The sequence below is a fragment of the Canis lupus genome, chromosome 1 (assembly GCF_003254725.2).
Source record: "Canis lupus dingo isolate Sandy chromosome 1, ASM325472v2, whole genome shotgun sequence".
Lineage (NCBI taxonomy): Eukaryota > Metazoa > Chordata > Mammalia > Carnivora > Canidae > Canis > Canis lupus.
Window position 1 is genome coordinate 92,225,207 of NC_064243.1, and position 865,376 is coordinate 93,090,582.

Below are 865,376 nucleotides of genomic sequence, written 5' to 3' on the forward strand. Positions count from 1 at the left end.
GAGAAAGTAAAAAGAATTTGACTGGTTCCCAAGGCACCATCCATATGCTAAGGATGAGTCAAACATACTGTTTTTTCTTCAAGACTGACACTCAGCTCTTAGGGCATTTCCCTCACTGTTCCTGGCTAGTCATTTTAGGAGTGCATTCATTAGCCAACTCACTCCAGAATCACTACCTCAAAAGTGGGAGCTTTTCTCATTGGCTTGTTTATCCCCAAGATCCCCTTAAAGAAAAGAACCTCATTATTATTCCCTCAGTTACTTTACCTTGCATAGCAAGCCAAATTTTAATGAAAACCAGAAACTGCAAAAAGTGTTAGCCAGTGCAAGATTATTTTGCTTGCTTTAAAAACAATTACTACTTTAATTTTATAAACAGGTGATACTTGCTTTTCTTTTCTCCTCTCCCAAGGCTGGGTCATCCCAAAATTTGTTAGGAAATTCGCTATATACCATGGTTGACCATCAAGTTCAACCCCAGGTTCTTGGCATCAGTTCTCACCTAATAAAAGGGGACATACAGTTCTTAAAACCATTTTTCTGGTATAAAAATTTAAGTGGGGGAATTATGATTTGTTCAACTGGCATCAAGGAGCATTATGGTCACAATGTCTTTAAAGTTTCGCAGATGTATCTTGCAAGAAGTTACTATGGCCGAGTTCAAAAAGGGTGTTGCCTGTGTTCTTCTCTAGGATTTTGATGGAATCTTGTCTCACATTTAGATCTTTCATCCATTTTGAGTTTATCTTTGTGTATGGTGAAAGAGAGTGGTCTAGTTTCATTCTTCTGCATGTGGATGTCCAATTTTCCCAGCGCCATTTATTGAAGAGACTGTCTTTCTTCCAATGGATAGTCTTTCCTCCTTTATCGAATATTAGTTGCCCATAAAGTTCAGGGTCCACTTCTGGATTCTCTATTCTGTTCCATTAATCTATGTGTCTGTTTTTGTGCCAGTACCACACTGTCTTGATGACCACAGCTTTGTAGTACAACCTGAAATCTGGCATTGTGATGCCCCCAGCTATGGTTTTCTTTTTTATAATTCCCCTGGCTATTCGGGGTCTTTTCCGATTCCACACAAATCTTAAAATAATTTGTTCTAACTCTCTGAAGAAAGTCCATGGTATTTTGATAGGGATTGCATTAAACGTGTATATTGCCCTGGGTAACATTGACATTTTCACAATATTAATTCTGCCAATCCATGAGCATGGAATATTTTTCCATCTCTTTGTGTCTTCCTCAATTTCTTTCAGAAGTGTTCTATGGTTTTGAGGGTATAGATCCTTTACCTCTTTGGTTAGGTTTATTCCTAGGTATCTTATGCTTTTGGGTGCAATTGTAAATGGGATTGACTCCTTAATTTCTCTTTCTTCAGTCTCATTGTTAGTGTATAGAAATGCCACTGATTTCTGGGCATTGATTTTGTATCCTGCCATGCTACCGAATTGCTGTATGAGTTCTAGCAATCTTGGGGTGGAGACTTTTGGGTTTTCTATGTAGAGTATCATGTCATCGGCGAAGAGGGAGAGTTTGACTTCTTCTTTGCCAATTTGAATGCCTTTAATGTCTTTTTGTTGTCTGATTGCTGAGGCTAGGACTTCCACTACTATGTTGAACAGCAGTGGTGAGAGTGGACATCCCTGTCTTGTTCCTGATCTTAGGGGAAAGGCTCCCAGTGCTTCCCCATTGAGAATGATATTTGCTGTGGGCTTTTCATAGATGGCTTTTAAGATGTCGAGGAATGTTCCCTCTATCCCTACACTCTGAAGAGTTTTGATCAGGAATGGATGCTGTATTTTGTCAAATGCTTTCTCTGCATCCAATGAGAGGATCATATGGTTCTTGGTTTTTCTCTTGCTGATATGATGAATCACATTGATTGTTTTGCGGGTGTTGAACCAGCCTTGTGTCCCAGGGATAAATCCTACTTGGTCATGGTGAATAATTTTCTTAATGTACTGTTGGATCCTATTGGCCAGTATCTTGTTGAGAATTTTTGCATCCATGTTCATCAGGGATATTGGTCTGTAATTCTCCTTTTTGGTGGGGTCTTTGTCTGGTTTTGGAATTAAGGTGATGCTGGCCTCATAGAACGAATTTGGAAGTACTCCATCTCTTTCTATCTTTCCAAACAGCTTTAGGAGAATAGGTATGGTTTCTTCCTTAAACGTTTGATAAAATTCCCCTGGGAAGCCATCTGGCCCTGGACTCTTCTTGCAAGATACATCCACGAAGGCAAAAGAAACAAAAGCAAAAATGAACTATTGGGACTTCATCAAGATAAGAAGCTTTTGCACAGCAAAGGATACAGTCAACAAAACTCAAAGACAACCTCCAGAATGGGAGAAGATATTTGCAAATGACATATCAGATAAAGGGCTAGTTTCCAAGATCTATAAAGAACTTCTTAAACTCAACACCAAAGAAACAAACAATCCAATCATGAAATGGGCAAAAGACATGAACAGAAATCTCACAGAGGAAGACATAGACATGGCCAACATGCATATGAGAAAATGCTCTGCATCACTTGCCATCAGGGAAATACAAATCAAAACCACAATGAGATACCACCTCACACCGGTGAGAATGGGGCAAATTAACAAGGCAGGAAACAACAAATGTTGGAGAGGATGCGGAGAAAAGGGAACCCTCTTACACTGTTGGTGGGAATGTGAACTGGTGCAGCCACTCTGGAAAACTGTGTGGAGGTTCCTCAAACAGTTAAAAATATACCTGCCCTACGACCCAGCAATTGCACTGTTGGGGATTTACCCCAAAGATACAAATGCAATGAAACGCCGGGACACCTGCACCCCGATGTTTATAGCAGCAATGGCCACGATAGCCAAACTGTGGAAGGAGCCTCGGTGTCCAATGAAAGATGAATGGATAAAGAAGATGTGGTTTATGTATACAATGGAATATTACTCAGCTATTAGAAATGACAAATACCCACCATTTGCTTCAACGTGGATGGAACTGGAGGGTATTATGCTGAGTGAAGTAAGTCAGTCGGAGAAGGACAAACATTATATGTTCTCATTCATTTGGGGAATATAAATAATAGTGAAAGGGAATATAAGGGAAGGGAGAAGAAATGTGTGGGAAATATCAGAAAGGGAGACAGAACGTAAAGACTGCTAACTCTGGGAAACGAACTAGGGGTGGTAGAAGGGGAGGAGGGCGGGGGGTGGGAGTGAATGGGTGACGGGCACTGGGGGTTATTCTGTATGTTAGTAAATTGAACACCAATAAAAAATAAATTAAAAAAAAAGAGATAAAAAAAAAGTTTCGCAGAAAATGCAGAAAGTTTCAAGTGGGTGTTCCTTGATCAAGTCTAAATAAAAATCAAATGAATCCCATCAAAAGAAATTTTCTGTGAAACACTTTTTTAAGGAGGATAATCTAATGTAGTTCAAGAGCAATGTGGCTGCATTTAATATGATTTTGAACTCACTAATTTGAAATGGTGTGGTTATAAAACATTAATAAAGCCTCTATGTATATATTTCGAAGTAATTTATGTCTCTTCCAATTATAAAAAATAATGAATTACAAAATTCAAAGCTGACTGGCTGAATACATTATAAACTGTATTTTTGCTATTTTCTTTAGCAGGTGGCAAATTAGCTGGTGAACAGACCCAGCATTCTTTATCAGATCTATTGAAACTTAGTCTTGAACTCTCTAGATTGGAAGTAAGTAAGGTTTCGGGAATGTAGCATTCACATTAATGTAACTACCCTGTGTCTAGCTTCTGGTGTCCTATCATCATAGAAGAAGAAAACTTTAATCTCTTGGAGATGTGGCTATGTTACATACTATGTATGTACTATTACGTCAATATGTTGCATGTTATATATTTCCTGGCCAGTAGATAAAATCCTAGCTGAACATCAGACTTACTTGGAAAGTTATTTATAAGCTGCATTTCATCATGAGTATTATAGAAATAATATTTTCAGTCATTTCTGAATTCATAATATTTTTACTTGGCTCAAATTTCAGAAGATACAAAAGGTTATGCTGTAATAAAACCTCTCTCCCACTCCTATCTGCCAACCACCCAGTTCTTTGCTATAGAGGTAAAACCAATTTTATCAGCTTTTTGTGTAACTTTCCAGAGATTTTTCATGCATATATAAGCAAATATGTATATTCATCTTTTTTTTAAATATTTTTTTCAATTTTTATTTATTTATGATAGTCACAGAGAGAGAGAGAGAGAGAGGCAGAGACATAGGCCGAGGGAGAAGCAGGCTCCATGCACCGGGAGCCCGATGTGGGATTCGATCCCGGGTCTCCAGGATCGCGCCCTGGGCCAAAGGCAGGCGCCAAACCGCTGCGCCACCCAGGGATCCCATATTCATCTTTTTAACAGCACTGGTAGCAAATGATACACTCTCTTGCATTTTTCACTTAAAATATCTTAAAGATTGGCCTGTATCCGTACATAAAGTTGCTCATCCTTTTTTTGCAAATACATTGTATGATATTATACGTATGTGCCATGAGTTTAGTCTACCTGGAAAGTTTTTAAAAATACATGTTCTGGGGCCCTCCCATAGGCCCATAGAACCAAAATCCGTGGGCTAATGTTTGGGAAGATATATGTTTAATAAGCTCCCCAAGTGACCATCACCCATTCAGCCCAGCATCTTCCTGCAGATTGGTTCTGGGGAATTACCATTTTAGGTTATCTATTCTGAATATCACTATTTCCAGCTGAGCTTTTCACTGAGGCTAGCAAGCAGAGGTTATATTTTCTGAGAAGAACCTGACTCATCGGGAGTGCATGTTTCTGACTGAAAGGAGGTACATACTATTTATTGTTAGATTTATAGAACATTTTCAGCAGGAGAGAAAAAAAAAAACGTTCCTGTAGATTGCTGCCAGTAAAGTTACCAATGGATTTGCCCCATATCACACTCAGCTGAAATAATTCTCAGTGAATCTCAACTTTTCCTCTGGTTTACCTAACTCCCCTCAAGAACTCTTTTCCCTGCCACTCATGGTTCTCAGGGGGAGCTGAAGCATTAGAATGATGACGACCACAGTGGAGGGTCTGATCAAACCCCCAGGAGAAGTGCAACCACCCAATCCGTGGAGAAAAACTGATTTTTATTCTCCATAAGGTCATGAAAATCTCCTGGGTCATCACTATATTCATTTGGTCAAGGGAAAATGATTTATTTTTCATCCAACAGAAGAATCAAAGGCAAATGATGGCACACATCCATATCTTTTCATGCCCCTCTTACCAGCATAAGACATGCCTTCCTCCCCTCCTAGTTGCTTGTGGTACAAGATTGTATATCACCCAATGGTTTGTAATTACATTCATATAAACTCCCTCTTCCAATCCTTCCCTAAACTGAACCTTTCATTTTTAAACATTTGCTTCCCTTTTGGTTTTATCAGGCTCATTATCAGTGGGAAGGCATATGTAAAATGGTCCATTCCCTGAATTTACCTGGAGCTCTTGCCAGTAGATTTAGAGCCCTGCTGTATGTGATACATTGTTTTTGCTAGACAAATTTGAAAAAAAACAAAAAACAAAAAACAAAAAAACAGATCAATTGCTTTAAACGGCTAAAATAAATGATGTGGTGCTCCTTACTGCTTTGGATTCTCAGCATCTTAATGATAGTGACCTTTGAGATGGATTTTATGAAAGCAAGAAAGGAATTAACATTTATTGATTACATTCTACATAGATTATTTAAACCACTTTTATAAGGTGTATTCATATGTCCCCATTTTATAGATGAAAAGACCTCAAGGAGGTAAAGTAATTTATCCAAATCCCACATCTGGTGAGCGGCATAGCTAAGGCTGGAAACTAGTTCTGATTCCAAGAATTATGCTTCTTCTACTAAATCGTGTTTACTATCTAGACAAATTATATCATTTAGAGGCACATTTGCTAGAAGAAAATAGTAAACATATTTAGATAAAACCTATTCGATATTTCATTATGAATCCCCAAACTGGATAATTGAGGTGATTCAATTTCCTAGACAAGCATTTCTGTGGTTGAATGGATAATTATTGAACCTATTGTGCTATCAGATCATTCAGATCATGCGCTATTGAGGAGAGCCGCTATTCTAAAGATAGTGCTATACGTAAATGGTGTATTGGGTTTAGTATTAGAATAGTTATGGCACTGAGTATAACAGCTTCTTGAGCAAGTTTCTGAATGGAAAAGTGTTTGCACTTTTGTAGTTGTCCATGCACAGTTATATACTAAGTACAATCGAACATTAAAAGTGGATATATAGATTTAAATATTGGCTTTATATAGATTTAAATAGATCAATAACATGCACTATTGCTTCTACAACAATATCCCACCAAAAGAGATCAAACTCAATAAGACTTTTTTTTTCAGTCTAAAAAAATAAGATTTTTAAAATACATTGCTTAACTGTTCTGAACCTCTCTGGGATCGGAAAGTATCTGCCCCTCTCACCAGGAATGCAGAATCTTTCTTTGTTGCTTTTGTGTCACTGGTGAAAAGCAAGTCACATGGCCACCACAAGCTACAACAGTCCTAGGAGAGAAAATGTTTTGCAGAAGTGGGCAAGTGATTAGGAGTTGAGTAGCCCAATTGTTGAGTTTGCCAGGAGGCCCAGGAATCCTACTTGGCTGGGAGGAGTGATAGGAATTAATTATTAATTAATTACTTGGGTCCTAGGGGATTGCTACCTTAGGTAAGTGTCTGCTTTGCTTATTAATGGTCCTTAGCTCAGATTTTGCCAAAGTATTATCCCTGGAATGGGATTCAGTGGGATGTCTCTCAAGCTTATTTGACCACGATAATGTGGTCAAACTTATTTAGTCAAATAAGCTTGAAAAATTAGACTTGACTTACTACCTTGTTAAAATATATTTTTACAATATGAAGTTACATGCAATTTCTGTCTCAAAATTCCTGTTGTCAGTGTATTCCTCAGCACAGAGTTACTGCTCTTTATTGATTTTCTTTCCTTTTCTTTCAGTTCCTAAATGTTACATTTTGTATAACATTATAGGATATCAGGCCCCCTAATTCTAATTTCTGTTCTTTTATTCCAATTCCCTCAAGTAATATAAATCCAACATGATTTTATCATTTGAGATTAAAATTATAGGACTTCTTCATCTCCTTTCCTTGCAACTATTTAAAAACTTTTTTTGACATTTAAATCATTTAATTTATTAAAGTAATACATGCAGAGTTTATGAAATCAAACAGTACTAAAATTTTATAACAAAACAGTGGCTCCATGCCTCACTTCTTTCCTTTCCTTTGGGGCACTCTTCTCCTATTTATATACTCCCTATCTGTAAATAAGATGCATATTATTATTTTGTCTCCTGTTCGCCTTTTAATTTTATATTTCAGAAAATTTCAAACATATTTAAAGATTTATTTATTGATTTTAGTTGGGGGAGGAAGGGGATGAGGAAGAGGGAGAGAGAGGATCTCAAGCAGACTGCCCACCGTATGTGGAGCCGGATGCCAGGCTTGATCTCACAACCTGGAAATCATGACTCGAACTCAAGTCAAGAGTCAGACACTTAACTCTTTCCTCTTTTCTGTAGCTTTTCTGCTTATCCAAATACCACAATTTTAGTCACTGTAGCTTTATAATAGATATTGGCATCTATAGTGTAAGCCCTCAAGGTTTCTCCTTTTTAAAGATTGTCTTAGCTTTTTTTTTCTTCTTTTGGTTCAGAGCATTTCCATAACAACTTTAGAATTATCTTTTCAATGGTTTGAAAACAATAATAACCTGCTGACATTTTTATTGGATTGAATTGCATACAGAGATTAATTTGGGGATAATGGACCACTTTATTTTTTTTTTAAGATTTTATTTATTTATTCATGACAGACACAGAGAGAGGCAGAGACACAGGCAGAGGGAGAAGCAGGCTCCCTGCAGGGGAACTTACGACAGGGATTCAATGACAGGACCCCAGGATCATGACCTGAGCCAAAGGCAGACACTCAACCACTGAGCCACCCAGGTGCCCCAATGGACTACTTTAGAAGACAGTCTTCTGACCCATGAGTATATTAGGTATCATTTATTTAGGTCTCATTTACTTTTTAAAAAATGTTGTGCATTTTTTAGTGTCACTATTTTTGTACTTTTCATTAGATTTATTCCTGGGTATTGGATATTTTTTATCTACTATAAATTATATACTTAAAAATTTTTACTTTCTCTCTTTCTGTGGCTGGTATACAGAAAAACAATTGAAATTTGAATATTGACCTGGAATTCAGCATTCTTATTAAATTTATTGATAATTTAGATGCTTCTAGATTTTGCTAGATACACGATCATATTATTTGCAAATAATGATAGATTTCTTTCTTTCCATCCTTTTTACATCTTCTTTCCCCCCACTTACTTGCCTGGCTAGGAGCTCTGGTATAATGTTGAATAGACATGGTGGTAGCAGGCGTCCTTATCTTGTTCCCAATTTCACAGGAAAAGTTTTCAGTATTTCATGAGTATCATGTAAGTTACAGGTTTTTTATAGATTTTAAAAATCACATTAAGTAAGATTCTCTTATTCTCAGTTTGCCAAGATTTATTTTTTAAATATTGTATCGTATTTCTGTCTAGATCAGGGTCAGCAAACCAAAAGCCGATTGCCTCTAAAAAAGAAAAGTTTTGTTGGAACACAGCTACGCCTATTCATTTGTGTATTGTCTGTAACTTCTCTCGTACTACAATGGCAGCACTGAGTAGTTGCAACAGAGGTCTGTATATTCTTCAAGCTTAAAATATTATGAGTCTGACTCTTTAAGAAATGTTTGCCAATCTCTGATCTAGATGATCATATAGTTTTTCTCCTTTTTCTATTAGTGGAGAAAACCACTGATAAACTGGAATGGTAAACCAGCCATTGCCTATGGGGGAACATCCCATTTAGTCACGGTTATCCCTTTTATCATTGGCTGGATTGAATTTGCTCATTTTTATGTATTTAAAAAATATTGTATTTATTTATTCATGAAAGACACAGAGAGAGGCAGAGACATAAGCAAAGGGAGAAGCAGGCTCCCTGCAGGGAACCCGATGTGGGATCACGACCTGAGCCAAAGGCAGATGCTCAACTGCTGAGCCACCCAGGTGTCCCTCATTTTTATGTATTAATTGTTCCCTTTTTAATTGCCCCACTTACTTTCTAAAGTCTGCTGCCTCTTGTCTTTCTTTCTGCTTTTATCTGGGCTTTTTCTCTTCCTTTTTTCTCACTGTCCCTGTCTTGCTCAATTTAGATTCAATTCCAAGAAGTTTCTCCTACATGTGACTATGTCCCTATAAGCTTATGTCTTGTGGTTTTGAGCTTTCCTGGGGCCATAGGATTCTAACATTTTAGAGCTTACAGTGACTCCCTTACCCATCTCAGGACATTGAACTCCAAAAATTGTTGTTTCAGATTCTGTTCTCAGATTGCCTCCTAGAACCTTCTAGCGAGTACCTATAGGTGATTTTTGGGTTCTCCTGTTCTCAGAGACACCCTTTTGCCTTCCTGCCTTCAGCTTTCTCATTTCATTCTTCACAGATGCTGATGGATCTAAAGCTGTGAGTTCTTTGTCACCAGTTGTCAGATTTTAGGTTCACAGGAATACTTTATCACTTAATTTAAATATAGATGTTGTACTTGCATTTTTACTTTTGTTCTCTGATTTGCTCTTTCTGCTTTACTATAATTTGGGGATATTTACTGCCAACACAAGCAGCCTACCATCCTCCTTTATTTATTTCTAAATCAAATAAAGGCACATTCTTTGTCATGTAGAAATGTATGGTATACTTTGACTCATGTACTACTAAAACTTTAAAATCATTTATTTAGCATTGAGTGACTTAAAAAATCCTAGACAGGGTTAAGGGATACATTGTTCAGATACATGCTGACCCGTATCCTCTGTAATGGGACTGGGACGTGGGTAGTAAAGAATTCGCTTTATTCAAAGAGAGTTCTGGCCTTTGCCCTGGCTACCGGGAGATCTCTAGGCCCTGGAATATTTTGCTTGATAGGAGTATTTGTTTGCCTGGGAGCTTTTGCCTCTAAATATTTCAACAATGTGATGGATGATAGGGGTAGTGGAACTTGCCCTATCAGTTCAAAATTCTGGAAGAACTAGAGACTGAAAGTATTAACCAGAACCTTTAGGAGTGGCTGGAGCTTAACAGTCAGCCACATAAGCAGTATGTGATCAAGCTCAATATCAGCCCGGGACACCAAAAGCTCAGATGGTTGGCACTAGTCAGATGGTTGGCATATTGTTACAAACAGATCACCTGGGAGGATATGTCCCTGAGGCTGATGGAAGTTTCATGTTTGGAACCCTCCCAGACCTTGACTTGACCTCTTCATTTCTCCCTTTGGCTGGCTTTGATTTGGTTTTGGTGGTGGTGGTGGTTTTTGTTTGTTTTTGCTATCATAAAATTGTAATCCTAAGTATACCGCTTTCCTGAATTCTGAGTCATTCTAAGGAATTATCAAAATGAAGGGGATAGCAGGAATCCCTGACTTTGTAACCAGCTGGTCAGAAGTGAGGATGTTTTGAGGAATCCCAAGTTCATGGCTAGAGTCTAAAGGGAGGGCATCCTCCTGGAGGACTGTGCCTTTTTCCTGTGAAGTTTGCACCAACTTTCAGGTAGGAGGTATTATGACTTTTGATGAAAAAGTTTGGGTACCCGTGTATTATACAAATACATACAAATCCATCATGGAGTAAGGCAAACTAATTAAGAAAGTACACGCTGAAATGTCCTATTATAGGGCATACAAATATATTCAACAATGAGAAAGAATTAAAAACATCTATAGGAATTAAGGTAGTATTTGTGGCCAGTTTGACAGCAATAATGCTCTGATTCTAGAATGCTTAACTCCTTCCTGCTAGTGATCCTCAAGCGTTCATGATGCATCTTTAACAACAAAGATCCATAGGAAAATGGGAATCAAATGACAATCAGTTGCTACCCTGATGCAGATCTGAGAGGTACAAGGATCACTAACTACATAGCTGGCTAGAAAAAGGACAAGAGAGAAGCAGATAACCAGGGAGGCAGACCTTGTCTAGCTCTCCTTAAGCACATGGAGAAAAAGCAAACAAAATACAAAAGTAAAAGGATATATATTCTGTGCCCACCCATTTTAAGTTACACTCAACCTACCCACTAGTAATGATAACCAATCTTTTTCTTGGTCCACTGAGTCATGTTTTCTTCTGAATAGAGTTCTCTTTTCTCTCTTGGGCCAGTGTGGTAGGCCATGCCAGACTTTATGGAAAACTCAAGTAGGTTCAATGATACTGTAAGAGCAATGATATGGAAACAAAGGCTTTGGCACAGCACCAATTTTTCTTATATGAAAACACCAGCCCAAGCAGTATAAAAGACAGCAACTGATGGGGTCTGTGTCCAGCAGCCACGAAGATTTTATGTTTCATTTTGGGCCATAGTAACCACTAAACTTCTAATGTCCCCTCATAAAAGCAGATAGTACTAGAAAAGCATGTTTACCCATTCGTATTCTTCATCGCATATAATTTTATACTTGATCTTATATAATTTTGCTGGTTTGATAATTTACAAAGTGAAAGTCACTTTGGACTGAGTCCAAGTTGTCAATATCATCAGTATTTGAACATAGAACGTGTGTTCTGGTCTAGAGCTGGGGGTTGTTACTAATCAGGTTTGTGACTATGGGCATGAACTAGGACTTCAAGATTTTCAGGACAGTCATTCTATTTGCTCTGATATACTGCACATAATATGTGGCTTATCTCCCCACCGCATCCAAGAATGTTTTCAGTTGAGGACTATTTTCTGCAACCTTAAAGGAATAGGGTTATGTACTTGGATAGAAAGGTAGATTATGGGAAGCAGGGAGAGCATTCAGCAATAAGGTGGGAATATACAATCTTTATCAGAACTCTTCTAATAGTTAAATATGCTATCCTAGGATTCAGTCCACTCAAGTAGGGGATATAAACTATCCCTGGATGGAGGGAAGAAGCTATGGTCCGCCATTCACTGAGAAGTCCTAAAACCCTCACTTCTGTCTAAGTCAGACCCACATTCATTTCTCCATTTCCCTGGCAGCTACATCTGTCACCCCCAGAATGAATAATGAGATGCTAGAGACACCCACTCAGTTTGTAACTCTGACATTTGGTCACATTATTCAGCTTTATTAGGATTTTATTGATTAACAAGTATGGTTTCTAGGGTGTTGGTATAAGATTAGGCACTGATTCTACTGGATTTCCCACTCTGCTGAACATCTTTATGTGTTCTTCTAATAATTTTACTGAGGAGGACAGTTTTAAGGACTAACCACCATGATAGGTTCACCCTCTGAATATTTCCAGAGAGAACTACTTCGTACTTTTTATGAGGAAAACCTTTCTGTTAGTGGGCATCTTTAATTATAAGAAAGTTATTCCCTGTGTAGAGTTAGTTTCCAAAACTTCCCTCCAGATCAATGTGTAGTAGATGTACTTTCTTTCCCGGAGGGCCAGATTTAAATATCTAGAGACAGCTACTTACTTTTTTTTCAGGCATTATAAACATATCCAATTACTTTATATGTTTCTTTGTACACTTCTAGGGTGTAACATTTCATAGACATCATTTAGGCAACTTCCTGTCAATAAAAGATGGTAACTGAGGCCCAGACCAGTAGATGAAGGGAAGCTCTACTTTAAATGCCAACTAATAAAAGTAAAAGGAATAACAGAATTAGGGCAAGCATCATTTTAAAAACTTCAGTTAACATCAACACAGACAAAGTTGGTCAAGGTTAAAATACTTAGGTAAATGGTTGATGGAAACTTGGACATTTATTTGGCATCAAATTACAGAGTAATTTCTAATCACAAGAGGTTAAATAAAATTCCACAAAGAGGGTTCAGACAGCAATCACTCTGGTGAAGGTCAATTTTAGCAGATAAATGGTAGTTGAACTAGAAGTTATGTGTCTTCTGATGTGATACAAAGTATGAAGTATACAACATCACCTATGGTAGTGTGGCCATGGTGTTTCATTTGACTCTATCCATTTAAAATCACTTGAACAGGGGATAAACCAAAAGAGGACATAACAAGAGAAATTCAAAAAGGTGGAACATTCTGGAAGTCAACTGGCCTTTCATCTTCAACTGTCATTGAAAAGGGGCTATTCTAGATTAAAAGAGACATAAGGGACATATATATTTCAAAGATATGCACTAAGGTGTTAACAGTGTCAATCACTAAATGGTGGGATGAGACATACTTTTCTTTTTCTTTTCTATTTTTCTACAATAAATACTGTATATCCTTTCTATAATAATAAAATATTTAAAAACATTTATGGTCAACTTGGCTAAATAACTTCCTCAATCCATATGAGATTTTTTTCCGGATCCTTCCATATTGGTCATCCTCCCCTGGCTGAACGCCTCTTTTTTATTACTATCTTCATGTAAGATATTCATCATTTGGCAATATGGCTCAGATGTAATCTTAGTGGTACAAGGTGGAACCTCTGATTTGACCACTACTATTGAGGCAGTTGAAGACTACATTGCCTTTATGGAAACTCAATCACACTGTTGACTATATAAATAGTATGTAGACTATTTAGAACACAAGTTAATGGGGGGTGTCAGAGACTGCAGGGCAGTTAAGGAAACTAAAATCCTGAGATGCCTGGGTGGCTCAATCGGTTAAGCATCTGCCTTCAGCTCAGGCCATGATCCCAGGGCCCTGGGATTGAGCCCTGTATCCTCTGCCCCTTTCCCTGCTTGTGCACTCTCTCTCTGTCAAATAAATAAATAAAATCTTTAAAAAAACTCACTAAGCCTTTGTTTTCTCATCTGTAAAGTAAAAGAAATACCAGAACCTGTTTCACAGGGGTGTTAAGGGGGCTAAATGAGATAGCATAACAAAAGAGTTGAGAATAGTGCCTGGTTCATAATATATAACAAATACATAAATATGACCAATTATAATAATTATTATTGTGGTTTATAAAATCTTAGCATGAAGGTTGCTAAGGATCATTTAAACTCTCTCCAATATTTCAAAATTATTTTGATCAAAAGTGATGCATTTGATCTAGTGAAAAAATCTTATAATAAAAAAATACAATCAAATAAGTAATTTTCTTCATATGGTGTTAAGTATACCCCCCTGTATTTCTGTTTTCCTTATACTGTGAATTCCTTTATTAACTCACCAACATTGAATCCTTTGAATGTTTAGGATCAGCAGGGTCCAGAAAGCACCCTTTTGAATTGAGTAACCCCAGGTCTTTAAGGTAAAGAATTTAGGGGACTTTCATGTGCATTGACTTTTAGGAGACTACCTAGAATTTTTTTTTAAAGATTTTATTTATTTGAGAGAGAGAGAGAGATACAGCAAGTGCACAAGGGGCAGGGCAGAGGGAGAGGGAATCTCAAGTGAACTCTGTACTAAGTATGAAGCCCAATGTGGGGCTCAATCTCATGCCCTGTGAACACAACCTGAGCTTGAAATCAAGGGTAAGACACTTAATCAACTGAGTCACCCAGCTGCCCCATGAGAATACCCAGAATTTAATGAGTCACCTGGATGATTGAGCTCTCTGAGCTCTTTCATGCCACACAATTTGCTCTTTGTGGAGGTAACATACTCATATGCTGGTTTTTAGCTAGCAAAATCAGGAGACTTCAAGATCTGGGAGGCAAAATCTCAAAAATTTTGAGAGCATCCATTAAGATACAGTATAAAATTATGGTCATCTGTGTGAGAGGTAAAATGACAGGAACTCTTAAGTTTTAAAATAATTGATGCCCCTGGAAACCCTAAACAATTAGCCTAAAGAACAGAAAAACAGAGAGAAGTTGAATTAAAACATTCTCTTGGAGTTCACATTATTCTACTGACCTAAATGAAATTGCTAATTTTGCTATATATTTAATTAGGATTCTTCCCACTGCAAATTACAGAAATTCAAGTGATTTAAATAATAATGAAATGTATTGATTCATGTCATTGGTAACTGGAGTTCCAGAAATAGAGCGGATTTCAGGGTTGGTTAAGTTGGCAGGATTAGCTTTCTGTCCCAGAGGTGGTTCTTTGGGTTCTGTCCTCCTCTGTCTATTGCCTTCACGATATGGTCATCCCAGTTTTAAAACTTGTGCATCACTCCTTCCAATCTTTATCGTTTTAAGGTAAGAAAACATTTTTCAGAAATTCCCAAAAAGTTCCCCTTGACCTCACTGGCCAGTACTGTGTCTTAGCCCCTGTTCCTGAGCCGGTCATTAACAAAGGAGTGGGATCACTTCTGAAATACGTGGCTTCAGGTAAGGGAGCTGCAGATGAATGAACAAAAACTGGAATTCTTGGTAGAAGGGGAATCAGTGTTGGGATTACAAGAAGTAATTTTTAAAAACTGGAGGTTGGATGAAACAGGGTATTATTTTGTTTTTGGAAAATTAGTTTTTCTTAAAACTTGGCTTATAAACAATTATGAAGGAAAAGCATACCTTTTCCCATCTGCTTTTCCCCTTTGCTGAAACAATAGTAATTCTGCGCAGAAATAACAATATTGTTATATATCTTATCTCCACCAGGTTTTAAAATTCCCAAGTGGCTCTGAACACTTTCAAAATGTGTGCAGTTTGGGAAAACCTAAGCAGTAATTTCCCCTTAATTTTTAGAGCACAGAATTTTTAAAAATGAAGATGTAATCTGTATACAATAATCCAGACTTTAGGATGTTGTAATATAATAGCCATTTGATGTTTGACACATTTTTGACACTTTTTAATGAGCTTGTTTATATCTTTAATCTTAGAAATAAATTTACCAAGTGGAAATCTAATGCTAAGTATGATAAATTCATCATTTTCTCCTTGAAGAGCAGAGTGGCATAAATTCAGCAAGCCCCTTCTTAATTTTCTTAAAATGAAAACATGCCTATATGCCTTAATCATTTCTTATTATTAGGGAATTCTAAGCTGTTTGTGGGGAAAAGTCAGGAAAGCCATTTTGCCTCTCTGAGTCACAGTTTCCTTCTTGGGTCATCAGAGCCCATGAATCATTCATCCATTCATTCAGTGAACATTTGACTGCTGATCATGCTGTTGGGAATTTAAAAAGAAAAAGAATAAAAGACTTGGTCCTGGCTTTCAAGAAGTTCACAGCAAAGTAGTACATAGACTATGCGTATATCCAGCACAAAGGAATTTTTAGAAGGGATTTGGTACAGTCCCGTGGAAATGGGAACGAGGTATTTTGAAATCACATAGAAGAGATAACCTAAGTCCCCCCTTAAATCTAGAAACAAGAATGGACAAGTTTTCTTGGAGATGATGATATTTGCACTCCATGCTGAAGGATGGGTGGCCATCAGCCAGGTAGAGGCAGATGGGGGAGGAGGTGAGGATGCTCAGTGATAGAACACAGTGGGATCAAAGGCATGAAGTGAAGACACAGCAGTGCACAAAGGAAAATCATAAACAATTAATGGAATTGGAGAAAACAGTGTGAGGCAGGGAGTGGGGAAAAAGGAAGGCTGGACGGGAACCAGACGGCATTGAGAGATGTCCTTCCCTGTTAGGTGATGAGGATTCATTAGAAGATGTTATTTAAAGGTGAGATTGAAATGTCAGCATTTTTCTAGCATCTTATTCTAACCTTCTTTAATTCTACCTATGGGTTTTATCTTTAACATCTAAAACAATCTGAAGGAAATGGTCCATGGTTTATCCCATAATTTTTGACCTTCCTGACCTTACTACCGTTGTATCATTCTCAATATCGTGTTAGGATATGGACTGCATCCAAGCTTCTTCCTCTTATTCAAGTGAGCCAAAGTGGTTGTGCAATGTTTTTGTGTTGATGAAACACAATTGTGAATTAGTTAAGTGTTTGTCAAAAGAGTTCAGCAAAGCCTGGATTATGTCACCCTCTGTTCAATTTTCTTCACATAAGAAGTTTCCCCTAGGTACACAAACTTCAGAACCAGCAAGAGTAATGTGTTGCCTTTGCACTCTCTGATACATGTGAAATTCTGGGTATTAGAACCAATTTTCCTCCTCCTCCTCCTCCTCCTTCTCCTCCCTCCTCTTCTGGTACTTAGAAAAGTCTCCTATTAAGATGCAAATTCTAGAAGTGGGATTCATTAAGCTATTATCAGATAATGGCAGCCTGAGTTTGCTGACTCTCAGATGCCCAATCAGAAGAGAAATGTGCTTGCAGCCCAGTGTCAAGTGGCAGAGGGGAAGGAAGACCTGCAAGTTTGTCAAAGAAGGACCCAGGATCAGCTCTGCCTTTTCATTGCAAGAGGGCCATTTTCAGCCACTGTGGTTCTTCTAGTAAAGCAGTCCAGTGTCAAGAAATGCCTAAGTTCAAAACCATTAAATAAAAGCACATTTCCTCAATATGACTACAGACAATATTGTCTCAGAAAACAATGAAATGCTTGCATTGTTGTTGCGCTAACTTTTCCTGGGTGACATGGTAGGAAAAGTATCTGCAGCTATGATGGGGAAACTGAGTTCAACTTGGAGCATCTTCATCCTTGCCTGCAGGATGAGCGTTTGTCGACCTCCCAACAACTCCCACACTGTTGCTTGAATGAACAGATAGAGAGTCCATAAGTCCTGGCAAAGAGCGGGACCCATTTCCTTCAGAATTCCCTAGGGAGAGAGGTCGCATCACTAAAGAACATCAAGATTGTCCTACAGGGAGGTTTGAACAAAGAGAGAGAAAGGCAAGGGGCTATCTATAAGATAGGCAGGGGAAGGCTCACAAGAGGAATATCCTCTTCATGAAGCTTAAATCTGCAGAAGCTTTCTAGTAGGCTGTGTAAGAGAACAAGTAAGCCAGAGAGAATGCCTATGACCTCTAGTCTTGCTCATTGCTCTAGAAGGCTGGCTTCATGGATGTACAACCCATGTAAGCTTCATTCAGTCAACACTTGTGTTGGGTAAGTGAGGTGATGATGAAACACGGGCAGAGGAAATGTTAGCAATATGGCCACACATATGCGTGCCACCACTCTCTGCCACCCCACTCATGTCTAGGATGCCTGTTCAGGATGTTCAGGGTGCCTCATGAGTACATAATTCCTCTGGATCTGCAGTGAGTGGGGATTTGCTGAGATTCATTTTTATTTATTTATTTATTCATTTTATGTATTTATGATAGTCACAGAGAGAGAGAGAGAGAGAGGCAGAGACACAGGCAGAGGGAGAAGCAGGCTCCATGCACCGGGAGCCCGATGTGGGATTCGATCCGGGGTCTCTAGGATCGCGCCCTGGGCCAAAGGCAGGCGCCAAACCGCTGCGCCACCCAGGGATCCCGGGATTTGCTGAGATTCAAAGCAAGAACATGGTTAGCTTGTTACATCCATGTCTGAGTAAGCAAAGGCTCTCACAGCCACAAAAGACCAGGCTTTCCCTTCGAGCCAGAATTTGCTTCAAATGTAGAAAGAAGGAAATGGCATTTTAAGAAACTACCCAGTATCATATCCTTTCCTTCTCATATTACATCCCTGTATTAGCTAATTGCTTACGCTAAAAAGGATGCCAGTCAGTCCTTCCTTACTCATCATTACCCTAAGGTACAAAGTATTGGTAGGTTGTGCACAGATCAACAGATAACTAAAAACAATAGCTCTTTGCAGTGATTCCACTGTTCTTGTAAGAACAAAACCCATATGCAAATATGAGCTATGAGATATGAATTGTGTAAATTCAATGATTCTGCATACAAGTTCAATACTCTTATATTTGCATATCAAACTGGTATGACACAATAAAAAGAATAGTAAAATTCATGCTAATAATTTAAAATTTTAATTCCTCTTTACTTAGAACAACACTAAAGAGCAAATTAAAAAAACACCATGTCAATTTGAGGAAGCTTTTCAAAGAAAAGAAAAAGCTATAAGGTTTTTGTTTTTAAGATTTACTCATTTATTTGAAAAGGGGGGGGAGAGAGAGAGAGAGAGAGAGAGCATACCTGCGTACTGAGTGGGGGAGGGGCAGAGGGAGAGAAGATACAAGCAGACTCCTGCTGAGTGCAGAGCCTGACACAGGGCTTGATCTCATGACCCATGAGATCAGGACCTGAGCCAAAACCAAGAGTTCAATGCTTAACCAACCGAGCCACTTGGCTTGAGAGACAATAGATTGAATTCCTTAATGACCTCTATCAATAATCACAGTACAACCTTAGGAAGAGACAACAGGAAGAGGAAGCACCTGGCTGGCTCGTTGGTAACACATACAACTCTTGATCTTGGGGTTTTCAGTTCAAGTCCCATGTTGGCCATAGAGCTTACTTTAAAAAAAAAAAAAAGACAAAAGGAAGGCCTAACATACTATTTTTCTTCTTTTTAAATTAGATATATTTGACACATGACATTATCTAAACTTAAAGTGTACAATTTGTTAATTTGACACATTTATACATTGTACTATGATTGCTACCATAGGGATCCTCAACACCTCTATCATTTTATATAATTATCCCATTATTCTTTTTTTAAGATTTTATTTATTTATTCATGAGAGACACACAGAGACAGGCAGAGACATAGAGGGAGAAGCAGGCTCCAAAGGCAGATGTTCAACCACTGAGCCACTAAGGTGCCCCCCAGCCCATGATTCTTAACATTTGTGATTAACCATCCTTCTCCAGGATAGGGGGGCCTACCTATTTAGCTCTAGATTTCACTAAAAACAAAGACTCAAGCAAGAAAATTCATGCTTCTAGCATCTTGCCTCCAAACTAAGCAAACACTATCTCTATTAGTTAAGCTTTGGTTCTGTTGTAAGTGACAGAAAGCCCCCCATAATAGTGGTGCCAGCAAGTTTGAAGTTCTTTTCTCTCAGCATCTGGAAGTAAGGGATTCAGGGCTACTTATGTGCTCTATAGTGACAGTGACTTCTATTTTGTTGCTCTGCTACACACAACCTCCATTCCCAAGACTGCCTTGAGGTTCAAGATGTCTATAGCCGTCAAGCCTATCTGCAGAATAGCAGGAATGCACAAAAGGAAGGAGAAGGGAATGCCCCCCTCCTTTAAGAAACTTCTAGAAATTAAACACACCACTTCTACCTACATCTTACTAGCCTGAATCTAGGCACATCACTATACTAGGTGCAACATGGACCAGAAAATGGAATACTATGTTCTCAGCTAAAAATATAGGGTGGTGTTGCTGAGAGAAATGAGGAGAGTGAAGTTGTGGGAACTGTCACTGTGCCATATCAAGTCCCCATAAGTTCATATGCCAGTAAGTCCCTCTGGTGTGGTGACTCATACATAATGTAGTAGGTGATTAGAGAATGGTGTTCAATTGGTTCCTAAATCGTGATCATTTAAATTTGTAAAGTTTCCTAATTTCTTAATGTCTGTTCATTTTGCCCACTAACGCAGGAGCAGATAAAGAAGAATATAACTCAAATGCAATAACAAAAATATTTTTAAAAATAATCACATTATGTTATTGGCTTTAGAAACTGGATTTGTTTTCTAATAACAGATATTCTTAAAGTGGATTCTATATGAAAATGACAAACAGAATGTGCACAGATGCCTTTTGTGGGGAGGGGGGCATCTTTACAGAAGGCTGATCTCTGATTCCATCAATACAGATTCTGATTCAGAGTGCTTGGGGTTGGGCCAGGAAAGGAATTTTCAGTAGGTACCCACGGTAACGACCATGAGAAACACTACCATAAGACACAGCAGCGTGGGCTGTCTTCACCTATAGTTTGCTCCCTCAAAGCTCAGCACAGGACCACATCTTTAAAAGTATGATTACAAAGTCCAGAATGTCATCATTTTTCCTGTGTCTTCTGTAAATTACTGCTAACTCCAGGCTTCACGTATTTCTGGAGTTTCCTCTCCAAAACCACTATCTCCTTCCTATTTTTGCATTATTCCTGATTCTTTCCTATACAGCATGCTCTCAGGTTCTCTACAGCCCATGAAAAGACACCTGAGAAGCCTTGAGGACCTGCTGGAGGAAATGCTGGTTTGGCAAGAATGGAATGGATGCTATTTGCCATTACATTCATTCATCTCATCTCATCTCTAGATTGGTTAAGCAGAAATGTCTTTAGGGCCACCTGGTTGGCTCAGTTGGTTGGATATCCCATTCTTGATTTCCTGTGGGGTCATAATCTCAGGGTTGTGGGATGAGGCCCCTGTTAGGCACTGTGCTCAGTGTGGATTCTGTTCGGGATTCTCTTTCTCCTCCTCCCTCTACCCCTCCCTGCACTCATACTCTCGAAATAAATATTCTAAAAAATAAAATTTAAAAAATAAAAATAATAAAAGAGAAATGTTTTTACTCAGTGTACTAATAGTATAGCTAATAAGCATGTATCTTAATGTAATACCGATGTAATATTTGGCTTCAGATAGAATATACTAAAAAAAAATTGTAGAGTTTTGATATTGAGTTCATCTTGTGATTCAATGTTTCCTAAAATGTGCTATACATCTTATGTACATGTAATTAAGTGATATCTTTGAAAATTTTAAATTTGAGTAGTTTCGTATTTATTTTTACTCTTACCTGCATTTATGGCAAACAGCTCTAAATTTCTATTAGTGGGAATGATATAAAGTTTTCTTTTAATTTTTAAAGAAAAAATGGGTTAATTTAATGAATATTAAGTAAAGGTTGTTTAGCAAAATGAGAATCATGTTCTTGCAACAGTAAAAGCATATTTCTCTTAATAAAGCCAAAATAACCTGAAAAAAAATACAAATTCCACATCTAAGAGTTGGGTTGTTTTGAGTGTATCCATTCACCTCCCTAACACTGTTTCTTCATGTGTAAAGTAGGAATAATAACCAACTCAGAGGATTACTGTACTCAATGAAATAATTCACATAAATAATGTATTCAATATTGACAATTAATATTATTAATGTGGACCTGATTTTCATGTGCACTATCTTGATGTTCAGTGTGAAATCTGCCCAGATACTGAAAGAAGATCGTCTGGTCTTAAAATGAAAAATTGGCTTCTCAACAGATGGCCTTAGAATAGAGGTGGTAAATGTCTATCAATAGCCTATAAGTAACTTATTATCTATCCATTCAGTGCAATACCATGCAGCCATTAAAAGAAATGAGAGCTTGCTAGAATGTAGGTATGGTGCTTTGGCTGAAGTTGGCACCCCGAACAAAGGTGCCTTTCAGCAGAAAGGTCCCATGTGGTGGAGCAGGTTAGAAGACGTCACATCTCTAAGGACATTATGGAGAACAGACACCATACCAACCCTGGCCTGCCTCCTTCCAGACGTCAGTATAAAAAAGACAAGCAAAAAACTACCTTCTTTAAGCCGATGTTACTTCGGGGTTTTATTGTTTCCAGTTGAAGAAAATAAAAACCTAGACAATATGTGATTACAGGATGTCATAGCAAGTAGCCCTAGTCACAGAGGGCCCCCCACTCCCTGTCCAGTCTTGGAAGATCAAGGAGGAGCTTGTAAAAAAAAGAAAGAGATATGAGATAGATTCAAATATGTGAATGTGGATCAAATTCTAATGCAGGAACATCAAGAGAAATGGTGTAGGGGGTATAGGACAATGTTTTAATAATCAATCACATAAAAAGGACATATATATGTATACATATGTATAGCATCTATACTATATATATATATAGACACACACAGGCACAGAAAGAAGGGAAAGCTAAAGCCTGGGGTGGCAGGGGTAAGGGCAGAGAGATTTGAGGATTTGAAAAGTCTTTATAGAAGAAATGAAGGTTGAGGGCATTTTTGAGTTGAGGGTGGTTGGCTAACAAATGGAAGCTCAGGTAGCTGGGACAGAAACAGCTCCTGGAACACAGACACAGATACACGAAAAAGCCTGATTTTGTGAGTGTGACCTCTCTGTAGAGATACAAGCACCTCAGAATGGCTGCAGTGTTCAGTGCTGTGAGGTGCACCCTGGGGGCATGGCCAGAACTGAGCCCGAGCCAGTTGGTGCCAGACTGCAGAGAGGCTTGATGCTGGGCTAAGAGAATGGGTAAGGTGGGGAGGGGGGGTGTCACCTTCAAGGCAAGAAATAATATGCTCAGGACTGGGGTCTTGAAAATCACTTTGGTCACAGGGAGGAGGATGGTTTGTCATGTGAGACGTGAGAGGGGGCCATCACTCCAGTCCAGACTGAAAATGAGGTTCTAGAACCCCCTAAGCAGGGGCCATGGCAATGGAGGAAGGAGAACAGGCAGCAGGCCAGAGGATCTGGGGATTACTGCAAGTTGAAGGAAACTGAGAGGCCACAGCTGATGTCCAAGTCTCTTGGTGGATACAGCATCTAGAACACGGTAAGGGAGGTTATGTTGGGGGTTGCTGCAGAGACGGTGAATACAGTTTAGAATTCACTGTGTTTGAAGTGTTGAAGGCACATCCAAACGTCTAGTACTCAAGGGAGACAGGGACGTGCATTTAACAGATGCCTCTGAGTCTTCGGATAACCTCATGTCAGAATGTTCCAGCCAAAGCCTGTCTGATAAAGTGGCTTTAATAATACAGAACAATACGAATCAATGCAAATGTGAAATGACCTTTCACGTCTTGTGGTTCATTTCCAAGTCATCTGTGTCGTGCTCTAGCATCACAAAGAGGGTTTGGTCCACCTAGTGGAGGACCATTCACAGTAGCTCAAATTTCAAGTCCCTCTGTGGAACACCGATTGGTGGTCCAATCTCCCCCATCGGACCAAAATGGCACAGCTCACCCCAAAAGTTCTGCCAGAAAACGTCCTAAAACATACTTCCTATTCTGAGAGTAAGATGATCGGATGGGGTGCTAAAACCAACCAACAAAAGGATCCTGAAATGTGCAGCCACGTGGCCTTTTGGGTACCCTGGTAATTGACTAAACAGAACCCCTGATTTCTAGACCGGGAATGTTTTAAAAGCAGCAGTAAAAGCCGGAAGACTCTTTTGCAGCGGGGAAATGGGATGGCACCCCTGAGAAACCTCGCAGTGATACTTGGCTTTGCCTGGTGTTCAAAGTGACCAAAACGAATCAGGTCCAGAAGAGCATTCAGTAAAGCTGCTTTTCTGACTCTCTGCCTCTGCCCTTCCTGCTTCTGCCACTGAGCAGATTGCAAGAGGCTGGTGCCAACTCTACAACGCTTAATAATAATTCTCATTAGCATGCTGCCTTGGATGTGTATTGCAGAGCAAAATTTAGCTCCTCCTCGGTGTGAATCAAGAGAAGAGCCATGAAATTCTCAGAATGTGCAAAATGTTGGGAGTCCTCGGCAGAGGAGACCCCTCTGGACGGGCAGAGTGCCCTCTCCTTTCTCTCCCCGACATGGTGGGAGACACAAAGGGATTTGGGTACCAAACTGGGAACCTCTGTGCACCCCCTGCCCCCCACTGGGGGGATTTCATTTGTTTGCGGCTTCCTACAGCACAGCCTGATAAGTTCCAAACCCTGGAGGGCCCTGTGCAAGCCCAGGGCCCCTGCCGAGCGACTGTGTTCTGCTCTGGTCCGTGCATCTGACCACATGGCAACAGGCCGCGTGTACCTGTAGCTCCATGACTTTCCCGAGGTCACTCACGTTAGTGTTCATTATGAAAGCGAACGGGATGCGGTTTACTCTCTTGCAGATGCCAGGGTGACTGAATGACACTCCGAGGAGACACGCACAGCCTTACACGTTCCCAGCCTACTTAACAGGGCCCATATTTCCCACAAAGACTTTCACATGCCATCTGCCATCACATGATACCATGTGCCAGGTCCTTATAAGAAATGTATTGGATCACCCCGTTTCTCACTCCTTCTTTGGAAACGGCAAATTGAACAAGACATTAAGTAGGTTTCACACTGCAGGAATTATGTGCATATGAAATGGAGTGAATGAAAAAGAATTTTTATTATAATTGCTAGCTGCAAAATGGCAAGCACACACCCTTATGAAAAATTTAGAGAAGTTCTCGGACTTCGGGGCTAGCAGAAAAGATACTTGTGTGTGTGTGTGTGTGTGTGTGTGAATTTGCTTGCCAGCAGAATGCCCCCAAAGAAATTTAGAAGCGGAGTCCAGGGCACTTTGTGGTTTAACACATTTTTTTTTTCAGTCTCCTGTTGCTACCATTGCTCTGGACCAATCGAAGGCTAAACTCAGTGGTAGAGAAGTTCCACATTGTGAAAGCTGACAGAACATGAGCAAGAGAGAGAACTGGTGCAGAGTGTACCCAGAGAACAAATGAATTAGCACATCCTGCCAGGTCTCATTCCTGAAAGATGGCACTTTCTTTGTTAATTGAAAAGAAATGTAAAATGGGGGAAATGGCAAAAAAAATTAATAAGAAATAAAAGATCTCTAGCTCTTCTTTCTCTCTTCCCCTTCCTGACCTATGACAGCACACTGTAATGTTTCTGTCTTGCATTTTCATGTTTTATTCTGATACCTGTCTGTAGGGAGCCTAGAACGGGCTGCCAGAGAGACAGTCTATAATTGAATGTTCTTTCAAGAGAAGGACTTCTATCAGGCCTGCCAAGGGAATAGGAGCTCCACCTGCTGACTTTTTTATGTTTGCCGACTCTGAAAGAATGCAAAGCATAAAGAAGTTGAATGGCAGTTATTTCTTTTATAATTTCTCAGTGGAAATACAGTTTTCAAAATTATTGATAAGATGTATCAGTCCAACCAGGGCTTTCAAGACGAAATTGCAATCTATAGCTTGTCTTAAGAGTGGGGATTATATCTGGCTTCTGTGAGCCAGTATAAGTAATTACTTTAATCTGTAACAACATATAAATTCATAAGTTGTTGCCACCATGGCTCTTAGGGAATACTTGACTTTTCAAACCCTGCGTCTCTCAGCCATAAATTTACACGACACTGCTGGTCCACGTGTGTGCTGTCCTAAGGAGCTCTAGTCTCTTGTTGCAGATAGTGCAGAAGAAATGCAGGTGGTTTCAATCTAAGGCATAAAGATCAGATCCTGGTGAAAACACAAGCATTTTTAATAGCATAGACGTGCTTCGAGCATATGTTGTCTGCATTTCTGAGAGAAGTTTTGCTTCTAGAGAATACCCATGTACAACCGTAAGCCATTCACTTGTCTTTTCCTTGGTGAAAATTGCCCTGAGGACCACGGAATGCGTTGCAGAGCTGCTCAGTCACCTAGCAACGTGGACAGTGGGATCCTTGAGGGCAGGCACATCTGGTTCCTGACAATCTCAGGGCCATGGCTTTCATTTCTCATTGAGATTTCATTCATTAACAGATGATAAGCAAGTTACTTCTTGGATTCAACTTAAAAAAAAAAAATGAACCCTTTATTTATGGCTTGGGTTTTGTGCTTAGAAAGACATCTTTACACTATTTTTTTTTTAAATTTATTTATTCATGATAGTCACACGGAGAGAGAGAGAGGCGCAGAGACACAGGCAGAGGGAGAAGCAGGCTCCAAGCACCGGGAGCCCGACGTGGGAGTCGATCCCGAGTCTCCAGGATCACGCCCTGGGCCAAAGGCAGGTGCCAAACCGCTGCGCCACCCAGGGATCCCCACTATTTTTTTTTTTAAAGATTTTATGTATTTATTTGTGAGAGAGGCAGAGACACAGAGGCCAAGGGAGAAGTAGGCTCCCTGTTGGGAGCCTGATGTGGGACTCAATCCCAGGACCCAGGATCATGACCTGAACCAAAGGCAGACGCTCAACCACTGAGCCACCCAGGTGCCCCTTACCGTATTCTTCTGTGAATATTCTAAGTACTTTTCTGCACTCACATGAACCACTGGAAGTAACAAAGGTATACATACTGACGTATCCCCTCGGCCCTCTAACACATGATCCCTATGGAGGCCTGAGTTAGCTGGTTTTTTGGTCTTCCCATGACTCTTCTGCTGGTAGCACACTATGTGCCACATGAGTCGCCACCTCCCTGTTCTTGAGGGGTGGTCCTCCCTCCTCCTAGTCCAGTCAGGGTTCTTCTCTGGGATCCACACAGGGACAGTGGGAGGGAGATGCTAAGCTGCAGCTGCTGGTAGCCATATCCTCTCCCAAATCTGGCGACAACCTGGCTGATGTGGGAAAAACAAGCCGGTCCTCAATGCTAAGTCAAGGCTGATGGAGACAAGAGCCTGAGTGGGAGGGAAGAGTCTCAGCAGGGTCAACTCTTATTTTCATCTGCGAGGCCCTGGTTCCTACAGCCCCTCCTTTGTTCCTGTGGGCTACCCTGTCGTCTCCCTGCGAATCCTGTTTCTGGATTACGTGACTTGGTGATGGGTTTCTGTTGTTCACACCAAAAGAGGCCCGACTGCCACAGCTCCCTATGACAGACGTGCAAGTATGCGGCTTGACAATTAAATACTTGTGGGGAAGTGAAGAGGCCTCATTTTCTCTATTGAGACTAGAATTACAAAGGATGGAGAAAGAGGAACAGAAAAATTTCTCAAGAGTATTAGATAACGACAAAACCCAGCATTTGTGTAGTGCTCTACAGCTTTCAAAGTGCCTTCACAACCAGCTTCTCGTTTGACCCCCACGGTAAGTCTATGAAATGGAGAGCGTATACAGTGTATAATTATACGTATTTATAAACATAACAGAACAGCAAGAGGAAGCTTTTCCTGTGGTTCTGGAATTGTAGTGTGGGCCCAGAGTTGAGCACAAAGGGTCCTAGGAGTTTTGCATTCTCTGTCAGGAGGACCTCCAGTTTGGGGGCCCAGCCACTCCCTGTACAGGCTTACTGGGAAGAGCCACTTTGGAGAACCCACACAACAATGAACCCCAGACCCAGGGAGAGCCAAGAGAATCCCTTGTGAATGTTGGGGCATCTGTAAGAAGAGGCGTCTGGCCTACCTGTGGCCAGCTGGACATCCATTTTGCCAACAGTGCTGCCTGCCGGCCTCTAAACAGAGCACAAGGAAAGGGCAATGGAGAAACGGTGGTGTGGGAAAGCCCTGGTCAGAGAGGATCCTCTCCAAGGCCACAAAGCCAGGCAGAAGCTGAGCTGTGGTTTCAAGCTAAGCCACTCATGTTCACACGGTAGCGCGCATCTGAACCACGGGGTGGGAGACTTGGGAGACTCATTAGACTGCTCACCCTACTCCCCCCAAGTCTCTGATTCAGGAAGTTTAGTGAAGAGCCCAAGACTCTGCATTTCTAACAAGTTTCCAGGCGATGCTGATGCACCTGGCTACGCGACTCCACTTTGAGACTGTTAATCTAGACCACTCATCCAGACCAGCTCACTTCAAATTCGAGAATTCTCGTACACTGTCACACAGTGTCTCTACCAGTCCACCAAGAGGTGTTCACTCCCTATCATGCTGCTGATATCCCATCAATATCCTGAGATATAATTTTCCAAGACACAGTACTTCCCATCAAATACACACTTTGGGCACATCACTCTGCAATTTTGTGCTACAAATCTGAAATGTAACGAACGCTCTCTGGGACATGAGCTACAAAAGCTGATGTCCGAAGTGAAAATTCTGAACGAGGTAGTCCGTGTTGCTTTTCTGTGCATTTTAATTAAGAAGCGTGCGGTCTAAAAGCAGGGCTGAACAGTGGCAGTGTACGTGAGAAATGGTGACTTTGGCTTTGCACATAAAATGTACATCAGGAGAAAAAATAAAGCAGAAAATAAACAAGATGAACTCAAAATACTGTAGCAAATGTTGGGCTGAAACACTGCCAGGTGTGGAGGTGTAGAGAGATGAACACACATTTTGGTGGCAAGGCACAGAACTGTTTAAATCCTTTTGCTGAAGTTTCTGAAAACTGTAATTTTGGCATGGATCTAGGAGTAGAGTTACTGGATTCATCACGGAGGGAAACCAACAATATTCCATGAGAATTGCCCTGTCCGGCCTTGGATGTTGTGTAACTCCTCTGAAACATCACCTCCACGTATGCCAAAGAATAGAACAGAGAAGTGAATCCAGAAATTTTTTTCAGACAATAAGAATATACCAGAAGGTGTAAATTCTCCGTGAATGGTATGGAGTTTATGTTCTCCTAAGTAATTAAGTAATGTTCCTCCAAAGGACTCAAAATGCTGTTTTTGGATACACGAGAACATGTATACACAGGTGTATATATATGTTTTTTTTCTTTAAATTGTTTTATTAAGGTTAGTTTACTACAAATTCAAAAAAGTAGAATTTCTTCTTGTCGATGTTGATGGCAGGGGAAATGTCTGAGGTGGGAGAAGCCAGGGTACACATGTATGGCAGTGACTAGAAACTTTAAAATAATGATCCATCAAATCTTCATTTATTACCTGGAAAGTAGTTGATGGAAGGCAGGATGGAGGCAGGTACCCCTAAACTCATCTGTCCTGCAGAGTAACTAATGAAGTGTTCTAGCCACAACCTAGTCATTGCCACCATGGGAGAGGTCTTCTAGCCTTGAACTTTGGATTCTAGAACTCAAGGCTTCATCAGGAGAAGTGAAGACCGAGGACCATGTGCTCTGCCCACATGTGCTTCAGGCCCCTACCTACATTTCTGACTGTGAGGTCAAGACCCAACCTCACACAGAAGTGGAAAAGAAAGCCCCTGACCCAATGACCTGTCTTTGTGTCTCCAAGTCCTGTGAAGTGGGTTTTGTTTTTTTTTTTAAGGCAGGATTTCCAAACACTGAACCACTGTTTGGAAGGAAGATAGAAAAAGAAATAGAGGATGCTAGCATGAGACCATGAAGGAAGGAAGCATGAGAAATTTATGTATCTTGGTGAGAGAGGGTTTGTTTTTGTTTTTGTTTAAGATTGGAGAGAGAGAGAGAGAGAGAGAAAGAGAGAGAGAGAGAGAGAGAACATGAGGGGAGGAACAGAAAGGAGAGGAGCAAGTAGACTTCACATTGAGCAGAGCCTGACATGGTCTTTGATTCCATGAACCTGAGATCATGACCTGAGTTAAAACCAAGAGTCAACACCCAACTCCTACGCCACCCAGGCACCCCTGTATTGGTGAATACCTTTGGAGGGGTGGCGCGTGGGTAACTCAGTCAAGTGTCTGCCTTCAGTTCAGGTCATGATCTTGGGGTTCTGGGATCAAGCCCAGCATTGGGCTTCCTGCTCAGAGAGGAGTCTGCTTCTCCCTCCCTCTGCTGCTCCCCTTACTTATGCTCTCTGTCAAGTAAATGAAGTCTTGAAAAAAAAAAAAGAAATACCTTTGGGTTCACCAAAACTTTTCTTCCTTGGCTATTTCCACATGACTAGGTTTGAAGGTAATCCAAATTTTACTATTGCAAGCATCATAATAATACCAGTAGAGTGTGTGTGTATAAATGATCTGTGTGCAAACTTTGCTAACTTATCATCACTATAGTGTGCAGAGGGAGGTATTATCTTAATCTGACAGGTGAAGAGGTATTATCTCAATCTTAACCTTTAAATTGAAGGTTAGGGACTAACACACCATTTATGAAGGAGTGAACTGGGCTGATTCCAAACTGGCTCTCAGACTCCAGAGCCCCAATGTTTCCGGTTGCCTCCATGTACTTGAAGGGGGAGGGAGGAGGGAGGGTTTAGTGGGATCTGAAAAGTAAAGATATTCCTTAGTGGTTAACATCTCATGATGGCTTTAGCCGTAGGTATTTGAGAGTTGGGACATGGCATAAACCCAAGATAAGGGAAGAAGAGAAAGAGAAAGCCACTTAGGAATGACTGTGGGGATGGCCATCCTGGGAGGAAGGACCAATAAAATTAAACCAGCTTTTTAACCTGATTGAGGACAGTCCCTGGCTCTGCTATCCAGGGCATGTATTGGTTAATCAATTCAGCACATACGCATTGGGTGATAGTTATTTATGGAGCACTAAACTTGGGTTCATAAGTCATAGCCCCTGCTTTTAGGACACCTGTGCAATGGTTCTCAAACGATCGCAATTAGATCCCACGCCCTGGGCTGAAGGCAGACGTTCAACCACTGAGCCACCCAGGCATCCCTAGCCCAACATTTTGGTCTCAGAGATAAGGAAGCTGCTTCAAGCCACAGAACAACTCAGGAGTGGAGCCTGGCTATGGATCCTATTCTTTCAGATCCTCTCCAGATAATCTTAGTGGTTCATCATAACCATTAGCCTGCATAGGAGGCAGCATTTAATTGCCTAAAGTGAAAATTTTAACATATGCCCAAGTCCTATTTACAACGAGCCCCCTCCCCGTCCCCCCTCCCCCCGGAGGACCTCAGTCCCGCCTTCACTCCATATACAGTGAGAGTCCAAGAGACCCTCAAGCGGAAGCATCTCTGGAGAGTCTGATTATTCCTTAAGCCCCACAAGAGGACAAGAAGACACACAGAGCTTTCCCCAGGTGGTAAAATGCCCAGCTCCTGCCAAGCCTTCTTTGCTCTCTGGGTGCCTCTCCAGCCCCTCCGCCAGCTGCTGTTTTCATTGCTATCATTATTTATGTCCCTCTGAGGATGGCAGAAGGCTGCCAGCCTGCTCTGTCCTCCCCAGACTCTCTCATCCCACTGTTCCCTAAAGTGCCTGCCATCCAGCCTCTGGCCCATTTCTTTCTCTAGCTCTTACATTACTCCTCCTGCTCCATCAGGCCTTAACTGTCACATCGCTCGACTCTGCCACCATTGCCAATGCTGCTGCTGCTGCTGCGGCTGCGCTCAGCTGGCATTTTGACTGTAAGCACCACCATTTCCAGGGAAAATTCTGGCTGCCCTGCTTGTGACATTCTCCTCCATCCCCAGTTACATTTGGTGGATCTCTGTTAAGATGGGCTCAGGACAGACACCAGGTGGAAACCGTCCTGTGTTCTGCCACGGGCACACTTGCTGCCACCAGCCCTAGTGGCTCTGCTCCACAACCATACTCTGGTCCTCTGACCCTCCTCCTCTCTTTCACAGTGTCTTCCTCCCATATAGGATATTATTAGCTCTCTAGAGTCCCCAAAACTATTTGACGGTGACCATCTTGTATGGTTGTTGAATCTAAGGACTTTGGCCAACACCCAGAGTTTGAGTGACAACTCTGGTGCATACCAGGCGTGTGATTGTGGGCCTGCACTGACCTTTCTGAGCCTTTGTAAGTGGGGACACCAGAGATGCCTACCTTGTAGTGTTCTGAGGATTAAATGGGAGGGTGCACATGAAGTACCTACGCAGCACAGTATTTGGCGCATAGAAATTGCTCGGGAACCTCCGCTGTTGGTAGGGCATACTCTGTAAATGTTCTGTCGACAGATTAGGATCTGTGTAAATTCCTTACAGAGGAAGCAGATCACAGGCAGTCAGACTCTCATCACTCATAATGATTGATGTCAATCAACAGAAGTCCTGTCATTAACCACGAGCTCCCCATCAGAGCTGCACATCTTGCTGCTACTCTCAACACAGCTTGGTGACTTTTCACTCTGTCCATTCTGTTTTCTGTGTGATTCCAAAGGCTACCCCTTTGTTTTCAGGTGAATGCATAGAGCTGTATACCCTTCTGGATTCCCATGAGGAATTCTGTTATAGAAATCATTTTCTCTTAAAATTGCCATTGCTCAGAGATCAGACTCCTATTTCCTGACATTATTATTCTTTTTACAAAATACTTTAGCTTAACATTTTTGCTCAAATATTTTCCATATCATTTTAGTTAGGATGTAGCTGAACTGCTGTAACCAAGAAACCCCAAATATAATGGCTTAAATATAGGGTAGACGTGTGTTTTTCTCTCTCATGTAACAGCTCAGAGGAATGCGTGCTGTCCAGGGCACATCCATGACCCTGGGTTACTTGTGCCTTGTCCTACCATCTCCTGGGGTGTTATCCACATCTGTGCTTGAAGCTATTTCATCTGGATGTCTAAATTCCAGAAGAAAGGAAAAGGTAACATCCAGGGGAAGTGGTTTCATCTTTACAGAAGAGCTCAGTGAGGTCTCGCACATCATTAATACTCACATACAGAGGCACCAGGGTGGCTCCATTGGTTAAGTGTCCAACTCTTGATTTTGGCTCAGGTCATGATCTTAGGGTGGTGAGACCGAGCCCTACGTCAGGTTCCATGCAGGAAGTGAAGCCTGCTTAAGATGCTCTCTCTCATGGGGCACCTGGGTGGCTCAGTTAATTAAGTGCCTGCCTTTGGCTCAGGTTATGGTCTTGGGGTCTTGGGATCAAGCCCTTCATTGGGCTCCCTGCTCAGTGGGGAGCCTGCTTCTTTCTCTCCCTCTTCCCCCAGCTCATGCTTTCTCTCACTTGCACGCTCTCTCTCAAATAAATAAATAAAATCTTTAAAAAATTCTCTCTCTCTCCCTCTACCCCTCCCCACCTCCCCACTTACACTCTCTTTCTCTCTCTCTCCCTCTCTAAAAAACAAAATAAAACTCATATTCATTGGCCTAAATTGAGCCACTATATAGCTGGACCATCTTTCCAAGAGGTTAGACAATGTAATCTATAGCTATGTGGTCCTCTATTACTAAAAGAAGGAGGTAGAATCAATACTGGGGACATTGAGTGGCCTGTGCCATAGATATACATGATTAAAAACTCAGCTAGAGGGGTGCCTGGGTGACTCAGTTGGTTAAGCATCTGCCTTCTGCTCAAGTCATGATCTCAGGGTCCTGGGATCAAGCCCTGCATTGGGCTCCCTGCTCAGTGGGGAACCTGCTTCTGCCTCTGCCTCTCACCCTTGCTCATGTGTCTCTCTCACTCACTGAAATAAATTTTTTTTTTTAAAGAACTCGGCTAGAATGGAGGGGGTGTGTTGTGAAATTAACAGACATCTTCCCACTGTCTCATCTTCACCACTCCTCCAAAGGGAAATACTAGGGTAATCCAACCCTGTACTTTTTAGCTATTTTGATGACTTACCTGTTTATCTCTAAATAGTCTATGAAAATCATGTATCTCCTTATAATACCATGTTGATTTCCTGTAATTCCTAACTAGGTATTTTTCCTCATGCTGAGGAACAACTAAAAAAGTTGGATGAAATACAAAAAGCAGCTCCTCAAAAGCATCAAAGGCTTGCAAGACAGGAAGGAGACTTGGGGTTAAGATGTAAAAGAAGACAAGAAACTAGAGAGACACCCAGTCCTCTACATGGTTTTTTACCTGAGGGCTTTTGCCAAGGTTAGGGAAGCAGCTGCAGAGCTGAACCACCATTTTGGTGACATTCCAAGGCTGTACAAACAGAAGTAAGACTGCAGCCTGCCAAGAGTATGGAATATATATATATAATTTATTTATTTAGAGAGAGCATGGGGAGGGGTAGAGGGGGAGAGAGAGAATCCTAAGCACACTCTGCGCTTAGTGTGAAGCTGGATGCCGGGCTTGATCTCATGATCATGACATCATCACCCTGAGATCATGATCTGAGTCAAAACCAAGAGTCAGAAACTTAACCAACTGAGCCACCTGTGCACTCCAGGAGTAGTGATTTAATAAATCAAGCCCGCTTTGAGTTGAAAATCTGGAAACCATACCCTCAACATGAGGAGTAACTGCAAGTAAACCAGCCTTTGTCTGGATTTGCAGTCAGGTGTGCCTTATTTAATGATGCGAGCAACTCAAACACATTATATTAAGATATTCCCGGAATGATAACCTTAGTACTATTTGCACAAGCTAATGAGTATCTTCTCAGAAGGAAGATATCACCATGCCAGACCTCGCATTTTCCTTCAAATAATTTGTAAAATATACTCTCGAACATGCACAAAAAGTAACCAGGTTTATGAGACTAGGGGATGCAATGTGGAGTAACAGAAGAAAGATAAACAGTAGAAAGAGAACCCCAAACTTGAGTTATCAGATATGATTCATAAAATCACCATGCTTGCTACATTTATGAAAAAATAGTCAAAGCCTCAATATATCAGAAGTGAACTGGAAGCTCTAAAATGCAATGTAGTGCATTAAAAAACAAAAACAAAACCCCAAGCTTAAAACTACAAAGAAGAAAATATCCAGAATGTAGCACAAAGAGACAAAAAGAAGATAATTCTAAAAGAGAGAGTAAGAGGTATATGGAATATCAGTGAGAAATTTTAGTCTAAAAAAGGTGAAGTAAGAGAAGGGGATGGAAGTAAAATTTGAAGAAAGGATAGCTCTGTATTTTTCAAAAGCAATAAAGCCATCCATACAGAGTTTCAAGAATCCCAATGAACCCTATATAGATTAAATAAACCTGCACCTAGAGACACAGGCAAAAAATAAAATCTTTAAAACAGCCTGAGGAAAAAAGAACCATTTCAAAAGAAGGACATTTAGACTCAGCATTCACTTTTCTGGAGTAACAAAGGAAGCAGAAAGCAACAGAATGATATTTTAATTAACATTAAAGTTTGATATCATAAGAAAATAAGTTGCTATTTGTAATTAAACTACTTCAAAAAGTGCAGTAAGAGTACAACTTGGAAGCTAGTAGAGACAAAAAAAATTTAGAATGTTACAAAGGGCAATCTAAGTAGAACAGTTGGGATAAGTCACACAAAATAAGACTACAGATTTTTTTTTTTTTTTTAAGACTACAGATTTAACTCACACATATCAGTAATTACATTGAACATAAAAGAACCAAATATTCAGTTTGAAGAAGGGATGTGCAGATTGCATGTAAAACAAAAGAAAACCCAATTATACACTGTTTACAAAGACATATTTAAAAATATAAGGATACAGAAAGCTTGAGAGTGAAAGGAAAAAGAAAAATCACGTAAATACTAACTCCAAGAATTCAACTGCAGCTATATTAATAACAGAGTAATCTCAAAGATGAAAAGCTGCAGCATAGTCTCTACAGAGAAATGGTATTTCTGTTTAATGATAAAATGTCCTACTCCATAAAGAAATCATTTAAAATTTGAATGTGACTAATAACATGCCCTAAAAATGCATGAAGCAAGAATTGACCTAACGAAAAAAAATAGACAAAAGTGAGAAAAAATTAATCTCTTTCAGTAACTGACAGAACAAAGCAAAAAAAGGAATATGAGATTTAAACAATATGTTCAATAAAATTGACCTAATAGACACAACTTCAAAGTACACATTCTTTTTAAGATAAACACAGCCATAAAATTCTCAATGATGTATTAAAATGTATCTCCTAATACAATGAAACTATAATAGATATGAATAAAAATGGGCAGAACATTCCCATAAGAAATCTTCTAAATAATTATCAGGTAAAAGAACAATCACAATGGAGGTTAAAAATCATTTGTATTGAGCACTGATGAAAATACAATAAATCAAAACTTGAAGAACAGCTAGCTAATGCAGTACTTACGAGGAAATTTATAGCCTTCAATGAATATGTCAGAAAAGAAGGCTAAACCAGCAGTGATCTATGTGTCTATTTGAAGAAATTATTAAAGAACAGCAAATTAAACCCACAGAAATTAGAAAGAGATAATAGAGAAACGTTCAATACTGAGGATCAATAAAGCTACAATTTGATTCTTTGAACAAGTTGATAAAAGAGATAAGACCCTGAAGGGATTGCTTTAGGCAGGAAGAGAGAAGGCACATTAACCAATGCCAGGAATTAAAATGGGGATATCACCACCGATTCCATAGACTTTACGAAGATTGTAAGCGGCTGCTGTGAATCACTTTATGTCAACGCATTAAAAAATTTAGATGAGATAGAGAAACTCCTAGGCAAATTTAACTTACCATTCAAGAGATCGATACTGTGAACAATCCTATAAAATTGACTTACCAGTTAAAATCTTTCCCACAAACAAAATTGTAGGTCTACCCAGATTGTTTCAGTGGTGAGTTCTATTGAACACTTATGGGAGAAATTATTACAGGCTTAAATCACTCTTCCAGAGAATTAAAAATATGGTGCAGTCCCAAACTTGACTTTATGATACTGGCATAACCTTGATACCAAAACCTGACAAGTGCAGTAAGAGAAGGGAAAGCTACCAGCATTCTCCCTCATGAATATAGATGCAAAATTCCTCCATAAAATATAAGCAAGCATATGACCAAGTTATATTTCCCCAGGAATATAAAGCACAAGGTCATTGAATTCAACAGCCATTCATAATAAAGACATGTAAAAAAGTTAAAAAGGGACCTTTCTTATGCTGTTGTAAGAGATCTACATAAAAAAAAATCTTCTAACAAATATTGTTAAAAAGGTTGAAAGTTTTCCTCCAAGATTGGGACAAAGTAACAGAAGAAAGATATTATCTTTCAACATTATGCCTTTTAACACTACTGACAGGTAGAGCAAGGCAAGAAAAGGAAATAAAGATCAGGAAAGTAGTAGGAAAGCTCTTATTATTTGAAGAATATATAACTGTATATGTAGAAAAAAATCACTACAAATTATTCAAATTCATAATTGAGTTTACAGCTTCGCAGGCTAAAATTCAATACACAAAAATCAATATTTTCTGTGTCATCAATAATAGAACATATATATAAGATATCCAAATAAGAAATGTCTAAGGCCCTTCCAAAAAGAACTATAAAAGCTTATCAAGAGACATTTAGGGAGACCTAATAAATGGAGAAGTACCCTATGAACATGGATTGGAAACTAAATACTGTAAAAATGCATTCTTCCAAGGTTGATATATAGATTCAGTGTATCTCAATCAAAATCCCAGGAGACGGGCAGCCCGGGTGGCTCAGCGATTTAGCGCCGCCTTCAGCCCAGGGCCTGATCCTGGAGACCCAGGATCAAGTCCCAGGTCAGGCTCCCTGCATGGAGCCTGCTTCTCCCTCTGCCTGTGTCTCTGCCTCTCTCTCTCTCTCTCATTCTCTCTCTCTCTCTCTCTCTCTCTCTCTCTCTCTCTCTCTCTGTCTCTCATGAATAAATAAGTAAAATCTTTAAAAAAAAATCCCACAAGACTGTCCTCCCTGTCCTGCTCTGGCTCTACCTGTCTATCCATACACTGCTACCACACTCACCTGGTATCAGGTGGAATCGGTTCTCCCAATTTGTTCCTCATCGTCAAGAAGATCTTGGCTAATTTTAGCCTTCTGCATTCTAAAATAAAATTCGAATCCATTTATCCAATTCCATTAACCAACCAAAGAGACCTACCCATACCGGGACACCAAAACTATGACAAATGCAGCAGTACAGGAAAGAGGGAAACAATAGGTTTTTTTAAAAAATGGAACTAGGAGCACCTGGGTGGTGCAGTTGGTTGAGTGTCTGCCTTTGGCTCAGGTCAGGATCTCAGAGTCCTGGGATCGAGCCCCTAGTTGGGCTCCCTGTTTAGTAGGGAGTCTGATTCTCTCTCTGCCTCCGTGTGTGCACGCGCACACATTCTTTCTCCTACTCTCTCAAATAAATAAAATCTTAAAAAAAAAAGAAAAATGGAATTACGATGATTAGCTATTTTAATGGAAAAAGGAATGAAATTTTAGCCCTATGGCACAACATAACTTAACAGTTATAGATGGATTATAGACTTAATTGTGAAAGGCAAGGCAAGAACACTTATCAGATGATAAAATAGGAGAATATCTTCACACCTTCGCATTAGTGGAGACATTATGCACCTGCACGCAGATTCTATTCTGACACCAATACTGTCTTTATTTTAGGTGAATGGGAATCTGCTATGTCCGCGCTTAATCCCTTGCTAGCTCTCTGGGGGCAATATGCTGTCTGAGGATGCCTTCCCTATTGTCCTGAACCAGGATCAGTAAGACTGTAGGGGACTCCCAGCATCTTTATTGATGGATAGAACAGGGCTTCTCAAAGTCCTCTGGCCTGGGAACATGAGAACCGGACATCAACTTGACAAGGAAACCATGCACTGTTGGGGGACAGACAACGGTTACTTCTTTCCACCCATTCCTAATTTTAGGTGTCAATTTTCTGTATGTGGGTTAATTGGGGGGAGAGGTGTGGTATGGAGTCAAAAGAACATGAGGTCTCTGCCAAAGTGATTGTTTAAAAAATTTCTTGGTGGCCTGCTGACCTATAATTTGCTTGGGTATTTTTTTTTTCTTTATTTATTTATGATAGTCACACAGAGAGAGAGAGAGAGAGAGGCAGAGACATAGGCAGAGGGAGAAGCAGGCTCCATGCACCGGGAGCCCGACGTGGGATTCGATCCCGGGTCTCCAGGATCGCGCCCTGGGCCAAAGGCAGGCGCCAAACCACTGCGCCACCCAGGGATCCCGGGTATTTTTTTTTTAACATTTATTTATTTATTCACGGGAGACGTGGAAAGAGAGAGAGAGAGATATAGGCAGAGGGAGAAGCAGGCTCTCTGTGGAGATCCCAATATGGGACTTGATCCCAGGACCCCCGGAACACGACCTGAGCCAAAGGCAGACACTCAACCACTGAGCCACCCAGGCATCCCAATTTGCTTGAGTTTTTTTTTTTTTTAAATTTTTTTTTTATTTATTTATGATAGTCACACACAGAGAGAGAGAGGCAGAGACATAGGCAGAGGGAGAAGCAGGCTCCATGCACCGGGAGCCCGACGTGGGATTCGATCCCCGGTCTCCAGGATCGTGCCCTGGGCCAAAGGCAGGCGCTAAACCACTGTGCCACCCAGGGATCCCCCAATTTGCTTGAGTTTTAAACAAGAAAGCCTCAGGCTATAAGCAAACAGGTGGAAGGCAAAGTTCATGGAAAAGTCAGGCGGACCCTAAATAGGGTTAGAGGTCAGGCAACTCTCTACCCTCTTGAAAGAACTAGCTATTAAAGATAATATCAGACAGTATCTTACTGGAAGGTACAGAAACATCATAAAGCATCTCCCTAAAAAAAAAAAAAAAAAAAAAAGCATCTCCCTTTACTCCTCCTCTATTCCTCACCCCTCAAGTCTCTCTGGCCTTTGCCACCATGTCTGAAATTCCACCTTGGAAGGGTTTCTTTAGTTTAAGCTTTGAACCTTATTATAACGTGAGGAAAACCACAGTTACTGGCATTTTGGTAGAAAAGACTTAGTATAGAGAATAGGTCTTGATGAGGGAAAAGCAGAAAGCCCTAACAGGAGTGGCAGAAGGGTTTTCTATGGGGCACAGGGAGAAAAGCAAGAAGCAGAACAGAAAAGAGCAGGTGTCACAGGGAAAGGGTGGGCCGGATATGGTTCAGGTTGGGAGTTCAACAGGCAGGTCTGGGTTAGAATTGAGGCTGCAGGGGCACCTGGGTAGCTTAGTGGTTGAGCATCTGCCTTCAGCTATGTCTCTGCCTCTCTCCAGATCTCCCATGAATAAATAAATAAATCTTAAAAAAAAAAAAAACTCAAGCAAATTACAGGTCTGTGTCACTCATGAATAAATAAATAAATAAATAGATGAATCTTTAAAAGAAAGAATCATGGCTGCATTGGACTAGTGACTTAACTAGTAAGAGCCTCATTTGTCTCGACTGTAAAATGGGAACATATGTTACCTGCATTTGTTTAAGGATCAAAGGGGAAAGCTGTTAAAAAGCACCTGATGGACTGTTTGGACCCAGTGTGAGGGCTCATCAAGTGTTAGTGCCCCTATGGGGGCCAGGGTTTCTTTCCACCCCCTCCGCCGCCGCCCCCCACCCCCGACCAATCTCTTTCAGAGACCAATTCCTTTGTTATCTTACATCTATCAATACATTTAAAAACTTTCTCCAATCTATGGCTTTGGGACTGTTTAGGAAGATATTCTTTAGAAAAAAGCAGAATGAGTCCATTCTGTATTCTTCATCTCTTAATATTTTGGGTGCTATTTTTCAGAGGAACTATCAGGGATTGAAAGAAAAATGAAAATTTCATTTGCTTTCATATTTTTTTTTTCCTTCAAGAGGACAATGATTCTTGCAGCTCTCTCCTGATGAAGTATGGAAGTATTGATAAAGGTACATCATGATCTGAAAAATATATGAATAGTCTGGACATGACTCAAGGACAAGAATATTTAGATAAAAGTCTACCTTCCCTAGAAGCAATGACACTATCTCCCAACAAGGCCAAGAGAGAATCTAACATATTGAAAAGGAACATAGTGATTTCGTTCTCTTTTGAGCAGTAGCTTTTAAAATTTTTAAAATCTCAACCCCCAGTAAGAAATATATTTTACACTGTGACCTGATACACACATACGCATTGTGTGTGTGAGTCTACCGGTTTGAAATAAAAGTTTTATGGAATAAACCCTAACTTCACTACATTTTATACACTCAGAAATGTTCCATTCTACTCTTTTTAAATGCTGTTTGAGACCATTCTATTGATTTTATGTTTCACACTTCAAGAGCCACTGCTTCTGGGTTTTACTCATTTTGCTTTTTCTTGAGTGAAAAGCCACTTCACGTTAGTTTTAAATGCATTTAATTTGGTCCTATTTCCATTCCTGGGATGTGTGTCTCCACATACACATATTAGCTAAGAGAGAAGAATATTGAGAAAAACTAGTTTGTGGTTGGCTTGGTTAACTGACCTGCCATGTCAGTAAATGCAATAAGGCAACTCTTACCATCTTTTATATTTCCTGCACATTCAACTTTTATGATTCTTTCTTTTATTTTCCCCAAAGACAAACCTTCAGTTGTTATTAGGCATAAGGAGATTATTGAGGGTAAGGGAGGAAGGTAACATTTAATGAGCACTGACTATGTGCAAGGAGTATTGTTTCTCCACATTCATCACTCGGGGTATGTTTTTTTGATGTGTCAAAAAAGAAGCTTTTACTTCTTCATGAGAAAAATAACAGAAACATATTTGTATTATGTGCAATACATAAATTCCCTTTCAAGCTATAAAAAAGGAGAGACTTCTAAAATGTCTCCTTCTGTTCACAAAGTTCTATAAAAGTACATTATGGGGCACCTGGTGGCTCAGTTGGTTGAGCCTCCGATTCTTAACTTCGGCTCAGGTCATGATCTCAGGGTTGTGAGATCGGACCTGAGTTGAGCTTTGTGCTAGGTGTGGAGCCTGCTTGGGATTCTCTGCCTCTTCTTCTGCCCCCTCCCCTGCCCATGTGCTCTTTCTCTCTAAGAAATAAATAAATTGAAAAAATGTACATTAAGTATGATTATATATTTGCCCTTTGATTCAATCCTCCAGAAACAAAATAAAACAGTACCCAAAGATAGGTCACCACGTTAATCTTGCAGCAGCAAGATTACTTCTTACTCATAAAGAAACTGGGATTTAGACACGTAAAGTAAGTTGTCCAAGGTTCAAAAGCTCAAAAAGCCAGCTTAGGTAGAACTAACCCACACCCCCAGATTTTTGCACCAAAATCGCTGCAATGTGTTTCCTTTCTGTCAACATTTAAACAATGAAAAATAAAAAACCCAAACCCTTAAACCTTATGTTTTTAATCTGCTAACTCCCATAAAACACACTTGTATCACTTCTCCTTGAATTGTTTTGTTGTTGTTAGAATCTTATATTTGCCAATTATTATACAGAACATATGTTGAACCTTCCAGCACGCCTATGTGTCTACATACTCCCAGCACACCATTTATTCATTTAGAGCACTCTGGAGCTTATAACCTACTCCTCTAATTTTTCCCACAAGTATTCCGTTTTCTGTTAGCCTCACAAAGAAACTCAGGATCCTAATTTATCTTTACGTTACAATGTTTGCTTTTGTATTAACCCCCTCAACATTGAAGAGAAAATCAAAATAAAATGCTTTCCTTCGTAACCTTGCGTTCTAAGCAGAGCCCATCGGGGACTTGAAAATAATCACATGTAAAGCCAATTCTTGCATTGGTAAACACTTTGCATGAAGTTGAATAAGCTTTGCCTGTTCTAGGAGAAAGTGAATTAAACAGCAGTGCATGTCACTTGCCTGAAGTGACAGGAATGATGCCGAATAGAGGATATCCACTTCCATACTCCCACGAAAGCCACCTCTTTCTCCTGAGAATTGTATGGAGATTCCAGGACACCTCCTAACCCACAGAAGACACTGGATCTAGAGCAGAAGTGGGATCCCACCTCTTTTTCTTAATTAACAGCTCCACTGAGATGTAATTTACATACCATTACCCCCTACTGATTCCACCCATAACAAAATCTCTAACTCTGAAACTTGAAAGGGAAACAATCTAAACAAAAATGTCAGGCTTTCACCAGTTTACACTCCACCAGCCTCCCTTATAATTTTGCTCACCCGTCTTCCCCATTTTTCTTCCCTAGGACTTATCGCTCCATACCCAGTAGATTGACACAGCCACCCTGGTATTTTCACACGGGAGTGTTCAAGGATTCCATACCAATTATGCTTTATTCCAAGTAGGAACAACCATAAAATAGCATCATTATCCTTGAAAACGCAATCATCCCTGTGTTAGGGCAGAAGTACAATTACTGCTGAGGCTTTCTTTTCAGAGAGAAACAAATTGGCAGGAGGAGTGGATTTTGAGGTATAATTTTTCCCATCACCATTAACACTTACTACCAAGTTCTTCCCTCATAGCATTTGAATGGCAGCCTGGATGGCGCTGGACCCCGGGCCAGTGACTAAATAAAAGGCAAGATTGCCGTCACACACGTGAGCCTATTACGTCCAAGTGGGGATGGCAGCGTTAGTTGCTGGATAATGTCTGCGAGATGAGGTCTTTCTTAAATTTTGACACTTCTTATGCCAACTCTCTAACTCACCCCAAACTGTCAGATATATAAACGTTGCTCTAGCATCTGAAAGATCATAGGAGAACCCCAAAGACGTTCACCTCCAGCTACATCGCACTGTGAGTCTGTGTTATCCTGAGGTTACAGTGGCAGATGCCATATAACAGGATGTCCTGCTGGAGGTCAATTCATTTGTGTTTCTTACGCTTATAGGGCAGAGGAGCCTACCAGAAAACCAATTTTGGAACTCATGTCCAGCCGCGGGCGGGGGGGGGGGGGGAGGGAGAGAGAGAGATGAGGCATGGAATCACTGAAATAGAGGCTGGGACATATCAAAGTGTCTTTTTTTTTTCTTATGGAGGAAAGGAGGAAAATGAGGTCCCATGCACCTTGCAATTAGTTTTTCGTCCCCCAAAAGGAGGCTTAATCAGTCTGGGTAGGTTTTCAGGTTAAAGAAGGGACAGTTATCTACCCCCTGAGGGTGTAGATTCCTGAAAGGTAAAGATATCAATGGCAAAGCTGAGGATAATAAAGCAACCAAGCTGGGTAAAAACTGTAGGGAACTTTTGGACAAGACCAAAATGGAAGAACTATATTTTTCCTTTTTTAAGATTTTATTTATTTATTTGAGACAGAGAGAGCTAGTGAGCACCAGTGCGGGGAGGAGCACAGGGAGAGGGACAAGGAGACTCCCCACCCAGTGTGGAGCCCACCGTGGGGTTCAATCCCACGACCCTGAGATCATGACCTGAGCTGAAATCAAGAGTCAGATGCTTAACCAGCTGAGCCACCCAGGCGCCCCACGAGCTGCATTTCACAAGATCACAAGAAGCCGAACAGGAATCTGGACAGTGAGGCAGCATCTCAGAATGAACTGCGATCTCCTGTGGGACCGGCTGCAAAGGGGGAAGTTCACAGTAGCAATGTGACGGCAGCAGAGCGAGACGCATCTCAAGTGTAGAAGTTGTAGTGTTTAGCACTACAGCTTGGGATTTCTTTTTCTTTTTGGATAATTTATGGAGGCAGGATGTATTATTTTCTATTGCTGCTGCATCCCATTGCCATAAATTCAGTAGCTTAAAATAAGACAAATTGCTTATCTTATGGTTCTGGAGGTTTAGAGTCCAAAATGGGTCTCACTGGGCTAAAATCCAGGTGTTCAGAGCTGTCTCCCTTCTGGATGCTCTGGGCGAGAATCCATTTATTCACATTCCCCAGCATCTAAAAGCTGTCCACGTTCTTCGGCTGGTGACTCCTTCACTCTTGCGAGTCAGCCTGAGTCCTTCCCCCACTGATAACTCTTTGATTCTCTTTGCTCTGCCTCCCTCCTCCACTTGTAAGGACCCCTGAGATCATATTGGGCTCACCTGGGTAATGTCCTTATCTCAAAGTCAGCTGATTCACTACCTTAATTCTATTTGCAACTGTAATTCCCTTTTGCCGTTAACCTAACATAGTCACAGGTTCCAGGGATCAGGAGACAGACACCTGTGAGGAGGGGAAATCATGCTGCCCACCACACACAGATGCTGCGAGGAGGACATTCTGAATGTCTCAATAATATGGTAATACGGTAATACGGTAATACATTAATACAGTAGGGGGTAAGGAGTGTAAGTCAGCAAGCTGAGGAGTGAAGGGACCCACTCCTGACTCTCAACGCTGGCTGCATGTACAATTGAGTGTGGAAGCATTAGAAAATATGAACGCCCATGTTACACCCTCAAGGGTTCTTTTTTTTTTTTTTTTTGAGATTTTATTTACTCATTAGAGACACACAGAGAGAGGCAGAGACATAGGAAGAGGGAGAAGCAGGCTCCCTGTTGGGAGCGTGATGCAGGACTCAATCCCAGGACTCCAGGATCATGCCCTGAACCAAAGGCAGATGTTCAACCACTGAGCCACCCAGGTGTCCCATGGGGTTCTAATTTAACAGCTGTGGGATGGGTTTCAGACATGGTAATGTTTGGATACATGGCTAGGATAGCCCAGGTTATTTTTATATGCAGGCCAGGTTGCAAATTCTCACTCTCGGGGGCAAGGACAGAAACCCAGATTTTCCAAATTCTAAAATTCTGGGCTCTTTTCTGATTTTCATCAGTTACTTCTATGATATACCAAGTCCCACTTCTTTATTTTACCTTGAACTATCAAATTGAATGTACGGGGTTTAAATATTCTTAGAAGTAAAGAAATCTTCCCCTAGAAAAAATATTATTTAAAATTGCATTTTATACATTTTAATGTACTTTCCCAATCTGTCTAAACTTGTTGTCCAAAAATACTTTTCACTGAAAAATTACATCAAGCATCCATCAATAATCGTTTATTCCACCATATATACCTAGCTCATGTGTAATCAAGAGTTAAACTCAATTTCATTTACCTTAATGAAATCTATTTTCCCGAGGCTTCGCTCTATAGTACTTACTTCATAAACACTCGATGGTATTTCAATTGGTTTATGCTTTCTTTATTTTGCTACTTTTCTTATTTTATTTCATTCTTGCATATAAAAATTGTTGGTAGTTGCCATGGCAATTCTAATTGATTTCTTTCTGCTGTTTGTGTAGGCTTTTTAAAAGATTTGCACAATACATCACTCATATTGTTATTTTTATCTCTAAATTTGTAATGGCCTCTCCAAAAAAAAAAAAAAAAGGCAAAAAAGCTGTATAACAAGAGCATCAGATGTTACTCTGCTCAGTGTGAAGGCTGTGAGGAACAGCAGAAAACCAAGGAAGAAAAGCCCAGCTGGGAAGGGCAATGAAGAGGGTTACCGTTCAGAAGTAAAAGTCTGTGCCACACTCAGGTACCCCCGTGAGCGGCCACGCAAGGATGAGAGGTGTGCTTTTGGAGAGAATTGAACTTGTCAACACGACTCAGCTCTGGAAGACCAGTAAAAATGGCAGAAGAAGCAATCAGGTGACAATGTTCCCATTTTCTTTGTTTATCTCCTGGTGGATCTGGAAACCTCTACTACTGCTATGCACGCAAAAATACCTATTGTCAGGAGCAGCTAACATTCTCCTTTCAGTAAACCAGAGATGTCTTCTCTGACAGGATGCCCCATGTTGGGATTACTGCCTTCTTACAGGAAACAAGCTACCATACCGTTTGCAGCCCTAGAGATCACCAGAAAAAGTGAAGAAAGGTTCTTGCAGATCTGGAATGAATCGGATTGGTTTTGGGTTCACTACAGAACTCCAGGAAATTTATATATTTGTTTTACTTTACTTGCACCACATTTTTTTCCAAAAGCTAATTGCTGTGGGATACAAACAAACAAACAAACAAAAAAACCCAAATCAGCCAACCAACCAAACAGAAAAAAACCAATACAATCAGATGACAAGAAAGTAAAGGTAATTTCAAATCAGTATGTTGTACACCTGAAGCTAATGCCATTGTTCTATGTGAATTATGCCTCAATAAAAAAAACTAAAGTAAAGATAGAAGAGTATAGCAAACTGAGGCAAATTTTAGGACACAGAGGGGTGCATTGTGAGGGCTGCATAATGGTTAAAGACCAATTGTAGATCTGCCGCTGAGCTTCTTAGCGGCTAATGCAAAGAGGAAATCGTGCTCAGAATCAAGATCGAAAGTGCCTGCATGGGAAATATTGATCAGGTGCCTCAGAGAAACATAGTCTTTCCAAGGATTGAGACAAGTAAGAAATTCCCCCCAGAGGAGGGGATATTTTAATATAACAGACAATAGTCTCAACAATAGTCTCAACCATATCCCTGCAACATGAAGCATCAAGTTCCACAATAGCTACTTTTTCAAAAATTCCCATCAACTAAAGTCAAGGGCATAAGGTCAGGGCATGGCTCAGAGCTGTTGAATGAAGGGCAAGAGTTCTGAAAGCCAAACCTGCTCTCTTGGCCTTGGTGAAGCACAAAGTTAAGCCAATCTGTGTGGAGAGGACTACATGGCTGGCCTTATCTGCTTGAGAGGGAATTTATGCTGAATCCCATGGCACAGGGAAGCCAACCAATCTGACGAGATTGGATCCTACAAGCCATGTCAGGCTCTTACTTTACAACAAAGAAACATCATCTCACCCCGGTGTACTAAGATGAGGAAAGGTCCCAGGGATAGTAAACATGATTCATCTGAGGAACCGGTTGTAAAAATTACATTACGCAGGCCTATGTGAAATATGCAAAAGCTTTGGAAAATAAATGCCTAGCATAACCTACCATAAACCTTCTAGATAAATTATTATGACCCTGTTCCTCTGGTACAAACATAAATGTGTTTCCGATAAATGCATTTTATTATGTTTTGCTTCATGAGACCACCCTATTATAAATTCAGGATGGTTAAAAGAAAAATTTAAGATCCTCTCTTCCTTTGGCAGTCAGAACAAGGTTTTTTTTAAACCAAAAACATATGTTTAAATTTAGCTCCACATGTGCCAGCTAGTTATTGACTGATTACTGACATGTGTTTGGGCTCTCGGGACCTCAGCGTGCTCTCTGCTTCTCTCCTCAGCTCGAGACCACGCATCTCTCTTGCACACACACACTAACACGCACTCCACACATCGGGAACTCAGACACTAGCAGGTACCAGGGACCTAGTATTTGGAATAAACATGTTCTTTGGTGAAAGAACAGTGTGGAATGCTGCATGCCATGTCTCACCCTGGAGGCCACAAGTGAATGATTCTTGCCAAATTCTGAATACCCAGGGCACTTCGGTGGCTCAGTGCTTGATCATCTGCCTTTGGCTCAGGTCATGACCCCGGGGTCCTGGGATGGGAGTCCCACATCCGTCTCCCCACAGGGAGCCTGCTTCTCCCTCTGCCTATGTCTCTGTGTCTCTCATGAATAAATACAATCTTTTAAAAAAAATTCTGAATACCCCTTGAGCTTGTCGTCATTGGCAAGTGGTTTTCCTCTGAATGTTTTTCAGTTGTGTGCATGACATGCTTAAAACAATGAATTTCTTAATCAATCTGCTGCTCTTCCCTAGTTAGTGAAAGCAACATTTTGCTGGGGATGGGAGGACAATCTTAGCCAATGACCGTGGGAAGACAGCTTTGAAAACAAGTTAGCCTTATTCCTCTTGATTGCCAAATCCTTGGTCTGGTGACCACAGTAATGGGCCTCACAGACCCCCAATGATAGGGAGCAAACTGAGGGCTCTGGCTGGGACACTCCAAAGCCCAGGGCCACCTTTGTGATGGGGCCAAGGCCATGCTTCCCACACTGCTCTCAGCCAGGGTCTCAGGGGGGCAGAGACACAAAGTCAGGCCCATGCCTGGGAGACCCAGGGATTTCCTGACAGCTCCAGGACTCCCAACCCCCCTCATTGTGGTGGGGATGCTTCTTTCCTTTCTCTCTCCTCCACTCAGAGTCAGACTTACTTTGGGTCTGAGGACCTGTAACCTCTCTAGCTCCCTCCAACAGGCAGTTTCCCAGAGGACACCTTTGCCTATTTAACCCTATCTTAGCATCTCTTTCTTGGAGGACCAGGACTAACATTATACACTCTGTTTAGTTTCAAGGGTAGGCAATGTTACCTACACTTAAGGGACTACTTCTTTCCAGAGTCAAGGACTGCGGCTCTAACATAGTTTTTTGCCTGGAAAGGATGTATTACATTTTGAGCATGATATCCTTACCCATAGGTTTGGATCCTGAATTGAACCAGATTAAAATTCCTTATAAATAATTGATGCTCCAAAATAAATTTCTAATTTGTTCTCTTATACAAAAAGTCAAAATGCTTCCTCTAATCCAGCGATAATCAACTCATTCATCCCAAGAATGCTGAGATTTTGCTTCCCCTCCCATAAATCACACTGGTAGATTTCATCAATTAGACTGCACCAATTAGAGTATGCTCTGCGGCCTGAACCTCAGCCTTCTCACGATTGGCAATATTGGCAATATTCAGCCTTCTATTTCTGCTTATATGAGCGATCCCTCCTGACATCACGTGGACAGGCAGGTAAGTATACATTTAAGATCACTCAATGAAATGCAGCTTTCTGGGATTCTTTGAAGCAACAATTAAACCCTTTTCCTTCTCAGAATTTGGAACCAGGGGCACCTGGGCGGCTCAGTGGTTGAGCATCTGCCTTTGGCTCAGGTCGTGATCCCGGTGTCCTGGGATAGAGTTCCACATTGGGCTCCCCACAGGGAGCCTGCTTCTCCTTCTGCCTATGTCTATGTCTCTCATAAGTCAATAAATAAAATCTTAAAAAAAAAAAAAGGAATTTGGAACCACAGTGGAGTCAGACAGGGACCAAGAGATCATCTTTTAATATTTGGTAGACCTTCTGTGTAGGCCATGAGTTGCCCTTCGAACCTCCTAGCACGAACAGAAGACCACAAGCCTCCCAGCTGTGGGCCAGAGCACAGCCACAGAGAGAATGCTCTTTGTGGCCAATGGGAGATTCTGAGAGAAGAGCAAGTTCTGCCTGAGAATAGGCCAACTCAAAAAAAAAAAAAAAAGTGTCATCTTTTCTTCACCCCATGACTGAGCTAAGTTACTTTTTCTCTCTTGGGAAATAGTGAGAGAGAGGCAGAAAGGAGCTCCCTGCTTCTTCTGCAAGCAGTGATGTTATCCTGTGGGCCATGAGGGGAAAGCAGAGTGAGGTCCCACCAAATTCCAGGCCCCGATCCACCAGTGAGGAGGTCAGTGGCCTTCACTGCGTGTGCAAAGGACAGAATGTTACCAGGCCACCTTAGCTCTGGGGCTAGCCAGGTAGACATTGCCCAGAAAACAAAGCATACTTTCCTCCATGGCATGACTATTTACATGTTTCAGAACAATTCATTCAAGATTCACATAAAGTTAGCTATGGGCTTTTCTAAATAGAGCTCTTACATCTTAAAAATAAATCCAAGGCTTTTAAAGCTCTGTAATTATCTTGTCTGTTATCTCGTCTGCTGCTTCATCTCCCATTCCCTCCCTTGATCTTTTATCTGTATGGGGGTTTGCCATTTTTTGCACAGCTCTTAAAGCATATTCTGGATATTTTCAGAGCTGGGGAGGTAGGAGAATAGATATGTCACAATTTGTGTGACTTACTCAAACCTCTGGAAATTAACTCCTCAAGCACCTGATGAGTAACAGGCACCTGAGCATTTGGATCTTGAATAAGAATTTTAATTGCATCATGTCATTACTGTGATCGCATTTAAGGATGAACATTCTTACAATTTCCTACACGGTGGCATTTATATCTTTAGTTAAACTACATTTTTTAAATTGCATATTTTTAGACACTCCATCCTTAGTGATTTGTGTAACTAGAACTTGGTGACCTCTGAAGAGTAAACTTACTCTTTGGGGAAAGATGTGGAGATGTGATGTGATGTGTCTCAGAAAAAAACATCATATTTGACTGAAATACCATATAAACAGATGTAAATTTATGTAGAGTTTTCTGACTTAAAAAGTATTATATGCTCATGCAAAATTTAGAAATTACCACAAAATACATAAGATAGAAAAAAGAATAGTAAGTAGAATAAAAATAATCTTTTTAATTATCACTTGATGCAGCCATTAACATTTGGGCATCTTCCTTTAAGGTATTTTACACACACACACACACACACACGGGATCATATTAAGCAGAGCTTTGTATCTAACTTTTTTCATATTGTGAGCATTTTCAAATATCATTATGTAGACATTCAAAATGTTTTTTAATGATGGCATACACAAGAATTTATCAAGTATTTTACCAGACCACTGTCCTTTTCTAAAAAATTATTTAATTTTTTTTTATCATGATAAGTGCACTCTTTAATCCCCATCACCAATTTCCCCAACCCTACCCCACCCACCTCCCGTCTGATAGCCATGTTTGTTCTCTATAGTTGAGAGTCTATTTCTTGGTTTGTTTCTCTCTTCATCTCTTTTTTGTTTCTTTGTCTGTTTGCTTTGTTTCTTAAATTCCACATATGAGTGAGATCATAGGGTTTTTTGTATTTCTTTGACTGACTTAATTTGCTTAGCATTATACTTTCTAGCTCTATCCACATTGATGCAAATGTCAAGATTCCATTCTTTTTGATGGCTGAGTAATACTCCATTGTATATATTTACTACATCTTCTTTATCCATTCATCTGTGGATGGACACTTGGGCTGCTTCCATAACTTGGCTATTGTAAATAATGCTGCAATAAACATAGGAGTGCATGCATCCCTTTGAATTAGTGTTTTTTTATCTTTTGGGTAAATACCCCGCAATGCAATTACTGACTGGATCATAGGGTAGTTCTAATTTTAATTTTTTGAGGAACCTCCATACTATCTTCCACAGTGGCTGCACCATTTACCAGACCACTCTTAAACATATAATACTTGTCACTCCAAATTTTTCACCATTATAAATAGTGTCATCATAAACATACAAAGTTTTTAAATTATATTGCTGATTCTTTCCATAGGAAATAAAGCAAAATTACTGAATTAAAAGAAATTAGTATTTGAAAGGTTAAGATAAAATGATAAGTTATTAATTTACTTTGGGGGAGAACCCAGTGGAGACCCTTTTTTTTCTGGTATCAGAATAATTGGGAAGTCAAATTAATAGAAATTCTTTCAGGGAGTGTAAAACAGTACAAGTGGTGGCAGTCTTGCAGGAAATTGTATCCAGGCCAGGTGAGTTCTGATACCTATGACTTCTTCAGTGGAATTGATGTCTTTGTGACAAAACATTCCGTCATCACAAACCTTATTTATGCTGCAATTTAGAGAGCTCTTGGCTTGCAGTACCTACCATATTATAAAGCACTTTAAAACTCTGCCTGTGCCCAGAACCCTCCCCACAAACAACCAAGGGCTTTGTCTGTCCCAGCTGAAATGCCAGCTAACGGGCCATTGGTGGGGTTTGGGCTTTCCCAATGAGAATATGTGGGTATAAATGACAAAGAGACCAAGACACGCTGGAGAATCACAAGGGGCTCCTGAGTACCCAGACTAGTGGGAGACAGAGTCACATGACAACATTGAAGGTGACAAGGAGGTACTGAGTGCATAGATGGAGTTATGATACATATTTTTACTGGTGAAAGACTGTAATTTCTATTTTTTCACATTTTACATAAATAACTGATTTGCTATGCACTTCTGACTCTTCTTTCTTCTGACAGTTTGAGTATGTTTTCGTTTCTCTTGAAAATTGGGAGAATTATATATGGATCTCTTAAGCTTTCCTGCACCCCAACCCATTCCCAAAAGTAGGTCTGGAGTCAGATGTGAAGCCAAATTAAAACATGTGGATACTGAGTAAGAAATTAGCAAGAAAGAAAGTGTAGGGCTGTTTACAGCTGGAACATCCACGATTGTCTTTTTGGCTCAACATGGTTATCTTAAGAGGGACACAAAAAATTTAGGCACAGTGATGTGTAGCTCTTTGGAGGCTAAATTAGATTAATTAGCTCCTCAACTGCTGCCTTTTGGGAATTTACAGGCTATGGGAGTATACCTCAACTAGACAGGTCTTTGAAAATGCAGATAATAAAAGAAATATTCAACAAATGCAGAGGGGAACAGATATTTGATAAGATTAGGAGTGCTCAGAATTCTGAATTCACTTGGTTTAAAACTGTGATTCATTCATTTCTTCAGTACATGTTAATTGACCATCTACTATATGATGATATTAAACTAGACACTATGGATTTAGGGACGAAAAAGACACACAAGATCTTTGTTTTCTGAACTTATATTATTATGGAGGGGGCAGACAATAAACATACCCAAAGGCACTACAATTTTGAGTAGTGGTAAGTGCCAGAAAGAAAAATGAAGCAGTATAAGGGATACAGAGCAATAGGGGTGCTATCTTAGTTGGGGGGGGGGTGTTAAACCTGATGAAGTAAGAGAGTAAAGCCATGAAAAGGCACAGAGGAAGAGCTTCCAGGTGGGGGAACTACAAGGGCAAAGGTCCTGAGGCAGGAAGAAGCAGGGCATGTTTGAATTATAGCACAAAGGTCATTCTGGTGGATAGAACAGAGAAAGAAAGGGACAGAGTGCTAACAAATGAGCTCAGAGAAATGGAGGAAACCAGGACCCTCTAAGCAATGGACAGAAATCTAGATTTTTATCCTCATTGCCCTCTAGAAAGCCTATAGAAGGTCTGAGCTGAAGAGGAACATAACCTGATATGCATTGGGAAAGTATACCTGTAACTGCTCAGTGCAGGAGCAGGAGTCAAAGCAAACCCACCGGTGGTCCTGGTGAGGACAGAGGGTGACTCAGACTAGGAGGATGGTAAGTGGTGAGGATGATGACAGGTTTTGAAATAGGCAGTAGTACAATTTGCTGAAGATTGGATACAGGTTATGGAGAAAGGAAAGTAAGAAGAGGATGAAGTATAGATTTTTTTTTTTTTACTCCAGGAGCTGAGACAATGGTGATGTGATTCACTGAGAGCCCTAAGGGAAGAACAGGATGGGAGAGAATTAAAAGTTCTGTTCGGGCCATGTTAAATTTGAGTTGCATAGTAGACAAACAGGTGGAACTACCAAATGGGCAGCGAAGGTGGGTTTGGAGTTCAGGGAAGATGGTCCCAAACAGGTAGAAATGTGCACGCCATCAAAATATAGATAGGGCTCAAAGCCCTAGGACTGTATGAGATGACTTATGGGGAGAATATGGAGCAAGAAGCAACAAGAGGAGTGAGGACAGGTGATTTGAAAGCCTGGCACTATGCCCACATTTAGAGGTCAATGAGAAGGACTGCTGGGATGTTGAGAAATAAAGTAGCGAGAAATGACCGGGAAAGTTTGCAAGATGGAGGTCATTGGGAAGATGATTTATAGCCCATGCAATTTCTGTCCAAACCATGACTTTTTAAAGTTATTAATAATTCTGCCAACACAACACATGTAAACTGGGACCGTCCTGGGCAAACAAGAACATATGGTCACCCTCGTCACTGTGACCTCCAGGAGACTGGTTTCAGCGGAATTGTAGTGATGGCAGTCTGGTTGGTGTGGGCAGGGGAGAGATCAAGGGAGAAGGCCTGAAAACAGGAAGCACAGCCAACCCTTTCGAGAAATTTCACAATAAAGGAGCCAGCAGAAAAATGGGACAGGGCTAGAGGGGATATGAAATAAGGAAAGGGCTGATTTTTTTTTAATGGGAGATATTATAGCATCTATGTATGCTAATGTGAAGGATGTAGGAGAGAGAAAAAATTGGCAATGTGAAAGGATTAGCAGCAGAAGCAGATTCTGCAAGCAGAAGAACAAGAGTGGATTCCATGCACCAGTGGAGTGGCTGACGTTAGGTACGCATTCATTCGGTTCGCCCATCCCAGGGCAGGGAGGCACACTATGCGGATCCAGGTAGACTCAGTTGCTAGATTTGGGTGGGAGAAGGAGTTGTTAGCTTCTCAGGCAAATCAAGAAAGATTCCGCTTTTTCCCTCCCACAAGAAGTCACAGTTTACCATTTGGGGGCAATTTTCTTCATAGGTGTTAAGAAGAGATATGTGAGCTATTTCTCCTCTCAGGAAAATGCTCCAGTATGGAGCATTTAAGAGTTTACCAGCAAATGTGGAAATTCTCTCAGGTCCAATTTAGAACTGGCAGAGAAGACGAATATTATAATCAGTCAGCAACTGCCTATAACAGATGTTTTTGTTGAATTGTGAACATTAGCAGTTCTGTTTGGCCTTTTCAGAATTTGAATTGAGAAACAGAAGAAATAGCCAAGGGTCCTTTGAGCCCCGGGTAGAAAAAAATCCTGCGGCCAGAAAGGTGAAATGCAACATCTCATGAAAGCTTTAGCACCCAAGGACTGTGTGGCCCTGGGGAAATCACTGTGCCTTGATTGTTTGATCTGTAAGAGGGAGAGGAAATAAAACCTCATGATTAGCAGAATTCAGGGGTTTGTGGATACGGATAGTCTCTGTCAAACAACCATTAGAAGGAACTGAAGAGAAATGGAAGGAGAAGCATAAAATAAATCGAGCAAATGAGTATTCTCAGTGATCTAATGTCCAGGAATAACTCCGAGTCAATTGACAAAGCAGAGAAAAAACAAAATAAAATGGTTCAGGTTCCAAATTTTATTCTTTCCAGAATCGAACCCTCATGAATCTGCTCCAAGGCAGGGATAACAGCAATTTTCTCCCTCTCCTATGAATTAAACTTCCATTTCCCTTGGTGGCCAGATCAAGTTACTGAAAGACAATTTACTTATCTGGAAAATGGTGAGTAGTCATTTCTAGCTGTGCCTCTAGTTTCTGCAGAAAAACGTGGGCATTGGTCCACAGCAATAGAATTATAATGCAAGTCCCTTTGGCATTCTCTGTAACAATTACACCTGCTAAGGTAACTGCAGGTAGGAGCCAGGCCTGTTCATCAATGAGACCCTGCTGCTCATACTTGTACCCTACCCCCTATATACACTGCCATAGTGAGAGATCAACTATAGATAAGGGCTCCGCTCAGTAAACCAGTTCGTTACACGGAGTCCCTAAGAACAACAGGCTTTTAAAAATGGCACAAATGTAGCAACTTATGGATAGTTGAAAGAACTATCCATAGTTGCAAGATAGCTGCAAGACAGTTGACGAACAGGCTAATAATGTTCTTAGTTATTGATCCTACAGACCATTCTAGAATTCAGTGACTAAATTCAACCTAGGTGTACCTGCTATCCCTTGCACTCCAAAGAACTTCCCCATGCAATGGTGGGGTAAAACCAAAGTACATTTCATAAGCATTTGTAGGTATAATCAGGTCATCATCCCATATGGATAACCACCAATTACGGAGAAATATTTGCTACGTGACTATATATCTTCAGTAGCATTAGTGTTAGTTAAAATGTGTCCTTTAAACTTCTTTTTTTTTTTTTAATAAAACTAACACAATGTTAACTGAAAAAATAGATCAACTAAAGAATGTAGAATTTCATGACAAGTTCTCATTTAAGATTCCGGCTCAGATGCTTAGAAACCACTGCAGCTGTAGTCGTATCCTATGGATCTTGACTCACCCTTCAGAGTTCACCGGTGAGGTGCAGAGATAATGGTCAGCATGACGTGAACTACAACTGAGCACGTACATAAGGTTGTTTTCATCATTCCCAGGCTCTATGAACCCTTACTTTTGGAGGCTGCCTGCCTTTTATTATGTATATTAAAATGCACTCACATTCTGCATTAAATGTAATGCACATATAGAAGACCAGAGTTGAGTTGCCCTCAACTAGTTGACCTACTGCCACAACTTAGAGGTATTTAATTAAACACCTGTTTGTTTCAATACTACTATCTTCCTCGCATATTGTGGAGCCAATAAAACATTTTTGCTATTTCATATTGTTACAGAGGCTTAATTAAACACTTGCTAATTTCAATATTGCAATTTTCTTGTTTTGGAGTGAATGATGTTTTAGGGGTGGGAGACGGTAACATCTCAAACATTTTAACAGGCCTGTGGAAAACTCGTGGATGCTGGTTTGGTCTCCTGTGTGCTTAATGGATATAACAGACATGGATAATGACAAGGATCTTAATATTGAACTATATCTGAAACTTCAGCCATGCAGAGTTTCAGAAAGACTGCATTTGGCATCCTACCTCTTAGTTATCAAATGCAATGGAATACTTCTCTATAACTCTTCCATCCAGACTCTGCTTTGTCCTTTTCCATCACCTCTTAAAGGCCACTGTCACATCACAACAAACTATCACTGCATTTTTATTTTGTCTCCCCGCCCAAAGTTCTCCCTTCAACAGAGGACCAACAGATTGGGCTTGCTAAAATGTCAGTCAACCATACAATTTTAAGTACAATTCAGCTAAGCAACTAATTAATCCACTAAATTGGATGTTTTGCAGTAATTATTTATGTATTTTTGCTGTTTGAACATAAATGTTTAGCTTTGTCTAAAGTATCTCATAACTCTCCAACAAAGCTTTTCTATGGACTTTTCTTCTAATATGCTTAACTCATTTTTGCAGTTGTTCATTAATTCAGCCATTCAACTAATATTCAGTACCCACAGAGTCCCAGCTCTTGTAGTGGACACTGACAATTCAGTGATGTGTAAGAGCAATCCTTGCTGCATTCTAGTGGAAGACAAACAGTAAAATACATACACCCGAAATGCCCCAGGTGTTTTGACAGAGGTTCTCACTGGCTACAGTGAAAAGCACAAAGGAAGAGTGGTTAATTCTGTCTAAGGAGAGGGAGCAGGAGCGGGTGGTTCAGGAAAAGCTTATCTCTGGAAAATCTATACCCATTTATCTGGTATACATTTGGACAAGAGCATTCCACATGAAAACAGTAGTAGGAACAAAGGCATCGAGGCAGGAAATAGATTTTGAAAATATTGTTGAATTGGTGAGTTTGTATTTATCAAAGCCAAGATAATAAAATTACAATAAATTATGTAGGGGGGTACAATTAAAGTATGTAAACTTAAAATAATGTCGTGAGTTTTATTACACCTGCTATTCAACTTGTCAGTATTTTTCTGAATCTATCTGAATGGTCTAGAAAGCAGCCATTTAAAAATACATAAAAACAAAACAAAATACGAAAAAACAAGCATCTAGGGGCACACATTTTTACGTTAGCCTCGGAATCCAGTATGGCCTAGCACGGCACAATCAGATCCTGCTTTTATTTAATATTTTGACATTGTGTTCATTATGGATTATTTGCATTCATTATTGCTTAAAATGTTTTTCATTAAAACATTGGTTATCTTGATGACTGAATTTTCTGGCAGCCCCTTATATTTTGCACCCAAGGCGAGTGCTTCATTCACCTCACCGTAATGCCAGCCCTGGAAAAAACCATTAGGCCTGTATACTAAAGATCATTCTCTCACAGCACTGAGTGGAAATTGTTAAAGACACTGGTGGTTGTAACTGGGCAAATTCAAAGTCCCTTGTAATAGTGTAGGTGGAAAATGATGAAAGCTTCAACTAAGGCAAGAAAGCGGGTAGAATAGAGGCAGAGGGAACGAGGTGTCAGGAATGAAGAACAGGGATAATTGGATAAAAACTGGATATATGGGAATATTCTCTTATCAAAACCCAAAAGGTTCCCCCCTTCCTCCAGAAATCCTTTTAAAGCCATTTCATACCATGGGAAATTCTTCCACTTCCATGTTTTTTATCTCTGTAAGTAGATTATAACTTCTTTGCTGCCAAAGACCGTGTTTCATATTTCCTTGTTTCACCTACAGTGTTATGCACACAGTAGATGCTCAATAAATATCTGTTGGAAGAACTGGAATCACCAGGGCCTTTTACCAAGGCTCCAAGGCAATGCCCAGCATAATTAAGCCAACAAAAGAAGAGTTTAAATCTTCTTCCTTGGATATATTTTTAAGGTTAGGATGCTCATTTATCTGTCCAAGATGGCATAAATGATTTCGTAGGGCCCTTTCCAATTACATGATTAACAGCCCTTTTCTGGGAAGAGTTTTATGTATGTTACTGCTAATAGCAAGGGAACTTCTCCCGGGGCCTTTTTCCCTTTTATGTGATTACATTGATATTTTAGAGAAAATGAAATTACCACATCCCAGTTGAGAAGTCCTCTTGAATTTATAAAAGGCAGAGATTGCTATAGAACCGTAAAGATGAGGCAGATCTCTTATCCAACCATCAATAGATAATTTTGTTTTTTATAATCTTTCTCCCAAAAGTTTTACTGTGGTTACCAATGTCCAAATTTGACATTAGTGTTACCCTTGACAACTGAATCTGAGAGTTTCTCTGGAAATTATTGCAGTTACAGTAAAAAGATGTTTATAGTTATAGAAAAAAATTTAACTTCATATGTCTGAGTATGGCTTTGTTAGATTTCCATTTGTGGTGATACCTTGATCCATTTTTACCAGAAATTACTATTTGTTACTATTTATTGTTATTACTATTATTTCAAACAAGGGGCTTCTAGTAAAGCCCCTTAATGGGGCCTAGATCAATCCTTTGTCCTCTGCCTCTCCACTCCTGGTTGATGGATAAAATGTTGAATGTGGGGCAGCCACCTGGCATGATGATGAAGCTGTCATATTAGCCCTATGCTACCTACATCTAGGCTTCTCATTTCATCACAAATTCACTTCTCAAATCACAAATGTTTTCAATTTTCTTATGATTCAGAGCAGTGTATAATTTCTAACTGGTGATAAATAAGTACCCAAGAATTTGGTATTTAAAGAGGGAGGTTTTAAGCAAATGTAAAATATGGGATTGACTTGGTGGGAGAAATGGGGCTTTGATCAGTAAAGACTTGGACGCCTGAAGCTGTAAGGTTGGTGATCCTTGTTCTGTAGCAGCAAAACATTTGATAAAATTGTTGCCTACTCTAGTTGGAATGCAGGCAATGGCCAACTGAGGCTACATGATTATGAGAAATGGTAGCAAACATTTTATATATTGGCATGTACTCTTTCCACCACTTCTAGCAAAATCCTACTGAAGAGATGTCATCAGACTAGAGCTACTCAGGCTGTAAGCAGAGAAGGAAGGAAACATTATTTTTCCAAGGGAATCTTTCTCTGTCTGTGGTCTACAAGTTATGGTGAAGGGAGTCCCAAAGCCAACCGCTTTTGTTCTTCGAACTTGAAGCAGTTATAAATAGTGATGCATGGACGACAGTCTAAATACTGGTGCCCACTGGGGAAGGGAGCAAAGCCTATCACTATCAATGGGATCAAGGTTGTTGCCTTCCCACAGGGGCCTGTTGACTCTGCCTCAAGGCAGTAGTCATGGAGTCTAAGACAAAGGAGATGGGTAAAGCAGAGAGACTTGTAATTAAAAGTGATTCCTCATGGGCAGCCCTGGTGGCGCAGTGGTTTAGCGCCGCCTGCAGCCCAGGGCATGATCCTGGAAACCCTGGATGGAGTCCCACATCGGGCTGTCTGCGTGGAGCCTGTGTCTCTGTCTCTCTCTCTCTCTCTGTGTCTCTCTCATGAATAAATAAAATCTTTAAAAAAAAAGTGATTCCTTAGGCTTAAAATACATCTGGACAAGACCTTTGGCTATTATTTCTTAAACTTGGACTTTACCGGAAGCAAACAGAGCAAAACTATACTAAATATAGAGGGCATTTCATTTCCAAAGGACTTCCCACCCTCCAAGACTGGCCTGAAACAGTCTATGTTTAGTAAAGGAGCCTTAGTCCCTAAAATTACTCTAAGAAGAGGGGCATCTGGCTGGCTCAGTCGGTAAAGCAGGTGATTCTTGATCTCAGGGTCATGAGTTCAAGCCCCATGTTGGGTGTGAAGCCTACTTTTAAAAAAAGAAAAGAAAGAAAGAAATTACACCAAGAGGAATTTGGATTTGAGAGCTCTGTAGCCCCAGGCAGGGCATCTTTACTAAGCTACATCAGTGGGAGGAAGCAGAGGAATTAGGAAAATGGAGATCTTCCCAGAGAGAATAACCAGGTTCAGCTAGATTGGCCAACCAAGGAGCCAAGACAGAGTCTTTGCTCTTCCTGTCAAGTAGAATTGCTTAATTGCTACAGATAGTGGATGGTTATGTGTTTCCTATCTTCTTCTTTCTGTATAGGAGGTCATTATGGTAGCTATCCTGTTCCTTTTTTCACTATTGCATAAGGGCACTCCACTCATCCTTTGATTTATGCAGCAGTAGACCTATAACAAACCAAATAGCCCAGTAGCTTTCCATCTGTATCTGATGGAAAGACTGCATTTCACCCAAAGAGCCTACATTTTGAGCTGGATGCAAGAAATGTCAGGGACTTCATGGTTATCTATCTCAGGATGTTCTTTTTCTGGAAAGAAACTGATGTGTTGATGAATGTTTAACGACCAGCTGGGTAGGGTGAATATATTTACATAGATACAAAAGTTTATTATAAACTTTACTGATATAAAGGATTTGTAGCAATAATTTACTACTACCACTAACACTCTATTGTAAATTCCTTATAGTTAATTAATTCTCACAGAATGCTTTTTATGACAAAGCAATTGACAAGTGAGTGTTGTTCCAATATGAATGTTGGTTGACATGTTTATGCTAACGAGTAAAATGAAAATGCACTGGGGAAGATAAATGTCAGAATTCCACTTGTTCATCAATAAGAAGAGCAACTCTCAAATACTAGAATATTTCCTCAATATTTTGTTATTTACAATGCAAGGGCTATGATCACAGCATGGTTTTAAGTTTAATTTGCATTAGTAACATTTTCGTCATCATTCTTAAGCCTAAACAGTCAACAAAACAATAAATCAAACACTGATTTATGGTATATGCTGATTTCCATGGTGTAAATATTACCAGTGTGGCTGATTTTTGAGATAACAATGTGATGTTCCTGAGGACAGAGTTAGGAACACATGTGCTAGCACCTACCATTTTAAAGTATCTCTACCATATAGATATGATAGATATAAACTACAAGAGCACAGATAATAGTGAAATGTAGAAAAATAATTAGGAAGTGATGAACACCTTTTTTTAAGTATAGTTTATTTAATTGCAAGTTTATATAATGCCATTCTTTTCATTTTTGGCTTTTTTTTTTTTTAAGTAGGCTCCAGCTCCATGACCAGCATAGAGCCCAACATGGGGCTTGAACTCATGACCCTGAGATCAAGACTTGAGCCGAAAAAAAAAAAAAAAAAAAAAAGACGAGCTGAGATCAAGAGTGGGATGCTTAACTGAATGAGCCACCTAGGCACCCCTATAATTTCCTTCTTAATAATAGCTATATCTAATCATGAACTCATAAAATTCCTGAAATTTAACAACTGGTTTTTATGAGCTGGTACAAGTCTTCCTTCCACACTGCTGGAAATTTCCACCATCTGAATGATACGTAACCAGGGGGACAGACTGTGGTAGACAACTGCCTACCCCATAGCTCTCCTCCTATTTTCCCTTACTAACAAAATCTGATTTTATTAAACGAAACATATATCAAGTTAGGAAATGACATTTCTTGGTCTTCCATGGAGATGGGGCGGCCCTATCATTCCAGCTAATAGGATATAAGTAAGTGAGGGTGCCTGGATGGCCCAGTGGTTGACCATCTGCCTTTGGCTCAGGTTGTGATCCCAGGGTCCTGGGATTGAGTCCCTCATCGGGCTTCTTGCAGGGAGCCTGCTTCTCCCTCTGCCTATGTCTCTGCTTCTCTCTGTGTGTCTCTCATGAATAAATATATTTTTTAAAAATATTTTTTTTTTAAAAAAGGATATAAGTGAGTGACGACACTGAATGAGACTTAATAAAATCTCCTTACAAATGGGCAGGAGACAACTGACCTGTGCCTTTGGTCCTTTGCCCTTCCCATTGATATCAGTCAGGTTAGAGTACATAATGCTCTAGTAACACTTTAACCCCAAAATAGTGGAGGTTAACACAACAAGAGTTAATTTTTCACTTCATGTCCCCTGCAAGTTCCTGGGGCAGCTCTGACCCATGTATCCCTCAGGGACCCAGATGCAGTGATTCCACCAATCTTGCAGCTATATGATCTAGAATACACAGGCTCCTCCGGCGACATGACTGCTTTTCTGTGTTTCAGCCAAAAAATGAACACTTCACCTCTGCATCCAGTCTATTGGTCAGAATTATTCATATGCTCCTGTCTAACCCCAGGAGAGGCTAGGAGCACACCTTCATTAAGTGAGAAAAATAAAACAGCTAATTTGTTTTAGGCCATTATTTTTGGATTTCTGTTATAATCAAATGCAATTCCTAAGCAATACAATTGGTGCCAATTTTTAAGTTTACTATAGGTACAGTCAATGGCCTACAGAATGTGTGCTATTACAACCCTGCTGGAGGCATATATGAGATTGGCAAGTGAAACAAAGTGGAAGTGTATGGACCCGACACCAGCCTTCTGCCGGGGAGAGAGACTCATGTTCTAACAAGATACCACAGTTCTTGTATGCTCCTAAAACAGAGTGAGTCATGGGGAATGCAGTTTTTCCATGAGAAATAATTTTAAACATTCATGTGGTTTTCTCTTTTGCCCTTCTGAGTGGAGACCTTTGCCCTAATCTGCCCCAGGTACCCATCTGTCTGAGAAGAGATTAGAAATTAAAGCAGAAAGTATGCAAAGAAAAAGAAGAGGTAATATTCAGCTCTCGACATTGGAAATTAGATGGTACAACAAGACAATGCCCTTTGAGTCAGGCTATTCTCCTGAGAAAGAATTTTTTTTCCAAGTTCCCATGTGCCCCATTTAGCATCTCAAGGCCAAGTACATCTTTAGGTCTGATCTGCAGTCAGAAAAAAAAAATGATATGACATAAAATTAATTGAAAAATCCACCTGTCTGATCCCTGAAAATAGTCAAGAAGACAGGGAAGGAAAGGAGACAGGAAGAGGGAGTGTTGTGACCAGACATGGATACCTGGTTTCGTCCTCTCTGGGCGTAGGCTGAAAGGTGAGGGAAATGCACTAACTCAGTGATGACAGATCTGAAGGTAAAGCTGAGAAACATGACAAATGACCAGAGACAGGAACACCTGTGGTTAGCATTTCCAAGCTGTTCTTACTTCATACGTGGTACAGTTAGCCAGTTGAAGCCAGTGGGCATTCCAAAGGGTCGACCACGGCTGAGTGAGGTGCTGGCGGTGACCTGCCAAGTCAAAGGATGAGCCAGATGACAAAGGATGAGCCCCTAAGGCCTCAAGGGATTTGGAGCTGCAGGTGAGGAGGTGAGGAGGTGCCAAATACCACAGAGCATCTCTTGAGTCAAAAGAATGGATCCCAAGTCCAACTAGCCACAGAATGCAGCACTGAAGACAGTAGGGCAAGGATTATACGTGCAGCCAAAGAACGGTCCTCTCAGTCTCAGTGGATTCCAGCCAGCACACACCAAAAAGCAACAAGTATCTCTTCCCTAACCAACCTCACACCAATGAAGACACACCAGCTCCTAGGCCCCTAAACACATGGATGTAATTTCGGAGAAAGGAACAAGAGAAAAGGTAGGCTCTTTGAGGACATTCCCCTCCCCCCCTTAGAGAGATGACATTTTATTGCAAGAGACCATAAATGATTAGATTGGACTAAATTGATTCTAGATCAGATTAATTTATATGCCTACTAACCAGTTAATTTATACTGACCTTCAAGAGGAGGCACAGGTAACTAGACAAAATAAAGAAACTAGCCTATTCTCAGCAGTAGGGCGGGTCAAACTTTGTGACCTCACCACCAAGTATTTTTGCCATCAGCTTCTGATAGGAAGGATAGTTTATGAGGTATGCTGCTGCTGTAGGGGGTACAAAATAAACGGATTTGCCCCAGTGTAGGGCTGGGGGCTAACTAGAAAAGATGTTCAGTTGTGTGTCCCACACAAGCATTTTATAGGCTCAGTACCATTCCTCCTCCATTTACTCTAATTACCTGGTGAGTTGTCTGGGATCCACCAGTAAAGTTTTGTTCTTAAGCAAGGAATAGGGTAGGGACCCTCCTACTCCTAATACATTTAAATATCGTGTGTGTGTGTGTGTGTGTGTGTGTGTGTGTGTGTGTTTTGTTGAGGACCGCATGGTGTAAAGATATTGTGTTTTTTTTTTTTTAAATATTTTATTTATTTATTCATTTTGGAGAGACCCATTGCGGAACTTGATCCCAGGACCCTGAGATCATGACTTGAGCCAAAGGCAGACACTTAACCGATTGAGCCCCCCAGGCACCCGAGATATTATTTTTAATTCTCCCACCTCATATTTTAGGGTTCAGATAGATCTGCATGAAAGGGCTTCTTATTTTTTTAAATAACAGGTTTTAATCTAAGATATTGGTGAAGAACATGGAACTCTGGTTCAAGTTTCCATTCACTGGTTGTGGACTCACAGGTACATTACTTTTTCTGAGCCTCAGCTTCCCAATCTGCAAAACAGGGATGTATGTATACCTAGCTGTAGACTTATTAGGGAGAGTAAAATAAATTAGTTAATATTTGGGAAGGGCCTGGAGCAAGTCTTGCCATCAGGTAAGGCTATGTATTTATAAAATTAAAAATTATAGGGGCTTTATTACTTGAGAATTTAACCCAGCTCCCCTCTCCTGTTCAGGACTGTGGAGCTATTCACCATCTCCAGAAGGAACCGTTTATGTCCAGAAGCTATCTGGGCCAAGAAATTTCCTGACATGGGAGTTTCCTAAAATGGTAATGGAGGGAATAAATGACTTCCTTTAAGAGAAGTAAAAGGGGGGTGACCACTCCCCAAATGCACTGATGCTTCCCACTGTTCTTTTTTTTAAAAACAAGATTTTATATATTTGAAAGAGAATGAGAGAGAGTGAGATAGGGATTGGGAGAGAGCAGGATCAGGGGAGGGGCAGAGGGAGACTCTTCACTGAGCAGGGAGCTGGATGCGGGGCTCCATCCCAGGACTCCAGGATCATGATCTGAGCCAAAGAGCCACCCAGGCTCCCCATTTCCTGCTGTTCTTAAACAAAAGGGAAGCCATCAATGACAAGGATCACCAATCCTAGCTGCCACTCTGTGAAGGATTAGAGTACCAGAGGGAAGATGACACCAGTTGACTCACAAACTCAAAGTAATTCTGTTGATATCAAGGTACAGGAGAAGGCCACCGACCTCAACAGTGTGGAATCGGGCAGAGTTATGTCTTACCACATCTAGGTGGAAGAAGACAGAGTCCATGGGCTGAGGAAGCGAGAGAGGGAGACGGAGATTGAGAGAAAGAAAGACTGAGAAGGAGAGGAAATCTTATATTTACTGATGACATGTGCATGTGGCGCCCAGATGATTGCCTTGATCTTTCTTTATTTGGCCCATCAAGTATCCTTTGATTCCACACAGTCAGCCTCAGGTTGGCATCTGGTGTCCTCATTTCCTGTCTCCTCCCTTCACCTTGCTTGGGGGTCTTCAAAATCAATTTTAAATGGACCCTGTTTTTCCTCAGCCTTCCCCCCCACAATAAAGAATCCATGAAACTATGGTTTTGATGACTTAATTTTTTTCTCTAAAAATTGTATTATGACACATATACAAATATTTAAACTTTTAAAAAGTGCCTTCATATGCCTCCTAAAATTGTCTCTTAAACTACAGGAGTTCTGTTTTAAAAGAAGATGGAATCTACAGAGGTTAGTGCGGCTACCCGGTGCCCTGAAGTGAGGAGCTAGAAGCATCCTAAAGACACGAAGGGGGGCAGCCTGGGTGGCTCAGCGGTTTAGCGCCGCCGTGGCCTTCAGCCCAGGGCCTGATCCTGGAGACCCGGGATCGAGTGCCACGTCAGGCTCCCTGCATGGAGCCTGCTTCTCCCTCTTCCTGTGTCTCTGCCTCTCCCTCTCTCACTCTGTGTCTCTCATGAATAAATAAATAAAAATCTTAAAAAAAAAAAAAAAGACATGAAAGGGCCGTGGGACTAGGTGTCATGTAACCGCACCGTCTAGCAGTGGGAGGCTGGGTAAGTGGCTTCTCCCTTTTCTCCCAAGAAAGCAGATGGGCGAATGGTGGGGCCAGAGCTCACTGAGGGCTAAGAATCTGTGGCAGGTGTACTGGGTGGCAATGACAAATCCATAACAGTAACAAAGACGGCTGAGCTAAGTCATATCTACCCATTGAATGAAAATCTCAGCATCCACAATGTAAGGACCTCATACACCTTGACCCTCAGGGTCCCTTGCCAGAGTTCCAGGAGTGGTGGGAGAGCAAGAGAGTCAGAGGTTCCAGAGTGCCAGAAAGAGTGTCCTCAAAAGTGGCCACGTGTGGGGTCCACACTGGGTGAGAAGCTCTAGAAATACACACGGGGTGGATGCACTTGGGTCAGGCCAGGCTTGCAGAAGGTGCTCAGTGCAAATGAACAGATGACAAGATCAATTAAGCAAAGTAACACACACAGACGTTTCTTCTTTCTCGATAAGACAGTTTATCTTCAAGTCTATAGACCTTCCATTTGATTTTAAATCCCCTCTTGAAAAAATAAAAGGGCATCCTCACTTTTGGCATAAGCTCCAAAATGCGTAAGATCTTTAAATCTCCATAGTCCGGTTGTAAAAATTTACAGTCTGTTTGAATGGACATTTTTTTTTTTTTTAGTATTTTCAATTACAGATTTATGGCAGAATTTTTCATAGGCCCGAATTGTCTGTTTAATATTAAAATGATTCTTGTAGGGAGCCATCTGTTATATGATCAGCCATGGAAATTCTTTACAGGGCTTTACATCAGCACTCGCTCCAATGTTTGTCATGCCTCAAATATCCTCAGGCACTCGTGTTTCCATTTAGAGGAGCAAGGTGAAGGACTCAGAGGCAGGACATGATGTCTTCCTGATTATTCAGTGGCTGTGACTAAAAACACTGTGTTCAGCATATGGTTTGCTAAATTGTCTTTTTCCCTAAACTACCTTCAACATTTTCCTTTACTATGACAGAACGATGCTTTGAAAAAGAGGACGTTTTGATAATATTTGAATCTCTTGCCAGAACAAACTTGGCTCTTTGCATTAATCAACTCAGTTTTTTTTCAAAACCATTGTCTTATCTTTTTAAAAAATAATATCCTTCAGCCCACTTTTCCCTCCGAGTGCTATTCCAATTTGAGCTACCTCTATCTTACCAAGTAGGTTTCACTGCACGTGCTCACTCTGAGTCACCGGGTGGGGAGCCGCCTGGAACCGTGTGCTGGGAAAGATTCTGAGGCTGTGCTCTGGCCCAGTGGGAAAGAGCACCACGATGGATTACTTATGTCTGCTATGGGTGTAGGACAAATGAGCATGGGTTCCATGAGCCATTTATTTGCCATCTCTGGCCTATTCTTTTTCTCTATCCCCCTGCTGCTGTGCTCATTAATAAGCACTGTGAAATGGCTGACCTTGGGCCAAGCACACAGAGTAAAATTAACTCCTCCATCTGGGAACCAAACTTGAACGTGACACTAAAATAATAATATTAACAATGACAGCAACAGACGTTCCATTTGACGAGCATTTGCTCTGTTCTAGGCATCAGGTACTTTGCAATCGTGAAATCAGTCTTCATGAACATTCCACAATACAGACATTATTCCTCAATTTCAAAGAGGACTAAAGCTCAAAGGGGTTAATAACTTTACTGAGCTCATCCTTTTGCTCAAAGCATCCTCATAAATTCTTTCACAGAGAGGTGCCTGGGTGGCTCAGTCTTGGTTTCTGCTTAGGTCAGGATCTCAGGGTCATGAGATCAAATCGTACCTCAGGCTCGGTGCTCAGTGTGGTGCCTGCTTGAGATTCTCTGTCCCTCCACCTCCACCCCTCTCCCTGCTCCCATGCATTCACATGCAAGCTTTCTCTCTCTCTCTCTCTCTCTCTCTCTCAAATAAATACATCTTTAAAAATAAAATAAATTCCTTCACGGAGCTATTTCTCAGAAAATAATTTATACAATTGTTTTCTGGTTTTATTGAGATATAATTGACACAAAGCATTGTGTTAGTTTCAGGTGTACAACATCGTGATGATGCATCTATGATGCAATAATCACCCTAGTAAGTTTAATTAACATCCATCACCTCACAAAGTTATAGGTTTTTTTTCCCCTTATATATAATTTTTTGAATTGAGTCTAAAGAACTGCCTTATGTACAAAAGATGGAGGAACCAAACGTTTAGATTTTTACCCTTGCTGTTCTCTTTCTGAATTAGAAACAGAGAATCAGGCCCATTTCATCTCACTTCACGAGTTCATTCAAGAATTCAGTAAACAAGCATTTACTCAGTGTTTTTTGTATGCCAAAGTACTGGGGATTCGGATATACACCAGATCCTCCTCCAAGTGACCCAGCAGACACTGTCTGTTCTCAGTAGTGGTCCACACAGAGGATGACTCCTCCTGGAGACACTCCAGTCATCCCCAAACACCACACCCACCCTTCTTGATTTCCTTCTTCCTCCCCAGCTATTTTTTCTGTCCCTTTTGCTGGCATTTTGTCCTCTATTCAATCTTAGCCCAGCCACTCTCTCATCTCTGTGTAGACGCTCTAGTGCAGCACTGTCCAACAGAAATATAATGCCAACCACAGACGTGAGTCTAGATTTTCTAGCAGCCACACTAAAAAAAATTGAAAACAAAAAGGTGAAATTAATTCTAACAACTTTTTTAACCCACTATAACCAAAACATTGTTAATTCAACATGTAATCAATATGTAAATTGTCAGGGCAATATTTTACATTTTTTGTATAAATCCTTAAACATCTGTGTGTATCTTATACCTGGTACATCCTGATTTTGATGCTGAATTTTTAATGAAAATACTTGTATTTAGATTTCACAAAATTTACAGCAAGATAGATTCACATATCTAAGTTATTTCCAACGTGTTTAGAAAGTTGCCTATAGTTGAACCAAGCATCATCTTTTGTATTTAAATTACTGAAAATTATAGGTCCAGTTCCTCATTTGCACAAACCACATTTCAAGTGCTTACTAGCCACATGTGGCTGGTGGCTACCATATTTGACAGTGCCAGTCTTGTTACTGTCGCATATTTTCATGGCTTCAATGCCTCATATGCAAATGACTTCAAAATTTGTATCTCCAGCTGGACGTGTCTTCTGAGTTCTGAATTGTATACTTAAACTCCAACTTGGATGTCTCAAAAGCATCTCAAATTTGATATCTCTAAAATGGAACACCTGGTTTCCCACCCCAAACCTGATCCTCCCTAGTTGCCTTAGGTTGGCTTTTCAGAAGAACAGACTCTGAAGTGAAGATCTACATGCAGGAGGTTTATCAGGGAATATTCTCGAGACCAATGCCTGTGAGGCAATCACAGGAGTAGGAATGGGTAAGGGGGAAGTCGACATGTTTAGGAGTTGCAATGATGACCGCAGCCAATTCTATAGGGAGCTCCAGAGCTGAGAGGGGCCTGTAGAGATGCCCCAATTAGAGAGAAGGGGGCTAAACCTTTGTACCCTTGCATCAACCAGTCATTGGCAGTGGGTCGTGCCTGAGGAAGGGGTTATCTTGGGTTAGGGCAAGTCCCAGACAGCAATAAAGCTGTAAGCCTTTAGCATCTGGGGGAATGAAGGCTAGAATTCTGCAGTTCCCTGAGAGGCACCCCCACAGCATCCATCACACCAGTCTTCCCCATCTTAGTAAGTAGTCTAATTCCCTACATAGAATCCTAGGAATCATCCTTTATTTCCCATCCCCAAATATTTTATAGAGTGAATGACTGAAATACCATTCAGCCTTCCCTCCCTTAAGCTCTTTATATTTACTATCCCTGCATCCCAGAATCCTCCAGCCCACCCCCATCCACCCTCTTTCATCTGCCCAGCCCCCATCCACCCACTCTCCTGTGCAGGTTCCAAGTGTCAGCTTCATTGCCAGATCCTTGGGAAGCCTTTATCTGACTCCCTTATCCAAGTACATCATTGCAGTTTGCAATTATTTTATTGTTTGCTCACTTTATTTTCTCCCTCCCACTAGAACTATAAGCTTCAGGAACATGGGTTGGTTGGTTTGTTCATGTAAGCCCAGCACCTAGAACCATGCTTAGAGCCAATTATTCACATTATGAGTTTATAGAATGAATGACCGAAAAAACAAACAATTTGGTAGAGCAGGCAGAAAAGAAAGACAATGGTCATAATGAACATAAAAGGCCAAGGTGCTGTGAGATTACAGGGTTAGAACATGGAAACAAAGGACCAGGAAGAATGTCCCATAGAGGTAATGGATTAGCCAAATATTGAGTAAGGGACAGGTGGGGCTAGGTAGGTAAAGATAGGTGGGAGGCTATGGGATCAGGGTCACAAAAATCCCAAAAATGAGGAGATGAAAGGAAACCAGAGACAAAGAAATAAATTAGACCATCCTGTTCTAGGTGTCAGAGGTGGGATCCTGTTATTACAACTACTTGTGCCCAACAAAGAATTATCAGGCCCTAAGAAAGAAGTAAGCCATTGAATGTGTTATCACTAGTCCTTAATGGTGCCATCAGTAGAGATGATAAAAGGATTTAGGTTCCCTGGTTGGCTTTCAATAAAGACCAACCCTACAAGCCCCCAGTGGCAACTCTGTCGGGACCCCTCTCACTCCTGAGAGCTTCCTCTGTATCCTTGCTTAATAAACTTCTATTGCTTTACTCATTCTCCTTTGTCTGCAAGATTCATTCTTCCACCTGTGAGACAAGAACCAAGCTCTCCCACTTCAAGACTAAGCAAGTAGACAGATCAGCCGGACAGAGAAATGAGGTGAGAAGATGGGAGGTGGGCATCCATGGCAAAGAAAACAACTGCCTCATTTCTTCCTCTTTCCCACACCATCCCCTTTCTTCCTGTTCTGGACACCTAGAACCCCATCCCAGCCTCCCATACCCACTGGGTCATGTTCCTCATTGTGTTCAAATCCCAGCTCAGAGTCTCTTTGCTTATGACTCCCATCATGGAGCAAAGAGAAATGCCAGCCTTGGCTCGGCTAAGTTGACCACTTCCCGAAGTTGTAATAGGCTCCTCTCCATGGCTAGGAGATACCACCCCACATGACTCATTTTTGAAAATTCGGCTGAACCAGCTGTCAATTCAATTCCACTTAAATCATCCCTTCTTAATGATTTGGGCAATTGTCTATGTTTTGAATTTAATTAAGTTGTCCTATCTCAATTGAGTGGTCAATTCAGAACAGTTTGGTAGATCTCATCTGAGTTTTTCAATAGTCGATCAAAGTAAATAATCAATGCCATCTACCTAATGGTCCTTCCATGAAAATTAGTTGTGATCTCAGGGGTGATAATATGGTGAAATGGCCTGATGATCATATCCCTCTACGTAAGAATGAATTAATAATTTTATGATTATTGTGAAGGGTGAAACAATAAGAATTTTTAAATTCTTCCCTCCAGGTAGCTCCTAATGCCAAAAGAGCTAAAAGACTGATGCTGTTCAATGCTGCTTCAAAATCCTCCAATGCAGTGTGAGTCAATCATACAGTGATTTGTAAACTTGAAAATGGCCTCCATTTACATCTTGTCAGAAGCCATAACAGTTCACTTCCTCTAGAGAAGAAAATAATAATAAACAGAAATATCAAAAGGAAATTGCCTTTACAGGCCAGAGAGGGATCGGATAAGTCGTGCACTATCGTTTATATACAAATCAAACAGCAGGAAAGAAAAAATAAGCCTACATTCATACTATGGGTTCTGTTCCTGTGTCTGTTTTCAAGGCTGTTCTTGCTATTTTGCCTAAGCAAAGCTTTTGTTTGCCTTTTTAAGGCTTGCTTTGTTTTCAGATGTTAGCACATGAAAGGGTTTGGCAAATGTGTCTCTCCTAGGCAAAATTTAAGAAGTGAGAAATTCAAACACTTGTAAAATGCAAAGATACTTGCTTTCACTAAAGTCCACTTCCGGCTCTAGTGTCTGTAGGTTCACCCTCTTTTATCCAACAGTTGCTTGGACAAAAGATGTGTGAACTGATCCAGTTCACAACCTGACGCCTACGTTCCCAGGATGGATCTCTAATAGTTGAGCTTCCGTGCTGACCTACCATTAACGATCAAGGAGTCTAGTTTTCTCTCCTCTACTCTTGTGTGTGTGTGTGTGTGTGTGTGTGTGTGTGTGTGTATGTGAGAAAAGAAAGAAATTAGTGTAAAGAGGTTTGTATCACTGCTTCCGTCTGTTCCTCTGCTTTTCCCAGGATAAAATTATACTTATATGTATAGTTTTTGTCTGTCCATTTAGTGGTGAGTATAATTTTACCACCACAGTGACTGTGACTTAAGTTCCCCAGCTTACTGAAGGTCTGGCGTCTTTTCTTCATTTCCTGTTATGTAGATTAATATAGTTCTAAGGGCTTTCCTCTTTCTTCTCCTTTCAGTTCTAAGGGTATATAATTCTCCTTCCAGGCACAAATCAAAGATGCTCACCACTGTCTCTTACCCTTCTGTTGCTTCCTTCACGTACCTGGATCCTTAGCATGGCCAGGGTCTTATTTTCGTGTCTAACTAGAGTACTTTTCCCCTTTCCCCCTTTCCACTTATCAACAAGCACATCAAATTCTTTCATCCTCTCTGCTCACATTCTGCTTCTATATCCTATATAATCAAAGCATGTTGAAAGAAGATTTCCCATCTTTCCTACCACTTGGATTGTGTCGTCACACCAGTGACATCTCCAATTGTTTTCACACGCAAGTCAAATTCTTTGTCTCAAAGTTCTATTGCCCCTGCCCCCAATCACCTGATCCCAGATCCCTCTGCCTGTTTCATTTTTCCCCTTGACATTTCTACAACCAGACTGTTTCCCTGAATGAGGAGGGAGGACACCATTCCCTCCAAATCACCTTGACCTCTCCTGGTATGCATTCGTGCTTACTTGCCAACTGGAACACCATGAAAAAGATTTTACATGAATGGGGTCTTTCATTCTTTCCAAATTCTTCAAAGAACTACTTATGGTTAAATAAGTTTTGAATTAGTTTAGTGGTAGCTACCACTCAAAGATAGCCTTAGAATCTTTTAATGTATTTTTATCCCTAATTCTTTTCCATTAAAACCTTAGTATAATATGTTAGCAGACTTTGTACATTTTCTTGACTGAGGAATTAATTATAAATGTTAGAAATCAATTTGGGGTTACACTGCTGGGGGCTGGTGGTATGTTGTCACTTGATTTTCCACAGTACATGAAAGAATAGAGGCAGTTTCCCTGTCTTGGGTGGGAGGTGGAACAGTGTGTCCCTATTATCTGAGAGTAGGGGAAGAGTCTGTAAATTTCTTGCGTCCACTATTATCATGTCCCCGAAAAAGGCAAAAATAACCCCCTCCCCTCTGTAGTTCCACAAAGGAATGTCCCCCGTTAACTAGCCCACATTCATGGACTTTAAATTAAGGAACAAACTTCTGGCTCATCCTCTAGTTTTGATTCGTCTCTGCCCCTCCACAATTGAAATCAGAATTATTGCATAGCTTACAATTCAGTTCATGCTCCATCTAACCTAGTTGATAACTCTCCCTGCTAATGCTGATAAACTGTCTTTCTTAACTCGTCTTTGGTAACCCTTCCCATGGGGAGACAGGGGCTGAGAGAGGGAATAAAAAAAATCTTTGAATGCTATCTTTTAGCAGTTTGGGAAAAACTGATCCCAGTTCCACTCAAAAAAAAATTATGTGGGAAGCATTTCCCTATTGGCTGTTTTCAGCTAATCCTTTTAAGCTTTGTATGAACATTTATCTATAGATTTCTTTCTTTATCTCTTATTTATCTCTCTTTTCAAAGACACGAGTTAGATAGTAAGGTACCCTTTTGATCTCAAGATAACTCATCTTCTGAGAATAAAATTAGAGGAAATCAATAATGTTGTGGGAGAATATTTTAAGATACGGAATGCCGTTCATGTTATAGTTAGTGGAAAATGTTATAAAGCAACGTGTATTGTACAATCTCATTTTTCTATCATCTATCTATCTATCTATCTATCTACCTACCTATCATCTATCTATCTATCTATCTATCTATCTATCTATCTATCTATCATCATCATCATCATCTATCTTTCACACACACATACAAAGAAAGCCATATAAGGCAATATGCAAAACCTTAGGGAGAAATAGAATTTCTTATGGTTCATCTTTATATCTTTTTTCCTCAAATTTTTTTTTCCTGCAGAGGATGCACTATTTATATTAAAAGTATTTTGTAATAGGATTTTTAATTTCTTAGCACACGCTAATTGTTACCAGCAGAAACTATATCAGAAAGCTTCTATGACTTTATTGTATTCATCCCTTTTAAAAAATTTTCAACTGGTGATTTACCAAAATCAACAAGGAAAACAGGCTAACAGAAGGACAAGAGAGAGTCATTTCACTTTCCAGAAAGCACTAAACAATTAGAGAACACATAGCTCTCTGCCAGCTGTCTGCTGTATCAAGAGCGGCAGAGACATGGCTGTTCTGTTCCTGACATGAGAAGAAGGTACATCAGGGTTGGAGAGGATTAGAAGCCTCCTCCCGCATTGTTCTGGAGTCCCAGCCCCAGGAATGGGATAAAACGCTAACATTTGTTGAGCTTACTCTGTGTATGTGCTATTCTAAGAACTTTTTTATGTGTTAACTCATTTAATCATCTCCCAAATCTTATACGGTGGGAACTAATATTACTCTTCTTTTATAGATAAGGAAACTAGGGCATAAAGTCACAATGATTTGCCCAACATCTCAGCCAGTGATGGCAAATCTGAGGTTTGAATGAGGCAGTGTGGCTCCAGTGCTCATGCTTTGAAGAGCTATACCTTCCTACCTCTCCCTTGTTCCTGCTAAATGGGGTCCGGGCCCTTGAATAATAAGAAACACTTCACCTGCAGTGTTGGCCAATCCCACCAGGAGACTCTATCTGACCTGGAGTTTTACTAGGATATACGAGTGTCCAGACAACAGGCAAGTAGAGAGACGACTCTGGTTAGATCCCCCAGTCAGATCCCGGTTGGAAGACTTGGGCGTAGGTAGTTCATTTGGAGGTGTTTGGGGAAGGAGGAATGCAGGAGTAGGGAACATGAGGCCAGGAAGGAGGAAAAGTCAATACAGGGAGCATTAAGTTCATTATGGGATTCAAGTCTTGACTTCCCAGGATCCCCTAACACATTACAGAGAACCTGCCTCAGTACTATCCTGCTCAGGGCTGGGGGGAGGGGTCATATCGACCAACAGCATCCCTTGTTGGTCAAGGATTGCTACTGGGCGCTACAAATCCACAGTGCTTCTGGGCTAAGGAGTACTCAGGGGATCTCAGAGTGGTCCCCAGACCAGTAGCATTAGCATCACCTGGGAGTTCGTTAGAAATGCAGAATCTTTAACTGGCTGATGGGCCCTATGGAGGGCACTTGATGGGATGAGCACTGGGTGTTATACTACATGTTGACAAATATGAATTTAAATTAAAAATTTAAAAAAAAGAAATGCAGATTCTTGGGTCCTCCCCCAATGTCTGAATCAGAAACTCAGGGAGTGTTGCCCAGCAATTTGTGTTTTGAGAAGCCCTGCAGGTGATTCCGATGAACATGGAAACTGCAAACCACAGCCTTGAGGTAGAAAAGACCCCCATCCATAAATCAGTTTATCTTCCTAGAGAGGATGGAGACTTAGAACTTTTCCAAAAGGCCAAATAGCCACAACACAGGTATCCAAGCCCTAATTTTCTCACAGTAACAATTCAGAACCACCCCCCCCCCCCCAACTCCCTATAGTTTCATGTGTTAGTTAGGGCAGGTGTTAGGCTGCTGTAACAAAAGAAACCAAAGACAATGACTTAAACAAGATAGAAATGTATTTCTCATGTAATAATCCAGCCTGTAGAGGCCAGTGGGGCAGTTCTGCTCTAAGGATATCATTCAGGGACCTGAGTTCTTTCCATCTTGGCCCTCTGCCATCTCCCTGGGTGGGGTCTGCATCTGGGTAGGCAAAGCTAGGTTGCTGTCTTACCCAAATTCTGGCCATAGGAAGGGGCAGACAGGGACAAAGTCCAGAGCCAGAAGCTTATCTTAATTTGCAAGTGACACAGTAGTTGAACATAACATATCCTCAAATATTCAATTGTTCCAGACCTAGTCACATGATCATGGGTGACTGCACAGAGTGCTGGGCAAAGCAGTCAGCAGCTTAGTAGCTTTGCTCCCAGGAAAAAGGGATTGGAGGACAATCTGAAGGTGGGTCACAGCCTGTGCCGCAGTGTAGACCTTCCAACACAAAAGGTATTACTGCTCTTGCTGTTATTTCCTGTTGCATTTACTTATATCCTGCCTTGATCCTGGAAGGTATTAAGACACCTTCAGTGTGGGAGTTAGAAGATCTCATTCAGGTGGCTTATTAAGACTCCTATACCAGTTTCAAGCCGGAAAGCATAATCCACGAGTATCTTTTAAAGAAATCTATGCTCAGGTATATTGGACCAGACATCTGTCATCTGGATCACTGAGAATGGGACTCAGATCAGAAGTGTTCTGAAGAAAATAATGGTGCATGACAACATCGACACTTCTAGTTACAAGGGAGAGAGGGAGAGAGCAAAGAGAAGATGAACTCAGCAAGAATGATAGTAGTGGAAGGCAAGCCTGTTCCCATTGCAATTTTACCCAGACTTGGGATGGATTGGTCTCTCATCTGTGGGTTCCAAATGCACCCCACCAGGGCACTTGACCAGCAGGTTGGTTCCAACATTCTGCTTTCGGGGGAGCAGGGTGTCTAATCCATGGGGTTATTGGAAGATCCTAGGAGGCTAGGTCAAGGTGACATGCTGTAGGACTCTGAGCATCCTTGGATCAAAGCATAATGAACTGCAAGTGGAAAAGGAAAAAATTTGTATTTTTTTTTTTTTTAGAAAAGAGCAAAAACCAAGTAAAAGAATAAAATAAGGTGGAGAGTCAAGTGAGATGAACCATTTCTGAGTATGGGGCCGGTTTGGTGGTGTTTTCTGGCTGATGGCAAGTTCTGTGGGTGATGTGGGACATCGGAAAGAACCAGGCTTGGTGCAGGAAAGGAAGGCACAGCAATAATGGTTTTCTGAACAGCATAACTCTCAGAGTGAAAGGCAAATCTCCACTATTTCTAAAGTAATATGTCACCTCAGCACAGCCTGAGAATGGATTTAAAATAACAATTTTAAATAAATCATAATTAGAAAGCTAATTAACTGAAGCAGTGCACAATAAAAGACACGGGCCTTGAATTGTGCCCCCAAAGCCCGCTGATTTGCGCTTTCATATTTTTTTTTCCTCTAGGAGGAGGGCCTATAGATTATCTCTAAATATATCTCAGTAAACCTAACAAGTAAGCATGAGCACAATTAAGCCACTCGACATAAGGCAAAACGCCTCACCGGTGTCAGCAAGCTGCAGTGTCCTTTTAAATTTAAAGCTTCTATAAAACCTAAAAGGAAATACCAATCAGCAACCCTTTATCCTTTTAATGAAGGCCAGCAGCTTCATATTTTTATCTCTTTGCTTTACGCTACACAGAAATAGCCTGAGTATGTTGTCTTCTTTCTGCATGCCACAGAATTAGCAGAGGATTGTACATCCAAAACTCTTACTCTCTATTCCTTCATCATTTACTCCAACAGACAAGAAATCTTCAGCACCATTTAATTATGCTCACCTGCACATACATTGTGTTGCATTTCAGCTCTGCAAAAAAAAAAAAAAAAAAAAAAAAAAGACTTCTCTAACTATCTCAAAGGTCCTAGCACACCCTGGGTGCTATTACCATGCACAGCTTTGCCTCTGTCAGGACAGCAAGTGCTTGTCTCTTGTACCTCTCCTCCTCTGCCCTCTGCCCTGGGTCACGATGCTCTCTCTGTGGGAGGGTGCTCTGGAGCCACACTACCTGAGGTCACAGCACAATTTCACCACTGATAAATTGGGTGAGCTATGTAAGCTCTCCGAAGTCCAGTTTCCTCATCTATAAAGTGAGGACACACAGATTTGTAGGGAGGATTAATCACTCAGTACCATAAGGCCCTTCAGAACAGTCCCGGGCACATAGCAAGTACTTGGCACATTATATGTCTCTCCACTTCTGGTTGCTCAGATCATCCCTATGGCACCCCACCCTTGCCTGAGCCTTGACAGTGTTCCAGTCCCCCAGACTGGGGGGCCTGCCCGAAGTCCCAACCCCCTTTACGTTCTTCCCTCAACCAGTTGAGCATGGAGTGGAGCCAACTGTGCCCATACAAATCACAGGGGGCCTTGCTGTAATGCGGATTTGGATTGAGTGGGTCTGGGGTAGAGCCTGAGATTCCGCAGTTACTGCCTCCATGGATCACACTGGGAATTCCAAGAGGCCGGTGGTATTGAAATCTGGATTCTAATCCCCTCAAGAGTCGGGACCTGGGCGAGTCCTAGTTTCTGCCAGTCTGCTGAAGTTCAATGTGAGCTCCTTGGATCAATACGAGGGTGAAATGAGTTAATGGATGTGAAGTGGTCCCACAAAGTGCCTGGTGCACAGCAATAGGCCCCCAATAGCGGGAAGCAATGAAGCTGTTAGGAGCAGAAGACTTGACACCCCAGGGCGTTTGCATTTTATTATTTTATTTTTAAGATTTTATTTATTTATTTGAGAGAGAGAGAGAAAGAGAGCACAAGCAGGTGGAGCAGCAGGCAGAGGCAGAGGGAGAAGCAGGCTCCCTGCTGAGCAGAGCCCGATGGACACAGCTCTATCCTAGGACCCCGGGATCCTGACATGACCTGAGCGGATGCTTAACCAACTGAGCCAGCCAGCCAGGTGCCCCAGGGTATCTGCATTTTAAAAGAGGTGACTTACATCAGCTGAGCCTAACTGCTTTAATTCCAGTTTGTAATATTAAGGAGGGTTCCAGCCACTGAGTGCCTTGAGAGAATTTCCAGGCTCCCAGGCAGGGAGCCAGAACCCGGGTGGAGCCCAGGAGACTCGTTCTTTCAGTTAAGAATCCAAGGAGACCTTGGTGACTAGAGTTTTCCGGAACAGAGTCCCCAGAAAGCTCCAGAGAAAGCCCTCTGGGCATCTGCAGATAATTCAGATCAGTCTCTATGAACTGGAATCAGATCAAGTAATAGTGGAAAGGAAGGGGTCACACAGGAGCATGAGGGAACTGTGGGGGATGCTGGATCTGTTCCTCGTCTTGACCATGACATATACATAGGTCAGAGCTTTCCAGAATGTACACAGCATATGTGGTTTACTGAGTGTCATTTATACCTTGTTACACCTGCAACCCCAGGTTCTCCCGGCTAGCCTTGTGGTTTGGGGGGCTGCAAAGATCCCCTCACAGCCCGGACATGATTCACTCCGGCCTCTTGATTCTCTAAGCTCTGTTCTTGAATCATGTCAAGAGACTCCAGACTTAGCATCTCACTCCGTTATTTTCCTTCAGCAACAGGAAGGATGTCTAGCATGTTTTAAGGAACTGTCATTAAAGAGCCCCATGGAGCATCCCCCAGAGAGTGGATCTGGTTCTGGCAAAAAATCGACAAAAACCATATTCTTCCTGGCAGCCTGGCAAGAGCAGACTGTCTAAAAGGTCTGAAACAAAATTAGTATTGACACGCGATACAGCAGGCCCTGGCAGCTCGTCTGCGTCCTGGGGCCCCGTTACACACTCTTGCTCCCCCTCTGCCCCCGTCAGCCCTGAAGGTGCTTCCCATTACCTGGGCCCCGGAACCCTGAAGCCAGGTGGATGAGTGAGTTCGCGCCTTGCGTTTAAAGGTGGGGTGAGGTTTATCTCTAGATGAAAAGGTAGCAAAAATAAAGGTGCTGTTATTTGATACTGAGAATTAGGGACCTAAATGTGTTGCCTTCTGCTTCCCTACGCCGCAAGCACCTGATTCAATTACACGTACTGCCACACTCCACTGCTTTCACCTCGGTCCAGGCAACCATAGCCATTTACCTGATTACCGACGCGGCTCCTTAACCAGTTCCCTCTGCTTCAACCTTCGCCTCTCTCGGTCTGTTTGCAACACAGCTGCCAGAGCCATTCTCGAAAGATAAAAGCTAGATCGTGTCGCTCCTCTACTCAAAGCCTTGCTTCGGCTCCCATTTCACTTGGAACAAAATCCACATTCTTTAGTGTATTCAGGGCCCTTGGTGACCTGGTCACTGTCACCTGTGACCTCTTGTCCTGCCACTTTCCTTATTCTCACTCTTCCCAGTGCCCCTGGTCTCTGTTCCATTCCTGGGACTTGCCAGGTACATTGCTGCCACAGGGCCTTTGTACTTGCTACTCCTTTTGCCAGTATATTTCTTCCCACAGTCAGAAGGGCAGTTGACTCTTTCACCTTCTCTAAGTCTTTGCTCAGATGTTGCAGTCTCGGTGAGGCCCATCCTGACCTTGCTATTTTATTTTTTTCAGAGGGAGGACCAGAGGGGAAGAGAGAGAGTGAGAGAGAGAGAGAGAGAGAGAGAGAGAGAGAATGAGAGAGAATCTTAAACAGGATCCATGCCCAGTGCAGGGCCTGATGCAGGGCTGGATCTCACAACCCCGAGATCATGACTTGAGCTGAAATCAAGAGTCAGATGCTTAACTGACTGAGCCACCCAGGGCCTCCTGACCTTCCTATTTTGAAATGCAACCCGTGCCTCATTTAGTTTATTTATTTATTGTTTATTGTCTGTCCACAAGGGCAGGGATTTTGGTGTGTTTTGTTCTCTAATCTATCCCAAGCTGCTAGAAAAGAGCTTGGCATGTGGTAGAAGCTTAATAAATATCTGTTGAATGAGTAACTGATTATGTATTCCTTGACCTAGATGGGAATTAATACTTGAATGATCTTGGCCTGCCTTTATATACACATATGCCATGGCGGCCTTCCATTAAGAGGAGAGAAACTCTCTTCTGATTTTAGGCAGGTTAGGGTGAGCACAGGTCACCTCTGGTTGTATTTCTAGCAAGTTGGGCAGTCAAGCTCTTAGTATTTTAACCATTCTCCTCGAATTGTGTTTACAGTTTTATTATTATGGCTACATGGCTTGTTCTGAAAGAGACCCATCTGTCTCATACCTCCTCCCCACTCCATCTGTCTTCCCATAGCATGCTCTCTCTCCCACTTTCTCTCTTTCTGACCTTATGATTTGAATAAGTGCAAAAAATCTTTGGCACTATCCAGAATGAATGAAAAGCTCAAGGCTCTCTCTGTTGATACAACAAAGGGAAGCCAAGTAAATCAATTAGAGGAATAGGGTGGTAGGGAGTGTGGGGTGAGAAGTTTGTTTGCTTGTTTATTTATTTATGTGTGTGTTTGTTTAAACTTCGCTTCATTCTAAAAAAAGAATTTAAGCTGAGCCAAGGCAAGGGTTGTTTTTTTCCTTCTGCTTTTTTTAGTCTAAGGAAGGGAACTAATATTTTTAAACATCTAAAAGTTGTGGAAGGTGCCGTGCACACATACACGCACACACATTAAAATATATGTCACATCTATAATATAAACTAAAAATATTTTTACGTTCGAAATTTTTTACATTGTAAAAAAATCTCAAATATACAGAAAATTAGAATAATGAACACCCAGATTACTCACTATCCATGATCACAATTTTAAACAGTGGGCATATTTGTTTTATCTACCTAGATGACTTTTGGCCAAGGTACTCAAAAATTATAGACATTGTAACACGTCACCCATAAATATGTTAGCATCCATTTCTAAATTCCCTGCATAACCTGAGACCATTAGCACACCTAAAAATATAATTTCCTAATATCTAATCCGTATTTAAATTTCTATAATAGACCATTGATTATTATTCTTTCTGATGTTCTAATTGTCCCCAATTTGGCCTATGGGAGCCCCTTAAATCTGGCTCCTTCTGACATTATTCCGTTAATCTTTAAATACTTCATAGCTTTGAGGCTCACCGCGTTCAATCACTGCCACAGACCAGACATCACATGGTTCTTAAAGGAGCTCTGATTCCTTTTAGTAGGAAATAGTATTTAGAAACCAAAATGTAGTCACCAGGGATGCTTATTACTGCTGTGATGTCATTGCTTCTAATCTAGGCCCTCTCAGTGGTCAGGTCTAGGAAATGGATTTTTTTAAATAACATGGATTAATAATGATATTTTCAATTCTCACTAAATAATTTAGAGTTTTTGCTTAACTTACATGATTTTATACTTGTTTTCTCTTATTTAGAACATCTTTCCTCTTAATAAATTATATGCTTTATCCTATTATATTTATGTAATAGTTCAAATTGCAATACCAATATTCCCACAAATAAAATTATTGAATAAAGTGCAAGATAATTTAGCAGGTTTGTTTTGGGTTTTGTTTCTTGTCCTGAGATATGAGGATACTAATGCACTGGGAATTAAGTAACTTGCTCAGATTTTAATTGGTAAGTGGCAGAGCCAAAGCTCTACACAAGAGTGACTATCACTTCTTCATCATCCGCATCACCAAACTACAGGCAGAGCTGGAGGAAGGAAATAGAAATTGAAGGAAATAAACTAACAATAGAGAAGAAAATAAAAACAAAACAGAAAGGTACTTGAAATGGAAGCCGGGGCTGTGGGGTGATGAAAAGTCTGGCTGGGGGTGCGTATGGTGAAAATACACCCGGATTGCATGCCTTGCCCTAGGCTTTCCCCATTCCCTGTAACTAGGTCCCAGGTCAGCAGCCACAGCAGAACCTGGGAACTTGTTAGAAATGCAAACTACCAGACTCCACCGTTAGATTTACTTAATCAGAACCTCTGGTGTGGGACCCAGCAATCTGCATTTTCACAAGCCCTCGGGAGCTTCTGATTCACGCTGAAGTCTGACAGCCCATGCCCTCTACACCTTAAGATTTCTGTTCTGGAAAATGAAATTCCCAGAAGCTTCCTAGGAGAAAAAGGGGTTTTATATTTTTGTCCCTACCCCCACCCTACATGCATATAAACTTATCCATAAATAATACATAGAATGTTTCTGTGGATGTATTAAAAATGAATATACATATTATTATTTCATACATCTCATTCCAGTTTTTACTTTTTTCACTCAGCATTAGGTTACATATACACAAGAGTAGGTATTTTGTGATAATAAAAGGATTGGAAATGGAGGATGAGGAATGAAGAAGAAAATGAAAGAGACAGGAACCACCAACGACCATGTGTTCCCCCCAGACTGAGGGACATGACCACCCCACAGCCTGTGGTCACGTTCTGGTTTATAAAATTCCAGTGACACAGACGCTTCCTCTCCATGTCATCACTGAGTTATGGCACACCTTGAACTCAATTTTTGTATCTTTAAAATGGGAATAGTGACAGCCTGCCTCACGAAGTTGTGAGAGAATCCTGTGAGAGTTTTATGAGCTGCAGAGAGCTATAGAATTGTCAAGTCTTACCACAGCCTTTCCCAACGGACTGTCTTACAGTGAGAGCCATGGAGCATGTAGACAAAGGGGGCTCTCCACACCATGGCAGATCAAAGGACAGCCAAAATAAAGCTTGCTTGCAAAGAGGAAGCACTTCCCTAATTTGATGCACATCAATGATGATGCCAGTAGTACACTTTTAAAGCACCTGTAGGGGCACCTGGGTGCCTCAGCAGTGGAGCATTTGCCTTCAATTCAGGTCATGATCCTGGGGTCCTGGGCATCGGGCTACCTGCAGGGAGCCTCCTTCTCCCTCTGCCTATGTCTCTACATCACTCTATCTCTCATGAATAAATAAAATCTTAAAAAAAAATCAAGCACTTGTGTTTTTGTGTGTGTGATAAGAAGGTTATTATGAGTTATATTGTCTCATATGTATGTATCAACATATTTATGTTGCTGTGCCCTGTGTCCTGTTTCTCCCACACTCAACAGCATTGGCACTCAAAACAGCATGACTGGTGAGGAAGATACATCGAAAGTCACATTTATTAGGCCTTAAGTGAACCCCTAGTAAAAATCAGCAGTCACAATTGTTCTGTGCTCATTATGCTTCTTTCTCTACACTTTCTTTTTTGGAGGGGGTGAGGGGGTCATTTAAAATCATTTGCATTGTGACAACCATCATATCTGTGCTGATGATCCACAAATTCATGTTGCTTGTTTACACTTCCTTATTAGACCTCAGATCCACAGAGCTAACAGGTTTGTAGATATCTTTGAGTCCCAAGGATCCAGCAAACTCAATATACAGAACACATACCATAACCTGCCTTCCAGTGTCCCTCACCCCTTTCCTCTGGTTTCATTATTTCTGTAACATAGCTCTTCCCCTACACACTTGACTCCTCTTGGCTCACCAACTGGTGATGAACTTATTTCCATTTTACCTTTAAAATGTCATTTGAATATCATCATTTTCATGTCTAGTGTTTCTTTCTAAATTTGGGACTTGGTTATCTTTTATCTAAATAATTGCTGTATCTTGATTTTGGCCTTGATTTCAATCTCTTCCTCCCTTATTTCTTCTTCCAGATAATATCCAACTATAATAACTCACACTGAGTCCTGAATGTCTATTGATCACTGTTCCAAGCATTTTCTGTATATAATCTCATTTAATCCTCACACAAGGCATGTACTAATATACCACCTCACTCACCTCCTCTGAAATCTTCAATAGCTCCCCATTACTACCTCTATAAACTCCAAGGCTTTCATAGTGCTCCCAATGTAGACAGACTGTCAGATTTCTCACATCCTTTCCTGTATTCACTATGTTCCATCCAAACTGGATCGCCTGTCATTCCTCCAACGAATCATGTGGTCGTGGCTCTGCTTTCACCCATGCAACCATGCAGCCTTTTCCATCTCTACCACTGCTCACCTTTTAAACTCTAGCATAAATACTATCTCCTCCACCAGCCTTGTTCTCTTATCATAACTCTCATCATTGTTTTCTTTCTTTTGTTATTAATTCAGTAAATATTTATTCCCTTCATTATTCTTTCAACAAAAGTTTTATTTTACTGCTAGGCACACATGTTGCCATTGTACTTCCCATCTCTGGTACAATCCTTAGAAGCCTGTCTTAGAGTGGAGGTAAGGTTAACATATTTGTTTCCTCCCCATGATTATAATCTCTTTGAGGATAAAGGCCATCTCTTCATTTTTGTAGCTCAATCTACCACCCTTTTGACATATGCTTAGGATTTATGCATGCAAATGTTCACTTATTCATTAAAAAAAAAAGAGGGGGAGGGGGCTTACAAATCTCTTGTGTTCCCAGAACTGGCACTGAACAACAAATAACATCATGACTGCCCTTTGGAATTTACAGTCTGGATGGTTATAAAAAAAATCTGTTTACAAATAATTAGAATGCAACGTGGCATATGCAGGAAACATGGCGATTAATCAAGCCTCCTTAGGCAAAGGCAGGTGACAAAAGGCATTTGAGCCAGGTCTTGAAGGATGGATAGGAGTTCATGTCAAGGAATACAGGTATGAAACAGCATAAAACAAAGATCATTAATTCTGAATTGCCAGAGCTCAAATGGCTGGTGAAAGGGGATCCAGCAGACTGCATGGACTTCATTGTAGGAAATTTGAGGTAACACTGAATAAATATTTGCTGGACACCTGATGAGTGTTTTCTCCCATTTGTGTGGTTCTAGAATCTTTTATCACATCAGGAATAATACCTTTTATCTACTTGCATTTGTGGTTAAACCCAAATTTTGCGACCTCTTTTCTGGCTTCACCCGCAGAACGCACATGAACTAGCAAAAGCTGTCATGGAATTAAGCGGGCATTCGGAGAGGGGAAGGGACGTGTGATATGCGTGAAATAGGAAAAGGAGCCTCCCAACCCAGATTCCCATGCAGTCCTCATGTCACCTTTCTCTGTGTCAGGTTTTTTCTCTGTGTCAGGTTTTGCTTGTTTGGGTGTTTGTTTTAATGTGAGAAGAGCTTGTTTTCAAATTTATTGGATTGTCAGTAAAATTATTAACTTTCATTAGCAGTACAATATGCAAGAAGTCTAAGCCTCTGCTAATCTGCTCAAGTTAGCATTATTTCTCCACATCAATGCTTCGACCCCCAAAGCTGCCCTTTTAAGAAGAAAATCTAGGATCAGTCATTTGATGCGTACCCAAGCCCCTTGCCGCGCCACATACCCACACATAATGTCCAAGCACCTCAAAGGCATTTTTTAGACAAAGGAAAGACTTGAAAGTCCTTCAGTCTCTAGGTGCCAGGTTTCAGCAAGTGGTACACAATGGGTCACTGAACACGGGTCCCACCCAGTCCAGGGGATGCTTGGCCACCCCCGTGGAGATGCTCTTGCTTCGACATTATAGTGGGCTCTGCAGCGAGGTCTAGCTCACATTCCCGAGCTGGGGCTCCCCCATCATTGTCCTACAACCGGACCCGGAACAACCACAGGCTGGAGCCACAAAATAGGACAGAACCAATCTTCCTTAGCCCCCCTGTTGAGTTTATGAGGTTAAATAATCTACCCAAGGTTGCACAACTAGACAGAGCGGAGTTTGGACACAAAGTCAAGTCTTCAGGTGCCCAACGCTCTCCCCAGTAAGCTTTGCTGCCTCTGGTAAGAAATCTGTGTTGGTTCAAGGGATTGAGAAATGGGACACAAGCTGATAGCTACAAGGGGTTTTATGACATACCTGAGCCTCTGGGATTATCAACACTCGATGACTAAGAACCTCATATTGTGTCCAGCAGATCTTTTAAAGGAAGGATTCCTTGAGTCTGGGTGGCTGGACTCACGCTATATTTGGGACTTAGCATGCATGACCTTTAGTTTGAAGGCATTTTGGCCGTATTTTCCAATGTTTTATGCAAAGCTACTTTTCTGATTCAGTGGCCTGTTGACATATGCAGGGAGAGCTTTTTTTTTTTTTTTTTTTAAGATTTTTTACTTATTTATTTGACAGGGAGAGAGAGCACAAACAGGGGGAGCAGCAGAGGGAGAGGGAGAAGCAGACGAGCAGGGAGCGTGATGTGGGTCTTGATCCCCGGACCCTGAGATCATGACCTGAGTCGAAGGCAGATGCTTAACCACCTGAGCCACTCAGGCACCCCAGGGAGAGCCTTTTTAATGCCACATTCATTCAATCAAAATACGAACTCCATATAAACATGAGGGTTGAGCAGACTTCAAGTATATGATGCAAAGATTTCAGAATGCATCACATTGGGATAAAACGTTTCAGGAAACCTGTTAAACTATTGAGACATGTAACATATAAACCCATGTTTTCTCTCCTTCATCCATACAGTCTAACATATACCACAATCATACCCAAAATTGTTTTATGACAAACCTTTTGAATTATAATGTTATCTATGTAATAAAACTCCTCATCAAAACATAATGAAATAATAAACATTGATTTTGAGATGAAGACATTTTCTCTCATCTGAAAAATATACTAGAAGAATGATAAAAAAATATATCTCCAAATTGGGCTGTTTCTCCAATTCTTATTAATGCTTCATCATATTCCCTCTCCACACTCACTTTTAATTTTAATTTAATTTTTGTCTCCTATTCCCACAGGTGATGTGGTCCTCCTTGCAAAGACACAGCATGTTCAGCCTGCCCTGAGGAAGGCAAAGTGACACAAAGCATGGGAGGATGGGCTGGGGGCAAAAGATCCCTGTGCCTGTCTCTGCATCAGAAATGTCACCCACTTCCAGGTTTCAATTTGCTCGTTTGCAAATGGAGCAGGTGGCAGAGGACTACACTTGGTGACTTCTGAGAATCTTTCCACCTTTGAAATTTTAGATGTCTGGCAAGTTGATGAAATTCTCTAAGTGCCAGCCTCCTCCAGAAGGTGAGGACTACCTCAGACGGCTATAGGAAAGATCCCATAGTTTTCGATGATTGCTCCTACAATCCCAGTGAAGAGGTAAGGTTGGCTACCCACAAGGCTTGAAGTGAACGTTTGGAATATAGACTTCTTATTTAAAAATCCTCATTTAGTTGATTTTTTTTTAAAGAAATAAATGCATTATCTAGTCTGCAGTGATTCAAAAGGGGGAAGAAAGAGGAAATAAGGGATCCCTGGGTGGCGCAGTGGTTTGGCGCCTGCCTTTGGCCCAGGGCGCGATCCTGGAGATCCGGGATCGAGTCCCACGTCGGGCTCCCGGTGCATGGAGCCTGCTTCTCCCTCTGCCTATGTCTCTGCCTCTCTCTCTTTCTCTCTCTGTGACTATCATAAATAAATAAATAAATAAATAAATAAATAAATAAATAAATAAAAATTAAATTAAAAAAAAAAGAGGAAATAAAATCAACAATTCAATGCTCCGTGTATACCAATCTTGGAGATGTCAACAATATCTCGGGTTCACCCAACAAAAACTTAAAAGCCAATGGATATGGTTCACACAGGACAAGCTAATTTGTATTAACAGTATAAACTGTTGAATATTTTACCTGATGATAACGGTTAGGAGGGATCCCCCCTGGTTGAGTACAAATAGCCTCTTGGCGTCACCACATTTCTAACGGGATATCTAGGCTTGCACCAAAAACACTTGCTCTCCCCAACCCCCTTATCTCTTACAGTAACAAATTTCTTTTCTCTCCTGCAAGCTCGACAAAATGCAGCCTTGCTTTCTGGCTCACCCGTACCACATGCTGGTCACCCACAGCTGTTAACAAAAATGCAGAATTTTTTTTTTTTTTTTCTGCACAGAAGAGTATTTCAGCCGGTATTCAGGATCCAACAAACTTAAGTGATGTGCCTCTAAACTCTGGTTTTAAATTTGGGTTACCTAAAATGGTTGGTTTATTCTCCACAACTCTCCCATAAAACAATATAAAACCCACACTTAGAGTAAAACAAAGTTACAGAAGCTTATTTCCTGAATTCCATAAATAAGACCGGTTGGCGTCTAAAGGGTCATAGCACAGACATGAAGCAGATGCACACACATTTCTTAGTCTACGGGCAGAGATCACCATTGTCAGGTGTGGTGAGAGGGGCATAGGTGTGGCAAGTCTCGAATGCATGTCTAATGTAAGTGAAACAGGCCCTTGGGGCGGAGAAACCCTTTGCCTTACTTGCCAGAGAGGAGCGATCCAGGGGGCTCGCCTGCAAAGCGAGTCTGCCGTTCTAGCTGCATTTCCATGCAGTGCTTAGTTTATTCACCAGGGGTCATCGAAGGTCTGGATTTTCTTTGTCTACTTGTTGATTCTTACATGTACACTGTACACTCGGGAGGCCCTGAAATCTTTAGAGTCGTAGATCAGGAAATGCAGTTTGCTCTTCTGTCTCCCCACCACCCCAGACCCTCCCCCACTCCTCAGCCCCCATCGGAGCCTCTTTATAGACCTCTACCCAACACCTTACAGCAGGAAAATAGGTGAGACCCAGGATGGAAATGCCTTTTCTAACAGAACCAACATATTAAAAAAGAGAAAGAGGAAACGTGGGATCTGATTCTTTCTTTCTTTTTAAAAAATAATCATTGCTTCCATTTTTCAAAGTCAGAAAATGTAAGGATTGCCCAACTACTGTTTTCTAGATCCATGAACTACATTGTGTGTTTAGAAGGCGATGAGTCATGACTCCCGCTTGTTCAATTTCACTTAGGAACTGGGTTCCTAGAGGGCCAGAATGGGTCAACAGAAGAACACGTTAACATGATTCCCTGGGACTTTTTTTGCCCCGTGAACAAGTAACTAATGGAAGTCTTCAGAGAAAGATTGTGGCTCTGGAATGAGAGACAAGAGTCCCACAGGTCTTCATGGTCCTGATGATGCCTGCATTCAAGGCCTCCTTATAAGCCCCTCAAACTCCTTATCTCAGTTTTTCTGTGAGGACACCCTTAAATGTCTTTAGCACGAAGCCAGTTTGATTCTTTCTTTACCTGTGCCCTCTGAATAAACCAAAGTACATCATGTAAGAGCTCAAAAGTGAGACAGGCTTCTACCACAATGAGGAGTGGATTCAGCTTAGAGAATTCTCGCCCAGGACTGCATTGCTCCTACTTAAGAATCAATGGTGGCTGCACATACCCTTCCTCCTGCCTCCAAACAGGCAGAAAAACAGCCTCGTTATTCAAGTGGGAATGTTTGATCTGTATTCCCTTCACGCTCTATTTTAAATGCACTATTACGGTCAAAAGTCACCCAACTGTTGAATGTGGAGGGCCTGAGGTGACCTCAAAATCTCATCCAATCCTTTTCTCTCACTTGTTTGCAAACTAAGCCTCAGAGAAGGTGAATAAATACCACATCAAGCCATCTGGTGACAAAAATGGAGCCATTCACTTCATCCTGTTGCCTTCTGCCTCTTTCCAACTAAAATGTGGAGAGGACTTACAATTTAAAATATCTAACAGAGTAAGAGTGTTTAATGAGACAATCAAGACCATGGAACGAAGGAGAGGGGGTCAAGCATGATGGATGGCATGGTTGATGACGCCAGCTCTGAGCACTCGGAGGAGACCCAGGCCTTGAGGTAGTACATGGGCTCTCGACTCCCAGAGCTGCCAGCCGTCTTCTCATGGGCTTGTCAATGATGAAATAAAAAGACTATGGGACACACGGGGACCACAGTGGTGTCAACAAAAGAAAATGACTTGCTAAGTCTTGTCAGGGAGAGATCTGAGAGCTGATACAAAGTGAGGGAACCTGGTTCGGCACAGCCCACTGAGAATCCCGAAGCTTTGGACATCTTCACGCCCATCCGCAACACACATTTTGGCAAAATGTACAACAGCACAGTGCCTGGTTTTCAAGTTACAAAACCACCACTTATGACATATTAATTTCCTGACCGAACATGGAGTTATGATCATGAAGAAGCAGGATGGGGAGGGAAGGGTCCCAAGGGAAGACCGGTTGCTCTTTTATTTTCTCTTGGCACAAAGTCTAGCTTAAGAGATTAACTTGAAAGTCCTTAAGGAGCAGGACTTGTCCACCAGCCCCTGTGCTATTTTATGTGGAATCATATAACTCAACATCAGCTCCTGCAAAAGTACTACTTTTTCAAGCATCCTCAAACTAAATAGCAGGGACAGTTATTTCAAAGTGACATTTATACTGTCGATGGGGATCTGATGGCTGAAGGCTAAGACAGTGATCAAGGGATTTAATCCCAGGACCAAGGGGAGCCAGGTATCTGTGAAAAAGATAAGACAGCCCGAGCTGCCCATGGCTTCTTATATTAAGACAATGGAAAAAAACTGCTAGCACAAAAGGCTTTACCAGCTGTGTGTGTGTGTGTGTGTGTGTGTGTGTGTGTGTGTGTGTGTGTGTGTTTCAGGAGGAATAAGAAATACTGGCTTAGTCCAATTTTTCTTATTTGTTTCTTCATTATGTCCTCCGATGATGGTTGATTTCCTTATCCTCAGATACACTAGTTATGCTCCCTTTTCTCCACCCCCAGAAAATTATTAATCAGTCAACAAGCATGTTATTGGGCCCAACAGGTCACAGGCAGAATGGAGCATGTGATCTATTTTTAAAACCCACATGTCTATCTCATTTCAAAAGTCCATTCTCTTGTTTGTTCTCATTTTGGAGGGTGTTTCCCTGCCTCTTATTTGATAGAGATTCAACGGGTTTTTTGTTTGTTTGTTTGTTTGTTTGTTTTTAAAGATTTCACCTATTTATTCATGAGAGACACAGAGACAGAAGCAGGCTCCCCTTGGGGAGCCCAATGCAGGGCTTGATCCCAGGACCCGGGGATCACACCCTGAGCTGAAGGCAGATGCTCAACTGCTGAGCCACCCAGGTGCCCCTGTGATTCAACGTTTTAAGGGGCTTTAAGGCAAGATGAAGAGAACCTTGTATGCTTCTGTTTTGTGAAGAAAAGGCTGCATTGTAACCACCAACTATAACAAGTGTAATTATAGCAGATGATGACTCTCTGTTTCTGGTAAGGCACAGCATGATGAAATGGGTTTCTGCAAAGAGGACTGCTGACAGTCCAGGATGCATCAATGAGCAAACAGGAAGGAGGGTGAGAGGCTAGAAGTACCTCAAAAGAAGAGTAATCAGAAGAACCTGGGCTGTTTAGCCTAACACTGGGAAGACGTTAAGGCAATATCTTAACTTTCTTTCCCAACCCAAAGGGCTACAAAGAGGAAGGTCGGAGGCTTTGCAGAACCATAACCTAGTAGGGAGATGCTCTGAATAGGCAGGTCCAAAATTAACAGAGGGAGTCCTTCCCATCAATTGCACAGGCTGCCTTATGCCTCTGGGGCTCTCTTACCAGAGTGCTTCCACAGGGGCACCATTTCATGGGGATGTCATATGGGGGGCCTCCTGAAATAAATGGAGCTCATCACAAAGGCTCTTCTTGCTCAAACACTGTAGACTCAACATAACAACATCAGATGTGAGTAACCTACAAACGCAGCCTACTGAGTACATTTCTACTCAGAGCTAACTCAGATAGGAAACAACTAAATATGACTACTTTGCCTTTAATTTTACCTAACATTGAACCTGAGGCTTTTTTTCTCCCTGCCTCTCCACACATTGCTGATCCATACCCCATATCATTATAGTCTAAAGCGATGAGTAAAATCACACTTCCAGAATCAATATTAGATTTCCAACAAATATTACAAGGTATATTAGATATAATTCTGATGCACATATCAGAAAAACCCCAGGTGAAATAGTCTTAATGGAATAACTATATGTCCATCATATAAAGAAATTCAAAAATAGACATAAGACTGATATGGAAGCTCTGTGGTCATGTCAGGGACCCAGATGTCTAGCTTTCTATCCCACCAGCTGCAGTATGTGCCATTGCTTCATGGCCCCAAATGGCTGCTGTAGCTCCTGCCCTCATCCCAGACAGCTGAAAGGAGGAAGAAAAGAAAAAAAAGTACACCTCTTGCTTTTTATGCAGCTTTACCGGAACACTCACAAAACATTTTCACTACATCTCATCCACCAGATATAGATTCAAAGAAGGCAGGAAAACATTTATCTGGACAGCACTGGCCCAGGCTTCTGTAACTGTGGGAAAAGAGTAGCTATCAGAAAGCAGTTGTCAGTTTTTCCTGAGGAGAGTTTAGGTATTATAAGAAACAACACAACATTATTGTCTTGATTTTTGTTTTCCTCAATATTTTAAAGTGAATTCACTTATACTAGAGATCCAGATTTTCAAAGTAAATGGCGGGGGGTTGTTCAAATGCAATTTTACCTTGAAAAATGATACAAAAATTCTGAAAATGTATTTATCTTTATATTTAGCAAGATTTAGATTGTAATATCAATTGTCCATTTCTTTTTCCAAAAGTGGAGTAAAGGCTGATTATTTCATCTGATGTCATCTTAATGAGAAAATAATTTGATCTAACAATGGAGCATTCTTTGTTTCCATTTATCTTTTCTACATGATCTTGGAGGGAATCCCTGTGTGAAAATGTCGCTTTTACCAAGAGCTCCCCTTAAACCTGATATTCAAGCCATTCTCTTAAAGAGGCTCTCTTGCATCAAAATTCCAGATGTTCACTTTGAAATTTTCACTGGTTGCCTTCTGCCAGACTCTCATTTGTCAGGGACTTTGAGTGTGACATGATTACTTTTTCAACATCACTTTAATTAACTTCACGAAATCTTGTTCCAGTTGCGAGATCTGCAACCTCAATTTACAGCTGATTTTTATCAGCAGATATTCACAATTTACAATCTGGTGAAGAGTCATCTACCAATATCGGGTTGGATGGGTAGAAATAGACACTACCCTTTAGCGGGGAGAGATGTCTGAGTGAGTGTTAAAATTCTAAGTGGGCAATTCATTGGTAAATATTTTTACATTATGAAGACTCTTGTTTCCATAGATAATCTGGGAAACACCGGGTTGTAGATAACAGAGTTGTGGATAATGAGGACTTTCTATTTTTTTTTATTCGATGTTTGTACTTCAGTTAGGAAGTCAATTAGGAAACATTACATATGTAGACATACATATATATACAGAGAGAGAGAATCTAGCATGTATCAGGTGCTAGGCTAAAAGCATTTCGCCTGCTGTCTCATGTAATGCTCACAGCCTGCAGCAAAAAGTCTTGATTCCCATTTACAAATCAGAAAACTTAGCAAATCTAAGTTATTTATAAATTCACACAGCACTGAGTTGTTCTAAGTTCGGGACTTGTCTAAAGGCCCGGGCTCTTTAGTCTAGAAACCCCTTATATTTTAAGATTTTGATCAACTTGCTTTTACAGATTCCCTTTGTTGATGGAAGGGACAGGCAGGATAGGAGGTTTCTTTCTGGGTAGCTTCACACAAATCAGGCTTAGAGATTGGAAGCCAGGAGGCTTTTATAGCTTCCTATGTTCCTCAGCACCTATGCCTATAAATTAGGATGTTTTTAGCTGCAACTAATTGAAACTCTTGCTGAAATTGACTTTTTAGAGCCACGATGATCAAAATACAATCCATGGACCCACGGTATGGGCAGAACCTGGGACCTTGTTAGAAATTAGAAATGCAGATTCTCACTCGTACCCTGGGCACCTGGAATCCAAAACCCTAGGATGGGGCCCAACAATCCGTGGCAATTCTGTGGAGTGTTCAAGTGTGAGGGCTACTGTTTTGGAAAATAAAGAAACTCATTTCCTCACTGAGCAGGGAGTACACAGAGTTGTCTTCAGGTGCAGCAGGATCGGGGCCAGGTTCTGATTCCCTGTCATTTTCTTATGTCTCGATCCTTCTCCTCAGGGCCCTAACATCCAGAGGCAGAAAGTAAGCCACATCTTCCTTTCTTTTTCAAAGAGTGGAGACAGATAGCATTTCTAAAAGTCTTCCCGACACACTTGCCCTCATGTTGCGAAGGCCAGAATTCCATCACCTGACCAAGTCTTCAGCCCATTGTGAGTAAGTTGAATGGGACCAATATGATTGGGTGAACCCAACCCAGACCCACTCCCTGCCCTATGGCCATACCGAGGAGGGAGCATACTGGAATAAAAATGAGGTTCTTGGGGCACCTGGGTGGCATAGTAGGGTAAGCCTCTGACTCTTGGTTTCGGCCCAGGTCCAATCTCAGGGTTGTGAGATCGAGGCCTGTGTTGGGCTCCATGCTCAGCTTGGAGTCCGCTTGACAAGAGTTCTCTCTTTCTCTGCTTTTCCTCCCACTTTCTCTCTTTCTCTCAAATAAATAAATCTTTTCTTTTTTTTTTTTTAATGAGGTTCTTACTGGAGGAGGAGAGCAAAGCAAGGAGGTGGTATGCAGCAATAGACAGTGTACAGGCTACCAAGAGAGTCAGCTGCTGTCATGAACATGGTTAAATCACAGCAGCCAAGTTCTTAGCTACCTAAGGACTTCAACCTGGAATCTGTATATCTGTTTCAACAATCAGATTATTCTAATTTGTTAGCCTTTTGAAATTTCAGGTCAAAAGCAGCAACCTAGACATCACATTTTTAAGTTTGGATGATCATTGTCTGACATTTAGAATCATTTGGAATAATAATATATTAAACAAAAGAATCAGTAACATCATTTAAAGATCTGTTTCACCTATATTAGCTGAATGTTTTACATTTTTAAACCAGAGCTCTGAGATAATTATAATTGAGAGGACACCAAATTATGATTAAAATATGTATTTAAAATATGTATTTTCCTTTTTCAGTCTTTGAACTTCTTCAAACGACAGGTGTTTCTTAAGAAAGGAAAATTAGACTCATTGCTATCTTTTCTGTGGCAAGAATAAATTTTAAATAATGACTTTTTAAAAGAGGAAATCTGAAATGATGAGCAGCCCGTTTTGATCACTGCGCTTTGCTGAACAACACAAGCAGTTGTTTGGAGGCAGGTAGGAATACAACAAACATTTCATTTTTTCTTGATTCACAGATGAAGCTATCAGTTGGAAAGATGAGTAATTACCAAATCCTCGACTCAATCACACATGAATGCCATGAAGCTCTGCAATTGTTTAGCTGTAATATGGAATTGATCTCAGCAGATGTAGTAAACAAGTTCATACCCATAACTCTAAAAACATCCATACAGCCTGCATTTCATTGTTGTTCTGTTACCTCAGCCTTCTCCGGCCCTCCCATTGCTTGAGTTTTTCAATTAAGTGCTTTCCTCATTTATATTCTACATCTGATCAAATACCCAAAAATGTGGATTAGTCACATTCCTACATAAATTTAAACATTATGTAACAAGTATCCCAGCAGCTTGGGAAGGACCCTCATGTTGCAAAAAGCCTTGGGCTGGCCCCCATCCGGCTCCGAGCCCCCCACCTCGGCCACCACTGACCTGCCCGGGGTGAGTCAAGTGTACATTTCTGGGCCTTTGACCTCAGTAGGGAAGTGGGAGATTGTCTGTAAATCCCCTGCCAGTTCTACTGTCTGCCTGGAGAAAGATCGGGAGAGAAGCTGCGTGGTGTGGTGTGAGAAATCCTTGGGTTCAAATCTCAGCTCGGCTACTTATTAACCGTGTGACCTTGGGCAAATCATTTAAAATCTCCGAGAGTGTTTTCCCATGGGTAGAACACATACTTGAGCCCACCTCTCAGGCTGTTATGAGATGTCGAGAAAAATATGTTAGAAGTCACTGACATGGTTGATGCCATTGTGCTTGTCACTATTATAATTTGAAGGAAGAAGAAAGATTCCACCTTATTTTTCCCCTATTTTTTACTACTGAGATTCCGGAGCCCACACTCCCCAAAAACATTCCACTCCACAGGTGGAGCCCACATCTCCACTTTCTTCCCACCCATACATTCGTTAACTCCTTACTGTCAAAACATTGACCTTGGATTAATACAACGCTACATGTCAATTATCTCTCAGTAAAACTGGAAAAAAAAAGTCTGGTTATGTCAGAACATACCTTGAAATGCTATGCCTGCCTCCAAGAAAAATCTGGAAAGGGCTCTATCTGCTTCACCCAATAAAAAAAAAAAAAAAAAAAGAAATTGACAGCGTGGTATGTTTTTCTTCTTTGCCCTCTACCTGTAGGTGCCTCAGTATCACCTGCAGGGCTTGTTACAATTCAGAGCCTCTGGCTCAGGAGGCCTGAGAATCTGGATTTCTTACACAGTTGAGGGTGCTGCTGGTCTGCGGGCCACATTCTGAGAACCACTGAGCTGGTCCACAACAAGCTGATCATCAGAGTTTCAGAAGTTTACAAAAGAATACAAGTTTCTAGACTCATCCTTGGAGGTTCTTATTTAGTAGGGTGGGGCTAGGGCTTAGGAATCAGGTTCTTTTTTAAAAGTGCCTCAGGTGATGCTCATGTAGCGGCTTTGGGGAAGCTGCTCTACCAAGTTCCAGTTCTGTGAACACATTTCCAAACCTGCCTGTTGGTTTGGTTGACATGGTACTTTCTTCCAAAGATCCTTCACCGTTTTGGCCTCTGCTCTAGTTTCACTGTTGACTTATCATCATTCAACCCCAACTTTTCTTGATTTCTAGATGAATGCAATTTCCCCTTGTTTTGATCCCTGCTATTACTGAAAGGTGGAAGTCCTAATGCCTTATGATACTGTATTTCTCCCTCTTTCTACTTCTCACATATGTGTTGTTCATTTTTCCTCCCCACAGCAGAACTAAGAATTCTTGGTCCTTCGGGGCAATGACCATGTCCTAACTCAAAGCATGCCCTAGTATGAAGCCTTGCAAGTACTAGGTGATCAAAACAAAGAGGTTGATAATCACCTGAGAAAGCCAGTCACCACCTCCTCTGCTACCATGATCATAAACCCATTTCCTCCCCCAAAATGTTTCAGTAGTAATAGCTAACAATTATGAAGCTAATTTTATAGACTGTTCCAAAGCACTTAGTCTGCATCAGATCATGTAATTCATTTGATTAGCTCAAGGCATCTTGGAATCATTGTCATTTTGTTCCCCCTTAAACCACACCCTTAGGTCAGAGCATCCACAACTGTTTCTAGCAGGTAAGCAAAACTGAAGGGACTGGATGAAAAATAAATGAAGAAAAGCCAGAAGTCCTAGTGGGACACGGAAACTATGTCCCTCTGCTGTGTGTCAGTAAATCCTTCTTGTGGCAGCGCTGCTTCCCCAAGCCCCGAACACAGTCTGCAAAGATGACCAGGCTGATGGCGACAAGCCTTGGTTTGGGTGTAAACATAAGCATGGGGGCAACATCGTAAACCAAGTACAAGAAGATATGCATCAACATCATTAATTATGATATATGTGAGTCACTGAACATCGATGGGCCTATTTCCTTATGGGCAAAAATGCAAATAACAGTATCCGTTATTGTGATGACCCAGTAAAACGCTATCACTGGAAAGAGCCATTTTGTAAATTACTGCACAAAACTGGTGGAATCCAGCACTGTGAGGGGTGGGCTGGGAAATTTTCAGGGGCCTTGTTTTATCACAGTGATTTTGGAGACCTCTGATTTGAGCAGCATTCAGTTGGCCGGGATCAGAGATGCCATTTGTCTTGAGATGTGCTGCAAACAGTCCTATACAATGAACAACTGTTCTGCCTCCGCTGAATTTTCTCATCACAGACTTTTCAATTCAAGAAGCCAGACATTTGTGTAAGTGAAAAACTTGTTTATAATAATCGGAGTGTAGATCCTTACTTGGGTTAGCATATAAACATCAACTAGTCTTGCATGGCTGGAATGTGTGCTGAGTTTTCCAGATGAAAATTACCGTGTCAATTGAGGAAATACAGAATTTAGTTTTGTTCAAAACTTTTCCAAGGATCGGTGCCATTTTGAAATTCCTATCACTGATACCACTTGTGGTCACAAATCCCATGCATGTATTTTAGTTTGTGCTTGTAACTGCAGTATCCACAACGATTTATACACACATATACACACATATGAGTCTCTCTCTATATATATACAGACACACATATATGTATTTACATAACCTTTATTTTAAAATGTGAAAAAGTTCAAGTAGGACAAGACTAGTTGAATATTATTTTAATTTAAAACTTATGAATTGTAAGCAGGTGCACGCATTTGACTACTTCGGGGTTCTCTTAAGTGTCATTGTACCTAGGTATTTGCATGTCAAAACACGTATTACAGGCTATAATGTAAGAAGAAATTACTTCTCTTATCATTGCCCTTTAGATGAAGTTAGAGCATTGTATTGATGTTTTTGAAATTGTGCTTGTAGGTAAGCTATTTTACTTACAAATTTAATTTCAGGATAATGAAAAGGCAATACGAAATGTAAGCTTTATAAAAACAGAGCCAGGACCGAGGAGGTTGAGGACTAGTATAGTAAGAACTGTGGATGATTGCTGTTCGTCCTTGGTTTTGCACAAGAGACTGCCTGAGGTAGAATTAGCTGGGGATAGATGGTTCTCCGCTCTTTATGATGTCAAGGCTGTTCCATTAGACATCTCCTTGCTTGCTTCTGTCCTCTAGTGTGTGTCCGTTGGTTATTGTGGTCTGCGAGAGTAATCTCTGGGCAGATCACAGGCAGTTTTCTGAAAGATAAGTCAGCTGTGGGTATGAGAGGTAATCCTGAGAACAGTGGCCACTGGCACAGCTGGATCTTTGATTTGATATCCACATGTGCATTTGTGCCTGGGGCCTTAATGAGAATGCAGGGGTGTCTTTTGTCAGCAGCTCTGCTAAGTGCCAATTATGGCATTTATTCTAACACCGTTCTATCCTGGGCTGTGTTTAAAACATTATTCTACTTCTAACCACTTCCCAAGCAACCTCTTTCCCTCAGATGTGTCAGGATGTCAAAATGCGTCCGAACATTTGAGGAGAGCGAAGAGGCCTGAAACCCAAAGTCAAGAATGAGACTCGTTTCCCAAACCCGGCCCATGGGCTCAGAAGGGCACTTCCACCAACAATTGCTGGTTCGCTCTTGATCTGCGGACTGTCAACTATCAGCTCGGTTTACACTTGAGGAAACAGAAGTAAAGAATAAAGGCCACATGCAGGGCTTGTGGAAAATGTGAAATTTGGGAGTCAAAGCCACATCGTCTGATTTCAGGGCTGATTCAGTCCGTCCAAGATTATTTCCCGACTGCGTCCCAGGCCTTTCACAAATCTATTCGGTTTATCTAAATCGTCTTTGAGCCCTGACTGTGGGAAGGACACAACAATGGGTATGAGCATGGCTTTACCTTTTGAGAAACTCACACAATTACAGGTAGGCAGATAAATAACAGGAGACTGGGACCAAGGGTCCCGTATAGAGCACAAGAGGTGGACGCTGACTATCTGTAAAGATGCTGCCACCTGTTCATTCCTCCCTTTCTGGGCATGCCACCTCTCCCACCAAGAGGGGAAGCATATCTCCCCTCCCTGGAATCTATCTTAGGAACACATCCTATTTAGGCTGCCCTCTGAGTTTTGTTTTGGTCTAGGCCATAGAGTAGAGGTGCCACTATGTCAGTTCAGGACCTAGGCTTTCAGATACCTGAAAGCTCCCATTTTCACTCTTTTGGAGGGAGCTACTCTGAAAAGAAGTTCCACTATCCTTCTGGAAAGTGAGACTGGGCCGTCCTCCTGATATCCCAGCCACTCCACTGAGGTACCAGACATGGTAGGAAGCCTTTGGGTCTTCCCCAGCTAACACCACACAGAGCAGAGATGGGCCATCTCTGCTGAGCGCTGCTAAAATTCCAGACCAACAGAATAACAAGCAGTGAAAAGTTTTTGCTTTAAATCACCATCTCAGGGATAGTCTATTATATGGAAATAAACATTAAGGAAGAAACCTCACGGAACACCTGAAGAGGAAGAAGAGACTACCGGGGGACTTTGAGCAGGATTCGCAGAAGTAGAATTTGAGTCGTACCTTGCAGGGATGAGTGGACCCTCGGGGAAAATTTTCTACACCCTGACCTCACCCCACCCCCAACCCCATCCCTGGGAGCACATGTCCTGTCTTGGAAGCAAAATGCAACAAAACAACAAGTTAAGAATACAAGGAAAGGGCTCAAATGACCAGACACTTTGCCTTTGAGTTGAAGAATGCCTCCCTTCTGCAGCGATCTGAACAAAACCATTGAGCGGCAAAGACCTATTCCACACCTGTTGAGAGAAATTCCTGCCACATGGTGCTCCCATGTTCATTTTCAAGTCTTCCCCTGAGTTGAGATCTAACCTCTATTTCTCTTCAAAGACTCCCCCTCAACCTTACCAAGTTACTTTATTTGCAGCCATAAAAACATGCTACAAAGATTTCTTCCCCCTAGTTTTATTAATTTTTATGACTTCCAAAGAAAGCACTTTCCAATGCCTTTTTCCTAGTAGGTACTCTTAAAATGTGTGTGGAATTATATGGTATTGAGTATTCAATTAATTTGTCATAAAGAAAAAAAAATTTTTTTTTTTGCAAAGGAAGCTATAAAATCCAATGACTTTTGCTAAATTTCTTCTCCCAACTTCTAATGAGTCAACATGTGTTGAGAAGAAGAAATTAGTCAGAGAACATATCCTATTATGCAGCTTCACTTTTTGCGAGGGTGAGTCAGAGATTCCCCTGTTGTGGTGCTCTGGGCACCTGGCTGGGACACGTAGGGTTAGGGGTGAAAGAGAAACTCTTTCTTAACAGACTTAAAAGGAAATGCTAGCGGAGAATCTTTCAAACAGAGTTCAGCTGAGAAAAAGCACATCGGAGTCAGTCTTTGGTTCTCGGACTCTTGGAGAAATGTGTGACATTGTTTATCCCTACCTTGTAAATCATCTCAGCTTCTAACTGGTCTGGGCAAAGCCGCCGCCCCACTACACAAGACAAACAGAAGCAAGATAAGCATTCAACGTGGTGATCTCACAGAGGACCTGACGAGATCAACAGCTGCTTTTCACCAGCATATTCTACATGTGCTTCGTTTGAGACACGACTAGGGGCAAAGACTTAAAGAGAGCCCCCAGGGAGCAAAGCTCAGACAGCCTTCTGAGATGTTGATACTTCAGGGCGAGGGATAAACACACCGATAAGCCGACAAGAGGAGCAAGTGGGGCAGGAGGGCATGAATCTGTGGAACGCGGTCTGAGAATGGAATTTGCCAGCCCGCACTACCTCCAAATTGCAGTGAGTTTTTCATTGGAGATGCTGCTTCTTTCGTAAGGGAGGTACAGTTGACACAGAACCTTATGTTAGTTGCAGGTGTACAACACGGCGATTGGATGAGTCTACATGTTAAGCTGTGCTCGCCCCAAGTGTGGCTACCACCTGTCACCATGCAATCTGATTATAATACCGTTGACTCTATTCCCTGTGCTGTACCTTTCGTTCTGTGACTTATTTGTCCTATAACTGGAAGCCTGTACCTCCCACCACCCTTATGTGGGAGATGCTTTCACAACCCCAACCTGGGAGTGTGACCTGAGGGCAAGAGAAAGGAAGTCAGGCTACCTTCCTGTATTTGGACAGTCACACATACATTATACATATTTCTGGAACCCCAAATGGGAAACTATGATCTCACACATTCTGACAAGACAAAATCTTTGAGGTATGTGTCATGGACTGAATATTTATGTTCCCCTCAAACCTGTATGTGGAAACCCTCATCCCAGGGTAATGGTATTTGGGGGTGGGGTGGGGTTTTGGGGGGGAGGTAATTAGCTCATGAGGGTAGAGCCCTCAGGAATGGGACTAAGTACCCTTGACAAGAAGAGGCCAGAGAGCTAGCTCTCTCTTCCTGCCATGTGAGGATACAAGAAGTCTGCAACTTAGGAAAGGGTTCTCACCAGAACCCAGATCTGGAGCTTCCAGCCTACAGAGCTGTGAGAAGTAAATTTCTGTTGTTTATAGGCCATTTTTTTTTAAGCAGCCTGAACTAAAAGAATAGAAGACCTAGGGTTATAGTAGCCATAGTACAAAGAGGCAGGAAAAAAAAATGTTCACCTCAAGGCCAAGTTCAAGACCCTTGCCAATCTGTACATTAATGCCCACCATTGAAAACGCTGTTTACAAAATCATCCTTCTCTAGTAACTAACAATATGAGGGCAAGGATGAGAGTGTGTTTGGTGCTTTTTCTCCCCCCCCCCCGCTCCAAATCTTAATTATTATTATTATTTTTAATTGTACTAGTAACTGGAAGGAGAAACATATGGGAGGGCACAGAAGTGGTAAGCAATTATTTTTAAGTTGGATATATTCGAGCCTCACTTCGGCAAGGACCCAACCAGTAAATAGCACTGTGGGAATGCTAACATGGAAACTGGTTTCAGCTTTGTTTATTTCGTATTTAATAAACATTTATGAGGAAGCTGTGTGCAGGGTATTGTGCCTCCTACAGACCCGCTCTCCCATCTGCCTGGTCAACCTTTCTTCAGAGGGAGCCTGCCAGGATGGCGAGCTCCGCAGGTCCCAAACGAAACTCATCTGGCCCCAAACCTGTTCCTCCGCCTGTGTTTCTTATCTCCGTAGATGACATCACCATCCTCCCAAATGTTCAGGCCCCCACCTCCCAAATCGTCTCTGCTTCCTCCTTTCCTCCCTCCCCATTCCCCACATATCACATCAACTGTCAAATCCGACCAGATTTCCTAGCCATCCCCTTCTGTCCATTTAATTTTTTCTGCAACTTCTCGTCTAATCTAAAGGATCTGCCCGTCGCAAATGGGCAGGCTGTCATTCTCACTGTCCCTCAGCTATTTACTTTTCTTTTACTTTTTCTAGTAGCAGTGTGGCTGTGGGGACAGAGACACTCTGTTCTGGTGGCTTTGAAGAAGAGATCTAGAGCTGCTACTGTGGCCTTTGGACCACATCTGAGCCTCATCTGAATAATGGGCCTAGCTCAGAGGAAGCTCACCTGGTCCCAATCCTCTGGTAAGGCTTCCACATGCCTGGATCCCTATTTTTCTCTCTTCCCATTCCCAGCTGATCCCTAGTCACAGCCTGTTACGACTTTGAAGTTCTAGTCACTTCTCTGGTTAAAACCTAGAATGACTTCTTATCAGCTCAAGAATGAGCTCTAAACTTTTTCGCATTACCTCAAAGCCCTTGACAATCTGACTCTAATCTGACTTTCTGCCACTTTTGAATTTTCTTCAAAAATATTTTAAGTTCAGGGCACCTGGGTGGCTCACTTGGTGAAGTGTCTGCCTTCAGCTTAGGTCATGATCCTGGGGTCCTAGGATCGAGTCCTGCATCTGGCTCCCTGCTCAGTGGGGAGTCTGCTCCTCCCTCTCCCTCTGCCTGTCGATCCACCTGCTTATTCTCTCTCTCACACTGTTAAATAAATAAATAAATAAATAAATAAATAAATAAATAAATAAATAAATAAAATCTTAAAAACATATATATATATATTTTAAGTATCTTCTACCAACCTGAGTCCTTCAAATAGCCTCTTGACTCTCACACTTCTGTTATTTTCTCCTCAGACTTTTATCTCTATTTGGAATATTCTTTCTCCCATATTTCCATTTGTCCAACTCCTATTCAAGCTGTGAAGCCTATCTCAATGGCTACTACCAACATGAAGCCTGCTTTGCTCCAATGTACCATTCTCAAGTATAACAGTTTCCTCCTCTGTCTGCATCAACCATGATGGCCCCGACCAGGTCGTGTTTGATGTTGCTTGTCTGTGTATCCACCTTTCTCCTTAAATTGAGAGAAGAAACCATCTCTCTCTCTCTCTCTCTCTCTCTCTCTCTCTCTCTCTCAATAACTTAGTGTTATTAAGTCTTTACAAAGCCTCTAATGTGTACTTTGAAAAACAACAACAAAATCGTATTTCATGTTTACAAAACATCAGATTGAACCTCATGATTATAGTAAAGATACAAATGCCACAAATAATTCTGGAAATACGCAAACTAAACAAAACACTCAGCCAGGTGTGAGGTACACAGAACCATGAGAGAGCTGCCTGGCCACAGCCCCGCGAACCCCAGGCAGTCAATATAACTTTCAGAGGAACTGAAGAGTATTCATTAATTGGGGACATTAGTGAAGAGACCTGCCAATGCATTGGCAAGGTACCCCAAAGTTCTAACACCTAGTAATTTGGAGTTTTATTTCACACAGTCACTTGGATAAAGTGGCTATTAAAACTTTGTTTCTTTGTAGAAAAATGGCCTTTGTGAAAGACACTGATGATAAAAGCCAGGTAATAGCTTTACAAATTACTTTAATCTTAAATAGTAGATCATAAGGGAAAGCATTTCAATTTTTCTCGGTATAATTTCATTGCATTTTATAGACAAAAAAAAATGCCATTATGACATCTGACAATCTAGCCATATGCCCCAAATTCCCAGTACCAAAGTTTTAATTGGTCTATCCAATCTATAGGCACACTTTCATCTAACTGAATAATATTCAATAACCAAGAAATAAGTGAAAGATTTCTTTTTTTTTTTTTTAGAGAGAGAGAGAGAGAGACAGAAGAGATAGCATGAGCAGGAGAGACAGAGGGAGAAGGAGAGAGAGTCTCAAGCAGACTCCATGCTGAGCATGGCGCCTAACGTGGGCCTCCATCTCACAACCCTGAGATCACAGCCTGAGCTGAAACCAAGAGTCATTTAACTGACTGCACCACCCAGGGGGCCCTCATATGTCTAAGTTTGTATTTTTTAAATATGCAGGAAAAGCACAATGCCATAAGAATACTTTAAGAGTTGCATAGATTTCTATATAACTGCAATCTATTTTTAGCAGTTTTAAGCATATATATATATTCAACTATAGTAATATTTATTGGATTAAAAATGGTCAGACTGTTCTAAGTATCTTAGAAGTAGTAGCTCATTTAATGGGGATACAATGTACAGCATAAGGAATGTAGTTAATCATAGTAGCAACTCTGTGTGGTGACAAATGGGAGCTAGGTTTGTCATGGTGATGCACAGAAACGATGAATCACTATGTTGCACACCTGGACATCACGATGGCCAGGGATCAGAGCCCCTCCCTTGTTGTTGGTGTCAACTACTAAATGTTGGGGCAAAAGGTCTTTGTTTCTTTCCAAGTGAGTAAAATGTTCTTTTCTTTCAGTGTGCATGATATAGGATACCTGTTTTTGACTAAGACCTAGGGGCTTCTCTTCGTTCTCTAGTTAATCTCTAAAGAGTTATAATTTCATAAGAAGAGAGATGCAAGGTCTATTGAAAACCCAGCTGAGTGCCACTGAAGACTAGGTCCACCACCCCAAACAACAGCAGCCCCTGGAAGAGGAGAACCCCAAAGGGAACCCTGCATCCAGTCCCATCGCAGCAGATACCATAAGCTACACTGAACACTGGGTGGCCTCTGCCTCCCTCCATCTGCTCCATCCTTTCCCAGCCTTGCAGGCTGGAGAGCTGGCCAGGATGAAGGTGCCTGGGAGCAACACATACTCGAACACTCGAAACCTTGTTTCCCTTCCTTCCAGATCTCATAGTCCTTTGAATGTTGGTTGACTTGATAAATCAATGAACAATTTGATAATCCTGATTTTCTTCCAACATATAAGCATTTTATTCTTTTTAAAATTTTAAATTTGAGTACAGTTGACACATGATGTAACATTAGTTTGGAGTGTGCAACATAGTGATTTGACAAGTCTATGGGTTATGCTGTGCTCACCACAATGCAGCTGCCATGTGTCACCACACAATGCTATTGCAGTGTCACTGACTATATTCCCTATGCTGTACATTTTACACTTGTGACTTATTCATTCACAACTGGAAGCTGTATCTCCCACTCACGCCCCTTCACCCATTTTGCCCATTGCTCCCACTCTCTCCCCCACGACAACCATCAATGAGTTCTCTGTATTTATGGGTCTGATTCTAAGCAATCTCCTCTTGAGCAATACCTGATCCCAGACATTCTTTTGCTTTTCTCATACTAACAATGACGAGCACATACAGGACTCATTATGTGCCATGTACTACTCTAAAGGCCTTATGTTTATTAAGTCACTTAATCATTACAATAATTGGATGAGGTTGAGCATTATTATCACCCAATTTGACAGACCTGAAAAATGGAGCACAGAGGGGCACCCAAATGGGCCAGTTGGTTAAGCGTCTGACTCTTGGTTTTGGTCAGGCCATGATCTCATGGGTTGTGAGACTGAGCCCCAATCCAGCTCCACACTCAGCGTGGCATCTGCTTGAGATTCTCCCTCTCTCTGCCCCTCCTCCTACTCACGCTGTCTCCCCATCCCCCTGCCAAAATAAATAATAAATCTTTTTTTTCAAAAAAAGAAAAACAATGAAGCACAGAAAGGTTAAGTAACTTTCACATGAGCTGAATCCAAAGTCTGCACTCCTACCACTATACTACCCTGCCACTCATAAGGCTTTGAGGAAAATATTCTGGTTCATTTTTATCCAAGGCAGAACAATGAAAATTGTGGAAATCATTTGATAAATCCATTTTTTAAAATCTGGTGAGTCCAAGTGTTGGTGAGGATGTACCATGATGGGAAGATAATTTGTTACTGGTAGTAGTGTAAATTGGAACCACCACTTTGGAAGACTCTTTGGCTTTATGTAGAAAGGATGAAGATAAAAAACACTTAGAATCTGTTGATTCCACTGCCAGTCACTGATACCCTAGCTTGATCTGAGCTTGTGTGTATCAGGATAGAGTGCACAAGACTATGCATACCTGCATTGTTTGCAGTAACCTAAACATCCCAGATAGCCTTCAGCAGTACAAAAAATGATCATAGTGTGTTATAATCACACAATGGAATACTACACAGCAATGACAATAAATGAACTATAGTTTCACCCAACCATGCAGGTGAAATGCTGAGTGAAAGAAGCCAGTTATAAATAAATACATACTGTGTGATTTCATTTCAAAATTTAAAAACTTGTAAAATGAAACTATATGTTAATAGATTCATCTTTGGGTGATACATTAAAGATTAGCAAGAGAGTATTACTATAGATATCAGGCTACTTCTTACCCTGGGGAAGGAGAGAATTGCAGTCAGGATGGGGTATAACCGGAACTTGGGGGTGTTGACAAAGGACTATTTCTTGACTCAGATGGTGGTTATACATGTTCATTTAAAAATGCTTGGTGAAACTTTAAATATAGCACTTCTCTGTGTGTCAATTAAATTTCATTATAAATATTTTTTTAAGTTAAATGAAAGAAACCCAGAGAGAGGGAGAAAGAAAGAGAATGAGAAGACAGAAATTGGGAATATTTGATATCTCTTGTTCCCTTGTCTTTGGGTAACACTCAAGATACAAAGTCCCAGGACTGATAATCCTATTGGGTCAGCCTACGCCATGTGCCCAAAACTGTGCCATGGTAGGGACAAGGAGGATCTGGGTGACAGTGTGCCCCCTCCCCCAGAAGGCATGCTAGGATATTAAAGGAAGGGGGATTTGCCAGAAGACCCTCAAACCAATAATACCCTATAGAAGTTCTAGAACTTTTGTTTTTTTTTCCACTTGTTAAATGGGGGGTAGAGTAGGGAAGGGGGATGAAGGTATAATAGTTTATGTCCTTATTATCTCATCTTAGTGAGATAGAAGCCCTAAAATCACTCTGAAAATCAGAAAGCTCTGAATAAAATGTGCAAGAATTTATTCATAACAACAACCCAGAGAGGCCTAGCAAAAGATGTGCTGCATTATATTTTATGGCAAACCCTTGAGAGGGCTAACCCCATTTCTAGAAACAAGGATGGGTTGTGGCCAAGTTGGATGACTACACTGACTGGAAATCAACTGTGAAAACAAGCAAGAAAATTTAAACAGATACACACACACACACACACACACACAGCTCATTTCATTCTTTCTGTTCCTCTTTAGCAGAGAACAATGAAGCCACAGGCTAGTGACTTCTGACAACTTTGCCACAGACCAAACCACACGACACATCGCCCTATAACGCACAAGATTATGTGGTGGTTGTTTTGAAAGTTGAAACCTGCTGTAACATTCATTTCAAAATGCTTTTAGGGCTTTTGCTTGTTCTCCCTTTCAACAAGAAAATCAAGGAACAACAAAATTCCACAAATTCTTTCATATAAATTATTGACCAGCTTTTAGGGTAACCTTTGTTATGCTAGAGTTATCTGGTACAAATGCACTTCCTGGAAACAAAATAGAAAGAAATGGAGTGGAGCTCCCATCGTCACAACTTTAGGACAGGCACAATCCACAGTCTTTCAGGTAGCCAGAGACTGGAAGCTTCTCCTCCCATTTATTCTATTAAAAGGGAGATAAGAGGGGCACCTGGGTGGTTCAGTGGTTGAGCATCTGCCTTTGGCTCAGGTTATGATCCTAAGTCCTGGGATCGAGTTCCACATCTGGCTCCCTGCATGGAGCCTGCTTCTCCCTCTGCCTGTGTCTCTGCCTTCTCTCTGTGTCTCTCATGAATAAAAAAATACAATCTTTAAAAAAAAAAGTAAAAGTAAAAAATAAAAGGGAGATAATAGCATCAATTCAGTAGCCCTCAAAGGAGCTCAAGATTGGTTTGTGATTTTTTAAAAAGACTTTTTAATTGCTTCACTTTTTCTTCATTTCCTCTTTACTCATTTTGTTCTCCTGTCTTAGGTAAATTCAGCACAACCTGGTGGTATGAAAATTAACATCAGAAAATTAAGTAGGTCATTACCCTACTTAGAAGGAATGTGATGAGGGAGAATGTAAAAGGGTGGGAGTGTATGAAGCTTACGCTTTTCAGATTGTATCACAGAATAGATACAATGATTTTCCAATAAACAATATCTCTCATTGGACAAATAGGTACAGTTTAGTCAGGATAGCGTAACAATCTTTAACTGATGACAGGTATTATTATGGGAAGAATAGAGATGCATGTCAGCACTGTGGGTTAGTCGCATTTAAAATGGTTCTTGATTTGTTTGCTCGTATTATAAAAAATGTGTGCACATTGAAGAATTAGAAAAATATAAGAAAACAGCACATATGAGAATTTTAAAAAATCACTCATTACTACACAGATAAGCAGATAATACTGTGTTATACTTCTCTTCCACAGTATTTATTCTTTCCTATTTCAGATTGTGTTCATCTAGTTTGTTGGTACCTCACCAGAAGTTTCAAAATATGCCTAAATAAAAATTGAAGAAGTCCCAAATGTGAATATAGTAACTCATTCCATTATGAACTTCACAGACGGTTTCAGAAAACAAAACCCCCAATCTAGTTTATGTCAATAACAAGTCCCCTCTGTGTGAGCCAGTGAGTTCTGATGTACGGCCCAGTAAGATCAGAGCTCCACCAGGCTGTATGCTGGTCTATCTTCCACTGGGATGGGCGAAACTCTGCCAGCACTCCCAGTTGTCAACCCCCTGAATTCACGTATTCATAAAATGCAAGTTATTCTGACCTCACACCAGTTAGAATGGCTAAAATGAACAACTCAGAATATAATAGATGTTGGCGAGGATGTGGAGAAAGGAGAACCCTCCTACACTATTGGTGGGAATGCAAACTTGTGCAGCCACTCTGGAAAACAGTGCGGAGGTTCCTCAGAGAGTTAAAAAATAGAGCTACCTACCCTACAACCCAGCAAATTGCACTACTAGGTATTTATCCAAAGGGTACAAACTGATTAAAAGGGGCACATGCACCCCGATGTTTACAGCAGCAATGTACACAATAGCCCAAATATGGAAAGAGCCCAAATGTCCAACGACCGATGAACGGATAAAGAAGATGTGGGATATGAATATTACTCAGTCATCAGAAACAATGAATTCTTGCCATTTGCAATAACATGGATGGAACTAGAGGGTATTATGTTAAGTGAAGTAAGTCAATCAGAGAAAAACAAATACCGTATGATTTCACTCATATGTGGAATTTAAGAAACAAAACAGATGAACATGGGGAAGGCAGGGAAAAATAAAACAAGACAAAATCAGAGAGGAAGGCAAACCATAAGAGACTCTTAACTCTAGGGAAAAAAAACTGAGGATGGCTGGCAGAGAGATGGGTGGGGGGATGGGGTCACTGGGTGATGGGCATTAAGGAAGGCACATGATATGATGAGTACTAGGTGTTGTATGCAACTGGTGAATGACTGAATTCTACCTCTAAAACTAAGAATACAGTATATGTTACTTAAATTGAATTTAAATAAAAAGTTTTTTTTAAGGCAGGTTAATCCTCAAGCAATTAACCTAAACAAAATGATTTCTCCCACCCACATCGTGTGGTCAGTTTTGGATCACAGCAGACACTACTGCCATTTGGGGGGAAGGGAGGTTCAGTGGTTGCAAACATTCCCCTCACCATATTACTTTCTTTTTTATCTGGTTTATACTGTTTTGGAAAGTATAACTTGTTTTGTTGTGGTGGTTTTAGGTATATATAATTAAATCTACAGATATTTTGCCCTGTGATTTTATTCCATCGTGTAAGGTTTTTTGTATTTAATTTTTCAGGCAAGTTGGCAAAGGCTTATGTCAGGGGCATTATTAATCATATCCCAGCCTAGACATTTCCAACTATTCAGTTTGGTGCCCTCATCACCATCCATGTAGGGATCCAATTCATTCTCATCCCCTACCCCCAGACACAATTTCTTGTGACACTATAAGGAGTGGGTATCCCTACCAAGTAGTATGACAAGGACCCAGTCTAGACTAACGGACACAGACGGGCACAAGTCCTGATGCTCAGGCAACTGGTGAGCCCAGTGCAGACCAACTTCCCACCAGCACCAGCACCAGCACCTGCTGGGGAACCTACTGCCTTTGGCCCCATATTCTGGCAATCGAAGATTCTTGCTTTTTGGGTCTGAGCTGTTGGCAAGTGAACATTAGGCTCTCCCCAGCTTTAGAGTATTATCTCTCCAAGTGGCCCATCTCTAAGTCAGCTAGGCTCCTATCTTTTTATTTTTTCATATTTTTTTGGCTACCTTTGCACAATCAACTCCTGGAATTATGGTACTCTGTCAGGTGACTTTCCTGCTTGCTCCCTCTGGCCCCAACTTCCATTTCCCCATTCTCACCTCACATCCAGAGCAGAGAAACAGATTATTGTACCATCATGAAATCTTCAGAGAGAATCATGAGCAACAGGAAAGCTGTGTCTCCTCTGCTCTCCTAATCTCTCTACCCTTCTGAGGAATATCTGTAGGCTGTTTATGAGGAGTGTTGTCCCCTCTCAGAACCAAGTGGGTTATGGTTTCCTAATGCTGTACACAAGAGAAAAAGAAAAGCAATGTAGGCTCTTTTCCATACTGAAATATGTTAAATAAAAATAAAAAACTCACCTACACTGTGGAGCCGCATTTATATAAGGCTTGTCTCTAAAGTCAGCATTAAAAATCCTCTAGGTCACTCCAAGTAGAATTTACTTACATTAGACACACTAAAGTTTGAGATTTATTTTGTAGACTAAATGAAGTAAAGGATAATCTATCTGCAGTTGTATAGTCATTCAAAGTTTTCTCCCTCTGAAATAATAATGAATCCCTCACAATAAACTGGTGAATGGGTAGGGAAATGCAGTGTTTCTGCTTCCCTTGAGAGTTTATTCTACTCTGTTTTGATACTAAACCTTGTAATCTTGATCCATGTTAATAGATGTATTTGTTACTCTGAAAATTGAATGAGAGAACAGAGTGGTAATTTACTAGGAATAAAATTACCAAATAAACAAGTGAATTATCTATCATCTATCTATCGATCGATCGATCTCTTCTATCATCTTTCTATCTCTAGATAGATATACACACTCTACTGAAATACTACTAACAGAACATAACTACTATTAATATATTGGGTTTTCCAGACTTTTACTCAAACACACACACACACACACACACACACACACACACACACACACAGAGTATACATTGTAATGAGCCTCTTGAAGCTAAATACTTTCACACTCTCTAATTATTTCCCAGATTCTTTATCTTTGGAATTTTTATATTTTTGGAATATGAATTTAAAGTTTTTGTCAAATTAAAAATTTTAAGTCTAGGCCATTTTGCTGGCATAAACTTAAAACTGACATGTTTTTAAAAATGTCTTTCACAGGAAAATAAAATGAATATCGTGTACGTTTTCCCATTGATTTATTATATCATGTGTTTTCCATTTATAACTTAGCTTTCTTTTGGTATAAGGTAGGGGATCAAGCCACCCCCCCCAAAATGTTAGCTGATTTTATCGTCATTATTTGTTTAATAATCTATTCTTTCTCCACAAATATATTTGAAATGCCCCTTCTATTATAAAGTAAATTCTTTTTTAAAAAAGATTTATTTATTTGAGAGAGAGTGAGTCGGGGAGGAACAGAGGGAGAAGGAAAGAATCTCAAGCAGACTCCCCACTGAGCGTAGGGCCCACTCTGGGCTCAAATCTGGGACCCTGAAATCATGACCTGAGCTGAAATCAAGAGTCAGATGTGATGCTCAACCAACTGGGCCACTCCAGCGCCCCTGTAACTCTTCTTAGAGTTTTAGGACATTCTAGATTTCTGTCTATTCCTACACTGGATCACAGTTTTTAATAGAGTTTTATAATATATTTTATTATCTAGAAAATCTATTTGTCTTTCCCATCTAAATATTTTTCCTTAGATTGTAAACTCTTTAAAAACAAGGTCTATGTCATTTAAATACCATATTTATTGAACCTGTACATGGGCCCAACACAGTGTTAGGCAATAAAAATACTTTTTATATGTAGGTTATTTGGTTTTCAAAGTTCCTTCATATATTTTTCATGAGTTCTTCTATATACCAGTTTCCTTACTAGTATGAAAAAAAATAGACTAAATGGTCAAAAGATCCTTTATGCCTCAAATACAGCACACAGTAGGTTCTCAGAGAATTCTCCTTGGTTTCCATACTGCCTTTTGTCCTACTCTAGAAGGACAAGTTGAAAAACAATGAGAACCATGATTTACAGCCAGTGACTTAACATTTCGATGGAGTGTAGTGTAAAAGAAGTTCCATCCTGGGGCTAAACAAAATTGGAAACCACCCAAGATTCTGCTGGAATTGTTTTGACCTGCGATTGCCCTGAATGAATGGCATGGAGAGTATGATGTATGAAAAGCATCACAAAGACACCATGATGAGTGTATCAGTTTCTTATGGCTGCTGTAACAAATTTCCACCAATCTGGTGGCTCAAGGCAACACACGGTTATTCTCTATAGTTGTGGATGTCAGAAGTCTGAAATCAGTTTCACTGGGCTGAAGTCAAGGGCCACACCTCCTTTGGAGGCTCTAGGGGAGAATTCATTTCTTTGCCTTCATTCCTTTTTCTAGAGCTGCACTATTTGCTTTGTTAGTCTCTCCCTCATCTCCAAAGCCAGCAGAGCAGGATCTTGCTTGGAGGTGAAATCTCCCTCTGCCTCCTTCTTAAAAGGACACTTGTGATTATTTTTAGGGCCTACTGTAAATAATCCAAGATAATCTTATTTTAAAATCCGTAATTTGCTCACATCTGCTCAGTTCCTTTTGCCATATGAGGTAACATTGACAGGTTCCAGAGATTAGGACCTGGATATCTGTGGGGCCATTATTCAGCCAACCACAGTGCATGATCCTAAGCTCTCTGAGTCACAGGTTTTAGTTTATGGGTCAGGAGAATGTATCATTCTCCAAAGAAAGCATCTCTATCCAGGAAGATGCTTCTTCTTCCTTCCCTCATAGAATAGGAAGTGAGCAGGTACAGAGATTACAGAAAATTGACATAGTCCCTGTCTTCAAGGGGGATCTATAGTTTTGTTATTGTTATTGCTGTGTTTTTAAAATGTAGATTATATATCCTGGGCAGTAGCATCCATGGATGCTATCTATGTTATAGGGGAGGGGAAAAAAAACCTTTTCCTTTACCCTCTTAGGTAAGTTGCTAGGGCATGTCAATTAAACTGACAGGGTAACAGAAAAAGGTCATTTCATATGCACACAGGGAGCCTCACAGAAAAGAAGTAAAAATCTGCAAAAGCAGTTTAGCTTTTGGGGAGCTTATAGGCCATTTTAACAAAGGGTGCTAAATTTCAGATAAGTGACAAATCAAAGGAAAATAGATTGGGGTTTCTATGGATGGTAAATTTTGAGAGGGTAAATATATGGTGAGAACTAATGGAAGAAAAGGATTATTTTTGTAAGGCTTGTTTGTGCCCACCCAGCCCAGGGGTGACTTTCTGTCCCTAGTGATCAGGGTTGTTTTCCTCCTGGTAGGGGAGAGGGGAGAAGGAAGACCTTCTCAGGGGAAAACCATGTTTTCAGCAGATAGGAGGGCAGAGGGCTCTTCCTACATGCACTTCTTTTTATTTTTAATTTTTTAAAATTTTCGTTATTTTTTTAGGAAGAGGGGGGTGCACAGGGAGAGAGAGGATCCCAAGCAGGCTCCACGCCCAGCATGGAGCCTGACATGGGGCTCCATCTCACAACGCTGAGATCAGGACCTGAGCTGAAATCAAGAGTTGGATGCCCAACCGACTGAGCCACCCAGGCGCCCCATTCCTGTGTTTGTTTCTTAATCGTCTTCAACTCAAAATAATCCTTATGCAAAAGTGGTATATCTTGGGGAGGCATATTCTGATCAGCTTCAGTGCAGATGTGTCCAAGCCTTCTAGCCTTGAAGACTTGTTCTTTCCTATTATTTTTACCTGTCTGAACCCTGTTCTCTTACAAGTCTCATCATGGTTGCCAGAGAATGATACTACACACACACACACACACACACACACACACATGCCCTTAATCAAATAAATATACATTTAAACGCAGGTAGTAGAGCTTTTTAAGAAAAGTATAGTAAGAGAGATGAAAATGATAGAGCAGAGTTGGTGGTATCATTTTATTTAAGGTAGTTAGAAAAGAGTTCTCTGCTGATATTACACTTTAGCAAAAGCCAAAGGGAAATATAAAGGAACAAGGCAGATGGCTAGTTGGAGAAAGAGTATTCTAGACCAGGGAACTAGCTCGTGCAAAGGCCCTGGTACTTTGCTAGATTGCTGTGCCTAAGGAGTAGTAAAGACTGCGACTTCACCCCTGCATCCTGCAGCCATCCCCTCCTCTCGGCTCTTTACCTCTCTCTTCTTGGTCTAGCCAACTCAAGCCTTTACACACCATCATTATTGTTCTTCTGAGTTAGTTCCTACAGATTGTGTGTGTGTGTGTGTATGTTAATTAATGTTCTAATCGCAGTAACACATTTAGTTCCCTTCAATTGAAGCAGGAAGAGGTTAAAGTGAATGGGCCAAAGCCATACAGCCCATAAATGGCTGGACTGGGATCTGAATCCAGGCCATTTGGCTCCTAGAGCCTGACCTCTGACACAATTGCCTATCATTTCTGCAAATAGGAAAGCCTTTGCCTTTCCCTAGAATGCTTTCCTTTGCCCAAGTCTTTAAGACTCCACTTTCATTGTCCTTCTAAACCATTCCTATAGGATTTTCTTCCCACATCCCTCTTCATGGCATTCAGCCCTGCTCATTATGCTCAGATGGCTCTTGGTCTTTTGGTTCCACAGGTGATAATCTTAATTCCCCAAAGGAACCATAAACTCCCTGATACCACAGCCATGTTCCACACTTCAGCCATAGCATCCAAAGAGGCTGGCACACAAAGTGCTCAGGAAAAAAAAAATGGAACTAATCACTATTTTTTATCAATTTGAAGATACATGTTTTTGTTACACTGAACATCTCTGAAATCAGTCATTCAATTCATAGTGTGTCAGAGTTAATTGGCAGCTTTCTTTTCTCTCCTAGCAGCCTTGTAGATTTGATAAAATACAGTAATTAAAAACGTTGACCTTGATCCTTCATGTGGTGACTTGGTATTGTGAGAATTTACCCAGCATGATGGAATGAGGAGGAAATGACCTTGCTTCTTTCTGACCACATGGTGCTGTAGCAGAAAACTCTGATACTCTTCAACATGTACCCAGTAAAAATCCACTTATTAGACTATTTCTGTGACTCCTAAAATAAAGGGGGAACAAAACCTACATGTAGAAAATGATAGTGAGAGACTCAGGACTTTAAAGATTCAAGGCCTGTGTTCCAGTCCATAAAAAAGGGGAACCTACCACCCAACAGAGTAATTTTTGGGAGTATGCAGGTAACGTCTTCTACAGTGCATTTGCTGAAAAAAGGAGCTCATGCAGGAAACATTTTAAAAACCAAATAAATACAACAGAGATGCCTGCAATTTCCTGCAAGTCTGATTAAAAATAGGAACTCTGCAATCATGGATGTCACTCATCTGTCAGTAGCATGGCCCTACCTTGGGAAGCTAAAATCTCTGGCAGCTGCAGAAAGCAGTGGAAAGCTGATGTTCACACCTGCCCTCTAAGGGAGGAAAAACCCTATACTTCAGAGGCTCCTATGGGCAAATATAAAAGTGGTTTCTTGATAAGAAAAGGTAGGTGTCAAAAAATTAGTTGATTTCTTGCCTTATTACTTCCACATCCACCTCAGTCCTCCACTCTTACCCTATCTGAGTTCTCTAAAATTCTAATCCCTTGCACCTAAGAGATAGATTGAAATCTGCACCCCACCCCCGCAAAAAAAAAAAAAGGCTGCATGTAAACATCAGACTTTTACTCTCCCCTCCATTATCCTACTCAAAACATCACAAACCTATGCAGATGTTAGCCCCATTACAAATATTTATGGCTGTCTTCTTCCTCTTCTTTTTTTATGCCTGAATTACAGGAACATGGATTGGATCTTCAAAGCAATATACAGGGTTTAAGCCGAGCGATTCCCATGCAAGTCTGTGGGAGGCACACAGCGAGAATCCTGTAATATCTCAGAGGATTTATTCCTTTTTAAGTTCTTTTATAAGAAGCCTTTGCTCAGGGATTTGCAAGAACTCAAGATTATTTAGTGATAATGGCTGAGAAATGTTGCTGGAAGTGTAAAAGGCAGTCACATTACCACCAAAAGAATTCCTTATAAATAATGTCATTATGGCACAAAGAGAGAATACCAAATGGATTTAATCATTACCTTCTAATTGAAGGGCTCTGCCAAATTTGCTTCTTGTGCTGTGTTGGCTATTTTTTCCATTCAGTGGGACTCCATCAAACGTAAAGAAAGAGTAGGTGATGGGGCACGCTTAATCAGCAAGCTGGTGAGACAGAGTCTGGACCAGGGGCTTGGATGGTGGGAATCGGATATTGCGTCTCTATGTCCCTCACGCCCCAGCACTTGCCCCACTAACTCCCAGAGGGGCCTTGTAATCCATGGATTTGGGCCAGTGGAAGCCAAACGGTGGCACGTTCAAGGATGCCAGAGCAAGATTCTCTTAAAACCAAGCCTCAATAATGCTTCCAGAATGAAACAGAATACCATCTTTGAATATGTGTTTTCACGGAGAGAGAGAGGGAAAAAAAGTAGCTCAGTTACATGCTTCATTTTTAAGATAAGGACTATAGAGTCAAATCAACATTTCTAGTGTTCTTAAATATGATATGTATGTACACAATTTTGTATATGAATTTTTATAATGTCCTCAGTTACCCAGGAAGTTTGTGGCCCAAATCAACTGAATCGTAAAAATTCTTTTTCATTCATTCATTCATTCATTCATTCATTCATTGTAATCCCTACACCCAAAGTGGAGCTCGAACCCCCAGGGTATGGAGCTGGGGGTCTTGGGATTGAGTTCCACATTCTTCCTGCTTCTTCCTCTGCCTATGTCTCTGTCTCTCTCTGTGTGTCTCTCATGAATAAATAAATAAAATCTTAAAAAAAAAGTCCATTCTAGAAATTTCCATCTAAAGCACCACTCTGGGTTTCCTGCCACTTCTCCACAGTCTGGTTTTGCCAAAAAAGGCTTAGTATGTAGAGATGAGAAATAAGAAAAAACAAACAAACCAAAAAAGTCAAAACAAACAAACAAAAAACATGAGAGAAATAAGCAGCCCTCTTATTTCTACTTTCCCTTTTTACTCAGAGCCCAGGAAAATTGAAAGCCAGGAGAGTTAAATATAGAAAAAAATTCGGGGATTTCTCCGGCTATCTCCCCCATACTACCTATCTCATGTGGTTTCATTCTTCTATTTGACTTTAGCTTCACTAAAGATAGAAGAGCCCCATATAATCTTCATTCCTTTCCTCTTATATGGTGGCAGTGATGGAAAGCCACACTTTGGGATCCAAAAGAATCTGGAATTCAAATGGAGTTGTTTTCAGAGAGAAAATATAGGGGAAATGATACAAGGAGGTAGGCTGATCCTGTGAAATCGTATTTGTGTAGAACTTTCTGTTTTCAAAGCGCACAGGTGTGGGAAGAGCACACATGTGAAGGTGAGAAGCCAACAGGCTAGACTGTGGCACGGGTCAGATTATAATCCCCTTTCTTTTCTGGATCCAGCCTGCATTGCCTGCTCTGTGCAAATGGACCTTGCCCTTTTAAATATTTTTCGTTTCCTTGATGTCATCATGTTTCTGGTTTGTATGAAGGGGGTTTGTGTGTGTGTGTATATATGTGTGTGTGTTTAAATTTTAGCGTATGGAGGTATTTATTTATTTATTTATTGAGAGTGCACACGCGCAAGTGGCTGTGGGGGAAGGGTAGAGAGAGAGAGAGAGAGATTGGGAGGAAGAGAATCTCAAGCAGACCTCACGCTCAGCACAGAGCCAGATGTGGGGCTTGATCTCATGACCCCGAGACCATGATCTGAGCCAAAATCAAGAGTCGGATGCTCAACTAACTGAGCCACCCAGGCACCCGTCAGTGTATGGAGGTTTCTAAGTTAATCTTCCTTATTGAGATAAAGTGGACATAAAATAAAATTTACCATTTTAAAGTCCTACAGTATGATTTTTCAGCATACTCACAATGCTATACAACTATTATCATTATATAATTCCAAGTCATTTCCATTACTTCTAAAAGAACCCCATGACTGTTAACAATCCCAATTGCCCCCCCCCGGGTTCCCCCAAGCCCTGACCACCACTAATCTACTTTCTATCTCAATATATTTGCCCTATTCACACAATATGTTACCTTGCTTGGGTGTGGCTTCTGTCGTTTAGCACTTGTTCAAGTTTAACACATGCTGTAACATGTAATCAGAAACTCATTTCCTTTTTATTTGGCCGAATAATATTTCATTGTATGGATACACCACATTTTGTTTGTCTACATTTTTGTTTATGCAGTTGACGGACATTTGGGTTGTGTCTGCTTTGGGGGTATTACGAGCAATGCTGCTATAAGCATTCACGTTCAAGTATTTGTGTGAACATTTGTTTTTGATTCTCTTAGATATAGACCTAGGGGTGGAATTGCTGGATCATAGAGTAATTCTATGTTTAACTTTTCTGAGGAACTGCCAAACTGTTTTCCCAGCAGTTTTCCCACTGGTAATGGATGGGAATTCCAATTACTCCCCTTCCTCCTGACACTGGCTATTTTTCCGTCTTTTTTGATTGTTGCCATCCTAGTGGGAAATGATATTTTGTTGTGGGTTTGATTTTCATTTATCTAATGACTAATGGTGTTTGTATGGTTTTTATTTTGTATTTTGAACTATCTGTAGGCTTACAGAAGAATATCAAATAGAGTACAGAGAAATTCTGTATGTATTTGGGCCCAATTCAGAACTTTCTATTCTGTCTCACTGGTCTATGGTATTTGCCTATCCATGTGTCCCACCACACTAGTTTCAATAAGGAGCCTTACATTACACATTAATGTCTTGTAGTGCCAGTCCTCCCTTGTGGGTGTTCTTCTTCAGTGGTCTTTAGTGATTCTTGCATGTTTGTTTCTCCATATGAGCTTCAGTATCAACTTGTCTGTAAAATAGCTTCTTGGTATTTCTATAGGAGTTTAATAGAATTTATAAATTAACTTAGGGGGAACTGACATCTTTTTAATGTTGATATCCTAGCCAAGGACAGGGAATAGATTTCTAATCATTCAATCTGACTTTGTGTCTTTCAGGACTGTTTCAAAACTGTCCTCATATAGATTTTGCCCATTTCTGGTCAAACATAATGCTGAACATTTAATCTTTATCTTTTCTTTTTAAAGGCAGTTTGCCTTTTCTTGTTTATGTATTTATTTATAAAGTCAGTTCTACGCCCAACGTGAGGTGTGAACTCACAACAAAGGGACCAAGAGTTACACACTCTACCAACAGAGCCAGCCAACCACCGCCCCCCCCAAGCATTTAATCTTTATATCCTGCTACTTTGCTGAATTCTCTTATTGTTTAAGTTAGCTTTATCATTGATTCTCTGGGTTTTTCAAAGTATACTATCAAATTGTCTTTGAATAGAGGTAGCTTTACTTCTTTTCCCATCCTATGCCTCTGATTGGCATCTCATGCCCAATTGCATTAGCTAACAATCTCACTTAGTGTGATGTTTGACTCTTGCCTTGTTCCCAATCTTAATGAAAATACCTCCAGTATTCCCTCATTAAATAAAATATTAGCTGTAGGACTAAGGTATGTGTATTTTATAATGTTGAGAAGGTAGCCCTCAATTCCCATTTCTGAGAGTGCTTTCATCATGAAGGGTGATGAACTTAGTCAAAGGCCTTCTCAGCATCTACAGAAATAGTGCATTTGTGGAATTTATCCTACTTGGTCATTTACATCATTATATTTAATGTGGTATTGGATTATGTTTGCTAATGATGTGTTTATTTATTCCTTTAATTTTCCCCATGCCCCTATAAAGACTCCATTCAATAAATTTTCTTCAATCCCATCTAGATTGGGATTTTGTTTGTTTAGAATTTCTGCGTTAATACTTATGAGTGATATTGGAATGTAGTTTTCTTTCTTTTTATAGTCTTTAGCTTATATATAATGATGTACTTTCTTAGGAATTCCTTCTATCTTTTCAATATTCTAGAATAATGCATGGAAAATTGGGACAATCTGGTCTTTGAAGATTTGGTAGAAATCACTGTGAATCCAACTGGACATGGTGACATTTTTGGTATGGGTTAATTTCTTACAAGTGCTATTTCTCTGGTAGAAATTAGTACATTTAAACTTTTTAACTCCAATGGGCATCCAATTTGAGTATTCTGAATTTCCTTAAGAAATTATCCATTTCATCTAGGTTTTCAAATTTAATTGTGTAGAGAACTATCAAGTAATTTCTCATCATTGTTTTTATTTTTTTCTGCTTCGATGATTATATCCTCCCTCATCATTTTAATTTGTAGTTTGTACTTACTCTTTCTTTTAAAGATTTTATTTATTTATTTATTTATTTATTTATTTATTTGAGAGGAGAGCACACAGAAAGAGAGGGAAAAGCAGACTCCATGCTGAGGAGGGAACCCAACATAGGGCTGGATCCCAGGACCCCAAGATCATGACCTGAGCCAAAGGCAGATGCTTAACTGACTGAGCCACCCAGGTGCCCCTTACTCTTTCTTTCCTTGGTCAAGTTAGCTTGTGGTCTATTTTGTTAACTTTTTTTTAGTTGCAATTTTGATTTGTCAATCAGATCTGTTTTTCCTCTTTCTCAGGCATTTTATCTCAGTCCTGTGGGTGTGTGGCTGTTCCTTATATCTGCTATTTCTCCATTCTTTAGAGTTCTCCTTATTTTTAGGCTAGCCAATAGCCCATTAATGCAATCTCTATTTATAGATAATAATTCTTTTTTAAAACTAGCTAATTTTATTCATTATTAAAGGGTACTTTATATAGTTATCTATTTATTTATTTATTTTTTTAGTAAACTTTACCCCCAACATGGTTCAGACTCACTACGCTAAGCACAAGAGTTGCATACTCTACCAATTGAGTCAGCCAGGCACCCCTAGATAATTATTCTTTATATTAAACTTTTCCTGTTCAAATTTCTGTGTGGTTTTGTCTCTTGATGACACCCTGCTACATTTGCCATCTCTTGGATTTGTTTCCATTTCCACCTACTCAGCTACCAGCTTCCTCCAGCCTTTTAAGTCTAGGAAAAATGGAATACTCTTCTAATACTCATTGATCTTCAAGTCTCTAGTTATGGCCCCGTCTTATCTGTCTTTTATGATGATGTCAGATCACTCTAAAATGTTATTAATCTAATCATGAAATTCCCCAATTTTAAAGCCTTCAATGGGTTTTCGACCCTAAATATGAAGGCATGGAACACAAGGCTGTCTATGCTCTAGCCCCTTCTTGACTCTTGTGAACCAAACCTTTGGTCTTGCCGCTTTTCTTTCTCCTTTCCTTTTGTATTTTAGGCACAATAGGCATTTTGAAGTTCTCTGAACAATGAGTTATTTCTCCCTTTTCAACCATTGTTAAATTGCTCCCTCTGCATAGAATTCTCTCTGACTCCTATCTATTTGGAGAACACACCCATTGTTCCTCAAGAATCAATCCAAGGATTCATTGATTTAGTCTGTCTTCATCTCCCAGAATGACAAATTTCCTCAAAGACAGGAGCCAGGTCTCACTTGTCTCGAATTTCTAAGATCTTCCTCAAAGTAGGCAATCAATATGTATACTGATGAATTTTTATAAATATAATTGGTCTTGGTACAACACTGTGAGGTTGAGGAGCTTTCTAAGAAATAGCAAAGGACACAAGAGGGCATTGTTATTCCAAGACATTTTCTATTCTCCATGATGTAACATGATGAGACTGTAGAGTTTCAAATTTTGAGGCCCATTCCTGGCTCCTCTACATTATAAATTGTGTATTCTTCCATAAGCCACCTTGGGAATGATACTTTAATGTCATGATTGCCTATATGATGTGGAATCCAACAAGAAACAAAAAGTGCACTAAGCTTAGATTTTGAAGACAATTAATTACTAGAGTCTTTACACAAGTATGAGGAGGATTAAGGAAACAACAGGGAGTGTTGGGGCACATAGAAATTAGCAACAGTGAGAAGCCATTACCACCTAGTCCTAAAGGGGCAAGTGGAGAAAACCATTCCCAGAACCTGCAAGAACTGGAGCTATAAAGCTTCCTGACAAGAGGTGATGCTGTAGAGATGCAGTTAGCACCAGAACAAAGCAGACTTCAGAAACGAAGCAGGGGAAGAAGTACCCGGACTTCCCTTTCCTCTATCCTCCAAGCTCTTGCTGGTGCTTTCCCTTGGCTGAACCCAACTAGGAGCTACATCCAAAGGCACCTGGGTGATGCATCTAGAGAGTCAGCCCCATCCTCCTCCAAGCAGAGAGCAGGGTGGAGAAAGGCAAAAAACATGAGTTGTGTGTGTTGTGGGGGGGGGGGGGGGCGGGTACAAGGGAAGAAAAACCAACAAAACCGCTTCATTTATTTTTTTTGTGGGGGCAAAATACATGTAAAAGTATGTAGAACTTAGAAATTAATGCAAAAAAGAATATTTCCCAAATTCAACATTGTCAACATTGTCAGAAATACCAAATAATCAACAGTTTATTTTCTTCTAGAAGAGAGGTTTAGGACAAGTGTGGGAACTCTCATTATTTGTGCCTAGTCTGTGGTTGGATAGCCTTCTTATTTAGAGCCCGGTGTTGGTGAGGCCAAATGAAGACATTCGGTCACAGGAGCCTAAGTGTTACATGGACACAGTCTATAGTCCAGGCTTTGGCCTGGTGTCCTGCCATTATGAGGACGCCTGTGCATATCCATCACCACTATTCCCCAAATAATTTGTAGCAGTGTGTGTCCTATTGTAGGTATATGTTAGCAGTGAGATTCTCAGGCATTAGAAACAATTTTCACACAATGCATTAAAGGGCATATAAGCCATTCCTAGAAATTATCCAAGAATCACCCAAACACCTAATTCTAAACTTCCTATGATAACTGCAAAGAGTGATGCCTCACAGAGGGTATCAGAGTGGAGTCCAGGGTAGGATTTGAGGAACATTCCACGGAACTTCCCCCATTCACTATCCCCACATTCCAGCATGAGAACCCCCAGGATTCTTGGATTAGCAATCCTCCTTTGGGTTATTTGCGATTGCTTCAGAAGTCCCCTCTTAAAATATGCGCAAGATATTTAGGATTGGTGACAAATTTGCATGCATCCCCATGATTTCATTTGTCAGATCAGCCAGGTCACTTGTTCATTCATTTAACAAGTATTTGTTGAGGACTTACTCTGTGTCAGTCGCTATACCAAGTGTGTTTCCATAAACCCAGAGGAGCACAATGGTGTAAGTTAGTTTGCGGTGAGAGATGGGTGGAAGAAGATCACAAAATGTCCAGAGCTAGGGAGTATTATCAAAAAGGACACATGTGTGCCTCACCAGCCAAAGTGAAAGGAGCAAAGGGAATAAAAGGACAAAGCTATCAGGGCATAGATGAATAATGTGGGCTTGCTCTGGCAAAGAGACGTGTCTGAGGGTATCACGCACATCACAATACAATTATGTGAACACTTGCTATGTGCCCAATAGAGTGTTAATATGTTAGTGATTTATCTTTGATTCTTCCCTTGCATGATGGGCATTGCAATATCCATTCTTTTGATGGGAAAACTGAGATTCAGAAAGGATAGTGTTCCCCATACCCAAGCAGCCAGTACATGATAGAGTCAAGACCCAACTCTGATTCTGTCTCCAGATCCCCATTCTTTCCACCTTGTAACGTCGGCCTCCTGTGGGGCTGAATTAGTAAAACATCTCCCCCTTCACCTAAAAATTGGCAATTCTAAAAAGTTGCTTAGGCTTTAGTGGTCTCTTGAAAAGAGGAAATGCTGAAAGAGCTTAGAGAAAGCTCTTCACACTCTTGCCCTCATCAGTTTTGTTTCCTCAGGAAAAACCTAAGAAGATACGCAGATTACCCAACAAATGTTTGGCGAGTGAATAGCACCATAATGAAGCTGTTAGAAGTCACACAACACTTTATAACCCATAAAACACCCGAAGATGTCTCAATTCTGCCCTAAGACTCATTTCCCATTAAATCCCAATTTTCCACTTGATGAACTGCAGACCCTCCCATTATCAACAAGGATGAGGCACTATTTCCTTGTCAGACTGATGCTGCAGAGAAGCAGACTGTAACAAATTGGGGCTGGACCAAACAAAAGACCAATAAATGAGTAACTTTGCTCAATGACCTTCCAGTTTTCTTGGCTTGGCACCTCCCACAGGGAAATAAAACAAGGAGTAGAAGATGACCAGAGCTTCAGAAGTTTTGTCCTCTTTTTCAGAATTTGCCAATGGAGTTGGTTTCCGTGAATGACCTGTCTTTCTCTTAGCAGGCTCAGAACCAGGCAGTTTCAAGGAATGGGTGGGCTGACAGATAACGTTTGTTCCTTCAACTGGCTTAATGAAAACCACCAGGACCCTGCCCACCCAGACCACGGCAGGAGACGGACGAAAGCCTCGGTCCGTTGCTTCTGAGATGTGGTTGCTCCAAAAAACCCACTATTTGTTTCCACACACGGCTGGTGTGATTCAGGAGCAAGCCTCCGCTCACTGTGAAAGTAATGGAAACAAAGAGAGCACAACCCTCCTCTCCCCAGATCAGCAGAACCTGAGGAAGCCTCCAAATCAAGCACTTCTCTGGGTCGCCTGAAACAACGTTTCTACCTCCACATCGTGGAAAGCAGCAGATAAATCCAGGGCTTTCATCCTATCTCCACCCATGTATTTCTACCTATGATGCATCGTGGTGAATGCGTTCTGGCTCTTGCCTGACTGAAGGTGGGGAAAAGAAAGAAGCCAGTGCCTTCCTACTTCCCTTGCTTGCTTTCTGTCGACATCCCCAAGGCTCCAGTGGAAGCCAGTCTCCTCTTTGTCTCTATTCCCCCTGGACACGCCCACTATGGGTCTACCTTTGATCAGGTAACTTTGGCTGCTGGGCCCTAGGGTTACTACCTCCCCCCTTTTATCCTTCCAGTCCAAGGGGTGAACGTGGCTCCTGACGTTGCTCATCTCTGGGTTCCCTCATCACCTCATTTGGCTCCTCTGTTCCTCCATCACCTACATAACCAATTCCTCCAATAAGTCTACTCTTATCAATCCTTGAAGCTGTTCCTGTTTTGCTGAGTAGACTTCGACTGATACATGTGCATTCTTCCCTTTGGGGTGAGAGTGGTGCCCAGAGGCAAGATATCAAACCCAATCTCAAGTCCAGTACCTCCAAAACCAATACTTGTCCTGCTCTACCTTCCTGCTGGTTAGACTGCGGGATCACGTCAAGGGGGTAAGAAGTTGGAATTGCACTTAGGGGGCTCTCAAAGAATACCTGGTGGAGCGTCTAAGTCTCTCTGACATGTTGTGACATTCTGAGTTTCCTGGGTCCTTGTGGCCAGCTTCTGGCCAGCAGGGAGGTGATGCCGTTCTGGAATGAGGATATATGGCTACATCCACTGCTGTGACCTGGGGTAATGGAAAGGATTTGATATAGTATAAAGTGTTCTATAAATAAAACTTACTTTTGGACACATGTCAGGACACACTGTAACAAGAAATAGAAACCTAATCAAATTAATTTAAACAACAACAAATTACTGGCTCACATGACTGGAAAGCACAGAGGTCACTCAAACTTTAGACACAGCTGGGCCTGGGTTCAAATAATGCTTCAGGTATCTCTCTTCACTGCTCTGCTTTGCTTTGGTTTCTTTCTCAGACAAACTCTTCCCCATGATGGTGACAAGGCCTCCAACAGCTCCTGGTTCCATGGATTTTAATGCCCTCCGACTAAAGAGAGTCGTTTTCTTTCTCAAGAGAGGACTCTGGTGGGTCCTGCTTGGATCCTTACCCATCCCCAGAACTGGCAACCATAGGTTCTGGGAGTGCACCACCCTTCAGGCACCTGTAACTGGGGATGCAGAGTCTCAGCCTAGTGACCACAACCAACAGGATGCTGTGAGCCAGCTAGGACCGAAGGGAGATGTATCTGAATTAGAAGCCAGGAAATGGTGGTCCAACCCCAACACCGATTCACTCTGAGAGCCCAGGCAGGGTGTCCTATTTCTCAACCTTCATCTCTTCATTGGTAAAATGTGCTGACTGGGCTTAGAATGGTAATTTGAAAGCACTTCTAACCCAAAGCTCTCTATTTAAGAAAACTGTCCTGCAAAACACACAGAGCTCTAGCGAAGCTGGCTGGAGAGGTGATGGGAGGCCTGAGGTCCCACCTGCTCTTCTCTTGCTCCTTCCACTCCCCCTGATGAGCTCCTTGGAACACCGTTTGAGAAACCTCTAGGTAGCTCATCTCCAGGGCCTCTTCCAGCCTGAACTTTGGGGGAATTCTATGTAGATTGTCCAACCCTCTTTAATCTAATTTTTCTCACTTTCCCTCTATTTATTTTTTGGCTAAAATCATGGACATTGGCTAGGTATGAGAGGCCACTTAGGAAAAATAATCATTTATTTAAATGGCCAGCCAATTTACTTTGGCCAATTTGGAGATTGTTTTTCCTGACGGAGAGGGAATAAATTTCTAAAACTCACTTTTAAGTTCGGGCTAGAAAAGGTGAGTGTACAAGCGAGGAAAAGCGGGGTAGCGGAAGTTGCCAAAGCCTGAGCGGAGCTGGAAGCAGTAAATCCAAACCACCTCCATCCCCCCAGATGTGGGCCCCACTCTGCCTCCAGGGCCAAGTGTACTCTCTGGAACGGATGGCAGAGGAGGATGTTGTGGGTTTTGGCTTCATTGCTTGTGAAAACTTGCTTTGGGGGAGACACCTTTAGCTCCAATATGAGTGTCCTTTACTGAAACAGAGTGTCAGGCAAGAGGAAGGGGAGAGGCCTGGGACGTGGCCTTCCTACAGCCAGGAGAAGGGCGGGAGGAGAGGCCTTTGATCCAGGCACCCAGGGCTGACAAATGTGTCCCCGCATTTCAGAGGAGGCTGGGACCTTGGCTTCTCTTCTCCCAGTGACTATTTATTCAGAAAATATCTAAAGAGAGGTGAGAGGTCAGACACCCTTTGGGGGTGGGGAGGTAAGTCAGTAGTGGCCGTCCAGCCTGGGCCACCTCAGAATGCCAAGAGGGGACACCAAATGGGAAGGCCAGCATCTGGTTGTCATGCACAGGCTGGCGTGGCTGGGGTCTGACATGACAAGTCAGCATCGGGGCCATACCCACTGCTAAATATTTTAAATATCATCTCTGCTTTGTGATGTGGGAGCGGTAAAGCCAGATACAGGGGTTTGCTCCTCGGCAGGAACACGGTGCGAGAAGGAGAATGCTGGTGGAGTTGAAGAGAGCTTGACTAGGCGGTGGTGTTTGGTGTGTAGGCAGAGGGAGGGGAAAGGGGTGTTCTAGAAGACAGTGGAGGGTGACCACCCCTGGCCAGGCCTGGCGTCCCCTGTGGATGATCCTCCCTTCAGCAGCCTGGACGACTAATCTAGAATCCAGGTTGGTCACCTAACGCCTCTGCTTAACTTCCGGCAGGGGCTCCCGGGGTCACTAAGGTAAAGCCAGCACCGTACCGTCTGTCTCTCGCACCCAAGCTAATCCCATCCTCCTGTTACCCCCAACCTCCTGTCTGACTTCTCCCCTCGTGGCTCAATCTATTCCAACCACTCGGCTTCTTTCCTCTTCCTCCAAGTCACACATGTGCTCCTGCCTCAGGACCTTTGCTCTAACTGTGCCCTCTGCCTGGGACACTCTTCCTGCCGGTATCCCCCCATCTGAGTCCCTTATCTTCAGGTCTTTGCTCTTGAAAGTTGTGCTCATTTCCTTATTGAATTTTGTACCTGATACTGCATCGTGCAGTGAGTCTACCCGCCTTGACCCGATCTGTGCTTTTTCTCACAGCCACGAACACTTTCTATCATAGTACTTATTTCCTTATTCATTCTGTTTATTGTTTCTCATTTCTTGCCAGAAATAAGCTCCCTGACGGCAGACATCCTTGTGTGTTTCACTGACAGGTTCCAAGCAGTCAGATCATGCCAGGCACTTAGTAGGTGCTCAATAAATACTTATGGAATGGCAGGGGGCAGGGATTTGGCCTATTATTCAAATCCGTGGAAGGGCCAACGTGTGGACTTGGGTCTGCTCAGTGGCGAGTCCTGGGCTCTTGCTGCCACACGGGAGGGGGATGGAAAGCCAGTGGAAGCCTTCACGAAGAATGGCCCCGACGGGCAGGATGCTACACAGACTTTGAACAGATTTACACAGATTTCCCATGCTGATGTGGGGCAGCGTGGCAGCTGCTGCAGGAAAGAATAAAGCAAGCTCCTCTTGCTTCGTTTTGTCGCTGCAGTTTTTAAAAAATAAACGAATGAAATTCAATGGCCAAGAAGCCATCCTGCGTATGTTTGCGTGTGCACCTGTGTGTGTGTGTGTGTGTGTGTGTGTGGGCATTGGCCTTCGTCCTAGAGCCTTAGCTCATTCTGCAGGCATTTAACAAAGGCAGCATTATTGAATACCGACTAATTATCTGGCAACAGGGGAGAGACTAGGAGATGGATGGGGACAGCACACCTGACAGGATGAAACGTTAGTCACTCCCAGATGCCGTTCAGAAGGGGGCCCAGTCAACAAGTGCTGCTTTACGAGCACCTCGTGGAAACCCTTTATTTCCTATAAGGTTTCAGACCTGAGAGGCGAGGCCAAATTTGCAAGAAGGAACCTCAGAAGTAGGCAGTGCTGCCCGGATGCCCCTGGAATTGTCCACCTGGACCTGGTCTTGCCGCCACCACCTGCTGTCGGGGTTTGGGAACAGATTAGCTGTCTCCCCGTGCTCCGAGGTAACACTGTGCCCTGGGTGGTCAGCCCTGGGGTCTGCTCCCCAGTATGGAGGGAATGTCCCTGCACCGCAATCCTATGGAGAAAGCAGCCTGGATGGGGAGGAGGCAGGTGCAGAGAAATGGTGCACAGTCCTCACCCTGAGGCACGTTGCACTCAGCCCGATGCTCACTCTCAGCGTGCACGCTTGGCTAGATGCCAGGGGAGGGAAGCTTTGCTAAAATACGTGGACTCCATCGAATGCTTTGTTCAGAAGTGAACCACACCTTCTAGTTGCAGCGATGCATTAGGTGAGTAAAGCTGCAGGCACTTTCAGGGATCAGGAGAGAGAAGGGCTTTCCTCCTGGTTGCTCCCAAATCACAGGCAGGATGTGGCCAGATGAGCTGCTGTTACAACAGAAACTAAACTTCCTTTGCATAGAAAGCAAATGATTACCTTCCAAACTTTCCAAACACTGAAGATGCCAGAGACGATACCAAAATGTGATCTTCGGAGAAATTTATTTTCTTATAAAATAGCTCCTTTATAGAGTCGTTTCCTCCACAGAAGAAACATCCAAATCTCTCTGCTTTCCCCTCCCCCTCCCCAGCTCACTTGTATTGGTGTGCAAAACAGCACAGGGGTTCCTTACGTCCTAACCCTGTTTTGGTCTCCACACTCGACAAACGTCATCTGTGACATACTATACCATCTGAGATGTGTACGTTCTGTGTCACAAAACATTTCTGGTAAGACACCATCCTGGTCTAACTTTGCTTTTTCGAATCTCCTCGTCGTGAACGCGATCATGTCCACAGCAACCTGGAACATCATCTATGCCAGCTGTTCTCAGGCTTCAGCTTGCATCTGGATCTCCTGCAGGGCTGGTTAAAATACGGTTCTCTCTGGGCCCAACCTCCTAGAATTTCTGATTCCAGGGATCTGGGTGGGGCTTGCAAATCTGCATTCTGACAAGCTCCCAGGTGGGGATGATGCTGCTGGCTCTGGGATCACACACCTTGACAACCTCCGTTCTGTGCTTTCTACTTTGATTGCTCTTTGAAGGAGAAACAAACAACAGTTGTTTTAGAACTGAACCCACGTGGCGTTCGCAGAGTTGGCACAGCTATGAGGTCAAAGAGCAGCCACGGGACCAGCTGGGAAAGGAGGGCTGGGCCTGGAAGTGAAGACAGATGTAGTTCATGTTCCTCTTGGGTCCTTGAAAGATCCTTCTCCATAGAGGAGAACCCAGGGAAGTGATCAGCATTTGTTTGGATCCTTTAAGTTGTAAGTAACAACAACAACAACAACAAATAGGGAGCATATATATATTGGCCCTTATAAATGAAAAACTTACTTTGGCTCAAGTCATGATCCCAGGGTCCTGGGATTGAGTTCTGCATTGGGCTCCCTGCAGGGAGCCTGCTTCTCCCTCTGCCTGTGTCTCTGCCTCTCTCTCTGTGATTCTCATGAATAAATAAATAAATCTTAAAAAAAAAAAAAAAAAAAAAAAGACAAGCCTAAAGATGGCTGATTTCAGGCATGGCCTGATCCAGAAGTTCAAATGAGTTTTTCTCAATACTGCTGTCCTCTGCTTCTTCTCTATGTGCTCCGTTCTCAAATGGATCTCTTAGATCATGGTGACAAAATGAACGAGAGCCAGTCCCTCCCGCTGGTCAAACTCTTTGGGAAGTGTGCTCTCATAGCTGCTTAGGTGATAGACCATAGGGTCACCCCCTTCCTGTGTTCCAGAATACAGAAAAAGAAGGGCAAGGGGGGGATGGATCCGCAATATATGAACCATAACGGCCATTACCACTTGAACACTGAGAAAAGTTTGTGACGATTTAAAAATAGCACAGCCCTATATTGATTATCAAAGCTTCCTGTTATGCAAACCCACCTCAATTCTGCTGAGAAAATGACACCTTTTACCTCGGGAACTGTCACTCCATTTTTATCTCCTTTGCCACCATCGAGCATGAAGTGGTGGGCTTTATGGTGGGAAGCTGTCATTTCCATGGAAGAATTTGCCAGAGGGAGTGGTGGAGGCCAGGCAAAATTGTAGCCATCATTCTCCCACAGATCTACAATAATTAAAAAAAAAAAAATCTTTCCTTGTGCTGAAAAACACCTGCCTCGCTGCAGAGTCGACAGGGAGATTCTGAGGGGACACAATGCTATTCTAAGTGCTACATTTCAGTCCTGTGGAGTTTTCATTTAGTTCTTCGTGTAATAGGCACATGTACAAAAGCAATTAAACTAGAACAAAGCAGAAAATAACAGCAGGCAACTTGCTGTCTTCACTTACAGTGCTCCCAATCTTGAACACTGTCAGTTACCGGTGTGGCCTGCAGAATTAAATTCATTGAGGGGGAAAAAAAATTTTTTTTGGCTGAGTCAGCATCCAAATATAGGAATCCTTCTGAAGGATTGCAGGTTTCTCAGAGGGCTATGCTGGAGGCAAGGAGGAGATGGATTTTTAAAAGTCTATCCAGGAACAAAGAATTATTGCAGAATGTGCTAGTTTCCTGTGTTGGAGGTCAGGAGAAACCATTCCTGGGCCCTGGAACCACCCCCCCTCCCGCTTTGAGACTCTGGGCTTTGTCTTTCTTTTGTTCTGCTACGCCATTACAATCATCATGTTCCCAGGATGAGAGGAGCTAAGGAGGGGCTGGAGTCGTGTTTTTGTTGCATTAGATTACATTTAATGGGAACCCAGGCCCACTTACATATTAAGGGTTGTGTTAGAAAGACTCTGGAGGCTCACAGGACCAGGGGGAGAGAAATTGCTGGATTTCGGATGCTGGCTACTGTCAACACCCACTTGTAGGCCTTCTCTCCCACCATCTCTCTTCCCTACTCCATCCTCGTTCACTAAAAACACATTCCCACAGATGATAGATGATGGCCACCAATGTCCTCCAATATCTGTGACCTAAAAGGTAAGACACTCCTCTCTCTCTTTGCTTGAGGACAAACACCACAGAAAAAGGACTCCACAGAGGAGGGGAGAGAGCAGTGCCCTGTGAGTAGGAGAACACCCCCAGGGGGCCAGCTCCCAGAAAGCAGAGCAGGAAGGAGCTCCAAGGAGGAGGTAATAGTCCAAGAACTCAAAGGCCACAGAGAGATCAGGCAGGAAGTTATAGAAGGGTTCCTGATGAGGTCAGTGACATGCAGAAGTCAACGTCACATTTGTTTGGGCCACGACCTGTGGAGGCATAAACATGAACATCACAGTCCTCTTCCTGAATTCCGGTGCCCTAGTGCTGTCACAGGGTGTGTTAATGTGGGTGACTCCATGTGGACGTGGGCTACGTGGTTAAAAAGTATTCATCAACAGAAAAACAAAATCTGACACAGGTCCTGCGAAAAATGGTGAAATGAATCCCAGAGCAGACCTATGATGGGCCTCCTTGGGTCGCAGGCCTCAGCACCCCCCTTTATCTCATCACTGGGAAGAGCTGATAAAGTAGAAGGTTGGCCACGCTGAGTCACATCACGGCTATTCCCGTGGGCAAGGAGCCGAGTGCCACAACTGGCGGCCTCACCAGGGTTACATAATTGGGTCTGGGAGAAGTTGCTTCCCCAGTAAGAGAGAACCGACCAGAATGGTTCCAGGAGCGCAGCAAAGTATAAACGCATACCCCGCCATCCAATACCGATTGCTAGTTATTAACATCAACATTTCTGTTGCACCAACCATGCGTCACGCCTGTGTTAGACTTGGGTAAGCAAAGATAAGGACAAGGCTGTAACCCTTCAGAGTTCAGGTTGCTGGATAGACACGAGAAAATAAATCAGGTTCCATGGGATGAGTGCCAGGAGCGGGGAAGAACTTGCAGCTGTGATGTAGGGGAAGAAGGGAGAAATGGACGGATTCTTCTGGAGATGATAGATCAGCTTTATGGGGAATCAAAGTTTAGGGGAGGGCTTTAAAGGGAGCCCAGGAGGTTCCCAGGGGGCAAGATGGACTCCCAAAGAAGTCTCCCTAACTCGGCTGACCATTAAGCCCAGTTTAGTGGGAGAACAGTACAGGTTTGCATGACCTAGGACAAGACTTGGGAAATAGAGAGCTGGTCCTAATTTCAAATACAGATACTAAGGCTTAGAGACCTCAGTTTGACCAAAGTAACACAGCCAAAGGGTAGCAGGGCTGGGGTTGGAACCCAGGTTTCTATCTGGAAGGTGCTTCTTCCATTCCTCCACATAAAACCCTAAGGATTGGGGGTCAACAGGAGGGCCAGGCCTTATCCCAGTTTTCAGGCATAGGGTCCAGGGCACCAGGCCCACCCACAGGTGCCGGGTGCCCGGGTGCCCGGGCATTACCTACTCAGCAGCCTTGGAGACTTCTAAGTAGCAAGTGTTCACTGTGACTTGTAAATTCACGAACACGTTGCAACAAATCCGTTTCAGAGAAACACAAAGAAGAGAAACACAGAGACCCTCCTGCACCCCGACCTGGGAGTGCCCCTGCCTGCTACATCCAATAACAAACGGATGTTGAATTGCTTTTTAATTAAATCGGTGGGGGCCGCCTTCTAACACAGGCCATTTCTTTCTTTCTTTCTTTCTTTCTTTCTTTCTTTCTTTCTTTCTTTCTTTCTTTCTTTCTTTCTTTCTTTCTTCTTTCTTTCTTTCTTTCTTTCTTTTCTTTTTTTTTTTTAAGATTTTATTTATTTACTCATGAGAGAGAGAGAGAGGCAGAGACACAGGCAGAGGGAGAAGCAGGCTCCACACAGGGAGCCCGAGGTGGGACTCGATCCCGAGTCTCCAGGATCACGCCCTGGGCTGAAGGCGGTGCTAAACCGCTGAGCCCCCAAAAGACCCTGGGCCGAGCTGGGCTGAGCTGGGCTGAGGGCCGCACAGGCAGGTCAGGCGGGCTGGGCCGGTTACTAGGCAGAGCAGCAGCAGCCACTCGGGCACAGGTGGGGGCTCACTCCCCTTCTTCTGGGCCAGCCCTGCGGCAGGCAGCCACCCCCCCACACACCCCCCACACCCCTTCACCCCACCCCACCCCGCTCCACCAGCTTGCTCCCCCAGCAGACAGAGGGCAGCAGGGGGGCCTCTTGCTGAGCTTGGCCGGCCTCACCTGCAAGTGTCAGGGGTTGGCTGGCAGCATCTTTTAAAATGAAGAGACTGGGTGTTATGCTCTATGTTGGCAAATTGAACTCCAATAAAAAGAAATTAAAAATAAAAGTAAAAATAAAATGAAGAGGCTGTTAAAGCAGTGACTGAAAAATCCAGACAATTGTCCCACGGTTGTGGGTGGCAGGTGCCAGGGAACGCGCGGCTCTCCAAAGCCTCAGTGTAATCCCTGTCATTCCAGGGTACAGATCAATACTGCCAATTGTCAAGAGTCGGGGGGAAAACTGTCAAAAGCGCAGCAAACCAGCCGTGTGAGATGTGAAATGAACCACCACTCTCCGCAGTGGGGTAAGGATTCCAAATTGTCATCACAATAGAAAAGAAAAACCAAGCCCGGGAGGGCCACCTCAGCCCGGGAGGGCCACCTCGCGGAGGGACCTTCCCACGCGGGCCCAGGGTTTTCCACGGCCTCGCCCGCTCACCGCTTGTGACAACATATTCGCTTTGCACGCTGCAATTGTGTCATGGGTCTGCAGCAGGTCAGAGAACTCAGAGTCCCTGGGAGCGACTGGGCCACCTAGTAACACCTGCTTGGTTATTTTTTGTGGTTTTAGAGAAAGACTCTCCATGACATGAATCTTGGCTCTGCCGTTAACTGGTTGCGTGACCTTGGGCAAGTTATTTAACCTCTGTGAACCATAACCCAGGAATCTCAGAAAATGATTGCATGGGATAATATCTCTGAAGTGCAGAGCAAAGCACTGGAACACAGCAGGTGCTCAGAACGGTGGCTGTTAATGCCATTTTTATTATTAAAACACAATCCTTGCCTTTGAACAGCCCACAATCTAATGGGAAAAGCAGACCTAGGTGTGACTCATGCAGGGTATAATAGAACAGTTGTATAAGTGTAGGTTGTGGTTATTTCTAGGCTTAAGATCACTTTTGTATAATCTGTTCCCTCTGATGGTTTCTGTCCAGCTCGACAGTGACAGCATTTGCAAAAATTCCAGGGAAAAGGCACAGATTCTCATCAGGCTGGGAACGTGTTCTGGATTTCAGAGCACATTGAGATCTTTGTCTAATATGGAAGGGCAGAAAAGACCTAGTGGTGCCAGCAGCTTTAGGCAGCTTGGATCTCAATTTTGTACCAGGGGAGCTTTTAAAATTCCAGTGACTGTTTGACCAAAATGCCAAGACAATTCAAAGGAGAAAGGATAATCTTTTCAACAAATGGTGCTGAAACAATTAGATACTCATAAGCAAAACCCCACACCATACACAAATAGGAATTCGAAACGGATCATTGACCTAAATGTAAGAGGTAAAACTATAACATTTGTTGAAGAAGACAGGAGAAAGCCTTCATGACTTGAGTTGGCCAAAAAAGACTTTAGACATGACAAAAAAGTATAATATGTAAGATGGAAAATTGATATTTTGTCCTTCCTAAAAATTAAAATATGAATGAAAACCCTGGGAGGCGATATTTGCAAATTATATGTATGTCAAAAGGCTTATTTCTAGAACACATAAAGAACGCTTACAAGTCAACAGAAGACAATCAAAAAATTTGATGAAAAAATGGGCAAAAAATTTGAATAGAGATTTCATCAAAAAAGATATATAAATAGGTGATAAGCACTTGAAAAGATATTCAATATTATTAGTCATCGGGGTAACACAAATTAACAATTAAAGACATTGACACCACTATCTGATGGTAAGGATGTGGAGAAGATGGGAGCCTCGATCCTTGGTATTGAGAATGTAAAATAATACACGTTGGGATGTAGATTGGTAGGTTCTAAAAAAAAATTAAACATAAACCTATCATATGATTCAGCAATTCTGCTCTATATATTTGTAGAAATATATCTAAGAAACATGTAAGCACATTTCCACATGAAGGTATGTATGCAAATGTTCATAGTAACATTACTCCTAATAGCCCCAAACTGGAAACAACCCAAATGTCCATCAACTGCGGAAAGATAAACTGTTTTATGTCCATACAGTGGAATAATGTTCATCAATAAAAAAAGAACATACTGTAACATGAATGAGCCTCAACACTATGAAGAGATGTAAAAGAAGCCAGATGCAGGAGACTACACATGATTCTGATTCTGTTTAGATGGGTGTCCGCAAAGGATAAATTGATAGGGAAAGTAGATTAGTGGCCATCTGGGTCCACAGGTAGGAGCAAGAACTGAATGAAAATTGGTAGGAGGGAACTTTTGGGAATGATGGAAATGTTCTAGGTGGGTGGAGGGGTGTGGTAACTGGGTGACAGGCACTGAGGATAGCACTTGATGGGATGAGGAACGGGTATTGTATTATATGTTGGCAAATTGAATTTAAATTAAAAATGTAATAAAAAAGAAATGTTCTAAAACTGGATCGTGCTATGGCCACACAATTCTATATTTCTTAAGTAATTGAATTTATAAACAATTGGAATGGGTAAATTTCACACTATGTAAATTAGGCCTCAATAAAACTGGTTTAAAAATCCCTGTGTTGGGCAGCCCCAGTGGCTCAGCGGTTTAGCGCCGCCTTCAGCCCAGGGCCTGATTCTGGAGATCCCGGGATTGAGTCCCACATCGAGCTCCCTGCGTGGAGCCTGCTTCTCCCCCTGCCTGTGTCTCTGCCTCTCTGTCTCTCTGTCTGTCTCTTTCTGTGTCCCTCATGAATAAATTAAAAAAAAAAATCCCTGTGTTTAAACTTCACTCCAGATCCTTTACATCAGAATCTTTGGGGCTGGGACGCAGGCATCAGTATTTTTTAAAGCTCCCCAGGATATTCCAGGGGCAGCGAATGAGAACCACTGAGGGAGAGGAAAAGCATGAATTTGAATTACTTCTCCATAACTCACCAGCTATGTGATTAGTACATATTATTTCATCTCTTCAAATATTATTTTCCTTGGTTGAGAAATGGAAAAATAATACCTACCTTGTCAAGTTTTTTGGAGGTCAAGATGAGACGATAAATGTAAAAGACTGAAGAATAATGTGCAGTGGGACAGCTGTGTGCACATCTTGTGTATTCTCTGGGATCAGCAGTCTAGACTAGAGATGACAGACATAAGATGTGAGCCTAAGACCTGGAAGTCAGCCACAGATTTATCGAGAGACTCTGAGTACCATATAGCCCTGTACCAGGATGCCCTATGAGGCTAAGCTCCAGGGTATAGATGGTTACTTTGATCTATGCCAGTTTGTGATAATTTAATAGTCTCCCAAAGGGCACACCAGTGAGACTAGCCTTCCAACACTAACAGACCAAACTATCCGGAAGTTTTCTTTAGATTAAAAATATCTAGATGTCATCAATAATTCAGGATACTTTTGCAACTGGAAATAGGGTCAGATAGTTGAGTTCCTGATACATCAAAATCCTCAGCCTGGCCTCTCAGGGCTGCTATAAAGATAGTCAAGTTGTATCAGTGAGGGTGTGTTCACCTTCAAGTAACGGAATACTTGAAATGTAACACCTTAAATCACGATTAATTTTTTTCATTTAGCAGGTAGTCTGGAAGTAAGCAATCCAAGTTTGTTTTGGAAATTCAGTAGTGTCATTGAGGCCCAAGGCTCTTTACATTCTTGAGCCAGGTCATTCATCCCCACCAGTTGTGTTGGCAACGTCTCTCCTCAGGGTCAGAAAGTGGCTGCCAGGTCTCTGAGCCACTCATTCTCACATCTCACATGACAGCATCCCAAGAAGGAAATGGGGCAAGGGTGGGGGGAGGGGCAGTGATCCAAAGGTTTTCTCTTCACACATGTCTTCCTGATTAGGAAGGAATGAACACTCTTTCCCAAAAGTTTGAAGATACCTATGCTTTCTGCTACCTTAGCTGAAACTGGGTCAAATGTCCACCCTGTTAGCAAGGAAGAAGGAGGGCTGGTTGTTGGAGAGGCAAGCAGGAACATCTGCTATGTCACTTATCTTCATATGGTGTTTTACAGCTATGCATATGTAGTAGACAATGTTCCTAATTACAGGCAACAGAAAATGTTCCTGGCTAATTTAACCAGAAAATGACTTTATTCATAGGATTTTGAGTAATTCAGAGTTGTCGGGATGTCTGAAGAATGAAGCTTGAGGTTAAGCTGCCAGAAACAATGTCCAAATACATCCAAGCTATTCTGATGAAGTCTCTACTGCTCACAGTCACCACACACCAAACTCACAGCTTACAACCCTTGCTGTTTCTCTGCTGAGAACTATCTTGCTTTCACTGTTCCAGCCATGGCCAAAGAGAGACTGTGCATCTGCTCCCTGATCTTGGCTGTGGTGTCGCTAGCTCCCAAGTCAAAGTAGACTGGGAGGGTGCTGATTGGCGGAGCCCGGGTCATGTGACTGCGTGGCTACAAAGGGGTCTGGGAAGGTGCATATCTGGCATTTTGGGGTACTTCTGATGGAAGGAAGTCTTCGTCCTCTACCAACACTCATAAAGTAGAGAATTTACAACTTAGAGCTTCAGGCACTGGGCAGCTAGAGCGACTTATAACCTCAGGGTTAATTATCTCATCTAATTCACAACCTTCTGCAGTTACCCTCATGTTATAGAGAAAGCAACCAAGGCTCTGAGGTCACTTGCCGTGTCCCAAAGTCTAAGCTCTACAGAAGCACGCAAGTCAGCGAAGACTAACATCCAAGAATATTCACTGTGCATTGTTACAGCACAGTAATTGAAAACAAACCAGGTGCCCATCATCAGGTATTTGTTAATAAATTGTGGTATATTTCCAAAATGGAATATTGTGTAGTCTCTTTTTTTATTACATTTTTGTATTTAAATTCAATTTGCCAACATACGTATAACATCCAGTGAACTTGGCCACAGCACCTTCTTGCAAGATACATCTATGTATCTATGAAGATACATATGTAGATATGAAGGCAAGAGAAACAAAAGCAGAAATGAACTGTTGGGACTTCATCAAGGTAAAAAAAGCTTCTCCACAGCAAAAGAACAGTCAACAAAACTAAAAGACAACCTACAGAATGGGAGAAGATATTTGCAGATGACCTATCAGATAAAGGGCTAGTATCCAAGATCTATAAAGAACTTATCAAACTCTATACCCAAGAAACAAACAATCCAATCATGAAATGGGCAGAAGACATGAACAGACATTTCTCCAAAGAAGACATACACATGGCCAACAAGCACATGAAAAAATGCTCCACATCACTTGCCAAATCAAAATCAATGTTAGTCTTTTTAAAAATTAGGTAGATTTATATGAGCTGATTGAAAAAGATGTTCAGGATGTTCCAAAATGCTATGTAAAATATAACTCCACTACTGTTTCCAGAATCTCCGATTATATACATACAACTCTCCATGTATAGCAATGTTAACTGTGGTTGTCCCTATGGGTGTAATAATGGCAACCTTCACTTCTGTTGTATATTTTTGCAATTTTTGGAGTTTTTACTTTAAGTATGTATTATTTGGTAAATAACAAAACGTTTGATAAATGCATTAATTGAGCTAACTGATTAGACACTAAGTGTCTCAGCCATTCCTAAGGTGGAAGATGGGAGCTTGTCTGTGCTCAAGGGCATGGATGCCTCTAAGACTGAGATATCAGGGTGAAAATTATGAGTTCTTCAAAAAACATGGTCAGTGGAAGAGGATAAAGGACCAGGAGCTCGGTTTTCTGGGAGAGGCTGGGTCAGCAGCACTGAGGCAGGAGGGGATGGGTCCCTGGGTACAGTTGAGGGAGGCCACGGATCATGAGAGGGTTCTGGGTAGCTGGAGATTTGGGAACAAAGAGTCAGATCAGGACAGGATCCTGCAGGCCCAGAGACGGTCAGGCAGAGGACCAAGGCCAGTGCAGGGTACCCGTGAGGCTGGCTGCTACTGGGAGGTTGGATAAGAGAAGTCAGGGAGGCAGAGACCGGGGCCAGGCTCAGGGTGGCACTGGCTCTCTTGTCAGGCAAAGACAGGCAGCGGCAGGTTACCTTGTGAAATGCTTGTTTTCTATTTTAATGGTAAATATTACTAACAGTTTAGCATTGAGGAACCCGGCGTCCAGCTATTGGAATCCTATATTCCAATACCATAAACGGTACAACTAAATGTGCAAACACTGAAAGGTGGCACAGCTTTGTGGAAATGAGCATGGACGTGGCTTTAGTGCTTTCTCAGCCAGTGTGGATGGAGTTGACTTTGGATGATGCCAGAGGAGAAACTCTAGTTGAATGGTTTGGCTTTTGTCAGGTTCCTTTGAGAGAAATGACCTCAGTCTTGATGGGAACATCCTAACCCAGGCTTCCCCCTGATTTGCCTTTGTCCTGGACTCCGGCTGTGGGCATGATGGTGGGAATCCACCACGCTCCAACTCTGAAATTCCTTGAAGATGCTCAGGCTTTTGTCATAGGCAAGCAAGGGAAGAACCTGTACAGTGAACCAATAGCACTCCAGTTGGGGCTGTAAATCCTGCTGATGAGTCAAAGGGAGCAATGTTGCTCCCTAACAGTCAGAATGCCTGTCATACTGACCACAGGACAGCTGAGGAAGGGAACCCTGGCTGAAGGGCCACCATGTTGTCTTCTTTCCTTTTGTTGGAGGCTTGATGCTGGTAGCTCACTCTCCCCACCCCCCAGAACATGTGTGGTGTCTGTCCGTGATTCACAAATCACTGGTGAAGCACTGAATGTGTGGAGGCAGAAATCTAGAAAGAAGATTTTTTCAAAATCTTTTATTTATTTATTCATGAGAGACACACAGGCAGAGGGAGAAGCAGGCTCCCTGTGGAGAGCCAGACATGGGACTCGACCCCAGGACCCTGGGATCACGCCCTGAGCCAAGGGCAGATGTTCAACCACTAAGCCACCCAGGTGCCCCTAGAAAGATCATTTGAGCCAACTAGGGAGTATTTCTCCTGGAATGATCCTTCAATCTCCACGTGGATTTCTGGCTAAGTCTCCTTGGTCAGTTCCCACACTGGAGACATGACTTTGGGGCTGTTTGCAGAATCACCTCGCATGTACCACACATGTTGGGTTTTTGTCCTTCCCCATTTTGTTGTGTTTTGCTTTCCAACATCAAGGCACTCTAAGCCACTAGACATAGCTTCTATCCAATAACTTCCTCCCCAAAATTTCCAGATGTGCTATTTGTAGTCGGTCCAAAATATAAGCATTGCAGAGCAGATAGAAATGTCATCAATCCTTGAAGGCACTACAGCGTAACAGTCTAAGAGTGCAAGCTTAGGAGCCAGACTGCCTGGGATTGAATCCTGACTCTACCTGGGGGGCAGGCCCCTTCACGTCTTTGTGCCTCAGTTTCCCCATCTGTAAAATGGGGATGATTGTAGTACCACCTCATAGGGATTGTTGGGAGGATTAGATTTTTTCTTTTTCCTTTTCTTTTCATTTTTTTTTCTTACAAAAGGATATGTAGAATAGTGTCTATCATAGAGCAAGTGCTAGATAAATGGTAGTAAGCATTGGCATTGTCATTACTCAAAAATCTGTCAGCAACTTTTAAAAAAATATTTTATGTAAATTCAATTTTGTTGGCAAGTTCTATAGACCTCATGGGATAGGAGTAGTAAGTGGGTGGGTGGCCTTGAGCATCATGGTGGGACGCTCAGCATTATAGATGGAAAAATGTGGTTGGCTCAGTGCAATCCCAGTTAAGTGGGCTGTGGGGATTATCTCACAGAGACTGAACTTACAAACTCACAAAAGGGTTTATTGCCCTCATACCAATGTGGTCATTTAGCAAGATTTAGAAACAGGCAAGGGGGGCACCCATTCAATCATTTCCCTGAAGTGAAAATCTGCATGGGAAATTGAGCTGTAATCTGAACGTCAGTTGGTGAGTGTGGAATTGGAAGTGGTAACATCGAGCTGTACAGATTTAATGCAGTCATGCCCCCTCCGGGAGAGGATATTGGGTACTCGCCCGCAGAACGGAGGGCATCTTCTAGTCCTCTGGTCAGGAGACTCTGGCTGGTGAACGGGGCTGACCAACTCGGCCTGGTTCCTCTCTGCACGCTGCATATCCCAGTGGGATGACGAGCTCTCTTCAGGACTGCACACGGTAGGAAGGCGGTGGGATCTAAAGCTTAGCTCTGCTAATACAGCACTTCCAGGACTACACTTGAGTCAGACCCTGGGTGTATCTGAAGCTTTTTAGACCTTACGGCTCTAGATGAGTCTCTTCCAGACTGAACTGCTGCAGAGTGGCGTCCGCGGCCACTGCGTGAGGAGGTGAAGCTCTAGATGGGTAATGGGATGGAGGAGTCTGTACTGACCTGACTTCTTCCAAAGGCCTCTGTGGAGTCCGAGAGTATTCCATAAGCCACTTGGTGTCGGTGTGTAGGGGGTGGATTGGCTCAGGTGGCAATGGATGGTTGATATGGTGCATCCTAAGGCGTGGGGTTCGTGGGGTTCGACTCACCAGAGCCCTCTGGGTTTGCAAAGTTGGAAGCAGAGTTTGGGAGGGAGCACTGCTGGGGGTCAGAAGGAGAAGGAGGAGCACTTCTCAGGCACATGGTCGGGAAAACACGGAGGTGGAGCAGACACGGTGGGTTTTAGGGGGGGATGGGGAGATCCTTCGTTTGGCTTGTGCAAAATCTTCAGTGAGGCCTGACCCGCAGATAATGAAGTGTGTGCGTGGCTGTGGAAGGGACAAAGGGCTTGAGGGCACAGTCTTAGGGTGAGGATGATGCCCCAGGGCTGACTTTCCCCCGGGGGGAGCAGTGGGGTTGAATGTGCTTGGGCACATTGAAGCTTGGGCAGAACTCTCTCTCTCTCTTTTCTTTTTTTTCTTTTCTTTTTTTTTTTAGATTTCATTTATTTGAGAGAGAGAGAGAGAAAGCACAAGCAGGGAGAGTGACAGGCAGAGGGCAAGGGAGTAGCAGACCCCCCTGCTGAGCAGAGAGTCCGACTTGGGGCTCCATCCCAGGACCCCGGGATCACAACCCCAGCGGAAAGCAGACACCTAACCGACCGAGCCACCAGGTGACCCTGGATGGGTTCGTTCATTCTCTTCTCCTCTGCTCTCTCCAGCTCTCCCCTTCCTCTCCTTCACTTCCCATCTTCTCCCTACAAAGATCCCCCCACTACCACCCAGCAGCATCTTACCTGCTCTCCCTGCACCTGCAGTGCCCATCGCCCTGCTCCTCTGGGATTTTGCCTGTTTTCTGGGCCGCGTTCTGCAACCTCCCCAGTAATTCGGTGAGCTAGGCTAATGGCCTTCCCATGAATTCCTTGTTGAATCAATTAATTTTTGATGAGACTCATTATAGAATCGATTTCTGTTGTTTGCAGCCAAGAATTTGGAATGATAAATTCTCATTTTCAAATATGACTCCTCCCCCCCTCCACCCTTGGTAATTTACACAAACACAACAGCAACAAGGAATAAGTAAGGAAATCCTGGCAAAGAGAAAATTATGGTTAAGTGTAGGACAAAGCCAGAGTGACTTTAACACACAAAACCCATGTTCTCTATGTCTGTGCTTTTTGTTACAGGTGGGTAGCAGATTTGGATTTAAGCTTCCTAATAGCCAAAGCAACGACAGAAACACAGTTTGTTACACAATTCTGTGGTCATCAGAAGACAAAAACCAAAAAACCAGTAGCTCCAGGAAGGCCTAACTGATACTAACACCTGAGAACAATTTCTCAGTGGGTTCTTCTAAAGAGAGCGTGGTCTGAAAAAGGGAATAAAAGCCTGTATGATATCCACACAGTAAACAATACAGTTTTATAAAACCACAGACATGAAAAACAGAAGCCCTTTTACCAAAGCATAATTCAGAGGAATCACTTCCACGGATGCTTGCACAATACGGGTCCTGGGACGGGGTCTGGCTTAGTTTAGGAATGGATTTTGTGGGATCCCTGGGTGGCGCAGCAGTTTGGCGCCTGCCTTTGGCCCAGGGCGCGATCCTGGAGACCCGGGATCGAGTCCCACGTCGGGCTCCCGGTGCATGGAGCCTGCTTCTCCCTCTGCCTGTGTCTCTGCCTGTGTCTCTGCCTGTGTCTCTGCCTCTCTCTCTGTGTGTGACTATCATAAATAAATAAAAAAAAAATTAAAAAAAAAAAGGAATGGATTTTGTAAGAGTAAAGTTTCAAGCAGCTATCCTGTAACAAGCTGTGTTTCTCAACTAATCTTTGGAAGGGAACTGAACTGCATCAAATTTCAGATTAGACTTTGACACGTATGGGGGCTACAGCCACTCAGTGTTTTTTGGTTGATTGTAAATTCATATATTTCAGCAGTGGGCTGAAGTGGGCTTACAGCTAACTTTTTTTTTTTTTTTTGAGATGTTGAGAATCCAACATGATATGCTTGGAGGGAAACCCAAACCAGCTGTTACAACTGTTATCAGAGGTGATCAAAGAAGTATCTATGACACGGTCAAATCTTTTTCTTAAAAATAAATGAGGTTCACGGCCAGGTTCCCAGCAGCACTATTCACAACAGCCAAAAGGTGTATACAGCCCAAGTGTCCCTCCACAGACGAATGAACAAAATGTGGTTTATCCAGACAATGGAATGTGATTCAGCCTAAGGAAATTCTGATTCCTGCTCTGACATGGAGGAACCGTGAAGACATCACGCTGGGTGAAATAAACCAGTCCTGGGACGCCTGGGTGGCTCAGTGGTTGAGCGCCTGCCGTCGGCTCAGGTCATGATCCTGGGGTCCTGGGATCGAGTCCCGAATCAGGCTCCCTGCTCAGCGAGGAGCCTGCTTCTCCCTCTGCCTTTGTCTCTGCCTCTCATGAATAAATAAATAAAACCTTAAAAAATAAATAAACCAGTCCCCAAAAGACAAATATTGTGTTTCCTGTTATAGAAGGTTCCCAGAGTAGTCAAATTCATAAAGTCAGAAAGCAGGAGGGTGGTTGGCAGGGACTGGAGGAGGGGGGAAGGGGAGTTAGTGTTGGATGCAGACAGTCTCAGAGGAAGAGTTCTGGAGATGCGTGGGGGTGATGGTTTCACGACAATGCAAACGTGCTTGATGCCACAAAACCAAACCCTTGAATATGATTTCAGGGGTAAATTTTATGTTATATATGTTTTACTACAATTAAGAAAAAAAGAACGGGGGAAGAAACCTCTAATTTGGAATATTCCAAAAAATAAATGAATAGCCTCAAAGTTTGACACCTTGGAGCCTAGTCATAATAATTTCAATTTGAAAATCTTTAAAAGTAGGCATTGCCAAATACCTACCTTGGCCATTAAAAAAATCCCCCTAAATCTCCCAGGTTTGGAATGTCTCACTTAAAAAAAAAAAAAAAAAAAAAGATTATTTGAAAGAGAGCAGGAGTGGGGTGTTGGGGCAGAGGCAGAGGGAGAGGGGAAGCAGACTCCCCACTGAACAGGGAGCCCGAGGTGGGGTTCAATCCCAGGACCCTGAGATCATGACCTGAGATGAAGGCAGACGCTCAACCACTGAGCCACCCAGGCACCCCTGAAATGTCTAACTTTGAGCAATAACGTGCCCTGGTGAGCTTTCCAAGATAAACCGATTCCAAAGCATATGTTTGAGTAAATGAGTGTATTAGCTTGCTGCCTTAGGTTGTCCGCTAGAGCCATCCAAGGATGTGATCTTATTAATTCCTACAAGCCTGTATAAGTAGGTCCACTTTGCAGACCAGAAAACCAAGACTCAGATCAAATGGCTTTCTTCAGGTCACATTGATAGTAAGTAGTGGATCCTTGAATCGAAGCAACCCTGTCCGTGTCCAGTACGTATCTTGTCCACATAGACTATAGCAGGCCGTAGCTTCACTGTATCTTATTAACACCTAATAAACCCTCAGGCAGTGGAAGTATCACCCTGGTTTCCCTTTGCTGGGTTTTATGGGCTATTTGGGGCTAGTACAGGACAACTAGAAAGGCCTCATTGGAGGGGCACCCGGGTGGCTCGGTTGGTTGGGCGGGCATCTGCCTTTGGCTCAGGTCATGATTCCGGGGTCCTGGGATAGAGCCCCGAGGGGGGAATCCCTGCTCAGCGGGGAGTCTGCTCCTCCCTCTGCCCCTGCTCCCACTCGTGCTCTCTCTCCAACTCTCTCTCTCTCAAATAAATAAAATCTTAAAAACAAGCCAAGGCCTCATTCGTGGCTGAAGTGGCCTTCCCGCCTCGGCCAACACCCTCACCGCTCAGATTAGGAGGGACACGAAGCTCGTGGATTTCCTTCACGAGCTCATTTCACCCCCCACCCCTCCCAGTGACCGAGTGAAGGTTACCGAGGGTCCACCTGGCGCCACGCCGCCGAGCAGGGGGGCGGAGCTGGGGGGAAGGTGCCCGGGGAAGCAGAGCTCTGACCTGCCGCAGGGCCTCCCCGCGGAGCCTGAGCCCGGGTGACCCCAGGTCAGGAAGGCCCGAGAGGCGGCCGCCCCGCCCGGTGCCCGGGGCTGATTCCCCAGGGAGGCCGGCCCCGCAGCCCTGCTAATTCTCCTGATTACACACCTCCCGGATCCGGATCCGGATCGCTCTCCCCGCGTGTGTGCCCGGAAGACACCTTGTGCTCCGCCCGGGTGGCTCAGCGGGTCGGCGCCGCCTGCAGCCCAGGGCGCGGTCCTGGGGTCCCGGGATCGAGTCCCGCGTCGGGCTCCCTGCATGGAGCCTGCTTCTCCCTCTGCCTGTCTCTGCGTCTCTCATGAATAAATAAAATCTTAAAAAAAAAAAAAAAAAAAAAAAAAGGATTTGCCGAAGGAAGCAGCGGGGGGCCTGGGGTGCTCCGATCTTCCAGACACGCCGGCCCTCGTTTGTCCTCCTGTCTCTGCTTGGACCCCTCGGCTTCATTAGGGAGCCAGGTGCAGCGGGCGGGGCGGGAAGGGATAAGGGGGCCTCTCCCCGCTTCGTTCAGGTGCCTGGGGGGCTGCAGCCCGGGAGAGTGCCCGCCCAGGGCGCTGGAAGCTTGGTTTCTGCCCTCGGAGCCAGCTGCGTTCGGCGGGGCTTGGGCGGGGAGCCCCCAGGTGGAAAGTGAGTGGTCTCTCCGGATAGCGCTCATCAAGGCGGGCTGAGCCCTGTGAGGCCACGTCCTCTGCCACGGTCGTACCACGCACGCCATAGCGCCCACCACGGCACGTGTGTGCTTCCGCAGCTCTGTGGGGGTCGCGGGGTCGCTGGGGCGCAAGAGGCGCGGACCTGCCCTGTGTGCTGGCCGTGGCCTGCTTCTCCAGCGGCTGCCCTTCCGCATCCATGCGGTGGCTGCGCTGTGTGGGCCTCGGGGGTCCTGCCCCCAGGGCGCGGACGACCTTCAGACAACAGTACAGCGCCGGGATGGAGCGGGAGCAGCAGTCGGGAACCCGTCGGGAACCCGAGGCTCAACTAGGATCCCACCATCTATGTCCTGGGGCAGCTTACTGCCTTCTCCGCAGTCCAGCTGTGCCCGCCCATGGTCTCCATTTGGTTTCTTAAGCCACTTGGTCACTTGGAGTGACAGAGATTTGATGAGTTCCATGGGCATACAAAGTGCTTGAGCTGGTCTTTACTCAGCCTTACACTACCCCCAGCAAAGGGCTGCGGGAATCACCTCCTTCATTCAACTCAGCCAGCTTTTTAAAAACTGGCCATTTGGACACCTGGGTGGCTCAGCAGTTGAGCGTCTGCCTTTGGCTCAGGTTGTGATCCCTGGGTCCTGGGATCGAGTCCAGTGTCGGGCTCAGCAGGAGCCTCCTTCTCCCTCTGCCTGTGTCTCTGCCTCTCTCTCTCTCTCTGTGACTTACATAAAAAAAAAAAAAAAAAAAATCTGACCGCAATGACAAGTCCTCTCCGCTGCACCTGGATTCGTGACTTCCCTTCTCCACCCTGCACCTCCAAGACTCTCCCGACCCCCCATCACTGCCCTTTCTCGGGAGGACGGGCTTTCTGCCTCCCCCCCACCCCAGGAGTTCAGGGTGGTCCTTCCACCATGTTAATTTTACTTAAGAGCCAAACACTCTCCCCCTGTTGCTCTGACAGGTCTTTAAAATTCAGAGTGGTACCAGAAGGTAAAACTTGAATCCTTATAAGCGTTTGACATTAATCACAGGAATCCAGAAATAGGCTCCCTTTTTGGAGAAGAGAGGTACCTCCGATAACTGTACCACTCGCGTGGCCTGGAGGTTGCCATGTTGGGCAGCAATGAGAGTTTCCGGTCTTCTTGTTTCCTGCCTGTGTGACTAAGGAAATGCCCGAGACCTGCCCACCCCCTCAGCCAACCCAGGGCTCTGTTCAGGTGCTTCTGCCAACTAATTAACACCTCCTTCACAAGCTGTCAATTGGGCGGCAGATGCGCACAAACGCAGAGCCCGGTGGGGGGTCTCATGCTTTCTCTCTCCATATATTTCAGGAAAGGCAGGAAGTGAAGTCAAGTAGGCTGATGGGAAATTCATTTTGGCCACCCCCAGCATCTTCAACAAATGTATGGGCTCTTGACACAAAAGAAATTTCACACTATCTTGGGGAGAGAGGCCCATTTGGGTTGTCTTTCAAGCATAATCCAACGGGTTCTTGAAGTCCCACAGAAATTACCCAATACCTTCGGGCAGCCCTTGGATGGTACCAGAGGTGCAGGCTCATTTGCACACCTGCCTCAAGTCCTTTTGCACAATGTCCTCCCAACCCTCCAAGGACCTAGGTCTTGATGGTGAAATCCCTGCCTCTGGTCTCAATCTGCTCCAATCTGTCCTTTATTTTGCTGCCAGGGTTCTGTCTCTGAGCCAAATAGGATCATGTCACCAGCTTAAAATGGTTTTTTGCTTCCCCAGATCCCATAGGACATATTCTAGACTATTGAGTCCACAGCCCCGAGGATGTGTCTCCTGCTTACCTCCCCTTCTCCCTTGATGTGCTCCCACATTGTACACACACCCGCCAGACAGAGCTGTCTGCAGCCCCTGCCCAGGTGGTTCTTCCCCACAGCTCTGCATTCTAGATCTCTGGCCCTGCCGCATTCTTCCTCCAGAAGCCATAAGTCCTACTTCATCCGAAGAACTCAGAAACAACTCTTTCACTGACCTTTCAATTTAATCCACTTCAACAAGGTCTACTGAACAACTAACTTTTCTGTGTCAAACACTCTGCTGTGCTCAGGAAATAAATAAGTCATAAACTCTCTCTCCAAGGAGGTTACGAGATAGTGGAGTAGGGGAGACATTAGTAAATACCTATAATAAACTCCGATGGGTCCTTCAGGGGACATGCCTCAAGACCTATGGTGACATGGGGTAATTAATTCTTCAGAAATGGTAGCCTGGGTTGGGGAGGGCACATATGTTGTGGGAAGACTTCAGAACAGAGGCCAACTTTGGAATGGAGCTACCATAGCGTCCTTGTCTCCTTGTTTCTTGGTGCATACAGGGCAGCAATTTGTGTAAAACAGGAAGAAAACCACAGAGATGTGTTGTCCACCAATCACATGAAATGGGCCCTGCATGCTGAGACTATTAGGGATAATGGATATTGGAAGACGGGAAGAAAGAAGCTTTGCAATATGTCAGAAATTGGCTAATGTCCCATTAAGTAGAGCTGGTCTTCCTTTTGGAGAAGAGCTTTTTGTACATGCACACAAGAATATAGCTTTTGCAAATTGCTAAACAGAGTCCATTGTGTGTGCAAGCAGAAATATAGAGATTTGCAATTGATTGCTGAGAGTTTTAACCAAGACTTCAGAAAATTCTGAACTCCTCGGCAATACGGGGCATAGCGGAATGGGCAGGTGGCATGAAATATAACGGGGGAATATTCAAGTCTTTGCTTTCTCCTTACTGAGAAGCAAGTGATGACCTTAGCCAGGATGTGCGGGGGAACAGCCCGTGTGTGAGTGTGGCCAGCGCCTTTACGTCTACGCGGGCTGGTCTGTATGGCGATGTCTGCATCTTTATTCAGGTGCCCATCTTTGTCTCTGCATTTGGTTCTCAAAGTGTGGTCCTGGTTCAGCAGCAGTAGCGTCACCTGGGAGCTGGTTAGAAATGCAGAAACTCAGGCCCTTGCCCAAGCCCACTGACTAAGAATGCGTGTTTCCTCGGGATCTTCAAATAACCCAAATACGCACGAAAGTCTGCCAATCACTGTGTTACATCGTTCAGACTCTACGGGGTCCTCAACTCTCGGCTTCGGGCTTCAGGTACACACAAGGTGCCTGAGCACATTCCCTCGTAATGTGTGTATCATGTGTGTAAGCGTAATAGTGAAGAGAGGTACCCAGATTGCATTTACTTGCTTTCCTCCCCCATCACATATGTGCACCACACACATTTTGAGAAGTAAATCAATAAAAAAAAAAAAAAGATTTTCCCCCTGAAACTTCTCCCCTGACTACACACACACACACACACACACACACACACAATCACGTTACCAACTTCCAAATGGCTATGATAAAGCCAGTGTACAAGGAGGGGGACATTTGTCAAAGGGGCACCTGACTTGTCTCAGAGGAGTAGAGAAAAGCTTCCGTTGCTGAACACAGTGTAGTGAGCAGGGAGTCTAGTTGGCCCTCACTCGTCTATTGTGTGTTGTTTTTCTTTCAGACACTCCCCTATCAGTGGAATGGACTTGCCAAACCACCTCTAATCCCACTAATGAGGAAATAATCAGGGGGCAGCAGCCTCTACTGCTTCTTCCCTGGTCCACGGATGCTTGCACTCTGGACTGTATTTACAATGGCAAATGCATAGAAAAGGTGGGCAGCTCAATGGCCAGGAGCAAATTTCTTGCCCTTTCCAAGCTCTCAGCCCCTACCCTTCCTTCTTACAGCAGTTTGATTCATTTCTGAAGGGGAGAACTGAGCCTTGAGGAACTACTGGAAAAAGTAGAAACGCCTGACAGTAAGGTCAGGGTTCTGATAAGTGTCCTGTTGGCTAAGGTCCAATATCCATGAATCACTGGTATAGACAATCCTGGGGCCGGGGTTTCCTTCTGATGTTACCGTCATGATTCTGGCCTTCAGAGAGGCCCCACTCGTTAGGCTTCTGTGGACCTTTCAGAGCATATGCCAAGATCACAGAGACCGTCCCCTTTATGACCCCTCACTCATCTGGGGAACCCAGTTCAGGAATGTATCAAGTGCTAGGAGTCAGTGATCCCACTAGGGGTGGGTACCTGGGCCAAGATGGGGACCTCAGAAGCCCTTCTCTGTAGATTTCAAGTCCAGATTGATAGGATGTGTATCCATATGTCTGTATCTACACATACATACCCATCTATATTTATCCACTTATCTATATGTAGAGAGAGACTGACTGGCTGACGTACTCTTTTTTCTTTCTTTATGCTGGTGAAGCATAAGCCTCGGAATGTGGGGTGGGCATCATATGCTAGCTATGTGGATCAGAGGAGCAGAGGAGGCTGAATACATAGAAGAACAGAACAGCCAGGCCAAAGTGAGGAGAGATGAAAAGAGGGAGAGAGAGAGAGAGAGAGAGAGAGAGAGAGAGGCCAGAGCTGGGTTAGTGTCTCAGCTCCACTCAGGTATCTCCTTACACTTGTACCTGTGTTTTTTCAATAACTTCCCTTTCACTGCTTAAGCAAACTCAGGTTGGTTTTGCTACTTTACAGACCAAAGGGTCGGGGCTTTCCCTCTGGCCAGGTGGGGTTGCTCTGGGCCCCTCCGAAGCTGGGCTTTCACACCCCGCACCCCCAACTCTGCTCCCTGTGCCAGTCCTGGGGTTGCAGCCTGGAGAAAGAAGGGCACAGAGAGGGTGTCTCATGTTGCTTGCTCGGTGCAGCTGCAGCCTGTCATGCCTGCATGATCCTGGTGGCTCCCAGGCTTTGGGATGTCATGTCCTTCTCCAGAACTTGCTTGGATCTCCTCTCAGGCAGCATAGGCCATCTTGTTACAGGTCCCTTCCTGGATCTGTCTTCTTGGTGAATCACTAATAGTCCTAATTGCCAAGTGGACTGACTGGATGCAAAGTCCTTCATGGTCTGGGAAGGTGAGGGACAACAGCTTCAGAGCAAACTTTCCAATGAACACAGCTGGGCTGATGAGGGAGGTGACCCAAGAGGGGTGTCAGTCATGCATCCTGGAGAAAGTGCTAAGAAAGGAAGCCAAGTGACAGCACAAAAGCTTATCCGAGCTGTGCGAATCATCTGCTTCGACTCCTTGAATTTTATAGCTGGGGAAGGGAAACCCAACATTTATTAAGGACCTGCCGGTGACCAGCGCCTAAGTCCCCCCAGAACCCCGTCATTCGCATATCATCCTTATTAAATAGATGGAGAAATTGAGATCAGAGTGGTCAAGTGATGTGCTGAGGTGGTGAAGATGGAGTGGATTCCCAGGCCATCTGACTCTCAGGCTCGAGCTGTAGTCAGAAGTGACCTGGCCATAGTCACCCAACTAGAGCCTGGCCTAGGGCCGCCAGGCCAATGTTCTTCGCAGCTCACCACGCAGCCTCCACCAGGGTCCAGTCTGGATGGCTGAAGCAGTGCCGATCTGGGCAGTCGACCCCAAAGAGAATGGAGCAAGGCCCGGGACCTCCGATAGCAGCTGGGCTCTGCTGGGGGCCGTGAGCAAGTTTGCCCACTGACAGCTCAACACAGGGAAGTCTAGCTCCCATGAGGGCTGAAGCCCTGGAAAGGGTCGGGGCCAAGGAAAAGTGACCTCGGAGCCAACAGAAGAGCCCAGGTTTCCTGTTCTTGGGCTGGGACAGGCCATCGACGCTGCATCCTGGGTCCCCTGTGATATTGTCACAGGCATCTGCACTACACGGCAGTCAGGGAGCGAGTCCTGGAGGTCGTGGTCAGCCACGGGGGCTAGAGCACAAAGGAGGTTCTTCCCTCACGGGCCCTCGGCCTCACACACAAAGGCTTTCTGGGGACAGGGACTTGGCCTTTTGAAAGTCAAAGCAGGGGCGAGCGCAGGGCGCCTGCCAGGGTGAGAGAGGAGATGACTCTGGGGTTGATGAGGGAAGCCCCAGCTGTGTGGCCGGGCTCACAGACGTCCCCATGTGCCACACAGATGTACAGGAAGGTGAGGGGGCATTCTGAGGTGACTCTGCTAGAAGGGGTCATGCCATGGCCGGGCAGCACAAGGGATTGAACCAGAGAGACAGGCCGCATGTGCTCCCCGGGAGGGAGGCTCTAGGGTTAGAAATAACGGTGCAGGGACGCCTGGGTGGCTCTGCGGTTAGGCGCCTGCCTTCAGCTCAGGGTGTGATCCTGAAGTCTCAGGATCGAGTCCCGCATTGGGCTTCCTGCATGGAGCCTGCTTCTCCTTCTGCCTGTGTCTCTGCCTCTCTCTGTGTGTTTCTCATGAATAAATAAATAAAAATCTTAAAAAAAGAAGGAAGAAAGAAAGAAAGAAAGAAAGAAAGAAAGAAAGAAAGAAAGAAAGAAAGAAAGAACAATGCATCGTTTTGTTTTGAAGTCTCAGGCTACAACAAATGTTTGTTATCATTCACCATTTGCTGTCTGACAACTGTCAGGGGATTTCTAGGACCCTAAGGGGAGCTTCAGAGGCGAAGCCTGTCCACTGCGCCCCTTCTCTCCTGACGCCGTGTGGCTCTGTGGCCTCCTAGCTCTGAGAATCCCCCAGGCCTGCCTCTAACATGTACTGGACCCACGACGAGACTGCAGGTGGAGGCCCACAGACTCAGAGATCTAAATATTTACAAGTCCCAAAGCAAGCTGGAGAAACCATTAATGTAGTAGAGTCTCCCCTTAACCAAGTGCACTTCCATCACAAGCGAGGGGGCCAGGTTTGCTTTAACATGTCCAGAGGCCATGGATCTCTTGGCCAGAACTTGGGTGGCACCAGGAAGACCAGTCCCCGGCCTCCTGCCCAAGACCTGCTCCCCTGCTCTTCAGACCCTTGCTTCCATCCTCAGCCACGAGACAGCTCCTGCTCACAGAAGTCTAGCTCCACCCTGTCCCATGTCCAGGTTCACCCACAGTCCCACCAATAGCCACTCCTGGGCCACCCCCTCAGGCCTGGGGATGTGTGCTCCAGGGACCCGGGCCACGCTTGGGAGGGTGGATTTGAGAAAAAACCCATGTGGCCCTAGGAACCGCATGGGGCCACCCAGACGAGGGATTCGGAGGTTACAGGTACCTGGAATGGATCTGTAAGTGGGGTGTGAGCAGGCTTTGGGGGGTTGCGTGGGCTCCTCGCTCTGTGGGGCAGGCGTGGCGATAGGGCAGCCGGTGGAGCCGCCCAAGCCTGGGGCTGGTACAGGAGATCCTCTCGTTGGCTTTTACAGACAACTCTCACCTTTTCTAACGGCCCCAGGAAGATGCCAAAGAGGCATCTGCGTGTAGGACAGGTTGCCCTGAGCTTAAGGTAAAGACAGACCTCTGCAGGCAGCGGCATCCAGAGGATTTTAGGACTTTCTTTTACTGCAGCCTCGCTCCTTCCCTCCGGGCTGCCAGGTGCTGATCTCAGAACCACGGGCTGTGCTGCGGGATTGTCACAAGTGCCCCCTCGGCTCTGGCCGCACCAGCGGTGATTTTCAGGGGAAGGCAACGCTCTTCAGCAAAGACTTTACACGTGGCTGGGGCTGAGCCAGGTAACCTATGCACTTGCCTCTCTGCCCGTAAGATGAGCGGGACTATTTCTGCTGGAGAAGAAGAAACGGGCTCAGAGCAGGATCCTTTAGGAACTCACTTCCGACACCGCAAAGTGTGTAAGGGGCAGAGAACAAAGTGTTTCTGACACCAGAGGCTGGGACCTTGCTCGATGCCCTCCCAGGATGAGAGAAAAGGCAATAGGTCATTCACCTCCCCGCCCTCCTCAAAATTGCTCACCACTCCCCAGGGAGGAGTAGGGTAGCCTTGAGAACATACTGGAGATCCTGAAATCCCAGTGACTCTGCGTATGTGTGTGTGTGAGAGAGAGAGAGAGTGCAAGCTAGCAGGGGAAGGACAGAGTAGAAAGTCCATTTTCAAAACTGTATGTGAGTGCACATGCCCAGTACCCTCTTCATGGCAAACTGGGAAACCTAATGATGGGGCCCCGTGTTTCCCCCAGTGCCCTGTGTGGCCGGCACAGGAGTACCCTGCTCGCAGGCCCCGCTGCAGGCTGTGTGCCGGGCTGGCAGCATTAACTTCTTCAGAGTCTGTGTCAGCTTCGAGGTTCTCTGGGGGGATCTCGGCCAAGAATGACTAAGAGGGCAGCCAAGACACAGTCTTCTCAGGGTAGGCTTCCACAAGGGAGTGGTAGGATGGCTTCGCTGATTCCCCCCCCCCCCCCAAGGAACTCCTCCACTGGGTCAGAGCCTTCTTTGTTCCAGAGCACCTGCAAAGCCTCCATCTGGTTGGCATCTCAGTCTGATGGCACCCCTGCCTAACCCTGCTTGTGGCCCTTTCCTTTCTCAGGTGGACTCTCCACTAAACTTGTTGCACTCTGACTCTAGCTCAGCATCTGCTTCTTGGAGGGCCTGATGCTCGATACTCAGAGCCTCAGGCTTCACAGACCACCACAATGAAACACCAGCCTGCTAGACTATACACCATGGGGACAGGGATGACTGTTGTGTTTTCTCTTCTGCATTATCCTCAGTGCCTCGAGTAGTCACTGGCACACAGTGCTGGGTATGGAGCTCAGTAAACAAATGAATGAATGAAGTCCAGATCTCTGCCTCTGCTCACACTGGGATTGGCTGGGTCTGTGCTAGTACAGCTCGTATGGATGGATCCTCTAGTACACTTGATACCTCTAACTTCAGCTACACTAACATCCAGGCTCCTTCCTTCTTCCTCTCGCTCTCTGACTCAGCCACTGAGAATTTAGGTCAGGCTCAGTGCTTGGTGCTCAGAACCACCTTCCCCTCTTCCCTTCGGCTTCTCTTCCTTTTTTGTTTTCTGAAGGTCACCTGTCAGGGGTTCCCAACATTTGTCCTAAAGAACACTTACCCAACAAGGTGCATACTTTTTAAATTGTCTTTTAGGTGTCAGGCACCCTCTTAGGTGCTCTGTTTTCATTATCTTTCTTTAGTTTGCTAAAATATACGTCACATAAAATTTACCATCAACCATTTTTAGGTGGGTTTAGTTGACATTGAGTACATTTGCTCTCACACTATATACAGAAATAAATTAAAAATGGATTGAAGACCTAAACGTGAGACCTGAAACAATAAAACTAGAAGAAACACAGGCAGTAACGTCTTTGACATTAGCCACAGAAACTTTTTCTAGCTATGTTTCCTCATGCAAAGGAAAGAAAAGCAAAAATAAACTATTGGGACTACACCCAATCAAAAGCTCTTGCACAGTGAAGGAAACCATCAACACAACGAAAAGGCAACCTACCAAATGGGAGAAGGTATTCACAAATGATATATCCGGTAAGGAGTTAACATCCAAGATTATATAAAGAACTGCTCAACACCAAAAGAATAAATAATCTGAATAAAAAATGATCAGAGGACCTAAATAGACATTTTTCTCCAAAAAAGACACACAGATGGCCAACAGACACATGAAAAGATGTTCAGCATCACTCATCATCAAGGAAATGCAAATCAAAACCACAATGAGCTATCACCTGACACCTGTCAGAATGGCTAAACTAAAAAATGAGTTTAGCACTGGCAAGGATGTGGAGCAAAGGGATCCCTCGTGCACTGTTAGTGGGAATGTAAATTGGTATAGCCACTGTGGAAAACGGTATGGAGATTCCTCAAAAAAAAATAAAAATAAAAATAGAACCTCATATAAGATAAATAGAACCTCAATAAAAATAAAAATAGAACCACCATATGATCTAGTAGTTTCAGTACTGGGTATTTGCCCACCCCAAGCCCCCAAAATAAAAATACTCATTTGAAAATATCTATGTACCCTATGTTTACTGCAGCACTATTTCCAATAGTCAAGCTGTGGAAGCAACCCGAGTGTCCATCAACAAATGAATGGATAAAGATGTGGTGTATATATAAATGCAATGGAATATTATTGAGGCACAAAAAAGAATGGGATCTTGCTATTTGTAACAACATGGATGGAACTAGAGGCTGTTATGTTAAGTAAGTCAGACAGGAAAAGACAAATGCTATTTGACTTCACGTACCTGTGGAATCTAAAAAACGTAACAAGTGAACAAACAAAAAACAGAAACCAGCTCATAAATCTAGAGAACAGACTGGTGGCTGGTGGCTGCCAGAGTGGGGAGGCAATGGGGGATGAGCAAAATGGGGGAAAGAGAGTGGGGGATCCAGGCTTCCAGTTGTGGGGTGAATAAATCACGGGGATGAAAGGCACAGCACAGGGAACATGGTGTGTGGTACAGTAGCAGCACTGTATGGTGACAGGTGGCCGCCAACACTTGAGCATCACATAATCTATAGGGTTGTCAGGTCACTGCTATATGCCTGAAACTGATACAATACCGTGTGCCAACTGTACTTAAAAAGTACATTCACAACGTTGTGCAACTGTCATCATACGGGATTTTCATCATCTCAAACAGAAACTCTGCACCCATTAAATAAGACCTTATTCCCTTTCTCCAGTCTTTGCTCACCTCTTTCCTACCTTCTGTCTCTATGAATTGGCCTATTCTAGGTCCCTCATGCACCGGGAATTGTACCATATTTGTCCTTGTGGGTCTGGCTTGTTTTATGGACCATAATGATTTCAAGGTCCACCCACGTGGTATGGAATTCCGCGTCATGTCAGAATTGCCCTCCTAAGGCTGAAGAATATTCCATTGTATGGACAGACCACACCTTGTTTATCCATTTATTAGTTGATGGGTATTTGTGTTGTTTCTGCGTTCTAGCTACTATGAATAACACTGCTAGGAACATTGGTGTATAAATACCCATTTTTAGTCTGTTTTCAATTTTTTTGAGTATAAGAGTGGAATTTCTGGATCATATGGTAGTTGTATTTTTAAGTTTTTGAGGGCCTGCCAAACTGTTTTCTGCAATGCTAACAGGTACTTTTTGGAAAAAAAGGGTTCCATGCTCAATAGACTTCATTTTCAAATCTTTTTAAAAAAAATATTTTATTTATTTATTCATGAGACACACACAGAAAGAGGCAGAGACATAGGCAGAGGGAGAAGCAGACTCCCTAAGGGGAACCCAATGCAGGACTCGATCCCAGGACCCCAGGATCATGACCTGAGCCAAAGGCAGATGCTCAACCACTGAGCCACCCAGGCATCCCACATCTCCAAACTTTCTTAAAGAGTCACAATGCACTTAACAGGGTAAAGGCTGTGACAGATCCTGAAGTAAAGAATCTAGGTGATTTAGATCCACCATTCTCCGACCTAATCAAGGCAGTGGAATGCTTCCTTTGAGAGTACCTGGTAACCATACCATCCTCTGCTGGTTTGGGAAACAGTTCTCTGAGCTCAGCAGGCTGACAGAGGAAGAGCTGGGGCTTGGGTCCAGTGCGGAATCACTCATAGCCCCAAGACAAGGTCCTCCCCAACTCCCCAGATAGGCTACCGCGCCACCTTGGCATGTTAACTTCCTTCTCCTGAGGCTCTGCACCTGCCCTGCTCTCTGACTGCTCCACCTTTCCTCTGCCTCTTTGCCTCTTGGAGATTAAACTGGCCTTCAGGACTAGCTCAGACACCTACCCCTTCTCTCAGGAAACTCTGGCCCTGCTCTCCGGTGTCCCCAAGTGGGATTAAAAGCCCCTCTCCTACTCAGCCCTTACGAAACTGTGTTGTCCAGTTAAATGACTGCCTCCTCCACTATATCAAGGGGCCAGAGTCACACTTAGTTTGCATAAACCATCATTGGAGAGCTTATTAAAAATTCAGATGCCTCCAGCTTACCCTAAATATCACAATTCAGTAGCTCTGGGGTATGCATTTTTAACAAGCACCCCAGGCAATGTTCTTGGGCAGATGATTGTTGAAATGCCCCTGTTGTTAGCTCTGTGAGGGTAAGAGCCACTTCTGCCTCTGCCTCTCATACACAGTAAATGCTGAATGAGCGAACAAATGAACAAAGGAAGGAGCGCGTGCATGCATGAATGAGTGAAACAGCTTATTTCCTCTTCTGTAAAAGATGAGGTTGGAATAGATGTTCTGTAAGTTTTCTTTTCGCTAAACTTCTCTTTATAAAGTTGAGTTCAGATTATTTTGCCCAAGAAACTTTAGCAGAACCGTACACAGCGCAGAAGCCCAAGCACATGGAGCCAACCCGGGAGATCTGCTGAAGAGGGATTAGTCCACACTCATATTTAAGCAAACGACCGTGAGGAACTGTATTTTTGAAACTGTCGATTTTATTATGAGCTAGAGACAAAAGGAGTGGCAGAGTCTTGTGCCCGTAGGAATTTGGTCTCATTCTAAGAGCAAGTAACCGAGAGGCAGCAGAGTCACGGCTAAGAACCCTAACGTTTGAGGATTAGGGAGGGAGGCGTATAGGGAACCAGGGGCCAGAGCAGGTGCCTCCCTGCTGCTTGGAGGGGCCCTTAGCACTGGCAGGGCCCCCATGCAGGGAGAGTGCTCCCACCATCTCCTGGCGGAGTCTTTGAACATAAAATCCCGACTCCCCTCTCCCTGGGGACCCTGCCGGTTTTGAGAGGCAGCTCCGGCTTCTCATAAGAGCTGCAGCCTGAGAAAAATGAAGTCTCCCGTTGCTTATAACCTCTCAGCATTTCAGACAGAAAGGTTGGCTATGACTACCAAGGTCCAGCAAATATTTGGTTAGCTTGGAAAGAATGGGTGCTCGCTTTCCAATTCCCACAGACTTCTGTATGCCCAGTTCCTTTTATTAAAAACTTCAAATCCAGAGATAAAGTCGAATGGTACTCCAGGCTCTGAGCATTCATCTGTATCCCGGGGAGCAGGACCCAGAATCTAAGCAAAGAGAAGCTTAATCAATAGAACTCATGAATCTCCTCTAGGAACAGGACCCGAGGTAGTGGAAGGATCAGCAGAGGGTCTTAATTGCAGTTTTCTCCGCATGAATGTTTACAGGGATGCTGGAGGATGCGCCTTCTGTCCACTTAGGGTCAGCAGAAAGTGGCCCACGGGACAAATCCTGCCCACTGCCTTCTGTCTCTGTTTCTTTACAGCCTGTGAGTTAAGAATGTTTTTCATTTTTTATATTTTTAAATAGTTGAAATAAATCAAGAGAAGAAAAATATTTCATGACATCTGAAAGTTGTGTGAAATTCAAACTTGTGCCCACAAATACAGTTTTATTAGAATGGTGCCACACCCATTCATTTGCGTGTTGTCTGGCTGCTTTCGAGCCACAGGATTGAGTCCTTGAGACTGAGGCCATATGGCCCTCAAAGCCTACAACGTGGCCGGCCTGGCTGTTTGCAGAAAAAAGTGTGGATCCTCCTGGAGTGGGGGATGGAAGACCTGGCATTCATTGCCATTTGAACTAATGACTATAAAATATATATGCACAGTTAATTATAAAGAAGACACCTGTTCTTCTTTATAATTAGAAGTGGCTTTATAATTAGCGTGGCTCCAGGTCAGCCAGGTGTGAGAATGTCCTGATCACCCTCTCTCCCTAACAAGTGGCTCACGAAATGAAACACTGCTGGTCAGAATCCCAGAAGTCGTCTGTGTGTCCTTCCATCCTGACCAGAGTTAATCAGCACCTGGACCCCTGTGATATCTTCCTTGTTGTTCTTTGTCCTTCTACTGCCTAAGCTCTGTAAGTGAATTATGCTTGCTCTCGAACCGTATATAAATAGAAGAACCCCATTCGTTTGTTTCTGTGTCTCGCTTCTTTCTCTCAACATAGTTTGTGAGGCTCAGCTCTGAGTTTGTGCATGTGGCTGCAGGTCTGCAACTGCCTTTGCTGCCTGGCCTTTCACTCTATTACTTTAGCAAAATTCATCTCTTCATCTTCGTGCTGTTGATAGACAGTGGGGACATTTCCAATTCAGGGTCATTGTGAATAGCACTGCTGTGAGCATCTTGCATCTGAGCTGTTGTTGACCTATGTAAGAGCCTCTCTCTAAGTGGAATTGGTGGATCGTGAATAATGTGTATCTTCAATTCTACCAGTTAATGCCAAACTCTTCTCCAAAGACCCTGGGCCAGATCGCACTCCCACTAGCAGCATCCTTATTTAAGGAGCAGGGAAGCTCTCCAAGTCTTGTCAGTAAGCACCATTTTCATTTTCAAAACCTGAACCACAGGGGTCTGCTGCCTGCCCCTCCCTGGTTCCCTGAAGAGCTAGACAAGGTGCACGCAAGACATCATCTCTTCTGCTTTGTATCTGAAGTCTGGAAAATTGTTGCAAGAAAACAGTCAATTTTCCAAGAAGGATCCTTGATTGGAATGGGGTCTCTTTTAGGTTCAAGCGCGTGGCTCCAGGTCAGCCAGGTGTGAGAATGTCCTGACCACCCTCTCTCCCTACCTAACGGCTCCAGCTCCTGTAATAGTAGCCGAGGAGGGAAGCTCATCACAGCCAATGGGTCAGGCAGCCTGCCAAAGCCTGCAGGGTGCACGGCTAACCACCCCTTTCTCCTTTGGGCAATCAGAGGACTTCAAAGGTTGAGGTATCGGCTCATGGGAAGCAGACACTTGTGTCTTTTTCTGCAGGGTTTTAGGAAAGCAGGCCAGAGAAGGTCCAATCCCTGATGGCCAGCATGCTGTAACCCCCTCACCTGAAGGACCGAGCACTTCGAGGCATTTCTGAAGCATGATGTAGCATTGCATTGAAAAGGCACAAATAAGCCCCAAACCCTAGCACACATTTATCCAGTTTGTGAAGCGGATTAATAGAATAACCAATAAAACATGTATAAAAGCTTTAATTAAATCTGATGAAATAAAACTTCATGTTTTATTTATGGACACTCCCAACATGTAAAGGATTCAGGGACACATTCATTTTTACTGCCATTTTGTCCTCATATCTATAATTAAATCCAGGCTGCAGCTCTGGCCCAAAGCAATGCGGCATTTTAAAGTCCGCCTTAGACTCGCCCTCCCCCACCCCCATCTGCTTTTAATTATAATTACCATCCCCAATGGGAAGGAGGCTTATGGTAAAACAAAACAAAATAGTAAAACAAACAAACAAACAACCCCTCCAACCCCCAGTTGTTACCACTGTGCTTCAGGAGGCCCTGGCTGGCTGAAGGAGGATTTCAGGCAGGTCGGTGTTTTCTCCAGTTCCAGTTTTATTCTGTACCAAGTGCACAATCCCTTCATTTTACTTTTGACATAAAAAAAAGGACTTCATGAAACAAGACAAAATAACTTATGATTATACGAAACATAACTGTGACAAATCACAAAACTATACATATTAATAGAAAAAAAGTGTACCTAATTCTTTAAAAGATTTATGACAATAAGCACCAGATGTGCCCCTAAAGTAAAATCGGCCCCATATCCAGTATGACATACAGTTCATTTCTCTACGTGAGTGTATATAACTATGTACAAGAGTCCATGTGATTTATGGAAACCAGATTTCCACTCTTCCCCCCAAAGTGCTTTATGTCAGCAACATTACACAGGATGCTCTGCTGTCTGTACAAAATAAATCTCTTCTTTTTTACATTCGCCATTTCTCCAATGACTGGCTTTTTTTTTTCTTTATCCATTGCAAAAAAAAAAAAAAAGAAAAGGAAAAAAAGAAAAGAATAGGAAAATAAAAAGTAACTGCAGAAATCTCACACCACCAACAAAAAGTGCCATTACAAAATGCTGCTAGAAAACGTCACGGTCAAACAGTCAAATAAAATACCAAATAATTAAATTGGACATTTACAGTTGCTATTCCCAATACTTCGAGGCGAATGGACAGTCAAGGCTCTTGGGCAGGGGAGCTGAACATTTACTTCTGCTCTAACTTACTAATGTGCCTGACAGCGGGTAATTTAAAAACAACAGACCACCACCAACACTCCGTTCTATCAGTGGGTCCGCTGAATGGCCTCTGTCCACTTTAGAATCCCCGATGCAATCTTGGGGAGATGGGAGTTGTAGAGGGAGACACTTCATGGGACTAGGACATACTTTAATATTTAACAGCTGATCAGATGCTAACTTATAACTGACATTTTGAGGCAGTCCCTTTAGGGAATTAGGACAATGCAGCCAATGAAATGTAGGCAGATTGATTTTTTTTTTCAATGTAATAGGATAATTGGCTTTGAGCTGTGTGTATTTTCACAAGCACCAGCTTTTTTGTTTTGTTTTGTTTCAAAAGAGGGGAAGGACAATCTCTGCTGTTTATGAAAGTGGTTGGTTACATATCGAGACTTTGAAAATGGCCAGGAAACGGAAAGGAATGAATTTTTGGAAGTTTCTACTTTCACTGCCACAAATGTAACGAGGAACACATCTGTGAATCTCGTGCAAGGTGAGAAAGAAAGCCAGGGACGAACCTGGAGGTCAGGTGAGGTTCTGGAATCTGAGAACAGCATGTGCAGTTTACAAGGAACTGGAACGTGTCACACCCTGAGGGCCTAGGCTCAAACCTGGAGCCACCAGGATGCTCCACAGCTAAGAGGGGACACCGGAGCTTGCGGGCTGCACTAGCCGCTCCCTCAACTGCCACCAGTGCCCTTCAGGGGCTGGCCTCTGTTCCGGCTGCGCCCCAACACCCCGAGAGCAGCAGTGAGGCAAGAGAGGGGCAGGGCCACCTCGAGGCCTGGGTTTGACCCGACACTGGCGCAGGCGCATCTCCTCCAGCCAAAGAGGAAGATGACATCCATAGTTTCTGAGGCCCAGCCTCTGCCTTTGTCCTCCTCCTCCCCCGCTGCCCACTTTCATTATATCAAGCCACACGGCAGGGCTGACATCACTGCAATAACAACCTTGCTTTTCGTCTTTTCCTTCCTCCTCACACAAATGAAGCCTGTTCTGAGGTCCCTACAACAAAGGCTCCAGTATTTAAGAATGGACACATTGTCTAAAGATAGCAGAGCTTACCTTCCTTTCCCAAGTGTGACCAAGGACACACGAGGGATGGCAGAGTTAGCACGCATGTGTCCCGGTTTAGGCCCGGGGACATGACCCACAAAGCCGGCAAGGAGGGTGGCATCTGACTTGCAGTCTGAGGGCTCACCCGGCAGGGAGGCCTGAGGAGCCTTCTTTCGTAAAACAAAGTGGACTTCTGTAAAGTTAGTAACTTAGCTCTCTGGCAGCCCTGGATGTCTGCACAGTGGCTGTCCTCAGCTCAGAGCTCACGCGTCAGAGAAACCAGCCTGGCCTCGAGCACTGTAAAAGCAGGCCCCACACTTGGCTCTTTGGTCTTCCCACTCTAGGGCACATTGGGATCAAGTCCCCATCGAGCTGCTAGCGAGCCACCGTGCAGCCCGACTGCTAGGACCGGTCTGTCGGGGTACAAACTGGCCCCGGATCCCAAGTCTGACACCCTGCTGGGTAAAGCCTGTTGGAGACCATAATGATCTCGGCTGGACAAGTAGCACTGTTTCACTTTACAAGAGAAAGGAAACTGTGACATGGGACCGTTCTGGAAAGTCAGAGTTTACACGTGTCTTTGGGGTTTGGCTACTTTTTAGGGCCTATGCATGGGTTTGAGATCTTTTTAATAAGCTTTGTAAACGCATCACAGAAAGTGGCTTCCTATTCAGGGTTGCTAACAAACGACCAAGAGCGCTGTAAGAATCCCAGGCCCTCAAATGAGAGTTTCAGGAAAAGTTAACTTCTGCCTACCTTCCCTGGACTTCCCCTCTACCTGCCTCTGGGCAGAGCTTGCTCAGAGTGCCCGTCAGGTGGGTAAGGGCAGATGGGTGTGTGTGAACGCAGACAAGAAGCAGGGGAGCATAATGAGGAGGAGGGAGAGGAGGGCATGGGGGAGGGACAGATGGATGGGTGAGTAGATATCCCAAAGGAGGTAAGCGGAAGCTGTGCAAAATAACTGGACATGGGGCACCTCTAGTTTGTTTTTCTGAGACAACCAGGATCTCAGCTCCGTGGGTCCCTGTTCTCACACCAGAATGACCCTGGGCAAAGCACCCACGTGGAGGCCATGGGTCAACCAGTCCAGCGATCTTTGCAGTTGTCCAAGGTCTTTGAGGTGGAGTCACGGAATAGTCAACCCTCCAGGGTTCCTGCTACAGCACTGGCAAGGGGCTGGGCCCACCTCATATCCCGCAGGTGGCTTTTGCTAGATGGGAAACTACCCTTGTAGGGGTGGCTCACTGATGCTGTGAGGTGGGGCCCAGCACAGCTATAGCTGGGGGAGAAGGGATATAACGGGGGTGATTAAAATAATTATTTCCATCCAAAACACAGACCTCTAAATATTTTTTTTCCTTTAAAAGTAGATGTAAATAACAAGTCTTTAAAATAAAAGAACTAAGATATGTTGCTGGGATATAAAACAAGTTGTAGTGCCTTTCAAGGGACTGTGCTTGACAGAACCTTCTGATCCTGCTTTTGGAGAAATACTGAAAAGCATTCGGTTAGCATGGGGATAGTAAGAGGAGAGAGGCAGCCGGCTCACTGGGGTGTCAGGCCGGGGTCGGTGCCAGGAACCCAGGCTTCTCCAAGCCCACTCTGTACTTTGGGAGTAGGTTTCCCTGGTTGCCTGGTTTCACATGAGCCAGCGGGGAGGATGAGCAGCGGTGAGGCATTGCCCTGTGCTTCTGGCAATCTGGGTAGTCCTTCCCTGTTTGGAGTTTTGTGCAAGGGTGATCCACAAACTGTGTTTTCATATGCGCATCATTTCACTGGTGTCCTTTGAGGAAGAAGTGACAGCTGGAAGTAACAGGTATCTGGCAGAGTGACTCTTAAATTCCCTTTGAAAAGACAGTCAGTCCTGCTAGTCACCAGGAAACCCAGAGAGAAAGAGGAGCAACTGCAAATATTCCTGCAGAGCCCAGCTCTGACCAGTCCCACCTTCCAAAGACACATCGGTGACCTTGTGGGTTCCAGTGAAGAGGCTGACATCCTTTCCTCAGTCTATGAGAATATGAAAAAAAAAAAGATGGCAAGCAATGAAAAGGTTCTGGAGGCCAGTGGGAGTGGAGGCCCTGGGAGCCTTTAGCCTTCGGTATAGACAGAGGAGAGCTGGCTAGGACAGCGGTCCATGGCACTGATCTGCAAGAATGTGGCATCCTCAGGCCCGCCGCGAAGAGACTCCCCGAAGAGGCTCGAGGACCCTGAAGGTAAATCATACACTGGAAGAGAAAGAACATGAGGTTAACGCTCCTGCCTGGCCACATCCATGGTGCGTGCACTCAGCAAACACTGAGTGGGGTCATGGGCTAGGCCCTTAGGTAGCCTCTGTCCTCAGGGACCTTAATGGGGGGAGGAGGTGAACTTGCAGGCAGATGGCTAAAATAAGTCTTGGCACATAATACAGGCTGAGTAGAAGTAAACGCAAAGTGCTCTGGGCAAGGCCAAGGATGGCCTCAGAAAGGAGATGATATTAAAGTTGAGTCATAAAGATGAGATTCTCAGATGGAGAGGTAAGGAAAGAACATTCTAGAAGGAGGAAACAGAGTGCAAAGACAGGGAGGGAAAGGCTGTGGGGCCAAGTGCTCTGGCCAAGTTCAGGTGGAACACATGTAGGGACATGTGTAAGGGAGAGAGTCTGGTCAGTCTGATCAGGCCTACCTCCTGGGAGCTTTGGATGCCTCGTTGGGAGTAGACTTCATTCTTTAGGCAACTGGAGACTAGAATATAGAGTATCCAAGGAAGAAAGGGGTTTATTTAAACCTTCATTTTTGGAAGGCAATGTTCGTGGCGGTATGGAAGGCAGAATTTTAAAGACAGAGTCAACTCAGGGAACTTGCTGGAAGGCTGTGGCTGTTGCCATAGTCTGGGAGAGATACTAAGGTCCCTGAGCCAGGGTGGTTGGAGTGGGGCTGGAGAGAAGCATGAGGAGGAGAGCCATTTCAGGGGTAGATTCAACAAGATTGGATGTGGCCATGTGCGGGCTCATGCCTAGTCCAGGCCGGGCACAGGAAACCCACCTGGTGTCACCTGCTAGTGTGCAGGAGTTTCTAAGTCAGAGACAACAACATACCTGCAATGCCCGAGTGGGCTGAGAAGGCTCTGTGGAACACATCAAAGCCAGCCTGACCCATGGGTGTGGGGGCCAGGCAGTCCTCGAAGGAAGGTACAGCGCCACAGGAGCTGCTGGGCAGCACGGTTCTCTGGGAGTCGGGGTACTGCGGGGGGCAGAAGGTCTGCAGCTGCCCGTAAAATCCTGAAATGCAAGCAAGGCAGTGAGCTCTTGCAGAGCCCAACTCCCACATAGCAATATCACCCCGACACAGCCAGACCCGCGCTCAGCCTGGCTGCAAACAACAAAATGCCTTTAACTCTGAAGCCCCCCTGTAAAATCTGAGCGAGCATCTGAAATGCACTACTGGAGCAGAAGCTCTTGTACCTTCAGGGGCTGTCAGAGCTTGTTGGCTCATGACATTTTTATCTCCCTGCTCCAGTACAGGAAGCTGAAGGGCTTCTTACCTTCCCTCCATGCTCTGAAGAGTCCTGGAGACTGCAGGCCTGACCTTTGGCGAACATGCCTACCCCATCCCTCTCACCGGGTTCTGAGTATATCTTCACTTCCTTTATCTTAAATTCTACCCTGCTTTTTACATTTGGTAAAACCTGAAGCATGCTCTTATCAAGGCCCACTTAAAAAAAAAAAAAGCAACATAGATCTATCCAACCATCTGTCCTTCTAACAGGTAAGTTCATACACATTTATATCATCATTTTGAATAGGCACATGAAGTATCCTACAGGATGGGATGTGCTGTATCATCACTGCTGATTTTTGCCGTAAATGGGACAATTAGAAGTGAAGATATCCTGTAATGAATATGGGGAAAGATCGCTTAATATTTGAAGATAATCATCAACATTCTGCTGCTCTTGTTTCATTGATCTCTTTCAATGCTTTTTTCTTGTGTAACAGAGGTTTCTAGGGAGTGTCTGTGGTCCTGCTCCATGATCCTCCACACCTCCCAAGATACCTTACCTTTTCCTTCTTCCTCCTGGCCTCATGATACATCTAAGTCAACGGATTGTTTGCCTGCAGTATAATAGGCTTTTAAAAACCTAATAATGAAATCTTCACTTGATACTTTATTGAAGGGAGAGTTGCTGTTCACTGTGTCTGTTTGCTCAACTGCAAAATGTGACTGTCGGTTTCACTGGCTATTGTGAAGATGAAGGGGTAAGAAAGACCATGTGTAACATTTTAAGGTGCTTTATAAACCTCGGTTATTATTGCTATCACTACTCTAGTAGGAAAAAAACACAAGGGATTAACAGAGAACATGCCTCGGGGTTCCTATTAGATGATGGAGAACACAGGGCTAATCCACGGGCCCTAGTCCTGTATGCCTTCTTCCACTAGAACTGCTCCGTTTCTTAATGATCAACAGGTAAGGGAGGTGTTATTCAGGTTCTTTTTGACTCTCTTCAAGTACAACCAGGGCACACTGGCACATCCAGCCAACTATGCTCATGACCCTTCTCATTTCTGGTTAGTATTCTCAAGGTAGCCAGTGTAAATGCTCACACCACCCTTGGCCAGGAGGCCTGTTCTGTGATTGCTGGCAACATCACCAAGAACACGTGCAGAACTGCTCCTAAAAACACAGTCTGGCCCTCTAGGAGCTTGTGATCCAAGAAATAAGGACCAATGCAGATTTATGCATCAGGAACACTCACAGAAAATGAAATAATATCATTTAAAAGTAGATAGTAGTATACTTTATATAGAATTTTGGGGGAAAATGCCCATAAGGTTTGTGGGGAGGGATTAAAAGCACGTATAGCAGTACAGACTAGGAAAATACCCGGGGGGATAACACGTCAAGGCAGGAGAACAAAGAATGGGAAACCATTAACCCTTCTTTGTTTGATCTCTAAAGGCTTCTGTGTATGATCTTGGCAGAGAGATGGGCAAAGGACCCAACCAAACCACCTGGAGACTCAGATAACTGATCAACGAATATGGACAAACTCAGTCCTCTAGCCAACAAAGAAATAGAATCATGACTATAATAAAATATCATATTCTACCCATCACATTAGCAAAGATTTCTAGAAACCATTCTCTGTGCTGGTGTGAGAATGACAAAGTTGTTTCTGTCCAGTGTTGTAGACTCTGTGAGAGTGCAAACTTCTTGGAAAACCATTGGACTATCTGTATCTAGAACCCTAAAAGTGTCCATATTCATACACCAGGACTTGGGGATTTTACTTCTAAGGAGGTATTCTAAGTCTATTCCAAAGAACAGAAGCAATTCTGCATAGAGGTAGTGATTACAGGGCTAGCTATTAGAACAGAAACCCCAACGGCCCAACAGGCAACTATAAGGGAATGATTAAGCAAAGAGGGGTACATTTACATGATGAAAATATTAAGTAGGCATTAAAACAATATCTACAAGGAGTTTTAACAACATGGAAAGACCATTATATAAGGTTCAGAAGGAAACAAAAGCAAGTTACAAAACTGAATATGGAGACTGGGCACACTCATGTGCCAGTCCATGCATAGCATAGATGGCAACGCATCATTTCTTCTTCTTCTTCTTCTTTTTTTTTTTTAAGAGAGAGAGAAAGAGAGGAAGAGAGAGCACATGAATGGTGGGGAGGGACAGGAGGGAGAGGCTCCGCAGTGAGCACAGAGTCTGTGCGGGGCTCAGTCTCAGGACCCTGAGATCATGGGCTGGGCTGAGATCAAGACTTGGATGCTTAACCGACTGAGCCACCCAGGTGCCCTGGCAAGGCAACCTTTGCCTTTTGGGCTGGCATTTTTGGCTTTATATTTTTCTGAATTTTAATAGTGGGGAAGAGCAAGTATGCTGGAGCCAGACTTCCTGGATTCAAGACCTAGCTTAACCACTCACACACTGTGTAATGTTAGTGAATTACTTAGCCTCCCAGTGTCTGTTTTCTAAACTCAAAATGAGGTTAAAAGTAGTACCTACACCTCACTGAGTTATTATAAAGATTAAATGAGTTAATATTTACATATTATAGAATATAATTTGATAATACAATTATATAATTAATACTTGTATATTTTATTTTATATAGGTTTGTTAAATAAGTAAAATTAAAAGTGAAATGATTTTATAACCACCCAATCCTCAAAAAATTAAAACCCTAGTTATTAAGAGAAATAAAATTTTCAAAAGGGTAACAAGTAAGTCTTTCAATAATAATCAAATATAAGAATGGATACAGCAGCAGGCATATGGATGGAGCACATCTGCTCCCCAGGCAAAGTCCTCTGGAACATTCATGTCCCCATAGGGACCTGAGCTGTATACATCTTGTCCATATTGGTCCTTAGATCCTCCACTAATCGACACATATCTCGATTTCTTCACTCAGCCCAGTGCAGGCTCAAAACAGCAACAAGTTTGAGGGGTTTGAAGGAAGTCTGAGGGATGAGCAGCTTGTGGTTTGGGAGGTTCCCTGGACTGATCTTGACTTTGGATACCTGGTGACCAGGCACATATATCAGGAGGGAAACATGATCCTGAACCACCATGGGTGGGTTTTTTAGGATGTAATGTCTCCTCACGGAGGAGAACAGACCATATTTGCTATTATATCACTCTGCTGGCTCTGCTCAAATCGGTCACCTGTAAATTCCCTGATAGCATTCCTCAGGAAACGGTTTCCCTTCCAAGAGCAGAAGACATCTCTTGCTAAACTCTTGCAACTCCCTGAATAGGGACATTAAACACGCAGGTAGGTCAGGTTCACGGATAGAGACCTCTGGCCTTTATGAAAACCGATTCTCTCTCTTCCATATCTTCTCTCATGCTTCTAAAAGAGCAGAATTGTTACACGGCTTCCCCCTACAACTGAGTGTTGCGACATGTGAGTTTAAAAGGGCCTGTGATGCAGTGAAACACACCCGGCGACATGAACTTTTAAATCCAGCATACTGGGTTACAGCCCCCAGATCCCCCGCCCCCCGCCCCCGGCCGCCTGGGTTACAGTGAGAAGGCACAGTGGACTCTAATTCATGCCTGTGGGTGTCTTGGCTGACACGACGAACAGCTGAAACCAGAACGGTCCCGCAAGCATGTCTGATGGCTCTCACAGCCAACTCGGGGAAAGAAAATCCTCTTTATGAAATCCCTCACTCCAAGAAGCCAGTCACCAGAGATGCCAAGTACACTGGCGTGGATGGCTGTGGTCAGGCAAATCAAAGAGCCTTACCATGCCCTCTTCCCGGTGCTAGTTCCATAAAACTAACGAAGGGTTTAAGAAATCCTTTAGGGTCTCGCCACACACACAAGCCCTGAGGAAGCCTAACTCGTCTTCTGATGAGCGGCTCCTGTATTCCAGCTGTGGGATTTCATGCAGTGAATGTGGATGGAGCACAGTACTCCTCAGACCAAAAGCAAAGTGAGGCAAGATGTTAACACATTTAATGGGCATAAAACATAAGCTTGAGGGCAAGGTCGGCTAATGTGTCAGTCAGATAGTCAATGATGGTCATCAGGTGCTGTGGGAGAACCCAAGGAAACAGAAGATCATGCCTTGTCCTTGAGGATTGCTAATGCTGTTGGAGCAAGAGCACACACAGTTATAACAGCGTAAGAACACACACGGACATTCATGTTGGCAATAAATGTTGGCTGTCACCTTCAATTATAAAATCACCCCTACTCCATTTAACACGTTACTTTGCCTCCAAAAATGGCAGGGGGGGAATCTCCAGATAAGCTTGATCTACCCACATTGCAGTTCCTGAAGTTCAAGGAGAATCATTCCTCTTCTTGTCAATTTTGAGAAGTTTTTTCCCTTCTAAAAATACACCTGTTTTCCTAATTATAAAATATATGTATATATATTTGGAATTAATTGTACCAACCAGAACATGTAGAAGAGTATAAACAAAGAAAGGAGAAAGTTTTATTTCTACATTTAGATATGGCCAGATGTATTACACAAAACTGTAATGTTTGTTATATACATTGCTTTATCTTCTGTTTTCCCCTGTAATATTCTCTATGTGCTTCACACATTCCTTAAACATCATTCCTAAAAACACCTTCCCCTTCACTTTGTCACATGGGGTCTACGTTCGATCAGGAGTCCAGGTCACTCCTGCTGCTAATGATGACAAAGCAGGCCCATGAAGTTGGGTGTGGGTTTTCCTCCCAAAGTGGAAGGGGAGTGGGGAGAGTCAGACAAGAGAGGAATTACACAACTAACTATGTTAACAGAAGGGTGTCATCTAGGGCAGCACCATCCAACAGAACTCTCTTCCATGACGGAAATGATCTATTTCTACCAATATCTCGCTGTCCGGTACAGTCGCTGCATATGGTTGCCAGGCACTTGAGGTAGAGCTAGTCCGACAGAGGAACTGGCCCTTTAACTTTATTTAATTTTAATTAATTAAAATTTAAATAGGCACATGTCGCTCATGGCTCTTATCCTGGACAGTGTAGCTCTCGGAAAATCTGTGCCTTCTCAGTGTTTAGAGCACACCTTGTTTCAGAAATGTTTCTGGTTAAATTCCTGAAGGAAAAACACAGAACCCACTACCCGAGGTTTAAACAAAAGCCAGACAATGATTCTTAGACCCATGGCCTCCAAGATAGGAAATATATTAGACTCTTTACTACATCTGTCTTTTCCTTAAAAATCTACCATTGCAATCTTTGTGGAAAAAAAACCAGAATACACATACATCGGTAAGTGAACAATGGTCACCCAACTTGTAACCCTCCAGGGGGCTGATGAGTGACTGTTTGAAGCTAAACTTCCAGAGCATTCCAGCTCTCCTGGAGGAGTGAGCCACATTCTCTTCTAGAAGTAGGAGAAAGAAAAGGAAACGTGTTGCACAGTTTCGATACTGGCTCTTGGTGCCCGCTGGGAGTGGCAACAAGCACAGGCCCGTCCCCAGGGGCCCCTACCACGTGGTGGTGGAGTAAGGTTCAACACAGAGGCTCGACCCAACTGTGGGCCCTCATGGATAGGGATGAACAGCATCAGCCCGAACCTCTCATCAAGGCACCGTGTTGGGAGCTATGTACTTAGTAGGTTGTTCATGTAGCAGATGGCTTTTGCAAATTGTTTAACTCTCCTTTTCATTTAACGTGAGGCTGGGAACCACCACCAAATGCCGGGCACCAGGAAAAGTGCTGGACGGACAGTGTGCAGAATCAAAGACTGACCCCTCCCTGAGCACGAGCACGGGGACAATGTAAAGAGGCAGCACGCAGGGGGAGCCCCTCCCGGGCCACAGTGTGGTCCCCTGGGACTACTTCCTCAGCCAAGTGTCTCTGGGCAGGCTCAGCAGAAACCTTTGTGACTCTTCCTGGAAACAACACCCAACAGCAATCACTTCCCAACCCCCCCAATAGCTAGGGATGGGAAAAAGCCTTCAGCTTCTGCGTGACCTGGGGATGTCATTTCAGGGATCAGGCCAAGCACTGCCATGGTTGGCCACTGCCACTGCAGTGAAGCCGGCTGCTCGCTGGACCCTTTAGAAGGAACACTGGCTGCTGCGTGTGTCTGTGCCTGTTGGTCTATTTTCATAAACTGAGGGGGTTCACAGCATCTACTTGACAAGTGTGCAGGTCTCAGAGGATTGAGAGAAAAGGCCCTGGTGGAGTGCTGAGCATGTGCCTGGCACACAGTTGGCGCTCTCTAAATGCTACTTTTTCTTTTTCTTCTCCAAGCACAAGCATTTCCGGTTTTACACCTTTATTCACTCAAAGACTCTTTACTAAGCACCGGAGTACTGGCGTCACAACGGGGAATAAGGCAGACCATGTGCCTCCTTGGAGTTTATGTTTTAGTGAGAAAGATAAACACACACAGGAGAAACCAAGTAATATGTTTGGTTCCACACTATATATGACAACATAGAGAACATATTCTTGAAGGGAGATATAAAGTACTCTTTTCTCCAGAATGTGCAAGTAGGAAGAGGGAAAGGCAACAGAGGAGAAAGAAGGCTGGGTGCTGAAAGCGGTTCCCTCTGTGGGGCCCTGGCTGGTGGTGGCAGGCACAATCAGGGGGCCGTCCGTCCCGCAGCTCTGTGGAGGACCAGCCCCGACAGAGTCCATTTCTGCCAGTGGCTTGATGGGTTCATGCTCCGGAGGAGGACAAGAAGGTATCAGAGACACGGGGAAAGCTGGCAGTGCCTCAGCTTTTTGGTGGTACAGTTGTTTGCTAGCCAAGTGGAAGGAAGGATATGTATTTATGAGCTTTGTGACCCTAATTATTTTTCTGCAGAGACTATAATTTTGCAGGTTACTTGAGGAAAGGTAGGGTTTTTTTGTTTTGTTTTGTTTTGTTTTTGGCCTCAGTCTTCTAACTGCTGCATGGGTAGGGGCAGGGACGGACGGACCCTGGTGAGGAATGGGAGGGTTCAAATCAGGGAGCCCAGGGACAGGGACATACAGAGTAGATACAGGACTCTATTCCTGTTGGCTCCCCGCCTGATTTTATACACCCCAGCCTTACTCAGAGAAGGGCCCAGGGAGTCCCATGCTTACTACTCACATGGTGCCTTAGTATGAGAAAACTTGTGCATTCCTTCTCAGATGGCCATCTGATAGTCCTATCTTGTAAGCGGGTGATTCAAACAAATATTCCCATCACAGAGATGTGATAGAAGCACAGGAGCTGCTGCATTCCCTGCCTTTATAACCAGCACTTTACTTATATGATACCATGCAAATAAGAGAAAAGTGGGAAATTCATGCAACCGTTTTAATATTTCCAAATGTCCAGATATTTGGAATCATTCATAGATCTAGCCTTTATCTTCACACAAATGGGTAGCGGAACTAAAACAGTCACTATATATGTTCCTACTCAGTTCAGCACTTTCTCTCTTGCTCTGCTCTGGTATTTTTGTAGAACACTTTGGTTAGTGTTTTGCCAACTGCTCAGGGAATTGTCAGAAGGAAGGAGAGGAACGAATATTTATTTGCTCTAAGGCAGGCACTGTCCTACGTGTTTCATATAGAAAATTTTCATCCTTACGACAACATTTGAGCTATGCAGCATTGTCCCCAATTCATAGACAAAGAAGTAGGGAAGTAAAAATAACTTACTCAAATCCTCAGAGCTATGGAGTTTCAGAACTAGGACTCAAACGTCGTCTGTTTGGTGACATAGTTCATTCAGACTACTAGGGCTTGAGCTCATGGACAAAATTTTAAGAGAATCTTGCCATTTTTATTGAGGTCCCTTACTGCCAAGATCAGAGACAATTCACTCACACTGGACCAATATTTCATAATGTATAAACACTTTCATCAGGGAGCAAGACATTGAATTAATAAAAATCAATAAAATCACCTAACCACTAAAAAATTCTGAAAACCCTCAAAAGTAGAAACAGACATTTCAGAAATTTCTTTTGGCCAATTTTTGGATTTAGTCACTATTTCATTTCTATCCATTGCATGCATAACTTGGATCTGGGTTTGAATCCTGGATGCTCCCCATTAACCAACTGTGTTAATTTATCCAATTTGGGTAAACCATTTTCCTCCTTCAGAGTCATTCTCTTTTAAAATAATACCTATTTTATAGGGCTGTGGAAAGCATTATATAGGAGAATGTTTATATAAGTACATATTGCATTCCCTGGCATGTGGTAGGCCCTTAGTAAATAGAAGTGATTATTATTGCCATGAAATAAGCTCAGAAGTATTTCTAGATTCTTTAAAATGTATAAGCAATTCTTTAGCAATTTTTTCTCTCATTACCCACCACCCTTGAGTTTAAAATGGTACTGCTCTTAAAAGTGGAATCTCTACAATCTGGTTGTCACTTTTTGGCTCCCAGCCATGGCCATCAACATCATTCAGGTCTTCATCTAGCCAGAACTCTACTAAGTCTACGCCCTGGAAGTGGTGAAGAAATGGACTCTTCATTTTAATACAGAGTCTATAAATGGGGAAGCTGCAGGAATGGCTCACAGACTGTGTGAGGAAGACAGATTTTTCTTTGGGCTGAGAACTGAACCAGCTTGCACAGCACTCGAGCTATTTACGACTGACATTTAAGCATCTACTGTACTAAGAAAGAGGAAAATAATGGAAATAATAACCCTTACAATTCCATTTGGACACATTCCTGTTGAAGGAGCCCTGTGACAATGTTCCAGAAATTGACCACCGGAGCAACTGCCTGGTCTCCTTGTCCTCAGTCAGATGGGCCTCAGCATGAGGCCTTCTAGTTAGAAAAGCCAACCTGGACCCAAGAAGGGACACCATTTTCATCTGTGGCTTCTGCTGCCAGTTGGGGGGCTGCAATAAGACACGCTCGGGACACTCTGAGTGCTTCCCTCCACTTGCACCCCTCATAGCACCTCGACAGTCTATAGAAGCTGCTAGCAGTGTTTGTTACCATGAGTCCCATTCTTGCCCTCAGAATCGTTTCCGGGCTACTGACAGGGACAAACGGGAAATGCAACAGGGTAGAGTGAGAAGGAAGGCAGGTGCCGAACACTCCTGGTTCGGACATGTAATCCATTTTCATTTAAATATCCTCAACCCACCCAAACCTCTAACACATGGTGGCCTATGGCTTCCAAATTCTCAAAGTGATAAGCTGCCAAGGTAAACTAATCGCAATGTGTCTCAGTAACTGTCATGTGTGGGTATCTGCAGTTATAGTAAGATGGTTTAGTGAATCCTGATGGTGATAATGAAACACTTGGAAATGACATAAAATAAAGACTTTCAAAACTGGAAGACCCGAAGAGTCTGAAATGGCTCTGACAGCCTGGCTTTGCCATGTACTGGCTGTGAGGCCCTGAGGAAACCACAGCCTCTCTGAGCCTGTGAGTCCTATTTATAAAAGGGGGATAATAATACTCACGTGGCAGCATAATCCTCACGGTGGGAAGGGAAAGAAGCAGAGGGAACACATGGATGTGATTCAGTGCCCAGTTGAACATGAATTGCCAACCATATCCCAACACCTGCCCGTGACTCCAACATCCTGGATACATGTGAGGCCCCAAACGGGGGTTTGGGATCTGGCCATGCTGTGTCTGATAGTCGCGTAAAGTGACAGCATACATAAGTGGCCACTGGTTGAGGTTGGTAAGAATGAGTTGGGAGTTTCTCTATGGGCGGGTTCCACCCTGTTGCTAGCGTATGCACTCCTTCTGAATAAGGATCACATGAAATAGTAAGTGTGGAAATGTTTGGCAAACAGTAAAACCCAGTGCAAATTCTAGCTCCTACTGGCTTATTATAAGCCTGGTGCTCCTACCTTCCCTGAATACAAAGGTGTATCTACCCTGGTTGAGGAGAGCTCTGCCCCCTAGAGCTTACAAGCCACTGACTCAGGGGTACTTGAGCCTGAAGCAGAACAAGGAAAGAATGGCAAGGAATGAAGACTTAATACTGTGTGCCCCTGGCCTTCCAAGCAAGCTCTGCTGTAAGAAAAGTCTGGCAGAGAAGAGGATTTCAGACAAAGAAGAGCTGTAGTCCCCCTGCCCCCACCGGGCTCTATGAGAGCCATTCTGGTTTTTAGGTTGTGCGATATTTAGAGGACTTCCCCAGGAAGTAAAGGAAGAAGGAAGTGGGAAAGTATTTACATTCTCCACCATTGGCCAATTGCTTCCTTTGGATTACCCCTGATTGGAGAAGCATGGCAAAGGGGGCACTGAGCCCCACAATTGGGGTCTAGGTCCGTGGCTCTTAAAGAAGATGCCACAGCATCAGTTCCAGCTCAGCTTTGGGCAGACTGAGTGAATCAGAATGTCTGGGTCAATGGTCTGGAAATCTTCATGTTTAACAAGGTATTTCTTACACTAAAGAGTGAGAGGTTCTGAGAACATCTTTTAGATGATTTTTAATCTTCAGCAAGTTTTCCAAATGAAATACAGATAGGAAAACACAGAACAGCTCTGATTTCATTTGAAATAGAGGAAGAGAGTGCTTCTGATGGGCATCTCTTCTCATCAGCTGGTCCCCTGTCCTTTTTGATGAACTCTGAGGACTCTCAGCAGTACAGAAATGATGACTGCTCTCACTGACTGGCTTACACTCTCAGCAGATATGGATTAAGATGGCCTCCCTCCCTACCCCAATGCCCTTCCTGCACACTGAAGGTCTTGGTCAAGGTGAAATCATGGGATCTCACTTGAGTGACTCAGAAGTCTTGGTCTTACTAATGGGCTTCATAGTAGTAAGGACCATCTTGTGACATGGACTTCTGTTGTCTAGCTGTAACCAGATTCCTGAAATATATCCAGTCTACTAACTAGGTGACTGCTTGCTTGTTTGAATCCAAGTCTGTGATTATACAATTTCCTAGCACTCAGATCTAAGAGTGAACAAATTTCCTGGCAGTTGATAGAAGAGGGTGACATAGATCCTGGAATCCAGTGACATTCTTAATGTTTTGTAAGTGTAATGTCCACTCTGCTATCTCTAACCCACTTATATATATTTCTATACTGTTTTGCTTCAAGCCCAGATTTCATCTCAACTTAACATTCTAGACAGTAGATTTGCAAGAGGCCTAATAGTATGCAGCAACAGGGGTTGCTTTGCTCTGAGGCAGGGGTTCAGCAGGAGATTACTCAAACCATGGGCACAAGTGTGAGACAGGGCCCACTCTTAGCCACCTGGGGGTCTGTGCTCTGATGGCTGTATATAGTCTATAGGGTCCTTCCTTTCCTGCTTAATCTCATTCTACTGCACACTAAAATCCTGAATTTTAAGTATATATTAAGCATCTAAAAATTTGCCAAGTGCTACAAGGGATAAATAGATGGTATGATTCCCCGCCTACACATGGACCAAGAAGACTATTCTCTTACTGTTGACTTCAAAGGTCTTACTTGCCAAATTCACCCCGTAGGTATAAGCCTGCTTCCTCTACTGGAAGTTTTAGCTTTAGCACCTCAAACAGAACCTGGCACATAGAGAAGCTGAGTATTTGAGAATGAATAAATGAATGAGTGAATGACACTCAACAGCTAGAGCCTTCGGTGAAAATACAAATAGTGAGAGGGATCACAACTATGCTCAAAGAATCTGATCTAAAATAAATAATAAATCAATAAAATTTAGAAAAAAAAGATTCTGATCTATAAACTTCTATATTATAGCCTGTCTGTGTGACTTCTTATTCTAACATGGAATTTTACTTTTTTTTTTTTTAATTTTTATTTATTTATGATAGTCACAGAGAGAGAGAGAGGCAGAGGCAGAGGCAGAGGGAGAAGCAGGCTCCATGCACCTGGAGCCTGACGTGGGATTCGATCCTGGGTCTCCAGGATCGCGCCCTGGGCCAAAGGCAGGCGCTAAACCACTGCACCACCCAGGGATCCCGGAATTTTACTTTTTTTAAAGGAGGAACAAAGATGATGAAGATATGATCGGCCTGGTCCAGGTGACCTGGAGAGTTGTGTTGCTCCAAGCCACCCTTCTCTGCTGGGTGCTAGAGAGGCTACTGCGCCTGAAGAGAAAAAAGAGTGGGCAGAAGAATTAGGTAACCTGATCCACCCACAGAATGCCCTGTGCTCTTTGAGGAAACCATTCCGAGGTCAAGGAACTTGATCAACTACTCTTGAATTTCATCTCTAAATAGGGGCAGAAATAGATTTCCTACTGTCTTCATAAAGTTATAATGAGAATTCAGGTTTCTATCTAACAAATAGCTTACTGGTCAGTTCCATTATAGTTACCCGGTGCTGATAAAATTTTTGTACCTAAGAGTAATTTATAAAACATACATTGCAATATAAATGTAGATACTCTCATTGACCTCACTGGTATTGACAAAAATGCTGTACCAGCCCAGATCCAAAGATGCAAAAGACCTTCGGTAAAGACTTTGCTAATTCAGATCTCTGGAATCATTTTGCCGTTATGATGAGAAAATTTATGAACTTGAAGAATAAGTTGTGTTCAGCAATGTGTGATACGAGGCTAGATTTGGTGGAGGAATATGGGGGAGAGGGAGGGCTTGTTGTTATACTTGAATGATCTAGAAAAATGCCTGAATGTTTTTACTTCATGGCCGCATCTTATAAGGTCTAGTTCTTAAAGACCTTGCAAGAGAATGAAATGGAGGGTTTGGTCAGAACAATCTGGTTGGAGAGGGAAATTTTCTGTAATCAGAGAGGACATTCACACTGTAAGTAAATCAACTAGAAATTCTAGGGAAACTAGGATTGTTCTGCAACCTGGTCTGAGCTCAGATGATCTGAATGAGCACAGATCAAGGTAGTTCTGGTGTTTCAGTGTTGTTTTGCTTTGTTAACACAGTACTCTCACTACCAGTCACCCAAATGTTCCTGATGTGGGGTTTTTCCCTCCTTTATTTTAAGAAAACTGCACCCACAGCTATTCACATTTTTTCTTCTAAGCCATCAACTGCTTATCATGTTTACAAGGAAAATTCCAACTAAAAATACAAGAATCACAAGACACAGATTGCCATTAATATGTTCAGCCCTGAAGAGTCCAACTAAGCAGCCTGTAAAATAGAATTATAAGAAAATATTTAACTTGATTTTAAGAGCTCCATTCATTAGAGGCTAAACTTCATGAGTTTCAGATATAAGACAGAACATTTGCTTCTGGAAAAAAATGTCATTAATTCCCCCAAAGAATGAAAAAGCGCTAAATCTGTAAGAATGTTCATCACTTTTTCTATAAATGTTTTTAAGTTAACTGACAGAGAAGTCACAATAGTCAATGAAATGGAAATTTTCTGGCTATTTTCCTTTTCTTCGATACATTTTTGGGTTCCAATGAGGAAAACAAAGTATCAGGCTGCAAGCAACACAGCCTGCCTGGTAGGGTGAGAGAAGGAGCAAACAGCTTCATAAGTAATATAACCACCCAAGTAGCAGTGACAGCCACTGCATTCCTGTTATAATGAAACTACCTTTGGAGCTCAATAAGAATATGAAAAGATGCTGAATCACAATACTAACCAAAGGCAAAGGCAAAATAATTTTGCTGCACACGTTGGCAAGAATTAAAATGACTGATGACATCTGGGGTGGGGAAATGTGTCTAGTGCATTTTTGCGGAGTCTACACTGGCATAGTCTTTGTCCAGGGACCTATGGCAGTATGTACCTAACTTTAAAATGTGCATATCCATCAATCTGGCAATTTTTCTTCCATAAATAATTCCTGAAGAAAGTATGCAAAGAGATACATATGTGTGTGAGTGTTCATGTAAACACTTGTATGTGCATAAGAGATTTAATATAGCATTGTTAATAAAAGCAAAAACAAATCAGTAGGGGAATGATTAAAAAAAATGACAGGTTCCTGCAACTACTACACAATTTTTTTAAAGAAGTTGATCTATATACCTTTACCTAGAAAGCAGATTCATATATATTTTTAAGTTTTAAAAAAAGGTAAGTCATAAAATAAAACGCAGAATGTGAGTCCATCTTTATAACAGAGCATGTGTGTACACATGTATATACGTGTGAGTGTATGTAAGTACACATACAACACATACATTTCATTTCTATAAACACCTAAAAAGTCATTAATAGACTTCATGGTCATTATGTTTCACTAGTGCTGAAAATAATTTCAACTCTTCATAAGCTTAAGTACACTAAGCACTTTTAATTTAAAAAATAGGTAAATTAAAAAAAATTCACTAAGAATTTTCAAATTGTATTTTAAGGACTGTGCAAACAGTCCAATAACCCTGGTTTGTTGATTTAGTAATCATGCTTCTAACAGTTACCCCAGCATGCATGTACTTGAGAGGCAAACATGGCATGTGTGAGACTATCTCACACACACACACACACACACACACACACACACACCCGTGTGGCAATCCCATGGGGACAATGAGAGAGTGAATGCTCCTTTCTCTATAGTGACATGTCACTGCTTGAGAGCACAGACTCTGTTGTTAGATGGTCCTGGGTATATTTTCCAGCCCCACCTAGGAAACCTAGAGCAAGTCACTTAACATTTCAGTGATTTAGATCTTTCATCTGTGAAATGGGAGCAAACAATACCTTCTTTATTGTGTTGTTATGAGATTAATGAGAAAGGGCACCATAAGTATTCACTGCACTGCCTGGCAAAGAAGACACAACACCAAGTGGCCAGTGGGAAACTACTTTCTCACCAACCACAGTCCCTGTACTGCCTGCAGAATTTTAGCCCTGGAGGGGACCTCATCGTTAATGGTTCCACACTTAAACATCACACAGAGAGAATTCCCAAGCAACTCAAAACTTCCGTATACTATACCTACATCTGCCATCACGAAGGACAATGAGTGTGGGATTGGGGTCAGAGTCTTCCTCAAATTAGCTCTGACATGTCCTAGATGTATGACCTGGGGCAAGGTGCTGTATCTTGCAGCCTCGCCTGGAAGGCAACAGTATGTTGGTATTTTTACTTATGTTATTGTGAAGATTTAAAACAACACAAGCGGATATATCCAGAGCAACTGGCATCTGGAACACAGAAGAAAAGTAACAACAACAACAAACAGCTCTAATTAACTCAGCATCTACCATGAGCTATGCATTTTTTTCTCATTTTTATATCAACTCTGAAAGAGTGGTTTCACTACATCCCATATTACAAGCCAGGAAACTGAGATTCAGGGCATTGCATGATTGGCCACAGGATTCCAATTCAGATCTGCCTGACTCTAAAGTCTTTTTATCTACTTTGTTCTTCTCTTTTTGTTGGGGGTGAGGGGTAGAGAGAGAGGGAGAGAAGTAGAGAGAGAGAAAGAGAATCTTAAGCAGGTTCCACATCCAGCACAGAGCTGTCATGGGGATTGATATCACGACCCTAAGACCATGACCTGAGCTGAAATCAAGAGATGGACATGTTAAGTGACTGAGCCACTCAGGTGCCCCTACTTTTTTTTTTTTTCTTTCTTTCTATAATTCATTATTTATCTCCCTGTATTATCTGGGCACTTCACAATTTCCTCTTCTGGTAATCTCTTCTGAGATAATATAACCAATTATGTAAGCTAGTGGATGTGAATGCTTTGAAAACTGAAAACAATGTTTTGGAAACTTTCAGAAACAAGAGACTTTTATCTATCGGAATGTCTCAGACACCTCTTCCTCGGGGCTGCCATTGCTGCAGAAGGCTGCCACTGCTTCGTGGTTCACTATTAAACATTCAGTCCCAGGTGTGCAAAGACCCATGGGAAGGAATACTTACTGTATTAACTTTAACCTTAATGTGTAAGAGAATCATTAGATCATCCTCTTTCCTCTGGGGAGAGGTCCCAGGCAGTTGGGTAAACACTGGATATATAATGAGAGGGACAGAGAAAAAGGAGCAAGTGCCCAGAGAAAAGAGGAGCCCTGGAAACTTGACTCCTAATCATGGTTTTACCAAGGGCTGGCTCTATGGATCAGCCTAGTAAGGCATAAGCAACCCCCCCCCCATCATCCTTTTATTCATTCACATTTCTTCCACAAACTTTTATTGAAGCACTTACTTTGTGCAAAACATTGTAAGAGGATATAGTTCCTGTCCCCAGGAAACTTTTTCGCGATGGTTAGTTGATCCAATCATGTTAATATCCTTATGGTTATATGGGTTTAGTCTGTGTGTGTGTGGGTATATACTTAATTACATACGTAGATTATTCACAGTTCAGTCGTTTCCATAACTAATCATTTAAACAGCTCTTCTGATGAAGATGACCATTTTACACCCCTCCCACAAAGCCCAACATGCTGAGATGCCAACTATACCCCCTATACACACCTAAATTTAACTTTTGTTTAATAGAATTAGCACACTGTCAGAATTCATCAAGTACTAGTTATATAAAACTGCTCTTGGGGTAATTTCGTAGTAATTAAGTGTATAAGAGTAATTAAGAATTTCTCTGGATCTAATCATCAATCCCTAGTACTATATAAGCATTAATAACATCATGGCTGATACCAAAAATTAGTCCTGATTGGGACTGCTTCTGCGAACACTGGGAGAACATGAAGTGCGCTCACTGGCTCATTCTCCTCGTGAGTATGTCACAACTTTCTCAGTGAAGACGATTATGCTCTGATTTATAATCAATCTTATTTGTCTTCCTGAGATCTCAAGGGGAATTTGTGACACATGCTTAAATCCTAAGCAATACAATTTCTAGACTTAACTACTTCATTTCACAACTTCACGTATGCAGATGTGACTACATTTCCTGTGGGACGGGGTGTGTTTATTGTCTCTACAATTTGCCTTTAAAAAAAATAACCTTTAAACATTTAACATAAACCCCCACAAATGACATCAGTCATGGCTGTAACCCATAGGACTCTTCTGGAAAGTACCATTACACAATCACTGTAAATAAACAGGAACTCAGAGGAAGAAGTTAAACTTGTAAGGGCCACCTCACCATTTAAATATTAATGCTCTGAGATTCCTTAGGCTTGAAAGATAGTTTGGCTGTTTGGTAGGACAAGCCCTTTACAAAGTATTTTGTTCCTGGAGGCTGGCTGGTGGCTGGAAACCTTTTGTTTCCTGAGACGTCAATGTGAACTGGGCTGTCAAGCTTACCATACCTTATTGAGGTGAGAAAATGCCACCACTGTCTGCGAGCTGACGAGCTGACAGGGGCCAGCTTCTACAGGGACTGGGGCAGGACAGCTCTAAATCATGAGAAAAGGCTCCCCCTCTGCACTGCCACTGTCTTGCTATCAGACTGCCCAGGCTGGGATGCAGCTCCATGGTGTTCTAATGAAATCTAATGACTGGATCATGTATGATGGAAATCTATGTTAGTAACTGGCTTCTCCCGAAGGTAATGATAAGAGCAAGGGGTGAAAAGCATAGCAACCTAAGAGGCTGCAGGAGAGGTGCAGAACAAGGGCAGAACCCTCCAGAAAGCCTCTACCACTGATTTCCGAGAGGTAATCAGTGTGAAGGATCTGAGAGTTCCATTTTGCAGATCAGAAAACTAGTTCGGAGACTGTTTGGCAGGCCCTGTGTTGTGTGCCTCTCCAATAAATGTTATTGACAGCATCGCAATTTTGTTAAGCCTAGCAATGCACTGAAATATCCTCCTTCCCAGACTCCCTCGCAAGTGACGGTAGCCTGTGCCAAAGTTTGGGGTCTGCCTGTACTTCATTCTCCTCCCTCCTCCATGACCGAAAACTGGGATGGGATATGGAGAATGTCAGCATCTATATTATCAACAGGAGGATGGAAGCCGCTTGTTACATATGGCAAAGTGGGAAGCTGGCAGGGGCTGGCGCACCGTGGGCTCCATGGGCTGTTCCCCCCAAGCACTGTCTACTACCAGGTGTCTTGTAATAGAGGGAGAGCAAAGCCATACACTGGGAGTGCTGTTCTAACATGAGAAACAAATCTGGAAACATCTTGTGCTCTGTACAATGTGGACTGCAGATAACAGGCTCTTTGGGGAAATTTGGGATTGGGACAGACCACTCAAAATCTATGCAACCTTCTAACTATAGCAGGAACAACATAATCAAGAGGGAAACTGGGCAGCCAGTTCTATGCAGCTAGAGGCTCCTTGGTGGTTCAGAAATGCTCAAAAGTATTGACTGGAAAAGTTGGCTTGCAGGAATGAGACAACAGGTGCTAGAACCAGCGTATGGGAAAGACTGATCTGCCAGCCTAGGGCCATGCGAGGCCAGGTGCTTGCCTCTCCGGGGAAGGCGACCTTAGGGGCTGGCTCATTTCCGACTGTATTATAGGGGCTAGAGGAGCTTCTGCCTGTGCAGCAGCAGGGCTGAAAGCTTGTTTTATTTCCTTCTTTTGCTATTCTAGTTCCCCTTGCCTAGAAAAGACTGCCGGTGAATGCACACAATTCTGCATTCTTTTGACACCATTCTTCTAACTTATCAGTGGCATCTGAGTGAACTGGACTATTCAGTCTTGTTGTTTGGGTGCTGTACTGGTGCGGTGCAATATAATCCAAGCAGTTAGGGTGCTACATTCTCACTTCTCCAATTCTGTTCCCTACACATGCCGTGGATTACTTTCCTAAAATATCAGGCTGCCTTCTCCACTCAGTGGCATTATACTCATAATAGCCCCAAATCCTTCTATGAGCTGGGCTTGCTGGTTCCCAGCCTCCTCTATTTATCTTCAAAACCCGATTCAAGAGTCATCTCTAGAAACACTTCTACGACACCTTCTTCTGAATAAATCAGGTGCCTTGATATTATTATTATTATTATTATTATTATTATTATTACTGCATGTGTCACCCCATTGATTAAATGGCATTCATGTTTGCCTGGCACAGGGACCAACAAACACTTGCTGAATTGAACTTGGCCTCTCCTTGATGGGTCCAGAAGCAGGAAGGTTGTGAAAATGCTGTTTTAGGAATTCCCATGGCATTCTAAGAGCCCAGAATGAATAGGGCATTTAAAAAGAAATTATCCATTAGTACCATAACAAAATGTACAAATATCAACTCTCAGGCAACTAATCCAGGCAAGATTCTGAAGCTTGCCCGGGCAAGAGAATAGTCCTAAAGAGAAAGAAAAGACTGCAGAACAAGCTTACATGATTGGAAAGAGTTGTTCCTATGTTTACATCTAAAATAAAAGACTAAAATGTACTTAAAAGTTGCCTTGGAGATGCCACCCAAACAGAGACCTGTAAATGCTACCAACATTCAAACGTTAAAAGGAATGACACCTCATCTACCTTACTAATGAAGGTGACATAAATGGATGAAGTCGATGCAGAATCAACAAAGCTGAGCTCTAGTCCTGGGTCATTTGCTGGGTGAGGGAATCGAACAAGCAGTACTATTAATCTTTTCAAAGTGTGCCTTTTATGAAACACTCATTAATACTGCAATAATGTATGGCGACAGATGGTGACTATACTGATCGTGGGGAAGCGCAGACTTGTCAAACCACTATGTTGTACACCTGAAACATAACATTGTCTGTCAAGCATAGTTTGATAGCAAATAAACCAATACACACACACACACACACACACACGTACACACACAGCCCACAAAGTCTAAGCTCTGTATCAGTTAACATGGCATGAGCAAAGCCCAATGGGACATCATTTTCTTCCTCATCTGTAAGACCAAAACCCTTTGAATTCTAACTTGCATAGCTCTGTGTAAGGAAACAGCATCTACATACAAGTATATTTCCCCATGGAAAGATGTAAATACATATTTATTTTGGTGGGCCTTTGACTCAGAAACACACAGATGGAGAACGTGGCTTGGAAATGTGGACCTCTTGTTAAAGATGCCTGTGTGCTTGGCCAGGAAGGCAGAGATGCCTAGACATTTTGTTTTCTTCTGTGTTCTAGTTCTTATCTCTAAAAATACACTGATGACATTTTTCTCTGACCTCTACGTACCGCAGGGAATACAGAGGATGGGGGTGACGGCACTTATGAAAGCCATGAACTTCTTGAAAAACAGAACACTCACTCATTGTGGCTCTCATATCTGCACGCTGACACTGTGCTTGGGGTTTTAAAAATCTAGTTTTATGAGGGGATGAAGTTCCCTGGTACCAAGATGCTGTATGACACCACCCTGCAAACTAGTCCAACCAAAGCTGTCAATAATTGCAACTCATTTAGAAGATCTCCCTGTGCCTCCTTTTGCGCTCCCAGCACTGTATCACCTATTTGAAAAATATTAGATCAATTTGCTCCTTATCCTAAGGAGCCATTGATGAGCAATCCTCGTGCCTAGCAAGTTCCAGGAAAACATTTGCAGACAAAATGCTTGGAGGATGAAGTAAGGCTGCAACTGGATGCCCACTCCTTCATTCTTAGCAGTGGCCCAGTGGCTAAAGCCTGGACATTCCCTCTGTGAGCCCATCACAGCAGCTCCTTGCCCATCTTCTAAAAGAAAGTTATGTTTCCCAATTTGCATAACTCTATCCTGATCTCTTCCAGAAAGCCTTGTCATATGTATTTATTTTTAGGTTGCTGTTGGCAGTTTCTCATTGGCCAGGGGAATTTTTAACAATTGAAGTAAAAGTTAAAATAAAAAAGCAACTCAATGGTTTCAAGTTGACAATGTACTCATTATTCAACTAAAAAAGAGAAATATGGGAGAAGAGTCTTTTGCCAGGATGTGGTACAAAATGATAAGGTGGATCTCATTTTCTGTGTTGTCTGGTTTCATTTTGCATTCGTTAAATGAGAGTGTGTCAATCGTTTATTCAGTAAATATTTATTAAATGCCTACTTTGCACCAAGAATTATATGTGCCCTAAGGCTAGAGACATTATTCCTATTCTCAAAGAGTCCAATAAAGAAAAGGGAGGGAGAAGAAATAAAAGCATTAAATTAATTAAGCTCCTACTCTGCGTCAGGTGCTTTTCTTGTGGCCTCTTTGTAACCACTGATGAGAGAAGGTGGGTGAGACCCCTCAGAAGTTGTTCAGAGTCACACAGTTGAGTGGATTGGCATTTGTAATCGAATTGGTCTAATTCCAAAATCTCTTGAAAAATTTCTTCAGAAAGCAGAAAAAAAAGAAAACAAATTATCCATTATCCTTCCCATTATGATTAAAAACAAAACAAAATTGTTAATGTTTTGGAATATTTCCTTCCATTTTTTTTGGCTACATGTAGATTAATTTTTGAATTTTTAAAATGTTTCACATTGTAATCTAAGTGTGTTATATGGCCTTTCATTGGACCTATGAAACCATTGCCTGAAATGCTCCATTATTTTTTATAGCATTAGAGAGAAAAATCATTGCCAATCGTATGATGCCACTGACTGATGCATGTTCAGACCTCCACCATGTTAAAATGTGAAGGGTTAAAGTCCTGTGTGGTAGGATCAGTGCCCTACTCTGTATCCCTAAAAGCCCACATTGTCTACCTCCTGCCTGCAGTAAAGGTGGCTTCCCAACACAGGGGACCTGGATCTCCCCTATATTGGACAAGCTTTTTGTCTGGGTGAGGAGATCTCCCTCAGAGATCTCCTTTCTCACACATGCATTGCTTTGTGCACAGTTGATACTCAAGAAATATTTCTTGGTTGAATAAATACACAACTAAAACTTAAGAAAAAGGTTACCCGATGGAAAAGGATAAAAATTACCATAGGCCCAAACAATGGTGGAAGCCCAGGTTCTGTCAGGGGATGAGGGTTTGTGTGATGGCTCTCAGCAAGAGAGGAGATGGATGGAGCCAGTGGCCTGGGCTTCTTAACGTCTTTCTCTCCCCATAGCTCACTATTCTGTCCTCCTCTCTGGCTGTCCAGACCCCTACTGGGATGTCCTCACATACACCTCACTCCACAGCACTCCCTGATTCTGCCGTCTTGGGAAGTCAGTCATGCTTATTCACACTCAGCTGAAATCCTGATTAAGATTTGGGGACACCACTCAGTAACATCAAATAACAACTCACGTGGAACAAACTCAGGAATTAGCAAGAGGCAGATGGAGGAGAGTCCTATTTTTCAGGAGCTGAAACTCTTGTTTAAATGGACAGTATCCCCTTCACCGCCAGCAAGTTAAAGACTACATATAGTCTGAGCCTATGTGATTTGACAACTCAATTCAACTTTCTATGAATGTTCACAAAGATATCTGCCTGAGTCAGCAAAATTGGTGTAAATAAAAAAAAGAAATTGAGCCAAACTTGGTTCTCCATGTATGTTCTAAGTTCAACCACAAATCTTCACATTTTGAATACCATCATGATTTCTCTTGCTTTTCCTTTCCTCCTGTTTTTTCTCTCTGCATTTGCCAAGCATCTGTGTGTCTTCACAGCATGTAGAGAACTGTGCTAAGTTCTCCAAGAAAAAGAACAATGGGTCAGAAAATTCTGACCTCAGAAAGAAGCTTATACATTAATAGAAAGGCAAATGTTCCTCACTAAGAAGTAACTTAACAAGGTAGAGAGAGAAGAGTGCTATCTGAGTGATGCAGGTGATATGCACCTGGAGCCAGGAGAGATGCAATCCAGCTAGAACACGAAGGGAGGCTTCAGCAAGGAGGTGTCATATCACCTGGGCCTTGAAAGACGAAGAGCTTCTGGGGATATGGGATCTGTGGAAGAAGGGGTATGCCTGGGCAAAAGCACTCCTGTGGTTCTGCTTTAAGTGACTATTTATTGTTTAGGAAACAAGATACTGTTGTTAGGGCCTATCTGTGAGGTGTTAAATCACTGGCCAGTAAACAGACCATCATCTTGGGCTGACTGCTCTGGGGTGTCATAAGTTATACCAGCTTAGGGCCAACACCAGGAAAATGCTATGAGATTTCATATGAAATCTACTGTATGCTGTATGACACCACCCTGCAAACTAGTCCAACCAAAGCTGTCAATAAGTGCAACTCATTTAGAAGATCTCCCTGTGCCTCCTTTTGCGCTCCCAGCACTGTATCACCTATTTGAAAAATATTAGATCAATTTGCTCCTTATCCTAAGGAGCCATTGATGAGCAATCCTCGTGCCTAGCAAGTTCCAGGAAAACATTTGCAGACAAAATGCTTGGAGGATGAAGTGTGACATTTTAGAGGAAAGTCATGAAAGCCAAAGCTTGGTGTGTGCCGAATCGAAGGAACCCAGCACTGGTAACGACGGCACAGTATCACTTGTTGAGACTCAAGGGGGCTGTTGGCTCCCCACTTACCGTGGACATGGATTCCGTTTGGTTGAAAGGAAGAGTTTGTTTCCGGCTGGTAAGACTTCAGGTGTGGCCCGCCCGCAGGCTGCTGGGTGTGGGGAGGCTGTGTTCTCTGCATTACTGAAGAAGGAGCTGGAACCCTCCGGGGGCTGATGTGGTGAGGAGATGGAACAGAAGGTGCAAACCTAGGAATATGATCACAAAAGGAAGCGTGAGGGGCACGAAGAAGCAGGAGCAGAGACACACTCAAATTGCCAAATTCTGATTTGCACCCTGGCTGGATAAGAGCATGACAAGAAGCTCTCAAAGGGAAGTGCTGAAGACTTTCTCCCACTTTTAACCACTGGCTTCTCAAGTGAGAAACTGAGGGGATGAGGCGAGGTCAAGGAAGGGAAAATATAGTCACAGTTTGGGTTTGTCAAGCCTCTTAAAATGCATTTCAAATACTCTGGGTTTGGTGAAATGCAAAGCACATCTTTTGCCAGGCCCCTTTTTCTGCTAATTTTTAAATTCGTTTGCATTTTAGGGGAAATGTGATCCTTATGTTTCTGATTCATTTACACTTAGCTCATAAACATTTTGTTCTGTGAGACATATCTGAGGTCCAAGAAGTGTTACAAGTCTTTATCATAAGCCTCTCTCATCCTGTTCCCTTTAAACAATACAGTTTCTTTTGCCAAGAATGAGTGAAGCTAAACCTCAAAGGTCAACTGTGGTTTGAGATCCAGAACCTATCTGCATGGGCTCTGTGCTTGGCAAAGAACACTGCCCAGAGCCCAAGAACAGCGCAATGTGGGATATCTTTTGCAGCCACGTGTGCTAATCACAGTAAAGCTACCGGCAGTTTTGGAGGAGGGACGTGCAGATAGAATGTGACTTGACCAACTAACCTGAGACACCAAATTGATAACTGTCCACCAGTCTTCTGATTGTGAAGGGCAATTAGCAGGGTCTGACTCCCTGGGTCTAAAATGACTTTCTAGCACTTTCTAGGGTGTTGTTATGAGAATGGTGTTCAAGTTTACCAGTGTCTACATGATGGCCAGGTCCGTAGGGTGCTGGCACAGGGAACCTGTCAGAGCTGTGAAATGAAGTTGACAAAATAATTGGGGAGCAAACTGTATCAGCAATGAATTGTTTGGTCTCCACAAAAAGGCCCAGGAAGTTGAGAAGAGAGGTATCCAGAGGAGGCCGAAACAAACTGGCTGCATTAGGATGCATCTTTTCACTTTGCTGCGAGAGAACAGTAATTGAGTACCCTGGGCCGGGCAAATATATATTTTCCAAGTGTATCATCTTAATTGGAATTAGCCTGGAAGATGTGCTCAACGGCCTGAGAGAACACATCGCAAATGAACCCTGGCACTACCCTGAGAACATCTAGTAAAAACTCAAGTGCCAGGATTCCTCATATGGAGGCTATTTTCTTGGGGAACATGTCCCTGATGTGGCTGGCAATTCTCTCTGAGGTCATGGGAGGGAGCTGAAGAATTGTGGGATTGCAGGCTTTTGGGCTATGAGTCCACACAACCACACCATCCCAGAGCCCTGTGGGCAGGAGACCCCCAGGGAAAATGGGGAGGACTTGAATTGGAAACAATCTATGTCATGGCATCTCAATTCTGGGTTTGGGCAAAGCAGCAAGAGCCTTTGACTTGCTTCCTGATTATATTTCTTCATCTGGGAATAAAAGACGCCAGCACACTCTTGATGGTTTTCTGGTCTTTTCTCTGGTACTTCTGCCACTTTTCCTGGCTATTGAGGACTGACAGGGCGGAGATGTGAAGTTGGGGCCAGTCACAGTATGTACAAGCCTGATCCTGATGTGGTCAGCTTGATGGAGGAGATGGATTCTATTTTTACAATCCCTCACCCCCAGGCAAGTGAGTCTGACTCATAAAAGAGGGTTTGATTAACAAAGATAGAAAAGGTAGATGGGGAGGGGAAGGAGGCAAATATAAAATCAGCAATATAAAATTTTATCTCTTTGTAATTTGGGGTGATCTGGTTATAGAGTGAACCATGATTACTAGCTATAAAGGGGAGATTTCTCAACTACCTTAAAGGACAGACTTCATTTAGGAGTCATCTAGAATGTAAATTCCATACAAGAGACTCTCCATCTAGATACAGATTATATAGCTACATTTAAATTGTATATCTACGTATCTATCTAAAGAGCATATAATTACATGGTAATTATAAATCATTGTTATCTATTCATTCACACAAGTTCCAATTGCTGGCTGTGCCCTCTTGGCTATGACATATTATGTAATGTAGTAATGGTGAGCAAAGGAAAAAATAGGTGGTGGTATCACACCAAGGGATTAGTAATGCTTATCTCAGAGATCTGGAGGGGAGTAAACTATACCTACTGACCATTCAACTGACTCCACATTTTGCTTTTTGCTAATTCAGACTGGATTTTTCTCCATGTTACTCAAATAAGTAAGATTATATGGTATAAAGTTAATGTAATTTTAAAATACAGTGTGTCACTTCATATAAAGTACTAATAAAAACTTAAACATACATATTCTAGATGAGATAAATGTACACTTAAAAAAGGCCTTGATTTGGAAAGGAAAACACATACAAAAATTTTAACTTTTACACATATAGAGAAAAGATGAAAAGTGACAAGATGTGATTATAATTATCTAACAATTGCCAGCAATAAGGAAATAAGTAAGAACTCAGTGCTAAAAAGCCCACCACAAGAAATGAATGTAGAAATGTGACTGATTTTCAAGTACAGCACTTAGATTTAATTTTGTTATGGCTGACAAATGGTACATAGTATTTTATTGAAAAATCTCTCACAATCTAATTTAAATTTATCTTCTATAAACCTGGTTACATGTTAACCAGGTCATAGTAGAATAGAATTAGCAAATTAAAATCAGAGGTGAGGGGGTAGGAGAGGAGTGCAGAAGCGAGGGAGGCTCCCTGTTAGAGGAAAGGCCCTGCCATCATCCAAAACAGTCACTGACAACTCGTAACAAGGCAGATGCCAGAAACATTTTATAAAAAAGCCAAAAGGACTCAAGAAACTTGAGTGGTTTGAAGCCATGTACTCCAGAAGCAAGCAAAGAACCAGGAACATACACACTTACACAGAAGCTCATTAAGCCAAACGATGTTCTTACTGTTACTGAATCCTATTTTCTTAGTATCCTCACTGATTTTCCAACCTTGTTTTTAACAGGCATACACATACACATACCAAAATGAATAGAGTCCGAATATTCTGCCTAAAACAGAGAGGTTTTTTTTTTTTAATCCAAAGAGGGTGAATTAAAAACATTTGATGCTAAAATAAACAATTGTGATGTGGAGTCTAAGTTGCAGTGATTTACAATTTTTCTCCCACGGAATAGCTCATCACCCATGACGTCAAGGCAAGGTGACGTCACTCTAATTCATTCTGAGTTACGGCAGTGTCCAGAAGCCAGAAGACAGAATGTCTGAAGTCTTCCTAGGTCCAACTCTGTCCCCCAGCTACTGATCTGCAGTTGACATTTCACAGATTTCATTCAATGTAGCTTACCAGTCTCTTCTTTGAAACAATAGAAGGTTGTTAATATAAATATGCACACAATGGGCTAGAAATGAAAGAAAGAAAGAAAGAAAGAAAGAAAGAAAGAAAGAAAGAAAGAAAGAAATCACTGCTTACCAGAAACACTTCACACAAAAGCTAACCAGAGAACTGAGTCAGTCAACCTTTTGTACTCCTTTAGTGGAGGAGTTTATAACCTCAGCATGAGCCACGGTTGAATGGTTTGTACCTCTCCTCCAACCTCCTGCCAAAAAACCCAAAAAACAGAACAAAAAAACAAAATAAAGACAAAACAGGGAGGAAACAGGTTTTAAAGGACTCATAAAAAAAAATATCTTCTGAAAAAAACTCACACAACTTAAAAAAGCTTCTGTAAATATATATCTATATATATAGACCTTAGAAAATGTCTGATTATTTAGGGGGATTTAGTCAGTTTCACTCCTCTTCTGTGGCCCCACTTTCACCTTCAGCTCACACTGAGCTTTCCAACCTTGCAGTGAGGTAGGCCAGAAGCAAGGAGGTCATGTTTCCTGTAAATGTAGTACTCAGAAACAGTCTTAGATTATTTCACAGGACAGTAGATCTCGATTGAGACATACAGAACTGGTGAGGTTCATAATGCAGTAAAATTACAAATGGCAAGAGGAGATGGATATCACTGAACACCCACTGGGCTTGGATTCCGGCTCTGTCCCTACTAGCTAGATAATCCCGAATAAATTTCCTGACATTTCCCAGCCTCAATTTCAAGTATAAAATAAAGATAATCTCAATGCCTACTGGGGATCATAAAATCTGAGATAACATATTCATTTATTCATTCAAGAGATATTTATTGAGCACTGACCCAGTGTGTGGCCCTGTTCCCATCACTAGGGACAGAGCAACACATGACATACATCCCTGCTTCTGTGGAACTTACATTCTGGGGAGGAGAGGCAGGCAATGAACAAAGTGAAATAAGCAAACTATATGTTGTACTGAGGAAATGAGTACTACGGAGAAAAATCAATAATGGGAGGTAAGGGGTGGGGGTGGATTATGAACAATTTTAAATTGGGAAGTCAGAGATTTCCAAGTACTTTAGACAAAGTCTGACATCTTCCAGATGATCAGCACATGTCTATGGAGTGATCGCCCTGAATGGAACGTATACCTAAGGTATCCCTGACATTAACATGTATACAGTGCTTGAGAGCTCTGTAAGATTGTAACTCCAGCACTGCATTTGAATTTCTATAGAGTTCTTAAAATAAAACATCTTAGGACTCTTTTCTCTCTTGGCCATTCAGATATGGAAACTAAGGTTCAGAGAAAGCAAGGTATTTACTCCTCTGGCTAATTTTCCAATTCTAAGAGCACATAGTCATGGCCTTGTGTAAGAATCCCATTTCTCGGCACTGGTCTTCCCCCCAGAGTATCTTGAGTTCACAAATTCATACAATCATTATTATGTTCTAGCTGAAAGGTAATGGGGTAGCCTTATTTGGATGAGATGAGGCAGGCCCAGAGGCATGAAATGATGTGCCCAGTCACACAGCTAGTTCTCCAATGCCACTTTATCCCAGGAAGGTAAGATGCTCTCTAGTGGAGGCTCCAGGCAAGGTGGAGGGGAGGATGAGGGAGCATCCCTCATGTGCTCCTGTGAGCATCTGAGATTTGGAACCCTATTGCCAGCTGGCAGGGGAAGGGTGTGTGAATGATCCACTGCCTTGAGGAGACCTAGCAATCAGCTTCCCAGTTTGCTTTGGTGAACTTGTTCACTTCTGCACTAGAGTTCTTTGTGCCTAAGCAGGCTTATACCTTTAGTCTTTCCAGCTGGCTAACTCCTTTCAAATAATGCTCTGTCTCCTGTCTGTAAGTCCAAGGTATTTCTATGTCAATTAACAACTGTATTTCTTCAAACAGTATTTGCTAATAGACCATTTTGCAGGTTAAGCATGTCATAAATGTGTCTTACTTTTCTTCATTTGTGCTGCATTTGCAAACAGTTCTAGCAAGCAACTTGGGGCTGTGTGCTTAAGCATTGCTTTGGGGGTTAATACTTTGAAAAGAGGGATTTCCATGATCAAGTAGATTAAATGTCAGTTGATATGTGCTTTGGACCGGTCTCTTCTCCCCCTCTCTCTTCCACAGGGGTTGCAGACCTCCCAAAGAAGGAAGAATGCATCAGAACAGCTTGTTTCATTGTATTCACATGAAAAATATTATTGATTTGCTGCTAGGGAGTAGAAATAATGGATACAAACTGGTCCATGGTGGATTTGGGAAGGCATTTTTTTATCCCCCAATGAATTGTGGTGGTTTTTAAATTCATCTGTGAAAACTAATCAATAAAAAGTGGCTTTAGCCGTTGGCCAACTACAGAGGAGGAAAAAAGGAATCCTTTTCAAAACCTAAAAAGAAAAGCACAGTTTTAAGGATTTCACATCTGATTTAACATCTAAAAAAAACCCCCCAATGATAATACCCCACTTTGTATAGCCAGACAGCACTCCATTTTAGTAGACTTTAGTGGTCTTTATAACGATTTATGAATCACTTCATGAATTCCTGGCTGACTCATCTGGGTGACTATAGTATCTACTTATACTTCCCTTCTGTCTCACAAAAGAGACACTTGGATTCAGTTCAATCCAGATTTGTCCCCGAATGAATCACAGCACGTTACTGGGGGAACTGCAAATTGAATTCTGCTTCTGAGACAATCAAGACCAGCTTTCAGTAATGAAGAAACAGCCGCTGGGAAGTGTGGGTAATTGCAACACTGTCCATCTGGGCAGGACTAAAGCCCGCCAAGAGCTGTAGGTCCGTCCGAGGATTCTGTTCCAAACTACTCAAAGAGCTGAATCCATCTCCTGCAAGGGCTTAGTGTTTCATTCTCCTCACGAGAGGCTAGGTCAATATTAACTGCAAATAATTTATCACATTGGGTAAGACCAAGACTCAAACATGATTGCCTGAGCCTCCACAGACCATGACAGAATGAGGGCTGTGAACTGGCTGTAGGTGAAATGATCACCAAGGATTTTTACAGAAGGCTCACATGTAGATTTTGATGAGAGCATTTGTGGGAAACAGGATAGCGTGTTCTGGAGGACACTTCTTGCACTTGGTTGGTGGGGGTTGGTCCTAAGTCCAGAAAACGAAGCCATCAATGCCCAAGGCAGAGGAGTGTATTTTTTTTCTGATAGAGACCGAAATGGGGCGGAGGGCACCACAATCTCTCCCTCGCTGTGAAAATGAAAAGGGAGGGGAAGAGGACACTCAGGATATGTCAGGGAAATGAATTATGCAGGACACATTTAACCAAGAGCTAGGATTTTTTGGAATATCTTGACTGAAGAATTGGCTGTGACTCTGTTGTTTGTCTATTTCAGAATCCGATGTGATGGGGAGAAAGGGAAGAAACGTTGGATTCTGCCAGATTCTCTTTACAAAAAAAAAAAAAAAATTCACCAACCAGAAGAGAATTTATCCAGAGTGGTCTTAGACATTTGATGTTAAAAATTCTGCCATAAAAAAGAAAACCTTTTGGAGCGAGCTCATCCTCTGGGCAGCTCTGAGCAGGTCAAAGCAAGGGGATTAACTCAGGGTCCTGTGGCAAAGAGAAGACTCTTCCTCTTGTTCAGCATGGCATGTTAGGCATGGAGTTCAGCCTGCTTTGCAATGGAGTGGATCACATGAAAGGAAAACACTCAGGAGTGAGTGTAACAAGAAAGCCAGCCGGGAAATGAGGGGGAGGAGTGTTGTTTTTGTCTCAACATGAGAAAGGGAGGCACAGGTATAGGAAAAAAATGGCCCCTTCCATGTCTTTCCCATGGTCTCAAATTGTGAACACGAGTCTCTTGAAAACACCAGAAGAACTTTTAGAATTAACTTCAGATGCAGTACTCCTGCCATGTATGGCCAGGTGCCTTTGAAAGTCACTGCCAAATGAGACCTTAAAAGTCAATATCATCCATAAATTTGAAAGAAACTAGCTGGGTGATGGTTCGGTCAGTAATAACATGTGCTGTTTATGTGTGATTTTTTACTCTTCAGGATGTCAGGTTACTACTGTAGTGACCACAAAGGAGTTTTCTATACCTTCCCTTGAATACAAGGCTCCACATTTGGTTAGAGAAATAAACTGGGGGAGACTACATCTATTAAAAATTAACAATCGGGCACCTGGGTGGCTCAGTGATTGAGCATCTGCCTTCAGTTCAGGCTGTGATCCTAGGGTCCTGAGATCGAGCCCTGCATTGGGCTCCCCACAGGAAGCCTGTGTCTTCCTCTTCCTATGTCTCGGTCTCTCTCTTTCTGTGTCTCTCATGAATAAATAAAAACAAAATCTTTAAAAATTCACAATCAGAGAAGGGCTCTTAGCTCTTATAGATGAAAAGATCATCAAATACTTGGATGTTTGCTACCATTTTGTATTCCTCACTCATCCAGTCCTACACAAAGAAAGTATTTAATAAATGTTGGTCGTTGCTATTGAGGAATTATTCTGTTGAACAGACCCCAGGCTCCACAGACTTAGCTCCTAACTCGGTGCCTCTTTTTGTGTCCAGGTAGATGGTACCTTTGCCCAATTGGAGCTAATACCCAGCTGGATACTATATTTGCCCAGAGACCACAGTTTCTTTTTCTGAAGAGAGACCATCTAATTCAAGAGAATGATTCCAATTATTGACTCTCGGGAAGATGATTAAATCCTAGAAAACTGTTTCTCCCTGCAACTAAACAAAAAAGCAACCAAAGACCATGTTTCAGAAAAGGAAGCAAAAAACCTCTGTCTCGTGGTTTCGGCTCACCCTCATGGTCTCCTCACCACCAACAGGCAGTTTTTCCACTTGCAAAAAGTTATACAGTTCCTTCAGAGCCAATCCCCCAACTGCCTCCCATCCAGGAGATAAAGTTGATTTCCAGGTCACACTAGAAAGGCTTACAGGCTTTCACTTTGGGAATTCTGCCTCCATATGAGGTGCTGTTTTGGAGAAAGCCTAGGAAAGGAATACCCTGATATATCTGAATAACATAATGGCTTAGTTTGAGCTCCACGCTGCTTCATGCTAACACACTAAAGTAGAGGTTGCAAGAAAAGGAATTCTATTTTACCTCAAGCCTTCCTTGTTATTGTCATGACTCACTTTCCTGACTGAAAATCCAAGGGGACTAAAAAAACATCATCTTGGGCTTCGCATGAGGTAGATTTGTTTGGAATGTGGGAACAAAATAAAGATGGCTGATTTGGCATTCAGGGGTGAAATGAATGAGACCTCTTTAAAATGAAAAACCAGAGCACTTCAAAATTAAAAATACATGGAAAACAATCTGATGTGAAGGAATATTTGAACCATGAGTCAAGCTGTTTGGTGGAGTGACATGCATACGCTCACATCAGCGTCTCTTGCTTTGCTCTGAGGTGATGCAGAGGACAATGTGCAGACAGAGAGAAGAGCTGCAGTCACCTGCTCAGGGTTACTGTTACTCTTCCCAGAAACCATAAAGGAATCATAGTTGTAGTCCTCCCTGATGTGGAAACAAAGGCAGAGGAGAAATTATTAAATTTTCTTACTCCCTACAGCCCAATGTCAAGTCCTTGAAACAGGCAGAGTGACCTTCCTCTAGGGACTCAGCTGCCTCGATGTTGATATTCTGCTGAAGGCAAAAAGCAACGTTAGCTGGATCCCCAGGATCCTAGAGTCTACTTTCACATATAAAATTCCTTTACAAATTCCCTTCATCTGTAAACCCCCCAAGATAAGTGTTGGCAATCATCTCCCAAGCATACGACCCACCAATGTACATCTAAAGGGTCTCACAACTCAGGTTTTATTAGACGGTAACAAATGACATTTCCCAACAATAGCCAGGCCCCTCAAGGCCCTGGAAACCTTGCTTCCAAAATTCCTTAGAGACTTACGCTCTCCTTAACCCCCTCTCAACTTTAAAGTATATAATGGGGGGTGGGGGGGACACTCCTCATGATCCCCATGCAGCTCTTTCTGCCCACAAGTCCTGTCCCCGTGAATTTAATAAATTCACCTTTTTGCATCAAAGACATCTAAAGAATTCTTTCTTGGTTGCTGGCTTTGAAACCCCAACATCTTTCCTATATTACTCCCTTCTATTCACACCTGTTCATTCCACAGGATGCCCAAGCACTGAGGGGGTTAAGAGCTGTAAGCATGACATTGTCTCCCCTCTGGGAGCTCCGGTTCTAGTGGGTTGTAAGCAAATCAGCAGACAGCATAATCTCGGGACGGCTAAATCTATGAAGAGAAACAGAGCAGAGTTAGCAAGGAGAGTGAGGTTGGGGGTGGAAGGTTTAGGGGAAGTGGTCAAGAAAGGCCTCTCCGAAGAGGTTACATGTGAGCAGACCTGAGAAATGAAGGCATGAGTCAAGTACAGTTCTAGTGATGGTGCCTTTCAGGTTTCAGGAGTAGCGCATACAAAGGCCCCAAGGCAAGATGAGTTGGTGTTTTCCAGGAATAGTAAGAAAACCAGTGTGGCCAGAGCCGAATAAGCAGGAGGAGCAGTGGTAAAGGAATGTGACTAAGGCAAGACCGTAGAGGGCTTTGTCACCTACAAAGAGGAGTCTGGATTTGACTCCAAGCATGGCAGGGGAGGGATGTGAGCAGGAAATCCTCAGAGACTCCATTTACATTTTAAAAGGGCCCCTCTTGTGAGGCCTGGAGTGTGCTAACAGGGTGACAGTCTGGGGACAGTCAGGGGCCTGCTGTAATTGAGATGGGAGGGAACAGCTGTGAACTCAGTGAACTCGGTTGGAGGAACGAAGCTGATTGTGTTTGAAGGTAGAGCTAACAGGACTTACAGATTAATTAGATGAGAGAGTGCTTGAGAAGAGGAGGCATCAGAGTTGAGTAGGCTTTTTAACTTCTTAGTGGTAAGTTAAGATAACCACATGGGCTTGGCTCATTATTGTCCTCCATTATCAAGAAATAGACTGGACTCCGAAAATTATGCTCATAAAAATTTTGCAGACAACACAGACATTTAAATTAGAGACAGATCAGAGACAAATCAGAGAAGACTAGAAAAGCCAGTTCAGCAATGTCTTTCTGTTGTTGTTGTTTTTCCCAAAAGAGTCATTCACAATCGCTAGGGAAATAAGAAGAAAGGAGAAAATATCATCAATTTCCCTGTATTTGTGCTAAGAGGAGTAGACCAGGGGAACATATTTAAGGGGAGCATATTTAGTAAGGTGAATATCTCTATGGGTAGCTTCATTCCACAGGCCAATAACCGATCTGATACCTGCCATAGAGGATGAAGCATGGCTGTGGTCATGGGTCAGCTTTGAAGAAGCTTAAAGACTTGCAGGCTATTCTGCCCTGGAATAAACTTGCAGAAGTATCAGAAACTACCCATAGACATAAAGGGAAAAAAATAGAATAAAGACCCCAAGCATTTCCAATCTAAGACCCAATGTTCTAATCTCTATTTTCAAGGCTGGGACATTGGGATTTTCTGCCTCTTCTCTGCTCGCAGCATAGACATTGGAAACAAGTTCATCACATTTCAGGGATTTGCAAATAAAATGTGTATGCGCATATGTGTATTGCAGGTAGATTTTGAACACCACTTCCCTCAACCCTGAATATCCGCAGAAGTCACTTTCCTACAGAGAAACCGAACCCTTCATGCGATACTGGGTGAGGATAACTGTTTTCTGGAGAGAAAACACTGCAGCCCCAAGAAAAAGAATGATGCTCATGATCACATGGCACTGGGTGAGCATGAAGTCAACGGCTTGATAGGATGATGCAGATGCCAGCATGCAGGCTGAAGAAATGGCTATCTGAAGCTAGGCTTGTTTTTCAGCTCTGGCTTTTCTCAGTTATTTTGATGATCAAGATTGACAAGCTTTATTTTGGGGCCCTAGTTGCCCTGTAAGTCAGTATCTATCCACACGGGAAAGTATCTGTGACACATGTCAGGGATGCTCTTAGAGCTGCGCTCACTGGGTAAGTCGACATTATGACACATGGCAATGTGGATACCTCACAATAACACCCAAGTTTTCTTTGAAATAAGATGAGTGAGGCCAAGTTCCTGATGATATCAGAGCTCTCACTTCCAGACGCTCATCACGGTGCATCTAACACAGAGATGACTTTTTTTTTTTTTTTGCCACTCAGTGACTCTTCAAAATCCTTTAATATAGGTCATGACTACATAAAATACAAACTTGGAGTTTTAAGGGGCAAAACTGTCATTTCAAATTGTATTAAAAAAAGAAAGTAATATAAAATCTGCACTGCCTCGCTGGTCTGGCCTTTGTCTCCTGAGGACCAGACAGACGTCATTTCTTCTTCTGTTTGGTGTAGAATATGTTCTGAACTCTTGCTGGGTGGATAACAGGATAGGGAGGCCTTTGGAATGTATGCCAGGGTCACCAGGGTACCCTTCCTGGGCAAATACACAAATCCCTGTCCTCAAGAGAAAGCTCAATTTCCTGGATGCAGCTGATGAGGCCCTTCCCCATTCACACATGAAGCTCTGGCCTACAGCATTCCCACCTCAGCTTTTGAGCATACCCATGGTCCTTAGCCTGGTCTTACAGACTTTCAGATTTCAGACAGATGTTTCTTCTTCTATTTCTCCCACCCTCCCCCATTTTAGGGTCATTCTTGTGTGCTTCCACAGCCTCTTCTGACATCCCTTCATAACAGCCTACATTAAGACTGTCTGTCGGCCATCATCTCTATGAAACACCACAAGGGCATTCGGAGGTTAGAAGGAAATTTTAGGTTCCTGCCCTCAGAAAACTAGTAATTCAGTTAGCAAGATAACATCTGGGAAATGATAAATAAATAAAACAGAGGATAGGAACCAAGAGACTAAACGAGTCTCTGTGAGCTTTCCGGGTAGAGTTAACCCAGGCTCCAAGCTGGTCAACGTTTAGCCAAGAACAGAACAATAATGGAAGGTCCTTATTGTCTTTCTAGGTAGAACAGATCCTGAAATAAGATGCAGAAACAAACAGACCAAGTCAGTGAGCAGGCTGGTTTGACAAGAGTTGGAGAACAGTAAAGAATCTCAAGGAAGTTAAATAGAAAACATTTGCTATCCTTAACCCTTCAGTATCCAGAAAAGCTGCAACATGCTTCCAGTGCTAAATTAGAAAATGCTATCAGTGAAGACCAGCTCTGGTTACCCAAAGGCACAGAAAGACTGTACACATGCATGCATGTGCACACACACACACACACACACACACACAATCCTAGAATCCTAGCAATGTCACATCTGATATGGATAAAAACAGTTTCCCAATACTTGATACAGACTCCAGAAACTAACATTCCTTTTTTAGTGAAGGTTTTTTGACTGCTTTCTCAGAAACGATAGTCCCTAACATTCTCGCTGTGGATTCCTGTCCCAGATTGTGTATGTCTTGAGGAGGCTACATCCAGTCCCTGTTTTCAGCGTCCTGTGGCTCAGAGATGGGTCTCCTGGAAGCCCTTCACAAATCACTGCAGGTGGCCAATCCACAAGCTCCCTGAGCTCTGTCGCTTATACTCCAGAGCACAGCATGTCTGTGGACTTCTATGGGATGGAGAGAGGCTGCTGATGCGTTCTTGGACAAGGTGAGCAACATAGATCCAGTGGACTTTTCTTGGGACTGTAAGATTTCTCCATTTCAAAAAGGGATTCATGTCAGTATGTTTGTTTTTTCTGCTCTAACAGACATACTATGAAACCCAATGAACTGACATTTCCAAAGATGCTGGGTTCCTATTATGGGAAGCCACTGTCATAAAGTACCGCTGGCTCATTCAACATGACACAGTAAAACACTACTTCCCATAATAAGTTTAAATCAACATTAGGTGATGTGGTGGTACTACATAAATCATTGAAACGATGTGTCATTCAGATAATATTTCAAAATAAAAATGGAGCCTCATCAAGTTGAGAGAACTTGCATTTACTTGATTTTATGATGGCAAAGATCAAAAAACCTGATGCTAACTGGATAGATGTGGTGGACCTTTCCTGACTTCTGACAGTGACTCAGCCCATTTTATTAACAAGCTAAAGCCAAGTAAATGATGAATCAGTGCTCACAAAGCAGGAAAAAATGCGTTTCCCACTAAAAATCGCAAAGTGTGATAAACCTATTTCCGTTAAGAAAACTGCTGGAGTTTTTACTGGGGGATTTCCCAGGCAAACAGAGGCAAAGATATATAAACCAAAAGCGGAAGGTAAGCACATTTCCTCGTAGTGTTTTTATGCTGCACACTAATGCAAACACAGTGCATAATTCAAAGCTGTTTCATGTCACCCTCCTCCCCAAACCTGATCGGAAGAGATAACCCTCCATCTCCTTGCCCAGTCCAGTTGGCCTGGCAAAGGAATGAGCCACATATCCACTGGGAAGAGGAGAGCACAAGGCAGAGCCACAGGTGTAAGAAGGTCTGCTTCATCACCCAGCCATATAAAGTACTGTTACCTTCTTCCCCTGCCTCTCCTTTTTACCTTCCATGATGACATTATCAACCACTGTCATTACTTAACAACCCCCCGGCTTCTAAACCTCAATCTCCCAGCCATGCCAAGCTTGCCTGTCTTCACACTATGCCACATGCTGGGTGCCTCACCTGCTATGGTTCACTTAATCTTAATTCCCGATGGGGTGCAAACAGAGGTTCAAAAGAGTGAAGGAGTACCACATTCCCTATGTGGTGCTCTTGATGAGAAGGAATGTGTCTGCTGAAGAGGAAAAGAGCAGGTGAGTCCCAACTCTGGAGCATTCTGCAAAATAAATGTCCTGAGTCTTCAGAAATCGTCAATGTCATGAAAGACGATGATGATGATGATGGTAACTTTTTAAAAACTGGGGAACTTCATTAGATTCAAGAAGATTAACAAGAAATGAGAACTGTGATCTTATTAAATCGTGGATCAAAAGAAAGGATAGAAAAAAAAACTGGCTATAAAGAACGTTATTTATACAATCGAGGAAATTTCAGTATTGACTGCATGTTAGATAATGCTTATTGATGTTAAATTTCCAGAGCGAGATAATTACATTGTGATTATGCAGGAGGATGTCCTTCTTAGGAGATCTTTCCCGAAGTAATTAGGGTTAAAGCTCAGTGATATTCACAACTCTCTCTCAGAGGGTTTGAAGACAATAGGCAAACAGGCAAACAAAGGATCTCTCAAGTCAGAGAAAGAAAGAGACGAGAGACAGAAAGAAGGCTGCAAAATATCAACAGTGGGTGAATGTGGATGCAGGGTGTATAGGTGTTCACTGGACTATTCTTGTAGTTGTTTTATTTTTATTTTTTTTTCTTGTAGTTGTTTTATATGTTACAAGCTTTCAAAAGAGGAAATTGAAAAAAAATAAAATTATAAACTAATATGAAATGTTAAAAACAAACAAAGAAACCCAAGCAGCAGGAGCACCTAAGCGACACATTAAAACAATCAGCCACCTTTGGAGGTGGGCTTCAAACATCAGGTGTTTGGTTGTTGTTAACTCCAGTCAGGGCTAAAATCTTTTTTCTATCTTTCTTGTTTTAGAAGCTGTGTGCAGAAAGAAGACACACAGATTGCTTGTCTCTTGTATTCTTGTAAGCAGAATATTGATAAGAAGATGGGACGAAGAAGAGGACTCAAGTGATGGTTTCTTAGCTTCATGACCTTGTGGAGTATGATTCTTGGCCAGGCAGAAGAAAATGAGAGGATGAGGAACCCATGGCTAATATCACTTAAGACCCAACTGGAAAGTTAACAAAATGCTGAAGAGAATAAGCTCATCTTAACCTTTAGAAATACATCAGATACCTGGCAGGACTGTCCATCCCCAGTGTCCATGAACTTAAGAGATGGTTACTACCTGCACGGCTCTGTCAGCAGCCTGGGTGGGGAGGCTGGGAGCTGTTTGCACTTGACTACATAGCAGAACAGTTAAGAGAAGTCTAACATCTTCTGATCCATATATCTGATTGACTATTAGACACATCCACACGGACATTTTACAGCCACCTAAAACTCCAACCCTAAAGTCCATTTATTACCTATTCTTCCTCTCCCACTCCTCCCCCTACTAGAAAAACACTCCCTTCTCCTGTGTTAATGACATACCTTTCCATTTGTACCTAGAGGTGTAACTCACAGGTGAATTTGGCCCTTCCTTTTTATTCCATTTATGTATAATTAGCAATTCTCATAAATAATGGCCCTTGAATAAAATCTCCATCCTTACCACTTCACCTTAATTCAAGTCCTCATACTACTCATAAGGACTCCTACAATAACCTCTTTCTTATTTTCCCTACCTCCTGTCCCTGTTCCCAACCTCAATGACTCTGCCACCTTGTCACCTGAGTTCCTTCATTATAATGACAATCTGATGAGTCTCTCCTCATAAATGGGCTATAATGGTTCTTCACTTTTAGTAAGAGGTAAACCCCTTGGCATGAAATGTATGGTTCTACACAGGCCAGCCCACTCTGACCTGACTTCATCAGTCCTGTCTGCTCTGGATGATGTCCCCTGAACTTACTGGGACCTTATAAGTAAGGTGTGTGTGTCCTTGTCCCTCTCATGTCTTATATGTGTTCCTCTGGTGAGCCTTGATGCTGCTCCCCATTTATCCATTAAGAAAGTCTTAATCTTCCTTCTAAATCTAGATAACGCTTTCTTCCCCTCCCTCCCTGAGACAGAATTAGGGACGTTCTCTCTTGGCTCCTGTGGCATCTTGATTATGATTACATCATTTATCCAAATAGAATTACTATACTTTGTTTATGTGTCTTTCCTCACCCACTAAATCCTAAGGGCAGCATCATGTTTTAACAATCTCGGCATCTACAGCATCCGGAACAGTGTCCAACCCAGAGTACTTGATAGATTTATTAAATGAACAGATATATTAGTAATAAGTGAAAAGTAGGAATAAATAAAAAATATATATTGGTTTATATTAAATTTAAAAACACATATTTAAAAACTCACAGGCCAGGCCAACTCCAATGAAACCACAGATTACTGGTTGAAAATTCAAGATTGAAAAACTTTCACTTCTGCTGCCCATTCAACCCATTATTTTGTCCTGAGACTCTAGGATTGCTCAGGGCTCCCCACAGGGACTTTATTCCTCTGTGGGTGTCTGGTACAAGCCCTACAGTCAGTTCAAGCCTGCTGACACGTGGGGAGGATAATAAAGGGAGCCATGTGCTGTCCACCGCACTAGAAGGTTGGGCAGTCCAAAGACAGACTGAAATGTCAAAATTTAAAACTTTTCTCCCCAAAACTCTTTATGAGAGTGGTATCAACAGAGAGCACTCAGTGAACAGCCCCTTGCTGGTCTCCCCTACAAAATCCTGAATCCTTTGATGCTATACTCTCAAGCTAATGTTAATCTATGAGTGGAGGGCACCATCTTGCATCTGGAGAGCTTTTCCACCTGTGGGGACACTGCTGAGTCCCTGATACAGACTGAGGGAAGGTGGAGAAGATGCACATTCGGATGCATTTTCCCAGCAGACGCTTTAGCTGGTGACCCTACCCCACACACACACACCTCCATATCCCACAGAAACTAAAACAGATCCTGGGATATTTGATACACATGCTCTGCACGTGCACTTTCAATATTTCACCTTTGGATCCCTCGACCCACCGATGGATTATTAATAAAATTCAGCAGTGTCAAAGAACTTCTGGGCCTGTTAGAAGGGAGACAGATGGCCTTACCTCTCGGCTCCTGCATCCACAGCTGTGAGTGGAGGTAGCTGGGAGACAGGGGTGTGAGGGCTCCCCTGCACATTCTGTCCCGGAGAAGGGTGACCGACAGTATGTGGGGGTGGCACGGCCCCAGCAGCTGTTCCGCTTCGGCTTGAGTGATTGCTGGAGAAGATGGAAGCTGGAATCAAGGAGAACAAGCATCAAACCACATGTGCTTTACACACTGAAGGCTGCTAGAGAGCATGGCTTAGGGGCTCATTTGTCCTTCTCTCGGTGGCTTTCAGGGAACAGTGCTTTCTTTACTGGATATACACAGCTTTTGATTTCAGGGGGAACAGGATCCCTGGCTAACATACCTTTCCCACTACTCACTCCTACTGTGCTCAGGTTTGGCTCATTCCCTGTCTGGACACTGAACAAGTAGTCAATCCTGTAATGTCTGCCTCTGGGCAAAGGTCTCTGTACAAGCACTGTTCCGTCACAGAGGACAAGAGGTAAGAGAATATTTGGTCTGCTGACCCCAAGGGGCAGAACACAGGCCGTGTGCCTCTTCTTGTGGCTGCAGCGAGTCTCCGCAGGTCAGGCTGGCTCTCTCTCTGTCACCCCTAAATCGGGGTAAGGAGGTTCTCCTGGTCCTAAGCACAAGGGCAGGATCGGATACCCTCTTAACCTCAGAGTCTAACTGAACCCAGGCATTTCCCTGATGGTGTGATAGATGGACACTTAGTCTCCATCAGCGAGGAGTCCATGCCCGGCACCACAAAACATGAAAAGGGGCTTCAAACACAGCTCCAGAACCCCCCCGCACCCAGGCCTCGACTTGTCTATTACGACACAGAGACTGAGTTACAGCCTCATTCGGAGGGGCAGCCTAGCCTTTGAGAACTGTACGTGACACGTGACCTCAAACTTAAATATGTGCCCATTTAGATCAGCTAATTGGTACGATGTCACAAAAGAGACGAGGCTTGTCACTTTTAGAGTATCACTATCAGAGAGGCTCTCAGTGTCTGGGACCTACTCAGCAGACATCTCATTATGCTGCAATCATACCAGCATCATTACGCTGACTCTCTTCAACTTCCTTCTCTACACAAAGCTATGCTGAGCTTTATACCCATCTCTGCTCTTTCTGAACTTACTCTACTGATGTCAAAGAATAAATGGTTCTAAAAAAATAAAAAATAAAAGAAATCAGGTTCAGGATTAAGAAGCAGCAGCCACAAAATCAAAGCGATGTGAAGGTTTAAAAGTTCAGGGAGCGCTACTTTTAGACCAGTACCACTTTCCTCCAACCTCTCCGGGAGAGAATGAACACCCCAGATGACCCAGCCCCCAAAAGCTTAATCCAATGGAATGAGAGTTCAAGTACTTAAAGGAACATGTGAGGAAGCGGAATTACCATCTTCCCGCTCAAAAGCGACTGACAAGGGTGTGATCTGATGTGAAAGGTTTATTTCTGGTAAGTCAGCACTGTGTCAGGTTAACTCTTGTCCTCAGAAGCCTGCATCCTCCACAGCCCTCCAAGACCCGAAAAGGTAGGAAGACTAGAAAGTGCTTACTCGCTCAAAAAGGCACTGCAGGGCTCCGGTTGTGTGGCAGCCTCCAGAAAAGTTGCACGTTTGCAAACTCGCTAGAGTCACCTTATGAATCACTACCCTCATTTACGCTCTGCTCGCTCAGGCAACCACAATTCTGCTTGTATTCCAAATAATAATTTTACCCAGGGGAGAAGGCTGTTTGGATTGACTGTGGCAATAGTTTCAATGCTGGTGTTTGTCAGCATGGAGCTTGATGTTTTATACACTATTCCAAAAACTAATGGAATAATAAGAGGTCACAGAGACACTGTGGAAACACAGCTATTTTTTTTTTTTTTCCTGCTGGAGTGTAGCAATGTGAACTCTCCTATTTATTCTGTCACAGTTGCTGAATATGCCCATCACTCACTATCCCCTGGAGGTGGTTTTGTATGTATGTGTAACATGTTCATCACAAGGGATGCAGCCCCTGCCGTTTCCAACCCCGTGGGCAACAGGGACTCTTGGGGTGTGCGCTCTATGCTCTATGCTATGGTTCAATAGAAAATGTGGTGCTTCCCAGCAGTCTCCATTAGCTCTATCAGCTACATTTTTGCATAAGCCACAAAGAAATAATGGGTTGGGAAATTTGGTATTGTTTGCAGCCTGCTACACACTGAAAGGTAGTCCTCATAAGGGCCTCTCCCTCTCCCATTTAACAGCCAGGACCAACTGTGTGTCCATCTATCCATTCATCCATCCACCTGTCCTCCAACCATTATTTTTTAATCCAGTATTTATTAAGTACTTACCACATGCTAGCCCCTCTACTGCATGAGGGTCCCTGCCCTTGAGGAGACTACAGTTTAGTGAGGGGAACAGGCTCCAGACGTCAATTTACCAAAATACTGAGACCTGCTGGTAGATCATCAAGTGGTGTTCTAACTGCTTCAACATACTGTCTTATCCATTGCCCTAAACTGTGCCCTAAGCTCTGGCCAAATCAGACAATTGGTCACACCTCAACCACATCATGGCAACTGATGCTACTGTGCTTTTGACTGTAACATCTTCTACCTTCCTCTACTTATTTTAATACTTTTGCTCTGTATGCAGTCACCTGTGTTCCTCTGATTGCTCTCTCAGTAGCCAACTATTCCACACATATCTATGGAGTACGTATGGTGTGGCAGACACTGAGTGAAGTCCTGGGATAGACTAGGGAAGAAGACACCCTTGGAGCCTACTATCTCCAATGGCATCATTCATGTTTGTTCAAGTAAATAAGGATGAACACAGTCTAAATGTCAGTGGAGTCCATCTTGGGCTCAATGGGTAGGTAGGACAAGAACAGAAAGAAACATTTATCTACCAAATCCTGTTTTTATTGGTCAGGAGGAAGGTTGCCTTACCTAGGGTGTTACTTTTCTCAGGTAAATAGGCATGTGTATACCAGAGTGGCTAAAGTTCTCATAGATGTCCAACACCATTGGCTGCATTGGAGCAGCCTAGAGACAGAAAGCCAGATATTCATGGTACATTTGAGGGGAGGTGCTTCCAAGTTACATTTGGTACAAATGGTTACCATAGCAATGGCTGCCTGTAGGACTAGGTGGTGAAGAACGTATGAGGTGGGGCTTGAGGTGTACGATACAGGGCCGAGGGTCTCAGAAACCTGCCCTCCAGCTGTGCTAAGGTCAAGGGCTGACTGACCAACAGTCAAACACATCAACAGCACTTTCTTCCACTGCTAAAGCTGGGGAATGGTACTGAAACAGGCAGCGACCCTTTGCCTGGGACCCCAGGAGAATAAGAAAGGGAATGTGTTGGGTGCAATTTAAAGTCTGAATTTGTAAAGTCTACAGTATAGTTTCTTACATCGGTTGTAAGAAATAACCTGTGTGCAAAACAAAGCCCAAAATGACTGGCGTTATTTCCTAACAGATGGGTTGAGAAGTGTCGGACAAAAATCTCTCCTGGTGACATAATCTAGCAGAAGCTGATAGTTCAGTGTCTATGAATGGCACTTTACATGTAGTCCTGGGCAAGACCATTGCTTGGAGCCACTATAATAACCAAGATTTAGAGGAAATACAAACAGAGCATGGCTTCACAACATTCATCCAACCCCATTTCACATACCCTTCCGAGATAATGGACAAAACTCTGGGATGAGAGAACTTGGGCTTTGCAGGATTGCTCTTGGCTTATACCTGAGACCCACATTTCTCAGGGATTGCTCCTGTGGCACAGGAAATACTCTCCTATTTACACTGACTTTTAGGAAAGTTCCACCTGTATCAGTCATACATCCAGGATTCCATCTTAGTGTAGTTTAAGAATATTCATTCATTCATTCATTCATTCATTCATTCATTCATTCATCCAAACACAATTTTCCAGTCCTTGCCTTCTATGAGGCTGGTGCTGGTCCCTCTTAATGTTTGAAGTTGAATATCTGCTGGCTTCACACTGAGTGCCCAACACAATACATGTTTCCTGACAAACACTTGAGCTTTGCCAACTTTAACCTCCAGAAGAAAACCTCCACATTAGAGTGCAATGGTCAGGTCATTTACAAAAGGAAACATTTCCTTCCATACACACTCAACCAAAGGGGCATGCTATGAGACCTGTCAGTCAAAGTACAAGGAAAAGAACTGATCCCTCTAGAACCAGAGCAATATTAACAAAATTGTTGTGATCAAATCAAATGGTGCATGCAGGCTGCCCATGGGGGTGGCCTTCATTGTCTGGTGTCACCTCTTGGGTGAGTGCCTCATTCAAGGCTAGAAGAGAGCTTCTAGGTGCCCCCCAGATGGCACTGATGACTGGCAGTGAAAACAAGTGGTTAGGCATGGCAGTAGAACATACTGGAAATTCTTAGTGCTTTTGTGATTAAGGGATGGTGGACTCCCCAAGGAAATAAAAGCCTGGTCCTGAGCTGGATTTGTGAGCCTTGCCTTCAGCAGAGAAGCAGGAGCTGGCCTCTCTGCCACTTTGGGTTTTCTCTCTGGAGCACAGCTTACCACAGTTCCCCCACTAGTCTCCTGCGGACAGAGGCTCGAGGAACTCAGCTGGGCTTCATAATTCTAACAAAGCAGCATATGTTGATCTATGTACTCCCCAGAGGCCATCTCGCCAGCTATTGGGACCAGGGCATTCTAGGCTTGAGCCTTTAACTAGCTCAGGTTAATCTGGGTTAATAAACAGCGCTCTCTCTGTCCAAATGAAAACAATCAATCTATATTTCTGTGGATATAGACAGGGCACCCCCGGGGATACTTTAGCTGTCATGTATTCACTACGTGAATGGAGGCAGGCAAGGAGTGTTCCCGTAGTGAGGCCTACTTATTTCAGGCCCTTTCCCAAGGCCAGAGAAGGCTACCATGGGCACTCCTTGGCTGTGTTCTTATCATTTTAGAGGAAAGGGAGGAGGACCTCCCTCGTCAGGTGAGGTATATTAAAATAGCCAATTGGAGGGCATATTCCTGTACAAAGCAGTATGGGCACTTAGAGTCCTGTTTTTCAGGCTTTACCTTGCAAACAGATCACCAGGGACAAGTACTGATTCTGATTCACTAGGTCTTAGGGGCAGGGAGTGCTGAGGTTCTGAACTTCTATCAAACTTCCCCAAGTCCTCTGGGATGCTGAGGTTGCTGATCTGAGGATCTAGCAGGAGAAGCTAGATCATCTCAGCTGTGTTTCGTCTCCCTGCTGCTCTAGACCTCTGAACCAAGTTAACATTTATTGAGTACTTCGCAAACCTTTCCACGGTTTACTGATGAGGAATTTGAGGCTTCACTGAGTTCCTGATGAGAGTACCTGGCCTAGGGCACGTGGTTGGTAAGTAGTGGAGCTGGAATCCAAGCCCAGGAAGATGGATTTCAGATCACATGTGCCTAACCAGAAGGCTACACTGCCTCTCAGACACAGGATAGATTCAAGAGAAGGCCTTAAGAGTGTTGATACTGCACCCTCCATTTGCAAAGACTGGAGTCACTAGGCATTCCCCCCTCACACGCACAATGCACATGGCTCCAGCTGCAGCCACCAAAATACTGGTTAGAATGCCAAAAGTACATTCCCATTTCTGTTTCTGCCCATTCTAAAAGCACTGAAGTGACCTCAGCATGGCTGAGAGAAATTTTCCAGCTCTGAAAATTAACTCAGGCAACAAGTTAACTAAATTATTTGGTTTGGAAAACAAACAGCTGGGAGGAAATGTGCTTTTTTCCCAAATAAAGATTTCAGATGCTTGTCAGGGACATATTGATCTACTGGCAGGAAAGAAGGAAGGCAGGGATGGATTATTCATGAGCAATCAGATATATGCACCTGTTACTACAAGTGACTACGATGTGGTGGGCTGAAAGGTCACCACCTCAGTCAATCATGCACAGAGCACAGATCCACCGTGTAGATCTGTTGTGTCTGAGCTTGCACTGTAAACGTGCACTTGGGGTCATTTATGATTCCTTAAGAAGCCATTGCCATTGTAGTGGGCCTGCTCTTACAGGAAAGGGGGAAGGAGAGTTACCCATGGACTGGGGATTCACTTACAGTGAGTGCTAGGATAATGCTGGGACCCTGAGAAATGGCAGGTAACGCTCTTAGTAGCTGGTGCTCAAGGGGATCTATGGGCTGACCAGTCATCTCTCTGGCAGTACTTCTGGGTCTGGGCACAGAGGGTTCGGTGAAGCAATGGAACTGAGCTACACTTGGCTTTCACAGAGATAACTGGAAAGAATTTTATTTCCCTGTGAATGGGAATGATGAGGTCAACCTTGTGTCTGCCTCCCACTCCATGCCCCCGTGTCCCCCAGGAGAGATCTGAACCTGGAAAAGAGTCAAGAAATAGCTGAACTGCAATGGGAATGATAACTGCTCTGGCCTCACTGGAAATTGGACACTGGAGAGAGAGACAGTGTCAGGTGGTCATTCAGTGAACAAAGCGTGCACAATAGGAGTCAGATGGATGTGAGTTTGAATCTGAGCTTTACCAATTACCAGCAATGCATCTTGGGCAAATCACTTGGCTTCAGCTTAGTTTCCTCATCTTAAATAATGAGAATACCTCACAGTATGACGAGGAGGATCATATAATTTATAAAAACACTTAGCACGGTGCCTGAACCACGTTTTAGTGCTAGAGAAACCACAGTCATTATTCTTTGCTTATTTGTTTTATTATAATTATTCCTATCAACAGGATAGAAAACAAAGGTATATGTTGCTCCAAAATTGTCAGTCTCCCATCAATTATAGCCTCTGACCTAGAGATGTTTATAAACTGTGGACTGGGGAAGCAAAAAGAGTATATACATCACGCTCTCTGATAATAAGCATCGCTGGTTCAATTCTTCTAATGCAGGTTGCTATGAAGTGTTGAGGGTCTGTGATAGAATCCTCGCAGAGTTAAAATGTTGTCCTTTATTTTACATGGCAGGGAAGGGGGGGGATACACACCTCTGAGTTACAACCCATACAGCGTTTCAGTTTAAAAAACAACAAAGTCATTTTCATGCACGACTACGCTTCGTTAAGGAGTGAAAACGGGCTGTTACTAGAATGTCAACACAATTGTCCCTCTTGAAGCTCAGTTTATCTTGAAGTATTTTTACATTTTCAGCACTTCGCTTTATTTGTTTCTCCAAGAGCATAAAGATGCAGCCGTGGTTAATTTTCAGAATTCAAAAAACACTTCCCTGAAGGATGTGGCCAACACTGGGGGGTGACGGGAGATTTGCTCCCCAAAAGTGAAAATCTGGGCCCCAACACTTTCTGTGGTTCTTTGTGTTTCACCATGGAACAATTTAATTGCACCCTAGCTCAGTGGAATATGCTTTCAGGACCCAAATTCAGGAACCAGGCAGAAGTGTCCAGTGGGGAGAAAGCCCCATCCCCTGGAAGCATAGAGATGCTGCAATTACTCCTGGCCTGGTCGCCCCTGGGTACAAGGGCTCTGTTCCCTTTCTCTACCTTTCCAGGATCCTGTGGGCATCCCCCCTTACCCGCACCCCTCCCTGCATCCCCCCTCACCCCTGTTCCTGCACCCCCTGCCCCCTCCCTGCATACCCCCTTCTCTGTCCCTGCACCCCCCCTCCCTGCATCTCCCTCTTCCCTGCCCCCCAGGCCTCCCTCCCATCAGGGGCAGCATTCCACATTCTAGCTAGCATTAGGAAAGGGAGGGGCTTCTGAAGGGTTCCCAGAGTCATCCTTCTAATCTTTCTCTCCTCCTGGAGGCATGAATAATTTTAATATTGCCAATCCCTAAAATTCTATTCTTCCTGCCTTTTTTTCCTCTCCCTCTTTGCAGTGTGGATTATCCAGAAGTACTGATAAGAGGATAATGAAACAATCCCTTCTCAACCGGCTCGGGTGGCTGTCAGAATAAAATGACACCATCCGTACATCCTTGACATGCTACCCCAAGCTAATTGATGGCAAACAATGGTAACTGTCACCTGTGCCCTAAGACAAAGCAAACATACTCGTGTCACCTGATGGGAGAGCTACCTGGCAACCGATGAACAAATGTGTTAGAAAGACGTTCTATTAAGGTAAGAGAGGGTACATCTCTGAAGAACATGCCTATTAACTTTGAGCTTAAGAGCACTGCTGTTCACTGGGGAACAGAAATAAATAAGGTAAAATGAGAATTTATTGATGTCTGGACAGTTACATGAATATTCAGGTTCTCTTACAAATAGATATTCCCACATGAGCTCCAAACTTCCATGTAGGCTGCCCAATTACATTTCCACATCATGCAGCTGGATTTACAGCCAGGGAAGAAGTTATTAGTATTTGGAAGAAGCCACATGCTTGCATGCTTTTCTGGAATACACTATGATACAACTAGCAGATAATGGCTGATGTCATCCACGTAGATGCCAAAGGTTAGCATCAAACATTCTGAAATACCAGGTGTAATTAACTGCCTGTAGGAAAAAGCCCCTGAAACATTTGCATTTCAGAATAAAGATATTTTGTTACAAGTAGAATGGCATCATCTGGAAGCTCTCTCAACTTCTCTGGGGCCAAGAATTCAGGCAGCCCCTCTCCGGTCTTTCCAGACAATGCATGACTTATCTCACCTCAAATCTCATACCTTATTTTTTCTTCCCTTCACCTCCTAACCCACTTATTCACTCACAGTTGGTTCCAAAGCAAGTCAGTAAAATAATACGAACAAAGTGTCCCTTGTCGGAAACCGAGTACTACCACTGTGTGTTGCATTATCCCCCATTCTGAACAGGGTAGGAGAGCAGAAAGATGAATGATGGTGCAGGGATGGACAACCATTCCTGGAAGTTCTTATAGAAATGTACCTCATCCCCATTTTTGGAATAAAGTCTGATTTGGCCACAAAAACCAGTTTTAGTAAAAATACTGGGTTCTCTGGATCACCATATTCATCCGTTAGCTACTTCCTACCTGTATACCGGTGATTGGTGATTACAAAAGACGTTTCCTCCCTTTCAGATGCTACCAAGACAACCCCACCTGCTCTACTTCCATGTGATTTCTTCTTCTTCTTTTTTTTTTTCTTTTAAGTAGGCTCCTCGCCCAACATGGGGCTTGAACTCATGACTGAGGGATGGAGAGCTTCATGCTCTACCCACTGAGCCAACCAGGTGACCCTGCCATGCGATTTCTGAAATCATTTCACAGAGAAGCCTTCTTGGCAACAAATTTGGAACCCATAGAGCCAATCCAAATTTAATGCAATATTCTTCTAGCCAACTCAACAGCTGACTTACCAACTCTGAGCTCTCTCAAGAGACCTCTCCCTTTTCCCTTGCTGAGTAAAATGGAGTCACAATAGCCCTTTTGGGGAATTGTGCTATAGCGGGAAACCAAAGTCTGCAGTGACCTCTAACTCTGAGCAAAGCTGCACAGATGGTGAAGGCGGTCTTGTGACTCCAGAGAATCCCCTTCCCCTCTTTCTATATTTTCCTCACAAAGTGGATGCTTTTCCTACTCTGCCTTCAGGTGCTCAGTGTTACTTCCTACTTTCCTCTCAGGAAGACAGACTCTGATAAGTCATTCACATGTTATCACAAACCATGCCTATTTATAACCTTTCTTAAGGAGTTCGAAAGATTTTCTCTACCTGTGAGATTGAAGGTTCGTCCTTCTGTTATATGAATTTCAAGCATCCTTATTGTTGGGTAGAAAGTATATTTTAGCATTTCCTTCCTAAGCTCAATCTTTTAAAATTTTCCTTTTCTTCTGGGCATTAATGTGTTTGTCTGCAAGAAGCCCAAATCTTAGAAAACATAATCTTTGATATACAAGGATTTAAGCCTCTTCTCTTTTTAGGAAAATATAGACCTTAGTAGAATTAAACTGTGACTGCTCTCTGTGCTATCCCTGTCAGTCCTGGGCTCATCATAACCAGAACTAAGTCCTGCCAGTTTTCTGGCAGCTTCTTCCTAAGGGGCAACCATATCAATGAGGGCTTATCTCCCACCATGGCACAACGCTGCCTCTGGGGACACCTGCTTACAATGTGAAGACTTCAACAGTGGTAATTCCAGTTGAGAGTCACTACATTTGGACTTCCATCAATTACGTGAGAGAGGACAAGAGTGGTGGGCCACAGGCAGTGTAAGTGGTCTGGATCCCTTCAACTGAAATAGCTCTGCTGTGGCCTGTCTCAAATACTAGGCCTCATAAAAATCTTTGTGAACCCATGGGCTAGAAGACTACTGAGGTATTTGCTAAATCTAAAAACCCATGGTGACCAAACCATGGTGACTATATGTATTGGCAGACTTGTATTTTTTTTAAGATTTTTTTTTTTTTTTTGGATTAGGGGCAAAAGGAGAGGAGAGGCAGAATCTCAAGCAGAATCCCTGCCTAGCACGGAGCCCGACACAGGGCTCAATCCCAAACCCCAAGATCATGACCCGAGCCGAAATCAAGAATTGGATGCTCAACTGACTGAGCCGCCCAGGCATCCCTGTATTGCCAGACTGTTAAAACAAAATGTTAACACATGGAAGCTACAAGCTTCCTTGGTTTCACCTTGTAGTTAATCAATGTCCCAGATATAGGTAAAAAGCAGCAGTTGGCAAACCTGTTCTGTAAAGGGCCAGAAACTAAATATTTTAGGCATTGCTAGCAAGAGGCAATGTCCTCAATTCTTTGAGCCACTGTTCTCACCTAAAAGCTAACAGTCTTTTTTACATTTTACATGTAAAAATCTTAAGAACATCCTTTGTTCTCAGGCCATGCAAAAACAAGAGGCAGGCAGGCCACATGCAGCCCATGGTTTAATAAGTTATCTGTTACAAGTGAACTACTAAGAACCATCTATGGAAATACGGAGCCATCTATGGACTATGGAAATATTTCTGAGTTGTAGAAACTACATTTGAGGTAAGCAAAGAGTCAAGAATAGTTTTCTAGACACCTTAGAGTATATTTTGAGATAAATCTTATAACCTGGAGAGCCTACCTATGAGATGATGTCAGGAGGGAAAGGCTATGCCCCAACAGGGCCAACACGGTGAGGGTGTAAACTGTGTTGGCTGAGGCCATGAATCCTACTTTTCTCCCTACCTCATCCTTATCAATTCTCTGCTGACTAAACTCTTTTTTCACCCAAACACCTTGGCACTCTGTATGACCAGCATGTGTGTACTCCTCCTCTTCATGGCAACAATAACAAACTGTAAATCTAAGTTACAGATCTGAAAATGGGTCTTAGAATAGGGGAGTTCTGAGTTTGCATCTTTGACTTGAATGTTTCTCAGAAGGAACAGTTCATTTCAGGATAGTGATTTTTGACCTCGAAGGGTCAGCACCCAGCACTAAAATGAATGGCAAGAAGGGGTTCCAGGATCCATCACAAACATGGACTTGGTAATTGGGGTAATTCTCTAAACATTTAAGCAAAGAGTAAAGAACAGAGAAAGGAGCACTGACTGAGCATCTGCCAGTTGCAAACTCTTTTGTGTGACCTCCCTTAATTCCCCTATCAGTCTTCAAGTGCCGCTATTCTCCCCACCGATTTATAAAGGAAGACAAATAACCTCCCCAGAGTGGAGAGCCAGGACTGGAGCTCAGATCTAGCTCCACGTCCTTCCTGTCATTGCACACTATCTCTAAAAAGCAAAAACAAACAGAAAACATGCTAGTTTTGAATTTAAAAAACCACTCCTTATAAGACACAGTTTGACATTGTGATTTTAGGGGCACTACCACCCCCTAAAGGTGATGGGCTTCTGATTCCAATTTGTTTTTCTTTAGAGACCTACAGGACATTCCCTTGACTTAAAAATGCTAGATGAACTACTAATATGCTGACCAAATACCCCATTCGTTCAGGCTTCCATAATTTCCCTATTTCTTAAATGAGCATGATGGATAATTTTAGGCACCTGTTCCCTCTCTGCTTCACAAAACTGTTCCATACATTTTCCTAGTATTTGGATAAAAGCAACAACTATAACCAATAGATGATGAACACTTGCTAAGTGCTAAGGACTATCGCAAGCGCTCTATGTCATTTAATCCAGCAACTGGCCTCAGTGAGAGAGAAATGAAATTGAGTTGGAGAAGCAGCAACAATCTCACTTATTAATGTTCCACTTGGGCACAGACTGGCTACACTGATGGTCAGAGGTATTGTATAAAACACAGCCACCCCCCCCAAAAAAAAAACAAAAACAAAAAAACAAACCACAGCCAATAATATAAACTTAGGAAAGAGAATACTAAATATTGCCCATCCTTATGTTTGTACAGGTATGACCCCAAACTGCTTCAGTAATTCACAACTATGGACCTTAGATCATTACTTTACGAACCATACCACATCTTCAAGGGCAGCTGACACATTACAGTTTTTCAGAAAAGGAGACAAACATCCCCGTGGGTCAGTCTGAGGAGCAAGTTCCTATGCGCGCTGATCAGAGTTTTCCTTTTCTCTGCATAGTGAACAGACAGTTCACTTTCTGCAGCCCCCCTCCCCATCCAGAAGGTAGAAATAGGGCTTTCATAGAATCCCCAGGGGATGGCTGCAGTGAAGATTATAAATCCACAATCCCTTGGAGTGTGAGTAGGTGTTAACAGAGCTGCTGCACAGAGCAGAAGCCAGACATGAGCAGCTAGCCTCACTGAGAGAGACCAGGGCTGGAGATGAAGAGTAAGCCAAGGAAGCAATTAGAAATAGCAGAGCCGGGATCCCTGGGTGGTGCAGCGGTTTGGCGCCTGCCTTTGGCCCAGGGCGTGATCCTGGAGACCCAGGATCGAATCCCACATCAGGCTCCCGGTGCATGAAGCCTGCTTCTCCCTCTGCCTGTGTCTCTGCCTCTCTCTCTCTCTGTGACTATCATAAATAAATAAAAATTAAAAAAAAAAAAAAAGAAATAGCAGAGCCTCGACACTTACTAGGAAAACCAAGTTAAGATGCTAAGGAGGGGGGCATCTGGGTGGCTCAGTCGGTGAAGCATCTGCCTTTGGCTCAGCTTATGATCTCAGGGTCCTGGGATGGAGCCCCACATCAGGATTCCTGCTCAGTGCAGAGTCTGCTTCTCCCTCTCCCTCTACTGCTCCCCCTGCCTGTGCTCTCGCTCGCTTGCTCTCTCTCAAATAAATAAAAATCTTAAAAAGAAAAAAGATGCTTAGGAGAAAGCTGAACTTGTGTAGAGCCAGTACCAGCTGTTAGGGTGGCCTTGATGCTGTGAGCCATGGCCAGGGCACCTGACGGGGCAGACCACTCTCTGGTGGTACCAAGGAAGATATAATAAAAGCCAGTCTTCGATCACATGGACCAAGTCATCTCCACAACATCCTCTTTATTCAGTGCCTGCAAGATGCTTTCTTCTTATTTTTAGCAGTAAAACACGACAGGTAATAGTCCAGCTAATTCAGTAATGTCCTTCACTTTCAGGCAGGTTCTACACTATTCACCTCTATCTTCAGTGCTAAGACAAGTGTCAAAAAAAAAAGAACTTTCACTGTGTGCGCCACAAGCACCCTGAAAATGCCCAATTTCCTTTTCCCTTTATTTTTCACATGAAAGAGACACACCTACCTACTTCACCCTCTCCGTGGAAGAGAAATTCAGTTGAGGCAGAAGGTCAGGACCTTGAACTCAGAAGTTTGCCCCATAACTTCCTAATTGCAAAACTATTAGCTCCTCATTCCAGAAATCCTATCCTGGATTCCCTGGCTTGCCATCTGTTTCCCAAGACCGGCTTGTGGGTACACATTGAAGTAAATTCAACCTTTCTTTCTCACACCCGTTTGAATGACAGCAGAATAACATAAAATGAGAACAGCAGAAATAACAGTATAAAGACAACCAAGACTTAGCTCCATGGGAATAAAGCTACAACTAACTCGGCTTCACTACTTTCCTCTCCTCTACGAGGTGTGGAACTATTTTTGCTCAACCACAAAAAATATTTTTACAGCAAAAACCTGTACATATTATAAAACTGAATAATTCAGCTTAATCTTGCATGAAAAACTAACACGAATACAAGAGAGTAAGTGGATATGGGAAATTGAAGCACCAAATTAAGCAGCTTGCAAACATATAAAGTCATTAACATTAGCTGCATACATACAAATGTGCCCTGGCTGGCTGGGAATCAGAATTTTAATTTTCTTCAGTTGGATAGTTACAAGATCTCACTCTTAATCAAAATATGAGTAATGCCATTATAACAGTGGTAGGGGATGATGAGCTTAATATCCATTGATAGGTTTTCTGTAATGAGAAACAGAAATATATACTACAGGGTAATTTTTCCCCCACTATTTGATTCTGTTTTATTATCTTTGTAAGTATTTAATTATAAGTACCAGAGCAACATGATTCTATTTATCATCGTAAATATATGGCATAGCGGCTATAACATTAAATTGTCTTTTGTGGACAGATTTCCATCACATGGTTTTCATGTGTAAATTTTGCTTCAATTTTCCAATTACAATTTTTTTAAATGTCACCTTAATTGAGGTATAACTGACATATAAGATAGTAAGATATTTCCAAGTGTACATCGTGGTGATTTGATATACTGTCTACACATTGAGAAAGGTTCTCTCCACCTTGCCCCATTTAACTAAATACAGGCAGTTCTCATTGTAACTCCCACCTGTCAAAACTGAGATCATGTTTTGCTAGAACATTCCCACATTTTTTGATCCAGAGCAGTAGTTTTCAAAGTGTATTTCCTAGACCAGCAGCACCCAGTGTCGCTTGAGAATTTGTTAAAAATCCCTGGCAGAAATTCAAATTCTTGGGACTAACTCAGATGTACTGAATCAGAAATTCTGGGAGTGGGGCTCAGCAATCTGTATTATCACAGTTTTTCCAGGTGATCTGATGCACACGAATGGATTGGCTCAGGGCCAGGGAAGGCAAATTCTGTAGGCTAAAGCTATCAATACCTGCAATGGAGAAGAGTGGAGCTTGCTCCTGCCCTTATTGATTCTTTCTTTCTTTCTTTCTTTCTTTTTCTTTCTTTCTTTCTTTCTTTCTTTCTTTCTTTCTTTCTTTCTTTCTTTCTTTCTCTTTCTTTCTTTCTTTCTTTCTCTCTTTCTTTCTTTCTTTCTTTCTTTCTTTCTTTCTTTCTTTCTTTTCTTTCTTTCTTTCTTTCTTTTTTAAAGATTCTATTTATTTTTGAGAGAGAGAGAGAGAGAGAGAGACAGTGCAATAACAGGGGGAAGAACAGAGAGAGAGAGGGACAAGCAGACTCCACTCTATGCAGGAAGCGTGACTCAGGGCTCCATCCTAGGACCCTGAGATCATGATCTGAGCTGAAACCAATAGTCAGACACTTAACTAACTGAGCCACCCCAGCATCCCCCACTGCCAATTTTCTAATCCAACTTGGTGGATGAACCACAGATGTAAGGGATGTAAAGAACAATGCAAGATTCTGACAAGCAGTTCGGGGCAATGTCAGAAGAGACATGGGAAAGACGCTGCCAATGCTTCCCTGTAAATCAATTCTGTAAGCCCAGCGTCTACCTCCTTCTGGCTACCATCAGTTCCAAGTCCCTTGGAATTTCTGGCCCTTTTTCACCTCTGGTGAATTCTAAGCAAACCACTGCTTTTGAAGATCATGTATAATCTAATGCATTTTTTATAATGCTCTATGCCTGCTATTATATAGATCATGCTGTTTGATCTTCATAATTCTACAAAGTTTAATTTACTGGGAAATTTGTATGTCAATTTAGAACCTTCTGATAAAGTCCCCAAGTTAACCACTGTTTGAGAGTTGACTGTATGAGGCACTTTTAAAAAAATTTAATTTCAATTTGCTAACATATAGTATAACACCCAGTGTGCATGAGGCACTTTTATGTAAAATTAATTCTAACCCCTACAACTCTGCAAGCTGCCCCAAGATAGCAATATATTCAACTTATGAATATAGAAAATGTATTAAAACATATACCATAAATGACTTTAAAATGCAACATTAACTATTTCATGATGTTAAATCTTGCATGGATTTAATATGGTGCTATTTATTACAAAATATGATGCTATTGTGAGAGAGAATGCTTCATTTCCCAGTAATGAGGGTGAAGCAAGAGAATGACAATATATGACTTCAAAAATTCCTACCCTAAAAGAAGTCTTCGTTGTCTTTCTACAATTCCCTATAATCTCTGAGCATCGCACTTCTATTTCCTCCTGGAAAATCTGACATAACATTCTAAATTAAAACAATCGAATAGAACTTGCAAGTTTCTAAAACATGACATTATTTTATAACTCAAAAGAAGTGGTACCAATAAAATTCCCCCATTCTTGCATTATTTCCTTGTTCTAAGTGCATCAGCTTCTCACTCAATGGGTGGTTTCTGGGGCCTCGGACATCTCAACTACACTGGCCTCTGTGATACATTCATGGCTGAGGCCATTTGCAAAGATCATGGTTTACTGAGTCTGTGGTGTGGTTTGGTTTGAAGGGAGCCTTAAGTTTTCTGACCACCTGTGGGACAGATGGTCTTCCATCAGCATTCTTTGTTAGTGAATAGATTCTCACAGTATTGCACACTCACTAATTGTATGCCCATCCGCTTCATGTGTTCATCGAGGAAGCTGACAAGACCTTCACGGGCATGAAGCCTCCAAGGTGGCATTCACACCTTGATCTACTGGTCATGAAATACTTCTCCCTCAGATTATGAGATAAACCACCTAAATTTATAGGCTAATCTGGAGCATTATCCAGATATCTAAGGTCCAGAACTCCTGAACAAAAGGGCAGAAAATGCAAGTGAGCCGTCCTTGAGAACTGCTCATCATTGTCCTGGCTTTTCCATTAGGTCACAAAATTGTTCTCAAAATAGCTCAGGATTGGGTCTGGGGAGCCCTGGGATTTTCAGAATAGTAGGCAAGTAAATACCTCAATTTAAAGTAGTCCTCAGCGTGGCCTCGAGTGATGTTTTAGCTGCTTGAACCTGAAGCACTATTTCCTTCCACAGAAATAAAAGTCTTTTCTGGCAACTCTTTCCAATCAAATTCTGTCTCATCAGCTGAAAACTATCTCAAGAAGGGAAGCCAGCATATTCAGAGACCTGTAAGATTTGGATGTGTCAGAACCGCCACCTTGCCTGTTCTTCCTAATGTTCTCAAACTATGCCTCTCTTGGAATCTCACAAATTGTTGTTTATTAATCTGCTAAAAAATTTCCATTTCAAAACCGTGACTTCTTCAAACTCCTCCTCCTTCTCAATCGTGGGCTTCTAAAGAATCCTGGTGCCCGTTTCTAACCTGCTTCTGGTCCTACATCCATATGTACTCACCAGGTTTCCATCAAAATATTTTTATGATGAATCCACTGGCTAACACTTCGAAGTGTAAGTGCTTGACAATCATTAAACAAATATTTTCTCAACTTTGTGTGGCAGAACGTAAAAGGAATGGTTCCAAGTACTTTTACCATTTAGCCAAGTCTTAATCTTTGTCAAATTGCCTGAACACTTCAGAGTTTACATTTAACTAATTGATGAACAGCTTCATTTTCCTTTGGCATTTTTCACTGTTTGGCTTCTTTCCATAGATATTTAGTACAGGTTTGAAACTGGTATAAACATGCACTCCTGGCCTATGCATTTCTAGAACTTTAGCAGGAAGGTTTGAAATTTGTTTTATAGTTTTTCCTTCTATTTTGTTCTGTCCTGGGTTTTGTGGTGTATTCAGCAAAACAGAAGACCTAATCAATTTTTCAAAAAGGCAAGAACAAAGAAGGTAAAATAGGACCCGAGGGAGATGAGAATGAAGAAAGAAGTTAAGGAGTATAAACTTTCACACTTATGCTCTGACTCAAGAAATAAAATTCGAAGAATACAATTCAACAGCGTGACCACCTGCCTGTTTCAAATGTTTTCAAAGTCACAGAAAATTCAAGTCAATGTGAAGATGTTCTGTTGACACTGTGACAACTTAGGATCCTTGCCCCATGGCAGCTCGCCTGCCACAGCTGGAGGTTCAGAGTAAGAGCCCATAATTGTTTGGAAGACCAAATACAGAAAAGTGTCATAAACAAAAAAAGGGGATCTGTCTGGAGTGACAGAGCTGGTTCAACATAAACCTCTTAAATAGCCTTAACAACACTACCAGACATACGAAACACACACCAAGACAAATGTGACTCCTAGGTTTTGAGAGTGAGCCATACACTATATGCGGCACACAGCTAAGGTACTAATGTTTTCCACAGATAGAGATATCATGGCCTCCCAAACCCATTTCCAAGTGTAGATGTAGTAAGTCTAGCCCATTACCCAAAACCACTTATATTAGACGTTGGGCCGCTTTTCAATAGATTCTGGTTAGTTTTGACTCTTAACTTTCGGGTACCAGGTCTTCAGTAAGATCATGGATTTCTGGACAGAAGAACCAGGGAAATGCTGTATAGGCTGTTGTAAGCTGATTGTTAATGTGCTAGAATAAATGTTCATATATCAAATATTTGGCAAATCAAGCAGACATATGTGCAAACAAAAGCGAGTCACGCTTTTTCATGTATATATCTAATACACAATATTTATGTGAGTTGATAACATTGTGCTTTGGTATGTTTCATGTGTGAATATGTACCTGTACCTGAAGCTTCTGAAAGATTTGGTCTGCCTTGCAGATCTCCTGGGGTCTCAAAAGGCAGAGGCTTTGTTGTCTCTAAGAGAAAGTACCCAAAGCAACTGATAAAGGGCCCCCACTGATGGGACAACATTAAGGGTGTCTTGAGAACAGACCCCCTCAAAATATTTGCTTAATGCTCTTTCCCCTGCATTTGGATCAGCTGAGAACTGTCGAGTTAAAGAAGTTATACAAGCACGGCTTTTCCTATTCTAGTGTTATGCACCAGTGAGTTCTTAATTCTTTATGGCTTATTAGTACTTTTAAAAAGAAAAAAAAAAAAAACCAGTTTGCTGCCAAAACCTGGCTCTGGAATCAGATAGGGGTGGCAGTGGGACTTGCAATCACCAGATAATAGAAAATCTCCATTGTCTGGTGTGTAGAGCTGGTGGGACTTTTGCTTTCATATTCATAGCATGACAATAAGAGCTTTCCATATGTGAGGATGACAACCAATTATGTTTGCACAAGTACATAATCATTACAGAGAAGGGAAAATGCACAAAAATCCAGGCTAACAAAGTAAATGAAAAAAAAAAACTTCCTTATTGCATATTAATCCTTTCCTATTCTTCATTACATATATGAAAGTTCCCAACTGGAGAGTCACCTATTCTTAAAACCCAGGCAGAAGGACGCTGGTCTTAGATTGCCCTTCCATCCCCCCCACCCCAGTGGCTGACAAACCATTCTGAAAAGGTGGCTTACTGATTTGAGATTTTTCTTAGAGACCTGGGGTTTCCTTTTGAAATGCAAACATGACAATGACTGTTCCATTAAGAAATCCACACGCAGCCTGTTACTTGCGTAAGGGGGAAACATTTCCTTTGGGTCTAAATCAAGTTAATAAATTTAAGATATCTGAGAGAGCGGGTGCACTGGACTTTTGGCAGAAGTCCAGAACTAAGATAGTTAATCCATTATTTTACTGTGTTTCTTTATGAGAAAAAACAGTTCGCTGCCAACTCAGCTCAGGAGTCAGATGGGAAGTGTGGAGGGAGCAAGTTATAGCTCATCGAGAAAGTAAACATGATCTTAGGAGAAGTCTGCTCATGTGAGTTCCCTTCAACCAGAGCAAGGGGCCTAGAGGAGGACAGTGGACGTGGCCTCTGCTGTTGTTACCTGGGTAGAGGTCAGGCCCCGGCCCGGGGGAGCGCCCCACCGCCCCATCAGCAGCAGCATCGCGTGGGGAGGTGGCCGACTGCAGGGGCTGCACGCTGAGGCAGTCTGTGAGCAGGTCAGGATGGAGCTCTGCACTGGACCGCAACTAAGAAAAGGAGAAAACAGACGATACATGAGAAAGGAAAGCTGTCCCTTGGAGTACTTCCCTGGGGAAAGACATCATGCCCTAAGGTTCCATGCAATTCAATTCACAAGTATTTACTAAGCAACAACTGGTGGGTCAGGCATTGGGCTTAACAGAGAGTCAATAAGATGGTGATTTCTCCAATCCTGGTAACACCTGGCAGGTGATTCCAGAAAAAGGAGCTCAAGGCAGATTTGACTTTGGGCTTTGATGTTTCTACTTCTGGGAACCCAGCTTCCTATTATACTTCCTTTTATTTGCTCTATATCTTATCAGAACTTGTAGTGATAACAAAAACAAACTCAAGTACATTTGGTCCAGATTGGAAGGTGCTTTTAAAATACAGAGATACGATCAGGAAAGTATCTTGGAGATAACAGAAATATCCATTGTGATCTGGTGCCTATAGATTGTACATGAGGGGAAAATAATACATAGGTTAAACTTTTAAATATTATGGAGCATGATTAAAAGCAAAATGTGTCATTAGCAGTCAAAAAAAAAACCCAACAGTAAGTTTCTTGAAAAAAAAAAAACAACCCAACTTAATTTAGATCTTCATCTTATCACAATAAGAAAATAATTCTTTATGTTAGCTACATATAAAAAAAATCAAGCTCCAAAAATGTAAGAATAAAGAATACACAAAAAGTTATCTGATCTCCTTATGAAAAAGAATTCTGAGTGGAATTTGAATGGGGAAAGATCACAATGGGAGGTTTACAGAAAAGTACATAAAGCTTCTGCTTCTTACACAATATCTTAAAAATACAGAACATTATTTGTGGCAGATACAGCAAATAGTTAGCATCTTCAGTGTTTACAGAGAACATATGAATTGATTTTGCTTTTCTCAAGACAAAACTAAGCCTTTATACAGGGCTGCAGTATACTGACTCACCTGACAAGTATTTATGGAGCGTCAGATGCTCCTCTGGGCTCTAGGAATACGCGGTTGTACAGAACTTCTAGCCTAGAGGGGAAGCAGACAGGGAATACCTCCAACACTCGGTGTCAGCGATGGCTAATACTGTGGGGAAGAGGGATGCAGAGAAGAGAGATGGTGCGAACAGGACAGAAAGTGACCTCAGACAGAGGGCCTGGGGAAGCCTCTTGGAGTGGGCTCTGAAAAGAGCCTGGAAATGGCTGTTCTGTTCATTAGAACCAGGAAACGGCCTGCCAGATCACTGAGGCTCTTATACATTCTCTAGTCCAGAAATTACCTACTGACAGAGGTGGGACTGCCTCACTGTACTACCCTCAATGTGAAGAATAACATTTTAAAAAGGAGAAATGGAAAAATGAGAATAAACGATGTTCAGCACACTTGTGAGGAAATGTAATATCAAAACTTTTTTTAAAACTTATCAAACTAACAAAACCTTTAAGGAAAAAAAAATGGTGGTAGTCAAGGTGCAGTGAGAGAGGCATTCATACAAGTTTCTGGTGGGAATATACGCGGCCACAAACTTTCTAGAATGTATCTGGAATACTTTCTCAAGATCAATAACTGAAGTCACCTGATCTGAGAATCTGTCTTAAGGAAATGGCCAGAGAGGTGAAGGAAGATTTGTACCTGATGTTCTAATAATACAGATCCATAATTAGGGAATGTTAAATGTCCCCAACTAGGGCTAATAAATGATCTTAAATCAATTTGATGGAATATTATGCAACCGTTAAACTGAAGTCCATGAAGATAAAAGCAGAACACAAAATGATTATTATGTAAAACAGACAAAATACTGTAAGAATGTATTATAAAATCCAATATTAAAACTGATTTTTCCCCCAGCTGCAATATTATTAATTCATTTTCTCTGGGTTTGTTTTTTTTAAATCCGTTCCTCTGCCTTCCAAATCTTCTACATCTCAATGATGCATTGGAGCTGGCTTACACCAATCTCAGAGTGCAGTTCGTGTGTATCATTCCCAAATTTTCCATGCAATGAATGTCTAAATGAAAGCTTGAAATTGGTCATGATGAGAATATTTACATCATGGAAATTGGCAAATGCTACAAACTGGGCCTTTTTCTGTGGAGAGCCAGAAGTTAACTGCTAGTAGCACACTATGAACTGTGTGACTTTAACTGTGACCCATACCTTCATCAGAAAGAAAATAAGAAACACCTACAAAACATCGTTAAGTTACTACTCTGTAACTTTAGCATTTCTTGGACCTCAACAAGCTTCGTAAAGCAGCGAATATATATCCAGATCTTAGTCCAAGAATATGAAAATGGCATAGTGACCCTAAGTATAGAGAAAAGGCATTTAACACATATAGTGAACCAGACATAATTATATTATAATCTCCTCAGCTTTGCGACATTGCAATCTCTGACCAAGACTGTCTGAATTAATGGACCCTCTCAGGGCTTTTGGAAGGTATGTTTGTTATTTTGGTACTAACCTAACACATGCCGCGTAAGAAAAACTGGAAAAAAATCAAGGCTTAGAATGAGTTCTGGTGATCACTTTTAATTTATTTTCATCGTTACAATGTGATCTGGGGCCCATATGTTCTACCAAGCTTAGACATGAATGTCTCTCTGCTTTCTATTACTCTAGGGTTTTACAGTTATCAGTACCGATGTGGTCTTTCCAAGGAATTTTATGGCCACGGACACTCCCAGAGTCAAAGACAGGCAAACTCTTCTTAGCTTCAACAAATATTCATGGTTCCTAAGAGTGTGATTCCAAACAACTTTGTGGGGAGTGTTAATTTGGTTTTCTCTGGGATTAGGCATGGTTCTAGAAAGCGCTTCTTAAATCAAACAAGCCTTGAGGAACTTATGCATAACTTCCAAAGGCAGGCCATATGCAGAGAAATGCGTAATAATGTGTAAGTTTAGTATTATCCTCTCCCTCCCAGATTATTAGACCAAGAAAGGGCCTTCCAGATCATTTAAGGCTCTTAAACATTCTCCTGTCCAGGAATTATCTAAAAGGGTGAGGCAGAAGGATATAGCAGGATCTCCTGAGAGAGATGTCCTTCCATATAATAGTTTCATACTGGGAGTAAGAAACCCAACTATTTATATAAAACAAATTACATAATGTATGTTTCAACATCCTCTTAGCTGCTAGGAATGTAAAGAAGATGGAAAGAAATTTTCCAATGGGGGATGATCTCTAACTATGGTTCTCCAATCTGGGCATGCATCAGAATCACCTGTGGGCACTGCTGCAGAGCTGCTAACTCACTAGGTCTGGGGTGTATTTTTAACAAGTTCCAGGTGATGATGACGCTGTTGGTCTAGGGACACTTTCAGAGCCACTGGTCTCTACGAATCCTGATGAGGAGGGCTGAGATCTTTCTGGTTATGGGAATAGGAAATGAATTGTAGAAATAAGAAATTGTAAAAACCAAATTGTCTTTAAGACATGAACCTCACGTAACCAGGTCTTATTATGTCTCCTTTCAGATCTCATAACAAGAAATGGTTACGTGAGATTTGTGTCTTAAAAACAATTTGGATTTCTGTCTTCTTTCAGGGGAATAAAAAGAGTTTGAAATTTTTTTCAATGCCATCTAATCACTCACCCTTAGGAGATAGAAAAGAATTTGCCCTTTATGAAAACATTATTGGTCTTTACAGAAAGAAGTGACATTTGAACCCACTAATCATCAATTCATCTATTTTAAAGGGCTGGCTGCTGTGTCACACAACGCCAGGGACCCTGACATACATGCATGGTGAATGGTGCCCCTGGAGTGTTCAATTCTGCTGCCCTAACCAAACCCCATTAGTTCCAGAGTAGCACTGCCTTTCTTTATCCTCATTCATTCACTGAAAAAATATTTCTTGAGCCTCAACCATATGCCAGGCACTGTTCTAGTGGCTTGACATACATCAGCCATCAGAGCAGATTAAGATTCACTCTGAGAAGCTCACATTCTAGGGGCAGTGAACAGCAAACAATCTAACCAGATAAGCATATTTCACAGAAGGCGGTCATTGCTATAGAAAATAGAGAAAGAGAAAGGGTAGCTGGACTAGGAATGCTGGGGAGAACCGTGGCCTTATTGGAAAGATATATTCGAGTGAAGATTAGAAGGAGTTGGGGGAATTAGCTAAGTGTATATCAAGGAGAAGAGGATTCTAGAAGGAGGGAAGTACATAGAGCACTGTCTAGCTATCCACAAACATTCCATTTATCATGGCTGCTCACTCCTCCTGCGGGAATGGCCTTTCTTCTGCCAATGTTGCTTCTCCAAGACCCAGTTTTTGGCTTGCCTCCTGAGTGAAACCCTTTCTGACCAGGCTGGCCCAATCTGTGGTGTAGGGACTGCTGCAGAATCTGCTTTCAGCAATCCTGTGATTGGACCTGTGTTTGGGGCTTTGTTTCTTGTTTGGAGTTTTGTTTGTTTGTTTGTTTGTTTATTTATTTATTTATTTATTTATTTATTTATTTATTTATTTATGATAGTCACAGAGAGAGAGAGAGAGAGAGAGAGAGAGAGAGAGGCAGAGGCACAGGCAGAGGGAGAAGCAGACTCCATGCACTGGGAGCCCGACGTGGGATTCGATCCTGGGTCTCCAGGATCGCGCCCTGGGCCAAAGGCAGGCGCCAAACTGCTGCGCCACCCAGGGATCCCCTTGTTTGGAGTTTTGTCTGCACAACTGTTATCAAGCCCATGAGGACCTGGCTGACCAAATGCTCTCTGAACTTTCCAAACTCTGCAGCCTCTGGCAGGGTGGGGCCAGCGTGGGGGTAAACCACTCAGCACCCAGATTAGTAAGAATGAGACACAACGCTTTACCTGATGGAGTTTACAATCTCTAGGGTATGTGGATGTGTCGAAAAACTACAATGTAGCCATGTTTTAATTACCCCTGCTGATGGAGATTTTGAAAAAATACAGATTGGAACTAGCTGAAAGGCCGCTGCTGTTCTTCCCAGATCCCCTCCGATCCCTTCCGTTAGCTCCAACACCCTCGCCCAGCCTTGGTGTGCCCATCCCCTGGCTTCTGGATCCTTGATGGCCAATGGCAGGCAGACTACTCCCCACATCAAACACACATGAACCACTAACTTGTGCTCCTTGGTCTCTAAGCAGGACAAGCTCTGAGATGTGCATCATGCTCCAAACCCTCTACGGGGTCCCTCCTGTCTAGCTTCTTCCTCTCCCCTCATTCCTCTCCCAGATCTCACTTCTTCATCTTGGCAGTGAACTTCAACTTGAGACGATTCTGATTGTCAGGAAGTATGACAACATATGGAGTCCCGAACTAGCTCTTGGCAATTTTTAGGGCTACAAGCATCCCTCTGTCAATGAACATTGAACGGCTTGTGGACATGCCAGGAAGAAAGGAGACATCTCTGAGTCTCCAACACCAATACGTGAGTCTTGGGACTGTTAATGATCCGGGTCTTCAAGGACCTGTTTCAGGGCTTAGTTTCTCAGCCTGTCCAGGTGCAAGTAAATAAATTGGCTCCTTAGCTTCTGTACAATCTCCCATTATAAAATAGTTGTTCCAAATGATAGTTTTTTCAATGTTGATAATGAAATCACCCATCAAGGCTCGACAAGGTTCCTACATTTGGAAACTTGAGATGCTTTCCCAACAATGCAGGGATTTTTCCTAATATATAAAAACAAGGCACCGTCAATTGTGATTTGTATTTGTTTTTTGTTCAAGACTATTCTGTTAATGTTTATAAGCTCTCGAAACAAGAGACGGAAACTCTACTCCCGTCATTTTCTCATTTCAGATATGATTGAATAATCGTCCAAGATTAAGTGAGTCAAGTGGAAATAATTAGAGAAGGGAAAAAGGCCCAGATTCTTCAATTTTCAGTTCCATTACATTTTCTTCCAAGAGCAAAGGCATTCTGTTAGTCTGAAGTGAGACATACTTCCAAAGAAAACGAGGCACAATCAAAAAGCCTTTTGTTTTTCCTTTCTCCAATGAGCAGAGTCTATCTGGGCTGTGAATGTTTATGCTCCACCTTATAGGGATTTCTTTGTTCTCCAGAAATCAAATGCCACCAAAATATGTTTCTGAAGAAACTCAGCCAGAAGGAAAGACAAGTAGGATTTTTTTTTTTTTCCAGAGGGTTAAGGTTTTTAGTACCAGAACATTCTCATCAAGCATTCTCCATGACACTTTGAGCAATGTGGATCTTGGGGAATTGACTCATTGCCGAAAGCCTTAAAAATAATTACAATGAATTAACCTATTCTATTAATTACAATTAATTTATAGTTGAATCTAAAAATTCTCTCTCTAGGGGATTCCTCAGCACTGACATTTACGAAGTGGCTTTGGCATATCATAGGTAATTAATCTCCAACAATCTGCTATCAAATTCATTTCCTTCGGGAGTGACCAATTTACAAAAAGGAAAAGAAATGATAATGAAGACTTAGAAAAATAGAACTGGAAGAAACCTCTTTGGGAATGAACATAAGGTACTGGCCAATTTGGCACTTGAATTCCTGTAATAGGGGATAGCAATGACTCCAAAAGCCAAAAATTTTACCCATAGCCGATTAATGAACATGCCAAAATATTTGAGTAGATGCACATGCTGGGGTGTATCTAGTAAGAGACATGAAACTTTCATTCTAGTATAATAGATACTACAAAACTGCTGGTATTCAGTCAAATACGGTGATTGAGGGGAATGTTCACACAAGCAGAATTCCAAATTAAAAAGGAATTAGAGTCCAGTCTTCCTATGTGCCACTCTATGGCAGGGCTACCCAACAAACCTTCTTACCTGATGGAAGTTCTGCTCTGTACCAATCAGCAGCCACTAGTCACATGTGATTAATAGTACTTGAAATGTGGCTAGTGCCACCGAGGAACCTAATTTTAATGTTATTTAATTGAATTTTAATTAATTTAAATTTAAATGTGGTGTTGAACTGCCTGGTGTTACTATATATCCTGGCGGCAGCTTAGCCTTTGTTTAAATGCCTTTGACAACTTATTTCCCTACAATTTGGTGCCCACCATTGTTAAATTTGTCGATTGTTAGAGAGTTCTGCCCCAAGCTGAGCTCTGATCTGCCTGCCCATGATTTCCATGCTCCGGGGCTTCTCTCTCCCTTCCTCCTGCAGACCACGTAGAGTAACTCTGATCACGGTCTACTTTATGGCTCTCGTAATATTTGAGAAGTCTCAAAATGCTGTGGTATCACAGAATTTCAGCCCTGAGAGGGGCCGTGGTTTAGTTTGTCAGCGCTTCCCTACAACAGTTTTTCTGTCCAGGCTGAACATCTATGGATTTTATACAGAGAATAGAATAGTTAAGCAAGAGGAGTTTGGGTGTTTTAGTTTAAGAGGCTGTGGTTCGGTGACTGCATGATCCTGGGCAGGTATATTCACTGGCCTGAGTGTAGCTTCCCTTCTGTAAAATCAGGATCATAGCACTAAGCTATCTTGGTTGTTCTGAGAAATACCAGAGATTTAGAAAGCACTCAGTAATGCCTGACACACAGAAGTCACTTACCCAAAGTGTCAGACCCAGCTCTCTCATTTAGTGTATTATTTCACATGCCCCTCCAATTGCGCTCGACCTCACTAGATGTGCAAATGTGTAAATGATATCCTAAGTACTGATGGACCAAACTAGCATATGACCAGGAGAAACACATCCCTTGTTCTCAACTCTCTACTTCTATTGATGCAGCCTGAAAGAACCCAGAGCTTTTTAAAATCCATGTTAACATTTTTTCTTTTCTTCTTTCTTTCTTTTTCTTTTTCTTTCTTTCTTTCTTTCTTTCTTTCTTTCTTTCTTTCTTTCTTTCTTTCTCTTTCTTTCTTTCTTTCTTTCTTTCTTTCTTTCTTTCTTTCTTTCTTTCTTTCTTTCTTCTTTCTTTCTTTCATTACTGAGCCATTACCATGTGTCCAAAACTCCGTGAGGCCTAGGAGATAAAGCAGTGTACAAGATAACTTTGTTCCATGTCCTTGTGGAGTTGAAAGGGTGGCTCAGATAAAACTCACCATTAAGGAAACTCCTGAGGTCTTTTTTCACGTGGGAAGCTCTGTATTTCTGATGGCCCTTTATATTCAGAAGCTAACTCTTTTTTTCTTTTTTCTTTTCTTTTCTTTTCTTTTTTTTCTTTTCTTTTCTTTTAATGATTTATTTGTTTATTTATTCATGATAGACAGAGAGAGAGAGAGAGAGAGAGAGGCAGAGACACAGGAGGAGGGAGAAGCAGGCTCCATGCCGGGAGCCTGACGCGGGACTCGATCCCGGGACTCCAGGATTGCGCCCTGGGCCAAAGGCAGGCGCTAAATCGCTGAGCCACCCAGGGACCCCCTTTTTTTCTTTTAAAAGATTTTTATTTATTTATTTGACCAAGAGAGAGACAGAGCACAAGCAGGATGAGCAGCCGGCAGAGGCAGAGGGAGAGCAGGTTCCCGCTGAGCAGGAAGCCCAACACTGGTCTATCCCAGGACCTGAGCTGAAGGCAGAGGTGTAACCGATGGAGCCCCCCAGAAGCTAACTCATTCAAGCTGTTGTCATTGGGCAGTACAGAATACCTGGGCTGCATATCATTTGACCCTATCACTCAGCTGGCTACTTTATTTCCCTCTTCAGTGCCACTTGCAAATTTGATCAAAATATTCTCTGGCACCAGAGGTGATGTTCAATCTCTGCCAGAGAGTGAGTTCCCTCCATAAAACAGCACAATCTGACATTAAGCCGTTAACAACCACTTAAACACCAGTTTATCCGTGATACAGATCATGAAAGATAAGCGTGTAGGCTCTGGACCCAGGATATCTGGATTTCAGCTTTCATGTCCTTACTTATGAAATGCTGGACAATGAACTAGTTGTTAACATCTCTTTAGCTCAGTTTTCTCGTGGATAATGCCCCCTAATTTCCAAGACTGCTGTTAGTGGTAGAGAACATGAGATAACATGAGATAAGTATTTCACTAATGCATGGTGTACAGCATTAGATAAATGTCAACTACCATTTCTACCATTACTTTTTTTTCATTAATATTCACTGTGGAAGCTCTGTAATACTGTAGAATATGTATTTTGATTTTCTTTTTCTCCTATCTGTTAAGTATTTCTATCAACTTCTTCCTTTTGCATACCATAGTGTGGCAATATGACAAAGGAAAAAGAATGAGAACTTTGGGGGCAAGTGGATCAAACTCAAATTCACAGATTCAAATTTCAGTTCTGCCACTTACTAATAGGTGGCCTTTGGCACAATTTTTAACCTGGAAAAGCTTCAGTAGCATCCTCTACAGCATGGGGGTAATAACAACAACTCTATGGAGTTATTACAATACTACGTGAGGGGACCTGAGAAAAGTGGCTTGTTTGGTGAATTTTCTTTTTCCCAGTAGAAACGATTATGGTTGTTAGAAGGGATACCTGTTAGAACCCCCTGGGGCCTTGTTTATCCTCAGAAGACAGAGTCTGGGGCCAAACGGTATCTGGATCAAGATGTTAGCATAGTTTTTGCACATGAGTATCACCCTGAAAATATTCTATCTCAGAAGAATGTAGCTAGCTCTCATTCTCTTAGAAAAGTCCAAAATATATTAGGAATTAAAGCCAACCACAAAACATTTTAAAAACACTTGGGGGATGCTAGTACTTCATTTCCATGTCCCACTTACCCCAGTTACTATCTAGCATCCTGGACAGAATTGGGGTTGAATTTTGAGAGGATGTTGAAATCAGAAAGGCATGCAGCTTTGGATTTTCTGTATTGCTACATTTGTTAAAAACACCATTTTCTCCCTAAGTCAATAGTATTCTAAAACTAACACCAAGACTCCTACGGGTTTTTGTTTTGTTTTTGTTTTTTTTGTTTTCCTGAGTGAAAAACAATACACCAATGGCCACAGCCAAAGGTAGAGTCAAACTACATCTGGAGGAGCATCGCAAAAGCAGAACATGAAATTGAAGGGTGGACTGCATGTTTCAGACAGTTAGAGAAATATTAATAAGGCATTCAATGTTGCCAGAAAAACATCCTCCTTCACCCTCTGGGGTGGGATATGATGGTTGTGAAGACTCAAGGCACAGTGAAGGGCTGATTTCTATCACAGCTTCATGAATCCCTCCTGACTGTGGCTCAGTGTGCTAATGTGACCACACACATTCTAGCCCATCCAGTCAAGTGTAGCATTTTTCTTTCTATTCAAGTATTCTCAAAGTTTAATTAAAGCAGCCAGCTATCTAGCAATTACTTCCCCTGTCCATCTTACCAGATCCTTATTGTCTCCCTTTGAACTGATTTCTGACTGCAGCCCAGCCTGTGCTGTAGTGTAGCAAATGTGGGGAGACACTCACAGCAGAACTCATTTTTCCCCTCCCTTTCATTTAATTAAAACGGATTGTCTGAAAAAGATTTAAGGCTGATTTAAACACGCACAAGTGTTTGGACAATTTTTAAAATGCCTCCTTGTAGAAGTTGAAGGCCAGCATTTCAATGGAGAGCACTTGCTCTCTGCTCTCCCATGCACCCCATGCCCAGGCTCTGAGCTCAGTTTAATCTCTCCAAAGCACACTGCTGACAAGACCACTTCCCCAACAAGGCCACTTCCCCACCTGCAAAGCCCTCTAGTGATTCTCCACCAAGCATCAACCACAGCCTCAGCTCCTGGCCACCTACCAGGCTGGCATGTCATCATGTGTGGCCACGTGGACCATGCCTCCAAGCCACACAGAGCTCAGACACCCTCCTCCATACTGCTCGTTCACGTCTCTTGCTGTACTTCTGGCCACCAGACTTCTGCACTCAGAGTCCTCTTTCCTCCAGGCTCTGCATATCTGCAACACATTCTACACACTTTCTCAGGCCCCATTCAATGTCACCTCTTCCCTGAAGTTCCCCAAAGTCACTCCTTCCTTTTAAGCTGGCAATGGCAATTTCTATCACCCTGAGGGGACTTGTGGTTTTCTATGCTGTATAGTACTTATTTATAAATTCTGTGTGTGTGTGTGTGTGTCACAGAAGACAAAAAAGCTCCTTGTAAACAGAAACCATGTCTGTTTGATCATATAAGCTAAAACAGTGCTTCTTTTCACATGAAAGTTCCTCCATAAATGTTTGGGGAAATGCGTGAACAGTGAATGAATAAAAAATGAATCAATAGTTGCTAAGGACTCATTAATCCATGCTTATCCTTAAGAGCAGCCCCCAAAGACAGATAAAATCACGTCTTCACGCAATATGAGAGGAAGAGGAGAGAGGCAGTGTAAGCACGCCGAGATCATCTACTAACAATAAGATAGGAGCTAGCCAAGTGAAATCTTAACAGAAGTTTAAAAAATGGACACTTGGGAAGTTTATTTCCTTATAATACTCAGTCTCTGTTCATGCCAAGTCTCACTAGATAATACTATTCATATTTATATATTGCCTCTTGGAATGTGCAAATGAGCAATCCTTCCAATAGGAAATGCTAATTTGTTACATTTATATTTCCTATCTCTCATTCATCTGGAAGGGCTGGGAACACATCCAATTTTCTACCTTGCTTTTAAAGATTCAATGTCTAACATATATTTGGTAAGCAGAACACAGAAATTTTGAGACAAGTGGTCCCAAAATGGCACCCTCTCACCCCCTTTGTGACAACCTACATGGCCAAGACAAGAACTTCTATCCTCTGACACCTGGTGACCAGATGACCAGCTGTGAGCCCAGTTCCCCCATCACTGCTTCACACAGCCTGATATTCCCCAGAGCCTTCTTCCCCCTGGGGTAATGCCACCACTGTAAGAGCTTGCCTGTGGTGCTATTTCTGTCAATTCAGAGAAGCATTTATGAAAGTAATTGCCCTCTCTAGTCGGAGGACTGTATCTCTGCCTCAGGGTGATATATGAATCATATGATCTTTGGATCCTTGGGTGAAATGAAGCCCTTCTCTTTAGTCAATCAGAAGGAGGCCTGGTTCAGAGAAGTTTTTTTTGGGTGAAGCTCAGTACAGCAACTGGACTCCTTTGGAGACTTCCTATAGTCTCCACAACCTCTGCCAAAGCGATTTCCATGTTCAGAATCTATGGTTCTTCCTTTGGACACAGATAATACTTTATTTTTCTTAACATCCACTCCCTGCAATGAACTCCAATCTCCTCTCAAAAAGTCAACCCTGTCCCGGAAATCCAGACTAGAAAGCCAAAAGTCCAAGGGAAGCATGGGAGGATGATGAGCATGGCCTGCACAAGTCACATCTCAGGTGCTCTGTCCTAGACGACATTAGTCCTGCTGGTTCTGATCAAATGGGGAGAAAGAACACCAGCTCAAGACGAGGAAGCAGAAACAGGTGTTGCCAATGTTGCACCCTGTCCTTAGTTGAGAGTGTGATGCTATTTCTCTTCCCCAGATGTCCTGCCATCTGCAGGCCTTACCATGTATACTTCTGTTCTCGAGGTCTAGGAGGAACTTCAAACTCAGTGGTCACTGTGTCTAACTCCATCCTCATATGCTCTAGACCTCCTGTCACTTGTCTATCTTCATTATTAGCGCCCCCTTGGGAAGATGCAATTCTTGGAAGTAATTTCACATTCTGACACTGCAGGAAGCTAGCCCAAGTTGTAGCTACTTCAGATCTCTGCAAACAGCCCTGTGTGCCGGTAACTTTCAGTCCACTAGAACTAAATTTATCAAAGAAATACTCATATATATGCTGAGGGAAGGAAAAGTGCCATAAAAAACATGTCTTCCTGTCACCCCCAATAATCCTCCCAAGTAGAACCGGATGAACAGATGTGCTGTAGAGGCCAACAACCAACATTTTAAGCCAGTGTTGGGAGGCATCGCTTTGGTCTGATTTGAAAGAAAGAAAATTAGGAATTTTATTTTCAATAAATTAACAAGTCAGTGGTAGTCCATGTAAAAGAAAATCTTAGAAACAAAAAGTGGAGACATTCAGAAATAATACTTACCTATCCTTCTGAGAATTTTTATTTTACTGTTCACAGAAACTAAAGCCTGGGCTGTTCAGCAGAAATCCAAGAGTCTGTCGACGATGGCAAGCACACGTCCTTGTAATCAATCAAACATCAAGGGAAGGTAGTATACGAGATACTGGTGACTTCATTTTTCCCCTGAGTATTTCTAAGATCAAAAGAATATCTCTATTCGACTAACTAGACACCCCTTGGTCCTCAACCTCCCCCTGGGGACTAAGCCAATCCCTTGGTCTCTCATGGCATGACTATGGGCTAAAATGATGCAACAGGAAGAGCAAACAGGGCTGTGCCCCTGGGCCAACCCTCTAATCAGTTTCAAAGTATGTTTTGTTGGTTCTCATTGATGCCACTCAAAGGAACTGGTCACTCGTGGTCTCAAAACTTTGACAACAAATTGTGTGATTAAATTTCTTAAACTCGTCTGTCCATTCCTAATCCTCTTTTGCCAACATCCCTTTCAGAGAAAAATCGCAGCACTGCATGGTGCCTGATTTATATTTCATTTCGAGAACAGGAAGTAAAGGGATTAAAGTTGAGGATTAAAACACTTACTCTTTACTGCATTTTTTTTTCTCCTCCCAGAATGGCTTCCTGGTTGCTATGGCTACTGCTCACTGGTCCTTAGCCCTGAATGCGCACGTCTTTGCATTAGTAAAATATTTTAAATGAGACTTCTCGGAAAACAATAGAGAGAGTAGTTTAAGTTCAATTGCTCTTGAAAGAAGAAGCTACCATTTTTTAAAAATCTTTTTTCTTTGTCTTTGTACTGGTGTCCTCAAGAGTGAAGCTGGAGCTGGGAGACAGCTCAGGGACCAGCTAAAGATGTGAGGTACGAAATCAGAATTCAGCGGCAGGGGCGCAAGAAGGTGACTCTGATGTGGTGAGTCAGTCCTGACTCTACAAACCAGTGTGTAGGAAGTCGAAGGATCCCTGGGAATTTCTCAAATGTTGCAACACCACAGAACATTTTAAAGGCAAAAATGCACGTAAGTGCAGTGTTGCAATTCCACATTGCAAATACCAGCCAGGAAATGAAAAACTGAGGCTTTTAATCACCGCGAAGTTCAGTTAGGCAGAGCAGCGTAAATATCACTGCTTCGGAGCCAAATCACTGGTGCTCGTGGTGGCAACATCTTACAAAGGAGTGTGGCCAAAGGGGTGACAGTCACAAGCAGCATGTGCTGCCAGGGCTGAAGACGTCTGCATGGACAGTACACACAGCCGAGGCAGAGCTGGGAGTTGAGGAGGGAAGGTGACAGTGACAAGTGAGCAAACACAACTGCGTTTGAGTTGCTCCTTTAAAAACACTCCCTTGACATTCATTTTAGAATATACTGCTGACATTCCTTTAAAAAGCCAAGGAAAACTAAGGAGATGGGATAGTAAGACTGTTCTTAAAAGTCCAATAGCAGTATAGGCTCCCGGATAAACTGTGGAATATGCAGTTTGAATACACCACCTTATCCATTTTATTTTTCCCGATGCTTGATTTTTCTCTGCCTTGACATCTGGTAGTTTCAACTGTTCCTTAATCCCCCAGAGACCCCACTGAAACTACCTACTCAAGGTCCAAATATCCTCATAATTTCTCACTTCCTCTGATCCATGATCCACAGAGGACAGACATAGATGCTACTTGAAAACCTGTGATTCAAGCCATATCGATATATTAACGGGAATGGATGGACTGCCATATAACAGAACAAAATTATATCGGGATCTTATGGAGACAATCGTCTGACTGGAAAGAACCATTTTAATGGCGACGCTTCTAAGCACTGTAATGCACAGCCTAGTGGTAGGGATAATTTAAGTACAAGTGAGCAGTTCCCAAATCAACCCATGAGATAAATAGTGCTGCCCAATGACAGGACTATAGAATCTGAAACAAACTTGGGTGGAAATGGCCAGAGTTATAGGCAGGCCTGCAAGGTACAGAATCATGTCTTTCCCAATATGTCTTTCTGTTCCTTCTTTCCTGTCTTCAGTCTTTTCTTTTCTTTATTTTTCTTTAAAGATTGTATCTGTTTATTTGAGAGAATGAGTCAAAGATCATGAGCAGGGGGGAGGGCAGGGGGAGAAGCAGACTCCCGGTTGAATAAGGGCTTGATCCCACGGCTCTGAGATCATGATCTGACCAAAGGTCTCAATCAACTGAGCCCCCCAGGTGTCCCAGTCTTTTCTTTTAGAAACCACTTTTATTTAGAAATAATCATGAAGATTTAGGGCCATGCTAGGGCAGGCTGGGGTAACTGTTCTGCTGCTCTTGCACATTTGCAATCAAGAGGAGGCAACAGGAATAGGTGAGAGGCATTTCTCCATGAATCTCTCGGGTTATCCAGGTCTTGGGAGCAGAAGCACTGACTGCCTTTCTGGACTATCTTTCAAAGGATGTTTATTTACTAAACAGCTCTGGAAAACTGACTGGGATAGTCTCTCCCTCCCAAGCAAAAAGTCAGGCATGCTTTTATCCATTATAAATGATTTAGGTTCCCTCCACTCAGAATTTCCCTTTCATAACAACAATCCACTGAGTGTGCAAATGTTGCCTGGCTCTATTTGTGGCACCTTGAGAAATGGGCACAAGAAAATGATAATACTCTGGCCACTGCTATTGCCATGAGTTATAAGCACTCCTTTTGTCTTCTACCAGCATCCGTTAAACTGTAGCAGGCTAACTTGTTAGCTTGTACCTAGGGTCAAATCTCAGACCCTTCATAGTTCCTGCCACCTACAGAACCATCTCTAGATGTGCAGAGCACTGGACCAAATATTTTTGCAGGGTTCCTGTCCATATAATCAATTTGAGTCACCCCCAAGTCAATATGTCCACGTCACACTTAGGGTGCAATCTCAAGTGATGCAGGGAAAGAGATGGTATACTGGCCATCTGCTCACCAGAGCGCTCTCCTAGAATTCAGGCCTGCCTATGGGGCTCTGGAATGATCCCATAGTCAGGTGTTTTAGGGCTCATTAGGGTACCTCGGTGATCCTGCACATGGGGTAGAGGGTGGGAGAGAGTCCTGAAAGAGAGAAATGGGGGCTTGCACCCCTTTAAGTACCAGTGTGGGCTCAGGGCTGACCACCTGGATGTTGCTGCTGGCCCAAAAGGAAAGTTGGAGAATTTTGAAGCAGATACTGCCAAACATGGGGGGGCGCTGTCTCAGTTGGGGGCCATGCTACCATCTTCTAATCGAAAGATGCTCTAGAGCTTCCAAAATGGATCCTCACAACAATTTGTTGACAAGTTACAAAGTTTCCCATGGTGGAAACTCACACAGCCCACAGCAAAAACAGTAGAGTCAAAGGAGCATTGGAGGTAGAGTCAGAAAATCTCAACTGGAATATAGTTCTATTGCCGACTCTGTGTGGTCCGTAAAGTCATTTAGCTTTGAACCTTAGGTCTCTTGTCTCTCTACTGGGACTGCAACAATTATGGAACCCTGTGAAGATTCAAGAGGTGAACAGCCGTAAACATGTCCAGCAAACCATGCTACATTCATGTTTGGCAGTTACTATTTCTTTTACCATTTCCTTTAAACTCTTATTTAATAAGGGAAGAAAACAAAAATGTGTAACTATTATGTCATTACTGCATGGTTTTCATTTTTTATTTCTTGAGAGAGAGCGAACAGCATGGGTTGGGGGGAGGGAGAAAGAATCCCAAGCAGGCTTTAGGCTCAACACAGAGTCCAATGTGGGTCTCCATCCCACAACCCGGGAATTACAACCTGAGTAGAAATCAAGAGTCTGAGGCTCAACCGACTGAGCCACCCAGGCGCCCCCGCGTGTTTTTTTTTTTTAAGGATTTATTTATTTATTTATTTATTTATTTATTTGAGAGAGAGAGAGAGAGAGAGAGAGCAAGCAAACAAGGGGAGGGGTAAAGGAAGAGGGAGAGAGAGAATCTCAGGCAGACTCCACACCCAGCAGAGTCCGATACGGGGCACGATCTCATAACCCTGAAAATCATGACCTGAGCCAAAACCAAGAGTCTGATACTTAAACTGACTGCACCACTCAGGTACCCCCATTATTGAATGTCTTACTACAGTTTGCCACCTCTTGATATTGCTGACGGTCGAAAAGCTAAAACTAGTACTGAGTTTTGAGTGTTTTATACTATTAAGGTCTCTGGTCAATTTCAATCTTAACATCCTGATAGGGGAAGGGGCTCATAATCGGGGTGACACAGAGGGGGGGTGTACAAAGCATTAAGTTCTCCTGCTCGTTTATGCCATGATTCAGAGAGCCCTAATACGTCTGAGCCTTTATGATCCGAAATTGGGGAACTTTTACATTAGTTTTCCATATAAAAGAGCAAGATTATCTTAGCAAAGGAAGTGTAGGAGAACAGATCATCCTTGACTGCTATTCCCAGTACACAGAAATGAAATCTGATTTTTGTATTTGCTCATGTACAGATGTGGAAATGCCAAGGATGTCCTTTGCACTACTATCCCAAAATGCAATTTATTCAAAGTTGACAGTTGGCAAATATTACCCAAATTCCTATTGCCAGTGGTGTGTGCTAGGTTAGCCCAAAGCACTATTGTGATACAGAGCTTCTTGTCTGACATGTGCTACCTCCTCTTTACCTGTGTTTTTCCTACTGACCGGAAGGGCTTTTTCAAGAGTCCACTGATGTCCTTGCAAATACCAAGTAAGGAAAACTCTTTAAGGCAGTGATTGTTACTATACACTCCTGAGTAAAAAGAATAAAAACAGAGGAGCCCCATCATATGTTTACATGATAGAAAACTTTATGGAAAGAGATGCACTAGTGTTAGGCCACTGTGATAAAGTCTATCACAACTCTGCTACTACCTGGCTTTTATACTTCCCATAGGTGAGAGTGCCAAATGAGAAATATTAGAAAAATAACTACTGGGAGTGGGGGCAGGAGGGCAGTAAAGCTTCACACATGGAAGAAAGTAGAAAGATCTCATCTAGGTAATGAAAAGTTCTAAGATTATGGAAATTCTGCTACCAAAACACTTGTGATTATGGTTTTAAAAGTATGCTTTGAGAAATTACCAAGAAATAAGGTCCAGAAAATGGAGAAAGAGAAATCCACACCTCAAATTTCAACAAGACAAAAATAAGTAAGTAAGTAAATAAATAAATAAACAACCCAGAAATGCCACTGATATCTAGAACACTTAAAGTTCATGCTTGGATGGGACGACTGAGTGGCTCAGTGGTTGAGCGTCTGCCTTTGGCTCAGGGCGTGTTCTCGGAGTCCTGGGATCGAGTCCCACATCGGACTTCCTGCATGGAGCCTGCTTCTCCCTCTGCCTATGTCTCCTGCCTCTCTCTCTTTTTGTGTCTTTCATGAATAAATAAATAAAATCTTTTTTTTTTTTTTTTAAGTTCATGTTTGGAAAGATTCTAGAAAGAATTTTTGGTTGGTGAGCAGTTCAGAAGGAAGGATGTCAATAGTGGCCAGGATAGGGATCATTGAAACAACCAGACAATCTTTATTTCCTTTTTTGATGCCATTATGTGAAAGCTGCACATATAATGAGCCTAAAATTCAACAGGATATTTAACAAAGTCTCTCATGATAGCATTTTGGACAAGACTGAGAATCCTGGAACTGATGACAGCCCAGCTGGATGCAGTCATAATTGGAGGAGCCACTATATCTAAAGAATATCGATTAATGGAAATATGCCAACCTAACTAATTGCCTTGTCTCCTTTCACCCTAAATTCCTGATTCATCCCCCACATTACCACCATAATTATCTTTCTAAATCATGGATCTGACCACCAGTCTATGTTTAAATATCTTAGTGTGGCATAGAAGGCCTGTTAACATCAGTTCCCTTGTCAATTTTCTCAGCCTCAATGCTTGCCTCAATGGTCAATAAATGACACTGAAGGTCTCATGTGACCCTAGCTGACACCATTCTGTGGCATAAACAAAATGGAAAGAATAGAGAGGAATGAGATCCATATGCTAAAAAATCTGGAAGGTGGGTAATAAGAAAAAATTGAAGGGAACTAGAGATATTAATGCAGAATCTCTCCAGACATCAGTGAGGTCGTTAATGGAAAACAAGCACCTTCAGAAGATAGACTAGGGCTCACGTGTGGGTGTTCCAGGAAGGTAAGTTTTGGGGCTTTTTTTTTTAAAGGAATGTTTAGGCATATTAAGTTTATTAAATAACAAAAAAAAAGAGATTGGTCTTCATTGTCAGAAAGCTTCAGATTTCATGAAGAGGCTTTATGAACATCTTTTGGGACTTTCTAACTGTGATTCCTCATGCTGGAGGATGTGATTACATTTAAAGACACTTATAATTCTGATGGACCACAGCTGTGCCCGCAGCTGGCCCCGTGGAGTGACAGTGTAGCGAGTACCATCCCGAAAAGCCACTCAGGGGAGAACATCCTTCTATTCCAGTTAAAAGAGCAGTCCTACAGAGTGCAGTTCTCTTAACAGTTAACTCAAGAGTTCATCTGTACTTGACAAACAGCGGAAACAGTGAGCATTTAAGATGTCACATGACACTTTGCTAGAGTTTATAAAGAGGGCTCTGGATTGTTGGGTGAGAGAATAATCTTTTGCCAAAAACATTCTGTGGAATGCCAAGATTGCAAACAGTATGTCAAAACTTAACAGACAGCTTTGCATTAGGGCCATATTAACTAACTTGGGTGTGCATGTCTGTAGGTCTTTTGACTTGTAGAAAGACAGCATACCACCTTTCGGCATCATACTTGGCTCCCTCTCTCCTTCTACACTTTCTCATTTCTCAGAAACAAACTAAAGACAGTACAAGTAGTAATAAAAAACGTATCCTGACTCTAAAGGCCAAAAGAATAAAATGGGATAATGTATACAAAATGGCTCTGAAATGTCAAAGCATTAGAGGTGGCAAAATAAGACCCTTTTTTATTATCATTATGATGACGATGACCATTAAAACATCTGAGTTACAGAGACTGGACTCCACTTGATAAACCAGTCAGGTGGAGCCTGGCAGAAGGCTCAAGCATCAACTTGTCAAGTTCCCTAACTTCTCATGCCAGAATGCAACTAAACCAGGCAGGGCAGGAAAAGTCTCTGTTCTGCTTTGAGAATTCTCCCTGTTTTCCGACTTTCATTTCTTGTCACTGCTCCTTAAAGCCGGTTTCCCCCAGCAATGGGGGATGGCAGGCCAGTTTCCTCTGCACCCTAACACCTTTTAAAATTAACTCCCACCCCCATGGCCACAGCTCCCACCTCCAAGGGTTGCTCTCTGTCTCCACGAAGGACTACAACAAGCCCTGTGCTTGTGTTTTCTGACTAATAACGACAACAAACCTACAAGCTTTGCTGCTACTATCTCCAATTCACAAAAGAGAGCCTGAAGCTCAGAGATGTAAAGGAACTCATTCACTGAACCTGGTAGGGTCTCAGCCTTCGAATCCAGATCCAGGACTTAGAAGTCTGTAGATAGGCAGGAGAAATGTGCAGATAACTCACATGAGAGGAAATAAAATGGTAAATAATTATAAGAATAAGGAAACATGAGGAGTCTTCTGTCAGGGAACAACCAAGATCTAAAATAGGCATGAAAGCAAAACTCCTCAGTATGAGGTCTCTAACCCTCCATTTCTCACTTGTGTAATGGTATCTGTGGGCAGACTGACAAACGGTAGGAATTTCCAACCCAGAGATACTAATTCTCTGGGTAAAAATCGACATCAGGACAGTCAGCTTGTCTGGTCAAGATTTTGAAACATGAACATGTGACTACAATGTGTTTCTTATGTGAGGAAAAAGCAAGGTAGATAATATAAACAACTTATAATAATGTCATGATCTCAGTTTCTATGAATTGTTTTTAAACAGCTAAAATCTCTTTGAGGGAAAAATAAATTAATGGAGGAGTCTACAGTAGAGAAAACTTGACTTACTAAAATTTCAAATTACCTATCTTCTCCCTCAGAAATTCTTTTTTTTTAAATTTATTTATTTGAGGGCAGGGAGGGGCAGAGGGAGAGAGAATCCTCAAGTAGACTCCCTGGTGACGCAGAGCTCGATCCCAGGACCTGGAGATCATGACCTAAGCCAAGACCAAGGGTTGGCCACTTAACCAACTGAGCCACCCAGGCATCCCTCTTAGAAACTCCTAATATATAACATGATGTAATTCTTGTAGTAATATCTAACCTTTATTGGATATGTATAATGTGGCAGGCAGCATGCTGTGTTTTTAGGTCACTATTTCATTTAGTATGACAGAAACACACTGTATTAATGTACACTGTATGATATAAAATTAGGACAATAATGACTAAAGTAAAAGTTAATATATTATGATAAACTTATATGATCCTGTAAATTTGGATACATAATGCAAAATGTTTGTAAAAAGTATCTGCTTATTTGCCTGAAGTAGAATCCTCTTTTACTCTCTTAGCAGGGTCTGTAAATTAGTTGGCATGAACATATTTGCTTTGAACAGTCAAAGGTATAATACAAAGGGGTAGGACCAGGTCTACCCAATAATGAACTTCCTTCTGTTTTCCTAGTGAGCAACCAGCTTGCATTAATATAAATCACACTTTGTGGTGCGCCTTACCCAGTTTTCATGTGGTTAGTGTCAACCTTCAAAAAAAGTAACCTCATTTGAATCTGGATATAAAGCATTCCGGTTTGTGAGTGTGACAGTTATTTGTCTGTATCCACCTGGCTAGCTTCTAGTCCCCACTTATACAATAAGACCTAATTTAGGTATTGCTGTGAAGGTATTTTTTAGACCTAGATCAAGTGATTAGTGTCTACTATCAGGTGATTTTTTTAAGGAAAGGAGATTATCCTGGATAATCTGAGTAGGCCTGATCCAATCAACTGACAGGCCTACTGAGCAGGAAAAATACACTCTGCCCAGGGACTGCTCACCCAGTCCTGAAGCTAGGAATTCTGGCACCATCTTGACTCTTCCTTTCTCCTTACCCCTGGCATTCAATCCATCATTGCTTCCCACTCACTCACTTTTATCCCAACTACCCGCTAACCCTCATCCAGGCTCCATTACATTCTGTCAAAGTGCACATCCTTCTAAGCAGTGCAACTGCTTCCAGTCTATTCCTATTCCACATTGCCAGGCACCATCTGTACAACCAGCCCACCCTTGTCAAAATCCAGCTTTGACATCTCTGATTGCCTCAAGGGAAAGTAGTGTATCTTACCATTTTTTTACAGGTACCAAGCACTTAGCAAAATATCAGATACGCAGTAGATGTAGGTAAGTAGGAAGCAATCCGTCAGGGCACGTGAAGCATAGATTCTTCTTACTGGGGCAGAGTCTTTTCAAGTATTGTAGTGAAAGCCAGGTGAAATAGTCACGAAGAGTCCTGTATTTCTTTTGGCTCAGATAGTCTTTCTTTCTTTTTTTTTTTTAAGATTTTTATTTATTTATTCATGAGAGACAGAGAGAGAGAGAGAGAGAGAGAGGCAGAGACACAGGCAGAGGGAGAAGCAGGCTCCATGCAGGGATCCCGACGTGGGACTCGATCCCGGGACTCCAGGGTCACGCCTTGGGCCAAAGGCAGGCACTAAACCGCTGAGCCACCTGGGGATCCCTCTTTTCTTCTTTCTTAAATTTTTTCTCTTTTATATTGAGTTGTAGTTGATATACAAAGACCTGCACATATTTAATGTATACAATTTGATTTGGACATATGCACACACTATAATATGATGACCATAGTCAAGATACATATGGATACATATAGCATCTGCTACAGTTTCCTTGTGTCCTGTTGTGATGTTTGTTTTGTTTTCTTTTTGTTTTTTGGGTTTTTTATTTTTGTTATCAGAGGCTCTTAATTTTGGAGGGTCAGTGAAATCTCTAGAGCCTCTACCTAGAAAATACATTTTTCATATAATTTCTGGGATTTCATGAGTTTCCTGAAACCCATCCAGCCATGAAGCTCCCCCTTATAGTCTGTGGAGCCCAGGTTAATAACCCCTGAATAGAACCAAATATCATAGGTTCAAGTTTGTTTCTAATTCCCTCTGGTTTGGGTCTCAGCTTCCTTTCCTTTATTTGGATCTTTCTTGCACCATCATCCAAGCATCCACATGACCCAGAAAGAGTGGCTAGGGTAATCACTGAAAGGTGACCCTGCAAGAATATTCAGTTCTTGTGGAAGGAAAGTATTTGCAAATGCAGTTGTTTCATTGTTATTTACAATATACTGCCTTGGATTGCAGGCTTGTGACAGAACAATGTCTTCTGCTGAATAGGTCGTCCCCTTTCACCTCTGAGGCTCTGCGTCTGGCTTTCAAGCTAGCTGTGAAGACAGGATATGGTCAAACCAGGGGCCTGTAACTTAAGCTAAGTCACAAAGCAATTCATGGCCCTGCTTAAGAGAGGCTCATACCTCCCTACATCCAATCCAAACATTGCTCGAAGACACAGCCACCTGCCCAGTATCCACCATGAAAAGTTTTTACATTAGGCTTATCCGAGCCCTTGTGTGAAGTCACCCTGAAAATAAATCTTCACAGCTCAGAGAGTCAGGATACAAACAAAATAGGAAAATAGTGCCCATGGATATCAAAGACAAAGCTCAACTGAAGCTGAAAAGGGAGGACGACAGAACAAGCAGAGGGAGCAGTGATTGCTCAAGGGATATGAGATGAAGAGCGGAGCCCAAGAAGATCTGTGGTGAGCTGTGTCATGATATTTTAGGACATATATTTGGCAGCAGAGAGTCTGAGCTAAATGCTTTTATTCCAAAACCATTTTCATCAAGAATTCACAGAATCTAATAAGAGAAAGGGAATGAGAAGCTTAGAAGGCTTCTGTCAATCAATCAAAAAAGCAATTACCTAGGAACTATTTCCATAAGGGAGCTGTGCTAGGCACTGTACAGCCTCAATTGCTTATTAAAGTACCTGCCAGAGGGTCCTCATTCCTTACATGGTTGGCCAGAGCTGTGCCAAACACCCCCATTATTTGCCCTAAATCAGAATTTTCAGGAAGAATAAAAATAAAACTAGTTTCCCAGGTATGACATAGTATTATAAAGTAATCGAGGACTATATAAAAGCCCACAGATCTTTTCTTTCTGACCATGGAACCTAAGACTTCACTCCTTAAGAATGTCTATCATTTACAAAGAAACCCTCAGACGCCATGTTCCAGAAGCATTGTCTGTGAGACTATCGTAGCATTTCTCCTACTGCACTGAAAGCACATGAGTCCATGTGTCTTTTTTTGGCATGTAATCTTCAGAAAGCCAAGTTCAGATCTTCCTTGTTTCCAAATTCTCAGAGCAGCTGCAGGGCTTCAGTGATGCTACCTATGCTGATGGCTAAGTGAATCGCAAATGCTGGCTGGTGGGAGTCATTTTCTAAGGTGGGAGATGAAAGCTATGCCTTTCACCCAGGCCCTGTAATACCACTGAGAGTAAGGACATGCAGCAGAAAATGCAAGTATATATAACAAGGTAAGAAGATCCTGACATCTGTTGCTATGCCCTCACTAGTACCAGGTTCTTCCAGAAGAAGTTCAAACAGGAAAGTACAGCATTTTTTTAAGGAGGCCCTATGCCCAACGTGAGGCTCAGGCTCATGACCCTGAGATTGAGAGTTCCTGCTCTACCAACTGAGCCAGCCAGGTGCCCCAGGAAGGTATAGTATTTTGACTTAAACAGGGCTTTTTAAAATTGCACAGCCAATTGATCTTTCTCATTTCCAAAGTGGTTATTCAAATGTGCCCCTGACCGTCCACCCTCAGCGGGTCTTCTCTGTAACCTCCGTATCAACCCCCGCACCCCGCACTGTTTCCTTGCCTGCATTTATGCTACTTATTTTCTGTTGACTTTTTTATTGTCATTGGGTTTCATTAGGACAACATGGCTCTGTGAAGGTAGAGAATATGTGTCTGTCTTGTAACTACTTGTGTGTTTGGGTCTAACCCTGTGCCTGGCTCCCAGCAGGTGCTTAATAAATATTTGTTAGATGAAATAAATTATTTGATATTATATCACAAGTAATTTACTAGAAGACTAGTTTGATGAGATGCTCTAGAGGAAAAAGATGATTTTGTTGGCTGAGTAGTTCTCAGCAATGTTTCATGTTCCCTTTCTTTTGTAGTATCATATACCCCTGGCTCTGAAAACTCTTGCAAGAAGAAAACCTTGAATATTATTCAGTTCTGCATTTCCCAAATATATAGGACAATGACAAGCAGTTTTTAAAGTAATAGCTAATAACATCCTGAGGAATGTGTTGCAAAGAACACACTTTGGGTCAAGTGCTTTAAGACCTATAAAAAGACCCTGGGCCTCTAGGCCCAGAGACACTAGTATTAATTTTCTTTATATTTTCAAGGATGAAGACAGCTTTCTGATCTCTCCAGAAAGAGTAGCTTTTCCTCACTAACTACTTACTTTATAGACAACTGGCCCCACCCTTCCACTTCCCACACCCCACAGGGATTCTCAAGTCCTTCATAACAGTACCACATGGTAGCACAATACTCACAAAAGAAGAGCTGGGGGGCACATGGGTGGCTGGGTCGGTTAAGCATCTGCCTTTGGCTCAGGTCATGATTCCAGGATCCTGGGATTGAGCCCCGCATCGGGCTCCCTGCTCAGCGGGGAGCCTGCTTCTCCCTCTCCCTCTGCTGTTCCCCCTGCTTGTGCTCTCTCTCTGTCAAATAAGTAAGTAAGATCTTAAAAAAAAAAAAAAAAAAGGCAGAGCTGGAATCACTGAGCCTCCCTAAATCAGAAGCCTCCACGCAGCTAGTCTCAACTTTAAATTGGTGCTATGACTCGAGGGTTAAACTTAAGATGATTTTTTAAAATTTTATTTATTTATTCATGACAGAGAGAGAGAGAGAAAGAGGCAGAGTCACAAGCAGAGGGAGAAGCAGGTTCCATGCAGGAAGCCCAACGTGGGACTCGATTCCGGGTCTCCAGGATCAGGCCTGGGCTGAAGGCGGTGCTAAACCGCTGAGCCACCCGGGCTGCCCAAGATAACTTGTTTTTATCACTTAACTTTAATTAATTAACATCACTATTTTGGGCCACAATTATTTGCCTTATAAAAGCATATCCAGTGCCTTTCTCACAATCAGTTACCCTCAATTGAGGCATCAGGACATTCAGGTAGGATAGTATGTCCCACCATCATTTTGAGAAGAGAGAGAAGCAGTTTGCCACCAACAATCATTAAAGTATAGAAGTTAGTGAATGACTCACTTTAAAAAACAATCACTATTTTAGTGCCATTTTAACAACATACAAGCATCACTCTTCCAATATGATTTCCCATATGATTTATTACATGTGAGAGGAAGACAGGACTAATTCATCCGGAAATCCTATATCCATGATATGTGCCCATGACTGACATTCCATTAAGAGTCAGGGTGAGAGGGATGCCTGGATGGCTCAGTGGTTGATCTGCCTTCAGCTCAGAATGTGATTCTAGTCTAGGGATCGAGTTCCATGTCTGGCTCCCTGTGAGGAGCCTGCTTCTCCCTCTCTGCCTGTGTCTCTGCCTCTCTGTGTCTCTCATGAATAAATGAATAATATCTTTAAAAAAAAAAAGTCAGAGTAAGAGAAGAGTAGGGGGAGAAGAGAGTGGAAGGGAGGGAGGAATCATGACAACAAAAAAGGAAAGTCACAATCTGGGAAAGTCTCTGACCGTGTGCCCCCATGTGCACACCCTCTGCCACATAGATGATAACAGGAAAATGGGAGAAAATTGAGAGCCTCAGCAGCTCCTTTAATCTGTGCCTCCACGTAGGGGAAACAGATTTATTTTCCACGTAACTTTTGAAGATTTTAATGAAGCCACAAAGGAAGGTGAGCTCTTTGGTATTTCATGAAATCGTTTATAGTTCTGGGTATGGATGGGGTGGTGGCGGCTCTGAACAGATTCCACAGAACTGCCAGTTCTAAGCAGATGAGAAGTGCGTTATGTGAACCACTCTGTCTTGGCCAGAGAGTTCCACAGAACTGGCCTCTAAGTGGGAAAAAGAAGTGCATGTGGCATTCGCACACGTTTCAAACACTGCGTGGAGTTTATCATAGTCTGTGTTAAGGTTGTGAACATGAAAGTCATCAACCAGGGTGGGTCAGAGGTGAACATGAACCGAACTTTTCACGAGTCACAGCCAGAGTCTGGCACCTTCATGGAGCTGTGAAATGGAGGGAAGACACGTGTCATCTCTAACTTTGGGCCCGGCCTTCTTTTGCATTCACTTAAAAAAGTCCATGTCGATAATGAGCCAGAATGGAAGGGAACCCCCTCCTCGCTGCTTATGGGCACTTGCAAGGTGCAAGTGAAAAATTCTGATAAAGCTCACAGCCTTGAGGAAAATTTCAAGTGGCTTATTGCCTTAGTTTTCTCGTATTTCACCACTCATTATCAGAGAGAATTGAAGGACAGATTTTGCCTTTTGCTCTGCGGACTAAATTCTATTCTCACTGGAGACCAGAGTGGGTGACCAGAGTATCTCACGACTCACTTATCTGCGTAACCCTCTCTTTAATGGACTCAAGATCTGTAAGGCGCATCCAGTGGAAGAAGTCTGCACGTCAGCTGACGGAAAATGTGGGTGTGCACACACGAGGTGAGAGAAAAGTTACTTTCTTCATTCCTCTGCAGAAGAGCCGTCCCCTTTCTTCCTTTTTCTTTTCGTAGCCTGAACAACATTTAGCTTAGCTTTCAGGTCCTTGGGTTTTCAGTAGGATCCAACAGGTGTGGGGAGGGTTCATATGCCCATGGCCAGGGCATCACTCTGGAAGACTCTGCCTCTCCTGATAAATAGCAGTCTCCACGGCTCAGGGGGCCTTGTCTCCAGCCCAGATTTCAAAGTGGGGCCTCGTAAAGCCAGCAATGTTAAGACCAAAATAATGTCATTTAGTGTCTAGGGGGAGGTTAAAAAGATTAGAAGAAAGCAGGCAGGCAGGGTATATTAAACGAGTCCATGACTAACAGGGTGTGACAGGAAAGGGTTTTATTCTTTTCAACAAAACAATTCCCTAGGGCTGGGACCATGACTCTACTGTGCCTTTATCACCTTGGAATTTTTATGGTTATTTTTGATGAATTCACATTTTTGTAAAGCCTTTTTTGAAATGATGCCAACTTTCAATTTTTAATTAAAGTCGTAAATAATCTTAATTCTGCCTTAAAAGGTTTATTGTTTCTTACTTCTTCTTCTTCTTCTTTTTTTTTATTATTGCTGCCAGGAAATATTTCAAATACCAAGTCCTGATGTGAGTTAGCAATTAGAATCTCAAGGTCTAGTAACAACATTGTACCGTGTAAATATCACACGCTGGGACACCGGTACAAGATCTGAAAACGTGGATTGGCTGATTTCATTTGGGTTTATTCACATTGCTGCTCCCGGGAGTGGCATTTCTCCTTTTTATTGGATGGGGCAACTTTCATCGTTTTAATTTCCACAGATTAATTTATCACTGATTCATAACAGATTCTTAAAATCTTCAGATTAAAAAGATGGGTGAAAATTTGGAGAGTAAAAACACAGTAACCTTGTCCCTAAGGTCTGGACAATAAAAGGCAGCCACATACAGCTCACTCACTTGCAAGAAACCGGGAGCTCATCCAAAGCTGAATCACTACAGACATGGTACCTCATTTTACAGAAGACAAAATCAAAGGAGTATTGCAATATTTGACACTGGGTTTTAATACTGCTCTTCGAAAGTATATCCTTGTAACCTAGACTGATAGTTGAGGGCTATCTGCAAATTGTCTAGAAATTTCTATTTTGTAGTCTTGGGGTCTGATTTTCCTTTTTTTAAATTAATGCTTCAGGAATCTTTCACACAATCAAAACTATTCCTGTTTTATATAGAGACTGAGACACACTGCATTTGAACAACAGAAACCAATTAATTAATAATTCCTGAAAATATCTCATTATGTTTCCATACCTACTGTCAACCTAGGTTACCTTCTGAAGTGGAATAACGAATTAGTGCTTATTTGTCTGGATGCAGGACTTGTGTTCTCTCATGTCCATGGTAGCTGTTATTCTCAGGGAAGTTGTTCTCCAGTCTTATGATAGGTTTGCTATTATGGTAAAACTTTATACATTTAAGACAATGTAGGGGGTTAATGGTCAGATTTAGGAGAGACAACTCCCAAGAAGGTTTCTGTTGTGTCTTTGTTTAACAAAGACAACTTATCACTTCAAATTCACAAGATACACACATAGATAATGACAAAAGCCATTAGGCCGTGGTTCTTCTGACACAGAGAACAGTATGCAACATTGGTGTTATTTAAAAAGTATTAAGTATCCTCTTTACAACTTTATTTATATTATTAATTCACTTAGCAGTTCCTTTGCTCTTCTACAATACAGGAATATATTTAGTCCATGTTGACTGATCATCTGTTATCATCTGTTGATAATGATCATCTGTTATCAGTTTACTGTATTCCAATAAAAGAGGCTTAATTATATTTATAGAGAAAAAAATGATTTTAACAATTGACTTACAAGAGTGGGTTTGTATGCAATTAAGAGTATCTATCAAATCCTTCCAACTGGGCATTTTTCTAATTCTCAGGGAAGAGGACAAACTCTTTCCACATATGAGCCCTCAACTGGCTTTGTGCTAACAACTCACAAGGAAGAAAAAGCTCAAGTAGGAAAAAAAGACTACACAGCATTTCCCAACATGAAAGTGTTAAATCCCTATAAACCATGAAAGAATGCACAATTCTAGTTAACTAGAAGTGCTAGTGACCTGAAAACCATGGCCATGGGGTTCAATCACATCATTGGGTTAAATCACTTGAAATAAATTGAATCTTAAATTCCCTTACATTTATTACGAAGGGCCCTTAAATGAATCAGTAGTACTATCTTAACGCATTGGAACACTCAAAAAGCTAAGGTTAACTCAGTGTTTTTCTGCCATGGTCAGAAGGTACTTGTTGGTCCAAAAACTCATAAACTCACTTATTGGGAAATGCCTTGAAAGGTAGTAAGCTCCTCATATCTCAAGGTGTTGAAGCACAACGTGACCAGACACCTGTTAGAGATCTTATGAGTTTGAGAGAGTCAAGTGGGTAGGCTGGTTGACCTTTAGCATTTCTTCCAAATCCAAGACACTATGCATTCTATATACTTTAAAGATGCATTAATTCCTCAGTGATGTCAAAGTAATTTTAAGTTCAATTCCTTTCTCAGATTTCCATACATGGTACCTATTAAGAAACGTGTTTTCTTTCTTTCTTTCTTTCTTTCTTTCTTTCTTTCTTTCTTTCTTTCTTTCTTTCTTTCTTTCTTTCTTTCAGCTTAAAGGGAGGGATACTCTATACTTATCCTAGAGATACACCTACCCTCTCCATAAGAATGAAAATGGTTTCAGCCAATTGATATTTCATGGAGAAGCACTTATCTCCAGAAAGGGTTTTTGTTGTGCTATTTTTCCCAATTCAATTTCCTTTAACTATGTGGACTTAATTTCCATAAAAGCCTTTTGTTATTCTCTGGTTTAGTGCCTTTTGCTAATTTTCTCTGATTCTTGTTATACGAGCCCTCCCCAGAATTGCATATCTGTTTATAACATTGCTATTACTTCATGGAAGATGTCCCTTCCCAAAGAGCATGTAACAAGTTGAAGACTTTCAATGTCCAGCACAAGGTCCCAGTACTGCAAGAGTCATTTAAATGTGCCTTTCCTGGCTGGATAAATTCTTTTTTAAAATTACCTTTTTCCTTGCCTGTTGATCTTTGGAAGAATGTGCCTTCACATGCTTTCGTAGGGAACTTGGGTCTGTGTAGCGTTTGGTGCATCCTGGAATTTGACAAGCATAAGGTTTCTAAATAAGAAAGAAAGAAAAAAAAAACACAAACAACCAGCTGTAGTTAAATCATAAAAGTAACTGAGGGAAATTTACTCAGATTACTGACTTCAGAGCAGGAATTCTTACCAACTGGCTGAGGTGAAAATGCTGGGGATTACTTGTGCATTTTAATTAGAAAGCCCTGAAAGTTTGCATCAAGGCAAAGGGGACTAAATTTTTGAGAAACAAGGAGACAGCCTTTAGAGGTGCACTCCTCCCACAGAACCTCTCATGGCATTTGTGTGTGTGTGTGTTTTTAAAGATTTTATTTATTCATTCACGAGAGACACAGAGAGAGAGGCAGACATAGGCAGAGGGAGAAGCAGGCCCGATGTGGGACTCAATCCCAGGACCTCAGGACCATGCCCTGAGCCAAGGCAGCCATTCAACCACTGAGCCACCAAGGTGCCTCTCTCGTGACATTTTTGGATGTGGAAATTATTAGTAAGCATCTCTAGTAATACTTACAGTTATGTTCCCCTGAAAACAATCTTTGGTATTGTCAGAAACTAGGAAACACATTCTTTAAGAGTTCAGGTAGAGAGAAGCTGCAGAAAAGTCCAGAAAAGACTGGGAATGTTTCAGAGGAAACCTGATTCAGAAAGAGAGAATGAGAATTAAAAGGGGAATATTAGTAGAAAGTGAGTGAGAGGCAATAGGTTTTTTTTCCCCAAACAACAGACACATGAAAACTCAGCCAGAGAAATATTATTATAGGATTGCAGGTGTAGAGGAGTCCCAGTGCTCAGCCTGGGCCCTTGGCTGGGTGTAATGAGAACACAAGTTTTGGCTAATTCAATGCCCTCATGCTCCTGAGAGATGTGAGCTGCAGGGCCTCAGGTGGAGTCTAGAGGATGGCTTTTGAGCTATGAAATAAAGCAAATCTTTCTGTTTAATCTAAGAACTAAAATAAAAAATCACAAGATAGACTGTGTTCATAAGTCACAGCTTCCAGTCACTCATGTACTTAGGACCTCAGTAGGTGAGATTGATTACAGTTGTGCCTACATGATTTGAAATGTAAGGAGGAGAAGTGAAACTCTGCCTCTAGAATAGGATTCTTGTTCTGGGAAATGGCTATTCCATTAAAAATAACAACAAAATATATATATCAAATCAAAACAAAATAAAAAGCCAGAAAAAAAAAAACTTGATTTTTTTCCTCTATTTATTCCTGTTTTCATGTGTATGCTTGTCATTTTGTGGGCCAACACATATGTGGATTATATTATTTGCCCTGCCTGAAGCCACATTTATGATTCGCTTTTTTGTTTTTGCCATTTTTGATTCCAACCACAAGGTAAAGTCATGAATATATAATTTAGTTGAGCTCTCGCAATACGAATTCTAAGTGCAATGTGTCTGTTCCTTGACTGATTGACTAAATCCCCCATCAGGTCTCACAGTTTCACAGTGCGTTCGGCACTGAGTTACATGTGAGAAATCAGACAGGGAGGGGATAGTGGCTGAACCAGGCTCTCAATAACTGTTTTTGCAAAGGGTCAGCCGATATGGGTTAAAGCCACTCACCAATGAGTTTCCATTGGGTAAACGAAGGTTTCTGTTCACCTGTGAATCTTCTGGATTTGCGTGGCTTTCCTGCACAGCCTTCCCTATCCTACCCTGGCTTCGGGGCAGCAACTCGATAGTATCTTTATTGCAGTCATGTTGCAACCACATAAACTCACATCTGAGCACTGTGGCATGTAAAAAAAAAAAAAAAACTTCAGGAATATTAGCATGTTATATAAATCAATACCATTATTATTACCATGGCCGGTAGTATTTGGGTTGAAAAGACAAGAAATGGGTAATGTGATTTTATATTTGTTTTTGAGTTCTCAAAGAAGGCTTGGCTACTCTCCACTTCAGGGGGGGTGGGGGTTACCCTCTCTCCCCTGCTGTTAGCCACCTGGGATCAGAATGCCAAAACAGCAGTGGTCTGGTCCCAGTGCTACTAGTGCACTGCTCATTGTACCTCAGATGACCTAAGCTTTAAACAGCATGCTGCACTTTATCAAACTCTATTTTCCACGTGTACCATAAAATCATTCCCCCTGTTTAGATATTAAGACGCTAATAGAGAAACAAGTTAATAAAACTTTTCAGGGTTTGAATTATGAACTCGGTAAGCCTTATAGAAAAAAAAATCATTTTCCTATAAGTAAAGAATCCATTGAGTTGAAGAAAGATACTTTATCCAAAATTCTGACAACACTAGCATAAGGAGTGCTTAATGAAAGGAAAAGAGGGCCTACATTTAAATATACATTTTTCAAGCAGCGACCATTTGCTTTTTAAAACAAATGTTTAATTTTTACATGATTTTAAAAGAGCTTACCAAATCATTTAATACAATAAAAATTTAAACAGGACTGTTGGTTTGCATCTTGAAGAAGAATGATGGTTTTAAAAAGATTTAATAGTGTTTTGTTTTTTTTTTAAATAGCTAGGTTTTAAAAGCTACTGGCATTGAACTGAATCATGAAATTATTATCTGTGGTAGCTTTCCTCAAAAGTTTTAAAAAGTTATTTTTTTTTAAATTCCAAAATGATTTTAGAAAATGCTCGTAGTCTGATTAGCTAAAATTAGCTCCAAGAAGGGTATTGTAGAACCATAACACTTAGGCTCACAATAGTTCTTTCAAACTACAGATAACCAGCTAGAGTAGAGGCAATTTCTCAAGACAATCTTGTCTCGTGAATGTTCATTCTTCCATGATAAAGTTTAATGACAAATTGGAAAATTTATTAGATTCTACCAAGACCATTTTAGACATACAAAATAGGGCATTTTAACATAATTTATTCTTTTTTTTTCCTATTTCTACCTTTTAAAAAATCCTGCTATTCACCAAATTTATTCATTACATATTCTATTCTGTTGGTCCTAAAATCACTGAATTCAATTCAGCTAGAGCAGAAAGGGGCTATCCTATGCTCATATAGCTCTAATTATATTTCAGCTATTTATGAGGCAAACCATCACACGTATGTTAGGAAATAATTCTGTTTAGAAAGGTTATGTGACATATAGCTAAAATGACTTCTATCAATATGACTAATAGAGACTAATATAAAATTTAATAAATATGTCAACTATAACATCAGAAGAATCTTAAATATGTATGAGAAGGTGTGTAGAAATAACAGTATCTTTTCAAAATTCAAATTCTGGTGTAGTTTAATAATAGACATCGGAATGTTAACACTGAGAAAGTACTGTCATGAATACATTATTTGCAAGAATGTGGGATAAGAGATCTGTGATGTGTATAATACATTTATCCTGATGGCTTTGTTAAAAGAAGTGAAATTGCACATAGTCTACCTGGCCTCCTGTAAGGCAAATGGCATCAGAACTTGAGAGATGCAAAGAAGGATGATCAACATAACAGAAAATAAAAAAGTCTTAGAAAAGAAGCAAAATGTTACAGCACTAAAAGAGTTAAGGTGATTTTCAACGATGAAAATCAGTTGTTCTCATAAGGGTTATGCCAATGGATATGCGGCTGTTAACACACAGGAAGCATGATAAAACTGAACCCTGGCATAAGATTTGCTGAGTCTTCTTAGATCGCCTGAAGGTGAAAATGCCAGGTGGTTTCTAAAGCAAAAGGCCAGATTCACACTGGGTAACCATGCCAGTCTCAAAGTTCTTATGTCAAAAAAAGAAGAACAAGGGTAAAGAAAAAACAATAACAGACAACGACTTTCCAATTCTAGCAATAATATATATTATCTATTTCAGCATATCTTGATATTTGAATAATTTATTTTTATGCCTTATGCCTGGTAGTCATCCTGTGTACTGAAATCTACTATGTGACAACACCTGAACTGCCTCTGCTTTGTACACAGAGGTGATCAAGGAACCCCTTTGTCTTTCAGGCAGTTGTAATATTTAGGATAGCTTGTCACTACAGAAAAATGAAGAGAGAGCCCAACAGGGCCCCTTCTGGACCTCTCCACAAAGATTCCACTGCTGCCTTTAGCATTGTCCCTATAACCTGTAGACATAAAGCAAACACTTCAGCATGCCACTATCAAATGGGCACTTTCTCACACCAGGGCCTGGGGCTGGAAGCTGGGAATCTCCGGCCATTCTTACAGTGTCTAGATGCGTCCTCTGGTGCTTGGCGCGGTCGCTGGAGTTACTGAATGCCTTCTGACAGCCTGGATGTTGGCACAAGTATGGCTTCTCACCCGTGTGACTCCGCAAGTGAATCTTGAGATTCTCAAGCCTTGAAAAGGCCTTCTTGCAACCTTCAAACTGCAAAAAAGAAAACAGTTTTGGGTTGTTGAGAAGGAGCTTGAATGTTTGGGTCTGGGGGACGGGAAAAAAACATGTCCTCGGTGTGTATTTGGCCTAAAACAAAAAACAAAAAATAAAATGAAATCCAAACAGTAACAAATATGACTTCTAAAAATATCCACATATTTATGTGAACCACATTTTTCCACTAATATAGACGCCACTTTCCATACCAAATCTGGGTCTCAAACTGATTTCTGTGATTACTTATGTCAGAGAAAATTTGCTATGAGCCATCTGGCTCAGTTAATAAAAATACAGTAATGCGTGTCTTAAAGATTTATTAAAAAATTAACACACTTTTCCATTTCCAAATTGGACTAAATGGAAGGAATCAGGAAGGAAGAAACTTTTTACAACTAATAAACTAGCAAAAAAAAAAAAAATTCAATGTGATGTATGAGAATAAAGGTGAGCTGAAGATCCAAGGGTCCAGGATGCAAAAGCCATGTGTCTGTGGGGTTGTCACAATCATAAACTTCCTAAATAATCTCAAGGAGTTTTTCAATTCCCCAAAGAGCGACTCTGTTAGCGTACACAGTGAAGCCAAGCCTAATGAGATACGTTTTAAATGTGCTTTTAAAAAATCTCCTGGAACACAATTTGTGTAGTGCTGAGAACATTTTCCAAATGAAGTGATAGTTGTATCTATTTTTGTTTTTCTAAGAAATGTTGTTACCTCCTTCATGAAGAGAAGAATTGAAAATGAAAGGCTGAAGGTTTCAAGAAATGCTTTCTGGGTTTGTCAATAATATTTATTGATGGGACTATTTACTATGTATCTTCTGTGGGTAAAATATCAGCTACTATATTAGAGGTGCACAGTGATTCCAATCCTGTAAGTGACAATCTAATAAAGAAAATGTGTTATAGGAAGCCTGTAAATGAGGCATAAATGTGAGATGGGCATTTAACTTGTGACTCTCTCTTTGGTAGTAAGCGCCCCAAATACTGATGTCACTTTAACAATTTTAACCCCATTTGAGTTCCCACTGCAAAGGAAACTTAGAAATATGGACATGGAGTTTAAAGCAATTTTTTAAAAACCCTCACTTCTTAAGAGAGTAATGTAGGGCCTGAGGTGAGGGGTGAGGGATGGCTGGGTAGAACAGAGTAGAAGTAAAGAAGGTAAATTCAAAATGGTTTCCATTCAAAATCAGCAGTATTATTTAACCTTACTACAAGACATTTTATGAAATTCTCAGTTCTAGCGATTATTAGAGTAGATGATGGAGGATAGAGTACACCGTTCATGAAGGAGTAGTCCAGAGCTGGCCAGGTTTAAAGAATGGATGGACCAAGGAGAAAGAATAACCAACCATGTCATAACTCCGTCTATTTAAGTCATCCAGATTTGCATGCTAGAGTATTTTAAGAAATTTATGAAAGTTGCACTTATTTTTGATTGAGAGTTATACATGTTTCACAGACATATGTTGGTTTATTTCAATTTTGATATTTTGCTTAAAATAATTTTGGTGTTTTCCTGATTTCTATTTCACATAAAAATAAATTTAGCCTGAACAGAACATGATTGCTGACAGAGCCACTACTTTTTCAACAGAGTGAAAGGCATATAATGACATACCATTCAAGGGAAAGAGAGGTTAAGTGGCCTTGTTTCTGCAGATGTTGGAGGGGGTCTCAAATTTGAGAATTAAAGGGGCTCAATGTTATCCCCCAATTCATGGCTAAGAAGACTCTGCTGACCAAACCTGTGTTTTTAAGGTTCTTTCTGAATGACCACTTGGAGCAAACTGCTGGAACTTAGTTGATTTGACAGTCACCTGCTGGGCCACACTTAGGTCAGAAATGAGCTTGTGGTTTTGGATCCCTTAAGCCTGTAGTCTGGTTCCTAGCAAGGCTCTTTTGTAGGATGGATGTTGTGCCAAGGCAAGCTCCAGGGTACACACACAGACCTGGGGAGGCCCTGGCCTCCACTCCCTTGTACCAGTCGTCCCAAACACTGATCAGAGAGAAAGTTGCATTGTCTAGGAACCAACATGCATGGGGACGGAGAACTACTTTAGAACAGACAAATGAGGTTTCAGTGAGCATCAGACAAACAAGACCCCCTGGATTGACCACAGAGGGACTAGAGGTATCCTAGACATGTCCTAGAACTAATTCAAACTGTCCACTTGATCAGACATAAGCTGGACACTAGACTGGTGTTTCCATGCTCTCTCCTGTTAAATGTCCAGTTAAAGTCAATTAATTGCTATTATTACTATTAACAGAAACTGTGATCAAAGACGAAAAGGCTTGCTGCATCCCATGTAAATGAGTGAAAAGTGAACTATATCCCAGAACATCCTGACTGCTCTTAAATAGCAAAGATAGGAGGAAAATATGAGCAGCCGGACTGAAAACGATAACCAAGAGATTATCTGTAAAAATCATGAAAATCCAGCTGATGTCACGCATCTCATCTGCAGCATAAAAGGCTGGAAGGTGACAGTGTCTGTCAGCACTTGCAGTAGCACTAGAGTATTTTCAGGGGGAGAGATTAAGAGTGAAGCATCATGTTTGACCCCATGGGGTTGCCAGAATAAAGGCAAGAGAAAGGCAATTTCTTGGACTTGGGGGCTCATAATATATATTGCCCACTCACTCTTGTTGAAGAAATGCTCTTGAAATCAAGAACCCCAAACCAGGAAAGTCAAGCACTGAGGAACTGATACATGGCTCCCTGGGAGGCCTTGCACCCAACGCATCAGGGCGGTCTAGAGAGCACCACACCTGATTGAACTCTGCACACCAACAATTCTGCAAGAAGAGGAAGGAGGTGCTGTTCATTTTTCTAATGGTGTCTGGCTTAAACTTGAAAGCAAACAATTGTGTAATGAATCATTATCATTCATTATGGGAATAACCCTGTAATTCAACACAAGAATTTCCTTTCCCTCAGGGCAATTTTACCCCTAGATTTATAAATTCAGTTAAATGCAAATGCATTAAAAATAAACTAACATTTAGATAGAAGTATAAAAGGCTGTTACAAAATACTCCAAAACTGGATGCTTTGGGCGTCTGGGTAAATGGATGCCTTTTTCTATATTATGTTTTTTTCATGTTTTCCAAATCTTTAATGAGTGAGTTTCGCCTTGCGAATGAACATCTAAACCTAGGAAAGCAAGGACCACAGAAAGAGTGTTTCCTTGGGTTTAGCCAAAGGCTTTCTCATCAAGGTTTCCACCGTGCAAGGTCCACCCTGAGGTCCAAAGTCCTAAGTGTCACCTGACTGCTTATGCCACCGTCACCAACCAAGCCTTATACAAAACTTGACCAAGAGGCTACTCTCAGGTCCTTACCTTTTCACACTGTCTGTAGAACCAGGCACCAAGGGCAAGTGGAGTTAAACCAGCAGGCTGAGGTTGCCTGTGGTTCAAACACAGGTCATATGGAAAAAGACAAGAGAAAAAACAAACTCTCAGAATCCAAGGGGGCAGCAGGAGGAGGAAACACAGAATGCCAAAGAAAGGCAAACACAGGACAGTGATGTGACAGGGAGTGGTGGTGGGCAGGGGTCTGATATATACTAGTAATCTCCTGTAAATAACATTTTTTTTTTGTCCCCAGCACATATTGGGTAAACCCTCTGAGCATGGCACAATGTGTGCTAGGCTCTGGGAGAAGAAGATGAATGAAGCTCAATGAAGCTCATGGGAAGATGGCCATAGGTAAGTTGTAGGGCTGGGCAGTGTCCATACTGATAAACCTATAGCAGGGCTTCTCAACGAGGTGCTGCAGGACCCAGCAGCAGCTGAGGGCCCTGGGCATCTGTCAGAAATATGAATCCCTGGCCCTACCCAGATGTACAAGAGAACCCCAGGGGTGGGGGTCCAGCCAACTGGGTGTTGACAAGCCCTCCAGGAGATTCTCATGTTTTATCTGTGAATGCCACTTGTACTGTAACCACTGCTGATTTGCTTTGAAAAATCTCCTTGCAGTATTCACCCACTTCTAACTGCGACAAGAGCTATGTGAACCAGCAGCAGCCTTGGCCTGAAAAAGGAACATTTCCTGATGCGGGGTAAAGCTGAGTTATCTCTATTCCTGCAGCAAATGGCGCAAAGTTTCAGAATGCCAATCTCATATCAGAGATTCTTTAAAATTCCTGACTTTTTAATCTGCTGCCCAGCAGATACATGGTTCTGAAAGAGGTATTGCCTACAAGCTCCCTCAGTGGCCTCCTGACCGGCAACGCATCTGCATTTTTTTTAAGACTTTATTTATTCATGAAAGACACACAGACAGAGAGAGAGAGGTAGACACACAGGTAAAGAAAGCAGCAGGCTCCATGCAGGGAGCCAGATGTGGGACTCGATCCCAAGACTCCAGGATCATGCCCTGGGCTGAAGGCAGATGCTCAACTGCTGAGCCACCCAGGCATCCCCACATTCCACATTTCTAATGCCCATTACATTCCCCTGTTGAGAAAAAAGCACATAGCTTTCCATTTGCACATTTCAGTAACTTTACAGAACACACAGAATAATGCATGAAACAATTCTGTAGGTAACAGAACTTTAAATCTCGGGGGTTTGCATTGCATGAAGCCTCACTCTGAGAATGATCTCTAACTCCGAGGCTGTTTGCAAGTAACAAATTTTAATTAAAAAGTATAAATTGCCTCAAACCCAGAGAACCTTAGCTTACGCCATTTTGCTAATTTAGGAGATTATTTCATATTTAAAGGATCACAACTGGACTGTAATCACCATCCATATATATTGGCTTGATTACAGATTGTTGACATTAAGTGCTATTAAGATGACCTTTGAAATATTACTTTCCCTTTCTATTAGAGGCTTTTGTGTAAGGTTCTGAAAATGAAAGGCTCATTAGACACCATTAAAATAGGATTTATTCCATATGTGTAACCAATAATCAAGTAGAATATTGCTCCTTCCCCTAATCAGCTACTTAACGTACTGAGAAGCATACTTCATGTTCAAAGCAGTAATAACAGCAAACCTTTCCTGATCAGGTTTCTGTACCATCACTCATGTCAACAAAACCCAAACAGAAAGGAGTCTAGGATGCTGGACATGCTTTTTAAAAATATACGTTTGATTTCAATTAAGGCTCAGTGTTTATGACCCTTGGAGGTACATACTTTCACAATTTCATCGGTCAAGACCAATTAATCCCATTAGCGGTGGTTGCGGTGCAGTCTGCCTGCAGCTCTGGGGACGGACCGATGAATTATTGCTGGCATACATCTTCTGCTTACAGCTCAAAGACAATGGGAGGTGAAAAGCACTGGTGGAAAGGCCAGCAAATATTTCTAATGCCGTGGATATAGTCAAGGTTACTTCCACCATAAGACCAAGAGTTCAAGTCCTCTTGAACCACAGGGACACCTGCCAAAGGTGCAAGTGAGGGAGACAGCCGGGAGCTGAAGGCCGGAGCCATCTCACACACTTGAGAGGAGGTGAGAAATCCACCTCTAATATTCAGCCAATTTTCCTGCTGGGACAGTGCTCCCCAGCTCAAGGTGTCAATGAGTTGCCTGGGCCTCTTGTTAAAATGCAGATTCTGATTCAGTAGGTGTGGAGTGAGGCCAGACGTGGTGCATTCCTAAGAGTCTCCTTGGCTACACTTCTAAATGTTGAGTGTTCAAAGATTATCCTTTGAGAAGTAAAATTCTAGGGATCATTAAACTAATCTTAGGTTGACAATACACAGTTTAATGTTTTTTTTTTGTTTTGTTTTGTTTTTTAAGGAAGAGAGAAAATAAACAAAGGACTAGAGCAAGAATCAAGAAATAAAGAAAGGGATTGCTTTTGGCAAACTATGGCAGCTTCATCCTTCAAAGTGTGGAAGAGTAAAATCTAATTTTAAAACGTAGGCTGGGAAGATGACAGAAAGTGCTGTCTGGGGGGAAAAAGTAGAAGAAAAGTTGAAAAAAAAAAAGGACAGAGATGCAAAAGAGAAAGACTGTGGAGGCCCACGGGGCCACCTGATTCCATTAATCCTCCAGTCTTCATCCACATTTAGACAGCTGGCTCGCCCTGTGCCATCCTGTGATTTCCAATCCCAGTGCATTCTCAGTGGTAGTGCATGCTCGCGTAAACGCGTAACATCTACCATGTCAGTTTGTAGAAAGTGTTACATAAAGGGAGAAAAAGAAAATAATTCAAATGTTTTGAGGCTTTTCAAAAGTATCTGGTTCATGAATTCATTACACTGAGTGGCTATGGAATTCCTTCCTTTCTGGGTCTCATTCTGATGGTTCATCCTGCAGTGAGGGTAATGAACGGATCTCCGTGTGCACTTACTTTGTGACTTTACTCATGTTTTCAGCCTAACCACCTTCTTATCCGAACAGCAGACTGAGAGAAAAGGGATTTCTATGTTTCCTTTTGGTTGCTAAAAGGTAATATCGGATTATAATATTTCAAAAGTTCTACACAGAGGAAAAGTGGCCTCAGTAGGAAATTATTTTAGGTCTTGGTATGGTTACCCCTGATTAACTTGAGACTTCCTTTAACTGCAGAGAAATCAGGGCCCCCTCTGGACCGATTTTCCAAAGATTGCAAATATCTACATAGATTTGCACTTGCATTTCCTATGACAGCTTTCAAAGTTCCCCAGCCTGTTTGGCTGGTGGAGCAGGTCGAGGGGACAAGAGGCTGTGACCCTGGGGCTTATGAGTCAGCCTGCGTGCCACTCACCTGGTGTTCTGAAGTGGCCTACTGTATTCATTTACCCAGATCTTCTGGAACCACTAAACATTTTGTAGAATTAATATAAAACCCTTTCTGTAATGTTTCCCTAGCCCATAATAAAGAGATCCCAGTTACTATGTTTTTCCCTGTTATTCTGGTGTACACCATGAATCTATTAAATAGCTCATAAATGCGACTTCCTGGCTTGTCCTCCTTCTAACTTTTAATTAAGAGCTCTATATAAAACAAAGTTTACCTAACTAGTCAGTATGTATGTATTTCCTACCAGCTTAAGACCATTCGTTGCTTTTTAATGTTGTGGGTTATGGGTTAGTGGCTGATACGCAAATGAGTCCTTGCTCTACACAAAGTGACAAAGTAAATGAGGGCACAATTTAAAAAAAAAAAAAACAGAATGGAAAACAGTGTTTTTGAGAAGCCACATGACGATGTAGAGAGAAATATGTGAGTTTTGTGCCAACATTTGAACCATATTAAATTTTTATGGAAATTATCAAGTGTCTGGTTTATAACAGTTGAAACTTGCTGGGGATAAATGGAACTTCATTGTGGGCACTGTATTTACAACTGGAAAGCCAATACCCCACAGTGAAACACTGGTATTTAAGTCAGATCATATGGCTCTCTCCAGCTAGTCAACAAATATAAGGTATCATATATTATTCATGTTGTGTCAATACAATGCCGGAAAACTATAATCTCAAGCAAATAATTATTCTGTGAGTGGGCAAATAATGAAAAAGGTTGTTTAAACATAACAATAAGTAAGTTGCCTGATTCTGCTATTATTACCATCGATTTCATGCAATCTGCAAATACATATCCACTAGAGCATGTATATTCCAGAGGTTCACCGTCAGAGCTCAGTAAATGCAGTCTGATTACATATTCGTAGAGCAAATGTATTTAAGGCCTGTCATTGGTCCTGCATAAATATACCTAAAAGAAATCAAATTCCTTAATTTTCTTTGTATCTGTGTTTCTGATCATGGCAGGTCATACATAATTCCATATAAATGTGCCTATGTAAGTACCATACTTCTACGAACTACATATAAAGAAGACACATAAAAGCAATTTTCAGATGTTTTGCTGCTCTGTATTAAAGAAGACAAATGTTGGGCAGCCTGGGTGGCTCAGCGCTTTAGCACTGCCTTCGGCCCAGGGCGTGATCCTGGAGACCAGGGATTGAGTCCCACGTCGGGCTCCCTGCATAGAGCCTGCTTCTCCCTCTGCCTGTGTCTCTGCCTCTCCCTCTCTGTGTCTCTCATGAATAAATAAATAAAATATTAAAAAAAAAAGAAAAAGAAGACAAATATTCTAATTTGTTCAGTCCCGGTCTATACACCAATTGACCACGTCCCTGCTACAAATGGACCGGGGAAAGTGGAGTTTCTTACACCTTCAGCATTTGATTAGGCTCTGTGGGTGATTTAAAACAAAAACAAAAAGACCCCCACGACCCCATCAGGTCCCATCCTACTTTCTTTGCATTCACAGAACATTCCAGGAGAGAGAAAGATAGCAGAATACATTTGGAATCTGACCCAAACACCCCTGAATTATTTTCTATATACTAAAGTGAGGAAGTTGACAGCAGTTGGAGCAATCAGCCTTTGGATTTTAGGCATTATTTTTCATGTGTTTTATTTGGTTTTGGTTTTTAAAGGTCAGAAACATTCCCTAAAGCTCTAGTTTTTCTAAGAGGTCTCTCAAGTTTCAGGCCTTTCAAGACGGATGGGGGATAAAGTAAAAGCCAACAAAGTAAGCAAAAGAAAGGAGAAGGGGAAAACAGAAACAGAAGACTGCAGGTGGAAGGAAGGCTCTAGTGCATCCGTGGTCAGGCCTGCTCCTCCCGGTCCTCCCACCTCTCCTTCCCCCCCCCACCCCCCAGGGCCACAGGCCAGTCCAGCTGCAGTTCCCTAATTAAGCAGCAAACTCCTTTTTGCCTCTGCCTCTGCATATGCTATTCCCTGTGCCCAGTGACGTACTACTGACCCCTTAGCTTGGTGTCACCTCCTCTGTGACGCCTTCCTTTATGCTTTTACCAAGGCACAATAGGTCACTTCCCACACACCGACCACGCCTTGCCCACTGCCTTGCTAACACACAGAGGTACACTAATTGGATTGTTTGTTTCCCCCACTAGGCTGTGAGCTTTATGAGGACAAGGGACTGAGTCTTATTAATCTTTTTATTACAAGCACTGGGTACAGTGCTTGGCATATACTCAAGTGGCTGCAGATTATTTGCTAAATAAATGCTAAGCGAAATGGACAGAATGAACTCTTTGTAAAAAAACATATTGATTTCCTAGACTTCCTTGTGTAGTAAGCTCATTAAGGTCTTTTAATTAGGTCAGGCCAGTTAGTACTCGCGATGACATCAAATGGTCAACATTGCAAAAGCTATAAAAATGTATTTATGGGTTTTGCTAGATTTGAATGTTCTATAGAACTACTGTAAAATATATATTTTATTATTTTAATATCTAACCAAGATGGGGAAACAATAGTAGTACCAGCGTATGGTTGTGGTTTTTTCTTTTTCTTTTTTTTTTCTTCTTTTTTTTTTTTTTTTGCGACGCGATGCATTGACCTCTTTATTGGTGTTCTGAGAAATATGTAGCAATGCTGGTGAATGGAACAAGCAGTTTTCCTACCACACCCTCTTCCAAACTTGAGCTAAACATACACAGACCCATTGGGAACGTGTTATTCGCAATAATTCAAGGCACATAAATGTGGGCCTTCTTCATACATAAAGGAAAAGAAACTGTTTTAAATTGCCCTTTAAAAGCTGAGCTAATATGCGCTCCAATATGCCAGGAAAGAGCCTCTCATCAGAGCCTCTCATGCAAAGAAAAAAGCCCTTTGGGACCTTGCCCTAAGCTGCCCCGAGTCAAATATCCCCAGAAGAGCAGATCAAACAATTCTTATGCCATTCCTCTATCCACCCTCCTATAGCCATACTCTTTGGATGGGAGGCAGACACCATCATCCCATATGATCCCACGTTACAAGCACACCTAGCTTGGGAGCTTTCTGTGCTCAGAGGATGGGGGCTGCAGCAAGGCCTTGGCTCTGCCTCCCCCTGTGGCAGTGGACTGGCTACAGGACTGGCTACAGGACTGGTCTTTGATTGCAAAGATGAGAAATGCCATGCTTGCCTTCGGTTTGATTAAGAATTGGCATGCTTGGTTTAACAGAGCTAAGCAATATATTTATTTACTATGGTGTTTCCCAAAATGATTGCTGAATTCTGTCATCTTTTGACTGAGAAACTGTTTGCGGGTTGCAACAGAATGTATGCTAACATACATACAGCAACACAAACCTCCAAGACAAACTGTTTAAGTCAATTTGCTATCATATAAGCACATAGGTGCAAATATGTGCATATGCACTTGTGGGTACAGCCATGGGCACACACTTTAACACTTACACACAGAACCCACACAGATTCTGTAATAAATGTGTGTGTTTAAGATCTGTGTGCAGGGGTGTAGAGGCAAGCATGAATTTGCCAAGAGAGAAAAGGAAATTCACACACGAAGAGAATAATTTACCATAAATTGGCCCACACTGAGTTTATTCCAAAAAACAGAGTGCAAGATGCCAAATTTTTAATGGCTCTTACTATTCTAGATCTGGCCCTGACAAGCTTTGGAAGAGATGCAAGTGGGCAGGAAAGATGGGATTAAAAAATTATATCTTAAGCCTTTTCACTTTCAAATGTAAAATTTCCACCACTGTGACAGGGGAAAGACGGGGATAGGGATATTTTCCTGACACTGTGCTTTTCTCAACAAGAAGCCGTCGATTTTCATTATGCACTGCTTAAATATAAATTCTGTACTTGCTAAAAGTCATCTGTGTCTGGCTGCTTAAAAAAAGCAGCAGATATGAAAATAATGGAACTCAAACTTTGCATTAGCCCTAGCAGCCATCACAAAGGTGTGAGCTCAGCATGACGCTCATGGCAGCTCCACAGTCCTAGGACTGACTGTCCCCTCTGACAGCCCACTCTGCCTCATCAAAGCCACTCCCTCGCTTGCTTCCAAAATGCATCGCCTCAGGTTTTCCTTTCTTCACAGCTGAGCTGCTCCACATGGCCTTCCTGGCACACACCTGCAGCACACAGCAGGTGCTCAGAGGACCTTCCGTTCCTTCTGCTTGCTCTCCTTCCTTGTTCTGTCAACTGCCTATTTCATCTCCGGGCCCTTTCCCTTCTTGGTTGTTTGAGAAAACCACTCTCACACCTTGCCTCTTCTTCCTCTTATCCCATGGTTCACTCATGGGCAAGGAACTGTCACTAAATCCATTAACACTTTCCAAGACTGGGTTTTGCAACCCACAGGATAGTCAGTCACCATATGCATACGTGAAATTTGAGATCCCTATAGTTCTTAAGAAAACACTTTGGCTTAGAATCATCATCTCAATTCCCTTGATTCTTCTACCTAATGCAACTTCTACCCTCTGTCTTTGGAACTTGACTCCACTGATCACAAGAACGATAGGTCTACATAAAATTCTACCTAAAGACTGTCAGGTTTGGGGTAGATGTGGCTCATCTCAGATGTTTTAATTTGATGAGAATATTGATCTATTATTCAGAATAGCTAGCCTTTTCATTGAACTTAAACTTCTATTGTTTCTTATTCTCTAAAGAAATTCTTAAAATGAGTAAAATGTTGCTTCTAAGACATATTTCTTCCTTTATGTTACCTCCTTAGTCATCTTATAGAGCCAATAATCCCAACATGAAAGTACTTGGCACACAATAAATTCTCAAAAAAAAATTAGCCATTATTTCTATAATCTTTAATGTATTCAAATTTTTTTCTTTCTTTTTGTGGGGAGGGGAGCTGAGGGAGAGAGAGAGAATCTTAAGCAGACTTGGTGCTGAGCACTGAGTCCAATATGGGGCTTAATTCCAGAACCCCAAGATCATGACCTGAGCGAGGATCAAGAATTGGAAGCTTAACAGTCTGAGCTACACAGTCTCCCCAAATTTTCTAGTATTTTCTCCTTATTTCACAGGGGAATTAGGGCCTTGATAGGTTCTGAGACTTGCCAAAGTCACACAGCTGGTAAGTGGCAGAACTGCAACTAGATCATGGCCTTCTGGTTCAATTATTCAACCAAGATTTCCCTCCATGCAACTCCAAGGGAATGCTACTTCTCAAAAGGTCACAGAGATAAAGAAAGAAACATGTCTTGGATGGAACTCAAACACATTTTTTCTTTTGTTTCTTTACAAAGTGAAAAACATTAGTAGCTTAAATTTATTGTCATAAATAGAGTCAACCATTCTAAATTATACCAATCGTTCTGAGAAAAGTCTGAGCATAGAGTGAAGCCATTAGTGATGACTAAAAAGCACTGTAAGCCTTATGTTCTTAGTTCTAATCTCCTTTTGTGAGGCCTGGCATGAAACAGTCAACCTGAGTATTCTAGAAGGACCTCAAGGTTGTAAACAACCAAAAAAAAAAAAAAAAAAAGGTTGTAAACAACTAAATACCTTGCAGTATGAATGCTTCCTCACTTCCTCAAATAAAGGGGCCCCCCATATTTGCTATCAATTTATCAATGGTGACACATATTTGTTGTAGCACTTCTAACTCCATCTGAAGCAAAATTCCTTGAGAAAGAGAAAACAGTTCATTTTCCTACTTTACTTCATGGGATAGAAGACTCCAACCTGCATCACATCAGAAGGCACATGGCTAACAACTGTTAAACTTGTCTTTCACCTCTTCCTCCGAGCTCCAGGCCTACTGCCTGTTCGGCATCTCTGTACAGATGGTTCACAGATACCTCAAAGTAAATATTCCAATACTTAACAGTGACCTTTTTCCCAAAACAGCGTCTTCACTCCCTGCTGCCTCTTCACCCAGCAGCACAGGCCCAGGGTTTGGATGGAATCCTCTTCCCCATGCCCACGTCTACTCTACAAGTCCCCATAAGGATATCTCTCAAACATGCCTATTTCTCTCCATCCACATCTGACCTCCCTGCTCTTCCCACCCTCTCCCACTTGGTCTACTTTAATAGACTTCTCGCAGGTCCCCCTGCCCACTCTTGTCCCCACCTGTCATCTTGTCTCCCCAGTGCCACCAGAGTCATCTTTGGAACACTGGAAGTCAGATCATGTCACTCTCCTGTGGGTACATTCTTCGACAGTTGTCCGCAGGTTTCAGATAAGGACCTAAGCCTGGTCATGGCTTACAAAGTCTCACTTGATCTGGCTCCTGCCTGCTCCCCAACCTCATCTTCTTTGCTACACCCTCCTTTCCTCCTTCCCTTTTGCTCCAAACACACTGGTCTTTCAGTTTCTCAAAGATGCCATGACCTTTCTCACCTCAAGTCTTTTGCACATGCTATTTCCTTTGCCTAAGAAAATGCTTTCTTCCTATTTGCTTGCTTAAATCCTACTCATCTTTTACAGCTTAGCTGAAATATCCCTTTTTCAGGAAAGCATTTTCTGTCTTCAAACTTAGGTTTACTCTTCCTCTTAATAGAAACATCCTCATGGAATGTGAGCTCCTTAAGGACAGGCGCGAGGCCGGGCCTCTTCAAGAGGTGTGCTACTGTGCCCAGTAAGCTCTCAATGCAGATTTGTGGAATAATGGACAAATTAGCGATTCTATATTAAAATGCAAATAATTTACATTATAATGTGGTTTTTCTCTCCCTCTCTCCCTCCTTTTCTCTTTTTAAAACTGTTTCTAGGGCTTAAAATCTACTCAGAAAAACTGTATACTCCTAAAGAACAGTGCTTGTTCTAACAAACAATGGGGAATAATAAAAGATAAGTAGAACTTAACAGACCCTCAGGTCTGGAGAAAAAAAAATATTTGTGAAGCCCTCTATAATTTCTAAGTGCTATATGAAATGCAAATGTTTTCTAGATTCCAACTGCATACACAGAAATATCTCAACTCATTTTGACAAAGTTATTCACCAGGGAGATGAATAAATAGCTTCGCTAAATACATATGGTGCAATTATACCCAGCAATAAGTGACAATAGGTCTTGCTTTATAGTAATCTAAAAATTCAAAGCCCAATTATTTCAGCTGCTCAGTAAATAATACTGAAAAGACATGGTGGTAAAGCAACTTAAGAACAGACTGTATTAGTAAACGCTAATGATCTCTTTATGATCCACAGAGCCACTTCTTTTTCTTCTGTAGGAAAGAAAGCTTTTCGTAAATTAAGAAGAAAAAAAAATAGACATCCACAAGCTACAGCCAAGAACAAAATGAAAGCACGGAGCACTCCTTTTGATCTTTCAAAAGTAGTATTTAGTTAAAGAATGTATGCTGTACTACAGGAAAACATGACCAGAAACATGAGCATTTGGGACCTGAAAAATACAGTCGTTGGCAGCTGGCCTTTAAAAGATATATTTATAAGATTAAAAAAAAAGAAGAAGAAAAAGAGAAAAAAAATTATTTGTCTCCATAGCTCCCAATTTCAGGACAAACTGACACTGACTTTAATGAAAGGGGTCAGTTTCAGACTTCTTTTTAGAACACAGAAGCCTTGGAAGTAATTGGCATAATTAGCAGTTTAGATATGCAAATCAAATTCGAACTTGAAATGAATGAGTTGGAAAAACAACCTGGACAGGGAAGAGAAAGGAAGGAGAGGAAGCAGCGTGACCCAGCAACTTTGTCCTTCTGGACAACTGAAAGTCAGCAGGTGCCATTATAAGACATGGGAGGACACAGGATGACAGTGCTGGGCACACTGAGATGACCATGATGGCGAGAGGACAGGTCCACCCAGGGGGACAAAGTCTGGAGAGGGACAATCAACAAGGCAGATCTGTAACTCCTGCCCTATTTAGAGCTCTTGCTTGCATGCTCTCTGAACTTGTGGTATTTATTATTTTTCTAATTTGAGCAAACCATATAAGCTTTTGGCACCTCAAAAAATAAAATCATATGGCCAATAAAAATGTTTATTCAAGGGGAAAGAAGTTAGCTTAACAGCACTGGCTTCCTTCTCTACCGGCCACCTGACTGCTGGGAGGTAGTGGTGGGCCTCACAGCTCTTCTGCCCGTCTCGGGTCCACTGTATCAAGGCCCACTGGCAGCAGAGCCTGGAAAGGGCATCCCTCTGTAGGGGCTCTCATAGCACTTTCAGATCCTCTGGACCCAACTGGGTTCACCCAATTTGAACTTTCTTTGCACACTCTATCTTTCATCATTATTTACTTATATGCCGTTAAATAAGATTTTCAGTAATTATCTGTGCAATGGCTATCTCCTGAGTTCTGCATTTATCTTGTCCTCTCTCTGCTTCCAGAGCCTAGCATGGTGCCTGGAATTTGCCAGGCCCTTCATGAATGAAAACGACAAAATCTGGGACTGACAGGTAACATTAGGTTGGATTATGCACCTGTCAAAGCTACTCTCTATTATCATTTGGTGAACGATCAAAAATTAATTATCTAAAATTATTGAGTAATTATGTGGAGACAATGCATAAGACCTAAAGTAATCATATATGCCAAGTGGTATCTAGGACAATGTTTCTCAGACTTTACTATGCACACAAATCTCCTGAGGAATTCATTATCATGCCAGCCCTTGTTGGGTAAGTCTAGACTGGGGCCTGAGAGTCTACTTTCCCAAAAACAACTCCCAAGACATCCTTGATACTGCTGGTCCTCAAGCCACGCTTTATATGGTAAGGTCCCAGGAGGCCAAACTGACAATCCAAACACAGCTTTTCCTCCACGTGAATCTTACTTATTTTGCATTGAAAAACCCCACCATTGTGATCTTCGTCTGAGTGGTTCCTGGTTTAGATATTCACACAGATGTCTTCTTGGAAGGGAAGAAGGATCACCATGCCTTGGTTCTCTCTGGGACTTGGGATCTGTACTACATATATTCTCTGGTGAATTCTGCATCTCACAAGAAAATTTAGCCATGTCTTTATTATGCCAGTGAACATTTCACTTGTGTCAAGGGAATTTGGCCAGAAAATAAAAATGAACCTGGATTTTCTATAGGGCATTCTTTATAATAAAATATTTCAAGAATATCTGTCGTTCTTTAGAGAAATTAGTGCAGATGCAGCATTTAGGTGTTTATAAAACACAGAGGGTCCTCTTTATTAGGATTTCTTTCCATTTCTGTGATCAGTGTCACACAGATCCTTTTTCCAAGTTTCCAAGCCATTGTGAAAGCCTGAAATGGACTGTGGATATTGATATTTTGATCTTTTATACCCACTTCTACATCTATTAATATTCAATGATTCTTCATAAAGTGACAGTTGGGGTTGTTTCCTCAAACAATGACATACAATGTAGATGTGTTCTGCAGGCAATATCTGAATGTCTCTTTGTAAATATGGTCTTGCTTCATACCACAAAGAGCTGATCCATATCTAACTATTTTTCTATGGATTAAAGGTAAATAGTTTTTAATACATTTTTGATAACAATTCTTCTGCTGGTACTTGATGTGGCTCTCCTGGAAGAGTACTGCCAATGGTAATTAAATTTGTTCATTATGTATATGCCTCCTCCACCTCCAACACACACACACACACACACACACACACACACATACACACAGGCACACATGCATTTGCTGAAAAAGTCAACATGTGACTTTATGTCTGTAATATACCAATCAACATATCAAAATCCAAATTTAGAATCCTAATTCACAATACCATTTTTTCCTTTTTTTTTCCTCCTCACTTGGAGTAAATTAAATTCTGTCTTTGTTGGAAGGAAATGTAAAATGTGTTTCACACATACATTTAACAGTAATCTGTTCTCCCTACCTTAATTATGCTTTGAAATTCTGTGGGATCTGATATTCCAGGGACTCAATTTACTTTTATAAATATTCATTGATTCTTGCTGCCCCCCCATCTCCATTAGTGTTGCTAACCATTACCCTCCATTTTACATTTGAAGAAACTGAGGCACCAAGGAGGGATCTAAGGGATGTCACTTAACAAAACTATAGAGCTGAAAATATGACTCAGAAGTGCCATCTGATAAAGGAGCAACTCTCCTGAAACATAGAAATAATGGTACAATTAATGTTCCAGGATTAAACCAGAGGTAGCCTGCTCATATTCTAGGCACAGCTATGTTCCTTATTTTTTCTTTTCCCCAGTACAAAGTGCAGTAACAGAATAGCTGCCCTGTGGTTAAAGAGAAATGATTACAGAAAAGAACAGTTGGAGAAAACAAGGCAAAAGTACTTGGATTTTAGTCAGTGGGAGTCCATCACAGTAACTAATGGGCTGAGAATGTTTCTATTTTTTCACCGAGTAATCCATATGCAAATTTCGTGCAGTATTCAATATGCACTTCCCAGCTCAGTAAATGTTTTCTATTCTTTTCTGCTTCGCTCTCTCAGCTTTTTCCAATTAGGCCCTGTTTATTTAGAAAAAAAAGAAAATGTCTAAAGAAAGGATTAAGCTCTGTATCTTATGGAGAAAGAATGAATATCAGAAATTCTTTCAGGATCTAGAGGATGCATTCTTTACTCATCCTCCCCACTGGGATGGGTAATGAGAATAAAGTAAAAGGAGGATGAAGCTTTTTTACTTCATTTGGTTTGTTCAGCTGAAAACATGCCTTAGACTCTCTGGAATTAAATCCAAAATTCATGACAATCCAAACAATGGTGCACATGGAATAAGCCTGTGGGTGAAAATAAATAAATAAAAGAGAGATGTATAAGCTCAAAAGGACCCACCTGGTGAGCAGAAGTTGTGCAAAAGCGAAAGAATTCAGGGCTTGTAGGGGACAAGGGGACAGGCTTGGGGGGGGGGGTGGACAGAGCCCAAATATCTGAAGCCAGCAGCTGCATCAGATGAAAATGACCCGGGAAGTGGAACCATACATGGAGGGATGACTCGGAAACCACGGCCTGTCAGCGGGGCAGTGAGGGAGCACCATGAGTGGGAGTCAGTTCTTTCCACCCTGGATCACGACATTCAGGGAGACATGTGGTGCTCTGCCTGTCTCTCTCAGGATTTAACATGAAAGCTGAAGGTCATTTTGTGCTTAAGAGAAAAGAAAAGAAAAGAAGAAAAGAAAAGAAAAGAAAAGAAAAGAAAAGAAAAAAAAGAAAAGAAAAAAAAGAAAAGAAAAGGGAAAGGCAGGCAGTTCAACCAAAGTTTGTCAATAAAATCTCTGTGCTTGCATTCCATGGAAGACACAGGGATAGAAGTGTCACGGTGCCCGAGAAGCAGTTTCGGCCACTGAGACAGGCCTGAAGCTCAAAGAGATAACATATACACAGTATTTTACGAACTTAAAAGCATCCCAGCAATGGAAGGGGGCTCAGGAGCAGTGGCTATGTTTGGCATTAGATTAAAGAACAGGAAATATCCAAGATGCTTCTGGGATCTCAGAACAGATTCTTACTCAACATGGTCGCGAGGACTGACACACTCAACTCAGATCTCATTTCGTCTGCCAGCATTCGGGGATTCAAAAGCCATACGAAAAAATAACTGATAAATTTTATTTCAGGACAAACTGGTCACCTGGTGACTGAATAATAAATAGGTCTAGTTCTTCAAAAATCCCCATGTCGAGTTCAGTTAGTTAAGAGGTAGAGTATAAGTAAACAAAGCCTAGGGGCACCTGGCTGGCTTAGTCAGGTGACTCTCGATCTCAGGGTCATGAGTTCAAGTCCCACCTTCAGTATAAGGCTTACTTTTTTTTTTTTTTTAAGGGAAAACTAGGGAAAGGAAGGGGTCAATATAATCAGCAAAGAGAAATCCAAGTGCAGCGATGGAAAAGAGGAAATACTTGAATGCAGTAGTACAAACACACATACCAGTGGCTAGGGCCATTCCATGGTGTGCTCCCCTCATGAAAATTTCCTACTACAATCTATGTTCTCTGGACTTAGCAAAACAACAACAAACAGACAAACAAAGAACAAGAAAAAGGAAAAGACTTCTTTAACCCTAGTCAAACCACCTGCTTACACTGTCCATGGGGGGGGGCGGGGAATCTTGTGGTGACATTACCCAACAGTCATTTACAAAAGTTAAATTCTATTTTTCAGTGCGGCACTTGAAAGAAAAAAATCACCTCCAATAGCTTTAAAAATTTTTATTTTTAAGTTCCAAGACACAACAATGCTCTCAAATTTCAATTCCTTAGGTCTCGAGCTTAGAGAAAAATAAACTAAACAAAAGCTTGCCAAAAATCCAGGCTAACTATTAAAATGTTACAAGCAAGTGCCCTGGGTTTGAGACTATAGTTGGTATCCAAATCAACAGAAATGTCCTGGACAGAAGCCTTCAGATCACCATGGAACAGGCTTTGATGCCCTTTGTCTAATTCTGTGGAGACCCAACCCTTGAGTGGAATATTTTTGGCTCATCAAATAAAGCCCTTTCCCAGAAAGCCAGAGGGCTTGGAGACATCATTCTGATTCTCAGCCCATTCTTAAGTAACTCAACACACTGGATCTAACTTCGAGCTTTAGGGTACCAAAAGACATGACGTGGAAATTTTTTGTTTCTTTCTTTCTTTTTTGATGCCATGGACCAGTTATATTTTCTGCTCCTTTCATTACAAACTGGCTTCTTCCTTCAGCCAACTCTGAATAAACCCCTAAAGAGTAATTCCATTACAGAAACAGCCTTGCACAGAAGAGGGCTGACCATGCTTTAACCGCCCTGGACATTTAATGTTTGGCTGGCTTTTTCTTCCACAGCATCACTGAAACGGCAAGAGCTCCCCCCAAAAAGGGGAATATTTCTGCCGCACCTCTCAGGCACATCAATAACAAAACAATCTACACATACAGGCACGAGCTGATTAAAGCCCCTGCATCTTCCCTGGCGAATCATCTAAAAACTCCATCCTGAGAACCTGCCCTGGAACTCACAGCACGGCATACACAGTTGGAGCTAAAACCTGAAAAATCTTTTCCAGGCCCCTAAGCCACCTGCCTCCCACCGTGCTGCGGAATGGGAAGAAAATCTCAAAGTGGCTCCTTATCTGTGTATCTGTTCTCTCTTTGAAGGTGTGGCCTAGGGGTCTCACATGGAAAAGCAGGATAAAATCATTATCAAGCAGTGGGTTTGGAGTCCTTGCCTGGGAGTATTTTACACTGCCTACACATCAAACCTGTTCTTGTTTATGTGGTAGTCGATGTATTTGGACTGAATCACACTTCTCCAGTTTGGTGGCCTAGCCAATTAATATCTTTGCTTTCACCTTCATAATTAGCACATTTAAAAGAAGACTATAAAAATTGCTATCGAGGTGGGCACTGACACTGTTTGCACGCAGAACAAAGGACCAAGCTATAGGGAGTTCAAGATGAACCTCCAGATGGAATCTGCATACTGCAGACGTGTCAACCAAGAGACTGATCCAGCCTCCATCCTAAGGGTCTACCACCAGGGCAGCACTGATATAGAAAATTGGATCCTCACCTCAGAGGCAACATACACAGGAGAACAGTGATTTTAAATAGAAGCCATACTTAAAACCTTGCAATTAGGCACATATATGTGTATGTCTTGGTGTATTTGTGTGTGTATATCACCATTCTGGAAAACAGACCAAGAAATCTCAGCACCAACAGACCTCTTAGTGGACTTTCTTTTCTTTAATGCTCATCCCTAGTTCAACTCAGGTGCATAAAGGATCTCTCCTTCTTCAGTTTCCTTTAGTCTTAAAAATTAAGCATTTATGTTGCCTGCTCTGGTCCATGCAAGGATTTGCACTCTGGGTGCTATAAGACGGTGCACAATGTTCTGCCTGGAATGTGCATGTCATAAAGGCAGCCACTGGGGACTGGAAAATGAAACTCCAAACAAAGGGATCGTCATGGCTAATGAGTTGGACCTTCAGTGCTGTAATATTCTGTGGCAGTAAATGTGATTCTCCTGAAGTTCTTCATAAAGAGCTGATCGGTCATGGAAAGCTGAGACTACTTTACTCCTCCAAATCTCTGATTTCCCACCAAATGTTGTCACGACACAGCCTTCCATCCTTGGTCCCCCAAAAACATCTTTTGCAGGTAAATATCTGTGGTATACAGCCACCAAGCCCTCAAGTGAACAATGCCCAGTTCAGTGTTTCTGTAAGCCTCCCTGTGCTTTCCTCCACAGGTAATAAATACCAAGAAGGCTTTCTGAAGATGAGGGGAAGAGAACTAGTTTGTGCCAGGCCATGGGCCAGATGCAGTCACAGAAGTTTCCTAAATTAATTCTGTTTTAAAAAGTCATGAATCCTTGGGCTCATTGTACTAGTGAACGAAAGGAGGCTCCAAGAAGTGAAGCAGCAATGCCCAGAAGTAATGCTGGCTGGGGTGTGAGTCTGTCTGGCACAGATGTGCCTACAGAGAGCCCCTCAGTCTTTCCATCCCATTCCACTAGCCTAGGAGTTCTTAGGCTTCTCTGCTTATGAGCAGGGCCCTGGCCTCCATGTGATTCAGTCACTCTTTCATGAGCAAGGTGGGGCTCAGGCTCGGGGCTGGGTACTGTAGGCTCTCGGAGCATGATGGTGAATGCGGCTGGGGTCCCTGCCCTCGGAGAGCTCGCCCGGCACATAAGCAAACAGATGCAACCAGACGGCATATGGTTAAAGAGAGACACGGGCTGTGTGAGTGAGGGATGACAGCACCCAGGAAGTAAGTTTGGAGAGAGGTGTCAGGGTATGAATAAGCATTCAGCGTGCATGGGAGGCACTTCGGGAGATCTAGGCAGATGAAAGATCTCTGGTAAAGGCCTAGAGGTGGGAAAACAGACAACGTTCTGTGGGAGCTGGCCACGAGAGAGCAGCAAGAATCCATGCCAGTTCCAAACAGAGCAGGAGGGCCAGGACAGGCTGTGGTAAAACCTGCAGGAAAGCTGTGGGCCCTACTCTGCATGGGGTACATTGCTTTGTTTGCAGTAGGCACTCTATAAATGAAAAGCAGAACATGTGTCTTCTTCTGACTAAAAAGCTCCACCGGCTTCCTACCATCCTCACAATAAGATTCAATTCCTCTCCACAGTCGGCTGGCCAGTAAGGCCGTGCGATCTGGGGGCTGACTCGTCAGGGCCTACCATCCTCACAAGTAGCTGCTCTCCCCAAGACACAAAAGGCCCTTTCCGCCCCAAGGCTTTCCCGTGCCATTTCTTCTGCCCAAACTCTGGCCTCCACCTCTTCTCAGGAGTGGTTTCTTCTCCTCAGGTCTAGACTCTACTATCACTTGCTCTAGGATGTTCCCTGACCACTTTCTCTTCAGTGGTTTATCTGATGCAATGAATTTAATTGCACGGCCCTCAAAATTCCATGTTGGGATCCTGACCCCTCCATTGCTCAGAATGTGACTTCATCTGAAGACGGGGTCTTTACAGAGGTAATCAAATCAACATGAGATCACTGGGGCAGGGGGTGAGGGGTGCGGGCAGTCATTCACTATAACTGGCCTCCTCATAGAAAAGGGGAATTTCAACATAGAGACTCACATGGAGGGAAGACAAAGTGAAAAGACAGGGAGAGAATAGCCATCTATAAGTCAAGATGAGAAGCCAGGAACAAATTCTTCCCCCATGCTCTCAGAAGGAATTAGCCCTACTGATGCCTTGATTTCAGTCTTGTAGCCTCCAGAAACATGAGACACAAATTTCTGTTATCAGAGCCCTTCAGTTGGTGGCACTTTGCTATGGAACCCCTAGCAAACGAATATGTCTGCCATGGTCCCTACATTATTTCCTCCATAGTGCTTGCCGCCATCTTGCGGAATCATACGGTTGGTTTATTTTTCTAACCCTGCACCTACATACCCATTAGAATGTAGTCTCCGTGCAGGCAGAGGTCTTTTCTTGCTTTGTTCATCTTATTCCCTGACTCCCAGATTGGCCCCAACACATGGTATAGGTCACAATAAATTTCTTGTTGCATAAGTTAATGAAAAGATTGTGTTTGGGTGGGCTGTGACGGATAGTCTGGTATCATGCCCTGTACCGAACCTATGCTTGTTTACGTGGCCTACCCACTCTGGGCAGATGCAGGAGAGCAAAGCTAGCCTGTGGTGCACCTACTGGTGCCTGACAAAAATTCTCATTTTGCTCTTTGCCCAAGTTTTTTGTACGAACGTAGGTTGAAAGATCCAGTTGTTTCTTTCAATGTCCTGATGTCCCGCCAAACCAAATTCAATTGATTGAAATATAGCCTGCTGATGCTTTTGTAAGGCTGGAGAAGTGGATGGCAACCTTCCACCCCTTTGCTGAATGGTGTAATTGGTCTGCCATAGAGAATTGGGGAATTTTAACACATTCCCCATTTGGCTGAGCTCACCAATTATTCCCCAGTTGCTATCAGAGCCACAGACTTTTCTTCTTTGGGGTCATTAAGCTTGTCAAAACTAATTTGTCACCACAACTGCTGACCCTCATTGCTCTGACAGCAGCACAAGGATCGCCCTAAACAGGCTCTTGCATTACAAGAAAGTAAATGGTTCATCAGAACTCACTGTGTTCTTACTGCATGGCTCGAATGGCCTTTTGACCCCAGAAAAATGTGGAAACTATCCCATAAGTGGCCAGGTCTCAAAGTCCACGTATTAATCACTTTGGTGTTACGAAATCCGTATCTATATATATAAATAAACAAGTAAAATGAATAAATGTTTGGAATACAGGCTTGAATCTGATATGTGACCAAAAATATGCTATTCTTGGGCTTGAACAAAACCCGAACATATTCCATGTCCTCTCCATGCAACCACCCGACGGAAGTCAGGTGGAATTAAACACGCCATAAATCATGGCTCCCTAATAAGCCAGTCAGAATAACATTCTTTGAAAGTTTCTTGATTGTAAATGCAAAAATATTCCAAAATCAAGGTTGCCAACATTCAACAGAAAGAAGGAGACTCGCCGTGAGGAAATAGTGTTCTGTTCTGAAGCGGTACTTGGTGGGCTCACCCATATTGAGACTAGTTACGAACCATTTGCCAGAGTTGGCAGGTTTAGTGGGGCTACATTCAAATCTCTGCACAATCACACAAAGGTAAGAACAAGTTTATTAATTTCAAAACCACACAAGGAGATCTGCAGTGACTGCAGAGCTGGCGGCATGAGAACTGCATTAATTCTTTCTGGCTTGAGGACACCATTTAATACGTGAGCCAGAGTAACCTTCCCAGGTAGGTGAGGATCTCAATGAATCTCCATGTAAGTGTGCAATATGTAAAGAGCATTGTCCAAGAACCTCTGTCTTCTCTCCTTAAGGAGATTCAACCCTAAGTATAACTGAGCTTAGAATAACTGGCTGCAGCTAAATTTTCTTGGTCGCACCATGGAACAGACACAAGGATAACTTTTGTCAATGACAAAGGGGAGCTGCAGATACCTGATGCTCCCACTCAGGCCTCATTAGTTTCTTCTCCGAAACACAAGAAATATTAATTCCATCCTTTTAAAATGGATGCCAGTCCCCTGATGAAAATGAACACTGTAAGGGTACAACTGGCAAAGGGATTAGAGGTCTTGAAACAAGGCCAAGTTTTTGGTTGTTTATTTATATTTATTTAAACAAATTGGATGGGTTCATAGCTGGGCACTGATGTCATGCCTCTGGGCAGTTTTTTTGTTTGCTCTCAGGTTGAGGACCTGCTGAGGAGCAGCAAAGAGGGAAGAGATGACAGAAACAGGGGTGGAGGGAGCCACGAAGGCCAGAATCTCACGGGCACCACTGATTTAGCTGAGCTCTAATGATGTCACTCCATTTTCACTCTAGCGACAGGGATCCCCCACCCCCAGACTCTGCATTTTCAGCGAGGAGTAAGCTAAAAACTTGGCAAATCTCAGAGTCACAAAGTCCTGAATTGGCAGCCAAGATCTGGATGTGAATTTTAAGTTGTTTTCTCCCCAAATGTCCAACAAGATCTGCTGTGATTTAAGAAAGGGAGAAAGACAGAGAGAGAGAGAGAGAGAGAGAGAGAGAGAGAGAGATTTATTGATGTATATAAAAAGCTGCATTTTAGAGGTGCTAGGGCTAATCAATAACTGGAATTTCACAAAAGACCATGTTAGGGTCAATAATGAAAAGGACACACATAGAAAGGCGAACATAATTACATGGTATAAATAAGGAGAGGTTGCCAGAGTCTGCATGTTGCCAAATGCCTCAAATATTCATGTTCTTTGAAAGACTTATTTTTGTGTCTATGGAGGATGAATAAACCTCGCTAAAAAAAATAAGGCTCTTCCCAAACCTTTGCTCATTTCTGGAATTGAACCCTTTTGCAGGTTCTGAAATGTTTAACTTTGTTTTTCATTAATTTGACACGTTCACACATCCCCTGCACTTCTGGAGCCGTGCACAAAACTGGCAGCTGGGAGTGCGAGAACAGTGGGGCGAGGACTGTTCCCACAACACTGCTGGCCCTGCTGGAGCCTGAGCTGGGGCCACTGGGCCTCAGAAGATGTGAGGTCAGACTCCGTACCCCCATGAAGCCAGAGTTATCGCAGGAAACCAGAGACTTCTGGTGGTCGGCCAAGTACGATCCCATCTCCCAGTCCTCGGTGACTCAGCCGGAGTTAAAGGCAGCTCTGTGCTTGGGACCACCCTCCCATACAGATATCGAATATGAGGAACACCGACTGCCTACTAGAGGGGGCTTTCTCCTCGGTCCTAGGCTCCACATCCCTAGGGCAGAAGGGCTATCCACGTAAGAGCCAAGCTCTGCTTTGTGGCTCAGCTTCAGAAACACAAGGAAAGCAAAGAGTGGTATCTCTGGCAGCTTGGATTGAGGATATGGTAGTGAGGCTTGGCTGGATGGTGACTGTCCTTTGGGGAGACAACCAAGGACAATGTTTGCAGGACAGAGCAGAAAAGCACACGTCCTTTGGAGATAGTGCATGGCAGAGCCTTCTGTATCCTAGAAGTCTGTTTCGGTTTCATTTTTGAATCCTATCGCCATGAAGCTGTGATGAGCCGCACATGATAGCCCACTGGTAATCTGGGCAGCCTTTTCAATCTGTGCAGGTGCATGGACTGCATCAGGCCGCCAGGCTCATCTCGTCTTAAGTCAACAATGGCATCAGTGCACTAACTGGTAGAAGTTTCTGGTAGCTGGAAGTGTTTTCTAAGCAGAAGGCCCAGAGAGGCTGTTGGGCTACAAAGTATTACTGCCGGCTCCAGCCATTAGCTCCAAGGAGAGGATGTATTGTGTTTACCACAGATTGATGGGACTAATTTACAGAATCATCAGTAAAAGCTGCGTATCTCCTCAGACTCTCATATAGCCTTTTGTAGACAGAAAGATAAATCTGAAGCTCAGAGCAAGCTCATTTAATTTTCACCTGATGGCCAGTAATAACAGAAGCATCATATAAAGCTTATGTTTCAATGAAAAAATCTATTACTGGGCGTACAAAACACACTTGCATTAATTACATTTTCTTTGCACTGCATTTGACAAAAGGTCAGAAATTAACAAAAAGAAAGAAAAGAAAGAAAGAAAGAAAGAAAGAAAGAAAGAAAGAAAGAAAGAAAGAAAGGAAGGAAGAAAGAAAGAAAAAAGAAAGAAAAGAAAAATCACCCAAACCCAGGGAGAACATAGGAAGAGAATTCTGCTTATTATCTGAAATTTTCCTTTTCTAATTCCCCAGGAATTCACTTACATGTTCTGTACTTTAATTAGTGACTATGTTTAATTAAATCTGATGTTCCAAAGATGACTAGCCAAAAATATTATCAGGCATCTAACAAGGATCAATTATTCTTCAACAGATGATGTTTCTACATTTCCAAAGTTGCCCATGTCTAGAACATACCTTGCCTGTCAGGTTGGGATATCTGAAAAGAACAAGAGACAAGAACAGCATCTTTTCATATTTTGTCTCCACAAAAGGTTATCAGGTGAAATGATTTATAATAGACAATGTCAAGGCCCTGGTATTTTCAGAATTTCAGGGTGGTAGCAGGTTATGAGGGTGAAGTCATATTTTTAAGGAAATTATGGTCCTTCAACTTTAAAAGTTTTAACAATTGTTGGAGATCTTAAGAAACCAGAAATTTTCCTCAACTAAGAACTCTCCAGGAGGGTAGTAAGGCTCAGGGCTTTGTTCCCATTTAGAAGTCAGATACAAATAATTCTGTTCCTCTAATCTTAGTCCTGCTAACTGCATCTCATGTGATCTTAAACAAATTTTTTAAAAATCAGCAAAATACCCTGAGGGCAACAGTTTTCACAGTTGAAATGGAAGATAATAATAAATCCTTCCTAAGTTTTAAGCATCACAGAATGCTAAATGGTAAATAGTATACACTAAAAAAAATTAGTTTCCTCACATCTTAACACAATAAAGGCCATATATGAAAAATTCACAGCTAATATTATACTCAATGATGAAAAACTGGAACCTTTTCCTCTAAGATCAGGAATAAGATGAGGAGGTCTACTCTCATCACTTTTATTCAACACAGTACCAGAAATCGTAGCCACAGCTATCACACATGGAAAAAGAAGGCATCCAAATTGGTAAGGAAATAGTGAACTGTCACTATTTGCAGATGATAATATAGAAATCCTAAAGATTCCACCAAAAACTATTAGAATAAATGAATTCAGTAAATTTGCAGGATACAAAATTAATATATGGAAATCTATTGCATTTCTATACATTAACAATACAGTAACAGAAAGAGAAATTAAGAAAATTCCACTTAAAACTGCACCAAAAAGAATAAAATACCTAGGAATAAATAACTCCAACCAAGGAGGTAAAAGACCTATACTCTGAAAATTATAAAACACTGATGAAAGAAACTGAATATTACACAAACAAATGGAAACATACACCATACTCATAGACTGGAGAACTAGTACTGTGAAAATGTCTATACTACCCAAAGTATTCAACAGATTCAATAGATCCTTATCAAAATACCAATAATATTTTTCACAAAACTAGAATAATCCTAAAATGTGTATAGAACCACAAAAGACCCTGAGCAGCCAGAGCAATCTTGAGAAAGAAGAACAAACTTGGAGGTATAACAATCTCAGATTTCATGATATACCACAAAGCTGTAGTGATCAAAAGAGTATGGTACTGGCACAAAAACAGACATACAGATCAACAGAAGAGGACAGACAGCCCATAAATAAACTCATATGGTCAATTAATGTACAACAAAGGAGGTAAGACTATACAGTGGGGAAAAAAAGTCTCTTCAACAAATAGTGTTGGGAAAACTGGACAGCTATATGCAAAAGAATGAAACTGGACCGCTTTCTTAACACTACACACAAAAATAAAGTCAAAATGGATTAAGTGTGAGACCTAACACCATAAAACTCCTAAAAGGAAACACAAGTAACAATCTTTGGACATTGGCCTTAGCAGTATTTTTCTAGATATGTCCTTTCAGGCAAGGGCAACAAAAGCAAAAAATAAACTATTGAGACTACACCAAAATAAAAAAGTTTTAGCACAGCAAATGAAACCATCAGCAAAATAGAAAGGCTAACTACTGAATGGGAGAAGACATTTACAAATTATATAATTGATAAGATGCTAATATCCACAATATGTAAAGAGTTTCTACACTTAACACTAAGAAACCAAATAATCCAATTAAAAATGGGCAGAAGGCCTGAATGGATATTTTCCCAAAGAAGATATACAGATAACCAATAGATACATGAAAAGACACTCAACATCACTCAACAGCCAGGGAAATGCAAATCAAAACCACAATGAGATATCACCTGACACCTGTAAGAATGGCGAATCAAAAAGACATGAAATAAGTGTTTGCAAGAATGTGGAGAAAAAGAAACCCTCATGCACTGTTGATGGGAATGCAAACTGGTGCAGCCATTGTGGAAAACAGTGTGGAGGTTCCTCAAAAAATTAAAAACAGAAACATCATATGATCCAATAATTCCACTATTGGGTATTTAACCAAAGGAAACAAGGACACTAATTCAAAACGATAAAGTCCTATGTTTATTATAGCATTATTTACAGTAGTGAAGATATGGAAGAAACCCAAATGTCCACTGATAGATGAATAAAGAAGATATGGTGTATATACACATATGAACATATACACAGACACATACACACACACACCAGAATCTTTCTCTGCTCTAAAAAAGGAATAAAATCTTGTGACAACATGGATGGGCCTAGAGGGTACCATGCTAAGTGAAATAAGTCAAACAGAGGAAGAAAAATAACCAGATGATTTCACTTTTATGTGGATTCTAAAAACAAAATGAATAAACACCAGAAATGGAATCATAAATACAGAAAACAAACTGGTAATTGGAAGAGGTGAGGGGACAGGTGGCTGGGTGATACAGGTGAAGAGTGTTCAGAGATACAAACCAGCAGTTATAAAATAAATAAGTCACAGGGATTAAAAAAGTACAGCATAGGGAACACAGTCAATAATATGGTAATAATGTTGTATAGTCACAGAAAGTAATGACACTTATTGTGATGAGCATAGCATAACATACAGAATTGTCAAATCACTATATTGTATACCTGAAATTAATATAGCATTGTATGCCAACTATACTTCAATAAAAAACATATATTAATTTCCTTTCCTAATTCAATCGCTATAACCCATTAGTTTGTAACTTTTGCTCTTATGCTATGTTTTAATCATCAAGAGTCTAGACAAGAGCTATAAAAACTATGTACAGGGATGCCTGGGTGGCTCAGTGGTTGAGTGCCTGCCTTCGGCTTAGAGTGTGATCCTGGGGTCCTTGCACTGAATCCCACACTGGGCTCCTTGCGAGGAGCCTGCTTCTCTCTCTGCCTATGTCTCTGCCTCTCTCTCTCTTTCTCTCTCTCTCTCTGTCTCTCTCATGAATAAATAAAATCTTTAAAAAAATATGTAGAAAAATTCAAGCTTCCTAACCTCCAGACCAAACATGCAGATGGGAAAGCCAGTGCAGTGGAAAGGGGTAGCCAGAAGATGCTACTTCCAAGACCACCTATGCTTCTATCCTTTGCAGTGGGCAACACAGCTCTCCTCCAGCAAAGGACAGGCTAAGGAGGTACCAGATAGGTACCAGATAATAACCAAGAGCTATTGGCTACCAACACTCCCACTCCCATCTGTGCAGGAAATGGAGGGTATTGAGGAGAACACAGTAGGAAATACATCACAACCTCATACAGCCGTGACCGCTATGTACATACTCGGCATTGTATGTTAAAGCCTTCTTCCTCAAAATGTGGTCTTCAGACCAGCAGCATCAGCATCACCTGACTGCTTGGTAAAAATTCAGAATTCCTGACCCCATCCCTATGGAACCAGAATCCGCACATTAAGAGAAATGCAGGTAATTTATTTGGGAAGCCCTGCTTCAAATATGAACTTGTGGCCTTTTCTCCTTTCTTAGACTTTAAGCTAGAGTATTAGCTCCAAGAGGGCAGGGAATTTTGACACATATATATCTTGGACACATATATATCCTGGATGACTTGAGCAGTCCCTGGCACACAGTTGGTGCTTAGTGTATAATAGTTAAGTGAAAGCCTTATCAGGACTGAAAAAATTCACCAGTATCTAAATAAGATCACAACTATCTTCAATGCCACCCTGGGAAATGACTCTTGTAATTGACAGGAGCAAAAAGTTTATTCAATTAAATGCAGAAAAACATTTATCAAGCAAATTCCAAAAATTCTGGGGTGGTAATAAACTAAGCAGGTACTAGTGGACTGAAATTGGCTTTATTGAAGCAAAACTTTTTTCTCAGATAATTCTAAATGATGATATAGGGAAAAAATGTTCCATGAACTACTTTAAAAATTTACCCCCCCCCCTTTTTTTAAAGACTTTATTTATTTACTCATGAGACAGAGAGAGAGAGAGAGAGGCAGAGACACAGGCAGAGGGAGAAGCAGGCTTCACGCAGGGAGCCCCATGTGGGACTCGATCCCAGGTCTCCAGGATCACGCCCTGGGCTGAAGGCAGGCGCTAAACCACTGAGCCACCCGGGCTGCCCCAAAATTTACCCCTTTAAACAACTTTACTGGGGTATAACTTACTACCATAAAATTCACCCATTTTCAAAGTTGCTGGTATATGAAATGTAGTAAAATTTCTGAGTTGTGCAGCTCACCATAATCCAGTTTTAGAACACTGTTCCCATCCCAGTGAGGTTCTCAGGGCCCATGTATGGTTAGTCTTTGTTTCTACTCTCTACCCTGAGGAAACCTCTAATCTACTTTCTGCAAAAAAAAAAAAAAAAAAAAATTGACATCTTGAAGACTTCAATCAGGTACACGATTTTTAAAAAGATTTTATTTATTTATCTGAGAAAAAGTGAGGGGGTAGGGGCAGATAGAAGAGAGAGAATCCCCAGAAGGCTACACACTGAGCACAGAGCCCGATGGAGGGCTCAATCCCAGGATCCTGAGATCATGACCTGAGCTGAAATCAAGAGTCAGATGCTCAACCAACTGAGCCACTCTGGTGCCCTGGTACACAATTTATACAATATGTGCAATTCTTCTTGGGCATTTAGCAAAGATGCCTGGTACAGATCTCTGTCTGCCGGCACCTGGCTAACTCCCTTCAGTTACCAGAATACATCTAAAAATAGTTCAAGTCTTTTCTTTAAAAGTGCTCTACGCTACTGAAATACCAATATTAGTATTTAAGAATAAATGTACCAGTGTGTTTATTCCTTGATGTGTTATAGGGGCAGAAAAACAGGCTACATGAATGGAAGAGAAGAAGTGTCCATAACATACTGCTGAAAGAGAAAAGCAATGTGCTGAGAAATGAATATGGTATGATCCTATTTTTATAATAAAAAAAGAAAACAGTCATATATGTGCATGTTTGTATGTTTCTATAACCACCAAGAATGTACAGAGAGACACACAGCAAACTGTTAACACTTACTACTTAAAGGGCAAGTGTTACTGGGGGGCAGGAGATGAGGAAGTCACTTTCTCCATTGTTATGATCAAACACTGTTTTCCTGTTTGAAAAGAAAAATGCCATAAATGCTATCTTTGAAAGGCACAGTTATGTTTTCTATTTTTAAGATTAGCTTCTGGGATCCCTGGGGGGGGTGCAACGGTTTAGTGCCTGCCTTTGGCCCAGGGCGCGATCCTGGAGACCCGGGATCGAATCCCACATCGGGCTCCCGGTGCATGGAGCCTGCTTCTCCCTCTGCCTGTGTCTCTGCCTCTCTCTCTCTCTGTGTGTGACTATCATAAATAAATAAAAATAAAAAAAAAGATTAGCTTCCTTCTCCCTTCCTCCCTCCCTCTCCACCATAAATATAAATTAATATGGTTTTACCAAATGGATGAGCTAAAATATTATGTGGATTATGGAGACCCCTGGGTTAGAACTTAGGTTTCAGAACTGGATTTCAAATTCACAGTGTTGGTGTAAGGGAATGAAGATGTCAACACTATGATTTTATCAGGCCACAGGAGTAGCCCGATGTTTGGGACAAAGCCTCACCTTCATTGGCTCTCTAAGTTTTCCTAAGTGAGTGGGGCAGGGGAATAGGGTCAATGCTTAGACTCACTCTGGGACGCTGATGGAATGAGAGACAGTCCAACAGCACTAGTCTCAATACTACTCCTTGCTGTCTAATTCATTAGGACAGAAAACTTATCAGTAGAACAACAAAAAAAATTTTTTAAAAAGGAAATACCATTTTCAGCCTCACAAAATGAAACTGTGACTATATGCATATATGAAAAACACATATTTGTGTGATAAGTCTCCTATATAAATGCTTCATAGGTACATTTGCAAAGATGTTTGATGAAACTCCACAAATGCACGTGGAAGTCTCACCAAAGTGCCGTGGTTCTATTTTTTCCCACGGGTAAGTTTTTTCCTCCTTTTATGATTCTTGTTATTCCTGTCAATTTCATCATTATTCTTTTTAAAATAAAGCTTTTAAGTATTATATCCAGAAAAAAACCACATAAATGGCATGTGTACAGCTCGATTAGTTATTGTGAATTGAACACACTCATGTAACCACCACCTAGACCAAGAAATAGAACATTTCATCCTGGTTTGTAAGAGAAACTGAATATTTAATTTCAGGGAAGAAAGTCTGAATTACCAAATATGTTTGGTGTATTGAAGCAGTTATTCCTTCCACTGGGATTTAGACTGGGCTGTCTGGGTAAAATTTAAATGCGAGTGAGTGAGCAAATTTAAAAATGACTCCACAGAGTCTAGAGACAAAACATCCTTGGAAAATGTGTTAGGGCTCCATCAACATGGCTTGCCACAGGTCTTTTCCATTGTGTCACAGGACAGGCTGTCAAGACCAATGACTTGTTCATGTTTGAGTCACACAACTCAAGCCAAACTTTTGACTCATCTCTGGGTTCATTTTTACCCCTAGGCTCCCTTTGTCACCAAGATATAGAGCAAAGAAATGCATGTGACCCGGCAAGCTGAACAGAGCCTCACTGTTCAAAGAAAGTAAAACAGACGATTAATTTGTCAGCACAAAGTGAAGACTCAGAAGGCTGGAATATCAATCTCTTGTTCAATCTGTTATTCTTTCTTTGAATAAAAGGTTGCTTAGAATCCACATTCAGGTTAGAAATACAGAAGTTCAAAAGTGAGCAGACTCTGCATACTCTATACACTGGATAAGAAATATCTCCAAAGAACAGGTCTGGGAAAAGGATTTATCAATGCTCACTGTTTCCACCCAAAGTACATCTTCTTTGGGTCTTGAACATACCAGATGCACAGTGATTTGTTGACTTGATCGGAATCGATATAGGCAATCAGAATCAATGCCATGAAAGCAGGGATCTCAAGACCTATTGAGCATTTATGTGATTGGTGCTTAAAGCCAATGGTGCTTTTTAGCTGTGCTGAAGCTCCTGGAAGGCCAGGACAGCTCTTTGACTCTGGAGAGCTCTTCTTCCCAACCAAACAGAATGACTGTGAAAGACTCCTGAGCTTGCTGTGTATGAATTAACCAAAATAACTTGGGCCCTTTGTTTTTAAGTTCCATGTCTGCTTTGTTAGAAGCTTGAATGGTTGTTTTCAGAGTCACTCATCACAACTGGAAAGTCAGGCAATGAGCCCCTCTCTCTCCAGAAATTGAGTAAAATTTGAGAAGAGATATTTTTAGAGTCCACTTTCAGAGAAGGAATCTGGGCGAGGGGCTTAACATTGACTCTGTTATTTCCTGTTTCAAGACATGCCTTAGGACTTGGTGGATAAATGCTACCTATGATGGAATATTTTATTTAGAATTGTAGAGTAGGTTTGTCTTCCACGTGAATAACGTGCACTGCACCGACACACCCTCACTCTCAATCAGGAAGTCGGCAATTCGGGTTCAGCCTTCCTCTCTGCTTAACTGCAAAAAGTTGGCACATAAGGTAATTTGAAAACAATTATTAAGGGTGGCTTTCAGAGCTGATACACATATATAACCGCCAAGTATCTGGCACAGATCCTTTTACCTAAGCTCAGAGATTTCCTAAAGCAGAGAGTAAATAAGACCTTTGCTGTTTCACTGATGCTGGTAAAGATTTGGGACTAAAATGATTATAAATAAGATATTTTAGTGGTGAAAAATGCAAAGGTAATTTGATTTTCTAGTCCTTATATTACGAGAAGATAGTTTTGATTCTTCTTTGACAGAAAATTCTGCTAATTTATGGAACATGGAGTCCAAAATGCAAATTATTCCCTTTCCTAGTCAACTTGGGAAAACAAATGCATTATTTGGAGAAGAAATCACAATTTGATCAACCTTAAAGCCTGCCATAGCCATTTTCTTTCAAAATTTAGCAATAAGAGACCACCAGTATTCTAGCGCAGAGCAATGATTCTTAACCGGGGGCCATTTGACTTCCGAGGAAACACCTGTCAATGTCTGGAGACATTTTTAAGTTGTCACAAGAGAGTCTGTGTGGATATGGGAGGCAGTGGGGACACAGCCAGCACCCAGTGGGAAGAAGCTAGGGATGCTGGTAACGCACAGGACAGGACTCCCAACCTAAGAATTAACCAACCCAAAATGTCAGCAGTCCTGAGGTTGAGAAACCTCTATCCTAGAGCATGGTTTTCCAAGGTTATTTATAGGAGCAGAGAATGAGACTGCCTTCATCACGGAAATGCACATAAAATCCCTACTCTCCTCAGTACACCTTTTTTTGAACGTCTGAGAACACTTAGGAGCAACTGCTCTACCGCAGCGCCAGCAATGAAAGAAGGATTGAAGGGAAGACAAGCATGAATTCAAAGTAGGTTCAGAGATCAAAGTTGGCTGTATTTGCCTTGCCGTATGGCCTTGGTGTTTTGCAGTAAAATTTAAAAAAAAAAATGGAGAGAGGAGGGAAGCCTTCTGGTTTTCATCCTCACTGAAGAATAGCGGCATGGCAAAGGAGCCGTGTTACTCCTCTTAAAATGAGGACATTTTCGCTCCACACTAAGCATTTCCTGTCTGATGTCACCTACCTCAGAAGGAGTTTGAGGCTGAATCCCATTTTGTGTTTTAATGGTGCCATTGACACAAAGCAAGAGTGGTTCACAATAAAATTGACCTAGCACTTAAAAAAGGAGTCATTATCCGATTTCTATGCAGTCATCATTTGCACCTAAAAATAGCATTCCTCCGAAATGAGATGATTCTAAATAAGCCATTTGGGGAGACTAATAACAGGTTTGTGAGAAGAAGAGAGGAAGGGGAATAAAAAGAGATCTATCACACAATTAAGACGCAGACACAACCAACATGCCTGGATCCTATGGGCACCACGACAGCCAGGATACAAAGCTGGGTCTAAACACAATAAATTAATTTTCAGTACACACAGGAACGTGGTAGACATACAGTTATCTGATGGGCCCACTGCAACTTTCCTATGTGGTGTATTTACATTTCAGCCTGTAATAACAGTTCTTCGAAAAGGATTGTCTTGTATTTGACTATTTAGCTCCAGCAGTTAAATCACACTGCATTTTTGAATTTTGCTGCCTTCCCAGAGTTGGAAGGAGATAAGCTGATGCATACACACCTCACCCTCCTCGTTCAGGTCGGTGTTGGCCACTGAAGACAGCACAGGGGGCAGAGGATTCCACTGTTTGGAGTGGCACCTGTTTGCAGCCAGGAACACACTTAAGAAGTAGGCACACTCCTGCTTCCTGCTGTCTGTGGTACAGCAGAGATGTATTAGGGCACTTAAGTTTCATGTAGTACAGTGTAGGGGGTAACATTTCATATTTCCACTTGCTTTTCTATCTAGACTAGAGTGAGAGGGGTGTTCACTTATGGAACATTGGACTAGCACATTAGTTGTGAAAGGAAGGAAAGAAGGGAGGGATGGAAAGAAAGAGAAAGAAAGAAAGAAAGAAAGAAAGAAAGAAAGAAAGAAAGAAAGAAAGAAAGAAAGAAAGAAAGAAAGAAAGAGAAAGAAAGGAAAGGAGGAGGGAGGAAGGGAGAGAGAAAGCAAACAAGAAATTGGTTTTGAGGAGTAGTGCCTGATTTGGGAAGGATGAAACTGGATACAGCTCCATTTTCTCCCCTGTCCCCACCATGGCTTTGAGGGCTTAAGATTGTTCCCTGTTTTAGGATGAAATTTGTGCCTATAACAAACCACCCCAATTCTCTAATCCTCTAATGGAACTTCCCTCATTCTACACCCTTGTTATTGGTTATGTCTGGACCCTGTGGACAAGAGGCACAGAATATAGCTGCTCAATTCTGGAGGGAACATTAGCTTCTTCAGGCCATGTTACAGATAACTCTGGTGGCTCCCCAAGAAATCAGAGCTTCTTTCTCAGTATTTGGGGCCAGCAGATTTCCACCTGATTTCTGATTTTTAAAAAAATACTTGAAAAGAATTTATTATGAAAAACTTAGATGAAGGTAGAAAGAACAGGGTGATGAACCTTGCCTTCACCCAACAATTATTAAAATTTTCCACATATGTTTCATCTACCTCTTTGTATTTCTAATATGTTTTACTGTATTGCCTTCACCCAACAATTATTAAAATTTTCCACATATGTTTCATCTACCTCTTTGTATTTCTAATATGTTTTACTGTAAATCCCATATAACTTGCCATTTCACTCCCACATAATTCAGTGTGCATCTTAAAATTATATACATATTTTGTTACATAACTACAATGCTATTATCAAATTTAGCAAATTGTCGTGGGATTTTCTAAACAGGTTTTATTTAAAATTAAGTTTTAAAAATTAAAACGATCACAAAATTATCTTTTCAACAGGAGTTGTCTGAATCAGTCTCTTAAAAAGATATGAACATTGCAGTTTACTATTTTATCCTTCTAGTGTCTTTATTTCTAGTCTCTGGACTAAAGTTTTCCTATCTGATACCTCATGGATATTATCATGGGGTTAGTCACGTAGCAGATGAGCTACCTTTAAGCATTCTTCCTTTGTTGAATAACATGAAACATGGCAGGGAAGGAGACCTTAGGACTTAAGGTTATATTACTATTAGAATATTCTTCTCACCTGTGAGTTTAGCTTCTCCCTTATACTTTCCTAGAATTGGTAAGCATATTTGTATTTATTTATTACTCAACTTGTTTCAAAAATGACTTAAGTGAGGGGCGCCTGGGTGGCACAGTTGGTTAAGTGTCCGACTCTTGGTTTTAAATCAGGTTGTGATTTCAGGGTCGTGATCTCAGGGTCATGAGATGGAGCCCACCATTGGGCTCCATGCCTAGTGCGGGGTCTGTTTGAGACTTTTTCTCCCTGTACTCTACCTCCCGCACATGCTCTCTCTCAAATAAATAAATAAATAAATAAATCTTTAAAAAATGATTTAAGAGAGATTTCACTCCTAGAAAAGCAGATTCTGATTTTGTATTATTATAATTCTTCCCAAGACACATGCTTCAGTAAGTCAGGGTTGTTCTGGAGAATTCCTGCTTCTGACAGTAAATGCACATTAACTAAACTGCAAAGTTTGAGAGCATAGTCCTCCACAAGAAGTGATTCTGATACTATCTGTAAGTTTAGAGTGTTCTCAAGAACCATCCCCAGGTTTGATAATTTGCTGGATGGACCCAGAGAACTCACTGAAAGCTAATATACTCATGGTTATGGATCATTAAGAGAATGAATACAGATGAAAATCATCCAAGGGAAAGACAGATATAGGGAAGAGCCTGAGAGGGTTCCAAATACGAAAACTTCTGCTGTTCTCAGAATACATGCATTACCCTTCCTGCGTTGATACAACACAATCCGTGTTGGAATATCATCATCTTGGTCACCTGAGCTTTGGTGTCCAGAGTTTTTACTGGGGCTCCATTCTGTAGGCATGATTGATTGGCTGTTCTCATGATTGATCTCAGCCACCAGGCTTATGGATATCACAAGACCCAAAGCCCTTGTCCTGAATTGCATGGTTGGTCTTCCTGGCATGGCTAGTCTACCATAAGGTCCAATGTGGCCACCTACCACTCTAAAAAAGACACTTCTATCAAGTATGACATATATTACCTCCCAGAACCCAAAGGCAAAGGGGATCTCTCACTGGGCAAGGCCAGGTTTTTTATTATGCAAATTAATTTACACCTGTTCTTATTGACCATGCTAATCCTCACCTATTCCTCTTATGATGATACTTTACTAAAGGGACAATTTTTACATAAAACTGTTGGGAAATTTTAAAATGAGAGGTAAATTGTATCTAGCAATAAATATCTCTGATAATGTAAGAGTATCAAAACAAGAAGGTGACCTCCAGGGATCCCTGGGTGGCTCAGCAATTTAGCGCCTGCCTTTGGCCCAGGGTGTGATCCTGGAGTCCCGGGATTGAGTCCCACACTGGGCTCCCTGCATGGAGCCTGCTTCTCCCTCTGCCTGTGTCTCTGCCCCTCCCCCACCGTGTCTCTCAAGAATAAATAAATAAAATCTTAGAAAAAAAAAGGTGACCTGCACATAATAGTTAAAAAATAAAATGAGAGTTAGGGAAGAACAGCTTCAAAAATATACACTATTTCAACTATGTCATAAAGAAGGGGGAGTTTTTAATATTCTATTTTTTAATTTATTTTTTAAACTTTTACATGTTTACTTCCCTATTGAAAGCTAATGAGGATTTTGATTATAATCCGTCCCCAGCCTCATGGACCTCTAGGTGAGATTTCTTAACAGAAAAGAAGCTTCTTATAAAAATCAACATTTTATGAACTCAGATCACTTGTGATTCCTGTAAGTGCGAAAAATAAGTGGACATATGGTACAAATTCTCACTCATTTCTACTTTGTTTTGCAAGTGAGATGTGTAAAGCTCTTCAAGACCTTCCCTGCCATACATGAAAACAGACTAAAGAGTTCTGGATTTACACCTTTTTTTTTCTTTCTTTCTCGACATGAAATTTTATGAATTACATACAGTGGAAGGTCAAGAACTGGGTTTGAAAAAATTAATGAATGATTTCTACTGCACTCAACAAACTGATGAATATGAAGGGACCATGGTTTAATTTCACCTTTTTTCTTCTTTACTAATTCATTTCTGGATCCAAACTTTCCTTCTGATGCATAGCCAGCCAACAGAGGGGTGCTGCTTCTATTCAGTTGAAGCTTCTGGATTACCTTGTCTACATGCATGAAAAAGTAGTTACTTCCATAAAGAATCTCTGCTCCATTTGATACTTTTCTTTCTTAGTGATTTTAATGCAGCTGAGGCACTCAGTAGGGCTAGGAAACCTCCCTACGGACACATGTGGCCTCCTTCCTATTCTCTAAAAGTCCGGCAGCTCCACTTGTGTCTTCAGAGAAAGCACTGGCTCTATCTTTCAGAGGGCAGAGAACATGTGGGCAATTCACAATGAAACTACTACATGTTTAAAAGAACGGTGTTCCTATGTTTCTTCCACCTTGAAGTGTTAAAGACTATAGATTGCAGCTGAAGGGAAATTAAGGTCCCTATTTACACAATTCACAGAGCCTGTGAAACTGAAAAAGAAATGAACCCAGTTGCAAAAGTATACAGTTGACTCAGGCAATTTCATCGTTTTAGTGTAGGGGGAAATGTCTTTTAATGTCATCATCTAGAGAAAGGTGAATATTCAGGAATCAAAAAAGCACCCAGAAATGTTAACATGAAAAAGGAAGAGAAGAAAGGGAAAGAAGAGGTGGCAGGCAGAAAACATGACAAGGCACATAGAGGATGAGAAAGGAGGAAGAGCAAAGCCTCCTGAATCAGGGATCCTCAGCTGCAGTGGGTGGAGGTGCAGGGAAGGTTAGAATGTCCTGGGGTTGCAGTGTCGCTTGAAAGAGGGCATTAGATATTATAATCTTACATTCTGAATTCAGAGAGATCACTTTCATGCTTGTAACACAAACCTTGGCGAGTCCAGCTCTACAAAATCTTCTTGGCTGGTGAAGATAAGCCTGTTCTAACCCAGCTGCCAAGCAGATTCTCAACAGGAGAGGGAGAGAACAGTCAGAGGAGGGAAGCACAAAACAAGTGCAAGGGAGGGGAGGGCTGGAATGGGTTTTACGCTCTTCAAAAGAGGGCATTCAGTTTTAAAAGACTGGAAACCTAAAAAATACCCCTAACAATTTCAGGACCCTGTTCCATCAGAGTCCTTACTGCAATGTCAAGGTAACCTTGGGACACTTGACATTTTGGAATACCATCAACCTTTGGTACTTTCTGGAACCTAGCTGACCTCCAGGTGGGACATTCTGTTTTGTTTTTGCATCTCCAGGGCATCCTTTTTTTTTTTTTTTTTTAAGACTTTAGTTATTTATTCATGAGAGACACAGAGAGAGGCAGAGACACATGCAGAGGGAGAAGCAGGCTTAGATCATGACCTGAGCCAAAAGCAGACATTCCAGGCATCCCTGGGGCATGGCATCTCTTTTTTGAAAATCTCAAAGCATTTTACAGGTGTTTAAACATTCTCCAAGTGCCTAAAATAAACTAGAATCTAAGTAACATTTCAGGTTTTTTTGTTTTTGTTTTTTTTTACATTTCAGGTTTTTACCTACACTCTTCCAAATCAACTCATTTGGCTTTTATGGCCCTGGTTCTTGTCCATCTTGACAAATCTTATGGATTCAAAAGGAGACAAAGCTATAGTGATGTGATGATCCCAGAAAAAACATCAAGACCCTCCAAACCTCTCTGTTTCCACAGCCTACATCAACAAATTGCAGCTGTCAATGAGCACAGATAAATTAGGTGACTGTATGTGGGAACTGCTAAAGTAGATTAGTAACTTTAAGAATAAAACACACAACTAAACCGCATGTAGGTGATACATCATAATTGTGTCGCTGGCTCAGCGGATCAGTAGCCAATCAGGTCCCGACGGGCCATATGTGTATTTATAAATATATCTGCTAATGTAAAGGTCGCGCTGCTCACTGCTCAGGGAAATCAGGCACATTTGGAACCATCCCTAGAAGATTTTGGTTTCTTAAAAAAAAATATTTTGACAATTTGTGACAAATGCAATCCTGCCCCCATATGTTCTATACTATTTAAAGGGAAATGACACCCAGTTGCCTTCACATCCACACGTGAATTCTTCTGTTTTAATAATGAAGTGAGGAGGTGAGAAGGGAGGAGGGGGTTACCTTGCACACATATTTTAGAAGATATAAATATCTTTTCAAACTTCGTATTTCCACACTTCAAGAGGACAGAGCTTCTAAGATCTACGTGACTATTCATGACACAGGAAATAACAGAAACTTCTCTTCCAGATTCGGAAAGGAAGTGGGAAAATAATGAATGACAAGAAAACAGTGGTAGATTCTTGCAGGATATACAGGCTTCTGACCCCTTGCTCATTTTTTCTGCCCAGTATTTGCTGCCTGCTTTTCTGGGCACGATGGATGGGGGTTGCAAGGCTCTGCTAAAATGATCCCCTCTGCCAACCTCTGAAGAAATCTCTTATGGATTAAGTTAGAACACCCAGGCATCTCAGTCAGGCCTGGGAATTACTCTGGGTCAATGACCCAGAAGCCCAGAACCAACTTTGTACAGCACACACTCATCTGCTTGCATCCCGCCCTGTTCTTTAATACCAACAGAATAACAAGGTTTCCCCGTGGCATAAAAGAAACTCAAAAAACAAAACACAAAACAAAAAACAACCAACGCCCCCAAACACACACAAAAAAAACCCCACAACACTTGGATGACATCTTTGGTGAAGGAAAAAAAAAAGCTTCTGACAAGAGGGAAAGGTATGAAAATATTTTGAGAGAATTTGCTTAATCGCTCAGCAATGCCTTCCGTTCAATCTAGCCGTTGAATGTGGATAACCATGACAGATGGCTCCTGCTAGTTTAAAAAAAAAAATTAGCTAAATTTTCAGATAACGCAGCCTTCTGTCATGTTCTCCTACTCCGAGGCTTCTGCAGTGTGTTTTGCAGGCTCTGAACTGCGGGCTGCTTGCTGTAACCAGCTTTTGGTCAGAATTCACACCACTGGATACCTTGCGCTCAGAACCAAGAGGGGAGAGAGACTGTCAGTTTGGATGACAAAACCTTGATAGGCCACATGTCCCCAACCCAGATATGAGATCCACGTTTTATGCACAAAGCCATGTTTGAAACATTAAGGGCGGAGAGGAGAGCTCTTGGCTCTATCAGCCTGGCCATCTCTTTGTAGCAGAACAAACTCATATCTGATGCTATAATTACAAGCCTAATGGACACACTTAATTTATTTTGGAGAAGTGAAGTTGATACCCACTAGTGCTATTATTGAAAAGACTAATGAGAGTAGCTCGGTAAGAAAATAAAAGATTTATTGAATTCCTTTTGGCACCCGGCACAGCTTAGCAATTTTGAGAGCCCATCAAAACAGCAGATATATACCCCGCTCAGATGTGCTGTACGGGATGTGAGCTGGGTTTCAGATTTTCAATAACAAATCTGTCACTCCGATTTTAATTAGACGGCTTAAAGCAGCTACATCAATAATGGCAGAATGACGGCTCAGTTCAAAGATCATAGAGATGTTACTCTACTTTAATAGTTCTTTTATACAAGTATATATTTCAGAAGTTTGCGAGGCATTCATCTTGACTACCCCTTTCACCAGAGAGGAGGAAAAAATATGCCTAATTGAATTGAACCACGAACACTAGCAGTCACCACCATTTCTGAGCCAGGCTGTTGCATCCAGCTGGTTAGGAGGTCTAATTTCACACCGCACAGCAATGAAATGCTGCTAACTTTTATTTGTGAGTGTAAAACAGTAATATTTCATGACAGCAAAAGGCCAGTTGACGCCGCTGGGTGCACCCTCCACTGGTCTAAACCTGAGAGATGAATAGCAGTCTTGGTTGAGTACAGACAGACCAGCTTTTCCCATGAAAAGCTCAGAGGAGTGCGTGGGGGAGGACTTGCCCTGGGAACAGGGTGGAAGCCCTCCTGAGAAGAGCACTCCTCAGCCTGAGGGGAGGGCGGAAGCCTCAGAGGGAACAGCTGCTGCCAAAGGGCCTGGTGTCTTCTTCAAGGAGTTGGAGGGAGGTGCATGTAATTGTCACTGTATCTCTTTCCACTGATTCTTATTAGCCACTAACAACATATTGATTGCATAAATAAATAATAGAGTGACATGTATCTTTCTGTACTTTATCCCATGGAAATATATACATGTTATATATATACAGGTGTATATACATACATCCACTTTTCTTTAGGAAATAAAATCGGGCTATGTATACTATAAGGTTTTTTGCTTAACAACTTATGGTGATTATCTTTCCATGTCAATAAGTCTATCTCCAAACATCATTTTTAACAAGTGCATAATATTCTATTATGGATTACCCATCTTATTTATTCAGGCCCCTCTCATTGGACATTTAGGTCATCTCCAATTATTTATAATATCAGAATATATATATATTAATACAGAGTACATGAATATGTTCCATCTTTATTATAAACATATACTATGCATATACATATAATTTAATTATTATGTTAGGATAAATTAGGATAAATTCTTAGAATTGGAATTCTGAGGTCAAAGTATCCACATTAAAAAGTTTTTTTTTTAAGTTTTTTTTAAGTCTAAGATAGCCATCATTTTATTTATTCATTCATTCATTTTATGAACAGTTTTGTAACTTTTTTTTAAGTTTTTACTTAGACTCTAGTTAATGTACAGTGTAATATTAGTTTCAGGTGTACAAGTTAGTGATTCAGTATTTCCATACAACACCCAGTGCTCATCACAAATGCTCTTCTTCATCTGAATCGCATAATTCCCCCCTCCCCCACCCTTTCCTTCTGCTGGTAACCCTCAGTTCTCTATAGCTAAGATTATTTCTTGGTTTACTTCTCTCTCTCTCTCTGCTCTTTACTCATTTGTTTTGTTTCTTAAATTCCACACATGAGTGCAATCATATGACGTTTGTCTTTCACTGACTGGCTGATTTCACTTAGCATAATTCTCTCTAGCTCCATCCATGTTGTTGCAGATAAGATAGCCCCCGTTTTAATGCCTAGCCGTGAAATACTAGCTTTAGAAGCACCTTCTCTGGGATCAGATCCTGGCAAAACCTCAAACCTTCCACTATCACTTTCATAGCATTATACAAATCCCTAAGTTCATCTCACTTCCTCAACAATGCAGTTTATCACTCTCCAGAATAATGTGAGCATTCCTTGGACCCACTCCCTGAGGTCATTCTTTCTCACCAGTCCTCAGTGATGCAGGCACAGCTGTACTGACCCCCAGTCATGAGTGAAGTCCTGATGCTGACTCTGCCATATCTAAATATCACATGTTTAGAATGGAGACCAAGGCCTTTGTGGCAGTGCCATTTCATTGCTCTGTATCAGCTCTGCCACTTTTCAGTCTATCTGACCTCGGGTCAGTCACTTATCCTTTACGTGCCTCAATTTCTTAAGTGCTCATGCTTCCTTCTCCAGGAAGCCCTCCTGGACCTCGCCTGTCTGAGTCAGAGAACTTCCTTTGTGTTCTCACACCATTCCATACTTCACCCAGCACAACACTAACCTCACTTGTTCTTCCCCAAACCTAGAGGAGTAAAGCAATGATATGTGTCAATATTGGCAACTACTCCTGCACCATTAATTATAAAAGGTAATTATGGATTGCCTACTTTGTTCCAGGTACTAGGGATACCTCTTTACTAGGGATATAGTACAGAATACAACGGATAAAGTCCCTGCTCTCATGTGACAGGTAGTCCAGTTGGGGAGGGGCAGACCAATAGCCAAACAGGTCAACATACAGTACGGCAGGTATGGTAACTACTATGGAGAAAAAATAAGATAGAGTAAGGGGAAAGGAATGTCAGAGGTGGGGGTGGGGTAGGGAGGGCCTTGAGCTTAGGTAGAGTGGGGTATTAGAATCCTGGTCTGCTACCTCGAGAGCCCACACCTCTCCACTCCAGCAGGCTGTCAAGCCTCCTGGATTCCATTGTGACACAGCTCCCACAGCACAGGCACTGCTTTGTGGGAGGGTCTTTCCCCATGACTGTGCTGTGTGTTTAGACACCTTGGGCACCCCTTGCCGAACATAACCTGGAACAGTTTTCACTTTTACAGTTCACTGGTTGTGCCTCTGTATATTCCAAGCAATGATTTTTTTTTAAAACTGAGAAGGCCTTTTAATTGAGATTTCTTCTCAAGAACTAGGTAATTCTAACAATCAATACAAGGTGAGTGTTTTCTAAGGATGTGCTCCTGGCCCAACTGTCTACATCAGATCACTGTCCAGTTCTGCCTTCTGTTCTTCACTTGCCTTTTCTTCTTTTTTTTCTGCTTACTTCCCTACTTCCAGCTGCCAGCAAGTCAGATAATTAAATGCCAAAGTAGTGACACTTGGCATTTCAATGAGCACTCTGTATTTACTACACTGATCCCTCTCTACAGCCCTCCTGCTCAGCATGTGTGTGAGCTCTCTGCTGCTCTGCCCAGCTGAAGGCTCCTCTGTTGCAGAGCTGGACCAAGTGAAGAAAGATGACCTCGGCAGCAGCCCAGACTGAGCCCAGAACTGAGAGAGGGGGGCAGCACATTCCCAAACTTCTCTCCTGGTCACTTCTCAGGGTTTATGGCCTTGATGCAATTAAACAAGCATTTAAGACCTGAGCCCTCTCTGTGCTCACCCTCTGCTGGGATACTATTTTAAGTAAATTCTATATTAAAGACAACAGAGCTTTAGGACTTTTCATTTGAACCAGGCATTGCCAGGATATTGCACTGTACATAACTAGAAGGTGATTTCACCTCCACGGCCCACCCAGTTTTATACTAGACTTATTAGTTAGAACACAAGTGAACCTTGGATGTCAGAGTCTGACTCTAGGCCCCATGGCTGTATCTTAGGCCTTGGAAGAATTGCATTCACAATCTGCTTCTTCCCCAAAGCTATCACGTGTTCTCAGATGCAACTTAGCCATCACTTCCTCCTGGAAGCCCTTCCAGACCCAGTGAGTCTGTGCCCTCCTGGGTGCTCTGACATAGCCAGTATTTCACACAACTCTCAACCATAAGCTCTGAGGATGGGAACCACGTCTCACTCACGACCATGGCCCTGGTGCCAAGAACAGTGCCTGGAGCATTATCGATGGTGCAAATACATGATTCCAATTAAACTGCTAGGCCAGTCAGATGGAAAGGTATTTTCAAATCCCTTCAAGTCCTAAAATCATCAATATGATTATTAAATTTGCAAATAAGTTTTCTTCATTCATCTATCCAAATAATACATACATACTGAGGACCTACTATTTCCCATAAATTGTCCAAAAGACTTGCTATTCAAATATTCTCTTACTTCCTCCTTTAAGAGCCTGTTTTTACCACTCAAGAAGGCCTGTGGCTACATCCAAGAAACTGGCTTACAAGTATTCCAGGGGAAATTTTTTAATCAATGACCACAGGATGCTTCGTCTGAGACAGGCCCCATCACATCACTGTTTATACTGTGGGTGCCTTGCAGAGCAGATGGCATCTAGTAGATGCTCAATGAGTATTTGTGGGAAAGTGAATAAACGAGCAGCCCAAACATGCTAGCCACTACTGCATTAAGAAAGTCACTGGATGGAATCAGTAACTAAGATGAAAGGAGACTATAAAATCCGTGAGTGGTACTGTCTCCACACTTGTCTCACCTCCTAGCATAGTCAAGATGGAGTAACAGGGACCAGATTTACCCTCTGACCCAACACACACACACACACACACACACACACACACACATTCTCACACATACACGCACACCTCTCAGATAAAATATATAAAACAACACTGGTATTGGACATCAGGCAATAAAAGACAGGGGTTCCCAAGATAAAGAACAAGTGAGGTGAAGCCTACTAGTGGCCCAGCTTACTTAAGCCTTGGTGGCAGCATAGGGAAGAAGGACCCAGGAAGAAGGCAGCAGACTTCTTAACTTGAGAAAATAAAGCCAGGGGATACCAAGGCAGCTGGAGTTTCCAGGACAGAGTAGAGAAATCTACAGAGAAGAGAACCACTCAGAAAGAGAAGATTTGCAGGGGGCCCCCTCAAATATTCTGCAGAGAACTAATAAGGAAGCACATACATTTGAATAACTCCCCGGAAAACACCGAAGGTCTAGAGGGAACAATGTTGAGCACTCAGGGAGCACCCTTGATACTCCCACAAATCAGAACAGAAAAATCCAGAGTTCACGGGGCACAGGGTAGATTGCTCAGGACGGCTGTGCCCCAGTGGCACAGAATAGTTAGCCATCGACTGCGCACTGCTCCAGAGCTGCCTACCAAAGCAAGACCTGAAGAGTCAAACTGTTTTCAGGGAACTTAATTATTTCCCAGAGCAAAGCTCAAGAATATTCACAGGAATGCAAAAATATGAAGCACCCAACAAGGCAAAACTCAGATTGCTTGGCACCTAGAAAACTACCAGGCATGCAGAGAAGCAGGAAAAAGTGACCCACTATTTGGAAAAGAAAAAAAAAATCAATCTGGTTTTGATGGATTGATAACTGACACAGACGTTAGAGGTAGCAGGAAAAACCATTAAAATAGTTGTTCTCACTGTATTCCTTACATTGAAAGAGTAGGAAAGGATATGGAAGAGATTTTAGAAATCAAACCTCTGGAGATGAAAACTGCAATGTCTAATAAGAAAGTCATTGGAAGGGATTAATAACAGATCTGACATTGCAGAAGCAAACCTTAGTGAGGGTGAAGACAAAGCAAAAGAGAATGTTCAATATGAAACGCAGAGAGAAGGAAGAATTTTTTAAAATGAAGAGTTTTTGTTGCACGGCGTATGTCTGGCTTCAGAACGCATGATCTTGCTATTCTGTCGTACCACGTCCAGCTCCCCATGACCAGGGACACCCTCACTATGCAGCCTAGCTGAGGCGGCGACTCAGGGTGATGTTCTCTGTGAAGCCCTACGGGGAGCGGGGTGGGGGGGACACGTGAGAGAATGTACATGTGGGGGCAGTCTGTATGCACGACCTTCCCACACAAACATTGGATCTGGACTGAAATACGTGAACAGGTGGGATAAAACACTCAGTCCTGCATGTGCTGGTTATTGCAAGAGTGATCGGGTGTTAGGAAAAACTACAGTGGAGCAGGGAGCCCTCTTACACAATAAATTCCTATAAAAACCCAACAAGTTCCGAATTTACTCTTCACACATTAGTATGGCCCAAAGGTATCTGAAAAAACAGCATCTAATTAAAAATAAAATAAAGTTTTTACTATGGCCCACTACCTCACACATAAAATTCTTTTCCCATGAAATAGCTTCCATTAATGTGGTGGTTAGCTCAACTACTTTTTTTTTTTTCTTAAGGAAAACAGGCTTTTCTTCCTACCTTCATTCATGTGGTGGGCTCTCAGGGCCCCAAGTGTGGACCTAGCATCTGGGTCCTCCCAGTTGCTGGCACTGGACATTTGACATGAATTCAATCACCATTAACTTGTAATCATTCAACCAAAAGATGGCACAGAATCACCAAGTCACAACAGCCTATGGTTGGGAGGGATAGTAACAGATCATCAATCCATTTAACATTTTTACTTGCCCAATATTTATGCTCCCTTCCTAATTCACCCACTGTCTTTTGGGAGAATTTGTTCTTGGTGAGTATGAGGTATAGAATGATCCATATAAGCCACAGGGACCAGTTCAGCCAGGGGTTGCACCTGTTACCTACTAAAAAGTTGGGCCAATATTGAATATATCTTCCCTGGGCACTGAACTTTGAGTAAATAATTCAGTTGTTAAAGAACTGGTTGGAGAATGTCATAGAGAAAGTGTGCTGACCAAAATTAGGACTTATTAACAAACTCTGAAAGGTGCCTTGGATTCCACTGAAGCCCACGAACGGTCCTCAAGCCTCCCATTGATTCTGCCTTTGTTTGCTGACCTTTGAACTGGGGTTAATAATAGTTCCTACTTCCAAAGTGCTAAAATGGTAGCTGGCACACTGTGAATGATAAATGTAGCAAAAATAAGTAATACTTTTTTATCATCGATTATTTTACATCTATGGAATCGGAGAAACTTACCTACCATATAAGTTTATTTGGGATCAAATGCTATACTAGATGTCACTAACCATTTGACACTCTACAAATTTACATTGTACTTATCATAAGTTTGAACTCTCTAGGTTAAGGCAACTGGTTGGTACATTCCATGCATGGGACTCTGAGAATCCACAGATCCCCTGAAATACCATGCAAAGCTGTGAGGAGTACACATTTGTATTTAGAGCTGGGATGGGAGGAGTGGTCCATTGCCTTCATGAGTCTCAAAGCTAACCATCCCCAAAGGATGCACACCACTCTTTTGGAGCTTCTGGAGACAGATGTTAAGTCCCTTTGACCTTACCTACTGCTTTTACAAATTTCTGGGACAGGGCTTACGTTGGAAACAGCCTACAGGGCAGCAGCTGTTCACAGTCAATTCTTTGAGCTTGCCAGACTTCATGGGAGCTTGTGAGATGCTCAGCCTGGGGGCTAGCTTAAGAGGCTGGTGTCTCCATTAAGGGCCTGCTGGCAGAGGGAGGAGCCAGCTCTGGTTACAAGCCACAGCATCAGCTCTGAGGGGAGGGGACCACACAAGGCTTCTTCACTTTGGGGTTGTTTTTGGAGAAAAGCAGGATGTGAGAAGCTGCATTTCTAGCACAGTGAAGGCTCTAAAATTATTTCTGGATTAAAGCCCCACTGGCGTCTAAGGATATGAAGATAACTTCACTGTTAGAATAATGTGAGATGAGGTAGGGGCAGAGAAGGTGGTGGTGATCAGGAAGCCTTGTGTGTATCAGGATAGGGTCCAAAGGGCAGGCTATTTATGAATTTTTAGAAGATATCTCCTGTACATGGTACCAGGGGAATCGGAAGGTAGAGGACCAGGGCTTGGTTGTTCTCAGGTGGTTCTTCCCTTCTCTCTACCTTGGTTCCCTCACCCGTCATGAGACATCTATGACAATCCCTTGTGGTTTCTCCAGCTCTATCATTCCAAAAATTAGTGGAAAAAAGATGATTTTGTATATAAAAAGGCCGAACATTGTATTCAATGCCAATTGCACTGGCCAGGCCTAAACTGTCATTAAGTCTAAAACAACAGAATCCAAATTAATTGAGTTTTTACAGCATGAACAGTCTTCAGTGGAGCCCCGTGCCTTAGCCACAGTTCTAACAATGGAGCAGAATGGTGGACTCCAGGAAAGGGCACCAAAGTGGGAGTTTCCAAATATGACAGGGAAGGCAAAAATAGGGGTCAGATGAATCCAGATTGAAAATGATCACTAAATACAAGAGAGAGAAGTGGAGAAAATTAAAATTTCACTTATAAATAAAATGAGGCTATTTCATTATGAGAATAATGTCTGCAAATTTTCAAGTAATTTAACTTGAAATTCATTTCCCTTCTCAATTAAAAACCCAGACTATGTCACATGTAATTTTAAAATGCAAAGTGGATGAACAATGTACGTGGCAGGGAGGAGCAGATTCTCTTTTGGGGAATGTCTGATAATCCAACTCATCCCCTGAAGTTGGTTCTCCTCACTCTTGTCTATGGGGGAAGGTTGGCTTTGGAGGTTCGCACAGCTACATACTCCACACTGGACCTTGAAACTGCCGAAGACCTGGGCCACATATGAAGTCCAAATGTTGTTTCCAAGACCTTCCAATAGAAATCAGCCCTTTTGAGGAGGTCTAGAAACTAATCCTTGACTCTGTGCCCAACCCATCGATTTCACGTATGGTTTTCTACTCAGAACTCATACAAAACCTGCGAGCCATTCTACAGCACACCCTTGGTCCCCTCCCAACTACATTCCCAGTCTGGACTACCTAAAAAATAAACACAAAGTAAAATACAATTAGAGTCTCCTAAAATAGTTACAAGTCCTCTCGACTAAATCAATCAGCAAGTAATTTTATGCTTCTACTGTTGCTAAGACACAGTGGCTGCAGAGGCCATAAAGGCACAGAGAGATGCCTACAACACTGCTCCTCCTTTAAGGAGCTTACAGTGCAAGAGAGAAGAAAGAGATAGGTGACTCAGACAACACACAGAACATGTGAGGGACAGACGGATGCTCTGAGGGGCGGGGCTGGTTCTCAGGAGTGGGATATGTCAGTTGATGACTGCCTGATGATGCACAGGAGGGAGAAGCAGGATGGAGGCTCAGGACCCTTCATGTCCTCTAGGTCTGCTAACTAAGAAAGGGGTGATGTCGTTCATGAGGTATGAGAACAGAGGGGAAGGGAGAGATGCGACCAGGAGACCAGGAGGCCCTGCTGAGGCCTTCCTCTTCTCTATCTGCCTCTGGGAAGACCAAGAAATGCATCTATGGGGCAGCAGGTGTAGGGGCAAAGAGGGTAGGCCCTAGAACCTAGCACCAGGGGCGAGGCCCCGGGTCCACCGCCTTGCTCCTCAGGCCTCAGTTTCTTCATCTGCAAAATGGAGATGATGGGAGTACATTACACATTCCAGCATTACATTCCAGCATTACAGTGCTGTGAAGTAAGGAGTCAGGAAATAGCACCAGTGGGATGTTTAGCACTGCACCAGCTGCATAATAAACTTTAAATGAATTCTCTCCTCGTCAGCCCTGGAGCTCAGGAGGAAGGGCTCCAGAGTGCAGGTCCCAGGGTGTGCAGGTGACCAATGACCTCTCCCGCTGCCCTCTCACTACCTGAACCCCGCAGGGGGCATGCCGCCTTTCCCTGGAGGAGGGTCTCCTTCCCTTGGTGAGGAGGCTTCTGACCAAGACCTCTTCCCGGCACCCTTTGGCCCTGTTCCCACCTCCCATCCCCACTGAGGTTTTCACCACCTCCCACATCAGCTCTGGTGGCCGGCCTCTGTGCAGCAAAGCCTCTCCTACTCTCCTCCCCGAGAGGGTCACTCCCTCTTCATTTTGGGTCTCAGGTGGGTTATGGTTTGGAGGGTGAGCCCCTTTCAAGGCAGCTATGCTGGAACCAGTTTTAGATACTCCCTGAGAAAAGCCCAGAGAAAGCCCCGCTCCTCTGCATGAGAGGTCCCAGGCCACCACAATGCGGCCGCTTGAGGACACGTCCCTGTCTGCACCCAGAAAACCAGGATCAGGCCTAGGATGGGCGTGGGGGCATCTATGACTCTTGATCAAGAGCCAGACATCGTTTCCTCCTGGAGCTCTATGTGCAGCTGTGTGCAAAAGTGAACGGCCTTCTGATTCACGTCCGTCAGCAGTGGAATCTCATCTGACTGAACACCTTGGCCCAGTGAGCACTTCGTGTGGATCTTTTCTTTGCAGTCTTCTTTTTACTACCATATTTGTGGTTTCCATTGTGCGCAGTGCCCTTCTCTGCAGCAGAACAGGCCTTCACCCAGCTGATGCACGCATGTGTGTACCATGCAGCACCCCAGCTCAACAAGCACCCCTGCACTCCCGAGGGTTCGCACGGACATGCCGTTAGGCAAAACAATTCTAACAACCTACTGCCGGAGGTGTAGGAAGGCTCTGAAGAATCATGCGTCATCATCAACATTCAAAAAAAAAACAAAAAAAACAAAAAACACACACACACACAAAGGAAGCCACAGAAGTAAGCTTCCCAAGCAGTTCCCAGCATCCAGCTCCCAGGTCGGGAGGTTTACACATGACTCCAGCCAGCCAGAGAAGCACCTCCGAACTCCAGCGACTCAGGGCCACTACTGCCCTGTGGTGCCCAGGGATGCGTGTGCTAACCACGGCCCATGGCGGCCCAGGGCCCCAGGTTCCCTCTGTCTGGCATCAGGGCCGCCACAGCCTGCCATGAGCATGAGATGCTGCTCAGGAGCAGGCTATGCTACACATGCTGCTTGACAAGTTGACATAAAAAAGCCTATAAATATGCCATTGGTTCCCGGTGCTGGAAAATTCTTTCTGTCGTGAGTATGGTTTTTCTCAATGATGCCGAGAAAAAGCATTTCAGATTCGTTTCAGGCCAGCTGAATCACGATGAATCTCAGAGAATTTCTGGGGGCAGGAGCCCCCCCCCCGGGTCTAGGTAGATAATGGTGTATTATCAGTTTCTCTCAGGGAGCTGCGAGCTCCATGGGGGCAGAGAGGTTGGATCTGCTGGTTCCAGTGGTGCTATTCCCAGTTACTGGCAGAGGTCCTGACACACAGTGGGCTTTCCATAACTATCGGGGGGTAGGGAGGTGAAAGTCTGCAAAATAGTCCTTGCTTTCCTTACCTCCAACTCCTGTACCACCTCTGTCCTCATCTTTCATCTGTCCTGCCCCACGGATGGGATATCATTAGCTCCAGGCAAGGAACCCACTGTGGCCCAAGGTTGAGAAGTATAGTCTGCACACTTACCTTGCTGGCATGCTGAATACAAAATCAGCAGAGTTAATGACACCAGAGGCACCAAACTCTAAATACTCCTGCCTTCACGGGAAGAGCCGTGATTAGCATCAGGGACAACATGGTCATGACCCTCACTGAATTTATAGTTTAGTAGGCAAGATGAATCTAAAACATTATAGAATGAGTACCTGTGGACACACATACAATGTGCTTAAATATTATGGAAAGAAGGAAGATCTCGAGAGAACAGAGCTACAAGAGACAGAAAATGACTGGCCCAGGTGTATCTTATTAAAAGTTACCTGGCTTAAGGCTATGTCACATTAGGAATTTTCATGCTTTAAAGGGCTCAAAATTGACTTTGGTGAGTACGGTCTGATCCATAACTAATCCTAAATCTCTTGAATTTCAAGTGGGGTGCAAGAATTCCTTTCTTCATTATGACCTAAAAGCAACTCTCCCTCATTCTCTCCAGGGCCCCCAGAGAGATGAGGGAGAAGGGACCACTTTAGCATGTCTTCCTCATCAATAGGAGGCCCTTGGGAGGCATGAACTGGGTTCCACAGCCACTGAGTCAGCACTTGGATTAATCAGTACCAGCGAGTGCCTGCTACCAGGCACAGTAGAGCCACCGCTTGAGCCATCTTAAAGAAGAACCACCTCCTTCCTATTCTCTACCTATCCTGTTGTTAAGGAGACAGAATTACAGAATATGAAACATGGAGAGAAGAATTAAATGTTAAGAATATGGGGATTTTAAGTTAAGGCAGTAAGACATTGAGAGAAAGGAGATGACAGGAAACCAAAAGGGTCACAGAGGAGTTGGGATTGAGAGGACCTGGAACAATTTGTTAGGACAGGGAACAGAGGAGAAAGTTCACTTCCACTGGGGAAGGTGACTCCTGGAGAAGGGTGGAGGGAGGTGAGACATGACCTCACTGCAGAAGGGGAACAGGACACACAAGCTGAGCATGTAACATAGGACGGTGAATCCCTAGACCATAGGACACTTGCTGGATCCTCTGCAGAGAAAACAGGCAAATTATTTCTGGCAGGAAGTCCTCTCTTCACGTCCCCCAGGCCCTGATGTTTATCCCCACTTGAAAGAAAAAGATTAAAATGCAAGCATTTGAAACAACACCTGGAACACTATGCACAGTCAGTGTATGTCCATCAGGGAGACCAGTGGCCGGTGTGCAGGGTTACTGGTTAGGGGACTGGACAGGGAAGGTAAGAGGAAGAGCACTGGTTACCTAGACAGGGAGTAGCAGGCTCAGAGTCTAACCCCAGAGGTGAAACTGCAGTGAAATGAGGAGCAAGGAATCAACAGGTCAAAGTCTGAAAACATGATGGTTTGCCCAGGCTCACCTTCAAGTGGCGGACAGAGTGCAGTGATGCCAGGGGGATGCATCTGTCCTGGGCCTGGGTGCAGCTCTGTTTCTCAAGGTGCATGAAGGGAAGCACATCCATTCTAGGGCTGCTTTGGAGGCATACCACTTATCGATTTGTCAGTTTGTGAGAATATCTATTATTCTGAAAATCAGGAGAAATGTAGAAACGGACCTCACATGTTCTCGTGAAAATGCATCTCATTACCAGTTAATTCTAACAGTTGCACGGAGCACTTGCAGGGAGGGCCTGACTCTCTTAGGTAATTAACACAGCACTGCTGTGTAGGTGACGGATGCTAAAATTCAAGGCTGCCTGTGACTCCATTTGGTGACTTCATAGTTGGTGTATCTTCCCAACAACACGAACAAATGAGGAATTCAAGACTCATGGACTGGATGATTGGGCAGATGGACAGATGGAGGGACATGAATACAGACTTGCTAGCAAGTCACATTTTTTGAAGGTTTTCCAAGAGGCCCCATAGAGAATCTTGCTATTCACTGTGTTTAACAAACTTAGGTCCAACCCAAGAACAGTGACCGCCATGGGGCTGTGATGGGCCCGTCTGGTTTTCTGAGGCTGTGGAAGGCATCACAATAAGTTCAGCGTTGTCCTGAGACATCTATCATATCACTTTACCAGGCAGGTCCAGAAGACTACAGCCTCTGGGTGAATGATCAACCACTTGCTGGCAAGTTTCTTTCAGAGAAGGACATTCAAAGCCCTGAGAGTGATGTCAAAAGTTTCTAGAGATCTCTGGCAGACTCTGGGCTCTGCATGTCTACCACAGAGAGAGGGAATCATGGAACTGCCTTAATCTTATTCCACCTGCAAAGTAATTGCTTACACTTAAAAAAAAAAAATCTTGGATTGGCCTGTCTGATTTTATTATGCCTTTCAGAATGGCACATTTTAATTCTTTTGTTGTTTCCACAGAGTGCTATTGTATTTACTTGCTAATGCAGAGAACAGAGAAGAACATGACATTCCAATGTACTCTTTCCCATGATTTGCCCTTCCTCTACCAGCATGGGGTAACTTTACTTCATTTTTACCCCTATACAGCTGCATAAATTAAAAAAAGAAATCATCTGACTACATTGCCTCTTTTTGGCTCTTTTTTCCCTCCTTTGTATTAAATATAGCCCCTGCCCAGGGTGATCTTGGCATGGAGACTCCATCTCCCCCTCGAAGTCCCCTACCCTAGTAAAGTCATGCTTACTTGTGGGCTCCATGCAGCTTGTTATAGCTCCAGCCATTCCCAACTCTAAAGATCAAATGTTTTGCAATGACAGAAAACAAAGAAGTTTCTTTTTTTATCTTCTTTTCATATTGATAAAAGCTGGGGCCCTCGATGAACACAGGAAAAGATGCTCCGTAAATGTAATATCTAAGTAAGTGCAAACCAATAAATACAGAAGACTCTTTTGACTTCTGGTCAGTCAGAAAAACCAAGCCTGGCAAAGAAAATCTATATCCAAGGACATATTTAGCCAATGGACAGTTTTAAACTCGTCTTTACTGAGACTTCTCAGAAAAAAAAAAATGGCTTGCGTCTTAACCTCCTTTATTTTTCTAATCATTTAGAGAAGCCTTCCAGCAGCTAGCCAGAAAGAAGGTAAGACAATCAAGGCCTAAGTCACCACAGGGTCACTGGCTCTTAAATATCAGCAGGAGTAGTACAGAATCCAAATTTGCCTGAATTAGAAGAAATGAAAGTCAAGGTGAAAGGCCATGAGTGGGGCCCTCTTGGCCAGGAAACAATGTTTTCTTGTCCTTGGTATAATCTCTGTCCCTGTATTTATATACACAGAAAAATTTTCACCAGGTCAGTCAAAATTAGATATGATTTTTCTGGGGCACCTGGATGGTTCAGTCAATTCAGTGTCTGATTCTTGACTTTGGCTCAGGTCATGATCTCAGGGTTGTGGGATCGAGCCCCGCGTCAGGCTCTGCATTGGTCATGGAGCCTGTTTGAGATTCTCTCTCTCTCCCCCTCTCCCTCAGCCCTTGCTCTCTCTCTCTCTCTCTGCCTCTCAAAAAAATAAAAAATAAAAAAGGATTATGATTTTTCTGTGATTAAGTAAATTCTGTAATTTTAGGATTTGTTCATTGCAAGGCACTGGTTTCCAGTACATGAGTATTTGTGGCCAAGAGCGAGATATATGTTCTTCTCTAGAATACCATCTTCTACCACAGATTGTGTGGATGTACAGCAGCTACTATTAGGTCCATTATTTTTTTTTAATGAAATGTGTCACCTAACAATAGCAAGAGGTTTTTCAAGTAATAAAACATTTTAGCAATGAAAGCAAGGTTTGATTTCCTGTAAGGAATCTAAAATTACTCCAGCAAAGGAAGGGATAATTGATAGGCAATGCTCCACAGAAGCAGAGGTCATCTGTGTTAGGGATACTGAGTACAAACCCAAACAACTGAGTGGTACAGCAATCTAATTCCATAAAAAGTATTTCTTAATGTCTCTTAGTGGTTTTTGCCATTCCCAATTTAAATGAAAACTTTATAATGTTACTAAACTATAAACTGCACCACTTGTTCTACCCACATCAATTATAAATTCATTTGCAGAGAAAAAGAAGAGAAATAAACGAGTCATGATAATTAAAATAAATTAAGTGCAGAACTGTCGAGAATGACTTCCCTGGAGGAAAACGAAGTCTTCTTTAGTTAAATTAAAGAATAATTTATAGAAAATTAAAACTACCAAACAAATCCTCAATACCTTGGAGCCACAGAGTCCAGGGAGCAGGAGTGTTTTACACTTCGATGGTGCAGGCTGTGCTAGACTTGACAAGAGATCGTGCCTTTCGCTAGTACCTCCTAAAAGCAGACAGGGCTACCTGGGCTTTGTCCACAGTCCATGAAGCTCAGGAGCTGGTGAAGGCTGGAGAATGGAAGCTATGGGTATTGCTGCAGATGATCTGCTCTGGAGCTTTGATGGTTACACAAATCGAACTTTAATTGTGGACCAGAGCTTCCTTGTGTGATAATAAACTGTTCACAGATTTCCATCACCACCTCCTTTCCCTACTTCCTTTATGATCTCTTAGTTTTACTGGAAACTTGTGTATAATTAGGAATATCTTACTATTAATCTACCCTCTGATTTTTCATCCCCAGTGCCATATATACCATCGAGTTCCCAATTAACATAAACCATTCCTCAAAGATAGCTACATTTTGAGGCACAGGACTGATTTCCCAATGAAATGTTGAGTAAGTCTTGAGATCAGGCCTGGTGTTCAATAAAATGTGGTGACTGGTAAACAAGGGAATGCCACTTGCAAAGATGAGGAAGGAGCTTCAAACTGGTAGATCACTTGTTCACGTGAGGTCATACAAATGGGTTGGCCATACAGCTCACTGCAGCTGCACCATGGCCTGGGAGAGGGGGCAGAGGAGAGAAGGCAGAAGGGCACGGGGGTAAGAGAACACAACCAGATCCCACATCAGATACACAACCAAAGCACAGGGGGCCAGGTTAGCAGATTATCACAAATGAACCTGGCCAAGGCCCAATAAGCCTTATGCCACTTACTGGACTCAATATAACACTGACTTAAATGGAACTTCTGCCCCAGTAAGGGAGGATGGCATGAGGCCAAGAAATGCATAAAGAATCTGATACCAGGCATTTATAAAAAAGGAACAGGAAAAGAAAAATCTTTAAGAAAGAGACTATTTATATATTTTAAACTGGACAATCATATGGTCAAGTAAAACCAATAAAAGGAATCCAGATATAGACTGTGACCCAATCTGGGAATACTTTTTGTCACACCAGCCTAACCCTCTCCTCCTGAATGTGGGAAAACTAACAGGGGAAACTTGCCACAGCCCTCCCCTACTGAGAGACATCCAGTGGTGGAACCTCTTCTGCCCCCCTAGGCAGCATCAGCAGGGATCCTGGAATCCCCAGAGGCACCAGACAAACCAAGCCAACCAAAACAGCACCACAAAGGCTCTGCAGATTAAACTGCCATTGGAATCACAGGCATGTCAGTAGTCAAAGACCCCTATACTAAACCTAAACAGGGTGACGGCCTACTAAAATTAAAAAAAAAAAAAAATTGAAATAGAATCTGGAATTTCCAAACATAAAAAACAAAATATCCAGGATATAATAAAAAAAACCACCCATCAACCAAGAACCAAGAAAATTCTAACCTGAATGAAAGAGACGATCAACTAATATCAATACTAAAATGAAGCAGATAAATCAGATGTTGGAATTCTCTGAAAAGGATGTTCAGGTGGCTTTCATAAAAACACTTGAGATGGGACGCCTGGGTGGCTCACTGGTTAAGCGTCTGCCTTCGGCTAAGGGTGTGATCCTAGAATCTGGGAGTCACACATGGGGCTCCCTGCATGGAGCCTGCTTCTCCCTCTGCCTATGTCTCTGCCTCTCTCTCTCTCTGTCTCTCATGAGTAAATAAATAAAATCTTAAAAAAAAAAACACTTAATAATCTTCTTGAAGTAAGTGAAAAAAAAGAAAAATCTCAAGAAAGAAATAGAAGGTACAAAGAAGAACCAAATGGAAATTATAGAACTGAAATACAAAGTAAAAGAAATTTTAAAACTCAACTGGATATTGTCAATCGTAGAGACAAGCAAGGACAGAATTGGTGAACTTGAGGACAGAACAAAAGCATTCACTCAATTTCAACAAAAAGAAAAAACATACTGAAAAAATAATTCACAGAGCCTCTGGGGCCTGTGGGGAAATAACAAAAGGCTAGCATTCGCATCCTCAGAGTCTCAGAAGGAGAGAAGAAAGAGAGTAGGGCTGAAAGAGTATATAAAGAAACAATGGCTGAAAACTTCCCAAGTTTGGCAAAAGACACAAACCCATAGATCCAAAGAACTCAGTGGGTGCAAACAAGATGAACCCAGAAAAATCCACAGTAAGACATATCATGATTATAATTTTAAAAATAAGGGGAAAAAAATCTCAAAAGCAGCCAGAGAGAAAAGGATATACTATTTACATATGAATACCAATTCAAATGATGGTAGATTTTTTTGTCTATAACCATGGAGGATAGAACAAAATGGAACGTGCTAAAAGGAAAGGATTGTCAACTGAGAGTTCTATATCCACAGAAACTATCTTTTAGGAGTGCAGGGAAAACAAAAATATTCTCAGACGAAGAAAAACAAAGAATTTGATGCTAGCAAAGCTACCTGTAAAGATTAGCTAAAGAGGGGCACCTGGGTGGCTCAGTCAGTTAAGTGTCTGCCTTCAGCTCAGGTCATGATTCCAGGTTCTCAAATTGCAGGGAGTCTGCTTCTCCCACTCTCCCTCTCTCAAATAAATTAAATAAAAATCTTAAAAAAAAAGAAAGATTAGCTAAATAAAGTTCTTCAAACTGAAAGAAGATGGTCAAAGAATCCTGGGACATCAGGAAGAAAGAAGATTAAAAAAAAAAACCCATAAATAGTGCTCCATGCAATAGATTATCATTTGATCATAGATTTTATAAATAACATTTGATGATTGGGGCCAAAATTACAGCATTGTCTGATATTCAAGATAATGATGTTTCAAAGTAGGGGAGGTAAAAGATTTAATTGGAAATGAGGTTTCCAGACATTGTTCAAAATCTATAAGGCAGGCACAGGTCTTAGAACAGCTAAAATGGTCTTGACAAAGAAGAATGGAGTGAGAAGAGTCACCCACTTTGCTAGGAAGGCTTACTGAGGATAGTGTGCTACTGATTAGCTGTGCAGAACAGAGAACCCAGAAGCTGGCCCATACACATGTTCAATGGATATTTGACAAAGGTGCAAAGATAGTCCACTGGAGGAAGGACAGCCTTTTCAACAAATGGTGCTGGAACACCATAGATAAATGGATGTCTATAGATAAAAATGAGTCTTGACCTAAGCCTCATATCTTATACAAAAATGAAGTCAAAATGGATTATAGGCATGAACATAAAACTATAAAAATCTTAGGAAAAAATAGGAAAAAAAATCCTTGGTGTCTAGAATTAGGCCAACAGTCCTTAGACTTAGCACCAAAAGCACAATCCCTAAAAAGAAATACTGATAAATTTGTCCTCATCAAAATTAAAAGCCTTTGCTCCATGGAAGCCCAAGGGAAGAAGAAGGAGCAACGAGCTATGCTTCAGGAAATGTTTGCAAACACATATGCAACAAGGGACTAGTGTATATATTATATATATTTTTAAAAATTCCTCATAATTCAAGGTAATAAAAACAATCCGATTAGAAAATAAGAAGAGACACGTACAGACATTTCACAGAAGAGGATGTATAGATGACAAGGAAACACATGAAAAGATTTCAACATCATTAGCCATCAGGAAAATGCAAATCAAAACCAGGAGATAGCACTACTTGCCTCTCAGAACAGTTAAGAATAAAAAATAGTGACAACACCAAATGCTGATAGGGATGTGGAGAAACTGACTCACTCTTACACTGCTTGTAGGAATGTCAAGTGGTATGGCTACTATGGAAAAGAGTCTGCTAGTTTGTTACAAAACTAAGCATAAGGGGTGCCTGGCTGACTTAGTAGGTAGAGCATCTGACTCCTGAATCTCAGGATCATGAGTTTTAGCCTCACTGGGTGTAGAGATTACTTAAAAAAATTTTTTTAAAGTACTAGATGACTGAGAAAACCCAACAGTGGACATTTATCCAGAGAAATGAGAACTTATATCCATACAAAAACCTGTGTTCATAGCAGTTTCATTTCTAAAAGCCTCACACGGGACTCAACTGAGATGTCCTTCACCAGGTAAATGGTTAAACCAAGTGTGGAATAATGTGAAATAAACATACCAAGCAATATTACGCAGCAATAAAAAGGAATAAAATATTGATACACACAACAAACTGGACGAATTTTGAACTGAAGGAACAAACTGAATTTTTAGTGAATTAAAATGAAAAAGGCCAATCCAAAGAGGGTACAAGAGCATGTGATTCTATTTATGTAACACTTTTGAACCAAAAAAAAAATTTAGCAATAGAGGACAGATTAATGGTTGCTAGAAGAGTCAGGGATGGGGAGGGTGGGAGACAAGTGGAGATGATGATAAAAAGAAAACAGGAGAGATCCTTGTGGTATGGGGAATATTTAGTATCTTGATACTAGTGTATTATTAGTTTCAGAGGTAGAATTTAGTGATTCATCAGTTGCATGTAACACCCAGTGCTCATGACAGCAAGTGCCCTCCTTAATGCCTATCACCCAGTGATCCCATCCCCCACCTCCTCTCCAGCAATCCTCAGTGTGTTTCCGAGAGCTCAGAGTGTCTTATGGTTTGCTTCCTTCTCTGTTTTTCTTATTTTATTTTTCCTTCCCTTCCCCTGTCTTCATCTGTTTTGTTCTTAAAGTCCACATATGAGTGAAATCCTATGGTATTTGTCTTTCTCTGACTTATTTCACTCAGCATAATACCCTCTAGTTCCATCCATGTTATTGTAAATGGCAAGATGTCATTCTTTTTAATGGCTAATAATATTCCTGTGTGTGAGTGTGTATCTCACATCCTTATCCATTCATCTGTTGATGAACATCTGGGCTCTTTCCATAGTTTGCTATTGTCAACATTGCTGCTATAAACATTGGGGTGCACGTGTCCCTTCAAATCACTATTTTTGTATCTTTTGGATAAATACCTAGTAATGCAATTGCTGGATCACTGGGTAGCTCTATTTTTAACTTTTTGAGGAACTTCCATACTGTTTTTCAGAGTGGCTGCTCCAGTTTGCATTCTCACCAACAGTGAGAACCTTTCTCAGCATCATTGCCAACATCTGTTGTTTCCTGAGTTGTTCATTTTAGCCATTCTGACTAGTGTGAGGTGGTATCTCATGGTGGTTCTGATTTGTATTTTCCTAATGTCAAGTGATGCTGAACACTTTATATGTCTGTTAGCTATTTGTAGATCTACTTTGGAGAAATTTGTTCATGTCTTCTACCCACTTCTTGACTGGACTTTTTGTTTTTTGGGTGTTGAGTTTGGATACTAGCCCTTTATCTGATATGTCATTTGCAAATATCTTCTCCCATTTCATAGGTTGCCTTTTAGTTTTGTTGATTTCTTTTGCTATGCAAAGGCTTTTTATCCTGATGAAGTCCCTGATGAAGTTCATTTTTGCTTTTGTTTCCCTTGCCTCTGGAGATATGTCTAGCAAGAAGTAGTTGTTGCTGAGGTCATATAGGTTGCTGCTTATGTTCTCCTCTAGGATTTTAATGGTTTCCTGTATCACATTTAGGTCTTTCATCCATTTTTGGTTTATTTTTGTGTATGGTATAAGAAAGAGGTCCAGTTTCATTCTTCTGTTATGGGCTGTCCAATTTTTCCAACACCATTTGTTGAAGAGGCTTTTTGCCATTGGATATTCTTTCCTGCTTTGTTGAAGATTAGTTGACCATGGAGTTAAGGGTCCATTTCTGGGTTCTCTATTCTGTTCCATTGATCTATGTGTCTGTTTTTTGTGCCAATACCATATTATCTTGATGATTATAACTTTGTGATAAGGCTTGAAGTGCAGAATTGTAATGCCTCCAGCTTTGGTTTTCTTTTTCAATATTATTTTGGCTATTCATGGTCTTTTCTGGTTTAATACAAATTTTATTGTTTGCTCCCCAGATCTTTGAAAAAATGCTGGTGGTATTTTGATAGGGATTGTACTGAATGTATAGATTGCTTTGGGTAGCATAGACAGTTTAACAATATTTACTTATCTGTAAAGAAACACTTGATGTAATGACCTAAAGCTGTCCTAAAGTAAAAATTAGTTTTCAAATATCCAATCATATCATGTTTAATATTTAAACATATATTACATTTTATGCCTAAATTTCATACAAATTCAAGAACTGAACACACCCCATTCCTTACACACACACACACACACACACACAGACACACACACACACACACACACACACATACACACACAACCAAAGTTCATCCTTTATATTAGGCATGCTCCAAAATTTATAAAAAGAAAAGACCTAACTAACAAAGGGGTTCTTAAAAGTACAGAATGTCAGAGTGAAACTGTTTCATCTGGCAGGGAACCACTCTAATGTTTCTGAAGTAGAAAAGTGAAGGCTCTGGAATTTAACAAGAGTTTCACCATATCTGTACCCTGGCTAGCTCTCACGCACAAGTAGCTCCTTGCAGATGAGCAGAAGCACCCAGCTCCAGCCCCACTTGTGCAGAGAGGGTGTTAAGAGAGAGGAGCATCATGTCAAAGGTCTCGCAACAGGAAGTTGTGTCCCTCTTAAAACTTAAAAATTGACTGAGATGCCCTGGAGGTCAGTGTACCAACTGGTGTACCAGTGGCCACCATGACAATAGGTGTCCATTTTACTTTTACTTTTATCATCCCCACTACCCCCCTGCAAAGCCTCTTTAGTGAAGATGCAAAAAAAAAAAAAAAAGAGTTTCAGCAGATGTCATTAGGCTCAAATCTGCAGGCCGATTAGTAAATGCAAAGGAGAGCAGAGGTAAAAACAAAGTGATTCATGTAATTAGAAAACCCGGCTGTAAGAGCTGAAGTTATGATTTCGTTGGAAGGTTTAATATGCTGGGAACACAGGAAAATCACACAAGTCCTGGAGTTTCATCACTCCACTTGGTATATCTTCATTTGTCATCCTCTACATGATGATGGATACAATTATCAATACTTTCATTTTTGTTTTAATTTAATTATATTTTTGTACTTTAACTGTGGCTTAACTTGGGAGTGGACAATATTTTATTATTATACAGTTTGTCATGACTTCAAGTGGGTTTGAATTTTTAATTGAAATTTTATTGTATCTTAAGGCCAATTACTTTCAGAGGAACTGAAATCAGATTTTATAGTGCAAAGTCAGTGAGACAATAGGACTCCCTACTGACAACCTTGCTTGAGGGCAGCTTTGTCTGTTTATATCGCAGCCACAACTAAGTGATGTTGGAATGTGGACATTCAGAGGACAAGAATAATGGCATTTACTTTATTCTTATATGGTGCCTGGACTAATGCTTAAGATTGAGCACACAAACACACACACAAACACACACGCACATGTTTTCCAGAAGTAGGTTTTTGTTTTGTTTTGTTCTGTTTTTTTGGAGAAAAGTGACTTTTGTTTTCAGCTATTCAAAATATAAAAGTGCAGAACCAAAGGAAAGGGATTAGTGAAAATTAATTGTTTATCTTAATGCTAGGTGCTTCTCTGAGAAAGGGGACAACAAAGAAATGTTTCTCCTTGTGAAAGGTTCTTCTGGAAAGTGTTCGAGGAAACTGTACAGGTTCCTTTACTCATGGGATAAACAATGAATGTATATAGGCTGTAAATCAAACCTGTCACAAAGTAAAGGAAGACATGCTCATTTATGGGAGAGAGTTGATATGATTCTTAACCCAGAAGCTCAATGTACTTTTGGTACTAAAACTGGCTGACGGGCATATTTATTATAACTATTCTACTTTTGACAATTTTTGTGAATTTCCATAATAAAGTTAAAAAAGTTAACAGTGGATTTGCTGTTTTTGTAAAAGAATTCCCACTCTCCAAATATTATTCTAGTTTTAATTTAGCCAGTTGTAAAACAAAAGACCAGACTGTGTGATATCCAATAATCTCTACTTTGACAAATTCTGATAAGGTCAAACACCTTCATCCCCTAGGAGGTGCCATACAAAATTGTCTTTAGTTTAATTGGATGTGTGTGAAGATTTTCCACTTGGGAATAAAATCCTCAGCAAATCCTTGCAGAGTGTTTTCCCTCTGTGACATGGAGCCAACCGGCTAAGGCTCTCAGTAAGGCTGGCTGCCAGTGTAAATCGTAGCTTTCCGGGCTTCACACGTGAGCCAGATGTTGGGGATTTTCTGAGCTATAGAATCGTGGGGAAGGAGGTTTTTGCATTTCCTGTGTTCTCATTCCAGTTCCCAAACTTTCTGGATTTACGACCAGTCAACAATGTCACGAACTGGCCTGAAAATATCTCCAGAGTAAAGCCCATTGACAATGCACCGGACTCTGCCATGGCCTCATACCATCTGTCAGATCAGGATCTCTTTGTACTACTTTTTCCCCCCAACTGTTCTGCAGAAAGTTGGGGAGGCAGGTGTCATCTTTAATTTTCTGAAACCTGCAATTCAATGCAATTCTACTATGACTTTAAAAAAATCACTTATTTCCTTCTAGTATTTTATTACATATGTGTCTATCATAGAGAATTGAGAAATGCATGAGAGTACAAGTGTATATGTGTTATCACAGGTATATGTAAAAATATCCCATAATCTCACTGTCCTTGGAGAACCAACATTGTTTGCATTTAATTACAAGGATAACTAAGGAATTCCTGGGATCACAATGAATGTTGATATTTGTCATCATCAGAATGTATGCTTGCACATATATGCAAACATATATTTAAATGTATTATAAGCACTTTCCTTATTATTAAATATTCTTAAAAGGCTTTGATGGTTATATACTTTCATCAGATGGTTATACTACAATTCATTTTCCTAGTCTGGTACCATTGGATACATAGCTCATTCTCAAATTTCTTTGTCTGTATGAACAATTTGCTTTGCCACATTTTGAAAGTATTTTGACACTAGAGAATCCAATGGCAAATGAATTGTTTTCTGAATAATCACTTCTTTCTGTTTCAAGCAGCCTTCTAGGAGCAGCACTTCTCTGATTCTAGTATACATCAGAATCATCTGAAAGGTTTGTTAAAAGATCAATTTCTGGGCCCCCCTTCTAGGACTTCTAACTGAGAAGGGCTTGACGTGGATCTGAGAATTTGCATTTCTGACAAGTTCCATGGTTTGGACCACACCTTCTGGAGAAGCACCTGCTGGATCTGATGAAATGGACACAGAGAAAGGGTTCTCATTGTAGGCTCATCTCTTTTTTATCCTCCCATCGAGAAATAAAAAGCTGCTTAAGTTGGTACTTCACAGCACAATCCATGGCCTGGCATGTGCTCAGGTGCCCTCCTTATGTTGAAAAGTGCTTGGCAAATAAGTAATGCTGGCAGGAGAGACTACAGTTTTGACACCTACACCTCAATTTGGGATTCATTTTTCTCACTCAAGATTTGGCAAGTATATCTCTTCCTTAAGGTTAGGCTGTGAAAATATACTCTGACTCACAAACCTAGTTTAAAATACCACAAAGAGTAATCAACTATTTCCCCAACTAACAAGTATTAAACATCTTCATTTTGAGTTGTTTTACATGTTTTGCCTGTGTAATGAGCTCTAAGTATTTACACTGGATTTATAATTACTGTGTGAATAAACCATCAGAGCAAAAACTGTCTCCCTGTGTCTGACCTCTTCCTGATGTCATCCAAAGCTCAACCTTGTCACCTACATTGTCTTCCTAAAAGAAAAATCGCTCTTTATTTACTGTTTTTTTACTGTTCCCAGCAACATGGCAAATAAGATGTTTGGAGAAATTACTTCTGATGCAGCACTTCTAAAAATGCTGGTTAAAAACTTTTAAAGAATATCTTTTTGAATGCACGTCTGACCTGGCAACAGAGTAAGGGAATATTTTAAAAGCTAGAAACACACACGCGCGCATGCACGCACTAGCACCCAAGGGTAAGCAAGAACTGGGGATATTCTACTAATCCCAGGCACCCTAGAGCTTGGCTTCTAAAGGGCCAGGTGGGAAAAACAACAGAGCACGGATCCAGATTTGGATTTAAGTTCAGAGAGAGATTCATTCATAAAGCAGAGGCTTCTGAGTGGCAACAAGGTCAGCAAATGAATAAGGGAAAATATATATAAATAAATCTGCCCTACAGAGTGGGACATTAGACAAAGATGTCTTATCTCTTGATAAAGAAGAGTGGAAAAAAGATAGCCTTAAGAATTTCTAACCCCAAACCCTGTATTTGGATCTTGAATTCACGTTACTTGTATGCACCAAAACACCCCAAAGCTGCTATTTTCAGTTAAAGTGAGAGACAGATGACAGAGTCTCTGAGATTCTAGAAGCAACAAAGGCAAACTCTCCCTGAAGCAATGTATTTTCAACCTAGGCCTGAAAGAATCCCAAAGATGAAGTTTCTTAAGAGTGTGAGCCCACAGTAGAAAGTTACCACTGAGTAATAGCAAAAACTACACACTACAGAACAAGACCTTAAAAGACTGTCAGCCATGTAAGTATTGAAATATCATGTCTAGGGATCCCTGGGTGGTGCAGCGGTTTGGCGCCCGCCTTTGGCCCAGGGCGCGATTCTGGAGACCCGGGATCGAATCCCACATCGGGCTCCCAGTGCATGGAGCCTGCTTCTCCCTCTGCCTATGTCTCTGCCTCTCTCTCTCTCTCTGTGACTATCATAAATAAATAAAAATTAAAAAAAAAAAAAGAAATATCATGTCTATAAGTATTACTTAAATATTTTAAGAAATAAAAGAGAAAAATAACATATTCCAAGCAGACAAGAAATTTTTAAAAATTGAGTAGCAGTTTTAAAAAATAAAAAGAACCTTCTTCTGAAGATTACATATACAATGAATAAAAATAAAAATTTAATGTGTGAATTAAACAGCAGAGAATACATGGCTGAAGAAAGACTTAATAACCTGGAAAATGGATGTGTATAAGTTAGGTGGGATAGGCAGATAGTCAATGTGATAAAAAAAAAATTATGAAAGTTTAAAAGAAGGTAAAAAGAAAACATATAATAAAAAGACTTCTAATCAGAGTTCCAGAAGGTGATAGCACAGTGATGTGGGAAAGGCGATATTTAAAATAAAACAAAACAAAACAAAACAAAAAACACAACTATCCTGAATTGAAAAAGACAAAATGCTAAGTTTTAGAAACCACAATGATTTCTAAGTGGGACAAATAAAAACAAATTCATTCCTAGGTACATTACACGGAAACATCAAAGACAAGGAGGAGATCTTAAAAAGTAGTTGAAAGGAAAGTCAGATAACTTACAAAGGAATGGCAGTGAGACCCAACAGCAACAGTGGAAGCCAGGCAGAGAACAGTATCTCTAAAATGCTGCTGTGAGAAGTAAATATCAATCTAAAATTGCATACAAGGAGAAAAGATCTTTTAAAAACAGAGATGAGATAAAAATGCTTTTAGAAAGGGCACCTGGGTGGCTCAGTCAGTGAAGTGTCTGCCTTCAGCTCAGCTCATGATCCCAGGGTCCTCAGATTGAGCCTCGCATTGGGCTCTATGCTCAGTGGGGAGTCTGCTTCTCCCTCAGCCCTTCCCTCCAGTTCATCCTCTCTCTCTCCCTCTCATATAAATAAATAAAATCTTTAAAAAGAATGTTTCCAAAAAGACAAGCTGAGAGATTCTCTAAAAGAACTTCTAAAAGATGACCTTAAGGAAAAAATAAAAATTATCTTGGATTGAGTTATTTTTTTTAATTAAAGATTTTATTTATTTATTTATTTATTTATTTATTTATTTATAGAGCACTAAGCAGAGGGAGAGGCACAGGGAGAGAGAGAATCTCAAGCAGACTCTGCGCTAATGCAGAGTCCCATGCAGAACTTGATCCCATGACCCTGAGATCATGACTTGAGCCAAAACCAAGAGTCAGATGCTTAACCAACTGAGCCACCCAGGTGCTCCAAACTCAGATTAAGTTCTGATAACAAGAAAGATTGAGGAACAAAGAAAATACAAAAAATATGGGTAATACAAATCTTGACCAGCAATATAACAGTAAGATTTAATTTAGGGATTAAAATATTGAAAAAATCAATAAATTCTGGAGGATGGCATAAAATTCTGGTGGGGAGTGAATGGAGTTAAAGTGCTGTTTGGAAAAATGGTACAGATACTGACTGGCTTTACTATCTGTTGAGGTAAATATGCACATTATAATGTTGAAATCTGTGGGATATGGCTAAAGCAGTTCTTCAAAGAACATTCATAATCTGCTGTGCTTATGTTAGCGAATAAGAAATTATTAAGATTTAGCGGGGGTGGGGGTGGGGGTGGGACCTTGCAGAATTAGCCCAAAGCAATAGAAGGAAAAAATAACATGGATAAGAAAATAAATGAATAAAATATAAAACAAAAACACAAAATAGAGGATAAATGAATAAAAAATTTTAGATGAATAATAAAATAGACAAATCTCTGGAAGATTAATGTGGGGTAGAGAAAGATGACATAAATTAACAATAATAGGAATGAAAAGGTGACATAATTACAGATGCAACAGAGATAAAAAAGATATTTTATGTCAATAAATTTATAAATCAAGATGAAAAAGACAAGTGTCTAGAATAACATAAATTACCAAAACATACATAAGAAGAAATAGAAATCCTAAACAATACTACGGCCATTAAATAACTGAACCATAAATTTAAAATCTTTCTGCTTCCTGGTCTAGATGACTTAATAGTTGAGTTCTACTAACATTTGGGAACCATAAAGGTTCCAATTTCCAAAGACTCTATCAGAGAATAGAAATGAGACAAGACTAGCACAAGAAATAAAAGTTTTAGATGATTCTCATTAACATAAGTGCCAAAAATCTTTGGCAAACTAACTTATTTGATATATAAAGGATATAACACATCATGATCAAACTCAACATTTTTTTTTCTAGGAATGTAAATTTTGTTGATCATGTCACTGAGATTAAGGAAAAAATCATATAACTATCTCTACAGAAAAAAAATGTTGGATAAAAAGCAGTAATTATTCAGGATAAAAATTCTTAGCAAACTGAGCAGATAAAAGAGCCTGATAACCTGTTAAAAATATACTCAATTGTGTAATATTTTCAAATATGACCTTAGTGGAAACAGAAGAGGCATATGCTAGAGGCATTTCTAGTCAGTATTACACCGAAGGTTCTAGTCTATACAATCAGACAAAGAAAAGAAATGAAATGTACCGGGACTAGAAAAGAAGACCTAATAATCATCATGTATAGATTATATAATCTTACACATTGAAACCCCCAAAGAATCTACAAATTACTGGAATTAATTGGGAGTTGAGAGAAGCTTCATATATTCTCTTTTTATAATTATGCAATAATCCATTGTTGTCATTGTTCCTTTTGGTGCTTAAATTGTCCCAAATGCCTGTGGAAATTCCTTTAAGCCAGTGCCTGTGATTTTTTAACATGATCCCCAAAGACTCTTTGAGCAGTTCCTTGCTTTCTAGCCTAAAAAACATGATCCAGGTTCACTTTGGTCTTTGTGTGTTCCAGATCTGTAATTAGTCACTTCTGTTTCCCTTTAGTGAAGAATGATGCTAGAAACTAATAAGCCAGTTTGCTGAGTGTGCTTATTGCTAATGAGCTATCACTTTCCATGCCCTTTCAAAGCACAGGGCTAAGAAATGTATTATTTTAAGTCATGAGTTCATCTGATAGAACCAATTCACATTTACTATCACAGAGGTTTTTTTCTGACCTTCTTTTATTGTATAATTATGCCTCTTTTCTCTTACAGTAAAAATATTGTGATTTATAATTATATATAAAATATATATTATCTTTTTGTATTTTAAAATATATTTACTTATATTTATTATTTATCTACTTAACCCTACAATGTATATATTTTCATAATTACAATACAAATATTATCACTAAGAATAAACCTACTTAATAGGGTTTAAGATCTCTTTGCAGTACTTTGTCCTTCATACATATTTCATAAGAATACATATATTTCAAGTACTATTCTAAAAGAGTATAAACTAATTATTTGTTTATGTTATCTATTTGATACTTAGTTAGGATTCTTTACTTTTTGTTTCTGTTCAATTTTAAGATTTGGTACTTTTTCATCCTTTATGGTTTCAATTTTATTTTTATTAGGTAAAAGAGGCATATAGTTCAAAGGTCAAAACTACCTAAATAGGTATACTCCAATCCTGATCACCTGCAAGTCAATTATTTCCTAGCCCATCTTGTTAACCATTGTCATTACTTTTTCATTTATCCTTCCTATATTTCTTTTTACAAAATTAAGTATATACACACCCACACCTACACACATGCACACATACATAAACTTACTTCCCTTCCTTTCTGAAATAAAGGGGGGCATACAATACACATTCTTTTGTAACTTGCTTTTTTTTTTACTTAAAATGTATCCTGGATATCAGACCATATCAGTTTATAGAAGTATTTCTCATGATTTTGGACCTTTATAGTATTCAATTGTGTGCATGGGCCATGGTTATTTAACCAGTTTCTATAGTTAAACTTTTGAATTTCTAATATTTTGCCATTGCAAAGAATACTGCAACAAATAACTATATGTTGCTTCATATTTATAGAGGTATTTCACAAAAGTTAATTTTCAGAAGTGCAATTGTTAGGTCAAGGGTAAAAAAAATATGTAGGTTTGTTAAACATCATGGAGTACTCCATCATGGAGGTTGTAGTCATTCTGCATTCTCATTAATAATGAGTGAGAATTCTTGTTCTTCTTGACTATCCAGCAGAATGTTTTCTTAAGAAAGGATGCATTTCTAAGCACTCAAGAATTTAAAAGGTAAATTTGTTAAAAGTTATCATTTATAAAACCAAAACCAAAAAATATATGGTATACCATTTGAGATTTTTAGGTTAAAAGAGAAAATATAAAACTTACAGAAAGACCTTAAAGAAGCTATGAATAAATTGAGAGATGAAGCATATATAGGAATAAGAAGACTCACCACTGTAAACATGTCAAGGATTCTCTAATTGAGTTATGTATTCAATGAGATTTTAATCAAAACCTAAATAGGATTTTTCAAGGATGCTGATGAGATTATTCTGAAATGTATACAGAGGAGCAAACAGGCCAGAAAGAGAGGCCAAGACAGGATTAAAGAAAAACTAGGCTGTGGGTTCTTGTTCCATCAAATAACAAGACTTAGTCATTATGTAATTTAGTATTTAAGCATAGGACAGGAAAACAGACCAATGGGAAAGAACAGAAATCCCATAAACAGACCCATTCAGATATGGAAATCTGATACATTACAGAGTAGGGAAAATATGGATTGTTAAAAAATGCTGCCAGAACACCTGATCATCCAGAGGGGAGAAAAAATAAAGCTTCCAACCCCCACCATTAAAAATTTTTTTTTCAAATAAATCAAGAACTTAAAAGTGAAAGACAACAGGTTGACACCTTTAGGCAAAAATATAGGACATTATTTTGAAGATCATTAGGTAGGAAAGGTGCCATAGATAAAACATGAAAAACACAATCCACAATGAAAAAAATTGATGCTTAACTTAAAATTAAAGAATGTTCATCAAAAGATGTTAAAGTGAACAAAAATCCAAGTCACAAACTAGCTAATAATCACCAAAGGATAGTATTCAGAATAAATGGAGGACTCCTATAAATCAGTAAGTAAAGGAAAAATAACCTATTTAAAATAGACAGAAAGTGGGATGCCTCGGTGGCTCGGTGGTTGAGCATCTGCCTTTTGCTCAGGTCATGATCCCGGGGTCCAGGATTGAGTCCCACATCGGGCTCCCTGCAAGAAGCCTGCTTCTCCCTCTGCCTGTGCCTCGGTCTCACTCTCTGTCTCTCTCATGAATAAATAAATAAATATTTAAAAAAATAAAATAGAAAGACTTGTATTTCACAGAAGAAATATAAACAGCCAATGAACATATGAAGAGAGGCTGAGCCTCAGTAGCATGTGGAAAAATGCAAATTATAATTCTAGTGAGAGAATATTTTATTACCAACACATGGGCATAGATTAAAAAGGCAATTAAAAAACTAAACACAAATCCGCTATGACTCTGTGATTTTTCTCTCAGAGAAATTCTCATGCACAGGCCTTCAGTATACAAGTATAAGAATAATTAAAATAGCACTGTCCATAATAATAAAAAACTTGATATAATCCAAATAGCCAGGATAGTAGGCAGGATAACTGAAGCTGGTATAATCATTTAATAACTATTGCATAGAAGATTAATGATCCATAGGTCCACAGATCAACATGGATAAATATTGAAAACAACATGGGGTCATAAAGAAAGTCATAAAAGAAAGCATTCAGTGTGGTTCTATTATACACACTTTAAAGGCAGACAAAACCAAACAGTATATTTTTAGGGATACATTACATATGGTAAAACTTTAAGGAAAAGCAAGATAAATATTAATACAATATTAAAACAATAATCTCCCCTGATAGGGAGAGAGGGTGAAGGAGACATGGGAAGATTCTAAGACATAGATAATCATCTGTCTCATATGCTGCAGGTTAACCATTTTATTATCATTTTAATTGAAAATATACATGTATGTTATATTCACTCTCTGGTAGATAAGATAATTTCAAAATTCCAAAAAGTTTAATAAAAAGAAAGAAAAGATTATTTTCTTGGTCCTTTACCTAAAAGCTTCTAGTTGCTTCCTGTTGCCTACAGGATAAAGTCCAACTTCCTAGCAGGGAAAACTATATGCTCTTCCCCACTAGGCCTCCAATTACCTCTGCAGCCTCATCCCCCACCATTCTCTCTCATTAGCCCTCATCTCAACTTGCCTATATCCTAGTGACACCCTGTATTATCAGCACCCCACATATACACCTAAGCTATGCACCTGCATTTCCTCTGCCTGGCAGGTGCTCATCCCGTGTCAACTTCGCCAATCCCATACTTTCAAATTCAGCAAATGTCAGATTCTTAAAAGAGTCTTCTCTTGGGATCCCTGGGTGGCGCAGCGGTTTGGCGCCTGCCTTTGGCCCAGGGCGCGATCCTGGAGACCCGGGATCGAATCCCACATCGGGCTCCCGGTGCATGGAGCCTGCTTCTCCCTCTGCCTGTGTCTCTGCCTCTCTCTCTCTCTCTCTCTCTCTGTGACTATCATAAATTAAAAAAAAAAAAAAGAGTCTTCTCTGAAATTTTTTTTTAAGATTTTATTTATTTATTTGAGAGAGAGGAGGAGAGAGTGAACGAGAGAACACAAGGAGGAGGAGGAGCAGAGAGAGAGGGACAAGCAGGCTCCCCACTGAACAGGGAGTCCAACATGGAACTCGATCGCAGAACTCTAAGATCATGACCTGAGCTGAAGGCATACACTTAACAGACTGAGCCACTTAGGTGCCCCTTATCTGAAAATCCTGATGGATATTTTCTTCTTTGCTTTCACAAAGCTATATTTCAATTAATCTATTTATATGTCCCACCTCACTTGCTTTTCAGATCTTCAACCCACATTTCCTGAGTGTTAATTTTATGTCATGATTGTGCCAGATACTGAATTTATCAAGAGCAGTTCCCATTTCCTACCCTCAGAAAGCTTAAAATTTAGTTATACTCATGTCTGTATTCTTTATGCTCATTGCAATGCCAAGCATGTTGTGGATTAATCAATTATGTCTGACAAAATCAATGAAGGAATCAGTGAATGAACAAATGAAGGGACAAATAAGAACTGTTATTTTCCTATTTCAACAAATAAAGCCTTCTGACAATAAATCATGATTTTAGTGACTTTTATTTATGACTTTTTAAGGCTAAAAGTTTAAGGCTATCTGTCAAAAACTAAAGTTTATCTAAGAAAACTCCCACCAAATATGTATCTAGATGGAGGTATTTTAATTGTTCTTATGAAACTTTTAGAAGAGGTTAAATTCAACCAACCAATTAAAACCCAGATTCATTATACAACACAATCCCAAGCAATAATACAACTGTGTGTGGAAGTAGAAAGGTTTTTTTTTTGTATATTTTTTTATTGGAGTTCGATTTACCAACATATAGCATAACACCCAGTACTCATCCGTCAAGTGCCCCCGAGTGCCCATCACCCAGTCACCCCACTCCCCCTGCCCACCTCCCTTTCCATCACCTCTTGTGCGTTTCCCAGAGTTAGGAGTCTCTCATGTGCTATCACCCTCACTGATATTTCCCACTCATTTTCTCTCCTTTCCCCTTTATTCCCTTTCACTATTTTTTATATTCCCCAAATGAATGAGACCATATAATGTTTGTCCTTCGCCTATTGACTTACTTCACTCAGCAAAATACCTTTCAGTTCTATCCACGTTGAAGCACATGGTGGGTATTTGTGGTTTCTAGTGGCTGAGTAATATTCCATTGTGTATATAGACCACAGCTTCTTTATTCATTCATCTTTCTATGGACACCGAGGCTCCTTCCACAGTTTGGCTATTGTGGACATTGCTGCTATAAACATTGGGGTGCAGGTGTCCTGCCATTTCACTGCATCTGTATCTTTGGGGTAAATTCCCAGCAATGCAATTGCTGGGTCGTAGGGTAGCTCTATTTTTAACTCTTTGAGGAACCTCCACAACATTTTCCAGAGTGGCTGTACCAGTTCACATGTCCACCAACAGTGCAAGAGGGTCCCCCTTTTTCCACATCCTCTCGAACATTTGTTGTTTCCTGTCTTGTTCATTTTCCCCATTCTCACTGGTGTGAGGTGGTATCTCATTGTGGTTTTGATTTGTATTTCCCTGATGGCAAGGGATGCGGAGCATTTTCTCATGTGCTTGTTGGCCATGTCTATGTATTCTTTGGTGCAATTTTTGTTCATGTCTTTTGCCCATTCCATGGTTGGATTGTTTGTTTCTTTGCTGTTGAGTTTAATAAGCTCTTTATAGATCTTGGATACTAGCCCTTTATCTGATATGTCATCTGCAAATATCTTCTCCCATTCTGTAGGTTGTCTTTTAGTTTTTTTGACTGTTTCTTTTGCTGTGCAGAAGCTTTTTATCTTGATGAAGTCCCAATAGTTCATTTTTGCCTTTGTTTCCCTGGCCTTCATAGATGTATCTTGCAAGAAGTTGCTGTGGCCAAGTTCAGAAAGGGTGTTGCCTATGTTCTCCTCTAGGATTTTGATGGATTCTTGTCTCACATTTAGATCTTTCATCCATTTTGAGTTTATCTTTGTGTATGGTGTAAGAGAATGGTCTAGTTTCATTCTTCTGCATGTGGATGTCCAATTTTCCCAGCACCATTTATTGAAGAGACTGTCCTTTTTCCAGTGGATAGTCTTTCCTGCTTTGTCAAATATTAGGCCCTCAACTCTATGGTCAACTGTTTCTGGATTCTCTATTCTGTTCCATTGTTCTATGTGTCTGTTTTTGTGCCAGTACCATATTGTCTTGATGATCACAGATTTGTAGTACAACCTGAAATCTGCCATTGTGATGCCCCTGGCTCTGGTTTTCTTTTTCAATATTCCCCTGGCTATTTGGGGTCTTTTCTGATTCCACACAAATCTTAACATTATTTGTTACAACTCTCTGAAGAAAGTCCATGGTATTTTGATACAGATTGCATTAAATGTGTAAATTGCCCTGGGTAGCATTGACATTTTCACCGTATTAATTCTTCCAATCCATGAGCATGGAATATTTTTCCATTTCTTTGTCTTCCTCAATTTCTTTCACAAGTGTTCTGTGGTTTTTAGGGTATAGATCCTTTACCTCTGTGGTTAGGTTTATTCCTAGGTATCTTATGCTTTTGGGTGCAATCGTAAATGGGATTGACTCCTTAATTTCTCTTTCTTCAGTCTCATTGTTAGTGTATAGAAATGCCACTGATTTCTGGGCATTGATTTTGTATCCTGCCACACTGCCAAATTGCTATGAGTTCTAGCAATCTTGCGGTGGAGTCTTTTGGGTTTTCTATGTACTGTATCATGTCATCTGCAAAGAGGGAGAGTTTGACTTCTTCTGTGCCAATCTGAATGCCTTTTATTTATTTTTGTTGCCTGATTGCTGAGGCTAGGACTTCTAGTACTATGTTGAATAGCAGTGGTGAGAGTGGACATCCCTGTCGTGTTCCTGATCTTAGGGGAAACGCTCCCAGTGTTTCCCTATTGAGAATGATATTTGCTGTGGGCTTTTCAGATGCTGAGGAATGTTCCCTCTATCCCTACACTCTGAAGAGTTTTGATCAGGAATGGATGCTATATTTTGTCAAATGCTTTCTCTACATCTATTGAGAGGATCATATGGTTCTTGTTTTTTCTCTTGTTGATATGATCTATCACGTTGATTGCTTTACCAGTGTTAAACCAGCCTTGCATCCCGGGGATAAATCCCACTCGGTCATGGTGAATAATCTTCTTAATGTACTGTTGGATCCTATTGGCTAGTATCTTGTTGAGAATTTTTGCATCTGTGTTCATCAGGGATATTGGTCTGTAATTCTCCTTTTTGCTGGGGTCTTTGTCTGGTTTTGGAATTAAGGTGATGCTGGCCTCATAAAACGAGTTTGGAAGTATTCCATCCCTTTCTATCTTTTGGAACAGCTTTAGTAGAATAGTATTGTTTCTTCTTTAAATATTTGATAGAAATCCCCTGGGAAGCCATCTGGGCCTGGACTTTTGTGTCTTGGGAGGTTTTTGATGACTGCTTCAATTTCCTCCCTGGCTATTGGCCTGTTCAGGTTTTCTATTTCTATTTCTCCCTGTTCCAGTTTTGGTAGTTTGTGTTTTTTCAGAAATGTGTCCATTTCTTCTAGATTGCCTAATTTATTGGTGTAGAGCTACTCATAATATGTTTTTAAAATCGTTTGTATTTCCTTGGTATTGGTTGTGATCTCTCCTTTTTCATTCATGATTTTATTAATTTGAGTCTTTTTTGTTTTTAATAAGGCTTCCTAATGGTTTATCTATCTCATTCTTTCAAAGAACCAACTCCTGGTTTTGTTGATCTGTTCTACAGTTCTTCTGGTCTTTATTTCATTGAGTTCTGCTCGAATCTTTATTAACTCTCTTCTTCTGCTTGGTGTAGGTTTTATTTGCTGTTCTTTCTCCAGTTCCTTTAGGTGCAAGGTTAGCTTGTGTATTTGAGCTTTTTCCAATTTTTTGAGGGATGCTTGTATTGCGATGAATTTCCCTCTTAGGACTGTTTTTGCTGTATCCCAAAGATTTTGAACAGTTGTATCTTCATTCTCATAGTTTCCATGAATCTTTTTAATTCTTCTCTAATTTCCTGGTTGACCCTTTCTTCTTTTAGCTGGATGCTCTTTAACCTCCATATGTTTGAATTTCTTCCAAATTTTTCTTGTGATTGAGTTCAAGTTTCAAAGCATTATAGTCTGAAAATATGTACAGGACAATCCCAATATTTTGGTATCGGTTGAGACCTGATTTATGACCCAGTATGTGGTCTATTCTGGAGAATGTTCCATGTGCACTTGAGAAGAATGTGTATTCAGTTGTATTTGGATGTAAAGTTCTGTAAATATCTGTGAAATCCATCTGGTCCAGTGTATCACTTAAAGCTCTTGTTTCTTTGGAGATGTTGTGCTTAGAATATCTGTCATTTGCAGAAAGTGCCGTGTTGAAGTCTCCCAGTATTACTGTATTATTATCTAAGTATGTCTTTACTTTGGTTATTAATTGATTGTATATGGCAGCTCCCACATTACAGGCATAAATATTCATGATTGTTAGGTCCTCTTGTTGGATAGATCCTTTAAGTATGATATAGTGTCCCTCTTCATCTCTTATTACAGTCTTTGGGATAAACTTTAATTTATCTGATATAAGGATTGCTACCCCTGCTTTCTTTTGAGGACCATTTGAATGGTAAATGGTTCTCCAACCTTTCATTTTCGGCTGGAGGTGTCCTTAGGTCTAAAATGAGTCTCTTGTAGACAGCAAATAGATGGGTCTTGCTTTTTTATCCAGTCTGAAATCCTGTGTCTTTTGATGGGATCATTAAGCCTATTCACATTCAGAGTTACTATTGAAAGATATGAATTTAGTGTCATCATAATACCTATTCAGTCCTTGTTTGTGGATTATTTCTTTGGGCGTCCTCTTTCTTTTACAGAGTCCCCCTTAATACTTCTTGCAGAGCTGGTTTAGTGGTCACATATTCTTTCAGTTTCTGCCGATCTTGGAAGCTCTTTATCTCTCCTTCTATTCTAAATGAGAGCCTTGCTGGATAAAGTATTCTTGGCTACATGTTCTTCTCATTTAGGACCCTGAATATATCCTGCCAGCCCTTTCTGGCCTGCTAGATCTCTGTAGAGAGGTCTGCTATTAATCTAATATTTCTCCCCATATAAGTTAGGGATCTCTTGTCTCTTGCTACTTTAAGGATTTTCTCTATCTTTGGAATTTGCAAGTTTCACCATTAAATGAGGTGTTGAATGGTTTTTATTGATTTTAGAGGGGGGATCTCTCTATCTCCTGGATCTGAATGCCTGTTTCCCTCCCCAAATTAGGGAAGTTCTCAGCTATGATTTGCTCAAATATGCTTTCTGGTCCTCTGTCCCTCTCGGCACCCTCTGGAACCCCAATTAAACATAGATTTTTCCTTCTGAGGCTGTCATTTATTTCCCTTAACTTTTCCTCATGGTCTTGTAATTGTTTTTCTCTTTTTTCCTCAGCGTCCTTCCTTGCCATCAACTTGTCTTCTATGTAACTCACTCTTTTTTCTACCTCATTAACCCTCTTCGTTAGGACCTCCAGTTTGGATTGCATCTCATTTAATTGATTTTTAATTTCGGCCTGATTAGATCTAAATTCTGCAGTCCTGAAGTCCCTTGAATCTTTTATGCTTTTTTTCCAGAGCCACCAGTAGCTTTATAATTGTGCTTCTGAATTGGCTTTCTGACATCGAATTGTAATCCAAATTCTGTAACTCTATGCAGAGAGTACTGTTTCTGATTCTTTCTTTTGTGGTGAGTTTTTCTTTCAAGTCATTTTGCTCAGTGCAGAGTGGCTAAAAACGAGTTGTACTTGTTAGAAGCGTAAACTCTTCTCTCGGTAGCGTTCCAGCTGTTCTCTCTTTAAATCTCAGGTCGAATTCGAAGGTTTTCAGGATGATTTGAAAGTTATCTAGGTAAGTTGGTGGGGACAGGTGACTTGGGGACCCTACTCCTCTGTCATCTTGCCCCACCCCTTGGAAGTAGAAAGTATTAATGAAAGTATTCCTTTTTGATCTCTCCCATGTGAAGCTCTGTTTGTAAACATGTTTACTTGCTGTTCACTTTCTTTAAAATGAAAAAATTCCCAAAAAAGAGTTCAAATCAAGCATTTTTTTAAAAATTTCTCAATAGCTCTAGACATCCATGTAAGCAGGCTTCAGATCTGCCACTTACGAATATTATATGCCAAGAAATACTTAAAATGATGCATTTCTTAGATACTAGCTTTCAACAAACCACACAGAAAAGCAAGTAAGGGTCATCTGTATATCACAGCTATGCCATTCAGATGCAACTTTATTGTCTCTGCACTGGCCTCCATTCTCCAGTGGACAGATGTACTACCATATTCCCATGGACATCTTCTTGTGGCCTCCCCAGGTGGTCCTTGCCAATCCCACTGTGGCAGGCTGAATACTGGCCCTTCTATCCATGTCCATGTTCTATCCCCAGAACTTGTTATATATTATATTACATGGTCAAAGGAACTTGGCAAGTTGATTAAATTCAGAGTCTTGAGATGGAGAGATGATCTTGGATTCTCTAGGCAGGGCTAGTAAAAATCACATTTGTCGTCCTTCTATCAGAAAGTCAGGAGGATGTGCATTAGTAGTAGTAGATGATATGACAGCACAAGCAAGAGCCTGGGGGAATATGAGGAAAGCACCACAAGCCAGGGAATGCCAGTAACCTCTATAAAGCTGAAAAGGGCAGAAAGCTCCCAGAATGAACAGGTCATGCTGACTTTCACCTCGTAAATCTACTAAAATTCCTTTTGGATTTCTGATCTCCAGAAATATAACCTGATGAATCTGTATTGTTTGAAGTGATTAAGTTTGTGATAAATGTTACAGCAGTGACAGAAAATTAATCTACTCATTTTAGACATTATTCCTATATGCATTATCTTGCCCCAGCATTGTTCTGCACCCTGCAAATACTCAATTCTCTCATCTCTGAAACGATCTTCATGCGTCACTGGCCATCCCTTTATACTCTGGAGTGATCTAGACTAATGTGTTCTTTGTTGGCTGTGGCAGACACTGCTGGTTAGTTGACCTGAAGTACTTCGCTTCAGTACTTCACTCCCTTGCTGCCTTATACTGCGGTGGTTAGAAAGTCATACACTCTTCCCCAAACCTTCTTGCAGAAGGATGGCAATATGACCCAGTTCTGGAAAATGAGGCATCTATGGATGTTTGCCGGGAGAAAGAGAATGTTTGAGGAAAATGTTTGCTTTCCTAAAAAGGGGGGGAAATGTGACCAGTGTGACCATTTCCTTCTTCCTACCTTGAAAATGAATAGTGGTGGTTAGACAAGTGGTTGCTGTCTTGCTATCATGAGCAGAAGGCCAAGAGAATGACAAAGACAGGCTCTGATATTGCTGAGTCATGGAGCCAACTGCTTATCCCTGGAAGCTTCCGGTCCTGTGAAGCTCCTGTTTTTTGAAGTCACTGCAGTGTGGTCTGATGCTGCAGCTGAAACCATACCCAAAGAACACATGACCTTTCTCCAGTAGCCCCTTGAACCACAAGCAACCAGACCACTGAGGCTTTAGGAAATGTAACAGAATCCTCCTTCGCATATAGTTTTATGCATTGCTATGAATCAAAAGAAAAATATAAAGGAAATAAGAGAGAGAAGGAGAGAATGGGATAAAGGGTGCAAGGAGGGAGACAGAGGAGGGAAGGAAAGAAGGAAGCAACTCAAACGTAAACTTTAGTGACTGCTCTCCAGCTGCACATCAAGAAAGAAATGCTGGAGAAAAGAAACATCCACCTTCCTCACCTCAGCCTCACAGCATTGCCTGATATAAATATACATGGAAGAGCCCGCAGTGTCAAGCTGAGTCTTTCAAGCACTCCATCCTCCTTCTGACATGCATGCAACATCTCTAAGTCACTCCATCGCCATTCTGCAAATGTCACCACCACATCAACGCAAAGCATTACAAAGGAGATAAAATGTTCTGGACACTACATATAACATGAAAGTCCTAGAGCAATGATCTGGATTACAGTGAACTATCTAGAGGAAATCAATGTCAAAGAGATCGAAGCTACTTCTGGGAATGGAACTACTCCAGCAGATTTCTAAAATTGTTTCTTTGGTGCTCATATCACAGTCTATCTTATAAAATTTGACATCTGTTAAGATTCTTTGGTAAATCTTTTGTGGCTAAGGCAGAGATCTAAAATGAGCCTTGTCATTAAAACTCTACTTATAATGACTAATTACTATGGTGGTGTCCGAGGATATCAAAACATTTAGAGGCTGAGGTTACAACATATGTAGACGGCCTATTCAAAGGCAGGCACAGGACTAGAAACAGAGACAAGGAGAAATCCCAGTTCTTGTCCTTGTGGAGTTCAGATTCTTGTTGAGTAACAGACCATTAACAAATAAATATATGTTATGGAATGTAAAAGAGGAATTACAAGTTTTGGGGGGTAATGAAATAGATTAAAAAACATGGGCAAAAAAACCTCCCTTTTCCATGCTCATAGATTGGAAAAATTAATATTGTGAAAATGTCTACATAACTCAAAGCAAGCTATTGAGTCAATGCAATCTCTACCAAAATATCCCAAAAGACCACAATAACCAAAGCAATCTTGAGAAAGAACAAAGATGGAGGTGTCATAATCCCAGATTTCAAACTACATTACAAAGCTACAGTCATCAAAACAGTATGGTACTGGAAAAAAATACACACACACACACACACACACACAGATCAATAGAATGGAAAAAATGCCCAGAAATAAACCTATGCTTATATAGTTAATTAATCTATGACAAAGAAGGCAAAAATGTGCAAAGGGGAAAAGACCATCTAAATAGTATTGGGAAAACTGGACAGTTACCTGCAAACGAATGAAACTGGACCACTTTTTTTATATCATACACAAAAATGAACTCAAAATGAATTAAAGACCTAAATGTGTGACCTAATATCATAAAATTTCTAAAAGAAAACATAGGCAGTAAACTCTCAGACACTAGCCTTAGCAATATTTTTCTATATATGTTTCTGTAAGCAAAGGGAACAAAAGGAAAATAAACTATTGGGATTATATAAAAATAACTTTTGCACAGTAAAGGAAACCATCAACAAAACAAAGAGACAACTTACTGAATGGGAGAAAATTTTTGCAAACAATATATCCAATAAGTGGTTAACATCCAGAATATATAAAGAACTTGTACAATAACAATAAAAAAAGTTTCCAAATAATCCACTTAAAAATGGGCAGTAGACCTGAATAGACATTTTTACTAAAGATACACGGATGGCCAACAGAAACATGAAAAGATGTTCAACGTCACTAATCATCAGGGAAATGCATATCAAAACCACAAGAGACTATCTCACACCAGTCAGAATGGCTAGTATCAAAAAGATAAGAAATAAGTGTTAGTGAGGATATGGAGAAAAGAGAACCCTCCTACACTGTTGGTGAGAATGTAAACTGGCAAAGTCATAATGGAAAACAACATGGTGGTTCCTCCAAAAATTAAAAATAAAAATATCATCCAATCCAGCAATTCCACCACTGGATATTTACCCAAAGAAGATGAAAAAACTAATTTGAAAAGAGATATGCACCCCTATGTTTATTGCAGCATTATTTGCAATAGCAAGATGTGGAAGCAGCCCAAGCGTCCGTTGATAGATGAATGGATAAAGAAGATGTAGTATGTATACAGTAGACTATTATTCAACCATAAAAAGAATGAGATCTTGTCATTTGCAACAACATGGATGGACCTAGAGAGCATTATGCTAAGTGAAATAAGTCAGTCAGAAAAAGATAAATGGCATATGATTTCATTTATATGGAATCTAAAAAACAGAATGAAAAAAAAAAACAATAAAATAGACTCACAAAGAACTGGTGGTTGCCAGAGGCGAGGGGATGGGAGGATGAGTAAAATAGGTGAAGGGTATTAAGAGGTACAAAATTCCAGTTGTAAGATAAATAAGTCATGGGGATGAAAAGTACAGCACAGGGACTAGATTCAATAATACTGCAATAACTTTATATGGTGACAGATGGTGACTCCACTTCTCACTATGAGCACTGTATAATATACAGAATTGTAGAATCACTATGTTGTACACTTAAAACTAATATAATGTTTCTAAAGTAGTATGTTGAACTAATATAATTAAATTAAATAAAAAAACAACAAAAATCTCCCTTTTATTGAAGGATTGAAGACACTACCAAGGTGGGAAACAAAAGACCTTGACATTTTGATCAGTTAACAGAGCCGGGCTGTTTCGAGTGAAGATATAATAGGATGGAAATGACAGAGTAGTGGAAGGACTTTAATATCTGAATTACTCAAATTTCTCCACAGACTCCAAAAATGCCTTTGGAGACAAAGCATTGAGTTAACAGCTAGTAACAAATTCATTCAGTAGCTGAAGGATTAAAGGAGAATCAGACAAATCCGTAGGGTGAACATGACATGCAATAGTTTGGAAGAGACTGGAAATGCTGGTCTACAGGAAAAGTATAGTTTGAGGAAGTTCTGTGTCCCTGAACACATCCAGGGCAGCAGTCCATTGTGCAGGTGTCTTGGTTCAGGGGAGCAAAAGGGAGCTGAAGGGCTGTGGGGTTTCAGAGAGCATTTGAAAGAGATGGAGACTACCGTACTGAGCAGATACTGTGTGATCCTTACACGTTAATTCCTTCAATCCTTGCCATGACCCTGTGAGATACTGATCAGCAACCTCATTCTATGAGACTTAGAATATGGATTTTTGAATACACTTAGATTTGAGTTCTGGCTCTCTCATGTACTGTATCTATGATGACACAAATTTCAACTGAGGCTGAATGAATAAATGAAGTAAGGTAACCCTCCCAAAGAATTACAGCAAAGTCAAAGTAGAATCAAAATTCACAGGTCCTCCATTTCCAGGCTGTGGATTAGCCCTCTGAATCACAACGCTCCCAGCGGTGAATTCTCCGGTCTACTCTGAACTGTCATTGGAAACATTCAAACTTCAGCTCACACCTTCATATGTTTTTGTGTCACTTCTGCATTCGGTATTCTCTGTGCACCTAGCACTGCAAAATATGTCTCAAAATAACTGCCTTAAGGGAGTAAATTGGCGCATTCTATTTTGGGGGGTCAGACTGGGGCAGGTCAAATTTGAAACACACTCACCCTTTACATAACAATATCACTGTGAAGAATTTAACCTGCTGTTATACAATAGAAGTAGGTCTTGTGGTTCGTAGATAGATATACCCACCAATAATAAGAGAGAGCAACTAAGAGCATGGCCTTAGGAGCAAACCGCATGAGTTCAAATTCTATTTCTTCCTGCTTCTACCATCCTGGGCTTCTTGGATCTCTATTCCTCAGTTTGCTCATCAATAATGTGGGGCCAAGTCCCACCTCACGGACTTGTTGGAAAAATTAAATTAATTATATCGGCAGATTAATTATACTTGCCTTTGGTCAGCAAGTATTAAGTGCCGTATAGATGTTAGCTGCTATTATTATGATTTTCAGTCAAACACTGTAAGAGCAAAACAATCGTAACCCTTAATACATGGCAAGAGGAGGATGGCTGAATTCACAGTGGTATGTCCACATAAAAGAGAGTGATACTGTCACTGAAGATACTGAAATATCTGAATGAACTTCTTGTCCAGAAGAGAAGAACATACATGTGTCAGGCAACCAATTCTATCTGAGGCTCCAATCTGGGATTTTTCCTCCATTCAGTTGTCTGTTAGCCATTTGATGAATTAGTATAGTACTACTGTGGTCTGAAGAGCTTCAGGCTGAGCAGAAATGTGAGACATACAAAGATTAAAGGATGTATGTGGACACGGACATATAATCTCTCCACACTCACACGGATCTGTCTTGCTTGCTGCTTCACTGCTCAATTCCCAGCTACTACGGGAAGAAAACATGTGAGCTACCTTCCTTTCTTCCCTGCTTCCAAAAGACTTTCCACAAAAGCTGCCAAAATAATCTGGGATAATGCATATTCTCCTGCCTGGATCTATACTGTAAGGCCTTTTGCTGTGAATTCTCTCTTTCACCCTCCTTGCCTGACAGGTAAACTGCATGAAAGCTCCTTTTACAGATAATTCTGAGCACTGGTTTTTAACTAAGTTAGTTATATGATTCAAGAAAATTGGAGGATTTCTAAATCACATTTAACTGTTCACATGGAAATTTTGGAAATAGAGCAAAGGGCCAAAAGAGTCGATGTGAATATAACTTAGCTGTAGGCCAGAACATAAAAGATTGTGTCATTTCTGAATTCAGGTCATGCCTTGAGCATACTTCTGAGATGAGGAACAGATGGGGACCTAGAGCGACCGTGGATGAGGAGTGGGAAAAGGATGGACAATCAACATGCTCCTTGACCATCAAACGGGTACTCAGACCAATCCTGTGAATGAAGAGTCACCAATTTTACACTGCCCATGAAAACATGGAGGGTGGCAAAGACTTATTCACATTAAGCAGGACAGTGACAGAACCAGGATTTAATACCCAGGTGGGCTGGTTCTAAAACTCATGCTCTTTCTTCTAAAGCTCAACATTTCTGGGAAGGTTCTGATTTCAGTGATGGCAAAGAAAAGGGTATCGGAATAAATGGAAAATCTATCAAAAACTCCCAATGGTACTCCTTGACCCAGGGAAACACTAGGAAGTGACAGATACTTCAGAAAGTCCTTCTGGATCAAGCTGCCTCGGGAAGAGGAGAATATTACAGCCGAGGCCCAATGTCATCAAGATACCTTATTGTTGGCCAAAATGAAATGATGAACACTGGTAACCTGAAGTATTCCTGGGACTCATTTGGAAGTTTTTGTTTATGTGGAACAAGCATTGTGACCAAGAGTCTGACTCAATTTCCTAGAGGAAAGCACTACTGGGAGAACAGCTCAGGAAACTAGCTGTCAATCTGAGCCCCCAACAGAGTCTTGCACTGCTTAGTTCAGCCCTGTCTGAGCCTGATGGGTGCTGCCCTGCCTCAGGGGCCCCCAAAGGCATCTGGGATTAGGGTGCATAGTAGTAAAAAGCCCCACCTGGAGAGAACAGCCAAGATCTAAGCTTTGGATGGTGCACCCCTGGCACCCCCAGGCTAACGTGAGAAATAAGGTCCCACACCCCTGGTGTCCTTTTCCTCTGCCTGGTTCAAGGGTACCTCCCTCGTCCTGATGCCAGCTGCAGCCATCTCCCCCCCAGGCTAACGTGAGAAATAAGATCCCACACCCCTGGTGTCTTTTTCCCTCTGCCTGGTTCAGGGGCACCTTCCTTGTCCTGATGCCAGCTGCAGCCATCTCTGGATGCCATCCTCTCAGCCCTCGGCCAGTGCTAACAGACATTTCGATCCCTGCTCAGTTAGCGGTTCAAAAAGAAGTGTGATGCTACCAATCCCAGGGATGGTTGGGATTTCAATGGGGACTCACTGACAACTTAAAGAAAAGGCCTAAAAAATGAATATCTAGTGGTAGGATTTCAGGTACTATGAAAAATTGATAATATATTCAAATCCTGCACGCATGCATGGATGGGCCCACATACACATGTAAGACAGAAAAGAAAGATAACACACACATATGTAATTAAAAAGAAAGTATATTTATAGCATGTAAATCAAGAAGCATCTATGTGTCCTCTTGCTTTGGAGGATTGAGACCTGGGTAGCAATGAGACTTCCTCAGGGCAGTCGCCTACCTCCTGTGTCCCTGAGATGTCACGCCAGCCTTCTGTGAGGTGGTGTATGCACTGGGAGTGAAGATCAGTCTTGGTCAGTGTGCTCTGTGCACACCAGGGCTGCTTGTCCATCCTCCTTCTCCACCTTGGCTTCCACTTGCCCAAAGAAAGTCCCTAGTTCTGCAGTTGCTTAAATTCTACTTAAACTTAACTCTAACAAACTCCCCCCATCTTTAGAAAAGTCCATTGACAATAAAAGGCCTGCGAGCGTCTGAGGAGGGGCCTGGCCCAGTTTGTATGTGGCTCAGAAGGGCGTGCCACAAGATGCTTAGGGTCATTTCCGTAGGTCCAACACAAAGCATCATGCTTGGCTCACTGCAGGCCCTACACGGATATTTGTTTAGTATCTTCGAACTGCTGGGCCAGGACAAGTTCAGCACTTCAGGCAGGCTTAGAAGGTGCGACCAGCCTCCAAAATGAGCTGTCATACTGGCCACAGTAGGCAGAACTCTTCCCTGCCCTCATTCTATTCCTAGGTGAAGAGGACGACAGAAGCTGTCCAAAATGCTCCCAGGGCATGTTCAAAACCCAGCCCTCCAATAAAACCGCCCAGATAAAAGGAACAGGGTGTATAGTAGAAATCTGTGTGTGGGTTAGAGCACCTTCAGATGCTCCCTCATCCTTAACTTGACATCTTTTTTTTTTTTAATTTATTTATGATAGTCATCAGAGAGAGAGAGAGAGAGAGAGAGAGACAGGCAGAGGGAGAAGCAGGCTCCATGCACCGGGAGCTCGACGTGGGATTCGATCCCGGGTCTCCAGGATCGTGCCCTGGGCCAAAGGCAGGCGCTAAACCGCTGCGCCACCCAGGGTTCCCAACTTGACATCTCTTAACACAGAGATGGCCAGATAATTCGTGTGGCCAGAGGTTATTCTCAGAGCACTCCGCATTCATCTTTCCATCTAGACAGTGAGAAATTCACAGAGGATGTGCTCCACAGGTTTGCTTATGCCAGATTCTGTGACATAGTCAAAAGGGCCATGGGCTGAAGGTCTGGAAGCTTCTAGCCCCAGCATCAATGCTATGAATTGAACTCTAAAAGCACTGACATTTAGAGCTGGAAGAAGCTTTCCAGATGACAGTATCTACATTTTACAGATGAGGGAATGGTGGTAAGAAGGGAAATGATGCCACCATGATCATGCATTTGACCCCTCAGAGTCATAACTTGCAACCAGGTGTGTTCACCACTGCAGCGTCACAGTCTCCATGGCTTGGCATCCTGAGATGACAGGTGGCATTCCTGTTACTCACAAGACAATGGAGGAATCTCTAGATGAATCTCAGAGAATCTAAGTTAAAACACTGAGTCAATCCATCTCTCCCTCTCTCTCCCCCCACCCCACTCCTTCCAGAGCCGTTCCTGAACACCATGTGTGAGAGAAAACAACAGAATGGAAATTGCTCATATGGAGCATGAGGAGGCTGCCCACCTCCCTCGCACAGCCCGTGCGCAAAGACAGCCCCTCAGCTGTGCCGCAGACACAAGGTGGCTCATGCTCATTGTTTATTGTGACAGCTGACAAGCCAGCTGGCACAGATCACTCCTCACTTCCAACCGAGATGCCACCAAGACACATGTGACAGGTGCCAGCTGCCGCTCAAGAAGATAGGTGGTGTCCTTGCCAGTCAGCAAGGTGCAGCCCCAAGGTCCAGGCCGTGCGTCCTGCCACCCTCTGGAAGCTTCCCAGCAGAGAGCAGAAGTGGATCAGATTCATGCTGGCCCTTTGTGGGAAGGGGCAGGAGCACGCTTATGCTAGCTGGGTTTCTGGAGCAATGGGTGGAGCCAAAGTCTGTTCAAATGCTCTCGGCAGGTCTGTGTTATATTTGGCAAAGGTCTGGCAGCTCTGGACACAGTGAGGAGGAGAAGGGAAGAGGCAAAGCGTTGCATGTGAAAAAACACACCGGGCACCTCCAGAAGCATGGGCCAGACACTAAGGGATCTGGCAATCTCAGGAACTGGAGGGGCTTCCCATTCCCTAACCTAGGCCAGGTCCACCAGTCCCCCACTGCAAAGGGAAAAGAAGTTCCTTGTAGAGCTGGGGGAGGGGGAGAGAAGGGGGGCTGGTGCTCTGACCCTGGGAACAGGACACAAAGAAAGCTCTCAATTAGCAGGCCCTAAGTAACACAAGAAACACCTTCTGTTCTCAAGGTTTCCTCTGCCTACCAGCTCGGCAGAGTGTAGAGAAGGTGTTCTCAACCCCAGAACTGCTGATATTTCGGGTTGGGTAATTGTTGTTGGGGGCTGCCCTGTGCCCTTCCCACTCTCTTCCAAGAGCAACCCCACCGCTAGCAGTGGCAATCAAAAATCTCTCCAGACACGTCTCCAGCATAACTCCCAAATGAGAACCCACTGATATCAGCTCAAGGGCACAGAGGCAGGCCCCACACTCCTTGGGTCAACTGAATCCCAACTCTGTCACTTCCAAGACAGACAATTTAGGCCATATCATTCCATTTTTGTGCTTATATCCTCAGCTGTAAAATAGGAGGGAATAACTGAACCCATCTTTATAAGGTGGCCCCAAAGTTCATTTATTTCTTCCAGGAATAACTCTCAGAGTAATATCTGGTCCATAGTATGTATTCCTCTCCTACAGAGAAGCCCAGGAAATACTTCATTCTTCCAGAATCCCTGCTACCAGTGCTCTAGCTTAGAGTCTGCCCTCAAGAGACCTCTGTGTGCAATTTGGAGAACAAACGTGAAAGAGAAGCCATGATTCCACTCTAGGATAGGTCAACAGAGCCATATATGGGAACAGGACAGAGGTGAGCCTCAGCTTCCAGATCTCCTGCAAATCCCTTGAGGTAATCCATGGCTGTTTCTTTTGAGTTCTGTAGGCTCCTCATCTTTGAAAGCCAGATGTAGTTTTTCCTACCCATCCTCCACCAGCCTGTCCCATGAGTAAGGCATATATAACTTCCTGTATTAAACCCCTTCCTGCTTAAAATATCTAGAGCCCGTCCCTTTTTCCAGACTAAACTCTAACTTATGAACCCATTGACTTGATCAAGGTACGAAAATCCCAGGGCGCCTGGGTAGCTCAGTTGGTTATGTGTCTGACTCTTGATACAAGCTCCCATCTTGATTTCAGGGTCATAAGTTCAAGCCCTGCTTTGGGCTCCACACTGGGCATGGAGCCTATGTAAGAAAGTTAAAAAAAAAAAAAAAAGATACTAAAGATACTACCATTGGGACTATTGTGTATGTATGTATCTATCTACCTACAACAGAACCTTTATCTCCAAAGAAAATTCCCAAATATAAAACAGGTAAAAAGTGGAGCTTTTCGAGATGGCCAGGTGTGTGGAGAAGGGGTGTGCCCATGGTTTACCACTTGTTCACACTTCTTCCCCTACCTGCAGAATTCTAAGGCTCTGAAAGATCTTGTTTGTATATCTTGTAGTAAGAGAAGAATCCTAATATATCTAGCTGGCCTGTGCACACAAAGCACTAAATTAGTAGTATTCCCAGGGCCTGAGAAGGTAGCAAGCAACTGCTGACTTGAACTGTTTTGCAAAATGCACTGTGCCTGGCCCAGGGAGAGAAGGGACTCATTAGGAAGCAGGTTTCCTGTCCTTAAGGATTTCACAAACAGCAGATGAAAACAGAAGGTCCGAAGACCAGGAAAATACAGTGACGTGTCTAAGTGAGAGGCATGTGGCATTTGGTGGCCCATGAGGACCTTTGGTCCTATGAGCAAGGCTTTAGTGAGCAGATGCTAGGTTGTGTAGCACAAAGTGCCCCCTGACTCCCAGGTGTGACAGGAAGCCCACTCCCAAGGTGTCTAGAATATACAGCTGCCCAAGCAGGGGAGGGAGCCAAAAACCTGACATCCCATCTCCCTGGTGAATAACATGCCGAGCTGCTCCCAGACTGCGTCACCTGTCCAGGCAGTCCCTCGGATTACAAGGGAGTTGCCATATGGTCATTATTTTCTAATTGATTTTTGGCAAATTACTTTCATCTGGTGAGTTCGGTATGAGTGGGCCAGATACCTTGTTCCCCATACTTCACTTTTCATCTGCTAGGACTTTCAGAAAACTCAAGATACTCACAGGAAACTGGGCATATCTGCTCTGAACACTTTTTTTTATTGTTTTGACACACCCGCCAAGAGATTGGTCTCTCTTTCCAGCACTGCTTTCAAAAGTCAGATTTTTATGGTAGAGAATTCTCATTAAAAATGATTACTTTTGGCAGCAGAAGTCGGAAAGGTGACAGGAGAGAGGCAAGTATTAGAGGCATGAAGATTTTTTTTCCTTCCATTTGCAGAAAGCCTGCCGCCTGTAAAACAAACATCATCAGGAGAATGAAAAAAAGAAAAAAAAAACCCACAACATTTGAAACACACGACAAAACCCCTCCTAACCTTTATGTGTGCCCTCGGAAGCAATGTCTTAAGTACAGGGGCTAAACCACTATCCTACCTACTCCATAAGCTGTAAACCCGCTGAGGGCTCAGCGTGTTTTCCCCAACCCTGGTCTCTCTGGCCCCGGCGCGTGGGACCACCGAGAGATGCCTCATGAGCAAACACAGCAACGGCTAATAGTTACTAGAACACTGTAGAGAGAAGCCAATGCACATTATGGACACCAAATATACGCACTAGAAATCTACACCAACCAAATTCCTTTTGGTAATACTGTATTTACTCTTTCACCTGGGCAGAAATAAAATCTAATAATTCCTAACTCTGCAATAATTCTCTAAAGGAACTGAACATATAAACTTTTCTTGATACTTCTATTTAGATATACAATTTCTTGAGAATGGTAAGATATATATTTTTTAACTATTGTGCAAAAATATTCCTCCTTACTTTTTTTGTGGAAATTACTGCATCCCCTTATGAGCTGTCAGGAAATGTGGGAACCTAGTGGGTCTCAGCCACCATTTCTCCTGTACTTTGTTTTCTTGCACTACTTGTTCACATGTAGGATCTTGGCCCCAGGTTCCTGTATAGGAATAGAGGAAAAATGTGGCTGTGCTTTGGGCATCGTCAACTCTCTGTGACAGCCTGGTCCACAGTGTCGTGATGCCTGTCAACTGTTCTGGGTCCTCTGGTGGCCTGTGATGTCCTCAACCCTCCAAACACAAGTGCACATATTTCACAGAAGATGAGACCGTAAAGACTCTAAGTGACAGACCTTAAGAGCCTACCAGTTGAGAAAGCACTTTCATAGCAGACTCCATTTTTCCTTCTATATTTCCTGTTTTGATGAGTGTAGTAACTTTTATTCCCAGTATCCCAGGACACAGTAATAATTCTGTTAAAAGCTACAGAGAGAAACCCAGGGTCCAGTGATCAGAGCACAGAATGAAGACTCTGGAAATTAGGCAAATGTCCCCTGGAAGTGACACTGTAGAGGAAATCTAAAGGACAGATTAGAGTTAGCTCACCATGCCATAGAAGCATGTGTGTGCAGACAAGTGACAAAAGGGGTTTTTGAGGGGATGAGGAGTAGAATGGGAGGAGATTATTCCAGATAAAGACTGCAACCTTTACATCAATATTTTGCTCACCATACTGTCTTTCCTGGAAACTCATAAAAAAGCAAGAGAATGTCATTGTCCTATCAAGTTATGTCAATCAGATGTTAACCACAAAATACTTAGAGCCTAAAAAAGACAAAGGAAACTCTTATTTGCCATATGCACTGGACTACACATGTCCATCCTAGAAATATTACGATGTTCTATCTGAAATATTTCACCTTCTGTGAAGCCAAAAATGCCCTCTTTCCATTGTCGCCTACCCTAGAGATAAAGTTACTTTGTGGCTGTTTTTTTCCCCATCTACAAAGAAGTTCAACAACAATAAGGAAGGCTTCTCTCCACAAGAACTGGCATAACCAATCTGGCTCTGATAAATAGGAATTTGGTAAATACTGTACAGCTGATAAATTCTGTCCCAATTATACATGCCTATCAAATTCAAAGGTGGTTTTGCGGTAGGCTATTAAATGCATGGTTCAATTACAACCTTCCTGCACAGAACATTTCTTCCCTGGTTAAGGAACCAAATGCTAATTCAGAGATTGGTCATATTTTCCACTTGAAGTTCATTACATTCAAAGTAAATTGAGTGCAGTGAATGACTGGCTGACCCCAGCCACCCCTCACCCAGAAAGTCAATGGTCACATAGCACTGTCGTCCAACAAAAAGCTTCACGCATCTGAAGCTAGTTTATATGGCGTCAACCATGAAGTCAGGAAGAATCAGAAACTACTGGAATTCCCATTGTTTCTGAAAAAAGAGCTCCTGGCCAAACTGTCCCCTGTCTTTCGACAGTGGGGCCTTACGTTTTGTGGTTCCTTTACTTTCTCATTTCCACTTCACACTAAATAAGTAAGAAGAATTATATGCTCCTAAACAGAACAAAGGGCCTGAATGAGCTTCGGCATAATACATCAGGCCAGAAATGCCACAGGGGCGGGGGGCGGGGGGACTTACAAGACTCCATGTGAGGTGACAGTGGGGCTTCCCAACACTGGGAGACAATACAGCTCCCCTGCCTCGAGATTTCTGAGCTTGTTTGCAATAATTGCCTTTGCCCACCCAACCCATCTTATTCGGGGAGGCTCTGATGTTTCCCTGCAATTGCTCTGCTCTGATGCCGACTTGAAAAACCTCCTCCACATGGATGCACTCAATCACCCGGCATTAAATGAGACATCTAAGGGTTCTGCCACTCACCATTTCTGTCATGTTGTCTCAGCCCTTAGAGGACTCCATTGTTGTGCAAGGCCACTACAATCCCATTACCAGCTGGCCCACGATCAGATGATAACTAAAGTGAACACAAACACTTAGCCAGCACAAGAACTGCTGAGGCCCTCCCTCTTGGGCAGCGCAGCCCAGGAGATTTTCTGACACCCGATCCACAAATCGAACAATCACATTGCAAAACGCTTTCAATGTCGAGGAACAAGCATTCAATCAGCCCTCATGCGCCTGTCATCTGGCCCTGAGTGCTTATGAAACAGTCAGCTTGGCCTTTCTTCTTTGCTAAAAAATTTTTCAGAAAACCACTAAGTTGCTTCAGTCTTCTTCCCACTGCACCACTGCTCAGATGTTGGCCGAGGACGGTTATGAGCGCCTGGCCTAAGGCTCGTCTCTGCACAGCGGCTAGAAGTTTGCTTGGAAAGAAAGATATGCCAATTTGGTCTAGCGGAGTAACTATAAGTAGTTCAAAAAGTTGTTTAACTAGGCCTTGACCCGCCTTCGTGCTGCAGCACAAAGAAGCAAGCATCCCGCACTTCCTACACCAACCGACAATATGGCCTGGATGCTGCACACTGTGAGGCAGTGCACTGTTCTAGCCTTCAGGATGGGGCAGTCGTGCACATGCACACACACACACACAACCATTAATAGGTAAATGTGATATGAGGGACAGAAACAGTGAGGCCAAGCGCTGGGAGAAAGGAGAAATCTCTGGCAGAGGTGGTCCCCCCAAAGGTTTCCCAGAGTCTGTGAAGGTGGGCTAGGGTTCAGATCCCCAGCTCCAAAATGTGTGGAGATTCCCAGTAGGGGAAGTGTCATGAGCAAAGACAGAACCCTCAGAATGAACAGCCTGACAGAGGGAGTCAGTGGAGAAGCTGGGAATGAGCAAGAGGAATAGCCCCTCCTTAAAGTACAGGGCCACCAAGTGCTGTCCTTTTGTCAACATTTCAGGTGGGTGCTAAGGCCGATGAAGAAAATTCAGCTGTGAAGGTTGGTCTGGTCCACATGGGGCTGGAACATGAGCAGCAGACTGAGGTGTGCTGACCAAACTGAGGGCAAGTAATATCTTTTCTAATGCAGCTGCTGCCCACCAACCGTGGGGCCAGGCCTTGCCGGGTGCAGCCCTCACCCCTGGGAACCTGCCTCCAATAGTGAAACACGGTTACAGGTCAGTGCTGCAGCTTCTTCACAAACACATGATTTCTGGATGTGTGGATTGAAAGAGAAGCGAAACTCTTCCTAGAAGGCAATCACTGTGTTCAAGTATATCCTGACAGGGAGCAAGGGAGGGACAAAGGGAGGAACAGAATGGATATCAACTGGCTACTTGCTGGTGGCCCCTGTCAGGTCTTGTCAGGGTGCGGGGAGGGATGCTGATCAGAGAAAGGGCAAGTGGGGATGAGGTGTACAGACTGGCTCCAGGCCGTGCTCCCTACCCTCCTTCCTTGCTCCCTCTGGAGCAGGCTTTCTGCCAACCCACAGCTGAAAGAGAAGTCCCTAAGGATGGAGAAAAGGTGAATCACCTCCTATGGGGTGTTTTTCATGAATTAAAACATCTGGGATGTTCTTTCTCAGTTATAGTTGATCATCTTTAAATTAAATTACAACGGACTAAAAGGTAGGGGGCTTCACAGGCTCCTAGCTTTAACTGGGATCTTGACTGGGACTTAGGGCTTAAAGAGTAGTTTTCATATCATCTCTGGCCTCAGCTCTGGGATCTGACAGTCCCCTCACTGGCAGCTGTGGCAGTGAGGCTGGATCCCCGGGGAGGCAGGTGGGCACACATGGCAAGAGCTCCCCACTGATGAGGCTGAGCATCCCCTTGGGCATCCCTGTGACAGAGGGACGGGCTACATGTGGCAGTAAGCTAATGAGGTCTGTGTTCCCAGAGAAAGGAAGAATCAAGCCTTCTCCCTTAGAGGAACAAGCATGAAGCATCCCTAGGTGACATGGGCTGTTCACATTCTGGCATGCTCTACTTCCTGTGTTGAGCCCCTGTGGGTCTCAAGGCCTGAGTACAGAGTGAGGCAAGAGCAGTTACTTCTCACAGCAGAGGATAAAGCCTCCTGCATGGTGTCCTTTGGTGGGCAGCTAACAAAAGTGCTAGTTCCATTCCTTTAATGCAGCATGAAGGATGGAGTATAAGAATTTGGTGAAGATATAAATAATCTGAGCTCCTTGGAAGGCTACAACTCAGTAACAAAGGATCAAAGTTTCAACAGCATGTCTGAACAGTGCTTTCGTATTTGTGACTTCTTGTCTCTCAGAAGCATCCTCAGGGTAACCCAGAAGGTTCCATCATTTGCCTGATATCACACATCTAGCAAAGAACGAGACCGAAACAGGCCCTGTGTGCGGATCTCTCGGATTACATCACACAGTCTGAGTCTGGCAACCTTACCACCCGCCATATTATTTTTCCCTGTGCTCATAACACGAATTTGTTCACTTAGCAAACATTTACTGAGTGCCTGTTAGATGCCACTTGGACACATCAGTGACCAATAACAGCAAAGAACTCTGACCTCAGGGAGGGGGCTGGGGAGCAAAGGCCAACAATGAGCAGGAGACATAATAATAAATAATAAAGGAGTGCATTCTACAGATGCTGTAAGTTGGTAAGAGCTATGTAAGACAAAGAGTAGAGCAAGTTAAGGGGGATGGGCAGAGTGAGGGGTCAGGGAAGAGTGTGTAGGCTGCCATTTTAAATAAGGCGATAGGAAGAGATTTCATGAAGAAGGTGACAACTGAGCAGAGCCTTGGAAGAGGTGAGAGGCAGCAGATGGTGGAGAGCTCCAGGCAGAGGGAACAGCCAGTGTGAGGACGCTAAGTCAGGGGTGAGTCTTGCATGCAGGAGGAAGAGCTAGGCGCCCTGTGGCCAGTGTGGGCTGAGCAAGGGAGGTCTGTTTGCTCATTGTTAAGATGGCACACAGAGGCTTGAACGCTGTAAGGATGCTGCAGTTCTTCCCTGCGAGGACTGGCACTGTCAAGGCCCTCATGATCCGAGTATGCCATTGTCTGTTTACATACATCACACCCAGACACCTGGGCAATCAAGAGAAATGCCAGACTAACCCTTTGTTTCGTATTAGAGAAGCCTGATTTTTAAAAAGCTGTACTTAGTAACATGGATCCTGCCACGTTGGCTTTAATCTTGAAACTAAATCTTTTCCAGGAAGCCTGGGCTTCCAGCTATGAGACACTTTTTAGACTTCTCCCCAGTCATTTACACAGCGTCAGCTTACAAATGTCGGATATCATGAGAATGAGTGCCGAGCTATACTGAACAAAGCAAATAATTAACAGCAGTACACATGGTGGATTCATTTCAAATTCTCTCTTGCTGTCACCTTGATAGAAGCAAATGATAATGGTCACGTATCTCCTGATCATCACAGCCACGGTAACATGTACCACAAATCAACCTCCACCTGCTTGTCGTGCCAAAAATAGAGTAGCTCAGAGATTTCTGTGCACTAGAGAAAGCAACGGTCTCAGGGATTGACAAAGACACAGATCTGGTGCAGAGCGTGTTCAAGAGTATAAGGAACAGGCATGTGTAATCCTTGGACAAGTCCCTGAAAGGACAGAGAAGTTTCTGAGACCATTACTTACACAAACTATATTATTACTATATTTTATGTAATATATGAATACTATACTCTTCTACACTAGAAAATATGCTCTACCGTTTACTATGTTAGGAATAGAGATTAAGTTTGGAGAATGGTTCAAAATAGATAACGCAGACCATCAAAGAACAAACCAGAGTTACTAATCCACATTCATTTTTAAATGATTATAAGATTTTACATGTAATTTTGATGCAACTGGATAAGAAATTTCCCTGTTCTTTGCAAAAGCTCTCTTAGCCAAACTTACCTGGTTAATGAGTTAATATGAGTTTAATGAATAATATCACCAAAAGGTAGACACAAGATTCTGTCCCCTACACAGCAATACTACACTAACTATAGTGGCTATCACAATTCATAGCTCCAAGTCTGCCTGATTAGAGGTAATTTCAAACCTTGGGTGATTTCCCATTGTTCATCTTGTGCTTTGCAAATGCAAGCGTATACTGTGTCCTAGTCAAACTTCCTGTTCAATTTTACAGTTAGAATCTTATTTTTTTTGAAAGATTTATTTTTTTAAAAGACTTTATTTATTCATGAGAGACAGAGAGAGAGAGAGAGAGAGAGAGACAGAGAGAGGCAGAGACACAGGCAGAGGGAGAAGCAGGCTCCATGCAGGGAGCCCGACATGGGACTCGATCCCGGGTCTCCAGGGTCAAGCCCTGGGCCGAAGGTGGCGCTAAACCACTGAGACACCCAGGCTGCCCTTATTTATTTGAGAGAGAAAGAGAGAGAGAGAGAGAGAGAGAGAGAGAATGTGTGGGAAGGGCAGAAGGAGAGGGAGAGAATCTCAAACAGATTCCCCACTGAGTGCAGAGCCTTACACAGTGCTCCATCTCCCGACCCTAACATCATGAACTGAGCTGGAACATGTTTTGGACACTTGTTGGCCTGCACCACCCGGGTGCCCCTAGACTTTCTATTTTTAATCAATATAATGTAACACTGCATTTAACATCAAGAGGCTGTTTCTTAGTCTCTAACAACATGTACTCAAGAGCAGAGAGACTCCCTGAGCTGGCTCTAGGAAGCCTCCGGTTTTCTGTCAGAAACAGCCTACTGAAGCACTTGTCAAACTGTACATCTTCCTGAACTAACCATGTGACCAGCTGGCCTTTACTCGGCCAATTCACAAAGTGACTTTTAAGTCTTTTCAGTTCATCTGGAACACGTGTCTACAGTTTGAAGCTCTCAAAGCCGTGACTTTGGTGCACTGCTTAGCTAAAGAGTAGAATAGCGATCAGATACATCCAATCACAAACAAGATATGTTGAACAGCAGGGTTTTTGTTTTTGTTTTCTTTTGTTTTGTTTTTGGTCTCCCATGCAGCTTAGGCACTGCTCAGAGGGTTTGCTTAAGATATCTGCTTAAATACAACAAAGATGGAGCTATGGCTGGCACTGTGCTAAGACGATTACAAGGTCTTTCTCATTTAACTCCTATGGCAATCTTCTAAAAGGCCACCCCACTACTGTCATCCTTATTTCAAAGATAAGAAAGTGGAGGCCTCAGAGCAGTGAGCCACTGGTTCAAGTCACACAGCTAGGAAATGGTTGCACTCAAGCCCCAAGTCCTATACTTGGCTTGATGTCTATATGACTAGAACTTACTCCATTCATATCTCAAATTTTTCCTGTCCTGAGTCTATTTTATAAAAACACATTTCAGCATGCATTTTTACAGAATATCCTTACCTTCCTCCCAACCTGGTACTATGCATTTATGTAGAAAAATTAAACTTTTCAAAATGCAAATGTATATGCATCCCTTGGTGGCTAGATTTAGCAAAAATGCCCTGTCCTGATTTCTTAAAAAGTTAAACATACCTACCAAATGACCCACACACTTTATTCCCAAGTATTTGTCCAGGAGAAATGCAAATGTATCCCCACACTGAACCTTGTATACAAATGTTCATGGCTGTGTTATTCACAATAGTCAATAACTGGTAACAGTCCCCTGGAAAGTGGAGAAATAAAATATGTTGTATCCACAGGATGAAATAGTATTCAACATTGTAAAGGAATGAACTATATAGATACACACAACACCATGGATGAATCTCAAGATAATTACAGCAGTGAAAGAAGCCAGACACAAAAGTGTATACACTACAAGATACCATTTACTTAAAATCCTAGAAAATGTAAACTAATCTGCAGTGAGAAAATCCAGATCAGTGGTTGCCTAGGATCACAGGTGAGTGAAAAATGGATCACAAAAGGGGCACAAGGAAATTTTCAGGGGTTAGAGGAGAATGCTCTCTGTATCTTGTTTGGGGCAATGATGTCATGAGTGTATATAGCTTGCATTCTCTCTTTAAAAGGATATATCTTATTATTATGTATAGAATGTACCTCAATAAGTTTGAATATAAAGTAGATAGGTTTATGAATAAACCATTTATATATTGAACTCCAGTTGATGAAATCTTTTTTAAAAAGACACTCAGAAAAGAAAATAAAAATAAAAAGAGACTCAATTTTTTGAAAGTGCCCAGTCCGTATCTGGTACGACATGCAGTTTCAGCTAGCTATGCTGTTTATTTTAGATTCTAAACTCCTGGTAGTCAAGAACAAGTTCTCATTTTTAGCTTAAGTTCTATGCAGTTCCTAACACAGCATTAGGCGTTGCAACTGTTCAGAACATTGAATCTAAACATATCTCCATTCTATTTTTCCTTGCTTTCCAAAGAGATCCTGGGAGCAGAATCTAGAGAGAGCCTGCTAGCATGCCCATCAGATCCTTAAAAAGTGTCACCAAGGAAATGTTTGCATTTGTTCCTAAACATACAAAGGCTGCCTACGACTCAGGATTCTGGGTGAAGTACTGCCCTCCAGTAATTCTCAGAACTTCTCCAAGACCCTCTCTCTGTGCAGAGACACAGTAGGTTATATGGGCCATCCAGGTAGTGTGGCCTCTGAAAGCTATGGGCAATCCTGACTTTGAACTTTATGTTTTCTGTAAGACAAGGGATACGGGGAAGGAAGGTAAGGAGGCAGAGTTCAGCCGACAAGAGGTTAGAGACTAAAAGCAGTCTCAGCCCTAAATGTGCTCCCACCTCCTTCCTGTCTCAAGGGAACTAAAGCCTATTAGACTGTCAGTGCCAGTTTACAAACTATGTGTTACTGACCCTCAAGAAGACAGGTACAGAAATTGAGTGTGTTTAGAAGCTTATGAAGCCGTTAGACATGGCTGTGATCTGTAGACTCCATTCTCATTGAACTGGGTTCACACCAGGTCTGATATTATCAAAACCTTAGGGTGAAACCAGTCATGGACAGTTTCATTTACAGTGGCTTAAAAAAAAAAAAAAACAAAAAAAAAACAAAACCTAGTCTGGGGGCCCCTGGGTGGCTCAGTGGTTGAGCATCTGCCTTCGGCTCAGGTCATGATCTCGGGGTCCTGGGATTGAGTCCTGCACCAGGCTCTGTGCAGGGAGCCTGCTCTCCCTCTGCCTATGTCTCTGCCTCTCTCTGTGTGTCTTTCATGAATAAATAAAATCTTAAAAAAAAAACAAAAAAAAAAAAAACCCTAGTCCTCTTCCACACATGGTTTGAGAAGCATAGTTTTATGGCATGGCTTACCCAGTGAATGTTAATTTTTCCCAATGTGATAGTGAGAGGCAGAAAAAGGCCACTCTATCATCCAATCAAATCCATGCAACTCCCAGCCTGTCTATAGGTGTTTGGATTGAGACTGTAAAGTGAAATTAAATAAACCTTCTCAAAGAGGAAGTTGATCAAAAGTGCTATGTTTCTACTCTAATTAGTATCATGGCTGTATAAGCTGCAAATATGGTTGTCAGCACGTCAAAAATCAAAATGAAGGTCATGATAATAGCTGTGTGGATATAATTAATTTTTTACTTTCCTTTTCCCTTTCTTTTATTCTCTTTTGCTCTCTCTCTTCTTTTTCTTTCATCCTTCTTAGGGGATGACTTAGGAACACACTTATTTCTGAATCAGCCCCATTCATGTTTGGGGCAGCATAGGCAGCTGACCCAGATGGGGCTGCTCCATATGGCCACTGCTTAAATCTAATTAGGCTGAACTAAATGAAGTCCAAGAAACTCTGGATCCTCATTTCTAATGTTTTTCAGAAAGGTTAGTTGGTAGGGAACTCAGAGAGTATGACAGTCTGCTTCACATGACACAGGGAGTGCCTGGGAGGAGGGGTGACCCTTATAACTGCCCCCGAAACTGCACAGATTGAAACGGGCAAGAATGCAGGTCGGGCTTTTGGATTAACAGGCAAGATTTTCTTAATGTTTATTCTTCCTTTCCACCTTAGCTCAATGGTCAGTTTCCCAGACAACTGTCCCAACTTTCCTGATTAGATTGCTTCTTCCTGTCTATTATAGATATCACAAATGCAGTCCTGTGAATCTCCCCCTGTGTTCAGGAAGTTCCACAGGGCAATGGCCATGCCTGTCCTGTCCTGTTGTTAAGCAGTAGTCTCTAGCACTTAGTTAAGCACAGTGATGAACAATAGAACACACTCAACAAATGTCTGCTGGAAGAAGAGAAGAATGAATAAATAAATACAGGGATGAACAAATGAAGTCTCTAGATAGTAGGTATTAGCATCTATACCCATCTATTATCCCAAAGTATTATCTATACATAATACTTTGGCCTTGTCTCTAGATAAAAAGATAAAATTAATGATGAGTTTCACATGATCATTACAATTTTTAAGAAGAGTGGGTAGCCTGTGGAAGCCTTATTACCAATTTGAAAAGAAATAAAAATTCCTAAGAATTCAAGGGTGAGAAATATACTGAGACTATATAAATCATGTTGTTTGCATGGAGTTTTTAAAAATGAAATAGCTCTTTTTGGGGAATAATCAATAGAGAAAAAGGCTTGGGTTATTCTGTATTTCAATTAGGATAAAATGTTAAAAATAATTTCTGAAAACAAAAGTCATGGCAGAGAAGAGTGAATTTTATAATATACTTTAATTTCTGCTTTGGGTCAAATCATGACCCCAAGAGCATTCAATTGCAGATAATAAAAACCTGGGAGAAAGAATGCAGTTAACCTATGCTGTAGATTGAAAAGTGTCCTCCCAAAGTTCATACAGTGAAACCTAATCCCCCGTATGATGGCACTTTTAGAGGTGGGGCTCTTAGGAATTGATCAGGTCATGAGGGTGTAGCCTTCATCAATGGGATTAGGGTCATGGTAGGAGACCCCAGAGAGTTCCCTTGACTTTCTGCTGGGTGAGGACACAGAAAGAAGACTACACCAGACACCAAATCTTGATTTTGGACTTCCCAGCCTCCAGACCTGTGAGGAACACATTTCTGTTGTTTCTAAACTACCCAGCCTGTTGCATTTTGTCATTAGTAGCCCAACTGCCTAAGACAACCTACAAAGGCTTTCTTCCAACATCACGATTATACACATGATAGTCTTTACCAAAGAGGCCCTCAATATCCCTAGAGCCAGAAAAAAGTGGAGTTTACCCAGTTAGTATTTACTAAAAGAGAAACAGTAAGTCACTCAATTATTAAGCCCTGTAAGCATATGTCCATTATTTTTTTTTGCTAGCAAATACACAATTACTATTTTTTTTATCTGAATGTTTTTTCTGTTAACATGAAGCAACAATGATATGATCAGTTTATCAGCATGCATTTAAGTATAAAAGCACAATGAAAGTATCAAAATGGATGTATTTTGTATTTTTTCATCATCTTTCGTTTTCCAAAAAAATGTTTGGAAAGGTGGCCCAAAAAAAGTACACACACATATACACATACATAGAGAAAAAAAATCATCTGTATATCTCCAGTGTTGTTCAACTAAAATAATACAATAAAATATAAATCATTTTGTAACGAGTAATATACTTCCAAACCTAAGAGTCCCCCCAAGAAGATATTTTAATATCTATTTTCTTTAAGCATAGTTATTAAACTTTGTTTTAAATATGTATTAAAAAGGGATCCCTGGGTGGCACAGCGGTTTGGCGCCTGCCTTTGGCCCAGGGCGCGATCCTGGAGACCCGGGATCGAATCCCACATCGGGCTCCCGGTGCATGGAGCCTGCTTCTCCCTCTGCCTGTGTCTCTGCCTCTCTTTCTCTCACTGTGTGCCTATCATAAATAAATAAAAATTAAAAAAATTAAAAATTAAAAAAATAAATATGTATTAAAAACACTTTACCAATAGTGTTTCATCCATTCCAATGAGCAAGTAGAATTAACATTTATTGATCAGGTACTATAAGTAGTATCTTGTTTCTTATAATGTCCCTTTAAGACAGGTCTTATCACATTCTTATAGATGAACAGAGAGAAGCAGAGAAAGAGTAACAAGTCACGCAGCAGGTAGCCAGGTCTGACTCCAAATACCATGGGTTTCCAGGCTGTGAGGATGCATGCGAGTGTGTGTGACACCAGCCTGGCACCTGCAGGCCGGGGGGACGGGTCAGCCTGGAGGCTCCTTCCAATCTCAAACCTGCTCCATCTTTCTCTCAACAATAACCGCAGCTAAACCTTTGGATACAAACCCACCCTGGATTTGCTACACTGCAATTAGCTCCTCCGCTATGCTAGTTAATAGTCCACCAGATATAATTTTAGTAACCTGGCTAAAAGGATACATCCATTTAATTGAACAACCCTTAGTCCTTTCAGAGTTGCTAGAAAGATTTTAGATGGTTTTGAAAGATCTATCCAAACAAGTCTTTAAGTCACAAGAAAACAAGGTAATTCAGCAGTGGTGCACAGCAGGAGCTTTGCTAAAATAGTTCACAAATGGATATACTAGAATGCCTTTCCCATTCCCACAGTTGGTAAAGGACAACCAGTTCATTTGAGGATTGAAACAGAAACATTTTCAAATCTCACTGGAAAATCAGACATATTTCTTGCACATGCTCTTTCCTCTAAATGTGAGGCTCTTTCTTGTCTTTCGAATCTATTGTTCAGTTAATCTGTGCACGCCAGAATATTCTAATTTAAATCTGAGGCTGGGACGTGCTATATTTTGTTTCTAGCTGCAAGAGTGTGAATGCCATAAATAACATGCACTGTGCTTGTTCTCTGTTCTTAAACAGTCTGATAAGCTCGTATTGAAACCATCTCGGCAACCACATTTGACAGCTCACTAGGAACCTGTTCAATCCAGCCTCCCAACCAGTCCATCACTGCTGCCAGTTTCCAGGCGGACGAGGCATTCAGACACCAGGCTCTAAATGAGAACAGCCCTGGCAGGACCCTCGTAGGAGAGGTACACTCCGGCTAACAGGCCGTCAATCTGTCAATAGCTCTTAAGACTCCTCCACCTTAACCAACTGAAGACTGGCTCAGTGCAGCAAGGAAGGGGGAACACAGCTTGGGGAGGGGTCCTGTCAACCCCATTTGCAGGAACCTGTCTGCAACCTGCGTGCCAGACTAAACCAGCACAAACCAGCACCACTAGGGCAGCTGCAGAGCACTTTTCTTCCCCAAAGTAACTCATTCCTCCATTAAATAAATAGTAATCGAACATCAACTGGGTAACATAGACACTGTGTACCTAGAGGAACTTGAAACCAGACAGCAGTAGGGCCAGTCCCTGAATCCATTACACACAGCAAGCAGAGCTTCTCTGCATTCCTGAAAATTTTCCGGGCCTCAGTTTCTAAATTTGCAAGATGGGGATAACCTACGTCATTTCATAGGACTGCTAACAAGACCAAATGAGGTAAGGCAAATGTAACATAATGCTTGACTGCAGGGGAAATACTCAACAAAGAAGCCCATCCACTTCCTTCTTCTCCTTTCTTTGGGACTTAAGATTTTCCCATTTGCTCAAATCACGCAGCCTTTGTCTTAAAATCAAGAATATATAAGACATGGAGGAAGAAGCAGGGTTTTTTCCTTCTTTTTATTTTTCAGTAAAGTGTGTACTGAAGTGTAACATACAGAAGAGTGTAAATCATAAGGTTCCAGCTCCATGAATTTTCACAGTGACAAACCCAGGCAGACATCCACCTCAGTGAGTAACATAACCAGGCCTCTAGGAGCCCCCTCGTGCTCAGTCCCAGCCACTTCTCCCCAAAAGATACCCTCTTTCTTGAGTTCCAGGCCCATTGACTACCTAATCAAGTAGCATTTTAATAATGTTGACACACACAAACCACAAACGGAAATGTGGGATATTGTATGGATTTGCAGCCAATGAGCTATGTCAAAGGGACAGCACATTATAAAAAGAAATAAATACACTGAAAACAAGCAATGAAAGTAATAAAGGTAACATGTTGTTAAGGTGCTGGGCTCTCTTCTCTGCCTCTCATTTTAATCCAAACACTATAGAACAAAAATGAGAAAATCTTTACATGTTCTTATAAAAATTAGTGGTAGGACTCATTCTACCTGCTTTCTAGAGTGGTTCTAGATTGAGAAGGCATAGCACTACAAGACAATGGAGAAGAAGAAAATATATTTTGAAGAAAGAATTACTTAATTCTGACAGTGACTGCCATCACCAAAATTTAAAATACAAATCAGTAATTTCCCCAAAACACATTTAAAACTTAAACTTCACTGATACATTAAAAATACTCCTTAATACCTTTATAAAACTATCTTCAAAACCCTTGGGATCCTTGGAAAATACATTTTTAAAAATCTCATCTGGTCAACTATAATACTCTTTGCCTCTTGGGATTAAAATTAGTAATAATCAACAACTTTTTTCTTCCCACTAGACCAAATTGAGTGCCCCCTACCATTCTTTTTTTTTTTTTTAAGATTTTATTTATTTCTTTAAAAGAGAGAAAGAGTGAGTGTAAGCAAAGGGAGGAGCAGAGAGGGAAAGGGAGAAAGAGAGTCTCAAGCAGACTCCATGCTGAGCACCAAACCTGATACAGGGCTTGAACTCATAACCCTGAGATCATGATCTGAGCCGAAACCAAGAGCTGAATGCTTAACCAACTGCACCATCCAGGCATCCCATGCCCCTACCATTCTTGATGGTATGACAGTGAGAGTTCACATAGCTCACAGTCACTCAGAGGCTAACCGTGCTTGCAGGAGGCTAGGGTAGCTCACACTCAGAGGCTAACTGTGCTTGCAGGAGGCTAGAGGGAGGCAAAGCATGCGGGGCGGTCTGTCTCATTCAAATATTCCACTACAAAATGTGCCCTAGCGTAGCATTGATAGCGTAGCATCATGTATTGACTTATCAAGACAGCTCACAGAGCTGTTCAACATCATGCAGGGAAATGCAAATCCAAATCACAATGAGATACCACTTCACCCACTAGGATGGCTCTAAACAAATGAAAAATAACAGGTGCTGGAGAGGATGTGGAGCAGCTGTCCCGTGCACTGCTGGTGGGAAATGGGCTGATTGCTATGGAAAACAGTTCCTCAGAAAGTTAAAACTTTAACTTTTTTTTACCAAGTGACCCAGCAACTCCACTACTTGGTATATACTCGAAAGAACTGAAAACAGGCACTCAAATACTCATAACACACATGGTCACCACAGCACGACTCACAACGGCCAAAGGGAACAACCCAAATATTCATAACAGATGATGGCTAAAAAAGTGCACACATACAACATGGGATATTACTCAGCCGTACTGAGAAATGCAGGACTGCTGCATGCCAAGTATGGATGGACCTCACACACATTAGGGGAATGAAGCTAGGTACAACAGATCACATGTTGTGTGTTTCATTTGTATGAAATGCCCAGAATAGCTAAAGGTGCTGCAGTCACTGAATGATGAATTTCATATTATGTGCATCTCACTTCAATTTTTTTATTTTTATTTTATTTTTTTTAAAGATTTTATTTATTTATTCATGAGACATACACAGAGAGAGAGAGAGAGAGAGGCAGAGACACAGGCAGAGGGAGAAGCAGGCCCCATGCAGGCAGCCCGATGTGGGACTCGATCCCGGAACCCCAGGATCATGCCCTGGGCCGAAGGCAGGCGCTAAACCGCCGAGCCACCCAGGGATCCCACTTCAATTTTTTAAAATATCCAGGAAAAAAAGAGAGAGAGAAAGAGAGAAAATAAAGAAAAAACAGGCAAAATGGGGCTGGAGGTGAGAGGCAGAAACTGCTCACAGGTACCAGGAAAGAAATACCTTCAGAGGCATAAGATGATGAGGAAACAACCAAGCAGTTCAACTGGGAGATGAGCTAGAAAGACCCTTTCTCTTTGACAATACCATAAAAGTTTGAAATTCTTTTTAAGCCCTTATTTTTCCTTCCAATATATGGGTAGCAAGGAGCCTAGACTCCAGCTAGCCAGGAGAGGCCTGGCAGATACCAAGAATCCAGACAGACAGGAGGTGCAGTTCAGCAAAAATCCAAAGAACGCAGCAGGCCCTCTGAGCCTCAGCAGGAAGGGCAATATATCCAGCAGGTAGGATCTAGGCAGCACAGCAGGACTCAGAGTGAGAAACACCTAGGACAAGCTCCCCATCCTGAGTGCCTTCAATCCTGTCCACACTGCCTGCTGCAGGGCGTGAGGCCCTTACAACACCGCATTCAGAAGAGGGTTTCAACAGTGCCTGCAAATGCTCAGGGCAGAGCAAGTGGTGCTGGGTTTGGCAGAGGGCCATCCAGCCTGGTCACTGAGCGTCAGCCCTCCATTCTGCAACCTGCATCCCAGCTGAGAAATCTGGTCCTCACTAGCCTAGCCACCAAGAACCAGCTTGCAGTGAAATCTACTAAAGCTATAAAATGTAAAAGCGTATCATCTTATTTTCTCTCTCAAGAATATTTTTATTTTACATTAACCTTTAAAACTTTTTTAAAATCTTATTTTTAAAAGAACTTCTCAGTTGATAAATATATTTAAAGATAGCAGAATGGCCCATAAAACAAACTATAGATAAAGAACTGTATACCATAGTGGGTGGCTCAGTTGGATATGTGTCTGCCTTCAGCTCAGATTACGATCCTGGGATCAAGTCCCATGTCGGGCTCCCAGCTCAGTGGGGAGTCTGCTTCTCCCTCTCCCTCTGCCCCTCCCCCTGCTGTGCACACACTCTCTCTCTCAAATAAGTAATAAAATAAAAAAAAAAGTAAGAACTGTATACCATATAGCAGCCTAACAAATCTGAATAACTCTAATGTGCATTAAAGAAAATAAATATATGCAAAATATCAAAAGAGAAAAGGTTAGATGATCTTATTCTTTTGGGGTCATGTGGCATCTTCCATGAGACTTCCCCTAAACATCTGTAGGACAGAGGCAAGAGGACTCATATGCCATGAGGTGTCTGCTCACCTGAACCAAGTCAAAATAGGCAACTTCTGCTCATGAGATGCTCCTGTCTCTACTGACAATGGCATCAACTTTTTAAGTTCCTCAAAGACTCTGAGTCTAGAATCCAGGTTGAATCCAGTATTCTTGAATTTCCCAGGGTTCTACATGAGAATGTAGCAGTGCTAGGAGAGTTGCTCACACCCTGACTTGGCTCCTTCTTTCCATCTCAATTCTATCTTAGACTACCACGGGCCTCTAACATACACCCACAACAGCTGTCCCTTAGCCACCCTGCAGACCTTGTGTACACCCACCCAAGTGAATGAATCAGAGGAAGACTCCAGAGCAAGACTCTGGAGAAGATCCTAGAAGAAGGTGCCATTTGAGCAGGAAACTCTAGGACGAGTACCTACAACGAAGTCTAGGAGGACACAGAGTTAGCACATCCCCTCGGATTTGTGGATTCCTTGCCCCACAGGGAAGGAAAAAGATGGGAAAGGGCCCAGGTGGGTCCCATTGGAGCTGGGTACTTCAAAGTGTGCTCCATCAACTAGAGTGTGGACACCATCTGGGACCCTGCTAGGAATAGAGACTCCCAGGACCCACCCTGGGCCTACTCAATCAAAATCTCTTGGCGATTCCTAGAATTCAAGTAGGAACTGAACTGCTGGTGGCATAGGGACCCGTTCTGTACCAATCAAAGCATAGTGCTGCATCTGGCAACTGTCAATTCCTTGAATATACTACTTGACCAACTTTCAAAACCAGCTATTTCAGATGAAATGACACTCCATTCATGTGCATGACAACACAAGCACTTGTTTTATTCCCTGACAAGTCAGGCAAAGAATCCAAGAAAACCAGAATACCATGGATCCTATCTACCTTTCTGGGTTCATGTTGAGTCATGGAGTTTTCAAAAAATTGTAAGAGAGCCCCTGAAACTTTATTAATTCTGTCAGGGCATAATATCAGAAATGAGTAGACCCTGAGAAAAATCTGACTCTATAATTAAGAGTAGGATTCCACAATCTAATTATTGTATTTTCAATTAAAGTTGAGCTCTCGGTGTGTTTTTCCACTGTTTCTTGAATTAGCAGAGACCTGTGAGCATGTTCAGAGCAGGGATATGTTAATTAGGGAGAGAATTTCCCAATAAGAAGCTAAGCCCATGATACCTGGTAATTAGGAATATTATAACAATCCACTGACCCTTCAGAGACCCTTTCCTACTGTTAGTTGCCCTCAGGGATTCACAGAAGGCCACATCACAATTTCAACTACTTGTCACTCTGGCTGCTGCTTTTGCAGACTATCACATTCACAAGTGTTCAAGTACTCATCTGGGGAGCCTAGCGGCACCTCCATTGCTGGCACTCCCTTCGTTCAATAGTGTCTGCCCTTCTGTCCTCAGGAAAACTTTAGCCAGAGTGCTTCTTGGTTGAGCAGTGCCAAGTTCTGACTCCTGTCTTCAGAACGTGAATGTTACTTGGTTCCTCAGAGTGTCCCTATTCACCTCTTGGTGACTGGGGCCAAAACACAAATGTTGGGGGTGCAGTGGGGGACCTTCATTCCTTCAGATAATTCAGCAGCAGCAAGATGGTGCCTGACTTCACCGTGGGGCTGTGTGTACAAAGGCTGCTGGGGGAACCTGGGCACCGTGGGTACTGAGGCTCTGGATGTGGTTTGGCAAGTGTACGTCTCTGACAGAACTGTAGATGAGACAATAAAGCAGAAGCACAAAGCAAAGAAGGAACAAGACCAGCCCGAGAGTACCAGGAGTAGAAATAATCTCAGTGAGACTGTTTATTAGGGCTTTACAGTATGCAAAGCACTATCCAAATGTGCATGTTCTCCTTAGCGCAATTGTTCATGGTTAATGTGATCCCCATTTTGCAGATGGAAATATGAAGGATTGGACTGCCTGTGAATGATCACATATAGCTAGTGAGCCATGGTTCAACATGAATCTAGTCAACAGAAGTCGACGTTCTTGACCAGTTCTAGACAGCAGCAAAACCAGAAAAGACTCTAGAAAGTCCAATCAGATCCCCATGAACTGGATAACCTCAGCCTATCTCAAATTCACCTTCTAATTTCCTCTTGTTCTACTTCCTATCTGTCTGCTAGTTAAACCTCTACATCTGGCCAAATCCTGTTACGTTTATCTCCCACAGACTCCCCACTTTCTACTTTCTATTTCCTCTGCCACTGGCCTAGCAGGGGGCTGGCCACTTCTCTGTTGTTGCAGTCATGCCCTAACTGATGTCCCTCCACTAGCCCCTCACTTGTCACACAGCGGTCAGCCAGGTAACAGAATGAGTCTCCTCAAGCAAAGTCAGGACACAGTCCTTTCTCAGAAATCAGGCAACTTCCCAAAAGGCACAGCCTCCTCCTGACCTCCCTTCCTGTCTTGCCTTCTACATGAGTCTCCTACTTGACCCAGATGACTATCTCCCCATGGCATCCCAGACACAAGCCCTCCAACCTTGACCACAGCTCCTGACCCTCCTGGAGGCTGGCATGCCCATCTCTTCAGTCTTCTCCAATTGAAATCAAACCCTTCCAGGCTCACTCAGGTGGAGTTTCCTGTTGTCTTCCCACACCCCTCTGTGAGTCTTCCTCCGTGCCCTGCCACTGGGGCCTGCCCCTGAACTTCTTTTACTTTATTTGTAGGTTTTGATTTGCTTGACTCACCTGCTAGACAGAAAGATTCAAGGTCACCTTTATGACCACAATGGTTACCACCCTTTTCATGGGGAATTACCATCTGAAAAGAATCTCAAGTGAGAATTTTCCTTTAAAGGCTTTTTTCTCCTCATCAACAAGAATTCCAGAATTAACTGCATTTTGCATTTTGTTTTTGTTTGTTTCTGGCTGAGAAGCTAGAAGTCAAATCTCTTTATCTTCAGGCCTTGCCCTATGCTAATTTCTATCTCCTCTCATCTTTATTCTCTACTTTCAGTTTATCATTCTATGTTTCCTTTAATTTACCTCAACCTCCGTGGACCAAGATGAAATACAAGCAAACAGGTGTATAAATAAAAATTCAGGTTTTGAGAAATGACTGACACCTTGAACTGAATAGCCTGGGGTTTAAATTCCAGTCTGTCACCTCCTAGTGTTGTGACCTTGGACAATTTACTAACCTCTCCAAGGCTCAATTTTTTTGTTTGCAAAATGGGATAAAAGGACCTGCCTATCTGATGGGATTACCATGAGGATCGAGTTAATTTTTTATCTAAAAAAGTAGCTGGCATCTAGCATTTTACACGTTTCATAAATATGCCAGATGGGAATATCTCACAAGCCAGGTACTCTGCTACAGGCAACCGCCCCCTACCCTTCCATTCACACACACAGAATCATAGTGGATCCTGGCAGAACTGTCCAGGCCAGGCATTACCTTAACCTAGGACCCAAGCAATAGGAGATAAACAATAAACTTCTCAGAAACAGAAAAACAGACGACAACCTTGACAAGGAAATCATAGCGGGAATTCTCTTCAATTTCACATTTTAGACTTTCATCCTGCCTTGTGGCCACTTGATTAATTTTCAGTACCTTTCCAAGAGTTGCTGTGATTCATTTATGCTCATGAGATATTCAAGTAGTTAAACAAACAAACAAACCATTTATTTAATGAACTATTACTATGACAGTTGTGGAGAAATTTCACTTTGGTGCTCGGGAATATTTTATATGCACCTTTCAGCTGCCCACATTCAATGAAGACACAAAATCCAGGAAGAGCAAGATAAAAAAAATCACTTCACTGGATCAAACTTTTTACAAGATTTCCCGCCGATCGTGGTGAGCTCTGTAGCTTTTTGTTTTTGTTTGTGCGTTTGTTTTAAGTGGAACATTAATGAAGGAGAACATGTTTTCCCTCTTCCTGTTCACCTGGCTTAGAGGAGGAGACCTGGGAAAACTTCAATGGGGCCCGAGTAAATTTTGTCACTCTTAGATAATTCATTTTGCAATTAATCAAGGGATTTTATTTGAAGGTTGATTAGCAGCCAGCCATATTCCAGTTTTGACATCCTAAAAATATTATCCCATGATTGACTACTTCTTTTGAAGTGTGGCAGAAAAGTTGTCCAACTTGTTACCAAGATCCAAAAATCCTCTTTTGTTGACACAGAAGGAAACCTCTAATTACATGAGTCACTGTAGTTTTACAACCAAATAAACTGTTAACTAAATTGGAAAAATTGTCATCAAGATGATAAAGGCCATTTTGGAACTCCATGCCAAGGCACTCCTGACTTGTACCTTTCAGAGAATGACCTCTTGTAAAAGAGACTGATGTGTGGGAGATGAAAGGTGAAATCCAATACACTTGTTCAGGTCTCAATAGGCTACTTTATCCTGATTAAAAGGAAAAAGAATTTCCTGGGCATGCTGCTCTAATGTTTTTATCTTAGGAATGAGCATGGGAATCCACTGTGTAAACCACTGCTATGTGCATGTTACAAAGATAACCAGCCCTTTGGCTTGTGACAGACTTTAGCCACATGTATTCAACAACCTGGCACTCTTTTGTTCATTCTTTTTCTTCAAAGTCTACATTTGCACAGCTTCCTTAATCCTTATTTCTTAAAGGTGTGGGCCCGGCCTTTGCATGCATTAAACGTGATGCAGACAGGTGTCCCCATGAGTAGAAACATCAGGAAGACAATACCCTGGGCTCCCTCCTCACTCTGCTCACCTGCTCTTCCTGCCCTGTGCTCTCCAGGGCAGCCCCACGCACCCCACGCACTCAGCTGAGGAGCTGCCTGATGAGCCCCCATCTTCTCTTGCTGGGAGCCGCTGGGTAAGGCCAGAGAGCCCACCACAACACTGGGAGCCATTTCTCTCTTACAAATTTGGGGAAGACAGAAAAAGGAAAAGCAGGGTAACTTGGGCTGGGCACCAGACCTTACTCTCATCCTGCCTTTTTGGGGAGATTTTAGGAAAGATCATCTTAAAGGACCTTTTCACAACCAGGGTGCTTTTACTACACATCACCTGCTTACTATGGGCTTTGACAGGCCACCTTGTTATCGCTGTAGACAGTCCAGCATCCTCACCCAGAAAGGTATTTCTGTATCTATAAAAACTGGCTCTGAGGAGTAGCATTCAAGGGCTTGACTGAAAGATAAAGGAGTTTTTCCTAGCTGGCCACCACAGTATTATTTCACCACTGAAAGGCAAACAGAGAGGTACCCAAACTCCTGTTTTTCCCTCCTCCAAGCAATGCATTACCCTGACTTACTAACTACAGAAAGAAGTCCATGCTTCTCTCCCTCGAGCAGTCGGTCTGCCACAGGTCTGTTGCCTACAGAATACAGCACTTCTCACAACCACAGGATAGCAACACCAGAGGGAGGCTTCTGATTGCCAGGTTTAACGCCCTCAACTTTCCAGACCAGAATGGTGAAGGCAGAACAAGTGAAGCGACTTGTCTAAGGTCACACCACCAGGTAGTGCCAGAGCTTGGACTAAAGCCCACTTTTGGCTTCTAAGTGGCTCATTCCCACTAGATCACCAAAGACATATTTGTTTTCTTCCAAAATCTGTCCAAACAGCTTCTGCCAGCGTCATAGAAGCATGTCTGTGAGAAGCTGTGAGAAGCTGACTCTGCAAAGCCAGTGGGCAGAGAGCAAACATAAGGACAGTCCATCTCTGAACTGTTTGGGAAGATCTGTGTGTCAAGAGGCAAGACAAGGGCAGGCAGCCCTGCTTCCAGGATTCCAAGCAGCAGATAACAGAGACCTCCTGCTAAATCAAGTGACACCCTCTGATCACCTGCAGAAAAGCCCTCTGCACAACCCTGGAACTTAACTGACCAAATATGTATCCACTAATAGTTTCTTTATTTCCAGATGCATAATCACTTTAAGTGGGAGATATAAATAGGGACATGTGAGTTGGCCTTGGTCTTCAAAGAATGAAACTTCTAGAGCAATATAATCATGTTTTAAATGACATGTTCAAATCATAAAATTAAAAAATTCACTCTTTGAAAATGGTTGTTGGGTTTCTAAGTTAACCCCCCCCAAATCTATATAATGAAATATTAGAATGTGATACATTTGCAGTGAAAATAAATCCCCACTGATGGCATATCACCAAAGCGGGGAAATCTAAAAACAATAAAACCAAATAAAAGATATTTCCCTAAAATCTGTGATGCTTTATAAATGGAGAAAGACAGAATCAATGGATGAGGATTGGGAAAGCATGTGAAATTTCTGGATGGAAATTATGAGCATTCGCGAAGTGGGCCAGGGTCACGAATGATGGAAAAACACCATGGGAAGACAAACAGGTGAGGAAACAAGGATGCTGGGTGAGTACCTCTGGGTCTGTCATTGGGTAGTGCTGTTGACTGGGGACAGTGGAGCCACTGCTCCTCAGGTAAGGACGGGTGACGTGAGGGTCCTTAGCAAGGGCTCTCAAAGGTGCTTTGTGGTCCAGGGGCATCATCATCATTTGGGAACTTCTTAGACATGCAAATATCCAGTCCCAGTGACTGCACTTTAAAGCACTGATTCTCGAATCTGGTTGCACATTGGGATCCCTGGGAAGCTTTAAAAGATCCTGATGGTGCTTCTACACGCCCCCCACTCCTGCAAGATTAATTTGACATTGGGGCATGGCCAGGGTATCAGGATTTTTAAAGCTCCCAGATGTTCATAATATGTAACATTTGGGAACCAATGCCTGAAAGAGTTTCAATCACATTCTGCTCCCAATTTAGAAAGACTTCTTCTGGATCCTCTCCTCATGGGTCCGTGACTCAGTTGTGCTTCATAACCTGGTTATCGCTAGGAAACGCAGGCCAGTTAGGATCTGCTCCCCACAGGCAGTAATTGTCAACTGGGGACAGTTTTACCCCCAGGAGAGGTCTGGCAATGCCTGGGACACTTCTGGTCATCAAAAGAACAGTAGATGAATTTCACTACTGATGTCCAGTGAGGAGAGGCCACGAAGACTGCCAACATCCTACACTGCACAAGACAGCCCAAGTTCTGGAGTAGAACTGTTCTCTGTTGAGAACTGTTCTTCTCAATCCATTTTAGCTTTTTCACCTTAGGCTGGGCAGAAGAGAGGATGGGTCTGTCCCACAACACACCCATTTTGACTCCCTTTGGCCTTACCAATGCCCCCTTTCTTGTGTGGGTGCTTGTGTGAGGTTATCAGGTGTCTATTCGACTGTTAATAAAATAGTCCTTCATTTTTCTGTTTGAATATGGTGCTTTTTGTATATGCTGTCAGTCAGGATCCCTAGAAGGAAGAAAGGACAAATAGATGGATCTGGATGCCAAAATCTCACCTGACATCCTAGCAATTCCCACAACCATGACTCTTTATTTGCAACTATCCAAGATATTGGATATCCAAAATTTATCAAGCCCAAAGGTAGGTAGGTAGAATAGAGACGTGAAATGGAAACAGGGACAGACGTGGACCAAACCCCAGCTTTCTACATGCAAACAGATGCTATGAGAGTCCAGGACATGTCTGCTGTGAGCAATCAACTCGGCTAAGGAGCCTGCCACTTACTTGTCTGTTTTTATTTTGTCTAAAAAAAAAAAAAAAAAAAAATGAGTAGAGCATAAAACCTCTCACCATCTACTCCCTGTTTTAGCCCCAAATCTTCAACATCCACTGTTCCAAGATTTCCACACTGATTCAGAGCAATTTATGTCGGCCCAGGTGTTTAAAGTTCCAGGTTGAAACATTTGGTTAATTAACATCATGCTGCAAACACTCAAAATCACTTCAGCTGCCACTAGAACAGAACAAAACTACTAAAAACAAAAACTGTAGGGAAAATACAAACAAATGGTGGTATTCTGTGAAAAACAATATATGATTTTAGCAACAATAAAAGCTGCGAGAATTTTCTTGAATTAATACAGTGTTCCTGAAAAAATGCTTTTCTAAAAGAAATTCTCTTGACTTTCAGTAGAGATTTGAAAGTACACATTTATAAGGAGGATGCAGCTATGTGCCAGGATGCCGAATCATTAGTACTTTCTTGAAAAGTGGTATATGAGAAAGCAGTGAAAACCTCAAGAGTGGCAATTTTGGAAATATCAAAAGAAATGGTCATTCTTCTATTAAGTATCCAAAATGGCTTTTCTTTCCCAGTTTCGGGGCCACAATGCTCTCAGCTTCGGTCCTCCATACTCTCAGGCCCCCAGCTCCCACCCACCCCACCCCATCCCATCCCATCCCATCCTACCCCAGGGCCCAGGTTAATTCCTGCATCTTAATTCTTATAAACACCCATTTGTGCCTTTCTTTCCAATCACTTTCAGTAAAACATCACTTCTTTGGAAAGGGGCCTGGGGTGATTCGGTCAGAATTAATTTCTTTTAAAGTATGAACTGTAGACAGTTGAGAAAAGAAAGGCAGCTTTCTTCGTTTTGAGCCAAAGGTCAGGGTGAGGTACACTGAGTTTTTTGTGTCTTCTTTTCCAAGTATGAGGAGGGTGAGGAGGGTGGGGAACAGGCCTGGCTTGTGCCTTGGGTGGACTCCCGGGTGGTGTCCAGGTGTGGCTGGTCTGAGGCCAGTGGGAGGCTGAGGCTGCACACGGTCAGTCTGCAGGAAGGGTTGGTTGGGTGGGGGTGGGCACCACAGAAGATCCTAAGGAAGGAGACTGCCAAGCCCACAGGTGGGTCTCGAGCAATGCCTTGGTCGCTGGAGGGCTGGGAAGGTGTGGTCTTGAGCACTGTATTTCCTGTGTTACTCAGACTGCTCCCAGGAAAACATTTCTCACCCCGCAAGCCCTGGCCACCGTAGATTTGTGCGTGGAGCCCAAACGAATAATGGGAAAGATGTCTTCCCTCCATGTTTGAGCCACTGGGAACCCACACAGCACCTCCTCAGGAGAATGTAACCAACTAACACAGAAGGGAGACGAGTACCTCATTTAAGACGTGAACAAGATGCAGCTCCAATTCACCTGTGGTTCCAGAAACACAATATAAAACTAGTGGGTCAGCGGCAGGAAGAGACCTTCTCCTTGACCAAAATTCACGTGGGCTCCTCCCAGCCCTCTTCCCAATGAGGCCTCCTGCTGGCTCTCCCCTTGGCTTGTCTCACCCACCACAGCAAGAATCCCTCCATCCTCAGTGCCTCCTCTGACAATCTTCCATCTACTGGCCCCTGGATCCTGTTCCATGGCCCTGAATTCCCATGTTCTTATATTTGGACTTGAGCCTACTTCTACACTGGCATCTTCTCCTCAGTTGTAATAATCACTGAGTAAAATCCAGCTCTTGTATTCTCTGACGGGGCTCCCAGGTGAAGCAGCGGTGGGAGTGGCAGAATCGAGCTCCTGGAGGCCCGGCCAGCACCCACTGCCACCTGGTGTCCCCAACACTGAGGGGCGGCAAGCCAGGGATGGTTGAAAGCAATACCCTTTCGAATCCCACAGAAGCTGGGAGACCTCCAGGGCACGCCCAGCAGCAAGGATGGGAGGGATGGTTCTACGCAAGAGGCAAAGGGAGCTACAGGGGAAGAAAGAGTAAGAGTCTTTGAAACAGTGTGTAGCTCCCCACTCTCCTGCAAAACGTCCCACTTTGCATCCCCTTGTACCAAGTTCTATGAGCTGGGCATACAGTGTTTATGCATAGGATTCTATAGATCTATCCAAAGACTGTGGGAGAATGAAATAAACCTTTCCCTTAGGAAAACACCACCTAGTCTTTCCTTGGTCTCTCATAGCTTCTCCCTGGGTTTTTATCTTCTGCTCCTGTTTGCCTGGCCTTAGTCTTGTTTTCAATTAAGATGCTTCAGAGAGAAAGACTCTGATTGGTCCATCTCATCCTTGTGTGGGAAGAGCTTTCTGCTGGCCAGCCCAACATGAGTGTCATCCAGTCAGCTATTCTGAGCCTGGGTCAAGTGGAGGGAAACATGGTGGTCCAGATGGGGTGAAGTTATCCTCAGAAAGAGACTGTGGCTTTTTTTTTTTTTCAAAGATTTTATTTATTTATTCATGAGAGACAGAGAGAGAGAGAGAGAGAGGCAGAGACACAGGCAGAGGGAGAAGCAGGCTCCATGCAGGGAGCCTGATGTGGGACTCGATCCCAGGTCTCCAGAATCACGCCCTGGGCTGAAGGCAGCGCTAAACCGTTGAGCCACCCAGGCTGCCGAGACTGTGGCTTATGTTGTGATTGCTCACAATATTGTCAAAAAGTTAGATGTTAGCAAGTTTTCTCATATCTGTTTGAAGAAAAGCAAAGCCCTGAGAAATGTTCAGTTCTACTAGGACAAATACAGATGACTTAATTATTTAATTATTTAACTATCTCTAAATTATTGCAGACACCATCTTAAAAGTGCCCCCTAGACAAGAGAATAGGTCAGAAATAGATCAGAGGGGTGCCTGGGTGGATCAGTCAGTTAAGCGTCTGACTTGGGTTCAGGTCATGACCTCTGGGTCATGGGGTCCTGGGATTCAGGCCCATGTCAGGTTTCCCACTCATTGGGAAGTCTGCTTCTCCCTTCCTTTCTGCCCCTCCCCGCTGCTCATACTCTCTCTCTCAAATAAATAAATAAAATCTTAAAAACACACACACACACACACACACACACACAAAAACAGGCCACAATGTGCCATAAGTGAGGCAGAGTTTTAACTGAGAAAGACTAGGAAATGTGAATTCTGAAGTCAAGGAAGAGTGACTACCTTGTTTGGTATCACAACAGTAAAAGAAAAGGCAAAAAAGACCTGAGTAGAATTAATTAATTAATTAATTAATTGTGAACTGGGCTCCAGGGGCAGGGGAGAAAAAAGGAAAAGAAAAGGAGCTGGGTCTATTCTGGCATAGAGCTGCTACCATGGTTGCTGGACTGCCCAGTGCCCAGAGTTGCCATAGATTTTCCAATTCCAAGTCCTGGCCATTTCTAGATTATTTCACATTTCTAAGGAATAATTTTTGCTAGTCTTGTCCCCCGCATCCTTATAAGAAGCTCTATTACTTGAAGACACATGCTTGCAAATGAAAGAACCCAATGACACACTGGACTTTATATATTTAATATAACTAGCAAGATGCATGAAGATGGAAGTATTCTGTTTTTTTTTTTTTTTTTTTTTTTTGTTGTTGTTCTTTTTTTTTTTTTTTTAGCTATAAAATTGAGGGTTTTTTTCTTCCGCACATGCAATGTAACAACTTGGAAAAGGTAGTAAGTTCTGGTCTCAACAGCCAAGGCCTGGGAAAAAAATGAGACAGCAGGCTTAAGGTATAATTAAACATAGACTCAGAATCACAGCCTAGATATTCAAGTCCCAGTAGTAGAGACCGTTAGTGCTCTTGTGCCGTCAGAGATTTTTGAGTAATCATGGAAAATGGAAGATGTGCCAAAGGCTGGGGGACTGGCAAATGTCATTCATGTTTTCAAAATGAAGAAGGAGGTAGATTCAAAAATTATATAGAGGTCACCTTGGGAGATCTTGGGGAAAATCAGAAATGGTTTATCAAAAGGATTTTTCATGGGTAGCCAGAAAAACAAACTGTAATCACCAAGAGGTAGCAAAATTGCACTCAGAATTGGCCATATCTGCCTAAACTCATTTTTCCCTTTGATTATACCAAAATATAGACTTCAACAATGCATTTTACAAGGTCTTCTATGATAGTCTTATAAATTATGGGGTAAGGAGGTAAAACTTGTCATAAGCCATTCTCAAAGGTGACATCCACCTCAAAAGAGTTTTCTAGCAGCATGCCACAGGACTCTGTCCTTGCCCTGTCCAGCCTAACATTTTTCTATGAACTTGAGTAAAGAGAGTAACAGTAAGGCATATGCTTATTTAGTCTTTAGATGTCACAGTGGTGAAAAATGTAGCAAATACACAGAATGGCATGGTATGGAGCCAGAGAGGTTTCACAGACATAAGAGATGGGTTAGGTCTAGCCAGATGTAATGTTCTCTACTTGGGTCCAAATAAGCAACTACATCAGTAGAGGGCTGCCTGGCTTAAGCCACAGCATACAAAAGTACTATTTTCATCAAAATACAGCCAAATTTAATTCAGGATGGGTCAAGGTCGTCAAGAGAGCTAATAAGGTAAGTTGCATTTAATGTGCATATGGTTTCTAGAATCAGGTAACAAACCCTTTCTATGCTAGATCATACCTGGAATATCCCTTTCAATTCTAGTGATGTATTTTTTGAGGACTTTGCATTTACTGGAACATATTTAGAGCACAGCTACCAGGATTGTGCAGGAACTCTAAATTGTACTTATGCAGGATGTTTGAATGAACTAGGTATGTTCCCGTGGCAAGCATGGGTGGGGAGACATGGCTATTTGTCTTGAAATTAATGAAAGGTTTTCTTTTTTTTTTTTTTAATGAAAGGTTTTCATGTAGAAAAGAAGCAATACTCTGTCTAGGTTCTCCAAGGGGAAAAATTAAGGATTAAGCTATAGAGGATATTTTTATTGTGAAAATAAAATAGGTTGCCTGGGCAGGTGTTCAAAGGCCCAGTAACCACTGCTAGGCAAGCTACAGAGAAGCGTCAGCTTTAGAATGGGTAGGTAGACTGGGTAATCCTTTAAGGTCCTTTTAAATCTCAATAGTCTATGCTTTTCTAAAATAGTATTTTTTTTAGTCTAATAATTCCAGTTCTGGTTGTCATTTCACTAAAATCTGCTTTGCTCTCAACTACAAACAGACTCAACTCCACACCCTTAAACCTGCCACATAAAGACCTCTAGCAGCGGGCTTCATTTGCCTTTCATTTAGTTTCACAAATATTTCCTGAGGTCCTACTATCTACTCCAGGCACTATGCCAGGAGAAAGAGATGTAAAAACGACTAATACACGATCCATGGCTTCAAGGAGCTCACATCCTAGGGGGAGGAAGAACTTTAATCTGATGTTGTCAGCGTGGAAGAAGAGTGGGTTCAGTGTGACCTCCTGAGAGCACAGGAGAGGGGTCCCCCAGCTCAGCCAGGGAAGGCATTGTGGACAGCCTGAACCTGGCACTCTGACCCCACAGCCACATCCTGGTCCTCTCTGTATACTCTTGCTATTACGTGGCAAGGTACCTCCAAGTAGTTTAGACAAGGCCAGTGAACTTCTTTGAGATGAACTCTGCTGGGACAGGAGGGCTGCAAGCAGAACTCTACTTTCCCATCCTCATACACTCACGAAGGGATTCCCAAGGCCCTCCTTAGGAGAGCTTTTCCACAGAAGGATTCTGGTCCTTTCCTTGGGGAAGAAGAGGGACCGATGCTGAAGCTCATCTGACACCCAAAGAAGCTGGTTAACCAGAGGGTCAGCCATCCCCTCCACAACCAGAGCTGCCATCTGGCAGACCCAGGAAGGGTGTCTGTTTTCTACTTCCAACTTTTCCAGCAGTCTCCAGGAGGGAAGCCTGGGTAAGACTCAAGATTTAGGCAGTGAGGGAAGGGACCCCATTGTGCTCTCCAATATCACCTGTGACCACAGAAACCTAAATAAAGCAGATGCTTTGTCCCATTTGCCTCAGTTCTGTGTGTTCACATTGAATTCAGCCAAACCCTAAAAACGAGGGGTTAGCAGTAACATTTGAGCATCAAATCCTCCTCTGACCCTCTAGCAAATTCTATTGTGAAGGGCATGTCAGAGTTAAAGCAGAATGCAACATTTAAGCTAAACCACAGAAAGCAAACACAGTTTTTAAATTCAGAATGACATTCATGAGGATCAAGAGAAGAAAAATGTATTTAGAAGAAGATGTAAAGGTACAAATCCAGCTGTGAGATGGCTCATGCACTGTGAGGGATCCTGCTGAAAACATATTTCCCCGTGGATCCACTTAAACAGTCCACCCTAAATGCTGATATTATATGGGGCTATCATGTAGTCACGCCATGGCTCAGTATGTGCATAATATAATGTAAGCCACTCTCACAAATAGAAGAAAGGTCTGCACCGTCAGAAGCAGCTTGCTTAACCACATTATGTTATTCAACTGTGTGCTTATTTTTAAATTCTATTAAATCACTCTGAAGGCAATGACCTAATAGAAGGAGAAGCATCTCTTCACGGAGTACATGAAAGCTTCTTTTACGATGAGGATCAAAAGGTGGCAGCATCTCTTCCAGCACTGAAGTCCTCACCTAAAGATGGTGATCAGATGTCCTAGCTGCGAACTTTCTCAATAATTTCACCCCTTCCCAAAGCCATCCCTCCAGCCACCCATCACACAGCGAGACCTGGCCTGTACCCCTATTCAGACACGTACTCACCAACAACTTTTTTGTTACTTCCAACATTTTCACATTTTTCTGGAAATAGAAGCATAGGCTTCCTAAAAAAAAAAAAAACAACTTTGGAGCACCAGTGACTTTCCTGCATTCTTTGGAATAGTCATCAACAGGTAATAAGATAGAGTTCAGAGCAGGCTATGCCACAAATAGTATTGGGTTCCTGGTGTAGTCAGTAGGCTTCTATCTGTACTAAATGTCACAGGCACAGAGATTATTACTGAGGACAAATGGCAGGATACTAACTAGTTCAGATAAACACCAAGGATGTCTGAGCAAATTCTCACACAAGCATGCCAGTCAAGAAACAAACATCTAACAACCACCACCACCACCATCAACAGCTGCCCTAGCTGCCAGATAGGCTCCATCTTGATAGGACTGCTTCAGAAGTCTGGGATACAGAGAAATTCCCAGAGCAGCTCATGTACTGGTTGTTGAAATACTCACATGACACCACACTGGTTGGTATATAACCACTGTCCTGATACCTAAGTTCTCCTTCTACTAGCCCGGCCACCTGGGCTCCTCTGTGGAATCCAACCTACCACTTTCCCCACAGGACAACTGCTAAGGAATGAAAGCCTGGCACAAATGGCTTGTCCAGGACCCTGCTCCAGCAATGTTGCTGGCATTCTGACTTATCAGTGCTCATGCCAGGCCAGCTATTCAAGACTGTGACTGCCACCAATGCTCAGAGCCCAGTGACACTAGTAGGAGGATCCTGTGCTGAGCCCATTTTAACAATCTGACTCTTTCCCTCATTCTCTTTCGTACCTATCTCTCCACTTCAAGCACACATATGCACACCTAACAATAGGTTCTCTGCATAAGAATCCTCTGAGGAATGTCTTCAGATCATAGACTATTATGTCTCTATACAGAAAAAGCTCTGGTGGGTCAGGCATCTTTATGACTTTCATACCTTTCTTGCAGGATGCAAAGGGTGACATTAGTGGTGACTTTTTTCAATCTTCAAATACTAGTGTCCACTGAAAGTCACTAACATCTCTTTTATTGGGCTGGTGAGGCTCTCACTCCTACACCCAATCAGAGACGGGCCTCCATGTAAGAGAGGATAAAGAGAATAAGCCTTCACACCTGCAGATGAAACCCTAAACCTACCATTGGGGTCCTTGTAGTTAGGGGAAGCTGAAAGTTTCACAATAAACTACAAAGATTTAGTTTTCCTTCTGTTTGAGAACAATAAACTCCTTCTGGTGAATGTGAGATCCTAGGCAAGTAATTACTACTCAGGCACACGTTTCAGAGAACTGCCTGAAAGCATCCATTGATAATCTCCGGTGAGGCCTAAATTTTCCCTCTACTCCCAGTCCCAAAAGAAACTGGGTCAAAATGAAAACAGACAATGGGCCTCAAACAGAACAGACTGAGCGTCTCTTCTCTCACGTGTTTATAAGGGAATTCAAACATTACTTAAGCAAGACATAGCAATGCTTATTTGTAACATTGAGTATAGAAGGAAAAGTGTCTGTGGCAGAAGTAAGGGTAGGGTAGGAAGCTGACACAAGTGGCTGGATAGAGAGAACTTATATGAATCCCAACATTTTCTTTTTTTTTTTTTTAAGATTTATTTATTTATTCATGAGAGACGGGCGGGGGGGAGGGGCCAGAGACACAGGCAGAGGGACAAGCAGGCTCTCTACAGGGAGCCCGATGCGGGACTCGATCCCAGGACTCCAGGATCACACCCTAAGCTAAAGGCAGACACTCAACCGCTGAGCCACCCAGGCGTCCCAACATTTGCTAACCTAGTCTCATGGAGTACTTTATATCTAAGCCTAAACATATCAAAATCCACCTCTTCAAAGATATAACTAGAAATACATCCACCTCCTAATAGCTGTATATCAGAGCAATTGATAGAAGAAACAAAATAAGCCTAGCAAGCATTTTTTTTCAATGTCACTCAAAGAACGAATAGAGTCATATTGACTCAAGACATTAAATAAATATTACTTGAGAAATAACTTTTTTTTAAAGATTTTATTTATTCATGAGAGACACAGAGAGAGAGAGGCAGAGACATAGGCAGAGGGAGAAGCAGGCGCCACACAGGGAGCCCAATGTGGGACTCGATCCTGGGACTCCAGGATCAGGTCCTGAACCGAAGGCAGGAGCCAAACCGCTGAGCCACCCAGGGATCCCTGAGAAATAACTTTTTAAAAAAGAATACAGCAATCATTCTCACCAAAGGTTTAAGAACTTTTTAGACATCATCAGTAATTTTTCTGGGCTTCAGAATGTATCCCCATTTTGAGAAACGTCAGATGGATGACATACCAGACCCAATAAAACATATGGGACTACTGCTGTGGCTAATATTTTAAAGTCTGATCAAAGGGGTTTATTTTCCCCCATGTGTATTTACTTTATGTAACAGACTTGAAGAAGGTATTAATTTTTACAGATAATAGATACAGATATATAGATAGATATAGATATAGATATAGATATAGATGAATTGAAATGACAAGCTAGGGGCACTAGTTAGCCCTAAAACTTGGCCTTCTGGATGCCAGCCTGGTATTCTCACCCTGACTCTGTGCCACTTCTAGCTATTGTCACGTCTTCAACATAATCTTTGGGGACTTGTCCAAACTTTCTCTACCTGTGTGTGTGTGTGTGTGTGTGTGTGTGTGTGTTGTTTTTTTTTTTTTTTTTTTTTTAGTAGGCTCCATGCCTAGCGTGGAGCCCAAAGCAGCACTTGAACTCATGACCCTGAGATCAGGACCTGAGTTGAGATCAAGAGTCAGACACTCAACCAACTGAGCTACCAGGCACCCCATCTCCACCTGTTTTAATTCCAAGGTTGGTGCTCTTGATAAGGACTACCACTCCCTCTCCACTCATCCCTAGAGACTTCTCTTTTCACTAAGATCCCAGGAGTGGTCAACAAGTTCACAGGTAAGAATGTTCTACAGAACATACAGAAACAGAGATGAGAATACATCAGTGGGAGGTCCATGTATGAAACACATCCTGTTCACTTGCAAATACTTTAGAGCTTTAAAGAATGGATTCATTGGAGAGATGTGCACACCTACATATTTGCACACCTGTATTTATATTCAGTTCTATTTTGATAAGTCCCTGAAAGCCCCATTTCAGAGGGTGTGGGCTTAAATAAACACCAAATAAAACTTTTCCTCCCTGAAGTAAAGGGCTAGACAGTATACAATTAGTTTTCAGGATGTTTTTCAAGTGTATAAAAATGTCTCTCAGTCTGGACTGATGTCAAACATCACATATGGGTTTAATTTTTTTTTTATCTATGGTAAAATGCTCATAATATTTTAACCATTTTAAAGTGTTCAATTTATTGGTATTAAGTACATTCACAGTGTGTGCAATCATTACCACTATCTAGTTCTGGAATATTTTCATTCCCCCGAAAGGAAACCCCACAGCCATGAGCAGGCACTCCCATCCTCCACTCTCCTCAGCCCCTAGTCAAGCACTAATTTACTATCTGCCACTGTGGACTGACCTCTTCTGGACATACCACATAAGCTGAATCAGACAATGTGTGGCCTTTTGTGTATGGCTTCTTTCAAGTGTTTCCAAGGTTCATCCATGTGGTGCCATCTAATAATCCTTTTTAGGATTAACTGAATACTATTCCAGTTTGGTTTATTACCACATTTGCTTTATCCATTCATCTACTGATAGACATTTGGGTGGTTTTATCCTAAGATTTTATTTATGTATTGGAGACAGTACGTATGCACATGTGCACATGAGTAGCAGGGAGGGGGAGAAAGAGAAGCAGACTCCCCGCTGAGCAGGGAGCCCATCAATCCCAAGACCCCAGGATCATGACCTGAGCTGAAGGCAGATGCTTCACTGAATGAGCCACACAGGCACCCTGATATTTAGATTCTTTCCACCTTTTGGTTACTGTTGAGTAGTGTTAATGAACACTCATAAAGCTTTTGTTTTCAATTCTTTAGGGTATATACCTAGGAGTGGAACTGCTGGGGCATTGGATAATTCTATGTTTAACTTATTGAGAAACCACCGAACTGTATTTCTCAAGGGCTGCTCCATCTTACATTTGCATTTATTTTGTTACTACTATTAAATAACATGAGTGGCCAGTGCAGGAACAAGCAATCGTGGCTGGCTCCTCCATCCACTCCAGGCTCCGCTCACTGGATATCCCCTTGGACAGAGCCCTATGGTCACCCAAACTGAAACAGCTTCTCTTCTCCATCCCCAGGCATTTCCAGGCTCCCATCCTGTTTCACCCTCCCTCATAGCACTTTCAGATTCTCTGCAATGAGAAATCTATTCATGTGCTTGTTAATTCCTACCTCCCTTTGTTAGATATAAATTCCATGAGAGCAGAATGCTTCTTGTCTTGTTCACCATTCTAACCCCAGTGCCCAATGCAGTGCCGGGGCCCAGAGCAGACATCTCTCTTGAGTAGATAAATGTCTGAATAGTGCTCAGAGCTAAAAAGAATTTCTACAACAGGGCCAGATTCTGTGTCTATTAATTTTCTTTCTTCACAAGGAAGACAAAAGTCTGGATAGCAACAGGCTCGAAAGCCCAAAAAAGAGAAAGGAATATGGCCCCAAAGGCCACCCCATTAACAACACCGGTGACCAACTGCAGACTGCTTAAATTTTAATTGTGCGTTTAAGGCTCTGCCTTTCCTTCTAGACCAGTCAAGACTGCAATTGGTTGTTTTTGTTCCTGAGGTAAAGCAAAGGAGCTCACTAAAGGTCCTTAAGGTAGGTTTGCTTCAGGCTTTCATTTTGTTTTGTTCTGTTGTTTATCAGATAGAAGCTTCCAAGCACTTACTCTTAAGGTCAAAGCAAAAAGTCAAGTTATCTCCAGGATCCTTCAACTTGTACATGTTCACTCCTACCCAGCTTGGGTCCTCTCCACAAGGGCCAGATTCTGGTCTCTTGAATGAGAGATAAAGAGGAACAAAGACAAAATGTTTGATTTGAGCACAAAGCCATCTAAAGATCTGAGTCCTGCCTTTAGGAGATGGAAACACCAGGGCTCAGAGAGGTTACACTGCTTACTCACAGTCACAGAGCTCCCTGGTGGCAGAGCAAGGAACCCGTCTATGGGCACCAGCAGAACACCAGTTCCACTGCATCTTCTGTGGTCACTGCCCCATTTCAGAACAGACCAGTGGTGGCAGGGGGCTCAGCAGATGTTCCCACAATTCCACAGCCTTGCCACATTTCCAGGCTCTCAAAGGCACAGGGTAAACCTGTTTTCCCATCCTCTGAGGAACCACCTGAGTTTAAGGGCTGACAATAAGCACCTTGGTTAAAGTCACATGCGGAAGTGTTCCAGAGTAAAGTCAACAGTAGAGACCGTGGGTTCTGCAGGTGCAGAGATGGCTATCTATGGAAGGAGGAGGCAAATGCAGGCCTCATCAAGAGCTCAGCTGAATCAGATCACATGGCATGTTGGTGACAGAGCTGCCTCTGTGGTAGTTCAAAGTCTGAAGACTGAATCTTCTCTGGTCCTAGACCTTGGCTCATTTAGTCATTTCCTCTACAGACCTGTGCTGCTTCTCAGAGTAAATAAATAAATAGCACATCACAGAGAGCCAAACAAGGACATTTTGAAACCAGGGTAGGTTTTTTGAAAATCGTGTTTTGTATGTGGATGTGTGTGTGTGTTTTCTTGACCAAAACATCTGAAAAACCAGCAGTTTTCGACACCTAGCTCCTAGGCACACCTGACCACTATGGGCTTTCAGGGTTTAGAAGATTCTATTTTGTATTTTTTTTTTTTACTTATTTATTTGAAAGAGAGAGAGAGAGAGAGAAGGAGCAGGGGGAGAGGCAGAGGGAGAAGAAGACTCCCCGCTGAGCAGCGAGCCCATCTCGGGGCTCAATCCCAGGACCCCAGGATCATGACCTGAGCCAAAGAAAGATGCTTAACCAACTGAGCCACCCAGGCACCCCAATATTCCATTTTTTTCAAGTGAAGATGCATAATGGCTCAAATGGTAGGCTCCCAAGGCTGTTTCCATAAGAGCTACTGATTAATCTTTCTGGGATTTATAAAGGATCACCCTAACATTGGTATCTATGGCTTTTTTTTTTAAAGATTTTATTTATCTATTTAGAGATAGAGAGAGAGCATGTGCATGCACCAGCAGGGGGAGGGGCAGAGAGAGAGAGAGAGAGAGAGAGAGAGAGAGATTCAAAAGCAAACTCTGAGCCAAGCACAGAGCCCGACGTGGGGCCTGATCCCAGGACCCCAGGACCATGACATGAGCCAAAATCAATAATCAGACACTCAACCAACTCAGCCACCCAGGCACCCCTAATATCTAGGGCTTTTAAAAAATGATGATGCTACCTTAATTTTTTAAATTCTATTTTCCTTTCTTCCTGGTCTGGTGGGGAAGGGGGGAAAAAGAAGGTGATGTCAGATAGGCTTCATCTTTCTCCCTTCCATTCCTTCTGTGTCCTAGACCAAGAATGAACAGTACAACTGGGGCTTCCTGCTTCTTAGCATATGGAGTTGTCATCCTTGACATCAACAGGCTTGGCAGGGGCCTCTGTGTTCTCTTTGCTGAGTTGTTCTGAGAAATGTAGCCACAAATGTCAAGTCTGACTAAGCAGAATTTGGCCTCACATTACTCTAAATTTCAGGTAAAATGAAACCCAGGCACCTCTGTGCACCCCTGTTCCTGATCTGAGAGTTGAATCTGTCCTGGGCACCTTCCACACACCAAATTCGGGGGCAGTCTGGGGTGGATTCAAGATGATTGAGACAGAGTAACTGGCTCTCAGGGCTTACAATCTTGAGATACACCAGCGCTTAAAATATGTAATTACAAGACAGGGAAGGCTCAATGTTAAACCTTAGAGGAAGGCTTGCAGAACCTTCCCACAAAGCTCAACATGGAATTGTAAGCAGACATGTTGCTCTGTGGGATGTTCAGAGGCCTGCTGAAGATGTGAGAAGTGGTAGTGCTAGCATTGCCACAGACGGGCCCTAGTGATTGGATTTGAGGCAGAATGCAGAGAACCTTTCATTTTCTCTGGAGCAACAACAGTAAGCCGGCTTGTGTTCCAGCACTGAGTGATTTTAAACAGCAGAACAGCAGCCAGCCTGCAGCTTTCTTGGGGGGAGTAAGTAGACCCACAGATGGTCTGGCTTTTGTAACAGAGGACTCCTCTTCCTTCTCAAGGACACTTCTTTTGCAGGTAAAATTGGGTGAAAATGAACACAGAGGGCACTGCCAAGGAAGAGAAGTCTACATTCTGGAGAGAGTGAGCAGGCAAAGGAAACCCTCCTCCCCTGACATCTAGGAGAATGGGGAAGGGGTGAGAGGATGACTGAGGACCAGGTGCCACTAATGCTACATCCTGCCGAAGCAGCTATGTTCACTTCTGTCACGATCTTCATCCAGCCCCTACGTTGGCCCTGATTATACGGACCCCAGACTGGCTCAGGAGGGAAACCTGGAGCACCAGATGGGCAGCAAGTGAGGCTCATAGTGGCAGTTCTCATAGCACGGGGCCCTGAAAAGGGCAAAGAATCTCTACTGTATCTCCAAGATCTCCTCCAGCTCAGAGAACCTGTATGTATTCCAGGTCTAACCTTGAAGGCCTGGGAAGCCGACTGTCCTCCCGGGGATTTTTTTCCTATTTCACTGTCATAGCATAAACTCCCCAGGGATGCAGCTTCAAATATATGACTCCTTTTTAAGTTACTAGCTCTAAGGGTGGCTGAGATGGGTACCATCTGCTCACAAGATTTCCTTTAAATGGTTAAAGATCTCCTCCATCTCACTGAGAACTGAGGATTTAAGAAGAGACAAACTGAATAAAATTCAACCTAAGATTCAAATGCCAGTGTCTCAGGAGACTTTCTATAGATCCAGGTTTCTGGGAGCAAAATAAAAGCTGGAGAGAGAGGGAGTGTGAGGGGAAGGAAGAAAACAGGAAAGGGAGGAGGGAGGGAAGATACAGGGCTATGAGGTCAAGTGGGCACTCACACACACAAAGACGAATTAGATCTATACAGGAAAGAAAAGTCTTAATGGATAGGGAAAAGGAAGTTGGTGAAAGCAGCTACTACTTGCCTAAATAGTGTCTTGAGCAGAAGAAAGACATTCTTTTTCCTTGAGACACTTTTTTCGCCACGTGCCAGGAAAAACAAAACAAAACAAAATACCATAATCATCATCTAAATCTAAGATGATTCAGAAAGGGAATGGCGTTCCCTTGAATTGTGCAGCATACAACCTGCGCAGCTTCACATTCTGACCATATATCCTTAATAATTAAGCTCCTAAACTTCATCTCCTTTACCACCATGATTCTAGAATATCTAGATAAGTAGCTTTATGAAAGATCAGCAGTATCCTAAGGAACCAGAAGCTGAGATCATCCTAATTGCAGGGCTGGCTTCAAGGGCATGCAAGCTGTGTAGTCACACAGGGCTCTGCCCTAAAAAGGGCTCCACACTTAGTTTCACCTTCTGCTGTTACCATCTTAAAATTCTTAATAATTTTTAAACAAGGGGCTCCATATTTTTATTTTGCAATGGGCCCTGCAAACTATAGAACTGGCCCTCAGAATTTTCTCTGGTTGGGCCCCTCCCCAAGAAAAGCATCTAATAAAGATATAATGCTTTTATTCTAAAGAGCTGAATAGGAAAGTACAAAAATGGGTGACAAAGACCAATTTTAAACTGGATAATCCCAGATAAATAGAGAGAAGCACTTTTTCCATTTCCTGGAAAAGGCTTAAGTTGAGCAGGCATTTGGGGTCTGTTTCAGACTCATTATTTGTCCTTCACTGAAAGGCACAACATAAAGTCACATCTTGTGTGAACCGGTTCACTCCTCTTCAAATGAAAGAAAATTGAAAAAGAAATAAAAAAAAGAAAGAAAGGTCAAACTGACTTCCTAGGGAAGAGAAGAATGCAGCTTGGAAAAAAAATAGTTTACTCAACTTTTTCAATGATACGAAAAGGACCTTTTGACACTTCTTGGCAAAGATGTGACAGTACTTCTAATGCTATAACAAAAAGGTGGGGGGCAGGAGGGGGAGTCTTCATCAAGAAAACTTCAGAAAAGAGGTCCTGATGATGGGCTTACAAAAAACGCATGCCCCTGGCTATGAAACTTCATCTCTATTACATGTTTAAAAAAAAAAAAAGCTGTAAAGAACATATAATATTCTCAAAATATCTATTGATCTTTATCTCTATCCTGGGCTTTGGAACTCAGACATTTTCTTGTGGTGCATCTGCCCTTTTGAATGAGTGACGTCTCCAAAGCTGAGGAATAAAAGACATTGATGTGTGCTTTGCACAGAATCACAGACATGCCTACTCCTAGGGCAAAGGAAGTGAGTCCGGGATTTTGCTGTGAGCCTAGCTTCTTGGACCACTGATTTGTCCAGCCAGCCCAGAAATTGCTTTGCTTTCTTTTCCTTTCTTTTCCTTTGTTTCTATGTTTTTCATAATTAACAACTAGGAGTCACACATTACTACTAGGGACAGTTAAGTAGACTTTGCTCTCATGTAAGAAGTCCCACCTCTCCAAATAGTGTCTTTCTTTCCCTACTGATCTTGGACTTTCTAGACTCTTTGGACTCAATTTGAAAAAAAAAAAAAAAACCACCAAAAAACAAAACCAGAAAAAATTCCCATCTCTGCTGAAATTTCACACCTTCTCCCGCATGTCATCCATTGATCCTTGAATATGCTTAGCATAATCACTTAACTCCTGCCTTATAAATTCCAAATTCGGACCCACTCTGTGTCTACTTTTGTAATCAACTATTTCTTCTCCTGCACAAGAATCACATTCACTTGTTTCTTCATAGATCTCACAACTTATTTTGTGGTGAACATTTTGTATCAAAGAACAACAGAGACTGAATTAATAATATTTAAGCACAGAAAAGGACTTACTCCTTTGGTAAGGTCACTGTTGGGGAGAGGGGCACAGAGTCAGTTATCCACAGCTGATCTGGGTCTACATTTACTGCAGCTTTAGTTAGATTCAAATTCACCCCTGGCTTTAATAGAGGTGGGATTAGGCCTTTCTTTTAGCAGGACTGGAGATCTGAGCACTGATGAGATTCCTTTGCTTTATGGCTAAACCCCCGGTTTTCCAAACTGGGGTATGTCTTTCTCAGCTTGAAATCCCGCCAGGCATATTTTTTTGGGTCATTAAGAAATTCTCTTCTTTCACAGTTACAGCTCCTGGCTTTTTGTACCCCTGTATATCTTCCTGCCCTGCTCTGGATGCCCTCCACCTTTGGATGGTGACTCTGGAATGCCATGACAGAATTGCTCTCGGCTCTCCTGACCTGTTCCCAGTGAGCCTTCACCAGGCCATTACCTAGCTCTGGGGAAATGCACACATGCCTTAAATGGAACCTCTAAGAGCTTCTCTGCCCTCCTCTTAGCCTTCTGCCTACAATTCCTGTACACTTGGTGAAAAGGCCCATGGCAAAGACCCAAAGGGTAGAGCTAGCTTGCCTTGTGACTGGGGAATCCTTGGCTTCCTAAACCCCAGCCAATACGTGCCACCCAAAGTTAGCTAAAAGTTGGGCTAGTTTCTTTTCACTCTGGCTGTGACAGATTCCTCCTCTTCCTACCACTCTGCCAGGGATGAAAGCAGCCCTGAGATTCTTCTTTCCGAGGAAGGACTTGCCACTTTCTGAAATTTAATTTATGTATATTTCTTTGTGTCCTTGGCTCTCTCACTGGTTTAAAAACATCTATGATTCTGTTGCTTGTTCTCATTACTAGAGTAGGTGTGAAGGCCTCTTGTAATTTTCTACATATGAACCAGAACCTTCCTCTTAAGGTTATGTTGAATTCTAGATGCATCCTTCCCCCAGGCCCTTAGGCTCCTGGCCAAGCTGGCCAGCTCCTTTGAGCTCATTTGCCAGCCTCCCCCACAACTGCCAATAGCATGCACCAGACACTTTGCTGAAGATGTCCCGTCAGGCTGCCAGCTTGGAAACTCCAGCCTACCTGAAGCTCTCAGCTAATGGAACTTACACATCTCACTTTATTTCATTCTCAGCTCTCCAAGACTAAGTGCCTATACTCGGTCTCTCATTTCTGTCTTCACTTCAACTTACCAATTTAACAAACATTGTCTTTTTAGCTACAAACCTGGTTCCTGATTCTCTTCCCATCCGATCTCTTCCTTATTACCTTGGTCCCTCTCAGTGAGATCTAATGCTTGGCCCTTCCACCTGGGAGTGCTCCCCCAACCCAGCTCACTAATAGGCAGCATTTCTCCTCTGTAAGTCAACCAGCCTCTGCCCTGGAATCAAAAGTCTCAACCTGCTGACAGATACGGATCTTATACCCTACCTCACCTCTGCCTATGGGTTCTCTCAATACAGACCCCACCTAACAGTCCCTACATTTTGGCCTACCCCTGGTATGCTTCAGATACAGTTTCTGCTTCCATCTTCTAGCTCAGTTAGACTTGCACACCACCTTCTGTCTGTCTGCTTTATGATGGCTGCTGCTCAGCTGTTAATATCACATTGCGATATAAGAAGAGTATGGAAAATAAGGATGACTTTCCATTCCAGACTTGGCAATTCACATAAGTAGCCACAGAATGGTTTCATTGGACCCTTTAATGTCTTATGTTTAATTGTAGTAAAGATTGAACTACACAGCATATATTTCAGTATCGTTTAGTTTAAAAATGAGATGCCAGCAGTTCTTTTGGAAGCCTCACATTTGCATGACAGTCTGTAAAATAACTGAATTATCAAAAGGAAAGCCGGTATCATGATATCCTTGAATGGTTTTCTAGAGGAAGAAAGCAACATGTTATTCTTTCGATAAGCTTGTGCAATTCTATGAAGAATTATGCTAGAAAGCCACAAATGAGAGCTAATTATGCTAGAAATCTGCCACTACACGTTTCACTTCGGTTTATCAAAGATCGGGGTATCCCAAGACAGACACCTCGGCCTGGGACAGCTGAACTGCTTGAATGCAGGTGTAAAGATAAGGGGCATGAGCGGTGGGGAAGGCTGTTGAGCCCTCCCAGTCCTCACTTCCCTGGCTGTCCCACGACCCCTCCCTGTCATGATTTCATGGCCACAACGTGCACGCTGAGTTCCATCCTTGCCTTCCCACACGAAGTAGCCAGGCTAACACTGTCTGCCCAGGACTGTGTGTTCTTTGATCCAATGGAGTGCCACAAATGATATGTGGCCCCTATGGCTTAGCGAACACCTTCACTTAGGAGACAAAAAAAAAAAAAGGCAGTTAAAGACAAAAATCTTCATGATGCTGGAGGAGGTGTTCCTTGAGGAGTCCTCGCTAGTTTCCTCATACTGGAACTCCTGGCCGGAGAAGGAGAGCAGTGAAAGGGAAAGAATGTGTTCTCAACTTGTTTTGCTTTTGTGCCAGTTTCTGCCACTCAGTGGGTCGACTTTTCATCATTAAAAATTCCAAGACAGGAATGGAATGAATCCTGGATTAAGATTAAGAAGACTTGGGGTGTAGTCTTAACTAGTTCACTTACTTGTCCTGTGACCTCGGGTGTGCCATTTATCTTTTCCGGACCTGTCCCATTCCCACAAAACAGGGTTAACAACAACGCCTCTGTCTGCTCCCATCACTGCTGGGAAGATTAATTTAGCTGGCGTATGTTAAGAATGCCACGTGTACAGTAAGTCTAGTGTACAAGTGACACAAATTCTTATTGTTATGTTGCCTAAGCACTGGAAATAAACTCATTTACGTCACTTAAATCCTTATCTCACCAGATTAACATACGGATGATTAAGAAACTGAGTTCCATTTCTGGAAAACACAATGCACACACAAAAAAATTATATCTGAGCCAACACCATCTTAGGTCTGTCTAGGAATGCGACATGTATGTTTTACCATATTCCCAGGAGCAAAATGTATGAGACCAGTCATTTCTTATTCTAACTTCTCCTTCTTCTTTATTCCCTACTTACTGAAATTCTAAACTCTTATAAAACATGCAATATAATGGATAACTCAGACAGTGTGGAAGAGACTTTTAGACGTATGTAACAAATTATAGTAGAAAGAGGGGGATATACTTGACCTGTTCATGTGGAAAGCACAATATTATTGAAAACCAAATCCTACCACCACAAATGGTTTACTCCAGGAATGAATGATGATTAGACATCTGGAAACCTAGCCGTGTAATTCAGTACATTAAGAGAGTCAGAAATCCAACCAGACGATTGTCTTGATTGAGGTTAAAAAAGCTCTAGGTAAGATTCAACCCCAGTTCATGATTAAAAAAATAATTCTAAAAACGGCATTGTGGCAAAAGCATATTCACTGAAATGAGAAGCAAGACAAGCATATTTGCTATTATCTCACCACTAAGATCTCAACAATGTATCAAAGATCTTGAATAAGGCAACTAAACCAGAGAACAAAGGAGGCACAAACATTACAAAAGAATGCATAGTAAAATCTAGGACAATCAACTGAAAAGAAGTATTAAGGCAAATAAGGCAATGGGTTGGTCAGATCCAAGATCATCATAGGAAAAAATTTTCTACTCACAACCAACCAATCGGAAGGTGAATGTATTCAGAATGAATGTGTGTGTGTATGTGTGTGTGTGTGTCCAATATCCAGTAATAAACCTATTGATAGAAGTGAAACAAATATGCAAAAGAAAGTCATAAAAATGTAATGCAATACATAAAGAAAGGCCTAAATAGCAAAATATCACAAACTGGATGGTGAGACTCAATATTAATCTGTGAAATGAATGTGATTCCTATCAAAATCACAAGATTTTTTTATGGAACTTATTAAATTGACTCTGCTAAAAAAAAATCTGTAAGATCAACAAAATTTTGAGAAGGACTAATAAGGAGAAAAAACATCTTGTCCAGATGTCAAAACATATTTTAGAGCTATAAGACATTTCTTATAAACTCTGAAATGTAGAGACTCAATAATTGAAAAATAAGCCACAGAGACAGAAGAGAAAACCAAATAATGGAATAAAGCAAAAATCAGAATATAGTTTATGCTAAAGGTAGCATATTATCTCAGTAGGAAAAGAACAGACTTTATTTAATGATGCCAAGTCAACTGACATTTATTGAAGAAAAAATAGATTTGTACCTCATATATGATACACAGAAATAAATTCTACAAAAAATAAAGAGACAAATTAAGGAGAAAAATTAAACAAGTAGTAGAAGGACACATCAGAGAATTCTTTTAATATTAGGATGAGGAAGGCCTTCTTAAATAAGATAAAAATCCACAAATAGTGTAAGTGATTGAAAGATGTGACTATCAAAAATTTAAAGCTTTTATTCAGTAAAGCAGAGATAATACTTACATAAAATTTATATATTAGTTCAAGGTTTTCCTTGACTGTCGTATTTTCTGTGCTGCTAATTTATATTTCAGAAAATATATCTATTGGATTTATAATATGGGTGATGCAAGATCCACATCCATTTAGCTCATCCCGTTCCTACCAGCCCTCAGTTCTAGACCCTCTACTCAGAGATGTATAAAAATTAACCAAAGTGAATGGGTGACGGGCATGGGGGGTTATTCTGTATGTTAGTAAATTGAACACCAATAAAAAATAAATTAAAAAAAATATTAACCAAAGGCAGAAAGGCAACTACTTAATTCCTGTTTCATTTCCATTTCATCAGAGAGGGAAATGGGTTTCAAACTGTGAAATTGAAGACTAATTTAGAAGGGGGGGAAAAAAAAAGCAAGAGAGCATGTAGTCATAGTAACTGGATCCTACTATCCCGGTGCAGAAGGGTCCTAAACCCCCAGGGAGCTGCACCTGTGGAAGTGACTGGTGGGGCACCACTATCCAGTGTCTGGGAGCAGAGAAGAGATACCTGAGGATTAAAACTGGTACTGTTCCTAATTTTTTAGAAGAGGAAAAAAGTTTGATTCTGGAAATTACAAAAAGGTAATGGATTTATTTCCAACAAAATGCAGAGCTGGCTCTTCTTTCTTCTTGTAAGTCTGGATTTGTTTTTTCCCCAGAAGCTACCCAGACTTGGAATTTGCAAACCAGCCCTTCCCAGAGACAGAGGTGTCCTCTGACTCTCAGCTGATCCCTTTCCACAGGCTGCAGTTGGACCAGCAATATGGCCCAGACAGAAAATGAAACATCAGGAGACACTGGAGTCAAGGGCAAGTGGAATGGCTTATTTTCTAAGTATTATAATGTTTGTTTTATTTCCACATGCTATTTAAAGCTCTTCACTTTTTATTTTACTGCTTTTGAATCTTTTCATACCAATACTCTACAATAGCCAAAGTGAGAAATTCTCTGTCATTTTTAAAAATTTAATATCAAATTTGTTTGTTTTATACAAATTCCCAACTCCTCTGCCTTAATGTATTAAGTAACACAAATCTCATGTTCTACCAATTAGTAAACAAGCTTACTAAAATAGAAAACTCTCTGTATTAGCCTTATACATTTCCTACAGGCCAGAAAAAAATGAAGTAGCAGAACCCAAATGTTTCTAAATCCACAAGTCAGTGTGATGCTAATTAGCTAACTGACAAGCATAGAATATTACAGGTGAAGAGTTCTATTTAAGATGCTAGATTGGGGCAGTCCCAGTGGCCCAGCGGTTTAGCGCTGCCTTCGGCCAGGGGTGTGATCCTGGAGACCCGGGATCGAGTCCCAGGTCGGGCTCCCTGCAGGGAGCCTGCTTCTCCCTCTGCCTGTGTCTCTGCCCCTCTCTCTCTCTCTCTCTCCTCTGTGTGTCTGTCATGAATAAATAAATAAAAATAAAAAAATAAGATGCTAGATTGGCTACACTGCATATATAGATGGCACTCATAAAAATTAAACAGTTAAAACATACAGCATATTTATAGCCCTGAGATGGCATCATACAGTTCTTAATTCAATTAGAAAGAGCATAGACAATACACACTAAGAAGACTGGACTTTTTAATATAAAGTTAAAACAAATTTGGGAAAATAGATTTGTGGTACATTTAGAAATGAGACTTCCCAGTGTATTAAGTAAGCACATAAAACTCTGCTTCCTTCCATAATCTCATTAAAGTGACCCAAAGAATATTAAAAATGGGGAAAAGTTAATTCCTATAAGGAAGTTAGAAGGAATAGCATTCATACACCAGAAATTTCAAGGCATTTCTATTTAACAAAAGAGCAACTAGTACTTGTCTATAGGGAAGGTTGACCATATATATACAACTCCCAGGCCAGCAGTGGAAGAGGCTCCAGCAGAAGCTCTTTAGCACCCATAATTGTGGGGCAGTTGGGAACCTCTCTGAGCCCCCAGCAGGGGGAGGTGGGGGGCTCAGAAGCATCCAGGCAGGGAGGCCTCCTGGCTGGGAAACCCTTTGGAGTGGATGCTCGCAGTCTGCCCTCAATGCTGATGTGTGCGCCATTTGCAGAGCAAGGGCACTATCCCAGCCCTCTCCGGGCTGTCCAAGAAGAATGAACTAGAAGTTCATCAGCCCAAAGTTGAAGCTTCTTGCCACCAACACTATGGCTCTAGCTCTCTCCCTGCTAGTCCAGGCTGCTAGATTTCTGACCAGGTAATATAAAACAATACTAAAACCATGCCTCCCTTCTTTTACCTGATCCTCAGAGAACTCATCTGTGCCAGTTACCAGTTTCCTGGCTGTCAACTCCAATCTACCTTTCTTTACTCTGCTTTGTGATACCAGAGCTGGACCCTGTAAATTTCTCCTTTGCCAGCTGGTATAATATTAGGCCTTGCCAACAGGAAAAGCTAGAGGGACTGACATAGTGAAAAAAGGGCTGTCATCCTAGTTCTGGTGTGCTTTTCTAGCTCTTAGTGAATTGCCACAGCCACGTGTGGCAGGCCCACTGGTACATCCTTTCCAGTGAACTTCTCCAGGACTCCAGCTTCTGGCAGGGGCTTCATATGGACACCTCTGGTCAGCCAGCACCCCAGTGAGCTCATCTACCACAGCCAGCAGCAAGCCTGGCCTTCCTAGTAAGGTCTAATTCTCAACCTCCTGGGACGATAGGGGATCCCTCTTCCAAATTCTAGCTCCCTCCTCACCCAGCCCCTCAGCCCTGGAGGAGAGGACCACTCCCTGCCTTTGCTATTCATGTGTTCTTTAGAAACCTCTTTTACCTTTTTTGGTACTTATCACCTTTAACTGGTTAGTAATACTTTACATTAAATTATATCTCTTCAAATTCCTGGGGAGGTTTGCCTCCTGGCCAAACCCTGCCTGATGCACTGTCTCAGCACTTTATTTTGCATAAACATGGCAGCTCCTGTATAGGACTGAACAATGAGGGAAAAAGCACAGAACACAGGAAAAGATTTTAAAAAATGCTGTAAAACGATATTGTCAAAAGAAGGAAATAGCTGTGAAAGCTCAGAGTCAAAGCATGCCTACAAAATAGTTTTACTTGGAGAACCAGAAGGATATTTTTGAGAATTTCCAATATGTCTTTTCAGAGATTCAAATAGGCACTTTCCATATGAAACTGTAAAGGTGCACGAAGAGAGAACTGCCAAGAACAAGACAGAAATGGAAGGGCCCTGGGTGGCTCAGTCAGTTGAGTATCTGACCTTGGCTCAGGTGATTATCTCAAAGTCCTAGGATTGAGCCCTATATCAGGCTCCCCACTCAGTGCAGAATCTGCTTGTCACTCTCTCTCTCTGCCCCACCCCCTATTTATTCTCCCCCACCCCACAACCTCAAATAAATAAAATCTTAAAAAAAAAAAAAGAATAGTACAGAGATGGAAAACAGACTTGCCAAACTTAAAGTCACAATTAAGACAGAATAGCAGGTTGGATTCCAGGTGAAAACACAAATTAATAATGTCTCATTTTGAGGGAAAAAAGCCAACAATATAAGCATCAAAGCAAGAAATAAAAAGTACTAGCAAAGATAGATTGATCCCAGACTTCTCCTCCACAATATTGATAATTGGAAATAAAATGAAGCAACAACCACTGAGCTTTGAAAGAAAAAGATTATGATGTTATCATAGTATCCTGTAAAGTTATCACTGTTGAGTAAAGATAACAGGAAAAATCCTCAGAGTGTCTGAAGTCAGAAAGCATTATGCTACATATTCTTCATGAAAAGAGTGTTCAAAATACCACCAGCTGGTAAAGAAAGGACTTGAAACAAAGAGCTCAAGGATGGAGAAGTCTTAGCACAAAAGGGCTGGTAGTAAGCATGAGCTCAGAAACTAAATGTTCCATAATTAAAATTAAATGCCATTTATAAGATTGCACAGCAATGAAACAAATTCTTAAAATTGCTTTTGAATTAAAAATGCAAAATGTAACAAAACGGTCATTTCCAAATTATGATAATGATCAAATTCAAAATTTCCAGTTGCAAGGAAGTTGTTCAAAAGATGCTACATTTCTTACCTTATACAAGTGGAGAAAATCAACAGAGTATTCATGATTTTGACAACTGGGGAAGAATTTGTACACTATTTAATTATAAAATTAATCTTAACCTAAAAATAGGATTTGTAACTTCTGGATCACAAAAGAAAAAAAAGGCAAAGAAACATATATGTGTATATATATATATATATATATATATATACACACACACACATATATATACATATATATGTATATATGTATATATAAAATAAAAAAGACTAATATGATATCAAAAAACTGTTCAAGTGTTTGAATGGTGAATTTATAATCTTTCCTCCTTTATATTTTTCTGTACTTTCCAATTTGTTTACAATGACCAAGTCTAATCTGCATAAGCAGAAACAAAATAATAAATACTGGAGGAAATCCTGGCCTCCAAGCACAAGAATTTCAAAAGAGACATTCCCATCTGTTGTTACATTCCCAATGTCCCATCAAGACATTCCCATGTGCTTACAGCTGCTGCCAGGAGACCACGGAAGGAGGCAGAACAGTCACATGGAGAAGTCTTGAAAGACAGTGCCGTCAAAAGGAGTGATTTCTTTCTTGACTAGAGGTTTTTGGGGTTTTTTGCTGTGTGTATGTGTGAGAAATAAGTCTGTTCCATTTCTCTCCTCCATGTAGCTTTGACCAATAAATCAGATCTGACCATTGATTAAAGAACATGGAAATAGGGATTTTAGAAATCATCTATAATCCAACCCCCTTGTCTCACTCATAGAGAACTAAGGCCCAGAAAAATAAATGGCTTGTTCAGGTCCAACCAATGAGTTAGTTCCAATAAATGTATGGGATTAGCAGAAATACTATAAAACTCATAGTTTTATAAAGCCTTGAGGGCCTCGGATAAGGCTCAATAAAAATGCCTTGTTGGATATGTAGGAACTTGCTGAGCAGAGTAGATTTCTAAGATACCGGCCAGCTCTAAAACTTTATGGTTGAGGAATTAATTGGCACCCTCACCTTCCAGATTTTGAGACTTGCAGGTTGCTCCTTTGGGTCCCCTTGCAGCCTCCAGACCTAAAGCCACTGGAGAGGCTCCCTAGCTTGTAGCTAAGCTTTTGGATCAGCTCCTCAGCCATTCTAAACCCCAGGCTCATAAACCTTCCAGTTATCCCTAGGGGAGAGCAGGATTAGAGATAAGATATTTACATATAGAAATCATTAATAGATTTAGATGTGAGTGGTCCTACAAGCTCACTGAAGGCCCAGCCCCTGAGTGTCTAACCATCCACAATGGCTTTCACAGATACTTACTGTCTGGAAAACCTAAAGTTTCTTTTTAACTTATCTGTCAAATACAAAGCTATTTTTTTCCCCAGCACATCAAAAGGTTTTTGGTTTTGGTTTTATTTATTTATTTATTTATTTAGCCACTGTATGCCTACTTCAGAGGTGCCCTAAAATGAAAGTGTGTGTGGAGGGGTGCTTTCTGGTCTACAGTGCATACTTATAGGGAAATTAAGCCATTAAATTTACTCAAGAGCCTTTTATAGCTGTTTTGCTATTTTGCCAAATCTCTTTTATGAAAGATTTGGGGATTGTTCTAAAATACCACAGTAGATTTTAAAAGACAAACCCACCCCCAAGGACACTACTTTTCCAGCGTGCGGTGGAACTCTGAACATTCCCACTTGGGAGGGGAAGCCCATGGGTGACATGCTCCAACCATGGGTGACATCCCTGCTGAATCCAGGAAGGGACCCAGGGAACATGGCACCAGGGCACACAGGCAGCCATTTCAGCCACTGGCCAGCTGGCCCAGTCTGCATTTATCTGTAATCAAGATACTCAAGTGATTATATCTGACTCAAAATGTTGTATCTGTGTGTGTGTGTGTGTGTGTATACCAGAGTATTCTGTATGTACATACAATTTACATATTGGATCTTAATTCTGTCCTTACTGTCTCTGCTGAGTTGAGATTTCATAGTTGAGACAGCTTTAGAGAAAAGTGCTTCAGATTCTTCAGTTAGCTAACCCCCTCATTATAAGAAGGTTCTATACAGATCCATTCTGTGCTGAATTCTTCTCTCTTGAGTATAACATTTAATGGATAATGACTCAGGATAAGTTCAGATTTGCTCCAGGGAAGAATAATGAACAAACTGAAAAATAAGGACTATTCTTGGGAAATTCTGTTTGTTAAATAAGATCTCTCAGATACCAACGACTATGTCCCCAGATACAACACTCTCTCTAAACCCTTTGGGACCAAAAAAGCCCCCAAAGGAGGTGGTGGTAACTTTGTAAGCACGTGTGTGTATGTGCGCGCACACGTGCACGAGTACACAAATGCTCACCCACTCAGGTGAAAGAGTATGGGTGGAGTTTTTATTCTGTACCAAATATTCAACCTTTTTGTACTCCAAAGCAAGTAATAAGCACTCAAATATTTAAACAATGAAGTAATCAACTAATTAATCTGGTGCCAGTGAGTCTCCAATTATTTACTAGGAAGCTTTTCACAGTTCCTTTATGGGCCAGCCAGAGAAGCCCTGCTAAGGTAGGGAAGAGCCTCACAACATGGCAGCTAGGCTAAACATCCCCTGCTTTATGTATCTGTACTTTAGCACTCAGAAATATGCACATGTACACTCACAAGAAACAGCTATCTTTGTCATTATTTTTTCTTTTCACCACTGGGATCTTTTTTCTTCCCATAAAACTGGCTTGTGATGCTTTGACCAATATTATGCAAAGAGATCTGTAAGGCCTTTCAATTTCAAAGCATTGCTAATACACCAAAAGCTCCCACTCAGGAATTAGCAATTGTCACAAAGCATTCCTTGAATTTCAATCAGAAGACAATGCATCACAGGGAGGCAAGGGCTTCAAACGCCTATGGGTACATTTCAAAGGTACAATGTGATGGGAAATATTCCTGGCAGATATCTATGTAACCACTGGGCCAATGTGAATAAGGAAATAAAGTCATAAGTACTCGTCTTTAATCAAAATCTTGCAGTTTTTTTCTTCAAGGTGCAGAAAAACCCGTTAAACAGTCCAGAAATGGTCTGAGGAGAAACAGAAGCAGTATCCATTAACTGTCCTCAAACCAAACCATACTAGCTCTGCCAACACTGTGTACTGTGATTGATTCAGAATAAGGGTCTGAGGGCAGCCTGGGGGGCTCAGCGGTTTAGCGCCGTTTTCAGCCCAAGGCCTGATCCTGGAGACCTGGGATTGAGTCCCACATCGGGCTCCCTGCATGGAGCCTGCTTCTCCCTCTGCCTCTCTCTCTCTCTCTCTCTCTCTCTCTCTCTCTCTGGTGTCTCTCATGAATAAATAAAATCTTAAAAAAAAAAAAAGATTAAGAATAAGGGTTTGAAATGAGCTATTTTTCATCTATCCATGACTCTGAAGTCTCTACCAAAGTTTGCTTCCTGTCTTGGACCTCACATTTTGACTTTTAAAAGGAGTACATGTGTATCTGTAAAGTGTTAAGGAACACAGTACTGTGCCACAAGCTTAAGAGACAGCTGCCAATACGGTTACCTTTTAGAAGCTCCTACTACATATCTGCTCCCAGGACAGCTAGAGCCAGTAAAATTCACTCTTCCCTTTGCCATACACCTTGCAATCCAGAATTTCTAATTTGGCATTTTTATTCCTTGGCAAAATTATTAAGTTGGCTTTATTATTTTTAAAGTTCTTTCTTAAACATATCTTTTTAAGAGTCATCCTGGGAGTTTCATAAAAGCCACATGAACTCATCCATCCCAGAGAAAGAGGTAATACAAGATCAAGAAACACACCTGAAGAGCAAAAGCAATAGGTCGCATTTACCTGCCTTGGTAACATCCCTTTGGCCAGGGAATGAAGCCAACAGGTCTTGCAACATAAAGGATGGAGCTCAATATCTACCCACTAGCTAGGTCACCCCATCCTCTCAGATGCTAGAGAAGGCCAGGCAAGGCTGGGCAGGGATGCTTTCTCTCATCATGTAAATAGTCCCCTCATCCTTTACTTCCCATTCTGAGCCTCTCTCCATGCTTCTTTACTCCATGGACAGGCTTTCAAGCTACTCATCTTCTCTATTAGAATTCACCTTGATCACAATATTCAGGCTTGACTGTTTTCTGAACACGGGCTCACATGCAACTCAGATCCCTCAAAGATGGACCCTCTGTGCTAGTCACAACCACTGCAACATCTGGTCTGTTATGAAAAGAGCCAAGCTATGAAGTCTTTAGTTGGTAAGTACATGAGGACCAAATGCAATGTTCCCACATGGAGAGTAGGTACAGTTACATGGCGGGCCCATTCTTCCATGATAGTGGAGTGTCTTTAATCCATCAGTAACATTTGGGCAATAATGGATTAACTTTCAGGAAGCAGGAAGAGTTTTCCATAAAACTTAGAAGGACATTTTAATTAGCCATTACTGAGCTATCAAGATTTAGTTCTAATGTATGAAATACACTCACTGTAAATAATACATAACTTTTTTTTCTCTTTACAATATACTGAGAAGTCTAGCCAAGTATGAACTTTTTTTTATGCCATCCTGCTTATTATGGAGATTTCACACATTACAGAGATCTTGCTTTCTAGACAGGACTGTCCCCTCTTGTTATATTATTGTGCTGGTATGGTGATTGTTTAGTTTTCTTCTTCTATAAAAGTGGAGTGAGCTCAAAAAGAGAATCCTGTGATGTACACAAGCAGCCTAATGAAGCCACATTCATCATTTCATAGTTCACATTATAGCCCCAAATAGAACTGAAAGCTCAAATTAGTAGTAAAATAACTCTTAAGTAAAAGTATATGCTTTAGTCATAGAGCGTGATGTATGTAGTTATGATCCTTCTTTGCTTGTGTTTATTGCTTTGTTTTTTTTTTCAAATTTGGCCCCTTAAGTACCTACCTCTCTCCCTCTTTTAAATGGCTGCCAATCTCAAATTGGAAACCAGCTTTATAACCTTGCAACCACTACATTTGTGCTGCACACCTGTTCCTCTAATACCTACCACCTGACTTCTATAGTACAGAGGAGACAGAGATATCTGTCTTTATCTGCAATGATTTACAAGAATGATCACTACAGTTGGGCCTGCATGAGAGCATGGATGGGTAACATTCATCTAAAATACAGGATGCTTAAAGCACTGGTCCTCAAACCTCAGTGTATTCCCAAATCACCTGGGAATTTGTTACACCTCCTGAATGTCAGGTCTCACCTCACAAGTTTCCGATTCGACAATCTTGGAGGGGGCCCAGAATTTTCAGTAAGCACTCCGGTCATTCTAAAGCATTCATGGGCAACCATACTTCGGGGTTCACTAATAAAAGGAGCCTGCATCCCCACTCCCAGGCTTAAAGAGCTAATAGACTCTCATGGCATGACAAGAAGGACAAATACAATACACAGCCACAAAGGGGAAACTCAGGATGGTCCCCACTGGGTAATACAGCACTCTTCCCCAACCATGACCAAGACATACCAGCTACAGGAAAAGACAACATGGTGTTCGGCTGAGAGTGTAAATCACAGCATCAGGCTGCCTAGATTCAAGTCCTTGCTCCACCAAGGACTTAACTTCTACTTTAGTTTCTTATTCTCTGATATGGGAATAATAATAAGCATCGGCCTTACAGAATAAATGGGGAGTTTCAATAAATGAAAAGGTGCAAAGCATACAGAGCAGCACCTGATGTACAGGAGGTGCTTAGTGATTGGTAATGTGTGTGTCGGATGTGGTTAAGGACAGAAATACCTGCTTAAAATAGTCACTGAAAAAGTAACTCGTAGAATCCCATTATACAAATCTAGAGCCGAGGTACAGGTTACCAGTTTTATTTACATAAATCTGTCTGGCATTTCTGTCTCCACCTCCCTTCTAGTTGGCTGGTTCCTCCTTCCTCCTCAACCCCAGGGCGTTAGAGTCTTCTTGCTAATTCACCTGTCAAGCTATACCCAGGCTGGGGATGGTCAATGTTGCAAACCAGGAAGACTCTAAAGGAGTGGGTCCCCAAACCATGCTTTGATTTCAGGTTGAAATAGTGTCCCACCAAAGCCATGATTTGGTATCCTCATCATTTGGACTTTGTCTCAGAAATTCTAGGAATTTTGTTATCTTTTCCGAACACTGATTTTCTTAGCCTTTTGTGGTTCATATACTTCTGAACACACTGATATATTCCTCCTGATAGTGCTTTCTAGAACGCTGATGTTGTCAAACCCCACAATCTTGAGAGATTTAGCCACATCCCTGTTCTCCATCTCTCTTCAGCTGTCAATCTTTAAACTCTTTCCCTCTTTTGTCAGATTTGGAGGTTCTACCCAACTGGATTATATTCTCTTGTGGCTCTATATTTTATAAAGTGATCCCTTATTACAACATAGATTTGTTTGTGGGTTTTTTTTCCTGATTCCATTACTTCGTAAATGCCATCACCATGAAGAGCTGTTTGAGGCTCTAGCCCTGTACCAAGACCTCTTCTTAGATGGCATTTCTTTAAATCATCAACATTGAACCCAGTTATATTTCAGGCACCTGGTCTCAGCCTGTGTCATCTACAAAGCAACCATGACACCTCAGTAGATGGGATTATGCCTCCATTTGGACATGACACATTTTCAGCAAACTACAGAATCTACAGTTAAAGCCAGTCTAAGAGGATCATCTACTGCAATCTTTTGGATTTTCCAGATACAGAAACTTAAGTTCTTGTTTAAGACACTTGCTCAAAGTCACATAGTTGGAGGGCAGCTAATAGTTTCCTGGTTGCTCCAGCAATCTTTCCACCAATGCAATTTCTCAGTAAAGATATAAAAGATACATTTATGAAAAAATGTAGTTGACACACAATGAGGATGACAGATGACACATTAGATCTGATTCATTCTCAGCACTGAATTAATTTTTTGCCTTATTACAAAAGGAAAATACTTTAATTATAAAATATGTTTAAAATACAAACAAACAGAAAGAAAAAAATCAAGCTGTCCACTGCATCTCTATCGGAAATTAACCAATCATAAGTTGGATATTAGTACCCTCCCAATGTTTTTTTTTTTTTAACGCGAATGTCTGTTTAGCAATGTAATGATGCTGTGTGTGCCATTTTGTGACCTGCCTCTTTTACCTAAAAACATAATGTGACTTTCTTTCATATTGTTAAACTTTCTTCATCATCATTTATACTTTCTGCTGAGTACTCCACAGTACAACCAATCTCTTCTTGAACATTTGTTTCTCCTAATTTTTAAAAAATTATCAGCAACTTTGAAATTAATGCCCCTTTAGCTAAATTTCTATGCAGACCATGAAAAATTCATAAGGATAAATTCCTAGAGTTGGAACTGCTAAGACAAAAACTATGCACAGTCTCAAGACTTTCAGTAGATGCCAACAAATTGAGAACTATATTTAAAAGAGACACTGACAAACTGGAAGGTGTCCAGAGGATGACAACCAAAGTGTCTATTCAACATGTCCTCGAGGCAGGCTAAAGGGACTGAGTGTGCCTGGCACACTTAGGGAGGAAGATAAATTCCCTCCAAAAGGAAAAGGATTTTTGTTTTCCTGTCTGCTGCTTTGTTTCTCGTTTAAAGTACATTCAACAATATCAGGGGACACCTAGGGGGAAAAGAGTCCCTGTGCTGGATATTAAGCTACTGCATCTCAGCTTCCGTGCTGCACTCTATGACACTAGAGCTGGGATCTGCAGTCACACTCCACTACCAGGCTGTTCCTGTTAGCCTCTGCCCACAGAGAGCATGAGAGGAAAGCCAAAAGAGGCAGAAAGGTTGACTCCTTCCATGTTCTTTTTTTTTTTTTTTAAAGATTTTATTTATTTATTTATTTGAGAAGGAGAGGAAGAGAGAGAGAGAAGCAGACTCCCCACTGAGCAGGAAGCCCGAACTGGGAGTCAGTCCCAGGACCCTGGGATCATGACTTGAGCTGAAGGCAGACATTTAACCCACTGAGCCACCCAAGTGCCCCTTCCATGTTTTTCTGTTCCTTTCAGCATCGCCCAGGAACAGTGCTCTATCTTGGTATCAGCAAGTGATTTCACTTTGTTCTTTTTCCAATGCCCTCAGATGCAGCCTCATTGGCACAGTCCCTCCCTCAGAGATCTGGTTCCTAGTTCCCTGGGATCTTTTTCTGAGCTCCTAAGTTTCGATGACTCTGACCTCTTCCCTTTGTTCCCATCTCAAGGGGTGATGGCTACTTCCTCTCCTTCTTCACCTTTTCATTTTTCTAATACCTAGCTAACAATTCTATATAATGGATTCCCTCTGTTAAAATGACTGGTGTGATTTGGTATCTTTAGTGGACCCTGACTGATATGGTTCCCTATGACTGCAGCTGGTAAATTGAGAAGGAGTAACCTCATGTCCAGGAATTCCTGACCTGAGAGAAAGTTAAGACAGATCAGTAGTCTTAAGAGTATTTTTGTCAGTGCAATCCTTTTTTTTTTTTTTTTTTTAGTGCAATCCTTTTAAAAAATATAATCTTTTACCAAACTCAATGTGTAATCTATAAAAGCAGAGGTGCTTTGGCTGAAGTGAGAGTATGGAGCATCCCACCCCTTAGTTGCATGGCCCCACTCAGCCAGCAGTTTCTATAGAGCCCTATTCCCTCCTGCCCTGCCCCAACCTTCTGTAGAACTCCTGGGTTCAACAGATCCTAGTCTGGCAACCACTAATCCACACAACCTATGTTCCTTTCCAAATTTTGATTCTGTAACTATGCAGCTCTTCTTGCACGGTCCAGGGATCTCTGGACATTTACATGACCCCAATAATAGTTCAAGAGAAACAGAAGAGGTCTGCCACCAGGTGCTTCATACACACCTGGCTGTCTCATCTACAGCCCCGTCTTTCAACCACAACCAAGAGATCCTTTCCAACCAGGCTGGGGTAATACAGTGCAGAAACCATTATTGAGTAACTGCCATTCCTGCTGTTAAGAATAGGTCAGCGTTTTTCATTATGAGCCTCTTTCAGAGGTTTCTAACATGATTTTAAAAATCTGCTCTAGCTTAAAGTTTGGCATGAAAGTTCTTGGCTCCAGGCTGTACTTTCTTTCAGTGAAGCTACTAAAAGTGTATTTAGCTACTTTAGAGCTCAGAGAGATCACTGTAAGTTCTAAATAAGAGAAATCTGAAGTTTGAAATGTCCCCCTTCCCCCTCAAAATCTATTAAGCTTCCATTTCTTAATAAAAAAAAATTCCAGGAAAAAAAAAAAAAAAAAATTCCAGGCTATTTGCTAAAACTGTAGCCTTTCAATTGTTAAAGTGATACTCAAACTGTTCAAACATAAAAGAATTTAATGCAAATAAGGTATTCATAGTAAGATGGTTTTCTCACATCCATTTCCACTATAGTTTGGTTTCAGCTTGTCTTTACCTGCTTTGATCCCCTGAAAATAGGGTCAAATTGCTTTTGAAACAAATTCCAAACTTTAAATTTTGCATCAGTGATATTTATAACTTGCAGATACTTTTCCTTTGTATCTTCTCAACTACAGTCAACAAAGGTGGTAAGTGATAAGTATCAGAATTATTCCCTCTTCACAGAAGAAAAGATCGAAGCTCAGAGAGCTTGACCAGCTTAAAGTCCTTGTCAAAGCCAGAGTAAGAAGTTGACTGCCTCGATGCCTGCACTGCGCTTGCATTCCTCAACTCCTGCAACAAGAGCAAACCATAATGAAGACAGAGAAAAAGGGAAGCTACCCAAGCCAGAAATACCTGCAAACCTGGAGCAACTTGTTTCATGGGTGGGGTTTCCCTCTCCAGGGAAGTTCCTTCAACCAGCAGAGGCCCAGCAGCCTTAAAGTCCTCACTCTGTTCCTCTGCATTGGAGACTGAGTTCAGGTCACTATCAGGAAAATAACCTTTATCCCCACACTTGTCTTCAGTGCTGGGAAGGGCCTGGGCTCTGGAGTGATCCAGAGAAAAGTGGGCTGAAATACTAGCTTTACCATTCACAGCCAGGGTCAGCCTCCCATTCCACCTCTAAGAGATAAAACAAAAAACAGAAAAAAAGGGACGCTTGGTGGCTCGACAGTTGAGCATCTGCCTTTGGCTTAGGTCGTGATCCTGGGGTTCTGAGATCAAGTCCCAAATTGGGCTCCTGGTAGGGAGCCTGCTTCTCCCTCTGCCAATGTCTCTGTCCCTCTCTCTGTGTCTCTCCTGAATAAATAAATAAATCTTAAAAAAAAAAAAAAAAAAAGGAAAAAAAGAAACCAAACCACTACCTCAAAAGGTTTCTGTGGTCAGTAAAAACACCCAACACAGTGGGGTGCCTGGGTGGCTCAGCTGGTTAAGTGTCCAACTCTTGGTTTTGGGCCAGGTCATGATCTCAGGGTCATGAGATTGAGCCCCATGTTGGGCTCTGTGCTGCATGTGGAGTCTGCTTAAAATTCTGCCTCTGCTCCCCTTCCCTTGCTCATTTGTTCTCTAAATTAATTAATTAATTAGTTAGTTAATTAAAAACACCCAACACACAAGAGAAATTCAATATGATAGGCAAATATAAACACTGCCTCAAAAAAAAAAAAAACAACACCTAAAAAGGAAAGAAAAGAGAAGAAAAAAAGAAAAAAGGTAGTTATTCAAAAGAGGGGACACTATGAATATTCTCCTCCCTAAAAAATGAAAAATACGCACAGTCACATAAGACTACAAACAACAACCTGTGTGGAAAATACCATTGTAAAATTGTGCAGGAATCTGCTGGCTTGTAAGACCCAATGACTCTGGGTATGCTGGGTATACACAACATGGCTTTATGATTCAGCCAGTGACTGTGTGCTATGATTCCCAAACCATCCTATTCTTTCTTCCAACTCCAAGATGCTTCATCTATTAGTTTACCCATTTATTTTTCCAACATCCTTGCATTCTTGAGCATTTATAAATAAAGGCAAGATCGTGAACAGTGCTGTGTTGAGCTATACTGGAGCTGAAACAAAAGGGAAAACCAGTAATAATGACCTGGTCCTATTTTAAATTTTTATATTTTATCCATAATGGATTTTTGGGGTATTAATATTGATCACTTTAAATATCACACTAAAATATTATGTATCTGGATTAATGAGCTTTTGGCATCCCCTCAGAATTCTGACTCTAATCTTGACTCTAAATGAGACACCTCTCATAGTTGAAACCTGAAATCCCATGGAGTCACCACAGGATGCAATTAAGAGGCATTAAAGATCTATTATGGATGTCCAGGCTGAGAAAGATCAAGTGAGGAACATGCAGCACAAGGCTGGCCAGTAGTGACATCCCAAAACAGACCTTCTGTTGTATCTTTTTTACACTTCACCATCCACCCTTCACACCTCTTTCCCCATAACAGTGTGAGATAGTTCTGTTTGCCATTCACTGCCCCTGTACACATGCAGTCCCACAAATCCACCAGATTTCTACAGGTAGGGTGTTCACCATGCGGTACATGTTCGCAGCCTTGCCCTGCTGGCTCTTGGTCATAAGGGTAGAGTCTGCTCCAAGACCAAGTGGCCACCACAGTTTCCTGAGCTGTGCCTGGGTTACACGAGGGCTTCATATTCAATGCAGTCCAAAACACTCAAATCCCAGAACAGCACTGAGGATCACCATGCTGCATGGGAACACGATTGCCAGACACAAGTGGTATAAACATGATCTGCTTGATTTCTTCTCAAATATTCTAAAGCATCTAGTTCCTCTCTCCCAGGCTTCTCCAGGCAGGGCTTTGCCCCTTCTGTCCTTACCACAGTCAACTCTCTCTACTTTGCAGCACATTACTGCTGTAAGCAAGTAAGCCCCTGGTGGCAGAGGATGTCAGCTGTTACATAAATCAGACTACATTCCCCAGTCTCCCTTGCACCTACATTTGGCCATGTGCCTCCTCCTTTCTAGCCAATGAGGTATGAACGGTAGGGATGTTCCCGTTATCAGACTTCCATGTGTAATCTCCTTTTTTTTCAGCTCCCCATCCGGCTAAATGGAGAGAACACTTCCAGAATAATGGAGCCAAAGCAGATAGAGCCTGGGTCCCCGCAGGAACATATGGAAAGCCCCCAACCAGATGGAAATAAACTAGAAATGAAAAACTAAGCTCATTGAGATTTGGGGGTCTGTTATAGCAACTAGCCTCTCTGGACTAATATACTTCCCCAACTAGACTATCAACTCTTCACTGGCTGGCTCTCTATCTGATGCATCTCTGTATTCTCAACAGTGAGAGCACACAGTGGGTGTGCACTACAATCCTGTGATATTTAGGCATCTCTATTTCCCTCTTGAAGCTATTATAAAAAAGTACCTCCACCACCATTGCCAGTAGAATGACTTATTATGAATTGCTCTCTATCTCTTTATACTGAAAATGAAGGAAATATATTCCTAGAAACCCCTGTTAATTATGATCACTAAATAGAATGATTCATGCTTCTTAAATGCCACTTCATAATCAGCTAATAATCTAAATATAAACAAACATACAAAGGCAAAGGATGGAGTTGGAATGGGAGCCCCAGACACATACTTGAGTTTTCCTCTGGAAAGATTTCTAATGCACTATAGTGTCTTAGGATATGTTTCTGCTCTGTGCATATCACAGTTGACATCTTGTCAAAACCAAGCAAAATAATTGCATCCCCCAAGTAAAAGTATCATGCAGGCAGCAATTTAAATGTGGCACTGCTTATCAGCACCGATTTACTAACATCTTACTGTATATAACCATGCATGGTAGAAGGAAAAGTTATACATCCGTACCAAGATTTAGGCATAAAAACAAAATCCGTTACACTTCCAATTCAAAAGAAGAAAGAACAAAGGAAAAGGGAATAAAATAAGAAGCTTTGTTTCTTCCTCTTAGAAATAAACTTTTTTTTTTTTAAATAAACTTTTAAAGAAATCTAAGTCTGCACACCTCCATTGAGATGAGGGGGACAGGACATAAGCCAGTCTGCTCAGGTCTTGAGGGAGAAGAAAAACAACCTATCTTATGAGGTTATTAAGCTAACACCTCAGCAAGCCGCAGGCATGCTACTCATTTATTACACAAAACCGAAATCTTCTGACAGTCCATAATTATGTGCTGAGAACTCTAATGAATAACTCTGCATCAGAAGGATTCACAAAACTTTGATCAGTGTCCCGAGAGACAGCAGGTCAAGATGAACCTTGAAATCTGATTAACATCACCCATTCCCATCAGCATTCTAAAAACACTGTTTTTAAGCTTTCCATTCTTCACCTGGATATTTTGAAAACATAATTTTGTCAAACATTCTACAGCAATTATAAAAAGTAGCATAAAAAGTCACTTTTGAAACAGACTTAAGATAAAGTTTGTATAATTTCCCATGTGCAATTCTCCATACCTTTTTGATTCTAGGGCCATGATCATAAAAAAGTTATACTGCAGGACTCAATGCTATACTATATTAGATGGGTAACTGGCTATCATTTTGTATCTTGTGCTCTGCAAGTGACCAAGATTTTAGGAGACCTGGGTTTGAAGTGGTAATGTTTATTTTTTTATGATTTTATTTTTATTTGTTTATGAGAGAGACAGAGACAGAGACAGACAGAGAGAGGCAGAGACACAGGCAGAGGGAGAAGCAGGCTCCATGCAGGGAGCCTGATGTGGAACTCGATCCCAGGACTCCAGGATCACACCCTGGGCCGAAGACAGGCACTAAACCACTGAACCACCCAGGGATCCCCTTATTTTTGTTTAAATAGGCATGGAGCTCCATGTGGAGCCCGATGCAGGGCCTAAACTCATGTTCCTGAGGATCAAGACCTGAGCTGAGATCAAGAGTCGTATGCTCAAACCAACTGAGCTACCCAGGCACCCTTGAAGTGGTGATGGTGTTTAAAATGGGCCATCCACACAACCCTTTTCTCTATTCCCTTTGGTTTTAAGACATGAAGCAGGGAACAGAAATCTGATTTAGCTGAAGCTAAATGATCTGGAGAAGGAATAGAACACATGTTGATGGTTTTATCAACAATTTGGTTCAAATGACGGTCGTGTGTGTGTGTGTATGTGTGTGTGCACACAAAATGAAAATACAACTGCCCTGGTCCCTCCTAGTAGGGTTAGAGAAGGAATGGCAAAAACAAAACAACAAAACAAACACCACATGCCACACCCCTAATTATTGCACACAAGGCAGACCTCACTAGTGAATACCCAACTCTTTCCAACGGAGCCCCACAGTCTACCATCTTTACCACAGCCCTCTCGGCACCAGCTACCAAACACGTGGAATTGAAACGCTAAATGAAATCTAGTTTCCAGCTCTGATTCTGTCCTATTACTAATGAATATTTGAAATGGATAAGACATCAGAGTTCCTCAACTCCCCATTTACAGGTAAAGAAAATGAGCAATGGAGATGTTGATTGGCTTTTCAAAAGCCAAAGAGCCAATCCACAGGGATGTTTTAATTGAAATCTTCAGATTTTTGAAAAACTCTTTCTTGGTATGGTATGATTTATACCATTGAAGACATGTACAACAAGGTTCAAGAGTAAAAGGATTTGAGCAAAATTTTCAATGTGTTCTACAATGTGAGCCAAACAAACAAAAATCCACTGCAGGAAGTGTAGGGAGAGCTGTAAATTCACTCTCAGCCTTGAAATTTGGGCAAGATGATTAGTAAAGCTTACTATAGACCCTGTCTCCTGTATCATTTGCCTACATCAACAACTTCTGGTATCACATGCTACTCCACACCAGAATAAGAGACAATACGTGTAGAAATTACCTCTAGAGAAAGACACTACCTCTGCTGCACCTTCTGGGTTCACATCATTTACACCATGGTCACATCTGATCTCCCACCTTTCTCCATGAGGTCAAGGTGGAGCCCCGAGGGGCTGGGGGGCTATTCAAAGTCTGAGGTCAGGTCTTTCAACACAAGACAAACTTTTCCAGTCCCAGTTTAATAATGACTATTCTGTGTTTTTGGCTTAGTAGCATTAAAAACCCCACAAGGAGTCTTCTGGGAGAGAGAAAATGACTATGAAGCCGCCCACACCTCTGATCTATCCTTCTCTCTCTCTCTCTCTCTGTCTGATATATGTATACACATACACACACACACACACACACACACACGCACACCTTCTCTCCCTCTATTCTAAGACTTTCCTCAAACAGAGAAGAGCCCCTGGAATGCACTCCATCTCAGGGTTCTCTGACCGTGAAGAACCCTCGGGAGAAACGTACGTGCACAAAGAGGGAAAAGAGTGGCAAACTGCTAGCGCTATAAAAGCCAGAAGCCTCCAGCAGGTTCTCAGTGGTGGAGGAGAAACAGCCACGGGGAAGGACTTCACACGAGGAGGCGAGGAGGAGCAGCTGGGGCGGAGGTGGAAGTGGGTGACAAAGACATGGAGCCAGAAACAGAGCTGTGAGGAAGAAGGGGGAAAAAAGGCTGAGCAGCCGAAAGCTGGTGGTTAAAATAACTCGTGGTAACAGAGTGTTCTTTGTTACCACACACTGCTCTTTGTTATCACACATTACAGAAAGTTATAAACAACAGAAGCATGCTGTACACTAAAGCTGCTTTTCAAGCTCCGGGCTCTGGTGACCTAACAGACTCCCCGGCTTCCCCCTTGTGTAGATGGATGCCATTTCCAGAACAGCACGTCGGGACTTTGGCCATTACTCTGTACATCTCAGCCGACACACAGGAATCTTCTATGCTATGCAACAGCGCACTCTCTGCAAAGATGCCTTTTGCATCCCCATTGGCGCGGGTCAAGAAGATGCAGGCAGGGTTGGTTGCGTCTGCAAGGAAAAGTGACTGTCGAGTTTTACAAGCAAAGGGATGCGAAACTTACCTGAGGGAATTAAAAAGCCCAGAGAAAATGAGCTCATTTGGGTTTATACATAAAATTAGACACTCCACAGCACCAAGAAAACAGCTTGCCTGCGAAGGCAGTGGACAGACACAGCCCAGGTTGGGCTGGGAACGGACACCCTGTGGTGGCTCTGGAGAACCTTCTCCCTCCCCCTGCCTCCATCACCATCTTCCCTGACTGCCATCCTTCCATCCTGCTCCCACATTTGGCCTCTCATCTACCAACCATGGGGCGCAGAGTGCCCTGAGGAGCATTCTGGTGGGAGAAGGAGAGAGGGAATGCCCAGCCCTACTTCTTCCCGTGATGCCACACTATAGCCAATGGATCCGGTCTGATCACCTCTTCTCCCTCCAACCTCTCCTTCCTCATCACGTCAGTCCTATCTGCCCTCAGGAGTCAACACGGACTTTCTCACTGCCAGAGCTCTCTTTCTCTCAGCCTCCACTCCACTTGACTTCTCAGTTGCTGTGGTCAGACACTTAGGAGTACTTCCTCCTCACTCAGAGTCCCCCCACTCTGCTATTCCAAACCACATCATCAATCACTTTTTCTCTATCACTGAGGGCTTTTGATATGCTTGCCATTTAAGAGCTGATGTTTTCTCAGGGTTGCCTTTTCTTCTCATTTCTTACTCTGCATCCTGAGAATGCTGTTTCTCACTAGACTGCTGGCTCCTTCAGGACAAAGGCTGTGTCAAACTCATCTATGAGTGCCCCTTGGCAGGTGCACAAGTCCATGCTGGGAGCATGCTTGCTCCATGCCTGTCATCATCAGAGCCTGCCATTTGCCCTTCTGTGAGATCACTCAGGTCTGCTTTCTCACCATTCCCACTGCATTGCAGCCTTCTCATTTCATCCTGGCCAGGTTATAGCCGGAGTTATAACCCAACCGATCCCCACACTTCTATCTCCTTCCCTGTCCGTTCCGTCCTTCAGAGGACCACCAAAATTATCTTTTTGAAAGACAGATAAGCATCATATCCCTACTATGATTGTATTCCTTCAACTGCTTCCCTTTGCCCTTGCATGGGATGATACCCAAAGTCTGCAGGATGAGAAATTCGGTGCCCCTAATAGTTTGGTCTCAACCTCCACACATCTCTACCACAACGTATCCTACATCCTAACCCTACTGATATACTCAACCTGTATCTTCAGCCTTCTCTTTGAGTATATGGTTCTACTGGCCAGGAATTTACTTGCCTATCTCTCAGTCCAGGGAGATCTGCAGCCCCAAGTGCCAGCTGGAGGATCATGATCTCTGTGAAGCTGCCCCAGCACCACTCTCAGGCGGTAAGTCATTTATCCCCTCCCTAAGTTACCAGAACACTTGCCCCTTATCTCCATCATATCGCTGAACATGTTATAGTCCAACTTCTATCTTTATGTGTACCAGACAGTGCACTCTAGGAGACCAGAATCCTAGTCTTGGTACTTAACACAGCATCTGTCACATTTGTGGACTGTTTTTGACACTGGATTGAAGTCAATGAAATTTCAAAAGAATCTGTCAGCAACAAATCTTTAACAGTTAACCACACACAGGAAATTATGAAAAGTGGGTGTCTCCAGAGAGGAAAAGTGATGGATTGTGTTAAAAGACAGACACCCTTTCCACTGCATATCCTTTTCGTGAGTTTTAGATTTTTTTACTGCCCATGTGCACTATTTTTCCCCACAGTCTAGGGAGGCGCTACAGTCTGTGCCTGGCACTGCGCACAGTGGGGATTTTGGGCACCGTGGAAAAGCTTCACTAACCAAAGAAATTCTTGAACTTGGTGAAACTTCTGTGTAGATTATCCGAGTATTCCCTCAACTCCCACAGAGCTGTGCTGTTCTTCAGTTGTAGCATTCTGTCCAGCCTGATAACAGAATGATTTATGGACATGTCCTCCCCGCTGGGTCGTTGAGTCCTGAGAAGACAGGGACTCTCCACTCCTCACCTTCACGGACTCTGCAAGCTTCCAATGTAGTGCTCTGCACACCCTTGGCCGTCAACTTGTAACTGTTTAATTGAATTGGACAGACTATGAAGACATGGCAAATTTTCAGATTGAAAAAAAAAAGCAATAGTTATACTAGTTTGCAGCTAATAATCCATGTTAAGTGGAGGGAAAGAAGAGAAAACCTAAAATACTGTTAAGTGATAACAACAATAAATATTCGGTTTACTATTGTCAGACTGAATACAGAGCTAGAATAGCTATAAAAACATCACATATTTTGATGTGTTGTCATTCCTTATTTAGGTTATGGATTCATATATTTTATTCCTTCTGCACTTATCATGGCAAAAAGAGCATTGTCCTTTCACGTGAGAGCCTTGAGTATACACACAGCTACCACTCTACGGAACCACTGTTTGGTAGAAAATGAGAAAAAGTTTTGAGATGAAAGAGGAAAAGGAAAAATGGATTCTGAGATGATAGCCTTATAAATAAAACAGGACAATAATCAGCAATTTCCAGATAGATCTAAAACTTCACTCTCCTGGTGAAAATACTCCAACTAAATCCTTTAGAGCATGCGAAGCAGTTGGCAAGCCCCCCACCGTGAAGAAGAACAGCCCACACAGGATGTGGACTCTGTCCTCACAAAGCCGAATAGACAGTCATACTGACAATCACATTAGAAGTTAGAAAACAATGCTCGCCTTGGCAGCACACACGCTAAAACGGAACAATAGAGAGAAGATTAGCATGGCCCTCACGAAAGGATGGCACATGAAAGTTAGAAAACAAAAGGAAATTTAAGAAAAAAAAAACCCTACTACAACACAGGATTCATACATATGAGATGAATATTCACTGAGCACCAAATACAGAAATACGCAGTATCCATATGTGCCTAGGTGACACAAGAGATATGGATCTGCAGGTCCTAATCATGTCACACAGTCCAAGCCTATTTCCTCCAGGAAGTCTTTCCCTTTCTTCCTCCTTCTTCCTCCTCTCTCTCTCTCTCTGCCCCCCCCACCATACACATGCACGAATACACACACACACACACACACACACACACTTGTTCTCTCTGGCCCCTGAACACACCAGAGATTTATTTGGCCCTGCTTGTCCCGTTTTACCACTGTCCATTTTATGTTATGGTTAGTTACAGCCCTGTAATCAACCAATGAACTTCAGATCACCTGCACAGAGACCCTGCAGCACATTCACTCACTAGGAAACTCTACTAGTTAATGCCACATGAAGCACAGCTCACTGGCTAGACAAAGTCTGGTCACAGCATGGTAGGTCTGGATATGTCCCCTCTCCCCACATGCCCTATAAGAATTCTACTTCTCAAAGGGAGTAAGGATATAGGGTATGGCAAAGAGAAGATAATAAAAGAGAAGTCAGTGGCATATAGATAAATTCTTCTTCTCAGGTCACTTGCAATAATTAATTTATTGACCTGCCTCCTTTTAGAAACAAGTATTAGGTTTTATTTTCCTTTGTAGGCCCTTAGCCCAATTATTTGCATAAAACATATGCTTAATAAATAGTTGGTGATTCAGTTGGTTCATTAAAGGGGAGTTGAAAGGTAAGAAAAAGAAATATTCTCAACTAGTACTCACTGAAATGAGAAATAATAAGGCCAACAAAAGAGAAGGTCAATTCTTCCTTACTTTGCCCATCTTAAGTGTGTCCTGAAGTGATTCAACAAGATGCCTTCACCAAATTTGAAAGGATATTAAAGTTCACAGGATACACAGCAAAGATAAAAATCAACAAAACAAAGACAACCTACTGAATGGAAGAAGATATTTGCAAATTACTTATCTGAGCTGGGATTAATATCCAAAATATATAAAGAACTTACACAACACCAAAAACTAATTTCATTAAAAAACAGAGGACCATAATGAACATTTTTCCAAAAAAAACCATATATAGATGGCCAACAGACAATCACAGAGAAATGCAAATCAAAACCACAATGAGATATCACCTCACACCTGTCAGAATGGCTAAAATCAATAACACAAGAAACAGCAGGTGTTGGTGAAGATGTGGAAAAAAAAGGAACCTTCATGCACTGTTAGTGGGAATGCAAACTGGTGTAGCCACTGTGGAAAACAGGATAGAGGATCCTCAAAAACTTAAAAGTAGAATTACCACATTCCACTACTGGGTATTTACCCAAAAAATACAAAAACATTAATTCAAAAAGATACATGCGGGGTATCTGGGTGTCTCAGATGGTTAAGCATCTGCCTTCAGCTCAGGTCATGATCTCCGGGGTCCTAGAATTGAGCCCCACATTGGGCTCCTGGCTCAGCAAGGAGCCTGCTACTCCTCTCTCTGCTGCTCCCCCAACTTGTTCTCTCCGGGTAAGTCTCAAATGAATAAATAAAATCTTTTTTTAAAAAAGATACCTGCACCCCTATGTTTACTACAGCATTATTTACAATAGCCAAAATATGGAAGCAGCCCAAGTGTCCAATGAGACATGAATAGATAAAGTAGAGGTGGTAAATATATACAATAGGATATCACTCAGCCATAAAAAAGAATGAAATCCTGCCATTTGTAATGACATGGATGGAGCTATACCATATCATGCTCAGGGAAATAAGTTAGTCAGTGAAAGACAAATACCATATGATTTCACTCTTATGTGGAATTTAAGTAACAAAACAAATGAACAAAGGAAAATTGAGAGAAACAAAAAACAGACTCTTAAATACAGAGAACCACCTGGTGGTTACCAGAGGGGAGGAGAGTAGGGGTCTGAGTGAAAGCATTTTAGATTGAATTCACCTCAGTAAATATTGAGTATCAACTATATATAGGGTGTGTTTCCAATGCAGAGAGGAAAGATAAAAAAGACTTGTTCTTTTCCTCAAGGATCTTATAATCTTGTATCGCGTTCCTTGAAAAACTACAGTGCCTTTGACTATGATGCAAAAAAACACGATGAAATGTCACAATATTTATAAAGTCCTATGTTTTTAAAACCACGGTCAAAAGAGATACATTAGTATTCCTTTTGAGAAAGCCCAAGTACTTCACAGCCAAATCCCACACAGCAGCCTGCCAGTCCAAAGGGCCTCACCCTGAAAGGCCTGTCTTCATTCCTCAGAAAGAAAATAAAATAGACAAGTCTTCAGAAGAAGTTACCAATGACTTAATTTTGATAAAACCATCTATATCCATATTGTCCACATTAAAAGAAAAAAAAAGCTGGTGGAAAGGCTTATCCCTCACAACTAACTTTAAACAAAATGTAAATGTTTGCTTTACTTTTATTTTTATGGACTGCTCCCAAAGATTTTGATCTGGGCTCGTTTTTCATGTCTCTTAATAACCAAATATTCATGTCTGCCACCGGTGCAATGCAACAGTTCTATGGGGATGCGTCACTCCATTAAAGAAAGGGGACAGATATCACCTATGAAATAGCTCACTTTAATACATTCAGCTCAAAATTAAAAATGAAAATGCCTGAAGAGTCTAATCTTGAATAGTGCATATTTTTCCCTTCATGAAAGGTTTAAGAGAAAACAAATATATGTATACATGTGTGTCAGTGCCTGTTTGTATCTTTTTTTTTTTTTAAGATTTTATTCACTTATTAATGAGAGATGCAGAGAGAGAGGCAGAGACACAGGCAGAGGGAGAAGCAGGCTCCATGCAGGGAGGCTGATGTGGGACTCGATCCCGGGTCTCCAGGATCGGCCCTGGACTAAAGGCGATGGCAAACCGCTGAGCCACCAGGGCTGCCCAGTGCCTGGTTGTATTTTAAAGATAATACAAAACTATGTATTCCCATCTCAGCTTTAAGAATTCAAGCAACACATGACTACAGGGGAAAGGAAAACAGAGTACTATTTCAAAACTATTGGGGAATTATTGAAGAGGAACATTGCCGAAACCTAAAAATGTTAAAAACACAAAATTAAACTGTCAGGTACCTTCACTAATAAGGGAGTGAAGAGGGAAAAATCCATACTCTTTTGTGATCAAAAGATGCACATTTCTTCTTAGACAAAGTGGCACCTCCCTTTAGGTGTCATGTTTGTGGCCTACGGGGTATTAGATTCAAGAATGTTGCTCTTTGGTCTCCTGTGTCCTGTGTCAGTGGGAGGTGTCCTGTCTGGGCTCCCAGGGGCTTCAGGATACAAACTTCTCATTGCCACCCCATTTAGGTCAGTGTGCCTCTTCCAGAAACAGGCAGGAGGCAGAGCTGTGGCACAGATGATCTACATGGCTGCCTCCTCCCTCCTATGGAGGCCCAGGGCTCTCACCTTCTTCTAGAAAACACTACACTTCTCCTTATTCCTGGTTTCTTGCCTACAACCCACAGCAGATCCAAAACTGTGGTCTTGGCTTAATCAATATTTGATTTAAGACAACCCCTACACTTATTCATATTGAGGAACATTATACTGACTCACATTCAATGAAAACAAAACAAAACAAGCCTTTATTACAGTTTCTGTGGTATGTCCCAGGAGAATTTGTATTTTAACCTTCTTTGGGACTTTAAAAAAAAATTGGGTAGAATCAAGTGAGAACACCCAAGAGTGGAAGGAAAGAAGAAAGCTTCCAAGTCCACTGAAGCTATATTGCTGTCCTGCCTGACACACTCTGGCCACCTGGTCCAGGACACAGAAATCAGGAGAGAGGCATGCGAATGGTTTTAAGGCCAAGGATGCTGGAATCGGGCAAGTTTTGGCTCAAACATTGGCTCAGTCCTGTGACAGCTGCCTCAGCCACTGTGTCCCTCAGCTTCCTCATCTGTAGGATCGTAGGATCTCATCTCCTATAAGACACAGGGAGTAGTGGGCATGGCTCAGCAAGGATTCTTGCTGTGACTGCTGTTGCTGGGGCAGCTGCTACACTACCCCTGCCGGCCTGGTAGAGCCACTGGATTATACTTTCTGTGAAGAGAAACTTCATGCAGAGCACAGTGGTTGTAACCGCAGGCTCTGGAGACTGACTTCAAATCCCAACTTGGCCGTTTTCTGATGTAGGTAAGTTCCTTGAACAATTTATTTAACCTCTCTGTGCCTTAGCTTCCATTTATAAAAAGAGGATAATAATATCTATGGAGTTATTGTGAGTGAAAGTAATATATGTGAAATGTTTGCAAGAGTTGCACATAGTAAGCATTTTTCCACTTAACCTTAGTGTGTCTGTAGTTTTTAAAAAAGTATGATTTAAGGTAATAGGCACACAGATAACCTACGATAAGGCAGACATTTTGTTAAGCTACACATACCCATGCCCACCTGTGTACGTATGCATGTATATTTAATTATCTTCATTTACAGATGACAAAACTGAAGCACAGAGCAGGTAAGCAACAGGTTGAGCAGCAGAGTCATGATTTAAAACCAGGCAGTGCGGCTGCAGAACCCGTGCATTTCATCACTATGCTGTGCTGCCTAAAAAAGTGTTAAAACAATGAATGAATGTTCCTGCTGAAGAAATATAGACAAGAGTCAATGACCTTGACCCTACTGTTTTCAATGAGCAGGGACAGTTCTTGCAAAGTGCACACAAAGGGAGGACAAAGGCATGTGGAGGGCAGAGGAGGGCCGACTCAGTGTTGCCTCTGCAGGCCTGGCAGGGGTTTTCCAGCCAAAGGCGGAACACCAGAGTGGTCTAACGATATAAAAAAGGACACAGGGTTTTGGTCTTCAATCCAAAGCCACTTAGTTTACAGCAAGTTTTAAACTGACAAGGAACAAATGTTTATTATGGGCTTGGCCTTCTATGGTACCATGAGGGATTGTAAATAATCAGGATATTGGTCTTGAGGATATTGCATGTTGGTCTTGAGGAAGCTTCCAGGAGGCCAAGGTATCTTCAACTTCCTTCCTAACTCAGCAGTGAGGCTGATTGTCCACCTACAGCTCTTCCAGACTACAGTGGGTATTAGTGGACTTGATAGTGCTAAACATCCTACAGATGAACTCTAGGCCATTTGAGGTCAAAGAGACATTCATTGGTCACAACAGAACAAACTGACGAGAGGTCATCAATTCAGCAATATCCCTAAGGCTTTACCTCATAAATTCCCACTCCAAAAACCTAGAACTTTAGGTTGACTGTGCATTGAATCAGTATTTTGCTATAGACTAATTCTTGGGAGTGATTCATGGTTTTTCTCATCCTGTTTGAATTCAATTTCCAGTCAATGTCTCAACTTCTGGTCCTTCTAAGTCACCTTTTCAGTGGATTCTTCCCAATAAAGGACTTTAAACAATCTAAAATCTCAGCCAAAAACACCAAGTGATGGACAGAAAGAGATAGGAAAGAAACACAGTAGGGAAGACAGGCTGAAGAATGAAGGAGAAAATCCCAATGGCTCACTGAGTTCTTAAGAAGATGAACATTTTTCATCTACCAGGTTAGCAAATCCTGTGTTCATGCAGCGTGGGAGCAACTGGCACTCTTATACATGGCTAACGAGAGTGCATGTTGGTCCCATCACCTATGGAGTGATGGAAATCTGCCAACAAGTATCCAAATTCAAATGCACATACCCTTTACACAAGTCATTCCCTGGACACAAACCTGGTAAGTGGGTGCCATTGCATGCTATATCAAAAGGACATCCAAACGGTGAGTACTTCTAAATTTCTGAGAGATATGAATGAAAAGGTTTTATGATAACCCCAGGACATAACAATTACACACAGTATAACCTTATCTTAATTAACAAGTTAAAACAAATACGATGTCCAAGGAGATAGAGATCCTATTCGCTGCTGTCCCTTTGGTGACTAGATTGGGAGGTTTGTTTAGGTGGCTGCTGTGTTTTACAGAATTCAAGAGGAAGGCTTACTGGATTACAGGTCAAGCCATACCATAAGAGGACACGGTCTGAGTTTGAGAAAGGGGTGGACACAGGGACTCTAATCTCTCTTTTGCCTAATAATATATGCTCTTAGATAAGACACTTTACTTCTCTGATTTCCTTCATCCATGAATGACAAACACGAACTAGCTGTAAATTTGCTTCACTTTAATGATCCATTTATACTGCAGCTAAACGGAGCTGAACCTCTGTCTGCCCACACAGAAGAAAAACAGAACTAACACGTAAGAAACGGGTTCCTATTAATTGGTTGGCATCATAGTTGTCCATGACAGATGATCCTTGAACAACGCTGGAGGCTAGAGGCACCAACCTCACATGGTTGCAAACCCATGTATAATTTTTGACTCCCCCAAAACTTTACCAAGAGCCTATTGCTGATATGAAGCCTTACCAACAACATAGTCAATTGATACATATTTTGCATGTTAAATGTGTTATACAGTGTATTCTCACAATCAAGTGGGCTAGAGAAAAGAAAATGGTATTAAGAAAATCATAAGAGAAATTATATTTACAGTACTTGACTCTAAAAAATCTGCACATCAGTGGTGCTACAGAGTTCAAACCCATGTTGTTCAAGGGTCAACTGGACTTCTCTTAACCCTGCCAACAACTTCATAAGTTACTATTATCTTACTTTTTACAGTTTATTAAACTGAAGCTCAGAAGAGTTAAGTCATTTTCCGGATTCCAGAGCCAGCAAGAGACAGGGCAAGGAATCAAAATCTGCTGGATTTTACCCCAAATCGAGGTTCTTTGCTCTTTGCTGTATTTTCTCTACATCTGGTAACCCAAACTTAAAGAAAAAAAAGTCAACATCACTGATTTTATCAAACCAGGAAATGCAGCATCTGAATGCAAACCAGGAAGAGAAATATATTTTCAAGGGAAAATAAGGAAAAAGAGTAAAGATAAGTTTGTTCACCAAAGGATTAAATAGATAATTAAAATTAAAAATTTCTCTGAATCACCATAAATGACTTAACATCTATGTTTCTACCTAGTGCTAAAATAACCAGATGACTTGTTGTTAATTGATTCTATTTAGACTAAGGTAAATATGGGTGTTTGGTTCTTTTTTGCCTACCAGTTTTGTTACAAAGACATAGACTGAATCACTCCTATACCTAGTCCAGGAATAGTTCCAACTCAAAGGTCATTTGTATTGTTAACTCATACCAAAAACAAAAGTCACACATTCATCCTATGAATAACTCCAGAACTCTAGGTCCTCAATGGCCCTTTCTTTAATTAAGCCACCATTTATAATTTTTTAAAAGCAGAGTTAAGGGGTATGGGGGGGGAGAGCCGTTAATGTACTTAAATCCATCTAGTGGCTGAAGGACTAAATCAAAAATTAAAGATGAACATAAAACCTGAAACCAGAATATTCGTGGAAGAAAACTTAGATCATAAGCTCCCTGACAGAGGAGTTGGAGATGAGATTTTTTTCAATCTGACATCAAAAGTAAAAGCAACAAAACCAAAAATAAACAAGTGGGAATGCATCAAACTAAAAACAAAAACAAAGAAACTTCTGCACAAACTGAAAAAGCAACCTACTGAATGGGAGAAGATATCTGCAAATGATATATCCAATAAGGAGTTAATATCCAAAATATATAAAGAATGCATACAACTCAACAGCAGAAAATTTCCACAAAAATCTAATTAAAAATGGACAGAAGATCGGAATAGATGTTTTTCCAAAGAAGACAAACAAATGGCCAAGAGGCACATGAAAAGATGCTCAACATCACTCATCAGCTGGGAAATGCAATCAAAACCACAATGAGACATCACCTCACACTTGTTAAAATGGTTAGAATAAAAAAGATAAGAAATACCAAAGCCTGTGGAGAAAAGGGAATCCTATGCGCTATTGGCAGGAGTGTAAACTGGTGCAGCCAATATGGAAAATAGTATGGAAGTTCATTAGAAAATTAAAAATAGAATTACCATATAATCTAGTAATTCTGCTTCTGAGTATTTACCCAAAGAAAATGAAAACCCTAACTCAGAGAAATAAATGCACCCCCACGTCCACTGCAGCATTATTTATAACAACTAAGATATAGAAACAACCTAAGTGTCCATCAATGGATGAATGGATAAGGAAATCGTCTCTCTCTCTCTCTCTCTCTCTCTCTCTCTCTCTCACACACACACACACACACACACAGGAATATTACTCAGCTATAAAAAGAGAGATGAAATCTTCCCATTTGCAACAACATGGATGGACTTTAAGGACATCATGCTAAGTGAATTAAGTCAGACAGAGAAAGACAAATGTGATCTGTCTCATTAAAAAAAAAAAACAAACAAACAACAATAACACCAAAACAAGCTCATGGATACAGAGAACAGATTGGTGGTTGCCAAAGGCTAGAGGTGGGTGTGGAAGAAACAGGTGAAGGGGCTCAAAAAGTTAAATTTAAAAAAAAAGGAAACTATTGCCTAGATATTATCAATTGGCCAAAGTTAAGGGGAAAAATGCCTTGCTGTGGGCTCTGGAAAAATTCAAGCATTACTCAAGTGGAAGCAATCCATTGTTCATAGAGCCTATATTAAGTGTTGGGGGCTTTACATGTATTATCTTTTAGTTCTCACAAGGCCACTTTCATTTTACAAATATAATGAGTCATGGCATAGAGCATAACTGAGATTTATACCCAAGTGTATCTAGCTACAAAGGGTACTCAACCCTGTAGGAATGACCCAGTGGTTAAAACTGTTGCCACTAGAATAAGGTAGAAGTGTAGATAGTAAGATACAAAGTCCAATCTAGCATAAATATGTTTCATTTTGTTTTACATTGAATTACCCAAGTATTAATTCTGACCTCCCTATATCTTCCTTCCCTCTCACGCTTCCACTGGCTTAAGAACAGTATTTTAAAAGTCTTCAAAGAGGGGTACCTGTTTGGCTCAGTTGGTGAAGTGTCTGACTTCAGCTCAGGTCATGATCCCGGGGTCCTGGGATTGAGCCTTGCATTGGGCTCCCTGTTCAGCGGGGAGCCTGCTCCACCCTCCTGCTTGTGCTCTCTCATGTTCTCTCTCTCTCAAATAAATAAATAAAATATTTTTAAAAATAAAATAAAATCTTCAAAGAAAAAATGGTTTTAAAAATCTTCAAAGAACAGGGAGAGGAGGGAGATAGGGAAGCAAGGAGGCAGCTATCATAGGGGGACCTTAACTGCATATTACTAACTGTCCTGTATGATCCCACTTCTATGACACTCTGGAAAAGGCAAAACTATGGAGTCAATAGGATCAGTAGGTGCCAGGGGTTTGGAGGGCGGAAAGATGAATAGAGCACAGGCTGTTCAGAGCAGTGGAACTATTTTGTATGGTAGGAGAAGGGTGGATACATGTCATTGTACATGTGTCCAAGTCCACAGCATGTACAACACCAAGAGTGAACCATAATGTAAATTCTGGACTTAGAAAGATTACAATGCGTCCATACAGTTACAAGTGGCAGATTGTGTGTGTGGAGGCAGGGTGTACAGAAGAACTCTTTGTCCTTTCCATTTAATTTTTCTGTGGACCTAAAATTGCTCTAAAAAAATAAAATCTACTATTTTTTAAAGGTAATTATGTACTGTAGAGAAAACAAAATTTGTTCAGAAAAGGAAGGGCACTCACAGTTCGCTCTAGGGCTCAGCCAGAGTCACATCCAGGTTTTGTGAGGCCTAAAGCATAAACATTTGGGGTAGGAGGAAGGTGAGAGGGGACTCTTTAAGGAAAGAAAAACACTAAATCAGAAATCTGATTAAATCTCAGAGAATTTCTAGCACCTTTGTAAAAAATAAAAAGAAAGAAATGAATAAAATTACAGTGTAGTAACCTTAATCTGAGGCTGATGGGAGTGGGGACTACTCCCCACCCTGAGTTGAGGAGCTATCAGAGCCACGATCTGGCCCTCTGAACAAGGCTGGAGGGGGACGAAAGAGGCAGAGATGCAGTGGGGGTAAGACAGCTGAGAAACTGACCAAAGAAAGGAAAAGTTAAGCTTGAAAGAAGTCATTCATCACTCTATGGAGAGGTTCTGTTTGCAGAAATCTTTATTCTCAGAGGGACCTAAAGGTCTGGAGAACAGCCCATCTCCAATCTGCTGGGGCAGCAGCACCTGCTCTTATAACTTCCTGCCATCCAGAGCCACTTGGGACCAAGCTTCTCTCTACTATAAACTAGGAGACAAAAGGGGAGTTTCCTGGGGGGCTCAGTCAGTTAAGCACCCAACTCTTGATCTCAGCTCAGGTCTCAATCTCAGGGTTGTGAGTTCAAGCCCTGCCTTGGGCTCCACACTGGGCATCAAGGCTACTTTTAAAAAAATAGACAGACAGACAGAAAGGATCCTTCCAGGGTTAAGAGTAAGAAGGTATGAGTGAGCCTTGGCTTGAGTGAAGACCTACAAGACTAAAAGGACATCAACCTTGTGAGAAGAAAGAGGCAGAAACATGGGCCCACATGAAATTCTGGGCTTTGGGACTCAGCTGAGAGCAGAAAGGTGGACCCACCTGATGTTTTCGTTACTTCTCTTAGAGTTTACCTGGGTGCCCTTCATTGAGAAGGCAGGTGGAGGGAGGTGACTTCTCCTATGACCACCTCCACTTCCTCGCTCTTCTGGGACCTATGACTGAGTACTTCAGAAATTAGTGGATAATCTGAAGCAAGAGATCAGAGACTCTACCAGCATCACACACTGAAGGTTTAACCAGGATAAAATATTTTAGAAGAGAAATAACCATAGACATGTGATGTCCTGTTGTACTATGTGAACCACTTTGCTCAGTTTCAATGATATTTTCATTCTATCCTGACTCCGATCAACATGGATAGTTTATTGGGATTATGTCCCAAGAACCCAATGGTGCTGAATTTGCATCATACCCCAAAGTACCAAGAAGGCTCACCAGTCATGCGCAAGCATGCACATACACACACATACACACAAATAAAATTCTGAAAAATTAAGTTTCCATGTACTTGTGGGTCACTTCTGGGCTCTATTCTATTCCACTGATCTATTTGGGTGTTTGCTATATTATTCTTACAGCTTTATGTGTACGAGAAAAAGTTCATAATTTTTTTTTTTTTTTTAGTTCATAACTTTTTAAAAACAGGATCTCAGTACCACATTGAGAAGCCCACAGATCCTTCTACACAGCAGGGCACTGGATGATTAAAGAAGGAAGAGCTGGTGCGGTTGAGAAATAGGAAAATAAAAACAAATTTCTATCTATGAGAATTTGATTTCTCACTGAAGTTAAGGAACAAATCCATTTTCAAGACTTTGTAACACTTTCTTACTCAAATGCTAATTCCCTCTTGCAATTCTGAATAATGACTGCCTTTTAAAAATCCTGCAGCAACACACAGAGCCATGCCATTCACTGACCTTGGAATATTCCTAATGAGATGTCCCTCTGTGATACAAGAATTACTAATGGGGGATGGGAATAATGAATGGGGGGGGGGAGCGGAAGATGAATGATATACCAGGAACACCGTTAACATTTTTCATGAGCAAGATCGATATGGTGTGTAACAGAAACATAATAAATCGCTTCATCAACTAACCCTCACCCCTGGAGAAAGCAACTCAGAGGTTTGGCGACAGAAGCCAGTAAACAAATTACCCTGAGAGATTAATTGGATGTGAACCCAGGTCTCTCTAGCTCTTCCTGCTTCCAACTGTATACAGTACAACTGTGCCTTAAAACTATCAGGATGTTTAGACTTAATCCAATTTCTAACTTATTGAAATATTCTTTCCTGTCCCTTGCTGTTACATCATACTTCTTTGCCTTTTTACTTTCTAGTAAGAGGCCATGAAAAAGCTGAGACGAACAATTGCAAGGATCTTAATTCAAGCACAGAGAGAGACTCACGATTCCATTTCCTTAGAAGCTTACTCATTCGTCTTTCCAAGTTAGCTCTCACATATTGCCGAGAGACATGACACAAATGTGCTCACTGAGCTCAAAGGGAGGGATGCCTGTGTCCAGGGCAGAGTGTGATAATCCTAAAGCTCCCATGAGATGGGCTCAGATACACCGTACAAGTGTGTTCGGAGCCCTGATGCATGACAGACCAGGATGTGTCCCCAGGAGACATCTGCTCTACCCTGCTCTGGCTTGCAGGCTGTGAGAGACATGTATAGCTGAGGCTGGACTGATGAACATTCCAGAAACCTCAGGAATGAAAGATGAACTTGGCACCTTCTCACCTAGGCTGTGCCCTCATTGTCTCTTCAGTATAAAACCCTGCTTACTGGTTCATGGTCTTGCCCCCGCAGCAAAAGTGAACATTTTAAAACACATATGTGGTCAGTTCCTTCTCCTCTTAACATGTTCCAGAGGCTCCCCAGCACCTCGAGATCAAGTCCAAAATCCCGCAGCATGGCTCACTGTTGTCCTGACGCCAAGAAGGAAAAGCCCCAGCTGTAGCGCACTTGTTGGAGGCGGGCACGGGGTGGAGGGAGGTCTGTATCAGTTCCTAGGGCTGTTGTAAAAAGTACCACACACTGGGTGGCTTGAAGTAACAAAAACTCAATGTCTTACAGCTCTTGGGGCCTAAAAGTCCAAAATCAGGATGGGGGGGGGGAGGCGGAGAGGGAGGGTCAGGTGTGCACTTTCTCAAGGCTCCTGGGGACTTGCTGGCATTCCTTGGCTCTGCTTCTGACTGCACACAGGCTTCTCTGTGTCTGTTTCTTCACTTCCTCTTCCTTTCGTGCATGTCTGCCTCTGGGTCTAACTCTCCCCTTTTTACAAGGGCACCAGTTGTACTGAGTTAGGGCCCAACCTAATGACCTCTTTTTAACCTGATGACCTCTAGAAAGGTCCTATTCCCAAACAAGGTCATGCTCTGAGTACTGAGGATAATGCTACAAGCATATCTTTTTTTTTTTTTTTTTTTTGCGGGGGGGGGGGGGGGGAGACAGGATTCAAGCCATAACAAAGTCCTACTCTGAGAAGAGGCCTGACCCTCTATGCCCCTTCCCAAACTAATTTCTATGGGTTTCTGTTTTGCAGGACACATTAAGTTACATATTATAAAGTATAATCAGAAATATGTGACTTTATGTTTTAAAATGTTTGCATTTCATCTCACCTCCCCCCATAAAGAATTTTAATTGCTTAAAATGTGATTTCACCCTCTAATTCCTAATACTATCCTGGGTGAAAATGGTAAGATTTAGAGCATAATAGAAGACTGTGTTGTGTAATTAATTAACTTGGGCAATTCTCTCCCATAATTTCCCTGGGACTCAGTTTCCTCACCAGTAAGGTAGAAACAATGAGATCTGCCCATTCTGCCTTCCATATTGAATTTTGTAACAATAAAATGGCACGTACTATAAAAGAATGTTTTGAAAAGGTATGAAATGGTATAAAAAGGAAAGATCATGGCCTTCTTACTCTTAGTCACCTTTCTGTTAGACATTAGTAACAGACATCAGACTTCTTACAAGAGAAAGCAGAACAAGTGAGGTAGTATAAGCAAATGAAGTTTACACTGGCAAGACAGTTTCCTCCAATCTTAACTGGCTTCACTCCCTGCCAGGGCTGACCTGTTAGACCACACTCTCCTAGTCACAAACTCACCCTCTTACCTGCATTTTGGTCCCTCAAAAGTTGATCACTCACAAAATGAGGACAAATAACTTCTGGAAAATGTGAGACAGTGTATTTGTGTGTGTGTGTGTGTGTGTGTGTGTGTGTGTGTGTACTCTAAAGGAAGTCTACAAGAAAATAGGGTAAAAGACACCTAATTAGGAAAAACAAGTAATTTTTTAAAAGCTCACTGCCAATACCTCTTGATAACATGAATCCAAGATACGTAATTTTTTATTAAGTGAAAAATGTGCTTTTTCCAGAATAGCCACATTTGAAAGGCAAAATTACATCATCTTAAGTAAGATGAGATGATTCTGTGTCTAATTAGCTGATTTTAACCAAAGGAATAAAATCAATGGTGTCTCTTTCTTCTAATTTAGCAGGATTTGAGTGGCCATTTTCACAAGTAGAATCACAGAGTTACATAATGTTTAAATGGTATAATATTGTTGGGGGTGGGGGAATGCAGGGCACTGATTCTTGTCAAACTTGAAGGCATAGAGAGCTATTTTCCTCACCCACTGTATCATTGCACAGCTTTAACTCACAGAAACAGAAACTGCCCAATGGATGGAATTCTGCATGGCCCACATGCCTGGTGCTCCTCCAGGGACCTCTAGTTGTACAAGACCACAGGGCAGGCAAAATGAGTGGTGGCCCTGGTGTTGTGCAATATGGCAGTCCTAATGAGCTGGAACTAGGATTTGGGGCCATCCTAATGAGATGGAACTAGGATTCAGGGCCCTAGAAAATAGCTGGGGATGGAATGGAGTAGACATAACTCACAATTACCTCATGGAAGGCTGTCGTGGAATAGAAAAAAGCTCTGGCCTAGGTGTCCAACAGACCTGGGTCCTGGTTCACAATCCAGTACTAACTGGCTATGGAACCTTAAAGATCATGTGATCTGTTCCCTCATTTTAAAATGGAAATGAAAACCACAATCACCTTTTCTACCTCCGAGGATCACTGTGAGAATCCAGTAAGATTATGCGTGGGACAATGCTTGTAAACCTGACTTAGCAAATGGATGACACAATCTTCTCAGATAGAATTCAGCTTCCCTATAGTCTGTCTCAAACAATGAAAACTCTTTTTCTCTTGGGATCCAAAAGTAAATAATCAAATATAGCTAGCTGTTCCTACTTAATTTTATCCTGTCATGAACATAGTGGGCTTTTTCTTATTCTGCATAAACCACATAAGGCTGTTTTCATTTGCCATTGTCTCATTATCATTGCCACGAGTCCTTCTGTATAAAATATCTCCAAACCAAGTCTTGACTCAAAAAGTCTCCTGGGTGGAACAGGCTGGCTAAACAATTGGTGTCTCGTGTTTATATTTTTCTAGGGTAATACTGTAACTACCGATAATTATACCTACTGTCTTACTGATGAAGAGCCAGAAAGCTGTTTGTTTTGAAAACTGCTTCTAATTAGCTGATTTCAATAAAAAGCTTAATCATATAAGCACTGCTGGCTTGACACAGATCTACAAATCTCAAGCTCCTTTTGGCTTTTCTTATCAAAGTTGGGTCATTTTTGGATGAGAACTTCCTTTTCTGTTGATGGGTAATTCTATTTCATGCCATTCTGGGTACTGAAAGTGTGCCCTTTCTATGACTTATTCTAAATAGAAGAGTGAAATGAGTTTCAATTCTAATGTCAAGAAGCAGAGTATCCAAGGGCAGACACAGTGAACTGCAAATTTGGACCTCTAAATTTATATATATTTTCAGCAAACTATGGTTTTATTAAGAGTACTGAACGGGTGAGAAGTTAAACATTGACAGGGATTATTCTCATCTAAGGCTAAATTTCTGGCTTAGAAGGTCACATTCTATCTACTTTAGATGCTTCCCCATTAGAAGAGGATAAATTCTAGATACAAACATTCTTTTAGGGCCGGGAACCAATCCTCCATTTGTATCACAATTTCCACAAGCAAAGGAAATCCTAGTATCAACTAGGTTCTTGGAAACATTTTTGGCCCTTCCTACTGTAATTTTGTACACATAGAGGATTGCTTCTTCATCAATTAGCCATCAGAAGTTTCCCAGGTCATGTCCAGGGTCCTTGATGAGGGCAGGGAAGAGGAAGAGGCTCTTATAAGCTCTCACTTGGCAAAGCCAACGGACATGGGGTTTTTTGTTTTGTTCAGAGTTTTTTTTTAAGCCAAATGTTTGTGTTTTAGGCCCTGGCTGCAATCTCAAAATAACTGCCCTGTCTCTGCATAAATAAAGCTGGTAAATTCAGGTTTCCCTAAACTCAACCAGGGACAATTTTGCCCTCCCAGGCGATACAGAGCAAATGCCTGGAGACATTTTTTGTCACCATTAGGAGTGGAGGGGGTGCTACTGGCATCTAGTGGGTAGAGGCCAGGTATGCAGCTAAACATCTTGCAATGTCCAAGACAGCCCCTCAACCCTGAAGGATTACCTGTACCCAAATGACAATAGTGTGAGGTTGTGAAGCTCTGCCCTAACTAGTAGGACAGTACACCTCCCTGCTAGAGGATGTAAGATAGCCCCTCTAACAGATATAAACTCCATAAAATACAGACTTAAGTATTAAAGCACTGAACATGCTTTCTTTCATAGTCACTGGATGGAAACACACACATACACACACAGCTTTTAGGCACTGTTAACCAGCTCCATTTGCTCTTTGCAGTTACCCTCAATAGCTTTGCATAGAAAGAAAAAACAAAGGAAATGAGTAAGTTCCAGAAACATGGAGGGGAGATGGGAGGTAACAAGAGAACAAATTAAATGTAAAGAGAATAAAAAGGTCCTATCCCTTCTCTGGATGTAGACGTGACATAACACTTCAGTAAAACAAAAGAGGTATCCCACTGGAGCCAGTGAAGTTTTATTGCCATCGACATGAACGTCATAAAATTTTCCAAAACCTAAAATGTAAGGTTTTGTTCCCCAGCTATCATAATTCACAGTAAATAAGCCCAACACATGGTACACAAAAGGTATTTCATTAGGCTGCGTCTATAATAAGAAGAAATATAAATGTGTGATCTTAAAATTGAAATTATTTTCAGACTCACTGGGCTTCAACAGTCGAGAACACAGTCCCTGAGCCTTTCACACAACTTACACATTTAGGGTGTGAGCTTGAGAACCCTGAGAGCCTTCAGCCAGTAGTGATTTCATACTCCTCCTTATCGACACAGAGACATTCATAAAGCAGGCTCTCGAAGTAGAAGTGAGCCAAGCAACTGAGGAGATGCATCCCAGAGCACGAGATACCACCAGAATCACTGAGAAATTAATTTATTAAAAGATAGAACCTTGGGTTCTCACTCAACACACACTGATCAAGAGTCATTCAGACTGCTCCTGGACTCCTTGTCACCTCAATGTCACCCCAGCGGCAGAACTGACTTAATACCATATCTCAGAGTGTCTGAGTTCTATATGAACTAAAATATACATATCCTGTCACAAACATCCCCTTGATTCAAAAGGATAAAACCATGATGGCAGAAGCCTACTTACTGTTGGGAATGTAACCTTGTTTCCCATCTGCCTGTCTTCTGGTCTGGAGGCATGGATGCAGGTGTGCCAATGGCAGGCCCTCTTGAAACAAACACTTCAACCCTGTCTTTTTCTCTTCAATGGCCCCTCAAAATTCTTATAGGTACATGGGAGGCAGTCAGGGCAACATAACAAAGCAGGGTAATAGAGCTACAAGGTATTTGGTAGAGAAGAGTTCACCTTCCCTTTTATCCACCCCTCATGGAACCCAGAAATACAAACAGCAATTTTTTTCATGACTCTACTTCTCATATCACTTTAAATCTGGTCAGCCCATCTCATAACGTAAATGCTACTGGTACACAGGTGGCTCCAAAATTGTACCCGTCTCTCATCTCCATACTCTCCATTTGGGACTCATTACAGGTCTCTTAAAATTAACAACTCTGAAACCAAACTCTCTGCTTCCTCCCCAGACCTCCCCAACTCACCTCAAACCCCATTAAAGGAAATTCACATCCTTCTAGATATGCCAGCCAAACCGTGGGGTCACCCCTCACCCTTCTGTCTCCCCCACTCCATTTCCAATCTATTGGGAAATCCTGTCAGGTCCAGCTGTTTTTAGATGGCCAGAATGCCAATCTCCACCACTGGACATAAGCAGGAAGACCAGAGAGAGGGCTACTACAGTGACCCTACTCACGCAAGTCTGGTCCCTCTGCTTCTAGTTCTCATTCCACTTCACATGCTCCCCACACAGCACCCAACAACTATATTAAAACATAAATCAGATTGTGTCCCTCTTCTACTCAAAACCATCCTTTCATCAACCTTACAAGACCCTAACAATTCAGTCCCCATTTTTTTCCCTTACCTCCTGTCTCCAACTTGTTCACTCCACTCCAGTTACCCTGGACTCCTTGATGTTTCTAGAATGTGTCAGGCTAACATTTCTGCCTCGGGACCTTTGTACTTGCTGTTCTCTCTGCCTGAAATCTTCTCCCCCCCAGATACCCGTATTACTTACTATCTCCCCCTCTAGAGTATAAGCCCCAAGAGGATGGGGAGTGTCCCCAGGGCCTATACAAGTGACTGGCATGAAACAGTTGCTCATAGGTAGTTGAATGACTGAAAGAAAGTCATCAGAGACCTTTCTTTCTGTTTGATACCTGAAGATCACTTTTAGAGACTGCACAGAATATGCACATAGAAGCAGATGAATGACCCTGCATTAAAATGTAAATATAAACTAAATACTTAAATACTTAAAGATCTTTAAGTGAAACAATTATAAAAACATTATTTTTTCCACATGAACATAATTTTCCTTTATTTATCCAATGTCATAGAATTTATATAATACTGAGTAAAAAATAAGGGGCAAAACAAAATCAGGTGTTTTAGAGATGGTCAGTGTAAGGTTTTTTAGAAATGCATAAACTCCATATTTAAAGAATTTTCTACTGCCCCCCCCCCCCCATTGCAGACACCTTCAATTAAGCCTGTTCTAATCTTGGCTAAGTGAGAATCCAACTTCAAAATTTCATTCCCAGGCACAGCTGTTTGACAAGTGCAGCAGGAGCCTGTCAAGACAATTGGCAGCATCCTTCCTGCAGAACACAATGGCCTTTTTTTTTTTTTTTTTTTTTTTTTTTTTGTCATCCCCTAATACTTGCTGATGGTAATTAGCAAGCCAATCTTTGGAGGAAAAGCGCAATCAGGCAACTAAAAATGCCTTTTATGAAACTCCTCCCTGAAAATAAATCACTGACACTGCAAATGGTCAATATGGACTCTTAATTTTAAACTAAATGCCCATTGATTTACTAAGATCTATCTTCCTGACCCTGTGGTCTAGTGAAATTCATTTTTTCCTGAAATTCTGAGTTCAAGAAAAGCGACAGTGACACAGCTGTTGATTTTGATTTACTACCTCAATAGAGTAAGCAATTAGAGTGATTTCTCCGTGATTCTCTCAGATTATACAGCCTCCTCCCAGACTGGTGCCATCATAAAGGCGCCATTCCCTGGACATGGTATTAACACCAGGGTTACAATTGAAAGCTAGCCTTGCTGGAGCCCACGGTGGAGTGGCTCAAGCTGACCCAGACAGCACAAGCTGCCAGAATCTTCAAGAATGGTGGCTAAACGTGCAGGGATGGTGGACAACTAGAGATCATGACAAAAAAAACTCCATCCTCACCCCAAGAACCTGAATACTCCCCAGCTCAGTCTGTGATGCAGTTTGGGGCTTTCAGAGAAAACCAGTGCCCATCTCCCGGTCACAGCTTTGTAACAACTCGTATCCCAGCACACCTCCCACCAGCACCTTCAACAAGTTTCGACAAGTGCTGCTCAATCACTTGAGATGTGCCAAAAGGTCAGGGCCCTGAAACTTGGCCAGCCTGATTATCTAAAGCCACTGGAAAGCACTCCATGTGTTTCAGAGAACAGGTAGACTTTCCACTACACAAAAGCAGCTTTGTTTCTGTGTAGGGGACGGCTCCTAATTAGAATCAATGATTTTTTTTTTTTTATTGTCGCTCCTGATAAGCTTGTTTGCCTAGCTTCATTTTCCTAAAACACTTGAAACGTTTCTAGGAAGGGTGAAGGTCGGCAGAACCCTGAGACAGGCCTTGAACCTGGGCTGTGGTATTGCATGATGTTTACAATTGGTCATCCTTGGGGGTAATTCTGCAAGCTTAAACACACCAAAGGATGTATTATAAAGAGCCAGGCAATTTCATTTTGTTTGAATATATTTATGGAAATGGCCCAAAAGTATCCAGAGAGGCACATTGTCATTTTTTCCTTGAGTGGGTGCCAGTTCATGACCAAAAGCAAGCATTCAGAGAATAAAAGAGCATTTATGACCACACTGTGTGTATCAAATAAGCTGCTTTATGAACAGATGGGGAATATTGTGTTTCAGGGTCTTAGTAAAATAGCCCTTCACACCAAATTTCTGTTCACAATGGTGGATCGCTTGGTGATTCATTTATGACCTTGCCCTTGATAATGAGCAGATCCCCCTCAAGGGTGAGTGCCTGTGGGACATGAAGACATCACACATCCTCATGACTTAGGAAGATGATGAGCAGTAGGGAATTATGCACCAAAAACATATAATTTGGCCAAGGTGGAAAAAACTGAGTAATTCACTCGAGATAACAAGAGTTTTCCCAGCAGTGGTGACTGTATGGTGATGGAATCCTTGGAGAGTAAATAAAAAAATGGTTGGGCTGAGAAAGATTTACTAAGTTGAAAAGCAAATTACAGGAGCCAGCGCTGATAAGAAAGAAATGGTCTTTAACAAAACCACTTTGATGACACAAGGTTGCCAACTCATGGAAAGCTCAAAGATCAGAACTGAAATACATCTTCTTTTCAAGGGGATATGGAGAGCTAAGATAAGTCAGGGGTGAGCAGGAGGGGCAATTCTGGTCCCCTGTAGCAGATGCATAATACGTGTTCAATTTCTTCTTACGCCACATAGAAAGACCACACTTCCCAGCCTCCCTTGCATTTAGCTGTGGTCATGTGACTGAGTTCCGGCCAACAGGATGCAGGCAAAAGTTAAATGTGTCACTCTCAGACCCAGGCTTCTAAAACTTTCTGCACAATCCTCAACATCCTGTCTCTCACCCTGGACTCAGACTGCAGAGCCATTAGATTGAAGGATCCTGAGTTGCTGTATGATCACAAGCTGTATTAGAACATAAGTAAGAAAGAAACCTTTATGATACCAAGCCACTGAGATCTGAGACTGTTACAGAAGTTAGGTTATCTTAATATATTATAATCATGCTTCCTCGTTAGCATTTGCCTTTTCAAATGTCATGCTATTGCCTAAGAGCTATCTCTCATCTCATTCCCAAGCAGAATGATTTCAGAGCCCTAAAAGATTAATGAAAAAAATTAATTTGTTTTCAGATCAGAGGAACACAGATTATCCATGGCACCAAAAATGGTTGACACCATTTTCTGAGATGTTAGAGAAAACAAACACCCTTCTGTTTCCTATAAGTTAACTCAAAAAATATTTCATTTATTCTTAGCTTTTTATTATGGGAAATTTTAAATCATCATATAAGTAGTAACAGCAGAACAATGAACCTCCATGTATCCATCACCTAACTCCAAGTATACGGACATAGATATATCCAAACACACACACACACACATGCACACACACACACACACACACACACACAGAAAATAGATAAGTATGTAGGTATACCTATTTGAAGTCTACTATCTGTTCACCTAATCATTGAGCTCAGGGCTGTAGGCAGGCCTCAAAGGGGAATCATGTTTTCTGAGTTTGTAGTAGAAGGAACAGATCATGAAACTCAAACTCCATAAATCACATTGCTCTGAGGCTACAGCATGGATCAAAGTAATCTAGTAGCTTGGAGTTGGTAACATAGTTATCTATCGTCTCTTCCCTCTCCCATTTCCCTGACTGAGCTTTCCTTTAAGGGAATGGTTTACTGCTTCCTTCCTAGTAAAAATCTAGCTACCCCTGGGATGGCCAGCTCACTGAGTCTTTTCTTAGGCATTCACCATTTATACATATGAATTTTATTTTTGCTGAAGTTCTTTCCCTAAAGCAAGACTTGAAAAGGTGGAGAGAAAAATAAGCAGAAAAGCGAGGGGCATTGAGGCAATGTGGAAATTCTGAGGGAAGAAGAGAAAACAGTAGAGTCACCACAAATTCAATGGAGGACAAATTTCCTTCCAAGTTTGTTTCAAGTAGGAATCCCCATTTTTCCTTCATTAAAACTGGTCTCCCATCCCCAAGTCCATTCTCATGGTTAACAAAGCACCATTTGATCTTTTCACTCTAGAAACTATGACTGAGAACAGGAGAAAGGAAGAAGACACAAGAAAGAATTTAGAAGTAGCTGCATTTCGCATCAGAGGATGGGGATGCCCCAACTTAAAAATTAAAGTGCTTCCAAATAAACATTCTAAAACATAGAAAAGAAATTATTCTGGAGAGAGAAGCCTGAGACACTGCCTCATAAGTTTTGAGAGCAAGACCAATTAGATGTCCCATCTTGAACCCTCCAGGCACCTGACTCCACTGTGCTATCTGGTCACACAAGCAAATGGCCCAACCTTGGGAGGCTCAGTCCCCAGGTGAGGTGAGTGCTACTAGAGCAGGAAGCTCAAGTAACAAAAGATGAGCCTCTCTTTCCACTGCCTTCCCCACGCAAGAGAGGCCTGCAGCCCTACAGTGTTCCAGCCACCACCACTGAGAATGGATGCCATTTTGATGACAACTGATTTAATTTGTACTCCTCTGACCATCTCAAACTTCTGTTCTGCATTAACTCAGTCTGAGCAGAATACAATTCCAAAGTCAATCTTAGCAGTGAGGGGAATGTCTTGAAAGGGCTGACAGGCTCAGCATAATGAATACTCGTCCAGAGCTCTGTTTAACAGCACTCTACTCTCTTTGCAGATTATAGAAAGGAAATATTTAATTAATGGAAGGCTACTCACACTCAGGATAATGTATGCAGCCTCTGTCCACATCTTAATCATTCTACACAAATGATCAAATAGTATTGGTCTCTAGTCTCTTGCAGATTGAGAATTTTCTTTAAAGTTCACCACAGAAAATGCTTTCATGCTTGTCTCCACTTACAACATGTTTTCCTGGCTGATCACTTGGCCTGAGAAAACTTTGTGTTTCATGTGGTAGCGGCCAAGAGATACATTCTGATGAAGTATTAAACTATAAACTTGAAGAGACAATGAGATGGTTTGGGGGAAGGCATAGTTTCATTTCACAAGCACGAAAGCATAGTACTTGCTCCCTCAGTGACGCTGCCTCCTAAAATTCTGTTTTTATATTAACTGGACTTGTACTTGTATTAGCTAAGTGTGTGATCCTTTCTAAGTTTCAAAAACATCATCCCTATTTGACAGTAAAGGTCCTTTGTTATCGGCCCAAAGTAGATTTCCAGTCTCCCTTGCCTCTCCTACTAACTAGTGTTAGACCAACAAATTACTTGGGAATTATTTCTTTCCTCGGGCTCTTCCACACAACTGTGTCAGCACACATTGTGGTCCTCCATTTGATTGGCCTTCTTCCTTTACTCTGCAAGAATTGCTGTCTTCTTTCAAGATGCAGTCACCTCCTACAAGAAGCCTGCCTAGACTCTACACATAGTTGGAAGCTTCTTCCCTTGTTTTCACATGAAAATAATCTGCAGAGATTTCTTTTGAAGCCCTTGTTTCACGATTGTGTAAATAACTATTTACACATCACCTCTAGAAGACTGTAAGGTCCTCAAGGAAATGTCTCATTTATTTCCTTAATCCTCAGCTTCCAGGACATGGCATGGCACATGGCTTGTACTAAGTGACCAAATAAATGAATGAACATGCATTCATTGATTGGACACATCAGTGCATACACTATTTGGGGAAGACAAACTATATATCTTGGTCTTCCCATGAGCAGCCTGGTAAACACTGATCTTCCAGCAACACAGGACCCCTTTCAAAAGTCTCAAAAGTGTACCTATTTAAATAATAAATTAATTATACCATCACTCCAAGTTTGGAGCATGGTATAATGACTCACACACATTGCCTTTGCCTGCCCAGAGCCAGGTCATCTATTTCTCAAAAATGTTGCCAATTAACTGGGTTTTTTTTAATTCTTCAAAATTCTTCCTCAAAAGGATTAGTCATTCTCCCTATTCAAGTCCAGTATCTCTGGCCCAAGAAAATAAAATGAAACACTGTGCTGTAAAGTAAGAACACACAGGTCTCATTCCGTTTTCTCACCAAATTTCTATCCACACCACCCTCCTATATGAGTGATGACACCTATTAAACCAACCGATGTCCCTGCTGGATGAGGCTGCCCATCATCTGAGCAGATGGGAAACCCAGCTACCCACCCAGGTCCTTTACTTGCCAGCCACACATCCGCTGCCTAAGGTTGTAACATTCATTGTCTTATTGATTGTCTAGAAGCCCCGACTTGGTAATTGGAGCAAAAACTAATAAATCTGCACAGAAAGAAAAATAAACATCTCTTTTCCACATCATTCTACCCAGAACTTGAGGAAAACACTTCTGAAAGATCAAAGAGAATCAGACTACCTCTTTTTTTGGAAAAATAAATGTGTTTGGTTTTTCACTCCACATACTCAGATTCTGTCTGGACTCAAAGATGTCAACACAACCAAAGGTAATCAAGAAATAGTCCAAAGGTCACAAAAGACATTTCTAATAAATTGCCAAACTAGTTCTATCCTGGTGCGGTCTGAATAAAAGAAGAAAAACACACCTTAAAATCTGTATGTGAGCAAACCTCAAAAGGTTTGAAACAAATTCCCCTTATCAGATCATTCATACAGAGATTTACATGATTCTTCCTAATTTTAAAAACTTATTTCAGGGCATGAAATTAGAGAAAGACCACAAAACAAATATGAACTAAAAGGAACATTAACCATCATGTAGTTAATGAATGAGGATAAAGCCTCCAAATACTTAACCTCTTAGGATTCCTCTCATTATCCATTGCTTTTCATTAATCCTAGAATCGCAGGGCAAAGAAACAGAAACCACGATTTGCTTTGAAACGTTTCCCCAAATCTGCTACAAATTTATTTTCAGGACAAAGTTCGCAAAAGGCCAGCTCTCCAGGTAAAATGGATTAAATGCCTTCTAAAGGGAAGTAAAATTAAACCACTACCAAATGGAAGGCTTCTAAACTGTGTTTTGGGATGTGAAATTTGATTTGACAGACGCCTTATTGACTGTGGTCGATGCCCCATCTGATAGAATTTCTGCAGTTTTGCATTTACCTATACTAAGAGGTTTATAATTTATGGTGACATATATATGTCTACAGTATGTTGAACATGTATATACACAGATAAATATGCCAGTATCTCTTTCTTACGTAAAATCATGGGGAAAAAAATCTTGCGATTTTTTTTTAAATCATTGAGCTTGCATTAACTATTTGACAGACTGATGCCTCATGGGATTGGACTTGGAAGCTACACTCTCTCTGATCTTTACCAGATGTTTCACTGGTGGTGTTTCAGCCTCAAGAGACAAAGAGGATATTAATGTTAATTTTATTTATTTAATCACATCAGGCAGATATGATAAAAGGGAAAATTCAATATTTTGGTAATTTACCAACTCTTCAGAAATATCCCTGGTAGCAAAAAATGTTTTGAAGATCATTTTATATTAAAAGCAGAAAGGCTGCATTGTATTCGAAAGACAGAACACTCTACATTACCTTTAAAAATGGGAACAATGTGACAGATTTGTCAGTTCCACTTTTAACTCGGGGAGACAAGGATGTGGCAATGACATATATTGCTCAGCACAGCCTCATCCCAACCTTTAACTGACAATTAATAGATTGTAGAGAAAGAGTACTCAGAATATGAAATGGACACTCAATTGAAAGCCTCTGCCACTACCAGAGTCACTCTATTTAATCTTCTTATTTCTTGTCTCTGAATTTTATTCCAAGGGAACACGAAATTACCCTAATCATTGTCAGGACATTGGAGATAATGAAGATGTACTCACTACAAAACACTGCCTCCCCACACCTTAACTGAAATGACAGAGTAGGCTTTCACTTACTTAGAGTTCAATGTCAGAACATGGAAGCCTTTAGAGCGCTGGTTCTCACCCCTAGCTTCACATTAGAATTGCCCAAGAAGCTGCACCCCAGACCATTTACATCACAGACTCAGGGTGGGACTCACATATGGGTCCTTTATAAAGCTTTTCAGGCAATTCCAAGGTCAGCCAAGGTTGAGAACCACTGCCTTGCAGGTGCTAAGTAAGGAACAGCCAAACAACTTACTAGTCAAAGAAAAATCACTTAATTTCTCTAGGCTTTGTTTTCTCTCTCTCTCTTGCTCTCTCTCTCTCTTTCTCTTTCTCACATACACACACACACACACACACACACAAAGACGATTTGTATGAGAGGGAAGTGGAGTGTTATACTCATTGATTTTCTTTTTTTATTTTAGGTAAGAATCTATACTTACAGTTATAAAATATTTCAAAGAGGCAGCACAGCACAGAAAATATTTTAAGATATCTGTGACACCTCTATTACTACCACCAAGATGAAAATAAATTAATATTTTGCCACATTGGTTTCAGTTTTCTCACTCTTGGAAAAAAGGTAAGGCAAAATACCCATTGCATTTCTTTCCTCTCTAGAAGTATCCACTATTCAAAGATTATTGATTATCATGCCCACAGGAGTTTACTGTTTAACCAAGTAATTATGTATCTGTAACAACTATATAATCCTGCTTAGTGTGTGTCTGTGTCTAGATGTATATAAATTGTATTATGCTGTGTGTATATATATCCTTTTTTACATTTAATTTTTTCATTCAACACTGTTTTTTGAGATGCAGCCACATTGGTATCTATTTATCCATCTATAAATATATTTATACCTAGTCATTAATTTTAAACTCCTTTATTTCATTAAAAATAAACCAAAGTTTACAGATTTAGCTCATCTGTGGAAAGTTAGATTATTTATTTATTTATTTTTTTTGAAAAAGAGGTACAATAAACATTTTTTTGCAGTGACCCTGTTACTATATACAAGAGTTTCCTTAGCGTAGACAAAGAGACATGGTTTTGTGGGATATGCTCATTTTCGTCTTTATTAGATATTCCCAAATTTTTTTCCAAAGTGGTTATACCAATTTACTCTCAACAGCAATGTTAAACCATTCCTCATTCTCTATATCCTCACCAATCCTTGACATTATGAGAATTTATTAATTGTAGCCAATTTGAAGGTTGTGAAGTGGTAACTAATAGTTACACTTAGATAATATTTTCCTAAAGTCTTTTCTGGTCATATAATTGCGGTCACCACATCAATGCCAAGTCTTATCAAAATAGTAAAATAAAGGTTGTGACTTAAAAAACTCCTTCCATAGTTTACAATGAATTTACTTTTCCTCAAGAAATGTCTTACATGGCTAATGCTGGCCCATGAACCCATAAATCAGGCCATAAAAGAGGAATGGGGACATGGCCCCAGCTCTGTATTTATTTTCTTGTATTCCATAATCCAATGTTACTTAAAAAGCAAACTGCCCAATCTTCTAGCCAAAGCAAATACTCTGGGTTTTGCCAGGCAAAATGCCTGTGGAGAAATGAGTCAATTCATACAAAATTCAAAGCTGTCTTTGGTCAGTGACATTTTCGTGAAAATCTGTGGGTGGGTAAAAGTCTTGCAAAATTCCTTTTTGCTATTGGATAAAATTCATCCAGGAAAAATAAGCAAAATTTAAGTGGCGACCCACATTCCCCCTAATCCCCTTATTAACACTCCCTAACCTCCCTACACAACTGCTTTCTATTGTGCACGGAGGCGAGCCATCCATGTTTCTGATGCTGGCAACAAAACCCCTCTCCCTCTGCTCACTCTGCTCCCATCAGATAGGCTTTCTCATGAGAAGTACTGGCAGACACAGTGTGCTTGATCTCATTCAGAACACACCTTCCTGGGAATGCTACCCGGGTGTTACACACTCTTCAATTTAATGGCAAAAAAGACCTACGGTAAAAACATTCTCAGTGTGCGCTCTATTGGAACCATCACTATGGACACTGTTAGGGATGGCTAGTGCATATCAATAATTTGGGATTATACTTTATGCTGTCCTTTTAGCATCGTGAAACAGGGGTTTGAGAAAGAAACAAAATCCGAGGCTCCGTGATTTGTTCTTACTTGAGTATTTGAACTCTTTTAATCTCAGAAAAACATATAATAGAATTCAGCCATGGTTATGCCTAGGAATGCTCAAAAGTTCTGGTTAATTCTGAGAGTCGTCACTTTTGGGGTTGATCTAAGCTCAGGAAGGTCTAAATAGAATGATTCGGCATCTAGAAATTGCTCTAGTTAGTAGACAGCAGTGAGTGGACGTGGGCATTTTTAATATTATATATATATATCTCCCAGTTTCTGATTAAGTGAGGTCTGTCTGTCTGCCTGCTGAGGCCTTTACTTCTCAAGGCCCTTGCCCCTGGCTGGGAATATCTCTGTCAGCGGGGCCAGGCCTGGAAAGAGCAGCTGGTTTGGCTCTCCACAGAATAAGAATGAGATGTACAGAAGGGTGGAGTTGTTTGGGTGGAAAAGAGAAAAGAAACCATTCTCTTCTTCCAGTAAGTTAACCAAATAATAAATTAGCAATCCTCCCCCAGTTCTGACACCTAAAATCCTGAGTGATCCGAATCCCAGCATCCTGGGTGAGGCTGAGAAGTTATAGGCACAGATTCTGAAGATGTGCTCTCCTGGCATGAGATGGCATATGGCGTCGGGGAGGATGGCAGTGCTAGTCTTTTACTGTAAGCAGGCTGTCACTGAGCAGTCCTTTCACATACTTCTTCCACCATAGCTTCCAGAAGCACACTGTGCTGCCTGTAGTCATGGTCACCAAACACAAGTGGGTCATTGCATCTTTCTTGGATCAATAAGCTAAGTGAGTGAAAATGGTGGCTAATTCTAACAACGGTTCACAAAAAATTAATAGCAGTGAAACATACATAAAACAAAAGTGGACTGGGTCCTGTAATTTAAGCTGCCCTAAGCCTTTGCAGCATGTGACACAGCCACAAAAACCCAAAGATCACTTCATGTCTCCAAAAGATGAATGTGGTCATTTTACTTGGCAACAAGATTGAGCTTTGAATCAACTACCATCAGATTTCAAAACGGCGGGAAATGAAATATTTCAGTTTTAACAATTCTTTGTGTCTAGATTCCAAAAGTGTCAAGATTGGTTTTGCAAAAGGCAGAAAATGCGTCTTTTCAGATGTGCATCCACGTCAAGTATAATGTCTTCTCTTCGTAGACTAAAACTTGAGAGGACTACTAAGCTTTCACAGCAAAATTATGTGCTACCACTTAGCTATAATCCTACAAATCAAGCAGATGACATGTGGCAATGTAACAGTTTTAGAAGATATAACACTCCCACTATGTAGATTTCACATGAAAATGGGTATCTTCCTGCTAAAAACATACAGTCCCAAGACTAGAACTGCAGCATTAGTCAGCTCCTAAGAAACTCTGTTTCATATAAATACATTTGCACTACAACATGTGTCATTTAATGCTTTGTGGGTCTAGATCTGATATGATGTTACATCTAGCAATCTGATTTTTATAGGTTCCGTCCAAAAGTGGGAAGTAGGCAGACGAGAGAAGAGAAAAATCACCTCCCATACCCATCCTGAATAATACAATGAAAAGCCATGCAGAGGCCTGCAAATATTCACCTCTCAGCTTATTCTTTCACTGCAGTATTTCTATTTTTAATAGTCATCATGTACTTTAGCAAAAGTCAACTTTATAAAGTTATATGCCACTGAAAAGTCTGGGAACAGTGGGAAAATGGGGAAATCCTATTGCACAAAAATTAATTTTGCAATGCGAAAAATATGTTTTGGATAATTCAGGCCTTTATGTTTATTTCAGTAAAGCCAAATCCAGCAAACTATTTTCAGCCAGGATTAGTCAGAACTAAAAGGTTGGACTGTTTTCCTTCAGAGACTGAACGTGTTTCCTGCCTGTAATAGGCCGGTGTGTTCCAAACAGACTAAATGGAATTGCCTTCAATTGCTTGTCTCTTTCTGGCATTTTTAATGTAGAATCCTACTGACAGCGTAAGGTTTTGCCGCCTGAAATGTAATTATTCTCTTCAGTCATCTAATCTGGCATCCTCACAGTGTATCAGCTTCTGGTTTTCCTTAAGAAAAATCACAATGTTGGGGCATAAGGTAATGGCAAGAAATGCAATTTCGTTCCACCAGAAATTCTGAAAACTCTTTCAAAAATACCTATTGGATAGTAAAAAAGTGCTTCCAATACTTGCATTACAGCTATCAACCTGTTTGGTTTGCTTTTACATAAATCAGACAACTTGGCTAATCTATAATCAAACATAACATGGTCCAGATTCTTTATCATCAAGACATACTAGATAGAGTAAGAAGGGACTCTGGTCGGGGGACCACCATCTGAATAAGTCCCCTTTAAAAATGATTTATATATTTCACACATCCCGTGAACTGTAGCATATTCAATATCCAGGGAGTACCTATAGTTCTCAGATTTTAACATTGAAAGAAATATTCCTGTCCATCTAAACTAATATAAAATACATGCACTTCTTCTTCCAAGAGTTAAGTGAGCTGTTGGAAATTGTGCAAAGCTGCCCTGTGATCCCAAGGGTGGTGTCCTGCTTGTAAACCCTGAGGGTTTCTTTTAGGTGTGAAATGATTGCAAAATCATTTAAGAGTCATATTATTCAAAAAGAGTAAATTTTGCCAAAAAACAGAGATAGTTCCAGAATCGATGTTGTGAAGAGGGGAGGCAGGGGAGAAAGAGACACCAGGCCCACTTCCTTCAATACCCAAGGCACCATCCCTTCTTGGTTCATTCTCCTTATACTTTTCCACAAAATTTTCTCTCCTTAAAATTCAGTGAGAGCCTGTGAGATCCTGCTCCCGTGGTATCCCCTGGGTGTTTTTATGCCGGCTATAAATCATTAACTAGTCACACAACACTGGAGAGTGTGCGGTGTGCAGGCGTGTGGGTGTATGCAGCAACATTTTTACTAGCCAAGTTGCTAAGTGTGAGCTCCTTTCCAAATATCAGAACCACCCCTCCTCCAACCCCAATACTCGCCCAGTTATTGGAGGGAAGGAAAAAAATCACTGAATATTTGCTTTGGAGAAAAGCTAAAGCTTGCTGGTAGTGCAGCGAGTATTCTTCTGCCCTGCACATTTCAGCAATTGAGTTGGTGCCTGGCAGGCATGTGCCAAGCTTCTGGACAGTGTGGCAGATGGACCTCCCCTGACATTATGGATCACATACGTTCGCAGAAGAGAATCTAGAAGTGGAGCAATACCCCAGCCACTAATAATTAAAGAAATTTTTCCTGTCCTCAGACTGAAGAGAAGTCACATTTCATGGATACCTAGACACCCATGTATCCGAATTCCTTAAAAGAAAATGTCCCCTGATTTGCGGCCAAGTTGGGAAAAGTCCATGCACCTACAACCAACTCCTGCGAACATGAGGAGGAGACTCACCGTGCACTTGTTGGGCTTCTCCCCAGAGTGGACCCTCATGTGGATCAGCAGTTTATATCGGGCGTTGAATGGCTTGTACCTTCGAGGACAGCCAGCCCAGAAGCAAGTGAAGTCTTCTCCTTTGCGCTGGTCTATGTGAACCTTCTCGATGTGCCGCACAAGTTCCTCCTGCTGGTCATACAGGGCACTGCAGTCTATCCAGCGACAGGAGTGTTTGCCCCCCACATCATCCATCTCCCCGTCCTCCTCCAGGGCAGCCTGGGGAAGGGCCAGCGGCTGGGCCCGGGGCACTAGCTCTTGGTGGTGTAGATGTGGGTGGGAGTGGTAGGGTGGCGGGGGGCCCTGTGGGGGCGGCGGCAGAGGAGGCAGTGGGGGCGGCGCAGGGGGCAGGTCCAGGGCTGTGCCCGGGAAATCATCCAGGCGCTCGGTCTTCAGCAGGCTGGCCGACTGGCCATCAGGGTTCGGCAGGCCATGTTGCACCACCATGTTGTTGACCAGACCTGGCTGGAGGGTCCCATGCTCCAGCTGCTGCATGCGCTCATACTCTAGCACACTGTCCTCTCCGTAGGCTGGGAGCGCCAGGCCACCGCCGGCCACCCGCAGGCCCTTCTGGCTGCTCGGCACTGAGCACGGCTGGGGAATGCAGCTTCCCCGCACCCCCAGGAAATGCCCATAGACCTCGGGCTGCGGGGACATGCTGGCCGGGGAAGCCCTCGACCCATTGATGTAGGCGACCAACGACGTGGGCGAGGTGCGGATGATGGTATTGAAGTCTATCCCGATGCCATCGGACAGTGGGGACAAGGACAGCGCTCTCTTCTTGGAGCGGGCTGAGTGGGACCTGGCCGATGAGTGCCGGGGGCTAGGGTAAGGAGAGTGGCTATTTTCCATGCCAAAAAGGTAGGACGGCAACGAGTTAGAGACGCTATTGCTAGACACAGCTGTCCCAGGAGGAAGGCTAAGGAGGTCCCCTAGATCGATGCCGTTCTGGGAGCTGTGGCTGGAGGACAGCGACGGGAGAGCCCTGTAGCCATGAGACCACTCCTGTTTCACGCTCAAGGCTGACTGACTATCCGTCAGGCTCAAAGTTGTGGACGCCAAAGACTCACGAGAAATAAGGGACCTGGAACAGCAGCCAGAAGGGAAAAAAAGAAAAAAGACAAACATTTTAGCAGGATATGGATTGCTTAAGAGCTAAAAGAACATTGCATTGACAATCCCTTAAGTATTTCCCCTAATTACATTCTCGGCTAAACACACATTCTTTGGCTAAGATAAAACCCAAGGCTTTTAGTTCCAGGTAAATAACATTTTACCAAGAAGGACAATAGAGGCCAATGCTCACTGGAATAATAAAACAAAAGATCTATTGTTATAAATAATCTTAATACTATAATGATAATAAAGGGTCCTTGCTTTATTTTTAAATATCTTTTTTAATGTGGGAGGAAAGGGGAGGAATTAAAGACCGGGGGAAAAAAAAAAAAAAGACCGGGGAATAATTATTGATGCCTGTCATGGCAAACCAAATAAGCAAGCATTTAGTAAGCACTTGCTGTGTACAGTATACTACAAATATGCATCGCAGTGAATACAAGTCTAAACAGAGCCTCAGCCTTTGAGCAAAATTTATTAAGTAAAATGTAAACTTATGCTTCATTTGAGAAAAAAGTAATAATAACTTCACAACTTCATTTCACTGATGATAAGGGATCCTAAAGATTTCTTGGATAGTAACTCAATCAGTACTTAGTCGCAACATCAAATCACCCCGGAAAATTAAAAAATATATACAAAACAGAGCTATGATAGAGAAGGGAATGACAGCCTGAAATCAAGTTGTATTTAGTATAATGCATTTGGGCCACACAGGGTTTAATGACACCTGCTAGATTGGGGTTTTCCATGAATTCCTCTACTGAATCAGAGCAGTTTGAGACCAAGAACAGATCTTTCCCTTTCAGGAGTTCACTTTAGCAGTGATTCATCTCTTTTTCATTCCCTTTACAAACCATGTCCCATGTGTCATAAGATTTACCTGCAAATCAAAATGGTTTGTAATGTATTCTGGCCACTTTAAAATTTATCTTGCTTTACTATGACATCATTGCCTTAAAAAAAATCATTGGAAGGAAAAGCCACATCCCTTGGATGTAAATTTGTCACAATGAAGCTAGCCATCACTCACTGTCTCTCCTGACTCAGACATGGTGTGTATCAGAAAAATCCAGTTTACTCTGATGCACCTTGCATTGGCTTTCTACAGAGATTTTTCTGACAAAAAAAATTAACCCAAAACAAAATATTAAACAGAATATCTATCTTCCCAGAATGAACCCATTTACTACTTCCAGCTGTTATACAGCAACCTGTTGCAAAGGAATTGAGGGGAAAAGAGAAGCATTCTCGTCCCATCTGTTCCTGTTTGTCCTTCTCACAAAATGGAAGCCAGGAACACTTTTTTCTACAAGTGAGCTATGGGCAAGAAAACATCTTGACTCTCAAAGGCACAGTATAAGGTGATAGATAACACCGTTATCGATGTGATGCTTCCACCGAGTGAAGTAATGTTTACCAATGACAAACACAGCAGGAATTTACGTCCCATTGCCCTTGACACAGATTTTTTTTTTTTGCCACCCCATTCTTATATTTGGGCTGAAGTCCTTTTGCAAGCCCCAAAGTGGTTTCTGAACCATCTGTTTTTAATTCCCCATGGACACTTTCAATTATTTTCTCAGCACACCCGCAGCATGCAGCCCTCCCTGCAGAGCTCAGCTGAAGGCTCCTGGTGATTGGATGTCAAAGGCCTTTTGGTCCCTTCCCCAGGGAGATTCAGGAATTGCTTTCTGACCCAAGCCAAATCAGTAGTCGTGTCATATATGAGGCAAAGACAACTGACTTTGCTTTATACCCGGAGGTTGAAAAGGCTTAGCAAACATTCTCAAATGGTACACTGGCTTAGCCACTGTCACTGTCATACTGGAGCACTTCAGATTTTTAAGCGGTAAATATCAGGCAGAAGGTATTCTACCCACCTGCGTAGACTTTGCATATGAAATTATATTATTTAGTTTGAGGGTGGCCTCCAGTGCTACACGTTAATCTGTTCTATTGTCAAGAGGTGTTCCTTTTTTCCTCAATTACACCTAACTATGGCTTGATTTAAATCTGACGGTAACCCCACACAGACATCCCTTAACTCCTTGAATGTCTGTTTTCTAAGATGGTTACCATACATTTTTCAGAAAGCAAATTCTATACTCTCTTCATGATGGCAATAATATGAACAGAGAACTTCCCCCTTCTATCTCAAACACCAAATACGAACAAAACTTCCAACAAATGAAAGTTTACCTAGCTGCCAATCCCCCTCATGTGCAATTCCCCAGATCTTTCCATCTTTCAAAGTTCTAATCCATGAAACTTCTCCCAAATACACCAGCTCTCAGTAGAGTCCTCTTTCCAAAGCAGGTGTAAACCAGTCTGTACTGTGCCTTAAATGTTGCCCAGTATTGGCATCTGTGGGTATAATGTTCCTCAATGAAATCCAAAGCCCTTCAACAGAAGGAATTGTTTTTATCTCTCTGGCACCCACCAGAGTATAAGATATATAAGTTTTCAAAAAACTGTTGATTAAGAAGGGGAATAATCAATACAATGATAAATAGCCATCACTTACAGCTTACAAAGCATTTTCCATGCACATCATCACATTTGATACAGCCTGTGAGATGAGTAAACCAGATTTTTAAAATAACCTCTATTTTACAGAAAATAAAAACTAAGGTTCTGTGAAGCCCTCCACTGACACCACACAAACAAACACTGGAAGTAGAAACGAAGCAGCCTTGGATAAGCAGTCACCTAGTGAGTCACACAGATCCTCTGTTGTTCTCCCCATACCATTCCCCAGATGTGGTCCATTATACTCTGCCTGATTCACAGACCTGGTGTAATAGGCTTGAAGTCACACAAGCTGTGGTTAGAACCCACATTTTCTGCGACAATCTGCTGAGTGACTGCGGAAAGTTCCCAAGGACTTTCTCCTACAGCCCCTGCTGCTGCACACACCAGGCCTCTGGGAAAGAGACAGACAAACAGCAGACATGACAACCTCCATTTCCCTGTGTTCATCTGCTCCCAAGGATGTTATTTCTAGTGACTGTTTAATTTGGAGTTATAGGAAAGGAAAGAGAAATAGCTCAAACAAAATACAACCAATAAAAACTCTGACACGATCAGTGAAACAGGTTAAGGTGGCTGGTGAGGCAGGAGCTCATTGACTGTCATGGTGCCATAAGGGGCATGATGACCAAGCAGAATTGCTTGGTTCAGTGCCAAGTTCAAAAGACATACAACTGACAGATCACATAGAATTCCTCAAACTGATCCTTAAGAGAATATATATTATCTATGTCACAGAAACGACTAGTCCTGGTCCATCTGTAAGGTCTTGTCTGTGTGCATGGGCAAATCCCCCAGAATTAGCACTGCATCTGAAGATAGTATGGCTTTGTAAAATATTAGAACTTACAGTGAGTCCAGAGTCTATTCTCAGCTCTCCTCTGAGCTTTGTGGACATACTCCAACCCAAAAGGAGACCCTAAGAAATTCCACCACCAGAAATCACCTCCATGAATGTCTGGTTTAGGAAAGAAAATGTAGTGTCTTTTGAGATCCAGAATGACATTATTAGTTTGATGGTTGCACTTTGTAACTGACAAGCTAAGTGACACTAGGCAAAGCATTTAGACTTTGTGTGTCTTGGGTCCATCATCTATACGACAGAGGTATTACCTGCAGATGGTTTATGAATATTCAATCATAAAATAGAATCATGGAAAGCTTAACATATATAAAACCCATGCAAGTAGTGTCCAATCCCTTCTGTTGCTGCATTGGTACATGAAGCCACTGTATGAGGTTATCATATCAGTACCTGTCATTTTAGGGTAAATATATACAATGACTTCTGTATTACACAGAGTTTTGGCAATGCCTAAGTTAAGAATGGCTTCTGGATCTCTAAGAAGGTAAGGTGTAGTTTGCATTTATCATTAAGTGGGGCTAGTCAGAAATGGTTCGGAAGTTAATAAAGGCAAACATGAAGCATTAGGGTACATTGTACATCACTGGATTAAACAGAATCCTATGAAGAAGCAGTGCTTTTTCCAAAATGAGCACTCCAGAAGACAAACAGTTAAAGGAAGTCAAAAGAAGAAATACATGGGCAGCCCCGGTGGCGCAGCAGTTTAGCGCTGCCTGCAGCCTGGGGTGTGATCCTGGAGACCCTGGATCAAGTCCCACATCAGGCTTCCTGCATGGGCCCTGCTTCTCCCTCTGCCTATGTCTCTCTCTCTCTCTCTCTCTCTCTCTCTCTCTGTGTGTGTGTGTCTCTATGAATAAATAAAATATTATCAATAATTAAGAAAATTCAAATTAAGATAAAATAACAATTTGTACATTAAACTGGCAAAAGGTATCAAAATAGTAATATCTGGAATTTAGTAGAAAAACAGGAACTGTCATACTACTGGTGAGTGTATCAATGGGTAGACCTTTGCTACAGTGCAATTTGCAAATACATAGCAAAAGCCTCAAAATTGCATATCTCCTTTAACTCAGCAAATTTTACTTCTAAGAATTTATTCTAATAACCAGATTTATTCTAATAACCAGACATATACAACAGAAGATTCACAGAATTGATCCAACAAAGCATTACTTATAATATTGAAACAAAGGGAACCAACTGAATGCCCAGTAACAGACTGATAAAAAATTATAGATTTTTTTTAATAAAATGGAATCTTGGGCAGAAAAAAGCCATTATATGATGCTGAATAAGATTTTTACTACAGAAGAAAGTGTTTCTATTAACTTAAAAAATGGTGATTATAACATTATGTAGGTAATTATAGATCAATGTGGTAGAAGGGAAAACCTGTGTTTATTTTGAATGTGTTTGCATCTAATGAGAAGGATATGTATCAGAATTGCTCTGGGTAGCCCCGGTGGCACAGCGGTTTAGCGCCACCTGCAACCCAGGGCGTGATCCTGGAGACCCGGGATCGAGTCCCACGTCAGGCTCTCTGCATGGAACCTGCTTCTCCCTCTGCCTGTGTCTCTGCCTCTCTCTCTCTCTCTCTCTCTGTCTCTATGAAGAAATAAATAAAATCTTTGAAAAAAAAAAAAGAATTGCTCCTATGGTTGCCTGGTTGCCTGCGGGTGGTAGGGTTCAGGATGACTATCATTCACTATTTTGTGCTTTTCCATACTTTCTACAATGAATAATAATTACATAAATAATCAAGAAAAAATAATAAATTTTACAGCTTTCTATACAACAGCCATCACTCCATGTGAAGAGTGCATACCCTCTCCTCACCACTTTCCCTAGCATATCTCCAATGGACAACACACAAAGTTGATTGTCTCTCCATCTCCTCTTTACCTTTAGACAGAAAAATGCCCTCAGGTTGAAATGTTGCCTCCTTTCCTTCCATTCGTCTGATGGAACACACAAATCAATTTGAGGATCACAAATAAATGCAACCTTCCCAGATCGCTGAAAGTAATTTCCATACTTCACCAAGCCACCCCACCTCCCAACTCCTGCTTCTTTGCTCATCCTGCCAAAGAATTATTTCCATCGAAAGACTCACAGAATACATTGTCAAAAACACATGTCAATGCATCTTTAAGATGCTGTCCTTTAAGGATATAAAATTATGCGAAGGAATCAAATATGCCAGAAAACACTGAGATAATGACCCTTCTCCAGCCGGCCCATGAAAGGGGCTGCATAAGGTACACGGCTGGAGCAGCCCGCACCCTGCCTCCCGTCACTTTCTCCATTAATTACAACTCTCTGCCTTCAAGGCATTGGCTGGACTTGCCACAGACAGGAAGCTGAAGGCTTCCCAATGACATCTACCCCCTGAGTACAGTTAATTTTACACACAACACTCAGCAAGTCTGAGGAGTCCCTCAAGGCATAATCATCAATGGGAAATGACAGCAGCAGCTTCCCATCACAAAATTCTCAGGTGAAAAACAAGTTTCCATCTCACTAAAAAACTGGCATAAAAAAAAAGGACCCAGGAACTCTGATTTCTGAGTATCAAGTAGTGGCTAGGAGGACAGTGCAGAGATACAAGAGGGCAAAGGAGACACGAGCAAAAGGAGGGAGGATGGGAGAAGAAATGGGACCCCACACCTGTGAGACACCTCCACAGCTTCCATCCTCTGAGAAGAGGAAACAGAGGGCCAATTTCTTTGCAAAATCACAGCTACAGCAGAGCCAGAACTTAGAGGTAAAAACTCTGGGTTGTGCTTCTCCAAGAAGACTACTTACAGAAGATGAAATAATTCATTTCAAACATGGAAACAGACCTTACACATTGCATGGTATTTTGGTTTTATGTCCTCTATAATATCAACCTTGAGAGATACAAAAATTTGCCTGAAAGGGTGATTTCCCCTTCCTATTCAATTCTCTCCCATATGGAATGATATACAGCATTTATTGGACCCATTTATTCCAGCACCTAATCAGACATTGAGTTGAAATGTTACATAATTTGTGCATGAAAGTGTGTCTTCCCAGACATATCATAAAATCTTGAAATTCATGGCCTCTCTCTTTACATTTTCTACCATCTCCCTAACTTCAATTATTGTATTATGAAGACAGTAGTTACTTAACAAATATTCGAGTGGATGGGTGGATGGATGAATAGACAAACAGATGGGAAAGCATCCTGGGGTTACCACAATTGTATACACTGAAAACCGGGCAGGGAAGAGAGATGTATGTACAGGGCACATCTCAATTCTCTAGCCATGACAGGACCGCTTCACCAGGAACTGCCACATTTATACTCTGGGCTTTAGTCACTAAGGCCCCAAAGTCAAACTGGGCATTACTTACACTCACACAGTAAAACAGCAGGTATTAAACCATCTTCCCAATTAAGATATTATGACACATGGTTTTTATACACATTCCCCTACAAAGCTCAATTTGATAGAGTTGCTTGACTGAGTGTGTGTATGTGTGTGTGTTCTGTGTGTGTGTGTTCAGCAGGGAAGGGAAAACACATGTGGGGTGTGATTATACCATAAGAAGGGGGAAAAAAAAGTAACATGAGACCTGGTATCTGAAGGAGGTATATTCAGGTTGGCAGCATTCATTGCCCTCTGTAAGCTAGGACTGATCTGGTTGCATGCTGTAGAGACCTGGCTTGCTGGAGGTGAATTGGGTCCCAGTCGCTGAACCATCATGGGACTGCTGGTGACCACTAGATTGTTGCAGCTGCCTTTTCCAATGGACTTGCACTGAGGCCCAAAGCCAAGAGCCCCTAAAAACAAATGAATCAGGTTAGCTTTCATGTGCCTTACATCAGAAATCAGTAAATACACACACTTGCCCACTTATATTAGGACTCCTCTTTAAAGATAGTCCTTGGATCACCTTTTTGTTCATTTTTAGTATTAGTGATACCAAAAGCTTTCTGTATTTCCAATGAAAAAGCCATTGCTACAATAAAAAAACTTCGATAATCACCATTCATACAAAATGTGCTTACATTTTGCTCCTTCTATGCAGAAGTACCTAGCTATTAAGAATCATATTTTATTGTCTCCTTACCTAAAGAGTTAAGGTGATAAGTAGATGGGATTACTTATATCTAGAAGTTTCTTCTAGAATGGCTAATATATTGAATTGGCCAGCAAGGAAAGTTGACACTGCTGAACACTTACTTACTTCATTTACTTCCTTCCAATTCTGGCCTTCCAAAAAGTTTAAAGGGATATAGTCTGGCTGTGTCCCTCTAGTCCTGATTTCTCCTCTTCATTCCAGTACATTGTCATTGGACATATACCCAATTAAAAGAAAATCAGGACGAAAGAGCCATTAACAAAATACTCATCCTAAAAGCAGCATGGTAACCAAATTCAACACTGATTTATCATCTCATTAGTAACAATCTTCAAATGTAGTAAAATGTGGTACATACCCAAAGGAGGAAGAAAAAAAGAAACCCCCCAAAATCTGTGTCATTATGGAGAAGTGAAAAACATAAGCCAGAAAGTCAAACACAGCCATGACTCATTTATAAGAAATAATAATAATACTGGTTGAATCATTCTAGACATTCTTTTCACATGGATGTGCTTTTTTCAAACATTTTTTGCAAACTACCTGGTCAAGCCTCAGTGTGCACTGGTGTTCCCATTTCAAACAAAAATAAGCATAATGTCAGATTTTAACAAATTAAACTCTAAAGTTTTCTCATCAAATTCCCCGTACTTCTCATTGATGTATCAAAATAAGTGGAAAATCATCACAGTAACTCTCCTTTAGCCCCAGGGGACATAATTTCCTATTTTGTTTTTCCAGAAATTAAATAAATAACCAAAAAATGACTTTGTCATCTTTAACATTCTCTTCCAAGAGCCCACAAAGCTGAAGAATAAACAGACCTTAGAGCAATCACCATGCTCTCATCAATGAAACCACATCTCAAAAATGCTGAGAGAGTTGCAATGTTTTTAATTGGCAGGAACCTGCTGTTTAGTCCAGCACTCTGGGAAATCCCAGTGGTAATTCACTTGCCCAAGGCCACACAGGGATTTAATGACTGAGCAGAAATGGATTCCATTATAGTGTATTTTCATGGTGCCTATGTGTTTAACTTTAGGTACTAGATGCTTAGTTTCTTTCTTGGATACTTGCCAAGATCATTAGCTCCAAAAGAAATTTCTCCCTGATTTTTTTTTTCAGACACATAAACCAGAACCTTTCCCTCTCCCCCTCCCACTGCCACTTCTATCTGATGTATTTTCTTGTGCCTTGAAAGACCAATCATAGATAGTCTCTCCGTTTTCAACGCACGTATAACAGTACCATCAGGTCTCCATTTTGACATCAAAAGTAGTGGGTACATTCTTATGCAATGATCATAAACTTAGTATCTTTATGAATTCCAACAAGCTACATGCCATTTGCTTTGCATAGTCTTTTTTTTTCTTTTTTTTTACCTCGGAAAAAGGCAATGTGATGGTTCATACCCTGGTCCAATATGTTAAGACACCTGAATTGCCTCCACAGGTTCCATCACCACTAGCCACTGCTATTAAAAGCAACATCAGATGTCAGATATTCCCATTAAATTCAATATCATCTATTCATCTGTCATTTAATGCCTGGTTCTCTCTCAATAAAAAGGTTCTAACATCTAACTTTAAAACAAATACATATTAACAGCTGGAACAGCACAACCAAGAACTACCACTTGATAACAAAGCATACTGACACTTTCTTCCATCGAAGCTAAGATGCCATATATTGTAAGGGACAGTATTATTTTATGTGCCGGTAAGAACACACGCCACCACTGTAACTAGCGCATGGTATCGAGATTTCAGAGAGGTTCTGATGTAGAAAAATGCACACCTTAAAAATCAATAAATACAAATACAGTTGCTGAAAATTTTCACTTATCCCTTGTCTTGTTCATGCTCTCCTCTCTGCTGGGCACACCCTTACTGTAATTTGTCTACCTGGTAAGCACCTCTCGGTCTTCATGCTCTCAATTCAAAGGTCACCTCCTCTCCTGCTACCCCTTCCCCGTTGCCAGCTGGGCAGATGTGACCAAGTCTCCTTTTTGTTCTCCCACCATCTCTCATAGCACATCTGCTTCAGCACCTTTAAGGAACTGTCATGTTTACATGCCTGCCACTTCCTCCTCTTTTATATTTTACTGCTTTTAAAGACAAAGATCCTGTTTGAGGCAGCTCTGCTTCCTCAGCACGTAGCCCAGGGCCTATAACACGTACACACCAAAGTCTGTCAATGAAGTTAAGAATGAATTAATATGGATACAGAGAAAAGATCAGTGGTCCCAGGGACAGGGGCAGTGGGGAACCTATGGTTCCCAGGTATAAGATAAATAAGTCTTGGGCATTGATGTACAGCAAAGTGACTATAGTTAATAATACTATATTGCCTATTTGAAAGCGGTTATGTGAGTAAATCTTAAAAGTCCTCATCACAAGGAGAATAATGTGTGTAACTATGTGTAGCGATGGATATAAGGCTTATTGTGGTGATCATTTCACAGTGAGTATAAACAGTGAATCACTATGCTGCACACCTGAAACTAATACAGTGTTACATGTCAATGATGCCTCAATGAACACAAATTTTAATGAATGAATGAAAATAAAAGACAGTTGTACATGAATATTTAATACTCACACATTATTTCCACTGAAACCTCCTGGCTTAAAAAACCTCCTGGTTTTTTATTTAAAACAGTGCCAGTTTTCAAAAACAAACTCCAACTAAGCCAATCCCTTGACACTTCTCTATAGTACTGCTAACTGGGTCAGAACTGAGGATGAAGCCCATGGGGATCATAATTACAAAGCCATCTTCCTGGGTGAGAATTTTACACTGGTCAAGGCTGCCTTTGTAACTCTCCACCCTGGATTCACACATTCAAATGATCTCCCCACTCTCTAATACTGAGACATTCATCTCCCCCTTCCTGGCATCCCCATCGTTTTGGCTACTTTGGCTACACTCCCAAATTCACTGGCCACCAAAAACCTCATCTAATCACAGAGAAATCAAGATAGTGAATGATGCTATTTCATTCTCTACCCACTTTAAGGCTCGAGCCTACGTTTTAAAAACAGGTGTCATCACAGATAGAAGAAAAGTCTTCAACTGGCCAAGTTTGAATGTTGCTTGGCTTGTCATTCCCTGAAAACAAACCATACAGCTTTTCTGTCTACCAGATGTGCCAACCACTTGTATGCTGGTTTTTGTTTTGAAATACCACTTATTTTTAGAGGCTGCATGATGTTTTTTTAAAAAATGTGTTTACTGCTCAAATAAAGATGCCAGTAGATGGCCTTCTGAGTACTACATACATTCTAGCCAAGATCACTGTGTGCTGGTGGGGAGTGCAAATGTATTGCATTTTTGAGTTTCTGAACTGAGAGATCATCCTAGTAGGGACATGTTTTTAATTAATGTCTTCGATAGTTAAAAGGGTTCTTTTGAAGTCAAAGAGTTGATTATGTCGCAATTGCCCGTGCTGAGGCTATAGTCCTCAGAAGATTTGTGTTTACCCACTAGTTCCTCTAAAAATGACACAGATATGGAGGGAGACAGAAATGGCATATATATATATATATATATATATATATATATATATATATAGGAGGGAGTCAGGAAGAACTAATCAAAGTTTCTTTGGTTGTTACTATTCACTTAAGTGACACTTACCAAGTGCCAACCACAAGCCAGGGAGTCCCTGGAGACAGATGGACAGAGTCTTGGCCCCCCTGGAGCCCTCATTCTGGCTACAAGAAGGAGTACAAAGATGAGTACTCTTCATTACAAAAGAAGTGACCACTGCTTCTAGTTTGGATCATATGAGATGGCTTTCTTTTTTTTTTTTTTTTTTTTTATATAGTCACAGAGAGAGAGAGAGGCAGAGACACAGGCAGAGGGAGAAGCAGGCTCCATGCACCGGGAGCCCGATGTGGGATTCAATCCCAGGTCTCCAGGATCGCACCCTGGGCCAAAGGCAGGCGCTAAACCGCTGCGCCACCCAGGGATCCCCCAGATGGCTTTCTTTGTAGGCCAAACGTGATCTAATAACCTAACACAAATGCAGGGTGTTGTAGAGACAGAAATAATAATATACATCAGGATTTGAGTCCTGGCTCCCCAACTCACTAGCTGTGTGACACTGGACAAGGTCTTTTAAGTCTATGTGAGTGATGTCCTATTAACTCGAATGGGGACAGTAGCAGTACCTAACTCACAGTTTGTTAAAGATGATTAAAAGGATAAGTGTATATTAATATATACCTTACCACCATATATTGCCAATATAATATACACCACCATATACTACCAATACCACAATATGTTACCAATGTAATATATGCCTTACTACCTTTGAAGATCAGGGTTTCCTTCCCAGCCTTTCATTTTAAAACATTTGAAAACTATAGAAAAGTTGTAAAAATAGTAAAATAAACTCTGTTTTGTCTATGAATAAACTGTATTTACCTCTTCATCCATCCAGCTTTCTACATAAGCTTACTTTTATTATTAATCTGTTGAACCATTTAAGAATAAATCATAGATTTTTGTCCTTCACTCCTAAATACGTAAAACCACAGTATAATTGTTAAATTCAAAACATTTAGCAAGGACATAATAATGGCATGTAGCATATCATTTATATTCAAATATTATCAATTATCCTAAGAACACCCTGTAGAGCAACTGTTTTCCATTCCAGGATCATGCATTTCAAGGAAAGGTTTTGAGGCTCATGCTGAGGTAGGTTAGTAAATCACCACACAGTAGGGCACAGAAAAAAAAAAAAGAAAAAAAAAAAACCAAGTACAAATAAGCACAGTAGTTATAAGCATGGGTTAGCACCCCAGCTCCACCATGGACTGGCCGTGTGGCCTTAAACAAATTACTCAACCTCTCAGTGCCTCACTGTCCTGCTCTCTAAAATGGGATCAACACTAGTACACACCTCACTGAGTTGTTTTGAGGGTTAAAAGATCTAACATATGTCATATGTTTAGGGCTTAGCACTTAATATATTGAAAGTGTTAATTATATTTTATTAAAGAATTTATCTCGGGTATTTTCTGATATTGTTTATAGCATCTCTTTCCTCTGGAGTGACCAAGGACTATAGGTTGACACCTCTCTTTCCAAAACCTTCTCCTCAGCATACAGTAGACTTGTCCTTCTCTGGATGGGCCCTAGCCTTCAGGCCTCCCTCTTTTCTCATTGTCATTCTACCTTATTCTTAGATTCTCTCCAGCTTTCATTCATATGCTTCCCTAAAACTAGAAATAAGAAATTCTTGCATACTAAACATACTCAGCTTGCTATCTAGTGTTTTGTCAAACTGGTAACGTTTCACTGCTAAGATACAGTAGTGGCAACTTAATGACTATATGTGAGTGTGTAGTGTGTTACTCTGAAATACATTAAGGCAGGGGTAAATGGCTAAGAACACCAAATAATGAGAATCAGAATGACATAATTGGCTTTTCTATTCAGGGGTAAAGCATTTCAACTTAGCAAATGTTACAAATGCTCAAAATTGCACAAAACCTATGGGAGGTAAGGAATACTGGATATAGTATCCTGCCTTCATGTTGCTTACAGTCTGTAGAGACAAGACATACTCACCTAGGAACAATCAGATAATGAGACGGGACTGTACAGGATTAAGCATGAAGCTGAATCGTAGAAACAGGAATTCAGAGAAGGGAGAAATCTCCAGGCAACTCATTGACTAATAATAATTTTAACCATAAAGGCATTTCCCAAAGTCCTTCAGGGAGTCCAAGAGTATTCAATGGTAACACATAAGGCAAGATCACGGAGAGATCCATAGTCAAATAGCTTTGGGAAACCCTAACACAACAAAGGTAAACATATCTTTATAGTACAGAACCTTTACTCCCAGAGCCTTTAAAAATGCAAATGCAGGGGGCACCTGGGTGGCTTAGTTAAGTGGTTAAGCATCTGCCTTCTGCTCAGGTCATGATCTCAGGGTCCTGGGATGGAGCCCTGTGGGCTCCCTGCTCAGCAGGGAGCCTGCCTCTCCCTCTGCTACTCCCCTGGCTTGTATGTGCTCTCTCTCAAATAAATAAAATAAATCTTTAAAAAGTAAATGTACAAATGCACATAATAAAACTCCCAGAGGAAAAAAAAATAAAAAAATAAAAAAATGAAACTCCCAGAGGGGGAAATAATATGGAATGTGTATGTATATATATATATTTTTTTAATTTCCCTATAAGTTCACTCAAGACTGAAACAGTTCTTGGAAAATAATAAGCTAGAACATGGGGATCCCTGGGTGGTGCAGTGGTTTAGCGCCTGGCTTTAGCCCAGGGCGCGATCCTGGAGACCCGGGATCGAATCCCACGTTGGGCTCCCGGTGCATGGAGCCTGCTTCTCCCTCTGCCTCTCTCTCTCTCTCTCTCTCTCTGTGTGACTATCATAAATAAATAAAATTAAAAAAAAAAAAAAGCTAGAACATGAAGGAAGAACAAGCACATGAACGAGAAGGAGATGACTGAATGTAGTCATGGAAACAGAAAGGAGGAGGCATGGCGTGTACTGGAGAGAGAAGAAGAGAAGTCAGGGCTGCCTGCAGGAGGAGGCTGTCTGACCAGGAGAAAGGAGAGGCAGACTGAAACGGCTGCTCTAAACCCCTGGAGACTCTGGTTGAACAGCTGGATGATATATATTTACCAATGGCCCCAAACCTAGTTGCACGCACATCAATGTTACCAGGGAAGCTTTTCGAAACTGCAAATTTACAGGCTCCACCTCAAACCAAAAAAGTCAGATGATGCTGGTGCAATTGGCCCGCTGACCTTGTGCTGTAGGTAGTGAGTGGTACAGTCCTACCAGAGATCATGTCCACCCAGGAGGCATTTGGAGGACACAGGGACCAAGGCTGGAGGAGCACGTGAACCAGAAGCTGGTCACATTTTGGTAAACAACAGAATTAAGAAGGCAACGGTTATGGGAGCAAGTCAGAGTAAGATTGGAGTTTTATAATTGGTAGATAAAGATTCAGGAGATCAAGTTTTAAAAGGACAGGGGGATCACATAAAGACTATTTTCATGACTCTGGTCCAAAGTGAGTTACTTAGTCCCAGCCAATAAGTAGGCCAAATCTGAATCCAGATTAACAGAGATTCCCATGAGTTGTGCAGTTCTCATACCACGTTGCTCTTTGAAGTGCAGCTGGTATCTACCAAGTTCACCCTAAAAGAATATAACTTTCACACCAACACTCTGCTAACCTTAGTCAGCATTCAGGAATGTCAGCCTCCAAGTACAGAATCACTAGCATGACTCATTTCATCTGATCCCTGCATTAAATGGAATCGTATTTATACCCCAAGAGATTAAAAAATATCATATTCCTTTCGGTACCACTCAGTGCCCCAAATTCCTGGACATGAATCCTCAATCTATCTCCCTACCACCAGGCACTCCTGATAAGGCGTTATTAATACACAGCTCCGAACCACCTCATAAAGATGTAAAGATATATTAAACAACATTCCTGAAGTTTATATGCTAAAGTCCCATCAGTCAGCTATGGTACATCAATTATCAACTAATTAGTACAGAGTGCTTATGCTGACCCTTCTGTTCTCCCTTGTAATGATTTGCCAAGTTAACCGAAAGCCGCTTTGCTCCATAGAGACTCTGAGTTTAGCAAGAGTGTTAAATAAAGTTCACCAACAATTAGCCTAGAAAACCAAAGAGAAAATGTAAGCACATTTTACTGCTTTTCCCTGGACAAATTTTCAAAAAATCCCATGGGAAGAGATGAGATATATTTGTTAAATAAGCAAAGCATTACTCTGAAAGGTGGAAGTAGCAAGCAGTACCGGTGCAGTTGGGGAACGTAGAGCTCCCTGATCAGGTATTTGTTTCCCGTGGCCCCACTCCAAGCTGAACGAGAGCATGTACCCCGGGGGACTGCAGGTACACAGATGGGCGAGATGATGCTTGCTTATGATCTAATTTAACAGGTTTATGCCATGGGAGTGATCTGTGAAAATGAAGGAGTTCAAGATAAAACTGTTATACTGACTCTATAAAGACAGAACTTCCATAAATAAGAAAGGCTGGGAGCAGAGAAGGGAGGGCACACACTTTAATGAGATTTTTAGTAGGCCATTCAAAAAATTATGGCTTTAAAAAACCAGTATATTATGACTACCCATGGAGATTCTGAGGTGTAGTCCATGCCTCCGTTTCCCTTGATCAGGTCACATTTATTGAGCACCTTCTGTGGGCTTGGTGCTGTACAGGGCAAGTGGAGCCTCTGGCTGGTGGGTTAGTCCTCAAAGAGCTTCTGACCAGCTGGAGAGTTGTAACCAACACATGGATGAGGAAACACACCGGATCTTAAACTCAGTAGCCATGGTGCTGAGCACACAAAGTGTCCAAACAAGACCAAGACCTGTGTATACAGGGGAGGAGTAGGATTTGATCTGAACCTCTTGATGCTAGAGGGGAGAAGGCAGCCCAAAGAGGGCAAAGTGGTGTGGGGGCAGCATGAGCAAGGAGCAGGGATGGAAATGCTAGGGCCAGAATGGCTTCACTCACCAGCTATGTGACCTTGGGAAAGTTCCTTAAACTCTCTGTGCCTCTGCTTCCTACATGGGAAATGGGCATGGTACTTGTACCGACCTTCATAAGGCTGTTTGGAGAACTAAGAAGTCAATGTGTGTAAAACACTTAGCGTAGTATCCAGCACACAGGAAGCACTCTATGAGTTGTAGGTATTCCCAGTATTAATGATTCCCATATTAAAGGATTATCAGGTTATACAGGACATCCAAGACCAGCCTCCCTCCACTTCCCCCACCAAAAAAGCTATAGTAGGTGTTTAGGCATAGGTGTGGAGAGAGACTAGAAGGGGGGTAGTCTAACTACTTCCAGCACATACAGAGATAGAACAAAGACTAAAGGCAGGAAGCCAAGCGAGGAAAATGTTGTGATGATCTCAGGGTGCGGTGCTGAGGCCCTGGGGCAGGCCAGGCAGAAGCAAATGCAGAGTAACCCCAAATGGCCTTACAAAGGAAACAAAATATAAGGTTGTGGAAGGGCCTTTCAGAATTCTAAATCCCAATTCCAGGGCCTGTTACTAGATTCCAAACCATTCTCCAAAAACCAAGATCATGTCTTCCCTAAGATGTTTCTCTCCGCAAGTCAACCAAAAGCAAAGATGCGATAGGAAATGGCAAAGCTGCCCACAGGTAGACTCCTCACTGTATGGACCAGTGGTGACTACAATTGTTGCTAGATCCTTGTCTCTGAATTACTCAATAGCTTGGAATATTGCTAGTTTGCCTTCCTCTCTCCACACTCCCTACGCGCGCACGCGCTCACACACACACACACACACACACACACACACACACGAAGAGAGTATAGTCTAAACTACTCAATATAAACCAATGGAACTTTTTTTTTCAGCATATAAGAGCTGGTTCAGAGGCAAAAATTCCATTTACTCCTTCCTATTAGAGATAACATCTTAGTTCTAAAAGGCAAAGCTTACACAGGCATCACCAAAAGGTGCTAGACTACCTTTGTTTGCCCTCAAACAGTAATTCCTCAGAACTGTCCAAAGAGACACATATTCTACCATAAATATTTTCTGTTACATATGCTACATGGGTTTGCAAGTCCAGATGGGATGCCCAGAAGCATCAGACCCAGAGAAAAGACAGATGATTATGGAGATTATACTTTTTTACATTAAAAACTCAGTCACCCATCTTCTAAGAACCAGACATTACCCAGCTTCCTACACCCAGAAGTCCCCCAGAGCCACTCAGGTGCCTCAGCAGCCAGATACTTTTTGCCTGTAGGCTATAGATTCTGGACTCCATGCTCCAAAAGCCCATTAGTAGCCCAGGTATATGGCAAGAAAATTTATTGAGCTATGCTTTGTAATTTGTGCTCCTTTGTCCCAGATGGGTTATTATAAGAGAGCTAAAAGTAGATACTCTTTGATTCCATCCTCTTTCCTAGACCTGTGCAAAATCCTAAATCCACTGAGATTATCCAGGTGCTCAAAAGCTATGGGGACAGAGAAGATTGCCTCTGAGGGGGAAGTCAGGAGAAGGGGAGAGTGCTCAGCTCAAAGTCAAGGAAGGCAGGGGGTGGGGCAGAGGGATGCATGCATAGGGAGGGTGTCCATGGCTGCATGACAAATGTACAAAGGCCAGACTCTAGGTCTGGGCTCCCAGCTCCAGCAGTTTCCTGTATCCAAGCAATGCATGGAACAGCAGACTTCTGGCCTTGACCAGGAGGCACCTCAGCAAGAACCTGTGGACCACGAGCCAGGAAAGCTATTGGAATGTTCTGCTCTGGACAAAGATCCTGGGGTCTTGTCTCACCCTGGCAAGGTAGTAATGACTAGGCACCCACGCGAAAATGACTGAGGTTAGATTTCCTGCTCATCAGCAAGATGGGGTCTTGGAGTCTCATTTGTTTTGATTTAAAGGAAATAATTTTAAAAACCATTGCTGGTACATGAACTGGTAAAGTAAATTACAAAAGTATTTACTAAAATACTTTTAGTGAGGGGGCGCCTGGGTAGCTCAGTCAGTCAGTTAAGGATCTGACTCTTGGTTGCAGCTCAGGGTCATGAGATCAAGCCCCACATCAGGCTCTGCACTCAGTGGGGAGTCTGCTTAAGATTCCCTCTTTCCCTCTGCCCCTCACCCACTGGAACAAGCACACACACTCTCTAAAAAATAAAAATAAAAATAAAATATTTTCAGTGAGGATGACTGTTTACACTAAACTTAGCAAGATCATTCTAACTCTAAATTCTCAAAATATAGTCCATATAATTTGCCTCCAAATAAACTTATACCATCTAGTGTATAAAATCACTTAGCACTTAGAGATATGCATGTTTCAAAGTCACAGACTTTGAGAAATCAAATTATGTCTTAAGGTTGAGGAATCTGTGAGAAAATGAATCACTTTTGCTAAATTTCAGGAGTATCCGCTTGCCTTTCTTCTCTCTCATAGCAGTTAAATACTAGTCAGCCAAACCTACTCTTGTAGGTACTCATCTTGTGAAATATCCGGAAAAAAAAAAAGAATAATAAAAGGGAGGTATATCTTTTCTTTGTCTTCTTCTATCAAGCGCACCAAGCTATCTGTGGTGAAACCATCTCAAGGTTCCAAAGAGATTTTGCTCCTTGTTCAGAATTCTAGAACCAAGAAAATGGAAAACTTCTTCCTTCACTGTTTCAACACAGTGAGTACCTTTGTTTGGAAGGATTTTCCCACTGTCTTCTTTCAAAAATGTGTCAGTCAGAATGGTTTGAGGGAGGGTGGAAAAATGGCGACTGGGACGGTGGTTATTGTACGTCAGGTAGGCCAGTGGAGGGGTGAAGATTGAGAAATCCTACTCCATGAATACTGGCTGCTCTGTCATCCAACACCAGCAACACAACGAACTGAAGTAATACCTCCGTCCCGTCCCGAGGAGGAAAGAATAAAGTCCGAAAGAAATTTGTAAAGAAGGCATACAATGCAGCTCAACTGACTTGTTTTTTGACACGCAGCCTTGAAAAGAACAATTTTGCCTCAGAGTCTTGGCAAATGCAAAATGATTTTTTTTTATAAGTTTTAACATGCATTTTACTACATGTGTGAAGAGAGCGAGGGTGAGAAAGGCCAGGTATCCAAAGACAGGGAGGCTGTCAGGTTTCTCTTTTCTGTGTCATTTTTGTTTAGTTGGTCAAATGAAAATTCAAAACCATATAATTAGATGGTTGTTTATACATGATTAAGCATGAGCTCATTGGACTTTACATGCCAAAAAGTCAGAGATGTGGTTAAGGGCAAGAAGGAACTATTAATAAAAGGAAATAAAGCTGTAATACATTTTTCACTTATGAATAAAAATAATTCAAAGGTCTCTAGATGGAAAAAGAAAGAAAAAATCAACCATGAGTAGGGGCAAGAAACCAGGTAATTTTATAAATGGTTAGAATTCATGTGATATAAAACATAAACCACTGGTACAAAAAAGCTCTTCCTCCTCTATGATCGTAATCCTATTTTTGTATCTCGTAAACATAACTCACAATGAGAACATAACAAAACATACCTGTATTATATTTCTTTAGAATTGTTCTGGGAAATGCTTAAGCAAGAATATGTTGTGCATTCAAAAGAGTTACTTGTTCTCTTCCTAACTGTCTTCACCAGTAATCCCCTCTGGAGAAACCAAGAGCTGTCAGCTTCCTTGTAAAAGGCAAGTATCCTTCACTGCTCACAAATGCAGAATTTTTCTTCCCCAAATGAAGTGAGCCCATCAAAATCAAGGTTAAACTGGCCATAAACTTCACACAGGTAAAGGAAATCTTCCCAGATCCCCCAGAGAATCTGTGATCATAGCTTGGGGCTTTGAAAAGTGGTGAATCAACTGCTTACAGAGATCAAACACCAAGCTCTGGATGAGGTGAGTGGGCCAAGTCTTTCATATGACAGAATGACCTGATCCAGGCTCAGCCTACTTATTCCACCTTAAGTAAGGTTTTCAAGCCACTACTACCACTTCCTCCTATTGCCAATACACTCCAATAGGAGTTACCCCCAGAGGCCACCTAGGCAAACACAAAACAAACCCCAGAGACCCTTTGACTGTGTGTCCTGTATTCTACAACCAAACGACTCCTTGAGTTGTCAATGACTGGTACTTTTGCACATCATCGTTATAGTACAGCCTACCGATCAGAATGAGTAAAGCCCATAGGAAACCCAGCGTATGGTCCTTAAGACTGAAGTGAAAATGAACCTACTACCACTCAAAAAGCCCACAATGCCTAAAAAGCATAAACATTAACTTTTTCAGCCTGAGAGCAACGTCTCCAAGTAATATCAGTTCCCAATCTGTCGAGAGACCTTCCATCTCAACCACCACCTCCCTCAACCCCCTCCTCTTCTCCCCTGCCCTCCCCACCCAAACCACACACACACACACTCACACACACACACACACACACACACACACACGAACATCAATCAGCTCTGACTCCCAGAGTTATCATCAATCCTGTACATACATACCTGCCTACTGAAACTTGAATGGAATATACTTCATTTAAAGCCATAGGACATACCATAAAATACAGACACTCCGTAAAAGTTCATTTCCAAGAAACTAAGATGATCATAGAATAATACATCCCTAAAAAGGCACAGATATTTGAGACAAAGCACAATATTCACAACTAATTTGGCAACATTAACCCATAAGGCCTTATGTATTACCTGTGTGTCTTATGTGAAATACTAAAGGTAATTTTTAATTGTTGACCTAATTTGGTGAAATAAAGTTCTCAACATACTCATTTAGTGTTAAAATCCACCCACAGCTGAGGGAAAAACATACTTTCACAAAACAAATTCTTTATGAGCCAGAAATTAATGTCTTCTTGTGTGTAACATTGAAGGAAAAGGGAAAATCTTGCTAAATTAATATGTATTGATTATTTGAAATAGTTTAATATCTACTATAGTTCCAGATAAGAAATGTGATAACTTATTTCTAAACAATGTGTGGCATGTAACTCAAGACCTCTTTTCATCAATAATTAATATTAATAATTAACAAGTATAAACAACAAAAATACCTCTTGGAAATGTTTCTACCCAGCCCTTTCCTCATTCCAAAGCCTGCCCTGTTGCCCCCCCTTTACCCTCTATGTGGGGTTAATAACTAAACTTCCCTCCTCTCTGACATGCAACACTACCCCGCAGCAATCTTCCCAAGAATGTGTGCACAAATGCATAAGATTGAAAAGAATAAAAGTCTTATCAAAGTCACCTGAATCTAACAAACAGATTTCTAAATTAGCATCTGCGGTTACAAACCCCTCAACGGTGAATTAGATTTTGCTCTAGTACAGAAATTCACCCCAAACACCTACGCTCCTACTTACAAATGGAATGTCTTATGCCTTTAATCCAGGGATTAGCCTCATAATAAAAATTACACAGTCCTCGAGATAGAAACAGCAGAAGGGGAGGATAATGCAAAAACTGCTCATTTAAAAAGAGGCCAGAGCCAATGCACTAGGATTTTATTTGGCAGTCATTCTGAAGAGCAGTCAGTTTGACTTTTGAAAACGACATTGTTTTCCTTTCTCCATGCTGTCTGCAGAAGAGCATCTTCAGAGTCAAACACATCTCATACCAAAGGTGCTCCACCATCTGTCTCTTAAACTTTTCTAGCCACCTGCCCCAGCACTTGATGTCCACATTTGTAAGCCCACTGAAATTCCTCTCTTCCAGCCATTCATTCCTTGGCCAAACTGAACACTATGCAGGTAATACTCTAAGTTCCTAAAATTCAACATCATTCTGTACTGTAAATTCTTACAGTAAATACAAATTCCACAGTCCCTGATCCCCTTGCTCCACATACCTCCAAACTCCACTCCATACATTACCATTATTCCTCCTGAAAAGTGATCAAATCCTCAGAGGATCACCTCATGCTTAAGTTATTCATGTTCCCAGGCTGTCTGGTCACTGACATTGAGAAAGGCTGCAAGGAAGCAGCCCTCTCACTGGGAGCTTCCCTACCATAGGCAGTGTCTGTTCGTGTAAAGGTGTGGGGATAAAGGTGTTTCTACCTTTGTCCTGGCTGGGGGCCTCAGACGCTGTGCAGAGTACTCTGCATAGATTTCCAGGGCTGGGGCATCCCGGGTGGTTCAGCAGTTTAGCGCCGCCTTTAGCCCAGGGTGTGATCCTGGAGACCCCGGATCGAGTCCCTCATTGGGCTCCCTGCATGGAGCCTGCTTCTCCCTCTGCCTGTGTCTCTGCCTCTCTCTCTCTCTCTCTCTCTCTCTCTCTCTCTCTCTCTTTCTGTGTCTTTCATGAATGAATAAATAAAATCTTTAAAAAAAAAAAAAAAAAAGATTTCCAGGGCTGCCTGCTCTTTGACTTCACAGTGTCTTGGTGAGCACAGTCAGGGACAGCAAGGACATTTAGCAAAGGCTGGTGTGCCAAGGAGAAAAGCATCTGACAAATGCAGCCGAGGAAACAATGTCTCCCTTCAAGTGGAAATGCTGGTGAAGTCAGCCAGCGCTGGCCGCACAAACAATGCTGGGCAGGTCATTAACTTGCCTGGTTCAGACAGCGGCGATGAGCTCACCCACCTTTCTGGAAGTGCTATTTCAGCCGCTGAGTTTATACAAATAAAACCCATAATTTTCTAATGGCTAAACTAGGAATGTGTTCGAAAATAGCTAAGTCTCTGAGAACCCTGCAAAAGCCACACAGGGAACTCACGAAGGTGAGTCTGCGAAGGTGAGTCTGCAGTCAGCTGTTCAAGTTTGCATACATCTTTATAATTGCTACATATGTATTACTTCCAAAATAATCAACCACAAAAGCAAACGGGAATTTCTTTTTTAAGTTAGGTGGTTACTGCTGCATTGTTTTCTCCCTTTCTTTTTACCTTTTGCAAAAAGTAAGTTAGTCGTTAACCACACAAAGGAGTTAACATTTAACTTGAACACTGAGAGTGCTTTAGCTCGCAATCCCTCCTCCCCTTCTTTCTTATTATAGTGAAAAGAGGTTCAGGAAAACTCTTACTAATTATCGCAGATCCTAGAGGGATCTGACTGTATCATTTTGCTTGCCACACTCACAGGAGGCCCCAGGTCCTTCACACTCACCCCACTCCAGGCAGCCCAGAATTGCTGCCCACTCCGGCTCCCACCCATACCCCTACACTCCCTGTCATCAAAGATCAGCTCCCAGTGCCACCCACTCCTTGAAACAAACCTTCCAGATTCCTACTCCCTGCCCGCAGGTTACAGTGCCTTCTCTCTCCTGTAAAACCACAGGTCTTGTTATTTTTGCATCTTTTGTGTTACTAATCACTTCCACCTTGGGTATTACCTACACCTATCCCCCTTAACTGGCAGGTCTACAAGGATAGAGAATGTGCCTGATCCCCTAGAACGCCAGGCCTCAGCATCCTGCACAGGGCAGACGCTCACTGAGGGGACAGGTCATGCCCACACCACACACTTGCAGCATTTTAGAGGTGGGGGAAGGGCTCCAAGGAAGACAATATTTTATTATTTAAAATAGCACAGTTGCTGGGAGGCTCAGACATGGGGTGGCAGAGGGGATGCCTCTTTTCTGTTGCCCCTGCCATTCCTGAGCTGTTTTCTCCTCTCACTCCCCACTAGACAGACTACACCTCACTGAGCACACAGTTCTGCCCCATGGATGCAGCAAACTGTTGGCCTTGTCACCTTTTCTGTGAAGCCTCCTATGGAAACAGGAATCTAACACACTTCTCTCTCCTCCTCCTCTCCTTAGCCATTCAGAAGAACCACGACAGTGGTGCAGGAGTTACCTAGATATCAACATGGTGGTCTTATTTCCTCACCAAGAACTTACAACCTTACTGCTGCTGCTACTATTACTACTATTAATAAGAATAATACATCTATACATTAAAAATACATGACAGCGAACATTAATGGAAGGCTTAACTTGGTACCAGGGGCAGATGTCTGGCTCTATGCCTGGGTTAGCCCACTCACCTCACTAAACAATCCTGATTATTACCATCCTATTTCACAGAGGAAGCAATCTGAGGTTAAAAAACATAGTCACCTGAGAAAAGTGAGGAGTCAAACCCAGTTAGTCACACTCCAAAGTCACACAAGGGTGTCCAAGAGCTCATCCATTCTTAGCCATCACCCTCCATATAACTGCAGAAATACTATGAAGTGGAGAGGAGACAGGACAATTGGACACTGATCCTTCTCCCAAAACTTGAACATTCATGCACCCACAGCCTCTAACATCTTTGTTTCCACATATAAGCAATAGTCAGGAACAATACCATAACTGATTCTGTGTAGGTATCATAAATGCTGTTGTGTGCACACATAAGCAGGGGACACTAGTTTAACCTCCATAGCAGTGGTTAAATGTCTATCATATGACCCTTCTTCCTTACTTTCAGGAATTTTGGGTGGATAACATCAACATCCTTTGTTCACCCATTCATCCAGTGGTTAAACTGTCTGGTAGGAGCAGCTGAAACATAGATCAAGAGAATTATGGCACACACTGATGTCTGATAAAATAAGGTAAGATCTCAAAGCTGTTGGGACATTGAAGAGGATATGATAGTGATAATGACAGTGATCTTTAGGAACATAATATGAAAATACTCATCTGCACACACCTTACTACATAAAGGATTTACTAATTTTCTATTCATTTAACAGTCTTGAGTGCACACAATTCATCGGGATATACATAGGGATGTCAGAACATGATAGGTGTGTGTACATGCATGTACATGCACAGATACACACACATGCACACAGTCACACACACAGACAAGCACAAAGACAATGACACAATGAGTCAGGTGAAACAAGATGTGAATATGAGGTGCCCTGAATGAGCAACCTCCCACGCAGTCCAACATTTTACAGGGACCCTTTCTACTAGAAATCAACCTATCCTTAGAACAATACAAATAACTTTAAATGGAGTCTTGTCTAAAATTCTGCCTCAGTAACACAAGATTTTATCTTTCAAAAACTGCACTGACATAAAAGCAGAGTCTAATCAGCTATCACCTATCCCCAGGTATGTGGCTGCACTCTGCAGGAAAAATAGTAACATAAGGAGGAGAGAGACGTGGATGTATGGGTAAGTGTGGTCAGCGCTATGGAGACAAGAAGGGATAGGCCAGAGTCAAGTCACAAGGCCAGGAAGCCAAGTTTGGTCTGTAGCTGTGCAACTGTATGAACTTGACCAAACCACGTAGACTAAACCTCCTTGTCAAGCCTCGTTTGGTGAGATCATAAAATAAATTATCTAGCCCCCTAGCTGGGCAAAAACCATATGCTCAGTAAGTGTTCATTTTCTTTCCTCCCTGCAGATCACAATGAAAACCTTTCATCTCTCATAATCTAAAAGGCTAACTAACTTTAAACCAGAATAAATAATGAAATCATTTCAAGGACTTTCTTCATGAGAAAAGATGCATCCTTGCTCCCACCATGCTTTGAATTCATAAATTTACATGTCAAGAAGGAGTAATAGACATCATGTTTCCAACCTGGTCAAATTCAAGTCCAGAGAGATAAAAGTGACTTTCCCCGGGACACACAGCTAGTTAACGGCAGAATCAGTACAAAAATCCCAGGAGTCAGGCGCCCAACTAATCTCCCTTTCTACTATATCCTACCACTTCCATGGGACTGTCAGTTATAAATGATGCTTAATGGTGCAAATACCTCTGAAGCAGTTAAAAATGTCTTTCGCCTTCAAAATAGAATGAAGATGGCAGATGGCAGGCTCCTCCTACACAATGAGAATTGAATTTGGGACAGGAGTGTTCATGAAGAGATGAATAGTTGGAGAGAAAAGGAGTAAGCACAGACGAGGGCATTAGGAGTGAAGAGGGACACAGAGACCCCCTACCTTACAAGTGTGCCTAAAGATAAGTCCATTTCGGTCCATTAATTGAGTCTGAAAACACCCCCGGACAGATTTCTCCTTCCTTCTGTTTATAAGCTTAGAGGATACAAAAGACACCACTCCCAGATCAGACAAAATCTATGAATTTTCAGGAAGAAAGAGAAATGAGATTGTTTACCTTCAGTAGTTTAAAAAAAGAGGTTCAGTTGGAGTTTGCTTAAATCTCGTAAACCTTAGGTTTTAGCAGAATCATGGCTGACCCACTGTCTTCAGTGGGAACCGTGCCCATTTGTTTATCTGCCAAATGTAAATCTGCCATAGAACCAATATTCAGGCTGCTCTGGGACAGTACGCATCTAGTTAAGGAATGCAGGTAAAAATCTAATTTCAACATATCAAACTTGACAGTGTAACTTTTTAAGATTCCCATCTCAAAGAAAGTTTACAAGCAATGAACGAGGCTATAAGGTAATGATTATGTCCTAGCATAGTAATAATTGCAGAACAATTGTCCAATTAGCAATCATGCACTGAGGGAGTTCCTTTGCATTGTGGCCTTACTGTCTTTGTCTCTGTTCTGAGGAAAAATTCTGCCTTCAGGAGTCTGAAATAATGAAAGGGCTCTTCATTATGTCAATGAGTTTGGATGGAGTCCCCATGGCACAGGAACCTTGCCTGGTAATGAAACACAAGAATCATCTGTTCCTAGTTAAACCTGCTCATACCCCTCCCATAGCTGGGAGAGGCCTAGTTGAAATCCCCAAGGAGAACCACTGGAAGGTGATAGGACCAGGGGCATCTGGGGTTAGGACCCTCAGTCCTCCTTGGGTCAAACTCCTCCCCTAAGGCCTCTCTAAAAAAAAAAAAAAAAAAAATCTGAAAAACATCATATAAAATTCTATAAAACTCTATTTGACAAGTATTTAGGGGATGACCCATTCATACAGGTCTCGTCTGCCTGGAAATTGAAGCTACAAACTCTCCCAATCCCATATCTCAACTAGTCAGCCAACCAGTAACAGTTTTTTTCCCACTGCCCATCAAGCCTGATAGGTGCCACCTCAGCAGCTGTGAAAACTACACTTCTTCCAACACCATTCAACCATAGTGTGCTAGCCTCAAGAAGGCAGAGCATAGCTCACCCAAAGGAAAAACTTTCTAGCAAGCAGAAGTGACTTGGAAACACTCTGTAAGACACAGCTCTTGCCCCCAGAGGAATACACGGAAGGGTTGCCAGGACACTGTAGACGAGGCAGGGTGAAGAGGCCACAAGGCAAGGTTCCTAAACTCCTTGCCAACACTGTGACATCCCCAAAGGCTTTAAAACCCAGTGTGGAGTTCTCAATTTTTATGTAAACTACGAGAATTTTCAATACTCTCATCCAAAGGCTTTCTGTGCCTCTCTTCTCTCTAGGCCCCTATACTCTCTGACATGAGGCAGGTAAATTAACTTTTCTAGGTCTCAGATTTATCATCACTCAAAGGAAGACAAGGGATTAAGGAACCTCTCACGTCCCTTCTAGCTCAAACATTTTCTGAATAAACGATGAGTTTACTCTCCTCACTTTCTACCAATTAAATTCCAGAAATTCCATCTACCTATACAATGCAACAGAATCGGTGACAAGTTACAATGTAAATAGGGCAAAAGCAATAGATTTCTTATATATTCTCCATTATGAGTTTTAAAGTGTAAAGGGAAATTTTTTAGGTTAAAAATACCTAGGAATAGGATGTAATATGAAGAAAACTACTTCTTTTTTCCTGAAGACATGAATAAATACAGACATATACATGTTCCGAGGTGTAAATACTAATATAGTATATTGCCTCTTCTAAACTATTTCATAACCTTAATGCATGGTTTCTCAGACTCTCATTACTGACACTTCGTGCCAGATAATTTGTATGTGTGCGTGCATGTGCGTGTGTGTGCATGCACAATGCAGAGAGGCTACGCTGGACATTGCAGGTTGCTGAGCAGCATCTCTAGCCTCCACCCACTAGATACCAGTAGCACTCCCCCCAGTTGTGACATCCAAAACTAAAGTCTGTCCAGACACTTCCAAATAACCGTGGTGGACAACATCATTCAGGTCAGGAGCCATGATTGATTGTGAAGTGCTCATGTACCCTTCCTTATTCACTACCTTGACAACAGATTCTGAAGTTCTTTTGGAAGAATAAACTCTACTAACTGTCCAAAAGGCTTTAAAGAAGAAAATACATGATAGAGCTAGGAAAGTGAAAATTGTGGAACACTAAAGGAAGGCTACAAAACGGAAGACAGAATAGAAGCAAAAGGTCATGACCTCAAACACAATGACAATCAGCACACAATGGTATGACAAAGGAGTGGAGGATAGGAGGGTACTCAGTAAACTGTAGTGGAGCAACTATTTACTGTTTGGGGGGTGGGGGTGGAAATCAAAGCTAAATCCTTATCACACTATTTTCTGGTTATGTATTGCTACATAACAAACCACTCCCAAATTTATGGTCTCTAAGCAACAATTTATTATTACCTTGTATGATTTACCTAGGGTGGACTGGGCTCAGCAGCATATGCTTCTCTCATGCCCTGTGGCCAGATGTCATCTAGGGCTGAAGGGGGCTCTGTATAGACTTCTCACATGCTGACTGTCCATGGGAACACCTCAACATGGCCAGGGCATAGGACTTGGGCTCCTAACAGCATGACAGCTGCCGTGGAAGAGGCTGTTCCCAGGCTGTTTAAAGACCATTCCTGCACAGGCACAGCATCACTTCTGCCATATACTATTGGCCAAACTAATCTTGGGTTCATCCAAATTCAAATGGGGCAAAGGAATTAACTCTACTTTGTGAGAAAGCAGCAGGGCAAAGTCACACCACAAAAGAACACATGGAATGGGAGAGATGTCTTCAGCTATTAGTGGAAAACACAATCAGCCACAATATACCAAAACAAATTCCAGGGAAATTCAGAGCTGAATATTAAAAATAAAACCACTAAAAGAAAATACATGGGTTTTTTAAAAAATATTAGGATCTGGAAGGCAAAGATGTAACTGCAAAAATATTTTAGCTCAAAAAGCACCAAAACAAAATGAAAAGGCAAAAAGACTAATAATTTGCCAGCATTCTATGTACAAAGGGTTAAGGGCTTAACATATGCAGAGGCCTTACAAATCAATAATAAAGATAAACATTTGTATGGCAGGGGAAAGGCAAAGGACATAAACAGTTCACAAAAGAACCCAGGAGATAAGACATAAAGTAGACACTCTAAATTCTGCTACTAGATTGAGTGGAGTATAAAGTGTGATCTAACCCATTTAGGGAGCAACTTGGTAATACAACCAAGAGTATTTAAAATGTTCATTTGACCCAATCATCAACCAACATTGTAAAATTTATTTGTGAGCATACAGTTTTAACAAAAAAGAAACCAAACTTGATAAAATAGAGTATACTTCCCACACACATTTAAAAAAAGTCTGCTGTACGTAAAAATTATATTTTCAAAGAATCTGAAACACATGGGGGAACATTCATAACAATGTGGAGAAAGAAAACACAGCACTTTATTTAGGTATTAATCACTGCTATTATCTATTACAAAATAGTTACACATGTTTATCTCCTAAAATATTAGCAATGGGTATCTCTGTGTCTGGGGAATACTGGAAGGTAATTTTATTGTATTCTTTGGGGTTTTTTCAGTATTTAAAAATTTTTCTACATAAACATGCTATTTTTATACTCAGAAAACAAAACAAAATAATACTACTTAAAGAAAAATATCAGTACTGGTGGATAAAAAACTGAAAAGGTCACATGTTACTAAGTTATTGCTGGAAGATTAGAAAGTCAAAACAGGAGAATGAACATGACTGTGCATGCTGTGACATCAGGGGTGATTACACCTAGAGCCACTGAACCACGGTCCACTTCGTCCACAAGCAAGTCACTTTCTCAGGCTCATGACCTTTCTCGGGCCATTGTGTAGATTCTGTTCAGTGTGACTGCTTTAGAAATCTTTCTCTTTCCCTTTTTAATATTCAGCCCATTTGTTTTCTTTGCTAGGCTCAAAATGTTTCTGTCTTCACAGGCCTTTAAAATGATGAAATATTTAGGAAAAAATTGTACTCACACCAGGAAAACACTGGCTTCTGCTCTTCTTTACCTAAAGCCCTCCTGAAGTTCAGAGGATCTTGGTCAGGTAGAGCCTCTACTGTTCCTCCCAACTGGAGGGACCATGAGAATAGCAACTCCCTAGTCCCCTGGTGCTCAGACTTGAGTATGTTTTCAGAATCCCCTGAAAAGCCTGTGAAAACACAGAATACTGGCTCCACCTCAGAGTTTCTAGATCAGTAGTTTGGGGAGGGGGAAGCCTGATGACTTGCAGCTCTAGTAACTTCCCAGGTGATGCTGCTGCTGGTCTGGGGACCCCCACTTTGAGACCATGAATCAAGATCATACAACCAACTAAGCATCTTCCCACCGTGTGCTATTCATTTATCTCTATTATTCACATTAAAATATATATTATTTGGTATTTGTTGAAACACCAAATCACTCACAACCCAAATAAATCCTAGGACCTCTCACTCCAGTTTCAGATGAGGTACTCCATTCAAAGAAACAAACTTGGGCAATGCATGTAAACATCACCTTTGCTGCCAGAGCTCTCTGCCATCCCCTTTGACTGGCAACTCTTATACTCTTCAGCAACCCAAAGCCTTCCTTCACTCTTGTACTCTCCCAGAGAACAGAACAAACTCTCCCTAGGGTTCCTGCAAGAATGAGGTTCTTCTTGGGGCACCTGGGTGGTGCAGTCAGTTAAGGGTCCAACTTCTGGCTTCAATTCAGGTCATGATCTCAGAGTCATGGACAGAGCCCTGCATCAGGCTACACACTCAGTGAGGAGTCTGCTTGAGATTCTCTCTCTCCCTCTGCCCCTCCCTTCTGTGTTCTTTCTCTGTCTCAAACAAATGTCTTTTTTTAAAAAATAAGGCTTTTCCCTCTTCTCTCCTTTCTCCCACTGTTCCCTCTCAACACAAATTCACCTACACCCACTGCCATTCGTCTTCTCCTACTATTTGCTGATTAAAACCTCAAGTAGAGTGGGGTAGGGATACCCTAGGAAAGCATAGGATTTCTTTCTTTTCAAGCAACACTACATTTTCCTTAAAGAGCAAGAGGAGAGAGAACCACTCAATCAATCACACCAGCAATTAATCATTTTTGTCCCCATTACACATATACCCTTCCATCCATTCAATATCCCTTTGCCAGGTGTCTGCCAGGGCTTTGTGTTAGGGATTAGAGAACCTGCAAGCAAAAGTGGGCTCATTCAAGAGGGTACAGGGGCAGAGGAAGCTTCGTGGACACATAGAGTAGTTGGCCTGCATGGTAGAAGTTCAAACCTGAATGTTATGTCCCTTAAAACCCACTAGCAGAAACTGGAAATACCTTCTCCAGAGCTTAATTTCTGTGATTTTGCCCCATTAAAATGCACATGTCCTTGTTAAGGGTAGCTCCTTAAGTTGCCAAGGGTCACGCTACATGTGAGTGAAGTTTCAAGCCCTTATCTGATAAGAACGGCCCTGGATATCTTAGAGAAAGAAAGACATGTAAGGATGGGAGTCTCAAGGGTACCTGAGACAAACCACATCCCTCCCTGGTTGTGACTTCTCAGATGGGTGTCCTTAAAATGCCTTTCCCTACCCCAGTCTGCATCTCGTCAGATGGAACCATGCAATGGTTCTCCAGCTGTGCTGTCTGAGCCACCAGTATCAGCATCACCTGGGAACTTGTTAGAAATGCAGGTTCTCGGGCCACATCCCAGACCTATGGAATCAGAAACTCTGGGAGTGGGGCGCACCCACTGGCACTTTCTCAGGCCCTTTGGGAACTACCAACATATGCTCGAGTTTGAGAGGTACCGCCTGACACCTATTACAGTGTCTGCCTTTCCACCATTACTATGTACTGTTACCATGGGTCTTACTGGTTTGTCAGGCTCCTTTAGTGGTCTAGGATGTCAATTTCAGATAGGTGTATGAGGAAACTATAAGCTACTCATTAAGACAGACTAAGCTCTGTCACAGACTAAGCTCATTATCACAGACTAAGATCTGTGATAACGGGCAGATAGTATGTGTCTGTGGCCACAAAGGAAGAGCCAGTAGCTACAAAGGAAACTAATAAAGCCATTGATAAAGGTCAATGTCAATAGCCTTGTCGTTGTAGTCTGCTTCCCCAACTGGTACAACCTGTAATGGCCTCCAAAGCAGGAGTGGTTTTGCCTTCTTTTGCTCTCCACCAGGCATGTCTTCACATGCAGTGGAAAAGGCCCACAAGAATCCCTAGTTGCACAACAAAATGTTCAACTCATGTTATTTAGCATCCTTGATCTCTCTTTGGAGGGGAAAAGGGAGGGAGGAAGATGCATATTTTTAGAACCAGGGGACGATTTATCATTCAATGAAACAGCATAGAAAGAGGCTTAAATCAAGTGTGTGGAAATAATATGTTGTTATTACTAGTCTTTACTCTGCTAAATTATAACCTATAAACCCTGCAACGCTTGACTTAAACATCCCATCCGCGTTTGCAGGAAATCTAAATGGTTATTTCCTTCTTTACTGCATGCATTACAGGAGGATTTACTGTTGCTTCCACAAAGCGTATGTGATGAGAGAGCTATCCAGGATGCCAGTGTAACCAGGCACGATGGATAAGCACGCAGCCCACATCACGTATGTATTCTGGGAGCCTTTATGTGCACTTAATTAGTTCAGCTATTGCTTTCATGGTTCATTTAGAAGCTTCATGCTTCATTAAATATCAATAAATTTTATCCTCAAAAAACCTTTTCAGTTTTTTCAATTGTCTCTTCAAGTGATAATCTTGTTAATGGATGTATATATTGCAAGTATGTCTATCAGAACCAGCAAAACTCTGCATTGCCATGGTTGCAGCACCCTGAAGTAATATGCAAATCTTATTCTATAGTTTAGAACACATGCCTCATCCACACATATTTTCTTACAGTAGGGGAAAAAAAATCTTTTTTAACTTTCCCAAAATGATGCGTCTTTTAAGCTTCTATTTTTATTTTGTCAAGAATGCCTACTTCTGTTTCATAAGCTCCTTTTATCCATTACATCAATTCCAAGTTCTCCTTATTGGAAAGACAGGCTTTTAGCAACTTTTCAATGCATGAAAGAGAAGTTTTCAGGAAACATGTGTTCTTCACTTCCCTGATCTATGCATCCAAAGAAGGCAGGGGTCACAACTGAGGGCTTATCCTGTCAAGTATTATAGTCGGCTCTATCAGTGAACGATCTTGGCTATTCACTGCAAGCTAAGAGCCAGGAGGTCAGCTGGGAGAGGGTCAGGATGATGAAGGAAGAGACCCATCTATCTAAGCAGAAATAGCACCTGCCAACACACCTCCCCCACCCGCCAGGTCGCGCTCACATGTCTTCACTGCAGAGGTATCTCAAACCTGCTCAGTCAGGGAAGTTGTCACTGGCTTCCTCCTTTTCCTAGAGCACTTTGTTAACGCACCCATTATAGAACATATTATCATGTAGTATAGTTATCCATCCATTCATTCAAAAAAATGTACTTCTAAGGATACAATGGTAAACAAGACAAGTAAGATCTGCTTTTTCGTAAAGTGTACATTCTAGTGGTGAGGAGATGCACAATAAAACAAGTGAATGAATGAATGAATGAACAAGGTAATTTTAAATGAGAAGTGCCATGAAAGAAAGTAAGCAGGTAGAATGGGACTGGGCATCATGAGGGCCAAGTGGTGACTTTGGACAACGTACATCAGGAAGGCCTGTGGAAGACACAGCTCATAAACCAAGATGCAAAGGATATAAAGAAAGCAGCCACTGGGAAGCTGGTCCAGCCTGGTGTGTTGGAGGTAAGAAACGAAAACCAGACTGGCTGGAATATACTCAGCAAAGGTGAGTGTGGTACCAGATAAATTTGGGGATGATTTACCAATCTTCTGACTTGAGACTATGAGCCCCCAGAAAATAGGGCCCATGTCTTACCTGAGCCTTTGTCTCGTATCTGACGCTTGGTCAACAAGCATGTGTTGAATGAATGAACTGAATGAGCCAGTTCCCAAGGTCACATATGAAAAAAACACTGAGGATATTTTTCTCTCACTTTGTACATTCTGCTTTCTCTCAGCTACTCTTTCAACATGGAGGATTACGTTCTGTCCTTTTTATGCAAAGATAACATACCGTGCACCCTTACTGCTGGAGAAGGTTCTTTTGGTTATTTTTCCATCAGAGATAATAAATTTGTGCCTAGAGGTCCATGAAGTTTTACTGATGGCTCGTGTAACCAAGGGTGAAATATACAGGAATGAAGAACCAGGAGTTAAAAGGCCAGCCCAATGGGGTTTCAAAAATAGCTCAGAAGAGTTCAGACTCACATCCTAGGAGCAGTTTATTTATATGGTGTTTCACTTCAGCCAGTAACAGCCAACTAAGAGTGAACATTAATATTGTCATCACTGTCATCATCATCGTCTCTTTGAACACAAAATAATACAAATGAACTTCCATAGTGAACTTTATTATCATGATGGATGAGAAGACAGAGAAGGAGACAGCCTGTTAGAAATACTTTCATTTCTACCCAACAAAACATTTTCATTCCTTCCAAAATTGCTTTATGTTGTCTCCTCCATTTCTTCCTCATCACAGGCATGGTAGATGGGAGACAATTTCTGAATAACGAATGAATGAGTGCCTCATTTCATTTCTTCACAACAATTCCCAGTGGGGATAAGGAATGGACCATGTTGGCACTGATAGCCTTCGAGACCACCACAAATCCAGAAAGCCAAGTGTGACCACATTGGATACGTGTGGGAAATGCAAACTCGCTGGATTTATGCACACCAGTAAAAATTCCAAAGGGGCCTGATGCCAGGAAAATGCCTTATTTTGTCAGAAAGTACATCTCCCACACAGCAGCAGGTCTGGCATAGCTTGAGCCACATGTTAAAAACAAAGCAAAGTGACATGTGATACGGGCCTCACTGCCTGATGACAGAATTCACGAGCTGTCTTCACTCTGAGCTTTTCTGGAACAAACTGAGTCCACATAGCCTAAGCCTGTTTGACAGCTTTGTCTTATTATCATGTTGTTTTCTGCAAAGTTCTTGCCTTTTAGATAACCAAGATTTATTTTTCTTATTACAATTTCAAGATTTATTCCATTACCGATTATTAAATGATCACCTCATTCTAAGGAACTCTGTACTTTCCAATCTATCCTATAGTCAAGTTAGTATTTCAGACATAATGACCCTTTTCCAATTTCTGGAAACATGTACGTGACTTCAAAAAATATTCAAATCCACTGGTAAACCACATAGTGGCACCCCTCTTAATATTCACTGCATGGACTACACCTCAGAATCTCCATGGGTAGTCATAATATACTGGTTTTTTAAAGCCATAATTTTTTGAATGGCCTACTAAAAATCTTTTTTTTTTTTTTTTTTGGGGGTTAAGTTTGTTGTTTTGTCACTTCTGTGACACCTGTTCTGACCTGTATTGTAAGAGTAAAAAGAGCTTTACTTACTCTGGGCAGAGGAATCTTGATGGCAGTAAGTGGCTTCCAAATAATCTTTACGGATTCACTGTATTTTCTTTTTCCCCTTAGTCTTTATCTATTTGTCTATCTCCCTCTTGTCTAGCTCTGATTATTATGGTTTAGAAACAGGTGCCTTTCTTGCTGCATTAGTTTCCCAGGGCTGCCACAACGAAAGTGCCACAAATTGGGTGGCTTTAAACAAACAAAATTTATCCTTTCACAGTTTTGGCTGGAAGCCCTAAACCTAGGTGTTGGTAGGGCCATGTTTTCTCTGAAAGCTCTGGAGGAAGATCTTTCCCCACCTCCTCCTAGCTTCTGTGGATGCCAGCAATCCCTGGCATTCCTTGGCTTGTAGACACATCACTACAATCTCTGCACTTGTAATCACTTAGTGTTCTCCCTGAGTGTCTTCTGTGTTCAGTGGCATTCTAACCTCCATGTCCGTGTCCAAATTAGATCCTGCCTAATCCAATGTGGCAACAGCTTTTAACTTGATTACCTCTACAAAACCCTATTTCCAAATAAGGTCACATTCTGAGATCTAGGTAGATATGAATTTGGGGGAGGAGATGGGACACTATACTACCCTGTACAATTGCTAAGCCAGCATCCTCTCAGTTATCACTTGTCCCATGGAGTATGAAGGACATTGCTATCTGAAGAACATTACAGACAAAACAATTAATTACTCATAGAAGAACAGTGAAAGGAAGCTGACACAATTTGATGAAGAAGCCTAACAGGAAAAATGCCAGCAGCTTGGTGGTCTCAGGAGTGAGGCATTCCCACCTCTGAAGTTAATTCCCAACAGATCCATCATGCACAAGTACCTACCTACCATCTCTTCATGAAAATATCCCTTCTGGCTGAACCAGCTCCCTAAGGACTGCATCTTCTACCTATCTCTCACAGCAGCTACACGAGGACAAACAAGTATCAGCAATGCTCAAACATCACACTCAGCACTCTGGACACAGTATCATCTCCAGAGAAGAGAAGAAACTAAAGTCCACAGAGATAAAGCAATCAGCCAAATCACACTGCAGAGTCAGGATCCGAACACAAACCTGCCTGAGTCCAAAGTTGATGCCTCCTGTTTTATATCTGAGCGGGAGCATGCACATGCACTTGCACACACTCACACACATACCCCTCAGAAACAACCATTTCATTTACCTTGTTTCTGAAACATATCATTTTCTTAATCTATAAAATATTAGAACTGGAAGACACCTTATATATCACCAATACCATAATTTCATTTTATAGATGAACACACTGACGACCAAAAATGCTAACTGAATGACTTATCCAAGATCACAGGAATAACTAGCAACCACACTGGGAACAGAGCCTCAGACGACTCTCAGCTCCCAGTCCAGCCTGGCCACATCTAGCCCAGTAGTCTATGCTGTAATGCCATATTTCACAGACAGGTCAGCATGGTGGTGGTTTGAAGTATGGACACCAGAATTAGACTGCATGGATTTGGATCTTGGCTTGTAACATATATGTGGACCAGTGACTTCCTATCTTAGCCTCAATATTCTGGACTGTAAAAAGGAGGTAATAAAGACATGGGTTATATCATATTCAGTATCTAATGGGACCGTTAAGAGGAGTAAACATGCTCAGAATAGTGCTGAGTGCACAGTAAATGTTTAGTACAGGTTAGTTGTTGGTAGCAGTTCTATTTGTGGCTTTATCGCTACACAATTCTTATTATTGTGATATTATGGCCATCATAATCATCATCCAATGATAAGCTAACAAATGAGTGCCTCATTTGTTAGTGTTTTCAGTGTTTTCATCACCATACATTTCTAGCAGCCACACTGGTTGCACGTCTTCATTCAAGGACACAGTGATACAGTGATTTCCTGATCCCTCCTAGTAATTAACTTCAACCTTATTTCATAATCGACTGTATGAGGATCCAATCGCCCTGTTTAACTGTAACACAAAATGTGCAAAGGATCTTGATCCTGGTTTTAATTTCCCTAGTTGTGTGAGTCCACATTTAACTGCCATCTTCAAATGATGGTGGGTCACTTAGAGTCCTGAAAAGCCAACAATGTTATTACATCCTGACTCCGGCAAATCCTTGCTCTTGTCTCTCTCTGGTCTTATCTCTTTGAGTCTTGGGAAGGCAGTCCCTGGGAAAATTATACAAACAGCCCCAAATATTTGAAATCAGCGTTGTCTTCACATGCGTATGCCTCTCTGAAAGCTTAGAGCGTTTCTCTTTCAGTTTTATTCTTTCATTAGCCCAAGGCTTGCTAATTAATTGGAATTTTCTAGGGCTTTTGTTGCTGTGACAAAGGCGAACAATGCGAAAGCTCATTCCATCTTGTTAAAGAGGTCTATCCACCCTCCAAAGTGTAGCATGAAGCAGGAGGGGTGAGAGGGAGGATTAGGCGACTTTGAAAGGGTTAGACTTTGTGGGTTCCTGCCCCCCTCCCCCAGCTGCCTTCATCTTCACCAACCCTGATTTATGGGAAGTGACATCCTAACCATGGCTTTCATCCCTCTAAAAGAGAGGCTGCTTGGAGGTCATTATGTTGGATCTAAAATTAGATGGCAAAGAACATCCTATAAGCCGGAACAAACAATATTGGGAAGCAAAAGATACTGTATTAGTTAAGAGGGCTGTTTGAGAACAAAAATTCATGGATCGGGAAGGAAGGGAGTAAAACTGAAATGAACACTCCCAAGCGAGGCACAGACCAGACCTAAAGGAAATAAAAAGATGCTTAATCTCGGCAAAAATAGCACTGCTCAAACCAAAGATAGCAGAGCAGCTGGAGGCTAGGAGTGGAGAAGGGGAGTGAAAGAGATTAATTCCAAATTTTGTTCCTGGCTTCCCTTTCAGTGTCACACTATGGCTTGATACACTGGGTTACTGGAACTCGTGGATTCCCCATGGGCCATGTTCATCCACACAGTGAGAAGTTCTATGGACACAGGGTAAGAGAGGCTGGAGGGACCCTCGAACCCAGTGACAAAGCTATTTCCAACATCACCCCTGCAGAGCTCCTTTTGATATAAACACCAATTGAATATCCAAGGCAAAAAATAAAAAAAAAAAATATATATATATATATATATATATATATATATTTATATCAACTTCTGCTTTTTAAAATCACATCGTTTTCCATAGGAGCATTTACTGGTTCACAGGTAAATGTTCTTCAAAAACACCTTGTAACACTGGACCCACACCTTGTGACATGGAGCTACCCCTAAAATTTTGTGCAGCAGAACCTGGAAGGTCTACAAAACATCTCCCCCTCCAGGCTGATGCCTGAAGGCTATCACTGCAGCCACACAAGGTACCCCATGGTTTTGAACAAGTTGTGTGTGAGGTGCCCGTGCAAGCATCCAAGTAGATCTAGATAGGCAGTGGTGGGGAGGGTCTGGAAGTAAGGCTACAACTAGGTTCTGGGGGTGCCAGATGAGATTGCTCATGGTTCACACGTACTGGGGAGACAGGACACAATCAGGGACACAATCAGGGATGGAACTCGGAGAGTCTCCAATGTTTGGGGCCATAGGCAGAAAGGAATTTGCAAAAGGGGTAGAGAAAGCATGTTTAGGCTGGGGTGGGGTGAACAGGGGAGCAGAGGCTGGGAAGGGAATATGCCACAGTATTTAAAGGCACAGACTCTGCAATGAGACCACTTGGCTTCAAATCGTGGAACCGCAAAGCACAGAACTTCCCTCGGCTCCTCTTTCTCCTCAGGAAAACAGGGAAGACGGTACGTCACATAGTTGTTCCGATGCAAGTACCTGACACAGTGTCTTGCTCACTGAATTATCAAAAACTGTCAGACATGATTAATGCTTATTAAGAAGCATGGAGGAATAGATACATAAGGTCAGGGGTGACTAAGTGTGTCTCAGATCCTTCCCTGGAACTGCTCTGAATGCACTGAAGGGTGGAAAGGAAAGTCTCAGCTCAGGAGACACTGCGGGGAGCTCCATGAGGCAGAGAGAGGCCACAGGACGAGGAAAGTGGGGATCCATAGGTAAACCTGACCAGAAAGGAGGTGCGAGCCGTTTGGCTGCCTAGAAGGTGATGTGGACAGCATATCATCAATGGGCAGCAGCGGAGTAGAAGACAGCTGCCTCTGAGAGCAGGGTTCCAGTTCTGAGATGACTACTAACCTGCTGCTCACCCTCGGGAAGGTTCTTTCTCCTTCCAGAGCCTCAGTTGTACACAACGTCACCCTGGCTCCTCCCGGGCCTCAACACATTACCCCAAGGCTCAGCAGCTACACGGAGAACACTGACCCCGCAGAAGACATCAGGGGTCTTAGCAAGAAACAGGGGACAGGTGTGTAGACCTCCCTCCTCCTCATTTCCCTCCTCTGTTTTCCCCAGTACCAGAGCAGAGAAGAAGAAGGAGAAAATCAATTGAATCAAGGCTGAAACCAAAGTGGTGTTTCTGCTCATTGGGAACTCCAGCAGAATTCAGGCCCCAGCTGGGAAGGTGGACATGAGAGAAACAGATATGCATTTAGCGCTGATTTAAATGCATAATGGGAAGTGGGCTCGATTACCGCCAGACCCCAGCCTACTCAGTCCAGAAGCCTCGTCCTGCCAGTGAGAGAAATGACTCCCCAGGTGACTATGCAGTGACTCGCATGGGAACGAGTGGCCAGTGACACCAGGCTGGACTAGGAGCTCCTGTGTACTGACTCAGCTCAGCAACAATTCCACAGAAGAATGAAACTCACTGGTCAAAATCCAAATCATGACATTTTCTCAGAAGAGATTTTGTGTGGGATGTAATAGGAATGACTGACTGCAGTTGCTAAATTCTTGAGAAAATTTGGATTTCCCCATTTTCATGGAAAGCTGCAAAGACACCAAGAAAAGAAAACATACTAATCCCTACTATGTGCTGGAAATCCTGTCATATGCTCTCATGAAAGTTCTCACATAAGCCTCATCACTCTGTGGGTCTTAGAGATCCTGAGCTCCCCCAGGAAAGGGGCATAGTACTCATCCATGAATCCTCAGTGCCTGATGGAGTGCTGGTACACAATAGGGGCCCAACATATGCTTGCAGAATGAGTGTAAGATTTTCCCGGTGCACAAAATTTTCCATGAGATTAACAAAGCGCATCCAAGAGGGTCACATTGCTGGTAAAAGTGGCGGCACTGGGGTGCCTGGGGTGGGGGTGGAGGGGTCAGTCGATGAAGCGTCTGCCTTTGGCTCAGGTCATGATCTTGGGATCCTGGGATTGAGCCCTGAGTGGGGCTCACTGCTCAATGGGAAGCCTGCTTCTCCCTCTCCCTCTGCCACTCCCCGGACTCGTGTTGTCTGACTCTCTTTCTCTCTCTCTGTCAAACAAATAAATAAAACTTTTAAAAATTTTTCAAAAAATGTGACAGCACTGGAATTTGGGTTCAGGATTATCTGACCCCCAAGGCAAATTCATGTGCCCCTTACTGCATGGCTGCCCTTCAAATAATTCTCTCCAACCCCAACAAAAATACTTATTTTCTAACAGACAGATTGGATGATGTATATCACATTTGTGACTACTGCATCCTCTTCTTTATTTTTTTTAAAGATTTTATTTATTTGACAGCACAAACAGTGGGAATGGTAGGCAGAGGGAGAAGCAGGCTTCCTGCTGAGCAGGGAGCCCAATATGGGACTCCATCCCAGAATCCTGGGATCATAACCTAAGCCAAAGGCAGACGCTTAACCAGCTGAGCTACCCACGTGCTTCACATACTCTTCTTTAAATCCTAGATTGTTTTCAAAGTGTTTCTTTCAAGATACCATGCTTGGTCTGGCTGCTCCCCTCCACTGACTGAGTGTGGTCAGGATCTCCAGGGCACTGCTGAGAACACACGATCTCAAGGGCCTAAAGCGAGGAGGTCCAGAACCATAGGAGGAAGTCACTGGTCTCCTGAGATCTGTTCCAATGAGGTAGAAACATCACAACTAGCCTGGTCAGAGGGATTCTTTCCTTCCCTTCTTGATAGCAAAGGTTTCAATTTATAGCAAGCAAGTCAGACCAATTGTCTTTCTCCTTCCTCTCTCTCTCTGTCTCCTCTCTTGTTGGCCAAAGCTTCAGACTAGTTCTCTGTTGTAAATGACTTTCTATATCCAAAAATTAAGGGTATTTTTTTCCCAATTATATATATAAGAGAAGTTAGGTCTTTCAGAGACTTTTTATTGGAAGCTGTTTGCTGGACTCTCCTTTTCCATCCAAGGAAGCCCAAAGAAATGAATAATGAGTGATCCAAAACACACTACATTTGAACAGTTCTATATATTATATGCAAAGAAATGTTCCCACAACAAAGTCACTAAATAAATGTCACTGTGCCTGAATAGAGGAATAAAATTAAATTGTGATAAAAGCAAGTTGTTTAAAGGATCTTTAGTTCCTGTCTACCAAATTACCCTGAACATTATGTGCTGAACAAAGGCTCTGATACTCATAATATTAAGTAACAGAAACATTTTGAGAAATAAGCCAACATTTTTACTTTAAAAAAAGATTTATGTATCATTTTCTGGTTTTATGGGTATTGTGATTGTCCTCCAAACCTTTGAATAATGTCAAACCCTTTTCCAGCTGAATATTCTGCTCTACTATGTTCTCTTTAATGCTAGAGGCCATGTTGGGATGTCTTCTGGTAAATTAAACAAGAAGCTCCATGGAAATAGAGGTAAGCCTTTGTCTCCAGCTAGGCCTAATCACTGTAACAGCACTATATTTAATACAGATTCTCTAACTGGTATGTAAGCAAAAGATTTAATTAATGAAAATCATAGTAGTCAGGTAGGAAAATATTTAATTTATAAGTGATGAACTATTTAAACTAAATCTCAGCACTTGGATATTTTCTTTCCCCTGAAGTCAAAGATCATCACCACCATGTTCAGTGAGGAAGATGGAGAGAGCAGACTGTCCCATCTCCACATTTCAGGCATCTCTAACCCTTAGTTAATTCTTCGCCAAGGTTCTACTGCTGTCAACATTGTCTACAGTTCTCTGAATTTTAATCTCATAAATGAGACTTCTACCACTTGGCACACACAAGGAAAGCATGAAGAATGACATCAAGATTTCTACTTTGCATTCACTGATTTTTAAAAAAATAACAGCATTACTAGCCCCAGATTCTGGATTACTAAACAGCTTTAAAAGATCAGAGTCTATTAAGACTTTGAGATAACTCCATGATGTTGTGATGTTGTCAGAAGTGAGATCTGAAGATGTTGCTTAGTGTAGAGAGGCAGAAAGCACCAAGAGAATAAGCTGAAAGGTCTGGGTGTTAGTGTCACAGTTCCCACTTACATGTGATCCAGGATTTTCCTTTGCTCCAAATGACCCTGGCACAATTGGTGAAATCATTAAGGTCTATATATTAGATAACAGTATGTATTGATACTAATTTTCTGATTTTGATACTGTTCTATGGTTATATAGACAATTTTCTTGTTTTTAGGAGCTATACACTAAAGAATTTAAGAATAAAATGGCACCATGTCCACAACTTACTCTAAATAGTTCAGAAAAAAAGTAGAGGGAATAATGGAGAAAAGTTAACATCTGGAATATCAAAGTAAAAAGTACAAAGGAATTCTTTGTTTTGCTCTTGAAATCTTCGTTATATCTGAAATTATATCAAAATAAAATTTAAAGGGATGCCTGGGTGGCTCAGTGGTTGAGCACCTGCCCCTGGCTCAGGGCATGATCCACAGTCTCAGGATTGAGTCCCACATCAGGCTCCCTGCCTGGAGCCTGCTTCTCCCTCTGCCTATGTCTCTGCCTCTCTCTCTCTCTCTCTCTCTCTCTCTCTCTCTCTGTGTGTCTTTCATGAATAAATAAATAAAATCTTTAAAAAAATAAAATAAAATTTAAAATAGGGGCATCTGGGTGGCTCAATGTGTTAAGCATCTGACTCCTGATCTCAGCTTAGGTCATGATCTCAGGGTTGTACAACTGAGCACTCCATTGGGCTCCATGCCTGGGCATGAGTCTGCTTAAGATTCTCTTTCCCTCTCCCTCTACCCCCACTCCATTTGTGTGCTCTTGCTCTCTCTAGCTCTCTCTCTCTCTCTCAAAAAATTAAATAAGTACAAATAAAATTTGGGGTACCTGGGTGGCTCAGACTGGTTTATACATCTGACTTTGGCTCAGGTTATGATCTCAGAGTCCTGAGATCAAGCCTCACATCAGTCTCTGTGTTCAGCAGGGATTCTGCTTATCCCTCTCTCTCTCTGCCCCTTCTCCTGCTCATGCGCACTCTCTCTCTCATTTTCTCTCTCAAATAAAATCTTAAAAAATAAAATAAAAATAAAACTTAAAATAAATACTGGCTAGGGATGCCTGGGTGGCTCAGTGGTTGAGCATCTGCCTGTGGCTCAGGTCATGCATGATCCCACATTGGATTCCCTACAGGGAGCCTGCTTCTCCCTCTGTCTATGTCTCTGCCTCTCTCTCTCTCTGTGTCTCTCATGAATAAATAAATAAATAAATAAAATCATAAAATCATAAAATAAAATAAAATAAAATAAAATAAAATAAAATAAAATAAAATGCTGGCTGTATAATTGGCAATCAGTAAATTCACAGAATAGCACTTTAACTTCTCTTGGACATAGTATCCTCATACAAAAATGTCAGAGAGCTGGACTATCCTCCAATGACTCTGGTTCCATAATAAGTACCCTCAACAACATAGAGTAATTTTCCTGTAACACAGAGAGAACCTAGTAACAGGAGTAGACGTGATTCCTGCCTTTAAGGAGGCCAAAGTGATAAAATGGGGTAAGTGTTCAAGATGAGTTAAAGCTAAGTGGGAAAACTTTTTAGAAGACACAAGTTTTGAACAGGACCTTCAAATCAATAAAAATATGAATTGGCAATGAAGTTAGAGGAGATATTATGGGAGATATCAGAGGGGATATTATGCTCTTTTTCTGAAGAGGCATGGAGGGAGGCCTGAGGTGGTCTCTTCCTAGGAGCACCAAGAAAGTTTGTCTAGCTAGGATGAGTGAAGCAGGATTCATTAACAGGTCTGCAATGTTTGGATCCATTTTGCAAAACCACACGTGAGGATCCCACTTAGGCACATGAGCTGACTACCTGACTGGCCTGACAGGAAGCCTCTAGCCCACTCTGCCATGAACGTGAATTAAAGTCTCTGAGATAGTTATCCAAAGCACACACCCATCTTGTTCTCCAAGCATATGCCCAATACAACATCCCAAAGATCGAGCATTGGGTGGAGTCAACACATTGCTCTTAACCCAAAGTAGTTAAGTCTCAGGACTAAAACATATAGTGGAGCTCCTTTCCCCACTCTGCAAAGTCTTCAAAAAGATATCCGCATTCTGCCCAAAATCCTTGTGTTCAGGGTGTGTGCTTTAGTAATAGCTACCTAAATTCACATAAGCAGGAGCATTCCAAAGACCTCTACTATAAATACTAAGTAAAAAACTTCCATGAATATCTCATAATTGAGGATCACACATAGAAACAATGAGATAGAAAAATGAAAATGAATTGTTAATTAGTAATTATTTAATTAAGAAGTCATGTACCTAGAACTGTGTTCATGATACTTAGCACATACAGATCACACAAAGGGAGCCATATGAGAGCAATCAAGCTTCTATCTAAGGATGAGATTTATCATCACCCACGTATGTGGTGAATACACTTTTATTAGAATCACCTGTAAGTCATATTTAGAATACCAGGCATTCACTCCTGAAATGCTATAACTTTCCATCATGGAAGGGATATTTATTAAATTCAATTCTGTAGGGATGGACATAACAATATACATATAAGTACAATATTCACTGAAACAGTATGGAGATAATATTTTTTATTCACTAAAACAGATTCTGGGGAATAGCTTAAGTTAAGCCTTCAAAAATGAAATATGTTATACCCAAGCCACGTAATAATGATCCCATAGAAGCTGCTTAGAGAGAAACTAGGTTACAATTCAGTCTATCTCATCCTGTTCTTCACCTTAAAAGAAATGATAAACTCTCTCTTTAGGCTTCCATTTTTAGTGAGAGAGAGAGAAGAAAGAAAAGAAAGAAGAAAAGAAGGAAAGGAAAGGAAAGGAAAGGAAAGGAAAGGAAAGGAAAGGAAAGGGAAAGGGAAGGGAAGGGAAGGGAAGGGAAGGGAAGGGAAGGGAAGGTGAAGAAAGGAAGAAGGAAGGAAAAAAAAAAGAAAGAAGGAAGAAAGAAAAAAAGAAAGAAAGAAAGATAAAGAAGAACGGAAAGAGAGAGGAGAAGAGAGAAGAAAGAAGAAATCCCGAAAGACAGAGCAAAGCATAAGCGAGCAGAAGAAGCACGAAGCCGAAAGAACAAGAAAAAGAAAGAAAGAAAAAGAAAGAAGGAGGGAGGAGGGAATGGATAGAATAAACCTCATTCACTTAATTTGAAAATCAGATGCAGACTTCAAAATCTGGAATAAGGAAAGATTCTTGCTGGTTGAATCCTTTAAAAAATTCATCTTTAGCTATCTGAGAGAACTGCTTACATCATCCAATGTGACCTTTCATAGATGGATAAGTTACCATGTGACACAGAGCTTTATGACAAAAGCAGTCTATATGGAAAGAATCTGAAAATGGTTTAAACTCCTTGTCTTTTAATGTAGACTAAGCTTAAAATTTGGTCTCCAGTGTCTGGACTTCACAGGTTTTTAGCAGGTGGAAGTGGAACCACACCACCACACATAGAACAAATGCCCCAGTGTCAACTGGCTGACAAGGGCTGGCTCCTGAGGCATAAAATTGTAGATGTCATAAAAAAAAAAAAAAAAAAAAAGAAAGAAAGAAAGAAAGAAAGAAAGAAAGAAAGAAAGAAAGAGAAAAAAAGAAAAAACACAACCAAAGGTTGAGAAATCAGTGTATTTGCTTGTATTTGATGTAATAATGATCAAAAGAGTTTTTGTTAATGTTGCTAATTCCAAAAATTAATAGATTTGCTGACCATTTCTTTTTTGTAATACATCTCCCTTTAGACTAGGTACCTTGTATTTAAGTGTTTGTGAAAAGTGAAGTTTAGCTCTGCCTCCAAATACTGGGAACTGAGAAGAAAATCGTGTCCCTCAAGTGAATCACATCCAAACTTGGAATAAATCCACATAATTTTCTTATTTATTTGAAGAATCTTGTATTTGCATCTGTCTTTCTTACTATATCAATGAGCTTTCTTCTCTGGAGTATGGCTCACCTCCAACCTTCAATATCTACAGACTCTTCATTATTCCATCCCTAAGAGTAAGCTGGGTGCTTACTATTAAGGAGTGTAGGATCTTCTAGCCCACCGAGGTCATTAGGTGCCCATGTCGAGGAATCAACATAAGCAGTTTCTTCCAGTGAGAATTCAGAGTGGAGTCTAAGCATCTAACATTATCTCAAACCCTTAAATACAGTATTTCTAAAGCACTTTCTAAAATATCAATGATAGCACTATCTGTACCCAAGTTTCGGTAGAACAAGATAGAAAGGTTTTGTAATAAATGAGAAATGAAGGAGTGAGTGAGTGAATGAATAGTGAATGAGGATGTGTCATCTGAGATGAACTATGGTACAAAGGGCCTTGTGTGCGCACAGGTAGGGGTGAGGGACATCTCTAGAAAGGCAAACACTATATGAAAGCCTCTGTTCAACACGCTCAGGTGTGCAATAATTACCCCCACTCACTGTTAGAAAGACTGCAAGCTCTCTGCAAGCAGGGCTGCCTGAGTCAGGGGTCTTACTAACAAATGCCCGCCAAGGCTAGGCAGATGAGAGGAGCACAAATCCATCTGGAGGGCAGGGGCTGACTGCTGTCATGCAGGAGAGAAGGCTGGATGGTCAGTTGCTCTTTCAGCTTTCTGAGAGAAGCTGAGAGTCTGAATTTTTACATGCAATCCTCTCATTTCTGAATGTTAACTCAGTTATTTTTTCTTAATACTACGTAGGCCTAACAGAACACAGCTGCCACGGGCCACATTCTGCCACGGACTCTCCTTTCCTAACCTTCGATCTAAATCTGTCTACATATCAGCAAGAACTCACTTCCTATTTTTACCTTATCTTCAAGTCTGGCAAAGGATGGGAGGTGGAGCAGCAAACCGGTGTCACTGAAAAATCACCCAAAACAGAATGGGAAAATCAAGTATTTCTTTTAAGTGGATAAATTCCAGAAAAGGCTCAGGGAATATTAAGTCCTTAATGCCCTCAGCAATTCTGCTCAAACCTCACTTAGCACTCAGTTTTCTACTATTTTATTGCTATATTGTCACAGCCCCACTCCCTACTAACATGCCCCTAACTCCTCTTATTTATGAATCATCCCATATAGGTCTTCTTTTATTTTTGTAAATAGCTTCACAGTCTTTTTGAAAAGAGGTGGGGCATAAGTAAATTTCAAAAAAAAAAAAAGTCTTTCAGATGTTCATGATATTCTAATTACAGGTAAGTGTATTACTATATTTAGGAGCTATACAGTTTTAACACAAGGAGTGATTCCTGAAGGGTGAGATGTTCAATAAATGTTATTGAAAAATTCTATACCCAAAATTCACCACTGGAAAATACAGAAGGATCCTTATTTCAAATGATTATGTTCTTAAGCCTTTAGCAAAAGATAAAATGTTAGTCTGAGTACCCATTTACATATAGAAAAATAACCTAAACACTCATATAAATTTAAAAAACACTCAGATTTCCACATCTCTTTCTCAGTTATAACCCTCATACTTATATTGATATATTTGGATCTCTGGGGAAATTCTACATAAGTAGGTAAGACTATGAAAAACTTTTCGTGCAAGGGCATCTCTCTAGAACAAAAATCAATTAATAGTTTGTCCGTGTAAAATGAAGGTAGATACAAATACACAAAGTATAAAAGAGTAACATATGAATTACTTCATATTACAATAAGAAGCATTTGAGTTCTTATTATCAAGAAGTGAAACACCCTCATGTACTGCATCTACTTAGAAAATACAACCTGTGAACCTCAGCCCAAATACATTGCTTGGACATCCCAAGGAAAATAGACAATTTTCAATTCACTGACTTAAAATTAAAAAAAAAAAAAAAAGAGTTCCAGAAAATCTGAGGACAAAATGGAATGCAAAAATATATATATATAATTATTTCAACTTAAAATATTTAATTCCTAAAAGACATAGGGTATATAACTACACATTCTGTTCTGAAACAATACCTCAGTGAGGATCAAGAGAGAGAAAAAAGAATTGGATTATGCAAGAAAAGATTAGTACATAGATTATAAATTATTTAAGTGACATTTTTATAAATCTGCTACTACTTTCCTTTTAATGCATATGCTGCGAAGTCTGTAAACCATGAATTAAGCACCCTTTTAAATTAATTGTTCCTTTGGAATTAATGGTGTTTAAATCCCGTGCTGTGGTTCCTTCATCCCTAGACGTGTGTACCAACCTCTCATTCAGGTACCCAGGCTAGGTTCCAGGAGGCAGTAAACATTGATTCCATTTTTCAATATTTAATGAGTCATTTGAATTTTATTTATACATTGGCATCTGACCTGACTTCATATTAGGTTCTTCCAACATAAGCACTCGGGCCTGCAAGGATCTCTACCTGACCTGATAGTCTTCACAGCAAATATGGCCAGTGACATTTGTAGAAGTGAAATAACTTAAGCCAAGAGCACAGAGGAATGAGACCTGGAGAATGACCCACCGACACTAATGGTCCTCCCTGACCACCTGAGGCTTCTGAGACCAGTATTCCTTCCTTCTTTTAAAAAAGTCAATAGTCCAAACAGGAGGCTTCCTCAGAAGTTATTTCAAGGCCTTTCTAGATGGCCTCCCTACATCTGAAGTCTCTCTTGCTAACTGGACCTTAAAATTCCTCAATCAGAACCCCATATTCTTAGCTACAAGCCTTCTAATTAGAGGCAAATGCATCTAAGAAAGGGAACATCAAAATTTATTAATGGTGTCACTCTTTCTGACATGGAGGATGAGATTTTGACACTGGTTTTCTAGAAGGGCAAAAATGGAGACAGACTTAGGGCACTGGGCAGTGGAGTGAGAAGACAGAAAAGAAATGGCTCCTTGGCAGCTCTGGAACTCGGTGCTGGGCGTCTTCTCTGAGTCACAAATAACATAATAAAAAGTTGAAGACAAATGACTGTAATTTTTATATATTCCTTGAGACACACACGGAAACGTACATGAGGTTCTTAACCACAGCAGCCCACAGCCCCTGAAAAACAGCAACAGCCATTTGTTGTTCTTTTAGAATTGCCAGAAAGATCTACTCATCTACCCAACTCTCCACTGTACCGGATAAGGAGTACATTGTCAAAACCCTGGTACCTTCTCCCCTTAAACAACTCCCATAATAAAGGGAAGAGGCCCAGAGGAAGTGAAGCAATATAACAAACACAGGTTGAAAGTGTCTTTTACATCAATATCATGCATTATGTTATCCGTATTACCTGTCTTTTCTTGTTTTAACAACACTATAAAGGAGGTATCATCATTCTCATTTGGCAGATGAAAAAAACAAAACAAAACAAAACAAAACCGAGGTGCAGAGAGTTTCCAAATTTGATCTCAGTTGCATAGATAGGAAATGAGGTAGCCAGGACTGAAACCCAGGGCTTCTCCTTTTTGTGAACTAGAAGAAAGTGTCCGTCCTTATGTTTGTGTATCCTCTTTGAGACCTGACACTGCCATTATACTCTCCCTCACATAAAGTCAGAGTTCCTTGACGCTAACTTGAAAGATTCAGGGAGCAATTGCTGCCAGCAGACAACCAGGAGCATGATGAACAACAAATGACGTGTAGAAATCTCTCTAGTCACAGAATCAAAACAGCGCAGTGGAAGGTAGACCAGCAGCTCTTTCATCATGCCTGGGTTATACCAGAAAATAACCCAGGACCTGGATTTGGGTGACACCTTCGATGGATGTATCAAAAAGAAAAAACAATTCATTCTCCCTCTTAAGAAAGTAACACATACACAACATGGGAAATTGGGGAAATATTTTAAAAGTCAAAGAAGAAATTAATAATCACTCATGATCTCACTGCCCAGAGATAATCATAGCATTTTAGGTTATTCTCTCCAGACATCTCTGTATCTATTCATATTTTTTTAAGATCTGTTTATTTGAGAGAGAGAGAAAGAGAGCATGCAAGCGTGGGATGGAGGGACAGAGGAAGAGGGAGAGACAGTCCTAAGCAGACTCCGCATTGAGCATGAAACTGGATGTGGGGCTCAATCCCATGACCCTGAGATCATGACCTGAGCTGAGACCAAGAGTCAGATGCTCAACCAACTGTGCCACCCAGGCACTCCATATATCTATTCATTCTTTGAAACCACTCCAGCCTATATTTTATATGAAGCTCTATTCACCTAATGTATATTAAAATTGTTTTAATACTTCTCAAAAAAATTTGTAAACTTAATTTTAATACTTCACCATACAGACATTACCACTTTGCTTAACTTTTCCTTTACTGTTGTGCATTTAGGGTAGAGGTGATTTTCCACTAAAAAATACTGCAAAAAAAAAAAAGACATTTCTATTCACATTTATTTTACCACCTTTAAAATTATTTTCTTAGCACTGATTTCTAGAAGAGAAGCTGTTGAGCTATATTGGGGAGTGACAGGTAACACATTTAATCCTGCACATCATGAACATCCCCTAGTTAGCAAGCACACATGGACCGGTCAGAAGAGATATGACTTCTAAACACATCTGCTAGGCTACACCTGACTTTACCAGTTGATAGGGTGAATGTTATCTCAAATATTTTGCAAGCTTTCTACATAAACATGGCCCCCAAAGCACATGATGAGAACTCTAATCTCAATATATTCTGCTTATCCACTGTTAATCTTCTTTGCCAATTTGACAGACTTAAACAAAAAAAATCACCAGTGTTCTCATTTATATTCTCAAATTCAATGAAGTTGAGCTTTTTCTAAAAATGTTTAGAAAAAGTGTGTTCTTTGTATTTGAGTCTATTTCTGTTTTTCTTTCATGTGTTCATTTGTTTTTTAGATTGCACATATAAATGAAATCATATGGTATTTGTTTTTCCCTATCTGACTTACTGCACATGGCATAATACCCTCTAGGTCCAACCACACTGCTGCAGATGGCAAGATCTCATTCTTTCTTGAGGCAGTATGGCATTCCATTGTGTTTATACACACCACATCTTCCTTATCCATTCATCTATTGGTGGACACTTAGGTTGTTTCCATATCTTGACTACTATAAATAATGTTGCAATGAACACTGAGGGGGGGGGCATGTATCTTTTTGAATTAGTGTTTTTATTTTTTTCAGGTAGTTGCCCAAGGGAAGGGTTGAGGGGATGGGCAAAAATAGGTGAAGGGGATCAAGAGGTACAAACTTCTGGTCATCAAGTAAGCAATGGAGATGAAAAGTACAGCACAGGGACCAGAGTCAACAAAATTGTAATAACCTTGTATGGTGACAGATGGTAACTACACTTTTCATGGTGAGCATTTCGTAATGTATAACGTATATAAATTGTTGAATCACTATGTTGTATACCTAAAGCTAATATATGTCAACTACACTTCAATTAAAAAAATTTTAAAGGCTTATTTCTTCATTATGAATGGTCTCTTCATGATTCTATTTATTTCTTGGTTGGCAGCTTATGTCTTGGTTTCCTTTTCATAAGTTTTAACAAAATAAGACAGGAGAGCCAGAGGATCAGGAGGCACGTTTCACACCTATCCCTGCCATTAACTAGTTGGAACACTTGGAGCTAATCACTTCACACAGACCAAAAGCTCACCATTTTTGGTTAACCATGGTCAAGAGAAATTTTACACACAGCTAAATTTATAAAACAGATACAAGCAGGGGTACCGGGGTGGCTCAGTTGGTTAAGCATCTGCCTTTGGCTCAGGTCATGATCCCAGAGTCCTGGGATGGAACCCCACATTGGGCTCCCTGTTCAGGGGGGAGTCTGCTTTTCCCTCTCCCTCTGCCCCTCTCCTCTCATGTTTTCTCTCTCTCTCTCTCTCTCTCTCTCTCTCTCTCTCTCTAAAAGTGCAGCTGGTACAGAGGGAAAAAAAAAAAGGGCAGTACTGAATAAACTATGTGACAGAAAGACAGGAGTATTCTGAATACTGAAAGTTTCCAGTAGATATATCAGCCACTCTTCAGAATTCACTAACTCCCATCGCAGCTTGGATCCTGGATGAGACAAATCAATGTGAAATATTTCCTCCTCCATTCTTCCTGCTGAAGCAGAGAGTCAAAGCACATTGATTATCACTACCTTCAGGGAAATACAGTGATTTATTGAGTGAAGCCAGAAATCACTATGTTTTTTCTCAAAAGCCCCACATTTCAGTAAATCTTTTCATGGGACTGTTTCTTATTCTTAAAGGTATGTTCTTATTTCCAAGCAAACTAGAATGAATCTAGTCAGTTGCCTAATGAGAGGTGAGTAGGTGGCCTAGACATTCATGAAAGGAGATCTGAGGGGTGGCTGATAAAGACACCCCTGGACACCAAAATTCCTGCCCCATACCTGATTTTGCCATGGTGCCTTAGATAATTACTCACACTGAGTCTCTTTTCTAAAGGATATCTTACAAAGTAAAAAAGAAGGAGGAGGAGGAGAAGGTGGCGGCAATGGCATAGGAGACATCGTGAACTAGCATCACTCATCAGCCTTTACGTGGAGTACAGATCAGAAGCCTGAGACAAAGACTTGGGATAAGGAACAGTTGGGGAGCAGAGGGGATATATATAGAAAAATCTGGAGCTAGGAGCATCTAATGCTTAGGTTGCTGAAAACAAACATATAACTGTCGAGTGTTGTTGAATTTTACCTATTTCATGGTTTTGCCTAGAGCTTGTCCTCTATATACCTTAGGTTTTCCAAACTTGTATGTGCAAATAACTCATGTCAAAGGAATCACAGCTTAACTATGATTAAAAACAGGAAAATATAAACTCAAACTTCCTAAAGAAATTCTGACACATCATTTTCTAGTATATAGAATTCTTCCTGACATATAACTATTTATTAGAAGCCTTTCACTAAAGACATTTTTCAGTTATATAACCCCCATCCATTATCCATTAATATTTCTTAAAAGTCACTAAGAAAAGAAACAAACATCTTTTCGGCTATCCAGCATAAACATTAGTTATTTAAATAAACTTAAAAATTTGAAGATGAGGTTTTACTATTTGGATTTTTATTTTACAGTTTCTACCAACTTAAAAATAGACATTTAGAGAAAATATGAATTATTTAAGGCTGTAATTACCAAGGTTTTTTGTTATACAACTTGGCAAACAGCCATTCTTGCAATCACAAAAAGTCACACTTCAGTTTGAATTATGGATGGTGCAATAATTCACACCTTGGACATTGTTTCACCTCAGTATCTTACTGCTTCATTAAAGATGTTTATATTTGGATGGTTTGCAAATGTTCAGTATGAAAGACAGAATCCAAATGTGCGAACCAGACAAGAGAAACTTACTGGCAATTTGAAAGCACAGAGGCTATTAATAACGAGCAAGCCAAAAAGTTACTTTTCCTTTCACTATTTAGAAGTTTGCCCAGGAGACGTGCATGTATTTTCTTTAAAATTATTAAGACACTACCTAAAACAACTTGTCATCAAATTATAAAATATGTGCAAGTAGTCCCCAGCTTTCAAAGGCGTTTTGTCCTAATTCCTTTATGTAGAGTAGCTATACATCCCTGTTTATCTGGAATAGTCCTGGGTATTAGTAATAGCACGTTCTTCCACTCTCAAAAGTGCTCAGTTTGGATGATAAATTATTTGGAAACCCTATTTGTTATGTCTCTCTAGTTTTTAACCTAGGATACAAACTCCCATAGAGAAGAAATATAAGCCTTTTTAAAAAACATCATTTAAAATAAATTTCTAGCAATAGAAATGAACTACCCATGTCATAGCATTTCTATGAGAAAGTAGGCTTGAAATTTAAACTTGACATTTCTCCATGAGCCCATGTCATCTTCTTGGACCTGCAACAACATTCTCTTTGCCACTTGACAGACACCTGATTTAGAGATTCCTTCAGCTCTAAGTTACCAAAGGTTACCTGTTCAAGCTGAGCTGCAGAGGTCAGTGGGTAACAGAGACTGAAATCTGGAGACAGGGAACAGGATGGGGGACCCTCAGGGGCCATACATAAGGAGAGGGTGTGGATGGGGGAGAATTATGGGCAAATAGCAAGACCCCCCCTCCAAAGCTACCTCAGTCCTAGCTCAACAATAATAACCCCACCCCATCCAAATGTCTCCTCCCTGCTTGCCCAGAGAGTCACGATGGAAAACACAAGGCTCATCTTCACCCTAGTTCAATTGGTACACTTGGGGTGTTTAGCTGGGGTGTTCATGGCCTCAGTTTCCTCACCAACAATGAGGACACCCTTACATAAATTTTTAGTGTTATTTTGGGATTAAACAAAACACTCTTTCCTATATACTGTCCAGTATTACGCATAGCTAGCCTTCAATAAATGTCAGGCCTATCATCAGAAATCTTTCTTTTTCCCTGGAAACTTTTCTTTCCAATTTTAATTAGAGAAATCTGCCCTTCCTGCCCTACCAGAGGAAAAAACCTCACTCGGGTAACTTTGTCCTACTCTCCTTTCCCTAAGGCACATTAGTAGACTTAAAAACAATAGCCATATATTCCTCCTATCTAAATGCAAGGCCTTAGTGTGGTAGGGTGGTGGGAAGCAAATAGCCAATGAATAAAATCCCAAAGTGATTTGTTCAGATTTACCCAAGTGCAGATGCTTCCACCTCATGAATGTTACCATCTTCCTGGCTGTCCAGAATGCCACACTCTATTTTTGAGGTAGAGAAAAAGGGGACTTAAAGTATCCTTGGTTGTTGAAACAGGGTGTCCACTCCATGTAAAGAAGGTGAGCAAGTAAAGTCTTCAGGTATAAGATGGCAGTCCTGTTGGAAGATGAGTAGATGCTTGGCCATGAGCCATCCTGGGGATCCTTAAGTCTGATGGTAATGAGAAGGACTTCAGGCATAGCTCTTCTCTACAGGCATCATTCCAACATGCTCTGTCATGGGTATAGTTCAGGCTCCATCGGTCTCCTAGACACTGGGGCTAACCATGGCAACACTCAGGCCATGAGGACACTTGTTTTTCTTCTGGTCTTCTTTGTCCATGAGGTTCTCTCCAACCATCTGGACACCCTGCCTGCTCCTCCTAGTTTCTCTGAGCTTAGATAACACCCAGATACTCCAGTATGACTGTGCTCCATGGCATCTAAGCTGCTACTGCAATACTGTGCCAGAAAACACTGTCATGAACATTTGTCCTTTTTGCCCAACTGCCATCTGAATCTCATTCCAGTATTTAGAGAATTTCCCACCAAGTAGTCTTCCTTCCCTCTATAAACAAAAAGTACCACATGGTATCCCAAGCACAAGCAGGTGATCTTGCCATTCTTCCCACCAAGGCATAGTATAGTCCATGTACTCCTTGAATCTGTGCTTGGCCATGCAACTTGCTCTGGCCAATGAGACATTCACAAAAGTGACACAAGCAGGGGCTTAAAAAGTGGTTAAGAACTGGGGCTTCAAACTGTGGAAGGAGCCTCGGTGTCCATCGAAAGATGAATGGATAAAGATGTGGTCTATGTACGCAATGGAATATTACTCAGCCATTAGAAATGACAAATACCCACCATTTGCTTCGACATGGATGGAACTGTAGGGTATTATGCTGAGTGAAATAAGTCAATCGGGGAAGGACAAACATTATATGGTCTCATTCATTTGGGGAATATAAAAAATAGTGAAAGGGAATAAAGGGGAAAGGAGAAAAAATGAGTGGGAAATATCAGAAAGGGAGACAGAACATGAGAGACTCCTAACTCTGGGAAACGAACAAGGGGTGGTAGAAAGGGAGGTGGGCAGGGGGTGAGGGTGACTGGGTGACGGGCACTGAGGGGCACTTGATGGGATGAGCACTGGGTGTTATTCTATATGTTGGCAAATTGAACACCAATAAAAAATAATTTAAAAATTTAAAAAAAAAAGAACTGGGGCTTATTGCCACATGAAGAATGTGGGCTAGCAGTTGCTGAGGTCTAAGGGCCATAGTGAGCAGCATTCTATTCCAATTATCCCAGTGAAGGACCCAGATAGGTAAGACTAGAAGTCTTACCAGACTAGCCTAGAAGAATCTCTCAGCCAAATCACAGAATTGTGATTAATAATAAACATGTATTAAGTGACCAAGTATCAGAATGTTTTGTTATGCCATGACAGATAACTGATAAAGCAAGTGTAGCTTTGTGAAGATGCAAATGTTACCCTTTTAAGTGTTTTGAGCTATCATATGCCAATGGGAAGATAGGGAGGGAAAAAAAGGGTTCTACTAAGGACTGGGGTTTGCTAATATGGTTGCTCATTTTGATAAGAGTTGCAAATTGGCACCAAAATTTTAAAAATTTAAATTCAACATAGAATTTTAAAGAGAAATTCAATGAGTGTTGGGGGTTACTTCAATGATGACAGTCCAGGGTTCCATGAAAGCAACACTAAAACCATATAGCTCAGGAATTCTGCCAGGAACCCTTATTTCTACACCCAGATGCTACCATGCCACTCACTGTTGGTTTGATAGATTTCCTGAGCAAAGACTCCATATCTTTCTCATTAACTTAATTAGCCTCATTTTCATTAACTTAATTTAGCTTTCTTTACATGGTCTAGCACATTACTGGAGGAAGCTGCAGTCCTAAAGAAATCTGTGCATTTTCATCCCAAGTCCTGGCTCCTTTACTCCAACCTGTGTCACCTCTATCACTGTACACCTCAGTTTCTCCATTTATAAAATAATGGCACTGATTAGGTTTATTTCAAAGGTCTCTTTCAGATCTAACTTTTTTATTATGTTAATTTATCTTTAAAAATTATTTTAAATTATACTTCCCAAATCACTTTCAACTAGAATAGCTTTACATGCCAACTGATTAGGGAGTTCCTTCTATTTCTTCCTGCCTTGTCAGGCTCCTGACATTTACTTTGGATCATTTATAGGTTAGGTTTTTACATGTCTGACTTTCTATTATCCTTACAAGTCCTTGAGGGCAGAGAACTATAAAGGATTCTTCTAATATACTGTTTTTACCCAGCATAGTAGGCATTTTAATTAAATTACACAGCTACATTAAATCCAACTGCAGTTCAAATTCATAAGACAAATTTCAATGCCTTTTTTTTATAGCTATAGGAAATCAATGGGATAAATGAAAAGTTTACCTTCTGGTTATAAAATAAGCCCTGGAAACAACTTTTTAACTCAGACCATTTATATTGAAAACACCAATTAACAGGAGATAATATTATATATCATTAATCACATGTTCCAAATCAAAGTATAAATTATTACAGTCAATTCTTGATTATCCTTGGCAATGTGGGAGGGCACAGGGTAAACCCTGTGGATAAGTATTATCTAATCTAAATCTAAGCTAAATTCAACAATAGGGATCCCTAACATTCTCATGTGAATATACAGGACTACACAAGGAAAGCCGTTCAAAAGAAAAATTTTAAAAAGTTTATTTCATCTTATGGATGTAGCAATTAAACAGAATAAGGAAAGTAATAATATAAAGATAATCCTATTTTTCTTAGCAACTAGTTAGAATACTCCAACCCCAAAGAGAATTATTCTGCAGTAAGCATGATCTATATTTCATTTGCCTGAGACAGTGAGGGAAGGAAAGGCAGAGAAGGGAGGGCAATGAAGTAGGGGAGGAGAAGGGAGTAAAGGGAAGGGCAGGACACCCCATGTTGGCACTACATGGAGGGGAAATTTTCCATGGATGCGGAAGCCGCTTGTTGGAGATGAGACCTGGAGAGACTCGGGACATTAGATCTCTCTGCTATGGATACTAACTCTTCCCTGTAGAATCTTTGATAGGATTTATAGCACTTTCAGTGCTTTTATGCAAATAGATTATTTGGGATTGGGGCAGGGAATGTGGAAAGGGAATGAGGTTGTGTATTGTATTGCATGGTAGAAAAACAAAATTATGTACAAAAGCATTGAACATATGGGTTACAGTTATAGTCACAGCTACTGACATAAAAGGACATCCAACATGTACTTGTACAAAAACAACTTTATTGAAGTATAATTCACATACTGTAAAATTCACCCATTTTAAGTATATGACTCAATTAATCTTAGTATATTTACCAAGTTGTGTAACAATCTCCATAATCTAGAATTAGAACATTGCCATCATCCCAATAGTAACCATGGTGCCATATAGTTAATCCCTGTTCTCTTCATCAACCCTGAGCAACTAATCAATTGTCTCCACTGATTTGACTTTTTGAACACTTCAATACAATTGGAATCACACTGTGTGATCTTCTGTGCCTGGATTCTTACACTTAGTATAATTTTCTTTGAGTTTTATCTATGATAAAGCATGCTTCAGAATTCATTCCTTTCTATTGTTGGATAGTATTCCATTATATGGATATACCATACTTGCTTGTTCATTTTCCAGCTGATGAACATTTAGGCTGTTTCTATTTTTCTGCTATTATGAATAATGCTACTGTGAACATTTGTATGCAAGTCTTCATGCTAACATACCAACACAGATGTTAAGGTGAGGGGGAAAAAATGGCCAAATAGCATCAATTCCAAGAGCTTAAGCTCAGAAATTAGGATGCATTTTACAATCAACCACTTATATATGAGTCCAAGTCCCAAAAGGTAACAGATGACATACTCAAAACAGGGTAATTTGAGGAAGCTTTAATAAGGGAATCAAATATAAAGGTAAAGATGGAACCAAAGAAGGAAAGACTCAATCATGTAAATAAAAGTTTGCCACCTTGAATGCAAACTGGTGCAGTCCCTATGGAAAACAGCATGGACATTCCTCAAGAAAATTAAAAATAAAATTATAGTATGATCCAAAATTCCACTGCTGGGTCTTTACCTAAAAAAATATGAAAACACTAATTTGAAAAGATATATACACCCTATGTTTATTGCATTATTTACCATAGCCAAAACATGGAAGCAACCCAAGTGTCCTATCGATATACAAATGGATAAAGAAGATATGGTGTGTATGTATGTATGTGTGTATATGTGTATATACACATATATATTATATACATACACATATTTGTAATAGAGTATTACTCAGCCATAAAGAATGAAATCTTGCCATTTGCAACAAAATGGATGTATCCAGAGAGTATAATGAAGAGACAAACACAAAACAGACTCTTGACTATAGAGAACAAAGTCGTGGTTACCAGAGGGGATGCGGGTGAGGGGAGTGGGTGAAGTAGGGGAATGGGATTAAGAGTACAAGTACCATGATCAGTACTAAGTAATGTATAGCATTGTTGAATCGCTATATTGTACACAAGACTAATATAACACTGTATGTTAATTACATTGGAATTTTAATAAATTTTAAAAGAGTTTGTGAAGAAAGCACCCTTCTATCAAGATGAACATATAGGTACCCTGGGAAGAGCTAGGTGATTAAATCATCCTTCCTCCCTCTTTTACTTCCCTCTGATGGATCTCATGTAGAGGTTCTCCACTGGTCACACCTAACCAGAAGACAGAGAACAAGCAGAAATTGACACAGTCCACATAGACCAGCCTTCCAGGTCAGAGAGCAGATAGAGAATAGTGGAGAGTAGACATGGAAAGATAATCAACATACATACCTGGTACAGTGTGTCAAAGTTAAATTGGCAAAGTTTTCTTCTTTTCTTTAGTGATTCATAAAATAGTGATGCATGATGCATCTTCATTTAAGAATATTTGATTTGATTTGATGAGATATGATCCCAATTTGGTAAGAATAATTATTAATAATACATGTTCATGTACACATGAAAAAAATCTGGATGTATATATCTCATGTTAATGGGGGAGTTTAGGAGGAAAGGTTCTCTACATTAACACTTTCTATAATGTTAGGATTTTTTTTACAGTGAGTATATCCTATTACATCTTCACAGTTTCTGAACACCAAGCCTTGTTGTGCTCTTCAAACTTCCTTTCATGCCTACTAACTCCCCTTTGTCCACACTGTTTCCTCTAACTGATACAGAACATGGCCTTCTGCTTTAGATTTAGAATGTTTTTTAATAAATACATGTCATAAGAGGAAAGATTTAATAAACAATTCAATTAATAAATGAAAGTGACTTGAAGCTAGGCATTTAATCATTGATCACAATGGTGATCTCATGGTCAAGTTACAAGGAAATTAAATACCACAAGAAAAATAGTGATGAATCAGAGAAAAATGAGGAGGAAACGGGAAGAAAAAAGAACAATAATTCTAAAGCAAAAGAAAATATTAAGATGAGATAAAAATGAATTTTTCTAAAGAAGGTAGAAGTAAACGGTTAAGGGTTTTTTGCTTTTTTTTGCCTCTTAAATGGCAAAATGGTATCATTTACATCTAAGTCAAAAATGGACATAATCTTTTCTGATGAGCCCAAAAGAAGTTCTAATAACAAACATTTATGATGACAAAGAAAACTGTGGGTTTTGAAGTGATAACAAAAAGAGTCAAGAAATAATGCTCCTCAAAACATTTGGTTTCCCATAGAATATTCCAGAATCTCTCTATCTGCCTTCTTTATCCATACTAAACTTTCACCAGCATTTAGTGTTGTTGTTTTTTAAAAGATTTATTTATTTATTTTAGAGAGAGTGCAAGGGGAAGGACAGAGGGAGAGAATCTTCAAACAGGCTCCCCACAGAGCTGGGAGCTCAGCCCGGAACCCAACTCAGGCTTGATTTCACAACCCGGAGATGGTAACCTGAGCTAAAATCGTTAAGTCTGATGCTCAATCAATTGAGCCACCCAAGTACCCCAGCATTCAGTGTTGTTTTATTTAAAATATTATATAATGCCAAGAAACACCTCTTAAAGTTTCTTGAGATGAGCCATGGGCTGATAATATTTTAATGACATTTAAAAGGTGACCCCTCAGTTTTTATTTTCTAATATATAAAAATATCAATTCTAAAACAAAATGCAATTCCACAGTATTTCAGGCATGATGCATCAAATAATCGTTTGTGAACAAGGGTGAACACTTAAGCATAATTTACATCATTTATATGGGGAAATGTACTCCAAGTTCTGAACAAACCTACAAACAAACTTTTGGAAACTGACCCATTCCTATATTAAAAACTGCCTGTACTGGTTTCAACCTGTGAACTCACCAACACTTTGGTCAGGGGTTGTTAGCAAAATAGCTCAACTGGCTCATTTAACTATTCCATTCCACTTATTCATTTGTCCATTCATTCATACAAGCATGCATGCATGCATGCATTCAGCAAATATTTACTGAGGACCTCCTTTAGTAGGGCACCAGTCTAGAAGTGAGATGATGGGGACACAGAGTAGAATAATACATGGTCCTGCCAGCAGGAAACAAACTTCTTAATGGAGCAGGCAAACCAACAACTCAACTTGAATGCACTGTGAAAAAGGAAAATAGAAGAAATGTAAAGGGGAAGACAGTCCAAGAAGAGAGGTCAAGGCCCAGAAAGAAACAGCTCAGTGTGGGCCTGAAACTGCAAGGAGACCAATATTCTGAAGAGTGCAGTATGAGACTTGCGCTGGTGAAGTATGAGTCTGGACCTGTGATCATGAAGGAATTAACAGACCATTTCAAGGAAGAAAACCCTTATTTTTTGGCCCCTGTAGGCAAACCTTTGATGATGGGTTTAAGCATGCAAATGAAATGTTTAGGTTTATATTTTGGTTAGCTCATTCTGGTAACCCTGCAGAACTTGGGTCAGCAAATACAGCCTGTAGAACTGTGTGGCCTTCCAGCTAAGGATAGCTCTTACATTTTTTAATGTCTTTTTAAAAAGCAAAACAAGAGTAATATTTTGTAGCACATGAAAATTATATGAAATTCAAATTTTGGTGTTCATAAAGTTTTGTAGGAACACAGTCATATCCATCAGTTTACACAGTATCAGTGACTGCTATCGCAAAGGCAGAGTAATGATGGAGACCATGTGGCCAGCAAAGTCTATAGTATTTACTATCTGGCCTGTTATAGTTTGCTGACCTCTGATACAGAAGATGGATGAAAGAAGGAAGACCTGTGCAATGGCTTCCGGGATTGAACAGATCAGTTAAAAAATGACCTGGGGGGATCCCGGGGTGGCTCAGCAGTTTGGCGCCTGCCTTTGGCCCAGGGCGCGATCCTGGAGTCCCGGGATCAAGTCCCGTATCGGGCTCCGGGCATGGAGCCTGCTTCTCCCTCCTCCTGTGTCTCTGCCTCTTCTCTCTCTCTCTCTCTCTCTCTCTCTCTCTCTCTCTGTGTCTATCATAAATAAAATAAATAAATCTTTAAAAAAAAATGACCCAGGGCTGAACTAGGGTAAGGGGCAACAGGAATGGAGAGAGTAGGGTATCAAATCAGCAAGGTGCATGGATGAAAACAAAGGTCGTGTCAGGGATAATTTCAGGTTTCAGCTGTTTGAACAGCTGGGGAGGGAGATGGTATCTCTACCTGAGGAGGAAGACACAGGACAGATGGCTAGATGAGATGCCCTTGAAGACATTTCTGTGGAGATGTCTTAGAGGCAACTAGATACACTCAGGAGGCTGGAAATATAGGCTGCAATAAACCCTCACCCATTTCACCTCTGTACAGTAAAACCCACAATTCACTTTTCATATGCCAAATATGGACTTTGTTTCCTCAGCAGATGAATGAATATTCTGAGCAATCATGTGGTGACAGTGCTTATCAGCCAGATGTTCAGTTCTGGCTGTAGCAGCAATATGTTCACAATGCTTAGGTAATTGTTTGGTTACTGGGGTATATTACATTTTAGGCTTACTGTTTTATTAACCAAAAGAAAAAAGGCAAAGAAAGACAGACAAGGTGCTGACAATAATAATAATAAGTATAAGCATCATTAAAGTCAGAAATTATTAAGCATGTCCAGATAGTCACTGGATTTATGCTGATGAACACATGATCCATTATGAAAAAAAACCATAAGTTAAGGAAAACAGGTACACATTTGGGGAAACATCTAGTAGTTGAAGATAATATCTAAAAAGAAAGAGGTAATTAGGGGCTCTATAACCATTTTCTTACACACATATCCCAATGCTTCTAGAGTATATTTGACTTTTGTATGTGTAACCACCTGACACATTTTCAGGACACAATTTTCTAAGAGTAGTAGCCTCCTTCCATTAATCTGGGAGCAAAAGCTGAGATATTTAGATGATAAATTAACCAAAGAGCAAGGAACAAGACGAAAGAGTTGCAGCCTGAGGAAACCAGTGCTTACTTGTTAAGCCAGATTAAGAAGAACCCCCAGAAGAAAGTGAAGTAAGATGCAGGAGATGTACAGAGAACCAGGGAAGTTAGAGATACCACAACAGAAGGGAGCCGATAGCCAAAGAGTCGAGTTTAAAGAAGGAATAAGTTATGACCATTGCAAAGACAGCGGCCACCACTGCTTCTGCCTAAGACCCTCTCCTCTCTTTCTATAATAGCACCCCAACTTCACCTTGAGAAACTCTTTCCCCACTCTTAGTCACTTGATCTGAATGTACTAATCCCACCCACAGCTCTAAAGATGGGCCACAACTGGCCTGTCAATCCTCATCTGGCCAGAGTGACTGATTGACTGGTTTTGGAGATGGGCAGGAACCCCAGCAGAGACAATGGGACACAGAGCATGGTATCCACTGGGGCTGCTGAGAAAAATGTATTGTCTCTGTCTTTCCTGGAAAGATGATGTATTGTTTCTGTCTTTCCTGGAAGGGTGAACATGAGGATGTGAGGTCTGGAACAGCTCACAGACCCTGCCAGGGACAGTCCAAGAGCTGGGGCGTGGAAAGGTGAGTAAATGGCATTGAGGAACGTTAAAGATGAAGCCAAACCATGGAAGGCAAAGCAAGGAGGTGAAGAGAATCCAAGTTCTTGGCAAACAAACTTCAGACACTAGATTAAGCCTCACCTACGGTCCTACTTACTTCAGGATTTTCAGTGACACAAGCCAAGAATTCCCCATTACTTTTAAGTCAGAGTAGCTTCAACAAGACAAGACAAGGAAGCCCAGGTGATAAAAGGCAGTCACTAGCAGCCTCAGGAAAGCAATGTCGATGGACTGCCAAACACATTACATGTGAATGATTTCTCCTAGAAGAAACGTGAGCAAAAAGAGAACTGTAGGCAGCACCCCAAAAAGGATGAGGTGTGGTCACAAGAGGATTGTTTTCAGTTTGATTGCTATCATTGTTGCTCATTGCTTGCTTCCATGCTTGTTTCAAGATGTGAGATATCTGAATCTAATTTGAAAACTAACAGTAAGGATCTAGAATAGAGAAAGTTGAAGATACAGAAGGGAAAATGAACAACTGGTACAAGATCCTTCCACTTTTAAATTATGGAGGGAAAGACTTCATGCTTTCTGGTCACTAAACCTAAGGAAACCTCTAACAGAATTGTCTGGAAAGCTGATCTTAAAAGTGTGCAAGAAAATCTGAAAATTAGTTTTATTTCCTATACTTTTATTGAAAACATTTTTCGAAACAATCGAAGTCTTTATTCTGGAAAGAAGAAAGCTTAAGGAGGCTATAATGAGAGTCTCCCAAAAATTTACAACAAAACTGGACAAAATGAGATCTCATTCACCAAATTTCACTATACAAAGACCAGCTAGCATCCCCTAACCTTAAAAGAGATTTATTTCCTATGAATAAAAATTACTGTTTCTGAAAGAAAGTTATGATCACATAGTGAACATTTAAAGAAACCACCATATTCCCAGACCTTTGAGGTCTAACAGAATAAGAAAGTGCCTGATCATCTCCCCCAGAGCATGTTGCTGGGCTACAAGAACCATGGGTCTCACACCTCAAATTCTCAGGTCTAATGAGAAGTTTGAACCGTCCATAAGTGAAATGATCTATCTGTGAAAAATGCAGAACTGCGGTAACTGCCTGAAGATCTTTGATAGATATGAACTCTGGGTCAATTTACACAAAGCTGAACAGTTGAACGGTCTATTGAAATGTGACCTGTCAAATCTGAGTACAACTGAGAGATTAACACAGTTTTCACTGTGTAGATTCATTCTACATTTCAATGTAGATACTTGGCATGTTGCACTGGGCAGGACAGGGAGGGACTAAAGCCTTGATACTGACAAACAACAACTGCTTGACACCCTCGTTTAGACATTCACGTCTGTGGAAGCAGAATGCAGTTTTTTGTGGATCCAGAGGAGCTGGAAGCCAAAGACGACAACCTGCCCTTTGAAAATGACAGAATCTTAGACCAGAGGGCATCTGAAAGGCATCACATTGGTTCCCTACCACCTGGTCACACTTCCCAATTCATAGTGATAGAACCCAGTTTAAGTTTATGATCTAACCCCAAATTCAGTCCTTATGCAGAGCAGCACATGCTGCAGCCATACCCCCCAGCCCCCCACCACCACTGTGAGGAGGGGAGTGGCCTCTGCCAGCCTCACCTAAACTCTAAGGATGCAAATGAAACATTTGCAGAAGTAAAATGTATATTTTTTCCCCCAATATGCCTTTACCTCAAAGCAGTGCTTACAAGTGATTGAGAGACAGGTAACAACTCAAGGAAGATTAACGATTTTTTTTTCCTATTTAAAGTTAATAATAACAACTAACATATTACAATGTGCCTTACACATAGCAAAGTCCTTACAAATACTGTTTCATTTAATTGGCACAGCAAATTCAATGATATAAGTAAGCATTCTTTTTCTCGTCACGCCTGCACTGCAGGTGAGGAAACAGCAGCACAGAAGAGATAAACAGGTTGCCCAAGGCCACAGGGCTCCTGAGAGGTGGAGGCAGACTTCTAGGTGAGGGACCTGGCCCACAGCTGTGCCCTTAACCACCACGCTGCAAGGCCTCTGAGCAGGGTAGGATACGAGGAAGCAAATGGAATGATAATTTAAGATCACTTTTAGGTCAGTGATTCTAGAACTCTAACTTTGATTTATTTGGCTAAAGTGAAGTACTTCTACCTCAACTGCCCCAGAAATATGATATGTACCTTGAACAAAGCTGGCGGGAATGACAGGGCACTTAAAACAGCAGAGTTAGCATGTGTGACTCAACAGCCATCCCGCTCACCAATAGCAAAGGGACTTCTATTCTACCAACGTCACATTACCTCTTTGCCTGCCAAGTGTAGGCCTAAGCAGGCCTACAGTTTTCATTTTAGCTCAGTCCCCAGGGAGAAGAGCTTTTATTTGTCAAAGCAGATTCTTGCCACACAAAAGTAATCCAAGAAACCAGCTGATGTCTAAAATACGTCTTCTTTATATGACTACCAGCACACATTCCCCCGAAACAAATGACAAAAGGAGAGAGGCTCATGAAGGGGCTTGAGATGGGAGATGGTGAGGATTTCTATTTTAAATCTTGAGACTGCAGTGACCATGGACAACTTCTGGTCTTCAGTGCGCACGTCTCCCTGCTCCTCAACCTGACGTCAATGGAAAGGAGAGTACGCGAGAACCATGCCCCTGAGCAGTTCCCAAAGAGTGGTCTTAAGAATATAAAGTCTACTAAGTTGCTCAACATGGTGTAGCATGAGTGTCTGAAAACAAGTATGCTATTCTGCTTTGTGCTGGAGTGGGCAGGATTGGAAGAGGCTGTTTCTACTCATGGCCCTTTTGTGAGTGGGGATTATGCAATCCAACCATGTCCCCATGCTCTTTGTAAAGTGTGAATCAAATTCTCTGTCAGGGAATAGTATTTTCCACACTTGTGTAGAGAATAATTTGAAAAACCTGGTTGCTTGCCAGTTTTTAAAAATTCTGACTCTCTGTGACAAGGGAATGTGTCATTTTTTTACCCAAAGCCCTATGCCAATCTCCACATGCTGAGAAACAGACCTCTGTGGGTGGTTGCTTCTTGATGACACCAATGTCCATCACCTTGTGTGCCCTTCGGCAGAGGTGAATCCAGGATTAGAAAGCCCCTAGCTTCTATGATATTCCTTCCCATACCTTAGACCATCACAATGGGAAGAGGTCTGGGTCCCCAACTTCTCTGATGGTACACCCCTTTAAGTAAAATACTACTGAGCATGCCCTTCCTAAATGTACATTCATTTTTATATAGTTGTTACCAGTCCATGCTAGATACAAAGTGCCACTTTAAAAGAGGACATGAAAAATAGATAAAAGTATAGAAGTTCTAAGATTTTCTTCTACACTAAAATGGATATCCAGGCTCCATTTAGGAAACTCTGATCTAACTCAATACCCTCATCTTATAGATGATGACACTCAACTCAAAGAGGTAAAATTAATTCCAATGGGGGTCACCAAGTTCACTGACAACCCACATGCCCTGACCCTAGGTCAGTGCTCTTTCTTGAAGGCTGCCAACAGTAGCTTGTGCTCCCTCCCTTCAGGGCATTTATAAGCCCATGAGGTGTCTGGGTTTGTCATCATGCCCAGGCATGTTCCTGGCATTAATGATGTGGGCTAAGGATACCAAAAATCCCACAATCAAAAGGAGAGTTCCCCACACAAGGAATCCCCTACCCCAAGTGTCAATGGAGCCCCTGTGGGAAGCGACCCTCTCAAGATGGGTGACCTTTTCACAAAAGAAACTCTATCAGTAACAAGTCTGTTTTATGCTCATTGTACCAGCCATGCTCTTAGATCATTATAAAATCACATTAATTCCATTTCAGTTTTCTTCACAATATTAATCACAACATTTGTCAAAGAGAGATTCTTTGCTAAAGCCTTCGTATAATTCCTATCATTTTATGTTCTGCTCTACCTGAGTTTCTTAACCTCGGTACTACTGTTATTTGGGGCTGGATAATTCATTGTTGTGGGGAGCAGTCCTATGCAGTGCAGACGTTACAGAGCATCCTCAACCTCTCTCCACCAGAATCCAGTAGCATCCCTCCAGTCATGACAATCAGCACATCTCCAGGCACGGCCAAACTCACTCACGATTGAGAACCAGTGCTCTAAGGCTAAGGCTACAAATAAGAAATCTACACAGGCATAACAGAGATGAGACATCTCATCACTTAGTCTTTAATTTTTCCTATCAATATTAGTCTACGGAGTGGCATGAAGACAGAATATGTAGTTCACAGAACATAGGGATGATGCTCTGTTCAGCTTCATATCTCCAGTCCAAGTAACAATGCCTGGCAGGTGGCAGGCACACCTTAAGGATTTACTGGCTGAAAGGAGCCTCCTTTGGAGCAATACATACCTTAGTTAACTCAAGCCTTAATAAATGAGCTTAATTCCAGTAACACAAGCCCCAAAGACCTTCTTGAGAAAACATCAGAAAGTACCCATTATGACAGCTTTGTAATATATGAAGGATTTGTGGTGTGGTTAATCATTCGATCTTTGAACAACCCAACCAGAAAGTAACCATCAGATTACCGTGCCTCTTGTTATCAGTGAGGTTCGGCATCCAATTGCCTTTCCTATTTTGCAGTGGCCTTGGTTTATCTTAACGTCCTTCTGTATTATCTGGGAAAGCATTTGAATTGCCAATCTGAAAACAGGGCTGTGCAACATGCTTTGAATTAGAATAGAATTTCAAATTTGGCCTGCTTAAATTCATATCCAGCAAGCTATTTATGACTGCTAAGCAGGGAATTTTTTTTTTTTTTTTTTTTGAGAGCTAACTTCAGTGAGCTGCCCTGGGGATTTTTTTTTTCTTATGTTGGGATTCTATAATCCAGAAAACCTAAGTCTTCAGTTTAAAAATAAGCAAGCTTCCCTGGAAAATAACACAGCCTCCAAATACAGAAAGAAATACACCCCTTCTCCTGCCAGTCCCCAGAACGAGGGCACCTGTAGGCACGTCCTGATGAGGCCTCACTTGCCCAGGCTCTCACCAAGGCAGCCTCCTTGAGGTCTCACCAACAAGCCACAGGCCACCTCTGGGCCTTCTTTTATGTTGGCCCCCCAACCTGGAATGTGCTCCAGTCCGTGTTCCAAGGTAAATCCCATCACTTACATTCCTTCATGCAGGAGGAAGCCTTCTCTGACACCTCCAGCTCTCTGAAAGAGTCCTCTCTTCAAAGCCACTAAACACCATTCCCTACTTAGCCAAACCTCGTCTGATAGGGCTTGGCTATGGCTTCCTATAGGCTAACCTGGTCTCCCCAGTCAAGACTAAATTCCCTGAGCATCCATGCCATCCATGCCCCACCAGCATCTAGCTCAATTCCAGTCATGTGGTCAGTGCTCAATAAAAACTTGTTCACTGTGCTATTTCAGATTGTCCCAAGTGTATGAATCTGTGCCCTGTTCTTTCTGTATATTTTTTTTGGATTCCTTGTGATTTGTATAAATGCAAGGTCCACTTCAGCCCTACTCTTAATAAAACCCATGAAGTGGATTCTCATTGGGATAGCTGTGGGCAGTGGGTTTTCCAGCAGGCTCCTAAGACAGAGTTTCCCTAAGGAGGTTTCATTTGCACTCATCTCAGAAAGAGATCCACCACCCCTGCTACCATCCCACTCACTCCTTGTTTTCTAAGGAGAGAGACACTATGTTACTAACTGCCAGCTCACAACACCAGCTAGTGGGATAAAAGAGTATGTAGCCTTGGTTAAAATGAGCTCTTAGGAAGAAAGTTCACTAACTGGAGGAATGTAAAATAGTGGCACAACTTTGGAAAACAGTGTGACAATTTCTTAAAACGTTAAATATCACCCTCATTAGGATGGTTCTATTTAAAAAAGAATTCTTTTAACAGAAAATAATAAGTGTTGACAAGGATGTGGAGAAAATGGGCCCTGGTACAGACACTCTGAAAAATAGCATGGAGGTTCCTCAAAAGATTAAACACAGAACTAGGCTATGATCTAGCAACTCCACTTGGGGAGATAGATAGATAGATAGATAGATAGATAGATAGATAGATAGATAGATAATAGATAGATAGATAGATAGATAGATAGATAGATAGATAGATATCTCAATCACACAACTGAAGGGAGGATCTCAAAGAGTTACATGCATACCCATGTTCACAGCACCATTATTCACAATGGACAAAACATGGAAGTTACCCATGTCCATTTGCAGATGAACAGATAGATAAAAATGTGTCTCTTATATATACAATGAAATATTATTCACCCTTAAAAAAGAAATTCTGACACATGGATAAAGCTTGAGGACATGATGCTAAGTGTAGTAAATCGGTCACAAAAAGACAAACACTGTATGATTTTACTTACATGAGTACCAAGATTAGTCAAACTCACTGAGCCAGAAAACAGAATGGTGGTTGTCCAAGGCTGGGAGGAAGTAGAATTAGGTTTTAGGTTTATAAGATGAAAAATAGTTCTAGATATTGGTTGCATAACATATGTGAAAGTATTTGACACGTACACTGAAAAATAATTAACATGAATAGTGGCTTAGTCGGTTGAGTGTCCAACTCTTAACCTCAGTTTAGGTCTAGACCTCAGGGCTGTGAGTCCCAGCCTCCACTGGGCTCCACACTGGGAATGGAGCCAACATAAAAATAATAAGAAATAATAATAATAAAGATGATAAATTTAATGTCCTGTGAATTTTACCACAATTAACATTTAAAGAAATTGTGTCCAGCAATCCCATTCCAACATATCTTCCTAAGAGAAATTAAAGTATACATGCACAGAAATATCTGAACACAAATCTCCATGGCAGCATTAATCATAACAGCCAAAAAGTAGAAACAACCCAAATGTCTACAAACGGATAGAGAGATAAATAAATTGTGGTACATCCAGATAGAGCAATACCACCAAAAAGTTCAAGAATTAAATATTGGTACTTGCTATAATATGGATGACTCTTTAAAACATTTGCTAAGTGAAGGGTACCTGGGTGGCTCATTTGGTTCAGCATCTGATTCTTGAGTTCAGCTCAGGTCAGGATCTTGGGGTTATAAGATCAAGCCCGACAGCAAGGTCTGTGCTCAGCAGGGAGTCTGCTTGGGATTCTCTCTCTCTCCTTCTCCCTCTACCCCTCCCTATCTCATGCTCTCTCTCTCTAAAATAAATAAACATTTTTAAAAATTTGCTAAGTGAAAGAAGTCAGACACAAAGACCACAGTTTACATGATCCCATTTATATGAAATGGCCAGAAGAGGCAAATCCACAGATGCAGAAAGCAGACTCACAGTTGCGTGGAACTGAGAGTGGACTGAGAAGCAACTAAAAAGGCACATGAGGACTATCACTAGGATGACAAACATGTCCCAAACTGAATTACGGTTGTACAATTCTGTAAATTTACCGGAGATCACTGGACTGTATGCTTCAAGTGGGTGAGCTATGTATGAAACTATACTCCAATAAAAAATATTAAGTATAAAACAAACAACAAGGGTCACTGATCTGCTGTCTTCATGGACTGATATCCATCACTACCCGCCCCCACCACCACCACCACCACGTTTGAGTTTTAGGAGTTTCTGCTAATGGGTCACAGCTTCACTTCTAAACCATACTTGGGGCTGATCACACCTTGGGAACAGAGATGGGTCATCAGATCCATTCATTCATTCAGTAAGCAAATGTTTACTGAGGCACTATGCTGGGGTACTCAGGGCAAAACCAGAAACAAGGCAGATAATGGGGTATTTCTCAGTCTCAGGGCTTAAGAGTTACAGACATATGAGCAGGCGAAATAAGAGTGTGACACGGTCTACAATAAGAGGATGTACAGGGGATCCCTGGGTGGCTCAGCAGTTTGGCGTCTGCCTTTGGCTTAGGGCATGATCCTGGAGTCCCCGGATTGAGTCCCACGTTGGGCTCCTGGCATGGAGCCTGCTTCTCCCTCCTCCTGTGTCTCTGCCTCTCTCTCTCTATGTCTATCATAAATAAATAAATCTTAAAAAAAAAAAAGAGGATGTAGCAGGTGTGATAGGGCACACAGATGAGGCACCTTAGCTTGATGACAATATCAGGAGAAGAAACTCTCAGCTGGCATCTGAAAAGCAAGTATGAAAACAAAGGTGAGGCAGGCAAGGGGAACAGTTTTCTGTGCAGAGGAAAGAGCTAGTGCAAAGTCCCAGGGGCAGGAGAGATGGAACACTTGGAGAAGTGGTACTGCTCAGTGATATTGTGACAGGTGAAGAGAAGGAAGAGAAGTTCTAGAAAGGCAAAGAGGTCATACTATAAAGGGCCTCACAGGCATATTAAAAAGTGTGGGTTTAGTGATATAGAGAGATGATGAAGTGCTTTCAGCAAGTAAAGATGAGGATCAAATTCAGAGTTTGGTGGAAACAAAATGGAAAGGAGTCACAACTTGAAGCAGGAAGATTCATGAGGAAGGGGTTACAGACTGATGGTGGTCTGGGCCTGAGGAGAGACAGAAGCTGCCATGACAAGTGTATCTGCCTGCCAGGAAGTGGCTTATTTTCATGCATCTTCCATCCATTCCTGTGTAGACCTCAGAAGAAGGTATTGAGTCCTCCTGGAACTAACCAGGTTAAGGCATTTATTCTAGCCCCTTTTCTTCTAGTCGTTTCCTTTGATTCAGACATTTGTTCTGCTTTGCCCCCTTAGCCTGCCTCCTCCTTGTTCATTTCACATGGCTTGTTTAGAAACCCTTCCTCCAGAAAGCCATCCCTGACAACCCAGCCACATCCTAGGTTACAAGCCTCTTCCACATGTTCCCTTTGAAACATGTGCTTATTCCCTACATAGCATATATTATACATTTCTGCAGCACAAGTGCCCATACACTGATCTGTTTTGTCACTAAGCGCATGCTACACAACAGAATTTTCTATGATAAGCAGAGATATTCTGTATCTGTACTGTCCAATATGGTGCCTGCTAGCTACATGAAATGTGGTAATAGGACTAAGAAGCTAAAGTTTCTATTTTATTTAGATTTAGATTTATACAACCACATGTGGCTACCATATTGGACAGCACAGCACTAGGCATTGTAATCTGCAAACACAGGCACTGTGTATTGTTCCCTGCTGAAACTGGCATATAGAGAAACACTGGGAACATAACAGGAGCTTGATAAACATTTGTGAAAGAACGAATAATATTCACAGGCTCAGAGCACCAATTATTCTATTCATTCATTCAACTCACTCATTCAACAACCACACTTATTAAGCATCTGCAAGGTGCTTGGTACTGTGCTAGATGGGAGGGTCACACATCAAATCCTCTGCTTTCGTGGTACTTCTATTTCGATGGGAAAGGCAAAAATAAACATGTAAGCAAAACGAACAACTTCAGAGAGACGGGTTCTATTTTTTTAAAAAAAAGCCAAGGGAAGGGGATAGAGGATGATGCCCGGAGTGTGTCGGTTTTAATGGCACTATCTCACAGAGTATTCAGCAGAGCCTCTGCTGCCCCAGCACATATCAAACAAAACTCATGATGAAAGTTAATGGAACAAACTTTAGCAGAAAGTAAGATAATTGCTCAGAAATAAATTCTGCTCTCTGATCATCTTGTCATAAAAGCTTTCAAGTATGCATTTTTGTGGAAAGGAGGCAGTGGCAAAATTGACCCATATTCTGTTTCAAAGCTATTAATGTGTCAAATGGTTAGCCCCAGAAGGCAGGGAATTTCTGCAAACTTGTGGAGAAAAACATCTTCTGAATTACTTAGTGTCACAACATGTGTCAAAACCAGTGGCCAATCAAAATCTCCATCTGTAGCATGTACTTCTGTTTTGCAATTCAATCTACCCCACATCTACTGAGCATCTCCCCAAGTGAGGGGGCTATGCTTAGCTTCAGGAAAGAAACCCCCCACAAGGGGAAGAAGAGAAATCACACAGTTTTAATTAATTACATAATTAATTAAAAATTAAAATTAAAAGGCAATGTGGGCAAAGCGTATCACACCATTTTCTTTTTTTTTTTGGTGAAAGAAAGTAAGCTCCTTCCTAAAAGTTCTTTATCCCTGGTCATAAAGTCTCCAAGGATGCTGTTTTCTCTCCTAAGACCAAGGTTATTTTGTAATTCCACATTGTGCATAAAATGAAATCTTCCTTCACTACCGCAGCACCTAACACCTTTGAGATACAAATCATGTTACTGGGATACATGTCAGAATATAAAGTGCATTTTGTAGGCTGGAAAAAAATCATAAGGCTGGTTAGCAGCACATAATGCATACTAGTCACCTACCCAAGAGGAGATTCCCCAGTAAGATTATCTGGACTTTAAAAACACTTGCCCACCTCTCCTCATCATGAAAGTTAAGGGAAACTGGGCAGGACAGCATTCTGTAGTTGAAAAGCCTTGTATAAATGGTCATTAGGATAAAAATGGGGACTCTGCCCTCATAGCAGCAGTAACTGACTGGTGAATAGATGACCCAATATTCAAGAAAAGAGAGCAGAGATTGAAAACTTAGCCTCATAAACATAGAGGCAAAACTTCAGTGAGCTCAGCCCCAGCCTCCTCCTTGGAGGAGAGGACTAATACACAAGCAAATAAATCTGTGAGCAAACTCTCCCACCTCACCTTTGAAAGTCTCCAAGCAGAACCAGTCTTAACTGCATGCACAGTCATTGGTCACATGTTTGCCTGTGAGGGGCAGGTAAAAGATATGGATATGTGCATGCATATGTGTGTGTGTGTGTGCACATATAAACATGTGTGCAGATGGTAAAGATACACTCACTTTCAGGTGGGTAAGGAGTTCACTTCTCTTGTTAATTACAACAGCAAGCTTTTATGGAGGATGACACATGGCTTATCACTTATGGTGAGGAAAAAATCTGTTTGGCCTCATTGCCACTCTACTGAGAAGATTCCTGGATTTTCCCAGGCTCCACTTTTATCTTCCAAGCGTCAAAAACCCTGGAGCTTCAGTATAATGCCATCACCTGGGTCTATGCCATGGAATCATCTTTCTATGATTCAGTTTCAATGCAGTGAATACTCCCGTCATCAGCTTCCCTTTCCAATACCTACTGAAAGCTCTACACTCTGAAAACATGTCTGTATAATTGAACCACTTCAAAGTTTCTTCGTGACACTGTGTTACTACAGAGTCATGTTCCAGCTTTCAATGTTTGTTTTCTTCAATAGTTCCACATACTTGGTTGGTATTTGCTTGCCTTTAAAAGAAAGGCAAACTTCATCGTTTTTAAAATCCTTTTCTTAAAATGGTTCTGTAGTATAGCAATAGATATGGGAGAAAGTGAAAATCAAAAATCTGGTTCTAACGTATTCTAAATTCAAAGAGAACTCTCATCTTGATGCTGGACTCCATGTTCTTTGCAGGGATGGTCTAGATGCAGCCTTCCTAATGTTTGAGAAAATCATGTCCATATAAATTTATTACATATGCTTAAAGAAAAAAATTTTTTAAGTCTTTGACTTTCCTTTCTATTTGAATAGACAGATGCCAGGGCAATTTTTCTTTCTCGGTTCCAAATTAATTCCATGTAGGGAGAGAATGTGGATTGAATTGGCAAACTTGTTGGACCTGGAGAACCCCACCGGGTTCTGAAGGAAGGCAGAGGAGAGCCAGTGTTGAGCGGCCACATGTGAGCTCACCACGATGCACACCTGGCTCTCCGGTTAGGGTCCTCTCTCAATGCCTCTGTGATTTACAGCCCACCCAAAGGCTAATGTGGCCTAGGACTCAGGTTTCAGAATGCCTCACCTTTGCCTGGTAAGTTTATCCTTACGACAGCTATGGATCTGTAAATATTCATTCTTTATCTGATGAACAGGGTGTGGGGGAGGGGGCTGTCACAACAGAAAGATGAAGCAGACAAGGAATGTCACATGCATTCTATTAAAAATCACAACTCCTCCTCTCCTGAATAGCAAATTGCAATCAATCTGATTTGCCCAACAGCATGAGAATGGAGACTTCAATCCATTAAAGAGTGAGCATTCTAAGAGGAACAGAGCCACGCTAAGGGGGCTGCTGCTGCCAGGAGCCCTGGCACTGGGAAATGTGTAAGTGAAGTGAACAAAGAGGAACACTTCCAAAGTTAACTCCAGGAGCAGCCCCAGTGGCACAGCAGTTTAGCGCCGCCTGCAGCCCAGGGCGTGATCCTGGAGACCCAGGATCGAGTCCCAAGTCAGGCTCCCTGCATGGAGCCTGCTTCTCCCTCCGCCTGTGTCCCTGCCTCTCTCTCTCTCTCTCTCTCTCTCTCTCTCTCTCTGTCTCTATGAATAAATAAATAAAATCTTAAAAAAAAAAGTTAACTCCAGTTTGATTTTGTCAGTCCCTTTGTGATAGACCCCACTGCCATGGAACAATTAAACAGGGTCTGGAAATGTGAAACCAGGCATCAGGGTGACTGGTTCATGAGCACAAAAGTGGTCAACCCAAAACCCAGCAGCCAAAGAAGTGTTTTGGCCTTCAGAAGAATATGTGCAGGGAAGTCCAAGGACTGTGGATGTGACTCAGTCACTTGGCCCAGACACCATGGGCCATCAGCCATAAAACCACTGCAGCATTTAAAACAAAACAAACACAAAAAAAAAAAACTTTGATCAGCCTCCCCCCTGCTCGACAACCATCAGTATAGGGCCCCTCTCCCTAAATGTGGGCAGGCAAATGACTCCCTCCCACAAAGTGGCAACACTGGCAGAGATTCCTAAGAATGAAAATCTGCAGTGTCCATACCCACATACAGTGCACAGTTTGGACTCTCCTGGTATCTGAATGTATCACCCTTCTAGAAAGAGATTAAGAAATGCTACGTGGTTCTAAAGGAGGCCACCTGCAGAACCCTAATCTCCCAGAGGTTCCTCCTTTGGACGACAGGCCTTGTTTATAGATTTTAAAGTGTTAAGCTCCAGAAACTGTAAGGCTACTACAGTTTAATTTACCTGTCATGAGCCTGGGCTAGGGTCCTATACGGATGGTCCCTTAATAAGTAACTCTTCAGCAAATAATCAAGAACAAACTCCCCATTTTCTGGTCACTTTCAGTTGGCATTTCAAATCACAATTCAAACAAAATTAAAATAAACAAAGGGATTTCTGTGGAATTAAATTTTGCAGCAGCATGAAATAGTATTTAATAAAACAACCAACAGACAATAATGGCCTTTTTAAAATTAAAGCAAGATGAGGACTTACAAACATATGGCACTTATTTAGCATCTTTTATGAGATTGAAAAGCTCATCAAAATGGACTTTTCTTCTCCCTCTACCTCCATTAAGATTTATTTAGATTCTGCACTAGAAGAGATGGTACAATACGCCTAAAGCAGAACTCTCTCGATCTGTGTGCTGGACTCTGTTCTCTTCAAGCCAATCTGGTCTATAGTCTACCCCAGCTGCTCAAGCATAAAAGCCGCACATCATCCTTAATTCGTCACTTCCCTTCTACCACCATATCTTATCAGACAAGTCCTATTGGTGATATTTCCCAAATCCATCCCCAATACATCCACTTCTCCCCACTGCCATAGCAACTACATGGTCTACACCAGAGCTGTCCAACAGAACTTTCTGTGATGCTCGAATGGTTCCAACATGGTAGACACCAGCCACAGGTTTCTTTCTATGGAGCACCAGAAGTGGGGCCAGTGCAACTGAGGAAAACAATTAGTTCTATGTTCATTTACTGGGGGAGGGAAGTAGAAATATATGTTTTTAATTGCCTTCCCATATGCTATTTCCTTGGAACAGGCTGGGTTAGATCTCTCTCACCCTCTTTCAACCCTGGCCTCACACCCTCTTGCTACTCTTTTCATGCCCTTTTCTCTTCTCATCCTTCTCTTACCCCACAAACTTATCTCTCATGTTCTCACATAGAAAATGTTGGCTAGCTCTTTTTTTAAAACTTTTTTTTTAATTGTGTTAAAATACACTTATGAAATTTTCATTTAAATCATTCTTAGGGGGATCCCTGGGTGGCGCAGTGGTTTGGCGCCTGCCTTTGGCCCAGGGCTCGATCCTGGAGACCCGGGATCGAATCCCACATCGGGCTCCCGGTGCATGGAGCCTGCTTCTCCCTCTCCCTCTGCCTGTGTCTCTGCCTCTCTCTCTCTCTCTCTCTCTCTCTGTGACTATCATAAATAAATAAAAAAATAAAAAATAAATAAAAAAAAAATAAAAAATAAATCATTCTTAGGTGTATAAGTGAGAACGGTTAAATACATTCACTTCTTTGTATGTCAACCTTAATCTTAATCTCACAAAACTAAAACTCTACCTGCCAAGCAACAATCCCCTCTCATCCAGCCCCTGGCAACCACCATTCTACTTTCCATCTCTATAAATATGACTACTCTAGGGACCTCATTTAAATGATCACACACTATTTATCTTCGTGTGGCTTGTTTTGGTGAGAAAAAAATTCCTAGGTTCATCCACATTGCAACACGTGTCAGATATAGTCATTAATTTGGAATTAAATTTAAACTGCCACACATGGCTAATGGCTAACATATTGGACATCATCATCTTTCTCCCAGGTTCCCACACCAACTCCTGCCCCCTAAAATCCATGCTTCATGTTAGCAGCCAAACTAATCTTTAAAAAAAAAAATCAAAACATACCCACACAGCCCATGCCCTGCCCCCCACCATCTTAAAACACCCCTATAGCTTTATTTTCTTCATAAAACTCATAGCTATCTGAACTAATTCTTCCTTATTTTTTTAATTCTTCCTTATTATTTATTATCTGCTTCCTCCTTTAAAATATAAGCCCCACGAGAGGCAAATTGGGTCACCACTGTATCCTTACTAACTTAGTGCTTGGCACATAAGCAGAGCCCAATAAGTAACTGCTGAATGAATGAATTTGGAATAGACATTTTTAAATTTAATCTTGTATTTCTTTTTTTTTCTTTCTTTCCAGCAATCCTCCACCACTGGACATGATTAATGAATCCTCCTCTAACATGATCAAGTGCTTGGAGCTTCTGTATCTACTATGTCCACCTCTCACATGGCTCCCCTGTGACCACTAGTGCAAATCTGACAGACAACCAGCCAACATCAGGTATACAAGCTATAGACAGTAGCATTAGGTCCTCATAAGTATCACAGCAGCTTAGGAGTGCCATGCTCGAAGCCAGAGCTTTCAAAGATATGTCCTTTCCTTCACAGATGATGGGTGTACCAAGATGAGGGGCACATGAACACCCACAGCCCCCAGATCTGTTGACTGCATTCCCTATGAATCTTATCCATTTAACTATTTAACTTTATGTGCTGTACAAATATCACCATTTTCTATGTGTCTCAAGATACACAAAGGATTGTAAAGCATTGTGAACTCACTAAGCCCACCCCTCAATAAATGAGATCAAATCCAAAACTCTCAAAATGACATCTGAATATTTAGAAATCAGTTACTTCTCTCCTGCTCATATTGAACAGAGAGAAAGATGAAAAAATACCACTTATGAATTTCACTTTAATTCAAGAAATTCCTAATCTAAGTATCTTTCAATGAAAAAAAATGTTGACTTTTAAATCTTTTTGTTAGTTTTCGAGAGAGAGAAAGAGAGAATGCCAGCAGGGGAGGGCAGAGAAAAAATGAGAAAAGAGAATCTTAAGCAGATGCCCAGTACCTGATCAGGGCTCAATCTCGGGATCCTGAGATCATGACCTGAGCCTAAATCAAGAGTGAGATGCTTAACTGACTGAGCCACCCAGGTGCCCCCACTAATTTTTTTAAAGATTTTATCCATTTATTCATGAGAGACACACACAGAGAGAGAGAGGCAGAGACACAGGCAGAGGCAGAAGCAGGGAGCCCGACATGGGACTTGATCCAGGGACTCCAGGATCAGGCCCTGAGCTGAAGGCGGTGATAAACCGCTGAGCCACCCGGGCTGCCACCGCTATTTAAAAAAAAAAAAAAAAAAAAAAACTCACAAGTCATACAGCTGAGCTGAGGGAAGGGAGAGTCCTTGGTCAGTAGAGTAAGCATGCACATGAGGCCCATGGTAGGCAGGGCAAGGATGGGGACCTGCCCCATGAGACTGTTATATAGAGAGGTTAGGGTCCAGGAGATGACCCACAAAGCCAGGAAACTGAAGGCAAAAAAAATCAATATACTAAAGATACTAGAAGCAGGGTTCTCACTGTTGGAGAAAAGGAGATACAAATATGCTAAGGGATAAAACTAGAATAAGTCCTGTGGTGTTGGACTGGAATTGAAGATAGAAGAAACAATGGGCTAGGACAAGAAAGTACTAGATGAGACTGGAACATCTAATTATAGCTGAAATTCTAAAAATTGCTTAAAGAATAATAGGGACATTTCAGAAGAACTCAGGAGGCAATTTAAAAGGGCTCCCACTGGCCAAATTAGGAACATTTTCGACATTAAAATAAATATTGCGAGCAATGCATTATAATATATTGGAAGAAATAAAAATCCATGATATACTGTATCTATAAATACATCTTTTTTTACTGATGAGTTAAATTAATAAATTTAGAAGAAACAATGGGCTTACAAAATAATCAATGTAACTAGAAGCAGAGGGTAAAAGTTTGATGCAGAATAGGATGTTTAAATAATGTCCACGTCTATAACTACTTTCAATTGATCCAGAAAAAAATACATACCTACATAGAAAGATACAGATATATATCAAAAGTCAACATTTATGAAGAAAAGAAGAAGAATGATAAAGTAAAAATGAAGCAAAATGTTAACATTTGGGGCACTGGGGTCAAGGGCATATGGGAATTCTTTGCATTAATCTTATAACTTTCCTATGAGTTCCAAAGTGTTTAAAAATTTTTAAAGTTAACCAAAACTGTATAATTAACATGGAAAAAATAAAAAATATTTGGTATTTTCTTGGAACCCTAAAACATATGTAAAAATAGATGTTATAATACAGGGCCCTTGAATTAGCTAGAAAAAATTTTTCTCCCGTTCTCCTCAGATGAATAGAAATATAAAGATCAATTAGTGAGGTAAGAAAGAGGCTTTGAAACTTCCCTAGATTTAATTCAGGTCCCTGACCTGATTTTTCCCCACAACTCTCCTTTGATATCAAAAAATGTCTGAAGACAAAGAACTACCAATGCACAGAATGGAAAATCTAATTCTTGCCTTCAGCTGACACGTGACTATACCATGAGATGAAGGGGCAAAGATAACATGGAAATACCAAGGGGCAGAAACAGTTGAGAAAAGCACTGCATGAACTGAGAAAAAGAAGGAAAATAGGAAGCCAAGGCAAACATGGTGATAACAATCAGACCATCTGAAAAAGCAATATCATCCATCCTTAAGCAAGAAGTAGTCTCGAGGCTGGGAATCACATCTAGGAGCTTTTGAAAGGGGACCGGAAGTCATCCAGGCAAATTTCCCACTGTAAAGAGAAGGGAACTGATAACCAGAGCTGGGTTGTGGCTTGTCTTCAGTCTGACAAAACCAGACAAAAACCCAGAGCCTCTCAGACCACCACATCTGCATCTTCTATGCAAAACCTCTTTTGGGACAAAGGCGATCCATCTGCATGGCAAGCTGGAGAGGACTTTATGCTATATATTCAGAAGTTCAGTCTCTATCTTGCATACGGCTCTGGGGAAAATATCAGGACCAGATCATGGATTGAATCTGCCCATGGACAGAATCGGACAGGGAAGGAGGAAGAAGCTACTTTGGCTCTAGGGAGGATAGAATTGGAGCTGTATCCCAGGCCCAGAGGACCCTCCAGATGTTTCTAACGCATGCTGCCAGTGCCACCTTCGGGCCTCCTCCCTTCCCCTCCTTTTCTTCACCCAGAGCCTGTGAGAAGATGTGTGTAATATCACTTTACCAGTTCCAAGCTTTCTGGCCATGTAAACCGTGATGGACCACAACTTCTCTAGATCCTGTAGCAAAAGCATCCTCCTTCTCTCTCCTATTGCCACTCCTACACTAAATACTATCCCATCTACCCAGCTTCTCCCATGAGCCACTGATCTAAAAAACAATCTCTCTCTGCATCAGACTCCTCATGACTCACTTCTTCTGGAAAGCCCTACAACCTAGAAAACGGACACACAGAGATGAGTTGCTTAGAATGGGCCCAGTGTTTCCCCCTGTACTCAACCTTTTCTTTTGTGAACCACTTAACACTCATCACCTACAGCAATAATAAACAGACCCGGCCAAGATTTTTGCTTAACCCCACAGCACTGAAGCTTGCCAAATGTCTCAAGTCACAGTGTCACTGTCTCTTGCACAGATTACTAATTCAGTGGGCAAGTTTTAAGATGTGAAGGTCAAAGAACAATAGCACTTTAAATATATATATACATATATATAAAGGCATCATCCAAACCAAGTCAGGGCAGTACCAAGTCCAGGGGGAATGTGTTATACTTTAACTATGTGCTAGCAATTTGAGTTTAAAAAAAAAAAAAAAAAAAAGCAGTATGTGTTTTGTATTTCAACGCATTGGCTTAGCAAGTGCATATGTTTGAGATAAAAGACATCAAATTCATATTGCTGTCAGTAAGATGAAAAAGATGTAGCATTCCATTTCTCAGGCCAACATGTTCATTCACAAGGCTAGACCATGCAGAAGGGGAAATAATAGACTGTGCCTCTGCTCTGTTTATCTCAGGAGCTTTCAGATTTTTACTCCTTTAACTGCTGTTCCTTAGAAAATTAGGGGGAAACACTTTTTAGGTAGGCTGGGTTTTCTTTTTTTTAAGACAGAGAAAGATTACTTTTAAAGTACTTACATCTCCCACACCTACACTCCACAAGATGAATTCTTTTCAGATTTATGAAGTTGCTTTGAGATAATCTGGACCCAATTTTTAATTTTACCAATTAGGAAACAAAAAGACAGATGGAGAAGAGATTTCACATCTGCACTGCCTCTTCTTCCTTTCTACCCTTGCATTACCCACACATCTCAAAGCTGGAGAAAACACAAGCCTTAGTCTCATACTTTGTGACTTTGGTAAAGTCATTCAACCTTGTAGGAGAGACAGACACGACAGATGACTTCTTACTGTCACTGCTTCCAGGGTTTATAGCCCATGAGTCACTATCCCCAGGTCAAAAGTTTATAAGTACACCTCCCTCAAGAACATAAGCAAACTGCCTCATATTTCTCTCAAATCCTCAAGCCCACTGACTGATCCTCTTAGAGAGCCCCCTTTATTTTCTCTAGAATCTGAGATTCCCATAGTATTCCCTGTATTCCCATAGTTGATCTCATGGTTCCTTCACGAAAGAAGTTTGTTTTCATCAGCCTCTAAACACCCACAGGAACCTCTTGAACAACTGCTACCCACATTAGAACTTTCCATGAATTTCCATGCTTATTTCATTAGCATGCTTATTTCATGAGCAAGTAAGTTCACTAAAGAAGCCAACCTAAATTCCCTTAGGCTTTTAGCCAGTAGTTTTAAACTCCATCTATGTTCCGAAATTAAGATTTGGGGTTTTATTTTAATTTGCTTAAAATATTGATGCCTTTCTATATTTTCCAGTTATGGACAATAGTGCTAAGAAGGCTTTATGAGGATGGACATTCCAGGCAGTAAAACTGCACATTTTGGAAATTTTACATATCGGGACCTGTTCTCTATAAATTTCTGATCCAATTTGTCAGGCTTTTTGGTAACTTCTACAGTGGAAACGGAACAAAACAAAATAAGCAATATAGGAGAGCCATCAAATCCAATAGTTTCTACATTTCTACAACAAACAGCCAGAAAAAAACCACCACAGTAAACTGCTAAACTCACAATTAGAAACATGTTGAAAGTGCCAAGTGGTATTTATACTGAGACAAGGAAAGCTCCCACAATCACACAGAATGGGCTCAGAGCAAACTATTTTCACTTGGAGCTCCTGGTACTGATACAAAGCACACATAACCCCTAGCTGACACTCAGCCCCTGCAGGTCACAGTTCCTTAGCCTGTAAGACAATAGGAGGTGATCTCAGAGATTATTTCTAGTCCTAACATATATTTGATCATGATTATTACCAAGTAACGAAAAGCCTGCTAACAAACAATGAACTTGTCAATTTCTCATCTGGCAGTCACAATGATAATTTCAAAAAAGGTATGAATGTTTATCATCAAGATGTTTTGTAGGATGTTGGTCATCACGCACTGTCCTCTTTATGAGGGCTCTGGGAAAATCACTGTCTTGTGTCTCGTTATTAGAAATAGCCCTGCTTCTCTTTTTCGCCTTATGGGCACCATGATTCACATGGCTGGTTATAGTTCCCTCATCGCACTGGCTGCAGGAAAACTCTGATCCAAATCTCTGACTCACCTCTAACAAATAGTACAGAGCCTCATGAGATGTATTTTGGGTCCTAACTTAACCCGTTGTTTCACCCTACTTCCCTGTCTCCCCATTTCCTCACTGAACTTTTTTTCTTCTTTTTCTATTGTTGGTATCTGTGGAAGCTACCTTTAACAATTTTTGAAACAAAGGAGGTATTTCAAGCTATTTTCATTTACTGATGTCACTGTTGAACAGCAAAATTGTTCCTTCGGTGACTTGCATTTTTCAAACTCTGAACAGTGTCACTATACCAACACATAAAAGCATCCAAGCATCCATTTAATGTTCTCTTGCACATAATTGTATGCCAAGATTTGGATCACAATTGTCACTTTGAGTTTCATTATCATTACTACAACATTTTTAAATCCTTACATTTACATAAATCTTCACAGCAATTTTCAAGTGAGCCTTCACATTCAGCTCATGTGATTTTCTAAACAACCACACGAGGTGGATACAGGGGATGCCATTAGGACAATCTTCATGTTTACAGATAAAGAAGACACACTCAGAGAGTTTAAAGCAGCATGCCCACATGGACAAAGTTAATCGAGTAATGAAGACCACAGGGGTTTTTTCTTCCAAGTCTAGCATTTTTCCCTGTAACTACAAAATTCTCTCTCTTACATAGTTGACTGTGAAATTTTGTCCTGGGATATATGACTCAGACATTTTACTTAGTTGGTTTTCCAAGCAGTATCAGCCTGCTAGTCAAAATCACATCAATTACCCTTCAGTAATGGAACCTGGGCATGATGAAAACGAGGCAGCCGAGACTCTGGAAAATTTCCTAACCATTAGAAAATGCATGAGTCATTTATTTCCTCCATTGGAATTCAGTGATGGCATTAAGAAAACTCATTCCTGCAACCTAGCAGGGAACACGAATGCTTTAATGTGGTCTGCTAAAGCAGTCACACCGAGTAAAACTGCCTCTTGAGTCACTAGAACTAGTGGAGCCGTTTAGTAGTAGATGAGATTTAGACAAGGCAGGCTGGAGAGAAGAGCTAACTAACTGCTTCTTGATGATGAGCTCACACTACTTCAACCACATCTAAGGGAAAGAATCATGAAGTTCAAATCATATTAATTTCCAAGTCATTGACATTGCTAATGTATGAGAGGGTGAAATGTTGACAGCTTGAACTCCTGGGACCTTGAATAAACCAGAGTCTATTCATCCTACAAGTCATCAATTTGGGAAGTAAGGGAACACTGCATATGCAATTTCTCTGAGTTTTAATTTCTTTGGGGGAAATGAGGAAGGTCACATATTTTTTAACTCAACATTCTATGACTGCATGAATACCTCTTAGCGCCACCTACCTGAAATACTATCGTTTTAACAATTGGCCGGGATCTTAAAATATATTTATATAATGTGTGGGTAATGGGTAATGTTCCAGCACATTTAAATCATTATTCAGGAATCTGACTATTTTCCTTTAATCAACTTCAAACATATACTGGTTTAAATTACTAATTCCTGCCTCTGAGACAACATATCCATATATGTGTCTTTTCTCAACAGGTCATGCATTAGATGCTCAAGTTAATTCTGCTTTCCAACATCTTGACAGTAAGAAGGAGCAAAAGTAAGATGGTCTCTTACTTGTTTGCTTTTCATTTACAGAGAGCATGAATTGTCCCCAACTAATTTATAGAGTTCTATGGAGATAAGACCCTGTATATGCTTTTAACAATGCATGCTCAGTGCTTTGCATGGAGTCACAGACTAAATATTTGTTGAATACATTTAAAAATTACTAACAGAGACAAATTACAAAATTCAAACAGAAATAATACCTCTTCTCTAGAGAAGGTTAAAGGGTATTGTGCCAAGGCTCAAACTCTGTAGCACAACCAGCCTGTGGCTCAGGACAAGTGAACAGTAAGACAGAGCTAGGCAAAGAGAGAACTCTATGGCTTCCTGCTTCTTTCTTAAACAGAACTTTATAGCATTACTTCAAAGTGTGGAGTTAGCAAGGTGTGAAGGAGAGAGCCAAGTCAACTTCTGGCCTCTCCTTATCTGTGTAACCTTAGGGAAGTTACTTAGCTTTCCTAAACCTTGATTTCCTCTAAAACAAAATGGGGCAGGAGTAACAGTATGGATCTCATAGAGTTGTTGATAAGGACTAAAAAGACAATGAGTGCAAAGTGTCCAGCTTATTGCAAGACCTCAATACATGGTGGCTATTATTATTAGTTCAAAGTAAATTTCTAGAGTATTAACCCACCCAATATTAAAGGGAATCAGAATTATTCATCCCTAAGAGGAGCATAGCCAATATTAGATACACACACACACACACACACACACACACACACACAAATCTGGTGAGAATAAGCAATAAGAGCATTCTTGGAAGAAAAACAAAAGTCCTACCACACAAGTAGGAAGCCTGGTGCGGGAAGCAGTCTGCAGAAGGACAACCCAGCAGTCTGTCCCTTTGCTTTGCTGATGGGGAGAGATGGAGAAGGAAGCAGTGAGCTCTGCAACAGCTGGCAACCTCACCAAGTACTTCTGTTTTTCTCTTCCTCCCTGTCTTGGGCATTTCTCTCTGAGGCAGGTGATCTTTCCTGCTCCCCAAAAGACAGGGCTGAGTTTGCTGGACTCCCAAAGATGGTTCTGGGTCATATTATGTTACAAAGAAAAAAAAGCAGTAAGTTAGACCCACATAATGATAGTCTTAAATGGAAAGACGGGAAGAGCTACTGAAGATTTTAAAACAGGATTTGTGGAGGAGGCAGCGACTTGAGGATTGTACCGGCCTCTTTGGTATGATCCCTGTCCTAACGCAATGGCAAAACATGGGGCAGATCAGCCCAAAGCTCTGGGCACAGAAACATTTGTGATTCTAATGTGTGCTCTGGTATTTCCATGTGAATATCACACTATGGACTGAAAAAGAACTTTAACAAGCCACTGAAAAACCTGAATAATATCTGAAAAAGCCAGCATCTCTAAGAATTGCAGAAGACAAAGGAAGATTCAGGAACTCTGGAATTTATAAAGTCTTAACCTAATGTCACACAGCAAGCCTATCTGGGACTTCTTCGAGATCAAAAGTTTCTAGGAAGACAGAACACTATAGGTGTCACTATGGAATGAAACTGAAGCCTGATCCAGGTGAAGGCTAAGCAGTTCTGAATTCCCTTCAGAAAGAAAAAGAAAAAAAAAAAAAAAAAACAAATAAACAAACAGAGAGTCCATGCGGATCCCACTGAAAGCCACGCTGTTTGGGATCCTGGAGCCTCCCTTCATTTCCTCCAGGGCTGCCCATGGACCTCAGGGATATGGGCAAAGGGACAGTGATGTCACAACAGATATGGCACAGCCATCCTGGATCACAGAGCTTGTTGTGATCAGTACATGTTTAACTTAGAAAAACCTTATCGAGGACCCTTCTAACAATTCTCCACCCTCAAACCAGGAGGATTATTCCTCCTATTCTCAACAAGAACAGAAGGGGAGTGGGCAGGAGGATTACACAGTCACTAAGTGGCCAAAGCCTTATATTGCCAGGGAACAAAAATATAGAACATTTTCAGAAAGACAAAAGGCTGAATGAAAAATTGGTAGAGAGAAGACTAAGAGAGCAATGAAAAGAAAAAAAAAAAGAGGGAACTGCTCCCTGAGGAATTAAGATAGAAATTTAATTTTTAAGTGCTGTGTTTTAAATGCTGATGGGACATTCTGGGCATGGCTGACAGGGCACACAGAGTGACAGGAGGACCTGAGACAGACAGGAAAACTCGGACGGGGACAGGGGAAATGGTGAGCATACACAACTCCCTCAGCGTCATGATGAACTCTCGTGTGTAGGGCCAAATTTCCATCAAAACAAACTGAAAAAAAAATTCACCTATGAAGATGTATTTTGCATATACAAACTCACATTCATAATTAGTGAGACCAAATGTGTTAACAGAATGTCTGCTCTCAGCAGATGCCTGCCACAAACAGGGGCAAGGAGCAGAGTGCAGCACAGTACCCTAGGTACCTTTCTGCAAAGTGCTTCTTAATCCCCCCATGTGCCTATGCCTCTCGGCCTCCAGGTAAACAATCTTTGTTCTTAATAATCTGTGAACACAATGATATGAAATAAAAAATGGTCAAAATAATGATGCTTCACATCTACATACAGCCCCAATACAGAAATTGCTGGTGCCACCTATTGTTGAAAACACAGAACTGAAGGGCTCCTTGAACACTGATGACAAGAGACAGAAGCTCTACTCTGTTATCGACTCGAGTGTGAAGTTCAAAATCCACCTGCCGGGAGAGCCACTAATAAAGAAAGTCCACACTACTCAAAAATAAAACAAACCCATGGTGGACATTAACAACTCCCACATAATGCTTTGTTCAGACAAGAAGATTTTAGTAATAGTTAACAGTCTTGATGTAAAAAAAAAAAATCATCAGATGGCTTTATATATACTGATAGAGGATGAGCTCCAAAGCAGGCTGTTGTGTGTAAAGACAAGGCTCAGAACGCTGTGCATGTGACATGTGACCATTTAGTTTTACAGAAAGGGAACATAATGTGTGTGCCTGGGTCACCCCAGCACAGGTGCACAGGAGAACAGCAGTCTCTAAGACAGGCCGGAGCGAGTGAGGCAGAGGTGGGGATAAAGACGTGCTTTTACTGAACATGCTTCATGTGGAAATTTTACTTTATCTACAAACTACCTTTTCAAGAGATTTTTAAAAGAACTGAAAATAAGTAAATGATCATTCTGAAAACAACAGTTGATATTAAGTTACTTTATGTAAAGAGGGCATTTCAAGAGATCTAACCCAGGGAGATTACCGTGACCAGTCCTCAGACTTGAGGATCTGAGTGGAAGAGCATGAACTGCTCTCATGACAGCTAAGTTACTATGAGCTTTAAAAGACTTTCTGGAAGAGGAGCTGGAGCTGTCGACAGTACAGCAGCACCTTCGCACCCTGAAAAAGTACCCTGAAGCAGGGATAGTTTCTGGTTCTTTGAATTTATTAAGATGTGAAAATAATAAATTATTTTGCAGTTTTATTAACATTTGCTTTTGTCGAAGCTTTGATATAAATAAAGTCTATACTACAATACTAGTTCTGATTTCAAAGATAAGGGAAACCCTAACAACTCATGAAGCTTTGTCAGCTATTTCAACACATGAGAGCTAAGTGGAAGTTTATACTTGGGTACACATCATATCAAATGTCGCATCTCCTGAAAATTGGTTCTGGAGAATAATTTCTATAAACTTACTTATTTCTTAATACTACTCTCCTTAACTCGAGATAATACTGACATTTACACTGAAGGTGGAGTCTTGAAATTTATTCTGAATATTGCCCAATCAAAGTCATACCAGGAAGAAAGTAAAGCCCTTAATTTCTGAAGCAGTTCTGCCAGAAAAGGTTAGAAGGGACAGGCAAATCACAATACAATAGTACCTGGGCATTCCTGGGAAAACTACTTTAAAATCGGCAGACTGGCAAAGTGAACATGATACAGGTCAGGTCAGCTCAGCCCTGCAGGTCCGAGCTATGAAACATTGTCTCTGATCAAAATACATAGTTTACATTCTGAAATTGAATTTTTAAACAAGAAGATCAGTAAGATATTATCAGATAAATCTCCACTGACTGGAAAAGAAACAAAAAGAAAGAGGACGGGGGGGGGGTGCAGGTAAGAGAGTAGGAGAGAAAGAAAGAGAGAAGAGAAGAGAAGAGAAGAGAAGAGAAGAGAAGAGAAGAGAAGAGAAGAGAAGAGAAGAGAAAAAAGAAAGAAAAGAAAGGAAGAATGGAAGGCAGACTGGGATCAAAGAAATGTAGGACTCCCAAAACAGAAGCAGACAGGGCAGAGAGAACTAGACTTCTGAGAAGTAGGGAGATCCAGCCACCACATGCTAGAGGGAGATGGGGCCCAGCTCACTGTCTGAAGCCCTCCTCAGCCAAGTATTCATGGAGAGAAGTCTTAGGAGAGAAATTGAGTCATACTGTCTGCTTGCTGTATGAATCTGTGATATTTCCCAAACCATCACAGAGCAAGCATAAACACCATATAATACTCAGTTTTGGACAGGGCCTGAAGCACCAAGTGAAGGCAACTGCAAAACCACAAGAGCATTAGTCAAGGAAGGAGAATGAGAGGCAGAAACAATACAAAAGAAAGCAAAAAATCCCTCACATTTGAAAGGAATCCACAAACTAGAATTACAAATATACAAAAAGATCTAATTCTGAGAAAGTCTAATCAACCATCCAGTTATTAATTCAACCCAAATGAAAGTTAATTTCATAGAACAGCTAGATAAAGTTTAAAACAAATAGGCTTGGGATGATTAAGATGAATAAAGAAGCAATAACCATGAAAAACACTCAAAAATTTATGGGGGAAAAAGAGTAAGAACAGATAAATGTGTTTATTTATTTATTTATTTATTTATTTATTTATTTATTTGAGAGAGAGCACAAGCAGGGAGGAGCTGAAGAAGAGGGAGAAAGAACCTGAAGCAGACTCCACACTGAGCCTGGAGCCTGACACAGGGCTTGATTCCATGACCTGTGAGATCATGACCTGAGCCAAAACCAAGAGTTGGACATTTAACCAACTGAGCCACCCAGGCAATGCAGAACAGATAGATATTTTAAAAAACAAAAGTCCTGGATAGTAAAAGCATCCTCACTGATCTAGAAAAATTCAATAAGTTAAGATAAAATCTGTATCTTGACATACCCCAAAAGAACAGTGAATCAGAAGATAATACTAGGAGGTATAATTTTACTTTACCTAGAAGGAAGAACAAGGAGAAAATATATTTTTCTTTAAAATATTGAGATCCGGTGAATCAAGATGGTGACTCCTGTGGATCTGGAGTTGAAGAAGGCCTTCACAGAACTTCAAGCCAGAGTTATTGATACTCAACAGAAGGTGAAGTTTGCAGATATACATATTTAACAGCTAAACAGAACGAAAAAGCATGCACATCTTACAGATACAGAGATTATGACTTTGGTAGATGAGACTAACATGTATGAAGGTATAGGAAGAATGTTTATTCTTCAGTCCAAGGAGGTAATTCACAGTCAACTGTTAGAAAAACAGAAAATAGCAGAAGAAAAAATTAAAGAACTAGAACAGAAAAAATCCTACCTGGAGCAGAGTGTGAAGGAAGCTGAGGACAACATCCGGGAGATGCTTATGGCATGAAGGGCACAGTAGGAAATATCCAGCTGAAGCTTCCTGCCCCTTCCCATTCCTGGCAAGGGCAGGTGGGGGGCCAATGTGGAGAAACTTCTCTTCTGCCCTGATGGATTTTTTATCCATAACCCAGAAAGCCCTGTTTTCTACTTCACCATGATACCCTTTCAGGCCCCAGTTCTGTATTTTTTATCCTGGCTCTGTCTGCCACCCCTGTCCAGAATATTCTTCTTCCCTGGGGGTGAATCACAAACTCCCAGGAGAGGGAAGATGGGAGCCAGGACAAATAGGGGAGCTCTGCCCAAGCCTATTAACTAGTTATGCTCCTTAGACCAATAAAAGGCATGTGTTCTCCCCAAAAAAAACTAAACTAAACTAAACTAAACTAAAATAAAATAAAATAAAATAAAATATTGAGATTCAATTAGGAGATTCATTAGATAGATTAAGAGGCTCTGCTATATGTCTAATAACAACACCAGAAAAAAAAAGGAAAGGATCATAAAGATGGAATATTTGGAGAGATTTCCCACAATTTGAGAAAAATTCTTAGAGTGAACACATGAGCAGGACAAAAAGATAAATCCACATCTGTGTACCCTGTTATAAAACAGAAAATCTCAGAATAAAGCAAAACTCTTCAGGGAATTAGATAGATAGTTAGCAAGCTTGAAAAGCAAAACTGAGACCAACTATGCTAAAATCTTCAAAATATTGAGTAAAATTGCTGACAACCTAGAATTTTATGCCCAACTAAACTATCATTCAATCACGCAAAATAAGACATTTTCAGACATTCAAAGATCAAGATTTTATCACTCATAGACACTCACAGGAAGTACTATTAAATAGTGTTTCTAACTCACAGACCATCATGGGAAATACTATTAAAGTATATACTGCAAATGAACATAATGGAAGGCATGGGGCTTAAAACACTGACATCGACAAAGCTGATGAAGGCCTTATAGTTGTTTCTATGAAAGCCCTTCACTCCAGTCTACAAAAGTTAATTTTCCCAAGCAATACTTTTTTCTTTAGTTACCAGAAATCAAGAGAAACATTTCTTTAAATTTTTTAGCTTTTTTAAAAGATTTATATAAATTTGTTTTTTAATTCACTATTTTGTATTTCAAAAAAAAATTGTTTAAAAATGAAACAAAGGAGTCTAACTTTAAGCACTACATTTTCTACGGTTCCTGTCCTCACTCTGCCATGAGCTGTGTGACTGTAAACAATTAGATAACTTCTCTGGATCTCAATGTGTTAACTAAAATAGTGATAATAATCTCTAACTTAGTTTGTTGAAGAGTTAAAATATAAGAAAATTTGTAAACATTACCTAAGGACTAACAACAGGTAAAATACTAAAAAATATAAAACGACAGCTACTATTCATCATTGTCATCATTAATTCTGGAAATAACCACAATAAAGTTGAAAAAGTTGGAAGAGATAGAAAGGTCATGTAAAATTAGAAGACCATCCATCTATGCTATATTTCTATTCTTTTTTTTCCTTCTACAATTTCCAAATACTAAGTCATGTTTAAACATCTGGCACTGAGATGTTAGTAAATGACAGTTTAAAATTACCCAGGAGGGGATCCCTGGGTGGCTCACCGGTTTGGCGTCTGCCTTTGGCTCAGGGTGCGGTCCTGGAGTCCTGGGATCAAGTCCCACGTCGGGCTCCCAGCATGGAGCCTGCTTCTCCCTCTGCCTGTGTCTTTGCCTCTCTCTCTCTCTCTCATGAATAAATAAATAAATCTTTTTTAAAAATATAAATAAATAAATAAATAAATAAATAAATAAATAAATAAATAAATATTTTTTTTTTTACCCCGGACACCGTGACCATAGAGAGAAGACTGTTAATCCTAATATACCTTAGTGGAAATCAGTATGCAGGCAAAATGTTTCTGTGTTTGGGACAATTTCTTTTCTACTCTAATAATCAAAACTCTGCTCCCAAGACCACCACATGACTGTAATGCCTATATTAATGAAAAGGATGAGCTCTGACGACCAGTTACATCATTTTGACACCAATGATATGAATACATTGGTGACACCCTTTTTCAAAGAGAGCGTTCTCAAATTACCTTCAATCTTTAAGACTGGCAGACGAGATGGATTCCTTGATCCTCTTGGTTAACTACTGCTTCTTTTGTGACAATCTCCAGCCAAACTCCCAGAAGTCACAGCTAGCCACCATTATTACAGAAAACTCCGATCTAGGCACTTGCCAGGTCTCTTCCAAAAAGGTTTGTCTTTGTAGTGGGACTGACCCTTCCTGTTCAGGTGCTATCCTAGGTTTGCCAATCTTGAGGCGACCAGAACCTCCAACTCCCTCCAACTTTGACTAAGGGAAGCTCTGCTCAAGGGCAATAAAGCCCACAGGGCTTATGGTATGCTTCAAGGGGCATTTCCAAACACTCACACCCCAAGACTTGGTGTGACTGTTACAGTCCAGGTGTACAAATCCTGTGATGCCCTCAGCCTCCAAGTTCAAAGACCTTTAACTAAAGTGACTCCCTAGACCTTCACATGGGTTTTCCTGCATTATCATTGCTATTATTACTTCACAGACCCCCTGGAGAGAAGTCTGTCTATGGAATGCCTGAGCCTTTGGTAATCCTTTCAATTTCTCACACCTCTAAAGCACTTGCTGCTGGAGACCACTTTGACCAGTGACGAGTTAGACTGCCATTTCTGATAGCTCTATCCTCCCCCCACTCCCTAACCACTAGAGGTAAAAGCAAACACAAGTTTAAAACCCAGGGAGCTCCTTGGTCAACCTTTTCAACCTCACTTATTCAACCTCTCAAAAGCAGAAATTCTGGTACACAAGACATCATACCATGCAGTTTCAGGAGAGGCAGGATGGTATAGTGGAATAAATATGGCTCAAGAGATATAGTTGTTTGATTGCTGCATACCAACTATGTCACCCATAGTAAGATTTTTAACCTCTCGGGTCTCCGTTTCTTCATTTGTAAATTCAAGATATAAGAAGATGTATCCCAACGCATTGTTGTCAAGTACATGAAAGAGCATATGTAACATGCTTAAGCATAGTACCCAGGATACAGTGAGTGTTATTATTACATTAGCCCATTACTTATATACTCATTCTTAATACTAAGAGGTTAACTGGCTTACTCAAGGTCATATGGCTATAAAGAGACAGTGTCAAAATTAGAATACTGGTATCTCTGACTTTAGACCTTCTGGTCTAAGCTTTTAGGCATTACACTCTGCCTCTCACAACACTGTCTAGAGTTGGAAGGACTGGAAACCATGCCACTCCAGATCCTCCCTGGTGTCAGCCTGGTCTGCCTCAGTGAGGTGTGGAAAGTAGCACCCCACTGAACTTAATAAAGATGTGATGAGGGGGGTCACTGAGTGAGCAGGGCTGGGGAAGGTCTCCTAAAATGTGCATTCAGGGAGAAGCCTCACATATGTGCCACTGCTTAGGACTCAAATCGAAATTTTTATCAAGCTCTGTATCTAACAACTTGATCTCAGCTTAGCCATGCTGGGAGTAAGCTCAGAATGTTTCTTGTAGTGATTCGGTCCTTTTGGTAAGTGCCAAACAGAGCAGAAGAATTCATTCACCCCCAGTCACTCCTACTGGCTCAAGGCTAGCACCCTTTCTAATGGCCAACAGTCGTCCTTTCTGTACTCCTTGGAATCAAGGTCCACTGTGAGTGTGAGGGGTGTGTGAATGCGTGTGTGAGTATATGAAAAATGCACTCCATCCCGGGGCACTGAGGTATCCCCAAAGCTGGCACGATCTGTCATCTAAGATGCAAACCAAGATCATTATCGCTTAATCACTTCGCTATACTTAAACATCAATAGTGGCAGGGCTGTGCGCTGGCGAACACTGATTAAAGAGAACCAAAGAAAGGAACAGAGGACTGAGTCAAGCCTTCTCTGCAGAGAGCATCCCGGCATACTGATGAACTTCTTTTTCAGATGGTGCCAATTGACAGAGACAACAATCACCCCTAAAGAGCAAAATAACTGTGTAAAAGAGATTTTGAGTATGGCTCAAGCTGCTTACTGATTAACGCTTTTGCACACAACACTCTGCACAAACCTGCGCCGTCATTGTTCCTAGTAAAACAAACCTTTGTTGACAACTGGAGACAAATGATCCTTGCTGAGCAAGTTCACCGCTCTCACACAGCTTAATAGTTGGAGCGCTGCTCCCTGGCCGCAGCCAGGAAAACTTGACGTGGTTGTCAAAAAAAATAAAAGAAAGAGAGAGAGAAAAAAAAAAGAAAGGGGGGGGGACAAGCAAAAACTAGAGAAAAAGGAAAACCTTTTGTTTTGAAGGTGAGAAGGAGGCTGAATGATCTCATGTGCTAAACATGTTTGTGGTTTACATCAGCATGTCTCCTTCACTTATTAAAGTTGTGAGTTTTTAAACAGTTCCTGCTCCAACCGAACAATTTATAATATTAAGATTTCCCACTTTTACAAAGTGTTTCCCTTTCCACATGGGTTGGGATGTGACAGACTGAATATTTGTTTTTGTGTTTAAACAGTTTTTTGTTACAGTATTTGCAAATATTGGCTGTAGCAGTGAACTGTAGAAGCATACCTCATTTTAAGAAAACCTGGGTGGAAAAACATCTAAAATTTCAAGCAGAACAGTCTCATTTCCACCACATGATCAAAAAAAAAAAAAAAAAATCACTTCAGGCTTACTTTCAACGACAAGTTTCCCATGCATTTCATTTACTCACAAATATTATTGAGGTGTGAGGCATTTTTAGGTGCAAAAATTCAATTTATTAAAATTTTATTTACTCCTCAGTTTTGGGGCCCCAGTTTAAGGTCTTACATAAGACAGTGCCAACTAAAGGATTAAATCCTTCCATTGGAGGCTATCTAAAGTTCTGACTGGCAGTTGATTGTCTTCCTTTTGTTCATAGCAATTCATTAAAGATATTTTTTCGGACCAGGATTCCCTTGGGAGGTGACTCACCATCACCTCTGGTGAGAATTATTTCCAGTTGCATTAAATCTAGGGAATCTCTCACGCAGTATAACCCCATTAGGCACAAGTGGCCACATCCATGCTTAATGCACCATGTGAAAATTGCGGAAATGTTTTAGAAAGCAATTTGACAATAAGGATAGAGTCAACAAGACATTCATTACCTTCACACAGCCTACTTAAAAACAATTTTAAGGAAGTAGTCCAAACTAAGGGGAAAAGGTGTGCAATGCAAAGAGGTTTGCAGCAGGTTATTTGCACTAGTGAGGATGCCCTTTTGTAATAACCTAAGCATCTAACACCAGGCATAGTGAAGTATAGTCTCCAGGTGGAATATCACACAGCCATAAAAATTATGACAACAGGAAGCATGACTAACCACTCATGGCAACTTTAAATTAACTGACAAAAAATCAGAACATAGCATTAAGTCTATACCATGACTACAGATATTTTTAAAAGTAAGTATGCAAAATAAAACGAAACAAAAATAGTTTCAAGTTAAAGCCAGAAGATAGCTCTATGTCAGACTATTAATGAGCCCTGAAGTAGGGCTGAAAACCTGTAAGTGGGCTCTTTATTGGCCTGGATTAATTATTTAGACCACAAGTACAGTTATTTTAATATAGTACTTTCATTATCAAATTCTATTACTTTTTTTACCCTCAATTTCATAAAGGTAAGTTTTTAAACATGGTTTATCAAGCTCTTGATTTTCACAACTTGATTAATACTCTTGGAAGACATGTCTTTTGGTTTTCATTTTTTTTCCACTGCTTCCCTTGAGATTAAATTAAGATAATAATAAGTGACAGGTTCATTTCTCTCTTCTTGTTTTTGGAAACACTGGATGCATATTTCCTCTTTTCTAGTCCTCTGCTACTCCAGCACTTCATATAGCATGGTGTGGTTTTGAGTAACTCTGCCTTCTTTAGTTAATGGACCAGCCCCACAGATTTCACACTGGCAGTCCAAGTCTCCCACGCACTCTCTTTATTCTACCTTTGACCAGTGACTGCCCAGATCTCCTTTCTCAGAATTTGTACCTTAGAATGCTCTAGAAAAATTTTCCCCAGACATGTCCTGTTGCTATCCTGTCCTGCTTCCGGGGCAGCAAGCACAATGTCAGGGCCAGGCCTTCAGGGCCACGCTTTCTGTGAAAGGAACTGGGACTTCTCAGCCTGTTTGGTGCAAAGCTGGTCCACACAGAGCTTTGTAAGAGGCCACGTGAAAAAATGTGAACCTGAGAAAACCGCAGGACAGGAGTGATCTCTTCACAGGCAATTGGTGTTCATCTCTCCCCCATTCCCAGCCTCTGCCCAGAGCAGAGCTGGAGCAGAAGGCTACAGAGCTGTTACTTTGCTGGGAATAAGAGTATGCGTGGGAATATCCTCCTTTTGCTTTGAGAATGAGAGAGCCTGCTCACATGAGAGAAGGTGTTAATCATCCCCCAACACTGGAACTGGAACTTCCTTTCTGAAACACACCTCCAGGGACGCCTGGGTGGCTTAGTGGTTGAGCCTCTGCCTTTGGCTTAGGGCATGATCCCAGAGTTCTGGGATTGAGTCCCACATCAGGCTTCCTGCTTCTCCCTCTGCCTATGTCTCTGCCTTCTTGCTGTGTCTCTCATACATACATACATACATACATACATACATACATACATACATATCTTTTTAAAAAAATGAAAAACACCTCCATCTACCAGTTTACAATTAAAAAAAAAAAGTTGAAAAGTGCCAAATCTTCCCCCAGCCTGCAGTGCTAAAAAACCACGGTGGCTACCTAAACTCACAAGGCCTCTGTGAAGCAACCAAAGAAACCTTAACCATTCATTTATGGACAGCAAGTTAAAAGTGCCACCAGTGTTCTCAGTTCCTGACAACAGGAAAACGAACAGTTTTCTCAATGAGGGCTCTAACCCCGTGCCATTCCTTGTGAGTCAGCATCTCCTGTCCACCGTGTTGTGTGCCCACTTGACGTCCTTCTTCCAGAGGTGGCTTTCTTTAATTCCACCCTCAGCACTCGTGCCCCAGAGCATTCCATGAGTCAGGCTTGCCTTGGGGTTCAGAGTCTTGAAATGCCCAGCAGAGAGACACATGGTAAGTACTGTAACTACCGCAGCTGCCGTGGCTGTGAATTCTCTGCCACGAGTAAGCTGGTCCCAAACAAATCATTAGACCGTTGCTTTCTCTGACCACAGAGTCACAGCTTCTTTTCCTCCATGGCTGGGGAAGATGAAGTTCTCATACTTCTGCACTCCCATGAGCAGGCCTCACGTATGGGCTCCGTGCCATTACTAGAGACCTGGGAGCCAGCTCTAGTACTTTCATCATTAACGAGAAAATATCTGGGACAACCATCCCAACACATGACAATCGTGGAGACCCTGGCATCCAAGTTGAGAAGCATTACACTCGTGCTATCTGTCCTTAAATTCAGGAGAACAGAAGGTCTGGACTTTGGGAGCTGTGGAGACCTGATAATCATTAGGTTCCATCCTCTCCTTTTCAGAGAGCATTACCAAAAAAATGATCCAAGGGTTTTTTTATGGTTTTTCTATTACCAGTCTCTCTTATTACATTATACCCAGGATACTAAATAGGTTTCCATTTGACTATACCAATAGCTGAATAAAAAGTATGGTGAGGCTACGCCTAGGTGCAGTAAAAAAGAGGACCATGGCGTGAGCATTATCCACTGTGATCACTAGATTTTGTGAGTGTCAGCAAAGGGTATCATGCATCTCCTAACTCTGAATCGTTAGAACTTTACCAGAGTAAAGTCTGATAGCTGATAGCCCCTGTCTCACCTACCTACATTATATTCTCTAGATTACTCTTTTTAACTTTAGCTTTTTTCATGCTAAATCATTTGACCTTTTTTGCTCATTCAATTGCAACTGATAGACTTATAATATGTAAGTGGTGGACATACATATCTTTTTTAGGATTATTTCATCATCTGAAGCATCACTTTTATCCTCTGTTCCTACTGTTTGCCCTCCAGAAAGAAAAAAAAATTTCAAAAAGGAATCATCAGGGCACCCAGCTGGCTCAGTTGGTAGAATGTGCAACCCTTGATCTTGGGGTTCTGAGTTTGAGCCCCATGTTGGTTGTAGAGATAACTTAAAAATAAAATTTTTTAAAAAATAGCAATAATAATAAACAAGATTATAAGATCACAACACTAATAGGGAACTATCTTTTCTTCATACAACCAGAATGCATTAGTCTTATAATCAAAGTAAAGCAAAAATGTTTGAAAAGATTTAAAACACAAGTTGGAATCCTAAAAGGAATAAAACAACTGTCTAAATAACATAGCCCTGGCTTATCAAATTTCACTACGAGAAATATTAAGATAAAAAAAATGACATTGAGGGAACGTGAACTTTGGCTATTCTCAAGTGAAGAATGTGTATGTATGTATGTGTGTGTGTGTGCATGTGTTTCTTAAACTAAATTTTGACTGAAATTAATCTTCCCAGGCATTTGTTATCCTTTTTGTTCAAAATACTGATTTCAAAAGAATTTCTCCACCACTGGAAAAATCCCCTTTTGTAACTATGGCCTCATCAGGGTGTCCTTGCCTTTTGTGCATCCTCCAGAACCTGACGGTGCATTAAACTCAAGACTGGACGATATGTGGTGGGATAGGCAGGAAAGGCAGAGCTGCTAACAGGTATTCCCAACAAACAAAGGGAAATGAGCTCTAAGCCCAAGGCCCAAGGAAAAAGATGGTGTGTCCTGAAGCAATTTGCTGTCATTTTTTTTACAAGACTTATGTTTTATGTTTTAAAATGCGATGCAATTTTGTACTATACTCATAATACAGCCACAGTTGTTTTAATACAAAAATAATATTTCTGCTCTTTTCCTAAGCCTTAGAGTAAAAGTACACCATATTTATCTTGCAGCTTTGGGTCCTTAAGTAATGCAAAGGAACTGACAAGGCTCCCCTAGGGGTCTAAGCAATAGGGGAAAACCAGTTTGCTGCTCTGGACACATCCCAATCCATCCTGGACCCCTGGAAACAACTTCTAACCTGGTCAGTTTCAGGAACGTGGTGTCTTTTCTAATCCTCCACTGAAACACATGCTGTTTTTTACCATCTCATTCTAGGGCATCTCCAGGAAGAAAAAAAAAAAAAATGTGTGCTAGACAATCTATAGAAAATCTGCTCAGGCTTGGCCATTATCCAGGAAATCCTATACCTGTTGCTCAACACCTCTCTTTCTAAAGAACAATTCTTTTTATTTAGAGCTCTATAGGAATCAATCTGCTCCCCTTGAGGTGAAATCAAACACACAGTGGAGTTCCAAAGCCCCATGCTTGACAGAATGTTGATTCCGGTTACTTACAAGGCATGACCAACACATACCAAAGAACTGCCTAGTTAATGGCAGTCATCTAAATGGCTTCCTGTATCCAGTGGGATCCAACACTTTGAGATAACATGCTCCCTGTTCTCACAATGGGGCACTCTCTAGACCTGTACCACCCAAAAGGGTAGCCACCAGCCATAGATGCACTGTACAAAATACATACCAATACTGAAGATGAAACACACAAAGTAAGTAAAATATCTCAGTAATTTTTGTACACTGATCATATGTTAAAATAGCATTTTTAGGGATGCCTGGATGGCTTAGTGGTTGAGCATCTGCCTTCGGCTCAGGTCGTGATCCCGGGGTCCTGGGATTGAGTTCTGCATTGGGCTTCCTGCAGGGAGCCTGCTTCTCCCTCTACCTATGTCTCTGCCTCTCTCTGTATCGCTCATAAATAAATAAATAAATAAATAAATAAATAAATAAATAAATCCTTAAAATAGCATTTTAGATATGATGTGTTAAATAAAATATATTATTAAAGTTAGTCTCACTTGTTTCTTTTTACTTTTTTTAATGAGCCTATTAAAACATTTTAATTACATATGTAGCTTTTATGTGTGGCTTATGTTATATTTCTATTAGATGGCACTGCTCTCATTAAGCCACACATACTGAAAAGCCTGCTTTGCATGTAACCAATAAAATTTCAGTGTATTGCAGACAAACTACCATGACTGGCCCTGCAGCCACTTGGCCCAATGTTAGAGACTCCAGCCTTCAGTCGTCAAGACCTTCTGTCTTCAAGGCCTTCCAACTCTACAAGTCCTTTCTTAAAAACAAATAACCCAAAGGAGACCAACACATGAATCCATTTTTAGTAGCAAGCCCATTTAATAATCAGAAGGAGTTTAGCAAACTGATATGAGAGTCAGATCTTGTTCAACCAAGACAGAGTACAAAGACAGAGTACAAAGCATAGGAAGGAGCAGGAAGTGGCCAGAAAGGATCAGTCAGAAGTGACTGAGGTGAAAGAGTATCAAACAATCAATTTTCCCTTCTGTCAGGTGATCTCAGCAGACAGAACCTTGACCTTCTGACTTCCAGGCTACACCTGAGAGCCTGACTTTGGCACTTTATCCAATCAAATGTCTCTCAAAAGCTGTGTTGTCTGTGGATGTATATGAGTGCATTTGTGTGTTTATATTATATTTACACACTGTGTTTTAGACCCATATTTATGTTCATGTGCGCATTCACACACACACACAGTACTAACATACATCTATGCGTACAGTACCAACACCCTTCATGAATGATTTGAAATTATAGATGAGAAATGTATGCTTTGTAATGTTTCTTTCTATTTCATAAACTTAGAATATGGAATGTACGACATGATGATTCTATCACTTTGGGATAATCCAACCTAGACACTGGAAGATAGATTTAGTCATCATTTTTAAATGTGTGAAGGGCTATCACAGAGGGCCAGAACATCAGAGTGGATCGCTAAGGGAAATCATAAATGCCTCCCTGGCAGTTCTGTTAAAATAGGGATGGATCTGCCTGGGATGCATTAAATGTAGTCCACACTGAAGGTGGGAGACTGAGTAACTGTTTATGTTTCTAACTACCACAACGATTTTACCTGCATGAGGAAGCAAATCAAAATCCTCACCAAACCCATCTGAGATTTCCTACATGAGGCAGAATTCAGAAGAGGATTTGGTCTGATTATCCACTTTTTTTATATTATAAGGAAGTGGGCTTCTTTCCTTTGCTGAGAACATCTGGTTGTTTCCTACTTTGTCTCTATCACACACACACACACACACACACACACACACACACACACGAACTCCTCTTCCTAAATGTCATCCATCTTTCCAGCCCCGACTAGCATCCTGAGCCATCCATCAGACTGTCTGGATCACCTGAGCCCACTTGGGCTCAGAACTGTAGTGGTACAAACTGCCATAGGTTACATTGCCCCTGAGTCTCTCTTAACCAACTCATTGGCACAACTCCTGTCCCCCCTTCCCTCTGTGGGGTACACAGACTGTCCCCCATGGACAGCAAGTGCTCTGGCTAGGAGGCTACTTTCTAATATGCCATTTTACTTCCATCCCCACCTCATCCAATATGAGTTGGATATTTACCTAGAGTCACTATGTTTGTTCTCAAACCCATGTATGACAGACGTGTTTATGACTTGTATGCTGTTATATTTATATAATTTGCTTAAGGATTACATAAAATGAGTAGAAAAAGAAGGCAGGTTGTTATTCTATGTGGCTACATTGGAAAGAGCAAAAAAAAATGACAGCTTTCTAAAAACTGAATTAGGTGTGGGGAAAAGTATCTGCAAAAGAGTTTAGGTGGGAGCTTGAAAACTCTAAAATGGTTCTACACTCAAGATCGCTTCACAAATGTTTTTAAGTTCTCACTACACATTAAAGAAATCAATAATTTTAAATTATAGAAGAGTTATGCAAGAAAAATGATTGAAGTGGACTCCCAAGAAGACCCTTAATCACAAAAAAGACCTTGGTCCTACATCAAAAGACTGGCAAATAAATATGCATTTAAATCCTTTAAGTTGCTATAATTTGTGGAAGGCAGGTATATATAGCAACTTTAGGATTTCCCACTTGAACCAATTTTTTTAATTGTCTGAACAATTACCAGTCCAGATCACACTGGTTGAGGGGAATTCTACTGCTTGGTAGGTGTGTGACCTCAGACTCCACAAAGACTGTCCTCACCTCTCTTCAAGTACAAATAAATGTGGTCTACAACATTAGCACTCCACACAGTATTAAGTGTTGTACAAAAGCAGGAAGCCACATTTGTTTAAGAAATCAAAAGACCAAAATTCTGGTCTAAATTCACCACTTCCCAGCTTTTGACTGGGAGCAATTTTCAGGTTCTTCCATCTATAAAAGAAGAACCATAAAATTAGCCCTAACTTCATAGTATATTTACAGGAAGTAAATACAATTTTGTAAAGGCACCTTGAAAAGTACACGGAGCTACATACATGCAAGGATATAACAGTGGATGCTGAGCATTTTTTCCCTAAGTGAATGAATAAACAGATGAATACATAGGGGAAGAAGGGAGGAAATAAAAGAGTAACTCTGTAAGACTCTAAGTGACACGGAGAAAGAGATGTTTTGGAAATTGATGTAATGTCTAAATGCCACCCAAATGCATTTGTTAGTCTTTCCCCAAATGCATGGTCATTTGCTGTCAAAGTGGTGTAGAAACCGTTCGAAATGTGGTATTGCTTTCCTCGACGTCCTTCAATGACTTACCTCTGCCAACAGTTAAGACTGCACTGAAGGACCTTCCTGGTCTAGCCTCCCAGCCTGAACATTTCCATATATACAACCCCCCCCCCCCAAGGTTGTGCCCCTGCTGTTGTCCAGGCCTGGCAGGGCCTTCTTCCACAAATACATCTCTGGACTGAAAAGCTCAAAAACCCTCTACCTCTTACATTCCTCCAGTTCCTCTGGACTCCCACAGTACTTGATATTTTTATCATAAACCAAATTCTGCCTTAGGTTAGTTAAGTGTACCCTGCTTGTTGACTGCCCCTGGGATAGAGACCTCCCTTTTCATCTCTAAGTCACCTCAGAGTACCTGTCCAAGAAAATACTGGAAAAATACTCCCAAGTAGGGTGGGTCTGAATGCATAATTCCAACTATCAAGGTAGTTAGGGCTCACACATTCTGTTCATTTGCATATCTTCTATTCCTTACTCTGGCATTTATTTTTCCTTTTTCCAGTTTGATTAGCAAACTACATGAAGAATAATCAGGGAAAAGTCATTCTTGGCTGTGTTTCTTCCTCCCCTATCTGATAGGAAAAGGAAACACCCCACTGCACGTAGGGGCCCATTTAATATAGGAGTCCAATAAGTAACAACCTCTCTTCAAATACTTCCTCCATTTTAATAGTTAATAATGCTTTTGCTGATCAGTCTTTGAAGTGCTTTTGCACACATAAACCAATATACACGAAGTCAGTCACCGCCTGTGGGAAGAAACAGGCCACACTGTGTTCCCACGAATGCAGAGAGGAAGTGGGCCTCTTAAGATCCTGTTTAGGCAGCCCCGGTGGCGCAGCGGTTTAGCGCCGCCTGCAGCCCAGGGTGTGATCCTGGAGATCCGGGACCCACGTCGGGCTCCCTGAATGGAGCCTGGTTCTCCCTCTGCCTGTGTCTCTGCCTCTTTCTTTGTGTCTCTCATCAATAAATAAATTTTTAAAAATATTTTTTAAAAAGATCCTGATTAAGGTACAATAATTCCACACAACTCCACAGGGGATCCTGTGTGACTACAATTTACATGCATTTTTCTCTAAGTGCCACTTTTGGTTGTTGTGGGATTTTCTTTTTTTTTTTTTTTTTTTTTTTTTTAATTTTTTTTTTAATTTATTTATGATAGTCACAGAGAGAGAGGCAGAGACATAGGCAGAGGGAGAAGCAGGCTCCATGCACCGGGAGCCCCATGTGGGATTCGATCCCGGGTCTCCAGGATCGCGCCCTGGGCCAAAGGCAGGCGCCAAACCGCTGCGCCACCCAGGGATCCCTGTTGTGGGATTTTCTAATGGCTCTCGCTACAAGTTCAGTTGTGAATACTTGCTGAGGAAACCACAGCCACCCTTGTAGTAATGATGTATTTTCCAAACCTGGACTGGACTTAGGGATCCCCACTAACTGCTGCTGGCTAAAGGCAGCTACCTGATACTAAATTTGCTAAGCTTAAAGGTAAGGCCTGGTGTCACCCTTTTCCTCCTGTCATTCCTAAAAGAGAAGTGCATGTAGCCATTGTAGAACCTACGTGGAGTTCTTAATTAAGCAGCCCTGTCAAGTGCCATCCCATTTAGCTCCCGACACAAACCATAAGTTACATTTCATTTGTTTTCATGAATTCTGTCCAATGAAACAGTCTCTGTCCCTTCCCTCAGGGTTTTTTTTACATCCTTTACTCACATACTGACACCAAAAAAAAAAGTAAATGCAGCTTTAGCCTCAACAAATCAGCTCACAGTTTGGCCTAAGCATAAAACAATACATTTGGGAGAAGTGGCGACATTCTCCATTCAGTGTTTCAACCTATGCTGAAAATAGCTTCCTTCCGCCATTTTGTAAAGTTTAAACCTCATGACTGCCTGGATTCTTTCAATGGCTGTTTTCCCCTCCATAAGAGTATCATCAGTTCAACCAGCTATTTCAAGGGACGTATCTTTAAAACTTAAAGGCAGCTGTTTTAAAACAAATATAAGGAAAAAATTAAAAATAAAAATAAATAAATAAGACAAATATATGGAAAGATGAACTCAAAAAAAGGATAAATAACCTCATGATAAAAAAATAGAAGAACAAAGGGATATATTATTTACATGATTAAAAATATAAATCTAAGATATTAAAATGTTATTCAACAATACAGAAGAATAAATATATAAATATAAATACTTTCATACACACAATCTCTCACATCACATCAAATCAGCATGGATATTCTTTTCTTTTTTTTTTTTTCCAGCCTGGATATTCTAAGAGCTAACAGCATTACCTGGGGGGATATAGACATCTCAATAAGATCTGAAACAAAACATTTAAATATCAAAAGTAGGGGATCCCTGGGTGGCTCAGCGGTTTGGTGCCTGCCTTTGGCCCAGGGCTCGATCCGGGAGACCCTGGATCGAGTCCCACATCAGGCTCCCGGTATGGAGCCTGCTTCTCCCTCTGCCTGTGTCTCTGCCTCTCTCTCTCTCTTTCTGTGTGTCTATCATAAATAAATAAATTTATAAATAAATAAATAAATAAATAAATAAATAAATAAATAAATATCAAAAGTAGCAGAGTAATCATTACTTATAGAACATGATAGTATACTGAGAAAGTCCAAGATTACAAACTAAAAGGCTAACTGAATTAAGTAAGAACTCAATAGTGACTGAATAACAAAGTAAATCTATAAAAATCAATTATTCATTTCACCAAACATTTATTTAACACTTAGTGCATGTCACATAATGTGCTAGACACAAAGGGTACAAAGAAAGATAAAGTCCAAGCACTATGTAATAAAGCTCTACCAATAAAAATCAATCACAAAATATGCAGAAATGAAAATTCCATTCACAGTAGCAACAACATCAACAACAACAAAGTATAAAGTAATTTTAGTAAGAAATGTGTAGGATCTATCTAAAGAAAATTATAAATCACCTTGAGAAATATAAAATTTTTTACAAGACTAAATATAGAAACATGCCATTTTACTGATTGAGAAGACTAGCAATTATAAAGCAATTACAGTGAAACTGGACAGTATTTATTCCTCTTTGGAAATTGATAAAAAAAAGTTCCAAAGTTCATCTGGAATGGTCGGAAAAGCTAAAACATTTTGGAATAAAAAGATAAGGAATTTTTCCAAGCTCTTAATAAAAGAATTCTAAAGGTAAAATAATAATGGCACTGGCCAAAGATACAGAGAAGTCACTGGAACAGATAAGTGACCCCAGATAGAGACACTCCTTTAAAAAAAGAACATCAGGGATCCCTGGGTGGCGCAGCAGTTTGGCGCCTGCCTTTGGCCCAGGGCGCAATCCTGGAGACTCGGGATCGAATCCCACATCGGGCTCCCGGTGCATGGAGCCTGCTTCTCCCTCTGCCTATGTCTCTGCCTCTCTCTCTCTCACTGTGTGCCTATCATAAATAAATTTAAAAAAAAAATTATAAAAAATAAAAAAGAACATCACAGTTCAGTGAAAGCAAGATAGGCCGTATTCAATTACAGGTTTGGGGAACATGGCCTATGTAAAAAAGTCTTTTTAGATCTTTATACCCTACTGTTCAGTAAATGTAAATTTAATTAATGATGATTCAAAACTTTAATTAAAGATGTTAATTTATATAAGCAAAGAAAATATGGGTGAATATTTATCTTGCCAAACTTGAGTAACAGAGAAATGTAAATTAGAATACTTAAGATATCCAAATTTTTACCTATCAAAGTGTGAAAGACTAAAAATTATGATGTTCAATGCTAATACAAATGAAGTAAGGTGAGTATCTCAGTGGATACTTTGGGAATATAAATGGGTACCATGTTTCTGGATGATAACTTAGCATACATAAGGGAGGCCTACTGATCCAGTAATTCCAATCCTAGAAATTATCCTGAGAACATCATCAGAGAAGCAGTAAAGGATCTACATAACACATTTCACATCAAATATAATTTACAGTAGGCAAAATTAGAAAGAGCCTAAGGGCTATTTACCAATAGAAGAATGAGTAATTACACATTTGGTGTCAAAATTTTTAATTAAATAAATTTCTCCTAAGGTAATATCATATGAAAAATACACAATTTACAATTATACTCTGGACATAATAAACCTCATTTGCTAATGCATACATAAATACACAACACAAAACTCGATCAGGGATGGGGCTACAATTAATTTTATTTTATCTTTTATGTGTTTCAATATTTTCCTAATTTCTAACAATGAAAAAATATTTATTTTGTTTTCAGAGAAAAATAAGCATTACTTATATAAATAAAGTAGTATCACAGACAGTATTAAACTTTAAAAAATAACTTCAATAAACTAATAAATGATCCACAATGAACTCATGAAATCTGAATGAAGTCTGGAGTTTAGTTAAAAGCAATATAAGGTAATTTAGGTAATACTGGCCAGTATGAAGCAACTGGGAAATACCCTAAAGTTCATTATTAATCCATTAATCTTAGTCAGTGACCTGGCCTGCTGGTGGGTGATGGAGGCCCATTTTCAGAGCTTATCTCTATCTTTGCAACTTTTCCATAAATCTAAAATTATTCCAAAATAAACAGTTTACTTTAAAAAAAAAAAAAAAAGAAGAAGAAGAAGAAGAAGAAGATTCATGGTGGTTCAAGAATTTGTTTCTTTAGAAGATGGCCTTTTGCTTCTAAGGACCTCATTTCCAAGGGGACCATGTTCATTCATAAATCACCTCTTGGAACTCACAGAAACTACAGAAAAACAGGCCTGTTGATTTTAAGTGGCAGGATTTGGGGGTGATTTTAGGTTTTATTTGTTCATTTTTAAAATCGCTCTACAATGGTAAATATATTCTAAAAATGTGAAGCCACTTGAAGACAAAATACTGGGCTACCCTAGTATAACATTACTTGGATTCTTTTCTTTCTTTTCTCTTTTATCCAAGCAACCTTCCAACATTCCTTACATGCGGTAATAATTCAACCTCTGTACTTCCCCAATCCTATTACTAAACATAGTTCTTCAGCTTACCATCACAAAGCCCCAGATGTCATCCAGCAAACAAACTTACTCCAGCAAAAACCAATGGACCCTTGTGAGTTTGCCATCTCCCAACCATCCCCTGCTTTGCCACATAACCTCTCCCCAAACATTCTAGGTACTTCTTTGCCTCTCACCAGCAGAGACCCTGCCATCTCTCTGTTAGAAGACCACAGATGAGCAACACTTGAAACAATGTCTGAAACACAGAAACCCAGAAACAAGGACTACTGAAGGACCATAGATTTCATAAGACCCAAGGGTCTCTGGCTGCACTTTTTTTTTTTTTAGATTTTATTTATTTATTCATAAAGAGAGAGAGAGAGGCAGAGACACAGGCTGAGGGAGAAGCAGGCTCCATGAAGGGAGCTTGACATGGGACTCAATCCTGGGTCTCCGGGATCACACCCTGGACTGAAGGCAGCGCTAAACCACTGAGCCACCGGGTGGCTAATGTATGCCCTGGCCGCACATTTCTAAGAGAAGCCAGATAATTACAGAACCAACAGTCCTCAATTCACCACTAGCACCATCAGCACCCCCTCCACCTTCTCCACTGCACACGAAGAACAGAGAATACATTCTTTTGGAGAACACGAGATTCCTCACCTAACCAAACTCCCCACTTCATAGGAAAGAAAATAGATAGAAATTAGGGGTGGGGAAATTTACGTGGGAGGCATTAAAGCCATACTTCCATTTTATTTCCTGGTTATTGACAACTTAGCCACTCCCTACATCCCCCACCACTCCAGTCCTTCCTCCACAGGGCAGACTGAGATCAAAGTTAAATGGGGGTACTTTCACTTTATGCTTGTATTGGTGTTATGCAAGAGCAACCCAAAGAACATAAGATAATGCTTAACCAAGGAAAAAGAAGCAGGGCCTGTTCAAACTTGTCTCTACTCACAGATGGGGGGTGGGGATAGGCAGCACCATCTTGTCAACTGTGACATGCAAACCATGAAAATACATCACTTACATGTGCTGGGATTTGGGCTTTTCTAGAATAAAACGTCACTTGGTAATTTCAAGGCAAAAGTAGATCTCCTCCTTCTCCAGGTGAACCAAGGTATGAAAAGGAAGAGAATGTATTTTGGAATCTAAACCTACCCAACCTCTTAGCTACTAAACTAATTTCACCAATAAGACTACTCTCTCTCTGTTTAAGTCCTAGACTCCCAAGAAGTAGGGAAATTTAAACAGTAGGTGGAAGCAGAAAGGGAAAAGGGGAACTGGATGGTTGCACAGAAAGACTGCAGGTGACTCTTAGATTTCTATCCTTTCAGATCAAGCCCCTATGGCCCCAGCAGACAAGGTAGATTAAAGTAATTAAAAGACTAACATTGAACATGTAGGCCCTTCCCAAGCCCATCTTATTAGTCAAGTACTTGTTGCATTCACTCAGCATTCAGCTGAAGAAACACTTTTGGTTCATTCATTGCCTAAAATCTTTCTCTCCATGTCTTACAACCTGGAGCCTCACTGTCTAATACAGTAGCCAGTAGCAGATGTGGCTCTTGAGCAATGGAAATGTGACTTATCCATATTAAGATGTGCTTTAAGTATAAAATACATGCTGGATTTCAAAGACTCAATAGGGAAAATATCTCATTAATAATCTCTTTTTATGATGATTACATGTTGGAATAATAGTTTGAGTATATTTGGTTTAATTAACATATTTAATTAAATATGTTATTAAGATTAATTTAACTATTTGATGTTTTAATTTTTTAAATACATCTACAAAAAAATATCTTAAATGAAGTCTATGGCTCATATTTGTGGTGACCATAATATATCTATAGGACTGCACCACTCTGGAGATAATGTGGTCCTACAACTAGAGATGTGTACACCAAGCAGCAAGCACAGGCTAAGCTTCCTGAATTTTATGGAATTTTGGAAAACTGGTAAGGGAAAGGAAACCTCAGTAACTCACCCCAAGGTACCACTCATTCATAGAGATCATCTGTGTCCGATCCACAAGTTCAACACAGAAAATATGACAAGCTCTGGTGCTCCATCTAGATCTAGGCTAACACTCACAATCCAACGTGAGCACCTCTTTCCCTTCGGGACACTTGGAGTGAGATATGGCTTGAGGAGTCTGCTGTGATGAAATCAATGAAAAGGGATCAAAGAGTGGAAGAAAGAAGTGAGGGGAGGAAGAGAGGGCAAAAGGACAGATTGGGATAGAAATCAAAGGGTCAGTGAAAGTAGGGATGGGAAGATGGAGAAAAGAGGAGGAAAGATGTCTCTGTGGTGGAAAAAAAAAAAAAAAAATACCTCCCTTCCCACTGCTCAGGGCAACTCTGAAGGCTAAGACTAGAAGGCCAGGATCAAGAAGGAAGTGACAATGCCCAGGGCAGTAACTCAAGAGGGTCCCTCCACTCAGCAAAGAAAGACATAAAACTAAAGATAAAGGAAACACCTCTGGACGCACCTAAGCCTTGGAACACCCCTAACGAAAACGGACAAAGCCACATCATGTAACTCACAGCCAGGCCTTTCATCTTTGTCAATGGTCACAAATGTGCAACTTCGCTAAATATAATTCCCTTTTCAGAGAGTCTTAAAGCACATGGCACTGACTCATGACCCCAAGAAGATGGATCTCTTTCACCCTCTTCTCTTAAATCCCCCCACCAAAATAAATATTCTAAAAGTTCACCAGTTGTCTAGTGCTCAGAACACAATGTCCTGGAAAGGAAAATAGAACAGAAGCGAATGACTAGAGAAAGACCCAGGCTAAATCTGAACTACATGACAGAGTAGTCCTGCTTTAGGAGCCCTGGGGCAAGGTTCAAGGATGAAAAGAGGGAAAGGGAACAGAGGTGATTTCACTCTCCCATGGGTGGGAAGTAAAAGGGGCCCTTCCTCAGTAGGAGCCAAAAGCTCAGTACAACATAAGAATGCTGTATGCATCTCTCTCTCTCTCTCTGTGTCTCTCATGAATAAATAAATAAAATCTTAAAAAAAAAAAAAAAGAATGCTCTTCAATACCTGTTATTCTGACAAATGCAACCACTCACTCACAGGAAGGCTTGAGAGAGCACTAGGGGCGTGCAGCGAGGTGACAGGCAGATCAGCAGGCAGGCCCAGCTGGAGAAGGAAGAACAGCTCCCCCACCCACTGCCAGATGTGCCAGAGCCTAACCCAGGGCTTCTCGGCATTTTCTCAGTTTGGGACACCTTGTTGTTTTAATACTATTTTCATATTTTCACCCCTGGGTCAAGGGAAATAAATACCCAACACTTCAGTCTGTGAAATAGGTAGATTGGAACAACTTAAGTTTTTGTCCTAACAACTTAGTAGCCATTGGAAAAAACAGACATAAATTGATAGAAAAGCAATGTTTTTATTTCATTCTTAACTAACCACAGCTGTTCCTGGGATATGTATGCTGCTGGCACTACGCAGCTTCTCAAACTTTGGAATCTGTTTGAACTTGGCCACCCCATTTCCTGCTCCACTTAATTTTTATACAGTACTGGCTTTTTAAGGATAGTAAACCCCCAAAGCCCAGCTTTGCAAAGATATGACATCATTAGAAAGGAATGCAGTGATCTAATCCTGAAACTATGAACTACCTGAAGCCAGTAATTCACTGGGTAGCTGACAAATGTTGATTATTTGTTTTCCTCAAAAAATTTAAAACATCCCACAGCCTCCCTGTGAATCACTGTGGCGCCCCAGGGTACCTCAGAGAACTGTTTGGGAAACTGCTAGGTGAGGCCCCTTCCACTGCAACCAATCAAGAGCATTCTTGCTGGTTTTCATCTAAAGCAACCAAACAAAAAGATCTATGTGGCCCAGACTGAAATGGTCTGTGGTAACCTCTGATCTGTTCTATTGAAAGGATTCTACATTCAAGCCAGAGCAGCCTATTTGGGTAACAGATAAACCCCTGGGTGACTCAGACAGAGTCTGCAGACCCAGAGACATGCAGGGCAGGGGGAGCCATGCTAATGGATCATCAATCACTCTTCTTTAACTACTTGACCCCACAGTAAATGTGGGACATTGTCTAGAAAAGTGGTAGTTTGTACATTTTTATTAATTAACATGAGAGATGAATGTTGGGTCAATATTACAGACTGGTGACAGAAGGCAGGTGCCTTGTGTATGTGTTGTAACAATCACGTGATTTTGTCCCTGCTAAGACTAAAAACTAAACTCTAAAATAAGCAAGGATTGGGGTGCCTGGGTTGGCTCAGTCAGTTAAGCACCTGACTCTTGATTTTGGATCCGGTCACGATCTCAGGATCGTAGGATTGAGTCCCATGTCAAGTGCCATGCTCACCTCGGTGGGGAGCCTACTTCTCCCTCTCTCTCTCTGCCCTCCCCCCACTTGCTCACACTTTCTCTCTCAGATAAATAAACTTTTAAAAATAAATGAAATAAGCAAAGATTTTACTGAGACTAAAATAAAGGAGGAAAGTGAATTCATTCATTTATCCATCCAGCATTCTACAGATGTTTTTCAAGCTTCTATCTTATTCCAGGAACTATCTATTTCATGGGAAGCAGAGCAGTGAACAAGCCAGATACAGTGTGGCCTCTGTCCTCTTGTCAAAGGCAATAAGTGACCTCCGTTTTCCCCAAATCAATAGAGAATTTTCAGGCTTCATCTTACCTGACCTCCTAGCAACATGTGGCTGAGTGGATCACTTCCTCTTTCCTGAAACATTTCATTCACTTGGTTTCCCAGATCTCTTCCATCCTACTTTTCCTCCTGCCTCTCTGGCTACAGCTTCTCTGTTTCTTCGACTTCTTAGCCTCCAATGCTGATTGCCCTCCGGCTCAGTTCTTGGTCAATTTCTCCATCCTCACTCTCTCCCTGGGTGTTCCCTTGCAGCCCCCTGACATCAAACTATACTGTTAACTCCTACATTTCTAACTCCAGCTCCCACTTCATTCTGGAGCTCCAGATATGTATATCCAATTATGTACTTGACACCCTCACTTTGAGGATGAATAGGTATCCCAAATATAGTATGTTCAAAACAAAATCCTGATCTCCTACCCCTGAGCCCTGATTTCTCCACCCCAGGAAATGGTACTGCCATTCAATACATGTGCAGGCCAAACCCTACAACTTTTGATTCCTCTGTTTCTTATCACCACATCTAATCCTTTAGTAAGTCCTGTTGGCTCTACCTTCAAAATTTATCCTGAATCTAAACCTCTATACCATCTATCTCGATCACTGCAATACACTAAACAGGGGGTTTTCCTGTTTCCACTCTGGCCCTCCCACTCATTCTATTCTCAACAAAGTAACCAGAACTTCCTTTTTAAAATGTAAGTTAGATAATATCAATCCTTTACCTAAAACCCTTTAAGAAGTCCCATCACACTTGAAATCTCTGAACTCTCTACTTCAGTCTATGAGGATCCAAGTGATCTGGCTGTACTAGAATCACGTTAGGACTTCTATTGCTTTTACCTCCTCCAGGAACACTTTCCCTTAGATCTTCAGATGACTTACTCCTCACTCAAGTCAGAGAAGCCTTCTCTGGACAGTCTTTCTAAAATATTCTTCCCCTCCTTCTGAACCCCACTATTCTGCTTTATTTCTCTCTATAGCACTTAAGAGCCCATGAAAATACATCTTAGGTATGAACTGTTGACTGCTACTCCCACTGGAACATAAGGTGAGTGCAGTTATTCTGTCTTGTTCATGCAGGCACTCGGTATGCTCTCGAATACTTCATGAAATAACAATCTTCTGCCTTCAAAGAGTTTATATACTGTGAGAGATGACAGGGAAAAGACCTGGGTATCCAGTTTAAAGTCTGTTGTTTACTTTGCTTAACCTCCTACTATGTTACTTACTGTATGAGCATTTTGTATATACCAAATATCATTCTCCTAATTCTGGATATATGTTACTCCATTTATTTATTTATTTATTTATTTATTTATTTATTTATTTATATTTCTGTGAGGTGAGAAAAAATATCTTACCATCAGAGAAGGTAAGCTACTTGTTCAAGACCCCAGAGGTGATCAGAAGGAGGGTTTGGATTCATCTGAGACCCATCGCACTCCTGAGCTGCACCCTTACCCACTACACTATGTTATGTACAGCCTCTGTATATGGACTTCTGGAAAGGCATGGGCTGAGCCACAATGGCCTCTAATGCTTCAATTCTACAAGTGAAAAATGTTTTCACTTGTGCTGCTTAAAACTTAATTTCTAAATTAAATCACAAGAACTCTTCTACACAAATACAATTCAGCGATAACAACTGCCCACAGACCAAGGCCAAATATGTGCATACAGAGACCAGGTGGTGTGGTGTTATATGGTGAGGCATCAGATGAGACATCCATCACGCTACTCCATTACCATATTATCCAAACTATGAATGTTCCCCTTCTAAAGACTACACGTTTAAACAAGAACCGCCAGAGGTGATAAGCTCAGAAGTTTGGCTGGATTCAGAAGACTTTAGCAAAAAACATTCACCTGGTTCTTTATCTGTCACTAGGAAAATTAGCTGCCTGGCTTGTGCAGAAAGATCCACACCAACTCCTTGTCTTAAACTCTCTATAACTGATTGTGCAAAATAGAGTGTCTCAGATGCACCCCTCTCATGGCTCCATACAACTCTAACAACATTTTCTGGGACCCTCCAACTCAATTCTGGAGCCCTCCAGCTCAATTTTGAAACAGCACAAGACCTAAGAACAGGCAGCACAAACCCAAAGATACATTAAGGTGCCTCTGCTTCTTTCTTCTACTGCCATGAAATTAGAATTAGCCCATCTGTGTCCCCTATCAAGATACCACTGTTTCTCACTGCTCATGCTAGCTAGCACACACACCTACAGGCCCTTGTTTACACATGCACCTATGCATATGCAGATGCACACACACACCCCTTCCCTATTCAATCCTGTGGTTCTTGATTGCTTATGGGATGAATATTACCCATTATGATAATGATGCACAGTTATTTCACTACAAATATTACAAATGTTAAAATAAATTCATGCTCATTTTGAAGATTATAAAGAATTTTTCCGAAAACAAATGAAGTATATATTCAACTTTACTACTGAACATGAGCCAACATTACTCTTTTGTTCTAAATTTACCAAAAATAACATCAATTGAGACATTTGGCAATACTCGGCACCTAATTTAAAATCACTTTTGACTCTAAACCCATAAATTCTATAAAACTGCTAATAAGTGCTCTGTGCTACGAGATGGCCCATTTATGCAATGGCTTTGAGGACTCAAATCTTTCGTAAAAATCAAGGCTCAGAAAATGTGGGTAAGAGAAGAGGAATGGGAAGGAAAATAGGAGAATGAGCATGAAAGAGAATGTCACTGCTTTGAGAATAAGAGAAAAGCTGTCCCACCCCACCCATACCCATGTTCCCTTCTTAACCTCAGGAGAGAGTGTTTAAGCTCATCACCCTTCTAAGCTGGCAGTATTTCAGCTAGACTTTTCTAGCTCCTGGGCATTTTCTGGTCTCTAGATTCCAGATTTCCAGTTTTCAGATCAAAGATGAGCCTACAACTGGGCTATCAATAAATTGAGAAAGCAGACAACTCCTGGGAGCAAAGAAAGCTAGAAGAAGGGACCATCCTCTCTTGGCTAAATCCCCAGAGATGAAATGACTTCTAAGTAGTGCTTTGCAAGTTCCTGGCAAGATTGATTTCTGGATGCAGAAAAATGTAAATTAAGCAAAAAAAATTTTTAAAAGGTGGGGGATTCAAACAACAGCCAACACCACAGTGTTCACATGTCTGAAGAAAATAAGTGCTTAATCTTTGTCCTTGACACTTACTGGCTAGTTAACCATCAATAGCATCACTAGCACTACCACTTCCAAGTCTATATTTGACCTTTGGTAGGAAACTGATTGCTACCTCATCCTGAAAGTCAGGGATCAGCTCTAGCTCCCAGTTCCTGGAAGGTCATCAGAATCCTTACAAACCAGAAACAATGATAGTTAGAAAGGAGTCTGCAAAATTATTTCATTCAACCTCTTCATTTTATAAACAGTCCAGACTGCTAAGGTGACTCTTAAATCTCTAAGAAAAGCTGGCAAAATACTGAGGTTTTGAGCTTCCTTCTCCTAATCCACAATCTACTACACTAGAATAAACAAATTGATTTGTTATCCATCCATCCGTCCACCCATAAATAAAAAAGAACACAGGTTTCAAAACAGGCACAAAGCCAATATGCCTTAGTGGTTAAGAGCATGTGCTCTGGAGCCAAACTGGCTGGTTTATATCCTGGCTCTGTCACTTACCAGCTCTGTGACCTTGAGAAAGTTATTCAACCATACCTCAGTTTCCTCATCCAGAAAATGGGAGGAATAATAATAGTAACAACTCGCATGATGGTACTCACCTTGAGTTTTACGGCAATTCAAATGAGATAATATGACTTATTAACATATATTTTAAAATGAGAAATCAAGTACATAAAATAATATGTACCACGTGCTATGTGAGTACTAGATATCATTATTCTTCCAAATTTGAGTAAGACTATAAAGAAATATGAGAAGGAGGTTACATGGTCTCACTTTGTTTTATTTCTCTAGCCTTATTCTAAACACGTTTCAAACATACAAGCTTCATTTGATACAAGCATTTTGCAAGGAATTCAATAGGATGGTTTCATGTATTGCCTAGCTCTAACTCACGCAATTATTGTAGGCAATTTAAGAACAAGAACAAAAGCAGGGAAGATCCTCCTTTATTTAGATCCTGTATTTAGATCTAATCCATGACTTCTGTTTTGAGAATTGCTATTGATTTGACATCTGTATACTGTACTCCAGGATCCTCCATGATGCTTTCCCAGAGAGTAAGAGCCCATACTTGTTGGTTTGATTCTGGAAGAGCCACTGGAAGGCAGTTCATCCTAGCTCTCCAAAGTACCAACACCAGTTGAGCAACACCTCCTCAAAGGTCTAGGTCCCAGGTCCACAAGCTCCTCCACCCAGCTTCTGGGTTCTGATAACTTCTTTCTTTTCATCTTCCAGCCCCACTGAGCTTCCAACTCTAAAAGACTCCATCTAAAAGTGTCTATGTTTGGGCAGCTCTGGTGGCTCAGCAGTTTAGCACCGCCTTCAGCCCAGGGCATGATCCTGGAGACCCGGGTTCGAGTCCCACGTCAGGCTCCCTGCATGGAGCTTGCTTCTCCCTCCGCCTGTGTCTCTGCCTGCCCCCCCCCCTTCTCTCTGTGTGTGTCTCTCATGAATAAAATAAATAAAATCTTTTAAAATATAAAAAATAAAATAAAATAAAATAAAAGTGTCTATGTTTGAAGTTACATTTCTAATGTATAAGAGTAGTGGAAGGGGATCCCTGGGTGGCGCAGTGGTTTGGCGCCTGCCTTTGGCCCAGGGCGCGATCCTGGAGACCCAGGATTGAATCCCACATCAGGCTCCCGGTGCATGGAGTCTGCTTCTCCCTCTGCCTGTGTCTCTGCCCCTCTCTCTCTCTCTGTGACTATCATAAATAAATAAAAATTAAAAAAAAAAAAAGAGTAGTGGAGGAAAACTTACCTCTGGGCACTTTTGCTTATCAATTTAATAAAAGCTTTTACATATAAATGGCAATATATTGTATATAATAATAAATGTACATGATATATAATATGCATCAAGTAGCATATATAATACATATCATTTTACAGGCTTAATGTATGTATGTTACTGTAAAATTCACTTACTATTTTTAGTGAACTGTTATTTATACAACTTATTGCTTTTTAAAATTTCTTTTCTTTCTTCATTTGATTGTGAGCTCCCTGGAAGCATATACTTAGGTGTGTGTGTATGTGGTTGTGCGTACACATGACTGGAATTGTGACTTGCCCTGTAAATGTGTGTTGGATTGAGCTACAATCACAAATCTACTGAGAATTCAGGCTACACCTCAGTTACCTTTGATCCCCTAGTAGCTAAGCACAATAACAGCTTGGTTAAAGTCAATGCTCAGAAAATATCAAGTGACTGACACAGAGAAGCACTTAAAATAAAATCAGAATTTTTAAAAAAGAATTTGACTTAGAAAGACATCTAATTTGTCATGAAGTGTATATGGAACCTAAAGAAAAAGGATATAGAAAGAAAGGCTAGAATCAGAAATATAAAGAGGACATTAGGCCATGTAGTTTAAGGGTTGTGAAAGGGGATCCTCTTCACCCCTCACCTTGCCATCTTCCTACCCCTACTAATTCTACTGTGTCCTTCTTTGTCTTAGAGTTTCAGGCCAGTTAAAAGACCAACACCTCTGGAAGTTGTAATACTTTAGTCAGTTGACCAGCTCTTTTACTGAAAGCACACTTTGATTTAGATCAGTGGGTTTGGAGGACACTGCCCCAGTGAGACCTTTGGAAATTCCAGGGCATTCGGGGTTATCACTGTTAGTGGCATTCAGTGGGAAAGGCAGGGATGGCACATAGTCCTACACACGACAAATTACTCACATCCTACATGATTTTCAAGTATCTCACCAGATTATTCATGTAGGTAAAAACCTGTTTATAATTATCTGAGTTTACAACCTAAGTCCATTTTATTTTCACGATTCCTCTTTATGCTAAATTATCTAAAATGAAGTTAATTGTACAAATCAAAGGAAAACTGATCATTTTCATAGAAATATCATAAAGTATTATCTACCATTTCATAGAATCGTATCACTGAAAGCAAAGCAACTAGACATCTGAGCCATCACTACAAGTACAATTCTGATTCATCAGAATTTTAGCTAAATCCACATGTAGGTGCAAGCTTACCTAACTCTTTCCTTATGTCTCCTGGAATAGTTATACTCCAATACTCTCATATTTAAAACCATATTTGTTATAAATCATGTTCCTTTTTTCCCCTTGTATTTCAGTTATGAAATTATATTGACTTTTTAAAATCACATGCATAGATAAATAATACTGTCTATGAATTTTGTTTGAGAATAATAAAGAGGACAATAAAAAAAAAAACAGGGATGTTGGGGCACCTGGGTGACTCAGTCAGTTAAGCATTCAACTCATGATTTTAGCTCAGGTCATAATTCAGGATCCTGGGACTGAGCTCCACACTCAGTGGGGAATCTGCTTGAGATTCTCTCCCTCTGCCCCTCCCCATACTCACCCTTTCATACTCCTTCTCTATCTCCAAAATAGATAAATAAATCTTAAAAAAAAAAAAAAAAAAAAAAAACAGAGGGCACCTGGGTGGCTCAGTGACTGAGTGCCTGCCTTCAGCTCAGGGTGTGATCCTGGGGTCCTGGGATTGAGTCCCCACAGGGAGTCTGCTTCTCCCTCTGCCTATGCCTCTGCCTCTCTCTGTGTCTCTCATGAATAAATAAAATCTTAAAAAAAAAAAAACAGGGCTGTGAAGCACAGGTATAGATGGAGAGAAAGATGAGAACAGCAAAAAGGTATCTGGTAGAAACATATTACAGAGAAGAAAGAAAGAGTGAAACCTGGAAAGAAGCACAGAAGGTATGTGATGAATGCTTAAAGATGAATGAGCTTTATGTAATCCTTTTTGCTAGGCAGAAATGCCACATTGGTGTTTGTCATGGCTTACTGGAGTTAGTCAGATGCATGGAAGGAATACAAGCACCAGAGTAAGGTAGACCAGCATTCAAACCCCAGTTCTGCCTCTTATGAGTCATGTCAACATGGGCAAATAATTTCAATTCTCTGAGTGTTGCTCACATCAGCAAAGTGAAAGTCACATGAGGGCTTTACAAATTGGCTTTCCTGAATCTCAAAGTCTATCACCATGTCTGGCATATCATAGGCCTTTGACAGAGATTAGTTCCTACTCTCCTGCTCCTAGATGTTGCCTCATACTAGGAAATAGTATGCCCAGAAAGAGAGAAAAGCCAAGACTATAACTGTATTAGGTATCTATTGCTCCGTCACAAAATACCACCAAATTGCGCCTTAAAGTAACACATGTATAGTTGACTCTTGAACAATGCAAAGGTTAGGAATGTTAATGCCCTGCACAGTCAAAAATCTGCATATTTAACTTCTGACTCCCTCAAAACTTAACCACTAATCAGCCTACTATGGACCAAAAAAAGCCTTACCAATAACAAAACAGTTGATGAAATCACATTTGTATGATATTGATAGATAGATAGATTATATATATATGTATGTTATATATATACTATATACTGTGTCCTTATAATAACATAAGCTAGAGAAAACAACATACCATTAACATGTAAGGAAGAGAAAATACATTTACAACATTGTATTGCAAAAAATCTTAATTTTTTTTAAAGATTTTATTTATTTATTCGAGAAACAGATAGAGAGGCAGAGACACAGGCAGAGGGAGAAGCAGGCAGAGGGAGAAGCAGGTCCATGCAGGAAGCCTGACATGAGATTCAATCCCGGGTCTCCAGGATCAAGCCCTGGGCTGAAGGCAGCACTAAACCGCTGAGCCACCTGGGCTGCCCTGCAAAAATTCTTTAAATGGACCTGCACAACTCAAACCTGTGTTGGTCAAGAGTCAACCATTTGAGCTCAGTTTCTGTGAGTCAGAAGAGTGAGCATGGCTGAGTGGGTCATCTGATCGGGGTCCCTCACTGGACCATCATCAAGGTGTCAGCTAGAGCTAGAGCTTCATCTGAAGGCTCAACTGGGAAAGATCTGCTTTAATGCTTATGTGGTTGTTGGCAAAATTCATTTTCTGGAAGGCTGTTGGACTAAGGCCTTTGGTTGCTCAGGACTGGTCAGATCCCTCCCTTAGTTATTGCCACATGGGCCTTTTCTAACATGGCAGCCTGCTTTATCAAAGCACACAAACCAAGGAGGCAGCAGAGTCTCACAGAGAGACAGAAGTCATAGCTTTTGTAATCTGATAATAGAAGTGACATTTCATCATCTTTGTCATGAACAAGTCACTATATTCAGCACACGCTCAAGGGATGGTTATTATAGAAAATATGAGCCTTAGGAGATAAGAATCTACCTGCTATAAAATAAAATAGATAATTGTACATAATTTTTTCTAGATCAATAGGAAAATTAACTGAGCCAAATACGTAAAAAATGTTTTTAACACTCAATCCATGAACCCCAACTTTTAAAAATATAACTCACTGATTAATTTTATGTATTTTGTGTCTTATACATTCCTATTAAAATCTGGTATAAAAGCCGGGAATATTCAAATCACAATGCTCTTTGAGGTGTATGGGTGGCTCAGGCAGTTGAGCATTCGGCTCTTGATTTTGGCTCAGGTCATGATCTCAGGGTCATGAGATTGAGCCCCACTTCAGACTCTGTGCTAAGCATGCAGCCTGCTTGGGATTCTCTCTCTCCACTACTTCTGCCCCTCGTCCCCACCTCCCATCACGCACTGTCTCTCTCTAAATAAGCAAAAACAAAAAACAAATCAAAATGCTCTTTGATTATATAATCCAACAAGAAGACAACTATGCTGAAGTTTTTTTTTTATGCTGAAAATCTTTAAATCTGACAGCCAAAACTCTTCTAACTGCTTTGTTGTTCAATGTGGTTTCTAACAGAAATCATAGTTCTGTGTACCTGAATCCTGGCAATCCTCCCCTTCACTAAACTCTAAATACAAAACAAACCTAAAGATTTAATGGACTATCCACTAAATGCTCCCTCTTAATTCCCACATCCCAAAATGAAAATCTGCATTACCTTAAAAAAAATGAATTATCTTATAAAATGTAGTGGCCACCCCTCAAACACTGATGCAAAGCACCACAATCTATATGGTTCAGTGGTAAATAAATTTAAAAAATTAACTTCCTAGAATTAACTTCTGCTAGTGACCATACTTCTAAAATTCTCTCCCATACTTTGAAATAATACTGGCTAAATAATATGATTTCTGGGATAACTTTGGAAATGCCACTGTTATTTAAAACATATCCCCAAAATCACCTTTATATGGGGCACTAAGTCCCAGGTGTCACCCAATCCATACTGCCCTTTTCTGAGCAGGTAAGACTCATGTTTATTCTATGAGGTTCCACCCTCACACCTTAATGGGATGAACTGGATCTGACACACACTGGACTAATCAGACTCTTTCCAAAGAATGTGAAAATCGGATAGAGGGACACTACACCCAGTTGACTTGTAGCACAGAAGTTCTGAGTACATTACATGCTTAGGCCTGGCGAACAGAACCATGTTGAAGCCATGGATACTGTGATGGTTAATTTTGTGTGTCAACTTGATTGAGCCACAGGGTATCCAGATATTTGGTCAAACATTACTCTGGGTATGTCTGTGAGGGTGTTTCTGAATGACATTAATATTCTGAACAGGTAGACTCAGTTAAGCAGAGTGTCCTCCCCAGAATGGATGGACCTCATCCAATCAGTTGAAAGCCTGAAAATGCGCCCCCCCCCCTCAAAGAAAGGGGAAATTTTCCTGCCTGGCTGCCTTGAGGTAGGATGTCAATCTTTTCTGGCCTACAGAGTCAAACTGAAATATCGGCTCTTTCTGGGTCTCAAGCCTGTCGGTTTTTGCACTGGACTTCTACCATCAGCTCTTCTGACTCAGGCCTTTGGACTCAGAATAGAACTAAACCATGGGCCGTCCTGGGTCTCCAGCTTGACAACTGCAGGTCTTGGGATTTCCCACCCTATAAACAAATAAGCCAACTCTTGATAATAAATCTTATATAAGTATCATATGTATATATGTATACACACACACACACACACACACACACGTGTGCGCGCGCATAAATAAATATCCAATTGTTTCGCCACAGAACCCTAATACAGATACAGATACTAAGAAAAAGAGAAAAGCAATTTGTAGGGAGAAAAATGAAGTGATGTGTACCAGAAAAGCAGAAATAAAATAAAAGATTTTAAAATAAAAATCATATTGCCTATGGAGAAAAAGCATAGGAAAGTATCTTGTCCTTACAGTCCTTCAAAAGATCTGGTTGTCCATCCTGTCCTGGAGCACCATGAAACACTCTTGACTCCTTTTAACAAATTCCGTTTTACATAAACTAGCACAGTGGGTTACTGTTACCTACAACCCAAAGAGTCTTGAATAAGGTACTTGGTGAACCAGTGCTCCTGCAGCAGAAAGTCCCCATCTCTAGCTTGGCTCCCTGCCACATTCTGACAGAACACAGCAGCAGGACCGTTAAGACACGAGACCCCAGGGTCAGACAGAAACTGCATTCCCTTTCCAGCTTTACCACATACTAGCCATGTGACTGCTGCCAAGTTACTTCATCTCTCTAAGCCTTAGTTTCATGATCTAAAGACACATGGGGTCGTTAGGAGAATTAAGGGAATTCTGAGCTCCAGGGCCATCATGGAAGGCCTTCCAGATAGCATCCTAGTTGTGTAGCCCAGTAGCTCTGTTTAATGCAGCAGCTGGCCCAGAGGAAGGGCTCCAAAGTTAGCCATTACTGTATCTTTCTTTTTTACATCACATTCTCTACCTGATTGCTGCCACAGCCGCTCACTGTCTTAAGCAAGTGAGGAGGGACACTTTTAACACAAAGTGACACAAGCACCTGCAACAATGTGTCAGTGTTTTTTCTGCTTCAACTCACTGTACTTTTCAAAATATATATATATACCAGACACAACATCATCACACATAGTAAAAATTACGGTAGCCATACTCTGTGTCTCTCAGGATATCATTCTCAACTGCCAAGAACCTAGTTTTTCCACCAAATCCCATACCAAAAGACAAAACAATGTCCTAAAGAACAATGTCCTACAGAAGTATGCTGGGCTCTGAAGTAAGTCAATGAGACATAGGTTAAAATCCCCACGTGTTATTGGTCAAGGCTCTTGTTTTTTTCTAAGCCTCTCTTTTCTTACGTTTTCAAGGAAATACTTCATAAGGTTTGGAAGGATTAAAATAAGTTATGTAAAGCTAAGAACAGTAATAAATAGAAAGTGCTAGCTTGTTTATTTCCAACCCTGGAATAACCAGGAACAAATGTATACTACTTAATAATATACTAATAATCACTCAACGGCCCCAAGAAAAAAATTTTGCTATTAACTATGGGTCTAATATTGTCAAGTCAGTTAGACAACTTTACCTTAAAACAGCAGGGTAAGATTCTGAATCAAAATGCAATTAAACTTTTCCCTAAATGTAGGGTGGCCCTACATTTCAATTCATCCAGGATAGTCCTGGGCATAATTATTAATAGGGCCCCATTTCACTCTTGAAAGTGTCCTGGTTTGGATAATACATTATACAATCACCCTAAAGTAAAATCTCTCAGTGAAAGATAAGCTTTTAAAATTTGTTATTTCGCAACCATGTCTGTTTACTGCGGTTTATTATAATTTAATTTTTTTCTGTCTTACCTTTGAAGCAAACTGAAAATAGAGAGCATTCGGTTCCATATCTACAGAGCAAGTAGCTTTCCATACTGCCCAGACTTGGGAGTTATGACTCACTGTAAGTCTTCACTGCAAGGGACAGGTCATGAATGGAGTAACAGGACAGAACCATCCTGCTCAGCAGCAGTTGCTGAGGTTTATGGAGACCCACACCGCACTGTGCTGACTTACAATCAGGGAGCAACAGTACTTGACACACCTCTGGCATTTGACAGTATAAAATGTACTCTCACATTTGCCATCTAATTTAAAAAACAAACACCATTTTCTGCTCTACCATGTCATGTGCATCATCTGCCACGGCTACATAACTGGGTGGCCACCTGGAAAGCCACTGCCTTAGCTCACAAGTTCTCTGAAGCTTGCCCTCTCTCTACCAAGATCCCCAGAACTTGCCTGCTTCAGCATCTTGACCCTCACTTTCTACCCACTAACATGGATTTGAAGACCAGTTTGGAGTCTTCTTTTCCATTTGGAGCCCTGCCCCCTACCTCCACCAATAATGTTCAGCTCTGCTCATCAGCATCATGAAGCCAAAGCCAAAGATGAGAAACACCCTGTATACACTCCTACTCAAGAACATGTAGCCAGGTCTCCCCTTCACCTGGACCCTGCCCATTTGGAAAAAGGGATAAAACATTACACCCTCCCCATTTCATACACGAAGAAACCAAGGCAGGGAAGATCACATACCAGCAACACTTGAACTGGAGTGTGGGTCTTCTGAATCCAGAGTCCACCCTCTTCCTCAGACACCAGTGCTTCTCAAATTTCAGTCTGCATTTACAAAGTCAGCTACATATTTGCAGGGATCAATCCAAATGCAAATGTTGGGTCCCTTGTTCAAAAAGCAGGAAAAAATCATTTTCCATTCTTCTCTGGTCTCCCTCATGATGGGTCATGATGGTTTTTTGTTTTGTTTTGTTTTAATTTGCTATTTACCCCTGGGCTCCTTCCACACAGGGATACTCACAGGGTAAGTACAGACCCTCAAAGGTGCCCAGAGCCTCCCATGAGATTGGACTCACAGAGCACATGCACCCAACACTGACCTCCTCACACTCATGCCCAGGTCCCCGCTAGAGGCAGAGGACAGCAGTAGATACTGGGCTGGGACAGAGGAGCTAGGAGCTACCCTAGCAGGATGAGGGGATCACAGATAAACTGAGACCCCAAGCAACCAACACATACTCCAGCGGCCCATCAGATTTCACTTACAATACACAGATTTGAAGATAAAATCAGTAAGAAGATCAAGACAACAATCACAGAGCATTAAACCCCAAGCACAGGGCACTCCTTCTGAGCATAGTCACTGCTCACATGGCCATGAAACTGGCCTTGTGCCGGGGATCTTGTTAAACAACATGACCTGAATAGGTCAGCCTGGGGTGGCCCTGAGACTGTGCATTTCTCACTGGCTCCCCAAGGATCCTAATGTTGCTGGCCTCATTCTAGCCTTGACTAGTAAGCTTCTACAGAACAAATCTCATTTTTTAACTTGTTTATTATGTCAGAGCCAATTAAAGGCCTTCTATTTCCTTCATTATTCAAATAAGGCAGCCATAAAAACAGGCATTAAATACAAGTCATCATCCACTGTATCCTTAAAACTTGATGGATCAGAAATAGTGAATCTATTCACATTCATCCTATCCTCCTGCTCGGGTCTAAAGACATCATAAACAGAGACCAGAGACGTGCAAAGTTACTCCTGCACATTCTGATGTCACTCGGGTGGCCCTCACACAAAGACAGCCTGATTCCTCCCCAGATAGACATGCCACACCTGCTCAGAAAGGCCTGTTACTGGAAATTGTCCAGTACAGTTTTCCAAAACAGGAGCAAAGGGCCCATTTCTTCAGTCTGTGGATGGAGAGACAGCAGCTGAACAGTAGATAGTTTTACAGGCACACTCATTCCGGAATGGCAGCAACTGTAAACTCTAAGGGAGACAAGGTACAAGGTTTCTCAGAACTCCTATAACAGGAGCTCTCAGACTGTGGAGTCTCACTCAGTGTCAACCCACAAGGCACACAGCACATGGAGAATGAGACCTCCAGCAAACTGAGCCTCAGTCTCTCAATCCCTAAAATGGGGCCAATCACATTTGCCCAGCCTCTTGGGATGGAACCTCTGATCAAATCATAGGAGACCATCAACATGCAATTTTGTGAACTACAAAGCTCGGTGTGAGTCCAAAGCTGCTGTTATTTAACAGTTTAAGAAAATGCTACAGGTGATTAGTGGATGGTACATTCCAGCATGCTGTCCCACAGTATCTGACATACGTCTAGGGGATGGGGAATCCTAATGGAATACATTCTTTTAAAGGTGGAATGTTGTGAAGACTAACAAATCACTTTTATAACTGGAACAAACCATTCCTGCCATTCAGTAATACTTGGAAATCCATCATCAATTTGATTTACATGCTGCATCAATAAACCACACAAAATGTAGCCTGTGGAGCCCAAAGAGTAAACAAAAGTAAACAACTGTGTTTCACCTGCCTTGTTGGTGAGACAAAATGAAAATTCTGGCTACCTCAACTGGAATAATGCCTTTGGTCTCTGACTGGTTTGGTTATTTTTGGAACCTGTTATGGAATATTAACTTTATTTGCTCTAATTCTGCAGGAAGCCACATTAGAAGTGCAAGGAAATATAAATGATTAAAAAGCAGAAGTGGAAAAAAAAGTAACCAAGTATTTTGCCCCAACTTTCATTAGCTAATTTATCAACTGCATCTCTCCAAAAGTGCGAGACCCCAATTGCTATGCTTACTGCAGTGCTGACATGACAACATTCAACCCAGTTAACTCGCTGGTGTTAGCAGATTTTTATTCATTGTCTGTCTACAAATAAACGTAAGTGAAGGAATGATACAGGAAAGTAACATTTTAAATCAGAGGCAGGGTTTTCAAATTTATAATGTGGCAGTGAGGGGAAAATATGAAGCTAGCTGACCCACTGAGGAATCAAGCTCTAACCTAAGCTCTAAGTTAAAACCAATTGAATTAGCAAACCACAAAGAGTAAAAAATATCAAAATAAAACCTGATGTATTATTTAAAGTACACTAGTTTCTAGACCTCCCAGGTTCACACAATATGTTATTTTTTTTAAACCAGGTCTTTACAAAAGACACCAGCCTTAAGTTATACAAAAGAGGTTTTTAATCCCAATTAGTTAGTGTCCTTTGTTGATATTATTCTGCTTTTTCTGACCAACAATAATGAATAACCCCCAAGCACTAATGAATAACTAATTCCCTTTGTCTCCAAGGACAGTAGAGCCCAAAGAAAAAAATGTCAGATGCCCTAAAGTAAAATAAAAAACCTTTACAATGAAAATCTTCCCAGTTATATAGTCCTACGGGTGCTGCAAATGTGGGATTGTCTGAAATATTTAAATAGCTGTGTCAAATGTGCTTAACGTGGGGATCATAAAACTGATTTCCCAGATGCTTTGAAAAATGCATCTCTACCAGTCTAATTACAATTCATAACTGTGGAACAGGAAGTAGAGAGAAATGCCATTATTAGTACAATATAACTGAGATTCTGTACTCACCAATCCTAGCAGGGCTAAGAAGTTACCAACTGTGGAACGCCCTCCACACTCACTCAGCAGCACAGGTAAACACAAAAGTTCTCATCTCAGTACATGAAAAATTTACACGTAGTAAGAAATTATTTTTAAAACTAATTTCTGGGATGCCTGGGTGGCTCAGCAGTTTAGGGCCTGCCTTTGGCCCAGAGCTTGATCCTGGAGTCCCAGGATCAAGTCCCACATCGGGCTCCCTGCATGCAGCCTGCTTCTCCCTCTGCCTATGTCTCTGCCTCTCTATCTCTCTGTGGGTTCTCATGAATAAATAAATAAAATCTTTTTTAAAGGGGGGGGGAGGGGATTAAGGCTCCCTTTGGTTCTTTTTTCTAAAATGAGATAAAGGGTAGGCACAAAGTGAAGAGTCTGATATCTTATCATCTCCAAATAAATAAATAAATAAATAAATAAATAAATAAATAAATAAAATAACTAATCTCTACTGCCTTAGAAATGTCAAGCTAAAGTCACTCCGTATTGTAGGACAGAGTCAATAAACAAATATACGGGCCTGGCTGAGAACCAGGGATCCTACTAACACACGTGCAAAGAGGAAGTGTGAGGAAGAACGCCATCACGTTGTATTTTAACTAGAACTCATTACCTTCCTCTGAGTGATTTCCTAATTCTGTCCACACACAGGGCCTAGAAGCAATGACACCCAGAGTCAATAAAATCATGATTTCCTCCAGTCTTCCAAAGATTTCCCACTAAAAGAGATCCAAGCTTTTTGGGAAAAGGCCAATTCCAGGTCTGGGGCAGGGAAGTGCAAGTAGGCCTGGAACATCTCATTATGTGTGAAAGCAAGGAAGTGCCTGATGGGAACCTATCAGAAAGATACAGGAACTGGCCTGAAGGGACCCCCACCTGCCAAATGTGGGACAATGTGAGTATCAAAAAAGAACAGTGATAGTAATGAATTATGGCACAGTGGCTTTTTAAAAAGAATACATGAGGTCTATAGAAATCCTCAAAAAAGGAGAAACAGAAGTTCTTCTTTCCAGAAGATTACCAAATAATAAATACAGAAGGAATACGGGAATCAGAAAAATCACCATTATGTAGTTAATAATACAGTAACTGATTCACACAAGCATCATTGATGGAGAGCAAGATATCTGCATAATTTTGCAAAGATATCTGTATTAATTTTGAAAGGGAAAGTATCCACCAATGCAGAGATCCTGATACCACCTTAGCCAGATGATCAAAAGTAGCATCACAAATACTGGGACAAAAGAGTATCCAGTGCTCCCAGTATATAAGCCGTAAGTAACCTATGTGGTACTCCTGCTAAAAACATTTCACCCAAACCTAATCATAAGGAAATGATTAGGTGAACCAAGTTGTGAGACAAGATAATCAACCTGAACTCTAAAATATCAACATATTTTGTCATGAAACACCAAGAAAAGACAGGGTAGAGGGCCGCCCTAGGAAAAAAGGAGACTAAAGAGACATGACAACCAAATGTAATGCAGGATTCTTTTTTCTTTTTTTCTTTTAAGTAGGCCCCATGCCCAGTGTGGAGCCCAACATGGTGCTCAAACTCACAATCATTAGATCAAAACCTGAGCTGAGATCAAGAGTCTGACACTAAATCAACGGAGCCACCCAGGTGCCCCGTAATAAAGGATTCTTGACTGGATCCTGAATTGAAAGAAAAGAACAGTTACAGAGGACATATGGGTTATAAGTAGGGGGGAAAATAATATGATAAAGTAATGTAAAATATAAAATAATATAAAAATTAATCTGAATATGAATTTAAATATGTATTAAATTTTAAGATATGACTGAGCACTACTGTTGTATCATTCCTTGGTTAAGATTCCTGTTATCCTGGTTGTACAACATGAAAAACATCTGCTTAGAAATTTGGGGGTGAAATGTCAGAATGTCTGCAACTTACTTGTAAGTGGTTCAGCTTCCTTGAGAGAGAAAAAGGTAGCAAATGCTAAAAAGTAAAATAAAATATAATAGACTATAACACAAAATAAGATAAAATCTAACTTTTTTAGAAAGGTAAACTCAGGAACAAAGAATGAGTTTTATTTACGAAGTAAGGTGTGTATGATGGACTAAGCAGGGAGACTTGAGTGGGGCTCCTGGGAAAGCTGATTAAAAGGGGTCAATTTGGAGGGAGTTGTCCCTTTCGTCCTTCGGCCTTTTGTCCTGCCTTCCTCCTTCACTCTTCTCAGAAGAGAGACTCCAGAGCAGGAGCAGGAGTGGGGAAAAGATGAAGGGAAGTTCCATGATTGTGGACCTGACACCTCTGAGGTTCTAATCATCAGCAGCATCACCATCCCTGGGCTGCCCTTTGTATAAAAAAAAATTAACTCCTGGGACACAGGTTTCTGAATGTTCTCAGTTCATGGCATTCTTAGCATCTCATTAATTTTTTCATGGTGCCCCTAGGCCAAAAGGAACAACTAACACTACCCTTTATTAAGTAGTTAGGTGCCAACAACTTAATAGTATTTATGTACTAACAATCTATTAGCTGTTTTAAAAAAAATAGTATACATAAATTAAGAATAAAGGTATTCTTATTTCATTCTTGAATAACCACTATTACTGATGGGAGGTGCATTCCAACCTGTGCCCTCTACTACTTCAGCTCTTGGAATTAGATTGGATGCTACCCCTTCAGCTCCCATTCCACAATGATTTTCATTCAGTACTTGCTTGTCTTTATCATTGTGATAAAATACACGTAACATAATATTTACCACATTAACCAATTTTTTTATTTTAAAGTTTATTTATTTATTGAAGTAATCTCTACCCTCCACATGGGGCTCGAACTCAGGACCCCGAGATCAAGAGTCACACACTCCAAATTTGCCAGCCAGCCAGGCGTCCTCTATCTTAACCATTTTTACTGTGTATATGAAGTACCTCCACACTGCTCGGCAACCGTCACCACCATGCATCCCCAGAACTATTCCATCTTCCCAAACTGAAACTCCATTCCCACCCAACTTTAGCTTCTCATTCTCCCCTCCCTCAGTCTACAGCACCCACCATTTGACTTTTCACCTCTACAACTTCACTCTTCTAGGAATGCTGCATAAGAGGAATCATACAATAGCTGTCCTTCTGAGCCTGGCATAGTTCACTGAGCACAATGTCTTCAAGGTCATCCATGTTGTAGCATGAGTCAGAATTTCCTTCCTTTTTAAGGCTGAATAATATTCAACAGTAGCTATAAAGACACATATTATTTACCCATTCATCTGCCTACACTTGGGCTGCTTCCACCTTTTGGCATACAGAGTACTAGCTTTTCCATCACAACTACTGCAAAGTGGAGCTTTGCAAAGATATGACATCACTAAAAGGATGGAGTGCAGTCTAATGTTGAAACTGTGAACCTCCTCAAGCTAGTACTTTGCCTGGTGTCCAAAGGATGCCATGTATCCTTCTGTTTCCTTCAAAATTAAAAATATTTCATGGTTCCCCCGCAGTTTGCTGTGGTTCTCCAATGCCCTTGGTATACTATTTGAGAACCATGCTCCAATGATGTGGAATTCACTGTTTTTTGAGTTTTCAGTTGAAGAGAACTCAATCCTTAATTAAGTAACTTAAACACTACAATCAAATTTATATTTCTCATGAAGTTCCCACTGGAGATTTCTCCCATTTTTCAAGTCAGAAATTTTCTGTGTGGCAATCCTTAAATGACATATTCTCTATACCCACTTCCACTGGATTCCTGAGAGATGGTATAATCACTCTCAAGGCTTAGAAAATGTATTTTCTTGGCCACCCTGTAAACTGTGCTTGCCCCAAAGCAATGGTACCCCACTGTGATAGTTGGTTTTATATGCCAACTTGAGTAGCTCGTGAGGTGTCCAGACATTTGGCCAAATATCATTCTGGGTGTTTCTGTGAGTGTTTTCAGAGGAGATTTACATTAAATCAGTAGACTGAGTAAAACAGACTGCTCTTCCTAATGTAGATAGGCCTTACCCAATGAACTGAAGGCCTGAATAGAATAAGAAGCTGACCTTCCGCTAAGTAAGAAAGCATTCTTCCCTGACTGCCTTCAAACTGGGATATCGGCTTTTTTTCTGCCTTTGGTCTCAAACTGAACCCTTGGTTCTTCCTGGGTCTCAAACCTGCCATCCTTCAGAAAGGGGGGAGGATACCATTACCCCTCCTAGTTCCAGGCCTTCAGACTCAGACTAGAACTAAACCGGAAGCTCTCCTGGGCCTTCAGCTTGCTGACTCATCTTCCATATCTTGGAAACTCTCAGCCTCCATAATCTATTCAGATATAGGTACAGGTACAGGTATAGATTCCAGCATAGATATATTTCCTATTGGTTCTGTTTCTCTGGAGCCCTAACTAATACAGCCACAGAGTCACAGGTTCTTTGGTACCTGTCCCTCTGGGTCCTGACACGGCCAGTAATGCATGAGAAAACAATGACAAATCCAGGGAGAGATGTCAACCTCAAGTTTATCACATCATCCTATCACATGATCCCCAAGTTTAAAACTCCTCCACAGCTCACCAGTGTGCTCAAGATAGATCCCAACTCCTCAGCATCTCATCTGTAACCTTTATCTGGCCTCTGCTTAGTCCTCTCCAGTCTTGTCTCTTACCACAGTCCCTATACCCTCAATGTGGAATCAGGCAGAAGTTCATGAAACACACATGATGTCTCCCCTCCAGGTTTTTTTTTTAAGATTTTATTTATTTATTTGGCAGAGAGAGAGAGAGAGAGAGACAGAGCACAAGAAGGGGGAGCAGCAGAGGGAGAGGGAGAAGCAGGCTCTCTGCCAAGCAGGGAGCCCGATGTAGGACTCGATTCCAGGACCTTGAGATCATGATCTGAGCCAAAGGTAGATATATAACTGGCTGAGCCACCCAGGCAGGTTTTGAGGGTGATTCTCCCTCTATCCAGAATAAGCTCCATACAACCCCCTCACACACACACACACACACACACACACACACTCACATGCACATACTCTTCCACAAGACATACAATTTGCATGCTTGTAAGGCTAGCTCCTCATCTCTCAGGTGTCTGCCTAGATAGCCTACTCTCCTCCCAGATCCACTTATCAAGCAGGGGCTGGAAACCTCCAAATGTTGCCCTAGTGCCATCAGTGTATCCCTACCAGAGCCCTAACTGTGCTATATCTTAACTGCCCATTTATTTGTCGAATTTTCCTAACTCCTTGAGGGCCAGGACTATGTTTTATTAGCTACTGTATCCCCAGAACAGTGGCTCACCTATAATACATGCTCAATAATTATCTGATCAGTAAATGATTGGATGAAGTTCAAAGAGTCCTAGATCACCATTCTCAACCTGTTGTTGGCTTAATTTAGGAACTGTCAACCAAGACCTAAAAGAGACACATTCAGCCACTGTTGGCACCATCCAGAGTGGTATCCAAGCTACAAGGCCAGAAGAGATAACAATACAGTTACCCTCGACCCCTAATCCATGCTCATGCGTGGCCCAACCATGCAGATCCAGAACAGGCACTGTGAGCTCAGAAGCTGAGCAAGGAGGCAGAAAGTTGAGAAGAGGAGAATCAGGGGACAGCACTGATTTTTACAAGAGTTCCAAGATATATTAACCCTCAGAGTTCACTATCCCTGACTTACTGGAAGCATAATTTTTTTAAACTATGTATATAATTATACCCACTTCTGGTCACCATCAAAGTAACATCCCCAAACTCTTTACCAATGGCAGTGCTGAAGTTATTTGTTCTTTCTAGACATTAGTTCCCTTGCCCCTTAATCAGCAGTACCATACAACCTAGGGCTGTTTTGAGGAATAACTGAGATTCTGTGTTGGAAGCACCCAATACAGTGCCTGATACAGGCTTATTTATGACATAATAAATAGAAGCTGTTAGTACTATCAGCATTAATATTGTCAGCCAGGATTCAAAAACTGGGCCTCCACACCTAAAAATGCAAACACATGAGCCTGACATCAAGGAACGTAGCTCACCATGCTATGACGCAGCAACCTGACAAGGATCGAATGATTTTGGATGCACCCCCAGGGAAAGTTTTTCCTATGCTTGTTCTAAATATCAATAGGTGTGAGAAATAAAACAATCTAAAGTCAAACCTAAACCAAAATAAGAAAAAAGCTACGTACATATTTAGGGTTTTTTCTTAACCTGTCCATTTATACCATACAGAGGAATACAAAGACACTAAAACAACTTTTTGGTTACTCATCTGCTACAAATGAGTATTCACCTGAACTGGGTGAGTTATGAGTTAACTGGGTGAATGACTATTCCAGCTGCTGGCAATTTTATTTGGTAGTGTACCCACCTAATACAAACAACTAAAACCAAATGCTAAAAATACCTACCAGTATATGTAATTGTGCTATTTTATGTAACCAAGCTATATTTCACATGAGATATATATTCTTTCTTTTTTTCTAGCCCAAATACACATTTCATGTGCAACATCACTCATTACGTCAACATCAGTTCCTATAGACAGAGTGTGTCATTCGAATAATTTGTTATTCTCCAACAATTCCGTAATATTTTTAACAATTCCGTAATTTAAAATACATGTTATTCAAACATTACTGAACTAAAAGCACGTTCTCTCTGCACTTCAAATTAACCAAGTTTTCTAGTTCTTCACAAGCCCCAAAATACATCGTTTCATTATTCTCTTCTGGCTTCCTTCCCTCTTGTCACCAGCTAAACTATAAAACTTATATGAGTCTTGCTCTTGGAATAATTTTTTATCATTTCTATGTATGAATTCCTCACTCTATTCGCTGTTAAACCTTCCCCCTTCTTATCCTTTTCCTTCCAAACTTTCCTTCTAGCACCCAACCCACATCATGATGGCTCTGGCCGCCCCTCTGCTCTGTGGCCCAAGGAATCCAGTCCCTTTGTACATCCTGAGGTTAGGGGCTTCCTAAACTGGCTCCTGCCCTCCACCACCACCACCCACCCTCACTCCCTATGTCTGATCTTTCTGTCTCACCTTTTGCTCTGCTCCACAGCCCCATGAGGTACCACATTTACCCCTGTGGTCTCCTTACCCTCACACAAGTACACATCCATCCCCGTACCAAGAAAGCTACATATCATTAAGAGACTATCAGCTTTGACCCTTACATTCAATCATGTGTTTTTCCATAAGATTTGCTGGCAGAGAAGGATCTGGAGAGGAGAAAAAAAATCGTTTCCACTTTTAAAAGATCCCAGAAAGACAATCCTACCTTTCCCAGGATTTGGAGGAAAAGGATTTCCAAACTCCTGCTGCTTTGGCTTTAAAGTGTGTGGCCCTGACATGCCTCCAGCCTGGGTGACCTGGTATCGTGGCTTCCCATTGGTGAGCACTTGTCTCCTGGGGCTCAAGGCGGGCAGATGGAGGGGGCTCTCGGCCATGTTGCTCTGAGGAGCCATCCCTCCTCCCGAGGGCATCTTGAGATGGAGGCTGTTACCAAGGCTTCCGATGGCAGGGCTTGCTGTGCTGCCACAGGACGTGGGGCCAGGAGTCCCAGAGTGGGCTCGGATGGGAGGAATGTGTTGGCCACTGACCATCCCAGGCCCCTGTGGGGTTCCTGATGTCCGGTGGAGACTCATGCTGCATGACCTTCCATTCATTCTGAAAAAACCTGTGGCCAGGATGGTCAAATATCCAATGGCACTAATGACTCCTTTCAGGCAAAGTCCAATAAGTTATCCATGGTGTGGGTTATTAGCCTGTTTAAAAAAATAAATACAGGCATTTTTAAAAGTAAAAATGAAACTAAGTCACAGTGAGTTTTCAACCTGTGTAGCATTCATATCAGGAAGAAAAGAAGCACTCTTAGCAAAACAGCCTTTTATGTAAAGCAGGGTCATCAAATACATGGTTCATTGGCAGGCACTCTCCCCTCCTGCATTCATGGTAGACATGGATTATGGATCACTGTATTGTTTTGTTTGCCACTGAGCCCTTCTCAATACAGTGCTCTTGGCAACTACAACCGATCAACTGGTGCCAGCTTGCAAAATGAAACTTATTTGGCTCCCTAGAAGATCTGTCCATACTAGTTCACTTTTGCTACAGTGAGTCTTGGGAAATCCAAAGCATCACCTTTGCGAGCTGTGAGACCAATGCTCCAAAGTTTCCAGTAAACAAGCAAAAGGCAGATATGGCCTCTAAATGAAATTATGGGGATATTAAACCACTCTCTGATTTTTATTGTAAGAGCAAAATTTTCACAGTCCCTAGACTCACGTAAGATAAAAATAGGGGCTTGGGATTCTCACAAAGACGTCATATAACCACATATCCAAATACAGCAGCATCAGAGTCTTGGTTCCATAATGATTCTGAGTTATGGGGATGGAAAAAGAATCAACACCACAATACTCTCACCTTCTATTAAGATCCTAGAAAAGGAAAAGTCTCTGCAAAACACTTCATGGAAAGCATAATGAAAGAAGGAGGCAATTATGTTCACCATACACACCACACATAGTAAATCAACCATAGTTCCACAAACATGGTTTCATCTGCCACCCCACCGCCACCTTCCTCAAGTGACAAAGAAAGAACCAACAGCACTAGTATCACCACAGGACACCATTATCCATCTGTATATCATAACGTCAGTACTCTCTGGCTACAAATCTTTAGGAAAGGCCCTTCCCTCCCTTAACCAAAAGCTCATAAAATGTGTATAGAGTCAAGGAGGTGACTAAGTGCCACTATTCCAAATGAATGACAAACATAGTCACAATCTGTATTCTTTTACACAGATATGATTGTCATGCAAAGAAGCCAAAGCTGAACAAATATAGGAGATATGGCTGAGTACACGGTGGTAGTAGTCAGATATTCTCTACTGGATGATTCCTACGTTTTCTCTAGGATCCACTCAATGTCTTAGACAAATATTTCCAACCAACTCTCAAATAAATGGCTCCATCAGCCATCAGGGACAGAATATTGAAGGGAAAACTCTCTGTGAAGAAGATTTTTTTTTTCATTTATCCTTTTGGAAAATCAAAAGATTTGATTTTCAAGTCAAGCACTCACTCTGCCCTCTGCAAAGTTTAGTGTGTGCCCAAATGTTGAGAAACTTCAAAAATTATTAACAATATAACATTTGGAATGTTTCCCTCGCCTTTACCAATTTTCTACTTTATTAAGAATTCTATCAGTCCAGCATATTTCATATGGCCACACCATTCAATCCTGAGAAACACTCTGAGCCCCTGCTCCTGCCCTTCCTTCCATTACAGTCCCCAAGAACGGACAAGGAAAGCCAGCCTACCCAAACTTTATCACTTTGAGTTATTTCATGGAACAATAAGAAATAAACCCTAGTACTAAACGGGTTGTAAGATTTTGGTTTTTTACATTGGGAAAATTCCCAATGCCTTTCCAGCTGTGTCCATTTAAGAACTCCAGTGAATTATCATCTGGTCTGTTGAGTCGTGGGTTGACTGTGACCAAGAATCATTTCATATCTCTGTGCTTTGCCAGAGGATGTTGGCCATCTATTCTTCACTCATTCATAAAATAGCATTTTCTGACTACTCTTAACCCTGCAAAAGAGAGGACTTACTCAGCACCAACCAAAAGAAGTAAGTATATATGTTGTATTGGCAATTTGTTGAAAATGAGGAATCATCCAACATGACTGGCATTATGAGCCATCATGAGTCCATGTGACAAGCATCTGTAGATTTACAGACTATGCCCCACTTCCAGTTTTTAAAAACAAAGGAGTCATTTTTGGCAGCAAGATCAATACAAGCAGGAATTCTCATCAAAAATCTGGATAAAAACACATAAGTAGGTACTTAGCATTAGGTTAGATCATTAATTAGGTTTGTGAGAAAAATAATGTGCTGAGAAGCTAATTAAGTATCAGATATTCATACCTGCCTGTCAAGCTGGACTTTTATTTTATTTTTAAACTGAACTCCTGTTTTAAATACCTTTAGATTGAAAGTAACAACAACAATAACAAAAATGCACTTAAATTTTATTACTAAAAAAGCAACAGCCAGAAAGCAAAGTGATGAATGCCATAAAGAAACACCAGTAAGGTGATGGCATACAAGCTAGGAAAACCAACCTCAAGACAAAATAATATAAACTCTGTGTGAAAATATGCTTAATAACCCAGTTCGCACATTAATCATGCCAATGGATCTTTCAAGCATTAGAGACAAGAATTTAAAAATCAATTTTATCTACTGGTATTAAAGTACTTTATATACTTTTTAGCAAGGCCATATGATCATTTATAGTCCTAAATCCCCGTGTTAACAAAAAAGCAATAAACTGCTAACTTTTAAGAAAGATACATCCTTATTTAATCAGAGTAAAAACAGCACTCAACTAGAAGTCAGGACACCTAAGTTCTACCTCTGGCAAATCATTTATAACTTCTCTGGCTTACAGTTTCCATCTATAAAACAGCTGATGATAATCAGTGCCATCTCTTGAAATTCTAATCTTCCAGATAATTAAGATAAGGAAGATTATCAAAGATACCCACTTAAGATGATCAAAGATAAATATGTAGATTTTATACCTATGACACTTAAGTCAAGAGGACAGGGTAGACATGAAAGCAAAAATAGTAACCTTCATCCACTCCATCAAAGCAAGAGCAGATAGGAGGTTCTCACATTAGCAGTGTGCTAAAAGACAACACTTACCTTGAAAAATGGATAACAAGGGATCCCTGGGTGGCGCAGCGGTTTGGCACCTGCCTTTGGCCCAGGGCGCAATCCTGGAGACCCGGGATCGAATCCCACATCGGGTTCCCGGTGCATGGAGCCTGCTTCTCCCTCTGCCTGTGTCTCTGCCTCTCTCTCTCTCTCTGTGACTATCATAAATAAATAAAAAAAATTAAAAGAAAAATGGATAACAAGACTAAATTTGCCTACACTTGGGCAGCCCCGGTGGTGCAGCGGTTTAGCGCCGCCTACAGCCCAGGGCGTGATCTGGAGACCCTGGATCGAGTCCCACATCAGGCTCTCTGCATGGAGCCTACTTGTGTCTCTGCCTCTCTCTCTCATTCTCTTTGCATCTCTATGAATAAATAAATAAAGTCTTTTAAAAAATAAATAAATAAATTTGCCTACACTTTGCCAAAAAGTAAAATCACAACTAATCAATATATCAAAACCTAACTGGTAGATTTCCATTGGCAGAGCATCCTTCTATTTAAAAATCTATTCAAGGGGCACCTGGGTAGGTTGGTTCAGCATCCAACTCTTGATTTCTGTTCAGGTCATGATCTTAGGGTCATGAGATCAAGCCCCACATTGTGCTTCTCGTTCTGTGGGGTATGCTTTAGATCCTCCTTCTCCCTCTGCCCCTCCCCCTCTCCACTGGCACACTCTCTCTTAAAAAAGTATTCAAGTTCTCCAGAATTACTTTCTCCTCCACCCTCCACTCACTGCCTACCCCAAGCTATCAACAGAAAAAAAGAAAGAAAGAAAGAAAGAAAGAAAGAAAGAAAGAAAGAAAGAAGAAGAAGAAGAAGAAGAAGAAGAAGAAGAAGAAGAAGAAGAAGAAGAAGAAGAAGAAGAAGAAGAAGAAGAAAAGGGACATCTGGAAATACACATTTAGGGTACTTTGGATCTGACATATTGATACATTTAGAGTTTTAACGCTCTGTCCATTCAAACAATGAAAATGTTCATTCTGTCAAATGAGTCAACATGAGTTAATAAATCTTTCCATTGACCACTTTCAAACTCTTAAAACACACTCCTCTAAGTCAGGTCAGAAAGGAAATTACTTAACTTCTAAGGAAACTAAGGCACAAAACCATTTAATAATTTCACTGGTTTTCTGGAAAAGCTATGACTTTGATCAAAACACAAAATCATGACACTATCTTCTACCCAAGGCTCCAGGCACTGTGTCTCATAGATTAAAAGATCCAACAAGTGAAAAGCAACGTTAACTCATCCATTCAAGGAAATTCCAAAAACACGAGTCCATAATGCCTCTTTTAGAGCCAAAAGCCCTTTCCTAGTAAATATCATTAATAAACTCATCTAGAGTCATAATTCATCTGATGAGCCAGTTAATTATTAATTTTCATACATCATTTCATTTCCTTAGGCTACATTTAGCCTTTGTTACATTTTCCATTCCTTATGCCACAAGTGTTTCTTACTCTGCATAAAAAACCTGATAATGAGACACAAAATACTGGTCAGCAAACAAAATGTTCCTGGACTGCTTCTTTTATATACATCTAAGCCATCTAAAATAGGGTTTTTATCGATTTTTTTTATTTTTTTCCCCTTCGGGTTAATGATTGTGTAATTTCATTAACTGCTTTTTCAACATCGCTGCCTTGATCATTAATAGGCCCAAGCTATTCCCCTGCGCTTCTCTGGTTACAGCTTTTGTAGCCAGAAGAATATAGAAGTGAAAAGCCTATTGACAAATAATATAAGCTATTCTCATGCGCGGCTGCAGTGTGAAGCACATTTTGCAATTCAATCAAGGACAGATAGAGCTGAATGTTCTTAGATCCCAGGAGTTCATTTTAATAAGCAGAATGTACCTTGTCCTAACACAGGTGACTGACTCCTCAGAAAAGATTGTATAAACAAAAACCAATCTTGTAAGGCATTTTATTGGCAACAATATAAACATGTCTATATTAGATGAAATCAATAAATCAAAATTATTCTTGTCTGCAATTCTGACAAGAGGGAAGTGCAAACATGTGCCTGTGAAACTGGAGGATATTATAGAGGAAATGCATTAGATGTGTACAATATCATTTCTCTAAATTGAAAGGGAGGGTACAATATTATGATAAAATAACCCACAACAAAGTGGAGTTGATCATTTCTGTGGTTTCACAACTTTATTCAGTGAGACTGACAGATTCACAGACTTTACAACAGAAGTTACACAGAAACAGGGCTGGGTGGGATATTTCCACATAAGTGAGATGTAGAGCAACAAACTTATGGAGGTTATACCTGGTAGCTACCACGTATAGAATATAGAGTCAGGTAAGCACTGACAAGGTCTGATGTCCATAATGCTACAAATATTAACATACTTATTCTGAACACTAAGATGTATGAACATTATTCAAGCAATATAATCACCAGTAAGATAAAACCTTACAAATCAAAGAGGTTTAGTGCTGAGTTATATCAATTACAAACATAAAGACAAATTACTATTCCCTCCAGAGATTCAAGACCATTCTTTCAAAGCCCACTCAGAAAAGATAACATAATGAACATTATGGATTCCATCTAGTAGAATCCCTGACCATCTTATCTGTGGATTTAAACCCTTAGCTATCTAGGGATATACACATTTTAATTTTTTTATTTTTATATTTTATAAAATTTTCTCAATGAAAATAATCTTCCCTAAGTAGGGAATAAAACAACCAGCAGTGCCCTTTTAAATTTAAATTAATGGCTAAGACATGCCAAATGCAGACAGTAAACATAGACAAAGGAAAGAAAACAAGAGCAAAGGAGAAGAGCAATATACTAAAAATTCAGTAACCTCTATTAGAATCCGTTCACCATACTTCAGTCCATCTATGTAACTCTCATACTCCCCCAGCTCACTGAATGTCACTACTTTTAGTAGTAATCACCTACAAACGTTTTATTTACTTTGTTCTCAATCATTAACTCATCAATGAGTACAGAAAGTTGTAGAAATCTGTGACCCTATCACAAATGGCAAGGGAAAGGGGAATAATTAGGATTCTAAGAAATCACACAAAACAAGAATGAACTTGGAACCAAAAATATTTTTAATACAAACATAGGTATGTTCAGAAAAGTAACCATGCTGTGGCTCCTAAGTTCCTAGATCTATTTTTAACAAAGTGCTCTTTCTAAAGCAGTGTTTCTCAAACTGGTTGCAATACGATGGTAGGCCCTGAAATCAATTATTCAATGGAAAAAGTGTATTTTAATGAAACTGAACTGACTAGACCAAAATAGAAGCTACCAGAGTACATCTAATGTATTAATTGTTAAGTACTGTTTTGTGTCTGTTACTTGTGGGTATACATGTCTGTATATATCTGTAATGCTTAGAGCGTATTTTGCCTAAGATGAAAAATATGCTTTATGGTGAGTTACAGTCAAAAAGGTATAAAAGCAACTTAAAAAAGCATTTAGATTGTTGCCTGCTCAGACACCTAAAAAGAAAAGCTGCAGGTATAGACAGAGTTGAACAGCCAAAGTAAAAGAAATATCAAATTATAGTTGCAATGAGCAAAGAATCTAAAAGTTCAACATTTTTAGCTTTATAAAGCATAAGGATTCACCAATACAAGGCTATCCTCCTACCACTGCCATCTTTGTGCATTTGACTCAGTATCACTTCATCAGTCATGCTCTATAAACACCAAAAATCAACCAACTAACAAAATTAGGATCCAAATGACCCACAATTGTAGTGATTTCTCATTGCAGAAGGTAGGGGGACCTACCCTGAAACAGAATTTCCTTCTTACAATGCTAAAGGGGGACAAGTTTAAATTAATGCCTAACTGCCTTTGAGAACTGAGTTTTCCAAAATATGTTCTTAATATGAGTTAACCATCAGATCCTATGAAGAGGAATTTGAAATGGAAAAATGAACACATTCCTTATGATGTCACCACTGAATTAATTACCTGAATTGCAAAGAGTGAACACCACAGGGCCATGGTTTGAGACACAAAGGCCGCTTCAGAAATATAAAAGAAAAGTAACTAGCTGGAGATTTTTCTTTCAAAAACAAAACAAAATCTCCACACTCATACAAGGAGGTACATATGTAGTAAAATATGGCAAATGTAAAGTGCATTCTTTGTCATTTTTTTGTGTAAAAATAACTAGTTGGTCCATATGAATAACTATTTACAAAGCTAAAGGTCACAATCCTTTCAAACAGGTAATAAATAATTATTTATGGGAGGTTCTAGAAATAAAATTGAATTTATCACAGATTAAACCAAATATTCAAGCATATTAAAGTGTCCTGCATCACATGCAAAACTGATTTCTTTTCTTCAATGTAGTTATTGCCTAAAAGTGACCAATAAAACTATTTTTAGTGTTGATAGACAAAAGTATTACACAAGTTAAATTATGTTCACTGACATCACTGCAGAAGTATGAACATTCACAACAATGACTAGGCCCTTAACCAATATGACAACATATTTATTGAAGGGAAGGGAGGAAGGAAGGGAAAAAGAAAAAGAAAAAGAAAGAGAAAAAAAGAAAGAAAGAAAGAAAGAAAGAAGAAAGAAAGAAAGAAAGAAAGAAAGAAAAGAAGAAAGAAAGAAAGAAAGAAAGAAAAGAAAAAGAAAGAAAGAAAGAAAGAAAGAAAAGAAAAGAAAAGAAAAGAAAAGAAAAGAAAAGAAAGAAAATGGGATAGAGAAAAAAACCAACACGAATGACTCAGTCAAGTTACAGAAAGAAGTGGAATCTACTACTGGTCATGCTGAAAAGGTTGGGAAAACATTAATCCATTTCTTCACACACAAGAATAACAAGAATTCATACACAGCCCTGGCATCTGGTTAGTTTTCTGCATACAGTGTGCAGCAGGCCTAGAAATGAAACTTCTTGGATCTGGCTCTGAACTTCAGGAAGAAATGATACTCAGAAAATCTGATCTGGAAGAAGAAGAAGAAAGGAAGAAAGTCTGATCTCTTTACCAAGTCCCCTGGAACAGGGTCTGATCTGGTGCTGTAACCCTATCTGCCCATCTGCAGTTCAGCCGGGCTTCCTGCACCTGAAGGAATGTGCAGTTGTTCTCATTCTTGGCCTTGAGGAGATCACATCAGACGAGAATGGTCCCATCAGCTTTCTTCATTTCAAGTCTGCTCTCTACCACTCTCAGCCCTTGTGATTCCAGTTTTACAGACAAATCCCCTGATTTTGTTCCCATAGTGGAACATAATTGGATCCTTGTTTCTGCTCATCCTACATGTTGTACTCGAGTCCACATGGGTGGTCTTTCCCCTCCTCCCTTCTTTGGCCCTCTTTTTCCCCAAATCCAGATCCTACTTACCCTCCATGTCCATCCCAAATCTGTAGGCCTTCCCTGATCCTCTCTTAATATCTGTACCTATTTGCAGAATGGTTAGAATTACACTATCATACATAGTTCATAGGATCACAAAATATGAAATGAGACCAATCATGTTACTTCCTCAGCACAGTGCCTGGCACAAGGACCCAGTAAATGTTAACTATTTTACTCAAAATACCTCTCTTGTAACATCCATAACTTTCTATATCACCTTATAGTTACTTGTCTGTTCATCTCCCTGCCTAAACTCTAATTACATTAAGTTTAGAGGCCTTGTCTAATTTACCCTTTGAACTTTCATGAGTGCTTATATGTTCATAGATGGTTTTAGACAATACCTACACCTCTGTATTTTTCATACTACACATATTACACACATATGGATTCATATATAACATTTATATATCGCATGCATTATTGTATTCATACTTGTACTGCTCATTAATATTGAAAAATGTGATATCAGTAAAATATATAATTACATATTTGTACCCTATATTTATCATTTATTGCCCAAATAAATAACAGTGCAATAAGGTATAACTATGATAACAAACCCTACACTCTGTGCCAGTTTAATCAGAGTTGCATGCTCCCTCGTTTATTCCTTTCTGTGACAGGAAAAAGTAGCCAGACACTATGCCGGTCTTCTAAGCAGAAACAGTATTCTGGCCTTTATCTTGGCATACTCATGAACAATGAAAAATCATAGCTAAAAGCTGGAAAACAAACACAGTCATTTTGTTACTGAGACCAGGCACTTCTTCTTTTGCTATGGGGGTTGGTGGCCCTAAAGGGGATTGTCAAATGCATCTGGAGCACTCAGCTTCTCAGCATTCTCCTTGCTCATCCCACACTGGCTTTGAACTGGTCTTTCACTCTTGTCTGCTGTCCCCTATCAGACCATCAGTGGGATAGAAAACATGCCTTCTGTTTTGTCAGTGTTCTAATTCTATCATATTAAGTAATGCCTGACCAACTAAGTTCCTCAAGCTCAATTATTCCCACCATCTTTAAAGGGAAATCCAAATTATTTGACCTACTACTGGAAGGTTGTGACATCAGCAGAAGAAGCCAGATCCAAGAGTACATATTGAATTATTCCACTCACATAAGGTATTTTTAAAAACGGGCAAGAATAATGTATCTGTTAGAAGTCAAGGCAGTGGTTACTCTTGAGGGGGAACATAATGATGAGTGTGTGAAATGTTGGTAATGTTCTTGATCTGGATGCCAGTTTTTCAGTTCGGTTTAGCTAGTGAAAATTCACCAAGCTTAAGATACATGTTCTTTTCTGTATGGATATTTTATTTCAACTCAATAAAAAACATGGGTTTTGTTTCAACTCCACCTTAAGTAAATGGAGAACCTGACTTGGGGGCATCTTTTTTATCAAACTACATGTTAGAGTCATTTAAAGATTCTGCCGTATGTCTCATCCTCCAGGAATGAGTAAGGCAGCACATTTTTGTTGCACAAATTTCCTAGATGCCATTTATCTATTTTTTAATTTTATTTTTAATCCTAATTGAGTCCACGAAGCAACCAAACTTAGTGAAAAAGTTAGAGTTAAACCTTGTGTTTCCACCGTCTTTATATTATCCTCTACAGAAAATAATTACAGAAACACAAAAAAAATGACTTCTCCAGGGAAGAGAATGTGCAGGAGATGCCACTTCCTGAATTATCTCCTTCAAATCGTACTTCATCTCTACTTGGAAGAATTACAAATTAGCATTACAACTCCAAAGATCAATACCTACAATATGAGAGGGGACAAAAGTGAAAAGAATGTCCTCGGGCTTAATTTACTAGCAAGAAAGAACACTCAGAGGGAAAAAAAAAAAAAAAGACTGAAAACACTCAGCTCTCTTTTGAAACAACGGAAAGACCACTTTCTACCATACGACTGAAGACATAGCTGGTACAGAACAGAACGTTAGTTTGCTATTTTCACCTTCCCTATCCTATTTTGGCCCAGTAGGAACTGCACCCACTAGGTGAACCGTGGAGTTTATCCCACCCATCCCCAAAAAGTTGCTTCTCCTATTTGGAATGAAGATCACTTCTAAGCAAATTAACAGACTCCATGTACTCAAGCTCTAGCAAACCACTCATATTAAGGAACTTGGTTAGAAGCAGGGATCAGAGAAAAGATGCCCTCTCACAACTGGCCCAAGGTGACCCAGGAAGAGAGGGAATTACAGCAGCACTTAGACTGAACCACTCATACTCAAGAATTGCTGACTCCTCTGAGCAACAAAGGAAAAGAATTCACCAATAAGAAGTGTTTTTCAAAGGAATTGGAAAAGAAATGTCCCCTACTCTTCCTTTCAAAGGCAGTGGCAGGTCTGATGTGGCTGCCATAGACAACTGGTGAAAACACAGGAAAACTGCAGTGCCTTTACATGTGATCTCTCCCAGCTGCAACAATAACATGTCATAGCACACTCCTGTCTCTACGTGGCTGCAAGCTTTCCCCCAACCTTCATATGGGTAGATCCTTTTTCTACAAACCTTTGCACGGTGCACTTATTCAACACTTCACCAAGGAAGCAAAATTAGGGGAAGGCGAAGAGGAGGAATGGGAGGATTAAAACCAAATAAATCAATTTTATACAAAAAAAAAAAAAAAAAACACACAAAAAAAAACAACAAAAAAAAAAGCTTCCCAGTTTAGTGTAAAAGGGTAGTCTAACAGAGAATGTGACACGGGGGAAACGGATGTCTGGCTAACTCCCAATGCAGAAATCATGACTCATCAAAGCTTTCAGTGGGGACATAAGAAGGCTTCACATTTGTCTTGAGTTCACCTTCATGCCAAGAGAGGCTCTCTGCACCAGAAACTGGGGAACTTCATTGTGTGTCCAGCATCTGTGACAACTGACTATGAGGGCTTCGACAAAACCCTACAAGTCTCTGAATCTGGGTTTCCTCATCCATAGGGGATCCATAGCCAAGGTCCTTCTAGCTTTTAGTCTCTACTTGATATTCCCAGATTCCAGATCCCAGATCCTAAGGGGAATCGGTCCGCTGGGGGGAGCTGCAGTACATCCCTCTCCTCAAACTCCAGCACCCCGCCCCCCGCCCCAACCCAAACTCTGGGGGAGATACTGAGGTTCTGGAAGTAGATGGGGAGACGGTGCAAAGCCCTTTTCTCCGTAAAAGGGGCCACAACCGCCAGAGTCCAGTCCCAAAAGACGCTGCTCCCTGCCATTCCGGAAGTACCCTCCACCCCCCGCCCCTGCCCCGGGTTTAGATGCTCCAGAGATGAGGGCCTCGCGGAAACCCAGGAAGCCTAGCAGGAGGTGAGGAATACAGAGCAGAGGGGCGGGGGTTGGGGGGGAGAAGGGGCTCTCCAGGCAGGAGGAGGGCCTGAGAGATCGAGAGGTGCTGGGGACCCGCCGGGCGGGGAGACGCGACTGGGGCAGGGTGGGAGGAGGGCAGCCCTTATCCCGACCCCCTGGCGTGGCCCGCGGAGGTCGGAGGCCCGAGCCACTAGGCTCCCCCGCGCGGAGCGAGGGGCGGGTCTGAGGGCGGAGGCGGCAGGGCCCCGGCTGGGGCGCGCTGGGGCGACCCCGTCACTCGCCGGCCGCCTCTGACCCTAACCCTCCGCCGGGTCCGCGAGCTAGCGCAGCAAAACAAAACAAACTCGTGCCGGTTTCCTGTTGTGCAACCCAGCCCCGAGTAAGTCGGGCCGAAAGGGCGCCGCCGCCGGCCCGCGGCTGGGAAACCCGAGCGGGGAGAGCAGCGCGCTGCCCTTCGCGGCCCGAGCTGAGCTGGGATTCCGGGGCGGCTGCGGCCCGGAGCTGCCATCGAGCCGGCGTCCTAACCCTCGGGTCTGCTTTCGCTTCTTGCCTCCCAAACACCCTCAACAAGTGGAGGGCGCGACCCGCGAAGCCAGAAACCACCTTTCCCAAAGCTTCTCCCTCCAGGTACCTAATTGAATCATCCATAGGATGACAAATCACTCAGGGCCGAGTTTTCCAGACACTTGGGTAACTTCCTCGTCCCCGAGGTGACTTGTCAGCTCCAGTGAGTAACTTGGAAGTGTCGCTTGGGGCAAGGTGTGTGTCTAGGAGAGAGCCGGCTGCTCAGTCACGCTTTCCAGAGAGCGGCCCCGACAGACTTCAAAATACACACAGCGTCATTTACAGGGACTGGTGCTGTGAGCGGGACAGAGTGGCCAAGACTGAGACATTTTCCAAACAGTGCTGACATTTTGTCGGGCCCCTAAAAATGTAAACGCAAAGTGACGAACCCGGTGGGGAGTGTGAGCGTCTGAGAATGTCTGCGCCTTTTGCCGCGTGGGAGGTTATAGTTAGAGACCTGGCGGCTGCGGGTCACGGAACAACTCCCAGAGACAGGACCCCCCACCCCCACCCCAAGAACCTTCGGAGCAATGGGGACCTTGTCTTTGGGGAGATCCAAGTGTGCAAAACGGCCTCAGCGGAGTTCCACAAACACGTGGAACTGGAAAAGGCAACTACAGACCCGTGAGCGCGCGCGGGACCTCACGTCCCCCCATCAGTGCCCACTTCTTCAAAGTTTCCCTTCAGTGGGGACTCGGGGGCGGCGTGCAGGACCAAGCCCGTGGGTCCTGTAACTTGCCTTGATTGTGTGGCCCTCTGGCCCCTGCTGTCCAAAAGAAAAACCCAAAACAAAAACTCTTCCTAATTAAAGAAACTTTAATACCTTGTTGATTCCCTTTCCGTCTTCTACACTCGGTGCTCTGAGGCAACTGACAACAACAGGGCTTGATGCCTCATCCAGGGTTGCTGTCTCAACAAACACATCTTTTAGAAAATCTCGGGCTGGGGGTGCGAGTATCCTTAAACCCGCGCGAACGCCACGGGTTCCGCGTGGAAAACTATTTCTAACCCCTAGTTTGCGTCTCTGAGCGTTAACTCCCCCACACTCCGAAGCGCCGGTTTCTCCCGTCTCTCGCCTGCGAGCAAAGTTCCTATGGTATCCACTTACCAGGTAACCCGGATTTCCACAACAAAGCCAGGCGTGCGGGTCCCCTCCTCGGCCAGCCTGCGAGTGACAGCGGCGGCCGCCCTTCAGCGCGCTCCACGGGTTCTGCCTCCTTCGGAAATGAGAACTCCCATCCAAGCCGGGGGACGGAGCGCGGAAACCCGGCCCAAGTGCCGTGTGTGTGCGCGCGCGTGTGCGAGGGCAGCGGCGGCAGGGGGAGGAGGCGGCAGGAGGGGGTGGCCGGACCCTCGGCATCAGCTCATTCTCCCCCCACACGGACACAGACACAGACACGCGCAAATGTTTTTAAAAAGTTGAGTTTCGACTTTGTGCCTCGCCTGTCCCGCTCATCCTCGCCCTGCGTCTGGGGGCCGGTGCGGGATGCTGGCTAATTGCTTTCGGCGGGTTCCGTTGGGGGAGCGCTGGTGCGAGCCTGGACGGCTGCGGGCGGGCGGGAGGGCGGGCGTGCGGGGAGGGGCAACGGTATCGGCCCTGGCGCTGGTGCCCTTGCGCGCCGCGCTCTGGGCTGCTGGGGCGGCGCAGTGTGGACGCGGCTGCAAGGGGAGGGAGGTGGGAGGGGGAGAGGAGAGGGAGGGAGGGAGGGAGAAGGCGGCCCCGCGAGGAGTGTGGATGTGTGTTCGGCCGCGAGGGCCGGCCTGTAGCCAGCTGCTTCCTGAGTGTGAGCGCCGGAGGGGGAGGGGGAAGAGGGTGGGGGCGGGCTCGCCGGTCACCAGGCTGACCAATTCGATGGCCGCGCTCGTGTCTCCCTCTCCACGCGTTCACGCACGCACTCCTTCCCGTGTGCCAGGGAGTTTAGGAACTCCAGAACAGAGTAACAGCAGAGAGACACTGCCTTCTTCTTGGGCCTTATTTGTTGAATTGGCCTTTTTAACGTGAAAAAGTGTCAGAGTTTTGACAGGATCTGATGTCAAATAGTAGAGAACAAGTGAAAACAAATACCCAATAGTAAAATACAGAGAGAAAAACTTTTTAAAAAGTGGTAAATGGCAAAAGTGTCTTTCTGATACTTAGGATTAGATGAACATAACTTTGAAAATGGCTAGGTGAAGCACAGAGGATGCCTCTGGCATCTCTTCTAAGTATAAGCAGAGAAGAAATGGAAATGTTACCTGAATATAAAATTCTAAAAACAGGCTGTTAGGAAGGGAGGCACACTCTCTGCATGTATAGCATCTATTCAGTAATACTTGCTCCTTAAGAATTCAACCTCCTGGGATGCTTGTGTGGCACAGTGGTTGAGCATCTGCCTTCATCAGCTCAAGGAGTGATCCCCTGATCCCAGTCCCACAACAGGCTCCCCATAGGGAGCCTGCTTCTCCCTCTGCCTATGTCTCTGCCTCTCTCTGTGTGTTTCATGAATAAATAAATAAAATCTTTAAATTTTTTTTCAACATCCTCACCTAAGCTGTGACCCCAGCCCTTCTACTTGGCTTGGTCAGAGCCCTCAAGAGACTGTCCCCAGAAGGCCAACTACTAGTGGTTCCCCACATGTACTGCTACATATGTACAGACTTGCATCTTGGGAATCAACGTATATAAAACACAAATCCCCTCCAGTTAGGCCTTTCTGTGGTGACATCCAGAATTCTGGGTGCGCCTGGGTGGCTCAGTCGGTTAAGCATCTGACTCTTGATTTTGGCACAGGTCATGATCTCAGGGTCTTGAGATCTAGCCCAGCTACATCTCCACGCTCGTTGTGGAGCCTGCTTAAGATTCTCTCTCCCTCTCACTGTCTCCTTCTAAGGAAAAAAATGAATTCCACCAATCCTTATATTCTATTCTAGGGCTTCCACTAAAATATAAATGAGCATTCCTATGAGCAAGATAGAAGCCCTCAAGTACACAAATGACTTGCCCCAAAAAGCCAAACCAAAATGATTATTGATAATTTTCATTTATCTTATTTCAGAAAGAATATTACTAGAGTGGGTCTGTATCCAAGATATTGACATCATACAAAAAAAAACCCATTTTCACAATCCTTATGTCTTGTTATGATCTGCTTTTCAAGACTCCCTTTAAGGAAGGCATTTTTCCCCTCTGCTAAAGACACAAACTCATCAGAATATTAATCATCAGAATATCTGTCAGCAGAAGTAGAGAGACGGAAATAAATTTATAAGTGCTTAGGATATGTCATTGTCAATTTTCCAGTTTCTCTCTGTTCTTCATCTCCTTTTAAATACAAGTATCCAAGCCCAAGATGGCAATAGATGGGCTCAACCACACACAAGAAAAGGCTCATAAAATGAAGCATGCAGCAACATCACAAAAACAAAGAAACCAAGTGGTAGAAGTTGCTATGACTATTCCATTGTGGCTAGTTATTGCAACATGCTTGACATTCACAGAAAAAGTCTTCCTCATTAACTCCAGCCTTCAGGAACAGAGCAAGATGGGAACACTGACCCTTTAATGCGCTTTGGGAAATTCTCTTCATCCAGACTCTTGTGCTGTACATAGGGCTCCCCAGGAACAAGACAAGCGTGGGTGGAAGCTGCAAAAAAACCGATCTACCATCTCTTGAATATCATCTTAAATACAATAGTTTTCATGCATGAAACGATATCCTAGGGGCTTGAAGAAGCTTCTTAAGCTTCCTACTTGATAGGAACAGCTTAGCTGGAAGAGAAAAATATTGTGCTACACCCTACTTTAATCAGTGGCTCATGGAAAATAAAACACTGGGAAAGCTATGAGTCATTAACCTGGAGATCCCCAAAATTCTCTTCACTTAGAAGAGACCTACAGCAGGAAAGTCATTTTTTATTTAGGTGGGATTTTCATGAGCCTCTAACATTCCTATACTTTACGACTAAATACGTACAGTACTTCACTTGACTTTTTTTTGGTGGGGGGAGGGCAGGAATGTAGATCAGCAATGTCCTTATGTTCCATGGGATATAGTAAAGATGCAGGATTCCTAATAAAATCCTGGAGTGACTCAGAATGAGATCTGTACCTCTTCTAGACTGAAATGGTCAGCAGGGATGGAGGAGGGGAGAGTAAGAAATGGTGGGAAAGGAAATAGTGTAGTTCAGAAATGACACTCTTCCTTCCCTGTAAGCTCTCCATCATGCTTAGGAATCACACCCTGGCAGCCTTTCAGCCAGAGGTGGGAACTGCAGTCTAGTTGCTCTCTTCCCTCTCTGGAGCCATCAGTTGTGTGTATCTCAGCCTCTGACTCAGGGCAGCCAACTCAGCAGACAAAACCCTGCTGCCAGCTCAAGTCCAGTTCTCATTCACTAGAGAAATATTCAGTGAGTACCCACTCTGTCCCAGGACAGGGAGTAAAGGAATTAACACTTGCAGGCATTGTGCAAGGGAAGATGTCACATAAAGCAATTTGCCCAGTGCCAGAGATACAGCAAACCCTTAAGAAATGATGGCTCTGCAATACAGAACCTTATCCAAGCAATTTCCAAATGGCCATTGGTAGTCTCCTACATGGAAGCCAGGAAGCTGAAGCCCAGTAAAAAGTTATAGAGAGTGAGGGGCAGAGCTAGGTTTGTCAGTCTTGAAGCCCCAAGTCCTTGTAAACTAAAATAATACCACATGTTCTCTGAATTTGTACAAAGTACACTGCAGGTGTATAAAATGCAAGCACCTTGTGATCAATGTCAGATAAGCACAGGTGAGTGTGGAGGAGGCAAAAATCATTTCCTACTATACATCCCATGCAGTAGCTTGGCTGTTTCAGCTGGACTTCAAAGAAGGAGTATAGAATTGATAAGCCAAGAAAGTCATCACAGGTGGAATAAGGAGCGTCAGAAAGGCACAAAAGGCATAGATCCTGTGTATCTGCTCACACCAAGCAAGAGTACAAAATAGGAATATGCACAGTCTCATACAGCAACATCAGCAGAACACAACGGACTCTGGGATGGAACATCTTAGGTGCAACCCTACAGGAGAACTGTTGTTTGTGTCAGTCTGAGGGATCCACCAGCAAACCTTTACAAACTTGCAAAGAACTATGATCAGATTCCTACTTCTGTAAAATGTATATAGAGAGAAACAAGCTTTAACCCCCAAAGGCAGACAAGTTAAACTAACAGCACCAGGGATAGTATGCCTAGCTATTCACACACACACACACACACACACACACACACAACCACATGGGAGCTGGCAAGAGTCCAGTTATGGAGAAATGCACTGGAAAAAGTCAGTGTTTGCCAACTTAAAGAGGGGAAATAAATGTGTCAGATGGAAAATTTCCATTTTACCTTCCTAAGCGAATAGTACAAATAGTGGAATGTTATCAGTGCTTAATACCCTCATAAAACATTTAAGTTGATCTTTCTATTAATTTTGCCACAAGTGCAGTCAGCCCAGACTCTCCTGCTTCCACAGCAGTGATGCAATTTTTAAAAAGTATTATTTACACTCATTACATTCATAGCATCATACCTATTTTCCTTTCTCAGATTGAAACTGTGAATCAGAGTCTAAAATGTATCACTCAATATGCAACTGACCAATACTGAAGTATTTTACTCCATGCAATGCCTCATCTATTTTAATTGGTAAAATTTTTCTTCCTATTTTATACAGACCCAATTGAGACTGCATCTTGTGTTCTACAATGGTGACAGGATATTTCTTGACATACTATTAATGTGTATCCACAGAGTTTACCAAAATAAAAAAAAAAAGTTCATAGACATACACAATATTCCACAGGCAGCCAGTCTCCTACTATTTTTTTTCCACTTAACATCCATACTGGCTACTTCTATATGCCACCTAATATAAAATTAATTACCTCATCATAATGCTACCTATCCATTAAGTTCCCTTCTCTCAGTGCCTTCTCATTGGTAGAATTTACAGTTCATGAGCCTTTCATGGTCTAGCAATACAGCTGAGCACTAGTAAGTACTTAATGCTAAATGAGTGGATGAATTAATGAAGAAGTGAAAGAACATTTTTTCCCACTTTGAGAGTTGGTGAATGGCACTAACGACTGTCTTTGCACATCTATGTAATCATTCCAATACTCCAAAAGGGTCTAAACACCTGTCACTCTCTTTCTGTGCCCCAAGGCTCATCATTGTAAACCGAAAGTTCTTCCTTCTTGGGGAAGAAAACTGTCTCAGCAATGCTTACCATCAGGAGGGTGAGCCTCCTCCTCCTCTGCTGCCCCAATGATCCTCCCCCATATGACACCCCAGTCCTCCCTCGTGCCACACCACACCAGGTCATCTGCATCACACCCTGAACAACAGGAAAACATATGTACTAAATTATGGGGAGAAAAAAAAGAGGGAAAATATGGACCAAGGGCACAGGAAGGAAGATGAATTTCTTCAAAACAAGAGGAAGCTGGGGTGCCTGAGTGGCTCAGTTGGTTGAGCATCAGACTCTTGATTTCCGGTCAGGTCATGATCTTGGGGTAATGAGATCGAGCCCCATGCTCAGTGAGGAGTCTGCTTGCCCCTCCCTCACATACATAACATATGTGAGCTCTCCCTCAAATACATAAGTAAAAATCTTTTTAAAAAATAAATAATAAAAAACAAGAGAAAGTAAAGGAGGCAAGACAGCATTAGGACAGCTCCAGAATAAGCAAGAACAATGAGTAAGTTGTGGACAGAATTAAGCTCTGAAAAAAAAAAAAAGTGATCCAGTGGCTCTTCAGACTCCTCCCTACTCACCTCAAGTTCTAAACAGACCTGCCTGCAAGGGGGTTTGAATGTACTTGGAGATTGTCTACAAATTCTTAGGCCCCGTGATGCTGAAGTACTCAGGCAGTTTTCAGATCCATAAACATTTCTATCCCCCTTTTGACCCCGTAAGAGAATGGAGGAGTACCATTTTATTGTCCATCAGACAAATGACCAACAGTCCCCAAAGGAGACCTGCCCTAGGTAAAGCACTGACTCCCTTCAGGCTGGAATGGTGTTCCAAGTTCACTGTCTGCATTACTTCCCTTAATTCCCACGACATCCCAATGAGGTGACAAGTTCTATTTTATAAATGAGGAAACAAAGGCAGAGAAAAGTAGGTTATCTTTCCAGCATTACCCAGCTCCTGGGGAAATGGTCAGGCTTCAAAGAGAAACATTTCCCACATTAACCATTATTCTACTCTTCTTTCCATGCAGGGAGCCCTGCTTCCACCAGATATCTATTTGTTTATTCATTCAAGCAGGATAGTACATTGGAAGGAGGGTGACTCTAGAATCAGAAAACCTAGAAATCCTAACTCTGCCACTTTCTGGAAGACGTCTGGCTGGTTCCTGAACCACTGAGGACCTCAGGGCTGCTACCTGAGTTATTGCAAGGATTGACTGGGAATTGCAAAACTGGCCGGCACATATGCACAACCAGGGGCTTCCTCTGACCAGAGAGATTGGTTCACTGATGGGCATATGACCCAATTTGGACCAATATAATGTAAAGAGGAGAGCTCTGGCTACAGGGACTAGTTTGATGATGGGTAGAGGACCCATTTTGGTCCAATGAGATGTTCTCATAAGAGGAAAGTTTTGGTAGCTTTTAAAAATGTCTTCTCCTCTCTCTAAAGAGCCTCTTCTGTGTGTTATGAAGAGACAGAAATGAAGCCGTCTTCCTCTCAGCCTGCCAAGGAAGGTGTAACTTTGTGGAAAGCAAGGTGGAGAAGGCAGCAGAAAACAGGCCCAGAGTCCTAACGGAACCACACGTGATCGCCATCCAATCTCTGGACCATTTCATTTGCGGGAGCCAGTAGATCTCTTTTATTTTTGTTTAAACAAATAGCTGACAACAACTTATAGAAGTACCTAAGGCATTCAGCATACCATGGAGGGTACAAAGAAAAGCAATACTTAAAAACTTAAAGGGGCTCACCATCCAATATAGATACTTAGTTTCTGTGACATCATTTTAGCCTGGTTACTTTAAAAAAAAAAATTTATGGTTCACATTCTTTTTGAGATCCTCCTATCATCTGATCAGTATTACATTAAACAAGAGACATTTTGCTTCCACAGTAATTACACAATGCCCCCTTTCAGACCAGCTGGTCAACCTTTGGGGGTCAGATACAGTAGCTTATCCATTTGGTTGTCAGACAACTGTCCTGAAAATCCAGGCCATTTATACATGTTCTCAGTTACTGGTTAACAATATAGCCCTGGAACACAGCACCTAATAGAAGTATATGCATTCCCAAATTCCTACTGAAAGTGGAATTTATCTCACTCCTGGATAAAACAGAGTCAAGATTTTCCAACTGACTTTCAGAAATAAAAAAAAATATTTGTACAGAAGTCACTGCTCAGGCCCACTCACTTCTGTTATTAATCCTACCTGAGAAAGTCTCAGTTCAGCCTGGACACCGCCTCCCCCATCCCCATGCTTTTCTGTCTTCTGTCTTGTAACCAAATGTCATTTAAAACTCAGCTATAGATACCATTTGGGGCTATTGGCGTAAGCAGCAGGAGCAGAGAGTCCTTAGATTCTAGATTGAATTTAGGGACCAGCAGTCAGACAGTCTGAGCTCAATAATAATGATGCTATCTCAGCTGGCTGCCTAGGTCAGAAATGTTCTTCCTGCCACTGCTTTCATTTTTCTTCCAGCAAGAAGTGGACATGAAGGAGAAAATGTGAGTGGCAAGTTATAAGCCATAAGCTTAAGATACAGCTTAGTTATGGCAATCAGAAAAGCTCACATTTATTAGGGATTTATTGTGTGCCAGCAGCTGAGGCAAGGTACTTGAGATTCTTAATCTCATTCAATCCTTACAGATATCTATCTAATAAGTGATAGAAGTAGGACTAGAACCTAGCTATGGCTCCAGGGCACATGCTCTCAGCCACAACACTCTACTGCCTCCACAGAGTACTGCTTATTGGAAGACATTTTGATCAGATATGTGATTAAAACTATTAGATGTAAAATTTATGAATAAAATTTATTGTATAAATGGTATATGTCATAACCAGTTGCAGGACACCACCAAGTGATACTACACTACTATGGTTCCTCAAACCTACCTTGAATACTCTTCAAAGTCCCCAAACCTCTGCATGTGCTCTTCTGTCCATATGGAATGATCCTTATTGTCTACTTCTCCTCCTCTGTGAGGCTGTTACAGAGAGAATAATGTCCTCCTTCCCCCTACAAATGCCCATATCCTCATCCCTGGAATCTGTGAATATGTTAAGTGGCTAAAGGTAATTAAGGTGCAGGTGGAATTAAAGTTGGTAAAAAAAAAAAAAATGACCTTAAAATAGAAAGATGATTCTGGGGGCACCTGGGTGGTTCAGTGGTTGAGTGTCTGCCTTTGGCTTAGGTTGTGATCCTGGGGTCCTGGGATCAAGTCCCACATCAGGCTCTCTGCAGGGAGCCTGCTTCTCCCTCTGCCTATGTCTCTGCCTGTCTCTGAATCTCATGAATGAATGAATGAATGAATGAATGAATAAATAAATAATAAATAAATTGAAAGAAAGAGAGAGAGAGAGAGATTATTCTGGATTATCCACATAGGTCCAATGGAATCAATCACAAGAGCCCTTAAAAGTGGAAGAGGGTGGCAGAAGAAGAGCTTCAGAGAAAGTGATTTGGCAACCACGGTAGGGCCAGAGAGGTGCCAGGTTACTGGCTCTGAGGATGGAGGATGGGGCCAGGAGCCAGAGAACATAGGAAAACACTAGAAGTTGAAAAACACAATGAAATAGAATCTTCTCTAGAACCTCCAAAAAGGAAGCAGTCCTGCTCACACTGGACCTTAGTCTTAGTGAGACCCATGTCAGACTTCTATCTTACAGAACTGTGAGATGTGAATTGGGTTATTTAAGCCACTATATTGAGGGCAGTTTTTCACACACCTTCCAAACTCATATTTCTCAACCTCAAAGCCAGGTGCACATACCCTAGGTCCCCAGGGAATATGGCCCTTACTAGTATCAAACACGAATTACACTACTGGGGAGCCAGGTCTACACGTTCCAGGCCTTCCCCCAATTCCCTCAGGAGCATTGCCAATGAGCATCGAGATTCATCCAAGTCACAACTCTGCCTCTGCCCACCTTCTGCTGGGAGGAGGGGCAATGTCAAGTGAAATGGCCAAAAGGCCAGGAAATGGAAGGAAGCAGTGGGCAGGAGAAGGAAATAAGAGAACAGCAGGAGGATGCAGGAAAGAAGAAGGTAAAGGGTTGATAGAGAAGGAAAAGAAAACAAAAGATAAGGAAGGACAATGAGGCCAGAAAAGAGGAGAAAGAAGGGAGCAGCGGGGCTGAAGGAAGACCCAGAGACTGGTGGTGGGAGAGAAACACCTGACCACCTTGCCCTCCGCCCTCCTGTCTTCCTGAGCTCCTGTCCACTCAGAGGCTCTAGTTCTGGAGCCTCATCCCCCTACTGGCTTCTCATGCTGGCTGTCTTCTACCTGGCGGCCCTCTTCACACACCTGGCCAGGCCTCCCCCCTGAGATTCTGATTTAGCAGCCTGGATAAGATCTGGTCTTTGGGACTTTCTCAAACTTCCCAGTGACTATAATGGGTAGCCAGGGTAAAGAACCTCTGTCAGATAGCCCTCTCTGCCCTCTTTAGCTCACCTGGAATGGACCCTTCCACAAATCAGAATCCTTGTTTGTGTCCTGCACTTAGTCCTCATCCTAAAGCTGGAGATGCCACATGGAGCTGCTTTAAGGACCCAGACCCTGGAGTCAAACTGCTGGGATTTAGTACTGACTCCGCACTAATTGACAAGTAACCCTGGGGGAGTTACTCTCTGTGGCTGTCTCTCCATCTGCAGAACAGGAATGACCACAGCTTTGAAGACTCAATGAGTTAATATTTGGGAAGCCTTTAAAATAGTGTCTGCCACATTCAGTGTATGAAATAAGCATTTGTTAAAACCAGCCTGCTTCATCTCTGAATTGTTACTCTATCTTGCCATGCTCTTTAACCTTTTGTGTATAGGACCTCTGCCCCCTCCACTAACAACTGGGCTCTCCTCTGATGCCCACTACACCAAAGCCACTGCACTCTATGTAAGAGACACTTGATAAAGTCTGGTAAGTGAACAAAATTAAGTCAGAAAATAATCTTTAAAACATAATCTGTTCATCAAAAATCAAGAACTGGCTATGAATTAATAATTTTTATTTAAGAACGACCATTTAGGGGCACCTGCGAACGGCTCAGTCAGTTAAGCATCTGACTCTTGGTTTCCACTCAGGTCATGATCTCAAGGTCATGAGATGGAGCTCTGCGCTGGTGGCTCTGAGCTCAGCGGGAGGTCTGCTTGGGATTCTCTCTCTCTCTCCCTACCCCCTACTCCCAGCTTGTGCGTGTTCATTCTCTCAAAAAAAAAAAAAAAAAAAAAAGAATGGTCATATAAAGAATTCTCACTTACCCCTGGAGCTCCTCCCTGATGAGCAATGCCCTCAGGAGGAAAGGCACACTGGACACAGGAGTCTGTAGGGAGAGTAAAAGTGAAATGTGAGGCAAGAGGAGGAGTCCTGAAGTGGGCCCTGAAACAGGAGCAATTCTGGTTCTCTAGCAGGTTCAGAAGGATGGAAAAGAAGCCTAAGAAAGAACAGGGATGGAGGTGCTGGAGAAATACCCAGGTCAGGGGAATGAAAGGCCACAGAAAGCAAACTTGGCTACTTATGATCATGCCTATGGTGGGCCCCGCCTAGATTTTCTATTTGGAGGGCTGATTTGCATACACACTGGTATACATTTTAACTCTGAAAGTAGACCTTCCATATGTGTTTTATTTACTCTCATTTCTTTTTTATCTTTACCAGTTGGCCTGTTTTTTTCTTCTTCACATTACCATCAGGAGACCTTCATTGCAACCAGCCACTCAGCTTGGGGATGGTGGAGCAAGGCTGCAAAAGACACTTGAGACAAGATGTAAAACTTTGTATTAGGGTACAATAACATTTACTAGGCACAAATTTGGCAGCCAAAAGATTTCTCTCAAAGGTATGAAAAAATGTCTGTGCTCTATTTTCAAAGAAACCAAATAAGACATGGTCCCTGAATCACTGTCTGAATGCAAACAGCATTTGGCTTTGATCTGAGTTGTTGAAAACTATGACCAATTTATCCCACGGATGCCAAACCATCAGAGAATGTTTTTAAGTCTGGATTTCCATATCGGGATTCAGCTACACACTTTTTCTCTTCATTTCACATTACACAGGGCCAATCCAAAATAGTACTTCCAACAATGGATGTAGTTGGGATGATGATTTCATATCTAGGAGCAGAAAAGCTCCTAGTAGGAAGGAGCAGAAAAGTCCTATAGACGCACTCCTGTGACCTGGGAAAAAATATAGAATCACAATTGAACAGTAAATGGGATCACTGGATGTACAACTTCCCCTCTGCTATATTAATGATGACTTCATAGGCAGGCTCAGTCAATTTCTGATAAATGGCTGATAAGGAAAATCTCTAAAACTCTTTTTTCTAGTGTATGTACCCCAACAAATCTGCCCTGGGCCATGCCTGCTGTCAGCCTTCTTCCTGTCTTCCCCCTTGTCCAAGATGGGTTACTGGTGATTATCTGAACTGTATTTGTAAATTTAAACCCCATATATGCTCATGTGGGGGTGAGGGGAGTGGATCCAGCCCCACAGGAAAGCGCATCAGCTGCCTTGCAAGCATGTGGAGCATACCAAGAATGTACTGTAATGAGTCAATAACCCAGGATTACTTGCCCTTGGGTCGCAGTGGATTTTTTTTTTTTTTTTTGGACTCTATAGGGACTTGATCAGCACATGAAGTCTCCAAAGTACTTTTCATTCTGCCAATACCCTTATGAAATAAGTAAACGGGGGTGGTGATGCTAATATTTACATAACTTCTCTATGTTTTAGGGACTCCAAATCACCTAAAGATACGCCCTTATCCAAAATCACTGTCTGAAGCTAGAGATCTGGCTCATTCGGAATTCTGGGTATATTTTTAGCTTTCTATACCCACAAGGTTTAGAGGATTTAGACAGCTTCTAAGCAGGGAGTCTTCAAGAAGTGCCATATCCGAAAGCTGGAATTATCTTTACAGGAGTTCTGAATTCCAAAGTGTTTGTGGACAGAAATGTCTACCTGCTATAATCCCACGTCTTTTATTTTAGGTACCTTATTCTGAGAAGAGGTCCTTAAGTTCATCAGACCCCCAAAGAGGTCCAGAGCAAAACAAAGTTTCCTGGCCCCACAACTCTCTGTGCCACCCCCCTTATTCTGGAGCTGTACGTCCATTCCTTGACCTACACCGGATTCACCCCAAACCTAACTGAGGGACTCCCACCCTGACTCTGATACGTGCTCCCCCTGCCCTCCCTACACCAAGCCTCAGGGACCTGACACTCCTGCATCTGGCCTATCAACCACCTCTGCTCTTTGGAGTCATGTCTCCCGCTTTCTATGATATTATAATTTCCTGTTGGCTTTTGTTTTTCCAAAGTCCACTAGCAATGGCTGGCTGATGGAATAGGGCAGATGGCTAGATCACAGATGATAGAAATTTAGTTTTAGGATGTTTTAATTTTCAGAGTGAGACCATTTTAATTTAACAGCCAGAAAAAATAGAAAAGATTTTTTTTTTAAGTTCTCTATTGTTGTTCCTCCTCCAAATTTCTCCTGGTTGCTTCTCGTCCTCCTCTTCCTCCTTCCACCTGAACATGCTATTCCCACCATCCTTCTTGAGCACCTCTGGGAGGGCCCCACTCTCGCTCAGACATGGCACAGAGGAACGTAAAGAGGCCTTGGAGCTGGGTGGCCTCTCCTAGCTGCGGCCCAGCAGCTCAGTTTACTCACCAGTAGGAAGAGCCAACAGTTCCTATGTGCTTACCGAGGCCACGCACTTTATCTGCATTAATACATTTAATCCCCACAACAGCCCTATGAGGGGAGCCATGTTACCCCGATGTAATGCACACACACAACACACTGAGGCACAGAAAGATTACATTCTTTGCCCAATAAGAAGCTCCCCTACTTGTCCTGGTCTTCTGGCTTCAGAGTCTACCCTGTCAGCACTCTGTTCTGTTGTCCCTCAAGGGAAAGAAAAAATCCTCTAAAATGAAAGTCACTCACCTGTCGAGCAGTACTCTTCTGCTAATTATAGAGATAACATGGGTGGGGAAAAGCCTGGCACATCGCCATCATTACCATCTTCCTCTAAAGATCATTACTCTGACCTTCAACCATATAAACCTTCTAACTCTGGCCAAACTCATCTGCCTACAGAGTCCACAGGGCTGTCAGGTGGAATAAGTCAGTAACTCAACTGTCCTTCACTGCAGGCCACTGTCACCCTCTCAGTTTTTCTGTCTACTGAACCCCTCCTCTACCCTATTCACCTTCACCATCCTGCTTCCCAAAGCTTCTGGCAATGGGCATGGTTCAGTCTCTGTAAACACTTGAGGCCCTCAGTTCTCCTCACTGGTCTCCCTGCCTCTACTGTGGCCCTCCACAAATGTAAAGTACATACTACTTCAAATACAAATGGTCCTGGTCCTGACTCCTTAATCTTGAGCCTCCTGCTCTCACTCTGGCAGTGACCCGTGCCCAAGAGTCCGTTCTTCACTCAAAACACGCTAGTTCCTGTAAACATCCCCAAACTCGCCTTCAGCTTTACTTCTGCCTGTGATGCTGTCTCTGGACCAGTATCCAGCCTTCGATCAAGTTCCAAAGCCAGCTTCTCCTGCAGCCTTTCCCAGACTCCCTCTCCTTTGCATTTTGCACTCTGTGTGTACATGCTAAGAGTGCGGGGTGGCAGGAGGTGGAAAGGAGTCTGTGTACACAGTCCTTCCCATCTCTGATCTGTAATGTCTTACACAAGCTTGGGACTCAATATTTGTTAAAAACATGAATTTATAAATAGGGAAAACTAAAGCCCATAAAGTTTAATTGACACAACTTGCAGATGTTAGCAGAGTGACAGTATTACTAATGTAGTAAGCCAGATTGCCCAAGTTTAAGCCAACTTCCTATCATTTATTAGCTGGTGTGACCTGGAAAAAATTAACCACTGTGTGCCTCAATTTTCTTATCATATCAGTAAAATGAGAATGATACTCATCCATAGAATGGCCATGAGGATTAAGTGAGTTAAGATATAGGAAATGTTTGGAATGGTACCCAGCACATGGTGAGCACTCAACGGTTAGCTGCTGCTATTGTTGCTATAAATGGCAGAGCCAGAATTAGAACTGAGGACCTTTGGCTCCCAGTCCAGGGTTCTTCATGCAGGATCCATCTTCTAGCACTGGGTCCCTACTCTTGGTTCAATATCCCTGCTCCGTGCAAAAGAAACACACGCACAAGCCTATGTGTGTACACACACACACACACAAACATACGTTCAAGTCAGCAGACAGGTAAACATTGCTTTTCCATTTAAGGTCATCTACAACTTTAATGAAACTATAAAATCTTTAGTTGGAGAGGAGAGGGGAGGGGAGGAGAGAAAGGGAATCCTCTGTCATTCACAGTGCAGGACAGCCTCTTATATCTAAGAAAGACGTGAGCCCTTGGGGTCCTTTGTAGCATCTCTAGCTCCAAAATAATCCTACTAGCAATTTCTGAAATGCCATCATTACAGGTTTACAATGTCACATGGATAATTGATTCTGGGTTCAGGCAGAACTGGGTTCAGAATGCAGCCCTCTCACTGCCAGCTCTGGGACAGCAGGCAAGTTCTTGATCATCCATCCCTGAGCCTCTGCTCTTCCTCCTGCACTGGGCTGTAGCAGCATCCATGAACTGACCTGTGCAAGGCAATTAGCCCAGTGCCCAGCACCCTGTGTTGGCTGTGGGTACTAGTCCTTTGGGCTAAGTAGCACTCCCCTCCTCTCATTCCAAGTTAGGTAAAACCCTCCTGAGAGTGCTTCTCAATGGGGAGCTAAGTTTCATGTGACTTTATCAGGATCCAGAAGGCTGGAATTCCCCAGGGATTAGGTGCTGCTGGGATGAAAGTGGGAAGCCCCCAAAAGCCGTCCACCAAAGCACAGCTTGTGAAGTCTTTCTCTGGCTACTGGAGAAACACTGACTTCTCCTCCCTCACAGTCCTTCCACTCTTTTCCATTCCTTTGTACACCCACTCATGAAAGTGTCTTTTCTTTCAGATACTGCTTCCACCAAAGAAATCAAAGAGTCTAATTTTGGTTCTCACTTGATTTAGGAAGTAGCCTTTCTTACACCTACCATCATGTGTCCCAGATGCATTTTCCTGGTGGAGGAAACAAATCCTATCCAACCATATTGTCCCCTCTCGTGCACTCTTCAGACTGAACCAGCAGAGTGTTGAGAGGACAAGTGATTAGGACTGTCTCCTGGATGTATGACTGGAAGCTGAATGGTTTATCAGAAGATACTGGTGCTGTTTTGTCAGTTTCTCCTCACTTGAGTCAACATTCCAGAACTCTACCATGTATGTAATGACACTTTTATTTTGTATATTTTTTTATTGGAGTTCAATTTGCCAACGTATAGTATAATACCCAGTGCTCATCCCGTAATGACACTTTTTTTTAAGATTTTATTTATTCATGAGAGATAGAGAGAGAGAGAAAGAGGGCAGGGGCAGAGACACAGGCAGAGGGAGAAGCAGACTCCATGCAGTGAGCCTGACCTGGGACTTGATCCCAGGCCTCCAGAATCACTCCCTGAGCTTAAGGCTGTGCTAAGCCACTGAGCCACCCAAGCTTCCCCCACACACACACACCCACCCCCGCCCTGTAATGACACTTTTCTGATGCAAATTCCCCATTCCCAAATGTGTCAGAGAATACAGTTTTATCTTTAAATGAAATGAAGACCTTTAAACAGCTTCTAACGCTTCCAAAACAGAACTAAGTCCTAACTTCCCCCTCCACCCCTCAACAACAGAGCTGTCTTTGAAATCTATGTGGTGGAACCATAACTTCTATATAAGCAGCATTCAACCAAATACAAGTTCTATCATTTTCTGCACCAAGGCTGCTGATATGTTTCCTCAAAGGAGAACTCTTTTCATGAGAGAGACTCTTATAGAAGACAGAAACTTAGAATACTATACTTTGTGTGGCTATGTCCTCATGAACTTTGCCATGAAATATGGTGGGTGCTGGCAGAGAACTTTCCTGAGCCTAGGGTCCAGGCTCTTTAGACATCTCCTCTGAGCCAAACCAAACTGGAGGAAAAAGTGTGACTAAGGCTGGTCAGTAGGTGGCGACCTTTCCCCAGCATTGGTCCCGACCCTAGCTCAGAGGCACAGGGACATGTTCCTCCTGGTCTAGGCTTCAGAACGCTGGACTTTGTTTCATGTTACCTCTTGGGAAACTGTTGTCCCAAAATACTACGATACCCTAACATGTGTAAGGAAACCAGAAAAGGCATTATCCATTCCATTTTAAAAGAAAATACATTATCACCTGGAATGACCACAATGCAAATTTTTTTACAAAAGGTATTCCCCTTTATTAAGCATATACTACACCTCCATCTGCTCCCCCCATGCCACTGTCATTCCATCCCCACCAAGTAAGATTTCCCTGGCTTTTTCTGGGTTTGGAAGAGAGGGGAGGAGTCCCACAAACTGAACTCTAAGGGACAGTCATTAAATTCATCTACCCTTGCAAATCTAGTGATTGCTCATATGATCATCAGTGTGTCTGTCACAGATTCTCCCAGAAAACTCCACAACTTGTATTTACTTTTAAAATCCACCTTCATTTTCTGTGGATCTTAGCTGCATTGACTTTATTGTAGGTCAAGAGATATTTTAGCAATTCCTACTACTTAGCCAGAAACAGAGGAGCATCTTCAAGTTACTTAATGTAGATGGAAGATGAAGGTCCGTGTGCAGGGCACTCCATGCTGCAGACAAAGAGAGTGTGCATGCACCATGGTAGGTCCCATACAAGAGCGCTCACCGAGGCCAGTGTGGGTAGGGAGGCTCCACAGAGAACACTAGACTAAGAGTCTTGAGGCACAGCTGAGGTTTGGACTGTTCCAGAAGAGAAAGAGCAGTCCTTCTGGGGGGAGAAGCAAGGGAAGAGAAAGTAAGAGGCCTAGGGGACAAGATGATGAAGAGATTCCATCAGTGAAGGTGCATTAAGTATAACAGCAGAGGCAGGAGTGAGCAAGGGGAGGTCAAGGGTGAGGAGTGAAATGGCCTTGTTGGAGGGAACAATTCATGTTGAGAAGCAGTGGGGAAGAAAGTCCGCAAAGCAGGCTGGGGTTACAGCTGGCGGTTCTTAACTGCTGAAACAAGGAATGATCCTGGGCAAGTATCTATCTCCAAGGCTGCACTATATTGTAATAACAGTGATGAGGATTTGCATGCAACTACCTTAGGACAGTTTAACAATAAAGGCTTTGGTGTCAGAAAGTTCGTGACTTGAGTCCCTGCTCTCTGGTTTACTATCGATCTGACCCTAGATATGTTTTTTAAGTTCTCCAAACATCAGTTTTTTCATCGGTAAAATGAGTTTGAATTATCAACTTTCATAAGGCTGTTATAAAATTTAAATCTGATAATGAACACAAAACCCAGAGACAACCCCTAACTAGGGAATGTGACTGTGAACTGGTACATCCTTGGCTTTCCCTTCTCAGTACTTCCCAAATTTGTCTGAAGATAAGAATGGCCTTGGATACTTATTAGTAATACAGACTATCCACCTGTCGCCATGGAATTATTGTCCCCTTGGAACCGTAATTCAACAGATTTGGGGTGGAGCCCAGATTCTGTGTTTTTAAAAGTATGCTGGGTGATTCTTATCATCAAGGAAGTATGGGAGCACTGGCAGTATTTCTGAAAACAGTGGTTCCTAAACTTTATCCTGCATCAGAATTTCTGGGTGCCAGTGAAAATACAGATTGCTGGTCCCCACTTCCAGAGTTTCTGACTCAGTGGGTCTGGGGAAAGTCCTGAGAACAAGCATTTCTAAGCAGTTCCTAGGTGATGCTGACACTGCTGTGGAGGGAGTGAGGGGGATGGCTCTTTGAAAATGGCTGCTCAAAGTCTAGGGACCTAGTGGATCAGAATCCCTTGCTGGGCTGGCTAACCCAGATCCTTCCAGAAGGCCCAAACTGGCCTACAATTCCATACTTGTAACAAGTACTCTAGGTATTCCTGATGAATACTGAGTTTTTAAGAACTCTGCTCTAGGTACAGCTTTAGAATATGACCATGTTCATGTGTATGTACACATTTGTGTGCATGCATACACACGCATACCTCAATTTTAGATAACATTAAACATTAAAATGTGAAAATCATGTAATTCTCAGAATAAAGAGAATATGGCTGGCTAATAAAAAAAGAATACGTTCAGTGCCTTTAACTGCTAGGTAAATCTCAAAATAGATCCTTATATTACTTTTAGGTATCAGTATTTAAACCAGAAATCTGGCCCAAATCAAGTTCTCTTGTGTTTAGCTGTGACTGAAGCCTCTCTCTCCAAAATAGCAGAGCCTTTCTTCAGCCAGATAGTGGCTGCTCACTGAAATCTGTACAGCTTTAAAAAAAACTGATGTTGGGGTGCCTGGGTGGCTCAGTCAGTTAGGTGTCTGCCTTCAGCTCAGGTCATGATCTCAGGCTCCTGGGATCAAGCCCTGCATGGGCTCCCTGCTCAGCAAGGAGCCTGCTTCTCCCACTCCCTCTGCTTCTTCCCCTGCTTGTGCGTGCACACCCTCTCTGTTAAATAAAATCTTAAAAAAAAAAAAAAGAATTGATGCCTACTCTAAAGAGTCTGATTTAATCAGTAAGCGGTGCAGCCCCCAGTCACATCTCTCCAAGCACTACCACATGTAGCTGTGTTTCAGAATCACCCCTTTGAAGGCATTTGTAATTCAGTGTATGTTTAGGAAGCAGATATCCTTTAAAAATATCAATCTGGGGATGCCTGGGTGACTCAGTCAGTTGAGCGTCCAACTCTTGATTTAGGCTCAGGTCATGATCTCAGAGTCATGAGATTAAGCCACATATGGGGCTCCACACTAGGCATGGAGTCTGTTTAAGGTTCTCTCTCTCCCTCTCCCTTTGCTCCTCCCCCTGTACTTACACACTCATTCTCTCTCTCTCTCTCTCTCAAAAAAAAAAATCTGAGGAATATATGAAAATTCCTACAAAATAATAATAGCAAACAATGCCTACGTAAATATAAAACATTTTAGATTATCTATTGCTGAGGATTATCCCATGCTTTTATAGGATACATGTTTTCATCAGTCATAGATTCTAAATGCATCTTTTTAAAAATCAGCAGGTGTTACTTAAGTCCTACTATGTGAAACATTCATGAAGTCCTGGGTTTACTTATCTACTGTTCATTTTGTCTGGGACTAAGGAATTCAAAGCATGATGAATAAAGTAGCACACGTAAAGAAGTCCTTGGTAAACTGTAAACTGTCATGAGGATGGAAGTTATTAGCAACAACCCCCATTCCAGACTCACTTGTTCTTTGTATGATTTATGATAAATAATATTAATATAGTACTTCTACAAGGTGAAACCTCTGCAAAGACATACTTAGAGAAACCTGAACATGCTTATAAGTGAGAAAGTTAAGCAGGAAAAACTATAGAAACTGAAGAATATCAAAATAAACGAGCTCAGCAGCTAGAGAAGGGAGGCAAAGAAGAACACTCTTTAAAAAACTGCTTTAAAATTCATGCTTTAAATGAGCAAATATGTTGATATTGTCAGGCCAGGTACTCACTGTGAGAGAAGGAAGATAGACCAAAGGATACAATGAGGGAAAATAAGAAAGGCCCTCTAGTGTTTGACTGGATTTATAAGTATCAGTATGAATCTTTCCATTTAAAAAAAAAAATTTATTCACGAAAGAGAGAGAGGCAGAGACACAAGCAGAGGAAGAACCAAACTTCCTGCGGGAAGCCCAATGTGGGACTCGATCCCAGGATCCTGGGATCATGCCCTGAGCCAAAGGCAGACGCTCAACAGTTGAGCCACCCAGGTGTCCCAAACCTTTGCATTTTTAAAAATACATGCCTCCTAGCTCTGTCCCCTGGAAGCACCTAGAATCAATGACATTTTACCAATGGTTTTAGTTTTAGTTTCTAAATACATTCCCCACTAAAAAGAAGCAGGGTCCTTGGGTAAATGGCTAATTCTAGGGCTAGGGCAGGGAAAGTACTGAGTAAGCTACAAGCATCTTGTGGAAGAAAGTAAATCTTCAGAAACTGATGAGGACATGACAAGGAATACAGGAGCAGCTTGAAGGGCTCCCACTAGCCAATTGTGGGCAGTTTGGGCATCACAACAATAATAGGTTAGAAGATGTTGGACAGAAAAAGAATCCAGGTGTCCACTGGAATAAAGAAAGATATAAATAGTAAGTAAATGGGGAAGAGAAAGCTCTTTCTTACAGTGGAATACTAATAAACATAGGAGAAATGTCGGTTTTTTAAAAAATCACGATCTGTAGGGCACCTGGGTGGCTCAGTCATTGAACATCTGACTCCTGGTTTCAGCTCAGGTCATGATCTCAGGGTTGTGAGACTGAGCCCCACTTCAGGTTCTGGGTTGACTGAGGAGTCTGCTTAAGGTTTCTCTCTCTCTCTCTCTCTCTCTCAATCTCTCTCTGCCCCTCCCCTCACTTGTGTGTGTGCTCTCTAAATACATACATACATACATATGTAAATAACTCAAATCATAGATGTGCAACCTACATAGTAATGACATATTTAGATGGCAATTTTCAGTGGATTCTGAACTACTCAGTGAGAGTCTGTTGGTGAACAGACTATTCACAGAGTCTCAAAGTGTCTCTCCACAGAGTACTTGCTGATTACAAAGGGGCTAAATTCCTGTAAGTGGGGAAATCTGGCAGATACATGCTTCCCTCGACAATCAAAGTGATATGTGCCTCCCAATGTAACACACAGGCAACACAAAGCTTACACAGTACTACTGCTGCCAACAATGCATAACCTGAGTCTAGCCATGAGGAACCAATCAGGCAAACTAAAAATAAAGGGTATTCAATAAAATAGTTGGCCTGTGCTCTTCAAAAATGTCAATGTCATCAAAGACATGAGGAACTGTTCCAGATTACAGGAGACTAAATATACATGGTGACCAAATACGATGAGTGATCCAACTGGATTCTGGGTCAGAAAAGAACTGCAAAACTGAATATAAACTGTGTATTATATATAAGTATTGCATCAATCCTCAATTTGATCAATGACTGTGGTTATTAAAAGAATGTCACTGTACTGCAGGGATACATATGGAAGTATTAGGGATCATGATGTCTGCAACTTACTCTGGAATGGTTCAGAAATGGAGGGGAGGGGCTCAGCTGTTTGGGTGAAGAGAACTCCAATATGGAGAAATGCCTTATAAATGGTAAATCTGAGTGAAGGTATATGAGGCTTCATCATTCTATCTGTACAACCTTCCTGAAGATGTAAAAATTTTCAAAATGAAAATTTTAAAAACTGGAAATGATGTTCTATAACTGAATATACAGTACATTTTGGTAAAATCCAAACAAAAGCAACTCTTAATAATGCTATGTTATCAGAATATTTTGATCCAAATTATTGTATTGAAATGTACTTAACCAATAATATGATGAATAAATTAGTGTTAAAGAAAGATTTAGAACCAAATTTTAATCTGGCTACTCATAGGTCCCAAGATCAGTTTTGCTTAATCCACAGAACTGGGCCTTACAGGGTTTTTTTTGGGTGTGTGTATGTGTGTGTGTGTGTGTGTGTGGTTTATTTTGTTTTTTTCAAGCACTGAAGCAGTTGCTCACTAATAAACATAAGAACTATGATTTTTTTTTTGCTCCTCTTGAAAAACACTCAGCCTCTCAGTGCACTGAGTCAAGTCACAACCATGTTTTCACCATTCTGAATATCTATCTCCCTGCCAGCTTCACTCACTTCAATTACCTGCCTGACTTCAGAAAGAATTTAAGTTTGTGAGCTCTCATTTAGGCAGTAAAGAGGAAAGTGAGAACATCATCTCTGGAAAGGAGTTGAGGAAAAGGTGGAACCTAAGAAAGCATCTCTAACTCACCATGCCCAGAACTGAATTACAGATTTCTCCTTCTTGCTCCATCCCCACTTTACTGACAAGCCAAAACCTAAGAATCATCCTTGATGTCTTCCTCTCCATCAAAACATCTATCAAATCTATCCCTAAGTCAATGGATTTTACTTCCTAAATATTCTCAAATCTGGCCGTTTAGCTCTATTTCCAATACCAAAGGCATCATCATCACCAATACTATCACCACCACCAGAACCATCACCACCATCATTACTACTACCATCAACACCACCATCCCTATCACCATCACCACCACCAACACCATGACTGCCATCATTGTTACCACCACTGCCACTAAAACCTCCACCCTATTTTAAGTTCCTACCATCTTACATCTAAACAGGCACCATGCCTATGTTTCTTAAATGGTTCATCCACATTCATTCTGGCCTCTCTTCAATCTGGTCACTACACTGAAGGCAAAGTTACCTTTTTCAAAAAGCAAATTTTGAAGCCTGTCTCCTGTTTAAAAATCCTTCAATGGCTCCCACAGCTCTTGGATAAAGGGAAAACCCACCTAAAAGGGCCTGCAAGGCTCTCCATGGTCTGGAGCTCAGCCATCGATTCATTTCTTATCTCTCCCCTTCACCCTGTGCTTTTCTATTCCAGCCTCCTTATATACTTTAAGCTCCTAAAACTCAGCATAATCTCTTTAAAAATAATTCCTGTGCCTAGAATTGGATTAATCTTAATTATTGGTTTATCACACTATTTAAATTGGCTGATGCATGGCCCTCTTTATTTATGTATTTAAAATATTACAATGAGCTCTATAGAGCTTAGTATCTAGAACATTACCAATAACTTGTGTGCCCCTTTGTGACCCTCCCCATCCCCCACTGCTGGTCCTCCTCTGAATTTTTACTCTCTAAATTTTGGGGTTACTTTTCACTGCCTTTTTGTTTGCTTTATCATATATATTTGTATATCTGAGCAATCCATTGTTTAGGGTTGTTTTTCTTTTAAACTTTGTAAAAAGAGGGATCCCTGGGTGGTGCAGCGGTTTAGCGCCTGCCTTTGGCCCAGGGTGCGATCCTGGAAACCCGGGATCGAATCCCACGTCGGGCTCCCGGTGCATGGAGCCTGCTTCTCCCTCTGCCTGTGTCTCTGCCTCTCTCTCTCTCTCTCTCTGTGTGTGACTATCATAAATAAATAAAAATTAAAATATATATATATATATTATAAACTTTGTAAAAAGGTATCATGCAGAATATAGTCTCCAGAGCCTGTTTGTTTTTCACCCACCATTATGTTACCAATATTCACCCATGCAGTTGTGGGTAGCAGGGAGACTTGCTGTTCGCTATTGCCATACAATATTCATTATGTGAATGTCCTCTGCCTGCATTGCTCTTTGTCTTCTTGGACTAGTTAATTCTTATTTATCCTTCAGCTTTCAGCTCAGGTGTCACTTCATCAAATGTTTCCTAACCTTCACAACCAGATTGGACCCCTGATTTATTACAGGCCTTCAAAGCACCCTGTATGTCTCCTCTGTCGCCAATACTGCAGTAATGATTTCACACAAGGGTTGTCTGATTTCATCTGTCCTCCCACCCACTTGGCTGTAAGCTCCTCAGGAACAGGCACTATGCCTATGTTTGATTGCTATCAAATCCCCAGCTCCTAGGACATCATAAGGACTCAATAAAAGCTATTGCCTGAATGAATGTATGAATCATGAACATAAGTATTCATCTCTACTAAAGAGTATATCCAACTAAACATTACAGAGATAAATAAATGTAAAACTAGTCTCTCTTCCTGACTTTCACATATTTTTAATGCCATTACCATTCTTTCATTTATCTAGCTTAAAGATTTTGACATTAGATCTGACTCTGGTCTTTCCCTAAACCCTTACATTTGATTGTTTGCCCATTTCTGCTCCTTCTGTGTTGAAAAGGGTTCCCACTCCAATATATCATTTCAACCTGATGCGACTTCCACCTGTTCTATTTTCAATTCCCTAAACTGTACCTGATAATTTCCTATCGCCTTATCTTTGCTTATGCTATTCCTTGTTCTCAGAGAGTCCTTCATTTCTGGGCATTTAATTTCTACCCAATGGCCACTGCAAATGCTATATCGCCCCAAAATATTTCCCTGACTTCCCAGATGGAATGATCTCTTCTGTCTCTAGCCATTATTACCCACTACCTTACACAGTGCTTGTCTGTGCCCAATCAGAAGTTCTTGGTGTACTTGGTGTACATGGGCTTCATACTCAAATCTGATTTCAAATCCTTTCTATTGCATGACCTTAAGATATTACCTATACAGGAGGAATCACATCCAATTCTTGGAAATGTTGGTCACATTGAAGTAGACAAATACCTGGAAAATACTAGATAGGAAGCCCCTTTCCACTTACCCTGTGTTTTCCCGGTGTAACACTTTTGGCTTCAGCCCCTACCTCTTACTCACTTCTTCCTTGGGAAAGAATGATTTAGCAGATTAGAGAATTTAGGAGTAAAATGTGAACATCCTAGCTTAACTCCCTTCCCCTCTATTCCTCCTTCCACCTCCTCCACTTTCTCTCTCCATCTCTCCATTCAGAACCCTCCTCTGTACTGTCCAACCTTCATCAGCTCTCATCTGCTTGTCTGCAGGACTCCCACATTCTGCTCTGCCCCTTGGCACCTAGAGAGACAAGCTCCACCCTCGGGGTGGCTACGACTAGTGAGCAAAGCTCTAACTTGGGGCTGGGTTGTTGGCAACCTTTATGGCCACACCTCTCTGGCCAGTTCTCTCATCAGTTTATCAGTGATAAAGCTCTGACCTCCATCTGTTTGCTTTCCCTGCCTCATTTCTCAACTGGTACTGAACTCGGGTGGGGAAGAAAAGGAGTTATTTATTGACTTCTTAAAACCACAACCATGAAGTAATATGACCCTTATATTTAAATGAACACACCAGAACTTTCACACCCAAATAAGGGATGCTTTTCAAACTAGTCCCCAGAGGAAATGACACATATTCCAATATATTCCAATAAGGCAACTCTGGGTTAACATCTTTTAGATGTTCCATTAGAGCCTGTGGATTTTATATGAATATCTTCACTGATCTCAAGTCACGTCTGAAAAGGGTATATTTGAGCCTTGAATATAGCAAAAAGCCATTTGGAACCAAGGTTAGTGAATAACTGGGCATTTAGGATCAACAATGGAAAGGAATTTTAAAGTGAGAGGTATGTATCTCTCATAATTGGTAAAGTGTCCTAAAAATGCTTGCATGGCCGCATTTCCAAAATAGCACCCAGCACCCAAAAGTGACCACTGTGAAAAACAGGTACAATGAGGAGGGTCCACCTACATGAGAAGGGGTGTATTCGTATTTATATCACTTCACGGTGATGTTAACAGCATCAGACACTGATTTTTTCTAACGGATATGGAGGCATGACCCTCACACTTGTTTTCCGTGTTGTCTGAGACAACTCATTTAACTTCTTTCAACCTCATATTTTCATTAGTAAAAGAGGATTAATAACAACACCCACCACAGACACCTCACAGGATTATTTTGAGCACTGTATGCTAGAACAGGTGACAAAGCTCTTTGTCGACTACAGAGGCAATACAAATGTTAGTTGTATCATGGTAATTCTTTTAATGATTAATATTCTTCCTTGGAGGTTTCAGACTTTTCTCCCTCCTTTCACATATAAGTTTGGCAGCAGATTTGGATTCTGAAAGATCTTCTCATAAAGAGACTGAGGTCAATCTGAACACATATTCCAGGATTCAGACGAATTGCTAAAGGAAAATGCAAGGAAGTAGGAAGCTTGCCAATGACTCAGTAAGTCCCATTTTCTGTAAATCTCTTGATTTGTTTCACCCCATTTTCTGTAAGTCACTTGATTTGTTTTAGCTTTGGGTGATTTATTACAAGCTTTAAAAAAAAGATTGACTTTGCTCATTTTCTCTTACCTTGCTCTGAAGGTGAAAAGATATCCCCTACAACCTTAAATAACACTGAACAGCAACTGGCATTTATTGAGAACTTACTGTGTGCCAGATAGTATGGTAAATGCTTTCATCCTTGACAGCAGCCTGATGTTATACATCCTATGTTTGTGTCCCTTTCACAGAAGAGACTGTGGCATCAGTGAAAAAGTAAATAAAGTGTGCCACCACCCAGCAGGTAAATCCTTTCACTGGGCTGGTGAGGTTGCAAAGCCCATCTTCCTCAGTGCACTCTGCCCTCTGGCTACATAGGTCTGGGGCTTCCAAACAGCAAACCCAATCACATTTTTTTCTCCTTTTTGTTTTACTTTTGAGGCCAGAATAGGACCTATCCTGTGGCTGCTTGTGTGTTCTTGATAAGTGAAGGATAGAGAACCCCCTAATGTGGTGACCTGAACTCTGAGAAATGTGCTAGGGAACAACACCTGGGCAAACATGAAAGAAAGAAAGGTTTCAGCAACAACATACAGTTCATCTTTAAATCAGCACTCACAACGGACATTCTGTGCCTACTAGGAATTTTTACCAAACCCAAATCCCACCAAGCTCATCCATACTTCGCCTTCTGGTTGCTCTCCATTCCCTGACACTGATCCCTTTCCTGGAAAACACATGTTTCTGCAACCACCTCCAGGACAAAGGACGCTTCTCCTGCCTTGTCTAATCTTCATCTACATTGAAACCAGACAAAGCACACTGGAGATTCAGATTCACCTACTCTTGGCACCAGAAACTCCTGTATTTTTTTTTTTTTTTAGATAACTACCATGTCTTTTTTTTTCAACTATAGAAGTAATCCTATCCTGTTCAAGGGATTAAACTTGAGAAATAAAAAAAAAAAAAAGAAAGAAAGAAAAAAAAATATGTGCTGGGTGTGAGGGCTAAATGTCCATTATATGTCCATGAAGTCTGACAGAGCACCTAGCACTTAGAGGTGCTCAATAAATGTAGATGATGAGTCGATTTTTTAAAGACCCAGGAACATTCCCTACCAATGATGTCCACTGCTGCTATGCATCCAGCAATCAGGGCATTGCTCACTGGTCAGAAACACTTAGTGGGCACTTAAAGAATACACAATACTGAAACAGGTACAATGAGGAGGGTCCACGTTCACCATGGACCTTGGGTCCATGTTTGATGAATCATACACAGAAAGATTCAGCAAAGCCTGTTAAGGCCAGCCCACATGCTTCCACAGAAAGCCTTCTGGGGCGGGCTAAATAATGTCCCCCTTTCAAATATATCTGTGTCCTAATTTCTGGAACCTGCAAATATGTTACCCTGGCAAAAGAGGATCTGCAGGTGTGATTAAGTTAGGGATCCTCAGGTGGGGAGATTATCCTAGATCATCCAGGCTGGGCTGATGTAGTCATAATGGTTCCCTTAGAAGAGGAAGGCAGGGGGAAGATAGATTCAGAGCAGAAAGCAATGCAATGATGGAAACAAAGACTGGACTAATGCACTTTGCAGAAACAGCTGGGGGCCACAAGCCAAGGATACAGACAGCCTCTAGAACCTGAAAAAAGGCAAGGCAACGATTCTCCCCTCAGAGCCTCCAAGGAACCATCTCTGCTGGCAGCATGACTTTAGCCCTGTGAAACTGATTTTAGACCTATGGTCTGCAGAACTAGAAGAGTATAAATTTGTGTTAAGTCAGTAAGTGTTTGGTAATTTGTTGCAGCAGCAACAGGAAACTACTAAAACTTCTCTGCCACTCAGGTCCACACTGATCTTCTCCATCTCTCTGAATTCAGACTAAGTTTGAATACACAACACAGCATCCAAAAAAGTCCCTAGAACCTGTTTCCTCATCCAAGTGGAAGCCCTTTCGGGCACAGATGTCCCCTGTCCTTGTCTAATTTCTCAGAGGAAGGATGTTGAACTTGGAGCCAGCTCAGTGAAATATACTTGTAGCAGATACTTGTTAAGAGGAATTAAACACATAGCTCAAGAATCCATTATACCAAGATGAGGAAGAGAGCATTCTTTGATCTTACAATTACATTACAGTACATCATTAAAACTAGAGTCTGTTGAACAGATATTTGTATACCAATGTTCACAGCACATTGGTATACAAAATGGAATATCATTCAGCCTTTAAATGGAAGGAATGGAAGGAAATTCTGAAATCCTGACCCTTGTTACAATAGGAATGGATCTTGAAGACATGATGCTAAGTGAAATAAACCAGTCACAAAAAGACACATACTGTATGAGTTCACTTATATGAGGTCCCTAGAACAGTCAAACTCATAGAGACAGTAAAGAGAACAGTGGTTACCAGGCAGGAGCAGGAAGTGGGGAGTTCTTGTTCAATGAGTACAGAGTTTCAATCTAGGATGATGAAAAAGTTCTAGAGATAGACCATGGTGATGGTTGCACAACAGTGTGAATGTACCTGATGCCACTTAACTGTACACCTAAAAATGGTTAGAATGGTAATTTTTGTGTTATATACATTTTACAATTTTGAAAAAATGGGAGTCTAGAATTGCAGTGAGGACAAAGAATGGGAGAGATGTGGGAAATATGCTCAGGCTGGAAGCACCTGCAAAAGTGGGAGGTGTTGGGCTCAATGTGGAAAGATGTAGGGGCAGACATGGGTATGGGAGATCTGTGTCTGTGGGCTGACCTGTGCTCTTACAGTGACAAAGTTTTCCCTCCTCCCCACCAGAGGGCAAAGCAATTCCTTCAACGACAACAAATATGTAATGAGTTCTCCATGCTGACACTGGGGGCACAGCACTAAGCCAGATGTATACCTTAGAGTCACACAAAGGAGACAGACAGAAAACAATCACTTATATAAATGGAGGTCACAATGTGATTCATGTCAAGGAGGTCAAGCGAGGAGGTGGTGCATGAGCTGAGAGTGGGGAATGAATAAGGTTTATGAAGCAGGGGATGGGGGTGCAGGGAGGGTATCCTAGGCAGGAACAGTGGGTTTCCAGGACCTGAACAGAGCAGTGAGGCTGAGGGAGCAAAGGGAACAAACAGGGTGCTTCTGGAAAGGTGGGCAGGGAACAGATGTCAGGGCCAGGGACCACGTTCAAACTTGTGGTCTCTGTCCTAAGAGCAAAGAGGAATCAGAACAAATAGGAATTATAGTAGTACTAGAGGTGGAAGTGGAGGTAGGAGGAGGTTGGGATGTCACAATTGATCTGCATTCTGGAAAAAAGGCACAAAAGAGATGTGGAGAGACTAAGTAGGAGGCTACTTCAGTGGTCTAAGTGAGGGGCAATAGAAGTGGGGGGCCTAGAGAAGTGCTGGAGGAGATGAAGACAGTAGGCAGATCCAAGGGGGACTTAGAATTTGAGATAAATCAAGGATTATGATATTGTAATTTATAATAAGATTGTTGTATTAGTTAAACAAAGAGGTCATTAGACTGATGCAGCTCTAATGCCATGGTTGCCTGCATAAGAAAACCAAAATCTAAACCTATAAATGCCTCAAGGTCACAAAATTAAAAATCCTCAGGATTATCAACCACAAATAGCCAACTAGGCTTTATTTAGGCTATATCCAATCAACAATTTCCTTAGTTTTCTTCCATCTTTTCTCTATTAAAGCCCATCCCCAAGCTCCTGTTGGTGGAGCACTCTTAACTACTTCTGGCTTGGTGCTGTTAATATGCTTCTGTTTATCTTTTGATAGTTTTGATGTCATAAGAGGGAACCAAAGGAGAATCCCCATGGCCTCAAGGAGCAAATAGCAACCAAGGGAAGGTACCTGCTGGGCATTAGGCTCACGGCTTTCTAGCTCCTCTGCAGGTGATGGGTAAGTACCTCAATGCCAGCTCCACAGTTTTTGCACTATAAACTTCCAGACTTCGAGCATTTCCTTTCTTGGGCTAGTTCTGGAAACTAGCTAGAGTCAGACTGGGTACAGAGTCAGAATGGGTCTGAGTTCAAACCAGGCCTGACTTAGAAACTGGACTGGAGCCAGGGTCAGACTGGTACAACTTGGAAACCAGCCTGGGTCCAGTGTAAAGACTCAGGTGTTTTAAGACTGAACCAAAAGGTTACCCTAACCAAAGATAATTCTGAATTACAATGACCACAGTAGAGAACTTTTAACCTAGATAAGCCTATTCATTTAGAAGGTGCCCTAGAGAAAAAGGGGTCTCAGCCAAGGAGTCAGTATACAAGGTAGAGGGAAATTTATTTATCCTCCTCTACAGTTTCCAGTGACCAGGATGAGACCCACTGAGACACCCCACTTGCTTCAGAGCCTGCACATGGGATCCTGAGAAAACTGGTAAAAGCCAGCAAATGGTGAGAATTCCCACCAAAGCCAGCTCTCCCAGATCTCTGTTTGTTGTGTCTGGTCAAGAGGGGAAGGTAAAATTTCACATTGTTCCTTTCTTCTGGAATTCAGATTGGCAGGCAAAAAAATATTTGTAAGAATAACATCTTTGAATAGTGACTCATGAATTTCCCTTTGGGAATGCATTAGTTATAGATCCTTTCTCTCCGAGGGATAGCTACTGCCTTTTTATTTGTCGTTGTGTTTTTTTTTTTTAAGACTTATTTATTCATGAGAGAGAAAGAGAGGCAGAGATACAGGCAGAGGGAGAAGCAGGCTCCCTGCAGGGAGCCTGACGCGGGACTCGATCCCGGAACCCCAGGGTCAAGCCCTGGGCTGTAGGCGGCGCTAAACCGCTGAGCCACCCGGGCTGCCCTGTCCTTGTGTTCTAATAGTTGGCTTGGCAACTGTCAGATTGGGAACCCCCAAAACATGGACATACAAAAATATGGGTTGCACTCCATTTGTGGATAGGGTCTTACTCATTGCTGCCAGCTTTCAAGGGAATTGTCTAAATCTTTTTTCCTTTGGCTATTTTTGGGAGTGGCTCTGGATCATGGGAGGATTGTATCTTCTATACCTCTTTGAGGATACCTCTTGCATCCACTGGGTTGGTTCAATACTGCCAGGAAACTTGACAAGAGATTATAAAGAATTTAAAGTAACTCTATGATCAGAAGTTAGCCAAACTGGAAGCTTGATAGGAAGGTGGGTTTTTTTTAAGATTTTATTTATTTATTCGTGAGAGACACACAGAGAGAGAGAGACAGACAGACAGACAGACAGACAGACTCAAGCAGAGGGAAAAGCAGGCTCTACACGGGGAGCCCAACACAGGACTCGAACCCGGTCTCCAGGATCACACCCTGGGCTGAAGGTGGCGCTAAACCGCTGAGCCACCCAGGCTACCCTGATAGGAAGGGTTTTAAGACCTTCTCCCCTAAGTTAAATGAAACTGTGTTAACCATGGGAAAGAAAAACATCACAAAGATAAATAGCACTATATCTAGAACACAGGAATCCTTTGGTTTTCATCTTAGTTGAAGATCTTCTCCCTGATATAAAGAAGCAAACTGAAGATAATGTAGGTAGATGAGTGGAACAGCCTTGATATTATTCAGGTTGCATCCCAATCCTTTGAGGAAGTAAAAACAACTGTACTTGTCTTATAAATTAAGTCTTTACAAAAACAGAAATGCCACTCTAGAAAGAATTCAAAGCCTTCCTATCAGTTTTACCAATCCCAAAACCTTCCCTATTTACCTCCAAAGCCTTGCAAGTATTATAAAATTCTTGATTTAGGATCAGAAGTTCTCCTTAGAGGAACCTACATTCTTTCCCAGTGCTTCTGAGAAGTAAATGTTCTACCAGCCTTCTCTCACAACTGAGGGCCATCTCTTCAATGCAAATTTCAGGGAGGTGATTCTTACTTATCAGAAGGGAAAGAAAAAGAAAAGGAGGAAGGGGCTATTGGGAAAACAGGTTAATTAAAAATCTGGAAGATCTCCACACAGATTAGTAAACATGTTAAAGCCATTCTAAGCAGACAAACTTGACTTCATGCCATCTTCAAGAAACACAATTGTAGATCCAACTGTTTCTATAAACTAGTGATTTTTAAATTATGATACCTGTTTCATGGCTAGAACTTTAAAACAAAAGCTATAAGCTTTCTGTTTGTATCTATCTGTATGTTTATATACATTCATGTATGTATATTATAATTGTGTGATATTGTCCTACCTCCATATGGCATTGCCAAAATTAATTTGTAAAGAGCCTTATTTTACTGGCTTAAAGAGAAACAAGCTTAAGGACAAAAAAAAGTCACTATATAAATGAAATCTGTTCTCAGAAATATAAACTTAACTCAAATGTTTTCCAAGGTCACAAGATCTAGGACAATCTTCAGTAAATACAAGTTAGTTTAAGTTTGTTGGCTTAATTAAAACAGGTATATCTTTAGAGTTATCAGCATTAAATATAATACTTTTATTTTACCTAGATTTACCAAAAGTCAAATAAGCTCATGATATCTCTGTTATAAAATCTGTCAGCAAGAAAGAAAACTTAAGATGACAGCTGTTTAATGTCTCATGAAGTGTCAATAGGTGACCTAAACATAATTGTTAAGAACAAGTAAATCAATAGATATAAGTTTACAAAGGAAATTTTCAAGAATAATGATACTTTACACAACGTCTACTTAAAAATATCCAAAACCTTTTTAGTAACTTGAAACAAAGTTATACCAAATAAGTTAAATGATGCATATTCACTGAGTATCTAGATCATTTCCAAGGGAAATAAAATAATGAGACATTAATTACTGAACGCAATTTTTATCTACTTTTGGCTTCTTACTACAGAGGAACTAAAGATATTTAGGTCTGTTAGTAAACATGTCCTGTGCTTCACTGAAATATTGTATTAATGAAAAAGCATATGCTTCTAGGAATTATGAACATAGTCATGAATTTGCCAAACTAAAGAATGCTGGTGTAACAGTACACAATTGCTTACTTCTAACTTTTCACTAGAAATTAAGGTTTATAAGGGTTAAGAACTCTGATTAATATGATTGAAACTACTAGAAATAATAAGGGAAAAACTCTGTATACAAGGAAAGTAAGATGTGTTTTTGGCTAAGAAAATGTCAAGGTATGAAGATGCATTTTTTGTTAAGAGAAATGAAAATAATTTTGTCCTAAAGTCAAGTTGGTTCCTTCAGAATGGGAAAGAGGAGAACAAAGGACAAACTAAATGGATTACAGAAAGTTGGGGGAAAAGAGACAAGAGGAAATTTTACCTTGAGTATTTAAGCTGGCTAAAACTGAATTGTTATTCCAAGAGTTTTAAAAAATAAACTTTGACATCAATAATATACTTATCTAAAACTACAAATTTTCTTTCATCTGCTCAAAGGACAAGGTTTTCCTAAACTTTTGGTCCGCTCTTGACAATAAGAAACTGTGACAGGCCTTTCCCTTCAAGTAATATGCCTAGAAAACAAATATTTCATGTTTTCCTAAAACAATATCCTGTGCTCTGTGCTATCTTCATCATGTCTTTGATTACTTAAGAAAACCGAGTCTTCTTAATATTTTAAGAGTGAAGCTTTGCTCATAGCCACGTAACATTCTGTATTTGCCTTTGAAATCTTTTGTCACATTAGTTAAATAGATAATTAAGTGTATTGTTTCAGTGACCTGTGATTCTATTAGCCAAGCATATAAAACCTTATGATATTTTTGACAAACTTTCCAAAATCAAATTCTAAATGAAGTCTGACTTGTAAGTTTGGAATTTTTTAGAGGGTCCCTGGAACATTTCAAAAGATTTATTGTCTCATAAAAAGACAGACATTAATTAGATAATTACCCTTACTTGCTATGCTAAATTACATGAGAAGCACTGTCAAATAAGAAGGAATAATTACATTATATTTGTATGGATATATTATTAATATAAGTGTTTCAGCAATTATATAAAATTCCTAGAAATCTGATATATATTCTGATATAAGTTAATCACTTATAATTCTAGTTATTACCTTAAAATGCTGTATATCACAGAAATAACCACATTTTCTTGCCAATGGCATTATAATGAACTCTCATCAGCTCTTTAACTATGGCCATTTTTATGTCCTTTGTCCCTTACAGTTACTGATTTACTAGGATGCTTTTCCAAGTGTTCCTGCAAAACTGTTTCATCTTCAAGAAGACCCATGGAAAGGATTCTAACAAGTTCAGGTTTCTTGTAACTCTCAGATCACAACACTGAACTGGGTAAGAGCTGGCAGAACTCTAAGGCAGAAATGTATGGCTTCATAAAATGAACAAAAGATCAAGATCAACAAGAATTAATTACATAGGACTGAACAGGATAATTTTTATAATGTTTATGACTTTTGTTTGAAACTTTATGGCTCTTTAAAGTTTGTTTTTCTAGAGTTAAGAAAATCTTCTTCTTTCTCTTAAACTATCAGCAATTTGGTAAAATGTATCTCTGGAAACAAAGATGAAACATTTATTTTTTCTCCCTAGCCAATCCCTCCAGAATTTGGAAACTCTATACTTATTTCATGGCAATATAGTTATTTGCATAAGTTCAATAAGAATCTGTTTTCTTTGCAACAGGACACAATTGGAAACATTGGCTATATGATCAAGACTGTGCTGAAATGTCATATTTGATGCATAAAATCAGATGTAACCAGATAATTTTAAGATACTACAATTGACTTTATGGAACCAATATAAGTTCCTTGGAAAAATCAATCGGGTACTGTGCTTATGGGGTTCCTGGCAGCGTTAGCAGGCGAGGAAGGTAGGTCACTTCCTGGCAAGGCCAGAAACCTCAAGATATCCTGGAGACCTCAAGAAGAGAAGAATTCAAATCTATAGGTATTACCAGTGAAGTTTGATGAATTCTTGGCTTGGCTTCTTAGCCTGGAGAGCCTATAAAAGTCCAATCTAAGATTCATTATGAAAAGTTCCAGCAAAGCAGATTTTTAAATCTGGCTTTTTATTTTTATTTTTTTATTTATTTTTTTTTTTATTTTTTTTCATTTATTTATGATAGTCACAGAGAGAGAGAGAGAGAGAGAGAGAGAGAGAGAGAGGCAGAGACATAGGCAGAGGGAGAAGCAGGCTCCATGCACTGGGAGCCTGACGTGGGATTCGATCCCGGGTCTCCAGGATCACGCCCTGGGCCAAAGGCAGGCGCTAAACCGCTGCGCCACCCAGAGATCCCTAAATCTGGCTTTTAAAAAAAAAAGCCTATATGGTCAATCACTGTTCTTGCAGCACTTACATAAATAATCAGGCCAACTTTAATAAAATTAGATTTATTCTGCAAATAAATTAGTTTTAGTGTAATTATCTATAGTAGAAATGAGTAGATGTAGAAATGATGGGTAATGTAGAAGAAAAATTAGGACCCCTGGGTGGCTCAGCGGTTGAGCGTCTGCCTTTGGCTCAGGGCGTGATCTCAGTCCCAGATCGAGTCCCTCATCTGGCTACCTTCAGGGAGCCTGCTTCTCCCTCTGCCTATGTCTCTGTCTTCTTTCTGGGTCTCTTAAGAATAAATAAAAATATATTTAAAAAAAAAAAAAGAAGAAAAATTATGTTTCAGTAGAAAATTGTAACACAACCTGTAGGTATCAAATTCTTCCCCTGTTCGTGGTCTTTGAGGTTTTGTTATATATATATGAACTGAACTGGATATCGAATTCCTCTAGTTTCAATCAAATACCTGGCTACAACCCTCCAAACTAACATTCCTTCTTTTCTCCCACCCTTCTGACTTAGGATCTCAAAAGAACACAGATGCCCTTAAGGTTCCTTAAAGGGAGCCATACCAGGCTCTCCTCACTACCCAGACAGCAGCCATACCTCAGGGACTTGAACCTTGGGCCCACATCCCCATAAATAAAAAGGATTCCTTCAGACTTTTGGAACTGCATACCAGCTGGAGATCTTAAATTAAAATTGACTGGGGTGGGGGAGGTTCCTCCCCAGAAGTAGACAGCATCTTGAGGTAGATAGCTCTCCCAAGGTCATGAATCAAGATTTTCAACTCTAATCTGAAATTCTATATAATGAATCTTCATAAAAATATGAAAGGATGGGGTTCAGAGAGCTTCTGGGTTATAAATATGTGGAGATTTGGGGAGAGTGGCTTGCTCAGAGAGAACGAGGAAGCTCTTCACCCCTTCTCCATACCATGCCCTCTTCATCTCCTCTGACTGTTCCTGAGTTCTATCTTTTTATAATAAACCTAGAATCTAGTAAGTAAAATGTTTCTCTGAGTTCTCTGAGCCTCTCTAGCAAGCTAAGTGAATCCAAGAGTAGGTCACTGGAACCTCCAATCTATAGCCAGTTCATCAGAAGCACAGGTGACAGCCTGGACTTTTTTTTTTTAATATTTTATTTATTTATTTGAGGGGCACAAGCAGAGGGAGTGGGAGAGGAAGGAACAGGCTCCCCGCTGAGCAGGCAGCCTGATGCGGGACTTGATCCCAAGACCCTGGGATCATGACTTGAGCCAAAGGCAGACGCTTAACTGACTGAGCCACTCAGGTGCTCTAACAACCTGGACTTTGGACTTCGGCATCTGAAATGTGTGTGAAGGACAGTGTTGTAGTAGGCCTGAGCCCTTAGCCTCTAGGATCTGACTCTATCTCCTGGTAGATGTATTAGAATTGAGCTGAAATGAAGGACAGACACCCAGCTGGTGCCTGAGAAATGCTTGTTATTGGTCGGGCGGGGGGGGGGGGGGGGGAAGAGGCAGACACCCACACTGGAACTGGGTACCAAATCAGGAGGCATGAGGGATGAAAAGAGAAGCAAGGATATATCTGAGCTTTGTATTTTGTGAAGCTGGATGGATGGGGCCTTCAAAGTCACTAATTAAAGGCGTGATCAGGAGCAGCCTGGGTGGCTCAGCAGTTTAGCGCCACCTTCAGCCCAGGACGTGATCCTGGAGAACCAGGATAGAGTCCATGTCAGGTTCCCTGCATGGAGCCTGCTTCTCCCTCTGCCTGTGTCTCTGCCACTCTCTGTCTCTCTCATGAATAAAATAAATTTAAAAACCTTTAAAAAAAAGGTTTTTTCTGCACAACTACGGGCAGAGGGGAGCGGTGGCAGGGGGGAATGCCATCCACTTTGAAGTCAATGCCAGTGGTGCCCCCTGGACTTGAGCACAAGCAGTTACACCATAATGTCATGTGACAAGCTGTGGTCCCTAACCTGGGCCTAATTTCCCCCATCGATCATTTTCCTCCTACCGTACCTGAGGTCTGTCATCAATGACCAATGTACGAAAAGCCCAATGGAATCAAGTGTTTTTGTTCAGCTGTTCAAGTTAAGTTCACTGAAATTACATGATGAACCTGGGCTTTCAGAAGAATTCTGGGCAAAAGGAAATTAGGAAGAAGAAAGCCTATATGCACATATGACTCATGTTGGAGGCATGTTGGAGGGCTGTCTAATCTCTTCCCACTCATCACTGTTAGCAACGTCATGCTCGTTTAGCTGGGCACATATGGTTTTCTGGTCATGTGGCCCATTGCTGGGAAGAGCTGTGGATGCTGCTACTCTAGGGCTTCAGTGCGAGTGAGGCATGTTCCACAGAATTCACCAGAAGCTTGAGACTGACTCACCCCTTACAGCCTGAGAAGTCTAGCACAAGAAAACAAAAGATCTCTCCAGGCCTCCCCCAGGGACTCCAAGGCAGCCCAGATATTACCATGGTCCCTGAAGAATGACTTGGACACAGCTCTACCTGGGGCTCCAGGTGAGTAAAGCCAGATAGGAACCCATCCCACCCACCAACTGTCAGCAGGTAAAAGTGTTCACACCTCAGACCACCACAGCAAAACAGACAGAAACTGAGTGGAATCTGGGACCCTCACCTGACATTCTGCCTCCCAATTGCTCACGTTTATGAACAAGTAAAATATGGCTCTGCCCCAAATCATACTCCACTAGCACGTCAGCCTCTAAAGTAGGGAAATCTAGAGGAGTTAAGTCCTGGGCCCCAAGAAAGATGAAGTCTCTTGACTCCTAAAACCAAATATGACCACGTATATGAAGAAATGACTGACAGGAGAGTCACTGTGATGTCTGCTTGGATGAGGTTCTTCACCTCTCTATGCCTTGGTTTCCTCATCTGTGAAATAAGGATGATGATGATTGTCTCTATTGTACAGGTACTGTGAGAATGGACAGTGTTAGAAACACAGATTGCCCTTAAATCAGTGCCTGCTGTGTGGTAAGCATCCACTATTATTACACTATTATTACTCTTTAGGACAGGAGTCTGACACAGTGCTCCCGGGCTGTAGGCAGCAGAATGACAACATGAGTTCCCTGCTTGCTTCTTGTCAGTTCCAGTAACCACAGCTTGTGAGGTGAGTGCAGAGGGCACACTGGAAAGACACCAACAGTGTTTTGTTACAAAAGGTTTATGATGATGAATAAGATTCTCAAATCCTGTCTTATTGCCAAGCTATAGTTTTAACACTTAAAGAAATGGCCCAAGCCTTTTTCATTTCCCTGATATATTGTCTGCTTGAACAGCCATGTGGGGTTAAGAAGTTTTCCATCTCCATAGGCCTCAGTTTCCTTGACTATAAACCAAAAGCTCTCTGAAGTCCCATCCAAAAGTAACATTCTAGAAGGGTCCTTGACTCCAGGCGCACACAAAATCAACCAGGCACTTTGGCACATGTGTGTGAAGTCCACTTTTTCCCACTGAAGGTCTTAGTCTTTGCTTTTTCATCTTGCTTCTGGTAATCAACATTTCAATATTAAAGTCAGAGAATTTACAAATATAACAGCTAAAAAAAAAAAAGATACCTCTGAATGATAAAATGCTTCCCAATGAGTATTTCTAACACCTCACAATTTGTCCTGGAACTAGGTGGTGTCAGGGAACTTCTAAGAGCTACCATAACCCCACCTACTGTACCCTCATTGAAGAAGTCAAAAGGCTAGAAAGCATTTCTCAGTACAGATGTGCTAAACACTGTGCCAAGTACTGCACAGCCTCTCTCTCTCTCTCTCTCTCTCTCTCTCTCTCTCTCTCTCTCTGCAGCATCCCATCACAAGAATTACAGCATCCCAGGGTGGAAAAGAACTTGAAAATTTGTCTCATCTGACCACCTTCTGATACAAGAATGTCTTCTACAATATCCCCGCACCTACCCTGTGCTTAACACCTCCAGGAATGCCCCCACTCACGATCTCTAGAACTTACTAGTTTTTTCATCTTTTCATCAAGTGGCCAGGCCCACAGCTAAGTGCTACTAATCCAACAATGAACCCTGCTCTCAAAGAGTTTACGGTCTAGACAGAGGTACAGGTGAATTAATGAATGCAATGAAATATGATATTGAAATAGTAATCTTCATGCTTTTCTTTCCCTAATTTCCTTGAACAGCATCCTTCCCCAAGTCAACCAAAGGTTTTCACATATCCTTGATGAAAATGATGACTATTCCAGCAGAAATGCTAATGGATAGAAATGATTAGAACTCACTTTTGTGACGTCCAATGCAGGCACCTGAAGCCCACAGCAGAAACAGCAATTTTGAAAGACAAAAAATGCTAATGGATAGAAATGATTAGAACTCACTTTTGTGACGTCCAATGCAGGCACCTGAAGCCCACAGCAGAAACAGCAATTTTGAAAGACAAATAATTTTGACTTAAAATGTCTGGATTCTGCCAAGAGAAAAGGTCCTTAAAAATTAAGAGTCAGGGCCCCAAGACAGTATGGTGGAGAATGATCTAACTCTAGGGCACATCAGAATCGCCTAGAGTACCTATGAAAACACAGGTTGCTGGCAACCACCCTGTGTTACTGATTCCGTAGGTCCGGGATGAGTAGTATCTGTACTGTTAGGACCCTCCTGGGTGACATTGTTGCTGCTGCTCCAGGGATCACACTTTGAAATCCATCTTGACAGTGAACTGGAAAGAAGATGATCCAGGTTCAGGTCTAGGAGAAACTAAGTGACCCCCACCTGGGCTGGGAAGAAAGGTGGGGATGAACTAGAAGGGTCACACCTGGGCAATAGCAGGGCTTGCTGAGAAGAGGGACTGGACTCAGGGGGTACTTTGGGCAAAGTGGAGTCAACACTGAGAAACTTTTCATCATCATCCACCAAAAGCATCAGGGGGGCTAGGAGAGAGCTAAGCCAATGTCTGCAGATCACCTGCTACCATTTGAGCAAGCACTGCACATCACTTGTGCAAAGGATCCCGTTAACTGTTCTTCCCATTGCTGCCCAGTTAGGACCCTCTACTGACTGCTACATGCATGACACCTTAAGACAGTCTGCTTTTCCCTGGACCATCTGTATTAGTTTTCTAGAGAAACCCTAATCTATAGAGACCCTAATCTCTGCCTTCATCTTTTGCATGTCCTTTCCTCTTCTTGTAAGGACACCAGCCATTAGATTTAGGACTCATCTAATCCAGTATGACTTCATATTAATGTAATTAATTATACCTGTCAGGATTATTTCCGAAGAGGATCCCACTCCAAGTTTCCAGGTATACATCAATTTGGGGGGACACTATTCAATCCACTACTGAACTGAATCCAATCATTGAACTTCCCTTACCCCCTCTCCTTTTCAAAAGCTCAGGACACTCATTGGTCCCTTGAAATAGAAGGTGGGATTTTTGACAAATAGAAGACAGGCTCCAGAGAAGTGATCCAGTTGCAGAAAAATCCCCTAAACCTGCACTTTGGTGGGAGTGGTCAGTAATAAATCTCACTCATTATGATAATGTTGATAGGTTATTATGAGGAAGGCAAGATGCAATGGGAACCCAGAAGGCAGGACCTGAACACAGACTTGAATGTGAGGCATGGTTTCCTAACAGTTAAAAGGTCTCAGGTGAGATCTGAAGAATGAGCAGAAAATACTCAGCTGAAGATCTGGGTGAGAAAAGAGACACCAGGGAAGAGTGTTCCAGTGGGGGAGACACCTGGACAAAGACCCAGAAGTAAGAGAAAAACACGATTCATTACCAGAGCTCAAGCACACTCAAGATGGCTGGATTGTAGAGTGGTACATGGGGGTGGGAGGGAGAGCACCTAGGGTACTGAGGTGTGAGCCCATGGCTTTTACTCTTCAAGTCACACAGAATAATCCTAGCCATTCTTCAACTCAAAACTCCTTATGTCCTTTTTTCAAAGTTATTTAAACTCCATTAGTTAACATGTAGCTTATCATTAGTTTCTAATGTAGAATTTAGTGATTCATCCATTGCATATAACATCCAGTGCTCATTACATCAAGTGCCCTCCTTAATACCTGTCACCCAGTTACCCCAAACCTCACCCACCTCCCCTTCAGCCACCCTCAGTTTGTTTCCTAGAGTTAAGAGTCTATTATGGTTTGTCTCCCTGATTTTAACTTACTTTATTTTTCCCTCCCTTCCCACACGATCCTCTTGTTTCTTAAATTCCACATACGAGTGAAACCATATGATAATTGTCCTTCTCTGATTGACTTATTTTACTTAGCATAATGCCCTCCAGTTCTATTCTCATCGATGTAAATGGTAAGATTTCATCTTTTTGATGGCTGAGTAATGTTCCGGGATATATATATATATCCCACATCTTCTTTGTCTATTCATCTGTCAATGGACATCTGGGCTCTTCCTGTAGTTTGACTTTTGTAACTGCTGCTATAAACATTGAGGTGCAGGTGCCCTTTTGGATCACAACATTAGTGTTCTTTGGGTAAATACCTAGTAGTGGAATTGCTGGGTTTGGGGTAGCTCTATTTTTAACTTCTTGAGGAACCAGAGTGGCTGCACCAGCTTGCCTTCCCTGAAGTGTACACACCAGAAGTGTACGAGGGTTCCCCTTCCTCCGCATCCTCGCCAGCATTTGTTGTTTCCTAACTTGTTCATTTTAGCCATATGTCCTTTTAGTCCTTTAAAAACAGGTATCTTGTTGTCCTTAAATGTTCTCTTCTCCAAGTTAAATACACCTAATTTCTCCAAGGATTTCTTGTATACTTTAGAGTCCCATCTCAATCCTAACTATCCTGGTTGAAGTCCTGCAAATACGCTCCAGCTTGTCTAAATCTCTCCAGGCAGAATCCCCAAATGGAAGAAAATACTCCAACCCAACACCACAAGATCCATGTTTACTGATGGCAGCTTTCCCTCCTAGACCTAGGAATACAACTAAGGCAGGTCTTTGTGGCAGAGATTGCTAACTGGACCTCAATATCCACCATTACTGTCTTCCTTTTTACTAACATAAGCTCCGTTCAAGGTTTAGCTAAGCACATGGCTGCTCAACTAGAGATTAATAACTTTGTCTTCTTTGTACCTGACTGTGTGACTCCATAGCCTAGTCATGTGACTAAGTTCTGGTCCATATGATTTTCTTAGCAAAGTCATTTATTCCAGTCTTCCTCCCTCCCTCCCTCCTCTCTTTCTCTCTGGAAAGAAAAACAACTGTAGCAGCATCCTTGTGCTCAGATGTGGAAGTCCCATGTTGAAGAGAGCAGAAAAAAACAACCCACCTGGGTGTCTGGATGACTTCTTGAGGCAGAGAGTACTCTACTCACCCTAAACAGCCCACCCATCTCTGGACTGTTAGATGAGGTAGATGGAAATTTCTATAACCTTGGAGCCACTATAATGACTCCAGGAATCATCCCCATGTGGACCCTACTGATATATATTACATCTGGTATAGATGCAGGTTTATGTGCTCATCCAGAAAATATATCATCCCCATGTGGACCCTACTGATATATATTACATCTGGTATAGATGCAGGTTTATGTGCTCATCCAGAAAATATATCAAGCATCTACTAGATGCCACACACTACGGATTTGGTGGTATCGTTATTTCTGAAATGGGCAGTATATTGTTCTTTGTTTACAGTCCCTCTTGTGACACTAGGAAAGTGGGTTCAATGTTAAGTCTTTTCAGCTCCATACTGGGCCTTAGGACACTGGTTGTCTGCTCTATGGCAGCTTCTTCATCCCTAGGCTGCCCCCTTCAATCCCCAGGATAACTTCATGGAACAGTTACTGTTATTTTCATTTTACAAACTTAAAAAACTAAGACTTTTTTTAAAAATTGATTTTAATTTCCCTAAGAATCAGCAAGTATGGAGTGCCTGGGTGGCTTAACCAAGCGTCTGCCTTCAGCTCAGGTCATAGTCCCAGGGTCCTGGGAATGAGTCCTGCGTTGTGCTCCCTGCTCAGTGGAGAGTCCACATCTCCTCCCTCTGCCCCTCTCCCTGCTTGTGCTTGTGTGTGCACGCTCTCTCTCTCTCACTCTCTCAAATAAATAAATAAAACAATTCTTTTAAAAAAAGAATCAGCAAATAATATATAATCTAAGAGACAGCAAGAAATTTCTAACATTCTCAGAGAGTGATAGAACAAGATCTTGTTCAATGACCTCTCAATTCTGCTCTTCCCAAATGAACTTGGCTAGGAAGCTTTTTTTTTTTTTTCAAGAAAGGCTATTAGCTTCCCCCCACCCAGAACTTTGGGAAGGGCTGCTCTAGACAAAACTGCAATGCAAGGAGATGGGGGGAACCTCCCTGCTTCATCTGTTGTGATTCCCCATCACTTCCAGGTGTTACACCTGATCGGAAATATCTTCCTCCCAAGAGAAATTGTGATTATAAAGCTCCAAATAACAAAAAAGATAGAATTTCAGGCAACACCAGAGGATATCATTTTGCTTTGAGAGCTTCCTGAATTCCTTAAATCTTACCCAGAATGCTGCTACCATTTTTGCTCTGTTGACCTTTTAGGGAGAGGAAAAGACTAGATTTACAGTTCCAGGCTTAAACAGTTAGAAACAAAAGTGATTTCTTCCTGTGGCAAGCATTAGGATGACTCATAATTCAGGGGTTTTGAATGTGTAACTTCACAATGTGATCTCATACAGGTTCAGTAAAAAATTTGGGAAATGGGCACTGATTCTTTTATAGGTGATTCAGGTAGACAGTTGAAGACTGTATAGGGTAAGTCCCAGGAAGGCTCTAAATCTTCTATTTCTAAAAGAGCCTTCTGAATACAATATTCATACCTTCTACAAATTAAGAAAAGAAAAGAAAAAAGAGGAAAGAAAGAGAAAGCAAGCAAGCAAGCACAGAACCAGCTCAAAACAAGCAAGTATAAGAACAGGCAGCTCTGGGGTATCCAGATGGACAGGAAAGGTGGGGTTGTCAAGGAGCTGATGGCTGGAGAGGCTGGGAAGCTGGTGAGAGCCCTCTGCCCCCTCCACCTTTTCAGAAATGAATGCAGTGCAAATGCATGCTCATTAAGCAGCAGGCCTACTGGAGGGCCGGACTTTCATGGCCCTGTTTGCAATGCCAGGGACCTTGCTCCAGGGTTGTCATGGGGAAGTTACTGTCGTCCTCCTGGCAACAGGTTACCCTGGTGAACACCAAACAGCCTGGCCTGGCCCAGTAAGCTATGGGTCAGGCACGGCATGCTGTCCCCACACTGCCCTGCCCACTCTCTCCTTTCATTCCCCTACTCCCTCATTTATACCACCACCTCTGCAAGAGGTGGCATTCCTTCCTATGTACAAAGACACTACAGAAGGCATCTGTTTAAGGGACCGGGTGTCCACAGACCTTTTCTACTTCTGACCTTCCAAAGCCTGGCCAGCCGTGGGCAGTTATGCCTGCTCCCTTCAACCCCCAACTAAAATGAGAATAGCTCTCAGAATAAAAACCCCTCTCCACCTATTTTTATTGAATATCTCAGTGCCATAATTAAAACAAATGAGAAGTATAAGGAATACCTCGATGATGACAACAATGATTAAAGTCTATAACACAAAGTGAAATGAAGCCCTAACCTGTGAATTGGATCAATTTAATGTAGGCAGCTAAACAAAATGATTCAGTTAAAGCAAATCCTTAATTGCTCGTTGGGTTGCCAGATTTAGCAAATAAAAATAACCGGCAATACTACTCAGCAAAAGGTTTTTGCTCAAATTCTCTGAAGAGTCCCCTCAACTTCACGTGCTTCCTGTATCTACAAAGCCTTTGGGTGTGGAGAGCAAAGAGCCAGAATGCAATGATTCTAGGGCCCAATGGCACCATCCCCCAGCCGGTACCCCACGGGCTGGGGGATGGTGTTGACCCAGCCTGTGTGTGGCATCTACCCTGCAGGACCGTAGAAACATCATGATCTCTTTAGACCTATCCTAGAAGGAGCCATGAAAGCTTTCCCTGGGTCCCTTGTCTGTGGATGAAATGCCCTAAGTTCCCTTCCCCCGCTGAACCAGATGTAAGGGTACATGGTGAGGTGACTGACTGATCCTTCCCTCATCCTGTCCTTGATGTCTGTATCTAGTTCCAAGAAATCCAAGGAGTTAATACAGTACTGTGAACATCTAATGTAAAAATCTGCTGACTCAGAAAAATTTCCCTGGTGACAAGATGTAGAAGAGCAGTAATTGGTGAGTCAGGAGGCCTGTGTCTGAAAGTCATGGGCCATGTGATCTTGAACAAGTCATTGCTCCACTTCCCCATCTGTTTGTTATCAATAGACCACAGCAGGACATCAAAGTGGGGTCATAACAGGAATAGAAAACAATACTTCTCTGGCTTTAGCCCACTGCAAAATCCCCTCCCTGCTCTAATTTTGGGAGCCTCCAAACAGTATATCATCTCAATTCAAAATAAGTACTTTTCATTGACGTGTAGCATGCATGGCTTTCCTCCTCTTTGGCCCCGTATCCTTCAGAGATCCCTGTGGCCAAGGTTATCCACTAGCCCCCTACTGCTGGTGCAACTGGCAAGGCTCCACAGAGCCAAAGCCACCATGCCACACCAGGCCTCCAATACTCAGAGTGTCAGTCCTAGGTCAGGGCCCTCAATACCTTGGTATCATTGCTTCCACTACTGGTGCCTAACTGTGACATGTGCAGTAGGGTGTTTATAGAAGCACCACCGCTCTGAATGTTCACACATACCCTGCAAACTAGATATAATAACTTCCATTTTATGGAAGAGGAAAATGAGGCTCAGAAAGATTAGATGGGAAAACCAAGACCACAAAACCTGTAAGTGGCAAAGCCAGGATTTGGACCCAGGTCCATGTGCCATTACACCAAGCTACCACTTAAGGGAAACGTGGAGCTCTAGCTAATCAAAGTTAATATCCCAAGTCCTTTACAATGTGTGCATTATTTCCTTTAGTGAGTGAGCCCTTATGATAGTAGATAGATGAACATACAAATTGCACTATATATTTGTTAAAAGATCTGTGAAAAAAGGTCTACAAAATTATCTGTCAACTATATATAGAAATACTTGTATAAACAGATCAGGAATACATTAAATTCCCAGAGAAAAACAGACCAAGTTAACAGATAATTCTCAGGGGACGAACTATAAATGGTTAATATCTATGTAAAAATCCAGCATTACTAGTAAATATCTTCAAATGCACTAAAATGAGTTTTTTTTTACCTCTGAAATTCGAAAAGAAAAATACTCAAAGTTGGTAGTGCCACTGGCTTCCAGGGCACAAATTGGTACAATTTCCCAAAAAATGATCTCGCAATTACTTAGCAAAAATCTTTTCTTTTCTTTTCAAATTTTTTATTTAAATTCTAGTTAGTTAGCAAGCAGTACAATATTGGTTCCAGGAGTAGAAGTCAGTGGTTCATCACTTCCACTGAACACCCAGTGCTCATCACAAGTGCCCTCCTTATTAATGACCATCATCCATCTAGCCCATTGCCCACCCATCCTCGGTTTGTTCTCTATCTTTAAAGCATAAATCCTTTAACCAAAAATTCTCATTGTAGGATTTAGTGCTGAAAAAATAATCAGAAACTTTTTAAAAGACTTATCTATAAGGACATTCATCAAAGTGTTATTATAAAAATCAAAAAATATAAATTATCTAAAAATCAGAAAATGGTTAATTAAATGCAGCCATATGACTGGATACCATGCAGTTATTAAAGTGATATAGTCAAAAAGATTAATGACAGGGAAAAGTTCTTATATCACCATTAATTTGAAAATAAAAATACTAAATTGTTTTAGTTTAAGTAATACTTTTGAGTTTAAAAGACTGAAGGCAATATTTGCCAATGATTCTCAACATTTCAAATGTTTTCTGCAATGATGTGTATTTCATTTATAACCAGGAAAATACAGCTAACAAAACTTCAGTTGCCTGCACGTCTTTTTTTTTTTTTTTTTTTTTCTAACATGCTGAGTTGGATGAGGGTCTCCAGCAACACAGAACTAAAAGAACATGGTGGATCCCTCCTGGGCAATCATTTTGGCTCTCTTTCTTTCATATCACAAAGCCAGATAGGCGCTGAACAACATAAATAGCAGTAATAATAGAAACAGTAGCAGCTAGTTTTGAGTCTTTCCTCAGTGCCAGGTTCTACACTCAGCTCTTTATACTGTATCATTCAATTTTCACAAAACCATATGAGACATGCAGCACCTTACCTGAAAGATTGAAGACAGTCTCAGGGAGATGAAAATACTTGCCCCAAACCTCAGAGTTAATGTGTGCCTAAGCAGGGGCTAGAAAACAAATAGGACTCTCCAGAATGCTTTGTCATTTCCCTAATGTCTGACTGGTAAGGGTTAGAAAGAAAATTCATTGGATTTCTTTTTTTGGAAATACAAAAATTATATTTATCCATACCATGACTTCTTTTCATAGAAGTCAAGACATTCAATTTTAAGCCTGTCTCTTTTCCTAACAAGCCAAGAGACCCTGAACAAGTCATATCGCGTCTGAGATTCTATTACCCCTAGGTATTGAAGGTTTAGCTGATTAAAACACAGCTTGCTAAGTCATTCTCCAGACCTACCTAATGGGCCTTTTGGGGGTTGAGTCTAGCATATATTTTATTCTTATTCAGAAGAGTTCATCTCTGGGCTGGTATTTTGGAACCAACATATTAAATAATCTAGGAGGTATCTTTCCTATCCACCAATTACTGCATGGTTGAAGCCTCAGGCTTGAGATCAAGACGTAGCCACCATTGGATTTCAGACAAATCTGAGATGATGGGCATAAAATACTAAGGATGGGTCCACTGGGGATCAGTCTGCATGAGCAGAACTCAGAGAGAGACAAATCAGGAGAAAGCAGTGTGAGTCCTGGACAATGGTCCCTGCAGCCAGCCCCAAGGACAAGGGTCTGAATTCTAGGAAAGAGGTACAGAGAGTGAAGGAACCAAAGGGGTCACTTCACATTATCACCTAACAAGCTTTTGAAAAATACTGTTGACTGGGTCCTACCTCCAGATCCTTACTTAATTGGTTTGGAGTATGTGCCTGAGCCTTGAGATTTTTTTTAAAAGATTGTACTTATTTATTTATTCATGAGACACAAAGAAAGAGGCAGACATAGATAGAGGGAGTAGCAGCCTCCCTATGGGAAGCCCAATGCAGGACTCGATCCCAGGACCCAGGGATCACGACCAGAGCCAAAGGCAGTGCTCAATCACTGAGCCACCCAGGCTTGGGATTTTTAAAAGCTTCCTAAGTGGTTCCATTTTGAAGCTAAGGTTGAGATTCTGCATTAGGAAACAAGACACAAAGCCCTCAAAATGAGGTGGCTTTATGTATTATAGATGTACCCTTAAAATGGTTGAAAATTGGTATTTCAAGGACCCTCCTGGTGATTCACAAGAAAAAATAATCATCTTTTGGGTCTAGAAACAATTGAGATTCTCAATACAATACTTCCTCAATACATTTCAGGGAATAAACTCCAAAGCTCAGTCATATTTCAGTAGCTTATTCGGCTTCTGAGTTTGGTTGCATAGAAAGGATCCGGTCTCTGAGTGTATGAGTCACATGAAGCCTATCCTAACAGACTGGATTTTTCTTCTTCACTGAAGTGAGTGAAGTGGTCTGTTGTTTTGTCACTGCCTAGCTAAAGCCAGTGGGAGGATGCCAGTTATCATTTGAAGAAAAGGTATCGTTTTGAAGTACCAGAGACAGCGGATGAATTGTATTCACGAAGTAGATGTTTCACTCTACTTTTTAATTTGCTCCTGTTTGAGTTAACAGAGAGTTTCATCTTTATTTTTAAAGAATGACATTTACACAGCCACTCAAACTGCCAATCTGTTACATAAACAGCCTTGTTTTCCAAAAGGCTGGCACCGCCTAGAGGCCAAATACGTGCAGCATTTTGGATTTCTCTGGGGAAGTAGTCTTCAACCTGCTGCCTTCAGCCACTTGTGACAAGCCTCAGTCATGAGGAGTTAGGGTCAGGAGGGGCAAACTGGATTTTTCATACTGCAAAATTTCCTAAGCCCAGGAGTGATTGGGGGAGAGTACCAGAAAGAAATTTAAAAGCCGGTCTCCAATGCAATGGTGGGGTTGGTGAGTCCCGGAACAAAAGAAGGTTCTCACGGACATCAGAAGTTGAGCTCTGGAACCAGACACTGGGCTTGGCCAGTGACTTCACACCTGGCTTTGCTATCCGTGCATTGATGGAGGAGTCCAAACCTTCTGAATCTAAACTAGGGCTAAAATCTGAAGGTTCCATAAGTTGATTTCACCAAGGTTCAGGACAATAGCCCATTAAGCCAGTATTTTTCAGTTGGTTACATATCATTTACATCAGCATCATTGTAGATACCAGCGTAAAATGCTGTTTCCTAGTGGCCACCCTGGATCCACCAAAGCAACATCTGTTGGTAGGGCCCAGGAATCTAAATTTTAACAATCTACTGCAAATAGTGTCTTGAGGTAGCTCTCATCAAAGTTTGAAATGGCTGCTAAAAGCCCCTGGGTTGCCTTGGATGGGCTGGGCTCTCTTTCGATAGAGCATGGCTTATCAATTGAGGAAGCACCAGTGTGTGCAGGGCTGACCTCAGAGCTCTTGCATCTCCCACATGCACCTAGAGGCACATGTGTACTCTGGACAGGTATGCACTGAGCCAGCCTTGGGCCAGGCCCCTTAAATCACAATGTCAACCAGCTAATCTGATCCATTAGTCCTTGCTAAGTGATTTGTGCTAATAATCAAGGTCTAGTCCCCTGGTTCTCCAACCTTAGTGTGCATCAGAATCACCAGAAGCATCTGCTAAATACAGATTACTGGGCTCCACTCCCAGAGCTTCTAATTCAGCAGGTATGGGAGACGGCCCAAGAATCTGCATTTCTTACAAGTTCCCATAAGATAATGTTGATGCTACTGATCCAGGGACCACTGGTTCTCAAGTTTTGTTGGGTATTCAAATCAACAAGAGAGCTTTAAAATTTTTTAACGAGCAGACCAAACCTCATCCCAATTCAATCAGAATATCTGGGGGGTGAGACCAAGCTATCTTGTGATTCCAACATGCAACCAAATTTGAGAACTACTGGTGTAGAACTATAGTCCTTAACACTGTTTAAGAGTGTTATGCATAAGAGCCTGTGGAATTTGCTAGGGTGAAGATTCCTGGGCCTCCATCCAACGAAAGGTGACTCAGAATGGCACCAGGAGAGCCTATGCAATGGGGTTTTTGACAAGCAGCAGAAATCTGACTCAGAATGGCACCAGGAGAGCCTATGCAATGGGGTTTTTGACAAGCAGCTCAGATACTGCTGACACAAAGTGAAGTGCAAAACCTCTTTTTTTTTTAAGATTTATGTATTTATTTAATGAGAAAGAGAGTAGGGGGTGGGAGGGGTAGAGGAAGAGGGAGAGAGAATTCACAAGCAGACTCCCCACTAAGATATGGGGCTTGATCCCAGGACCCTGAGACCCTGACCTGAGGTGAAATCAAGAGTTGGCTGCTTAACCTACTGAACCATCCATGTGCCCCCCAAGTACAAAACTTCTAAGAGCACATGAACATCCCCATGGAAAGTTTTTTAAACACTAGTGCCCACCTATCCAGAGACTCTGATTTAGTTGGTCCAAAGTGTGGCCCCTGTATCTGAAACATTCATAGCTCCCCAGTTGTTTTCCTATTTTAATACACAGCCAGGGCTGAGAAGCACTGGTTTGTGCAACAGTATCACCTGTGGAACCTGTTAAACTGCAGGTGCCCACTTCCCACTCCTGAGTTAGTGAATCAGAATGTTTAGCAGTGACACCAGGGTATGTGTTTTTAACAAGCCTCAGAGAATATTCTGAGCATAGCCAGGTTTGAAACCACTGGTCTAAATTAAATTTCCCTTTTTTAATCATGGACTTTTCAGAAAATCTGTGAAAACTACTGGCTTAGATGAATGCTATTCTCACTGTTTCTGTTAATAACAGCAGTTCTTCAGCATCTAGACATGGGTGCTACTCTAAATACATTATCACTGATCCTTACAGCAACCTTCAAGAGCTGAATTTTAGAGGAAAGCAGTGGTAACAGATTTGTTCAAATCCACATGTCACCTGACATGAAACAGCTCCAATTCTAAGGTGGAACATTCTGAGATGCTGGGCTCTTGGTAGAGATGGAAATGTGGCCCAAGGTGGTTCTGAATGACCCACTACCTCAGGCACTGGTACCTTAAATTCAAGCAGAAAGCTTCCCATTGCCCTTGTCTGCCCACACGGGATGCTGAAAGTTCCACAACAAGTTTTGTTTAAAGAGAGAGAGAGAAGGAAGGCAGGCAGAAAGAAAAGCACAGCACAGCATATTTTTGGTGGTAGACTGGAGACTTCTCACATTGACATTGACACAAAGATTGAGCAGACATCAAGATTTAATACATGCCCGTGACAAATGGCTTTGCTTCTTGCTCAGTGGTGAATTCACAAGATCTCCATGACTTGATCTAGTGTGAGGTAATTATTTCCCTGGGATTTCTGGATCTATTCCCTCTTTTTCCAGACTTCTTCATACTTTTCCATATTTTCTTATATGGACAACTTTTAATTACTACAGGGGAACAGAAATAACATGTAGTTTTAAATCCATAAATAACCCAAAATGTCTATACCCAAGTAGAAGCTTATTAACTACAAATCAAATGAGAAAAAAGTATATCACTTTCCTTTAGCTCACACAACTGACATTTTCTGAGTTTTGAGTCTGCCAACAGATAGAAGTTAGGGGGGTGGGGGAAGAGTTCAACATAACAATTAAATATAACTTAGCTAATTCCACTTTGAAACACTCTCTTATTGTCTTAGCTCACCCCTGTGTCTTTGAGAGAAATGCTCCATCTTTCAGAATATATCCTCCTTCCCCATTTTCCTTACTGATATGGCTCCTGAGCCTGGGGGTAAGCTTCTGTGTACTTGTAGTGGCAGTAGAACAGGAATGTAATGATGGCCCATGTAGTAACCTCCATACCGTTGTCATTGTTCATGAAGACACTGGGCTGATCTACCCCCTGGACCCCTGAACCTGCTGATCACTGTAGGTACCTGATCCTACCTGATTCTCTTGGAATTGTGCTAACACCCACAGCTAGAGTCTATTGTCCTCAAGGCATCCTCTGGCTGCAAATCTTGCTTTGCGATCTTTTGTATTTTCTGGTCCATTAGTTCCCTGAGCATTTCTGTGTTTCCTATGAGGGACAGATTTTCCCAGTTGGTTTCTCTGACGCCATAGGCACGTGCTATATATTCTGTACCAGTATGATTTCCTCCATGGTTACTGTTCTTCCTCCCCACCACCATTCCACTGAAACTACTCTTCTCAAGTTCTCTGATGACCTCCATATTGCCCAACCTAGAGGCCAATTCTCAGTGCTCATCCTATTTCCCACATTAGCAGGATTGGAGAGTTGACTGTTTGCTCCCTGAATTACCTTCTTTACTTGGGCTCCTAAAAATCCTGGTCTTCTTCTAACTTCATTATTAACTCTTCCCTGATTTCTAAATGTAAAGTAACCCAGGGCTCAGTCCTTAGGCCTCTTCTTCAGTTCTCCCTTAAATTCACTCCCACGGTGTCCTCATCTAGTCTCCTGGCTTTAAATCTGCTAACGATTCCAAATTTCGCTGTAAGTCTCAACCTCTCCCACATATTCTAGATTTCAATAACCAAGTGCTAGTCCACAGTGTCATCTGCTTAACCAACAGGCATCTCCAACCTGATCTGTCCACACTAAATTCTGATCTTTCCACCTAAAATCCACCCCTTCTACAATCTTCCTCAACACACCAGGTAGCATTTCTCCTTCTGGTTCCTCAGGCCAGAATTCCTTGTCTCTTCTCTTCCTCTTAGGTTGTCAAAGCTCATCCATTAGCAATCTTGTTGGCTCTACCTTCAGAATATATCCAGAATTCATACTCACTGTCTCTTCACTACTGCCAACTCTGGTCTAATTCTTATCTGTACATGAATCATGGCATTAGTCACCTGGCTGGTCTCTTCCTTCCACACTTTGCTTCCCTTCAGTCTATTCTCAATACAACAACCAGAATGATGCCTTTAAGCCAAAGTCAAATTAGGTTACTTCTCCATTCAAAAGTGTCCAGGAATTTCTACCTCAGAGTAAAAGCCAAAGTACTTACAAGGTCCTGTACAATCTACTCTCACCGGAACGCCTGGGTGGCTCAGTGGTTGAGCGTCTCTGCCTTTGGCTCAGGCCCTGATCCCAGGATCCGGAATCAAGTCCCACATTCGGGCTCCCTGTGAGGAGCCTGCTTCTCCCTCTGCCTATGTCTCTGCCTCTCTCTCTCTCTGTCTCTCATGAATAAATAAATAAATAAATCTTAAAAAAAACTACTCTCACCATTTCCTGCCATGTCCCACTGTTACCTCACTGACCTCATCTCCTACCTCTGCCCTTCCTTCATTCTGCTTATTAAAACACCCTTAGCCAGTTCCCTCACCCACTCCAGGTATTTATGGAGATAATGCCTTTTAAGTAGGGCCCTCTATAATAATTCTAGTAAAAAAAAATTATGAACCCACCCCCAAGCCCACCTCTTCATGCCATCTAACTCCTTACTTTTTTTGCTCCATACATTTTTTTTTTTTACCAGTGGACATGTATTTTATATATTATTTATTGTCTGGTTCTCTCAAAATAATGCAAGCTCATGATGTCATTTTGCTGGAACAGTAGGTGCTCAGTAAGTATTTTTGAGTATATCTTATTAATTCTAATACTCACTACCCCTCACCCCACCAACTGGGGCTTTGACCTGCAGAAGAGGAACCAGCACCCACTTACCTCATCACTTGCCACTGTTCCTCATTTTCCCCTTCCTTAAAGACTTTAAGTGTGGCAAACTGCATAGAGCAATTTATCTCCACTTCTCAAACTCATTTTCCAAGATAAAATATCAATAGATAGTATTTAAAATTTAAAAGTCAAAGTTATGTGTAATTCTGGAATATGGCAGAAGATAAAGCAGAGTTGAGTGGTTGCCTCCAGGGAATAAGAATTTGGAGATAGGGAGGAATAAGAGATTATGCTGTTGGGTTTGTTTTGTTCTGTTTTTTAAGTTTTGGGGTACATTCTGCAAAAATTTAAAAGAGGTAAAATACAGCAACAGAAGAATATTTCAAACCAGTGAGATCTAGGAGACAAGAAATAAACACAGAAAGACTGAACAGTACAATCAACTCACTTGTTTTAATTGCTGAAGAACCTGACATCCACTGAATGAAAGACATAAAAATCAATCATGTACATGACTGCAAAGAAAATCTCAAGAAAATATGGCAAGTAGAGATTTTACAGATCTCTTTCTCTATTAAAAATCCAGTAAGATTAGGAATAAATGATATATAAAAGGAGCTTTAGAAATTCAGAAATTCCTTTTCTCTCTTGACGGAGCTAACTTTCAATAGCACTTTCTCCCTGGGGACACAATACATAAAAAGCTTCATTTGACAGTCAAAGCTCAGCGATGACTTTGGTGTTCTAGCTAGTGACTGCCTTGCCCCTGAAGCACTGAGATTCATTGATTAAAAGGATGTGGAGCCATATGGCATCTTGATTTAAGAGGAATAAAAAATACATTAAATAATTCCTAAAATATCATCTCCATTATTCATTAGTGTGGTCATTACTTTAAATCCAGAGCCACAAAATACCATTCAACTTGATGGGAAGGACCAGAATTGCCAATCTCAGTTGCACCTCTATGAGCATCTTTGGTCAGCATCTCTGAAAGGACTGATGAGCAATGAGGCAGTAAGAGTCATCCAATTGCTAAAAAACGTCTTTAAAGTATCTGGATGAGTGCTTCTCAAAGTTATGTATCCGTTAAAATGCATGTTCCTGGGCTTACCCCTGCCCAACTGAATCAGAATATGTGGAGAAATTAAAAAATCTAGTTTACTGATAGGCTTTTTTGCTGTTTTTGAAAACTACTGATTTACATAATCCACTAAAATCAATCCCCTAATAATCCAGAGTGAACTAAAATCACAGAAGGAAATGGACTTAGCATAGTAGCTCCCGTTTTTGTTGGGGGGTGGGGAGGGTCTACTGCTTTACAGTTTAATTAAAATGAAAGTCTTAAGAATAACTACCTGACAGGCATGACACACAACTATTATACTAGGTTATCTTTTATAATATTGACCTTGACTCACTAGACATTCTAGTAAAGGAAACGATAGAGTTTCAGCTTGACATGGAACATCTGCCTTCCATCCACATTTCTCATGTTATGTCAACCATTTCCCAGCACTGGATCTCCAGCCAGTGTCCCACACGTGCAGGATGGGTATTCCCACCCCATTTGTTCACTACCCAGGAGGATCCTCAAAAAGAATACCTTCCCAAGTTAGGCAAGATATTTCACAAAATAATAAAATGCTGTTCATGAATCTCTTAATTGGTAATTTAACTTCTAAGATGTTCTAATATTTCTCAGACTAATATGAAGAGATGTTTAGACCAGTGTGCTAGGTGCAGCATAACTTACATAAGCAAAAATTTAGAATCAGCCTAAGTAGCTGTAATGATTGGAGTTAAGTGTGTCTGCATATAAGAGAACATTTAAAATAATCATCATTTAACCAAACAAATATATTTTTCCCTCACCTGGAATAAGTTCAGAGGAAGGAGGCCATCCAGGGTTGATACAGCATCTTCATCTCAGTAACCAAGGTTCCTGTCTTGCCAGTTCACCATCCTCAGGAAGTGGTTTCCATCCTTCAAGGCCCACTGCACAGCCATGTTTGCTACGTCCTTCCAGATACCCACTCACGACCTGGGACAGCAAAGGGAAAATAGGTGGAAATCTGAGCAACCAGCCAGGTTTAAATCAAGGACAAATATTAAGCTTTAAGGGACACATTGCACTGGACCAAGTTTACTGGATTCAACTTAAAATTAAGATTTTTCTTCCAACTTCTATATGGATGGGAACTACTCATGACGTTTGAATGATAGAAAATTTCTTTAAACTACATTTTCTCTGTTCACCTGAGTACAGTGAGAGTAAATTCACAGTTCTACTATGTGGTATCTCTGAACATTTAAAAAACTTTAAAGTCTCCTTCAGATGGCTTTATCATCTCAGTTTTAGAGGTAAAGGACTGATTTTCCCTTCCAAAGTGTGAGACATAAGGATCCCACCTCCGGTGTTCCTCTTAAGTCAAATGGCATCTTCCTCTTGGGCCACAGAGGAAGTGGAGTCCATATGTCTCCCTCACTGTCTCTCCTGCCTCGTCTACCCACAGTGTCCTCGGGTCAATAAAGGTCAGTTTTTCTTTTACTTCCTCCTCCTCTCTCTCTGGACTTCCCTTAGTACCAGGACCAGCTACATAATTTTTGGAGCCCAGTGCAAAATGAATCAGGGCCCCTTGTTCAAAAATTATTAGGAACTTCAAGATGATAACAGCGGAACATTAAACCAAGTACAGAGCCCTTCTAAGCATGGTGCCGTGCGGCTGTACAAGCTGTATGTCTATTTAGCTGGTCCCATAGCTGGCCCCACCTCTACCCAATGCCTTAAAGTGGTAGCTTTGGGGCTTTCACTCTCCCTACATAACTTCCTCCTTTCTGATTCTGGATTACCACTTAGACCTTATAGCTGATTAGAATAACTTCTCTAGATGTAAAGGAGGTCTGGACTTCAAGCTTACTTTCTTGTTGTGGAAATCGAACAAAATTTAACCCAATGCTAAAAGCTGATTAATATCTTTTTTAGAAAATAGTGGGTGTTTCCCACCTCTTTCCTAGAAGCCGTGCCAATCACACTACAGCGCAGGGTAAAAGATTTTCAGGATAGGACAACAAAATATCTGAAAACATTATTAAAATAGTATTCTTGTCACAAAGAAAAGAAATACAAATCCCAAACCTAAGAATAGGAGCTTATAAAACAACAACAACTGGATTTGAAAAAAAAAAAAAACTGAGTAAAAATCCAAAAATGAAAATATGCTCATTTAAAAAAAAAAACTGAAAGCAGGATTAGTGAAATGAGAACTTAAAAAATAAGAGCAAACATAGCCTGGAGCAATAAAGAAAATTAAGAATAAGATGTTGGGGTGCATGGGTGACTCAGTCAGTAAAGCATCCAACTCTTGGTTTCAGATCAGGTCAGGATCTCAGGGCCATGAGATCACGCCCCATGTCGGGCTCTGCACTCAGCACAGTCCCACTTAAGATTCTCTCTCTTCCCCCCTTTCCCTCTGGCCCTCCCCACTCCACTCTTGCTCTCTCTCATTTCTCTCTTTAAAAAAAAAAATATTATGAACAAGATGCTAAGAGACACGGAGGAAAGAAAGGAGACAGTTCAGTATATTCTTAGTTGAAATTCCAGAAAAATGTAATGGAGAAATCTGGAAAAAAGGCAAAAGACAATTGATAAGAATTTACCGAATCAAAAGAATTAAATAAGTAAAAAGTCATGAGCATGATAAATAAGAACAATTTCAAACACACTATAGCGAAACTACAGAATATTAAAAGAAAATCTGCAAATCAAACCAAGAAGGCAGATTATCTTAAATTGAAAACCCCCACATTCAGCCTGGCTGCAGACTAGCTGCAGAAGCAACAGATGCCAAAAGAGAAAAATTCCATCCTCACAGTTGTTTAGGGAGAAAACTGACACAACAGAATCCTACCTACAGATAAGTAATCCTGTAGGAGTGAAAGTAATATAAGTACATTTTTTATATGTCCCAAACCCAACATGCAAGATAGACTCCAGCAAGAAAGAACAGGAAGTCAGAATGAAAGATGACATTTGAGAGCAATGGTAAGAAAAGAAAAAGAAAACTGGTATAGAATATGCTAACTAACAATTACAACCATTCTTTAAGAACAAGGTAGAACTAAAACTCCAGACAATAGTAATACGGGAGGTTAAAGAGCATTCTTTTCAACAGGAAAAAAACGAGGCTAAATTTCTCATCTGTTTAGAATAACAGAAATTAACTTTAATATTTATTTTAAGGGACACATGGGAGGCTCAACAGTTGAGCGTCGGCTTTCGTCCCGGGTCGTGATCCTGGGGTCCTGGGATCATGTCCCACATTGGGCTCCCCGCGGGGAGCCTGCTTCTCCCTCTGCCTGTGTCTCTGCCTCTCTCTGTGTCTCTCATGAATAAATAAATAAATAAATAAATAAATAAATAAATAAATAAATAAATAAATAAATCTTTTTAAAAATATATATTTATTTTACAATACCATGAGTTGTGTGTAACAATATTGTTAAAGGTACGTACTAAGGGGCTAGAAATAGAATGTGTTAACTTTCAAAGTAGGAGAGAAGGGGAAAGAGAGAAAATTTGAGCACTCCATTGAAGGCAGATGGGGGGGTAGCAAACAAAATCGAAAAACAAAAGCAAACAGAAACAAACTAAAATGGTACAAGTAATTCCAAATAAGTCATATACCATAAATAAATAAGACTCATTCACTAACAGATCTTCGCAGGTAAGTCAATGTTGATTGAGAAAAGTAACCTATGCAATATGATATATTCAAAGAAAGACATGGGGTAAAATGTCCCTCGTATACATTTAAAACGCACACATATGCTAGTACATACTGTCCTTTGATATGTAAGAATGCACATTAAAAGTATTGAAATATATTTTAAGAATGCACCTTAAACTCAACTGTCTTTGGAATGGGACAAAACAGAATAAGGAACAAAAAGGACTTCGATTTTACCTGAAATGTTTTACATTTTAATTTTTAAAAAAAGACCAAAAGCAAACATAATAAAATACTATTGGACAGTGGGTATATAAGTTGTTTACTATTCTTCATACTGTTCAGTACTTTTTAAATTTCAAAAGTAAAAACTAACAAAATATAAATCAAGATGGGGGAAAGGGAGTGAGGAGAAATCACTTACATATCTCCGAAAATATTGTTTAGTGTTTGAGTGCTTAATATAAGTATTAAGATACACATTTAAAAACACAAAAATACATTTCTCTAAGAAACTCTGAGAATTCTTTATTATTCAGATTTTGAACTTTCCACTTAATTGGTCAGAATCAGTATAGTTTTCACAGGCGAAAAGAGCAAAAAGTATGTAATCTGGGTTGCCTAATGATGGACATCAAAGGATAATGAAAGATTTTGTTTTGAACAAAATATTATGGTTCCTTGAACTAGGGAGCAGAAAGTGGTAGCCAAAGGACTTCTGTCATTTATTGATGAGCCTTAGGTTTTTAAAATTAGTTTCTGAGCCTCTTCAAAGAATCCATTTTTATCTCAGAGCTAGAAATCTGGAGCACAGAGTTGTCATTTTCAGAGAAAATGAATGCACAGTTTGCTTTAAAAAAAAAAAGTCAGGATTCTGAATCTGGACAAGAAATTAAAATTATACTGCTTCTACTTGAGTTATGTTTTGGATCTAAGAAGTTTGATTTAATCCTCATAGGGTTAATAGCTGTTCTTGATTAAAAAATAAATGAGACCATTTTGTAAAATATCCTCCTTTTCATAAAGTTAAGTGTTCAGTGTAAGTTTGAACTATCGTGTCCATGAAGTCAGATTCACAACTACAGGAGATCTTTGTAGTTATAAAAGAAGCTTGTCTCACTTCACCCTATTCCTCCTTTAAATAAAAAATGCAGCCATTGTATTGAGCTTTGCTAACATCAGTAAAGCTCAGGCAACACCCAGAAGTGCCCTCTTTGGGGTGGCTGACTGATTTTCTCAAGGTCATGCAGGGATATGGCTCAGGAACAAGGGGAAAACCTGAGGTTTGCCTGTGACTAGTAAACTTATACTGGGCTCTTTGTGTGAAATCCCTTGGTCACCAATCTCCAAATTAAAAATAGTTCACAATTCACCACGAGTCCTTTATGTCCTGTGAGAGCATGGGAATATGAGTGGCTGAGGGATGGTGGGGCATATTCTAGGTAAACCCAAGAACCTTTCCTCAAGCTCAGTACTAAAGAGCACAGATGGTAACCAAGTAGCCTGTTCCACTTATAGATGACCATTAAAGTGAATTCTGTCCTGGGTTGAGCTGTCTCTGTGTAGGGAGACCACTCACAGGCTTTAATGGATATGGAAATTATCAGGATAGAGGCACCCAGAGGGGAGATGACCAGGCCCAAGGCAGGCCTGAAGGGCTAGGTGTGGTGTTGGGCATTCAGCTTACCTTGGTGCCTTCATGCCAAGAGACTCTGGAAAATAACATTCAGGTGGAATGGTCGAAAGAATAAATTGTGGCCATAAATTAATGTTCTCAAGCACTGGTCAAAAGTGAATCCTCTTTGGTGAATCTTAGATTTTGTGAACATATCACATGATACACAAAACAAGTTCTGTTTTTTATACATTTAGCAGGTGTAAGTAACAACCCTTCGAGCTGAAATATGGGGTCCCTGCACTCCTTAAGAGCTCCAGTCCTTAATGGTTTGTTGCTTCACCAGTTCAATCAAGAGGTTAGTTAGCTCTTTGGAAAGTTATGTCAGCCTGAGTATGGTGGCCACCAAGACTTGGTTTTATCTTTGATCCCTGAATGAACAAACACAACTTGCCCCAACCTCTCTGTTTCCTCCAACTCTGAGAAGCATCCTGTTCTGACATCCCTATGCCATTAAAGGTTAATACTGTTGAGGCAAAGGTGACCAGACTTCTGTGTCCCACCAATCAGGTAAAACCACAGGTTGGGTGCAGACTTCTGTAGCCAAGCAACCCCTCAAAGCCTCCACTGTCTTCATGCACATGAAACTGCTTGCTATCTGATCTGCTTTTGTGAAGTCTCAGGCCTCTGACCTCAGGCAGCCTTCTTTAAAAGATGAGGAGGAGGTGTGAGAGTTCACTGGCACCAAAGCTAACTGAGCCTCAGCATTCCAAAGTTCAGGGGCCAGGGTTTATCTCTGGACTCAGCCCCACTCAGAAAGAACTAAGGCATTTCCAGAACTGTCTCTGGGTATTGGCCCAAGGGCAGCATGATTATCTGTGTGTATGTTACCAGCAAAACTGGGGACTACATTCTGATTCCTCACCTAAGATTCTCCAACATCAAGAAGTTACCAAAACGCATCTTAATTTGGGGTAGGATGGAGTCTAGGAGGTTCCTGACACAGACCTAGACCCTTCCCCTAAACATCACAGCAGAATAGTACTCAACTGTTTCTCCTGGAGCCTGCTTACCTCCTGCACGAGAAGTATGTTCTGAATTATATGTGCTGTCCTTAGTTTGGCGCCTGTAGCTGTTGAGTCTTTTTTATTTCTCACAGTCTCAACTGTGCCACTTCAGGAAAACGGACTGGCTAAGAGCACTTTCCAAAAGAGTATTCTGCTAAACTCACAGGTCAGACAATGACAAGCAAATGTATATGAATGAAATCAAGGGCCTCAGTTGAAATGCCAAACTTCCTAAGCATTTTCTTTGTGAATAAGATTCAGTTAATACCCTTCAACCAGGACACCTCTCTTTATGCTGTGGGAAGAATGAGAGTACACCCTATTCGTGGGCCTGAGGTTCCTAGCCAGAGTCACTTTACTGAATGAGTAGGTAATGGTTCCTTTCCCTTTTGCTGTATTTAACACATAGCTGTACACTCTGGCCTGGAATCTTACTTTTTATAGTCAATATTGCCTATAATAACTGCCTGCCCTCGAGAACCCATCTGCCCCATCTCATTGAAGCCAAAATCCCAATGCACAGAGTTGCCCTACACAGTTAAGTCAGTGGCATTCATGCAAAGCAATGCACCATTCACAGGGTTTTCTCAGGCCTCTCTCACTGTGATCCTGGAACCAGAACAATTTCACTGGCAGGCACTGGGATGATGCAGAAGTTGTCCATGATCTCTCTGGTCAGATGTCATTCTCCCTCCAGCAAGACAGGCTAAAATTCCACCGAAAAAGTCATTCCTTTGGGCAAAGGCACTGTCATCTCCAAGAGTTCTTGGAAGCAAAGGAGCAGAGGGGAAAGTGGCCCGACTTTGGAGTTGGGCAGATCTGAGTCCCAATAAAAACTCTGCTACTTATCGGCCATAAGATCATGGATCAGATACTTAACCTCCTTGAGTCTTAGATGGGCCTTAGGAAAAACCCAAGAATTTTACAGGGCTCACATTAGGCAGCATCTATTTAGGCAATGTACCTAGAATACTAATGCCTGATACAGTATAGATTCTAATAAACTACAGATGTCACTACAAGTATCAAATACAAGCTCTTCCAAGAGCCAAGTTATTAATACCTTGATACTTTGTAACAGTACCTAGGCTAGCTCAAAACCAAGTACAGAATCAAGTGGGAGCTAGACAGAACTAATGATACTTTATAGCCCAGGAACTGTAAGAAGGTTCTCAGAACAGAAGGGTAGGAAGAACCAAAAATAAGCCTTACCACCACCTTTATAATCTGACCCTCCATGTGTACCCTAACGAGAGATATTGACTCAGTGAAAGAGCTAGAGACATTGACTCAGTAAAACTGTTTGCCTAATATCATACAGTTAATTGAGGAAGAACTAGAATTAGAACCTATATACTCTATTTCCAGCCCTGGGCTCTTTTCCTCAGATGATGAGGAGATAAAGGGGTCAGTGGCAGCAAAACACTAGATCAGGAATCAAAAACTTACTTTTAAAGAAAGGAGTATTGGGAAATTCCTAAGGGCAATGAAATGTTCTGTATCTTGATTGGTGTGTTGGCTATGGTTACATAGATACATACATTTGTCAAAACACATCAGCTGGGGGCGCCTGGGTGGTTCAGCCAGTAAGTGTCTGCCTTTGGCTCAGCTCGTGATCCCAGGGTCCTGGGATGGAGCCATAGCTCCCTGCTTAGTGGGGGGAGTCTGCTTTTCACTCTGCTTCTCCCCTGGCCTGTGCTCTCTCTCCCTCACTCTCTCTCTCAAATTAAAAAAAAAAAAAAAAAAAAAAACATGCACGAGCTGGTACTTCAGTTCCATGCATTTTATGGCATGCAAATTATACCTCAGTTACATTAGTTTAAAAACATAAGTATACTTTCCAGTCCCAGCTCAGATACTAATGAGCTGGGTGGTCTTGGCCAACTCAGTTCCCTTCTTTGGGCCTGTTTTCTTGTCTTTATGATGAAGGGTTATAATTAGACAAAACCTAACATCCTTCCAGCTCAACGCTGATATAAACAAGACCTCTTCCCTTCATTACAGCCTCTATTTTATGCCCACTGGGCCTAGCAGCAGGCTCAGAAAGAATGGCATACAATTTAGGGGGAGTGGGCAGTAACTAATGGGCAGGAATCTAGTGTCTTTCTACTGCATCATTAACTTTCCAGCCACACTTTAAAGAACATGACTGGTTTTCCACAGGGATCTAGCAATGTAACATGATTGAGCTTTGGGATGAGGATGATCTGGCCCCCGACAAGTTGTATCTGCCACCAGAGATAACAACTTTCACATGGAGAGTGGAGAGAATGTTTCCTGGACAATGGGAATGACTGACAGATATTAAATGGGAGGAAATTGAAGGCTCTGCCAAGTTTCATGATAAAATGCTATTTCTCACGGTAAGGTCAAGCTGTCTCTAGTGCAGCTACTGCTTTTATAATACAAAGGGAACACGGCAGATTCAACAGAGTGCATCAGGCTTTGCAAAGAGTATATGATCAAAGGCCACTTGTTTCATTTATAAATGAAATTGAATGACTATTACAGCAATAAAAATCATCAAGGATAAATTTGGAATTTGCTGATGAACTAAAAGCTCAGAAACATCAGTAAGAAAATCTCTAAAGGTTTGATGCCAAAGCCCTTTGGATGTAAAATGCCCACTGATGTTTTCAAGATTACATATGTAAAAGGAAGGTTAAATTGGACTTTCATGGGAGAGCATTATGCCAGTAGCTACAGTTGGCATTATATAACATATTAATGAGGGCCTTAAAAGGTGGAATATATTCACTGGCATTAAGTCTTATGGTTCCCAAAGAATAAAAATCTGAAAACAAAATTCAATGTGTATGAATCATTGAGTATTAGTGCATTTACTTATGCAAATTAGACAGAAATAAAAGTCATATTTTAGTCTCAAGTTGCATTTAGAAATAGAATAGCATTTGTTTCTCATTTTTAATCTTTAGGGAACAATCCTGGTTAGTTTTATGTGTCAACTAGATTGGACCACAGGGTATTCAGATGTTTGATTAAAATGTTATTCTGAGTATGTCTGTATGCTTCTGGATGAGATTACCATTGAAACTACTAGACTGAGTAAAGCAGATTGCCCTCCTCAATGTGGGTAGGCACCATCCAACCTGCTGAAGGCCTGAATAGAACAAAAGGCTAAAGTAAGAGAGTTTGCTTTCTCTGCCAGACTTTCTACAAGCTGGGACATATAGCTCCTGCCTTCAGACTCAGACATGGACTAGAACTCATACCTCTGGTTCTCTAGTTGTCAGGCCTTTGGACTCAAACTCCAAATATAGCATCAGCTCTCCTGGGTCTTTAGCTTGACCACTATAAGCACTGGGAATTTTCACCATCCACAATCATGTAAGCAAATTCCTTATAATAAATCTCTCCATCCGTGTATATTGTGTATATACATACACACATATACACATGTATTCACAAATACGTGTGTATAAATGGATACATACACAGAACCAGAAATATGTATGTGTGTGTGTGTGTGTGTATATATATATAGATAGATTTTTTCTGAAGATATATAATATAGACCCCTTCAAGTATGTCATCAATTGATTCATGTTAACATCATTCAACATATTGGGAACAGGATATCAAAATTTACATTAAGCACAGCCTTTGAATATAAGGGAAGGGGGAAGAAATGTGTGGGAAATATCAGAAAGGGAGACAGAACGTAAAGACTGCTAACTCTGGGAAACGAACTAGGGGTGGTAGAAGGGGAGGAGGGTGGGGGGTGGGAGTGAATGGGTGACGGGCACTGGGGGTTATTCTGTATGTTAGTAAATTGAACACCAATAAAAAATAAAAATAAAAAAAATAAAATAAATAAAAATAAATAAATAAATAAAAAAGCACAGCCTTTGATCCAGCACTTGTCCTTCTAGGAATTTATCCTACAGAAATACTTGGACATGCATGCAAAGAACTAAGTGTAAGGATCAGGGGCACCATGCTGTACATTGTCAGGTTCAGAGGCACCATTATCATTGAGGCTATGTCAATGGCTCCCCTGAAGCATGAAAAAAAGACATTCACCACTACGTTTTTTTAAATGGCAAGTAACTCAGAACAATGAAATTTTCTACCATTGCAGGATGATCAAATAAGTTATGTTACATCTATATGATAGGAGAGTATGGATATTATGCCTTTGTTGAAAAAAAGTGAGGTCCATATATATGATCTGATAAGGACCAATGTCTAAGTCAAGAAAACCAAGGGCAGAACAACATAGAGTATGTTCCTACGTGTGTGCATATACATTTATGTCCTCACATACACACAAAGAAAATTTCTGGATTAATATAAACTATTAATACTAGTTGCTGCTGGAAAGTCATAGTGACAAGGAGTTCCACATTTAGTTGTATACCCTTTTTTAGTGTATGTGTTTACCATGGGCAAATATTGCTTTTGTAATTTAAAAGAATCTAGACTAATACAAAAGTCCATCCATTCACTCAGTAATTCAGGATTCTGGGGGCACCCAAGTGGCACAGTTGGTTAACCGTCTGCCTACGGCTCAGATCATGATCCCAGGGTCCTGCAATTGAGCCCCACATCAGGCTCCCTGCTCAGCAGTGAGTCTGCTTCTCCCTCTGTGCTCTCTTGCTCTCACTCTCTCTCTAATAAATAAATATTTTTAAAAAATAATAAAAATCAGGGTTATGTACTGAGCAGTGTGCTAAGTACGTCCCCAAGGTGAAGGGCTCACTGTCTACAGAAATTCTCCACTTTGTTAGCGCACGTGTTGTTGGTGGTGTTACTGCAGTTGCTGTTGTGAATTTAATTCAGTAAATATTTTTGAGGCACCTACTATGTGCCAGCACTTTTCTAGGTGCTGAGGATATATTAGTGACCAAAAGACAAAAACCTTTGCCTTCAGAGTTCTTACAATCTACCTACTGAGATAAAAAATGTTGCAGTCTCTGCAGAACATTCATGTGGCCATAATGTATTATCATACACGTGAACACTCTAGAAATGCTCTCAGAGGGAGGGCATGGGTGTGTGTATATGTGCACATGATGTGCGCATGTATACATCTGTGGCTGGGTGACATCTGGCTGGCATTCACATAAACAAACCTATACAGTAAGGCCTCTATTCAGAGCAGATGAGAAAGGTGTGTAAAAGGTCCCTATAACATGTAAAATCTCATTAACAACCAGAGTCATCTTACAGAACTCAATGTGAGCTCCCTCTGCTGCTATTGCCTCTCCCTCACTGTTCCAAACCCCTCCAGGACAGCTGCAATTCAGGGGACAGCTAGGGTTCTGAATCCCAGGCTGGTTGCAGTTTAAAAGATGGCTGGGCGCCTAAGTCCTTAAACCTGCCATTAGTCCAAACCTTGATATTTCCATCTGGTAAGACTACAGCAGCTTAGAGAGGAGACGGGAGACCTCATTCTGGACCGTCATCCTAGTTACTGCCCTCTAGGGGTTGAAAGTTGGCTCCTCCTCACCAAATCAGGTGCTATTGTAGCTATTGTTCCAATATCTACCAAACCCCAAATGTCCAGGAATGCCCACAGCTGTGCACACCCACAGACACACACATATGAATCTCCCCATACACCTGCTTCTTCACAACCTCCTGCTGGATCCACTGGTGGAGTGGCTGGAACTGGCATGTGACTCATCAGAGCTTCTATTTTCCTTCCTGCTTTGACCTTGCAGATTCACCTGAACTGCTTTTGGAACCACTAGCCTAAGGCAGTCAGAAACAGCTACTTGTCTTCCTTTACAGCATAGATCAGGACAGATTCCTGATTGTTATTTCTATTGTACTGAGATTTAGCCCTACAATCTTTCTGGCTGACTCCTTTGAGTAGCTACTGCTCACCTTTTGTCACCTTATATGATTCCCTCCCATCTGCAGAAGAATAATAGCTTCTAACCAGTGACAGACATGATAGACTCAATAAATGGTTTATTTAACACTTTGCAGAAAGAACTTAGGAGTACACACTACCCATAAGATGCCAAGACCCAGATATCCATTTAATTTTGGGACTAAAATTTATTTTAAAAGGTAGAGTTGCTTGCTTCGGCCCGTGGGAGTACAATAAGCAGACATTGATTTCTGCTGAAGTTAACATCAAGAATCATTGAGCTAAATAAAAAGTGCAGGCTGCCCTGGTCTCCACCTCAGTCAATATTTACCTCGAAAAATAATTAATCTTGATGTTAAGTAAAAGCGAGCACCAATGGATGTGTTATTATTTTTTCCATGAGGAGACAAATGTTGGAAAAATAAATACGTACATATATAATTTTAAAAGAATACCAGAATTGGCAAAAACTTAAATTACAAAAATTAAAGCCCATCTAAGATATTCCTCCATTTCCTGACAAAGTCATTCTGCCAACTTACCACACTTACTCATTTGCCTTACATGAATAGGAGCCTTGCTCCTAAAGAGGCAGCAAGCTTCAAAACACTGGAGACATCACCTAAGCGTAGGACTGCCCAACCCACCCCTCCACCCACAGCTTTTAAACAGTGTGACATCACAGGGTCCTGTGTCTCAATGTGTCTTCCATAAGTGAAGAGGAGTAACAAGGAAAGAGCACATGACAGAGCACATTTGGATGTTATAAGCAAAACATGATTCATCTCAGAGACACTGTCATTCTCCCCAAGTCCATGTGCATCTGCACCCTGAAAATACACAATAGCTCACAGAAATGTGGCTAATGGTTAAGAATGCTACTGCAAATATTACTAGTAATATTAAATTGCTAACATTTAAGTAACATGCATGAAGCACTTGGCATTTACCATGTCAATTCTGGCCTTTCACAAGGATTATCTCATTCATTCTTTATTTTAACCCCATGAAGTCGTTATCATTGGCCCTGTTTTAGAACTGAAAACAAAAGAAAACCCTCATTCCTGAGAATAATGCTGCTGGCCATGGTGACCACTGACAGCCCCCAGATGTCCCTCTTCAGCAACAGGCCTCTAAAGAAGGGAGCTGCTTCACCCAAGGTGATACCCCTCTCTCCCCATGGTTAACCTTTATGTAATGACTAGTAGATGTCACTGCCTGGCCCTCCTGTCCCCAGAAAGGATCCTCTGACAACCCCAGGGGTTGGCTGAAATCTCTCTTGCAACTGCATGGCAGTTCAACTTCTTCTTCTGCACAATTCTGCTTCCCTCACTCCCTTAAAGATGATGTTCCCTTTCCTAGGGAGCCCAATCTAAGACAACATTTCTTATTAAAAAACAATCTGATGGTTGGACCCTTTCTCTTCTATGCAGAGTGCAGCAAAGGTCTATATGCAAGGAGATTGAGATTTGCAGTGCTGCAGTGTGTGAACCATTCCTTGCTAGATGACTCACCTAAGGGGTCAAGATCAATCCTGGCATGGATCCTTGGTGGAAGCTCTAGCTTCCAGATTGCCGCATTCACTCCAAGCCATTCTGAAAGCAGTCCTGATTTGATCTTGCAAACACATAATGGGAAGACTTGGCATCAAAGTCAGTAAAGGCTCCTAACCACATTTCCTGACCTTAGAGTAACATGATGATTTTTATTATACCTTAAAACCCTCAATTTGATTAAGTATTAGTAGAAAATCTACAGCCTATTTTGAAACTCTTTACCCTGACGGTCAAGGGAAAGAACACATAATCTTTCAAGTTTTTGTTTTTATAAATTAGGAATATTACCTACCTCCTCTCCATCCAACAGGAATAAAATGTGTGGGCAGTTTGATGAGAAAAATCTAGGTGAAATTCCAATGATCCACTGATATTCTCTTTGTAGCTGGTAAAAACAGTAAGCCAGAGACGAATGGTCAGTGAAGGAGGATACATTGACTTACAATGAATCCCTAAAAAGTACTCATCAATCTCCCCTAATAACCTGATGTGCCTGGAGAGGCAACTGCTAAGACAAGATCTAAGACAACTCGTTGTATAGTAAACCCATCTCTTTTCCCTGAAACCTGTGAAGGATTTTTTAAAATGTCTTTTTGCCATGAATTTTTTCCTTTTTTCTTTCCTCCTTCTTTTTATCTTTCATTCTTTTAAAGAGAATATTCTCTCAGCTAGGAAAGAAAGCAAACTCTCATTTTTCTGCTGACTGGCTTGTGCACAACTGGAAATTATAAAAGAAATTGCTGTTTCATTGATGTAGTAAGAAAACAGGAAGACAATTTTCATCCCAAAATGAGCCCTCTCAGCTGAAGCTCCCTTTGTAGTTGATGACCACACGCTTTCCATCTCGGCATGGGGCCAGTTTTATTAAAATCCTATAGCAACAGCTTATTTTTCAAACAACACTCCAAAAGGCACTTTATGATGAATTTCCCTTAAAATTGCTCATGGTCATGTGTTTGGCACCTTCAAGGACTCCAATGGGAAAAGGATCTTACTTCACAGGGGCAAAGTCTGAATGTTATTCTTGTGATGAAAAGCATTTGTTAGGCCCTCAGGTAATGCTCAAGCAAAGAGGTGGATGGGCACAAAAGCACAAAAAAACCAGGGGTCCAGCTCTTCATACATCACTTCACTAAACAAAAAGTAAATTCTGTGGAACCTAAAGAGCTTGCCAGAAAACTGAGCTATTATGCTGGAAAATGACGGGAAAACCTAAAAAATATCTATTGTTGAGAAACTGGATCAGAGACTCCTATCAAGGAGTCAAAGGAAGAAAGGAAAAAAAAAAGGAAGAAAGGAGGGAAGAGAAGAGGGTAGCAAAGGAGAACTACTGTACTGCAGAGAGATGGCAGAAGAAAAAGGAAAGTAGAGGAGCGAAGAGAGGAGACAGGTGGACCCAGCCTTGATCTAGAAAACCACCAGGAATAGAAGAACCAATAAACCAAAGGTGGTCTTGAACAACGTGACTGCTTTAAGCACCAACTAACTAGAGAACTTTAGAGTACAAATGATCAAAATTAACCTGCTTCCACCCAACCACAGACTTACCTACTTATTAACCTGTGATCAAATGCCCCCCTCACATACATACACGCTTAAAAAGAGAATGAGGTAAAATTTGCAACTGAAAACAAAACAAAAAAAAAATAGTGACAACTTTGGAAAATAAATGATGGAGCTATTCTTTTTATAAAAAGTAATAATAAAATAAATAATAAAGTGATTTAACTTCCCCAAGCGTATTTAGGGAGCAGAGAAGTCAAATACAGATTTTGGAGCAGAAGTTCCACATACTGCAGTAGCAAGCAGTCCTGTCCAACGGCTGTTTCCTAGCTGTGAGCTGTGTAAGCTGTTAATACTGGAAGGGACCTTAGTAGTAAGCTTCTGCAACACTGTCAATCCAGACTAGATTCTTTCCACCTCTATCACATCCTCGACAAATAGGTACTCAGCAACATTTCCAATTATACTGGTTTTTCATCTGTATCTTGACTCTATCAATAGGAAGTTCACTTAATTCTTCTACTCTAAGAATACAAACATACAAACATGCTACTGGCATTGATCAACCCTCTGTACCAACTAAAATAATCTCACAAGAGCAGGATGGCTGGTGAAGTGAATAAACTGGGTAACAACAGCCTGTGGCAATTCTGCATAAAAGGCTCCAACAGTGTTAGCAGGTACAAAGAAGTAGAGCAAGACTCCCAATCCAGTATTACAAGAGGTTTCCATGGTCCTCAAACCTTTGCTTAAATTCCCCTTTAGTAACCCTGGCTCGACAGAATTCCTAAAGATACTTGCATATTAAATACTGAAAACATATATAATTGACACAAAATACATGGTCAAGTCATAAAATCTGCCTCCCAGATTGAACCTTGGCTGAAAACCATATAGAAGTCTCAGGGCTCTCTTTGTGAGCATGAAAACACTTGATTATTCTCATTTGATCTGAAGATACCCTTGAGTTTACTGAAGAACTAGAACCAAATAGGAGTCAATCCCTCTCCAAACCTTGGCGGCCTTTGGTCTCTCTCTGAAGTGAATTCTGAAAGTCTCAATGAAACTGAGAACCACAGTATTTTTAGTTAAGATTAGAAATTTCTTCCTCAAAAAGGGTAAACCTCAGGTGCGATATTTGTCATTTTTAAGTGTAAAGTTCCATTCATAGGAGAGTGGTTATATTGCTTAAGTTAATGATGGTACTTTCAGGCAAAAGAATTGTGTGCTTCCAATGAAAATGATGGTATAAACATGCTCAAAATATGTAATTAAGTGAATAAAATCAGGTTACAAAATAGTAACCATAATACAACTTCATTCATTTCTGCTTGAAATATATGTGTATGCATTGAAAAATATCTGAAAAGTTCCAAATGTTCCAAAATGCTAATAATTTAAAATTTAACACTGATTATTCTCTAAAAATGGGATGTTCTATCTTCTTCTTTACATTTTCTATTATACCCTGTATATATTTTATGTCTTTATGTTATCATGTATTGCTTTTAAAATATGAAAACTATAAAGTTTTGGAATGAAAAGAAATGAGAGATTCTTAGCTTACAAAAAAGGTCCCTGTCCTTGCTAGATGATTTCTTTATAAAAGAGGAACTTCCCTCATTGGAAGACTCTCTGTGCAGGTCTCTCTCAGACACGACCATTAAACAGTAGTTCTGGTTTCCACTGGCATGCTGTGAAGTGTCATGTAGAGGCAGGGAAGGCAGTTAAGAGATGGCTTAAGCATGTGCAGAAGCCCATATGCGGATAAGATAGATCAAATCACATGTAATGAAAATCTAGGATGCATCTCTTCACCCTGACATGTTCACGTTGAAGGACAGAAGCTGAGACTCCAACAATGGCATTGAATGTAGACCATCAACCCACTCGCAGTGCTGAGAAGTCCTGCTCCAGCTCACCCCACTCCACCAACTGCTAAGGGATCTTTTTTCCAGAATATAGGGGAGAAATTACTTTGTACTTCTTTTTTTTTTTTAATATCTAAAATGCCACCACCACGTATTCATTTGGGCTATCAAAATTTTCATCTAGGATGCAACACCCAACACCCTCCACCAGAGTCAAGGAGCTAGAAAGTGCTGGGTGCTCCTACATTCACACATTACAGTCTATTACAATCTCATAGTAAACCAATGTAATCAAATTTCTTTGTTTCAAACTCAGAAGCTCTAAGGTTTCATTCAAAAGTGTAGGAGAGAAAACTGGCAGAGTAGGCAGGAGAGGTCCTAGGAAATGCTCTGGTGGGGAACTGAAGCCTGATCTTAGGTCTAAGAGTCCTGAGCACCAGAAGACATGAAGAAATAGGCCAAAGGGACCAGTGAGAACACAGGATGATAAGCGTAGTTAAAAATAAACTTCACAATTTCCCAAGGCTCAATCCTATCCTTATGTTGTATTTAGCCAAACAAAGAAAATAAACCACTTGAATTTTTTAGTTGGATTATTCTGATCATATACCCAGCCCAAATAATTATCTTCAAATAATTTAAAATAGAAAAAAAGAAATACTGAATTTCTTCAACTGGTTGCCTAAACCTGAATACTCTCAAGTGAATCCAATGCAACAAGCTAAAAAGTGAAAAAAATATACAACCTTTTCTTGGGATGGCAGGGAAAGGGTCTATACCATGCCAAATAATTGGTTTGACTAGATTTTTCCTGCCTGAGATGACCCATAGTTTGGGTGTCATGAAGACACAGACCCTCTGTTTCTTTCCTGTACTCAGAGAAGGAACGTTCCATTCCACGCAATTCATGAATTTTAAAAACCATGAACCTTCCTTCACATTCCGAAGGAACACAAACGTTTTCCTGTCAGAGAGCTGTTTTGAGCATAAATGCTCAAGTGATTGCGATGGTGACAGGGAGAGGCCTTTTCAGACTAAGTCTTTGTTCTGAGCTGGCTGGAGGCTCCAGCAGTAGGACTGCCAGTAGGGTTTGGACATATGGTTGAGCACAGAGAGCAGGGACTGAATTTACCAACCACCAACTGCCATAACGGCCCTGTGTCTGGAAAATGGCCAACTGTTGAACCAACTGCCAGTGCTACCATGTTGTCATTAGACAATGAGCCAACAGAAAATTACAGGACCATGGAAGATCACTAGCTCCCTCTTGCGGTGGAGTACAATGGCTAAGTCCTGCCACTTTTCCAGCAGAAAGACATCCCTGAATTCCATGAACAAAGGATGAAGGCACTTTCTGGAGCAATCTTATCAGCCTATTTGAGTAGCTGCCTTTACTCCCTTCCAAAGAGCTAATACTTACAGCCCTCTAATTTTGCTGACAAAAATTACATTGCAAATTACAAACTCAAAGGTGTCCAATGATTCCCCTTTGCCCTTAAAATTAACTTCCAAAATCATGACCCATGGCTTATAAACCCCTAAAGATCTATCTCCTGCCCACCTCTCAAATCTCACTCTCCCCCTCACTTTACATTTCTTGAAGTCTCTCCCTTCAGTATTTTCACCCTTGATCACTGCTCCTACTAGGAATAACTGTGACTTCCCTTCTCCACCTTCATCCCATCTCATCTGGCTAAATCTTCTCCATCTGTTCAGATTTAACTTAAATATCACCTCCTCCTGGAGGCCTTTCTTAAGCTCCTAGACTCTATCTCTCTGTTCAGTCTGAACTTTGCACCCTGAGTTTCCTTACCTAGGCACCCATTACACTCAATTGTAACTGCTTATTTAATATCTTTCTTCCCCATTAAAAGATGTTCTCTATGAGGGTAGATTCTGTGCCTATTGTTCACACCCTTACTCTCCACATCCAATGCAGAGACTATAGATATTTATTGAGAATATGTTTGAAGCAGTAAATTCCAAAAGAGAAAAGAGAAGTGACATATTAATATACCCAGGAAAGTATTGTTATCTTAAATTTACAGTGAGGAAAGTAAAATTCAGAGAGGTTTATGTGGCTTGGCCATTGCTACAAGGGAGAATGTGTCAAATCCAGAAGTCACACCCAAGTGAAATTCCAAAGTTAATGAACTTTCTACCATGTAATGCTTCCTCTTAAGCAGCCCAAAGTCAACCACAGTCAATTCTTGTTTATTCATGTCAATGCAGCATCATACAGCATGACTATTATCAAATAATGAATAATCCTTAAATCATTTCTATCAGGTTTTAGGTGGTATTTCTTTTCGGTGAGTGCTTTTGTTCTTCCATTTTAAAAGGGATTTCTTTTGATGTTCTCAGTATCTCCAAAGAAAATAACTAAGTCATCCCGAGAAGCCCTGCCTAGTGAGCTTTCCCAACCAGAAGGCAACAGTGCATCACAAGGCAGAGAACAGAAAGAACATTAGGTTTCAGCTTTGAGTTTTTGTACATTTCTCTAGTATCATGAAGCAGACCTTGAGGTCCTCCCATGTCAACAACTCCTGATGGGTTGTTCAGCTACTCTTCTAGGTCTTCTAAAGAAGTATTCCCAAAGATGCTTTAAGAATCTCAGGAAGAAAAGACATCTATCAAACCTAACTGTGCTCTGTAACAACTGATACACAGAACCCAGTTTACTCTCTGATCTTAAAAATAACCTTCCTGGGCCTCTCTTCCATAAAATGAGAGCAACAACACCAACTCTAGAGTCACTAGAAGAACTGGCTGCAATTTCCTTCTGTAAGCATTACTCAAAGCTAAAATCTCTTTCACATTGTGTCTAAGGCTTCTAACCATAAGTTCTACCATAAATTCAAAATTGTCTTGAGGGAGCCTGGGTGGCTCAGTCAGTTAAGTGTCTGCCTTTGGCTCAGGTCATGATCCTAGGGTCCTGGGATCGAGCCCTACATTGAGCCCTACCCTGCTCAGTAGTGAGTCTGCTTCTCCCTCTCCCTCTGCCTGCTGTTCACCCTGCTTGTGTACTCTCTCTCTCAAATAAATAAATAAATAAATAATTTGTTTTAAAAAGAGAGAGAAAATTTGAAAAAATTGTCTTGAGAGGGTATGGTGCCATGAAAAACAGCACTGGCCTGAGAATCAGAAGACCCAGACATAGTCCAGGCTCTGATACACCTTAGCTAAAAGGACTTGGCTAGTAATCCTTCTTAAGGTTCTTATATCTCATCTATACATAGAGGATAATAAAATGGTATGCTGACCAAGTGTGCATATAATTAGAAGAGTTGGCTTAGATGCTCACTGAACAAATCCAAGTCCCAAAAGATTGGGATTGACAAGTTGGCAACATGAACTAGATCTAAAGAGAGTTTATCTAATAAAGAACTATGTTCATGGCCAAAAAGCAAACATCAACTAAAAGGGAACCATGTCGTTACAGAAGACAAATGGAGAGAGTATGAAAAAAATTAGACATAGGAAGTAAAATACAAAGCCATAGCACAGAGTGGTTATTCAAAAGTTAGTATTCTCATGGGCTTCTTTATTGGTAAAAAGTGTCCTTTTTTCCACAAGTCTTCAGACAAGTAAGCAGCATTACTTCCTTAGACTTTTCCATGATGAGCAGTCCTGTTCTTCCAACCTTTCCCGTTAAGCCATGGCTTACCATCTCATCACCATCACCATTCCAGGGTCGTGTGCTTCTGTGGTTCTCATTAGATTTTTAGTTGCTTATATAGGACTTTATTGCGCTTTCTATCAACTAAGAAATAGAGATCAACCATATCCCCCATGTACATTCCCTAAGGTAATTAATCTCAAGTCAATAAGACTTCTTATTTCACCAAGACTCTGGAGAAGGAATTAGAATGCTGTGGGGAAACGAAAAATAAAAGTAGACCTGGTCCTGCTTCCAGAGAAGGGGACTTAATATAAACACATATGAATATATAGGAGTAACAAATAAGTGAAACTCCAACAGGTAAAATATTTACGTCCTCCAAAGTATATTCAGCATAAAAGACACACATTTTTGTAAATTAAAGGGAGAAACTGCAAAGATAAATTACTGAAAGTACATGTCCCCAAATGGTAATAGTGACCCAGGACAGGAGAAATTATACTTTGCATTGACTTTTCATTTCATTCATCTGTATTGTCTAAAATTCTAATTTCTATGATAAGAAAAAATAAAATTTGTTTGGTTCTTAGAAAGATGCATACATAAACTGGTCGGGCCTGGTTCCCAGGCTTGGCATCTCTTCCGTTCCTCATTAGAAGAAATACAATATTTCCACCTGCTGACTCAGTGCGTGCCCAAGACAAATCCTGATGGATTGGGACAGAAGGCATTTAAGTAGCCTGAGTGCATGGTCTGGAAGTGTTCATGAATCCCTCTCACAGACTGTCCTCCCAGCTGCAACCCACTTCTACTGAACACCACTTCAGCCCAAAGCCCCGGGCTCTCCTCCCTCCATCAGTTAATTCTTTCCTTTGAGGCTATCTGTGGCCTGTTTGCTCTAGACACTCCCCCATCCAAAGGCTGGAGTCCAGTCCACAAAGTGAGAGCAGTCCTGGCATGCTTTTCCCTGCCCAAACTTGCAGTTGGGACAGCCCGCCACCCTTGGGATGCAGCCCTTCTTGCTGACCTCTCATCAGGATCCACTCTGCATTGGACTATTGTTACAGCCTTCCAAAGGACCCCGCCCTTGCTGTATCTCTGCCATGCCCACTAAGACCCTGTGGCCAAAGTCATCTTTATAAAAACAGAAATAACCCCATGTTACCTCTCTTAATGCTTTTCAGTGGTTCCCCATTCCCAAAATGAAGTTCAAATCTGTTGCCTGACTCAAGTCTCCCTGAAGACCTGACCCTCTGCTCTGAAGGTACAGGCCGCCTCTGACTCCTTCAGTATCTTACACAATAAATATGGAAGGAACTGACCTGTGTTTCTCTGGATGCTCAACTCTGCCTGTCTGCACCTGTTTTAAAATCATATCTGCTGAAGGAGAGGCAGAGTGGGGAATGGGGTAATTGGGTGATGGGCATTAAGGAGGGAACGTGATGTGAGCACTGGGTGTTATACACAAACGATTTATGCTACATCTGCAACTATGTACTTATATGTTGGCTAAATGAACTCAAATTTTTTTTTAAGTTTAAAAAAAAGACCAAACATATCTGCACCTGGTCTGTTTCAGTCCCTATTTTGCCCAGCGTCCATGGGTAGGTCTGGTGCTGGGGCCTGTTTCCCACCCTCTTCTGCAAGATCCCTGTTATTTTGAACATGTAGTTACAGAACTTCCATTCAACCTACCCTGCTTATGCTATGAAGGGTGGCTAGAGTGTCAGCCACCAAGATAGAAAGAATTAATCTAGAAAGAATTCATAAACGCAAGTTTCTTGAGTATAGCACCTATGCAGCTGCAGAGGGCCTATGCTCCACAGGGCCTGGCCTTGGTTTAATACTCTGCTGTTGCCACCTTGAAATTTGTTTATAAGTTTCTTTTTTGTTATTGAAGTGCAGTTGACACATAATATTACATCAGCTTCAGGTGGTGATTTGACAATTATATACCTTAATACTATACTTACAAGTGTAGCTACCATTCATCACCATGCAATGCTATTACAATACCACTGACTATACCCCCTATGCTGTACCTTCTGTCTCCACAATTTACTCCTTCCCAAACTGGAAGCCTATACTCCCCACCTCACTTCACCCATTTTGGCCATCTTCTCATCTCCTCCCCTAAGGAAACCATCATTTTATTTTCTATATTTATGGATCTATTTCTGCCTTTTTCGCTTATTTTGCTTTTTACATTGCACATATAAGTGAAGTCATATGGTATTTGTCTTTCTCTGACTTTTTTCACTTGGCATAATATCCTCTAGGTCCATCATGGAAAGATGTCATTCTTTTCTATGAGTAATATTCCATTGTGTGTGTGCGTGTGTGTGTGTGTGTATACACACACACACATACTACATCTTCTGAATACATTCAATTATAGATGGACACTTGGGTTGCTTCCATATCTTGACTACTGTAAATAATGCTGCAATAAACATAGGAGTACATGTATCTTTTTGAATTAGTGTTTTCATTTTCTTTGGGTAAAAATCCAGTAGTAGAATTCCTAGATTGATAGTACTTCTTAATTTTTTGAGGAACCTCCATACTGTTTTCCACAGTGGATGCACCAAGTTACATTTTCACCAACAATGTACAATGTACAATGTCCTTTTTCTCCATATCCTTGTCAACACTTATTATTTCTTGTCTTTTTGATACTAGCCATTCTAACAGGGGTAAGGAGATAGCTCCACTGTGATTTTGACTTCCATTTCCCTAGCATTAGTGAAGTTGAGCATCTTTTCATGTGTCTGTTGGCCATCTGGATGTCTCCTTTGAATAAATGTCTATTTAGTTCCTCTGCCCACTTTTTAATTGTTTCTTTGGTATTGAGTTATGTAAGTTCTTCACATATTTTAGATATTAATATTAATCCCTTACTGGATATATTGTTTGCAAAAATCTTCTCCCATACATTAGTTTGTCTCGTCATTTTGTTGATGGTTTCCTTCACTGTGCAAAAGCTTTTAATTTTGGTGAAGTACAAATAATTTACCTTAGATTTTGTTTCCCTTGCCTACAGAGACAGATCTATAAATATACTTCTAAAGCCAATGTCAATGAGACTTCTGCCAATGTTTTCTTCTAGTTTTATGCTTTAGGTCGCACATTTAGTTCTTTGAACCAGAATACTTTTATCTTTGAACTTGTTATGTAAGTGAAATCTGATGGAACAATGCAGTGTAAGCATGAGTGGAGGAGACATATACAACATGCATGTCTGCTGCTGTTTCTGGCTGTTGGGTTTGCACATGACATTTGTGATGTCCTGTGAGTACATAATTCTGGTAAATCTAGATGCATAGCAGTTCAGGAAGACTCAAACTGAGTATAAGGTGAGCATGTTACATCTACAGTTGAATAAACTGACACCTTAGAGAGGCCACTCTTTCCACTTGAACCAGAATCTACTTTGAATGTAGGAAGAAGAGAGAAATACAAATGACCAAGGACTCTATTGTCTTCTTTCTTAACCATGTTACTTCCCAGGATCAGCCAACCACTTATGCTGAAAATGATGCTATAGAAGGAAAGGGAAAAGTAGGGCAACCTGAGTTCCTTTTAAGTTCCTCCTTTCTTATCAGGAGAGAATGCTGCAGAATGTGCACATACTGAGAAGTAAATTAAGCTGCATTAGCTTTGTGCAGTGACGCTACTGTTCTGGTAAGAACAAAGTACATTGCATGTACGAGCTTTGAAACACAAACTGTATATAACTACACTGATTCTGCACACAAGTTAAACACTCTCATATTTACATTTAAAACTGGCATTATACGATGTAATAATAAATGGTAAAATTCATGCTAATAATTTAAACTTTTAATTTTTCATTGCTTAGAATGACATTAAATAGCTAATTTAAATTTAAAACACCATTACATGACAGAACATAAAGACTTCTAACCCTGGGAAACGAACTAGGGGTGGTGATGGAAGGGGAGGAGGGCGGGGGTGGGGGTGAATGGGTGACGGGCACTGAGGGGGGCACTTGACAGGATGAGCACTGGGTGTTAGTCTGTATGTTGGTAAATTGAACACCAATAAAAAACAATTTATTATTAAAAAAAGTTAAAATAAATAAATAAATAAATAAATAAATAAATAAATAAATAATAAAACACCATTACAAATCCAGAGAAACTACAGAAGAAATTAAAAAGTGTTAATATTTTAGTAACTTTCATGGCACTATTTTCCTGCTTTTTAAACCAATGGATCTTGCACTCTCACTTTGCACTGAGCCCCACAAATTATGTAGCTGACCCTTCACAGGCAAAAAGGAACCACTTACTATAGTGATTACCACCTAACCTCAAATTACACTTACAAAGGAGAAGGGAAGCCTTACTAGGGTGCCTACTATGAGTTGTGTTTTGGTCTGATTGAAGACTAAATTGTTATTTCCAGTAGTAGAATTCAGAACAAGATCCTTCCTCTCCAATCCAGAGCCTTTCACACAAGGAACACAGCGTTGACAGAAATGAACCAACACTATCCAGAGAGAGAGGCACATCCCAGCCCAGGAGAAATAAGAGTTGCAGACCTCATCACGCCAGGCAGTGTATGCTGATGGAGGTGGGATGAGGACCCTCTTGGGGATGGATCCAGCCACATCTAGTTAGGAAAGAGGCAGCAAGTCTACCAGTGGCTTCCAGCAGGTGTATCACCAACTGCAAGAGCCACTAGACACATCCTGCTTTTGTAGGCTGCCTCAGAGACAGGGTTAGAGGTTGTAGACAAGATTCAATGAAATACAGTGGGGCATTCATGGACTAGGCCACCCATGTACAGTAACCCTCCAATAAAAAAAGGAAAATCACACAGAGTTTGCATGTATTACTAGACTTTAGGAAGTTGCTTTAAGGAAACCTAGTTTTAACTTATTTAGCAGATTGGTAACTGAAAGCAGGAAATCTTTTTACAAGCAGTATTTGCTTGGAGGGGACGTTACCTGCTAAAATAAATGATTTTCCTAGAGAACCTTAAAAATTGAGTCAATAATTGGGGAAAGCACTAAAATCCTGACAGCTCATCTAAGCCCTGAGGGATCCCCATGCCATTATTCCACACATACTCCTCACCACCACCACCCACCCTGGCAGATGTCACTCCATGCAGTGTAGGACTCCACCATCCTTCCCCAGGCTTTGATGGGCAGTGAATTCTCAGGGCGAGGAATGATGGCTAATATTTCTATCCACCTCAGTAGCTCATGCAGTCACTCCTACTAATAGTAGCACTTCATAAATGCTTGCAGAAGGCAAAAAATGTACCAGAAAGAAATGGATTATTAAAGGCCACATCTCAGAACTAGGCACAACCCTCAGTAAAAGTGGTTTCTGTGTTCCCTAAATTCCAAGCCTATTAAAACATGGGGTCCTGTGATTTACAAGTTTTTGAAAAGCTATTTACATGAAACTGGACTTTGCTAGCATGACGGGACCTGGGGAAGGCAGGACAACATTCTCAGATGTCATTGACTGCCCGCTGCATTAAACACAGAAGAGGAGTAGTTAGCAGCTCCCATGCCCTGTGGTCTGGGCCAGCAGTCCATTCCAACTTCAGAGTCACTGAAGAGTTTGGGATTCTCGGGGCCCACTGAAGACCTACTGAACCAGAATTTGGAAGTGGACTGTGGGGAGAGGGGATGGTTAAAGCTCTTCCATGTGATTCTGATACAGGTTATCTACAAATCAGCCTTTAGGAACCACTGCTCTAGGATGAAAAACTGTTGAAGCTGCATAGGTTTCTGAGGCCCAGCTCAATTCAGAAGAATAATCAGTTTGAATCATATAAATGTTATGTAGAAGCCCTGAACCAATTCTCTTTCTGTGGTTTATAAAAGACTTTTTATGATTTTATTTATTTATTTGACAGAGAGAGAGAAAGAGTACACATATGTAGGGGGAGCAGGAGAGGAAAAAGCATGCTCCCTGCAGAGCAGGGAGACCAATGTGGCTTGATCCCAGGAGCCAGGGATCATGACCTGAGTTGAAGGCAGATGCTTAACCAACTGAACCACCCAGGCACCTCTATAAAAGACTTCCTAATACTCAGTGTGAAATTATTTTTCCTTATCTGGAGAAAAACATGGATTTCCAAACTGTAACTACTGAATAATTTACATCATGTATGTACACTTCATGTACATTTCATGTCTCACAATGAATGAACAGGTAAGGGTGATTTCAGGTAATATGTGAAATCTCTGTCCAAATATATACCTCTACTGGGATGCCTGGGTGGCTCAGAGGTTGAGTGTCTGCCTTTGGCTCAGGGCGTGGTCCCAGAGTCCCAGGATCAAGTCCCACATCAGGCTTCCTGCATGGAGCCTGCTTCTCCCTCTGCCTATGTCTCTGCCTCTCTCTCTCTCTCTGTCACTCATGAATAAATAAATAAATAAAATCTTTTAAAAAAAAAAACAAATATATACCTCTGTTATTTAATTTTCTACTGATGTCCAGAGAAGGACCTGCCCCAGTGATACTGATTTCTGATGAGATGCTGCAACTGCCAAGTATTTCTGCTCCAAGAACAGCTACAAAGTGAGTTAAAACAACTCCCCTTCTCTGAAGCAATACCTATTTTGAACAAAACCCTCTATGATCCACTTTCTACTCTATCCATCCCTCCAAAGGAAAAAGATGGAAAGTGCTGGTAGTCAACTTTGGCAATCCTGAAACTCCCACCTCCTAGTACATTTTCAAAGAACCAATACTAGGGCTAACAGAGGCCTTTCAACCAATTACTGACCAGTGCCTAAAAAAATATCTCACACAGGCCCAGCCTAAAGCCCTTAAGATAGCTGGGCCTGTTCAAGCCAAGCTTACACATGGCATCCCTTTCTTACTCTTCCTCCCTCATTCTGATGAGGCTGTCAATCCAGGCATCACACCTACCCCATGTGAGGATTGAAATGAGACCTTTGTTGGCAACAGAGCCTTCTCATCTCCTAGATGAGTGATCGCATACACAAAAAAGGCTTATTGCAGAAAATGTAGAGAACCCTCAAAGGTCAAAAAAGTAAGTTAGCTACATTTTTCAGAGAGAACCACTGTTATTTATTTATCGACACAAACATATACACACATGCAAACACAACTGAATATACTGTTTTGAAATCCATTTCTTAACTTACTCTGTCTTGAGCATTCTCCCGTGTGATAGACCTGCATAGCTCTAACTGTTTGTTATTATAAATAATATTCTGATTGCTCTCTCTGCTTGATCTCCAAGGTAAATCCCATCTTCTCCTGACAGGACACACTATTCTTAGTCATTTACCATTTTGCAAAATTGAATTTCAAATCCCTTCTGACCGCTACAGTCAGCACTCTCTAAAGGAGAAGGAATACTCCCAGGTTTGAAGGGAAGGGGGGTTTCAATCAAGCCTTCTTGATTCCACATTTCCATTTGAAGGAGATCCAAATGTTCTTCTAGAACATAAAAAACCTTGGCTTTTTTTTAGGGTGAGAGCATGGGTATAAAGAAAAGGGGCATGTCAATTTACAGGATATACAAATTCCTTTTTACCTTTAATGAAGGAGAACAACTTTGGTCTATTTTTTTTGGTCTATTTTAAAATATAAAGGCAAGATTTGTATGCTCATGCCACCTTTAACCTAAGATGAATCTCCTTTCTATTGGATTCTCTGAATTCTCCCACGTCTGACCCAGGCTCTCTCCTAGGCTGTGCAAGGGTACCATCTTGTGGCTGATACAAAAGATAATCAGAAGACACTTAGCTTTCTAGTGTGTGAGGGTATGAGAAAAATCAAGTACAACTGCAAGCACCTCTTTAAGAAAAGGTTTGCTTCAATTGTAACAGAATATGCATATCATTGTTTATTGGCTTTTTAAAATTTAAATTCAATTAATTAACATATAGTGTAGTGCTGATTTCAGAGGTAGAGGTCAGTGATGTCATATCACATCCCAATCTTAATATCCATCACCAGGTCACCCCATCTCCTTACCCCGTTTATTGGCTTTTTTTAAAAAATGCACATAAACCAAATGCTTAGAGAGTTTCCAGTCCTCAAATGATAACATTCTGATATGAGCCCAACATTTCAGAACCTTCTAAACACCAATACTTGAAAGGAAAATGACATTTTATTTAGCTTGCTTAAGAGTAAGTCATTTTAAAAACAAACAAACTTTGGAGTAGTGAAAAGATCTCAAGAGTAGGTGTTAGAATAATTGGGTTGCCATCAGAGCTACATGAGTTTCAGTGACCTTGGGTCACTTAACTCCTTAATCCCTGATCCTTCATCTGAAAAAGGGAGAGAATACCTGAGCTGGGAGCTTCATAGAGTTGCTGAGGTCACATATGGGAGAAGTGCTGAAGTGTGCTAAAGTACCAGACAGAATATAAAGCCTTATTACTGTTATTCAGAACAGCTGGATTAGTAATCTGGATTTTTTTTAAAATATCTCCAAACATAATACTACTGGAGAGATTGTCCCTGAATGAGGACAGTTCTGTCTCAGAAGTCAGGGGGGAAAGGTGTCTGCAGGGAAAGTTTCAGAAAGAAAAACTGACCATCTCTTAGGTATTAAGCATCTCAAATGTTAGGAGAATTTGAAGAGAACTTTCAGAGGCTGAAGATAGTTTTTTTAAATAAAGCCTTTGAAAAAGCAATGGCTTATAATTTAATGGCTTCCAATTTAAAATGCTAAGTACTTCCAATTTAATATGCTAAGTACAAAAACAACAAAAGAAATCACAAAAAAACAAGACTGACACACTTCCCTCTCTTTACAGTTAAACTTCACAAGACAAAGATCCAAATACAAAACTGAAAGACAAGCAAATTTGATTTTTTAAGCCATGTGCAACAATGATAATTCATGCAATTGGTTTAGCACTAAAATGCAAAAGTGTATGGATGTAAATATACACCTAAATAAAAATGAAACAATTTCTTAAACCATATGGGGGGGAAAGCTCAATCTTTTGTAGTCAAAGTGCAGTTTAAAAACTAGTAAATCAGATATGAAAATTTCCTATCAGATAATGAAAATAAAGTTTTAATGAGAATACTCAAGGCTGTGTTAAGACATTCATGAATTCCTGCTAGAAGAGTCTACATGTGCAATCTTTCTGGAAAGCATTTTGGCCATGTGCATCAAGATGCTTACAAATGTGCATGTTCATGGAGTCATTGATTCCACTGCTGGAGGCTGAACATGCAATGGACAAGAATGCAGGTTGTGAACCAGGTCACCTGAAACTGTCTCCCAGTCCTACTGCTTATTTAGCCAAACAACTAGGCAAGAAAATGCCTGACTTCTCTGTGCTTTGATTCCTCACCATAAAGTGGGGTAATAATGGTACCTATTTCACCAACTAGTATGAAGATTATATCAGTAAATTTAAGCCACCCAGAATACAACTAGTGCATCATAAGATGGTATTAATATTACTGCTATTTTCATCATTGGAAGAACCTGACAACAATCTGGAAACTGCATTCATTAAGGAAATATGTACTGAGCAATATTTTTGGTTGTGAGATAGTGAACACAACAGTTATGGTCTCTGACCTAAAAAGCTTATACATAGATGAAAAAAAAAAGTTACACTCTTAGATGTTCATTTCAATAATATTTATAGTAGCAATGACTGAAAATGACACCAGTGTTCAAAACTACATGTCTATGAAGCAAAAGATTGAATAGCATAGTGTGGATTACTCTGCAGTCACTAAAACCTAATGTTATGAGGCTTAATTTCTTCATCAGATAAATGGACATTACCATAGAATCATTATAAGGATCAGAATAGTCATGAATACAAGGAAGCTTTGGAAATAGTAAGGTATTATGTAAATACTAATTATTATTATTTGTTGGGGTCTACATAAGCTCAATTATGAACATATTTTTAATGCATCTTTACTGAACATTTACTATGTGCCAGATATTGTGCACATATTATCTCATGTAATTCCTAATCCAAACAGCCGCCATGTTTAGAAAATAAAAGTACACAATGCCTATTAAATTAGAATTTCAGATAAATGTTAAATAATTTTTTAGTATAAACATGTCTGAAATGCAATTATTCAGTGTTTATCTGAACTATTTGGAACATACTTATACTAAAAGTTATTCATTATTTATCTGAAACATTTAAAATGTACTTATACTAAAAATTTATTTGTTTTTCATCTGAAATTAAAATTTACCTGGGCATCATACATTTTATCTAGTAACCCACATCAATCCTATGAAATAAATATAATAATTATATATGTGAGAGCAAGCCAGAAACAAAAACAGAGATTCAATTTTAATTGGTGCAATGACATATCACCCACCACTCCTACTATGGACCAGAAAGAGGAAGAAGTATTAAATCAAGAGGCAGAATGAGAAAGCCAGAAATTATTGCCTGGTTCTCCCTGCAGTATTCTCGTTATTTAAAATATTGTAATTTCTCAGAATACATTAAGCCCAAATTCAAATACTCAACATAAAAACATGGTGCAAAGCCAAATCTAAATGACTTTGGAATTATCAGGCATTTTGGAAGATTGACAACATCCATCCCTTCTTTTAGTGCAAATTATCTAGAGATGGAAGAACAAACATGTAAATGCTTATAAGCTGTTTTGAGTTGATGAGATTTCAGGTTCTGGGAGCTAACCTTGGGTTGCTTCATTTCTACTCGATGGTGGCAGCTGACTTGCTTTCTGTTACTTCAGTGGACCTTGAAATTATCCTAACTGTTTGCTTCACATCAGGGTGTGCCATCCCCCCCTCCATTTGCAGTCAGCACCACTCAGAGAATAAACTATGTTAATTCACAGTGGCCTTGGTGATAATAGAGACATGTTCAAGCATCTTTTTGTTCTTGAAGGAAAGACGTCACTCTACTTTTGCAAAAGGTAGGCACGAGAAAAAGGGCCAATATTCAAATATATGTCATGGTGCACTGCAAAGGGTGGAATCAAGTATACGTGTATGTCTTGTAGCACTAATACCAATCGAAAGAAAGAAAGAAAGAAAGAAAGAAAGAAGAAAGAAAGAAAGAAAGAAAGAAAGAAAGAAAGAAAGAATTGAGGAAAGACAAGGTAAAGGGGTCCCAGGAGGCCTGGGTTCCAATCTCAGCTATAGAATTAACTAGCTAGGTGACCTTCAACTAGTCCCTGATTCTTTCTGAGCCCCATTTCCACCATCCAAAGCCTGACATCAGGGCAGTCCAGGTGGCTCAGCGGTTTAGCGCCGCCTTCAGCCCAAGGCGTGATTCTGGAGACCTGGGATTGAGTCTCGTGTCAGGCTCCCTGCATGGAGCCTGCTCCTCCCTCTGCCTGTGTCTCTGCCTCTCTCTCTCTCTCTCTCTCTCTCTCTCTCTCTCTCTCTGTCTCTCATGGATAAATAAATAAAATCTTTAAAAAAACAAAAAACAAAAAAAACAAAGCCTGACATCAATATCTGCTCTGTTCCACAGGAATATTTTGGGACAAGATTGCGTATCTAGAAAGCATCTTGGCTGTATGCTACTGAGAGAAGAAAGGTTATAACTGGTTCAAAGCAAAGTGATTTCAGGAATTAGGGGGCAAACTTCAAATCACTACTGCCCATCTGTGAACTCTGGTAAGACACTATTCTACCAAAGATGATAATATTTTCAAAAGAACCAAAGAAGGTGAGAAGAAAAATGTCGTTTCTTCTCCTTTCTTAAAGTTTATTTATTTATTTATTTGAGAGAGAGATAGAGAGATAAGCGCAAAAGCCCAGGCGTGGGGGTGAGGGTGAGAGAAGCAGAGGGAGAGGGACAAACAGACTCCCCGCTGAGCAGGGAGCCCAATGATGAGTCTCAATCCCAGGACCCTGAGATCATGACCTGACCTTAAGGTGGACACTTAACTGACTGAGCCACCCCAGCATCCACAGTGCTTCTTCTGTCTTCTCTCACAGTCATCCAGGGAGTTTGTTAAACATGTACTTCTGGGCTACACATCAGAGATTATAAATCAGTAGGAATAGAATTGGCCAAAGAGTCTGCATATTTAATAAGCTCCGTTGGTGATTCAGAAATAGATGGTCCATTTAAAACACTCTGAGAAACACTGGTCATTATCAATAAAATACAAACATAGTTAAGATTTTTTATTTTTTTTAGTTAAGATTTTTTAAAGACAATGAAATAAAATGAAACTAGTAGAAAGCATATAGTAGACTTGCTCCAATATAAACTTCTGGGACAGGAGAGCCAAGACCTTCCCAAGAGTAGAGCTGGAGAGAGGGACCCACAGCACTGTCTAATCTCTCAAAATGTGTCTCTGATTGATTGGCAAGAGCCAGTTGGTAAAAATGATGGAAGAAAATGGACAAACCCAAGAGTCAAAAGGCCATACAATTTGGAAGAAAAACATAGGAAGATAGAAATTGTCACAGAACAAACAGTCTTTGGAAGGGTAGTACTATTGAGTCCTACAAATATAAAAGAGACAGCCCTTGGCAGAAGAAAAAACCAATTCGTCAAAAAGGAGTTTAACAATAAAAGTGTCAAAAAAAAAAAAAAAAAAAAAAAAAAAAAAAAAACAATAAAAGTGTCAGTGTCCTTACAAAAAAAAAAAAAATGATATAGAGGCTCAGTGGTTGAGCATCTGCCTTTAACTCAGGTCGTATCCTGGGATCAAGTCCTGCATCAAGCTCCCAACGGGGAGCCTGCTTCTTCCTCTATATCTGTGTCTCTCATGAATAAATAAATAAAATCTTTTTTAAAAATGATATACAATTTTCATGAAACATTTGTGGGTGGGAAATAAAAATATGTTCAATATGAAATTTTTTAAAATATTCTATAAGAATTTTAGAAGATGAGAGATCCCTGGGTGGCACAGCGGTTTGGCGCCTGCCTTTGGCCCAGGGCGCGATCCGGGAGACCCTGGATCGAGTCCCAGGTCAGGCTCCTGGTGCATGGAGCCTGCTTCTCCCTCTGCCTGTGTCTCTGCCTCTCTCTCTCTCTCCCTGTGTGACTATCATAAATAAATTTTAAAAAATTTTAAAAAAAAGAATTTTAGAAGATGAGAAAGTACTCTGAAAAGCATAAAGAATAAATGAGATGATTACTACTTACAGTATTTTTTTTGACTGTCAAATTTATTCACTTCATGTCAGGCTTGGAAGCTAGTTATGGAGGGCTTTATGGCATTATCTTAGGATCCCCAGGGCCTACCTACTACAGTGTCTAGCATATAATAGGCGCTAACCAGACTGATCGATAAGTAAATGGGTAGATGAATGGGTGGGTGAAATCAGGTTAATACAAAAAAAGCCAAGAGAAGAGCTGCAAGTTCATACAGTATTCATCAAATCACACAATTCTTCTCTATTTGGACTGAGCTGCCAAGTGACTGTTAGAGAAGACTTAGACCTATTTTAATACTAATATCGGCTGGCAATCATACATAACCTCCAAGGCATGTTTATCTGTCTTCCCGAAGGAAGTATACCTTGACTCATTTAACTTGGTATGCCAGTTATCTGTCGCCCCTCAGCCCCATACTTACCTTCTTCCATCTATTCTGCATTGGCAGGTTTTGATATCTATAAGCTACATTCCCCAAAATCCGCCCCCCCTCCAGTAACTGGTTTTCTGTTCAATTCTGGCAAGAGAAAGAAACATTATTTCTTTCTCACATTTTATTGCTTCTGCTGGTGTTTCTGGAAATAGCTGCAGACTGTCAGTGATCTAAGCTTCTGCTGTAACTGCTCTTCTCTGGTGGTCCCTGTACTGGCCAGGGAGACCAATGTCTACAGTCCTAGCATTGGCTAGATAGAACCCCTAGAAACTTGCTCTTGAGTTTTTATAACAACCCTTTTTTCCCTTTATTCCCCCAATCCCTAGCATTGATAGCTGCTTACTACAGATACACATTTATCTCTAGATATTATTCTTTCTCCTTTTTCCTTCTCAAGCTCCTTGCTTTTTCTCCTTAGCTTTTCCATCTCTTCAAACACCCATACAACCAAGATTTGCATTAAATTCCCTCTATTTGGGACGCTGGGGTGGCTCAGCCGTTTAGCACCTGCCGGGGCGTGATCCCAGGGTTCCGGGATCGAGTCTGGCATCAGGCTCCCTGCATGCAGCCTGGTTCTCCCTCTGCCTGTGTCTCTGCCTCCCTCCCTCTCTCTCTCTCTCTCTCTCTCTCTCTCTGCTTCTCCCTCTGCCTGTATCTCTTCCTCTCTCTCTCTCTGTGTCTCTCATGAATAAATAAAATATTTTTAAAAAATAAAATAAATTCCCTCTATTTGAAACAGAACTGGTTTCTATTTCTCTGACCATACTCTGACTGAGACATTTGGTAAAATCAGGGGAAATCTGATTACACTAGGTATTGAAAGCACAGGTTAGAGAATATTTCATTGGTTCCCTAAGAACCTGGAATAGAAACTGAAATTAAATTGGAGAATTAGATTATTAAACAGCACATATAGGGGACAAAATGCCTTCTTATTCTCCTGGAGTATCTCCTTGCATTTATTACCTTATTAATGTTGTTATTTTTTAATCTCTCTGCTTTTCTACAAACATCTGCAATTACCTCCCCCTCATGGAAGCTTCTCTGATTATCCCAGCTAACCTTGATCTTATTTACTCTGAATTCTTCTGGTCCTTTGGTTTTCTCAGTTCTCAAGAATTTCTCCAGGTATGTTATCAGTCAGTGTTGGCCAGATTCACTTCCCATACCCAAGTGATCATTGGAATTCTCAGAAGAAGAAAAAAAAAGTACAGATGCCAGGACCTCACTCCCACTCCTAACCTCCTGAATCAGAATTTCTGGAGTGAGGGCTGGAGGAGGTTGGGTAGAGAAAGCATATATATGTTTTGTATATTTCTAAGTAATAAACCCCTCAAGATCAGGGCCCTTCCATTTCCTATGTAGTATTTACTGTGCCTAACACAGTTTAAATACATGCAATAAAAACATGTCCATTTTTCCAATGAATTGATTGAGTGAAGATTCCCAGGAAGACCAGGTGGTGTCACTACTGCCTAATTAATATTTCTGCCCCAATGAAAAGCACCTCACGTAGCAAAATCTGACCTTCCCTGGACTCACTGATTCTGTACATTCCATCAGGTTTCTTTGGTTTTTGGTTTTTTTTCCCTAAGAACTGTGTAAACCTCACCAAGAAAATAGACAGCAAAATCTAAACAATGCATACAACTCGGGTCCTCTGAAAAGAAGTAGTGGCATCTTCTGAGAATGCCAGACTTCCTGGGAAGAAGCAAGCCTCTCCTTGCCCCCCAAGACCTCAGATCTCACTGCATTAGCTTCCTGGCATTAACATTCTAGAGAGCAAGCTTAAGAAACAAATGCTTAATGAGCTTGCAAGAAACACTCAACACCAAACAGATTGCATTTTTATTTACCTCTTGCAACCCCATTAGTTTTTAATGACATTTGGAGCCATTATTTGAAAATTTAATTTTCCTTTTATATCTTTTACTTTGATGTTATTGACTTAAATTATTCCTCATTCTTAGGTGAGCAAACCAAGGTATACCATGAGCCACTTAATATGTGACTTCTAAGGCAATATAGAACCCTCACCTATGCCAAAAGCTGTTTAATAATTACTTCTAATTACTAACAGGCTGAGAATGGCATGTTTTCCGAAAGCAGTTTCCATAAAACTCAGACCTGGCTATATTTTAACATTTCTGAATTCTAATTCTCAAATTGTATTAAGAATCCAGTAAGCTGGTTGAAAGGAAATGAACTCTAGATTTATGGGTCCAAAGGAGCCTTGAAATGTCCTCTAGAACTTCTTAGGTTATACCTGATCTTCCCCATTTGAGCATCTACCTCCGGAAAAGTCAATTTCCTGGATAATCAGCTCTTTCTTCATATTAATTGTTCAGAGGCTTAAATTTCAATGAAAAGAGAGGTACTGAATGATAAACAGATCTGCAGTAGTAGAAATGGGCCCCCCTTTACAAGTAAGGAAAGGGTTAAGATATAGGCAGGAAGAGAAAGTAGGCCCTAAATCCTCCGAGGAAGCTCAAAGAAATCCCAAATGTGGAGAAATATTGAGGTGGACAAAACCAGAGATAAGGGAACAAAGCAGACCACCTGGCCCTGGATGTTAGGGAGTATATTTTTTTTTTTGGCAGCTACACCGTAATCACAGAAACTAACCAGACCTCAAAGCAGTAAACCATTAAGAATGTTATCGATAGTCCTTGCTCAAACCAAGACAGCACCATAATTCCAAGGCCTCAAGCTTCCTGGTGAGTTCTCAAAAAAGACTGCCAGTAAAAGCCCACAGTGGCAACCCACTCAGGACTCTGCTTACTCTAGAGAGCCTTTTTCTTTCCTTTCTGTTCTCATCTTCACTTAATAAACTTTCACTTTGCTTCACCCTTTTGTGTCTGCGAGATTCATTTTCTGACTCTATGAGACAAGAACCCTGCAATCCTGTAACACTTATTCTTCATCAGCTGGGTGATCCTTGAATCCCTAATCACCTAGATCCCTAACCACTCTCCTTCAAGACTTATCCCCTAAATGTCCCCTAAAATGCCCTCATTTTCCAAATGATCAGCCAGCTTCTACTCACATTTTACAATAATCTGCTGGAGGAGTGTGTGTGTCCTTGGCTGCCAATCATTTCACTTCAGGGCATCAAGCTTGTCCTCTGTTCCCCACTTAGTACTGAAGAAACTGTTCTTGTTTAGGTTAACCAGTTATTGCCCAGCACTATGTTCAGAGATTGTGTCAGTGATATTAAAAGTTTTCCTCCCACTTTGTGGAACCTATACGTGTGGTAAACTCAGGTTGCTGGACCTTGATGACTTCTGGGTTTTAGTAATGGAGGGCTCCTAGAAGTTAACAGCAATGCTGCCAGGAGACAAAAATAAAGGAGCTTTGAGACAATATTCTTCATTTAGCCAGGACTCAATATCCCTGGAAAAGAACTTTCTAAGACTCCATATGGTGATAAGAGTTAATTTTCTAGGCTGTCAATATCAGCTTTGTGTTCTTTAAAAAGGACTATTATTGCCCATGGTCAAGTGGTTGTCAATAACATTGTAATTTATTCCTCTTTTCCCATCATCCTGTTTCCTTCCCTCCTTCCCTCCCTCCCTCCCCCCTCTGCCCTTCCTTCGTTCCTTCCTTCCTTCCTCCCTTGTTTTCCTGGTCTTATAAATTTCTTTCCTAGTTTTTATAAACTTCTTTTCGATAAGTGTACAATATCAACTGGTTAATACCTACAGACTTGTATGCACTCCTCCTACCACCCTTCATCCCTCACTCACACCCACTCAGCCTCCACTCCCAACACAACCCTGTTGTCCAACTTATCATATAAAAGACTTTACAATCCTTGATATCCAGACTGGGAAAACGAGCCTCAGTTAAAATGCTGTTGCACAACACTGGGTTATAACTGTCATCATCACAATTTCAAATCACCTGTCAACATTCAGCTGCTCCAATTTTATATCGCTCTGCAGAGAGTCAGAAACTAAAGGGAGATGCCTCAGCCTTTAGGAAATGCTTGTAAAATACCAATGGAATAAGATATTTTTGAAGTGCTTCAAATTTCGAAATAAAAATCTCCCGGCACATATCAGGGATAGTTGATTGTACCCAGTGAACTTGAGAGCAGTAAAAGTATCATATGTTGCAGTTTGACAGCAGGACTGTTTTTACAACCCCTTGCATTTCCCATACTCATTTTCTCCTAAGCTTCCCTCTGCAAATAAACACTTCAGAGATTTCCAAAAGCCCAAAGATAGGAGTTGCTACCTGCTACTCAACAGCTGCATCTTCAAAGCCACACAGATGTTAAATTCCTTTATGGACTACAGACCTGGTATTCAAGGCTCACCTCCTTCCCAAGCCCATCCAGAGAGCTCCACCATCTTTTAATCTCCTGTAGGACTTACCATTTGTACCACTCGCTGACCATATAAAATGCTTCAGGATACAAAAAAATTTAAGATTATCCACCCTAGGGCAGTCCCGGTGGCTCAGCGGTTTAGCGCCACCTTCGGCTTGGGGTGTGATCCTGGGGACCCAGGATAGGTCCCACATCGGGCTCCCTGCATGGAGCCTGCTTCTCCCTCTGCCTGTGTCTCTGCCTCTCTCTCTTTCTGTCTGTCAATTTCCTACCTCCCCATCCAGGAACCAACTAATGATAAACCATCCCTGAGGATGAGGAATCGACTTTTTCTTACAGGTTTTATTATGATTGATCTCTTAATTATAATAATACATATCCACAGAGAAAAGTTTAGGGAGGAAAAAAACCCCTAAATTTTATTACCTATAATGTGTATATATAGATATCTCTGTAATTTGATTATCCATAATCACCATACTAAGAAGGAACTTTGGTTATCAGTGGTTGACTATTATCCCATTATAAAAAATTATATATATAAAAATATATCATAGAGCCATAATGAACATTTTTGTGGCTAAATTTTTATGTACATCCATGAATATTTTTCAAAGAAATTCTTAGAAATAGAACTAATTGAACCCAATTTCAAGCTAATAATAGAAACCACAATACCATCAATATATAATGACAAGTATTCCTGCAGCATACTGTGTATCAGGTACTCTATCTATACTTTATATTCACAATGATCTTAGGAGGTGAATATCACACCATCCTTATTTTAAAAAGTGAAGAAAGTGAGGCTTGAGATTTATCTCTCAGAAATTGTGCTAGAAAATGACAGATCAGGGATTCAAACCCAGGTGTATTTCTATAAGCCATGCTCTTTCCGTTACACACAGAAAGGGGCATTCCCTTACTGTGCCACATAGGGTTTTCACTAAAACAATTTGAACTCAGGGAATCATAGAATGCAATACTGAGAGGAGCCACAAAAGTTCTTAAACTCAGTCCTTATCTGATACCAGTCACCCCTTCAACATTTCCTATATTTAACCTTTATTTAGTTATCTTTAAAGACAAACTCCCTCTTTTCCTAGACATTTTACTTTTATACTACTCTAACAATAAAAAAAAATCACTTTTTATTCTGAATTGAAAATTGTGTCCTTTTAGCAACCAAGCACCAATGCTACATTTAACCAGGAGGCCACAAAGATATTATCCATTCTCCCTATTATGTGACAGCCCTTCCCATGTGTCATCTATTCCCCTTGCCCTACTGACATCTTTAACTATTCTTCCTACCTTAGACCACTGAGTTTCCTCACCACTGGGAAGACTTCTCCTGACCATACTCCAGGGCTGTGGATCTTTCAACAAAGCCAGGCATCAGCTGTGAAACCATAAGGGCCATGCCTGAGACTAAAGAACATGATCCAGAGCAAGGCTTACTCTAGACCTATCCTAATAATGCCCAAAACCAAGTTCTGGCAAGATCTTCAGAGGATAGAGTTTAGAAGTTGAGCCCTATGGGACTAAAAAGCAGAGCACAAAGAATATAGTCAATGATACTGTAATAGCTACGTAATGGGACAGATGTAGCTATACTTATGGTAAACACAGCATAATGTATAAACTTGTCAAACCACTGAGTGGTACATCTGAAACTAATATAATACTGTCTGTCAAGTATAATCAAGAAAGAAAGAAAGGAAGAAAGGAGGAAGGAAATTAATTAATTAATTAATTGAATCTTGCCCCTGAAGCCATAAGAATCCTAGAAGAAAACATAGACAGTAATCTCCTTGACATCGGTCTTGGTAACAATTTTTAAATCTGACTCCAAAAGCAAAAATAAACAAGTGAGACATCAAACTAAAAAACGTTTCTGCACAGCAAGGAAAAACATCAACAAAATGGAAAGTCAACCTGCTGAATGGGAGAAAATATTTACAAATCATACATGTAATAAGCCGTTAATATTCAAACAACACCAAAATATCATAAACTTTACCACCAAAAAAACAAACAAACAAACAAAAAAAACCAAACAAGTAAAAATGGGCAGAGGACTTGAATAGACATTATTGCAAAGAAGGCATCCAAATGGGCAGTCATATGGAAAAATGCTCAGTATCACTAATCATTAGGGAAATGCAAATCAAAACACTATGAGATATCACCTCTCACTTGTTAAAATGGTGAATCAAAGCCAAGAAATAACAAGTGCTGGTGAGAATGTGGATAAAAGAGAACCCTGTGCCTTGTTAGTGAAATGCAAATTGGTACAACCACAATGGAAAACAGTGTGGAGGTTCCCCAAAAAATTAAGAACAGAACTATGATGTGATCCAACAATTTTACTTCTGGGCATTCATCCCAAGAAAACAAAAAAACAATTTCCAAAAGATACATGCACCCCTACATTCATTGCATTGTTAATCATAGCCTAGATATGGAAGCAACCCAAAAGTCTACTAATAAATGAATGGATCAAGAAATTGTTGGAAAAATATTCCATGCTCATGGATTAGCAGAATTAATATTGTGAAAATGTCAATGTTACCCAGGGCAATATACACGTTTAATGCAATCCCTATCAAAATACCATGGACTTTCTTCAGAGAGGTAGAACAAATTATTTTAAGATTTGTGTGGAATCAGAAAAGACCCCGAATAGCCAGGGGAATTTTAAAAAAGAAAACCATAGCTGGGGGCATCACAATGCCAGATTTCAGGTTGTACTACAAAGCTGTGGTCATCAAGACAGTGTGGTACTGGCACAAAAACAGACACATAGATCAATGGAACAGAATAGAGAATCCAGAGGTGGACCCTCAACTTTATGGTCAACTAATATTCGATAAAGGAGGAAAGACTATCCACTGGAAGAAAGACAGTCTCTTCAATAAATGGTGCTGGGAAAATTGGACATCCACATGCAGAAGAATGAAACTAGACCACTCTCTTGCACCATACACAAAGATAAACTCAAAATGGATGAAAGATCTAAATGTGAGACAAGATTCCATCAAAATCCTAGAGGAGAACACAGGCGACACCCTTTTTGAACTCGGCCACAGTAACTTCTTGCAAGATACATCCACGAAGGCAAAAGAAACAAAAGCAAAAATGAACTATTGGGACTTCATCAAGATCAGAAGCTTTTGCACAGCAAAGGATACAGTCAACAAAACTAAAAGACAACCTACAGAATGGGAGAAGATATTTGCAAATGACATATCAGATAAAGGGCTAGTTTCCAAGATCTATACAGAACTTATTAAACTCAACACCAAAGAAACAAACAATCCAATCATGAAATGGGCAAAAGACATGAACAGAAATCTCACAGAGGAAGACATAGACATGGCCAACACACACATGAGAAAATGCTCTGCATCCCTTGCCATCAGGGAAATACACATCAAAACCACAATGAGATACCACCTCACACCAGTGAGAATGGGGAAAATTAACAAGGCAGGAAATAACAAATGTTGGAGAGGATGCGGAGAAAAGGGAACCCTCTTACTACTGTTGGTGGGAATGTGAAATGGTGCAGCCACTCTGGAAAACTGTGTGGAGGTTCCTCAAAGAGTAAAAAATAGACCTGCCCTACAACCCAGCAATTGCACTGTTGGGGATTTACCCCAAAGATACAGATGCAATGAAAGGCCAGGACACCTGCACCCCAATGTTTATAGCAGCAATGCCCACAATAGCCAAACTGTGGAAGGAGCCTCGATGTCCATCAAAAGATGAATGGATAAAGAAGATGTGGTTTATGTATACAATGGAATATTACTCAGCTATTAGAAATGACAAATACCCACCATTTGCTTCAACATGAATGGAACTGGAGGGTATTATGCTGAGTGAAATAAGTCAATCAGAGAAGGACAAACATTATATGTCTCATTCATTTGGGGAATATAAATAATAGTGAAAGGGAATAGAAGGGAAGGGAGAAGAAATGTGTGGGAAATATCAGAAAGGGAAACAGAACATGAAGACTCCTAACTCTGGGAAACAAACTAGAGGTGGTGGAAGAGGAAGAGGGCGGGGGGGTGGGGGTGAATGGGTGACGGGCAGTGAGGGGGGCACTTGACGGGATGAGCACTGGGTGTTATTCTGTATGTTGGCAAACAACACCAATAAAAAATAAATTTATTATTAAAAAAATAAAAAGAAATTGTTGCATATACATATATACACAATGGAATATTATTCAGCCATAAAAAGAAAGGAATCTTGCCATTTACAACAATATGGATGAATCTTGAGGGCATTATGCTAAATGAAATAAGTCAGAAAAAAACAAATACCATATGATCTCACTTGCATGTGGAATCTAAAAAATAAACAACAAAACAAAATAAACCAAGTTCATACATACTGAGAACAGACTGGTGATTGTCAGAGGGGTGGTGGCCAGGGCATGAGTGAAGTGGGTAACAGGGGTCAAAAGGTACAAATTTCCAGTTATAAAATAAATAAGGCTTGGGAATATAATGTACAGCATGATGACTACAGTTAATAATACTGTATTGTGGGGCACCAGGGTAGCTCAGTGGTTGAGCATCTGCCTTGGCTCAGGGCATGATCCTGGGGTCCTGGGATCGAGTTCTACATCCAGCTCCCCAAAGGAAGCCTGCTTCTCCCTCTGCCTATGTCTCTGCGTCTCTGTCTCTGTCTCATGAATAAATAAATTTTAAAAATAATTTTAAAAATACTGTATTGTAAAAAATGACAATAATATTTCATGGTATATTTGAAAGTTGCTAAGAAAGTAAATCTTAGAGCATTCATCACAAGAAAAAAAATTTTGAAGTATGTATAGTGACAGATAATAACCAGACTTATGGTAATCATTTTGCAATACATACACCTATTGAATTACAATGTTGTACAACATCTGAAATTAATATAATGTTATTTTTTTAAACTAATATAATGTTATACGTCAATTACATCTTAGTAAAAAACAAATTAAAAAATAAATAAATTGAGCCATGCCCAAGGGAAAGGCACTTGGGAAACATTCCGGGCTTTCCACCAATCTTCTCTAACAAGATAGAAAGACAACAAATGAAAAACTCACTGGAAGGACAGGTCTTAAGAGCAGATTGAAGATGGCAAAGGAATCAGGTGGAGACAGATCAATAAAACTTAAGATCAGAGAGGGGAGAAAAAGTAAACCAATGATTCCAAAATCTTTTTTTTTTCCCCAAAATCTATTCTAATGCATGTGCTATCCTGCCTTCCTCTGGCGATGTCTCTTCCTTTCAAGGAAGCCATAGATTCCCTTCACATACAAAGGCTGGTGGGTCGCATGGCCTATATCCCAGAATCCACAGGCTGTTGGGGAACAGGACTTACCTGTCTGGAGATCCCATAGTGCACAGGGCCAGTTCAGGGCTTCCAAAGGCTGCTGAAACAATATGAAATATGGGCCTTTAGAGTCTGTATTCCCGAAGCCTCTTTGGATCTTGGGCGAGTGAAAAAATTTAGGGTTCCAGACAAGAATCTGAATGAAAAATAAGCAGCTGAGTGTACTCCTTGGTCCTGGGCACGGACAATATGCGGACTCCCACGCGGGACAAGGACATCATGAGAATCCATAAGACCAACACCACAAAGATGTCTGCACTCGAGAACTGTACACCACACTGATGCCCATGAGTGAACAAAGGTTCAAATCAATTCAAATCTGTTGAGCATCTGCTACATTTCAGGCACTGTTCCGCTGACCCTGCAACGATAGACATAAATGGTGCCAGCCATCAAAAACCGGTCTGGGGGGAATCCCTCGGTGGCACAGCGGTTTGGCGCCTGCCTTTGGCCCAGGGCGCGATCCTAGAGACCTGGCATCGAATCCCACGTTAGGCTCCCGGTGCATGGAGCCTGCTTCTCCCTCTGCCTGTGTCTCTGCCTCTCTCTCTCTGTGTGACTATCATAAATAAATAAAAATTAAAAAAAAAAAAAAAACCTTGTCTGGGCTTACAAAGAGCCCATCGAGAACATGCCTTTGCAGGAACCCCGAGGCCCGTGGGCACGCACCAGCTCCTGGTGAACACAGGCACCATCCCCACCTCTGAGCTCCTTCAAGCATGCCAGTAGTGAAGTTCAGGGTCAGCCGGGTCATCACAGTCCCCGTGGAGGCCAAGAGCCCGGCCGCCCCGCCCAAGCTGGTGAAGGGGCTCCAACGGCTAGCGCCCCACCGCAACCCCACGAAGAGCACCATCACGGACTCAGCGGGGCACACCCTGGCGCGTGCCGATGAGCTGCACCCGGATACGCTTGAAAACCCCTGAGGAAGCCCAGACATCTGCATCTCTATCAAGAAATCCAACGCGGTGGTCCTGTGCCTCGAGACAGTCAGCAAGGCGTCCGACGTGTGGGGCCAGCTCCAGTCGCACCAGGAGCAAGTGACTGCGCGGAAGGCGCCACCCCTCCCCGACGGCTGGTCGTGGACATCAAACTTGAGGTGTCTGCCAGCCAGGAGCTCAAGCAGTGGGCCCGCTACAGGCCGAGAGCACGAGAAGGCTTCGCCCAAGGCCTACAAGACCTGACGCCAGGCCGCGATAACCTCCCTCGGCAGGCGCACGCAGCACCTCATCCGGGTCGCTGGCGACGGCACAATGGCGGCCCCCAATGGGCCTGAGTGGAGGGAGCAGGTGCTTCAACGTCGGCGACGGCACGCCCACGCCGCACGCCGCACGCCGCACTCTGCACATGGCACGCAGACGGCCTCCCGGGGCCATCTCACGCCGCGCTGCCTCTACGTCAGCACGCTGACGACGCAGCCCCTGCTGGTGGAGCCCGTCTGCCTCGTGGAGGCCCCGCGTCTACCTGCTCGCTAGCGAGGCCTTGGGAGGGCAGCCATGCCTTCCCCCGCCACATGTCCGACCACTGCCAGGCAGATCCCGCCCGAAGACCCCTCCCACAGCACCAGCGGGTGGCGGCGGGGACACACAGGTGCACAGGCCTGGTGGAAGGCATGCTGGCCCCAAACAGCTTCCTGAGCAGCTTGTACTCCACGCGCTCCCCACGGCAGCCCCAGGGCGGTGGGCAGAACACATGCGTGGCGCCCAGCACGCCTGCCCGCACTATGCAGATGCAGGGACGCCCTCCCTGCCATCGCTCCTCATTAATGCTTGATGACATTTCCTTCAATACTGATTTCAGGATTTCAGAGGCGACAGAAATGCCCTCACCAATGGGGGTAGGGGAAGGGATGCAACACCCAACACTTTTTTTTTTTCCATTTCGTCAGAGGGAACTCAAATGTCAGATACATACATACATACATACATTGACAGGTTGATTTGGGTCAGTGGATGTTCCCCACCTCCAGAGAAGGAACAAGCAGGTAGACATTTCTCGTTGAACAGAAACCAGAAGGCAGGAAATTTTACACAATGAAAAAAAAAAAAAAAAAAAAAAAAAAAACTTACACAATGTCCCCATGAGCATCTCCAGTTGTGTTGGTGCCACTGGAATAATAAATTTTAGATGTGGTGACAAACGAATCTGTCTAGGGAAATGAGATAGGTAAATAGGCAACATAGCCTGTAAGTGACACAAATGACACAGAAGGTTCTAAAGTAGCACAGAGGAAGGAGTGATTAACTTGGTGTTGGGGCAGAGTATCTCTCTTTTTTTTTAAGATTTTTTTTTTTATTTGAAACAGAGAATGCACAATGGGGGGGGGGGTTGCAAGGGAGAAGCAGACTCCTGGTTGAGGAGGGAGCCCCACCCAGGTCTCAATCCTAGGACCCTAGTATCATGACCTGGGTGGAAGGCAAGAGGTTTAACCAACTGAGTCATCCAAGTAGCCCCAAGACAGACTTTCTCATTCATTCCAAAAGCATTTCCTGGATACATATGCACTGCAATGAACCAAATCCTGGACAAATACATTTTCCAGCAGAGAGGAAAAGAGACGTTTCACGCAGAAAAGATCACATACCTAAATAGATGTCTGAAAGATTATGGTGTCTTTGAAGAACTGTAAGACATTCCAAATCATGGAGAATAAAATTTGAAAGAAAAAAAGCAGCAGATGTGGCCGAGGTATGCAATAACTCATACTATGTATTGAATGCAATAATTCATATGTATAGGGTTTGATAATTCACAGTAAGTGCAGGAAACAGCATAAGTAAGTTTTGTGGAGGCTTAAGCCCAGACAGTGTTTGTATATATTAAGTGCTTGATAAAAGTTAAAACTTCTAGCAGCATTTACGTGCTTATACCACAGAAATACTTAACCTTTCTGGCCTCAGGCTGCAAGCTTCCTGCAGGGATAGGAGTTGGGGGGAAGGTGTTAAGGAGGGTCAGTGAATCACCTTTCTCTCCTTCAGGCTGAAGGACACTCAACTGGTGCCTCTTCCCCACCCAGAAGTCCAACCTAGGAGCTGGGACCAGTGCCATCAGATAAAACAGCATAGCTACTTCTTTTACTAACTTCCCCACCTGCTCTGAACTCCACTGGGAGATTTAGATTACTCTTTTTCTGAAAGATTCATGTATGACTCAAAGCAGTAAGGAGTTGGAGACAGAAATTATGCATTTAAAAAAAAAGTTAACATTTTTATATTTCAAGAAGGAGAACAAGACCATGTTTGGGGCTTTTAAGAAGTATCTCTATGAAGGCTCATTCCCTTCCTAACTCTTCCTCTGTCTCCTTATCTTCCTGCCTTCCCCTCTCTTTGGGCCTTACTCCTCCCTGTCTCTGTCTCCTTCCCCTTTCTATCATTCCCTACTATTCCTACCAGGATGTAGATAGAGCCCTTGTTCCAGCCATTTCATAAGTAAGGAATCTTTTGCAACTTCCGGTTTTAGCTGGATGCCAGTGGGAGCTTTTTCTGACGCCCCCCCTCCCCCAACACTTCCATAAGCCCTGTTCTGTAGGGTGCATTCTTTTGTGGAAGAGACATGCCAAGAGGGTGCTTCACCTCCAAAGGGCCTGCCTCCACTTTGCTTTCTGATGTTCTTTAAAGACAGACTTTATGAGAGTAGTTTCTTCCAAAGGTTAACCTGTCTAATCTACATAGGGAGTGTGTTCTCTTAATATAGCTTTAACCTTGTTCTTGTGAGTAACACTAGATCTCTTTCCTTGCCTGGTTTTCATTAAGGCCTTTCTTGATTAACTGAAAAATCACTCTGCCTGGATCATCTGAGACAATGGCACTGTACGCCAATAGTTTGTTCCACATTGCCATGTTTCTTCCTGATAAAAGTGTAAGAAATGTGTGTGTGTGTGTGTGTGTGTGTGTGTGTGTGTGTTGGGATAGGTAGAATGTGACATTGTTTATTGCACCAGATATGTAAGTATTTATTTGAAATTTGATAAATAATACCTTTTCTCCATCTCCATTGAGAACTGGAAAACCAGAGAGAGGCTTGCATTGTCAAAAGAGATTTCAGTTAACCACTCAGCATAAGAAAAGACACATCCAATACTTAGAGACTATTATCATTCTTACAAAAAGTGAATCTCCACAAGGGACTTTAGGATGGGCTGGTCTAGGTAGAACCTACCTCTTCCCAGGCTTAGTTTGTGGCCCCTCTTGGGGAAGGAAAGCTAACTTGAGTGCTCTCTCAGTACAGCCTTGAACTGATTCTAGAAAACATGGTTGCAGCTTCTTTTTCCTATCTGCTCCAAGCCTTAAATATGTGTTCTTCTCCTATGCAGATCACCACACAAATGCAACATCCCTTGGAAATACTGAGGCTAAGGCAGGAAGGATACATTGTTTATGATTTCTTCTTGTTTTGGCTGAATTAAGCACTTATTTCTGCTGTCATTGGAGGCAGCACTCAGAGCAGCCCCATTCTCTTGAGTCAATACTACCGGTCTTAAAATGACAAATGGAAACACACCAGAGGACACAGATGTCACCTGCCAGAGTGAAATAACTAGAATAACTGAAAAAAACCCAGAACTATTTTAGGTCACTATTCTTCCTGAATTACTGCTTCTGTTTTATTACAGCTTAATTTGTTTTTTAAGGTGAGACAATTTTTGTTAATCCAGCAATCCCACTTTGGGGAATTTGATAGCAATAAAATCACCTTACTATCAGGATGCATGTCAAAATTGTTTAATGCAGCATTATTTATAGGATCAAAAAGTAAATTTTTCTTTCTTTTACGTTAGTTTGCTGCTTGCTAGATTTAGAAGGGAAAGTTAATAGAGAACATAATTTGTTTTAATAATGAGAATAGCAGGAGTGACCAGGAAAAAAAAACAAACTTCAAGATGACATTATGACTCAGTGAACTGGTTATCATTTTATTGTGTAACTTGGCCATTCAACAAGAGGCTAATATATACCGGAACTGGCATCAGGAAATATCTGGCATGATGCAAGTCTTTGTTTTCCTTTAGACAAGGAAGAAGTCTTCAGTCAATAATTCAGAACCTCGAAAAACAGTCTCAAAATCAAACTGTCATACTACCAGCTCCCAGTGTATTTATGCTACAAGCATATTCAGTTCAGGTGGCATAGATTTGTTAAGCAACTATTATATGTCAGGGAGGGTGCAGGTAAGATGAATAAGAGAGGCTCAGCTCTCAAAATAGTCAAATTGGGTGGAGATGGGGTTGGTGGCAGACATACATGAGAAGGAGGAGGATGGTAATGATGACAACAGTGCAAATGTACTTTTAAGGAAAAAGAGTAGCACTGGTCACTGGACTTCCAGGAATAAAGGCGGGGCAGGGGTATATGGGTAACCTGGTGGACTTTTGGTGTTATCAGGGTAAGAAGTGCAAGATAAGGAGAGGTAGTAGATGCAGCTGGGAAGACTAGCCTTTGACAGACCAAAGAAGATTATGCATTGTATACTATGGGATTTGGGATATTTTTATTGTAGGCAATGAGGAGCCACTCAAATATTTTCCATAGGAGAATGATATAGTCAGATTTGCATTTCAAATAGATCATTCCAGACTCAGATAGGCATATGCCCAAAAGCAGGTACAGGTAGGTGACAAAGGAAGTGCCTCAATGAGAAATGGTGAGAACTGCTTATGGGCAGTGATAACAGGGATGGAGAGGAAGGGCACCTGCCAGAGAGAATTAGAAGTAAATAGGTAAGATGATGTGATTGACTGGATATGAATGTGAAAGAGTTCCTAAGATGACTACGAGTGTTTTGGTTTGGTTGTCTGGATGGATAAAGGTAAGTAATAGAGACAGGTGCATTCATTAAAGGCCAAGCCCTGCACTTGACTCTGGATATATAGTGATGTACAAAATATTCACAGCTCCTGTCCTCATAGAGTTAACCATCTAGAGGAGGGGACAGACATCCATCAAAAAAGTCACATAAAAAATGTCATGGCAAATTGTGCTTACGCTAGGGACTATAATGGAAAAGTGAAGCTACTACAAGACAATGGAAGAAGAGTGCCTGGTGTGCAATAGGGAGTCACGGACATTCTCTAAGGAAATAATATATAGGAGGTAAAGTTAGGACCCAAGAAAAGCAGTAGGCCAAAGATGAAACCCTAGGGAACACCAAGTGGGAATGGAGGACTGAAAGGCAGTAAAAAGCAGAAAAGTAGATGGAAAAAAATAGAAGGAAAATTTGTCAAGTAGAAAATTTCAAGGGATAATGTTCCAATGTTTAAATTTAGCACAGAGGAAAAGTAACATAGGACTAAAAAGACTCATTGATGGTAAGTATGGAGGTAATTGGTAATCTTGACAAGCAGTTCATGTAGAATCAGAAGCCAGATCTTAGTGAGTGGAAGAGTGAATGAGAGGTAAGAAACTGTTGAAAGGAAGAGAAAGATCTCACATAATATTTAGGCTTTGAAGCAAAGGAGGGGTTGATTTTAGGATCAAGGGAAACTTGACAGCAGGTGGAAATTAAAGGGAGGGTGAACAAGGAAAATTGTTCCCTATTTTTAAAAAATCTCTTCCATACTCTGCATTTATTTTTATCTGCACTTATTTCTGAATTTATTGTGACTGCCCTTGGCTGCTGACCCTAAGACTCAGGATTCTTCTCAGGGAATTCATAAAACATGAAGTTTGCCCCTTTCCTATCTTTTGGGAAATTACATTTTTTTTAATCATTATCATTTCAGAGTCCCTAACTCAGACTAAATGGGCAATCGGAGGCTATTCTGAGCCTTCGGTCTCTCAGGAAACATGGAGTTAGGCTTCAGTATCTATGTTTCAAATACAGAAGTCTTTATGGTTCTAGTTCTTGAACAAGAAGCAAAGGAAAAACCATAATCTTAAAGCTTTAATTTGATGGTACTGTGTGAATCACTGAGTGGGTGGAAGGAAAAAGACTTACCTTTAATTCAGATGAAATATAGCTGAGAAATAATTCCTGTCCATTCAAAAGGCCAGCTTTGTATCTCATACCAAAGTTCTTCAGGAAAGATAGCCCACCACACTTGTTTGATTTTCCCTAAGAGAATCTGATTTTGCACATCTGACTCTACGTTTGTTTTTACAGAGTACAGACTAATGCAAGCACACTTTTCATTCCATTCACCACTAATGAGAAAAGATTGTAACTCAAATAGTTCTTCCTATCTTATAGCGATAGCAAAACACTACCAAATATAGCCATGTCTAACTATTATTAATATCTTTAAGCTTGGGGACCATAGCCACAATAGCTAGCACTATAATTAGCTGCTTCATCAGCCTGGCTTGGGAAAACACACTGTGAGTCCTATTCTTGCACTGAATATCCAGTACATGACTAATTGCTGATTTAAAAATTCAGGCCCATGACTCTAGAGAATATCTGTAACAGTGTAAAACACTTTCTAATTATTCATTAAGAATAAAACGGGCATCTATTGTATGCCTCCAACCTACTAAAGGTTAATGTTGAGGGTTTTATGCAGGCCATGCTCATAAATTTACAAATTGTGCCCATGAATTTAAATTCTAGTAATTCAGCTTATTAAACGCCAGTCACATCCTCTCCCTTAAAAGGCAGAATTTTACAAGTAGAATATAAATGTATTCATTGACTTGTCATTACTTACACGACTTCCAAAACAGGCGAGTTGCACGTATAGTCTGATTATTTTGTTAGGTTCTGACATGATTTTCTACTTCCCCTTTCTCACTCACTACAATACTTCAATGTGAACATGTGACTGTTACAGAGATTCTAATCCATGTTCTTTCTTATGTATCTGAAGGACAGCTTGAGATATGTGGTGGTGTCTGCTCCCAAGCCCAGCTCAGATGCTCTAGCCAAAAGGAAAGGATTCCTACACAATCCATGAGTCACTTTGGGACCTGTGCCTAGGAAGATCTTTCCCCTTCCAAAAGGGGCTGAGCCCACTGCAAACTGGCTCTTGGGCAGGTTCTTGAACAGACTTAGATGGAGGATACCTTTGTAGAGACTACTGTTAGTTTCCCGTGGGTTTTTGCCACTACTCAGGCTATATTCCTCACCTAGTGATTGCCTTCTTATCTAAAATTTCCTACAATTTCAGTTTCATAAAATATTATTATCCTTCCTATGGAGAAAGGCATTTGACCCTAGAGGCAGTTGAATTCGGGGCAGGTCATTTGCAATGGGAAGATCCATAGAGATTTTTATTCATTCTGCAAACACTAAGTGCCTGCACACCCAGAGCTGTGAGGATGAAATTGAAAAAAATTTAGCCCCCTTTCTCACAGCAGCTTCATCTCCGCAGACTGCACCATCACCTCTGTAGAAAACGATGGTGCTTTGCCAGGTAGAGATGAAGTTCTTTTTTTTTTTTTTTTAGGTTTATTTATTTATTTATTCATGAGCGACAGAGAGAGAGGCAGAGACACAGGCAGAGGGAGAAGCAGGCTCCATGCACCGGAAGCCCGATGTGGGATTCGATCCCGAGTCTCCAGGATCGCGCCCTGGGCCAAAGGCAGGCGCCAAACCGCTGCGCCACCCAGGGATCCCCGTCCCAAAGTTCTTAATCATTAAAAGCCTCATAGACATGTTACAATCCCTGAGTTAACCTATTTCAATTATTTGTACTTTTCATAGCCAGAACGTTTTCATTTATTCTAATTCCTGGTTTCTCAACATCAGCCCTATTGACATTTTGGACTGGACAAAATCCCTAGTTGTGGGGGCCGTCCTGTACATTGCAGAATGTTTAGCAGCTTCTCGTGCCTCTCCCCACCACATGCCAATAGCACCCCCACTAGGGGAGACAACCAAAAAGATTTCCATGCATTGCCAAATATTCCCTGGGGGACAAAGCATCCAATCTAACTTGAATCTGTTCTTTTACAATTCGATGTCACGTTTTTGTTGCTGTTTTTGTTTACTATGGGGATAGAGAATAACTGGCCACCATTCCCTATTGAATAAGTTCAAGGGAAGCCATTTTTACTTTTCTAAGCAAATATAAAAATTTCATCCTCTGACTAGATTTCACTATTTTTAAGTGAATGATAGTGTAACATCAAACCGATTATCTCGATTTCTTATTGACAACATTCCTAGTCTCTTTTCTTTCCCCACTTTTTAAAAAAAAATTTCATAAGTATATCAAAGACAGATTTCTAGCTAGTTTTCATTTGGAAATCAATGATTCTTAACCATTTCTATATGACCCTTCGCTATTCAAGTCAATGAAAACTAGGTAGCCACTCCTTAGAAAGATATGCATGTGCACACACATCTGTGTGTAATTTTAACAGATTTGAGGCTACCACCCCTCCAAGCTCTTTCCTGGACCCTAGGTTAAAATTCTGTTCTAAAACTAGTGCCAGTTCTTTGAGTTATGATTTTGTGAGGTTATAAAATAAAGCAAGTCCGAAAATGGCTGATAAAGTTTGATTATCACAAAGGCTTTGCTCTTCTTTTCTAGGTAAACTGTCCAGGCACTGTTAACCTTTTCCAAAGCATCCAACCATCCTGCTTCTTTTCAACCCTGTCATTGTTCCTTCTGTGTTTGCCAATCTATTATTCTCTTTGCTTTAATTACTGATTTTGTTTTTTTTTATTAAAGATTTTTATTTATTTATTTATTCATAGAGACACAGAGAGAGAGAGAGAGGCAGAGACAGAGGCAGAGGGAGAAGCAGGCTCCATGCAGGGAACCCGATGTGGGACTCGATCCCGAGTCTCCAGGATCACACCCCTGGCTGCAGGCGGCGCTAAACCGCTGCGCCACTGGGGCTGCCCTAATTACTGATTTTGACCGTAGTAAAGCTATATCACCCAACAGCAGAAGTTGGGACATGTCCCACCCTCACTACTACCTACTCATCACCCAGCAACTGCTGAAGAGGACCTAGCAGGTCCCTTGAGGCTAGTGTGACCCTGCTGTGAGCTGTCCCCTCATCCACTTCTTCACATCCACTCCTCTACAAAGAGAGAAATCACATGCACAAAAGCTTTGGCAATCAATCCAAATGATTCCTTGCAAGAGATGAAAGAAAATGAGCACATTGTCAAGCAAATAACTTCCAAATATCTATATAAACATTTCTCCAGTGTGTCTCCGTTTCTCCAATTCTCCCATTTGGCTCTGTGCTTCCCCCTGGCTCCTATCTTGTCCTATGCAGAGCAATTATACCCTGCCCTCAACCCCAGATACCACTCCATCCTGGCACACAGACAAAAAGGCCTTGAGGTTAATGAGACCCCCCCCTCCTCCTGAGAAGGCAGTTTAAGATCATCAATTATTACTTCAACATGTGCTTTGGTGAGTCACTCTCTGCCCACCCCCCGGCCCTCCAACGCCAAACCCCAGTGATTTATCAGAGTGTTTCTTCCAAATACACATTCTTCCCCAAAGGAATTCTCATGCCACCTGCTAAGAAACTAATAGTTTTTCCATGTCATTACACCAGTACAAGCTAGCAGAAGTGGTTATTTTCTATACCCTTGCTACTTTAAGTATGCTCTCTGAAGGAGTAGCATTAGTATTACCTGGCAGTTTGTTATAAATGCAGAATTTCAGGCTGCTTCCCAAATCTACTGAATCTGAATCTCCTCACCCACACCTTTGCCCCACCCTCTACCCACTACCATCCTCTGGACTTTAAAATGTTTCTTCAAGCTCTCAGATTCCTTTGATTGTCCTCTCTCTCCTCATCCATTTATCTCATGCAAAGGAGAGAACAGGACATTTTACAATAGCAATGCCCTGTTCTAAGTACTCTAACATGTACCAGGCATTGTGCTAAGCTCTTTTGTATGCATCACTTCATTGAATGTCTTACAACCACCCTGAAAGTAGATAATCTTATCCTCATTTACAAATGAAGAAACTAAGGCTCAGGAAGATCAAGTAACTTGTCCATGTTCTCATAGCTGGTCAGGAGGCAGAGGCAGGATCAAGCCCTAGTCTGTTCTTTCCCTGTTACCATGGTGTCAGGTGTAATTAGTTACCTGGTACTCAGGATCTATACAGATGTTATGTATATATACACACACACACACAAATATAGATATATAAAGTGATTTCCCTTCTTCATCCCTTTCCTCAAGCAGCCCACCTTTGAAGGCTGTCCTGGACAAGTAAATTGGCAATACAATGTGATATGTGCTATTATGGTGCTAAAAGTAGGATGTTATGAGCACCCGCAGGAGGAGCATATAACTCAGCACTAGGTATGAAGTTCAGTTTGTTGTGAGGCATGACACTCTAGCCAAAACCTGAAGGAAAAGATGGGAAGAAGAATTTTTGAGCAGAGGAAACAGGGTGAAGGTCAGAAGCAAGAGATGGTGGGGCCAGTTCAACAAATGAACAAAAGGAAATTCGGTATGGCTGGAGCAGAATGGAGAGGCTTGAGTTGGGTAAGGAGGAGGGAGGATGGACAATGGGATGAGAAAAGGCCCAGAGGTGAGCAGGAATCCTATCATGAACAGCCTTTGGAGCTGCATAAGGAGTTTGCTCCAAATCCTGAGAACAAGGAGTGTCATTGAAGTTTTTTAGCACAGAAGGGATGTGACCACATTTGTTTTACAAAGATTCCTCTTCCATGGGGTGACAGATTGAAGGGAGAGCCTGAAAAGATGATGAAGAAAACTGACAAGGCAGTTGAAATAATATGGATGATAGCTGCTGGTGGCCTGAACTCAGGTAAGAGCAAAAAGGATGGAGAAGCAAAGGATAGAGCTACTTAGGACATCAGTAGGGCTTGATAGATCTGATATGAGACTGGCAAGGGATAGGGACATTGTGATGATGTCCTGTATGTTTGCTTAGGCAGGGGTATGGCTGATAATGCCATATATTTGGATATGTTATCAAAGATATCCCTACAATGGCATCTAACTTGATCTCGGCTCAGGTCTTGGTCTTGGAGTTGTAGGTTCAGACCTCACAAGGTCTGAAAAATCTCTACAAATCATCTCTAAATTAAGATATGAATATCACTTTATCTACTAACATACTTACAGCTAAATGTCCCCCTCTCATTATGAGAAGCCCCTTAATCATTTATTTTCAGATGAATACACTTACTGGTGTAACTGGCTCCTTATGGGGCATACACAGTGAAGATTATTGTCAAAGCATAATTTTCCAAAGATCACTGAACAGGGGAAATGTTGAAGATTCTAGTAATTTCCAGTAAGTTATGCATGTCACTGCAGTCATTTCGTTGGGGGATTATCAAACATAGGTTAAAACAAAAGAGGAAGGGACACCTGGGTAGCTCAGCAGTTGAGCGGCTGCCTTGGGCTCAGGGAGTGATCCCTGGGATCTGAGATCGCATCCCATATCTGGCTCCCCTTGGGGAGCCTGCTTCTCCTTCTGCCTCTCTCTCTCTTTCTGTCTCTCATGAATAGATAAATAAATCTTTAAAAAAAAAAAAAAAAAGAGGAAGAAATAATAAGCTACACACCACAGAAAAAAGGGGGATCAGTTATAAAATATAAAAATTATCAAGGAAAAAAATATTGGCCACAGATAACACAAACCTAGAAGCCTACATAAGAAACAGGCTTATTAAAAAAAAAGAAAAAAAAAAAAAAGAAACAGGCTTATTGGGGGATCCCTGGGTGGCTCAGCGGTTTAGCGCCTGCCTTCAGTCCAGTGCATGATCCTAAAGTCCTGGGATCGAGTTCGACATTGGGCTCCCTGCGTGGAGCCTGCTTCTTTCTCCCTCTGCTTCTCTCTCTCTGTGTGTCTCTCAAGAATGAATAAATAAAATCTTAAAAAAAGAAAGAAAGGAACAGGCTTATTACTGACTAGTTCTATTTTTTAATTTGTTTCAAGCCTTTATTTAAATTCTATTTAATTAACATACAGTGTAATATTTGGTCTCTGAAGGAGAATTTAGTGATTCATCCCTTCCATACAACACCCAGCACTCCTCACAAGTGTCCTCCCTAATACCCATCACTCACTTAGTCCATCCCCTGCCCACCTCCTGCCATCAACCTTCAGTTTGTTTTCCATAGATAAGAGTCTCTTATGGTTTGCCTCCCTCTCTTTTTTTTCCTTTCTTCCTCCATGTTTATCTGTTTTGTTTCTTAAATTCCACATACGAGTGAAATCATACAGTATGTGTCTTGTGTATTTCTCTGACTTACTTCACTTAGCATAATACACTCTAGCTCCATCCATGTCACTATAAATGGCAAGATCTCATTCTTTTTATAACTGAGTAATATTCATGTGTGTGTATGTAAGTATGTATGTACCACATCTTCTTTACCCATTCATCAGTCAATGGATATTTGGGCTCTCTCCATGATTTGCCTATTGTTGATAATACTGCTATAAGCATCTGAATGCACATGCCCCTTCGAATCAGTGTTTTTGTATCCTTTGGGTAAATACCCAGCAGTGCAATTGCTGGGTCATAGGGTAGCTCTATTTTTAGGTTTTTGAGGAAACTCCATACTGTTTTCCAGAGTGGCTGCACTCTGTTTGCATTCCCACCAACAGTGTAAGAGGGTTTTTCTTTGTCCACATTCTCGTCAACATTGGTTGTCTCCTGTGTTGTTAATTTTAGCCATTCTGACAGGTGTGAGGTATCTCATCGTGGTTTTGAATTGTACTTTTTTTTAAAGATTTTACTTATTTATTCATGAGAGACAGAGAGAGAGAGAGAGAGAGAGGCAGAGACACAGGCAGAGGGAGAAGCAGGCTCTTTGCAGGGAGCCCGACGTAGGACTCAATCTCGGGTCCCCAGGATCACAACCTGGGCTGAAGGTGGCGCTAAACCTCTGAGCCCCTCGGACTGCCCCTTGAATTGTATTTGTTGAGCATCTTTTCATGTGTTTGTTAGCCATTTGTATGTCTTCTTTGGAAAAATATTACTGACTAGCTCTAATTTCAGACATGACTATTGAAAGTTTCTCCACCTCCATATGCCTATAAAATGATTTTCAGTATCTTTTTTGACAGCACACATATTAAAAATAGGAATAATTTCTTGAAAACCCTATGTATTTTAAATCTGAAGTACTGGGTTCTATGTAAGTTAATTTTTTTTCAGATATTAAGAGGAAGGCAGAACACCAGAGAAGCCATTGCTTTTTCTCTTTAGCACAGAGGCATGTAGAAAAGGCAACCTTTTTTTTTTTTTTTTGTTATAGTTATAGACCAAAAGGTAAAAATGAATGATAAAGATATTAGGATTTCACATTCATATAAGGAATTTATGCATATTTTGAAACTAGGATTGAAAAACATTCATAAGGATTGCACATATATCACCTGTAATATTGTTTGGATTAGTTGTATACTTGCTTTGGTCCATCACAGATTCATGTTAATTGGCATATATCCTCCTTTGTCTTGCATCAAAGGATCCTATGGAAGTATCAGTGTTAAAAACACTGTTTCAGTGATTAGGGAAGTCGTCAAGAATACTGATCTCCCACTGCTTAGTATGACTTTAACAGGTACCTCCTGGTGAAATTCTGCTCATGTTTAACTGCCAGCAAAACTTGTCCACTCCCTGCACAAATGCAATAATTTTTTATCTTAAGATTAATCTTTCACTATCAGGTTCCTCTTTCTTTTCATTTTAGGCACCAGGAAGATCAGAATGCAGAATTTGGGGCCCAGCTTTAGTCTTTATATGGGACAGAATCCTCACAAACTCATGGGTTTTTCATTAAATTGTGTATGAGCCTAAAAAGAGTTCTAAATTATTTATACTTATAGCCCTTCTACAATTGTAAGAACCACAACAAGTGTACAAAGTTTAATGCAAACAATGGAGTAAAACTACAATTCATTTCACTGGCATTTGTAAACATGACAGGTGAAGCTATGTTGTCAAAACTGATCCTCACTCACAGAGTTCTCCTGTACCTTGTGTCTGTTACTCCAGTGTGTGGCATGCTGACTCAATACTCTCACTCCTTTTCTCTGTTAAAATTATTGTGAACCTGTCAATTGTATGATGTGTTATAGTGACATTAGAGCTTTGGTGCAAACAGATCATTTACATTTAAGGTCTATCTCTGTGCTTTTCTCATTTATTTCCATGACCATCCAACTATAAACATGAACTCAGTCCCAAATATGAGGTAGTGAGTGATCATAGAGATGACCCAGAGTATTTTTATATTATTTTCTAAATTACCATAAAAATCAAAAAGCGGAAGTATTAAATGCTCATAGAAAACTAATAGTCCCCAAGAATATATCTGGTATATTCCCGTTGACAATACTGATTTAGGGGTTAGTGGCCTATCAGTTTCCCCTCTGGTCCCATCTTTCCATTCTACTTTTATTTTCTAGTTGGCCTCATTTTTAGAAAATCTGTATTTTTGATATATGATGCTGTATGCTCTTTTGTAAACTACCTAAACTACTCTGAAGCAGAATAGAATAAAAACCCACAGCTCATGCTGCCAAAGAAATAATTGGGAGGCAATTGGCTTAAAACACCATCAGCCAGTTTCATGCTGAGATTTTTGCTCTCTTATCTGCAGTCCTTTTCTCCTATCAGCTTTTGATGTGCATTCTCAAAGCCATAGAAAGCTAATGAAATGATTTCTAAAATTGTTTTCTGTTAAAAAATGCCATTTAATATTGTGGCTCATTATGGTCCTAACTAGAGTATATGAAATAAGCTGGCCTAATACCAAATTAGCTTTAAACAGAAAAAATAATTATTTTAAGAGGTGGCCCAAAATCTTAATATGGGTATCGAGAAATAAGGTTGTCAAATCCTCTAACAAAATTGCCTCAGTCTCTAAACAGCACCCTTTCTGAGAGTATCTTGCTCATCCTACCATCCACGCACCCTGGTGGCTGGCCTAAAGGTTAGGTGGCACTCTTCCAAGAAACACTCCTTCAGGCCTGGAGAGGTGGAATGCTTATTCTGATGACAGCTTGATAATGTGAGATGGGATTGTGGGTAGTGAACAATGTGGCTTTTGTGTTGGGGGAACCTACAGATGGGTTCCTTTCATCAGAGATTTTTAAGAGGGAAAACCTGCTTTAGACTGGCACCTAAGGTCAGATCCTGCAGCACTTTTCTAGAACTCAAAAGGAGCTAAATAGGTAAATCTGAACTTGAGAATATTCCCATATACATAAATGCAACCTAAGAGCCAAATAGCCAAGGACAGTTATCTACATAAGCATACCATTCATATCACTCTGGGTGTGCACCTCTCTCTATTCGCCCACTAGACTGGGGATATAGATTCAATCTTTTTCATTTTTAAATTCTCAGAATCTAGCATGGTATTTGGTATTTAGTAGGTGACAACATCTCTTTATACTTAAATTCTGATAACTAGGAACACCTGGGTGGCTCAGTGGTTGAGCCTTTGGCTTAGGGCATGACCCCAGGGTCCTGGGATTGAGTCCTACATCAGGCTCCCCACAGGGAGCCTGCTTCTCCCTCTGCCCGTGTCTCTGCCTCTCTCTGTGTCTCTCGTGAATAAATAAATAAAATCTTTCTTAAAAAATTCTGGTAACTATAGAAAAACACAAGTGCAGCAGATACAGGCTAGCTATTCACCAAATTCCTTTTCCTTTCCTCCAGGGCCTACGATTAGTTTACATTTCTAGCAGCCTCTCGTATAGGTAAATGTAGCCATACGACTAAACTTAACCACTAAATTATGGACAAAAATGGATGTGCCACTTCCAGACCTGGCCCGTAAGAATTCATCATATGATTTCCCACTACCTCTCTTTTCCCATTTGCCTCTGAATTTGGCACCCAGAGTGACCTTGGAAGGCAAGGTCAAAAATGACAGAGACTGTGTAAGCCTGGATCCCTGAATAACTTTGTAGAGCACAGCCTCCTTTGCTGGTCCCTTGCTGCCAAATAGACTTAACATGAGTAAGAAATAAAATTTTGTGTTGACAAGCTACTGAGATTTAGGGTTTATCTGTTTTAGCAGCTAGCACCACCCAAACTAATGCAACACATTATAAAGAGAATGCTTTATTGGGTTTATTAAAGGGAAAGTATCATGATGTTAAGTGTGCCATTTAGAATTAGACCTGGGCTTGAGTTCTGGATTTGATGCCCACTCACTCAGAGGCCTTTGGAACACATTTAACACCCCAACCCCACATCAGGGTTGTTGTGAGGACCAAACGAGATCTAGTATGGCTATACCCTAGCATAGTTCTTGGCTCCTTGGACCACACTATTGGTATGACTGCATGACTATGGGAAATATAATTCTGTCTGTTGGACTCCTTCTTGATCTCTTCCAATATCACGGTCTAATTCTCTCTCTTTAAGATTTTATTTATTTACTCAGGAGAGACAGAGAGAGAGAGGCAGAGACATAGGCAGAAGGAGAAGAAGGCTCCCTGCAGGCGGAGGAGCCTGATGTGGAACTCGATCCCAGGACCCCAGGATCACTCTGTGAGCCAAAGGCAGATGCTCAACCACTGAGCTATCCAGGCGCCCCTCATGGTCTCATTCTTAATCCCTATTCCTATCAGTGAAGGAGTTTCCACCAGACTTGGACTTGCATTTTGAGCCTGCATATTTTATGCTCTGGCTATTTTCCAGGTATGTATTACCTCAAAGGCTATGTAAGTCCCAATATCTGCCCCTAAAGAATCACCCTTTCAACATGCCCTGTTTGTGAATACTCGATATTGTCAAACTCTTCAATCCTCTGACAAGCAAAGTTCTGTAAAGGGCCAAGATAGGACTCTCTTTTTTAGGAAAGGATACCAATAGCATACTGGACATTGCCACCCAGATCTAGCATGACCTTAAGTGAGGGAGGAGAGACTCCATGTTCCCTGAGTCTTCTAACATGTTAGGATGTTTTCCACTGCCACTTTAACCTCTACTTAAATACCCCAAAAGAATATTATTTCATTTTTCCAATGATTGAGACTCCATAAGGTTTAATCCAACTGAAAACTTGGATTTTGCTAAATGAAGGTTCTGGCTTTCCAAATTGGGCTCAGTATTGCCAGGTTATAGAATTCCACTTTGCCCGACTTGCCATCACTTTAATTTATAGACCTGTGGTCAGACGTTTCTTACTTGTAGTCATAGAAGCCTTTGCCAAGTCGGTAAAAGCCAGAACCATACCATCCTTTAAGGGGAATCACTAATGGCTAATGCTCATGTACATTTCTTCTGAACTGGTTGGAACGTAGTCGGCAAAAGCAAGATGATCCCTGGCCACCAAAGCCATATGTGAAAAATACAACAGGGTAAAAACCAGGATCAAAAGGCTTGAATGCCCACAATAATGAGCACCAGGTCAGTAGGGTTCAGAACACTAGAACAGGGCTGGGCAGGTTTTAGATTAGATAATCTAAGCATTAGCAAGATTTCTGATAAAACGAAGATGCAACAAAACAACTCATAGGTGTTTCCAAGTAATTCAGAACACATAGCTTAGTGGGTATACACACAGCTTCAGAAAATAGAATTCTACTCCTAGTTTCCTACCTACCCTGATGTGGTAATGGGAAAATTATTTATTTAATTCCCTTGAACCCAGTTGAACCTTAATGTTCTCATGAGGGATATAGGGGTGGTAAAACAATCATAGGATGGTTTTAATGGTTAAATAAGATAATGCATGTGAAATGCTGATTGATGGCTTGTATCCTGTGTGCTGCAGGATTACCTGGTCATTCCTGCCCGCTCCCTAGACGTCCAAGAGCCTTTTCTATTTCTTTTAATCGTTTTATTTAAATTCAGTTAAATTAACATATACTATATTATTAGTTTCAGAGGTAGAATTTAGTGATTCATGAACTGCGTACAAAACCCAGTGTTCATTATATCACATGCCCTCCTTAATACCCATCACCCAGTTACCCCATCCTCCAACCCCCTCCCCTCCCCTCCAGGGAATCCTCAGTTTACTTCCTAGAATTAAGAGTCTCTTATGGTTTGCCTCCCTGTTTTCCTCTTATTTTATTTTTCCCTTTCTTCCCCATGTTTATCTGTTTTGTTTCTTAAATTCCACATATAAGTAAAATCATATAGTATTTGTCTTTCTCTGATGGACTTATCTCACTTAGCATAATACCCTCTAGTTCCATCCACCTCTTGCAAATGCCAAGATTCACCCAAGAGCCTTTTTCTGATTAACATAAGCTTACATCCTCTAGGGGAACTCCCCATCTATCCAGGAGGCCTCAGGGAATGTGACAGAAGATGGAAATCTATTGTTTAAGTAGATTTAGGACTCTGTCAGGATCCTTCCACCCCATAGACTCATTCAAACCAAATCTTAGGTTTGCATCCTGCATCAGGGGTCAAGTCCTCAACCCAGTCATGGTGGGACTCTTTATTCTCTGAGTACAGGTCCTGGCAGGCTAAATCACCTCAACATTATTTCTCCAAAGGCTCCTTCCCATGTATTTCACATTTTGTTTGCTAGCCAGTAAACTTTGAAGGTTGTGCACAAGGTCACACTTTGCTGCCTTCTAAACAGATGCGTGTTTAGTCACCAGACTCGGTGGAAGCATTTTGTTTTGGGCATCTGTCTGAAAATTGTGCTTACACATCACCATCAGCTGGACTCATTTCCAGGCCAATTCTCTCCACAGAAAAATGAAATCAATAACTCACATCATATCCATGTCTGAAGAAACTGCATATTTGGCAATCTTTCTGCTTGGGACCAGGGTGCCTATACCAATGGATTTAAACCTTTTTTGTTGTTATGAATTCTTTTGAAATTCCACATGAAACTTCAGACTATCTTCAGCAAGGGAAAAAAAAAAAAAAACAGAAGCAGAAATCATATACACAAAACATCTTTAATATTTTATCAAATTATCTTTATCTTTATTTTTACTAATTAGGTTTTATATCAAAAAGTAATACATTCTAAAGGAAAAACAGTTCAGAAGGGGAGAAAATGAACATAAAATTTCCCTTTGTGGGATTCCTGGGTAGCTGAGTGGTTGAGCATCTGCTTTCAGCTCAGGGCATGATCCGGGGTCCTGGGATTGAGTCCCACATTGGGGTCCCCGCGGGGAGCCTGCCTCTCCCTCTGCCTATGTCTCTGCCTCTCTCTCTGTGTCTCTCATGAATAAATAAAGAAAATCCTTTAAAAAAAATTTCCCTTTGCTACCACCCTCCCTCAGCCTCACTCCTGAGAAGTAATAACTATAATAATTCTTTGTATATACTTCCATTTAAAAATATATATGTACAGGTGCTCTTTGCTTTGCACAGTAGTCTTGAACCATAAAAATAACTGTGCACATGGAAACCATGCAGGGTGATATTAGCAATAATGAGAAAAATTCCAGCTGTTTCATTATCTTTGAAGGTTTTTGTCAGAACATTAGACATTCTCTGTTGATCATAAATGTAGAAGAAAACCAAAACGTAGTAAAACTGCTCTTTATTTAGAGACATTGAAAGCACTGAGAATTAAAGTATCATATTTCTTTGTAAAATCTTTGGCAAGAATGTTTGTCTTCTATTTGTCATATAACTTGATGATGTTGAGAGAGTGTCTTCTCCATACCTTGTCAAACTGTCATATACCTTTCCAAATTTGGGTCCACTTCCAACGCTTGTCCTTTGTGATTTCAACATCATGAAATAATTCTGAGAATTGCTCTCGTGTGAAATTCTTTGCTGGTCTCACTGCCCAAGGATACCTTCATGTTTCTTCCCACAACCTCGTCCGTTGTGTATCCTGGTGAGTAGGGGCCTTCCCAAAGTCCCCCTGCTGCCTACCCCAAGTCACTCAAGTGGTGGCAGTGTCAACATCTCTGTGGTCAGCTTTTTCTTCTATGCTTCCGTTTCATGAGATTCGACTTTATCTTCCATTATTATCATTAGTCTTTTTTTTTTAAGATTTTATTTATTTATTCATGATAGACATAGAGAGAGAGAGAGAGACAGAGACAGAGACAGAGACACAGGCAGAGGGAGAAACAGGCTCCATGCCAGGAGCCTGACATGGGACTCGATCCGGGGACTCCAGGATCACGCCTTGGGCCAAAGGCAGGGGCTGAACAGCTGAGCCACCCAGGGATCCCCTGTTGTAGGTTCCCTCTTTTGATCATTCGCTTTTGTAAAATGTCACCTGAGTCTCTAAACTTGCTTCACCATGGGTTTGTGAACTGAATAACAAATATGCATGTGGAGGCCAAGAAAAATCAAGGCCATTCCACCTCAAGTTTAGCATTAGCACAAGTACAACCATCTTAGGCCCCTGTGAATAAGAGCTGAACTTTATAGGAAAAACTGCAGAATGTCCTCGGCAGGGAATCCCATATCAGAAAGACAACAGAGCCCTCGACGGTGGTAGAAAGTCCCATATTAGAATGAGAACAGAGCTCAATGCCCTTGAAAGCCCCATATCAGAATGTAAACAGAACTTGAGAAATTCCTCCACCCCTTCTGAAAATCCCCTAGACCAGCCTATAAAAAACCCAGCTGTAACCCACTTTGGGGTCCAAGTCCCTGCTCCGCTGTGTCGGGTATACTTGGACCCAAGCTCGAGTTTGCAAATAAATCTTCGTGTGCTTGCATTGGTATCGGCTCCTTGGTGGTTTCTCAGATTCACAATCTTGAGAATAACAATGCAGTGACTCTCAATAGGCATGGAAGGAAGTCTTAGTGAATATTTATGGAGTATGGTGATGCCTCTGTTACTTACGTAGTGATTTGTGGGCTGAAGATGTAGCAGCAAAGTTTGTGCTTTATTCAATGACTCACAGGTAATATACCTGGTAACTGAAAATTAGAACTACATTGTTGAGATGTGTTATTTAGCCAACCCATGGCAATTGAAATCTGTTTATATGAGAACCATGCAAAGGGAGGATTGCCTGTGTGTTTATGGACATATAAATGTATGTCATACACTCTAAAGAAAAATGGATCATCACGCATAACATGCTTCACTCTTTTCTATTCAATATATTGTGGCACTCATTCCACTTGGTCACATACCATCATATGGATGTATCAGTGTTTATGTAACCATGCTCCAATTGATGGACATATAAATTGTTCTCACTTTTCTGTGATGGCAACCAATCTTGTAATGAACATTCCTGGTCATGCAACTTTGAAGTTTTGTGTGGATACATCACAGGATAGGGATGCTTGGGTGGCTCAGTTAGTTAAGTGTCTGCCTTCAGCTCAGTCCTGGGATGGAGCCCTACATCGGGCTCCCTGCTCAGTGGGGAGTCTGCTTCTCCCTCTCCCTGTGTGTCTCCCCCCCCCAACCCATGCTTGCTCTAACTTGTACTCTCTCTTTTTCTCAAAATAATAAAGTCTTTAAAAATATACACCACAGGATAAATTTCTGGCAGTGAAACTACTAGGTCAAAAGGAATATGCATTGTAAATACTGTAAGTATTGTTTTCCTCAAAAAGGTTGTGTCTGGGGTGCCTGGGGGCTCAGTTGGTTAAGTATCTGACTCTTGATTTTGGCTCAGGTCATAATCTCAGGGTCTTGAGATCAGGCTCTTCGCTCAGCACAGAGTCTGATTGTCTCTGTCCCTTTGTTCCTCCCCTGGCTCACATTCTCATTCTCTCTAAAATAAATAAATAAAAAATATTTTTTTAAGAAGGTTGCATCATGTAACATTCTCACCTACATAATGTAAAAATTCCTGTTTCACCAGCCAGGTATCATCCAATTTTGTTATCTCTGCCTATCTGATAACACACCCAGGACATTTTGCACATGATTTCAGAGTGAGTTTTGGGAGCTTCTCTCTTTTCTTCAAAAAAAAAAAAGTTTTTTGGTTTTCTGTTTAAGTATTTTATGATTTAGATTTGTTAGAATTTGCCAGGATGGGTGTGGGAGGTGGGGAACAATTGGTATTTTGAAAGGGACAACTCTTTTTGTAGGGGATTTCCTATACATGGCAAAGCATCTGGCATTCCTGCCTCATGCCCACTAAATGCCAGTAACACCTCTAGTCTTTGTGATAATCAAAACCTCCTTACGAATGGACTACCTGAAAACCACTGGCTTATGTATCTCAATCTTTTTACCAAGACTGAACAGTCACTCATGAGCCATCCTGAACAAATGGACTGGATACATCCACATGTCCTTTGAATAAGCCACACTGAACCTTACACTGTGCTATAGCACACCCGGGGAATTTTTTTTTATCCCATAAATAGCTATTACAAGAAGGGAACTGGGCCTTAACTACTGAGTTCATTGTATGCACTCAGGTAGGAGAAATAGACATGTAGACTGTAACCTTATGAAAGTCACAATACTGCCCGAATGAGAGAGTTAAAATGAGGAAGTTATAGGGTTTGCTCTATCTGCAATATCTTCTGAACTAATTATTGAAAAGGACTATATAAGAATTTGGAAAAGACTAAAATAGAAATACAAAGTGACATAAAAACAAAATGGCAAAAGGTACTGATTCAGGCATTAGGAGGAGAAAGACCTTCATGGTAGTATTTGAGTTGGATCTTTAAGGATGAGCAGGATTAACTTGAGTTGGATCTTTAAGGATGAGTAGGATTTCAAATGATAGAGAGGAGGAAGACTCTGCACATAGAAATGTGAGCCAGGGCAAGAGGTGGAAACATTCAGGACTTCTTCAGGGAAAAGGTCGCAGTCCCATGTGGTGGAAATCAGGGTGTGGAGTACAGTCAACTCAAGACAAAGTTAGGGAGGAAGGTGGAGAACAAATTGGTCAAATTGCTGAAATTTGGAGGGAATAGGACCTAGGCCTTGCAATCTGTCATTAATTTCCCAGGAAGTTGCAAAATATCCTCACAATTGCTGAGGGCTAAGATTTTTTAAAATTTTATTTATTTATTTATGAGAGACACAGAGAGAGAGAGAGAGAGAGAGAGAGAGAGAGAGGCAGAGACACAGGCAGAGGGAGAAACAGGCTCCATGCAGGGAGCCTGATGTGGGACTTGATCCCAGGTTTCCAAGAAGGCGGGCTGAAGGCGGCGCTAAACCGCTGAGCCAGATTTTTTAATTTCTTGGAAAGAATTAGTTCATGAGTATTGCTTTCTGGCCTCAAATATGGGAGACTTATGCTCACTCTCCCAAAAGTTTAATCTTTCTGATTACATCAGAAGGACTCTGTTTGGTACTAATCTGGTTTGAACAGCTGCTAATCTCTTTTGAACAAGGAGAGGAGGCTGAGAACATTTATGGGGATCTGAACAGAAGTCATCCAGAGTAGTTGGTGGGAATTTAGATCAGTGGTCCCAAACCCTGATTGCTCAATGCAATCACCTGGGGAGCTTTTATAAACTCCTGGAGGGAGGCCCAGGCGTGTGTGTGGTTAAAAAAAATAAATAAAAACGGTCCTGAGGATTCTAATGGGCAACCAAGATAGAAAATCACAGATTTAGGGAAGTCATGGAAGTCATGGAATACGAAGCCATGGACCTCACGTGGAGGGTAAGAAGCAATGTGAGAATTCTGCATCCACAGGTCCACTGAATACATCTGCAGAGTAGGCCAGGAATGTTATGGAATTCAAGAAGAGGAGACATCATTTTCTTCCATTGCTTCATTCATGTTTCATTACCATGACTATCTTATCTGATAAAGCACAGACCCTACAAACCTCAACGGAGGAAAGATAATTAGATGATTATATACTTGGACAAGCACCTCTAGCCCCAAACTATTACTTGTAAGGTGTTGTGATCAGAAAGGTGCAATTAGTCACCACTTCATATCAAGTGAAACAAGTCAATCAACATGGGGGTAAGGTGGGTGGGGACCAGTGGAGAATGTTTACTGTTTGATCTCCATGATAACACAGAAAGATGGAAAAGAAAGAAAGGAAAGGAAAGGAAAGGAAAGGAAAGGAAAGGAAAGGAAAGGAAAGGAAAGGAAAGAAAGAAAGAAAGAAAGAAAGAAAGAAAGAAAGAAAGAAAGAAAGAAGAAAGAAAGAAGAAAAGAAAAAAAGAAAAGAAAAGAAAAGAAAAGAAAAGAAAAGAAAAGAAAAGAAAGAAAAGAAAAGAAAAGAAAAGATGGATTCCACCGAGCAATTACAATAATGCAGGCCCAGGCAGAAAATCTAGTTTTTACAGCCACAAAGTTGCTGTTTATTTCCCCAAGCTACTTGTCTTTCCCCTATTAAGAAATATATCTTTCATTTTTATAGCACCTTCATGAATATTCATTTATCCTTAACTGTCTTAGAAAGCATTCCAACATTTTTAAGAAGTGTCTGCTACCAAGAGAGGCATGTTGGCATCTGTACTGCTGATATATTAGGAATTTTTCTAAGGCACTGAATAATGAATTCAACTTTTCCTCTGCTAGCCCTGAGTTCTCATGTAAGTCCTGTCAGTAACTGCTGACTTGTAAGGCACCATGAGAGCAAAAAAATTCACATAGCGCTGATCCTTCCAGTTGATATTCATGAAAGCCTGAAATAATCTGTCAGATGATAGAGCCAAATTCCTAGGGAGCCTGCTGTCCCAGGGGCCTTCTCTTCCCGTGGAGCAGGAAAAGGGGGTCAGTCCAAAACAACTCACCAAGGGCAGGTGCAATGATGGGGCTGGTTGAAACTGAGAGGTGCTGTCATGGTAAAAGGCAGAGCCCCACAAAAGCTGCGTTCTTGAGAGTCTAAGATAGCCCAAGGGGTCAGCTGATTGGTCTGATAGAAGTGGCAAAGCACTGACCCATTATACCTGATAAATTACAGTGTGGGGGTTGTCTCCTTCAGCCAGAGGCATCACTCAAGCACATGTTTTGTGTTGGCTATGGATAAGGCACTCAATGGGTTTCAGTCGTATACAAGGTCCTCACCTAAGATGCAATCATCACTAGAACTGGTGGAGGAAAAGGGTACTCTCACTTATTAATGACGAGCTCACTATCTTGCATGCAGAATTCATTCATTCATTCAGCAGCCTTGTTCTGAGAACAGTGTTAAACCCTAAGAAGAATGTTCTTTCCTTCCTTCATCCTTCCTCCCTTCCTTCATTCTTCCTTCATTCCTTCCACAAATAGTAAGAAGTACTTACTATGTCTTAAGTGTTAGGGTAAAAATGGTGAACTAAATTTAAGTGATAGATTGTGGCTCAGGAATTCCTAACCTGGGGTCCATGGACTGTCCTAGAATCTATAGATAGACTTCAGGGAGACAGTGAACTCAGATGGGAAAAAAATTACATTTTGATTTTCATAATCTCTAACTGAAATTTACTGTTTGATTCATCATGCATGTAGGCAACAAACCAGAGCAGTACTAAAAGTACCCATGCCTCTATCATCAACAAAATGACAGACATTTTTATCTCACATTACAGTTTTCAGAGACAGCTCAAAAAACCAATTATGCTTGTCACTACTTAGAAAAGTTTGGTCAGTTTTGTTATTACATGTGTTAATGAAGATGCACATGTAACTATATTACAAATTTACATTTTAACATTTTGATGATTCTACTTCAGTATAGTCAATTTCCTTTGCAATTCTATGTAGTTTACTTTATGCAATCAAACATATTATTTGAGAAGGGATCCAAAGGCTTCACCAGACACCAAAGCAACCTTGACACAAAGGTACAAAATGGTCACGAATCCTTGCCCTACCAAGAGAGAGACAGGCCTTGAGGAAATAATCCCACCAATATGTAGTTACAAAGTGTTAAGAGTGCTAAAAAAAAGAAAAAAGTCTAGGTATGTGAGATTCCAAAAAGAAGACATAATCCCCCAGTATCTAGTCTAATGGGATCTACCAAGATTCTGCTCCCATCTCTCCTGTGCCAGGCCTTGGTGGGCACTGGGGATAGAGTGGCTATGCCTACCAATCTAGTGGGAGAAGTCAGAGCCAACCACACATAAGGAAATACGTAACCAAGATGACTTCAGTTAGAGATCAGAGCCTGAAGAAGATAACCCAGGGTAAAGAGTCAAAGAATGAATGACTGCTAGGAGGTATTGTGGGACACCTAGGGGGTCAGGGGGGCTCTTTCTGAGGAGGTGCCATTCATACTGAGACTTGGAGGAAGAGTCTGACTGATAGATAAGACAAAGGCCCGGAGACAGACACAGACAAACTTTCAGTTCCCTTGAATCCAAAGATCCAGTCCTCTTAATGTAATTGTTTCCCCTCTATGCCCGAACTTTGAGACTTGTGAAACTAATCATGGGTGTCAGGAGAGGAAATTGGAGGCTGTCTAAGGATCAGGTGGCCACAAGTGGCCAGAGGCAGCAGCCAGGATATGAATCAAGGGCCCTAGTATCTGCCATGTACAGACCCTCCATGTGTGCTGCATCCTGAAATAGGCAATTTCAGGGCAATCCTGAGCCTTTCCTAGACCAGCTCATCACTATTTGCCTTTCAGACAATAAGCTGCTATTATCAGAGGTCCCTCCTCATTCCTAGAGAGGATCCATAAATATTTAACAGCTGATATCACGGACCACAGACCCCTGATTTCAGAGACCGACAGCGGTGAAATGACCTCTCCACCGGAGGGATGAGGGAATGGAAGCGATTTGCCTTGAAGCTGCATCTCATTCTTGTCTTCCAAAGTTCCCTCATGAGTGCAAGAGTTCTAGTCAAACCACCTTTTCCCAGGTAGACCCAGGGAAAGTACTCATCCACCCCATGCCTTTGATCTTGAGGAGAATCACTCTTTCCTAAGAAAAAATGACACCAAAGCTCTGATCTAAGACATCACTTACTAGCTTCTTAAAATCAACAAAAATCCTACCCGGTGGCTATTAAACAAGATCATATGATGAATTTACTTAAAAAAAAAAACAATAATTTCTACAGCATATCACAAATTACCAAACATTCAGCGCAGTGCCCTATAATGCGAGTTTGGCTGAATTATTGCATTAATGCCATAAAGGCACATAGAACCACTTTTATGGACAAGTGGACTAATTGCTTCTATCAGACGATCTTTGCTGACACTTCTAAACTTTCAGTTGCCTTATTCTTGTTCACAGCATCCTACCACACACACTTAACATGTCAGAAGGAAATCACTGAAGGTTTAACATCTCTTATAAAATGTTACTAATCACTTTCCTGTGCAGTCTATATCCATCTACACTTGGTCCATGGTCAGATGTGAGACAGGGCTAATGGTCAGACAACAGAGCTCTCCCACTGCAAAATGGTGCATAATTAAAGAAAAATTAAATTCTGTCTCTTGCACTCCACTTAAATGAAGACAGATAAGTGGATTAGCAAATGTTTGACATATTTGACAAAATCAATAAATAGTTGAGGCGAAAAGGTTTTGGGAGAATGTTCAGTAATAAGAAAATGCACAATATCCCCGGATTTCTAGTCAATCATCCATAGAAGAGTTTTTCCTTCTATTTAGAAAGAAGCCTGGGGTAGCAAAGCCCTGAACTTGAACTCCGTTAGTGAAGGCTCTACCACTGGTTCTCTATGTGAACCTGAGCAGGTGTGACCATGTACTATTTTGTCTTTCTGGGCCTCTGTTTCCATATCTGTAAAATTCCTGGGTAGAAAAGATATTTCTAAGACCTCTTGCAGCTCTAAAACTCTATAAATCTCTGCCCTCTAACTGAATAGGTCCACATACACTAGGCAGTCAATTTCTAATGGGCACATGATCCTAGCAAGTATCTTCAAATTTCCAACATGGTCTATTAGAGGAGGCACCATCACCATAGCAATTGTATGGGATATTTAGACATTTGCTGAGTTTTTCTTTTTTTAATTAGAGATTTATCAATGAAAAGAATATGCCAAACATTATATATTTTTATCTTTTCCATGCCATTTGACCTCAGCCTCTTTGGGGTGATTTGTACCATTTCTGATGGAACATGTCTTAAGAATGGAGTCCCTGCTGACCCTGAGGAAAACAAAGAAAGAAGCAATACTTTCCACCTATATTCTAGGTAGCCTCAACCTGTGAAAGCTGGTTGTTCTTCATTAATTCATTAATTGTTCTTCATTAATTCTTTTTAAAGCGTTTCCAGATCAAAGGAATTTGGGCAGTGCTCCATATTTTTCCTCTCCTGAAGATTTACAATGTATATTAGCATATTAAAAAGTCTGAGAAGTCCTGCGGTAAAAAATTCCCGCCTACCTTTGTTCAACTCAGAGTTTTCCAAATTCATTTTACCTGCAACTCTCTTTTCCATAACATGTACCAGTGTTACATGGACACATTAGAAATTAGGCTGGAATACAGATCAGAGACCCAGGGAGAAAGAGCTCAATTAGGAAACGGGGATGCCCATATGTAATGGCCTAACCTGTGGCCTACAAAAGATGTGTCTACCCAAACCTCAGAATGTGACCTTATTTGGAAAAAGGGTCATTGCAGATGAATTAAGTTTAGGATCTTGAGATGAGATCATCCGAGATTAGTTCAGCCACTAAATCCACTGAAGACTGTCCTTGTAAGAGATAGAAAAGGACAGGCAGAGACACACGGAGAAGGCCACATGAAAAATAGGCAGTGATCAGAGCCATGCTGCAATGGCCAAGGAAGCCTACGGCCACCAGGAGATAGAAGAGGCAGGCAGGAATTCTCCCTAGAGCCTTGGTTCTGTTGACACCTCAATTCAGACTTCTGGCCTCCAGGATGATTAGAGTATAAGATTCTGGAGCTCCTGGGTGGCTCAGTCAGTTAGGCCTCTGCCTTCAGCTCAGAATATGATCCTGGGTCCTGGGATTGAGACTCCCTGCTGTGCAGGGAGTCCGCTTCTCCCTCTCCCTCTGCTTCTCCCCGCAACTCATTCTCTCTTAAATAAATAAAATCCTAAAAAAAAAAAAAAGAGTGTAAATTTCTGCTCTGTTAACTCCCCTAATTCATGGTGATTTGTTATAGTCCTGGGAAAATAATACATCACCCTTACCTTCCTCTGTCACAACCTCCTAGCTAAGTCAGTTAGCACAAATTGATACTTCTGATCATCATTTTCTTAATCTAAGTGAGGAAAGAATACCTACTCTGTAATCTAAGGTATTCTTGAATCTTGAAAGAAAAAATGGACACAAAGATGCCCTTTAAATAGTTCATGGATGTGAACGCAGTGCAAGGGTTAGGACTTCCAGGAGAGATAGGACATGAAATCACAGAGCACTGATGGTTATTCCTTCAAATGTTCATGTGTTCATTCAATATATACTGATCCAGGCCCTGTCATAGGCATTAGAGATAACAGAAGTGAACAAAATATAGCAAATCCTTGCCCTTGTAGAACTCACATAGTCATTGAGGGAGTTAGAACATGAACACACAGGTTAACCCATTTACTATTTCAGAGGTGACAGGAGGTATCTTGGCTTCTGACACAGCCTATATCCCTTAATTTCAGGTCACCACTAATTTCATGTACCTGATAGTTTCTGCCACAAAGATGACACTGGAGATATTTATCTTTGATAACAAAATAAGCAGGTATCAAACATCAAGATGACCCAGTAACTCCACTGCTAGGAAGATACCAAGAGATATGAAAATACAGGTCCATGCAGAACTGAAAAGAAGTCTTTAAACAAAACTCACATGCAAATGTTCATAGCAGCATTATTTACAATAGCCAAAAGGGGGAAGCGACCCAAGTATCCATGGACAGATGAATGGATAAACAAAATGTGATTAGCCATATCATAAAATATTATTCAGCCAAGGAATTGAAGAATTAATACATTCTCCCAGTGTCACTAAATTATTCATATTTAGGATCTTCTCCAGGTGGAAAAAGTGTGTGGGAGGTGCTGATTCCACCACCACCTTGCTATTATCAAGCATGTTATCCCTTGTCATCTTGGTGATGAAGAAAATGTTTTAGAAGTAGGTAGAGGTGATGGTTGCACACATTACAAATGTACTAAATGCCACTAAATGATATACTTTAAAATGGTTAATTTGGGGCACCTGGGTGGCTCAGTCAGTTAAGCGTCTGCCTTTGGCTCAGGTCATGATGTCAGGGGTACTGGGATAGAGCCCCCACATCGGGCTCCCTGTTCAGCAAAGAGCCAGCTTCTCCCTCTTCACTAATCCTGCTTGTGCTCACTCTATCAAATAAATAAATAAAATCTTAAAAAAAAATGGTTAATTTTATGTGTGAATTTCACCTAAAAAAAAAAAAAAAGGTGCCAGTGTGGCTCTTATATGTTGCTATCTGGAAGGGGTGGGAGGGGCAGGAACATCTCAGGGCTCACATCACAAGTGTGAAATCCATGATTGCTCAAGTTCAAAGCCAGAGCCTTGCCAACAGGGAAATAGGAGACAGGCTCTTACTTAAAGGTCACCCACTATAGGATTTGGGAGGCTCATAGCTTGTGGTGCAGGGAGGGGGCAGGGGCGGACCATGAAGTATCCGTGACACAAAACAAAGATAGAAAGTCTGGCCAGGAGTTAAAGAGGATCCATGGAGGGTGGGGTCACACACAAGGCCCCAGACCTTGAAGTAGCTTTCCGAGTGTGGGGCAGGGAGAGCTCGTGGTAGCCAGTGACTCCACCCTTCTTATCCCGGCACTGTGCTTCATTTCTGAGATCTCTCCTCCCACCTCAGTAAAGAGTTTTGCATGCACATTGCAACAGCATGTTAGGGGAAGGACATGATTTGGATTTTTTTTTTAAGATTTTATTTATTTATTCATGAGACACATAGAGGGAGACAGAGGCAGAGACAGAGGCAGAGGGAGAAGCAGGTTCCATGCTGGCAGCCCAATGTGGGACTTTATCCTGGGACCCCACGATCACAACCTGAGCCAAAGGTAGAGCTGAGCCAGTCAAGCTTCCCATGATTTGACTTAATCACTGCTGTAGCAAATTACCACAAACTTAATGACAAACAATATAAATTTATTATTTATAGTTCTGTAGGAGAAAAGTCTGATGTGTGTCTCACTAGGCTAGAACCAGGGCTTTGGCAGGGCTGTGCTCCCTCCAAAGGCTCTAGGGCAGGGCCCATTCCTTGCCTTTTCTAGCTTTAGAGGCAGCTTACACCCTTTGGCTTGCTCTCTTCACCTTCCAAGTCAGCAATCAAGCCACTCCAACACCCATCTATCATCCTATCTCCGTTTCTGGTTCTCTGTCTCCCTCTCCCATCTTTATTTATTTTTTTTTAAGATTTTATTTATTTACTCATAGAGACACACACGGAGAGAGAGAGAGAGAGAGAGAGAGAGAGAGAGAGAGAGAGAGAGAGGCAGAGACACAGGCAAGAGAGAGAAGCAGGCTCCATGCAGGGAACCTGATGTGGAACTCCATCCCAGGTCTCCAGGATCACACCCCGGGCTGCAGGTGGCACTAAACCGCTGTGCCACCAGGGCTGCCCCCTCTCCCATCTTTAAAGACACTCCTGATTACATTGGGCCCACTTAGGTAATCTAGGATTATCTCCCCAACTAGAGGGCCTTAATCTAATCACAGCTGCAAAATTCCTTCTGCCATGTAAAGTAGCATATTGACAGTCTCCAGAGATTAGGACAGGGACATCTTCAGGGGCCTTCTGCCTACCACAAAGTGGTGGGGAAGGAGACATCTGCTCTACAGAATCATTGATGACCATTTAGCAGAGAGAAAGAGACCCACAAGTTGAGGGCACAAGAGAAGAACTAAGTAAATAAGCTGAAACTTTTTGATTATTCCAAATGAGCAAAAGCTACCCTAATAAACAGAAAAGGAGTAGCCCAATAGTATGTGATTATAAGAATAAGAATTAATATTTGAAGCATTTACTTGGTGCCAGCATCACACACACACACACACACACACACACACACACACACACATTGTATGTAGTATGTAAGTCACATTTTATAAATGAGAAAAGAGAGGTTATTAGAGATTAAGAGAAATTACCTGAACTCTCAATCTCACAGCTAGTAAGTGCTGCACATGGCATTTGAATCTAGTTCTGATGTGGGAGCTGAGCTAACCACCGTCACAGGAAAGCAGGTGACCTGCTGCATACCCTCGTACCAAGCCTTAGCTGATAGTTGATCCTTCATCAATGCAATAGTCCAGTACGGATATTTGGTGGGCAGTCTTTCCTGGTGTGATTCTGGAGCCCAAGCAACTTCTACCTGTGTCTCTGCCAGCTGCTAGATCTCAGGGTCTCCTGCCCCCAGAGGCAGACAGGAAAATAAGTGTTAAAGACAGTTTGCCTATTTTTTAAGCACCTCCTCCCAGAAGGGACGCATCTCCTCTATTCACATCCCATTGGCAGAAGCTGGTCATACGAGCCCACCTCGATGGTAGAGGCAGAGAAACCTTGCCTCTAGTAGGACAACTACTTTCCAGAAATAACTCTACACTTTGGACAGGAAGCATAAATGTGATGAACAGCAAACCATATCCAAAATGACAGTACTGACACATGAATGAGTGAGTGACTACATGAATGAGTAAATGAGTAAATGAAGACATCTTGCTTCTCATGTCCTCCTAACAAAAATTAAGGATACTCTCTCTATGAAGCTGCTCTCCGTGGCAGGGGAGGAACAACTAAATCACCTAAACAATAAAGGCAGATCAGGTTTGCTAAGGTCTCTGGAATTATCAAAACAACATCAAAACATTCCATCTTTCCTAAGGACAGTGTTGAGAGACCTCTAGCTGTCCACATGTAGATAGAACAGGATCCCCAGTGTTTCACCAGACACTTAGATGACCGAGTGTAAGACTAGAAGATTCCAACCATGTCAACATTAGCTGTAATCAGTATGTTCTGGAAAACAGCATGCAAACAGAACCGTGACATGAGGCCTCTGCGGGAGTGTCATTAATATAAAGGGGCTCCTTTCTTCCTCTTTTTCTCTTCCTCCAGGCTGGAGATTGGGGAGCCATCCTGGATCACGAAGTAGTTCCTTGGGTTTGGTGGAGAAACAAGTGAGGGTAAAGCTGGTTCCCTGCCGAGCACGGGGTTACCCAACCAGTCTTGGGCTGCTGGACTCCAGATTGGGTTTATGTGAGAGAGAGAAACTTCTGTAATGTTGAAGCCACTGTTGTCTTCCATTTTTCTGTTACTCACAGACAGTCCTAATCCTGACTAATGCACACAGGACTCCGTCTCTCTTTATCAAAGAGTATCATTATGCAAAACACGCCACTGACCACCACACCAGCCTCCACCACAACTATTTCTATGCATCAAAGGATCTGCCTGGAAACCTCACTTTCATCACTGGCATTTCTGCCTTCCTACCTCACCTCAGCTGGTGTCTGTGATGGCAGGGCCTGCTAGGCAAGACTTGACAAACAGGAGTAAATGAAGGGTTTTCTCACAGGCCTTGCCCACAAGTTGCCTTGCTGTCAAGCCTGTTTTATGCTGAGTGACTCTGGTGGGTTGGGTTAAAAGTGCAATGGCAGAAATGCTTCCAAACAGCTGTCATCTTCCTGGAAATTGTAGCTTCCTGTTACCCTTGTAAACCTCCAGGGACAGAAGTTCAAAAGTGATCCACTTCCTACTGACACTTTTACAGTGAGATCTGCCTTCCCTAATCCTTCTGCTAAGGACTGGGCCTGCTAACCCAGATAACCTGTAGTCCTGGGGCAGAAGCTGCCTGAGGCAGGGCTTCTGCTGAGGCACAGTGTTGATATTTCTGTGGAAAGCTCTGTTTGTCAGTGAGGAACTCAAAATCAGTTTTGAATCCCAAAGATTTAGGACACACACTGGGGCATTGCTTCCAGTTCCTGGCTCCAAGGAAGGTCCCACTGAGATCGATGCTGGCTTTTTCTCCTTGGAACCATGGTTTGCAATATTTCTTTGACCATGAACCCTTAGACCAAGAGATGAATCTTGTGAACCACCTCCTCCTAGAAAAGAAGCACACATGTTCATGCAATGCACAACTTGGCCCATAACTCCCTAAGGCTCTCGGATCCCTGACACCCATCCATGAGTCTGGAGTCCCCAGGTTAAGAAGGCTTATGTTGAACTCCAGAGAAGATTTAGAAATATCTTAAGTCATCTAGTTTCTTCTTTGAGATAGAGTCCTCACTACCACTCTGAAACAGAGTAGCCCAAATTCATTCTAGAGGCTTCAATTGTCTACTGGCTTTACTATTACTTATGACCAATAGTGAGAAAAACATGGCACACTCCCTCCCTGCTCCCAGCTCCAAGGTCCTGTAACTGAAATTTAACTCCCAAGTAACTCTTCTTTCCTGACTTACACAAGGAACCCACACACAGCCAGATTGGACTATGTACAGTTTCCCAAACATGCTGAGGTGCCTTCTTCTGAACTCTGCCCTTGTTCAGATCATTTCCTACCCCTAGCTCTTCGCTGATCACTATCTGTCAGAATGCCATAACTTCTCCATAAAGCTTTTCTTGAACCCCACCTTTGTGCAGTCAGCCTGAGATTGAATATCTATTACAGCCTATATCACCTTTCATAGTGGATTATTTGGGCTTCTGTACACCCAAATATCTGAATTCTTGAGGTCTATGATCAGAATGATTAGGTTTCAATTCTGGCTCTGGCTCGTTCTTGCTGTGTAGCCTGTGTACACTTCCTAATCTTTCCATGCTTCAGTTTCCTTGTTGACAAAATGGACATAATAACAGTTTCCACTTCACAGGCTTAAATGAAATTTAAAATTCTTAGCATGGTGCCTGGCACATGGAAAGCATTTGATAAGGAGTATTTTTATTCTAGTGGATTGTACACTTCTGTCCCCATCCCCTATCATTAAGCTGTTAAGTAGTTGAAGGGAGAGCCTGGGTCTTAGTCATCACTTTATACCTCATAGAACCTTACCAAGAAAAACTTTGGACATAGTAAATAATCAATAGATGCTATATGAATGAAAATGAATCATCCATAAAGATTTTATCTAAGAACTTCAAACAGCATCATTGTCATCTGTATTTCAGGAATAGATGGGTGGGGGACAGACAGTGAGATGGATGCTAATTTGAGATGACACATCATTCTGGGTCTTGAAAAAACATTCTGATTACAACTCTGTCCTAACCCCAGAAATTTTATTCCATCATGAAAGATAGGCCAAGAATTCCCATCTTCTCCAATTATGACTTTTTTTTTCAACTCCTGTTTAATTGGACAGATATTCATTTAGCAACCATTGGGTGTCAGGTTTTGTGATGAGGGCTGGAGATCAAAATGTCTTTCTGGAGTACCTATGAACCAGCTGCCCTGGCACTGAAACTCAAGCCCAGGATTCAGGTCATGCTCACATTTTTATATTCTGTGAGTTTGAAGCCTAATAGCAAGGTCAAATGGCAACCGGCCTGCAGGATTTACCTGTCTTGTGACAAGAGATGCATTCTTAAGTCAAATTACAGAATAGCACACCATACTTCATTATATAACCATTCTAATAATATGTATAGAATATTTACTATATCACTTCTGACCACCCAGCCCACTGAGCTGATCCAAATAGGCTCCTTGTACACAGAAATGCTAGACATGATGTAACAAATTTATTTTTCACATAGCCAAGTTTGATAAGAAAAAATCCTCCGGTGCCAAGAATGGCACAAAATCAAGTCAGAGAAATAAATATGAGCTTATTCCAGGAAGAGGTCAGAGGAGTTTCAGATAGAGTTGTAGGCCCTCTAGGGCAAGGGAGATAGATATCTAAAGCCTACAAAAAAAATAATAATAAATTAAAATAAATTGTAGGTTTAACCCTAAGAGAGGAAAAGAATGAAACTGAACTCCTTCATAAACACATCATCTGCCTGAGGTTCTAAGGGGGGTATGAAAAGTCACCTAAGAAAGTCAAAACTTCGGGATCCCTGGGTGGCGCAGCGGTTTGGCGCCTGCCTTTGGCCCAGGGCGTGATCCTGGAGACCCAGGATCGAATCCCACGTCAGGCTCCCGGTGCATGGAGCCTACTTCTCCCTCTGCCTATGTCTCTGCCTCTCTCTCTCTCTCTCTGTGACTATCATAAATAAATAAAATTTAAAAAAAGAAAAAAGAAAATCAAAACTTCGAGTCTACACCACACATAGGTTTAGGGCTTTAACTTATAAAACTTCTGTGATGTAGAACCTCTAGCTGGTAATTTAACATAGTCTAGGGTTACTCAATGCCTCCTAGAATCCAGCTAAAGCCAAGGCAAGATATACCTGTAAAAACGCTCTCAAAGGCCATCTCCTCCTGGTTGTTGCAAAGGCACTTTGAATTCCATGTGGATCATCCCTGCTCACCAAATCTGACTGCTCACCAAATTATTTACATATAATATCACTTCCCATTGGGGCACACATGTCCGGAAGTCATCCTTGATGTCCTACACCAATCTGTCACTAAGGCTCATTGACTTTACTCTGTAAATATCTATCAGATCTGTCCACCTCTCCATTTCCAATACCCCATCCTAGTCCAAACCATGGCCATCTCTCCCCAGTCCCCTAACTGGTTTACCCTGCACCAACTCTATCAGCCATCTTCTAGGACAAAAATAAGTCTGGAAGTGAAAATTTCATAGGATTTGACCTGCTATTTCTTCCCATCTGATTTCCACACTACAGAGTGATTTACCTTTCCATAAAACCCCCTGCTAAAATTTTCCAAGGCTTTACCAGTGCTTTTAAGATAAAGATAAAACTCCTAAGCACAGCACACAGTGCTATTTGATCCACCTTCCTCTCCAGCCACATACCCCCCACTCTTCTTTATTCCCTCTGTACCTGACCCACTGGATTTTTTCTTCCCTGTCCTTTCCTTGTTTCTTGTCCCCACAGAACTTTTACACATGTTATTTCCACAGCCTAGAATATTCTTCAAACCTCTCTCCAATCATACAACTCCTTATCCTGCAGATCTCGAGAGCCTTGTCTGACCTTTCCACTTTCATCAAAGGCTTCATCACATGGTCTCTTAATGTGAAGGTCATCTTCATAGCAGTTGTACCAGTGAAAATTTTACATTTATCTGTGTGGATTATTTGATATGTCTATCTCCCCCATTAGAACTTTAAGTCTGATGAGAATAGGGACAGAGTCTATTATCACTGACCACTAAGTCTCCAACCCAATACCAGGCATAGGGTAGGTGTTTAGTGGGTTTGGAGGGTACATAAAACATTTAAAGCTATGGAATGGAAGAGTGAAAAGACTAGATGCAGGGTGACCAAGGTAGAAAGAGATGTAATGGTCCTGCAGAAGAAAGTGAAAACCTAAAACTAAGACCCATTCTTCATGCATCTCCTTGGCTAATTTTCTGAACAGTCCACTTTTTGCTTTAGGCATTTTATAAATAAGGAAGCTAGATATATCAAATGACTTGCCTGAAGTCACATAATGGTAGATCTATGATGTCTATCTAGGTTATCCTCATCCACTCTTCTTTTTTATTTAACAAAATTGAAATAAGCAGAGACAGTAAGGAGACCTGGAGTGAGAACCAGGAACTCTAATGTCTACAGGAACCAGGCAGGCAAAGACTGAGGTACAACAGAGTTAAGATAAGAAAGAGGGAAAAAAAAAAAAAAAAAAAGATAAGAAAGAGGGTTGGGGGATGCCTGGGTGGTTCAGCTGTTGAATGTCTGCCTTCGGCTCAGGGCATGATCCCAGAGTCCTGGGATCAAGTCCTGCATTGGGCTCCCCACAGGGAGCCTGCTTCTCCCTCTGCCTGTGTCTGCCTCTCTCTCTGTGTCTCTCATGAATAAATAAAATCTTTTTAAAAAGGAAAGAAAGAGTGTTGGTAACCACATCCAGTTAGAAGGGACATCCGATTTAATTCCAGCTCTGAATTATTGTTGGTGGATGGGAACATGGGCCCTCAATATTTTTCGGCTGTCCTAACTTTTAAGAGAAATTTAGACCTGGACTTTTGTATGAAGTCACTCTAATTTTAAGACACTATGCAGATCAAACAGAACATATCTGTAGGAAGAATGTGGGCTGCTGATGCCAGTTTGCAATCCTCAGCCTAGATGGAGGGGGGGAGCAGGAGGAAAGATGCAGGGTTATCACTACAGACTTCTGTTGCATGGAAAACGGGGTAGGGCCCTCATAAATAATCTTAGCAATAGTTATCCAACTTGGACTTTGATGGTTCCATGAAACTAAGACGTCAGGATCAGTTAATCTGTAACTGGCTTTATTGTTCCAAGAGCACTATGTTCTGTTAAAGCAAAGAAACAAAGCCTGCAGGAGATTAACATCTTCATTCTCCCCCAGGAAGGCAATGGGGCAAGAAACCCAAATGGCCGTTGTGGGAGAATGTATAGATTACCAACTAGGTTGTTCGACTTCCAAACAAAATACAGGCCAAAGATAAGCTGTCAATGGCCCTCAACTTAATTCAAATTTCCGTTGAGACATTGTAGTCACTTTCAATATCCCAGAGTTCCTAGGAAAGTTTATCTTTATCTCAGAGTTCCTTTTTTCCCCTAGCGTTTTCCCTGAAGAAATAAAAGCATGTCACACACTGCTCTTCCAAGAAAAGAAGCAGTGATCAAGCCAGGATATTCCTTAGTTCCAGTTCCTCTAACTCAGGAGAAGCCAGGCACATAGAAGGGCTTCCCAGATTTTCCCAGTTTGACCTCTCTCGCTTGACCACCAGCCAAGTACATGCCTCAGCAATCCCTGGGATATTTTTTCCTAAGCTGTTTATTTACTAGATTAAATCAGTAGCTTCTCAGCTGCCGTCATGATAGTTAGTTTGTGGAGCATGTTGCTGAGTTGAGATCCTAGAATGTCTCTCATACTCACCTGTAATTTTTAAAAGGCATCAGAAGCCAGTAAAAGAACTCAGCAACAATCTCCCCACATTCCTGGGTCATGGGAAGAGGAACCATTTGACTGCTCTCTGGGATAGTTAGAGTGTTTATGTCGCTCTCACGTTAGTGAGACTAGGCCAACTACTGGAACAAACAACCCAGAAGTCTTGATGCATTAACAGAATAAAAAATTGTTTCTTACTTCCATCACAGGTCAGTTCAGATTAGTGGTGTCGGGCCAAACTGTTCTGCTCCAAGTAGTCAATCAGGGACTTAGGATCTTTCCATCATGTGGTCCCACCATCCTCTTAGCCCAAGGGATGGCAATATTTTTCTGCAAAGGGCCATATAGCAAATATTTTAGGCTTGGTTGGCCATATGATCTGTGTCACAACTATTCAACTCTACCATTGTGGCACAAAAGCAGCTATGGGCAATATACATACATACAATGTACATCAATGGGCATGGCTATGTCACCATAAAACTCCATGTACAAAAATAGGCAGTAGGCTGTTTTTGTTTGTTTTTTTTTTTTACTGCAAAGAAAATTTATTTTACATATTGCTAGCCATGAATTTTTGTCATTAGTTCTTACATAAATACCACCTACTGCCACCATCCAAACGGCAGAACCATTTTATGTCCACATTTCACTCTGTATTTATAAAAAGAATTTACATGACTTACATAAATGTAACTATCAGTGATGTTTGCTAGTGTTACTCTAGGACCTTGTCTGTCTGTCTGTCTGTCTCTCTCTCTACATTCAGAGATGGATAGAGAAAGAGCAAGTTCCAGCAAAGAACCACATGTAAAATTAATGTCTCTCCCCATATAACTGTCATGAGGATTACATTACAGTGTCTGCAAAATGCTTAGTAAAGGTCACTATTTAGGAGTTGCTCAATAAATGCCATCATTTTAAAAATAAAGAATAAAGTACCTTTGATATTTACAGGAGTAAGTGGTCATATTTAATTGAGGGGACTCAGGAAATATTACAGTTGATTCTCAAAGGTAGGATAGGATTCTAACAAACAGAAGTGGGGGAGCAACTTGACCAAATGTATTAGCAGTTGGAAAGCAATGTAGGGTTAGTGAGTGCATATGGCTCAGTTGGCTGTAATACAGGGTCATGAAGAGGACCTGTAAGACATAAATCTGGGAAGTAAATAGGCTTTGAATACCATGTAAAGATCGAATGTTTGGTGGCAATCAAAAGCCACTGAAAATTATTAGGAAGTATACACATAAGTCTTGTGTTCCAAAAATCTGTTTGTAAATTTATTGTTTGAAACACAGACTATATTTTCTAACATAGTAAAGGCAACGTCCCTTTCCCTTCTCTGGGTCTCCTGACCCTTGTCACAAGAGCCTCAAAAAGCATCCTCTTTATTTAAAAAAAAAATTATTTATTTATTTATTTATAAAAGATGCGGGGAGAGAGCACAAGCAGTGGGGGGTGGAAAAGGCAGGAGGAGAGGCAGAAGCAGGCTCCTCTCTGAGCAGGAAGCTTGATGCTGGGCTGATCCCAGGACACTGTGATCATGACGTGAGCCAAGGCAAATGCTTAACCAACTGAGCACCACCCAAATACCCCTAAAAAAGTCCTTCAATATTAGTTTTATATGATCCTGCATCCACCTAGTATTTAAAGACAGATTTGCCATGCCACTGAAAAGGCTCTTTTATTTTTAAATCTCAGCAAAGAAGGCTGACACAATAGCCTGTAACAAAAATCTCCCCCCAGACTTTCTGTGGATTGTAGCTATTTTAAGGATATTCAGTGCAAATGTGAATACTTGGAAGAAAAAAAAACTATAAAAAAATCTATTTGTGACTCACAACGCTCGTGCTGAATTTTTCTTAAAGATTTTATTTATTTATTTGACAGAGACAGTGAGAAGGAGAGAGAGAGAGAGAGAGAGAGAGAGAGAGAGAGAAAGTACAAGCAAGGGGAGTAGCAGGCAGAGAGAAGCAGGCTCTCAGCTAAGCAGGGAGCCTGACACGGGGACTCCATCCCCGAATGCCAAGATCATGACCTGAGCTGAAGGCAGATGTTTCACTGACTGAGCCACTACAGGCGCCCCAATATTTTTTTCTACTATAGAAAAAGCCTTAGGTATTTGATATATCCTTGAACTCAACAATGCTCCTTCTAGGAATTAAGGTATAAATATACATACAGCTATGAGGAGGTCATCAAAGCATTGTTTAAAAATTTGGAAATAACCATAGAACATTGTTTACTCTATATTACAGGAAACTATGCAAGGAAAATGGTGTTATTGAAAAATATCAAAGGGACATTTTTGTATATATTTAGAAGTTGGTTTCAAATTAATATAAACAGTCTGATGTCATGTTAATAGGAAATATAATCAAAATTATAACATCATAATGTTCACATTCTTCCTCCGTACACCTCCAGAGCAAATTCAGTCTTTGTCTGCTCAGGTTCCCAACACCACTGCTGCCATGATACCCAAGCTACCTTTATGGTCTCCATCAATGACATCTTACCTCAAGCAAAGAGTTCTGTTTTTCTCAGATAAATTCTTTGAGTTTTGTAATGTGTAATCAGAATAATGCAGAGAGATGAACTGAAGAGGGAGTTAAGGAGAAGGAGGGCCATCTAGAAGGACAACACATCTACATAATAAAGTGCTACAATAAAGAGAAAAGGTGAGGAAGAAGAAGAGTTTTCTAGGGGATATGGAATAGCACAGGGTCCGAGGAAATGGGATGGAAGAAACAGAGCTGTGAGACCGCACTAGAGAAATGTATTTCAACCCTTTCATGGTTTTGCAGAAGCAGCAATAAAAAATTTGAGTTCTGTGAATACAGGTTTTGCTAGCTAGACCAAAGCTGCATGAGGGGCTTAGATTTATTAGGGTTATATTTATATGCATATCCAGGAAAAAGACCACAGGTGTATACCCATGAAGACGTTAGTATGATTTGGATGAGGCTGTTTTATTCTTTCCACATATCTATATTGCCCAAATCTTCTAGCTCTGGGGGTATGCATGTAATCTTTTTCATTTAATCCTCAAGTACCTCCATGAAGTAGATTTCGTGATGACAACTAGTTTACAAATGAGGAAGCTGGAGCAGAGAGAAAGACCAGTCATATAACTAGTATTTAAGGAGTGAGGGACTCCTCTGAGTCCCTGATTCCAGGGACTGCAATCTGATTCCAGAATCAGGGCCCCAAACACTGATACTAACTAAATGGCTTCTTATTCTTCTTTATTTTATAAATTTATTTTCAAATGAAATATTTTCATTCTATTATGAAGTATAATAATGAAACAAAAATAACCGATGCTCAGGTACCCAGCACACCACCCTACTAAATATTAATATTTTGCCATATTTTCTTTAGATAATGTTTAAAGAGAAAAAATTATAGATACAACTAGTATGGTTTTGGGGGGGATTATTTATTTATTTGAGAGAAGTCTCCTCTCTCATAAAATGAATTTCCCATTCATGAGTTAGAAGCAACAACAAAGACACAATGAAAATGCAGTGTTCTTAAAGAATCTTAAGGTTCTTGCAAGGAATAAGAAAGAAGAAGAAAGAAGAAAGAAGAAAGAAGAAAGAAGAACTCATTTTTTACACACACAGGGGTGGGGCTGGGAGTGGCAGAGGATAAGGGAGAGCATCAAGCAGATGGTCCTGCTGAGTTTTGAACCCACATTGGGCTTGATCTCATGACCCTGAGATCATGACCTGAGACAAAACCAAGAGTCACTCAACCAACTAAGCCACCCAGGCATCCCCAATATGCTTCTTTAGTAATGAAGACTGTATCACTAAAAGCAACGAAAGGCTGGATAACAGACTGTATTTGTCCATGTCGCAGAAAAGTCCCTCTCCCCATAATCAACAAGAGAAAAATCTGAGAATATGAAGATGGATATTCATTTTCCTAAGGAGGGGGGAATGAGCCAAAGAGATTGTGAGATGGTGGCAACGTGAAACATTTTTTATGCTGACTCCTGTCCTATTTCAGAAGCAACAGCTTACCTGAAATTTGGTGTTTATCATTTCAAGTTTTATATAATCCTACTGCATATATAGATCTTCATTAAACATGTAGCATTGTCTGGCCTGCTTTTAAGAATTATATACATGGGGTCATAACACACCATCAAAATGTAACACAATGGTCAATGCCAGTCCTCTCAACTTCAATGTATCAGCCCTTCCACACACTTTGATTTTTTTATCCCTCTGTCTCACTGTGCTGCATTCCAAGTGAATTTCTCACACTGTCTTCCAATTCATTAATTCTCCCTACAAGTATGAAATTTTATATTCCAAAGACTTTCATTGTGTCTGTTTTCCAGGATTTCTATCTAATGCATACTTTTTCATTTCAGATTTCATTTGTTTCATTGTTACATTTGTTCTGTAATTTATTTTTTCAATAAAATTTATGCCTTCCTTCTTCTCCTTGAATGCCTTAAACATGCATAGTTTATAGTCTTTGTCAGATAAACACATTAAACAAATTAATAAATTAGTTTCATTCCCTAATGAATTCATGTCTTTCTTACTATTAGATTCTTTCATACGTTTGTAGTCATTACATTACAGGCTTGTTTTAAGATTTTATTTTCAAGTAATCTCTACAGCCAACATGGGGCTTGAACTCACAATCCCAAGATCTGGAGTCACATGCTTTACTGACTGAGCCAGACAAGCACCCCTGTAGGTTTGTTTTAAATTGAAAAGATTGTTTTTTCATTTTCCTTTTATCCCTCTTTGCTGTCCACCCCTCATTCCAGGAGTTTGGAAGCTGCCTCCATTTGGTGCCCCAGACTCCAATCCAGAGCACAGCCTCATAAGGACAGGTTGGAGAAGCCCTGGGGTGACAACTGGGATATGGCCAATCAAGCTGCTGAGTCAGCAGAAGTTTGGTTCCATTGCTGGTCAAAGCATTAGGCCCATGTCCTCTTTCCTCCCAAATCATGTGTGTTCCAGGATGCATGGGATCTAAGCATTCATTGGTAGCAATTTTTCCTCCAATCTTCTTTTATGAGATATTAAGTCCCATTCCAAGACCTGGTTTCAAGTAACAATCCTGTGTCCAGTCCTTCAACTCCTGTGAGGCATTTTCAAGTCGCTGTTACCCAAGAGAGTCAAAATCCTGCTACTACTGCCTGCTTCCAGACCCAGCAAAGTTGTAACTCCAGCCTCACTCACCACATACATTGTTTGTCCATTTCTGATACACAGAGATATTTATCTTGTGTTTTCAGTCCATTTCTATTTTAAGATGAACATTTAAAATTTCTAAAATTTGATGATTTTAATCTATAAGAACTGTAATCACAGAAGGCTCAATTTAATATTCTTTATTTCTTTTTTTTATATTTTATCTGTTGCATCAGCATTTTGGAGCAGAAGAGGTGTGTCAAAATATGAATTTACTCTTCCAATTTGACCAGAAGTCTCCTCTCTCATAAAATGAATTTCCCATTCATGAGTTAAAAGCAACAACAAAGACACAATGAAAATGCAGTGTTCTTAAGGAATCTTAAGGTTCTTGCCAGGAATAAGGAAGAAGAAGAAAGAAGAAAAAGAAGAAGGAGGAGGAGGAGAAGGAAGGGGAGGAGGAAGGGGAGAAGAGGGGGATGGGGAGGGGGAGGGCAGCATCTGGCTGGCTCAGTCAGTAAAGCATGTAACTCTTGATTTCAGGGTCTTGAGTTCGAGCCCCACTTTGGGCATGGAGCCCTACTTTTCAAAAAAAATAAATATAAAAATAAAAAAACAAGTGGCACCCTATTAAAGACACTAAATTGGAGGTATCAATGACAGAGAAGAAAATAACCAGGATTGAAAAGGAGGATAAGCTGGGATTAAGGGAATCAAGAGGACATTCTTAGAGAAAACACTTGTGAAACATGTTTCTGGAGGCCAGTTCAGGAAGTGAATGTGAGGTCCAGGGAAAGGAATAATATACTTACGTGTCAAGTGATTGCAAAGAAAGCAGATTTGACCTAAACTCTGGATTGCCCTGGGAATTCTGTCAGAAAGGTCTTGGTTTTCCCAAGGAAAAGGAACTAGCTTAGCGAGTCTAGATTCAAAGAACTAGGCTCAAAGAAGACAGAATTATGTTACTTCTTCTGAGATAGACATTACAATTCCACTGTGTGTCCCTGCCTAGTGTCTCGCTGCAGAGCGGTTCTATACCAAACTTCTCCACAACACAATCAAGGAGACTTGACTTCCTATAGCTGTGTGAGGCACTAGTGATTTGCCACAGAGGAGGAGGGTTGGGAAGGATTAAAGAATAGGACTATGGCCAAGAGAAATTTGATCTGATGGTTGATCCCTAGAGCAATGAGGAGGAGAAGCGATGGGAGCTGATTATTTGAGATGCAATCTTGGGTTTTTCATTCAGCTCATTTGCCGTTTCCTCAATCAGCATCTGAAGCCTACAAAAGCTTTTCTGCAAAATAATATAGACTGTTTAATTCACAAAAGCATAATTATTCTGTTTCACATACACAATAATAAAGAAACCTAAGCAATGTTCTCCCATCAGAAGTGATATGGAATCATGTTCTAATCTTCCCCTGTATCCTTTCAATCTGGATTAGCATCATGATCTTAATTGTCTTCCAGTTCACACACTTTTCTTGAAAGCATAGGAATGATAAGCTCTGAGCTCTGGTCTTTCTGTTGTATGTGAATCATTAAGCCAGACTTCTAGTGATTCCATCGTATAGCAGTCTCATTTCCAGTAACTTCACATTCACCTGTATGAAACAAAACATCTGGTTGCTGGACATGACTTCACAAGTGTGGTATTCCCATTATCTTGCTGGTTATTGTGAAGACAGCAGGTCAATGCCTCACTAGAAGTCCAGCTTCCTTTCCCTTCAGAGGACCATGTAAGAAGAGCCAAAGCCCCTGGTATATATGGAACCAGTGATATCTGCATTCCCTGCAGATATACCCTTTCACTTTAACTAGTCCTGGATTTCCTGCCTCTGAGGATTGTAAACTGTTTTCAGACTTTTTTTTATAAAAAATCTTTTTTTTTTCTGTTTTCAGACTTGATTACAAAATCGTTTCAAAGATTTTATGCTTGAATAAATTATCTTTAAAAAGGGAGTAAAAATCTTATGAGCTCAGTTTCAGTTCCTTTTTCCCCAAGACGCAAAAATATAAAACACATGAAGTTAAAAAAAAAAAAAAGATAAAGGTACAATTTTTTGTTTATCATATGGGAACTGCCCCACTGCCTTGGAATTACACCTTATATATTTTATCTCATATATGCTAATTGGTTGCATTTCATTATTTTACTCATGCTGCACCAACCCTGGGAAATATCAGAAAAGAGAAATCCAAGCATAACATTGCTGCATAGCAAAGGAAGGAAGGGCACAGGATTTCTTTCTTGGCCTCTCGGGACCTCAGTTTACTCATCTCTTTAATTGAGAACACAGTTTTATCTCATAGAGGCCATTAAGAAAGCACATGAAATCTGTGAAAACTGTATAAGACCAGAGCATTTTTATCATTGTTTTAATGAAAAAAGCATCATAGCATGATGGAGCAGGAAATTAACTAGTCTGGATTTAAGAAATGAAGAAACTGAGCACCAGAACTAAATGACCTACTGATCAGCATACACCACACTAGTGGCAACTTAATTCTGGATGCAGGTAACTGAGTCCTTTTGCAGATACTCTCCTTAATACAAGGGCCACACAGACAAAGAGAGAGGGGAACTAGGTGCCAAATGAGGAATCAGGGGAGAGTATTGGGAACTGTGATGAGCTGGAAATGCATATGCCCTGTCCAGGAAGAATACCTATTATTTATCTCCAGGCAATTTTCACCATATCAGAGTATGGGCCCAGGATTGCTAGATCTTCTCTCTTCCTTTTTTTTTTAGAGAGACCAGAAATACAGATTTTTGATACGTGAAGACTCCCAATTTTTAAATCTGCAAGCAGCAAAATAAAAAATAAACAAGTGGGACTATATGAAACTAAAATGCTACTGCACAGCAAAAGAAAACACCACCAAAGTGAAAATTTTTTAAACTTTAAACATTTCAATTTTTAAAATAATGTTGTATAGGCCAAACAACACACTGGAGAGTAAAAATTAGCCTATGGTTTACCAATGTGTGACCACTGGTCTGCAGGGAAATGTTCAAGTTCTTTCTCACGGTATCAAAGGCCCTGCATGATCTGTCCCCTGCTTCCTTCTCCAGCTCACTCTCCTATCTGTCCTTGCCTGTACTTGGGTTCCAGCTGCAGTAAACAGTTTGCTTACTGCAATAACACACCTACTGACTCTTCAAACATACCCACTGATTGTCACTCTGCTGCTCCTGCCCCTTGCCCCTTGCCCCTTATGCCTGCAATGCATCACTCTCCTAACTCATATATTTATTTTACAATGTCTCAACTCTTATTTCCACCAGGAAATTATCCCTGAGCAGTTTCCCCACAACACTACCAAAATGTTCATCCATTATGTTCTTACAATATTTTGCACATCTGATTGTATTTACCTCATAGTACTGTAAGTACTTGTTTTATGTCTGTTGTTCCAACCAGAATCTTGGCGAATATTGAATTTAAATTGGACTCTTCATTCTTACTCAAAAGTGGGCCAGTGATCTCCCTTCCTCAACCTTACTCTCCTTCTATCCTAGTCATTGACCCTAAGTACTATTGAGCTGCTGGAAGAGATTGAAATTTTCTCAACAGTGGATAACTTCATAGAGGACATCTTCCTCTACCTCTTCTTTTGATGGGAGATTATGGGATGCAGTCAATCTCCTGAACACAGCCCTCTGTTCAGCACCTAAGAAAAACCTATACAATGTCATGGTCCTTCTTTATTTGTCTCTTATGTTATTTTTTAGTTTGTTTCTGTCCTATTCATGCTCCAAAAGGAGGCAGACTTTCCCTTACTGGTACTGGTCTCTAAAGCCAATTCTTTACAGATCCCACCTGATTCAGCCCTACTTGTGATCTTGTATAATTCCTTACTGTGACAAAGTGCGCTAAATGAAGGGGAGACATAGAGGGTGAAGTTGGCTCTATCAGAATTGTATGATTGGATGGCAGAAGACCGACTAACCAAAGGGAAATCATGGTGCATTCACTGAAGAAAAGTAAATGAATGCCAGAGATGAGCATTGCACTACATCTCTTAACTCCCAATCCAAGACTTCTTCTACATCTCCCTCCCACTCCAGTTTGGGTATCTACTTGAATCCACACCATCAGAATCTTGATGTTTAATCAGAATAAACTCTAATTGGGGTTATTTATCATAATAAAACCTTGAAGTACAGTTATAAAGATTTCACTTTAACTTGGCAGAACCATGGACAGCGCCCAAGTTTGGGCCATAAATTCTTACCATATGAAGCAGGAAGAAATCTTTGTAACAACACATTAAAGCTCTCTAATTTTACAGATGAGAAAACTAAGGCCCCAAAGGGTTATAAACCTGACTAATGTTATACAGAGATGACTTGTCTAATGTTATAGAGAGATGAAGGTCAAATTTAAGTCTCAGAATCCAAGTCCAGGTCATTTTGCCCTACACTCTGCTGTTTCCCAAAACATTATGACAATATGGGGTAAATGACAAAGGGACAAATCCAGAGGACTTTAGGGGACACCTATTATTTCTCATTTTTCAGCATGCAGCTCTTCCTACTTCTGTTTTGGGGAACTACAACTCTGCTATTGCAGGGAATATATCCTGCTCTCCTCTGATCAGTGGATGTGATGGTGTGGTCAGTGGATTCCAGACTGGGCCAATTTAGATTCTCTCTCTCATGATTTCAATATGAGTAGAGTTACTCAAAAAGGTCATACAGTTGAAGGTGATACATTCCTTTGCTGGCCTCCTAAAGTGGGATTTTCAAATTTGAAGAAATTTTAATTTCATATAACCTAGAGCCATGCATATATTTAGATACATATTTTTTTATTTCTCCCAAGTGTTTGCTATAGCTCTTCCTTATTCTTATACCATCCACCTTTCTAAAACTATCAATAATTAAGAAGCATTTAGTGTTTTTCTACTTCATTAGGTAATTTATACCTTTTTCCAGACTGTTTTATCTGCTAGACAGATAATACAAAATAGAATTTAGTTCTGAGATAATTTCTCTTTCTAAAACAGAATTATAAAAAAATTGTCTACTCATTATGACCCTTAATATGTTGGGACATATTCTAAAGTTATTATTCTTTTTTTTAAATTTTTATTTATTTATGATAGTAACAGAGAGAGAGAGAGGCAGAGACACAGGCAGAGGGAGAAGCAGGCTCCATGCACCGGGAGCCCGACGTGGGATTCGATCCTGGGTCTCCAGGATCGTGCCCTGGGCCAAAGGCAGGCGCCAAACCGCTGTGCCACCCAGGGATCCCGAAAGTTATTATTCTTTTACAAGGGTGAGTCCATAAATTGCTGAGTTTGGATTGATTTATATTTCATTCACAGCTTGTGTGAGATTGTCTTCCAACATACAATCTTTGGTTACCCTGAGTTCATTTAAAATGTGTCATCACACTCTCTGGAGACAACTAAATAGCATGATCCACAATTTATTGATGAAGAGATTATTAATAGAGTTTACATAGCTGTATATAACCTCAGAGACCAGAGTGGGAGTGAAAGGACAAGGGGAAAAGGAAAAATTGGGCATCTTGTATAGCAAAAGGAGCCTGAGTTTAAAGTGAAACAGCCTAGGATTTTGGGGTTCTAGAACTAGCTTTGGCACTAACCAAGTTATCTTAAGTCAATCATATCATTTCTCTAGATGGATGAAGTGGCCTCTAACATTCCTTCCAACATCATGCCATAGGGCTTCTCCTGTCACTTATGCAATTAATTTTTTTAAATGCTATTCTTAATATCATCATGAAATGATTGATAATGGAACACTCAGTGATGATATGTTGTGTCTTTCCAGATCCTGAAAATATTGATTGCACCCTCTGGCAGGAGGAAAACAGATATTTAGCAAGTTTAGCAGGATCTCATCATCTTTGACACTCTCTGGGGCCTTGTTTCAAGTGGATTTGGACACGAATATTTTTGGGTCCTGTAATTACATAAGAGTTTTAAGCTGCAGAAACACCTGGTATGATGTTAGATTAAAAATCCAAAACCTGAGTTCTAGCCCTGCCGATAGCTCCTTCTGTATCTATGACTTTGGTCTATTCGTTAGGACCCTGGTAGATGCAGAAACCCAACTCAAGGCTATTTAAACGCAAAGGTCCATGGACTCTTTGGAAGGATTGGACCATCAAGCTGCAGCAGATCAGAAATGCACCTGAGCATCAGAAACAATCAGGAAATTGGGCTCAACAAGGACTCATCCTTCACCTGGCCTCTGCTCCCCCCAGCATGCTGGCTTTCTCTACTTGCAAGGAAATGCAGTCTCCTACAGCTCTAGACTTATGTTTATTTATTCCTCAATCAGCTACGCTCTAGAGCCCGACTGGCACTATTCTGGTACTAGAGGCCTAGTAGTGACAAGGAAAGTGTCTGCCCTCAGGGATCTTTTTTTTTTAATTTTTTTTTAATTTTTATTTATTTATGATAGTCACAGAGAGAGAGAGAGAGAGGCAGAGACACAGGCAGAGGGAGAAGCAGGCTCCATGCACCGGGAGCCCGACATGGGATTCGATCCCGGGTCTCCAGGATCGTGCCCCGGGCCAAAGGCAGGCGCCAAACCGCTGCGCCACCCAGGGATCCCTGCCCTCAGGGATCTTATACTCTAGTGGAACGGAGAAAGTTGCACTCTATACAAATGTACAAATGATATACCAGGTAGTCATTACTGCTATGGAGAAAAATAACCAGCATAAGGACTTAGAGAGTGCCAAGTGGTAGTGATGGTGGTGCTGTGTGTTATTTTATAAACGTGGCCAGGGAAAGTCTTCTAATGTTTGGTATTATTTGAACAAACAAAGGAGAGAGTAATAAGAATATTTGGTAGAACAGTGCACACAAAGACTCTGAAGTGAGAACATGCTCTTGATATGTTCAAAGATAAACAAGGGTGCCAGTGGTTATGACCACAGAAGGTTCACAGGTAACCTTGACAAGCATGTTTTTAGTGAAATGGTAGAGACAAATGCTCTAAAACCTATGCCATTGGAGAGATGCTGAAGCCTCAGCTCTAGTGTTTAAAAACCTAGAGATACACCCTGATTAACCTGTTCAGGTAAAAGACTGATTCTTAGGCCAATAAACTATGACATGGGGAAAGTAATTTCATGGATCAGCAGTGGACCAGTCAACAGTGGGGGATCTCAGGCTGTCACATAAGAACACGGGCATTCTGAGACGTATGTATGTATGGAGACAGGGCGAAAGATGCAGGAAGGAGGAGGAGAAGGATAAGATCACCATGAATCTCCCAAACATGGGAGTCTGCAATTTAATCCTCAAGTATAAAGTGGCATTGGAAGTCTCAGTTTCACAGAACTGGTGTTAAAATCAGATCAAATAAGAGAATGTGGTGACTGAATTCTGCATGCACAGACTGCAACTTCTTTATAAACTTGATGGATGGCCATCATGTTGCCAAATGAAAGTGCACACTGCTATGGCACTTCTCCAGGCCACACTCCCTGGCCACCTAGTCCCCTGAAGAAGCTGCAGGCATATATATTTAAAACAAGTGGATATTTGGGCTAAAAGAACACAATTCTTTTCCCCAAGTTTAAACATCAGGAGCTCTTAGGAAGATGTATTCTTAATATCTCTCAAAACAGAAAGTAGAAAAAAAAAATCCCAAAGAGGAACTTAAAGGAATAGCATAATAAAAATAAGGAACCATTAGCAAGAAGGAAAGGAAGAGGCAAATAAAGAAGTTTTTTTTTTTTTTTAATCTTTTTCTCTACATATCTGCATGCAGCAGGGATTTGTCTTTGTTCTTTCTAGTTCTGACAAGGCATTTCAAATCTGAAGTGTTTTAAAAATAAAAGAGATCTTGAGCCCTAACCCCAAATGAGCCTAATTACTCCATGGCTGTATGTTAGGTGCTTAAGGAGGCTTGTTAATTCTTTGATATGAAATGAGCCCTATTTGAAGAAAGATTTGAAGAAGTTCTTTCCTATCCTCAGAGAATTAAGAATTTTTAAGAAATGCTAAGTCCTGTCAGACTTCTTCTCTGGGAATTGTAGATGTCCTAACTTATTTTAACAAGCAAGGAATTTTCTCACAGGGCTCAGGACATGAATATGTGACTCTTTTTCTGTGATAACCACATCTTCTAAAATGAACCACAAAAATCAAGATAAAAGACACTGAAGTTTTGAAACCTCAGAAATTAGCTGAGTGAGTTTCCTATCAAATTTCATCTTCTTCTGTGTTTACTTTATAATCATACGTACTTATATGTTCCATATATACTCCAGAGAGATGGATAAATTGCTATGATGTTCTGTGTTTAATATAAAACATCTATAATTTTTACATAGGGGATGCATTTTCCACTTGTGACACTTAAAGAACTAATCTCACAGAGCCTTTAAGACAGAGTGGAATGGAGGCACCTGGGTGGCTTAGCTAGCTAAGCGTCTGCCTTTGGCTCAGGTCATGATCTCAGGGGTCCTGGGATCCAGCCCCACCTGGGGCCTGTTGCTCAGCAGGGAGCCTGCTTCTCCTTCTCCCTCTGCCTACTGCTTCCCCTTCTGTGTGCTCACGCTTTCTCCCTGTCAAATAAATAAATAAAATCTTTTTTAAAAGATAGAGTAAAATGAAGAATATTATTAAAATGTCTATTCTTCGCAAAGCCATTTATAGATTCAATGCAATTCCTATTGAGATTTCAAAGGCAAATTTCTTACAGAAGTAGAAAAAATTATCCTAAAATTGATATGAAACCACAAAAGACTCTGAATAGTCAAAGCTATCCTGAGAAGAATGAAGCTGGAGACATCACACTTCCTGACTTCAAACTATATTACAAAACCATAATAACCAAAACTGTAAGGCACTGGCAGAAAACACAAAGATAGATCAGTGAAACAGAATTGAGAGCCCATAAATAAACCCACCTGTATACAGTACCTAATATTTAACAAAATAGCCAAATATTGAATGGAGAAAAGACAGTTTCTTCAATAAATGGTGTTGAGAAAACTAGATATTTATATGCAAAAGAATGGAAATGCACTCCTGTCTTATGCCATTCACAGAAATTAACTTGAAATACATTAAAGACTTAAGTGTAAGACCTGAAGCCATAAAACTCCTATTAGAATATGGGGGGGAGGGGGCAGAAATTCCTTAACATTGGTCTTGGCAACGATTTTATAGATATGACACCAAAAGCACAACTACAAAAGCAAAAATAAACAAGCAGGATGACCACAAACCAAAAGAAACAACCACAAAATGAAAAGGCAACCTATAGAATGGGAGAAAATATTTACAAATCACATATGTGATAAGAAGTTAATGTCCAAATATATAAGAAGCTCATACAGCTAGGCTCCCTCTAACTCAACCAATCTCAACGGGAGTCTTCCTGGGAGCTATGGGTCTCCTCCTGCAGCTGACCATGCAGACCTTGTTGGCATTATGTGACCCACCCCATGTTTTCCTGTGGACCCTGCCCTCCAACATGCCCTTGGCCAGAGGCCATCCAAAGTTGTGTCACAAGCCTGGCAGTGTGTGAGCAGCCCCAAGAGTGATTCCTGCCAAAGTGAGTCCTGCCCCAGGGAGAGGGGAAGATAACCACACATACCACTCCAGCATACCATAACCCCAGCAGCAGGCTGGGGCATATACCTGGTCTGATAGCAGGCCCCATTAATGAAAGTTTCCTAGGGGGCAAAGTGAGGAGAGTACCCTGAAGTTTGGTGCTACACAGCTCTACCAAACACGTAGTCTGACTCAACTCAAGTTCAGGGCAGTCCCAGACTGGCTCACTAACAACACAGGGACCAAATCCTGCCCACAACAGGCAAAAAGAACTATTGCAGATGACTTGACTGAAAGCAAAAGCAGCTCAATCACAACAGGAGGGCACACACAACACACATATGCAACATTTCTGAAGGGCCGGGTTCTGGTGAACAGAAGACACTACACTGCAGGGCACTATAGGGCACTGCAGGACCTCTTCTTCCTAAAGCCACAGCTTTCTTTTCTTTCTCTTTAAATTAAAAAAAAATTTTTTTTCCCACTCCACACCCTAGTGGCCACAACTTTCAAGAGCAGGAGACATAGTTAACTTTCCTAACACAGAGAAAGAGACACAGATAGTTATACAAAACAGGAGACAGAGGACTATATCCCAAATGAAAGAACAGGAAAAATCACAGCAAGGAACCTAAACAAAACAGAGATAAGTAATATGCCTGATAAGAGAATGTAAAAAAATGGTCATAAAAATACTCACTGGAGTTGAGAAGAGTAGGGGAGCTCAGTGAGGCCCTCAACAAAGAGATAGAAAACATAAAATAGAACCAGTCAGGGATGAAGAACTCAACAACTGAAATTAAATAAACATTAGGGGAAACAAATAGTAGACTTGAGGAGACAGAAGAACGGATCAGCAACCTGGAAAAGAGAGTAATGGAAAGGAATCAAATAGAACAGGAGAGAGAAAAAGAAAAATAAAAGGGACACTTGGGTGGCTCAGTGGTTGAGCATCTGCCTTTGGCTCAGGTCATGATCCCGAGGTCCTGGGACCAAGTCCTACATCCCTGCTTCTCCCTCTGCCTATGCCTCTGCCTCTCTATATATATCTCATGAATAAATAAACAAAATATTTTTTAAAAATACCTAAAAAAAGGAAGAAGAAGAAATGAAAACATATTGAGGGAACTCAGAGACACCACCAAGCATAACACTTGCACTATAGGGATCCTAGAAGGAGAAAAGAATGGAAAGGGGACAGAAAATTTATTTGAATAAGCTGAAAACTTCCTGAATCCAGGGAAGGAAACAGAAATCCAGATCCCGGAAACAGAGATTCCCTAGCAAAATCAACCCAAGAAGATCCACACCAAGATCCACAACTAGTAATTAAAATGGAAAAAAAAAAGTGGTAATAAAGAATTTTTAAAGCAGCAAGAGAAAAGAAAACATTTACCTACAAGGAAAATCCCATAAGGCTATCAGAGGATTTTTCAGCAGAAACTCTCGAGGCCAGAAGAAAGTGGCATGATATATTCAAAGTGCTGAAAAAAAAAAATGCAATCAAGAACACTATCCAGCAAGGCTATCATTCAGAATAGAAGGAGAGATGAAGAGTTTCTCAGACAAACAAAAGTTAAAGGAATTCATCACCACCAAGTCAGCCCTACAAGAAATGCTGAAGGGAGTTTTAAGTGGAAAGAAAAGATCATAAGCAGTAGTAAGAAAATTAGGAAGCACAAAAGCAATAAAAGTAAGTATATCCACACACAAAAAAAAATCAGCCAAGGGATCCATGAAATAAAAGGATATAAAGTATGATACCATATACCTAAACTGTCAGGGTAGGGCAAAGTAAAAATTTAGTGCTTTTACGATGGGTTCAAATTTAAGTGACCATGAACTTAATATAGACTGCTATATGCATAAGATGTTACATATAAATCTAATGTCAACCACAAATCAAAACCTGGTAATATATATGCAAAAAATAGAGAAAGGAATCCACGTCTATCACCAAAGAAAGCCAACAAACTATGAGAGAACAAGAGAAGGAGCAGAGAACTACGAAAACAACCATAAAACAAGTTACAAAATGGCAATAAGTATGTACTTATCAATAATTACTTTGAATATAAATAGACTAAACACTCCAATCAAAGACATAGAATGACAGAATGAAAAAAAAAATAAGACCCATTTATACAATGCCCAGAAGAGACTCATTTCAGACCTAGACACACGCAGATTGAAAGTAAAGGGATGAAAAAGAATTTATCACACAAATAGAAGTAAAAAGAAAGCCTGGGTAGCAATACTTACATCAGACAAAATGGATTTTAAAACAAAGACTGTACCAAGAGACAAAGAAGGACAATACATAATCATAAAAAGGGACAATCCAACAAGAAGATATAACAACTATAAATATTTATGCACCCAATGTGGGATCACTCATATACATAAAGCAGCTAATAACGAATATAAAGAAAGAAATCAGTAGTAATATAATAGTAGGGGATTTTAACACCCCACTCACATCAATGGATAGATCATCTTTTCAAACAAAGAAAGAGTGGCTTTGAATGACACATTGGGCCAGATGGATCCAACAGATATATTCAGAACATTCCATCCTAAAACAGCAAAATGCACATTCTTCTCAAGTACAAATAGAACATTCTCCAGAATAGATCACATAAATCATATATTAGTTCACAAAACCAGTCTCAAAAATTAAAAAAGACTGAAGTCATAGCATGCTTCTTTTCCAATGCTATGAAACTAGAAATCAACCACAAGAAAAAATCTAGAAAGAGCACAAATACATAGAGGTTAAATAACATGCTACTAAACAATGAATGTGTCACCCAAGAAATCAAAGAGGAAATTTAAAAAATACACATAGACATATGAAAACACAATGGTCCAAAATTTTGGGGATACAGCAAAAGCCCTTCAAAGAGGGAAGATTAGAGCAGTACAGAATTACCTCAAGAAGCAAGAAAAATCTCAAGTAAACAACCCGACCTTACATCTAAGGGAGCTAGAAAAGAATAACAAACAAAACTTAAAACTGGTAGAAGGAAGGAAATAATAAAGATTAGAGCTAAATAATTTTTTAAAAAAAGAAACTCATATAACTCAGTGGCAAAAAAACCCCACAAATAATCCAATTTAAAATGGGCTAAGATGTTGAATAGACATTTTTCCAAAGAAGATACTCCAATGGCCAATGGGTACATGAAAAAAGTACTCAATATCATGAATCGGAGAAATAAAAATCAAAACCTCAATGAGGTATCACCTCACTCCCGTTGAATGAGTATTATCTAAAAGACTAGAGGTGGTAAATGCTGGTGAAGATGTGGAGGAAAGGGAACCCTGTGCACTGAGTGGGAGTGTAAATTAGCGCAGCCACTCTGGAAAACCATATGGAGATTATGGAGATTCCCCAAAAAGTTAAATACAGAACTACCCTATGATCCAGCAATTCCACTTCTGGGTAAATATGTAAAGAAAAAGAAATCACTATCTGAAAGAGATAATGGATACTCTAATGTTCATTGCAGCATCATTCACAATAGCCCAAACATGGAAACAACCTAACTGTCCACTGACAGATGAATAAATAAAGAAAAGGTGATATATATAATATATATAGAGATAGTGTGCGTGTGTATAATGGAATATTATTCAGCCATGAGGAAGAAGAAAATGCTCCCATTTGCAACAACATGGATGAACCTTGAGGGCATTGTGCTAAAAATTAAGTCAAACAGAGAAAGACAAATACTATACAACCTCATTTATAAGTGGAATCTAAAACAAAAACAAAAAGCTGAACATAGAAACAGTGCAGAAGCTGATAGGTGATGGCCAGGGGTGATGGAATGGGGATGTGGGAGAAGGTGGTGAAAGGGTACAGATTTCCAGTTTTAAGATGAACGTGTTCAGGGGATGTAATGTACAGCATGATGATGGTGGTTAACAATATGATATTGTATATTTGAATGTCCCTCAGAGAGTAAATCTGAAAAGTTCTTACCACACACATACACACACACACACACACAAATTGTAACTATGTAAGGTAATGGATGTGTTAATTAATCTTATTGTAGTAATCATTTTGAAATATATACATATATCAAATCATCATGTTATACACCTTAAACATATACAATGTGATACGTCAGCTACATCTCAAATAAGGCCAGGGAAAAAAGAGAAAAATGTGTTCAAATTGGTGTTGAAACTAGAACAAATAATTTTATGTTTTTCATTTATAAAATAGATTCCCCACACTTTGAAAGGCCTCTATACTCTTTTTCTACCTCTGACCCAAATCTTAACAGTGAATGTTGTAGGAGTTATTAGTATTTGAATTCTTTGCTGCTCCTCCTTCCAGGGTTACTGGGAGGTTACCTCCACCTGATTCACTGAAGTCAGGTTTGGTCATGTGACTTAATTTAGCCATTGAAATGTCAGAGAAAGTAATGTGTCCATCTTTGGGTAGGGCTTTAGGAACCATCACACGGCCTCCATCTTTTCTTTTCCCAACATGATCAGCAGTGTCAAGATTCGGACTACCCTCTCAGCACAAGTCCTAAAATTAATAAGCCGGAGCCAAGCTGAACTTGCCTATGATGTGATGGACAGATAGCACAAACAAGAAATAAATGGTATGAGTTCACTGGTATGAAACTCGAGGGTTCCAGAGATCATTTGTTACTACAGCATAACTTATACCGACAGAAAGTACTTCATAAATTATTTTATATATTATGTTATATACTATAAATATAATAATTGTTTAAGAATTATATAATAAGACCTCCAAATTTTCTGGGCTCCTAATTTTCTGGTAGAGTTCAAAAGAAAACAGCAACAAGAGTATTCCAGGAGAGTTGGAAAATTCATGTTACAAAGCAGTAATTCTCAGATTATTTTTGTCTATGAACCACACTGTCAGATTGCATTTATTTTAGATCAATAAAATGACTCCCCAGGACTAGAAGAGTCTTGTCATTTCATAAAAGGAACTCTCAGAGAACATCTAATAGATCAGTCTACTCAAAGTATAGCCTGTGAATTTTTTCTCACCAGGCTTCAGTGAGATATATCAGTATTAGGAATAAGTATTTAGAAGCTCTTATAGCAATTTGACATGGCTAGGACATTGAAGCTCAAAGCTGGTCAAATTGTCTTGTTGAGTGAGGTAACAGGCTAATATATGTTGTCAGACTAGTGTAGTGAGTCACATATGGCATGAGCTACACACAAAGATGGGTCTGCCACAGATCAGAGAATAATAGCAACAACAACAACAACAATAATAATAATATCCTGGTCTTCACCACAGATAGTTTGAAAAGTGCTGACCTAGAACCTGCTTAGAAATCATTACTTAAAGTGATGGGATACCTAATGGAGGACCTGAAAAGCACAGGAATATTATATATAAAATTGAACCGTTCTCTTGGGAAAATCCAAGTCCACACTAACAGTCTTCCTAATATTTTCTGTCCTACTGGAGATTTACAAAGGCAGATGGAAGTAATAACATTTCTTAATCACCCACTGTGTGTGGAGCACTATACATACAGTTCTCAGGTTATCAAATATGTGTCACCAAACAGAAGACATCTTCCCTTAGGAGCAATTTTAGTTATAGTGGAGGAAGTCTTACTTAACCTTTGGAAGTTGACTTAATCTAAGAAGTGAAATATACAATATTCTATATTAATCTGACTTCTGGGTCTCTAAAACAGAAACTAAGATAGAATAAGGAGAGGAATGAGAGAAAAAATTTTAAATTATGCTTAACTTTTCTTCGAGATGCTCTGATCTTCCTTTCTTTCCCTTCTCACTCTGCATGCCATCTCAGCCAACCCTCTTTCCTTTTATTCTCCCCTAGTCTCCCAAAATAAACTACTCATTGTGATTATTTTATTCCCTCTTCTTCATTATAGGTAATCTCAGGTATTAAGGAAATAAACTGATTGGATTAATTTATACTCAGATATAGATGACTAATGACCTCTTAATCCTCCTGGAGGCATCTGTCTTTTTAATTTATTTTAACTTTAAATATGCTTATTTTCCTTATTTTTAATTCAGATAAACTTCAGAGCGGAAGTGCAAAGAAGTGAAAAGGAAATGCTTGGAAAAACAGGTAAAATTATACTAGGTCAAGGAGGCAAATGGCTTCTGTCTGAGTCACCTTGTCCCAATCACTTCCTGATTTTCACTCTTTTATATAAAAATTATCAAGTTTTTTTTTTTCCAGTGATCCTCAACACTAAGAACAGGGGTAGTCGTTGGTAGAAAGGAATCATTTGCACATGATGTAGAAGTCAGGGACAGTCTGCATGAATGAGAACTGAGGGAGGAAATACACAAGTATTTGGAAGAGAAAATATTTGCAACACCCTAGATATTGAAAGCGGAAAAACACCTTGCAGATGATCTAACCCAGGCATTCCTAAGTGCGAGACATGGAGTGGCTTTAGGTGGTAGACTTGCAAATCATTAAATGAAATGGAATCACATAATGAAGAGATCACTCATTTTTTAAAAATTATTTTTCAGGTGTTTTATTATAACAAGGAAAAAAACTCAGCTGAGGTGGGTCTTAACAGCCCTCTCACTATTGCTTATTTTAATAAGGAGAGGAGGCCTAGGGCTCAGAGTCTTCAATGAGATCTAGGGTTCAATGGTCTCTCTGAAGCATTCAATAAAATTGTTCGGTTTTCACTATCTTTTATTTTCTACCAAGATCTTTTTAAGTATTGATTTTCAATTTTCAAATTATTGATATTAAGTTTCTTTTAAAATACATTCATTTAGGAAAAAGAAAATGAGTTCAAAGAAAATCTTAGGTAAATAGTGTAAGTGTACATAGATGTGAAAAGGAATTATGAAGGCAGTATATAGAACAAAGGAGCTGGGAAAACACTGATCTGATCTAATGAACTCGGTACTTGAATTTAAAACTGACGAGAGAGATACGCATACATATAGGGGAGAGAAACTCCTCTCCCCTAGAAACGGTGTTAAGGTAAAGCACAAACCTGTCACCTGTAGGTAGTATAGGTAGTTAATTCCTCTGAACAGACCCATTGGCATAAACCATAAAGGAATGTGGCCACAAGATTAGAGTTTACAAGCTTCAGTGACACATATCTTAGGAACCTCTGTTTAAATCTGCAGACTCAGAAACAGGGCATTTTCTACCTCTTCCTCCTATGAGACAATTCTTGGAGATTCCCACCAATCATAGATCTCTCAGTACATCTTTTCATTTGTGGCCAGAACAAGGATATAATCCTATAAAAATATTACAGGAAATTTACATACAGCATTGTAAATATTTTTAGCCTAAGTAATGATAATAAACAACAATTCAGCATAATCTGGATTAATTCAGATGTCGTCAATAACTATGAGCATACAGTATGCATTTCCTTTGAGTTGGTATGTGAGAATTTTAACCATTCATGTGAAATAGCTTTGGTTGAGCTCAACAAGTATTTATTAAACACTGAAACATATTCCAAGAATTGTGCTGTGTGTTCAAGAATCATGAGCAAAAAGATTTAGTCCCTGCCTTCAAGGCATCTACAGTTGTACAAATAATTATGAGCCACACCATATTACAAAATTTGTCATAGTTCATATAAACAGTATTACTTTGATTACTTTACTTAATACTTACAGAAATGTTTTGACATGAGATATTCTTGCTATCTCCATTTTATACACAAGAAAACCTTTGCTTAGTCAAGTTGACTTGCCCAAGGTCATTGTTAGCAACATTAGTAAGCAACAGGGGAAAGTCTTCAACCCAGGAATCCTGCCTCCAAATCAGTGCTTTTCCTGCAATACCAACCACCCAAAATTATTCCTCTCAGACTTCTCTTTCTGGCTATAATGAAGTAACATGTGCTTCTGCTGAGAATAACTTGAAAAGCCAGAAAAAAAATACAAAAATGAAACCTACGTGACATCATTAGAAAATTGCCTTAGCAGCCAGGATTTTATAGTACAAGATGACAAAGGTGAGGAACCTCAAAAAATGAGGCCCACTCAACAGAAAAACAATGCTGTTTTTCAACGAACCCAAAAGCTGATTCCAGGGGGTTGGGGAATGTTAAAATTCACAAGCTCCGACCCAGACTGATCCAGAAGAATATGAAGACAAATTACCAGAATCAGGAATGAAAGAGAGGACATCACTAAGACCCAAAAAATAGTAAGGATATAAGGGTCTATGATGAACAACTTTATGCCAACTAATCCGACAATTTAGATGAGATGGGCACATTCACTGAAAGACACAAATTATAAAAAATTGGCACAAGAAATAGAAAACTTGAGTAACCCAGTATCAATCAAAGAAACTTAATTCACAGTTAACAACTTCCAAAAAGAAACTCCAGGCCCAGAACACTTCACTGGTAAATTCCATCTGACATCTAAGGAAGAAATAGTACCAAACCAACACATACTTTTTCAGAAAATAGAAAAAGAAGAAACACCAAACCATTTTATAAGGTATTATTCTGATTCTAAAACTAGACAAAGACATTAAAACTACACAGAATTACAGAACATTATCTCTCATAACATAGATTTTTAAAAAAGATCTTATTTATTCATGAGAGATACACAAAGACAGGCAGGGACATAGGCAGACAGAAAAGCAGGCTCCCTGCAGGGGTCCGACAGGGGCTCAATCCCAGGACCCCAGGATCACAACCTAAGCCAAAGGCAGATCCTCAACCACTGAGCCACCCAGGCTTCCCTCATAGCATAGATATTAAACTTAACAAAATATTAGCAAGTTTAATCCAATAACAGAATATTAGAATAATAGAACATTAACTCTCATAACATAGATGTAAAATTTAACAAAATGTTAGCAAATTTAAACCAATAATATATAATAAATATCCAATAAGGATAATGTATCATGATGAATGGGGTGTATCCTGTGGATGCAGATTTTTATATTATTCAAGTCCCAATCAGTAGAGAGAAATGACACAGTAACTAAAACAGAGAAAGTTTGATATAAAGAACTACTGACTCCAGGGGCACCTGGATGACTCAGTTGGTTAAGCATTGGACTCTTGGTTTTGACTCAGGTCATGATCTCAGGGTCGTGAGATCAAGCCCTGTAGCATGCTCAGCATGGAGTCTGCTTGAAATTATCTAATTCTCTCTCTCCCTCTACCCTTCCCCTCCCCCACCCATGCAAAGGCGCACTCTCTCTAAAATAAATAAATAAACAAACAAATAAATAAATAAAGTCTTTAAAAAAAGAACTACTAATTCCAACAGAGGAGTAACTATAAAGACATAAAGACTATGCTACAGAATATACTAGCCCTGAAGAAAATGCCCAAGGATGAACAAACTTAGAAGAGGACCCTCATGACAAAGCTGGGATGCAGACCTAGTTGGAAAAGATGTGGTGATAGTCTATTGGATGCTGAAAAAGTTCTCTGGCTTGCCCAAGTAATAAGTTGTCCACAGTTACCAGACAAGCAAGAAACACTCTTCCAAGGTCCGGGTGGGCCAAAGCTAGTGTGTGGGCATGAAGAGCAAGTCAGGACCAGGAGCCCAGTCAGGAGCAGAGCAGCACCAAGTCTGGCGCATGAAGTGTCTGCACAGCACCAGGATAGGGACTGAGGTAGGAACAAATGCATTCTGGGGCACATGGGTGGCTCAGTGGTTGAGCATCTGCCTTTGGGCGAAGTTGTGATCCTGGGGTCCTGGGATTGAGTCTCTCATCAGCCTCCCCACAGGAAGCCTGCTTCTCCCTCTGCCTGTGTCTCTGCATCTCTCTCCATCTCTCATGAATAAAAAAATAAAATCTTTTTTAAAAAATTAAGTAAGTAGAATAAAATGTATAACAATATAAGCATCAAAGGTAGAGTTCATATGTTCCAAGATCCTGTCATTATGTAGAAGTACCAATTTATATCAGACACTAATAATTCAAAAATGAATGTAGTAGTAATCTCCACAAATAAAGAATGTATAACCAACATGTTGATTGGAATGATAAAAAAATATTTAAGCCCAAAAGAAGCAAGTAATAAAAGAAAAAAAAACATAAAACAAGTACAACAAATATTTTTGATAGAATTCAAACTATATTAGTAACTGAATTAAGCATAAATAAATACTCAATGTAAGAACTAAGCTTTGCAGACTGAAAATAAAATCAAAGCCAACTGTTTCCTACTTTCAAAAGATACACTCTAAATAATAAGGATATAGAAGTTTTAAAAATACAGAAAATTATTTGTCATGAAGACACTAATTAAAATAAAGTTATTAGAAGACTAGTATTAGAAGACATTTATTTTTTAGAAGACTTTTAGACATAAACCATTACTAAAGATCAAGAGTAATATTTCATAAAAGAAAAATATTCTCTTCATATTTCTGTAAGAATCTGTAAGGCTGAGCATATTTAATGACTATAGCCTGGCATCCTCTGAAAATTTCTCAATCCCTCCATACTCCTTTTAACAATGCTAAACTTGTCAACTATCCAGATTTATTCCTAAATCTGGGCAGCCAGTTTTTCTGTGAGCTGCTTTAAAATCATGTCTTACATAAAGTTGACTTCTAACAGATTGAACAAGTCTAATTATAAATAAGAAACTCACCAATATCAGATTGCAAGTGGACACACCACTGTGGACACACACACCTCTCACTGGAGGCTGTGGAAAGTGAATTGCAGGCTCAGGTCACTGAGTAGCAGCTCCACCACCACCTCACCCAGCTTCCCAGGGATCAGCCCAAAGCCAAGCTCTACAGAGCATCATAGTAGCCCCTCCACAGTATTGATCTGCCCAGTGACCATGGATCTATCGGCTATCACAAACCCTGGGGAATACCTCAATATTCCAGAAGGAACCCAACTAGCAATGGGCAATCAGATGGGTCAGTTATATCAGTTATGGTAAAAGTGATTTATAAATAAAATGTGCTTCCTTCCAAAAAAAAAGTATAGAAAATTATATATCATGAAAATACTAATTAAAATAAAGGTAGCATAACCTTTAGAAAAGAAGATACCTTTTAAAGAGTAAGCATTACTAAGAATTAAGAGTGATATTTCATAAAAATAAGTGTCAATATATCACAAAATTATCTAAAGTTCTATGTATCTAATAATACAACTCTGATATATGGAGAGCAAAAACTGATAACATTAAGAGAAAAATCCAGAATTACAATAGAAGTGCAGATTGCTAGTTGCCTAGCTAATATTCACTTTTCATCTCTTACTTAGTAAATTAAGAGAGAAAAACCTGATTTTATTTGAGGCAGCAATCTGCACAATTGTCCCCATTTCCCAGCTTTTCTTACAGCTAGATATGACCAGGTAGCCAAGTACTATATCGTAAATGGTAAACAGAGTGCTAGATGGGGCCTCCAGGAATATCCTAAAAAGTAACTGATTCAATAGAGCAGTGTAAACCCTCTGCCTTTCCCCACTTCCTTTCTCCTGCTATCTGGCATATGGACATGATACCTGGCGCTCCATCAACTACTTTGGATGATAAGGCTAAGATAGCAGAGCAGAGAGGAAAGAGCATGGGATACCACTGACGATGGAGCTCCAACATAAGCACTGGGCTGCCTACCTTTGAACTTCTCTTCCTGAGAGAAAAACAGATGGTCTCTAGCTTAGGCAGACAGAACTTTCTATTCAAGTATAAAAATGAGGTAGTGGATTTAACAATGTGATGGCTCACACTGGCTCAGAAGAGCCGATGGTGGTGCAGAGGGAGAGGGAGAAGGAGCAGCAGACTCTCAGCTGAGTAGAGAGCCCAACATGGACCCTAGATTCTGACTTGAGTCAAGTGGAGATGCTTGACTGAGCCACCCAAGCATCCCTAAACAATTCCATTTTAAAAAATAAAATTAGGGGTACCTGGTGGCTCAGTCAGTTAAGCATCCAACTCTTGGTTGTGACTCAGGTCATGATCTCAGGTCATGAGATCCAGCCCTGAGTGTGGCTCTGTGCTTAACATGGGTCTGCTTAAGATTCTCTCTCAATCCTTCTGCCCCTCCCCCCACTTGCACTCTCTCTCTTTCTCTGAAAATAAAGAAGTAAAATTATATAAATGTAAAGCTAAATAAACTATATAAAAAAGAAAGGTAATAAATACTCAAAACTCACTATTTCCTAATTATTTTTATAGCCTTTTATTATTATCTATGCCCTTGAGGTCCTGTACATCTGTTCCACTAGTATGGAAGAAGTACTTCATAATGCTGTTACTAGACATGTCTTCCTAACTCCATATGACGTGATTTCATGTTGGTAGCTTGAAATTGGCCAGGATGGGAGTCTTTCACCATGTAAATCAATAAATGTTAAAATTCAGGAATTCTTTTTTTCTTTTTCTTTCTTTCTTTCTTTCTTTCTTTCTTTCTTTCTTTTTTTTTTTTTTTTTTTTCCTGGAGAGTTTGTTGGTCACTTGCCAGCATACTTCTGAGTGAGGTCAATGTGATATTATTAATAATAGCAAAAACTGGAAACAAACCAAATGTCTATCAGTGGGAAGCTTGTTAAAAAAAAAAAAAACAACTATGGGTCTATCCACACAATATAGTATTCTGTAGCAGTTCAAAGGAATGAGGAAGACTTCTTTATACCAATAGCTACACAAAGGAATATTGAACATTAAAAGGAATGAGCAAGATCTCTGTATCATAATATTGAATGAGCACCAGGATAAATGAAAAAAAGGGAGGCATAGAACAGGGCTTAGAAGATGTTACCTCTGTGTAATAAAGGGCGAGAGAATAGAAGTATAAATATTTTGTTTATGTTTTCTAAAAAGAACCAACTGAAGGACGAACCCAATAGAAATCTACAAAGTGTCACATACGGTGAGAGGGAGAGGAGATGAAGAGCAAAATAAGAATTCTCTGATTGTGCTGTTTTATAGATTTGACTGAACTAAGTAAATGTTTTACATTCTTTAAATCAAATTGATGGCATAACCACAGAGGGAAAATAATTACTTCAAGAGACCACTGAACATAGTAATTTGACTATATATGACTTGAGAGATATATTCTGGGGTGAAAAGAACCACAAAGAAACAATTAAGCTGCATTCAATTGTCTTACCATTAGAAGTAATGTTGATATATACATTTTTTAAGATTTATTTATTTACTCATGAGAGACACAGAAAGAGAGGCAGAGACATAGGCAGAGGGAGAAGCAGGTTCCTTGCAGAAAGCCCAATGTGGGACTTGATCCCAGATCCCAGGATCACAACCTGAGCTGAAGGCAGGCGCCCAACCACTAAGCCACCCAGCCATCCCATATACATATTTTGTTTTCAGAGAGAGAGAATCTCAAGCAGACTCCATACAGCATGGAGCCCAATGCAGGGCTCAATCTCATGACCCTGAGATCATGACCTGAGCTCAAATCAAGAGTCGAACACTTAACCAAGTGAGACACCCAGGTGCCCCTGTTGATATGTATATATATATTTTTTACTACTATGTGTACATTATAGAATTAGGAAATAAATACTTAATGTCTTTAAGAACCAAGATTTTCAAAGTAAAGAAAAAAGTGATATAAGAGTAAAATCAAAGAAGTTTAATCAAACTCTAGTGTTAAATTTGAATTGACTCATACACATTAGGATGGCTACTATTAAAAGAAAGAGAAAAGAACAAGTATTGATGAGGATGTGGAGAAACTGGAACCGTCGTGCACTGCTGGTAGGAATGTATAATGGTGCAGCCAAAGTGGAAAACAGTATGGAAGGTCCTCAAAATATTACATAGAATTTCCACATGGAATTCTACTTCTGGTATATACATCGAAGAACTGAAAGCAGGGACTCAAACAGATATTGATACACCCATTTTCATAGCAGCATTATTCACAACCCAAGTGTTCATCAATGAATGGATAAACAAATGTGGTATACGCACGCACATACGCACACACACAATGGGATACTATTCAGCTATAAAAAGGAAGGAATCCTGACTCATGTCAACACAGATGACCCTTGAGAACATTATGCTAAGTGAAACAAACCAATCGCAAAAGCATAAATATCCATAGATACAGAATATAGAAAGGGGATTGCCAGGAGCTGAGAAAAAGGAGTGGGGAGTTAGTATTTAATGGGGAGAGTTTCAGTTTAGGAAGATGAAAAAGCCCTGAAAATAGATGGTGGTAATGGTTGCAGAACAATGTGGATCCACTTACTGCCACAAAACTGTACATTTAAAAATTGTTTAAAACTGGTAACATTTATTATGAATATTTTACCACAATAAGAAAATTTGAATAGAAAATATCAGTGTGGACTCATTATTTTTCCCTTTCTATGAACTATGTATTTTTGAGAGCCGTCCACTAAATGTTTAGAAACATTGACAACCTGGTAGCAATGAGCACCCCCATGCCAAGACTGTAGCTTCTAAATACGATTTTCCATGAAAAGGAATCTAGAGCCTTTGGAGAAATGGTTGATTCCAGAGCAAGAAATGTACAACAGGGTCTTGGGACATCTTTCTGAGCCAGAAAATAAGAACACTACTTGAAGACAAATGGTTTTGCCAAAAGACATGGGAGCCAAAATTAAGGGACTCCCATTAGCCAAGGATGGGACAATTTGAGCAAGAAAAAGAATAATTATAATTGATTGAAACACATAAATCTACCCAACAAATATAAATCTATGTGCACATGGATTTACACACTTTGGATGGAGTGGTGTTTCATAATAACAGTAATAAAAGTATTCATAATAACACTAGTATTCATAATAACACTAATACAGTGTTCATCAGTGTTCAACAGTAGTATTCATAATAACACTAATAAAAAAATAACACTAATAAAAACAAGGAAACAAAACATCATTAGTCACCAATGGAGGTTGCTAGTGTACCGATTCATTATTTAGAAAACCAATAAAGGGAAAAAGCTAATCATGGATCCTGCCTTTTCTGTACAAACTCTTATTTCAGGGTAACCAAATAATTACGCGATAAAAATTCTTTTTATAGAAGAATTCCAGCAAATATATTCAGAGGAATGATAGAATTAGAACAAATTAAATAAAATGATCTTAAGCAACCATCACTAACAGATGCCAAAACCATATTCAAAAGGTTGATGGTGAATTTATCACAGATGAATCAGGCTGACATCAGAATCCACTGTTCGTTCAATCTTAGCATTGCTAACTATCAAATCTCTAGATTTAACCACCAGCTTAGGGAGAATAGTGGGGGGCGGGGCACAAATTAATTGCCACCATGAAAAAACAATCAGTCAAATCCAGTGTGTGGACAATTTTGTAGGACAAATTACCTAGTCCCTTCAACAAACAAATAAGATGATGGGCTGGGGGTTGGGGGGGAATCTGTTGCAGAATAAAAGAGACTTTAAAACATGAACAACCCAATGTAAGCATGTGGACTTGCTTAGCTCCTAGTGTCCAGAACATTTTCCCTGGTCCCATTTGCCCTTCATGGTTGAAATCTACAGTTGGGAAGATATATTCTGTTCTTTCTCTTGGCTTCGTTTGAGCTGAGGCACATCTACCACGGCCTTACTCTCACCTCCACCACTGGTAGTAATAAATAAGTTAGTCTCTGCATTGAGTCGTCTCTCTCTCTCTCTCTCTCTCTCTCTCTCACACACACACACACACACACACACACACACACCGTCAGAACTCTGAGAGTTGCCTTATCCTGTGATGACCATCCCATGGCTCTCTTCAGCATCCCTGCCACCAGGAGCCAAGGGTGGCTGGGAAGTAAAATCTCAGATCCTCTCCTTGCCTGACTACACTTCCTGCCACATTTGTGTTGATGTGGCTGTAACCTAGGTTGGTAAGGGACAGCTGGGGAGGCAGCCCCCTAATGGGCAGTGGGGACAGAGCTGTCGCCTCCTATTCTCTAGCATAGACTCCCTTCCTGGACAAAGCCTGGAGAGAGAAAACAGGACCAGCATCTCTCTTTCATCTTCCCACCATTCCCTTGACCAGAAAGTGGTGAGTCTTTCATCTAATTTCCCTGTGTCTTCACCTCTTGCTGCAACAGAGTGACAGCTGCTATAGGTAATGGGGTGTCTTCCCTCCACTACAGAGAATCCTATGAGATGGATCTTCCATGCTGGGATTTGATATTATAATGAGGAGATGAAGGAATATGAAACATTCTTTCTCATGATAATAGTCTTTCCTGCTACATAATCCTCCATTTCATGTAGAAGTGGAATGTTAGTACATTTTTTTCTTTAAATTCCTTCTGTGACAAATCCTAATCTCCCAAGCATATGAATACCTTGGCCTAGCAGGGCAAAGACATGTGTTTGCACAAGAGTAACATTCAGATTACTATCTTATACACACAGAGAGACTTAATTGGAATTATAATATGCATATTTTAAGTTTTATATTTTCAGGTATACAAATAATAAATGACAACAGCCTCATCATAAAAACAACTGACTCACTGTTTTATAACTTACTTCCATCATTTCAAACCATAGTTGTATGTCTTACTATTTTCCCATCTAATTCAACATTCTGCTGAAATACGTTCTTCAATACCTGAACGGTGTTCCATTGTCCAGTGTATCTTTACACATGTAACCAATCTTTAGCCAATCCACTTTATGAGATAGTGAAACTGTTCCCAACTGAACTGGAATGGACTGCCCCCTCCCCTCACTTTTTTGGAATAAATTTGTAGAGGTAGAATGATGGAGTTAAGGAATACACTTTTGTTGAAAGATGTTACAAATTGGCTAATTATCCTCAGAAAAGTCATAGCACATTTTTAGGTCTACCAGTAGTATGTGACACTGCCCATTTCTGCATGCTTTCTCTAAGTTTACAACTTATAATGTTAGAATTATGCATTTTAAAATGTTTTATCCTAAAATACTTTTGCTTAACTAGCAAACGAATATGGTTTAAGTTTTCCTTTCCTTGAGTCCTTGTGAGTCTGAAAACTTGTTTATTCTTCAAATACACATCAGCCATTTGTATTCATTACTTCAAATGGTATCTTCAGATGAGGAAATGAGGTTGAGAGAGGTTAAATGACATGTTCAAGGACACACAGCTTCTATGAAGCAAATAACTATATATAGTTATATATATTCTAAAATAAAATGAAATTGTTCTTCAGTTTGTCAAAGTAAGCAATAAAGCCCGTGGGCAAAGTTCTGTTGAATTCAGAGTTCAAAGACATCTAAACAATAAATAAGCCTCTTTGGGCCAGATCATCTTTATAAAATATTGCTTGGAGGATTATTGTGAAGATTTAATTACTTACAGTTCTTTTACATCTTAACGTATAGTCACGAGAAGAATTAAATAAGGAAGAGACTGCTAAAAGAATGTCTGAATATGCTGACACCATTCTTCTTACCACCCATCGGTCATGAATGGCTGCACAACTATAGATGCTGAAGGAGACTCTGGTACCCCATGACCTCCTTCTCCCCATCACCACAGCACGAGAACAAAGCAACCAACTGTGTATGTTTTATGATGGTAGGATGCAACCAGCATACTATTTCTGGAGTTGATCAGAAGCTGATGCTTTACTTTTTGTCTCTGAATGCTTTCATTTCTGTCCCAAGTAATATATAAGCCCACACTGTCACCTGATGATGTAACCTTGTATGGTAAAGTCAAAGTCTCCTTTCTTTAATAACTAACAAGAGAGTTCATGAGTCAACAATTAAGGGCAGTGGCGGGGGGTGGGAGTGGGGAGAGAAGAACAGTAACACTGAAAGAAATGAATGCCAGGGTTATTTAAATGCTAAAATAAATAAATAAAAAATACAAAAAAGAACCCACACTGGCAAAATGTAATATATTAAGAAATGCTTTACAAGGGAAATGCCTCTTAACTTTTGTCCAATTTGAGATCACTTGCATCCATGACTATCATAGTCAATGAAAATAAAATAATAAAACTGAAGCCCTAGGGGTCTCCCTAAGCATCCTTTGGTCCCTCCCCAAAGTGATGCTTATCTTAGGCAAAGAAATCATAGAATTAGGTGCCGTAGCAGCAAAGGAGAGTGAATTCAAGAGTTCAGCCACTGCCCTATAAAATGTAGGCAGCTTCCACCTGAGCACAGCACTTCAGGACACCCTAATGTCTCCTGTTTTTGGACGAATGGACTCCTGAAGATCTTGAATAAAGCAACTCAAGTAATTTCCCTGTAACAAATCTGTATTTGTTACCTCCTATGGTGGTGGCTTCATGCACAGAGTTGGTGCATTTACCTTGAGCCAGACCGCCTAGTTCACCTTAATTGTCTTCCTACTAACAGAGGGAACTGAAGGAAGTTACTGACCTTCTGTTTGCCTTAGACTCCTCAGCTGTAAGATGAAGATGATGATGACACACAATATCTTATCTGATTCTTCCAACAGTCCCTTGAGGTAACCACCATCCCTACCACATTCAGTTGTTGGGAGGATCAAAGGAGTTAATATGTGCAAAGTGGTTAGAGAGGTGCTGGCACATGGTAAGTGCATTGTGTCTGCTTATTAATTATTTTTTATGGCCGCCTAAAGTGGAACCGCCATGGAGCAATGGCATAAATGCAGTTTATTATTCACTTGGCCCACCTGCTTTGAACTTTTGAGATTCTTGACTTTTATATCTAATTTAGAAGATTTTTATCATTTCAAAATGAGTGTATGCATTTTGGCTTTATTCGTCTTTTCATATTGTGCTATTTTAAAATTGCATAATTTAAATAAGCATAAAGCAAGTATGTGCTATATATGAGCAATTACTGTTGATAAATATGCAAGGGTTCTCGTGGGTCTGATGTAGCTCAGGGTACGTTCCTGACAGGCAGGCCACAGGAGAGAGGGAGTAAAAGATGTCAGCTCAGGTTGACTCCAAGTAAAACCAGTACTGGTGCTGATTGTGAGCCAGTCAGTAAGCCTCTTACAAATATTGTATTCAACTCTTACAATACCCTCATGAGAGAAATAATATTAATGCCTCCATGTTACAGATATAGAAACTGAGTCACAAAGAAATGTAAGCAACTTGCCCAAAGTTACCTAGCTGGTAAGTGATGGTACTGGGATTTAAACCTAAATATCCTACCCACAAAACCCAGGTGTAGTTGTTCTACTCTACCTCAAAAAGTTGTCATGTACAAAATTCATCTTAGGTCTTCCACTTTTTTTTCTCTCTTTAGGGCCTGTTTATCTCTTAAATACAGCCCTGCCCACAACTGTAAGGAACATGAATATGCTTATGGTAAACACTCAGGAAAATGCAGAAAGATGATAGAATGCAGAAAGAATTGAACGTGCTATTATATCACCCAAAGACCACCATTGTTAAAATTTTAGCATATGTCCTCCGAGACTTCTTTCCGAAGTATATGATTTTGTTGTCTATGTTTGCTTTACATACCTGTGACCAATTATATACACAATTCAATCTTCCTTTTTTCCTCCTAATATTATTAACATCTGCTATCTCATGCAATTAGAAAGTTCATAAACTTCCTTTCTATAGGCTACATAGTGTGCTACTGCATGACAGTTCCATGACATACTTGCCATTCCTTTCATGATGGACACCTGAGTATTTCCAGCTTTTCTACTGTGGGATGGCTATTTCTGGCCTCTCTTTCTTGATAGTTTCTCTCCTTCTGACATTTCCTCAGCTCCTGCTCAGGCACACAGTGACCTTGGTACCTTTCTATCCTTCCTCTCTCAAAATTTAGTTTCTGGAAGGGAGCTGCCAAAGTCATTCATACTAACGTGTACGTGGTTCATAAAGCTGAATGATTATCTCTTGAAGAAGGCTTGCATCAATTTCAGCCAAAGGAATGAAGCTCTAATTGTGGGGGTTTAGTCACTAGACAATCCAGTTGGGAAGCTCCCCCACCCTCCCCATTCAGAGAGTAGCCTCCACAATAGCAAAGAAAAGGTGCAGAGCTTACCTAATGTTAGGAAAGCTGACAGCAAGGCAGCCTGGAGCTGCAGAGGTGGTGAGGTGGGGAAGGAAAGGAAAGAGTTTGCATAAGTGACGGTGAAATAATGGGGTAGAAGAATAGAAGAGAACTCGAAAATTCACTTAGCCTCGCGGAATATATTTGGCACCACTTACCCAGTTTCTCCAACTCCCCTGTTTGCCTTTCCAGTGCCTTTGGCCTTAGGGGCGGGCCCACCTTCTCCCAGCTGGGCCGGGTGCTCAGACCTAATTGCTCTGCCAAATCTCACAGTTCGGGGGGGGGGGGGGGGGGGGCCTTCGGCGGCCACAGAGCCAGTCAAGCTCTAAGGGGGCCCGCTGCAAGCCCTGTGTCCACGGACCATCCCACTGGTGCCTCGCCTCCCGCTACTCAGAGAGAAGAGTTAGTAGTCCGGGTGGGGGCAGGGAGGGGGCAGCAGGCGAGAGCTCACGGAGTCCTGTTGTCCCCCCGCCGCCCCGCACTCTTCCCCTCCCGCTAGGGGCTTCAAGCTCTCCAGACGCCTGGCAAATCCGAGGCTGCTGCGGGGAGCAGAGAGCACCCACGACAGAGCCCAGGGTCCCTCACCTCTCCCCACCGGCAAGGGCTTCGCGGTGCCAGGGGTTGGCTCGAGGAGGGGAGGGGGTGTGCGGGAGGGGAGGGCGGGGGTGTGCGGGGAGAGGCCCAAACCACCGTGGCTCCGCCCACCTGGGCTCGGAGAGGAGGAAAGCCGACATCTGAAAAGCTGGTCTGGCAGGATTTAAAGAAAAAAAAAAAGAAGAAGAAGAAGAAGAGGAAGGCGAGAGAGTCCGGGTGAGGACTGGGCGGGCGCGGGGCAGCGGGCTCCCCGGCCCCCCCCCGCCCCGCCCCGCCCTCCGTCCGCGCTGGTTGGCCCCGGCTCCGCAGAGCGCGGCGGCGGCAGGAGGAGCCGGGCGCGCCCGACGCCACTGCCTGCGAGGGGCGGCGGGCGCGGCGCGCGGTCTCAGGTGGCGGCGGGGACCGCGGCGGTGACAGCGACCGCGGCGGCCGGCGCGCACCCTCTCCCCGCGCGCCCGCATCCCGCCCCGCCGCGCCGCGGAGCCCCCGCCGGTCCCCGCGCGCACGGCCGAGCCCAGCGCACAATAGCGGCGGCTCCCGGCGCCAGCGCCCGCCATGGGCAAGCCGGCGAGGAAGGGATGCGACTGCAGGCGCTTCCTGAGGAACAACTGGCTGCTGCTGTCCACCGTGGCCGCCGTGGTGCTAGGTGAGCGCGGGGCGGGGGCGGGGCGGGGGCGGCGCGCGCCCTCACGCGCTCCCGGCGCCCAGGCCGCGTGCGGGGCCGGCGGGTGCGCGGGTGGGCGAGGCGCGGCGGGGGCACCCGGGCGCCCCCCTCGGCCGGCGGGGTGTGCGTGCGGGGAGCACAGCTCCTCGGGGACCCCCGAATGATCAGAGGGGCTTGGAAGGGGGGAGGAAGCCCTCGGTTCTTCCCGTTTGGGAAGCAAACGTGGTTCATTATCACGTTTTCAGTCCTATGTGCTTTACCCCCATTCCCACCAGCACCACCAGCGCCAGCAGCACCAGCAGCACCAGCACCAGCACCAGCACCGTGCTGCCGGGACAGGGATCCAGCGTGGATTAGGGTCCTCCGTTGGCCTGGAAGGAGGACCTTAGCCTCGGGGATGGCCGGAGGTCCCCAAGGGGAGCGAGGAAGAGGGTGTTGGCCGCTCACCCTGGGCCAAATTCTTGCCCAGACTCGGAGGTGTGCACTGAATGGCCCACAGGAGGTCATTGGGGAAAGAGCTAACATAACTCAGATGTCTTGCTTCCCCACCCTGGTAATCTCCCAGAATAGCCTCCTTGAGCTTCCTTGCTCTCCACGTTGTTTTTCTACTGAAAACAATTTTTTTAAGTCCTATTTGCTTGTTTTTAAACAAGGGTGTATTTAAATGATTCACACCTGACAGATTACTGGACTAAGTGGTGGTCTGAGCCATTGCTCAGAGGTATGAGTTGTTCCTACTTAGATCATGAATTTCTATTTGCCTGTCTTACAATTTGGGTTCTGAGACGCACCCCTTTGGGGTTGGAGTCGGTCTCCTTTCCACTGGGAGCTCACACAGGTGGGGACACTCAGCAGGTGAGAGGCCTTTGAGATCCCCATCTTCCCTTTGGAAACAGGAGCTGGATTTATGGAAAAGGGGGTGGACTGGTAGCCTCCCGACCTCATGCTCCTTCTTCTCCAGGGATGCTTCTGAATTTCAGAATATTTGGCATTGCCTACTCCCACTCTTGATGCTCCCCCCCCCCAAAAAAAAACCCTGTGGAAGTTAACGGAATCCTCAGAGTCAGATTTGCACCTTCAGAACCTTGTGCTAAAATAAAGTCAGGTTTCTAGTAAAGAAATAACATCTTGGAATTGCTCTAGCAGAGGCCATTTGCGGGAGGAAAGGAGAGAGGTAGAGAAGCAAGTGTTTCTTATCTTATCTGCTTAACTCTATTTCCCCCAAGGGCCAAATGGCTTAGGGGGTTTTAGGGAAAGTTTATCCTGCCCCCACTACATTTAAATAATACACCACGGAGAGAGTGATTTGATGTCTCTGCATCCAAACAGATGAGATGGCCTTGTTTGTTTTCCCAAGTGGTAAGAGTCCAGAATTAATTGTTAAGCCCTATTTAAGGATGGTTACTGGGTAACTCAAGGCTGGCATTTCCCTCCTAATTCCTTGTGAAAGTGGAATAATCCTGCCTTTTTAGCCTTAGGGGTCTCCAGAGATGCTCACCTGTTAATCAAGTGTTGAATACCACTGTTCAGCGTACCCATTCACGGGAGGCAGGTTTGGAAAGGATTTGGGGCAGTTGATCTGTGGCCTTAGGAGCCTATTGCATAAATACAGCTTCATTGTCTAGAGGGATCACATGCCCATTTTGCAAATCTGGCCTTTGGCATCAGAGCACTTCCCAACAGTTTTTTTTTTTTTTTTTTAATAAGTGATCTTTTTTTTTTAATTTTTATTTATTTATGATAGTCACACACAGAGAGAGAGAGAGAGAGAGGCAGAGACACAGGCAGAGGGAGAAGCAGGCTCCATGCACCGGGAGCCTGACGTGGGACTCGATCCTGGGTCTTCAGGATCGCGCCCTGGGCCAAAGGCAGGCGCCAAACCTCTGCGCCACCCAGGGATCTCTTCCCAACAGTTTTAATCTGGGTGAACCACAGGAGCTTGATTCAGACACTTTTCTCAAGAAAAGAAACCACCATATAAAAGTTTCAAGTGCCTCACTGAAGTCTTTCTGGACATTTGCTCCTCCAGGAGCAACACAGGGCTGTCCTGAGGCTTCCCATTCCTGGTCTGAGAAATGTCAACCCTAAGCCACCTCCAGTGTGCCCATCACAGGCACCCCCTGGGGTCTTCCGGTTTGTTTGTTTGTTTGTTTTTTTCTTGAGCACTGGGTCTGAGTGGAAAACATGCCTCGGTTTGTGTGGTCTGCGCTAGCTCAATTGTTTAACCAGAATGAAATTTCTGCTAACTTAAAACAGTGAGGCTGAGTCCATATGTAAAGTCATAGTAAGTTTATTTTAAAAGTCTTTATTAATACAGAAAATCACAAGCACTCTCATGCAGCTTCTTTTCTAGACCTTTTAAAAGAAGAAACTGTTAAATTTATTACCTACCTTGACAGAGTATCATCTTCTGATGATAGCCATCAAAATGTTCGGTCCCCTCTGGAATTCAACAGCCCTGACACTTTAAAATATTTTGATTATTGAAATGAGGGGCAAAGGTTCTTATGAGCCAGCTTAAAGCCTCTGATTTTTCAAGACCTAGGATGTCAGGGGAAGTGCAGCTAAGGAGCGTTCATTTTTTTTTTTTACAAAGATACGGCATTTTGTTTCGTGCCCCATGGCCTGATTTTCAATTCATTTAACAGGCAGAAATTCTGAGGGTAGAATTTCTGTACTCCAACCAAGAATTCTGTCCAAACAGAATCACTATGTATAAAAAAACCCCTGTGTCACAGCATTCTGATTCAAATGACCCAATTATGATCATGTGTACACATCTCCTTTGACTTATGATGGGATTAGGTCCCAGTAAGCCTGTGCTAAGTTGAAAATACCAAATATCATAATTCAAAAGTGCATTTAATACACCTGACCTGCTGAACACCATGGCTTAGCCTGGTCTACCTCAGATGTGCTCAGAACGTTTCCATCAGCCTGCGGTCAGGCAAAAATCATTTCACACAAAGCCAATTTTGTAATAAAGCGTTGCACATCTCACGTGATTTGTTGAACACTGTACTGAAAGTGAAGAACAGTGGTTGTTGGGTACAGAATGGTTGTGAGTGTGTATATTGGTGGTTGACCTCCGTGATTGCGTGGCTGACTGAACCGTGGCGTGGCTCCCATGCCCAGCGTCACAAGAGAGGATTGTACCAGGTCTCACGAGCTGAGGAAAAGATCAAACTTCAAAATTTCAGGTCTGATTTCTACTAAACAAGTAACACTTTTGCACCATTGTGAAGTTGAAGAACGTCACGAACTGTGTGTGTCACGTTGCTAAGGCGCTCATGCAATCCTCACCCCATGCACAGCATGGAGCTCAATCTTTCTGTCCAGGACGTGCTTTATTTTAGCCATCTGAAAAGCCTGATTTCCACCTTATGGATTTTCAGGACAGGAAGTAGATGTTATTTACGTTACAGAGCTGGCAAGCTTGTTCATTCTGAATAATTTTTTTCAGAGCAGTAAGGAAGCAAGCATTTATAAATTCAGATTCCATCGTTTGACATGGAGAACAGTTATTTCACTCTATATTAGTAATCCCCTTGCCCAAGCCTTGTGTCTCCTACTGGTAGCTCTTGCAGCATATATTTGGCAGTGCTACGTAGAGTCATGGTATATGCTCTCTTCCTCTGCGTTTTTTGTTTTGTTTTGTTTTTTAAGTTTCTATCTATTCATGAGAGACAGAGCGAGAGAGAGAGAGGCAGGCAGAGACACAGGCAGAGGGAGAAGCAGGCTCCATGCAGGGAGTCTGATTGTGGGACCCATCCCGGGACTCCAGGATCAGGCCCTGGGCTGAAGGCGGCGCTAAACCGCCGAGCCACCCGGGCTGCCCTCTTCCTCTGTTTTTATGTCTTTGAAGCCTCTGAGGACAGGGGCTGGCCACAGCTCAGGCTGCCCCTCACCTGTGCAGAGACTTGTATGTGGCAGCATTCCAGAATGTCTATCATTACTGATAAAGCTTGCTTGATCTGGCAACTTCCTTGCCTGGTACTGCTGGGCCTCTAATCAGCTCAGTCTTAGAATATATCTGCAGTAACCAACATTTAAATCATTTGTTCATTCACTGGAGACTGTTCTGAGCCTGGGCACAAGGCAGTAAACAAAACAATCAAAACCCCTTTCCTCATGGAATGTAATGTTCAAGTGGAGAGAGGTAAACAGAATGAATAGGTCAACTGCAATGTAGAGTATGTCAGATGGTGAGAGTGTTCTAGAGCAACAAAAAGCAGAGGGGCCTGGGAGGGAGGGGTCTGCTTTTAAATAGGGCTATAGGAAAGGCCCTGCTGAGAAGGTGACCACTGAATCGAGACTAGAAAGAGGTGGAGGAACACTGAGCACCACACCGATGACTGGGGAGCATCCTGGCTTGTTTGAGAAAGAACAAGGGATGGAGTGAGGGAGGGGAGGCAGGAGCTCACAGGGGCAGAGCAGTGGGAGAGTAGAGGCTCCCCTAAGGACTTTGACTTTTACTGGGAGGTGGGAAATGATTGAAAGTTTCTTAGCAGAGCACAGATGTGGTCTGGATGTATTTTAACCAGCTTGCCCTGGCTGCTGTTTTGAACATAGACTGGCAGAGGCAGGGGTGGAAGCAGAGCCGGGTTCAGGAGGCTGGTGGATTTGACCTACTATACATCTGACTTCTTATACTTCTCAAATCTCATTTCCATCACGCCTTAGGAAATATTAGGAAATACTTATGAAAAAAGTCAATGAAAACTTTTTGCAGCTATAAAATGTTGCATATATATATATCAGCCAGCACCATAGAAATCCCAGGCGCATATATATGTATATATATACACATATATACATATGTGTGTGAATGTGTGTATATGTGTATATATATAGGAAACTATAAAGTTGCCCGCCCGTGGATAAGGGAACTGAGACTCAACGCTCACAGTCACTCAGATGAAAACTGGCTACACCAGGTCCTCCTGTTCCTTTCCTTTGCCTCCTCTGGGCCACTTCTCTCTATCTTGCTCCCTAGCTCCCTGTCATAGCTGATCCTTGCTAACCCTCCTGGGAACCACGGCAGTGTGGCCAAGTGCCATACTGGGGTGGAGAATGAGGATTCTCCCTCTACACTCTGGTCTGTATCGTCTTTTTCTCCCCTGTGACTGGGAAGGGGCAAAAGCATGCCTCTAGGACTCCAGGAATCATAGTGTGCGCCGTTGGAAGAAGACTGCTCCAGCAGAACCTGCCAGACACACGAGCCAGGCTGGTCTCCACCGTGGGCTGAGACCTGTCCTTATGCAACTCTAGTTCATGAAGCTGCCCATTTCTTCCTTCCACCTTCAAAGTCTGCCTTTCCTACCTTCTATCAGAGAGGCTTGGCGTGATTGCAGCAGAGGGTATGATTGAGGGACAGTGGAAAGTCAAAAGGAGCAAGGCTGCTGAAGAGGCAGAGCCAGATCCTGAAGGGCCTAGAATGCCATGCTGACTGAGTTCGGAAATGGTCAGAGGGTCAGGTTGGCAATGACACAGTGCTATGCTTGGTAAAAATCATTGAAGCAAATGTGTATAGCTTAATGGATCCTGGTAGGGCAGTTTTGCAGGTGGACAGACTGCCGAGGCGGTTTAATGTCTGTGTCCGGCAGGGAGAGCTAGGGGCCTCGGCTGTACAGCCTCAGTAGAAGTAGAAAAGAAATGACAGTACAGTTAACTCGAGCTGCTCAGCAGGTTAAGCTGATGGGCTGGGTTTGTTCCTGTAGGGAATGGAGGTGGCAATCTCTAGCAGAAGAGGGGAGCCCCAGAAGTGGCACACTCTTGGAAAAGAACAATTGTGCTCTCCCACTGTGCAGCAGGAACATCTTCTTGTATGTGTTACTGTGCAGTTAGAATACACCCTCTTTTTTTTTTTTTTGCCTCCAACACCAATCCATAGGCCCCCCTGAACCCACAGCACCTGTCACAGTGCGTGGTGGGCTCAATACATGTGTTAATTTGTTGAGCCATCTATGACCCAGAGAGTAAGACATTGTCGTTGTTTATTGAGTGAATAAATGAGGCCAAGGCTTAGTTTGAATTCCATGTCTTCCACAAATCCTCTTCTGCCTACTTCAGCATTCTCCCATATGCATCAGTAACTCTGGTCAACACTTAGTCTACATATATATTAAGCATGGTCGTCCTTTCTTCCTCAAACTAGATTATAGACCCCTTGAGGGCAAAAGCACCCCTATTACCCCCAGAAGACTCTGGAACCTGAAATGAGACCTTAAAGTAATGAGCCTTATTCTTAAGAGCTCTTTAAGAAAGCGTATCTGATATTTAAACTCTCTGGGCCTTTATTTCCTTATCAGAAAGAAGAGGGGTTTGGATGACCTAGAAGAGCAAGGATTTCATTCACGTGCCAGCTCCCTTTAGAGATAGTGGACTGTCTGGTGGGATATGTTTGTTGAGAAAGAATTGGAAACAAGTTCTGAAATTGATTACTGATGTCTGCCAAGGGCTTAGGAGCAGAGAGTAGGGGCATGTGTGCAGCTTACTTGTTGACCCTGGATTTGAAGATTTCTGCATTCCTTCTAGCTTTAATCCTTTTGCCCAGTGATTATATCATCCTCGTTCCTCAGTTTATTGCCAGGAACCAGAGGAAATCTTCCATGGGACACTTAGTGTTAAAGGTCGTTATGGGAAAGACAAAATGATCATGCTGTTGAGTCCATTGTAAACCTCTGCAACTTGAGTTTCACAATATAAATTGAAAAATAAGTAAATAACGTATTTGGTATATTGGACTGTTACCAGGGCAGTATTTCATGTCAGCACAAGATTATTCAGGAATATGAGGTCTAATAACTTGTGTTCTTGCTGTATATGTGTATGTATATCTTGAACATAACTGCTTAATTAGATACCTTAGATAAGAGGTCCTTTGGCTGGCTTGACCCAAGATCCACATATGAAAGAATTAGAAAAAAGAATTTTCTGCTTTGAATGTCCATGCCTGATGCCTTTCATTTTTGAAACCAAATTGGAACCAAGCAGATTTGGGAACTCACTAAAAAGATTCTGATTTTTTTGTTGTTTTCTGCATGGTATATACCTCAAGTCTATCAAACCAAAATCCCGCACAAAGCTAGAAGAATCCAAATGTATAAAATGCATCTTTCAAAAATTTTTAAAGGTGTTAGCCCAACACCTTATGTTGGATATACGTTCTTAATGCCATCTGTTGGGAGGACTTTTTTTTTTTTTTTTTTAAGATTTTGTCTATTTATTCATGACAGACACAGAGAGAGAGAGGCAGAGACACAGGCAGAGGGAGAAGCAGGCTCCATGCAGGGAGCCTGACATGGGATTCGATGCCGCATCTCCAGGATCATGCCCTGGGCTGAAGGCAGGCACTAAACCGCTGAGCCACCGGGGCTGCCCTATTGGGAGGACTTTGAAGGTAAATTGCTAAAGTACAGAGAAGGAGAAAAGATGGTATGTGTGCATGGGTATGTGTCTGTGTCTGTCTATTTAGTTTGATAGTCAGAAAACAAGATCAGAGACACTTGGGTGGCTCTGTTGGTTAAGTGTCCAACTTGAATTCAACTTAGGTTAGAATTCCTGTGATTGAGCCCCACATGGGGCTCCACGCTCAGCAAGGAGTCTGCTTGAGATTCTCTCTCTCCTTCTCCCTCTGCCCTTCCCCCACATTGGCATGCACGCACTCTCTTCTCTCAAATAAATAAATAAATCTTTCTTAAAAAGAGAGAAGATTGTTCATAGATATTCAACATCTTGTTAGATGTCACTTAATGTGAGACAGTTGGGTTTTTTAGTACAAAAAAAACCCGTAAAATCAAAGTCATCTACCTGTCAAAAATCTGAGCAGCAAGCATAAGAGATAAAGGACAAGTGAAGACACATGATGTTGAAAATCACTATGTGCCAGATCAGGATATGGTAAAGCTCTCAGATAGCTCAGGTGGTAGAAACCCTGGGCAGGTCAGACCAGGTGTACATACATGGGATTAGGAATTCGCTATTAGAGTGCTTATGTGAGCATTTGCTTGTTGAGAGAGAAAGCTTTCCACATTAATTACTTGTGAGGAATTGTGATTACCTTTAGCAGAGCTGAGCCTCAAAGTAACTGTCCTGCGGGGAGTCAGCAACAGGCTGGCCCCGTGCCAGGGAAGCTCTGTTCGCCTGCAGAAGTGCAGATTTCCCCTGTGTCGGGGCTGGAGATCTCGAGTCACGTATGCTGTGAGGACTGGAGCACTCTCGAAGAAAATGAATTCATTTTCGGTGACATCAAGTGGCCCATTTTAAACACCCCTGCAGCAGTGTGTTAAAGTAGCAAGTGTTTTCAGTGACCTTTCCTATTTAGAATGTTAAACATCTAATAGCACAGAATATTGGAGACAGTGACTATTATGCCAATAATTCACTTTGGAGCTATAGTTTGGCTCAGTGGATAGATTTAGAAGGAGGTAATTCATTACACTTGCAGTGGAAACAGTCCAAACTGCAACAAAGAACGCTCTGTTGTAATTAGTACACTCCACAGTAACACCTCTGTTGATGGAAAGAAAGTGTTTTGGTGACTCACTCGGTTTCCAGAAATGTTACTACCCTACGTTCAGAAAGTATCTGCCAACTGCCTGTTCCATTACCAGTGGTAGAATATTTCCTTTCCAGCAAATACTCCTGCACTTTCCGGGATGGGTGGACCTTGGCCCAGCCCGCAGATGCTTCATGCCATGTGTTGTGTGAGTTCTGGGCAGCAGCCCCCACTCAGCTAGGACAAGGAGGACGTTGCACCTTGTTCTCAGGCACAAGAACCAGAGCCAGCACTGAGGTGAGACCCTTCAACCAGGTCCTGCACCTGCAGCCTGAGATCCTTGTTCCCTTGGCCCTTCTTGGTTTCAGGGTCCCTAACTGTGCCCACATATGGGACAGTTGTCATAGTACATCTTCACGTGTTGTCCAGGAAGGGTCCCTACACCAGCATCATGTGACTCTGTGAGGTTTGTATGTCAATGCAGGGTGGTGGCCTTTGGGCCTGGAACTTCCATTCAGAAATGACTTCAGAGAGGGTCCACGCTATATGTTTATTCTTATAACTGGCACTGGATTCAGTGCTCTCAGGTTTTTAAAACTACATTTACTTACTCAACGAAGAAGGAAACCCTTTGGGAAGAGAGCTTAAGCGAGATTGTAAAATCAAATTATCTTTCTACCACTGTTCTATTGCTCAAGAGTTATCTGGTTACTTAGAATTCAATAAAGAATTAAGTCAACAACAAAAAAGAAATGCATCAACACCAGAAATACCTAATCACAGAAAGCCTAATCTCTAAGCCTCTTCTCACTTCTGGAAGATGAACTGGTTTTGTTTAGAATGGGTATTTCATATACTTCATTGCCTTCTGAGTCCCTTAACCACTTTACAGGTTTCATGCAAGATTCCCCAAATTATGAGACAATAAGAGAGACACATTTTCTCCTTTGAAAAGTTACTTTCCTTGAGATTCACCAAAGCTACAATTTGCTAATGTTCATTGAGGGCTTACTATGAGTTTTATGCACTTTAATTTCCCATTTGACCCTGCGTACAATGAAGTAGGAAGTTTGCCCTTTTGCAGATGAGAGAAGGAAAAATAAAAGGCTTAAGTCCCGTGGCTGCGGTCCCAGTCAAAGCTGGGATTTGCACCTAGGACTATCTGATTCTAAAACTGAGGTTCGGGATCCCTGGGTGGCGCAGCGGTTTGGCGCCTGCCTTTGGCCCAGGGCGCAATCTGGAGACCCAGGATCGAATCCCACGTCGGGCTCCTGGTGCATGGAGCCTGCTTCTCCCTCTGCCTGTGTCTCTGCCTCTCTCTCTCTCTCTCTCTCTCTCTCTCTCTGACTATCATAAATAAAAAAAAAATAAAAAATAAAAAAAATAAAACTGAGGTTCTTAAACATTAAGCAGGGCTCCTTTCTTCCTAGCAGACCTTGCTACAACTAATGGGTAGTTCAAATTATTCGTGTAGATTTCACTCTTGTACAATGATTAAATGAAGCCTATTCTCCCCCTTCTTGCTCTATCCCTTGCCCATCTCTTGGCTCCTCTTCATCCTGTCCTTGGGGCATCCCCAGTGGTCAGCCTTCCCCCTCTCTCCCCTCAGAAGCCTCCTATTTGAACGTATATTCTGGCCAAGCTTGTCTTGTGGTTGCTTCCCCTTGGTGTGTTGCACTTTGCTGCCTGAATGCTTTTGCTCATTGTTTCACCCACTGTGACCCTACCCGTCCTTGAAGATGGATCACCTGATTCCCACTTTTATTGAATAGACTTCTCTGGCTGCGCAACCAGAGGTGATCTGCCCTCTCTGTGCTCTTGTCACCTTTCATTTATACCTTAACATCCCCACATTACACTGCATGTGCACCACCTCCCCAGACCCTGCCCTGTAGCAGACATCACTGATTGATTACTGCACTCTTAACCACAGAGCTCAGTTATGGCCTCAAAATCCCCAAAACTATCCTCCAGGGAACCACTGTCAATCAAAGGGAACTGACATGTAAGAGGGAAAGTGTTGTTTATGATTGGGAACATCTTTTCATTTAGCAATCAATTAGGAGCTCAGTTCAAATGGAGCAACTATTAATGTTACTGGCAAAAGATGCAGAGTGAAAATCTGTTTTGTCTCAGAGTGTCAGATGCCACCCAACAGTAGCCCAAGTGCGGTAAATGCTGCAAGAAAGCTACATCTTGTATTGGGCCTTCAAAGAAGAGAGATGGAATTGAGAAAGAGTTCCTGGAAGTGTCCAGGAATGGCCTTGAGCAGGTGTGGTAGGATTCCTGGGCTGGAAGATGGGACATAAGCCCAGGTCAAGATAATGATAGAAGGACAAAGGCCCATATCCTGTCTTATGTCTAGTTTCAGTATCATGTGCAACTACTATGTAATAAATGTGTTGCTGTGTTTTCACAACTTCTCTATCTCACCTTAATTTCCTGAGGATGGGAAAAAAAAAAAAGCGTCCTCATATGGGTCTGTTGTACTCATGGCATCTAGTACTGCACCTCCTTTGTACATGACACCCCAAATCATTTTTCACTTGGTTACAACTAGCCATTTAGTTTTTTGTTTTTTAATTTTTTAAAATTAGATTTCATTTATCTATTTGAGAGAGAGAGCACAGAGGGAAAAGGAGAAGCAGACTCCCCACTGAGTAGAGAGCCCAATGCAGGGCTCGATCCCAGGACCCTGAGATCATGACCTGAGCTGTAGGCAGATGCTTAACCAACTAACCGAGCCACCCAGGTAGCCCAGTTGTATGGGTTTTTGAGTAAAGACCCTGGGGAGCTCTTCTCAAGCTGGAGCCATCCTAAATATACTTTACTTCTACATTGGGGATCCCAGAAGAAGAGCAAGCATGGCCAACAACAGTTCTGAAGCCATTTTAGTGTGAGCTCCACATGGCCTCAAAGCTCCCAGGCTGGAGGGAGTTTCTCCACCCTGAGGAAGACCTGTGACCTTCTCAGGAAGGCGACACCAGCACGGGCCTGATCTCCAGAGAATTCTTTGGAGTGATTAGAGATTTGGGCCATGTGGTCTCCCAGATTTGGGCCATGGCATAAAGCTAAATCAGCCTTGAATGATAGGGCTTTTTTCAATGTGATATTTAGCAATACCTATGTCCGCTTGTGAATTTATTTCTAGGTTTTCCTCCCCGCCACCCCCCAAAATCTTTTTACATCCTTGTTCAAATTCTGCCCATTTCTCTCCCTGTCTGGAGATTATTTCTATGATAAGGAATTAATTAACCTGTCTGTGCTGCCTGTTCCAGTAGACCTTGAGCTTGAACTGCTTGGATAAACACTAGATTTGGTCATTAAAGAGTCTGAAGATGGGTTTTTACTTTTTTATTGGCAAAAGTTAATCGTCTACCAGGAGACGGAACACGTCTGCTCCATTTCTGCTTCCACTCCATTGATTCCTTTCTCACACCTCCTGAAGTTTTGTCACTTGGAGGAGTTTCTGAGTTCCAAAGAGGAAAGGAGTTGGAAATATTGCCAGTTCAGAAGCCACAGACCCTGAGAAACAAAGTTCACATCTACTATTGTTTAAGTGGGAATGCTCGAGTAAAGTTGGGGTGCTTTTTAAAATTTCAAATAGATAGCCATAGAAAAACAGAATTTAAGGCATCTAAAATCTAGAACCGTGGGGCTTCCAGAGGCTTTGCAAATCCTGCTCTGGGCTCTGGGCTCTAGGGTAAAGGGTTAGTGGATCACAGCAGGTGGGTTTGGAGCAGTGGGGTTTTTGCTTAGATTTTCTTCCTCCTCCTCTACCGCCTCTTCTCCCACTCCCCAGGCAACATCTGTTGTCCATGTGGGCAACCCCAACAAAGGGGGCTGAAAAGCCTCACAAGTGTTAAACATTCCCAGATTCCAAAAGTAAACAGAACCCTTAAGTAGTACTATGAAAAAATTACACTCATTGTGTTTGATTTCTTGGGTCTCTGGTGGTCATCTTAAATGCATTTATAGTTATTTCCAGACCTTCTATCTAATCCATTATTGTTCTCAAACGGGCTAATGCATAAGCAGGTACTTTATAAACCTGTGAAGTGCCTTATAAATGTTTCTTATTGTTAAGGGGGTGTGCAAATGGGGAAATCTGGGTCCTGGGTACAATGTTATTCCTTGGAGATACTGGTATATACAGTGTCATCTTTGTGTGTTTTCCTGGGGCCCTACTCTCATCCTATGAAAAGGCATTTGGTCTTTTAGTGGCTGTATAGCATGGTTAACATTCTAAACAGGACTATTCTTTCCTTTCACAAGTAATTAACAAGTTGGCTATCTTTGTGGGTTTTTTTTTTCTTCCGGTGAGGATTAAAAGAAGTATCCAAGGTATTTACAGACAGATTCCTGACCCAACCTTTCAGCACTGGAGACCACTTTCATTTTAATTTAAGAAATACCATAAAATTCTTCAAATACATCTTAACTTACTTGAAGATAACTAAATATTTCTGTGGTCCTTCTGGGAGTGGGGAAGGATAGTTCACGGTTACAGCTCCGCAGAAGTTAGAGCAGACAGGTAAACAGCAGCCAGGCGGCATTGTTGGGAATCATTAGAGACCAGAGTTCAAGGTGACAAAAGTTTTCCAAGCAGAAGTGAGGAATGGCTGAGGGAAATCAGGGAATCCACTTCCTTAGACTTAGCCTTCTGGGTGCAAGGTCCCTCAGACTGAGAATTCCAGGCTTGGGACAGGTTTAGAAAATTCAGGATAGCTGGCTGCCTTTTCTCTGCCAGAGGTCTCTTTCTCTGCCCTCAAATTGCTCCTGACTACAACCAGCTGTAGGGAAGATGGTCGGGTTTCATTTACTCAGAGGGAGAAGGCTTCCTGAAATTGTGTAATGAACCAAGAAAAGTTTATGAGAGTTGTAAAACTGGTTATGGTAGGTAGTGTTTCCAGACATCTAGTGTTAAACCTGAGGAAAAGGTGTGTTCCAACCAGAGGACCCTCCCAACCAGAGAACCCAGGACCTCCCCAAACCATGAGTCTAAGTGAGGGGACTCACAGATCCTTCAGTGACTTGGAGGCCAAATATTTTCCCAGGTGCCAAGGAGGGGGAGAGAATAAAATGTAACCACAAGGTAGATGAAGATATTTCAGAGGCATGCATAAAGTAGGCTGAGAGGTGGCATCATCCATGAGATTATTAGATACAGTAGAAAATGGGAGATTTTTTTTTTTTTTTGAAAATGGGAGATTTTAGAACCCACAAGTCAAGTCACAGATATGTATCTCAGAAATAACCCAACCACACAAGTTGGGGACTGACATACCTTTGAGGGAGAGAGAGAGAGAGAGTGTCTGCTTGTTTCTAGATTGAAGGTTCACTCATAAACTGGCCTCCAAGCCAGCAGATGCTTCCTGTAGAGACTAGAGTCCTGGGCGGGGGGGGAGGGGGGGGCGGTGGTCCTATAACCGACCTCATCCTCATTTGAACCCATGGGGCTCTTGGGACTCCAGGAGCCCCAGAAGCCTGGGAGAGGTCCAGAGGTATAGGAACCAGACGCCCAAATTCTCATGGGTGCATTACCACAGCCATTGTCAAAGGAAGACAACCCCACAAGTTAGGAGTTACCTGAGAGGCCATATGTATGATGCACCTCTGAGTTGGATGGCTCTGGAACAGTGTGGCTGAATTCACACCCACATTCCTGTGGCCCAATTTTCACACTCAGCCAGTGGCATCCTCTCTCAGCTGTTCCCTCCTGTCTTGTAATTAGTGTTGAGTAAAGAGTAGAAAATGTGGTGGCCTCCTGGGCCCATGTGTTGTATGGCACTTATGCATTCGGGTTCAGTTCAGTGCAGCACATAGTGATCAAATAGCTGTGGAGAATCAGGCTCAGTGCCTGGGGTGGTGGGAGTACAGAAGTGAGCATACAGTCGTTATGATTCAGGAGCTCGAGATGAGGCAAGGGGCTGAACTAGAGGTCTGTTAGAGGCAGTAACAGATGCAAATGAAGGTAAGCGGGCCAGAGAATAGATTCATTCCACCTGGGGAGGGAGCCCACAAAAGGCTTTCTGCAGGAGGTGACATTTTAACTAGATTTTGAGGGGTGAGTAGGAGTTCACTAGACAAAGAGAATGGCAGAAGGTTATTTTTTCTTTTTCTTTTTTTAGAGGGGAATCTATGCACAAAAAAAGGGGGGGGCACAAAAGCAAAGAGCATCTTTAAGAGATAGCAAGGAGTTTGTTGTCACTATAAATGAGGACACAGGGTGGTGAGGACATGAAGGCTTATATCAGCTTAGGGACCTATCAGAAAACACAGGACCCACTCACTCATAAGTGTTTACCTGGACAGAATTTAATCAGGGGACATGTACCAGGGTAAGCAGGGTTAAGAAAACCAGAAAAAGATGGTGAGACACCCAGAGCTGATAACTGTGGGAAGCTGTTAGCTCCCCTATACCTGAACAGGCAAGGGGAGGGGGCAATATTACGACAGTCCAGTGAGGGTTGGGGCTGTGGCAGAGGGACCATGTGATAGGACCTGTGTGGCCACAGGACTGCAGCCACTCCTAGAACCATGGCAAGGCCGGGAGGGAGCACAGGTGATAAATACCCCAACCTTTCTTTCCATCTTTGAGATTTGTAGCTAGTGCCTCTCCTTGGCTAAACTTAGCCGAAGCCAGAGGACAAGGAACCCTGAGTTACACATTTTGTAGAGCCCAGCCTCCTGGAACATAAAGCAGGCAAGAAATGACAGAAGTTAAATCTGAAAGGCAAATAGGAAATAACCAGCACAGAGCCATGTGGCTTTGAGTGCTAAGAGGTTTTTCTCAGGACACCATTATACCACAAAAACTGTTGAAAAGATACAAGGTCTATGAGTGATGGCAGAGAAGAAAGTTTGATGATGTCTAGTGATACTGCTGCTTATGGGCATTATGAGAAATGAGCCTCTGTAACTATATTACCAGCATGACCATTCCCCTGCCTTGCCCCCACATCACCAGCCTTTTGTCCATGCAAAGAGGGCAAATGTGATTGATGGTGGAGGTACCCAGAATACCAGTGACACCCTCTCTCCCCACCTTATAATTAAGGACTCTTTTAATTGGAAGTGACAGAAAATCCAGGTCAAATAGGCTTACACCAAAAGAGTGAGGGGTGAGGTGTAGAATTTATGGCTCAGATAATTTAAGAGCTCAGAAATCCTAATGGCTTCAGGTACAGCTGGATCCAGGGATTTAGACAGTACCCTCTGGCCTGTTCTTTGTTTACATACAATTTCTGCATGCCTGTATTGTTTTCACCCTCAGGCAAGACTCCCATTGGTGGTGAGATAGTTGTGAGCACAGCTAAGGGTTTCCATTTCCCTGTTCCATGCCCAGCAGAAGAGAAAAATTTTCTGATCCTATGGTTCAAACAAGACTCCCGTGCCTTGGCCTGTACCTCAGGCAGCCCTAATTGGGGCCAGAATCACTCCCTCACCTTACACCATGTCCCCAACTCTGAGCTAGCAACAGGTGCCACTGTACATCAGACGGATCAAAACCTGGGAGGTGTGCTGACGACAGCAGGGATAATGGATATTGGGTGGCAGTTACAACAGATGCCCTGCCTTTTATCTTTTGTGTCCTTATGCTATTTCCTGAATGCAATTAGTACATAATCATAGGCCAAGTTTTATTGAATTCATGGGATAGAAACGTTTGAAGTTGTTTGGATATTCACCATCTGCCTTGAAATTGATTACTTTTAGACAGAAACCACATTAAAATCTGAGAGAGGAGAAGAATAATTAAGCGAGGGTGACAATTGAATTTTTGCTTTAAACTCTTAAGAATTCTTTTTTTTTTTTTAAGAGCCTACAGCTGGGATCCCTGGGTGGCGCAGAGGTTTGGCACCTGCCTTTGGCCCAGGGCGCGATCCTGGAAACCCAGGATCAAATCCCACGTCAGGCTCCCAGTGCATGGAGCCTGCTTCTCCCTCTGCCTATGTCTCTGCCTCTCTCTCTTGTTTGTGACTATCATAAAAAAGTTCTTTAAAAAATAAATAAAATTCAGATTATTTAAAAAAAAAAGAGCCTACAGCTAATATCATAGTTAATGTTGAAAATCTGACGCTTTCTCCCTAAAATCGGGAATAAGGCAAGAATGTTCACTCTCACTACTTGTATTCAGTATCTCACTGGGTGCTGAACCAGTCCCAGGGAGCAAGAAAAAGAAATAAAAGGCATAGATTGAAAAGAAAGAAGGAAAACTCCCATTCACAGATGACATGATTTTCTACTTAGGAAATACCAAGGAATCTATGAAATAACTCCTAAAACTGATAAGTGATTTGGACCTTTGCAAGATACAAAGTTAACACAACAAAATCATTTTTTCTATGTACTAATAATGTACAGCTGGAAATAGAAATTATAAAACTATTATCTATAATAGCTCCAAAAAATAAAAGATTAAATGTATATCTGACAAAACATGTATTATCTGTAGGCCAAAAATTATAAAACACTGACAAAAGAAATTATAGACCTAAAGTACACGGAGAGACACACCTGTTCATGGATTAGAAGATGCATCACAGTAATCATGTGCATTCTCTTAGATTGTTTTATAGACTTAATGTAATTCTGATCAAAATCCCAGCAGTATTTTTTGTAGATACTTCAGACAAGATAATTCTAAACTTTAGGTGGAAAAGCAGAGAACTAGGAACTACTAACACAGTTTTGAAAAGAAGAAGGAAGCTGGAAGAGTCACACTATCCTATTTTAAAACAGTGATCAAGACACTGTAGTATTGGTGAAGGGACAGACACATAGATCAATGAAACAGAAGAGAGATCCCAGAAATAGACCCATGAAAGAATGTCCGATTGGTTTTTGACAGAAGTGCAAAAGCTATTCCAAGAAGAAGTGATAGTCTTTTCTGCAAATGGTATTGGAGCAACTGGACACCCATATGCCAAAATTAAAAAGGAACCTCAATCTAAACATCACATTTTTTTTTAAGATTTTATTTATTTTTGAGAGAGAGAGAGAACGCAAGCGGGGTGGGGGGGGGTGGGGGAGAGGGATCAGAAGGAGAAGTAGACTCCCCACTGAGCAGGGAGTCAGAGGCGGGGCTAGATTCCAAGATCCTGAGATCATGACCTGAACTGAAGGCAGATGCTTAAACAACTGAGGCACCCAGTTGTTTAAGCATCTGATGTTTGATCTAAACATCACATTTCATACAAAGATTAACTCAGAGTGGATGATCTAAAAGAAAAAGGATAAAATGTACAATTTTTAGAAAAAGAAAAATCTTGGTGACCTAGTTAGATGAGAGTTCTCAGACATCCAAAGCACAGATCATTAAATTAAAAAAAAAAAAAAAATTGGGCAGCCCGGGTGGCTCAGCAGTTTGGCGCCGCCTTCAGCCCAGGGCGTGATCCCAGAGTCCTGGGATCGAGTCCCACATCAGGCTCCCTGCATGGAGCCTGCTTCTCCCTCTGCCTGTGTCTCTGCCTCTCTCTGTGTCTCTTATGAATAAATAAATAAATAAAATCTTTTTAAAAAATTGTTAGGTTGAATTCTATAAAAAATAAAAACTTTTGTTTCATGGAAGATACCATTATAAAAATGAACATATATCAAATTATCAAGTTGTGGGACACCTGGGTGGCTCAGTGGTTGAGCATCTGTCTTCACCTCAGGGCATGATCTTGGAATACTGGGATCAAGTCCCACATCGGGCTCCCTCTGGGGAGCCTGCTTCTCCCTCTGCCTGTGTCTCTGCCTTCTCTCTGTGTCTCTCATGAATAAATGAAGATTTTTTTTTAAATCATCAAGTCGTACATCTTCAGTATACGCAGTTTTTAATTGTCAGTTATACCTAGGCAAAGCTGGAAAATAAAAGATAATGAACTGTCTACAGGCTACGAGGAAATAATTACATATCACCTATCCAACAGATCTGAACTTGTATCCAGAATATATAAAGAATTTTCAAAACTCAAAATAGTAAGAAAACAGCTCAACTTTTAAAATGGGTAAAAGATTTGAACAGAACTTCACCAGAGAGGGTACACTGATGGCAAATCATCACACAAAGAGATACTCAGCATTATTAGCTATTAGGGCAATGCAAATTATAAGATGTCACTCCATACATGTTAGAATGGCTAAAATACAAAATACCACAACCAGTGCTGAGGAGCATAGGGAGCCACTGGTATTCATATGTGACTGGTGGGAGTGTGAAATGATATGAAAAACAATATGGCGGTCTCTTATAAAAAGTTAAACATACTCTTACCAAATCATATGACCCAACAATCCCACTTCTGAGTATATACCTAAAGGAAAAGCTTACATTCACACGAAGACTGGTACATAAATAGCAGCTCTAATCATAGTCCCTCAAAACAGGAAAACAACTCAGATATCCTTCGATGAGTAAATGGATGAGCACACTAGTGTGATGTATTCCACAAGAAAAAGGAACATACTATTGATATGCACAAAACTGAGATGAATCTCAAAGGCATTATGCTCAGTGAAAAAGCCAGTCTCAGAAGGCCACCTGAAACATAAGACAAAACCATAGCGATATAGAACAGATTAGTACCTGCCAAATGTTGGGGGGGGGGGTGTCCGTAAAAGTATAGTGTGAGGGAGTTCTTTGGGGTGATAGAACTGTTCTATAAACCACATCCTAATTTTGATTATGGTGGTAAGAATCTTAACACATGTTCAAAATCATAGGACTAGGGCAGCCCGGGTGGCTCAGCAGTTTAGCGCCGCCTGCAGCCCAGGGCCTGATCCTGGAGACCTGGGATCAAGTCCCACGTCGGGCTCTCTGCATGGAGCCTGCTTCTCCCTCAGCCTGTGTCTCTGCCTCTCTCTCTCTCTCTCTGTATCTCTCTTGAGTAAATAAATAAAATCTTAAAAAAATAGGATTAGACACTAAAAAAGTCAGTTTTATCATATGATACATACACTATGTACACACACAAACCTCAAGTCAGATTGGTGCAGACAAGTCAAATGTTGGCAAAAGGAGGTCTGTGTTTAATGATGAGGAATCTCTGCTTTATGGTGTGTGATTCCTGTGAAGAGCAAAGCTTCCTATGACCTGATGCTGCCCTCACTCCCACTAAGTAGATCTGATCTCATCATTCCAAGCACTGTTGGACATGGACAGAAAGGGAACTTCTTAACTCTGCATCTTTGGGGCAAGCCAGGGCGTGCTGTTTATCTGGCCTGAGGACATACATGTCACATGGATCGTGGAGGAGTTTGGGAAGGCTTGGCAAACACCCTTGAGCTGTGTTTTGAAATTTCTGAAATGGGGGCACCTGGGTGGGTAAGGTGGTTAAGCATCTATCTACTTCAGCTCAGGTCATGATCCCAGGGTCCAGCACCCCAGCATCCTCTTGGCAAAGAGTTGCCTTTCCAGCCAGACTGGACCCTTGTTTGGCCACATCAAGCATCCTCTCTAGCCAGATTGCTCATTGTCACAGCCCCCATCCTCCCCATGAGGCCAAGCAGTCACGCAGGGAGCACGGGGTTCTGGTTGCTTCTGTCCTGTGTATTTCCAGAGTGGCACAAGGAATTAGACCCTCCATGTTCCTCCCAGTCACATGTCTTCCCTCAAGTAAAATAGTACTTGGCAAGTCCTTAAGTAACATCCTTCCCTCAGAGTGTCCTTCTGAATTTAAGCCATGTCCCTATAATTCGCCTTCAGATCCAGACCCTTTCAGAGAAGCACACTGGTGCAAGGGCTAGGCTGGTTCCTCTCTTGTGAGTTGCCACCAGGACAGAGGAAGTGACCTGCAGTTCTGTGAAAGGGCTAGGCTCCAAATCAGGTCTGTGTGACTTCAGAACTGAGCGCTTCACCCCCTGCATGCCTTCAGAAGACACCAGCATGAATTTTCCCTCAATGGCCTCAACATCCAGACAGTTGAATACAGTACACACCAGCTGACTCCCCCCAGATTGAGCTCTGAGACTGGTGGGTTCAATTTGAGTGAGCAGGTTAAAATAAGAGAAGGCTCACAGTGGGTACATGGCAGAGTCAGAGTGGCTTCCCTTGACCTCTTCTCTGTGGGAAACAAATGAATTAACAAAGTGATTCACACTCCCCCTCAGCCCGAGCTCTGAAATGAACCACCCTTACCATCTTGCCAAATCTTCCCCTGCCCAAACCGGGTATGTGGGACGCTCGCTCTCCTGTCTTTGCTACCTCCCTCTCCTTGACGGAGCTCCTTCTCCATCCTCCCATCTTGTTCCCTGCCCAGGAGCAGCCTCCCAACTGCTTTATCTCCCGGTTCTAATCCACCCTGCACACCTCAGGTTTATCTTCAGTCTGGGGCCACCTGTATGCAAACATGTGCAGTGTCTGCCCGTTATCTCTCTCAATAGCTAATCTATGTATATTACTTTATGGTTGAAGATGGGTTAGCTCATGTAATCCTGACAATGACTTTGGTGATAGGGAAGGGACTTAAGGGCCAAAAGATTTTACACTCTCCTCCTGGGCAATCTGGGCATTTCATGATATGTCCCATTTTTTTTTCTAGGGTTCTCTAAACCACCCCTTGAGCACCAGCCAGACGGTGGGCTGAACACAACTCTTTGTGAAGGGGCAGCAATGTGGGGTCAGACATATCTGGGTCTCCTGGCTAGCCATGTGACCTTGGTCAAGTTTCTTGACCTTTCTCATCTTACTCTATCTGTAAATTAAAAGCTTATTAGAGTCAGAGATTAAATAAAACAATGAATTATAAAAGTGCTTCAGACAGAGGCACTTGAATGTTTCTTCTTCTGACCCCTTGGTTTTGGGGTGTTTCCCTCACTCTCCTTTGTCCCCAGAAGCAATCCTTACCTGTTGAATTCCTATTCCCAAAGATGCACCTCACAGCTGCATTCCTATTCTCAAAGATGAACTTCTGCTTTTCTTAATGCTGCCTAATGGTTATCTCAAGGTAGCCTTGAATTCCTACAACTTTGGGGTGGCTCTCCTACAGAATAGCAGTCTCATATCTATGATCACTGTGCACATTCTATCCTGTCTACTGGGATGGACATTCTTGGGCAGGACTGACACCCTCTTTTTGGCTTCACCCCACCACACTGCCTGTGATGCTGCTCAAAGACATCACCCAGAGAGCGCTCGTAGGACTCACTCAGGGCCACAGGAGGCTTCAAGAGGTCATAGTGATCATGTCCCCATCGCTGTGATATTTGCTGTCCTCTGGGCGTGGTGACTCTCCCTCATCTGATCTGTCCTGCCCCTATATCGTTTTCAATGGGAAAACTGGAATGAGAGATGACAGCTCAAGAAGAAATTGGCTTGTGCAGGCATTTGGTGTGACTTTAGGGAGATTTTTAACAATTGTTTTTAAGCTTCACATTTAAAAATTGAGTGGTTTCACACCAAGACTCAGATTTTTAGTTTCTCTTTAAGAAATTCAGAAGAAGGGATCCCTCGGTGGCGCAGCGGTTTAGCGCCTGCCTTTGGCCCAGGGCGCGATCCTGGAGACCCAGGATCAAATCCCACGTCGGGCTCCGGGTGCATGGAGCCAGCTTCTCCCTCTGTCTATGTCTCTCTCTCTCTCTCTCTCTCTCTCTCTCTCTCTCTCTCTCTGTGTGTGTGTGTGTGTGTGTGTGTGACTATCATAAATAAATAAATAATTAAAAAAAAAAAAAGAAATTCAGAAGAAGGGCACCTGGGTAGCTCAGTGTGGTTGAGTATCTGCCTTTGGGCCTGAGATTGAGCCCCTCATCAAGCTCCCCAGGGGGAGCCTGCTTCTCCCTCTGCCTATGTTTCTGCCTCTCTCTCTGTGTCTATCATGAATAAATAAATATCTTTTAAAAATAAAAAATAAATTAAAAATTCAGGAGATGAGGCCACCTTAGACCCTCATTTTGATGTGACAGCGCTTGGCTGGAGCTGTAATGGTCACCACACCCGAAGTGTGCTTCTCTCACTACCTCTCTGACCCCCTAGTTTTGGACATTTGCAATCTTTGATGAAACTGAAAAATCATTAACGTGTATTTAAACTCTGTATTTAAGAGCAGAGTGGTTCTTCATTTTCAATTTAGGATAGGTGACCAAGATGCTGTTATTTCCCCAGATGATAGAAAGGTTCTTCTTCTATTATATGTGTTTTATTCAATGTCTTTGTGCTCTTCATCTGTAGACATCATTCAGTTGTTTAGAATCTATGGCTCCCAGTCCTGTTCTAGTGCATTTGTCAGTGCAGTGGCTGTGGCTTCTTTGACATGGAAGAGCCATCCACCCAATTCTGACTCATGTCAACACAGATGACCCTTGAGAACATTATGCTAAGTGAAACAAACCAGTCACAAAAGCATAAATATCCATAGATACAGAATATAGAAAGGGGATTGCCAGGAGCTGGAGGAAAAAGGAGTGGGGAGTTAGTATTTAATGGGGAGAGTTTCAGTTTAGGAAGATGAAAAAGCCCTGAAAATGGATGGTGGTAATGGTTGCAGAACAATGTGGATCCACTTACTGCCACAAAACTGTACATTTAAAAATCGTTTAAAACCGATAAAATTTATTATGAATATTTTACCATAAGAAAATTTGAATAGAAAATATCAGTGTGGACTCATTATTTTTCCCTTTCTATGAACTATGTATTTCTGAGAGCTGTCCACTAAAATGCCTAGAAACATTAACAACCTGTTAGCAATGGGCACCCCCATGCCAAGACTGTAGTTTCTAAATACGCTTTTCCTTGAAAAGGAATCTAGAGCCTTTGGAGAAATGGTTGATTCCAGGGCAAGAAATGTATAAGAGAGTCTTGGGAAATCTTGCTGAGCCAGAAAATAAGAACACTACTTGAAGAAAAAAAAGTGCATCATGGTAAAGGGACAAATGTCAGATCACTGCTTCCCCAGTCACCTTTCAGCAGTTGGCCCCTTGCCCCACAAGGGGAGAGGTCAAAGTGATGGGAAGGCCCACCCTTCCTGAAGGGAGAAGGAAGAAGAGGAAGAGGATTTTCTTCATTCTCCACTTCATCACATTTAATCCCTACACCACACTCTGGGTCAGGTATCATTCCTTCTGGACTGATGACAGAACTACGGCAATAAGAGACCATTGTTTACCCTCTGTCCCACAGCAAGGACATAAATAGTGAGCAGAGCTTGGGTGATTTAATATCCAACTTAAGGCATGTCCCCCTAATCTGTCTGATTTAGGGTCTTCAGCCCCATCCCACCGTGTTTCTAGGACCAGTGTTTGTGGAAGGATTTACTAGTTTGAAGGCAATTAAGAGCAAAGCTAAAATAAATCAAACTTGAGCCCCAGCCAGCTCTAAACAGAATTTTCTTTTTTTTTTTTTTTTTTAAGATTTTATTTATTCATTCATGAGAGACAGAGGCAGAGACACAGGCAGAGGGAGAAGCAGGCTCCATGCAGGGAGCCTGACGTGGGACTCGATCTTGGATCTCCAGGATCATGCCCTGGGCTAAAGGCGGCGCCAAACCGCTAAGCCACCTGGGCTGCCCTAAACAGAAGTTTCTGTTCAGCCCTGCACTGGGATTGAGTCTTTAGGCCTCCCACCTAAATCTCTCTGTAAGCGGATGGTCTTCAAGGAAATAGGACCAAGTCAATAAAATAACTTCATTGTAAAATAATAATGTCTTCGATTTCAGATCAATGTGCTTCACATGTATATTTTCTCATTTGATCCTCACAACATTTCTGAGGTACCTTCCTTGAAGTTTTTAGATGAAGCAACCCCACAAAAGGCCTGACAGCTGCGTATGTGGTAGAAAGGGAAGTAAATTCCAGATTCCTGACTCTTTGTTCTATTACATTCTCCTGCTTGGTTTTCACTTGCACCAGGGTAGAAGTTAATTTTGAAAGCTCTGTTCTGTCCACTTTTGCTGCTTCTGTTGTTCATCATCACACTTCTGGGGCCTTCTGCCAGGGGCGAGGCTAAGTCCTCCGCATTCCTTATCCGTCTCCACCCTCACCACGGTCCTGGAAAATCCTAGGGTCCGTTATCCCTCTTTGATAAGGATGCTGTGTCAAAAGGGGCTTACGGAGGTAGCTTCCTCAGGTCCCACAGCTAGTAACTCTTAGAGTAGACTCAACTCCAGATCTGATATGGCCTGTGTCTTTACCTAGACTCTAAACCACATGAGGATCGGGACCCTGAGTGTATCCTCCACAGAGCTTAGTGAAGTGGTTGGATCCAGCCAGGTTACAAGTCATTAATTAATGACAGCTGATTTTTTTATTTTTTTATTTTTGCCATTGGCTTGATTTTGCTTTTCCTGCAGGGACTTTCAGGTTGTACTGTTCTCAGAATAATCTTGGTTTTTTGTTGGTTGTTTTGATTGATTTTTCTACCTTGTAATTGAAAATTAAGCTCCCAAACATCTCCTTTGTGGGCTATGAGCTGCAATCTGTAATCACAACTTTTCTTTAAATTGATCATCTTCTTTTGAGCTGTTAATAAACATGTCTGGCTTCATTGGAGTTTTCAAATTGTTGTTTCCAGATGGTGAGGCCTTCAGATTTGATAAGCTCGTGCATATCCTACTAAGTGGAAGTTTGAACAAAATGCCACGTTTTTGGCAGTCTATATGCTGTTAGTATGATAATTAAAAGAAAAAAAAAAGAAATTTCCCTGTATTTTTGTCTTGTGTCCCACCCCATGAAAAAGCCCTTAAATTGTCAACCAATCACAGTGGAAAAGAATCACATTTAATATTATTATCCGCCTTTCTCTCTCTCTTTTTTTTAAACAATTTAGCTTTCTGAATGTGTGTATATGTTTTTGTCTTCTTTTTAAATTGAGATGTAATCCACATATTCACTGAATTGTGCAACCATCACCACAAACTAATTTCAGGGCATTTCTAATCACACACACGCACCCAAAAGAAACCCCATACCTATATCTCTTACCCTCATCTTATGTTAACCACTAATCAGCTTCCTGTCTCTATAGATTTGCTTATTCTGGGCATTTCTTATAGATGGGAATCCTATAAATGTAACATATGGCCTCTTGTGTCTGTCTTCATTTACTCAGCATAAACTCTTCAAAGCTCATCCGCACCATACCATGTCAGTGTTTCATTCCTCTCCATGGCTGAATAATGTCCCATTATATGAATATATCACAGTTTCTCTATCCAGTAATAAGTTGATAGACATTTATTATTTTTCACTTTTTGACTATTATGGGTAATGTTGCTGTGAGCATTTAGGTACAAGCGTTCATGTGAAGGCATGTTTTAAATTTGACTATATGCTTTGGAGTAGAATTGTTCGGTCCTAAGGTACATATGTTTGACTTCTCAAGGAACTGTGGTTTTCCACAGGGTTCACACTGTTAGATGGCCACCAACATCATAGGAATGTTCACATTCCAATTTCTCCACATCTTCACCAACCTGTCATTTTCTGTTTGCTCTTTAAAGAACCACCCTAATGAGTGTGTGTGACTTCCACTTCACATTTGTCTGATGACTAATGATATTGAACATCCTTCTTTGCATTTATGTATCTTCTTTGGAGAAATGTCTCTTCAAATCCTTTGCCCATTTAATTGTTGAATTGTGGGAGTTGTGTATATATTCTGGATCCTCGACACTTACCAATATATGAATTGTGTATCTACTTTTCTTGAATCAATTGCAAAGCAAAACTTTGAAAGATTTGTATTTTGCTGCCATATTGTGGTCTTTACCAGGCCCGTAAAATGTATTTAATTATTAGTGTCTGGAAGGTCACCAGAACTTACATTCTGTATTTAATTATTAGTGTATTTGTATTTAATTATTAGTGTCTGGAAGGTCACCAGAACTTACATTCAAAAGTGGGGTTTGGAGTGAAAAGGAAACGTTTTGTTGGCCTGGGATTTCTCACCTTGAGAAAGCCAAGGTCCCCATCTCCTTCGCTGGTAGAAGCCATGAAGCCTGAGGGTATGTGTGGTGGTAGAAGCTTGAAGGTTTATGGCATTTTTATCCATGGTGGGATGGAAACTTTGATTTTGCCTCAAAGTAAGATTTTTGTCTTTTGCTCTTAAAGAAAAATTCTGAGGTGGATGAGCTGTCCCCACCTCCAGTCACCCATCACTCCAACACTTTTCTTCTGGTCAGGAGGAGTTTGCCTATTTGAGGCGACTTGGTTGGAAATTTCATAATGGCCAGGTGAAGGCCCATTCTTTCTCTTTTGGGCTCAACTGTGACTTTATTGCTGCACACCTTGTAGAAGACATAGCGCCCCAGAACTGAGGCAGAATAGGGAATAGGGGGGAAACACAGCTGAAGAAGGTGGCTCTGTGCGACAGTCTAAGAGTCAGCAGGGACAGGTGTAGGTGTGTGTTCAAGGTCTTTGCAGTGGGAGCAGTTCTGCTTAGGTCGCGTGCTGACTGTGCCATTTCCCCTCACTGTGCTGGGGCTTGAGGCTGGCAGCATATCTTTCTGATGTGTCGAGGTGAATGTCACCATGACTGGCAAGATCTTAGGGTGCCCTTGCCAGGCTCACTTATCTCCTTGCTACTCAAAACATGATCCCACTGGCTGAATCTGTCTTTTAACAAAATCCCCAGGTAGGGCACCTGGATGGCTCAAGTAAGGAGTCCAGCTCTTGACCTCAGCTCAGGTCTTGATCTCAGGGTCATGAGTTCAAGCCCAGTATGGAGCCTATTTTAAACCAAACAAACAGGGACGCCTGGGTGGCTCAGCGGTTGAGCGTCTGCCTTTGGCTCAGGGCGTGATCCTGGAGTCTTGGTATCAAGTCCCACATCAGGCTCCCTGCATGGAGCCTGCTTCTCCCTCTGCCTATGTCTCTGCCTCTCTCTGTGTCTCTAATGAATGGATAAATAAAATCCTAAAAAAAAAAAATTGTCTTAAAAATTTTTTTAAATAAAAATAAAATAAAACAAACAAAACCAAAATCCCTAGGTGATTGATATGCACATTGAAGTTTGGGAAGCCTGTTGTTCATGTCAGCCTCCCTGTTGCTGCACTCCTCAAATGGTTATTCGGTCTGTGTCTGCCTCAGCAGTCTTCCTCTTTCTTCTTGTGACTTCCTTGGATTTAGCCTGATGTGATGTTGGTGCCATCCTAGGACTGGCTGCAGCTTCTCTTCACTGCTGGTTGATGAAAACCGGTTGGCATTTTCCTGAGGTGCTCTCAGGCTTGGAAACAATTCCATAGAAATCTAGAAATAACTATCTATTTGTATTCACTGTTGGGCCTTCCTCAGCTTTCTCCACTTCCTAGTCTTCTCAAGGAGGGAGGTTGCATTCCATGACAAGCCCTCATTAGACTAGGAGCTTCTTGAGAGAGGGATCTTATGCTGTCCATTTTTATATCTTTATTCCCACTACTGCATCTCTTAGACAGTAAATATTTGCAGAATTTAATTAGATTGTTGAATCACCATGAAAAATATTTCAGAAGACACCTAAAGAAATTAAAAATGGGGCAGCCCTGGTGGCGCAGCAGTTTAGTGCCGGGTGCAGCCCGGGGCGTGATCCTGGGAACCCGGATCGAATCCCACGTCGGGCTCCCTGCATGGAGCCTGCTTCTCCCTCTGCCTGTGTCTCTACCTCTCTGTGTGTGTGTGTGTGTGTGTGTGTGTGTCTCTCATGAATAAATAAATAAAGTCTTAAAAAAAAAAAAAAGAAAGAAATTAAAAATGCTTTTCTTATGGTGCCAAGATCCTGAGACTTTTATTTCAGGGACATCAAGTGGTATCAAATGGACATAGATTACATTTGGCACATCTCATGGGTGCTTTGTGTGTCATTGCTTTAACCCTGGATTTTTTTTCATTTATAGGATAAAATGAAATATTTTTCTACCAAAATACATGTAATAGACTAAGGGAATAGCTTGTAAATTTATCACAATGAAAATATTTTACATGAATTTCTCCCATAAACCTCTGACTCTACTGATATGAGCTCAGTAACCATGGCTCACTTGAGAGCATAACTGTTTTAAAGATTTCCCAAGAAAACCTACGAAGAGGATATAGCCTATAATAATAGCTCACATTGACTGAGTACTTACTATGAGAGGCAGGTACTGTTGATTCTAAGCACTTTATATATAGTCTCATTTTTAAACCTACCAGTGATCTAGGAGGTTGATATTTTATTATGCCTGTTGTTACAGAAGAGAAAACGGACGCACAGGCATCAAGATAAATGCTTTGCCCCAAGAGTACAGCTAATAAAATGATGAGGCCAGTGTTTGAACACAGATCATCTGACTATAGAGCCTGCCTCCTAAAAAGTTGGTGCTGAATTAGTTTCTTCCCTTACAGTGTCTCACATGATTTAATATGCCTCATTTCATCATGTAGATTAAAGGCCCCTTGATTATGCATTACTCTCATCTCTATTTCCCTGTTGGGCAATGTGTTGTAGGAATTAGGTGGTCTGTAAATGATTGTTGGCTTAATTGATCCCAAGAGGTTACATGGGAGTACCTGGAACAGCAGCAGATGTTTTAATATAACAAGATCTTTCCTATATACTGTGGAACTCTTAGCTTTAATCATCATGGACTTCCTTATCCATCCTAAAGTTTACATATTGGAAAGAAAATGAAGAAATAATTGGAGATGTTGTAACATCTAGTAGTTTGATGGCTGAGCTCAAGTGGATTGATCCCTACCATCTCAAACATGGAAATATAACACCGCTCTTTAAATCACTAAACCTAGACTCCAAGGAAAGTCCTGGGGCATCTGGCTGGCTCAGTCGGTTACATGTGTGATTCTTGATCGTGGTGTTGTGAGTATAAGCCCGCTATTGGATGTAGAGATTACTTAAAAATCTAAAAATAAAAGAGGGAGAGAAGAAAAAAAGGAAGGAAGGAAAGTAGTTTGGGAAGGTCTGTCCTCATGTGCCAGAAATAAAAAGGGGACTCAAAATGAGAAGTGTTAAAAAAAGAAAAAAGTGATGCTAAGGTCTAGACCCAATTATAGGCCTTAATGATGGGAAACGGGTTTTAATATTCACATGGAGAAGAGATGTGAGTTTGGACTGTGTGAGTGAAGAAGCTAGAATCAGACCTCTGCATAAAGCTAGACTCTCAAAATTTAGTCCTATCCTTGAAAAGAATACCAGAAAAATTCTACCCAGTGACTCAGGAAAACCTCAAGAAAGCTTGCCATCTACCCATGGCTACAAGTAACAAGGAAGAGGGGCATCTATAAAAAATTAAAATGCAGACTTAACTGGGTATTTGATCTAAATTTACACCACCACAGAATGCTGAATTCCACCATACAGAACAATCTGAAGTTTGCTGGAGGGGAGGTGGGGGGTGGGCATTAAAGAGGGCACTTGTGATGAGCACTAGGTATTATATGTAAGTGATGAATCACTAAATTCTACTCCTAAAACCAACACTATATGTTAACTAACTTGAATTTAAATAAAAACTTGAGGTGGGCGGGGGGAATGCTGACTTCCTACACTGAAAAACTAATAGAAAAACAGTCCTAGTGATCTTGAAACACCTAAATCCCAGGGAAAAACAGGTGTCCTACTCTATGAAAGCCACTCCCCTCTCCAAAAGAGAAATCTACAGTCAAAAATTACAAACCACACAAGGAAATGATACCAGTTAATATATATACACCACAAGCAAGACAATGCATATTCCAAAACTGGAGATGATACAACAATCTAAAAGAATGCTAAGTATGTTTAAAATGATTAAAGAAAGGGGCGCCTGGGTAGCTCAGGCAGTAAAGCATCCAACTCTTGGTTTCAGCTCAGGTCATGACCTCAGGGTGGTGAGATCAAGCCCGGTATCTGGCTCTGTGCTCTGTGTGGAGTCTGGTGGGGATTCTCTCTCTCCCTCTCCCTCTCCCTCTCTACCTCTCTACCCCACACGTGCGTGCTCTCCGTCTCTAAAATAAATAAATAAATCTTTAAGGAAAATGATCAAAGAGAAACAGGTGAGTAGAAACTAGGAAATAGAAGAAGGACACTCTGAAAAGGATACAATAAAACTTCCAGAGATGAAACTAAGAGACAGTGGAATTAGAAACTCAGCAGATGAATGAAACATCCTCTAAGTACAGCTGAAGGAAACATGGGTAAACTGAAGTAGGTACAAGAAAATCAGTGAGAATACATCACAGAGATAAAAAGAAGTAATGTTAAAAGCCCCCAAATCCTCATGTAGCTGGATACTTACAAGCATAGGTTTAGAGAATTTGCAGTTGAAGAAGAAATCACAATAGCAGTTGGAAGACCTTTAGAACTAAACGACAATGAGAATACTATGTAATAATTTAGGGAACACAAATACAAAATCTAGAAGGAAAGGTATACTTTTACATGCATATATTGAAACAAGTTAATGGGCTAAGCAATCAACCCACAGTTAGAAGAAGAGGGCAAACCTAGAAAAAAATGGAAGGAACGATCATTTGATCATTTGTAAGAGCAGAGTTTAATGATACAGAAAACAAAAACAAAATAGGGAGTGTGGTATGGAATACTGGACACCACTTATAATGGATCTACCTATATTAATATGAGTAAGTCTTAAACATAGGGTGAAAAAAAAAATCTCAAAAGGAAAAGATAGGCTACAAAACACTGTATCCAGACTGATACTGCGGAAGTCCAATTTTCAAACACATAACAACATTATACATTTTAATGGCTAGGGACATATAGAGAAACCTGTTAGATCCTCATCAAAAGAACTTTCTTGGGATGCCTGAGTGGTTGTTTGAGCATCTGCCTTCGGCTCAGGTCGGGATCCCAAAGTCTTGGGATTGAGTCCCACATCAACCTCTGCAGGGAGCTTGCTTCTCCCTCTGCCTGTGTCTCTGCCTCTCTCTGTGTGTCGCTCATGAATAAATAAATAAAATCTTTAAAAAAAAAAAAAAAAACTTTCTGAGCCAGACTGAATTCTTAATTGTAGGTGATGGGCAAATGGGGGGGTGGGCATTAAGGGCTGAAAGGGCATTAGGCTGAAAAAATTCAGTGTAAACAGTCATCTCTATAGACAAAGCAGTACAGACCACATTTCCTGTTGACAGGGGACAGATCAGTCCATGAAGGAAAATGTTTATTATTGCAGTAAGAACAAAATTGTATTTTTTCGACTCCTCCTCCTCAGATCCTCCAGCATTCAATACCAGACTTGGCATATAATTGGATTTTAATAAATGTGCACTTATTTTTGCTTTTCCTTGAATTTAGATACTACAAAGAATGCCTTTAATGGACTTTCTTCCCTTGAGCCTGAAACTGCACAATAACTCAAGCCTTTATATCATATTTGATGCTCGTCCCCTTTGGTCATGAGGAAAAGTCCATAACATTCAACAAAATTGTCAAGAATTGAAATGTTTAACAGTTGAGTGGTAGTCAAGAAATGTGTCCATCCAAAGCAGTATTATGCAGCACTTAAAAAAGATGAAGGTGTGTAGCATGAGAGGACATGCCTGTAATATATTAAATGAGAAATACCCAAAACAAGACAAAACCCATTCAAATTTCACAGATTAACTTTGAAAACCTACTAAGTGAAGGAATCCAGACACACATGCCATGGTATCAGTCAGGATTCTCCTGAGGAACAGAATCTCTTCTGTAAATTTACATGAGATTTATTTTAAGGAATTGGCTCACACAATTGAGGGTCCCATTTAAGTCCGAAATCCATAGGGCAGGCCAGCAACTTGGGCAGGAAGTTGGAGCTGCCCATCCTGAGGAGAATTCCTTCTTTTGCATGAAACCTTGGCCTTCAAAGGCTGATGGGATGAGACCACTTAGATTGTCAAGGGTAATGTAAAGTGAACTTATTGTAGATGTTAGTCACATCTACAGAATACCTTCACAGCCACACCCAGATTGGTGTTTTATTGAATAACTGACACTATGGCCCCTCCCAGTTAACACCTACAACTAATTAACCATCATAGCCCCGTGTTGTATGACTCCATCTAGATGAAATGTCTAGGATTGGCAGATCTGCAGAAAGCAGATTAGTGGTTGCCAGGGGCTGAGGCAAGGGAGGTTTGGGGGGTGGCTGCTGGTGGGTATGGGTTTCTTTTTCTGTGATGGGAATATGCTGGAATTCAATAGTGGTGATGGTTGCACAATGTTGTAAATATTCTAAAAACCCCTGAGTTGTTTGTACATTTTAAAAATGATAAATTTTATCTTCTGTGAATTTTATCTCAATGAAAAATTGCCCTAATCCCATAGTGATAACAGCCATTAAAAATGACAAGAGATAATATCAAGAGACACTTCATCTGAAGTGCTTAGCCCAGAGCCTGACATACAGTATGTACTCAGTAATTGTTAACCATTATGTTATTTTTCTCAATTTTTTATTTAAATTATGATGAACCACAATAGTATATGGGGAAAGAATGAAAACAATTTCTCTTTGAGATTGTGAGTGAATTTTTGAACTTCTTGTTTCCAGTAGAACTGTGATAATACTGCTTGTGCAGTAAATACATTTCTTAAGGATTTAAAAATAAAGCTTTACAGAGGCATCTTTTTGGAGCCAAAATGCCGGCAAAGAGCTCTCAATGCTAGAGCCATTCAGCTCCGAGGAAAATCGTGAACGAGGGGAACAGGTCTATTTCAGTGGAGGAACAGGCTAGAAAAACCATCCTCCCATCTATTCAGTATATGCATATGGTCATTTGTTAATAACTATTCATTCTACACTTTTTATTTTCTGGTTATCAATGTTCATCTTAGATTAGCTCCCAGAGGGCAGGAGGCATATTGTTAATTTCCCTAATATGGTGCCTTGCAAGATGGCATGGCTAGATAACTATTTCAGTGATAATTAAAAATAATTTTTCCTTTGCCAATAGTTCTTATTCAATCAAGCCAAAATCAGTCAGTGTACCAGAGAACCATTCTGGGGCTTTGATTAAAAAAAAAAAAAATACACAGAAGATTTTAATCTCTTTTCTGAAAATACCCTAAAACAGGAACAATGCTGTTTTCATAAATCTGTTTTCTGAAATGCAATTCAGTTACTGTCCCCGGATTAATTTTTATAACTATAAAAAAAAAAGTGTACATAAGAACAGGCTGGATAGAACCGGAGGCAGAGAGGGAGGATAGGTCAGTATAAATTATTATACGTGACTTTTTTCTTTTATTTTGATTTCCAGAATTCATTCTCTCAAGATTTTTATTTTTAAGTAATCTCTACACCTATTATGGGGCTTGAACTCAAAACCCTGAGATCAAGAGTCACATGCTCCACTGACTGAGCCAGCCAGGCACCCCTCCAGAATTATTTCTTGAACAATAATTTTTTATAAGCTTAGAGTGAAAAAAAAATCACTGTATTTCTTCCAAGATAGGGCTACTGGACTGGCAGTGGTTTGAAACAATATGAACTTGAAATCTCCAGCTGAGATCTCGTTTTCTGCCCCAGTTTTTTCTTCCCTGTTTTACTGATACACTTATACTTAGCATAAATACTGGGGAAGGTCCAGCCAGCTCTTTAGGGAGCCAATGAACTGGTCCTATGAGCCCATTTTAAAGCTGAGGACATTAACTGTCAGAGATGATCATAGTATCTCAGGCATTAGTATGGACCCTGAGGGCATCTCATCCAAGCCCTTTGCCCCATACCTTCCATCCCACCACTCCATGATGGGAGAGGTTAAAATTACGGCCCAAGTGACAAACCTTGTAAATGGCAGAGTAAGAACTCAAGCGGGTGGTTCTGACACAGAGCTCTTCCAGCCTCATTACCTGCTTGGGATCTTCTTGCCTGAGTGAGAGAAAGCTGCCCTAGAATAAGTTTCTGATGATTTCTGGGGCTACAGAGATCTACATAATTCTACCTTTGGGCTTCCTTGTTAGCCCTGCCAAAGGCCTCCAGAGAGCTGTACCATTCAGGGAAGTTCTTGATCTTCACCTTCCTTACTTCTGGGAGTTATCCTGCCAAATGGGTCTGAACTGTGTACCTCCAGGCAGGCTCTTATTCCCAACAGCCTTTGTCTTTGGAGACCGCTCCAGTCCAAGATTCTGGCTCTGGAGAAATGTAGAGAAGGATTGTGCCCTGTGAAATCTTGACCTCATCTTGGGACCTGGAAAATCTTCCAAGGATTTTTCTTATCAGGCATCCAATTTTTCCAAACTGCTCTGAGACCAATATAAAACACACCCATTTACAAGGTATAACTCCTGGCTGTGCTTCTTCACCAGCCACATCTTACTTGAAGGTCCTGGGATGACATCTCTGGCCCAGGGCAAATCTCTCAACTGCTTCTCCAGGTCTTGGTTGGTATTTATATTCTCTTTCCTTTCAGGAAGGAAGGAAGGAAGGAAGGAAGGAAGGAAGGAAGGAAGGGAGGGGAAAGAAAAAAATTATAATTCGTGTTACTTCAAGAACACATTTGATAAAAAGTTTAAAAACAGTAACCTATTCATGATGCTTGTCACCTCTGATAGCTTTGAAATGACTCTTTGTGGTGACTCTTTTATTTCTCCTGTAAAAACCCATGATCTGGATAAAGACTAAAAAATAGCAAGTACACTTCTCTCTAATTTCCCTGCATTTATTTGGGGTGGAGATGATTAGAGTCACAGTTAATTGTTAGTAATATAAACCTTAAAATTGGAGCACATGGGGTTCTTTTGCTACTCAACAGAGTGCTTTTGTGGTGGGTTTTTGAGCACAGACACATCTCCTTTCTTTTTAAACACAGAGCTTTCTTTGACATACAAGCCAAAAATTTATTTGAGGCAACCTAAAGAGTATGAGAGAGAATGTTTGTTTGGTTTTTTAAAACACTGAACACTACAGAGTTTCCTTACAGCATAAAGTAGGTATGTTCCATATAGAACAGCTGAACAGAGGCATTTATTAAGTAGGAAGTAAGCACAACTTGCTTTTTAAATTCACCTAAAATATTTTGAATCCTTGGCGTTCTGAACCATTCAGGAATCTCTAACCCTAGGTTTTGAAATATGAACCAAGTGGGATTGGTATTAGAGCTCTTTTTTTTCCTTTTGTCTTAGCTACAATTTGAGAAATGGTTGTGCATATGTTTGTTACAAAAGTAATTTAATTTTTTTAAGGTTTTTATTTATTTAGTAATGAGAGACACAGAAACAGAGACACAGGCAGAAGGAGAAGCAGGCTCCCAGCAGGGAGCACAATGCAGGACTCGATCCCAGGACCCTGGGATCACGACCTGAGCTGAAGGTAGACAACCAATCACTGAGCCACCTGGGTGTCTCCCAAAAGTAATTTTAAATGACTGATCAGAAATACATTTAGAAATGCATGCCCAAAATAAAGAGATTAAGACAAAGGTAGAACATGTAGGAAAATAAAAATAAACCAAGGATGAGGTCACTACACAGATGTATCTTGTGGGGTTCCTTTATTTGGCCTACTAACACACATGGGAAGTATACCTGAATTTAAATGAAAACTCTAGTTTTGATTATAATTCACATCTCTTTGTTGCCCTAGATTTCTTAATTGTGCCGAAGCAACTGTAAATTTTCACGGACTAATTATCTGAGTTTGTAAAGGAGCAGATCCAGGGATATCCTCCTTGAGTGTTTCTGCTGTTTAGCCATTTTATCTCCAATTAACATATCATCCTCAGAGGTTGATGAGGGGAAAAAAGATGTACAGGTTCATCCCAGCCCATTTTATGTCTTGGTTTAAAAAACATGGAGGTATAGTGAGGCTCCTGGCTGGCTCAGTTGGAAGAGCATGTGACTCTTGATCTCGGGCTTGTGAGTTCGAGCCCCAGGTAGGGTGGAGAGATTGCTTAAAAGAAATAAATAAACTTAAATAAGAAAAAAAAGAAGAGAGGGGCGCCCAGGTGGCTCAGTCAGTTAAGCATCTGACTCTTGATTTCGGCACAGGTCATGATCTCAGGATGGTGAGGCTCAGCACAGAGTCTGCTTAGGATTCTCCCTCTCCCCCTCCCCCTGTTCATGTGCACTGTCTGTCTGTCTGTCTCTCTCTCTCTCATAAATAAATAAATACATAAAACCTTTTTAAAAATTTATAAAAAGAAGTATTACAAAGGGGCAATGTGTGAGAGTTGGAAAGAGTAAGGCAATTAAATGTTGGGACCTTTCAGAAGAGGATAAGTAAGAAATATTTAAAGTTTGTGATTTGTAGTTACCAAAGCCAGCGCAAGGAAGGAATTCATATAGATGTCTTGTGAAGGCAAGTGTTCAGAGAACGTGCAGTTGACTCTTGAACAACGTGGATTTGACTGCGTGGGTCCATGTACACGTGGATTTTTTTCAGTAAATGCAATCCAGCCCTGTAAATATATTTTCTCTTCCTGTGACTTTCTTAATAACATTTTTTCCGGGATCCCTGGGTGGCGCAGCGTTTTAGCGCCTGCCTTTGGCCCAGGGTGTGATCCTGGAGACCCAGGATCGAATCCCACATCAGGCTCCCGGTGCACGGAGCCTGCTTCTTCCTCTGCCTGTGTCTCTGCCTGTCTCTCTCACTGTGTGCCTATCATAAATAAAAAATAAAATAAAATAAAATAAAATAAAAAATTTTTCCCTCTAGCTTAGTTTATTGTAAAAATCCAGTACACAGTACATATAACATACAAAATACATGTTAATTGACTATGTTATGGATAAGGCTTCCAGTCAACAGCAGGCTGTCACTATTTTTGGGGGGAGACAAAAGTTATATTCAGATTTTCGACAATGCAGGGATTGATGCCCCGAGCTCCATCATTGTTCAGGCTTCCATTGTGTAACATTTCTTGATTTTGAACATTTCCCTATACTCACATAAATATAAGCCTCAGTGTCCAAGGTACTCGGGTTCAGTAGCTTCTTAAAAAGCCTCTTGGTCAAACCAATTTGGACACATCATCATCTAGAAACAACCAGAGCAGGATGGAGAGCATTGGACAACACAGTTGTTTAACAACATGTAAACATATCAAACCAGGAGAACATATGTTGCTATTAAAATCACAAAAGTTGCATAAACACAGAGTACTAATAAAAACTATCATGCAAAGAGTATGAGAAAATGACAAAAATGAACATGGATATGGAAGCTATAAAATGTAAAACACCTGAGATGCCTGGCTGTCTGAGTCAGAAGAGCATGAGAGTCTTGATCTCAGAGTGGTGGGTTCAAGCCCCATGTTGGGGTTACAGATTACTTTAAAAAACAAACAAAAATAGAATGTAAAATACCTAAGGTAGACAAAGATTAAGGGGAGTGTAAAACAAAATAATTATATTGGGTGATGAATTTCTTTTCCTTCTCACAGTGTTTTTGATGTTTTGTCATTATAATAAATATAATTGAAGGAGAAAAGAAATGAAAACACAACCTTTCACATGAGGAGTACTTTTTACAGATTAACTGAATAATGTGCACTTTGCATTCATTAAAATGTGATTTGTTTTTTAAGTCTAAAATTTTCACTCACGGAAGATCATCTAAACTGTTTTTCTTGCCATTAAAATATGGGGGTATTGGGAGGTATTTTTTTGAAATATATACAGAAGAACTCAATGCTGGTTTTCTTTTCTCCTTTCCAATCTTTGTCGTTCTTAGGGATTGCCATAGGAGTCTTGGTTCGAGAATACAGCAAGCTGTCTAGTCTGGAGAAATTCTACTTTGCTTTTCCCGGTGAAATCCTAATGAGGATGCTGAAACTCATCATTTTGCCATTAATTATATCCAGCATGATTACAGGTACCTTGAGAAAACGGATGTTCTCTGTGATTATTTAAGGAGTTGTCTGTTAAGTTGTTCTTTTCTAATTATGGAAAAAATTGAAATGCATTTGATGCGTCACATACACACACACTCATACACACTCCTTGGAAAGTGTATATTTTGCTTGAGTGGAAATATTACATTATTCACAAAGTGGCATTGCTCTGCCAAGGGCATTGTCCACCGCTTCTCGCTCGAATCTTCGTTTGGCCAGCCATGTGATGTCTTGAGAGGAAGATGCCATTTTCAAACATATTATAAATAAAACTCTATCCAGGGCACAGACGTTTAAAAAAAAGAAATGCCCACATATTTGGTCACTGAAATGTCAACCAGTGTCCCCAGGCAAAATGTGGTTGTCAGTTTCGATGTTGTTTTGAGCAGTTCACTCATCTGTTTCCCAACTGCAGCCGTGCTACCCCCCACTCTCTACGCGGCCACCCTCTGAGTCTCTCTGCCTTCCCCACTGCATATCCACACCTCCGCATACCTGCCCTGGAAACTCAGAGCCACACGCTGTGGGAAACATTTTATGATGGGTTGGCACCATATTTTAAAAGCCTGGTATTTTAAAATCCGAACTTGTGACCCAGTTGGATTTGGAAATGCTTTTTTCCTCCTTGGTCATTCTGTTGCTTTAAAGAGCAAGCTCCCCTCTAGGGGTACAGATTAATTTGGCTTACAAAAATGTCATTAGTCTGGGTGTGGTAAGCTGCTCAGTGCATTCCATACTTTCTTGTACTATCTTAATTCTGGTGTTAAGTAAAACATGGCCTGACAGTCACTAGTGTTGGCAGCTTGAAAAATCAGGGTTTTCTGTAATCATGCAATTAGGATTCTTGACATGTCCTTTTCTAAACATTTTTCCCCACTGCCATGACAAAGACCTGGGACTGATCTATGTAGAGTACTGGATGTTGGCTCGGTGGAGAGGGAAGGTAGATATCAGGCTCTGCTGTACTCAGCAGCTGCATTGCTTGAGGAGCTATAGAGTTGGCTATTGAACTTTCCAAATGCCAAACTCCAGAAAGATTAGAATCCCCTAGGAGCCTTGTCCTTAAATGGTCTTGGTGTTCTTGGCTTATTACAAGCCTAAAAAGAGCATTTAATTATTTTTATGTACATACTTAATTATGTTTTGAAATGCCTGGCTTCTTTTAGGCCCTGGACCCTGGGGACCAGATCAGTAGCCCAGTGGTTTGTACTATATATTATTTACTTGAATAGATAAGTCTATTCAACTTTAAATCATCATACACACTTGAAATTTGGAAGATTTCATGTAAGCATATGGATTTCTGGGTACCTCTGAGAATAATTAAGATCAGGAAATACTGAACGCATGTCCCCACAGACCAACAGTGATCTGGAGCTAAGAGACAGCTACTCCATTTAGTTGAAGCAAATACATTTGAGGACACCACAGTCCCCACCACTCCCTATCACCTGACACCTCGTCCACTGCTCTCATTTCCATTACCTGCTAGCCCCCATACGTGTTGCCTTTTTAACCTCTGAGAAGTTTCTCCTCATCAAGACTAAATCTTTTCTTAGGCTCCTTTGAGAACACAACAAAAGCTTTAGACTCTCTCCCAAGACAAATGTTTATAGTTCTGCATACCATTCTGTATTTGCATGCAATTGCATGAGATACATAAATCACTTGATCAATACCATTTAAAACTTGAGTCTGTGGAGGGAGTGTTTGGGTGACTCAGTTGGTTGAACATCCAGCTCTTGATTTTGGCTCAGCTCTTGATCTCAGGATTAAGGGATCAAGCCCTACATCAGGCTCTGTGCTGCTGAGTGTGGAGCCTGCTTGGGATTCTCTCTCTCTCTCTCTCTCTCTTACCCCCACCTCTCTCTCTCTTAAAAACAAATAGATAGGATAACTGGGTGGTTCACTCAGTTAAGCATCTACCTTCAGCTCAGGTCATGATTCCCAGGTCAGCAGGCTTCCCTGCTCAACAGGGAGTCTGCTTTTCCCTCTCCCCCTGCTACTCCCTCCACTCATGCATGCTCTCTCTCATCTTCTCTCTCTCTCTCTCTCAAATGAGTAAAATCTTTTCAAAAACCTAAAAATAGAATTTGGCTCTATGGGAGGGATGTATGGAAAGTTGATCCAAATTAGGCAACAGATCCAAAACTCGTACACAAAACTGGGTTTTAGAAGAAAAGGTAAAAATACATGTTTGGATATGCGAGTATAATATCAGATATTGAAATATGTACCACTCTTGGCAGTCAATAATTAGTGGTATTTTTGCAGTCTGGCTGTTTTGCGTGCTAGCTCAGTCTTGTAGATAATCTAGGAAAATAATTTGCAACCCTCAGCACTCTGCTCACATAGCCCAGCTGCTTTCTGAGGCTGTAGCACGGGTCTGGACATTTCTACATTTTTCCTTTAGCAAACCCCCAGCAGTTAAACAGGAGAGAGACAGAGAGAGAGAGACAGACCGACCAGAACCCCTATCCATACTGTTGCCCTGGAGTGATAAAATAGTCAAAGATTAAGGGAACGTGAACAGAGCAGCCTGGGAACAGTGATGCCATGTTCATGATTTAAATTGTCAGATTAAAGGGGAAACAATATTACTAGTATTAGCAAGATTGTGGGGAAACTGGCTCATTCATACATTTTTGATTATTGTATTAATTGGAACAAACTTCTGGGGGGTGCAGCTTGGAACATGTCCTGGTCTCTCCACTTTGTAATTCTGTTTCTCAGAATTTCTCGTAAATAATCAGCAATCTGTTCAAAGATTTAGGTACAAGAATGTTCATGGTAACATTTTTTTTTTAAATCATGGTGGCAAATTATAAGCAATCTAAATGTAAGTTATACCCCTAAGTTATGATTCTCTGCAACTATTAAAAACCTTGTTTTGAAAACATTAAATGACATATGGATATGTTCCTCACATGGTATCAAATAGGAAGATAAAACAGTGTTGTGTACAATCCAAAATTTATCAAAATGTATGTGGATTTTTAAAAAGTTGGGATGAAAACTGCTTAATGATGTGAGATTGAGATAGTAAGAAAACATGACTCACCATGCTTTCTTTACATTTTCAAGGCAAACAGGTGTTTGTTATTTTTGTTTTGTTGGTTTTGTATTTTCTTTCTCTCTCTCTCTCCTCTCTCTTGCTCTTCCTCTCTTTCAAATTCTTTCTCCTCCCTCCTTTCTCTCTTTTTTTAAAAGATTTTATTTATTCATGAGAGACACAGAGAGGCAGAGAAACAGCAGACGGAGAAGCTGGCTCCCTGTATTTTTTTTTTTTTAGAATTTTATTTTATTTTATTATTTTTTTAATAGATTAATTTTTTATTGGTGTTCAATTTGCCAACATACAGAATAACACCCAGTGCTCATGCCGTCAAGTGCCCCCTCAGTGCCCGTCACCCATTCACCCCCACCCCTGCCCTCCTCCCCTTCCACCACCCCTAATTCATTTCCCAGAGTTAGGAGTCTTTATGTTCTGTCTCCCTTTCTGATATTTCCCACACATTTCTCCTCCCTTCCCTTCTATTCCCTTTCACTATTATTTATATTCCCCAAATGAATGAGAACATACACTGTCCTTCTCGGATTGACTTACTTCACTCAGCATAATACCCTCCAGTTCCATCCACATTGAAGCAAATGGTGGGTATTTGTTGTTTCTAATGGCTGAGTAATATTCCGTTGTATACATAAACCACATCTTCTTTATCCATTCATCTTTCGATGGACACCAAGGCTCCTTCCACAGTTTGGCTATTGTGGACATTGCTGCTAGAAACATCGGGGTGCAGGTGTCCCGGCGTTTCATTGCATCTGAATCTTTGGGGTAAATCCCCAACAGTGCAATTGCTGGGTTGTAGGGCAGGTCCCTGTATTTTAAGAAAAAAGAGAGAGAGAGAGAGAGAGACTGGGGTGGATTCTGCTCTATGATCCTCCATCGCTGCCTCTGGCAGCTTCCCTGCCTCTCTCCTCCTCGGCTCTGCTCCCGGCCCCTGCACCTCTGCATCACCTTTTCCCTGGTGTGTGGTCCTCTCCCAAACCCCCAGTAGTCCTCAGCCTCCTCACCCAGCACGGAGCCAGCAGGGTAAAGCACAGAGTGGCTGTGGAAATACACAAGAAGAGCATTTTTCACTTTTCAAGAGCCTTTATAAATCCAGCAGATCAATAACTTATACACTTATTAGGACAAAGGAAGATGCATGTTGAAAGCTGGGGAGAATTAAATGAATTCCCTTGTGATACATAAATTAGAGGTAGAAACAAAAATTGAGATCTATGACTAGTAGCCTGTACTTCTGCGTAAAGGAAACTCTTAGTGAATTAACAAGTAGGGAAAAAAAAAAAAAGAACCCTCTGCCATCAAAGCCTTTGCTGACATAAAAATACTTAATTTATAGCTGTGTTTTGGGGGTTTGTTTGTTTGTTTGTTTTAAGGTTTTATTTATTCATTCATGAGAGAGACAAGAAGAGAGAGAGGCAGAGACACGGGCGAAAGGAGAAGCAGGCTCCATGCAGGAAGCCCGATGTGGGACTCGATCCCAGGACCCCAGGATCACGCCCTGGGCCAAAGGCAGATGCTCAACTGCTGAGCCACCCCGGCGTCCCTTTTTTTTTTTTAAAAAAAGAACCACCTTCATATGATGATGAGGGTAAGATGTCCCATTAATTGAGGAAATTTGAATTTGTTGATAATTTTATTAGTGATAATGGCTTTTAGTTATGTAAGAAAATGTCCTTTTTAATGCATACGGAATTATGTAGGAATAAGATAACAGAATGTCTAGAATTTAGTTAAAACAGAAAAAAAAGGGATGCCTGGGTGGCTCAGCGGCTTAGCTCCTGCCTTCGGCCCAGGGTGTGATCCTGGAGACCCAATATCGAGTCCCACATCGGGCTCCCTGCATGAAACCTGCTTCTCCTTCTGCCTGTGTCTCTGCCTCTCTCTCTCTCTTTTTCTCTCTTTCTCTCTCTCTACAAATAAATAAAATCTTAAAAAAAAAAACAAAGGCATGGTAGACAAAATCTCAAGGCACTTTCAGAGACAGGCAGTGTAGGCACTAACAGAATCCTTCCCATAACTTACATCCTGAGAGACACACTCGTATGATGTGCAGACTGTTTGGGCCCTATTAACGTTTGGATTTGTTTCTAAGCTGTATTTGTACCAAACCACCAGGGGAATAGCAGGGGAAATGGCTTCGGTACATGAGAACTGCGGCTCTGGAAAATCCTGGTCCACATTTCACCAGCCAGTGAGTTTAAATTCAGAGCACGTTTTCTTTAATACGCAAATGATGATGATGATTTGAGCCTCCTATGACCAGCACAGGAAAGGGAACAGCCCCTCCACAGCCACTCCCAGAGTTTCCCTGACCGTCTTTCCAAGATGGCACCTCAGCTGTAGGCAGGAAGAGGTCCTTAACTCCTGTACTCCAGCCTCTTTGCCCCCACCACCTGGGCCAGAAGTGCTCTGCCAAACACAGCTGCCCCCTTCCTGGTGTCTCCTGTGCCTTCCGCCACCCCTCTGATGCTGAAGAGCTCCCCCTTTGCTCCTCTATCCTAACATAGGAATGAGAACCTAATTCTTTATAGCATGGCCAAGACCAGGCTGTTCCTTGGGATAAAGCTTTATGAAAGATTGGAAAGTGAAATTAGGGGAAATACCAATAGTGACACCCAGCTGCTCCTCGATGAGGTCTTCTGAGAGTCCCAGGGTCTCTTAAGAGGGCTCCCCTTTTGCTTAGCTTCCAGCCTATTCTTCCTCCTGAAGATATTCTAGGCCTTACCACATCCCAGACCCCACCACCTGACACTAGGTTTTGAAAAGAAAAAATTTCACATCACACAGGTCTTCCTGTCCTGACCCAAGAGCAACCTCTTCCTGGGATGACCGCCATCAAGGAATATCCACTTGAGAGGCAACCCTCCTCACAGCCACAAAGGGATGGTTTACCTTGGGGGCCCCATCAGGAGACTCACACTAGAATAGGTACCATTAGCACCTGACAGATTAGGGCATTCCCACCCAACTTGCAGGATTTGGGAGTTTGGACTATGCTGAATCCATGCCAGTTCTTATGTGCACCGTCTCTCTTGGGAGCAAGACGCTTATTCCTACTCATTCGTGTGGCACTTCAATCTGGATTTCCTGCAGATGTCAGCTCCTCAAGAAGCCACATCAGTTTGCAGGGCAGTACATTCCAAATTCATACCAAACCAAAAAAAAAAGACTTTGGTAGAAAAAGACCAAGCCATTGCGTCCCTGGGTCCTAGTACCGTTTTCACCTCCTGAGCAAGTCACGTACCAAACATAAGAGTTTGGTAGAAGGGCAGCTCAGATGGCTCAATGGTTTAGCACCGCCTTCAGCCCAGGGCATGATCCTGGGGTCCCAGGATTGAGTCCCGCATCGGGCTCCCTGCATGGAGCCTGCTTCTCCCTCTGCCTGTGTCTCTGCCTCTCTCTGTGTGTGTCTCTCATGAATGAATAAATAAAATCTTAAAAAAAAAAAAAAAAAACAGACTTTGGTAGAAAACACTTGCATTCTGCTTATTGATGACCTTCCTATTTTGACAAGAGCACTGGTTGGATATTGGATTTACAATCGTGGGGAGTTCCTTCAAGGATAAATGTCAGACTCTACCTTTCAATGATTTAAAAAACAAAGAAACAAACAAACTTGTTACAAAATTTAGATGGTTGTCACTCCAGCCTCTACATTAGGATTTCCAATTTTGGAGGGCTTGATCTCAGCTCTAAGGCCAGAGATTTTTCTACTACTTTTTAACCAAGAAAAAAAAAATTAAGTCTTACAGAGGCTTAGATATAAACAGTATTTATTAAACAACAGCCAGCTGTAGAATATGCCTGTAAGTTGGTTTTCTAACAAGCAAGGGGCTGGAGACATTTTTGTAAAGGACCAGATAGTGAATATTTTAGCTTTTCAAACCAAGTGGTTTCCGACTTCCAAACTGGCTGTCACAGAAAAGCAGCCATAAACCATATGTAAGTGATGGGCATAGCTGTGTGTCAATAAAGCATTTATTTTTGATAACAGGAGGCCAGCCAGCAGCTGGTCAAGATGAAGAACAAGGCTAGAGTCAAACTCTCAAGATACAGTGTCATTGAGGTGGAATCCATGTGGCAAAATAAATCACAGGAAGCAATCACTACTCATATCAAGTAATGAGTGTAAATGCCTCCAAAGAGGCACAGAGGGAAGAGGGATGGAGGGTGGAACAGGATATGTGAAGTCAGTCAAGGTATTTGGAGATGCCTGTTTTTCATTTTTTAAGTTTACCTATTTATTCTTGAATGACACAGAGAGAGAGGCAGAGACATAGGCAGAGGGAGAATGACCCAGGACCCTGGGATCATGACCTGAGCCAAAGGCAGATGCTCAACCACTAAGCCTGTTTTTTAAATTCAGGCTTTGCAGGTGATGACACGCTTGGATAGTGTGGGCTGGTGGTGTGGGCTCCATTGTTTTTTAAGCTGTGTATTCATTTACTCATAAGCAGCTGTGTACCTGTGTACCTTCCTCCAGTGGGAAGAACCATGCATGTGCCCACTTTTAACACGGTTCAGTTGAATTCAACATTTGTTAACCCAACTGTGTGAAAACAAAGAGAAAAGCACTTGTGAGAGGATGAGATGCCTGCCACTCACCTGTTCATGGATCGCAGGGAGCCGGTTGGATTCATGAATCCCCGTGTGGGCAAGAAGGTACAAGAGTGGAAGACTCATGTATCACTTCACTTGGTTATACCCCTTGCCATTAGGGAGCAAAGAGTGTTTAGTGTCAATGTCAGCTGGTGGGGGCAGGGGAGTATGCATGCTTTCTGGAAAGATTGGTGCTTTTTTTGTACTTTAATCGCTAGAAAATTGTTATTTCAAGGTGGCCTATAAACGTCAAGCTCCATGCTGAGGAAAGCAGGGTTGTAGCCTAAAACCATATAGACAAAGGAGCTTCTTGCTTCCTTTACAACATCTGTAACCACTGGGTTCTGCCTGAATTTAAGTGCCTTTTTTTCTTTTAACCTTCCCAAGCCTTGTTGGGGAAGTGAGAAAATAAGATGAATTAAGCAGCTTTGCACACATGAATTAAACATTTCCCTAAGGTCATCAGGAAATTTGCATGGAGTTAGAACACAGTTATGGAAGCCAGAGGACTTAATGCAATAATTCGACATCTACAATGCCTTTTCTCCAAAGAGGAAACTGGCACATAACGTGTAAGGAGTGGAACTCCTACAATGAAAATGCCACTTGCCACAGTAATCAAATGAAAAGTGGCAAGAGGTGCAACCAAGTCTCACTGAGATAGGAAGGCCCCGAGAATCAGCCATGAATAAGCTTTCTCTTCTGCCTATACTGTGACTACACTGGCTCACAGCTCTGTTCAACTAGAAGTTAACCTGATTTTTTTTCTTAAAAAAAAAAAAAAAAAAAAAAGGAGGGATCCCTGGGTGGCTCAGTGGTTTAGCGCCTGCCTTTGGCCCAGGGTGCGATCCTGGAGTCCTGGGATCGAGTCCCGCGTCGGGCTTCTGGCATGGAGCCTGCTTCTCCCTCCTCCTGTGTCTCTGCCTCTCTCTCTCTCTCTCTCTATCATGAATAATAAATAAATAAATATTTAAAAAAAAAAAAAAAGGAATGAAATGCCATGCAGAGACTCTAAGAAACTTCCTGTGTGTTAAATGCATGGACCTGGGATACAACTCACTCACTCATTCATTCATTCATTCCATCTTCATTGTCGCAGGCTCTATGCTAGGCACATACAATATAGAGGTCCTGTCCCAGCAAAAAAAAAAAAAAATGCGGTGATAAGTGCTTTGTAGGAATGAGGCTGGTAGAGGGGACGCTGGAGTGGAGTCTTGAAAGAAACCTAAGAATCAGATGAAGGAAGCAGGGACTCTAGGCAGAAGAAAACAGCAGATAACATGGCCTCTCAAGGACAGTGAGACTTTGAGCACAGTACTAGAAACACAGGGGAGAGGGGTGGGGACAGAAAGGCCAGCACGTGCCTTCATCAGGGACATGTCTAGGCATGGGGAGCAAGTCACAGCAGTGACTACCAGGTGGTCACCCTTCTCTGCAAAGGAACACCCTGAACGAGCTTCAGGTGGGAAAGGATTGTTAAAAAATTTAATGCCACATGTTAAGGTGGTAACGCAGACTTTATTCAGGACCATCACAATAGGTATGGGGACCGTTGTGATGGGATTTTGCAGTGGGGGAGAGAGATGGGGCTCAACTCTGAATACAGCTTCAGCAAGTGAGAACTGATAGCCAAGGAGCCAGGGGAGGGGAGTCAGTGGATGGAAAATCATAAGAGAAACCATGAGAGGGATTCTGGCTAAACCAACCTAGTAAGATTCTTGCTGAGGGCTGGCCAGGGTGGCTACACATCACCTGGGGGAAGGTGGAGGATGGGGAGCCTGATTAGGTATGCAGAGTGATCAGATACCAGGTTCTGATTAAACTGACTTAGCAGAGTTCTTACGAAAACTAGGTTTTGCAGGAAAATAAACAGATGGGCCTGGGAGAAGATCCAGGAGCCTGACAAAGTTGTAGTCAGGCAAAGAACCTTGTCAGTACCAGTCACAGAGAGGCAGGAGAGTCAAGTGGTTAAGTGTGCAGACCAAGGAGCCAGACTGCCTGGTTCAAATCCTGGCTCTGCCATTTGCTAGCTGTGAAACCTTGACAAGTTACTTAACTTGTCCTCAATTGTAAAATAGGAAAATAGTAGTACTGTGTCGTGGTACGCCTGATACTGTCAGAAGTTTCTAAAAAGTCCCTGCCTTGGCATTAGAAGCTACAGAGCCAGTATTAGAATTGAGCCCTACAGATGCAGGTACATGCAATGCATTCATTCCAGAAAGGAAAACATTAAAAAAGACTTACTCTTTGTAATAAACTGTGAAGTTCACCGGCATACAAGTGGCTTCTACCCAGAATCCTGAGCTACTGATTTTATAGAATAAGGAGAAGCAAAAAGCCCAATAATAATTAGGTTGTGGTTTAAAAAAAAAAAAAAAAAAGGAAGTTTCACTGAGCTGTTAGCTGTCCTGATGTCAAAGCATTTGTATGGACTTTGAAGAGGATGGCTGAGTTCCTTAGATCCTCTGAGATGTGTTTAATGCTCTTACTGAACCATAAGCATCCTTCAGAAGCTCATGGGGTCTTCTAAAAAATTGGTCCCCACTACAAATACCACCAAGATCCATGGTAATAAAAAAAAAAAAAAGTTGAAAACAGCTCCCTGAATGGCTGAGGACCAGAAGACTGGCCCACTGCTTCTTGACACATGTTTGAACTTCAAATGTAGACCTGCTGACAGAGGCTGCAAAGTGACCTTTAGTTGGTTCTGCCCAAGGACCAGTGTATTTTGTTAACTTCACAGAAGAGTCTAAGGTGCTGATATAACCTATTTTCAGGGAGTCCTTTGTATAGATGCCTCTAAGAAAAATAGATGTCATGGGCGAGGAGTGCACAGTGCATGCTCCCTTCTGCCTCTTTTCTTCCCCTGTCACATCCCAGGGGTATTAATCCAAGAAGCAGAGATGTTCTCGTGTCCTGGAAAACAAGGTGAGGTCATATCTAGCCTTATTTTCCCTGGGGAATGAACTTGTTCATTTAATCCTTGTAGCAACCCAATGAAGTAGTAAGGTGAGTGGGACACAGTCTCCATCCTCAGAGACAGTTCCAAGGCCTGTTCCAAGATCACACAGATCATAAGAGTAGGACCTGGGACTGGTGCAGTCTTGAGTTCTGTTCTGGAACATTCTGCTGTCCAGGCACCAGAAACTGAGGCCTCCCTCAGGTCTGGGGCAGCAACCATAAATAACTAGGTGTTCAACCATTCAACCAACACATGTTAATCAAGCTCCTTCTACATGCTGGGCACTAGCTATGCATTGCTGAACACGCAGACATCTGGGTCTCCTGCCCTCCATGCTGCTTGCTACAGTCTAGTGCAAAAGATGGAGATAAATAATGAGCCTATTAATACAACTTGTGAAACATGTATGAGCAGGGTGCCAGGTGAGGAAACAGAGGAGCCTGGTTTAGCCTGGTGACTCAGGGAAGGAGCCCCAAGAAAAGTCTTGAAAGTAGACAAGTGAAGAGTAGAGGGAAGGCAATGGGGCAGAGAGAGGAGTCCCTGCAAATTGGGAGGGAGCTGGGTCTGCTTCAGGTGAGGGCTGGGGGATGACCAGGCGGGAAGGTGGCACAGCCTGGGCTAAGAGGGCAGGCAGGCACCTTTCCATCAGGGTCTCCTCAGCCAGCATGAGGATTTTCTAGTTTATCATCCGTGCCATTGGAGGTCATACCAGGGTGTGAAATGGTCTGACGGATGCTCTTAAAGGATCTCTTTAGGGGCACCTGAGCGGCTTAGTGGTTGAGCATCTGCCTTTGGCTCAGGTCGTGATCCAGAGTCCTGGAATTGAATCCCGCACATCGGGCTCCCCACAGGGAGCCTGCTTCTCCCTCTGCCTGTGTCTCTGCCTCTCTTTGTGTGTCTCTCATGAATAAATAAACAAAACCTTAAAAAAAAAAAAAAGAAGGATCTCTTTAGCACCTATCTGATGAAGGAATACAGAAGGATTCAGAGGGGATGAATGAGCTAATTAATATTTGCTGAGTACCTTCCATTTGATCATTTCATTCAGTAATGAGGCTATTTACTGGTATAGTTAAGTTCTAGGCACTGTACTCGGTGTGTTACAGATACTGGTTCTAATCTTCACAGCAGCTGTGCGAGATTACTTGCTTTGCTCCTTACAATTACCCTGTAGGAGACAGAGGCATTGAAACTTTGTGTTTGTATAGATGGAGAAACTGAGTCTGAGAAGAGAAGCCTGGGATTTGAGTCCATGCTTGTTTTTCTCCATGACGGTGATAGAGGGACCATCTGGATAAGAGGGTTTTAACTCCTGTGCAACAATGAGTTTCTTGGATGTTGTGTCCATTCCCAGTCGTGACATACCATCAAATGTCAGACTGGAAAAAAAAAAAAAAAACCTTCCAATAATGGAGTTAATTTTGACACCTTAATGACAAGGTGGAGAGAGACTTTCACAAAAACTTTGTTCTCCAGTGGGTGGTAGCTTAATCAGAGTTCTCGGAGGAGTCTTTTGCCCTCGGGTGTTTATTTTTAAAACATGCTATTGTTTAGCCCATGGCAACTACATCCTTTGTGGTGTTTTTATAGAAAGTTCTAATAGATTATTACTACTCTAGCCAGGAGCCAGCACCCCAGCTCATCAGAGCTTCTTCCCAGGGTAAAAAAGTAAGTGTGTGGTCTTAAAATAAAGACCAAGCAGGTGCCCCTAACTTCCAAGGGCAATCTTGGATGGTGTCCCTGTTTCTAGGCCACAGCCCAGCCTCCAGACTGTCCCTGGTTTTGAAGGATAATTGTGGGCTCACTGGGAAACTGGACTTGTTAAGAAAACAAAAACTCAGTGACACCTGTCAAAGGTGGTAGGACAGACTATTCCGGACCATCGTGATAGGCGTGGGGGCCACTGCAGTGGGATTTGCCAGTCGGGGGGAGAGAGGTGGGGCTCAACTCTGAAAACAGCATCGTACATGGGATTTGATCTTCAAGGAGCAGGGTGGAGGTCAGTGGGTGGAGAGTCACTAAAACAGAACATCAGGGGTACTGGGGGATTCGGACCAAACTGAACCCACAGGATTCTTTCTGGAGGCAGGCCAGGGTAGCCAGACATCACCTGGGGGGATGCTGGAGGACAAGGAGACTGACCAGATATCGAGGGTGGGGGTTCTGGTCAAACTAGCCTAGCAGAGTTCTTGGTAAACCTGGATTTTGCAGGAAGTACATAGACAGGCCCAGGAGAAGGTTCAGGAGCCTGTGGTCAAGCAAACACTCTTTGTCAGAATCCTGCTCATCTTTTTCTGCCCAGTTCACATGCTGTCTGTCTGCCATATCATCTCAGCCTGGTGGCACCCCTGGCACCTCCGAAACCCCCAGTACCCATCCTCTGCTCCAGGGCTTTGCAAAGCATCTGGTTTTTTAGATGGATGGGAGAGATCTAGTTTTTTTAAATTTCCAGTCTGTCACAGATCAGTCATCTTTGTAAACTATAGTAAAAATGAATTACAAGGTAAGGATGTAAAAAAACAAAAACCTACAAAATGTTAGCCCTACTTTTTGTGGTTATATTGAACAAACGGAAAATCCCTGTCCAATTGCTATAAATGTTTTTTTTTTTTAAGATTTTATTTATTCATGAGAGACAGAGAGAGAGAGAGGCAGAGACATAGGAAGAGGGAGAAGCCGGCTCCCTGTGGTGAGCCTGATGAGAGACTGGATTCCAGGACCCCAAGATCATGACCTGAGCCACCCAGGTGCCCCCCATAAATGGTTTTAAGCCCCTTTCTCTGGTTTCTGTACAGACCCTGTCACCCCTGCCTTATGATGGGTTAGTGTGCATTCCCCTCTCATCTGTCAATGTTCAATGAGAAGAAATGAGCTTCAAGTGATGCATGAGGCATTCAGACAAAAGTTTAGGAAGTTCCCTGACAATGAAGATCATTAACATTCCGTGTCCCACAGTCTCTTAAAAAAGTTCATGTACCTTGGATGACTCTAAGATCTATAGTTCAGCAATTTTATTTTTCTGTTAGTTGCTTTTTCTGACTTTTCTTAAGATGGAAAATGTTTGTAGATGCCCACAATTGAAGGAAATTATAAATAAACTGATTTCGAGGATCAAAAAAAAAAAAAAAAAAGGGAGGAACCCAGAGGAAATGGGTTCTGGGAGTGGATCACAAAGAGAGTGACCAGGCTTCAGCAGGCATGAGGCATGGCCTGAAAGCAGAGGATCCAGGTAGCTATGGAGAGTAAGACCCCAGGATAAAGCACAGTGATGCCCCACCTTTTGGAATGAAGGTGAGCGTGCTGTTTGACCATGCCCCCCAGTAAGTGATGGAGGCCATATTCTTAACCATTATGTCCTGCTGACTCTATCCATGTGCTACCAAATCTAGACCAGCGCTGCCTCATCGAACTTCTGGTGCTGGTAGACATGTTGTCTTTTTGTGCTGCCCGTTGTAGTAGCCACGAGCTACATGTAACTAAGGAAGTGATGGAGAGGTGCTGTCTCCAGAGTCCAGCATCTGGATTAAGGTACCATTTGCATGACATCCACTGAGCCAGACCACACATTCTCAACAGGAGCAATATCACCCCCCAAGGCAGCAAATCCCGGCTATTTGGGGTGAAGGAGGAGAAATGTACTCTTTTTAGGTAAAAAAATACCTGTGTACGTCTAGTACATAAAATTTATTTAAAAGGCTAGGGGAGGGTCAGGGAGAGCAAAGAATGATGAAAAAAAAGGTAGGTAGAGAAACATTAAAATGCTAAATATGTTCTCACATCATGTATGAAAAGCATTATTGTTGGTCACTCTGGGGACTGAACCAAACTGCCCTGTGCAGGTGGTTTCTCAGGAGACTACCTGCTAAGTTCCTAATCACTGACACATGAGTGGATCTTTGAAATGGGCTCACATTGTAAGGAGGGGATTACCTATTTTTTTAAATGCAGCTTTTTCTGTCACAGGGAAAGCATCAAGTACAAAATTCATAAAGCACCTTATTTCATGCCCTGGGGACACAGAGAAGAATAAGCCTCAGGCTTTAGGGTCAGTGCAGTGATGGAAATGCATCCTAGGAGATGATGGTTCTTCCTTGTGTCTCCCCTGGCCCCAAGCCGGCAAGGTAAAGAGGTTGTACTGACTTTAGTAACTAACTTTGGAGTTAAGCTTAAGTTTGTTCGTTCAAAATTACTCAGCACCTGCTAAATGCTGGATCCCCTGGTAAGGTCTAAAGAGTGTGCTGTCCAGCATGGCAGCCATTATCCACGTGTGCAATCAATCACAGTTAAGCAAGATGAAAATTCCTTAGTCACACTGGCCACATTTCAAGTGCTCATTAGCTACACATAGCTCGTAGCTACTACATCAGGCAATACAAACAGAGCATTTCCACCATTGCAGAAGTTCTCTGAGGCAGTGCTGGTCTAGAATTTGGTAGCTTATGGATAGAGCCAGCAGGACATATAGTGGTTAAGAATTTGGCCTTTGGAGACACCTGGGTGGCTCAGCAGTTGAGCATCTGCCTTTGGCTCAGGTCATGATCCTGGGGTCCTGTCCCACATCGGGCTCCCCATGGGGAGCCAGCTTCTCCCTCTGCCTGTGTCTCTGCCTCTCTGTGTGTCTCTCATGAATAAATAAATAAAAATCTCAAAAAAAGAAAAAGAATTTGGTCTTTGGGGTCGAATCTGGGTTGGGATCCCAGCTTCACCATTGAGCATGGAAGAAGGTGACACACATAACCTGCAGTCATTGCCCACTACCCAGTGTTTATTGTCATCATTGTTTTTATTATAATTACCATCAACATTATTGCTATTTTTGGCAGATGGGGTGTGTAGGGCCAGACAGGCATTTTATCTTCAAGTTAAATTCAGTAATGTTCCTGTTATCTATGGAGGCTCTGTCCTCAGCAGCACATTTTAATCTGAGACCTGGACTTGGGGGCCAGCTCTGCCCCCCAATCAGTGATGACTAGAGAGGTAGAAGGGTAACTCTAGAGGTAAAGTGTAGAGAAGGACGATCATTGGTTCAAACACATTCCTGATCTATCCAGGAGAATTGTAGGACTAAAGTAGTTTTGAGAAACGGGAAATAAAGCCTTTCCCAAAAGTAATTGCAAGACAATTGCTGTACTCCAGCAGAGAGGAGCTGGCTGGCTGCTTTGGGGGATGCATTTGCTTAAGATGTTTCCACCAAGAATCTCATTATTATGAAGCCTTTTATTGCCAGCTGGGTCCTGCAATAGAAGCAGAGGCATCAGCCCATGGCCAAATCATTAAGACAAATTAAGACATATTAACATATGCTGGAAACAATTACCTACATATATTTAATTTGTTTCACTGCTGGAAGAAAACCCCGAGAGGGCACAAAACACATACCCGAGAACAGGTCTCCAGCTACCCTGGAAGCCTGTCACTTGCCAGCACCTTCGGGGCTGTTAGCCACTGAAATTAGACATCTACCCAAGGACACTATGTCTGAAAATATACATCCTCTCTTGGACCAGGATTACATGTGCTGATACAGGTTACCTGGAGTTTTGTTGAATTGGAAATTTTTTTTAATCACTCATTTTGAGTGAAATAAATAATTATTTGGATTGTTCATGAAATCATGCCAGAGCTCTAAAATAGGATATTAGACCACATTTTATATTCATATGTAGTTAGCAAACATACATATTTGCATTGTTTGCTCTTGTAAGATTTTACTTATTTATTAGAGAAAGAGCATGAACAGGGGGGAGTGGCAGGCAGAGGGAGGGGGAGAAGCAGATCCCTGCTGAGCGGGGAGCCCAGTGCAGGGCTGGATCCCAGGACCCCAGGATCATGACCTGAGTTGAAGACAGATGCTTCACCAACTGAGCCACCCCGGTGCCCCTCTTCATTTAAGAGACAAAAGCTAAATAGGAGATTCTGAGTTGGGGCCTTCATTGTCTCTTGATGTTTTGTTGTTGCTATTGTTGTTTCTTGCAGAGTTGTTATTTTTAATTGTCTTACCATGAGAAGAAAGTCTTCTCAACCACAGCAAAGTGCATTTTTCCCAGAGAGAGATAATGGAATCTGTCATCAGGGTTATTCTAGGATGTGTCTGTTGCAATATGCCCATCATATGGTAATGGCACAGTCTTGTCCCGAGCCTTGGCGAATGGGATCTTACAGCATCGTGGGGTGGTCGCTAAAGAGGCCAGAACCCCTTCTGTCAAAATATTAGCTTCCAGAGGAACAATCAACAGCTGGGATGAATGACATGTTTACAGTGAGAGATGATTTGTTCTGTCATCATGATGATGATAGCTTGCTTACAGATTTCTCTGATTTACGGAGTATGTACAACGATACGTGAGAAGCATAATCCCCCAGTCACTTTTTTAAAAAAAGGATAGATCTTTTATGGTGTCAGGAATGAACACACAAGCTACCTGTGTATGCCAGTAGCCTACAGGTTTACTACCTCTCCTTGGGGCTGCCTCATGCCAGCCTCTTCATTTTTCCTGCCGCCTGGTACTTCAGGCTTTGCCAGTGGTTATGGGACAGCTCACATGTGCTGAAGTTTCAAGTAATTTTCTGTGATGATAATTTGACTCAATATGTGGTTCTCATTTGGAAAACGGGCAGGGTACAGTCTGAAACCTTCAAATGTCAGTTAGCTAAAAGGTGGTTTGGTTGCTTCTCCACTTTCCCTGTCTTCCAACACAGAAGCTATCCAGGTAGCCGCATCATTTGGCTCCCTTTATAGAAGCATCTTTACTGGAGGCCAAGGATTTCTAGCAAGAAGGGATGTGTGCCTCCCACCTCCATAATTATCCTTGGCATTCTGGATAGCCCTTCCATTTTTCAGGTGACGTTCAGTCATGTTAGAGACCACCATAGACCTTTTGAGACTACTGCTAACAGTGTGGTTGTAAGTCTTTTAAATTGGAAATCTTTATTTATATCATACCGCTTGAAAATGGATATTTTGTCTCACAGAGCCGTACACAATAAGGTTGTTAAGGTAGAAGCAATTTGAAAATCATGGAAAGAAGAAGAAAATGTGCCAGCCAGGATAAATAATGAAATTACTGTGATTTATTATTAAAGTTGGCTCTGAGTATCTCCAAAGCTCTGGCAATAAGTGGATGATTAAATGCATTATGGTATGGTCCCATGACAAGATCATGCAGCCATTAAAATTACCCTTGGGAGGGGAATTTGTAACAAGAAAATTCTTATGATACAGTATGAGGAAGAGAGGATTAAAAACTATGGAATTATCTCAACTATGTTTATGAAAAAAATCAAGAAAAAATATTGACAGAAGATTCTCCAGCATATCAATGACAGTTGATGAGATGGAGTGATTTTCATTTTCCTGTTTTCAAATTGTTACAACGAACATATATTAACTTTCATAATCACACACAAAAGTTATCTTTTTGGTTGACTCTGAGCTTCCTGACAGAAAAGGCAAAAGGGAGACAAGGGTGAGTTTTACAATGTTCATTATTTGAGGAAAGAATGGTCTCCATGCTTCAAGATAAACTTTCTGGGTATTGAATTCCAGAAGGGTTTTTCTGGATACTGACTTGAAGGCTGTGGGGGGATGTGACATACAAATTTTAACGAAGTTCTTAGAGCAGATGCAGGAGGGGAGCTGCTCCTGTCTCATAATCAGCCCCAAGAGCACTGGCTGGCAGTGGGGTGAGCGGAGAGGAGAGATTACCTCTTGCCTCTCTTCTGACTGCATTCTTTGTTGGCAATTTTGAAGACCTTCCTTTGCCCGTTGCATCTTATCCAGAGGAAATGTGTGAGGCCCAGCAGGTGCAGAGGACAGCGCTTAGCACTTTATTTCACATCTTGAAGATTGAATGACCTCCAGTCCTAGAAATCGCTTCTTTTAAAAATTAATGTGACTTGGGATGACTGGGTGGCTCAGTGGTTGAGGATCTGCCTTTGGCTCAGGTCATGATCCTAAGGTCCTGGGATCGAGTCCCACATTGGGCTCCCCGCAGGGAGCCTGCTTCTCCCTCTGCCTGTGTCTCTGCCTCTCTCTCTATGTCTCTCATGAATAAATAAAATCTTTTAAAAAAATTAATGTAACTTGACATCTCCCCCTCCCTTCTTGCAGGTGTTGCTGCACTGGATTCCAGTGTATCCGGGAAAATTGGTCTACGTGCTGTCATATATTATTTCTGTACCACTGTCATTGCTGTAGTTCTAGGTAAGATCTATTTCTGATTCCTTATTCCTCTGTATAATGGTGAATTTTTCTTTCAAAGTAGTTGGACTTTTTTAAATGCACTTTTTTTTCCATTCAAAAAGTAGTTTTGTCAAACTAACATGAAGCTTTTGGGCTTAAAGTCTACACGGCACCTTTTACATGAAGAAAATATAATACTGACTGAAGTTCAGCTGTGGCACTGCTGATGAATGTCCCTAGTAAAGGCACAGAAAGAGGTTGCCAGTTCTGTGCTTTATCAGGCTCACTGAGTAGAAGGAAGTGAAGTCAAGAGCTTATATAATCTGTAAACTGAATAATTAGTCTGTAATAGTGGAGTTGAGTCTAATTGTGAAATATTTCCAAAAAGATAGCATTTCGGTGCATTTCAAATTCCACATGGTACTGAGAGCTCACAGCACTTGCCAAATATAAATTCCACTTGAAAAGGGGAGAAAGTTCTAATAAAGGAATGTAGCTGCTCTTGTATGTTTGGCATTCTTTTGTGAAGAAAGTGTGGTCCGTCCTTTGTGACCTAACATTTTAAAAAGGATGCCCCGAGTGGGCAGAGAGGCTGGGAAGAATCAGCCAGCGTGATCCTGCTGCTTCTGCTTTAATGGATTGTTAGGATGTGGTGAGGTTGGAGTGGTGTTAGGCACCAGGTGTTAGGGCACCTGGGAGGGCCTGAACCCTGTCTTAAACCAAAGCCCCATCTCCCCATGAGGTTCCTGAGGGGAGGGAGGCATGAAAGAAAAAGCCAGTGTGTGTCTCTCCTGCAAGCCTGAGAGGGAAGAGGGGACCACACCCACCATGGTCCTTGTATCACCCCCTGACTCATCTCACTGGCAAAACTGACCTGCTCAGCATCTGGACATCCTGCCCCTGTGGACTGGCATTCCCCTTCCAGTCAAGGAGTCTCTTATGCCTTGATCTCCAGCCTCCCACCTCTGCTTGGACACCCCGAAGGACAGGAACCCATGGTTCCAAGTTCCAAAATGGCACTCGCAGATACTCCCCCTTGAGACGGTTCATCACAGCAGGAATACAAGAGCCATCTCTCCCTCTAAAGTCTATTTGTTCTCATTCCATCCCCTGAGTGTCACAGGGAATACTACTTTTCTTAAACCTAGCCCTTTTTTGGATTATATAATAGCTTTCCAGATATTTGAAGGCTTCTGGTATGGAAGGAAGGTAGGGCTTGTTTTGGAAACACCTCAGGAAAATAACCAGCATCTGTGGGTAAGAGTTACATAAAGATATTGAATGAGTGCCCTGAGTTGGAAAAGGAATCACCCTCATGCCAACCCCTGCCTAGGCTGATCTCATAAGCTAAGGAAAAGAAAATAGAAAATTCTCATTAGCACATCTCTCCAGAAGCAATTCTGGAATGCAACTTAGTTTAAAAAAAAAAAAAAAGAAAGAAAGAAAAATGGGAAAAGTTCCTTCTGGTTCATTTAAATGGAAAAATAATTAAGGCCACTGCTGAGGTCCCAGCTGAGGCTCAGCATTTTGGCTGGATCTCGGAGTCCTCATTCCAGTATTGCTTGGTACCACCATGTCTACTGGTTCTAAGGATGCTCTGGGGGGGTGGGTGTTCTGGAAGGTTCCTAATGCTCTGTGGTACTCTCCTTGGCCGCAGGCATCGTGCTGGTGGTGAGCATCAAGCCTGGTGTGTCCCAGAAAGTGGATGAAATTGACAGGACAGGCAGCAGCCCCGAAGTCAGTACAGTGGATGCCATGTTAGATCTGATCAGGTGAGTGTCTGGCCAGCGGGGCAGCTCCATAGGCATGCCACCTGCAATACTGTGATCGCATGGGATCCATGCTTGCTCTGCTGTCACTATCTTGAAACTTCTAATAGTTTTTTAATCATTGTGTGTTTTCAATTAGCCCCGTACCCTGAAATCACATGGCCAGGCCTGCTTGCCAGACCGTGGTGCCAAGAGGGGATGGGAAGGAACAGGCTCCTCTATCTGGATTTTGAATGGACAGAAATGCAGAAAGTATACTTACTGCATTGAGATACTAGGCTGGGTTGGGGGTCAGTTCTGAAGCACACTTGAAGAAATACATTTTTTTTATTGTACAGGAGAAACCCTCTTATTGGAAGCAATCAGGGCTAAAAATCAGTTAATTTTAAGATAGAGAATTGTAAAAAAAAAAAAAAATGACAGACATGCATTATATTACCTTGACATTTAAAATTTAAATGCATTTTTTTTTTTTTGCCAGTTTCTGACATAGGGCCAAGGTCTTTCCTTCCAGGGTGTCAGTCGATTATAATTTCATAGCATTTCTCTTGCACCTGCTACCCTTACAAAGGCATCTTGTATAGTTTCCAGGTTCCATTTCCTTGAAGTAGAACGACAGAACCCTTAGACCTGCAAAGAAAGCTGAATGCCAGTTTTTCTTCCCATTTAGGGGCCCTCTGAACCTGATTTAACCACAGAAATTTTAGTCACCTGTCTTGGTTGAGTTTCTAGGCGTTGCATTTAGTGTTTATAAAAAAACACGCCTTCTGTTTCATACTCCTGTTTCATTGATTCACATAATTTTTAATTCAATAATTATGCTTATATTCATAATTGGCATAAAGAAATTGGGAACCTATGCAGTGGGCTCTCAGTAGGCCTGTGTTCTCATCGGTGAAAACAGAAGCATACAGGGTATTAAGGAGGTGCCTTGACTGTGAGTGTCCACCTGCCAAGGACAGCAAGCGTTTCAGTTCCTCAGTGAATCAGCTAAGCCATGGCTGTTTAAGAGAGCTTTCTAGACTTGGCTGAAGGTCGGCAGGGGAAAAACATCTTAATCCAAGGAAGTATTTGCAAAGGAGAGGCCAGAGGAGAAACCAGAGTACTGGTTCTATGTTCTACTCATGTTCACCAAGGTATTGAGTATGACCAAAAAGAAAAAGAATTTGCCTTAACGTGACACTGCTTTTCATGTCTCCAACAGGAATATGTTCCCTGAGAATCTTGTACAAGCCTGTTTTCAGCAGGTAAGAATAAGACTTTTTGCCTTCAGGCTGCTCCCTTCTTTGCTTTACCAATTAAGATTTTTTATGTCCTGCTATGACCCAAGAACTGGCATGAGCCCATCCGAACTGGCAGGAAAGGTACCTCTGAATGTGTCTGCAGAGCAATCTCAGGTGACTTCTCTGCTTCATGTCTCTGGGTCTTTTGGGCCCTGGAGAAGTCCCCCATTAGATATGATGCTGGCTCCCTTTCCTTGTTTTTGGAGGACCACATGGTATTTGTGAAGAAGCTTAGACTGTCTGCAGAAGCAGCACCCTGCAGGAATAACCCCATCTCCTCCTTCCTTCCTCGCTCATGTTGGGACAGCAATATCTAACCCACATGAGGGCTTAGCAGTCCTGGGGTTCAGTCTTTTTATCTTACATTCTGAAAATTAACTGACCAGTTTCCTTAATCCTTGTGTGTGCCCATTCCTGGCACGCCACCCACCCAGCCCCGGCCATGTAACAAAGCCATGATTTTTCCTCTAGGAAAGCTTCATGGTCTCGTCACTCCACTTCCTTGCTGCCCTTCTCTCTTGTTTATATGTGCACTTGAAGACAGCTGAGTCTATCACAAACTGCTGAATTCATTTACATAAATTGTGTGAACAGAGACCTCTGTGTATACCAACAGAGATGCCATGAAGTTGCTCCCTGCCAAACTCCAGGAGGCACACAACTGCTTCTATTTCAAGGATGCCTTCACGGTTCTGCCACAGTGGTCATTTGTCAGGTTCTCGAGGTTGGCAGAGCCTCTGAGGGGTGATATTTTTGCCTGCTGTAATGGTATACTAGCTTTTTCTTAAAGCTCTCTGCTGAAGCTGGACAGAACCAAACAAAGGTGAAGGAAGGGAATTCAACAGAAATCTTACTCATGGCCCCGCCCTAAAGGGACTGTTGACTTTGGAACAGCTGTGTAGTTCTTGATGTTTCCGAAAATCATGGTGACTACCTTTATCAAAGTGATGAGGTGTTTCTCTCAGAGTAAAATTAACAAATGACTAGACAGATAGAAACACAACGATTGACAGGATCCTGCACGGTCTCTTAAAGCATCTCCAAATAAAACCTGTTCTTTCTTTCCCATTATCACTCTGTTAATTTGTCCCTTATTATGAAAGAAAACATTCTGACATCATTGAATGGCAGCTGTGGGAATCAGGGTTTAGACTTCTCGGCCCCACTTTTGCCTCTAAAGTCTCTTGGGAGGTACTATGAAAACCCAGAGCCAAGAGAAGGCGACAGAAGCAGAAGCTTTCAGTGGTGCTCCTTTAGCTGAAGTAACATATCCCTGTGGTATAGGCTCTGAGGCTGGAAAAACTCTTATTTTGTTGATTTCTCTGGTCTTTTTTTTTTTTCCTCCAACATGCAGTATAAAACCAAGCGTGAAGAAGTAAGTTCTCCCAGTGAGCCAGGGATGAACATGACGGAAGCATCTGTCACCGCTATCATGACTACTGCCATTTCCAAGGTACCTTGTCACCTGCGCCCCTTCCCCAATAGGCAGGGGCAGAGTTGTGAGCAAGCAGGAGATGGAAATACAGTCACTACTTGCTAAAATGTATTTGTAACCCCAAAGTCAACACGATGCTCTCATATCACTCTCAGACACACAGGGAGTGGTGAGAAATTTAAGTCACCCAGGACACACACTCCCAGCTGAGGATGAACAGGGCCGAGCTCTGCTTTTTCTTTTCTTTTCTTTTCTTTTTCTTTTTTCTTTTTTCTTTTTTCTTTTTTTAAGTAGGCTCCATGCCCAACATAGGGCTTGAACTCATGATCCTGAGATCAAGAGTTGCATGCTCTACTGACAGAGCCAGCCAGGTACCCCAGGCTCTGCCTTCTTGCTTCAGCTCTCTTGTTACAAACAAGTGTCCTTTTAGTGGTGTGTTTATGCCACATTTTTCATATTTTTGTGTTTTTTCGTGATAATTTCACTGTTTAAAATGTCACCCAGGCACAGTGCTACAGTGCTGACTTCTATTCTCAGGGCAGGAAGGCTGTGATGTGCCAGATGGAAAATACATGTGCATTAGATCAAGCTTCATTCAGGCCTAAGTGTTGGTTGGGAGTTCATTGTTCATCATTCAACAATATATATTAAATATTTATGTGTTTTTGAACAGAAACACACATAAAGCAAGTTATATACCAAATATTTGATGAAAATGTTGCAAACATTAGTTCCCAGGAACCTGATCTTATAGTTCCCCTGAGAACAAGGATTCAAGATTTGCTAACTCAGTGTTAGTGGGTGACCACTTTGTAGAACTTGACTCCCACGCATTCTGAGAAGGAACTGAACCACACAGAGAAAAGAATGAGTCCTGTTATCTCTATTATCTCTGTCACTCCTTGAGTTGAGTTGGGAACTACTTTAGATTTGCATGACCATGGAAATGTGGAGATGCAGGGCCACATTCCTTATCGGAAACTCTCTTCCCAGATGTGATTCAGAGTCCAGAGTTTTTTACTCTCTATGGGCCACATGGTATAGGCACTGTATGTTACGCAAACACACTTAAGGGGAATTGGCAACAACTCTCTATGATCAAGGACAGCGACAGTCCTGCGGCAAACTTGTGGATATCCTGCCAGATGAAAGAAATAAACCCTAAGTAGCCTGGTCTCAGTTCAGAATAGGTCCTGCCACCAAGAATTTGCTGTATACCCATCATTAAAATCCATGGGTTTTGAGAGGTATTGGAATTTCAGCATTAGAGGTTAGAACGTATGGGCCTGACATAGTACCTCTTATAGTCCTATAGTAGGTTTATGCTGAACATTCTCTGCCTCCAAATAGAAAGAGAAGATTTAAGGAAAAAATAATAATAAATGTTTGGGAGACTTAGAAATTCAAATGAGATAGGCCACGGTTTGCTCCTGCTTTCTACTGCAGAAAGTCGTAAGTCCTCAAGCTGGCTCAGGACCAGCTTGAGGCTGCCACTGGGCTCTTCCCTGGTTTCCCAGGTCCCCTCCCAGTGGCCCTCTCCATCCCATCCAGACCCTCAGTTCCTCCTTCTACCCGCCTTCACATGGGAAGACTTTTGTGAGCACCCTGCATGAGCTAGGCTTGCTAGGCATCAAGATGCCACTGGTGCAGACAGATCTGCCCTCTGCCCTCAGATGACCAGCAGTGAGCATTGCAATTGGGAGGAACAGGATTCTCTGGGGGCATTTAACAGAAACAAACTAAGCCTTTGGAGGCCATAAAGGAGGAGTAGGGAGTAGGGACTCTCCAGGCAGGGTGGGGCTGCCCAGTGCATGATGACTGGCCTGCTTACACCGTTTTTCTGAAGTGTGCTTTCATCTCCTGGCTGCCTGCCACTCAGGCTGAACTCTCCCTCACCCCACGGCCATCAATTCCATCTCTGTCTGATGCCTGCATCTTGTAGCTTGGCCACGCAGTTAATTACGCACCACCTCGCCATCACTGGTTTGTTTTTCTTACAGTTAATCTTATCTATCTCGCTGTAGTTGAAGACTTAACACTGTAGCCAGTGCACCAAGCACACTCTAGCTGTTTGATCAATACGAATTTGAGCATATCAGATTATAAGTAAAAAATGGCTGGCATACCAGGAGTTTATCAACCATTTATAATACTTTATAAACCTGGCTTGTACCACTGAGATTATGTTATCTCCCTGTGAAATCTCGCAGTAAATCTCATGCTGCCCCCACTCGGATTAAGTTTTCTCAGCATCTCATTGCTGTTCTTACCCGGGATCCGGTGAAGGAATGGTTTATAGTAGCAGGCATTTGGTTAATATTTATATCTCTAGGGGATCCCTGGGTGGCTCAGCTGTTTAGCGCCTGCCTTTGGCTTAGGGCGTGATCCTGGAGTCCTGGGATCAAGTCCCACATCGGGCTCCCTGCATGGAGCCTGCTTCTCCCTCTGCCTGTGTCTCTGCCTCTCTCTCTCTCTGTCTCTCATGAATAAATAAATAACATCTTTAAAAAATATATTTATATCTCTAAAGTCCCATTGATCATCCAAGATTAGAGTCAGTAAACAATGTTCCTTTTCTTCACCACCAGGATAAAACAGATAGTAAGATATCCTAAAAATGTTCACCATGGTAAATATTTTGCTCTTCCTTCATTATTAATTCCCATCTTTTTCACACACTCCAAATGTAGCGAAGTTGTTAAAATAACCCTGAAAAGTGCCTTCATTCTAAAGTTCTTGTTAAAAATGCAAGATATCCCAGAATAAGAAATGTTCAAAAGACATCTTCAAGTTTGGATTTTTTGAGAAAAAGGAAAAAAAAAATCACTTCAGTGGCAGAGGGTGGGGGCAGTACAAACTTGATACATGCGTAGGTGGTTTGTTGTTTGTTGTGTTTTTTTTTTCTTCTCCCCAAGTATTGTTGACTCTGATGGGTAGATTACTAGTTTATTATTTTGGCTATTGAATCTTCTCATTTCAGGGCCTCTGCATTCCAACAAAGTTATAATTGTGCATCAATATATTCTCTTGGTTTTGATCCACAGAACAAAACAAAGGAATACAAAGTCGTAGGCATGTATTCAGATGGCATAAATGTCCTGGGCCTGATTGTCTTTTGCCTCGTCTTTGGACTTGTCATTGGAAAAATGGGAGAAAAAGGACAGGTTCTGGTGGATTTCTTCAATGCTCTAAGTGATGCAACCATGAAAATTGTTCAGATCATTATGTGGTGAGTAGATGCCAGTGAATGCCATCTTGCTTCTCCTGACAATTGTCTCCTCAAAATTAGAATACAGAGGCCTGTGTTTCTCCACTGACCTCACCCCAGGAAGGATAAACATGGAATGCTGAGACACTAGAATAGTCAGTAATTCTACATATTACTTAGGAGTTAGTTCAAGAATAACAAGAATCTGCATATCAGCCATTGTCTTTTCTACCAAAGCCCTTGATCGGCTTGTCCCCAACCAGCATTTATCTAAGAAATAACTCTTAAAATAGTGATTTAAAGGGGCTCTTTACACATCAGAACACAAAGTGCTCTCCTTAGATGAGCATACCAGCGGTGCCACCTACACATCTGCCCCATCCCTGGAAGTATCAAAAAGTCTATCTTTTCTAGGTGATCTCTGCCCCCATTTATCTCATACTGAGTTGACTCAACATTATTTACCCCAAAATGTAGACAATGACAATGACGCAAAAGGTTTAATTATTTCAGCCACTTACTCCCGCTGAACCTCAGCTTCATCATCTGTTAAAAAAAAGGGGGGGGGATAATAAATGTCTCCCCCTTGAGCTGGGAGAAGTACATTAAGGGACATGATGTATGTCAAATACTTAACCCAATACCAGGCATGTAATTAGGACTCCAGAAACAGAGCTGTTATGACCACTTCCGCTACTAATTGTATTGCTCGGTTGCTGAATCTACCACCTGGGAAACAAGATGACCGGAGATAGAAAGAACATGGTGGCCATGTATGGAGGGTCAAGCAAAAGTTGAGATCTGCAGATGGGACCATCCACTGGACATATGTGTACCGGGAGCAAGGCATGGGATATGCACCTGTTTAACCATGTGTGTACATGCACAGGTACTGAACCCTGGCGCCTCAAGCGCCAAGTGTGGTCCACCAGGGCCTGAGGCTGGCACCTTAGCTTTATTGTGTACCAGGTGCTCCTCCCAGCTGAGCGCACATACTGAGCCAGGGGGCATGTCCTGGCTTGTTTTTTGCACAGCAGTCCCACCTCAAGAAGACACCTGATAATGGGAGTGTCTTTGCTCTGCTTGCTTTCTAGTTACATGCCACTTGGCATTTTGTTCCTGATTGCTGGGAAGATCATAGAAGTTGAAGACTGGGAAATATTCCGCAAGCTAGGCCTTTACATGGCTACCGTCCTGAGTGGGTATGTCAGACTTGAGAGAGGGGAAGCAGGAACTGTGTTTGAGCCAATGGATCGCTGCTGAGAAGCTGCATTTCAGTTATAATCGGCTTCTCCCATGTGTGGAGAAAGAGGGGGTTCAGAGATAAGAGAGCAGGGTGGAGGGCTGCCCTTTAACAGCTGTACTGGGGGAGGATCATACTGTGCTAATTGCCAGATCTTGGCAGAACAGCCTGGACCATGGTTTATTGCTGCCTTTATTAGTTGTGTTAAAATCATTTTTGAAACGAGCAAAACCTACTGGTGGCCTCTCTTGGCATTCACTTCTCCAAGGATGGAAACTCACCAGACTAGTAAGAATAGCCCACAAGTACCCCAACCCCAAGAAAGAAATCAGGTAGAGCCTAAATGAAATGAGACTTGGGCAAGTAGGAGCAGGTGGCCAGTTGGTTCCAACCCTGTTGATGGGACTGGTAACCACTACCACACTCTGCACCATTAGAGGGTCAGAGAGGATGTTGGGAAAATCTTCAGGCTGGGAGGAATTATGAAAAACAGGGAGGCAGCCTGGGGACAGGTCATTTACTATTTATCTAAGCCCAGTTACTGGTTCCTTGAGGGGAGACAGGGTGGGAAAAGTTAGGAATGGTGCCCCTGGATATCCAGCAGGGGCAGGATACATCACATGTGCTAAGAAATATGGACCAAGGGAATGAATAAACAACATCCAACACTCCCACAGGTCAGTGCCCCCAAACACCCACCTTGAGCAGTGAGCTCACCTGTTGGAACCCAAGTGTCCTGGGGAGTTAATCTGTGTTTACCAAGAGCACAGCCCTGTCAGCCAAGGAGAAGCCTGGATGTCTACAATGGGAGGGCCAATGTCCAATCCCAGGGCCCCAGGGTACGGAAGCAGGGCTTTCCACCCTTCTAGAGGCCAGGACCTGTGTACAGGCAGTGATTTGGCTGAGGCATATCATGCTAAAACACATTTCTGCTTGTTTCTGTTCAATGACCCCTACCATGGTTTCTAAAAGAAAACTAAATTTCTCATAGTTCTTAGCCACAAGCTGGGGATCTAGAAGACCCTCACGATGGACCTCTAGGATCTGTATTTTCAATGGCCATTTCTTCTTATTTCAGCTTTGAATAACTGATCTGTAAACTCTAAGTTGCCCCCTAGAGGCATCTGCTGGCTTGGTCTCATTTTTTAAGTCCCCTGTTTTGCATAACCTGTATATTTCTACATGAAACAAGGAATCGTTTCAGAAGGCAGGAATAATAAAGAAAAGAGGGTCAGTCCTGAAGAATGATTGTAGGAGGGCAGGGACTTCCTCCTTACTGCATCCTGCCTGCCCTTAGATGGGCACCATCCAGCAGGACGGCAGTGTGGCCCAGGGAACAGAGGGCCTGGGTGTATGGTAAGAATTTATGGTAGAGGTTTATGTGGAGCCATGGAGCTACCATGGATGAAAGGGTCCACTTGACCTGGGAAAGTGAGGGAAGCCTTCCTGGAGTAGGGGGCCCTTGTGCTGAGCCTTAGAAGAGGGATAAGAATTCAGCAGCAAGAGGAAGTGATGTTAGTACCTATTGCAAGAATAGCACATATGGGGCTTGGCAGCATGACATACCTGTTCTGTGAGCTCTGAAATGTGGATGCAGCTACTGGCTTCACTGCTTTGACAAAATACTTCGTTTGCTGAGTCAGTCTCCTAATCCTCAGTGGTTGAATGAAGGAGACATATGTCCCTGTCCTGCTTTTCATTTTCTCTTGGGTCATTATGAAAATCAAGTGATATATCATGAATTTAAAAAAAAAAAAAGCTTTTTGGAAAAAAAAGGATTAATATGAGGAGAGGGTATCATCTATGAACCTGCTTCTCTCTCATTCACAGCCTCGCGATCCACTCCATTATCATTCTCCCACTGATCTACTTCATAGTTGTACGGAAGAACCCTTTCCGATTCGCCATGGGAATGGCTCAGGCTCTCTTGACGGCTCTCATGATCTCTTCCAGGTAAATAGAAGAGTGGTGTCTGGGAGGATCTCTGGGCCACACCTAGTCTGCTCTCACTGGCCGCAGTCGAGAGCTGTCCCAGCCACATGCAGCTGATGACACCCCAGCTATAGCTTGTGCGTTTGTAGCTGCCGTTAACTCAAGGAATGACCTCTACATTCTCTGCCCGTGTCCTTAAACATTTCTGCACCTACTGGGTATTTCTTGCCCTCATGGCATGGCCTGCAGCCCAGGTAGGGGTTACCATGTAACTTGGAGCAGCAGTAGACACGGCACATTCTCATTCCTGGGCCTGCAGAAAATCCCTGCTTTGGGCTCTTGGTTTAGTTTTTGGCATAGAAGCATCTCTTCAGGCCGGGATTGAGCTCTAGCATTCCTAGACCATGGATTCCTTTCTCTTTTTATCACACAGTTCAGCCACACTGCCTGTCACTTTCCGCTGTGCAGAAGAAAAGAACCAAGTGGACAAGAGGATCACTAGGTTTGTGCTGCCCGTGGGAGCTACTATCAACATGGACGGGACTGCACTCTATGAGGCTGTGGCAGCTGTGTTCATTGCGCAGTTGAATGGCCTGGACTTGGGCATTGGGCAGATCATCACCATCAGGTAGGCCACGGGGTCACACTCATGTTCGTTTCTGTTACTGGAATTGTCTCAACTAAAAATCGGCTGTGGGGGTAAGAGATTGATCTCCTGTGAAAGGAGATCAGGAATGGTCCATTGGTAGATTGATTTTCTTCGTCTATAAAGTCCCTTCCCAGGATTAAACACAACTTTATTACAGGAAGTAGAATCATGGCATGCAGGATTTCTCCTTCAGGGTCTGGATAGCCAAAGGCATCACCATTCTTGAGTCAGTACACCCACTGGGTGCTAGGCACACAACAGATGCCAAGAACTCAGGGTTAGATAAGGGCCAGCCCCTGCTTTCAGGGGGCCCCCAGGATATAGGGGGATACAGATAACTAAATAAATGCTGGGGAGTTTGATAAGAACTATTATGGAGGTTCAAGGGCATATGGAGTCACCAGAGAAGGAAGGGAAGGTGAGTTAGAGGCTTCCCAGAGAAGGGGAAGTTTTAGTTAAGTCTTAGAAGAGGAATAAAAATTTAGTAAGAAAAGAAGGAACCTAAGAGCTTTTGGGATAGAAGGACTAGCATGTACAGGGGCTCGTGATAACATCATGGCCTAGTTGGAGAGGACACATTATTGGACACACTAGCATAGAGTACAATATGGAGAACACAGAGGAACAAGCAGGCAGGGATTATCTCATGAAAGGCTTCATGTGAGGCGCCCATGGAAGGAGCTCAGTCTTTCTTTTTTTTTTTTTTTTAATTTATTTTTTATTGGTGTTCAATTTACCAACATACAGAATAACCCCCAGTGCCCGTCACCCATTCACTCCCACCCCCCGCCCTCCTCCCCTTCTACCACCCCTAGTTCGTTTCCCAGAGTTAGCAGTCTTTACGTTCTGTCTCCCTTTCTGATATTTCCCACACATTTCTTCTCCCTTCCCTTATATTCCCTTTCAGTATTATTTATATTCCCCACATGAATGAGAACATATAATTTTTGTCCTCCGACTGACTTACTTCACTCAGCATAATACCCTCCAGTTCCATCCACGTTGAAGCAAATGGTGGGTATTTGTCATTTCTTTTCTTTTTTTTTTTTTTAAAGATTTTATTTATTCATGAGAGAAACAGAGAGAGAGGCAGAGACATAGGCAGAGGGAGAAGCAGGCTCCACACAGAGAGCCTGATGTGGGATTTGATCCTGGGACTCCAGGATCATGCCCTGGGCTGAAGGTGGTGCTAAACCACTGAGCCACCCAGGCTGCCCGTATTTGTCATTTCTAATAGCTGAGTAATATTCCATTGTATACATAAACCACATCTTCTTTAATCACTCATCTTTTGATGGACACTGAGGCTCCTTCCACAGTTTGGCTATTGTGGCCATTGCTGCTAGAAACATCGGGGTGCAGGTGTCCTGGCCTTTCATTGCATCTGTATCTTCGGGGTAAATCCCCAACAGTGCAATTGGTGGGTCGTAGGGCAGGTCTATTTTTAACTCTTTGAGGAACCTCCACACAGTTTTCCAGAGTGGCTGCACCAGTTCACATTCCCACCAACAGTGTAAGAGGGTTCCCTTTTTTCCGCATCCTCTCCAACATTTGTTATTTCCTGCCTTGTTAATTTTCCCCATTCTCACTGGTGTGAGGTGGTATCTCATTGTGGTTTTGATGTGTATTTCCCTGATGGCAAGTGATGCAGAGCATTTTCTCATGTGCGTGTTGACCATGTCTATGTCTTCCTCTGTGAGATTTCTGTTCATGTCTTTTGCCCATTTCATGATTGGATTGTTTGTTTCTTTGGTGTTGAGTTTAATAAGTTCTGTATAGATCTTGGAAACTAGCCCTTTATCTGATATGTCATTTGCAAATCTCTTCTCCCATTCTGTAGGTTGTCTTTTAGTTTTGTTGACTGTATCCTTTGATGTGCAAAAGCTTCTTATCTTGATGAAGTCCCAATAGTTCATTTTTGTTTTTGTTTCTTTTGCCTTCATGGATGTATCTTGCAAGAAGTTACTGTGGCCGAGTTCAAAAAGGGTGTCGCCTGTGTTCTTCTCTAGGATTTTGATGGAATCTTGTCTCACATTTAGATCTTTCATCCATTTTGAGTTTATCTTTGTGTATGGTGCAAGAGAGTGGTCTAGTTTCTTTTTTTTTTTTTTTTAATTTTTTTTTTTAACTTTTATTTATTTATGATAGTCACAGAGAGAGAGAGAGAGAGAGGCAGAGACACAGGCAGAGGGAGAAGCAGGCTCCATGCACCGGGAGCCCGACGTGGGATTCGATCCCGGGTCTCCAGGATCGCGCCCCGGGCCAAAGGCAGGCGCCAAACCGCTGCGCCACCCAGGGATCCCGAGAGTGGTCTAGTTTCATTCTTCTGCATGTGGATGTCCAATTTTCCCAGCACCATTTATTGAAGAGACTGTCTTTCTTCCAGTGGATAGTCTTTCCTCCTTTATCGAATATTAGTTGACCATAAAGTTCAGGGTCCACTTCTGGGTTCACTATTCTGTTCCATTGATCTATGTGTCTGTTTTTGTGCCAGTACCACACTGTCTTGATGACCACAGCTTTGTAGTACAACCTGAAATCTGGCATTGTGATGCCCCCAGCTATGGTTTTCTTTTTTAAAATTCCCCTAGCTATTCGGGGTCTTTTCTGATTCCACACAAATCTTAAAATAATTTGTTCTAACTCTCTGAAGAAAGTCCATGGTATTTTGATAGGGATCGCATTAAACGTGTATATTGCCCTGGGTAACATTGACATTTTCACAATATTAATTCTGCCAATCCATGAGCATGGAATATTTTTCCATCTCTTTGTGTCTTCCTTAATTTCTTTCAGAAGTGTTCTATAGTTTTGAGGGTATAGATCCTTTACCTCTTTGGTTAGGTTTATTCCTAGGTATCTTATGCTTTTGGGTGCAATTTTTTTTTAATTTTTATTTATTTATGATAGTCACAGAGAGAGAGAGAGAGAGAGAGGCAGAGACACAGGCAGAGGGAGAAGCAGGCTCCATGCACCGGGAGCCCGATGTGGGATTCGATCCCGGGTCTCTAGGATCGCGCCCTGGGCCAAAGGCAGGCACCAAACCGCTGCGCCACCCAGGGATCCCGAGTGCAATTGTAAATGGGATTGACTCCTTAATTTCTCTTTCTTCAGTCTCATTGTTAGTTATAGAAATGCCACTGATTTCTGGGCATTGATTTTGTATCCTGCCACACTACCGAATTGCTGTATGAGTTCTAGCAATCTTGGGGTGGAGACTTTTGGGTTTTCTATGTAGAGTATCATGTCATCGGCAAAGAGGGAGAGTTTGAAAACTCAGTCTTTCATAATATGGACAGATTTGCATTTTCAAAGGGTATCATGGAAATATAAATATGGCAGATGGACTGGATAGGGGCAGGCATGTAAGCTAGAAGACTATTTAGGAGACTACTGTAGCAGTCCCAAGTAAAGAATTAAAAGGCCTATATTAGGGGCACCTGGGTGGCTCAGTCAGTTAAGCATCTGCCTTAGGCTCAGGTCATGATCCCAGGTCCTGCAATAGAGCCCCGCGTCAGACTCCCTGCTCCACGGGGAGCCTGCTTCTCCCTCTGCCTCTCCCCTGCCTCCCATTGTGCTCTGTCTCTCAAATAAATAAAAATCCTTAAAAAAAAAAAAAAAAAAAAAAGGCTAACAATCAAGGCACTGTCCCTGAGGATGGAAAAGAGCTAATGAATTCAAGAGGCATCATCAGTTGGATTCAGAGTGAGGAACAGGGGTGGTTAGGATGACCTCCAGGATTGGTGGATGGTTCTGGACTGGTACATGGTGCTTATCAGAACAGAGACTAGTGGAAGAGAAAAGCAAGCCTAGGTGGGAGGATAAAGAGCTTATACTCTTTGTCACATTAAATCTAAAATGCCTTCAGGACATCCAGGTGGAACTCTGCAGTAAAAAATGTGTAGATATGATGTCAGAGGCATCAGCGGGAGGGCAGTCATCAAGCATGTGGTTAGGAGTCCATCATCTCTGTTTGAGTCTTAGCTTCACCATGATTAATCATGACCTTGGCCAAGGTACTTGAATTCTGTACCCTTCTGTTTTCTCACCTGTAAAATGAGGATAATAATAGTACCTACATTTTATGTAAGTAGTGGTAATTAAGTCAGCGCTTGTAAAATTCTTAGAACAGTGTGTCCATAGTGAGTTCCCAGGAGATGATGAGAAGGCTGGGACAATGGGTTTGTGGCAAATAGAAAAGGACTAAGGACTATGCCCTAGAAAATCCCAATATTGGAGGCAGACAGAGGAGGAGAGAGCCAAGAGGGAGACCCAAGAAGGAACAGAAACATAGGAAGAGTTCTATGGAATCATCACATCATGGAAACTCAGAGAAGAGAGATTTCCAAGGATGAAATGCTCAACAGAGCCCAATACTGCAAAGAATTCTGCTCATATGGATTGTCTGCTCAAGTAGATGCTAAAAACGTCATTAATGAATTTTTCCAGAGTTGTTGCCCTGAAACAACACTGTTCAAGATGGTAGCCACTAGCCACACACACAGGTTGGACCAAGCAGACATAGGAGGATCCATCATTATAGAACTAGGTTCTGTCATGGAAAATTATACTGGACAGAGCTGCTTTGAAGGGATGGATTGGGTTTAGAGTTAATCCGGAGATTAACTCACCATTCATTCGGTGTAGAGTGGAAGTTTAGGACTAAATTGAGTCCCTAGGCCTATACAAAGTTGACTCTGGCCTTTCCAAGTTAACTCACTCTTACATCCCCAGTACTTGGCACAGGCATATACTCCAGGCAGAAAGTAAGTTCTAACAATGTTCTAATACAGTATATTTTTAAGTCTTCCCCAACCCTAAATCATAAAGTATTTATTGCTATTGGCTTGAAGCTAACTGAAGACAAGTGCCAATTGGACTATTGGCACATCAGCTGGGAAACTATATCTATGCTGCATGGTCTATAAAAAGTGTCTGTAGCTTAAGAAGCCTGAGCCAAAAGAGCTTGAGTAAAGTCCTATAGGTTGAACAGCGACGAGTATGTTCAAAGTGAAATCTTGAATCATTCCTAAGAAAGCCCCACAGCCACCTGTGGTCCAGCGGTTGTTACTTTGGTTCTTCCAAGTGTCCTTTGCTGCCTCCCTTGCCCTGGCCTGTGGGACCCAGTCTGCCAGTTCTTTTGGGTATTTACCACTTTGTGATCAAATCCCTCCCCCTCCCTTAGTCATGAGTTTCTTAGATCTTTCTAACCGTTTTTTGTTGTTGTCGTTAACCTGACTGCTAGACAAATCAACTTTGGGTGGAGAAGCTAAATAATTCACATCAAAACTGTCCCCATGCTCTGGTGTGTATTCTTTTTAGGATTTTATTTTTAAGTCATCTCAACACCCAACATGGGCTCAAATTCACAACCCCAAAGATAAGGAGTCGCACTGTCTACCAACTGAGCCCGCCAGGCACCCCTGTATCCTTAAATCAGACTCGCTGATAAATAACTACTGGCCCAGAGCCAACAACCACAACTGTGAGGCCCAGAGTGATCATTCATCTAAAATTTAAAATCCTTTCTGGCTCAGCCTGGGACAGAATAATGAAATAATAAACATGACTTTTCCCTTCACGAGTTACAGTGATGGCTCATGTGGCTGATGGTTAAAGAGACCCATAGTTCATCTCCTTCTGCGGTCCGTTTGGCCTGGACATCAAAGAAACGTAGGCGCCATCCACCCAGTCCAAACCCTTTTGTGGTTTTATCGTAATATTCACTAATCAAAGGTTAGGACTGATTGAAAATAGGATGCATATTCTTATAACAAAAGATGATGGCTGGATGTAGGGCCTAGAAAAAGCTTGGAAAAGACGTGACAATAGTATGTTGTTTTGTAGCAGTGAGTAGTAATACTGGGGGCAGTAGCTCTGAGAGTAGCACCTGGTGATGTAGCAAAAGTGACATCAGTGTTTTAAGGATCTGGTGTGTCCAGCTGCTATACTGGATGCCCTCCATATACTGCCTCACTTCATCTTTGTGACGCCCTGTGAAGTAGACACATTCTCCCCATCCGACCTGAAGAACTGAGATTCAGAGGGAGCCTGCCTAAGGACATGCTGCTACTGGAAACAGCACAGCCAGGTCTTTCTGATGCTAAAATCTCTACTGGCTTCAGTTCACACCCCAGGCCAGCCTGGATGGGACCCAAGCCAAGTATCCTGTCTGAAAACTAGATCTCAATGCTTAGAAATAACTCCCTACCAATGGTTGTTGTGTATTCTTCTGTGAAAACCCTCTAAAGACAAAATAGAATATATTCAAGTAGAAGGAACAGGTTTTCATATTTCTCCCCCACCTGAAGAATTATAGTTCCCAGGCTCAGACCAAAGCCAGTCAAATGGCTGAAGTTCAGAAAGCAAGGTCAAGGCTGAAGGGCAGGGTTTTCTTTGACAAAATGGGGTTTGAGTTTCAAGCCCAGCCACAGGCTATAGGGATGTGGTTAACCCTGATGTGTTGCGGCTTCCAAAAGGGATCAGTGGGCATGGGCACAAATCATGTCTGGCAAAGAAAACCTGCTGTTGCAGTCAGTTTAAATCTTGTTTCAACCAGCAGTGAAATAAACTTAGGTTTTCCAAAGATTACTTAAGTCAGAACAGATCTAAAGGATTACATAGGCCTGAAACTTTTCGAGGAATCGGGACACCCCAGAAATCTGTAATTTACTGTAAATTGGTAGCCACAGCCACTGAAGGAAAACACACTTGTCAAAGAAGGCTGGCCTCTGTGTGACTATGCCCTCAGACGCCATCTACAGCACATCATTAGGCAGACGAATGAGTAATAGAATCAGCTTCGTAAGAATTCTGAGGCTCTTTGAGTCCACAAGAATATGGATTTGTGGACAGGATCAGGCATTCTTCTAGTTTAAATGGACAGTTGCTACATCTTCACCTTTCAACCCAGAGGCCTCCTTGGACTCAGGATGAGAACATGCATCCAAAACGTAGAGTGGGCATCCTCTCAAATTTATTCTGATTTGGGGGCTTTTCAGGCCATGGTGAGGGTTTCCTCCAAAATGACCAGATTTAAGTAAGAATGATACTGCTGATGAGAAATTCCACATTCCAAAGAGAAGAATCCCCAGCACCACATTTTATCTGTCCAAGAGGAATCTTTTTAAATACACAGTAAGGACATTCCTTTGACTGCCTCTTCCAGCTCCAGAACTCTCTTCCTTTTGCAGAAAGTGCATCCACTGGCAAAATGGAGCAGTCAGGGGTACACACTTGTACCTCAGACCCGAGGCATTGCTCTTTTTTCTGTGCTGTAAAGGGCAGCCCCAGAGGCCAAGAGTCTTATGATGTCAAGAGAGTGCATAAGACCTGCTTGATCGCCTTCCCATTCCTTCACCTTCACCTGAAATACCCTTCCCGTCCACCTGTATGCCTCCCTCTGACTATCCTTCAAGGCAACATAAATTCCTGGCACATGTTAGATGCCAGTTAATGGTTGGCTGGGTGAGTAGATGGCCTCAGGGAGAAAGAAAGGAAAGCCGGCAGAGAGGTAATTGGCACTTATCGTAGTTGATGGATGCATGCATAGGCAGCTGATGCCTGCCACGAATACCCCACTTGGTGAACTCTTGCCTTCCTCTTGAGTAGCCCTCTTACCTATTCTTTGAATGCCACTCAGGCAGCTTTTCATATCCGTGCACTAGAGAGATTTGCCGCATCTCCCCCTGGAAGAAGGTTGACTCCTGCTTTGTCCCCCACAGCTCTCTAATGAGGCAGAGCTGATGCTCAGCAGAGAGCAGATTCGAAGCGGCCAATTTGGGGACACACCAGTAACAGCCACTGGGGCCCCAAAGGGACAAACGGGTGTCTAATGCCTTTTGCACTGGTGTGTTTTGGCTGCAGTGTCACGGCCACGGCTGCCAGCATCGGAGCTGCTGGTGTGCCACAGGCTGGCCTGGTGACCATGGTGATCGTGCTGAGTGCTGTGGGTCTGCCGGCGGAGGATGTCACGCTCATCATCGCTGTTGACTGGCTCCTGTGAGTTGGAATAAATGTACTGCCTTGGCCGGATGAGGAGGCGGGCTTCCCAGCCCTGCAGAATCGGCAGCCTGTCATCATTCTGTCTTCAGATTGTCTAATGAGCCATCTGTTGCTGCTTTAATTTCCCTCTGACCAGGCCATCTGATAATGTGCTTAAAAATTAACTCCTCCTAACTTTGAGCAGTGATTTTTAAAATGCCAGTGATCTCCATTAGCTCATTATACCTGATAATGCTCAAGGATACCAGTCGAGTATGGGAGGAGAGACACACAAAAGAGCAAGGTGAAGAAGCCGGACCCAGACATTCCAAACCATATAGGCTCCCCTCGCCTATCCCAGCCCTGGGTCAGCCTCGTAGATTTAGAACTGCCTGGTTCCAAGGCAGCCCATCTTCCCAAGATCTTCTACATCATCAGGGGTGGTGGCACAAGTAAAGGCTTGGGGGTAAGACAAGCTTAAGTTTGTATCGCCAGGATTCCTTCTCTGCTCCATGTCTTCCTGCCACAGCGTCTTCTCCAAGCCATGTGGGAGTTAAGGCTGGCCGAGGGCGCCACAGAGAGAAGCTACTCCTCAGCTGACCCATGTCTTCTGGGCCTGTGCTCTGCTGTCTCTCTGCTGGCTTGCCCGTACAGTGATGTAATGTGGCAGAGAAATGACAACACCAGGGATGCACAAACACACAGGAACACTTGGATGTACACACATACACTCCCTGTGGCATATATGCCACCCACAGGATCCCCTCACCTTCACCAAGAGAGGCCAGAAATGCACCAAGACAGAGGTTAGGGTAAGAGGCTTGCTCAATTGTGACCCTCCCTCAGCTCCCCCAGAATATCTGCTAAGACTCTATTCACAGATCTTTGGGAGGAGAGGACAGAATTTGGGGAGACGGGCTGGATTCAGGAGGGTCGTTGTGACTTCTGGGGAGCACAGACCCAGGGAACGCGTTTGCTCATTCTATACTTTGAGCCACCTTCTCCCCCAGGCCTGTGAGAAGAGCCTCTCTGGTCCAGCCATGAGGATGGCATTCTCTCCATTTGCTTAATTCATAACTGAGTTCTTCAGATCCTTTTCTCTCCCCAGTGGCAGATGGAAATGAACTTGAGGCCTCCTGTCAGACTCACCCTCTCTCTTCCCCAGGGACCGGTTCAGGACCATGGTGAACGTCCTCGGTGATGCGTTTGGGACAGGCATTGTGGAGAAGCTCTCTAAGAAGGAGCTGGAGCAGATGGATGTTTCATCTGAAGTCAATATCGTGAACCCGTTTGCCTTGGAATCCACAATACTGGATAATGAAGACTCAGATACCAAGAAGTCCTATGTCAATGGAGGCTTCGCAGTAGACAAATCTGACACTATCTCGTTCACCCAGACCTCTCAGTTCTAGAGTCCCTGGCTTCATAGGACCAGGAATGATGAAGGACAGCTCCATAAGAGTCATCTCTTAGCAAATTCAAACATTAAATAAGGAAAAGAAAAACATTAATGGCCAACTGTACATTGGATTTGATATAGAAACTTCCAGATTATTTTCTATATTTGGATTCACAGATTTCACTCTCGGGGTTCTGGGCTTTGGGGGTGGGGTAACATGAAAGAAAATACATGAAAAAGAAAGCTGGATTGTCTGCAATTTAAAAATTCTAAAGTTTGGAAGTAAATAGAGTCATAATTGTTGGATTAGGACATGGATATGGAAGAAAAATTGCTTTCTCATACACAGTCCAGTGTTTTGAGTTTTTAAAAAAATACTCTGATTACAAATTTTTACTCGCTTTCTATTGGCATGGATTTCCTTTGACTTCTCACATTTTTATAGATTATAATGCATATAAACACCCTCCCCCCCATTAATGTGCCAAATTGTCCATTTTTAACTCATCTCCAGCCAATTTCAAAGAAACAACTTTGAAAGAAAACAGACCAGCACAATTCTGCAATCAGAGTTTTAAGATGGGTGTGGGGTTTTGTGGGAAGGTTCTTTTTTCAATGTACTGTATTAGGACACTGGTAACTCCTACCCCAGTGTTCAGTATAGAGCTAGATATATATATATGTATATATTTATTATTTTCATATAAGTTGCCAGACAGAGATCAGAATTGAACTGTCAATGTGAAATAAAGAGCTTTCCTTGTACTTGAATAATAACTATGATCTCAATCCAGATCTGCTTTGGGGCTTATCCAAACTCCTCTCTCAGGAGCACAAGAATGAAATATCATGTTGTCTGATTGTTCCACGTCTGTGTGTCAGCCTCAAAGCAGATATGCATTATGGAGATACTCCAAGGTGGCATCATCATTTATCTACAACCCCCAGATTCTGCTGCTATGAGGGAATCCATATCAGCTCTATATACGATTGTATACAAAGGTGTCACTCATACAAGGCTGGATGTGTTTTTATCCAATTGGAAGGCTTCATTCTTCCAAGATCAACTAGACCCACTTAAAAATGACAGGACTTTGCCCTTTTGTACCCATTAGGGCCTAAACAACAGTGGCAAGCTACCAGCTAAGTTGTATTTTAATATGGATCTGATGGACTGAACAAGTCACATTGGCCAGTGTCTTCTTGCAAAGGAAGTCCCACAACATGAGATCTTGGTTATGAGTGGTTCAGGGAAATTCTTCCATTGTATGAAACTCATCTCCTCCTCAAGGGAGGATGGTTCCAACTAGTAGTCTAGTAATCTCAGCCCTGGTCATTACAATCCATTTCCCTTCTTATGCTAATTTATGGAAATAGTTTATTAAAATCTGTGCTTCAGCACTCATCTTAAAAATAACATTTAACATAAAAACTTGTATTTACACGGAGATCCAAAATAGTCACGTTTCTGCAGTATAGCCAATTTAAACCTGTGCTTTTTTATATTTAAGAAAACCAGAAACTGTGCCAAAGATGGTGGAAAAGTAAACAAATGTTCAATGTTGACTACCTGTACCCTGAAAGCTATAAGGGAATGATCCTAGATTGTCGAGTACACATCATAAACGTGGACCAGTGATTCAATGTGAGTCTTCAAAGGGAAATATTGATGTTGTGCAGTGGAAATAAATCTAAATATCGATGCAGTTGAATCCATAATTTGTCATGGGCTGAAAGGTCCTACCCCCTTGGCAGTTTGCTCAGATCTAAGGCACGGGAGTTGGCAGAGCTGTTCGTGAACTGCAGGTCATCCTTATTTTGGAGTGAGTTTGTAACGAGCCTCTTAACACACTGTGCTGTTAACTCATTAAAGAGAACGATGTTCCATTTCAGTCTCAATAAATACTTCTGCCCTTCCTCCTTCCCAGCCTTGTTCTTTATCTCTTCTTTTTACTCAGAAGGGGTGTGGGAAGGTGGAGACGTGGTCAGTTGATTCAGACTGTCAACAGATGATTGTTTTCAAAACTGTTTACGCTCAAGAATGAAAAAGCAGGCCTTGGGGGAAAGTACCCTTCTCGGTTCTTCATGTGAATCCGTGGGGATGATAAGGCTGAAATACAGAACCGTAAGTGATGAACAGTTCATCCCTATTGTATCACTGAGGTGGAAGGGAAGGTATAATTTGGCTAGAAGTTACTATACTGGGAAGTCGTCTTATCTCCATATTATGGTGCCCTGGTTTCACTGAAGAACCAATCCTGCCCTCTGACCACAAATGCTATATTCAGGGATTCCACACCCTGCCCAGAACCTGAGTCATGACACGGTTCTGCTGGTGGACTTACTAGCCTATGACAGACAACACGTAAATAGACAACTCCCTAACCTACCAAGAGAGGACACCGTTTCACAGAGAGCTGATCACTACCTGGCCAGACTAATTGAGGATAGTGACCTCTTTAGGGAACATGGGATAAAACACCCAGCCCAACTACTTAGAGATTTGTTTGGGAGAGTTAGTACACCTGAGCAGGGTCCTCATATGACTTTGATCTTGCCCAAAGTATACTCATGTACAGAGGAAGTGTTATCAGCTCTAATAAATGACTATTTCTCAACAAATCTTTGTGAGTCCACCGGGCACCAGGCCATTTATTAAAAATACACCCCATTCTTAGGATAGCTTGAGAAAACTGTGTCTGGCTTATAATCAGGCAGTGAGCCAGCAATGGTGTTGGCTTTGCAGGTGTTAAGAATCTTCCTTCTTGGAACAGAAGGAGGAAATGATCACGCAGAGCCTTGGTAGAATGCCAAGAAGATTCTATGCAACAGGATCGATATTTC

At 41.5% G+C, this 865,376-nt stretch overlaps 2 protein-coding genes, 8 long non-coding RNA genes, 1 other non-coding gene and 1 pseudogene across 39 annotated transcripts; 9 read left to right on the top strand and 3 right to left on the bottom strand.

Annotated features, from left to right (window-relative positions):
• Positions 1–52,250: 52,250 nt before the first annotated feature.
• Positions 52,251–56,869, top strand: LOC112644794 (uncharacterized). The gene is made up of 3 exons (XR_003126763.3): positions 52,251–52,518; positions 55,585–55,715; positions 56,444–56,869. It is a non-coding gene; the product is annotated as an uncharacterized LOC112644794 (long non-coding RNA).
• Positions 56,870–164,418: 107,549 nt separating this feature from the next.
• Positions 164,419–710,237, bottom strand: GLIS3 (GLIS family zinc finger 3). 29 transcript variants are annotated; one of them, XM_049092622.1, is made up of 17 exons: positions 709,008–710,231; positions 702,330–702,610; positions 679,018–679,110; positions 678,684–678,786; positions 665,791–665,959; positions 620,357–620,418; positions 599,632–599,801; positions 596,184–596,670; positions 466,122–466,329; positions 457,964–459,086; positions 264,941–265,102; positions 260,695–260,805; positions 229,875–230,019; positions 210,111–210,279; positions 192,827–193,005; positions 169,268–169,450; positions 164,419–168,416 (listed from the first exon to the last, which is right to left on the bottom strand). In XM_049092622.1, exons 8-17 carry the CDS (start codon positions 596,569–596,571, stop codon positions 168,280–168,282), a joined length of 2,805 nt encoding a protein of 934 aa, XP_048948579.1. In that variant the 5' UTR covers positions 596,572–596,670; positions 599,632–599,801; positions 620,357–620,418; positions 665,791–665,959; positions 678,684–678,786; positions 679,018–679,110; positions 702,330–702,610; positions 709,008–710,231; the 3' UTR covers positions 164,419–168,279. The 29 variants fall into 29 exon arrangements, with proteins under 29 accessions (XP_048948579.1, XP_048948567.1, XP_048948569.1 ...); XM_049092610.1 differs by lacking the exons at positions 678,684–678,786; positions 702,330–702,610 and adding an exon at positions 634,410–634,468; XM_049092612.1 differs by lacking the exon at positions 702,330–702,610.
• Positions 257,372–273,121, top strand: LOC112644802 (uncharacterized). The gene is made up of 3 exons (XR_003126769.3): positions 257,372–257,566; positions 268,727–268,827; positions 269,098–273,121. It is a non-coding gene; the product is annotated as an uncharacterized LOC112644802 (long non-coding RNA).
• Positions 310,267–311,006, top strand: LOC112644803 (uncharacterized). Its single transcript, XR_003126770.2, has 2 exons — positions 310,267–310,514; positions 310,729–311,006. It is a non-coding gene; the product is annotated as an uncharacterized LOC112644803 (long non-coding RNA).
• LOC112644800 (uncharacterized) lies at positions 357,078–379,011 on the bottom strand. Its single transcript, XR_003126768.3, has 3 exons — positions 375,359–379,011; positions 358,561–358,696; positions 357,078–358,024 (listed from the first exon to the last, which is right to left on the bottom strand). It is a non-coding gene; the product is annotated as an uncharacterized LOC112644800 (long non-coding RNA).
• On the top strand, positions 426,515–426,620 carry LOC112645707 (U6 spliceosomal RNA). The gene has a single exon (XR_003127206.1). It is a non-coding gene; the product is annotated as a U6 spliceosomal RNA (small nuclear RNA).
• LOC118350766 (uncharacterized) lies at positions 478,951–484,464 on the top strand. The gene is made up of 3 exons (XR_004805215.2): positions 478,951–479,061; positions 483,598–483,724; positions 484,236–484,464. It is a non-coding gene; the product is annotated as an uncharacterized LOC118350766 (long non-coding RNA).
• LOC112644797 (prefoldin subunit 1-like) lies at positions 550,917–551,285 on the top strand (annotated as a pseudogene).
• On the top strand, positions 639,674–644,914 carry LOC112644799 (uncharacterized). Its single transcript, XR_003126766.3, has 3 exons — positions 639,674–639,792; positions 643,986–644,111; positions 644,463–644,914. It is a non-coding gene; the product is annotated as an uncharacterized LOC112644799 (long non-coding RNA).
• Positions 646,777–653,224, top strand: LOC112644798 (uncharacterized). Its single transcript, XR_003126764.3, has 4 exons — positions 646,777–647,622; positions 648,139–648,238; positions 649,270–650,846; positions 652,312–653,224. It is a non-coding gene; the product is annotated as an uncharacterized LOC112644798 (long non-coding RNA).
• A 23,807-nt stretch (positions 710,238–734,044) lies between the features above and the next one.
• LOC112644804 (uncharacterized) lies at positions 734,045–783,634 on the bottom strand. Its single transcript, XR_003126771.3, has 3 exons — positions 783,507–783,634; positions 748,844–748,975; positions 734,045–743,751 (listed from the first exon to the last, which is right to left on the bottom strand). It is a non-coding gene; the product is annotated as an uncharacterized LOC112644804 (long non-coding RNA).
• Positions 783,635–784,411: 777 nt separating this feature from the next.
• SLC1A1 (solute carrier family 1 member 1) lies at positions 784,412–864,456 on the top strand. The gene is made up of 12 exons (XM_025423481.3): positions 784,412–784,588; positions 822,656–822,796; positions 841,560–841,652; positions 843,289–843,403; positions 844,605–844,647; positions 846,038–846,136; positions 849,163–849,347; positions 850,421–850,528; positions 852,400–852,522; positions 852,935–853,129; positions 861,017–861,151; positions 862,299–864,456. Exons 1-12 carry the CDS (start codon positions 784,498–784,500, stop codon positions 862,543–862,545), a joined length of 1,575 nt encoding a protein of 524 aa, XP_025279266.1. The 5' UTR covers positions 784,412–784,497; the 3' UTR covers positions 862,546–864,456.
• The last annotated feature ends 920 nt before the right edge of the window (positions 864,457–865,376 follow it).

What these genes read in the sequence shown, in the direction of transcription:
- GLIS3 (XM_049092627.1), bottom strand. Translation starts at nt 596,571, where the DNA reads ATGAATGGAAGGTCATGCAGCATGAGTCTCCACCGGACATCAGGAACC. An exon ending in ATACCTCCTTCAGATACCAG is followed by an intron (nt 459,087 to 466,121) that starts GTCTCATGTTAC and finishes CTGCTGTTCCAG; the next exon opens with GTCCCTTATTTCTCGTGAGT. An exon ending in GTGGATGCAGGAGCCGAGAG is followed by an intron (nt 193,006 to 210,110) that starts GTAAGGCCATCT and finishes TCATATTCCTAG; the next exon opens with GTTTGCACCTTCTGTTCCAT.
- SLC1A1 (XM_025423481.3), top strand. Translation starts at nt 784,498, where the DNA reads ATGGGCAAGCCGGCGAGGAAGGGATGCGACTGCAGGCGCTTCCTGAGG. An exon ending in CGTGGCCGCCGTGGTGCTAG is followed by an intron (nt 784,589 to 822,655) that starts GTGAGCGCGGGG and finishes TGTCGTTCTTAG; the next exon opens with GGATTGCCATAGGAGTCTTG. An exon ending in TACAAGCCTGTTTTCAGCAG is followed by an intron (nt 844,648 to 846,037) that starts GTAAGAATAAGA and finishes TCCAACATGCAG; the next exon opens with TATAAAACCAAGCGTGAAGA.